We start from the raw sequence: 1,153,433 nt of genomic DNA on the forward strand, positions 1-1,153,433 counted from the left end.
CTGTCCAAGGCCAGAGTAATTTGCAAAATTAAAAAAAAAAACCCTGAAAGCAAGTTAACTTCACAGAGACTTGGTAATTCGGCTGTAGTAAAGTCAGTAGCACTCTGCAAAGGCTATTACCTCAGTCAGGGTGTGTCTAGACTACAGGGTTTTGTCAACAAAAGTGGATGTTTGTCGACAAAACTATACCTGCATCTACACTGCCGCTGAGTTCTGTCGACATTATGTCGACAGAACTCAGCAGTTTTGTCGACGGCTGTAAACCTCATTCTACAAGGAATAACGCCTTTTGTCGACAGAGTTCTGTCGATAGAAGGCACTATTGCATCTACACTGTTCTTTGCGTCTACACTGTCAAGTCGACAAAGAGGCTTGCTTTGTCGACAGAACTGGCTGTAGTCTAGATGCTCTTTGTCAACAGAAGCTTTGTCGACAGTATCTGTCAACAAAGCTTCTGTCGACAAAAGCCTGTAGTCTAGACGAACACTCAGAGCTATGCTGTCTGTAGAACGCACCAGGGCAACTGCCCTGGGCCCTGCATTTTGTGAGCTCTGTGCAGGGGTCCAGGTACCCTGGAGGTTAACAAGGGGCCTAGTGCCTGTGTCAACAAGCAACCTGGCCTCAGCCTGCTCCACTTCACCAGCTCCTGGCATTACTCGTAGGAGGGAGTTGAAGCCAGAATGAGATAGGGGAGAGGCTTGGTGAAAAGAGTGGAATGGGACCAAAAGAAAGAAAAGGCAGGGCAAGGCAGGGCCAGGAGTGGCAGGAGAGGGGAGGGAGAGAGGTCCCACAACCCCAAGGGATGGCCCTGATTGCAATTGTTCTTTTCTCTCAGGTGAAACCAATTAGGTGTAAAATGCTTCTACCTTTACTCCTCACTCCACTTCTGCTGTAAACATCTCTGGTAAGATGATAATTTTTTCCTGTTCAGGCTGTATCTGTGATGGATTGGAGCAAATTGAAATAAAGCTATATACCACCAAAAGTGTGATGACTGGTCACTGACTAAATTTAGGAATTCTGCTGAATATCCATATTAGAGAGAGCAAGATTTCACCTACCCAAACATTGATCAGGAGCACGATGACCTACTTTCTCTTGTTTGTCATGAACCAGCCATCTGAACATATGGCCAGCTAGGTAGGTTCATCCTGTGTGCCATGCTGAGAAATTAAATTATCAACAAGAACATATAAGAATTAAAACACACTGGTGCCTCAATCAGTAAGGCAATCTGATCTGCCTATCATAGAACACTAAGGGGACGTCTACACAGCAGTGCTAAAGTCGAATTAAGCGACGCAACTTCTGCTACGCCAATTGCATAGCTGAAGTTGAAATAGCTTAATTTGGCTTTTGGTGCAGTCTACATAGCAGGAAGTTGAAGGAAAACACTCTTCCTTTGACTTCCCTTGCTCCTCGTGAAATGAGAGTTACTATGAGTCAGAGTAAGATGTCCTTCAGCTCGATATTATTTCAAAATAAAGGCTTTTAGTATAGACATGCACTATGTTATTTTGGAATAACATCCGTTATTCCGGAATAATGCTTCTATGTAAACATACCCTAAAGCATAGTAAATACCCACTGAAAATACATTATTGCAAAGCATAGCCAAAACACTACAATGCAAGTCATTAAAGCACAAAGGAAGAACACAACCTTTAGCGAACCACAAGATTGTTTTCCACAAGGTACTGAGTCCATGCCACATGGAAGTACTTGACTGAATAACAAGTAAAAATTAGAACTCGGACATTTACTCAACAGACAGTCCTGCTGTGGGAGATAACTGGCAGGGTTATTAACATCCCAGACATGATTTCTTATTAAATAGCCTCATCACTTGGAAAGACAACATAAGGGCTGCATCTAGACTTTTCCGTTAAAAGCAGTTTTTCCATTAAAAGCATTTGTGGAAAAGAGAGTCTAGATTGGCACGGACGCTTTTGCGCAAAAGCACTTTTTGCGGAAAAGCATCCGTGCCAATCTAGATGCGGTTTTGCGCAAGAAAGCCCCGATCGCCATTTTCATCATTGGGGCTTTTTTGCGCAAAACGGTTCTCAGTTGTCTACACTGGCCCTCTTGCACAAAAGCATTTGCACAAGAGGGCTTTTTCCCCGAACGGGAGAGTCATTGTATTTGCAGAAGAACACTGTCAATCTTACATTAGATCATCAGTGTTCTTGCGCAAATTCAAAGCGGCCAGTGTAGACAGCTGGCAAGTTTTTTTGCGGAAAAACTTGCCAGTCTATACGCAGCCAAGCAGTAATATTCAGAAGGTCTAAAAATTGTTAACTATTCAGAATGTATGCAGTTTTACCTTAAACCGGCAGTTTCATTTGGAAAAAACACCAGCCGTCAATGGTAGATTATAAATAGGGTGGGATGATAGGTTAAAAAAAACAGACATTTTAGTATTCAGTATTCATATTTGTCTAAAATGTATTGGAGCAAAACAATTTTTGTGTCACCATGGTTATCCTTTCATGTTCCTGTGTTCATTTCTCTCTCAGGGCCACTATTGTTTTATGCTTGGTGTTTTATTCTGAAGAGGTTTCAGTATGCAACTGGGAATAAGCAATAATTTCCTTATGTAATATTCAACAGGCACCTCTAGTTTGTGTCACCTGATTGTTTTGGCTTTAGACTAATTTCAGTCTAGTGAATATTGCTTTCTTTACGTTCTTAAAATTATCCAATCTAATAGCTGTATGAAAAATTTATATACGGCCTAGTTGTCACTCAGAGTGAAATTACAAGCTGTTTATAACAAATCTGTACCATACATAACTAGGTAGTTCAAAGGCAATCATCTTCCACAGCTTACTCTTGAAATGCTCTGTAGGAGGCTGGGAAGTGAAGCAATCAAATTGCAGTTAGCACATAAATCTGTTTTTTGTTCTTGAAAGGCATATGAAAAAATTCAGAAACAAATTAATATGACAAATTAGGACTTATAACGTGCTCTTAGGTATACACGCTGGCCATTGAGCTAGGTAGTCCAAGGTAATTTTTAGGAAATTTACAAATACACTTTCCAGGGAGTAAAAGAAATCAAACTCTTATTGAGCTGCCCGAGATAAGTGGTAGCAATGTAACATGCCACAATCTGCAGTGGCTCCTCCCTCCCTGCCCCCGAATGACTAGCATTCTTCTGAACTATTGCAGGAACTCTAAAAATATTGTTAATGCTCTGAACATAAAAAAACCTCTAGGATACTGAATAGCTACATCAGTCCAATATGGAATTCCAGTTGAAATGTAAACTGTAAAAGCTTTAGAAAAAGAAATCTTTGAAATGCAATGATTAACTGAACAAACATTTGAAACCAAAGGGCTTGATGTGTATTATGCTAATGTAGCTATACTGATGCAGGTCCATTGGCTTCAAAGGAGTTATTCCTGATTTGTCCTGGGGCAGACTAAGAGCTGATATATTTCCTCTTCATTTAACTTCTAAGTCCTGAGTTCAGTTTTCTCTTTTCCTTGACGTGATTCACAGATTGAAAAACCAGGAGGGGCCATAGCCATCATGGTTTTCTGTATGACATAAGCTATAGGACTTCCCTGAATTAATTCCTGTGCTACTGATGGCACGAGTTTTATGTGTCAAGTGACTTCTTAACACTTTTTTAGGAAGGTAGCACATGGATTGATAAATTATTAATTTTAAGAAGGTAATATGTAAATAAAGTTCAGGAGCATGTATTTTAGAAAAATGTGATGATGTCACAAGCATCTAAAAAACTGCATGGAAGTTTTTTGTAGGTAGGTATGTCTTAATCTGTGGATGGTCAGGTAACAGCAATTAGATACGTGGAAAAGTATATAATTTTTAATTATTTTCTTCAATGTACATTTTTATAAATTCCTTTGGGGTGAAATTCATGCTTATGCTACCCAAGGTCTAGCATGTTGAACATGCTCTTTAAATTCTCAAAATAGGAGTTGAGTGACACTTACATGGTGCACAGGCTTTTTGTTAATTCCTTGAAAAAGCAGTGAATTTTACCCTCACTGACCTGTGATCTTTAACAGTTTTGCAGCCAAGCCTCACTAACCTTTATTTTATGAAATGTCACCTTTCATAGTCAACACCCAAACCTCTCGAAAAAGATGTGTAAGGAACGCTCAAATTGCTATCATTATACAAGTTGTATCTCCGAAAACCAACACTCTCTGGTGCGGCAGCATGCGAGGTCCTGCATGGATGCTTCTGGACCAGAGAGCCTAAAGGCAGGAGGGCCAGCTGGGCCTAGGAAACAGGGTTGGCAGCCTGGCTAGGGAGAGAGTAGGACTACGGCTAGAGCCCTGTGGCTGCCTCCAGCAACCCATGGTAACACAGGGCCGGAGTCCCCTGGCAACTCCCAGGAATGGGACTCCGGGGCACTGGAGTCCCCTCGCAGTCCCTTGGAGCCTGGGGCTGCAGCCACACAGCAGGAGCCAGAGTCTGTGCTGCCCAGGGAGCTGGCAGCAGCTGGGGAGTAATTTGGGGAGGAGGGCGAGGCAGGGTGTCTGCTGGAGCTGTCTGCCAGCAGCTGCTACTGGGCCTCAAGCCTGGAGACCTCCCCTGGACCAGCAAATTTTCTCCTTCGGGACCAGTCCAAACTGTATTATTTATGTGACTTATATCATAGAATATTCACTATTATGTAACAAAGTAGTATTCTAAAAGATGAAACCTAAATGTCAGTTGACAAAATACTATATGCCAGGATTGGTAATTTAATAATAAATAATGTCTTAGGAGACAAAGGAAATAGTCTAGAGCACAGCAGCTGGTTTTGAATCTATTGTACATACTGAATCTTCATACTGTAATTACGTAAGTTTCCATGCAGAGCATCCTACAGTAAATCTTTAAAATGCAGAAGCTATTTCAAGTTTAGTGTTGAAAGAAGGTGAACACATGAACAGATATGACTGATTTTCTTTTCCAACTATGTTCATATTTGGATTTCCAAAATAAAATATAGAAGTACATTCACAAATAAGGAGAATATATGGGTACTCATCATAAGCATCCAGTAGCCTAGGCAGGGGAGGCTTTGCCTTCCCAAATTGCCAGGCACATCCATGCCCACACTCCATCTCCAGAACATCTGCTGTAGGCATTCTGGGGCAGAGCATTGCTGCCCCTGGTGTCCCCCCCCCCTCATGCTCTTGGCTGGGGAGGCTGGAATCATGCAGCCTCCTCCCTATCCTGGTGCTCTGGGAGCTGCTCTCTGTTGCCTCCCCAGTGCTCCAAGGAGGCGGGGAGCTACACGGCATGCATGCACCCCCTCAATTCTTTTCTCCTCCCTGTCCTCTGGGGAGGGGAGGGCATGCTTGATACACTGCCCTACCTCTCTTCCCCTCCCCAGTGCAGATTAGGAAAATAACTTAGTGACCAAATATAAACGAGGAGCTTTGGTTTCCATGCAGGACTTACTTACACTTCAATTCAATTGTTTTTCAGAACCTCCTCTCTCCACCCCCCAAAAAAATTGTTCCAGCACCCTTGCCTGAAACATGTAAAGAAACATTTCCTTAGGTGGATACAAAACCCTTTATACAAACCAGTTTTGGATTAGCTTGTTGAACCATTCACCTGCACCCAATTGAAAGCCATTACACACACTATCAGCAGATACTATACTCAGATGATGAGCCTTTGATTTTCAGGTTCCTAAATATTCTTTGCTAAAGCCTTTAAGCTTTCATTCCTAATGAACTCTACTGAAGATCTGTTTTAGAGAGAGCTTTAAAGGCTTTCCAGAAGAAAACTACCCCAGTGGAAATTAACTATATATGTACAAATACAAGCAGATTGGTAAACATGACCTGCAAGGAATGCTGTCTTGGAGAATTCTTAATGACAGATGTGAAAGTCTGAGCTCATTTTTTATTTATTAAGTTATGTGTATGTGTAATAGTTCCATAGTTAGGGTTCCAGAACTGTTTCCAAATGTGTCCCTATTGTATTTATATTCCATTCTTACAATCTGATTCTATTGTCAGATTTGTCACTTGACTTCTTCAGTGGGGCTTTGTATGGCCAATGGTCTGTTTTCCAAGAGCGGATTGCAAGATTGAGATCACAGACTGGCCTGAGTTTTGGAAAGATGCATGGTTTTTGTGGGATTTTGTTTGTTTGTTTTGGTATTGTGTGGGTTTTGGGGTTTTTTTTGTTTTGTTTTTTTGCACAAAGTGAATACAAAAACAAATACTTTTCTCACTTAAAAAAAAGCCTTGTGTGTTTTTATCAGCTCTCTAGCCACAACATTTAAGGATTCGAAAAGCTAAAATTTGGCATGGAAATAGCCCTCATTGATTTGATTTGTCTGTTTATGAGCCTTGGGCTCATGCAAAGTAGGGCTGTGAAAGATTAACGGGCATTCCTATCTAAGCACAAAAGAATTTTGTTTATCAGTTGTGGAACATCAAAATCATGGGATGCTACTGATGCTGCAGAAATTAGAACAAATGAGTTGCATTATAGCTGCAGGTGCTAAGCATATGTGAAAAATCACATTACTGTTATTTAAGTGCCTGTCAGGCACCGAGTGACAAGGCAAATTTGCCCTGCCCTGGACAGGAAGGAGTAAATTCTACATTGTGGCCTGAGGAAATTACACCTCTGCTGGGCAAGCTCCAAGTAAACCAGTATAAAAGAGCAGCTTGGCTAGTTGGGGCTGGTTGCTGTGGAGGAAGGCCATATGCCAACTGACTCAATTAAGAGTCAGCAGAAGCTCAGGATCATAGAAGCCAGAGATGCTTTGGGCACATGCCAAGGTAAACCCAGAGGCCTTGCAGGTGCTGGAAGAAGAGCAGACCAGAGAACCTGGAGGTAAGTGGAATACCCAGATGACAGCAGCAGGAAGCAGACCAGGAGAATCATGGCAGACCAAAAGTGAATGAAACCTTCAGTCAGTGTGTTTCATTCAGAGCCTTTCCCCACTCAACCACCTGCAGGTACTTAACCACCTGCATTCTGCTACAAAGACCTTTTACATCTGCACTTGAAAGGGAATCCTCTGAACTGTCATTCATGTTAAAATTCGACACTTTCCAAAAGGACTCAACAAACATTTGAACTATCTCACCCATTACCAAGATAGTTTCCCCAATTATCACCTCTAATACCATTAACTCACAAACATCCCACTCTCCCTACCTCTAATATCATCAATTCACAGACACTTACCTTCCTTCCTCCCCCCCCCCCCCCCCCCGCATCCCCCTCCTGTTCTGCAATGTGATTTGTCCTTTTCATATTTGTTCATTTTTTTTAATTGTATCCTTTGGTATATATGGTTGTGACTATTTTCTTCCACTATTTGATCTGAGGAAGTGGGTCTGGCCTACGAAAGCTCATCATCTAATAAACCATCTTGTTAGTCTTTAAAGTGCTACATTGTCCTGCATTTTGCTTCAGCTACCCCAGACTAACACGGCTACATTTCTATCACTTTCCCCACTCACTGAGTGGCCAGTGCTGCATCCATTAGCAGGGTCCTGGGCTGGGATACCTGTTCGGGGTGCTACCCTATGCCTGGTACTGGCTGCTAGACCCTAATGCCCTGCTGATAAGGGTGATTTTATTGACTCTGGCCATTGGGCCTTACTTCCCTGGGAAAAAGAGATGAAGTTATTGATTTGGGCCACTAGGCCTTACTGCCCTGCAAAAAAGGGACATATTTCCTGAGTTTGGCTATTGGGTGTTGTTTCCCTGAAAGGAGGAGCAGATTGACTGATACTTGCCCAGTTCACAAGGGCAAATTTATAACCCTGCTGAGACAAGTGTATGGGCTCACCCTGGGGGAAGACAGGCATGAGATATTTATGCCCCACCTCTAATCCCTAAAGAGATGGGTGCATTTTCCCCAATGCCACCACACACCTGCATTTGACAAATTTGGCTAAAGAAGCTAGAAAAATATTGCTAAATATGCAAGATTGTTGTGCCTTAGAGCTTTGCTTATGCTATTTTTTAGAACTGTTTACTCTTCTATCAGTGTGTGATGTGTTCTGTGTTAAATTTTCTTTGCCCACCTCTAAGGCTATGTCTACACTTGCGGTTGCTTGTGCAAGAAATATGCAAATGAAGCTAAGCGTGAACTCTTGCTGAGCCTCATTTGCATACCTACTAAGCTGCCATTTTTTAAGAAGAGGCTCTTGCACTAGAAAAAGCGTCTACACTGCCCCTTCTTGTGCAAGAAAAACCCTCTTGCGCAATGCTGCTAAGCTGATTATTTTCAGGAATAAGGGCATTGCGCAAGAGGGCTTTTCTTGTGCAAGAAGGGGCAGTGTAGACAGTAGAGCTTCTTCTGCAGAAATGGTGGTTCATTCGGTATGCAAATGAGGCTTGGTGATATTCCACGCTTAGCCTCATTTGCATATTTCTCGCATAAGAAGCCGCGAGTGTAGACATAGCCTAGTAGACTATATATCTTAAATGCCAACTGTGAATTAAATATTTCTCAAATTGGCCATGCTACTCCACATTCCTACTGAGGAATTCAGATAGGTGAGCTAGCCTTTGTTGCATACCGAGTATTATGAGGACATAAACATACCTGTGTTTTGTGCCAAGTGTGAACATAATGAATATGGATGTTTGTTTCCATTCAACTTCTGTAGCATAAACCCAGCTTACAGGATGGTCTAGACGGTACCTGGTCCTGCTATGAGGGCAGAGGACTAGACTTGAGGTTCCTTCCAGTTCTAGTATTTTATGATTCTACACTGCATCAATTTGTAGCCTGAAATCCTGAGAGCAATCACTTTAAGTCACATAAAGATTGCAGCAGGATTGGGCTCCTGCTCTCCAGTGGTTGCAGTGAGTTGTGTGATAAAGAAGTGCTGTGCATTGTGGAAAGGAGCTAACACTCAGAAGCTTAAATAAACCCCAACAAATCCCATACACCCTCATACTGTAACGGTTTTTGTTTAGTCTTGCAAAATAGGTGTCTCTTCTGTAGGCATCTTTCAATGCCATTACCAATCGAGCATTCATGGAAGATATAGAAAATGAGAATTGCAATTCCAAAAATGGTTTTTTGGGGGGCGGGGGGAGGCAGGAAAACCATCTTAGAAGAACTGGGGTTCCAATTGTATCTGATCTGATTATAAAAAAATTAACTAGCTCAGGCTAACTTGATTCAAACAGGCGCTTAAACTGGTTCAGGAAGCAGGATATGCTCAGAACCAGGATATTCCACCATTTTGCATCAAGGCCTAGAAAAATCTATCTTTTGGAAATGACAGAATAAATGAGGTGCCAAGTTTTCTAAGCATGGATTCCAGTGTAACATTGTCACTTATAAATGTGGTGAATTGAATGTATTACAGGACTTGAAATAAGCAAAAAAAGGCAATTCAAAATAAACAAAGACCTGTGTGGAAAGACTGAGGCACAACTATCCTTAAAGCAGCCTTTTATAATGATCATAACAAGGGCCACACTGTTGACTAGGAATTAATTATATCTGTCCCTCCAGCTCTGTTTCCTTGGGAGAACACAGATATTAACTACTATACTATTGTGCATATGTGAAGGGCACTTGTTTCACACTTGCAGACAATATTAGACATGTCACTGCTTAGTGAAGAGGGGAGACTAAGAGAACTGTTGCCATCATCCTTAAAATGCTGCATGCAGGATAAGAGTCTATTCAACAATTCCACAGGAGTCAAGGCACAGTAGGATTTCATAATTACACAGATTAACTGTTCCTGTATATTACAAAAGACTACCCCTGCCATTTGACTCACCCACACTCTCTGTTGTTGTGCCAGTTGCCTTACCCCCTCATAATCATCCCCAGTCCTATTTCACATTCCAGTCTACTTAGCTCAGGTTTCAGTTTTTAATTCACCCATACTTCTACTAGTCAATCTTTTTGTCTCTAATTTTCACCTGGATGCTGTGTTCCCCAGGGCCTTCCTTAGGATTTAAGGGGCCCTACACAGTACTATTAAACAGGTGCACTTATGCCTGATGGTAGCTGGGGGGGGGGGGTATGAATTTTTTTTAGTGATGATTTTTAGTCTTCAGCAACACTAATGAAATACTTGAAAGCAATTTTAACTATGGTCCTGTGCACTAATCAGTGTGGAGTAGAGCAAGAGAATTACTTCCACGCTACTCCAGTTATGTGATTGGGAACAAATTCAGTGGGAATTTAACTCCAAGGTCCAGTGGGTGTGTGTATAAAAAAAAAAAAAAGAGCAAAGAGGTGGAGGGAGAATCTAGATGCCACCAGTGAAGAACCTTTGCTGTTCTACTAACCCCACAATGGGTGGACTTTGTTTTGTGTGCTATTCTCACTGGGCCAGCAGAAGCAGCCTGTGAAATAGATGCACAAGGATATGTTTTGTGAACTCTGATAAGCAAAAGATGATCTATGCTAGTGGCCTGTGGGTGGACAACTTGTGCAGAACACTGATTCTGAAAGAGGTCAGCATTATTGCCACAGTTGAGATAAACGGAAGCAGCTTCTGTAGATTGAAGCTCAATAAGAAGTGTATCAAAAGTGCTGTTAGGTCTCCATGTTTTAGCACCTACTATGTTTTTTGATGAGGCGTCCCTCCTTTGGATATTTGCTCTTAATGGAATATGAGGAATTAAAGGGCTTCACAAATCATTCTTTAATCTGATGAAGTAAGCAGGTAATGAAAAACATCCTGCTGTCATCTTTGAGTATTTCAGGAAAACTGCAAATAGAGGAGACAAATCAGTGACTGGTTCACACTTCATCAACTGCCTAACAACCTGTAACCAGTTAATTACACACTTTTAAAATGCCCATACAAGAGAAATGAGTCGTAATTAAGTTTCTGTAATGAGGGAGGGGAGACAGTGACTACTGATCATCAGGTGAGATTTAACTCCTTAGTAATGCACTAATAGAATAGTAGTACTGTATTTTTATAGCAAATTAATGTTGACTGTCTCGGATAGGGTATAGTACAGGGACCACTGGTATTCTAATCTTAGTTCTGACAATGTCTCCTCCCCCATTTGCCCTTTGCTTTTAGTGATGTGACAATCTTTGTGCCTCTGTCCTCCACTGTAAAATGTGGATGATAATGTTTACCCAGCTGAAGTGGATGTTCAAGATTAGTGAATTAATGTTGGTAAGATAAGCAGACATGTCAAGTGCAGTGTTCCCTGTAAGGCTTACGTTTGTGTGACGACTCAGGAGAGATTCAAATACTGCCCAGCTGGTAAGCAAAGCACCCATTGCTAGGTTTTTTCTTATTGGTGGTACACATGCCTCAATGCACAGAAAATTTATTCTGCACATGGATGGAGAAGATTAGAGGGAACATTGGCCAAGAGTCAAGGCTAGGTTCCTATTCTGGAATATTTAGGATCTTACCACCCATTGCAGAAGTTCTACACACAACTACTACTTACTGACCCATGCTCCTGTCATTTGCATCTTCTCTAATTCCTTCAATAAAGAGTCTTATTCTTAATACCACATCAGTAAAGGTGATAGCCAGAGTTGTTGACTCGAGTCCCACAACTTGAACTAGAGTCCAACTTAAGCCGCCTAGGTTACTCAACTCAGGTTCATTGTTTGTGACACGAGACTTGCTAATTTTGTTAAATCGACTTTGGAAAAATTGTCCAAAAATGCCGATATTGATGGCTTGTACACAAGTGACTTGTCCCAAGTCTTAATTTAAAAAATGTCTTGACTCAAAGTGACTTTCGGGACTTGAGACTCGACTTGGACTTGACAATGATGACTTGAAGACAACACTGGTGATAGCCAATAGCTTAGAACTGAGGAATACAGTTGTACTAAGGTTCTCCTAATTGTCTGTTCAATACTTCCACAGAGAATTTGTAGGCTATGCCAAATGCGTGGATCTGCGTCAATACTAGAGAATTGAACTATAGTAATTGCGCTGGTATAAATACCTGAACTGTATCCACCCTGGTGCTTGCTAACAGCCCTGGCTGTCCTTCACTTGCATCCCAGAAAGCCCTGCAGGGGCAAATGGCAAGGAAGGACACGGTGAGCATCAGCCACATGACCACTGCCCTCCTCGCATGTGATTCCTTCCTATCACACCCCTAGCCTGGGGGAGGGCCCCTAGCCTGGGGGAGGGCCAGGACATCCTCCCTGCTCTGCCTTCTCCTTGCCTTTTCCTCACCCTTACTTTGCCCCCAACTCATCTCCCTCCCCCCCCACCCGGGTGCCCACCCAGTGGTGCTGCTCAGGGAACTTACAGGGGCCTGGGGCCAGCAATGTAGAAAAAAGTGGCCACAGCTTGCTCTGCTTCCCCCTCTGGCTAATGACTGCAGGAGCTGCTCTAAGTGTCAGCCCCATCCCACCGCTAGTACCCCGAGCTGCCCAAAGGCTCTAGCCTCTTGCATCTCCCACCCACAGTGTTTGGGGGGAGGTATCTGCTCCCTTCTCCCCTCCCCCCTCTGGCTCCCATGCCTCACCTGTAAAGCCCTGCAAATACAATTTTCCCTGCAGACAGGCAGCATGACTACTAGTGACCCACCACAAAAGAATACAGGGCTGCATCTAGATTGGCATGATTTTCCAGAAATGCTTTTAATGGAAAAGCTTTTTGCGGAAAAGCATCCATGCCAATCTAGACATGCTCTTCTACAAAAAAGCCCCGATCGCCACTTTCGCGATCGAGGCTTTTTTGTGGAAAACAAATCTGAGCTGTCTACACTGGCTCTTTTGCGCAAAAGGGACTCTTGCCTGAACGGGAGCAGAATAGTATTTCCACAAGAAGCACTGATTTCTTACAGTAGGAAGTCAGTGCTTTTGCGGAAATTCAAGCAGCCAGTGTAGACAGCTGGCAAGTTTTTCTGGAAAAGTGGCTGATTTTTTTTTTCCAGAAAAATTGGCCAGTCTAGACACAGCCCTTGTGTATAAAATTAGCCAGCAAGAAACTGGGAACCTAGGTCTAGCTCTCTTGCATAATGAATATGGTGTTTCTCACAGGTTTTAATGACACTAGAAACCTGCTTCTCATTTACACTAAGCGTATATTAATATTCCAGTTGCTGGCCTAAATAGGGTTGACGCAGGTTCACTGGACTCTGACTACAGAGCAGGTTAGATAGACATCTCTCAGGGATGCTCTAGATGGTGCTTGGTCCTGCCGGGAGGTCCCTTCCAGTGCTAGTAATCTACAAGATGTATAAATTGCAGTGCACATATCAAGTTCATGCTGGAGTCCACGCATCTGGGACTCCATGTGGGGGAGGTATATTTTGGCTCTTGCTGAGTATGAGGATTTAGATACACAGCTGCATGCAGGGAGAATCGTACGCTGGCCACTGAGTGGTTTATGAAAAGAAATAACTTGCTTTTGGGTTGTCAATGGCGTATGAATATTTCTTTCTTTCCTAAAAAGTAGGTAACTTTTTTCTCTGTAGTATCTGTATTACACTTTACAGTGATTTTTAGTTGCGTTAGAGGATTAAAACAAGATTAGCAGCTGTTGAAACTTTGAGGGATAAGGGAAAAACTTAGTGGAAATGAAGAGGGCTGGGTGGTGGTGGTGGGGAGTGGGGGAGGGGGAAATAATGGTCCACACTAGTGCTAAAAATCTATTAGAAACAAATGTGTTCTTTGTCTACCCTAAAACTTATTATCCTGTCAGCATGTACTAGACCAGTGATCTCCAACCTTTTTACACACAAGATGGCTACGTCTACACTGGCCCCTTTTCCGGAAGGGGCATGTAAATTTCACTAGTCGTCGTAGGGAAATCCGCGGGGGATTTAAATATCCCCCGCGGCATTTAAATAAAAATGTCCGCCGCTTTTTTCCGGCTTTTAAAAAAGCCGGAAAAGAGCGTCTAGACTGGCCCCGATCCTCCGGAAAAAGTGCCCTTTTCCGGAGGCTCTTATTCTTACTTTGAATAAGATTCAAAGAAAATGTTCTCTAGAATAGAGATACCCAAAGAAATTCGAACAGATCAGAGGACACCCTTTGTGTCCAAGTTAATGAGGGACTTATGTACAATGCTCCACATATGAGCCCTGAGGATCTATCATCCACAAACTGACAGCCTTGTGGAACAGTTTAACAGGACTCTGAAACGCATGATAAAGGTGGTAAGCTGGGATGGGAAAGCTGAAACACCCTGCTGCTATATCTCATGTTTGCCATAAGGGAAGTCCCTCAGGCTTCACCTGGGTTTCTCCCTGTTGGAATTGTTCTATGGCCAGAACCCCCTGGTATACTGGACATCGCCAAAGAAGCCTGAGAGGAGCAGCCAAATCAAGGGAGGAATATTATTGATCATGTACTCCAGATGAGAAACAGGATTGCCAGAGTCACACCCATAGTGTGGGAGTATTTAGAGAAGGCACAGGAGGCCCAACAAACCTATTACAACCACCAAGCAACAACCAAAAAGTTGCAAGTGGGAGAACAGGTAATGGTGTTGGTGCCAACGGCAGAGAGTAAGCTCCTGGCCAGGTGGCAGGGGACATATGAGGTGACAGAAGCTATTGGAGAGGTAGACTATAAGGGTCACCATCCTCACCGCTGGCAGCTGGAGCAAATGTATAATTTCAACCTGTTGAAATCCTGGCAAGACAGACAAGTACTAAAAGACAAGATGGGCAAGTGTATTTGGCTAGAATGTCTATTACTGTTAAGATGTACTTGAAACGGCTGTTGTGTTTGGAGAACCAGCCCTGGTTTGGCTGTGCCAGTTTGGGGAACTGGCCCTGTTCAAGACCTCTCATCCATTGTCTGAGTGGGGGAGGATTTGGGCAGGCGTCTCCCACTCCTTACGTGCTCTAACCACTGAGTTATAAACTATTCTGATGTAGAGCTCCCTCCGTCTCTCCTATTGAAACTATTCCACTTGTATAACTAACTAGAATATTTATGCAGCACTACTCAGGTCCTTAACTCAATGTTTGTTTTATACTCTCAAATATATAGTAGATATGTTGCAAGCTTTTGCTAGCAGATGGCATCTTCACAGGAAGCCTAGCTATTTCAAGATACTCCAGTATCCTGCTACAGTAGGGAATGGGGGGGGGGGGGAAGAGGGGCTACTGTCCCCCTAGCCCACCCCAAATGGCATCCATGGTAGGGAGGAGGCTCTGGGTAGTGTAAGGGACGAATGAAACACCAGATAGCAGCTTTGGGGAGGAAAGCAGGATATGGTATAAGTGGGGAAGTACAGCCGCTCCCCGAGTTACAACCACCTCCACTTATGACCGTCTGCACTTACAACCAGAGCGGTCATAAATGCGGATCCGAGTTATGAACGGCAATAGGTGCTTACGAACAGCGCGGTTGCCATGTAACTTTATGGGGTCCGAGTTATGAACACTTTGAGTTATGGACCAAGTGTTGGTCTGTAACTTGTTCGTAACTCGGGGAGTGGCTGTAGAGGAAGATTGGATAGGAAAAGAGGTTGGGGCGGAGGGGCTAGAGAAGATTCTGGGAAGTGGCCCCCAAAAGATGGGGGGGGGGGGACTAGAAAGACATGAGCCTGGGGGGGGAATTCTGGGGTCTACTTGGGGACTAGGGCAATGAGGCTGGGGTGGGGGCATACCCACCCCAGCACAACATAAGTGGATGCTGTTTGGACACTTACTAGCCAGGTTGCCTGGAAGAGCTCTGATTTCAAATTCTTTCCTGTTGGCCCTAGAAATAGTAGAGCCATCTGGGCCATGGACTTGAATACGAGCCACTACAGCTGCTGCCCTCTAAATAGGCTGTACTGCGAGCACATGACACAACATCACTCCATGACTGGATGGGCAGGGAGTAGTGGAAACATATTAGGCTCTGCACAGGGAGCACATGTGTGGAGACGTCCCCTCCTCCAATGCTAATGTACTCTTCTGCCTCTCCCTCTGTCCCTGTGCTGCTGCCAGTGGGAATGTCACTGCACAAGTTGCATATGAAACCGATACATAGTCAATATGTATAATAATAACTTCAAATACAAAAACAATACATGCATAAAAATAGCATAATCACATTCAGCAAACCATCACCTTTCCAATGATATCTCATGACTTATCTTGAGTTACATAGATCATAACTATGTTCTAATCATATCATAATATAACTGTGAAGAATATGGGATGCAGTGTCACAACTCTCATCCCAGACTTGTTCCCTCAACCCCAAGTGGTGTCCACAGTTCCAGTCCCAGCTCATCTTTGGTCCACTGGAAAGCATCTGGTGGTCTGGATTTGACCTACAATCTGCCTATTAATCTTGCTTCCCAAAATAATTACTAGTCAAATTTTATGGCCTGTTAAATACTGGTCAGACTAAATTATCACATAAGGGCATTAGAATCCCACCAAATTAATTTTGGCTACAGCTAGCTAGGAACAAGAACAACAATAAAACTATTTTTAACTAACTTTTCTCCTCTTACCATATTAGCTTCCTTTCTCTCTGGTCACTCACTAAATTCTATCCACTAAAAACTTTCCCTGTGCTTTCTTTTTTCTCCCATATAATGCATTATGAATCTTAATTACTATAATCATAACCCACTTCCAGAACATGGTCTTATTTTTTTGAGGAAGAACAGCTCTTGTGCTAGAGGGGGTTTTTGCGCAAAAGGAGCCATCTACACTGTTGATTTTTGTGCAAAAGCCTCTTCCATAAAAACGGCTGCTCATTACTTATGCAAATGAAGTGAGGCAATACTCCATGCTGCACCTCATTTGCATATGTTTCCACAAGAAGGCTACAGTATAGACGTAGCCTTGCCTTTTTGCACAATAGCTGTAGCGCAAAAGGGAGTTATGCCTCGTAGAAGGAGGTTTACCTACACCAGCAGAAGCCCTCTGTTCTGCCGTTTTACTATTGATATACTTGCATAAAAGCACATTTGAGATAAGGATGCTCCACAGATTTTTGCAGTGTCACATCTCTCATCCCAGTCTTGTTCCCTCAACCCCAAGTGATGTCACATTTGTGCAAAAACCTTACACTGTAGACATAGCCTAAATGTATGAACAAACCAATTTGAATTTAAACCAAGGATTAACGAAAAAAATCAGATTTTCACAAATTTAACTAAAAGATGTTTTAAAGCCTGCTTATGCACATATTTATTTAGAACTACAATAAAGTGCATACAAAAATGATCATTTCCCATAGAATTGAGCATTTGTATAATTCTTAAGAGGTCACTCATGTCAGTACCAGAACATTAGAAGGCATAGGATCACTTTAACCTTTCCCTAAGATTACCAAAGGCAAATATGCTTAGATACTATATTTGTCAAAAGACCTGACTCTAGTGAAGTGGCGTTAACAGATATTCTTTATACTCAGCTCACTTTACTGAAGAATGTTCAGCTGCTTCTGACATTTATCAAAAGTAAATCAATTTTGTAACCAGAAGGATGTCAAATAATGGCACATTACTAACACTTGCTGTCAACAGAAAAAGGCTGTACAACTAGTGAATGATAATCAAAATATGAGGGAATTCCTTTTCTCTCAGTGGTGTATTAAGGACTTAGCCATTCAGGAGAGGGTGAGTCGGGCCTCTTAACGTCCAAGATTAATAATAAAATAAAAATACTTGTCTGTCAAAAAAAAGAATTGGCCATTTAAACACACTGACCCTCATTTAGGGTATGTCTACACTACAAAGTTAGTTCGAACTAACGGACGTTAGTTCGAACTAACATTGATAGGCGCTACACTAGCGCTCCGTTAGTTCGAACTTAATTCGAACTAACGGAGCGCTTAGTTCGAACTCGGTAAACCTCATTTTACGAGGATTAAGCCTAGTTCGAACTAGCTAGTTCGAATTAAGGGCTGTGTAGACCCTTAATTCAAACTAGTGGGAGGCTAAGGCTTCCCAGGTTTCCCTGGTGGCCACTCTGGCCAACACCAGGGAAACTCTATTGCCCCCCTCCCGGCCCCGGAGCCCTTAAAGGGCCATGGGCTGGCTACACAGTTCGTGCCAGTTGCAAGGCTGCCAGCACCCGTGCCAGCAGACCCTGCACCTGCCACACTGAGCCAGCCACCCGATGACACCCAGCCCTCCACTGCTCCCCAGGACCAGCCTGGCGGCTCCCAGGAGCCTGCCCGGGGGCGCATAAGGCACCCGCTTGGTCAAGTGCGGAGATCGTGGACCTCATCGAGGTTTGGGGAGAAGCCTCCAATGTCCACGATCTCCGCACTAGCCACAGGAACGCGGCCGTCTACGGCTGCATGGCTGCCAGCCTGGGGCCACCAGCGCAGCTGGGAGCAGGTGCGCTGCAAGATTAAAGATCTGCGGCAGTCCTACTCCCGGGCTTGCCAGCCAGGGGCTGACCCGGAGGCCTGCCCCCACTTCCATGCCCTGGACTGCCTCCTGGGGGCTCACGCCGTCCCTGCCCCCCGGGACGTGATAGACCCCGGGGCAGAGGGCCCGCTCCAGGAGATGGAGGAGGAGGGCTCTGAGAGCCAGGAGCCTGCTGCCAGCCTGCCCAGGACCCGGGACCCCTAAGGCACCCCACAGAGCCGCTCGCCTCTGTCGTCCGAGGCCGGGGAGGCGTCCACATGTGAGTACCATCGTGTTCCTCTTATGTGTACGGGGGGCTGGGGCGAGAGGGAGCCCCGGGACCGTGCGCCTGGGCCTTGCCCACCAAGGAGCAGCAGCTGGGGATCCTGCAGGGGCCCTAGCCTTGCAGAGGGGAGCTGGGTTTCACACACCTGGGCCCCTGGGGTAATTGACCGCTGGTCTTGTTGCACCACAGCTGCAGCACCTGGGCCTGCAGGGCACACCACACCGCCGGCAGCAGCTGCCCGTGCCCGGGCAAGCAGGAGAGCCAGGAACGAGGAGGAGTACCAAAGGCGGCACCTCCGGTTCATGGACCACCAGCTCCGCACCCAGGACCACTGGGTCCAGGAGGACCTGAGGCTGCGCCGGAGGAGTCTGGAGGAGCAGGGCCGTGCCCCGCGAGGCCACCTCCAGAGCCTGCTCAACCGCTTCCCATTTCCTGCTCCTCCCACTCCTGCTCCCGCTTCCTCCACACCCCCTGTCCCTCCTGCCCCCCCCCCCCCCCAACCATTTCCCACTGATGCGCCCGGATCCGCAGTGTGGCGAGACGGGAGAGGCAGCCGAACTCCCACCACTGAGCTTTCCTTTCCCTTCCTCCCTTCCCTCCCCTTCCAGCTCCCTCGTCCCAGGTTTCCCCCTCCCCTCTCTCTCCCCCACCCCACTTACGTGAAATAAACATACGGTTTTGTTTGAAAAACAGGTGTCTTTATTTTACAGTAGGTAGGGAGGGGAAAGGGGAAGGGGGGTAGGGTGGAAGAAGGCCCTAGTGGGGCATGCAGGGAGAGGTCAGTCCTCCTCCTCCTCCTCCACCAGGAAGCTCTCCCGCAGGGCTTCCTGGATCCGGACGGCCCCCCGCTGGGCTTCCCGGATGGCGGCAGTGCGGGGCTGACCGTAGTGTCTAGCCATGCAGTCAGCCTCAGCCATCCACGCTGGCAGGAAAGCCTCCCCTGTTCGCTCACACAAATTGTGGAGCACACAACATGCTGCCACCACGGGAGGGATGTTGTGCTCGGCCAGGTCCAGACGGGTGAGGAGGCATCGAAAGCGGGCTTTCAGTCGCCCGAAGGCCCCCTCCACCACAATGCGGGCCCTGGTCAGCCTGGCATTGAAGGCCTGGCGGGAGGGATTGAGGTGCCCCGTGTAGGGCTTCATCAGCCACGGCTGCAGTGGGTAGGCGGCATCCCCCACCAGGCACACGGGCATGTCCACATCCCCGACCCTGATGTGGCGGTCGGGGAAGAAGGTCCCGGCCTGCAGCCGCTGGCACACGGAGGAGTTGCGGTACACCCGGGCGTCATGCTTTGCCGGACCAGCCCACATTAATGTCCGTGAACTGGCCCCGGTGGTCACACACGGCCTGCAGGATCACGGAGAAGTACCCCTTGCGGTTGATGTACCGGGACGCCTGGTGTTCCGGGGCATGGATGGGGATATGCGTCCTGTCGATGGGCCCCCCCCTCCGTAGTTGGGGAAGCCGAGGGTGCCGAAGCCCCGGATGACGGCGTCCGGGTCGGCGAGGCAGACCACCCTGTGGAGCAGCACCTGGTTGATGGCCTTGACCACCTGCAGAGAGAGACACAACAAAGCGCCAATCAGTGGGGCGCCCGGGTGACTGGGAGCGTTCGTGCCCTGGCAGTGCCCCATGCCCCACTCCCGGTAGCAACCCCCCTGGCGGCGTGTAGTACGGCCAGGACAGACCGACCCCTCCGGTGCGGGGCGCTTTAGCCTCCTCCCACCCCCCCTTTGTCCCTGGGACGGCCCATCCCCTCCTCGCAGCCCCCCTCCCCCCCGGCTCGGTGGCCGACGAGTGCCGTACCTGCATGAGTACGGCTCCGACGGTGGATCTCCCCACGCCGAACTGGTTCCTGACAGATCGGTAGCTGTCCGGTGTGGAGAGCTTCCAGAGGGCGATGGCCACCCGCTTCTGGAGGGGGATGGCGGGCCTCATGTGAGTGTCCCTTCTGCGAGCGGCTCGCCCCTGCCCTGCGCAGAGCTCCAGGAAGGTGTCCCTCCTCATCCTGAAGTTCTGGGTCCAGTGTCGGTCCTCCCAGCGCTCCAGGACGATGCGGTCCCACCAGTCGGTGCTGGTGTCCAGACGCGGCGGGGTATGCCGGTGCCGGGGCGCCGCCGCGGCTCCTGCACGGCCCCCAGGGTGGCCAGGTGGAGAGGCAGGGGGCTGACGTGCACCAGGTGGTGCCAGGCAGCCTCGAGCCATTGGTGGCAGGCTTGCAGCAGCAAGTCCAGAAAGTGCACCAGAAGGTGCAGGGCGAGCTGTGGCTTCATGTTGCCACCTGCGGCGGCCCCCCCGAAGGGAAGCACCGACACAGACGGGCACAGAGACCAACACTTTGCTGTCCCTCGGCGAGGTTGGCAAGAAAGCAGGAAAAGCTGAGAACCGGCTGTCTGGGAGGGTCCCTTTAAGCTCGAGCCTCAGATAGCAGCCACACAAAGCAACTACTGACCTGATGCCCTGCCAGAACCGGTTTCAGCTGCCCTTAAATGCCCCCCTGCGTCCAATCAGTATGGACGCGCTAGTTCGAATTAGCAAAACGCTAATTCGAACTAGTTTTTAGTTCTAGATGCGCTAGTTCGAATTAGTTTAGTTCGAATTAACTAATTCAAACTAAGTTAGTTCGAATTAGCGCTGTAGTGTAGACATACCCTCAGATATTAACAAAATAGTTACCTACCTATACATGTGGGCTACATCTATATCGGCAAGATTTTGTGCAAATACTCTTTAACGCAAGAGTTTTTGCGTTAAGAGTATTTGCGCAAGAGAGCATCTACACTGGCACGTGCTTTTGTGCAAGAGATGTGCTTTTGTGCAAAAGCATCCATGCCAGTGTAGAAGCTCTGTAGAAACCATTTCATATTTAGCTAGAAGTCATCTTGTATATCAGAAACCATTTCAGCTTTTCTCTCAAGTACATAGACCAGAGTGAACTTCCTGTCACCCCATGAGAAGAGGCCTACAAGATGGGCTATTGGTATGTGTTAATTGGGCTGGTTGGGACAGGAGATGTACTCCCTCGTACCTGTCTGCCATCTTGTTGATAAGGCTTTGTTTTTCCAAGTTTAATTGAGGATTTCTGTAATTGGATGCCCTGAGGTCAGACTGTTTGGCTAAGAATATAAAGCTACTAGGATTGATTGTATTAACCAGCCTTACTGGGCCCCGCTCTGCTGGGATCATGTTTGGCTCATGCTGTGCTTTATTTATTAATAAAGCTGTTTGATAGCTGCCTAAACAGAGAGGAGCATTTTTGCTTCGACAGCTCTCTTGCACAAGAAAGCGCCGATGGCCATTTTACTGCAGGTAAAAGGACATTTTACTGCAAAACTTATTCACTAAGGTTAGACACCTTCAGGGTTAGGCAGCAGCTCAGAAGAGGGCTCTTTGGATACAGAGGGCTAAACTCACCTAAGATTTTGAAAGAGCAACAGCAGACCTCAACGTCTTTGTTGATTAAGCCAACTTGCTACTTGCAACCAAGATAGCACAACTTTGTGTTTTCATGGGGCGGGGGGGGGGGGGGGATCTAAAGTATGCCTATATAGCCCAAGGTCCAGGGTGCTTCAGTAGCAGCTCTGGCAACTACAAGTCATGGACTACAAATCATGGCATGTTGGGAGAACTTCCTGCCAGGATGTAACCTCTGGCCCCCAGCAGGGTCTGAACAGGGACTGAGCTGGAAGCTCATAGATTGCATGCAGAGGACGGATTGATGAACTGTGATCCTGTTCTGGGTTCTTTACAGAATAAAGCCTGTTCCCGGTGGTTGGTCTGAGTGAGTCAGGTTAGGATTATGTGCACACACACTGACACAATGCAGAGCACGCAAAGAAGCCTCAGGCCTAGACTCCCAAAGTTGGGTAAAAAGTCACATGGCTTCCCCTATGTTGAATAACCTCATACTGGGCTAGTGAGCAGGAGGGCCTACACATACTAAGGAAGTTAAATTACAAAATATACAAATCCTCATAATTTGAAAATGAGGGGAAGGTTGTTCTGGTAGCTTCTAAAAATACCCATACTCAGTACACATCTAAATGAAATGCACAGGATCTTGTGTATGCATATGTATTACACATTGGCCCTAATTCTGTGTTCCTTGTGAATCCAAGGACAATACTGGATCGGGGCCTTCACACAAGTATCGTGTAATGTGTGTACAGCACTTAGGAGTCACTATTCCAAGTGCAATCAAATATGCATTAATGAATTAAACTTGTTAAATGCTGAAGAAAAATGATTTCCATTTTTCCAGATGCCATTCTATTTATATAATTTAAATGGTTTGAACTGAAAAATTGAAAGTTGAAACTTTCAGTAATTAGATTTATTAAATCAGACTTGCCATGGTAACTGCATTTGTGAAAAACATTTGTAGGCACAGTCACCACATATTTGATTCTTTCTTAATCAGTGATAGATCCAGGGGGCACAATCAGAATTTTCATGGGGAAGGGCAGGACTCTTTCTCTCCCGCTGGGCTGCAACCAGCTCTTTTCCTTCTGTCACTTGTCCCATACCCAGTCCTGAGCACTCCCCTAGGGTACATCTACACAGCAGAGCTAAAAGTTTAATTAAACTACACAACTTCACCTACGTCAATTGAGTATCTTAAGTCAAAATAGCTTAATTTGGCTTTTGACACTGTCTACACACAGGCATTCAAAGGCAGAACACTCTTCCTTCACCTTCCCTTACTCCTCATAAAATGAGGGTTATCATGAGTCTGCATAAGAAGTCCTCCAGCTCAACATTATTTTGAAATCAAGGCTTGTAGTGCAGATGTGTATTACCCACCATCTCTCCCTGAACTAAGTATGTTAAATATTGAGTACTTGAATAGTCGATGTATGTTGTATCAACTATTTGATTAGTCGATAGGGAGCCTCCACCTTAGGGCTGTTGCTTCACTTCAAAGGCAAAGTGCCACAGGGAGCACGGTCAGCTGGGGATTCCTCCACTGACTCCGGGCTCCATGCAGCACTGCTGCTTTGAAACGCCATGGGGCGCTCTGTTTATCACAAACACGTGCAGCATTTGCTTATCAGATACTCGACTAGTCGTTCACATCCTACCCTGAACCCTATTTCTCTCTCACTCCCTATTTGCTGCTCCATGCTTCCCCCCCTGCTCCATTCACTCACCTTGCCTGTTGCTCCATAACAAACTCTTTGTTGTTCTACCTGCATCCTTCTGTGTTCCTAAGAACTGACAAAAGCCTGCTTCCCATCTTTCCACCCTCCTGGAGATTATGGTTCCAGTCCACTCCTGTCTGCTCCACTTCACCCTGAGAAACTGGGGTTCCTCATATTCATGGGTGCCAGGACTGAAAATCTAGGGGCCAGTGAAATGCATGGGTCACAGCACCACTCAAATTTGGTCTGGCTGCCCCTACATCCTGACAGAGGTAAAGCCAAATGTGACATTCTCCTGATGCAATGTGAATTGCTGTTTCCCCTTAGCTCTTTAACTTTGCCTTTTAGACTGCTTTACTAGAGAACAGCAAACCCTGCCAGGCTCTGCTCATTCACAGCTGCCAGCAGGCAAAGTCACTCTCATCTGAGTACATGAATGATGTGCCCAGAAACCTATGTATCACATATAGGACAGCATCCACATATATTTTAGTTTTATCCTCACCCCCAAGAAATGTGCATCTTATACCATTCAGTAGCTCACTGGAGCAAACAAGCACATAAATAGGAAATATTTCTTCATACAGCACATAGTGAACCTGTGTGTCTCCTTGTGAGAGGATGTTGGGAAGACCTGGACTTTAACAGGGTTTAAAAAAAAGTTGGATAAATTCATGGAAGATAAAGTCTTGGCTATTTTCCAAGATGTGTAGGAAGGGGGTCCCTAGCCTCTCTGTCAGAAGCTGGGAATGGGTGACGGGTGGGATCACTTGATGAGTACCTGTTCTGTTCATTCCCTCTGGGGCACCTGCCATTGGCCACTGTCAGCAGACAGGATACTGGGCTAGAGGGACCTTTGGTCTGGCCCAATATGGCTGCTGTTCTTATGCTCTTATATCATAAAAAATAGGTAATAAACAAGGCTGGTGTGTATTCATCTCAAGTAGAGGACACCCAAACATTTCGATGAATCATACTGGTTTAAACAAACTAACAAAATAAGTTTATTAACTAGAGGAAGACAGATTTTAAGTGACCGTAAATGGTAAGGCATATATGTCAGGACTGGTTAAAAAAAGAATAAAAAAATAAACACACAAACTAATTCTTAAATTTTTCTGAGATAAGTGATCTTGAAAACAAACAAAAGGTTTATTTTCCCACCCAAAAGCATGCAGCAGTTCATGCTAGCTGGAAAGTCTTCCAGTTAGGACCACTCTCTCTGGTTCCAAAAACTTCCTTTGTTCTTTCAAGTTTGCAGTTGCTGGAAGAAGTGATGGAGGAGGATGTGATTTGTGTGTTGTGAGTTCTCTGTTCATATATCTTTTCCTACTCTTTAAGGACTACCAGCAGGTGGGGTCTATACAATACAATCTTGTGTAGGTGAAATGCAAAATGTCTTCTAGGTGAATTGCAAATTTCTTGTTTACATCTGTGTACGTGAAGTTTGAGCATACTCAGAGATGACTAAGGAGATGAATGTTTAACCGGTCGGACACATCATGAACAGGGGCTGCTCCGGCCGGGCTGGAGCAGTCACTGCCTGTGGCATAGGGGGAAGCCTCCAGCCAGGCTGGAGCAACCCTACCCCTATCTGCCCTCCTTTTTAATCAGTTAGCTCGTTAAACAACATGGCTATGTCTAGACTGGCAAGTTTTTCCGCAAAAACTTGCCAGCTGTCTACACTGGCCGCTTGAATTTCCGCAAGAACACTGACTTCCTACTGTCTGAAATCAGTGCTTCTTGCGGAAATACTATGCTGCTCCCGTTCGGGCAAAAGTCCTTTTGCGCAAAGCTTTGCGCAAAAGGGCCAGTTTAGACAGCTCAGATTTGTTTTGCGCAAAAAAGCCCTGATCGCGAAAATGGCGATCGGGGCTTTTTTGCGGAAAAGCGCGTCTAGATTGGCACGGACGCTTTTCTGCAAAAAGTGCTTTTGCGGAAAAGCATCCGTGCCAATCTAGATGCTTTTTCCGCAAATGCTTTTAACGGAAAACTTTTCCGTTAAAAGCATTTGCGGAAAATCATGCCAGTCTAGACGTAGCCCATGTTTAACGGGTGAACCAATTAAATGGGATTTTACATTCCTAGAGATGACATGTACATTTTTTGTTTACAGTGAGTGGTGAATGGTTGTTTCAGTAGCTAATAGATTTCTAACACCTATGCTTAGTTGTCTGTTGTTTCTGGAGAGCTAGCCTATGGGCATTCCCCAGAACTGCAACATGTTTCAGTAACAAACATATAGTAAAATCTCAGACTTGAACAGAGTGTAACAGGACAATGATGCTCACTAGCTTATGAGTTTTCAAATGATACTTCACAATGCATACTTTGTATAAATAAATAAAATCATAGCCATATAAAAGTTGTGAACATGGCATACTGGGTGTCATACTGATTGAAACATACAGTTCCAGTCCGGGGGTGGGGGAGGGGAAGGAGGAGGGACTGAGTCCCCTAGTCTTCCCTCCCTGCCACTGCAACTCTAGGTAGAGCTATGATTTTGGATGTTACACAAGAATTTGTCCAAGCTGTCATGGATTTTTTGAATTAATATCAAATGTCTTCAAAAAATATAAAGAGAGAATATGTTGTACGTGATGCTAGTCCTAATAATGGATGAATACAATGTGCTGCTCTTTGAGACCAGAACATTTTGTTTTGTTCTGAGTTCAGTTCTGAAGCAGGAGTATGTAGGTCTGATGCCTGCCCGTAGGCAAGATTTATATCTCCACACATTTTGCAATTTTGCATAGCAATGCAGGATGTCTTTCATTATATTTGGACATATATTTTATATGTACATTCTTCTAACGCTCAACTTGTAATACACACAAGGGGAACACCAACTTCAATTTTAAAAAGAGAGAACTGCTACACCCCTAATAAGTTTTATCCTTGATGTTTTAGACAGATTTGTCTACTAATGAACAAGGAAATGTCAAGGGCTTTTACAGTTCCTTGCATTCTGTCACAGTGAAGTGAAAAAGCTAAAATAATTCTCTGATTTATGGTGTGATCCACATCAATAGATCTAAGTGACAGTCTAGTTACCACTACAGAGAAAACACACAATGTACAGTATATTGGCTCCTGTTGAGTCCTTAAACTCATTTTCCTTTCAAAAGCAAAATTACCCCACAGGCCTCAGCAACAATTTCAAATATCATTGACTTCTCATCATGCCACTTCTATAGAAGATTCTAGGTTTTGGAGTGAGTGCGTTTATGATTTTACTAAGTTTTACATTTATATGAGGTCTCAAGATGACAGAAAACTGGAAAGACAAACTGTCAGAACTAGATTTTACTTCTCTAGAAAGCAAGTTTGACACTGGATTATAATGTCATCAGAAGTGTTGCTAATAACTACTTGATATTTCCATGTTAGATCCTGGGGCTTTATTATCCTGGCAGTTATATAGGCACCACTCCCTTTAAACCTTAAATGAGAGTTGTATGTGTACAACTGATGAGATAATGTGGTTCCTAAGCTTTGGAACATAATAGATGGGCTATTTTAAACTGCATTAGCTTGAAACTTCTAAAACACCCAGTAAACGTAGCGAGGCTGCTTAATTTGGTCACAGAACCAGTGAATGTCATCCCACCTTACGATTTAGGCTCAAATTTTCAAATGTGGCTAGTAATTTGGGATATGCCATCAAGGGGGCTGATTTTTTTTTTCAGTCAACATTTTAGGGTTTGTAGCCAATGATTTTTGCTTATTTGTTTATTGTATTATGTTATGATTATTCAACCTATTATATCATATATTCATTGTATGTTAGAATTAACTTCTATGATTATAGACGTATAAGACTAATCAATATTTAGACATAAATAAGACAAGCTGATAGCTGAGTTGTGCAAGATTTTAGCTTAGCCATTTTAGGACTTGCAGACAAGAAACAGTGACATAAATCAATAATTCAGAAATAATTTGATGTTCTAAGATTATGAGAAGAGTGGCAGCTATTGGTAATTGTGAAAGTCTAGCCAGAAAAGAAATTCTAAATTAAAAAATACTGTAACAGCAAATATTATCTCCAGGATAATGATGGTACATCAGTGTTAAGAATATACATAGACGATAAAATTGGGGTCCCTTATGTTTCTAGGGGACACAGACTACAAGAAAGAGGGAGCTGATGAATTCATGTACATGTGCAGAATGTAGATGGAGAGAATCACAGTATTTAAAAAAAAAAATTTAGCTTACTTTGGAAAACTCCAGCAGGAACCACTCCCGTACTGATCAAGCCATTGGAAGGCCAACAGACTCTAACACCACATAAGAGAGAGATGGAGAGCCTATAGCGTGTGGGCCAAATTTAGCCCATAGCTTGCTTTAATATGGCCCATGAGGCTCAGGGCTCCCCCTTCTCACAGTGGGGCAAGCCCCATGTGGAGAGTCTCCAAATCTGGCAGGAAGAGGAAGCAGCTTGTCATGCAGCACAGGGAAGTTCTGTCCCTGTGCTTGTTTGTAGGCTCCTCCCCTGTTGCTCCCATTGACCAAGAATCATATCCAATGGGGGTGGCAGTGGTGGGGTAGTACCTACAAATGTAGGGCAGCACCCAGCCACCTGTGCACCCCTCCCTCCCCCGGGAGTTGTGCCAGGTAGACACTATAATCCCCTGCAGCCGCCTGCCCGCCCAGAACGACTATCTCCACCCTACTCCCATCCAGACTCTTCCCTGCCAGTCCATTCCTGCATATCCTCTCAATAGTTTTAGTGACCCAAATTCTTAGACCAAGACTCCTTCCTCTGTTTATAGGATGCTTCATTTGTCCCTTTTTGTGCACTGAATCAATGGACATAGTAAGAAATAAAGGGATGTCTTGGGGTGTCTCTCTCTTGTTTGTATAGTGCTCTGAGAAGCATTTCCAGCTGCGTGTAAAGTTTATAGGCAGTCTATGTGGAAGGGAACTCCATGTTACTTCTAAGGTTGCCAGATGGCTTAACCAAAAATACCAAACCCTTCCCCCACTCCCCCCCCCCCAAAAAAAAAACAGCAGGAGAAAAAAATCTGTTTGGGGGGGGAAGAGAGGGGAGGGAAAACCAAAGTTGTTGAGTGCAAAAAAAAAAAAGGGGGGGGGGCATGAGTTAAGCCAAAAAAAAAAAATTAAAAAATACCCCAGCATTAAAACAGCAAGCCCCTTTAAGTGCATGCAGAGTCAGAATAGGGATAGGAATTGGGGAAGAGCTGAGCACTAAAACCCAGGGAAGGCATTGCTTCCCCTTGCCTCAGGTTTTTAGGCTTTTTGCTGGCAGCCATCTTTTTTTCTTGATCGAGCTAGAAGGTAGCTTCCCTGTGGAACCAGGTAAGCAAGGTGTCCGGAGGCAGGGGTCTGGGGGGGGGCGAGGGAGGGGTCCAGGGGCTGAGCCTGGTTGATGAGTATGTGGAGGGTTGCCAGGTGTACGGTATTTCCACCTCCTGGCAGGGGGAAAAAAATCCAGAAAATACCAGACATTTTAGGTGTCCAGTATTTTCTGATTTTTTTTTTTTTTACCGGACAGGAGGTGAAAATACCAAACTGTCCGGGTCAATACCGGATACCTGGCAACCCTAGTTCCTTCTTTGCTAAGATGCAGATTTTTCATTCTTGCCCTTTTTTCCTGCCAAAAAATGGCCACTTAGCAGGTAATGGCCCTTTGGCCTTGTTTACACCTGGCGGTGGTGTCAGCTTGCTTCTTGTCTGTGAGGAACTGCCTTCCTCAGTCTCTTGCCTGTCTTTACTGCTAGCTCTGCCTTCTCATTGCTTTGTGGGTACTTACGGGAAGATAGCTTGTGTTCAAATTTCCATTTAGCACTGAATCATTTTAATTCTGCTGGGATGTACTGTGGCCTATTGTCTGCGCATAGCATGTCATTTATGGCATATCTTGCAAAATGTGCCTGTAGTTTCCAGATCATTGTTTTTGCCTGAGTGTCTGCTGGATAGATTACTCCAGTCTCTGGGATCTCCTAGTGTACTTGATGGTAGCAGTGTGTATATCCATGGAAGAGATGCCACTGGTTTTTTTTCAACACATTTTCACTGAGAGAGTATTTCAGGGAACTATCAAGCAGCATTCGGCCCAAGCTGCTGAAGTAGTCACCGTAATCTATGCCCTGAAAAATGCTGAACCATCTGTCAACATAACAATGACTCTGACTGGGTAGTTCATGCATTGTGGAAAGGAAGACTGATGAGAACGTCTGACAATCAACCAGTAGCCGTACCCTGTCTACATCTAATATACCGAGCAGCTGGCAGAAAACAGAATGGGAGACACCTATTTATTTAAGTTCCATGGAACCTTGCAGAAATATCTATTTTAAATAATCAAGTCAATAAATTAGCAAAACAAGTTGTAGATCCAGGCCCAGAATTGTTATCGGACAAAATTAGAACAATTAGATGTTAATCCCTCTATCCCTCTGTTAATGTTGGCCCCTTTATAGTTAATGTTCCTTTTGTAAACAGTAAGTCAGTTGGGATATTTAAACTGTTTGTTTGGGTATGGGTTTGCCATCTTGTTTGTGTTAAAACAAGTGAACCTCTATTTTGGACAGACTTCTTCCTTGCCCAGGGAAAAGGCAAGAAGACAGGGGAAAGAGTGGGAAGATGTTGCTAGGCAACGATAGTCCATAAGTAGGGGGTGCTCAGGGTGCTCTTAGCACTCTTTCTTTTTCTTCTCCCTGTGACTTGAGAGGGTCTGGTGAGTGTTGCTCCCTGAGTCAGAGGTCTCACAGGGATTTAGTTACTGGCTTGGAGTGACAACTTGCTAGCCTAGTTGGGTAACATCTGAGTGTGTATCTATTCATTGGGAAACAGACCTGCAGTCATGGATCTCTTTGGTTAGACAGGACTGATTCACGCGCATGACAGTGCAAAGGGAGTTGGGGTGGGAACCTACTTAGGATCTCGGCTGAGTTTCTGTTGCTGTTTGATTATCCTTGATCCTCATTATCTGGACAGGAGTCCTGAAGCTGGCCTTCCCTACAGCGAGATAAGGTAGAAGACCAACATCTGCTGCTCCTTCCCTGTTTGTGTATGTTTGGCTGTTTGAGTGAGTTCATCAGATTCCAGATCTAGTTATTCCATCTTTCCCTAGCCCTTTCTCCCTTTCTTACCCTATATTGAATAAAGTATAGTTTTGTTACAGCCTTGTGTGTGGACTCATTTGAAAAGCTGAGAGACGGGTAAAAGGGGGAACCTAATAGGAGATCAGGTAGATTGCCTTGGAATCTTCATTTACACTTCCAGATATAGTCATGCTGCAAAAGAAAGATCCTGAAGTACAACAATTCTTAAAGGATGGCAAACTCAAGCTATTGATGGTAAAGCAACATAAACTGGGACTGATAATGTCAGAGAAAAACAACGAGGAGGACGTTCAAGCATCTCTTCTAGTCAGACCTGCCATCACTCAAAAAAGCTTGCAGAGACTCACAACAATAGATTGGTGGCCTAACATGCTGTGAGACATGGAACATCACATAAAATATGTGGAGAACAACCTGGATTCAAGAGTGAGAAAAGGACCCTTACTCAACCAAATACCAAAGGACTATATAGGACCCCTTCCACAGTCCAAGAACTGGAATCTTTACTGCATAGCAGTGGGTCTATTCTTTCAGTAAATGGATAGAGACATACCCTATTCAGAGATACCCCACAGCCAATTCGGTTAAGCTACTACTAGAACACATAGTTAGCATTCCTAAAGTTATTGATATGTACCAGGTGAGTTACTTCACAGGGGAGCTTACAAGATAAATGTGACCCTCTGTGTAAAGCAAAAATTCCACATAGCAGGCCATCCCAGACCCCAGGATTAGTGGAATGCTCAAATCAGACTTTGAAGATAGGGGTCAGAAAGGTTGAGTCATCTGGCTGAGATTTGGAAAGCCATCTCCCAAAGATTCTTAAGGCAAGAAGGTCCACTGTGGGAACTTCTGGGTTTACACCCCATGGGGTGCTTTCTGAGAGGCCCATGATGACCTCTGAAGCTTGGTGGTTACCAGAATTCCCCCTGAGGAATATAAACCACAAACGGTAAATGATGAATACATCACAAGCATTCTTAAAACCATCACAGAGACCCAAAAGGCTGCAGCTGCATGGATGAAAAGCAACATCAAAACTTGGGACAGCAGACTCAACAACACCACCACCAGAATGGAATGTTGGAGACCAAGTGTTTATAAATCATACTTGGAGAAAGGTCACATTCTGAGTCCCACAACTATTATGCAAAAGGCTGGACCAATTGTATATCAAGTTGAGATAGTAAATAGGAAAAAGGAGTCAAATGGCTTTATAGTTCACAACTGAAGCCGTGGAAAGAACTAAAGCTGATCTGGTTGTACTTAGTCACAAGATGAGTATCTACTATTACCTCCCAGGAAGATTTCATTTCCACAATTAAGGAAAATAAATACTGCCAGTTCAAAATCAACCGAAGAGTATTCTATGATTGGGGATTGCTGAAATTTAGTTATGAGATTCTGATTACCTTGAAAATTATCTACGAGAGTTTCAGAGATTAGCAAAACAGGAAGAATTTCTGAATGAGAACTACATAGATGAAGTAGAGAATAGCTCTCACCTAAAATTGGAGGTATGTATGCACACCTAAATTGTATGGTACTCACCCTACTAAGCTCTTCCCAGAGGAAGTGAGAGAAGCTTCCATCCTAAAAGCATCCTAAAATATTTAGAGCAGCAGCTTGTAGCTTAAGAGGGAAAAATTAAGTTAGTAACCTGAAGCATTAGGAAAAGCTACTGTATTTACTTCTCAGTTAGTGGGATACTGCTACTTGGTAATAAAATAATATAAACAAAACTAGTCTGTGGTGTCATTCAGTGTGCATAACAGTCAAGAGCATGTACCAGCTCAATGCCCTTCAAGAACGCTAACTAAAGGTTGTGAGTGGCACGTGAAAGGCCTGAACCTTTCTCTGAGTGTAAGAAGGATCTTTTCAACTGGAATTGATCAACATGTGTCACTCTAAAAATCTCAGCTTTGCTATGGTGGTCCCAGGCAAGATAAACCTCCCAATCAATTTAAGTATCAGCTGACAGGAGGTGAAAATACCAAACTGGGCTAGGAGAACTTAGAAAAAGTCTCAGCCAGAATTTTGTCTGATGATGAAAAGTGAGGTGGAAAAAAAAAGTTTCATGAGCAACATAAAAAACCAACAGGATGCAATCCAACAGCTTGAAGACTGGTGGAAGCAAATTAGCCATAACAAAAAAAGGAAGTAATAGAGTGCTTTGAAGAACAGCATATTTGAAAGACTATGAGAACTAGCAAACAAGTGGCTGGCATTAGTCATGTCTTTACAGTGGGCATGTCACCACACGTGAGCATAAAAAACACAGTAATTATTTAAAAGAAAGAAGCAGCAGGAGGGAATAGCTTGAAGGATGCACCAGAGAGATTGTCTGTGTGCATCTGGCTAAAATGCAGCTGTAGTATCTCTATAACTAGTTCTCTTAATAAAGAACCAGTTTAGTTTTAGGAACATGGACCCCGCTTAAGTTGCTATTCACCAGGTGGTAAACAACACAAAAGCGATCACTTTTTAAGAACGTAATACTTGTTTCCCAGAGAATCTTGCATTTTGTTTAAAAGCTTCCACCAGTTCTTTAATGGACCACTCATCTGCTGCAGAAGTGTGCTTTTGCACAAAAGCATCCATGCCAGTGTAGATGCTCTCTTGTGTAAGAAAGCTCCGATGGCCATTTTAGCCATCAGGCTTTCTTGTGCAATAATTTAACGTTGCCTATGTTCCCCCTGCCTCTTGCGCAAGACTACTGTGCAAGAGGGCTTATCCCTGAGCAGGAGCGTCAGAGTATTTGTGCAAGAAGCACTGATTTTATACATTACAACCTCAGTGTTCTTGTGCAAATACTCATGGCCAGTGTAGACAGGTGGCAAGATTTTGCACAAAATCTACTGCTTTTGTGCGAAATCTTGCCAATGTAGAACCAGCCTAGGAAGGCCAAAACGTACAGCTTGGTCTAAACCACTTCCAAACGTGGAAAGGTGCCAGTGTTGACACTCCACCAATAGCTCACCAACAGGCAGACAGAAAGCTGTGGCTGTGCATGCTGGGTCCCTTGACCCACCCCAAATTATGCTTGAGCAAACCTGGCGAGCTGGCCACACTTGGGCGCTCTCAAGTGTGGGGCCAAGCACACGTGGCCAGCGTTCTATTTGGACACTCTTAGGGCAGCTGCATGACAAGGTCAGGCAAAGCCCCCTTAGCCAAATATTTTCCATAGGCGCACGTGGCTGTGTCAGCGCGCGCTCTGTTTCCTGCGCCATGAGCCAAGGCGCGGGGCAGGATACACACGCCTCTGCTCATGCTGCCACGCGTTTGCCGGGCGGCAGCAGAGGTCCGGCCGAGGGGAGCGTGGCGGCAGCCCCGCCCTGCACGGAACACTGCTGCCTGGCTTCTCCCCCGCTCCCGCGCAGCGCTAGCACCTGCACCGCCTCGAGGCAATGAGCCCCCGCCGCGGGGCGGGTCACGTGAGCCTAGGCTAATCGGTTCACCAGCCTCGTGGCCCTGCACACGTAGTGGGCGCTCCCCGACGGCTCGTGCGTCAGTGGCTCGTTCAAACTGGGAGCGCTGAAAAGTTGCGGTAAGCGGCGCCACGCGGCGGACGAGAAGCAAGTGCTGGCGGCCAGAGGGGATCAGAAAACGGCGGGGCTGCGGGCGGTGCGCGTGGGGGAGGGGACCAGAGCCGGCCGAGCGGAGCGAGCCCCCTGGGCTGCTGAGGGGAGAGAGCGGAGTTCCTGTATGGAGACAGCTCTGTGGGGGCGGGGCCCCAGCAGGAGGAAGACGGGGGGCGGGAGCAAAGCCTCGCAGTAACGCCAGCGAGAGCGGGGGTAGGTGGTGAACGGGGGGGGGGGGGGAAGCCGCCTAGAAGGTGACCTGAAAATCAAGAGTCTGGACTCGCCATTTGATGATGTGTTTTCCCTCAGACGTGCCGCTGCGGGGCTCCTGTAGCTAAAGGACGGAGCCCAGCCAATGCCGAGCGCCTCCAAAGGGCGCACCAGCGCGCTGACCCCTTCAGGTTGCAGGGGGTGAGACTTGGGCTCAACCTAATCCCTGGCGCAACCGCCGTTTGGTGCTCCCCTGGATCAAACAGTCGGGGTCAGCTCGGCACATATGGGGTGCGGCCTGTGATCCTAGCGCTACGCTGCTCTGGTTTGAGAGGTGGCCTCTGTTTCTGTGCTGCCTGCTCCTGTTTAGTTGCCGGTGTATAGGCAAAAAGTGAAACCGCTCCGTTTTTGTGACGGTCACAGTTTCTGTCAAACAAACATGACATTCGGTATAACTGCTCAGGAATTGCTACCTTTGCTGGCTGGTTGCAAATTCAGAGGGACTGTGTTTTTTGGTAGAAAAATCTCTCAATTTGCTACCTCCTTGCTAACGGACTCAGGGGATGCTGGTGTTTTGCCTTGGGCGGGGGCCTTTTGCTCCTGGTCCATGGGTCACAAATTCAGAGGAACTGTGTTTTTTGGCAGAAAAATCTCTCAATTTGCTACCTCCTGTCTAACGGACTCAGGGGTCACAAATTCAGAGGGACTGTGTTTTTTGGTAGAAAAATCTCTCAATTTGCTACCTCCTGTCTAACGGACTCAGGGGTCACAAATTCAGAGGAACTGTGTTTTTTGGCAGAAAAATCTCTCAATTTGCTACCTCCTGTCTAACGGACTCAGGGGTCACAAATTCAGAGGGACTGTGTTTTTTGGTAGAAAAATCTCTCAATTTGCTACCTCCTGTCTAATGGACTCAGGGGTCACAAATTCAGAGGAACTGTGTTTTTTGGCAGAAAAATCTCTCAATTTGCTACCTCCTGTCTAACGGACTCAGGGGTCACAAATTCAGAGGGACTGTGTTTTTTGGCAGAAAAATCTCTCAATTTGCTACCTCCTGTCTAACGGACTCAGGGGTCACAAATTCAGAGGAACTGTGTTTTTTGGCAGAAAAATCTCTCAATTTGCTACCTCCTGTCTAACGGACTCAGGGGTCACAAATTCAGAGGGACTGTGTTTTTTGGTAGAAAAATCTCTCAATTTGCTACCTCCTGTCTAATGGACTCAGGGGTCACAAATTCAGAGGAACTGTGTTTTTTGGCAGAAAAATCTCTCAATTTGCTACCTCCTTGCTAACGGACTCAGGGGATGCTGGTGTTTTGCCTTGGGCGGGGGCCTTTTGCTCCTGGTCCATGGGTCACAAATTCAGAGGAACTGGGGTTTTTGGTCCTCAAAACATTTCCCTCAAAACATTTCCCTGAGAATTGTTCAAAACAGGAAATAGTTAGTGAATTTGAAAATAGGAAAATCAATCCATATAACAGTCAGTTCAATTAGAAAATATGAGATGAATATTGCATACGTTTAAGCAAGGTCAAACAATATTAACATGGCCTGATTGTCAAGCCACTGACAATACAGACATACATTAAGTTAAGGACCATGCACAATTCTCCAGAATTGATGTGTGACCAAAAAAGGATGTATCCCATCAATGATGATCTAATGTTTTTTGAGAGTGCTATTACCTAGAACCTTGGTTATAGTCATTGCTTGACAAATAAGAGAAAACATGACTTGACAGACAGAAAAGGGACTGGCCACCACAAGAAAAAAATGTACTTAAAGCTAATAAATTCCGAGTAATAATAAGAACAGTATTTGCAAATACATTAGTAATAAAATATGCTCCCTGTTATCAATGCATGCATTATAATCTTCAACTTTCTGCCCTATTTTTCCATGTCTCCTCCCATTTGCTCCAGAAGCTACCCTATAAAATGCTGCCTCCTAACCCCTAAAACTCATAGTTCATAAAGCAGATGAATGAACAATAAAACAGTTCTGTATGAATATTGGACAAGTAAACGTACCTTCCATAATGATGTGTGTAGTACAGGAAAGTTTTTGCGTGTTGAAAATATATGTGGAACAGATACTGTAGAAAAAGTATTATGGATGTGAATTAAAAGAAATAAGTAGAACACTTGGGGTGTGTCTAGACTACAGGGTTTTGTCAACAAAAGTGGACTTTTGTCAACAAAACTATACCTGCGTCCACACTGCCTTTGAGTTATGTCAACATATGTAAACACCATTCTATGAGGAATAATGTCTTTTATCGACAGAGTTCTGTCGACAGAAGGCATTATTACATCTACACTGTCCTTTGCGTCCACACTGTTATGTCGACAAAGCGTCTTGCTTTGTTGACAGAACTGGATGTAGTCTAGACGCTCTTTGTCGACAGAAGCTTTGTCGACAGTATCTGTCGACAAAAATTCTGTTGACAAAACCCTGTAGTCTAGTCATACCCATACATATGACTATGACTTGATACTCAATACTGCATTTAAAGAATCAGTTAACAAAAATGTTAATTGTCAAAAATAATATATTGTAACTAGATTATAGAGAAAATTGTATATCACTGTAATGGATGTGAGGTTCTGCACAAAATTGGTCCCTGTTACAGATATAGTACTGGGGTGAGCTTAGCAATTCTATCAATTCTACACAGCCATTAATTCGAACTAATTAATTCGAACTAGGCGTTAGTCCTTGTAGAATGAGGTTTATCTAGTTCGAATAAACGCTCCGCTAGTTCTAATTAAGTTCGACCTAGCGGATCGCGTGTGTAGCGCCTCTCTGAGTTAATTCGAATTAACGTCTCTTAGTTAGGGTACGTCTACACTACAAAGTTATTTCTAAGTCCTTCTTCACACTTAATTTTCCCAGAGAGAAGGTCAGTGTTCTTGTGCAAATACTCAAGGCCGGATAAGAAAAGGGGCAAGATTTTCTGAAAGGGGGGATGATTTGGAGCAAAATATTGCCAATCTAGACACTGCTACATTTTTTTATATTTTTATTAGAACCGTGAAAAGCTCAAAGGAAAATAAAAATGCACTAGAAGGCACACGGTGGGATATCACAGTGTATGAGGAATGCAAGGGAAGTTATTTCTGTTCATCACAAGTCACAGGCCCCATCTCAGGACCTGGCTGTAGTGCGGACATGATGTGGCTCAGACACGTGCTCTGTCGCTGGAAAAATCCTCTCATGTTGCAGCTGTACTCTTGACTGGGGGAATCTCAATACACTAGGACTACTGCCCAGTGTCCCCCTGAATGAAACTGGCTCCAGATGGTTCCAGCTCCACCCCATGACTCATCTCCAGTTTCACTGTTCCTTACAAATGATTCTAATCTGCGTCTAGTTCACATGGATGATTGTCTGGCCACCCTGGCTCTGGTTGTTGCAGCTTTGAATACAGCACAAGTCTGCTCTGTGGCCTGCTTCTGTGACTCTGCTACGACATGCTTCCTGTGCTGATTTTGTGGCACCTGTGTCTCTGGCCCTGCTCAGATCCACAGCTCAGCTCTGAGAAATGCTCTATGTAGGGTTCCCAGGTGTACAGTTTTGAACACACAGGCAGTCAGTCCATTATTTTAACTTTCTATTTTCGAAAAAAATTTATAAAGTATTATTGATTCAATAGCACTGTCTTCAGCATGTGATCAGGACGATGGAATGTCCATTGTGACATAATGGGAAGTGTGCACAGTATTGGTGAAAACATCTGGCAAGACTAGCTCTATGCTAAACTGGGGCCAAATGTGTCTGAACAAGGGTAATTAAGCACACACAGAGCACAGGAAACTAAGAGCATCCTTGCTCCCTGATTAGCCTGACCACCCTGTTAATGTGGATAGCCTAGACGATTGGACTCTAACCGTTTTTCAAGGGGACTGTCAGTATCAAGGCAATGATTTCAGATTCAACCCTCTACTTTCTGTTGGTGTTGTGAAATAGCCAAGCCAAACACCACAACGGAGTTTTATTAAGGGAAATACAATGGCACTGTGGCAGCAGGCACAGTAACACAGATGGGTCTGGACCCTCGCCTGTTATCAAGGCTTGGTATTGTGGACAGTGGACTGGTGAGGTGGTGGGAAGTGAAGGGGGGATGTGCAGTGGGGGAGTTAGATCTATGGGTGTCAGTGCACTGTGAAGCGTGTGGGGTCTGAGGAGCACTGCAGTTGTGCTGGTGGGAATATGGGGGGAACGGAACAGTTAATGAATATGGGCGGGGGATTATGGGGGGGCACAGGGCATAGCGGTCTGTGGGAGGGCAATAGGCATAGTAATTTGTGGGGGTCTCTGGGTGCTGTGGCATTGGGTCTAGGGGGTTAGAGGGGTGCTAGGCAGGGTAGTACAGTGCGGCATGGGCCTGCCCACAATAAGAAGAAGCATGATGGCATCAGCTCAGTGCCAGGAGGGCTACTGTATGTCAGTTTGTAAGCAGTGCCCTTGTACGAGGCTGGGTGGAGCAGGCCTGGACCTGCGGTGATATAATAATAAGAAATTAGCAGTAGGGGTATATTACCGACCACCTGACCAGGACAGCGATACTGACATAGAAATGCTGAGGGAGATTAGAAATGCTACCAAAATAAAGAACTCTATAATAATGGGTGATTCTAATTACCCCTATATTGACTGGATACATGTCACCTCAGGAAGAGAAGTGGAGATCAAATTTCTCAATGGCATGAATGACTGCTTCTTGGAGCAGCTGGTGCAGGAACCCACAAGGGGAGAGGCAATTCTCGATTTAGTCCTGAGTGGAGTGCAGGATCAGGTCCAGGATATAACCGTTACAGGACCGCTTGGGAATAGTGACCATAATATAATAACATTCAACATTCCTGTGGTGGGAAGAACACCTCAGCAGTCCAGCACCCTGGCATTTAATTTCAAAAAGGGGAATTATGCAAAAATGAGGAGGTTAGTTAAACAGAAATTAAAAGGCACAGTGACTAGAGCCAAATCCCTGAAAGCTGCATGGAAACTTTTTAAAGACACCATAATAGAGGCTCAACTTAAATGTCTACCCCAAATTAAAAAACATAGTAAGAGACCTAAAAAAGAGTCACCGTGGCTTAACCACCATGTAAAAGAAGCAGTGAGGGACAAAAAGGTATCATTTAAAAAGTGGCAGTCCAATCCCAGTGAGGTAAATAGAAAGGAACAGAAACACTGTCAAATCAAGTGTAAACATGTAATAAGAAAAGCAAAAAAAGATTTTGAGGAACAGCTAGCCAAAAACTCAAAAAGAAATAACAAAATGTTTTTTAAGTACATTAGAAGCAGGAAGCCTGCTAAAAAGCCTGTGGGTCCCCTAGATGATCAAGCTATAAAAGGAGCAATCAAGGATGATAAAGCCATTGCGGAGAAACTAAATGATTTCTTTGCTTCAGTCTTCACGGCTGAGGACATTGGGGAGATTCCTGAATCTGCACCGTCCTTTGTGGGTGATGAATCTAAGGAACTGTCCCGGATTGAAGTGTTATTAGAGGAGGTTTTGGAACAAATAGAAAAACTTAATGTTAACAAATCTCCGGGACTGGATGGCATTCATCCAAGGGTTCTAAAAGAACTTAAATGGGAAATTGCTGAGCTATGATCTGTGGTTTGTAACCTATCCTTTAAATCGGCTTCCGTACCTAATGACTGGAAGGTAGCCAACGTGACACCAATATTTAAAAAGGGCTCTAGAGGCAATCCTGGCAATTACAGACCGGTAAGTCTAACTTCAGTACCAGGCAAACTAGTCGAAACAATAGTAAAGAATAAAATTGTGAAGCATGTAGAAGAACATAATTTGTTGGACAAAAGTCAACATGGTTTCTGTAAAGGGAAATCCTGTCTTACTAATCTATCAGAGTTCTTTGAAGGGGTTAACAAACATGCGGACAAGGGGATCCAGTAGATATAGTATACTTGGATTATAGTATACTTGGGTAAATTACATGGCCATGGGATAAGAGGGAAGGTCCTTTCTTGGATTGAGAACTGGTTAAAAGACAGGAAACAAAGACAGGTAGGAATAAATGGTAAATTTTCAGATTGGAGAGGGGTAACTAGTGGTGTATCCCAAGGGTCAGTCCTGGGACCAGTCCTTTTCAATTTATTCATAAATGATCTGGAGAAAGGGGTAAGCAGTGAGGTAGTAAAGTTTGCAGATGATACCAAACTGTTTAGGATAGTCAAGTCAGAAGCAGACTGTGAGGGACTCCAAGAAGATCTCACCAAACTGAGTGACTGGGCAACAAAATGGCAAATGAAATTTAATGTGGATAAGTGTAAAGTAATGCACATCGGGAAAAATAACCCCAACTATACGTACAGTATGACGGGGGCTAATTTGGCTACGACAAATCAGGAAAGAGATCTTGGAGTTATCGTGGACAGTTCTCTGACAACTTCCACAGATAGTGCAGCGGCGGTCAAAAAGGCAAATAGGATGCTAGAAATTATTAGGAAAGGGATAGAAAATAAGACCCAGAATATCTTACTGCCCCTGTATAAAACTATGGTACGCCCACATCTTGAATACTGTGTACAGATGTGGTCTCCTCACCTAAAAAAAGATATTTTCGCCTTGGAAAGGGTTCAGAAAAGGGCAACTAAAATGATTAGGGGTTTGGAACGAGTCCCATATGAGGGGAGGCTAAAGAGACTGGGACTTTTCAGTGTAGAAAAAGAGGAGACTGAGGGGGATATGATAGAGGTCTATAAAATCATGAGTGGTGTGGAGAGGGCTGATAAAGAAAAGTTATTTATTAGTTCCCATAATAGAACAGCTAGAGGACACCAAATGGAATTAATGGGTAGCAGGTTTAAAACTAATAAAAGGAAGTTCTTCTTCACACAGCGTGTTGTCAACCTGTGGAACTCCTTGCCAGAGGAGGCTGTGAAGACTAGGACTATAACAGAGTTTAAAGAGAAGCTGGATAAATTCATGGAGGTTAGGTCCATAAAAGGCTATTAGCCAGGGGATAAAATGGTGTCCTTGGCCTCTGTTTGTCAGAGGCTGGAGAAGGATGGCAGGAGACAAATCGCTTGATCATTGTCTTCGGTCACCCTCTCTGTGGCACCTGGTGCTGGCCAGTCGGTAGACAGGATACTGGGCTAGATGGACCTTTGGTCTGACCCAGTACGGCTGTTCTTATGTTCTTATGATATGACACATTGACCCTGGACAGACAGTCGCTATGAGGCAGTGGTCAACAACCAGTAGATAGGGATATACTGGTAGATCTTGTATCCTCTGTCAGGTGATCCTGACTGGTGTGGGCAAGAGGATATCAAGTGCCAGCACTTAAATGCCCCTCCCTCCACTGCTGTGGATGTCCTGCACTTTGCCTTGCAGCTGATACCACGCCTGGGAGTCTGCTGCTTTGTGTGCACGGCAGGGGAGGAAAAAGAGGGGTGCTGATGTCAGGGTTCAACATATACCATTCTGTATCCTTTCAACACAGGACCAGGGATGGAGTTTTCTTGCAGCTTTAGGTAGTGTTACAGGGCAAGGCCATGGGTGAGCCTGCCTTAGGCACACTCCACCACCATCTAGGAGTCACCAGCAGTGACAAAATGGAGCATACATCACTAACTCCTACCCCTGGCATGAACCCAGTCCTGTATCCAAGCCCTTATCATTGCTCTGAGCACCCATGCATCCAAATACCCTGCCAAAGCCTGCACCTAGAACACCACAGTAAATGCATGCTCCAAGAGCTGATCAGAGCCCTTCTCACACTCCAGATTCCTTAAGCAAAGACCAGAGCATGCACACCCAACCGTCTGTCCCAGGCTGATGAAAAAGACTGAGGATGGGTAAGAGAGGGAGGATAGAGGGTGCAGGATCTGGGACTTCGAGAAGGGGTAAGAAGGAAGCAGGAAAAGGGTATTTATATATAAGGTACATATTGGATTGCACTTTCAAAACGTTGGAGCCCCCTGCTCTGAGTTCTCTGACCCATGTCCCCATTGACTACGGGAGGAATCACTAAAATTTCACTTGGCCATGTTGGCGAGGAGTCCTGTGGCACCTTATAGATGAACTGAAGATAGTGCCACAGGACTCCTCAACGATTCTTCATATTCAGACTAACACGGCTACCCCTCCGATACTTGCCCATGTTTGGTGATGAGGATCTGGGACGGAGTTTGGGTGCATGACGGGTGCTTGCTAGGGAGAGTTTGGGGGACAGGTGCGGGATCTGCCATGGGTCAGGGGATTGCAGTACAGGAGAGGGTGTGGATGGGAGGGACTTTAGCATATCAGCATAGTACACAAGAGAAAGGAGATGCAGTGACTTCTGATAGAGAAACAAAGAGAAAACTATTAAATACTAAAAAAGTGAGAGGCAGAGTTTGAGACAGGAACTGTCTGTAGAATATTTCACACTTGTACACGTACAGAGGAACGGTGGTGTCTAAGCATTGACCGTCTAGGAATTGGGAGGCCTGTGCCTTTAAGAACTCAAGCCCAGGAGCCCGCCCCCTGCTCGGGGGCTGACAGGCAGCGTCCAGGGAAAATAAAGAAAAAAAAGATTTTGCCCCTGGAAAACTGATATTTTCAAGGACATCAGGTGGCTTGTCCTGCTGGGTGACTGTTCCCACCTCTCCCCCTCCCTAAACGGGGGTTTTCTCCGTGCACAGGGTCTGGCAGTGTCCCCCAGCCCGGGGTTAACCAAGGCTACCACCCCCCACCCCCCTGATTATTCAAATTTCGCCCCTCTTCTGCAGCTAAAAAAAGAAGATTGATGCCTCCAGCCGGTAAATTTCTGCCCCATGCTCAGAACCAGACACTACCCCCCCTGCAATTTGCCCCCCTTCATCATTTTAAACACCTCCGAAGAGGAGGAAGCAAATCTGAGGAGGCAGTGAGGGCAGAGAGAGGGCAGCGGCTACAGCGAGGGACACTGAGTTTGCTCAGTTCGGGTGCGCATGCTCAGTGCACCCAAAGTAGCAAATTCTGAGAAGTTAGTGTTTTGCTCGCTACACCGGCATGTGGTGGTGTTGCTGGAGCCTAATGCATCATACATACAGCCCAATCATAGGAAGTGATGTAAGTGCCAGCCTCTCCCCTCATTTCCCTGCATCCCTTGTCCTTGTGTCTGTAGCCCCAAATCAGCCATCCCCCTTCCCTATGTAGCTCTGCACACCTGCCTCTCTGCTCGTATGGCCTTGCAATTCCATTCCCATTCATTCCTTGCCCCTTTTCCAGTCTGGCTCTTGTACATTTCAGAGGCAGAATGCCACACTAGTCCTTATTGACTAATCGAATAGTTGATGGAAATCTCATTGACTATTCAATTAATTAATCGACATTTAACGTCCCAGGTCTAACGTCCCAGGTCTAACGTCCACCTCTCCTGGTGCCCCACAGTTTGTCTTGCTATAGCCCCAGTTTTCTGACAGCCTCACAGGACCTGTGAAGTAGGTTCATTTTTTTTTCCTCTGTAGTAGCTGGAGCTGGCCGGGATCTAGTGCACAGTCCCCTCGAGTGGACATAAAGCAAAATTGCAGTAATTTTTCAGCAGAAACTATTTTCGGGGGGGAGGAGAGGAGGAAGCATGTGGCACATGAAATGTGTGTGCACAATGGTGCGGGATTCCCACAGGAGTAACAAGGCAGGATTACATTTGTCACTGTGGGATTGATAATCTGAAAGTGTAGTCTTTAGTGCTTGCTGTTTGATTACTTGTAAGGGTCTTGCCCTTCTTTAGTCTGTTCTTTGATTTCTCCTTCTCCATGCCAGAATCCATATTAGAGTTGGCTAGTTTGAAAAGGTTTCTAAAAAAATTCCTCTTGGCTATTCTTTCCTTTTAGGGGTAAAAATATAATTTTAGGAGAAATGTAATTTTGTTTGTATTCTGTGGGTCTTAGTTTTTATATTCATGTTTTACATTCTCTAAGTTATAATTCTCTAAGTTATTAATTTAAAAAATATTTTATAGGGGGTTTTTAATTTATTTCTATAGATTTTTTTTTCTGATCTTTCCAATCTTTAAAGGGTACTGATGTTACTAACTCAGTACATCAGGACTTTGGACTGAGCTTGGTGAATAGGGAAAGCTGCTTCATAGTTCTTTAATTAGTGGAAGAAATAGTAAATTAAAATACCTCCCCTCACCATGAGTTTGTGAGTATTGGAGTTCAAAACATACTACAAACTATTGTCCCTTTTAATCTTTAAGGAAATGTAGCTGTTAGCTCATGAAAGAGGATTTTTATTATATAATCGTAATCTAGTGCCTTGATTATGGCTATAGTCATCTCTCCGGCCTTGACAAATGCAATTTTGTTCTCATTTATGCAGAACGTTGTTGTAAAGATGATTTTTCTATATCTCATTTGCTTTGGTCATTTTACCATCTTTGAATCATTTTGCTTCCTCTTTTTTTTTCTCATCAAACTAGGAATTTTAAATATCAGTTAATTGAATAGTTGATTAACCTCATGAATTCTTATTGGTTACTTGACTATTCTATAGTTCCCCGGGGGTGTGGTCAGCAGCCAGTGTGCTCTGGCCCCACCCCCGAGGAGCTCCCTGCCATTCTGTGCTGCTTCCTCTGTATCAGAGGCAGCAATATGGGGTGTCAGGTGTGAGCTGGTCCATGATGGGAGCCAATTTGAAAACCAGATCCCCTCATTGACCAGTTGCCTGTTGCTCTGTGCTGCTTCCTCTAATATAGAGGCAGCAGTGCAGGGTAGCAGCAGCCCCTGTCCGGGGGGGTCTGAGCTCCAGAACCAAGTGCGAGCTGGAACTGAGCTGAGATGTCTGCCTGTCCATCTCCTAATACACTTTAAATGCAGAGCCACAGCAGGGGTAGGTCTCAGACCTGGCACAAGCTGGGACTAAGCCAGCCTGCTGGCCAGCCTGCTAAAAATTTACTGGCAGGGGTGGGAGGAATGCATGTAGTCTATAGCATTAACCAATAAGCTTTTGCCTATCAGTTAATTGGTTGATTGTATTTGATGTAGGGATGTAATATTATAGACAATCTGCTTGTTATTACTTTCAGGGCTCTTACCTGTCAGTCTCCATGCTACTTGTCATCTCATGTTAGCTATTGAGCTGTCATTGTGCTCTGATTCTCTACCCAGTGGCATACATTTTCAAACAGCACTTTTGTGCTTTCTCCCATACTGTTTCTGTTCCCTATAAGCTGCATGACTCTGCAGCTGTTTTCTGAGATGTGCTCAGACGTTCAATGCTCCCAGGAAAGCAGAGAGCTCAGCTGACTGGCAAGGGGAAGGATGTTGTCTCTCTAAGGAAGCAGCTAAATGGAGCTACTGCATATTTGAAATTGAGCAGCTCTCAGAGCAGCTAAAGGGAGATAAGGAGAGAATAAGTGGCTGGGTGAGGGGGAGGAGTACAAGGAAGGAGGGAGGATGTAATTGGCTGAGGGGGAATCAGAAGGGAGGAGACTTTGGAGTGTCCCATTTGAGGGAGATGAGGCAGAAATTCAGTACTCTCCTCAAGCTTCCTGGAAAAGGGGAGATAAGGGACTGATTGCATGGGGTAGGTAGGTGCTGGCATTGGGGTGATATGGAGGCAGGGGAAGTTTGTGCTGTGTCCAGGGGTGAGGTGGGGGAGGGGTGGATAATTTGTTTGTGCTGTGGTCCAGTCCTGTGCCTGCTAGTTTGAGAAGCAGGATTTTATCCCAGCACCCACCTGGGCTGGGGGGAGCAGATTGCACAGGGGTAGGTGGGTGGGGGGGAAAGGAGTGGGTGGGGGGAAAAAAGGAGTGGCATCTGTGCCGTGAGGTAGAGGCAGGGGACAGGTTTTTTTGGGTGTCCTGACTCACTTGCTGCAGTCCTCTGTCTGGATTGGAGGGGGAAGTGGAGAGAAAAGCAGATTGTGTGTGTGTGTGTGTGTGTGAGAGAGAGAGGGGGAGGAGGACATTTGCATGATTACATTTCAAACAAAGATAATATAGGTGTTAATCACTTAAGGTAAGAAAAGAAAATATTCTTTTAACAGAGTGTTGCAGATATCGAAAACTCTGATCTTAATGATTTTTTAAAATCCTGTGTCACTAATTTATACATGGCATATTGTACTGCATGAGGGCCAGATCTTTGCTATGTGGTAGAATACTGGCTTTGAGTCAAAAGTCACACTTAGTACTTGCTACATTAGTTTTGTAGTAGGATGAAATCTTATTTGCAACCTCTTTGAAACATGCATTTGTCTACAAACCCTGATGCCATGTGTTAATTTGTTCTGAGGCTTCTACTCTTTGAGTTTGTTAGGCTATGTCTAGACTGCAAGCCTCTTTCGAAAGAGAGCGTCTAGACTGCACGCGGAATTTCGAAAAAGCAAGCCGCTTTTTCGAAAGAAAGCACCCAGTGAGTCTGGATGCTCTCTTTCTAAAAAGCCTGTTTGCTTTCAAGAATGCCTTCTTTCGAAAGAGCACTTTCGAAAGAAGGCGTTCTTCCTCGTGGAATTAGGTTTACCACCGTCGAAAGAAAAGCCGCATTCTTTCTATTTAATTTCGAAAGAACGTGGCTGCAGTCTAGACGCAGGTGAAGTTTTTTCGAAAAAAGACTACTTTTTTCGAAAAAAAACCCTGAGTCTGGACACAGCCTTAGTCTCTAAGGTGCTGCAGGACCATTTGTTTAAGTTTTTTTTCAGTCACGGGCTAACATGGCTACCTCTCTGGTCTTTGAGTTGGTGACACACACAAGGTGAAAGTTTCAAACCAAGAGAACTTCTATCTGTTCTTAGAATACCGATCCTAAACATTCTCCAGATAAACTGAATAAGCCCTAGTGAATGCCTTTTACTCTCCTTTTCAGTGTAAGTAAATATTATATTAGTCATGCTCTCCTTGCAGATACGATTCCTATTTGACTCCTTTGTTTAGCACTGTAAAGCTGAGGTATGTGTGGATACTATGCATTTTGGTGTGTTTACTAGCCTGAGTTGTTAGAAAGGATGATGATGATACATGCACTCCAAGAGTAGTAGTGTTAATTTTCTTTTTATTTGATATCCTATTAAATATTGTAAGCATTATTTCTTGTTAACTATCCCTTGTTTTAATATATTTTCTTCCACACACATGGTCTGCTTAAAATACACACAAACACACTAAGGGGCTGCTCCCTCTATTTGCTTTGCTCACCAACCCCCTTCTGTCTGCCACAGCCAGATCCTGGCCTCCTCTCTTACCTGTGCAGCAGCAATCGGGGGGTCACCACCAGTCCTTCCTGTAGCCAGATGGGGGCTGGACTGAGGGGTCTACCCCAGGATCGGGGCCGGGAACAGGACATTGCGGCCAGGTGGAGGCTGGGCCCTGATGGGGGCCTTCTTGACCAGGCTTCATTTTAAATAAAGTAAAATATTATATTGAACAAAAAATGGCTTCATTTTCTTATGGCAGGGGTGGGAAACCTTTTCTGGGTTGGTGCGTGCTGACCTACAGAAAAATCAGTCGGGGACCACACAAGTGAGATGGGGGGAGGGGCAGAGGGAATCCCTCCTAAACCCCAACCCTCACTGATGTGGCCCCTCAACTGAAACACCTTGCTCCTCTGCTGCTCCAGCCCTAGGGGTGGGGAGGACAGGCAAGACTGAGGTTCAGGGTGTCACGTTATTGGATTTTAAGGGAGCAGCCAGATCACTGCTGCACCCATGGGGGGTGTTTGCCACAACATCTATACAAAGGGGGCCATGTGAGGTGTCAAATGAAAGCTTATGTTCTACTGATTCTATATATGCTACTCATTTACTTGTATGATGTCTGTATGTGGAGTTATGAATATGGACTGCGCTGGTATTGTGAATGTTCTCTGCCTGAGAGAGCGCAATGGGCCTGGACTGCCTGTTGTAAAGAAGGAATATCCAATGAATGACTATGCTAATTAGCACAACCAAAAGGACAGTGGCTCTCAAGGTGGCCAATACATACCTGAGGAATGCGTTTGGAAACCTGCAAACGAGTCAGTATCTCATGGCTGCTGGCATGTAAATCATGCCATAATGTGACCAGCTCCAGTTTGGGAGACACCAGAGATATATAAGTGCCATGAGGCGGACTCCATCTCGTCTTTAATATTGGTGAAGCGGGTGTCTGAGTGGGCTTGGGGTGTGAGGTCTCAGCAGGGGGATGAGTGAGGGGGCTGGAGGTGCAGGGTCTTGGTGGAGTGTGTGTGTGTGTGTGTGAGCAGGCTGGGGGTATGGAGCCACATCGGGGTGGTGAGTGAGGGGATTAGAGGTGTGGGGTATTGGTATGGTGGTTAGTGAGGGGTTGGGGGTGTGCAGTTTTGGCTTCGGCTGGCCGGCAGCGATGGAAGCATGGCCCAAGGAGGGGCTGCAGCCAGTAAGGCTGTGGGGGAAGAGGTTGGTCAGTATGGAAGGTGACCAGGGCCAAAGGTTGGGAGCTGGTGGTGCCCTAAGATGGTTCCCTCCCTCCTGTGAGGGAGTGATGTAAGGGCCAGCGGAGGGGGGATGGGGCAGGGAGGTGGGGTGAGGGGGGGGGTGATGTTGATCACGTGATGACATCACACTGTCCTGCAGGAAAATGTGTATATATGTGTGTGGTGTTTGTATTGGCAGTGCACATCCACACACTACCTCAGTATAGGTGTTGCACATAAGAAATTTCAACCCATCCAAAAGAAAATTCAACTCACTCAAGGATAGAAAGTGTTAGAATGATTATAACAATTCCTGTGTACCAGGAATGATAACAATTAAATAAACTGAAAACTAAAAATATGGTTTTATTGATCAAACAACTTCATTTCAGTCATTGCACAGTAAATATTCTTGGATGTGCAGTCGTGTATTTCTTTTTTACAATTGGTTTATTTTTAAAAGAGTCTGTGCCATCAGTTGAGAAAAATACATTCAATTTGAATGGATGGAAAATCACTTTGGAGAATCTAAAATATTTGGCAAATTGTGTGGTTTTAGCAGTGATATTTTCCAACAACAACAAAAAAGCACTATATTCTGCCACCTGCACATTTTGCATTGAGTGAAGCTGGATAATGTATATTCTGTATTGTGAAAGTAGAGCTTGCAATCCATCTAACATATATACAATTTACAAGTGAATAAATTTACAAGTGAAAAATAATAGTGGCTCTTTGCTATTGCCTTCCTTCTAATGTCAGGGAAATGACTTCTGGACTTTTAGATTCTCTTTTCCTTTCTTCAAAGTTAATATCGTACACCTTCCAAAGAATATTTATTACCAATTATTAGATAATTGAGCACGGTACATTTATCCTTCTGTGTTAAAAGGTGGATATGGCAACTGGCAAAGTATGCTTCTTGCCATGAATGTCAATATGGCAGCATATACTGATATGCATAAGGCACGTGATTGCTGTTGCAGTCCCACAGTGCCCTCTAATGTTAAATGATAACATTTAATGAGTCACAGTAAAGGAAATCTTTTTTTTAAAAAAATCAAAATTTGATACAATTTTATGACTTAAATTGATCTGCATATACACTTAGTTCCATTGTATGACAGGGAATTTGGCATGATTAGTAAATAATGTATAGTAGTAATTTGTACCTTGATCTCTTGTGAGGTGCATGAAAAATGTGTTAGTGACTTTATTCTGATTTTTGTCTTTGGGTTTGGACAAATATTTCTCAAGCTTATTCCATTGTAAAAGTTGATAAAAATTACTTAAACCCAAATTCCTTCATTACAAGAGGTTCTAGGAGGGCTAGTTAATTTTTGTAAACTATTCTGAAAATGTAAAGTGCCAACTTTTACTAAATTATTAAATTATCATAAATATTGATCCCTGTAGGCCACTTGCACAGGAGAAGCTTGCTTTAATATGCTCAAATATTAATAGCGTAGAAACCTGAGAGAATTCAGACCTTTTTATTTCTTGTCATGTAACACTAAGACTTGTTCGTTGCTGGAAAAGTCTGATTTGGACATTTGCATGTTTTGAGATGGCAGTCTTTCATTTTCTCTAACAATGATTACTCTTCATAAATATTTACTTGTTTTTATTTAAACAATAGTAAACGGTAAAGTCATTATTTGGATTTTGGTTTTTTTTGTTTTTGTTTTGCATTTGCCTAAGTTAGAGTAATGGCAAGTGATGTGCCTCTCCTGTTGTTACCCCAGAGTCTCAGTAACAAGCATAATCTTTTGAATTAATTTAGAATTTAGGATAAGGGATCTGATTGATGTTAAATGCTCTGGTAACCAGAAGGGAGGCCCTTGACACCGTATCTGCTCACGGGTGATTTCTCCCCCCCAACAAAACGCTTGGAGTCCAGATTGGAGTTCACTAGTATATTGTAGAATTTAATTTGACAAGTGCATGAACAAGAACAAAAAAAAACAACCAACAAATCCAACCCCCCAAAACAGAAGAGAAGGAAGACAAAGACCCCAATACAGGTAAGGTATTTGTATGTTACAACAGTCTCCGTGTTGCTAATGGTGGTACTTGCTGCTTGTGACCTTCTACCTTTGGGCTCAGGTTAGCCCTTAGGGAGGAACAGCAAGTGATCCCTCGCAGTTCTGGGATGATTCTCGTTGGGCCTTCACCACAACGGGGTGTTTCAGGGATGGTGACGATGTGATGGTCCGAGGCAGGTAGAGATCAAACACCTCTGCTTGGTGTATCCCAGATCACCAGTGCGGAGCCTTCACCACAGCATGGTGTGGGAACCCACCGCAGCTGTGACTGATCCCTCTGCCTCTTCCCTCTGTGGTGCTGTGCTGCCTTCACAGACACAGACCGGAACACTGACCACGCACACCTGGGGGCAGGGCTATTTTTCCATTTAGAACCTTTGGCAGGTAAACTGTAAACTTGTGTAGGGCGATGTGCACAATTCTGGGCTGGGTGCAAAGGATCTTCTGTGCCTAGTGCAATTTTGGTACTGAGTGCAGGCACTCAAGGTGGGAAAAGTTTAACTGACTTTCCAGAAACTCCATTTTGTTTTCCAAAACTCCATTTTGTTTTTACTTACTGATGGCATCAACCGCTCCTTTTAGTGTGCACGTTACCTACATCCTATTTACAACAATTACGTTACATTATAAACAAATCAACATTATAACACCACTCGAGTACTGAATTTTTTGGAGTCTGCTTAGAGGTGAGGGCAAGAGAAGTAGATTCATGTAAAGAGTGGGTAAAAATCAAAGGTTTATTACACATTATATTAATGTAAATATATTTTAAAAGATAATGCATTGAGATGTAACATTTCACAAGGTCTACCTGAGGGGAAAAAACATAGCAGCCACTGGTATTTACAGTAGGCACTCGACATTTATTTACCCAATGGCTACTATTTTGTATGTGTTGAATCAACTTGAAGGATGACATGGAAAGAATCAAATCAAATGCAATAGGATTTACCCTGCTTTTCATCTAAATCTATTCTAAAACTTAAGTAACTTAGTGGTGTATATGAATGCATTTGTTAATGTATACAGAGCTGTATTTTACACTGTCTTTAAAATTATGCTTTTTTCTATAGTTTGATAATAGAGATCTCAGCTTAGCCCAAAATATTCTAACCTGGAGCTTACAAAAGCTAAATTTTGCTAGACCAGTAGGTGGAGGACTTCAATTTTCTGGAAAAACTTAAACAACAAATAGTCCTTAAGGTGGTACTAGACTAACAAAATATGTAGATCAGGGCTACTCAACATGTGGCCCATGAGCCGCATGAGGCCCTTGGCCTGTTTGCAGCCCACTGTGCAATTTGCGTTTACGCGGGGCTCAACACATGGTCCGCAGGTGGCATCCTTTGAACATGGCCTCCACTGGGAACACATTCCACAACGGCGAATCAATATAATGGTCTTCTGTTGATATGTGTTTTAGCAGTTAAATTCCTGGACTGTCATTGCTCATTAAAAGTGCTGTCATATGGGTGGAAATACGGTAAATACTGTATTTTATTAATATCAGCAGAACTGACTTGAATGGGGCCTGTATATTGTATTGTGGAGTCTTGCCTTAATCTTTGTATTCATGCCTGTCAGTGTGAAAGATGCTATTTGCATATACAGTATATATGCATGTACATGCAACCACCCTTAAGTTGTGTCCCTTGGCATGTGCTGTGAGTCTCATTGTGGCCCCCAGGGCTTCCAAAATTGAGTAGCCCTGATGTAGATGGTATCATGAGCTTTCGTGGGCACAACCCACTTCTTCAGATGACAGGAGTATTAGAAGTCCAGGTCCAAAAATAAATGAGGGAAATGGGGGAGGGAAGGGAGAAAAAGGAGGGGAAGAAGAAAGAGTCAGTGAGTAGATGGTTCAGATAGTTAATAGAGGCTGATAAAAACAATTAGCATCTCCATTGGTTGGTTACGTCATTAAGATGTGAAAGGTAGTGTGCAAGCCAGGTGATGTCCCTGTTCATACAATTCGAATAAGAATTAAACTTGTGTATTAAGTTAAGTTTCAACCTTTCTCTATGTATTTGGCTTGTGGAATTGGCCTGAAACAAAATGGTGACATGGAGATCCATTAACGAATGTCCAGGCAGATTAAAGTGTTCTCCAACAGGTTTTTGTATACTGCCTTTTTGGATATCTGATTTGTGTCCATTAATTCTTTCCTGTAGAGAAAGTCCAGTTTGGCCAATATACATGGCAGTGGGGCATTGTTGGCATAGATCACGTTAATGGATGTGCACGTTAATGGATGTGCAGATTTTAACACTGAGAGGGAGGAAAACGAAGTAAGAAAGGATATAGCTGGGGGTAGGAGAATGAACATGAGGAAGGGTGGGGTGGATACTAGTCTAATAGGTCATATTGGAGGTATAATGTTCGTGCCAAATTGGGTAAAGAATGTGAATGAGGCCAAACAGCAAAAATTAAGATGTTTGTACACCAATGCGAGGAGCCTAGATAACAAAAAGGAGGAACTAGAGCTATTGGTCCAGGAAGTGAAACCAGATATTATAGGAATAACAAACATGGTGGAATACTAGGCATGACTGGAGTACAGGTATTGAAGGGTATGTGCTGTTTAGGAAAGACAGAAATAAGGGTAAAGGTGGTGGAGTCGCATTGTATATCAAAGATGAGGTAGATTATAAAGAAATAAAAAGTGATAGAATGGAGAAGACAGAGTCTGTTTGGGCAAAAATCACATTGGGGAAGAAAACTATCAGATCCTCCCCTGGGATATGTAGACACTCTTCTCAAACCCTTCGTAACCAATACCCCCAGCTATCTCCGAGACACTACTGACTTCCTAAGGAAACTACAAAACATCGATAACCTCCCCAATAATACCATCCTTGCCACCATGGATGTAGAAGCTCTATATACCAACATCCCACATGAAGACAGATTACAAGCAATTAGAAACACTATCCCAGAGGACACTACTGCCAACCTGATAGCAGACCTATGTAACTTTGTTCTCACCCACAATTATTTCCAGTTTGAGAACAACTTATACCTTCAGATCAGCGGCACAGCCATGGGTACACGCATGGCCCCACAGTATGCTAACATCTTTATGGCTGACCTAGAACAATGTTTCCTCAACTCCCGTCCCCTTTCACCCCTCCTCTACCTACGGTACATCGATGACATCTTTATGATCTGGACACATGGCCAAGAAACACTGGAGATATTCCACAGAGATTTCAACAACCTACACCCCACCATCAACCTCAGCCTGGACCATTCTACACGAGAGATCCACTTCCTGGACACCACCGTACAAATCAACAATGGAAAATTAGACACCACTCTCTACAGAAAACCCACCGACTCATACAGTTACCTACATGCATCCAGCTCCCATCCAGAACACACCACACGATCCATCGTCTATAGCCAAGCCCTTTGATACAACCGCATCTGCTCTAACCCCACTGACAGATACCAGAAGCTTCAGGATCTCTACCAAGCATTTATAAATCTCAACTACCCACCCAGAGAAATAAAAAAGCAAATTGAAAGAGCCAGACGAATACCTAGAAACCATCTACTTCAAGACAGACCCAAGAAAACCAACAATAGAACACCACTTGTCATCACCTACAACCCCCAACTTAAACCTGTCCAACACATTATCAATAAACTACAGCCTATATTGGAACAGGATACCATACTCAAAGAGGCTCTGGGAGACAGACCCATCATCTCCTATAGACAACCACCTAACCTCAAGATGATTCTTACCAACCACCATAGGACATACCACACTAATACCAACCCTGGTACCTTCCCTTGCAACAAACCCCGTTGCCAGCTTTGTCCACCTATTCATTCTGCTGATACCATTATTGGACCTAACCAAGTGAGTTATAAGATCAAGAACACATATTCCTGCGCATCCAGAAATATAATCTATGCTATCATGTGCCGAAAGTGTCCGTCTGCTATGTACATTGGACAAACATCTCAGACATTTCGCCAAAGGATTAATGCCCACAAAACAGATATCAGACAAGATCACAAAGAGAAAACAGTTTCTTGCCACTTTAACCAGAAAGGACACTCTCTAAATGACTTAGCCACCTGCATTCTGCTACAAAGACCTTTTACATCTGCACTTGAAAGGGAATCCTCTGAACTGTCATTCATGTTAAAATTCGACACTTGCCAACAAGGACTTAACAAGTCTTTGAACTTTCTCACCCATTACCAAGACAGTTTCCCCAATTATCACCTGTAATACCATTAACTCACAAACATCCCACTCTCCCTACCTTTAATATCAGCAATTCACAGACACTTACCTTCCTTCCTCCCCCTTCCCACCCCCCCGCATCCCCCTTCTGTTCTGCAATGTGATTTGTCCTTTTCATATTTGTTCTTTTTTTTTTTAATTGTATCCTTTGGTATATATGGTTGTGACTACTTTCTTCCACTATTTGATCTGAGGAAGTGGGTCTGGCCCACGAAAGCTCATCATCTAATAAACCATCTTGTTAGTCTTTAAAGTGCTACATTGTCCTGCATTTTGCTTCCCCTGGGATAGTGCTTGGGGTGTGTTACAGACCACCAGGATCCAATTTGGATATGGATAGAGACCTCTTTAATGTTTTTAATGAAGTAAATACTCATGGCAACTGCATAATCATGGGAGATTTCAACTTTCCAGATATAGACTGGAGAACAAGTGCTAGTAATAATAATAGGGCTCAGATTTTCCTAGATGTGATAGCTGATGAATTCCTTCATCAAGTAGTTGCTGAACCAACAAGGGGGGATGCTATTTTAGATTTGGTTTTGGTGAGTAGCGAGGACCTAATAGAAGAAATGGTTGTAGGGGGCAACCTTGGCTCGAGCAATCCTGAGATAATTCAGTTCAAACTAAATGGAAGGATAAACAAAAATAAATCTGAGACTAGGGTTTTTGATTTCAAAAGGGCTAACTTTAATAAATTAAGGAAATTAGGTAGGGAAGTTGATTGGACTAAAGAAATTATGGACCTTAAAGTGGAGGAGGCCTGGAATTATTTTAAGTTAAAGTTGCAGAAGCTGTCAGAAGCCTGTGTCCCTAGAAAAAGGAAAAAAAATTATAGGCAGGTGTGTTAGACCAAGCTGGATGAGCAAGCATCTCAGAGAGGTGATCAAGAAAAAGCAGAAAGCATACAAGGAGTGGAAAATGGGAGGGATCAGTAAAGAAAGCTACCTTATTGAGGTTAGAGCATGTAGGGACAAAGTGAGAGAGGCTAAAAGTCAGGTAGAGTTGGATCTTGCAAATGGAATTAAAACCAATGGTAAAAGGTTTTATAGCCATATAAATAGGGAAAAAAACAAAAAAAGCAGTAGGACTGCTGATTACTAAGGATGGAGTGGAGGTTAAGGATAATCTAGGAATGGCCCAATATTTGAACAAATACTTTGCTTCAGTCTTTAATGAGGCTAATGAAGAGCTTAGGGATAATGGTAACTTAACAAATGGGACTAAGGATATGGAGGTAGATATTACCATATCCAAGGTAAAAGTCAAACTTGAACAGCTTAATGGGAGTAAATCGGGGGGCCCAGATAATCTTCATCCAAGAATATTAAAGGAACTGGCACATGAACTTGCAAGTCCATTAGAAAATATTTTTAATAAATCTCTAAACTCGGGGGTTGTACCATTTGACTGGAGAATTGCTACTATAGTTCTGATTTTTAAGAAAGGGGGGTGAAAAAAAGCGACCTGGGTAACTATAGGTTTGCTAGTTTGACATCTGTAGTATGTAAGATCCTGGAAAAAATTTTGAAGGAGAAAGTAGTTAGAGACATTGAGGCTAATGGCAATTGGGACAAATTACAACATGGTTTTACAAAAGGTAGATCGTGCCAAACCAACCTGATCTCCTTTTTTGAGAAAGTAACAGATTTTTTAGATAAAGGAAATGCAGTGGATCTAATCTACCTCGACTTTAGTAAGGCATTTGATACAGTACCACATGGGGAATTATTGGTTAAATTGGAAATGATAGGGATTAATATGAAAGTTGAGAGGTGGATAAGCAACTGGTTAAAGGGGAGACTACAGCGGGTCATATTGAAAGGTGAACTGTCAGGTTGGAGGAAGGTTACTAGCGGAGTTCCTCAGGGATCAGTTTTGGGGCCAATTTTATTAATCTTCTTATTGCTGATCTTGGCACCAAAAGTGGAAGTGTTCTAATAAAATTTGCGGATGACACAAAGTTGGGAGGTATTGCCAATTCAGAAAAGAGTCGGGATATCATACAGGAAGATCTGGATGATCTTGTAAATTGGAGTGATAGCAATAGGATGAAATTTAATAGTGAGAAGTGTAAGGTTATGCATTTAGGAATTAACAAGAATTTTAGTTATAAGCTGGGGACATATCAGTTGGAAGTAACAGAGGAGGAGAAGGACCTCGGAGTCCTGGTTGATTATAGAGTGACTATGAGCCGCCATTGTGATATGGCCGTGAAAAAGGCTAATACGATCTTGGGATGTATTGGGCGAGGTATTTCCAGTAGGGATAAGGAGGTGTTAGTGCCATTATACAAGGCATTGGTGAGACTCCATTTGGAATACTGTGTGCAGTTCTGGTCTCCCATGTTTAAGAAGGATGAAATCAAACTGGAACAGGTACAAAGAAGGGCCACTAGGATGATCCGAGGAATGGAAAACCTGTCTTATGAAAGGAGACTCAAGGAGCTTGGCTTGTTTACTTTAACCAAAAGAAGGCTGAGGGGGGACATGATTGCACTTTTTAAATATATTAGAGGGATAAATACCAGGGAGGGAGAGGAATTATTTAAGTTTAATACCAATGTGGACACAAGAACAAATGGATATAAGCTGGCTAGTAGGAAGTTTAGACTTGAGATTAGACGAAGGTTTCTAACCATTAGAGCAGTGAGGTTCTGGAACAGCCTTCCAAGGGAAGTAGTGGGGGCAAAAGATCTATCTGGCTTCAAGATTAAGCTAAATGGGTTTATGAAGGGGATGGTTTGATGAGATAACATGATCTTGGTAACTAATTGACCATTCATTATCAGTGGGAAATAGGTCAATGGAGGGATGATAGGAATTACTAGAGAACTTTCTGGGTGTCTGGCTGGTGAGTCTTGCCCACATGCTCAGGGTTTAGCTGATCACCATATTTGGGGTCGGGAAGGAATTTTCCTCCAGGGTAGATTGGCAGAGGCCCTGGAGGTTTTTCGCCTCCCTCTGTAGCATGGGGTACAGATCACAGCTAGAGGATTCTCTGCATCTTGGGGCCTTCAAAGTATTTGAAGGCTTCAATATCTGAGATATAGGTGAGAGGATTATTCTAGGAGGGGTGGGTGAGATTTTGTGGCCTGCACTGTGCAGGGGGTCAGACTAGATGATCATAATGGTCCCTTCTGACCTTAAAGACTGAGTCTGAGTTAAATGAGCCTCTAATTTGGTGGCTGATGTGGTTGGGTCCAGTGATGAAATCGCTAGTGTAGATGTGTGGGCAAAGTTGGCCCCGAGGCTCATTGAAGGGGTGGGTTCCTGGATGATTTCGAGGGAGATGTGTTGTGTGCTTACTGGAAAGAATTTGTTTGACGTTAGGTTTGGTTGTCTGTAGGCAAGAATGGCCTTTTCCCCAAGGCCTGTGAGAGTGAGGGGTCATTTTCCAGGATAGGTTGTAGATTGTTGATAATGCATTGGAGGAGTTTAAGTTGTGGACTGTAAGTGATGACAACTGGAATTCTGTTTTTCTCTTCTGGGCCTGTCTTTAAGTACAATCAGCCCTAGTGCCAACTCTGGAGGTGGTACATCTAGGGTTAAGATGGACATATAATTGGAAGTAAAGGGTGTTGTGTGACCCCTCCAAGAACTCCTCCCACTGTCCTCTGCCAATAGAGATGGGTTTGGCCCCCAAAGGACCCTCCCATGCAACTATACTACATGGATTAATATGCATTAATCTAACTTGCATTGCATTAAATCAGGGGGAAAGGCTGGGGGTGCCTCTATTTCAGTGGTTCTCAAATTTTTTGGCCTGTGAACCACCTAGCTCAATGTAAACCTTTCCGTGGACCACCAGTTGCTAATGAAAACTCACTGTTAATTACAGAATTATGCTTGAGCCATTTTGCTAGTGCTGAAGCTAAGGATAATGGTTTATTTTAAATGATTAAACAGATTGTTAACTTTCTTGTGTTAGTTTATCAAACTTCATTTTAAATAAAGTAAAATATTTATTCATGACCGACACAAAAGGTTTTATTGGTTTCTTTACTCATGGCAGGGGTGGGCCACTTCCCCCTCAGAAAAACATAAGCTGGGGACCACACAAGTGAGAAGCAAAAAAACTTTCAACCCTCCCGCCTCCCCCAACCCTTTCTGACATGAGGCTTCCCCCCCCCACAACTGAAATACATCACTCCTCTGGCATCCCAGCTCCACAGGGGGAGGGGATGGTACAGAGGAGAATGAGGTTCAAGGTAAGGATGTTAAATTGCGGTTATCAGGCTAATTGTGTAGTTACAATTTGTATCAACTACATGATTAGTCAATAAGTGCTGCTTTGCAGAGCCATAGTAGGGTAGGTTCAGGAGCCGGCTCTAGCTCTGACTCAGCAGTCCTGGCTCGTGCAGGCTCTGGGAGTCACCTGTGCTATGGCTCTGCATTTTTAAATGTAGTAAGAGTCGCAAGACAGCCCAGGCCACCATGAACAGGGGCTGCTGCCTAAGCAGCCTCTGGTCACGGTGAGCCTTGGCCTGCCACGAATAGCATTCCCTCTCTCCCTCCGCGCCCCTCCCCCCCCCCCACTGCTTCTGATAGAGGCAACGGGAGCAGGGGCAGGCAGTACTGTGGAGACAGCACTGGGGAACCTGCTTTTAAGTTGGCTCACTCCTCCCCTCCCCCGTCGTCAGCTGTTTTCCCCTTGCTTGCTACCTCTCATAGAGGCTTACCTGGCTAGGCACTCTATTGCAGCAGGGAAAGCCTCCAGGTAGCACTTTGTTGTTCCCGCAGCAGGGGGGAAGGGAGAGGGTGCTCAATCCCCTCCCCATGCAGTGCGGATCCCAGTTCAGCTATGGGGCTGCAGCCTCAGGTCAGGCTTCCCGTTTGTGTGTGAAACCCCCCTGATCGTGCTGCTGGGTTGGGGAGGACACAGGAGAGAGAGCGAGCAGCAGCGTGCAGGTGGCAGCGCCGCAGCCAAGTCCTGTGCGGCCTCAGGCGGGGCACAGGCGGCAATTAAAAAAACTCTGAGGTCTGGGTACTGAGGTACTTGGTGCCTCGGACCTAGCCACCCCTCGGCCTCCTGGCAACAGCAGCCGCTCTAACAAGCTGCTGCCTGCACATGTGGAGGAGGAGAAGGCTGCATGGCCAGACTGGATCCTGAGCAACAGAGGCAGTCCCAGTGGGTAAGGAGGGGTCCTTGCGGTGCACAGTGGTGAGGCAGTGGATGGTGGAGCGGCCAGAGCTGCGTGCCACCAGAAGTCCGCCCCAGCCAGCAAAGCTCAATGGAAGCTGCCTACATGCTCTGCAGGGGGGGAGGGAGAACCTGCTGCTGCTGCACTGGGAGCAATGGACTCAGTTTCTTCCAAGTCCCCATCAATAGTGAAATGTCTAGCTGAGATTTTCAAGACATTTCACTACTTGATGGGTCACTGGCTCACTGGGACAGAGTCCTTGAAATCAGGACAGTCCCAGAAAAATCACCATGTAGAGTCAGCATAAATGTTGTAGAGAGGGATCCTGGGGGGGTCTCAGATTTTGCGCTAAATGAATTAGATGACTAATGTAACGTCAGTGTATTCGTGCTACACTCTGTTTTGTACATAGCCTTCAACTATAAACTCCCATTTGCATGGCTCAGAATGCCAGCACTACAGGCTTAGAAAACTAGGGAAACCGGCACACGTGCTGAGCCTCAGCCAATCCGTGCTCAGGCTTTGTGATTGGCTGAGCTGGGAGCCAGTCAAAAACAAGGGTTAACTCCACCCAGCCATAAGGTGCCCGCTGCCCCTGAGCCGCATGGGGGCGAAGTGAGTAGGCAGTTGCAAAGCAGTGTAAGTGGTGTCCCAGGTAAGTCTCGCGCTGTGAGGCTGAGGATTCCATGCACTTCGATCTATACTACGAGTAGGCATTACCCAGTCACCGCTGCGCACTGAGGAGGGAGGGAGGAAAAGGAGGACGCGCGCATGCGTCACTTGGGTTCCGTTACCGCCCTCGTGCCGGGGGGGGGGGGGGGGTGAGGACAGGTGTGGTTGGCGTTTGATCGCAGTGCGCGTGGCCGCCGTGAGTGGTTGAGTTAATTTTTACAGGAAACGGGGGGAGGCGCGCGTCGAGGGGGGAATGGGGCGGCGGCCGCTCGGTCCGGACCTCAGCGCCGTCCTCCCCTCCCCGGCGTGAGCCCCGCGGCCGCCAGCGAGCGAGTGAGATCGCGCCCCTGGCCGGCCCCTTCCCCCGCAGGCGCCAGCGGTCGGGCGAGCGAGCGAGGTGGTGCCTCTCACCGGCCCCTTCCCCAGCCGGTGGGCGGGCGAGGTGGCCGTGCAGGGACTCTGGCTAAACAGGCGCGGATCCCGGGGCTCGATCCGCCCACCGAGCTCAACTTCAAAGGTCCCTTCGCAGACGTTGTCCCTACAAATCATAAAATTCCTTTGAAAATACAGTAATAGCTCTCACTAAACACAAGCATCTCCACCACGTATTTAACACGACTGCCCTATTGTGTCCCCTGAGTTTTTTAAAATTAAACTGACCTGAGAAGTAAATTAGCACAATTTGAAGGGCCTGTTTCACTCCAGCTTGTTGATCTCTGGTATGGTTTCCTTTTTTTTTTTTTTTAATTTATGCAGATTATGGCTTTTTATAGTTCTAAAAATCAGGTCTGTCCCAGGCTGCAAATAATGTTTTTGAACCTGTCATAAGGGAGTGACTCATATCTCAGAATAATTGCTTTAGCCTGGCAAACAATAGCCTTTGAATTTTCTTTAAAGAAACCTAGTGTAAACCAGGTACACGCTGATTCTTTTTTTGTCTGGAAAGTTAAATATGACATCTGTGTTCGGCTGCCTTATTCTGCATCCATGAAGACTTTGAGTTTAAGGTGCTTCAGTTCCCCCCCCCCCCCTTCCACCACTCCTAACCCAATGCACCCACCCCTCCCCCAGAGCTAGGCACCTCCAGCCTCCCAGCTCTAATCCAGTCCTCCTCCCCCCAGAGCCAGGAACTCCCTGCTCTAATCCAAAACTCCTCCCCCAGAGACAGCCCCCCCCCCACCTACTCTCCCCCAGAGCCAGGCACCCCCAGCACACCTCTCTTATCCAATCCCCCTCTCTTCCCCCAGAGCCAGGTATACCAGTCCCCTGCTCTAATCTAATGCATCCACCTCTCCCCCAGAGCCAGGCACTCTCAACCCCCCTGCTCTAACCCAGTGCCCTCCTCCCCACCCAGACCCAGGCACCCCCAGCCTCCCTGCTCCAACTCAATGCACCCACCCCTCTCCCAGAGCCAGCCCCCCCAGCACCATTCTGTAATCCAATCCGCTTTCTCTCCCCCAGAACCAGGCACCCAGCCCCCTGCTCTCAACCAATGCGCCCACTTCTCCGCCAAAGCCAGGCACTCCAGTCCCTCGCTCTTACCCGCTGCTGCAGCCATGCACTTTTACCTCCAGGTGCTGGGGTCTTTGTGCAGAGTAGTCATGAGCAGTCCGGGCACATGGCTCAGAACTAGCAAGAGCCGCATTTCTTTGATCAAAGAGCTGCATGCGGCTTAAGAGCTGCGGGTTGGCCACCCCTATTACAGATAATCTTTGCACCACCAAACACTTCAGACATGGAGGCAGTGTGGAAAGAGGCAAAACCAACTGAACTAATGGATTATAAACTGAGATGTGTGTTTTGAAATGCCCAATGAAAATGATAAACCGAAGACTTGCAATCAAATAAATCTTTCCCAGTCCTGAATACATCTAAACAGGGTAGACTGTTGCCAAAACCACATAGGGTGTCTCTCTTAATGATACTGAAACAAGGAAACTAATGGAAGAGTGCAAAAGACTTCAGGCTGATAGCATGAAACTATCAGATGAAAATCAGCACCTGATAAAGGAAAACTTGAGGTTCAGAAAGGTAGCACACTCCGATTAATCTAGATCACCCACATTCTTGACCCTCAGAGAGAATGGCTGCAATCCTCTTCCTTCACTGACCTTTTTATCCTTCCTTTGGAGCATGAGGAGAGTCATGGTGCATATGTGGAGCAATAACTGTGGCTTGCAAGAAAATTTGAGGTTTCAGGGCATAGTGCTCCTGCATGGAATAAAGTTACCAAGCATATTGAAAAATCTAGTTACAGCTAAATAACCTCCATATAAATATAAAGCAAAATCACAGTGTGTTGTTTAGAGACTAAACTTGACTAACAGGTTTACCTCCTGTCAAAGGAGTTTCTCACCAAAAGTCTCTCGATCATTATTCCTGGGAGAATTCTGAGCTACTGTGCAATGCAGAATTTGTACAGAATTAATGTTTTACATAAAATTCTATCCCCCCCCCCCCACCCCCGAATAGGTGCTGCACACAAATACAGGACACTGTCAAAGGGTTGTGGGAGGATGAGCTGGAGCAGGGCTATTCAACTTTGGAAGTCCAGGGGGTCACAGTGATGCTCACAGCACATGCCGAGGGCCGCGACTTAAGTGTGGTTCCATATATATGCAAATAGCTTTTCACACTGACAGGCATGAATGCAAAGTTTAAGGCAAGAGTACACAACACACAGTCTGTTCTGCTGATATTAATAAAATGCAATATTTACCCTCTTTTCCACCCATATGACAGCACTTTTAATGAGCAATTACAGTCCAGGAATTTAACTACTAAAACGCATATCAACAGAAGACCATTATATTGACTACTTCTTTGTTTTGGCTCCCACCCGCAGGCCACGTGTTGAGTAGCCCTGAGTTAGAGGGTTCTGGGCAGTTGTGGTTTCCAGTACATCCTGAAGGAAGACAGAAGCATGCATCAAACTCCATGCACGACCAGGACCCAGTGTTAGGCTTTTTCTCTCTATGGGTCCATGAGCTCTGAGGGTTGGGGGTGCAGGTACTTGGGCTGGGTTGTGAGACACCCAGCTGCTGGGCTCTGATGCATAGGAATTCTGAGCTGTGGGGGTTGATTCTGAGAGGTGAGTGTGTGTGAGAGAGAGATAATCTGAGCTGTTGTGGTGCGTGGTTGCTGGGAGTCTAGCCCTGTAGTTGTGCTCTGGGGGGTGAGGGTATGGGTATTTGAAACTGGAGGGGCACAGTTTTCCTTCAAGATGTGCCTAGCTGCCATATATAACACACAGATTGAGGTGCTGTACAAAAGTATTGCAGAGAACCAGGAAGTGGGTTGTTGGAGGATTTTCTTTAATTCTCTGCTGATAGGGGAGTCTTTTTTGTTATCTGTATTGTTATTGAAATACTTACTCTTAGTTGTTTTGAAATAAATTGCCAAAATAATTGAAACTGATGTAATTCTATTGTGTTATTGAGCAATAAAACATGCAGAATTTCAAAATATGGTGTGCAGAACTTTTAATTTTTTGGTGCAGAATTCTCCTAGGAGTATTCCAGTTACATCTGGTTGTAAAGCTGCTTTCATGAAGTAAATTGGCTGTCCATCTACTTCCGAGGTGAGGGATACTACTATGTCATCTTTGTCTTCCAAATATAGAAGAACGAACCTTTGCCACACACCTCAATATAAGGTTCTCTTTTCCTGTTAGTTTCTTTCTGACATTCTTAGAGTCCTTTTGTCTGTGTTCAATTCAGATAAATCGTAGGAGATTAATTTTGAACAAGATGACTTAAGGTACACAACCAGATACATAGATAAATATCTCATGACTGACAGAAAATCTGTTTTTCACCTTTATTGGTGATCAATCGCTCAGACACAGACTTTAAGAACATATATTCGGTGTAAATGGATAACTCCTCATGCGACATCCGTACATGTGTTTCTCAGTGATATTGATGACCAGTGTGTCATCAACTTTCATTTGAGAGCTCACGTGACATTCTTTTTGTGATCTAGAATATAGGTACCAGACTCAGGAAATTCATGTAATCTTTTTGCACTCTCTTGCCAAGTAGCATTAAGGTTGTTTGGTCACAGGGTGTTTAGCACATTTTAGGAGGACGTGAACAGAGTGACCGGCAGGACTTCTAGGCTTGTAGGGCAAAGTGAGGTGGGGAAATGTTGCTTTATGATGGAGAGCAAGGAACTCTGTTGAGTTAAGAGATAATGGGCTTTTCTAAATTGGGATGAAATTGTATCCCGTTTTAAACCCTCGTGGATAAACTGTATTTTTGACGTGTTACTTGGACAAGGTAAATGCTAGGTATAGTGTAGTCTTCAGCTCAACCAATTTACGGTGTGTTAAAGTCTGCACTACCTTATCCGCATTAGTTTTAAAATGTGATAATGTGTTAGTAACAAACTTCCAACAGCACATCTTTACATTCAAGACTAGGAACTTGTCTTGACTATCTCTGTTTTTTTAGGTTCCTTTGCCGCCTTAGTTTGATAATCCAATTTCCTAGTCTCACTCTACTCCCTGCATTCTGTATTTTGACTCCTGTTCCCTTTGCCAGCTTTGCCTCCTTGCAAAATGTCTAAATGCCAATGGATCTACAGTGAGCCTTAGTAGGTCAACAGGAATAATAGATCTGACATATACTCTGCTGGAAGATTTGCACAGAGTCAAGGTGGGGGCTTGTTAGGGGCTCAGCACAGGAGACTGAAGATGTGGAGTGAGTGCAGTAGTCAGGGTTGAGGGGTGTTTGTAAGGAGGATCTCAGGATAGTGGATTGGGAGAAAGGGGAGCTCAGGGAGTGGGTGGGGAGGTAGGAGTGTCAGCTGTCTTCTCCCTGTCCCTCACTCCTGCACTTCCTCCCACACCCAGTCTCCTACACACCACCCCCCACATTAGCAATGCCCTGCCCTGTGTCCTGCACACACACATACACCACCCCCACCATCAGCCCTCTGCCATGAAGGGCCCTGTACTAATGGTTCTTTACAGCCACTTGTAACTACAGGCAGTCTCCGAGTTACGCGGATCCGACATATGTCGGATCCGCAGTTACGAACGGGGCTTTTCTCGCCCCGGAGGACGGGAGCGGCAGGACGCCCAGATGCGCCGTGGTCCGCCGACCCCGTCCTCCGGGGCAAGAAAAGCTGCTCCTCGTCTCCCTGGTCCGCAGGGAGATGGGGAGCAAAGCTTTGGAGCACGCCCGCAGCGGGACAGCCGGGCGTGCTTGGGCTGTCCCGCTGCGGGCGTGCTCCAAAGCTTTGCTCCCCGTCTCCCTGGTCTGCACTGGCACTGCAAACAAAATATACTCATGGAGGAATTATACCATGGGCTAGAACTTAGTTAAAAAGAAAAGCCAAACATCTCTTAAGCAGTGCCAGATATCAGATCCCATACCCAACCCTTAAAACAATAAAGCCTAACAAAACTACCTAAACTTTACCTACTTACAGAAAATGAAGAATGGTGTCTTGGAGAGAGAGAGAGAGACATGCTTGTCCCTCTCTGTAGCTGCAGAGGACTCCCTCAGAGAGACAAAAGGAGAAAAAGAAAAAACCCCAATTCCTTTGTCGCAGTTTGAAAGTCCCACCTACATTCCTACTGGTCACTCCACCTGGCTAGGTGTAATTAACCCCTTAATCCCCAGGCTGCTGGCCAACCCTTATAATCATGACACTCTCTTCTTGATTTTTTTTGAGAGAACCTCATGTCCCCCCACCCCCAGCAAAACTTGTTGAGCAAAGGGGGGGGGGGGGAAGGAACTGACTGGGTCCAAAAAACAAAAATAGCAGCAAAACTTGAAGGGGGGGAGGTTGACCAGGGGCTGGGTCGCCTCATGCCCCCCCTGGAATTTCTGCACGCCCCCCAGTTTGGGAACCCCGGGCGTAAAGGGACAAGCAGTGATGCTATGCTCCGGATGGTGGGTCTGGGCTGCCAGTCCCGGCTTGCACAAGGGAGGGAGGCTCAGGTCAGCACCACTGGGTGTCCTATTTCCCTTTGAGAAATATTGCCATCCTAATAATGGTAGATGTGGCTTTCAAAGACTCTGCGAGTGGAGAAAGCTGTAGTTTTTTAGATCAGTTCCAGGAAAGCATGAAAAGTGGGATAGAACCAGGTATGGAGATGTTTGTGGAAGTAGTAGACAAACAGTGACAGTATAATGGAAGGTGGATTCAGGGAGGACATCAAAAGAATAGGGGATAAGTAGGGAGAGGGAGGGTTGTGAAATGCGTTGAAAGTTTAAGACAGGAAGCCTTAATTTAATATGGTGGAAAAGTGTATTTATTGTATGGATTGAAAGGCTGAGGTGATTTGGTTACGCTGCCAGACAAGGAAGATGCACTGACCAATCTGTGTTGTGTGGAATGGTGGATTATAGAATTATGAGGATGAGAGAGACTGGTGGATTATAGAATTATGAGGATGAGAGAGATTATAGAATTATGAGGATGACTTGGATATGAAGTGGTGAGTTGAAACAGTCTATATGTCAACACTTGCTGCATTGGGACTGATGTCTGAAACAATTGCAATGGTGTTTGCTTCACAGTCTTGTGTGCATGTGTTACTGTGTGAAAGTGGAAGAGTGATAGACGAACTTTTTATATGTCTTGTGTCACAAAATGAATGACATCTTTCATATGGATAAAGTGTTTCTCTTCTTAGCCATAGATTTCATAATGTCAGGGAAAATAATTTGGGAATACTCACATTGTGCTCTGATTCATTATGTTCCAGTGTATTGTTTCCTTATAGTTGATCAGCTTTTTGCTACAGGTATATATAGCCGGGTTTTATCTAGCTATGTCATTGTTAAAGTTCCATTAAACAAATGGCTTAACTATTACTCATTATATCAAACTTGCTTCTAATAGTAAAGGCCACATAAAATAGTTAAGTTAGATAAAAGGTAAATGCGAAAATGCCGAAGATCAAACTTCGTTTGTCTATACCAGCAAATATATAACGTCTGTTATAATCATTACAGGTTTCTAACTTTTCTTTCTGTTATATGCATTCGTCTTTTCATAGCAGATGCTGATGAGCATTGACAGGTTGTCGTTAATTTATTAGTGAGTGTTCATTGCTTGATTATAAAGACCAACTTTGCTATTGTTTAAGACTTGTTTTTACAGTGTTTCTATTTTCTTTCTTCATCATTTCAGATTATGGCACAGGCTCAAGGCTTGGGGAAGAGATATCTTAAAGCCTTTTTTAAAGGCTTCTTTGTTGCTGTTCCCGTGACAGTGACTTTTCTAGACAGAGTGGCCTGTGTAGCAAGAGTGGAAGGAGCATCAATGCAGGTAACAAAACTTTTATTTACTGTTTAATTAAATCTGTGTGATTAGCAAGGCTTGTGTCTCCATTTTAAATAACTGATAAGCCAGTTTTAAAGGGAGGATTTTTCTTTTACCCCTTGAAATTGTGTAATAAAATTAAATATATGGCCAGGGCCTTATTTTGTGGAGTTGTCTGCTTTCTGATATGTTACGTGAATATTCTGTAGCATGGCAAGCAAAGGCTCTTCGGAGTAAAACTTCTCAAAATATTATAATGCCAAGGAACACAAAAAGGTATTCTTTCAACAATAGACCTTGTTCAATTTTTGACAAATTCAGACATGGTCATGTTGTTATAGTAAAAATTTCGGTGTGGAATATGCGGTCTGTGGAGAAGGGTGAGTTTATTTTTGTAATATTCTATTTAAAACATTGAACACTTGAATTTGAAGAGTTAGTACTATTATCAAACAAGTATTACTCGTCACTCATGAACAGGTAACATCACAATAAAGAAACTATGGAACTCATTGCCAGCAGATCAGGCCAAAATTATAAATGGGATTTAAAAAAGAGAATTAGATAAATTCATGGAGAATAGGCCTATCACTGGTCAGCATTGCCAGCATAGTCAGCAATGCAACACTATGCCCTGGGTGTCCCTAGCCTCTAAACACCAGAAGCTGGGAATGGACAACAAGCGATGGGTGATGATTGGCTGTTTTGTTCACTCTCTCTAAAACACCTGACATTAGCTGTTGCACTTCCTCAGATCTGCTGAGGAACAAACAAAGGTGGGCTGGAGCAGTACTGCTTTTGGGATTGTTTATTAGTACGGATTCTTAAGAGTAAGGTGTTACCAGATTTGTCCAGTACTCTGGGGTATGCTCATTTATCAGGGTTACTTTTATGGCACTGGGGAAAGGTTAACCATTCTATCGGTGTGCTGCTTGTGCTTACTTGTGCTCTCATTTGGAGCTGAATTCTTCCTGCTGCCAATTTCCCCCTCCCACTGGAGCTCTTCTGCAGGAACTAGGTTCCTCAGGATGGGATTCTTCCCACCTTAGTAACACACACAGACACTCACACCCACTACCAGAGCACGTCTGAGAGGACTGGGTAATCAGCACTCACAAGCTGACCCCCTCATATGTCCCTGGACTCAGCTGGCTGGGTTTCACAGCAATGCCACACTGCACCCTCATGTGCCTTTGGACTCCGTGGGCTGGATTAAACAGCACTTTAAGCTGCCATCCTCATAAGCCCCCAGGTTCAGCAACCCCCACTTTCACACCACAGTCATTCACTGGTAAACCACACAATGAGCAAACCCCACGGGATTTTGGGCACTACAGGGATCTTTAGCTTGGGTACAAGAAACGTGGTTGCAGAGCGAATGGGGAAGCCAAAACAACACCCCTTAAAGAAGAGTGAGCAAAAGAGGAAGAGAGAGAGAGAAGCAACCAGCTTAACAATGAAAGATATTTATTTCTGAGTAGTGAATAGATATCAAAAAGTTACAATATTAAATCTAAATTGAAAGTGATTACAAATGTTAGGTAACAATATAACAGTTTACATAGGGCGGGGCCAGGAGGCTTTGCTTAGAGAGATAGTGGATGGGGGGGCGGGGAGAGAGAGAGAGAGACCGAGACAGACCTCACCACTCCATGGATCTGGCACTGATCGGGGTTCCCAGGTGGTGATGGTAGGTGGGGGTCCAGAGGGCAGGAGACAAGCAGAACAGAGCCCCCAGCACGATCAGACAGGAGATGAAAAAGTCTCAATGGAACTGATGCAGTTTAAATCCAGGTATCAGAACAGTTTTTCTTGGGGCAATGATAGGTGTTTTTATAGGGATGGATAGTTCAAAGAGAAGAGACAATAGAGACTGATCACCCCTGGTTATGGGTGATGTTCCTTGAACGAGCTCACAATGCAACTAGGCAATTTCAGTATTTTGCATGTCATAGGATCGTTACTAGAATTGGTCTGATAACGACTAATTTGGGTGTGAACAGGCCTGGGTTCATTAGCATCTGGAGCAGGGATTTCCCATCAGGCAGTGCTTCTCTGCTTTCGGTGTCCCATAGTGCACTGCGGTTCCTGCCTTGGAAGAGCTGCTCTCCATTCTGTATGCTAATGAGATGTCCCTCTGATCCATCTTTAATGCAAATGAGGCTGGAGTGTTTCCTTAATTGTATCACCCTTGTCTGAAGCAGTTTAGGTATGTTTTCTCCCGTTTTTTCATTGCCTTGTCTTTTTGATTCTAGCAGAGGCCTGAGGGAGGGGGATGGTTTTCCATGAATGTCACTCCCTGGCTCCCAAAAGCACAGGGCTGGTAGAAAACAAAGGTCACACAGACACCCCTGTCCACCTCCCCCCCTTTCATGCTGGCAGTTTGGAGGCAAGCTTCAAGTGTGTTGTAGATTACTTTCTATTTCGCTGGTGTCTGGAGTGCTGGCCAGGTTTCAGCTTCCTGGACACTTGGTCATGAGTTTCCTTGGGAGAACCCTTCAGATCTGCAGGAGACTTTACTTTCTCTGGCCCAGTCCCAGGTTTCTGTTGTGCTGTTACACCTTGTCCAAGGGTGGATGGGGGGGAGCTTTTCCTGGCCGCTCATCAGTTGATTTATACACTTTACAGGATCTTTGTTTGCCTTGAAAGGTTACAGATCCTAAACTGCCTTTGATTGGGTATTCCTCCTTCACACTCATTCCATAGACTACATGTATATTCATAAGCATACATTAAGCATGATTATAGTTTGTAGCCAAAGTTCGACTCATGGCCTTGAGTAACAAGAATCCATAGTAAAAAACCTAACATAAATTGTTTTGCTTGACACCTAACAAACTGTAGCTAACAGGTCCAGGGTCAAGGAAAAGGGGAAAACCGAGGGGTATGGTCAGCTAGCTAGCAGTGGGGAAAAAGGGAGATGGGTCATATCCAACTGGTTACATTGGCCACTGTTGGACTACAGAATACTGGGCTAGATGGACCCATTGGCTTGACACTCTGTTTGTTTGTTCTTATCTTCATAAGCTAGAAACCAGATGGCATGAAATCATGCTAATACTTTATTTATTGGGTAAGTGATATTATAATTGGGGTTTTAGTGTATGGTTGTGTCTGTGACTCTGTCTGTTGCTTCATTGCATTCTGATAACCGTATTCCAAATGTGTGTAGTTATAGTATTTATCTTGCTCTGATTGTGTAATCCCCCAGTCCAGTGAAAGTTACGTTAGTCTAGCAAGGGGACTGTCTTCTCTGCCTACTTCAAGGTAATAGGCTCTAGACATTAACCAACTCTTGATTTCATGGTGTGGCTCTTTAAAGATCCTGGACTTCTGGAATGTATGAAGATCCTGGGATGAGCAGAGGCAGATGCTAAGAGAGCGAGAGAGGAAGTAATTTTGGAGAAAACCCAAGCTGCTGTTTCTTTAAGGGCCCAGAACCTGGAGCCTTTTGGTATAGTGTGGGGCTCGGCCTTCCTTCTCTTCCAGCCAACAGGATAAGTTCTAGGAAAGAGCAGTATATGTCTGTGTTACATAAAATGATTAAATTAGATACAAGTTGTATGAGAAAATGTGATAAATACTAGCAGTGGACAGCCTCCTGACTTGTGCCAGCCTAGAAGGAAAATGATGGAATTACAAATGGACCAGTGAGGGGATCCTGGTTAAGGCTGCATGGAGCTTGAAATTAGCACATAGGTCCTATGGAGGAATGTGGGGCTCCTGAATGAGGAAGAAATGTTCTTGAACTAGCTGAAGAAACAAGACTATGAAACTTTGGAACGAGAGTGAAGAAATGTGCTTTAACTCACAAACATACCCCTGAAGGAGGATCATGAGACTTCTGAATTAGGGATAAGTTTGCTTGAACTAGCATACAGAGTCCAGAAGTAGAATTTAAGAGAAGAGGGGCTAGACATGAGGAGCTAAAAGTATGTGCATTTGGGAAAAGACTAAATAAGACCAGGATCCTGTTTTATGTATGCAAGCTTAAATATAAATTATTGTAAAGGATGACGCACAATAAGGTAGACCAGCTTTGCGTCGGTGCAGCTGCATAGCTGTAGCGTGTCTCATGAAGACTCACTCTGCTGATGGAAGAGTACTCCTTTCTTGCCATAATTACTCCACATCAATGAATGGTAGAATCTATGTTGGTTGAAGAGTGTTTCCCACCAGCATAGTGAGTGTAGACACCACTTAAAGTTAATGTAACTTATATTGCTCAGGCGTTGACTTTTTCATACCCTTAAGCAACGTAACTTCCCTCAACTTAAACAAAGGAAAAGATGGGATAAGAAACTTACCATCTCCTATCCCCTTCCCTAGCAGCTAAGAAAGTGGGAAGAGAAAGAAGACCGTTTCTCCCACCTTCAGATGCTTCAGGAAAGGAGAAATGTCATATATATCACACAGCATCTAGCCATATATAACATGAACAGTGAGTCCAAGAATAACCCTTGTGAAGGAATCCCAGGATCAGTCTGTCTTTTAGCCAGCTAGGGTTGGGAAAGCAGGCTTGCATGTCACCGTTTTTTTTTCCCCTCTCTCTCTCCAGCATGCTGTGTCTCCTAGACTTTCTTTTTAATTCTTTGTTGACTGTTGGAAAATGCTGGTTCATAGTACTTGAAATGTTTTGGGCTCAACAAGACTTTCAACAAATCACGTTTCCCCTGGAAATCTGGCAGGTTTCTTATCTCACCTAGTGGGCTACTAAGGAGCCTGAACAGTTCATGGCTTTGGGCTTCCCACCATGCTGACTGGCACTGGGCTGGGCCTGACAGACCAGGATTCCAGATTCTCATAACATCGTAGGGCTGCCCTGAAGGCATAGATTTCAGAAACTCTGGCACCTGGTGATTCTTGTCAATTTTACTGAGGCCCATTATTGTCAATTTCAATTACCAGATGCCAGAGTCTTGGGGAGCAGATTTCACTTTTAAAGTGTCAGTGTTTCTGAAACACAAATTTCATGTAACTTCCATTTCATAGGAATCTTCAAAAATACTTGGTTTACCAATTTTCAAAATGTTGACATTTCCCACTAACCAACTTCAAGTTTTGGCTTGGTCTGCTTTTGTCCAGTAGCTGAAAAACTTATGATAATGTTTGTAAGCCATTGATTCAAGACTTCAGATTTACATCTTCTGAAAGGCAGCATCACCAAAAATACCATACATTCTAGTGTTGTGCTGGAATGTTGGTTTAGTGTTGATTTGAAGGGATGAGCCCAGTGGAACAGTGTAACCTAAGGCAGAAGAAAGGCTCAAGGTTACACCAGAGACCAGTTTGGCACCAGATGGACAAAAAATAGACAACCGGAGAGATGGTGTAAGAGCCACCTTTTTGTATAACTAGATGTTCTACTCATTATCTTTTTGTATAAGCTAAGTTTGAATACGCAAAGCGCATAATTCTATGCTGTATAAATATCTCTCACTCTTGCATCATGTCATTTTTTCAGAACACTGCAAACCTTAGCTAATTTTAAACATTTATAATTAAATACTCATTTCTGTTTTTGTGAAGATTCATTAAATCCAAATTAGACCACTGTTTAGCAGATACATTATTTAAAAAAATACCTCTTTCACTGCAGAGCTTAAGGCAGGTAAAGTATAAGTCACTGGTTTAGAATACCATTTCTTTATCTTGCACTCCAGAAAATGATTTATGATGAATGCATTTGAAAGCTATAGGATAGGAGGAAAAGTGAAGTTCAGTCAGCATGTAACCTTATTCATGAATAGTATGCTTCTGTTTGGTGTATGATTGTGTTGACTTTAAGCTCTGAGTGTCTGATCTCCAAGATTTGATTTATACTAGACTGCTTAGACTCTTAGCTGGCTTTTTGCACTCATTATTCTGGCTCCTGCTGAGTTTGAAATTAAAAGTTCTGACAAGAAGCAAGGAATAGGGCTTTTTTTCTTTTCAGATTTCCTGCTTTTTGTTTTTGTTTTGAACCCAGAATGTGTAATATTGCTCCATAATCACTAAAGGTTGTAACTTTTTTGATACTCTGACAAATATACTACAAGGACATCCTCAAGATAACCAGTACTTTGTGATTTTTTTTTCTAGGGCTATCAACCAATTAAAAGAATTAATTGAGATTAGTTGCACGATTAAAAAATGTAATCGAGATTAATCGTGTGCACTGCCCCTTTGAAATGCAGTGGTGGCATTTCCAAGTGGCAGCACTGCAGGAGCCCGGGGTCAGCTAGAGTCCCCAGCTGACCCCGGGCTCCATGCAGCGCTGCCCTTTGGAAGTGCTCCTCTGGCACCTCTAAGGGGCAGCACATTAGGAGCTGGGGATCAACTGGGGACTCCAGCTGATCCCCGTTTCCTAGTGCGCTGTCCGCTTCAAAGGGACAGCACAGCATTAATGCCTGAGATTAATATGTTCAAAAAATTAACGCTGTAATCCTTCCCTGCATTAATCACAGCCGTTAGTGCACATCAGTTGACATCCCTAATTTATTCTCAATAATTATAGCAAACTTCACACACACACAATTGTTTCTTGGTGATTTTGCATTTTCACATTGTTGAGAACCACTTGGCTCAAACCTTTCTTCTGCTTAGTCTCCTCTTTATGAGTATTTACCACTAAACTATAAACTAATGTACCATTTAAATTTATCACACTTTATTGCTTCATTACTTGTCTTTTTTTTCTTTTAATTTCCTATATGTGACCTTTGTTTCTTAGACCATCAGAGTTTTATGTGCTCATCTAACATAGCGCTATTAATAAAGGACTTCAAATGGATTAGTGTTGATTTATAGCATTGAATATATGTGACAAAACAGCTGGGATGCCAATTTAGTGCTTTGGATCTTGGAATTTTTCTTGTAATGTTGATTATATGCTTATAGTATTACTGTCGTAATAAATGCACTTTCATTTTCAGTCTTTATATCTGTTCATGGCTTCTCTTGTTGACTTACAATGCTTTCTGTCTCACACATTAAAGTTTGCTTATACTTCAGTGGATTCATCATGTTTTTTCCAAATGATGAGGAAAAAGGAACCCCTGATGGTTAATGAATGTAAGGATTCATATATCCAAATTAGTTGCTTTGAAATGTGGGATTACAAAATGAGCTTGCAATTTTATCTGCTATTTCAGCAACAAACAATTGAATGTACTATACCAGGAATTTAGTTTGATGATGAATAACCTCTGACAGAATGCACCTTCCACTGTAAACACTTCAGTAGCAAATATTTTTGAATATTATAATCCATTAAGCAATGTACCTTTAGTAACTACTTATTCTATGGCAATTTTCCCCTTACATTATTATGTAATATTATGATTCCCATGACTACATTCCTGTGCCTGCATCCTTTTTTCAGACTATAAGCAAATAAGCCTAGACTTTTAGATGTCCATTAGCAGCATAACAAGTATCAAGTTAATCATTATTTATCATTAATGGATGTATTGTTTTCCTCTTACTTATGGAACATTGTGTCCAGTGAGGCTCCCATTATATGACTGGGACCTCAATTTACAAGCTTTTAGCATTAGAAAGTTAGTAATTGGAGAATCAAAGTGCTGCGTGACTTCTGCACTCTTGTTCTAAATTAAGATTTATGTGTCCCGTTTGCACTGAGCTATGAAGCCAGGAGCTTGAAGAAACTAGAGCACATTCTATAGACTAGATATATGAACAACATTCTTGGATTTCCCCCCTAAAAATAACAGCATTTATAGGCCCATTTGTTAACCCTCTTTCAGAAGTAGCAGGAGGTATATTTGTGATGTAATTTTTTAAAACTTGGGGTTTTCCTGCTAATAAAAAAGCATGATGTGTAAGTTATAAACACACTTTTCTACATGGTGTCAGTGTTTGGGAAAGACAGCATAGTTTATACTTTCTTCCAGAAGATGTAGGAGACAGTAATTGGTAACATAAAATGAAAGTCTTCTCCTTCATGTTTTCCTCCCTTCTTTTGTAAGACTTTATCTTTACTCCCCAGAAGATCGATGCTGATGCGATCAATCTTTCAGAGTTTGATTTAGCGACTCTATTTAAGATTTATTAAATTGAACTCAGAGGGCACCCCTGCTGGTGGCTGGTACTGCTGTTCTTGCAAGGAGTAAGGGAAGCTGATGGGAGTGTTTGTTTGCTCCTGTTGGCCTCCCGCTGAAGGGACAGCACCAAGCTCGGTTTAAGGTAATCCAACTCTATGTATTCTGTGTAGCTGGAGTTGCACCTTTAAACTGAGCTTCTGAGTCTAGTGTAGACCTGGCCCTGGAAAATTGTTTCTCTGTGTCTCAGTAAGGTGTCACTTAATTATTTCAAGATGCTGTTGTACAAAAGAAGAAAAGGAAGTTATCCTAAATTTGAGCCTATCCCTTGGATGTAAATATTAAAACATCTAATAACGAATTGGGCACCAAGTCTTTGCATCTAAACCAGTGGTCCCCAACCTTTTGGGGCTGCTGGGTGCCCGGGGGCGGGGCTGCTCATGCGCTGGGCACCCGGGGCAGGGCCACACATGCACTAGGGGCGGGGCTGCACATGCGCCCGGGGGCGGGGCCACCCATACGCTGTGCGCCCGGTGCCGGCACCACCCATGTGCCACGCTCCCGGGGCCACAACTGCTCCTGTGCCACAAGCCTATGGTGGGGCTGCCCATACGCCACCCGCCTGGGGCTGGCGCCACTCATACGCTGCGTGCCCGGGGCCGGAACAGCCCATGTGCCTTGCACCCGAGGGCGGGGCTACCACTGCCCATGCACTGCGTGTCTGGGGCCGGCGCCGCTCCTGAGCCATGCGCCCTGGAACCGCCAGTGCCCATGCGCTGCGTGCCCGGGGCCGGCGCTGCTCCTGAGCCACGTGCCTGGGGCCGGCACAGCTCGTGCACATGGGGATGGGGCTGCCCACGTGCTGTGCGCCCGGGGCCGGTGCTGCCCATACGTCACATGCCCAGGGGACAGCACAACCCTTGCACCGCGCGCCCAGAGGCGGGGCCAGCCCCGATCACTTGGTGGGTGCACAGAAATGGCCTGGTGGGCGCCATGGCAGGGACCACTGATCTAAACAAACCATGTCAGTAGTACATTTTTAAAACAGTATCCTTTTTAGACTCTGCATAAAGTTTACAATGCTGTGGAATATAATGATTTTAATATATCTGCACGTATTTAAATATGTGTATATTGTCACTAATCTTCAGAACAGAAAACAGGGCTGCAACTGGTAGGCTGCAACTATGTTACTAACTTGCTATTTGTCCTTGGGTGGATCAGTTTACGTTTCCATGCATTAGAATTGCCATCTGTAAAATGAAGATAATGCTTACTTAGCTCACAGAAACAAGGTTTTGTGATTTCTGATGAATGCTGACAGTCTTTTGAAAGCTGTCTCAGCATAAGGTGTGAAATGTATCTACTTTTGGAGCCAAGGTTTCAAATTCCAGCTGCACTGAATCCATCCTCCAGCCCTTTTGTGTTTCTCCACATGAAGACTTGTCTTAGGCTATATTACATAAGGCTATGTTACATGCCAACCATTTATATCAGCAAAACTTCTGTCACTCAGCAGGGTGGAAAAACATCCTCTGAAGGCATCTCTACTACACAACTCCCCATATTTTGAAATAATAAGGTGAGCATCCACACTACCAAGCCTGTTATTTTGAAATAATGGGCTTATTTTGAAATAACTCCTGCTTGTGAAGAGGAATAACTGGACTGGGCTCAGCTGTGCAGGGCTGCCCCTTTGAAATGCAGAAGCAGAATTTAAAGAACAGTGCCACACAGCTGATCTCCGGCTCAGCCTTGTGGTGCAGCTCCTTTGAAATGCCGAGGCAGTGTTTCAGAGAGGTACTGTGAAGCCTGGGCTGACCTGGGGACTCTCCAGCTGACCTCGGATTCTGGGGAAATGTGCAGCATTTCAAAGCCGCAGCGCAGCATGGAGCCCGGGGTCAGTGGGGGACTCTTGAGTCCTCTGCTACCCCTCGGTTCCATGCATGTGCTGCCACTTTGAAATGCACAAGAGCCCCCACTGGGGCTCGTACATTTCAAAGGAGGAATATGGAATTGCCTATTGAATAATCTACTGGTAAATTAATCGATAGTTAACATCCTTAGCCTTAATCAGTCACTCAGCATCACAATCAGACTTTCTGCAACATATGTTTATCTGGAAGTTGTTGTTACAGTCATCTGATATCCGTATATTCCTGAATGTTGTTTTCTGGCGAAACGTGTTATCCGTTTCCTACTAAGGGGTGCTTGCCACTAACTTCAGGGTTCATCAGTCTACCCCGCTCCAGTCTGCATCTTCAGTGTGCTTTAGTCAATAATTATTTGGTGCCTCAGAGTCTCCGGTCACTCCTCTGACTATCTGGGCATGCAGTGGCCTTCACACTTATCTCTCCTAAAACATTCTCTGTCTTATTCACCCAAACAATACATTTACATAATTGTAGCATCGAGCAAAAGGTACTTCACTTTAACAGAGTTACAGAATCTTTCACCATTAAACTTCTTTCTGTCTTTTACAAGGCTTTACATAATACCGACATCACTATGCATTACAATATTCCATTGTTTCACATTAACATCAGAATGTGCTAACATCAAACAGAACTGGACGTAAGTTAACAAACTGCTTTATGCCTATGTGAGGCCTACATCTTGGCTGCGTCTAGACTGGCAAGTTTTTCTGCAAAAGCAACTGATTTTGTAGAAAAACTTGCCAGGTGTCTACACTGGCTGCTTGAATATCCACAAGAACACTGACAATCTCATGTAAGATTGTCAGTGTTCTTGCGGAAATACTATGCTGCTCCCGTTTGGGCAAAAGCTCTCTTGCGCAAATGCTTTTGAGCAAGAGGGCCAGTGTAGACAACGCGGTATTGTTTTGCGCAAAAAAGCCCTGATAGCGAAAATGGCGATCAGGGCTTTCTTGCGCAAAACCGCGTCTAGATTGGCACAGACGCTTTTCCGCAAAAAGCACTTTTGCGGAGAAGCGTCCGTGCCAATCTAGACGCTCTTTTCCGCAAATGCTTTTAACGGAAAAGTTTTTCCGTTAAAAGCATTTGCGGAAAATCATGCCAGTTTAGACGTAGCCCTTGTGTTTAAGTCTCTTAAAAGATAATCAAAACTGTAGTATAACATACATTCATTATAACTAACTAACTTATTACCTACAAGGCTACATTTATGCAAGAGATCTTACTGTGATGTAGCTTCATTGGTACAGCTATAGTTTAGACAAAGTGTTAGTGTGTGGCAAACTAGGGTGTAAATGTTTCAAACATAGTATGTCAAAGGGCACTTTGAACTTTTAATGCATGGCAGCAGGATCCACATGGTGACTTAGTGCACATTAGGCCAGTGTGCTGCAGATTTAGACTTTTTTTTTTCTGTGCACTAAGTCTCCATATAGACTAACCCTTAGGTAGATGAGTACCTGGCAGTGCATTGTGGGAATCTTTCCCTCTGATGCACTCGCTTTAAGGAATTTGAAACTGTTCGAGCTTCCATCTGGCTGACTTCTGTATGCATTCAATGGCATGCCTTGGGAACCTCAAGCAAAAAACTTATTAATTCTTAAGAATACTAGAATAAGTGGCATAGATCTAACTCAAAAATACAATTATAAATAATAAACATCCAATATACTTTGATAGTGTTAACACACCTTTACTAAACGTCTTAAAGAAACAGTATAACTGACTGAGATTACATGTCACTACTAATTTAAATCCACCAGGCAGTTGAATAAAATCAATTAACAAATATAGTATACAGTAATACATTAAATATATCTAACTGGCATTTACATTGCCCCCATTTACTCCACCCACCTCCAGATTTCAGAGTCTTAGGTGCTTGCATGGCAGTGATTGAAAATTTGAAGATGGAGAAACACTGTGTTGGTTTTGTACATCAGACCAGCAACCCAGCCAAGGTAACATGCTGCACAGTCTCTGAAGACTGCAGTTGGCTTCACCAAATGTCAGCACCTCTGGCTCCTGGTTCGACGGGAAGATCACTTAGCTTCTCTTCAGACAATTTCTCTGCTATGCTCCTTCCCTTGCAGGTACTTTCCTAAACAAGAGTGCGGGTTACTCAGTTCCTACACTGAAGACCCACCTCAGTCAGCTCTAGAGTATAGGCACCGCAGTAGTCTCTCCCTTGGCTCCAGTGAAGCTGTCAACCACTTTTGAAGCTTCCCGCTCTATCCGAACTACAGCATCTTTTGGTTTCCTAGCAGCAGCTCATGGTATGGATGGAGCGCCACATGAGCAACCTGAATCCTCTTGCCTCTCACTCCAAATGGAGCCTGCTCTCTTTGCACTCACTCTTTCCACAAGGCATCATGAGAGTTGTAGTCTCTGAGGCTAGACTGCAGCACACAGGATCTTGCCAACTGGAACATTCCCAATAAAGTTCAGAGGCCCCTCTTGTAAAAGGACATTTTAAAAAAGACTGTCCATTCTACACAAGACATCAGAAATTCTATGGCACTTTAATTTGATTAGGGGTTTGTGTTTTTGTCATTGCTTCAGTGTCTTTTCTCTTCACCATCATGCAGGATGTTACGAATTCATTGGTTGCTACCCCCCTGTCCAGAGATGCTTGAATTTCAGTGGCATCAATCTAATTTGTTAATCATTTGCAAAGAAAAAGCTATGTAAATATATCAATTCTTTGATGAAAGACACTGTATAAATTGAATGTATTATTATTATTTATTTATTATTATTTTATTTTATTATAAGTGGGAAATAACATTTTAAAAAATTGGTTGTCCACTGAAATATAGTTGTAATAAACTGATTTTCCTTAACTGGTGATTACTGAACATACAGTTTGCTAAATAGCTATGTTTATACTTGGCATTTCTAAACGTTATGGCCAAGTTAATTGACTTACATTGGAGTTGTGCCGATATGCACCAGTGAAAATTTGGTCCTGGGAGTTTAAACTTGCAATTAAAAATGAAATCATCTTTAGTAGTAGCTGACGTATCTTAAATGACTGTTTTATGGCCCGTTCTTATACTGCTCTCTGTGTTGTCTGTGCATGATCTTCATTCTTGTTGATGTGACTTATACTTACCTAAATCCATTTTTGTCTTGTGTCCATAAGCTACATTCTTGATTTCTGTTGTATGCTAATAGTAGTATGGAGAATTTCAGTTGAATAACAATGTTCATGTTGTATATTGTACTTTTACTATAAATGTATGTTGTTTAACTAGATCAGCACCTAATATAAGTAGGCTCCATTGAACATACTTTTCTCAGTGGTGGTTTAGATTATGGTTCCATAAAGCCAATGGCCAAAAAATTTCATTCATTTGAGTAGGATTAGGATTTGGTGCACAGATGAAATGGGAAAGGATCAGGATCTGAGGAGACTTAGGTGGAATGTTGAGTTTCTTACTTTTAACATAAAACTGTTTTCCTCTTTCCTTAGCCTTCCTTGAATCCAGGGGGAAGACAAGTATCTGATGTAGTGCTCTTAAACCATTGGAGTATTAGGAACTATGAAGTGCAACGTGGAGACATTGTGTCATTAGTGTAAGTAATTTCAAATACATTTCTTTACATATTTATGTCCATCTTGAACCATTTGCATTGTAATAGATTTTATGTATAATGCCATGATATATTTATGTATGTTGGTAGTGAAACTATACAGAAAATAGATAGTATGAACAACAAATGCATTATTATTGTAAATTTTCAACATTTAAGAGCTCTTCAAAGGGTTCATTATCATTTGCTTCAAAGGAGAAAAATGTCAAGAACTGTGTTATATAGATTTTTACAAGAATGGGCAAGGAAAAAAATATAACACAGTAAGGTATTTGAGATTTCTAATCAAGTACAGTGATCAGTTGAATGATAATTATGGATTTGAATAGAGTAGATAAAAATACATGGATTAATGGGGCGTGTGAAGACAGCATATCTTTGAATTTATGTTGCTTTATGAGTATATTTAATTCAAGAGAAGCCTCTCCTCCCCCCCCCCCTTTTTTAACTGTTTAACATATAGTAATATTTTTGCTGGAAAAATCAGACTCCCACATTTAAATTTAAGTAAGATCACAAAAATTAGACTTCTTTTTAAAGGACAACTTTATTAAAAAAAACAAGTTATGAATTAGAACATGGAGGCCTATCTATCAAGCCAAAGGGTGGCACTGTTTCTCTGTTAAAAATCTTCAAGACCATTAAAGGACAAAAACTCCATTTCAGTTTTAATGTAATGGAATGTCAAAGTGTGCATAACTGACACAATGATATAATACATTCTCATAGTATATGCTTGGATGGTTTAAGCTTAAGGTTTTTAGTTTTATAAGTAAAATGCACAGAATATAGACTGCAACTGAACTTGACTTTAAAACTAATTTCCCTATGTTCCCTATGTATTATACAACTGTTTTAATAGACCATGTTGTTATGGCTACCTGTCTACTGAAGTAGAAATTAATATATACATTTTACTATGAATGGTTACAGTAAATATATAAAAAAATCTGTTCTAAAGCACATTGTTCTTTTGTAAGATTATTTCTGATTTATTTTTCTGCTTCTCATATGGGTTTTTCTGGCAGATTTTTCTAAATGCTTTGAATAAATGGTATATTATTCATATTTGAGACACCTTACACTTAATGGAGGGCCTCCAAATTCAGGCCAGTTTATTGACTGACTGCATAGAATTAGTTTCTGCGTGTGTGTACATACTTGTGCCCCAGTCAATCCTAGAGATTACGTTAAATACATTAGTAAATCTGGTTAGTAATTACTGGACTGAACAAGAAGGTCAGTGAGTGTAACCAGGCACAAAGTGGAATAACATGGTTGCATCGTCATTTATGTTTTCAAAGATTCCTTGTTATCATCTGATCCATCCACATGGATTACTTTCACTTTGTCACCCAGATGCCCTGTTTTTGAAACCTTCTTGTTACCAGCCTTTTACATGCTGGGTTATACATTTATGTCCTCATTACTCTTTTGTCTTCTGTTTGACAGGGTTGTTTCCTCTTAGCTGGTGATGGAAAGAATATCCACCCATGTGGAAGAGGTCACATAATAGCCATGCAGCTGTACTGAGTTTTTTCCTTTTCTCTTGGGAAGTGTACAAAAAGCAAAGAATAGTATGTTAAAAGGCCACTATGAGCACAAAGGGAAAAAAAGAGATGAAATTTAAGAAGATTCAGTATAGTTTTCTTATGTAGAGATATTAAAGGATACTTTGTATGTCATTCCTTAATTTAGAGAATCTTATTATATGGGTTCATTAGAAATTGAATTAAAGTAAGTACACTGGCTTTCCCTACTTCCTTCAAACTTTGGAGAAGTTTGGATCCAAATTTTGTGACTTGGGCCAATATATCATACGTTTTAAAGTCTGAATATAGCAATATGATGTGGTGAGCATTGTATGCTGTAGTACCCCAGTGGAGAGATTATGCAGGCACGTGTTTATTCATTCAAGAAACTTAACTTCTGGTACATGAGTCTTTTATTGAGTAACTGGGTTAATTTCTTTATCTTATTCATCTTGATTCCCTGTCTATGGTTATTTGATTCATTGGTCAAAACATGTGCAGTCTGAGTAATTTTACTAGTTTATTCTTGCATCAAGTGTTTGATATGGGCATCATTATTCTGCTCATTAGGGGACTCAGTTGGACTCTGAGATTACGAGTATGCTTCACTACACATCTTAAAAAATCAGCAAATGCATGTACACTGGCGTGATACATAATTGCTGGTTGTAGATGAGATGCAATTATACTGACTGTGGCATTAATCCTTAAGTATAAAGTGACATATAGGGCTAGATTCTGTTTCTGGCTGTTGCTCTCCTGGCTATAATGTGAATGAGTTATGATGAAAAAATTTGGTTGTTGAGGTGAAGCCTGTGTAGGTTTGAAGATTTATATAATCTAGTGTGATTTCATTGTTGCCTTTTTTTAGTTTTAACCCATGCTTATAGATGGAATCCTGTGTTTGAGATCCATAAACACTGAAGCTTTGTTAACAAAAGTGGGTGCCCTGTGTCTCCTGTGGGTGTGCATATGTTAAAACATTAAAAAGTCTTCCCCCCCTCAGTTTATCTAAGCAAAGGATAAATCCTATAGAAGTTGAGCTAAATTTTCCAAACCACAATGGTTCAAATTGAGGAAAAATGAATTACTACTAGGCAGCAATTTAAAATGAAACGTCTAATGACCGTTCCCCCCCCCCCCCAGTAATTTAAATTAATTTGAAGTACAGTATGAATATGAAGTAAGCCCATTGTATGTGTCTCATACGCGTGCCATTGGATCTGCAATTATTTCCTTGTATCTTTGTGTAGGGTAACCTGTATCTGAAAATGTAAAGCTTTTTTTTTTTTTTTTTTTTTTTTTAAATGCATGTAATTTATCTTCAGTGATTAGAATCTGAGAACATAAATGATGCGCACACAATTAAAAAAAGAAGTTGTATTAATGCAAAAATAGTCCGTACTCCTGTGGGTCTCATGGTAAAAAAAGTTTAGATCTTATAGTGACTTCTGTGCAGATAGAACTCTGAATCTTTGTGGAGCACCACTAAAATGAATAGGCTTCACCCACAGAATTGGATTACAGAAGTGGAGCATATTTTGTCATGTTGCCTATTGCTGGTATGGGGATATCTTGTGTAATCTTTATTTAGAGAGACATTGCCAGGGAATGATTTATGACTCTTAACATTTACTTTACACGTGTTTATTGAAGATCTCTGGGATCTGGCAATAAAACTTCCCCTCCTCATTTCTGTTACTACAGGTTACACTTCTGAAATCTGGCATTCTCTGGTCCAGCAACATTCGTGGTCCAGTAGGATCATGGATGCTTCTGGACCAGAGAGTCTGGGCGCCTAATGGCAGAAAGACCAGCAACCTGGCCAGGGTGGGGCATAGCAGGGCTGGGGGAGCCACGCAGAAGTGCTGGGTCAGGGTCATAAAATTTGGCAGAGCTGAGGAACCTTGGCTGCCTGCAGCAGCACTGAGCTGGAGAACTCCGTCCGCAGGTGGCAGCATGGGGTTGGGAACCAGAGAAGCCCAGCAGCACACAGCAGTGTATGCCCAGAGAACCTTAGCTGCCCGCGCAGTGCGGTGCCAAAGAAGCCTAGCCACCCACTGCAGTGTGGAGCTGGGGGCTGTAGAGTTTAGCTGCCTACAGCAGTGCAAAGCCAGGGAAATCTGGTCATCTGCGATGGTGTGAGGCCAGTGCCAGGGCCAGAGAACCCCAGCTGCACATGGCAGCCTGGGGCTGGGAGGCAGTGACAGTATGACAGACAGCCTGGCTGGGGAGGGAGTAGAGGGACTGAGAGGCAGAAGGCCAGCTGGCTCTGGGTAGGTGGCAGGGGACACCTTCCCTGGTTTGGCAAATTCTCTCATTCGGGACCGGTCAGGTCCTGAACGGTGCCTGGCCAGGGAGGTCCAACTTGTAATTATTGGTACTTTTAAAGAAAAGGGTTGGTCAGTTTGTTTACATGAGTAATCCTGACAGTACATTTTTAATTCAGACTTTTAAAATAGCAGGCATATAACATATTTTAATATAGCTCTGTCACAGCTTCTTGTACTGCTTCATTCAATTTACTTATGGCTGATCAAGGTACAGTTTGACGTAGAGGTATAGTGGAAATAAGATCGCTCTGATTCTAAATCCTGATAGTAGAAGCAAATTGTAAACATAGGCATGCAAATGAAATTTTAAATAAAGTGGGCACACTTGGATTCCATTTGAGAAACTTTTACATAGATGATATCTAATGTGAAAAATGAAGCTTCTATAATTACAGCATATAGTTTTCCACATTCACTGCTAAAGTTGATCTTAAGGTTTTGAAATTACACCTTTAAAGGACTGATATTAAAGTTGACAAAGCACTAAAATACATACATTGTAAGGGAGAATCTTAATGAAAATATGTATAACACACCTTTTATCTGGAAACCTTCCCCAACAGTCAACCTTCTGTACTTCATGTCCTGACGTACTGTGACATATTGCTGTGGCTGTGTGCTATTCCATAGATTGCGTTTCCCATCATATTGCTGAGAGCTGCATTTCAATACTTGATGAAGTATTAAAACAAACGATAACAATACCTAACTCTTACATTGAACTTGTTGTTTGTAGCTCTTGAAATGCTTTTCAAAGCAGGTAGTACCATTATTTCTGCTTTACAGATGGAGAAACTGTTCTTGGCAACTTTTTCAGTGTCACTCAGCAGGCCACTGGCTGAGCTTGAAATTGAAACTAGATCTCCTAAGTACCAGTTTGCTGCACTGGTCCACAGTGTCTCTGGCTGTAGTCAAAGCAGTTTGCAGGAATTTCCTGATGAATTCTAACAAAACCTCCAGGAGAAAAGTGTAATGCCCTGTATTTCAAATATACTATTACAGGCAATCCTTGAGTTACGCCCCCCCCTGCATTTACGACCGCTCTGCTCCGGCCCAGTATGGCCTTTTGCCTGGCACAGCCCTCGGCTGGTTCTGGGCGCAGTTCGCACAGTGCCACTGGATCTGGGAGATGCGGAACTGCCTACTGCCTGGCACAGCCTCCAGCTGGTTCTGGGCGCAGCTGGCTCCAGGAGCTGTGGAGCTGCCTACCTCCCGGCCTAGCCCCTGGCCAGCCCTGGGCACAGTTTGTGCTGCTGGCTGTGGGAGACTACAAACTCCCAGTTTCATGCTTAATCCACTAAATACCACTTTACTGCCTGTGATTTTATTTTGTATTTTAGCTTATCAAGAACTTTGGGCTCCAGTACAAATTATACACTTTTAATTTCTTTTTAAAGAATACCGTAGTCACTATTTAAATACAACCATTTCAGTATTGACAACACTAAATATTCAGGCCCCCAAAATAATAATTAAAAATGAATTTGAGGTGCTTCTTCCTTCTAGTTTTTGAGCCTTTAGGGCTTACTTGGGTCACATTTTCAAATATGTCTCTGAAGCGAGGAGGTCTAGAAACTTACTCAGATATTTGTTTCCAGAAATGGAAGCATTAAGTAAGATAGCAGATTTCAAGACTTGTCATAAAATAGTGAGAATTGGCGATACTGAGATTTGTTACAGTCAAATGCAACAACTATTTAAAAGTGTCTGTCAAACCTGCATGACTGATTAGGTTAGGAAATGAAGATTGTTGTAGAAATCAAGCTATAGATGGAATTTTCGGTATGCAGAAATCAAATGAGGGGCTTGTGGCTAGTTTAGCTTAACTTCTTACGTGGGAACAAATTCATAAATAAGTAATAGCTACATCTTGTTTGGACTTGTTGAGAAAAAAGATAAAATATGAAAAACAAATCATTTTTAATAAAAGGAAAATGTTTTCCTAATCAAACACACACGAGCTGTACTGCCTGTAATGTAAAAATCTCATCATTTATGACGTTCTGAGTCACAGGTTCACTGAACACAGTATCAATTCACATATAACTAAACCTGTGAGAATTAGTCTGTGTTTATTTTTCTTTTTGAGCTATGGCTGATATTATACAACATGATTAAATTCTGTCATAGCTAGGAGCATTATACAATAAATTCAGATAAAAAATTGCCTTAGCGTTACCTAGTTTAAAATTTAATTGTGACTTCCATTAGGGATGTAAGAGTGTAAACGACTAACTGTTTAACTGATAAGCGGATGTTTGTTAGTTACATTCAGCCTCCCAGGGAGGCAGCTTTGCTGTGGCAGGGAAGGGAAGTCTCCTTTCCCCAGAGCATGGCTGGCAGGGGCTGGTGCCCGGCTCCTGGGGAAACTTTGTTGAGGGTCCTGCAGTATAAAGCTAAGCTTTATACAGCAGGGCCCACAATCCGGGTAACTGTGTAACTGCTAAGGTTTTAAAAGTTCACTTAAAATGAGTGCATGGGAATAAACCTTCATTTACCACCAGTGACAGCAAAAGCCTTTTCATCACCTGCCTCAACTGACCGCAGTTTGGCTGGCTAGAAAAGTGGGTATTTCTTCAACTGGCATTTTTCACTATTCAGTAAAGACTCACATGCTACTTCTGGAGATGGAGTCAGAGTGCATGGAACCTTGACCCTCTGTCCCTGCTTGATCTGATACGTCTCTATGGGCATGTCTATACTGCATCTGGGAGTGAGCCCTCCCAGTTCAATCCCACAGAGTTGTGGTGACGGCACTGTAACTCAGACTCTAAATCTTGAAGGGTGGGAGTGGAGTGGGCTTGAAAGTTCAAGCTCCAGCCCAAGCTGCAAACACTGCTGCATGTAGTGCACTAAGGAGAACTATGCTAATACTAGCCTGTGGACCTGAGCTGGTAAGTGCACTGTTGGAAGTAGTTAGAACAAGGGTGGGGAACCTTTTTTGGGTCAGGGGCTGCTGACCCCCAGAAAAATCAGTCAGGAGCCGCACACAAGTGAGAAGCAAAAAAGAAAAAACAAACCCTAACTGATGTAGCTCCCAATTGAGAATCAGAAAGACACTCTCCACATTCCCTTCCTTCACCAAAGCCTAAGGGAGCCCAGGCCAATAGGTTTAGTGTGCTTTAGCCCCATGGCAGGATGGTGGGAGAGCTGGAGCGCCAGCACAGGCTTCCCAATGCAGGGAAGAAGCCCCGAGCCTGGGGGGGCTGCATCTCTCCCTCACCCCTGACTTAGAGACATACCTGAGATACTATGTATATCTGTTATGGATGTGTGCAACTGTCTCTGTTGTTCTGTCACTCTGATTTCTTTCTGCAGCTTATATAATAAAAATGGTTGCTGTGGTCAGAAAAATGGTCAATTATTTATCACAAAATTTTAAATTAAAATTTGAAATTCATAATTCAGGCTGCAAATTTGATAGAAACCAATATTTAGAATGTTCAAATAGTAGACTGAATTAACCAGCGTTTCCTTCCTTGTAATAATTTTCAATCAGCTCTCCATAATGCTCATAAGAGGTTATGTATTTTGTATTAATTTCATTAATTGGTCTGTGCCAAAAGTTAAAAAAGATGATCTGTACAAATGTATTTATTGAAAGAGTGAAACTGAATTTTTATCAATCATTGCTATGCTGAACAGTCATTCTGAAAGATTCACAACTACTAAAAGAAATAAATGTAAACTTAGCATTTAGAATGCAGTGTGATGATCATAGTTTGCTTCATTTTTTTTAAATTTCAGAAACTTTTCTTTCCTGTCTCTCGTACTGAACTAGCTATTGAGAGTACCTCTGCTTGATCTTCTTGACCCTTCCGGGTTCTGTTCTGTTCTGTTCATCTTTAGGGCCCAAAACATAGTCATCTGTCTGCTGAAATGCAGAACACTGCATGAAGAGGTTGTGCTGACAAAGAAGTTAAATGATCACTTTTGGTGCCTTTGTGTTCTCAAAAGATCCTCCTCCTTTTGTGTCTTTGGCTGGAGACAGAATTTTCATTATGTCTTTTCCTGATTAAAAAAGCATGTGTTTAATTCTACTTTTATTTTCTTATTTACTTTATGATCTTTTCTTAGCTTAGATATTGTTGTATATTGCAGGTTTTATAGAGTTGGGGAAAGATAAACCTATTGTACATTGTTTTTGTAAAGTGGGTATATTTTGTTTCCCAAAGAATGTTTTTAGTTACTGTGCACAATCCTGTATTTCATTAAAAAATTTAAAAGTGTTTAAAAATGTTAAAAGTGGGCAGGAGTATTCTAAAAGGGCAATTTTTGTTGTGATGTGGAAATTGAAAAGTTAGAGGAGAAAGTTGCTCCAGTTAGTCCTCCGCTCAACTTTCACTTTCCCTAAAGTGATCTGGCTTAACCAGTTTGACTTGATTGCAGGAATCTTTCCTTTTGATTGGTAGGCTGGCTTCCTTGAGCCAAAAAGTGCCACTTGTATGAACATTTTAAAAGTTCACAATTAATCTTTAGAATTGGAAAAAGAAGTGGTCTGTTTCCTGTTAGGTTAATGGTGTGGAAATCAATTATAGGTCTAGCAAACCTCATGAAAGGAATGATTCTAATAGAATAATTGTGCAAAGAAACACTTTTCATAACATGATAAATGTTTTCTTCCACTCTTTGATCTGAGGAAGTGGGTCTGGCCCACGAAAGCTCATCATCTAATAAACCATCTTGTTAGTCTTTAAAGTGCTACATTGTCCTGCATTTTGCTGATGATAAATGGAGTGTATGCCAGCCAGTGACACCACCATATTGTATTCTGTTTTATTGCCGTTCTTGTACCTGATTGGTCATCCAGGTATCTGCTTGCCATTTAGGGTGAAAAAGATAAAGAGTACATAAGAATGGCCATTCTAGGCTAGACAGACTCTTGGTCTGACCCAGTATCTTGTCTTCCATCCGTGGCCAGTGACAGATACCCCAGTGAGAATGAACAGAACAGGTAATCGTCAAGTGATCCAAATAATCACTAGTTGCAATTTGTATTGTCTTTTTTGTTAGCACACATGACAGGTTGATAAACAGTTTTTACACTCGTGGATAAGCTGATCTGATTCTGACTGAAGCAAGAACATATCAATCAATATTGATAAAAGAAACAACTTTTGCTGTACTGCAGCAACTTTCATTAGAGAAAATGATTACATCGGTCATTTGATAAAATAGATACAATATAACTGAACAGAAATTTGTAAAAGGATCAATCTCCTCTGCTTCAAAAATAAATGTTGAGACACTGTACAACAAGAGATGATTACCTTCATTAGCCTTATTCCAATGGACCTGAGTTTGATAGCCAAAAATTACTATTAAAATACAGGCAGTCCCCGAGTTACGCGGATCCGACTTATGTCGGATCCGCAGTTACGAATGGGGTTTGCTCTGTGTCTCCCTGGTCTGCTGGAGACCAGCAGACCAGGGAGACGGGGAGCAAAGCCTCTGAGGACGCCGGCAGCGGGACAGCCGCGGCGCGTCTGGGCTGCCCGCGTGCTCCGCAAAGCCGCGGAGGACCCAGGCGGCGGGACCGGGTGTGTCTCGGTCCGTCGCTCGCGTCTCCCTGGTCTGTTGGGGGGGGGGGGTGCAGCTAGTACGCCCCCCCCCAGCAGACCAGGCTTTTCTCCGGACGCCTGTGGTAGAGCAGCTGGGGCGCTGCCGGTTGGTCCCGCAGCGCTGCTCTGGGCGCTACTGGACCAACCCGGCAGCACCCCAGCTGCTCTGCCCCAGGCGTCCTGATTCAGCCGCTGCTGGTTAGTTTCAGCAGCGGCTGAATCAGGATGCCTGGGGCAGAGCAGCTGGGGTGCTGCTGGGTTGGTCCAGTAGCGCTGAGGAGCGGTGCTACTGGAGCAGCCCAGCAGCACCCCAGCTGCTCTGCCCCAGGCGTTCCCAAGTCAGCCGCTGCTGAAACTGACCAGCGCTGACTACAGGAAGCCCGAGGCAGAGTTGCTCTGCCCCGGGCTTCCTAAAATCAGCCGCTGATCAGTTTCAGTAGCAGCTGACTTGGGGACGCCTGGGGTTCTTAAGTTGAATCTATGTAAGTCGGAACTGGCATCCAGATTCAGCCTGTTGAAACTGATCAGAGGCTGATTCCAGGAAGCCCAGGGCAGAGCAACTCTGCCTCCGGCTTCCTGTAGTCAGCCGCTGGTCAGTTTCAGCAGTGGCTGAATCTGGATGCCAGTTCCGACTTACATACAGATTCAACTTAAGAACAAACCTACAGTCCCTATCTTGTACATAACCCGGGGTCTGCCTGTATATGAATAATTACCAATATTTGCATATTGTTATTTTACTATTTAACTGGGAAATGGCAGGCTGCAATCCTCATTCAACTAAAGTGGGATTGCTAGTGTGTGTGTGTGTGTGTGTGTGTGTGTGTGTGTGTGTGTGTGTGTGCGCGCGCGCGCCTGCGTGCAATTTTTTTCTCCCCTTAAAAGGCTGCAATGGTGATCTAGTAAAAAAAATCAAGTTAAGGACAATTGTACTGGATATAGTACAGTCATTTCACTTGGTATTTCTACATAGTCTGACATGTGTAGACTGATTCAATCAGAAAACTGGGAAAACTCCCATTGACGAACATGGTCAGGATTTCACATGAGGTTTTTAAACCTCACATGTGCAAATGCACATTTACCATTATAAAAATTTTGCTTTTGCCTGACTCTGCTCCCACTGAAATAAATTGGAGGTATTCTGCTGTCTTCCATAGCAGTTTTAAGTAGTGATTGAAAAATAAAAGGATATGAGTTATATTAAGTTTCCACCAGAAATGTAATTGATTCTAGAATGTGAGATAGAGGAGAAAAAAAAATAGGATTGTATGTGATCATGTATGACTTGAATTAAATATTAGAAGTTGATCATGTACTATGGTGGTGGGAACAATGTAAATACATAGGAAAGTGTATGTGTGTGTGTGTGTGTGTGTGGAGGGTAGAAGGGTCCCAAAGAAATCTACAAATGAAGTAACTTTTACTATTCTTTTTGCTATTCAGTGGAATAGTAAGCAGTATAGGATGGAGTTTTCTCTGTTGTTCCTGATGACTAGCAATCATAGTATTTTGAAGACTGGGGTCTAAATGGGCAGCCAGCTGTTTGAAATATTGTAGAAATTACACCTATGATTTGATTGGCTGGAAAGCCATCTGTGATCCTGTTACCGTGGCTAATTTACAGCATGATGGTTGACTACTTTGTGAAGGTCATGTTGTGCAAAGGAAGCTTAAAAGCTGTCCTGGCTTAGAAAGATGTAATTTTTACTTTTTGAAATATTTATAATTTAGATCCTAGGAACTTGCTTTGATTTCAGAGGAGCCTAATGATATATAAATGCCTGCTGTGATGTATGTACACTACTGTAAGATAACAGAGTACGTCTTAGACATTTTTTTTATCCATATGAAGAATGTGGGTAATTTGGTAGCAGAGCTTTTAAAAGTAGATAACTGAAAATTTTTTAATAGGGTGCCTGCAAACTAGTGCCCCTATGTAAATAATCAATACACAGTTGCCTGCAGCAAAGCATTTTATTGGCCACAATTTAAAGAAGTATGAAGTTAAGAATAATGGATATAGCACAATGTTAGGCAGTTTGGAGTTGCTCAAGAATAGGAGTGGGCAAGATATGGCCCGTGGGCTGGATCTGATCCACCAGGCTTCTGATTTCACTCTTGGCCCATTCTGCCAGGACCCTAAATCAGGCTCTCTGCCTGCTGCAGTCCCTGGCTGCTCAAAATGGCTGGCTGCTCCCTCCCATGCATTTCAGCTGGAGTTATTGTATTTTATATATTCCTTTTATCTTGTTACAGACAGAACATGGGCCAAGATCATCTCCTTCTTCATTGCATCCATGAGAGGAAACAAACAAATTTTCGGTGGGAGCGTGGGAAGCCTACCTACTCTGGAGTTCCTAAGCCTTGCAGAGCCCCTCAGCTACCTGAATAGCAATCTCTGTATGCCAGTGTGGTTCCTTCAGAACAGGGTTACTGGGATCAAGCCTAGCTTTAGTTGCTCTCTGCAGAAAAGATTATACAACTTTCAGTGGCATAGCACCCTTTTCACATGGAGAGGAAGAGAGAGATGTGGTTGGAGGATCTTCTTTGTGCAGACATTTAGAGGTCAGGAGCTGGGCTTTGTCCTGTGCTGCACTGATTTATTCCAGGTTTTAATACCAGTATATATGTGAGCTACCATGTTATTTCTGGGCAGGGTAATTGTAGCTGTAACGGTCCCATGACATTAAGAGATATGAGTGAGCAACTGGGGATGGATCACTTGATGATTAACATGGGTGGCATGTATCCTAGTTTGAGGGAGGCTATGCCTACTCAGTTTTGTGTGACCCCACCCATGCTCTGCCCTGAGGCCCCCTTCTTGCCACTTCCAGGAAGCATGCTGGAGCTAGGGCTGGGTTGTCCAGCCTATGGCTGGGGCTTCTATGAGCTAGGACTGTTTGCCTTGTGCTCAGGCACACAGAGGGGCACTGCAGCCTCCAGCTCAGTGCTTGGGCAGCCTAGGAGTTGGACAACAGCGCTCGGGAGTGAAAGTGCTTAGGGAGCAGGAAAACTGTCAGCCATGGAAGGAGCTGGGGACCTCTTGCCGGTGAAGAAAGTAATTCAAGGCGGCAGGCACATAGCATTAGGGGTAGGTAGCACTCAGCTGCCTATCTTTAGGCCCTGGATTGGAATCCCCCTACTCACATTCTGATGGGACTGTAGGCAAAAAGCCTATCCCTCATACTAGATAGAAGCTCAGGAATAGGAAGACCCCATATCCAAGAGAGTCATGACTAGGGTTGCCAACTTCTTAATTGCACAAAATCAAACACCTTGCCCCTTCTCCAAGGCCCTGCCCATGCTCCCAATCTTCTCTGGGGCTCCACCTCCCCAATCACGCCATCACCCCTCCCTCTGTCAGTCTTAGCCATCCTCACTTTCATCAGGTTGGATCAGGGGATTGGAATGTGAGAGGCATGAGATCTCTGGGGGGAGGGGTGTGTGTGTCAGGAGAAAGGAGTTCAGGGAGTGGGAAAGGGCTTGAGACTGGGGTAGGGGCCGGTATATGTGTGGGAGGGTGAGGGCTCTGGCTTGAGGTCATGGCTCTGGGGTGGTGTCAGGAATGAAAGGTATTGGCACCACATTGTCAGAAATGAAGGGTTCAGTGTGCACGAGGGACTCGGTATGGCTAAGAGGTTCAGAGTGTGTGTGTGTATATGGGGTGCAGGCTCTGGGAGTGTGGTGGTCTCTGGGGTGGGGCCACAGATAAGGGATTTGAGGTGCAGGTGGGGACTCTAGGTTGAGGCAGGGGATTGCGGTGCAGGAAAGAGTTCAGGCTGTGGGGTCCTGGCAGCACTTTACCCTAGCTCCCCAGAAGCAGCTACCAGGTCCCTGCAGTCTCTAGATGCATGGGCAGCCAGGGAGGCTCTGTACACTGCCCTTGCTTCAACAGGCGCTACCCCCCTTCAACAGTTCCCACTGGAAGCTCTAGAATTGGCACTCAGGACAGGACCAGTGCAAGGAGCTCCCAGTCTCTGGTTGTCCTGGCACCAAAGGGCTGCAGGCACCTGACACCTACTTCTAAGAGCAGTGCAAAGCCAGGGCAAGTAGGCGAATCTACCTTATTTCCAGGCCTCCCTGCACTGCTGACTGGACTTTTAATGGTCCAGTTGGCGGTTCCAACCAGAGCTGTCAGGATCCCTTTTTACTTGAGTGTTCTGGTTGAAAACTGGACATGAGGCAACTCTAGCTACAACACTGGGACTTTGGCTTGCTGAAGTCGGAAGCTCCTTGCTGAGCAGTGGAAATAGATTTTGTTAAACTCTTTATATACCCAGAATAGGGTGGGAAGCAACTTGTGGGCCAGGCAGAGGGCTGAGTTGTAGAAAGGGACAGATCATTGCAGGATTGTAGCAAAGCCAGAAGAACACATCATATGTCCTTGCCCAACCAATAGTGGCACCTGTGGGAAACAGATCTCTTTAGAGGTGTGTATATATAGAAATTACAGAACGTGGTATCTAAAATTAAATTCTCAGGTTCTCAACTTCTGTCTTACCATACAATTTCATCACTGAAAAATTCAGAATTGTGTATCATAAGTTCTGTATCCTGTGCTTTCGATCTTAATGTTCCTCTTAAGCATAATCTGAGACACTGCCTCATCAAAGCATTTAAATCTCAGTGACCCAATGAATCTCTAGGTAAAGAGGTTTGCTCACAAAGCAGCTTTCTGGATAGTGGTTAAGTTGTTCCTCCTTTTCATTTATTTTAAATGATTTAAGAATGTAATTTATAACACAAAAGCATGTCTAAATGTTAAGTATTACTACACTGATCCATTCTGAAGATTTGCCCCCGAAAAGGACTGAATAAAAAGAAACATCTTTTCCCAGTCATGATAATCCTTTTGAGATCACCCCAGTCTTCCTCATTTCTGTGAATTTACTCTATTCTGAATCATTTCAGTCCCTTGATATCAGGGTTTGCATTTTCTTTGCTAAATTGCTATACAAATGTATTAAAATACTCTGGGAAGGATGGCACCAAAGGGTTAATGAAGAAATGCATGTAGAGGGATAATAATTTGGTTCACTACACTTGGAAGCTAACATGGGGTAATTTCACTTAAGCAATGAAGCATGAACTTCTTTTTAACAAAATACTCAGGTGACTTCAACAGGAAAACAATAGTTCCCTTGAGGTTATAAGAATGGAATTGCTTCTATAGTTTGTAGGTTAAAAAATATGGATCTTAATAACATATTGGCTATGTTTATTCTAGTAGATTGGTTTTCTTTCCATACAATCATAGAAATACAATCTGATGTATTGCTATAGATGAGATTTCGTCACACAACACATTATTCCAGAAATGACTTAGTAGTTTAAATCCATGCATAGTTTGTTGCAACTGACTTCATATCTTTTAGCTGAGGAACAATCTTCCCTTAGGCCAGCTTAGTCAGTGATATGACCTACCATAAATATTAATTTCAGGATGTTATTTCTAGGAACTATTCAACAACTGGTGTATATATGCTGGGAAAGTGAATTCTGCTTACACATGAGAAGCATTTATTTAAAATTAACTGAACATGAAAGAAAACCCTGAGCTAGGAAGAGTGTTGAATAAGCTTGCTGGCCCACTCTTGCTGGCCACTTTTGCTGCCAGAGAGCCTGTTAATATTGCACTGAGCCCAGCTGTGCTCTTCATGGTCCCAAGTCATTTGCACACTTGTCTGCTCCTGCCCCACCACAGCCCTGGGTGGGCCCCTCTATCTGAACACTCTCAGCCTATCCCACCTGCTCGCACCCTTCGATTGCCAGCCATTCCCACATTCCTGTTCCTGCTCCTCCTGTCAATGAAATCATTCATGTGCAGAGTTTGGAGCCTCTCCTGACAGCTAGCATAGGTCTATGGCGAAGTGACCTGTCAGGAGAGTTATGCTTTGTGGGCTTGTGGGCCTCATGTGTAAACAAAGCCAAACACAATCATTAAACTGGGGTCCAGCTCCAACTGGATCCCCTTCATTCCGGCTGCTCCCGGGCACCTGGCTCACTAGCAAGGGGAAGGGTCTGGGTTACATGTGAGCAGCCTAGTAGGCAGAAAATTCCCTGCTCTCTGTGCCCGGATACTGGCCATCTTTGCAGGGCAGTAGTGCTCCAGATGTGCCCTTCCAGATGGCAAGTGAGCGCCACCCACGGGGCTGGGATGTGCTCCATGCGGACAGGGCACAATGGAGAGACAAGGAACTGCAGGAGAGCCCCCAGCTTTATACACTCATGCCCTACTGTGAACCAGATTTGGGTTACGTGGGAAGAGAGCTGGTGTGGTAATCTGGACCACTTGTCCTTATCCTGGAGCTCCATGGCTGACTCCTTCCATTCCTATTTCCTCCTCCATCCACCCACCCTTCCTTACCCCCTCTCCACCTTACAGTGCTATCCCTACCCCTCCACTTCCTCCATTCCTACAGTCCGATCCTTTCCTAACTTCTCCCCTTTCGCACTCCCCCACTGCCTATCCTCCTGCCTCCAGTCCTATATTGCCATCACCCTCACCATCCCCCCTTACTGCCCCATTCATCCCCACATACATGCTATTCCCCTTCCTCCCAGCACACACCTTGATCCCTCCAAAGAATTCATTGAGCTAAGCATCTCTCCTCCTCAAGAGCACCAGTGGGGAGCACAGTAGGAGCCACAGCCTGCCCCCAGACTACCCTTTCCGAACAGGCCTGTTGGGGCAGCTGTGCTCTGTGGCGAGTTCAGGGAGCCTGGAACACACAGCGGCCATTCTGGAGAACTGGGGAAGCGGCTGGGGTGCAGCGTAACCACATTGTCCCCAAAGGGCCTGGTGTGTGGTGTGGCCAAGACCTGCACAGCTCCCGGCAGGCCTGGGAGAGCATGCCTGAGCCAGGGGCCTGGCCCTGGGTCACCGGCACACACCGGAGCTGCTTGCTCAATGGAAGATCTGCAGCGTGGCCCCCAAGTTCTGTGGCTGGGCCCAAGCCACGCAGAGCAAACCCATGCAGCAGGCGAGTGGGTCAGGCAGGCTGGGGGCAGGGGGCACATGGGAATGGAGCTGCTGCCCCCCGTTTCACGAAGCAGTCACATGGTCAAGGCTCCTGAGGCGGGGCCACTGCGGAGAGGGGAGGCTGAAGGCGGAGGCAGCAGGTGGGATGTGTAGTGACATGATGAAGTCACTGTGTCGTCCCGTAGGAAAATTGTGTGTGTGTGTGTGTGTATGTATCTATATCTATATCTACACAGAGAGAGAAAGAGATAAGTGAGCCTTTATTTTGTTTTATGCTGATCCCAGCTGGAATTGCCAGCTTCCACCCAGTGATCCCCACTTGCTTTTCCACAGTGATGGTGGGTAATGCTGTGGTGACCGCTGTACGAAGTTCCATAAAGATGGATTTGTGCATCTGAAGGTTCTGTAACGCTTGTCATCCCATATATGCATCACAATGGCATCCCCTCCCACAGTGCTTGTTTCCCTAGCCCAGTAGCAATAGCCCACCATGGCAAGCTACTTTGTAGTGGTGGCAGCTGAATTATCTGTTTCCATGGAAGTCAGCAGGACAGGTGTTTCTTATTTACATTAAATACTGCAGGATTAGTCACATTGTGTTTAAAATGCTCATCATTGCAGCTCAGGATCTATGCTGTCAGGCAGAGGTGATGAGCACACCATTTACAAGAGCAGTTACAAATGGCACAGAATGAAATAGGAAGCTCTTGGAATGATGAGATGGAAAGAACTGCATTTGAGGATGGCAAGCATATCTCTATGACACATGCCAATCCATTCCCAGACTCCCAGGAGCAGAGGATAACAGAGTTGCACAGTGCGATGTGATGAGTTGCACAATGGGCTAGCTATCCGCAGTACAATGCTCTCTGTTGAAGAAGAGCAATGACTGGATGTGCTCTGCTGACACAGAATTGTGTAAACATGTACCACTAATGCTATTACACTTATGATCATTGACATAACTGAAGTCGACTTAATTCTGTAGTGCAGACATGGCCTTAGTATTAATTTATATTTCAATGCCATCCAAAGGCCACAGCAATTTTTGCCTTACTCCCAGTATTGTTCTTACTGCTTTGGAGCATAAGACTCTGGATTTGAATTTTGGTTATTAGTTTCAACTATAACAGTTGTGAGGCCTCTCTTTGTCCAGTTTTTTAGGGGGTTGGATAGAAGAAAGGACTTATGTGTATATATTTCACAGAATGCATGATCTATGTTCTGGAGTTAGTAGGCTGGGAATGCTGCACTTCACTGACTACATTAAACCATAATGTTTCTGTTGAATTTCATAGGAGAATACAGGCAGTCCCCGACTTACGCGGATCCGACTTATGTCGGATCCGCACTTACGAACGGGGCTTTTCTCGCCCCGGAGCTCACGGGCGGTGGGTTGCCACCCGTGTCCTCCAGGGCAAGAAAAACTTCTCCCGGTCTCCCTGGTCTGCTGGGGGGGTCCAGCAAAGCCGCTGGACCCCCCCAGCAGACCAGGGACACCCGAGCAAAGCCGCTGCCGTGTCCCTGGTCTGCTGGGGGGGGGGGTCCAGCGGCTTTGCTGGACCCCCCCCAGCAGACCAGGGGGACAGGAGCAAAGCCTTGGAGCAAGCCCGCAGGGGGACAGCTCAAGCGCGCCCGGGCTGTCCCCCTGCGGGCGTGCTCCGCGGCTTTGCTCCCCGTCTCCCTGGTCTGCAGGGAGACGGGGAGCAAAGCCTTGGAGCACGCCCGCAGGGGGACAGCCCAGGCGCGTTTGAGCTGTCCCCCTGCGGGCGTGCTCCAAGGCTTTGCTCCCCGTTTCTCTGGTCTGCAGGGAGACGGGGAGCAAAGCCTTGGAGCACGCCCCCGCAGCGGGACAGCCCAAGCGCGCTCGGGCTGTCCCGCTGCAGGCGTGCTCCAAGGCTTTGCTCCCTGTCTCCCTGGTCTGCTGGGGGTGGGGGGGATGCAGTTAGTGCCCCCCCCCCCGCAGCAGACCAGGCTTTTCTTGCCTACCCCTGGAGTAGAGCAGCTGGGGGCTGCCGGGTTGGTCCCGCAGCGCCGCTCCGGACCAACCGGGCAGCACCCCAGCTGCTCTGCCCCAGGTGTCCTGATTCAGCCGCTGCTGGTCAGTTTCAGCAGCGGCTGAATCAGGACGCCTGGGGCAAAGCAGCTGGGGTGCTGCTGGGTTACTCCAGTAGCGCGGAGGAGCCGCGCTACTGGAGCAATCCAGCAGCACCCCAGCTGCTCTGCCCCAGGCGTCCCCAAGTCAGCCGCTGCTGAAACTGACCAGCGGCTGACTACAGGAAGCCCGAGGCAGAGTTGCTCTGCCCCAGGCTTCCTGGAATCAGCTGCTGATCAGTTTCAGCAGCAGCTGACTTGGGGACGCCTGGGTTTCTTAAGTTGAATCTGTATGTAAGTCAGAACTGGCGTCCAGATTCAGCCGCGGTTGAATCTGATCAGTTTCAGCAGCGGCTGATGCCAGTTCCGACTTACATACAGATTCAACTTAAAGAACAAACCTACAGTCCCTATCTTGTACGTAACCCGGGGACTGCCTGTACCTTGTTTAGTTAATGCTGTACTCCTTGTATCTTTATTTTAAATATTCAATTTAAGTAATTTCATACCGCCTCTAAATTTTTAAAGTGCTGCAGAATTTTATATTGGAAGGACATAACTACGTTGTAGGAACAGTTTTGGGAAATGAGACATTCTGACACCTGGGGAGGAACAGAAGGCTGCTTGGGATTGTTAAATAAGATTATCTGGATATTTTTGAAATGGTCATCAGTAAATTAATGTAAGAACATTGATAATTTGCATCATTATCACTAAGCTTCAAAATATTGTACTGTATACGGCAATTAAGACATAATGTAAGCCCCTACGGGATAATAGGGCTGTAAGGAATTGCTAGCACGGATTTGTCAAGAACAAATCATGCCACACCAACCTAAGTTGCTTCTTTGACAGGAAAAGTGGCTTAGTGAATAAAGGGGAATCTGTAGATGTTATTTATCTTGATTGTTAAGGCTTTTGATACAGTTCCACATGACGTTCTTTTAAGTAAACTAGGGAAATATGTATGACATTATTTATAAGGTGGGTGTATAACTGGTTGAAAAACCATACTCAAAGTAATTTTCAGTGGTTCACGCTCAGACTAGGAGGGAGTTACTTGGATAGTAGAGTGGAGAAAATGCTTATAAAATTTGATGGCATTAAGTTGGGAAGGGTTAAATGTACTTTGGAGGACAGAATTAAAATTCAAAATGTGAACAAATTGAGTAACTGGTGTGAAATCAACAAGGTGGGACAAGAAGTAATTGGCTTAATCTTCAGCATGAGATATTTAGGTTACATATTAGGAAAAAACTTTCTATATATAAGGATGCTCTGGAATAGGCTTCTAAGGGAGATTATGGAATCTCAGTCATAGGTTTTTTGATATATACCTATTAGGGATAGTTTAGAGTTACTTGGTTCAGGTGCTGGACTAGATGATTTTTTGAGGTCCTTTACAGCTGTACATTTCTTATGATTCTATAATTGTGGTTTCTAGAGACAGCATTAAGAGAATGGTCTGGTTACAGGTTGGCTTTATGTGAATAATAGGTGGAGATCTAAGATTAGTTGTTTTATAGTGAAAAATTCAACATAGAATCATAGAACCATAGAGCTGGAAGAGACCGCAGAAGGTCATCATGTCCAGCCCCCTGCTCTAGGCAGGACCAATCCCAACTAAATCAATCCGGCCAGGGCTTTGTCAAGCCGAGACTTAAACACCTCTAGGGATGGAGACTCCACTACTTCCCTAGGTAACCCATTCCAGTGCTTCACTACCCTCCTAGTAAAATAGTTTTTGCTAATATCCAACCTGGACCTCTCCCACCACAACTTGAGAATAACATGAATTTATACTTTAATTTATTTTAGTCATCTGACAATGTGTTGTTTTTAGAAATATGTATTGTATTGCTGAATTATGGAATAATACAGACTCAGATTTATCATAAAATGTAATGCTTAATATTGTTGCATTTTTATGGTACATATTCATGGAGATGGAAACTTGTTTTTTAGAGACTGGCAGCAATTATGATACTTAAAACATCTCTATTATCCAGATAAACTTGACAATGCTCCTAGTAATTTGCATTTTATTTCAGATAATTTCTAAAATTATAACACACAATTCATGCTAGTACTTCTGTGCATATTTTCCTGACCTAAAGATGTAAAAAATAAGACTTAGACCAATATGAGACCTGTTTTTCTTGCCAATTTTTTTCTCCACATGTATACTTTCATACTTAAATACTTATTCTAACTTACATAATTACAAAAAGGTTTTCATCAGAAGTTTTAGACCCAAAGAAGTTTTGTGGTTGCCTTCATGAGAGCTGGGTACCGTGCATACTCCACTCATAGTAAATATAGTAAATATACATTTTGTGAATCTGTGAGGTTGGACCAAATCCTGCATTTTGCTAAGCATCTATGCAACATTGCTAAATGCTCTCTACTTCTGATCACTAGAGAGTTTACACCCGAGGGAATTCTTTGTCACTGTGTGTGTGCAGTATTGGTATCCCTTGAAGATTTCTTTGTTTCCCTTCAGAAAATGAATTCTAATGGAGAAGCAAAGGAAGCTACAAGAGTGGTCATGTGCCCCTCTCCAGCAGGGCAGGCAGATTGATTTGTGCTCCTGGAGTAGCTATAGAGACATAAATCACTGCTGGTGGATAGAGGGACTTGACAGTCATGCATATGAGAGAAAGAGAGGAATTTTTGGAATGAAAATATTTCCTGTCAGAATGTGCTGCTTGAACTGTCTGCTAGTGACCTGGCTGGAGATCATTAGTAGCCAATAAAAATTGAGAGTTTGGTTCCCCAGCCCTCACTTGCTATTCAGTTGTCTATGATGTAACATTGGACATATGGCAGCATATATTTGTTGTTTAATAACTTGACATAAAGGGTCACACCTGGCTATGTTACTATTAGGCGAAGAGTTTTGAGATTTTTCTCCAGGGCATCCCACTCCCATTCTCCATCAGTTGTATTGTAGTTTAAATTACTAAAATAATCAAAACCAGAATAATGATATACTGTATTATTTTGACAAAATATACCAAATTTTAATAAACTGTGGACAGTATTTTTAATTTTTTTTTTGGTGCAGAATGCCCCCAGGAGTGAGAAATGGAGATTCCTTACGTCTTTTTCAGATTTTGATGTCCGTCAGAAGGGACTGTTCTGCTCATCAAGTCTGCTGTCCTGTAGGGACAAATAATGAAATTTCAACAAGTGATTCTGGCATCAAGCCCATAATTTTTCATTGTTAGAATATATCTTTCAGAAAACTATCCAATCTTGAGTAAAGACTTCTAGTAACAAAGAATCCAGACTCCACCTTTTGTAAAAGGGCTCCTTCCTGTGCAGTTAATATTAATATGAGTTTTGTATTAGATTTGTTTCACATGCAACTAAAAAGTTGACCTTGTAGTTCTTGCATGCCTTCGTTTTTCTGTATATCACTTTTCATTATTTCATGATAACATTGGTTGTATAAATCTGACATTTGTTGAATGGCTGGGGAATTACTGTGAAAAAGAATCTAGATCTCAATATGGTAGAAAATAAATACTTCTATGGTACCTCGGTAACAGCAGAGATATGTAGCTTAGTGTCCTTTGGTGCTTCAGTGGTTAACATTACACATCTTAAAACAAATAAAATAGACAACTAGTGAGCATTCTTCTTGTGTCACATAATATTTTTTATGTTTTACTTTAAGGAACAAATTATTGGCATTTTAAGACAGAACAATAATTTTGATGTTGCAAAAACTAGGACAGCTATAATGAGAGAAGTGTGGTAGTGCCATGCAAACAGAAAGTATATTGCCAGCAAGCAAAAGGTAATAGCATCCTGTATGCCCAGAAGGCCTTCTGTGATATTTGTGTCTGCTTATGATCCACTTTACCCTCAGAACAGTCTATTTTTAAATTGGTGCTGGGTCTGACTTTATTAAAGAAATGTTGTTGAAACATATTTAAATGTATGATTGTGTATGCTGTAGTCTTCGGTGCTTTAGGACACTGGCACCTAATTTTTTTTCCCAACTGCAGATTTGTGTTAGTTTGCAGTTTTCCTGAATTCAAAGACTTATCTGATTAATATTAAAATTAGGGTTACCATATTTGAATTTTCAAAAAAGAGGACACCCTTGAGAGGGAGTGTATATGTATCAGTGTCTACCAGTTCATGTTCAAATCATAGTTTCATCATTTTAACTGTTCAGTGGTCAGATAATCCCAGAATTTCTGAATAAAAATAGGAAGAGCTACATATAACCAGAAAATCAAATAGTTTAATTTGTTGAAACTATATTTTTGTGTTCACCCTTACTAGCAATATGATTTTTATAATATTTAGTAAATGTAGATTACATGTAGAAAACTATCACCTCACAGGCATAATATGCAGACACTTGAGAAAGAAAGAGCTTAAGAATTGTTGGTCACAGTATATGTGTATTTATTGTAACAAGTAAAAGTAAACGTTCTATAAATCTAGAAAGTTATAAGCATAATAATTTTTATAGTCCTCTTATGGCTTTCAAGCTCTGTATTATTGCATGATTTTTTATTGTTGTATTGATTAACTGTATGCCAGAATTTTTAATAAATAGACATTACCACCTTAAATCTCATTCTTTGGACAAGGAGGTGATACAGAAAATTCAAAATTTGAGGACACTGCCAGGAGAAAAGGACAAGATTGCCAGAAGAGCAGGGTGATCCATGGATGAACGTGGCCATGAGAACAAGGCAGAAGAAGAAATTAGCTAGTGCTAATTGAGGTCATGAAATTGAGTTCAGTAACATATTTGCTACACTGGGAAATGTGAAGGCGATACTGGCAGAAGATGGAGTGATGAGAGAGAAAAATAGGCACACTAGTCCTTGCAGAAGAGAAGATGAGTTGATGGAGGTAGCTGGAAACCAGAGGCTACAGAAAAATGAGAGACTGAACAGGGCACTGTGAGAGAGAACATAACACAGATTCATTCTACATCAAGAAGAAACATATCTATGTGTCTTGAGTCTCTGTGCTCAGAAGAATAGACAGGACTGTCACCAGATCCAGAGAAGAAAAGTGTGTGCTGTTTTCTAGGAGCAGAGATGAACCAACATGTGTTGAAGTCAGATATGGTAATGATGTGTATTAAGGGTCTCATAGAAGAATTGGTTTTAGGAGGCAAATTTGGTTCAAGTAATCATGATCTAATTCCATTCAAACTAAATTGAAGAATAAAAAAAAAATCTGCAACTTGAGTAACTGATTTTAGAAGGATAAACTTAAAAACATTAAGGGAATTAATTAAGTGGACTGGAATGAAGAAACTCAAGATCTGAATGTGGAGGAGGCCTGGAATGACTTTGTCAAAGTTGCAAAACTCTCTGAAGCCTGCATCCCAAGCAAGGGGCAAAAATTCATAGGGAAGGGTTGCAGACCAAGCTGGATGAGCAAGTGCAGGGCATCCCTGATATACGTCCAAGATACATTCAAACAACATGGATGTATAGCATAAGGATGTAAAGTGGGGGATTTTTTCCAGTGGGTAACTTCCTCTTGTGTGAATTGGTCTTTTATTAATTTTTCTTGTTGTTTTTGTTTTTGCCTGACAGAACAGCGGGGAAGGGGAGGACTTAGAACAGTTCCCACAACTGTCAACGATGCTAGTGTGGAATCATTGTATACTGGGGCAAATTATAGTAAGGACGCCCTGTATCTCAAATAGATAACTAATAGAAAGCAGAAAGCCTAAAAGGAATGGATGATGGGATGGATCAGCCAGGAAAGTTATCTCTTAGAGGTCAAAAAAGAAAACAAGCAAAGAGGAAATGGGACCATTAAGCACTGAGGATGAGATGGAGATTAAAGATAATCTAGGCATGGCCTAACAGCTAAACAAATACTTGGCTTCTGTTTTAATAAGGGTAATGATAAGTTTAGGAGTAATAGTTGGATAGTTAATGGTAATGAGGAATTGAAAGTAGAAATTACCACATCCATGTGGAAGTCAAACTCATACATCTTAATGGTATTAAAATCAGTGGGGCCAGGTAGTCTCTATCCAGCAATATTAAAGGAACTGGCATATGAAATTGCAAGTCCAATAACAGTGATTTTTAATGAATCTGTAAAATCAGCTGGCACACACTGAGTGGAGAATTGCTAATATAGTACCTATTTTTAAGAAAGGTAAAAAAAAAATGTAATCTAGAAAACTACAGGCCTGCTAATTTTACCTCAATTATATGCAATGCCTTGGAACAAATTTTGAAAGAGAAAGTAATTAAGGACATAGAGGTAAATGGTAGTAGGGATAAAATACAGTATGGTTTTACAAAAGGTAGATTGTGCTAAAAACCCTAATCTCTGTCTTTGAGAAGATCACTGATTGTTTAGACAAAGGAAATGCAGTAGATCTAATCTAACTGGATATTAGTAAAGCATTTGTTACAGTTCATTAGTTAACTTAGAGAAGATGGGAATTGACAGGAGAATTGAAAGGTGTGCAGGGAACAGGTTAAAAAGAAATGTTGTACTGAAAGATAAACTGTCAGGCTGGAGTGAGATTACTGATAGTCCTCAGAGTTTGGTCTTGAGGACAATTTTATTTAACATTTTTATTAATGACCTTCCCACAAAATGTGTGTGCTAATAAAATTTGCCAATGACGCAAAGTGGAGAGATATTGCCACAATAAAGGATGACTAGAATATTATACACAAAGATATGAATAACCTTGAAAACTGGAGTAATAGAAGTTGGATGAAATTTAATAGTGCAGAGTGCAAAGTTATGTAGTTGGGAACTGACAATAAGAATTTTGCTATAAACTAGGTACTTATCAGTTGAAAGCAACAGAGGAGGAGAAAGACTTGAGTATTTTTGTTGATCAGAGGATGGTTTAGTTGCCAGTGTGATATGGCCATGAGAAAGGCTAATGCATTCCTACATAGCATCAGACAACATATTTCTAGTCTAGAAAGGGAAGTATTAGTATCATTATATAAAGTGTGATCTCATCTGGAATACTGTGTGTGGTTCTAGTCTCCCATGTTTAAGATAGATTAATTCAGACTAGAACAGGAGTAGAGAGGTCATTACAGAAGTGGGTGAGTGAGGGCCTCTATCTTACAGTGTGCAAAAGGTCAGACTAGAGAATCACAAATGGTCTCTTCTTACCTTCAAGTCTGAGGTGGGAAATAACTACTGCTGAAAAGGAACAACTAATTGTGCTGCATATTGAGATGAATGACACTGCTACATTGCCACGGGAATGGATCAAAGATGACTGCACTTTCCTTGGTAAGATGCTTAAAGAAGTGAATATTTCTAATCACTGGAGAAGAAGGGTGAAGATTTAAAAAAAACCAAAACACCCAGGTACCTCAATAATTGGTGCTATAGGGCAGGTTTTAGAATGACTGACCAATGGGATTCATTGGCTGGAAGAAGACTCTTCTTGACTGGTGGACTCCATGCGAGCACTAGGGTATTAACCCTCTGAGATCTGAGGCTGGAATAATTGGTAAGTGCTTTAAACTAAGAGTTAAGGGAGAAGGTTGGATGACACTTATGAAATCTCCATGCCTGGTTTCAATACACGGAAGGGGGAAAATCAGCAAAAATAAGGATACTAAGTTTTATAATGGACTGACACAAAATAAGGGAATCGACAGTAAGGAGGAAAAAATAGACATTGATTGGAGTGGGTAGGTGCTACAGGAAAGGAAAGGGCTATATTTAATCAAGTTAGAAAACTGGGTGAGGTCCGAGGAAAACAACTGAAATGTTTGTACATGAATGCAAGAAATCTGGTCAGTAAAATGGAGGAACTAAAATTATTGGTGTAGGAAATTATATGTATTATATAAACACGACAGAATAACACTTATGACTGCGATACAGATAATGAAGGGTACATGCTTACGAGAGGTAGGAATGAAGGTAAAAGTGGTGGGATACTGCTATATATCAATGAAGTAATAACTTATAAAGAAATAAGAAGTAATAGAATGGACAAAATAGAATCTATTTGGGTCAAAATTACTTTTGGACACAGACTATAAAAGAAACTTTATTAGAAATTTGATACAGACTGTCAACATTTGAAATACTTTTCTCTCTAATAATATTAAAAGATATTATTAGGACTTGTGTCATAATGCGATATTTTCCCAGATAAGAGAGGAAAATATATGCTACTAATACTTGTAGAGCACCATTATTTCTGGGTATGATAGAAGACATTTTTCTTCACATTGCATTAGACCAAAAAAGGGGTGATGCAATTTTAGAATTGCATTTTGGTAAGTAGTGAGAAACATTATATATAAACTGGAATTAGGAAATAGCCATAGATTGAGTGATCGTAAATGGATTTTTTAAATGAATTGGAAGGTAATCAAAATCAGGTTATCAACTGTGGTTTTTATTTCAAAATGGCAGTCTTGGGGAAGTTAAGGGAATTAGTTAAAAAAATCATCTGGTCTGAAGACCTTACGGACTTTGATTGGCATTTCTTCAAATCCACTATATAAATACCACTGAAGTTTGCAGCCCAAATAGAGGGAAAAACATACAGGGAAAGTTTCCAGATCCAGTTAAATGAATAACCATCTCAAAAAGTTTATTTGGAGTAAATAGAGAGTCTATGGGGAATGGAAAAAAGAACTGGTCAGCAAAGAAGGCTACATCATGGAGGTTAGAACATGTAATAGTAAAGTGATAATTATAAAAGTTACGCTGAATTAGCTCTTTCCAAGCAAATGAAAACACATTATAAAAAGGTTTTTTAGTTATATAAATAAAAAGAGAATAGAGAGTGATGAATTTGGATCCCATGTAGATGGGAAAGAGAGTAGAGATAATCTAGATATGACCTAAAACCTACATGAATAATTTGCCATGGTTTGCAATAAGAATATGGAATGTGCACACGAAGGTAATAGAGCTGATGGAAATAAATAAGTGGAAATTACCACACTGAGGTGAAAAATCTTAGAGATTACTGTGCTCAAATCAGGAGACCAGATAATTTCCATGCCAGAATACTGACTGGTAAAATAGCTAGACTGGTGGTACATTTTTTTTAATAAATCTGTTTATTTTGTGGTAATACCCTGTGTGTGGAGAATAGCTAATACTGTACCTTGATTTAACAAATGCAGGGAAGGAGGGACTGGTCTGGGCAATTATATACCTATTTGTGTGACTTTAGCAGCATGGAAAGCTTTAGAATAAATTGTGAATGATATGTGTGGTAAAGGAATGTAATACTATATGGCAATGTTTCTCAGAATGGTCTGCGAAACCACTTTGAGAAACCTGGTAACTGGCCATTCTGGTGTGTTTATTTACTGGCTCTGCAGCCACAGAGTCTCGCAGCTCCCCTTGGCTTCAGTTTGCCATTTGCAGCCAATGGAATCCATGGAAGCAGCAGCCCACCCACACTGCTTCCTGTGACTCCTCTTGGCTGCAAACAGTGAACCAGAGCCAATGGGAGTTGCGAGGCTCCATGGCTGCGGAGCCGGTAAATAAATACACTGGAGCTGCCAGTTAGTAGGTTTCTTAGAGTGGTCGTGCAGACCATTTTGAGAAACACTGCTATGTGGGTTTGCCAGACTAATCTGACTTCCTTCTTTGAGAAAATAACAGATTTTTTTAGCTAGAGAAATGCAGTATATCTAATGTATTTGGAGTTCAGTAAAATACCCTCTAAAGCATGTAGGGGTGGGTCACTTGCCAGGATTATCTGGGTATATCTCACTTAATCGTTGCCCTGCCATTACACAGGTCTTGGGCATTGGCATGCCTTGTTCTTGCCTGTTGACTCATTATAACAGTGTAAAACTTAAAAAAAACAACAGATAGTCTAGTAGCACCTTAAAGACTAACAAAACATGTAGATGGTATCATGAGCTTTTGTGGGCAAAACTCATTTCAGATGACCGGAGTATAATAAGTCCAGATCCAAGAATAAATAAGGGATGGAAGGGGGAGGGGAGGAAGAAAAAGAGAGACAATGAATAGATAGTGCAATAGTTACAAGAATCTGCTAAGAACCATTAGCACCTCCTTTTAATGACAGTTGTTTAAGTCATTAAAAGGTGGAAGATATCCCTGGTGCAGACCAATAGCATAAGAATTAGTCTCATTTGAGCTTTTATACTTCTTCTAATTTTGGTTCTGGGTTTGGTATTGCAAGTGTTGGTGGCCTGTGATAGATGGTAGGTCAGGGTATATGATCTAGTGGTCACCTTTTCTAATTGGCTTCTACATACAGTAACAGTTAAATGACAAGGGAAATTTAAAATTGAAGGGACTCTTCATCTCATGATTTGTAAAAGCTCTCTTTTGGTATTGTTCTAGAAATTTCTGCCAGTAACCACATTTAGTCGTAATGCATTGCTTCAGTGTATTCAGCTATATACTGTTCTCTAGAGTCCTTGTAGTATGTCACAGCAACAAATATATTCTCTAGGTACTTGTGCCAACGTTAGCAATCATATGAGACAGCCATTGGTATTCATATAACATATAGTGAACATTTAGTACAAAGTGTACTTCAGGCTAGAACATGCCATCTGGGTATCCTTAATTACTAGTTTTAGTTCTGCTTTGTGTGATATTGTGGTGGCTCAGTTTGGTTGGGAGACCCTACTCGTAAGTTCGGGCAGTGTGCCATGTGACCGACTGCCTTAAAGGCACCCCAAACTCCTGTGAGTTCGCTGTTCCCCTTAGGGTGAAAGTTCAATAGTTGGCTATTGTAGGTTGGTTGTTGCCCGACTGTGTAGGAATTTATAGCAGCACACATGGATACCATTGCAACCAAAGCGACTCTGCCCATGCACAGATTCAGCACCCTAGGCTACTTCATAGCGGTAGCACGAGCGACCCCTACCACGACGGTTCACAAATGCTTAAAGATTTTGGGCCACATGGCTGCCACAACGTACGTTGTCAGGCTGGCGAGGCTCCACGTGAGATTCCTTCAGTCTTGGCTCGCCATACTTTACACCCCGTCCAGAGACCTGCTTTCCAAGTCATAGAATCATAGAGCTGGAAGAGATCTCAGGAGGTCATCAAGTCCAGCCCCCTGCCCACGGCAGGACCAACCCCAACTAAACCAACCCAGTCAAGGCTTTGTGAAGACGAGACTTAAAAACATCTAGGGATGGAGATTCCTTTACCTCCCTAGGTAACCCCATTCCAGTGCTTCACCACCCTCCTAGTGAAATAGTTTTTCCTAATATCCAACCTGGACCTCTCCCACCACAACTTGAGACCATTGCTCCTTGTTCTGCCATCCGTCACTACCGTGAACAGCCTTTCTCCATCCCCTTTGGAACCTCCCTTCAGGAAGTTGAAGGCTGTTATCAAATTCCGCCTCACTCTTCTCTTTTGCAGACAAAACAAACCCACATCCCTCAGTCTCTCCTCATAGGTCATGTGCTCCAGCCCCCTAATCATTTTGTTCGCCCTCCGCTGGACCCTCTCCAATGCGTCAACATCCTTTCTATGGGGGGGGGGGGGCTAGAACTGGACACAATACTCCAGATATGGCCTCACCAGAGCCGAATAAAGGGGAATAATCACTTTTCTGGATCTGCTGGAAATGCTCCTCCTAATGCACCCTAATATGCCATTAGCCTTCTTGGCTACAAGGGCACACTGTTGACTCATATCCAGCTTCTCATCCACTGTAACCCCCAAGTCCTTTTCTGCAGAACTGCTACTTAGCTATTCATTCCCCAGACTGTAACAATTCTTGGGATTGTTCCATCCCAAGTGCAGGACTCTACGCCCTCAGTACCCTTGGATGCATTAAATCTGGGCCCATTGTTGCTAGGAAGAGTCAGTCTCAGGTCCGACACTGGTTTCTCAAAATACGAAGACATGATACACAGGTAGCTGTCAACCATAAGCTGTTTATTTTCTGACAGCTATCAGCTGTGCCCCTTAACTAAAAGAACAACATGATAGGAAAAGCGGCATTCTTACGTCACTTCTGCTAGCCGGGGAACCCCATTTAGGCTGTGAATGAAGTAGGAGACTATCTCCGCTTCCGAGGTGCAGGTACTCAAAGCCCATCAGTGAGGTCCAGATTGCTGTGCTCTGGTGCAGCTTTAAATACTGTGTCTCTACCTTGTTTGTGGCAGTTTGGAAATTTCTGGGGGTTACTCATTGCTTGTTACAGCATGTCTCAACCGTACTGCTTGTCCTTTGACTTTGTTTACATGATCAGTACAGTTAGGTAAACAAGATTATGTTCCTGCCCTTATCTACAATTAGTTCTTGCTACAATGGTGTATGTTCCTAGAGGCTTGCTTCTGGTTCATCAGTAGTAGGAAAGGGCAGGTTGGGATGGGAAAGGGAGGGAATACGGGCCTCACCACCGCTATGCTTCACATGTACAGAGTTCTTCCGCAATTGACCCCTACACCCATGGATTTGTGTATGTTTAGCTTTTCTAAATAGTTCCTAACTTGTTCTTTCCCCACCAAGGGCTGTCCACCTCCTTCCCATACTGCGTTGCCTAGTGCATTTGTCTGGGAGCTGACTTTGTCCGTAAAGACAGAGTCAAAGAAAGCATTGAGTACTTCAGCTTTTCCCACATCTTCTGTTACTAAGTTACCTCCCTCATCCAGTAAGGGTCCTACACCCTCTCTGATCACCCTCTTACTGCTAACGTGCCCGTAGAAACCTTTCTAGTTACCCTTCACATCTCTTGCTAGCTGCAATTCCAATTGTGCTTTCGCCTTCCTGATAACTCCCCTGCATTCTCGAGCAATATATTTATACTCCTCCCTGGTCAGCTGTCCAAGTTTCCACTTGTAAGCTTCCTTTTTGTGTTTAAGCTCGCCAAGAATGTCTCCGGTAAGCCAATCTGGTCACCTACCATATTTGCGTTTCTTGCTGCATATTGGATGGTTTCTTTCTGTGCCTTTAATAAGGCTTCTTTAAAATACTGCCAGCTTTCCTGGACTCCCTTCCCCTTTATGTAAGCATCCCAGAGAATCCTGCCCATCAATCCTCTGAGGGAGTCAGTCTGCTTTTCTGAAGTCCAGGATGTGTATTTTGCTACTCTCCTTTCTTCCTTTGGTAAAGATCCTGAAATCTACCATCTCATGATCACTGCTTCCCAGGTTGTCACCAACCTCTACTTCCCCTACTAGTTCCTCCCTGTTTGTGAGCAGCAGGTTAAACTGCGCATGGCCCCTGTTTAGTTCCTTCAGCACTTGTACCAAGAAGTTATCCCCAACATTCTCCAAAAACTTCCTGGATTTTCTGTGTATTGCTGTATTGGTCTCCCAACAGATATCAGGGTAATTAAAGTCCCCCATGCGAACCAGGGCCTGCAATCTGGAAGCTTCTCTCATTCCCATTCTGCCATGGGTTCTCAACTCCTTGAACTGGTGAACGAATCCACACAATGTTCTAACAGGCATTCCATTCCATCAACCAACCCCTACACTTACCATTATGACTGATTAATCACTTAAAGGATGGGGTGCTCACGAAGGACCTCATGGCCCAGGGCAAGTGGTCCTTCATGGAGCAAACCCTCCATATCAACTTTTTGGAACTGAGAGCAGTGTGATATGCATGCCAACATTTCCTACACTCTGTAGCTTACAAAACTGTCAGCATCATGATGGACAATCCCACTTGCATGTATTACATCAATCGACAAGTTGGTGTACAATCCTCTATGTACAGAGGCTCTCAGCTATGGAATTGGTGCCTGGTGCTCCATATTACCCCATTGCCACGTACTTCCCAGGGGTGTTAAATATGACCTCAGATGCCCTCAGTCTCAAATTTTATGACCACCACAAGTGGGAGATAGACATGCAAGCCCTCGGTTATGTGTTTTACCGATGGAGTCAACCAGACGTATACCTTTTCACGACCAGGAACAACCACAAATGCCACCTTTACTGTTCCAGGAAAGCACTCCCTGATGGATGCTTTCGCCATCAAATGGGACGCACCACTACTCTATGCATTCCCACGTCTTCCCATTTTCCACAAGGTCAGCATCAAAATCAGAACAGATTGAACTTTCATGATTCACATCACAACAGTGTGGTTAAGGCAAACATGGTATCCCTACCGCCTCAGAGTGTCAGTCACAGATCCATATGCTTTTCCAACACAATGCAGTCTTCTATCCCAGAGTCACAGCACGATTCTTCACCACAAACTCCACCTCTACGCTTGGCTCCTTCATGGCTCCATTATGCTGAGAGCACTTCTCTGAAAGAGTAAAAGAAATACTAATCAACAGTAGAAGAGAGTCCCCCAGGAAAACTTATCTCTACAAATGGAACAGGTTCTCCGAGTGGCTTAAACATATGCATACCATACTCCCTGAGACTGCCCCTCTATCCCTCCTGCTGGACTACGTCTTGCACCTTAGGGAGTCAGGCCTGGCTATCAAGGATTATGTGGCTGCTGTAGAGGCCTTCTATTGCACTACTGAGGATGATTGTTTCCTTTCAAACCCAATCACCAAAAGATTCCTCACTGGTCTACAAAACACTTTTTCATCCTTTCACCCACCAGTTCCTATGTGGGACCTAAACCACGTACTCAAGAGCCTGACAAAGCCACCTTTCGAGCCCTTGGCAACCTGCCCTTGGTCATACCTGTCTATGAAGGTCTCCTTCCTAGTTGCAATAACCTCCTGTAGGAGAGTAGGGAACTTGCTGCCCTAATGGAGGACCCCTCTTCCCCGTACAATTTTTACCAAGGACAGGGTGACACTTCAATCTCACCCCAAATTTCTCCCGAAAGTTCCCTCTCCCTTCCACATCAACGAACTGATACACTTACCTGTGTTTCTCCCCAAGCTGCACATGGATCCATCACACACAGCATGGCACACCCTCGATGTCTGCAGAGTACTCTCATTCTACATTGATTGTACGAGAAACTGCCGAATATCTCCTAGCCTCTTCCTATCCTTTGCGGAATGATCCAAAGGACAGGCTGCCTCTTCTCAAAGGATTTCCAAGTGAATATTTTCATGCATCCACACGTGCTACACCATCCACAACAAAGACCCACCGGGCACCATCACTGCCCATTCCACTAGAGCCGTGTCCTCTACAACTGCTTTCCTCAAGAATGTACCTCGACAGGAATTTGCAGTGCAGCCACTTGGTCGTCAGACCACACATTTGCACAACACTATGCTCTTGCATCCTCCATAGCGTCATCCCTGGCTGTTGGGCATACAGTACTATTCTCCGTGACAACAACAGGGCTCCAAACCTGCCTCCATGAGATGACTACTGCTTTATAGTCACCCAGATTGGAGCACCCACGGGGACACTAGTCGAAGAAAAAGAAAGAGTTACTCACCTTATGTAGTAACGGTGGTTATTCGAGATGTGTCCCCCTGTGGGTGCTCCGCTACCCTCTCTCCCCTGCTTTGAAACCCCATGCTCTACTAGTATGGGTAGAGAAGAAACAAAGGGAGCTGTGTTGCGCGTGTGCCTAACAGACACCAACAGCACGAGGGGGCACCACGGTGTGTGCGTGGTGTGGCAGACACTTTTAGAAAAATCTCTGGTCACCGGTGCAAGGATGCACCAGCACTCAGAGTGGAGCACCTACAGGGACACACATCTTGAAGAACCAGCTTTACTGCACAAAGTGAGTAATTCTTTCTTACTCAGATATCAGAATAGTGAGCCCATTATATTTCAAAATAATGGCTTGTTCAAAAGACGTGGAATAGCTATTTTGGGATACTGGAAATATCCCAAAATAGCTCCACAGTGTAGACGTACCCCAAATACAAACTAGAATCTTTCTTCTTGGCAGCCAGGGGAGCAAGTAAGCCCCCAATTCCATTCCTCTGGGAAAAAGAGGGAACCTACTAAGAAGCACCAACTGAAGGACTTGACTAGGGAGTGGTTTGGAGTGCCCCCCTTTCCCACTTGCTTACTCTTCGACCTGCCACTAGGCTGCACAACCGCCAGGGACCTGGCAAAAATCCCATTTTCAAAAGTGACAAAGGTACATAAGAATTTGTTTAATTGAAACGCAACAAACTTAGGCTTTTAATTATGTATATCCTTTGAAAATGTAAATTAGGTTTTTAAGACACATAGACACTTTAGAAAATCTTATTCTTCCTTGAATTTATTTTAACATGATCATTTCCTACGTAAGACCGAAGTATTACTTTGACAGATACGGCAATTTCCTCCAATATCTTTGGGAGGTCTTTCTGTACTAAGTTCATGTATCATTGTGGTCCAGGATTTTCTGAAACCTCTTAGCATGGGAGATGTGACAGATTGGAGATCTGGGGTTCAAAGGACTATACTGAATAGTGTGCCAGACAAAAAGTGTTTAGTGGTTTTCCTGATAAATTCCTAATGGGAGATGAAAGCAAATTTCCCACCTCAGGTAATGCATGAAAACTGCCTTTTGAAGCTACAATATTAGGAGTGAGCCATTGTATGCTGATCTCCTGTTACATACAGCCAAGATCAAAGGTCTGCACTGTATAAAGGAAAGATGGAACTATTCATGGTTGGTTCTGAATACAAGATTTTTATGAACTTGTAGCTGTGGGGAAAATCCAGTTGAGTTTTGAAGGAGTGGCACTCACCAGAGGCTGCGATGAGTTGGGTTAATCTCTGGTAATTTTTTAAGCATGTGTGTAGATGCTTTATTATTTTAATAGGTTTTCTCTGTAGTGCTTTTATTTTAAGAATAAAGGTGCTTGCTTATAAAGAGCTTTGTGGTAACTTGTAGCTGCTAACAGTTTCACAGTTCATAGCCTCTGGAGAGAAATCAAAACATAGACACTTGCTTGTTTAGGCAGTCTGACTTGCTAGAAATATTAAAGTGTGGTCTGTGAACCATGAAGTCTCAAAACATCCAGCCAAAAAGAAGTGACTGCTATGGAGCCAAAGGCCTAATGTGTATGTTCTTGAGGAGGAATAATGGTGCAGATGCTCCTGAGACAGTTACTACTGAAGTTGGCCAACGCAAGCAATTCCCATCTGGTGAAAAAATTTCAAGTTTTCAATATTTTTCAGAAGTCAACATTTTTTTATGGAACTGAACATTGAGAAATTTTAAAAACTCCAAAACTTTCTTATTTTGATGTTTTCGAAATGAAATATGAACCGTACAATTCCAAACTGCCTGGGCTTGTCTACCTGCCATGCTTCTGGAGCTATTTGGCTCCCAAGGGAGATAGGTGGATTGTAAAGCTATCAGAATTGACACATTCTCCCTAAATCTTTTGAGACCACTGAGCAGTATTTTCTGATGGAAAACTGTTATAAAAATTTTCACCAGTTGTAATTACTATGACTGCTGTAGTTATCATACCTACTTGTTAATTACTTTCTGTGATACACCCTTGTCTTCTACCTTTTCACTGATCTACATCATCCCCTCTGCTTTCAGACTTGTAAAGTAAAGTGCAGGTGTGTATGGATTACATACTTCAAACTGGGTGTTAGTTCAAGATAGGGATGTTAAATAGCGACTATTTGATTAGTCAATAGGGCAATAGGGCTAATCCCCCCCTATGACTGTTGCTCCACTTCAAAGGCAAAAGTGCTGCATGGAGCCCGGGTCAACTGGGGACTTCTCCACTGACAGCGGGCTCCGTGCAGCGCTGCTGCTTTGAAACTCTGTGAGGAGCCTGACTCTAGGCTCCCCGTGGCATTTCAAAGTGGCAGTGCCGCACAGAGCCTGGGGTGTGCCAGGGAGTCCTCAGCTGATCCTAGGCTCCACGCTGCACTGCCGCTTAGAAATGCTGCAAGGAGCCAGACGCTGGGCTCCTTGTGCTGTTTCAAAGTGGCAACGCCGCATGGAGCCTGGGATGTGCAGGGGAGTTCCCAGCTGATCCCGGGCTCCATGTGGCACTTCTGCTTTGAAACGTGTGCAGCCCAGGACCAGCTGGGGTGACCTCAGGCTGCACATATTATTTCAAAGTGGCAGCACCATATGGAGCCTGGAGTCTGGCCCCAGGCTCTAATCAGCACTGCCACTTTGAAGTACCCCATCCCTTGCTGCCTCTTTCTGATAGAGACAGCAAGGTGGAAGGGAAGTGACTAGTCAACTACCCTGTCGACTATCATAGTCAACTAGTCCTTCACATCTCTAGTTCAAGAGTTTTTCTTAGTGTTTTTCTTAGTGTATCCTATACTCTAAAGGTTTGCCTATACCATAGTTTAAAAAAATCTGTGCCAGCTGACTGAAGCTAAGAGGCTGTTTAAGTGTAGTGTAGATACTTTGGCTTGAGCTGCAGAGTGAGCTCTGGGACCCTGCCACCTGCAACCTAAGCCCAAAAATTTACACCACAGCCCCTTAGTCTTGGCCCTGTGAGCCAATGTCATGTGGCACAGGCTAGCTGCATTTTTTTTTTTTAATCTCAGTGTACCAAAGTCATTTAGATTTATCTCTGAATATGTCTCTGGAAATAAGATGTTCTAGGAGTATTATATTTGGGAATGCCATAAGAGAGCTTTTTAATGTTGAAATTTAAACATGAATTAGTGGGGAAAAAGTTCAAATAAGTATTCTTGGGAGAATAATTTATCCACTTTTATTAATACATTTTACATTTTATATGTAATGTCCCTCTTTCCTACGGTATGTGAAATATCTCTTTCTTTCCTCTCCGTACACAATTCTGGGCTCTGTTCTTGTGATAGCCAGAAGATTTTTTCCTTAAAAGTGACAATCATTCTGTTGTCTGTTTCAAAAAAGTAATATACAAATAAAATGAAAGAGAGTATACCAGCAGGAGTCTTAACAGTACCATATGTTTTTCTTCCTGCCATGATAAATCATCTGTTTAATTAGTTCTAGTAGTACACTAAATGGGTAATGTTGGCTGTCTTTCATACTGTTTCCATGCTCAGATTTAAGTGGGTTGTCTTGTTTATATTTTTGAGTTTTTAAGTTGTTAAGTTGATAAACCACATGGGGAGAAAAGGGCATAACTTCATGAATGATCCCTTGATCACGGATGCTGACAAAATGACGCATGAACATTTTAAATTGGTAGGCTGCTGTTATCATGCTAACCGAGCCCATTAAAGTCACACAAGAGAGCATAGCTTATTATGTTGCTAAGCTGTGACTTTTTCATGGTTTCATTGTAAACATGACAATTTATGGTTGGCATTAATGGTATTAAGTTGACAGAATTAAAGCCACTGTTTATTGATACAGTTCAGTAACTTGATTTAATTGGTTTCTCACTAAACTGATCTAACAAGAATTTGAAGCAGTATTTTGTATAGCATTGTAAAGGAAAGCTCCAGAATTTTTGTATCCAGATGAAAACAGAGAAAATTTCATTTAAAATGTATGTGCTATATGGCTTGCTATTAAATATGAAAGCAGTGTATAGGTTAATCAAACTTACATTGGGGACACAGCGGCTCTTGTCATAGGCGTGGTGGCCAGATGCATTAGAGCCAGAGACCATGGTAGAAGATAGGAATCAGTCTGGGTCAGGATACCAGGAGGACAGGCAGGAGACAAACCGTAAGGCAGAACCACAAATCAGATGCCAGGAGTCACACTGGATCAGGTTAATAGGAAACCGAACCAGGGCATGGGAGAGAGAGCAGGTAGCACAAGACATAAGTCCAGAACAGGATGGAGCACAGTTGTTCAGACAGCTTCTTCTTTCTGCTGCTGGCTTAAGTAGGGCCAGCAGGACAGTAAGATGCTAGTGGACTCTAGGAATACGTATGAGGGGTCCACAAGGCTGCCTTCATGGGTGCCAGGTAAGCAATTCTGCATGAAGCCAGATGGAGGGTTGGAGTGTGGCTGCTCCTATAAATACTACAGACCCAGCTTCAAAACCTGTGTGTCATGAAATGTGATCTCCTGCTAGGTGTCATACAGTCTTCAATTGAAAATGTCCAACTTGTTAGATAGAATTCCAGTGACAGAGGTGTTTTGATGGTAAGTTCCATTAAGAAATGTATGTGTTTTGAGAACGTGGTCTGGTTCCCAGACTGGTGTCTTGTGGGTCAGAGCCATATATTTGGAACATGACATTTGCTTTGCTATTCCTTGTTCCAGAGTGTGTAAATAGTTTAAAGTTGAACCAGAAGAAGAATAGAGGCCAGCAGGGCTGTTGGTCCAGGGCCTTTCCTCTATGCAGTTACTTCAGGTTCTTATGGTCCTTAAATATGTGACAGGCCTTTTATAGTGTTGCAACTCTTCAAAGGCAATTTTAGTTGTCAGGAACTCCTTGTTTAGGATGTCTTAGTTTCACTCAGCTGATCTGAGCTTCCTGGAGTAGTAGGCGATGGTATGCAGTACTTGATTGCCTCTGTGAGTGTGGAGAGAACTGCCCTGATCACTGCACTAGGGTTGTTGGCTTCCACTGTGAAAACTTGTGCCATGTCAGGGTGGGCCAGCATTGGAGTGGCAAAGGCAAGCTTCAATTGATGATATGCATGCTGGGCCCGAAAATTATTATTAATTTCTGAGTAGTGCAGTGTGGGGCTTGGTTTGTTTGAAAATATTTTAACTGAACTTCCAGTAGAAGTTTGTGAATCCTAACAAATGTAGGTCACACAGGGGTGCTGATAGACAGTTCACCTCCCCGCTCTCCCACAATTGTGGCGACTATAGCCAGCACTGTTGTTCTTCTTAGAACATCTCTTTTTCGCTCACACCATTGTCTCCAGGCACTGGACCTGACACTGGTCATGGGAGCAGGTTCTCCTCCCAACACTCATCACCAACCGGTTCAGTGGCATCGTGGTATTATACTAGGCACTGGCTATCATATCATCGTCCACAGTACACCTGTTTTAGCCATCTGTGGCCTTATCCACCGCAGCAACACCAACCCTAATGGCTACCTTGGGAACCATGGAACAAATACCATATTCATTCCTCCCACCGAATCTGATCATGTGAGTCGTCAACAGCGACCCCAGCATGCACAACAACGCAGTCTCCTCCTACTACCACACAATCATCGTTGGCACACCCTCCATGCTCACCCTTGGTGACTACCCAACTAGATCCCACAGAGGCAGACAACAACTTATCCCCAATCAGATTCTGACAGCCACTGTGCAGTATCTCAGTTTTCTTTGTCTCCAGATGAGGCCGTTTTCCCTTCTTCCTCTCCCCTGTAGATGACCTGAAACAATTTCAGGATCTATTCAAAAGGGAAGCATAATCCCAAGATGTCGCGTTGGAAGAAGTACAAGAGAAGCAGCATAAATTGCTTAAAATTTTACAGCCCACCACCTCTTCCAAAATAGCCCTACCAATTGACAAAGCCATTATGGAGCCATCTGAAGCCATGTGGCAGACATCAGCCTCTATTCCCTCCTCCCCCAACTAATCACAGAGCGGATAGAAAATATTTTGTCCTGGCCAAGGGGATTGATTTTCTTTTCTCCCACCCCTAGCCGAATTCGTTGGTGGTTGATGCTGTCCACCACTGTTCCAGACAGCCACAGTTCAAATCTACAGCCCAAGACAAAGAACATAAGCGACTCTACATTTTTGGGAGGAAAGTGTACTCCTCTGCCACTTTCTGCAATTCTGCATTTCCAATTACTGCTCTTCTTGCTAATTAGGATCATGCAAACTATACCAGGCTGCAGGAGGTCTTAAACGATCTTCCTGAACAAAAGAGGTTTCAGCTCCAGTCCATTATGAAGGAGGCTTGATCAATTGCTTGAACCGCTTCATAAGCATCAATGGGCGTAGCAGACACGGCAGCCAGGGTGACAGCGACAGCAATTGTTATGCATTGCACTTCATGGCTATAATCATCTGGCATCCTACGTGAGTTGCAGACAAAGGTAGAGGTCCTTCTTTTTGACAGAAATCAACTCTTTGCTGCAAAAACGGACAAGGTCCTTCAGTCAGTGAAGGACTCTGACACAACTCTCCGGACATTAGGATGTACACACTACCTAATCAGAGGTCCAAACAATGACCTAATAGGCGAAGGGCTCAGCACACTGAATCATTTGCAGGTGGCAGAAAAAGATCAATTTTGAAGATGTGGTCAAGAGTCTGAGTGACCTTCCCAGGGGACCAATATACACTTCATACCTATTGTACCATTGTCTGAGGCCCTTTTACCATTAGTGGGTTCTTATTACTATGGACCAGCGGGTCCTCAAGATCATCAAAATGGGCTACGCAGTCCTTTTTACTTCCATGCCCCTGCTCCAATCCCCTCCTTCTCCCTCTTCAGGGACCCCTCTCACAAGTCCACGCTACAAGCAAAGGTAGAAAAACTACTCAGCTCAGGAGCCACAGAGCAGGTCCCCCCCAAATTCCATGGGAGAGGCTTTTATTCAAACTGTTTCCTTACTTCCAAAAAGACAGGAGGTTTGGAGGCTCATTTGAGATCTCAGGAAATTCAGCAAGTTCATCTGCAACTACAAATTCAGAATGTTGATCTTAGGATTCATCATATCTGCTCTGGACGAGGGGGACTGATTCTCAGCCCTTGATGTTCAAGATGGATATTTCCACACAACCATTCAGCCTTCTCAGAGGAGGTATCTCACAGTAGGCAGCAACCACTATCAGTCCTTCCCTTTGGACTGTCCACAGCACCACGTGTATTTTCCAAGACTCTGGCCATGGTGACAGTGTTTCTCAGAAGGTAGGGTGTGATCATATTCTCCTACCTAGACAATTGTCTAATCAAAGATACTTTATAAAAAACTCTAATAATGACAAACACTATAAGGGATGATTATTCCTGACCAGGTCTGTTCATAAACATAGAAAAATCCACCCTGGAACTTACCCAGAAAATAGAATTTATCTGACCATTGCTAGAAGCAGTAGCAGCCAGGGCCTCTCTTTGCGATACACAATATCATAGACGCTATACTTCATGCTCCCTTTACAACTGTTCGCATATGCCTTCAGATTTTAGGCCACATGGCAGCTACCACTTTTGTGGTACGCCTTGAGAGACTCCACATATGCTGTTTGCAGTCATGGTTGGCATCAGTTTACATCCCCAACTGATGCAGTCTCGCCAAATGAGTCACATTTCTGCCACTATTGCTGACCTTACTGTGATGGTGGACCTGTCCACACAACCTCCTCACCAGAGTGCCCTTTCACCATCCAGATCCTTCACAGGTATAACCAGAAATGCATCCCTCATAAGGTGGGACACCTACTATGGACATCAGACATTCGAGGGCAAATGCTTGCATCGAGAAATGAGAATTCATATCAATTTACTGAAGTTCAGAAAACCTGAGTGGGCATTTTTCCAAGCAGCACAAGTGGGAGCTCAACCCCAAGAGCATCCTACGCATATTCCAACAGTGTGGATTCTCAGTGATAGGTATTTTTGCAACAATAACCAATTACAAATGCCACCGCTTCTGTTCCAGAGCAGGTCAGGGCCTGCACTCCATGGGAGATGCCTTTACCGTGGACAGCTCCACTCCTTTACACATTCCCACCAATTCCCCTGGTCCCCAGCATGATCCACATGTTTTGTGTGAACCATGCAACAGTCATTCTGATCGCTCCTTATTGGCCTAGACAACCATAGTTTCCATACCTTTATCACGTCTCAGTTGCCAACCCTATCCCCCATCGCCATAGCTCCCCATTTTCTAACCCAACATCATGGGCAAACTTGTTATGCGAACCCTCGAGCACTCAAGCTTGTTGCTTGGCGTCTCCATGGTTCTAGAATGAAGACCTTAACTGTTCTGAGATAGTAAAGCAGGTCCTCCTCAACAGCCACCGTCCTTCTATGAGGAATACCTACCAAAGTAAATGGTTACAATTTCAGGAATGGTGCAGTCAACGTTGCCGACAACCCAGTGCTACCCCAATAACTACCTTGTTAGAATACCTCATGGACCTTATTGACAAAGGGATCTCCATCAGCTCCATAAGAGTCCATCTCTTGGCCATCACTATTTTCCATGAACTGGTGAATGACATCTTTGTGTTCACCCACCTGACTACCAAGCGATTCCTGGCAGGCTTATGTAAAAGAAATCCGCACATACATACATCTGTATCATCTTGGAATCTGAATCTTGTATTAGGCACACTAACAAAATCTCCCTTCAAACCATTGGTGACCTCATCATTACAAAACTTGGCCATCAAAGTGTCTTTTCTTGTTGTGATCACATCCACCAGGCAGGTAGGAGAGAAAACAGCCCTTATGGTGGACCTGCCCTATACTATCTTCTCCAAAGAAAAAATAATGCTCAGGTCCCAACCAAAGTTTCTGCCAAAAGTTATTTCTGCTTTCCACATTAATGAACCCATTTACTTACCCACCTACTATCCTTAACTACACAATTTCCCCAGAGAGGTGATATTACGTATCTTGAATGCAAGACCTGTAGTGGTATTCTACACAGGCAGGACTAAACAATTCAGAAGGCCAAACAGACTTTTCATTTCCATGTCTGGTCCCCACAAGGGAACAGCCATCTCCGCACAACATATTTTGAAGTGGGTATAGAACTGTATAAATACCTTTATAGACTTCAAAATAAGTGTCCACCTCAGATAGTCACTATGTATTCTACGCAAGTGCATAATGTGCCACATCTGCAGAATGGCCTCATGGTCCTCACATCATACCTTTGCACAACATTATGCATAGCAGCAAGGACCAATACTTACCTCTGTGGGTGACCCCGCCCTTAGCTCCTCTCATATATGACTCCAAAGCCCACCTCTGCACGCAGTGGGTACTACTGTTAGCCACCTGAGTGGAGCACCCACAGGGATACCACTTGAAGGAGAAGAGGATGTTACTCCCTGCACGTGGGCAATGTGGGAAAGCACTGTTAGGCTAAAAATCTCCAATTACTGGCACAAGGATACACCGACACCTGAGTGGAGCATCCGCAGGGACACACATCTCAAAGAACCATTGTTACTGCACAGGGTAACTGCCTATACTTGTGGAAAACAATGAACATGAAAACGACTGTGCTGAATCAGACCAAGGTCCATCTAGCTCAATATCATGTCTTCTGACTGTGGCCAGTGCTAGGTGCCCCCAGAGGGAATGAACAAAACATGTAATCATCAAGTGATCCCAACTCTATTGCCCATTCCCAGCCTCTGATATAGAGCCTAGGGACATTATTCCTACCCATCCCAGTTAAATCATTGATGGACCCATCCTCCATGAATTTATCTAATTCCTTTGTGAACTCTGTTAAATTCCTAGCCTTCACAAAATCCTCTGGTAAAGAGTTCCACAGGTTGACTGTGCCTTGCATGAAGGATTGCTTCCTTTTGTTTCTTTTAAACATACTGGCTACATCTACACTGGCCCCTTTTACGAAAAGGGCATGCTAATTTTAAACTTCGTAATAGGGAAATCCGTGGGGGATTTAAATATCCCCCGCGGGATTTAAATAAAGATGTCCGCCGCTTTTTTCCGGCTTGGGGAAAAGCCGGAAAAAACGTCTAGACTGGCCCGATCCTCCGGAATAAAGCCCTTTTCCGGAGGATCTCTTATTCCTACTCTGATGGATCTAGCTTCTAGGATTACCAAGGGGTTTGGCATTCAGCGGCAGCAGTGGCTAGGACCCACACAGTCCCCATGGCAGTGGGAGCTGAAGGAAAGTGGAATGCACTCTTTGGGTGCACTTGCTCTGAGGTTGGGTCCCTCTGGGGATGGAGTGGCATGAGATGGAAAGGGCAGGGTTTTGGGGGAGAAGTGCCCTGCAGGGCTGCTGGGTCTCCCGAGCTAGATTGTGAATATGTTGTGGCCCATATATGGTCCACAGGTTGTGAGTTGGAAATCCCTTATCAGAAGTAACCTCACTGAAAACAATATAATTGCTTTAGATTTACATTAGTGGGGGTGGAATCAGAACCTGGGCCAAGAGGTATGACATTAATAATAAAAAAATTGTTCAGAATATTTTGAGTGTTTTTTTTAATAAAGTAAACTACTTTGAAAAATATTGTTGGAGCTCAGGAAGGTATGAAAGTGATGATAATACATGTCAACCAGTGAAAAAAATTAGTGTCTCGTAAAGGGACTGGTCACCAATAGCTCCTATGGATCTTAATTAGAATAATTTCCCTTATGGGTGATTGTATAATATTCTGTCATCTCAGCCACAGATTGTTAGAGCCCTGCAAATCTGCAGCTACCCACAAACCACATCTTCAGATCATGGATGGATGTGGACCCAAATTTTATATTTAGGATCCTAGAAATCTGTGGATATCCATGGACCATGTTTGTGGATTAGATGCAGATATAAATATAAATTTTGTAGCCACACAGGGCTCTACAGATTGAAATGTATCATAACTGCACCTAAAACGGTACTGTTGTTTGACATCTTTGACATGGAGCTATCAGTCAGGAGGTAAGATATAAGGACTATCAAGGTGATAGTCTGATTATCTGAGATGTAACCAATAACCTCCACACAGGGAGTGGACCCTGGACACTGTTAAGTCTCAACATTCCTCATGAGTGCAAAAAGATGAGATTTGGATAGGACTAGAACTGTTTTAAGAAGGTGATGAGCTCACTAGAATGATCTTTGAATCTTGTCAATGGATCAGGATATTTGTATTTCACTTATACTTACTGTGCCCCAGGCCATCTGTGGTCAGTATTAGCCTGGTTTGCTGCTGGTTTACACATATAGGGTGACTGAGCAGCTTCTTATTGTGTAAACTAGAACAAGGATTTAGTGCTAACCTTCCTATATAAAGTATGTATGACCTGGAGAAGCCTGGCAAAAAAGTAATAATCAACTACAGATTTACAGAGCTAAAGCTTTAGAACATTTAAATGAGGAATGTTATTGGAAAATGAAATATGGTCCTGGAAAGTAAGCATAAGAATTGATAAATTGAAAAGCAGAGGACAACTGATGAAGGAAAGTTAAAAAGACCTCATGGAATGACTAATGGAATAAATTTAGAAGGATGCCGGAGTTGCACAAGGCTAGTGTACCATTAAGTCTGGAAATTGCTTTTAATGGCATTGCATTATATGGAAGTTAAAATGGCTTGACAGAGATTTTGCTTGGTATAACAGTATTGTCAGTAAAACATCCCGATCATTCTGTATAGAAAAGCCATGTTTTATCTTATTCTGCTTGCAGTGAGACTACAGAATGAAAATCAAAATATGTAACACCTTTAAACATAAGAATTTGATACTTGTAAATGTGGAAGTTTTAAACTGAATAGTCATCAAACATGGTGGAAGGAATGAAGAAAGATTAGAGCTGGAAATTGATTTTGTGTTATGCTTGCTTTCTAGATAGGACTGTAAACTATTTAAAGTATAAAGTAGTCTGTTAGAAATAAATGTTTTGGATCCTGTCAAATCTAATGTAGTTTACATAGATAAAATTTACTGAAATGATAATCAGAGTTTTTCCTTTTCCCTATTCCCTGAAAAATAACCTTAGACCTTTTAGGGTGAAGCTTGACTTCAGTTAAGTCAGTGGGAAGTTTCTGTTAACTTGAATAGGGGATGGATTCCACCCTTCATGTTTATTAAACCAAAATATGGTTATTTGCTGAATCAACAAAGAGGCTTGTAAATTTTTTATATCTGAATGTGATTCTTGTTCTTTCTCCCTCCAACTTTTCTTCTTTTTTGCCTCCTCACACTCACAATAATTAGCTTGGTGCCTCATATACCCAGGTTGAACAGAAGACTTGGACTCTCATCCTCACATTTCTCTTCACCTTTCCCAAGTCAGGTGGGATAGAGCCACCCATGTATTAAATTGAAGCAGTCTCTACCAAGGAGGTCTCTTTCCCAACAACACACAGAATCCTATATATTCCTTACATATCCATCTCTGCCCAAACAAAATAATAAATTAACTGCAAAGACTGTCTAGTCCCCAAAGATGATAAAAAAAAAAGAATGGCTAGGAAACCTAGTATACATTTGTAAGTGAAATGTACATAAAATATCTTAGGGAGATGGGCCAAAAGCTTGCCCAGAGCCTGGTACTGAATACGTGGTGGGTAGGAATGAGAACCTTGCTGCAAGCAGGAGAACTTGAATGGTTCTTTGCCGCTTATCAAGCAAAATGTAAAGGAGAATGCAGTTTCCTCCCTACCTTTCAGCCAATTAGAGGGTTCATTAAAACCTAAGGAATGACTTATGATAAGGCCTGATACAAAGCTGTGTTGTGACTGGTTGGAGGGGTGAAGAAGCTAGCCCAACTGTCCTAAACTGTGAGTTTATGTGAAAGGTTATGGGAGAGGCGAACTGAATTCTACTGTTGCTTATTTCATAGAACAAGGGTTGTTCATTAGCAAAATGTTTCCACTTCAGTGTTTAGAAACAATACTTTTTCTTGTTTGCCCAAAGAAATACCAGTTTCTTCCTAGTTAATAGAAGTATTGCAGAAGGATATGCAAAAATTGAATGCTAGAATTATATGCTTGAAATTTGATGAGTCCTTAATGCGTATCTTTTTCTGATTTACCAGTGCAGTCTAGACATAGCCTTTGACATTGGTTTCTGACAGACACCTATGCACCCAAACATTTAATTCACAAAACAAAGAACACATGGACTCCATCTAGCATAGTCTGTTTATGAACTGCTACCATGGCTATTGGTTTTTATCTTTTTCTTTCCACAAAATTTCACAAATTTCCTTCATTGTATGCCCAAATAAGGTTTCAATATGTTTTGTAGTAGGATAGTTTTAATTATTCTGTTAGGATGACCAGAGTCCAGGCATCCCAAGAGGAGAATGGGGGTTTGAGTCCCAAAGAAGAAGCAGGTCAATCAATTGACTATAGACAATTTTATTGTGTTATAAAAATGTATTGAGTGAGTATTTTTGAAAGCCTATAATGTGCTGAATTTTATAAACATTAGAATATAGGTAAACTGGCTAAGATTATGAATTTATGTATAGGTGTATATATAGAAAACTGAGGCTATAACCTTCAGCTCCTACTCAAAGCAAGATAGTGAGGGATCATCAGACAGGGAGAACAAGGATGGATCATCAAAGTTAATGGAAAGACATTGCTAGAACTGGGGATTTCCCCAATTAGTCCATCTATAGTGACCAAAACCCAACATAAACATCCACAACTATTTTAAACAGAAGAGATTTGAAATGAAAAGCATCTAGAAACTGAGACACAGCCAATGATAGGAAGCTATGTATGAACCATGGAATCCCTCCTCTAGATAAGGGAATACTGGGAACCTGTTTAACAACAGGTAGCTTTCATTAGAAAAGGGATTGTATCTAATATTGAAATATTATCTGGCTAACCTTGTGAGGAGGGCTTTAAACTAGGTTGGACGGGGACAGGTGAGCAAAGCCCACAGGTAAGTGCTGAATGTGCGGGACTGGGAGATGGGTTGGAAATGGGGGGGGGGGGCACGGCCTATAATGGCAAGGAGAAAGGAGGGACAGGGCACAACAGGGAGGCAAGATCAAATCAGTATCTTAGATGCCTATATACAAATGCAAGAAGTATGGGTAATAAGCAGGAAGAACTGGAATTGCTAACCAATAAATACAACTATGATATCATTGGTATTACAGAAACCTGGTGGGATGGGACGCGCGATTGGAATGTTGGTATGGAAGGGTACGGCTTGCTCAGGAATGACAGACAGGGAAAAAAGGGAGGAGGGGTTGCCTTGTATATTAAAAATGTACACGCTTGGACTGAAGTGGAGATGAACGTAGGAGATAGCTGTGTAGAGAGTCTCTGGGTTAAGCTAAAAGGGGTAAAAAATGAGGGTGATGTCATGCTAGGAGTCTACTTCAGGCCACCTAGCCAGGTGGAAGAGGTGGATGAGGCCTTTTTTAAACAATTAATAAAACTATCCAAAGCCCAAGATTTGGTGGTGATGGGGGACTTCAACTATCCAGACATATGTTGGGAAGCTAACACAGCGGGGCACAGGCTATCCAATAAGTTTCTGGACTGCATTGGAGACAACTTTTCTGTTTCAGAAGGTTGAAAAAGCTACCAGAGGAGAAGCTGTTCTGGATTTGATTTTAACAAATAGGGAGGAACTAGTTGAGAACTTGAAAGTGGAAGACAGTATAGGGGACAGTGATCATGAAATAATAGAGTTCATGATCTTAAGGAAAGGTAGAAGGGAGACCAGCACAATTGAGGTAATGGATTTCAGGAAGGCAGATTTTGATAAGCTCAGAGAACTTGTAGGTAAGGTCCCATGGGAAGCAAGACTGAAGGGAAAAACAACTGAGGAGAGTTGGAAGTATTTCAAGGGGACGTTGTTAAGGGCCCAAAAGCAAACAATTCCGCTGTGTAGGAAAGATAGAAAATATGGCAAAAGACCAGCTTGGCTTATCAAGGAGATCTTGCATGATCTGAAAATAAAAAAGGAGTCCTATAAAAAATGGAAACTAGGACAAATAACAAAGGATGAATATAGGCAAGCAACACGGGAATGCAGGGGCAAGATTAGAAAGGCAAAGGCACAAAATGAGATCAAACTAGCTACAGGCATAAAGGGAAACGAAGACCTTTTATAAATACATTAGAAGCAAGAGGAAGATCAAGGACAGGGTAGGCCCACTGCTCAGTGAGGAGGGAGAAGCAGTAACAGGAAACTTGGAAATGGCGGAGATGCTCAATGACTTCTTTGTTTCGGTCTTCACCGAGAAGTCTGGAGGTGTGCCTAACGTAGTGAATACAAGCAGACAGAGGGTAAGTTTAGAAGATACACAAAGAACAAGTTACAAATCACTTAGGAAAGTTAGATGTCAGCAAGTCACTAGGTCCTGATGAAATGCATCCCAGGATACTCAAGGAGCTGATAGAGGAGGTATCTGAGCCTTTAGCTATGATCTTTGAAAAATCATGGAAGACGGGAGATTCCAGAAGACTGGAAAAGGGCAAATATTGTGCCCATCTATAAAAAAGGGAATAAGAACAACCCAGGAAACTACAGACCGGTCAGTTTAACGTCTGTCCCAGGGAAGATAATGGAGCAGGTAATTAAGGAAATCATATGCAAACACTTGGAAGGTAATAAAGTGATAGGGAATAGGCCAGCCTGGGTTTGTGAAGTCATGTCAAACTAATCTGATAGCTTTCTTTGATAGGATAACGAGCCTTGTGGATAAGGGAGATGCGGTGGATGTCATATACCTAGACTTTAGTAAGGCATTTGATACGGTCTCGCATGATATTCTTATTGATAAACTAGGCAAATATAACTTAGATAGGGCCACGATAAGGTGGGTGCATAATTGGCTGGATAACCGTAGTCAGAGAGTTGTTGTTAACGGTGCTGAATCCTGCTGGAAAGGGATAACAAGTGGAGTTCCACAAGGGTCTGTTTTGGGACCCGTACTGTTCAATATCTTCATCAATGACGTAGATATTGGGATAGAGTACACGCTTATTAAGTTTGCAGATGATACCAAACTGGGTGGGGTTGCGACTTCTTTGGAGGATAGGGACATAATTCAAAATGACCTTAGCAAGTTAGAGAAATGGTCAGAGGTAAACGGGATGAAGTTTAATAAAGAGAAATGCAAAGTGCTCCACTTAGGAAGGAACAATCAGTTCCATACATACAAGATGGGAAGCGACTGTCTAGGAAGGAGCATGGCGGAAAGGGATCTAGGGGTCATAGTGGACCACAAGTTGAATATGAGTCAACAGTGTGATGCTGTTGCAAATAAAGCACATATGATTCTAGGTTGTATCAACAGTTGTGTTGTAAGCAAAACTCGTGAAGTCATTCTGCCGCTCTGCTCTGCACTAGTTAGGCCTCAGTTGGAGTCCAGTTCTGGGCGCCACATTTCAAGAAAGCTGTGGAGAAATTGGAAAGGGTACAGAGAAGAGCGACAAGAATGATTAAAGGTCTAGAGAACATGACCTATGAAGCCAGGCTTCATGAACTGGGCTTGTTTAGTTTGGAAAAGAGAAGATTAAGGGGGGACATGATAGCGGTTTTCAAATATCTAAAAGGGTGTCACAAGGAGGAAGGAGAAAATTTGTTCCTCTTGGTTTCTGAGGACAGGACAAGGAGTAATGGGCTTAAAGTGCAGCAGGGGAGGTTTAGATTGGACATTAGGAAAAAATTCCTAACTTTCAGGGTGGTCAAATATTGGAATAAATTGCCAAGGGAGGTGGTGGAATCTCCCTCTCTGGAGATATTTAAGAACAGGTTAGTTAGACATCTGTCAGGGATGGTATAGACGGAGCTTGGTCCTGCCTTGAGGGCAGGGGGCTGGACTCGATGACCTCTCGAGGTCCCTTCCAGTCCTGTGATTCTATGAAATGTAAAGCCTGATGATGTGTCTTTATATTTATTTGCTGTGTAATTTGTGCTTGTTTACTCTTCCTTACTATTTTATCTTTTAATCTGTGGTTTTCTATTCAATAAACCCTTTTTTATTTTTACCCCAAGCAAGCCTCTGTTGTGCAAAATGTGTGGAGTGCGGGGGCTAATGTAAGATAGTTCTGGGTGGTGGGTTTCACACCTTTTGGTGTGGTGAACCAGTGGTGAAAAGTCCAAATGTGTGGTAGTTGACAACTTGGGAAGGGCAGATTTGAGGAGACTCTGGATTGGAAGGACTGTTGATGTCACCCTACAAAGAATAACTAGGCTGATGGAAGGCAGGAATAGGATCTTGTGCTTGAGAGGCAGGCTACTGGAGGAGAGCTCTGAGCCATAGAAACACACAACATTAAGGCTTCTGTCAAGGGGTACGCCCCCGTCCAGGGTCTCGGCCTCCTCCGACCGGGCCTATACAGTACTCCAGAGTCCCTAGGCCAAGGTCCCAGCCCTTCTATTAGGGTATATACGGTAGCAAAAAGTCTCAACACAAAAGTCCCGTCCCTTCTATCAGGGCAAATACGGTAGCAAAGTCTCAACACGAAAGTCCCGGCCCTTCTATCAGGGCATATACGGTAGCAAAGGCCTAGTTGCTGTGAGAAGCCTCCCTTGGCCCGGGGTTTGTTTGTCCAGGGAAGGGGAAAATGGGTGGTAGGGGGACCCAGGCCCTCCCTCTCCACCGGGTTCCAGCCCAGGGCCCTTTAGGCAGGGTCTATGGCTCTGGCCGGCCTGGCGGGGGATCCGGCCGATACACGCCGAGCCAAACTTTGTATCCCTTGCCCTGGGCTGCTTCCTACCGCGCCCTGGTTCCCCCCGGGCCCCTTCAACTCTCAGGCAGTACCTGTTGGGGTTGAGGGCACGCTCCTGCCACTCTGGGCCGGCGGTTGCTTTCTCCGTGTCCCGGTTTTGCGCGTGCGACGACTCTGGACCCAGCGACTGCAAGAGGTCCGGCCTGGTCTCCTCCTTCTCCCTGGGGCCTCTCTGCCTGCTGGGCTCCTCCTGCCTTTATACCCGGCCGCTGTTGGGAGCATGCCCAGCAGGGTCGGAGGGGCAGGGCCTTCTCTGCCAGCTGGGCCTGGGCTATCTCCTGCTCGTTAGTGCGGGGCCTGTCCGCCCCGTCACAGCTTCCCAAATGTATAGGGCAGACCATGACAAAAACCCATTCTGGTCTGCGTGATCCACAAAACATAACACAAATTATTTCTTAATGGTCCATTAGTGTATCTGTTCTTCTATAACTAAGAAAATCACTCGAACAACTTTCTTGGTATTGATAAACCTAGAAAAACGTATTATGGCTAATCAAGTGGCAAATATAGTCTCTAAGGCTATGTCTAGACTATAAGCCTCTTTCAAAAGAGACTTTTTTTAAAGACTCGAAGAAGCCTCTTTCGAAAGAGTGCATCTAGACTACAAGCAGATTTTATGAAAAAGCGAGCCGCTTTTTTGAAAGAATCTAGATGCTCTCTTCAAAAAAGCCCTGTTTGCATTCAAGAACACCTTTTTTCGAAAGAGCACTTTCGAAAAAAGGCGTTTTTCCTCGTAAAATGAGGTTTACCATGATCAAAAAAACTGCCGCGTTCTTTCGATTTATTTTTGAAAGAACACGGCTTCAGTGTAGATGCAGGGTAAGGTGTGTGTTTTTTGGTGTTTTTGAAAAAAGGCTACTTTTTAAAAAAAAAACCCTGTAGTTGAGACACACCTTACGATAGATAAAAGCTGATATGTACTTTTATAGGTACAATATTCCCTGTAATTATCCACAAATCATGTACAGTACAATGTATGCTTGATGGCCTCTATGATTCTGTAGCATTAAAACATTCTTTTGCTTCTCCCTGCCCCCTATTTACCTGCAAGAGAATGGCCTCAATGTCTTTTCTGTCTTTGGCCACTCTTACTATTTTTTCAGTCACTTGGACAGTTGCTGGAAATTATATTGAGAAATCATCTTTTTTTCTTGTAGAACCTGGCTGTACTGTGGTGTATCTATGCTGCTGCAAATAGTCAGTAGGCAGTGTAGATAAATTTATCATGGTAAGTGCAAATACTGTTTGCAGAGGTGTATCAGTGTAATAATAACAGTGCAAATTTCCATAGTCGTTATAAGTCTGTAGTCTACTCAGATATGCAGGTTAAAAACTTTGTCACTCTTGATTTTGATTGATGATCTTAGAGGAAAGTGTTCTGATGCTCCAGGACCTCATGGTGCTCCAGTGTCCCCACCACTCACATTAGAATTACCTTAGAATCATTACATATTTTTTGTAGAAAATATATAGTAAAATGAATCTAGTTAAGTTATGAAAACAAAGCTGTAATATTTCAATATTATATTCTGTTCCAGGTATTTTACAGAACGCTGATGTAGTCCATAAAAGGGCAGTTTCGTCAAAGTGAATCATTTTAAATTAAAAAAAAACCCACTTCAGTTTAAGCGTACAGTACTCAGTTTTTTTACATGAAAGTAAGGAAATGCATTAAGTCATTTAAAATTTATGAGGAGACTTGTTATTTCATTCATTATGTTGACAATATGCACAACTTCCTTTGAAAATGGATTGGACCAAAAAAAGGTGAACAGACGCTGTTTTAATGGTTCTATCCATCGTGTGTACTGACTTATGAGAGTTACTTTTGGTTATATTTTACCCAAGAGGACTGTTTAACATGCTTGGTTATATAGATCTGCAAATTTTTAGCTGTGGCTGATATCCATATTGAGCCATAAATTTACTGTTGATATATTGCTTTCTAGGCAGACTACTCTCATTTTGATAGAAATGGGAGAAGAAATTGATTTCCTGTTTTAGCATAAGACTCATTTTAGTTTAAAATATAGTAAATGGCTACTAGATACCGTATATGCAAGAAGACATGTTGTAATATGCAAAAAGAAAAGGCTTTTTCATCATGAGTTTTCTATCTGCTTGATTACAACCTTATACATTGAAACACTGAAAAATGCTTTCTGAATGAAAATAAAATTTATCATCTGATACATTCAAATAAGAGAAAGTTGTCAGCATTTATTAACATTTCTGCTCAGTAATGAATGACATATTTCAATACAGCAGCTATTTTAGTATTGTGTCAATATTTCATATGGCAGAATGTGCTGAGGCTGGTATTTTAGCTTGTCTCTAGCCAAAGTACCGAAGATGAATATTGCTGTAGTCTTTTGTACAACCTGGCTACAAAGGAAAAAGGTGAAAAAAGGAAGTATTAAAAAGACCAAGGCTTGAAAATTTATCATACACATCCAGTCAAAAGCATGTATGAAAGGGCATCGAAAGAGGAAGCACCATCTGTGAGATTGAGGCCTCAAAGTCTTAGCAGTTGTTGTTTCTTGGCAGTTGTTGGTAAGGCTCTAATCAGCAGCAGAGGAACTGTAGTTGTCATTCTGCCGATTCAGGAAGACTTCAGCATACAATTTAAATTCAGTTTGTATCTGTAATGATATTGAATCAACATGATGGCTGGGCATTTGCTTTTTATAATGAACGTTAAAGTGTGGAAAATTTCATGAACTTCAGACCTCTTCTTTTTCTAGGGAAAGGTTCCTTCTTAACTGGGTCAGGTGAATTTTTTCCCCAAACCTTGTAAATTATTGTCATATGATTAGGTAGATGTTCAATGAATCTCTTAATAAATATTTGCCTTTCCTGAGTATCATTTTAAAATATTCATCATCAGCATTTTTCTATCATTACTCTTGGTTTAGATTTGTTCTATTGTATGTTGATTCTCTTTAAACAAAGAGGAAAAACATAATAGATGTTTTACAATTTTATTGGTTCAATACCATTTGAATTTTGTAATTGAAATTCCATACTATCTGTGAAGGAAAGGAAGCGTATTGTCTTGTGACATTATACTTCTTGGCTAGAGAAACAGTTGTGATGATAGTTCATGTAATGGAACATGTCAGCAATGTTTCTTTGACTTAGTCTAATTCTATTTTAAAAAATCATTTCTCTTCATGACACCTTTGAAATTATTAAAACTGTCAGTGACTTCAGATTTTTCATAAACATAATAATAATTGTATAGGCTTGTCTTCGGACAGTGAGTGAGTTTGCATATTAACGTGTAAATATGTTGCACATAAGCTTGCTGAACCCTAACTGTGAATTCTGTTACTGCACGCTACAAGTTCTGTAGTGTACTTCGATCTATTCCTATTTGAAAGAGTAAATTAAAATATGCTGTGCATATTCTTGTGAGCAGTAACAGGGCCAACATGGCAGCTCTTAAGAAGAGCATCCACATTATAAAACAGAGTGTTTTTTAGTTACATCTGAAAATCAAGGTTGGAAATGAGGAAAAGGTTTGTACAATCAGCAATCTATGCTTGGAAAAAGCAACAATGTATGTCATAGTCTGATGAGAGAGGCAGATATGCAAGCTCTTCAGAGCTTGAGATGACAAGGCTATGTGTGGACGTTCCGGAACAATTTTTCTAGTGGGTATGCTGAGGGCCATTGAACTAACCCTGTTTATGAAGAAAACCACTTCAAGCGAGGGGATGCAGTGGCATCTCCAGCACTACAAGATCCAGCACCTAAGGATGTATGCTGGCAGTGGATAGAAGCATAGGTGCTGAGTCTGTGGTGACTCCGGGGCTGGAGCTACCACAGGGTTAGAGAGGCTGAGCACTCACTGGCATCAAGTTTCCCCCCTCTACCTCCCTTCATCCTATACCTCTTGCCCATTGGTGGCTCAGCTAACAAACTCTTCCCCCCCACCCCTGTCCCAGCACTTCTGGAAGGTGTATACTTAGGGTGGGGGTTTGGGAGAAGGGATGGAATGGAGGTGAGGCATGGACAGAGTGGGCACAGGAGTTTGGGGGAAAGGATGGAATGGAGGCAGGGTCTGAGGGTGGAGATAGGGGAGCACGTTGAGCATTCCTGGCTAGCAGGGAAGTCAGCACCTATGGAATATATACCTTACTCATAAAGAATGTGAAAACTCAATAATAAATCCCGAATGTAATTTTTAATAAGGATTTGTGGAACCCAGGAAATAGAACTCCAGAATAATGGGTTAGCAGAAGTTCTGTACTTTCAGATAAGGTAGCTGTACTCATCTAGTCGGATCAGTAGATTTTGATATCTAAACACAGTCCTTGAAGCTAACTATATAAGAGGTTTGGTTTTCAAAAGGGAAGGCAGTAAGTGCAGAAAAACCATCTTTGAGAATTGCATAAAAGGGTATCTCTTTGTGGAGGAAACTTCAGAAATCAATTAGTTCGTTTATGTTCAAGCTATTTTTCATTAAGATATTTTAATTGTTTGATATCTCTATAAAGTAGAATATGGGTTAGTAACTCCAGACAGGATATAAATTTTATTTTTATTCACTAGAAAGAGAAATCCTGGGGGAGACTTTTTTCCCCCAAGCCCAAACCCTATTCTCTGTCCGGTCAACATTGTTTCCCACAAGCCTTTCATTCACTTCTGAAGGAAAAGGAGAGAAAAAAATTGTGGAATATAATGTTGAGTACAAGAAAAAATATGAAGATCGAGATTCATGCCGAATATATTGTGCACCCAAAAGTAAAGTCTGTATTATGTAGATGTAGAGAGATGAACTGGAATTTAGGAAGACAGACTGGATGATGAATAGGTCTTTTCTTTCTCTTACTTGTAGTATTCTGATTTATTTCACCTTTGACTTCAAGTCCAGAAAAGAAAATTGTAAGCTTCTGGACTACTTTTCAAAGCATTTGGAGAGTATCACTTATAATCTGTTGTCAAAAACAGTATTTCAAGCCTCAACCATTTAAAGTTCATGACTCATATCAAATTATGAGATTGGCTGAAAGTTCATGGTACTTAAAAATAATAAGTGGTACTGGAAGGCTATGTTTTGTTGCCTTTTGGTATTGGAAAATTTAGGGTACATGTTTTCAAGCTTTTCTGTTGCCATAAGAGCTAAAAACATTTCTCTAAAATGAAAATTTCTCTAAAATTTCTTAACTAATAATCTGATGCCAGCAGGTAAAATAGATGCTAACAAAAGCATTTTATATTCCGAGACTCATGAAAAAATTGCAAAAGTTGGTAGTAGTTTTTACAAAAATAGTCAAATTTTCAGCAAAATCTTGAACAATTTCTATAACGAATGCTGGGTCTCTGGTGTAATCTAATGTTGTGTTGACCGATTTTCATTGTGCTTCAGCATCAAAGGTACTCAATAAAAATGACAATCAATATTTAAGTTGTAACCGAAGGTTGAATTATGAAGTTATACTTAATGATCCTAAATTGCTTGAGGAAATTAAACGTGCAAATGGCACGTTTTTACTACTCGCATTCGCATATCTAGCTATTTATACCTGTAATATTTTGTTATAGAGTTCTTGATATTGTCCTCAGGTTCCTTCTAAGAGTAAACAATGGTAGCATGATATGTTATGATATAGTGTAGGGATGGGCAAAATCAGGCCAGGGGAACAGATTTGACCTGTCAAACATTTCTCTCTGGCCCACCCAGCTGGTTAGCACGCTGTGCATACTTACAGCTGGCCACGTGTGTTCAGCTGCCCTCTACGCCACCTTGCTCCATCCTGCAGCCAAGCTACTCCCAGGATTCTCCTGCTAGCTGTGCAGAGACAAAGGAATAGGGAGTGCTGAAGTCAGGGTGTCCCCCTGCAGGTGTCAGGGGAGAGACACAACAAAGCTCCTTCAAGCTGAAGCATGAATGGTAAGTGACCTGAATGCCCGGTTTCTAAGATTTCAGTGCTCATGCTGTCTCTCTCTGATACATTCCATCCCCTCACCTTCTCCCCACCCTCCCCCTGCTCTCTTTCTGCAGAATGGGAGAGGGGACGACAAAAGAGAAGTACAGCTTTCCCTGCCTTAAAGAGACAAAGTGTGGCTTCTCTCAGAAATTTACCCAGCAACAGCCAATATACATGCTCTGTGTCACTGTCACACACATCCAGTCTGTGCCATACACACAGTCGCAGTCATACACACTCACCATCACTCAGGCACTGCCACATACATACTATATCTGTGTCACAAAGTCTGTCTCTCACACACAGTGGCTACATCTAGACTGCATCCTTCTGTCAACAGAGGGATGCAAATCAGGCACATCGAAATTGTTAATGAAGCTGGGATTTAAATATCATAAACATAGCCGTCACTTTTTTTCGAAACAGAGTTTTTTCAAAAAAAAAAAAAAATGAAACGGCAATCTAGATGCGGATCTGTTGGAAAATAAAGCCTTTTCTAACTGATTCTGTTAACCTCATTTTTTGAGGAATAGAGGATCTGTCAAAAAAGGCTTTATTTTCGATGGATCTGCGTCTAGACTGCCGTTTTTTAAAAAAAACTCCATTTCAAAAAAAGTGGCGGTCATGTTTATGCTAATGAGGCACTTGATATTTAAATCCCGGCTTTATTAGCAATTTCAACGTGCCTAATCTACATCTCTCTGTCAACAGAGAGGTGTAGTCTATACACACCCAGTGTGTCTTTCACACTCAAATACACTCTCTCTGCCTCCTCTCCCCCCTTCCCCTCCAGTCATCCCTTCTGCTCGTGGGTCCTGAAGCTGGCCTGTGAACACATACCAAAATTTATGAATTGGCCCCCCTGCGAAAATTATTGCCCATCCCTGGTATAGTGTATAGTATATTATAGCATATGGTTAGATTTACGACCCTAAAACTTTAAAATCCTGATTCATGAAGTATAACAGCTGTAATCTTACAAAAACAATACTTTTTTAATATATTAATTTTAAAATATTTAATATCTTTCTGAAATATTCAGGTTTGTCTATAAGTTCAAAAAGCATCTTGCATGCAGCACTGGTGTTGCCCTGGTCCTTCAATGCAGATCTTTGGGGATGGGGCAGCAGGTATAGGAGGCTGAGGGCTATGGCCCAGTTCACTTCCCCCTCCCCAAGACACCTCCCCCCAGCCTGGCCAGGGCCTGTTCTCTGCGCCCCCCTCCCCAGGGCACCCCCAATTTGGGGAAAAAGGTTACTTGCTGGTGTGCTGACAGGCAAGATGTTGGAGCCCCAGCCCAGCTGCCACCATTGGACACTAGGGATGCTAAAAGTCAGTTAAATTGGTAACCATGTAAATGCTGAACATCTCAGCGGTTACATGATTACCCATGCTGTGGGCTCTACAGTATAAAGATTAAACAAGCTTTATACTGCAGAGTCTGTAGCAAAACCTTCCCAGGAGCAGAGCCACCAGCCCCTGCTGGCCCGGCTCTTGAGGAGAAGGTTTCCGTGCTGCAGAGAAGCCAGCTCCTGCCAGCACTGCTCCTGGGGAGGCGGCTCCTTGACGCAGGGAAGCCTCCTCTCCAAGAGATGTGCCAGCAGGGGCTGCTGACTCCACTCCTGGCTTTGCTGTGGCAGCGAAGCCTTCTGCTTAGGAACGGAGTCAGCAGCCAACTTTAATAATGAATATTAATGTTTTAGGGTGAGATTTTTAAAAGCATTTAGCTTTGTTACAACTGTGCTCCAAGTGAAGGATATTGTAAAACTCACTTTAACTTAAATAGGATCATTTAGGCCAATGCTGATGAATGCTTAAAAATTCCACCTTTCACAATGAAAACCTGCACTCTTGGCATGATCATATGTGAATATATTGAGTATTCCAAAGCTTTGTCCAAACATAACACAGTTAATGACATTTAATCCTGACATTAATAATTACAATACCTCTGTTATTTCAGTTTTGGGGAGTTTCATACTGTTTTGCTAGTGTACCTAAATCCTTATTTGGAGCAGTTGTCTGGGCCTGGCAATCTGGCCAAACTTTGGCTATATCAATACACAAAATTTATGCACTATAATAATGTACTTCATGAAATAGTAAGAATTCTTTTTAGTAGGAGTCTAAAGGGGTCATGCAGAGTGTTAACAGTGATATAGTGCTCTGAAAGCCTGTGTGCTTTTTGTAACAGCACAACCTGGAAATTGTAGTTTTTTTCTTTGTTTGGACATAGTGCCTGTACCCTTTTCACAGTCTGTTCCACTAAGTGCTATATTTGACATTTCAAGGAGTAGAGTTATACTCGGTGGAATATATGTCCATAGGGAGGGAACAGTGGGATAACTGAATGTTAAGCCCTTTCAAGATGGGCATTATTATCCCTGAAGGCCTACTTAATGTGAATAAAAAATACTTTTAGCTGCAAATTTTCTAGTTAGTGACTGAAAATAATTTGTGCAAGCACGTATGAAATTCACTAGGCCTCCCCGCAGTAAGGTGGTGGGGCAGGTTCCCACCTGGCCTAGGTGATAGGGTGAGCTCCTTGGGAGGACAGGGTCATGGGTTCAAGTCCCACCTCCCCAGAGTCCCACCTCCCCAGGGGACAGAATGGGACTGGTCCAAGGAACAGCTGGGCAGCCATGGGGCAGGCAGGATAAAGGGCCTCCAGGTAGCAAGGTGGTGGGGCAGGTTCCCGCATGCCCTAGGGGTTAGGGCAGGTTCCCATATGCCCTAGGGGTTAGGGCACTGGCCTAGATTACAGTTACCAAAAAGTTGTGAAATTTCCACAAGCTCTAAATGTGTGAGCAGGTCAGTAAGGCTGCTGATTGGTCATATATTATCTGGCAGGTTATTTTCCCCTCTTCTTGAATTTTAACTGTGCTAAGTGCAGCTTCATTTCCTGTTATCAGTTTGTCATCATTCTTATATTTCAGGCAGCCATTCAGTGTAAGATACTTATCAAGTTAGAGGAAGTGGTTTAAGTATTCTTTTGTTTGGTTTTATAAAGCATTGGCTTTCAAAATAAATTCTGAACTTCCTGTATTACCTACTGACAAATACTGTGCATAAGAAACTCATATTATTGTAGGTCACTGAATTCATTTTTTAAATGCCAATTGACATAATTCCTTTAGGGAATTGTAAGTTGCAGTTCATATTATGGTCTAGTAGAAAAGTGGAAATTGATTGTTTTAGAAGGGATCTCATTTGTACTACAGAAGTAGCTTAACATGAATCAGGTGATGACTTTTCAGCTTTTAAATCCTACTAAATGGAAATAGCAGATTTACTGGAGTTTTCCAATGCCAGTGCCTATCTAGCATTAGAAATTTGGGATCATTTTCCTTACCTCTGGCACAGAACTGTACTACTATGTTTGATCCTTTGTATTTTGCATAAACAAAAATGGAAGCTGAAGTACCCATAATGGCCACAGCTGCTTAGTTCAAAATGAAAATTGGGGAACTAAATGCATGAAGAGAAATAGCAAAAGACAAGCTATCCAGACCTATTTGTGTAAAAGAGTGGCTTTTGATTGGAAAAAGCTCTGGATACCATTGGTATTCATTATATCCTGCTGTCATCTTGCATGCATTTAGTTTCTGTCAGAGAGTCAAATATAGCACATGCTAGATGAGAGATGATCATTTAGTAATAAAATTTTCTTTTCGCTATGTTAGTGGTGCTCAGTAACACTGTTAAAGGGCTGTCAGTGATTCCATTATAAACCTGCATTTTCTGAAGCTTAAAAATGGTTCTTTTTAATTGTAGAATTTTGAGGATTGATGTTTAGCTTGCCAGCCTAAATGCACTTTCCCTTCTTGTCTGTACTCACCAGCTTCACCCTATCAGCTCCCCATAAAAAAAGAAAAACCCTGAGCCCATTAGTATATGTTGTGCTTTTAAATTCAAAGCCATGGGCATGATTCACCATGCTGTTAATTGTTGGTGTAATGTTAGTTGTGCGCGGGTATGTATGCATGGGCAAGGGTGAGGGGAATATGGCAGCTGTTCAACATGGCGCAGCAATTTGGAACAGAAAAAGGATAAAGCAAACTATCCAGCTGAAATATAGAACTTGGCTAGGATTCCAGGGTTAACATACCTCATCTTGTGAAAAATGTTATGGGATTTTTAATAAACAAATTATCTGGCTTTAAATTGTATGTCTTATCCTAGTGGTCGCCAGAATTTTCCATACCAGGATTTCTTTTTATTACCAGGTACCCATGCGAATCCTCTCTTCTCTAGCTATGTTACGACTCCCATTTAGCAAAAAAAGGAAGGTTCGGGTGGTCACAAGCCCCTGCTACCTGTTTAAGCTCCTGCCTTATCCAAAAGAAATACTATAAGAAAATAATTTCTTCACTTATTTAAAACTGGCCAGGCAAAAACTTTAAATAATGGATGACAGAGAACAGATCTGCAGTGCAAGGGAGAAGAACTGGATGACATAGCAGGCCTTCTCATATTCCAGTTTCCATCTCTAATTTGTATGATTGTGTCCTTGCATAGTTAACTTTCTTGTGGGAATATTCAGCAAAAAAAGAAGGGTGATATTAATAATGGGCATTGCATTTTCATTTTATAGTCTGCTTTTTAACTGAAATTACTCAATTTAAAAAGTTTTATTTTAGGTTTTGATTGCAGCACATTTAATAGCTACTGCTACTTAAACTTTTATAGCATCTCTGCATGCCAAGGCATTTCAGACCACTTTTATGTTAGTACTTAACAGGTGTTTCATTCAACATAATTAATAATTATTTAAAATTGGCTTAAAGTAAGTGAAGGAAATATTCACTCTCTTTGTGCTGATCAGGTACTGGAATGGAGATGGAAACCTCCTCTAATCATTTCTTGTCAAGGATCGCCAGCATGGAGGAGCCCCAACATACACAAATTTGGAGTTAGAACTTAACTCCTTTGTTGACTCTCTTTTCCTTTCTGGCCCTCACGCAGGAGGTGGGAAGGGATAAACTTAAATAGGGCAGAGGAGAGGCCACTATATGATGCAGACCAGCAGCTACACTAGGGAACCATACTTAGCTGGAGAAAGTTAAAAGCAAACCCACCTCTCTTCTCCATAAAGCTGATGTAACTTGTGTGGAAGAAAATCATGTAGAGAATAATAAACTCTCTGACCGTTTTCTTCCCTTGGCTATGGAGGTCAGTAAGAAATAGAAGTCTTCATGGCCAACATACAAGAAATTAAAAATGATTCATTTTTGTGAATGGTGATACAAAAAGACATTAATAACCTGACTTTAGCTGATGCCCAGTAAAGAAAAATGTGCCTTAACTCAGAGGCCATTAGAGCTTGTTTATGTAAAAGGTTTGTAAATAATCATATACTTATTACTAATACAAAACGTGACCATACTACTGGATCAAGAAAGGGGATTACATGATTAAACCTTGTAACTGCAGTCAGAATTCTAGCTGCTATGTGTAGTACCTGTTTCCAACCAAGCAAATTAGTTTGATTGCCAAGACAGAAAGAATGACAATAATCTGTTAAGGACACTATAAAGGCGTGATCGAGAATCTCTTCATCATAAAAAAAGAAAAGACTGATGAATAGTTCAACATGAATAACATTTAATATAAAACTAAATTCATAGACCTATCTGCTTCTTTGTCTTCCAAGAAGCTGGTAGAGTACCAGAAGCTGATGATCTTCAAAAGCTGATCTTATGTTCTGCAAGCAGCTAGATTCCTACAACTAGTTTCTAAATTGTAGCTGCTTGAAAATGTTAAAGCAGTAGGCTGATCATTACAGTCTCCAATGCATTCATATATTCTACAAAAAAAAAAAATTCCACTGAAGATTGCAGATGAATTACTATTTAGGAGAATTGACTACATTTAGCTGTAAAATAAAGAAATATTACTGTTTACGAGAACTCTATCAAACTGGACATCATTGGGTTGCATGATCTTTGCTTAGAACGATTTGTTGCTATTTCAGATAGAATTGTAATGTAAATGCTTAATATTATAGTGCAGTAATTGAAAATATTTTGAGGTCGTAACATTGTGGTAGTTAAAACAGTTTTGCTGAGTAGTGTGGCATTAATTTAAATTCAATAAGAACTGATAGTGAATAATTACATTGTTTTCTCTTGAGACTATTTTGTAACATTTTAGTTGTAATATTTGCAACATAATTCTTCTCCTGTTGCCTTGGGATATTTCTAAATAGAAAACATTTAAAAGCAAAATTGAAAGACTTATACAAGTGCAGATAAATTAGAAAAAATTGAGCTGTGTCTTTTGCAAAAATTGAAGATTTTCTTATTTAGAAAGAAATTGCCATTTATTAGAGACATTTTGAAAGACTGCTAACCATTGTTTAGTATGATAGTCTGGTTTGGAATAGTTTGATTAGTTACTGTAATTTGTAGGCAGAAGCATTGTCTAATACTTAACAGCAAAGCTCTGTAAGCTAGGAAGATCCTGGCTGGTTTTAATATGTGTGGAACACTTGAATTCCTATGCAACCTTGAGCAAGTTTATTAAACTCTTTTTGTCGGTCACATGAAAAACTCCCTTTAGAAAGAATATTTGGGGCAGTGACTTAGAATGGAATTACCATAGAAAGTTGCATACTCTTAATTATTATTTTTGTTTTTTCTGTTTCTTGACGCCTTTATGAAGGAAATCCTGAACATTATACTAAGAAAAAAGGTGTAAAACATAACACATTGCAAAATCATAGTGTACACAGGGAAAAATGAAGTGTAATCTCCATTTAGTTTATTGAGATGAACCCTAAACTCCCACCTAGGGTTGAACAGCTAAATTAAGATAAAACTACAATTTATCCTGTTTACACTAGGATTTTAAATGTTTATATCACATTGTAAAAATTTACCTTTTCCAAGTATGGGCATATCTAAAAAGAAAAGAGTATTAAGACTTAAATACTACAAGTATGGCAAAATCCCAAGGCCTCAGAATGAAACCATATTATATAAAAATCTTTTGCCCGTTGTGTAAAAGGTTTATTAAATATGCAAGTTCACAATTTTCTGTTGTGATAGTATAATGTACATACAGTAGTTATACATCTTGGAATCTTAAATGCCTTTATTACATATATCCATGAGAAATAGTTCTGTAGAGTAGTTAATCTGGTAGACTGTAATCAGCTCTTCTGTCTTTAAAAATCTATTATAATTTTGAGGAACCTCAAATTTATTCAGTTTTAGCATTAGCTTTTTCACACCCACATACAAAAATAAAGTTGTCTGCTTTTTATATCTGAACTGAAAAGTAATTTCCAGAGGAAACTAATCATTGTTAAAACACATTTGATAATTTATATTTTGATAAAAATCTGACTAACCAAACAAAACAGACTTGTTATGTGAAAGCAGCTTTTTAAAGAGGCATATTTATAAGCATGTAACAATGCAGTAAATCTGACACAAAATGTTGTTTTATTGTGAAGAAACAAATTGCACCTATTTTGAAGATGACTGGAAGTGTGAAACATTTGGCCCCTTGTTAGATTGTAATTTAAGGCATAAGTATATATGGTCAAAAGAACTAAGCCAATATTAAAAGCCTTTTCTGAGTTATTGCCATCTGTGCTTATGGCACCTGGGGATCCCTCCGTGTTGATAGGTACTATTGCTCTTTGCTATGCCCTAGCATCATCTGTACTAATGATTAATATTAATAGCAACAGTCTGGCCTCATCAGCATTGGTACACATGCCTCCTGGATATGTCAGTGGAAGCACAATCAAACTTCCTCTTTACCCAGACCTTCTCACACACAGGGCAGCTTGTCTTCAGTTTTTGAACCTCAACTCCTTACATCTCAGAGCCTGGAAGATGACTACCAAGTAACTTCTCTGCTCAGACCAGGTTCATGGGCAGTAGGAAACCCTCCACAAGAGCCTCTTACCTAGCAAACTGGAAAAGTTTATCTTAGCTCTGATCTCACTTAATTACCTCTATTACCTCCTTTATCTCAAGCAGGAAGGTCATTCAGTTTCATACATAAGGGTCAACCTGACCACCATATTGGCATTTCACTGTGGGGTTCAAGGCCACGTGGTATTCTCTGACTCCAAGGTTATCCATTTCCTAAAAGGTCTAGACAGGCTGTATCCACAGGTACATCAATCTGTCCCTCCTTGGGACCTCAGCTTAGTCTTGTCAAGGCTGACAGGTCCTCCATTTGAACCTCTAGTCACATGTACCTTACTTTACCTCTCCTATAAGGTTGCCTTCTTGATGGCTATAGGCTTGGCCTAGAGTGTGTCAGAACTCAGGCCCCTAACCTGAGAGAGTTCAGTTAAGGACTAGGTACAGCTAAGACCTCACCCTGCATTCCTCCCTAAAGTGGTCTCTCAGTTCCATATCAATCAAGACCTATTTCTCCCAGTGTTTTATCCCTAAGCCACACTCTAGGATGCAGAACAGATACTCCACAACCTGAATTTATGCATGGTTTTGGCTTTTTACATTGAAAGGTCTATATAGTTTAGGACAATGTCCCAGTTATTTGTAGCTATAGTGCAGGGGTGGGGACCCACAGGCCCAGAGGCCAGATGCAGCCCCTGGCTTGCCTGGATCCGGCCCCTGAGGTTCAGGGCTCTGCCCCAGCATTGAGGAAGCCCACTGCCCCAACATGGGACAGGAGCACACAAAATATACTAGTCTGGTTCTCTTCTCCCCCCCCCCCCCAGGCTCTTTGTGCGAGGGAAATATGGGGGAGTGTCTTTCTCCTTCTTAGTGAGGGGGGTTGGATTTTTTTTTTTTTGCTTCTCAATTGTGTGTCCCCCCTAACTGATTTTCCTGTCAGTCAGCAGCCCCCGACCCAAGAAAGGTTCCCTGCTGTAGCAGATAGGATGAAAGGCCACCCTGTGTCATTGCAGCAGATTTCCTCCTAGATTATTTCATGTATCTGCAAATCTTACAAGTTTATACAGGTTCCTGATTCTGTCAATTAAGTCACATTCTACTAAGGGGCAGGTCTCATCCACAGCAGTTCTTGCTCATGTATCAACTCAAGATATATGTAGGGCAGCATCCATCCACAGGTTCTCCACAAATTATGCAGTCACCCAGCAGGCCTGAGACAATGCCATCTTTAGCATGGTAGTCCTCCAGTCAGCTTAGGGCTCTGATCCCACCTCCTAAAGCTTAGGTTTGTGAATCATGTGATTTGGAATGCATATGAACAAGCACTCAAAAAAGAAAAAAAACCAGTTACCTTTCATTGGGGAGTTAGCGCGTCAGTAAGGTTATATATCAAGCACCATATCACTGCCACTCCAGGGGGCATTTAAGTTGACCCAGTGGTTTCTACTAGGGAAAAGTCTTCTGGCTTCCATGCATGTGTTCTAACAGTCCTTATTATACATACCTTTGTTTCAATACAACATACATCCTGAGGGATTCAAGATGAACTAATATCTCACAGTGAATAATTTATTTGACAAATTGAGTCTCTTTCTGTTTGCGCAACATTTGCAAACATATAGTGACTTACATACATTTAATCATTGTTGAAATTTGATGTCTTTTGAATTTTATACCATTGGGATTACACATAAAAAATATTCAAAATTGTTTTACTGAATTGTGATCTGCTAATTACATAATATGCTACCATTTCCTTTTTTTTGATTGGATGTGCACATTCACTAAATACTAGCACATTAGATTGTAGAGTTTGTTTTTTCTGGATAGTTGCTTTTGTGTCTTTGGTTTAAGTCAGTTCAATCAGTATTTATGAAAAATAAACATGAGATATTCATTTGACCAAAATTCTTTAATATACAATTAGTATTTGTTAACATGTCTTGTGTTTAACTCAGTTTGTTTGAAAATTAAGAACTCTGGATGTTAAGGTGGGACAGACAAGGCATTAATGAAATACTTTTCAACAACTCTTTCCAGGCCCCAGGTAAATCTGCCTAGCATTTCACCCTCTACCAGCCCACACACTTCCACTGCCAAAATCTTATACAAGACGTATGTACATGTGTTTTTTTTATTCCATCCCTGACATAATCGCATGTGAAAAGACATTTTTATATGCTCTTAGGCCCAGAATCCCATATATCGGACCAGATCCTGATTATTTTTTGCCTCACTGAGGTCTCCAGAAGAATCCCAGGTTGAGTAAAATCTGCACCATTTAAAGGGCCATAGGAGTTTGAGATGTTCAGTTTTTAGGTTATCTCTGATTTAAAATATCCCCTCTGTGAAATAAGCCAGAGTACTAGAAAGTCTTGAGTATCAAGAGTGAGAGAACCCAACATTTTAAACCACTTTAGCTATGACTAAGTCTAAAATTATATATCCATTTTCCAGTTGCTAGAAATTCAACATTTGTGAGTGCTTTACAGAAAATAATGAATTGTCACAACACCATTGTGAATACCACTGTACAGAAGGGAAAATGAAAATGTCGAATTGTTAAGTAGCTTGATCATGATCACACTTGGAAGTCTGTGGCAGAGGTTAGAATACATGGGTGTTTTTCAACAATACTGAGTACCTGTATGTTCCATATTTCAATAGAAACTACATGTTATCAGATGTCAGAAATTAAAATATGTCCATCGCTGAGCTAATGGACCCATGCCTTAGCCACAGGACCAGCTTTCCTCACCTTGTCTTTGATTCAGACATTTGAGGTGTCCTGAATTCTACAAAAATGATCAGTTTACTAAAGCACACCGCAGCCATAACAGTGTTCGTAACCACTCTGCATGTAACCTGCTCTAGTAAAGAAAATTAACAATTTCAACAACAGTGAGTTTTCTTTAATTTGACTTGTTTGTTGGATCTCATTCAAATATGCAAAGCATTGGCAGATGGACAAACTTTGATCAGCTGTTCAATTAAGTATTTATTTTTTTGTTTTCTCTCTCTCCCCATCCAACAATGCAATAAAAAATGGCAAATCTGATTCTGTTGATCGATTAAAAACATACGCTTGTCTCAAAGCAGAGACCAAATATCAAGGCTGTTCCCCACTCTGGCAATTCAAGTGCAGAAGATGGGGACCCGCAAGTGACTTTAAAATACTTTGCCACTAAAACTCCTCAAGCTTATAGATTCCCTAGCTTTGGATAGGTATCACTTCCACCACCCAAATGCAAAAGCCCTTTTGAAGACCCAGGAAGGCGCACTTAGGAGTTCCTTTCTTTGAGGTACCCTCAAGCTCTTTTAATTGTTCCCTCTGAAGAGAGCTTGAAACAGCTGCTGTAATCAGCTGAAAAGGAAACTTGTATTTCTCTTAGTAGTGTTAGGCATTTGCACACAGAACCTCTGCCTTCTAGGATGCAGGAGTCAGATCATGATTATATATAACAAAAAATAAATAAAATGCATTTGGTGACATACAGCTTGGATTCTAGGTAGGAAAGGAAGGAAGAAAGGATTGAAAGCACAGACAATTGCTTCCCTGGGATTCAGCTTGGAAAGATATAGTGTAAGAGGATATAGTGTACATCTGCTCAGCACAGACAAGTCCAAGAAACCCCAAAAGAAAGAAAATAAGTTGATCACGTCTGACTAAATATTCCCGAAGTAGGTTAAGGACTTACACACCAGTTACACAAAAGAGTTTGTACATCCTCATTCAAACTGAAATATTTGTGCCGTACTTGCTTTTTCTTTTGCAAATCTTTTAATTTAGTAGGGTGTTATGAACTGATAAAAACTGATTTTATGAAATTGAGTGGCTTTATATTTAAGAACATAAGAACGGCCGTACTGGGTCAGACCAAAGGTCCATCTAGCCCAGTATCCTGTCAACCGACAGTGGCCAGCACCAGGTGCCCCAGAGAGGGTGGACCGAAGACAATGATCAAGCGATTTGTCTCCTGCCATCCCTCTCCAGCCCCTGACAGACAGAGGCCAAGGACACCATTTTATCCCCTGGCTAATAGCCTTTTATGGACCTAACCACCATGAAATTATCTAGCTTCTCTTTAAACTCTATTATAGTCCTAGCCTTCACAGCCTCCTCTGGCAAGGAGTTCCACAGGTTGACTACACGCTGTGTGAAGAAGAACTTTCTTTTATTAGTTTTAAACCTGCTCCTCATTAATTACATTTGGTGTCCTCTATTTCTTCTATTTAGGGAACTAATAAATAACTTTTCTTTATCGGTCCTCTCCACACCACTCATGATTTTATATACCTCTGTCATATCCCCCCTCAGTCTCCTCTTTTCTAAACTGAAAAGTCCCAGTCGCTTTAACCTCTCCTTATATGGGACCCGTTCCAAACCCCTAATCATTTTAGTTGCCCTTTTCTGAACCCTTTCCAAGGCCAAAATATCTTTTTTGAGGTGAGGAGACCACATCTGTACACAGTATTCAAGATGTGGGCGTACCATAGTTTTATACAGGGGCAGTAAGATATTCTGTGTCTTATTTTCTATCCCTTTCCTAATAATTCCTAGCATCCTATTTGCCTTTTTGACCGCCGCTGCACACTGTGTGGAAGTTTTCAGAGAACTGTCCACGATAACTCCAAGATCTCTTTCCTGATTTGTCGTAGCCAAATTAGCCCCCATCATACTGTATGTATAGTTGGGGTTATTTTTCCCGATGTGCATTACTTTACACTTATCCACATTAAATTTCATTTGCCATTTTGTTGCCCAGTCACTCAGTTTGGTGAGATCTTTTTGGAGTCCCTCACAGTCTGCTTCTGTCTTGACTATCCTAAACAGTTTTGTATCATCTGCAAACTTTACTACCTCACTGCTTACCCCTTTCTCCAGATCATTTATGAATAAGTTTAAAAGGATTGGTGCCAGGACTGACCCTTGGGGTACACCACTAGTTACCCCTCTCCACTCTGAAAATTTACCATTTATTCCTACCCTTTGTTTCCTGTCTTTTAACCAGTTCTCAATCCAAGAAAGGATCTTCCCTCTTATCCTATGGCCATGTAATTTACACAAGGGCCTTTGGTGAGGGACCTTGTCAAAGGCTTTCTGAAAATCTAAGTATACTATATCTACTGGATTCCCCTTGTCCGCATGTTTGTTAGCCCCTTCAAAGAACTCTAACAGATTAATAAGACAAGATTTCCCTTTACAGAAACCATGTTGACTTTTGTCCAACAAATTCTGTTCTTCTACATGCTTCACAATTTTATTCTTTACTATTGTTTCGACTAATTTGCCCGGTACTGAAGTTAGACTTACCGGTCTGTAATTGCCAGGATCGCCTCTAGAGCCCTTTTTAAATATTGGTGTCACGTTGGCTACCTTCCAGTCATTAGGTACGGAAGCCCATTTAAAGGATAGGTTACAAACCACAGATAATAGCTCAGCAATTTCCCATTTTAGTTCTTTTAGAAACCTTGGATGAATGCCATCCGGTCCTGGAGATTTGTTAACATTAAGTTTTTCTATTTGTTCCAAAACCTCCTCTAATGACACTTCAATCCGGGATAGTTCCTCAGATTCATCACCCACAAAGGATGGTGCAGATTCAGGAATCTTCCCAATGTCCTCAGCTGTGAAGACTGAAGCAAAGAAATCATTTAGTTTCTCCGCAATGGTTTTATCGTCCTTGATTGCTCCTTTTATAGCTCGATCATCTAGGGGACCCACAGGTTTTTTAGCAGGCTTCCTTTTTCTAATGTACTTAAAAAACATTTTATTTCTTTTTGGGTTTTTTGGCTAGCTGTTCCTCAATCTTTTTTTGCTTTTCTTATTACATTTTTACACTTGATTTGACAGTGTTTATGTTCTTTTCTATTTATCTCAATAGGATTGGACTTCCACTTCTTAAAAGATACCTTTTTGTCCCTCACTGCTTCTTTTACATGGTGGTTAAGCCACGCTGACTCTTTTTTTAGGTCTCTTGCTATGCTTTTTAATTTGGGGTATACATTCAAGTTGGGCCTCTATTATGGTGTCTTTAAAAAGGTTCCATGCAGCTTTCAGGGATTTGGCTCTAGTCACTGTGCCTTTTAATTTCTGTTTAACAAACCTCCTCATTTTTGTGTAATTCCCATTTTTGAAATTAAATGCCAGGGTGCTAGACTGCTCAGGTGTTCTTCCCATCACAGGAATGTTGAATGTTATTATATTATGGTCACTATTCCCAAGCGGTCCTGTAACGGTTATATCCTGGACCTGATCCTGCACTCCACTCAGGACTAAATCAAGAATTTGTTGGTGGAAGAGTAATAAAGTGTGGGACAAGGTAACCATTACAATTTGTAGGAGCAAATAAAGATACTGTCAGTTTTATAATAAAGGCTACAAGCAGTAAAGATGACTTACACAGAAGATTCTTGCTGTTGTCAAGTGTTGTTTTTTCCAGGAGGCAAAGACATTAACAGTACAAATACTGATGAGATCACTTTTAGATGTTAATTGGCTACCATTGTGACTGGGTTCAAATGAAATGTTAGAATTTTATTTGTGTTTAATAGGTAATATATTATACAATATTATTTCACTCACATTTCAACCTTGTACAGTTGACTAATCTTTAAAAGCTCTTGCCGTCACTAAATACTTTACTCCTTTCTGTAGAGATGATAAATCACTGGTGTGTGTGCGCCAACACAGATATCCAAGTAGAGGAGGGAATATCTGTACAGTCCCTTTTGAATTGTTTCATTAGAGTATAGCCTTCAGATCTTTGGCTCTTTTGAGCTCTTCCTGAGGCACAGAGATATACCTGATGATTCTGAGCCCTCCTGACCTCTGCACCAATTTGACAGGCATTATTGCATACCTGTGAGCAGAAGGGTTTCTGCATCCTGGCTCTGTTAAATGTAAGCATTTTTGCGGGGTGTCAGGGAATCCATGGCTACGTCTACACTGGCCCCTTTTCCGGAAGGGGCATGTAAATTTCACCAGTCGTCGAAGGGAAATCCGCGGGGGATTTAAATATCCCCCGCGGCATTTAAATAAAAACGTCCGCCGCTTTTTTCCGGCTTTTAAAAAAGCCGGAAAAGAGCGTCTACACTGGCCCCGATCCTCCGGAAAAAGTGCCCTTTTCCGAAGGGTCTTATTCCTACTTCGAAGGGCACTTTTTCCGGAGGATCGGGGCCAGTGTAGACGCTCTTTTCCGGCTTTTGTAAAAGCCGGAAAAAAGCGGCGGACGTTTTTATTTAAATGCCGCGGGGGATATTTAAATCCCCCGCGGATTTCCCTACGATGACTGGTGAAATTTACATGCCCCTTCCGGAAAAGGGGCCAGTGTAGACGAGCCCAATGTGTGCTTGGCCTCCTTGGGCCTGGGTATCCAGGCACATACAGCCCTTTATGTTATTCCAGAGACCTGGGGTCAGTGATTTGGAGCTAGTTCTGCATGAGGGAAGAGGGGAACTTCTAAGTGTGGATCTGAAGGGCATGGTCTGAGCCCATGTTAGCACAATTTTTATTTACAAATACAATAATTGTTTGCTTGACGGGTGCTAACTTGACAGTAGTCCTAGAACTTGGGATGGTTGGGGTGTTGCTGCATTACTGGCTTGAAGTAAAAATAAGAAATATCAAATAAATGGTTTGCGTTAGAAGCGCTGCCACTATAAAAATTGTTCACATACTCCTGTAACATGGTTTAATTAGCCATCATAGATCTATAGTCCGTATTAACCTGAAAAATTGTATTTAAATATGCTTCTGTAGAACATTGTGAGTAACCTTAATAAACAAGACCTATTGCAAGATTTCAGGAATCTGCTTTATTTTTTCAGTGGTCATTTCCTGTTCATTATCAATAATGTATGTTATATGCTTTTAGATTTTTAAAATAGGTTCCCACTTTGCAAAGTAGTTTGTTATCCCTGGAACTGTAATATAGAGTACTCTTGCACTAATGTAACCTGTGTTATTTTTTACAATGCTGCAGGATGCATGAGGCTGTTTCTCAGATTGCGTAACTATGTTATTGGACATCTACTCCATTATGCTGTTGTATTTTCAAAGATCACAAGTCCATCATTGGGTAGTCTGAATATATTTGAATTCACCTTTGCCGTAGTACTAAATAAATCAAAACTGCAGTCTCACATAAAACAAGTTGTGTAGAAATCAAATTCTAGAACTTATTGTACTGATTCAACAAGAATCAGTTGTGTTGTGTATAGGGAAGGTGTTTTAAAATAGGGAGGGTGTTTTAAAATATATATAGATGTTGAAAGTTAATAGAAATAGTGATAATAGTTAAAAACTGTGTATCTACAGTATACATTTGCCTATCAGATGCAATCAGTGGTCTATATTTCTTATGCATTTCTTTATTTTAAATGAATACTTGATTCTCTCCTATGATAAAGCTTTTAAAATATGTAGTTGCCCGGGTTTCTCTTCAGATCGTATAACCCTTTCACCTTCTACCATTTTGTCTATCAATGATAGGATAAATTTGAAACTTTTCACATAAGGGGGTGGGAGGAGAAGAGAAACCTCTTCTCACTTTGAGTTATGGATTTTAGGCTTGGTTTAGCTGATGATCAGAGACTTTCGCCCCTTCTTCTTTGGCTAGCCAGTTCATGAAGGAGTCTAGGGTACAACTTTTTGTCTTTTGCTTTACCCTTTCGTCCCTGTGGTTAGGGTCTTTTGTGGGGAACAGAGTCCCTTTACTCTGTTCCAGAGAACACCCTAATATCTTCAAAAGCTTCAATCTGAAGTCACGCAGTAGCCTTACATCTTGACTTCAGAATGACTTTAAAGATTCTAGCTCAGAGTGTATGTGTCTTGCAATAGTTAGTTGTTAAATTCAAACAGATCTCTCTTAAAAGCAGGATGCAAAAGGTTGCTATGTCTCTCTAATTAATTGACAATTTTCAGAATTTGAAAATCCACTCCTTTCCAAAGTAAATCTAAAAAGAATTTACCCTGATAACCTTTTGCTTACAAGCCAAAAAGCTGTTTCAGCCTCTCCCAATAATGCTAACTTTCATTAAGCATATAGCCAACTAAAGATATTCAATCTTAAATCTAAATATGGCCTATATTCCCACATTTGACAGAACAGGAGACTGTGACGGTGAGGAGATTTGAGAGTATGTCTGTGCTAGAGAAAAAAGGAATCAACTCTGAGCATGGAGCAACTGATTCTGACCTGCAAGTCTCATACTATGGGATAAAAACAGCAACACGTGTTCCTGCTTAGGATGGAGACTGGCATCTGAGACCCTCCCCCCACTGCCAGGTTTTAGAGCCCAGACTCGAACTGGAGTGGGAATGTCTACACTGCTATTTATAGTCTCGCAGCTTGAGTCCCATGGTCATGAGTCAATTGACTTGGCCTCTGAGACTCAATGCGGAGGGTTTTTCTTTTCAGTTTATACATATCCTGTGAGTGAAATACAAGAAGCAAATGATTATTAAACTTATGTAGGAGACAAGAGAATGTGGGCAGGCATGGAAGAAAAATATAAGTGGTCTGTTTAGCTAGATCATTAGGGTGCTAGAAAGGCAGTTCTCCAATCAGTAGGGATAAGAGAGGGGGGGAGAGAGAGAGAGAGACTAGCAAACTTCTAGGCTTGCATTTTTGTTTATGTATTTAAGATGGAATATGGAACCATGCAAACTGGTGATGGTGAGCTTCCCCTAAATTTGAAAAAGAATTAGATGACAGGTAGAAGGCATGAATTATTATTCTTTTACTATCGTGATTTTTAATTCCATCTCGTGATTTTGTCAGTTTGAGTTACAATGTTTGAATCTAATACCTTGATCATTTGCTATGTTGAAAAGAGGTATGTCAGGTAGAAGCTGCATATAGAGCCTGTGTTTGGTATGTAAAACTCAGGATAGTCATGGGACTATTGGAATTGTTGACATGTATTGGTCCCTACCATGAGAATTAAAAGTAGATAAGAAGAAAGAGGATGAGTAAGAACTCAGCATGCTTACAGTTGACATGCCACAACTAAAAGCCTTAAAAGGCGATTTACATGTTTGGTAAAAGACTAAACACAAAATGGTCATTCCTTCAGCAAAGACACTCTATGCTGTTCCATTATCCTTAAATACTTAATATTAGAAGATTTACCTGGTATTGCTTGGGTCCTAAATTCAATTAGTTTTGGGGGGGCTTTTAGAAAAATAAAATGAAAATGTACATTCTTCATTTGAATCATTGAATGGGGCAGGGCAGAGGATTACGGGTTCAGTATACAGGTTGCTGGGGAGAGGGGTATCCTAGCCCTCTCAGTGCCGAAGCTTGGGGCTAAGTGAGAAGCGCCTCTCCATGGCTGCTGCAGCTCCAGAGGGCACAGCAAGGGGATGGGTGCATGTTCCACAGCTGGTGTAGGTTCTGTCCCATGCGCTCCCCAGCCAGAGTGAGGAATGCAGCAAATTGTGCACTTCCCCTTTCCTTCTGATAAAGAGGAACGGCCAGCAATATTCCTGCATGAATCGGGGGCTGAGGCATGTATTTTCTTTCAGTGCTTGATGCTTATACAGGCCTATTTGCCTGAAGCAATGACAGAAAATGACAAATTGATAGTTTAGGAATATGTGTGTCAACTAAGTGGAAGAGGTGGATGAGGCTTTTTTTTTTTAAATAATAAAATCATACAAATCATAGGAGTTGGTGTCAATGGGGGGATTCAAGTATCTAGACATCTATTGGGAAAGTAGCACAGCAGGACATAGAATATTCAACAAGTTCTTGGACTGTATTAGAGATAATTTTTATTGCAGAAGATGGAGAAAGGTACTAGGGGGAAGGCTGTTGTAGATTTGATTTTAATAAATATGGAGGAACTGGTGAAAATTTGACACCCAAAGACAGCTTGGGTGAAAGTGATCATTAAATAATAGAGTTTATTGTTCTAAGGAATGGTAGGAGAAACAAGAGCACAAAAAGACAATGAATTTCAAGAAGGCAGACTTTAGCAAACTCAGGGAGTTGGGTAAGGTTCCAGGAAGTTGGTAGGGAAGGTTCCAAGACTAAAAGGAAAAACAATAGAAAACATTTGGCAGTTTTTCAAAGAGACATTATTAAAGGCGCAAGAGCAAACTATTCCACTGCATAAAAAAGAATAGGAAGTAATGCAAGAGACCACACAGACTTAACCAGGAGATCTTTAATGACCTAAAAGCAAAAAAGGAGTCCTACCAAAAAGTGGAAAGTTAGGTCAAATCACAAAGGATGAATATAAACAAGTAACACAAGTATGTGGGGTAGAATTAGAAAGGCAAAGGTACAAAATGAGCAAAAAATATCTAGAGACATAAAGGGTAACAAAGAAAACATTCTACAACTGTATTAGAAAGAAGAGGAAGACCAAGGACAGATTAGACCCATTACTCAATGAAAAGGGGAAAACAATAACAGAATATGTGGAAATAGCAGAGGTGCTTAATGACTTCTTTGTTTTTGTTTTCACCAAGAAGGTTGGTGGTGACTGGAAATAAATGCTGGGGAAAATGAAGTAGGTTCAGAGTTAAAGAGGAGAAGAACAAGTTAAAAATTTCTTAGAAAAGTTAGATGTCTTCACGTCACCAGGGCCAACTCAGATGCATCCTGGAATAATCAAGGAGCTGATCGAGGAGATACGTGAGCCATCATCTATCATCTTTGAAAAATCATGGAAGATGGGAGTGATTTCAGAAGATCTCCTCCATGGCCTGCTAGGGGCAGAGGTTGCTTCACAGCAGCCTCTGATAGAGGTTTCAGTACGGGGGAGGGGAAGAAGGGAGGTAGCATTAGGCACCGTGGAGCCAGTGCTGTGGGTAACCGGCTTTTAAGCCAGGTCCCCTAGCACCGGCCTCCCGATACAGAGGCAGCAAGGGGGAAGGAAATGTGAGTAGTCAACTAAATTGACCCATAATCCTAGGCTTATTGGTTAATCTTCTAATTGATTACTTGTTTACATCTCCAAGGATCAGTTTTGGGACCGATTTTGTTCAGTATCTTTGTCAATGATTTAGATAATGGCACAGAAAGTACACTTATAAAGTTTGCAGATGATTTGAAGCTGGGAAGGGTTACAAGTGCTTTGGAAAATAGGAATAAAATTCAAAATTATCCTGACAAATTGAAGAAATTGTCTGAGGTAAATAGGATGAAATTCAATAAAGAGAAATGCAAAGAACTCCACTTAGGAAGGAATAATCAGTTTCAAATGGGAAAGTGCTATCTAGACAGGAGTACTGCAGAAAGGGATCTAGGGGTCATAGTGGACCACAATCTAAGTATGAGTCAACATGTGTGACACAGTTGCAAAAAAAGCAGGAGTATTGTAAGGAAGACGCGAGAAGTAATTCTTCCACTCTCAGTTGATCAGGCCTCAACTGGATTACTGTGTCCAGTTCTGGATGCCACATTTCAGGAAAGATGTGGATAAATTGGAGGTCCAGAGAAGAGCAACAAACATGATTAGAAGTCTAGAAAACATGGGTTGTAGGGGCAGATTGAAAGAATTGTTTGTTTAGTCTAGAAAAAAGATGGCTGAGAAAGGACGTGCTAACAACTTTCAAGCACCTAAAAGTTTTTTTTCAAGGAGGAGGGCTATACATTATTTTCTTTAACCTCTGTTGATAGGACAAGAAGCAAAAAACTTAAATTGCAGCAAGGGAGGTTTAGGTTGGATATTAGGAAAAATGTCCTAACTGCCAGGGTTAGCATTGGAATAAATAGCCTAGGGAGGTTGTGGAATCTTCATATCTTAACACATCCCACTAGAAAATCACTTATTTTGAGATAAATACTTTGTCAATTCACTGGTCCAAAATTATTTGTAAATCTAGTGTTCATTATAGAGTTTGGTAAACAGGATCTAAGGGTTTATTCTCCTGTTACTGTGTGGGGCATGTATGTTCAGAACTCCCATTAGTAGCAATAGAAGTTACTATAGCTGCTTAATCCTGCATATACTGAAAGTATTGATCTCTAAATCTTCATTTCCACTTAGAAAAATTGAAGTTCTCAATATAACATTTTAAATAGGTAACTGTTTAGTATTGGAATTCTTAGCTGTAAAGGATTTGCCCTTCAGGCTTGGCTTTAAAAATCTAGATGGGTTTTAATTCATTCTAAAGATATTTTCCTTCATATTTTAAATACATGCATAATTTACATGTTGTAGTGTGCAAAACAGTTCTGACATACAATTAACAAAACACCTCTATGTTTGTATTGCCATTTTGGAAATGACAGGCTTATTGGAGAACTTTGGAGTTATTCAGAAAGATTGCTCATTGTATGGAGGGCAGAGGGATTTGCTTAAAAGTTGGCGAATTAGCCCAGCAAAGCAACTTAAACTTGCACTTTTTCTAGTAAAAGAACAACTATCTTCTGACATTACAAATTATAGCTGATGTCTTGAATTTTATAGGAGTTAACACTGTCAACTGTGGCAAAGGAAAGAAAAAAAAGGTGAGGAGGACACACTGAAGTTTCCGAATACCTCTTTGAATATATAATGTGGTTACTGGTAATCTCTTCCAAATCATGTCCTATTTTCAGCTGCTTAAAAAATATTTACACAAGAAAATTGCATTGTATTACAATGTAACCCGGAGGAATTGTAGCAACTAACATGGTGTGAAACACTTAGCAGTGCAGAGAGGGACTGGAGTGTTTTTATATGGTGTCAACCTTAAGGACAACATAACACTAAAATAAAAATGTGATCTTTAACACTGGTTATACAATACTATTTTAGCATATAAATTCTAACCAGTGTAATTTAGTTTGTAGCTACCTTTAAATAGTACTGAGTGTTTTTTTTAATTGAGAACTTATACTGGTATTGCATATATATTTTAATTTGTTCCTTACTTTTTAAATTCCTTTTGCCAATTTTGAAGCCAACTTTTTCTCTTTTTCTTTCTTTCTCTTTTTTGCTATTAGCTGTAATCTGAACTATGGAACAGGTAATGCTACTCTGCCATACTAGTTTGCATTTGTCTTAACAGAATTATCAAGGGACTTCCCTAGTCATAGTAGCTATGAGATGACGACAAAAGTAAAGCAATTAAGTGATGCACAACAGGGCTTCCTTTCACTGCTCTTTTTGTTCACTGTGTTTTAGCTGGAAGAATTTTTAACTGTAAATTTTCCTACTTTTGCTTTTTAATATTTTCTGTTGCAACCATAAACAAAACAAAAATAGCAGATACACAGAACAAGAAGCAATAATCAGTGTTTGTGCATTACACTGCTTTAATCATACTCAATTGTAAGTGTAAAGTATTGGAGTTAATGTGTGTCACCTAGTCATTCTGCCGTTTTGTCCAAGCCTGAGAGGTCCCCAGAGTGAACCAACTAATCTTTTATCCAATTATTTATCCCTGTTTATATGAGTGACAAAATGAATTGGATGAATGTGGTTGTAATGGGTAAGTTTTTATATAAAATATTTAATTAACCATTTGGAAAAAAGGAGTCACCTATAGTGAGGTAGCAAAATTTTCACATGACACAAAATCGTTTAGGTTATTGAAGCTTCAAGATGTCTGTGAGAAAGTTAAGAAGAATTTAAAGTTAACGGTTGATAAATACAAAATAATGCACATTAGAGGGGGAAATGAGATACTCTTGGTCTCTTAGGGCTATAAATTAAACTGTTTTGAAACAAGAAAAGGAACTGTCAAGGTATCATCTCATATGTTAAGCTATGGCCAAATGACGTTATACTGCATAAAAAATGGAATGTTACCAGAGTTGCCCATTACTGTGGGGTACACTCATTTATTGGGATTACTCTTCTGTTGGTAGGAATGGGGATGGTGGTAATGCTATCAGTGTGCTGCTTGTGTCCCTTGTATTTTCATATGGAGCTCTGCTTCTCCTTGTTCCCTCCCAGTGGAGCTAGCCAGCAAGACCTGGGTTCCCAGGTCTGGATTCTTCCAGCCCTAGAATCAGATTAACTTGCATACACACAGGAGCTGCCTGAGAGGACCAGGTTAATCAGCACTCCCAAGTTGACCCCCTTATATGTCTCTGGATTTAGTAAACTGGATCAAACAGCACTTACCAGTTGCCACTCTCATGTGCCATGGACACCGCACCAGAATAGAGTATGCCGAAACAGACTGGGTTGAGCAACACTTTCAAGCTGCCACCATTATATGTCCCTGTACTCAGAAGGCTGGGTGAAACAGCACTTCCAAGCTGCCACTCACAGATGCCCCAGGTTCAGCACATTCCTATCCCTACTTTCACATTACAGTTGTTCTGGGACTAACCAACTTGATGCGCAAATCTCACAGGATTTTTGGTGCTGCAGGCATCTTTAGCTTTGATACAAGGATCATAGTTGCAGAGTGAACAGGGAAGCCAAGAACGTTTGACGAGGGAGATGATATAGATATGGATATATATAGAGAGAAACAAACAACCAGCTTAACTATTAAAGTTATTTATTGCCAGGTAATAGCCAAACAAAACAGTTATAATATTAAATCAAACAAATTTGATTACATGAGTCAGGTTTAAAAAACTATAACTGATTACCTAAGTCTGAGTCAGAAGGCTATACCTAGAGAAGAGGGTGCGGTGGGAGGGGGGGAGAGAGATCTCAGTACTTTGTGAAACTTGAATTGTTGGGGTTCCCAGCTGGTGGTGCTAGCTGAGTGTCCGGAATGCTGGACACAAGTAGAGCTCCCAACACAATCAGGACAAGTCCCAATGGAACTGATACAGATTTTTGATCCAGGCATCTGAGAACTTACTTGAGCATGGGTAGGGATTTTTGTAGGGAATAAACAATGGGTCAAGAAGGAGCATTAGATTTGTTTATGGATACATGAATGGTTCAAGGGAGCATACCAAACTTGTTTTGTTCAGGCTAGACAATACGAAAATTGATCAATCCTGGCTTTTAATTTTTTAGAATAACAAATGTACTAATATGAAAAAATGTATCTGTACACCAACATTGGGTGTACAGTATTAAACAGTGATAGCCTTAGAACTCTAACCCTAGTCCTTTAGCGCAAAAGGTTGCTTTTTTTGCTTTTGCTCTCACAAAATGAAGCACAGCATCAGAGAGATCCAAAGATGTGCCAAAGATATTTTGAAGTGATAGGTAGCAAGCAATGTCAATTTCTCATTGGCGATTGTCAATCAAAGATATGTTTTAATGGACCTCCGCTTAGAAAAGCTGCACTCACTGCACATGACTGTCTGGCAGCATAAGCAGGGTTCTCAAAGCTATCCACACATTAGGAAAAGTGTCCTTCAGTTCTGCATCATGAATGAATTGGACAACTTGGAGTGAAAAGTGCTCCCTGTGTCCAATTTTACATAGAAAATGTTATCATCAATGTCCAAACATTTCCCGTGCACCCACTCAAGTGCCATGCAATTATTGAAGATGGGTTTCCTGGCAACCAGCAGTTTACTAAGGTCACACAGACAACCCCAGGTCTGTTCATGGTGCTTAATTTGTCCAATCCTTTTTTCAGTGGACATGCAAACAATGTCAAGGACTGAGAAAAAAAATCCCTCAAGTTTTTCTTATGAGCTTCCCATTACCTCATGTCTGCCTCCCTAAACTGTCACTTCTTCTTTTTTTGGGGGGGAGGGGGCATAATGGCATCTTCAATTCCGTTGTCTTTGTAGGTCACAATGAAATGTCAGCTTCTCATCCATTAAGTAGTGACTGCAGTATCTATCAACTGAGTTTATAAGGTGTTCCTTTCAAAGTTGGAACTGGAAATTGAGTCATACCACAACTGAGATTAGGCTTTGTGCCTTGTTTTGGATTCCATCCTAAACTTTACTCGACTGTGCCAGTTCCATAAGGGCACTGAGAGCGTCAATCACTTGGTACCTCACTTCCCTTATGCTGTCAATGTGGCTCTTCTAGTGTGTGTTTCTTAGCAGCTTTATGGTCAGATTTGTAACATTGTCAGGGTCTTCTACCTAATAGTTGATGCTGAAAACCAGATGTATATCCTGTACAGTATTCCGAAGAGTGATACTGAATCTAAAGAAGATGACACTCCATCTGATAAAACCAGGTTGAGTGAATGGCAACAACAGCCCATGAAGGAAGCTCGTGGATTCAGCACAAGGATCCTGGCCTGGACACCATTGTTCTTTCCCTTGATGTTTGCACCTTTGTTGTCGCTTTCTCAGTAGCAGTACTGTAGCTTTATTTTATTCTCATTCAAAATATTTGTAAATAGTTCTGTTATTAAGCCTTTCCAGTGGAGACATGCACCAAACCAGAAACAGATACCTGGAAATAGCCGTCCTTTGTGTCAACAAATCTTACAGTAAATGGAAACTTTTCACTGTGACTAATGTCGGGAGTGCAGTCCATTATTACAGCATGGTACTTTGCTTTACTGAACCACATCAATGCCATCAAGCACCTTTCTTTCCATGAGGTTGATCAATTCGTTTTAAATTGTTTTGCTCCAGTAATTGTCCATAGCTTCTTTAGAAACTACTTGATGTGGGAGCTTATGCATGACACTGTAGTATTTCCCAAAGAGCTCTACCAAACCGAGGAAATTGATGTTATGTTCATGAACAACTTATCTAACAAGTACTGGAAAGACAAATTATTTGCAAGGAAGAGAGTAATTGAGATCAGATGGCTTTCTGCATTAGTAATGTGCTGGTTTTCTGCATCTATGGGTTTATTCAGCTTGAGCCTGGATTCAATCGTCATCTATTTGAAGTGGAAAAACAGTTTTAGGGAGAACAAAAGTCTGTGTTCCTCAGTCTTAGAAAGTCTTTAACATTACTCATAAAGCATGGCAAAAGAAGTATCAGTATTTCTTTTACACTGTTGCATAGATAGAGGTTTGATAGGTATCTCTAACATCATATTAATTGCTACTTACACTCGTCACGTTTTAAAACACAAGTACACTTTCACAATTACTCAGTAAAAGAAGTTTCACAATATTGCTGCTGGGGTTTCATTTCACTTCATTCACTGACTGGCTAAGCCCCCCACCTTCTGACAACAGAAGTTCAAGGAAAATTTATTTCTCAGAAACAAACACGTGGAAGTTTTCATGAGATGCTACAAAGGTCCTAGAATATTCTAGGAGGTTAGTGAAAACATAAATTCGCACACAGACTACCAAAGATTTTATTTAAATCATTCTACTTTTATTTAAATCATCATGCTAGCAACAAAGAGCACCTGAAACCCAGTGATGTTCAAACCCAGCATGCCCCACCCTAGCACCTCAGGTGGTCACTTAGGGTCAACCGACTAATTTCCAGCCTTGGGAGTATGTAGTAAGGGACTACGCCTTGAACCAAATCTAGTTAAGTTTTAATACTACAAAGCATTTAATCTTTATTTCTTCCCATTGGAAGTTAGGTACAAGTAAATAAAGTACCGATGGACTGTAATGCTGGTGAGCCATGTCTGGCTTATTGCCCCACCTCCCATCCAGTGGCTCAGTTTATTGTATGGCATGCTTCATGCTTCTGATATACTTTTTAAAAATTGCTGGTTTTGTGTCATTTGCTAGTTCTTTAAATTCTATTTTGAGCATCCTGGTTATACTTTTACCCTTGCCAGAGTTGATGTTCCTTTCCTCAGTAGAATTTGACTTCCAGTATTTAAAGGGTGCCTTTTTGCCTCTAACAGCCACTTTTACTCTGCTCCTTAGTTATGGTACTTTTTTATTGGTCCACTTGTTTTTTAGTTGTGCAGAGAATTATGCTAATGTATCAGAAAGGAGATACACCTTAGATAAAAAATCTCAGTGAATATATTATATCTTAGTAGAATTGTGTAAGTCGGCCTTCTATGATAAAGTCTACTGGGTCAATAATTGTTTCTATTACTAATGAGACTGGAATAGAATCCATATTAAGGACATCCTCTCCATATTAGAATCCAATTTTTAAAAAAGGCTCATTTTTTCCCTTTCACTTGAATGGAACAAATGATCATCTGTAGCTGTCTTTCAGGAAGGAAAGAAAAATAAAGACAAGAAAAAAATGGTGAAAATCCTTCCAGTGCCTTCCACATTTCAGCATAATAAGCCTTTCCCTCTGAAACATGTTTTGCCTTTTGTGAATAAGAAATTTTCAAAGTAGTGGTTCATAATGGAAATATTGGCACATTTACAAGTACTTATTGCCATAAATATGAAGCAGCTTTGCTTGTTTTTTTTAAGGAGAGAATACATTGAGGTTACTCATTTTCATCTGTTTCCCATACCTTCTGGAATATATGCCTCCCCTTTGAATGACAGCCAAGCTCTGAGGCTTTTTATTTAGTAGTTTATTTTTAGATTTTTAAAGTGTTTCCATCATATCAATGAGTTAGTTAAAAGACAAAATACAGTTTTCTTCCACTCGACATGTCAGATACATACCAGCCACCAAAAGCACTAATATTTAGTAGAAAAATCTGAGATATGATAAATGAGAGAACAGAAGGGACTTCGGTGTATTATTGTTCATAAATTGATTTCAGATTGTTGATGCTTTATCATCTCTTTGCTCACTTATTTGTATACAGAGTTTACGGGGATTATCCAAGAGATTGAGATATGGACATCAAATAGTTTAATTTTGTATGTGATATGCTAATCCAATGCTGTTTGAATTTCTCATCTATTATATTCTTCTCTTAGTATTTCTTGTTTGAGTAGTAGGATTGTCTGTTAAGTGGCAGGAAATGCCACAGCAGCTTTAGTGTGTTGTGAAATGAGCAGTTTTATGGAGAAAAGTAATGCTATATTTCACAAATAGGTGAAATAAAACAATATGATGCAGGATTGCTGAAAGTAAAAAGCATAAATAAAAATATTTTCAGTACATACAATATTCATTATATTCATGATAGTACACTGTGCTTAAAAACTAAACAGTTTCTAGCCAACTGCCTGTTTTCCCTACACTGTTCAAATAGAGCAACCTAGAGAAGTTCAGAATTATTCAAAGATTATTTCATTCTATTAGTTCCATGCTGAATTTAATTTTAAAAGATTAGCTGCAGCAAAGTGAATACATTTTATTAGTTAAGGGATTTTATATAATTTCAAAACAAATTAAATGTGCATTGTTTCCTCAAACTATGGAGAACTGTCTGTTCAAGGATATGAAAGAGACAGTATGGGTGAAGTAATCTATTCTATGGGATCAACTTCTGTTAGTTAGAGATACAAGCTATTGAGCACACATCTCTTTTCAGGTGGGGGAAATTACTCAGAATGTCACAGCTAAATACAAAGTTTAGCATAAGTAATTAAGACACATTTCAAGGTGATACGGCCCAATTAGAGAGAGCAGTTAGGTTACAGACTATTGTAATAAGCTATAAATCCAGTCTCTCCTATTTAGTCCATGATTTTTAGTGTCTAACACAGTTAAGAGCCAGTGGTTCTCCAAGTGTGGTCTGTGGACAGCTGTCTTGCAGGTAGGCCACAGGCTTGGGATTTTTAGTGTCTAACAAAGTTAAGAATTTAAGCTCTCGTGCTTGTCTTTTGAAATGATGGGCAGATTCCTTTTAAGGATGAAGACTGCTAGATATAGAGTGATAGCTTGGTGAAACCTTTTAGACCCCTGGGTTGGGGATCTGTAGGGTTCCCAGATGGTTTAATAAAAAATACCGAACACCGTGCCCCCCTCCCCAACACACAAAAAGAGGGGAAAAATTTTGTTGAAAAAAAAGGGGGAGGACCAAAGTTGTGGAGGAAAAAAAAAGGGGGGGGGGGGGACGATGACCCAGAGAGCTATTAAGCCAAAAAAAAAAATAAAAAACCAGCATGGCCTTTTTAAGAACTGGAGGGGTTGGGCTCTGCCTCTCCTAACAGGCTGCCAGTGGCCATCTTTTCTCCTTCCCTGTTCTGGGCCAGACAGCTCCCCTGCAGACCCAGGCGGGGAAGCTGGGCCTGATTGCTGACTGTGTGTAGGGTTGCCAGGTATCTGGTATTGACCCGGACAGTCTGGTATTTTTGCCCCCTGGCTGGAAAAAAATCAGAAAACTGCAGACGTTTTAAATGTCCGGTATTTTCTGAATTTTTTTTACTGGACTGAAGCTGAAAATACTGGACTGTCAGGTCAATACCAGACACCTGGCAACCGTAGTCTGGGAATGAGGTAAAATGCAAGAGTGGAGTGAGGGTGGGAGGTCTAGGGGAGGTTGGGTGCAGGAGCGGGTTGGAGTACCAGTGCCAGTGTTCTGCTTTGGGAGGCTGGGAGCCTTGCAGACCAGATCTGGCTTTCAGGGGAGGGAAGCTCTACATGCTGCCGCTCCCCCTCCCCCAGGCTGAAGGAATGGCAGTGCAGGAAACCCCTCTTCAGGAGATACCCTTCCAAAATAATGGCCAATGGGAGCAGCAGAGGGCAGTGTCTGGGAGCAGTGGGAGACACAGAGCCAAGTAGGTGCCCCCCCATCTCCTTCATGCCCAGACCCCACATCCCTCTTCTCCTCATACACTCCCATCCCATCAAGACTCGGCACTTCCACCCCACTTCTCACCCCGCCACCCAAACCCCTCCTCCTTCATCCCACTCCTGCACCCAACCTCCCTCCCCCACCCCCACTGTGCGCCTTACCTCCTTCCTAGACCCCCAACTCCCACCACTCTCCTGCACCTCCCTTCTTCCCAGACCCCCTCCCTACCTTCAGCCTATTCCTGCATCCTACCTCCTGGCCAGACCCTGCACCTTCCATGCCCTCCTGCACCCATTTTGTCATCATGGCTGGTTGGTGGTCTGCAGAAAAGTCTCTGTTGGGTGGGGTGGGCTGCAGTCCAAAAAATTGGAGAACCACTAGTCTACACTGTGTTGATAGATGCTGCAGTCACTGTGTGATTCCTCTGCTCTTTTTCATTAAGCTAGCAAAATATATAGCAGTGTAGCGACAGAAGCATGGATATAGCAGCAGCAGAGACACAGGTGAGCAATGACAAGTACACATCCACAGGTTTCAGGTGGCTGAACTGCTATTTATACTCCCACTAGCTTCATGAGTATATAACAACCTAACCTCTCCAAGTTTATCATGAGAAGCAAGCCAGGATACACCAGAAGCCAGGATACACCAATTCAAAAATGGCACGAAATACTGCCAGAACAAGACATGCAAAACCTGCAAAAATATCTCTTCCCTCTTACTATGATCAACACTCCAGCAATACATCTTTTAAGATCTATGGATCTTACGTATGCCTATTGCAACTTATATATCTCAGCCAATGCACTAGTGGTCCCAACAACAATTATGTGGGTAAAACCAGGCAATCCCTATACTTTCAAATGAACTCACACAAGAAAACGATAAAAGACAAAATACCCTGTCACCTGTGTGTGAACAAACAGGTTTCACAAAGCTATCGCTCTGTATCTGATCTATCAATCTTCATCCTCAAAAGAAACCTACCCATCACTTTCAAAAGTGATACAAGCACAAGAGCTTAAATTCTTAACTTTGTTACACACTAAAAATCCCAAGCCTGCGGCCTGCCTGCAAGACAGCTGTCCACAGACCACACTTTGAGAACCACTGGGATAAACAAGTGTTAAATCTGGCTATTACTACAAGTTGTTCTGTAACAGCTTTGATTATTATGGGGTCTTTACTATTATGTGATTCCTACTCCCACCTTGTTTTAGACTGAGCATGTCCAGCTGACCTCTCCCTGCAGTGTTGGAGTGACCGTCACCTGGCCTATGTCCATATCTGCCTACCAATACACTAACCATAGGCCAAATTGCTTGAAATGGCCAATTCACAGTCCTTAGCTGTGTGCCAATATTGTACACACACTTAAATTACTACACTTTTAGACTATAACTCACCACCTTGCATCGTGAGGATATGCTTAATTGTTAATGTATGCATCTTTGTGTTATGGTCTACTGCAGCCACTCCATTTCTTATTTAATTCATTTTATTTCGATTTTTCTGCTATTTTCAATTAATGGTGGCAATGTTTTCAATTCTGTGCTTAAGAAATAAAATAAAGCAGCTCAAATTAACTTTTGTATCAAACTAGGATTAATTTATTATTTTGACAAATGTAGAAATGAACCTTCTGTATTAAGAGCAATACACTAGAAATCTCTACGTCTGTGGGCATTTGAAGAATTTACCAGGTGTTTCTTTTGTCAATAGAAATGTTTTTCTCAGTAGTCAAATGACAAAGACATTTTTAAACAGTTCACATATCATTATCTTCTATTTCAAATACCGTACTTAACCTTATCACAGACTATTTGTGCATGCATCAGTTCCTATTCAAAAACTGTAGTACATACTAGCAAGTGATCCAGCTATAACAAACACGCTGAGAGAGGCATACCATACTCATCATGCCTCTTTTAAGGGTTGCAGATGCAATAATTTGGAGAGAATTATTCTAAATTGTTATAGCCCATGTTCTGTTAAAAAATCAGTCTTTTCTTGGTCTCTGAGATCTTCTTCAACCTGCACAAAACATCTTTAAGATCTACTGTGAAAAAATTGTTTCAAGCTCCACTATCAAATAGTCATTTTAAGCTGAGACAAAGGATAGGAATCCTTTTAAAGTAACTTGCTTTCATTTTATATAATATTATGCTCACAAAATCTGACACTGCTTTTTGCATAAACGAAACTATAGAAGAAATTATTCATACTTCAGTAGAACTTTTTTCCCCAAATATTTATTCTTCTTATTTCAATATAAGCACTACATAAATCCAATATAATCTCTGGGAGCAAGACTTAACCCCCCTTCTCTCCTAAAGATGTAATTTGTGTCAGAATGTAAACACTGTAGTTCACAGTTTCCCATAGTTCTGTGGTCATACCTTTCTTCAAAATCTGTTCTCTGTCAGAAACCTTTAACAACATATTTTCAGCTCTTGCTTGTTTTACATCTAATCTGATTACAATAGCTAAAATACTGTGAATAATTTTGCAAAACAGATCTGTACCAGCCTTCATCTTTCCTTTGCTGAAAAATTACTTGGATATATTGATTAAATGTATTGTTTTAGTTTGGGAATAGAACTACTCACTCTTTGCAGATCCGTCACTTACAAACATTTCTACCACCTGCCTTATTTGAAGGGAAATTCTTTGGATTGAATTTGCAGTATTGCTTCTCTTGTACAGTTATAGTCCATAATAGATTCCTATCAGGGTGAAAGGGCAAAATCTGTTATCACTTAACCCCACAATTTTAATTTAAATCTGTGGAGTTAAATGACAATGAATTTGGTTTTCAAACATGAACTGTGCAGGGAGACTGTTTCAAGGATAACAACTATGAAACTGGACCTGCTAAAATGCTGGGCAACAGAGGTGCCAAAATTTAGCAGCCTGGTTGAATTTCAATGGAAATTGACTGAGAACTGTTGCCAAAATGGGAAATAGGTTTAAAAATTGGATTGCAGGGATCTGAAGTATATCTACGCTACAGGAAAGGTTTTTGATTGTAGGATGTATTGTGTACTGCCATGGCTTCACAGCTATTGGTAAATAAACTTGTTAAAGTTAGCTTTCATTTGTCTTTATGTGCTGCAGTCACACCATCAGTTGTGGTGTAGACATACAGTGAGCGTGAAACATGGAAAGCTAACAAAGGTTTTCTTTTTTCATTATGAAAAAAGTATGATTTTAGCATAAGTTTGTTATCTTGAAATAAAATTCAAGGGAAGACATGTCAACTTGTACTTTTCATATGAGTTAGCAAATCAAGTTCATAGCTTTCCATAAATTCCAAGGCCATTGTGATCACCTAGTCCAGTAGTTTTCAACATTTGGTCTGTGAAATCCACAGACTACTTGGCGAAAGGTAGTCATTACCAAAAAACAGTGGCTTTCAAAATGTGGTTCACAGAGCCATGGGAGTCTGCAGGATATGTCTATGATTTCCAAAAGCGTCCACACCTCTATTCAAATTTAAGGGTCTATAAATGACAAAAATGTGAAAACAAGTGGTCTATTCTGAGGTTCTGTATAACTCAGGTCATATAATTTTTCCCAAAATAATTGCTAGAGCATGTAGTGTAGAAAAGAATCCAGTTTGGATTTTAAAATTGTCAACGATGGAGACTCCACCACAACCCTAGATACATTTTTCCAATAATTACCCTCACTGTCCAAATTTTATGCCTTCTTTCCACTCTGAACATGGTTAGCTTCAACCCTCTTGGCCATTAGACTGTGTTATAGCATTCTATGCTAGATTGAAAAGTCCATTATTAAATATTTATTTTCCCCTTGTAGATGTTTTATACATTGTGATCTTTTCTTTGTTAAGCTGAATAGATTGAGCTCCATGAATTTATTCTCATGGCTCTTTTCTGACTCCTTTTCCAATTTAGCCATCAGTTTGCTGTATGTTGAGCTACTCTCACCATTGGCCAGCATGGGGAAAAAAGAGGGGAAACCAAACTTCATAGTCTCTGTGGCCTTTCCAACTGATACACACAGGACAAACCCCTGTACTAGACCAGTCTCTTTCAAGTACTGGAGTGGGAAATTGGTTGGTTGGGGGAACCTGGGCCTGCCTTGTACTCTGTGTTTTAGCCCAGGGACCCTATGATAGCAGCTGTCTGTCATGTCTCTGGTAACAGATATGTGATAATTCCAAATCCCTGGTAAGGATATTAATTTAGATTAATCAACTAATCAAATAGTTGATTTGTATTTGTAATTTGTATAGACTATTCGATTAGTTGATAAGCCTTGCCAGCTCTTGCTACTTTTCAAATGCGGAAGCACCACGGGGAGCATGACCAGTGGCAAACTTAAGCAGTCCCCCGCTCGCCCTGCGCTCCCTGGTTTTGAAATGTACAAGAGCTCTTGTACATTATATAAAAAAAAAAAAGCAAAGGCCAGGAAGACAGGGCCAACGGGGGGCTCGAGAATCCCCCTCTTATACATTTCAAAAGCAAGGAGCACGGAGCCAGCCTTTTTCTTGCTACATTTCAAAGGTGGAAGCGCTGCCAGTTCCCAACTGCACTCCTGCCCCTTCTCCCCATGGAGACAGTGCTGGGGGGAACCGACTTTTAAGCCAGTTCCCCCCAGCACTGGATCCTGCTGGATCCTGCTCTCCCCTCCCCTTGCTACTTCTCTCTGATAGAGGCAGCAAGGGGGGTGGGAAAAGTAACTAGTTGAGTCACTAGTTAACTATCCAATAAGCATTTGCTTATTGGGTAGTCCACTAGTCATCTAGTCCTCTTACATCCTTAATCCCCGGGTGGCTTCCCCGTAGCCTTCCCTGGCATCTTCCTTATCACAGGTTCTTCCTCCTCCTACCTGCTTTCACTTTCTCCTCTCAGACTCTCTACAGTGCCTTCTCTCCTTAAACTCTTCACATGCTTTGAGCTACCAGAAAGGGAACTCTTTTTAAACCAATTGTATCTGGTTCTTCATTGGCCCCAGGCATTCTGAATAATTTAACTCACTTGTCTCTGGAAACCTCCTAATTGGCTCTAGGTGACTTAATTGCTCTGATTGGTTCTGGCAAGTTCCGGCTGGTTCTCGATTACTCTGGGAACAGTGACTTATTCAAGCTAATATACTTCCCTTCTACCACTCTCCTGTACCACTCCTGCACCCAACCTTCCCTGCTGTAGGCCCTGCCCCTGCCTTGGGCCCCACTGGGGTTCGTAGCTCCCCTGACAGCAGAGCTGGGCCCCACTCTGGCCTTTCTGCCACCTCTGTAACCACTCAGCCCAGCTTAGCTAGGCTGTGTGCCGGCCTTCCCAGCTAACCCTAACACTCCCCTCCCCTCCCCCTCAGCTGCCCAGCTGAGCTGCACGCTAGGCTCCCCGGCTTCCTGGGCAGCTGAGCTGGGTTGCATGCCATGCTTCCTGCCACTCCTTTAATCACCCCAGCCCAGCAGGATAACACACTGGCTTTCCTGGTTCCCCTTTCCCCCAGGAAGCCCAGCTGGGTTGCACACACTGGGCACCCACCAACCTTCTGCAGCCCCACTCACTGGCCTCCAGCTCCCTCCCTTGCATTGCACTGGGTCCTTCCCCTTCCTCCCCCCATCGCACACTGGGATTCTCTGATCCTAGAACATCTGTGGTCCTGCCAGAGCATGGATGTTGGCAGACCAGAGAATTCCAGTCTGTAAAGGTGCAACCTGTCCTTGAAAACCCCAGGAAACAAAAGGTTTCACCAAGGGGGAGAACTGTTGGATCAAGTTTAGAAAGACACCTCTGGATTGTGAATGACTCTGTCTAAAACAATATCTAGGGTAAGGAATTATTATTTGTAATCAATTTCTTTAGTGATGTGATGGGGTGAGCCTGTCCCAACCCCAAGGCAAAGGGGTTTCCGCTGTCTGGAGTGAGCCACTGAGCATCCCTAGGCACTGCTGTGCATGGTCCGGCATTGGCGCGGCAACCTTAGCACAGCTGGCAGAGGAGGAGGAGCACGTTGGTGCCGCAGCCACAGCGGGGAGGTGGTCCAGCGTGGCAGCAGTGGAGGGCTGGGGAGAGCGCAGAGCGGTGCGGAAAATAGGTTTGGGAAACCCTGAACAGGAGCAACCCGAGCCAGTAGGGGCTCCGAGCAAGTGGAAGGGAGGCTGTCAGAGGCTGTCAGAGGTCGGACGCAGAGGCCAGATGGTCCCGGTCCGGACCCTTGGCCAGGGCAACCTGACTGCGGGGCTGGAGCACTCCGGCAGAAAGTGGCCGCTGTGGGTGGCGCTGGTGCTGGCCCATTCCCATCTGGATTGGAGTGAGTTAAGCCCGCTGGTCAGCCCAGGAAATTCCCCTCCCACACTCCCCCCCGCTCCCAGCGAGCAATCAAGCCGACGAGGCCTGGATGTCGGGAGCTACCCTGGACACCGAGGTGCCCACATGTGGCAAACCTCTGCCTCAGCGTAGACGACGTCACCTCTGGTGGGTAAGACCCATGGTAGGCTGCAGAAGTATTTAGGACAGGTAGGAAGAGACCGAGGAAGGGGAGTACATACCCCTTAAGGATTGGTGAGTTGCGTTTTTTTCCCCAGCACCCGAGTAATGGGAGGAGCCACTATCCTTTGAGTTCTGGTCTGGGACCCGGTGAAGAGGGAGGGCCCGGGTCCCCCTACCCTAACCTACGATTGAAGACAGGACCATAATACTTTCGTGGGAATGCAGCCGAGGATGGACTAGCTTGGCCACAGCCCCAGGACTCAGAAATTGTTTAGGACAGACTTTGACACTGCTTATCAGAGAAGCCAGTGGCCGGACACCTAAAGTGCCTCACGGGCGATGACACGTGGATATTGACCTGGGTGGGAACGAGCTGCCGTGCCGAGGGCCCTGACCCGAATGCGAGTGTAGACTCCCACCCATAGGTAAGCGGGGGTAGAGTAAGCTCGGGGTGGGGTACTCCTGTTACTCACAAGGAGATTACGCCACCCCACAAGCCCCTACGTTCTATCGCAAGCTTAGTTCAGGGGTTCCCAAACTTTTTGACACTGGGACCAGTAAATCCATTCACGAACTTTTGTAGGACTGGTAACAGTCATTTGCATATTTGCATATTCATTAATCAAATGATGAATATTCAAATAAGTTGTTTCTGGTCCTCCTGAAACCCCCAGTACCAGCTTTAGCAAAGCTTGATATGGTTCCCCACAAAATTCTTGCCAGCAAATGAAAAAAGCTGGTTATACCAGGGTTTCCCAAACTTTTTACCTTAGTTGGAACCCTTTTTTTTTTCAGTAGTGTTTTTTGCATCTCAAAAATATAAACACGTAGAAAACAAACTGAGAAAATACCAGACATATAATATGTCTGGTATTTTCTCATTAGGTAAGTTGTATTATTACTAGATGTATCAGTTTGTAGTTTCAAACTGCCTGGCTGGTAAATGTCCTCAGGCTACATGAGTGTGTCTACCAGCCAGACAGTTTGCAACTACTCGAGTGAGTGTGTGTGTGTGTGTGTGTGTGTGTGTGTGTGTGTGTGGCAGGGGGACAATAGAATCCCCGGGTCAGACTAACTCGTGCTTTGTGTTTTGTGGGAGGAGGGCAGCGCCCCGAGATCTGCATATGGCTGGGTCAGTCCCACTCCCTGGTACCAGGCCGCCGCCCATAGTTTGGGAAACGCTGGCCTAGTGAGATTGCGGAGTCTCCATCACTGGAGATATTTAAGACCTGGTTAGATAGACACCTGTCAGGGATGAGCTAGGGCAACTCAACTTTGGAAGCCCCAGGGGCCACACTGATGCTGAGGGCCTCAACTTAAGTGTGGTTGCATATGCAAGCAAATATATACAGATGGCTTCTCTCACACTGACAGGCATGAATACAAAGATTAAGGCAAGACTGCACAACACATAGGCCCCATTTAAGTCAGTTCTGCTGATATTAATAAAATTCAATATTTACCCGATTCCTACCCATGTGACAGCACTTTTCATGAGCAATGACAGTCCAAGAATTTAACTACTGAAACACATATCAACAGAAGATCATTACACTGACTACTTTTTTGTTTCGGTTCCCACTTGCCGACCACGTGTTGATCCCCACATAAACCCAAACTGCTCTGCGGGGCACAAACAAACTGGCCGTGGGCAGCATACCAAGTTATTAATAAATATTTTATAAATCTTTATCTTTTCTCTCTGCTGCCATGTCTCCTCTCCTTGCTCCATCATCTTCCCCTGGTGCCAGCTGCCCCCCAACTCCTCACCCTCCTCTGCTGTCCTGACTCCTGCCCTTCTCACTGCCCTCAGCCCTCCTGCAACCTGCCCTCCTCCACCAGCCCTTCTCTCCCCCCCATACCCACTCCTCCAGTAGCCCCACTCTGATCAGGTGAGCTACCTGTCAGCCGACGGTCAGGGCAGTGAGTGGTATGTGTACTATACACCCAAGACTTTAACTGCTGAGACCGGGGTCCCTTGCAGTGGGCAACCTGGAAGAGGTTGAAAGGCGCCCCAATAAGTGTAGAGAGAGAGAGCTTATTACGCTTCAGATTTCAGCTGCTAGAATTCATAATTCCTTCGCAGCGGGCTGCCTCAGGGAGGCTGAGAAGCGCCCCAACGGAATTTGCCACCTGGGTGTGACACAAATCCAAACGCCCAAGCTCTCCCTATATCTGTCCCTTTATGACCGGCAGGAGCTGATAGAGGAGGTATCTGAGCCTTTAGCTATGATCTTTGAAAAATCATGGCAGACAGGGGAGATTCCAGAAGACTGGAAAAGGGCAAATATTGTGCCCATCTATAAAAAGGGGAATAAGAACAACCCAGGAAACTACAGACCGGTCAGTTTAACGTCTGTCCCAGGGAAGATAATGGAGCAGGTAATTAAGGAAATCATATGCAAACACTTGGAAGGTAATAAAGTGATAGGGAATAGCCAGCATGGGTTTATGAAGAACAAGTCATGCCAAACTAATCTGATAGCTTTCTTTGATAAGATAACGAGCCTTGTGGATAAGGGAGAAGCGGTGGATGTCATATACCTAGACTTTAGTAAGGCATTTGATACGGTCTCGCATGAGATTCTTATTGATAAACTAGGCAAATATAACTTTAGATAGGGCCACGATAAGGTGGGTGCATAATTGGCTGGATAACCGTAGTCCGAGAGTTGTTGTTAACGGTGCTAAATCCTGCTGGAAAGGGATAACAAGTGGAGTTCCTCAAGGGTCTGTTTTGGGACCCGTACTGTTCAATATCTTCATCAATGATGTAGATATTTGGATAGAGAGTACGCTTATTAAGTTTGCAGATGATACCAAACTGGGTGGGGTTGCGACTTCTTTGGAGGATAGGGACATAATTCAAAATGACCGTAGCAAGTTAGAGAAATGGTCAGAGGTAAACAGGATGAGGTTTAATAAAGAGAAATGCAAAGTGCTCCACTTAGGAAGGAACAATCAGTTCCATACATACAAGATGGGAAGCGACTGTCCAGGAAGGAGCATGGCGGAAAGGGATCTAGGGGTCATAGTGGACCACAAGTTGAATATGAGCCAACAGTGTGATGCTGTTGCAAAAAAAGCAAATATGATTCTAGGTTGTATCAACAGGTGTGTTGTAAGCAAAACTCGTGAAGTCATTCTGCCGCTCTACTCTGCGCTAGTTAGGCCTCAGCTGGAGTACTGTGTCCAGGTCTGGGCGCCACATTTCAAGAAAGATGTGGAGAAATTGGAAAGGGTACAGAGAAGAGCGACAAGAATGATTAAAGGTTTAGAGAACATGACCTATGAAGCCAGGCTTCATGAACTGGGCTTGTTTAGTTTGGAAAAAAGAAGATTAAGGGGGGACATGATAGCGGTTTTCAAATATCTAAAAGGGTGTCACAAGGAGGAAGGAGAAAATTTGTTCCTCTTGGTTTCTGAGGACAGGACAAGGAGTAATGGGCTTAAAGTGCAGCAGGGGAGGTTTAGATTGGACATTAGGAAAAAATTCCTAACTGTCAGTGTGGTCAAATATTGGAATAAATTGCCAAGGGAGGTGGTGGAATCTCCCTCTCTGGAGATATTTAAGAACAGGTTAGATAGACATCTGTCAGGGATGGTGTAGACGGAGCTTGATCCTGCCTTGAGGGCGGGGGGCTGGACTCGATGACCTCTCGAGGTCCCTTCCAGTCCTATTATTCTATGATTCTATGAAATTGTGCTTGGTTCTATGACAGCAACTGAAGGAGTCAGGTTAAAGCTTAAACAGTTACAGGTTTATTTGAGGAAGCTTATAAATCATGTGGTTGCAATGGCTATTGCTCTATTTCTTAACTGCTGGCAAATATATATATAGATAGATAGATCTTAAAAAAAATGGTTACAAGGAAAATAAAGATAGGAAATAGAAGATAATGTTACCAAATGACAGCTTAATCTTTAAAGAGCTCTATTCTATGCATGCACTAAAACAAAAGGACACATACAGGTACAATTTTTACCCCTTTCTGCGTCACTCGGTCCCAGCGTGTCAGGCCAGGATCGGTCCCTCAATTCCTCGGAAAGACGAAAATACGAGGTGGGCATCCCCGTGGACCTCGGGAGGTCAAACACCTAACCCGACCAGCAGGTAAATGGTAGATTGACACTCAAAGTGAGTGTATGCTGGGCCCATCTTATATACCCATTGGGTCACGTATTTTCTCTTTCTTATCTGTAATGCCAATTGATGCTAGTCTGTCTGCTGTGAGACCAGTTCTTACAAGGGAGTTGTGAACTTAATTTACACTTGTAAGAGAGAATTGAGATGATTAAATTGGAAGTACGGGACATTGTTTTCTCAGTGGGAAATTCCTCTCCCAGGGACTGTGTGTGTTCGAATCAACATGGGTGCCAGCCTGACACTTCTTGCAGCCTCGAGCTTAGCTTATTTCCTTAATCATTACTCAGAGTCAGAAACTTGCATATCCTGGTCAAAGCAGATCAAAGCTTAATGGCTATGCTGATCTTCTCATTGTTCCTTCTCTGCTCTGTATACAGACATCTCAGAGGGCAAGCAAGATTGTTTGAGATGGGGGGCTGCCTGGCTACACTACCCCTCTACTAACACCTCCCTCTAAACACCTGTCCTGCCTCTCTCCTCTGGTGCTGGTCCCTCCCCTGCAGGTGTCTGCCCTTCTGCTTCACCCCAGAATCCCCTGGCACCTGCACATTCCCTTAGCCCTGCACCCTCCTGGTGCCTCCCCCTTCCCTTACTGCCCCTGCCCCTTTTTTTCCCCCTGATACCCACCCCCTCACCACTCTCTGCCCCATTCCCCTCCTGCCCCTCTGTGCCCTCACACATGCCTTGCTCCATCCCCTTCTTTCAAGCCTTCTCCCAGCACCTCCCTCTCCAGCCCCTAATGCCCTTCCCCTCTCCTCTCCCAGCATCATCCTGTCCCCTCTACCACTGACACTTCCCCTCCTGCCCTTTCCCTCATTGTCTGCACTTGGCCCCCTGGCATTTGTCTCTCCTGTACCCTGTCCCTTGGTGTCTTCCCCTCCCAAAGCCCCTTCTCCTTCCACTCCTGCTCCTCCGTCCAAGCCCCTCCCGCCCAAGCCCAACCCCATTCCCTTCCCCGCTGCCTCCTCTTCCCCTCCCCCGCCACCGCCGCACAAGCCCGTTCCCTGCCTTCCACGTTGCGGGGCCGGAGGCCACGCTCAGGCCTTGGAAGCCGAACCCGGAGGCAGCCCTGCAATGTTCCTCCAAAGAGTTTTAAAATCCCGGGCCGTGACGTGATGTCACGTCACGCCTGGGCGTCCTCCCCGCCCACGTGTAACGCCGCACATGGGCAGCAGCAGCTGGGAAACGCTGGCTTAATTAGTGTGTTTTATATTATTTTCTTAGTAATCTGCTTTGTTTTGTTTGCTACCTCTTTTAACCCGTTTAACTTATATTTACTACAAAATGTGTATTTTATCACTTATAAACCAGTTTATGTAATTTTTAACTTTGGGGGCAGGAAGTCGTGTATACCTTCCTCCACACTGAGAGGGAAGGCAATTTTTTATAGTGTTGGGTTTGTACTCCAAGGGATCTGAATACCTGAGGCTGTGGTAAGTCCATTAAACTGAGTTTTTTTAGAAATGATCTTGGCTTATGTATCATTCTGCAGCTGGGTATGGCCTTGCCTGTGTTCTTGTCTAAAAGCGGCTTGGGAACTTGGCCCAGTAAGACCAGGTATAGGGGACCCAGACAGGCAGAAGAGACTGACTCAGTAGTATCTCAGTTCATCAGGTGACATCCTGACCACAGTTGGAACTATATGTTCAGTTGATTATACAGCATGACTCCAAATCATTTTTAGAGTAATTGTTTCTCAAGATAGAGTCCCAGTTTTATTTCTAAGATGTATACATTTAACAAATTCAAAAAACATATTGTGTGCTTGCTCTCAGTTTACCAAGATATCTAGGTTGTTCTGGTGGATTCTTTGTAACTTGGAAACTTTTAATTATGATTTGAGAACTTTAGTAACTCAGCCAGAAATCAAGAGTCCAATACAAGAGTATGTGGGTGAGCTTCTGTGCCCTGCAGTGTGCAGAAGGCGGTCAGACTAGATGATCATGATACTCTGAATATCAGTGAACAGTCCTCTTCATTAAGTACCACTTCCCTCCAATTTTTGTGTCACCTGCAAATATCAGTGATTATTTTGTTTTTCCCCCTAAGATATTGATAAAAATGTTAAATAGGGTAAGGCCAAGGACTGATCGCTACGGGCCCCACTGAAAACACACTTCCTAGATGATGATTCCCTGTTTACAAGTACATTTTGAGCTAATTTTTTAATCCACTTAATGCGTGCTATGTTAATTTTATATCATAATTTTTAATCAAAATGTCATTAAAACTGCAACTACCGAGCTCCTTTTTTCACTAGGATTTTACATTGTTGCCTTCATCAAGTACTAAAGACAAGTCTAGAATGCAAACACTTTTATCTTTCCGTACTTGAACTGGATTGGACAATGTAAGTGTTTTTGTAAACAAGCAATTTTTTACAATATCACTGGAGCCAATTTCCTTATTTGCATTATTTTAATCGTTACCATAACTCTCTTAAACATTTCTAATCTCTCACATATTATTCATCCAATTAAAATCCCTTTTCAATAATAGTAGTTACACATATATTTATACTTAACAATGCCTTTCAGGGGGCATTGTTTATATTTTGTCCAGAAGTAGTTTTTTGCCTCCTTGTTATATTGAAATGATTTTAGTTTTTAGTAAATTCAGCAATCCAGTCAAGTATTCTTAACTTCCTTTCATAGCTTTGGTTTTCAAGACTGAGTCCAGTTGGGCAGAATATCTTGGGCATTTCTACTAGTATTTGGTGACAGCAGATACATCAGATTTGTCAGATCCTCTGCTTGTATAGCTGGTGTCACTTTATTTTTTCTTCATTTGAAGAACTTGCATTGAAACTGAGAACTTCATATTTCAGTTTGTATTCTAAGAAACTCTGCTGCACTATTTAGAAACAGTCCATAGAAGTCAGCTGCTGAAACTCTCCATCGTGGTTCATATTTCCAATCGTTGATTTGAAGCGTGGTGTTAAACTTGAACAAATTGTTCTGATATTTTGGGGACCCTCCCACTACAGTAATGCAATCATTCACCTCCTATACATTAATCTTTGGGTCCTTTGTTGTGTATTTTATTGTTTTTATTAGCTTTCAAGAAGTGTCCTACAAAGCCCGTACTGACTGCTATAATCTACAGTTTGATTTCCAGGCCCTGAAACCAGGTAAACACCCCTACCCCCATTGCAAGTCCAGGGAATTTTATCTAGTTGCTGACTCAGCATGGAGAGCTCTCATCATGTCTTGCCAGGTGACCATGCTGGCTATTGCACCAAATGCTCTCCCACTTGGACCACTGCAGAACTGTTAGACTTGAGGGCTATGTCTATACTGCAGGCTTTTTGTGCAAGAATGGCCGTGTCTACACGGCACATGCGTTCCTGCACAAGTTAATTGACAGTAAAGCATCGGAAAAGAGGGCTTCTTGTGCAAGAGTAATTCCTCTCCCCACAAGGAATAAGAGCTCTTGCCCAAGAAGACAGTATGGACGGGCAACAGGGGTTTCTTGTGCAAGAAACCCCTATGGCTAAAATGGCTATCAGAGCTTTCTTGCACAAGTGAGTGTCCACACTGCCATGTATGCTCTTGCGCAAAGCACATGGCACTGTGGACACACTCTTGTGCAAGACCTGTGCAAAACAGATCTTGCGCAAGAAGCCTGCAGTGTAGACGTAGCCGAGCAGTGTATGGGGACAGGAGTTTGCACAATTCCAGCAATTGGAATACCTCTTTGCCACCCACAAAAACAAAAGGTGCCTTCAGAGAGGGCATGGGTCCCTGATCCTTGGGGAAGCATAAAATGGGAAGCACCTTTCCTATGTGCATTCCGACAGTTTCCATTGATCTAATGCACTGTCCTGAAAATCAAGCAGGACAGAGCTATACTCATAGCACCAAGTTGGGCCAGACAAACCTGGTATCCTTACCTGTCCACCACACTGCCTCCCTCCAGTCTGATCTCTACTCATGCAACAGAATGGGCAGATGTATCAGGCAGCGTCCACACACTCCATCTTCATGCATGGATGGTAATTGGTTGATGCCTGCAGAAGAAGAATACCTTGAGGAAGGGCAGCAAATCCTCATGAACTGTCGCAGGCCTGGCAGGGAGAAGGAAACTTCATTCGCTTGCCTGCAGACCCTAATTGGCCTGGGGGCAGGAGACCGGCAGGGCCTTTGTGGGCTGGATCAACTTGCTTGGCGGGGTGTATCCAGCCTGTGGAGGCCTTTTTGCTCATGCGTGCCTTAGAGGTCTGCCTGAGTTGAGTTCCAGCAAGGAACTTCCAGGCTCTGTCTTAGCAGCTTCTTTTGTATCTGCTTGCTAGGCTGTTTTACTTCAGAGGCTGGGCCAGCCAGACTCTGCTCTCAGGTTCGGTGGCCAAAGCCCTTTTTCTAGTTTGCAGACATGAGAACTGGGAAGATTCACGAACTCCTTGAAATACAATGGTTTTCCAGTTTTCCAACCACAACATGGGCCCTGATTGGCTGCTAAAGAAGCAGCCACTGTAGGATACTCGGAGTACCTCTTTTCTGCCCTTCTCACTGGGATGGAGTGTGGCAAGCCCTCCAGCCTCAGCAGGGTGTCAGATCTAGTCCACTCCATCACACTCACCCACAACAACTTCACATTTAACAATAAACACTTTGTTGTAATCATATCTGGGTACTGGGATGGATCCCCAATATGTCACCCCAAGGAAGAATTTCTGGAAAAATGCACTATGAAACTAATAATGTATACTTGAGATACATCACTAATATTTCTATTCTTTGAACAGATGACCTAAACACCGTCATAGATTTCTACCGCAACTTCAGCAACCACTGCCCAACAATCATATTTTCTCTAAAATGCTTCTCCCCATCATTATCCTTTTCCTGAAAGCCATGATCAACTTCAGCAATGAAACCCTACAAACAACAATATACAAGATAACCTTGGGCCACCACACCTATTATCACAGATCAAGTAACCACCACAGACACAGCTAGGAATTGGTTACGTAAAGCGAGGCATTCATATTGCACAGAATTTCCAAGAAAAAAGTTTGGGATATTCACATTAACTTACTTAAAACCATCACACCAAAAGAGGACACATCTTCAGGTAAATTTATTGTATCATGGAATGGGCCACCAAAATAACTGAAGAGAACCTGCTTTAACACAGAAACCAAAAACACTGATTGCACATCCCTACTTGTCACCAGTCACCCCACACATTTTGTGATGATATAAGACAATCACAACCCCTTCTTGATGAGAACCCCATCCTGAAAAAAAGTTTTCTGAATGTTTTTTTCTGATTTTCAAATAACTTTCCCTTCCACCACATTAAAGTCATTACCAGAATCAAATTCCTCACAGATTAGCATGCACAATTCAAAGCAGCACCCTTCCAGAACAACAGATACAAAATCTGCAGACATATTTCCCTTGCTATAGTGATCAACACTCTCAGCAACACACCTTTCAAGATCCATGTGTCCAACATGTGTCTATTACAGTATGTATGGTGTACATCTTCCAGTGCATCAAGTGCTCCACAACAACTATGCAGATGAAAACAAACAACTCTGCTCTTGAATGAACTCACTCAAAAAAGACAAAAATATCCTATAACTTGAGGGTAAATACTTTTTTAAAAAGAGATCACTCTATATTCCTCTCAGTCCTCATCCTCAAAGGAATCCAGCACAATACCTTCAAAAGATGAGCCTAAGGAACTTATAGTCATATCTCTACTAGACACTAAACATCATGGTCGCAACAGAGGCACTGGTTTTATGGCTCATTGTAACAATTTGTAACTTACTAGCCCTTCTTTGTCCTATAACTGCAGAGGTGTTAATTGCCCACTTAATTTTATTCCAACAAGTGTTAAAACTTTATGATTAGCAGTCTGTCCTACCTGGTATTTAGCTGTGGCACTCAGGTATCTTTCCCAGACCTAAAGAAATGTCTGTGAAGAGCGAAAGCTTGTCTCTACTGCCAACAGTAGTTGTTCTGTCATTTAGAGGGAATTAGACATGATTCAGAGGCACTCTAGGAAGTCCTGCCACTTGAAAACTAATTAAGGGAGGCTGGTTTTATTTAAAATGTAAAAGGAAGTATTTTTCTCTGAGGGGAGAGAAACCAAGGAGTTGTGCTGAACAACAGTAGAGAGAGCTCTGGGGAAACATAAAAGATACTTTGTATAGCTTTGACTTTTTGTACTTTTGAGTTTACTGCTTGCAAAATTTTGCAGAAACAGTGCAGCTAGAAACCTTTGTCAAACTTGTGTCAGCTGAGAAAACAAAGAGTAAAATACTACCACAGGAGAATGATTTTGTATTTAGACCTGAGTTTCTGGTGTACTTTTTTCTTATGTTCTGCTCTGGCTGTGTGGCAGATTGGTAGCTTATCAATCCAGAAGGAGCTATTGTGATTATCTAGTCTATGGCCTCAGTTATGCAGGACAGGAGACATGTATTGGGTTCTTGATCTGAATAAACTGCCATCAGGGGAACTAATTCCTAGTCACTAAGATCATGGGAGAAAAAAAGCCAGTTGCAGGGCAGAGAGGCTTAGGGTTAGTGACTCATGATTCCAGACATGTTGGGAGTTAGGACAGGGATAAGAAGTCACCCACTAGAAAGGATGTAAGGGTTTTTTATACTCTACACAAAAGTTAAATTGGCATTGTATTTGAAAGATGTTGGGCAGTATATTTGCCCCCCAGAAAAATGAGAAACTGTTGAAAGTCTAAGAGCTCGCAATCTATAGTTGTAGGTTACCCTAAAGGAAAAAGAAGGGCAGGTTGAATACAAAGTAAAATATTTTCTGTTTAAATAAATTGTTCTCTTCTGCCGATCCAAACCTGATACACACCAGTATAAAAACTGGTAATATACTTCTTTCTTGATTGAGTCTCTCTTTTCCATGATGGAATGACTTTTTTCCTAAGCTAAATGAAACTAAACCAGCCCCTGAAGCTTGAAGCTCACCTCAGCTTTGGGGAGTCTGCACTGGTGCTCCAGCCCCCGGCCGACCCTCCCTGTGGGGCTGGAGCACACAAAATCTATTAGCCCTCTCCCCAGACTCTGGTGTGCAAGTGGAATGTTGAAAATGTCTTTCTCTTTCTCAGTTGGGGGCTGCTTCAGTGAAGGTTGATTTTTTTTTCTTTTCACTTGTGTGTAACCCCCGACAGATTTTTCTTTACGTCAGCAGCCCCCGGCCCAAAAATGATTCTCCTACCCTTATCTTACGGAGTTACCTGCAGTTTCTCACTGGTTTTAGTTGTAGAATAATCTAACTGTATGGTGGCTAAAGCATAGATATTTGTGGAAAGATAGAAATCCGGCATAAAAGGTGTAAACCTTCTTGTCAAATGAAAATTATAAAAGCACTATTGGTCATTCTTGCTGTCTTCACATCAAGGAGCAGCTGGAAATCCAGCATGACCTATTGATTGTAATCTTGAATAACAAGTGGCAAGCATGCCATCTCACTGCTCTACTTTCTATCATTTCGTCCATTTGCTTACCTCAATGTATGCACGTTTCTTCAAACTTATTTGGACTGAGTTTCAGCCAGTGATCTGTCATCCAAGCCCCAAACACTCTTCAGCTTATCTAACCAAATCAGGAGAGAGATGAGATCTAGTGTTTATGATGAAAATGCCAAAAGAAGCAAATTTTTAAAAAATGATTATTTTATTCTATTGTATAGTAAGTCTTTTTTCCTGTTCATTGTAGAATTGGAATAAAATAGACTTGAATCTTTCTAATATACAGTAGACTTTCGATAATCTGGACCTTTGGGATCTAGGTGGTGCTGGATTATTGGATATGCCGGAATATCAGGAGGTACTGCATACTCCCAACCCAATCCCTCTCTTCCCCCCCAACCTTATGCTTGGGTCCCAGTCACTTGTACAGCCGCGCATCTCCCTCCAGGCACTGGGGCATGTGCGCTGAGCAGCCAGCTTTTCAATGAGCTGGCCGGGACACCGTGTATAACCCAATCCTCTTCCCTTCCCCTTCCCTCTGCTTCCCCAGAGCCAAACACCTCCCCTCCCTACTGTAACCCACGTGAAAACGGCTGACCTAAGTGGATCCGGTTCTGTCGCAGTTCTGTCAGGAGCGCTTTCCATTTTGATGCCGGACTATCGGGAGTGCTGGATAATTGGGTACCAGACTATTGGAGTTTTACTGTATTTGCTATAGTATCTCAAATCTGTCTTAAAATGAGTTTTCCAGTTGAATTAATTCTGTCAAGTGACTAGCCCATATAGTTCAGTATTCATCAAGGCTTTGAACATTCTCCTTGCTCTAATCCAGTGGTGGGGAACTTTTTTGGGGTCAGGGGCTGCTGATCCACAGAAAAATCATTTGGGGCCGCACACAAGTGAGAAGAAAAAAAAACCCCAAACAAAAAACGTGGGCCCTGACTGTGAAGGAGAGAGATTCCCCACATTGTCCTCACCAGAGCGTAGGGGGACCTAGGCTAGTAGATTTTGAGTGCTCCAGCCCTATGGTGGGACAGCAGAGGAGGTGGAGTGCCAGCATGGGCTCCCCGAAGCTGGGGGGAGGGCTAGATCCAGGCAAGACAGGGGCGGCGTCTGGCCCCTGGGTCTGAGATTCCAAACTCCTGCTTTAATCATTGCATCACGCATCTATAAACCTTTTTGTTTTCTGTTTTGGACAGTAAGAACTGAATTCAGATGACAGTATTCACTTGGCTCTATGCTAGGAGTAATGCATAATGAAATAGACTAGAGATAAACCCAACTGGAAGCAAAACTGGTAGACTGTGCTCTGATTATAAAATTTAAATGAGCCCTGCTTACTGTTTTGTTTCCCACTCAAGAAGTAATGAACACTGAATTAACTCCTACTCAGAACAAGATTGGCTAATTAGACTTGTCTGAATAAGTTAAAAAAAATAAGTATGGCAGCATAACTTGATCCCAGATATTCAAACTTGTGTGAAACAGAGGCAAATAAATAAGAGAGCTGATTTTCAGGGATTCTGGCCAACCATAGCTGCTATTGAAGTGCACATGCATTGTATACCGTCCCTTTAAAGAAACATGCTCAGGATGTAGGATATTATTGTACAGAAGTGGTAGATTTCTCATGGTGCTCATGAAGTGTCCAGGTGTTACCTGAGTTGAATTCTAATCACAAAATTTGGTGAACCTGCACTTGATACTTGGAATCCTGAAAGACACTCTGAGATGCATCACAACATATTGGTGCAATGCAGTCATTATGACATAATGTTACAACTTAATCAAAGTACCTAACTGTTGTAAAGAATGTTTCATCAGTCAATATTAAAACATTGTACAAAGAAAATTGGTATCATTTTCCCCATTTCACAGATGCCATCACTTTTGCAGATGTGATACATCAAATAAGTCATACTTGTAATGATTTGAACTCTGTTTAAGGTAGAATAATTAGTGTGTAGATGTAGTAGATTGGAGAATAAGACAGCAATATGCTCTGACATAAAATACTTTTTAGGGGGTATTAGTAGAGCTGTCATGTCAGGTGTCATTCTTTTGAAAGAAAACTGATGTTAAACTTGCTGAACATCATTTCACTGAGATGTGGCAGCCTAATCATATTCTGTTTTATATTAATAAATCAAATGGGATATACTGAGGGGCAGGGCAATGTAATAGCTGCCTTGCAATGCATGGGCCTCGGAAGTGGGAAGTGATGTGTAATGGATGTGTGATATGACACTGATAAAACTGAGATGGACTTGTCACTCTTCATTCTCTTAAAATATGTAGCTTAACACAACACTGAAGGTCTTACAGAACGATACCACATTGTTGATGCACCTATTCAATAGACTTTATTGTACTCATCTGTCGTAGATGACTAGCAATCATTCACCTTACAATGTAGAGTTGAAGAACTGAGGATTTATAAGTGTCATGAAGGCACAAGTTTTATCTGGAACCATGATAGAAGTGGGGAACGTTATCTCAAATAATGAGGATGGGGTGTGTGTGTGTGTGTGTGTGTGTGTGTGTGTGTGTGTGTGTGAATAGACTGCAGCACATTGAAAAGGAGGGGAGAACCTACATTTCCCTCATTTACATTTACTTGATGGTCTACAGTCTAAAACAGCAATGAGCAAACTAGGTTAGAGAATGGCCCACACGTGGACCACAGGAATTTCGTAACCATGACAGTCTGCCGAGATAGGGTAGTTTTGCTAATGGCGCTTGCATATGTGAAAGTTGCGGAGTGTGCTGATTGCACTGTAGCAGCATTTTGATTGGATGCAAAGGAGAGCACAAGGCTCTCACAGTCAATGTTGTGTGAAGTCAGCACACACCTCACTTTATGTGCCCTTGCTTTATGTGCATTTCACTTTAGTAATATCTGTAGGAAAAAATACCATGCAGATGGAAACAAGTGGAATCTGGCAATCCTGCATGGGGCAATGATAAACAAAATATCTTGTGGACCCCAATAGAATCCCAATGGGCTGCAAATGTCCCATGGAACATAGGTTGCCCACCAATGGTCTAAAATAGTATCAACCATTTTCTTAAGCTGTATATTTTAGTTACTTTTGTTTAAAAAAATATTTTTGAAAGCTTAATTCAGGGGTAGGGAACCTCAGGCCCTGGGGGCTGGATGCAGCTCTCAGCTTGCCTGGATCCAGCCCCCGAGGTTCTGGGGCCTCCCCCCCAGAATTAGGGAGCCCAGTCTGGTGCTCCAGCCCCCCTACTGGGCCCCTGGGGGCTGGAGCACATAAAATCTACTAAGATGAGCCGCTCTTCCCCTGGCTCTGGTGTGCGAGGGGAATGTGAGGAGTTCATTTTTCCTTTTCAGTCGGAGGCCACAGTGAGGGTTTTTTTTCCTGCTTCTCACTTGTGTGCAGCCCCTGACTGATTTTTTTTTGTGGATCAGTGGCCCCCAATCCAAAAAAGGTTCCCCACCTTTGACTTAATTAATTAACTTAAATTACTTAATTCCTTTTTTAATTTTAGTTTATATCAACAGAAAGGTAGTTTAAAGCTGAAATTCACTCTGGTATGGATGTGCCCCACAAGACTCTTGATACCTCTTGAGTGCATAGGGCAAGAGGTAAACCATCATGGTACGTGGCATAGGTGGGGCACAATGCAAAAAGAAAAGGGAAGTGGACTGCTGAGTACTTCATAGGTTGTTGATGAGGTGGGCCGGGTAATCTGTCTTATGCAGACCCAGTAGCCCTACAGTCCCATGTAAGTGATGCAGATGGGATGTGAATACTGTTGCAGCCTATAGACTACAGTATTTCATCAGGATGTTTAGTGTTTAAGCTTTACATTCTTATCTCACTTTTGAGGCCTAGCTTTCACTTCCAAATCACCTTTTCTGCACTTAATTTCACCTAGGATGAATAACTCAAAATAATTATTTTAGTAGAGAATCTTATTTTATTTTTGTTTTCATGTATGATTCACACTTAATCATTTTTTCTTTATATGTTGATTATCATTAAATATCAAAATCTAATATTGAAAAATAATGCATCTTAAAAGTCCAGAATTCATGAAACTAAGAATTGAGGCTGACTCCTGGTCAGTTTTGGGGAACTGGATGGCTCAAGAGATTTCTGATTAGATGTACGGAACCATTAGCTCTGCTTCAAATCCAACCTCAGTTAGTAGCATTAGGAACTTATCTGTGTAAAATGACTTGCTCTCAACTCTCACTTGAATGGACATGGAAAATGCACTAATTTTTGAACCTTGGAGTGAATTCCTTTAGGTTAGTGTTAAAGCACATTTCTGAGGTAGCATAAGTAAGCTTTGTCTGTCCTGTGTTGTTTTGGTTAAAAGGAGACTTTTGGGCCTGATCTTTATTTACACCAAAATGTCTCAAAGAAAGTGTGAATTTAATTTAAGCCCATTTTGAGTCCCCTTGCACTTTTGGGCCTGATCTTTATTTACACCAAAATGTCTCAAAGAAAGTGTGAATTTAATTTAAGCCCATTTTGAGTCCCAAAGCTGGGTTTTCAGCATTCTTGGTAAACTAATAAAAGATTAATATTTGAAACAACAAAGTAGCCCTCATAAATAAATCTTCTTAAAATGTTTTGTGACATTTCAGAAACATTAAATGAAGTTGAATCTTTACAAAGTCCCACATACTATTTTATTTAAATCTATCTATATAGTCATCTTTGTGTATACCATATTTTGCCAAAGTCTTAAATTTGGTCATTAGGAACTAATGTCCTGTAAATCCCAGAAGGCAGTTCTAATGTTATCTGTAACAGAGTGTATATTATAACAGCTGTTCATTGCAGAGCAGTGGACCACAGAATATGCCTCTGGTGTCCAGATACAAAACTACTGTGTACAAGTTGAAAATACACGTCAGTCTATGCTTGATTCTAAATGAAGCACAACCAAAACATTTTGCTGTAATAGTTGGGCTCATCAGTACATTTTTATATGCCTGAAATTAATTATTTTATGGGTGTGATAGTGTCACCCATGGAAAGGAAATAATTAAATCCCAGTTTGATCTTTAATTCACATTCTTATTGTGATCATCTACTAAAAATGTAATTGTCTCATTTCTGCACTTTTAGTTGGTAATTGTTAATTTTCAAACAAACTAATGTTGAGGAACAAACATGATACTAGTAAATGAAAAGCTTCTTGCATTATGCAAGAATTGCAGCACAGAAGACAAAAACAGTCTGAGAAGTGAACAACCAACTGCTATGAAAATATTCAATAAATATCTCGTCTGCTATTGTAAGGATTTTCTGCTTGGTTGATTTTAACCAATGATAATACTCCAATTTCTGGAAGCAAGGATAAACTGCAGTGTGATGAGGCTTTAGGATGCTGAAATATTAAATTATATTGTCTTATTGCTTTTAATACATGTTGTATGGAGTTTTAGGGGAAAATTATACAACTGATGTCTAAAAATCCAGATTTTTTTTCTTTCTGTGTTTTATATATTTGAAAACAGTCTAAGGCTTTAATGCAGTTCAGTGACACCATTAAAGTAAGGTTTTATTCTGACTCCACTGTAAATTAAGAGAATTTTAACCATGTTCAGGGACTAACATGATTTACTAGAGTCATGGATGATTTAAAAGTGTTGATTGGACATAGTGGTATTGCATTTCTAACTGGATCTTGTTGCATTTATTCCTTTATAAAACAATTCTTTTGAACTTGGAATCAGGAGATCTAAGTTCTGCTTTCAGGTCTTCCACTCAAGTTCTGGGTGATCTTTATCAACTTACTTCACTTTTTTGTTCCCTGGGTCTTTATCTCGTATATGGTGATAATAATAGTTAGAAGATTTGTGGGGGAAACCAGCATTTCTCATCATATAATGTGTGATCCTAGTTGATGAAGATTTTGGGGGAAGGAGGAGATGGGAGGTGTTTCTGAATGGGAAAGAAAAGCTGGGAATGCAAAATTTTGTGTGAAATGGAAATTGTAGAAAAACTTCCACTTCGGGAGAACAGAAACACAGTTTTGAGAGGGCATCCAGGCTGGCTAGGGAGCTGAGTAACTCAGAAAACTAGGTAGTCCCAGCCCTTGCTAGCTAGGTGGGTGGCTTGAGAGTTGGTGCTGTCAGGTAGCTTGGGACTGGATGGCGGGCAAACTAGCAGAAAACCGAAGAAGTAAGCAAACAGGCTGGCTAGTTGGCTTTTCTGATTTCCATCAAATCAGGGTTTTCTGATGGGAAATTGTTCCACTGGAAAATATTTGACCAACTCAAATATCTTTCTTTGTAAAGGGCTGTGTGATCGATCTATATAAGAATGTGATACATGCCTGAATACTCATTCTTTTATTAACTTTTTTGAACATTAAATCTACTTTGCTTAGCTTAAAAGCTGCACTGCAAAGAAGATCTAAAAATGCACTGTAAAGAAAGATTTTGCACAGGTAGACAACAGAATAGGGGGGCAGTTAAGTCTCTTCCTTCGATAACCTCTGTCTGATTCTATGAATAAACTCAATGGTTAAAATGTATTTGCCTGTATTATTCTATGAAAAACAAGAAACATAATTAAGATCAAGCAACCTCAGAATTTAAACAGCCAATATTCCAACCCAAATTCTGTGACCTTCTCCCAACTGCACAAACTAATTAGTAAAGGAAAAATGTAACTTTCATAAACGAAATTAGCCACCAAATTGAGATGGCACAATCCTGTGCTATAATTAAATTAAGAACAAAGCTAAACATAGACACTTCTCTTGCTCGAGAAAACCAAACATTGTATAGGATTTACTTATCAGTAGCCTGTTGATCACTGTAGGGAAGCAAGAATTGTATTCTGTTTGCTCTGTATAGAATTAGATTTCTGAAAACAGAAATCACTATTAACATTTTCAGCTATTGTTCATGTTTTAAGAAGTGACCCAGTAAAATGTAATGGTAGCTAGCTCTATTTATATTCCTAGCATCTTTTAATGTGTGATCCTAGTTGTGAAGATTTTTTTATTGATGTACAACTCCAGCATAATTTTTTGTTCAGTAACCAAGACTACAAGTCAAACTGTATTATATATTCTTCTGCTGAATATTTTAAGGGGGCAAGAGGAGCAGAAGTATTTCTTTTTTGTTTTTCTTAAAAGAACATAAACATGTACATTTCCTCCCTATAATTGACCTTCCCGTGAGCAACTCTTGTCCTTTTATATTAAAGTAAATTGGCAAACATTTGTAAACTATAGAGAAAATTATTATAGTTATTGAAAACTTTAAATAATTCACCTTCAAAATAACAAAGAAAAATATATATGTTAAGCTAAAGTAAGCCAAAACTATAACCTCCATTCTTGAAACTGAAAATAGTTCAAATGTAGGTGTGGTAGTGGTATGGAAGAATAGTTCAGCTTTGACTCTGAACCTGTCCTTAATTAGGGATGTTAACTGGTTAATCAGAAAGCATACTGGTATGTATGAGGCTTACCTGTATGTTAACCAATTAATCTACCTTTGATGATGAACTCTGGGCAACAACCACCTGAACTGGGCCAAAGCAGTCCCAGTCACAGAGGGTCGAGTAGTGGGACCCCAAGTCTACAGTGGGGCTATCAGCAGGCTCTCATGGACATAGCAGGACCTAGAGCTGCGGCTGGGTCTTGCAGTGGGCCGGGCTGGGGGGTGGGTGACAAGACCTAAATTAAAACTATTAACTGGTTAAGCAATAATTTTTGATGAGGGGCCACTTCAAGTGTTTTGTAAGTGGTAAAGGGTTACACTTTTCTATGGAGAAAGTGCAGATGGGGTCTGGGATGGATGTTGGGTGCAGAAGGGAGCTTACGGTTGATGAACCAGAGGTTCGAGGATTGTCTAGGGGTGGTTTTTTGTGGCAAGGAACTGTGGCTGCAAAGGAGGAAAAGCCCGGAACTTAAATGCACGTAACCAATTACAAACTTTATTAAATACAATTTGATTATATTAAATCACTGTCTCTGATTCGTCTTAGACAGCGCAGCATGCAAAAAAGAATATAACAAATAAAACTAATACAGCAATAATAAAAACTCCTCCTGTAGCTAATCCTTCTATGATTATCTTTGAACAGCTGATGGAGTTAGTCATTAATCTACATATACTTAACAACCTCTAAATATGAAATGGTTAATACAATATAGTAAGCAATACTCACAAGCCCAGAAACAATTACGATGCACAGACACAAAACAACGTGTAGCATACTCCGGATTCGTACACCCTTTCGTGATTCAGTGGGTGGGAGGTGGCCTTAGGTGATCAACCCCTTAGCGAGGCTGGATGATACGTGCCTTCTATTTTTTGATACGGAACCTCCCCGAGCTTAGGGCGCAGGTTGCTTTATACTATATTTTTTCACATCCGGTGCCATATTAGTGTTATTTGAACTGAGGCTCAGAGCTTCCCATAGGCCATATTTACTATTCTGGGATTCCAGGGTTAGTGGATTTTGGGGACCCCCCTAGGGTCTCAGGTTGGGAAAAATGCGGGGTTCAGTGTGTGGGACACAGCTGCAAGCAAGAGGAATGGGAGTTCAGGATCTGCGTGGGTGGTGGGGGGCAGGAGGGGGTGAGGTTGCGAGGTCTAGATGGAAGGTTGGGTGCAGGAGCAGGCTGGGAGTAGGTTGTCTGGCCAGTGGGAGAGGGCAAGAGAAAGGGAAGGTGAAGTGTGTGGCCAGGAGGGAGATGCAGGAACAAGGGAGGATGGAGGAGCAGGCTGGGGGTAGGTGTCTGGCCAAGGGGGAGGATGCAGGAGAGGATTTGGGGTAGGCTGTCTGGCCATGGGGAAGGTCTAGAAGCAGGATGGGGATAGGGTGTGTGGCTTGGGGGAGATGCAAGAGCAGGCTGGAGGTGTGGGGTCTCAGCAGGACAGTGAGACAGGGGACTGGGGCATGAGAGTCTGGGCCCAGGGGGAGACTTACCTGCCTTCGGGCCCAGCGCCGCTCCTAGGCACCACCTCCTGCTTACCCCCATTGGCTGGATTCTGGCTTCCAGCCAATGGGAGCAGTGAGGAAAGCCTCCAGGCAGCACTCCTGCATGGTGCTGTTCTCCCAGCTCGGGGAGGGAAGAGGGAGAGCTTCTTCCCCGTGAGCCGGACCATGCAGCGAAACTCCGGGCTTTCTCTTCCCCTCCCCAGCGGGAAGCCAGTACTGGTGTTCCAACCTCATGGAGGGGGAAAGGGAGAGCGAGGCTAGAGCGCCTGCATGGGCTCCTTGCTGTTAGGGAAGTGGGTCCCCTGCTTCTCCCAACAGAGCCTCTGCACAAATCATAGAATCCTAGGGCTGGTCATTGAGAACCTTAGGAGGTCATTGAGTCCAGCTCCCTTCCCAAAGCACGACCAATCCCAACTAAATCATCTCAGCCGGGGCTTTGTCAAGCCGAGACTTAAAAACCTCTAGGGATGGAGATTCCACCACCTCCCTAGGTAGCCCATTCCAGTGCTTCACCACCCTCCTAGTGAAATAGTTTTTCCTAATATCCAACCTAGACCTCCCCCACTGTAACTTGAGACCATTGCTCCTTGTTCTGCCATCTGTCACTACTGTGAACAGCCTCTCTCCATCCTCTCTGGAACCTCCCTTCAGGAAGTTGAAAGCTGCTATCAAATCCTCCCTCACTCTCTTCTCTTCTGCAGACTAAATCATCCCAACTCCCTCAGCCTCTCCTCATAGGTCATGTGCTCCAGCCTCCTAATCATTTTGGTTGCCCGCCGCTGGACCTTCTCTAATGCATCTACATCCTTACTGTAAAGGGGGCTTCAGAATTAGACACAATACTCCAGGGCTGTGTCTATATTGTCACCCTTTTCCAGAAAAGGGATGCTAATGAGACCAGTCGGAATTGCAAATGCCGCGGGGGATTTAAATATCCTCCACGGCATTTGCATGAACATGGCTGCCGCTTTTTTCCGGCTCGGGGTTTTGCCGGAGAAAAGCGCCAGTCTAGACGGGATCTTGCGGAAAATAAACTTTCAAGTAGGAATAAGAGATCTTCCAGAAAAGGGTTTATTTTCCACAAGATCCTGTCTAGACTGGCGCTTTTCTCCGGCAAAACCCCGAGCCAGAAAAAAGCAGCAGCCATGTTCATGCAAATGCCGTGGAGGATATTTAAATCCCCCGCGGCATTTGCAATTCCGACTGGTCTCATTAGCATCCCTTTTCCGGAAAAGGGTGCCAATGTAGATACAGCCCAGATGTGGCTTTACCAGTGCAGAATAAAGGGGAATAATCACTTCTCTAGATCTCCATGCTTACTTGGGAGAGCATGGTGTGTGTGTGTGCATTTGCACCCTTTGCAAGCCCCTGCATATGGCCAGAAAGAGGCTTTCTGCACTATCCCTGCCCCCAGCAAAATCTCTTAATTACCAGTGGCCATTTGCTTGTCAAGAAGAGTTGAGAGATTTTTGCTGGGAGTGGGTTGTGTGCTCTGAATCCTCTCCCTCCCTCCCTTCACTGCAGGGAGCCACAGGAAGCAGCTAGCCACTTTGAGCAGCCCTGCTCTCTGCTATAGGGGCAGGCATAGGTTGGATGAAAAGGCTTGGCGGGCTGAATGTGGCCCACAGGACGTATCTTGCCTGCTCCTTAAGCACTGTCATTTAACCAATTAACCATTTTAAAATCCTTTATAATTTTGGTTCAAGTGTAGAATCATTACTAAAGAACTTACTTTCGGGTTTGAATGCAGATGAAACCCAGCAAATAAATCTTCTGAGACTTCTACCATTCTGGACTAAAATTAATTAAAATGATTTGTAAGATTTGGATGACTCTGTGTAACAAGGAAGAGCTCCTTGCATTATTTTTATGAGTGTTGTGTGCATCTGTATTTATCTGAGTAGTGTATGAAACATTGTTCTGGGGAGTTCTCCACATACACTTAGGACTAATTTAACTGTCAGAACTCAAATTGACAATATAGAAAAATGACTGCTGAAAGTCTACCTCTGATTATAAATGCTGACTCTATGGGTGCTTCTGGGAGTGAAAGGAAGGAGGAAGGGCAGAGCATGACCGGGGAGAGAAAAGAACAGGATGAGAAGAGGAGGGGTGGAGCAGGATAGGAAGAGGCAGGGTGGGGTGGAGCTATCCTCAGACGGGCACACCGCGTGTTTAAAGTGCTTAGGTGAAGGCAATGTGGCACAGAAGTGCCTGCATTGGCAAAGTATGACTGTCAGAGCAAAGAAGGACTGGGAGATGAGGCTTAAAAACTTGCTCTGGCAGAAATCTCTTCAGCCACGAGAAGGCAAGGCAATGGACCCCTTGGAATATGTAACAAACGCATAGCCCATAAGGGATTCCTGTAAGCCACAGGCCTCTCTGACACACTCCTTGATGGTTGTGCCCTCCGCTTCGCATGCCGCACGCTTGCCGGTGCTGTCAACATCAAACATTGCGCATAAATGAATGATGGCATTGACGAGAGGTTCAAAGCTGGAACAAAGAAGAAAGAGCACCACTCCAGCATTGATAACCCTGGCTCCCACAAATATGCCACCTCCGCTGATGCCAAAGGATACCATGGCACCTCAACCACCAAAGTCTCGACACCCAGCAACACCCAATCATTCCTCTGCACCACAGCGCACTGAAGCCTAAACCGAGTGAACCAGAGCCCCAGCGCTAAGCTCTCGGTAGGCATGTAAAATCCTAGTTAATGTTAGCCAGTTAAACCTTCAGTTCAATTGGTTTACTGATTAAGTGGGATCCCGCTCCTGCCTATCGGGCTTCCAGCTGCTGCTGCCGCTAGCCTCCCTGTGCAGGAGAGCCAGCAGGAGCCAGCAGCCTAGGGCATGAGGGGCTTCTGCTCCAAGACCTCCATGTATGGGGCTGCCTCTCCTAAACTCCTTGCCTGCAGTATGGCCAGCTCCTGTGCCTGTCCCCCCACATGCATAGGGATGTAAGCGACAAGTTGACTAACCAATAAGCAGGAGCTTATCGGTTAGCACTGTTGACTAGTTGCATCCCCACTTCCTCCATAGCTGCCACTCTGCATTATAAGGGACAGGGGAGCTGGCGTGTGAAGGGACTGGCTCAGTCCCTGGTCCCATGGGTCTCTCATCAGTCAGAATAACCTCGCCCCGCTGCCACTCTGCATCGTAAGTGACAAGGGAACCGAAGTGCGAAAATTCACGTGCTGGCTTCCATGTCACTTGCAATGCAGAGGGGCAGTGGGGGAGGTTATTCTGTTGAGAGACTGCAGGACCAGGGATTGAGCCAGCGCCTTCACGCACTGGCTCCCCTGTCCCTTACAATGCAGAGTGGAAGCAGGGGAGGTTATGCTGGAATCTAGCACGAGCCAGACTGAGTGCTGTAACTGCCTACCGTTATTGAGTAGTCGATAAAAAAAAATCTATTGACTACTTGATTAGGAAAGTAATTGCATTTTAACATAATTACACATGCGAGGAGGCTGTCTTCTGTTCCCCCAGTCTGGTGGGGCTTTGGCTTTGGACTCCTCACAAATAAAGAAGACAGTGCAGCCATGAAACTGGGAAAGGCAGTGGAAGAAGATATCTATTCCACATTCCTATAGAACCTGGGTCTACTAGCATGTAAATGGATAGCACAGGTTTCACCAACATCTTGGAAACCATTCAAATGTTCTACATGTGGGAAGAGATCAAGGTCATTGTACTTTTAAAGTATAGAGAGCATGCAAATCACTCTTCTGGTTATAGGCAAGTCTCTCTTTTGAGAACCACTTACAAGGTGATGACCGTATGATTCTGAACCAGATTTGGCCGACTGTGGATGCCAGTCTACCATGTAGCAGGCTGGTATTCAAGTGCACAGAAATTGTGTGATTGGGACTTGGCCCTTACGACAAACATTGAGACTAGATTGTTAAGCAATTTCTGGATTGGTATTGTTTTGCTTGATTTGTTATTGTAACATGCCAGAGTTTGGAAGGATGATCTGCTGTTGAAACTAGCCAAAGTAGTCCTCTGCATGTGGCTTCTAATGCTGTTAAAATACCTTGCATAATAGCTAAGGATGCACATATATCTTGGAAATAAATCCAGTAAACTCCACACTTCGAATAATGTGTACTTGCTCCTTCTCCTCAATATATATACATAAGCAATCTTTCTGAAGCAGTAGTGCTGATAATTTCACAATCATAATCCAGGCTTGTAGTTTACAGAACTTGATGTGATCTTTACCTCTAACTTTAAGATCATGGTAGAGTACTTCAAAAAGTGGCAGCTGATACCAAATTGAGGCAAATCAGTATTACTTTTCATCATACAATAGAATCACAAAAAATGCTCTGAGTTTTGTGGTGGAGCTGTGCATTATGATCCAACCAAACTCAGCAGGGCTTTAACAAGGTGTCAGCCGACGGTCAGGGCAGTGTGTGTGTGTATGTTTCCGAGAAAAGGTTTAACGTCCGTGCCTTTACTGCTAGGACCGGGGTCCCATCGCAGAGGGTGGCCAGCAGGCCAACAGACGCCCCGTTATATAGGAAGAGCTTATTACATCTTAGATTTCAGCTGCTAGAATTTCATAATTCCTTCGCAGCGGGCAGCCTTGAGGAAAGACTGAAAGATGCCCCAGTGGGTCCTGTCACCTGGGAGTGACACAGATCCAAACGCCCAAGCTCTTCCTATAACTGTCCCTTTAGACCGGCTGAAGTTCTTTTAAATTGTGCTTGGTTCTATTACAGCAACTGAAGGAGTCAGGTTAAAGCTTAAACAGTTACAGGTTTATTGAGGAAGCTTATAAATCATATGGTTGCAATGGCTATTATTCTATTTCTTAACTATTAGCAAAATATAGGTCTTAAAAATGGTTACAAAGAAGATAAAGATAGAAAAATAGAAATAATGGTACCAAGTAACAGCTTACTCTTTCTATGTGTACACTTAAGACAGAGGACCACATCCAGGTACCATTTTTACCCCCTTCTGTGCCTCTCGACTCCAGCATGTCAGGCCAGGGCCGGTCCCTCAATTCCTAGGAAAGACGAAAATACGAGGTGGGCGTCCCCATAGAACCTCGGGAGGTCAAACACCTAACCCGACCAGCAGGTAGAGGGTAGAATGACACTCAAAGTGAGTGTGTGCTGGGCCCATCTTTTATAATCATGGGGTCACGTATTTCTCTTTCTTATCTGTCATGCCAATTGATGCTGGTCTGTCTGCTGTGAGACCAGTTCTTACAAGGGAGTTGTGAACTTAATTTACACTTGTAAGAGAGATTTGAGATGATTAAATTTTGAAGTACTGGACATTGTTTTCTCAGTGGGAAATTCCTCTTCCTGGGACTGTGTGTGTTCGAATCAACATAGGTGCCAGCTGCAGCCTCGAGGCCAGCTTATTGACTTAGCTGCTCTCTATCCACATATCTGTGTTTCAGCTTCTCAGGATCAGATGAGCCAGCATAGACTATGCTGATATTATTGCTCCTTCTCTGCCCTGTGCTTCAGAGAGGCAAATAAGATGGATGATATGGGGTTATAGTCTGTCTGGCCACACAAGGGCAGGGCAGAAGCCCGGGTACATCATAATCAGGGGTGCAAAGACACAATAAATAAAAATAACAAGTTGCCAAAGAAAAGAGCGACACATGCTAATCTAAGGAGAGGGAGAACAGAATTAATATTTTGCCCCAGGTGCAAAATACCTAGTTGCAGTGTTTCAACTCTGTTGTCATTGACTGAATACTGACCTTTCATGACCACCTCAGGAATGTAGTAGCCTCTAAAGCAAAGACTTTTGTGTCAACATCATTCAGAAGTTAGTGGGAACAAGATGGGGTCAATTGCCTCAGTGCTATGAACATCAGCTTTGGTCCCCATGTACTCATTTGCAGTGTCCTGTGCACCATTGTGGACAAGGAGCAGCTGTACCCTGCAAGAAATAACTGGTTTAGTTTGTAGCAAGGCAAATTTGTTAGATTTTGGAAAAAACTTTCTAACTGTAAAGACTGCTAAGCACTAGAACATGTTACTTAAGGAGGTTGTGGAATTCCCATTATTGGAGGTTTTTAAAAGTTGGTTAGGGAAGAATGTGTCAGGGATGGTTTAGTTATAATTGGTCCTACTTCAGCAGAGGAGAAATGGACTAGATGACCTCTTGAGGTCTCTTCCAATCTTATTTTTCTGTGCTTCACGAACTCAGAAGCTACATTGTATCCTATATCAGTGAATACGGGCAATGTCTACTACCAAGTTTTTTTTAATGGCCATTTTTCTGAAAAAACTTCACTTACGTTCACACTTCAATTGCGTTCTTTTGAAAAAAAATTGAAAGAACAGATGGGTTTTTCCAACATTGTTAAATCTCTTTCTACAAGGAAGAAGCCTTTTTCTGAAAGAAGTCTTTCGGAAAAAGCCGTGTGCGGACAGGGAAGAGGGAGTTCTTTCGAAAGAAGAGGAAAAAGCACAGGTGCCCTGGTGTCCACTCCATCCATAGCAATCACAGCTTAAATGTGAGATGGCGTCCACACTGAATGGACACTGTCTTTCGAAAAAACAGATCATTTTTTCTATGTGCTTTGGCAGTGTGGACGCTCTCTTTCGAAAGAAGTTATTTTGGAAGATCTCTTCTAGAAAAGCTTCTTCCAAAAGGAGCCTGCAGTCTAGACATAGCCCCAGACGTGTTCCATGCTACAAGTGAACCAGGGCCAGGTTTTGGGCCATAAACTTTCAGTAGTGAGCTTTCTTAACCTTTTCAGAGGCATCTAGATTGTGATATTGGAATTATCTGTTCAAGTAAGGTCAAAGGGAAAGATATGCCATGTAAGTGGAAGGAAGAAGTGGACAGACTGAGGCCAGAGGCCGAGCTCTGTACTAATGGAGCTACCTTAAATGTTGAGTTCATGCATTGTGATTGGACTGCATGGATTGATGTTGAATCACAGCTGTTTGTGGAGTGCACTGGCATTCTTGGAGTCAGAATTTTTAATGAATCAAGCTTTACAAATCTCTTATCAATGGACATAGAGTTGATTTCTTTTGATCCCTTAAACTAATGTGTCTGTTACTTAATTAAATATTGTTTTGTTTTCTGAAACTAATTAAATTATCTTCTATCGAGGTGAGTAATGATTTTGTTAATAGTTCCTCTGTGGTAAGTATTGTTTAAATAATAAAAATTTAGTTTGAATAATGGACTCCATGTGCAAGATAAGGTACCAATTTATGTAGTAGTGATCTTAGATTAGCATTAAAGTCTTCTTTTAGAATAATATTTTGTAAGCATTTACTACCTATGGAATTGATTAATGGATTATTATTTTACATTTTATTTCCAATTCAATTTTACATAAGATAAAGTACATTAAATAAAGTGGAAATGAACAGAAACCAATCATAATATTTTCAATACATTATAATAATAAATAGATTTTTAAAAAATTGAACCTTGAGTGTAAATTTTCTGGTTTTTATTATGGGTGAGTTGGAGATAATTGCCATGTCCCTATAATGTATTACACCCTAACTTATTCATTCTCAAGCTGAAGGTAGCTTTTGTCTGGAAATTTCTTAGACTTTTATTTAATAACATCATGAATAATAAACAGAAAAATCCAAAGAGATTGTTACCCTGTGATATCTTTAATTATGTGAATATAGAGCATTGATCTTACATTTTAAAATTTCTGGTTTTATTCATTGGTATGGTCAGGATACTGCATGACACTCTGGAGCAGCAAGAGCATACTGCCTGGCCATCAAACTCGATTTACAGGCTGATTTTTTCATTATTAGTGCTGCCCAAATCAGCTGTAATGCATTCCCTATTATCGTCCAGTGTCCTGCCCTGCACATTCTCCTCTGCACACAGTTGTTTCCTCCTCTGTCTTGCCTCATGCCTGCTTCCCCATTCTCTATGCCATACACTATCTAGGTTCTCCATCTGCTTTTTACCACACAATCTCTTACACATATATCAGTATTCTCCCTCAATTATGCCTCCTTTGTTGAATAGATCTGGTAAAACAGGTAGCTTCATAAATGCAATATTTGGTATCAATGATATTTATAGTTTTTCATAACTGAAAAGGTTATGTCAATAGTTTGGTGCATAGAATTGCTCCTTCAGAGAAACTCACAAAGAATTGCCCTCTTTCAAGATGGCTGCCATCTCTAATTGTTTTCAATGAAATAAAGATGACAGCTGCCCTGATGCAAGGTGCCCTTATTAAAAAAAGGCCACTGTCTTCCATTATTTCCAGCAAGAACGAAATCAGCCATTATCTCTACTAAAAGCAAGTATGACCTTCATCCCATTGAGAACAACAGGCAATTTTGGCCACTTGGAAAGAGGGAAGATCTATGTGGAACTCTATGTAGTGAAACACACATCAGCTACTACTAAAGGAGAAACTTTCACTTATGAATGCCAAAAAAATAATGAAAAAATGATAGTTTAAAAGGCTATAATGCCAGAATTTTGGATTGGGATTATTTTCTATACACAGCAAACTGGCTGGATCCCTGTGTTAATTGCAAAACTCAGTTTATCCTTAACTGTAGAACAGCAGCTTCAGAGGGCAGCCAAGTTAGTCTGTACATGATAAACTTAAAAAATAACAAATGGTCTGGTAGCACTTTATAGACTAGCAAAACATGTAGATGGTATCATGAGCTTCCGTGGGCACAGCCCACTTCTTCAGAAAGCGCTTTCCTAATACTTAGATACATTTGGATGCCTTAGTATACTTGATGGACAGTGAATCCTATGTACTGCCCTTGTAGAATGGTGGGTTGGGCAAGACTGAATCCTGGATGAGTGACACGTTCTGTGCATCAGTGTCAGAGTTTAAAAGTGCATTATGTTATAGTCCCACAGGTTTAAAAATAAGAGCTTTCTGCCAGTGTGAAAGGAAGAGACTGCACATCCCAACCTAATTGGAGGCAGCAGTTGCACTTAAAGAAAATTCTTGAAATGTAGGACTTAAAAATCAAAACATGATGAAAATTTATTTTAGTACATTTGTAGAGGATGTCATGGCTGAACTAATAGTACTTAATACACCTGTTGGCTGTGTATCATTGATTTTGTTTCTATTATTTTTTAAATATGAAGAAAGTATTTCAAAAGGAATAGTCTCAGTGTATATTGAGTAATTTCAGAGCAATATACATTTCCTACTAGTTTGACTAGGCTAATGTTTTTTAAAAAATAATATTGGAATGATCCATTTATTGATAACTATAGAAAATAAGTCCTGTATGATGTTACAGACTTCTTACATTTGTATTTTTCAATTACTAATTATATTGTTTAGCAACCAATTATGCTATGTATTAATCCTAAAATACATTGGAAATGGATTCCTTGAATGGGAAATGTAATTTTACAATCTTGTAGCTTATTTTGGTAGTTTCATATATTGTTTTCAAATATTAAGGAACAAAATTCAAGTTCGTAATGGTGGGAAACTGTCAGCATCTCAGGCAGCTCATTTTCACATTTAATTTTAAAATGTGAAATATTTGTAAGTATAATTTTTGTAGCTCTTTTGAAACATACTTTTGATATAACATTTTAACTACCTCTTTATGGAGTTCCCAGTTTATGAATAAGTAATCAAAGTTTTAATTAGATTACACTGCACAGAGAAGAGGAACCCTTCCCTGACAGATCTGTTGGGATTAATCTCCTATAAGCTTCAGTAAATTGGTGGTAGGTGGGATGGTGTGTTAAGGAAAGGGGTTAAGCCAAACAGGCAGGTAATTTGCTTTAGAAGAGATTAAACTATTTTAAAAATATCTCTAATGAAAAATGCGTAGGCCTGTCTTACATTACTAAATGTATGTAATCACGAGCTGAAGCTGCAACTTAAGTAGTACATAATATCAAAAGCACATATTATAAAGATAAGCAACGTTTAGCTATTCATTTAACCATAGAATCCTAGGGTTGGAAGAGACCTCAGGAGTTCATTGAATCCAGCCCCCTGCCCAAAGCAGGACCAGTCCCAACTAAATCAACCCAGCTAGGGCTTTATCAAGATGAGACCTCCAGGGATGGAGATTCTACTACCTCCCTCGGTAACCAATCCAGTGCTTCACCACCCTCTTAGTGAAAAAGCTTTTCCTAATATCCAACCTAGACCTCCCCCACTGTAACTTGAGACCATTGCTCCTTCTTCTGCTATCCGTCACTACTGAGAGCAGCCTCTCTCCATCCTCTTTGGAACCTCCCTTCAGGAAGTTGAAAGCTGCTATGAAATCCCTTCTCACTCTTCCCTTCTAAAGACTAAATAAACCCAAATCCCTCAGCCTCTCCTCGTAGGTCATGTGCTCCAGCCCCCCCCCCCCAATCATTTTGGTTGACCTCAGCTGGACCCTCTCCAATGCATCCACATTCTTTCTATAGTGGGGGGCCCAGAACTGGACACAATACTCCAGATGTGGCCTCACCAATGCGGAATAAAGGGGAATAATCACTTCTCTAGATCTGATGCTAATGCTCCTCCTAATGCACCCCAATATGCTGTTTGCCTTCTTGGCTACAAGGGCACACTGTTGACTCATCCAGCTTCTCATCCACTGTAATCCCCAGGTCCTTTTCTGCCAAACTGTTACTTAGCCAGTCAGTCCTCAGCCTGTAACAATGCTTGGGATTCTTCTGTCCCAAGTACAGGACTCTGCACTTGTCCTTGTTGAACCTCATCATATTTCTTTTGGCCAAATCCTCCAATTTGCCTAGATCACTCTGGATCCTATCCCTGCTGTCCAAAGAATCTACTTCTCCCCCTAGCTTAGTGTCATCCCAAACTTGCTGAGGGTGCAATCCATCCCCTCATCCAGGTCATTAATAAAGATGTTAAACAAAACTGGCCCTAGAACTGATTTTTAGGACACTCCACTTGAAACTGGCTGCCAATCAGATGTTGAGCCGTTGATCACGACTCGTTTGGCCCAACAATCTAGCCAGCTTTCTATCCACTTTACAGTCCATTTATCCAATCCATACTTCCTTAACTTGCTGGCAAGAATATTGTGGGAGACTGTATCAAAAGCTTTGCCAAAATCAAGGTATATCACATTCATAGACTCATAGACTTTAAGGTCAGAAGGGACCATTATGATCATCTAGTCTGACCCCCTGCACAGTGCAGGCCACAAAATCTCACCCACCCCTCCTAGAATAATCCTCTCACCTATATCTCAGCTATTGAAGCCTTCAAATACTTTGAAGACCCCAAGATGCAGAGAATCCTCCAGCTGTGATGATCTGTACCCCATGCTACAGAGGAAGGCGAAAAGCCTCCAGGGCCTCTGCCAATCTACCCTGGAGGAAAATTCCTTCCCTGACCCCAAATATGGCAATCAGCTAAACCCTGAGCATGTGGGCACGACTCATCAGCCAGACACCCAGAAAGTTCTCTATAGTAACTCCTATCATCCCTCCATTGACCTATTTCCCACTGATAATGAATGGTCAATTAGTTACCAAGATCATGTTATCTCATCAAACCATCCCCTTCATAAACCCATCTAGTTTAGTCTTGAAACCAGATAGATCTTTTGCCCCCACTACTTCCCTTGGAAGGCCGTTCCAGAACCTCACTCCTCTAATGGTTAGAAACCTTCATCTAATCTCAAGTCTAAACTTCCTACTAGCCAGCTTATATCCATTTGTTTTTGTGTCCACATTGGTATTAAACTTAAATAATTCCCTGGTATTTATCCCTCTAATATATTTAAAAAGTGCAATCATGTCCCCCCTCAGCCTTCTTCTGACTTCCCCATGTCAACAGAGCCAGTTTCCTCATCGTAGAATCTGATCGGATTGGTCAGATGTGACTTTCCTTTGGTGAATCCATGTTGACTATTCCTGATAACTTTCCCCTCTTCCAAGTGCTTCAAAATGGATTCCTTGAGGAGCCCCTCCATGATTTTTCTGGGGACTGAGGTAAGGCTGACTGGTCTATAGTACTGTGGATTGTCCTTCTTCCATTTTTAAAAGATGGGTACTACATTTGCCTTTTCCCAATCATCCGGGACCTTTCCCAATCCCCACGAATTTTCAAAGATAATGGGCAAAGACTCTGAAATGACATGTGCCTCAGTATGTACTGTTTTAAAATTATGCCAAAGACCTTGTAACTTTTTCTTTTTAGAAAGTTTATTTGTAATAGCTTTGTAAGAAAAACTCAGTGAGCTATAAATACTTTGCTACTATGTGGCAAACAGCTGCCTCTCATTAGGAACATGGCATGGGTCATCAGTCCTTTTTTTTCCTAAAAGGATTTTATTCAGGTTGTAGATGTATTTCTTGTAATAAATAGAACATTTTAACACACTTGAGTAATATTTTTATTATTAACTTCAAAACATGCAATAACAATTTTATCATATTTATAATGGAATAAATAAAGGATTTTTCCAAATAAGCATACTCAATATAAACTATTAAAATTATTACATAGATTTTTTTTCTACCTAAACTGGAAATTTGCTTCCAAGGTATGAGTGTGTTCACTGATGAGGACATGCATCAGTGAGGACAAGTTATGAGTTAAAGAATGACTAACTAAAAAGGCTTCCAACTGTTAATATGAAAATAATTAAATTAATTTGAAATGCAAGGAGCCCTGACAGTGACTGAAAAGTCTGGAAGCCTAAACAGATTTTCCTAATCCAAAGGCATAAAGAGGCATCCAATCTTGTTTGAGTAACTGCACTGCTCTGAAGTATGCCAGATGCTGTATAGAAAGACTGGGTACATACTTCTCTACGGCTAGGTCTAGACTGCAGTGTTCTTGTGGAAAAAGCTATGCAAAATGTACACATTTTGCGTAGCTTTTTTCAGTTTTTTTTCCAGAAGAGGCTTTTCTCCCTCTAGATAGGTTGCCAAATGGTGGGAAAGCCTCATCTTTTGGTGGAGCCTTTATGCCTTGTTTGCTCTTCCGCAAAAAAAAAAAAAAAAAAGCAGAAGAGCAAATGCATTCTTTGGACGTGGCAGGGGTTTTGCGGGATACCTCTGGTATCCTGCAAAAATCCTGTAGTCTAAATGTAGCCTATCTCCAGCTGCAGATTTTGAATTGCTAACACTAATATTGGGAAATTCACTGCACTGGTTTAGGCATGCTTTTTCAATGCCACCTAAATATTTCTTAAGGAAAGTCTTTTGTGCTTAAGCATGTTCCATGAAGATTTCATATAAGCTTTGTAAAAGATAGCCTCAATGTGGCTCAAACTTACTCATTCCTAATAGGTTCTCAAACAGTGTGCAGAAAGAAGAAATAGGAGACCCAGTCTGAAAACCTGAGTGAAAAAACATAGTATAGTATTACTCTTGGCAACAGTGTATATACACTGGTATATACAGGCAGTCCCCAGGTTACATACAAGATAGGGACTGTAGGTTTGTTCTTAAGTTGAATTTGTATGTAAGTCGGAACTGGTACATATTGTAGGGGGAACTCTAGCCAAACATTTCTCCAGAGCTCGGTTTTATTCTCCCACACCTCACTTCCCTCAGTCCTTTATTCTCAAGCTGAGGTGTCTGCTGAGAAAAGCCGCTCCGCGTCTCCCTGGTCTGCTGGGGGGGGGGGGTCTCTAGCTTCGCGTCTCCCTGGTCTGCTGGGGGGAAGCAGCTAGTGCGGGGTTGCCTCACCCCATTTGTAAGTAGGGATCCGATGTAAGTCGGATCCATGTAACCCGGGGACTGCCTGTAGTCCAGTTTCAGCAAGAACAAGAGAGTCTGATAGCACCTTAAAAACTAACACATTTATTAGGGCATAAGCTTTTGTGAGAAACCACTCATTTCCTCAGATTCTTGATGTGAAAGTACTTTCTGTGAGTTGTGACTCACAAAAGTATATATCCTAATAAATTTGTTAGTCTTCAAAGTTCCACCGGCTCCTTGATGTTTTTACAGTATACAGTAGATTCACAGGGGAGATTTAGGCAACTCTTTGCCCCTTTAGGTACCAGTCCCAAAACCATTGCTCAGCTGCCACCTCAGTCTGTAGGAGTCTAAAGTTCTTAGGTGCTAGAGTTTAAACTAGTAAAGAACACATGGTGCATACATTTCAGCTGGTGGGCATGCATACAGTCACTCAATTCTTGACACTGTCAACCAACCTGTGGTCTATATCACACCTATCCCCATTGGGATTCACAACTGAGGCATTCCCCTTGTTTCCAAAATGAGATCCAGTCTAGTAGGCATTCTTAGAGCCTTCCTTGCCTTCACAAAAGATGGAGGAAGTGGTTCTCCCTATTCCGTTACAACCCATAAGCCAGTGGTTAGAACACTAATCCCCAACACAGGAAACTGAGGTTCAAATCCCCATTCTGGCTGATTCAGAGTTGGGACTTGAATATAGTTTTCCCACCTCCCAGGTAAGTGTCTCACGGACTAATTTAGTCGCTATTCTGGAATGAGTCTAAGTATCTCCTGTTGAAGCTCTTTCATATTTTTATGTAATCCTGTGATGGGTTGGACTTACTAGAGGACCTGTGTTTCTGCTGCACCCCACGCAGAGAACTCACAGAGAAATCCTCTAAGGAGGCTAGAATAGCTTCAGGAGGAACCAATCAATCAGGGGCCAGGAAGGCCTATTAAAAGAGCTGACTACCAGAATAGCAGTCAGTGCAATTGGAAATCTCACAGAGTACAGATCAAGAGACTGGCTGGCTGAGAGGGCAGCAGCACCATGGACAGGTCTGTGTGGAGAGCTAGTTTGGACTGTGTTGAGACACTGAGATGAAGTCCTAAGGCAACATGTGGTCCATGGGCCACATGCGGCCCACAGTGCAGTTGGGTATACGCAGGGCTCTCGCAGGTTGGAGCCAAAACAAAAAAGTTGTCAAGGTAATGATCTTCTGTTGATACACGTTTTATTAGTTAAATTCCTGGACTGTCATTGCTCATTAAAAGTGCTGAATATGGGAGGAAATCGGGTAAATGTTGCATTTTATTAATATCAGCAGAACTGACTTAAATGGGGCCTGTGTGTTGTGTAGTCTTGCCTTAATCTTTGTATTCATGCCTGTCAGTGTAAAAGCAAGTATTTGCATATACTTGCATATATATTTGCTTGTATATGCAACCACACTTAAGTTGGGGCTCTTGTCATGTGCTGTGAGTATCATTGTGGCCCACGGGGATTGAAAGTTGAATAGCTGTGTCCTAAGGTAAGGACAAGGGAACTGTCTTCAGAAGAGGAAGCCTGGAGGCACCACTTTTGATCGGAGTGGGGAATGGACAGAGGGAACTAATTGAGGGACACTAGCAGAGGGCTTCGAGATGGGCCCCTGTTTAAATGTGTACCCTGGAACACATTTGTGATGTTGGTGATACACACAGGATGTGACTTGGCTGGAGGGTTGAGTTGCCAAAAAGGCTTTCGGCTGATGGACAGAGTGTGCAGGCACTTGGTTATAGGGAACATGCTCATGCGAGGTCAGTGCCACTCTGTTACAAATACTTAATCATTGAGCCAGAAAAATTATCCACTGATAGTATCAGGTTGCTGGTATGAACTACTAGATCTCTCTACAGCATTAATAAGATTTTAGGATAGGCTTCCAGGACGCAGGAATCAAGTCATCACCCTAGAAAGTGGTGATTTTATTAACAAAATGAAAAGATATAATTGTTAAAGCATACTTGGTTGCTACATATTACAGAGCAACTGACTAAAACAAAAACACAGAGGACATCTCTGGATACGCTCTTGGATAGTGAATGGTGGAGGGAAGGCATAGATTCACACACAGAAGGTTGACCAAACAACAAAAACAAAAGAAAAAGGCCCTGATCACAACTAAATATACGCTTTCCCTCTATTTACTCATGAACCCTTCTTGGTTCTGTCTACTTCCATTACCAATATTTCTTATAATCATGGTAATTCTGATTACTGCATGTTGCTCCCTTCAGCCCTTAACTTAGAAGTCCCACAAAGGAAGAGCAGACCAGGCATCTATATACAATTCAAATTTCAGCACTGTATCCCATTGGTTCTTCTGACCCCCTGCCAATACCCTTGCAAGCTGCCCGTGTTTAACCCTTCAGTTACTGGGTAATGGCCAGCACTCCTTCTATTAATCACAGACCCTCTCTAGGAAGTGCCCACTAAGTCATCATTTTCCTTATTACTATCTCTTCAGTGGTGTTGGCTGCTATTTTTAAAAAGGCTGTCTCTCACCAGCTCTGTCCACAATGGATTATAAATTATTAGCATTGGATTCTTAGGGCATTAGAATTAATAGTGGAGAAGGTAAAAAGATGCTTATTCCTCTTCACTCAAGCCAGGGTCGGTTATGTACCCCTAACCATACCGTCTTGTCCCCTTTCCCTACAGCTGACCTTCATGTTACACACGGTTTTAGAGAGGTAAGACACCCATAGAAAGAATACTGGATCCCCTGGGCATATGCCTGCTGGGAAATCTGGTCCTACTTAAGACACTTGGTACAGTCTTAAGTGGTTGCAAAAAATATAGATAATTCATACTTGCATTCTCTCTCTGGCTTGCTCTTATGAAGACAGAATCAGGAAAGAGGTGTAACACGTTAATTACAATAGTATTGGTTGCAAATAGGACTGAACCAAAACCTTGACTTTTGGGTAAATTTGATTCTGAGTCTTTGCTGCTGCCTATCTCTGCTATAAATATGAGGCTTTTGACAAGTGAATATAATATTGAGGAATGTTGAGGAAATAGTTGATGATTTAGTAATTCTATATTTGCAGTTGTAAAAGTGTGACAGCAAATGACAATAGAAAGAATATATTATTTAATGGCTAAATGTTCAGAAGATATTTCAATGTAGTTAATATGCATGAAGGAAAAGGTTGAGAGGTGAGAAATACAGGTAATATGTATCTCTTGGGCATAGATTAATATTTGAAAACCTCTGTCTTCAAGTCAGTTTGAATATTCTCAAAATGATGGAGGAGATACCTTATAGAATGATAAATATAGCCATGTTTATACTATTGCCGGTAGAAAAACACTGCCATTTACAACAGTTGTGTTGAAATATTTGTATTTACAGGAAAGAGATCTCTGTTTAATGATTGATATAGACTTTGGGAGGCATAATAACTGATAGATGACAAATAATGGGAGGCATAATGACTGATAGATGCATTTTTTTAAATTTATAGACCCCATAAAAAGAGCATTAGATTGTACACTCTCTGGTCAGATTATTTATTTATCATCATTTTTTAAATAAAATGTACATAGTGAGGATCAAAGTAGTCTACGTGAGGTTAAATAGTCTTCAGTCAGTAATATATAAAAGAGAAAACTATACAGAAACTCTTTGGGAAAAAATTCTCTTTTTCACTCTTAGGATGTTAGTACATAACGTTTGTTGCTGTTGGTTAGTGTAATATAACTATCATCAAACTACTGCTGAGTTTGAATATTAAGAATGCCTCTGAGATGGAATTTCATATTGTAGATGTATATCTATATGTTGTGTGGACTTGCATTATCAGTTGGAATCCTAGGATCTGTGTCATTATGAACCTTGTGAAGTCCTTGAAATAGGGTTTCCATATGCAAAGTGCCTTCAATATTAGTTATAGGCTCAATACATAAAGAGCCCAAAAAGCTGATGGTGCTGGCTAGATAGAAAATGTGACCAGAAGGTGAGAGATTGTAGATTCAGTGGAGAATCCTGCTAGTGGTACTCCTGGTGGGGTTAAAGTTGTCTTTTTTTCACCAGAGTAGATAACCCATGGAGGAGAGTGATAGACCTCGACCTTCACTTTGCAGGCATGACTTTCTTCTGCAGTACAAGGAGCTTTGTACCTGCCTGCCCCATCTTTTTTGAATTTGTATCCCTATCTTTATCAATATTGATTAGAAATCATTTACAGGAAAAAGTACACTTTTAAATCTATCTATTTTAGAAATCTCTGATTGTGAGTCTGTTTGTTCAAGAACTCATCCTGGATGGTAAGAGTTAGGACCACCAAATTTGGCATGCAGATTCCTCTCATCCTAACTTAGTCAAGGTCAGGATTTGGTTGTGCCAAGAAAATGGGAAGTGCTGGGAATGTTACTGATTTCAACAACATGGAAAGGGAGAGGGCAAAGAGAGGAGGGAAACAGAAGGGAATGACACTGATAGGAGGGACATGATACTGGGAGTGGCTACTGGGGGACAGCGAGTCTGCAGGGGAGAGCTATATGCAGAGTGACCACGGGGGGCCGCTGCACCACCAATAGAGTGGCCAGCAGGGCTGGGACTCCAGCATCTTCCTGCCACCAGATCAGGTATGTAGCTACTGTATCCCAAACCCTTTTCCCTCCCCCCAGCCTTCCACAGCAGTGCCGGAGGTGAAGTGAAGGCCCCGGAAGGGGGAGGTGGTGGAGGCAGAAAACCCTGGCAGCCAGGGATCTGGGGGGAGGGGACAGAAGGCCCTTGTGGCTAGGAGGGGAGAGAGAGCCCTATTAAATGGGACTCCCCACTCTGAGCTCCTCCTTCCCCTCACTCTTGCATTCCCCCACACATCCACAACCTAATGCCCTGCCTTCCCCATTTGCCCTGACTCCTGCATTCCCCACACCATCCCCCACCCTGAAAGACTCAGGAAACGTGTGCAGATGTAGTTGTGATTATTTTAAAAAATATCTTTGCATTGGAAAAAGTTCAGTAAAGAGCAACAATAATGATTACAGGTTTGGAATGGTTGCCATATGAGGAGAGATTAAAAAGAGTGGAACTCTTAGAAAAGAGTAGACTGAGGAGAAGGGATATAATAGAGGTCATGATTGGGGTGGAGAATGTGAATAAGGAAAAGTTGTTTACTTGTTCCCATATCACAAAGACTAGGGGTCACCAAATGAAATTAATAGGTAGCAGGTTTAAAACAAACAAAAGAAGTACTTCTTCATGCAAGGCACAGTCAACTTGTGGAATTACTTGTCACAGGATGTTGAGAAGACTAGGATATTAACAGGGTTCAAAAAAGAACTAGATGCATTCACAGAGGCTAGGCCCATCAGTGGCTATTAACTAGGACGGGTAGGAATGGTATCCCTTGCCTGTTTGTCAGAAGCAAGGAACGGGTGACGGGATCACTTGATTACCCATTCTGTTCATTCCCTCTGGGGCACCAGGGATTGGCCACTGTTGAAGGACAGGATACTGAGCTGGATGCATCTTTCATGTGACCTGTTATGGCCGTTCTTACGTTCTAGCAGTAGAAAAAGAGGGACAGATTCTCATTCTTTTTTATTTTCTACTTGAAAATGGCTGCATGGGGAGAGCCTTGGGTTTATCAAAAACAATAAGATACAATAATAAATTGATAAGCGTAATTCCTTTTTCTAATTTTAAATAACATCAGATTGTAATATTGATTGACTGTGTCTCTTGAATAAGCATTCACAATGCTTAGGTTTCTGTAAATAAATATTTAGGGGAATCTGAAGTTCTCTGACTCTGAAGTGTTCTGTTTTGATTGGCATTCTGAACTTGCATAATATACTTTTCAAGATTGGGGCCAAAATTTGTATATAAGTATTATCTAGGTTTCTAAATTTGTATGAAAAAACAGACAAAGATTTTTAAGCATTTTAATGAAATTGTTAAATCAGAACTAATCTACTAAACAAAATGTATCAGGTAAATGTATTTTAGTACCTTTGCTTTAAAAAGATACATATTGTCATTGTCTGTGTGTGTGCGCGCGCATGTGTGTTTGTTCTCCAGTTTAACAGCTTGCATGTTTATAATTTATTGGATCATTCTGTTTTTGCTCATGGAGCATTATTAAAGCTGTTAGGTTATCAAATTAATCTGGCTCCCGCACAAATATTAAATCCAATACCTAAAATCCTTATGAAAATGTCATTACACAAAATTAATATGAGTTCCACACTTTTAAACAAAATAGTAGGTTTGATTTTAATACACACAAGCAGTAATCCACATTATGGACTAATGGGCTGTGAAAACTTAAGAGGCATAACAAAGTCTGTGAAACTAGTAATGTCCGTAGTGCTGATATTTAAGTTTAATGTGTGGGGGGGGATTTTTTTTTTGGGCTATATTTCTTCAGGATTAAGGCCTGGTCTACACTACAAGTTTAGGTTGAACTTAGCCACCTTAGGTTGATTTTTCTAAACAATGAATCGATGCCACCAACCCCGTTCCACCAACTTTAAGGACTGTTAAAGTTAATTTCTGTACTTCTCCTGAGCAAGAGGAGTAAAGCTCAATTTTACCTTGTGTGGTTGACTTTGGGGTAGTCCAGATGCAGTGTTATGAAAGTTGACATTCTTGGCCTCTGGAAGATGTCCCACAGTGACAACTCTAGCCAGCACTTTCAACTCTTTTGCTTTCCCAGATGCACATGTAATGCTCTGGGAAAATTTGAATGTAATTTCCTGTTTAGCCAGCATGGGAAGTACAGCAGTACACTTGACCATAAATGCGCAGGGTTGCAAATGAGCTCCAGTATGGAACTTGCAGGAGATCCTTGATCTGATTGCTGTGTGAGGAGAGGAATCTGAGCAAGCAAATGACAAAGCAGCAGAAGAAATGCTGATATCTATGCCAAAATTGCACAGGGTTTGGTTGGGAAAAAGATACACCATGAAAGTAAAGGAGATCAGGCAGGTGTACCAGAAGACATAGGAGGCAAACAAACATTCTGGGTCAGAGCTGCACATATGCTGTTTCTGTGAGCAGTTGTATGGTATTCTAGGGGGGGTCCCAACCAGTGTCCTAAAACTGTCTATGGGTATCTCCCAAGCGATTCTTCAGGCAGCCTCAGGCTATAATGAGTACACTTTGGACGAGGAGAATGCTCAGTATGCAAGCAGAACATCCAATCTCCCTGACAGCCAGGACATTTTTTTTTACTTTGAAGCCAATCCCCTCATCCCAGGATGTATTGCTTCTGGTCCCTGATGGCAGGGAGGGCACCTCAGTGAGTTCATACTTTTAATCATGCTACACGTGGGTTGAGGTAATTGTGGTTTGATCTGTGGCAGCCAATCTGCCTTCACAGCAGGTGCTCCCTAGAACAGTTTAACATGTCAGGAGATGCAGGAATTCTCCCTTCACATTTTCGCAAAGGTCTCTTTCAGGTTCTCTTTCACCCTTCTCACAAGGTTTCTGGGGAGGCCAGCCTTATTCTGTCCTTCATGGAAGGACACATTTTCACGCCAAGCCAGCAGTAAGTGATTGACATAATTGCAGCACAAAGCATTGCAGCATAAGGTCCAAGTTTCTGGCCTCATTCAGTCAGCATCTGCTCCCTTTCACTCTGTGATTTGAAGAAGACTGATCATGCATGGCAACCTGGATGAAGGAATGGAAGCTATGTAATATTGCTGAGGCAGTACATCTCCATTTATCCATCCCCCCCCAAAAAAAGCAAAGTTTGCTGACTGCATGAGCCCCTGCCGTTACACCAGGCCCCCCTCCTGTAGCAGGGCCCTGTGGGAAGGGTATTTTGCACTTGCCCAGCAAACGGGGAGTGGTGAACACACAGTAACTGTGCTGTCACATGCACCACCTCCCACCCCTTCTGTGTAGCCCTTTGTGGCCATGGCCACCTTTGGCAAACGCAGACACAGACCTAGCTATGAGAGCTGCAGTTTTCAGCTACTTTCAAAGCAGAAGCAAAAAGCAAGAGCGCCAACCTTTTGCTTGCCATGCCTGTCACCAGAGTGAAGCTGCTCCTTTCAGATCTGTGTGCTACTCCTTTCAGATGTGTGTAGATTGTACCAGGTCTTTTAAAATAATCAGGTCTTCCTCTTTGAGACATACAATTTACTCCTTTCAATCATAAACTGTGAATGAATCATTGTTTCTATAAACAACGAGAAGTCCTGTGGCACCTATAAGTTTCTATAAGTACTATAAGTACTATGTCAGTTTTTTTACCCTCCATGTCACTTGATATCTCTTTCCCATTAATTTGTTGCTGGCTGTTCTCTTTCTGCAAACAACATTTTTTTCCCTCTTTCTAGGTGGCTCCTAGAAGCTTCTGCTTTTTAGTCATTTGGGGCTTTTTAAAAAATGTCTCTAGCTTGCTTTGCCTACGTACATCCATTTGTTGAATACTCTTACACTGTCCCTTCCTCACCATTGTCCTATGAATGTCCAACTCTGCACTTACTACATCACATTTTCCCTTTGCAATTATATTATATTGCAAATCGTTGACACGTAGCATCTCACTGAAGAATAAAGGACTTAGCTTAGAATATTTCTTACTCTGGGAAGATGCAACTAGCAACAGGCTGTGCTGGGGCACATCTACACTACGAGATCAGATTGAATCTAAAATGGTCAATTTCTTACCACATAATTTTGCAAAGTTGAAGGTCTGCGTCCTCACCGTGGGGACGAACTGACTGTAGTCCAAAGTAGCGTGTCCCCATTAGGGAGCCTACCATTGACTCAGAGAGCAAGGCACCATGGGCAGCTTTGCATTTTGGGCTATGCTCACAGTGTCTGCTCTGTCCAAAACTCTGCCATAGCAGTGTGAGCATGGAGCCTAGTTTGCAGGAAGGCACTGTCATGCTCACGTGTGTCATGGTACACCTAATGGTACTGTACTTCGTAAGCTTATGCATGTTGATCCACCGGGAAGAGGATGAGGACAAAACTTGACATCCAGTCAATGCTCTGGACACAATGCAATATGAGTTCTGGTGCTGTGAGACAAGCTCAGATTGGTGGGACCACATTGCGGTGCACACATGGGAAAATCAGCATTGTTTGCAGAACTTCTGCATGTGCAAAGCCGCATTATTGGAACTGTGTGAATAGCTTTCCTTGCCCCAAGGTGCCAGGACACCTGAATGAGACCTGCTCTGACCACCAAGAAGCATGTAACAATAGCCCTATGGAAGCTTGCCATACAAGTAAGTTGGGAATCAGTTGGGAGTGGAGAAATCTACAGTCAGGACTATTGTCATAAGAAGCCAAGGCCATCAATAACATTCTGCTATGGAGGACTATGGCTCTGGGAAATGTGGATACCATAGTGGATGGTTTTGCTGCGATGGGCTTCCCTAAGTGCAGTAGCTTTCTAGACGGCATACACCCCCCATTTTGGCTGCTGAACACCTTGCCTCTGAGTTCATCAACCGTAAGGGTGTCGAAGGGAAAGACTTCTATGTGTTTAGGCGGCTAACAAACAGCTTTATTGATCAATAAGGCACAAAGTGATCCAAACGTGACCCCGGCAGAACCGGGCCCAGTCAGGCTGTTCAACACAATCAATCCTAGTATTTTATACCCTTAACCAAACAAGTCTGACGTCAGGGCAAGAAATCAAAGCGAACTTCAAAGAAAACTACTATCAGCAAAGAAAGAAACAGGTATTAGGGAGTAGGAGCTTCAGCTCAAAATAGTTCATTAACACATTCCAATAGCTCATCCTCCTGGCTTTTCTCACATCGGTGAAGGTCAGTTCATTTTCTAGCGTACGTGCAGAAGCAGGCAACTTATGTGATACAACTGGCTTCTAGCTAAATATGAAATGGTTTTCACAAGGGGTACTTCTTCATGGTGCTGCAGGCGCTCATGGATCACAAGAGGATACTTCACCGACTTCAATGTGGTATGATCAGGAAAGCTGCATGAGGCTTGCATCTTTCAGAACTCCTGCCTCTTCCGAAAGATGCATGCTGGAACTTTTTTCCCAGATCAGACAATCACAGTTGGAGAGATGGAAATACCAATAATGATCCTTGGTGACCGAGCCTATCCCTTGCTCCTGTGGCTCATTAAGCCCTACACTGCCAGCCTAGACCCCAGCAAAGAGGAGTTCAACAACTGGCTGAGCAGGTGAAGAATTGTGGTTTATTGTGCCTTTTGATGTTTAAAGGGGAGTTTCAAAGTCTTCTGACTTGCCTGGACCTCAGTAAATGTAACATTCCCTTTGTGGTGGCAGTGTGTGTGACAGCAAGGGGGAAATGTATTTGGCAGGGTGGCATGGCTGAGGCAGAGCGCCTAGCCAGAGTTTGAGCAGCTGAACACCAGCATGATCAGGAGACCACAGCAAGGGGCAGTGAGAATCAGAGGCCTTGAAAGATAGTTTTATTCAAGGCTTCTTTTGAGACTGTGGCACGTGGCTCTCCACAAGTTGCCTCTGCTTTCCCTGTGTTCCTTTTTAATATTCCACCTCACCATTGCAGTTCAAGCAATAAAGAGACTGTTGTTCATGAGTTTTTATTAGGGGAAAAAACAACAGGGGAGTGGAAGAACTGGGACACACTCAGTCCAGAGGCAGGCAGGCATGGTAATGGTTGAGCTAGGGCAGGAGTGTGGAGAAGGGGGTAGGTCGACTTGCTGCTGTATCCAGCATATGCCCAATCCATCACACGCGACCTCCCGGGGATACTGATTATTTTCCTGCCTGTAAAGGGGGGAGGGAATGGGATTTGTGTGTCTGGCACACATGGCCTTCCAGGGAGATTGCAAATAGGTTCCCCATCTCCTTCATGCAGGTTGCCATGTGATATTCAGCTTCTCCACATCACATTGAATGATCAGGAGCATATGATGACTGATTGTGGCCATAAACCTGGGCCTTATGCTGCACTGCTTTATGGTTCAATGATGCCAGACCACTTACTGGTGGCTTGGCGTGGAAAGGTGTCCTGCTACAGAGGCCTCCCCAAAAATCTCATGAGAAGGATTAAAGAAATCCTATGTTAGAGCATCATGGAGCTGTGCAGACAAGACTCCCACTCCATCTGCAGATACATAAACAAGCTGTTTTGGGCCCTCTGCACTGTGTAAGCACAGAGCATGCTGCACCTCACATGCATAGACAAAGTCTGAACTGAGCAGAAGTGCCCTCCCTGGAGTCAGTGCTGGACTGGGAGGCATCCTGGGAGGAGGGGACTGGCTCCATCATCAAGAACAGGTCCTGGCTTTCATCTGTCTCCAGCTGGCTAGTCTCTTCTTCCTCCTCCTCTTCCTCCTGCCTTTCATGGGCGACTTCAACTTTCCAGATATATAGACTGGAGAACAAATACTGGTAATAATAATAGGGCTCAAATTTTCCTAGATGTGATAGCTGATGAATTCCTTCATCAAGTAGTTGTTGAACCAACAAGGGGGGAAGCCATTTTAGATTTGGTTTTGGTGAGTAGCGAGGACCTCATAGAAGAAATGGTTGTAGGGGGCAACCTTGGCTCGAGCAATCATGAGATAATTCAGTTCAAACTAAATGGAAGGATAAACAAAAATAAATCTGAGACTATGGTTTTTTATTTCAAAACGGCTAATTTTAATAAATTAAGGAAATTAGTTAGGGAAGTGGATTGGACTAAAGAATGTATGGATCTAAAAGTGGAGGAGGCCTGGGATTATTTAAGTTAAAGTTGCAGAAGCTATCAGAAGCCTGTATCCCAAGAAAGAGGAAAAAATGTATAGGTAGGTGTTTTAGACCCAGTTGGATGAGCAAGAATCTCAGGGAGGTGATTAAGAAAAAGCAGAAAGCATATAAGGAGTGGAAGATGGGAGGGATCAGCAAAGAAAGCTACCTTATTGAGGTTCAAGCATGTAGGGACAAAGTGAGAGAGGCTAAAAGTCATGATGAGTTGGACCTTGCAAAGGGAATTAAAACCAATAGTAAAAGGTTTTATAGCCATATAAATAGGAAGAAAACAAAAAAGAGGAAGTTGGACAGCTAATCACTGAGGATGGAGTGGAGGTTAAAGATAATCTAGTCACGGCCCAATATCTAAACAAATACTTCGTTAGCCTCATTAAATACTGAAGCAAAGAGCTTAGGGATAATGGCAACATAACAAATGGGAAGAAGGATATGGAGGTAAATATTACCATATCCGAGGTAGAAGCCAAACTCAAACATTTTAATGGGAGTAAATCAGGGGGCCCAGATAATCTTCATCCAAGAATAGTAAAGGAACTGGCACATGAAATTGCAAGTCCATTAGCAAAATTTTTTAATGAATCTCTAAACTCAGGGATTGTACGATTTGATAGGAGAATTGCTAATATAGTCCCTATTTTTAAGAAAGAGAAAAAAAAGTGACCCGGGTAACTACAGGCCTGTTAGTTTGACATATGTAGTATGCAAGGACTTAGAAAAAATTTTGAAGGAGAAAGTAGTTAGAGACATTGAGGTTAATGGCAATTGGGACAAATTACAACATGGTTTTACAGAAGGTAGATCGTGCCACACCAACCTGATCTCTTTTTTGAGAAAGTAACAGATTTTTGAGATAAAGGAAATGCAGTGGATCTAATCTACCTCGATTTCAGTAAGGCATTTGATATAGTACCACATGGGGAATTATTGGTTATATTGGAAAAGATGGGGATCAATATGAAAATTGAAAGGTGGATAAGGAACTGGTTAAAGGGGAGACTACAGTGAGTCATACTAAAAGGTGAACTGTCAGGTTGGTGAGAGGTTACTAGCGGAGTTCCTCAGGGATCAGTTCTGGGACCATTATTATTGAATCTTTTTATTACTGACTTTGGCACTAAAAGTGGGAGTGTGCTAATAAATTTTGCGGATGACACAAAGTTGGGAGGTATTGCCAATTCAGAAAAAGATCAGGATATCATACAGGAAGATCTGGATGATCTTGTAAATTGGAGTAATAGTAATAGGATGAAATTTAATAGAAGTTATGCATTTAGGGATTAATAACAAGAATTTTAGTTATAAGCTGGGGACACATCAGTTGGAAGTAACGGAAGAGGAGAAGTACCTGGCTGATCACAGGATGACTATGAGCCGCCATTGTGACATGGCTGTGAAAAAGGCTAATACGGTCTTGGGATGCATTAGGCGAGGTATTTCCAGTAGGGATAAGGAGGTGTTAGTGCTGTTATACAAGTCATTGGTGAGACCTCATTTGGAATACTGGTCTCCCATGTTTAAGAAGGATGAATTCAAACTGGTACAAAGAAGGGGCACTAGGATGATTCGAGGAATGGAAAACCTGTCTTATGAAAGGAGACACAAGGAACTTGGCTTGTTTACCTTAACCAAAAGAAGGCTGAGGGGAGATATGATTGCTCTTTTTAAATATATTAGAGGGATAAAAGTCAAGGAGGGAGAGGAATTATTTAAGCTCAATACCAGTGTGGACACAATAACAAATGGATATAAGCTGGCTATTAGGAAGTTTAGACTTGAAATTAGACGAAGGTTTCTAACCATCAGAGGAGTGAAGTTCTGGAACAGCCTTCCAAGGGAAGTAGTGGGGGCAAACGACCTATCTGGCTTCACGATAAAGCTAGATGGGTTTATGAAGGGGATGGTTTTGATGAGGTAACATGATCTTGGCAGCTAATAGACCATTCACTATCAGTGGTAAATAGGCCAATGGTGGGAAGATAGGAGTTGCTATAGAGAACTTTTTTCTGGGTGTCTGGCTCGTGAGTCTTGTCCACATGCTCAGGATTCAGCTGATTGCCATATTTGGGGTTGGCAAGGAATTTTTCTCCAGGGTAGATTGGCAGAGGCCCTGGAGGATTTTCGTAGCATGGAGCACGGGTCACTAGCAGGAGGATTCTTTGCATCTTGGTGTCTTTGAACCATCGTTTCAAGGACTTCAATATCTGAGATAGAGGAGAGAGGATTATTCTAGCAGTGGGTGGATGAGATTCTGTGGCCTGCATTGTGCAGGGGGTCAGACTAGATGATCAAAATGGTCCCTTCTGACCTTAAAGTCTATGAGTCTATAATACCTGCACTATTTGTGACAAGACCTGTGACTTGGGAATTGGGCTTTCCAGCCATTTGAAAGCTGCAGCATATTAAGTGAACTGCTTTGGCACTTGCCCCATCACTTTTCCAGATGGACAGTTGTGTAGCCATAGAAATTTTGCAATGCATTTCAGCAATTGAATAATGAACAGTATTTAGTTAACTGAGAAGTAGAATAACTGATTTTGTTTTCTAATTTGCTTTCCATTTGTGTTTAAATTTAATTGAAATAACTACAGGACATCTAGAATATTTTAGGGTATATGCATGTACTCAGAAACAAAATACTTTATCATATGGATTATATCCAAAACCATTAATGTACAATATTGCTGTGCCACAATTATTTGATGCAAATAATGCTTCTAAAGCAAAATTCAATAAATGGTGTAATCTCCCTGGAATGGCATCTGAAAACCTCATAAATTTAGAGTGCACAGTTATGTCAGTGAATACAAATTAATGAAATGGTTTCCCACACAAGAATCATAGTAATTTACATATTAATTTCCGCTAATGTTTTTTAGGGATGTAACAGTCTTGTAGTAGTCATATTCAATAAAATACAACAGATTGTAAAACAACAAACATTGAGCAGTTGGATATGATTTATTTTCTTTTCCATCAGATCCTTATTTTTCCCTGCAAATGCTTTGCCTACATTATTAATGTCTGACAATTGTCTTGTATTTTATGCCCTGAAGCAGAACATGTCTGTTAATTTTGCATATTGGCTGCTTTTGTAACAAATAGCATTTATTTTTCATATTATGACAAGCCTAATAAAATAAAGCAAGACATGCAGAGATGGACACAAATGGTGAGCAGTTACGTTAGTGGGCAAAAAATGTTCTTATTTTAGGATGCAGAGTGAAAATGTACTTTATTTTAGGACGCAGAGTGGAAATTTACTTCCATTTACACTGTGCTTGTTTTACCTCTGACCTTGACAGTTGTTGGCCTCTACAAATGTGGGCAAAGAATGATGTGGTGCCATACTTGAATGTGCTAGCAAGGTATTTTCTTCATAAGATAGCTTACTTCAGCTCATTTCTAGTAACCTCCTACAGAATTTAGGTCTCTTGTCAAATGAATTTCTTGTACTACTTGTTTTCTAGGCATTTCTCCAACTGAGTGGCAGTATAGTATAGGGTAACTTCTATGGAAAAATGCTTGTTATCAAAAAAATAAGTTGGACTGCATACAAAATCTCTAGATAATCTGAAATTTCTAAAGATTTAAAAATTAAAGCAAATGCTGTGATCTTAAATGACAGCTAAATGTCAAGTAAGATAAAGTTTAGTGTTTTGTTTTCTAAATGAAAGTCTCAGCATTACATGAACATTCAAGCACTTACTGATCTATTATAGCCATCCTTTAGATGTGCAGCACTATGTTGAACTTATTTTGAACACACTTTGGGGGTGGCAAAATGACAATGGGAATGTAACAGACCCCAGTAGTGAAATGTGTTCATCTGCTAATGTGAATCTGTTAGGAGAAGGACATTTCATAAAATGCCTCTGACTGAAAAGAGCAAGTAGGGATGGTGAAAACACATTTGGCATTTGTTCATATGACACTTGGGCTGTGTCTACGTTGGCCCCTATTCCGTAATAGGGATGGAGCACTAATGTAGCACTTTGGAATAGGCAAATCCGCGGGGGATTTAAATATCCCCCGCGGCATTTGCATTAACATGGCTGCCGCTTTTTTCCGGCTTGTAGATAAGCCGGAGAAAAGCGCCAATCTTATGCGATCCTCCGGAAAATAAGCTCTTTTCCGGAGGATCTCTTATTCCTACTTTCAAGTAGGAAGTACTTTCAAGTAGGAATAAGAGATCCTCCGGAAAAGAGCTTATTTTCCGGAGGATCGCGTCCAGACCGGCGCTTTTCTCCGGCTTATCTCCGAGCCGGAAAAAAGCGGCAGCCATCTTAACGCAAATGTCGCAGGGGATATTTAAATCCCCCGCGGATTTGCCTATTACAAAGTGCTACATTAGCATCCCTATTACGGAATAGGAGCCAATGTAGACACAGCCTTGGTGAAAGATATTTTGAGAGAGTAGGAAGAGGATGCAGCATGGGTCTGTAAACCCATTTTGCCCATGAAATGTTCCATTGGCTTTTGTTTTTCTGGTATTGAATCATTAGTAGATTTTATTCTTTTAGCTCAAAAAACCTGATATTTCATCTCTTTTTACTATTTGCCATTTTATAACAGTTTTTTATGATGAACCTGTAACTTTAGAATTTCTAACAGAAAATACTGAATATTTCTTTCTATATTGGGCTGATGTAAAAAAAGGAAAAGAAAAGCTTAATTGCATATGAAATACATATTAGGTAAAGCATGGAACTAAGAAAGCTTCTGGCTGCACAATTTTATAATTCCACAGTATAGAGACTGACAACCATATTTTACTGAGCTATTAGGCTCAGTGCAGATGGCTTCCTACTTCATAAAATAAGAGCCTCATTGCTTGAGTCTCTAACTCAATTTTTTCACCATTTAAATAATTGCTTTGAGGATGAGGAGTTCAGTATGCAGCCTGCCCTGGGGAGAGAAGACTACCGTAGCCTTCTCTCACTGCAGCAGATTGTGGCCAGGTAAGAAGCACCTCTCCATGACTGCTGCTACAGGGAAGACTGATGTAGGTCTGGGTTTTTCTACCCCCACACTCTCCAGCCAGATTAAGGGATGCAGCAAACTGTGAACTTTCACCTCACTCCCTGACAAAGAGGAGCAGTCAGCTGTATTCCTGTACAGTTCTGAACAGGGAAGGAGCGTACCCCCGCTAACACCTTTCATCTGCCTGATGATTCTTTTCTATATGGTTTTATAAGAAGCAGTCCCATTCCTGGAACATCCAGTTTTCCGGGCACAACCAAACCTTTACATTCCTTCCAATTTTGATAAGAGGAAGCTGCATGCTAAATGTGGTCCTAGTTATTACTGTGAGGGGCAGATTGGGTAATTTTTTCAGTAGGTAGTTACAGATAAGGCGAATTTTGTTTCATCATGTCCAGTTGAACTCATAGTCAGTTACCTTTGCAGCTTCCACTAATTAATTATAATTGCCTATCCTTTTAATGTTTGTGTGCTCAGTAAGTTAACAGTGTCTCTATTGGATACCAGTTGGAGTCTTTATTTCTTTGTAGGGCTTTATCAGCATAATTTGCATATTAATTTATGTATTTTTCTTTTGTTATTTATTCCATAGTGCATGGCTTCTTGCACTAACCATTTTCTAACCAAAGGTGGGCTTTATTGGACGCATCCTGTAAAAGAGCCAGATGTCTGAGAATGTTAAATATCCAGGTTTTTAAAACAGCTTTTATGTGCCTATAAAACATCATCACTGATAGTTCATTTGGAAGTAAGCTTTCAAATGCCATTAGGCTGAGCAGATGGATATCAGGTCCAGTCTTTGTAGGGATAATGGATACAATTGCAGAAGCTAAAAAATGCTTCTTCTATTAATACAAGATAGAGCTCAGGAAAGGAGTAAGCCAAGCCATTACCAATTACGATGATTTTGTTGATGGCTATGAGGACACTGTAATTTTCTGAAGATTTCTAATTTGTTGGAGAAAATGGTATATGTACTTGTACTTGTGAATATAATGATGGGACATATCTATAGATAGACTTCATATTGTGCTTTCTATATAGTACAACACACAATCATAACAGTCAGATTGCTATGTTTCCATTATGGTCACCTTACATTTTGGGGATGAGGGTGTAGGTTGGACATAGTCTTAACGACCTTACTTCATGCATCTTACTTCAAAGAAACTTTAACACCAGATTACAGAGGGAAACTTCAGAACTTTCTTTTGTGCTTAAATTTGACACTTTGCAAATGGGCCTTAACAAAGATGCTAATTACCTTAACCATTACAAAGATAGCTTCCCCACTTATCACCCCTGATTAGCCATTCATTGACTCATAAATAGCTATTCCCTTCCTCCCTCTCCCTCACCCCACTTTCTGTGCTAAATCTGATTTGTCAGTTTAATAATGTCTTCACTTTTTTATTGTATTCCTTTGGTATATATGGTCATGCCGATTCTCTTCCAGAATATGATCTGAGGAAGTGGGTCTGGCCCATGAAAGCTCATCACCTATTAAACCATCTTGTTAGTCTTTAAAGTGCTACATAGTTTTTCCTTTTGTTTTAGGAAGATCAGACTAACAGGGCTACCTCTCTGTTATTGTTCTATGAAACTTACAACAAATGTTTTTCCATGAAGTTGATCTTTTTCAGTATTAGTTGGATTTATAATATTGTGAGGGTCCTGATGCTCTTATTGTAAATTGTAAATAATGTAAATTATTTTAAAAGATTGGAATAATTATAGGCCTTCCCTACCTTGAATTGTTTTGTACATTCTCTAGGAAATCAACCGCATCGAATCAACACGTTGAAAATTAACTTGGAAATGGTGACATTAATAAGACTATAAGACTTTTCTGAAATTAATTACTAAATATCTTTAAAATGTAGTGATATTTATTATAACCAAATGTTATATTTGAGCAAGTTAAAATGTGAATTATGAAGTCATTATAACTTTTATTCATTCTTTCATGCCAAGACTCTACCTTGCCCTACCCACTTGTTTAGCCTGAAGGGAATACTGAGTGCATAGGCGTCATTCTGTCCTTCTCACCCCTCATGCTTGAGGTGAAATATGGGCAACTCCATGGCATAGAGTACTTACACTTCCTTATGAAGTCTAGTTAATACTAATTTTTACTTTAGTAGCATATGCACTCTAGCAAGCACTTAGAAATATTTCTTCACCGGCAGTTGTTATTTATGTAATTATCTTAACTTCCATAAACTAAAGGAGTGACTGACTTTCCAAACTGCTTAATTTTCACAGGATAGCACTGTGCACTGTCACTAAAGTCATTGGATTGTTATCAATCAAGGAATCTTTTTTATTTTTATATGAAAATTGTATTGTACATGCCAGTAAGGGGAAACAAACTTCACCAAAATTGTATTTTCATTTATGGAGGGTAGATTGAACTGTACAAATAGATCCTGAAACATGCTTCTAGGGCTGTGATTTTTTTTTTTTTTTTGCATTTATAGCTTAAATGACATTTATGTACAAAATAGTGTGCAAATAAATTTATCAATAAAAGAAGTGAGACAGTTTCTTTGTCCACAAAAAGTTGTTTGAAGTTGCACATACATAAAAAAGTCATTTATGTGTCAAGTGGTTTTGAGGAGTGTTTATGAGATGATGACATCAACAAAAAGAAATAATAAGTGGAAGATTGATATATACATTAAGGATGTTAGATGTGTAATTTAATAATTGTGTAACCATACCAAATTGTATTGGTTACATGGATATTTGGTGATCCCCAGGGGTAGGCTGGCAGCCAGCGAGCTCCCATCCTCACTCCTGGGAAACCCCCTGCCACTCCACACTGCTGCCTCCATATTAGAGGCAACAGCACAGGGTGGCACCCAGGAGCCAAAATAAAATTATTAATATTATTATTTTGGCCTATGGAAGATGTTTAAGGTGAGTAGCATTTTATAGTTTAGTAATAAAATTAATAGTAAATTCATATTAAATAATAAAGTCTACATAGAAGCATACATTCCAAAGAGAGAGAACATCTTTAGATGATTTGTAATTTTTGTTTCTGAGAAACCACTCCTTAGAATATCTTCTGAATTACTATGTAAGTGTACATATTTCCTGTACCCATAACTGGATGGAATAACAAATGTTTAGCTTTACAGGCCTATAATTAGAGTTCACCTTAGGTCTCCTTTGTTTTCTGGTATCACAAATGTATAGACTAAGTTGCTAGAAATTTCAAGAAGCAAGCAAGCAAGCATACTTATTTCTCCAACAGCTTGCCTATAAACAGCCCATTTTTTGGCCAGGTGACAAAACCGTGAGTTTTAGGACTAACAGATTGGAGATAGGGTTTTTGTTGTTGTTTTTGGTTGTGGTGATGATCTTTATTTGTGAAGCCATTTTGAGGGCTAGGAAACACTCACCAGTTAAATGTATAACTTTGGTAGACTTATGGGGGAAACTTGAAAAGTTAAGATTATTATTTTCACCTATATGGTCATTAGTCTCCACTTACAATTTTTAGAAGTAGATTTTCCTTATATTTTAAAAAGCAGCTCTTCAGAAATGAGCAAATAAATAAGAACAAACAAAAGCCATATTGTAACTGTGCTTTGAGATGTACTGATGGATTCCATAAAGGTGTTCATATGCCCAGTATGTGGAGCCAGAGAGTTTTCTGTTTTAGTGTTCATTGGGATGGTAAATGCGCCTCTTTGTGGCCCCTCCCATGGTTGTCCAAGGGCAGCACTATCTTAACCTTTCCTCTCTCCTGTGTTATATTGGAACATGTGCAGGCAACTTTCATGCTGAAGGGACAAGTTGTGTAATACAAATTTGCACCCACATTTCTAAAAACACCAATTTTAAGAAAGGTAAGAAACCATATTTTCTTCAGTTGGTTGCAGATTTGTATTCCATTCAGGTGTTTCACAGGCAGTAGCTTCAAGTGGTAGACTCCAAATTCTATTCAAATACAACTAAAGAACTTTCTCCCCAAGGTTTGCTACAGATGTTAAAGCAGTTGTGCTGGGTGAAGGTAGTGTAACCTTAGGTAGACTAGACTTTACTTCATTGCTCTTCTCCAGTGCCTTAAGAAAACCAATAGGAAAGTAACAGGAAACCAAGAGTTCAGCAAGGACTGCACAGGGAATAATGAAATAGAAATGACACTTTCTCCAGTCTACATTTAAAGAAAAGTTAATGAATCACACTAGGGGCATATCTAGACTACGGTCAAAAGAGGCTATGTAAATTCTGCGGGAATTTGCATATCTTCTTCTGATTGTACTTTCAAAAAAGGAGGTTTACGCAGCTTTTCGACAAGAAGGAGGGTTTGCTGAAAACAAGCCGTGTCTTAATTACTTTCACTTTACACCTGGTGAGTGAATACCACAAGACTTCACATGAAAGTAACTAAAACTAACTACTGGGTATTAACTACTATTTATAAGGACAACAAGGAGAACTTTGCTGATGTAGTAACTGTGAATAAATCTCCCAGAGAGCTCCAACTCAGGCCATGGGCTGTAAAAGGGAACTGAGGGAAGTCAGGATGATGCAGCTCTTATATAGCATCAGGAGGAGCAACAAAGAAGTGGAGAGCATGCCTCCCAGCTGCAGTATGCTGGGTATGTGCACACCTGAGTGCAATATTCAGCTGCAACCACTCCAAGAAGAACCTACTTTTTAACAATTACAGATGGCAATGCAATTTGGCAGACAATTCACAATGAATAATTTATTCTGTGAATTTACCTCCTCCTGTTCATGAATTATCCATGAATAGGTAATTAATTTTTACACATTTGTTTACTATTCATAAATGTTTAACAAGTCTTCTATGTGAATAATTTTTTGACTGGAGACTGACTGCTAACACTTATGATGCAAGCATTTGTTATTTGCAATTTTCTATTTTTACTTGGTGACTGAACTAAGTCACAAGCAATTGATGCTGTTTGCATTTTGAAGGATCTAACCTTTTCAAAGTGGAGGAATACCTGAAGAAAATGAATAGTACTTCCATTCTTTCCATGGCCTGGAAAGCATTTTTGGAAGAGATACACTAAAAATTAAGCTGCTTTAAAAGGTTTTCAAATTTTAAAATTTTCTCCACTCTTCAGTATGAGAGAGAACACATTCATTATATACAGCTATGTAGTCCATGTGGCATTCAAGTTTATTCAGTCCACATGTGCATTATTTTCCCTGTGCATTTTTGTATAGCAATGCACACATCTACATTACAATTCTCTTTTATTAGTGTGTTGGAATTCATTTTTTTTCAAAAGCCAATAAGATTCTTTGGCCAGTGTTTTGCTAGTGCATCTTATTTCACTTTATTCTTGCACATCTTTTAGAGACAATGATAGTTTGCCCCCTCCCCTTTTTTTAAAGACTAGTAGAACAGATGTCATATCTTCCTTTATTCTTTAAATTCAGCTCAGACTATTGCAAGTATTCCAAGTAATTTAGATTTCCTGGTTGACTAGAGGTGTTAGCATTGATATACTTGCAAGATGGTTTTGGTATATTATACTGTCAACTATCTGCTTCCTATAAATGCATTTGTTGTGTTGCAGTTAATAAAATCTTCCGTTCCGTTCTTGAGTAGGTAAGAAGCTGCTAGGACCATCCTTACAAATTGTCGTGCCCTACACAATCCGAGCACCTACATCTTCACCACAGGGGTGGGATGCAGGAGGCAGGGCAATGTGGGTGGGAGCAGCTCCCACAGCCAGCCCTTCAACACTCAGCCCACATCACCTAGTGCTGTGGCAGCAATTTAAAGGTACCAGGGCTTCAGCCACTGCTGCAATAGCAGCAGTAATGGCCAGGTACCCTGGGCCATTTTGAATTGCTGGGTCCTGGGCAGCAGCCCCTTTTGTCTCCCCTGTCAGTGGTGCTGGCAGGGGACTAGGCAGGAAGCACGGGCACCAGGCAGTGAGCAGTGCAAGCTGCTAATGCGAGGTGGAGCAGCGGGTGGCCACACAGCCAACTGGAACCAAGCATCAGTTTCCCCTTCTGCTGGTAGGGGAAACAGCTGGTGAATGGCTGTTGGTTGCAGCTCTTGCAGAGGTGGTCGGGGGAGGGAGTTGGAGGAGGGAGCTGGCGCTGCTGTGTATACAGCACACAGCTGTGTAGGATGAAATTTGGGACAATGGATAGTACCTCAGATTCTGTGGTGCCCTATGCAGCATGTAGACCTGGGGACAGCTCTGGAAGCTGCAGTGATACACCACTCTTGACCCTCATGTAGAAGCTGGGGGTATGCAACTGCATGAGCCTGTAGAATTGTTTTTGTTTTAAATCCATATTTGCTTTGCAATTAGTTTTTTGTGGCCTAAAGAATGTACTTGACAGCAATATTTTTGGTGAAGAACAGAACCAGGCATGAGTACAATTACACATTTTAAACTTATAGACAGTCATATAATGCAGGGTTAACTCTGACCCAAGAGCTCAAAAATTAGCTTGTCTGAAGCTTCCTTATTCAGTTGGGCAAATTAAATTTACCTTTTCAATCCAATTTTTGCTACTTTGCTTTCTTTAGTTGATGTTCTTCCTGCTTTGGTTCTTTATATTTTGAGGGCTTTAAACCAGACAGTTCAAATTTTCCAGAAGTGATGATCATGTCTAAGTGTGCAACCATCCCTCTACAAAATGAGAGACTGTCCTGTTGAATTTTGAAAAATTGTGCTTGAATTTAAAATGGGTCAAAGTCACCTTCAGTGTTGGGGTGTTTTTTTTTTCTTTTTTATATCAGTTGTACCATTTGGGGCACATCTCTATAATATTTACCTTTATTCTCTGTAGCACTGGTCCCCAATGCGGTGCCTGTGGATGCCATGGCGCCCGCATTTATGTGCGCCTGCCTAGTGACCAGGGCTGGCCTGAGCCATTCTTGCGCCCCGGGTGCCTGGCACATGTGCGGCTCCTGCCCCGGGTGCACGGTGCATGCGTGGCCCCTGCCCTGGGTGCCCGGCAGCTCTAAAAGATTGGGGACCACTGCTCTGTAGAATTTAGTATTCATCTGTGTCTTTTAGTTCACCACACATTATCATTATTTACAGTTTGATTTTTCATGACTGTTTCACTTGACTTCCTGGCTTATTCTATGGAAATTCAGCAATTTCCAATCCAGTAAAAATTAAGGTCAGGTTAAAACTCTCTAAACCAAGACTCTTTCTGGTCTAGTAATATCTGTGGTCCTGGTGGAGGGCCAGTAGCAGGGAGTCCTGTGAAGATGGCAAGGTAGTGGGCTGTCTGTAGTGAGCTGCCAGCAAGGCTGCCCAGTGCACAGCAGTGAGGCTTCCCAGCAGGGCTGGGAGACCCAGTGCATAACTACCTGGCAGGACTGTGAGCCGCAGGAGTGGTGGCTTGGCAGGGCCCGGAACCACAGTACGTGGCTGCCCTGTGGGGCCAGAAGACCCAGAATGTGGCTGAGTGCCTGGAGCTGTGGGAGCACAACTGCTCAGCGGGAGGCCAGGTCTGGGGGAGGGCCATGGCAGGAAGGCCAGAAATTACTTCTCCGAGTCCTGAAAATACCTCATTTGGGACTGGTCAGGTCCCAAGGGTGTTGGACCAGGGAGTCAAACCTGTACTGGACAAGACTGTTCTCTTAGGGTATGTCTACACTACAGCGCTAATTCGAACTAACTTAGTTAATTCGAACTAAGCTAATTCTAACTAACGCATCCAGACTAAAAAACTAGTTCGAATTAGCGTTTTGCTAATTCGAACTAGCATGTCCACATTAAGTGGACCCTGAACAGGGCTTAAGGATGGCCGGAAGCAGTGCCGGCAGGGCATCAGAGGAGGACTTAGAGCGTGGAGATGCTGTCTCAGGCTAGCCGAGGGCTGCGCTTAAAGGGTCCCGACCCCCACCCCGGACAGACAGTTCTCAGGGGTGCCCCGCTTGAAAACCAGTCCTGGCTTGGAGTGCTCGGAGTGCCCACACTGGGCACATCACAGCACTCAGCCATCAGCCGGCTGCACTTGCCGCAGGCTGCCATCTGGGAAGAGGGGGCAATTGGGGGGCTGCAGGAGAGCTTCCACCCCCAGAAGCCCACAGAGCCAGCCCAGTCCTCCCCATCGGGGGTTCGTGCCCCATTCCTCCCTCACCTCCTTCCACTTACCCTTCCCTAGCCCCTTTTCTTGATGTACAAAATAAAGGACAATTGTGTTCAAAAATGGAATCTGTCTTTATTGAACAAAACTGGGGGAGACTGGGAAAAGGAGGTGGGAGAGGGGAAGAGAGAGGCTGGGAGAGGAGAGGGCAACTAAAATGATCAGGGGTGGGAACAGGTCCCATATGAAGAGAGGCTAAAGAGACTGGGACTTCTCAGCTTAGACAAGAGGAGACGGAGGGGGGACAGGATAGAGGTCTCTAAAAGCAGGAGCTGGATGGAGAGGGTGCATACAGAAAAGTTCTTCATTAGTTCCCATAAAGAAGGACTAGAGGACACCAAAGGAAAGGAATGGGTAGCAGGCTTCAAACTAGTAACAGAAAGTTGTTCTTCACAAAGCAAAGAGTCAGCCTGTGGAACTCCTTGCTGCAGGAGACTGTGAAGGCTAGAACTAGAACAGAGTTTAAAGGGAAGTGAGATCAAGTGATGGAGGTTGGGTCCATGGAGTGATATTAGCCAGGGGTGTAGGAGTGGTGTCCCTGCCCAAAGTTTGTGGAAGGCTGGAGAGGGATGGCACGACACAAATGGGTTGGCCGCTGTCGGCAGACAGGCTACTGGGCTAGATGGACCTTTGGTCTGACCCAGGACGGCCATTGTAAGCTCAGGGCTCAGGGTCGGGGGTCTCAGTGGACCACCTTGATTTTCATGCACACCTGCTCCTGGGTGGCCAGGCTGGCAGCTCTCCTGCCCTAGACGGCCACCTTCCTGTGCCTAGTGCAGAGATCATGGACGAGGTCCACGATGTCCTCACTAGCCCAGGCTGGTGCCCGCCTCTTGCGGTCCTGGGCAAGCTCCCGGGAGCCGCCAGCCTGGTCCTGGGAAGAGGGGGAGGGCTGGGGGGCATCGGGTGGGTGGCTCGATCCGTGCCAGGTGCAGGGTCTGCTGGCCGGGTGCTGGCAGGCTTGCACCTGGCACGGGCACCGTAGCCAGCCCGTGCCCCTTTAAGGGGTCCGGGGCTGGGAGGGGGGCAGACGAGTTTCCCTGGTGTTGGCCAGAGTGGCCACCAGGGAAACCTGGGAAGCCTTAGCCTCCCACTAGTTCGAATTAAGGGTCTACACAGCCCTTAATTCTAACTAGCTAGTTCGAACTAGGCTTAATCCTCGTAAAATGAGGTTTACCTAGTTCGAACTAAGCGCTCTGCTAGTTCGAATTAAATTTGAACTAGCGGAGCGCTAGTGTAGCGCCTATTAAAGTTAGTTCGAACTAGCGGATGTTAGTTCGAACTAACTCTGTAGTGTAGACATACCCTTAGTTTGTCTAATTTTGCTTTGACTGGTACAAATTTAGTCAGTCTGAACCAAATCAGTATCTAGTTTACAAACTGCGTCTTCTGATGTTCATCCCATTTAAACCTGAATTTGTCTAATTAGGTACAAGTAGTGTCATGCACTGAAAACAGCAGAAGGAAAAATAAAATGTAGAAGTAAAATCGTGCAGACTTCGAATTAATAAAGCTGAAATGGTCATTCATCTGCCACTAAAGTAAACTTAGTGATCGAGAATAAAGTGGGAGGAGAGTGCCAATATCTTACTACTGCTTTATCTGGTGTCCTAGACTACCAGGTCATCCTCCTCTGAAGATATGATTCTCCCGTGGGAACATGAACTAAAGATTCTTATTGCATGAGTCTGAATATGTATGGGTACTGCAGGTTCCCTAGATCCCAATTCCTCCAATGAACTTGGGCAGCACATGTCAGAATTTGAACTTTAACATATAAGCATTGTTCTGTTTTCACTAATGAATAAACTTTTTTACTATTGGTATTTCAGAATGGCATAAAAAACACTTGTAAGGGCTTGCACACATCTACAAATTATAGAACTATAACTATACCAGTAAAGTGAAAATGGTACAAACCCATTATGTGTTTGTGGTTCTGTTATGCTTAATACTGATGCATTTATTCATATGCAGCAGGGGTGGGGAACTTCAGGCTTTCCCGAATCTGGCCTCCGGGGTTCAAGGTTCTCTCCCCAGCATTGGGGAGCCTGTGCCTACTGCGGGACTAGAGCACACAAAATCTAGTAGCCTGGGCTGCTCTAGGCTCTGGTGTGCAAGGGGAATATGGAGAATATCGTTTTCCTCAGTCGGGGTCACGTCAGTGAGGTGGTTGGTTGTTTTTTTTTTTGTGGCTTCTCACTTGTGTGCGGCCCCCAACTGATTTTTCTGTGGGTCACCAGCTCCAACTCAAAAAAGGTTCCCTAACCCTTGTATACAGAAAGGGAAATAATACAATTTTGAAGCATTAGCTATAACAAAACAATTTAAGAACCTTTATTTAATTAAAAATATCCACCTCAACAGTGTGTGGAGTAGGCCTAAGTCTGTGTTTTATTGATATCATTTGATGAAGTTAATACATTTGGATTAAATACAAGACATCCTATTGTACTGGGATTTCATTTGAAGTGTTTTTATTTTATTCACAACTGTTGTTCCGTGTAAAAAAAACCCAAAACAAACCCTGACTTATTTTGCAAAAGGTTAAGGAAGGATGATAAATTGACTTGCACTTTACTTTGTCACTTGGCATTTTTAATTAAAGAACATATGGGCAGTTACAAGAACTGATGGAAATCTGAGGGTTGCGGCAATAATTAGTGCTTCAATAAATGCTGTCCAACTAAATCCAACCAGAAGGGTCATCCATCAAAAAAGTATTTGTGGCTTTTAAAGCTTATTTAAAAGCTCATGGGACAGGTTTCAAACTTTCTAAGCTTTAAGTCATTTAAATGTATTATTGTCCCCTTGGCTAGAACTGTTGGACAGTATTTGGGATTTTACCAGGTTATTTCCTTTATGGATAATAGAGCCTGTTATCTGTTTGGTAAAGTCCCGTTTTCTTGAACACAGTAGGAACAAAATACACTAGTCTGTTAAGTTGTTCAGAAACCAAGGACTGCTTTGTAGCCAATAGTGTGCCCCAAAGAGCTCTGGTTCTACTCTTGGGATCAAAGTTATGTCTGTTTCTCTGTTATTGGGTTGTTGGGGGGAGGATTCTCTTTTCCTGGCCTTATGGTTACCCTTTTGCCAGATACACAAACACAGATGCCACAGTTCATTTCCTGAGCCCCTGCTTGTCTTTTACTTCTTGATTAGGCTTTCACATGCAGCCAAGAGCCTTGGGTGGTGATTTCTGTTGTTTCAGGAATTGTACTCCATAAAAGAGTTTAATTGCTTCTACTGTTTATACTGAAGGAAGGGTAGCTAAAAGGCTTACCAGCTTTAATGTGGCCCATGATTGACTATAGATTGAAGACGTGCTTGCTCGCACTCATTAATATCTTCCAGCATTTAGCTCGCTTATTGTCTCCATGGAGTTTAAAATGGCAATACCCTTAATGACATATTCCAGACAGAAAGAAAATAAATAATTTAACGAATTAAAAGTTTGGATTAGTGATGTGATAACATCCTGAAAACAAAAAAACCCCCACCCTACTAGATAAATGTATAAATAACTACTAATCATTTATCAAAATAAAACTTATGATTGGTCACTATTTATATACTAGTCAATTAGCCTGTCATAAGACGGGATTTTCAGGTCTCTCCTCCACGTCGGTCTTCTCTCCTGAGCCTCCAGTCTCTCGCGCCATCTCTCTCTCTCTCTTCCCCCCCTCCCCTCCTCGTACTGTCTCCTCTCCCCCCCCTCAGCTCTCCTCTGCCTCCTGCCTCTCTCTCTGTCTCTCTCTTTCTCTTCTCCTCTCCCTCCTGCCTCTCACTCAGGGGACCGCGGAGCCCAAACTGTTGTTTGGGCTCCGTGCTCCCCGTGCTGCATGGGGAGTGCAGAGCCCAAACAGTCGCTTGCGCCACTTGCCCCACGCGGCGGCCTGGCTGATCAGCGCAGAAGTCAGCCGAAAGCCATGGCAGGAGGCGAAAAGGGGCGGGGCGCTGACGTTCACGGCCGGGGGTGAGGCCTGGAGCTGTTGTCACACCGCACGTCACCGCCCTGCCCCCCTTCATGCCTCCCTTCGCCTCCCACTGTGGCGCTCATTGATGCATGGGGACCGTGGTGCCCAAACGGGCGCTTGCGCGGTTTGATCTCTTGCGGCAGCCCAGCTGAGTGGCACAGAAGTCAGCCGAGATCCTTCGCCTCCCGCTGTGGTGATGACTCAGGCAACAGCGCCGCCCAGAGGGAACAGCCAGGGAGGCAACAGCGCCGCCGAGAGGGAACAGCCAGCATTTCAGCGTTACAGAGTCTCAGACATTGGGCTACTGTATATATGATTTACCTGGAGTTGTTCTGTCAGGATGTTTTCACAGCACTAGCCCATATAAATTTTACTCCTATCCAACTCTCCTTGGAGTTTTTCTGTCACTGCCAGATTTCCTTTCAGATGTCTCTTGCAGCGGGCCCTGATCAGCATTTGTTTCTGTTGAATCTTCTAGCTGAAATAACTGTTGTCCTTTTTTTTTTCCTAATCTCTGTCACAAATTTTCCATCCTCAGCTATATTCTCACTGTCAGGGAGCAGCCAAGTAGAAATCCTGTCCTGATATCTTTTCTGATAATTATTGTGACTCAACAATATTCTGTACGCCACTTCATTTATTCATGTCTGTGCAGTATCTGGTACCTCCAGACATTTATCCAGTTTAGTGTTCTGAACTTTTTTCCTTGGACTAATACCCTTTTTTAGAAATTTCCTGATATGGCCTTATATCTTAATCTTCTCTTTTTATCAGAAGATAGCCTCAATTTTTTCTCTAAAAGGTGTGAAGTTTTTTCAGTTTTGGATTGTTAGGCTTCTATCAAGTCCAAATTCCTTTTTTCCTCTTCAGGGATTCCATAGCAAAGGGTTTCTGGAGTCTTTGGCTCATGCACAAACATGAGAAGTGTTGGGTTACACTTTGTAGTCTCATTGACTTTTGTTCTGTAAGCCATCAAAAGGATTTGAATAAGCTGGTTCCAGTCCCCTTGAAGTTGCCAGCTGAACCTCTCAGAGTTTGATCAAATCTTTTCACAATCTCATCAAATTGTGGGTGGGTTGGGCTGTTGAGAGTTGTATGGGTCCTTAGAATCTGTCACATTAGATTCAAAATTTCTCTCTTGATTTGTATGACTCACTCAGAACCTCAGATCTGCTGAAAAATTCATTCAGTATTACCTTCACCACTGTCACAGACTCTTGGTTTCTTATTGAGTAAATTTCAGGCTCTCAGCGCTACTGGACCAACCCGGCAGCACCCCAGCTGCTCTGCCCCAGGCGTTCTGATTCAGCCGCTGCTGGTCAGTTTCAGCAGCGGCTAAATCAGGACACCTGGGGCAGAGCAGCTTGGGTGCTGCCGGGTTGGTCCAGTAGCGCCAAGGAGCGGCGCTACTGGAGCAACCCAGCAGCACCCGAGCTGCTCTGCCCCAGGCATCCCCAAGTCAGCCGCTGCTTAAACTGACCAGCGGCTGACTACAGGAAGCCCGAGGCAGAGTTGCTCTGCCCTGGGCTTCCTGGAATCAGCCGCTGATCAGTTTCAGCAGCAGCTGACTTAGGGACGCCTGGGGTTCTTAAGTTGAATCTGTATGTAAGTCGGAACTGGCGTCCAGATTCAGCTGCTGTTGAAACTGATCAGTGGCAGATTCCAGGAAGCCCGGGGCAGAGCAACTCTGCCTCGGGCTTCCTGTAGTCAGCCGCTGATCAGTTACAGTAGTGGCTGAATCTGGACGCCAGTTCCGACTTACATACAGATTCAACTTAAGAACAAACCTACAGTCCCTATCTTGTACGTAACCCGGGGACTGCCTGTACACATTTGGGCTGTGATGTTGATCTCAGGTATATATGCCTCCTAGGGAGCTCTCCCCTGAAACATATTTATATTACCTGGGAGAGGACAATTTCACTGTTCCCCTTTAGGTCTCTGTGGGTTACAAAGGCAATAGAAGCACTGTAAATGTGTCTTGCCAAGTTCTTTGGCCAGCCCTTCCACATCAGGGCTACCCACAGGGGAAACTACCCTGGGCCCCAGTGATTTAAAAGGGCCCAGAGCTCCTGATTACCACTGCTGCTACCTTGGTGGCAGCAGCAGTGGCCAGAGCCCTGGAACCATTTTAAGTTTCTGCCAAAGCCTCTGGGAGTGTGTGCTTTGCAGCCTCAGCAGTACTGAAGGGCTGGCAGGGGGAAGTTTGCTCCCAGCTCTCCTCCTTCCATTGAAGACCATGCCCCTTCCCACGGATCCAGAGCTGGCTTTCCCCAGAGCCCGATGTAGTCTGTCAGTTCTGTTTCAATACAGGTAGTAGACTTCCACTGCAGTCTGTGATCCTTTGATTTCCTTCTCAGTATTTTTTAAGCCCTTTATGTTTTTTGTGCCGCTCATGTCTGTTAAAAGTCCCAAGTTGGTGAATGCTTTTCTGGTTTCCCTTTTTCCTGGAGATCCATGATGAATGGTGCACATTCTGTACTTTTCGTAAAGTGGAGCAAAGGCTTTTAGTAAACATGATCTCACCAGAATGTCTGGAGGGATTTTGAGCCTGATCCTGTGCCCCACTGAAGCCCATGGAATTGTTTGCTTTAATTGGTACTGGATCTGATGATTTATTAGACATACAGGCACAATCTTTTCAGGAAGTGTGTATAAGGAACCATTTCCTCTGTCCCCAGCATTAGTCCATCTGTAGATTTCTTTTATGAATGCCTTTGCTTTAAAATATTATGGGTCTGTTTTTTTCTTTTAATTTCTAGTTTTACATTTTAATTTTTAATTATGCTTTTACATTAAAATGCTAATAGTTGTAAATTATATATCAAGTCCTTAATGTCTGTATACATAATGGATGGTTAAAAGTGATCATAATATACCCAATAACTAGAAAATTATTAATATATTTTCTATTTAATATTTCACCATTAAATTGATGACAGTCTTTCAAGTATGTGACAAAATTATCTTTATTGGATTATTTGCAGGTGGGATTCGGTGCTTTATTTGACTAATCATATTTAAATTAATTATGCACCAGTTTATAGTCAGCAAAATTAAGCATAACGACTCCAGATGTGGAATGTTGCCTTAGTTCTCAAATGGTAGTTTCACCTAGATATAACTATATAAGTATGGTACTTCTTTAGCATTCTTCTTTATTCATCTGAGTTTGTGCAGTCCTCAAACAATCTGTTTGCTTTATCAGAGCACTACACAAATGGTGCGTTGGATGTATGCGTTGCAGTATTTGGGATGCAATTTATAGAAATGAAATCTATTTTTAAGATTTTAGACTAACATAAATGATTATTGGAGAATCTATTTTGGATCCATAAAGTTCCCCTCTGAGGATTTCCTTATGATATAATGCCTCAAAGTTTATGACAGATGTACTTTTTCCCATGAGTTCTAAGTAATTTTCTGTCTTTTGTATGATGATATTATTATAGTAAGATTGGCTGGAAGAAATCAGGTGTATTAAAATCATAGCATTTCATTCTCTATATCATTAATTTTGTGATATCTTTTTCTGTCCAGTCAATTTTTTTCTCACCCAATCTTTGTCTCCACTTATAAAGATTGAGAGACAGAGAAAATTGTAGAGAAAGTGATATCTTAATTTCTTTCACAAATCCTTTACAGTAGTTTTTGAAGTTTGACATTAGTTTGCAGATTTCATGCTTCTGAGATTTAATAGATTTTATATTATACATGTTAAATTTCCCTGCTGTTAGGATGGGAAGATTATTTCTAAAGCTGTAAAAGGTGTAATTACTTCATGTTTTATTTCCCAAACATTTAGTATTTTATAACACAAACTATCACCAACTAACCAATTTATTTTATTGTGGCTCTTTTTTTAAAGACAGAAGCCTCTTTCTTTGGTGAAGAAAAATGTTAGGAATAATTTTAAAAAATAGCTGCAGACATGTAAAAAATTTTTTTTCTAAAAAGTGTGGTTGTATTAAATTAGACTTTTGGTTATGTTGCATTTGAGTTAATATGGACTTTCACTTTGTACATCCTTAATAAGAAAATAGAATATTGACTGAGAAAGAAGAACAGAGAGAGCTGTTTTGGCCTCCTTTCTTGTGTTTTCCACCTAATCTATGGATACCTCTCCACTGCAACACTATTTCGAAATAACTAGCGCTATTCTGAAATAACTTAGTCCACGTCTACACAACAGGCAGTTATTTCAAAATAGTGTCAAAATATTGTCAAGCTGTAGGGCTTCTTACTCTGACTCCTGTAACTCTCATTGTACGAGGAGTAACGGAAGTCAGAGGAAAAGTGCTCTGTTTCAAAATAAGTGCCGTGTAGACGCTCCCTATTTCAAAATAATCTATTTCGAAGTAAGCTACGCAATGTGTAGCTTATTTCGAATTAAGTTCTGCAGTGTAGACCCACCTTAAGTCTTGCATCTCCTTTGTAGCAGCTTTGCCAGCACTTTTGATGTCAGAATCTCAGTGCTTTATGTAAACCCCCATAGATGTTGAAACTGGAGGTGATGGGGGTGCTGCAGCACCTCTGACTTGATGTGATTTCCATTATATATAGGATTTACCATTTGGTTCAATGGCTTACAGCATCTCCACTATAACTATTGTTCCAACACCCCTGTAAACCTCGGTGGGAGGAGGGGAGGAATGTTTTTACCAAAGATTTCAGAAGATTCCAGAAAACTGCCTTTTACAACAGGAAATCAAATTGAAAGTACAAAATTGCTGGTAAATTGCATAACAGTGAGACAGAGGCTCACTATGGATTTCAGGGAATTTTGGCATGTTTAGTATTTGCATATCTTATTGGCCAAAATCAGACAGATGTAAAGATTATAAAGTCAACAAGCAGTGTAGGGTCCAAATGGTAAATTCTAATCTGACTCCTAAAAAGCCTACAGTGCCGCAGTTTCAGAGAATGTGGTTTACATGGGTCCTGGTGATGGTGATGTGGTTTGTACACTACATATTCTGGAACTAGCTTGGTAGTTGCATCACATTGTACACAGATTGTTCATGTGATGGGCAGCTATGGGCTCATAATGACCTTGATTTTGTAATATGACTTGTACTCCTGCTTTCAGGAAAATTTGTGCAAAGTGTAACTTTGACCTTATGACAACTTTAAGATTTAGAGAATTTCATATATTAATAATTTATTTCACAGGCATGTGGTAGTGGGCATAGCACTGGGCAGTCCTTTTTTGAAGAATATCGTGTCTCATGATTTCCTAGGCTGCAGTAATCTTCTCCATAATGGAGTTACATTTTCAAAATTAATTGGTTTTGCCAATGTAATGGAATGCTACATTTATTAGATTGTTTAGCCAATAGGTGGAACTGTGTATAAAATACCTTATGTAAATGAACCTCAGCCTTTCCTAACCAGGCCCACCAAAGGGGGCAACTGCCCTGGGACCCAGTGATTCAAAAGAGTCCGGAGTAGGGATGTACTAGTAGAGTTGATTAACCAATAAGCAATAGCTTATGGGTTAATGCTATAGATTGCATGCATTTCTCCCTCTCTCCCCTTGCCAGTAAATTTTTTAGCAGGCTGGCCAGCAGCCTTGCTCAGTCCCAGCTTGTGTAAGGTCTAGGACCTATCCCCACTATTGCTTTGCATTTAAAGTTTATTAGGATCCAGGCAGGCAGGCAGCCCTGTTCAGTTCTGGCTCATGCTGTGTCTGGGAGCTCGGACACCCTCCTCTCCCCCCCGGACAGGGGCTGCTGCCACCTGATGCTGCTGCCTCTATCAGACGCAGCAGCATGGGGGTGCCAGGCAGCCGGTCTGCAAAAGGAGATGGTTTTTAAATTGGCTCCCTTTGTGGACCAGCTCCTGCCTGACACCCGGTGCTGCTGCCTCTGATACAGAGGCAGCAGAATGGAGTGGTAGGGGGCTCCTTGGGAGTGGCACTGCAGTGCACTGGCTACTGGCCCCACCCCTAGGGGCTATAAAATAGTTGAGTAACCATAAGAATTCATGAGGTTAATTGACTATTCAATTAACTGATATTTAACATCCCTAGTCCAGGACTCTAAGCACTGTGTGGGTGAGGGGTGGCCTGGCACACTAGGTGTTACTGAGGACTGGCTTCCCCTGCCCCTTGCACCCAGGGCTCTGCACCTTCTGGGAGCACAGAGCTGTCCTCTCCGCCCAGTGTTGCCCAGGGGCCCTTGGAGGCTGTCCGCTCCCCCCGTACAGAGCGTCGAAGGATCTAATGAGAGACATCTCCTTTTGTATGTAAGCAGGTGCTGTGACCAGTCCATATCTGATACAGAAGAACATGATTGCCAGTATGACTTTCTTGGCCTGGATCTTTTTGGTTTGTAAATGCAAAAGAATGATAGGCCTCTAGTGGCTATTTTGCTTCTCTTTCAGATAAAAATATCTCTTATGCTTTCCTCTTCTTATTGCTAAAGAGATGGTATATTTTCATAGGGTGAAAAATAAAAATAAAAAAAATAAATGTATTACAGCCAAATGTTTGCTGTATGGCACAAATTGCTTTAATATTGATAGAGAAATAAGGGAGGATTTCACAGAATAATAATGTTTAGTGTTAGATTTACCATTAAAGGATAAAACACTTAAGTTTCCGCTTTGTGAATTAGAAACAGGAATTAAGCCAAGGCACCAACTAAGCAAAGTAAGCAATGGCTCACAAGATGAAGCACAAAATCAGTTGTATGTGTGAGGACAGCAATCAGTGCTTATCACTGCATGCTACTAGAGGTATTTGCCATCTCAGTGTTAACGAGGCACAAAGAAACTGCACGTTTTATGTCTTGTTTTGATCCTATTAAACCTAGGACAAATCTCATTCTTCGTCTGGAAAAATGATATAGAGTATAAGGCACGATGAAAATATAAGTTCTAAAATGAAGCAAGGAAATGGAAAAAATTGTTATATAATGGCCCATTGAGACTTTTTTCAGTGTATGGATTAATGATATATGTAATATGTAGCTGAGGAAAAAAGAGAAATATAAATGAGATTTTTGTTAGTTTCTTTTACTTTTCACTTGACACATATCCATGAATAAAAAGAGAGGAAACTCTAATGTCCCATCAAACCATCCATAATTTAACCACCCTTCAGTCAGTATTTGCAACATTTTTCACTCTATTTGGAAATAGTGGACTTGGACTTTCAAAAAGTCTTTCACAAGGTCCCAAACCAAAGTTTCTTAAGTAAAACAAATAATCGTAGGATAACAGGGAAGATCTTCTCTTGAATTAGAAATTGGCTCTTTTCCGGGACTGGTCAGGTCCTGAGGGTGCTGGACAAGGAAGGTCCAACCTGTAGGCAACTGAAAGTGGAAAAAATGCACGTCTTTCAGCACCACATCCTAAGTCTATTCTTTTATATTTTTGTGGAAGTATCCTGCCTTTTAAGTTTTTCATATATTTTTTTGTTTGCCAACTGTTTTAAGATTTTGCCTTTTCTCTCATTGTGTTCCTCTCTTTAAGCATTGTGGACTCGCTCACCTATTTATCTCTTCCATCTACACCTCAACAGTCTATCTTTGACCAATCTAATCCGTAATGCACATGTAACAGCCAGAGAAACAAATCATCACAAGAGTGTCTCACAGTCTAGGTCCCTTCCCACTGTCACTCAAGTAAAAGGAAGGTTCTGCAGTTCTTACTGAGTCATTCATTAGCATTTCTCAGTTTCATCTTTCCTAACAGCCTCCAGCTAGTGAGGTTTCATATTTAACAGAAACCCTTCCTCCACAATCCTGTCTGGCTGCAGGAAAGGAGGAGCAACTTTCTTTCCTCCCTGCATACTTCCCACCTCAGAGCCCACCTGACTGCTGCAAGATGAGGGTGAGAGAGTGCCTGATGATCCAGCTTCATCTTAACCTCCCTATTTGACTCTTCTTCCCTAGTGAATAGCTCCTGTGTCTACCACTGCTGTTCTCATAGCTTCTCAAACTGCAGTCTAGTGACTTTGATCTCAATCTTATCTAGTTTCACTGATACCCACAGAGTTCTGCAGAGGCTGCTGCTGTTGCTGCTGCTGCTTTGCTTTACATGTAGAAAGTTTTCTTTGTGCAAAGCTTATTTATTTTAAATACAATCTTAAACTCTAAACTTGATGGCAGTTCCCCAGGAAAGATCCCTGGTCACCAAGGAGTGGGCACATTGATTTTTCAAGTCCTGATTACAGATAAAGCAACCTGGTTATATCACTATGTATCTGCTATATTATGTAATTATTCATGATGTTATTTGCTGAAAAAAACGGGGTCTTTCAGATCCAATTCCATTATCATAATTAACTCCCCCCAGAAATGGTCAGATCAAAGAAGCAGTTTTGGAAATCCCACAGACTACCTCTGAAAATGTTACAATGCTCTATTCTCACTTCATCTTCATAAGTGAGAAAAATGGAGTCACGATACTAACACAGCATTTATCTTTTCATGATATAGAATGTATAAATACATTAGTAATGAACACAACAGTTTTTGTGAATCAGGCCTTAAATAAATAAATATGAACACAAAATGCAAAATGTGTCATGAGTGTCAAAGTACCACTATTACTTGGTTTGAAATATCAAAACGGTAGCGAAAATAATACACAAATAGTTGTTCCATTGTATCCTTATTTTCAGTTACCTGAAAATACTGAGCTAACAGAATGGGATGAAGCTAGACTGGCTTTTTTGCCTGTTTCAGTCACTATAATTTTTAAGCTTATTTTGTAAAGCAGATGATGTTTTAGAAACAGGCAGTGGAATCAAAGAGTCTTGTTATCTAAGTACATGGGGATTAATAAGGTAAACACATGGGAAGAGATAGTTCAGCCTATTCAGTTTTGCTGCTCATTATAGTACCTGAAATAATTGTCACACTCTGCATACAGTGGGAATGCATATAACAGTTCACCAGACAGAGAAGAACAAAGTCTGCCCATCACCCTGAGGCATTATCATACCTGCATTGCTCTGTTCTGCTTTGCTAGCTTCAATGAATTTAGGCAGCAGTTGCTGTATGCCACACACTTCTATATCCCTCTTATCCAAACCTCTACAAAGAAACATGAGAAATGAGGGCTTTGACTGCTTAAGGTGGTTTCCTTTACAGGGTATCTCTCACTTTGATATTTATGTGATTAGGGCAATCATTTCTGTGCCTCACTATCTCGGTGAAACACATTGCTGCATACAAAAAAAGAAACATTTTAAAATATTTGAGGGTAATAATATCTCATACTTTAGCAGCCTGAATTTCTTCTGATGAATATTTTCTAAGTCATGAACATTACCTTTTTCCGACACAATATTCATATAGATTTAGAAATACACACAAAGTGAATACATGTTTTCAGAGCAGCTAAATTACATCTTCATCTTACATAACTCATAGAATAGATTAGTACTGCCTGTCTTATAGGCCACCTTACCTTCTACAGTCCCACAAAATAACTATACTCCCTCAGAACACAGCTGGAAAAATCCAGAATCAGCTCTGACAAAGGCCCTGGATGAGAAACTTTTTGCAAGTGGAAATCAGTTCAAGGCGTAGGTCACAAATGTTCAATAAAAAGTGTTCCAGAATAAATAAATTCTATAAACTCTGTTCACTTCTAGCTGCTATACAAGATATGGTTCAAGGACTAAATCACTTGACTTTGGTGAGGTGATTACTAGTATATTCCTACGGCTATATTCTTATTATTCAAACATGAAATTTCTATCCATAGAGGTGCTATGGTATAGTTTGTACTTTCATGATACATTAAAGCTAGATTACAGTACAAAAATAGGGAAAGAAAATAGGGAAAAAATGAATGAAGACAGGAAGGAAACAAATATATAACAAAAGGAAGAGACATAATTTCTTAAAAACTGCTAAATGGGAAACTAATTGATGGTATGTTGCAACTAAGTATGGTATATACCGGACATTTCGTGTTTTTATTTAAATAAGATACAGTGGCCATGTCTTGGGCAGCTGATAGGTTAGGATTGCTACACAGGTGTTTCATCCAAGTTTGCAGATTTAATCCTCAAGCTAGTATGTGTTGGGTATTTTTCAAATGATGGTGCCAATCTATTTCTTATTGAACATAATGTATTCTATACAATTGATGTTAATATTCAATGATGATATAAAATAATATTTGTAGCTAAAATTGTATATATCAAACAATACATATATTAGCTTTTGAAGACCTGAAGAATGTGACTCTAATAAAAGATCCATGGTGGTCGGATGCTGGATACATTTCTTGTAAAAATAGCCACTGTACTTGAGCTTGCCGAGGTGGTGGCTGAATTATAAGCCACACAGAATTGTTTGCTTTAATATAAGACAGCAAGACTACAACCAAAGAATTTATTTTCCTTTTTTAATCTTATAACCTGTCTGTAAACATTGATCGTTCTAAGTGCATTGTAGTCTACCGCTTTAATTTAATTAAAATTTGCATTTCTATAGTGCCCTTTAATATTAAAGGATCTCAGAACACTTTATAAATCTAGATGACTGTATTATACATTATGATGGGATTACACCACTCTTATCAAAATAAGAATGTGTGTCTGTGTTTTTGTATGTCTTCAGAATCCATTCTTACTGTGCATATTGTAAAGGGTCATGACCACTTATAATTTTGTTATTTATGTAGTACTGTAACATAACTGCTAAACTTTACTCATTCACTTTCTGACAAAGTGAAAAAAATAGCATTGAATTTTTTTCATTATCATTGTCTTTTTTGTAAGGATGGCGAAATAGAAGTTGTGCCGTGACTGGTAAATTTCCAGATAATTTTATAAGGTTGACATGAAATAAATAATTTTTACATCCTTTCTCCCCTTTACACTGAAATGTAAATGTAATCAATTATAGATTTGAAAACAATAGTTCTTTGATTGCTCACTTCAACATTTCACAACAGTTTAGGCCAAAGAAGTCCCATTTTCTGTTATTGTTTCCCCCTGTTAATATAGTAATGGCCCTACCCTGTTCTGGGTCTTCCTCTTGCTTCTAACGTATTTCCAGAATGTTTTCTTATTACTCTTTATGTCTCATAATTAATTTGACCCCACTTTTGCCTTGGCCTTTTTAATTTTGTCCCTTCACACTTTTGTTAATTGTTGATTTATAATTTGTAGGCCTCTCTTTTTTTTTTTTTAAGATTGATACTACCCCGGTTTACCCAGGAAATTATCTGGCTATACTTCCTATCTTTCCTAAACAATGAATTAGTTTGTTCTTCTACCTGTAAAAATGTGTCTTTGAAAAACTGCCAACTCTCTTGAACTTTTCCTCCTTTTAGATTTGCCTGCTGTAGGATTTTACCAACCAACTCCCTGAGTTTGCTAGAGTCTTCCTTCCTGAAATCGATTGTCTTTCTGGGTTGTTGTGCCTTCTACCATTCCTTAGAAAAGAGGTTGGTAACCTATGGCACACGTGCCATCAATGCAATGGCACGTGAGATGATTTTCATTGGCACACATCAGTCTCACCCTTTGTCCCTGCACCGCACACAGCAGGCAGGGAGTTCAGCTGATTGGTGGGGGATGCGGCATTGTCAAGCAGCTGGTAAATGGAGCTGCTCCATGCTTGAGACAGAGCAGCAAGATAAGGAGGTATTAATAGCTTAGATTTACAAATACCTAGAGAGACAGATAAGTGCCTAATAGGAATTGCACTTATTTTCATTTGACTTTTAATGGGACTTAGACATCTGAGGTTTTTTGGAGTGCAAAGCAGGTTAGGCATGTATCTGCCTTTTCGGGCACCCAAATACTTCTGTACATCTGACTCTAGATCTAAACAAACAAAGCTGAAGGCTCTGATGAGAAATGTCAACAAAAAACATAACTCATGATTTTTCCCTGTGTTACCAGAACTGGCTGAAATATGATGACCTATTTTCACTTAGGGGAAAAAATAAAGTATTAACTTATGAATTCATTTTCATTTCAAAGTATGCCAAATGGACACTCTAAAAAAAATCCTCTTTTTCAAAATGTTCTATGCTTTTTCTATTTCTCCCCACCTCCAAAAGAAGTTAGTGAAATTTTTCCTTTACAAAAAGCCCTTCCAAAAACTGGCATTAATTAGTTATACAAGATTTGAAGTTTGAGTTAGTGAAAAGACATAACATTTTTTGCACAAGAGGAACCATTCTGACAATGTTCACAGTTTGGGATGAGACAGTTTTGTTTTCAAAAAGAGTCCTTTCCTGCTTCCTAAAAGAAAAAGAAAAAAGCTTTAAAAAGTTCAGCCGGCTCAGGCTGTATCTAGACTGCAGGCTTTTTTCGGAAGAACCTTTTTTCAGAAGAGCTCTTCTGAAAAAACTTCTTCCGAAAGAACGTACACACACACAGGCGCATCGAAAAAGCAATGTGCTTTTTTGAAAGAGAAGGTCCAGATTGACTGGACGCTTTCTTGCATAAAAGGCCTCTCAGAACTAGCACAGGCAGGGCTTTAGGTCACCACTTGCTTCCGAATGCTGGTGCTGGAGCATTGCAGACACACATGCTTAAAGGGACCCCCCTGGACAGCCGTTTCTCTGCTTCTGCTGCGTGCTTGCTACCTCTTTGAGGGACAGCAAAGCTCTCACAGTGCCTGCTGTGGTTGCCCTGCCTTTTTGGACGCCTCAGCTTTTGTCTTTATGCCATGCAACCGGAGCTGCCCCTGGGCGTGCAATGGCCCCACACAGCCATGCTGCAGTTTTTGCAGCACTTTGTGCCAGCTGCCTTCCTACTCCTGACTGAGCTCGACTCCGGGTTCATTCTGGGGTCCGTCTTCCTGGGTGCAAGAGCTACACTTTGGCAACTGCAACCCACTGTGCATTTCTGGTGGCTCGACACCAGTTCTGACTGGTGGGACTGGCTGGTCATGGAGCGGTGGGGTGACCAGTATTGGCTCCAAAATTTCCGCATGAAGAAGGCCATCTTTTTGGAGCTATGTGCCTGACTCGCCCCCGCCCTCTGGAGATGCAACACCCACCTGCAGCCCGCCACCCCCCTGGAGAAGTGGGTTGCAATCACCCTCTGGAAGCTTGCTACCCCTGACAGCTGTCAGTCGGTGGGCAGCCAGTTTGGCGTGGGGAAGTCCATCGTCGGGGCCTTCCTCATGAAGGTAAGGCACTCTGGGGCTGCAGTCCCTGCTGAGGAGGAGGGGGAGTCCTGGAAAAGGAGGACCCTCAGCAAAGGGAGATTGGGAGGTGTAGGGGGTGGAATGGGGGTGAGGGAAGCCCCGTCCCTGGACGGTTGTGCCTTCCCACCCTCACACAGCCCTGCTGCTGAGGGGGTAGCCTCATAGGGAATAGCTTCTGGGATGTTTGAGGAGGAAGGGGAGGAGAGGGGGACAGGCACTTCCTAAGGGCTCAGGCACTCCCTCTCTCATTCTCTGTTTCTTGTGTTTGTCTGTCTCCTTCTGCAGGTGGCAAGGGCCATTAACTCGATCCTGCTGCAGAGGGTCATCTGCCTGGGAGACTGGGACCCAATCGTGGCTGGATTTGCCGCCCTGGGGTTCCCGAACTGCGCTGGAGCCATAGATGGGAACCCACATCCTGATCCCATCACCAGATCATCGAATGGCCCAATATATTAATTGGAAGAGCTACTTCTCGATAGTGCTGCAGGCCCTGGTTGACTACCGTGGACACGTCAGACATTTTTGTCAGGTAGTCAGGCAGGGCACACGATGCCCACCTCTTTAGAACTCGAGCCTCTATGGCAAGCTGGAGACGGGCACATTCTTCCTCCACCTTCAACTTGCCATTGGGGTTGTGCAGATGCCATTGTGCATTGTGGGCAACATGGCTTACCCCCTCAAGCTGTGGTTTATGAAACTCTATACCGGCCACCTGAACCCCAGCAGGGACCAATTTAATGCCCGCCTGAACCGGGCCCGGATCCAGGTGGAGTGCGCTTTCGGCCACCTCAAGGCATAGTTCAGGTGCCTGCTGACCCACCTCAACATGGGGGAGCAAAACATCCCTGAGATGGTCGCAGCACGTTGTGTCCTTTGCAACATTGTGGAGAGGAAGTGGGAGGTCTTCCTCCTGGGGTAGGAGGCAGATGCCTTCGAGCAGCTTGAGGACAGCTGCTGTCCGACAGGCCCATCAGGCCACAGTGCGCATCTGGGAGGTCCTGAGAGAGTTTTTCACAAGCACCCCAGTAACTCCTCCCAAGGCCTCCCCAACATGGGCCTCTGGCTTGCTGTCCTATCCCTTCCCAACCACAGTCCCTCTCTTCGCCCCGTCCCTGACCTCTCAATAAACACACCTATTTGGTTTCCAACAAAATGAAGGCTGTATTTATCTGACATTAAGAAAAGGTGGGCAGCGTGAGGGAAGCTCATAACCTGCAGGAGAAGAGGGGCAGCTAGGTGTGCCACCTCAGGTGTGGGGACCTCATTGGAGTGGGGGTTGGGTGGGTCAGGGGACCACAAGAGCGGGGCTGGAGCGGGATCAGGAATGGCAAGGGAGGGGGGAGCAAAGGGAAGGAGCATGGGCATCACCTGAGGAGGGCAGGCAGAGGGGGAATGGGCGTAGCAGGGGGGGCAGCAGGATAGAAGCCAGGAGCAGTGACAGCAGGTGGGTGTGCAATATGATGGCGCACATGCTTTCACTCCACTGCATGAGCTGGTCCCATGCACGGTTCCGCCACTCAGTATCCTCACATATCTTCTGCGCCAGGTTCTGCTACATGTTGTTCAGGATGCTGGCACACGATGTCTTCTTGGACCCTGACACACCTTCTGGTTCCCCCGGGCTCTGGCGGCTGGCACTGGTGGTGTGGCTTGCACCTCAGTCCAAGCAGGCCTGGCTGTGGAGAACTCAAAGAGGGAGAGGCGGTCAGTCATCCATGCATACACTGTCCCTGAGGCTGTGCCCTCCTCTGTGAGCAGTGACCAACAGTCCTTGGGGCAGAGGAGGGGGATGTCCCAGGAGCAAGGCCATGTCTCACAGGGGTGCTCAGGAGACGATGCTGCTCGATTTCGAACACCCTCCCCCCCCCTCGGCCTACAGACAAGCAGGCAAGGGAAGTGTCCAGCTACAGTGGGATCCCCTCACGGGCAGCAGAGGAGCTGGGAGCAGCCTGGCCCTCCCTGATGACTGCACATGTACCTGTGGCTTGCAGTGCTGCCCACGGGAGTGGGTGGTGCCTTGCACGTGCAGGCATGCCCGTGTGCTGTGTGCAGCATTCCTTGGTGTGTCTGGGGTCATGCCTGCGCCCTTGTGGCTAGCCTGCTTCTAACCATGGCAGGTGCCCTCCCTCCCCCCCCCCCCCCCCCAAGTGGCAGGACATGGGTGGCCTCCCCTGAGCCAGGGAGCAAGATCCCACCCGTGCTCAGGGGCTGCCTGTTGTGTGTCCACATAGAACCATAGAGCTGGAAGAGACCTCAGAAAGTCATCAAGTCCATCCCGCTGCTCTAGGCAGGACCAATCCCAGCTAAATCAACCCAGCCAAGGTTCTCTCAAGCCGAGACTTAAACACCGCTAGGGATGGAAACTCCACTACTTCCCTAGGTAACCCATTCCAGTGCTTCACCACCCTCCTAATGAAATAGTTTTTCCTAATATCCAACCTGGACCTCTCCCACTGTAACTTGAGACCATTGCTCCTTTTTCTGTCATCCGTCATTACTGAGAACAGCCTCTCTCCATCCTCTTGGGAACTTCCCTTCAGGAAGTTGAAGGCTGCTATCAAATCCCCCCTCACTCTTCGCTTCTGCAGACTAAACAGACCCAACTCCCTCAGCCTCTCCTCATAGGTCATGTGCTCCAGCCCCCTAATCATTTTGGTTGCCCTCCATTGGACCCTCTCCAATGCATCCACATCCTTTTTGTAGTGGGAGGCCCAGAACTGGACATAATACTCCAGGTGTGGCCTCATCAGAGCCGAATAAAGGGGAATAATGACATCTCTGGATCTGCTGGCAATGCTCCTCTTAATGCATCCTAATATGCTATTAGTCTTCTTGGCATGCCACATACTAACGCTGCTCATGGTTCTGTATGCACGGACCACAGCACAATGTCCAGTCCGAGTAGCCCAAGTGACACTTGCACTCCACCCCCAGTGTGCCAGCCTCCCCACCCAGTGTGTGTGACAAACTAAGACCACTCACCTGAAGATCCCTCCCCGGTGTCTGACGAGGCCTGGGAGATGTTCTGGCTCACAGGCACAGGCTCCAGGGACAGGATCACGATCTCCATCTCCTCCTCCTCCTCTGGCTGACCCTGGTCCTCCTCCTCCTCCTTCGCCATGACCTCCTGCTGTTGGCGACCACGGGGGTCTGGAAGCCAGAGTCCACCATGATGGGTGGGGAAGACATTTTCCCACCTCCCAGAATCTGGTGCAGCTCGTCGAAGTAAGGCAGGTGTGGGGTCCTGCGTTCTCTGGCCCGGACATATCTCTGGCGGAGCTCTTTCACCTTACTTCGGACCTGTTCCAAGGTCCAGAGTAGGTGTCCGTGCTCTGCCAGGGACTCAGCCATGCTCTCAAATATCTTGGCGTTGTGGCGCTTGGAGTGGAGATCGTTCAATGCCTCCTCTTCACCTCAGAGCTCGAGGAGGGGAGGATCTCCGTTCTGGATCAACTCTTGTCCCCCAGGGTGGGTCCTGGGAACCCTGGGGCTGCTACCTGCAAGGGCTGGGGGGAGGGGAGGTCGCAGGGGACTTGAGGCTGGGCCATGAGTGGCAAGGCCAGTGGCAGGGAGAGCCGTATGATGAGGAGTTGCTCTCAGGCCTGCTTCCTTGCCACAAGGCTTGTCTGGGGTGCCTGCAGCTTTAAGAGGGGCCAGGAGACAAGAGCTATAGTCTCCTGATTAATTTGGATGGAGTGTCCACAAGGGCACCTGTGTTATTTCCTGGAGGCCTCTTGTTTAAAAAAAAAAAAACAACCCCTCCTCCCTATCCACATACGCCTTTTTCCAAAAGAGCGCTTTTGGAAAAGGCCTTCTTCCTCATAAAAAGAGGATTACCACTGTTGGAGAAACCCTTCCGTTCTTTCGATTTTCTTTTGGAAGAATGCAATTGCAGTGTTGACGTAATGCGGGTTTTGTCGGGAAAACAGCCATTTTTTCCACAAAACTCTGTAGTATAGATATACCCTCAGTGTTGCACTCAGACACTCAGGTGCATCTTTAGCATTCCTTATTGTTACCAAGAGGTATGTGTGCTCCACACCTCACAGCAACGAGTTTTTAGCGGCAGTGCAGTGTACTAGCTCAGCTAAAAGTAGTGTATGTCTCCTTGAGCTGTAAGTTACACCTGCAGTTGTAGTGTAGATGTACCCTTGGAGGCTTATCTGAGTAAACTCAAGAAGTCTGTGACGGAGCCTGTGTATCACAAAGAAAGAAAGAAAAAGATTTTTTTTACAGAATTTTTTTGGAGTGTTGCAAATATCTAAAACTCTGAATTTTTTAAAAATCCTGTGTTACAAAAGTGGTAAGGTCTGCCTCTTAATTTATTTATTAATGAAGATGCTGAAAGTAGGACTATTATTGATTTTAAAAAGTATTGAAAGCACGCAGATCCGTAAATAGAGGTGAATAAGTTAAATTTCAGCATGCCACTTCTGAAAGGTTGCTGACCCCTACCTTAGAATCATGAACTCTCTCATTTTATGATCACTGTCACCCAGCTGCCTTCCACTTTCAAATTCTTGATCAGTTCCTCCCTATTTGTCAAAATCAAATCTAGAGCAGCCTCTCCCCTCTTAGTTTTTTTTCACCTCTGAAATAAAAAAAAAAGGTTTCCTGGACATTCTAAGAACTTGTTGGATTAACTGTGCCCTGATGTGTTATTTTCCCATTAGTTGTCTGGGTAGTTGAAGTCCCTATAATATATGAAGATATACCATCTCATAGAGCTGGAAGGGACATTGAGTCCAGTCCCCTGCCCTCATAGCAGGACCAAGTACCTCCCTGAGGGTATGTCTACACTAGCTCTGTAGTTCAAGCTAAGTAGGCAAATGAGGGCAACCGGAGTTGCAAATGAAGCCCAGGATTTAAATATCCTGGGCTTCACTTGCATCTTCCCGGGCGCTGCCATTTTTAAATCCCCCTTCGTCCGATCTCTGTGCCCGCGGCTACACGCGGCACGGAGTAGGTAGTTTGAATTAGGATCTCTAATTCGAACTACCGTTACACTTCGTTCCTAATTCGAACTACCTACTCCGTGCTGCGTGTAGATGCGGGCACGGAGATCGGACTAAGGAGGATTTAAAAATGGCGGGGGAAGATGCAAATGGCGCCCGGGAAATTTAAATCCCAGGCTTCATTTGCAACTCCGGATACCCTCATTTGCCTACCTAGCTCAAACTACCGAGCTAGTGTAGACATACCCTGAAAAATTTGCCCCAGATCCCTAAATGGGCCCCTCAAGAATTGAGCTCATAACCCTGGGTTTAGCAGGCCAAGGCTCAAACCCCTGAGCTATCCCTCCCCACCTCATCACCACCAATTCTTATACTTTGTAAGATTTTGTCAGTTATTTAAAAAGCCTCATTCACCTCTTCCCCTTCACCCTTGGTTTTTATCCTTTGTACCCTAGCCCAGAGATTTTCAACAGGACTGTCTTCTCTTTCCATCTCAACCTCAGTCCAAATGTTTACATTTTTATTATATAAAGACATCATCTTTTCCTTTTTTCCCAAGACACTCATATCTTTCTATAACAATATTCCAGGTATGCATATTATCTCATCAAGTGTCTGTGATGCCATCTATGTCACAGTTGTTGTTTACTAGCATTTGAGTTCTTCCTGCTTATTCCCATACTTCTCATATTAGAATACAGACATCTGATAGTTCTGTCTTGCCTTTACTTTATCCCTACTATAACAACCAGTGCTCACCCCCCCCCAATTCTGAACTTTCTGCCAAGTCTCCGTGTTTTTGACTTACGTGTGGGCTTTGGTCACCTGCCCCCTTGTTTAAAAACCTCAAAAGATTAGCCAATCTGTATCTGTGACAACACAGTCGGGGTTCACCTGATCCTGCACCTCCTTTGCAGCAAGAACAGATTCTGCCAGCAGTAGAATAGAGGATACAGCTTCTCCAGGATACAGCACAGCACAGCACAGACGTGGTGTGATTACAGGATTCGGGGCCAGGATGTTTCAGACCCCTTGGGTTAGGGGTCTATCACCCCTAGCCCTCAGCCCCAGCAACCTTAGTCTCTCTCCCTCATGGTTCCAGCCCAAACTGACCCTTCCTCCCCTCCCTCCCCCCCCCCCCCCCAACACTCACTTCCCTCGTTCCCTCCTGCCCCAACTTGTCTGACCGGTTGGGTCTTTGTCTACACGACTTAGGCAGCCCACCTGCTGGGCAGTGCTCACAGGCAGAGGCCAGTAGGGGTCATTCACAGCCCACAACCAAGCACAGCAACCAGCAAGGTACTGACACTACATCACAACATGTGGGTGAGTCAGTGGGAATCACACATCACCAAGCAGTGGGATCCCGGGATACAGAGCAGACAGCACCCCCACTATGCCACAGTATCCAAATATGCTTTTCTCTTTCTTTGACTTGTGGACCCCATCTCTGTTCTTCTTTTGGGAACAGTAACCCATGGTCAAGGAAGCCAAAGCCCTCCTGGCAACATCATCTTTTGCAGCCAAGCATCTTTTGCACCCAGAGACATCAATCTCTACCTGGATCCCTACCCTTGACCGGAAAGATTGAAGAGAACACCACTTGCACTTCAAACTACTTCACCATTTTCCCCAGAGCCCTGAAGTCACTTTTGGTCTGCTAAAGGTAATTAGTGCCTATGTGGAGGATTAGCATAGGGGAGTAGTCAGTAGTGGTTGTAGGAAGAATTGTACATACTAAAGCAGTTTCCAGTTGCAGTAAAACCTGGAGATTTCAGGTAGCCTACCTTTGATATTTGAAAAGCTAAGATCACAGACTGACATTGGAATAAGCTACTCAAAATTGACCTTAAAGATTATGTTTTTAGCTTGGAATTTAGCTGCTTAGCTTATTGTACCTACAAATGAGATTGAGGTAAGAATTACTGATTAAAGCTCATTGATTTTCTCTTTTAGTAATTGTGATTAAATTATTTGAGCACAAATACCTACTAATAATACAGTGCATTTATACATTTTTAAACTTCTTATAGTAATGAAAAAGCACAAACGCTCATATGTTTAATTACAAACTAATTACACAGAGATTGTTGAGAATGACTGGTGCCTATGGCAGAACTTCAAAGATTCAATATACAGAAATATAAATTATATACTTAAACACATTTTTTGTAAAGCAGTCAGATGGGATTTAGTAGTTTTCAGCTCTTTTATTATCCTGCTTGTACCCTAAAGAATATAATTCAGAGTAGTATTTTATCTCATTTTTATCATTGGCATCTTTGTTTTCTTTATTTATCCTTTGCCACATTAACAAGGCAGGAGGCATCACTATTACTTTTCCAGAGTTCCATTCAATGCTATGTCATAATTTATTTATCTTATTTGTCTGTGTCTTTTTCCAGAGGGAATCTAGTTAACTTAAAAGTGAAAATGCCTTCCCACCCTGCCAGACCTATTAACACAACATTGAAACTGTTAATGAGCCATTAAAGTGCTAATGAAGCCATTTAACAGGCATTTACCAACCCCCAGTATGCTAGACCCCTACCCTCTTCACATTCAAATCCCTCTCATCTGTCCTCTGATGCCTGAAAGAAACTTGCTAAATTATCACTCCTGAGCAAGACTGTCCTTGGGATTTATGGGGCCCTATGCAATACTATTTATGGTGCCTCTATGCCTTACAGTAGTCCAGGAAGAGGGAAACAGGAAGATTTTTTTTAAAGATATGATATTATAATCTCAGCAACACACTAATAAAATAATTTAAAAAATTAAACTAGGGTCCTGTGGACTAAGGTACCACAAGACTATTTGTTATTTTCTAAGTAAAAGGTGAAAGATCTATATGATAGAGAAACCAGAGTATATGCACAACTGTTTCTGTAAATAAATTCAGAAACTGAGGACAAGTCTACACTGTCAAGTTACTGTGCAGGAAGTTAGCCCCCAGTGCTGTACTTTTGCAGTGTCCAAACTGACAAGGCACTTAGTGTGTACTAGCTCTGCAATTAGTGCATTCTAAGTAACCTTCTTGCAGGAGGAATAATGGTAGTTCGAATTAGGAGCTTTAGTTTGAACTAGGGTGGCAGTGTAGACATACCCTAAGGTGCTACAAGACCATTGTTGTTCTTTAAACGTTTTTTGTTTTTTGTTTTTGTTTTAAGTTACAGACTAAAATGGCTACCCCTCTGAGACTTAAAGGCTGTGTCTACACTGGGCCACTTAGTCCGGAAAATCAGCCGCTTTTCCGGAATAAGCTGAGAGCTGTCTACACTGGCCCTTGAATTTCCGGAAAAGCAACGACGTTCTACTGTACAAAATCAGCTGCTATTCCGGAAAAGCTACGCTGCTCCCGCTCGGGCATAAGTCCTTATTCCGGAACACTGTTCTGGAAAAGGGCCAGTGTAGACAGCCCAGTAGTCTTTTCCGGAAAAAAGCACCGATCGCAAAAATGACGATCGGGACTCTTTTCCGGAAAAGCGCATCTACATTTGCCACAGATGCTTTTCCAGAAAAAGGGCTTTTCCGGAAAAGCAGCCTGCCAATGTAGACGCTCTTTTTCCGGAAATACTTATAATGAAAACTATTCTGTTTTAAGCAGTTCCGGAAATTCATGCCAGTGTAGACACAGCCAAACAGTACAGTGTGAAGATAGCCTGTGGAAATGAGTTGCCATTACTAAAATGTTTACTCCCCTCCACAGTGCTCCCCCCAGTTCACTCCTACCCAGAACAAAGTACAGCCATGCACAAATGATAACCCCTATTCCCATACCCTTACAGCTGCAGCAAGGGCCTCCCCCTCTCCCGTTGCCCTTTCCCCTGACCAGCTGAATGAAGAGATTCCCCTGCCCATGCTGCCACAGCAAGGATTTTCCCAGACCTTTCCCTTGTCTATCTGCACCTTCAGTTTCTCTTTGATGGACTTAATGATGATTTCCTATTTTGGGGTTCCTGTATCTTATATACATTCACTCCAGGGCAGGTAGTGCTAGGTATGTGGACAGTGCAGTTGTTTCAAAGGGGTTGGGGCAGTGCTGTGTCTAGCATCAACAATGGGCCTTCTGTGATATGTTGCAATTTTGTCCTTGATCAAACTGGAATTGGAATGCTAGTCTCATGAAGTTCTAACTCTTGGGCTACGTCTACACTGGCCCCTTTTTCGGAAGGGGAATGCTAATTTTGAAAGTGGGAATAGGGAAATCCGCGGGGGATTTAAATATTCCCCGCGGATTTAAATAAACATGTCCGCCACTTTTTTTCCGGCTTGGGGAAAAGCCGGAAAAAAAGCGTCTAGACTGGCCCGATCCTCCGGAATAAAGCCCTATTCCGGAGGATCTCTTATTCCTACTTCAAAGGATCGGGCCAGTCTAGACGCTTTTTTTCTGGCTTTTTCCCAAGCCGGAAAAAAAGCGGCGGACATGTTTATTTAAATCCGCGGGGGATATTTAAATCCCCCGCGGATTTCCCTATTCCCACTTTCAAAATTAGCATGCCCCTTCCGAAAAAGGGGCCAGTGTAGACGTAGCCCTGCAGAACATCTAAGACAGATACAGAAATGCTCAGCCTGTTGTTGAATTGCTCCTTGCTGCTGTCAAGGCTCTCCATGATGGTTTCATGAGCCATTGCAGTAAGGGGTAGGCAGAGTCTCCAAGGATCACAGTTGGCATTTCCATTTCCCCCACAGTGATGTTCTGGTCTGGGAAGAAAAGTCCCCACTTTCAGCTTCTGAACACATGAGTGTTCCAAATGATGTTTGAGTAATGAACTTTTTCAGATCATCCAGCGTTAATGTTCATGAAATGCCCACGATGATCCACAAGGGTATATCTACACTAGCCCCCTAGTTCGAACTACACTATTTAAATCCCCCGTGACATTTGCAATTCCGACTTGTCTAAGTAGCATCCCTTTTACGGAAAAGGGTGCCAATGTAGACACAGCCTAGGGGTATGTCTACACTAGCTCCTTAGTTCAAACTAGGGAGGCTAATGTAGGCATTCAAACTTGCAAATGAAGCCTGGGATTTAAATATCCCGGGCTTTATTTGCATGTTCACATCCGGTCGCAATTTTTAAATTCCACTAGTCTGAACTAACTGACCGCGGCTACACGCGGCAGTCAAACGTTAATTCGAACTAAGTCCTTAGTTCGAATTAACTGTTACTCCTCGTGGAATGAGGTGTAACAGTTAATTCAAACTAAGGACTTGGTTCAAATTAACATTTGACTGCCGCGTGTAGCCACGGGCAGTTAGTACGGACTAGTGGGATTTAAAAATAGTGACCGGATGGGAACATGCAAATAAAGCCTGGGATATTTAAATCCCGGGCTTCAGTTGCAAGTTCGAATGCCAACATTAGCCTCCCTAGTTTGAACTAGGGGGCTAGTGTAGACATACCCCTAGGCTGTGTCTACATTGGCACTCTTTTCCGTAAAAGGGATGCTAATGAGACAAATCGGAATTGCAAATGCCGCGGGGGATTTAAATATCCCCCGTGTCATTTGCATGAACATGGCTGACGCTTTTTTCCAGCTCGGGGCTTTGACGGAGAAAAGCGCCAGTCTAGACGGGATCTTTCGGAAAATAAAGCCTTTTCCGGAAGATCCCGTATTCCTGATTTTAAGAGGAATAAGGGATCTTCCGGAAAAGGCTTTATTTTCCGAAAGATCCCGTCTAGACTGGCACTTTTTTGTCCGGCAAAGCCCCGAGCCGGAAAAAAGCGGCAGCCATGTTCATGCAAATGACGCGGGGATATTTAAATCCCCCGCGGCAATTGCAATTCCGACTTGTCTCATTAGCATCCCTTTTCCGGAAGCCCTAGTGTTTGCAGAAACATTGAGAAATACCCCTTGCAGTTAATGTACTGGGAGGCTAGGTGATCTGCTGCCAGAATTGGAATAGGTGCGTCATCTATCACCCTTCTGCAGTTTGGGAAGTCCATCCATGCAAAGCCATCCACAATTTTATGCACATTGCTCAGAGTCAGGTAAAGGGGTATATTTCTAAGTAAAACATTTAGGGTGATTGTCAAACTGTGTTCAGATTTGGGAGAAATGTCTGAAGATTAACGATGCAGAAGCAGTTTTCATGTGAACCTTTCAGAGCAGGATGCATTTGATGGTTCTGCATACTTCCACCATCATGAGTTCAATGGTCGACTTTCCCACTCTGAAATGATTGGTGACAGAGTGAATGCTGTGTGGAGTAGTCAGCTTCCACAGGGTGATCTCCATGAGTTTCTCCACCAGCAGGGCAGCTCTCATTCGTGTGTTCTTGTGCTTCAGGGTGGTTGTGAGCTCAGCATACAGTCCCTTGAAAGTGGTCTTCTAAGAGTCCAATAAGCAGTGGAAGTGTTGGTAATGCTGTTAGACAATATTGATCTCCCGTGGTTCAGCAAATGTTCTGGTTTGCTCACCAGGGTGCTGGAGTAGCCATGTTCAACCTGTCCTATACTGCATCAATTTGATCTTAATGCTTTATGATACTATCTTTGGGTGATTCAAGGAACCCAGACCAAATACACCTGTCTGTAATTTCCCTAAAATTATTTCCTCCTTTTCCAACAGTTATTTCATTAGGAAAAGAAAAAAATAATAATAAAGGACTCAATAGTATTTATCATTGTAAACCCTCTGAGCAAGTGTTTTCATTATATGTGTGTACAATGCCTAGCACAATGTCTCTGGAGATAGCTATTATTAATTATAATTAATTATCCTTTTCCTGTTAATTCAATCTGATATGAGAAATCCCATTACAAATAAATCAGGTCTGGTTTAGATCCTTTTATCGAATGATACTTTTTCTAATTGGATGTAACAGTGATTAGCGTTTGCCATTTATTTTAATAATGTTACATTCTCAAATTTTGTGAAAGGGGTATATTTCTAAGTAAAACATTTAATATCATTGTCAAATTTTATTCAGATTTTGGAAGAAATGGCTGAAGATTAACAATGCAGACGCAGATTTCGTGTAAGCCTGTTTTCTGGCTTATTTGAGGTCCCACAAATTGGTGCTTGTTTAGAAAGGTCGTATGGAACCTTTCACCTTTGAAACGAAGATTAGGGCTCTCTCCAAAATATGATTGTCTGGCTCCAAACATTGTAGCATAATTCTTCCTCATTTTGATTTTGCTGTTTAATGTGCTGTGAAATCTAAGCTTTAATTTATATTTTAAAAATAAAATCTCTAGCCCTGATGATTATCCATATATTCCCCTAATGTCTTTGGGGCTTAGTGTTGAAGGAGAAGTAAAAAAAAATAGACAAAAAAGTAACTCATGGTTCTAGACCTGCCATTTTCTGGCCCTAAGGCAGATTGAACCATGCCAGCTGGTAATAGTCCTTTAAGAGAACACAGTACAGGTTGAAACTTTCTTAATCAGGATTCTCTGATTCGACAACATCAATGGTCCAGCAAGGATGTTGCAAGACCAGAGAGTCCCGGTGGAAGACCAGTGGCATGGATCCCTGTGGGGCTGGCAAGGCAGTGATCTGCTCTCAGCAAGCTGATGGCAGAGCCATCCAACGTGTGGTAGCAGGTCTGCCCAGTTGGGTTGGGAGATGTGTGGCTCCCTGGCAGGTCCCAGAGCCCCAGCACAGTGCATGCAGCTGCCTTGCAGATTCCGGATCCCCAGTGCAGCACTTGCAACTGCCTGGCGGGTCCCAGATCTCTAAGGGTATGTCTACATTGCATTCCTCTCTCTCTCTCTCTCTCTCTCGAGGAATGCAAGTGCAATTGAGTGAAATTGCAAATGAAGCGTGGATTTGAATTTCCTGTGCTTCATTTGCATAATAGCAGCTGGGCGCTATTTTGAAATACCCTATTTCGAAAGAAAAAATGTAGTTTTAAAAAAACTCCTTATTAAGGAGTAAGGGATATTTCGAAAGAAGTTTTTTTTTTTAAATAACCCTGTCTATACTGCGTTTTTTCTTTTGAAATAGGGTATTTCGAAAAAGTGCCAACGCGCCATTATGCAAGTGAAGCATGGCAAATTCAAAGCTGCACTTCATTTGCAATTTTGCTTGGCTCCATTTGCATTCCTCTCTCGAAAGAGGAATGCAGTGTAGTCAGACCTTAAGACAGTGTACGCAGCTGCCTGTGGGTCCTGTGTCCCCAGTGAGTGAACGTGGCTGACCTATGTGTACCAGAGCCAGGGTACCGATGGATGTTCAGCGGGGTCAGCAGGGCCAGCAGGAGGTGTGGAGCCAGCCATGAGGCCAATGAGCTGAGCGGGGGGGCCAGCAGCAGGGAGTCCAGAAATGACTTCCCCTGTACCGGCAAAATCCCTCATCCAGGACCTGTCAGGACTGGAAGGTGCTGGACCAGGGAAGTCCAACCTTTAGTGCTCCTGCCATGTACCTCTCCTGGTGTGTTCCCTATACAGAGTGAGGACTTTTCCTATGGTCATATGAAGGATCCTGCGGGGGGGGGGGGGGCAGTTGAGGTCACTCAATTAGTGTGTATTGCAAGGAATGGGATGCCCAATTTCCAAAACTGGTGGTTATTTTAATATTTATATTTAGCAAACCAGCAGAAAACAGCTTCTGTATTACTTTACTGGTCAATCAGAAGGCCAAACACTGGAGTTACTTTCAAGTACCCAACCTGAAGCTTCCACCCAGACCAATCTAGTTCTACCAGTCCCAAAGGACTGGACACTTTACCTTTCAGATCAATACATATTTCAGGCCTTATCCCAAAAACACACTTACAGCCAATTCTTATTGACTAGACTAAAATTTTAAATGAGAGAGAATATTAGGTAAAAGTCTATATACATACAGGCAGTCCCCGACTTACGCGGATCCTACTTATGAACGGGGCTTTTCTCGCCCCGGAGCTCACGGGCGGCCGGTCGCCACCCGTGTCCTCCGGGGCAAAGCCGCTGGACCTCCCCAGCAGACCAGGGACACCCGAGCAAAGCCGCCCAGGCGGCGGGAGTCCCGCTGCCTGGGCGGCTTTGCTCGTTTGCCCCGGAGCAAAGCTGCACAGGCAGCGGGACTCCCGCTGCCTGGGCGGCTTTGCTCCTGTCCCCCTGGTCTGCTGGGGGGGGGTCCAGCAAAGCCGCTGGACCCCCCCCCCCCCAGCAGACCAGGGACACCCGAGCAAAGCCGCCGCCTGGGCGGCTTTGCTCCCAGGCAAACGAGCAAAGCCGCCCAGGCGGCGGCTTTGCTCGGGTGTCCCTGGTCTGCTGGGGGGGTCCAGCGGCTTTGCTGGACCCCCCCAGCAGACCAGGGGGACAGGAGCAAAGCCGCGGAGCACGCCCACAGCGGGACAGCCCAAGCGCGCCCGGGCTGCCCCGATGCGGGCGTGCTCAGAGGCTTTGCTCCCCGTCTCCCTGGTCTGCAGTGAGACGGGGAGCAAAGCCTTGGAGCACGCCCACAGCGGGACAGCCCGGGCGCGCTTGGGCTGTCCCGCTGCGGGCGTGCTCTACGGCTTTGCTCTCTGTCTCCCTGGTCTGCTGGGGGGGGGGGGGCACTAGCTGCAACCCCCCCCCCCCCCCAGCAGACCAGGCTTTTCTTGCCTATCCCTGGGGTAGAGCAGCTGGGGGCTGCCGGGTTGGTCCCACAGCGCCACTCCGGACCAACCTGGCAGCACCCCAGCTGCTCTGCCCCAGGCGTCCTTATTCAGCCGCTGCTGGTCAGTTTCAGCAGCGGCTGAATCAGGACGCCTGGAGCAGAGCAGCTGGAGTGCTGCTGGGTTGCTCCAGTAGTGCCGAGGAGCCGTGCTACTGGAGCAACCCAGCAGCACCCCAGCTGCTCTGCCCCAGGAGTCCCCAAGTCAGCCGCTGCTGAAACTGACAGAGTTGCTCTTCCCCAGGCTTCCTGGAATCAGCCGCTGATCAGTTTCAGCAGCAGCTGACTTGGGGACGCCTGTGTTTCTTAAGTTGAATCTGTATGTAAGTCAGAACTGGCATCCAGATTCAGCCGCAGTTGAAACAGATCAGTTTCAGCAGCGGCTGACGCCAGTTCCGACTTACATACAGATTCAACTTAAGAACAAACCTACAATCCCTATCTTGTACGTAACCCGGGGACTGCCTGTATAGATATGAGTTTAATTCTTGAGATTCAGTTACATAATAGAGAAGGTGATATTGTAGTTGCAAAAAGTTCTTTTAGAATTTAGTCCATGGTTATACAGGTTGAACCTCTGAGAAATGAGCTCTCTCTGGTCCAGCAACATCCATGTGTCACGTTACTGGATCTTGAGGGGAGCAGCCAGATCATTGATGCACCCATAGGTGGGGGTGTTGGCTCCAAGAATGGTATAGAAGGGGCCATGTGAGGTATTGAATAGAAGCTTACTGTCTACTGATCCTGTGTACGCTATTTATGTGAGTGTATAATGTCTGTGTGTGTAGGTAGGAATCTGTAATCTGTGTGGAAACGGAATATTTCTCTGAATGTGGTTGAGCATTGGGCGGAGCCTGGCCTAAGGACATGCTAATTAGTGAGGCCCTGTGGGACAATGGCACTTGATGGGTCAAGGACACACCTAAAGCATGAGGGCGGAGGCCTAAGAGCTGCAGCAGAGAGAGGCTGACGGCCAGGTGACCGGCTGCAGCGAAGGAGAGGCCAGCAAGGAGGTATAAAGAGGCCATGTGGGGGACTCCATTTTGTTCTCAGCTCAGCACTTCATCCCAGAGGCAGCATTGCAGGGATCGAAGAGCCCAGAAGACCTGTGAACCCATCCTGATGCTAGGATGTGCAACAAGAACTTTTAAACCAGCAGCTGTAACATCTCTGCTAGAGCCTGCATCGAGGACTGGGAGAATCGGCGCATGTAATGTACTATTCTTTAACAACCTTACTCTCATGCTTTTCTTTCTTGTGATAATAAACCTTTAGATATAGATTCTAAAGGATTGGCCCAGCGTGATTTGTGGGTAAGATCCAGAGGGTAAATTGACCAGGGATCTGTGGCTGGTTTCTTGGAACCGGACAGAACTTGTTTGGGGTAGGTGGGATTGGATGCTAGGACCCCCCCACCCGTGTATAGGCCCGGGGCCATCTGGGGCACAGATATTGCTGGGGTGTTGGAGGGGTTTTGCTCATGAGGCTTCAGGCAGGCTGCTGAAGCGCTCTGTGGGACTGGTTTGTGGCCTGTTTGGAGAGGTCACCAGTCTGGGGGCTGTAAGGAGCCCTGGATTTGAGCAATTCGCCCTGAGCGGACGCCCTCAGCTGTGCCCAGACATGGCCCGGTCCGTCACACCGTGGTCCTGCAGGACCATGGATTCTCCTGGACTAGAGAGCCCAGGAGCCTAATGGTAGGAGGGCCAGCAGCTCAGCAGAGCCAGAGCTCCAAAAAAGTACTGGGGCCGGGCCAGAGAACCTTGGCAGCCCACAGTTTAGGTTGGAGAACCTTGGCTACCTGCAGCAATATGGAGTCAGGGACTAAAGAATCCCGGCTGTCTGCAGCAATGTGGAGCTGAGCAATCCCAGCCACCCGTGGCAGCAGAGTCAGGAGCTAGAGAATCCTGGACGCCGTTGGTAGCCGTAGCCCGAGGCCGGTGGCAGCAGGGCGGACAGCCTGGCATGGAAGGGATAGAGGGACTGGAGATAGGGGGCCGGCTGACACAGCCTGGTGACAAGGAACACTTCCACTAGTCTGGAAGATTCTCTCATTCGGGATCAGCCAGACCCGTATGATGCTGGAACAGGGGATCCCAACCTATAGTTCAAAATATATCCCCGGTGATTCCAGCTAATGACTGGGACCTCAATCTTTGTGGCTTAGGTTTCGTTCCCTCATATGAAACCTCAAGCAGATCTGAGACCCTAAGTCAATATTCATTAAAGGGGCACCAAGTTATTCTGGGATCTTATTTTTATATGGCTTGCAGCTTTCCCAATGAGCACCCACGCAGATCTGAGACCAAAATGATTCTGTCAATAAGGATGTAGGCTGCGGGGGCTGCTCCACCGTGGCTGGGATCACCACGCCATTGATGGGGGTTCTCCATCCCCAGCCAGGCTGGAGTGGCCCTCCTGTCCACAGGATCTTGGTTAAGCAGTTAACTAGTTAAATATAACGTTTACCCAGTGAACTGATTAAATGGGATTTTATATCCCTAATGTTAACCTTACCTTTGTCCCTTCCCAAGAATGGGAAGTCACTGATCTGTGTAGCTCTCTGCCACAGTACATCAGAATAAACTTTGATTTGCAAACTCAGAGCACTATGCAAGACTTCTGCATATACATACTCTGTAAAGAGGATTAGTGACATATAGCCTGTTTTTACTGTAAATGATTTGTTTGGTTCACCATTGCTTCATCATCCTCTATGAATGTGTCCCGGTCACATACTATATCTTTTCATATCCTAAACTGTGAGCAATATGAATCATGGTCTGTTGTTTTACTGAATTTCTTGATTCATTCCCTTAGACTACTGGAGTATATAATTATCATCCCTTCACCATTAACAAAAATTTTAGTGTCCTTCTGATTGTGAAAAAAATCAAGAACCATGTTGGGTACAAATAATCTTAACTGTCCCTTACCCAGTATCTATAACCTCCAGTTTTCCTGGTCATGTCTCTGGGTTGCATTGTCAACAGAGAAATCTGCTGCACCTCAAGAATTTGGAGGACCATAAAAGAAACTAAATTTAAACTCAAAATAAATAGAAGAACTGCATTATATTTTGGGTGAAAAGTGATAGGGAGAGGGCAGTGCTCAACAACTGCACTAGAGTTCATGCCAGATAACTCTCAGTCCCTGCTGTACAATGTGCATCTAATGACCTGCATAGTACATGGGTCTTCAACTGGGGTTCAACATTGAATAGCTCAGTTGTGTCTGTGAGATGAATTGGTGGTCTGAGTTCAGCTCCTAGGAAACAAATGTTGAAGTCACAAAAAGAAGCAATACAAGTGTCATTTAACACACAACCTTGTGAGGAGATCAGCAGAGAAGCCAATGTTAAATGGAGCGTGGAATGAGAACTACCTTCTTGCACCTGGCTGTGGCCCTTCCAGACAGGGTTGAAGCATAGCAGCGTGACAGGGTGGGAGTAGGAACCTTCATTTCTACTGCCAATCCTATGCTTGTTTTGCAGATAAGCAGTTTTCATTTTCATTGCTGCCAATCTGTGACTTTACATAAGCAATAAAATCCAATTTTAAAAGATCATATGGAAATTTACTTGCATTACGTATAAAACCAAACATGGTGATATCGTATCAGCAATGGAATTTCAAAAACTAATACTGAAGATAAGCAATCATAATAGAGAATTTTAATATTGGATTAAAAAAACAGTACAATATAAATGAGATTTGCCATTTTTAAAAGTTGTATCTGCTCTTTTTAGCTCAGTTGGTTATTTAAACATTGATAATTGATTTCTTACCCATGACAAATATTTACATTTAAAGAAAGCTTCTAATTCTGTTTTTAAAAAGCTGCATCATTTTATTACTTTAATTCAGTAGGCCCCAACGCGGTGCCTGTGGGCACTATGGTGCATAGGCGGTGCCGGCCCCGGGCGCGCGGCTCATGGGCAGCCCTGCCCCCAGGCACGCAGCGTATGCGCAGCCCCATCCCTGGCCACACGGCGCATGAGCGGCCCTGGGTGCCCGCCAGCCCCAAAAGGTTGAGGACCGCTGTTTAATTCATTATAATAATCCAGATGGACTCTATTAAATCAGTTTTAGCAGCAGTGTTTCCCACAGGCCATTCTTAAATTTTGAGTAATTCCTTAAAGTACATGAATTTTACAGTATACTAGAATCTTTAGTCTTTGTTGTACTATGATTTTCCTGCACTATACAAGTTTAAATTAGCTTTTTCAGGTTTTTTTTATTCAGAACCAACAATAAGACTCAGGAGAACCCATTTATGTATATTGTTCTTTATAAGATTTATGGTTTTCTTTCAGGATATGCAATTTCAGAAGCTAGTTGTAGAGTTTATTTTCCCTGATGGCTTCCCAGAAATGTGGTCTCTGCAGAAAGCTTTTGTGGAATCCCTCATTTACAGGTGAAGATGCTGACTTACTCTTTTTAGAAAAATGTACTGCATTTGTAGAGAACAGTGAAGGTCTAAGTTCTGGAACAGCTGTATTTGACTACTATTACAAATTTTAAACTATTATTTTCACTCAAGGCTGGATCAAATCTAGTTCTGAGGCATATATGAAATAATTAAGTACTACTTCCAATATTGTTTATGTACACATAAATATATAATGTAAAAAATACATCAACTCCCTTTTAGATGTAATTTATAGTTTTGAATTAGGCACATTTAAGGTAATCATCTTCATTTATTGCCAGAAATTAGATGTTGGAAAACTTTGAGAAACTATTTGCAATAGGATAGACTATCGTTGATGCTTAGATTCGAAGACCACAAGGGACCATTGTGTACATCTAATCTGACCTCCTGCATAATACAGATCATAGAATTGCCCCAAAATATTTCCTAGACTTAAAGCATATCTTTTAGAATAATATCCAATCTAGATTTAAAAATTATCAGTGATGGAAAATCTATTATGACACATTTTCAGCTGCTCCAATGGCTAATTACTCTCTCTCTCTCTCTTAAAAAAGTACACTTTACTTCCAGTCTGACTTTTGTCTAGCTTCAATTTCCAGCCATTGGTTCATGTTACACCTCTGCTAGACTGAAAATCTCATAATTAAATCTGTGTTCAGCATATAAGTACTTACAGACTGTAATCAAGCCATCTATTAGTCTTCTCTTTGCTAAGCAAAATAGTTTGAACTTCTTGAGTCTATAAGACATATTTTCTAATAATTTATTTATTCTTCTGGCTCTTCTCTGAACCTTTTGCAATATACTGACATCATTTGCAGTACTAGAACTAGACACAGTATTCCCGCACCAGTCGTGCAGTCTCAAATAGAGAGGTAAAATTGTCTGTCTTCTGCTATTCAAGATTCCCCTGTTTTGGCCACAACGTTAAACTGGAACGTTAAGCTCAGGTTTTAGCCACATGACACTTAAATCTTTTTTCAGTCTGTGCTTCCCCAGATTGAGTCCCACATCTTGTAAGTATAGCCTAAGTTCTTTGTTCCTAAATGTATACATTTACCTTTTGCCACATTAAAATGCATATTCTTTGAGCTCAGCTTACAGAACAATACAGAATGCTCTGTAAGACTACGTCTACACTGTAACGCTATTTCACGATACCGGAGTATCCCGAAATAGGTATCCCGTGTCTTCACAGCAAGCCCATTATTTTGGGCTCGCTATTCCAACGTCCCTGTAAACCTCATTCTATAAGGGGTAAGCAATGTTTCAGAATAGCGCTTTATTTCAAAATTTGGCACCGTGTAGATGATGAAATATGCTATTTCAAAGTAGCATTGAAATAAGATACGCAATTTGTACAGCTCAAATTGTGTATCTAATTTCGAGTTACAGTGCAGTGTAGAGGCACCCTAACAGTGACCTGTCTTCATTATTTACCACTCCCCCAATTTTTGATATCAGTGATTATATTCTATTTTCTTTTATGTCATTAACAAAAATGTCATGGAGTATAGGGCTGAGAAGTGATTGCTCCAGGAATCCATTAATAACACTGCCATTGGATGATGATTCCTTCTTTACAATTACATTTTGAAAGCTATCACTAAGCAACTTTTAATCCTTTTAATGTGTGCCCCATAGTTTTATATCATTCTTTTTATCTTAATCAAATGTTATAGGCTGCCAAGCCCAACATTTGCAGAAGTCTAACAATATTGCACCATCACTGTTGTTTTTATCAGCCAAGTTTGTAACAGCATACAAAAATATCAAATTAGTGTGACAGGATATATTTTTCATAAATCCATGTTGATTGGCATTAATTACATTACCCTTCTTTAATTCTTTATTATTAAATAAATTCTACTCACTATAGCAATGTGCTTTAAAAAACCACCATGTAATTGTAAAAAACAAACAAATGTATGTGATTTCAGCAGTCCTATAAGTGCATTTTAAAATACTAGATAGAGTTAAGTTTATACAAAGCTTTCTAAATATACTTTTTACTGAACATTTCTTTATTTAAAAATATCATACCTAAACTGTACTTTCCTCTTCCTTCTTAGTCACATGAGATATTAATTTTAGAAAGAGTTCTTGTAGAATTGAATGAAGAAAACACCTATTGCACTTTATACTCCTACATGGGCCAGCTAACCATTTACCATTTTATTACTTCTCTAGTCAATTCTTTCTCTCTGACCTTGATTTTAGTATCAAAAGAACAAAGGCTCCCTCCGTTTATGCTAATATGAGCTTAAAGTGACTGACTATAGATATCTACTTTTATGTATAGAACTCTGCCTCTCTTTTAATTATCAAATACTTGCTTCCATTCCTAATCATGAAGATTATTTTATTATAAAGCTGTCAAGGTACTACACAGCTTTTAGTGGATTTGTTCTTGAGATTTATGTGAACAGATGGTAAGGTGAACATCACAGCAGCACCTAAAATATGAACCATGGCGTGAAGGTCTTATTCAGGAAAAGGACAAAATTAGCGCTGTATAACTATGACAAAAAATGCAGTGGTATGCAGATTTTAGAACTTCATTAATAGAAGAAAAAAACTCCTGTTTTTAACAGCTGTTTGAAGTCAAATGACTGTAGTGGAAACTAACTTAATTTACATAATGATTTTATAGGCTAAATTATTAGCTATCATCTCATTGATTGAATTGTCTGTTCATTAATGCAAAACATTTATACAGATCTTACAAATGTCTGGCATAATCCTCGCACTGAAAGATAGACTGAGCAAATTGAGTGTGAAAGTAAAACATTTATATATGATATATCTATTGTATTGGATTTGTTGAATATCAATTTTGGAAGTATTCATATCTTTCTGATATTTAGAAGTGTGTTTGCTGTTTTAAGGAGAACACTAAGTAGTCTCCTTTGTAAATTGATAAATATAAAAAAAAGTAAACAAATAAAAATCCTGCCTGTAATTTTATGCTAATCCCATTTCCAAATTCATGCATTCTCTGTACTAGTCCTCTCTGTCATCTTGAATGGAGATTGTTTTGAAGAATGTATAGTGTAAAGTCTGGATCATGCATTGAGAATCATTAGTATGGATAGGGGTCTGCCAAAGTCATGGCTATGAAAATTGCAACATTAAATCTGGTCTTTCCTGTGAAATTTCGTATTTATGCCGTGATCAGCTCACAAAAAATGAGTGATTTAAGTAGACCCTTCATTACGGACCAGGGACCAGTGTTCCCTCTAATTTTTCTCACCTCTCAGCAGAATGGAGTTGTGTGTACTAAGGTGATGTGCAACTGGGTGATTTTCTCTCCTGCCCCACCAGCTCTGGCAAATGTAGGGCTTGGAGAGAGAGATGTCTCCTCACTGCAGCCCTAAGCCCCTCTGTGGGGCTTAATGGGAAGCTGTGTGGGCTTAATGGAAAGCTGTGCTGCTGCACAGTTTAGGGAATCTTAGGTAGGGTCCAATGTCTTCCTTGTGTGTCCCATTAAGTTCATTGGCATGGGAGTCCCATCAAAACCCCACTGGTACAGGAATCTAGTACATCATCAATATTTCAGTGTACAGGTTACACCTGCATGAACCGGAACTCTCTGATCTGGCAACATTTGTCATGCAGAAGGACCACAGATGTTTCAGGAGCAGAGAGCACTGATGTGCTGTGGCAGTAGGGTGGGAGTAGCTTGGCACTACATGGGAGGTGGGCTCAGGCAGTCTAACTGGGCTGAGGGGGGAGGCGGGGGACTGTTGCATGGCTCATTTAGGCTGTGGTGGAAGGGGAACTAGGAGATGGCACACGGCTCAGCTGGGCTGCAGTTGTGGGGGGGAAGGAGCTAGCATGTGGCTCAGCTGGGCTGTGGGGGGAGGGGAGTTGGCAGCTCAGCAGGGCTACGGGGGGAGCCAGGAAGCCCGGTGAGGGGGTGGTGCAGGCAGAGTAGGAGGGACTGGTAGCAGGGAGGCCAGAAATGACCTCCCCTGATCTGGAAAAATCCCTCATCCGGGACCTGTCAGGTCCAACCTGTATAATCAGGCTCTAAGTGATCTCAACTCTCATGAAGAGCCAAATTTCTCATTATATTTTAAAAATAATATGCTTACAAGAAATGAAGGAGATTGTTTATTTGATATTTCATTGAAAACTAGTTATCAGTTTTGCGTATAAGATTGGATTAATCCGGTAATACACCAAATAAAGCATCATTGGTATAAAACATTCAGGAAAGCCTGACAAAGCAAACATAATCTTTGTGGGTTCCCAACATTATTAAGATTTATTATTCCTGTGGACACTGTTTTCTTTTACTACTCAGTGTTCCTGAAAGTGGGCTGAGGGCCCACTTTGAGAAAGCTGCTAAGAGGACATTCCGGTTTGTTTACTTAATGGTTCCATAGCCACAGAGCATTGCAACATCCAATTGGCTGTGGTTTGCCATTTGCATCCAAAGGGGGCATGGGTAGAGAGCCATGGCCCACTTTGAGAAACACTGAATTAGAGCATTGAGGAAAATGCTATTAATTTGTTTTGAAGTGTTTTGAACTTCCAGAGAAATCAATGAAATTATTTTATGTTTAGAATCAAGCCAATTTCCCTAATAATTTTTTGATTGTTTTCTTTTTTTATGTATTCCAAGGTCAATTGAAAACAAGGCTATGTCTATACTGCGCCCGTTTTACGCAAGAAATGTACAAATGAGGCTAAGTGTGGAATATCACTAAGCCTTATTTGCATAATTAATGAGTGCCCTCTTTTTGCGCAAGAGGCTTTTACACAAAAAGGAGCCACCTACACAGTTCCTTTTTTTGCAAAACCCCCTCTTGCGCAAGAGCCATTCTTCTGGAAAAATTACGGAAGAACAGCTCTTGTTCAAGATGGGGGTTTTGCACAAAAAGGAGCCGTGTAGACAGCTCCTTTTTGCGCAAAAGCCTCTTGTGCAAAAATCGGGTGCTCATTAATTATGCAAATGAGGCCCCGATATTCCATGCTTAACCTCATTTGCATATGTCTTGTGCAAAACGGGGCAGTATAGACATAGCCCAAGGGTTTTCATCCCCAAAATATGTAGTTTAATTTAAGAAAGGTTTGATGAAGGCAGAATGCAGCACTGTGTATTTCATGTTTATTTGCTAATGGCAAAATACACCCAGTGTCATCTAAATTTGACTCATAAGGAACTTTGTGCAGGGATTTTGTTTCCATATTTGTCTGTAAAGCACCTAGCATACTTGATTCCTAATCTTGCTACTTATTCGGTGCTAGTGAAGGGGTTCAGCTACACAGAGCAACTTGAAGAATTGATGTTTTAGAGCTCAATTATATAACTAATAATCGTAAGTGCGTTTCATTGTAAATATTGCATTAAACATTATACAGCTTGGAGAGCAAAATGAATATTTTAAAATAATTACATTAATTTACTATTTCTGCATGACTGTCTTCCAGTAAAATCTATGCAACAATATTTAATTTGTTAAACATCACATTTGTTTTGGAAAACAAATAACATCTTACATGTACTTTGTTATTTTGATCATATTGTAAATGCATGAGCTTCAGAACAAATATTTAAGAATATGACTGAGCAGAAAAAGAATTGTTTGCGAATAAATTTATTTCTAGGATAGGTCAATTTGAAATAATGCTCTCACATAATAGTTTTTGGTGTCTGTTTTGAAAATTACACTTCTGAAAATTATGTAACTAGTAATAGCATTTAGATATCATAGTGATAGGCACTTCAGAAGTAACTAAGGTGTGAACAATTTCACATCCTATGTGTCACAGTTGGCTTGACCTAATCCCACTATAGAAAGAATTCTTTCCCTGCCTCTAGGAAAGGTGGATTTACTACAGTGATAGATAAACTCCTTTGATCACCACAGTAAGTGTCTATGGGTATGTCTACACTTGCACCCTCTTTTGATAGAGGGATGCAAATGAAGACATTCGAAATTGCAAATGAAGTCAGATTTAAATATCCCACACTTCATTTTCATGTTCACGTTATAGCGCTATTTCGAAATAACAGACACCGTTAAGACACGGTTATTTCGAGAGAAAACCTTTCTCTCAAAATAACTCTTATTCCTCATACAATGAGGTTTACCAGTTATTTTGAGAGAAGGGCTTTCTCTCGAAATAACCGCGTCTTAACAGTGCCTGTTATTTCAAAATAGCGCTATTTTGAAATAGCGCCATAACATAGACATACCCTATGTTAAAATGCTACAGTGGCATGGATGCTGCTGTGCTGCAGTAGCTTATGTAGTGTTGGCATACCCTAAGGAAGTAAACCATTGCACATCCCTGGAAACAGGATAAGTATTTCTTTCCTGAACATCAGTTAAATAGTTTCTGAAGTAATAATTACATTTGCACTTGTTGGATAATTATAGAGGGTTCGCTAAAAGGCAACCATACTGATACCTGACTAAGTGAAGTATTACAGAAGTTTATATGTGATATAGGTCAAGAATACAATACAATAATGTAATTTGGTTTGCTACATTTGGTAAGTAGTTCAGATGTGAGTTTAAATGTCTGATTCACAGAGAATTAAGTGAGTAAAATAACAATTTCATGGGAGATAAAAAACTCAGAAAAAGCAAGAAACCTACATGACAAAGTACAAAATCCTAAAGGCACTAAAAATAATCCACTGATAAAACTACAGGGTCCTTACCTTTTTTAGTATTGCCATGTAATTAATTTTTGCAGATGGAATGTATGTGATCCAACTGCATCTCAAGGGAATCTTGTTTTTTTTTGGCACGAATGAAGTTCTACATGGGCATGTTTACAGATTCAATCAGTATTATTTGTGGTTGCAAAACATAATATATATTTTTGGACCAAAAATGTGTTTGAAAATGGTTGCAAGCAGTTCAAATGCTAGCGGAAATAGAGTCTTTGTAATATATTATGATAGGAAAAAGTGTTTGGGGACAGATTCTCACCCCTGCTTTGCTCCTTTTCTGCCACTCAGGCATTGTAAAGGAAATAGCGACACCATAGCTATCTTGCCACTTCCTACAACAACCTTCCTTCAGTCCTTGGCACAAGGATGTACATGATGAAGAGTAAAGAGGGAATGTTGGAGACTCCAACTGTCACTGGCTTGCAAATGGCCTCTTGGGTACCACCACCAACTAGTGAAAATCACTTGTTCCAATCATTTTCATTGCCTATTATAGACTTAGTAAGGTGGGTAGTATGGTTCTTCTTAGCATAGTTCTGTTAAACAATCAATAGGCATACTGAACACCCAAACTTGATTAGCTACAGCCTCTTTGGAAAACATGTGTTGTTTAAGTGACATGATTTATGACCCAAGGTAAGGAATTTGCAACATCTCAGTGGCGATCTAACATATCATATCATAAAGTAACACTGGTCACTTTGTTTGGTATTTTGGCTGTTAAGAGCTTCACAGTGACTAAATTTACATCATCCTTCTCTAAACAAAGGGCACTGCTTATAACACTTGAACTAGAGGAAAAACTTTCTTAGCTGTAATTGTCTTAGGATACTTAAGTAGTTTTGATTCCATAGTAAAAGATAGAGGTAACAGTACATGCTAGTCACTTTATTAATCTCTTTAGCTATTCATTAGCTGAAAAAAGCAAGTAATATGCAAGAATTAGACTGTGATTAGACTGAAACTGACACTTGCTGAAGATTGTCATTTATTAGTCTCAGAGAAAAAAATTCTGTGGAATTTTCAGTGTGACAAATAATAGATATTTAGCAATAGAAACCTGGTAGCATATTTTGCTTTGTTATATTTGATTTTGTTGACAGGGAATGCATTCTGACAACATAACTAATCACTCGGATTAGGCAAACCTATGTTGTAGCAGAGCATACATATAATTATACATTTGCATGATCTTTCTATTAGTAAATACAGTAGTTTTTGGGAAACAGAAATTTTATCATCATACAGGATGAAATAAAATATAGCCCTGAAGTTGTACGTCACATTTTTCCAGCTTGTTGAATTTTCCACAGTATGTCTCTTGATAATTTTGTCACTCGATATGAAGAAACTCAGCTGGAGAATGGCAATACACATGTGAGGGATGACTTATGTCCTCAAAGAAACAAATAAAGGAGCCATGCCAGAAATGCACATCTTATGCATGATCACTAGTCTAAATAATAGATTATCAGTTATTGTTAAGGTTGATAGTTCCTATGTTAATATAACTTTAAAAACTTTTCTTTTTTTATGGTTGAGTTTCATGCCACAAAAAAGAAAAGAAGACATATTATTGAGCAGCCAAAACATAACAGCTCACATATATATTTTTCTTTCCGAATAGCTGTTTCGACATGTAAATATGAGATAACGTTTGTAGTTATCCCAAATATTTTCATTCTTTTAGTATCAAAGGAGATGGTTGGGTCATCTTCTGAAGATACTGTATTTAGTAGCTCTGTACAGTTAGATACCTACCAGTGGTTTTGGAGGCACAAGTAGCTCTGAGGGAACAAGTGATCCATCAACAAGCTCCTCAAAAACTTTAGTTGGGCAGCAAATGCTGGTGACTATCTTGAAGGTCTCCAGGAATTTGACAAGTGGGACGCTAGGATTTCACTGGTCCTCATGAAGTCTCAGTCAGTTCTGAAGAGGGAATGAGGTCCCCGAGAAGTGCAGTTGTTAGTAAGTGGGATGGCCAGACATGCCTCCTCCCTCCCCCCATCTGCCCTTTTAGCTGCAGCTTGAATAGTTCCTGTTATGCTAAACAAATGTGGTTTAAACAGTTCCTGTTAAGAAGCAGAAAATCACCATAATTTTAGATGCTTGCTTAAAAGTCCTATTGCTTTAATAGAATCAATTGTATTCATGCTTATGAATATGTAACCTCTCAGTATATGGAGTCCATGAGGCAGTATGAGTGTGAAACTGCCAATCATAAAGCAGTAAAATGTTACATTTTATGGTTGCGAGGAAGGATCCTGCAAAGAGCATAAATTAATGTGATGGATGACCTGATGGGGGTCTTTGCCTCAGAAGGGATGTAACAGCACACCAGACTCGGGATCAGACCGGAAGCTATAAAGCTCTCCGACAGATCTGAAGGGACTCTGGGGACTCTCGTCACCTCGCGGCAGATCTCCAGGGAGCTATCACCTGGCTAGCCTCAGCCTCCTGTAAAACTGAAACCGACTCTCACCGCACTTGCAGCCTGCCTCCAAACTGCCAGCATGAATGTGATGTGTGTGTGAGTTTTGCCATACCATTAAGAATCTGTACTAATAAACAAACCTCAGTGCTGCTCCAGTTCACCCTTTATCTGGACTTATTCCTTGTCTGGTCCAAAGGGCAGGCAACAAGTGACGATGATGCAACTAGGGGAAATGCTAGGTATATGGTTTTGGTTCAGGACTTTGCCAAGGATAAGTGGGGAGCTTTAGCTTCAGAGGACAGTGATACTGATGGGGTAATATTGGTGTGTTTTCTGTTCGCAGTTTTAATACTTTAAATCATTACAGTTTTGTGCTTTCTGTGAGGAATCAGGCAAGAAAGGCTTTTCTATCTTTGTTTCTTTCTTAGGAGAGAAATTAATTTGCTTAAAAACTATTTTTTTAATTCACCGTCACAAAAAACAAGTGCAGCAGTACACTCAAACATCCTCTTCTGTGGTTTTTGGGATTTAAATATATTGGTGATTTATTTCTGTTTGTTAATTAGATTATAACATCTATTTTAATTTGGAATGCTTGTTAGTAAAAGCCCAGCATCCCTCTGAGCGACAGTAGATAACCTTCTCTGTCCTGCTTAGGGATTAGTGAATGCTACATTGGGAGCTTGATTATTATTTTAATGTAAATGAGTCTAACAACAACAACTTGTCCAAAAACAAAAGAAGGATGGAGATTTGGGAAAGAAGCAGGGAGATTCTGCTTTTAATTATTAAGTATACCCATCAACCCAAATAGCTGTAATAAAACCTTTTACAGTTCATGAAGTAAATTGACAATAATTTAAAGCACCTTTCAACACATAGTTTTTCATAGTCTCTGGATTGGTTATATTTTACTTACCATGTGGCAGTTCCTTACTGTTGAGTTGAGGTAGAACTTATTTAGTAGATGTATTCCAAACCTCTGTTTCCTTCTGTCCAAAATCTTAGCCTGTATCTCTAATATCTCTTCAAGGATGTCTAGCCATAGATTCAAGTTCAATATGACTAAAACAAAGCTTTTAATCTTCCCCCTCAAGTCCTTCCTGTTATCTCCTTGCTTGGTCACACTGGACTATTCTGCCACCATTCTGTCTGTCACTGTGGCCCATGATTTGGTCCTGATCTTTGACTGTATAACATCTCCAGGATGACCTTTCTATCCATCCATACATTAAAACTCTCATCCAAGCTATCATTATCTTGCTTCCCAGTTACTATAACATCCTTTTCTCTGTCGTTGACAAATGCCATCTTGTCTCATTCATTTCCATTCAGAATGCTGCTGCAAATATCATTTTCCTAGCCATCATATTGACCACATTAGCCTTCTCTTTCAATCACTTTTGGAATTTATTGTTGTCTCAATTAACAAAAGATCGACCGACTGAAGCATTGCTACATGAATTCTACTAAGGCTTTCAGGGACAACATACATTCGGTCCTGAATGATTATCATTCTTGCTATGTGCTGTATAATTTGTTCGATTATATTGCACTGCAAAACTTGGGTCATGTCTACATTACAGATAAGATCAAAGCAGCTGCAGTCGATCTTCCGGGGTTTGAATTAGCAGGTCTAGTGAAGACACTCTAATTCACACTGAAAGGGTGCTCCTGTCGATATCGGTAGTTCTGTTTCCATGAAGATTAAGGGAAATCGAAGGGAGAGTGTACTCCCTTTGAATTCCTGCAGTGTGGACGACCGCAAAATTTGAATTAAGATATTTCAATTTAAGCTACACGATTAACGTAGCTGAAGTTGTGTATCTTAATTCAAACTTATCCCTAGTATAAACCAGGGAAATAGACTTTAAGGCCAGAAGGGACTATCATGATGATTTAGTCTGATCACCTGCATTCTGAAGAACAGAATCCTTCCTCTGACTTCCCCTTCTTTACTATTTCAAACATAAGCTATTTGTCTTTACTTTCAAAGCCCTCCATGACCTGGCTCCACCCTACTGTCGAAGTGTTGACTTCCATTTCTGATTGACCTGTGACACCATCACCCATTTATTAAATTTTCATGCTTTCTCTACTACTGCCCCTCGTGCTCGGGTGGATGTAAACATCTTCAATGCTACTTGCCCATTTGTATCTGTCTGCTATCTTATACTTAAATTGTAGTCTGTTTGTGGCAGGGATTGTCAAAAGGCAGTTCTGGTCCATGACTGGGTCCTATGTAATATGATAATACAAGTGATGATGATAATAATAAAATCTGACATAAATGGGCTCACCTATACATTTGCATTAATGTTTGATCTATAATTTTGGACTATTTTTTGAAAATTTTAACAAGATTACACACTAACTTTACAAGAATGTTTCAGAACTAAAGGAAAGACACCACATCTGAAAAATAAGTTGAAGATACTGTTAATGCATACTGGAAAATACCCAGCAAATTAAATGTATTTTTCAATTTAATCTATTCATCTGTCATACCCTTATGTAAAATTTAAATGCCATATACACAATTAAGAGAAGCAAAATTTCATCCAAACCCCTGATCTCTTCATCCCCCCATTTTCAATATTTTAAGGTGACTGTTCTCAATAATTTGTCTCCAGAAGGTAAGTATTGCCAGCATTCTGTAGTGGCTTGTGGCAGGAAGGTTTGTGACAAAGAATGGTCTGGCATTAGATCGCAAAGGTTGAAAGAATAGTGGTCATCCTGTGTAGCCAGACAGACCCCCCCCCCCATCACATCCATCTTATTTGCCTCTCTGAGGTCCATGAAGCATACGGGGCAGAGAAGGAGCAATAAAATCAGCATAGTCTATGCTGGCTCATCTGATCTTGAGAAGCTGAAAACATAGAGATGAGAAAAGAGCGATTAAGGCAATAAGCTGACCTTGAGGCTGTGAGAACTGCCCTGGCTGGCACCCATGTTGATACAATCACACACAGTCATCCCTCGGAGAGGAATCTCCCACTGAGAAAAGAATGCCCAGTACTTCCAATTTAGTTATCTCTCTTACAAGTGTAAATTAAGTTCACAACTCCCTTGTAAGAACTGGTGTCGCAAAAGACAGACCAGCACAATTTGGCATCTTAGATAAGAAAGAGGATACGGGCCCCTATGGGTATAAAGATGGGTCCAGCAGCACGCTCACTTTGGGTACGTCTACACTACAGCGCTAATTCGAACTAACTTAGTTCGAATTAGTTAATTCAAACTAAGCTAATTCGAACTAACGCGTCTAGAACTAAAAACTAGTTCGAATTAGCGTTTTGCTAATTCGAACTAGCAAGTCCACATTGAGTGGACCCTGAACAGGGCTTAAGGATGGCCGGAAGCAGTGCTGGCAGGGCATCAGAGGAGGACTTAGAGCGTGGAGATGCTGTCTCAGGCTAGCCGAGGGCTGCGCTTAAAGGGTCCCGACCCCCACCCCGGACAGACAGTTCTCAGGGGTGCCCCGCTTGAAAACCTGGCTTGGATTGCCCGGAGTGCCCACACTGGGCACATCACACCACTCGGCCATCAGCCCGGCTGCACTTGCCGCAGGCTGCCATCTGGGGAGAGGGGACAATCGGGGGGCTGCAGGAGAGCTTCCACCCCCAGAAGCCCGCAGAGCCAGCCCAGTCCTGCCCATCGGGGGCTTGTACCCCATTCCTCCCTCACCTCCTTCCACTTACCCTTCCCTAGCCCCCTTCTTATTGATGTACAAAATAAAGATAACGTTTCTTCCAACATTGACTCTGTCTTTATTGAACAAAACTGGGGGAGACTGGGAAAAGGAGGTGGGAGGGGGAAGAGAAAGGCTGGGAGAGGGGAGGGCAACTAACATGATCAGGGGTTGGGAACAGGTCCCATATGAAGAGAGGCTACAGAGACTGGGACTGTTCAGCTTAGAAAGGAGGAGACTGAGCGGGGATAGGATAGAGGTCTCTAAAAGCATGAGTGGTGTGTAGAGGGTGCATAAAGAAAAGTTCTTCATGAGTTCCCATAAAGAAGGACTAGAGGACACCAAAGGAAAGGAATGGGTAGCAGGCTTCAAACTAGTAAGAGAAAGTTGTTCTTCTTCACAAAGCAAAGAGTTAACCTGCGGAATTCCTTGCTGCAGGAGGCTGTGAAGGCTACAACTAGAACAGAGTTGAAAGGGAAGTGAGATCAAGTCATGGAGGTTGGGTCCATGGAGTAGTCTTAGCCAGGGGGTAGGAGTGGTGTCCCTGCCCAAAGTTTGTGGAAGGCTGGAGAGGGATGGCACGAGACAAATGGCTTGGTCACTGTTTTCGGTCCATCCCCTCCAGGGTCCCTAGGGTTGGCCGCTGTCAACAGACAGGCAACTGGGCTAGATGGACCTTTGGTCTGACCCAGGACGGCCATTGTAAGCTCAGGGCTCAGGGTCGGGGGTCTCAGTGGACCCCCTTGATTTTCATGCCAACCTGCTCCTGGGTGGCCAGGCTGGCAGCTCTCCTGCCCTAGACGGCCACTTTCCTGTGCCTAGTGCGGAGATTGTGGACGAGGTCCACGATGTCCGCACTAACCCAGGAAGGTGCCCGCCTCTTGCGGTCCCGGGCAAGCTCCCGGGAGCCGCCAGCCTGGTCCCGGAAAGAGGGGGTGGGCTGGGGGGCATCGGGTGGGTGGCTCTGTGCCGTGCCAGGTGCAGGGTCTGCTGGCTGGGTGCTGGCAGGCTTGCAGCTGGCACGGGCACCGTAGCCAACCCGTGCCCCTTTAAGGGGTCCGGGGCCGGGAGGGGGGCATAGAGTTTCCCTGGTGTTGGCCAGAGTGGCCACCAGGGAAACCTGGGGAGGGCTAGCCTCCCACTAGTTCGAATTAAGGGGCTACACACCCCTTAATTTGAACTAGTAAGTTCGAACTAGGCTTAATCCTTGTAAAATGAGGTTTTCCTAGTTCGAACTAAGCGCTCCACTAGTTTGATTCAAATTCGAACTAGCGGAGCGCTAGTGTAGCGGCTATGAATGTTAGTTCGAACTAACATCCGTTAGTTCGAACTAACATTGTAGTGTAGACATACCCCTAGAGTGTCAATCTACCATCTACCTGCTGGTCGGGTTAGGTGTTTGACCTTCCGAGGTTCCACGGAGATGCCCACCTCAATTCTTTCCTAGGAATTGAGAGACCGGCCCGGGCTTGACCCTCTGGAGTCGAGAGGTACAGAAGGGGGTAAAAATTGTACCTGGATGTGGTCCTTTGTCTTAAGTGTACACATAGACTTAGAGCTCTTTAAAGATTAAGCTGTTAGTTGGTACCATTATTTCTATTTTCTATCTTTATTTTCTTTGTAACCATTTTTTAAGATCTATATTTGCTAGCAGTTAAGAAATAGAGCATTAGCCATTCTAACCATATGATTTATAAGCTTCTTTAATAAACCTATAACTGTTTAAGCTTTAATCTGACTCCTTCAGTTACTGTAACAGAACCAAGCACAATTTAAAAGAACTTCAGCCGGTCATAAGGGACAGGTATAGGAAGAGCTTGGGCATTTTGGATCATGTCACTTCCAGGTGACAGATCCGTTGGGGCATGTCTGTCTTCCCTAGACTGCCCGCTGCGAAGGGATCCTGTATCCTAGCAGCTGAAATCTGAGATGTAATAAGCTCTTCCTATAAACTCTGGGGCATCTGTCAGCCTGTTGGCTGCCCTCCACGACGGCACCCCGGTCCTAGCGGTAAAGTCACGGACGTTAAACCTTTTCTCAGTAACACACACACACACTGCCCTGACCGTCGGCTGGCATCTTGACCTCCAGGTGTAATGAATTCTGCTATTGGGGGCCTGCTACCAACGTGGTTAGTACCTTTAACAAGATCTGCAATTGAAAAGGGAGCCAATGTACAGCAAAGGACACTGTTATGGGTGTGTGTGTGTGTGTGTGTGTGTGTGTGTGTGTGTGTTACGTGGTAGGTAAGCACAGTTCAGTGGGAGGCAGTTGTTAAGATATTAGTACAAGTCTGAGTGGTTCCGTTAGGAAGCGGGAAGAGAAACCTGCACATGATAAAGAAAGACAGGAAAGTAATGGAAGAACAAGCACCTGAAGAACAAGGATCCTGTCTTAATCCATCTCATGTGACAAATTACAAGTTTTTTTGTGCCCATAACTTTTCTTAGTTAAATGCAAAAAAATTAACTACTATATCTTAACCTTGCAAAACTAGAAATTGGGAGACTGTTTTGAATTAATTTAGATCTGGCTAGGGAAACCATTTCAGAGACCTATTTGATTTTCAGATGAAACATAATATTTGCTGTTTCGTTTAGCAAATAAACCTTCTCACTTCTGGTTTCTCAAGTTCAATTTGTAACTGAAAAAATACATAACAGTGAATTTGTAGATTTTTCTGTTCTACTTTTATTAGTGAGGTCACTATGCAAGTACACAAAAATGAAAACGTAAAGTAGGCAAATGTGACCTCATGAAGTGAGATCCCCAGGGTTCTGTGGTTAAAAGGGAAGACAGTGAGCTAGGAGTAGAGTAGCACATTGTAGTACAGTGCATCTCTGATTACAGACGGTTTAGATGGAGTGGGTTTTGACACTGATAAGGCTCTGCTGGGAATACAGGGTATGAAATGTGGAGGTTTTAGCAATGAGTAAGATAGATTAAAGCATCCCTAGAGCTGGGTCTCATATTTTGGTGGATCAAAGCAGCATATAGGCTAAATCCAGTATGGTATAATCCCTAGAGACCTTCAAATCAAATTGTTGGCTGAAAAAAGAAATAACAGTACCTATGAAAATTCATTGGAAATATTAATTGGATTTCTCTTTTAGCTGTTTTCAATCTTGTAAACAGTTTTTCATGTACAACCTCAAAATTTGGTGAATCTGAAGTCAAGTATAGTACTCCTTTATTTTGTTATTTGTGTTATTTTGTTGTTAAAAGCAATAGTATCTTGACTACAAAGTGATGAGAAGAACAGTTAAGTAGCTGCTGTTGTTCAGAGGGTTTACTTGATGCAAAAGGCACAGTTAAACAGAAGTTTGGATTTGAGGTCGTTTGCATTTCAAGCAAGCCATTAAGTGGGACATTGCATTAAAAGTCTGATGTGTCATTTTCATAGTTTATGACAAGAATTATTAGAAGAGCTGAGTGTGCACCTGCTGAAACAGTGCAGGCTAATCCCAAATGTATAGGGATTTGAAAAATATTACTTCCTGTGATATTAATAATATTCTATAAACTATGCGTGATAACAGCTACAAAACTGAAACTGTACATTGTGGGTCAAAGGCCTAAGTAAAATGATTTAGTGTGCTCTGAAAATGTTGATAGAAGCAAACAGTCCCTTATAGTAATTGAAGCATCATACAGGTTATTTTTTTTATTTATTTTTTATTTTTTAGTTCGTAAAGGGGGAAATAAGAATGAAGATAATCTTTTTTTTAAAATGATAAGATGCATTTTGTACTCACCACTGTAATCATTCAGCGTATTGTGTAAGTAAATAAGATGGTATAAATTAACACATAATCAGTTTTTAATTTAGAAAGAAGCGAATCAGTGGGGCAAAGAGAAGATGCAAAACTTAGAAGAACTTGCCATGTGGAATAACTTAAGAATCACTTGAGTATAAATCCAGCGGAAACAGCTTTTGTTGGACAAAAGAATGCAAATATATTAAAAATTAATACTTCAGTGTAATTTGAAACCAATGGTGCCTGAATTATGATGTTCCAAATTAGGTTGCTGCAAACAATAACAAAATGGGTGAGTGTCCAAATGAATGCATGGAGTTATTTAAACCTGCATTAGGATGTTTAATGACAGTGGGAAATGTGTAATTTTGTGAAGGGTGACCTAAATCAATCTTTCCTGTAGGATAAAATGCTTTTCTATTAATTTGCTCTTTAAAAATAACTTAATAGCTACTACTATAAGGAAGCAATAGGATTACTTTATTGTGTTCATTGTAATGAAATAATGGAACATCTCAAAGAGTTTTTGTATGATCCCAGTAAGATGTACTGCTATCAGGAACAAATTTTTTAAAATCTTTGTATAAACAGAAATTTCACTGCATGTTAGGAGTGATAAGGGATAGGTCCTGTGTTATTTAATGTCTCCATTAATTATCTGGTAGGAGAGTAAACAGCTAGTAAATTAAATTTGCAGCTGATGCTAAAGTGAGACAACTTGCAAATACTAGGAAGGGCCTGACAAATTATGTAATGTAACCTACAAAAGACTAGAAATATACTGAAAAAAATGAGTTTCATCTTTTTGGATAGTACTTATTAATAACTATAATAACGTCTCTTTTCAAACTGATAAGGAATGCTGACATCTATAACTATAAATTTGTCAACTTTAAGGTACATATATTCATTTAGAATTGGAAACAGTAATAATTTAACCTATCTAATTGTTTAGATCACCCCATATCTGGCTCCTACCACTTTCATAAAAGAGAAACTCCCTTTCTTTAGCCTATTGTCTGGCCTTTTCTCCTTCAGACTTATAAACACAGTGGCTGTGTCTACACTGGCCCCTATTCCGTAATAGGGATGCAAATGTAGCACTTGGGAATAGGCAAATCTACGGGGGATTTAAATATCCCCCGTGGCATTTGCATTTTCATGGCTGCCGCTTTTTTCCGGCTTGTAGATAAGCCGGAGAAAAGCGCCAGTCTGGACGCGATCCTCCGGAAAATAAGTTCTTTTCCGGAGGATCTCTTGAAAGTAGGAATAAGAGATCCTCCGAAAAAGAGCTTATTTTCCGGAGGATCACGTCCAGACTGGCGCTTTTCTCTGGCTTATCTACAAGCCGGAAAAAAGCGGCAGCCATGAAAATGCAAATGCTGTGGGGGATATTTAAATCACCCGCGGATTTGCCTATTCCCAAGTGCTACATTTGCATCCCTATTACGGAATAGGGGCCAATGTAGACGTAGCCAGTAAGTACTACATCTGACACTAGTCTCAGTCATGGCATTCTTCTTGATTCATGACACAATTTTCTGATAGCTCAGTCACCTTGTTCGTCTTCTTTCACTCTTACTTTGTCAAACACTTACTTTTTGTAACCTGAGCTTGACACTGTGCTAGGCCTTTCTGAGAACAGATCTCTGTACTAGGAAATCTCTCAAATTTCAGTGTTACATAGCTTCCCTTTTTTCTTTCTCAACTTTGATACCTTTCAGTGAGCTCTATATATCCCTTCCTGGTTTTGATCCTTTATTATTTGGATATGTTGCTGAGAAAACAATCTTTGAAGTCAAAGCACTTCTCCTGAGTCTTGTCCTCAGAATGCTGGAATTCCCATGTCAGAAGGATTATGGTGAAAGCTCCTTAAGAAGAATATCTTACACATATATGCCACTTTATCTGTGACTAGAACAAATACACTGCATTCAAGATTGAAGCAGGATACTATGGGGAAGAGGTTTATTGGATGTTAATAATGCCTGTGTCCAAAGTGCATGTTTTATGGTTTGGAAGTTTTTCTTTCTTTCTGGTTGAGGATTTGAACTTTGAAGTTTCTAAAGGATCTTTCTTGTTCTCTTGAACTTGGCAAAGTATTAACGAGTTTTTAGTTTAAAAATGTGTAGAGTCTTTGTTTTGTATTTTCATGAATGCTTAATTTGTAAACATATATCTGTGTATGCTTACTTGAAAAAGTATGCTGGATACTCCATGTTACATTAACTTTTCTATTATGTAGGTTTTAAAATCAACATGAAATTTTTGTTATCTAGAGTCCAATAAATGTTTTTGATTTATTTAGGGATTTGTACGTTTGCTCATCAACTTGATATCTGAGTACTTTTTACAAGAAAACTCAGGAATAGCTTTCTACCACCCTTGTTGGCAGGATCAAGCTTAAAGCCATGTAGTAGTCAGAAGTCACTGTGTGGTGTCCTGACAGGTCTCCTGCTGCATCAGTGATGATGACCATTTGGCTGTGCATGTGTGTGCTCCTCCTGTGTGTTGTGTTGATTTTGTGCAAATAGACTCTGAAAGAGCCCCCCAAGTTCACCACATCATATAAGGAGTGAAGGTGCTTTGCCAGGTTTATTGCTAAACAAAGTTCAGGTGGGATGTGTAAGAGTTAAATAAGGGTCAGGTTAATCACTAGCATGATGATGGGGGCACAGCATGGGCAGGCACTGTCCCTGTTGTTTTATAGATATGTTTTAATGCCCCCTTTTCCTCCTTTTCTGCTTGTTCAGGATAGATAAGCATGCATCTGTACCAAGGATGTAGCTTTTAATTAATGTTCTGTGTGTTAACAATGCTATCTTCCTACCTGCCTTATCTGTTTCTATTCACGCTAAAGTAGTCATTCAGGGTCACATCTCCTTTCCCTCTTGTAAGTTGCTGCTATAAGGAGTTTTGTGATGTGAAAACTGCCTACATCAACCAAAAAGCTGTAAACTATGAACAGGGTGTATTATGATTATGCATGAGATGGATGTTCACATTACTAAATTAGGGCTTAAAGGGTGATGTAATTGAAAAGTATATTTGCATACTAACTAAGATATAAAGGTGGACCTGTGGTTAATTTGTTGTTCACTCGGATCCCAGGGTTTGGGGGAGTCTGAGTCAGAACAAGTATCTGCAATAAAGGAGCCCTTCTACTCATCCGCCTCTGGGTCACCTATTCTTTTATAACAGTTGTCAGTAGACCCTGTTGAACCACTATACATATGTACCCCCTGACAATGGCTCAGCTCAGTCAGAGGGAGGTTCTGTTGCCTGCTCAGCTGGACAAAGACAGCCTTCCAAGACACAACTTCATATACAGGTACAAGCAAGTTACACATCACTCTTGACATATCAGGTTGCCACCTTTGACCTTACCGTTATACCACGCATCGCCTGTACCTGGTGATGTGATCTAAAAGTCTCTATTTACCATGCTGTCATTTTAGACCCTTTCCTGAACATGGATCAGTATGTCCCTGTTCTCTTTGGGGGATGTGTGGGTTCCAAGGTCCTTTTTAACAAGGCATTGTTACCATCCATCTGGAATGTGCTTTCAACTCATGCCCAGTACCAATTACTGTTTTACAGGTAGTATCTAGTACCAATTACTGTTTTACATCTGTGCCTGTTATTTATTAGAGTTTTACATGATCAACCCTGTTTGTGCCAAGTTCCATGAGTGGGAGCCTGCCTCTTGCTCACAGCTTAGCTTTGCTTTTTGTTAGCAAAGACTTGACCATTGTTACATAGGCCTCATGCCACATACCAGTCCCTGAAACATGGGCTTATATTTCATGCCCTCATTTTACTACAAGCTATTTTGGATTTTATTTAATTTTGTTCTATAACTGCTTAAGGTAAGAGGTTGCAGATGTGTTGATATAATGGGTGAAAGATAAATTGAAGAGATGGGATTTGCATTGTGTTCTGACAGTGACGATGGTAATGGTGATTCTTATTTTACTCTTTATTGTTTATTCAGATATATTCAATTCCTTTCAACAAATGGCTGATCCTGAATATTTTTTTTATCAGCCAGCTTTATGTTCTCATTGGTTTTCATGTGCCAAGTTATTAACATTTTGATAGTTTTAAAAATGTGAAGGTTATGGCTTTAATAGTTATCAGGACGGGCATTTACTGTAGGTGTGTGAGACCATCTTTTATTGTAATTGAAGCTCATATGGAGGGGTGAACCACTTTGGGACAAATTTTCCTCTTTACTGCAAAGGAAGCATATGAGGTTAGGTATGAGAATACAGAGTGCATCTGAGCACTAATAAGGGGAGTAGGATGCCTATGTGAAGGCATAACGTCTTCTAGATGTCTATTGGGAATACATTGGCTAGTGACACTTCTTAGGGTTGTATAGCATTAGTGCAAATCAGCCAGCAGCTAATAGATTTGGGGCCATCTGTACTTCCTCATGGATAAGAACCTGCTACCCTCCAGGGTATGGTACAGTAGTTAATTGTATGCTGTCCCTGGAGCATTAGCAATACCTGGTAATGATTCTTAAATTTTGGCTCTTGACCCCAAAGTGCATTGCAACTCCATTTTGATGGAGTTGTCAGGACTCAAAGCTGCAGACAGGAGCACTGCAGGGGTCTGTAGCTGTAGCCAGGAGCTCTGTGGTTGGCAGGGGGCTGAAGCCCCACCCTGGATCTCTGTGACCAGGCTAAAGCTCAGATCCCCAATTTCTGTGCCTAGTTGGGCTGAAGCCGCAGCTCTGAGCAGCGCTGAAGTTCCAATCACTGCAGGACTAAAGATAGGGGGTCACAGTTTTTTCTAGTGGGGAAGGCAAAATGGGATCACCAGCAGAAAAGGTTTGAAAAACATTGGGAAACAGCATTATACTGTCTCCTGTTCCAGGAGTGTGGAAAAAGGAGACTGAATATATAGTTACGAGAGCTGATATAAAACAATATTTGTTGTTTTTGTCAGACTTTTTATGCAATATGAATTGTGTGTCAAAGGGTAGGAGTAGTCTTTTCAAAATATATGTCTGAGTGGAAGGCAGACAGACTGACAAGTTTTGTCATGAAAACTTGTCTCTATATATGTGGCTATGTGGGAGCTTATTTCTGTTCTAAAAATTTGTATTGAAAAGATGTCACTTAGATTATTTTTACCTCTGCATTTGATGTATTTTCCTGTTTGAAGAATCCATATAAAATTTTAGGAGACACAAGAAGAGATGGAAACTTTTCAGTTTCTATATGAGTACTAGTAACCAATTTGAATTGCTGCTACAGAATTCCAATATACTAGACACATCAATTATCTAATCAGTAAGAAACTGTTGATTCTGACAATCCACTTGGAGACAGATTTATTTTACCTTGAGTACAAACCATTGTTTCTGTAACTGTTGCCTCAAAGGATTTTGTCATCTGTGAAATAGCTTTTTCATGGTTTTTGTGTAACCTTTTCCCCTAAACGTCACAGATCAGACAAACAATGAGATTAGATAAATGTTACTCTGCATTAAGAAGAAAATAAATGATTCTAGCTGTGTTTTAATTTGTGGCCTCTCTAACAGAATAAACTTTATAGCACATAGTTAAATGTCATAACTAATGTAACTTTCAAAGACATTAAAAACAGCTTATCTAGAGCCTGTACAGATACAAAATTGCTATCTGCATCCTTATCTGCATCCGCAAAAATGATCAGTGGATAGCCCCATTCACATCTCCAGATATCCACAAATTTGTAGGGTTCTAGATACAAAATTTGCATTTGTATCTGCATCTGCATCTACATATGCAAAAATAAGCTACATCCATATCCACAGATTTTCAGGGCTCTATTTATCTCAAAGGCCTAGTGACAAACTTAGTCAACAGCATTCTGTCTAATATTTACCTGCAATACATTTCATTTGTGCAGGCACTTGTATCTCAGGATGATGGACATGGTGTAAGAAACTGAAGAGAACATAATAAAGATCAACATAATAAAGATAATCCATCATATAGTTTGAAATGCCAAGACAAAAAACTTTGTTAAACTGCATTTAACTGTTCACCTTCTGCATTTAAGGTTGAGAATACCTGTCATTTACTTGAGCGTTACCAACTGCACAATGAGGTTTGTTCTTTTGTTTAAAAAAAATTAGAGACAAGTGATTATAATTTAAACTTAACCTTCAAAAGTAAGAATTCAAAAGCAATAATATTCACAGTAACAGCCATGCAAATTACTTTAAATCATCTCTATTGTGACTGCTGTGAACAGCTGACACTCTGAGACAAATGCTGCTGCACTTTTTTTTGTTTAACAAAACTCTACATTATTGTAAAGCTTTCATGCTGGTATTTGTGATGGATGCTTTCAACACTAATTGTCACTTAATGTTTGTGTGGGAATTTCTTTTAGACTTTGTAACAGGTTGTGCTTGCACTTTTAGTGGGGAATCCCCGTTTATTCAAGAACTAACAGAATTCTGAGACCTGCAATCTGGGGCCTGTAGGCGTGACCATTGGAGCCAAAGGGATTTTTGCCATTGATTAAAACTGGAGCAGGCACAGGCCCTGTGTGACAACAGGCTGGAAATGAAGCCTGCTGGAATGTGGGATAACATTTTATAAGGAAAGCTCTTTGCCCTGTCATGGGAATTCAAAGAAAAGATAAAATTTGGAATGACTGTCCTTTTGAATAGTGATAGAAATGTAGCTGTGTTAGTCTGGTGTAGTTGAAACAAAAAACAGGACCATGTAGCACTTTAAAGACTAACAAGATGGTTTAATAGGTGATGAGCTTTCGTGGGCCAGACCCACTTCCACTATTTGATCTGAGGAAGTGGGTCTGGCCCACGAAAGCTCATCACCTATTAAACCATCTTGTTAGTCTTTAAAGTGCTACATAGTCCTGTTTTTTGTCCTTTTGAAAAAGGCTTAAGAGGATCTCTGATGGAATAGGAAAAGAAGGAACCCTGGTGAGAAGTAAATCATTCAGGCTATGCCTAGATTGCAGGCTTCTTTCGGAAGAACCTTTTTTCGGAAGAGATCTTCGAAAAAAACTTCTTCTGAAAGAGAGCGTCCACACACAAAAGCAGATTGCTTTTTCAAAAGATAGTGTCCACACTGAATAGACGCTATTTCACATTTAAGCTGTGATTACTATGGACGTAGTGGCATCTCTTCTTTTTCCTCTTTCCTCTTCTTTCACAAGAACTTCCTCTTACCCGTCCACACATACCTTTTTCTGAAAGAGCTCTTTTAGAAAAAGGCTTCTTCCTTGTAGAAACCCTCTGTTCTTTCGATTTACTTTTGGAGAATGCAATTGCAGTGTGGAAGTAACTCAAGTTTTTCTGACAAAAGTCTGTAATGTAGACATAGACTCAGTGGAGAGAAAACTGCTTGTGAGCACTACACCGAAGGATAATTTGTGATTTAGGGATATGGTGAAAGCAGGAGAAGAAAATGGATTGGAATAAGCTAGTGTGCAATTTCTCTTATTTAGGAGTGCAAGTCCAAGGGTTCAAGAAAGGATGGTAGGAATCCCCTTCGCTCCCCTGTGGAAGGGAGAACTCTTAAGGCACATTTTGGGCTATTTAGATTGGGGAATATCAAAAGAATTTTTTTTCTTATTTGGGATTTTCATTTCCTCAGATTGCAGGGTGAACTTTATGGTTGAGAGGGCTGAACAACATTAACTACCCAACCAGTGAAGGAGAAACTGAGACACATGCACACTTGATGCTAGACCAGGTGAGCAACTGTGTTTCAGGCTTGACAGGGTCACAGGAGGGGGAGCTTGGATAGTGTACCCTTCGAAAGAAATCCGTGTGTGTGTGTGTGTGTGTGTGTGTGTGTGTGTGTGTGTGTGTGTGTGTGTGTGTGTGTGTGTGTGTGTGTGTGTGTGTGAAAGAGAGAGAAATCCCATTCAATTAGTTAACCGATTAAATATTAAGCTTAACTGGTTAACTGATTGAATGGGGGCTGTTGCAGCCCATTGAGCTGGAACAGCCAACCCAGGTTGCCACAGTCAGGCTGGAGTGGCCCCTGTGCCAGAGGCAAGGGCTGCTCCAGCCCTGCCAGGATATGGGCTCCCAGCTTGCATGGGCTGAGAGCCAGCACGCTTGTGCTAGGCAGAAGGTGCAGCAGGGTGGGAGAGGGCTGTCAGCTCCCAGCTGGTATGAACCTATCAACTACCAGCCTGCAAGCCTGAGCGCCAGCTCGGGCTGGGAGCTGGCAGCCCTGCTCTCCCCTGCAGTGCCGCTTCCGCCCAGCAGCCCCAAGGACATGGAGGAGCTCTCTGCAAGCGAGGGGCTGCTCCTGGATCACGGTTAACTGTTGCCCACTAAGCATTACCCTTTACGGGTGATGCTAACCAAGTAACAGGTTAACCGGTTGCCCATTCAAATCCCCAGTTGATGGCCCTTAATATTACTCTATAACCAAGCTAATATTTAACTCACAGTAGCAAGTTGCAAAACAATGTTAAGAACCTTCTGTGTTACAAAAGAGAATTGTTTTGTACCCTGATCTTCTGTCTTCTGACATGGTCAAATCTGCTGTGTAAACTGGGCAAAACAGTTTTCCTCTTTGGTATTGTTGGTAACAAATTTATTCTTTTTTTTTCCTTGATAGTTTTCAGACTTGTACTGAAATTGTTTTTCCAAAGTAATCTCATACTGAACTGTAAAGGCATCCCCGTTATGGGGACAGCCCTAGTTTGTAGAGAAATAATTTTTTTCCAGAGTAATTCAGCATTGCAATGGTATAATCATAATGGAATCTATATGGACCTGAACTGAAATTGCTTTAATATTGTAATCTCAGATTATAACTGTATTTTAAACTGGGTTTAGGTGAGCAGGAATTGGAATTATTTGCTATGGCAGTGAAAATGTAATAGGCTCTTCAGAGTTACTGTATTTTGAAGTTATTTTCCTATAGCAATCTTACATTATAATGGCATTGTAATTTAATGATGATGTTGTCAATAGCATTGTGATATCCCCCTCCCCAAATATGAAACAGTGCTACATATGCTCACTGGCTGTTTGTCAAACTGAATTGCCTTAGAGTTTTATATTTTCCAAATTGCCAAATAGAACTAGCTCAGTATTATGTAAGCGGGGGAATGATCCCGCTATTGTGGGGAACTTTCCTGGCTTCTATACCATCCCGGTGAAATGAACCAGCGAAAGGATCTGAGTCCCCGCTCCCACTTCCTCTACCCCACGGCTCCCTGATCCTGAGGGCTCCGCCTCTACTCTCCTGAGTAGCAGAGCCCTTGAAACCCCAACAAGGCTGGGCCCAGGTTTCCTGGGGCTTAATCCCTGACCTTGTAGTCACTAGGGGCAGGAGTTAGGGTGTCCCCACTCCGAGGTGCTCTCTTTACACTGCAGGCCTTCTTGGCCCAGAGATCACTTCATAAGGTTCAAAGCAAATACAATTTATTAAACAACAACTGATTAAAGAGAAAAGAATAAGACAAAACGAGAATGGTTAAATGAGAACACACAGCCCTGCTCTGTAGCACAGGGACATCAAAACAGCAGCCTGCAGAGTGTAAGGACAGTCCACAGTCTCTTCCTTAGAGGCCCCTTAGAGGCCTTGGATGTGCTGCAGGGGGCTGCAGGCTGGACACGCTTGCTCTGGCAGTGACCACACAGCCTCAAGCTCTAAGTGGCCAGACCCCTCTCCCAGTCCAGAGCCTCTCCCCACACTTTGCAGTTCCCAGCTGCTCACCACATCCAGCTGCAGGCTGTGCTGTGTGGCCAGTCTCTAGCTTCTTGCGTTGCTTCTCTGTTCCTTTTGGCTTTCTGAGCACTGCCAGTCTGCTGCTCAACACAGGGTCTGCGCTCTTGAGCTGTGTGTGTCAGGCTCAGCTGCTGCAAAAACTGCCCCTCAGCACACAGTTTGCTTTGCTAGTCTCTCAGCTCCCTGTTTTTGCAGGACTTCTTCACACAGCTTGTCCTCCTATTTCAGCTCTCTGTCTTTGCAGGACCTCTTCTGCACACAGCTTGTTTGTTCAGAGAGAGAGCCAGAACAATCCCAGCTCACAGGGAGGATGGGGCCTGGCCTCTCCCCTTCCTCACTGGCCTGTCCAACCTGTCAATCAGGCTGAGCTGGAGTGTTGACTGCTTTCCATTGTCTCTGGGGTCAGTCAGTCTCATGAACTCTTCCCCTTCAGATACTGCGAGCTGGCAAACCAAAAACTCCCACAGAGTTTTAGTAAGGGGTAACAGTCCCCTTACATTAAGTCCATGTTGCCCGCAGAATTTTATTTTTAAATATCCATCGTGTTTTGATCTAGAATTGGCAAAAAGATTCCAAACGGTGTCCAAGTTTGTTCCCACTCTGAAATTCAAAAACGAGATGACAAATTTTAAGCTTTAATAAAAAATTGCCATATCTTAATCAATTAAATGAGTGTTCAGTTAATTCTGATTCAGTTTACTAGACAAAGTTGCGGAAACAGAATAAATTTGTTCTCCCACTACTGCTCTCTTTTGTCTACCCCCAAATGGCTTGTCCGTGTTAAGAATAAAATCTCTAGGGGTTTGTCTACACTTCCACCCTAGTTTGAACTAGGGTGGCTAATCTAGGCATTCGAACTTGCAAATGAAGCCTGGGATTTAAATATCCCGGGCTTCATTTGCATGTTTCTGGGCGGGCGCCATTTTAAAATGCCTGTAGTTTGAACTGCCTGCCCGCAGCTACATGTGGCACGGACTAGGTCATTCGAATTAAAGCACCTAATTCGATCTACCGTTAAACCTCCTTGCAGGAGGAATAACGGTAGTTCGAATTAGGAGCTTTAATTCAAACTACCTAGTCAATGCTGTGTGCAGCCGTGGGCAGGTAGTTCGAACTATGGGTATTTAAAAATGGCGCCCGCCTGGGAACATTCAAATGAAGCCCGGGATATTTAAATCCCGGGCTTCATTTGCAAGTTTGAATGCCTACATTAGCCACCCTAGTTCAAACTAGGGTGGCAGTGTAGACATACCCTAGGAGTGTTCCTTTCTCCCAACTGACAATAATTAAAGGGCAACATTCATTGGTCTCATGCTTTCAAAAGTGGTTATGGAGGTTCTACTGGGTATCACTTCTACCCATTGTCAGTAGGAACAGTTATGGTTAGCTTCACATTCCTCTCTCTCTCCTCCCAGCCCATCTGAGGCTGGACCAGAGCTGTTGGGAGGCATCATTTACTTAATAAGATCTCTAAAGCCTAAAAAGGGGATTAAAAAGGGATTTCTTTTTATTGACTTAAGTGTGCTAGTCAAAACACTGGTTCTTGGACAGTTATATGGGTATTGTCTTGCAAAATGTCTGGTTCTTGCCAGTATCCAAGACAGCCTTTCAGACTGGATTGTGCTCTAGTCTGAGCTAATAAAATGGATGGGTTTGGGTTTTTTTTTTAAATGATGACATAAACCAATAAAATGCCTTACTATGTTTGAAAAATAAAAATGCAGTTAAGATAAAGAAAGCTTGATGACAGATTAGTTAATTAGATGAATGTACATAAGCAGAGTATTTATGGGAAAAACAGATAGCTGTAGTAAGTAAAAGATTTTAACCTGGATCTAATAATGACTTTTGTCTTAACTTAATGCACTCAAGTAGCAGGACTATTCACAAGCATAAATCTATGCAGGCTAGGGTTGCCAGGTGTCTGGTTTTGAACTGGACAGTTTTGAGCTTTCTGTTCAGGAAACAAATTGAGAAAATAGAAATGTCTGGTATTTTCTAAATGAGATGTAATGTAGATGGTGATGTAATGTCATGTGTGTTCTGTATTTTTGTTGAAACCATCTGGCAACCCTCTGCAGGCTTGGAGTTTAAAAACACAGTTTTAATGTTGAAAATATAATTCTCCATCTTCATAGAAAACAGGAAAGTCTTCTTTTCTTCTTTTAATTGAACCAAGGTATGTTTCTCTTATAATTGATATCAATTATATATGGATTAATTTTGGTAGTCTGATTAAACTAGAAAACTCTGTATTGTAGAGTCAATATAAAATTGACTGCTATAATATAGTGAAATTAAATTAGGGCTTAATGAGAACAAGGGATATTTTGTAATATGAAATGCCCAGTAAATGAATAATGCCTAATATGAAGGGAATATGGTAGATGTGGTCTAAAGAATATCTGTTCCTGATACATCAGATATTTCTGTACTTCCAAAGGTCCGCTTTATCCAATCATTCGTCTAAGTGAGCCTCTAGACAGTGTATAAATGTAACATTGTATCTGTTCTCTCCCTCTTATTTTCTTTTATATCCTGAACTGGTCCAATGAGAGGGAGATTTAGTTATTGTTTAGTTGAAATGGAATGGCTGCAATTCCACAAACAAATTGGACCTCAGTTAGATGCATTTTGTGATAAATAATCTTGGAGGAGATTGGATTTCTCTCCTTGCTGATGTACTTCAGCTGTAGATTAAACTCACAGCATCTAAAAGGGACTGAGTTATTGCTCAATTGAATGATCACTGAGTAACATACACCTGTCCTTGTTCTGCCATGTTGTTGTCATCTCTATTTCCCAAAAGCATGTTCAGCAAAATTTTATGGTAAAAGAAACAACTATGCTGTTTTCTAGCATTTTTTTTATTGTTTAATCCCACTTTTTTTTTTATTCAGCTCCACGGTGCACAGACTCTTCAGAGCATAATTCTTCATTATCTGGAAAGAAAAGCCATTTCATAGATTGGTTAAGGGCATTTAACGTGGTCAGGTTAGCTGGAAACCATATTTTACTTTGAGCATTAGGCCACTTTGAGATTTTTACAGCATGTCCTTACTAGCTGCTGGAAATCCTGCTTTCACATTTTCTATTTCTAATGTTTGCACTTGTTTTTTTCAGGGCATGTCTACACAGCAGAGCCTCAGAAGCGCGGGAACCCGCCCGGTGCCCCTGGTCTGCTGGAGATGGTCTCCAGCAGAGCAGGGGCACCGGAGCAGCTTACGAACGGGGCTTTCTCGCCCCGGAGCTTGCAGGTAGCAATCCGCCACCTCGACCTCCGGGGCGAGAAAGCCCCGTTCGTAAGTGCGGATCCGACATAAGTCGGATCCGCGTAAGTCGGGGACTGCCTGTACTTTGGAACAACAAACATATACATTTAACACATCTCAAATTGGCTACTCATATATACAAAGTATAAACTTGTTTTTAGAAGGAATTATTATCTAAATGATTACAGGTGTATTCTTTTACCTCATGACACTATTTTAGGTTCAACTAAATTAAATGTGCACTTTCCCTTACAAGAAGTTATTATCGGAAAAACTTAAAATATAATTTAATATTAAATAGAATGATTACCTCTTCGCAAAAATATCTCAGATTAGAAATACTGTATTTTGGAAGGTAATTTGCCTAACCAACACAATATTCAAAGCAGCTAGCATAAAAGTCACTATCACACAAGCGTATGATGAAAATAAAATATAATTTAGGAATCCTAAAGATATCTGTGGTCTGGAGAGTCTGTTTTTTTAGCAAACATTCTGTACACACTCAGGCTATGTCTACACAACAGCATTATTTTGGAATAACTGATGTTATTCTGAAATAACATAGTGTGTTGTAGCCAGACACGAACCCCATCTTGTCCCCCCCCCCCCCCCGAGAGCAAGAGAAAGGCAGTCAGCCTTTGATGCATACAGAGGCAATAAGATATTCTCTGTCCCTTTTTAAATGATTCCTAGCATTCTGTTGCTTTTTTGACTGCTGCTACACATTGAGTGGATGTTTTCAGAGAACTATCCACAATGACTCCAAGATCTCTCTTGTGAGTAGTTATAGCTAAATTAGTCCCCATCATTTTGTATGTATTGTTGGGATCAGTGTTCTCTGTAAGCTGCAGGACAGCAGAACTTCACAAGTGATTAAGGGAACCCTGAGCCTCTGACTGGGCGGGCCTGATTAATCACCTGTCAAGCTGTGCTACCCCCACAACTTACTTTACTTAAGACCCCTTCATGAGTGACCTTGTCAAAGGCTTTCTGTAAATCTAAGTACACTATATACAGGCAGTCCCCGACTTACGCGGATCCGACTTACGTCGGATCCGCACTTACGAACGGGGCTTTCTCACCCCGGAGGTTGAGGTGGCGGATTGCTACCTGCGAGCTCCGGGGCGAGAAAGCCCCGTTCGTAAGCTGCTCCGTTGCCCCTGGTCTGCTGGAGACCGTCTCCAGCAGACCAGGGGCACTGGGCGGGTTCCTGCGCTTCTGAGGCTTTGCCAGAGCAAAGCCTCAGAAGCGCGGGAACCCGCCACGGCTGCCGCTTCAGTCCCGGTGCCTGTGGTCTGCTGGGGACCGTCCCCAGCAGACCACAGGCACCGGGACTGAAGCGGCAGCAGCGGCGGGTCCCGCGCCTCTGAGACTTTGCCAGAGCAAAGCCTCAGAGGCGCGGCACCGCGCTGCCGCTGCAGCTCTGCTCCCCGTGTCCCTGGTCTGCTGGGGGGGGGGGGGGGCGCAGCTAGTGTGCCCCCCCCCCCCAGCAGACCAGGCTCTTGTTTTGGACCCTGGGGCAGAGCAGCTGTGGTGCTGCCGATTGGTCCTGCAGCGCCACTCTGGGCACTACTGGACCAACCCGGCAGCACCCCAGCTGCTCTGCCCCAGGTCCTGATTCAGCCGCTGCTGGTCAGTTTCAGCAGCGGCTGAATCAGGATGTCTGGGAATCAGGGAGAGGGAAGGGATTATGGGCTGACCTTTCCACACTCACCAATAGCAGCAGGGCAAAAGGAGGAATATGGCCCCAGCTTCCTCTGCTCTCTCAGGGTATGTCTACACTACAAAGTTAATTCGAACTAACAGACGTTAATTCGAATTAACTTTGATAGGCGCTACACATGCAAACCGCTAGTCCGAACTTAATTCGAACTAGCGGAGCGCTTAATTCAAACTAGGTAAACCTCATTCTACGAGGACTAACGCCTAGTTCGAATTAAGGGCTGTGTAGCCACTTAATTCGAACTAGTGGGAGGCCACTCTGGGCACCACCAGGGAAACTCATCTGCCTCCCTCCCGGCCCCGGAGCCCTTAAAGGGGCACAGGCTGGCTACAGTGCCCGTGCCAGGTGCAAGCCTGCCAGCAGACCCTGCACCTGGCACGGGATGAGCCAGCCACCCGCTGCCACCCAGCCCTCCGCCTCTTCCCAGGACCAGGCTGGCGGCTCGCGGGAGCCTGCCCAGGTCCGCAAGAGGCGGGCGCCTGCCTGGTCTAGTGCAGACATCGTGGACCTCATCCACGACCTCTGCACTAGGCACAGGAAAGTGGCCGTCTAGGGCAGGATAGCTGCCAACCTGGTCACCCAGGAGCAGGTTTGCATGAAAATCAAGGGGGTCCACTGATACCCCCGACCCTGAGCCCTGAGCTTACAATGGCCGTCCTGGGTCAGACCAAAGGTCCATCTAGCCCAGTAGCCTGTCTGTCAACAGCGGCCAACCCTAGGGACCCTGGAGGGGATGGACCGAAGACAATGACCAAGCCATTTCTCTCGTGCCACCCATCTCCAGCCTTCCACAAACAGAGGCCAGGGACACCATTTCTACCCCCTGGCTAATAGCACTCCATGGACCCAACTTCCATGACTTTATCTCACTTCTCTTTCAACTCTGTTCTAGTTGTAGCCTTCACAGCCTCCTGCAGCAAGGAGTTCCACAGGTTGACTGTTTGCTTTGTGAAGAACTTTCTGTTGTTAGTTTGAAGCCTGCTACCCATTCATTTCATTTGGTGTCCTTTAGTCCTTATATTATGGGAACTAATGAAGAACTTTTCTTTATGCACCCTTTCCACACCACTCATGCTTTTATAGACCTCTATCATATCCCCCCTCAGTCTCCTCTTTTTTAAGCTGAAAAGTCCCAGTCTCTTTAGCCTCTCTTCATATGGGACCTGTTCCAAACCCCTGATCATTTTAGTTGCCCTCCCTTCTCCCACCCTCTCTCTTCCCCTCTCCCACCTCCTTTTCCCAGTCTCCCCGAGTTTTGTTCAATAAAGAGAGTTTCTATTTTTGAACACACGTGTCCTTTATTTTGTACATCAGGAAGGGGGGCTAGGGAAGGGTAAGTGGAAGGAGGTGAGGGAGGAATGGGGTACGAGCCCCCGATGAGGAAGACTGGGCTGGCTCTGCGGGCTCCTCCGGGTGGAAGCTCTCCTGAAGCCCCTTGATTGACCCCCCCCTCCGGATGGCAGCCTGCGGCAAGTGTAGCCGGGCTGATGGCCGAGTGCTGTGATGTGCCCAGTGTGGGTACTCCGGGCACTCCAAGCCAGGACTGCTTTGCAAGCGGGACACCCCTGAGAACTGTCTGTCCGGGATGGGGGTGGGGTCCCTTTAAACACAGCCCTTGGCTAGCCTGAGACAGCATCTCCACGCTCTAAGTCCTCCTCTGATGCCCTGCCGGCACTGCTTCCGGCCATCCTTAAGCCCTGTTCAGGGTCCACTCAGTGTGGACATGCTAGTTTGAATTAGTAAAACGCTAATTCGAACTACTTTTTAAGTCTAGATGCGCTAATTCGAATTAGCTTAGTTCGAATTAACTAATTTGAACTAAGTTAGTTTGAATTAGTGCTGTAGTGTAGACATACCTTCAGTGTGGCCTTCTGGAAGAGGGGGTGGGACTGCTTTCGCACTCATTGGTAAGAAGTGGATCAATGCAGCCAAGGGAACAGACTGACCTGGAGCCACTTTGCTCCACTTCCCCCCCCCCCCCCCCCCCCACTGCTGGTGAGTGGGGCGGGGGGCAGTGGACCTCTGCTACCAGCACCAGATCCTCATTCCTGCTAGACTTCTGGGATGCCTCGACTGGGGGAAAAGGTGTGGGGGCAGAGCAAGGACAGGAAGGAGGAGGGAAGAATGTGGAACAAGGGCAGGAAGGGGTGTGGGCTAGGGTAGTGATGGCCTAGGGGGCCCCTTGGTCCTTCCTCTCCATTTACCTCTGATGTGGTGAAGGAGGAGAAAAATTCAACAGCAGCATGTGGAGTTCTGATGGGGAGGATGCTAGTGTTTATAGTAACAGAGAAACTGGGAAGCAGAGAGCGTTTGGAAGGTTAAGTATAGTAAATTCATTTTGGGGCATTCAGTTTAAGCTGACAATGAGACATGCAAGAAGAGGTGTTAGAGGCATAAGCTGTTATGTGGAATGGAACAGTAGATAGGTCGCAGGGGAGGATGTGGGGCAGACAGATAGATATGTGAGTCATCAGAAAAGAGAGGTGGTAGTTGACACTATCTGATGGAGTAGATTGTTCAGAAGTTAAAAGAGCAGGGATACAGGGACCAGGCCTGACTTTGTAATTATCATGTCAGAACAAAATCATTTTTTCACTCCTTTTTCTTTGACTAAAGTTCATGCTTAGGAGTTTGAAGCATGACAGGAAACAGGTGTGAATTTGTTTCTTATCTCACTGCAATTTCTACATTTCAGTTTCTTCAGTGGTCATGTCAAAAACAACTAACTTTAATAAAACAGCCTTTTTCCTATTAGAAGACAGATTCCTTTTAAAACATTTTTGATTACATGTCTGCCTCGAACTGCAAACCGACATAAAATGTTAAATTATTGAATTACCCTTCCAAGACGAATAGACTAAAAGTAATGGTGGGTTCCAGTCAGGGTGCTTAAGTAGAACTAACAAATAGCCTTTCATTCAGCATAGTCTGACATTGTATTTGTATGGAAAACACAGCAACCAAAATGCAGTTTTAAGGAGAGCTTTTGTAATGCATTATCTAGTGTGTAAGCCTACACAAATACTTTGCTGGATACTAACAAGTACTGTAGAAAGATATATTACATTACATTGAAAACATTTCGTTATATGAAAAGTCTAAACAAAAGCTCTTAAAACAACACTGTTTTACCTCTGCCATTCCTTAGAAATGATAAATGTCTTACTCATCTGATACACAGGTGAGATTTTTTTCCACAGTCAGAATTACAAATAACAGATATTACTTCAGCTTAAATATTATTGCTGTCTTGTAAAATTATGAATTAGTCATTGTCTGTATTAAAAAGAAACTGAGAAGAAACATTTAATTTGCATTTTCTCCACGGTGCTTACAGCTCTCATTTGTAACCCTTCTGCTGGGTAGACCTGGCAGTAACCTGGGCTGGGTTCAATATCTTGGGGTCCATCTCACACAGAACCGGCTCGAGCCTCCACCCAGTAATCTGGGAAATTCACATACCCCTGAGTGCCTCTGAGAGGCAATGCTTCCCCACTCGCAAGCACCGAGTCTGAGTTTAGGAAAGAAACATTTAATGAAATAGAGAGAGAAGTCATACAGCATTAACGTGGGGAAAACACCATAGAGTTCATAACCCAAACATGAGCTAAGCCCCACCCCCTGCAGCCAAGAATCAGCTAAAGTCCAAAGAGTTTGATACCCTGTCACGGAGTGCCTGGTCCGTGCGCCCTGCTTTCGCAGGCCCCTCTGGGCGATGCAGGATACCACTCGATTCTGGGCCTCCTGGGCGGAGTGGGGGGTCCGGGACCACCCTCTCTCCGAACTCCAACCCAGGGCCCTAACACCAAGAGTGTGACTCTCAGTGGTAGCAGGGGGGTGTAGACCCCAAACACGCCTGCTCTCGGGGTTCACGGCCCGCCCTGGGTCTGGTCCACTCTGCCGCCGGCTACCGCCCGGCGTAGTTACCCTCCGCTCCCGCTGTCCCTTCGCCTTCTGTGCTCCCCCTCCACTCGCTTTCCTCGCGGCTCCCTCCGGGTTCGCGCCGCCTTCCCTCCTCCATGTTCCACACTCCTTCCCTTGGTGCCCCAGTGCCCTTTATACCGTCTCCGCCGCGGTGGTTCTCCTCACTCCCACACTTCCGGGTTCCTGCCCCGACACCTAGCGTTGCGCCCGTGACATCATCAGCGCGCCCAGGCTCAGCTCGCTCAACCCTTCCCCCCAGCTCAGCTCGCTCAACTCCGGAAGGGGGGAGGCTTGTTCCTCCGAGACCTCTCACCATGATGGTGGTATCTCTCCTGCAAGCATGGGTGGCATGTTTTACAGTTCCCACATTTAGGGGTAGCATGCTTAGTGACCCCCACAACAGTCCCAAATTACGTACAATTCTCCACATTCCTTTCCAACACTAACCCTCCATCAGCCCTAGCTGAATGGGATTTACATAGCCACACCTCGTATTCTCTCCTGAGCTGTATTTACATATCAACTGTTAACAGTTAATTACCTTGCAGAGCTAAACAATTGTAGTGTGCACACCCACCCCTCCTTTTAGCTGGCTGATAGCAAGCAGCAGTTCAGCCCCTGCTTACACATTAATGGTGATACTCTGCAGTCCAGTCCTAGAGATGTGGGCAGCAAGCATCAAACCAAGGTAGACGGGCGTTGGATTTTGTTAGGTGCATGTGTCATGAATGTGTACCGAATGGGAGGGGTTGGGTCAAACTTCTTGATGTGTTGATATAATAGAATGATGTGGGGGGATTAGCACAGATCTCAATGTTAAGGAGTCCTGAATTCTAATCCTACTTGTGCCACAAACTATGAGGTTAAGCTGGTCAAAACTGTCTTTGAAAATAAACTCTTGTTTACAGTGCAGTTTTGTTCAGTGTGAAACTATGCAGTATGTGCTATAGAAAAGTATTCTATCACTATGCAGTATGTACTAATTCATGTCTAGTTCACCAAATAGTTTTGACCAAACTGAAAAATTGTAATGTTGCAATAGTATTGAAATGAAAAAAAGAGCTAGATAAATTCATAGAGGATAGGTCCAGCAAAGGCTATTAGCCAGGATGGGTAGGAATGGTGTCCCTAGCCTCTGTTTGTCAGAAGCTGGGAAGAGCAATGGGATGGATCACTTGACAATTACCTGTTCTGTTCATTCTCTCTTGGCCACTGTCAGAAAACAGGATCCTGGACTAAATGGACCTCTGGTCTGACCTAGTATGGCCATTATGTTCTCATGTTATGCTCTGATTTTTTTTTTTTTAAATACATTGTCTCCTCTCTTTCCTTGATGTTCTTTCTTCTTTTATAAACTCTTAACAGATCAGGTGTTGATATGATGATAAACTTAATGGGTGTTATTTTTTCAGTATGCAGTTTTCTTCAGTGTATGCAAGGATGTAATTATGAAAATTCAATAGGATTCTAAGATTTTTTTTAAATTGGAGAGAAGTTCTGTGACTTTATAACAGCATAATGTTAACAGGATTTACAACTTTATTTAGTGCTGTAAAATCATTCTTGTTCTCTGAAAGTAATGCTGAACCGTACTGGCATTTTTAACTTGTGTAGATAATTTTCTTACATACAGTGATCCTGTGTTCAATAATACAGTATGAATTTGGGCTCCGATTTTTAAAATTGCTCTGTACCCATATTTGGGGCCAGATTTGCAAAATTGCTCTGCTCCTATTTAACCACTTAAATGTACTGACTAAACTTTCAAAAGCACTTAGGACCCAGCCATATCCTTTGAGAAGCTGTAATTTTTATGTTTGTGCAGTACTCTGGTACACTGAACCTGAAAGGCACTCATAGCCTGTCAGTTGTGCCATGATTTGGAGGTAAGTACTCAAGGCAATTAATCTGCTAAGCCTTATAGCTACTAGCTCTGGTGAGTTCTAATAATCACTCAGACACATGTCTAAAGTGAAAGTATATTTTTCTAGGAGTGCCAACTAAGACAGAGATTGTAAATACCATCATGATTCATAGCTTGGTACCTGGAATAGTCCTGTAGAGGGTTATGGCTTCAAAGGAGTTGTTCCAGGGGTGCCATTTCCAGTATGTTCCTTTATTAGAGGCAATTAAGTATCTGTGAGTTTTGAAATGAAGATCAGTCCATGATCTGTGTGATATTGTCAAAGACTCTTGTCTCTCTACTGTTGTGGCAGTCCTTTCTGTACAACTCCTGCTAGCAGTGTGCTAGCAACTTTGGGGGCACGTTGGTTAAAAGGCCTCTCTGCAGCTCTTGATTGAATATAATTCCATTTGTTAGGCAGTGACCTCCCCCTCCCTTGCATCACTCAGAACAGACCAACTAACTCTCCAGTCCAGCTAATTCCCAGTGTCTAGGCATTTGGCTGCAATGGTTTTCCTCAGACTCCCATCCCTTTAAGAATCTGGGTTGGTTACTGGCATTGTGTCATGAGAGTTCCCTGCCGTACTCTCTGGACTCAATCCTCTGGATGCAAGACTTCTGAATTTGGCTTAATTTGGGCATCTAGAGCAGTTATCACTGGTGTATGAAGTGCTAATTCCAGTCTAAGGAAGGTAGATTATGCCATGTTAATATGTCATGTGTTGCACAATTATTTAAATGTATTTTTTCAATGTTATTAGCTACAAAACAGTCATTTAGAAAGGGATGAAAGGCCATATCTTAATCTACTGGACTATTTTTCTACATTATTTTTATGCCTGTGTCAGTGATACTGAATTGTATTAATTTTCTTTTTATTGAACTTCATGGTTTTCAGCTGACATGAGGGCCAGGTGGCTTCAAAAAAAATACTGGACACACTTGATCTCAGATTGGGAGGGGGGAACACCAACCGAAAGGGGAGCTGGGTTGGATGTGAGGATGTGTGTGTGGGGGGGGGGAGTAGGGGGGGAACCGGTTGGCAGGAAACAGGGCTGGCAGGGAGGGAGTTGGGGGGGCCGGAGCTGACTGGGGGAGATGGGGAGGAGAACGCAGGGAGAATCGGCCGGCAGGGAGCAGGGCTGGTCAGGGGGAGCGGGTCTGAAGTCCGACACTGGGTTCTCAAAGTACAAAGACATCCTACACAGGTATCTGTCAAACACAAGCAGTTTATTTCCTGACAGCTATTAGCTGTGCCCCTTAACTAAAAGAAGAACATGAAACGAAAAGCGGCATTTGTTACATCCCTTCTACTGGCCGCGGAACTCGTTTCGGCTGCGGATGAAGTGGGAGACTGTCTCAGCTTCTGAGGTGCAGGTACCCAACGCCCATCGGTGAGATCCAAATTGCTGTGCTCTGGTGCAGCTTTAAATGTGTCTCTACCTTGTTTGTGGCAGTTTGGAAATATCCAGGGGTTACTCATTGCTTGTTACAGTATGGCTCAGCTGTCCTTTGACTTTGTTTACATGATCAGTACATTTAGGTAAACAAGATTGTTATGTTCCCGCACTTATCTACTATTTGTTCTTCCTACAATGGAGTATGTTCCTAGAGGCTTGCTTCTGGCTCATCGTTAGTGGGGATGGGAAAGGGAGGGAATGCAGGCCTCACCACCCCTATACTTCACACGTACCGAGTTCTTCCGCAATTGTTCCCTACAGGTCCTAAGAATGAGACACAGAAAAGTTTGGTGAGTGACTTATTTGGGGTCATTCAGCAAGTCAGTGGTAGAGGCGGAACCAAAGAATTCTGAATTGACCTTTTGCTCTATCCCATGGACCAGAAACTCTCTTAGAATAGACAATTTGCATAGTAGCTATTATTCATAGTTGAAATTGAGTAAAATATCACCAATAACCAGGGCTCGACAATTAGGGCAATCTACTCACCCATGGCGAGTAGATTTTAGCCTGGCACTGCGCCGCAGCGCAATCAGCGCATGTGCAGCGTGCCAAATCGCGTGGCAGGCGAGCAGGGCTCACCGCCGCTTGTCAAGCCCTCCCAATAACATTCCAAATTATTTTAAAAGTAGCTCTGCTAGGTAATTGAACATAGATGGCTGATAAAATGTACTGTTAATAAATCTAAAAGAATAAAGTTGTTTGAATGGGGCCATGTCTATGTTAGACCTGGGAACTTGGCGTAAGGCATGCAACTCCAGCTATGAAGAATATGTAGCTGGAGTTGGCTTACATTCAGCCGAGCTTGGTGGAGTCCCCATAGCGGGACGCTCCCGTCAGCTTCCCGTACTCCTTGCAAAAGGAGAAGTATGGGACACTGGCAGGGGTCCCTCTAAATTTGATTTAGAGAATCTTAAGTAGACCAGCTAAATTGAACTCCAGAAGACCAATTGCAGCAGCAGGAATCTTTGTTTTTAGTGTAGACAAGGGGAGTACAAAGCTTTTGTATATGAACATCTTATGGTGTGTCAGTTTCTAGCCAGAGTCTAATCTTTTGAATATGTAAGCATTTGTTTCTCCTCTTCAATACATTTATTTGTTTCCTTTTTGCACATTGCATGCCATGAAATTACAACATGCATGTCGAAACAGAAAAAGAAGAGAGCAGTTTCTCAACTGCATTATTATGCCTTTTAGCTCTTTTACTTTTTTTACTTTGAACTACTGGAGCTGACTCGCTTTCTTTTTTATTCTTGCATTTCATCCACAGGAAAGGTAGGTTTTCTCCAACAGGTCAATGACACTTTTATTTCAGCAACCTGGTCAGTTGTTATGGCAGTTATTTTGATGCCAGAAAAATATTGATTGTGTTAAATGTCTACAGTAGGTTACTGTAGTTAAGGTGGAAAAGGCCTGATATTAATGAATTATATAAGTCAAAATTGTTCCATTTAAGCAAAGTTCCAAAATGGGCACTGGCAACATCAGGAGGTATTCCTTCTCAAAGATATGCATTGTCTACCATTGCATCCCTTTATATTATGCAGCTAGCATGCTGCTTATGCTTCTGGTCTGTCTTTGGGGAGATATGAACCACAGTTATAGCTTATCCTGTTCCTGTAAGGCACTGGAATGATAGATGTGTAACAGTTCCTATGTATAGGGGAGCGCACCTCAACTTGGCCCTTATGTGGTTTTTTGTGCTTCTCAGTCCCTTGTGTACACCCATGTAAAGGCCAAAGAGAGTCTGTCTTTTAGTGAACACAGTGGCCTGATAAGAAGCATGATTGTCTTGCTTATCTAAGATCAAGTGTCTTACTTTTTCATCTTCATATTTCCAACTTCCTAGGTTCAATTGAGAGGCCACTTTCAGAGAGCAGTTACCGTAATTCTGGGGTATATATTTCTGGCTTGAAAACAGCTTGACAACAATGACTATTATCATTTTCAAAGATACAAATGAAGCAGTTTTATAGTACTTTAAAAAATGACTCCACCAGTCCTTCATGGGTATTTTCTGTTGCATTACACTTCAGAAGCGAAAGTGTGATTTCTATATGTGAAAAGACAAGTGAGATGTATGTCTCTATTTTCTAACATTTCTGCTGGGAATCAATTGTTGCTGGTTTTTATCTGCCAACTTGCCCTTGGCCTCTCAAGGAAGCCCAAATGTTAGTACAGTCCATCAGGAAAGCATTAATGATGGTTGTCATTATTAACCTGTCATGTGTTGATGACACAAATAGCCACATCATACAGGTAGTTTTGAGATTGGTGGAGACATCTACCATTTAATATAGAAGAGGAGTTTTTAGAAGTTTTTGCAGTTTGGAGAAGAAAGCTATTAAGAAGCCGCTTTGGCATAATAATAGTGATTTGAATAACTAAATAACTCATATTGGTTTAATAAAAATATAACATCAGTGAAGAACAAAGGAAAAGCACCTTAGTGTGTATAAAAATTAGAAGGAGAAAACTGATATAATACAAATAGCAAAAGAAATCTTTCCTACTGGTATGCAGTGGCAACTTAGCTGGTAAATTATTTCTTGGGAGTTCTGGCAGTCCAACGTTTAATATCGAAACTACTATTTACATCTGTCTTACTCTTGTGCTACATCCAACATTGCCCAAAACCAATTAAGGCTCTAATCCAGAATAATATTTAAACAACATGAGTATATTTAAACACATCAGGAATCACACGGCATCAATGCATATGCTAAGTCAGGGGTGGACAATAAAAAAAAAGTCAGCCATAGGCTGCCACCTTTATATTTACCTGTGCCTCCACAGGTATTGGAGGATCTCAGCTCTGGGTGGCCAAAAATGGCTGTTCATGACCAACGTGAGCAGAGGGAAGCATCGCGGACTGGGATGCCACTTCCGCCACTCACACAGGCTGCAAACGGTGATTTGGGCCAGCTAGAGTTGTGTTTCTCCAATACCTGCGGAGGTTCAGGTGGAGGTAGCAGCTCGGCTGGGTCTAACCCTGTGGACCAGATCCAGCTGGGGGCTGGAATTTGCTCACCCGTGCACTAAGTGCAAGTGTTTAAAGTGATCTGAAAAAAGGTAGGAGAAATTAAAATACTACACCTGCCTGTCCCCCATCTGCTCTGCCTCCCAGCTCCACATCTGTCCTGCCTGTGTCCTCCATTTGCCACATAACCGTTTGCTCATCCCCAGGTTTTTTCGAATCCTATAGTATTTTGCGCCATGCCGGAGGGGCTGCAACAAGATCTGCTTTCCAGGGTAGGTTCTACATAGAGGAGAAGGAGGAAATAAGAAGGGAGGAGCAGAGAAGCTGCCTATGTTGTTCAGAAGAGGAGAGGAAGAAGAGGGAGTGTCGGGGGGCTCCCCCCTGACTTGGGGTTGCCACCCCCATCCGGGGCCTAGTTCGGCCCGCCTGGGCCTAGCCCTCAAAGTACAATGCCCCTCTCTCAGAGGAAAAACGGCCCACTGGCCTAGTTCCAAAGTACAATGCCCCTCTCTTAGGGGAAATACGGCCCACTGGCCTAGTTCAAAAGTACAATGCCCCTCTCTTAGGGGAAATACGGCCCACTGGCCTAGTTCAAAAGTACAATGCCCCTCTCTTAGGGGACATACGGCCTCCTGGCCTAGTCCTCCGGATGCCGGCTCTGCAGCCTAGTCCTCTGGCTGAGCGTCCCACTCGCCGGGGTTCTGGGCAGCAGGGGTAGGGGGGCCCGGGCCATCCCTCTCCACCGGGCCCCGACCCAGGGCCCTGTCAGTGGCGGGTGGCTCCCACCACTGGCTCGGCGGGGGCTCCTCCCCACAACGCGCCCTCAGGGGCTTTTCCAGCTCCCTGCCCTGGGTCGCTTCCTGCCCCCTGCCCCCGGCCGGCAGCGGTCCCACCTGTTGGCGTTGGCCGGGTGGCTGTAGCGGCACTTCCCCCGTCAGCGTCGGGGTCGGCAGTGTCCGGCTCGGTGCCTGGGTCCCGGGGTGTCGGCCGGCGGCTCCTTCCTTGGGGTCGGGCCCGGCTTGGGCCTGGCAGCGGCGCGTTCAGCCGTCCCGTCAACTCCCTCCTCGGCAGTCAGGTGCTCTCTCCGCCTCTGGCCGCAGCCTGCCCCTTCTGAGCAGGCCAGCAGCCTTTTATACCTATGCTCCCCTTGGAGCATGCCCAGTAGGAGGGCTGTGTGGGTGGGGCCCTCTCCGCCCCCGGCACCAGGTGGTTTCCCTGGGCTTGAGTGCGGGGCGGGGCTGCCCCGTCACAGGGAGCCAGAGCTGGCCTTACCTGATCCCACATTCTTCTTATGGAATGCTGGATGTGGGCAAGTGGGGAAAGCATCCAATCAAAAGGGAAGCGTTCTCCAGGCAGGGTTGTGAAGTGGCAAAATTCCCATTGATTTTAATGGGGCCAGGATTTTGCCCGTGAGGCCTAGGGTCCAAGTGACCTCCACCTCTACTGTATAAGGATTCAGATCCTCATCACAGCACCTAAATTGAATGATACATAAACACTTTGAGCTCTCACTTACTGTTACTCAAGTACCTGTAACTGATTTTCACCAAACGAGAGAAGCTAGTATCTTACCAGTGACTTCATTCAAAATAGTGATAGAGATGTAGCCGTGTTATTCATGCTTAAATTTGACACTTTACGTATGGATCTTAACAAAGATGCTAATTATCTCACCCATTACAAAAATAGCTTCCCCAATTATCACCCCTAATGTCATTACCTCACAGACACTAACCTTCCCGCGTCACCCTTGCTTTGTTCTTAAATCTGATTAGTCAATTTTATACGTGTTCACTTTTTTTGATTGTATCACTTTGGTATATATGGTTGTGCCAATTTTCTTCCACATATTGATCTGAGGAAGTGGGTTTGGCCCACGAAAGCTCATCACCTAATAAACCATCTTGTTAGTCTTTAAAGTCCTGCATAGTCCCGTCTTTTGTTTCATTCAAAATATTCTCTCTCCCAGAAATTCTTCCTTTTATAATCTATATTCAGTTACTTTTAAACATACAGGAACTTTTTAAATATTCATCATATCTCTGTATGCTTTCTGGTTCTGAATAAAAATGCAAGTTTCAGGACACAAAAATAAGATGTCTGATACCTGCCTGAATCCCCACAAATTTTAGTGAAAATATCTCCCAAATATTTTTTAACTTTTATTAATTATATAATAATGAGTACATAAAGCCTACAGATACCTCTTCCATAGCTTTGCAGTTCTCTGGTGACTATGATATTTATTTTCATAGGGGATTGTGATACCGATATGGATTGTGAGGTTAAAACAGGTATGGTTGTACAGCTGGTATTCTCTGTTACTTATTAAATACAGAAGTAAAAGAGAACAAAGAAAATATTGTTGCCTTTGGATAGTATTTTTCATCAGAAGAGAAAAAATTAACAGTACAAAGCCATTATTAAAGACACATTACTCTTACATAACTGAAATAGATACATATGAAAAAATTAAAGGTAATTTATATACCCCAAAATAATGAGCTCTGTAAAATAGTTCAGGCTTGTAGTTATTTACATTTGTAAAAATTTGTCTTGTTTATATTATAGGAATTACTTTGCTAGAAGTATTTCTTTTCTTTTTTCTAGCAACATGTCTTGTTTATATTATAGGAATTACTTTGCTAGAAGTATTTCTTTTCTTTTTTCTCGCAACACTGTTCTGAAATTGGTAATTTGCTGCCAAAGATGACTAGTACATATATTCCTTCACAAGAAAGGATTAGTCATATATAATAATCAAAGATACAAATCTATGAATACAAAGTAGTTGATTATTGATTTCGTAATCATCTTTTGTGGGAAATAGACTAACTGAGAGTATCAGCATCGTTTTACCATTGTATTCATGTTGCTAATTATTTACTGAATTACAGTCAAGGGAATACTTGCATATTCTCAGGATAGGTGCAGATTAATTTATCTAGGTATTATACGGTAGATTTATGGGAAAAGCTCTGTCTCTGATCTAGTATTCTGAAAATGGTGAACACCTCTGTTCTATTTTCTTCTTCTAAATTAACTTGGAAACTACATAATTATCTCACATGCAACAAGTTTCTCTAAGAATTAGCAATTGGTTTAATTTCTTGGAGGCTATTAGTGCTCACCTGTATACAGATACTAGCAACTCTTGATATAAACGATAGTACAAAGCATCATACTACATTACATTAAATATTATGTTCTTTACAAAAAGTCCCTGATTATTTGATCATAAGAATCATTTTCAAAATGCTTATTTGATTGACAGGATATCGGCTAGTAAAACTATGCATTTTGAAGTTGAAGGGCCTCTTTTCTGAATGATTTTCTACTGATGATATAATTACTGCTGAGATTCGAACTGTTCTTTGAATAAAATAGCTAAACCATTCACCTTCTTTCATGTTGAAAATGTATTGAAATTGGAAATCACTAAGCAGCACAGATAGTTGCAGTGAACAGATACATTTTAATGCATTTTCTTTTCAGCTGTATTATGAGTTTTGGTTCCCAAATAATGACTCTTTCTAATCAGTAGAGTGATTTTGTAGTATCAGTTATGCTAGGATTATCTTTCTGTCTCCAGAGTAAAACAAGAGGAGAATTGGCAGCAGAAATAGGGCACCATTTCTAAAATTCATTCCTACTTGTGTTCTGCCAAACTGGAGAATGGGAATACTTTAACATGTTTTTCATAACGTATCTACTTATCCAGACATTTTTGTTCAGCAAGGTATTAAATATGGTGAATTGGGAGTAAGGATTTGAGCTGTCACACTTTCATTCCCATTGGCCATTTTGTAACTGTACAATACAGTAGCACTGTCATTCACAAAGGCTATGTCTAGACTACATCCCTCTTTCACCTACATCCCACGAAAAATAAGGTTTACAGGATCTTTAGAAAGGGTTTGTTTTTTTCCCAAAATAACCGCATCTAGATGGCAATTTCACTTTCGAAGTACCTGTTTTTGAAAGAACACGCGGCCGCCATTATGCAAATGAAGCACGGGAAAGTCAAATCCTGGCTTCATTTGCAATTTCGATATGTCTAATTTACATCCCTCTTTCGAAAGAGGGATGTAGTTTAGGCATGCCCAACTTTACAATAAAAGTTAGAGACTTAATAGAGAGATATTCCTAAACTTATACATTACAGTTTTAAGGCAAGATTTCTAAATAACTGTAATTCTCCCTCTTGAGAGGAGAGGAATTGCAAGTGAAAGAACAGTCCCATCCTTTGAAAATGATAGGGATGGAACAGGAAGGAGAGATGATATGAGCTTGGATGGAGAGGAGAGCAGGGGAGGAAAGAAAAGGAGTAGGAAATACATTGTCAGATTGGTAGGGTGAGTTTAGAAAACCAGGAAGGCATTTTTGATGCAGCTTCCATAATAGGGTGCATCTACACAGCAGCTCTTAACTTGAAATAAGTTGCACAAATTGAGTTACATCAATTGCGTAACTTATTTTGAAATTGGGAGGGTCTACACAGCACTTATTTTGAAATAGAGCACTCTTCCTCCAACTTCCCTTTCTCCTCGTACAATGAGGGTTACAGAAGTTGAAGTAAGAAATCTTCTAGCTTGAAAGTATTTTGACATTATTTTGAAATAACTGCCTGCTGTGTAGACGCAGACTAAGTTATTTTGAAATAACACTAGTTATTTTGAAATAATGTTGCTGTATAGACATACCTAATGTCTACATTGGCCGCGGGTATTTGCGCAAGAACACTGATGTTCTACTGTATGAAATCAGTACTTCTTGCGCAAATACGCTGACGCTCTCGCTCAGGGATAAGTCCTCTTGCACAAGTGTTCTTGCGCAAGAGGCCAGTGTAGACAGGTAACATCAATTTCTTGCCCAAGAAAGCCCGATGGCTAAAATGGCCATCGGAGCTTTCTTGCGCAAGAGAGCGTCTATACTGGTATGGATGCTTTTGCACAAAAGCAAATCTTTGTGCAAAGGCACATGCCAACATAGATGCTCTTTTGCGCAAACACTTTTAACGGAAAAACTTTTCCGTTAAAAGTATTTGCGCAAAATCATGCCAGTGTAGATGCAGCCATAGTGTCCTAAATAGACTTTGCTCATATTAGTATTCAGTACTGGGAAGTTATGTTACAGACAATGGCTACTCAACTTTGGAAGCCCTAGGAGCTAACAATGATGCTCACAGCTCATGTCGAGGGCCTCAATTTAAGTGTGGGTGCATATATATATGCAAATATATGGAAATAGCTTCTTTCACACTGATGGGCATGAATACAAAGCACTTCCCACAATGCCCAGGTATTCCCCGCACCTCCTCCCTGAGCGCTAGAGATGCTGACACTCTATACCCGTCTGTTCCAGCCAGTCCGTCCGCTTGCATCTTTCAGTGCTCAACCCTGCCTGGGAGACACTTTGCCATTGTGGAATGTGTTCCCAATGGAGGCCAGGTTCAAAGGGTCCCACCCGCGAGCTGCTTGTTGAGCCCTGTGTAAACCCACACCGCACTGCGGGCCACAAATAAATGGGCTATGGGCTGCATGTTGAGTAGCTCTGTTGTAGACCATACTTAAAATCTTTAATTTAGATCAAATATGTTATGGAAAAAGGTGATAATGGATTTAAATTATTAATATTAAAAATTAAGAACTTGCTGTTTAAAAATATCTATTTAAGCTTAGATTCCACAGTGATGTGTGTCTTTATAATGCTTAGAGAAGCAAGCAAGAAAAAGTAACAGGATTGCAAATTTATTGCTATCAATTACAAATTTCAAATTATTAAACCTAATTAATTATTTGATGTTTAACATACTAAAGTTATTTTAAAAATTAAACTCTATAGATTTCATTAGATATTCCCATATATGTACATTAAATATATACAATAATATTTAATCAGACTTAAGGATTTTGAAATAAATAGGTGCCTATTAAATACTCTCAGGCAAAAATCTTGTCTCTTTGTACCAGGGAAAAACTCTTTTTAGTTTTTAAATATTGCTATATACAATACATTGTATAAACATTGCTAGGAAACAGCCACAGTATTTAACATTTCAATAATAGGTATGTATGTGTCGAAGCAAAAACACGCTCCTCTGTGTTTAGGCAGCTAACAAGCAGCTTTATTAATTAATAAAGCACAGCATGAGCCAAACGTGGTCACAGCAGAGCCAGACCCAGTAAAGCTGCTAATACAATCAATCCTAGTAGCTTTATACCTTTAACCAAACAGTCTGACGTCAGGGCACCCAATTACAGAAATCCTCAATTAAATTTGGAAAAACAAAGCCTTATCAACAAGATGGCGGACAGGTGCGAGGGAGTACATCTCCTGTCCCAACCAGCCCAATTAACACATACCAATAGCCCATCCTGTAGGCCTCTTCTCACGGGGTGACAGAAAGTTCACTCTGGTCTACGTGCTTGAGAGAAAAGCTGAAATGGTTTCTGATATACAAGATGGCTTCTAGCTAAATATGAAAATGGTTTCTACAGCTTCTACATATGGAAACTAAAACTTACTTATTTAAAGTTACTTATTATTTCATTAGTACTGTATAATCATTTGATTGGTGGCATTGCCCCAGCTTTACAAGAGGGGAAACTGAGGTACAGAGACTATAAATGACAGCAATCCCTTGTTTGACATACTTCATTTTTAGTGTACATAGTGGTTTAGCGGTTATCTAAAAATAATTCTATATGGTCACTTTTTGAATGTTTGAGAGTTTTAAAATCATTCTTTCAGTTAACAAATATGTGACAATGCATTAACAACAGCTTTGTTTTTGTTTTAAACTATGTACACTGAGGTTGGGGCCCAGCATTAAGGGAAGAAATGTTTAAAGCATTTATGCATAAAGCTGCCTCAAAGGATAATTAGATTATTATAATAGTACTTGCTTTGAGATAGCTAATTTTAAAAAAATGCTATTGCTCCCAAGCCTAATTATTTGAGTAATGAGAACATATTAACAACTGTGAAACTTCAGTTACTGCCAATCATAGTTTAACAAAATATTAAAATAAAATAAGCCAAGTTGGTAATCAGGATTTCCCTATAAGGTCCTCCTAAGAGTGGTGGCTTTACTACACTTTCATTTAATACTCCTCCATACTTCTTCTTCTAAAGTACTTCTGTTCCCTATAATCCTGTATATGCATCTGGTAGGCTCATGTATCTGTATGGTCATATCTTCTAATGTGGTATGCCAGCACCAGAGGATTTTGGTTCTAAGGCCAGTATTTCCAGTCTGAGTGGATGATTCCATGGCAGCACATTATACTGCATTGGTTTTTAGTGACCAAGAATTAGCATAGAGAATCTTATGCCACCCCTCTCTGCTATTGATATAGGTGGTGAGGACTAGAGGCACCAGCACTAAATTCATGGCTGCCATTTTGACCATTAACAGCTTGTGTGCCTATGAAGGTTGCTGTAATTTATACTTGTGGATTAACCAGTACATAACTAGCCCAGGACTGTGGGAGTACAATGGCGAGATGTATGGTACCTCTGAAAATTAGCTTCCACCCTATGCTTCCTCCATTGTCTGTAGCATATAAATACAAATAAACTGTTCATGGCTTTTGTTTTTATAATATTGCTAATTTTTTCAAATGCTTAATTTGAGACCATGAAAATATTTCTCCACCCTTTCGTGATCTCTTCAGTGTGAACATTTATATCGGAGAAGGCAAGAAAAGGAAAAGGCAAGAAAACTCAGGTTTTGTGTAATTATAAGGCTGTTTCACATCTATGACTAGGGGCGGATATAGGGCAGGGCGAACGGGGCGGCCGCCCTGGGCCCCGCACTTAAAAAAGCCCTGCGCATGCTCCGTGGTGCCACCGCGCATGCACATGGCGTCACGGCGCATGTGCCGTGGCAAAGGGGGGGGCCCCGCAGAGTTACGCTGCCCGGGGCCCCACAAAACAGTCATCTGCCTCTGTCTATGACTTCTTAGTTATGTGTAAATTAATCTGTAGAACAACAGTATGACATGCAGTTAATGACATGTAGTCAGCTTTTTGTTTAACAGTCATCTGTGATGTCCAATCACTAAGAAATTGTAACCATCTTGAAATCAGACTCTACAAATATAAAATCAGATGGAAAGTTAATCTCCTGAAAATATAAATATAAATGGGAAAGGGCCAAGTAAACACTTTTTAAGAGTAACATTTTAAAATTAAGTCTTCTGATATGAAGGACACTGGGGAAGAGAAAAGAACTCCTCAAGAGCAACCATTAGAAATTTGTGATGTGTGGGTATTTAGCATACTTTTTAAATCTTCTTGAAAAAGAAACACTTGCTAACAAAGTCCTAATGCACAGTATAGAAGCTCAGGGTTGTTTTTTTTCCTTGTTGCCACTCTCAGCCTGATGATTGGCTAAGTTTAAATGTACACTTATGAGCAATGATGGGTGAAGTTCTGGCCCCATTGAAGTCAATGGAAAAGCACCCATTAACTTCAATAGAAGCCAGGATTTCACCTTATATTTCTGTATTTGCATCTATCTACAATAAATATGTTGGAATTTGTAGGGAGCATGAGGAGAACGATCAATATATACCACTCACTTTACACTCTATCTACTGAGAGGCACTAAATGTTTTTAAAAATTGAAGAAGGTTTCAAAAGCATTTGACAGATTGCAGGCTGATGACATTAGTGTTGCAGTTTCAGTGGAAATATGGCTTGAAGTAATTAAAAGAAAAACCCTGGAAAAATACAGACAAAATTGAAAAATGATTTAGAGAAGCTATCACATTATTCTATTATTTGGCAAACATGACTGATATCAACTGCAAGAGCTGTAGACTAAGCCAGGAACAGCCTGAAGTGTGGGCAGTGGGACATGATCCTGAGTTGTTCTTTCCTTCCTTTTCTGGCATGTAAAATTAAAGATCCAAGTTTCTTTTTCAGACCTACCATTGTTACTACTCTGTAGCATTATAATGGTGGGAAATGGTGGAAGCAAATTAGCCAAAGATGGCACAATTGATTTCCAGAGTTTGTCCAACCTTCTCATCAATCAAGCTGATTACCTTAGGTGAAATTTTGTAATAGTCTTTATGGTGAAAATCAAATCATTTGGTGAGAGTGTGTCTAAAGACAGACACAAAATTTTGCAAGCTTAATTTAGTAGACTGGGGAAATGATTATTTGTATTCTTGTGTTATGCTCACAGAATTTCAAGTTTTTCGTTGGTATAAATAGTTGTATGAAATTAATTATGTTGGATATGTTTTTGTGTCTCCTTTCAGAATATTTTTGTGGCATATTTTCAAGTCTTAAACTGATTTTTTTTCTGTGTTTTTTGTTCAGCAAGAATTTTTTAAAATCTGGTTGGAGAAAATATCAGAGGAACCCTGATTATCACTTACGTCTGTCTTTTGGCTATGACTGAAAGTTTTCATTGCCAGAGTGTTAAGTTTCAGCATCAACCTTCTGGATAGGAACATACTCAGCATCAGCAATGTCACATTTAAAATTTGATGTTCTGGTAGAAGAAATTTCTTCTAACATGCAGAGGAAGCATCCAAGTTTTAACTTTGGTGTGTAAAACTTTTCCTGCCACTTTTCTCCTAGTCACTATACTCCCCTTGTTCCATGCTGCCTCTGCTTTCCTCATGTGAAACTACATTGTGGTTTCTTGCCCACATTCATGGGTGGGGAGTGAAGGTCTAGCTGGGGAAGCCTCACTCCTTGAACAGCAGCCCGACCCCAGCCAGGTCCCATCCAGTCCCAAGCCTCAAGCCTGATCCTGGCCACCCAGAGGGACGAGGTTCCTGTGCTGTGGCTCCCACCCTCTCAGGCATCTGGGTAGTGTAGGCAGTTTTGGGAAGGCAATGCCTTCCCCTGGCTACATTACCCACTGCCCATGCCAGCATTCCATCCTAGGTAACTTACTCCAAAAGATGTTTATCAAATCCTCAAAGAAAGTTATTGTATTTCAGAGTAAGCCATCCATATTAGTACCTTTAGAAGGCTTCCAGGCTCGTTCTTTCCTCTTCAGTATATGCTTGTCTGCCTCATCTAGCATTGCTACTCTTTAATTAGGATTGGGGCCAGTTTTCCATATTTTAGAATGTGCTTTATATCAGTTGTGCTTTTACCTCAATTGCTAGAAAGAACAGAAATTTTCCATTGATTCTAATTATTCTGTATTCTTAATGCATTATGTATGTTCCACCTATATGTCTGTGAACATAAGAACTTTAAACAAATTTACTGGCGAGATTATGCAAGCCCAAGAAGCAATGGCCTTAAATTGCAGTAAGGGGGTGTAATGGACAGGAGGAGCACTGGCATTTGGTGATAAAAGGGTTAAACTCAGGGGCTACGTCTACACTAGCAGCTTCTTGCGCAAGAACTGTTTTGCGGAAGAGTTCTTGCGCCATAAGTCTTCCACAAGAACGTGTCTGCACTGGCATGTGCTTTTGTGCAAGAGATGTGCTTTTGTGCAAGAGCATCTATGGCAGTGTGGATGCTCTCTTGCTCAAGAAAGCTTTGATGGCCAATTTAGCCATAGGGGTTTCTTGCGCAAGAAATTCATGTTGCCTGTGTACACTGCCCTCTTGCGCAAGAGGGATTATTCCTCGTGGGAGAATCCCTGTTTTCCGACGCTGTACTGTAAATTTACCTGCACAAGAATGCATGTGCAGTGTAGATACCCAGCAAGTTCTCGCGCAAGAAGCCGCCAGTGTAGACATAGCCAGGTAGCTCGGGGTTAGCCAGGAGTGCCAATGGAAAAGGCTGTTGAGATTTGAATTGGAAAATATACCTGCTTGATGTTTTTCTTTGTGAGTTTTAAGCTAGGAGTTAGGGCAACAAGATGAATTAAACCAGGCAGAACTACCATGTCTACAAAGAATTACTGCGCATGGAAATTGACTGGACTTTGAAGCACGGATCATAGGTTATTTTCTTGGTTTTGTTGTTTTGTTAAGTTTCTCTGTGCTAAGTCGTCGTCCCCCCCCTCCCCCCCCCCCCGCCATACACTGTATTTTAAGCTGTATCCCAGAGGGCATGTCTATACAGCAGGGCTAAAGCCAAAATAAGCTACTCAACTTGCGCAACATCAATTGCGTAGCTTAAGTTGAAATAGCTTATTTTGGCTTTTGGCGCTGCCTACGCAGCAGCAAGTCTGAGAAAGAGGAAGAGTGCTCTGACTTCCTTTACTCCTTGTAAAATGAGGGTTACAGGAGTTGGAATAAGAAGTCTTCCAGCTTGACATTATTTTGACATCATGTCAAAATAATGGCTTGCTGTGTAGACATGGGCTATGTTATTTTGGAATAACATTAGTTATTCCGAAATAACAGTGCTGTGTAGATGTACCCTGAGATGCAATTTTTCTGTGTTTTAATTGTTTTTTTCTCAGTTGCTCTGTAATACCTAGCAACCAAGTATGCTTATCAAGTATATCTTCTTGTTTTATTAATAAAATTACCTTTTTTAAGGCAATGATTCAATTCTTGTGTCCTGTAAGGAAAAAGGAAGTCAGTGTATGCATGTCTAAAAGTGAGAGGTCAGCTACCAGAGATTGTAATTTGAATTCTCTTTTTTTTTTTTTATCTTCCCCTCTGGCAGAAGTCCACGTGCTTTCTTCCTGGTTCAAGAAAAAAGGTTTCCACTGTAAAGTAAATCAAAAACCCCTATTTCCCAAGGCCAGGGAATCTGTAATCTTGGGGAGCTATTAAGCAGAAGCCTATAAATAGGGTTCCCAGGTATCCGGTTTTCTCCCGGATAGTCCGTTTTTTCTAGCCCCTGTCCAGTAAAAAAAAACCCAGAGAATACCGGATATGTAAAATGTCCAGTATTTCCTTTTTCTGTTGGATGGAAGGCATGGGCGGGGGGAAGTGAGGAGTGCCGGGATTCTTAAAGGCGCAGCGCTTTTTTTTGTGTGTGTCTTTTTGTGTGTGGCCATGTTCGGGATTTTTGGTGAAAGAATCTGGCAAGCCTACTTATAAAGGCACGGTATTTTTAAGGTCTCTTGCAGGCCCCCACCTTCTGCACTCTGAGTGCCAGAGTGGGGAACAGACCTGAATGGGGAGGGGGTAGGCTGGACATTAGGAAAAACGTTCTAACTGTCCGGATGGTTAAACACTGGAATAAATTGCCTAGGGAGGTTATTGTATCTCTATCATTGGAGATATTTAAGAACAGGTTAGACAAACATCTGTCAGAGATGATCAGAATGGTGCTTGATCCTGCTGTAAATGCAGGGGACTGGATTTGATGATCTCTCAAGGGCCTTTTCCGTTCTAGTATTCTGTTATTTTATGCAAGGACATAATTTAAAGATAGCAAATAGTGGGGTATAAAGTAGGTAAATACAACATACGTTTTCCCTTCTGTTGTTGGTTTTTTGTTTGTTTTGGGGTTTTTTTGCAGATGAGGGAATAACTATTTAAGACTGCTTTATACAGTTGCTGTTCAGGTAAAAGGATTTAGAGGTCTAATAGAGAAAAATCTGTGTATCTGGCAAAAAAGAAATTGTACAAAATATGTTTTAATAGAAGTAAAACCTGCCATAAAGGTTTAGTAATAGATGTGTGTGTAAATACAGATTGGTAAATACTAATATGGGTATTGTCTTTGGGTCTGCTCTCTTGGGCCTTCTTGCACAGGGTCATGATTCAACTGATAATTCAATCCAAATAAAACTGAGTTGGTTGAACATTTTATAAGGTTGGCCCAAGTAGATTAAACAAACCAAGAAAAGGTTCACATGCTTATATAAAAGGATCTTTTATTCCAAGGTATTACTAAGGAATTTGAAGGATATTGTTGTGCTTTCTACTGTGAAAATTGAACAGCATGAATTCAGGTTTATTAATAGCTAAATGTATTACATAACTTGATATGACTGTAGATAACCATTTTGAGAATATGAGCTCTGCAAAAATGATCTTGAATGAATCAGAGTAGAGAAGAGATTGTAATCTTCTGTTCCTTTTCCTGTAATATTCTAAACTCTCATACTGTATATATCACTGAAAAGAATGTTATTCCTTTATTAAAATCTCAATATCTGCATTTATATATGTATGTTAGAAACATAAAACTGAAGCCTACAAGTTGTGAAGGATATCTTTTAATAGAGAAGTGCTCCTTCTCCAAGAGCCAATAAAACTGAAAACCATTCATTATGAATGTAATAAAAAATTACGTATCCCATTTTATTAAAACTACTACCCAGTTTCCTGATGGACTTAAATTACTTAGGGAACAAATCAGTGACATCTTATGTCTAGTAATGTACTTTATGTCTAAGATGATGACCAGTAATATGAGATTGGTGGCTTTAACATGATCTCCTAATGGACAGCTCTTTACATCATAAGATTACAATTCCCAAAGTAGAATATCCAGTGTCTGATTACAACAGGTTCCTTACTGAGACGCTGAATTACTTTTCATTTCTTGATTGATGACAGGGAAAGTGTATGCTTTCCATAACGGTGTGTTAGCAATATTGTTTGCTAGATTACTAGAATTTATGGTAGGTCATATATATACTGTAATCCATACTAGGTTGCAGTATTGCTTGACTCTCTACGATAATACCACTTTCAACTGATTTGTGGGCTATGTGATGTTTATAGCATATTGATCCCTTGATAATTAATATGGCATGGACTAACTCATGCTGGAGGGGCTTTTTTAATTTCCTTTCTGAAGTGTCTATTTCCATAGATTTTAATTATCAGGCATTTTAAATGTGACTGCTTGTCCAAATTTCTTTTTATTGGTACCATTTTTATAGTCGTGTAACTGAAACATGTCAAGTCAAATCAATTCTGGCATCAAATCAAAGCATGTGAAATATCGTGTCAAATCAAATCACATCTGGCATCAGTCAAATCTGCTCAGATATTAGCATGCCTAAGTTCAACAAAGGGTGAGAGAAGTGGTAGTGATGCCATCCCCATGACTGAGAGGTAGTGCTCTTCAACAGGAACATCCCTGATCATCAGGCTGGCCACCTGGTCCAGCCTATAAGGGAGCTCTAATTTTCTGGCTGTTCAATTACCTTGGTGATGAGGAATGAACAAAAGAGGAGAAGAGTGAGATTGGGGGTGGGGGAGAGGAGAGTGACCTTTTTTTTATAGGAGAGGTGAGAAAGGAAGGAAGATCCAGCCCAACGGCACTGCACTATACTAGTGGGAAGGAGAGAAGAATGAAAAAGAAACAGAAGACCTACACATAAATTCAGAATAGAAATACCTATGAGGGGGTGGAAAAAGGAGGACCTGGCCTCCCAGGAGTTAAAGAAAGCCTCTGGGCCCAGCTAACCCTGCCACACTTTACCAGCAACCAATGCCAGGCCTGGAGGGAGGAGAAAAGGAAGGAGTTTGACTCAGTTTGGGTCTGACTAGCAAGGAGGCAGGACCCTGGTTCAGCTGTCTAAGGACATGAACCCAAGTCTGTCTGCTGAGCAGCCACATGAGCGAGTAAGCCCCCACCTTATTCCTCTGGGAAAAGGGCGGAAACCTACTGAGAAGTCCCAGTTAAGGGGAATCTGGACTCTTGGGGTCTACAGTCCCAAACTGAAGAACTGTAGAAAATCAGTAGAGACGAATAGGAAGAGCTTTAGAGTTCCTGGGCCTGGAGCACCCGGGGCAGGGGGCCAGCGCCCCCTCCTTCTCCTTTTGTTTACTCAGCAACCTAGCCACTAGGGTACCCAGCCAGCAGGGACCTGTCCATCATACTATTGTGGCAGGAAGCCAAGTATAGAGGCATGAGGAATAAGGTAGGACCATGAACAGAGATAAACACAGAAATGGAATGGGTATTATGTGGTATAGGATACAAATACAATGATGAAACCTGGAACAGGGAAAATCTTGTAAAAAGGGAACAAACTCAGACATGGGAATAGTTTTCTTTACCGTACCTTATATACTGTAATTTACTCCTTTTTTTTCCTTCTCCCTTTGTGTAGAGTGGAGGATGCCTACTTACCCTCCATTGTGACAGATGATTGGTTTTACTGTTCCTTCTGGTTCCAGATATTTGTACTATGTGCTCCTTACTATTTATATGTGGTCATATTACCAGAAGATTTGATCCCAATTGCCTTTTTAATTGAAAACATTTTATTAATAATTTTTCCTAGTCTATATTAATGGTTGTGGCTCACAATGTGGATTTTCCAGGAAAAAACTGCTAACTTAAGGCTGACTAGCCTTCTACTTCGAAGACACAGATACAGTCCTCCAGTCAAGAATAGGCAGCAACCAGTAAGCCCTTTGAAAACAAAATATTTATTTAGAAGTGAGATGACAACAAAAGAGAAGAGATATATAAAAAACTGTAAATAGTACAATTATATCTTAAAGGAGAGTGTTGCAGCAAATAAAGACTCAACACTGCATAGACGCATAGAATATTAGAACTAGAAAGTACCTTGAGAGGGCATCAAGTCCAGTTTCTCACCCTCTTGACAGGACCAAGCACCATCTAGATAATCCCTGAGAGATGTCTATCTAACTTGCTCTTAAATATCTCCAGTGATTTCCCTTATTTATTCTTGGATCTGGACTTTTAATACTCCAGTCATCTGAAGAAGTGGATTGTGCCCACGAAAGCTCATGATACCAGCTACACGTTTTGTTAGTCTTTAAGGTGCTGCTAGACTTTTCATTGTTTAAGTTTTTCTAATTACAGACTAACTTGGCTACCTTCTGAAGCTTTTAGATTTGACTGTTAGCACAACAAAGAACCTTTAGGATCTTATCCAACGTTGCTTATGTACTTTTAATTTTAATCCTTCCTTTACTCTAACTTTCTTATTAATTCTGTGTGAGAGATGGGACTAAAATGCATGCTCTTCATTAAATATATCTTCATTGAAATATCATAGTGTGACCTTTGAGTTTATCTGATTTGAAAAGATAATTGCTTTTAGATGCTTAAGTCTGACACTGTTAGGATCTAATTTTGAAAGTTGGTAGGGATGTTGAAGGGCTTATATTTTACTTAATCTAATCTTTTCTGATTAAACTAATTAAAAAAAACTCAGTGTGATGTAAAAGTCAAGCAAACAAAAAAATAGAATTGTTCAGAATGGTAACCTATTAAATAATGTAAAAATTGGGGCACAAGATAAAAATTTATCCTTGCGCAGCAGTTGGCAAAAAAGAGTTTGATTGAAAATCTGCAGTAAAATTTGTTGAACCTTTTTATAATCAATGACCATATTGCCTATGTTCCATGAATAGTAACTTTTGAAAACTGTTCCAGTATGTCTTTGTGCATTCAGTGGAACTTGATATTGTTATGAAATCAGTATTTATAGTAAACCACACAGTTTATGAAACTACGGACTTGGGGAAAGATTCTCAAAGAGACTACAATTTAAACCTCTCTAGTCCAGCACTTTCTGATCTGGCAACATCCAGGCTAGCATGATTTTAGTTAGCTGGATGGCCACTTATCATAGGTACGGCCAAGTTTCCCATAGTCACATAAAGTTTGTTTACAGCCACGAGTCCTGGTTCTCAGTGTTCTGTGCTGTTATTTTGCTCTAATTTATCCTATGTGTCTTTTAAGAGCCCAGTAATGCTCTTGGGACTGAAGCACAGAACAACCAGGGAAATATAAAGACTCATAAGCCATTTATAAAAGTCTTTAAACTGATATCACTACATGAAAATATTATCCTTCTCTTTCTCTTCCGTTTTGTTTTCCCTATGATAATTGTAAGTATGATAAAGTATATACTCATGTAACATGCATGATAATTATTATTATTGTTGCTATTATTTTTGTTTTTAATATTTAATTGTTTCTTGAAAATATAGTGCCAGGCCATAGCATCATATTCCATCTAATTTGTCAAATTTGCTAAGGAAATAGAAGAAAAAATGACAAAGCAATGTAATCCAGAAAGAGAAGAATCTGGGTGAGCATCTTTTTTAAACTTAGGATGTGTCTTGATAGCACCCTTCAGTCGGAATAAGCTATGCAATTTGCACTACACAATTGCATAGCTTATTCTGAATCTAGATCAAAAGATCTTATTTTGAAATTTGGTGGTATGTAGACAGTGCCAAAATTAAAAATAAGGCACTATTCTGACAAATCACTTAACCCTCGTAGAAATGTCATGTGGTTCTTAGAGGGACATTAAACTGGGCCACTCTATGAATTAATTTGTACTTTATTGTGGAAGAACTTGTCTGTCCTCCCTTGGCTTTTATGTGGAAGTGTTTTTATAGGTTTTACAGATTTCATACCAAAAGCTTTATCAGAAGGTTAATGTATGTAACCTTCTGGCCAACTGGCAGCATGGGTGCAGGATTTCTTGAGTATCATTTCCATTCAAATGTTGTGGAACTGCAGCAGAAATGGAACAGGCAAATGTGGAGTTAAAATATATTTCAGAAGAAGGGAGGAGTTTGACAAGAAAATACAACCCAGGTGGAGTTGTGGGATAGGATAGGAGGACTAACAGTACCCAGGCTAAATCAGCCTACATTCTTGTGGTGTGCCAGTTCAGACTGAAATAAAATCTGAGATTAAGCCTATACCCTTAGCTGTGCCAGTTTATTTGGGCTTAAACCACCCTTAAGCCTGCATTAGATATTTTTCTGTGTGAATGGAAGGGAGTTAGGGTAGCCTGGCCTAGCTCTTCAGTAAAGACATACCCTCTGAGGGAGGCAGGGCACAGTGGTAAGCTAGGCAGAAGGAAGGTTTCTATCAGCAGTGTAGTCGGAGGGACCAGTTAAGTATCAATGTTACATCATCTTTTAGCATCCCAAAGCACTCCCTCTCCGCTCAAGCACAGTACTAGTGGCAAGTCCAGCCAAGACTAGCATATCTGCAGCCATCCTTAAAGCAGAATAGGTTTTCATGATATATTTGGAAAAAAGTGTATATGTTAAATAACATTACTTGTACCAGGCCGGGGGGGGGGGGGGGGGGGGGGGGGGGAGAAGAGACTCTAAAACTAGTTTCCCTGATAAGCCTAGAACTGCATCACTCTCCCAGTCTGTTGCTTCTGTGCCATAGCAAGCAGCTCTAATCACAGACCTTTGTGTATTGGTCACAGACATCCTCTCCTCTGCTCTCCTTCTCTTCTCCCATTCATAATAATAGTCTGGCCTCCAATTTGACTTCAGAGTTAATGGTGTGATAATACTTGTGCCCAATGGACAAGGGTTGAATCCTGTCAGGCTTGACCCACTCCTCCATGGCTCTCTTAGATCAGAGAGGGCCCTCGTTCTTCAGCAGATAGACTGAAGCTGGTTCGTCACTCGGTTTACAGGAGAGAGTAGAGCGCTGCCCATCATTCCCCATGTCTGGAGATCTGGATACAATTAGGGCCTGTGTAACATACAAACAATTTTAGCCAATAGGCTTCTGCTCCACACCTGAGAGATGGTGTGATGAATGGGAGGGTAACAACCTTTTCTGACATTCCAGCCATTCAGTTAACTAAAGTCTTTTCACAGTGGTTAACTCTTGAAACCTAACCCTAATGATCTTGCATGTAAGGCTTAATACCATAGACAGTGCATCCTAGAGAGTTCTTAGGAATGTTAAGAAAAAGGAAGTGAGTTGGCAGGAGGCCAGGAGAGGGAATGGTAACAAAGTGTGGGCTTTTGAATTGGAAGCAGTAACCGTCTTATTCCAGTATGACCAGGGCAGAGCGGCTAGCAATGATTAAGCCAGAAAGCAAGAAATGGAGTATCCAGTGACATCCACGCCCAGGGAAGGACTAAATCTGGAAAGGAAAAGGGGAAAGGAAAAGGGAAGCTCACTCTTAGGTTAGGGAATTTCACTTACTTTATTTTTCTGTTTTAAATGTGGTTCCCTGACAGACACCATCTGTCTACAAGTGTGAGGAGGAAGTAAATCATGGCCATTCTCTGCATTGTACTAATACTTCCAGCTACTCTGGATTCTGTAGTTAATTTGAGAGGAGGCTGCTAGTATCTTGAAAATTCCCTTTTTCTTATTTATCAGAGTCATTTAAGTGAGGAGTGTCCTCTCAAGTGTGTGTGGGAGACCTTAGACCTCCCAAAAGCTCTAGGGTCAGCTTTGCATACAAGAGTCTGTACTGCCTTAAGAGACCCTTTATTATTATTTGCACTGCTTCTAACATTGCTTCAGATCTTTCTTTTCCCATTTGTCAACTTCATCCCTAATGCTAGAAGGCATGGAGTATAAGTATTTTATTGGCTCAAGCATGTCTATCACTACCGTTGTAAGAATGACTTTCCAGTTATCTACATTACATTCTTGTAGTAGATTTTCTACCATCTAGTTGTTGAAATAAGAATTAAAGAATGATACTGAAGTTCCTGCTAGAGTATGCCACTGATTATTTTCTCTGCAAATTGTTCCAGGTTCTCTGCAAATAGAAATCTCTGAATTCCTTATTCTTAACAGATTCCTGACTGGAACACTGAAATAATTCAGTGGACTGGGGAAGTAGCCCTCTGGTCAGAACGAAGCAGCAAACATGCTGCAGCTGCTGGATGGGCAAGATAAGCAAACAATCAGTATACAGGCCTAACCTCTCTTTGGGTAGAGGCGTAGTTCAGGCACCTCTCTCAGCTCGTGACAACTTCGTTTTTCAGTCTCCGTTGCCATCCAACATTCAGGCGGATAGTCTGGGTCTCTGGGCTTTGCCACTAGAGGTGCTACAGGGACCTCTGCAGGAGTCAGCGGTTTACTTCCTTCCACTGATGTCTCTCCCCTGGACTGGTCTGGATTGCTTCCCTTGATCTGTATATATGTATATCCACAGGTATACACATCAGCTTATTTTACAGATATGGATGTAGGGAATAATTCTGGACACTCTGGCTGCAGGTGAAAACAAGCTGAGGATTTATTGTACACCAGTGCTAGTGAAGTACTACCCAGGGGTTAACCTGGAGAGCACTAGTTATTCAAAACATTACATTACATTATATAGGCAGCAGGAGGACGGAGGGAAAATAATTTGATAGGTTTAGCAGCAAAAACATAATGAGCACATAAGCCAATAAACTACGAAGGTTACGGAGTATCTCCGCCCATTGCCAATTAAACATCTTATCAATAATACAGGTATCATTCCTAACCAACTAAATAAGCCAACATAAACAAAGACATGTTGATGGCAACTTTGTCTGCCGGAAATATAATACGTCTACTGAGGGGGTGATATTGCCTTGGGATGGCACGGTCCTTGGGAATCCAGACTTTCTAGGAATAAAGCAGACAGTAAAAACAATTCCCATTGGTTTGTTGTGAGACCAGCCAGGGCCTTATCAGAGTGAGGCCCTCTTGGAATGTAGTTGCCAGGGCGACCAGGGTCATGGTAGCTACTTGTCTGTGTGTTTCCCAGGTCTCAAATTTAGGATTTGAGTTCTTAGTTCTCAGCAAGATACCATGGACTGCCTCAGTTTACCCCTACAATGGATATGAATAGAGATACAAATTTTGTATCTAGAACCCTGTTGATTTGCAGATATCCATTTTATATTGGTGGGTATCCACATCTGTAGATGTCAGTGTGGATATTCGTGGCTCATTTTTGCAACTACAGATGCGGATACAAATTTTGTATCTACACAGGTGTGTCTTTATCTGAGTTCTCCAATCAGAGCATGTGCAGCAGGGAACAGGGGGTGTGGTAAGCTAGGCTCACTATAATTTTTGATGGGGCCAGTCCACGATTTTGGTAAGTGGTCAGGGGCTACACTTTTCTATGGAGGAGGTGCTGGAGGTAGGATGGACATTGGCTGCAGAAGGAAGCCTGGGTAGGGGGCTGGGGTGCAGGAGAGGAGGTGGGGGATCTGAGAGAGTGTTTGGGTAAAGGAGGGGGTTGTGATTCAGGCAGGGTCCAGAAGTGGGTATGGGTACAGGAGAGAATGTTGGTCTGGGGGCGATGTAGGAGGAGATGCAGGGTGTGGGAGGGAGTGTGATGTAGATGGAGAGGAGGAGGGGTACAGAGAGTTTGGATTGTGACCTAAGGCAGGGAGTAGGGGGGGAGAGACAAGGTGGGGTGCCAGAGGCAGGCTCTGTCCAGGAGGTGATTACCTAGATAGCTCCCAGCCAGCAGCTTTGCAGCACTCTGAGGCAGGTTGTCTGCATGCTGCAGCCCCAAACTGCTCAAAATGGCTGGTTGCTTCCTCCCTATGCCTATCTGTTCCGGGTGGTGGGGAAAACTTTGCATGCTGCCTCCATCCCCCAACAAAGTTTTTCAGCTCCTATTGGCTAGAAACCAGCCAATGGGAGCTGACAGATTTTGCTATAGGATGGGGACAGCATGCAAAACCTCCCCCACATGGAGGGGAGAGGCACATGGAGCAGCCAGCTCCTTAAAATGGAGTGAACGGCTTTGTGTCAGAGGGTCCCAGCAGAATGCCCCTAGTCCAGATTCAGTGACTTGGCAGGCCAGATGCATCCCACAGTCAGTATCTTGCCTGCCCTGGGTTAGCTCAATGTAGCTATATCTCTCAGCAGGGTGAATTTTTCACACCCGTGAAAGATGTAGCTATCTTGATATAAGTCTTCAGTGTACACCAGCCTTCAGGTTTAATACAACCATAACAGACAACTTTCTTTAAAAAGAGAAAAGAAGTGAAATTCTAGAGAACAAGAGGGCAGCTTCAGACAGGTGCTAGTTTGCCATTGTGCTGCCAATCAAGCTGTGTCCTGATTGTGTACACAGAGTAAACTGGAGGAAATGTGACTGTTCTGGTCTTATCCTGTTCTGAGGCAAATATAGCATGTTTCTAAAAATGGACTCAAAGCAGTATTTACATGTCAGTTTTGTTTTTATCCACTGCCAATCACAGGATATTAGAGAAACAAGATGGGTGAGATAATATCTTTTATTGAACCAACTTCTGTTGGTGAGAGAGACAAGCTTTCAAACCACATAGTGCTCTTCTTCATATCTGGGAAAGGTACTCTTAGTTTCACAGCAGAATGCAAGGAAACCCAATCAACCCTTTCAAAAGACAATCCTGGAAGCTTAAATGGATTACTCTGCTAGACACTTACCTAGACACTGCACTTACAACAATCTAATCCACTAACCCACTCTTTTGTGCCCCATCAGTATCAAGGTGTTATCTGGCCATTCTACTATGTCACGTGGCTCAGTCCTAGGCCCCAGTCTTGTGTTCATGCTTGTAAACCAACGCCTGGTGGTCGTCTTTAAGCCCAGGCCCTGAGCTCAGGGTGAGGCAGGCACACAAACACAATGTTAGTCTTTAGGTGAGCCCAGGCTCTGGTGCAGGGCAGGGCAGACAAACACAGTTCACAGTTTAAGCGAGCCAGGCCCTTGTGCAGTTTGGGGCAGGCAAACAAGCAGTAGCTCACTGGCAGGAGATGGGAGAGACTGACATGCAGTGTGTGGGATAGCAGGGGGGACATGGACTCTCTCTACTGAGGTCAGCGGGGTTCTGGCCCACAACACATTGACACACTACAGTACCAAAGAGGTATCGGCTTCCCTTGGGCCACTTCCAAACTCCCCCCCGGAGTATACCTGGCTCCACGGTCCCAGCAGGTTGTTGGGGTCTGAACCCTCAGGCAGGGTTAGAAACATTACATAGTAGGTGTGGGGGTCCCAGCAGTTCAGGCCAGTCCTCAGCTTCAGCAGGGTCTTCGCTCGGGAGCTTGGGGCAGGCCTCTGCTTCCTCCAGCAGCTGGTGTCCTGCTAAACTCCTGGTCTGGATTTTTATACTACTTGTCCCACCCCTCGGCTCCAATGGAGTTAAAGGAGCAGGACCAGGCATGGCCCACCCAGGCTCAGAGAGGGGTTCCCCCCCCCCGGGTCAGTGAGAAATCACCCTGCTCATTTACATCTACCTTGAATGGTCTCTTATTACTGTGCAAATTACTTATGCCAGGGGTTCTCAAACTTTGTGACACTGTGACCCCCTAAAATGCTAAATGAATTTATGTGACACAAAGTTAAGCAAAAAAAAAAAAAAAAAAAAGCACGTGCTCCAGAGCCCCCCTAGCGTGGCGCGTGGCAACTGCCTCCTCCTGCCCCCCCCCTTCACTAGACTCTGTGGCGCTCCTCACTCCCCCGCCTCTGCCAGACACGGCAGGGGAAAATTGTCTCCGCCGGGCTTCTGTCCGGTATTTCATGTTTTTTTTTAAACCGGACGGAGCCTGCGGGGAGAGACAAATTTTTTCAAGAATAAAACTGGATTCAGATGCTCCGCCCTCCCCCCGCAACATAATCTCACTTACAATTATGTACCATAACTGGTACACATTTTCTTGGGGAGTTAAAGTACCAAAAGCAAAAATATTACAGCAGAGAAAAGGTAAAGAGATGAAAAAATACAGGAGCACAAAGATTAGTTAGGATAGATAGTAAATAAACTGATTGTACAGAATCTTGTATGTAAACTCATAATAGGACTGTCCTGTGAAATTGGGCTGTCTAGAGCCTTTTGCTTTTTCAAACAATTATATTTTATTAATAATTTTATTAGTATGTATGTAGTAGTTTTCATCTTCAAAGCACTTTGTGAGCATTGTTAACAGATTCCACTGCAGAAGATAAATACTACTTCCCCATTAAAGTAATTTACAGCTTAGATTTAGAGAAATTATAGATGGAAAAGACCTATTAGATTATCTTGTGTATCTTACTGGAAGTGCAAAATTATTTTTTGCTGGAGTTTATTTTTAGTGCTTTTTCCAGTGTTGGTTTCAGAGAAGTATCAATTATCAGTCATTCTAGTTGTATTTTATTCACTTTTTAAAGTCTAATGTTTTTCTTAGACATGAATTTGAGTCTGGAATTTACACACATATTTTCTTCAAAGGTTTCCTTGGTGCCCTTAAATACATAACACTACCTACTTAACCCATTTTCCAAAGTGCTGCTCTCATAGGTTTGTACTCACTTTGAAGATATCTTGCATGTCCAAATTATTTCTTGGGAGCTGGAAAATTGATTTGCACACCTAAATTTGTTTTTAGTCATCCAGTGGACACCAGTTTTGAATACAGGCAGTCCCCGGGTTACGTACAAGATAGGGACTATAGGTTTGTTCTTAAGTTGAATTTGTATGTAAGTCGGAACTGGCACCAGATTCAGCCGCTGCTGCTGAAACTGACCAGGGGCTGACTACAGGAAGCTGGAGGCAGAATTGCTCTGCCCCCAGCTTCCTGGAATCAGCCACTGATCAGTTTCAACAGCGGCTGAATCTCGAGCCTGGGACAGAACAGCTGGGCTGCCAGGTAGGTCCCTGCAGGACCTACCCGGCAGCACCCCAGCTGCTCTACCCCAGGGTCCACTACAAAAGCCTGGTCTGCTGGGGGGGGGGAGGGGCGCACTAGTTGTGCGCCCCCCCCTCCCCCCGAAGCAGACCAGGGACACGGGGAGCAAAGCTGCAGCGGCGGCGGGGTGCCGCGCCTCTGAGGCTTTGCTCTGGCAAAGCCTCAGAGGTGCGGGACCCCGCCGCCGCTGTGGCTTTGCTCCGGGTGTCCCTGGTCTGCTGGAGACGGTCCCCAGCAGACCAGGGGCACCCGGAGCAGCTTTTCTTGCCCCGGAGGTCGAGGTGGCGGGACTACTGCGCTCTGGGCGGTTCCGCTGCCTGTGAGCTCCGGGGCGAGAGAGCCCCGTTCGTAAGTGCGGATCCAACATAAGTCGGATCCACGTAACTCGGGGACTGCCTGTATCTAGCTCATTCTGCCTAGTATATGCAGTTTATCTCTTTTGATGCATGTATGTCTACTACACATTTTCTAGATAGAGTATACAGAATAGTATGTAGTTTGATCCTAGCTTTTAGGCACAACACAGTTGGTCTTACTTTCTATGATAATGCTCTTTTTAAGCCATTTATTTTGATGGTTTACATAAACCCTCGTTTGAGTAGGATAAAATTTTGGCTCTGTATACATTTGTTACTTTTTTATTGATATTAGTGAGATTTCTCCATGCAGAGACATTTTATTGCAGAATCTTTTTTGGCAGGTACAGCTGAGGAAAAGTCAAATGTCCTGTAAGTAAGCCCTCCCCCCCCCCCCCCCATAGGAGACTAATCTTTCTAAATGTAACAAATAATATTGGAAGTTACAATGAAAAAAGACATAACACAGGAAGCTTTGGAAGCCATAATTAAATGATAAAAGAATTTTGATTGAAGCTTTAAATATATATGTTACATGTATGGAGGCAGAGAAAAAGTATTTTGTTTTCATCTTCCTAGAACCTGAAAAATAGATCACATTCTTGGAAAACTCACTGAAAACAAAATCTCAGCAAACTACCTGTCATGTATGCTTAGCAGCTCTTTAAAATTAATTATATAGCAAAAGCAGAGACAGCTATGTTTAAGAGGAAGTAGCCTAAGCACAGACTACATGAATTGTCTTTTTGCAGTTAAGAAGGAGTGTATTAGGAAATGTGTTAGGAAACATGATAAGTTAGGATAAGCAGTAAAATTTGTAAGAGTAAAAATCCTCACCTGAGTCTCTAGCTCTTGAGTAACACACCAAATTTGGTGCAAGTAGAAAAAATCCCTTGCATCTTAATTACAAGAGCTTCATTTCATTCGCTAGCTATTGAGTAACACACCAAATCTGGTGCAAGTAGGAAAAAATTCCTTGCATCTTAATTACAAGATCCTCAGCTAATTTGCTAGCCTTTAAGAGAAAAAAATTATTTGCATCTCAAATTAACCACAGAACTGAATAGACAATGAGAGATCAGGCCATAAATACCCTGCAGTAACGACTGCAGGTACCTCATCATCTACAACTCATTCTGGAAACTGAACTCACGTGCTGCTCTCTGACGACAAGAGGCAGGAGGTCCATACCGAGGCAGGCATCGTAACAGCATTCGTCATCCTCTACCTGGCCAGTAGAGAGATGCTGCTACACCTGATCGGATGAGTGAAAAAACTTAACAAAAGACTCTGAAAAATCTAACAAAAAGACTCAAAAAATCTGACAAAGAGTGTCAAAAAATCAAATCAAGAAAAACAAAATAATCTTGATAAGCTATAAGATCGGGGATCCTCATAGTTGCAGTTCTTTTAAAAAAATTAATCTAGACGAGATTATAAAACTAGATAACGAGTTAGCTGACATCACTAAGTATCCTTGTAATCACACTAGCAGAAACAATGTGCTTTTTGTATTTTTCTTTTTTTATTCATTTTCTTTTAATTCTTAGCTGTTATCTTTTAACTTTGTTATTCATTAAGTGTCAACATCAATAAAGTTATGCTCATTAGTTAAAACACAAATTGGTACTTGGTCTAAATTTATTGACAACTTCCCAGGTAAGCAAGACCAGAGTTCTGCACAGTCCTAGCGAACCCAAAGGAAGGGGGTGGTTTGCTTAATCACGACCACTCACCGCACTACCCTGAGAAGTAAGGAAATGGTATAGTTAACACCAAGAAGCTCAGTCATGAGTGTTCTTAGCTGCTGGCCAGGCATTTAATTTAGCGTAAAATATGGTGTGAAACTGTGCTTTAGAAAATAAATCCAGTATCATTGTTTTGACACACTGACAACCAACCACTTTATGTAATTTCAAGTGGTAATAATAGAAAAAAATCTCATCAGTATACACACCACAAAAAACTGACATTTAGGAATGGCCTGTAAATAAAACCTAATGATACATGTATAGAGCTTGACATATTGAGGCTAGTCCATGATAGCAATTTATGTGTGCTTAAGTATTTGGATAGGGGAAGACAACCTTTAATTTCAGAGGATAAGTCTTTATAACAAGTATATTTTAGCACAGTTCACGAACATCAGCATCTTAGGTGTAACAATATCTGTGGCATTAGTATACTGCAACTGTTCTAGATAAAAGATAAGCATAAACATACAATCTCCAACCTATTTGAAACAATAGTATGTCAGTGCACTCTTAGAAACAAAGGGAGGTTAATGAGCTTTCATTGAAATTGGTTACATTTATTTAAATAAAGAAAAAAAGTAAGCCAGGAGTTAAACACACTTTGGAGAGAAACTGAATTCACCTTGTGATCTTCCTTTTGCTGATCTCTATTGTCAGAATCTTGTGCCTTGCTGAGTATCATACAATCCAAAGTAATATGATAGCTGGGATTCAAGCAGATTTATACCATTTTATTTAACCAGTTATTTCAATGAAATCGTCTATATGGGGAATTAGAGCACAACAGACTTGTGTGTACTCCAGGATCATGCAGATAAGTTTAAAGATTCATGGGAAGTGGATAAAATGCTGTACAGGCAGTCCCCGGGTTACGTACAAGATAGGGACTGTAGGTTTGTTCTTAAGTTGAATTTGTATGTAAGTCGGAACTGGTACATATTGTAGGGGAAACTCTAGCCAAACATTTTTTTTAGTTTTGGATAGCATAGGGAAAGGTTAACTCCCCTCTAATGTTTGTTTTACTGTCTGTTCCCCTGTTCAGAAGATTTCACATCTATTTTTGTCCCTGTGACAAACTCAGGACTAAAGGAGTAACTCATCAAATACCAAACAGCTCTGCACCATGCTTTGAGCTAATAGCTTTATTTCCACACACCACCCAGGGTTCTAGGAGGAGGGTCCTTTTTTTGCTAACACAATGAGGCCAGCACTTTGTTTGTTTTGGTGGAGTCTTTGTTTGCCCAGGGAGCCCAGCATGTATAAGGGGAGGAGGGGCGGAGAGGCTGCTTTTGTCTGCTGTTCGGCAGCCTGTTGCTCAGGGGAGGGGGCAGCCTGTTTCTGGCAGGGGGGAGGCGTGCAGGATGCGAGGGGCGTGGGGCGGCACTTTTCCTCTGCCTGGCAGCTCTGCAGGATCCCTGTCCCTGTGGCCAGCTGCTGCAGGCAGAGGCCAGTTGGAGCCGGCCGAAGAGGAGGAGGAGGTGGATTCTAGGACCCAGGTGAGCGAGCCCCGGGGACGCTGCTGCGCTCCCGGAGCCCGGGAGCCCGGCATATATAGGGGGAGGAGGGGCAGAGAGGCTGCTTTTGTCTGCTGTTCGGCAGCCTGTTGCTCAGGGGAGGGGGCAGCCTGTTGCTGGCAGGGGGGTGGGAGGGGGGGGGCAGTGGGCGTGGGGAGGCACTTTTCCTCTGCCCGGCAGCTCTGCAGGACCCCAGTCGGAGCCAGCCGGAGGAGGAGGAGGATCCTAGGACCCAGGTGAGCGAGCCCCGGGAATGCTGCTGCGCATGTGCGGGAGTTGCCTCACCCCGTTCGTATCTAGGGATCCGACGTAAGTCGGATCCACGTAAGTCGGGGACTGCCTGTATATTTGACAACCTTGACTAATCTGAATCAAGTCATGAAAAATCATCTGGAGAAGCAAGCATCATTAACAGCAAAGTCATTTTGATTTGGGTTACATATTTGCTTGTATGTAAACCTAAATTTTCTGGGAGATTTCCCAGTGACTTCAGTGGACTATGGATGAGGCCAATTTGACACAGCTTGTATTGAATTATCTATGCAGTAGAATTGCTTGCTTTATTAAGTGATAGTGCACTTTTACATATTAACATAGGGCACTTTTCTGTCTGGCTAATTTGAGAAGCATTTCACTTTTTGATTAAAAAAGAAGGAGCTTATTTGTAAGAGACTATGTCGTCCTTTTATAGAAGTAAATGATGTAGTGGTTTAGTACAACACAGGATAGTATATAAAGCCTTCTGCCTTTATGACCTGTAATTCAGTGACTGGTATATGGAAACCAGGAAAGTAGTGAAATCTATTTTGTGTAATTGTTTGGTTGAAAACCAAGGAAATGGAAGAGCAAAGTATACTGTTGATCGTGCCAAGTTTTAGCGTGTTACTCGATCTTTTTCTCTAAAATTAGAAAAATGGAAGGTTGCTGGGCTTTCAGTGAAATTGGCTACATTTTTTTAAATAAAGAAAAAAAATATGCCAGAAGGTAAACACACTTTGGAGAGAAATTGAATTCACCTTTATGCTGATCTCCACTGCCAGAATTTTGTGCCTTGCCACATATTCAGATAATCCAAAGTAATAAGAGAGCTGGAATCCAAGCAAACATAAACATTTTATTTAAAAAGTAATTTCAATAAAAGGAATTTACTGAATCAGGGAAAAATAACCCTTAGGAGTCTTAATTGCCTGTTTCCCAAATCCTCTTAGACTTTATTGCTTATGTTATTGGAATGCATGTGTATTAAAAGCATAGAACTTTCCCTTTTTTATCTCTTGTCTATGACTTCAATGGAGATGCATCAGAGTAAATGAAAGTGGCATTTAGTCCCTTCTCTTTATTATGTTTTTTGTTACTAAATACATGGACAGATTTAGAAACATGACTTCTGTGAGTGATTACTTTTATATAATATTAGTGGCTGGGAAAGGTTTCATGAACACTCACAGCAACTATCCAGCAGAGCTCTGGAAAACATGAATTCTAAGCAGATTTTATATTTTATGATTCTGTGTTTTATATTACTGACATCTAGGGATGCCATATGGAAAAGAAATTAAACATAGGCTGCAAATATGTTAATTGATCTATTGTAGTTTTATCTTGTGAGGAGGGTTAAACACTTTGGTTCCATTATTTTAAATATATCTCTTCTGGGTTGGTATTTGACATGTCAGATGATCTAAGAACAATGATAAACTAGCTCTTTTGTAGTATTTACACTCCAGACTATAACTTTTGGAAGTAACAGCATGACCTCATCAAGGGGCAGTGCAGTTTTACTGATTAATGCTGGGCAAATTTCTGTGTGGCCAGTCACTAACAAAAATAAGATAAAATATTGCAAAATAACATGAGTGTAATTTTCATGGGCCATGAAGTAAATTTATTTTTAACAAGGAAATCCTTTTGCAACAATGAGGTCCATACTCCTCACACTAACAATTAGCTCTTTCTTTGTCTCCAATATGAAATTGCCTCTTTTACTAATGTGATTGAACAGTATGCATTGAGAAGAAGGCATAGTAGCACACAACAATAAAATGTAGATAACGTAGGTCCTTTTAGTTGAAGCTTTACATTGTCAGCAGTGCAGTATAGTTTCTAGACCTTTCCATATTGCTAAAGTGCTTACTCTTTAGCTGCAAGTGCAAAGGAGTGGCTTGCTGTAGAACAGGTCATTTTGTCACCCTGTAAAAGAGTCAACACTGGAACTGCAGTACTTATAGACACCTATTATCCTGACAGCCTCAGACTATTTTGGTCTACATCCAACAATTTCCAAATCTCTTTATAAATTAATAACTCCCAGTTGGCAACTGAGCATGTGGCTGTCATGTCAGTAAACCAGCCAAATCTTTTTGTGTGGGCTTAAGAAAATATTGTACAGCATGACACAGGAAATGTCACTATTGTTTGATTTCATCATCAACATCAATGGTAGCTGCTGCAGGTAAGGAATATCTTTTATTTCACCTCACTGTGGGAAACTACCTACCGTATGGGAGCACTGCTTTAGTAGTTTGAGACAAATGGCTATTTAGGGGAAATAAAATCAATTTATAAATGTAGGATCATTTAGATTTTATGCTCTTAAAATATTGTGTGTGCAGATCTGGACCCAGTGTCTAAACTACACCTTTGAATTTATTATTACAAATTATAATTATTTTCTCATAGATTGCAAATGTTTTTTAGGATATACAGTGAAAACTTTGTTACCCAGCACTCTAATGGAAAATTTTGTTAACTGCCAGTCGTCAGGTGTACGAACCTAACTCCTGCCTGTCCAGCTGGATGTTCTGGGGCTTCTGACAGTCGGCACTGCCGGTTCATGTCATCAGCTAACACCTTCTTCCCCCTCAGCCTTCCTCAAGCTGCCAGGAATCGAATATGCCAAAAGGGGCGCAGGTAGAGGAATAAGCTATATTATTCAGCACATTCAAGTAACCGGCAACCCCACATTCCAAATGAGTACTAGATAAAAAAGCTTTCACTGTATTAAGAAAATGCAAAGTATTCAAACAGTCACTCTGAAATAAAAGGCTAAGATATTTATTGTTTATTTTCAAATAATAAGTCTCGCTCTGAGGCCAAATCCTTTAGAACTATGGTCTGACACTAACTTCCTTTCCCCAGAGTTAGTGAAATAAACCACTAAGTAGTATACAGATGCTTTAAGGGAGTTTGCTTTTCAGAGGTTGGGTGCTTAGCACTTTCTGAAAGTCAGGCCATTTAAAGTTTCTCAGTTGGGCACCTAAAATAGCTATCTACTTTTGAAAATCTGGGCAAAAAGTGCTTAACTGCATACCTTTGAAGTGTTTCAGTATATAGAACCTCAGAGATAATTAAAAGAATATATTTTTTTAATCTGAAGCTGTCTTTCACTCTGTTATTTCTAATTATTGCTGATTGAATAATTTAAAATAAATAATTTATCTGGAAAATGTCTCTTCTTTTTCTTCTTGTGGTTTATCTACAAATAGATTGTTAGCTTTTGTTAATCCATATGCCAGAGCATAATCAATAAAATAAACAGGAAAGCATACTCTGCGCTGTTTGTGAATATTTTGTTGTACATATCATTTGACAGTTTTTTGGTTAAAGCATGATTAACCAAATTATTCTTTCTATATGAATAATTGCCTTGTTGAACTTAAAATTATCTTATACACTTGTTATCTTTGTCCAGTTCTGTTCAAAAGCAGTTTTAGATGGACAAGCAAGAAGAATGAAAAAATTAAAGACTGAACTCTTTTATATGGTGTTGGTGTGCATATAAGGAGGCATTTAATCTCTGCAGTAGTTTTCAAAGGCATTCTGGTTGATTCATCGTGAGTGTTTCAGGAAATAAGGGAAAAGGGGGACACGTGCACCAGAGTGAGGATGTGTGGGGAAAATCCAATAACTCCAATTGTGTCTAAAGGGGGGACTGTGCAGGAAATCAAAACTCTCTAAAAGAAAACTGCTGTAAGGGTTAAAAAGTTTTCCAGGCCTCTCTCCCTGTAACAGAGAGAAATCAAATTAACTCTAATCAAGACCCTTACAATGCCTCCTATCTCAAGTTCATGGATACTCCTAGTCTGTCACAATTTGTCATGTAAACCCTTATCTTTGTCACAGTTTGCCTTGTAGACTCCTCCACTCAAGTTCTCATGTGGCTTTGTGTACTGTAAAAACTTACTTCTAGCACTCCTGGGGTGAACAGAAGTCTCAGAGTACTTCTGCTGAGACTTTGATATGTTTAAGAAGAACAATCAACAACTGAACTGTCTAAGCATTCTGTATATAGGATACCTGAATCTGTCTCTCATGGCTGCTGCTTTCACTCTTGGAAGTGACAGCCTGCATGCATGCATCATAAAGTTTTCCCTTCTAGGTTTCTCTCCTGCCTCACTGATTTGACCTCCGGCCTCGGACCCTTCTGGGGGCTCTGTACCCCAGGGGAGCGAGATTTCCCCCTCAGATGGCAATGCTTTTTCAAAGGTTGCACAGTTTTCCTTGCCATATGTCAGTCCTACTCTGAAAACTAGTACAAAAGTGAAGGTAGGGATGGGTCTTTGGCCTTGTCACATTTGGGATGTAGGGTTGCCAGGTGTCCGGTATTCACCCAGACAGTCCAGTATTTTTGCCTCCTATGCAGTAAAAAAAATTCAGAAAATACCAGACACCTAAAATGTCTGGTATTTTCTGATTTTTTTTTCCTGGCCAGGAGGCAAAAATACTGGGTGCTTACCTGGTTCCGCAGGAAGACAAGATGGTGGATGGTTGCCAGCAGCCTGTTGGAGCCAAAAAACCTCAAAGGCATTTCTTTAAGGGGCCATGCTCTCTTTCTTTTTTGTTTTTCTTAATAACTCTTGGGGTCCTTTTTTTGCTCAACAACTTTGGTCTCCCCCTTTTTTTTCCTCAACAGAATTTTTTCCCTGGCGGTTTTTTTTTGGGGGGGTGGTGTTCGGTATTTTTGATTAAACCATCTGGCAACCCTACTGAGATGACTAATCCAGCTGTCAGAATTTAACCTCTTAGTCCATGTGAACGAGAACACAAAGACCAAAATCATGGCTACCTTTTGTCATACTCTTATGCCCTTGGAATGACTCCCAGAACTTTCCCTACTCTTATGTTTACTGATGAATGGCTAGCAATAATGTTGGCCAGTGTAATGTGTTGCCATACAAATGTTAAAAAATTGGGTTCCAAGACCCTAGAAAAAGGAGGGATTCTGAGAGGAATGTGATCTCTTTCCCCTTTTGGGATTTTTACCTGTGTCAAATGCTCAGAGTAGCATCAAAAGCAACAAGGAGTCCGGTGGCACTTTAAAGACTTAACACATTTATTAGGGCATTAGGGCATAAGTGAGATACAATACACTTCCTCAGATGCTGAAGAGAAAAGAAGTAATACGAAGATGGGAGTGTAATATCAGTGCTAATTATATCAGAGTAGATGTGGTTCATCTCCAACAGTGATGAGGAAGAGAGAATTACCCGAAGAGGAGATTATCTATTATAATGTGAGAACTACTTCATGTTTCTGTTGAAACTTTTTTCAGGGTATAAAATTTGAAGAGGAATTCTAGCTCAGTAATTTCTCATTGCAGTCTGTTTTCGAAGGTTTTTTGCCTGAGAATGGCAACTTGCAAGTCAGAAACTGTGTGTCCAGGGAGGTTAAAATGCTTCCCCACTGGTTTTTGTATGTTGCAATTCTTAATGTCTGATAGGTGTCCATTTGTTCTTTTGCACAGAGACAATCCAGTTTGTCCCATGAACATGGCAGAGGGGCATTGTTGGCACATTACGGCATATATTGCATTAATAGATGTACAGATGAAAGAGCTTTTGATGGTATAAGTGATGTGGTTAGGTGCTGTGATGGTGTCACTGGGGTAGATGTGAGGATAGAGTTGGCAATGGGGTTGGTTGCAGGGATAGGTTCCTCAATTAGTGTTTCTGCTGTGGGGTGTGAAGTTGGTGGTATTTGTCTCAAGTGCTGTCTGCAAGTGAGGAATGGCCTGCCTCCCAAGGTCTGTGAGAGCAAGGGGTCATCATTTATGATAGCTTATAGATCTTTGATGATGTGTAGAGATTTTAGCTGGAGGCTGTAGATAATGGATAGTGGCATTTTGTTGCTTTCTTTCTTTGGTCTGTCCTGTAATAGGTGACTTCTGAGTATCTGCCTGGCTTCGTCAATCTGTTTTTTCATTTCTCCAGGTGGATATTGTAGATGTAAGAAGGCTTGATAGAGATGCTGTAGGTGTTTGTCTATCTGAGGGCTTAGGGCAAATGCTGTTGTATCTTAGGGCTTGGCTGTAGACAATGGATCATGTAATGTATTCTGGATGCAAGCTGGGGGCAGGTAAGTAAGTATAGTGGTTGGTAGGTTTCCAGTATGGAGTGGAATTTATGTGACCATCACTTATTTGCACTGCAGTGTCCAGGAAATGGATCTCTTGTATGGACTGGTCCAGGCTGAGATTGTTGGTGTGGTGAAAATTATAGAAATCCCAGTGGAATTCTTCAAGGGCCTCCTTCCTATGGGTCCAGACGATGAAGATGTCAACAGTAGAGCCCAAGTAGAGGAGGGTCACTTGGGGATAAGAGGTGAAGAAGCATTATTCTAAGTCAGCCATAAAAATGTTGGTGTACTCTGTGGCCAACAGGGTACCCATAGCAATGCCAGTGACTTGAAGGTGTAAATCATCCCCAAATCTGAAATGGTTGTAGATGAGCACAGTGTTACAAAGCTCAGAAATCTGCTGTGCCGTGGCATCGTTGTGGATACTGTTCCTGACAGCTTATAGTCCATCTGTGTGTGGAATGTTGATGTAGAGAGCTTCTACAGCCATAGTGGTTAGGATATTTTTTTCTGGAAGATCACCAATGGATTGTAGTTTCCTCAGGAAGTCGATGGTGTCTCAAAGATAACTGGGAGTCTCAAAGATAACTGCATAGGGCCTGAAGAGGGAATCAGTATAGCCAGACAGTCCTATTGTGAGAGTACCAATGCCTGAGATGATAGGCTGTTCAGGGTATCCAGATTTATGGATTTTGGGTAGCTTATACATTACCCCTGGTCTTCACTCTAGGGTGTGTCTGTGAGAATTTGTTCCTGTGCTTCTTCAGGGAGTTTTTTGAGTAGATTGTGTAGTTTCTTTTCGTACTCTTCAGTAGGATCAGAGGATAGTGGCTTGTTCAATGTGGTATTGGAGACTTAGGTCTCAAGAGAGACACCTCTTGTGCTTTCAAATGGAAATGATCCAGGGGAATTTCTTCATTCCCTCCAGAAATATATGACATATTCTTACATCGCAGTGACTAGTACTGCTGTCCAGTTTACCTAGAAGTGCATATAGCAATGACTGCAGTTTACATCCCTGTAGAACTTTTCCTGTAATATCAAATGTAAAATTAGGAAGTTCATAAAGCACAGAGACACCTTTAGGTAAAATGAAGAGTAGGAAGCCGTGTCCTAAAACGTAAATTCGTATGTGTAATACATTTACTGAATCTGCCAATTATTATAATTAGTTTAAGGCAATTAACCACATAAATTAGTTTGATATTTATGAAATTATGTATTAGTTTTCTAGTCAGAGCTAAGATTGAACATATGACTAATATCCATAGTAAAAACTGATAGAAATGCACATCAAAATGGTTCATTTCATTAACTGCACAGAGATGCTTTATTAGTGCAATTATGATATAGATTTTATAGATTTGCAATATTATGTGTTGTTTACTTTTTTTTTTGGCCAAGGACTATCATGTTATCCATATGTAGATGTTATAGGGAATGTAACGACTTTCCTGCCATTTATGGATTTAGATGCATACGTAAATCCAATATTTTAGTCAGCCATCTAATCTATTAATTATAAATATATATTTACATAAAATTTAGAGAGTATATTGTTAGATTGTAGGTGAGAAGATGTATGTTTTATGTGTGTATATATAGGGATGTAAGCGACTATTTGACTATCTGAGAAGCATAAGCTGCTGGAGCAGCCCCTGTTCATTATCACCCCTGGCCATGAACAGAGGCTGCTCTGGCATCAGCCCCTGTTTGCAGTGGACAGGGCTGTTTGCCACAAACAGGGGCTGCTTGACTCAGTACAAGCTGGGACCCAATAGTCCCGACTCATGCTGATTGCTGTGCCTCTGCATTTTAAATATAGTAAGAGACCAGAAGCTCTTACTACATTTAAATTACAGAGCTGCAATGTGGGTGGCTCCCAGAGCCGGCATGAGCCGGGATTTATCAGGCCAGGCTCAAGCCAGCTCAAGGATTTAGCCACCTTGTGGCTCTGCAGAGTGGTCCTATCGACTAATCGTATAGTCAGTACAAATTGTATCAACTATGTGATTAGCCTGATAACCTCATTTTAACATCCTTAGTATATACAAGACAATTCAATATTGTCTCAATAGTAAACCTATAATTTTGTACTAGTGAGATATGTATAGTAAATTTTCATGTTCAGCAAATTTTTACTTTTGTTTACAGTAACTTTCTACTTTATAGTACTTTGTCACATGCAGTGGCATGTGTGAAAATGTGGGAATTCTTTGTAATATTTTAATGAATATTATTTGTGGCTAAGTTTCCCCCAATATTTTGTATTGCTACCCAGTAGGGGAGTAAAGGATTGTTTGCTCCCATTGCAGGCTAAGCATCATAGGTATGTAGGTGTCATCTGACTGTCCAATTGGACTGAATGGTTCATTAAAGATGGCTGGTTAGTAGAAAAATCTGTGAGAAGATAGTGCAAAGACAAGTTAACAGGATATTGATATCTAATAGCCAGTAACCCCGATAAAGAGCAAAGGCCAGAGCCTGAAATCTAAGGAGAGCAAGGTATGAGTATAAGAGATGGCTTATGGAAGACACTAGGGCTCTCTGACCTGGAAACTGACCAAGAAATTAAGTCAGTGAGAAAGACTGACAGCCTGAAAATGGAGGTCTCTGCAGTTTGGGTGGTGGGTAGGGTTGCCAGGTGTCCGGTTTTGGACCGGACAGTCCAGTATTTGAGCTTTCTGTTTGGAAATAAATTGAGAAAATATAAATGAGAAAATAAAAATGTCTGGTATTTTATAATTAAGATGTAATGTAGATTGTGATGTAATATCAAGTGAGTCCAGTATTTTTGTTGAAACCATCTGGCAACCCTAGTGGTGGACTGCTCTGGAATGACCAGAATGGTATATATTTTAACCTAATCTAAGGACTTCTTATGTTGTGTTCCAGGTGACTAGTAAACCCTGCTATTTTGAAAATGCTGCTTGTTTCACTGTAAATACTTGGTGGATTACATTAAACCCTGAAGAGTGTACAAATAGACTCTACCAGGAATCTGTCTCAGTTGGGCTCTCTGAGCAGAGATCATGATGTGAAGCAAGAGTGGTGAAGTCCCAGAGGTTCAGTGTCAAGGGATAATGAGGCTGTGTGGAAGAGTGAGATCCCATGGGGGTCAGATCAAAAGGAGATTCTCTAACAGTCTGTTCCATGTTGGGATTCTATTCAGTATTTACTATGTTTGAATAGACAGACATTAAGATTAGCCATAAAACTGATTAGTATATTTGTTAAGAATATCACTTTGTGATCAAATCACCTCTTAATGGTCTCTTTGCTAAGCTAAATAGATTGAGCTCCTTGAGTCTATCACTAAAGGCATGCTTTCAAATACTTTAATCTTTCCTGCGTCTCTTTTCTGAACCCTAGTTTATCAATATTGTTTGATGGTTCCCCAAGTACAGTTTTTAATCAGTTTAATGTGTCCTCTGTTTTTTTTTCTATCATTCTAGTTCTTAATCAAAAAGTTGTACTTTACCAACACTAATGCCTTGCAGAAATCTAAGTATATTGCATTAACTTGATCAACCAAATTTGTAATCTTATTAAAACAATATATCTGTTTTCCATAAACCCGTGTTGATTGGCATTAATTCTATTACCCTCCTTAAGTTCTTTATTAATCAAAGCCATAGCTACTGGCTACAGCTAAACAACCTGGAAATGTTTTTTTCTCCTATTCATCTATCTCATCCTAGGATCAATACGACTCTAAACCTCTTTATAAAAATATATGCTAGCTACCTATGTAGTATAAAAGTACTATTATATATAAGTAATCATATTTCTGAACTGAGATATGTTTAAGTTCGCACCTTATTAACTGGATGTTACTTTTGTTCTCACACCTCTTGCTGTCACACTGCAATGGCTCCTTTTGAAAATAACAAAAAAACCACAGGTGTGCAAAGAAAAACAATATGGCATCTTATCAGATCACGTGTGACTCCTTTTTAGTGTACTTCTATATAGTAATTTTTGTTAGGAATAGAACCTTCTGAAGAGAGAGCTTGAAATCACACAATTATTTTTCCATTCCACAGCTTGGATTTTTACCTGCAGGCTGCTTACTCATGTGGAAGCAAGCACATTTTACATTTAAAAGCACTTTGACTTTTGCTTGGATAAAGTTTCTCTTGGAACTGGCAAAGTCAGACCAACCCCAAAGCTTTGCAAATAAATGTACATTTGCTCTGTTTTGGATAGACAGAATATATAATTTGTAAGTAAAAAGCATTTTTTCTAAATTTCCACAAATTAAAAATAATTTCACTTAAATCATCACTTTGGGTAGTGTTGAAAGTCTTTTTAAAATCACATTTCTAATAAAGACTTGAATTACCAAATTTTGTTGCTGACTTGGGTTTTAAACCCTTCCAAATTTTGGCAGTTTTCAGAGCTGGAGAGCTGTTGGCCCAAAAACTTGGAAATATCCAAGCACATGCATAATGTTAACCATATTAGTACTCACTTCAGTTAGATTACTCACATTCCGTACAGTAATGCACCTCTAAGCATTTGGCAAATAAGTGGTTTTATATTTCCCTGTGAAAGTGACCATCCCTAGTAGTGCTGTCTCGTGGTCAAGCGGTGGTGTGGCTGGTGGTCCCCCTATCTTCTATACCCTCATATTGTGGCTTCAGTACCTGCTTTTGCAGCTCAGCCCTCTAGCCAAGTCACACATTCTAGTCCATTTTTTTTTATGGTGTACACAGACAAAATCCAATAACACAGAAGCGACGAGGAGTCCTGTGGCACCTTATAGACTAATTAAAGTGTAGGAGCATAAGCTTTCGTGGGCAAAGACCCACTTCGTCAGATGGTCTTTGCCCACGAAAGCTTATGCTCCTACACTTTAGTTAGTCTACAAGGTGCCACAGGACTCCTCGTCGCTTTTGCAGATTCAGACTAACACGGCTAACCCTCTGATAAATAACACAGAAGTCTCTTAGAACCAGCCTCTTTGTTACTTTCTCCTGAACTCTGGGTCCAGAGGTCTGGATGTGGTGTAGTCAGGGTCTTCTTCAGCTAGATTCCCCACCCGTAGGTAGACTCCTATTGTTATCTCACCTTCAGAGGTTAGTAAGGAGTCTGGGCCCAGTCTCCCCAATGGGTTCTAATTCAGAACCAATGGTGGGCATCTAAATTCTGTATGTTGGAATCAGGAGGACCAACAGAAGTGCTGGGCCCCTGGGCAATGCCAGATGGAGGGTCTCTATTTTGCCAGAAAGGGGCAGAACCTCAGCCAGAAGGAGCCATCTGGAGTATGCAGCGTGAAGTTCTGGAGCATGCTGCATAGTGCTCCCATGATGATTTAAAGGGCCTGGAACTCTGACTGCTGCTGCAGTAGTGGTGGCAGTCCCTGGGAGCCCTGGGTCCTTTAGAATTGCTGGGTCCTGGGGCAATGATCTTCTTTGCACACCTCCTCATCCCCGCCCTGTCAGCAGACTTGGTTAGAATTCTAAGTGAATGTTTCTCTGGATCACTTACCTGAATTTCCCCATCCCCATTTCTTCTATACGTTAAATTCAAGAAAATAACATTTCTGACCTCCCCAAACAGCCACCAATCACTTTTGCAGGTGTTCTCATATGTGTGTGGTCAGGTCTCAGTCAAGAAGATATCCTGGACTGTTATTTTCCCAAAGCTCAGAGCAGAGGTCTGTTCCCTTCCACAGGTCTGTTCCCTTCCACAGCTTGCCTTCTCCTGAGCTGCTCTGCTTCCCTTTTAAAGTCCATCTCCAGCTTTTGCAGCCATGACGATGCAGGGCCAACCTGACCAAAAGCTGCTTCTGATCCTTGTTCTCCAGTGTGGAATTTACTGACCGTATCACATCCCCAGTCAAATCCTAAGATTTCAGATGAAAAAATATTGCATTCTGAGACCCTACCTCTCTTCTTCAAACCAGATTTCTCTCCATCTGCTACATATTTCTAGAAGTTTTATTTGATCCTCTTGAGGTTCAAACATGCCCTCTAGAATGCATCAGCAATTTCGTGTGTTTGATAAAATCAGAGATCGTGCATATGTGCCAATATGTTCTATTGCATAGCTGATTTCTCAGTCAACAGTATATAGCAATATGCACTTTCTTTTGGCAAGCAGGAGTAGTAGTCAAATAGGTCTTTAATCTTGTTGTTTTTATGTAAATTCATTATTTAATTAATGATGTTATAGGCTGCAGAAAATCTTTAGATTTTAGCACTCAAAAGATGCAATGCACTTTACAAACAGAGCCTCTCTTATTCTTTGGAATATGGAGGGAAACACGAATATACATATTAATATTCAATACAAACCATCTCTCCTTTAGCTCAGTTTCTTTACAATCCCAAATATTATGTAGGAGCTTCACGAGGTACAATCTTTTTAAGACCAGGGTTGTTTAAATTATTGTATAGTATTGAACTGATTTGCTATGTGACCAGACGTTACTTGAATGAATTATAGTTATGTTGTGTTTTTAGTGCATCTTACATCTTTCTGCTTATTAAAACTAAAATAAATCAAGAATACTGGACTGTCATTTAAAGTTGTAATGATTGTAAATAACTACAAAGTCCCCTTTAACATGAACCTTGTATTTCTAAGGAAGGTCATTACTCAAGTTATTGATTAGGAGAGTGTTTTTAACTATTTGCTATTAGGAAGCCCCAGTGTCACTTAAATTCTGTCAAGTCAAGTGACATGAACAAGATAGTGGCAATGAATCTTACTGACTGTTGTGCAATTCAGAGGCTACCTGCAAATCATCTGTTGTGCTGTCTGAAGAAAGGTTTTACTTCTCACTGGGCTTATCATTCATCCAGAGAACAAATGATTGTTTTAGCTTGGTCAATACAGCATAATTTCCAGTGGGCCTTTGCTCTGTAACCCTTCTTCCAGGACAAGTTAATTACAGCAAGGGCCGGGTTCCATATCTAGGGGTCTCCTCCCGACAACATAATACAACGCTGGCTCGAGCCCCCACCCAGTGACCTGGGAAATCTTACACACACCACTGGGTGCCTCAAGGAGGCAATTCTTCCCCCCTCACAAGCACAGAGCCTTGGTATAGCAGCAAATCTTTAATAACTGACATCAGCATTGAAGTGGGAAAACACCACAACTCAGATTCATACACCAGTCCAGTCTGAGCAAAGCCTCAGAGGCGCGGGACTCCCCCGCGGCTGCGGCTTCAGTCCGGGAGCCTGTGGTCTGCTCTGGCAAAGCCTCAGAAGCGCGGGAACCCGCCCGGTGCCCCTGGTCTGCTGGAAACGGTCTCCAGCAGACCGGGGCACCGGAGCAGCTTACGAACGGGGCTTTCTCGCCCCGACCTCCGGGGCGAGAAAGCCCCGTTCGTAAGTGCGGATCCGACATAAGTCGGATCCGCGTAAGTCGGGGACTGCCTGTATTTGGAACGTTTTTAAAGAAGTGGTAGTTTTCCTTTACTGCCTGCTCTGGTAATTACGATCAAGCTCACCACCATGCACACATTCAAACCAAAAATGAGTTGTAGGTTGAACCTCCCAAATTCAGGATTCTCTGGTGTTGAGATGTTGTTGGACTGAGGTGGGAGCAGGAGCCAGCTGAGAGAATGCTGGGCTGGAGAGACCTGGATGGGCCAGCAGTGGCTGGACCAGGTGGCGGCCAGGAGAGCTTCCACCCTGGCCAAGGAATCCCTGGCATCAGCTGGGCCAGGCGGCCAGGGAATCTTGGCCCTAGCTGGGGAACCCCAGCTCCAGTAGAGGTTTTATTGGCAGGTGGCCAGGCCAGTGCCAGTGGCAGCTGAGCGGTGGCTGGGTGCCTGGGAACCCCAGGATACCCTTGATGAGAGCGGGGCTGGATTGGGCAGCCTCAGCCTCACCCCTGAAGTGAGATTGGCAGGGGCGATGACCCTAGCTGGGGAACTCCAGTGAGTTCTTAGCAGCAGTAGGGCCCTCTGTAGCAGCGGCACAGTGTGGCCTGGTGATCTTGTCTGTAGAATCCTCAGTGGCAGTGGGGCTGGTGGCAGCTAGGTGGCCCCAGCCCATGAACCCTGGGGAACACCGTGTGGCAGCAAGGCTGGCAATGGCCAGGCTGTCCTGTCTGCAAACTCCAGGAGACCTTGGAACAGTGAGGAGGCAGCAGGATGTGGAGCCCAGGCCAGGCCAGCATTGGTGGGGCCAACGGCAGGGCAGGGAGTTCAAGGGAGAGGAACCTGGGAGCAGAGCCACCAACATGGGAGCACTGACCTCCCCATATCTGACAAATTCCCTGGATCAGGACAGCTTAGGTCCTGAGGGTGCCGGACCAGAGAGGTCCAACCTATGCTACAGAAGTCTGGTACAAAACCAACTGGAAGCAAAGTTAGTTATCTGAGCGCCCATTTTCAGCATTACATAATTTTGCCTTTGGATGAGCTGCTCGATTTTTGTTTATATTGCCTACCATTTCAATACCATACTATAATGGGTCTTTTTTATTAACCTTTAGATTTTTTTTTAAATGTAATTGCAATTGACATGGACTGCTCTATTTGAATACTGCTATGGAAAATTATTTCAGAACCAGTTCATTTCTTTTGATAATTTTCTTTGAGTCAGTGTTTCGTTAAAGATGAAAATAGATGATACATTTTTAATATATACACTTGCTGTCTGGAACCTAGTAAAAATAATGTCATTAGAGAGTACAATTTTAATTAGAAGTTTAATTTTGTAAATAAATTTGTTATTAAAAATCTAAGCACTTGGATAAACAAAGTGCTGAGAGAGAGACTGTACTTGAAAATATCTAGAGACTTTTTATTATCTAACTGTTGTTCCTCAGCGGAGTACAGTGATATAATTATTGATTCTTTGTATACTTCATTTGTGTATGGAATGTGGTGTAATACAATGACTTGGCAGGTTACATTTTCCTTTCTGCCACAACAGCAGCTGTACTTACTCTTACACAAACACAAGTGAAACTCAAGTTCTTTAGATGTTTCACTTCATATTCGTGTCCCCCTCATACAAATAGACTTTAATTATTCTGCACTGCGCTATACACATTAAAATACATAGCATTACTCTTACTGACCTGAGTAGTTAGTCAGTATTCAGGGTCTTGTAGAGTATTTGTGTGAGAGAAAAATTGATGATAGAGGATGGTATTTTTTTGGTGCAATCTTTGTTTCGTTACAAAGAATGAATACAAAAGTAGCAAAAAAAAGTAGGTCATTTCTTTGCTCACATCTCCAAGCTTCTTTTAGCCACTGAAAACATTATACATTATACATTTTAATTTAAAATGTTCCCTCTCTTCATTTTCCTTGAGTCCCACATTTCTAGTTCTTCTCTAGCTATCTTCTCTCTGACTGCTTCTTGGTGCCTCTCCACACCAACACATAGGGATCCATCAAAGAATATCCAGTGAATTGCTCTATCCGGATAGGTCAGTAGCTAACCACCCTTGCATGCAACTTGGGTTTTTAGGGTGGTGACTCCTATTGCTTCAACTGTCTTACTGCAGAAAGGAGCTATACTGCTTCTAATATTTATCCAGAACAAGGGCAGCTATCACACCCACCAGCTTTAATGATGTTGAACGCTTCCTTATTTACCTTCCAGTCTGGTGGGCTCAGGAGGCCAGTCTTTTGCTAACAGTATCTGCTGTGAGGGAGGAGGTAACCTTTATGCTTCTCCTCTTCCAAAATGGCTGGGTGGGAGATCTGTTTCCTGCCTTCTGTGCAAGGTTTTGGACCCTAAGAGGTACAGTTTCCTCATTCTTCCACTGATCATCCATCATTCTCGGGACTCTTAGGTCTCTTCATGTATGGTTCGGACTCTGCTGAACCCTGTAACGGCCAAACAAGACGGCAGGGTGGGTGAGCACTAGATGCTTTTGCCCTCTATGGACTTTTCCGTTTCTGGGTCTTTCTCACAGGAACAGTAGAGGAATAATAAAACAACAACAACAACAAAGCAGGATTACTTGCTGAAGGACTCAAGCAAATGTACTACATGAAACTACTTCTAACTCATATTTTAAAATTGGCTAGAGTACAAATTAAAGATAGTTAAGATTTACAATGCTACCTACGTGTCTAAAGATACAGATAGAGACCTATTAGAATTTATGGAAATGCTTAATCTATTGTGGCATTTACCTCCCAACTCACTGAAGTCAGTGGAAATTAGACATTGAACTTGCTTAAATACTTTTATAAATCTCAGTTGGTCTTTATCTGCCTAAATACTTTTCTAAATCTGGCTTCTGGACCAGAGTTCGTATTTATGAATGTTGCCTCCATGTCACTGAAATCAACAAGCTCAGTGCAGTGCTGCTCATCTTGTTGTTGCATATCCAGGATTGGCCAAAGACATTTCTCATAGAAGTGTTCTGACACATTGAGATTCAATTAGTGGTAAGTCTTTGGGATATACAATATAGTACGAAAAAAACCAGCTATTGTGATTAGAATGTTACTGTGTGTATATGTGCAAGGATAAAAGCCATGTTGCTTCCACCCATGAATGTACAACTCAGCAAATACAGAGCAACTTTTTGCATACAGCTATCATAATTATGACAAATGCAAGATAAGTAAGCTTTGTCAATTTGTTTAATACTGCACTAATAATGCTGAGGTTTATTTCAACACACCATATGTTTTTGTTTGGTACTGGTTGGTATATAACCTCAATCTATGAAATGCAAATTTTAATGCCAAAGTTTACAAGAGCAGCTGCAAAACAGGATGTTATTATCAGCAGGTCTTTGAGCACACTGACATTCACAAAGGGCTTTTTCTTTAATAGGCGCTCTGACATCCCTGTTGATGCACTTAAATAAGAGGGATTAAAGAATATGCCTGAGTGGATTCTAAACTTCAGTTTCAGTGATAGGTCATGAGTTGCTTCATCTCCCCTTACTTCAGAGAAAAGTCCAAATAATTTATAATACTAGAAGAATCCCATGCTTTCCCTGTACATTTACCAGAGTTGTTTGATAATGTATATAATTTTATCTGAGACTATAATTTTTGCACGAGCCTCTAGGAAAAGCTAACAGTTTCAAAATCTTCTGTCAAATCAATTTTGATTGTGTCTGTATTTTGTTCACTGGATTCTTCCTGCAGATATGAAGAAATAAAGATCATATCAGCAGTGCTGAATTTTGATAGAAAATCACACTGTGACTGAGAGGATATGATACCATAGAACTGGCCATCAGTTGGATGGGCAAATCACTTGGCATAAATTTTCTTCCACTTGACAGTAAAGACAAACCTCTAATATTATCATCAACACTTGAACTCCCTCTTCCTTTTTTATGGTAATGATCTCCTGATTATTGTAGGTATACTTCCTGTTTCCAAGATCCTTTTTCTTATATGTAAGTGTAAAGGCTGCAGAATGTTGGTGCACTGTATTCCTGTGAAAAGTTAGAATGTTTATTGCGATGAGCAAACAAACTAGATGACTTACCCATTACAAAGATAGCTTCCCCAATTATCACCTCTAATATCATTAGCTCACAGACATTTACCTCCCCCCATCACCCCCCTTCTGTTCTGAAATTTGATTTGTCCTTTCCATATGTGTTCATTTTTTTTATTGTATCCTTTGGTATATATGATCATGACAATTTTCTTCCACAATTTGATCTGAGGAAGTGGGTCTGGCCCACGAAAGGTCATCACCTAATAAACCATCTTGTTAGTCTTTACAGTGCTGCATAGTCCTGGTTTTTGTGTCAGCTAGACCAGACTAACACGGCTACATTTCTATTACTATTCTAGATGACTTAAAGTAGCTGGCATGTACCGTGTTTTGTTTCCTATAACAAACTTGGTAGTTGCCACATTTCCAGGAAGAAGTATCCCTTGATGCTGAATTTTTCCTCTGAAGTTATAAACTTCTCAGAGGACCTAATTTTTTATTTGCTGCCGTTGGCATTGTTTCTTCTGGTAGTAACAGATATACACATCGAAGCAGCAGACCTAAGATTTTCTTGTCTGATAGCACTCTGCTCCCTCATACCTACTCTGGTTCTTCTACTTACCAAGCCATTAGTGTTCAACCCTGCTTTTCCCAGGGAATAGAACAGATTATAAACTCTTCATGTGATCAGTGTGAAACCATGGCTAATAAAGATTAGGAGAATATTAAGGTCCTTTTTTCTTTGTATTCCAGACATTTGAGGAGGGTGGGTGTTTCATCTACGTGATAATGCAGCATGCTGAGATAGCTACATCATGATGGTTCTACCATGTAGTTCATGTAATCGGTAAGGTAGTTTACTGTGCTCAGGTACACATTGTTCTGGGTTTGAATAAATATTAGGATCAGGCTGCAATGTCTTTCAGCATACTGTCAACAGAATCTTCAGGGGGTAGTCGAGTTAGTCTGTACAGGATAAACTTAAAAAACAACAAATGGTCTGGTAGCACTTTATAGACTAACAAAACATGTAGATGGTATCATGAGCTTTCGTGGGCACAGCTCACTTCTTCAAATGACCAGAGTTATGAGTTTAGGATGTGCAGACCCAAAATAAATAGGGGAGGGACTCATGAAAGCTCATGATACCATCTACATGTTTTGTTAGTCTATAAAGTGCTACCAGACCATTTGTTGTTTTTTAAGTTTGTCAATAGAATGAAAGGGAGGTATCAAAAACACAAATAAAGTTAATAAAACTATTCCTGGAATAAAGTTCAATTTTAGGGCACTAATGGATTTACTGGCTATTTTTCAAGAATTTGATTAGATTTACAAATCTGATTAGATCTAATGATTAAAAAACTTTTAAAAACATGGAATACATAAAAGTAATTTGTTTGTGTTTAAATCTTCTTGTGTGTTCCACATCCTTTTCAAGGTACTCAGAAACCAAAGTAATAATTAAAAAAATATAAAGTAAATTTTGTGAATGCATTTCCAAATTTGTGTGGCTCGTTTTGTATTATTCTTTTTCTGCAAATAATACTAAACATTTTGGTAAGTGGGAAGAGAAGGAATGATCAAATATGGAGAAAATGTTGTGCTGATTCTGTTAATATAGAAATATTAGTAATAGAAATTTAGTGGAAATCAATAACTCTCTTTGCAGAAAAGATGAAAGAAAACCAAGCTGGCTTTGCTGCAGTTGGCAAGGCTACTTTCTTTTCTAATGATGTGAAGGTTTAAAATGTACTGACCTACTGTCTGCCTACCAAACTGGCTCCCATCCAAGCATACTGTTTATAGTTGCTGCTGGACTATTTACTTAGCAACATACATAATGGGTTGACTGGGAATTTGGACTTCTGGTTAAATGAGTTTGGAAAGCTTAAGGGGTGGAGTTAAGGACTCAGGAGCAAAAGACAGAGAGAAAGAGAGACCCTAAATATAGGTTAGTCGTGAATATCAAAATAATTTTCTGATGATTTTATTACCTTGGAAGTGTAAATGTTTTTTCCAACTGTTACCTTTCTTTTAACAAAGTTGTCTTGGATAAAAACAGCGTGTGAAAGTAAAATAATGTGTTGCTTCTGCAGTGTCAGTGGTAGAACTAAACAAGAGAGTCTTTCCTGATAATGAAAGTCCTTGACTCTGTTACCCAGTTTTTCAAGTAAACTTCTATTTAATAATGGTAGGCTATGAGCTGGTCCACTTGGCTGCAGTATCCCCAATTCAAACTCTGGGTGAGCAGTATGGCCAAGTGCTGGGTGGGCAGTGTAGCTATAGCGTCCCTAGCCTGGCCCCAGAGAGCTAGGCAGAAGGCATGCTCCCCCAATCCCAGCCTTGGTGCATCAGGTGGGTGGCACGTGATGCCCACTGCTCATGACTGGATTTCTATTTAAAAGATATGTTCTTTTAAGTTGGGTTCAATGGGTTAAGTAGTGTGGTCTGAGATACACAGGAGGTTAGACTAATTGTAACAGCCCATTGTGACTCTGATTTTTGATGCAAACTAGCAATTCTGTGGTAGCATGAAAATAATTACAATACAAATAGACGTCTCATTGGACAAACATCTCAGACACTTCGGCAAAGGATCAATGCCCACAAAACAGATATTAGACAGGAACACAAAGAAAAAAGTTTTTTGCCATTTCAACCAGAAAGGACACTGTCTCAACGACTTAGTTACCTGCATCCTGCTTCAGAAGCCTTTTAAATCTGCACTTGAAAGGGAATCCTCTGAACTGTCATTCATGCTAAAATTCGACACTCTATGCATGGCTCTCAACAAAGACTCTGGCTATCTTACCCATTACAAAGATAGCCTCCCCAATTATCACCTCTAATACCATTAGCTCACAGACATTTACCTCCCCCCCCCCGCATCACCCTTCCGTTCTGAAATTTGATTTGTCCTTTTCATATGTGTTCATTTTTTTTAAATTGTATCCTTTGGTATATATGGTTGTGACTATTTTCTTCCACTATTTGATCTGAGGAAGTGGGTCTGGTCCACGAAAGCTCATCATCTAATAAACCATCTTGTTAGTTTTTAAAGTGCTGCATAGTCCTGTATTTTGTTTCAATTACAATACAATGCATTCTATTTATTTAAATATGAATATAAATAACAACCAATGCTGCTGGCAGTCCTTGCCTACATGTAGTGTTGTGTTCAGTTCAGTAACAATTACTGTATTTTAATGCTTCTCCTACCATTTCTTGCTATCCTAGAATTTCCAGTTGATTGCACAATAAATTGTCAGTGTGAAACAGAAATCAAGACATCTTGTTATAGAAATTCAGTCTAGTACCCTTTTTACCCTTTCTCATCTTCTGTTTAGGAGCTAAGAGTGCACTCAGAGAGGAAGTAGGAAATGTGATCAGTTCCATTCTTTGCTTCCAATTTCAAGTCCCAGGTCCATGGTGATATCCTCTGGGATATCATGATCCTCCTTTTCCATCTGCATTACCTGACAGTATCTACTGGTGGTTTGTAGGAGCTACATGGCTCTTTCCTGGGTGGATAAAAAATGATGATTTTTTTAAAAAGTAAAATTATATTTAAATTGGGAGTTTAAAATTTAAACTGAATATATAAATTTAAACTAAATGAATGTTTAATATTTCAATTTTAAATTTTAAAAATTGTGATCTTGCCATCTACGCTAAATACTTAACTTACTAAATATTTAAAAAAATTAAATGAAATGAAACCCAAATACTATCTGTTTGCTGCTAAAGTTTTAAAGAAAGTCAGACCATTCAACTGGTGGAAGTTGCTTACTGTGCACTTGAAAAGAGAGTTTGTTGAAGTGCTAGTCCAATTTGCAATAGTAGTGGTCTCTTGGGTAGGTACAGAAAGAATATTTTTCCCATTTCAGTTGATTCAACTAGTTTTGTTCAATAACTAGTTCATTCTGTGTTGAGAAATTAATTAGCAGCTGAAAAAACAGGAAAGCTTGTTTTCTTCTTCTTTGAATAAAAATGAGAAGATGAAATCTATTAACTCTAGTATCTTGAAGGATATGTTGACCGGTCATGTTGCTAATTACAGATAATACTACTTTTATTTAATAAATCAGCTTTAAATGCAAAACTTGTTTTGATAAACTTCTTTTCTTTTCTTTGGAATTCACAATATTGAATTCAGTCTTATTTGACTAATAATAAAATTTTAAAATGTCATCTTATGTATTTTTAATTGAACTCCAATTTTCATCCAAATACATCTTGATACAAATCACAAGTAATACATTAATTATCTAGTAAATAAGAAATATTTCATTCACTGATTTCACAAATGTAAATATTAAAGAATTTGAATAAATGTATGTTAAGATTAAGTGTGTATAGATATAGTGCATTTCCCTAGGTACATCTACAGCAGCATTATTTCAGATGTTATTCTAAAATAACTGATGTTATTCTAAAATAACAGAGTGCATGTCTATACTACAAGTCTTTATTTCTTAATAATGCTGAGCTAGAGGACATCTTACTTCAACTCATGGTAACCCTCATTTCAAAAGGAGTAAGGGAAGTCAAAGGAAGAACACAGTTTTAGCACCCAAAAGCTGAATAAGGCTATTTTGACTTAAGCTGTGCAATTGACAGAGCTGAAATTGCATAGCTTAATTTGGCTCTAGCCCTGTGTAGACATACCCTTAGTTAACAGGAGAAAAATCTCAAATTATACAGTGATAAGCAGCCTTTTATTTAGGAAAATAACTAAAAAGTACAAATGCAAAACAAAATAATGTTCAGTGTTTTAAAGCAGGTTTCCTGCTTGTCAGTTTAAATCACTTTGTTGATCTACCTTGGCTCCTTCCTTCTTAAGTCATTAGGCTGCTGCTGCCTCAGTACAATCCCAAATGTTTTTGCTTGATCAAAGATAACACGGGATCTGCTGATAGTGCTTAAGCAGAACTCAGGTTCTGGAATACATTCATGTTCCAGCTGGCCTTGAATGGGGGAGAGGAAGGAATCCTTTGAAATGTGATCTAACTGATCCTCAGCAACATGAATGTGGGTGCAGTGCAGTATTATTAGTTCCTTAACATTTCCCATCATTGCTACTATTGGTTTGATTTCACTTATGATAGTAAAAGTTGGAGCACAGACAATACTGGCAGGTACTAGTGTTTTTGCTGCTATTTCACTATAGAACAGTGTTTCCCAACCCTGGGATTCCGCGGACCATCATCAGGGGTTCCACGAGAAATCGTATATAAATAACGCTGGTTGGGGCCTGGAGCATCTGTCATGCCCTTCGCCTCCTGCCCTGGCTCTCGGCTGACTTCTGCGCCGCTCAGCTGGGGAGGCTTGGAGCCTCTGTCATGGCTTTCGCCTCCCGCCCTAGCACTCAGTTGACTTCTGCGCAGCTCAGCCAGGCTGCCGCATGGGAGCAAGCAGCCATTTGGGCTCCGCGAGTGAGAGGCAGGAGGGGGAGGAGAAGAGAAAGAGAGAGTGAGGCAGGAGGGGGAGGATATTTGATATTTTAAAAAAAGATTAGATAAGACAAAAAAAGACAGGAAAAATACTATTTTTTTTCTTACAATGTAAACTCTCTCTCTCTCACACACACACACACACACACACACACACACACACACACACACACACACACACACACACAAAACAGCTCTTTACAAATAAATTTTCTTGAAAAAATTTAGGAGTAATTGAATTGCGCTCCCCGCTGTCAAATTTTGTGGCCAAGCAAACAGTTTCATAGGTTCCTTGGGAAACGTTCCTCGGGATATGAAAAATTATTTTAGGGTTTCCTCCATGGGAAAAAGGTTGGAAATCACTGCTATAGAAAAACTCAGAGGGGTAGCCATATTAGTCTGTAACTTTATAAACAGCAAACAGTTCTGTGGCATCTTAGAGACTAACAAATGTATTAGGTCATGGGTTGTGTGGGTAAGACCCACTTCATCAGATGAGGTGGAGTGAAAATTACAGAATCCAGGGTACATATAATAGCAAAAGCAGTTATCTATCAATCCTAGGACCAGTGTTAATGAATTAAGTCAGGTTGCATGTGTCAGGTTGAAGTTGTCTTTGTAGTGCATTAACAAGTTAAGATCTTTATTCAAGGCTAAGTTGATAGTGTTGAAATTGTATATGAATTCCAGTACTGCTGTCTACCTCTGTAATTGGATTATACAATTATTTTGTAGAAGGATGGCTGGAATGAATTTGAAGTTCAGCATGCTATGATTGAGACACGTGCAGCCTGACTTAATTAGCTTCATTAACACTGGTCCTACAATTGACAGGAACTTCTTTTACTGTTATATGTACTCTGGATTCTGTAATTTCCACTCCAATTTATCTGATGAAGTGGATTTTACTCTCGAAAGCTCATGACCTAATAAATTTATTAGTCTCTAAAGTGCCACAGGGCTACTCATTGTTACTATAGGATGGGTTAGAATACATAGTAATACAAAATCTGCTACCTTCTGGAGCTGCACTTAGAATAGCAAATATCAGAGATATTTAGAGGGATTGCTGAGGGATGTAACTGCTGTTAAACCGGTGGTGTTTGCCTGTTAGTTTTTGATAATCAAATTAAAATATGCAGTTGTAATTTGAGAGATTAAACTGGGTTCTGGGGTGTTCTTATTGCCTCTGCATGAGGAATATATCCTTTAGTAGTAGTATTTCTATCTTTAAATTACCCATAAATATTGCTTTTTAAAAATATCTGAACTTTGTTGTGAATATTAGTGCCTGGCACTTTCAAAGGAAACAAAATTCTCTGTCCTGTGTAGGGAGACAGAAATACATTAAGGGTCAAGAGCATGGTGGCAGTCTTTCTACAGAGCAGTGCTACAGATGGGCACATGGGTGGGAGAGGCGGATTAAGATTTTGTGGGGTCCTGGGCCAAAGCAAGTGGGGGTCCCTTCTATTCTCTCTGCTTCCAGTGCCCCCGCCTCCTCCTACATTCCTGCTGGGGAATTGTTCCACCCCAGCTGCCACGTGCTCCTGCCAAGGATGAGGGTGTACATTTTTTCAGCCTCTTCCTCTCAATTGGCTGGGGCCTCTGTACATAGGCGCCATTGGCTCAGTGGGTAATTTGCCACTGATGGGTGCTAGATTGATGCAGGAGAATCATAATCTGATGGTACAAGACACTGTTCCACTAGGACTTTTAAAGGAAGGAATGAGGAATGCTGAAGAGGAGAATTTTGCATATAGGAAATACTGATCCATCACATCTTGATAAAAGGGTAAAATTCATACCAGGTGTAACTCTGTAGAAATCACGTCCATTTGAGCTGTAGTATTAAAAGCAAAAGAGCAAAGACCAGGCCAAATTCATTAAACCAGGGATGAATTTGGCCATTTTAAAAGCCTATACAAAAGTGGCTGTTTCTAAAAGAGCTTTCAAAAGGAACAAACATTCAAGTAGATGATTTAGATTTTAATACACTTAAGTATACATTTAGTACACTTAGAAATGAAAATGTGTATTCCTATTTTGGTAAATCAAAATATGACAGCTGCAAACTGCGGTCATCATTTATTCTTCTAATTGGTGAGGCTGCTCGGTAATAAGCACATAATGGAAGAAAGTCGATTGTTTTCTCATTAGAATTTCCCATAATTTATTTCCTTAGATGCTATTTTTCACATGTGTGTTTCATGTAATTAAGGATGTGTGTTGTCCTTTACATTTCTGAAGTGTATCACTCCAGGTATGATACTGATACTTGACACAACTGCATCTTACTTTGGGCTGAAAATCGCTATGCACAAAGAACAGAAGATGAGGCAGGTTTTTATTTTTTTGTTTCTATTTATTTATTTTAAATCCAGAGTGCTGCTTGCAGGGCACTTATGACTGCAGAACATTTTCCATTATAATTTTTTTCTTAATTAACATTCTTATCTTCACCTGTTAGATTTCAATTTCCCTATGATTTGACAATGAATTTATTAGGAAAGTTTGAGAAGAAATTGCTGAGCCATTTTTGAGAAAAAGGAGAGTACTATGAAATAGATTTTCCCCTTTATTTTTTTTTTAAATTCCCAACAACAAAACCAAAATTCTTTTTAACATCACTCTAGTGGTGAAACAGCTGGGATTAGATAAATGCAATTTGGCATATTAATATGTGCTGTTAATGGATCAAGCTCCAATTACATCAGACTAAATTTCCACCTATGAACCAAAGTGATAACTGAGCTCCTCTGGGACATTGCAGATTACAAAGCCTAGCATGAGAGTTGTGGACAAAACACTCTGAGGGGATCCAGCAGTGGAACTGTTTTTCAGAGAGATGAAATAAATCCAGAGTCTGACTGTATTTGGGAATTATATAGAAAATACTTCCTCTTTATGCAAGTCTTTTACCGTAAGTAATACTCACAGTTTAAACACTGTGGAGGAAGGAAAAAGGGAATAAGGGAATTTGTGTGCAGCCATCTTAGTCTTGTTAGCAGCAGAGCAAGAGTCAGGCTTAGTTTGTGGCCTGACAATCCTGACAATGCGAGAACTGTAATAAGACGCTGCCGTCACCTCTCGCCTCCATACGGAGATAAGGATAGAATGCTGACTCTGGCAGGGACCTTGAGATAAGGAGCATCTGGGTGGAACTAAAATAACTGTTAGCCATTGGTGTTTGTAATGGGAAGGAGACTAATTGTTATTGTTATTATATTTAATTCCTATATCCTTCTTAGGCTATGTCTACAGAACGGGGTTTTTCCAGGATACCTCCAGTATTCCAGAAAAACTCTGAAGCGTCCAGGGAACTCATCTGCTCTTCTGCATTTTTTTGTGGAAGAGTAGACACGCTCTTTCAGAAGCTCTGTCTTCCTCCTCTCATGAGGAAGGGCTCATCCGAAAGAGGAGGCTTTTCCAAAATTTGGCCCAGTGTAAACGGGCCAACATTTAGAAAAGCTTCTTCTGAAAAAATTCGTGGAAAAAGGTACACAAATTGCGGAGTGCAATTTGTGTACCTTTTTCTGATCATTGTAGTGCGGACATAGCCTTAACCTCCAAACAACCCCCCTCGCCACCAAACAACCTGTCCTAAGCAAAGTTCTGACCACATAAAGGGAGAAGTGCCAGAGAATCCCTGAAATCTACTAGGGATTTGCTATTGATTTTACATGATTGGCACTCAGATACAATAGTGGTGTGAGGTTGTATAAAACAGAAGAAAGAAAGAAAGAAAGAAAGAAAGAAAGAAAGAAAGAAAGAAAGAAAGAAAGAAAGAAAGAAAGAAAGAAAGAATTGAAAAGTAATAGAGAGATCAATTATTCCTAAAACAAAAAAAAGCAGTCCTGTAGCACTTTAAAAACTAAGAAGATGGTTTATTAGGAGATGAGCTTTCGTGGGGCAGACCCACTTCTTCAGATCATATTCTGAAAGTGAATTGGCATGACCATTATATAACAGAGGGATACAATGAAGAGGTAAACAAATTCCCATACCAATTCAGAATATGATCTGAAGAAGTGGGTCTGCCCCACGAAAGCTCATCTCCTAATAAACCATCTTGTTAGTCTTTAAAGTGCTACAGGACTGCTTTTTTTGTTTTAGGAATAATTGATCAGTTTTCAACATAGCAAAATGTTAACAATGAAATGATGACCCAATTTACCCACTAAGACTTCTATTGTTTGGGAAGGATGTGTCAGATGAATTTCAGTGTTTACTGAACAGTGCCCAATTAAATGCACTGTAACGACTTAGTCCGGAGAAGAGCAATGAAAATAATTAGAGGTATGGAAAGAGTTCTGTATGAAGAGAGATCAGAAACATTGGAACTGTTTCATTTGGAGAATGGATGAATAAGACAAATCATAAAAGAGGTATGCAAAGTAATGAACAGGACAGTAAATGGAGCATTCCTGATTACCTTTCACCAAGAATAAAAAAGGTACAGCCAATAAAACTGAAAAGCAAGAAATTTAAAACGTATTGAATTTTTTTTACATGAAGCATAATTAACATGTGGAATTCATTGCCATAAAGACAAGAAAAATTGCTGAATTCAAAGAAGCATTAGGTATTTTTATGGATAATGAGGACGTCCTTTTAAAGTAGTTGAGATGCAAAAAAATATATAGGTCATAAGCCAAACACTAATTGGCAGGGTGTAAGAAGAAATATTATTCCCCTGGGCAGATCATTTCTGAATTGTCCACTACAGGGTTTTTTGCTCCTTCCTCTAAAACATCTGGTACTGGCCACTGTCAGAAAAGAAACTGGGTTAGAAAGATGATTTATCTGATCTAGTATGAATAAAGTGTTGTTTAAAAAAAACCAAAAGTACTGTAGCACTGCTTGCAAAATTATATTTGTACATTTCTCAAAGAAAAGGTTTTGTTGTTTAAGTAAGAGTATATTTGTTTCATGATTAGTATCAGGCATCAAGATAAAGGGTAGGAGAGTAGAATTTACGCTGGCTGTTAAATTTTTGGGACAGTATTTTTTAAATGCTGTAGCATAGCAGTATACAATATTTATATATAACCCTATACATTTCTTTTGTATATTTTCTTTTACAGTGTGATTCAATGTATACATAATGTAAATTATATACAAGACAATAATGATTTGACCAGCTAGAAATAATCACATTATTTGTTTTTGTCGTATAAAAAAGTAGTGATCTTATTTCATACTTTTCTGATTCTACACTGCAACGCTTTCTTAGTCTGAATAGCAAAGCTGCAATAAAATATTCACTTTCTAAACAGAGAATTATGAACAGAAATCATAAGAAATCCTGAATGCTATATGGATTCTAACAAATAGTGGTGATAGTTATGTCTTCCATAGGTACTCACTCACAAATATCCTGGTCTTGGGCTTATATTGGTAGCAGGATTGGTTTCAAATATTTATAACCATAAGATTTACACAGCATGGTTTGGAGATGGTCCAGGGTGGCAGGACAGGGAGGACATGTCTGTCTTCCAGCTTCTTTCCAGGGATTTTGGGAGAACACTGCCCAATTGGTGACTATGCACCAGGGAGACATAGGGAGCTACAGGACAGCTGCTCCCCAAAGGTAGAGTGGTCTGGCAGGGCCGTGCTGTTGACCAGCAGTTGTTCCCCAGGGCTGGGGCTCTTGCTGCCCCCTGTGCTTATTCATGAGTATAACTGTCCCTGCTATCACACCCTTCCCTTTTCATTTGATGCGAAACAATCACAATCAGGCACATCCCATTGTCCTGGCATAACCACAACTTGACCATGCTTTAAGTTATGATAAGTGGAAGCTGAATACCAAATTTGGTGGTCCTAGCTCTTACCATTAGGAGGAATTCTTGAACAACGAAAGTCACAGATGGACACACATACAGACTGACACATATCTATATTTTTATAGTCTATATAGTATACTATAAAAATTAAAATTTAATTTAAGCATGACTTTATTTTTTTGCCTAATATAATCCCTTTTCGTGTTAGTATTCAGTGATTGGCAGATACTGTACATTCATGCTAATGTATACTGTGGATATCTGTTCCTCTGTGAACAGATTCTCATGTCATGAAGACAGTGTTTGGTATTAAGAGGTAACCAACTCACTCATAATTGAAACCAGCCAGTGTATTTGGGTTAATCTTAAAAGCATCTTGGTGTAGAAAATTCCAAGCAAAGGTAAAATCACTTTAATAACTTTTGATGTTTACTTAATATTAGGAAAACCCACTTTTATCCTTAGCTATTGTATATCCACACATTATTTAAAAAAAATGTAAATGAACAATACCATTAGGCAATAGACACTTACTGAAATTGGAGTTCACAAAAATTACTGGCTCACAAAGGATTTTTTCAATTGACATTTAAGCAGTTGTTCAAGAAAACCAAACCAAGAAAACCAGAAAACCTGCTGTCCTTTGGTTATCATTTTAGGGGAATTTTTAAAGCAACAATTGGTGTGTGAACTATGGCCACCAAAGCGGGTTCTACCCATGAAAGCTCATTATGTTATATATTTTTGTTAGTTTCTAAGGCTAGGTCTACACTACCAGGTTATTTTGAAATAACAACTCCCAAAATAACTATTTCAAAATAAGCTTATTCCTCTTCACAAGCAGGAGTTGTTATTTCAAAATAACAAACCCATTATTTTGAAATAACAGGCATGGTAGTGTGAACACTCGCCTCGTTATTTCGAAATAAGGAAATTTATTTTGAAATAACTCCCCAGTATAGCCATGCCCCAAGTTACCACAGGGTATACTCACTGATCTTAAAGTTATAGACCAACACAGCTACCCCTCTGAGGCTTTTCATTTGCTGGAGACAGTCAAAGGGGATGAACATTGTGAAAGTTGTTTTCTACAGTTGTACCTTTACAGTGACTTACCAAAGCATGGGTTTTGAGACTCTTTTCAAAAGAGAGTATCAAACCAAATGGTTTTGTGTGCCTGGGCATTATTTTGATTTTTTGGGTTTTGTTTGTCTTCTTATGGCAGTATTAGTAATTAGAATGAACAAAATTAGAGTCATGCTCACCTTTTGTTACATCTTCTTGTCGCCACCTGTGCTGGGGGTAGACTAGATCCAAAGATCCCCTATTGGAGGCTTTAGGTTTCTGCCACATCTATCCTAGGAAAGGGAGGAGCAGGGCAGAGGTTGAGAGGTCCTCCAAGCAACCTAGAGTGGTTGTGAGGAAGCAACTAATGAGAGGCGCCGCTGAAATGCCTATTTCATATTGGCTTATTTTAAGTGGAATTGGCTTATACTTTCTGTAGGTTGCTTGTTGGCTTGTTTTGGGCTTGTCAGCTTTGTCTCAGTTCAAAACCACCATGAGTCTGTGACTGCAGCAGCTCGTCTGTTGCTACTTTTGGGGGTTTTTTAGTTTCCCACCAGAGAGCGTGATTGGTTCCTCAGCCCCAATCCTGGCCAATCAGTTAAAAAAAAATCTTTGACTGTGATTGGCACCCATCCTGGTGGCAAAGTCAGTTAAAAATGTTTATAAGCTATTGCACAATGTAGTTGTTTGTTTTTTTGGTTTGGGTTGGCTTTTGGTGTTTTTGAGCTGGAGAAGAAAGGACTGCATGCCTGGCTGGAAGAGGGCAAGACTAAAGGCAGTCTTATGGAAGTGACAGGAGGAGTGAGAGGCTCCTGGCTGGCTGCTAGGACTGAGAGAGAGTCTGCTAGCAGGACTGGGGAAGCAATGAAGGATCATCTGAATGGTTGTGAAAACTGAGTGGGGACTGTGACCAGGGAAGACTGCAGAAAGTGTTTCCTGGGAGGAAGCCTTATACCAGGGCTAGGACTACTTAAAGACTGAGCCCAGGTAGAGTTAGAAAGATACAACCAGAGGGGAGCCCAGTGGTCTCCATATCTGCATCTTCCTCCCCCCCCCCCCAAAAAAGGGATCTGTTTCAGTTTATATGCAGACAGTGTGTGGGAGACTCAGCTGGAGGGATGAGTTACTTTAAAAAAACCCTGAGAATCACCAAATGGGTCACCAGATCTGGAAAAAAACACATATACGCAGCCAGAAGAGGTGCTTGCAAGAGGTCAGTGCTGACCCCTTTACACCATCAAAATAAAAGACATTTTGAAGAGTTACACTTTGTACATTTAATGAGTTATTAGCATAGGATCTATTTGGTAACCTTTTCAAATTGTTTGATCTAGAAATTGCATTTTTGGTTGTGTAGAAACTTCACTGCATGATACGTGAGTCAAATTTTAATAAGTTTTTACATCAAGATTTTTTCCCTTTCTACTTTGTGTCCTTTACTTGTACTTACATTAGTTGCTTTGCTATGTATCATTCTGTTTCTAGTGCTACCATTTTAAGAAATAATAGCTTGTTTAATGGGTGTCAGCTCAGTAACCATGGAACACTTTTCTACCTATTAGAAGTCAAAAGAAATGTGTTCCATGGCTGCTGAGTTCATTCCTATTAAAATAGCCATTATTTCTTTAAATGGTAATGATGAAAGCAATCTTACACATTTAGGATGAATATTTGCATATGAATACCCAGAATGCTTTTCCAATTCACATCTAGTTCATGAGTGTATAGTAACTTGAGAGAGCCAGAGCATATCCTTGATAAATGTTTGTTCATATATTTGTCTTTGTATGATTTTCAGGCGAGAGAAAGATATACGGCATAGCTTTCTCCCAACATTAGATTCCATGTCTTACTGGGCTATCTGTTTTGGTTTTATTTAAAATAATCTATGTATTTTAATTTCATGGTACAGTACTTTGCCACTGTTCTTTTTTCCAAGTTCTTTATTAAAGCTATGGATATTTGTGATGTTCAGAGGTCACCAACACATAACAGTGTGTCACAGTTTATTGATTTAATCAAAAATCTAAAATACAAGAACATTTTAAATACTAATAAGGATTAGGGTTGCCAGATGGTTTAACCAAAAATACCCAACTCCTCCCCTCCCCCCCCAAAAAAACGGGGGACCCTGAGAGTTGTTAAGCTTAAAAAAACAACAGTGTGGCCCCTTTAAGAAACGCTTTTGAGGCTTTTTGGCCCTAACAGGCTGCCGGTGGCCACCCACCATCTTGCCTCCCTGCGCAGGCTGGAAAGCTCCCCTGTGGAACCTGATAAGCACCTGGGATTTTCGCCTCCTGGCTGGGAAAAAATCAGAAAATATTGGACATTTTAGGTGTCCGGAATTTTATGAATTTTTTTTACCAGACAGGAGGTGAAAATACCAGTTCAATACAGGACACCTGGCAACCCTAATATGGTTCAGTTAAAGGAAGCCAAAACCCCTATTGGCTGCAATCTGACCAAGATTTCACCTCATGTTAAAATTGGCACACTGTTTTTGTCTTTGTCTTGGTATTGCAGCATATGTTGTGTGTGAGGATCATGGGCCTTGATCCTATAAATCACTTCAGAGATGAACTGATTATAATGTGTAAATCTTAACTCTGAATACTTTTGTTGATTTAAGATAGAATATTAACATTATTTTGAGGTTGTTTTTGTTTTTTACTTTAGCAGTTGCTGTTTATTTATTACAAATAAAAGGTTGAAAACGGTGAGGTATTTCTACAAGGCATATGCTTTTGTAATTTTTGTTATGAAATATGGAGAAGAGACCAAGATTAAGTAATAAATATTTCAGTGTACTGTGAAATAACTGGGGGTCCTTTTTGACAGTAAAAAGAAAAAAAAAAAGAATAGTACAGGAGAGACTTGTTAATAAGATTTTGACTGAGAAAATTACCCAATGGAATGTCTCAAGACTATCAGAAAATGTGATTTCTAGTCATAAGAATTTGAATAAGCATTCGGAAATGTGACTTTGTTTCTGCTTCATCTAACCAGATTCTTTATAATGTGGTGTGCATTTAGGAAGAAAATTCTTGGCACTTAATAAGGCAGTAATTCATGCTGAGAGTAAAAGAGCAGTCATTCAGGGAACAATTGATTTAACAGTATCTTAGACTTAGTAAATTGTTGGAAATTTGTGCATTTATTATACTGTGTAGAGCAAAGAAAATATGAAGTTCAGATTGCAATCTCTATTTTCTTAGGTGAGAATTTAAATGTGAAATTTGATCCTCTTTTAACCATAGAAACACTTTTTGTTTACCAACAGCTGGAAGTTAAATGAGATAAAAAATAATCTATAGAGATTAGATAAATAAAGAATATGGAGCTAAGTATGGATTTAACTCTTCAAGACTCCATAAAAGAGAATATCAATAATAAAGAAATGTTCAATGACTGTCTTAAAAAGGTGTGGTTGACTTTGGGATGAGGAGAACTAAATTCCTAAAGATTCCAAATATGCCATGTGACCAAGAAATAATGTCAAGATCAGTGGCAAACTGAGGCAGGAAGACAGCCAAGAAAAGGTTGTGTCTGTTTTGTTGGTGAGCACTAGGTAGCAAACTCTTAATTAGTATAGTTTACTATGTGATTAAGAGGATTAATTATAATGATGTTAGAAGATAAAATGAAGTGAACTCTGCTTACATTTTGTTGGATGTGTTTTTAAATTTTGCAAAAGGTGATAGGGTGGAAAGCCAATTAAAACATTGTTCCATCAACCATGCTCCTCAGACACAATTGGTGTTTTGGCCCATTTTTGGGCTTTCAACTTGAGTGATTAGTTACAAGATCCCAAAGGTAATAGCACAAGTGGCACGAAGTTCATTTATGTATGGAGAAAAGAAAAATTATTTGAGCTGCATTCTGTTTTTTAACTCTTAAAGGAAAATAGGGAAAATTACTTGTCAAAAGTTATAGGTGATGTGTAGGGGTGCATGAGGACTCGTGTGCGACTGTGAAACCATGAAGGGGGAAGAGAGGCAAATGGTTACATCACATCACTCTCTCAAGCAGTCTCTGATTGTGCTACCTGAAAAAGAGAGAGGAGACACAGCACCACTTGAGGCAGAGCTCCTAAGCGCATCATTTGGAGGGAGCAGGAAATAAAGGGGTCTGTATCCTCTCCCAAAGTTTGAACCCCTGTATTTCACACTTCAAATCTACTTAAAGCACATGCCCTAGCTCCAGAGGCAGCTTTTGCCTACAGAATTTGCCTTCCCAGCAGAAAATATTACATTGCTGCTATATAAAATCATGGTTTGCCCACATCTTGAATACTACATGCAGATCTGATTGCCTCTTCTAAAAAAGATATATTGGATTTGGAAAAGGTATAGAAAGGGCAACAGAAACGGCTTCCCTGTGAGAAGAGATTAAAAAGCCTGGGAAATTTCGGCTTGGAAAAGAAATGACAAAGAGTAGGAGATATGTTCGAGATCTATAAAATCATGAATGGTGTGGAAAAATAGAATAAGGAATTGTTATTTATTCCTTCACTAACACAACACAAGAAGCTCACCCAATGAAATTTATAGGGAACAGATTTAAAACCAACAAAATAAATTATTTCTTCATGGTCCACCTGTGGAACTCTGCCAGGGGATGATGGAAAGGACCAAACTATAACAGGATTAGGGTGCGGGAAGGGGGACTTCTGCTGCTGACACTAGCCTTTAGGTTCTGCTTCCCCAATTATTACCTCTAATATCATTAACTCACAGACATTTACCTCCCCCCCCTCATCTCCCTTCTGTTCTGAAATTTGATTTGTCCTTTTAATGTGTGTTCATTTTTTTGATTGTATCCTTTGATAAATATGGTCATGCCAATTTTCTTCCACTATTTGATCTGAGGAAGTGGGTCTGGCCCACGAAAGCTCATCACCTAATAAACCATCTTGTTAGTCTTTAAAGTGCTACATAGTCCTGTTTTTTGTTTCGGCTAGAGCAGACTAACACGGCTACATTTCTATCACTAGAAGATCCCTTGGAGTGCCTCTCGGAGTGCTGGCAAAGCCACTGACACTCGTTTCCTTGCTTTCTTGAGCTACTCACTACCTGGTCCTGCTGGGCCAGCTCATCTGATCTCTCCCATCCATGGCCCCAAGCTGAGATCAATCCCTCTCCTCCACCCTGAGAAGCAGTACAGACACTGAATCTCTTCAGGTTCACAGAAAGTGCAGTTTAGGGCCCAGCTTTCTGGGTTACCACTTGCCAAATGGGATCAGAACTCCAAAAGAATTATTTAGGTAAGCCCCTTTAGCAATGAAGGGGGAATGTGCACACTGATTGCTCCCCAAGTAATAATTATTTACACTGGGCTAGACAGAAAATAAAAGTGATTTTATTAAGTACAAGCCGTAGGATTTAAGTGGTTTTAAGTGACAGGCAGAGTAAAGTAGATTATAAATCAAAAGAAACAGAAAATGCTAAGCTAACTCTTATCAGTAAATCCTCAGTACAAACTTATTTCAGACTCACCCTAAAACTTCTTTTTCTAGCTAAGCCTTCCAAACAGAGAAATCTCCTCTTCCTTTGGGGTCTCCCGTTCACTCCCTTAGTGTGCCTGCCAGAAACTCAGCCTGCTAGTTTCCTATTGTTTTTAAAGATTCCCTCTCCCAGTTGGGGTGGGAATGTGACTTCCTCAGCCCAAGGTACTGTTAAGACTTAAGAACAAAGGAGATTTTTTACAGTTGGCCATCTAGACATTGAGGGTAACACCCTTGATGGCTTTCTATTTACACATTTACATGTGAGAATGATACATTCTTATCTAGCTCCTCTACCTATTTCTTCTTTCCAGGAGCTGGTCTTGGCCATTTGTTCTCCAATTCCCAGTTCATAAATACTCATAGACTTACAGGCCAGAAAGGACCATTATGATCTGTTTAGTCAGACCTCTTGCATATTTCAGGCCACATAATCTCACCCACACACTCCGGTAATAGACCAATAACATCTGGCTGAATTACTGAAGTCTTCAGAACATAATACGAAGACTTCAAATTAGAGAGAATTGATATAAATTAATTTAAACCTGCAAGTGCCTTTGTCTCATACAGAAGAAGGTGAAAAATCTACAGGGTTTCTACCTTCACAGCACAGGGGAATATTCCTCCCTGACCCTTAATATGGCAGTCAGAGTTTGAGCATGTAGGCAAGACCCACCAACCAGACATCTGGGAAAGAATTCTCGGTGGTTATTCAGAGCCCTTCACATCTAGTGTACCATCATGGTTGTTGGAAATATTTACTACTAGCAGTTGCAGATTGGCTACATTGTACTGTTCTCTCCATAAATGTTTCAAGCTCAGTGTTGAAGCCAGTTAGATGTTTTGCTCCCATGCACTCCTTGGAAGACTTCCAGAACTTCACTCTTCTGATGGTTAGAAAATGTTGTCTAATTTCAAGCCTGAAATTTTTGGTGGCCAGTGTGAATCCATTTGTTCCTGTGCCAACATTGGCACTTAAGTAGCTCCTTTCCGCCAGTGCTTATCCCTCTTCTGTATTTACAGAAAGCAGTCATGTCTCCCTGCAGCCTTCTTTTGCTCAGGCTACACAAGCCAAACTTCTTTGACTCTCCTCTCATAAGGTAGGTTCTTCTTCGAGTGCTTGCTCATGTCCATTCTGATTAGGTGTGCACAAGCCACGTGCACGGATTCCGGAGCTTTCTTCCCTTAGCAGTATCCGGAGGGCCAAGCAGGGAGCCCCCTGGAGTGGCACCCATATACCGGTGCATATATACCCCTGCTTGCCCCTCCACCCCTCAGTTCCTTCTTACTGCCCGTGACGGTAGCTGGAGCGTGTGTTAAGGCTGTCAGCCTGTCCCATAGCAGTTTGTATTCTCATCTGTTCCTGTATTATAGTTAGAATCAGTAGTTAAATACCTGTTAAGTAGTGTAATTAGTTGACAAAAAGAGCTCAGCGGGACTTTCCGGGTCAGGGGAGGGGATGCCAGGGCCCCAAGGCTTTAAGCCCTGTGGTTCGTGCTCAAAGTCTATGCCCCGTGGTGACCCACACTCTTCATGTTTAAAGTGCCTCAGAGAGGCCCATCGAACGGAGAGCTACTCTATCTGTAGAGGATTTAAGCCCGTGACCAAGAGAGAAAGAGACTCTAGGCTAAAGCTCCTGTTGATGGAGTCAGCGTGGCAGCCTCAGAGTGAGGAATGTCTCCACTCTGTCCACAGTGCATCGTTCGCTTCAGTCTCCAAATATCAAGCGGCCATCTCGAAGGCGCCCAGACACAGGTCACAATTGCTGGCACCAAGGTGCTCTAAAGGCTCGAGGGTCCAGTCAATGGAGAGATGTGGTCACAAAGTGTGCCCTAAAGAGGGGTACTTGACTGCCAAGGCGCCTAGGAGAAGGTGCAGCCCAGACAAGGCTTGGAGGCTGGGTCAGGCTACAGGGATGGGGGATATTCAGCGCCCCTCTACCCCAGCGATGTTCGATACTGCAAGAGAGCTCATCGAACTGCCTGCAACTGAGGGGGAAGGCCCAGTGCCGAAGCTGTGGGCTGCACCTTCCCACAGCATGAGCATCCTCCCACCGGCACTGATATCGGGGTCATGGGACTCGCAGAGCATGTGCAGGCCCCAGCACAGCAGTTGTTCCAAGCACCGGCACCGGCCCAGGTACCAGCCCAGGTATTGGCACCAGCTCCCAGCCTCTTGCCATCTGTGGCACCAGTGCCGAGTACCTTTATGGCAATGGATCAGTCGGTGCCAGGACAGATGGGGCATCCTCAGCCAACTTTGGCGGCACCGGGGTATATAGTGCCCCACTATGCGGCGCAGGAGGTGGTACCACTGATAAGACCCTTGACAGTGCAGGCCCCTGTACCGAGCACTGTTTGGATGTCAGGAGGGCATTGGCGTTTTACATAGATAGTAGACGGGAATTCTGTAAGTCACCACAGTTGTTTATTTCAGTAGCAGAAAGAATGAAGGGATTGCCAGTCTCCGCGCAGTGCATCTCCTCATGGATTACATCTTGTATTCAGGGGTGCTATGAGGGTGCAGGCAAACCAGCACCACTGTTAACTGCTCATTCCATGAGAGCACAGGCAGCCTCGGTGGCATTTCTGGCGCATGTGCCGATTTTGGAAATCTGTAGGGCAGCCACGTGGTCATCGGTGACACATTCGCAGAGCACTACACGATCACGCAGCTGGCTAGGGAGGATGCCGCAGTCAGGGCAGCAGTTCTAAGGTCTGCAGTAGTATAGTCAGGAGTCACCTTCTGACTCCGCCTCCAGGGCAACGGCTAGGGATTCACCTAATCAGAATGGACATGAGCAAGTACTCGAAGAAGAAGAGGTTACTTACCTCGTAACTGTTTTTCTTCGAGATGTGTTGCTCGTGTCCATTCCCACCCGCCTCCCCTTCTTCGGAGTATTCTGGTAAGAAGAAACTGAGAGGGCAGGCAGGGGCCAACAAGGGTATATATCAGCCGATATACCGGCGCCACTCCAGGGGGGGGTCCCTGCCTGGCCTTATGGATACTGCTAAGAGAAAAAAGCTCCCGAATCCGTGCACCCGGCACGCGCATATCTAATCAAAATGGACATGAGCAGCACATCTTGATGAGCATCAGTTACGAGGTAAGTAACCTCTTCTTTTCCAGTCCTCAGATCATCCTAGTAGCCCTTCTCTGCACCTGTTCCAGTTTGAATTAATCTTTTTTAACATAGGAGATCAGAATTGCACAAAATGTTGCAGATGTGGTCTAACCAGTGCCTTTTATAATGTTGCTAACATTTTCCTGTTTATACTGGAAATACCTTCCCTAATGCGCACCCTATGGTTGCATTTGTCTTTTTCATTGCTGCATCGCATTGGTGACTTTTAGTCATCCAGTGATCATCACACTCACTCAGGTCTTTCTCTTCCTGTGTCTCTCTCAACTGATACCTCCTCTGTCAGCTGTTGTCATGATTACATACATTGCCTATAAGCTGCCTGACGTGAAAAGTGGATTCTCTTTCTAGTGCCCTTCCTTCTCCATCTACTGCTTCTAACTCTTTCTATCTGGGATATTTTAACTATTTGGTGAAAATTCCTTTGCCAGTGTGCCAGCCCAAAGCTCTAGACTTTGTGGTAGGTGTAGATATCCTCTAGATCATTTTCAAAACATTTTCATTTTACACAATATTCCTGTGCTTTTCCCAGTTCTGAAATGTTAGTGTTTCTGTTGTTCTACTAGACAAGTAGCAGATTTATTGTTTCTTATGTAGTTGATAGTGCAAGTGCAAAGCTGAAAGAAAAGGAAAATATTTAGCATATTATGGTTGTAATCTTTAGATATAAAACAAACAAAAAATAAACTCCACAAGGAGTTATGTATGGCTGTGTGATAAGCATTTTTGGAAGACAACTGCAGATTTTGATGGCTTTGCTAGAAGACAGCTATGATTTTTGTCTCCTTGGAAAGAGTGGCTGTCAGTTATGTTTTATTAGCGTAAGGCATCAGTGGAAGCTATTGAAACTGAAGAGAGAGAATGTATTTACTTTTTCTTCACCCTTCTTTGGTTGGTACAAGTTTCTTGTTTTCTCAGTAATAATGACAATTTGGGACAGATTCAACTAAAAAAGTCCAATTTTCTCATATAAGATCCTGATCACTACTGAGGGAGATTGTCCAAGCCTTATTCTAGATTACTTAAAGTATCTTGGTAGAAAAAAATTATTCATATCTTTATCTACTTGCAAGTCTTTCACTAATGCCTCCCTAAGAGAGTAGTGATTTTATGCACTTCCAGACCTTTAATGTCCCTAGGGTTGGCAATTTCGGTAATTCACTCAGATAACAAAACATAAACTTTGTGTTAAATTTTCTTCTTAACCCTTGGCTGTTCCTAGGCCTTCCCTGAAAAACATCTGTTGTTTCAGAAACACACTTCATCCTATCTTCTACTATTTAATAGGAACTAATTGGCTCCTCTTGATCTAAATTTGTGTTAGCTAACCAAAAATATGTCTGTAGCTCAATAGAGGTTTCTAACAGCTCAACAGACCACGTCTGTTTTCATAGAAATTGTTCTGCTCCTAGAAACTGTTACTCTAGCACAGTCTGCCTGGCTTTCTGGTTTTCAGGGGATCCACAATATGTTTACCCAATAGCCTTTTATTTTTACAAATAATTTTTTTTCATCCCTAAGTTTTCAGATTCTGTGCTTTCTCCTTGTAATTTTACTTCAGTAATTACTGCCCTATATGTTTAAATAATCATTCAGTGGAGTCTTCACTTATCCCTTCTCTTGTTCTTTATTTTTTACATAGGTTTATTCTTTCTGGTTTACATGTTTTTAATCTCTCTGGTAAAGCAGGTGCTTTTTTTGCCCTTCTGCTTATTTCCTTGAAAAGGAAAATAAATGTGCTCTGAGCGCTAAGTAGAACTCACTTGAATGTGTTACAGCAAGCTTCTATTTTGTTGCCTTTAAATGTTTCCCCTCCCTCCACCCAATTTATCCTTGTGAATAAACAATTTTAAAATAAGTCTTAAAGTTCTAAATATTTTTTCTTGCCTTTTCTGGTGAGCACTCAGAAAATTACATAACCATATTGCTTTTTGCTTCAGAGGGGTAGCCGAAATAGTCCGTAACAAGAAAAACTTAAAAAACAACAAATAGATTGGTAGCTCCTTAAAGACTAACAAAACATGTAGATGGTATCATGAGCTTTCGTGGGCACAGCCCACTTCTTCAAATGACAGGAGTGTTAGAAGTCTAGTTTAAAGAATAAATAAGGGAAGGGGGAGGAGATGAAGGGAAAAAAAGAGAAAGAAAAGGAGAAAAAAAGGAGTGGAGAAAGAAAAAGAGATAGTGCGTAGATGATTGCTTTTGTTATGCAGGCCCCCAACTTCAAAAACCATCTCTAAGTAGCTCCTCAAATCTGTGAGAATGAGATTCAGTAGTGCCTCCTTTCTGTGGTGGTAATAGGCATATGTGCAGGAATTAGGAGTTTGGAAAAAGGGAAATGTTCCGTTTTACATTGTCCATATATTGTTGGTGTGTTTGAATTTGTGTCCTTGTATGTGTGCAAATCCATTGCATATGCACAAATTTTATTAATGCTAATGGCTGCATCTAGACTGGCAAGTTTTTCTGCAAAAACAATTGCTTTTGCAGAAAAACTTGCCAGCTGTCTACACTGGCCGCTTGAATTTGCACAAGAACACTGACGATCTAATGTACATTTGCGCAAGAGGGCTTTTTCCCAAACGGGAGCAGCATAGTATTTGCGGAAGAACACTGACAATCTTACATTAGATCGTCAGTGTTCTTGTGCAAATTCATTTGCGCAAGAAGGCCAGTGTAGACAGCTAAAAACTGTTTTGCGCAAAAAAGCCCTTATGGTGAAAATGGTGATCAGGGCTTTCTTATGCAAAACCTCGTCTAGATTGGTACGGACGCTTTTCCGCAAAAAGTGCTTTTGCGCAAAAGCGTCCGTGCCAATCTAGTCGCTCTTTTCCGCAAATGCTTTTAACGGAAAAGCTTTTCCGTTAAAAGCATTTGTGGAAAATCATGCCAGTCTAGACGTAGCCAATGTGTATTGGTCTAAAAAGTTCACAACATTGTGGAATTAAATGTGTGGTATCTTTCATTTTAAGGTTGATAAACTCTGATTTTTAAACTACACAAAATAATATAAACTGATGCATCTGATAGAGCTATTTTTTGTCTGATGAAGGAAAGATTAATATTAATAATCGATTTATCTAATTTTATTTTGGCACCAACTGCTGCAGTTTTTTCATTGATTAATAATGTATGTAGACAAGAAGGTAAATAGTCACCTAACTAACGTATTTATCTATTCTTTTTAAAGGAAGTATTATGGCAGAATTAAATTAACAAAACAGACTGCTGCTGTGAATCATCTAATTTCACTTAATCCTTGTATTACCTCATAAACTAGATGAGAGCATAATGTCTCCCTAACAGTAGTTTAATCAGGATGCATGCTCTCCTTATTTTACAGAAAGTGACTTCTGAACGGCTATTTTTATTTTGAAAATGTATTGAAGATTTTGCATATAATTTAAAAATAGTTTAGCCAACTCTGTTTTATTGTCATTTGCATAAGTATTATATTTAACTGTTGTGTATGCTAGCACTAAGTGATTTTCTCTAGTGGTTCTGTATAAATACGAAGTTATTCTGTTATTAGCATGGCTTCAGCAAACCATTTTCTTTCCTGCTGTCTCAGGAGAGCTCCAGAGCTCAGTTTCCTTGCTGATATTACATATATAATATAAATGTATTTAAGTTTGCTAAACTTCAAGCTAGGGTCAGAGAGAAAACTGCAAGGCCAGGTTTAATTTTCTTGAACACCACCCTTCATATTTAATGTAGGAAATAAGAATATGGGGCAAAATTCTGCTTTTAAATATATAAGCACAAAACCTATTGAAAAGTGCATGCACTGAAAATGACATTGAACCTTTGATTTACAAAATCAAATAATCATATGCTCTAATGCTTACTATAGGGAATATACAGTACAGGTATGAACCTCTTTGGTCTGGCAACATCTGTAGTTTGGCATGATTTTAGTTAGCCAGATGTCCACTTAATATGGGTGTAGCCAAGTTTCCTGTGGTCCCATAAAAAATTGTTTACTGCCACCAGTTCTGGCTCTCGGCATTCTGCGCTGTTATTCAGCTCTAATTTACCACTAAGGCTACATCTACACTACATGGTTTTTTCACAAAAATCTGCAGAGCATCCAAGCCTTAAGCATTATTGCGCAAGTAAATTTACAGTAAATCGAAAGAACAGAGAGGTTTTTGCGGTGTAGGTATTCCTCTTTCTATGAGGAATAACTCCTTTTTACACAAGAGTTCTTGCACAAAAAGGTGTGTGTGGACTGGCAGCAGGGGGATTTTGTGCAAAAAGAACTAATTGAAAAAAGCACAGGTGCTCAGGTGGCTATTCTGTGAATAGCAATCAGAACTTTCTTTTGAGAGAGCGTTCATGCAGTCTAGACGCTCTGTTGCACAAAAGCGCATGGCTTTTTTGATGCGCTTTTGCAGTGTGGAGGCGCTTTTGCGCAAGAAATTTTTGTGGAAGATCTCTTCTGCAAAAAGCTTATTGAGAAAGAAGCCTGTAGTGTAAACATAGCTTAAGTAAGCACTGGAAGTGTTGAAAATGCTGCTAAACAATACTGACCTTCCATGGTTTAGCAAATTCTGTGGTTTGGCACCCAGTCCCGAGAGTGCTGGATTAGAGAGGTTCAACCTGCAGGAGGCAGATGAATATAGACACAAAATGGTTCTTTGTTGCTGCTGTTTCAAAAATTGCCCTTTCATACTGAATAGTTTCCTTTAGGTTTACCCATATGCATCCTACATTCCTAATGTGCAAACTCAGACATTCATAGATGAATATTATTTTAGGGTCATATGCATACCCATTAGAGCGGGTCCGAAAATTTCTGATAATTTTATTGAGAGAAAAAAAATTGTGGGTAAGTATTGAATTTTTTTTTCCTTTTGGAGGAAGAAAGAAAAAACATGGTCATGAATCTTTTTGATGTTGAATCATTCAATTTTGATATTTTCCTAACAGAATATTGTAATTTTTGTTTCAAACTACTTTTTGTTTTGAATTGTTTTTGTATTCTAAACATTAAAGATGTTGAAAATAATGCCATCTTTTTCAGCTGAATTGGAACTTTTTCAAAAATTTAATTTCACAGGGAATTTAGAATTTTTTAAATTTTAATTCCATTTTGGATTTAAAAATAGAAAATACTTTCAAAGTACTGGATTTTCCATAGTTGTATGGGCTGATAGAAAGAACTAGTACTATATGCCTTGCATACAAGCTGAAAACAATTATGAGGCATATCAGCTGGGAAGTAGCATTTAATGAGAAAAATGTAAATGAAAATTGAGACGTCTTTAAGAACGTTTTACTAGATTCCACAACAGCCACACCCCCTAATCAAGTAATAAAGCACATATTGGTTAAAAAATGACTTGGTTTAGAGGGAAAATGAAGATAGCAATAAAAAAGAAAAAAGTACGAGACAACAAATTGAAGAAAAGGGACTTTGATAGAAAGTAATATAAATTAGAATCTGTTCTGTATTTGGGAGAAAAACAAACTATGTAGTCATATCATGTGATAGCACTGTTTCCATACCATTAGTATCACAGAAGGATGTTACCAGTGACTACTAAAGTAAGACTTTTTTAAATGAGCAGGTCACTATAACTTGCATTCAAGAGTTTTAAAAAGTGGAGGAGGTTGCTGGTCCATTAATGTTGATTTTTCAATATGTCTTGGAACACTGGAAAAGTTCCAGAAGGCTAATAGAAAGCTAATGTTATGCCAGTATGTAAAAAGGGTAAATGGCATGAATTGGATCATTATAGAACTGACAGTCTGAAATCAAATTCCGTATTGGGATAGAATTACATGTAACTACATTGCAAGGCCCCAAAAGCAAATCACCTAATAATTTGTAACTGGAAGGAAAAAATAGACAAGATTTGGTCATTTACAAAGTCAAGTTTTTGGATTTTATTAAAATAAATTCCATGACAAATCTTGGGCTTTCTCAGGGTGCTATCAGTAGGGTACAAAAGAGCTAAGCCTTGCATGTGGTAAAGGCTAGGACTGGCACAGGGAAGTCTCCCTGTCTCTCAGATGAGCTCTAGAGTTGGAAAGGGAAAGCGATTTTCAGCCTGTTCACACCTTGACCCTGGCAGATCCACAGCAGTCCTCCAGGCAGAGGCTTAGCACTCTCTTCATCTTCCTCCCCTGCCTTGGGGCCTGACCCCAGGGAACATGGGGCTGCTCTGTCCCCTAAGCACCCTCACCTGCTGATTCACATTTCTGGCCAGGTTCACTGAAAAGCCTGCATTCAGCCACTGGGCTCTGATGCACAATGCATCCTTAGAGCTTACCCCCTTCGTAGGGCTGGGAAAAGTAATGTTGTAGTGTCTGACTTCTTTTTTGAATAGGTAGGCACATGATGTTCTTCTGTTTCAAGCTCTGTGCAGCAACTCAGTAGTCCAGCTCACAATTGCTTTGGCCTTTTAGCACCAAGGCACATTGACTTCCATTTGGAAAGAGAAGAGGAGGCGCAGTGCCAACAAATTCCTCTATTCCCTCTCTGTGCCAAGGAAGACAAGAGCTTTTTTACTCTTACATTTTATTCAGCCCTAATCTTCCTATAACACTTCTTCAGTTTTCATGGAGATTGGTACACATGATGCCTTGGCAGTGGCTCCTTTGCTTTTGTCCCCCAAACTGTGAAGACCCCTAGAAACATTTTCTATATGCAAGAGGAACTTGTTCAGTTTTAGCGGCGAGGAGTTCTGTGGCACCTTGTAGACTAACTGAAGTGTTGGAGCATATGCTTTCGTGGGCAAAGACCCACTTCGTCAGATGACATGCATCTGACGAAGTAGGTCTTTGCCCATGAAAGCTTATGCTCCAACACTTCAGTTAGTCTACAAGGTGCCACAGGAGTCCTCGCTGCTTTTGCAGATTCAGACTAACACGGCTACCCCTCTGATACTTGTTCAGTTTTGTCTCCATTGATTCTTTCCAGTTTGGTCAATCCCAGCAAGGATCCTTCCCCTTCTGGCAACTCTTTAAATGTTATTACTACTAGTGCCATTCTTTGCAGCGACTAGGACTCTGTACTTGGGAACCCTGTTTATTTTATAAGAACAACGAGAAGTCCTGTGGCACCTTATGGACTAACAGATTTATTGGAGAATAAGTTTTCGTGGGCAAAGACCCACTTCGTCAGAAGCATGTATTGGAAATTCCAGAGGCAGGTATAAATATACTGGCATAAGAAAAGAGTACCAATCAAGAGTAAGGCTGGAGATAACGAGGTCAATTCAGTCAGGGAGGATGAGGCCTAGAAGTGGGCTTCATCCTCCCTGAGTGAATTGACCTTGTTATCTCTAACCTTACTCTTGATTGGAACTCTTTTCTTATGCCACTATATTTATACCTGCCTCTGGAATTTCCACTAGATGCATCTGACGAAGTGAGTCTTTGCCCACGAAAACTTATGCTCCAATAAATCTGTTAGTCTATAAGGTGCCACAGGTCTTCTCATTGTTCTTGCAGATTCAGACGGCTACCCCTCTGATGTTTATTTATGTAATTTTGGCTCTAGGAGTCTCCTTGGAAAGACCTCTTGAACTCAGCTTGTTTCTTCTCAGCTAGTTGAAGAGTTCTGGCAATGATTTTATGGTGAACGATTCACTCATGAGAACCTCAGCTCATAATAGAGACTGCTTTGCTGGGCAAAAGAGTACATGCTTACCCTGTAGCATGCTTCTCATCTCCATCTGCAGTAATTTGTCTAGGCTAGAATACCTATAATGAATATAACTTGATATGGATTTGACTCAATGTGAAGCTGAGAGCTAGTTAGCTATCTGGAACTTGCAACACTTTTTTTCTTATAAAATCAAAACTGTCCGACCCATCAGTGATGTATTACATCAGATTCCAAGAAAGGGCCAACTTCTGCTTGCTATTTGTAAGGGGACTGTTACCCCTTACTAAAACTCTGTGGGAGTTTTTTGGTTTACCAGCTCCCACTTTCAGAGGGGGAAGGGTTCAGGAGGCTGACAGACCCCAGAGACAATGGAAAGCAGCCAACACTGCAGCTCAGCCTGATTGACAGGTTGGATAGGCCAGTGAGGAAGGGGAGAGGCCAGGCCCCGTCCTCCCCGTGAGCTGGGATTGTTCTGGCTCTCTCTCTGAACAAACAAGCTGTGTGCAGAAGAGGTCCTGCAAAGACAGAGAGCTGAAAGAGGAGTACAAGCTGTGTAAAGAAGTTCTGCAGCGACAGAACCAGACATAGACAGGCCAAGCAGTGCAAGCTGTGTGGAGAGACAGTCTTGCAACAGCAGAGCCAGGCATATACAGCTCAAGGAGTGCAGACCCTGTGTTGAACAGCAGACTGGCAGTGCTCAGAGAGCCAAAAGGAACAGAGAAGCAACACAAGGAGCTGGAACTGGCCAAGCAGCACAGCCTGCAGCTGGATGTGGTGAGCAGCTGGGAACTGCAAAGTGTGGGGAGAGGCTCTGGACTGGGAGAGGGGTCTGGCCACTTAGAGCTTGAGGCTGTGTAGTCACTGCCAGAGCAAGCGAGTCCAGCCTGCAGCACCCCCCCCCCCCTGCAGCACATCCAAGACCTCTAAGGAGCCTCTAAGGAAGAGACTGTGGACTGTCCTTACACTCTGCAGGCTGCTGTTTTGATGTCCCTGTGCTACAGAGCAGGGCTGTGTGTTCTCATTTAACCATTCTCATTGTTTCTTATTCTATTCTCTTTAATCAGTTGTTGTTTAATAAATTGTATTTGCTTTGAACCTTATGAAGTGATCACTGGGCCAAGAAGGCCTGCAGTGTAAAGAGAGCACCTCGGAGTGGGGACACCCTAACTCCTGCCCCTAGTGACTACAAGGTCGGGGATTAAGCCCCAGGAAACCTGGGCCCAGCCTTGTTGGGGTTTCGAGGGCTCTGCTACTCAGAAGAGTGGAGGGGGAGCCCTCAGGATCAGGGAGGCCATGGGGTAAAGGAAGTGGAAGCGGGGACTCAGATCCTTTCGCTGGTCCATTTCACCGGGGTGGTATAGAAGCCAGGAAAGTTCCCCACAATAGCGGGATCATTCCCCCACTTACATATTCTTTGAATTGCAGTGGGTGCCTTTTGTGGCATATGGAGATAAGTACTAGGGGTCAATCAGGTTAAGCTCCGAAACTGTGCAGAAGGATTTTATTTTAAATTTAACAGCAATTGCTTAACAGGAGTTAGATCACCCATTAATATTAGGGAACATTCAGCCAAATCTAAGGCAGCCATCACAGCTTGTTTTAGCAATGACTTCATAAATGAAATATACAAAATGGCTTCAGAGTTGAAAGTACAGTTCCCCATCACATTATTCTCTTGATTCAGATTCCAGATCTATTGCATAGTTCAAGAGAAAAGTCCTCCAACCATTTTAAAAAAATACTCACTCACATCTTATGGTGTTAGAGAGGACGACCTTGTCTTGTCAGTCTTACAGTTGAGTAATTCTTGAAGAGGACAAGGCAACTATTTACCACAGTAACCGTGGTTCTTCAAAATAATTGTCTTTATGGATCCATGTTCTCTGTCAGCATAATCCTCACATTTTATGTCTTCTTTGAGGGATTCCTGAATTAATGAAAGTTTGTAAATGGTAGTTAGGGTAATGTTCCATCTATACACTCAACATGAGGGGAAGAGAGTGTGTGGACACCACTTGCTAAGAGTTTCTGAATTCACATGCAAAAGAGGCACACTTCTTGATAGTGTCAATCTTTGTGGACAACCATCTCAAAGAGCTACAGTTGTTATGTCAAATAGTGTCTCTCTTTTGGACATCAATGCAAAACTTCCCTTCATAGCTGAAGTAGTCTATGGTTTTCTTATTCCCAGAAGCATAATGGCCGTTTGGAGCACAGCATGAAATTATTAACATGAATAAGGAACAATAGCGACTTTAGGGTAAGGCAGATGGGGTAGTTTCCACTCTCATAAACTGTAATATTAGAGAGAACGTTGGATATTTTAAGGTCTGAAAATGCCCATCTGGACCACGCTGCCTGCCCTTTTCAGCTTTACCTTACTCCCACATTACTGTTACTATTTTTGTCTAAATTTTATTAAATACTAGCAGAAATACCCGGCATTGCCTGGGGCAAATATAGTAAAAGGTGTGATGAATGAACATAGATGACATTAATATAGCATATTTTATTAGAAATACTTTTCTCTTATATATTAGTTTAAGAAATTAACGTAGCTAGTACTTTTTCTGTTATCATAGGGAAAGGATCTTGTAGTTGCAGTTTATGTGACACGCTTAACAGAAGAGTCCAGCAAATGCCTATGACAGGCACTACCAAAAGCTAATTAGTGGCCCAATTGAGGCTCTGGGGGAACGGATTTTGAGATATAACCAATCCAGATGATTTAAGTTAGGAAATCAGGAGTATCCGTGCAAAATGTTGTGTTTCTATGATCAGGCGCTACTAAAAGCTAATTATCAGTGGACCCAATTGGGGCTCTGGTGGTACCGGGGGAACTGATTTTGAGATATAACCTATGCAGTTATTGAAGTTAGGAAATCAGTAGTATCCGTTCAAAATTTGGTGTTTCTAGCTCTTACCGTTTTGGAGAACTTTTGGGACAAACAAACAAACATTTGGAAATATTTATAAGAAGATTATGGCTGTGTCTAGAATGGCCAGTATTTCCGGAAAATCAGCCGCTCTTCCTGAAAATCTTGCCAGCTGTCTACACTGGCCACTTGAATTTCTGCAAAAGCACTGACTTCCTACTGTAAGAAATCAGTGCTTCTTGCAGAAATACTATTCTGCTCCCGTTCAGGCAATACTCCCTTTTGTGCAGAGCTTTTGCACAAAAGGGCCAATGTAGACAGCTCAGATTTGTTTTCCGCAAAAAAGCCCCGATAGCGAAAATGGCTATCAGGGCTTTTTTGCGGAAAAGCACATCTAGATTGGCACAGATACTTTTCCGCAAAAAGTGCTTTTGCGGAAAAGCGTCCGTGCCAATCTAGACACTCTGTTCCGAAAATGCTTTAAACGGAAAACTTTTCCGTTAAAAGCATTTCCGGAAAATCATGCCAATCTAGACGCAGCCTATATGTTTTCACTTTGCTCTCTTATATGGTGCTTTTTCTCATTAGCTGATTTTAACATTTCAACCATTTCACCTTTCTTTTAAGGATCACAGAACTTATTAAGAGGTTTATACTTTTGCTACTCAAATAAAACTTGTTTAGGTTTTTTCGGGGTGGGGGAATAGAGCGGAAGGGAAATATGGAATTTGAGTGATAATTTATTTACTGAGTGAGACTAGCATCTGTCCTGACTGGCAGTATGGGGATGATTTGACAGTGCTGGCACCAATGCTACTGGGAGATTAGCTTGGGAGCAGAAGCGATGTTGGAAGGTAGAGCAATTGAGCAGCTGCATCAAGGCAATTCTTACAGCAAGTAGAGTATTGTGAAATAATAATAGCTGGGTAGAGAATTCCTGGACAAGTGAAAATAAGAGATTTGCTAAAATGCTCATTAGAAAGGCAAAAGAACACTTCTGTTTCAAGTCAAGATCCAAGAGGATCTTGAAGGGATCCACAACTAATCCAGCAAATGTGAGAAGTTTCAGTTTTTATTTGTCATATTAAGGTTTTGTTTTAAGAAAGTGTAATATATTCTCTGATGTTGTGAAGACTAGGACTTTAACAGGGTTCAAAAAAGAGCTAGATAGATTCATGGAGGTTAGGTCCATCAATGGCTATTAGCCAGGATGGGTAGGAATGGTGTCCCTAGCCTCTGTTTCTCTGGAGGTGGGTGACAGAGGAGGGATCACGTGAGGATTACCTGTTGTGTTCCCTCTCTCTGGGGCATCTGGTATTGGCCACTGTTGGCAGACAGGATACTGGGCCAGATGGACCTTTGGTTTGAACAAGTATGGCAGTTCTTATGCTCTTATGTTCTCTCAAAGTATGTTTTTAAAAATATGGTATTAAATTGCAAAATGCTTAGCTGGAATTCATGAACAGCTAAGACAGAGTCATCCCTGATGCAAGCATGTACAATTCTCCATGCAGTTCAGCAGAATCGCACCTGTTTATGTCTACCTTCTTTGTCTAATTCTATAGTCAAAAGACTGTCCTTTCTCATTTTCTCTATTGCCGAAGTTTTTCATCCTCATTCTACAGAATAATATCATTTTTCCTTTTTTGTCTGCAAATATGTTATTGATTAGTAGGGCCATTATTGTAAGTCTCTGTAGAATCGCACTTCAAATTCTTTGTCATTTTTTTAAAGAAAAATTTAATATAACGTGTTTTTTAAAATAAATCTAATGATATGTCTAAAGTAGGAATGTACAATCCCATTTAAAAGTTAATTTGCTAAACATTAAATTTAACCAGTTAGCCAGAATCTTGTGGGTAGGTAGCCACTCTTGCCTGGCTGGGCCCACTGCCCTACAGGCTCATTTGACCAGTCTGGGCCAAGCCTGCTGCGCTGAGGATGGGAGCTACTTAGGCTGGGTCCACTGTATTGTGCCATGGGCTGGGGGCTGTTCAGGCTGGGCCCACTGGGAGCTCTTCCAGCCTGGCTGGGCCACTGGTTAACCCCTTACCCAGTAAGCATCACCTGGTAACCAGTTAACCCCTTAAATCCCTAGTCCAAAGATCAGTTGTCTTGGGAGTAGATATAGGATTTTGTATTTGACTAAACATATTGTAAAACAGTTAACACAGACATTTGAGAGACAGCCGCTACATACATAAGAACATATGGAGTTAGACAAATGGTCCATCTACCCTCGTCTCATGTCTTCCAAAAAATGGCCAATGCCAGATGCTTCAAAAAGAATAAATAGAACAGGGAAATTACTGAGTAATCCATTCCCTGTCATCCAGTCCCAGCATCTGGCAGTCAGCCACTTAAGGACACCCAAAGCATGGTGCTGCACCCTTGACCATCTTGGATATTAGCTATTAATAAATTTACCCTCCATTAATGTATCCTTTTTTAATTTTTTGCCTTCATAGCCTCTCCTGCAATAAGTTCCATAGGTTGGCCTTTTGTTTGTTTTAAGCTTGCTGCCTATTAATTTCAGCAGGTGACAGCTGATTCTCTTGTTTTGTGAAAGCGTAAATAAGACTTCTGCATTCACTTTCTTCACATCATTCATGATTTTATCGACTTCTATCATATCCCTTCTTAGTTGTATTTTTTTCCAAACTGAACTGACCCAGTCTCATCATTTGTGTTGTCCACATGTTTATTTGCCCCCTCAAAGAATTCAGATAGTTAAGTACAAACGTAAGGATTTGCAGGATCAGATCTTACAAAATATATTATTAAAAATGTGCAGCTGTTAAACAACCTATTTTGAAAGGAAGGAGGCGGACAGGTAGCATCATAGATCCTGCATGCACACTGCATAGGGGACTTGTGGTCAGCAGGGTTTATTCATGGATCCTCAGGCTCAATGTAATTAGGAGGCTATCTTGCTTACATTCTTTATGGGGCCTCATACACCTTCCCTGCTGAGAGGAGAATTGAAATCCATTTAAACTCTTGATATTTTTTTTAGAATATTCCCGTCCAGGGATTTCTCTGCAAAAGGGGTGAATATAGTCTTAAGTAATATTCTTGATTCTAAATCAGATCTTTAACGTTAGTTTAAGCTTCTGGTAGAGTAAGTGTATTATTTGTTTATTATGATACATTAAATAATATCTTCAGGGTTAAATTAGCTTTTTCTTATTTTTCTTACAGAGAGAGTCACAAAATCAGAAGCATTTTATGAATCATGAGAGCACACTTTATTTCTAAATATTGAAAGAATTAATGGTGGAGCAGTTCCTTCATGTAATAAAGGCTGGCTGCCTATTTTCTGAATCTTCATGAATTACAGCAGATAGAGGCAGGATCTGTACTAAACAGAAGTCAATATGTTGAAAGAAGTTCAGAGGGTTCTGTTTTTCATTTGGTCTTTAAACCAACATTCTCTTATGCTTGTGCACAATAGATTAAAAGGGAAAAACATTCGATGAAAATAACCTGTTCCTTCAGGAAGAATTAACTGTATTATAATATGTGTTTATGGTATGACCCACATGTAAACAAACACACAACAAATATCTATCACCAAAATGCTTTAAAAAAATCTTGAAGGTGTGACAATTCAAAGTAAATTTTGCTGATTTTCAGTATTATTTGAAGCAGCTCAAATTGTTTGGCTTTGTATTCGCTCATTTATCTACATTATTGCAACTCTCAAAATAATCTACACCCGTTTCTGATCAACTCAAGCTACATTTAGAGATGTTGATAAGTTAGTGAGGGTCAAGGAAAATGGAAATAAAACTGCTTTTGACACTGCACCTTCATTGCTCAGAAAAAAAGGGATTGAAACTTAATCTCTCTTTAATACTAGATTCCAGGATATTTTCATGTTATTTTTTGTTTCATGGCTCTATCAGGCATGATTGAATGTTCATTATCTGCGATTGGGAAGAAATACATAATAAAAATACAGTTTGGCAGAAAATAAATCTGTTTTTTTTTGTAAATGTAAGGGTACAGCTATACTGCAGCGCTATTTCAGGATACCAGAAGTATCCCAAAATAGCTATTCTGTGTCTTGAGCACTCTTGTTGTTTTGAAATATAATGGGCTTGCTATTCCAGTGTCCATGTAAACCTCGTTCCAGCAGGGATAAGGGACGTTTTGGAATAGTGCTCTAACTACACAGCACAAAAATTTTGAAATAAGCTATTTCAAAATTACCTTGAAATAAACTATGCAGTTGGCCTAGTGCAAATTGTGTAGCTTATTTCGAGCTAAGGGTGCAATGTAGACACACCCTAAATGTCCATAAAGTATTTTTTCCATTGGCCATGGAAAATAGTAGTGATAGTAGCTTATTATGAACAATTTTTTTTTCCTGTGGTACGATCAAGGGCAAACTATATGACAGACAGTTTGAAAAGATTGTCAGAACAGGGTGTGTTTTAGCTCTACCCTAATAAATATAGTATTTTGACAATGTTATTACTGCAGATTAAACACACAGTTGTGACTGCTTAAAAACTACTGATGATTGATTTAAAGGTTTACTGAGAAAATTATTGTCTTATATTACCAATTCCTCTACTCCTCCTCCCCCGAATATATGATGTGGAATAAGGTCATGGGTAGCTTCATACATACACCTATAATAATAGGCCTGTAGTCTATAGTAGAACTCCCATTGTTGTCAACAGCTAGTAGTATATAGATTCCTGTTCAACAAAGTACTTAAGCGTGTATGCAGCATGAGTACTCAGACAGATGTGAGTGGGAGTATCCATAGCATTTTGACCACATGTAAGTGCGTTGCTCTTTTTTCTTCAGTGAAACATGTTTTTTTCATTTTATATATTCCATGGAAGCAAGACTCTGAGCTTGTTAAATATATTTTTGTGTAATTAGGAGTAAAAAATTTCATTTTCACAATTTTTTGGTTTTGCTCAAGTTCTGATTGCTCTAACAAATGCCCATAATAATTACATGGGAGGCACTGGGCAAAAGCTGTACCACTGCAGGCTTTTTCATAGCAAAAGTTTGCCAATGCTGTCCATTATTCTTAAATCATAGTCAAGATTCGTGGTCATTTGTGCTATTTCTAGACTACAAGTCTCTTTCGAAAAAAAGTACAACCAGTACTTTTGAAAAATCAAGCTGCTTTTTCAAAAGAGAGCACCCAGGCAGTCTGGATGCTCTCTTTTGACAAAGCACAGTTTTCATTACATAGCGCATTTTTTCGAAAGAGCACTTTCAAAAAAAGGTGTTCTTCCTCGTAAAATGATGTTTTCTGTGGTTGAAAAAACTGCTGTGTTCTTTCGATTTTCTTTTGAAAGAATGCAGCAGCAGTCTAGACGCAGGTAAAGATTTTTTGAAAAAAGTCCACTTTTTTTGGAAAAATCTCTGTAGTCTTGACTTGGGAACCATCGCTGTAGTTTTTCTTTCTGCAGATCAGTCCTTTTCTTTCTATTAGAGTTGGTATGCTTTTTGCTGTAACAATTGCAGTTTTGTATCCCTCTGTGATAGTATTGCAATCAGCTAGATGGAATTGCATTACTTTTGTTTGCAGTTTTTCTTTTCATTTGTCAAAAGTGATGTGGCTTTTGAAAGACATTGCCTTAACCAGGTAGAAGTCCATTTTAGTTTTCAGAAAATGTCATGGTTACAGCAATGAAATATAGTTTTATTGAAATGAGGTTTCTTGTTCTCTTTGTGTTCTACCATAGTGTCAATCACACATTGTAAGGTCAGCTTCCTTTAATCACTGTCAAGTCCCACTATTACTTTTTGCAATATCGATAGGCATAATTATTTGCGTTGTCTTTGTTATAATTATATTTTACATTATGAATGTATTGCTGATAGTTTCACAAATCTCGCAGACTTTTACCGATGAATAGACTTTAATCATATGCATTTCATTTATGCTTTTCATACTGTTCTATAGAGTTAAAGAATGAGAAGTCACCCAGTGAAATTAATGCCAAAAAATTGTCAACAAATAGAAACACATTTTCACACAGCATTTCGTCTGTCTGTGGAATATGTAGAAGGTTTTAGTGTCAGATGCTGCAACTGCATAATTTTAAAACAAAAATAATTTTTTAGACATGCAAGCTAAGATAGGATTAATCAAATGTATCATTTCAGGGTACCCTGAGGTCGCAGGAATCAGTTTGTCAGGTACATTGTGGGATTTTCTGCCTCTGAGGCATTGGACCAATGCCAGAGGATTGCCACTGGACTCCATTTCCTATATATACTTTTGCAGAAAGCATAAGAGCAATGGAAATATTGATCATTCAAACTAGATTAATTAGACTTGAAGTTCCTCAGTACAGGTATTTTGTTTGTAAATTGCCATGAACACCTATAGCACCATAATAATTATGAATGACAGTGTCAAACAATGTATTTGGACTTATCCTTAGTAAATAGAAGTGACTATATTTTAGAGAGACTTGTTTGTATCATTTCCAGAAATTTACTGGAATCTTTAGCTGTTGTTAAACTTTTTTTACTGAGTGCCCCACAAATATTAATAGACTTAGGCTCACAACCTTCCTGAGAAGTAGGAAAAAATAACTCTTAGAATAATGCCCCATTTTACTGATAATAGGTTTCCCTACTGTCAATCCTATGTCTTACCCCAATTTCATCCACTGTTACATGCAGGCTGGTTGTCAAAGATGCTCTCTTTATAGCAGTCAAAGCAGAGCAATATGTGTTGCATACTAGAGGAGATAATGAAATATTCCATTGAGGATTCTAATAATATTAGCACATGGTTAGCAAAGGGTAAGTTTCCAGAGAGGAACTAAGGCTTTGAAACTGGGCTTATATTCATATATACTGTATTCTTTGATAAAGGAATTCTCTTTTAATTAGAAGTTTCAGTCATGCTGTAAGAGTGCATTGAACGATATTAAAATATATTACAAATGATTAACATGATTAAAAACTATATTAAAAAGTCAAACTTTTGAAGCCCTTTGTTGCAGGGAAAGCAGGCTCTGCAGTGTAGGGGAAATGGAGGAAAACAATTGGAAAGAAGGAACAAGGAATATTGTTTGTTTATTTATTTATTTGTATTACCATAATGCCTAGGTCAGGAGCTCGTTGTGCTAGGTGCTGTAAAATGAAGAAAATGACAGCTCTTGTCCCGGAAAGTTTATAATCTAAGTATAAGATAAGAGACAGTGGATAAGGGAGTTACAAGTCAGCAATGAGGCAATATTGGTCAATATAATGATAGGATGTACATCTTTGTAGCCTAGCCATTGTCAAGTTTTAAAGGAGGATAATCCATTAGTTTTGCTGGTGTTTATAGGGAAAGCCTCCCATGAGTCAGCATCAGAGGCTGGCATCAGTGGGAGTCAACCTTTCAATACTGAATGAGAGATGATAGGCAGGGTGAGACATTGTTAGTAAAGAAAAGAAGCTTAGATGTGCTGGAGAAGAGAGAGATAGTGGAGGGATGTTCCCACTTCCATCCCATTCCTCCTCCCAAAACACCATCCTATGAATATCCCTGGAACAGCAAGGAAACTGGGAGGGAGATTGTGACTCTCAGTTGTGCTCCCAGGTTGCTCTGTGGGCAAGTGGAACATAACAGGTCACATTGTCACACTCTAGCCTTGAACTATGTGTTGGCCTATTCTGGCTTATCAAATTATAGTTATCTACTTTTTTAAAATATAAAAATCTTAAAAACCATCTTCTTAGTTGTAGTCATCTGAAAGGCCAGAAAATTATGTCTTAGGAAACTAAAGTGTGTTTTCCCATTGACTGACTCATTCTTTTATTGATAAAGATCATATACAGTTTGTGAATAATGGAAAAATATGTTATTAGGAGTGATTTAGACTTTTATTTAGGTGCCATTTTCTTCACTCTGTCAGGTGCATTTTAATCTAATCCACAGTTTTTGTATAATAACTGAAGTTATATTTTGGCTGAATGTGACTGTTATCTTGAAAAAGAACTAAAATGTATGTAAGATATTTAAAAGCATTCAAGCAGTGTTTGCCCAAATGTATGTCAGAGTTCTTACATAAAATGCAGCTACCAGGAAGCAGAGTTATAACCCTGTGTCAACAGAACACAGGATTCATCAACATAGCAATATCTGCCCACTGAATGAACTTGGATATTATAGGAGTTGCACTGAAAAACTACATCAACAAGACAGTCTTATATATCTTGGATAATGCCATTTCCGATATCCTAAAACCAGCTGCTGACTTACCATCTTCTGTAGTTGGTACCATATTCCAGCATGAGATTTACTCTATTAGCAATGCAGATATTGAAAAACGAAGATAAGAAAAATAAATTTCAAATTCTACTCTGCTTCGTTTTTAAAAAAAGTTATATTTCAGGAATCCAATGAATCTATAAATACAGATGCTAAGTTGTGTAGCACAAACCCATTTTCCATCCTTGAAAAAATGAAATATAACTATGTAGTGGATTGTGTTTACATTGTACAGAATAAATATTCTAGTTAGAGCAAAGTTAGAAGGAAAATAAGACAAGCAAACTTTGAAATGATGAAGCCATACTGTTGTATTAAAATCTAAATCTAAACTATTATAAAAAGGACAAGTGTCCATTACGCCGTCTGTCACAGAGAAGATTTGAGAAGACTTATGACGTTTCTAGAAAATGCCAGGATGGGTGAGAAGTGATGAGTGCAGCCGGGGTCCCTTCCTTTCTGCTGCCTTCGGCAGGGGCTTGGAGTGAGTGTTAAGCGGGGCTCAATGCCTCCCCAGAAAGTGGCTGGCAGGTGCAGCAGGGAGTTGGTGGCCACAATGGTACCATGCAGATCTGTGCCTGCTGGGGTAGGTGGCTCGCAGGCCGGGGCCCCATGCTGCTCCTGCGCCCCAGGGATGGCATGTCCGGCAGTGGGGCCATAGAGCGTAGCAAGGGACAGTGCCTTGCCGTCCATCAAGCAGCTGCTGCCATAGCATGATGACTTCTCTGAACAACATGTCAGGCCAGGGGACAAAGAGAAGTGGGAGATGCTGTGAGCCGTGGGGCTGCTGGTGAGTCCCTGCCCACCATGTTCCACCCTCTCATGGTCCCCCGAGCAGGTGCCCCCCAGGTCTTCCTGTGCAAAGACCCTCCCCCTTACCTGCCCCTAGGCTGCCTGTTCACCTACCCTACCCTCCTGTCCCTGCTGCCCCTCAGCCTGCTGCACCGCAGCCATGAGGCAGGACTCAGCCAGTGTAGATCATTCTTGGGAAAATACTGAATTTGTGCAATCAACTGTTCAGTTTCTGGTCACATAAAGTATCCTAACTCATATACAACATCAGAAAAAATGATGTTGACAATGGATGCTGGTCTATGGCATTTATTCTGTTTTTTCTTTTACTGTGGCAATTTGGATGTTGGTCATTCTATGTACTGAATGAGTGATTTACTTGTGCATTGAGGAACTCAGGAATATAATCTCATGAAACTCAGAAAAGTAATGAACTGGAATAATTTAGAGCATATTACACAAAATCCTTGGGTGAATGAGAAGTAAGGCATTCATTATATCATGATGTTAGAACAACTATTGTATATTTACGATTGCCATTGAAATTTGACAATAAAACTGATTGAGCTTCTCCATCCTCTAAAATCCACAAACAAAAAATTAGCCTGAAAATTGGTCGTTTATATCTGAAGCAAAATGGCGCTCCCAACCTGTATACCAGAGTCCACAATGTTCTCAAACGTTATTTGCCACCTTGCAGAAGAAGGTGAGAGGAAGTGGGAAGAGATAGACAAAAAGGTAGGTAGATGGAAGTCGATAAATCTAGTTCACTGGATTAATTTAATTAGGATATAATAGATATGACCAAAATTAGAACTGAGTAAACCGTAAGAGCTACAAAATACAGATAAGGATCTATTAGTAAGATTTTAAATAGCAACATCAGACTAGACTATAGTTTCTGATGTGTTTAAAATAGGGCACAAATTAGCACTGAACAGCTAAGTTTTAATTTAATAAAAATTGGGGGAGGGGACTGTAGCCCTTTGCCAGATAACAAAAATCCTTAAAATATAAACTGAAGTTAATCAGTTAATCTCTCCAAAAGACCTTCAAAAATTTAACAAAGTTTTTCCAATACTTTTTTTTTGACAAATTTTGCTTTGAGAACAGAAAGTAGAAGATATTTAAAATTAACGTATTGGACATTGGTGCGGATATGTCTAGGTGTTTCTAGTTGGGTGGAGAAAGTGGTGGAGGAGCATGTGTAGACACTGGGGCTTTGTCTATACTCCTGGAGAAAGATAAGGATCTTGTGCAAAAAGGGGTTTTTACGCAAAAAGGAAACGTCCACGCTGCTTGTTTTTACGCAAAAACCCCTTGAGCAAAAATGGCTCAAATAGATTATGCAAATGAAGCATGACAAAATGCTAATCAGTGCTTCATTTGCATACTCTGCCGGCAAAGGCAGCAGTGTAGACGAAGCCTGGAAAAGAGAAGCATAGGGTGGTAGTAGCATTAGATAAGGCTCATCTTTTGCAGGTCTGTTGGTGAATGCCTATAATCTGGGAAAGTTCTGCAGCAACCCACTACCCTGCTGCGAACCTCAGTGTGGTTATTATGAGCCATGACTTATTAGGCATAGCAATAACAACCACCCTTATTGATTCAGACTTAAATAGCGTTGTCAGACCCCTGACAAGCCTAAACAGAATCACTGGGAGTATGCCTATTGCACATGTTTGTTAGGTGGCAAGTGATGTCATTTTATTTTGGTAAAACAAGAAAAGCAGTCATGTAGCAATTTAAAGACTAACAAGATGGTTTATTAGGTGATGAGCTTTTGTGGGGCAGATCTACTTCTTCAGATCTTCTTCTTTATTTTGGGAGGTTAAAAGCTGTCAGAGCCTTTCAAGGAGATAGGAGGATTTGGTTGAGCACTGGAAAGCCTAGCCATGTGGGTCTGGAAAGAGACATCCATAAATTTCTGTGCAGGGCAGCCCAAGACTTCCACCACCTACAGCAGTTTGTTGAAGGACTGATAATGGGGTCACAATGAGGCCTTTCAGGGTATCCTGTGGCTGCCACACTTACTCATGCAGAACTCCATGTGGAGAAAGGTAAGTCACAGAATGGGCATGAGGAACACCTCTGATTGGCTGTTCCCCATAGTCTTCTTGCACACTCTCCTTTCTGTAAGAATCCTAAGGCTGCTATAAATTGTGCACCATTTAAAATCTGCAGGAGAGAGGCGTCACTCCTGTTTGTCATACAAGAATAGATTGTTCTGCCTGCAGATTTTATGAAAGAGGCATTCATTAAATAACCCGCTCCCACCTCTAAATAATGTTTCCTATTCCTCTCATCCCTATATTAGAAATATTTTTGAAAATTTAGAGAACATCTAGCCAAAACTTTTGCTTTTTAGTTGGTTTCAGGTGATTCTAAGAATATACCATTTCAGGAGCATTTGTTGTGCATTTGTACAGCTCCTAGCACAATGTAGTCCTAGTCCATGACTGTGGTTTCTAGGCACTATAATAATGCAAATAATTAATGATTCATCATCATACTGATAGAAACTAGGAATTTAAAAATATTGCTTTCACTATTTAAACAAGTTGACTCTTATTTAACCAGCCATAACTCTAACTGCACCAGTGAGGTTAGAGCAATATCGTAGTAGCCTAAAGAGGAAAATGTTTATTTGACTTTTTAAAGTTAATCTTATAAAAATATGCCAAATGCAGCCATATTAAGTGAGAGTTTGAGAAGATAAGGCAATGAATGGAGGCCATTGTCTATATGATTTATAATAGCACCATATAAATCTCCTTAACGCCTTTTCAATATTTTTTGTTAATATAGTTCTTAAAGGCATTAACTGCAAGTGTGTTGTAAAAAAGTGAATACCATCATTTCTTGGCTAATTTATAATTGGATGTTATATGTGGGCATGTAGGCACACACTCATTGTGGTTTGAAAAATTGATGGAACAATGAATGTGACCTCCAAATATTATGTCTTTTTGGTTTAGCGGTATTAACTTGTGCATGTATATGGTGTAACATTTTGCAGCTCAGTTCACGTGTTGTATCTTCTGCAATAGAGTGAAGTTGTGGTCACTATTTGGGTGAGAGTCCATACCTTGTTTGAGAAGTGTAAACTTAAATATTAATTTCCTTGCTTTCTCATTTTTCTCTTTAAAAACAGCTAATCATGAAAGTTAATGAATGTACACTTAAATTATATATATATATATATCCTCTTTACACCATTATTTCAAACTTGTTAGTGGTGAATATATTATTGTTTATCAAGTGCTTTCCAGCTCACTGGGCATCTTCTTTGTACTACACATGTATGCACTACTGGTATCTTTGTGAAGTATGGGGAGTGCATTGGCTGGAGTGAAATCCTGATCTATTGAAGTTAATACAGTTTGGCTGCTGACTTAAATGGGACCAGGTTTTCCTCTTTGGATCTTAATCCATCACATTGTTGTGCAGTTGGTGGACAGAAGGAAGGGTAAGGTTTGTTCTGTTACAAGCATGAATGGAAACTACTTGTAGTCAGATTCTTGTTTAAAATCTGTAATAAGCTGAGATAAATCTTAAAAGCTTTGCATGGCCTTTCCTTTACACTCAAGAGTTTTGGTTGAAAGTGGGATGAGAATGGGTGCATCTGAGGAGATATGGATTTAAGTGCAATACTTTATATCAAAATGAGGCAACTATCTTCATGCCCCACCAGTTTCGTCTTTCCCTTGTTTCTGAGCAGAACTAACTTGTTGACTGTGCAGCAGCTCTCTCTTCAATGCACCTATGAATTTCCTGTTCTGCTTATGCTTTATCTTGTGCTTTTATTCACAACCATGTACTTACACTCAGTGGAATCTTGACTTGATAGGTGTGGAGCCTAATTTATGGCAATGTTTGAATTCATTCTTTAATTGTTTAAACAAAATAACAATGCAGGTTTTACACATACTTTGTTATGGGGTTGTAACATTCTCATTCTGAGACCAGCCTCTGTTCATTTCATTGCTGATGAGTAGTTCATACATGTTGAACGTCTCTAGTACAGAACTCTCTGGTCCAGAAACATCCATCATCCAGAATGATTTCAGTTAGCTGGATATACACTTTTAATGGCTGTGGCCAGGTTCCCACAGTCCCATAAAGTTTGTTTGCAGCCACCAGCCCTAGCTCTCAGTATTCTGTGCTATGCTTTAACTCTAATTTACCCCTAAATGTCCTTTAATAGCCCAGTAAGCAGTGTAAGTGTTGCTAATGCTGCTAGATAAGGTTGACCTCCCGTGGTGTGGAAAATTCTCTGGTTTGGAACCGATCTGGTCCCAAGGATGCCGGACTAAAGGGTTTCAACCTGTACATATCTCTCAGCCACCATGGAACTAATCAAAGAAAAATAATCTGAGAAAAGTGTAGTTTAGGTAATAAACCCCCCAAACCAACTTCTAGTGACTAAATATAAACATTAAGATCTGATAAAAGTTTAAATGATCCCATCTCCAAAAGATTTTTCCATTTAATGTTTATGATAAATAGAATTTTATCAAAGAAAATGTGACTAATTGCTCACTTTCGTGTCTGTTCCGGGAAAATCTCAGACTAAAACAAATTTGCACTCCAGTGGAATCCTACAAAACTGTAATGATATTGAAATTTTTCATACCCGCTGAAAGGGATATAGTTATTATCCTTACTCTTTATGTCAGTTTATTTCCTTCTAGGAAACCCTAAAATCTACAATCAAAATCAGGAGTTCTTTAAACTTTTCCTTCTACAAATCAAAACACAAGAGAGATGCCTTTCATGGGATATCCCTGCTCCCATTCTCCTCCTAGTATTGGTTGGTTTTCAAGTCATTTAATTCTACCGATCACTATGAAGAATTCCACAGGTCTCTTGTGGTCCATAGACTCTATGCAGGTACTTCTCCCATTGAAGTGAATGGATATATGCTCATTTAAGGATAAGAACGCCTTGTTCAAGTTAAAAATAACACTTCACTATTATATAACATTTTTTGTTGATAGACATCAAGGTGCTTTTCAGTGGAAACTAAAGTTCATTAAAGTTGGGGAAAATGAGTGGGGAAGTGACTGGCTCAGGATCATATGGGAGGTCACTGGCAGAGCCACTTGTAATGAATTTCTCCTCACAAGAGATTGGAATCTTTTCCCTCTTAGCAGGTAGCAACAGAGTAATCAATCTCTAATTTCAACGTTTAAGTTTATTTTTATATAAATGATTGGTGTGCTTTTGACCAACATTTAGGCATTTTTATGTGTCAGGTATCAGGACTAGAGAAGAGAATGAATGCCCTCTAAGGTACATCTACACTGCACAATTATTTCAGAATAAGCTTTTCCAGAATAGTTTTTCCAAAATAGCTTATTTCAGAATGGCACGTCTACACTGCAGGAAAGCCACAACATTAATCCGAGGCAGGCTTCCCTAATGTAGGCATGCTATCTCGATTTAGAGCCCCAGGAGGAATAACTTAGAATGGCCCTGGTGGGGGGTTATTCCGAAATAGCAGCAGTGGAGCATCTACTTACACCTTATTTCAAAATAGCTATTTTGGAATTGGCATTATTCTTTGTAGAATGAGGTTTATAGAAGTCAGAATAAGCCATCTGTTATTTCAAAATAATTTGCTGTGTAGAAAATTGCTGTGTAGAGGCTCGCATAGTTATTTTGAAATAATGGCCATTATTCCAAAATAACTTTGTTATGTAGACGCACCCTGAGAGAGCCAAACAAACACATTTTCTTCACTAATAGTAAGTCAAGACTAGTTTTATTTAAATAAATAGTATGATTTGGTATGAAGAGCTGTATTTATTAAGCTGAAACTTTTTTTTTCTTTTTGGTTCTTACCATTAGGTGTTCGTTTAGAGTGCTGTTTCATTCTGTTGGGCTGACCTATTGTTGCTTGAAACAAATGAGATTCTCACCTTTGAACTACATCAGGAACAGGTTCTAAATGTAGCTAGATTCCAAAGATTAACATACAAGATACATGAGCAAGTTCTTGCTGACCTATACAGTACTTGCATTGTAATAGGTCATATTTCAGCTCCTATGTTTTTGATAAATAGCTTGGTGCTTAAAGCTCTGTCCAAGGTTCTGAAATCTCTTATGATGTATGAGCATGTCTAGCTGATAAATCCTGATGCCAGCCTGTGTGTGATAGTGATTCATCAGGTTTGCAAAATTTGTGTTTGGAGAAATATATTGAATTTATAAGGATCCAAATTTGGGATATTTTAAAATTAGTACTGACATGTTCTCATTTCTAGTTTTAAACATTTTTTCTGAAAATAACTTTTACATTGTCAGAAACAATTAGGATTTAATCAGAAAGTGTCAACTTTAACTTGAAAGCAAGTTATTCATTAGTAATAAAATGAGATGATTTTCCATATTAGAAATGCTTACAGGCCATCAACATTATGCAGCACACCAGGAATAAATAGAAATGTTAAATGTCTGTTTGCTAGTGAACACACACAAGAACATGAAAGCACTGGAGAATTTCAAAGATAGGGTTCTTACCTCAAAAATGCTATCAAATAATTCTAGAGAACTATTTATTTCAAGCGAGTTCAGAAAGATAAAATCTTTTATGTTACAATACTTTGAAAAATATTAATGCATAGTAAAAACGAAGATGCTTTTTCTCCTATTTTTTTTCATATGCAAGATACTTTAACATTATTTTAATCATTTTCATTTCCCTAAATGTACTCTTTCCATACCCTCCAAGGGAAACTCCATTTTTTCCTTCTAATTTAATTCTCTGTATTTGTATACACAACCACTAACCTAGATTAAGATAGAAATTTTGCTGAGAGCGTCTACATTTGTCCTCTACTAACTGCAGGTCAACACTACTTTAGCATGTCATACCTCTGTTTTGTACTACTTTTTTCCACTGAATCCAGGAATAGTCAGATTTACTCCATCCATATAAAAAATTAGAGTTTAAATTTAGAACCAGCAACATTGTCCATTTGCTATTTCAAGGCCCAGCCTTACTCCTAGTGAATTCAAGGAGAATTTTGCTATGAAGGTCAGTGTGAGTGGGATCAAACATTTTATTTTCAGTCTGTTATTTAAGTGTACATCATTCAGTTATTTGCATGTCACATCTTCAAAGCTGGAGAGATTAATGAAAGCCTTTATTGGTGGTGGTACCTGTTGTATCAGAAAATAATTGTGCAGACCCACAGACAGATCCTAAATGTCATCAAGATTGCTACATTCTCTTAAAATTGTGTGTTTTATGTGTACCAAGGAACATAACTTTTAGACAACATTAATCATTACATTGGCCTTTTTATTGCAGCCAAAGTATTGGATTTACATTATTTGAGTCTAATAATTAAATCCAATTCTCAGGCACCAAGCAAAAAAAAAAAATCTAATTAGCTGACAGCAGTCACTCCCTATATGTTTGCTTCTCTTTGAGGCTGAAGAGTATGTATGTTGTTGTTTATTGCAGTTATACAGCCTAAGAAAACCCAGCAAAAATCCATGTGTAGTCAAACCTATATTTCAACTGGAAAATATATTAAAAGATTTATATAGAGAGAGGTTTTATCAGACATTAAAATGAATTTGTTTATTGTCAGAGACGAGTCCCAAGATTCTCTTTTTTAGAAACAAACAAGCCAAAGCTATTTTGATTTTAATCAAAAATGTATTTTTCCTCATAAAAAAAGTTTCACATACTCACTGTGTCTACTCTACAGAATTTGTCCATTTCATTACACCACGTGTCGATTCTAGCTTATCTGGTCACTGCAAAAACACGCTGCTAGTGTGTGTAATACAGCACAGGAGGAGGTATTGCTCAGTTCTACTACTCTTACTTAATTAAAAAAAATACAGAAAATGTTCTTGGCTACTTGCACTCTTTTCCAGACTGAAAAGTCACTTTAAAGTTCTAAAAAATGGAATAATTGTATTTGGTTGGCACAATACCCTTTGAAGTCAGTTAGTTAAAAATCTTTTTTATGCTGAGTCAGTACATATTCCCATTTCTCAACACCAGCAGCAACATCCAGACTTCTTATTTCTAAGAGTAATTTTTTTGCCTTTTTAGTTAGCACAATTGCAGTCTTGTGCATTTCCTGTCAGAAACTGTTTTATAATGTTGGTGTTTACGTTGTTGTTTCATGACATATTTGTCGGTACTCCTATCACAGTTGCTTTTACGTCCAGGGCTGTACTTTTCTCTTTGCCCGTGTCCCAGAGACTGATTAGAGGAGGATAAAGGTCATTGAGTGAAAAGGATTGTTTCTTCAAGTAATTCCTTAAATAGCTGTGTCCTGCATCACAGTTAATTTCTTGTGAGATGCAACTGTAGAGATATACCACACAGATAACTCCAAAGAGAACTCCAAGGCAAGCAAGGAATCCTATTATGTTGATCTTTTCATAATCTTTCACTGCAAGATCCAATCCTTTTGTGGTAACGTTGACACATTGCTTTTTATTGTGCTGGTAGATGGTGGGGACGTCTATACAAATTTTATATTCAGTTGATGGTTTTAGATGAGTAAGATTATAGACCTTTATATCAGATGGAATTCGTACACTCCAAGCAGCCTGAGAGTTTTCAGTCTTCTGAAAGGCAGTCCATCTAATGCTGGATTTCAGAATTTTAGAACTTGATTTCCAAGACACCAGAATAGAATTAGATTGCACCTCTTTTATTTTAATATTCAAAGATACATGGCTTTCTTGAGGGAAAGAACCATCCACTTTAATCATAACTGATTTTAAATCCGCTCCAACCAGGTTAGTTGCTATACATGTATATAGTCCGCTTTCTTTTTGTGTAACATCACTTATATCTAATGTTCCTTCAGAATGGACATAGTATTTATCAGTAAGCATACTAGGCAAAAGTTTGTGACCTGATGGTGTTATCCAATATATTTCAGGTTCTGGTTCTGCTGTTGCTCTGCAATGTAAAGAAACATAGCTGCCAGTTTCTAAATCCAGATTTGAGGGGAAACTGTCAGGTGCTATCAGTGGGAGGCAGATTTCCATCATTTCCCTAAAATGGACCTGCCTCACATTCTGGCCTTGAAATTCTGGAGGATCCACACAAAATAATGAATCTGGTTCCATAAATCTAATGTTGGTTTTATTCATGTTAATCCAGCGGATGACGCAATCACATCTGATTGGATTGCTGTGTATACTGATTTCCTTGAGGTTAGGCAAAGAGTCTATCGTATTACGGTACAGGGCACTAAGTGCATTACTATTGAGCATGAGTGATTCTAGCTTGGGAAGTTTATAGAAAGCATTTGGATGTATGTATGATAACCTGGGGTTATTAGTAGCTTCTATTTTTCTCAAATCTGGTAAATTGTCAACAGCAAGACTATCTATAGAAATTAGTTCAGGCATGTTGTTAATTCCCAATTCTTTTAGGTGCTGCATATTGCTAAAATCTCCTCTTCGTATTCTGTTAATGGGATTCTTATTTAGATCCAGAAATTTAAGATTTGTAACCTTTTGAAGAGCAACATGGGGAACTCTAACAAATCTATTGTCATAAAATGAGATACTTTCTAAATTGTCAAGGCCAACCAAAGCATTATCAGCTATTTCAGTGAGATTTATGCCTGCTAAAACCAGGCTGCGCAAATTGATAAGAGGCTTAAAGTTCATTTCTTCGATTCTGATGATCGGATTTTCTCCAATCATGAGAATCTCAAGGTTAGGAATAGCTTCAAACCACTTACTGTTAATCATCTGTAGGCTGTTTGAATTGAGATGAAGTCTGAGAAGATTATCAAGGCCTATAAAAGCTCCTGGTGCAATTGTGGAAAGCAAGTTGTGATTAATGTACAGTTCTTGTAAATTGTTCAGTCCAGACAGACATTCTTCAGGCAGCTCAGTAAGTTTGTTTTCCTCAAGGTACACCGAAAGAAGCTGTGGCATCTTTCTAAGATTAATATTGATCACTGAGGATAAATTGTTTTGAGATAAATCAAGACCAGTAAGGTTCACTGGGAAGTCTACTGAGTATTCAATTTTTGCAATGTTGTTAGTCTGTAGAAGTAGAACCTGTGTGTCAGCAGGCAATCTCATTGGGAAATTTACAAGACCTAAATCATTACAGTCAACTGTTGGAGCTTCCATGTATATGGATCTTGGGGTAAACCAAGGTCTGACCTCACATACACATGATTGAGGGCAGTCTACCTTTTTATTTACAGCTTGTACTAATGCAGTGATAGTTAGGCCAAGCAGAAAATGAATTTTGAGTGGCATGTCCTTCATCTTAGCTCAAGTCTTCAGAAAAGTAATGGTCCCTTAAGGATACCACAGTTGCTGTTTTTAACTTCAGTAAGAGGTGGTCATTTGATAAAACATATACTTGCATTTGTCAAATGATGAATGACAAAGAAGCACAAAGACTCTCTTCCTGAAAATAAGTGGTAACCTCGTAACCACCTTGTCCAATGATAACAGGCATGTTTTGGAAATGAAGATCACTGTCTCCTTGATGGCATAAAACTGGTAAGATTTGTGAAGATGAAGCATGTATAGATGGTCATAGAAGATAAAGTAATTCATTTATTTAGTAGTATTAACTTCAGATCCCATGATTGATTAGTGTTTGCGGGAATGACAGCATGACCTAAAATATAAGAAGAGAAAATAATTAGTATAAAAACCCCGATAAGGCTATAAAATAACTCAGTCATCTCTCTCTAATATTAGTTATTGCACATAAGAAAAAAATGACTGTGGTTTCTAGAATATTGCAGTGGCATCTATGCAGCATAAATAAAGTTAATATAGTAATATGTCTTGTAGCGTGTCATCCATCCACTAGGGTACTTAGATCTCCAGCAAACTGAAAATCCAAGAAATAAAAAACAAAATATATCACTGAGATTTTTCTACATATTTCAGGCTACTTTAGAATATTTTTTCTTTCCTACTGTTATCACTAAAAGCAGACTCTGCTATACTGGCTTTGAAAACTTAACCACTAACATAAATCTTGCAGAGTATGAATTTTTAGCCTCTGAATGCAGAGTTTATAAATATAAAGAACATAATTTATTTGTAATCAAAGAAAAAAGGAAGACTTGAATTAATACACACATAAAATGAGTGCACCCTGAAATATGCCTGTGAGATACTTGTACGCTAACATACAAAATTGATAAACCTTGTGTTTTATCTTTTCCTAATTCTTTTTAGAGCTGCTATTCAGGGAGCAAGCTTGAATTTTTAAAGATATCATTGGAGGGCAAAGTGCACCTTGTAATAAATTATTTGTCATATTGGAAATTCAGTCTAAATGCTGCCTGTCCTATTTTTACTTGAAAAATGTTACATTGCATTAGAATAACAAAGGATAAGTGCCTTTATTGTAGTTAGGATAAAGAAGCACACTTAGCTGATGATGCTTTTGACACAGAATCTGAGCTCCATTGTCTTCAGTGGGTATTGAGGGTTCTCACCACTTCTGAGAGGTGCTTAATATCTTGTATCATATTTTCAAAAAATACCCTGTTTTGCAGATTTATGCTAACTCTTTCCCTCTTAAAGAAACTGCTTTGAGCAAATTCAAAACTAAATTCTGAGAAAGTTTTGATGTCTTCCTGCATAAAATGGGACACACACTCCCACATTTATTTTAAAATAGCAGTCAGTGTCTGTCCCTGTAATCAACAATACTTTATTTTTCCCTTTGTCTTTTACTTCTAGTATTAAAATTCACAGTGCCATAGTTTACAAACACCAAGATAAGGTCAATGTTTCACTGATATTGATAAATGCATTTTGAAATGTCACTGGTATGGACGGACAGAAACAGAACACACTTGGCAAAAGGTTCCTGCCTTCTGAGATGTAAAACATACAAAGTCAGAACTAGCATCTGATTTGGCTCTTTTCCCTGCATTTGTTGGCACCACGTTCTTATCTATAAAAATGGGCTTACGTGTTACAGATAGCTTTTATCACTGCCGAACATATAGTAGTTATCTCAAATTAAAATTGCTGAAGTAAGCAAAAGAGGCATATTGGTGGGTTTTTATTCTTTCCTTTTCCTGCTTTAAAAGGAAAGCCTATTAGCTTGTGTCCAGTCCACGTATTTAAGATCTAAGTTTCTGCCTTTATTCTCCTTTTTTTAAATTATTTGTTTTCTGTTTCTTATATGAATTTTACATCTTATCCATTCTGTATTGTATATAATTTTAGTTGCTTGCATTAACAATATAGGTTGCTTGATTTTTTTTGTGTGGTTCAGTTGTGGCCCTTGTAAAATTGTCAGTTTTATTTAGATAAATCTGAAAAGATTACTTTAGTATCTTCAGCATTCTCTTCAACTTCCTCATGCTTACTCCAGCATAAGGGATCTCCTTGGTCCTACATTCTTGGTACCTAACTGAGCCGAGATAAGATGTTTTGCTGGACCAGAGAAGGACCTCCTCAGCCAAGGCCTGGCTCCCAGTCTCCCCTGCTTGCTCCCTCCCTGCTGCCAGCCCCTCTGTTCACAGGTCTTCTTGCTTCACTGTGCAGCCCAGCTGCCAGACAGCCCTACTCCCGGACTCCCGGCCTTTGGGACAGCCCCGCTGGGCAGCTCCGCTGGATGGCAGCAGGGTTGCCGAGCTCTTTGCTGTGCCACTGCCTCCCAGTCTCCTAGATAACTTTGCCACTGGGCAGCAGCCCTGTTGTCAGCCTCCCAGTTTCACCACCACAGGGCAGGGCTACAGCCCTGAAGCAGGGCTCCCAGCCTCCAGTCTTCCACTGGGACACTCTGGTCCTGGAACATCCAGACCAGAGTGTCCAGGTTGAGAGAGGGTCAACCTGTACCTTTATTATTGTAAATACCAAAGTTAAATAACTGCAATTAATCATCAATTATCTAAGATATTTGACAAGTTTTTGTGATTTACTCTTTGTATACATGTAAAGCTTTTTTAGCACTTATCTTTATAAGAATTATATCAATGAAATTAACAGAAAATGTGTGAGCTAAACCTACAGAAAACAATACAGAAAACAAGCTAAGTACAGGATGCTTGCAGTCACTCAGCTTCATTAGCACTGGCACTACAATTGACAGGCACATTTTTTTCTCCCTTCTTTTTCTTTTATAAATTCTGAGAGTCCCCCTTTTTTCTCCATTCAAGTTTTGCCCACAAAAACTCATGATACTATACATATTTTGTTAGTCTCTAAGGTGCAAGAGGACTACTTGTTTCTACCGAAAACAGTCTGCTGCTTTGGAGTTTTAGCATACATTTTTATGGCAATGATCCAGTTCATCGTGAAATTGAAATAAGCACAGGCATAAAATAAGATAATAAAACCAGAATCTGTTCCTTCGTTTCTTGAAATGAGACAAACTTTATATTTATAAAGAAATAAATGTATGTCAGTTCATTCTTGTAACTATGGGTTTATATAATAGAAGTTAACATGTAAAATGCTGGGAAGTTAAATATACAGTACAATGGTATGCTACACATTAAGTCTCCATTTGGACCCTGCTGTGGCACACTAACTGCTTAGGCAAATCATCACCATAATAATTCATAGTTTGGTAGCATAAAATAATAAAATCTCATTCTGTGGGCAAGTTAGTGACAGAAAGATGTAAGTGAGATACCATTTCATTCACAACAATCTACCAAATCATAATTTCAAAGGTGTCACTCGTTGTGGCACAGCAGGGAGTGTTGCTATCCTCTGTGTCCAGGTCTTCCGGCTCATAGAAATTTTCATCTTACAGTGTCAGAAATGTGCTAAATCGGGTGTTATTAGAAGTCATTTTTTTTCTACAAGCACTATGCTATCCAATGTGATAAACCTAGAACAAGTATGTAGATGTATATTGGAGAAAATGTTTAAAAGTGAATGCTTTTAATTATATTCTAACATAGGGCTGCATTGCCTACATTAAAAAATGACACCGATCTTTGGGAATCTTCAGGAAGTTAGCCTTGTAGGACTAAAAACATTTATTCATCAAATCATCATCAGTGTCATTTCTGTAGACATGTTGTCATACTGATCCTCGTTCATGCCACACTTGCACATCTTCTTACAAGCCCCCCCCCCCCCCCCCGCTTTTTATAAATGGAAAGAGTTCTTTAAGTTGTTTTGCCACCACAAGCAAAAAAAAAAAATGCAGTTAAATTTGGGGTTGTCAGGAAAAATCAGAAAGGAGCAATTGGATGCTCTTTCAATCTTCCCTACCCCCGGTGACTTTCATTGCCCTTTTCTCATATTCTAGGGGTTAGTATGAATGAAGAGCACAGAGTGGCACTGGCAGCCTTTTAACAAACCATTGTCCCTTTCAAAAGGAAAGAGTCAGACTTTTATTTCGAAGTTTTACCAGATAATTATCTCAGAAGAGTTGGTTAAATCTAAACATTATTTTTGAAGCCAAAGAAGTCTTCCAGCTGGCATGTGTCCTGGCATTTTGAACTTTTTCCTAATGCTTGATGTAATTCCTCTCCAACCTTGCCAAATTCATTTTATGAGTGCACATCTTATAGTGTGTAGCCATTATGTTGCTTGCTAAATTACCATTGGTAAATGCACCACTTGACAATGGCAGTTTTTCTCTGTTTATGTGCTTCTTGGAAAATATCTGCCCGCATATGATAAGGTATCACTAAGCATTGTGTTTTACAAGGTCCTTTGCTGTGGTATACTCCAAAGATCTAACTATCACTACTCTTGGTTTTCTCATTGATGCATAAAAATGACCCAGACCAAAGTAAAAATAAAAAATTTGTAATTAATAACTTTGGGATCATACTTCATTATATTATGTAATGTAACTCTGTGCATACTGTTTGCAGATGGATTCCAAGTACTCTTCACAGATGCTGACATCTTAACCAGTGGCTCATTATAAGTCTTTTGTCCTAATAAACAAAGCTGATAATCAGTACCACTGAACTGCTTTTAACTGCTTTTTTTTTTTTTGCCTGTGGTGGCAAAACAACTTGAAGCACTTTTTCCATTTATAATAATCTTTAACTTTAAAAAAGTACCATATTATAAGCAGTAGTTGATAATACAGTACTGAGAGTTGAGGACCACAAATTAATTTTGTGGGCTGCATGTTTGACATACTTTTGTTAAAATTGACTTTTACAAACTGTACCTTGAAATATTTTCTCAAAGATGTATTTACATACTTGTTCTAGGTTGCCATATTTAGCACTATTGTGTTTGTGGAAGGAAAGAGCTTTAGAATGAAACCCATCTGGCTTCATTTCCATTGACATATCAGCATTTCTATCAACCAGATGTGTTTCAGCATTTGTTTCTTTGTTCTACATGTAGTAACAAACAGCTATATCACTTGTATACTAATTGCAGGGAATCTAATTGACATTGCTCCACCAGAGTTTGACACAAATGGATTGATTTCTAAAAACTTGTGTGGGGGATGACCCAAGGACTAGTTTCTTTGTTGTGAATCAGTGAAGAGTATAAATTCAGGTACCACTTCCCCTTGGTCTGTCTAAGAAAGTTTTAAACATGTTTGATTCATTTAGTAACAATTTACAGTTGCTTTTAAAAATATGCACTCATCCTAGTACTCAGGCCAAGCAAGCATCCAGTAAAATAATCTTTTTCCTAATAGCTTATTTGAACTTTTTGCATTAGATAGTTAATTGCTCTTTACTGGGGTTAAAAAGGCAAAGGAGAACCAGCTGCTTTATTTAGGAATATCATGGCTGCAGATGTCGAAGGAGCCTAAGTGAGCATGGCACCCAGCTTTCATGGAGATTTAATGAGTTGGACAAACTACTCAGTCTCCTTTGAAACTCTCAGCCAAAATGAGTTAGATGCCCAACTCTCATTGGAATTCAGTCGGTGTTGTGGATAACTCACTTAGTCCTATTCTAAACTAGGATCTTATTCCAAAATAACCTCCCCATTTGAATATATAACCTGGGCATCCACACTACCAAGCCCATTATTTCTAAATAAGGGGCTGTGGAATTTGAACTCTGTACTCCTGCTTTTCATGACGAGTAACGCTAATTCTAAAATAGTAATTTTGAAACAACAGTAGTGTGGATGCTCCAGTGCAGCTAATTCAAATTTATTGACCATCAGGAGGCCTCCTGCAGCTTCCCAGAATGTTTCCTGGGGCTCTAAGTCTGCAATAGCATGTTTACATTAACGGAGCTTGCCTTGGACTAATTTCGATGCTTTCCCGTAGTGAGGACACACCAGTTCAAATTTGTTAAATCGGGGGTTTTTAAGCCAAAGTTAGTAATTTCGAAATAGTTTCCTAGTGTGGACATGGCCTTAGACTTTTAGAAAAAACTCAACCCCTATTCAAATGGGAAAACAAAAACCTCTTTTTTATTATTATAAATGTGAATACTTTTCATTTGGCATAGGTAAAATCTTTACCTGAGGATCCTTATACTTTTTGCAGACATCAGTTCAGACTTCCAAAATTTTAGGATAAATTTTGTTATTCTTATTGTACAGTAGAGGACATTGAAACCAAAGTCCATTGGGACACCTGTCGCAGAGTAAAATACTTAAAACACCTTACTCTTAGCCCTGAGCCTTAACCACAAAACTCAGCCTTAGCAGATTCAGGGTTCATTTAAAAAGCATGTGGCAGTGGGTTTTTTGTTTGTTTCTTTGTTTGTTTTTTAAATAATGTTACACTTTAGACAGCTTTGAAAATATCCCTGGCAATTTCTCCAATGGTCAGTTAAAGGGCCCAGGGTTCCAGCTACTGCAGTGGCAGTAGCAGCTGCCAGCAGCCCCAGGCCCTTTTGAAATACTGGGCCTTGGGGCAGTTGCCTACTTTGCCCTCCACCCCTCTCTGTCCCCCCCCCCCCCCACACACACACACATCAGCAAGCCTGTGCACATAAGCAGCCCTGTTAACTTAAGGGTTTGCACAATCAGGATCATAATGTATAAGGACATGGTCAATACTCCAAAGAGGTTTCTGATGGACATCTAGCTCCTGCAAAGACTTAGATTCATACTTTGCTTTGAATACATGAGTAGTCAGCTTGATTTTGGATGGGTTATTTGTATGCATCAAGCTAAGACTATGTATATACTTTTGCAGGATTGAACCTTGATTAAGCTTGTGAAGAGAAGATGTTCAGTTGATGGGAGGAGGAAGGGAGGAGAAAGGAAATAGACAATATACATAATAAGGCTAGAGGGGTGTTTGGGTTGTAAGCTGTATGTCAGGTTAGTGGGGTTTCTTTAATGTAATTACATTTTTATGTATGACTTCACAGTAGCGTAGTGAATGGGAGAGCAAGAAATTTCTGGATTCCCAGTAATGGGTCATGGAATGTCAGGCACTGGGTCTTGTTACTGCAAGGGGATCAGGTGACCAGTAGGGGTTCTACCTGCTTATCCTAGCACCACAGACTGTGATTTGCCCTAGAAATGCCCTAGAACACCTGGTTCTTAGGTTGGGAGAGGGGAGCACACAGGGCTCCACACTCTGCCCTTTCCCTGAGCACTCACTCCGCACTCCCATTGGCTGGGAACCTGCTGCTGGCTGCTTCTGGGGAGTAGCATGGTCTGTGGTGCCAGAAGAGGCAAGAAAAGCCTACCTTAGCACCCCCACTTAACTGCTCTCTGGGAACCTTTTGAGGTAAGCCCCGTCTACCCTAGGCCTGAGCCTCCAAAAGCCGGAGCCCCCTCCTATACCCGAAAGCTCTCATCCTCAAGTGCACCCCAGAGCCTACAACTAGTCAACTTATGTTGGGTCATGGCAATTTTCTTCAACTCGGTCATGAGAAAAAAAGTTTTAAAACTATCGAACTAGTTGTATTTATTTGAGGGGGGGAGGAGATGGGGGCTGAGTGTGATTATTTTCTAACCATTAATTTCATTTTCCTTTATAAATGAAGCCTTGTTGAATTAAATGTGTATATTGAAAAGTAAACTCTTAATTCTGTAAGGCTTCATTTTTAATGATAAAATAAGTGCAACCTCTTTAATATTATATGCAAAACATCATTGTGTGTTTGTATGCATGTATGTGTATGAGTGAGAAAGTAATTATTTATGCTTCACGTACCTACTCAACATTTCTACTGCATATGCAGTATTGGATGAACTATGAAAATAGATACCCAGGTATATGGGAGATTTCTTGTGAAAACTAATATGCCTCTGGCAAAGAGATAATCTAGCACTACTGCCTGTCAGCTGGGGAATTATCAGGCTTGTCATTTTCTTGCTGTAGCAGAACTAGGCACTTCCTGCTTAATACAGATTTAGCTATGCAGATGATTTTATTCTAAGGTAAAATCTTTTTGTAAGGTCAAAGTCTCTTGGACACCTTGAACTTCATGTCTCCATTAAACATTACCAATAATAGAATTTCTTTTTTAAATAAAGATTCCACTCCCAAATTTTCCTACTTAAAATTACCATATTTATATAAATTATTTCTAATTTTTTGAAGCTGAAAGATTTGATAATTCAGTTCTTTGCGTGACCCAGTCTGGAATGTTAGAGAGAATTCTCCACAAGGCATTGCTTAGTTTTATTCAGTGGTATTCACACAAGTCCTATTTCAAGGAGTTTTTCCTGAATAAGTACTGAATAAAAACTGTGAAAACTTTTGGATTTGGCCCTAATACAAATGGATACAATTTAAATTTATAATTTTAAAAGTAGAAATAAGAAATACAAAGGGAAACAGAATGGGAAAGGGAACTTATCCTATTCCCTTGAGAAATGTGTATGACATTTGCTACGTTTCTTTAAAAATGCTCTTATTTAAGTAGTACTCTTTCATCAGCATTTCATGTAAATGATAAATTACACACGTCTATTAAGTAGGAATTTGGTAGCTTTTTTTGAGCTAGTGAAGATCTCTCATGTCTTTCGTTACAAAGATTGCTCAAAACAAGTGAATGGAGCAATCAGTTACTATTCCCATGGCTATAAGAATGCACGCTTATTTTGAAATAATGCATGTTATTTCGAAATAACAGAGTGTCTGTCTACACAGCAAGCCCAAATAACAGGCTTCTTACCCTGACTCCTGTAATCGTCTTTTCTCAAGGTGTTAGGGAAGTTGAAGAAAGAGTGTTTTTCCTTCGACTTCCTGCTATGTAGACAGTGCCAAAAGCCGAGTTAAGGTGCTTCAGCTACACAATTAATTAATTAGTTGAAGTTACATATCTTAACTCAACTTTAGCCCACAGTGTAGGTGTACCCTTAGTGTGTACACAACATTTCATTCAATAGGCATAATAGAATCCAACACAATGGCTCTGAGTGTGCTGCTAATTGCTTAAACCTCTAAGTATTGTTATAATTTTAATACTGTCTTTATTTACTTAGGATTCTAACTTGAACCTGTTCCAAATCTTTATGGGCAGGTTTCTTACACTTTTTGGAAGTCCTTTAGCACTGAATTTTTCTGGCTGAAAGCCACCTAGACTCATTAGATATTATAGTGATATTGGTTGCTTTTGAAAGAAATACGTTCTGTATTCTTTCAAAGCGTGTGATCCTTTTCCAACTAATGATCTGTCCTGTGGGCAGTGATTGGTAAGCCTTAATTAGGTTTGTTTCACTTTCTGTCATTGATTCACAAGGGGACATTACCATTATTTGAGCTGGGAGACATTAAGAGTCTGGATCAACTGAGAATCATTTTTTTGTCACTGAAGCACAAGACAGCTAAGAACCAAGTCAGGATGGGGAAGAAGCACGTCAGGCTTTGGCAATCTTTCTTTTCCACTTCAACACATAGAGAGACAGTGATAAAAAGTAAAACACATTGGTTACACTGTAATATGCCCTCTTGGCAATAAGGCAAACATTTCATTTCACAGGGACAAATGTTGAGGTGGCAAGCATTTTCAAAACATAGCTGTTCATACAAAGCTACTTTTCAGATATGTCCATTGAAAAGAAGCATTTCTCAATTCCTGCCATTGCAACCATTTTCAGCGGTTTCACCAGACAATAATTCTGAATATGTCACTAAACCAGAAACAAGGGAAGGAAAGATTGTATATCCCTCTTTATTATAATTACAGCACTAAGCAAAATGTTATTTTTCTAATAAGTTGAAAAGTTGCACATATCTATAATAGATGGAATTTGGCACATATCCAATTGCTGAGAGTATGTGCCTCTTCCATATTTTTCTTTTCAACACAGAGCATACACTTTCTTTGGATCTATTTCTTGTTATTAATATTATAAGAAACATTCAGACAAGAGAGCTAATAAGAAGCAAAGCTCTAATTTACAATTAAAATTCCTATTTATTTGACACATTTGAAGAATTCTATGTGGTGCAAGAATGTGATGTGAACATACAGAATGGAACAGGGATTTTTGCCATGAGTTGTGAGCAAGTGATGCAGTTTCAGGGTAAACCAGCAAAAGATGTTTTATTCCAACATATATTTTATAATAGACCTGGGATAGGGAATGGATTTCACCTGTTTAGTCCTTGTGCTTCAGCTACTTAAAGTTCAGTTCACTTAGCTTTGTGAAGAAGGTAAAATGGATTTTAACCTAAATTCATTGTCTTGCTTTCTTTCCTTCTCCTGGGTGGGACCTTAGATAGTTTATGTAGAAGCCTGCTTCTTTTCCCTAATAGTTGAGGAGAAAGAGACTATTACATGTTCTCACTTGGAAAATCTGGGTCAGGATTTTCAAAAGTGGCCATTAATTCTGAGTACTGAATCTCAATTTTGAGATGTCCAATTTGACATTTCTTAGAAGGGCCTGCTTTTCAGACACTGGGTTCTCAACATCTTCTGAAAATCAGGCTTCATTCAGGTGTCGTTAGTGAGACATCCCAATACTGGGATACCCCAAATCATTAGTCATATCTGACAGTTTTAGCTGTGGTTATTCTTTTTTGTTTGTTTTTTGTTAAAAGCTGGTAAATTCCACATCCTATCTTCAAATGGTTCATCTGTGAAACTAGAGTTTCCAGTGTTCAGCAACTACTTAAATTGTGAGGTGCAAAGAAGACAGGAAAACCCTTTGGATTTAGCAGATTGATATACACTGCAAGTGATATACACTGGGAGAATAGTTACGTCAGCATATATGTTTATTCTTACTTTTTGACCCTCTTACTTAAACTTCTTTCTTTATCATTCCTTTCCTGGCCTAGATTTTGCCTGAGGGAAAGCCAAAGGCTTAAAATGTTTTATATGTGACTCAAACAGGATAAACTCTCTCATTTTAAAACAATCAGAGGAATTCTTGCATCAGAAAAAAATATGTTATACCTGTGGACAGCTCATGCAATTTAGATTTTGTTTTATCTAAAAATAAAGATGGTGCCTGGAAAATACATATGTTGGAATTTGCTGTTGATGCCTACAGTTTCTTTTCTGTTGGATCTGAATCATGAGTGTGTTTACCATTACTGTATGCTGGAGTAGATCAACTGGCATACAACTAGAACAAGGAAGTGGTATATCAGGACCCTAGATCAGAAATGATCTCCATTCACTTCTTGTAGTGTCCTGAAAAGGATTATAGTAAATAAAATGTATAGCAGTAGAAAATAAAGTAATTCAAGTAGTAGGAATAGCATGATATTAGCATCCTTTATTAGAAATACAGCAGACAGGCATACAGTGTGTCTGAATGTTGACATATCTCAGAGACTGTGACTATATGTGTTGTGTTGGAAGAACATTCCAAATGACTTGAATAAACAGTTAATAAAAGACCTCTCTGAAAGACCTGAGGAGCTTTAATATGGCACATCCTCTACTTCACTTATTTTCAAGTAGGTTGCTAATGGCTGGTAAAGCTGGACAAGGTAAGTTGTAATTAGTTATGTGGACATTTGCCTACATTCTTCCAGCCACAGTATTTGATTTTTACTATAACAGTGGTTCTCAAGCCATGGGTCGGGACCTGAAAGTGGGTTGCAACTCCATTTTAATGGGGTCACCAGGGTTGGTATTGGACTTTCTGGAGCTCGAGGCCAAAGCTAAAGCCTGAGGGAAAGCCAAAGGCTTAAAATGTTTTATATGTTTGTCCACCTCCCAGGACAAAAGCTTTAGTCCTTGGGGGCATGGCTCAGTGATACAATCCTTTGGCTGAAACTTGAGGGCTTTGGCCCTGGCCCCCCAACCAGAGGCAGTGGGTTTCAGGGTTTGGCTTTTACCCCTGGTATGGCTGGGCTTAGGTGAGCTCAGGCTTCAGTCCCCTCTTCTGGGGTCATGTAGGAACTTTTTTTGAGGTCACGCTGCAATAAAGTTCAGAACCTCTGTACTTAGCAAACTACTACAATAGTAAGCTACTATGTGAGTTCATTGCCAGGAAGATCTTGGATTGGTTTTTCCATCATTGCAGATTTCTTCTATGTAGAGGTCTATTTTTTATACTTTTCAGAATTAATTGCATACTTTCTATCTGGTGGGCAGTTGTCTGAGTGGTTAGCAAAATGGGGAGGGAGAAGAGGAGAGTTCCTCAAAGGATATTTCCAAGGGAAATCTTTATTTCAGGATTACAAAACCATCTCTTTTACTGGATTTTGGTCACATGCATTTCTTTAATGACCCCAGCGTAAAGTGTACAAAACAATTTGGCAGATGAGGTATTTAAATGGAGATGAAATGTAAAATGATAGGAACATGTCAAAAAGCATAGTCTTTAATTAAAGTAGAAATAAATTGTGGACAAGATATGCAATTTAGTCATTTATGCTCATTCTGTACTCTGCAGCTCAGTTGCAATGTTTTAATTCTGTGTAGTGATTAGACTCTGTTTAATGAATTGCATCTATTTGGACTAATTATAAAGGAAACTTTAAAATGAATTTGAAATGTGACTAGCTTATGTGACTCCGGCTTTAAATATCATGTGTCAAATGCATGATACTGAAATTTTTTGTCAGTAATACATTACCTTTATTGATTCCTAAAGGATTTTAGTTTTTCTTATAAAACTTGTAATATTTATGCATACATATGTTTATCTAAGCATGAAAGTCAGGCATGAACAGTGTTATACAAAACTATTTTCTCAGAAGTTCAAAGAAAAATAGTCAGAATATTCAAGAAATATTTTGAAGAGAGATTTTTTCCAGATATTTGTAACTCTGGTTTTCTTCTCTAAGCCTGTGGTATTATATTAGTGTTGCTGTGCTGTATGAATGTTTCACCATTTAACTGACTTCTCTGTTGTTGTCAGTAAAGGGTACACAACAATTATGCCAGAGACAGTGCCACTGTGGATTGTGTGGATTTGTAACTGAACCAATTTCTGATAGTGAAAAAGAATTTTTTGAGCTTACACAGAGCTCATCTTCAGGTCTGGGACCAACATGCCCAGAACTACACAGCAAACAACTTGAGAAAGTTATAATTTATTTTAATTTAAACACATCTATATAGGTTCAACGTTTGTTTGACAATCATTCTGTCAGTATTTGGAAAGCATTTCTTGTCAGTTACCAAGGCAAATAATCAGCAGGGAAACAGTGAAGTTTTGGGTGTGGGACCCAGTTACCAGATGCTTCAAGCAGATGGCCAGCTGTAAAGATAAGAGAGCCACTTTGGACATGATTATACTAAAGCATCAAATACATACAGGGGAAATGAAGTGCTTCTGGCAGTTAAAATAGTCTAGTCAGTTTCAAACAGTGGCTGACAAAAAGCATTTTTGATATTTTCCTCTTTATAGCACCTAAAATATGAGTGATAACCATGTACCTAACATCTAGAGTTGGATGCTCCCAGGCTTGTGCTTTATAGAAGGAGAAGGAGAAAAAGAGTGATTCTATTTGGTTATGATAATGGTTATTACATCATATTTACTCCTAACTATATTCACTTCAGAATGTTGATTTATCACTCAGCCACACACAGATCCTTAGACCCAATAAGGGTATGTCTACACTACCCTCCTATTTCGAAATAGGAGGGTAATGTAGGCATACCGCAATTGCAAATGAAGCCCGGGATTTGAATTTCCCAGGCTTCATTTGCATAAGCGGAGCGCCGCCATTTTTAAATCCCCGCTCGTTCGAACCCCGTGCCGCGCGGCTACACGCGGCTACTCGTGGAATGAGGAGTAACGGTAGTTCGAACTAGGAAGCCTAGTTCGAACTACCTAGTTCGTGCCGCGTGTAGCCGCGCGGCACGGGGTTCGAACGAGCGGGGATTTAAAAATGGCGGCGCCCCGCTTATGCAAATGAAGCCCGGGAAATTCAAATCCCGGGCTTCATTTGCAATTGCGGTATGCCTACATTACCCCGCTAGTTCAAACTAGCGGGGTAGTGTAGACGTACCCTAATATACTAGCCCTCATAGCAAAGTTAGACTTTACTTTGTGCGTCACTTGTATATTTTTTTCAAAGACTAGGGTTTAGGTTTAAAAGATGACTAAAGATGTATTTATTATTTGACTGTTTCATATTCATTTGATTTATATTGTCAATGTTTTTAATGTCTGAAATAGCTTTCAGGCCCTTGATATTTAGTTATTTTCCCTTTTAATAGTGAATGCACTGTCTGTTTGATTCAGTTTTGGAGAGAGGCTTGTGAGTGTTAAATATCCTTTCTCCTAAAAATAGAAATCATCTCCAGGGTGTACTTTATTACTTTAAATTGGAAAACCCTTAAAGACCTAAAAAGGCATTGTGACTATAATTTGTATCAACAGAATCAATATCCCTTAATGTGTTGTCTTGATGTACTACACAATGTAAGCAGTGTAAACTGAAGAATTTATATCTTTTGGCCTAATGATAAGTGAAAATGTCCACCAACATTACATTCATTTTGATGTGTTAAAATAATGGATGAAAGATAATGTTTTAAATTAAATGTATTTTTCCCCTGTAATTTAGGTCCAGTTTTTTTTCACTTTATAATTTGGAGTGATTAAGTTTATCCTGAGCTATATGGAGAAACAAGTTTACAATGGACTGTTAAACATAAATAGGCATTTTTAGCTTCACTTCAGGCACTGTGAAGAAGTGGATGAAAAGACAGTTATGGGATGCTAAAACTGACAAGTGATCATTTGCAAAGCAGAAATTACTCATTAGAATATTCTTTGTGAAGAATGGGAAATGTAAGTTCTGGTCTCTGCAGTGTTTTATGTTAGTTGGAGTGATTTATGCATGCTCATAAATTACCAGCTGGTAGAGATACTGTCATTTCTAATTCTAGAAAGAATTTTTTGATTTGTATTTATTTTTAATTATAGTTTATGCTCAGCTGAGCACTTCATTAATGATATTATATGTTAACTTGATTTTTTGTACATGATTAGCAAAACAAATGATGTTTCCAAATCTGAAGTTATTGTCATTTCATGCCTATATGAATATTCAAACTCTTCATCAGCTCTGATCCACACTGTAGGGTTATTATGGTTCCTTTCATCATGTCCCGGGGCAGATTCATTAGAATACAAATATTTTTAAGAGCAAAAAGGGAAGGATAAATGCAATATATCACACACATAATCTACACCTAATACTGTATCACTTTTTTTAGATTTGGTATTGAAAGTGAATTAGTCATATACTTCTAGAAAAGTTGACTACACTTCCTTAATGAGTTCTTGCTTTCCTTTTACATTGCAGGTAATTTGAGTCCAAGTTTGCTTATTCATTTAACCCACTGTACCTCTCTGTGATGTTCAGACTTACAGCCAATTTCCTTTTTTCCCCCTTCAGTATAATCCTTTTAGTACTTGCTCATAAAGTGATTCTTGCCCTCCCCCGATGCTTTGTTTAAATTGATAAGATCACTCAAATCCCTTAATATTAGATATTTGGCTCACTAGCAATGTCACAAGCTAGGATCATTTTAATTTAATTTGTCCCCTGAAAGTCTGAGGACATAGCCATATCATAAATTTGTATTAGACTCTCAGCTGTTCCAACATTTATCATTTTTACTCCATTTTTTGCATTCTGGATACAAGGTCTGAGCTTGATCTGCAGTATAAATTATAACAATGGGTTTAATATACATGTTCTTACATGATTTTATGGTTGTTTACTGTTACCATTGGCCAACGTGTCATCAGTTAGTTTGTTCAAGTTTTAGGGCTAGATTCTCCAAATTTGTATACTTAAGTGCCCTTTCACGTTCATGTCATCTTAACTTATGAAGCAAATACTTATTCACACAAATAAACTTTTTCTACATGAGCAGAGCCAGCTTTGTATTTCATGTCCATGCATATATATCAGACATGTACAAATGTATGCGTATGGTTGCATATGCTTAACTTTGAAAATATAGCCTTTCCTTGTAATCAATAGTAAGGATACAAAAGATGATGAGTCTGGTGTTACATGAAATAGTGAACCATGGGGATGTAAAAGTAAATAACTTTGTTCATTGTGGAGGAAGTAAGAGAGATGATTCATTTCAAATTATTCTTTCTGTTTGTGTTTGTAATGGCAAAGCCAGGCAGTGGATCTAGATAGACTATTGGGACACCAGTAATGACACCTTTATTTGGGTATGTCTACACTGCAGTTTTTCTGTTTCCACATAATTGGTCAAATTCTCCTGCCCATCCATGAAAAAGCTTGTCTGAGTAATCTGAGCTAGGTTTGACATTAGGTCCAAGTGATCCTGTTGAGCTATTTTTGATTGATCTCATTCAGCTACTTTTCTTTGGCCTTCCTCTTGTTTCAGGTTACTGTGTCTTTCATAGCTTGAGCTACTCTAACTTCACTGCAAAGAAATTATCCAGCAAAATCAGATTGTTTATGTACACATACCTCAGCTAGTATGTTGCTCACAAGCTGTTTGCTTCAACTCTGTGATTGATTTATTTACAAATCATTTTCACTATTGATTGGACTGCATATTTGTCTCAGAATTTTTTATCTAAGTAACACAGACAAGTCATGGTAAATTTAGTAATCATGAAATTTAGGGCAGAAATGGTATATAAAGTCTCAGGGTGCCATTTAAAGTAAGGTCCAGTCTATTGGGGGGAGGAGGGTATCAGAGGCCCTGAAGGACTGGGATTTGCGGAGTAGAGCCTGCCCCACGCTCACTTTGCAGCAGCAGCTCCTGTCCCACAGGATTGGTCAGGTTCCGCACAGCAATCATTCTTCCTGCCTCAGTGTGCAGTATGCAATGCCTGGTCGTGCCCCCTCATCTTCCTGGTCTGACACTGTTTGTCTGCCCTAATCTGGGCTGTGGTAGCAATGGTATTTGGGCTGTTCAGGCTATGACATCCTAAACATGAAGAAAAATCTCTCACAAACATTTTTAGTAACATGACGACACTGCAGCCCTAACTTTGGTCCTCAAAATTATGTCTCGCTTACCTAAGTGATTGACTAAAACTTCATTAACAAGAGGAGAACGAATAGGGAATATAGATAGCATTGCCAACTCTCCAGTACTGGCCTGGTGACTAATGAAAGCAATCCAGGAGATTTTAATAGTGTATTTCATGAAAATGATCTGATGTTATGCTAGAAAAATAATCCCCTCAAATAGCTTCAGTCAGAGTTGGCAACCCTAAAAGCAGATGTTTCACATGTTGACTAACTGAATATGGGTAATTTTAAGAACAATCATTCCACAACTATTCTTGAGAATAAAAATCATTAATATTTGTGAAAAGTGAAAAAAAGGTCACGGATGATATGGAACTCAGCAAATATTTGAAATGTCCATTCTTCCCTCCCCTGGACTTACAGAGAATGGTAATGTGTTCTTTTGTAAGCTGCTTTAGAATCTGTGGGTGAAAAGTGAAATATGAGAACTAGATTTTATTATTGTTGGTACAAAATACAATGTGCCCTAATATACAGCTTGTAAAGGCAGATGATGAGTTGGCACATCTTTTGAAAAAGTCAAGAACTGTTCCTCTGTGTGTTCAAATGTAATACTATGAAAATATCTACACTAAAAAAGGGCTCATAATTCATTACAGAAATGCTATTCTAGTTCTCCCTTAAAATATCTATATTTAATAGATCTTGGCATGTTGTTCTTGCTTTCCTTTGAATTCACAAGCAATATTCTCCAGAATGTATAAGGTTGTTGTAAGGAAGAACTTGACTGGCAAATATAGTAAAAAATATTATAGGTCTTTTATTAGGTGCCCCAAGAAGATGCTGTACCATCCTCAGATATCAGAGGGGTAGCCGTGTTAGTCTGAATCTGCAGAAGCGATGAGGAGTCCTGTGGCACCTTATAGACTAACTGAAGTGTAGGAGCATAAGCTTTCGTGGGCAAAGACCCACTTCGTCAGATGCATGCATCTGACGAAGTGGGTCTTTGCCCACGAAAGCTTATGCTCCTACACTTCAGTTAGTCTATAAGGTGCCACAGGACTCCTCATCGCTTCTACCATCCTCAGAGAATATCACAGAGGAAGGATATATTACATTGAAGGTGGCAGTAAAGGGATTATCTTCAAATTTATATTGCTGATTAAATTGCTCAGTTTTGCAGAATAAAAAAAAATCATTGCTGCTTTGGAGGCCATTAAAGAAGCTTCTGTACTGGTGTTTGGACAGAGATGTAATAACTATCCAAAATGGAAGAAACATTTTAGTTACATATAACAGACTGAATGAAGGTGTCTTTTGGGGTGGGGAGTCCTGGGAAGCAGGAAATTTCCTTCACAGAGATGTTCCCTAATTTTCTTTAGGTTTTGGAGTTTGTCTGTTATTGTCTGTGGAACAAGCAGCAGTTTGGATCCCCAATCCCACATATTCCCATGATCTTTTAAAGGTATAAGGCTCTCCACATATAGATTCTTTGTCTTAAAATCATGGAATCATGGGGTTGGAAGAGACCTCAGGAGGTCATTGAGTCCAACCCCCTGCTAAAAGCCTCGTGCAAAGTCTTGTGGAACATCTTCTGCTCTCTTGCAACATCGTTCCAATGAGCAATATTCCCATGGACTTTCTACTCTTTCCGTAAGTGAATTAAGTGTAGACCACAGCAAGGATCCAAGCTAATGAAGTACCTTGACTTTCTAGTGCATTACATGAGAAATTTGGGGAGTGACTGTGCTTCACTCTCTTTCCCAGTCTCGTGGATTAGGAAAACCGTGTATTACAGGTGCCCGATCCTTCACCTCCTTCTCACCTTTTCATCCAGTAAGGGGAGATCTGTTTGGAGAGCTGATTCCTTTGCACCAGGAACCTCAATGGATTTAGTCCGCTCCAATAATGGGGAATTGCATCTAACATAATAGGACTATGTGAATTATGAATGTTTGAAAAAATAGCATTACATAATGGAATGTGAGGTATTAAATACAGTAGTTAGCCAAACAATGTCAGCAGACATACAGTAATTCTCAAAGCTTAATGTGGTTAATTACAGTAGAATCAAGTAAACTGGCACATTTAGCTTCTCTGTATGATCTTCCAACCAGAGTTTACAGGTGATGAAATGTGCAGCCTAAGTTCTCTTGCAATATAGTTATCCCTGCCTCAGGCAACAACCCTTGTCAGATAGTTCAATAGCATTGTAACAGTTGTGGAAGACACAAGCTGTCTGTGTTTTTCCCTGCAAATGACTCTCAATATCCTCCATTTAGAGAGGAAAATGTCTCTTAAAACGGATTGATGTTTTTAAGATAGAGTGAAAAAGATGGAGGATGGAAATCCTCTTGCATTAAATGACCACCAGCAGTTGCTGCAGCTACATTAAGCATGTCTCTTGCTAATCTCTTAGCATTATATTTCATACTTTCCCTATTTTGGAATACTACATCTGCTAGAAATAGTCAAGTTTTAAAAGTGTGCCCATATTTGGCATTGATAACGAGGAAAGTAACTTTATGTGCAAAAACTGCTTACTTTGTCTAGTGTATGTATTTGTGCTGTGACCGATCAGATGAAAGCTTCCCTCTGTCAGTGACAATTAATTAACCCTTTTGATACCCCTTCACTGACCCTTCTGCATTGGCCTTGCTCATCAATGCTCCATTGCAATCAGTGAAATAGCAGAATGTTGTTGATTCAGAAGCACAGCCAGGGGATTTGACATGGCATTCTTGGACCATTCAGCGCATGTCAATTGGGTGAAATTCTACAGCTGAATGACTGGGAACATGGAAAGTCAGTTAACTCATTTCTTGCAAGTGATAGGAGTTTTTCAAACTCCCATCCTTCATGAGCGACAACATCAGATAGAGAAAAAGTAAAAGAACAATAAAGTAGAGCTTTAAAGTTATTTCAGCTGTCAATAGAACCAGAAATGATCTGCTTACCCATTTCGCACATTATAAATCTGATAATAGCGATCAAGGATGAAAAGCCATGTAAATAAGGCCTTTAACAATCCAGTCTTCAGCATTCCAGGATACAGCTTTGCAGGATTATTGACTTGATCAATTAAATTACTGTTAATAAATATTATGTCAACAATATGAAAAATACTCTGCTTATTATTGATTAAGTTTAACTTAGAATTGAATGTGAGCAAAGAGACACCCCAATTGTTAAGCAATTGTAGTTAAGGATTATGAACTAGGTACATCTGTAGTGTGAACTGCTCTCCCAATAGGTAGAGACCTGGAAATCCACGATATCCACTTTATATCCACAGGTATCATCTGTGGCTCATTTTTGCGGATACAGGTACTCATGCCAAATTTATATCTATAACCCTGCAAATTTGCTGATGTTTGCATTATATCCACAGGTATCAACATCTGCAGATATCCGTGAATCATTTTTGCAGATACAGATATACATTTTCTGTCTGCACAGGGCTCTCCCAATAGGGCGTTCAGACTATTAACTGTGCTTCTGTCTGGGCAGAGTGGTGGAGGCCCCTTCTTCTCTCTTCCCTTTTCCCCATCTCCCTGAAGTGTGATAGCTGACCAGCATCAGCTCTTTCTCACCCTTGTATTGAATTACAGACGGCCGCTTGGAAATTGTCTGATGATGGAAGGGAATCTGTAGTCACTCAGCATGTGAATGATTGTGCAGCTGATATAAACTTGTCAGGATGGTAGAAATATTTGGGAACTTTCCAGTCTCACCTACGTACCCTTGAACTGAAATTAGTCTGCTCACTGTGCTGCTTCTCTTTATCCTCTCCATGACCCAATCTACTATGGGGAGAGCAAGATGTTTTTGAGGGCAGAAGGATTTTTCTGATCACTCAGAACTATTTTTTTCATATTAGTGAGCAGCAGACTTGGGAAAGTTAGTTACTGCTGATGGGGGCGGCGGGAGGAAAGCCCAAAGATTATCTGTGGTGTCATAGGGGCAAGGCAGGGCTTCACTTGGTTCATAGGAACATAGGGGAGAAATGAGTAAGCATAAAGATATGGGGTAAAAAAAACAGTTTTAAAGATCAAGGTCAGACTTATCTTAGAATGGATCTTTAAAATTAATTAGTTTACCATTTTGGTCCATTTATACTTAAATTTTCAAACTCCCACTAAAGTCTGTATTTCATCCCCTAAAGTCTTAGAAGATTCTCTACATAGTCCATTAAGTACATTGGATCAAAGTGGCAGACTTCTTTGTGTCTATGATTGCCAATCCTACAAGATTGGGCTAGAGTTTCCAGGAATTAAAGATTAATCACATAATGAAATCTTCAGGAATACATCCAACCAAAATTGGCAAACCTATTTGTGGCCTTAATTATACAAATATCTTGCCATATGCAGCATCAGAATTCATCTATTTTATTAATATTTTTCTTCCACATTTGCTACTGTCTAGCATGTGCAAAACAAATTAAAAATGTCTTATCCTTTCTGTGAATTTTTCTGCTGCATTCCATTTGTGTTATAGACATTTTGTGAAAAATAAGATAAATGTCTTTGTGGCCTGTTCAGACTGCTAGCTTCATAGTAAAAAAGGGTTTCAGCAGAGAATGAGCTGATAGAATGTGGTGATAGAATGCATCCATTCTGTAGTGTAAAGATTCTAGTTGCTCATCTCAGGATGAATCCTTGCTTGCTAGTTCTGTTACTTTTTATAAAGGTCAGTTTTTAAAACAAATCATTTTAAAGCTATGCCTTAGTTAAGTGTACCCTGCCACATCACAAAAGAGGTCATTGCTAATTGTTTTAGCCAAGATTTCAAAATACATTACTGAAGAGAGTGTAAATTTTTCAGTTACATAAATCCCGTGCTCACATGTGAGAAATCAAAACAGAAGATTATTTCTACATATTGAAACAGGTGCAGTAAGGCTGGATCTCCAGCTGAAAATATTAAAAGGAGTCCCTGTTCTTTGTAACAACATCTTCTGAAGTGGAGTAGCAGAGCTTGTGAAAGGTGTCTCCAGCACTTGAGTGCTAGAAGCGCCCAGCTCCTGCAACACTGTCATTCCTGGTGACATTACCTGATTAGATAACACACTGTCAGGACCTAAGAACTCTTGATACTGTTTGTCATTTCCCTTCATGGGCACTGTTAAAGGGATAAATAGTTTCTAGTTTGGCCTTGCTCAGTGAAAAGAGCCCAAATTAGCTTGTTATTGAGAGGGAGGACCTCTTTGCCCTCTGTCCCCGCCTAAGTATAGTGAGCAGGTCTCCCTCACTTTGGGAAAATTAAAGCTCCATCCACACTCAGAGCTAGGGGAGTGACTGCTTTCCATGTATACTTATACTTATACTATCTTTCATGGAGCTAGCACAAGTATAAATAGCAGTACAGCCACAGGAGGACTAGCAGAGCACCACTTTGGCTACATTGCTAGTCATACTGCTGCTAGCTCAATGAGAGCTAAAATGAGTATAAATACATGAGCAGGAGAATCATACTCCTAGATTGTAGTGTGGGTATAGCTTTGTATGATGGGCAGTGGATTTGCTTTCCCTATATTTCTTTTCTTAACCTTCCTGGATGTCCTTTTGAAAAAGAACCCTTAGACACAGAGAAATTAATTTATTTGGGAACAGCTTGAAGCCTTTCCCTTGGTTGTCAGCCAGTCAGGAAAGATATTGATCCTGTGTTAAAGCAGCAAGCCTGGCTGTGAGGATACTCATTGGCATCTCCCAGTGCTGGCCTCAGGAAGCTGAGTACCAAAACTCTGGAATTGTGAAAGGGAGGTGTGGCATTCAGGTGTGAAGAGCAGGGATGTTTTTCCTCGCTGAATGCAGATATGGAACACAAAAAGCCCCAGATCATCACTGGCCTGTCAGTCTTGCAGTTGTTTTTTGTCTAGATAAATCCAACAGTAGATGATGTATAAACATAATCCTTACAATCCAATTAAAGTAGGAAAGTGTGCACATTCTAATGAAAAATCCCTCTCTCTAACACAGCTTAATCTACAAAATAGCTGCTTTTTTCAGCGTTATTAAAGTTTGACATTGCTAACATTAATTAATTTGGCAATTAGTTTAGGCACATAGTTTTGCAATAGCTCCATTGCTAACTTACTGCTATTGCACCAGTCATACTTTAAGTAGAAAATTCACTGTCAAGGTATTTTTCATAATTACCTTTAATTGCATTATCTCTCTTTTTAATAATAATGGAGCATGAAAATGTGGAAGCATGAAACTGAAAATGGTTTCATTAAAATAATCCTTTTGCTCCACTGGCACCCCATATTGGTTTGTTTTTGCAAGGTTGCTCATAAGTGCTCACTTTCTGGCCTCTTTTGTCATAGAAAGAGTATTGCAGGATTAGGTGGATTTCGCAAATAGCTATATTAAAAAAAGAGTAGATAATTATTTGGCTCTATCAACCTTGAGAACATCCTTTCACAATAATAATTATTATAATAAGTCTTTATTAACTATGGGTTGTTGTGCACAAAATCACTACCTTTAGATTTCAGTGACTTCTGTCTGCTGTGATAGAGCTAATAGGGACACTGACTCCTACAGTAATATCACAGCTGTCTCTTAAAATAAACTTTGTCAGCAGGATTAAAAATAAAATTTGAGGAGAGTGGATGGCTCAGGCAATAGGTAAAGTGGATTCAGATGGAATCCTTTAGGGCACTTGAATTCAGACAAGGTTGAGAGTGACCTGATTTCGTTCCAGCTTTGAAAATGTTACAGAACAATCTATTAGCCTGAAGTCAAGACAGAATATCTGTCCTACCCACCCCATGCACCACTTCATGTTCCTGGGTGGAGTGTCCATCCTCTTTGTCCATTGACAGCTGCAGGGTTAAGAAGAGTTTGTCACTCTTCTCTCCAACCCAACTCTTGTGGAGGTTTTGTTTGTTTTCACATTTGGTCTGTTCTGACCATGGATGATGTCTGTATCTCCGCTGCTGTGTTGGCTTTCTAGAAGAGCAGCACTGTTGTAAGGGATCAGTGTGAGTGCATGCCATTATTACTGACTACAAAATTGTGCATACTGCAGCATAAAAATGACAAAATATTGGTAAATTAAATATTGTTGTTCCAGAACACTATAGGCAATAACCACTATAAGCAGGAACTCATTTCTTACTGGATTATGGATTATGTGAGCTATTCATAGCAATTATTCATTTGATTGTATTATGTTTCTTATTATACTATGTAAGCTGTGTAACAATAATTTCCAGTTATTATCTAAACAAAGGACCCATGCTTTATAAGCTACCTCCCAATCAAAATGCATTTTGTTAAGTGGAAAAGCTAATTTTCTTTTTTGATGTAACAATTTCAGCTATAGCCCCACAATTCATTTTATTTAGCCATTTGTATGAACAAAACTTTGATAATTGTGAAAGGTAAATAAGACGATGACAAGTGCTGAATTTCACTATGATTCAGGAGGCTCTGATCTCTTGTTCTACCAAGGTATATAGAAACGTTTGGGAATTATTCCTAGAATTTCATTATGAAATAAATCATTACAGAATGGATAATTGCACAGTGCTTCTTCTGGCTTGAGAGACGTTCTTCACATAGCCCTAATAGCACTCTGAGTTCTGAGGGCTTGATTGTGTCTGAGCATCTTTAACGCACTGTGTGGGGTTGTACAGAGCAGGGATGTAAACTCCTGGCTAAGCAGTTAACTGGTTAAACATTATGATTAACAGGTTAATCGATAACATGCTGGTGGGTGAGAGGTTGTGGTGGTGCTGCAGCCTTTCTCAACCGGGCTTCAGTGATCCCCCATGATGGGAGTGGGGGCTGCTCCAGCTAGGCCAGGCCCACCATGAGCAGGGGCTACTCTGCCCACAGTGGCCCTGCAGAGCTGGAGTGTAGCCTCCAAAGCATGGCTAACATGGACATGTAGTTAGCTGGTTAACAATTCACGTACCTAGTGCAGAGCCACACGACTCCAGGTTAAGGATGCAAATGTAGAATGCTCTCTGGAGCCCCCATGTCCACAGAAGCCACAACTACTATTGTTAAATACTTTATGTGCAGAAACATAAGGACTAGGTGCTATCTGTCCTTAAATCATTATAAACTTGTTCTTGCTTGCTACCATTGTGAACTAAACTCCAATCACACCAAGCACAAACATAGTTGGCTCTGTGATATGGATAGATAGTATTCCAGAGATAAATCTTTTTGAGGCTTCATTACACCTCCCGAAGTCTTGCTCACTAGCTTTGAAATAACACGTCTATGGCCTAGACATTTAATGAGAAAAAGAATGGGATTTAGTGAATCTCATATTTAGGATTATTATTTCAGTAGCTTCCTAATTAATGAAAAAAACAACAAGGAGTTTGTGGCACCTTAAAGACTAACAGATTTATTTGAGCATAAGTTTTTTTGGGTAAAATCCACTTTATCAGATGCACTGGAGATATTATAAGTTTTTTTTTTCTTGTAAGCCAATAAAATGCAAAATGTTTTCATAGAATTCCCACTTATCACCTCATATGCTAGTGTTTTCTCTTGAATATGTTTATTGTGGTCTCTTTAATTGTAAAATGCAATATAAAATATTTTATCATAAGTACAAAGTATTTTTCAGAATTTTGTATGGGTAATTAAGAAAATGCACAAAACGGGACATTTATAGCAATACACAATTTCAAAATAAAATAAGATAAGCTTTCTACTGAAACATAAAGGAGTGCAGTCGTATGAAGTGGTATTGTATAAGGACTAGAAGAAGGGCTGCTGCTGATCTAGCACTGGTAATGTATATGGTTACATGAATGATTACATATAGGGTATGTCTAGACTACATGGCTCCATCGATGGAGCCATGTAAACTAGTTTACCCAGCATAGGGAAAGAAGCAGGAATTTAAATAATCCCTGCTTCATTAAAATAAACATGGCCGCCGTGCTGTGCCGATGATCACCTGATCTGGCACAGAGTGGTAGTCTAGACATGGATCAGTCAGCTGGGGAAGCCTTTGCCAACCAATCCCTTATACCTTGTGAAATTTTGAATTAGGCCTTAAAAATTAATTTAACTGATGAGAGAGATGTTTTGCTCAAACATGTACTGTATGTGCTGTTTGATAGAAATTGAAAATGATATAGTAGTTTGACTTTGGTTTCACTCTTTTCAATAGAAACTTTGATTATATTTTATTAGGACTTGTAACTGCTTTGCATCTTAATATATAAGGAAGTAGGTTGAATAAATGCATAGCGTATTAGAAATGCCATTAAGCAAATGATTCTACATGGAATTGCTGAATGAATGAATGCTTTGCCTCTTTTCTGAAGAAAACACAATTTTTCCCCAATTATTTTACAATTGATTGCTCTATATTGTGTCCCAAGGGAACGCGAAAAAGTCCATTTGTATGTATTCTACTGTTCTATTTCTTTAGTTTGATTAAATTAAACATCATACGAATTTAATATCATTATACACTTCTGAAGGTGAATTAGTATGTTTTTCAAGAGTCTAATGGCTTTTTATAGTTCTCTGTTTTCTAGACAGGCATATTCTACATTTCTTAATTATGTTTATGTGAAGCATAAACTCCAACATTTTGTTTGTGTGGAAATAAATGCATGTGCCTTTTACTTTTAGACCACGAATTTGAATCCAGCTAAGTGTGGTTGCCACTGCATACTGCCATCATCAGATGGCTGTTTGTGGTCCTTATGAAATGAGCCTGGTCTTAGTCCAGTTTCTGGACAGATATCCACATTCAATAAACTATCACTATAGCTTTGTGCTAATTGGCAAATTGCTTGGAGTCCAGTGAGAGACCAAGTGCAAAACAGGCATGGAGGAGACTGTTTGCTCACCCTGACAGTGGTTGTGGCACTCTGGCAGAGCAGCATAGAGAAGTATGTTTGCACTGTTGCCAGGGTTGCTATATGTGTTGTGGCTTTTTAAAAAATTCAGTCTTGAGTGTTCGTGTTTTATGCAAATGCCTAGTAGTTTGGCTAAGTTTTTTTTTTTTTTTAAAGTCCTCACTCCCCTGTGGGTTGCTATGGATAGAAGCTGAAGGCCTGTGTCTAGACTTTGCTTCCCCAACTCCATGACTTAGCCACTGAACTCATTCCTAAAGATAGCAGAAATCAGCAGAAGCAAGGAAAGTAGCTCAAACAGTCATATTTACTCATCTGCTTGCCCATCAATGCTGCAGAAAATGGAACAAAGATGAAAGCAAAGGAATTATGGAGAGATAGGCAATAAACATATATGGGAGATGGGGGAACAAGATGGGTATAAAAAAAGAATTGAGATATAGTGAGGGGGGCTAATTTAGACTACAGAGACCAAAGAAGTTTGAGACTACTTCCTTCTCTATGGGGACGCTGAGAGGGGAAGCAAAGTTCCTCTCTTTTTAAACAGGAGAGTATACCTGAGACTTCCAATGCTGAAAGAGAGAGGGAGTGTGTGTGAGAGTCACATGCCTCCCCCGCCTCCAAAAAAAGAGAAGGGAGGGATTAATTCCTGAAGATGCTAGAGGAGAGAACATGATGTGTCTCCTGTCCTCCTTTTAAAGATGCTGATGTCAGTGTACATAAATAGGGAAAGAATGAGCATACTGCATTCTCCCCCAGCAAGCACATGTCCCTTCCCAGTCTGAGGTGGCCTTGAGAAGACACATCTTGCGAGAAATTTCAAAGGTTCAGTTAAACATCCATTATTTCTAGATTTATCTAAACCAACCTACATGTTGGTCATAAACGTTTAAAGTATTTATTTAACATATAATATACACATGTGTTTAAAATATCATCTAAAAATCACCAGGTTATTTAGAGAATGATAGGAAAATGTGTACATGTTGTGGTATCTCTTCTCTGGCTAAAAAGACTTCCCTCTCAAATAACTAACAATCTGGCACCTTGCATAAGTCTGAAATTCACAAAACCACAGTATGTCTTCCACAGTATGGTGCAGAGCAAGGCCAAACAAAATATGTTTATGCAAGGTCTTTGCCTAAAGACTGTGAGAACGTAATAAAAACATTGCCTTTCAGTAATTAGTCATAGTGAGACAAATTTTCAAAAGCACTCTGGTCTCATTTTCAACAGTAATATAATCTCTTAGGTGCCTGAGTCTCATTTCAAATCAGTGGAGTATAACTGCCTAAGTCGTCTTGAAAATGAGGTGTGGGGGGTAAATTTTCAAAGGCCTAAATAGCGATTTGGCATTTAATTCCTGTGAAGTCAATGCAGTTGGGCACCCAGCTGCAGTTTGGGCCTTTGAGAACCTAATCCTTAAGCTTGTAAATCATGATTTTAGCCAACATGACCATTTTTGGTAAATATCCCCTTTATTTGCAGGGAGGTTTGAATATATAGGGAAAGCTTTCAAAAGCTCTAAAGTCACTTAATTGTTTTTGGAAAATTTTACTTTATCAATGTCTGGCACTGAAATAATATAATAGACCAGTTACATAAAAGGGAATGCAGAAAGCAACTGTGAGTTTGGACAAATACCCTATTCCTCCCCTTTCAGCATTGGATCTTTTCTTATTTTCTCTGAGTGTCATATACATTATTACACATCATAAAATTGTGAAATGTTTTGAAAGACAAAACAGTGATAAAAATAGCCTTTCTTGGACATCCTTATCATTAAAACAATATGTGTACATGTGTCGCTAAATCCCCATATCTTTGCAGCATAGAGAGATTCTGATAAAAGTACATGGCAATATTTTTCTTTCAGACACTGCTCTGTATCTCATAGACAAGCTGAGTAACTTGTGGCAGTTGCTAGGGTAACCAATTTTTTTTGATTCACAGAGTAAGTACAAGAGTAAAACACATGTAAATTGACAAAGAGCTACTTCTGTTCTGGAAAACAGTAACATATGTTCTCTTGTTTTGTCAGTTTGTTTTCCATTAATATACCTATATAGTATATACATTTCAATATGTAAATGGTTGCTCTTCCATGTATTCTGCACCTTTTTACACTGCCAATTTCTGTGTTCCATAACTGGGAAGATCTTTTTATGCTCAGTGGATAAAATGTTTAAATTATTTTATCTTTAGAGATTTCTATGCCCTCTCTCACCCTGTAAAAATTAGTGTTGAATAAGAGAATATTTTGCTTTTGATTAAGCCCCAAAACATTAAGGGTTAGTCTGTGCTCTTTTCCTTGTCAGCAAGGGGAAATAAAAGTCCCTGTGCAGCTGTAACCCACACACCGCCTGGGTGTGATTCATTGTCCTATCTAGTGGCACTTAGACCACTTACAGAAAGAAAGAATGATTTTCTCTACAGCCTTAGCTGAGAGACAACTAGTTTATAGCTGAAGTGGTAGAAGCTCATGACGCTCTAGAGGTCCCAGGTTTGGTTCTGCATGTTGATGCTACACAGGACCTACCCAGATCATAGGTTGCTGTGCAGAAATCAGATCAGGTGATTGTGTTCCTATTATCACCCTTATGAGGCTGCATCTAGACTGGCAAGATTTTGTGCAAATACTTTTAATGGAAAAGTTTTTCCGTTAAAAGTATTTGCACAAGAGAGTATCTACACTGGCACGGATGCTTTTGCGCAAAAGACATCTTTTGCGCAAAAGCATCCGTGCCAGTGTAGATGCTTTCTTGCGCAAGAAGTTAACTTGGCTGTCTACACTGGCCCTCTTGCGCAAGAATGCTTGCGCAAGAGGACTTATCCCTGAGTGGGAGCGTCGGAGTATTTGCTCAAGAACCACTGATTTTGTACAGTACAAAGTCAGTGTTCTTGAGCAAATACTCGCGGTCAGTGTAGATAGGCGGCAAGATTTTGCACAAAAGCAGTCACTTCTGCGCAAAATCTTGCCAGTCTAGATGCAGCCAGAGAGTAAAGCAGAGAAGTGCATGAAGTAGGGAGAGCCACGACTCCATGGAGTCTTGCACACTTGCTAGCACTAGCTAGATGTGAGGAAGGAAAGGTGCAGTATATTGTAAAAGTTAGATGCAAGACATTGCCTTTGCTCCCTCTTCCTGGTGTAGACACTGTCAGCTGTGCACCATCCCATACTTTGGTGCTGAGCATAATGGTTCTGTCTAGCACTAAATAAATCAGACTTCAGACACAAGAATTGCTGATGTGATTTACTTAGCCAAAAACATCAGCAATAAGTGATTTTAGTACTCTGGATATGATTGCTGGCAATATTAGCAATAATGAGTCCTGACCTTTTAAATACTTTAAAGGAAATAAATGGTTGCTTATAACTATTCAAATTTGATTAAGTATTTATAATATTCATATGATGCAAAGCAATGGTATTAGTAAATGAGAAGCCATGGACGTGCTTTTGAGAGAAAACAAAACAAACAAAAAAAACCATTCAGGAACATGTTTAAAGGCTGATTTATGGCTAAGCGGCATATTCTTACAGGACACAACTCTTGCTGATTATCTTGGAAGGTCTGTCTGAGTAAGAACTGATGGATCAGATTCTATAATAGGAACTCTTCACATGAGTTATAATTAACAGAGAACAATCAGTGTTTTTCACAAACCACATCTAAAATGCCTTTTCCTAGAGTGAATGGCAACCTAGCCAACTTTATTAGTACAAATGTGCTGGGTTAGGCTGAGAAATATGCTGCTGTTATTTATCAAGGTTTTTTTTTTTTTTAACAAAATTATTAATGCTTCTGAAACTTTTAGATGGCTTGTATTCACAACTCCCTCTTCTGGTGCACACAGTTAGTAATACTGACTAGAGGCTTGCTTAAGGATATAAACAATCAAACACAATTATTGAGGAAAAATTGACTTACTTAAAAATTTTAACCAAAAAAAAAAAAGCATGAAAAGCCCCCTCTCCATCTCCTGTCCTCAACATAATCACTAAGGGTATGTCTAGACTACATGCCTCTGCCGACAGAGGCATGTAAACTAGGCTACCCGACATAGTCAAAGAAGCCGGGATCTAAATATTCCCGACTTCATTAAAATAAACATGGCCGCCGCACTGTATCGGCTCAGTTAATCGTTGGCACAGAACGCAAGTCAAGATGCGGATCGGTCGACAGTGGAAGCCTCTGTCGACCGTTCCTTTAAACCTCATTTCGCGAGGCATAAGGGAGCAGTCGACAAAGGCTTCCACCTGCCGACCGATTCGCATCTTGACTCGCGTGCTGTGCCGATGATCAGCTAAGCCGGCACAGCGCGGTGGCCATGTTTATTTTAATGAAACCGGGGATATTAAATCCCGGCTTCTTTGACTATATGGGGTAGCCTAGTTTACATGCCTTTGTCGGCAGAGGCATGTAGTCTAGACATACCCTAAGGGTACATCTGACTGCCCACGGCTTTTGAAAGAAGATATGCAAATTTGTGCCAAATTTGCATATCTTCTGATTCCGTTTTTGGAAGTTTTTTTTAAAAAAAAAAAAAGCAGTCTAGACGCGGTTCTTTTTTTCAAAAGAACTCTGTACACCTCATTTTTTTAGGAAGAAGGGTTCTTTTGAAAAAGGGTTTTTTTTTTCTGAAATAACTGCGTCTTGACTGCTTTTTTTTTTAAAAAAAAACTCTTCCAAAAATGGGATTGGAAAAAAATATGCAAATTCATGCTTAATTTGCATATCTTCCTTTGAATGCCACGGGCAGTCTAGACATGCCCTAATAGAAGAATGCTTTAAGATTGTTCCCCTAAAAGCGTTAAATACAACTTATTTCAGTATTTTCAAATGTAAATGAAACTTGTCTTACAGTATGGATACTAGTATTGAGAATTCTGGAATTTAATGTTTGGGAGTAATTATTCCCCAGTCACTTCAGTGGGGTTAGAAGTACTATAATTCAGATCATAAATTCAGAATTTCAAAAATTTGAAATTCTTTGCATATGGTATAATCTTATCTTTTTTAGCATTGGGAATAAACTTCTCTAACATTGAGGCAAACTCTAATTGGTTTATTTATATCTTTTAAATAACCCTAGTAGAAGTATATAGTGTGCGAATCTCAATATTGGAGATGATTCCAATTGAGAAGCCCAGCTGGCACAAATAACAAGTCTACATTGGCAATTATTGTAGATGATATACCCATCAAACAGTTCATTGCAGCCTGGGGTCATGTAAAGGGCAAGCAGCTTCGATCTATTGATTGGGACCACTTAAAACATGAATGTAGGAACAGAAAAGTTCAGGCTGGCATGGAATTTATACCTTAATATGGATATCAGTCTAACAGTATGGAATGATACTTTTATGGTAATACCTCAATCTCAAGCCTTATGTGTAAAACAGAAGTTGACCCCGCCAAAAAATTATTGGAACACACTGAACAAGTAGTAGAATGTTGAAGATTGTTACTAAAGGCAATGTTACATTCTGTGACGTGGTTGGCCAGCCAGCAGTCACACTGCTTCCAAGATGGTTAGTGTCTGTTCTCTGAACAAAAACAGTGCATTAATGTCCAGAGTTTTAACAATGTCAGAGGAGAAAGGCATTTGAATTAGCTATTGTACAACATTGTGGGAGGTGGAAAGGAAGCTTACAGAGACAGGTTACCCTTTTTTGAAATGGGAAATACAAAAAATTCTCTTGTGACCAAACAGGTGTCAATTTATTTGAAAACGTGGTAGCAGATTCACAGGACTTCGGGGCCTAAGTCCCATTTGATGTGCCTGTGTTTAAAGTTTAGGCTATACTGAGATCCTCAATATTCCACATGGTTGCTGCCTAACTCTAGAGGTGGCTAAAATCTCTCGGCAACTAAAGTTCCATTGTTGAAGTTTCAGAGGCACCCAAGTTTCTGCATCTGGGCATGCATTTCAGTGACCACCCTGTGTTTCACACTTAAGCTGTAACAGGATCCTTTAACCAGATGTAACTATGTATATTCTATCTATGTATATGTATATGCATGTATGTGACTATGTATATGACTATCTTGCCTGAGAGGTCTGAGCCATTAGGTGTGCTCAAAGCTTGCATAGCTGCACACAAAATGGCTGATGGAGAGCAGGAGAGAAAGAGGCAAAGGTAAATTCCTAACATTTAGTCTTTTCACTAGTAGCTTCATCCAGGATGTGGGGGGCTCTAATTTAATTCCACCTGCTGCCAAATACGAAGGGATTAGAAGGCAAGTTTCTTTTCTCCCTGGTAAAAGCCCTTTGGAAATACGTAAGTAGTGCCTTTGTGGATTTGGGCTAAACTGTCTCTGTTTTTCAATTATTCAGCCTTCCCTCTTTGAATCTGATATCTGATGTACGTAGCAAGCCCACAGGAGAAGAATGAGAAACATAGCTTTCATCAGTTCCAATTATTTAATGGTTCCCATAGGATTCCTGCAATGCTGGAATACCCAGTCTCTGCTGCCTGACAGCTGAACCAGATTTTGGTGATGAAGCAAATGATCTTCAGTTATCCAATGGAATAAAAGGACTGTAGTTTTGGGCTTCTACTGTGTACCATCACTATGTGCATATTAGCACATACATTATAGAATTACTATAATCACAAGGCCTTTTTCTTGTGATATATTAAACTGACTTTAACTGATCCTTAATACTTATAGGCTGTGTCTACACTGCACCCCTTTTCTGGAGTCTTGACACAGCCAGAGAGAGCACTCTTTCTCTGACTTTCCTTACTCCTCATAAAATGAGGGTTACAGGAATCGGAGTAAAAAGTCCTCCAGCTTGTCATTATTTTGACATTATGTCGAAATAACTGCTTTTAGTATAGACTCAAACTATGTTATTTTGGAATAATATTGGGGTGAACTAATTATTTAATTGTATTGGAGGAACTAATACAATACAGATTGGACCTCTCTAATCTGGCACCATGGAGTTTGCTGGAGCAGGGGAGGTCAGTGCTTCTGCTGCGATCCTTGCTGCCCCCAGCCCTGCCAGGTCTGCACTTCCACCTGGGACGGGGACTACGATCTTCACCACCAGGAGTGCTAATCTGGGTCGCTTTCCTGGCTGCCAGCTCCGCTGCTTCTGGCCCAGGGAGGCTGCACTCCCAGGCACTGGTACCACTGCCTTTGACCCAGGTGGGGCTGCACTCCCCACTGTGTTCTCCCAGTTCCCATCAGCTGGTGCTGTGTTCCCAAGTGCTGGCCTGGCTGTCTTCGGCTCGTCCAGGGCTGTGCTCCCTGCTGCCAGCCCAGTCCCTGAACCTGGCCACCTGAGGCTCTCTGTACTAGCAATATCCGTGGTCCAGCAAGACCATAGATTTTTGCAGACCAGAGAGTCCCAGATTTTAGAGGTTTATTATGTACTAAGATTTTATTATTTGGAAAACCAATACAACTTAAGTTATACCCAAAATAAGATTTTTAGGGCTTGACCAAATTCCATATAAGTCAGTTTACAGATTCCCAAATGGATTGGGCCCAGCATCTCAGAGCAATGATACAAAGGAGCACTTAAAAACAAGGACTGGCATATAAAGACACCACTGCCCCACCAGAAACATTGTGATTTCTCCAGTCTATGCAGTAAAGGAAGATCTTTTATTTAGAAACAAAGGGCCAGCTCCTCGGTTAGTGGAAATTGGTGTTGCTTCAATGAACTCAGTGAAAGATGTGGGCCAGAGCCCTGAAAGCACTTCAAAGTTTGGAAATCTTATGGGCAATTTTATATTTTAACCAGTAATTTTTTTAAAAGTGCACCCTCATGTAATACCATGCTTTGTATATTATGACTTGCAATTGGATGTTACTCATTCAAAGTTTCATTGTAGGAATTATGCATAACTCTGCTTTCAGCATGCAGGGGAACCAAGTTTATAACTCTCCTGACTACAAATGAGAATGGGTAAATGTTTCATATATTTTCTATAACTACATTTCAGAATACTGCTAGAGCACAACACTTCATCTTTGTCTCATAGTAGGCAACTTGCCACACAAATGGGATGTAAAAGTTGTTTGTTTTATCAGGAATTATTGTAGTTTTTAAAAAACTGAAAAATCCATGAGTGCCTTTCTTCTCCTCACCCAGATATTATGTTGGCTGTGGAAATAATGAAGTGCTTCACTGAAATATGTTAAAATACACTGCAGTGAAATATGCACTATAAAATGAGAGAACAGTGCTTCTTTATTACAATGCTAGAGTGTGAAAGCTGTACTGATGGTGCTGTTACAGTACTGGACTCATATATGCTCATTTTTGAAATGTGTTTCATTCCTCATGAATTATTTTTCAAGACCAAAAACATATTAAATATTGAGCAGGTTTGGTCTTTCTCACTGTGAATGTAATACTTAGTAACAGTAGGATGGTCTATTGGCTGGTTTCCTGCACAACTGGTTCCCACACATATGTGAAGTAAAATGCACAACGGGCAACCCAAATTAATCAAACTCCAATTAACCAAAAACTGATTAACTGTAGGCTGGTTATGTTCCCAGGATCTCTCAGAGCACAGCTTCTAAAAAACCAGATGGTGAATTCTCCTCTGGATGCTGAGGGATGAAGATCCTAAGTTCAGGCCTTTTAAAGCTTCCTGGCTAAATTCCTTCATCTGAAATCCTGTTTATGTGAAGGTTTTGGGTGTCCTCTAGACATTCAGAAAAACAGAATTGCACTAAAATGTGTGAAATGAGTAGCATTTTTCCAAATAATGAAAAAAAAGAGATCCCTTTGAATTACTTCTGTATGTCTGCTACCTTGCTGTATGAGTTCAAATGAAGGAGCATGATGAGTTCTGCTTTCCTTGATGAAAAAATGATAAAAACACCAACAGGTGAAAAGACTCTAAATAACCCACATTTGTTTATGTTGACATCATTGGGCGTTTTGTCATTTATTACCATGGAGGTACAATTGGGCCAAATGGTAGCAATTCTTAGAACCATCTGTAGATTTTAAATTGCTCTGTCTGTTATAGACATTTTAATGCTAATAGTTTCATTTTGTTGGTTTTTAGCATAGCATTCTCTTATAATTAGCTTTACACAAAACTCAGTTAAAATGTTGCTAAGGGGAAACAGAAACCAACACAATTAGCGAAAAAACAAGTATGAATAAAAGAGAATTTCAGTTAAGGCTTCCCACAATATTTTTTTTTATCCAGCTCAGTTGTACTGGGATAGTTGAACATAAACAAAACACATCCGGAGTACTGAAATTGCCTACCGCAGAGACAACATGATAGAAGGCCGTTTGTGCTGTAGTGTCTGTAGCTAATGAGGAAGAATTACGAACTTCACAGTTGTTAAGCAGAATTTCCTTGGCTTATACCCTAGCACCACTGTTTTATTACTCCCTTTTACATTTCCTTCCATTTTGTTTGTTGTATTTAGTAACATAATGTAATTTGCATTGCTGAAAGAAGAATGTACATGCTACAGAATGTGATAATCATTAAGGGTATATTTCCAGTGCATGGAAATGCAACGTCATCATTGGTGGGGGCATGTTATGTCTGTATCTTAGTGCCTGTTACAAAGTGGGTACAAATGTGACTTATTTTCTCTTCTTCTTTCTGGATTTGAATTTACTATTGAATTGAAGAGCATGCTGAGGAGTGAAAAATGTTGGCCAACAGTGTGTCTGGAAAAGGCAGGAGACATTCTAAAAACGTAACTCTTAAGAATGAAGGGCATGGTAAGGTGTGAAGATTGATATTTTATAGGAAAGTTGAAGTGGGGTGCCTTAATTCCCTTATGCAGTTCGGATCGAATCTGGTGAATGCCCAATGTTACAATGTAGCTGCACAGAAGAGGATTGGCTTAGGGAGTTTCTTGGGGATCTCCATGTCCAAGCATTAAGGGCACATTTATACTTATGTGAAGATTGATACTCCAGATGTCCATCTTCTAGTGTTCAATTTAATGTGTTTAGTATGGACCCGCTAAATCAAACGCTGAGGACAGCGCCTACCAGCGTCTGCTATTCCTCCTTCTGCGAGGAGTAAGGGAAGCTGATGGGAGCATTTCCTTCCATCGGCCTCCTGCTGTGTGGATGCCACCATGGCTCAGCTTAAGGTAAACCAACTCCAGCTACGCGTTTTGCGTAGCTCGAGTTGCGTACCTTAATGTGACCCTTCTGGTCTAGTATAGACTAGGCCTGAGAGAATTGTTGGGTCTGTGGAGGGAAGGATGATCAATGGATCTGTAATTATACAGATCTGCTAGCTATTCTCTCTGCCTGCATGAGTGTGGGACACTGACTTTGCTGACACTCTGCAGGACAGGATCTCTTTTCCCATGAATATCAGCAGTGCACAGCCTGTATTGGGGTATATGGTAAGTGCAACATGTTGCTCTTATTGTATCGCATGTGACAAGCATCTGAAGTGTCATAAGGTGTGAGGGGTTTGTGTGTGTATACTTCTGACACCAGATATATATGATGTTGCATATTGTGTGTGTCTGTGCGTGCGTTCACGTGCACATATGATGCCTAAATAGGCTACGCCAAAGGAACAGTCAATGCATATTCTGAACAGTGTGTGCCAGGTGAATCTGCTCAGTCCTATATATACAGTGACATCATTTTTATCTTCTTAATATCTCAGCCTTGCTCCCACAAACTAGCATTACTGGCATTCGGCATTCTCAAGGCAGTGCATACTTTATCAAGTAATAACCATGCTAGCACATTCTATTAAAGGGAATTAGAGTAAATAAGGAAATCACCTTACTGTGGACGTGTCATAAAATTATCTATTGGACAAGTTCATCAGTTGTTTTTCAACTTAATACCTAATCATGTGGGAAAAATATATATAATGTGAAAAGTTTAGGCCAGTTAACTTTCAGCATCAGTCACAGAGGATTAGTTACATTGCTCCTATTTATTGTTAACTGGCATTAATGGGAATTATGCATCTAATCTGATTTCTGCAATGCTAGAAAATGAACTCTGCCTGTATACAGTATTTTATTTTCCATATTAAGTGCTATTTATTTAGAGCTTTGTAAGAAAAATAAATGAAAATTTGACCTATTTATTTGTTTCCTAAACTCTAAAATTGAGAGTGAGGAGAACAATTTTTAGGGGTCTGGCTATTTCCCATCACAAACACCTAGAAGACTGTCTTTTGTGACAGGCATAGGAGTGGCTAGAGTTTGCTGCATTGGGTAGAAGGAAGGATTCTAGAAGCCTGGGCCAAGTTGGGATTCTTGTCTAGAGCAGGTCCTGATTACTGGTTTCTCTTCCTTCCTGACATACTCCACTTCCCTTCATTGTCTGCTCCTCTCCACCAGGACAAAACCATCAAGGAGGAGAGAGTTTCCATTGGGCCATCAGACTAATAGGGAAGAACAGTTACCACACTGCTGGCAATGTGTGGGATTAGGACAGTGTCAGAAGAAGGGAGATTATCTAGCTAGCTAGCTAGCTATTACTGAGAAAACTTACCTTTTTTTTAAATTCTTACTCAAGTAACAAATTTCCCATTAAAATTTGAACAGTGCAAATTTACATGGCATATGAAGGAAAGAAAAACTCAGACCTAATGTACAATGCAGTATTCTGTGCTATTTACAGCAAAATTATCACACTGCTGTGTAACTGAACTATTGGTTTTGATTCAGGAAGGCACTTAAGCATATGCTTATGCTTAAGTCATCCTTACTCAAGAGCATGCTTGGGTGCTTTCCTGGCTTTTGTATATTATGGCCATAGTGATGAAGCTAACCAACCTTATTGTCATTTGCAATTTTCTCTAATCATACAAAATCATGCTAACAGCCCAGTAATTTGCTGAAGTTGGTGTTTATAGCACTACATTCCCTGCATGAGGAGTTTCCTGCAAGGAGGTACCTGTTTTCTTTAAAGTGATGCTGTCCATTCTGTTGTGGTTTTTAATCTTCTGGGGATCACTAAAGTAAGTCCCAGTAGATGATTTTGCAAGTGTTTGTGTATATCTGTTTCTCTATCTCTTTCTATATATCTTTTATGGTTCCTGTTGTTGTTAGTCTCAAATTTATTCAGCAGGCCTTTGCAGAAATTGGAAGTCCCACAGATAAGAGTATTGTATAAGCAGTCATTTTTTCTTAATACAAGTAGCTGGATGTCCAGGGAATTATTCATATAGTTAAACTTAAAACTGGGCATTTTAACCATGTCCTTGTAAGCTTTTTTTAGTGACTTTAATGTATTTCCCAGTAGAGTAGCTGTTATTCACATGAGAAAAAAGCCTCCAGTAAAAGACTCCTGGGATAATGATAATAAACAGTAGGCATTTTGAAAGGGGTTTTTTTTTTTTTTTGGTAAGATTTTCTATTCAAGATTTGCAGACTTTACCTCCAAAGACAGAAGCTCAAGCAGTAAGGGAGACTGTTAACTATTTATTTTGTACTAATCTTGTTGAAAGTTATTTATCAGTTTAAGTAGAAGAGGGTTGATTGTCTAATGGCATAACTTGGAAGCCATTGTACCACCAGAAAATTGGGCCCAGAGATTACATTTAATACTATAAATAGTGTTAACAAAAACTAATGTGAAGCACACAACACTTGTTTTGGTCCAGTTTTCATTAGATCATTTCATTAGCTGGCTTAATATTCCATTGCATAACAGCTACAAAAATGTGCTGTGTACATGAAAACAGGTTAATGGAGAAAAATATTGGGTTAAGAAGAAATGTCTCCATATTGTGTTGTGCCAAAGTTTAATAGTTTAATGATAAAAATGGATAATTTGAATGCCTACATAAGTGAGAGTTGCTTTCAAGGCAAACAGATAAGTAGAACTGGGGATAGGGAGAATATGAGGGATTCTAGAATAATCCTGCTTTCCAAATGTTTCACAGTTTAAGACTAAGCATATATTTGAAGGGAAAACAGCCTGATAAATGTAATCAGGTTTATTAAGTGATGCCTTTGAAAATGTCTTTGAAAAATGGAAAAGGGTGGCTCTTCAACAACCAATAACTGGAACTTATGTTTTTCTTTGTTGCTCACTTTATATTAGATTTTAGGTGGCTTACAATATAGTGCCACATTTCACGTGTAAACATTCTATGTGTATATGAATAAAATTGTATTTATTATTTTACTTCTTGAAAATTTCAGCATAACGCTCAAATAGTGAAAACTGGAGTCCTATCCAGAGAGGTTAAAGTTAAAAAGCCTTTTGAAAATAATGAAGTTTTAATTTATTTTGCTTTTACCACAGTGTTTTTCCTCCCCAGTTAGAACACACAACTTACTTTACCTAAAGCCTAAGGTGGAAATAAGCTTGTTGAGATTCAGACTGGAGGCTGAAGTGATGAAAATCAATGTTACTCCATTTGCTTTTCTGGATTTGTGCCAGTTTATCACACCAGAGGAAATGGACCTTTATTAGGGAGGTTGATATCAGTGATACTAAGTATGCCTATTACTTTCAAATTGTGTCTATGTAACCTTTGTTGGGGGAAAGTAAACATGGTTTCTGTAAAGGGAAATCATGCCTTACTAATCTACTAGAGTTCTTTGAGCAGGTCTACAAATGTGGACAAGGGGGATCCAGTAGATATAGTATACTTAGATTTCCAGAAAGCCTTTGATAAGGTCCCTCACCAAAGGCTCTTAAGTAAAATAAGTTGTCATGGGATAAGAGGGAAGGTCCTCTCGTGCATTGATAATTGGTTAAAAGACAGGAAATAAAGAGTAGGAATAAATGGTAAGTTTTCTGAGTGGAGAGGTAACTAGTGGGGTCTCCTGTCCTGGAACCCATCCTATTCAACTTATTTATAAATCATCTAGTGAAAGGGGTAAACAGTGAGGTGGCAAAATTTGCAGATGATATCAAACTGTGCAAGATAGTTAAGACCAAAGCAGACTGTGAAGAGCTTCAAAAATATCTCACTATATCAAGTGATTGGGCAACAAAATGGCAAATGAAATTTAATGTTGATAAATGTAAAGTAATGCACATTGGAAAAAATAATCCCAACTGTACATACAATATGATGGGGACTAATTTGGCTACAACTGTTCAAGAGAAAGATCTTGGAGTCACTGTGGATAGTTCTCTGAAAATATCCACTCAGTGTGCAGCAGCAGTCAAAAAAGCAAATATAATGTTAGGAGTCGTTTAAAAAGGGATAGAGAATAAGACAGAAAATATCTTATTGCCTCTATATAAAACCATGGTACACCCACATCTTGACTACTGCCTCATCTCAAAAAATATATATTGGCATTGGAAAAGGTCCAGAAAAGGGCAACAAAAATGAGTAGGGGTTTGGAACAGGTCCCACATGAAGAGAGATTAAAAAGACTTGGACTTTTCAGCTTAGAAAAGAGGAGACTATGGGGTGATATGATAGAGGACTACAAAATTATGACTGGTATGGAAAAAGTGAATAAGGAAAAGTTATTTACTTATTCCCACAATGTAAGAACTAGGGGTCACCAAATGAAATTAATAGGCAGCAGGTTTAAAACAAACAAAAGTCAGTTTTTCTTCACTCAGCGCACAGTCAACCCGTGGAACTCCTTGCCAGAAGATGTGGTGAAGGCAACAACTTTAATAGGGTTCAAAGAAGAGCTAGATAGAATCATGGAGGTTAGGTACATCAATGTCTATTAGCCAGGAAGGGTAGGAAGGGTGTCCCTAGCCTCTGTTTCTCTGGAGGTAGGTGACAGGGAGGGGATCATGTGAGGATTACCTGTTGTGATCCCTCCCCCTGGGGCATCTGGTATTGGCCACTGTCGGCAGACAGCATACTGGGCTAAATGGACCTTTGTCTACCCCAGAATGGCTATTATGTTATGTTTTTAGAGTTCACTGGGACCAGTGATTCTCAACCTATTTATCATTGTCGGCTACTATACATCCCACCATGTATTACATGGGCCACAGGATGACAAGCACAGTCAAGCTCCCCCCAAATCCCTATAGTTTCAGTGCCCATCGCATGCTGCCAGAGACCCCACCATGGAGTGAGGCCAGGAGCGGATCCCTGGGTGCAGGGCTGGGCAGCTAGGGCCTGACTCCCCACCAAATAGGGCCTGGAAGTCAGATGCAGAACCCCACCTAAAACCTAATGGTGATGCAGCAGCCCTCCAAAACCCTGGTCCCACCTTCAATCCCATCACTGCCTAGAGCGCCTCTCTTACAAACCTGCCCAGAATCTCACTCCCCTGCACCATGATTCCCTGCTGCACTCACCAGTCCCATGCTGGCAGGAGCACTCCAGCAGGCTGCCAGATGCTGTCTCCCCCTCAGCCAGCCTCACCCTCTTGGCAGACCAGAGCACAGATTTTGAAATTATTTTTTAGCACGCAGCTGAGTGCTAATTTGGCTGTATTTGGGTCATGGGTTGAGACTGTGGATGTCTAAAAAGAGGTTTTGGTATCAAAAACAGTAAGGAATATTCATCGTGACCTATAGATGACTTACGATAATCACGTTCAGCTGTTTACAAACAGCTCAGTTGAATAAATAAATGACACGTACTGCATTTTCCCACTTACAAAGACTTACAATGAACAATATTGATTTTTTACTAATACTCATGCACCTAATGACCTTTTAATGGCATCTGCTATGCTGTTTCTTTTTGTGTTCCAATGACATTTCCCCTCAGTAATGTAAAACATTTTAATTGCTTACTGAATTTTTTTCCAGATCTTTGTAGATAACCACAGCCTGCTGATTGAACAGAAATTTACAGTTTTTTTTTTTAATAACAGTCTATCATGAATGTATTTTACAGGAAGAACAGTATTGGTATATTTTAAAAGGTGTCTCTTTTATGATTTATGTCAAATCAATTTTCTATTGTCTTATTTTGTAGCTTGTCCTTACTTAGTATTTTCAGAGTATAAAATAAAAGATATCTCCGACAATAGTCTAGATATATTAACTATGTCTTCTGATTTTTATCAGGTTTTCTATGCCTTACTATGTCATTGGGTGGAAGAGGGCTATACGAGCTACTGGAGTCATTGAAATATATTTCTGATGCCCCGTAACCTGCTAAAAATGTCTTAATACAATGCAAAAAATCAAATTATGTTTAATTGTCTCTCTCTGGAGGCTTTCCTTGTTGAGACAAGATAGTGTTATCTTACACCAGGCTGTTTGTTTTTTACAGCTTATCTTATTCTACTAGGTTAGCTTCTACAAAAAAATTAGCTTTTGAATGAGCTCTTTAAGTACCAACTATTTAAAGTGATAGTAGTTCTTTTTGACCAATAAAACAGAATTATGTTTGTTCTTGGAATTTATATTAACATCATTAAGATTAAGCATCAAATTCAGAGAAAGCAGGTACTGATGTATTAATTTGAATTACTCTGACTTGCACAAGGTTTGAGTTTTGTCCTCCTGTGTCCCTTTTTAATACGAAGAGGTTGTAGTACATTAGTATTCTCATAAAGCTTCTTATGTTAAACCTATTAATAAGGATTATGCATGATATTTTATTATATGCATTGCAGGTGGCAGCGTGTTACAGATGGTCTGTTCTAATTTGATACAAAACAAAAAGATCCACGTGTTCCTGGGTACTCCAAACAGGAATTGTGATGTAATTCCCAAATCTCTAAAAGGGGGTACTTCGAGAGTTACCATAACAATATCAGCCAGTCATTGTCTCTGACACTAGGATATTATTCTAGGAGTTTTTAGGGAGTAATAACCAAAATATAGGATCACCATATCATTTAACTCGGTCAATGGGTAAGAATGTGTTAGCTGTTTACCAGGATATCTATGTTTCCTCTTCTCATAAGTGACTGGAATGAATGCATGTTCCAAACGTTGTTTGGCATGTATTTTTAATAGTGCAACACTCCGTGAAATAGGATATGTAGCAAAAAAACAAACAAACGAAAAAAGGATCTTAGGTTTAAAGTTCTGAGGGTTAACTTTTAATTGTATTGATTATATATAATATGAGGTGAAAGTAAAGATTCAGTACTCTAGATGTCACATACTGCAGGAAAAGTTTTCATGGAAGTACTGCTCTATATGTAACAAGAGGAAAGAATACGAGTTCTTTCCTCATTGCAGTGCCACATACTGTACCAGTATAAACCAGAGGGTTGCAGTTCTTTAAATAACTAAAACAAACATGCAGTGTAGATTTAAGTAATAAAAGGGGAAGTTATGTTTCACATGTATGATAAACCTATATGCTTTAAACAGACTTCCATTCATAGAACAAGCTTGCCAATAACAGGAGCTATGCTTCAGTACCTTTCATTTTGCACTTTGAAAAGAAACCTCTTATTAATCTCATTTATTTTCCAAAAGGGAAAGAAAATGCTATGGCATATTGTCAGAGCTGCTTTACTATCATCATTTTAAAAGGTCATCTGAATTAATTGACTTCTCCTGTACATAGTATTACACTACCCCTGATATATTTATGGGAAGGTGACAGGTATGCAGCAGTTCACTGTCTTTTCGTGTTTGTCTTCACTGTAATTTGAAAAAAAATAATTCTGAAGTTACAGTTATACAAGCAAATAATTACTTTGCCACAGAGTAACAGATTCATGTTGTTTTTGTAAGGTGAGCAGCAGGGGAAGAGAAAAGGACTCTTGGAGTCATGAAAACGTTCAGCAGCTTAAACAGAAAAGCTATGTAAAAGGCTTTGGAAGCACACATTAGACAGCTAATATCCCCTTTGCATGAAGAAAAAACTCTTAACCTAGCTTTTACTGCTGCATAAGTCACTGAATCATGTATGCTGATGGACTTTACTCACAATGTTTTCACCTTAAGAGATTTATACCAAAGCCTTTCCTTATATTGGGTGAAAGGGATGAAGCACACATACTAAGCCACACTTAATATAGCACGATATTTCATATTGATTATATGGAGAATTGTTATCGCTTATTCCCTACTCTTTTCCCTTTTCCCCTCTCCCCCAACATCATCTGTGAGAGGCTTTTCTTATTCTGAACAGCAATGTTGGGCAAAAACTAGACATCTGAAAACAAACATTTTTTGACATAAATTGAACAGTCTAACTGTAGCAAGCGAGGCAAGGGGAAATACAGCAATTGATTTAAACAAATAATCTTAAATAAAAAATGTTCTTTAGAGCCACCCTGCTGTGGTCTTGTTAATTACCGAGGAGATGAGAATTGTTTTGCTTAATGTTACCCTTTTTCCCTACCATATGTCAGTTCTAGCTACAGTAATATCTAGACCTTCACACTGTCCCTTCTGACTGGTAAGGGGATTTGTTTTAGGGGAAGTCATTTGCCACAATCCCTAAGATGTAGCCTGGCAGAAATTCAATAGCTGTTTGTGATATGCTCATTCAGCTTTGGTGCTCAGTGGCTTTAGGTCCTGACATACAATGGCATTTGCCTTAATCCTATTGAGGGTGGAGGGGGGAGAGAGAGAGAAATAGCTGTCCTGTGTCTTGTTTTATTGGTTTCAAAACACAGAGCAACTGTGTAATTTGATTTGCTTTGCAAAGACTGGGGAAAATGTTTTTAAATCCTTTGATGTTCTTTCAAGCTAGCAAATGCACACATCTAAGAGACCTGCAAACACATTTAGATTATCTCCGAGCCAAAAGGTGGCTGCATTTGTATTCTGAAGGTAAAGTAAAATTTAGAAGGAATCTAATAGAATAAGTTGAGGAAAATAAGAAAAGGTGGGATTGGGTAAATGAAAATATAAACAGTACAACACATTACACACACACATATATGTTATAAACAAACTTACCCTGCAAGAGTAGTTTCAAAGCTGGAGGACTTCTGCATCTGTATTTTTGGATTCCTTAGTTCAGGTAACCACATTCTTGTGTTAATGCCAGGGTATGAAGAGTTGCATGTGTATATATAGTATATGATACATTTATCTATAGATATCCTACAAAATGAGAGAATCTCTGTGCTGCCAGCTGAGATCCCTTATGTTTGCCAGAGCTCTGTGCTGCCTGGCTGTGGCTCACAATCCAGTGAAGAAAAAGATGCCTGCTAGCTCTTCGTATTTCTCCTTGTTTCCATGGTGGTTAGAGCTGCATCGTTCACCCGATCAGTTGTCACACTGACATGGTGCTGCCTGCTCAGCGGTCATTAATAACTGAACATCCTCCACTCCCCAGAGAGGAGCCAATAGCTTCAGAGTGCCAAGATGTAGCACTCGCAGCTGCTCCAGTCTGGTTGGCTGAAAAATCCTGTCTGTTATATGACATTGCTGCTTAGGGTATGAATAAAGGAAACAAGTCTTTATATGTTTCTGGGTATCTCCTGATTCGGGGAGTGTATGGACCAGTGCTTTCATATTTTTGTGGGACAATGTTAGATATTTAAATGAATCTTTAAGAGATTCAGGATGGGTATCTATGCTCAAAGCCATTGATCAGAGATAAGTAAACTTGTGGCTAGGTTGCTTTAGTTCAAAAGACACCACATACACACTGACATCTTTTTTTGTAAAGCATTTTATTTTACTGTCTTTTTGTTGTGTTCCTTAATTTTGGACAGCATTCCGATCTATTTCTTTCTCACTTTTTAAAAACAAAAATATTAAAGTTTTTGTGCATTGATTGGTTAAAATAATTTTTACAAATGTAAAATGTAGTATTAATAAAAGGAAGAAAAGATTGTTTTTTAATATTTGGTTATTTTTTCCTTGCCTGTCCACTTCACTGGTTATTGTATGGCCATTTAGCAAAAAGAAGCAACTGACTGTACAGAATTTTCTTTTCTTTTTCCTCCTCATATTTTCTTTAGTACTTTGGGGACCATTACAGTGGAAAAGACATTGTGTGTTTGCTCTTACCTTTACCTTTGTAAGCAAAAGGCAAGCAAACTACAGTATGTAGCTGGGCTGGCTTCTGAAGTTACAGAATATTTATTGAATATGTTTTCTAAAAATATAATACCTCTTTCCTTCCCAAACAACAAAACTAGGTGGATCTTGCTTAGAAAAAACTCCTCATTGCAAATACTGTATTGTGATTAAAAATTATTTTGTAATGAGGGACAAAGAGTAGTGAATATAAAGCCCAGTTTATCAACAGGTGAAAACTAGAAAGGATTTAGCTTCTTGCATAAATCTCCTACTATCACCCTGACTGAGACAGGCCACCCTCTAGTGGAATACAATGAAATGTGGCTTTCATTTCATTTTCTTCAGCTTTGTTTGAAGAAAGATTGACAAGTCATGTCTAATTGTGTGAGGGATCAATGTCTGTTTCCAAAATGAAGCAGCAACAAAATGCCGCAGTACTATTAAAATCATAGTTACTGTTTTGTGAGCACTAAATATCACACTGGATCTCAGATTATAGGTTTTATTCATTCCCTGAGGAGTTGGTTTTATGCTTTATAAAGTTGCTTATTTTATAACATGTGATTTAAAAACAGTACTAAATACTTGGAATAAAAGTCCCTTTGGAGTAACATGTTAACAGCAAATAGGTGCAAAACCTACACGTTATTTGCTTATGCTTTCATTAGCAGTGTGAAATTCATATCTTGATTTATCAAAAATATGTCAATACTAATGACGAGAACATCTTTTAAAAGCTGTTTAAAGGTACATGCAGGTCTCTTCTTATTTTTATATACATGCACATGCATGCACACACAATTTCAATGAATCATTCATGAGTACTTATAGCTGTATACTTCTGTTTTCTAAGTAACATAGTGTGTGAGATTCATGCAGAAATGGATGCAATGATCTGATATATGAAATTCATATTATATTTTTACTACAGAAGTGCTTAATTTTGGTTGATTGATATGGACTATATAATTGGAGGCTAAAGAATTAAATCAATTATGGTGCACTTGCATAAGGAAAGTGTTCGTCTGTATGTAATTAAAATACTTACTTGATTGACATATATAGGAAACTACAATTTATCTGATATTTAAATAAGAATCTATTTTAATGTTATTAAAGAAGAGAAATAATTTAATTTTCATTTCAGCTGATACCAAAGATTTTTTTAAATATGTTTTCAAAACACTTGCAACATAAAATACATTTTATAGCTGATACAATTATGATGATTAAAGTTCATTAGAAGCTCTTTTCATGCTGATTTCACCAACATGTTTGGTAGTTTTAAAATAGAAATGTTATTTATGTAATCACATTTATATATAGCTTATTAGATTTTTGTCTACAATTTTTTCCCCTCAGACTGTGAGGTGAGGGGCAGGGTGAGGGAGTAAATAAGATGTGCAAACATTAAAATTAAGTTTGTTTTCATTGGGTTTTACATGCTAGGGGAGTGAGACATCAGAACAAACCCAGTAATTATTGGTTGAAATGGAGAATTAGTGTTATCATCTGGGAGTGTGAACACTCTTCTCTATAAGGAGGGAGGGATGTTGCATTTTTTTCCTGTTATAACATATGGGCATAATGTAGAAAAGATGGAGAAGCACTTTACTAGATTATTAATGTGATGTGTGTTTATGGTTGTTAAGAGAGTTGATGGTGACAAGACTTTTATTACTAGCATTATTTGGAAATTAGCTCTCTAAATGCACACAGAACTGTGTTGAAGAGATAAGCAGAAGTATTTAGAAAGCTTAATGAAATTTACATTCTATAAGTATGTTAAAAGAATGTTTCTTAGGTTGCAAAGTCAAACACTTGAAAATTAGGAAATGTCAGATTTAAGGTTTCCATGAAATCTTCATTCTGCCTCTTTTTGCATCCAACTTGTGAATGAATGAGGCAGACACTCTGTGGAAAAACTAGTTTGTGAATGTGTAAATAATACAAATAATGCATACACACAAGAGGGCTGAACTGAGGCTGCCTGAGGAATTGTAAATCTGACATTTCCTAACTTTTGAGGGCTTTTTGCAATGTTAAAAACATTCTCTTAATGTAGGTTCTTAGGTATGTAATTTTCTAGGTGTTTAGTTGCTTAAAGGAAAAAAATAATTTCCATTTGTTACAACCAGGCACATCACCTGCAAGGTTTGAAACCTGAATCTTCAGTACAGCTTGATCTACTGAACTAACTGTAGCTGAGCACTGGTGAAGCCTATTATCTCTGGTAGGGAAATGGGCCACAGGGCCATGTGCTCGATCTGAGTGGAGGGAGCTCCCGTCAATGGGCACAAGTACTGTATTCAGGGAGGGTTGTGGTGAGGAATAATGGCAGCCTTGCTTAGCTTTCTCTTCAGCCTTTCTCTGTAGCAGATCTAGCAGCTCAAAGGAGGTTCCACTACTGCATGTGTGCCGCTCTTTGTGTGGTGACATGCAGAGCTGGTCTTAGGGGCGAGCGAGCCAGGCGGATGCCTGGCTGCCATTTTCAAGGGACTACTGACAGAGCCAGTCTTAGGGGCAGGCTGCGACTGCTTTTTGGCCCGACCTCCTGAATCCTTCTTCCAGGTTTCTCTGGTTACTCCCCAACCTCCCCCCCCCCCTTTTTTTTGCTTGACAAATTTTTGTCTGGTATTTTTTTAAAACCATCCGGCAACCCTATGGGTGAGCCGGGCAGTCGCCCAGGGCCATCAATTGGTTAGGACCGGCCCTGGTGACATGGGCCCACCCTTAGAATGTTAATGTTCACAAATTATTGCGGTACTTTGCCAGCATTGTCCTGAGGAAAATAAGTGAGGAAAGGGCTATTTATATTTCAGCCAAACATGAACAAATTTTAAAGTGACAAAAAGGGCATCATATTTCTAGACATACAGGGTTTTTTTTCTGAATTTCAAAGCATTGCTGGTATTAGAGCTTTTAAAAATGTTTCCAAGAATTAGTCCCCCTAGATATGGATGTTGCCACTAACTGCTCTGTTGGCAAGTACTGAGGAATATTGATACTAAAAGGGTTGTGATTAAGCAGAAGGACACAAGAAATTTAAACCACAGTCCTGTAAAAGGGATCCCTTTGTACTTACTCAGACATCATTGTAAAGACTCATTAAATTCCAGTGGGACTCTATACGGGCATAAAAGCTCAACCAAATATATGTCCTGGCAAGATGGGCCTTACTGACCAGCACAACAAGAATAAATTTCTTGTATGTTTAAATCTGAAGGGGACTTATGTGAGCTTGAATATGGCATTCATTAATGATCTGTTGCTTAAGAAGATAACTATGCATGCTTGTTTCCCGCTGTGCTCAAGTTCCTCATCAAATGGCAACTGTGCTTCAGATGTTGGAATTCAAAATAAAGACGTAGGGCAAACTCCTGGATTATGCCAGAACTGCATTGAACACAGCTCAGGGCCAGTTGTCTGCAATGTTGACTGTACTGGAATTGGCTTGGTGGCTGGGTGCAGCTTGGAAAAATGTCAGAACTATAGGTTGAACCTTTCTAGTTTGGCACCCTTGGGACCTGACCAGTGCCGAACCAGAGAATGTGCCAAACCACGGGAGGTCAATATTGTCTAGCCACATTATCAACACTTCCACTGCTTACTGAGCTCTTGGAAGACATTTAAGGGTAAATTAGAGCTAAATAACAGCACACAACACTGACAGCCAGGACTGGTGGGCATAAACAAATGTTATAGGATTGCAGGAAATTTAGCCACATGATAAGTGGACATCTGGACATCTAAAATCATGTTGGACAACAGATGTTGTCATACCACAGAATGTCAAACTAGAGAGAGAGAGCCTGTAGAATAATTTATGATCAAGTGCCCCTGACCCTAAGTATGGATTACAACAGCCAGGGATCTGTTCTTACTCCCTTTCTTTAAACCATGCCCCTTTGGAGGCTAAAAGGCAGTAGAATAGAAAAACAGCACTGCTTTCTGGATCACCTGGGAATTTCCCTTATTCAAGGGTAATCTGGAGGGAGCTACAGTGGTGCAAACCAGCCAGAATGTAGTGGAACTTAACAACTAGTGTTCAAGCACGATCCAAGAGTTGGATTCAAGCACAATCTGCTCCTTCCATGTTAAGATCATTTTTGCCCTCCTAGGTGTATTGTGCCTCTTTTGTGTTTGCTTTTCATTTTCTGACACTCAGGGTACATCTAGACTGCAAGCTTCTTTCGAAAGAAGCTTTTTCGAAAGAGAGCATCCTGACTGCATGGACGCTCTCTCAAAAGAAAGCCCTGATTGTTATTCACAGAATGGCCACCAGGGCATCTGTGCTTTTTTCGATTGGCTCTTCTTTTGAAAAATGTCCCTGTTCTGCGTCCACACACGCCTTTTTTTGAGAGAGCTCTTTTGAAAAAGGTGTTCTTCCTCATAATTTCAGGTTTACCAATGTCGGAAAAAACCCTGAATTCTTTCGATTTAATTTAAAAAAATGTGATTGCAGGGTGGACGCAGGTGAAGTTTTTCAAAAAAAAACCCAATGTAGTCTAGACATACCCTATGAATAGTTAGGTATCATTGACTTGAACCTCACAGATATTACATCTTTGAAGACAGAAAGGTCTCCTCATCCACTTCAGTGGTATCTGACTGAGAAGTCTGACTCATCATATATTAATAATATAGATGAATGTATAATTTATATACACTGGACACTGAAAGTTTTAGTTCTTTTGAGACAAAGACAGTTGTGCTGAAAATGAAACACAACAATGCTTTTTCCTCAGGCACGATTATTGTATTTGGAATGGAATCATCCACAATGGAAAGGTTCTCTAAAGTTTCCGTCAAAATGTATTGGGTCCAATAGAACCCGGCCAGCAAGTTCTCTTCCATCCCCAAAATTGACTCTTCTTTCGTCAGCCTCCCAGGACACATCTCCTCTGTTACTTACAGAAACACAGTTTTCATCTATTTGCCTGTATATAATAGTGATTAGAGATCTGAAATGTAGTAGACATAGAAACCATTCACAGGTTTCTCCTCTAGAGAAGGGCTTGTATTTCTACTCAAGATTCATAATGTCAGCTTGCTAGGTGGTGTAAATTGCCACATGCTCATATCAATTTGTGATTGTGCCATTTTGGCTATCATCTACATTCAAGGTATTCAGAAGTTACTGGTCAACCCTCCACTTTTGGTTTTGGTGCTCTCCTGACTGCAGTGCTGCATATCTTTCGTGTTCATGAGCTGTAGCGGATGAGCAAAAATGGAGGGAATGTCTGATCAAGGAAAAGAGAGAACCTCTGTCTTCTTGACCTTTTGGTACTTGTCCTATGAGCATGAGATTGAAATGTGTCTGTTGATCTAAAGCTACTTTGGAGAGAAACAATTATTCTCCTGTAAACAGCTTTCAGTGGCTGACCCAGTATGCCTGACAGTTCAACTACTCTTTAATGCATGAGGATGTGACGACAGGTTTAGCCGCCTTTAAAAGAGATGGGAAACCTAACTTCTTGGAGATTCAGCAGAAAACATCAAAAGGGTAAAACCTGCAGCAATCAGAAAATAAAGTGGATTCTAATTGTCAAGAATTTCTTGCAAAGTTATGTACTACCCCCATTGACATTTTGAGGTATGTGCTTCTGTCAGTGATGGCTTGAGGGAGGATTAGGAAGTTTTTCTTCAGGTTCATTATGAAACTGTGCTCTTAGAGGACTTGTGCCATTTGAGGTGGCTGCATTTATCAGAAGGTCATCTTATTAATTATTACTTATATGGTTTCTTCCCATTGCTTTTCCCACACTATAACTGAGGTGAATTAATTTGAGAATGTAAAGTTCTTTTAGTTGAATAACTTTTCTTTTCAGAAGTTAGGATGGGTCACCAGAAGAACCAACTCAATTCTATTTGCCAAAATGATGGTGTGGTTGAGGGGTCTAAATTATTTTCCAGACACCTTTCCTTCAACTTTTCTTTCTCCAGCATCCAATACTTACCTCTCCCTGTCCAACCCTTTCACCTCTTAGTTTTCTGCCCCTGTGTTAGTTTGCTGACCCATACAATTTCACTCCAAGAAAATGGTCAGCTGCCTTCTCCTGCAGGCCTAGAGAAGTCCTTTCTCTCATCCCCCTGAAGCCCACTTGTACATGACACAAACTTGAATGATACTCTTCTATGTCTTTTCTGAGTTTTAGAATCTACACATTCTGTTTTGATGTGATCTTGACTTCAGTATAAACCAGCTTTGAAGGAGGAGATTAATGGGAGCAGCAGACACCCATCAAGGGAAGTCTGCTACTGATCCTTCACTGATGTAGGAGGGAGGAGTGGGAATGTGCATCAAGTACTGGATGAAATAGGAGAAGATGATATTCTTAGCATAATTTTAAGAGTTCATATCTTTTCACGGATTTTATCAGTGTAGTTAAACTTCTGAATAGATCAGGAATGACATGGTAGGATATTCTTACCTCAGTTATAAACAAAATCTGGACACGTGTTTGTTTCTTTATTTTTGTTAAGTACTCCAGCAATGTTGATGTTTTTAAGCTGTGTCATCATCTTTTCATTGGAGTACTAATTGAGATTTTATGGTGCATTTTTCCCCTACAATCAAGCGTAGTTGTTACGTATACCTTTCTGTGTTGGTTGTCACTTCTAAGGTCACAATTTCAGATGTGATTTTCTAGTTTTGGGGGTAAAATCAGACTAATGCTATTTTATCATAGTATCTTGGTTGGAATGTTGTATAGGGATGGGACTGAGGACCAAAGTGATAATAGTGATTCTAGATTATTTACAATCTGCATTTGTCTTTATGGAAGCTATATTGCTACCTTGGAAACCTGTTTAAACAGAACCACATTCTATACTGTAGAGATGAAATCTTTTATAATTTTATTTACTTCTTATCTCAAAAACATAAAATAAAGATTTTTTTTATGAGTAGCATAAACTCAAGCTTACTTTATGGATAATTGTTATGAAATGAACTACGAAAAACAAAAAAAAACAGACAGGATGTGTGCAGCACATGTTGAGAATACCGTTAATTCCAAATACTATTTTAGATCAAGTACACATTTTATATATATATATATATATATATATATATATATATATATATATATATATATATAATGACTATTGAAATGAATTGATTAGTAATTATGATACATAGTTTTGGGTTTCTGTTCAAAGATCTAGAAAATCAATGCTTTAAAAAAAAACAAAACAAAACCACGAACGTATTACATGTGTATTCTGAAGAAGGAAATATATTTTATTAGAAATGCTCTAAATTCTCCCCCACCTTCTATAATTTTGCCATTGCTGACTTTAGGGATTCTCTCAAGCTGCCTGATGTTTTTTGTAAGCCTGTCTTTGCTCTAATAAACGGGGCGGGGGAGGGACTTTCTGGGAGAGGGCTGTTTCAAAGGCTTTCACATAGTTCCCATTACTAAGGAAACCACTTATTTTGTCGTGCTTTGAATAGATCTCTCATTTGAAGTCTGGTGCTCAGACTATGAGGATTGCATTATGGCAGTGAGAAAGAAATGGGGAAAACAAAAGAGGCTTAAAATACCACAACTTTAACAAATGCAATCTAACAATATTGTCCTAGAGGTTGTGTGTGTGTGTGTGTGTGTACACAATATTTCACAGATCATTTCAAATTCATAAGGCTTTGCCTGAGCATGTATTGATAAACAAAATGGGTAAGGAGATTTTCTGACCTATGCTTGTTTTCTCCCTGAATTTCTCTTACACTGTTGAGAAATTCAGCATGTACCTTTTGTAGCTCTAAACATGGACCATAATTTGGTGCATGACTGCACTCTTGCTGGTATCATGCCTTCCAACCCAAATGGACAGACACATGCTGTGAACTCCCGTGCTAAAAATAGCAGTGTGTATTGTTGTAACATAGGTGGCAATATGGACTAGCTAGCCAGGAACAAGCCTTTCTGACTCTCTGGACCTTAACTCAGGTAGTTAGCCATGCTGTTACCTGAGGTTTAAAGTCCATGCTACTGTGGTTAGCAGTCAAATTAGAGCAAAGGAATTGCGTGTCTGTCTAGCTGGGTTGGGAGGCAGGGTGCTGGCCAAAGTGGAGACGTACTTTTTCAGTCTCTGAAACAAAATGCAATACTAGTTTGAAATAAAAGAAGGTACTGTTGTAATAATATTTGAAAAATTGTGGCTATCATGCTGTCTGTATGTTTTTTTTCTTTTTTTTCTCAGTAACAGTGCCCAATCCATTGTTAAGAGGTTACTGCACATACATAAATAAATACATTTACATTTACTTCAAAGTAGGAATAAGAGATTCTCCGGAAAAGGGCTTTATTCCGGAGGATCGTGCCAGTCTAGACGCTTTTTTTCCAGCTTTTCCCCAAGCCGGGAAAAAAGCGGCGGACATGTTTATTTAAATCCGTGGAGGATATTTAAATTCCCCGCAGATTTCCCTATCCTGACTTACCTGATCTGCATGACTTTTCCGGAAATTGTGGCCAGTGTAGACGTAGCCTAAGTGTATATTTTGTTGTTCAGGTGACACTTTTGCTGACAATTGTTCAGAAGCTATTGTATACAGAGTAGCTGGCTTTCCCTTTCCCAATGAATAAAGAAATGGTCCCATATAGTTTTTCTTTTAACTCCCTGACTGGCGGGAGAGAGAAAGAATGGCAGCTATGGTAAAGATAAAATGTCCTTGGCCTGATTTAGTGTGAATACTTCTGGGTGATATAAAGTAGTTGACTGTAAATGACAGAATTGTCAAAGCTGACTTCAGTCAGCTAAAATATATCAGTTTTTAATATTCTAGAGCGTTTGTGTAGTTTTACTCTAACACTGTTTATATTTATTTTCTGTTTTCTTATTGCATGGATTCATAATACGTCTCATGAGACACTAACATCATGGACATTCATTATCATTATATTTCTGCTTGCATCAAGAAATAAGATCCTCAGACACCCATCTTCTATAGTGTAGCACAGCAATGGCCCTGCAGCTGCGCTGCTCTAGTGCTGTAGTGTGGACACATCTTAAATTGATGGAGGGGGTTTTCTATTGAAGGATGTAATCCGCCACTTTCTTTGAGAGGAGATAGCAAGGCTGATGGAAGCATGCTTCCATCAATATATGAGTGTCTGCACTAAGGGTAAAGGGTTACCTAACTACAGTGCTCAATTATTCACACCCATGAGTAACTTAACCAGATCAATCTACTTTTTAAGCGTAGACTAGGCCTGAGTGTATGTTAACATTTATAATTGCCATTACAAGCTAATACCCGCATTTCCAAGACAATGCATAGGGACTAGACTTCCATCAGAGCTGTGGCAAAGGAGGTGAAACTAATAACTTAAAATATTGGACATGGAAACTCTTAGAAAAGGCTAACAGCCACTTCAGATACAGCTAGCACAGTGTTATTTGGTGATAGGTGCTATTGAACTTGAGAGTCTGTTAACAGTCGATAGCTGAGTCCTTGATTTTTTTGGAGGGACATTTATTGGTAACTAAGAGACACAGTCTTTCTGGAGATCTAATAAACTTGGAATGAAGGATTTTTTTTTGAGGGGGGTGGGGTGCCAGCACAGGGCTAGGTCTCATTGGAAACAAAATGTTTTTAGAAATAGCAAAATAATGCTAGGGCCAATCCTGCTGCTCACACTATATTTTAGTGATGTACCAATTAACTGGTGGAGCAAATTATTATTTATCACCCTACCTGCCTGTTATTTTTATATATTTTTCTTCCCTGGTTTCAATGGGTCTCATGATTCTGAAGTATTGATGCCAACTGTCTAAATGAACTATATCTCTGTAAGATTTAACTGTTCAGTGCCTTGAATAAACTATGATGCTACAAAGTATTCAATAAGTACTCAAAAACACTGCCATAATTTCTTTTATATATTATACGGAGACCTTCAATATATTTGCTTACTTATTTCCATTCTTATTTTTGTGTTTTAACAATGTTCTTTAGAAGTTTTCTGTTAAACCTACTTGAAAATGTTATGATCTTGGCGAAGGCAAGGCACAAAGAGTTATCTGTTATTTTAAATAGTTTTTATGCTTTCCCAAGCCATCCTAAGTAACAGGTTTTTTTTCCAATTCTGAAAGTACTCAGATAACAAATGAAACATTTGTCCTCAAAATACAAATCACTAAAGAGCTAAGTGTAGTAATCCAACCTACCCCACCACAAAAAGACTGGATAAGGTCAAGGTATTATTAAATCAAGGTATTATTAAATCAAGCATGCAATTATTTACACCTATGTCTGTGAATTATTAACCCTTCTTGTGTTAGCTGTGTGTAAATGTGTCATGATTATTAAACAATGGGATTAATAAATCCATTGAAAAGAGATCTAAGGTAAGAGGCTTTATAATACTTAGCAAGGCCATATCTCTCTTATTTTAGCACCATCGGAATCCTGTCATCATAAGCTTTATCAAATTATAGTTTGTAATTGTATGAAGACACCCTCTATGATGGATATGCAGATGTCCTTGTTTTTGAATGCTGGAGTGCACAACATCTGTCTCAGATGTCTACATTGCAAAAATAATTTACGACCTAATTTACACCTTTGTCAGCACAGTAATCTCATCGTGTGTGTGTTGGGGAGGGAGTGTTCACACAGGTTTCTTCTTGTGTTGGCATGGCATGTTGTCACAAGGAGCACTTGTATCAATTGTACTATGTATTGGTCATTGCTGGATGGCTTCTAAAAGCCAGTCACAATGGATGTAAGCAACAAAGTGTCTACTTTTAGAAAAACAAAATGGGAATTTCAGCACTGAATTCGCATGGGCATTTCTCCCCTCTGAATACTTCAACCACAAACTGCTTAGTTTTCAAAATGGTGTATTCTTCTCACCCCCTGACACCTCTGTAGATCAAAAATTTAGAGGCATAGATCTCCCCAGGCCTCTGGAAGAGGCATAAGTAGTTGTGACAAGGAGTTTGCAGAGGATAAAGAAAGCATTATTTTTAATAACGTACAGTTAATTCTTCTTGAACTTTTGAACCATTTCACCATTGGATTAGAGGTTTAAGCCATCCTTGTTATTACTTATATTGTTAGCTAATAATAATAAATGCATTTTTATATTTGATTTTGGATTTTTTTTTAATCTCAATTCACCTTGTTTCCTTTACATTCAGTTAATTTAATCCTTCATGGTATTCTTAGTAGATCTCTTCAAGCAACTCTAGTTTTTTCCCTTGTATATATGGATTTTCTTTTTAAAATAAAAACAATTCTGTAGAAAGCCTTCCAAGTTGGTGGCCATATGTTCTAGCTGTCATTCCATTTCTAACTTTTCTCCCCTGTCAAAGTATGAAATACTGCAGTCAGTGTAGTGATGAGGCTGTTCTTCAAGATTGGAATGGTCTATTCAGGGAGAGTGATTTCTAGAAATACTCTTTGCCATGCCTGCAGTTAGATCTATCTGTTGGTTTTAGTATACTGAAATAATCTACCTTGACTAATGGAGATATTAATATTTTATATGGAGCTGTTCTATGTTTCTTCTAACAGTTCATCTTTCTAATCAAGTTAGATACTGAATTATCCTGAACCTATATCTTAGACTCTTTATTTCTGTGTACATTCTGCTTTCCGTGAGAATTTTTAACTTTATTTTCTAATCATTACAAAACATTGCACAGAAAATAAAATATTTTTTGCTAAACTTAATGTATGCATAATTATCTTCCAGTGATATTCTGATCGAACTTGTATAGTTCCTTCTCATAATGAATGGGTCCTATACACAATCCTAAGATTGATAAATAGATTATGTATGAGAGAGAAAGATTTTGTAATATTTTCTACAATACTGTAATTTTATATTAATTTGGACCACAGCTAGAGAATACTGTAGTACTGTATTTTTGTAATCTAGCTCAAATTCTTTGTCCACAGCCTGTGTTCTGCTATTTGTGGTGTAAGCAGGGTCTGAATCAATGCTTCCATTGCAGCCAGCTGGAATGGGAAAATAATCTTGGGTGTGGTTATGTTCACTCAGTTTGCTTAGCCCTGATAGTTATTCACCAGTTGCTATGTAAATACAGTTCATACTGGGTGTGTTTATGTAAATATACTTCACTGAGGTTGTTTAGTTCTGCTAGATATTCAATTGTTAGAATAGTGTTTTGCCCATTGTAAACAATTTGGCTACTGTGGGGTCACGCGCTGTGTTAACTGTAAATGCAAAAATGGTGAGATATGATCGCAATGCTTGCAGTTATTGAGAATACAGAAAAGTCACACTTTAACTGAATTTAAAGGAGAGAAACTGTCAGTGTAAAGAATCTCGAATGGACAAGGCTTCCTCAGCCAGACCCTGTGAAGTTAACTGAGGGGAAGGGCAGAGCTTTGAACCATCAGGCTACATGGCTGACTTTAACGAGTGCCCGGGGGACTGCGTGTGTGTCGCGCACCTGGGAGCAAGGCCCCCTTAGGCGCAGGGCATCAGCCGAATCTGCCTAAAGCCGGCCCTGTCAGGCTGCATACTCTCCATAAGGACTCTCTTTATTATTTGAAACTTTTATTCCAGTGGATGCTGGAATCTTTTGGCAGGACTATGCTATGGGCCAAAAGCTGAAATCATTCAGAAGCTGAAATCACAAAGAACTGAAATCGCTAGGTTAGGCCCAGAGCCAAATCCATCACAAGGCCAGCAGTTGGCAGAACGGCCTGTGGGAGCTACACATAGGTGGCATTACCACATGCTTATTGAGGGGAGATGTCATGATGATGTACCTATCAACTGTGAGTGGAGTGTTTGAAGTGAGGCGGAAACTACACTATATGAGTTGAGGGTTGGACTAAAGATCTTTAAGCCAAAGACTCTGCCTTGCGGACTCCGGGGATGGTACCTTGCTCATGGGTTTTCTTTGTTTGTGTCATGGGTTTTCTTTCTTTATGTGTGTTTTTGTAGGTAGATGCTAGATTACTGTTATTAAACAGACTGTTTCCATTTCCAACTCAGTGCTTGCCAGAGGGGAAGAATTGCCTCTAAAGGTGCCCAGTGGGGGCTCGAGCCAGTTTGGTTACATTGTTGAGAGAATCTCCTTAGATACTGAACCCAGCTCTTCTGGCTGCCAACTGCTACCAGCGAAGGGTTACACTGGTTTTGTCATTCGTATCACTTTATTTCATCTTCATACTTCTTTTTATGAATTTCACTGACTACTTGTTGAACATAACAGGTATTTAAATACTGAAATTCTTTTGGTTTCAATGATGGAAATATTAGTGAAATGTGAAGACATGGAAGATACAGTAGAGGACTGAAATGAGCTGACTTTGTCTGCTTCATGTCGCAAGGCTTTATTTTAAAAATGGCTTTTTTTAATGGTTAAACTTAAATGTAAATAATGGATGATGAAACGATCAAATGTGAATTGGATTATGAAACAGGTCCCTACTTATTTACAAAATTTCTTTTTACTGGATTATATATATAAGAACATAACTTTACAGTAGAACACATTCTTATGCTGATTTTCCTAGCAAGAGTAATTGACAAAAAACGGGAAGGACTTTTTTTTGAGAGCCTGACAATGGTTTGTAAAATGTAGACAGGTGATACTGCTGAGAATAAATAAGCCAGGTAGTAGGAAAAGGAAAGCCAAAGTTTTGAATGTGCCATTCAGTAGCATATAAAATACTATAAACTCAGAATATTAGGTTGTTTTGATGATGTGGGGTGTAATGAGTCATGGTTGACAACTAGGTTCAGGTAGCTGTTAATTTCTCTGTGTTTGATCTGAAACCTTGCTCTCCTCCCTAAATATGAATTTTCTTGTTTGTTTTTTTGTTGAAAGTTTGCACAAAACTGACTCCACTTTTTTTAAATTAGATGAGCATGTTCATCTTTGTAATGAAACTTCTATCTGAGTTGCAGTAACATTTATGTTGTAAATTCAAATTGACACAGTAGCAATTTTTTTTAATTGTTCAGGAAAAACACAACTTTCTTTACTGACTGAATTTACACAGCAAGACCAATGCATTCTAATGCATATTTCACAAATGGTGTTGTTAAATCTGCAAGAAAAATATTCTCACCTAAGGCCCTTAGATAAGAGGAATTTGGCGTGTGTCTGTTTAGGAATGCTCAGATCAGGATTGAGCCATGCTGACGCTGTATTTCTGTTCTATTTATTGTAAGTAAGTTATTATATGGCTCTCATTACCATGGTATCTGAGTGTCTTCCCATCAGCATTAAAATCTTGCACCCATGGTTTGTTTTTCTCTCATCTTTGCCTCGAAGAAAGTTGAGTTTCCTATATAGATGAGCTTTACTTGCATGGTGAAAAGTTACCTTATGCCCGTGGAGTGGATTGTCAACCACTTTCTCTTTGACACACGTGCAGTATGTGTGAAAAAGCTTTCCCAGCTCATACCCTATAGATAAACATAGGATGTAATTCTACAAGTTTATCATTCTGATGTTTTACCATTGCTAATGTTGGCCAAATTTTTAAGTTGAAGTTTGTCTCTACGAAAATATGTAAATTAGCTTATAAATAATTCGCATAAACTGTCCCACATACTGCTGCACAAAATTCTGCATTTATCTTAGCAGCACTATGTGCACTCTATGTTTTAACAGAGTGATTCTCAACAATTAACCCTATATTTCAACAGAAAAACATTCTAGATTTCTTCCCTGGTTCTGGAACCTACTTAACAGCTAGTCTTAAAGAAAGAGAGTGATGAAGACTCCTCATGACCTGTTTATAGCCTCTCTGGGCGGTTGTACCCCCATTATGGCATATGTTTAAGCTCTTTACTAATAATGCAAAATGCCACACTATACGCATCATGCAATGTGGGTGAAGTAAAGTTTTGAATTTCCTGAATGCTTAATTTGTGAATTTCCTACTTGGTAAACGCATTTCAAACACTGAAATTCTAAACCACAATATTGTATTTAATTCTGCCTAGTATTTTTTTTTATTTGTAGTCAGCAATTCAAATACAGTCACCAAAGTCTTTACTAATTCTTTTGTTATTACCAAGTGCTAAAACCTTTAATGATAAAATAGGAAGTGTGAAGGGAAAAGGAATACAAAATAAAGAGAACAGCCTTGCAGTGGAGTAAAAATATTCAATGTAAGTAGTTTCAGTATAATAGCAGATGAAATGAACACATTTTTATATACTATGCAACTTTAACTCAGTGTATAACTTACCATAACAATGAAGCTAAAATGGGGGGGAGGGAGGGGAAGAGGAAGAAATCATCCTTAAATTAGCAGTTTTCACTGTACAAATCTTACCATACGCTGTCTTTTAAAGGCAATGTCTAGACTGCCATTTTTTTCAGCAAATGGTACACAAATTACACTCCACAATTTGTGTACCTTTTTCCAGTAGTGTTTTTGGAAGAGGTTTTTCTGAAATTTTGCCCATCTACACCTCAGGTATCCTGGAAAAACTCCGTAGTCTAGACATAGCCAAATAGTGTAGGCTTAAACTACAGTATTTCTAAGGTGGTATTGATAAATCAGGAAAGAAATAATAGTATCATGTGAGAAAGTGGTGACTGCCAGTAAACATGTCTTCACTGTAGACCTCCATTTTCACCTTGCTGTAGCTGATGGGTATCGATCTATCACTCAGGCTAAACTAGAGCAATTTACAGCCCTTTTGCTTAGAGACAGCTGAAACCATAGAAGCCATTACCCAAGGCACTGGATCACGTGGTAAGCTGGGAGCAAGAACTAACTGAGAGAAACTGAGGCCAGATCTACATTACAGACCTGTATTGGTATATCTACATTACTCAGGAGTCTGAAAAAAATCCACATCCCTGAGCAATACAGTAACACTGAGATCAGGGAGGTGAATTAACTATGCCAGTGGGAGAAGCTCTTCTGTTGGCGTGGGAACATCTTGACTAAAACAGTATAGCTATGTGTGTCAGAATCAGACAGAACCGGAATCCAGAGAAACTGTGTGAGGGTGGCTCTGAGAGGAAACAGAGAGAAAGAGAACTCCTTGTGGGCAGAGTACTGACTCGAAATCAGGCTTGGATTTCTGAATAAGAAACGCTGCCTCCTATGGTCCTACTTTGTTTAAGGAAAGGAGATTTTGTGTACATTCTTTGAAATAAACAAGATTTCATTAAAGAAATACCCAGCAATCAGCAATTTCTCTTCCTAATAGAAACAACTCAGCAAGATCCTGAATATTGATGAACCACTCAGACTAAAGTGCAATAATATTAAAGATGACCTATAAAAGAAAACAAAAAGGAGTCCTGCCTTGATTCTTGCTTTTCTTTGTACAAATAGAAGGTCTGAACCGTTTCTGGGGGAAGACGTTTATTTTCTAATTTATGGTTTTACAGCTAATCAGGAATGTCAAGCCTGGTCTTTCCCAGTTTTGCTGGAAGATTAATTGGACGAGGAGAGTCATAGAAATATAGATTGATGCTTTAAGACTTCATTCTCTATAGCCCACACTTGATTGTATGGGACAACATGAAGAAATTAGGCTTTCATCTTACTTTTCTGCTGTGATGAGGATGGGCTGACCAGATGGTGGCACCAAACATGGGTAGAGAGGGTTGTTTTTTTCCTAACCAAGCTTGTTTTTATAATTAGAAATATAGGACTGATCTATTCTTTCTAGAGACAGCTACAGAACAAGAATATTTATGTCATCACAGGTATCATGAAATTGAGATGGGAATAGATGTTTATACATATTATACGTATCATATACAGACTACATATAGTCTTGGACTACGTCTAGATTGCATCGCTTTTTCGGAAAAGGGATGCAAATTAGACGTATCGCAATTGCTAATGAAGCGGGGATTTAAATCTCCCCTGCTTCATTAGCATAAAAATGGCTGCCGCTTTTTTCGGCACAGAGCTTTGCCGGAAAAAAGCACCAGTCTAGACGCTGATCTTTCGGAAAATAAAGCCTTTTCCGAAATATCCCTTATCCCTCTTAAAATAAGGGATCTTTCAGAAAAGGCTTTATTTTCCAAAAGATCCGCGACTAGACTGGAGCTTTTTTCCGGCAAAGCTCTGTGCCGAAAAAAGCGGCAGCCATTTTTATGCTAATGAAGCAGGGGAGATTTAAATCCCCGCTTCATTAGCAATTGCGATACGTCTAATTTGCATCCCTTTTCCGAAAAAGGGATGCAATCTAGATGTAGCCTTGTAGTCTGACATTTCTTGCTGCATAAAGTCATGTTAATCTCTCATGCGTATCTATCTCACTTATTTATAGGAAGTTAGTTTTCAAGTATATATACACTTACAGCTGTTTGCAAAGATCACATTTTATATAGTATACATACATAGGCTTGAAAATGTAGTGTGTTCTGTATCTTGCAGCATCTATATATACAAGACAGATAACCAAACAATTTGTTTAGTCTGTTTCAATTGTCAGTAATAGGTTTGGGCTGTATTCATCTTGGAAAAAAGTGCATATTTATCTTAAACAGCCTTTGATTTGTTGGCCTGGTTGAAGTTTATTACTCCCCTGTATACAAAAAATAAATCACCAAGTGTGGAATGTTATAGGCTTTGTTTTTTCATCGGTGAAAGAGATGTTGGCAACTTTTTCAATAGCTTAAATAATGAGGCAATCCTGGCCATTTGTACAGAACTTAGATTTTGGCAAGAATAATCTTTCACCACAATTATGTGTTTAGCCTGCATACAGGTGCCATAAGTTGCATATAGAAAAACTTTAGTGATATTGCGTGTACAGAAGTAAATGGTGTAGAGCTGGAATCTTAAATAAAATAAGGTACAGAAATAGGAAATAAAGTTTAAATTGGTAACTGTTGGTTTGGTCAGAGGAGAGATTAGTGTTCATGCTTCCCTTATAATACTTAATTTTCCATTGTTTATAACTTTCTGAAAATTCTCCTTTGTGATTAAATCGGTAAATGATTGGTCTCAGCCCAGAAGTATGTGCGTGGCTGCACTATTGTGACCATGGGAATCTTAGCTTTTCCATTCCTTGGCTTTGCTGCATTTAAATTTTTAAACTTAACATTGAATTAACACTGCCTTTTTGTATCTAATGTGTGCTTTTAGGCTATACGGGAAAGTTACTTAGCACTAGCTTATGATTAGTATTCCAGTCCTCTGAGGTGATTGTTTAATTAAACATCAAAGCCTGCCAATATTGTGTCTCTGGAGATTAGAGAGAGAGGTGGGGTGTGTTCTGAAAGAGAGGTCTAATTCACAATTCTGAAGTAAAACTGAGAGATAATGTTGAGTAGAATTTTTATGTACAGCATAATACCCTTGGGGTATGCATTTTGAAGGTTTGAAGTGCCGCCATGACTCTCTATGGACGGAGACTTAAGATCCAATCTTGCAAACATTTATTATGGGCTGAGTTCATATTGCATAGTACTTATGTAAATGCCATAGTAAGTGATTTCAGGATCTGGTCCTTCCATTATTGATTAAGTGTTTACATGACTGGATGAAAGGCAAGAAATGCATTTCACTAAAGAATTGCAAAGTAATTAGTATCTATTAGTTATAATTTGTTTTGTCTTGTGAATGTCCTGCTGTTTGCGCCTCAATTTTTTCTCCCTAGGCTGGGGAGTGAAGCAAGTGAGGTCTTCTAAGCCTGAAAAGCTCACCAAACTAGATGGCTTTGCTCCATAAATTCTCTAACTAGAATTTATGGACCAGTCTGTTGTCTCTGAGCTCTTCCTGTTTTTATATCTTAATTATCTTCTGTAGGAATTATGCACCAATGTGCATGCACAGAATTCGTGTACCTCACAGATTTCTTTGTTTCCGCTAAGAAAAATTACTTTTTACTGGGAAGCAAAGGGAAGCTGCAAGACTGGTCACAGATCCCTTCCAGTGGTGGGCACCCAGAGCAGCCAGTGGAGAGGTAAATCATCATAGGGCTGCGGCCAGTCCAGTTTGCAGCTCCTACCTTGAATTGAAATTGCCTGTTTGTGCTATTTAGGCTGGAGACAGGAGGAACCTCCCCCAGCTGCAAGTAGCTCAGCATTCTCAAATGCTTCCTTCCTCCATTGCTCCTCAGCCACTGGGGGAGGATTCTGGCCAATGGGAGCTACGAGGATTGTGCTGGGGTGTCAGCCGACGGTCAGGGCAGTGTGTGCGTGTGTTACACCCAAGTCTTCAACTGCTGAGACACAGAGTCTCGTTGCAGCGGGCAGCCTAGGAGGCTGGAGGGCACCCTGAAAAGTAGTTTAACGTCCGTGACTTTACTGCTAGGACCGAGGTCCCGTCGCAGAGGGTAGCCAAACAGGCTAACAGACGCCCCAGTGTGTACAGGAAGAGCTTATTACGCTTCAGATTTCAGCTGCTAGAATTTCATAATTCCTTCGCAGCGGGCAGCCTCGGGGAGACTGAGAAGCGCCCCAACTGAATTTTGCCACCTGGGTGTGACACAAATTCAAACGCCCAAGCTCTTCCTATACTATGTGTGTACTATACGCCTAAGACTTTAACTGCTGAGACCGGGGGTCCCTTGCAGTGGGCAACCTGGAAGAGGTTGAAAGGCGCCCCAATAAGTGTACAGGGAGAGCTTATTACGCTTCAGATTTCAGCTGCTAGAATTTCATAATTCCTTCGCAGCGGGCAGCCTCGGGGAGACTGAGAAGCGCCCCAACTGAATTTTGCCACCTGGGTGTGACACAAATCCAAACGCCCAAGCTCTCCCTATATCTGTCCCTTTATGACCGGCTGAAGTTCTTTTGTTTGTGTTCGGTTCGGGTACAGCAGCACGGGTTCAAGTCAGAAGCTTGACACGCACTGCCTTATTTATAGGAGAAAGAAAGAGAAAAGAAATAAAGAAACTTGGTTCAGTGTATATATAGATATATATATTTTATAAGTGAATGAGGGCACCCCACTTGTTCCCAAAGTTTATAGCAAAATCACCTTACCAAAGGTGATTTACAATAGAAATGAAGCAGTTTGACTTTAAGAAAACTATAATAAAGTAACTAACTTACAACAGAGAGACAATTAGAGTGTACACATAAAGAAAACACATTGCAGGTACAATTCTCACCCCTGCGTTCCAGACTTGGCGTGGCCAGCGTCTTTCTCTCAATCCCTCGGGAAGAAGTAGGGCGAGGTTGGGCGTCCCACGGACCTCGGGAGACAATCAATACCTGCCAGCAGGTGTAGGTGATTGGAGCTCAAATTGGGTGGGCAACTCAACCCTCTTTATACCCCTTGGGTCACATGGGCTTCTTCCTGGTCTCAAGTGGCCAATCAGGAAAAATGGCTTTGAATGCCAAGTTTCCCACGAAGGGTGCAAAGCATAATTCACACCTGGGAAGATGCAGACAATGGGCACCTCTGGTATGTGATGGGCGAAGATTCCTCTCCCGAGACAGTGCAGGCGTGTCAATTACTGATACTAGCCATCACGGCGACGGGAGGCCTCCCAGTCGTCAGCTAGCCCATTTACTGTCTGGTTTCTGTTTATGGTAGAATAAGGGACAGGCACCACACCTGCGTTCCCAGGGCATCAAAGGCTGACTGCCTTTCTCTTGCTCTCTGGGGGGGGGAAAAACAAGATGGGGCTCGTGGAAAAACAAGATGGGGTTTTGTGTCTGGCTACATGGGGGCAGCATGCAATGCCTGCCCACAAGGGGCATGCAGCACCTAGAGGCACATGGCCCCAGCAGCTAGCTGCTCTGAGTGGCCTAGGACTAAAGCAGACAGGGAGGCTGTCTTAAAGCATGGCCCCTTTAAGAAATGCCTTTGAGGCGTTTTGGCCCTAACAGGCTGCTGGCGGCCATCTGCCATCTTGTCGTCTTGCTCCGGGCCAGACAGTTCCCATGCAGAACCAGGTAAGCACTCAGTATTTTTGCCTCCTGGCTGGGAAAAAATCAGAAAATACCGGACATTTTAGGTGTCCAGTATTTTCTGAATTTTTTTACTGGACAGGAGGCAAAAATACCAGACTGTCTGGGTCAATACGAGACACCTGGCAACCCTAAATATGAATGTCCGGTATTTTCTAAATAAGATGTAACGTAGATTGTAATGTAATGTCAAGTGTGTCTGGTATTATTGTTGAAACCATCTGGCAACCCTACCTGCTGCTGGGCGCCAGCAGGTTGATTGCCCTTGTCCTACATGGGATTTCCCCCCTGATGAGCCCCATCTTCCTGCAGATGGACCACCCTCATTATTTCCCCCACACCTAGATCCACACCCATCTGACCCCCAACCTGGGTCCACACTGATCTGCCTGCACCCAGATTTTCCCAGAGAATTTTCATCCTGCACCGCATCCCCCTCACACTGAGCCCCTGCACACTTGGACCTTGCCTGATTGAGCCTGCCCACCCACAACTGGCACAGAGCCCTGGGGTGTTTCTGGGGCAAGTCCATCCCCACTGTGTCATGCCTCACAGCTGAGTCTATGTCCCAGGGATGGAGGCTAGAAGGTATCTCCCACCTCTATGGGAGTTCTCTGGGAAAATCTGAGTGCACCCCACTGCCAGTCTGGAGCTTCCACATTTATTTATTGATAAATAACAATATTGTGTACAGTCTTTGTATTTTTGGCACAGAATTCCCTCAGGAGTACATCATTCTTTCAGGAAGTTATGTGATCTCTATGATTAAATTGCATTAGGGAAGGGATAAATCACAGCAGAATAGGAAGGCACTTAACTAGGACTCAAGAGAGTTGGGTTCAGTTACTGTCTAATTCATAGGCATCCTGTTTGACCTTGGAAATGTTCCCGGCACCTCAGTTCACTATGTGTAAACTGGAGATAGTAAGCCCCTATTTCACGACCTTGTGTTAAGGACACATGCTTCAATGATTATGGGTGATCAGACATTATGCTGATGAGAGCCATATGAGAACTGAGTTAGACAGAAAGTCTGTGTATATCAAATACCCACAACCCAAGTCCTGAGTACAGGGGCAGATGACCGTTTTGCGGGGCCCAGGGCAGCATAATCTTGCGGGGCCCCCCTTTGCCACGGCGCATGCGCGGGGCTTTTTGAAGCGCAGGACCCGGGGCAGCCGCCCCGCTCGCCCTGCTGTATATCCGCCCCTGCCTGAGTAGGTAAGATGTCTGGCATCACACGTGCTTATCAGATATAGATGATTTAGATGAGCTAGGATTAGTCTGCTGCCCACTTGCTGTTGTACATCTCTCCTTTCTAGCACCCTTCTGTAAATCCTGTTCCCAGCTCCACAGAAGCAGCCCTCTCACTGCCCAGACTTTTTTTTCTCATTCCATTTCTTTAGGGAACACACCCCCTAATTAGAAATCTTGTGATCTTATTACTGTGCTCCTTGTCCCTCTTTATATCAGTTTCCTCTCTCCTGTTTGTCTCATTCGTGGTGGCAGGATCTAAAGGCATCATACAGACTCCTCAGGCCAAGGATCATTTCTCTGCCTTTGTTCTGTAAGGCAGCTAGCACACTTTTGAGTGTTTTGTAAAATCTGAATGTTGAGAATATGAAAACCAGTGATCCCCTTCTCCTCAGACCTGTTATTACTTGTTACCCCATCTCCTCCCATGATGAAGGTTTGTATTTATATGAACTGGTCATCCAGTATCAGTGATCATTATTTGGTATTCAGAAGAATGATCAAACCACACCTTTAAGTGGGGTTGGGGAATTTGTCTGCCTGGAAGGGTACAGCACTTCATGGTTGGGAAAGAGGGGAAGAGGAAAGGAAGGAGGAATCAGAGTGGTCACTGACTCTCCTGGGTATGAAGGGTTTAAAAGAGGCAGCTTTGTGCCTGAGGGAGGACCCACCCTGCTTCCCCTTGAGGTGGTAAATCATCAAGTTTAGTCAAGACCTTCTTTTAGCATTGCACTAACCCCTCTTTTTTATGGGGATTAGATTGACCTAGTGCAATTGATTTTTTTTTCTTTCCTTGCAGTAGGTTCAGGGAATGGTAGGCTATACGTCACAACTCTGTGAGTATGTGGCAGATGTCCAGTGCAGGTATTTCATAGGGAAGGTAGACAGTGCCCAGATAAATGGCTTAGAGATGGATTTAATAAGGAGGTGTTTATTAAAAGAATGGAGTGGGGGTTACAGCAGAGAACCAACCTACCTTTGTTGTAGCCCATCTTAATCATCCTGTGTGAGGGTGGATGGTAAAATCCCAGCAACTGAATGGCTGAGTTACCCGGATGGAAAAAAAAGGGGGTAGCTGAGAGAAGCCTCTGAATTAATTATGGAACAAACACGGGGTTACCTGCACTGTACGTTTTTATCTGCAGTTTAGTCTCAGACATCCAACAACAAAGTTGTGGCGAGATTAAGCCCATGTCAGATGTCTCCTGTCTTCCTTTTTGCTATAGCTGGACAGTAAAAAATAGTAGATTTTTCTCATCTTTAAATCATGTTCTTTGTCAAATAAGTTTACGTATCAAATTAATGTCCTAGTGGGAAAAAAAGTGGCCAAAGCATTTAGCTTTCTCTTTCATTCTAGCAGCCTGTTCTGTTACAACTGAAGTTTGAATTAGCTTCAGGCATGCTGGGCGATATATCTCTATACAGCATCAGAGAAAGAATTTTCAGATGGATATTAAGGTTTTTTGTAGAATGTCGGTGAAACTGCATGTGTAAAAGTTATAGTAATGTTTTCATTAGTTGTCTTTCTTTTGAAACCAAGAAGATTGGAAATTGCCTTTGACTGGGGTGACACTATGAATTAGAAAGGACATGACTTTAATTTCTCATTGAGACAGCAGTGTCTGTTGTTTTAATATGGCTTTGGAGAGAAACAAAGGAAGACTAATTAATGTGTTTATATAAATTCTACAGATGACAGTGTTAAGCGACAGTCAGTTCTGCTTTTCCAGGGAGAAAAATGATGGTAGTCTTGTTCATGCCTGTTGTAATAATTTGTGGCCTTCCAAAATAAACATTGTCAAGAAATATGACCCACTGGATCTTAGGGTACAGCTAGACTGTGAGGATCTATTGGAAAAAGATACGCAAAATGTGCTTCACGTTTTGCTTATTTTTTTCTGATACTTTTGTTGGAAGAGGCTTTTCCGAAATTTGACCCATCTAGACTGGGCCAAATTTCAGGAAAAAACCCTCTTTCTAAAGCCCCCTTCTTTCCTCGTGGAACAAGCAATTCAGGGGCTTCTGAAACAGCGCATTTGCTCTTCTGCAAAAAAAAAAAAAAAAAAAAAAGCGGAAGAGCAAACATGTTCCCTAGACTGTGGTATCCGCAAAAAAACCCGCAGTCTAGCCGTACCCTCTGAGAGAAAGCTATGGGTCAAAAGGCTAATGAGTAAAATCATCTCACAAACTGATTCACACTGACAGTGAAAGATATTACTTCGTATGCAGATGAGTAATCGAACACCAAAATACTATGCTGCATTATCATGACAATAAACCATGAAAGTCTTGTTTACACTCAGTTCCTTTTTGAATAATTTCTCATGACTGATAACACTGTCAAGTAGAGAAGAACTGATGAGAAGCACAGCTTCTTCTCCTTTCCTGGAACTAGAAGAAAAGCTCTATCTTCTCATTGCTCGTAGTTGCTAACAGAAAGAGAATCCCTCTCTCTCCCTGATTGGTGCAGTGAAAGTTCCTCCTATTTTTCCATTGGATAGACCTGCATCAGTTGTAGAATGCTGCTGGTGCTGTAGACAAGGAATGGATGGCAACTGACCTGTTTTGAGCAGATTTAATTGATCTTTTGCAAAAATACAATTGGTTACCTGCTTCCCCACCTGCACAGGCGCTCTTGTTATTTATTTCACTGAGGGAGCTGTTCGTGTGTCCGCAACAGTGGGAGGTTTTTCAGAGAAAGATGCTTGGAATAGGCACATTCTATGATGTATTTATTAGGTTAGAAATCCTCAGTTGTATCACCAAAGAGATTTAAATCTACACAGAATTCTGAATGGACAGGGACCGTTTGATCCGACACACCTGTCTTCAGTTCAATGAAATTGTGCCTGATTACACCAACGCTGAATTTCTAAGATGTTGCAATATGACAAATTATCCTTGTGTGCGTACGATACAATTCTTGTTCTAATGAAGGGTAGCTACTTAATTGTATCTTCCCTCACTAATTGTAGTGCAACAGGCCTGGACCTATTGGTCCGTGATGCTCCTTCCTTCCTTCTTGTATATTGGTGTAGATGTTTCATGTTTGTGGTACTGCAAGATATGCTTGTCTAAATACTCAGTTTTATAGCCTTTTTGCATCATTTGTCATCCACATATTCTCAAACATATACATTAGTTACAGTGCTTGGTGAAGGACCAGGCACATCAATTGGGGACAGGGAGGGAGGACAAAGGGGACAGTTGCCCTAGGTCCCAGCAATTCAGAAGGGCCCAGGGCTCCAGCTGCTGCCACAGTAGCGTTGGTAGAACCCCTCCCTCTTTGAATCACCACTGTAGCACTGCTCTGCATGGTTCTAAGGACTAGGGGGAGGAGACCAGCGCTGCGGTCCAGGTGGAGCCGAGGACTGGCTGTGCCCGAGTCCTGCCTCTTCTAGGGGTGGGAGCTGCCCCTCCCCCACATCTTGACCCGGGGCCTGCAGTGGCTGTTGGCCCCACTTTGCGGGACAGAAAGATGATGCAATTTACCTCTTATACCAGTATAAATTAGGATGCATTTTATTTCAATGAATAGTGTTTTAACAAAGTAAACCTGGTGTGAAATTATAATCACGCTCAGAAAGTGGAGAATTCCTCATTTAAATGTGCTTTCATGTAGACTAATTAAGCTACATTTTCTGTATTTTCTTAAAGCTGTGCATTCCTACTGACTGTATGTCTCTGATAACAAAATATTTCCCTGGGATTTTATATATGCCAATAACTTGACTCTTCCAATATGTTACCTTAACTCAGGGCTGTGCAAGATGCAGCCTGGGGGCCGGATTCATCCCTCCTAACACTTTGATTTGGCCCACAGACTGCACCTGGCTGCTTTCTCTTTATATGCTGCTGTCCGTGCCACCAAATTTCCAGGTGGTTTGGGCAGCAGGATCCTACTTCAGTGGCTCATGGCTCCTGGTCGCAGTGCTACCCCTTCAGGGGCTAGAGCCATGAGCCCTTTAAATAGCTGCAACCCCAGGTAGCTGCCAGGCAATACAAAAGCAGCAGGGCTGGGATCTGCAAGCCCTTTGCTGTGTTTTTAATTCAAAGCCTCTGGCTACAGAAAACTCTGGGGGGAAAGCTAGTCCCCAGCTTTGCCTCTTCCACTCCAGTCTCTTCCGGGGTAGAGCCCTTAACCACAAACCAAAATTCATTAAGTGCCCTCCGTATGAAAATTATTGCCCGTCACTGTTTTAACTGGACAGAGGGAGCTGTCATTCTGCCTGTGAAACTGGGAGACAGCATTTGGATTGGGGAACATTGGCTGCCAATTGAAGTGGGCTAAAAACAAGAAAATAAATAAAATAATAAAACATAATGAGAAGTCTCTCTCTTCCACAGAGTTTATGTTTTTATGAAGTGAAAAATCAATATGTAGAGGAACGTTAACTTTATTACATGTTGAAACATTAACAGAGAGAGAGCTTGGCTTAGTATGTGCTTGGCTGGAACAAAGATGGCTATGCTGAGCGTAAAGGACTTGAAACATTTTAGTCCACAGCGCTGCTTCTTTCCCAGGTGTGCCATTTTAACTTTTGCCTATTACTGCAAATTACCACTTCACTGATTGTTCCTGATGCTAAAGAGCCATATAAATCTAATTTCACTTTAAAAATTAGATGCCTTTTCTGGGTCACTTTACTTCAGAAGCTGTAAAGACCTTCGTTAATTTTTTTAAAAAGATGCTGAAAGTAAATATAGTTAATTTGTTTAACTTTTAAGGTTTCAAGACTCTATCCTTTTCTGTGATCGTTTTCTGTGTTTCCCCTTGTTTCCTTCTTGTGTAAAGTCTAGAAGTTTTTAAGGATTTTTTGGTGCTAGATTTCATGTCAATCACATGATAACTCTTAGAATCTCTCACAAGTTACTTGCCCTGCAGTTCTTTGTCTTTGAAAGGTAGTGCTATTGTTGCTATCTTCTTATATTTTTATTTGCATAAGTATCTGATGGAATACCACTTAGTCTGATTCTGCAAATAGCTGTTATTTCACATACTCTTACTCCTGGGTAGAATGACAAGTCATTAGAGGTATGTCTTGACTGCCAGTAGACTGATAATCATAAATCCACCAGGGGACAATTTAGTGAATCTAGTGGAGATCCTCTAAATTGACGGCCAAATGTGCTCCTCTTGACTCCAGTACCAGCCACACTCTGTGCGTCCAACAGTCTTAGTAACTACTGACAAGGTATTTGGTAACCCACTCCCAGTCCAGTTTTCTCCCCAAAATTGTCCAGGCAAATCCTGCCTCCAGAAAGGAGCCGTGAAGGTAGGTCATCCATGCTTGCCGTAGACAGGCTGCAGGAAAATAGCCAATCAGAATGCATCAATCTCAGTTAAAAGGTGCTATGAGGCCTAAAGGTCCATTTCTGACTGGGACCAAAAGGGGGAAGACAAAATGGATGACAGAGAAACTCTCCAGGCAAGGAGGCGTGGGAGACACCTTGCTCAAGCAGCAAACAGAGAACTCAAAAAGGTGATGGGACTAAGTGAGAAGCAGCCTGTGCAAAGTAGCAACAACTATTAAAGGGAAGCAGAAGTAGCTGCTGTTAATAGGATCCCTGGGCTGGGATCTGGAGGTAGTGAGCAGGATGGGCCGCCTCTCAATAGCCACTGGGGAAGTGGCCTGAGCCCTGAGGAGAGAATGAGTCTTGCTTAGAACCCCATGTGGAGGAGAGGACTTAAAGGGACTTAAGGGATATTCTTTGTGCTCAAAGAACTGCTGAGGACAAAGAGTCTCCCGGGACAAAGCTGTGGGGGGCAGTGGCCTATACCAGGGCAGTGGAAGACATAAAAGTAGGCCCAGAAAGGGCTGAGAACTGAGCCAGGACTGCAGATAAAAATAGCCTCTCTTGGACCTTTGCTACTCTGGAAGGGCTGAGCCAGTAAAGATCCACCTGATGCTAACAACAGGCACCAGAGGGCACCAGGAGCAGAGAAAGAAAAAAAAAACAGGATTTCACCTACCCAACAGAGTGTTTACGACAAGTTAGTGTAATGTGTCAATGATAAAGTCAAAAACAGTTAAAAGAGAAATAAAGGTAAAACACTTTCTAGTAATAAAACTTAATCAGCTATACTTGGTTCTAGTTGAAGTCCCTTCACACATGTTCCCAGTAACATTCTCAGACCAGGATCTAAGTCCTAAGCCAAAGGATGTTTCTTTTGTCTTTTTTTTTTTTTTTTTTTTTTTTGGATGAAAGAGAGAGAGAGATGGGTAAGTAGAATATCTTGGGTCTTTTTGCCTCCCCTCCCCCATTGTCATAGTTATGTTACCCTCAGGGGAATGCATTTCAAAGGGTTACTCCTAGATGAAGTTCCTTCCAGCTGTGAATTTGGAGACAAGAAGTCTAATAATAAAATAGGTTCAATGCTGTTGTTTGCTAAGTTACAAAAACTCTCTATTTTTTCAGATTATAAGGTGTGTTTTATACAAATATTACTACAATAGCCTGTAAGATATGAATATGGTGATGCAGTGTTTGAAAGCTGAGTGAAGAACAAAGGATTTGAACAGGGGTTTCCCACCTTTCAGAATGAGTGCCCCATCCACTGTAGCCCAATAAATATTTACTATTTATTGAAAGTAGAACAACTTCAACATGAGAGACTGAGAGACATCAGCAAAAGAATATTCCATCATCCATTGTCTAGGGCACTCACCTGAGAGGTGAGAAAATGCCCTGTTCAAATGGCTTCTCTTTATAGTGGGGAAGGAGGAATTGTACTAGTCTCCTGCCAGCACCACCTCAGCCATAAGACAGTTCAGGGTAATCACTCCAGGCCCCACACTTTGCAGGAGGGAAGGGGGGGCTCGTGTTTCAGGGGAATTTAGAAGAGTGGGACCAAGGGCAGCTTAAGGATTAGCAGGTTGCCTGGCACCAGCAGCAGGTGTTGGGTTTACCTCTGCACTCATTGGAAGCAGTTTGGAAGTGGAGTGACCTGGACCCAGCCCATTCTGCTCCACCAGCTCCCAATGTGACTTGTGGAAGGAAATTTGGGGGAGGAGGTGGAATGGGGACAGAGCAAGGATGGAAAGAGGCAGATGTTGTCTCAAGCCCCACACCTCCTATGGACAGCCCTGTCTCCTGCATCATAATTGGATGTCTGAAAGGGACACACCCTACTATTTTTTGTGGAATTAGGCAGTCTCTGAATATATCTACTAGACTTTAACCAACAGGCAAGATATGCTGGACAATACCTATCTCTGCCTGGTTTGAGGATCATGCGGTGGCCTATGTGGGAGTAAGGCATTCTGATGCTTGCTTGAGACATCAATGTATATGACCAGAGGCAGAAATTTAGATGCCGTAAGGACTTTACTCTAAAGTTTTGACATCTAATGAGTTTAGGCATCTCTTTGAGTCTCTTTCTAGAACTGGGCCAAAGCATCACTGTGAAATGACAACTTTTTGAGATTTAGACTAAAGTGGAGGATAGTAAACATAACAAATATTTCAATCCTGGTCAAACTGAGCAGGATATTAACCTTTTCTTAGGTGAGAAAAGATGTGTTTTAATTTTCTAAGGTTATTTATTTTGAATTTTTCAGCACTTTCAGATTTCAGTTGGGAATAGGAGTTACTAAGAAACCACACAGTAAAGACTGTTTTTATGATGTTTCCAAAACAAGTTTTACCATGAAATCATGTAAATCTCTCAAATATTTATTTTTGTGAAATGAACATTCTTGTTTTCATATAATTGGAGATCAGATACACTTTAGATAAAGATATGTAGTTTTTCAAATCTATCCGAACGGAATCATCAGCTCTTTCAAGGTTTCAGACAAATTGCTACAGTAGCAGTTGGCTAATCAAGTGTAAAGAAGTCATAACACTTTCCCGTATTGCGTTAGTATTTCACAGCAGGGATGCAACTTCCTCCATGAATGTAACAAAAGTTACCTCTGGTGGCAAAACATGGCAAACACTAATGAGTCCAAGGTTCTTGAAAGTGTACGTAGTACTGTTAAGAACCCTTTTTTATATATTCTGAAAGCCTGCTAAATTGTTTTTCTTTTCTTTTTAACTTACATTATTATGCAGACGTATTAGATGTAAGTTTGCAATGTTATATGGCTGCAAAATTAGCTAATGTAATTTTGGGCTATATGTGTAAAATATATTACATCATTCCTTTCTGCATCATGCTGTGGTTTTTGTTTTCAGGTCTGAACATCATATTCCTCAGAAGATATGTTTATAATTTGGCTAAAAGATTGCAAATGGAGTTGAGGACCAAGGAATATAAATGTAGAGAGTCAGTGAATATAAGTATCAAAGACTGTGAGGAATTTTTTATAATGTTAACAGGGCAGTAATTCAGTGTAATTCATAGGTACCAACTCTATGGGTGCTCCAGCCCTGGAGCACCCATGGAAAAATGTAGCAGATAATTAGCAGCCAAGTTCCTCCACTTGCCCCCCAAAAGCCTCCATCCACATGCAGCCCCAACACTTAATTCATTCCCCTCCCTCACAGTAGTTTCGTGGTGTATAGGAGGCACTGGGAAGAAGGAAGAAAGAGCAGGGATGGGGAGCCTTGGGGAAAGGAGTGGAACAAGGTGCAAAGAAGTAGAGAAGTCAGCATGTAGTCATGTACATGTTTAACTGATGAACCTGGGCTTATAGGTTAAACCTAACCCTTGCTAACTAGCATATGGGGGGAAGGTGAGAGAGGGTGGCCATGAAGGGCCGGCTTTGAAGCCAGCTCCCACGTGTGCCAGCTCCCGCAGAGCTACCTGTCCACTCCCCTGCTGCCTCCCCCAAACCATCTAGACTCCTGCCCTGAGTCCCTATTCACCCCAACCCTCTGCCCTGAGTCTCTCCTCACATCCCCAAGCCTGACTCCTACATACCCCAGACCCCAGCCTTCTGCCCTGAGCCCCTCCTTGCATACCTGAACCTTGACTCCTGTACCCACAAACACCCCATTCCACTGCACTGAGCCCCCAGATCCAAAGCTCCTGTACCCTTCCATATTCCCACCTCTGCTCTAAGCCCCCCACACTCAACCCCACACTTAAATTTTTTACAGTTACTATTGTATCACCCTCCCCATCTCCCTGACTTGAGCCTACCTGGGGGGGGGGGGTGCGATAAAATAGTACTTGTAAGAAACTTAAGTTACCTTCATCCCTGGCTTCAATAGACCTGCACATGTACTTGAAGTTAGGCATGCGCTAGAGAACCTTGTAAATTGTCCATAGCTAAGGTCACAGGAGAACTATAGTACATTTGTCCCAAAGTACAGAATATTTGCCTCTTGTGGAGAAGATGCAGAAATGTGTTTACGTGTTGCATCTATTTTTCTGTTTCAGAGGACCATATTCTTAATTATTCACAGCATTCTTAGTTGGCTGCTGTGATCTATTTGCCCAGATAAGTCAACTAAACTTTTGCTCTTATTTGTTTCTTTGGTAGATTCCCAAATTTGTTCTTATATTATGGATGTGAGAGGTCGGTAAGTTGGCTAAAGTTGGAGTGACAGCAGGGAAAACACAAGTACAGTACACTATATATCTAATTTGTTTGGTTTGGTCTTTTGCTTGCATATTACAGTGCATAGAGAAGGCTCTCACAAGGTAGTTTACAGAGTATTTTATAAACTTTCCTATAAAACCGAAGACAGAGAATTAGTTCTGCAAACTGGAAAAAAAAAGTTCTCCGATAAGCATGCAATATGAGGTAAAATCTTTAGTTCATCTTAATATATGGTGAAACTTCCTTTTCTCTATTTTTCTTTTTCATCCTTTTTTAATATATCCCAATCTCAGTCTTTTCCTTTCTTCTTCTTTTACTCTAACTTGAATTTCAGTTGATTCTAAATGAAACTGTATCTTTTTGGTTCACCATATTTAGCCCAACAAGTTCAAAGTTGGGTGCCTAAAGTTAGGTAATTAACGCCTCATTTTCAGAGATTTCAAGCTAGTTCACCTCCTGGTGATTTGGACCTCTGAACTATCAGAGCACTTTTATTCAGGAGCTTAAATATAATCAATCAGTCTTGAACTTTGTGGCCTTTGCCATTACCCACAGGCATCCATCTTTCTATGAGTTATGTCACTTGTATATCTAAATTTCCCTGCTGCAGGTATCTATTGTTATACCATTGTTTATTACCATAGCCTATAGCCATCAGCAACATTAAATCTTGAAACCGAAACTTTGGAAGCTTTGTATACTAGAAAAGTTCCCCTTATATTAATTCACTCTTAATACTGGTGTAGCTTTCTGTGTCCATGTGTTCTAGCCCTTAAAATTTCAGGGAAGACCACTTCTGAGCTGGGAACACTCTTCCCCAAACTAGTCCCCACAAAGGAATGTGTATCTACTGCAGATTTCATCTTGGAGTAGGAGATGTTAAACAACTGAGTTTGCAGGTGGTTCCAGTTAACAGTCAATTAACCTAGCAGGAAGAATAAAAAGTACTTCAGAAGGATCGGCTGAGTGAGCATAGAAAACCTACAAAACTCAAATGTCAGTGGTTTGGGTTTTTTGTTTCCTTTTTTTCCCTTACTAGAGTTTAATGATGAAAAAAGATGCACCTGACCTGGGACCTGAAGGGTAGTCATAGTGTCTCATCTTTTCTTCTGTTCTGTAACTAAAACAGCAGGGAAGACTCTGTCATTAAGGAGAGTGACAGAGACAAGATGGGACTTATTCATCTCCTGGGACTGACACAGCTACAACAACACTGCAAACTTTACAGAGAGTGTCAGATGTCTCTTACTAGACTCAACTACACATGCTCGTAAATCTCCCACAGACTGTGGGAGATTTGGGCCTTAAGACGTAGCAAATTGAGGATTATACCTATAACAATAGTTATTGTATTTTGTTATCTTCACTTACAATCCATGGTAGATAATGGCTCCTAGTCTGGAAAGAGCTTCGTATTTAATGTGGCTCACTACTCTTGCTGTTGTCACCATTGGGATTTTTGTTGCTATTATATTGGGCTCCACGAAAGATAGAAAAAGGCTTTGTCATGAGTCAAAACTTCTTCCTCTTTCTGTAATTGTAGTACAATTAAATTAATTTCAGCATTCCAGAAAATAAACCAGACCACATGATAATTTCCAAGTGTTAATTGGCAGTCCTTAAGGCAAAAATATCAAAGAGTAGAAAGAACTCAGTGATCTCTAAGAGCAAGATTTTTGAGATAATTGCTGAATTTTTACAGACAGATAACTGTTAATATTCGCTTTTATTTTAGTTCAGATACTAATGATTTGTGGATAAAACAATGAAACAAGGAAATTTACTTTTCTATTAGAAATGGACTAGAGGAAAGAAATCCATTTAAAATATCAAAACTTCAATCATCATAAAGATATTGTTAACCCACATGAGACAGTGAAATATCTGAGTATCAAATGGCAATGAGACCTGAGAATAAAGAAGATTGGACTGATTGGCTTTTAGGGTGGCTATTAGGCTGGCATTAAAATGTAAGTTATTTTGTTTTCAAATAAGAGTATGAGCATAGCTTCAGGTATATAAATAGAGGGGAAATTTTTGTCTTGTTCTTAGTATCAGGTACAAAAATTCAGGATTTGAAAGTTTGTCAATTGTTTATAAATATCTGAGGCTTGAGGGTCAGTTTACATTCATGGTGTGTTCTATAAATGGTAACAGTAAACAGAGGAGCTGACCCTGGAAGTGTTAATGATAACTAAAGTAACATGGAACTTCATCGGAGATGCTCAAAATATAGCTACCAGCTTTGCAAGAAAACTATTGTGTCACATAGTTCATAGCTCAAGGGAAAGAACATTGTTCCATCTTTACTGTTTAACCACTGAGAATGGTACAGTTACTATCTGATAACATTTAAAATGGAATTCCAAATAGCTGATTAATTCAATACGTTTGAATTGTTCTTTCATGTGAGTAGGAAAACATTTTTCCCAACTGACTGCTGTAGCCCATCAACTTACCTTTTTAAAAAGACGGTGACTTATTCTACCTTTTCAACTGAAAGTAACTGGTACAGGTTGTTCCTTTGGTATAGATATTCATGACTTTACATAAACTATCAAATATCATTTCCACAACATTCTCATCCTTAACTAGCCTAAATCTGTGTCTCATGTGGTGGTGGTTTGGCAGAGAGAATGAAGGTGTGAATGCATTTTTGTCAGATTTTAATCTCCACAACAGTCATCTTGTGCGACACACAGTTGCAATGGGTAGGTTTGAATTAACAGAGGCCAAATTTGCATTTCATTTAATGTTTAGGTATTTTTGGTAGCATGTAAATAAAACTTGCAATGTTTCTTGCTAAATGGATTCAGAACTGATGTTGAAGTGTGACACTCGGCAGAGCACATAAACTCTGACTCATCTGTAGGTTATATTCCACAACGCTGCCTACAAACAGTAGAATAAACACGTTTGAATATGTTTCATTCAGGGAGGCTTTAACAAGTCTCTTTAACAAAGAAATAAGATATACATAGTAAATATTTGGGCTTACTATCTTCCTGCCATATAGTAGCAAAATTATTCACAACCTATCCTGTCATCATCGCATCTTCCTTTCACATTAATTTTTGATTAGACAAACTTAGGAGTATTTCTTTACAAACAAATCTCTTTTGCTGTTCACAAATGACTGATATATTTACAGGCAAGAACTTATAAACCCCAGGATAACAATGATTCAATTTCCTTATCCTTGTGGGGTGTATAAATATCTGCCCTAGCTGCTAATAAATCCTTATACAGCCTCATATTTTGGAAGATTTCATACAAAGAGACAGGATGTGATACACAATTCAGCCAGAATGAGAGTATCATTAGCACAAACTTTAGGTTTTCATTTAATGAATATTGGTTTTGACTGGAACTGCATGATAATTTTAAGTTATAGCAATGTTGTTAGCTCTTTGTACAGATACAATTGTATTACAAATAGGGCAGATCTGCATAAGGTGTAAATCAGCATTGCTCCACCAATGGAACTCTATCAGTGGAGCAGCATCAGCCAAGGATTTTGCCTATTGTTTTGTAAAAGAATCACACATTTCTGACAAGGAGATATTTTTGAAATCTAGGCCTTAGTTCACTTAGTACCCATGCACTCAGTATTCCTCTCACTGAAGGCAGTGAGATTTTGCCATTGACTTCAGTTACTGCAAAAGCAGAAACGGCAGCTTTCCTTATCTTAGGGCATATGTATCCCTCTGCAGAGTGGCTGGGCAGCTATGGGGAGGCCTAGGATAGAGGATTCATTTCCCCCATGAGTTTACCGAGCACTTGGCATAACTACTTAGACAAGGTTCTGGGCTTTGGATTTGAGTGACACTAGTGCTATTTGGGAGAGAGCCATGAGTCCAAGTTGTTACCATCCGTTGTGTTTGTTTTTGTCACATTTGCCGTGTCCAAGTATACACTTTTCAGCTTTCTTCATTTTCTAGGACAGCAAATCTGATGACTTTTATGGGAAGGCTGCACCAGAAATGCTACAGTAGCGCAGCTGTAGCACTTCAGCTGTGCTGTTGTAGCACTCTAGTGTAGCACTCTAGTGCAGTGGCTGAAGGGGTTCTTCATTCCTATAGCACATCCACCTTGCCAACGGTTGACAGTTAAGGTAATAGAAAAATTCTTTCATTGACCTAGCAGTGTCTACATCAGGGTTAGATTGGTTTCATTACAGTACATTGCACAGGGTGTGACATTTTTCACAGTCCTGAGCAATGTAGTTAAGATGACCTAAATTTGTAGTGTGGATTAGCCCTACTGTCATGTGGTTGCTGGTCATCAACTCAAATCCCCTTTAGGGACAGAAAGTAATTAGGGAGTTTGCAGTGGTCAGATCTTTAAATTTTACTAGTCTGAAACATTTACATGAGAGACAATCTGCCAGATCTGTTGCCTCCTGGGTGTGATTTAATAATCATTAACAGAAATAGATCTGAAAATGCCTTGCTGAGTAAACCCAGAGATTTTGCTACTCTCTCTCCTGGAGATAAATCATTGTATTTGTGCAGCATAAAGATTAATAAGCTTCTGCAAGACTATATTAGGTAGGAGCAGCAGTGTGGGGGGATTTTTTTTATTTAAAGAAACATGCTACTGACAAATTGCATGGCAGCCCTTATTATAACTGCCAGCCTTACTGCTGGTCAAAATAATTGGTCATTGAGTCTCAGCAAATAATATATATCTATATATTGTAGAAACGTTTGTCCATTTCTGAGTCTGTTTGTTCAAGAAATGTTCCTAAATATTCAGAGTTAGGACCACTACATTTAATGCAGCTTCCTCTTATCCTAACAAAGCAAGGCTATGCTTTGGTTGTGCCAAGAAAATGGGAATTGCCAGGAATAGGACTGTTTTCCATAACATGGAAATAGAAGGGCAGAGACGCAATACTGAGAGTGGCCACTGGGGGGGCAGTGAGTGCAGGGGGGAGCTATACTGCTGAGAGACCACTGTAGGCAAGACCACCAAGCGAATGTCTAGCAGGGCTGGGGCTCCGCCATCTTGTCTGCTAGCAGACCAGGTAAGTAACCACACTGCCCCAAAGCCTTCCCCCCTGGCCCTTAGCTACAGCACCAGAGGTTGGGAGAGAAAAGGCCCATGGTGGCTGGGGAGGCTGGGAGGAGAAAGAAGGGGGAAACAGAAGGCTCCTGGCAGATGGATGGGCTGGAGAAAGACAGAATGCCCCTAGCAGCTGGGGTAGACAGAAAGACCCTTGTGACTGGGGAGGATGGAGGAGACAGAAGGCTGCTCGCTGCTGAGGGGAGACTGAAGGCCTCTGATGGCTGTGGGCGGATGGAGGGGGTTGAGAGGGGAGACTAAAGGTCCTGCTGTCCAGTGGGGGGAGAAAGCCGCACTGGATGGGACCCCCATGCCCTCAGCTCCTCCTCATTCCCCAGCCCTCACTCCATGTCCCCAGTTCCTGCTCTAGCCCCCCACATCCCCAAAGCCCTGCCCTGCCTCTGCACCCTCCCCCCCACTGCCAGCACCTTGCCCTGGAGGACCTGGGCAATGCCAGGTAAGGCTTCTAGTATTTAAATTATTAGTTAAGAAGGCTACAAACAGATATTGGGGAAAAACTAGGATTCATAGTTTCAAAGAAAAGACCTGCTGGCCTGCAGGAATGGTCAGAAATATCACAGGAAATAGCTGTGGCTCTGATTTAGATAGTTGGCGAATGTCTCAGTGATCACAAACTAAGTCTCACAGTTGGAAATTGTATCACTAATGTACCGTAGCAAATCTTATCCAATAAGTCACTGAATAGCTTAACTGGTAGCCTCTTTAGGTAAATGAGGAAGGTACAGGTATGCTAAAAGCAATATTCTTTCAGCATAAACTTTGGATTAACTGAGGGTACATCTACACTAGTCCCCTAGATTGATCTATGGAGGCTAATGAGGGCAACCAGAATTGAAAATCAAGCCCGGGATTTAAATATCCCTCGCTTGATTTGCATGTTCCCGGCCGGTCGTCATTTTAGAAATTGACTAGCCCGAAGTAACTGCCCGCGTCTACATGCGGCAGTGAAACGGGATTCCGATTTAAAGCCCCTAACTCGAATTAGCTGGTAAACCTCATTGCAGGAGGAATACCAGCTAATTCGAGTTAGGTCTTTAAATTGGAATCCTGTTTCACTGCTGCGTGTAGATGCGGGCAGTTACTTCGGGCTAGTCAATTTCTAAAATGGCGACCGGCCGGGAACATGCAAATCAAGCTTTTGATAGGGCTTGATTTGCAATTACAGTAGCCCTCATTATCCTCCCTAGATCGATCTAGGGGGCCAGTGTAGATGTACCCTGACTAACCAACATGTGGAAATACAAAAGGCCAAAGAATTGATAGCTGGTACGAATAGATGTATACTTCATAGCTTTCTTGGTTGTATTGCTTTCCCCCTATGCTCATCACTTTGAGTATCATATTTTTGGCCTAGCTTAATGCTGTCAGGAAGAGTGAAATATTTCATTCAAGTATAGCATCTTTTGCCATTGAAGGAATATGCCCTCAAAAAGTAAGATAACTCCATTATTTTGGAGTTCTTCTGGACTCCTCATTGTTTATAGGCATTATATAGCTATGGTTCCTTTATCTCTTAGTAGAAAGAAGGCTGTGCCCTTTGCCAATAATCTGCCTTTGACTTCACAAACTAGAAGGTTGCAGCACAAAGTACTTGGGAATAACTCTGATGACCTTTCAAAAAGCAACATATGGTCCGAAATACAGCAGCTCACCTGAACTGTGATGGCCTTTGAGAGCACAGTATTCTGGTGCTCCATTCACTATTTCATTCCTCATAGAATACAGGGTTAATAACAAGCTAACAGTCCGCCACTTTGAAGTCTTCTATGACATTGGACCAGGTGGCCTAAATGGATGCTTTTGCTAAGGGACCAACGCTTTCCTTGACAGTTGTGATCCCCAGGAACAACAACAACATCAAAGAGCAAATTTGTTAAAATGGAGAACAGAAGTTTCTAAGCAACTAGTCCAGGAGTATGGAGCGCACAATGCAGAACACAATGCAGAACCAGATCATTAGCTTAGCCTTCCAGTTACAACAGTAACATAAATTGAGAAAAAGAGGGCAGTAAAGAACTTCATACCTACATGTATAAACATGTATTTCCATTGGTTAGGCTTGTGCTACTGTTGCTGTTTCCTTCCTGTTGCACTAGTGATCCCCTATCAAAAGACCATGATTTTTCCCTGATAGGGTTCAAGTGGAAACATGCAAATCATGTTTGATTTTGAAGTTCCCTGCACTTTCTGTCACCTGTATGAACTTGCTCAAGGCCAGAAATTGTTGTGCTCTGTTGTGGTAAAACGAGACACAAAAGAGTATGTTTTATATGTTAAAACACAGCAGCTTTCATTCTAAATATTTGTGCTAAAATGTCCAAAAGTGAATTTTGTGGGCTCTTTGTATGCAGTCTGTGTTCCTAGACATCTGCCTTGAAACAAGTCTTTAGGAATTTTTGCTGTTATGAGAAGGATAGGATGTAGTTTTATTTTTGTTGTTCATGCTAGAGCAGGAGGTGTTTAGTAGAACAATTACATATCACCCAGGATTCAGGAAACAGAGCTGTTTGAGATGTATGTGGTATATAGAAAACCTGTCTCTGTTTTTTACTCGTATATAATTATCAGGCTGTCATTGTTAGTTGAAAATGGCACAGTATCCATAACGCAAATTAGTAATTCCAGCAGTCATTGCTATCCAGTATCTCTGGAACTTGCAGTTATTCTTTTGTTTCTCTAGAGGCCTTTCCCCTGTAAAGAGTGCCATTAAATGTGAAAAAATACCAGATACAAAAATAAGAATTTGTTCAAATAGTAAATGATATGTTTATTATAAATCTGCTTTATGTCATTTCCCAGAGACCATTAACTGTCAGCCCCAGGGCTGCTAATCTATTTTTCCAAGACCATAGCAAATTACTTCCAATTGGTTTACTGTTTCCAATATCTTTTTCCCTTATGAACAATATCTGAATTACTTGGTGTATAGTCTTCTCATATTTATTTGTGTTTTTATGTTCTCTGAACTTTTATGACTGTCTGGGAATCTGATCCTTTTGGTGTATTAGCTGTTTTCCAAGCCTCTTTTCTACTTGCATCACAGTTGTTTTCTTTCATATCTGCATGTGACCATTTACTTCACCTGCTTCACCTGTTGCTATCTCTAGCAGGATCCTACATTCTTTTGTTGCTGTGGATTTATATCACACTTTTGTGCCTAACCAGCAAGTGCTGGTACTGGCCAGGATTGTAATCTCTTTGTTGAAGCTTTTGCTTATGTCTTCTAAGAATATTTAAAGGAAACAGAGGTCCTAGTGATACTCAACTCCCTGCCCGATACATGTAAAGAAATATGTAAAGGTCTTCCTGGTGATGCCAGCAGGATGGGAGGGAGATGGGGATGATCCCCATGTCCATAGTCTTTAGCAAGCACTATCATAAATTTTTGGGAAGGGAACCAATCTGTGTCTATACTAGAAAATTAGATTGACCCATCTGCATCACTTTAGGGTTGTGGAAAATCAACAACTCAAAGGGACAAAATTAGGTCACATGCAGCCAGTATTAGGTCAATGGAAGAATTCAGAGAGGTGGATTTAATACAGTGACAAGAGAACTCCAGTCACAGTATCACTGTAACATTTTGAACATATGGGCATATAAGAGAAAGATGTACATAAATACTAAGTGATGGAAAAACATCAGTTGAATAAAATGAATGAAAAATAGAGGATAGATAGCGGGGACTTGAATTTATGCTTAATAAAGCATAGATTCGTAAAATAGCAAAGAATAATGTAAAGATTCAGAATTGCATTATGACTTATATCTGTGATTCTCTCCCTTGGTCACCTTATTATTATTATTATTATTATTAAATACAAGAAGTTGTATAGTTTCTTTATGATACTTCCTCAAGTTTTGTAAACAAAGTCTATCTGTGGACAGTAGATCTTCTGAAGTTTTAGAAATTATAGTTTTATATTTTGACCAATTTTACTTTGAGTCCTCTCTCTCATTTGCTATTTATTACTCTTATTCTTTTACAAAAATCAGCTGTACTAAGAAAGTATTTCCGAAGGGTAGGATATAGAATAGTGAGTTTGTAGCCGATAGCTTCATGCTTGTACAAAAGCTCCACAACAGCCAGTGAGGTCTTAATATTAAGCAGTCACCTCCCTTTTAATAATTGGATTGGTCAATTAGCGTGTGGTACTAAGCATTTAATAATGGTATATAATTAATAAACTCACGCTTTCAAATAAATATTTCATAGCCAACAATAACTGATGAATCATCATAATTCTTAAGTATCAGAAAAGAAAAATATTTGAACGGCTTCTGAATGCATTGAAGAGAGGACATCAGAGTTTATTTATTCTGTAAATGTTATTTCACAGTTCAATCAGTTACCTTACTGTGTAATAAAAGACCCTGAAATTAAAATGACCCTTCTTCATGAAATATAACTGTAGGATTCATTTGCTATGAAGTCGCCTTGATTTGATCTTACTTCTACTGAAACGGAAAATGATATCCAACTAATGCATCTGAAGTGGATTTTAAAACCATCCAAAGCACTCTCGTGAAATTAATGGCTTCTGCTTTTGGCCTCAATTACATCTCATAATTCCCCAATAGTAGACTTTCTGCCCCTTTTTCTTTCTCTTCAGATTTTATGTATCCTTTTGGTCTTGTTTTAAATCAGAAATACATAGAAATGACAGGTATTGTATATTTTCAAAACAAAGCACACCTACTCATATTTGTAATACAAGTCTCATAATTAATGCTCTTGCCATGTGTAAGTAGTTAAAGGACAGCTCAGCCTTTTAAATATTAAAGCAGCTAACAGCTTGATCAAGAACATCAGCTAAAAGCAGAGCTGCATAATGACTGCAAAATGTTAATTAAATTTTTCCTTGTTAAAAAATTTTCATTTTCAGTCTTACTGAGCCTAGACAACAGAGTGTTATTAGCTGTAAGCAAGATATCTGCTCATTATTGATCCTTGACATTTAGTTGACAAGAACATTTATTTTGTTGCAAAACACTGTATCACTTAAAGAATATTTAAAAATAAAAATGTTCCTTTTTAATTGCAATAACCACATGGTGTATATTGTTGTGGCATAATATAAGTAATCTACGTGACTAAGTGCTCATTTGGATTTATTCACATTCAAAATTAGTCATCAGTTTCTTCTTTGATCTTTATTGCCCAGCTTATCAAACTTGTGGAAAAGTGTGTGCTAAAAATGTTCCTTTTTAAAAAACGAGGCTGCCTTACAATATTAATAACATCATTCCATTAACCCACATCTAGATCATTTCCTAGCCAGAAAAAAAAAGAGTGTGTTTGTAAGGCACTGAGAAATCTGTCTTGATTCTGGAACAGATTGTGGTACAATTGTAGCTATGCTCTCTTTTGCAGTCAAATAGATTTACAAAGTACTTCTTGAGCAGGAGAAGCCTTTGAAGGCAATTAAAGTTCTAATAATCTCTTAAGCATCCCCTTTAAATTATGTAGGGTGTGCATTCCATTACAAATTATCCTCGGTGCTGGGATATAGACATGTTTCTGTTGTTCAGTGAGTGAACAGAGATGCCCTCTAATTGAGTACAGTGTGGGATGCTAAAGTTAATGAAAATGATGACTCTGTGTACTATGTATCTACTACCTCAAAACCGAATTCCTTTTAGAGAGTCGACCTAATGTGTTTGCCTGGATTTGGATTATAATGGAAAATCTGTTGTGCAGAGTGCTTTGTTGCAATTCATGGCTTCTGACTAACCTAACAGAGCTCTAGTTTACATGGGTTAGGGTTATCACATTTCATTGCCCTCTGTAATTTCAGCACTGGCATCAATCCAGTTGGTTATTGTCCCATGGGTTCACCTCTGCAATTTAGGTTTTCTCAAACTAGGGTCGCGGATCTGTTTTATTAGTCTGATCTTGGAGAATAACGGAACATTTCGGTTTCAGACCTCTGCTAAGAAATAGGGCCCAGCCAGTAGACCTCTTGATTTTCTGTTGTCCTTGTCTATATCAGTATGATGAAACATCCTTTCCCTTTGTGCCATCCCCACAGGGTACACTCCTGTAGTATACTGATGACCTGTAACAGAGGATTCAAGAAAGAAGACTAGAGAACTGAGGGTATGTCTACACTACCACCCTAGTTCGAACTAGGGTGGTTAATGTAGGCAACCGAAGTTGCAAATGAAGCCCAGGATTTGAATTTCCCGGGCTTCATTTGCATCTTGCCGGGCGCCGCCATTTTTAAATGTCCGCTAGTTCGGACTCCGTGCCCGCGGATACACGCGGCACGGACTAGGTAGTTTGGATTAGGCTTCCTATTCTGAACTACCGTTACTCCTCGTGGAACGTTAAATTTGTATTCTTTAGTTTGACAGTGAATGTAGCTTTTGAAAGAGTTTAGAATGACAGCCCTGAAGACTATGGGGCAGATCTTTAGCCGGAGTAAATTGTTGGAGCGCCATTGGCTTCCGTGGGACTGTGACAGTTTTTACCATCTGAGGATCTGCCCCAAATCCTCCATTTGTCTACTGAAGTACAGGCAGTCCCCGGGTTACGTACAAGATAGGGACTGTAGGTTTGTTCTTAAGTTGAATCTGTATGTAAGTCGGAACTGGCATCCAGATTCAACAGCGGCTGAATCTGGACACCAGTTCCGACTTACATACAGATTCAACTTAAGAACCACAGGCGTTCCCAAGTCAGCTGCTGCTGAAACTGATCAGCAGCTGATTCCAGGAAGCTCGGGGCAGAGTCAGCCGCTGCGGCTTTGCTCCCCGTGTCCCTGGTCTGCTGGGGGCGGGGAGGCGCAGCTAGTGTGCCCCCCCCCAGCAGACCAGGCTTTTGTTGTGGACCCTGGGGCAGAGCAGCTGGGGCGCTGCCGGTTGTGGACCCTGGGGCAGAGCAGCTGGGGCGCTGCACTACTGGACCAACCCGGCAGCACCCCAGCTGCTCTGCCCCAGGCGTCCCCAAGTCAGCCGCTGCTGAAACTGACCAGCGCTGACTACAGGAAGCCCGAGGCAGAGTTGCTCTGCCCCGGGCTTCCTGGAATCAGCCGCTGATCAGTTTCAGCAGCAGCTGACTTGGGGACGCTTGGGGTTCTTGAGTTGAATCTGTATGAAAGTCAGAACTGGCGGTCAGTTTCAGCAGCGGCTGAATCTGGACGCCAGTTCCGACTTACATACAGATTCAACTTAAGAACAAACCTACAGTCCCTATCTTGTAGGTAACCCGGGGACTGCCTGTACTGAACATCAGAGTAAAGAAACAGGAGACAGTTTTCTTTTTCACAGTGTCTGATCCAAAAGCCTTCTTTGAGATCCACAGGATCTGCTTGTTCAGGATGTGTCTGGTACTTGCTTCTGTTTCTTTGCTTTGAGAGGCTCTGGTATCCTGAAACTGACACAGCTGCACAGCTGAATAATAATTTGCTTAGTTTTCACTCTGTCTTCTATGCCTTCCCCCATATTCAAAAACCACATTGTGAAGTCATCCGCCTGCATAATTCGAATTCCTGGAGGCTATGCCCTTGTTTTGGAAGGATTTTAACTGTTCTTACTATCTTAAATGAAGAGTGGCTTTACATCCATCAGCTTCAATGAGGTTTAATATAGCTTATCTCAACAGGATAGTTCAGTGGCCACGCTCACTCAAGCCTTGTCTTCTCTGCTGAAACTGCCAACACACCTTTCCGTTTCCACAAGACTTTTTTACTTTTTGTGATGTGGGTAACTCTCCCCTGAGAACAACTTGAGACTAAGAGCATCAATGACCCACTTCACATAGGCCAATGAACATGTATCACTCTGGCTATGTCTACACTGTAGGTATTTGTCAGCAGAGAGTGTGCTAATGAAGTGCTCGTTAGCATTTGTCACGTTGTCATTTGCATATTCTCTGCAGATACTTTTTGCGCAAGAGGTTTCTGCGCAAAAACAAGCAGTATAGACTGGCCATTTTGCGCAAAAAAAACCTTTTTCGCAAGATCCCTTATGCCTCAAAAAAGGAGATATACAGGATCTTGCGAAAAGGATTTTTTGCGCAAAACAGTCCATCAAATGCTAATGAGCGCTTCATTAGCATACTCTCTACCGACAAATACCTGAAGAGTAGACATAGCCTCAGATGGTGTCCTGGGTGAATGTACATCACTGTTTCCCCCGGATAGAATTATACCTGCTCAAATGTTTATAATTTGTATGTGCCTCTTCCTGCTGTAATAGAGGCCATTTTGCTCATGCTAAGCACTGTCATCAGTTTTCCAAGAGAAGGATGCTGTGGATTCTATTTCCCATGGGCCATTTCTTCATAAAACCAGTGACTAGTGTGTGTCTATACATATTCAGCAGAGAATTGTTGCATACTTTACTAATGACCTGGGTTGGATTCCAAGCAGTGACTTAGAACTTAAAAGGCTCAGTGTCCCATTATCCATCTGCTAAGCTATACAAGCCAACTTAGTATTGCACTTTAAGACATTTGTCCTATCACTACAAAGTAAGGAATTTGCTATTTGCTGCAGTCTTCCATGAAAGAGACTAATGTTTTCCCCCTGGTGCTCTGTGTTTCCTCTTCCTCGTCTCATTCTTTCATGTTATCGACTATGATAATAATAATTAATAATATTTACAAAAAGCTTCCAAAACAAATGAAAAACAATCATAAAAATATTATAAAACAAGTTAAGATTTATTTAAAATTATAGGTAGAGTAGTTTTTACATAGAAGGATTGAATGGTTCTGGATTGCAAAGACTATGATCATTTTATTGCTCAGTTATTTCAGTGTAAGTCTAGTGCAGTAATACTCTGTTAAATTCTGTGGTATCAAAAGTCAGAGAAATGAGGCAAATATTAACAATATCACAAGCAACCAACCTCCCCCCCCCCAAAAAAAAACCCCCAAACAAATGTAGGGTATAAATAAAGATGATTTATTTGTCATTATTTTTATGCAGACTGATACTGCATATTTATGAAAATAGCATCAATTCAAACTAGACATATTACTTCTGAGTTTAAAGCTCAATTTGTGTCTCCTAAAAGCCTGAATACTTTTGGGTAAAGGGAAGTGCATTGCCTGAATGGAAGTGACTTGTGGAATTGTTTGATTATTGAAGTTTATTATTATGTGTAAAAATGTGTAAGCATTTGTTTATGGAATACACTTAATACTCATCAAACACAACTTATATGCATTTATTGAATGAAGAAATATTGGGCCATATTCTGCAGCTTTAACTTAGGACAAAAATGTACTGTGATCTTTGGAAGGCTATTTTTAAAGTGGATTCCCCATTCATGTCAATGATGAAAAAAATTGATGACACGGTAATGGCTCTCAGTCCATACTTAATCATTTCTTGATCTCTAGCTGGGTCCATAGAACAGATCATAATATATTTAGGAAATGGTGATACAAACCACAGAAAAATATGAGAATTGAAAACATTCTTCCCTTTCTAAGAAGGGAAGAAAAACAATAGTCACAGACCACATGAATTGGGTGAAGTGAGAGAGAACAAATTGCTGCTACAAGTTGGGCTTTTATAGGAATATTTCTTATATGCTATTGGCTTTACTAAGCCTATCTCAGTTGTTCATTTTCAGCTGAGGAGAAAAATACATGTAGAGTAATTGTTGTAAGAATAATATTTGTGGGATTTTTTGTTTTTATTTTTTTCTTTTAAACACAATTTTCACAGGGCTGTTGTCATAGTTTTCCTGTGTTAGTCCCTGCCTTGTTTTAGATTGCAGGCATATGTATTTTATTCATTTTTCAGTTTAGTCTTTTCCATGGCAACATACTGAGATATCAGGGGAGGAGGAAGGGAAAATTCAGAGGGTAAAAAAAGATATAAGTTTATTAGTGACATACAATATCTATACCTAGATAAAAATGGGGAGCATGGTCCCTCGAGATAATAAGAATAATGATGATAGAGGTTTTTTTAGGGAGGGGTTCGCCTAGTGGAACTTTTGTTCACTGGCGCAGTTATAAAAGGCTATGCAGAAAGGAGTACACATTGCACAGAAAAATGTATGATTAGCCATTGATGTTGGTTTCTGTGTTTATTTTGTTTTGTAAGAGGATGATTATTAAGCAGATTCAATGGTGATGGTAGCTCTAACTCCTCTATAGTGATTACAATATCAAATTTGTATAATTTGCAGACAAAGTAAGAAAAAATAATAATTTATTTGTAGTTATATAACTTACTGTCAATGCCTGGTGTATCAGAAACATTAGCAAAGCAGGGATTGATAAAAAAGCAACTATTGTAGTAGTAGAAATAGCAATTCATTACAGCTGGCGAAATATTTTAATGTTATACGTGCCACATTATGAAAGTCATTTTCAGTGATTTATTTGCAAACATTAATAAAGATTCATTCTTTTCCCTTCGGGTGTCCTTGTGCAGGAAAGAAGATTAGAGAAGATTGCACAGCTGTACAGAAGAATTTCTGCAAAATGCGACTTATCACACATTTTATTATATACAAATTTTGACCTATGATATTTAAATGAAGATTTTAAAAGTACTTTAGCTACTGAAACAGTAAATCCTTTCTTTTTTGACGGGGTGGACACTACCCATTGTATTATCTTCACAGGAAGACAGTATTAATTTTAACTTCCAAAGGATGCTATTTGTCATGGCTCCTTTATTTGGATGGTGGGTTTATCATTATTCTTAACCAAGAAGTGAGTGCTCAGCATTTCTAAAAAATCAAGCCAGCCACTTCAGTGTTTCTCAAGTTGTGCAGACAAAAAATGAGGCCATCTAAATCACTAGTCACTTTAGAAAATTCTAGCACTTAATTCTAGTCTCTGAAATCATGTTTTCATTATCTTGGGACATTGCCACTTAACTCTAACTATCTGTATTAGAAATATTTGGTTTGCTCCGTGTTTTTAAAAGTGAACATTCAATTTTTCACATGATTTCAAGTTTACTATAGAGAGGCACACCATCATTATTTTTCTTTAAATTTGGTTCTTGTCCTTGTTCCGTGGTCAGTTTCCCGTGCATGTTGTGACCACAGCCAAAACATTTATATGATGAGGGCTCCGTAGCCCTTTTTTTAAAATCTGGTTCGGGAGAGGGGAGGTCGATTTCAGATAGCCGTTCATTTATTACCTCCTCTTAGAGATTGAAGTTTTAATTTCCTTAGGATAGCGCATTAAATTTTTCATACCCAAATCTAAGACTAAAGTGGTCTAATTAAAATAAAAATGTATTAAGAATAGAGAAGTTGCTCAAGATTAGAAGAAAATAAATATTCTGCATGACCTACTGAGTCTGATACTTAGCAAAACTCATTTAGATAAGTCTCCCTTGGATTTAATTATAATGGCTAAACCTTTTAAATGTATAGAATGTCCTCTCTCCCTTCCAGTGTCTTGGCTAGGTAGCATCTCGGAGAGACAGTCTCTGGTTTCAGGAGTCATAAGTTTCCACCGAGCACTGCGCAGAGCGATCCAGATGGTTCTTAGGGCTGCCTGAGGAGCCAGGGGTGCCACGCCTTGCACCTTGGAGGGCTCGGGGCAGGGACGCACCTTGGTCCAGGCAACGCTGAGAGCTGGCTGCCCTAAGCTCCTCTCCTTCCATCCAAGGCCTTGCCCCTTCTGAGAGCGCAGAGCCAGTGCCCTCATATACCTTGCTCAGGGGCTAGAAGGCTATCGGATCTCCAGAGTGTACCTTGCATGGTGAGGGGGAAGCGGTGGGAAGCAGAGTGTGATACTTGTTTTACATAAAATGATTATCATTTTCTACACCATCTAACAACTCCTCTTTCTCCTGCATTTTAACAAGTCTTTCAAATAACAGTTTGGTCTGGCGTACAGTTTGGGCCCTTTCTACACTTAGTAAGAGTTTTCCAGCATAGCTATGTAATAAGTAACTCTTCCCTAGGAGGGAGACATTTTGCCTATATGCCTTATATTGAACAAAATAAGCTATATTAGCAAAAGGACTCTTTTGCAGATATAACTATAGCTGCAGTAGAGTTTTTGCTGGCATTGCCTGTTGGTGAGAGGTATGGCTTTTTTTCTCTTCACACTCCTAATCAACATAGCTTGGCCAGTGAAACTTTTAAGTGGTGAACAGACTTAAATTACTCCAAAGGAATCAGGCTGACTGAGTTGTGGTTTGCAGGTGAGTTTATTTGTTGTTGGAGGTATTCAAATGCCGTTTTTAAAGAATCAGTATTTCTATTTTTAGTTGTGTCCCTCTGTCAAGAATGAGTTATTACACTGCAAGTGTAGCCGGGTTGGTCCCAAGAAGAAGCGTTCTGTGTAGCTCGAAAGCTTATCTCTCTCATCATCAGAAGTTGGTCTAATTAAAGATATTGCCTCACCTACTTTACTCTCTCTAAGTATGAGTTGTTGAGAGATTAAAGCCAAGTCTACTCCAAAATGATTGAATTATGTTTTAACTTTAAATAAATGTAAGGGGGAAATGGAAACTGGCACTGTTAAGTTTTATGGTGGTTTAGAAGTCTATTTAACGAAAATTGGTTATCTTATTTCTTGTAATAGTTTATAATGATTCTTTTTCTTTCTGTTGTTTGTTAGATGCATGATTGTTGTAATCAGCTTCAAATTGAACTGTACCTAATTTGTGTTTTACTAAACCACTGATTCAGTGTTTCCAGGTTCATACAGAGCTGGAATTTCCTAGCTATTTATATGTAAATGGACAAGTATTCTGTAATTGATACTAGAATAGCCTGCTAGCAGCCCAGTAATCTAATCTAAGTTGCACATTTTTTCTTCGTTATCCATTCATAATAGCATTTGAGGGCAAACAGTTTGATCCTTCTATCAACATTACTTTTCCATGCAATAGAAAAAGGGAAACTTTGTTTGAAAGATTAAATGTAGCTATTTTCAGTACCATACAATGTTGGACATGACACAATGACTGAATAGGGAGCAAAAGGTACTATTAGCTTCTCAATGCTTACAAAAAGGCTCTCCAGTCCCCTCCCATCCTTGGCAGGTGGAGGATGGAGGGTCCCATTCTTACCCAGGCTGGGCTTCAGCTTCTGGTTTGGCCAGAGGGACAGGCTTGCAGGGGAGAGGAAGGGCAGAGGGCTGGAGGCCCATGGTGAAACATGGGTGAGTCTGGCCTGTCCGCTTTCAAAAGTAGGAGGGCCATGGTCCCTTCACTGCCCAACGCCCAGCCCGGTTCTGGCACCCCTTGGCCTCATTAGCTTAGAACTCTGTCAGCACAAAGGAGCAAAAGTGTCTGTCCTAACCCTGGAAATAGATGTCTGATATTCATATGTATTCTGCCTGAACGTGAGTCTCAGCAAACCTTTTGCAGATATTAACCTATGTAAGCATGAAAAGGGGCCTCCTCAGCTGCTGCAAAGACCTGTATTCATTAGTTTTGAATGGGCCTCTTACCGCAGGTGTGAAAGGTGAATATTTACATTTTCAGGCATATTACATATGTAAATCATGCATGGACTTCAAGCATTACTACTAGCATTATGCACATACTCATTAGTATTGCAGTTCCAATCTGGACTGTAACAAATGTTGAATTGGCATGGAGATTTTTATAAATAAAGTGCACAATCAGTAGCTCTTCCCAATGAAATTCACTATCACAAATATCTATTATATATTTTGAAGAGTTTGTGGATTTGTTCATGCAAAATAAAGTCATACTTCTTGGGTTAGCTATAGATACCAAATTTTGCATAAACAATCCTCCCACTTCAATTAGCTGAATGCACTATTTTTTACACCAGAGTATGCTGAGTGAAAGGTTTAAATAATTGTTTTTTGTTTTCATCAGAAAAAAGTCATGACTGTTATTATTAGAGTTCCTAAAAATTAAAATTGAATCGCCTATTCAAATGTCATTTTAGTGCACTGAAAATTTTTGCTGTTATAAATTACAAAATAATTCAAATTAGTTACAGAAACAGTAATGGAAGCTTTACACGTTTCTGATTCAAATTTACTATGTGTGGTAATAATTAAATAAAATGAATAACATTTGAAGTTGAAATCCTACACATTTTAAGCTGTTATTTTACTTCCCTTTTGTAAGAACATTAATAAATAATTCTATTACATATATTTAATTTCTTGAACTTCCCTATAAGTGCTTCCTATGCTAAATGACTTTGCCCAATCAACAACGGGCCTTACCTTCAAGTTACATATATTTTATTATTTACATTAACTAGATAATATTTAGAAAATCAAAGTAAGAGAATGTTTTATTTATCAAGACAGCCTAATTTCAATAACTATTTTCAGTGTATAGGTTCTCTGAATTAAGTACTGAACAAGAATCAATTCAACTTCTTGTTTTACCACAGATTAGATCTTCCTTGTTCAGCACCCTTGCAGGACCATGGGAGGTTCCTCCCAACATGGCCCATGTTGAACTCCTGCCCCCTGTTAGGGCTCCAGCCCTGCTCTGCTGCTGCCTGTCTGGCCGTGGCTCCCCAGGCTGGAGCTCCCTAACTACTGCTGCCAGACCCCGAGCTCCAGTTAGAGCTTCGCAGCCGGACCCCAAGCTCTGTGGCAGGGGCTGAAGCTCCGCAGCCTCTGCTGGACCTGAGCTCCATGACTGGAACTCTGCGAGTACAAGGGGCAGAACTCTCTGCTATGCCACCTGTCTCTCTGGGTCCCCCCGCCCCCCCACAGGGCTCCCAGTTGAGTTGTCAACACACACCCCCGCCACACTCCTGCCCCACGGCCCCAACCAACATATACCTGGACTCTGTAGGCCAGGAACATCCCTGGTCCTGCCGGACCACAGATGTTGTTAGACCAGAGTCCCGGTTAAGGGAGGTACAACCTGTACCACTGAAACTTAAGAAAATAGACACTGTAGGTAAAGTTATGTATTGTTCCTGGCACTTATGAAGCAATTTTCATCCATAGGTCTTCAAGTGCTTTTCAAAGATGCATTTTTATTATTCTTGCCATTTTACTGAGGTAGAGATGACTTGCCCTAATTTAAGAGAGGAAAAAGCCCTCTTTCAAAGACACAGAAGACCTACTTGTGAAACCTCAGTTTTATCACCTCAGGAAAGTATATTTAATCTATTAGGGCAAGAGGTGACTCATGATGTAGTAAAGGTTCAGTTCTGCAATTTTAAACTAAATTAGGTGTTATCTTGCACCAGATGCCAAGGAAACAGAATTTGCTTTGGGGTCAAAATTAAAAGCAAATGAAATCTTGTCTAGAGACACTTAGCTTACCATTTTCTCATGACCTTAGTAACAATTTTTAAATAATGTTGTGCGAACAATATGTGTACTGTTACTTATGTATGATTGGTGAGTGCTCATACTATGGAGAACCTGCCTTTGTCACAGTGGTGTAAGGTGTTTTATGAGACATTTTAAGAGGCTCGAATGAGCCTAAGTCTGTGAAAAGCAGTTTAGGGTTGCTTTATTTTTAGTCATTTTGCCTCCCCCCATCTCTCTCTGTAGTAGGTCAGAATGGCTGACATTACAAAGTAATACAAAATGTCTTATCTGATGTTCATTGTCCTTTTGGCAGTTGTCATGGACTCTTAAAATATTAGGGAATATAGGCACTTTTCAATTCATATGCATATACAATTAATAACTACTCTCTCTGGGAATCTCCACATTTGAATGACTGTGCTCTCTTCAACTCCTTGATTTTATAAGCAAATGGCATCATGTCAGAGTTTTGCAGTCTGAGAGACTGCACAAAAATTGTTTTGGAGGCTTGGCAGATGCTCAGTGACTCAAATCCACATGGATGCAAGAGAGTTTTTTCTGTGTTCCTGTTTCTTGGTGGTACACGAGAAGTGAAAATTTCAGCCTCTGTCTTCCTCAGGTGGCCATGGTAGCTCAGTATGCGGTCTAAGGTCACACCTGATAGACCTGTTGTAATTCATGCTTCTAGTTCAGATCTTAAGCTACACAAGCATGATGAAGATGGAAAAACTGGAGAGTGTTTTTATTATGCTTGGCTACAGGTGCCAAGTCCTATAGTAGTCAGCTAACTTCACCATGTCCTGGTTTAAGGTGGCATGAAGCTCATGAAACAACTGGGCCTGGATACCACAACTTTAATCTTCTAAAACTGCTGAAAAATAGGGACTAGGAAACAATGTGAAAAAAGTTATTGGTCATACTGATTATTTGATCTGAGGAAGTGGATCTGGCCCACGAAAGCTCATCATCTAATAAACCATCTTGTTAGTCTTTAAAGTGCTACATTGTCCTGCATTTTGCTTCAGCTACCCCAGACTAACACGGCTACATTTCTATCACTGGTCATATTGTAGATGCTTGGGAAAGCAGAGTCTGAAATCCACATGAGAATTCTTATGTGATTTTTATCAAACATTGATTTAAAATGCAGGATTCCTTTTTAAATCACTTGCTGATTTTTAATTTCCATGACAATTATTTAAATGAAGCAGTACTTTTCTGAATGCTGTCAGCATGCATTGGATAAATCCTTTCCTTCCTCCACAAGCACATGAGGCACAAGGAAGCAAAACAAATCTGGTTCCATGTTGCAGGACATAAAAAGATGTGGAAAGTTTATGTTGTGCAGTCAGTAATGGTTCGACAACTTCTTTCATCATGGGCATGCTTCCTAGGGCTCCATGTGCTGCACTGTGCAAGAGTGTTGTGGGAGACGTAGAGGCATTATCAGCAGATCTATGATTATGCTGACCAAGAGCCACGCCTGCCACAACCACCACAGAGACTCTCTCTCTTGTTGGGCAACAGACAAGCATGTGCAAACTAACATGCATGCAATGATTCCTCATGACACCTTTGCTGAAGCTATTTCTTTCTGCACAATGCAAGGAAGAGGGCTTGGTTCATTAAATAATTGACTTTGTTTGTAAACTTAACTATAGCTGAAGATTTATTTCCCCCAAAAACTGTTTTTTTCCCCACAGAGAGAATAGTCATTCTTGGACTGAGGCCATGTGTCTTTCTGAAGTGTATTTTATAATTGAGTTTTGAATCCCTGATAGTGCAGAATTCTAACAGAAATCTGGAACAGTACCTAAAGTTTAGTGACACCAGTGACTATGATAAAACCTTATCAGAACTGAATGATATATAACTGTTTATATAGTTCACTATTTTCAGATTCACTGCCAGCTAAATGGGAAGGAACGATCTACTATTTATTTGACAAAGCTTGTGCATCCTGCTTATCTGTGTGTCCGTCCGTCTGTGATTATGTTTGTTCAAGAACTCATCCCAACTGGTAAGAGCTAGGACCACCCAATGCAGCTTCCTCTTATCATAACTTAAAGGAAGGCCAGGGTTTGGTTTTCCAGGACAATGGGATGTGTGTGGAATGCAATTTTTTCTCATTTAATGGAAAAAGCGGTGTGATATAGCAAAGACAGTTATACTCATGGATGACCACAGGGAGGCAAGCACAGGGGACAGTTATACACCAGAATGACCACAGGGGGCAGCAAGCACCCCAGTCTCTGGCGATCAGCATGACCCCCCCAACTCCTTCCTGCCTCGGGAAGCAGCTGCCAGCCAGCCAGTATGGCCCCCACCATCCTGACCATCTACCACTGGCTAGGCTGCACAGTTCCTGCAGCTCCAGCCAGTTCAGGGAACAGCCACTGCTGCTCTGGGCTAGCTTCAGTGAGCAGTCGGAGGGCAGGTTAGCAGTGCAGCCTCTACCGTCCCGACCCCACCCTAGGAAGCAGCTGATGGATAGGGTTACAGGGCCCCCACTGGTCTGGGCTGGCCCTGGGGAGCAGCTTCTGGCTGTCCTCACTCCCTGTCCTGAGCTCTCCCATTCCTCCCAACCTGCCCTCACTCCTGCATTCCCACCCTCTCCCGGAGCCCCACGCTACCAACTCTGACTCCTGTACCCCTATGCCTCTGGCCTCCTGCCCAGAAGTCAAGCCCCTGCCATTACTCCTGCACCTCCCCACACCTTCAGCCCCATGCCCTGAACGACCCAAGCAATGCCAGGTAAGTCTTCTAGTATTTCATATTTTCATCATTGTACTTCTCTGGTGTTAAGCCAATGTACTTAGCATTTTAGTATCATTGTTGCATTTGTGGTATAGAGCCACAGGATTCCTGGGGCATCGAGTACGAAAGCTAATGTTTAAAAAAATGTAGCTATGATGATTTGAGAACCTATACAACATGAGAATTCTGGTTGATGTTACAATCCTTTCATGAGCCATTACTATCAGACACTGCTGTATTTTGAGTGCCTCTCTGTTTGTGTATCTGCCATCGCTTACCAGCCTGAAAATCAGACTGAGGACAATAGGAAGGCACTCGAAATTGCATGATGATACTTCGGTCACAATAGTTTGCTAAATTGTTGCTGCATCCAGGGAAAAACAATTTTTAGCTTACCCCTCTGAGGAGAGAAGAGCAGAGGAGAGCAGAAGAAAGAAAGTACCCAAAAGATAGAAAAAAGGAAGCCAGGCATTGGAAATGGGATTTAAAAAATAGGAAACCTCAGAGGAGCAAGCAGAGAGGAAGAGTGGTCCAGTGCAAAAGAAGCAAACTGACTCAGGTATGGTCTTCACTAGGAAATTCCATGGGTGTAACTGCTTTGTTCAGGGGTGTGAAAAAGCCACACCTCTGAACAACACAGGTATACCAATTTAACCCTCAGAGTAGACAGTGCCAGGTTGATGGAAGGAAGTGAATTACCATGGAGGTGGATTACCTATGCTGATGAGAGAGGCCCTCCTATTGGTATAGGTATGGTCTTTACTGAAGTGCTATGGCTGTGCCATGGCAGCATTTTAAATGTGAGAGAGCCTTTAGAGCAAGACAGTGCCATGTTCCAGCCCACAAGCCATGTACCGAAGCAGGAGGATTCTGGACAACCCAGGGGACTCTGACTTTTACATAAAGAATGCCCTAGTGTGGTGAGGAAACTGAGGCAGGGAAATACAGATAGAGTGTATTGGTTTTTGTGATTGTACTGTCACACTTTGGGTAAGACAGACAGCGGGTATGTGAAAGTAGTGCAAAGTGTTACATGCTTTAAAATTACTTCATTGCCCCAAGAGAGTTAAAACAATAAAGCAGAAGGATCACATCTTGTGAAGGGATTCTGGAAGAGAGTGTGTACAACTGCAGAGGAGTCTAAAGGGGCAGCATAGTACCTAAAAGGGTGAGGCAGCTGGAAAACTGCAAGTTCCAGTGTCTTAAGTGTGCAAAAGGGCCCCAAGGCTTAGAGTATCTGGAGACTTAAACTACCCAGTGATCCAGGGAGCCAGTGGCTTGGATTTGTATCACAGCAGTCCAGCAGATGGCTGAAAGGAGGTGTCTTGCTAGTAGTATCTGAAATAATTACTAGTAGTATCTGAAATAACTTCAATTCACTATTCATAATTGGTTCTGTGTTCCAGGGCCTTTTGAGGTGCTTTCACTGGAATTTGAAGCATAGTGTTGATGATTAAGCGTCTAATTAGTCATACAGGGAGAACGAGGTTTATATATGTTTGTTGAAAGTGCATCCTGCTTTTCCTTTAATTTTATTTTATTTTTATGACACATGTACCCCTTGCAACACTTGAGCTCTTTCTGTAATTGCCAGGGAGAGGAGCTTCTAATAGTATAGCAGAAGGAATGCATTCATATTTATATGTAAACAGACTATGGAACAGACATATGTTTTATTTTGATTAGCTGCCTCATTTCTGTTTTCCATGCTTTGAGAACAGACTTCTATATATTATCAGAAATGCTACAAAAAGAGGAGGATATGCATTTAACTTTAGTACAATACAATAATAAGAATAGGAAATTGCTCTTTTATTGTACAGAAATAAATGTATTCAATGACTTTGAAGATTACATTGCAATTATAAACACAGAAGCAGCTTTAGTGACTTTATTGTACTTGTACATTCCTTTTCCCTGCTTCATAATGAAATATTGATATCTCCTTCACCTGTCAACATTTCTATCTTACGTCAGATTGCAGACTTTAGGCTATTAAGCATTGCCCAAATCAAGAACCATATCATCTATGGAACCGATCTATAGGAGGCTCTTCAGCTATGTAATCCCAGCTTTTCAAGGGGTTGGTGGGTATCCTTTCTGATGTGCTGTCTAGCCTCCTCTTATTCCCAGAAGTAGAGTCACAAAATCTATCCAACCTGTTTCATGGCAATCTGGGAGTATATGGAGAATGTCAAACACCTTAAAGGGAGCAAGTGCCTGTCTGCCCACCAATCAACCAGGATCAAACTGCCAACATGTCAAGAAAGAGAAAAAGGTTTTATCCTGCACAAAGATCCCTTCAAACTGTCCCCCACTAATTGAAGAAAAAAGGAACCAACATTTTAGACACAACTTTACACGCAGTAATTCAGAATCAGTCTGTATCTTTCCTGTTGGGAGTGTGCCATTCAAGGTTGATATGTGGTGGATATGTGGCCTTCGTTCAGAGTGCCCACAAAAAGTATGTGTTGGGAAAAGCCTCAACATTAAATCTTTCTTTCTATACTGGTGGTGATGCATAGTGCATGTGTAGCTAAGAGCTACAGTGAAAAGCAGTCTGTGTCCATGCTTACAGAGGTGTGCATCAACTGGTGGGGGTGAAAGGCAGCAGAGAAAGACTCTGGCAGCAGGACACTACACTGTAGATAGGGGAGGTATTGCTTGGGCATGCAGAGAACCGTATAGACTAGAGTATGTACCCTATGGTACATGCTCTATATGTGCCATATATATATATATGTATATGCTGAAGCAGTACCTCACCACTTCTAGTCCTATTTATACCTATGTGAGGTGGTCACGTAGTATATATGCACTACATGCCGCCAAAGCCCACATTTTGTGTCTTCTATGGTGCCAAACACATTGTCAATAGTCAGCAAATGTATAACTTGAATTCTTTGAGGCCTGATGTGAACCTTGGCTAATTAACAGGGTTATTTCAGCTTTAGGATCGATGGCACTGTAATGATGCCTGGGAATCATGACTTTCAGAAAATAGAGATTTGGAAACAGCCATTTGCCTTTTATTTTATTTTGTTTTGGTCTCGTGCAGTGGAAAAGTATTTTCTTTGTATAAGGCAGTGTGCTGCACAGCCAGCATATGTGGCCAACAAGGCTTTCACACCCCACCAGCAAAGTTTCTGAAGATTCACTAGATCAAATGACCTTCTTCAAATGTCTTTTTAGACTGAATGATGGTGAAGTTTACCAAACTGAATGATGCTGCCATTTACCAAACCAACATTAACAGATATAAAAATGCATGTGAATCAGGTTTGGAAGCATTCAACTGGATTTTAAGTCAGAGACCAGGGTTTTAATAAAAGTGTTATTTCAGCTATTGGGTTCAATTCTTCTCTAGTCATACAGCTGCACCGATTTTTTTACTTTATATTGAATTTTGTCATGCAGTTAAAATCCAGGACTTGCTAACATAACACTCCATTACACAGGCTATTCGGCTTTGGTGAAATTGTCTAGATTTACTTGGAAGGTATTTATCTATAAAAGGAAAAAGAGCATATACTATATTCATACAAAAATAGCAGGGGTTATTTGTGAACCTTTAATAATGATACACCATGTATGGGTGTGACCTAAGGACCTCTTAATGCCAACGGCCAGAAGGAACACGGGCACACAGGATAAAAGGTCCTCTGAATTCACCTGTAGAATGTCATGAAAGGCCTCTAATGAAAACCTGCATCACACTGGTCAATATAATCATTGTAAGATATATGTATAGAAAATACATGAAGAGTTATGTATATATACCCAACAAAAATGTTTCTCTAGGTCTGTGAGTTAAGTGGTCACCAAAAAGTAATCCACATACTCCTGGAAGGCAGGGGGAAGAGACACTTCTCTCTTGGGCTGGTCTTATGTAAATTGAGTATTGTATTAGTCACAATGAATGGTCATTTAAAGTCTGAGCAAAATGCTGATCTATGAAGCAAGCATTTAAGCACAACTTTACACTCTTAGGGATTGGTGGATAGAACAGAACAGCAGGAGTTATCCTGGGTAGAAAATGCGGGGAAGCTTTGTGAGTTATCTTGAATCTCTAGAAAGTGTGTTATGAATTTTTTTTAAATGTAACCATGTGTTTCCAGTATTCTTACTATCATTTGAAGCTCTGTTTCTTGATAAAAAGCTAATTTCTGTTTTTCACTCTCTTTATATATGAGCTGTGTGTTAAGCAAAGTGGGGGATACAGTGTTTAATTTTATAAATAGCTGTGTACTATTCCTTTGGGAACAGCGGATGTATGCCTTCTGTGGGAATTCAGTGGAACAGAACCCGAGTACTCCTGAGGGACACTCCATGTGCTTATAGCTAACTGGTACAGAGAGAACAAAGTCTGCAGAAGCCTGGAAGTTAGTGCTTGTGTTGACAGAGGCAATTTTTTTCAGGGAGCTGATCCACAACAGGCACAGACAAGATTCTCTCACAGTATGAGTGGACAGCAGTGAGGTGCTTCCAGGCCAAGGTATCCTGGGAAGTATCACAATGGGATATGTAGCAGTTCCATGGCTTCACTTTTCTTTGCTCTGTCTTGCAAAAATCTGAAAAGTAGTCACTTCTGGAGTGTAACGTTAATTAATTTAAAGTGTTACAGGTCTTTAAAAATGCTTTATTAATGCTATCACAATGCTGCAGCAGAATGAGCAAGTTTTATCACTGTCTTCTGGTTATAAATGTGTGCATGCGTCACGTTTCCAATTAATTCTGTTGTCTTTTCTTGATCACTTTGGAAAATATGTTTAAGTGGCTTTGAGGCGATGCAGTTAATCTTGCTGAGTTGCACACTTATACAGAATATGTCAAGAATTACTCAAAGAGAAAAGCTCTGTGTTCACCATTACTTTATTGTGACTATGATTTGTGTGCCAAACAACTGAAATAGGTTGACATTTCAATAACAGTTCAATGGACCAGAGATTTACTGGTCTGTTTTCAGCATAGTTTGATCAAACATAGATGTGACAAGCATAAAAGCAAATTAAATCCTTCACTGGAAACAGTTGTCCATTAATTCATACTCCTGATGAAAACTGGTTTTGTAATAATTGTCACTGAGATTACCTTATCCTTTCAATGTGTTTTAGAATTACTTCCACTGAATGGGTAACGTCAAAGAGTGCCTATCTTAGACATCAATACGTAATTTTCTTTTAAATTTTTTTGTGAGAGAATTTAGTATTTGTGAAAGTTACAAGATCGACAGCTCTGGACACTGAAGGTCCTCTATTCACAGAACAGTTATTGCACAGGCAATACCAATGTTATTGCGTAGGCAATTGCACATGCTGCCTTACCACTGTGCCCCAACCTAGACCTGGAGGTTCACCTTTCAGTACAGGGAATAATTCAGTTTCCATGAGCATTGAGCTGCCACCCTCTCAATAACATATCCCATACTCCCAGGCAGAGGCCTCACCCCTCTCCCGCGCCTCAACCCCAAACCCCACCCTGGTGAAAGTGAGAGTGGAGGAGAGGAAATGACACAGGGAGGGGCGATGGAGCAAGTAGGGGGCATGGCCTGGGAGAAGGGGTAAGGGACAGGGCCTCAGTGAAGGGAGAGGGAGGGGATGGGTTCCCCAAAAAATTTAAATCACAATAGGGAGTCCTTGAGTTTCTAAAGTTTGAGAACCACTAGTCTATCGTATTCATCTTACTTTTCTGTTGCTTTTTGTGGTTTCTCCATGAAGGTGAATACTCATCTAATCACTCCGAATGTTTTGGTGAGAACTCACTCCTTGCTGTATAATAGGTTATTGTTGCACATAAACCATACTTCCTTCTCAGCCATAAAAGAGTCCACAAAATAATGACAGAATTTTGGGTAATACTAGATACAGCCTGCCTGGCAAGGAGTTAATTATACATTCTGGCTACGTCTACACTGGCCCCTTTTTCGGAAGGGGAATGCTAATTTTGAAAGTGGGAATAGGGAAATCCGCGGGGGATTTAAATATCCCCCGTGGATTTAAATAAACATATCCGCCGCTTTTTTTCCGGCTTGGGGAAAAGCCGGAAAAAAAGCGTCTAGACTGGCCCGATCCTCCGGAATAAAGCCCTGTTCCGGAGGATCTCTTATTCCTACTTCAAAGTAGGAATAAGAGATCCTCCGGAATAGGGCTTTATTCCGGAGGATCGGGCCAGTCTAGATGCTTTTTTCCCGGCTTTTCTTGATCACTTCAAAGTAGGAATAAGAGATCCTCCAGAATAGGGCTTTATTCCGGAGGATCGGGCCAGTCTAGACGCTTTTTTTCCGGCTTTTCCCCAAGCCGGAAAAAAAGCGGCGGACATGTTTATTTAAATCTGCGGGGGATATTTAAATCCCCCGCGGATTTCCCTATTCCCACTTTCAAAATTAGCATGCCCCTTCCGAAAAAGGGGCCAGTGTAGACGTAGCCTCTTAGTACGCTTGGGTCTTTGGCTTAATGCTGAGCAACCGAGGCACCCCTACATCAGATGGCATCAGGGAAAAATCAGTTGCCTGACTAGCCAGATTGATTTCCCTGAGTACCACTGACTGGAGACAAGCCTCTTTCATCCAGCTATATTTCCATTTATAATGAAACCATGGCAAGGCGATCAAATGTTTAACTCAAAACAAAACACTTCAAAAACTAACCAGCAATTTAGCACTCATATATGTTATTCTTATAACCATAGCAGTGAGAAAGGACAGCTAACACTATGGCCATTTTGGGCATCTATAAATTGATATTTCTGGTGATTTTGGTGGTGAGAGTTCAATACAGTTACAGATAATTTCTCAAATATTTACTCACCAAGAGGCAGATTGGGAAACCTTTATTCTTGTTGGTGACAAGTTACTTACACTAGTACTCCCATTGACTTCAGAGTTGTCACTGCAGTGGCCCAGCAAGGGTACCCAGTCTGAGGTTTCCATCTCCATAGCTGTTGCTTTTCTGGGTAGGGACACATGTCTCCCTCCCTTCTTAATGTGGTATTTCCATGTTGTTTTCCTTTTCCCTTACACTGTTTTATCTCAAGCATGACAGGTTTCCCAAGGATGCCTGCTTACTTTTTCTTCAAAAACTATTAACAAGTTTAATTGTTACAGTTATGATACCACACAGCACTTCTTATGCAAGCCTACTTTATTGCTAAGGTTAAAAAAAACATTGCAGAGAGAACATATAAAAAACTCTAATAAGCTTATGAAAGGTGCATTAACCCTAACAGGGATCCTAGTAGGATAAGTCCTTCATTCCCTCCTCCAAGGAGATTTCTTGTTACAATTGACACAGCTACAGTTCAGAGCAAGCATCTAGTCTTATGGGACCTCAGCAGGTCCAATCTGTTCAACAATACTACAGGGTTTAGGGATCGCCATGGCTGTGGGGCCGTGTCCATTTCTGGATCAGGAAGAAAGCCCTGAGCCAGTTTAAAACCAGGTTATTTATTAAAAATCAAAAACAACACAAAAACCCCTCTTTTTCCATTGGTCCCTGGAGAATGCACTTTGAATTAGTTTATTTGTTGAACCTCTCCAAAGGAGTGGCTTCAAATGACTGATAGCAGAGGAAGTACATTATTCTCCCCACTCTCTACCAGAGAAGGTCCATACAATGCCTCATTGACAGTTACACAAATGCATTTTGAATACAATGGACTCTAAATTTATTAGCCCCAATTTAATAAACTTTATCTTAATTTCATAAGCTTTGTTCAGGATATTATAGCATATTGGCAGTATGTCACTGGGCAGCTGTGGAAATAAGGGGCTGACAATCTAGTCCCAAGTTATTTGGTTTTAGCTATTATTTTTATCAAGTAAAGTTCAAAATCGAGCCCAGGAGATCATGGCTACTCTCAGTTTTTCATATTTATTAATTCCGTGTTAATGAAAAAAAGTCAAGGGAAACGTAACATGAATAGCTCAAGAAAAATGGCTACTGGGTGACAAATTACTGTTTCTTCCACAAACAACTTATAATGAGTAATGAAGTGGCTGATTGTGCAATGCTTACCATGTTAGGTAAATGTTTAATCTCATGAATAGTCTCATGGATTTTACTGGTTGACTTGAATCAGAAGGGTAGCCATATTAGTCTGCATTTTCAAAAGCAGTGAGGAGTCCTGTGGCACCTTAAAGTCTAACAGGTTTATTTGAGTATTAGCTTTCCTGAGCAAAAACCCACTTTGTCAGATACATGGAGTGGAAATTACAGAGGCCAGCATAAATATACTAGCACATGGAAAGAAAGGAGATACTTTATGAAGTGGAGGACCAGTGATAACTAGGCTAATTCAGTCAGGGTGATCTCGAGCAAGTAGGTGCTCACCAGCATTAGTAAGTGCCACATACTAATAGATTATTGTAAACTCCTGCAGCTCCTTCTGGCATCTAGAATATTATTAGATTGTGAAATAGCTTAATCAATTAATTCTAAGGGTCTTCTGTTATAGTGCTATCCCAGAGGGTAACTTATAAGAAACTGTCACTTCTTGATCATGCATTTATTTTGTGCTAGATGGTGATGCCAGCAGTATATTTCCAAGTCTTAGCAGTGGGTCATAGCATCACATTTTAACCTACTGGTATGAGACTTCTATGTGATGAGACATTGTTGTGACGGGGGAATAATCCGAAGTCTTTCTTTCCAGTCTTGCATCTAAATGTTTCTGTGTACCTAGGGTGTGTCTAAACTACACCCCTCTGCCAACAGAGGGATGTAGATTAGGCACATCACTATTGCAAATGAAGCAGGGATTTAAATATCCCGCGCTTCATTTGAATAGAAATGGCTGCCGCTTTTTGCCAACGTGGCTCTTTGCTGACAAAAAGCGGCAGTCTAGATGGTGATCAGTCGACAAGGAAAGCCTTTTCTGACCGATCCTGTAAACCTCATTGCACGAGGCATAAGGGATCGGTCGGAAAAGGCTTTCCTTGTTGACTGATCCCTGTCTAGACTGTCGCTTTTTGCCAGCAAAGTGCCATGTTGGCAAAAAGCAGTGGCCAGTTAAATCCCCGCTTCATTTGCAATAGCAATGTGCCTAATCTACATCCCTCCGTCGGCAGAGGGGTGTAGTTTAGACACCCCCTTAGACATTTATATTGTAGCTATCAGCATGGTATCTGAGCATCAAAAGCAGTTATGAGAATTTGTGTATCCTGGCATTACCAAAAAAGCATGCTAATCAGTAGTATTATAGACTCTCTAGGACAGCTGTATGACATTATCTCTCCATGAATATATATCCCGTATAGTTTTGGAGATTTGATCTTTGTACTACTCTAATGATTCTGGGGAAAGACAGTGAAAATGTGTACTTCACAGATATTCCTTAAAATGATTATATGTGATTTTTAAAAAGTGCAATTGAATTGATGATTATAGCTTATATTTCAAAACAAGTAATGTTTATAATCTGCATACTATTCCTGGGAACATTTTCACTATCATTATAATTTTTCTAAGAAAATGTCTTTGTGTTAAAGAACAGACCTACTGCATTTTGCTCTTTGTTTCTAGACTGTTAAAATAAGTGACAAACTAGAAATAAAAAAAAAGACGGAAGCTAAAATAAAAAGACCATCTATAATGAGATATTTGTGCAATAGCGAATCCAGCCTTCCTTAAATATATCTTTACTCTTTCTTTTGCCACTGACATACAGTATATGGGAAATGTTCTGAATATTTGTATGAAGAAACTGAAAACATGCTTATATAGTTAAAACCATAACTGTTCAATTAGAGCCCAATTTCAAATCACCCAGTGGCTAAATGGAATATACTGACACAGAGATTTCACTTCTTAATTTCCTATGCAAATGAGGAAATATATTTAAAAATAAAAATATTGCCCTTAAGTACAAACAAGGTTCAGAGATTCTATTCAGTGCCAGTTGTCATATAGGATTTTTAATTTGCACTCAAAACATATTTTCTGTTGTAGATTTTTTTATAGAAATGTGTTTTTTTCTTGATGTACTGTTTATAATGTTATCTTTCATTTAGTAATTATAGATTTTTGTTTTTTTATACTTTCCATACTTGTTTGGTACATCTATTTCAGGCTCCTAAAAAATGGAGGCTAGGGCCTTTAAAGCTGACTGGTACAGGAGGGTATAATTTACATCCTCCTACAACAGCATGTTTATGAAATTATGTTTTAATTCACTGGACTTTGGACAGGCCTGGCCCTAGGACAAGGTGAACAAGGCAAATGGCTTGGGCCCCGTGCTTTCAAGGCCCCGTGCTGCTGAGTATTCATCATCCACCGGCTGGGACCGGGCCCCGCTCCCAGCCTCCTCCCTTGGGCCCCGCAAAGCCTTTGGCTGGGCGTGGCTTTCGAGCAGGTACCTTGTCAGGGCTGGATAGAGGGCTTTTCAATGCAGTTGCACTGTACAATAGGCAGGATTGTGTAAAAAAATAGAGCCAGCTGGTGATCTCTCTGGACCTATCACTTTATGATTGCCCAACGAGGATGGTCACATTCTGTAATTCTGCTCCTCATAAAGGAGTACTCAGATACTGTATTGAAGGTAGTAAAACAGCTGTATAGACAGTAAATCAGAGAGCTTTGGACAATGTGGGAAGGGGAACAAGGTACAGCTCATAGCCTCTTGAATTCAGTACTTCTCAGCTTGTAATTAATTAATAATTAATTATTAAGGCAACATTTCTATTTGAATTCGACATCCAGTAATTCCTGTGATCAATGCATATTTATTTTACTTTATGAATACAGACAAGTAAATGATCAAAGCATCATCTTATTTTACCAAACTTGACAAGTTTGGTAAAATAAGATGATGCTTTGATCATTAGTTACACAAGACTATTCCTAATTATAGTTTACATAGTCTTATAGATGTAAAGCATATAAGAAGGAATAGCCTGGAATGCATTTTGAATGTATGGAGATATACTTTGAGTTTGTGGTGTTCTTTTGGTTACCTGACTTTCTAGCCCTGTTAAGCCATTGGCTACTTTTTATTATTGATTTGCATTATCGTAGTGAAAAGGGTAGTCTATGCATGCAGCAGAGTATCATGGCCAGAACAATGCCCTGTTCAAACACAATTCAAAAAGGTGGTTCCTGTCCCCAAAAATCTTGCATCTAAGTATAAGGCAAGAAACAGAAGATGGAGATGGACAGACAGATAGGAGAGTGACAAAGAAAAAATGAGATACTATTGACGAGCCAGATTGGCAGTGATCTCAGCATGCCAGCAGGTTAACAATTGTCAAGTGTTTTGGGGGCATCTCAGCAAAAAAGGAATTTGAAGGAAGACTGTTTCTGGATGTTTGTGGGAAATTTTCTTTCATGTCTGAGACATAATCTGGGAAAAACATGACAGCGCTTCTTAGAAAATTTAACAATTGGTCATGAATTGGTCAGAAACAGGAATCAACATCTTCATGGTGAGCAAGCAATGATGGATAGAATGGGATTGGCTGTGAAGGGTCCTGAAGGTGAAGACATGTGGATTATGTGTGAGGAAAAAGAGAAGAGGGAGCCAGTGGACAAGGAAAGAGAGCGAGGACATGATAAAAGTGATGCATTAGGAAAATAGCTTTAGCATTCTGAATGAATATCAGAGGGGCAAGATTGTATTTGCATTTGTCAGGGTTAGTGAAAAGGATTTTGCTGTAACTAAGATGTGAGGTGCTGAGAGGCTGTAGGAGATTTTTAGCTGTGTGAAAGGATAGGAAAGTCTGTATCTTAGAAATGAAGAAAAAATCTGCAAGATTTAGATGTGAGAACCTAGAGAGTGGTTCAAGTTGAAGATGACATCCAGTTTATATGATGTTGTACATAGTTATCAAGAAGAGATGGGGGAAGAGCATGGAAGGAAAGACAGAGTTCATATTTTCCATGTTAAGCTTGAGTTGATGGCCAAACATCTAAAGAGATATTCAGAAAGTCAGACTGAGACATTTCATTTTTCTACATAGAGATGATAGTTTAATTTGTATTTTCTGATGAGATTATGTGTGGAGGGAGAAGAGAGGAAAGTAGAATTGAATAAAGACAGCATGGATTTGTAATGCAAGAAGTTAGCCTGATCATTGGACTTCCTGCAAAGATGCTCCACAGCATGACAGCAGGAGTGCAGAAAGCAGATGGGGAGGGTGAGTAAGGGATATGACTTGGCAGGATGGACTGACTTGGTGATGGACAGAGGGAGCAAAAGAGTTAAAGTAGAAGAAAATCAACAACCAGAGATCAGGAATGAAAGTGCTTATGGCATGGAAGGCCAAGTGACAGGGCCTGAGAGAGGGGATTGATGGGCACTGCTGCAGGAGACCGTGTGATCAACAGTCAAAGAGCAGGAAACGAACCACAGGGAAACTAAAGAGAGCAGTGCTTGTGAAGGCCAAGTCAAGTGTATAGGGTTGCAAAACCGGACAGTCCGGTATTTGAGCTTTCTGTTCAGGAAACAAATTGTGAAAATAGAAATGAGAAAATAGAAATGTCCAGTATTTTCAAAAATTGTGATGTAATGTCAAGTGTGTCCGGTATTTTTGTTGAAACCATCTGGTAACCCTACAAGTGCATGGACATTGAATGGGAGAGTTTAACTACTGCAGCAGGTGGAATGAGGAGATGAAGGGATTTATGGCTAACAGACTGGATGTTGAACATGGAAGTTGAAGTCACTGAAAATGAGTGAGACAGATTTTGAAAAGAGAGGGAACCAGGCACCAAAATTAGAAAGGATGGCTGGTGTGAAGGAATTGGTGGAATGTGGATGGCAGTAACATGGAGTGGGAGAGGGGAAAGGGGGAGGAAGGGGAAGAGAAGATTTGAAAGTAGCTAGAGTGTGAGAGCAGAAGCCCAACACCCCCCACACTCTCAACATGCTCTTAGTGTGAGAGAAGAGGCTTGCATAAGAGGCAACTGTAAAGGCAGTATCAGATGAGGAAATCAACTCTCTGTAAGAGCCAGTAGGTGCAGAGGGTTAGGGATGAAGAGGTTGAAGGTGGCTGTAGTCTTTTTAGAGGTGGAGTGGGAGTCCCAGAGGCAGCAAGAAATAGAGAGGATGGAAGCAGAAAGGAGGGAGATGTAATGAAATTAGGAATGGTGGCTTTGGGGGCAGAGTCATAGCAGGAACAGGTGTTGGAGTAGAGAGGGCTAGGGCTTGGGCAGCTGTCACCAGAGATAAAGAGGAGGAAATGGCTAGGGCACCCTAATTTGTGTTGGTGTAGAAAAGGTGGAATAGGAGTATGCAGTGATGTTGGAGACTTAGAGAGCTGAGTAACTGGTTAGGGAAGATAGAGACATTGGGGAAAAGAAGGGGGAGGGATGGATGCTATGATGCAGAAGAGGGATATGGTGAGAGCCGTATGTGACTGAGTGTGTTGTCTGTTATTTACCAAGAAAGCTATAGATATTTAGTTAGTTTCTAGGGAGCAGTGATATTTCAACATATTGCCATACATGGTTGAACATAATAACACGAGGTATGAAAAACATGTAAGTTGAGAGTTATGCATTGATAAGTTTTAATTATATCGAGCCTTTCCACTGCTTCACAAAGACTCTGGAAATGCATTTAAGCATTTGCTTTATTGTGAGCCATGGATATAAGGTGGTGTTGCTAAAGATTACATGCAAATGCTTACTACATCTGGGCACATTCATTTTACAGTTGAATCCTTTTTGGTGTTCCGTTCTGCGTTTAAATTTGTGGACAATGGTTACTTAATCTAAGGGCTGGTCTACACTGAAAACATTGACATAACTATAGCTCTCGGGCATCTCAAAATCCACACCCAAGAATAAGAATTCTTCAGTCTGCCTAGCTACCGCATTTCAAGGAGGTGAATTAGCCTACCAACAGGACAGACCCGTCCTCTGCTATAGTGTCTATACCACGATGTGATAATAGCACAGTTGCAGCACTGCAGCTGTGCCACAGTAACATTTTACATGTAGACATAACCTAAGGCAAGTCTAATAATTATTTTTTCTGGCTGGATGCTTTCAAATACAATTAGTCAGTTTTATTTCTTCTTTTTTATATACTCTTTAATAATACGTTTGTAAGGGCCTGGTCCAAAGCCCGTTGCAATCCATGGCAGTATTTTTATTGATTTCAGTGGGTTTTGGATCAGGCCCTAAATATAGAACACTAACAAAGTTCTGTGTCAAAATATTTGAGAACGATGCCATATTCTCAAGTTGCTATAAGCGGCCCATCCATCTGTTTTTAGTGTACATTATGGAAAATATGTTGTAAACAATGTATGGTAGGGAAGATATCTCCTCCTCCATAATCTTAGTTGCAAATATAAGCAGAACAGTTTAACTCAGTGTAAATCATCAGGAATTCTGCCATAGATATCAAATTATACCACTACCATTGAATAATATAAAATAATTTAAGTTCTTATAATATAAATTCTAAGATAATATTGAGTTTTGGGAGTTGTAACATTCTAAAACTTCTCTATATCAATGGCCCTATGAGTAAGACTAAACAATAATTTTTAAAAGGGTCTGATTTGTCTTGTATTTTACCTATGTGGAGAGCTGGAAATGGCTGTGAATTTTGACTCAGGGATTCCATCTGATTGTTCCTTCTGGGAGGAGGGAGAGCCCAGTTGTGGACTATTAATAGGATTCAGTCACCAGATCTCCTGAGATCTCTTGAAAGACCTAGGGTTGCCAGATACTTTCACAAAAAATCACGAACATGGCGGAGAAAAAAATTGAACAAAAAAAAAGGTCACTGCACCTTTAAATCCAAACGCGGCAGGGGAAGAATGTCCCAATTGGCCTTCTGTCTGAGAAAATACATGTCGGGTATTTTCTGTTTGTTTGTTTTTTACCTGAGAGGGTCCATAAATACCGGACTCTCCAGGCTAAAACTGGACACCCTAGAAAGACCATACCCTGTGCTTTTTCCACTGCTTTCATCCTCTTCCTGTTGAACCTCCAAAATGGAATGGCTTTGGCAGATGATTGACTGATCATCTGCTCTGAAAGCCTGAAAAGAAATCTCAGATTCCCAAAGAGGACAGCTTTCAATGGGACAGCTCCTTTTAAAAATGTGATAATTACAGTTTAGTAAAAATTACTTGACTGTGGCATTGACAGCATTCATGGATGCAGAGATGCCAACTCTCATATTTTCTCTAATCATCCCAATTGTTACATGTCATCACCACAACTTGCGTCCACTGAACTAAGAGCACACCTATGGCAGGGGTGTTCTTGTGCTCCACCTTTGTGGTAGGTGTGCAGACATGTGGCGTGGCTTTTCCTCCCCTTCCTCAGTGAAGGTCTGATAAGAAGCAAGTTGCAGCAATTTTGAGTAAGTCTGGGCTACTGGATTTCTCGCCCAAGCCACAGACTGTGTATTGTGCCCTACTTCTCTGTGTGGCCCTTCCTAGGGTACATTAATAGTGTCCCCCAGCAGAGACCACACTGGGTAACTAGAGCACAACACACAGCCTATGGCTCAGGTGGTGAATCCAGGGATGCCCCAAAGCCTCACGCATAATTGCTGCAGGTTCTCCTGTCAGAATCTCACTGTACAGTGTGTGTGGGAGGAGAAGCTGGAGGAGCAGTTGGAGGCATCAGAGGAGGACTGAGGGAATATGGCAGAAGAAGAGGAGGATCATCCTGCCCAAGTCCTCTTGGTAATAAACAAGAGAGGAAAAGGGGGGGGGGGGGAAGCCTCTGTGTTTTCAAGGGAAGAGAGGTCCAAGCAACCCTCTCTATTTTTTGTTTAAAACACCCCTAATATCTCAGAGCAAGGTTTCCATATCTGTGAATGTGAAATAATGTGGAACCCTGTATTTCCAGTGATGCATATTGTTGTGTATTGGGTTTCAGATACAGACCTTGTTGTTATAGTAACTAAGGGTACGTCTAGACTACAGGCTTTTGTCGACAGAAGTTTTGTCGACAAAGAGTGTCTAGACTACATTCAGTTCTGTCGACAAAGCAAACTGCGTTATGCCTCGTAAAATGAGGTTTACCAGCGTCGACAAAACTGCTGAGTTCTGTCCACGTTATGTCGACAGAACTCAGCGGTAGTGTAGACGCAGGTATAGTTTTGTTGACAAAACTCTGTAGTCTAGACACACCCTAAGTTAGGTCACTAGGGGTCAGCCCAGCAGGTTTGGGCTGCTTCCAGTTAGTTCTGTGTTATGCAATAAAATGGACACTGGCAACTACTCAAGCTCTCTGTGTTTCCACTGATTTCTTCAACTGTGGAACTCCACATGATATAACAAGTGGCAACGAGGACGGGATGCCTGTACTGCCTCCAGCAACAGAAGTAGAAGTCAATGTAAGAAAACAAACCTTTTTGCTGTTCTGGAAGGTGGGGGTAAGAACTGATTGCTATACTGACAGTGCAAACTGAAACTAAGATCAGTGGACCCCAGAAGCTGGGCTTGGGGTTGGGTGGGGAGAAAAGAAAAGAAGGGAGTTGCAGCAGCATGGATACACTTACAAGGCCACTGAGACCTTTTGAGGAGACTACAGAGCCATGCAGATATATACTGAGCATTTTGAACTTTTTGTTATTGCAAATAACATTAAGGAAGAGAAGAAGGTGCCAATATTTTTAAGTGTTGTAGGGGCTAAGACCTACTCTCTGCTATGCAGTTTGCTGCTCCCTGTTAAGCCAGAGACTAAATCTTACAGTGACATTGTGGAAATCCTGGGGTCACATTATGCTCCAAAACTACTCGTAATTGCAGAAAGATATAGGTTCTATAACAGAGACCAAAAAGAAAGTGAAACAATTGTACAATTCGTAGCAAATTTGAAAAAGCTTGCTGAACACTGTGAATTTAAGATGTTAAATGACGTCATACGTGACAGGTTAGCGTGTGGCCTGCACAGTGAAGCTATACGGAGACGTCTGTTAACAGAAACTCAGCTCAGGCTACAGAAGGCCACTGATATTGCAGTTTCCATGGAACTGGCCACACAGGAGGCGCAATACCTCAGTGCACCCCCTAGGGTTCATAAAGTGTCCCAAGAACCTACCCACCAAACAGTGGGGAGCCAGGAATGTTACCGCTGTGGTAAGCCAGGTCAACATTCATCAGAATGCTGATGTAAGGATCTAGCGTGTCGACAGTGTGGGAAAAAAGGACATGTTGAGTATGCCTGCAAACAAAAGAAGAAAAGGCTTGTGCTTTTGCGGAACGAAAAGGAAAATCTGCATACCATCGAGCAGACGCCTGATGATCAAGGTGACACCCTGTCTGAAGAAGTGTTTGCTATGTTTTGTTTTTGAAAGGGGGGCTCCCATGAATACTGGGTAACCCCACTGTTGAATGGCAAACCTGTACACATGGAAGTGGACACCAGTGCAGTAGTTTCACTGGTCTCAGACACAGTGTATAAGGAAAAACTAAAGCATCTTCCGCTTAAGGCAACAAAGATCATTCTGAAGACATATGGGAGAAGCAGTACCCCTATTAGGCACTACTGATGTTAATGTAAGCGGGGGAATGGTCCCGCTATTGTGGGGATCTTTCCTGGCTTCTATACACCCCGGTGAAATGGACCAGCGAAAGGATCTGAGTCCCCGCTCCCACTTCCTCTACCCCACGGCTCCCTGATCCTGAGGGCTCCCCCTCCACTCTCCTGAGTAGCAGAGCCCTCGAAACCCCAACAAGGCTGGGCCCAGGTTTCCTGGGGCTTAATCCCTGACCTTGTAGTCACTAGGGGCAGGAGTTAGGGTGTCCCCACTCCGAGGTGCTCTCTTTACACTGCAGGCCTTCTTGGCCCAGTGATCACTTCATAAGGTTCAAAGCAAATACAATTTATTAAACAACTGATTAAAGAGAAAAGAATAAGACAAAATGAGAATGGTTAAATGAGAACACACAGCCCTGCTCTGTAGCACAGGGACATCAAAACAGCAGCCTGCAGAGTGTAAGGACAGTCCACAGTCTCTTCCTTAGAGGCCCCTTAGAGGCCTTGGATGTGCTGCGGGGGGGGGGGGGGGGGGGGGCGGGGCGGCTGCAGGCTGGACACGCTTGCTCTGGCAGTGACCACACATCCTCAAGCTCTAAGTGGCCAGACCCCTCTCCCAGTCCAGAACCTCTCCCCACACTTTGCAGTTCCCAGCTGCTCACCACATCCAGCTGCAGAGTGCTGCTTGGCCAGTCTCTAGCTTCTTGCATTGCTTCTCTGTTCCTTTTGGCTCTCTGAGCACTGCCAGTCTGCTGCTCAACACAGGGTCTGCGCTCCTTGAGCTGTGTGTCTGGCTCAGCTGCTGCAAAAACTGCCCCTCAGCACACAGCTTGCTTTGCTTGGGCTGTCTCTCAGCTCCCTGTTTTTGCAGGACTTCTTCTGCACACTGCTTGCCCCCCCTTGGGCAGTCTCTCAGCTCTCTGTTTGCTCAGAGAGAGCCAGAACAATCCCAGCTCACAGGGAGGACAGGTCCTGGCCTCTTGCTTTTCTCACTGGCCTGTCCAACTTGTCAATCAGGCTAAGCTGCAGTGTTGGCTGCTATCCATTGTCTCTGGGGTCTGTCAGTCTCATGGACCCTTCCCCTGTTGACACTGGGAGCTGGCAAGCCAAAAAACTCCCACAGAGTTTAAGTAAGGGGCTAACAGTCCCCTTACATTAAGGTGGAGCTCAATGGACAGACAGCTGAATTGTCACTGTTTGTGTTGAAAGGCCATTACCTTTAATGGGTAGATCATGGCTTAGGAAGATCCCACTGAACTGGGCAGAAGTGCTCCAGATGAGTAAAGAAAAAACAGGTCTGACCGATATATTTAAGAAACATGCTGCTGTTTTTGGAGAGGATCTAGGAAGTATGAGGGGAATCACCATGAAACTGAACATTAAACCTGGCATCCAGCCAAAATATCCAAAGGCCAGAACTGTGCCATATGCTATCAGGCCAAAAGTTAAAGTGGACCTGTAGTGCCTAGTCAAAAAAGGAGTCCATGGGCAACTCCAATAATTCCAATATTGAAGAAAGATAGTTCTATTCGGATTTGTGGGGATTTTAAGGTCACTATTAACCCAGTGTTGTGTGCAGAGCAATACCCCCTTCCTCACATCCATGTCTTCTTTGCGGGCTTGGCTGGGGGACAAAAGTTCAGCAAGATTAATCTGAATCAAGCATATTTACAGATGCATTTATGAGAAATCCCAAGAGCTGTTGACTATTGTGACGCATAAATGGCTTTATCGTTACTGTTGCTTACCCTTCAGAATAACTTCTGCCCCAGCTTTGTTCCAGAGGTCTATGGACCAGATCTTGTGTGGCTTGCCAGGAGTCTAGTGCTATCTTGATGACATCCTGGTCATGGGCAGGAATGAGGAGGATCACCTTAGAAACATAGAGGCTACCCTACAAAGACAAGAAGAGTATGGCCTATGAGTCCACAACGACAAGTATGAATTCTTTCAGCCCTCTGTTGAATATTTGGGATACGAAGGCCGGTAGCATCAATGATGTAAGTCCCCTTCAAAAGTTAAGGCTATTGTGGAAGCTCCATCCTCTCAAAATATTAGTCAAGTTCTCTTGTTTCTAGGATTGTTGAACTATTATATAAAGTTAATTTCACAATTAGCCACACTGTTAAAACCATGTCATGAGCTCCTTGGTCAGAATAAGGTCTGGAAGTGGACTGAAGCCTATGATGTTGCATTTAACAATGCTAAATGTGCATTGCTAAACTCGGAGGTCTTGACACATTTTGATCCATCCTTACCCTTACAGTTGGCCTGTGATGCCTCCCCATATGGAGTGGGAGCGGTCTTGTCACACATTATGCCTTCGGGAGAAGAGAAACCAATTGCTTTTGCTTCATGCACCTTAAGCAAGGCTGAGACTAACTATGCACAAATCGAGTATGAAGCATTGGGAATTGTTTTTGGGCTTCGGAAATTTCACCAGTACCTGTTTGGATGGAAGTTTACACTTCTCACTGACCATTGACCTCTGATGGCAATTTTTGGTCCACACATAGGTATTCCACCATTGGCTGCTAGTTGTATGCAACAATGGGCATTGTGGCTTTTGGGGGACACATATGAGATCAGATATCAGAAATCCACTCTGCATGGCAATGCAGATGGTTTCTCTAGGTTGCCTTTGTCAGTCAAACATCAGGATAGTGGCCAGAAGGAAATCGTCTACTTTGAACAGGTAGAGAGCATGCCCATCACTGCTGCGCAAGTTAAGAGAGTGACTTGTATTGACCCAGTACTGTCCCAAGTTATGTATCTCGTGATGCATGGAACATTTCTACGGAACTCTCAGGTCTCACCCAAACTTGTCCCCTATATGTCCAGGAGGATGGAGTTATCAATCCATTCAGGGTCCTTGTTGTGGGGAATACGTTGATTTTGCTGGCCTATTTGAAGGTAACATGTTCTTGGTGGTGGTAGATGCTCATTCCAAATAGCCAGAAGCCTCTATAATGCCTTCCACTACTGCTGAGAGTACTATCCCAAAACTATGGGGAATCTTTTGTCATTTGGGTCTTCCAGAACAACTTGTGAGTGACAACGGTCCACAGTTTGTCTCTCAGGAGTTTGGAAATTTTATGAAAGCAAATGGGATTCATCACATCATTTCAGCACGTGAATGGATTGGCTGAAAGATTTGTGCAGACAGTGAAACAAGCTTTGAAATCGGCTAGAGAACATTCACTCATGCAAAAGCATCTTGACACCTTCTTACTATCCTACAGAAACACTCCTCATGCTACAAGCAAAATGTCCCCGGCTTTTCTAATGATGGGATGTCAGCTGCGCACTTGCTTTGATTTGCTGAAACCTGAACCACAGTGTCAACACAAGGTCAAGTCATCAGGTGTGCATCCAGGGCAAAAGACTGAACCTTTAATCCTGAAGAGCCGGTTTTAGCTCAGAACTATGCTCTTGGAGCTAACTGGGTCCCTGCCACTATTATTGCTCAAACGGGACCTGTTTCTTATACTGTCAGGACCGCAGAGGATCTCATCTGGTGGTGGCTTGTAACTCAGTTATTGCCAGGTTATGTCTGCCCCCAAGACACATCTCCAATTAAGTTGCCCGTCCTCCCCTCTGCTGGTGAGCTACTGCATCAAGAATCACCTGCTCCTGACTCTCCTCCTCCGTCACCGCCTGCAGCAAACATGAACCCTCTCCCTGAGCAGGCTGATCCGACAGCCTCACCTGTTTGCACTTCAAGTTCCCAGCCCTTTGTCAGGCCCGCACCCATAACACCTTCGGGTGCAAGAACTCCAGAAGTCCACCGTAATCCACCTAGAGAAAGGAGGCCTCCTCAACAGCTGGACCTTTAGTTGAGGTTAACTCACAGATGGGCAAAATAATCCCCGGGGTTAGCTGGGAACAGTCTACCTTCATTCCATAGTTAGTTTTTGTTTTATTAAAGGGACGTTTTTATTAAGGGGGGGGGAATATGTTGTTTATTGGGTTGTAGATATAGAACTTGTTATAGTAACTGAGGGTATGTCTAGATTGCACCCCTCTGCCGGCAGAGGGATGCAGATTAGGCAGGTTGAAATTGCTAATGAAGCAGGGATTTAAATATCCCTCGCTTCATTAGCATAAAAATGGCCTCCACTTTTTTTCTGCACAGAGCTTTGTCGGAGAAAACCTGCAGTCTAGACGCTGATCTTTCGCAAAAGATCAGCTTCTAGACTGCCGCTTTTGTCCGACAAATCTCCATGCCGAAAAAAAGTGGCGGACATTTTTATGCTAATGAAGCATGGGATATTTAAATCCCTGCTTCATTAGCAATTTCAACCTTCCTAATCTGCATCCCTCTTCCGGCAGAGGGGTGCAGTCTAGACATACCCTGAGTTAGGTTACTAGAGGTCAGCCCAGCCAGTTTGGGCTGCTTCCAGTTAGTTCTGTGTTATGCAATAAAATGGACACTTGCAACTACACAAGCTCTCTGTGTTTCCACTGATTTTTTTCTGCAACTGTGGAACTCCACACGATATAACACAAGTAACATTCAAATTGTCATGCTTTGAAATGCAGTCCTTTATATTCAGTTGATAAAGAGGAACTAAATGGAGTGGACAAAAAAGGCAGGAAAAACATTACCTGGCCCTGCTTACACTTCCGTAGATCTGACATATCTGAATCGCCTGCTCTTGCTGTAGTGGTGCAGATGAACTGGTCTACCCAATTTACATAGGGTCAGTTTGGACAGAGGGATTAAAAATAATTAAAATGAACTGTTGGACTGAAGATATGGTAATGGAAAGACATGAAAGCAAAATGCCAAGGAGCCATTGTAGACAGTCACGAAATCTACTTATTGAATCAATAAGCAAATGAATTAACAGAAAACTATTTAATCGTGCAGTCTGCTCCAGGGGGCAGTCAAAATGTTATTCAATAAAGTGTAGAAATGAAAAGCCATTATAAATAATTATAGTTTACATGCTTAAACTGTCCTTCATAAAGGAATGGTTCTAAACTGTGCTATGACTGCGGCAACAAGATCTTTAATTTGTGACCTGTCTGGCTTTCAAGTACTGGGTACCCAGTGGGTCCATCATTCTATCATTAAATCTCCAATCCCTGATCAGAATCAAAATAGGTAAATAAAGCATTACTAAAATCATGTGATTTTGTGCTTAAAATAATGACTAGTACACACAACACACAACCATATCTAATATTTAAGAGATGTATAAACTATGAAAATAGTTTACCAAGTAAGCATGACTGAAAGAAATTAATGGCAATAATAATAATAAAAAAGAGCATAGTGACCCTTCCATCACAATAAAACTTAGGTCTCTTGTTTCCACTGGTTCTGTTGTTAAATATTCCTTTCAAAGCACATGTTGTTATATTAAACAAAATGTCCTTTGTTACTTAGAACAGTTCAATGTTACAGGGATGAATTATCTGATTTTCTGCTTTATAGTTTTGCGTTTTTTGAAATGACAAATGCTAATGTTTTGTAGAAGCTTTTCAGTATATATAAAGCCTCCACTTACAAAGATTTATTGATTGCTCACTAAATGATGTGCCTTCCGCAATATCTGTGTCCAATAATGACTCACAACAAGGCCAGGAGAGTTCAAAACCTTGAGATTTAATCTATGTACTAACCAGATACTGCAAGGGCCAGAAAATTCCATCTTCTGTAAATATAAACTTCCTGTTTATCCTTAGTCAGCCTGCATCTCATAGAGCATCTGCTGTGGCTAAGGATCTGCCTTCATTGTCACACTAAATGTTTTGTCCCATTTTATAGTAACCTCTTTCACTTGCTGACAACATTTGTCAGGGTTGGAATTTTATAGCATATTGGGGTGGGGTTGTGGTTTCTTGTATGTAACTGACTCATTGACAGTCATCAGCAGTGCAAAATAAATTCAGGAAAATATATGAAGCTAAAAGTTGAGAATGTTTCTTTTTTCTCGTCTCCAGTCTTGCACTCATGCTATCCAAGCTTATGCAATTTTTCTCACTTCTTTTTTTGACTAATGGACGATTCTCCGGTTTTATTATTCTCTCTCCTTTTCCTTGGTTGTCTTACTTTGATAAATGCTGTTTCATTTAATGTCATTCTTTATCTCTTTTGTATTTGCCTGCTTTCTCTGTTGTTTGCCCTGTGTTCTGTTCTGCATTACATCGTCTCTTCTTCCTTCCTCCCTGTCTATCATGGAATTTATATGGTTCCTGTCTATATCAAATTCCCTAACGGGTTTAATGCCCACATCAGACTCCTTCTTTTCCCCTGAATTGTCTCTTAAGAAGCATCCCACCTACATCTTTTTGTGTGTCTCCTATTTATCACAGTCCCCATTAAAGTCCTGTTGAACATCCATTGTTTGTCTTCTCCCTCTGCCCCTTTGAAGTCAACCTCCTCTCCTTTCCCCCACTATTTGGGTTCATTCTTCAGCTTTATCTTCATGGCTAAAAGGGTGTTTTTTTAGCAAGAAAGTAATTACCCAGGAATTATCTCTCTGCAAAATCCTTTAACAAGTATCTTGATGTTTGTTGTGTTTATGAGAGGGAGCTAGGTGTGGGAGCAGCAGCAACTGGAGCCCCAGACCCTTTCAGTTGTGCCCACAGCCCTGCATGTCATGGTCCAGGCTGCACTAAAGGCTGTCTGGGGAGAAGAGTCACCATCCAGGGAGCACTGATGGCTGCCTGCCTTTAGCGCTGCCCCTTCTGCCTGAAGCCCTGCCCCTTCCAGAGGGTTTGGAGTTAAGCCCCCCCACACATTGTCCATGGCCCAGCAAAATCTGTTGCCAGCCCTGAGGCTCGCCGACATGCAGTGGCGTAGCGAGGGGGGAAGAGGAAGGCAGTTGCCCCCAGGCACCACGCTAGGGTGAGCGCAGGGAGAATGGCGCGGGTCTGACGTGGCAGTGCCTGCTGCGGCAGGGCTGGGTGATCCCAGGCCCTGGCTTTCCATTATCCCTGCGCTCGCACTAGTGTGGTGCCCGGAAGCGACTGCTCTCCCCGCCCCTCCTCACTACGCCACTGCCTATATGGGGAGAAACAAAGAGGCAAATTGATCAAGGGCCTGCGTAATTTAAAAGGGTCTAGGGGCTCTGGCCACTGCCTCAGTAGCAGCAGCCAAGAACCCTGCTAGGCCCTTTTAAATCACCTGGGCAGGCCATAGGCATGGGCATGTTGGCAGTGGGTGGCTCCATTCCTTCGACCCAACCACTCCACCGTGGCTAGAGCCGTGACACTCCCATATCTCCCTCTGTCCCTCAGCCAGAGCCCCAAGCCCTCTTCCCCCATGCCCGGAGAAATCCAGAGTGTCCCACAACCAGAGGAGTCCAGAGCCAGTTTCACGCCCCCCTGCTTAGAGAAGCCCCAAATCACCACCCCTGCCTGAAGAAGCCCTGAATGCTGCCCCTCCCACCAAAAGAGCCCCGCCAGCCACAGACAGAGCCACACCTTCGCACCTTCCCCAGACCCAACTCCTTCTGGGGAAAAGCCTCTCTTCAAAGATACTTTTGATGTGCCCTGTCCAGGTTTCAGGGCAGCTCAGTAACAAACACCAATGGATTGAGGCTGAGGAAGGCGGAGGAAGCAAAGCTGCAGCTGTCCTGAGACTCCTCTGGGCAGCTACGACTGAATAGGAGAGTCCTCTCATTGAGAGGAGGGGGGCTCTCGGTATTTCTCTGGGTCAATTGGCTTGTGGTGCCAGCTAAAGTAGGAGGCAGATAGCCCACTGATTGTTCTGTCCTGGGGGTTGGAATTGCTTTCTGCAGTTTGTCCCTCTGCCTGTAGTTAATCTTGCTTAGCTTAGCTTATATGAAAACTACGGTGCCTCACATCTGTTAGGATTTTATAGCACGAGAGCACACTTTAGTTATTCCATAGTAGAACACACCTCCGCTTTGTGTGTGTTTGTGTCATTGAAGACAAGCTCTTACTCTTTCTCCATCTTTCCCAGTTGGGGCTGCTGTTAAAGAGATAACCTGGTCCCGTCTTCCTATGTCCCCTTATGTACTGGTAGCCTATTGCTAAATGATTCATTCAATCATTTCCTGAAGCCAGCTCTTATGATTAGAGACTCCATGGGCAAACTAAGGGGGAATCATGTTCAACTGCATATAGGCCTTTGATAGATGAGAGGAATCATGGCGAGGCCCTAGTTTCATTGGGAATAGATCGAGTTATAAATCCTCTAAAAAAGAGAAAAAAACTGGGCCTCTTGGGGTCTGAAGACACACACACAAACTCTTTCAAATACATAGTAGATAGCTGTCCCTTTCTCCACTCCTGCACCCTGGGATTATAGTTGCCCCTGTTTTCATATCTGGCCCTTTGCTGTCCCCTGTTGTCATTATCTTCTTACTATATATTTTAAAAATGTGTGTCTGTCTGTCTGTCCAGCTGTCTGTGAATCCGTTTGTGCAAGAACTCTCCTAAATGGTAAGAGTTAGAACCACCAGCTTTAGTATGCTGCTTTCTCTCCTCATATATTAAAGCAAGGTCAGGATTTGGCTGTGCCAGGACAATGGGACATGCCTGGAATTAGATTGAGTCTCATAAAATGGAAGGAGAGGGATCTGCTAGGAGGGATAGTTATACTTTAGAATGACCATGGGAACTGGGGGCAGCAAAGGGCCAGAGATGGGACTGGGACAGCTATAACCCCTTTGAGCCAGAAGTGGAGAAAAGGACCTCTATGCATTATATATCTCAGGGTATGTCTACACTACAGCACTAATTCGAACTAACTTAATTCGAATTAGTTAATTCGAACTAAGCTAATTCGAACTAGTGCATCTAGACCTAAAAACTAGTTCGAATTAGTGTTTTGCTAATCTGAACTAGCATGTCCACATTGAGTGGACCCTGCACCGAGGTTAAGGATGGCCGGAAGCAGTGCCGGCAGGGCATCAGATTAGGACTTAGAGCATGGAGCTGCTGTCTCAGGCTAGCTGAGGGCTGTGCTTAAAGGGTCCCGACCTCCACCCCGGACAGACAGTTCTCAGGGGTTCCCCGCTCGCTTGTATAACTCAATGAGGGACAGCAAAGCAGTCCTGTCTTGGAGTGTCCTGAATGCCCACACTCGGCACATCACAGCACTCGGCCATCAGCCCGGCTGCACTTGCCGCAGGCTGCCATCTGGGGGGGTGTCAATCGGGGGGCTGCAGGAGAGCTTCCACCCCGAGGAGCCCGCAGAGCCACCCAAGTCCTCCCCATTGGGGGCTCGTACCCAATTCCTCCCTCATCTCCTTCCACTTACCCCTCCCTAGCCCCCTTTCCTGATGTACAAAATAAAGGACATGTGTGTTCAAAAATAGAAACTCTCTTCATTGAACAAAACTCAGGGAGACTGGGAAAAGGAGGTGGGAGAGGGGAAGAGAGAGGGTGGGAGAGGGGAGGGCAACTAAAATGATCAGAGGTTTGGAACATGTCCCATATGAAGAGAGGCTAAAGAGACTGGGACTTTTCAGCTTAGAAAAGAGGAGACTGAGGGGGTATATGATAGAGGTCTATAAAAACAAAAGTGGGGTGGAGAGGGTGCATAAAGAAAAGTTCTTCATTAGTTCCCATAATATAAGGACTAGAGGACACCAAATGAAATGAATGGGTAGCAGGCTTCAAACTAATAAGAGAAAGTTCTTCTTCACAAAGCAGATAGTCAACCTGTGGAACTCCTTCCTGCAGGAGGCTGTGAAGGCTAGAACTATAACAGAGTTTAAAGAGAAGTTAGATAAATTCATGGAGGCTGGGTCCATGGAGTGCTATTAGCGAGGGGATAGATATGGTGTCCCTGGCCTCTGTTTTGGAAGCCTGGAGATGGATGGCATGAGACAAATGGCTTGGTCATTGTCTTCAGTCCATCCACTCCGGGGTACCTAGTGTTGGCCGCTGTCGGCAGACAGGCTACTGGGCTAGATGGACCTTTGGTCTGACCCAGTACGGCCATTCTTATGTTCTAAGCTCAGGGTCGGGGGTCTCACTGGACCACCTTGATTTTCATGCACACCTGCTCCTGGGTGGCCAGACTGGCAGCTATCCTGTCCTAGATGGCCACTTTCCTGTGCCTAGTGCGGAGGTCGTGGATGAGGTCCACGATGTCCGCACTAGACCAGGCGGGCGCCTGCCTCTTGCGGCCCGGGCAGGCTCCTGGGAGCCGCCAGCCTGGTCCCGGGAAGAGGCGGAGGGCTGGGTGGCAGTGGGTGGCTGGGTGCTGGCAGGCTTGCACCTGGCAAAGGCACTGTAGCCAGCCCGTGCCCCTTTAAGGGCTCCGGGGCCGGGAGGGGAGCAGAAGAGTTTCCCTGGTGGTGCCCAGAGTGGCCACCAGGGAAAGCTGGGGAGGGCTAGTCTCCCACTAGTTCAAATTAAGTGGCTACACAGCCCTTAATTTGAACTACTTAATTCGAACTAGGCGTTAGTCCTCGTAGAATGAGGTTTACCTAGTTCGAATTAAGCGTCCGCTAGTTCGAATTAAGTTCAAACTAGCGGTTTGCCTGTGTAGCGCCTATCAAAGTTAATTCAAACTAATGTGTGTTAGTTCGAATTAACTTTGTAGTGTAGACATACCCTCAGAGAGTTTGTCTGTATGTGTGTCTGTGTGTCAGCTAGGGATATAAATCCCGTTTAATTGGTTAATATTTAAACATGAAATTCAACTGGAGAACCAATGGTGTGTGGGGATGGGGGGCTCACCAGCCAGGCGTGAGAGGCATGCATGGAATGCTAGTACTTTCCCCTAATAGAGTCATAGAATCCTAGGGCTGGAAGAGACCTCATGAGGTCATCAAGTCCAGCCCTCTGCCCAAAGCAGGACCAATCCCAACTAAATCAACGGAGCAAGGGCTTTGTCAAGATGAGACTTAAAAACCTCTAGGGATGAAGATTCCACCACCTTCCTAGGTAACCCATTCCAGTGCTTCACCACCCTCCTAGGCTGTGTCCAGACTCAGGGGTTTTTTCGGGAAAAGTAGCCTTTTTCCGAAAAAACTTCCCCTGCGTCCAGACTCAAGCCGCGTTCTTTCAAAATTAAATCGAAAGAACGCGGCTTTTCTTTCGATGGCGGTAAACCTCATTTCACGAGGAAGAACGCCTTCTTTTGAAAGTTCCTCTTTCGAAAGAAGGCGTTCTTCAATGTAAATAGGGCTTCTTCAAAAGAGAGCATCCAGACTCACTGGATGCTTTCTTTCGAAAAAGCAAGCCGCTTTTTCGAAAGTTCAACGTGCAGTCTAGATGCTCTCTTTCGAAAGTATCTTTCGAAAGAGCCTCTTTCGAAAGAGGCTTGCAGTCTAGACATAGCCCAAGTGAAATAATTTTTCCTAATATCCAACCTAAACATCCCCCACTGTAACTTGAGACCACTGCTCCTTGTTCTGCCATCTGTCACTACTGAGAACAGCCTCTCTCCATCTTCATTGGAACCTCCTTTCGGAAGTTGAAGGCTGCTATCAAATCCCCCTCACTACTCTGCATACTAAATAAGTCCAAATCCTTCAGCCTCTCCTCATAGGTCATGTGCTCCAGCCCCCTAATCAGTTTGGTTGCCCTCCGTTGGACCCTCTCCAATGCATCCACATCCATTCTGTAATGGGGGTCCAGAACTGGACGCAATACTCCAGATGTGGCCTCATCAGAGACGAATAAAGGGGCATAATCAGTTCTCCAGATCTGCTGGCAATGCTCCTTCTAATGCACCCTAATATGCCATTAGCCTTCTTGGCTACAAGGGCACACTTTGACTCATCCAGCTTCTTATCCACTGTAATCTCCAGGTCCTTTTCTGCTACTTAGCCAGTTGGTACCCAGCATGTAACAATGTTTGGGATTCTTCCATCCCAAGTGCAGGACTCCACTTCCTTGTTGAACCTCATAAGATTTCTTTTGGCCTAATCCTCCAATTTGTCTAAGTCACTCTGGACCCTATTCCCTGCCTTCCAGTGTATTTATCTCTCCTCCTAGCTTAGTGTCATTTGCAAACTTGCTGAGGGTGCAATCCATCCCCTCATCCAGGTCATTAATGAAGCTGTTGAATGAAATCGGCCCTAGAACTGATCCTTGGGGCCTCCACTTTAAACTGACTGCCAACCAGACATTGAACCGTTCACATTAAGCCCCTCACTCCCTGATAGTCCAGGGAACAGGATGAAAAGTAAGCTGCGTCTTGAAGCGCATGGATGCTTCACCTTCCCTCCCCATGCTCCTGAAACTCTTCCCTTGCCTGTCTGTGTTGAGCCCCACAGGGCTGGAGCAGGCCCTGCCCATGGTGAGTGGGGAGCTGCTCAGCCCCCACCAGTTAACCAGAACTGGTAAGCATCACCTAACCTTTCACATTCCTAATGTCAATCTATCTCCCAACTGAGGCAGATGCGCCCCTTCCCCAGGCATGCGCACTACAGATGCAACAGCCTGTACTTCTCTCTTTACTATGCTGTTTCTATCCAATAGGTTCATTTATTTTTTGTTTACTTGTTTTGAAAATTCACTGTACACAAACTGTCTATTAAGGGGTGGGGCTTGTTAAGTATATTATAGTTAGGTTTGATGCAGTGGATTTTATCTATTAATTAATTATAGTACCCAGAGTCCTTTATGTGAATGCAATGTAAACATCCATTTGAGGATAACAACAAGGTTAGGTTAAAGCTCAAGTTTGCTACAAGTTGCTTCTAATCATCTTTCAGACTATATTTCCTTTGTGATGCAAGCAGTATTCACCAAGGGAATGATAATTTTAACGCAGTGATTTTTATGTGGATGTTAGCCAAATTTTATTTTGACTCCAGGGACTGAATACAAGTGACATACAAGGACAACACTAATACCTTCACTGTGAAGTTGGCTATATGAATAAATATTAAAAGGTGTATTATGCCTGAATGTATCCTTAATCATAACTGTCTTGATATTGCTGGAGAATTTGGTTACGTTTGAGTGAACTATTCATACTTGCCAAGATACTTTGGAATGCAATTATCAAAAATAAAGATGTACAGTGGAAGTTACTTTCACAAAAGAACAATATTTGTGTTATTTAGATTACTTTTTTAAGGCATTGCTGTTTCTATGTGGCATTTTGTTGGTAAAAATTAAATATCGAATCTTTGGGATTTTTAAAAGTGATATTGAATGAATAATAATTCTAATGCATATTACTAATGTGAGTTCTGTGGTGTAGAATGTTAAAACCAGGTATTCCAGAGCATATAGGCATATTCTCATTTTCTCACCTTGGAATCTATAGTCACTGTGGATTGTTAAAAAGATCCCTGAGGGTTCAAAAATCTTTCCTATTTATTGAAAAGGCAGTAGCTTCCACATAGGTAAGGTTGTCTTTATTTTTTAAAAAAGATCTCTATTTTAGCACTCTTATACCTTTTGTTTTATACTAGAGTTGTCTTGAAAATTGCTTTAAAATCTCTGAAGACAAAGGTGAATGTTCTAACATAAAAAATATCTTGTAACTTCCAACATACCAGATGGTTAAATCTCCACAAAAACTCACTCACTAGCTACATTTAAGAAAATGGGTTATAGTTCAGTGAAGCTGTTCACAATTTTGTATTGTAGATAGTTTGAGACCAATCATAGCCCCAGGTATCTCAAGTGGTAATTATAGGAGTTGTAGTACTTTGTGTCAGTGGAAATTTTCCTACCATTTATTTCAAGGTGTGTGTGTGTGTGTGTGTGTGTGTGTGTGTGTGGTTTTCTATAAAATAACTATGACCAAAGAGCTTTGGTTTTGGTTCAGCTTGTAGAAGGCTATTTGTTTTGGTGCCATAGAGCCTAACTTCTGTAACTGCATTGATTAGAGAGGTGATGGTTAAGGTAGCCACTACAGTGTCACCTATAAAGCTTATTTTAATCCCCTTATAATAAAAACACTTGATTCATATTTGTATGTGTGTGTCATTGACAATTACAACATTTTCTGAAGATTTAAAATACATTGTATTGTCTATCTAATAAAGGTATTTAAAATGGATCCATTTGAACATTTCGACGGGTGTCCCGTGGCTCTGTATGATCCTTTACCTGCCCTATCAAATCATATTATACTTCAGCATTGGAAACAGATTGCCTTTTTTACATCAGTGCATGTAAAAGGCATTTTCGAGCGAGAGGAATGTTCAAATGACAATCACCATATTTGAAAGCTAGAAATTCTCTGTTAATGAACAAGATCATTCTGCAATGTAGCTGATGGAGAAAAAACAAGCATAGCTACAGAGATTCAGTGTTATCCTCTTAATGGATTGGTGATAGTTTTCAAAAGTGAAAGGATAGTTTTAAATTATTCAAACAACATGGGTTGCATCATTTTCCTTTAGAGAACATTCCACTTCCTATTTCCTGGAGGCTACCTCAGTCAGACTGGAGATTTAGTCTCAGAGGGGGAGCTATGTTAGTCTGTAACTTAAAACAACCAAATAAACAACCAACCAAACAAACTCTGCACTAGTTAGGCCTCAGCTGGAGTCCTGTGTCCAGTTCTGGGCGCCACATTTCAAGAAAGATGTGGAGAAATTGGAAAGGGTACAGAGAAGAGCGACAAGAATGATTAAAGGTCTAGAGAACATGACCTATGAAGCCAGGCTTCATGAATTGGGCTTGTTTAGTTTGGAAAAAAGAAGATTAAGGGGGCACATGATAGCGGTTTTCAAATATCTAAAAGGGTGTCACAAAGAGGAAGGAGAAAATTTGTTCCTCTTGGTTTCTGAGGACAGGACAAGGAGTAATGGGCTTAAAGTGCAGCAAGGGAGGTTTAGATTGGACATTAGGAAAAAATTCCTAACTGTCAGGGTGGTCAAATATTGGTATAAATTGCCAAGGGAGGTGGTGGAATCTCCCTCTCTGGAGATATTTAAGAACAGGTTAGATAGACATCTGTCAGGGATGGTGTAGACGGAGCTTGGTCCTGCCTTGAGGGCGGGGGGCTGGACTCGATGACCTCTCGAGGTCCCTTCCAGTCCTATGATTCTATGATTCTATGAAACCTCATAATATGAGCATTATAGGGTATGTCTACACTACAAAGTTAACTTTGATAGGCGCTACGCAGGCAAACCACTAGTTCGAACTTAATTCGAATTAGCGGAGCGCTTAATTCGAACTAGGTAAACCTCATTCTATGAGGACTAACGCCTAGTTGGAATTAAGTACAGGCAGTCCCCGGGTTACGTACAAGATAGGGACTGTAGTTTTGTTCTTAAGTTGAATCTGTATGTAAGTCGGAACTGGCAACCAGATTCAACCTCTGCTGAAACTGACCAGCGGCTGACTACAGGAAGCCCGAGGCAGAGTTGCTCTGCCCCGGGCTTCCTGGAATCAGCCGCTGATCAGTTTCAACAGGCTGAATCTGGATGCCAGTTCTTACATACAGATTCAACGTAAGAACCCCAGGCGTCCCCAAGTCAGCTGCTGCTGAAACTGAGCAACTCTGCCTCGGGCTTCCTGTAGTCAGCGCTGGTCAGTTTCAGCAGCGGCTGACTTGGGGACGCCTGGGGCAGAGCAGCTGGGGTGCTGCTGGGTTGCTCCAGTAGTGCCCAGAGCGGCGCTATGGGACCAACCAGCAGCTCCCCAGGTGCTGTACCACAGGGGTCCGGAGCAAAGCCACGGAGCACGGGGGCAGCGGGACAGCCCAGACACACCGCAGCTGTCCTGCTGCCCGCGTGCTCCGCGGCTTTGCTCCCAGTCTCCCTGGAGACCAGCAGACAAGGGAGATGGGGAACAAAGCCGCGGAACACGCCAGCAGCGGGACAGCCGCGGCGCGTCTGGGCCGTCCATTGCCCGCGTGCTCCGCGGCTTTGCTCCCTGTCTCTCTGGTCTGCTGGAGACCAGCAGACCAGAGAGACGGGGAGCAAAGCGTCTGAGGATGCCGGCTGCGGGACAGCTGCGGCGCATCTGGGCTGTCCGCTGCCCGCCTGCTCCCCGGCTTTGCTTCCCGTCTCCGTGGTCTGCTGGTCTCCAGCAGACCAGGGAGACGGGCGGCATCCCGTTCGTAACTGCGGATCCGACATAAGTCGGATCCGCGTAACTCGGGGACTGCCTGTAGTTCGAATTAAGGGCTGTGTAGCCACTTAATTTGAACTAGTGGGAGGCTAGCCCTCCCCAGCTTTCCCTGGTGGCCACTCTGGGCACCACCAGGGAAACTCTTCTGCCCCCTTCCCGGCCCTAGAGCCCTTAAAGGGGCACGGTCTGGCTACGGTGCCCATGCCAGGTGCAAGCCTGCCAGCACCCAGCCAGCAGACCCTGCATCTGGCACGGCACGAGACAGCCACCCGCTGCCACCCAGCCCTCCGCCTCTTCCCGGGACCAGGCTGGTGGCTCACAGGAGCCTGCCCAGGTCCGCAAGAGGCAGGCGCCCGCCTGGTCTAGTGCGAACATTGTGGACCTCATCCATGACTTCCGCACTAGGCATAGGAAAGTGGCCGTCTAGGGCAGGATAGCTGCCAGCCTGGCCACCCAGGCACAGGTTTGCATGAAAATCAGCATGAAAATCCACTGAGACCCCCGACCCTGAGCCCTGAGCTTAGAACATAAGAATGGCCGTACTGGGTCAGACCAAAGGTCGATCTAGCCCAGTAGCCTGTCTGCTGACAGTGGCCAACACTAGGTACCCTGGAGGGGATGGACCGACGACAATGACCAAGCCATTTGTCTCGTGCCATCCATCTCCAGCCTTCCACAAACAGAGGCCAGGAACATCATTTCTACCCCCTGGCTAATACCACTCCATGGACCCAACCTCCATGACTTTATCTCACTTCTCTTTAAACTCTGTTGTAGTTCTAGCCTTCACAGACTCCTGCAGCAAGGAGTTCCACAGATTGACTATTTGCTTTGTGAAGAAGAACTTTCTCTGATTAGTTTGAAGCCTGCTACCCATTAATTTCATTTGGTGTCCTCTAGTCCTTCTATTATGGGAACTAATGAAGAACTTTTCTTTATGCACCCTCTCCACCCCACTTTTGTTTTTATAGACCTCTATCATATCCCCCCTCAGTCTCCTCTTTTCTAAGCTGAAAAGTCCAAGTCTCGTTAGCCTCTCTTCATATGGGACCTGTTCCAAACCCCAAATCATTTTAGTTGCCCTCCCTTCTTCCACCCTTTCTCTTCCCCTCTCCCAGCTCCTTTTCCCAGTCTCCCCGAGTTTTGTTCAATAAAGAGAGTTTCTATTTTTGAACACACGTTCTCTTTATTTTGTACATCAGGAAGGGGGGCTAGGGAGGGGTAAATGGAAGGAGGTGAGGGAGGAATGGGGTACGAGCCCCTGATGGAGAGGAGTGGGGTGGCTCAGTGGGCTCCTCGGGGTGGAAGCTCTCCTGCAGCCCTCCGATTGCCCCCTCCCGGATGGCAGCCTGCGGCTAGTGCTGCTGGGCTGATGGCCGAGTGCTGTGATGTGCCAAGTGTAGGCATTCAGGGCACTCCAAGCCAGGACTGCTATGCATGCAGGGAACCCCTGAGAACTGTCTGTCCGGGGTGGGGGTCGGGTCCCTTTAAGCACAGCCCTCGGCTAGCCTGAGACAGCAGCTCCATGCTCTAAGTCCTAATTCCTGGCCAGTGGGAGCTGTGAGGGTGGTTTCTGTGGGCAGCAGTACACGGATACCCCCTAATCTTCCTGCATAGGAGAAGAAGCTGCTAGAGGTATGTGCCTTTGTGAGCCATATTGCCTGTGGTAAGTGCCAACCAACTGCCCCCTCCTGCACTCCAATCTCCTGCCTCTGCTTAGATCCTGCATCCAAACTCCCTCCCAGAACCTGACCTTCCCTCCTGTACCCAAATCCATCCCAGACCACAGCCCCTCCCCCTTCCCACACCCAAACTTCCTCCTAGAGCCTGTATCCTGTGCCCCTCCCACACCCAGAGTCTGCACCCCACTCCCAAACTCTCTCCTAAAGCATAAACTCCATTCTACACCGCAACTCGCTGCCCCAGACTGGTTAAAGTGAGTTAGGGTGGGGGTTAGTGAGTGACGGAGGCAGGGAGTGGAGTGAGCATAGAGGTACCCGATAAGGGGATGGGACAGGAGCATGGTCTTGAGGAAGGGGTGGGAAGGAGCTGGGCAAGAGTCTTTGTGTTTGCACTGTTTGACAATTGGCAAAGAGAATAGTTATAGAGTTTAATATTTTTATAATATGAATGCTTTTGTAATGTAACCTAGTTATATTTAAATAAGAAATGTTTTCTTATGTCCAATTCCAGTTACAATTAATTTTGGGTAGCTCTTGTATGGGAAGATGATACCTTTTCTTAGCCAAGGAGTTAATCACGCTATAGCTTGGAATCTCAAAAGAAATGGTGCAAGAGATAATAGAATCAAGTGGCATCTGGGGAAAATCATGATGGGGTGACATGGTTGAAAGGAAATATTATTTACCAGTTCTAGTTGCATTGACAAAGAGGGAGGCACAACGATAGAGGGGCCTAGGATAACATTTTCTGTCAGAAGTTAATGAAAGTAGAGAGAAACTTTTCCCTTGCTTTGCGTGTATTTGTTTCAGGAAGAATGTTGATTAGAAATTACAGGCCAGATTCCCTCAGTGCATCAGAGAGAGGCCAGTAGAGGAGCTGCTTTGGGCTCCTTGATTTTCTGCCCAGTTCCACCCTCAAGGTTGTTCTGACTTGCTCTATCTGACAACAGCGCCAAGAGAAAGTCTGTCAGTTGAGCATACTTGGGCCCATTTTGCTCTCCCTCCCCCACATTGGTTGACATGCTTCCTGTACTGCGATTGTGAGCATATGGCATAGGAGGTCTGGCTAATCTCTAGCTTTTTGTCTGTTGGGGACTAATACAAGGGAGATTCTTTGCATAGCATAGTCCCCTCTATGCTGCCAAATCTGTGCAACGGGGACAGAGCAGGGCTGAGAATGAGGCCGGCGTGTTTATATATACATATAGAGAGAGAGAGAGAGAGAGATATCTTCTCAATCCTGCAGGTGTATGATCCTACTCATACGTATAAAGTCAAGTTATTATTCCTCTGTATATGCTTTGCTGGATCAGAGCTGGTGCTCACAGCACCTTGCAGGTTGGAGCACAAAATATGAAATACGTTTGCATAGTACACAAGTAATCATTGTGACAGGTAAATAATATAATATACAAATAATGGGGAATTGAAGAGGTCTCAGTAATTTCTCATCTGGATGAAACCTTCTATCTTAATTATTTGTATTTTTGCATTGTAAAATATAGTTTCACTCTTTCTGTTTCATGGATCTTTTTGGCTCTTCAAGGATTCTATTATAAATGCTTTATTTTATAGAAATATGCTTTATTTTATAGAAACGCAAGAGCAGTATGGTCTTTCAGCTGCTTGTTGTAAAATGCAGAATGGATTTATACATTCAAAAATCAGTTTGTACAGCAGAATATTGTACATTATGAATAAATGTCAAATCTGTTTATCTTTTTCTTCTACAAGAATGGACTAAGAGCAAGTAAAATTTGACTTGTGAAAATCTACTTAGGGCTGGCTCAGTGTCAATTGTAGACAGTATCCTGTAGATTATTTAAATCCTGTAAAGTTGCCACAATGGCAATTTGTACTCACTTTGTCTCTCTTTGAGATGTTTAATCATTTTACTGTCCCACAAGACCAAAAAAGCATAGAAACATTAAAGAGAAACAGTGCCAGTGCCTTAAGTCTTCATCGGCTTGACCTACATTTGATGTCTATTGTTTTCCCATTTTGTGTTGTCATTGGGCTTGAAAATCCTTTGTCAGTTCATTTTTACTGGCAAGTTGACCTCTCTTCCTTTCTTACTTGGGAGAAAACTATTTATATTCAAGTAGAAATTAAAAACATATGTAGTTCTTCCTTTATGTCCTCAAAACAAACATATTGTGCTTAACATATTTAATGATTTAATATTATGCATGTTCATTCTTACTGGTCAAGATAAGAAGTATTACTTCAAAGTTCATGAAAAAAGGGCTCCCTGGCATTTTGTAGTCATGTGAGGGGAATCTCCATTTGTACAAGAACTATACACTTTTGAGATATAAATATCTTTAGGAACAGTAGTGAGATATGCAGACTTTATGCTGTTGGACAAGTGGATGGTGATGTAACTAAGATGGCTGAGCTTGAGAGGGGTGAAAAAAAAATATGAGAGAGAGTCTACTGTCCTTGGTACAGCATTCAATTATTCTTATGGTGAATCTTCACCACTAAGGTGAAGCTTCCTGCTGTCCCCCCAGTAGACAGGATGGAATTCAAATAAACCCAACCCTCCATACTGACTTAATACTCTCATTTATTTGTTTGTTTGTGTTTGTTTGTTTAGAACATTGTAACTCATATGGTACAATAAACAGCATGAATTCTGAGGTTTTTGATTAAAAATGACATACTTCTGCAATTAAGGGAAGAAAAAGCCCTGTGTATCAACATCTCTATCTAAAGAAAACACGATTTGATATCCCTGATATATCTAGTAAAAGGCAAGCAGAAATAAACTCTTACTGTGAAAAAGTAAGACTCTCTAACATCTTCTTAATATGTATTATAAAGAAGAAATCTGGAAAGAGGGTTTTTTTTTGGGCTGGGCTGCAAGCTAAAAAGAATACTTTTGATGTTGTGAGCCAAAAGAAGCTATGTCCTGTTGTTTGATTCCTTTTGCATTCCAAGACCCAGGACATTGTACATTCTTTACAAATAAACAAACAAACAAACTGTATCAAGAAAACACCTGATTATCTCCAATTTTTACTCCTAACATGCACAGGGCCCCACATTTACATTTTCCTCTTATGCCAAAAAGGTGTGGATAAGTGGAATTTCATTTAGTTCTTGGACTCTCTTCTAAAACATTTGATATGAGTGCTAAATACTGTTACGATCGTCTTTATTTTTATAATGTGGATACCTATACACTAAGAACTAGGCTAAAGCCATGTACTCATTTTACTGAACCATACAATAGCCGTAGGATGGCACCAGCTCTTAGTTACTCCATCTTGTGTAACCTGAACAGCAAACTCTGATTACAGTGGTCCTATCTAGTGCTGGCTGCTGTTAGAAAAAAAAAAAAAAAAAAAGGAAAAAAAAGGCGAGCTTGATTCTATTTTGCCTCCTTGCCTTCAGCTTGAGATTCAGACAGATCGGGAGGCCCATTATTTTATGGTAGCAACCACATTGAAGAAGACTTTTCCTGAAATGAGCTAGTGAAGCCCTGTAAAACATAGGAACTGCATACAGCACAAAAGAGTCAGGGGTTTGAAAGAGAAACTTAAATGAGTTGCAGGTGTTCCAATGCTTGCACAGTTCAGGTGTAAATGAATCCTCACTCGAGTTTGAAAGAATCTTTGAAAAATATCTTGTATTTTTTACCTTAATTGGAGACAATGTAAAATGTACTATAATGAGATCTTTTAACTGTTCCCTTTACGTGCAACTTCCTACTTATTCCAAGAAAGACAAGTATAAAAGTTAAAAGAAAGCATTTTATTACACGAGATAGTAAATTTATTTTTCTCAACTAACCACGGTATGGAGTAGCAGATGTTGTCTTTCTGTAGTGCTTATTTCCAAGGGATGGAGAGAAAAGTAGAGAGAGCGGTGTGACATTGCCAGTTGTGTACAAAAAGCCCTCACACCTGTTAGGAGTGAGTTGGAACATTTTTTGTGTAAACTTAAAAAAACAACAAATGGTTTGGTAGCACTTTATATAGACTAACAAAACATGTATATGGTATCATGAGCTTTCATGGGCACAGCCCACTTCAGATGACCAGAGTTTTGAGTTTAGGATGTGCAGACCCAAAATAAATAGGGGAGAAGAGATGGGGGGGGGGGGGGAGACAAGAAGCAGAGGTAATGAAAATATCAAAGGGAAAAACAAGTGACTCTTTTGTGCTGTATGCAGTTCCTATGTTTTACAGAGCTTCACTACCTCATTTCAGGAAGAGTCTTCTTCAGTGTGGTTGCTACCATAAACTGGTAACCTATAAGCACCTAAAGATTGGATCGTTAAAAAGAAGCAAATAAGGATAAAAGGATAGTAATTAGATAGGAAGGGTACTAACGCAAGAATTTACAAAGACAAAGCTATTGACACCTTCATTTTTGCGTGATAGCCATGGCATTAGCTGCTTTCTGGAATGTAGAGAGTTAACTAGTTTCTCTCAACAGTGATGCTATCAAGGAGTTTTGGAGTTCAGGCTGGGCTTTTGAAGAGAATGAGGAGAATACTTGGCAGCAGTTGGTTTTCTCATATCAGGATGTCCAAAACAGAAGGGTTACTCCTGCTGAGTGCATGGCACCTACCTGCTCTTTGGGGGGAAATTAAATAACTTTATTTTTAAAAGTTTCTTTGGTTTAGGGTAGCGGTTCTCAAACTTTTGGGGCTCCAGAGTCCTTTACATGCATAAAAATTTATGTAGTGCCCCAGCGGTCCACTGATTGTATGTATTGTACCTATTGATGTTTCCAGTTTGTCAACCTCACGGAGTCTCTGGAGATGTCTCGCAGAGCCCTGGGGCTCCACGGAGCACAGTTTGAGAAACATTGGTTTAGGGTATCACAAGACTCCCCTAGTAACGGAGGTGCTAAAAGCATTACATTGGGTTATTGTTTCATCTGAATTCATCTCCATGTGGGTGTAGGCTTTCACTTGAGAATACCAGGTTGAAATGAATGGGTTGCTTAAAACCTCACTGGGCCTGCAACTTTGTGGTCTGAAACCAACCCTAAACCAAAATCTGAAAATGAACTGTCAACATTTAGGGAAAATCTGCCACTTTCAGGGTGGAAGTTGGAGAAATATAATTTGCATTCATTGTGATATTCAGAAAACTCAGATATTTTTTTTTTTTTTAAATTACACATGCAAATGTTCACGAGGAGGAGAGAGGTGGTTGGGTTTCTCATGGCTCCTTCTCCACTCTGGCACAATGAATGCAGAAGTGGGGGCCCTCAAAAGTACCCCAAAACTTTATCTTTCCAGGCTTTGGTAAAAAACTTCCCTCCAAAATCTTAACAACCTAGATTTTGAGGATAAAAACTCCACTGCCACCATCCCGTAAGTAATGTTAAGAAAATCAGGGGAGGGATCACTTGAAAAATCTCACCCCTAAAGTACAAACCAGGACACAAAAGAAAAGAGAACTTTTATTATAATCACAATATTCTTGTTGCAAGCATAATGACTAGATGGTAAAGTTACAAAGTAATATACTCATGGGAAATTCCACGATGGGTCCAAACTTAGTTGTAAAAGAGAGAAAAACCCATTTTAAATGCACAGACATCAGATCCCATTTCCCAAACCATAAAACAAAACGGATTTATCTAAATTTGACCCCACTTACAGAAGAGTGAAGAGTCTTTTCTTGGAGGGAGACATTCTGTCTGTCTCCCTCAGTAGCTGGAGAGAAAACTGCCCCGAGACAAAGGAGGGAAACCCCAAAATTTCTTTGTCCTAGTTTGAAATTCCTACCTACATTCCTATTGGCCAACTCTACCTGGGTTAGGTATAGTTAACCCCTTAGTCCCTAGGCTGCTGGCTAACCCTCATGATTATGATAGGGTTGAAGAGTAAGAAACAATGGCAGAGGGGTTTGGGCGTGCAGTAAGGGACGGCGGTATTATGGGGATATAAATGAGGATGGGTGCTAGGGGAAAGAAGAAGGATTGGGAGCTGAAGTAAGATGTTTGTGTGAGGGAGGAGCAGACTAGTTTGGAAGTGGGGTGAACTGTATGGTCCTGAATCATGGTTGGGGAAGCCTGGTTGCCCCTGTGTTACATATATAAAATAAATCGGCCGCTGTGTTCCATGTATAAAATATATAAAATAAATAAGTGAGATAATTCTTAGCTAGTGTTCTCCATATGGAAATAAAAAATGGTGGATACATACAAATCCCATACAGTTGATTTCTTGGAGTTTCTAGTGGGTGATAAATGTGCACAGAATTTTAAAAAAGATAGCTGGAGACATTTTGGGTACACTCTTTTATGGAATCCTTTTCAGTCAAACAATCAGTTCAACTAAATCTATGAAATTTGTATTATTTTGTTCACACAGAAAACTGTGCACCTAAAAGGTGCATGCACACGGTTCTCTGAAAAATGGTAATTATTATCTTAGGGTATGTCTAGACTACAGGCTTTTGTCGACAGAGGCTTTGTTGTCGACAAAGAGCATCTAGACTACAGCCAGTTCTGTTGACAAAGCAAACCGCTTTTTCAACAGAGTGTCTAGATGCTCTCTTGAAAAAGCACAGTATGGATGCAATAGCTTTTGTAGAATGAGGTTTACTGCCGTCGACTTGTAGAATGAGGTTTATCACCGTCGACAAAACTGCTGCGTTCTGTCAACTTACTGTTGACAGAACTCGGCAGTAGTGTAGACGCAGGTATAGTTTTGTCGACAAAAGTCCACCTTTGTCGACAAAACCTTGTAGTCTAGACACACCCGTAAATGTTTATTATACAGCTTCTCCCAGATGATCCCAAAATGCATTACAAACTACAGGAATCCCATCACCACTTGAGCTACCTTGGCAACAGAAGGTGCTGCAAGGCAGACTGCAATATCTACTCACAAATATTTATAGTTAATGAAACCAAGAAATATATCTGTAATTTTATCCATTTTTATTGACCATTAACTACTGAGTTTCTGTTTCCTTGAGCTTCCTTTCTCTTTGTTTTTTTGTAGGGAAAAATAATTTATCTACCTAGATGTAAGAGGGTACAATATTTTCTGGTTATCTATGATTACTATAAGCCTTCTAAAGAGCACAGCACACGATACCCTGATATTTCTGTATAATCTTCAAAGGTCTGTTTGGATCTGCACAAATGACCAAGGTCTTTTAGGGCAGTTTTTGTGCAGAGCTCCCACTGATGTCAGAGTTCTGCTCACAAAACAAGGGAAGAATATTGCAATTAGTATCAAATGGAGCCAAAGGCTGCATGACCTTCTGACACAGAAGGTCAGTTTCTAGTTAAAAATACCATATCAAAAAGTACTTCTTACTGTATTTCTCATTGGTGTTCTTTGTTGGGCATTCATATGCAGGTCATAGTCCATATTCCACTTTGCTCATGATACCATCTACATGTTTTTTTTTGTCTTTTAGGTGCTTCTAGACTGTTTGTTGTTTTTTAAGTTTTTCCTGTTACAGACTAACTCGGCTACCCCTCTGAAGCGCATAGTCCATATTGTAAGTCTTGTTGTTCATAATAGCCGATCTGTGGTTAGTTCAGACTCTCTTGATCTGCAGACAGCCAAAACTCATTTAACATTTTTTTTACCCAATGCTGCTAGACTAAAACGGTTACTTACAGAAAAAAATAGAAACTGCTTTTAGACGATGTGCTTTCATGTTCAAATACCCAAATATCTCCACCCCCTATTGCTTACTAGAATATTTCAGAGCCTTTGCACATAATGTTTTATAATTTACTGCTCATTGATATAAATGCATAGTAACTTTCACAATTACTGTTTGAAAAATGTTGGCCTATTTTGTGGGAATTTACATATTCCATTTTATTATTACAATATCATGTTGTTTAAACTATAAATATGATATCATTATCTCCAGCTCCTTTTAGAACTGTAATAACTCCTTAACACTGTGCACAAGGTTTAAGGGCTTGTCTACACTGTGGAGAAGATTGACCCTCCAGAGGTCAATCTTCTAGCGTTCGATTTAGTGGGCCTAATGTAGACCTCCAAAGCGAACTCTGAGGACAGCCCCCACCGTCGTCCCGAACTCCTCATTCTGCGAGGAGTAAGGAGAGATGCTGCAGTGGCTCAGCTTAAGTTAGCTGAATGCAGCTACATGTTTTGCATAGCTGGCTGGCGTACCTTAAGTCAATCTTTCTGGTCTAGTTTAGACCAGGCCTAAGTGAATAGATAGGGTGAACAGATATCTGTTTTTTAAATGGACAGTCCTGTATTTAAGTCCTCCTACAGTGTCCTGACTTTTTCTTAAAAATGGACAATTATCCCATATTTTTGTCCCTTCCACATTAATACTGGTGAATCCTAATTGCCTACTGCTCTCTCAGTAGCAGTGAGGGGGGCTGTCCACTGGCTGATGATGGGGTGGGTGTGCCAAGTTGGTGATAGGATGAAGATGCAGAGCTTGTCCACTGGTCCATCAGCACAGCCCTTGCTGAGTGCCAGATCTCAGGCTGCAGGGCCCTGCCCCTCATCCTGTTTCGAACTGTGCATGATGAGCTGTGGTGGCTGTCATATGAACTCCTCACTCTCTATCCTCTCCCTACTCTGCTCTTTTGTCCCCCTCAACTCCAGTATTCCCCCATTGTCTCTGGCTGGACTGGCACCCTGGAAAACCAAAACTTTAGATCCTGGGGCACTGGCTAGGAGGAGCCAAGCCCTGCATGTGCCAAAGCCCCACACAGCGTTGACACAAGGAATTCTCTCTGCCTCTGCTAAGCTTTGGAGTGGTACAGGAGGGGGAGGGAGTGGAACGAGCCATTTCTAGCTTGTTCACAACCTGAACCTGCAAGTTCCACAGCATCTCCCATTCCCAGGTCTTGCCCACAGAGAGCTAAGGGCTTCTCCCCATGGCACACTCCCTGCTGAGCCATCTCTCTGGCCAGGTTTGCTGAAATACCTGCAGTCATGTTCTCTGGGTTCTGGTGACAATGCATTTTTAGGGCTTAACCCCTTCCTGTCCACATTATAGCTGGGGGGACAGAAGACAACTGAGTTTTGTTGGTGGCCAGTAGAAGCTTGGAGGTATTAGCTGGCTTTCAATGCTCTGCGGGCAGAAAGGGACAAATTGCTTCCAGATACAGGTATGGGGGGGAGGGGGGGGGAGGGGAGGGAAGAGGAGGGGGAGGAATAGAGGAGAAGAAATTAGAACTTCAGAGACATGGACCAGGTCTTCCCTCTCCTTCTCCTCTCATGAGGCTGAAAGCAGCTCTTCCCTCTAAGACTGAGAAAAGGCTGCTGTTGGCCACATTATAGTGTGAACTCTGACAGAAATCTGCGGAAGGTGGGCATGTGACCCAACATGCCCCTCAAGTTTGCCACAGGCAGTCATGGCATCAGGTGATGGGAGTAGTAGGGCCCATGCTGGGGTCCCTGAAAGGCATAAAGGTAGGAACGCTGGGCAGGGAGGGTTGGGTCGGTCAATCACCCAGCCTCTGAGAGAAAGGTGTCCAGAATGTGTATGACTCCCCTCCCTATGTGAATCATAAAGCCTTAAAGATAAAAAGGTAAATAAAAAGACTGCAATGATGCAGTATTTCTTTTAAATGGAGGCTCAGTCAGTTTGATCTTCATTTGAACATTTTTATTGTATAGTTCTGATGGATTGCTGTTGAACTCACTTGAATATGAGTAATTTTACCAGATGTCTCGTATTCAGGATAGGGAAATATGGGCACCCTATGAATAGAACATTATGCAACTTAGAAAATACCAGGTTTGGGGGTTTGTTTTTTGTGTATTGCAAATAAACCAAATATATAGCTCTTTATGATGGATTCATACATGATTGTTCTTCTATAGCAATAAAAAAGCTGACTTTAAGAAATACAATTTGCCATTACTTTTGTCTTTACCTTTTGATAGCTGGAAAATAATTGAGTTTTGTTTTCCTAAGACATAAACACTGAAAAAGCATCTATTGTGTACACCAAACTATTTTTATAATAATCATCGTAACAAGAGCAAAGCTCCTTTTGACCTTGAAAGAGCTGTTCTTAATGAGTTTTTCAATGGATTTACATTGACATAATGCCACTACTTCTAAACAATTTATTTTTTTAGCAGTCTGAGCATCTTGTTTTGTGAAACATCCTGGAATTCTAGTAATGAGAGCCTGAAAGGAGCAGCTGGTTATCTTTTCTGTCTCCCGGCCAATGTAATAGTTTTCACTACAGTATGCTTTCAAGCTAAAATCTTAACCCTATGGAAGTCAATAGGGGTTTTGAAATTGACTTCAATGAGATCAGAATTTTACCCTTTTGTATTTTGTCCAGTTCAGTTTTAAATGTCTTAGCAATGAGATTCCTACTTTCATGGGAGACTACTGCTTGAGCTAATTGACTTTGCAGTTACAAAACTGTACTTGTGTAATTGGGTATCTTGATCCTTGGTGTATATATGTTTCAAAATGCTTAAAAAGGGGTCTGATCCTGAATTCTGCTCAATGCAGTCTTTAAGAGGTGCAAGACCACTGGCTCCTGAGGAATTCAGGGTGCGTCTAGATAGCACTCTAAACTCAAAATAAGATACACAATTGGTGTTGCACAAATTGCATACTTCATCTTGAATCTATTTCAAAATAGCTTATTTTGAAATTTGGCATGTCTACAAAGCACCAGATTTCGATATAAAGTGCTACTTTGAGCCATCCCATATCCCTTGTGCAATGATGTTTACCGGGATGGTGAAATAGCATGCCCGTTATTTTGAAATATATTTTGAAATAACAGGTGACTTGTGTGTATGCAGGGTAACTATATTGGGATACCAGAGGTATCCTAAAAGAGCTGTGCAGAGTAGACATACCCTAAGATAAGAATGCTGAACAACTCAGAAGATCTGGCATTTTGCCAAGTGGAACATGTTTATGTTAGTCTTTCTTTACTTAACCATTACAACTTTTTTTTTCTTATTCTAGTCATTCTTGGATTCTCTCTTGCAGGGATAGTTACCATTGGAGTAAGTTATCTCTTTGGAATCTGCAGGCAAATTAAAAGTTTTCCTTAATGCAGTCCTCTTTAAAAGGGCTAACTTAATATGAACTACACAAGGAAGTTATAGTGCAACATATTCATGCACACTGCAGTTCACAGCCCCATAGTTCAGATTATGTTCAGGCTATGTAAACACATTGGTGCCCAAGTCCCTTTTGAAAATGTGTCTTTAGCTCCTAAATCACATAGGCATTTGCACTTCTGAAAAAGTATGCCACACACATTTGCTACCAATTCTTCGTTCATTAATTTGAGTATGTGTGTGGGGGGGAATAGTTGGACTTAGAACCTTCTTGAAATCTTGTCCAAAAAATTGATGTTTGGAAAATATTCAGAGTGGTTGTACTGAACCACTGTGGATGATTTAGGATAACATTTCTCCATAGGAAACTGAACACTTTGAATCCTTACTAAACTTATGTCCCTGCTCTGAAAGCATGAAAACAGGAGTGTACATTTTCAGTGTATAAAATATTTTATAAAATAAATACAGCTAGCTTACAGTTACTGCATATAAAACTCATATTACAACTTAGAAATGTTCCATGTGTATTTTATTTTTGCTGCTTTCCAGACACTTTGATTTTGTATTCTGCAACCTTTTGTAACAGAACTACATCATTGTGTTTGTTATAGCATAAAGTGTTTTGGGAGCTATATTAAAAATAGTTTAGTTCACACATAAAAGCCTAAGCAGCAGGATAATGTGACAGTCAGTCAATAGTTCACTTTAACATAGCAACCATAAGAAATCCAGATGCCCTGTTCCCCAAATTAGCTTGCCTAATATTACTGTAGTTTGGCTTAGAATTAAGCCAACTAAGTAAGTAATTCTAAATGCACTTTCTAAAGCAAAGGTTGAGGTGATGAAAATTTTCAACCCTTTAGGAAAAGGTGGAGGTGAAGTGAAATGGCAAGGGTAAAACAGCAAATAATTAATTGAATCTTTTTATTAGCAGGGAGGAGGTCAAGTATACATAACCATAACGGTTATATTGTTTGCATTCTAAACAACTGAGTCATTTAATTTCAGAGTGATTAGACTGGAGGGCTGGGAACTAATTAAAATGAGATTTTAATTCAGAAGAGTAGTTATATTTGCAAGTTACTGTAGTACTTGCAGGTTTTCAGATTGACTAGTCACATTGTTTTGTAGTCTACCCATTAGTTTTATTGCACAGAAGCATTTTAATTAGAGCCTTCAATTTTCCTTTTTGTTTCTCTAGCTTCGGCAATTGAGCCAGTTGGCTGAAATCTGGAAATGAGAGCTCCAACTTCAACTGAGTCTGTATTTGATTTTTGCCTTTTAGATTTTCAGAACTATATATGGAATACACAAAATTGGTTGCAAGAGTCAATTTTTTTAAAGGGGCAAAAAACAAGATGGCTTTGCTTGATTCTGCCATGATAGGATATGTCCATTAAGGATAGTTGCCACAGTCCTTTTCAGGAGTTTGCTGCTGGTTGAGATCCACATAATCTGGCAAGATCTTCCACCGCTATTTTGAGGTGATAAAAGTCTTCCATCTCTGCTACCTCAGCTGCTAATGAGACTGCATCTATGTAACATGTCAAGGATATATTTGAAATACCCAAATCAGTCAAAGTACCCCCGCATTCTTTCTCTCTAACATTCTTTGGGACCATTTGTCCCAAATTTGTTAAAACATAGCAAACCATTCCCTCAGAGTGCTTTGACTTAGAAATCCTCATATTGAGGAACTCTGTCCAGTTTTTTATATCCCTCTAGAATGAAATTGCTGTATTTATCTGTCTAAGGGTATCTTTAGACTACAGGGTTTTGTTGACAAAAGTGGACTTTTGTTGACAGAATTATACCTGCATCTACACTGCCACTGAGTTCTGTCAACATAATGTCGACAGAACTCAGTAGTTTTGTCGACGACTGTAAACCTCATTCTATGAGGAATAACGCCTTTTGTCGACAGAGTTCTGTTGACAGAAGGCGTTATTGCATCTACACTGTCCTTTGCGTCTACACTGTCATGTCGACAAAGTGGTTTGCTTTGTCGACAGAACTGGATGTGGTCTAGACACTCTCTGTCGACTGAAGCCTATAGTCTAGATGTACCGTAAGGTACTTACATGCCTCAGCATTGCAGTATTTGAGCTCTGCACAATCTTTAGTATATTTATTCTTCCAACTGCTCATTTTACAGATGGGAAGCTGAGGCACAGAGATTTGTGACTTGCCCAAAGTCATGGAGTCAGTGTGTAAGGAGCTCCGAATTGCAGAAGAACTATTGGGCCAACTTTTGTCTCTGCAAGAAAAGGTCTTGAATGTGTTGAAAATAAGAGTCATACTGGCAGTATTGGAGTTCACCTCCAGAAAAGTCTTTTATACCCAAATACGTAGTTACTTATTCTGGACCTCCACTAATTGAACAAATGCTGAAGGAAAATTAAATTTCACAGGGTTTTTCCTGTGGAGCTTAATGTGCATTCTTATCTGTCAGGACTGGTTTTGAGCCTTCCTCTTCTGAAAGCTTATTTTCAACTGTCATTAAAGAAAGAACACAGAAAATACTTCAGGTTCATTATAGGCAGTGCAAGACAGTATCCTGCCAGCCTTCTGGGTATTAACCAAGTGGTTGGCAGTTGCCACTCATCTGTAAAAATCAAGATCCATAATCTATAGCTGGATAACTGGTTCAAAAGAATTAATTCTCAAGATGGAGTACTTTATCTGCAGGAGGCATCCTAAATTAAAGAAGAGCCCTAGTTTGTCAACCTCAGATTAGGTACTGAGGTCTCATCCAGTAACTGGACCTAAAAAGTTAAGACTAGAAGTTCCAATGAGGTTTAATTTGCAGATATTAGGCCTAGTGTTGGCCAGCACTTCTGTTGCCTCTTTCTTAAGACTATAGACCAACCTTTTCTACTGTGAGTGAATTTGTATACAGATTGTCCATTCTTGTATTCTCCACAGCAGGACAAAGACTCTTTATGATGCTGGACACTACGGGTATGTCTAGACTGCACCCCTCTGCCGCCACAGGGATGCAGATTAGGCTGGGCGAAATTGCTAATGAAGCAGGGATTTAAATATCACACGCTTCATTCACATAAAAATGGCCGCCGCTTTTTTCAGCATGGAGCTTTGTCGGAGAAAAGCTGCAGTCTAGACGCTGATCTATCACTAAAGAAAGCCTTTTCCAATAGATCCTGTATACCTCATTTATGAAGCATGAGAGATCTATCGGAAAAGGCTTTCTTTAGCGATAGATCAGCATCTAGACTACCGCTTCTCTCCAACAAAGCTCCGTGCCGAAAAAAAGCGGTGGCCATTTTTATGCTAATGAAGCGTGGGATATTTAAATCCCCGCTTCATTAGCAATTTCACCCAGCCTAATTGGCATCCCTCTTCCGGCAGAGGGGTACAGAGACATACCCTACCAGAAAATGTCCTGAAGGGGATGCCTATTTCTGACTTAACCTGCTCTCTTAAAATCATAGAACCATAGAATTATAGGGTTGGAAGAGATCTTGGGAGGTCAAGACCAACCCCCCCTACTAAAGTCATGATCAATCTCAACTAAATCATTCCAGCCAGGACTTTGTCAAGCTGGGACTTAAAACCTGCTAGGGATGGAGATTCCACCACCTGCCTAAGTAACCCATTCCAGTGCTTCACCACCCTCCTAGTGAAATAGTTTTTCCTAATATCCAACCTAGACCTCTCCCACTGTAACTTGAGACCATTGCTCCTCATTCTGCCATCTGTCACTATTGTGACAGCCTTTCTCCATCCTCTTTGGAACCTCCCTTCAGGTAGCTGAAGGCTGCTATCAGATCTCCCCTAACTCTTTTCTGTAGACTAAATAAGCCCAAATCCCTCAGCCTCTCCTCATAAGCCATGTGCTCCAATCCCCTAATCATTTTTGTTGCCCTCTGCTGGACTCTCTCCAATGCATCTGCATAATTTCTGTAATGGGGAGCCCAGAATTGGACACAGTACTCCAGATGTGGTCTCACCAGTGACCTCATACTTTCATAAGCACGACATATATATACAAATTTTTCAAATAAAGCTTCTACAGTCTAGGTTAGGGAACATATTTAGGATCTTTACTGGTTCATGTTCATTGGAAGCTTTAGGAGTTAACTCTCCACAGTATTTGCAGCAGCATCTTTCTGCATTGCAGTTGGAAGATATTAAAAACATACCAAGTCTGACTTCTCATCCAATTTCACCCAGGCAGGGGGACTGCCAGAATTACTAGGCCCTTGTGCAAGGTGTGTGGGGATGGCTCCATGCTCCCAGAGCTACCTGGTGGGTGCTGTGTGACAGTCTGACAGTAATTAAAGGGCCCAAGTCTTTGGCCACCTCTGTTCTTGTGGTATCGGCAGTGGAAGCTGGGAACCCCAGACCCTTTTGAATTGTTGAGCACCAGGAAAAAGTGACCCTTTTGCTCCCTCCTCCCCGTCACAGCCCGTCACCAAGGAAATCACTTGTTGCTTGTATCCTATAGAGGGGCGTTATTTGTCACAAAGGAGAAAAGGGGATTGTTTATCAATAGCAACACTTGTTTTCAGAATGAATTATGTCCAGACACTGAACTCCTCCCTCCTACTCGGTTTTACTGTCCAAGTCTAAACAGGACTTGTGGAAGTAGAAGGGAAACTGAGGCTACGTTTACACTGCAGGCTTCTTGTGCGAGAAGCTTTTTGTGGAAGAGATCTTCTGCAAAAACTGCTTGCACAAGAACACGTCCACACAGCAAAAGCGCATAAAAAAACTGATGCTCTTTTGCGAAAGAGAGCATCCAGACTGCATGGACGCTCTCTCGAAAGAAAGCACTGATTGGTATATACAGAATGGCCACCAGGGCACCTGTGCTTTTTCCTCTTTTTGTGCAAAAATCCCTCTTCTCCATCCACACAGACCTTTTTGCGCAAGAACCCTTTCGCAAAAAGGTTTCTTCCTTGAAGGAGGAAGACTAATTGTGCAAAAACTCCTCTGTTCTTTCGATTTACTGTCAATTTACTGTCGAAAGAACGAGCTTGCAGTGTGGACGCTCCACAAGTTTTTGCGGAAGTTTTTCCACAAAATCTCTGTAGTGTAGACACAGTATAAAGACTGTTAGGGAATCAAGAGCATGTACATCATAGTTCTGTGGAACATAAGGAATTATATGTGTCTGTTAACTGCCAATTGCGGCATAAAAAAGATTTCATGGCTATTTTGCTAGGCACAAAACTCCTACAGTAGAATTTTGTACAGGCAGTTAATTTGGTTGGTTATTGTTTTTTTTTTTTTAAATGTTTTGTAGTACAGTAGCACTTAGAATCTCCAGGCATGGGGATCCATTGTTTTAGTTGTTATACAAATGTAAACAAACAAAATCAGCACCCATCCCAGAGGGCTAGATTGCAATCTAGGATTATTGAAAGATTTTGCTTTTTCAAGAGGGAGGTTTGCATATGCAATGCTAACATAGTTCAGAACATCAAGTCATGGAATTAAAATCAAGAACTACTGTATGTCATTACAAATATAGTTTCCCTAGCATTAATTATATTACTGTAAATATAATTTCTACCGGAGATATAGCAATAATCAAGCATTGCTGAAGCTTACACTCAACCAACTGGCACAATTCCAACCCTAAAGTGTAATGAAACCAAGTTTCCAAGAAGGATGAAAAATAGTAGATATTCAGCATACAGTTCATTTAATTAGCTTTCATTACTACTGAAGTCTGCTTCTTCAGAGTTAGCCTACCAGAAATCCAAGACCAATTGAAGGTTTTGAGTTTCTCTTACTTTCTCTTCATAATGTCATTGGTTCCTTGACAGACTTTTTATTAGGAACATTTGCATATATGCCACACTTATGAAAGGATGAGAGACAAGATGCACTAGTTAAGCTAGAAATGGAGCCAATGCTCTCATCCCCTTTTCTCCTGCTGTATAGGCAAGAATGGCATAAAACACAGCAAAGTTGTCACAGTTCAGGGCATCAAGGTGCACACTGCTTGTGTGCCTCTTTCCCTGAGAACAGGAAAGAGAAAAAGGTAGGGAGGGTAATCAGTGGATCAGTCATATCCATAGCGGTGAAACCCTTGCTAGGGAATGTGAAAGTAATCTGCCTGCAATTTCAGGCTGTAATGTCAGTGGAACCATGCTGCTCTGTACCAGGTGGATTTTTCCCTCCACCCCACCATCAGTTTCTCTGCAATCTTTGTGTTGTCTTTAGAAGGACCCCTTGTTCCCTGGAATGCCATCAAGGTGCTATTAAGCCTTTCCTATATAAGTTTGTCAATGTCCTTCATTTCTGACTTGCAATCCCCCTGCTGTTGGCTGGTATAACTGTAGTGCTTCTCCTGAGCAAAATTTGTCAGTCATAGCAAGAAGTATGATGCATTTCAGCTAGAAGAATTACTTCTAAGGGCATGAAATCAGAGTATTTTGCATGACCTTTCAATTGTGAACCCTCTGCAGAAGGTGCCAACAAGGATGGGAACTAGTGATGGCTTTGTGATGTGGTAATACAGTTCCTATGAGCAGATCTGGAGTTTACTGTTTCTATGTCTTCACAAATGAAGACATTAGGATTTGAACTAGGTCCTCTTGGTACTTCCTATTTCACAGGGATGTAGTGCGAATAAAAGCATGAAGCTCTGAGTTGCTCAAAATGCTATGGTAATAGATACGTGATAAAATTTGTTGCATTAATCATTGTTTCTTCTAGCTCCCCTTCTTTTTAAAATCTGTGCAATGTTATATGTCTGTTCCTTTCACAGCCAAGCTTTCACCAGGATACAAGTTACATTTTCTTCCAAAAATAGATGTTTTTCCTATAATGATGGTCAGAAAAGAGGACAAAACAGAGACTATGTCTAGACTGCATTCTATTTTCAAAAGAGGATATGGAGTAGTCTGGACGTGGTTTTTTTTTTTTTAAAACAAACCCAACCTTTTTCCAAAAAAAAAGCTCTTCCTTAAAAGATGAGGTTTACTGTTTTTTTCCCGAAAAAAACGCATCCAGACTACTCTCACTTTCGAAAGATCCTCTTTCGAAAGTGAGATTGGGAGAAGATAAGCTATGCAAATTCCAGCTGAATTTGCATATCCTCTTTCGAAAAAAAAAGTTTATACGTGCCATAAATGGGATATTTCTCAAAAGAACAAATTAGAAAATACATTGTAAAGCATGTGGCCCAATTCCATAGCAGTTCTCTGAGCTTGTAAATAGGTGTACCCTGCACCACATGGCTCATAGCAAATATCGTAACAGATTTATTATCAAGTAGATGAAAGGCAATAAATGTACAATAGTACTCTTAGAATGGCCACTCTCCTATGGCATCATCTCTAGAATTTAAAGATGTGGTGGAAAATTCTTGGGAGCGGGATAAATGAGCTCAAGGTATTCTTAAAAGCATAGTGTCTTCTAATGAAAGATGGTTTTACTGTAAGTGTTCTGTTCGTTTTGATTTCTTTGCGTATATAATAGTCAGTTAAGTCACTGATTGTATAAAATCCATCTGGTGCCATCTGAAAATAAACTGTGCTGTTTAAAGATTCTCAAAGAATACAGGAGTTAAGTCATGTATAGACACATAGAATCTGTAATCTTCAGGCACCTCGTGACATGAAGCTTAAATATCTCTTACAGGCCCTATTCTATACATGATCAGTTGGTACCACCAATCAAGAGAGTGCACAAGCCCCACAAATAATTGTTTTCCAGGATAACATAACATATTAAACAACTTCAGATTGGCACAGTATCTAATGCAGACTGGTTCTATTTAAATTGCATCACAAGATTCTTGATAGTGGGTTAACAGTGTAAAACCATACGTGCACCTGCCTGTAAACCTAGGGTGATCTTTGAAGTAGAACTTTATTTTATGATGCAGCAGTAAATTAGATGAGCTCTGATTGCATTCAACTCTAATTTCTTTATTCTTTTAATAGTAGATACAGTCTTTGAAAAATATAATTGCTTTTGGCTTGTCTGCTACCTCTGAGCATCAAATATTATATATCACTGATATGGCTCATCAGCCCCAATTCTGACCTGATCCTACCATGAGACACTGGTGTTGCTTCTAGCTATAATGTTCTAGAGTGAACTTGAACCATGTTCTTGAGTCCCCTCAAACACAGTCACTGGGCTTGACCTGTATGCCCCTGAAACTGGGGGTCCTGACAGAGTACCTCATTTAAGAAGAATTGGTTAGCAGCAAATTATTCTCAGATTTGGTGTCTTTTGGGGCCTTCTGTACAGCTCAACTTTTCTCCTACAGTTTTCGTTGGGAGAAGAATTGGAGATAGAATGGAATTGCATCAAGATTACAATGGTTTTCAGGAGGTTTGTTTTTCTAATGGGTCATTCATATGCTTCTTACAATTACCTCTACTTAAAAAGTTTTTCTAATATCCCTGGATGGTTTATACGCACTCAGCTGCATAACAAGATGGAAATATGTGTGCATGTGTGTTCCTGAATAAGTAGGTGGGATTTTTGAGGAAAATGTCAGTTTGTCTTTTTGAAAGGACTCTATTGAATCTGGCTGGAGCAGAGATATACAAACTATTCTGTGAAATGGAATCTCTGATTATTAAGACTTTTGAGAGGCAGCTACTAGTCCTTCTAATATCTTCAGTGGATCATTTACAGAAGAAAACAATATGCACACAATTGTGTTTGGATAGAGATAACTGGAGAAAACTGGTTTGGAGAGTGGAGGTTGTGTCCTTGAATCAGGGAGCTTGAGAATTCAGTTGACTGAGTGAGGAACTTGTTCCTCACTCTCTGAACACAATATCAGGGCCTGACTCTCACAAGGATATCAGAGCAGGGACTTTAGAGCTTTCCCTTTTCACTGTGATTAAGTTGAAAAGAGTTTGCATAGTGTAACGTGGGAAACGTGCAAATCTAGCTACGTTATGCAAACAGTTTCTTTTGTTGTTAATCCATTTTTATGTTTTTAAATAAATCCTATTTTAAGATTACCGTCATATGGACTATTTCACGCAGTTGTTCATCAAGGGAAGAAAACTCTGTAGCTTGTAAGGAGAAGTGCCAAAGAGTAATAAGTTTTTGGAATCAGTTCCCCTGGGTCAGTCTCTGTACAGGATTTGTACAAAGATGTCTCTGGTATTGCCATTAAGGTGTTGTGGGTGAACACAGAGGAGAGACTGAATGACCAAGTAGGAGATGGTACTGGTGGGAGATGGTGGTCACCAGCAGACTGGACAAAATAAATCTGTGGAGGAGTTGCCTCTCTCACATCTTGAGTGAGAAGACTGAATAATAATTTTGCCAACATTCCCACTAAATAATTATTTGTAAACCATGTTTTTTTTCACTTTTTGAGCAGCTCTGCAGCCAGAGTATGGCTGGTAAATCGAATGACATTCAGTAAAAAAGATTCTGAAGCCAGAAATTGCTTACAATCCTCTTTATGTGTCTTCCATAGTCAATTAAACTTCCTACCCTTCTATGAGCAACTTTCAGGTGAACGCTTATGTGCTAAAATGTGACCTTAGAAAATTCTCTCTCATCTACGGTCTATTATTTGTGGATGCTGAACAAAATGCCCCATCTATAGCCAATTGAAAATTCCTTGTTTAATGGTATCCATTTTTTTGGTATCCTGTTAAAGTCAAGTTCTTATTTTTCTTACATTTTTCTCATTTAAATGAATTCTAATATTTCCTTTAGAATACTTTATCATTTTCTGGCTTCAGATGTTAAAAAAAATCATGATTTATAATAATGACGTATAAGGGTTTCTTGAAAGACTCTTTGATAAATCAGCCTTTTAATGTGTCCTTACTGGCAGAAAAGTGACCACTTTAAGAATGAATGTTCTTACCTCTGATTTGGAATGATGTTTATTCAAGGTCATTACAATTATTGCTGAGTGTGTGCAAATTAACACAGAGGTCAGTAATTACATTACAAAGTGTACATGCTAATCAAATGGAAATGCTTATAAGGGGAATTCAAAAGAACCTTTAAAGTAATATGTGAGAGAGAATTTTAAAAGGACAGACTTAAAATTTGATGTCTGTTTTTATTCATTCTTTAGCAAACACACACTTTAGGACATACATTATGTATTTCTATTTCCCATTGATTAAACTACATTTTTACAGGAGTACAAGTTCATACTTAGCCTAAATGAATAAGAAATGGAATAAATTACTGATGATATTTTACTGAAATGGTTTAATTTACTGTAACTCTAATGGGTAAAGCGTAATAGCTCTTCTCTTAGGCTTGATCCCAAGTGAGCAGTGGCACATATGCTAGTGATGGCAGCAGTGACAAGTGCTGTTGGTGCTCCATCTACTAGAACTACATGGACATCTAAAGATTGGTAGGTAGCTCCCACATGCAAAGAGATCATAAAATCATCTCTGTTCTCAGACTGGTAGAGATAAATTGAAACAATGAGTTAGCTTGAAGGCTACTTCAAAGAAGAGTCATGTTCAATGACTTCAAGCTGTAAAATGGCATCGGGACATAATTCTAAAAATGACTAAATTATCACATTTGAAATTATGCCCTAATCAGGTTCGAACTGCCATGGCCACATACTGCTTTGGAGGAAACATCCTTTGATCATAGGAATCTTTCCCATACAGGGATTATAAATTCTTTATCTGTGCTGGCGGAGGTCTTTCTATTTTGATCCCCTTCTTTCTGATTCTCTGAACTGGACCTTCCAGCGATTTGATTTCTCTTATGCAGACTGGAACTGTGGACTTGAATCTGAATCAAGCATTCATTTCCTTGCTTGGGCTTGACTTCACATGAATAGAAAGTATAGTATTATTGTTACTGTTAACTTGATCTCTGCCTTCAAACATAATTCCATTGTGTGTGGAGTGGTAGTAACATGAATTGGCATCACTGGGGATTTAGGGCAGACCTCAAATGAGTTTCTATTGATAGCTGTGAATTTGATTTGTTGGGGTTTGTAGTGTTGCAGAGAAGTACTATGACCAGAATTTTGGGGTACCATTTGCCAACTCCCATAAACATCCATTACTTTTGTGGCCCTTTCTTACCTATTCCTGGTTTCCTAACCATAAGTCATCTACCACTACAAATAAGCCTGCTTGGCATTTTGTCCCCCAAGTTTCATGTGGCATCCAGTATAAGTGACTCAGCTCATCTCTGTTGAGTTTCCCCTCCCAAGCCATCTTAGCTTTATCTTCAAAGAATGTGTCTGAAGAAGAAGACATTATTGAAGCATGCTGCCAGATGGCCAGCGGCTGACACCAAGACACTGGTGGATTTCTGGAGTAAGACCCAATGGAAAACTCAGAGTATGTCTACACTACACGGTATTTTTTTTCAGAAAAACAGGAGGGGGTTCCAAAAAAAATCACTTACGTCTACACTGCAATCACATTCTGTAAAAAAAAATGTGAAAGAACTGAGGGTTTTTTCCGACATAGGCTTCTTCCTCGTAGAATGAGGTTTACCATTTTCTGAGAGAGCTCTTTCAGAAAAAGTTGTATGTGGACTAGGAAGAGGAAAGGGAGAAAAGCAATTATATACTTTAATTTTAAATTAAAACTTGATATTAGAAGACTTTATACAATGTGGAAACTTTTAGAAAATTCTGCCTGTTTTTCTAAACTCCTTCTTTGCTTACCTATGCGAGATTTGCCTCAATTAGCATGATAAATATTAATTTCACTTTGAATTTTTTCAAAGTGAATGAATGACATGAATATTTAAATACACTATAATATTAAAGCTTGATGGAAAATTCAGACTAATATGTGTGAATTTATTTGCAAAAGTCCCCACATCATCAGTAATGTGACATTCTAATTTAGTCAGTGTCAAGTGTCTTCCTAATTTCTACTACAATAAAGAGTTTTGATTATATTAGTTTTTATATTCAGCTGATATTTCAGCCACTGATTTTTCATGATGGGGTTGAAACAAGAGTGCTAGCACTGGCTTCATTTTAGCTGGAGCATCATGATTGATGCCCTATAATGGAGAACATGGAATCTCATAATAACTTTATTAGTGCCTATTTCTTTCTTGAATTTCTTTTCATTTTCTTAAAACAAGTATAATTCTGATTGTGTAACCTTATCCCTTTTCCAGGTCTCCTAGAAACCCTGAACAGAAGATCATTAAACGAGTGATTGCTCTTGAAGGAGACATTATCAAGTAAGTATTTTGAGCCTTAATCTCTCGTGGCACGTCTACACAGCAGGGCTAAAGTTGAATTAAGCTACACAACTTCAGCTACGTCAATTGCGTAGCTGAAGCCAAAATAGCTTAATTTGGCTTTTGGCACTGTCTATACAGCAGGGAGTCAAAGGAAGAACACTCCCTTACTTCTCATGAAATGAGGGTTACAATGAGTCGGAGGACCAACTCCTCCCGCTAGTCATTATTTCAAAATAAAGGCTTGTGGTCTATACGTGCACTATGTTATTTCAGAATAACATCGGTTATTCCAAAATCATGCTGCTATGTAGAGTTTTTGTAGGAAAACTGGCTTTTCAGTAACTTTGAATGAGTATCCTAGATTACAACTTTCTAGTATTTTCTTGCTATACATTCTTAACAGGGATGTCACTGTTGTACATGTCAACCTTTTTTTTTAATAAGAAATGTTTCACAAAGGTAACCTTATGAAGATTATGCAGGTGCAAATCCTGCTTATCATTTACAGTATCTGATTTCCCTATTGTAAATTTTCAAATTAAAGTGTATACATGAGCACACAGCTTTGGTCTTTCTGATAAGTCTGATAGTTTTTATACAATAGTTTGCAGGTATGAAATTCATTCACTAAGTATAATCACAGTTATCTATCCTCATTGCAAGGATTTTTGGGGAAACCAGACTTGTTGGGAATATTCAGCATGCTTATAGCTAAATACTATATGAGGAGGTTTATGGAAAAATTAAGGTCTGACAAGTCAGCTTCTAAGTTTTGGGCTGTCCTGGAAAGTTGACTTTGCTAGGATTCAGCGAATTTAAGGATCAAACTTATGAGATGATGCCTAAATGTATGCGCATTTGACACATTTGTAATGCCTCAATAATGATATAATGCTCTATGCTTCTGTATCACTTTGCATCAGTACTTCTTGAAGTGTATTGCAAAAAAAGTCAGTATCATTCCTGTTTTGCTTGGAGCTCCAAAGCTGAAGTATTCCTAGCCTGTTACAACCATTTATTTTGCAAAAAGTTGGCTGGCTGAAGGGCTTCTCCCTCCATTCTGGTTTGTGTGCCTTGCCCCATCCAAGATGTCACTCTTCTACTGTATGCTGCAGTTTGATACTTGCAATCCTACCTCTATAGTGGCCAGTGCAGCTGAAATTACCAACTGCATGCTGGCTAAACAGCTGTTCTTCATTTTCTTCTGCACCTGTGCCTCTTACTGCTCTTGTTGCCCATTCAACACACCCACTTCACTTTAAAACAAAACAAACCACCACCAACAGAAACAAAACAAACAAAAATCGAAGGGAAAAACCCATACAACAAGAAAGGCACTCATGAAATCCTGTTGCTTCTTGTTAAATCTGGTGTGCTTGTTTTTTAATAAGGCTCTGGGGGAGACTGGCTGTGAACAGATTTGTCTTCATTTAAATCTATAAAATCGTGACTGGTGTGGAAAAAGTAAATAAGAAAGTGTTGTTTACTCTTCATACCAAAAGAACTCGGAGTCACCCAATGAAATTAATTGGCATCAGGTTTAAAACAAACAGAAGTCTATCTAGATTTCTCCTCCAGTGAGAAGTCAATGACAGGTCCTAGGGAACAACTCTGCTTCAAGAATTGATTCTCTTCCAAGATTAAAGTGGATTGCTAACCCTTCTGCTGCTCACACAACTCCCTCTTCTATATTCATACCTCGTATAATAATAAGTAACAAAAATTAACCACAACATAATATGTCTACCCAAGTCTGAACGTTTGCTTATGTGCCAAAACCCCATAATGCTTGGAAGGCTAAGTGAAACAGCCCCACTGAGGGATGCCTGCTATAGCAATCTGTCTTCACACAATGGCTTCTTTCAGTGCCATGCTGGCAATATATTTAATGTTTGTGTTTTGTAGTTAAAAAGGGCAAGATTAACAGTTCCAATTTAGTGTTCCTCCTTCATTTCATAGGAATGTTGTTGAAAATGGGATAGCAAAGTAAATCAATTCCAAATTATTCTACTTTTTATTTTATAATATTAATATTTTACAGTGGTGTTCTTGAGAACATGTTGGGTGGGATTTTCAAAAACACTCAAGGAAATTAGTTATCCAGTTCCCAGAGATACTTCTGAAAAATTCCACCCATGATCATAAATATACATGAACTTCAAGTGCTTCCAATATCGATTTATTTGAACTATTATGGTTAGTAGATTCATCCTCTGTTTGGTTCATTGAATAATTGTAATGAAAAGGTTTGGAAGTCTCAAGTGCTTCAGGTAGCAGAAAAATTACCTCTAGTATACCGAGGAAGCATCTTGCTTAGAACCATTCTCAGAAAAATACATACATTTCATAAGTTATCCATATACATTTTGTACCATTGGAACAATTCTTTGAAAAAATTATAATATGTAGCCTTTAAGTGTTGAGACTAATTTAGGAGCTAGAAATACATACGGAATATAAATACACATTTATGTGTGTGACTTTTTTGCTCTGCAATTTGCATTATTATTGATTATTTTCTGCTATGGTATTAAAAGGCGATATGTGACTGAAACATGTAAACCAACCTCAATTCACAACAAACTGGGTGAGCTAAGATATGTGACAAAAACAGTCAGGCATTTTCCTTTCCAGTTGATTAATTCGAAAACAAATATTTTTCAGAAGCAAAATGAAATTAATATTGAATCAATCCAATACATTATGTTTATGTATTCATTAATATGTTTTAGCAAATTATCTGGCCAGAATTATGAGTTAAACTAAGAATAAATTGGAGTATTTGTACAAACCATATTTATGAGAACTAAATTCATCATATGCTTGATTCATTGAATAATTTAAATGAAAATGTTTGGCATTCTCAAGCACTTCAGGTAACAGAAAAATTAACTCTACTAAACCTAGGAAGCATCTTGCTGCTCCTCAGTTTGACTTGTACATTGATCCATCTTTAAAAATTAGTTAATGGGAGATACAGTGGAGGTGCTGTCCACAGTTGTTCAGAAAACTTGCTTTTGGAAATTGGTCACATACTCTTTTATATAACTTGTTATTATCCTAGATGTTTAGTGTGTAAGCTGCTCTCCTCCAAATTCTAGGGCTTGGCAACAGATGGTTTGCACGCCAGATGCCATACTGGCACTTCTTTGAGTCATCACCATTTCCCCCCCACTCCTGTCATTTCACTAATTAATCAGAGCTGCTCCATGTGCTGAAGGACAGCTGGTCCCTCAACGCATGGAACAACCCAGTGCTTCCTCTCCTTTTCTTCTCGTAAGTACAGGACTGGAGAGGTGCCAGCAAAGAGTAAGCTGCAGAATAGCTGCTCCTGCCTTTTCCACTCACCGTCCAGACTGACGGTGGAAATTCCTCAGTCCATAAAGTGCATGCACATATCAGGTGTGAAGAGACTCATGTGTGTGTGTTGTATCAATTATTGAGGGGGTCTTAGGTCAGTAAGTCAATTGTGGGATGTGGGGGAGTGGGCTGTTTGTATTGATTGTGCATGGTGGGGTAACGTCAGCTGAGGAGGCATATATGAGTGTGTTCATTGATTGTGGTTGGGAGCCTGTGTGAGGATGGGTGCAGATTTATGTGGGGCTTTGGGTATTTGGAGGGCCAGTTGTGTGTGTGCAGTCTATAAACCCATGAGCAGTGTTATAACAAGTGTATATGAATGTGTGTGTTTGGCTCTGCATTGGATGGCCAGTGTCAGTTGTATTGAGGATCTGCATAGTGTGAGGATTCTGTCTGTATCAATTGCTTATTGGTGAAGGCAGAAATAATGTTGGGAGACAGAATTAAATGGTTTGTATAGTAGAGAGTGCCAGAAAAAAATGGTGTTGGGTGGCTGAATCAATTGGTTTGTTTTTTTCAGTTGTGGCAGTGATGACAGGGGCTTTTCTAGGGAGTGGAACTACTGGGAGATTAGTAAAGAGTGCTTCACTGTGGGGATGAAGAGCAAGGCGTTTTTAGTGAAAAATAGACTGTAACACTGTTCTCCCGAACTGAGCATCAAAGCATGATGCTAAACTGAAAAAGTACTGCCTGGTGAAAGCATGCACAAGTTCCACACTGCTATGTTGGACACTTCCACCAAGGGAACAGGAGTAAGGCAGGCTACTGATGTTTCAGTGGCTCTTGTGGAGTGGACATTAAAGAAGGAGGTATTGGTTTCCTAGCTAAGGTGTAACAATACTCTATACATCTCATGATCCAATATGAAAGTCTGTTTGGAAATGGGCTCTCTCGGGAATCTATCCTCATATATTCTGAATAACCTGTTAGGTTTTCGAAAGGGAGTTCTGGTGATATGCTTCCTTGGGTGAAAATGAGCACTCTGCACTGAGATAGGAGGAAATCTAAGACTACAACCACAGTAGACATGAAGCTGAGATGGAGCCTCATAGGGTATGTCTACACTACAAAGTTAATTCGAACTAACTTAGTTCGAATTAGTTAATTCAAACTAAGCTAATTCGAACTAACGGATCCAGACTAAAAAACTAGTTCGAATTAGCGTTTTGCTAATTCGAACTAGCATGTCCACATTAAGTGGACCCTGAACCAGGCTTAAGGATGGCCAGAAGCAGTGCCGGCAGGGCATCAGTTGAGGACTTAGAGCGTGGAGCTACTGTCTCAGGCTAGCCGAGGGCTGTGCTTAAATGGTCCCAACCCCCACCCCGGACAGACAGTTTTCAGGGGTGCCCTGCTTGCAAAGCAGTCCTGGCTTGGATTGCCCGGAGTACCCACACTGGGCACATCACAGCACTCGGCCATCAGACTGGCTGCACTTGCCGCAGGCTGCCATCTGGGGAGAGGGGCAATTGGGGGCTGCAGGAGAGCTTCCACCCCAAAAGCCTGCAGAGCCAGCCCAGTCCTCCCCATCGGGGGCTCGTACCATCCCTCACCTCCTTCCACTTACCCTTCCCTAGCCCCTCTTCTTGATGTACAAAATAAAGGACAATTGTGTTCAAAAATGGAATCTGTCTTTATTGAACAAAACTGGGGGAGACTGGGAAAAGGAGGTGGGAGAGGGGAAGAGAGAGGCTGGGAGAGGGGAGGGCAACTAAAAGGGTCAGGGGTTGGGAACAGGTCCCATATGAAGAGAGGCTAAAGAGACTAGGACTTTTCAGCTTAGAAAAGAGGAGACGGAGGGGGGACAGGATAGAGGTCTCTAAAAGCAGGAGTGGGGTGGAGAGGGTGCATCAAGAAAAGTTCTTCATTAGTTCCCATAATAGAAGGACTAGAGGACACCAAAGGAAAGGAATGGGTAGCAGGCTTCAAACCAGTAACAGAAAGTTGTTCTTCACAAAGCAAAGAGTCAACCTGTGGAACTCCTTGCTGCAGGAGGCTGTGAAGGCTAGAACTAGAACAGAGTTTAAAGGGAAGTGAGATCAAGTCATGGAGGTTGGGTCCATGGAGTGGTATTAGCCAGGGGGTAGGAGTGGTGTCCCTGCCCAAGGTTTGTGGAAGGCTTGAGAGGGATGGCAGGAGACAAATGGCTTGGTCACTGTCTTCGGTCCATCCCCTCCAGGGTCCCTAGGGTTGGCCGCTGTCGGCAGACAGGCTACTGGGGTAGATGGACCTTTGGTCTGACCCAGTACAGCCATTGTAAGCTCAGGGTCAGGGGTCTCAGTGGACCACCTTGATTTTCATGCACACCTGCTCCTGGGTGGCCAGGCTGGCAGCTCTCCTGCCCTAGACGGCCACTTTCCTGTGCCTAGTGCGGAGGTCGTGGATGAGGTCCACGATGTCCGCAGTAGCCCAGGCGGATGCCTGCCTCTTACGGTCCCGGGCAGGCTCCCGGGAGCCGCCAGCCTGGTCCCGGGAAGAGGGGGAGGGCTGGGGGGCATCGGGTGGGTTGCTCGATCCATGCCAGGTGCAGGGTCTGCTGGCTGGGTGCTGGCAGGCTTGCACCTGGCATGGGCACCGTAGCCAGCCCGTGCCCCTTTAAGGGATCCGGGGCTGGGAGGGGGGCAGACGAGTTTCCCTGGTGTTGGCCAGAGTGGCCACCAGGGAAAGCTGGGGAGGGCTAGCCTCCCACTAGTTCAAATTAAGGGGCTACACACCCCTTTAATTCGAACTAGCTAGTTCGAACTAGGCTTAATCCTCGTGGAATGAGGTTTTCCTAGTTCGAACTAAGCGCTCCGCTAGTTCGAATTAAGTTCAAACTAGCGGAGCGCTTGTGTAGCGCCTATCAAAGTTAGTTTGAACTAACGTCCGTTAGTTCGAACTAACTTTGTAGTGTAGACATACCCATAGTGACTTGTTCTTGTGGACCACAGATAAAGTAGAATTATCTTGAAGTACTAAGCTTACACATTCTCTATATTACCCAGGAACTCAATAACAACAATGAAATTAATGAAATTTGGACTAGGATATGATCTTGGTTTTGATTTTGTTCCTGACACCAGAAGTACAGGTCCCCCAACACTGTATCTATCACCAGTGGAATCTTATGGCCCCAGTAAAAATGCAACTGAGATACAGTATACATTTAACCAATCTATTAAAGAATTTGAACAGTACACAGCATGTGACAACACAGAACAAATTAACCCCAGTACAACCAGTAAACCAACCCCATACCCTCGAACTAGAAGAGAGAAGAAGATAGTAAAGAATTCCCCAATACAACAAGGTAAGTATTCAAGTACTTTACAGGTGTCTAGCTTAGATGGAAGATGACACTTATGGATGGATGGAGGGAAGAGGGAAGCCTAGGACCTTCTACCGTTCAGCAGGGGATCTGCTGTCTGGGAGGAACACTAGGTGATCCCACGGAGATGTTGTTCTGGTTTGGATTAATCACAGATTCCTTAGCTTTCAGAGAACTTTCACCACAAGGACCACGATTCCAGAATGAGGCAAAGGAACCTAAGAACTCTGCTGGATGTCCCCTAGACACAAATCTCCACATCCTTTGGTGAAGGCTGTGAAGGGAGGCACCCACAGCAGCTCAGAGATTCCAATCCTCAGGCAGCTTCTATCCTGTTGCCGGTTGGTAGGTCTCACCTGAGCCTTCGCCACAGAGTGACAGCAAGATGACCAGAAGCAGCAACAAGCCAAGAATCGGAAGACTGAAGGACCAAGCAGCAAGGTGTTCAGGAGGAAGAGCAAGAGTCCCTTAGGTGACAGTTCTTTTAAAGTTCCTTAAGCAGAAGAGCAGTAAGGGTGCAGGATGCACTGTTTTTCTGCCATGTGCCTAATGTCCCATGCCATGTGCAGCATAGTCCACCCCTGAGGTGATTTCAGCTTTGGCGGGAAAAACCGGATGGCGCTGGTTTTTCAGTGCAGGGCACAATCCAAGATGGAGCTTGTTGAAACAAAATGGAGTCCATACTAAAAAAGAGTCTTTAATCCTTACACCTATCAGACATAATCATGATAGGAAGTTCACTTTGATCCATTCCTCCACAAGGAGGAATGCCCAGAGGTCCTGTAAGAAGAAAGACATTATTTACCAGTTATTGCTATTCTTTCAGAGTTCTCTCTGTATAGTCCCGCTACTCACTCACCTGCCCCTCTCCGCTGGTGTTCTATAGAACTTCAGGACCCAGTGATTTTGGAGAAGGTGGTTGGGATGTGCACTTGCTTATAGAGAGCAGGGTAATGATTACACCCTTGTGCACTCTTCAAAGGACACAGCTTTTCAAAGCCGTTCTGCAGTGTGACAACAGAAGTGCCATATTCCATAAATGTAAAGGCACAGTGTGATTTTTAAGGGACAACAGCTAACTATTAAGTCCCTTTGTCTTTTTTCCTCTCTTTATAAGTTTTACACCCTTGCTTATATTTTTTCATTGTGTAATAATCTGTGGAATTGAACAAATAGAGATGAGCAAAATCTTTCTAACAGGACTTTTTTTTTTTAGATAAATGTAGATTTGGGTCAACCAAAACATTTTGTGAATTCATATAAAATTCATCAATTGTGTATTGAAAACTACCCTTTCAAATACCCATTTAAACAAATCTAAACACTTTTTTTACACTTTTTAAAAACAAAAAGTTTGAAGATTTTGATTGAAAATGACTTTGTGTTAGTTTTCTTCTATTTGACTTTAAAATTTCTGTAAATGATTTCAAAGCTCAGAATTTAAATAAAACATTGAGTTTTGGGAAAATGAAACATTATGTGTAATCCAAAGTGGTTTTATTTAAAATTCATTAAACATTTCAAAAAATGTGAATAAATTTTTTTCCTGATTGCCTGCAAATTGGAAAAAAATATTATATGCACAGCTCGAATCCCAAATCAGGAATGTTGGATCAGTTTATTTAGTGGGGCTGTTCAGAGCTATTGCACCAAACTGTAAACCCTGTATATGATAGAAACCACTTCCAGGCAAGGGGTGCGACAGCATCCCCAGTCCCTCTAGTTCCAATGCCTATGTCCCAAACTGCATTCATTGGAAGGTCATTACTGCTCCATATTGCAATGATGAGGAGTGGAATAATTAATGGTTTGTTAGCATGGAAAAGGGAAATAGCAAAATCAGAATAATGCTCTGAGAAATGCTACACGCATAAATAGACGTGAAGAAAAATGCTTATCTGAGGTCTTTAATCACAGTGTTATCAGATACAACAAACACAACATAATACAAATTGACATAAATACTGGATTATGTTACCAGTGTAAAGAAATATAGTGACTTGCTTCTTTAAATTTGATATTATCTAAAAAGGCATCTTCTCTTAAAATAACTGTCATGGAACAGCAACATATCTTTATCTACCTTGTTCTGAATAGATTATACAAAAATATGTTGACCTGTCTTTCAGAATAACTTGTCATAAAATGCTATTATTTCATGCCATTATCCAAAACAAGTGTAGCTAGCTTTTTATTATGTCTTGAGTACTGCAGATTATGAAAGTAAGAAATGGAAAAAGCCATTAATTCCATGGAAAAGTATATGTCCAGTTGTTTGTTGTACATTAATTACCCCTGCTTCATAAAAAGGCTAGTTTTTCATTCTTGATATTTAAAAGCACAGAGAGTATATAAAATAATACATTAATACACTTTAAAATATACAGGCTTCAGTTACAATTTTGACAAACAACAACAGATGTAAGACTGGAAGCTGGGACCATCGTGGCTTTGTTTTATAGATTATCCATATAGTCAAAACTGGTATATTACATGTTTTTTCATTCTTTAAAACCTACTGTTAGGGACTGAAACTCACTGTGAACTCACTGAATAAAAAATCCTAAAATTCCACTCATGAGACCTTGGTTCCAGTCTAGCTGGCAGTCCCAATGAAGTGATTTAGGTGATGTCTATTACATTCCCAGCATAGTCCACATCACTAGCCATCACAGATAATTTGACTTTCTGCAGTTAGGAGCAATTCTTCATGGGGAGATTTCAAAGAACTGACAGAAAATCACCATTCAGCTCTAGAGAGATGTTATAGGTCAATACTAATAGCATTTGTGGACAGTGTGCAAATCTTACATAGTACATGAACCATAGACAAGACTTTGTCTTCCATGAATTCACAGCAGAATTCACTCTGTCGGAAGGAAAACATATACAAATTATACCACTGTAGACTATTTAAATGATAATTCTTCCAAGAGAGGAGCTATGTTAAAAAGTCAATACCATCTAATTTATTAAAAATAAGTACTAGTATTAGAAAGCATGCTGATTTGGTAGAAATTAAACATTTTAAAGCCAACTGATTGTAAATGTCCTATTGAAGATACAAAAAATCTATAGTAATCTATCAAAGATGGTTGAGTCATACCATGTACATTCCCATAGTTTAATGAGACGAAAAACTGTACAAAATTGGGTTTTCACTAGTAAAACTTAAAATGATAGCGAGTTTATAACCTACTAAACTTTTTTATGGTCATTCTATAGTTGTGGCGAGGAGTCCTGTGGCACCTTATAGACTAACTGCAGTGTAGGAGCATAAGCTTTCGTGGGCAAAGACCCATTTCGTCAGATGCATGTAGTAGAAATTTCTAGAGGCAGGAATAAATATGCAGGCCAGAATCAGGCTGGAGATGACGAGGTGGATCCAATCAAGGAGGATGAGGCCCACTTCTAGTAGCTGATCTGGAGGTGTGAATTCCAAGAGAGCAGAAGCTGCTTTTGTAGTTAGCAAACCATTCACAGTGTTTAATCCAGAGTTGATTGTGTCAAACTTGAACATGAACTGTAGGGGTATGTCTACACTACAAAGTTAATTCGAACTAACGGACGTTAGTTCGAATTAACTTTGATAGGAGCTACACTAGCGCTCCGCTAGTTCGAACTTAATTCGAACTAGTGGAGCACTTAGTTCGAACTAGGTAAACCTCATTGTACGAGGACTAAGCCTAGTTAGAACTTACTAGTTCAAATTAAGGGGTGTGTAGCCCCTTAATTCGAACTAGTGGGAGGCTAGCCCTCCCCAGGTTTCCCTGGTGGCCACTCTGGCCAACACCAGGGAAACTTGTCTGCCCCCCTCCCGGCCCCAGAGCCCTTAAAGGGGCACGGGCTGGCTACGGTGCCCGTGCCAGGTGCAAGCCTCCCAGCACCCAGCCAGTAGACCCTGCACCTAGCACGGCTCGAGCCAGCCACCCGATGCCCCCCAGCCCTCCCCCTCTTCCCGGGACCAGGCTGGCGGATCCCGGGAGCTTGCCCGGGACCGCAAAAGGCGGGCACCCGCCTGGTCCAGTGCGGACATCGTGGACCTTGTCCACGACCTCCGCACTAGGCACAGGAAAGTGGCCGTCTAGGGCAGGAGAGCTGCCAGCCTGGCCACCCAGGAACAGGTGTGCATGAAAATCAAGGTGGTCCACTGAGACCCCCGACCCTGAGCCCTGAGCTTACAATGGCCATACTGGGTCAGACCAAAGGTCCATCTAGCCCAGTAGCCTGTCTGCTGACAGCGGCCAGCCCTAAGGACCCTGGAGAGGATGGACCCAACCTCCATGACTTGATCTCACGTCCCTTTAAACTCTGCTCTAGTTCTAGCCTTCACAGCCTCCTGCAGCAAGGAGTTCCACAGGTTGACTCTGCTTTGTGAAGAACAACTTTCTGTTACTAGTTTGAAGCCTGCTACCCATTCCTTTCCTTTGGTGTCCTCTAGTCCTTCTATCATGGGAACTAATGAAGAACTTTTCTTGATGCACCCTCTCCACCCCACTCATGCTTTTATAGACCTCTATCCTATCCCCCCTCAGTCTCCTCTTTTCTAAACTGAAAAGTCCCAGTCTCTTTAGCCTCTCTTCATATGGGACCTGTTCCAAACCTCTGATCATTTTAGTTGCCCTCCCAACTCCTACCCTCTCTCTTCCCCTCTCCCACCTCCTTTTCCCAGTCTCCCCCAGTTTTGTTCAATAAAGACAGATTCCATTTTGGAAGACACGTTATCTTTATTTTGTACATCAAGAAGAGGGGCTAGGGAAGGGTAAGTAGAAGGAGGTGAGGGAGAAATGGGGTACGAGCCCCTGATGGGGAGGACTGGGCTGGCTCTGCGGGCTTCTGGTGGTGGAAACTCTCCTGCAGCCCCCAGTTGCCCCCTCTCCCCAGATGGCAGCCTGCGGCAAGTGCAGCCGCTCTGATGGCCGAGTGCTGTGATGTGCCCAGTGTGGGTAGTCCGGGCAATCCAAGCCAGGACTGCTTTGCAAGCGGGGCACCCCTGAGAACTGTCTGTCCGGGGTGGGGGTCGGGACCCTTTAAGCACAGCCCTCGGCTAGCCTAAGTCCTCATCTGATGCCCTGCTGGCACTGCTTCCGGCCATCCTTAAACCCAGCCATCCTTAACCCATCCGTAACCCCGGTTTAGGGTCCACTTAATGTGGACATGCTAGTTCGAATTAGCAAAACGCTAATTCGAACTAGTTTTTTAGTCTGGATCCATTAGTTCGAATTAGCGCTGTAGTGTAGACATACCCTAGCTCAGCAGTTTCTCTTTGAAGTCTGGTCCTGAAGTTTTTTTGCTGCAGGATGGCTACTTTTAGATCTGCAATTGTGTGTCCAGGAAGATTGAAGTGTTCCCCTACAGGTTTTTGTATGTTGCCATTCCTAATATCAGATTTGTGTCCCTTGATTCTTTTATGTAGGGACTGTCCAGTTTGGCCGATGTATATAGTAGTGGGGCATTGTTGGCACATGATGGCATATATTACGTTGGTAGATGTGCAGGAGAATGTACCAGTGACAGTATGGCTGATCTGGTTAGATCCTGTGATGGTGTTGCTGGTGTATATATGTGGGCAGAGTTGGCACCGAGGTGTGTTGCAGGGATTGGTTCCCGAATTCGAGTTATTATGATGCGGTGTGTAGTTGCTGGTGAGAATATGTTTCAGGTTGGCGGGTTGTCTGTGGGCAAGGACCGGCCTACCTCCCAAGGCCTGTGAAAGCGAGGGATCATTGTCCAGGATGGGTTGTAGATCACTAATGATGCGTTGGAGAGGTTTTAGCTGGGGACTGTAAGTGATGGCCAGTGGTGTTCTGTTGGTTTCTTTCTTGGGCTTGTCCTGCAGCAGGAGGCTTCTGGGTACACGTCTGGCTCTGTTAATCTGTCTCCTCACTTCCTCGTGTGGGTATTGCAGTTTACAGAATGCTTGTTGAAGATCTTGTAGGTGTAGGTCTCTGTCTGAGAGTTTGGAGCATATGCGGTTGTACCTCAGTGCTTGACTGTAAACAATGGATCGTGTGGTGTGTCCGGGATGGAAGCTGGAGGCATGCAGGTAAGTATAGCGGTCGGTAGGTTTTTGGTATAGGGTGGTATTGATGTGACCGTCACTTATTTGTACCGTGGTGTCCAGGAAATGGACCTCCCGTGTAGATTGGTCCATGCTGAGGTTGATGGTGGGGTGGAAGCTGTTGAAATCATGGTGAAATTCTTCCAGAGTCTCTTTCCCATGGGTCCAGATGATGAAGATGTCATCGATGTAGCGTAGGTAGAGAAGGGGTGTAAGTGGACGAGAGCTGAGGAAGCGTTGTTCCAGGTCAGCCATAAAAATGTTGGCATATTGTGGGGCCATGCGGGTGCCCATAGCAGTGCCACTGGTCTGGAGATATATGTTGTCACCAAATCTGAAATAGTTGTGTGTGAGGATAAATTCACAGAGTTCAGCCACCAGTTGTGCTGTGGCATCATCAGGGATACTGTTCCTGACAGCTTGTACTCCATCTGCATGTGGGATGTTTGTGTAGAGAGCCTCTACATCCATGGTGGCTAGGATGGTGTTTTCTGGAAGATCACCTATGAATTGTAGTTTTCTCAGGAAATCAGTAGTGTCACGGAGGTAACTGGGAGTGCTGGTGGCGTCGGGTCTGAGCAGAGAGTCCACATAGCCAGACAGTCCTTCAGTGAGAGTGCCAATGCCCGAGATCATGGGGCGTCCGGGATTTCCAGGTTTGTGGATCTTGGGTAATAGATAGAACAACCCTGGTCGAGGCTCTAAGGGTGTGTCGATTTGTTCCTGTGCTTGTGTGGAGAGTGTCCTGAGCAGATGGTGCTGTTTCTTAGTGTATTCCTTAGTGGGATCTGAGGAAAGAGGCCTGTAGAATTTGGTATTGGAGAGTTGTGTTCTGCACGACTGAGGTTACCAGGCAAGCAATGCTGTTTTTCCACAATTTCTGTCTGTGCACGTCGGCGGAAGCATTCTATGTAGAGGTCCAGACTGCCATTTCAGCTCTCAGGAGGAGTCCATGTGGAGTTCTTCTTGTGCTGTTGGTGAGAAGGTATCTGTGTGTCAGTGCACTGTTCAGTGTTGTGTAGGAAGTATTCCTTGAGACGGAGACGGCGAAAGAAGGCTTCCAGATCAATGCAGAACTGTATCATGTTAGTGGGGGTGGCGGGGCAAAAAGAGAGTCCCCGAGATAGAACAGATTCTTCTGCTGTGCTGAGTGTGTAGTTGGAGAGATTGACGATATTGCTGGGTGAGTTAGGGGTACCACTGTTGTGGCCCCATGTGGTAGGTAGGATTTTAGACAGCTTACAGTCCTTTTTCCTCTGTAGAGAAGTGAAGTGTGTAATGTAGATCTCCTGTCTTATTTATAGTTATTCTATAGTTGTGTTAGGCCATAGTGTGATATTTAGGTCGAGTGCTAGACTGGAAATGGACCCTCTTCCCACACCCTGTAATCTGTATTAAAAACTAACAAACTTGTGTCGAGGGATATTGCTAGATTATTAGATTATGTTGAGAATCCTGAATAGTTCAACGTGAGATCAATGGTGTTTTCCAGTGTTTCTTCTGTTTATCTATCTATCTATCTATCTATCTATCTATCTATCTATCTATCTATCTATCTATCTATCTATCTATCTATCTATCTATCTATCTATCTATCTATCTATCTATCTTCAAGGAGAGACACTTTTACATTTAAAGAAACAGTTCACTGAACTCAGTGAAAGCATCTTTTTTGACATTAGTATTATCTTTGTAGATCAGTTTAGAATTTTGTGACCTACTATTGTCATTAATGATGATGTGGAAAAAAAACTTAAAAAGTTATGTAGACTTTTAGGCATAGCATTCCTGCTGATTTTATATGGAAGCCATATGGGTAAAGCAATGCACTATTCTTTGCATAGTATACACAGTACTTAGGAACATAAGATCAGCCATAGATCCAAAGATCCAAAGATCCATCTAGCCCAGTACTCTGTCTGCCGACAGTGGCCAGTGCCAGGGGCCCCAGAGGGAGTGGACCGAAGACAATGATCAAGCAATTTGTCTCCTGCCATTCATCTCCAGCCTTTAACAAACAGAGGCCAGGGACACCATTCCTTACCCCCTGGCTAGTAGCCTTTTATGGAACTAATCTCCATGAATTTATCTAGCTCTTTTTTAAACTCTTTTATAGTCCTAGCTTTCACAGCCTCCTCTGGCAAGGAGTTCTACAGGTTGACTGCACTGTGTGAAGAAGAACTTTCTTTTATTAGTTTTAAACCTGCTACCCATTAATTTCATTTGGTGTCCTCAAGTTCTTATATTATGGGAACAAGTAAATAACTTTTCTTTATTCACCCTCTCCACACCACTCATGATTTTATATACTTCTATCATATCCCCTCACAGTCTCCTCTTTTCTAAACTGAAAAGTCCCTGACTCTTTAGCCTCTCCTCATATGGGACCTGTTCCAAACCCCTAATCGTTTTAGTTGCCCTTCTCTGAAACTTTTCTAATGCCAAAATATCTTTTTTGAGGTGTGGAGACCACATCTGTACACAGTATTCAAGATGTGGGCGTACCATAGTTTTATACAAGGGCAGTAAGATATTCTTCGTCTGATTTTCTATCCCTTTTTTAATAATTCCTAACATCCTATTTACTTTTTTGACTGCCACTACACACTGTGTGGATATTTTCAGAAAACGATAACTATCCACGATAACTCCAAGATCTCTTTCCTGATTAGTTGTAGCTAAATTAGCCCCTATCATATTGTATGTATAGTTGGGGTTATTTTTTCCAATGTGCATTACTTTACACTTATCCACATTACATTTCATTTGCCATTTTGTTACCCAATCACCCAGTTTGATGAGATCTTTTTGAAGTTCTTCACAGTCTTCTTTCGTCTTGACAATCTTGAACAGTATTAGTATTGTCAGTAAACTTTGCCACCTTACTACTTACCCCTTTCTCTAGATCATTTATGAATAAGTTGAATAGGATTAGTCCTAGGACTGACCCTTGGGGAACACCACTAGTTACCCCTCTCCATTCTGAAAATTTTCCATTCATTCCTACTCTTTGTTTCCTGTCTTTTAACCAGTTCTCGGTCCATGAAAGGATCTTCCCTCTTATCCCATGACAACCTAATTTACACAAGAGCCTTTGGTGAGGGACCTTGTCAAAGGCTTTCTGGAAATCTAAATATACTTTATTTACTGGATCCCCTTGTCCTCATGTTTGTTAACCCCTTCAAAGAACTCTAATAGATTTACCTTTACAGAAACTATGTTGACTTTTGCCCAACAAATTATGTTCTTTTACGCAGAGGCAGCTTTTGGTTTTTTTGCCGCCCCAAGCAAACCATTTTTTGGCCACCTCCCCCTTTTTTTGTTATCTTTTACACATTTTTGCACTTCGCAATATGTTTTTGTTTTGTTTTGTTTTTTTTTACTGTTTAAAATTTTAAAAAATGAAAACAGAAAACTTGTAGTTAGTGAAATAAAACAATTTCCTATTAGTGTACTCATTTAATTTTAACAAAATCACAATTACAAACAATTTGAGTTCAACTATACACTGTAATGAAAAACTGTAGTGTCTACCGGTGCACCCTATTTCTCATAAATTAAAAGAATTTATATGAACCGACTTTTTCTGGGTTTTATACTTGCGTATCCTTTTAATAATTCAATAAAATCTAAATTTTCTGCAATCGTACTTTCAATTGAAATTAATGTGAGTCCTGACAAACGATTTTGAGGCATGGTAGACCTCAAATAATTTTTTAGTAATTTCAGTTTTGAGAAACTGTGCTCACTAGAAGCCACTGATACTGGTAATGTTAAAAGAATGCGTAATGCTATAGCAGCCGCCATGGCCCTGGCCGGAGGGGAGACTGTGCTTCCTGCACTGGGGCCATCCCCCTGCGAACCCGCCCTGGCCCCCCGTGGGCAGGGCTGACCTGAAGTAGGTGGTGGAGCCAGGCAGCAGCAGGAGGCAGATGGTGGCCAGCAGGCTCCGGGCATGCATGGTGCCAGCACTGCGCAGCAGGTAGTGACATCTCCCGTGGCCCTTTAAAATTGGCGGGGTGGGGTGGGGCCAGGCATTGCCGGGGGCGGCTTCTTGTTTGGAAATGCCATCCTTGGAAATGTGCCGCCCCAAACATCTGCTTGATTTGCTGGTGTCTAGAGCCGGCCCTGCTTCTACGTGTCTGACAATTTTATTCTTTACTATTGTTTCAACTAATTTGCGTAGTACTGACATTAGACTTACCGGTCTGTAATTGCCAGGGTCGCCTCTAGAGCTGATTTAAAGGCTAGATTACAAACCACAGTTAATAGTTCCGCAATTTCACATTTGAGTTCTTTCAAAACCCTTGGGTGAATGCCATCTGGTCCTGGTGCTTTGTTACTATTAAGTTTTTCTATTTGTTCCAAAACCTCCTCTAATGACACTTCAATCCAGGACAGTTCCTCAGATTCATCACCCACAAAGGATGGTGCAGGTTTGGGAATCTCCCTAGCATCTTCAGCCACGAAGACTGAAGCAAAGAAATCATTTCGTCTCTCCGCAATGGTTTTATTGTCCTTGATTGCTCCTTTTGTATCTCTATCGTCCGGGGGCCCCACTGGATTTTTATCAGGCTTCCTTCTTCTAATGTACTTAAAAAACATTTTGCTATTACTTTTTGAGTTTTTGGCTAGCTGTTCCTAAAACTATTTTTTGGTTTTTCTTATTACATTTTTACACTTAATTTGGTAGTGTTTATGTTCCTTTCTATTTACCTCACTAGGATTGGACTTCCACTTTTTAAAAGATGCCTTTTCATCTCTCACTGCTTCTTTTACATGGTTGTTAAGCCATGGTGGCTCTTCATTAGCTCTCTTCATATGTTTTTTTAATTTGGGGTATACATTTAAGTTGGGCCTATTTTGGTGTCATGACAATGCAGTCATGACAATTTTTTCCCTTCAAACATTTTTCTCAAATATTCAATAAAATATTGTTAGCAATAATGGTGAACAATACCATACTGCCAGTGTTTTAGTAAACATTGCATGGAATCTGGAGAAATATATTGCAGTTAATTTAAAAAAATCCATATTTCCTTGTCAGAAACTGCTAAAGGACAAAGAGCAGGACAAAGTGTGGTTCAGAAGTAGAGGGTTTTGGCCACTCAGACTCTGATTGTACTTGGGACTAATCATCATCATCATCTCAATGAGTGTTTAAAAAGATTATGAAGTCTTTCTAGTCATTTTCATTTCACAACTTACATTATTTTATTTTTCACAACTTACATTATTTTATTTATCATCACTACAACAGACAAAAATTTCAAGCCTAAGTGCTGAAATCTAGACTTCTATGGATTCATTAAGGCACCTAAAAAAAAGAAGATGGCTTGATTTTTCAGAAGTTTTGGGTTTCTTCAGTTTTGTTTATTTAAGAATTGCCAATTGAAATGGGGTGAAGGAGAGATTATAACAAATATTGCAATGACTGTTTAAATGATCAAAGTTGTCATCATTTATTGTTATTACAGTAGTACTTAGATCTCCTGCTGCCCCAGCCAAGATTAGGGACCCATTGTGCTGTGCACTGTACAGATACAGAGTAAGAAGCAGACCCTGCCCTGAAAAGTTTAGTCTTGTGTCTATAGATTCAAGCCCATGAACACTCAGAAGTATGCTTAACTTTAAGCACATCAACAGGCCCATTGAAATCAACAAGGAACCACTGCCAATGGGAGCTGCATGGGCAATGCCTGTCGATATGGGTGGCACAAACCAAATAGAGTCACTTGGCCCTTCCACCTAGAGGCTGGACATGGTGGCCACTTCTGGGAGCAATGTGGAGCCAGACCAGGCAGGGAGTTTGCCTTATCTCCACGGCACCACTGACTAGGAGCTGCCTCAGGAAAGGACCGCCTGGCTGGAGCCTGCATTCCAAACTCACTGCTCCAGGTCAGAATCCTCTCTTCCATCGGCAAAGGGAAATGAAGCTGCAATTTAAATAATCGCGGCTTCATTTAAATTTAAATGGCTGCCGTGCTGAGCCGACAAACAGCCAATCAGCTGTTTGTCGGCTCAGCGCGCTAGTCTGGACGCTCCCACGCCGACATGAAAGCCCTTTATCGACCTCCCCAGTAAACCCCATCCTACGAGGCATAACGGGGAGGTCAATAAAGAGCTTTCAGGTTGGCGCGGGAGTGTCTAGACTAGCACGCTGATCCGACAAACAGCTGATCAGCTGTTTGTCGGCTCAGCGTGGCAGCCATTTAAATTTAAATGAAGCCGCGATTATTTAAATTGCAGCTTCATTTCCCTTTGCCTATCAGCCTAATCTACATGGCTCCATCGATGGAGCCATGTAGTTTAGACAAACCCCTCTAGACTGCTGCTTTTTGCTGACAAAGTGCTGAGTCGACAAAACGCGGTGGTCATTTTTATGCAAATTAGGCGCAGGTTATTTAACTCCCTGCCTCATTTGCTATGTCGACCTGCCTAATCTGCATCCCTCTGCCAACAGAGGGATGCAGTCTAGACATGCTGTTCGTCCATCGAGGTCGATGATGACCACCCAGTTTCATCAGTTTAGTTGGGGGTGGGTTCGGAGATGGCTGATTAGTCCAATCCGAGCCCGAAATTGACGGTTACAGTGGGGACATGAAAGATCGGACTGCCGACTGGAGGAAGAGAAGATACCAGCCCTGGACTTGCGAAGAAGACGTTTCTCTGCAGCATAACACAGTCTCTTTTCTTCGTGGGCTATTGCACCATCATGTATTCGTCTGCGCCAGGCGGAACGATCATCCCAATTTCCAGGATCTATGTTAGAGTGAAGGACCCACGGGGATTATCATCTTCCAAAACTTTAGTTACTGCACAGGGTGAGTAACCTCATTGATCTCTGCTTTGGATTTGCAGCCTGCAAGCACGTCCTCTTTTGCTCTCTGAGTCCTTGGCTGTGTCTACACTGGCATGAATTTCCGGAAATGCTTAAAACGGAATTCTATTCCGTTTTCAGTTTTTCCGGAAAAGGATTGTCTACATTGGCAGACTGCTTTTCCGGAAAAGCCATTTTTCCGGAAAAGCGTCTGTGGCCAATGTAGACGCGCTTTTCCGGAACAGTGTCCCGGAATAAGGACTTATGCCCAAGCGGGAGCAGAATAGTTTTTCCGGAATAGCGGCTGATTTTGTACAATAGAGCATCGTTGCTTTTCCGGAAATTCAAGGGCCAGTGTAGACAGCTCGCAGCTTATTCCGGAAAAGCAGCTGATTTTCCGGAATAAGTGGCCCAGTGTAGACACAGCCCTTCTGATTTGTATGATGAGAAAATTAAGCTAAAATGTCACAATTTCAAATTCAAAGGGTCATATGCTCAGCTGGTGTAAATCAACATAGTTCTGATGTCAACAGAGCTAAGCCAACTTTTTCCAGCTGCACAACTGACCAAAGTACTATTATGCTGAGATTTTTTCCCTCTTACAAGATTTTTTTTGAAAAAGTAGGATTTGGCCTATGTATGGCACAAAAAAGTCAAGTGTTTTAAAGATTTTATTCCATTATCTTTTTATATTTTCTCCATTAAATACTTGAAAACGGAGAATATAGAATTATACGTGCACTGGGTTTGCTATACTTTGTTTTGAAATGCAGTAGAAAGGTATTGAAATTCCTTGTTTGTTATTGTTTTTTGCCTCATTAAAATTACACTTTGTCAAGCCTATTTCATACAGACGCATACATTACCACATTGTTTGTCAGATGTAAACAATAATTACCCATGTTTTAATTTTTAAACTTTGAAGTGATTGTGTTTGCTGTTATGTAAAACTGGCAAATATGTGTTTGGAGAAATATTAATTGTAAATTTGTTCATTACAAAGACTGCCTCTGTAGTTTTGCACTGCAAAGTGATATTGAAATGAGGGTCTGAATGGTCCACACTAACAGAACTAATTAGGTTTTGAAATTGATCACCATACTAGTTATAAGATTCAAATGAGAATAGGAGTGAAAATGGCTATTATCTTTTTCATTATTATGCAACTGACTATTGTTGACAATTTCAGTGACATAATTTGTGTGATGAAACTGCAGTAAATTTTCTGGGTAGCAAGTCATGAAGTTGGGGTTTAGCACCTGTACATGGAGGAGCCAAAAATATTTTCTACTTTGGTATGCTCAGTTGGTACTGATTGCGCAAATAATATGTGATCTCTGACCACTATGTTACAAGCTTTTAAATATATAACCTGAAATGTATGATGACAAATTTTATGTCCAATATTTCTAGAACTTTAGGTATCACCAAGTTTCTATGGAGCGGGTTTTAATTTTACATAAAGCACGTGTGTAGGTGTGTACACGCTCACACACAGCCACCTATTCAATCCTATATCATGAAGAAAAGCAAGTGATATATTCTGTAATAGATTTTAATAGAATTTACTGTAATTGAAAACCAAAGCTTAGTGACCTACTTTTAGAGATAGAAGTCTAACAAATGATAGGTCAAGAGAGGGAATGGAATATAATAATGGATGAGGAAATCAATGAGCAATTTAGAAACAGGTATATACTCAAAAGAAAGGTGACCTTGAATGGACTTTACAGGATAGCTTTGGGGACTGAACAAATTAATTGGAGCTCCATGGCCAGTGCAACTTTCGGTGCACATAAAAATAAAACTGCCTACATAGAACATGATGGAGATGGAATGGAACTCATAATTAGAAATAGCAATGCTGGGTGCAATCTATGGTATTACAAACCATTTCTTTTCATGTTTCCGATATAATATACAAAGGAGATGATCATGTTTAAAAGGAGGATTTAAAGTTTCTAGCAATAAAAATCATTCCACTGTTTCTAAAGCTTATGTAGTTAAAAGTTTAATTAAACAGGTTTGCAAGAAAGGGGAATAGAGACTAAGTTCATAAACCAGACTGATATGCTTTGTAAATGAAGGAGAAAGCTAATTAAGCCAAGCATAGCAGCACAATATTAATTTTTAAAAGCACTTCTAGCATATTTGTAGTAAATCTTGCTGCAGCTGCTGCATGTTTCCTAAGATGTTATCCTACAGTTTATGTTTAACATCTTTGCTGCCAAGGTTTCTTAGCCAGGTAAGAATTATATTTGTAGGTGCTATGCTAATATTTATTTCAGTACAGCTAACTCTGAGCCACATTGATTAAAAGAAAATTGAGATGGAAATGCATCTTAAGTGCCAGAATATTTTTTTTCATGTCAATAAATTGGATTCAGCTAAAACTAATTGTTTTCTTTTTGAAAGGAGCCAGAGGTTAGTATGGTGCATTTTTACTCATCTATCCTGAGAGCTGTGTCATGTGGGGTGGCAACATTTATGTAAGATAGTTAAGGGAATTAGTGAAGTGTTGCCAGGTGTAATGGCATTTTCTTCTATATGGCCATTACAGCTGGCAACACATCTCTGTTTTAACAGACTTGGATGGTGAAACTGATAGGACTTTCTGGTGTTTGGCTGAAGTTGTAGCTTGTTTGAAACCTGCTTGATTAAAGTACATAGTTAAGACAGGGCTACTGTTTGTAACCTGTGGAAAACCACTGGGAAAACCTGCTTTTTTGATATAGAAAGTTTGCCCACATTTGGTTCTGAGGTTCAGAGTTTAGGGGTTTAACTGGGTCTTCAACTACTCAAATAGTTCAAACACAGTGTTAGCTATTGCCAGGGTGTGTACTTCATCATTGCATGGCCAGGAATTTGCAACGTTTTCTGACTGATGTGGCCTTGCCCTGACTCTTATGTTTACCACTTCCATCTTACTGTGATGTGTTCTGTCTGAGGCAACATGTGAAGCCCATTAATATGCATTAGCAGGTGCAGAATTCAGTGGATCGTTAAACAGCAGGGCTTTTCACAAGACTCCATTAGGTTTCATTTTACTTATAGGGGTAATTAAAGATATGTTTAAAATGACAAAGACCTTTAAAGTTGGGAACCTCTATATCTTAGACCAGGTCTACACTAGGGGACAATATCACACTAAGGTACACAACTCCAGCTACTGAACAGTGTAGCTGGAGTTGATGTACTTTAGATCTAATTACTGTGGTATTTCCACTGAAGGAGTTGATGGGAGAAACTCTCCCATTGATTACCTTTATTCTTCTTGGAGTTGCAGTATCTATGAGAGTGCAATCAGCAGTCAGTTTATCAGGTCTTTGACTACTGGGAGCTTGATCCCCCAGCACTGATCCCCAGGTAAGTGTACATAAGGCCTAAATTACCAATTGTTTCATGTTATATTCCTGTGTATGAGATCAGCTTACGTTTAAAGTCCCTTATGTGGCAGAATGGTGCATTGTCAAAGTTGGCATTTAGTTTGCTTCCTTGTTGCTATGGAAGCTGGGTGTGTTGAAATTCAGAACACGTTGCAAGGCCTATCTATTTTACTGTTTTTTCCCCTGAAAAAGGGATATTGAGGGAGATAAGAGCTGTGTTTTTGTTTTCCTGAATAGAGGGGGAAACTGTGTTCAAGACTGTAAAAAATGACTGGAGATTTTGAGTGCCCATATTGTGAGACCCTTTTATAGAGGCTAATTGATGGTGTGGCACACAACTTTCTGAAAACTTGAAAATATTGCAATTTAGAACATCAGAATGGCCATACTGGGTCAGATCAAAAGTCACCTAGCTCAGTATCCTGTCCTCTGACAGCGGCCAATGCCAGGTGCTCCAGATAGAATCAACAGAACAGGTAATCATCTAGTGGTCCATTCCCTGCTGCCTATTCCCAGCTTCTGACAGAGGGTAGGGACACAATTCCTGCCCATCCTTGCTAATAGCCATTGATGGACCTATGCTCCATGAAGTAATATAGTTCTTTTTTAAACCCTGTTATAATCTTGGATTTTGCAACATCCTCTGGCAAGGTGTTCCATAGGGTATTGTGTGAAGAAGTATTCCTTTTTATTACTTTTTATTAGTGAGGCCCTCCTGTGAAGCCTTAACAGGGAACTTGGAAATGGCGGAGATGCTCAATGACTTCTTTGTTTCGGTCTTCACCGAGAAGTCTGGAGGTGTGCCTAACGTAGTGAATACAAGCAGAGAGAGGGTAAGTTTAGAAGATAGGATACACAAAGAACAAGTTAAAAATCACTTAGGAAAGTTAGATGTCAGCAAATCACCAGGTCCTGATGAAATGCATCCCAGGATACTCAAGGAGCTGATAGAGGAGGTATCTGAGCCTTTAGCTATGATTTTTGAAAAATCATGGCAGACAGGGGAGATTCCAGAAGACTGGAAAAGGGCAAATATTGTGCCCATCTATAAAAAGGGGAATAAGAACAACCCAGGAAACTACAGACCGGTCAGTTTAACGTCTGTCCCAGGGAAGATAATGGAGCAGGTAATTAAGGAAATCATATGCAAACACTTGGAAGGTAATAAAGTGATAGGGAATAGCCAGCATGGGTTTGTGAAGAACAAGTCATGCCAAACTAATCTGATAGCTTTCTTTGATAAGATAACGAGCCTTGTGGATAAGGGAGAAGCGATGGATGTCATATACCTAGACTTTAGTAAGGCATTTGATACGGTCTCGCATGATATTCTTATTGATAAACTAGGCAAATATAACTTAGATAGGGCCACGATAAGGTGGGTGCATAATTGGCTGGATAACCGTAGTCAGAGAGTTGTTGTTAATGGTTCTAAATCCTGCTGGAAAGGGATAACAAGTGGAGTTCCTCAAGGGTCTGTTTTGGGACCCGTACTGTTCAATATCTTCATCAATGATGTAGATATTGGGATAGAGAGTACGCTTATTAAGTTTGCAGATGATACCAAACTGGGTGGGGTTGCAACTTCTTTGGAGGATAGGGACATAATTCAAAATGACCTTAGCAAGTTAGAGAAATGGTCAGAGGTAAACAGGATGAGGTTTAATAAAGAGAAATGCAAAGTGCTCCACTTAGGAAGGAACAATCAGTTCCATACATACAAGATGGGAAGCGACTGTCTAGGAAGGAGCATGGCGGAAAGGGATCTAGGGGTCATAGTGGACCACAAGTTGAATATGTGTCAACAGTGTGATGCTGTTGCAAAAAAAGCAAATATGATTCTAGGTTGTATCAACAGGTGTGTTGTAAGCAAAACTCGTGAAGTCATTCTGCCGCTCTACTCTGCGCTAGTTAGGCCTCAGCTGGAGTACTGTGTCCAGTTCTGGGCACCACATTTCAAGAAAGATATGGAGAAATTGGAAAGGATACAGAGAAGAGCGACAAGAATGATTAAAGGTTTAGAGAACATGACCTATGAAGCCAGGCTTCATGAACTGGGCTTGTTTAGTTTGGAAAAAAGAAGATTAAGGGGGGACATGATAGCGGTTTTCAAATATCTAAAAGGGTGTCACAAGGAGGAAGGCGAAAATTTGTTCCTCTTGGTTTCTGAGGACAGGACAAGGAGTAATGGGCTTAAAGTGCAGCAAGGGAGGTTTAGATTGGACATTAGGAAAAAATTCCTAACTGTCAGGGTGGTCAAATATTGGAATAAATTGCCAAGGGAGGTGGTGGAATCTTCCTCTCTGGAGATATTTAAGAACAGGTTGGATAGACATCTGTCAGGGATGGTGTAGACGGAGCTTGGTCCTGCCTTGAGGGTGGGGCGCTGGACTCGATGACCTCTTGAGGTCCCTTCCAGTCCTATGATTCTATGATTCTATGATTTGTTTTAACCTGCTACATATTAACATCATTTGGTGACCATAATTTTGTATTATGAGAAGGAATAAATACCTTTTCTTTATTCACTTTTTCCCAACCAGTCATGATTTCGTAGACTTATATTCCCCCATTGGTCATTTCTTTTTCTAAGTTGAAAAGTCCCTGTTTTATTAATCTCTTCTCATATGGCAGCCATACAATGCTCCTAATAATTTTTGTTGCCCTTTTTCTGAACATTTTCTAATGCCAAAATATCTTTTTGAGGAGAGGTGACCACGTCTGCATGCTGTATCCAAGATGTGGCTATATCATGGTCTCTGTCTTATTTTCTATTCCTTTCTTAATGATTCCTAACATTTTGTTTGCTTTTCTGACTGCTGCTGCACATTGAGTGCATGTTTTCAGAGAACTATCCACGTGACTCCAAGATCTCTAGCTTGAGTGATAACAGCTAATTTATCCCAATAATTTTATATGAATAGTTGGGATTATGTTTTCCAATATGCATTACTTTGCATTTCATAGAATCATAGAATATTAGGACTGGAAGGGACCTCGAGAAGTCATCGAGTCCAGTCCCCGAATTTTATCAAGATTAAAATTAATCTGCCATTTTGTTACCCTGTCATCCAGGGTATGTCTATACTGCATTCCTCTTTTGAGAGAGGAATGCAAATGCAGCCGAGCGAAATTTGCAAATGAAGCACAGATTTGAATTTCCTATGCTTCATTCGCATAATGGCATTCAGGCACTTTTTCAAAATACTCTTATTTAAAAAAAAACCCCACAGACTAGATGGGGTCATTTAAAAAAAAAACCCTTCTTTCAAAATAACCCTTACTCCTTAAAAAATGAGGTTTAAGGGTTATTTAGAAAGAAGGGTTTTTTTTCCAAAATAACCCCGTGTGGACTGCTTTTTTATCAAAATAGGGTATTTCGAAAAAGTGCCCGGATGCCATTATGCAAATCAAGCAAGGGAAATTCAAATTTGCGCTTCATTTGCAATTTCACTCAGCTACATTTGCATTCCTTTCTTGAAAGAGTAATGCAGTGTAGACATACCCCCACTGTTGTGAGATTCTTTTGAAGCTCTTCACAGTTTGCTTTGAACTTAACTATTTTGAACAGTTTTGTATCATCTGCAGATTTTGCTGCCTCACTGTTTACTCCAGTCTAAGAACTCACCATTTATTCCTATCCTTTGTTTACTAGCTTTGAACTAGTTATCAATCCATGGGAGGATTGTCCCTCTTATCCCATGACAACTTACTTTGCTTAAGAGCATTTGGTGAGGGCTCTTGTCAAAGGCTTTCTGGACATCTAAGTCCACTGGATCCCCCTTGTGCACATGCTTATTGACCCCTTCAGAGATTTCCAGTAGATTGGTGAAGCATAATTTCCCTTTACAGAAACCATGTCAACTTCTCCCAAACAAATTATTTTAATCTATGTGTCTAACAATTTTTTTCTTTTGACAGTGTGTTTCTGAATGAAATAATTGAATTATGTGTGCAACTAGAGCTCAGGATAGGTAGATCTACATTTATCAACATATGTAAATAACCATAGAAAATCTGTGGCAACTGTGTTTTAAAAGTCCAGAATAAACCACAAAACATAACCTCCATCCCTAACTTGTTTATATACAGCTGGCCTGAAAAAGGCCTTCAAATAGAAGTAACTAGCCTTTGGAAGTGGGTTGACGAAGTGGAAGGTCCTTGCTTTTTATACATTTTCATAGTAATATTCGTATGACTGCATTGAATTTTGTAGTCTTGGGTTGTAACTCTTTGATGGAGAATGGAAGAGTTTGTGTTGCAATGAGCATTTTTTTGCTTTGTTTTTGATTTATCCTTAAAATACTGGAAGAGGAAAAAGAAAAAAAAACCATCAAAGAACTTCATAAGCCTCATTTTTGAATGAGTGACACTTTAAAAATGTTCCTTGGTGTTCTGACATCTCAATTTACGGCATCAACGTAAAGATCATACATATAGCTAATATGTTTGCTTTTACTGCTTCTGGAGTTCTAATGTTACATTTAAAAGTGACTTGTCAATGGCTTAAAGCTAAAGGTAGAAATTATTTGGTATCTGATCAAAGCCCACCATACTTACCCTGAGAATCCTCCATGGCTTGGGCATCAAGAATGGTAATAATGGGGAAAAAGACTTATGAGCTATTCTCCAGCACTTCATCCCTGTTGTTAATACTAAACTATGTGTTGAGGTAGGGCTGAATAAGCACAGGCAGAGGCAAGTCATGGGGACACATGACTTCCATGCTTTCCCCCAGTTTTCTGCCTGGCTTCCACTAGGCATGCACACATGGACTAAACATGTTCAGTCTGCTGAAGCTGCTGCCCTCACTATGCACCCACACTATTGGCAGGCATAATTTCACCTTTGAAGACAGTTACTGGCTGTGTCTAGACTGCATCCCTTTTTCGTAAAAGGGATGCAAATTAGACATATCGCCTTCAAATGAGGGATAAGGGATCTTTCGGAAAAGGCTTTATTTTCCAAAAGATCCGCGTCTAGACTGGCGCTTTTTTCCGGCAAAGCTCCGAGCCGGAAAAAAGCAGCATCCATTTTTATGCTAATGAAGCGGGGGAGATTTAAATCCCAGCTTCATTTGCAATTGCGATATGTCTAATTTGCATCCCTTTTATGAAAAAAGGATGCAGTCTAGACACAGCCACTATGTTTTGGAGATGAGAAAGGATAGAATTACTTATGTGGTAATTTATAACTTTCTACAGTGGGAGAAAAACCTCACATTTCTGATCATTTATTTAATTTATTTATTTGTATAAATTGTCCCTTGTGCATTAGTTACTGAGCGTATGTCTACATTACAGATGTTTTTTTGGAAAAATGTCTGTTTTTCTGAAAAAACTTCAATCATGTCCACACTGCAATAGCATTCTTCTGAAAGAATAGAAGGATTTTTCCGACATTGTTAATCCTCATTCTGTGAGGAAGAAGCCTTTTTCCAAAAGAGCTCTTTTGGAAAAAGGCGTGTGTGGACAGGGAAGAAGGAGTTCTTTTGAAGGAAGAGGAAAGAGGAAAAAGCACAAGTGCCCAGGTGGCCACTCCGTCCATAGTAATCACGGCTGAAATGCAAGATAGCATCCATTCAGTAGATCACTTTTTCGATGTGGTTTTGCAGTGTGGATACTCTCTTTCGGAAGAAGTTTTTCTGGAATATCTCTTCTGGGAAAGCTTCTTCCGAAAGAAGCCTGAAATCTAGACATAGCTTAAGTCATGCTTTTAGTTTTCCTATACATTTACTTCCCTTTGCACCATGTAGAGATACTGTAGTTAGTCCTAAGAAATGAGGAACAATGAAAATTGAGGGAATAATACAAACACTATCAAAATTTATATATGGAAGAAAACTTGCAAAAGATTTAAAGAGTGAAAGTGTAGGTTAGGCCTGCTGGCAACAAAAGAGATATGAGGAAAGAATCATGAGTCATTTAAGTTATTTACCATTTCAAATCTACCTTGTTTCTCACTTTACAGTGCATGGAAGCTTTCACACTGATTTATAGAGCATAAATTAAGCATATAATATATGCTTAAACACATTGCCTCTAATTACAAGGACTTCAGAACACCCATTGCTCATTGAAGACAAATTCTGCTTAGATTAAACAAAACAAATTGGAGTAATAGACTTCATGTCTTTCAAAACAACCAAAAATTGCTCAGAAGATGATCTGGAGTACCAGTTGTTCTCTATGTGACAGTCACAGTGGCTGACAATAAATGCAAATTTGAAAACAAATTGTGTTGAACAACTTACATTGTTTTGTGTTTAGTCTTGTTCTTGAATTGTTCTATTATGTTACTGTGATACTATCATCAATGATGTTGCTGAAAATGGAATTTGGGTCCCAGTAGATACCTAGCAAAAACAAAATGTTTCACTGATACTGAAGATAAGACTTCTCCATCAATTGTCCTGAAATTCAGATAAATTTAATATAGTTACTCAATTTTTGGTTCTGACTTCAATTTAAAGTATTATCACTATGGTTGTTGTTTCTTCTGCCATACTGAATAAGTCTTGACAATAGTGTAGTTTTTGCTTCATTATGGTAAACATTTTGACTGTATCTTTGAGATTGTCTTTGTCATTTTTTATCATATTTATATCACTATTAATATAAAGAGCCATGTCTTCTTCTTCGGGTAGTGTCCCAATGGGTGCTCCACTCCAGGTGTCGGGCTCATCCTGGTGCCACAGGTCGGAGACTCGTCAGCCATGGTTCAGCTGGACTGTGCACGTGTGGCGGTGTCACGTGCCCTTTGAGCCGTTTCTAAATCTACGTGTGATCCGGCTCCCGCCAGTCCCTCCTAATTGTTCACAGTCGCAGGCAGAGCAAACTCCTTCTCCTCAGTCTGACTAGAAATATCTTTAAATCTGCAAATAATTAGTTCAAAGTTAGTCTTTAGTCATATTTTAGTTGTTGCCTTACTCTTATAGTTGGTTAAAAAAAAATTCTCGTTGTTTCTTCCAATTAGCTAATATATAGTTACATATAGCGTTAGATTCAAGTTTCAGTTTTTAGTTAAGTTAGTCAAAATGCCAGGATCTCCCGATTTCAAAAAATGTGCCACATGCCGCAACGCAGTGCTGGCATCGGATGGACATGCAAGCTGTATTAAGTGCCTGGGCTAGGGTCATATCCCTCAGAAATGCTTGCACTTTTCAAAACGGATGGCGCGTGAGAGATGCGACTGCAAAATGCACTTAAAAATGCTCCTAGTCAGTAAGGAACTACCACCCACTGAAAGCGAGCCCTCCAGACTTCTGGCGCCCCCAGGAAGGACATCGACAAGTGATAAGTCACTCCGCTGACACTCATCCTCTGCTCGGATAAGTGCAAGTGGTAATCCGGGGTCATCTGTATCGGCCGTCAGCCACCCCGCTCGTAAGCATAAGACGAGCTGTAGCATCTCAGAGCCGAGTCAAACCCTTATAGGAAATCGGCACCGGCACCGGCATCGGCGGCAGTCCAAAAAGTCAACTCGGCACCTGTGCCAAGAAAGCAAAGCTCAATGGCACCGGCCAGGTCGGCACTGATGGCACACCAGGCACCGGTACCAGTTACTGTACTGACACCAACACCGGCAATAAGACCAACACTGAGTCCGTTGGCACTGAGCACTCAAGCACCGTCCACGGCACCACCTATGAGCCCTTCAGACACCTCGAGCTTAGCACAGAGTCCGTTGGCACCAAGCCGAATGGCACCAAGCTCCGACTCAGGTGGCATCGGGTTCACGCAATGCATTAGCACCACAGACACCAGTATCCCCTACACATACAGTTCCTTCATCGGGGCAAGACGTATCTCATATGCGTAGACGATCCTCTCCAGTATCATGGAAAGCTATGCATATGTCACGAAGGATAATAATGCCTTCTCCTAGCCCGGAATCAGCTGTCTTCTCACTTTAGCCTTCATCCCCAGCTTCGGTACCGTCACAACATGACAATCGCGCCAGCTGCTACCACAGGTGCTCAACATAATACTCTCCCTCGCCACAGCGCCACCACAGATGTTCACACTCTCCATCATATTCCAGAGGAAGATCTCCTTCACCTAGATCACCTATGTGATCCTCTTGCTCTAAATATCACCATGTAACTAAGAGAAGGTACTTTCCTGAGTACTCTCCAACTCAGCCCTACTACGATTGATATCATTGTTACCGTGACTATCACCGACACTGTCACTTCTATGATTACTCTCATTCCACATATCTGCAATACCATCGACGACGTTCACATAGCAGTGTCAGATCACCAACACCGCCTCAACCATCCACAAGACCACCAACTCCCTCAGGAGATGCACCTGCTCCACTATGCCAACCAGAGGCGCAACAGACATCTACTTCACAACACACCCAATTTCAAGCGGAGTCTCTGACTGACCAGTCTTCCTCCTCCCCAGACAATGCAGTCTTTCCTGGGGATTCTTCTCAGATAGATGATATTAGGCAATTTCTCAACCTCTAGAAAAGTGTAGCGGAGTCACAAGAGGTACAACTGGGCGAAGTACAACAGAAGCAACACCGGCTACTGAAGAATCTTCAACTGTCACAGAAGAATAGAATGGCATTGCCGTTAGATGATGCAATTCTGGAAATTGCAAATGACATTTCGCAGACACCAGCTTCCTCCCAAGCAACACAAGACGGCGGACAAGAAGTATTTTGTTCCTTCTAAAGGGATGAAATTTTTATTCACACATCTGCAACCGAACTCATTCGTTGTCGATGTTGCCCAACAGAGAGCTAAAACTCCACAGTACAAAAATGCTTCCTCTGATAAAGACATGAAACTTTTAGACCTCTTCGGAAGGAAGGTTTACTCGTCCACCTCGCTAACTTTGCAGATGGCGAATTATGCTGCCCTCCTCTCCAATCACAACTTTGAATAACACAAAGTTGGTGACGCTTCTAGAACACCTGTATGAGGACAAATGTCAGATATTAAAATCAGTTGTTCAGGAGGGCTATACTGCCTCAAGGGCAGCTTTACAAATTTCCTTAGACATTGTTGACACAGTGACTCGCACCACAACAACATCAGTGGTAATGCGAAGATCCTCCTGGCTTCTGATGGTGTTGGTGCCTAAAAAACTAGTAGAAGACTTGCCTTTTGACAGACAGTCTGTTTGCTGAAAATACTGACCACTCAGTCCAACACTCAGGCAAGGACTCGAGGACGACTCTGAGGACTCTTGGTTTGTACACACCACTGTACCACTGTAAATGCTATATGACCTATAACAGGCAACAACCGTTTTCATATGCCACTGCTAGATACAGGTAATATGAACACCAACAATGGGGGAAACCTCGCCAGCAGAAATGACATCCGCAGATGAGTAGAGCTCCTAATCCTCACAACAACAGGCAGCCAGTTTGACGGTCTGGTCAAGGGACTTCAGGCCATTCCCCTAAAATCTCAACCAGAATTGCAAAAGCTTTTTCGCCATCATTTATGACTGTTTCAACAAAGGTGGTTCGCCATCACCACCGATCATTGCGTCCGAGAGCTAATAACATCAGGCTAGTCTATACCACTTCTTTCTCTTCTCCTTACCTCTCATCCACTCCCATCCCTCGTCAGGGACCCATCTCATGAGGCTCTCCTAATGCAGGAGGCTCTGTGTCTCATAAACATAGGGGCAGTGGAGAGAGTGCCCGAACAATTTCAGGGGAAAGGTTTTTATTCTCGCTACTTTCTCACTGAGAAAAAATCAGGGAGAACAACTTTTTATTTCAGAAGGTTGAAAAAGCTACCGGGGGGAAGCTGTTCTAGATTTGATCCTTACAAATAGGGAGGAACTGGTTGAGAATTTGAAAGTGGAAGGCAGCTTGGGTGAAAGTGATCATGAAATCAGTAGGTACAAATTGACATATTTCTATCTATCTATCTATCTATCTATCTATCTATCTATCTATCTATCTATCTATCAGTTTATATTTATATATATCAGTTTATATTTATATCTATCAGTTTATGCTGTGCCCCCAAGAACTGACAAGACTGAACACATTTTCTAGCCCAGTGGTGCTGTCCTAGGGGGTGGGGGTCGCAGCGCTTTGATCCAGGCCGGTCAGTATTTTCTTTTCCCAGCTCGGCACCTGTACATGCGGCAGGGGTGGAGAGAGTGGCTGGAGTGAAATGACAGTTAAAGGGGCCACTTTTTTTTTGTCAACAAAATTTTTTCTGAACCCCTTTTATTGGGTCCAGGGGTCATGAATGCAAAAAGGTTGTGCACCCCTGTTCTACCCAATAAGATTTCATCAGAATTAATATACTAATTAGCAGACAATAATAAACAGCTTAGTACAGGTTGTACCTCATTCATCCAGAACCCTTGGGACCTGAGTGGTTCTAACTACAGGTCAAGGCTCCCTTCCCAGCTATCAGCCCCTTCTCCTGGGGAGGTCAAGGCTCCCTTCCCAGCATCAGCTCTGGCCTCTATGCTCTTCTCCAGCACTGTCTGGGGCTGTGTTTCATGCTGCCAGCCATGCCGCCTCCAGCCCCAGCCTGGGCTGCACTCCTAACTATGCTGGCCCTGCTGCTGCCAATCTCAGCCAGGGCCAGCCTGGGCTGTGGTCCCTGTTTCAGGCTCCTCTGTCATTGGCTGGGGCTGTGCTTCTGACCCTGGCCACCCCCTATCCCAGCTGTCTAGTCCAGCAATACTTATGGCCCTGCCAGACCAAAGAGTACCAGATATTAGAGTTTCAACCTGTAGACAGTTGCATATTATAATATACTTGGAAAAGAGAATATTTACATAGCTCCAGTACATAACAGGTCACAGACGTAATGTGACGATTCTGCCCTTCTCCTCAGGGAGAACAAAGCAGTCATTTCTCTAACTTCCCAGTCATACTTTGAACTATGGTGCATCTAGTTTACAGGATGACAACTTCATATTACCAACCGTCAATCTCTACACTACATACAGACTTCAAAATTGGCTGTATTTAGACACCTCATTAATAACTCAACCACATGGGCTATCTCTTCAGTAGCCAGACTGACTGTTCACTGCCATATGTTACTACCTGGTCCAGTCTTACATTCTGAATAGACCCCAGTTTGTTGCGAGTGTACCAAAGCATTGGATCCCATTTTTTCTCAGTTTGCCGGGGCTGGTCAGTGACTAGAGCCGAGTGAATATATTGCAAGTTTGGATTTTTTGGTTTAATGATATTTTATTTTGAAGTTTTCTATAATTTTATTTGATTAAAAAAGTTAAGTACTCAAAATGTAAGCAAAATCTTAATTTTTTTGCCTAAAATGATTTCAGAATTGCCAGAGGATCACCTCCCACTCCAAAAAATTCATAGCCTATACAGCTCTAGAAGTGACAGATCACAGTTGCCGTCTCTATCTGACTGGTGCAGATCATCTGTATGTCTGGCTTCTTGGACAGTGGGACCCTGCAGACCAGCCACCTACTCCCTCTGCACCAGTCCCCATCCCTCCAGAGCTCCAAATTAATTTGACAGGTTCTCTCAGAGCTCCACCTGTGGTGCTCTTAGCTTTTCTGTTAATTCTTTTAGGGATTATATAACAGACGAGCAAGGAAGACCAGTTTTAGCAACGGGCTTTTGTTACTCTTAAACAGCACTAGAGAGCTATAGACCTTTGAAAAATAAGTGTCCTGAACACTCTTCCCATAGTCTGATCTCACCTCTCCTGAGTTTGGTTACTCTCAATAGACTAGGCAGATCTTCTTACCTTCTCTCCTCTGGGCCAGATTTCCTTATATGGCAGGTGATAGTGTCCCTTTACCAAGAATACCCTTCCTTTAAATAATGTCCCTGAATTCTTTCATGTGCCAGGGTGAGAAACCCCTCCCCTTTTTCCAGGCAGGCATCTGTGTGTAGAGAGTTAATTGTTCTTCTGGGTGAGTTAGTAGTAGAATTGACAGAAGATCTCTCTGTCAGATTCTCAGACAACTCTCTCTCTCTGTCTCTCTGCCTGCCTTCCTATCTATCTAGCTAGCTAGCTATCTAGCTATCATTTTATGATAGTGTTTAAGGACCAGTCAAAAGTGTGCTGGGCATTTTACAAACACAAAGTAGCAGATGAACCCTAACTTGAAGAATTTGCAGTCTGCATAGTTATGCAACTACATGTTGCCTCTACTATGAAGTGGATGCATTTATGGAGGCTGCATATACCAGTAGTTCTCAGCCAGGGGTAAATGTACCCCTGTGAGTACTCAGAGGTCTTCTAGAGGGTACATCAACTCATCTAGATTTTTGCCTAATTTTACAACAGTCTACATAAAAAGCACTAGCAACATCAGTCCAAACTAAAATTTCATAGAATTTTTTTTTACTACTCTGTATATTATACACTGAAATATAAGCACAATATTTATATTTCAATTGATTCATTTTATAGTTGCATGGTAAAAATGAGAAAATAAGCACTTTTTTGTAATAGTGTGGCGTGATATTTTTGTCTGTTTTTCTAAGTTTTTAAGTGAAGTGAAAACTTGTGGGTACACAAGACAAATCAGACTCTTGAAAGGAGTACAGTAACCTGAAAAGGTTGAGAGCCACTAGCATGCACTATGAAAGTCAAACTATAAAATGAAGGTTACAACACACAGTGGAGCATCTGAAAAGAAATGTCATTCATAAAGGCAGATGGAGTTCACAGTCTGATACAGGCATATCTCCAATCCGTTACAGACACAACCTGTTGACATACCAAAGATAGCCTAATGTCTAAAGTAAAAATGCCAACCGCAGTTTCTGACAAGACCACTATTGGAGAGAGATTTTTTTTAATGTGACAATGTTTCCTTTTTATTTATAAAATTAAGTCGACTTTGGGTGAGTTGCCAGTTCATGCTCTCCAACATGTAATATCAAAATGTGTTGTACTTTGTGATTTGTCACAGCAAATTGAATGTCAGTTCAGGTTAATTCCAACACATCCCAGGCACACTAACATTTTGTCAGTGGTCAGCTCTGAACCAAGCCTACAACCACGAGCCATCAGTGTACCCAGAAGACCAGACTGAACTAAATATTCAGGATTTTAAGGGCAAGAAGGGGACTGCACATCTAAAAATGAAACAAGCACAAATAAGTACATAACTACTGTAAATTACAGCTATGTTGCACCATATAATCTACCATAAAGTTCATGAGAGAGCCTCATAAAAGACCAAATAGCCTATAGCAACCAATAAGACTTAACAGTCTAAGAGATCTCTTTTGTGAGACTACCCCAGCCTCAGTTTTAGATACAGCCACAATTATTTTTTCATATTAGTTTTTTAATTTAATATCATAAATGATATCTAACAAAGTCTATCCACTCTGCTAAAGTAATAAGTACTTTAAACTGTAAGGGGTTTATAAAAAAAAAATAAGCTGCCTAGTTTGGTGCAGGATAGTTTCTCTATTCACTTCAGCAGAGAAATAACTGAACCTGTACCATTTTGGTCAGTTTTTGAAAACTGAATACTTAGCTAATGTTTAACTTCTGACTACCTAAATTCTGTGCCATAATAGTGTGAAGGAAAATATTCCCAACAGAAGCAGAAATCAATTTGCTGACTCTCAGGACACCAAAGACAATCAGTTAGAAGACATCTCTTAAAAAAACTCAAACACATTAATGCAAATGGGATCTTCCAAACGAATGAAATCAATGGGAATGTTCCTATTGACTTCAGTAAGCTATGGATCAGGTCCTTACACAACAGAAAGCTCAAGAGGTTCTAAGTAGTGGGTTTCAGCAGAAAAGGACCTGGGGATTTCAGTGGATGAGAAGCTGGATACGAGTCAAAAGTGTGCCCTTGTAGCCAAGAAGGCTAATGGAATATTAGGGTGCATTCGTAGGAGAATTGCCAGCAGAGAAGTTATTATTCCTCTGTATTCGTCTCTGGTGAGGCCACATCTGGAGTATTGTGTCCAATTCTGGGGCCTTAACTCAGAAATGATGTGAACGCATTGGAGAGGGTCCAGAGGAGGGCAACCAAAATGATTAGGGGGCTGGAGCACATGACCTACGAGGAGATGCTGAGAGATTTGGGCTTATTTAGTCTGCAGAAGAAAAGAGTGAGGGGAGGATTTGATAGCAGCCTTCAACTTCCTGAAGAGAGGTTCCAAAGAGGATGGAGAGAAGCTGTTCTCAGTAATGATGGATGGCAGAACAAGGAGCGATGGTCTTAAGTTACGGTGGGGGAGGTCTAGGTTGGATATTAGGAAGAACTATTTCAGTAGAAGTGTGGTGAAGCACTAGAATGGGTTACCTAAGGTGGTGGTGGAATCTCCATCCCTAAAGGTTTTTAAGTCTCAGCTTGACAAAACCCTGGCTAGGATGATTTAGTTGGGATTGGTCTTGCTTTGGACGCGATGACCTCCTGAGGTCTCTTCCAACCCTAGGATTCTGTGGTTCTAATGTGTATCATTGTGGATCACCATAGTCCTGGCCTTTCTTGTGGCATCAAGCCAACATACTCAACATAACATTGGAAATCTGACATTCCTGCACCAAAATTATAACCCAGATAAATTGAGGTGGGCATTAAAATAAAATTGTGTGGCACAGATTACACCAAATGCAGACCCTGATGTTAAGACTCACTAAATCAAATTGGGTTCCCCCATCAATGTCTGGTATTCCTGTTCTTGCTAGGAGTAAGGGAAGCTGATAGGAGCATTTATTCCCATCGGCTTCCCACTGTGGGGATGCTGCCAAGCTTGGATTAAGTTAAACAGACTCCAGCTATGTATTCTCCGTAGATGGAGTTGCATACCTTAAGCCGAGCTGCTGGGTCTATTGTAGGCCTGGCTTAAGGCAGAAGAGCTGTCAGAGGCATAGCTCCCATCCTAGGGTACGCCTACACAACAGGCTTTTGTTGACAGAGACTGTCAACCGTCAACAAAGCTTTTTGATACTGTCGACAAAGCTTCTGTCGACAAAGAGCGTCTAGACTACATCCAGCTCTGTCGACAAAGCAAGCTTCTTTGTCGACATGAGAGTGTAGACGCAAAGGACAGTGTAGACACAATAACGCCTTCTGTCAACAGAACTCTGTCGACAAAAGGCGTTATTCCTCGTAGAATGAGGTTTACCGCCGATGACAAAAGTGCTGAGTTCTGTCGACAGTATGTCAACAGAACTCGGCAGTAGTGTAGACGCAGGTATAACTTTGTTGACAAAAATACACTTTTGTTGACAAAACCCTGTAGTCTAGACTCTGAGCTGGAACCCAAAGCTGGAACACAAGAGGGTCTCTGAGCTGGAACCCGAAGCTGGAACACAAAAGAACCTGAGTTCCCCTATAACCACCTTGGACCAAGGCTACGTCTATACTGCTTCCTTCTTGTGCAAAAGCCTATGCAAAGGAAAGCACGGATTAGCATATTGCCACACTTCATTTGTATAATCAATTAGAGGCCGTTTTTGTGCAAGAGGCTTTAGCACAAAAAGGAGCGGTGCAAAAAACCCCTAAAGTGCAAGACCTGTTCTTCCTGAAAGAATGAGGAAGAACAGCTCTTGTGCAAGTGGAATTTTTGCACAAAAAGTAGCCATTTACACAGCTCCTTTTTATGCAAAAGCCTCTTGCCCCAAAACGGCCCCATATTAATTATGCAAATGAAGTGTGGCAATATACTAATCTGTGCTTCATTTGCATAGGCTTTTGCGCAAGAAGGAAGCAGTATAGACATAGCCTAAGGGGGAGACATGAGGTCTAGAATAAAGGAGAGACTGGGAGATGGTTTTGAAGGCTATTAGATTTTGACTTTCCTATTTTCAGGACTTTTTTGTTCCCTCCTTGAAGGGGAATGAACTGAACAGTGACTGACCAGACTATGCATAACAACAGAGTATTGTGGCAGCAGCACATGTAAAAAAAAGGTACTCAACTGAGAGAAGCTCTGTAACACTATACCTAAATTCTAGCTGGGACTCTGGAGTGAAAGATAAGATTGCACACCCTATTACAGAAGAAATATGAATGCTCCTTTGAACCAAAAATGCAAGTATCTCCACCTTCCAGCCAGTTTCTTCTCAATAGTGATAATTGTGCTCTCAAATAGGGAATATAATTCTGGAATATGCTTCTTTAAAAAGAACTTCTGAATTCATATCCCTTATTGTGCAACACTTTTAAAATTCTATCTCAGGGCTGTTACATTTTTACATTCTTCTTTTAAAACACTTAACAAAATCAAGATTACTTTCATATGGGGAAAATATACTTTATTTAGATCAGCGTTTCCCAAACTATGGGCCGTAGCACGATACTGGGCCGCGGGAAAAAAATACTGGGCCTCAGCGTGGCTGCTGGGAGGGGAGCAGAGCAGGGTGGACTGGGAGGAGGTGTGTGTATGGGGTGGGGGGGGGGGAGAACCAGCCACTGAGAAGCAGGGTTGAAGGCAGCAAGGCTGTCCCGTAGAGATGGGGGGAGGTGGCTGGCTGGCGGAAGCAGGGTTGGGGGCAGTGGGGCTGTCCCGTGAAGATCAGGGCTGCCGGCTGGCGGAAGCAGAGTTGGGGGTAGCGGGGCTGTCCCGCGGAGATCTGGGCGGGTGGGCAGGCAGGCAGCGAAAGTAGGGTTGGAGGCGGCGGAAATTAGGGTGGGCAGGCAGCGGAACCAGGGCTGGCTGGGGGACAGGAGGGCTGGCGGGGGGAGATCAGGAGGAGGAGAATGGGAGAACCAGCTGCTGCAAGCAGGGCTGGGCGGGGGCAGCGGGGCTGGGTGGGGGGGTTGTCAGGGGAGCGGGGCTGCCCAAGGGAGATTGGTGGGGGGTGGGGAGAACCAGCCGCCAGAAGCAGGGCTGGACGGGGGCAGCAGGGCTGGACTGGAGAGATCAGGAGGAAAAGGGGGGGGGGGAAGCCAGGCACATGCAGACCCTGGCAGACGAGTGAGTCCAGCTGGGGATTCCATTTTGCCCCCCCCCCCCACACACACATACCCTCCCTTGAGTAGTTGCAAACTGCCTGGCAGGTAGACACACTCAGGCAGTGTGAGCACATCTACCAGCCAGGCAGTTCACAGCTAAGGACTGATATACCTAATTACAATAAAACTTACCTAATTAGAAAATACCAGACATTTTCTATGTCTGGTAATTTCTCACTTTGTTTCCCGGACAAAACCCTGAAATACTGGACTGTCGGGTACAAAACTGGATACCCGGCAACCCTACCCTTCCTTGCACCCTCCCTCCTAGCCAGATACCCTATCCCCAATCTGCTTCTGCTCCCGCCTCCTGGAGTACCTATGTGGTGCGGGGACCCCCAAGCCCTGGCCCAGGCTGGGTGGAGGATGCAGCCGAGTGAAACACTGAAAATGTATTCATTTTTCATTCTTTTTTTATATGCATTTTTATTTTTGGGGTGCAAAGAACAGTACTGAAAAAAAATGGGTTCCAACTAAAGTAAAAAGTATGGGAAACCCTGATCTAGCCAGCTTTCTATCCATCCATTTATCCAATTCATATTCCCTTAACTTGCTGGCAAGTGGGTGACTGTATCAAAAGCTTTGCTAACGCTGGCACTGGGGGCTTTGGGAGGACCAGAAACAACTTATTTGAATATTCATCATTTGCTTAATGAATATGCAAATGAATGTTAGTGGTCCTCCAAAAGCTCGGGAATGGATTTACTGGTCCCCATGTCAAAAAGTTTGGGAATCCCTGATTTAAATTATGTTAAAATATTTTGAGAGCAGTCATTTGATTCTAATGAGCAGAAAACCATGTTCATTTCAGTTTAGTTGCATTGAAACTGAGGCAATGTGAGCTGTCGTTCTTCAATGCTGTTTCCCTAACTTAGCTTCATTTCAATCCCTTTTAAAAAAGAGAATAAAAGATATTGATTTAGATCCTCTGCTGTTGTACATTGTCATCGTTTCATTGAAGCCTGCTGAATGATACTTCTAAATAAATTATAGGTTTGAGGGGGGTTTTTCCTTCTCATTTTAGTGACAGGGATAGCAGGTAAAGGGAAGATAAAGATCTTCATTTTAAAAATGTGCTTGTTCCTGGTGCTTGTTCCTCACTGCGACTTGTAATTGGAACCTTCTTATATCCAATCCCTAGCAACATGTAAAATTCCTACTCACTTTAGAGAGTGATCTGAGGGTACATCTAGACTACAGGCTTTTGTTGACAGAGGATTTGTTGACAGATACTGTTGACAAAGCTTCTGTCGACAAAGAGCATCTAGACTACATCCAGATCTGTCGACAAAGCAATCCACTTTGTCTACATGAGAGTGTAAATACAAAGGACAGTGTAGATGCAATAATGCCTTCTGTCAACAGAACTCTGTCGATAAAAGGCGTTATTCCTCGTAGAATGAGGTTTACCACTGTCAACAAAACTGCGGAGTTCTGTCGACGTTATGTTGACAGAACTCGGCGGTAGTGTAGACGCAGGTATAGTTTTGTTGACAAAAGTCCACTTTTGTCGACAAAAACTTGTAGTCTAGATACACCCCAAGATCTCTCAGATATGGTATGGTTTTTTATCACCATTTTTTCACACCACTAGTCTCTTAGGGCAATTGGCTGGTTTTCTTCCACATTTTATTCTGACTGGCCACTCCCCTACAGAGATCATCTCTGAAAACACAAGGTGAAATCCTGACCTTATTGATGTCTATGGCAGTTTTGCTGTGGACTTCAAAGGAGTCGGGATTTTACCTTTTGTGTTTTGGGGCTTGACCCACTGAAAATATTATATAAATCAACAAAATACATTATTTCATATCTGTAGAACTAAATCTGCTGTGTTTATTCTTTCTGTACGTATGATTTGGAAACCTGACATACATTTTTACATCCTACTCAAGTAAAGGATGCAGATGTCATTTCTGAGCTCTGTTTTGGAAGGGCGTCTGGAGATTTGTCAGATTTGTCTCCAAAGCCACCGCATTACATCTGATGGGTAATATGTCAGTAGGAGACGTAATAACAAATATATTTTTCTCTTGAGTCCACAGCATACTTTGATTTATATAGATATTCTAACACAGTATTTTCAAGATTTTGATCTATATGCTGAATGCATGACTGTACAAGATATAGGTAATGTAGCCGTAAATAATCCTTAGCTAGTTTTCACTCCTTCTCTTTGCTGTGGCCACTTGCTTCAAGAAAGTGCAAGGCAGTAATTTTGAAAACCCTGTAGCAAATCAGTGACTTCGTTAGCTGCTCATCAGTGGTGTAATATGCAAGTACAGTAGGTTGTACGTTTTTCCTTATTTTATTGCTACAGAATTGCACGATAATAAATTACACTGCAGGGCTTTAGAGGTTTTAGCCTGGAGGGACTTTATATTGAGTAAGTTAATTTATGTTTAATCCTCCCCACTTAGTGCTTTATTCTGTGCTGTGATACACATTATGTTGCTATGAAAGATGAAATACTCTCTTTGGTGGGGAGGGGAACTGACATTGGCAATTGCTAAAAAATGCCGTGCCATCAGGGTACTATAGATTTCCTGAAAATGTTAGGTCAGATATGAATGTTGAAGGTGCCTTACTCTGTGGTAGTGACATTGGGGCAATATTTGACCTAAAAGATTTTAGTCCCACGCATCTATTATCCATCCGTCTTTTCCACAGCTAGTTTATCAAGATTTCACTAGATGAGTGCAGTATGTTGCATACATTTGTCAGAATAATCAATATAAATGAGCTTCCTCAGATGTGTGGTCAATAGGGAGCTGCCTGCCTGCCTGTTGTTCTACATATTGTTTAACTAAATGAAGGTCAGAATAGAAAATCATGCACTCAGTAAAATAAAATGGATTTGACACATATGCTGTCAGAATTTTTGTCAATAAACTGATGAATGGATTATATTGACATCCATTTTCCCTTTCTATGGCATTTAAATAAAAATGGAGGCCCTTTGATGTAATATGTAAGCTGAGCACAGCATAACCCAAATGAGTTAATACAGGTTTTAAAATAATGTATTTAAAAAACTAGGTATGAGTGAATACAGTGCAAAGTAATCCTTTTTTTTTAAAAAAAGCAAGAGCTTATTATGGCATGTAGCAAGTATTTCCCTTTAAAACAAAATGAAACAAAAAGTCATGTCTTTCACTGTATTGATGTATTGTTGCAGTTCAGGAGAAATATCATAGCAGTAAACCAGTTTGTGATGTGCTGCTTATTTAATTGAGAAACAGAGCATATGCCAAGCCTGGGCAAAATCCGGTCCATGGACTGGATCTGGCCCTCCAAGCCACTGGATCTGGCCTGCAGACGCTCAGGGGGAGGGCCCAAGGCAGATTCCTTGTTTGCCTCCCTGCCCCCGGACACCGCTCAAAAAAATAGCTGCCAGACAGTTTCTCTTTAAAAATTTGTGACCTCAGAGGGGAGGGGGAAGGCTTCAGGTGCTGCCCCACCTCTAGTACAATCCCATTGGTTGATTTCTGTCCAGAAACTGGCCAATGGGAGCTGCCTGTTTGAATAACAGGCGGCCATGAAGCACTATGCTCCTTCTCTTCCGGGGCTTATAGTTACTCACACACGCACATGGCCCTGCAGCCTGTGTGAGGGTGGGGCATGCTCCCTGCCTGCCTGAGCAAGGTGTTTGGATGCTGGCTGGGAGTCAATCAGGTAAGTCTCCTGGCCAGAGCCTGCCTCTGCCGCCCCAAATCCTCCCTTCCCCAACCCTCTGCCCTCCTACTCCACATGCACAAACCCTCTACCCCCTTCCTACATCCATAAATGCAAGAGTTCTCAATGGTCAGAAACCCACAGCCACTTCTCTGAATTAAAGTTATTTTAAATCATCTCATGAGTAGTTGGCCACTCCAGTATCCGAAGTCATAACTGCCTCCTTCACCCAAACTCCATCCCGGATCCCACTCTCCCTTACCCCAAGCTCTCTTCTGCACCCAACCTCCAACCCAGACCCCACACTTCCTCCATTAATACCATGGAAGAGTGTGGCCCTTTACCACTTAACAATATCTTGGAGTTTCCCCCCATCAAAAATTATTGCCCACATATGCCCGCATATGCCATAAAATGTTGTAAACTGAAGTGCAAAATATTATAATGTACTGTGCACTAGTCTGATGCTATATATGGTTTGTTGGGCTAAACATGTTATTACAACAAATAAGACATGGAAAACAAGGACATGCGCATGTTGGGATACTGTTTTCAAATAAAGGTGAAAGTAGCTACTTACTAATATTGTCTGATACATCCTGTGTCCTGAAAAGAGTTGGGAGTCTGTGTGTTGGCATGCACAGTACATGCCACAATATTTATTTCTAATTCTAGTGGAGACAAGCTGCTGGTTAGTGAGTTCTCTAATCTCTTACTTGGTGATAACCTTTCCAACGAATGTCCAGGCACTTACTACTAAAGGCATCTAGTGATGTATCTAACATTTTAATAAATCTTCAGCTATATTTAAGCACTCAAAATACATTTCACTTGAAAATTCTGTTTTACTGTTGTGCTGTATATCTTTGATTCCCATACATCATTGAGTGCTCTGGATGTTAGACATCAAGGAGTGGTGTTTGCCTATCCCTTCCCCTAGCTCTCTCCTCCTCTACTACAGCTCTCAGGGTCTTGCCATACCCATCCCAGAGAAGGAGCAGTGTAGCCAGGTCTCCAAGTGGCCTAAAGAGAGTGTGCAGAACAGCAGCCAATAAAGGAGAGGCTGAAAAGTCTAGTCAATCAGAGGGTTATAGTCAAGTAAAAAAGCAGCTTCAGTGTAGCCCTGAGTCAGTTTCTTAGTGGAACTAGTGGAGAGCAGATGGTGTTCGTGGCTAGCAGCTCAGTGCTGGCAGTGTCTGGGGGAGCAAGGAAGAACTCCTGGCTGACTGCTGGGCCTGAACTTAGAAGAACCCTGTTGAGAGTGAGACTTATTTTGAGCAGAATTAGGCATTTGTAGACTGATAATTGACAAATATTTCATTTTAACGTTTTTGCTTGGTATATTGTCAACTGGGACAGAAATCAAACTAAAGTATGTAGCGTTAGAAGGATTGAATCCCTAACTTCTCTGTGCAATACTTATGTGCAGTACTCATTGTCATGAGACATGGAAAGGCCCTGTAAGGTATTATTTTCCCCAAAAGTGCCTAAGTGACTTAGGTGCACCAAGGTTTCTAATATACATCTACACAACTGTAAAATGGAGTGAACAAGGACAATATGCTTTAGTCCCAGGAAAAAAATTGCTTTTCCTATATGATGACCAATTCCTCCTGAGCAGCCTCTGGTAAAATGTGTAATAAGTTGTCTATGTTGTCTGTAACAGTGAATAAGCACTTAAGTGCATGCTGGTTGGTGACAGGACAGAGAACTTTAATTACGTGCTTGAGTGTTCAGCTCAGTCAGAGTTTTCTCTGTGTCCTAGAAACTTCTACTTCATACTGGGCATGCTCAATGCTGAACACATTCATAGAGGGCTTAATATTTGAAGATACAGGCAGTCCCCGAGTTACGCGGATCCGACTTATGTCGGATCCGCACTTACGAACGGGGCTTTCTCTCCCCGGAGCTCGCAGGCAGCGGGACCGCCCAGAGCGCAACGGTCCCGCCACCTCAACCTCTGGGGCGAAAAAAGCTGCTCCGGGTGCCCCTGGTCTGCTGGGGACCATCTCCAGCAGACCAGGGACACCCGGAGCAAAGCGGGGGAGGCGGAGGGGTCCTGCGCCTCTGAGGCTTTGCTCTGGCAAAGCCTCAGAGGCGCAGGACTCCGTCGCTGCTGCGGCTTTGCTCCCGGTGTCCCTGGTCTGCTGGAGATGGTCCCCAGCAGACCAGAGGCACCGGGAGCAAAGCCGCAGCGGTGGTGGGGTCCCGCGCCTCCCCGGCTTTGCCACAGCAAAGCCTCAGAGGCGCGGGACCCCTCCGCCTCCCCGGCTTTGCTCCCCGTGTCCCTAGTCTGCTGGGGACCGTCTCCAGCAGACCAGGGACACTGGGAGCAAAGCCGCAGCGGCGGCGAGGTCCCGCGCCTCTGAGGCTTTGCCAGAGCAAAGCCTCAGAGGCGCGGGACCCCGCTGCCGCTTTGCTCCCAGTGCCTCTGGTCTGCTGGGGACCGTCTCCAGCAGACCAGGGACACCCAGAGCAAAGCTGCAGCGGCGGTGGGGTCCCACGCCTCTGAGGCTTTGCCACAGCAAAGCCTTACAGGCGCGGCACCCCGCCGCCGCTGCGGCTTTGCTCCCCGTGTCCCTGGTCTGCTGGGGGGGGGGGGGCGCAGCTAGTGCGCCCCCCCCCAGCAGACCAGGCTTTTGTTGTGGACCCTGGGGTAGAGCAGCTGGGGTGCTGCCAGGTTGGTCCTGCAGGGACCTACCTGGCAGCCCAGCTGTTCTGTCCTAGGCTCGAGATTCAACCGCTGTTGAAACTGATCAGTGGCTGATTCCAGGAAGCTGGGGGCAGAGCAATTCTGCCTCCAGCTTCCTGTAGTCAGCCCCTGGCAGCATCTGACTGCTGTTGGAGGCTCGGGCATCTGTACACAGTAGCATCATGATTCAGTCCAACCTTGATCTCCCTTTTTGTGATTGTTCTCATGAACGTTTGGGGCAGAACTTTATGGATTAAATAATTCACGCATAGATTATCATGTTCGTGATTTGGTAGCAAACAGTTGTGTGTTCACTGAAAGGTCTTTCTTATCCAGTCTTTACATATTGGCCTCATTTTAGTGCAGGATAGTGTGTCAGTGATGTTCGAACAATCTTATGATTGGTCACTCCTTCAGATGAGCAAGGGGGAGAAAATAGGGCAGCAATGTCTGTAGTATGGCTGTACCTTTAGAAGTGGGTCAGAATAGAAATCAGTGCCTGAGAACAACCACAAACTTCTTTACAGTACAAGGTTACATAAACAATCCAGGGGTCACCTGATCACCCACTGGCACTAAGTCTGAGATTGTTGAGAGGGAAAAGATGCATCTGCTCTGTCACTGGGGAAAATGGTGGGAAGAGCCATTTCTAGTCAAAGAGACAGGCTGCTCAGGAAAATCCCATCCATAGCAGTAAATGCAGTCAATATGACAGATTTTATATTCAATTCTCTTTTATCACATAATCAATACATCTAAACTCTCTTTCTTCAGGAGGATGCATCCCAGCTGTTGTGAAATCTTTCGTTCATGCACATAAGCAAATATAATGTTCTTCTTTGGGCATGAGTGAAAAAAGACAAAATGTAAAGTTTTTGAATATTTCCTAATCCTGCTTAGCTCTTGCTCTGACAGTCTCTTAGAGATGCAATAAACTAGTTATTTTGTGAGGCCCCATTCCTGTTTCATAAAGATGATGTCATCCAATCAGGGAGCAGAACATAAGAACTGCCGTACTGGCTCAGACCCATGGTCCATCTCACCCAATCTCCGGTGATGACCTATACCAGAGCTTCATAGGGAAGTATGCAAAAGAGGGCAATTTGGAGAGATTCCCTTCCCTTTCTGGCAATCAGGTTTAGGGTTTCCCGGAGCATGGGGTTACATTTCTGACCATCTTGGCTAATAGCCATTGATGGACCTATCACTGTGAAATTACCGACATATTTTTTGAGCTCAGTTACATTTTTGGCCTTCAAAAATATCCCATGGGAATGAATTTTGGTTAATTCATGGTTAATTGTGGAAACCAAGCCATGTGATTTAGAAGACCAGTCACACAGTTAAAATAAGTATTAGAGGGGTAGCCATGTTAGTCTGAATCTGCAAAAACAACAACAAATCCTATGGCACCTTATAGACTAACAGATTTATTGGAGCATAAGAAGCTTTCTTTGGTCTTTCCCACAAAAGCTTCTTATGCTCCAATAAATCTGTTAGTCTATAAGGTGACAGTTGAAATAGTAAATTCCAAATGCTGACTGCTCAGAGATGATCCCTCACCCCACAGAGGACCAGTTACAAGGCCTATCCATGTATATGTTATTACTAATAGTAGTTACCTGTGAAACAGTGAGTTGCAGAAGGAAGAAGGCAGAATTCCTGGGAACAGGCTGAAGGGAGCTGCCTGCTCAGGCCATGGCACTGGGCCTCATTTAGATGGAGTCACAAGAAACTATTCTTTTAAATCTACAGGCAGTCCCCGGGTTACGTACAAGATAGTGACTGCAGGTTTGTTCTTAAGTTGAATCTGTATGTAAGTCGGAACTGGCGTCCAGATTCAGCCGCTGCTGAAACTGACCAGCGGCTAACTACAGGAAGCCCGAGGCAGAGTTGCTCTGCCCCGGGCTTCCTGGAATCAGCTGCTGATCAGTTTCAACAGCAGCTGAATCTGGACTCCTGGGACAGAGCAGCTGGGGCGCTTCCGGGTAGGTCCCCGCAGCGCCGCACCTCGGCGCTGCGGGGACCAACCCGACAGCACCCCAGCTGCTCTACCCCAGGCGTCCCCAAGTCAGCTGCTGCTGAAACTGATCAGCAGCTGATTCCAGGAAGCCCGGGGCAGAGCAACTCTGCCTCAGGCTTCCTGTAGTCAGCCACTGGTCAGTTTCAGCAGCAGCTGACTTGGGGACACCTCGGGCAGAGCAGCTGGAGTGCTTCTGGGTTGCTCCAGTAGCGCCGCTCCTCAGCACTACTGGATCAACCCAGCAGCACCCAAGCTGCTCTGCCCCAGGCATCCTGATTCAGCCGCTGCTGAAACTGACCAGCAGCGACTGAATCAGGACGCCTGGGGCAGAACAGCTGGGGTGCTGCCAGGTTGGTCCAGTAGTGCTGAGAGCGGCGCTGCGGGACCAACCGGCAGCACCCCAGCTGCTCTACCACAGGCGTCCCGAGAAAAGCTTGGTCTGCTGGGGAGGGGGCACACTAGCAGACCGGGGAGACGCGGAGCAGCTTTTCTTGCTCCGGAGGACGCAGGCAGTGGGACCGCGGCGCGTCTGGGTGGTCCCACCGCCCGCGTCCTGCGGGGCGATAAAAGCCCCGTTCGTAAGTACGGATCCGACGTAAGTTGGATCCGCGTAACCCGGGGACTGCCTGTATTCATATTGCCCTGGGTTCTGTTCAAGAGGAGAGGAGGGAAAGCCCTGCTAGTTAATAATCACAATAATACATAGTGTGCATGGGGAAAAATACACTTTGCACATTGAACTGAATGCCTACCTGAACATGCACTTCTATCCTGTTCTTTTGTTCAGGAACATCCCTATTTTGTGCTATTCTAATGGCTTCTGGTAGTTCAGTGGTTCTCACAAATCTCACCCCTTCTTTCAAATAAACGATAACCTCTAAAACAAAAAGACAAGTAGCAGGGAAAGTACCTATGTTTTTTAAAAATAATTAATACTGGACAAAATAATTAATTAATTAATTACAATTCATTAAAATACAATATTAACTTTTCCTTTAGTGGCAATAATTTTGCAATGCTAGCCTCTAAGGCATATGAAGGGGAAAATAACATGTTGTATGAATTCTCCATTTAATTTTTATCCCATCTGGCTTACTAAGCTTTCATTCGATGATTATCACCATAGTAGAGTATCATTATTAAGATGACACTTTACCCTGCAGTAACTTTTTTATTTGATGTTTCGTTTTGTTATTTTTTGTATTTGTTTCTGATTTTTGAAAATCTAATCTATCTTTTGGTAATGTGATTTGTAGGAAATTGAGAACAAAGCACTATAAACAGAATGCTTTAAAATAAATTGTAATTAATTACATGTGCAAATGCATTGACTAAGTTTGGGTTTGCAATTAGATAACTAATTATGTTTAAAATGGCATTGCATGCTTAAATAAATGCCTGTGCCTCTGGCCAATCCAGTTCTTTCTAGTTTGTTAAGTATGCAATCATTTCTTTGCTATTAGGTACCACCTGTTCAGGCTGCTCATCAAAAGCTACATAGAAATGGGAATGAATGTATTATAGCACTCACACCTCTCCACATTCTAAACTATAGACTCTCAACCCTATCTCCTGTTTTAACATCCAAAAAATATCATTTTACAATACAAGGGGATCTGTTCCTACCCATCCTTACATTCTACAAATCCCATTCCTTCCCTCCCCGCCCCATTTTGAACTATTTTTTATAAATGTTTCAATTAAAATCTATTTTCTACTTTTCTTCTCTAGTGAAGACCTATCTTTCCATTAATATCTTATCTGTCATCACCGCTGCATAATATAATCAGCTACTAATTTGCTGATTATCCCCCTTTGGAGGACTGACCTAGTAGTGGTAGGGTGTGTCTAAACTACATGACGGAGCCATGTAGATGAAGCTGATTGGCAGAGGGAAATGAAGCCGCGATTTAAATAATCACACCTTCATTTAAATTTAAATGGCTGCTGCGCTATGCCGACCAGCTGATGATCAGCTGTTTGTCGGCAGATCAGGTCAGTCTGGACGCTCCCCCGCTGACATGAAAGCCCTTTGTTGACTTCCCCCTTATGCCTCGTGGGATGAGGTTTACCAGGGAGGTCGACAAAGGGCTTTCATGTCAATGGAGGAGCGTCCAGACTTCCCGAATCTGCCGACAAACAGCTGATCATCAGCTGGTCAGCAGAGCACGGCAGCCATTTAAATTTAAATTTAAATGTAAATGAAGCTGCGATTATTTAAATCATGGCTTCATTTCCCTCTGCCCATCAGCCTCATCTACGTGGCTCTGTCGACGGAGCCTTGTAGTTTAGACACACCCAAGAGCTTTGTAGCTTGCTGTCATTGCAACAGCTGAAACCTGTGCTAGATTGAAGAACTTATTAAAGCAAATTGTGATGTAAAATGCTTGTTTACAATAGGCCTGGTAAATTTGATTCAAAATGACAAGTACTAATCCTTTGATCAGCTTCCAAGCAGATTAATATCACCAAGGGTGCATCTACACAGCATCCTAAACTTGAATAAGATATGCAATTTGCGCTACACAAATTGCGTATCTTATTTTTATTTTATTTTGAAATTTTGAAATTTGGTGCATCTATACAGAGCCAAATTTCAAAATATTGCACTATTTCAAGACATCACTTAACAAGGGATGCCAAAATAGTGCACCCGTTATTTCAGGATGCTGAAATAGCCATGCAGTGTACCCCTAGTTTTCTTCCATGTAAAAGGGTGCTGCTTGCAGTCAACCAGTTACTTGCAATTTTAGTGGATATTTTTAGAAGTGATTCATATTAAAATGCCTAAATACATACCTAAAATTATTTTCCAGGGGTTAAAAAAAAACTTTGCTTACTTTAAAAAGTAGAGAGATTTCATTGAGCATTTTGGATTTTCTATAAACTCCCCTGTGAACCTCATTGGCCTGATCAGGATTGATGTAAATAAATCAGAGGGCAGTATTTTCACTATAAATGTGAAGAGTTATTCATCATGATGCATTAACATCTTCTATATAAGAAATCACATGGATATTTTTATTCTGCTTAAAAACTTCACAGGTCACAGCGTCCTGACCTTGGATGATATACTACCACCATGCAAGTGCAAAAACCCCTTTGAGAATCCAGAAAGATGTATTTGAGAATTTCTTCCCATCAGATGGAATAGGTAGACACAAATTTGCAAAGAACAGGGCTTGCTATCCTCCACTGGTTCTATGGTCCCGTATGCCATGGAATCTCGAGTTTTGTGGTGTAGACCATTAGCCTTTCTGTGCATTTCCTGTGGGTTCTTCTCTCACTAACAACACTATTCTAGGAATTTTATAAAGTTTAGAGGTAGCTAGGTGTCTTGGAACAGTAACATCAAGTCTTGATCGAATACTGCACCTGTTCAAATATTTGCGGATTACCCAAAGAAATTACTGTAGAGATCACTGGTCCCAATCTCCATCTTCTTCCAGCTCCTAAAATAGAGATAGATAACATTAGTCAGCTAATCTATTTCCATAAACAATGCAGGACTGTTATGCTATTTTTTCATATAGCTATTTCATACCTATAGTCCATAAAATAAACATGTGAATTCCATCAAATAAAGAAAACTATATTAAAATAACTTTACTAGGTTTAAAACTTAGCTTATTAAGGAATATGTGATTGTCTACTCTACACAATGACAATCAGCCTGAAAACTGTGTTAAGAAAATACAGTATATTAGCATTCCTAAATAAAATTGCATCTATAGAGGTTAAAGAGAAGTAGAGACTCTGCATGACCCTTTCTTGTTTTAGCACTTCATTGTCATCTTTCAACAGATTGTCTCTCTTGCGCTAGAGTGATTTCTTCCTTCAATTTTGAGATGTGTCAAAATAATGTTTTTCTTTGTGGCCTGTTCTAGGTTGTCAAAGCCTGTTTGTTATTTCAAGATGTAAGAGTCACGTTACTAAATGGATGTAAATATGTGGTAAAAGCTGCAGACATAGCCAGCCTGAAAAAATGATAGGTGAGAAGGAAGAACAACCAAAGACATAACTGAAATAATTCCTTTTCCTCTTTAAGGGTAGGTCTACACTAGAGCCATTTCTCTGGACACGGCTTTTTCCAATTGCTTTTCTGGAAGAGGCTTTTCTGCCATTTGGCCCTGTCTAGAATGAGATATATAGGGCTCCCCAAAAGATCGCGTTTGCTCTTCCGCAAAAAAAAAAGCGGAAGAGCAAATGTGTTCTTTGGACGCGGTGGAGTTTTTCCAGGGTATCTTTGGTATCCCGGAAAACTCCACAGTCTAGATGTACCCTAAGACTACATCTACACTGCAGGCTTCTTGTGCAAAAAAGCCTGCAGTATAGACGTAGCCTAAGCATATGGGGGAGCAGGGAGGAGGGCACACTTGTACCAATATATTTTTCTCTTAAAACAAAATATTGTTGATATGAGTTTGCAACATGCATTGAATCCATAGAGTTTATTTCAGGAATGGTGCCAAAGGTTATACAATAAAAGGAATTCTCTGTTTTATAGAACTATATTTAGCTAAGTATTGCAATGTTTTAGTTCTTCATTGGCTGTATATTGTGAAACTTTAGAAACCCCATAAAGCTGCCTTGTATGGAAAATGCAATTAAATCCAGTTCCTTACATTCACTGCGATTTGCACCTCTGGAACATGGCATACCACAATATCTTTATATTAGGCACTGAAAACCATGTTGCATTACTCAAGGAGATGTTCAAGAGCAGTTTGGATGCTAGGAGATTGAAATCAGTTGTAAAATAAAGAACAATTTTGTTCACTTATAAATTATATACAAATATGTTAGTTCTACACTACAAAATACTGCTGTTCTTTACTTTGTACAGGGTACTGCAATGCAGAAAACACATTCAAACTCCTTTTCGCTGCACACACTAAACTGTTTAAATGAAGACTATAATGTATTTTTTAAAGATTTGTGGTGGTTTATTTTGGGAAAAGTGATCCAGTAGTACTATTATTTATTAATTTCCTCTTGCTCCCAAATTAAGTCTTCATCCAATTACATTTTAGGTCTTTGTGGGGTTTTACACTCTGCAAACATTTTCTGTATTCCTTTCCCTTCACTTACTTGTATGAGATAAAATCCTTAAAGTTGGCCCTGTTGATAGGAGATTTTTAGTATTTTCATTCATAAAATGTTCTGCTTGAGACCCCCTCTTTCAATTATCCATTTCAAACGTTGCTAGAAAAGGTAAATTCATTTTGTGAAGGAAAAGTCATATAAAATCATTATACTGTAAAGCAGGGCTACTCAACAATTGGTCCATGGGCTGCATGCAGTCCATAGCCCGTTTGTTTGTGGCCTGTGGTGCACTTTGGGTTTATGCAGGGCTCCCCACACAGCCCGTGAGCAGAAGTCAAAACAAAAAAGTTGTCAGAATAATAGTCTTCTGTTGATATGCATTTTAGTAGTTAAATTGCAGGACTGTCATTGCTCATTTAAAGTGCTGTTATATGGGTGGAAATTGGATAACTATTGCATTTTATTAATATCAGCAGAACTGTCTTAAATGGGGCCTATGTGTTGTATAGTCTTGCCTTAAACTTTGTATTCATGCCTGTTAGTGTGAAAGAAGTATTTGCACATATTTGCATGTATATGCAACCATACTTAAGTTGCGGCCCTCGGCATGAGTATCATTGTGGCTCCTGGGGCTTCCATAGTTGAATAGCCCTGCTATAAAGGGTTATTCTCTGAAGCACCCTCATTTGTTTTGGCTTCATCAGTGCATCTATTGTAGTAGATCAGTTTATTATTCATTACATCAACTACTGTTTGAAGGTTATTAAACTTGTCCTAGATTTTTCTAGTGTACAAGTTAATCTGCTCAATTATATTTGTGTATGTGTTTTTGACTATCCCTGATTTCTGCTTCTAAGTTACTGATTTGGAAGCTTTGAAAATGATCCATTGATGGTAAGGAGCTCAATTAATGTTTGTAAAATTAAATTATATAATTTTTTTCCCTGATATTATTTGAGAAAATCTCCCGGTTTAACGTTGGAGAATAGTGTAGTGACTTAAGTCCTGGTATCATATCACTGTTCTATGCTACAGTACAGATCTTCAGTGAAAGCCACCAGTCTGTTCTCCCATCCCATTGCTTCTAGAGATGGCAAGATAGAATGAGACACAATTAATGAATCACTCTTCTAAACTCTCTGGTAACAATAGGAGGGAGTTGTTGTAAGTCATTCCTTTCCGCTCAGAAAAGGGAAGGATCTCTCTGCCTGGCTACCCTTATGTTCCCTCTTGTCTCACTTCTGCATATTTTTTAACACTAAGCATCTTGTTGAACTAAAGTGAATTAAAATGGAAACGCATTTTGTTTGGTTTTCTCATTAAATGTGCAGGTGTGATTAATGACTAAAAATACTGCTGCATTTCACTGTTTCATATTATCTGGAGTTACTGATTACTGCAAGGTGCTGTCATAGCAGCCTTGAAGAATAAAGTTGTACTAAAGTTGCCCATAGAACAGATGTTATACAGGTAGCACAGGCTCACTATCTCTTAAGCTCCACCGAACATGACAGATTTTGCTTTGAAGGCTTGCTGCAATCAATAGCCCCCACCAACTCTGTCCCCTGCTCTTTTCCTTTCTCTCACAAGTGATGTTGATGTATGTTCACTGAGGCTTAGTTAGATGCCCATATTAAATTCTCATACATCACTTAGTCTCTTGCTCCCTAAAAGTTTTCAGCAAGAAAAAGTGTCAAAATATTTATCTGTATGAACTTCAGTTCTCTCCAGCATTTATCCTTGTCTTTTTATAAGGTTAGGAAACAGTTTAAGTAACATCTGTGTCTTCAGACCTTTGCGTAGTTTGGTAGATCCTACAGTTTATTAATTTAAATTGAATTAAACTGCTTATTTTGAGACACTTATTTTGTCTTATAATGGTGCCCCAGTCCCATCCATGGTAATGGCAGTTTTGTGGCATCATAGCAGTGAGTCCTGGGGAATGGATTACCATTGGATTAGGAGTCAGAATTTTGTGTGTGGCTTTGCCACTGATTTCCTATGTGATAGTGAGCAAGGTACTTCACTTCTTTGTACCTCTGTTTTCCCCCTTATGCCCTTTGTCTCTCTTCTTTATGGATTACAAGCTCTTTGAGATCGGAATGATCTCCTAGTATAAAAAGGTTAAAGTAAACATAATGAGCCTAAACAGGCTGAGATTGATGTTGCTTGAAGTAATATGTTATTACTAGGAAAATGAAAGACGTTTTATATGGTATTTTGGGGCAATTGTTTCATGAAGCTTTAGGGAGATTACAACGTGAGTTAGATAACTATGGTTTGAAACAATTGGGCAGCAACAGGAAAAGATTCAGTCAGGATCAGTCTTCCTGGTCATTAACTGGTGCTATGAGGCATACTAACAAGGTAAAGAAGGAAATGAATTTCAGCAAATACTGACCTAATCCCCCCTAACAATTCTAATTTCAAATTGTGATTAAATAATCCAAGATCACAGTGTAATAAAATGTGAATATTCCAACATATATTTCAGACCTCTCAAACATATATTAACCTCTCAGTCAAATGAAACGAAACCTGCTGGCAGATCAAGTGTGATAATGTCTGAAAGCTAAACATGTACTGTACAAACTAGGGATGTTTGTGCTGTGTGACAAGATGAAGTGGGTTGAAATGTTATAAATTGCATGAGAAGAAAGATTCATTTGCTGCTGAGCAGCACTAGTTATCTCCCAACTTTCTGAGACAAAATACAAATTTAGAATAGGTCATTAATTTGATAAACCTTGAACAGAGACAGATGTTTTCAGTATTACAACAACCTTTAGTGATGGGCAGTAGGCATCAGTTTAAAGTAGATGCAGTGTTTCTTTTAGCTGGGTATGTAAAAGACCAGGGGCAGATGAGTGATGTGGGGCCCCGGGCAGCACAATTTTGCAGCCCCCCCCTTTGACACGGTGAATGCGCCATGGCGTCACGGTGCATGCACGGGGCTTCTGCAAGCGCGAGGCCCAGGGCAGCCGCCCTGTTCACCCTGCCCCAAATCCACCGCTGTAAAAGACAATTTCACGTGTTGCCACTGTTAGGAAATAGGACCGTTTAATCTGTGCATATCATCTGTTTGTTTGAAATGAATGGAAAATATAACATGACAAATGTATATATGCTTATGAGATACTTTGTTTTAAATTCTAGACAATACCATACATGGCCATATATCTATGGACATGGTTTTGGTACCTGCTTTTGAAATACTGTACTTTTCAATGTACCATTTTTTTTACAAGAGTAAAAAGACAAATCACATGGCTATTGCTTGCTTCCGTATCTGTAAGTGCAATACAGAATCTGGTCCAAGAGGGAAAACAGCTGAGTGACTTGAAAATAGTGACCATAATATAATTAATTTAACATCCCTGTGGTGGGGAAAATATAATAGCTGCCTAACACTGTGGCATTTACTTTCAGAAAGGAGACTACACAAAAATGAGGAGGTTAGCCAAACAAAAATTAAAAGGTACAGTGCCAAAAGTAAAACCTCTGCAGGCTGTGTAGAAACTTTTCAAAGACATCGTAATAGAAGCTCAACTTAAATGTATGCCCCAAATTAAAAAGCACAGAAAGATAACCCAAAAAGTGCCACCATGGCTTAACAACCAAGTAAAAAAAGCAGAGAGAGATAAAAAACTATCGTTTAAAAAGTGGAAGTTAAATCCTAGTGAGGAAAATAGAAAAGAGTACAGACTCACTCAAAGTGTAAAAATATAAGTAGAAAGGACAAAAAGGAATTCGAAGAATAGCTAGTCAAAAACTAAAAAGTAATAACAAAGAAATGTTTAAGTACATCAGAAGCAGGAAGGCTTCTTGAGCAAAAACCCTGCAGTGTAGACAAAGCCATATAGTTTGCCTTGCCAATGGAAGCCCCATCATGAAGCTTTTGCTAAGGAAAATGTCAACATTTCAAATGAGGGTGAATTTTCAGAAGCTCAACAGCTACCATGATTTTGTTTGGTTTGGTTTTATTAAAGGATTACAGATTGGTAAACTGAGTGAATGGGAAGTGACCAAAGATTGGTGATTTAGTCTATTTTGTTGCCTCAGAACACGTTTCTCGATAAATCTGAAATTCCACAGGTTTTCTTTTCTTTTTGTTACTCTGTGTAAAATGTGTGTGAGATCATACTCAGATAGTGGTTGGATTTATCTAAGTAACTGCACTTGGCACAGAAACACGGGATGAAACCCTGGCCTCACTGTAGTAAGTGGCAAAACTCCCATTAAATTCAAGCAGTCTGGGATTTCACCCATGGAGAATAATCTAACCCCTGCATAGACATGATCCATGAGAGAGTGGAGTTTGAGAAAAATAGTTTGGAGGCAAAAATCTTAATGAAACCTATCTGAGAATTTTATGCACACAAATCAGAGGATTTAATGTTATAGTTCCCATAGCAACCATAACTGTTTCACATTCCGTATTTCCATTAGGGCATCAGTATTTTACCAGCCTGTAGCATAATGTGCAACGGAAGGAGCTGTAGTTCCTAAAGAATCTATAACTTTGAATTTCTTGATATCCCTACTTCTAAATTCTTAACTTTAATGGTTTGTTAACCTTTTTAGATAGTTTATTTTCACTTTTATCCATGTCTGAAAGACCATCTAGTGTTTAAGAAATACCCTGTTTACTTCAGTTTTCCTCTCTTTCACTTATTATGGTAATTCTTGAGAGGTAGGCAAACTACCAATTAGCAACTAGATGTAGACTACAAACTATTATTAGTGAACTGTGGTCAAATGGTAACAAATTTCAGTCACCATTGAATTGGAGTGGATCTAAAACAGAGATTTAGCGGTGAATGCATTAATCTATCCTTAGCTATCCTCTGATCCACCCAGCCTTAAAAAAGGTATTTTACTGTTTCCAGATTTAAGTTCTTTGGGTCATAGACATTGTCTTCATTTTATGTTGCTAGAGTAGATAACACACTTTGGGCACTACTGGAAATAAGCAATAATAATGATATCCATTGGAACATGTGTCTAGGGTAGGCACCATAATTCTGTGCAACGGACAATTGACAAAATTACTGGACTTAGTGACGGACCTTAGCAGTGGATTATGTGATTCAGTCATTCAGCCCATAATATAGTGCACAATTTTTCACGCTGAAAAAAACAGTAACCTAGGTAGCTAGGCAATAATAATAACAATAATAAATTCAACTGATGTTAATGTTTTTGAATGAACCTTGCCATCACAGTCAATATTTTTGTGGGGTGGGGCACTGAAATAAATATTTATTGTAAAAATATGCATCCATCTATCTGGTTCATTGTTGTCTGTTCTTGTTTAAATAATATGTCTAATTGTGATTTTTTTCTTTGGTTAAGAAACCCATTGGACACAAATTTTCATGTTCATTTCAAGTGTTATTTTTAAGTTATACTTGAAAAAAATCACACAAACTCAGTTCAGATACGTTGAGTGAAAATCTTGATCCTTTTAAGGGTAAAACAAACCGAATTCAATGGCTGTAGGATGAGGCAGAAAGTCCAGCGGTATTGTGTCAGCTCAAACATTGTTACATCTGTACTTTTCATCAAGTGACTGTTGAGCTTAGAGGGGAAAAATAAATGCTTAAATAACTTTGATTCCATAGATAGTTAACATTTTATTTTTGGAGACATGTACAGACTATTCTAGTGCAATCCTATTGTATTATACTAAACTGTATGCAATGCATTACTATTGTAGTATAACTTATTTTATTTGCCTCATCTGTAATTCAGTCTGTTTTAAAGAAGGTGAAGTTTTAGATTAGTTTTCAGGCAGAAAAAACGGCAATAAAAGTACTTCAACTGTTTCCCAGTGATTAATAGCAAGACTTGCTTGGAACTTCGTCTTTGATTTCTTCTATTTAATAGTAGCCTTAAGTGAAATAGGGTTTTGATTTACAAAAAATTGTAGAATTGGTTACATAAAGTTTTAACAATAAAATTTCCCACAATAATTATTTCAATTCCGAAGAGCTAAGTGTTCACGTTTACAAATGGCAGCTAAGGTTCACATTTACAAATGGAGAAAAAATATCTAATACATTTCCTTCTTTTGATGAATATAAAAAGTTGATTTGTTTCTTATACATAAACATAACAAATACACGTACACAAAAATATACACCATCTACCTTAAATTTTGGAATAATATTTTTTTCTCTGACCTCATGATCTTGATGGTATCTCCATTTTTACCTCTTTTCATAATTTTTCTACTAAAATTCTGTAAGAATTGAGTTTATCATAGAGGTGCCCAACATTAGGTAGGTAGTTTGAAAATTTGTCCTATTTTCAGATTTCTAAATGTTGTTCTAAATGTTAATAATATGCTATCCAAATATTTGCTGCTAGTTACTTTGAGCTGCTGTTGACATACAGGATATGAAGGGCTAATCAAAAATAAATGCTTGTCTAGCTCTGTCCCTCTGGTATGAGCCAAGAGGAAAGCTGCTGTTGGCTAAGTACTCCCCCCACTACTAGCATGAAACTCTGGATAACTGGAGGTATGTCTACAGAGCAGGGCTAAAGTTGAATTAAGCTACGCAACTTCAGCTACATCAATTGCATAGCTTATGTCGAAATAACTTAAGACGAAAGTCAAAGGAAGAACACTCTTCCTTTCGAAGGAAAAACTCTCTTCTTTTGACTTCCTTTACTCATAAAATGAGGGTTACCATGAGTCGGAGTTAGAAGTCCTCCAGCTTAACATTATTTTGAAATAAAGGCTTGTAGTATAGATGCGCACTATGTCATTTCAGGATAATGTCAGTTACTCTGAAATAACACTGTTGTGTAGATGTACCCTGGGAATGCTTTATCTATCCCATGAGGGCAGGGCTAGACTAAGGGGTGGGCGAGCTGGGCAGCTGCCCGGGGCACCAACCGATCGGGGGGGGGCTCCTGATGGCAGCTCTAAGGGGCACGCGGCGTCACTTGTAGCTGCCATCAGGCACCGCGTGCCCGGCTCCGACAGCGCTGGGCCCCCACCATCCCTGCAGCACTGGCCAGCAGTGCCCTTCCCCCCACGGCTGCATGAGTCGTGCACCCCGGGGGCGGGCCCCAGGCTGCGTGCCAGTGGCCGGGCTGGGCAGCGCATCCGCCGTGTGCCCTGGGGGTGGTTCCTGGGCTGCGCGCCAGTGGCCGGGCTGGGCAGCGCATGTGCTGTGCGCCCGGGCCCAGGACGCCAAAATGGCTCGGGCCGGCCCAGCAAGGGGGGAATGCCAAAAAAAACTCTCCTCTGCCATACATTTGGGATGAGAGGAGGAATTTCCAATGACTTCTACTTGGCTTCCTGAATCCAAAAGGTGTCGATATATGAAGTAGCTGTGAAAACAAAGTGGTCTATATAATGGCTTCCCTTCCCACAGAATCTCTCCCCTCTAAACTTCTGCCTGGAGTGTGACATGAGAACTTGCCTTCATTTTTGGTCATGATGAAATACTAGCTGTCTCTGTCTCCTTTGCTTGCTATACTGAGGATAGCTGGAGGCCCTGTTGTTTTAGCTGTCTCTTTGGGAGATAGCTAGGGAAATCAACCCCCCTAATCCATCTGATCTGTTTCTTAAGAGGTATGGGTGATTTTTATGTACATGTTCCTCCTTCCCCTCCACACACACTTTCTACTACTGCAGCCATCAGACTCTCAAGCTGCCTCTTGGGTCCATTACTGAAACTAAATCTTTGTTCTCTTAGCCTGACATGCTTCAGGATATTTGGAAACACATAAGAAAATTAAAGATAGGTAGGATATCTGATTATATTTGTTTTCAGGTTTTCTGGATATTATCTATATCTGGATGTAGTGGCGCTTTTCCATTCTTATTGATGCTCCAACTACACAGTGTCAGTCACTTACTAATAAAAGGTGTTGGTCAGGAATGATAGCTAATCTAAAGCTAGAATGTCCACATTGCAGTATTTTTCCCCTTGCTGTTCTCCTTTTATCCGTCTTTCTGATGTTTCTGTGCTTTCTCTTTTGTGTTATAGTACTGTTGCTGAATGTTAATGATCAAAATCATGGTTGTAGTCCCAGAAAGTTTTCCTGTAGGAATAGAATCTGGTCTGAGAAATCCAGTTGAAACTGTTTTGGGTATCATCATTAGATGCATTGTTTAGCATGCATGTGTGGGAGAATATTTGGGCCTCAGCAGGTCATTCATTGGAATAAATCAACATGTCTGCCCCACATCTGTGGTTTTTCTAATAGGTTTGCAATTTTGAATAGGCAAGCAGGAGACTAACAGGCACAACAGAGTGCCATGTGAGTTTTAGGAGCTGCTGAATGATGAATATGCATTTTAAAAAGTGCCTCTGTGCTGGTGAGTATATTGCAGTAGCCGTGAAGACTGGGAGAGTCCTTTTTTTTTTCTTTTTACTGCCTGTTTAAAGGTGAATAATACATAAACCTGTGAAGGCAAATAGTTTATTTATTGACCTTGTTGAGAAATTCTTTCAACAAGGGGTTGAAGATGTTCCTAATATATGACTACAATGGTATTGTAAACTAAATGGAAGAGGCTATGGGGTGGATACATCAATGCCAAAAATGATTTCTGTTGGGTTCCAGAAAGTCTCTTTTAAGGTGCTGCTGTGGAACACAAAGCCTAGGATGGAGCCAATAGACAATGAGTTGGTAGAGAAGGAAGACTAAAGGGAAGGAGGTAACATGATAAGGTGTGTGAAGAGTAACAAGCAGGAAACAGTAAAACTCTGGTCATCTGAAGAAGTGGGCTGTTCCCATGAAAGATTGTGATACCATCTACATGTTTTGTTAGTCTATAAAAGGCTACCAGACCATTTGTTGGTTTTTCCTGTACAGACTAACTTGGCTACCCCCTGAAGCAGGAAACAGAAGGTACCAGGAGAAAAATGATCCATATCATTTCACAAATGCCTCACAGAGAAATAGGGTTGCCAGATGGTTTAACCAAAAATACCAAACATTCTCCCCCCCCTCAAAAAAAACCTGGGAAAAAAATTCTGTTGAGAAAAAAAAGGGGGAGACCAAAGTCGTTGAGCAAAAAAAGATCCTGACAGCAGTTATTAAGCAAAAGAAAAACATAAAAATAAAAAATCTGCATGGCCCCTTTAAGAAGAGGTTTTTTTTTTTTTTTTGCTGGTGGCTATTTTGTTTTTCTTTCCAGCCACAAGACAAGGCCCTTGTGGAACCAAGTAAGTGGGAGGGGCCTGGCAGGAGGGTCGAGGCGGAGCTGGGGACTGAGGTCAGTGGCTGAGTGTGTTGTAGGGTTGCCAGGTGTCTGGTATTTTCACCTCCTGTTAGGGAAAAAACTCAGAAAATATCAGACACTTTAGGTGTCCGGTATTTTCTGAATTTTTTACTGAACAGGAGGCAAAAATACCAGACTGTCTGGGTCAATACCGGACACCTGGCAACCCTACAGAGAAATGGCAACCCTACGGAGAAAGTTTCGCTCTCTTCACCAGTGGCACATCATTGCTGTTATTGATTTAACTTGAAAGCTACTGTGAGCTGGCAGTGCAACTGGCATAGGCAGTATCATGATTGCCTTCCTCTTCCTCTGTAAGCTACTCTCATTGGTACTTGTGACTTGTTTTGTCAGTCACAACCACAGCATTACTCTTCAGCTAATTTGTCTTCAGTGGTGACATTACATTCACTTCAAGTGACTGCTATTGCCTTTCGTTGCCTTTCTTTAATGCAGTAGTTCCTGCTGACTCATCAACCTAGAGGCCCTAGAAGAAGCACAGTAAAGTGAAATGGATGTGTACTGTGGAGATCATATACTGCTGCTACCAGATCTTAATTTCTGCTGTCAAGATGATAGTGTGAGCATCTCTCTCCCCAAAAGCACTGCAACTGATTGATCAAATGTGGGATGGGGAGGGTTGATATTTTCTTTCTTTTCTGCTATCTAGCTTCATTTCCCATTCCAGTTTTCCACCTGCTTTCTCCCATAAGATGACAGACTGGCTTTTACAGCTAATTTGTTGTACGCAGGGATACAGCATCAAAGAGTTTTAGGAAATGCTCATGTGCAGTTTTCTTGAGCAAACTTTCTTTAGTGATTTATTGAGAAAGTTCTGACTTCTAAAAATTCTCCATTAAGACAGACTCATGATTGATTCCCTTTCTAAAGAAGCTCAGCAACAGGGCAGGATTGCAGTCCAGTGACTCTGGGGAGTGCAATAACTAAGAATATATAACATAAGAAGTCATCCCCTGTCACCCATTCCCAGCTTTTGACAGAGGCTAGGGACACCATTCCTGCACATCCTGGCTAATAGCCATTGATGGACCTATCCTGCATGAATTTATCTTAGCTCTTTTTTGAACCCTGTTAAAGTCCTGGTCTTCACAACATCCTCTGGCAAGGAATTCCACAGGTCGTGCGTTGTGTGAAGAAGTACTTCCTTTTGTTTGTTTTAAACTTGCTATGTATTAATTTCATTCGTGACCCCTAGTTCTCATGTTACAGGAACAATTAAATAACTTTTCTTTATTCCCTGTTTCTACACCAGTTATGATTTTATAGACCTCTATTGTATTCCAGCCCCCCCCCCCCCCAGTCTTAATATGTGGCAGAGTGTTTGTATGACAGTAAGTGTATATGGGGCACAGAGATAATGTGGCAGTTACACAGATAGTGTGTGTTCTGGCTTTGTTTCTGAGAGAAGCCACACTCTCTCTTTTTAAGGGAAATCTGTCTGCTCTGTTGTGTTGTATTTCCCTCATCCCCCCACCAACCCTTGCTCTGCACAGCTAGTGGGAGAATCCTGGAAGCAGCTCAGCTGCAGGACAAAGTGTGGGGAGGGGCAGCTATAAGTATGCAGGCTCTTCTAATCAGCTGTGCGGGCCGGACAGAAATGGTTGGCAGGCTGGATCCGGCCCCTGGGCTTTTGGCACAGCTGGACTCTTCCTCTGAACCTCAAGGGACTAATATAGCCACTCTATTACAAGTGAGATAACTGATCCCTAATTTTACTCTCTTCTGTCTGGCTGTGTAATTTTAAATGTGCTGTTGTCATGAAAGGTCCGGGCTTGTGTGTCAGTGATTATGCTGCAGTGCCTTTCTTTTTCTCTGCACATGCTCCCCAGCCTTAGGTTTACATGAGAGACTTTCACCCTGCACTGCACTAAAAAGGAGAGAGGAAGGAATTGGATAAAGATGATCGTTTTCAATAAACTCAGGATCATAACCACTTTATGAGGGTTTTCTCCTTAAATTATATTTTTTAATCTCCCGATAGACTTCAACTTTGGCTGATATAATAGATACTTTGTTTTCTGTGACTGATAAACAAACATAGAATCATAGAACCATAGAGCTGGAAGAGACCTCAGAAGGTCATCAAGTCCAGCCCCCTGTTCTAGGCAGGACCAATCCCAACTAAAACAAGAAGCATGTCTGTTTCTGTATGGAGAATTAAGCTGTTATTTAGCTTGCCTGTCATGGTATCTTGTCATATTGCTTCTTTAGGATCATTTGATCATGCTAATCCTATTATAGCCACTTCATTACAGAAAGCCAGTATGCTGGGGGTACCTCAGGTCATAATAAAAGTTTCTCAAATTACTTTTCTACTTTAATATAACTAGAACAGTTCCAACTATGTCTTTGTGAAAACAATACAAAATTCATTTTCCTATTACTGTGATTTCATACTGGGCAGAGGAATTCAATATGAAACTATTTTAAGCTGATTTTTATCATTTTTGTGATATATTTCTCTGTTGTTTCTTGATTCTTTTCTGCTTTTGTTGATTATAGCAAGAGTTCAGGATCAATGTACAAGACTCTAGGCAAGATTTCACCATGCCAAATCAGAAATACATCAATTGAAACACTAGTTCCAAAAGAGGAAATGTAAGAATTCTTCCATTCCCTTTGTTCTGTAGAATTTTCACAGTAGAATAAACACAAAAATTAAAAATTGAGTATGTACGTGGTTCTGTGCCCATTGAAGTCAATGGGAGCTGCACCATTAATCTCAATAGATACAGGGTGACTATTCTGTTGGTATAAAGGTAAAGATGTTCAAAGTAGTCTGAAAATTCTGTATTGAATGAATACTTGTTTAGTAACATTAAACCAGAAAAACCATGCTGAGAGAGCCTAGCATAATGAGAGATCAGCTCACTCAATACTGTGAAATCACTGGATGCAGGCCTTAGGGAAAATGTTGAGGTAATATTTTGAGGATAATGCCTTTTCCTTTTACAGTTGATTTAAATGATTTCTTTGAGGAACCCCAGTTTGAAGTTTTTACTGCTTTTCAGGGTTTTCCAGTTACCAGAGCAATATGGAATTCCAGTACTGTGCTATGATAAAAAGGAAATGTCCATTAATGCCTAACTCTGGGAACACAAGTCTGCTTTTTAAAGGCTTTTTAAAGCTCAATGAAACACTCTTCATTAATGTCCAACACTGGATTGCCTGTAGGTGAACTCATTCAGAAAAATGTTTAAAGATGGAATCAAGCAACATTCAGTATTCTATTCTGCAAAGTGTCAGAATAGCCCAAGTGAAATTTTCCCCCCTCATGAAGTGCCCCATATTGCTTTAGGATGTAAGGTCAAAACTGTACAACTGTAACAAATTTTGGCAAATATAGACAGAAAGGAGGGTGAAGTAACATCTTTTATTGGGCCTACTACTATTGGTGAGAGAGACAAGCTTTCAAGCTACGCAGTTTTCTTCTTTGGGTCTGATGTACCTCTGTGTAGCTTGAAAGCTTGTCTCTTTCACCAACAGCAGTTGGTCTGATAAAAGGTATTACACTACCCTTCTTTTCTTGAAAATCCTACGACCAACATCGCTGCTACAACATTCAAATAATAAAGATTGGTCTGTTTTGACACGATAAGTTTCCAACAAAATACTCGTGAATACCTGCAGTTCTTGCTGCCTATAGGCACAGGCCTTAGGGAAAATGTTGCCCTGGGTGAACTTATCTTTTTTGTGACCCTGATCCCCATGGGCATGGAAACCCCCATTTCCCCTGACACTCTTTGGCTCTCCAACTTCTGCACCCCCATCCTGTGTCCCCGTTGCCCCTACCCTCTGCATTGTGACCCTTTTGCCCCATCTTCTACACAGTGCCACCTTCATCCCTAATCCTTCCATTTCCCTCCCATCTGCATGCCCAACACCAGCCATGCACTGTCAATGCACACGGCCCTCTAAGTGAAATGAACTAAGCCACTCATTTTTATTTATGGAACTTTGAAATATATAAGCAGAGAGAGGCTTTCTTTCTCTTCATTTCAGTCTGAATTATAGAATGCCTGGGTGGGGAGTGGAGTAGAGGGAAGGAGTGAGAGAAGAACCTGAAAATGTTGCTCCAAATGTTTAGACAGTTGGCTGGAAATTAAAACCAGCTGTTGTGTACTATGTTCTTTCTGTTATTTGCTTGCACTGATTGTCAGGCATGAAGATACCAACATCATTTAATTAATGAGTTTAATTAGAATCGTAAAGAAATCATAGAATTAAACACCTGTGACTTTAGTTGTCCAAAAATGTTTAGACACCTCTTCCTAAAATGTAAAAATAGCTTTATTGGGATTTTTTAGTCTTTCCATTCAGTAATTTGTGCCATCTATTAGAAATCGTTACCAAGGTCTCTGACAAAACTTTGTCTATTAGACTTTTATTATGGTGGCAGAGCAGTGGTGCTGGAACTAAGGGTGCTAGGGTGCTTCTTCACCCATGGCATGAAATAGTAATAATACATAGTTTCCATCAGTAGCACCCCATTATAAATATTGTTCCAGTAGCCTGTGGCAGACAAAATTGCTAAGACTATACAGGCAGTCCCCGGGTTACGTACAAGATAGGGACTGTAGGTTTGTTCTTAAGTTGAATCTGTATGTAAGTCGGAACTGGCGTCCAGATTCAGCCGGTGCTGAAACTGACCGCCAGTTCTGACTTACATACAGATTCAACTTAAGAACCCCAAGCGTCCCCAAGTCAGCTGCTGCTGAAACTGATCAGAGGCTGATTCCAGGAAGCCCGGGGCAGAGCAACTCTGCCTCGGGCTTCCTGTAGTCACCGCTGGTCAGTTTCAGCAGCGGCTGACTTGGGGACGCCTGGGGCAGAGCAGCTGGGGTGTTGCCGGGTTGGTCCAGTAGTGCCCAGAGCGGCGCTGCGGGACCAACCGGCAGCGCCCCAGCTGCTCTGTCCCAGGGTCCGCAACAAAAGCCTGGTCTGCTGGGGTGGGGGCACAGTAGCTGTGCCCCCCCCCAACAGACCAGGGACACGGGGAGCAAAGCCGCAGCGGCAGCGGGGTGCCGTGCCTCTGAGGCTTTGCTCTAGCAAAGCCTCAGAGGCGCGGGACCCAGCCGGGGCTGCGGCTTTGCTCCCGGTGTCCCTGGTCTGCTGGGGACCGTCTCCAGCAGACCAGGGACACCAGGAGCAAAGCCGCAGCTGCAGCGGGTTCCCGCGCTTCTGAGGATTTGCTCTGGCAAAGCCTCAGAGGCGCGGGACCCAGCTGGGGCTGCGGCTTTGCTCCCGGTGTCCCTGGTCTGCTGGGGACCGTCTCCAGCAGACCAGGGACACCGGGAGCAAAGCCGCAGCTGCAGCGGGTTCCCGCGCTTCTGAGGATTTGCTCTGGCAAAGCCTCAGAGGCGCGGGACCCCGCCGCGGCTGCGGCTTTGCTCCTGGTGTCCCTGGTCCGGGTGTCCACTCTGTAGGAAAGATAGAAAATATGGCAAAAGACCAGCTTGGCTTAACAAGGAGATCTTGCACGATCTCAAAATAAAAAAGGAGTCATATAAAAAATGGAAACTAGGACAACTAACAAAGGATGAATATAGGCCAGCAACACGGGAATGCAGGGGCAAGATTAGAAAGGCAAAGGCACAAAATGAGATCAGACTAGCTACAGGCATAAAGGGAAACAAGAAGACCTTTTATAAATACATTAAAAGCAAGAGGAAGACCAAGGACAGGGTAGGCCCTCTGGTTAGTGAGGAGGGAGAAGCAGTAACAGGAAACTTGGAAATGGCGGAGATGCTCAATGACTTCTTTGTTTCGGTCTTCACCGAGAAGTCTGGAAGTGTGCCTAACGTAGTGAATACAAGCAGAGAGAGGGTAAGTTTAGAAGATAGGATACACAAAGAACAAGTTAAAAATCACTTAGGAAAGTTAGATGTCAGCAAGTCACCAGGTCCTGATGAAATGCATCCCAGGATACTCAAGGAGCTGATAGAGGAGGTATCTGAGCCTTTAGCTATGATCTTTGAAAAATCATGGCAGACAGTGGAGATTCCAGAAGACTGGAAAAGGGCAAATATTGTGCCCATCTATAAAAAGGGGAATAAGAACAACCCAGGAAACTACAGACCGGTCAGTTTAACGTCTGTCCCAGGGAAGATAATGGAGCAGGTAATTAAGGAAATCATATGCAAACACTTGGAAGGTAATAAAGTGATAGGGAATAGCCAGCATGGGTTTGTGAAGAACAAGTCATGCCAAACTAATCTGATAGCTTTCTTTGATAAGATAACGAGCCTTGTGGATAAGGGAGAAGCGGTGGATGTCATATACCTAGACTTTAGTAAGGCATTTGATACGGTCTCGCATGATATTCTTATTGATAAACTAGGCAAATATAACTTAGATAGGGTCACGATAAGGTGGGTGCATAATTGGCTGGATAACCGTAGTCAGAGAGTTGTTGTTAACGGTTCTAAATCCTGCTGGAAAGGGATAACAAGTGGAGTTCCTCAAGGGTCTGTTTTGGGACCCGTACTGTTCAATATCTTCATCAATGATGTAGATATTGGGATAGAGAGTACGCTTATTAAGTTTGCAGATGATACAAAACTGGGTGGGGTTGCGACTTCTTTGGAGGATAGGGACATAATTCAAAATGACCTTAGCAAGTTAGAGAAATGGTCAGAGGTAAACAGGATGAGGTTTAATAAAGAGAAATGCAAAGTGCTCCACTTAGGAAGGAACAATCAGTTCCATACATACAAGATGGGAAGCGACTGTCTAGGAAGGAGCATGGCGGAAAGGGATCTAGGGGTCATAGTGGACCACAAGTTGAATATGAGTCAACAGAGTGATGCTGTTGCAAAAAAAGCAAATATGATTCTAGGTTGTATCAACAGGTGTGTTGTAAGCAAAACTCGTGAAGTCATTCTGCCGCTCTACTCTGCGCTAGTTAGGCCTCAGCTGGAGTACTGAGTCCAGTTCTGGGCACCACATTTCAAGAAAGATGTGGAGAAATTGGAAAGGGTACAGAGAAGAGCGACAAGAATGATTAAAGGTTTAGAGAACATGACCTATGAAGCCAGGCTTCATGAACTGGGCTTGTTTAGTTTGGAAAAAAGAAGATTAAGGGGGGACATGATAGCGGTTTTCAAATATCTAAAAGGGTGTCACAAGGAGGAAGGAGAAAATTTGTTCCTCTTGGTTTCTGAGGACAGGACAAGGAGTAATGGGCTTAAAGTGCAGCAGGGGAGGTTTAGATTGGACATTAGGAAAAAATTCCTAACTGTCAGGGTGGTCAAATATTGGAATAAATTGCCAAGGGAGGTGGTGGAATCTCCCTCTCTGGAGATATTTAAGAACAGGTTAGATAGACATCTGTCAGGGATGGTGTAGACGGAGCTTGGTCCTGCCTTGAGGGCGGGGGGCTGGACTCGATGACCTCTTGAGGTCCCTTCCAGTCCTATTATTCTATGATTCTATGATTCCAGCAGACCAGAGACACCGGGAGCAAAGCCGCAGCCGCGCGTGGTCCCGCGCCTCTGAGGCTTTGCCAGAGCAAAGCCTCAGAAGCGCGGGAACCCACCGCAGCTGCGGCTTTGCTCCCGGTGCCCCTGGTCTGCTGGAGACGGTCCCCAGCAGACCAGGGGCACCGGGAGCAGCTTTTCTCGCCCCAGAGGTCGAGGTGGCGGGACTGCCTGTATCTACACTACAATCTTAAGTGGAAAGTTAGGTTGACTTACAGCCACTGCATTATTTACTGAAGTGGCTGATTTCCATATCGCTTTACTTCTGTTGGTGATATGTGTCCTCACCAGGATGCACTCACTGAAGCTGGGCAGTGCCAAAGTGTGAGAGCCAGGGTGATTAGCTCCCCACCAGGATCCCAGCCGCCTGCCCCCTCCCTTTCTTGCCTTGAGTAGGGAGATCCACAGCTGGAGTCCCTTTTGTCTGCTGTGTTTCCATTAGGGAGTGAGAAGCCAGGACCTGGAGGAGCAGGTCTCCCAGCAGCGACTCTGGTGTCCGTTCAAGCCAGCAGCCTGGATTCAGTCCAGCTTGGAGCAGAGACTTGGAGCTTTCTTGTCAGTTTTACAGCTCCATTGGCCAGCAGGCATTGTAAGTAAATCAGTGTCTACACAGACACTATGCCATCCTAAGTACACTGTAGATAAGTCTACGCTGGGACTTTACTGTGCTGTCACTTTCTGGCTTAAGATGTGAAAAATCACTCCCGAGCACAGCAAGTTACAGCACCGTAAAGCACCATTGCAGACTTAAGTATAAAACACTTCTTCATGAGGTGGAATGCTTTACACTTCAAGTGTAGTCAAAGCCTGACATTACCCCATGCCTCTCATCAAGGCAGGAATTACAAGAGGAATTACTTTAGTGGGAGAAGTGTTTCAGGTTGTACACCTCCTCAGTTTTGACAGTGAAACCTGACTTTTGTTGACTCAACTGTGTAGTGTATCCCAAATATGTAGTTTCATGTCTTTTTCTCTTGTCCTGATTTGGCTTGCTCTATCTTCAGGAATATCCATGTTTCAGATAGAGCTCAATATTTTTCAGTAGAGCCATTAATACACACTGTACAACTAGACTGAATAATGTCAGTATCAGAATTAGCCAAATTTCATCCATAATTATTATGTGAAGTTTAGCTCAGCTTTTCAATATGATCCAACACACCTTCAATGGCCATGATTGAAGTTCCCTATATTTCTGGCAAACAGGAGAACTCCTTTTGCTGTTTCAGATGTTCTTTGTTATACTTTTTCTTAAGAATTGCTTTCTTAACAATGCAAAGTCCAATTTCTTCAAATTGTAGTCAGATAAGGTGTTCCCTTTAAAAAAAAAAAGTTATTTTCCAAACTTCCACACTATGGGATGATATTTGAAGCTAGTGACAGTCAATGAACAATGACAATCAAGGAACATCTCATCTCCTTTAGACTAGAGACTCAACACTGAAATACTAGACAACTCTGTTTTGCTTAATAGTAACAGCCATTTACAGTTCTTTTAGGACTGCTTTCTTTTGCCATATTCTAAATATTCTGTCTGAATAGATCATGCTCATTTTTGTTTCTCCAGATCAAAATATTTTATTTTCAAGCTGTCATGAGGTAAATTTTTAAATCACTGTGCCTTGTGCTTTCTTATGATCTTCTTTTCCATTCACAATCACTATTTATCATTGCTCCCACATTTTCTCTGTTCATATGAACAGTACCTTCTTCACAGGGTTTTATGGGGCCCAATTCCTTAAAGTTTTCAAACTGCATTCTGTAGCTAGCATGTATTAGATCTGTCTCAGATTGCTCTTAACTACTTCAGAAGCGTGGATACTTTGGCCTACATTCTGTTTAAATTGTAATTATCTTCCCGGTCATCCTCTTTTCAGAGTTTGCCTGTATGGTCCTGTGGTGACAAAGGTCGAGTCTCTGTGATTGCTTTACAATTCCAGTTAAACTGGCAATGAATTGAGGTTGATTTAATTTAATACATTACACATTGTACAAGTCCGTAATACACAATACTTATAAAATATCACTGCATTTTTATCTTGTATCTAAAGCTACAAAATTTTGAAGGCAAAACTGTACATGAACATAACAATTAACCTTTTATTTTCTGAATGCTACTAGAATCTTTTTATTGAGGCTAAGTCTACACTGTAACACTATTTCGGGATACCGGAGTATCCCAAAATAGCTATCCTGCATCTTCACAGCAATCCCGTTATTCCAACTTCCCTGTAAACTTCACTCTATGATGAGTAAGCGACATTTTGGAATAGCACTTTATTTAGAAATTTGGCACTGTGTAGACGGTGCCAAATGACAAAATAAGCTATTTTGAAATAGCATCGAAATAAGATATGCAATTTGTGTAGGTCAGTTTGGGTATTTTATTTCAAGTTATGGTGCAGTGTAGATATACCCCCTAATGTCCTCCTTCTGTCCCAATATAATAATATATCCTTCTTTTGAAACTAGACTATGACCTCTTGTACCAGAATGTAACTGTATAGAGTGATTGATTATTCATTACTAATGGCTGATTTGTGATCTGTAGGTGCTACCCTTCATTGGAAAGGGAGATTATTTGAGGAATAAATGAGAATTTGACACCTAATGCTCTCTCAAAATCTCCACTGCATGGGAGCAGTAAGGGAGTACATCTGCTGCTATGCAGAATCCTCTCTTTCTAGCCAACAAGCTCCATTGACTTAAGTGAAGTTTAACACCTTTTTACTTCAGCAAAAATGTTGGTCAAGTGTATGCTAATGTGAACATGTTGTATGAGTAATTTCCAAATTCCTTTTGTAAATATGGTTTATTATGTAGCTGTAGGTATGGGACTTAGCAATTATGGGGAAGATCTTTAAAAGCACCAATAAGAAATTAGGAGCACAAGTCTCATTGACCCATAATGTGATTTGTACTCAGAAGTCCTTTAGCCACTCTTCAAAACTTCACTGATACTTTCACTTTACTGTCAAAAAGCCTTAAGCGCCAGCAAAGAATCAGTCTTTAATTCATTGATATGAAGGTGTTCACCTTAACTTTTCTTTTGAAAGAATGATGCCATGCAAAACTGATATAGAGTTAAATTTAATCTGTACTGGGGATAATCAGACCTCAGAGTATTCACAGGTTTGCATGGGATAAGCACTTGATAGTTTGAATGGTTATTTGAAACACTGCCTGCCTCAGAAATGTTTTACCCTATACTAGTTTGAATCTGTATAGCTAAGCCTATTCTGCAATGTGATCTGTGCACATGGACTTTATGTGTTTGGACAAATAATTTATGAACACAAGGTTTTCTCTGAGATTCCTAGCATTTCCTTTAAGGTCAGAAATACCACATGAACTGTCCTATGACACTTCCATTTTTGGTCCCAGGCCCAAGTAACTCTAGGCTGCTCAAAGGCATGTGAAAACAAACAAACAAAAAAGTGTTAATAAGTTCAGTAAACATGTCAGGAAAGTTTAGTGCAGAGTTGCATAGTGGTCCTCATTTTGTTCACATTTGCTAGACTTTTATCAGTTTCATTCTCATACCAAATCCTGAAATGCTCCCTTATTATTTTTACTTTACCCCAATTATTGAAAACATACTTTCTCAATTGAAAGTGTTAATTGACCAGTTTCATCATTGTTATAGCTCTCACGTTATTTGAAGTAATAAGACGTCTTTTGTCCTTTTGTTTCTACAAGTCAATTTAAGAGAGAGACAGAAGAATGTAAAATATGATAGAGTTGTTAATGTAGGAAGATACCCAATTTCTCCTTTCCATAAATAAAAGTGCTCTTGCAAGTAATTTTTATATTTCTTGATGTTCTACATGTTTCTGTACATTGTTTAAAGTACACTAAAAGTTTGATATTTTAAAAATTAATGTTAAATTTTCCATGTCAGGAGTAGTATCAAATAGTTGTGTATGTAAAGAATTATATCTTGCATTTGGAACTAGGTATAAATACTTTCAATTGCTTACTTTTAATAGACACCTGATGCATTGGAATCTGATCGTAAGTGGAACAGCTATTCACCATTTTGAACTCTGACAAGTTTTTTTTTAGAGAGACATGTGTTATTGCTATAATAAGAATTCTTGTTAGCAGTTGTAAAATGCCACAATAAATTCTGCAAATATTCTTTAATATTTGGTGAATCAATAGGTATGTTCAGCTTTGTGTGTGTGGGGGGGGGGGAGAAGTTTAGCATGAAATTTTTTATACTTATAGAAGTGGCAAAGAGTTTCTATCCAAGCATCCTGGTGTGAAGAGGGTTATATGGCTTCTATAGCATTTGCCCCTCTTCTCACTTGCTATGCCAAAATCCTTCTAAGTGGATTCAAGCTCTACAAAATAGGAAAGACATTGTAGATCTGCCCATCAGTGGTGCAGAATCCATCCAGAAGCATGAGAGCACACTGTTCATTGCATCCCATGCATTTGATTCCTGCACACCTCGTCTACGTCTAGACTACATCCCTTTTTCATAAAAGGGATGTAAATTAGACGTATCGCAATTGCTAATGAAGCGGGGTTTTAAATCTCCCCCGCTTCATTAGCATAAAAATGGCTGCCGCTTTTTTTCTGCACGGAGCTTTGTTGGAAAAAAGCGCCACTCTAGACGCTGATCTTGCGGAAAATAAAGCCTTTTCCGAAAGAACCCTTATCCCTCTATGAAATAAGGGATAAGGGATCTTTCAGGAAAGGCTTTATTTTCCGCAAGATCAGCGTCTAGACTGGCGCTTTTTTCCGACAAAGCTCAATGTGGGAAAAAAAGCGGCAGCCATTTTTATGCTAATGAAGCGGGGGAGATTTAAATCCCCGCTTCATTAGCAATTGCGATACGTCTAATTTACATCCCTTTTACGAAAAAGGGATGTAGTCTAGACGTATCTCTCATGTGTAAAGAGCTGGATTGAGGATTTGGAGGGTGGGTTAGTGAGCTGATGTGTTAACATATGACCCAGACTAAATTTTCCCGTGGTGGTGGTTTTATTTTGTTTTTCCATAGCACTTAACAGCCTCAGTCATAGACTAGGACCGCACTGTAGAAACTTAGAATGAAAAGATGTTCCCTGTTCCAAGGGGCTTACTGTCTAAGAATAAAAGAAGAGATAGCAGAGGGGAAATCTTTAATATAAAAATACCTAAGTGGTCTATCTACTCCAATCTTCTAACAGTGCCCAAAGCCAGCGACCGTAGAAGGAATTTACATAAATCAGCAATTTTCAACTGATCAGTCCCTTGTTGTCTACTTTAAGCTTCTGTTGAAGTTAGAGTCTTAGTACACCCAGAGCATGGGGTTACATCCATGATCATGTTAGCTGATAGCCACTGATGGAGCTAACCTCCAGGAACTTAGCTAATTCTTTTTTGAACCAGTTACAGTTTGGGGCTTCACAACATCCCCTGGTAATGAATTCCATAGGTTGATTATGTGTTGTGTGAAGAAGTACTTCCTTTTGTTTGTTTTTTAAATAGTCTGCCTATTAATTCCATTGGGTGACATCTTGTTCTTTCTCTATACTATTCATGATTATGATTTTTGTAAACATCTAGGCTATGTCTACACTGGCCCCTTTTCCGAAAGGGGCATGCTAATTTCACAGGTCGTAATAGGGAAATCCGCGGGGGATTTAAATATCCCCCGCGGCATTTAAATAAAAATGTCCGCCGCTTTTTTCCGGCTTTTAGAAAAGCCAGAAAAGAGCATCTACACTGGCCCCGATCCTCCGGAAAAAAGCCCTTTTCCGGAGGATCTCTTATTTCTACTTTGAAGTCCTTTGAAGTAGGAATAAGAGATCCTCCGGAAAAGGGCTTTTTTCCGGAGGATCAGGGCCAGTGAAGACGCTCTTTTCTGGCTTTTCTAAAAGCCGGAAAAAAGCGGCGGACATTTTTATGTAAATGCAGCGGGGGATATTTAAATCCCCCGCGGATTTCCCTATTACGACCTGTGAAATTAGCATGCCCCTTTCGGAAAAGGGGCCAGTGTAGACAAGCCCCTACAGTATTTCCCCCCTTAGTCATCGGTTTTCCAAAGCTGAAAAGCCCCAGTCTTTCTAATCCCTCTTGATATTAAAGCTGATCCAGACCCCTAATCCAGACCTCACAATATCCAAGTTGTGGGTGTACCATGGATTTAGAGGCATTATGATATTTTCTGTCTTATTTGTCCCTTTCGTCATGGTTCCTAACATTCTGTTTGCATTTTTTACTGGTGTTGCACATTGAACAGATGTTTTCAGAGAACTATCCACAGTGACTCCAAGATCTTTATTGTGTGGTAACAGCTAACTTAGACCCATCATTTTGTACATATAGTTGGGGTTGTGTTTTCTAATATGTTTTGCCATGTTTCTCCCCCTTTTTCCCACTCAGTTTAATGAGTTCCCTTTATAACTCTCCACAAGACATGATACCATCAACATGTTTTGTTAGTCTTTAAGGAACAGCAAGACCTACTCATGTTTTTAAGTTTTTCTAGTTACAGACTAACTCGGCTCTGAAGCTTTTTAACTCTTCACAGTTTGCTTTGGATTTAACTAACTTAAATCATTTGCCTGACAAACTTCACCACTTCCCTAGTTACCCCTTTTTCCATATAATTTAAGACTATATTGAAGAGAATTGGTCTTAGTGCAGACCCTGCTATTTACCTCTCTCTCCACTGTGAAAATTGACCATTGATTCCTAACTTTTGTTTCTGTCTTTTAACCAGTTACTGATCCATAAAAGGATCTTCCCTCTTATCCCGTAATTGTTTGTATTTGGTGAGGGACCTTGTAAAAAATGTCCTGAAAGTCCAGGTATATTGTATCACTGGATCCTCCTTGTCCACATATTTGCTGATCCCTCAAAAAATTCTAATAGATTGCTGCATGATTTCCATTTACAAAAGCCATGTGAACTTTTAATCAACATATCACATTCATCTGTATATCTAATAGTTCTCTTTTTTACTATAGTTTCAACAATTTGTTTGGTACTGAAGTTAAGATTATTGGTTTATAATTGCCAGGATTGCCCCTGGAGCCTTTTCAAATAATTGGTTAACATTAACTGTCTTCCAGACTTCTGGTACAGAAGCTGATTTGATACTAGCTTACGTATCACTGTTAGTTCTGCAATTTCGTATTTGTGTTCCTTCTGATCCCTTGGGCTAATACCATCTGGTCTTCAGGAATTAGTACTGTTAAATGTTATTAATTTTGTTCCAAATCTTCCTCTAGTGATACCTCTGTCTGGGGAAAAAAGTCACTAAATTTGTCATAAAAAAAAGAATAATTCAGTTGTAGTGGTCTTCCCATTATTCTTGTGGCAGAAGTATAGCAGAGCTGTTTGTTCTGGGGTCTGTGCATAGTGGTCAGCATTTTAAAACTAATTTTGTAAGAGTCATTCATCCAAATAAATGGAGGGTCCATGTACTGCTATTATCTCAACTATTGTAAGGTTCAGTATGCATGTTGGTGAATCTTTGGTGGTGAACTTCAACTAAGTAGTTGGTGGTTCACTTCAACTCACTCATCTCTTGAGGTAGGTTAGTACCAGTATCTTGATTACAGACATGGGGAAATGAAGTCCAACAGACATAACTGGACCACAGAGAATGTTAGTGTCAGAGTTAAATTAGTATGCCCAAGTCTCACATTTTTCAGCTATTTGTTTAGGTAACTTGACCACAGTGCTTTCCTGATATTGAGCTGTCGTCTTCTCATAATGTTCAACAAGAAGTCACATTAGCTGCTGAGCAGTGGAACCATCTCCATTTCTGGTTCCAATCTATGCGGTGTATAATGATGGCCCAAGTACCATCAAGAAGAAGCCAAGTAGAGATGGATAGTTCACCTAGCTGTGAATTGACTTGGTTCCTTCTGAAAAATGAAGATCCGTGGCCATCTTAATCACAGATTCCAAACACTGATGCTTAGTATTGTAACTATGATGATCAATATGTGATCTTTATTAAAAAATCCTAATTTTGAACTCCAAGTCTCTGTTTAAAATGTTACATTGAAGACTCTTTTCACAAAGAAAAGTGCTAGACACTCCTTTTTCCAATCCTGTCCTCCATTTTTTTCCCCGTTCTTAGGTAATCAGTTTACCTAAGTGTATGTAACAGAACATCCGAACCATTACTATGTAAAGAGGGATAGGAGGATTCTGTAATCGAGTATTGGAAACTGCAGTATGTCATTGGGTCAAAGACTGCTTTCGCTTATTTTGCTGTATATCTGGGCTATTAACTTCAGACTTTATACCAGTGTAGGTGAGTAGAATTGTGTCCAGTGTATTTTGCTTTTAAAAGTAGGTCAAATGTAAAAAACTGTGTATGGCTATTTAAACTCGTGCCTAATGGAGTTGGCAGTAGTATTGGATTTTGTTTTTATTTTTTGGTCTTATTTATCTTTTTGATGTACACTTGCAAAATCTCCAACTGAGTAACACCGTTAGGATTTACTATTTTTATTTAGTTACCCCTGGAGATCTAGTAAATATTTTTATTCTGATAAAATTATACAGATAGTGATAATGAAGTCACCCCATGGCAACTGTGGTGGCTAACCACTCACATTTTTTTCTCTAGTACTAAACTGAAAATAATAAATCTAGCATGTTGATTCCTAATTTGAGTAGGTAATGAACTGGTATGATCAGCGGTACTTTCTACTAATAAATATCAAGCAAAATGATTTTTATAATCATAACGGGAAAGATGGGTATAGCCTCAGTGAAGTAATAAAGATTTGTCAGTGAAAAAATAAGCATAGTAGAGAGAGATGACTTTTATTATGTTTTCTTTTTCTTTTTCTGGATATGCTTGCACATTAGTCATTTAAATTAGCTGATTTTTAAAGGTGAATTGCTGCTATTTTTCTACAGAAAATTACTGTTTTTACAAATGATTTTTTAAACTAAACAGAATTCTAGTTCCATTGAATGGAGAAATGTGCACATCAGTAGTATAAGATAATGTTTTAAATGTTCAATGTTTTAAATATCAATGATAGATTCGTGTATAAATATGCATGTAAAGACATATATTCATGTACTCCAATCACATCTTTAGATTTCATAATCTTGTTCAATACTAACTTTGCATATTATATATAAATAGTAACTGTAATATGTTCCTATACCCATTTTAAATGGAAGCATGCAGTAGTGTTAGATTCACGTATATCTCCAATTATTGTGCATGGAAAGGAATATGAACCTGGCTTAAGCTTTCCATAAACCCCATTAGTATTGATTGCATAGCAGCAATCTAATGAACCTGTAAATACAGGGCTAAATTCTTCCTTCAGCTGTGCCACTGTAAATCTAAATCAGCAGAAATACTCTTGTACCATTGCATGTAGTGACAATCCCACTTTACTCTGTTAAATAGGTTCAGGGAATATTGGAGTGGAGGAGTCTCATACATTGAGAAGGATATCTCTGTTGAGAGGGATAGAAAGACATATAGTGAGAAGCAGGTAGTTCTAAGAAGAGAAGAAAGAGTGAACAAGGGATTTTGTAGGAGAGGAAAGAATAACAGTGTGGAAAAGTGGTGGCATTGGACGGGGCAGGATAGTTCCAGGAGCTTCAGCAATGACCAGATTTCTGATCTTGGGTCAAATCTTGGGCCAACAGAGCAGAAGAATTTCTACTTCCTGGAAAAAGAGAGTATCGGCTTCCTACCACTCTGCCTCCTCCACCACATTCATATAAGCAGAGCTGTGAGGAAAAGTGAGATTCCCTGTGCATTGAGTGTGTTTTTTTGACAGACCAACTGACTTGAAAGTGGTTTCAACTGGAACACAATGGACTGAGTCAGAAAGAAATGTTGTAAAGCACTGTGAGAAGGGAGGAAGATGTCATGGGAAGTATCTGAAAGATGAATAAAAATGATCTGACCAGGAAAGAGGTCAGTTCTTTAAAATACAGCTCCCCTTGACTCTGTTGGTAGGTGCCTGATACTGTTATTCATCCAATTCCAGTAATCATAAAATAACTTGTAGTGGCTTTAGCTTCAGTAGTCTTCTCTTTAAATTGTGGAGTGCGTGGCTGAGAAATAGGGGACCCAGTTTACAATTCCAAAACCAATTAGAGAAATGTGTGATGGTTTCTTGCATTGTATAGAAGAAAAGGATTTCAAGGAATGTGCAAAATCTTTGCCCTGGTAGTACATTGCATCATTAAAACTTGTAGCAGAATGATGAAAAACTAAGCAAAAAGTTATCTACAAAAGGTATCTCCTCATAGAAGATCAAATGAATCTCAGGTTGTAGCACGATGTGGAGAGGACAATGAGAAATGACACCAGAAAATAAAATAGCAGCTCTACAAAAGACGACTACCATGGGATATAAGATCTGTGATAAAAGGTCACATACTGTTACACATACTGGGCACAGAGTGTACAGCAGTTTGAGAAAATTAAACCTATGAGCTATAAATTAGAGGAAAAGGGGGTTCTGTAAAAGATACAGTGCATGCTTGCCAGCTAGGAGAACTTGACCAGGAAATAAATTCTCAGGATATGACTGTACATTAAATATTATAATAAGCGTATGCATAATGTGCTGTAATCTAGGAAATAAAGAAATAGGATATTTTATTTTATTAGTAGTAATATTATTGTAGCACCTAGAAACCCCAGACATGGATTTAGACCCTGTTGTGCTAGATGCTGTACAAAACACAGAACAAAAAGTTGGCTTACATTTGCCAAAGTGCTTTACCATCTGTTCTCTATTGTCTTACACTTATATGAAAACCAACTGTGTGTGTGGGGCCGGGGGGGCGGGGGAGAGAGGGAGAACAAGGAAATAGTGAGACAGCATTTTAACGATGGTTAATTACTTTCTCCATTTAAAAATATGTGCCTTATTTTCGGTCTGATTTTTTTCTAGCTTCAATTTCCAGCCATTGGATCATTCCATAAATTTGTTTGCTAGACTGAAGAACCCATTATTAAGTATTTATATGGGGAACAAGTATTCATGGTAATCAAGTCAATCGTTATTTTCTTTGTTAGACACATGGAGCTCAATCTATTTAGCTTATCGCTATAAGGCATGTTTTCTAATCTTTTCAGTCAATCTCATGCTCTTCTCTAAACCCTCTCCAATTTATCAACATCCTTTTTGAATTGCAGATACTAGAAACAGGCTCCAGAAGTAGTCTGAGTATTGTAAAATAATCTTTTTATTCTACCTAATGTTCATGTATCGCATTAGCCCTTTTGACCACACAACATCACACTGCAACCTCATATTCAGCTGGTTATCCACCACAACCCTCAGAACTTTCTTTTAGTCACTGCTTCCCAGGATAAAGTCCCTCATCATCAAATATTCTTTTTTCTAGAAATATACATTTATACATATTAATATGTGTATTGTTTGTTTAAACGCAGGTTACTAAATGATCCAGATCTATTATATTTCCTAGGCTAATTCTTTATTAGGGGAGTTCTGTATCAGTCACTTTACTATCTTTCTTGGGATCAGGGTCAGACTGACAGGACTATTACATAAGTCATCATTTTTTAAATATTGTCACATTGGCTTTCTTCATATTTTCTGAAACCTCCTCAATATTTCCAGACTTATTGAAAGCCAACATTAAGGCTCCACTGAGCTACTCAGCCAGCGCTTTTACACTTTTAGGCTACGTCTAGACTGCAAGCCTCTTTTGAAAGAGGCTTTTTCGAAAAAGAGCATCTAGACTACAACCAGTACTTTCGAAAAAGCAAGCCGCTTTTTCAAAAGAGAGCACGCAGGCAGTCTGGATGCTCTTTTTCGAAAAAGCACAGTTTGCATTATATAGTGCCTTTTTTTGAAAGAGCACTTTCGAAAAAAGGCGTTCTTCCTCGTAAAACGAGGCTTTCTGCGGTCAAAAAAAACCTGCCATGTTCTTTCAATTTACTTTTTAAAGTACATGGCAGCAGTCTAGATGCAGGGAAGTTTTTTTTTTTTGAAAAAAAGCCACTTTTTTCTAAAAAAAAAAAAAAAAACCTGTAGTCTAGACATATCCTTAGATGCAAGTTATCCAGATCTATTGATTCTAAAAATGTTTAACTTTAATGCTTTTGTTTAACATCTTCCTGAGTTACTAGTGGAATAGTAAGAGTTATCATATGACTTATAATCACTTCCCTCTCCCTAATACAAAGCAGAAATATTTATTAAACATTTCTGGGTTTTTTTGCATTGTTACTGGAAATTCTACCGTTTCCATGTAATAATAGACTAATACCATTGTTAGGATTCTTTTCATTCTTAATATACCTCAGAAACTCCTTATTGTCTAGTGGCCATAAATATCTCTTTGTGTCCCTGTGCTTTTCTTATCAATCTTCTCTAATTCCACGTTTCTGATTACAGGCAGTCCCCGGGTTACGTACAAGATAGGGACTGTAGTTTTGTTCTTAAGTTGAATCTGTATGTAAGTCGGAACTGGTACATATTGTAGGGAAAACTCCAGCCAAACATTTCTCCAGAGCTCAGTTTTATTCTCCCACACCTCACTTCCCTCAGTCCTTTATTCTCAAGCTGAGGTATCTGCTGAGAAAAGCCGCTCCGCGTCTCCCTGGTCTGCTGGGGGGGAGGCGCTAGTTTCGTCTCCTTGGTCTGCTGGGGGGAAGCAGCTAGTACGGGGTTGCCTCACCCCGTTTGTAAGTAGGGATCCGATGTAAGTCGGATCCTTGTAACCCGGGGACTGCTTGTATTCATGTTTATTACTATCAACTTCACAGTGCGAAACAATGATGTTCTAATATTGGAATGTCTAATTTTACAACCAAAATTGAAGCTTTTTATTCAGGAAAGGTGGTATGTGCATGTGGGACATGCCCAGGATGTGGGAGACCCATATTCTCTTCTTTGCTTTGCCTGATTTACAGCAGTGTTTCATCTTAGTCATGAGGAGCATGTGTATATGAACATGGGCTTCCTACATCCCAGAGCAGTGCAATAATCATCAGGCTATAGAGCATGAGAGATTTAACAAAACACTTGGCTTCATCAATGTTTCATGTGAATTAATTTTTCTTGTTTTATTTCATGGATGGTGACTAAAATCTGAATGGGTTTGCAGAAATTTCATAGAGCTCTGTTATGGAAGCTTAGAGGAGGGAATTTTGCAGGCTTGGGTATTGAAATCCCAAAGTCTCGGGTGCATTCCGTCAGTGGTATATGTGTATTCCATTGGCTGAAGAATAGTTTGTTATACTGTGAGGGCACTGGCAACAACACTCTGTAGCCCAGTGCCAGATGTCTGGTGTTTCAAGCCCGCATCATCCTTAGAGATTGCGTGTTTTCTCTTGTGCTTAATTCTCAAACGCTTAATTCAGTTAGCATAAATGAGAAGTTACCAATATGTTAAATTTCTCTTTATTATCCAACTTTATTCCCAGTGGAATGTACTAGAATAATAAAAGCATCCAGAGAGCCCCACATGATCTTTAAACATCTCACTCCCTCTTTTTTTTTTCTTAACTTCCACATCCAGCTGCACCAAAAACCACTATCTAGAGACTTGGAAATATCTATACTATTGTATAGAATTCTTAGCAAGGGTGGATTAGGGGTTTGTGGGGTCCCTGGGCCAAAGGGAGTGGAGGCTTCTCTCTGCCTCTTCTGCCTGCAGTTCTTCTGCCTCTCCCTGGGTGCTTCTGCCCAGGAAATAGGTTCAGGGCATAGGGACTTGCCCTTCTCTGCCTGCTTGGGAGCTGGGTCAGGGCACAGGGGCTTGCTGTGCTCTGCCAGACTGCCTGGAGCTCCAGCCAGCAAAACTGCGCAACCTGAACCATTCTGTGTTCAGCGCAAGGGGGCACCCATTTCTCCAGGGTTCCCCAATTGGCCAGGGTCTTTGGGCCAGTCCCCACTGGCCCAGTGAGTAATCCACTACTGATTATTAAGTGCACTTAAGTTTAGGTAAACTGTGGCTACACAGAATTAAATCAAAGGAGGCTAAGAAAAAGGGACCATCAAGAGATTATCAAGGGGCCATGGGGAAACAATGAGGGAAGATATTGATAGATCAGTATTGAGAAGGCTGGTTTAATTTGTACGCGCAGTCTGTCACCCAATAAGCTATTACAATAATCGGGACACACTTTAGGCATCCTTGTTTTGCTGTAGCTGCGCTCTGCTTCAACTCTGCACCACCTACGTAGTTTCCTTCCCTGAGCACAGGAAGATTCTCTGCCCTCCTCTTGCCTTTGATCATAAAAGATATAGGCACAGTAGGAAGAGTTTTACAGGTTACTGTTCAACCTCTATGGCCCCGAGAGGATGTTAGAGGTGACCAGTTATCTGTGAAGAAGATTCCTGGGATGTGAGGGCTAGGGTTTGGCTGATGGTAGGATTGTGAACTGCCTAATCACAAAAATTCAAATACTCCACACCTACCATAACCCTTTTTCGAGGCTCTGCCCCATTCACTGCATCTTCCCTTCCTTTGTTGCTCACTCATTATATTGCACTTTATAGTCCATTCATCCAAGCACGCATAGCAGGACCACTTATCATCAAGGTCATCCGTGACAGGAGTTTGTCTAACTTGTTCTTAAAATTCTCTAGTGATGAAGATTCCACAGCCTCCCTAGGCAATTTATTCCAGTACTTTATCAACCCACAGAAAGTATTTCCTAATGTCCAATATAAACCTCCTTTGATGCAATGTAAGCCCATTGCTTCCTGTCCTATCATCAGAGGTTAAGAAGATGAATGTTTCTCTCTCCAGCTTGCAACAACTTGTTAGTTATTGTGTATCTTCTCAATCTTCTCATTTGAAGGCTAAACAATCTAAATTCTCTCAATCTACCTTCATAGGTCATGTTTTCTAGACCTTTCAGCATTTTTGTTGCTCTTCTTTGGACCTTCTCTAATTTCTCCACATCTTTTCTTAAATGTGGTGGCTAGAACTGGACACAGTATTCCAGTTGAGGCTTAATCAGTGCAGAGTAGAGTGGAAAAGTTCCAGTTAGATCCTCAAACCTGAAAATGAGTATTACACTGTTTGCGTATTTTTACACTTTTGTCTGTAGCAACAGATGCACGTGCTAAACCTGCATGGTACAGTAAAATTTCAGAGATGCTGTTTGGAAAAAAAATTGACTTAGAATTACATTATAGATTACATTTGTTACAGAGGGATTTGCATTTGTTTATTATCTGTTGCAGGGCTCTCAACATTTCCAGACTTCTGTATCTCTTTCAAGAGTCTGATTTGTCTTGTACAGCCTGATGTTTTACCTCGCTTAAAACTACTTTCAAAATCAGACATAAAAATACAAAAGTGCACTATTACTGAAAAATTTCTTACTTTTCATTTTACCATATAGTTATACACTAAATCAGGGCTTTTCAAATTTGGGTCATGAGCCCGCCCTGGTAAGCCATTGGTGGGCCTTGAACTATTTTGTTTATCTATGCTTCCATAGGCACAGGGCCTCACACATCCCATTGCTTGCAGTTTGCCTTTTCCAGCCAAAGGGAGCTGCGAGAAGTGGCATGGGCTGCGCCACTGCTTCCCACAGGTCACCCTGGCCAATGGGTGCTGCAAGACTCCCTGCCTGTGGATGCTCAGATAAACCAAGCATCTTGTGCCCACCAGCAGGTTATCCAGGTGGGCCCGCCACCCAAAATCCTTGCATTCAATTAATTGGAATATAAATATATATATTTTTACTTACATTTAAGTGTATTGTATATAGAGACATATAAAGACAAGTCATTATGTGTATAAAGTTTTAGTTTGTACTGGCTTTACTTGTGCTTTTGATGTAGCCTGTTGTAAAATTAGGCAAATATCTTGGAAAATCTCTAGGAGTATGCATACTCCTGGGTGAGAACCACTTATCTACTGTGTATACAGAGGGACTTATTTGAGCAAGTGTCTGTCCTCACATGACACCCTAAAGTACAAAGACTTCTAATACTTTCTGATTTCTCAAGGTCAAATGAAGCTGAAGATTTTTCATTTAATTTCTCAGCCAAGTCACTCTCTTTGGCACTCACAACGAGCCCTAAAAAAGCAGATTCCTCTTATTCAGTGGGCAGGTGGCTAGAATACCATACAGAGCTCATTTTTTGACTGTCAAGATTGAAATTACTTCTTAGCCAACAGATAGGTATAAGAGCATCTGTTAACTAGTAAATCATCTGAGAGAGGGGGAAAAAACCTCATTTTGCTGGATTAGAAATATATCCTTGATATGCAGTGATTCCATAACAGTTTCATAAATTAGTTATAAAAAATTCTGTGATGCTAAAAATTATCAAGACTTCTGTGAATTCACTAATCCTAAATAGGATTAGTTTCCTCAATAAGTTACACTATTTTTTGTAGGATTGACATGTATTAGAAAAGAAGAGGTTAAATTCTCAAACTGTAGATAAGGAGAAGTTTGAATATGTCAGCAGCAGTAGCATATGTTTCTGCTATAGACTGTCACAGATCTGAATATCTCCCTTACCACATCTATTCCTGCACTAAAAACTTATATTGGCATACCTATGTTTCTAGGAGGTGTGAAAAATCCATACCCTTGAGATATTGCTATACTAATAGAACTACCGGTGTAGACAGCTCTAAGTCAGTGGAAGAGATTCTTTCATTGACTTAGCTATCATGTCTCAAGGAGGTGTAATAACTACAGTAATGGAAAGACCCCTCTTGTTGTTATAGTGTCAATGTTGAAGCATTACAGCAGTGATTCTCAAGCTGCAGAACACTTGCAGCCCAATCAGCACACTGCTATGGCCCATGTGACATCCTCAAGCTGTACAGGTACTTACAGATTATGTGGATGCAGCCCAAATAATATATTGAGAGTCACATATGCAGTCCACAATGATAAATCTGTTGAGAACCACTGCACTGTGGCGATGCAACTGCAGCCCTCCTGCTAGAGCATTTGAAGTATAGACATAGCTTTGTATGTGTCCCATCATACCTCTAAGCACTTGCTTCTTAGCATCTGAGCACAATAGTATTTGCATTCTATGCAGCTCTGCATATTAGTATCTGCATTGTTTGTAAAAAGTGGAGATCTTCCATCTAAAATGATCAGTCTAATCATAATCCCATGGATGAGTTGATTACTAAGGGCTTGTCTCCACTTACCGGGAGATTGAGGCTGCAGAGATCGATCTCCCAGGGTCCGATTTAGCGGGTCTAGTAATGACCCACTAATCGACCACTAATGGTGCTGCCATCAATGCCGGTACTCCCCCAGGTCATAAAGAATCAAGGAAGTTGACAGGAGAGTTTCTCCTGTTAACCTTCTGCAAAGGAGACACCACAGAAACTCAGTCTCAGATACATCGACTCCAGCTACACTACTCACTTAGCCGGAGTTGCGTAGCTTAGGTCAATTTTCTCCCTTAGTGTAGACCTGGCTTAAGTTAAAATACTCAACTAGTAATTATTTAAGCTGGTTGTATTCTTAAGAAGTGCTGAAGATTTCAGAGAAACATGGATTATTATAGTAACAGTCATTCTTAATTAAGGAAGATGACTGGCCACATGCATAATTTTCAGAATTCAGAATGAAAGCTCATTCAACAAACTTTTTATAATGTAAGTCAAGGACAATGACAGGGCAAAAAGAAAATTATCACTAAATATAATAGTACCCCAAGTGCTTTATATCTTAATGACTTGAGATTTTTACTTCTTTTCTTAAAGAGACACAGAGCTATTGCTGTACAGTCTTCTTTTTTTAGTGTCAGTTCCTAGAATAATTATCCACCTTTTATTTGTAAGGTTTTGAATTTAGAAACTGCATTGTGCTTTCCTGCAGAAGTTTGCTGGAAAAAAAGCACTTGGAGAGAGAGCTTCATCAACAATCTAAGACACGTGGTCTCCTCACTGTTACTTAATACCAAAGGGGTATTTAATTTCCATGAAGTTCATGTGAAAACAGCAGCAGAATCAACAATAAATTGACTAATTTTAATTGTGGAAAACGTACTACGCTTCAAGAGATGATGGTAGTGGTGTTGTGGGCATGGGAGGGGAAAAGATGCCTACAATTCATTTTTGCTCTGCTTAGGAAAACCGAAATCCTTCTTCACAAAAGTAATTAAACACTAACTGCAATAATTAATTAATGTGGGATTCTGAACTTTGTAGTCCAACTTGCCTGCAGGAATTATTTGATTTGTTGCAAACAATTCAACAATGAAATTATCTTGAAAATTAAAAACAACGTTAAGTAATGGATGATCCAGTTTACACTATTATTAGTTTTCAGTTATAACTTGCTATTAATCCAAATAATGAAAGGTACAAATAAAACCTTTTTTATTTTGGTTAGGGGATTAAAAAAAGAATGTTAGATTAAGAGAGAGGTTTGCCCTACCTCTGTCTTTAAATAGAAACAAAGGGCTGTTTCAGTATAACACAGTGGAGGGAGATGTATTTGAATCATTTTACTGAGGCAGAATCTTCAAAAGCAAAGTGATGCATGAACAATTGAATCCTGGTTCTGTGAAATTTGGTAGATTGGAAGTAGAAACTTTGGTGGTGGGGTCGAGGGCAACCTACCTTATTAAATAGGAAAGTAACTGAAGTGTAGACTCAGGTTCTCATTTTATTAATTTATTTGGTATTGCAAACATTTGCTTCCACCAAACTTGTGTGCAGGCATAATCCAGAGTAGAGTGCTTGAGTGTTTAATAATTTGTGCTGGTATCTTTCCACTTGTTGAAGTTAGGCTGACTAGAATATAAGTCCTTGGATTCGTTTTGTTCCTCTTTTTAAAGATTGCCCTTCTGTGGTCCTCTGGGGCCTCACCTGTCCTCCATTAGTTCTTGAAGATAATTGCTAACAGTGTAGAGATACTTCAACTAGTTTCTAAAATACTGTAGGGTGAACTTCATCAGGTGCTTCCAACTTGAATATATTTAGCGTATCTAACTATTCTTTAATATTCTTTTTCTGTTTTGGCTTTTGTCCCTTCCTCATTGTTGTTAATGTTAATAGTGTTTAGTGTACAGTCACAATTTCACTTTTTTCATGAAGATTGAGACAAAATTGGTATTAGACAGCTCAGCCTTTTTTATGTCATCTGCTATTAGTTCTCCTGCTAAGTAGATACTACATGTATCACCTTCCGCAGCATTTGGACTTCCCCTAAAGGATTGCCCAAATCAACCCTGCTTAGCTCATGAATCTGAGGAACTCATAACCCAACGTCATATGACTACGTGAGTCTAAACTTTAAATCTGTAGCCAGTGCAGAGCTGTCTGGTTATTTTTACTTTCCTTTGTCCTTCTCTTACTCCTAATGTTGCTTTTGTTATCCCTTTTTATGTTGCTTGCTAAACATAACTCATTTTGAACCTTTGTGATTTTTCTCCCTACATGCTTCTGCTATGCTTCTTATCAATGTGTCCATGTTTCTATTTTATGTAGAATTCCTTTTTGGTTTTCAGGTTATTAAAGAGCACATGATGCAACCATATTGGCCTCTTATTATTCTTGAATCTTTCATTTGCATCAGGATAGATTTCATGTACCTTTACATACATTTTGTGCACACTTATATTATGTAATGCATTTAGAATAAATGAAACATTTTGATAAATGTAATGTATAATTATTAGTTGAAAAGTTACACCTCTTTTCTTGCCTTTTCCCACCTTCCATTTCTACAGTTCCTTTTCTTTCCTTCCATATATCATTTTATCTTGTCTCCTTTTTTCTCTTCATTCAAGACACCCATTTCTGTGGAATTCAGGAGCCAAATGGAAAATTTAGAGTTTCACTCTATAGGGCCCTTCCCTATAAACATATAATATGGAAGAAAGTTAACACACCCGTGTAAAGTTATTTCTCAGTGTGGGTATTTACAGAATAATACAAAACCTCATGTTTAATTTGCAAATAAAGTGAAAGTGTTTGTTACTAGGCATGTTGGAATTGTGAAAGATATTGAAAATTATTAATGTCCATGAGTGAAATGTGTTTGTTTTTGTACTCAGGATCTTGGGTTTATATTCTCTTCCAAAATTGAAACACCTAAAACACACAGTGCCTCCGAAGTCTCATTCTTTGGCAATGGTTCAGTACTGACTTGCAGCAAAGAGTCACACCTTTTGAACTACATGTATCACCTCCCGCAGCATTTGGACTTCCCCTAAAGGACTGCCCAAATCGAACCTGCTTAGCTTATGAATCTGAGGAACTCATAATCCAACGTCATATGACTACAGGAGTCTAAACTTTAAATCTGCAGCCAGTGCAGAGCTATCTGGTTATTTTTACTAAATGACATGGCAAACATAAAATACCATCATATTAAAGTACAACATATGATCCGTGAATTTACTGGTGTGAATATATGATGCTTCAAAGATATCATAGTAATGATTATGGGAAAGAGTCCATTACATGCTTGCTCATACATTACTGAATATGTCTTTTGTTCCTTGCGCTATTAAGAGTATTTGTAAACAGAAAACATGTTTAATAAAGAAGGACCTGGTACTGGAAACACTAGCACATGTGTTTAATTCTTCTCATATAGTTGCCATACTGTAGTCAATGGTATTACTCACAAGAGGTAAAATTCTCCCTCCTTTTAACTGTTTGCAGGATTAGGTCCCAAAATAATAAATAAGAGGACTTTCTTAACAAAAAATGCTTTGTATTAATTTGAATTTTTGACATGTTTTTACACTGGTAATTTTTGTTGCATTTGTCTTTTAGAACCATAGGATACAAAAACAAGTATGTGAGAGTTCCACATGGCCATATATGGGTGGAAGGTGATCACCATGGACACAGCTTGGATAGTAATGTTTTTGGCCCAGTAAGTCGCTTTCACTATATATATTTTTATGTTTGCAGTTGAAAAGCAAATCTTATCTAATAGGTTACTCTCATAATACAGCAATTATTCATTTGCTGTATTAGCAGAGTCAGGGTTTTAGAGATAATCCGTGCACCTTGAAATGTTTCTTCTAATCAAGATGGAGGGAAAGGCCTTGCTCCATTTTCTTTGCACTAATAACAGAGATTGTCTTTAACTCTCATGCAAGGAGCAGAGGGAAGTGGAGGGGATTTTTTTGTTTGTTTTTTGGTGGAAGGGGCAGTTTGGCAGATGGGGGCAGCTGACAGATGGTCCTTTTGGGATCTGTTGCCAGCTAATGCCACTTAGAGTGCCTCTTTCCCAGCAGTCCTCTCCTACTTTAGAGCAATTACTCCAACAGAAAGTCAGTGGGCTGTAATGATACAGCAAATGTTACTTGGTAAATGAACAAGTTGAAGAAAGCATGAAGTAATGGACACTTTGTCTGATCAGTTCTCTGTGTAAATGGAAAAAAAGAAACTCGCCCTAAAATACGAGTGTCTTCATTTGCATACACATATTTAAAAAGCAAAAGGTAAAATCTCTGCTTTAGACTGGTAAAAGCATACACCTGGTCTCTGGGAAAATGGGATATTCTGTTCAGGTTTTCAGTTTTGGGGCTTTTTTTTTAATTTGCTCACTTTGTCTGACATATAGAAATTTAGTCTCATAGTTTTTGCATTCTGCCCTGGAGTTATTAATATTTTTCTCATGTTATAAATGCAGTTTTGTTTACCTATTTACGTAGAGGTGATGCTATTCTAAAATAATAAAAATGACTGGTTATCATGGAAAATTCATGCCAGATTCTTCTATACTTACTCAAGTTCTATTAGCACATTAGTTTGGAAGTAGGGCTGGATTTAATTAGACTAATCATGGAATAGATACTGCTCAATTTAAATGAAGGTGGCAGATAATCTACTTCCAATAACATGATGTGAAGAGGCAAAAATAAAAATATCTGAGATTCAAAGATCCCCTACTGGCTGTACCAGTGTGATGCCCTAATCTCTTTCACCTTTCCTTGTACTCTTGTATCACTGCTTGCTTAAAGGACCACATCACTTATGATTTTTTTTATTCTCCCTTTCTACTCTGTCAGTTTTTTGACAGCTAATTTTAGAGTTTCTCTTTTTTTTTCTCTGTGCCACTAGATTTTTCTTCATTTGACCCCATGAATGTTTGTCTCTCTCTCTCTGTATTGTTACCCGGTGTCTTTTATCCATCATCTCTCTGTGTGTATCCAGGACACCCACAATCACACACATTGTCCTCTTACTTCTGATATTTGGTCATGATAGCGTCACAAGTTTTAAAAAACCTTTTAGGGCTTTTGCTCGCTAGAAAAAAGGTTGTTCTTAACTCTTATTAACACATGTTAATTAATGTGATGTAAAATCTTAGTGAAGACAAGGTAGTTAATAGTTTTCACATGAGTAATAGGTCAAGGTACATCCCAGGTATATTTAAATATACCTGCTAATGCCTGTGAAAATTACATCCCGCCTTTTCTTTGGGATTTTACTTCATGTTTGTTAGCACGTGTTAAGTTCCCATCTCTTTTCTGAATGAAGAAGCATTCTTAGAGAACTTCTTTGACTACCTTTGACAATGCAAGCTCTCTAGCATTCCACACGCATGACCTTAGACTGTAGAACTATTTAAAAGATTTGTATTGATTGAGTAAATTTGAGAAAGTCTCAAACGTGAATGGATATTTTTCTTCAGATTCAAATTATAATAGTAGTTGAAAATATAAAGGAAAAGTTGACAAGTATGCTCTCATGGGTGGAAATTAGCTATAAGGGATGATTAAAATAATAAATATATACATCTGCAGAAAAAGAAGAAAAGCTGGCTTAGAGATACATTAGCTCCTAATGACTAATATTCTGTGTTTTGGTTTGTGGAGGCAGACTTTCATATGTTATGAACAGATTGGCATATCACAGTGTCCATTCCTTTGCCTGACCAATTCTTATGAGCACGTACTGAATGTATTAGATACTGAATGTATTAGAATTGTACTCTAAAGACATTCAGAAGAATATTTCATTTTAATATCTTTTCTCTCATAAGAATAGAATAGTCAGTCAGAATGAAAAGACAGCACAATGGTAAGAAAGGAACCCAGTGTCCTGGTTTTGTTGTAATAGAAGTCACTCTAGAGAGTAGTTTGAATGTTATCTATGTCACAACTGTAATTTGGAGGGACAAAGGTATTTTCCTAGGTCAAAAGGTCCCAGTACCAAAAATCATCTTTAAGGTAGATTACATTTTAGGCCTATTAACTTTGATGCTATTCCTTTAATTGCCATTTTAAAAAGTCTCCTATACTATAGATAAAGTCAGACATAGTTATGTTTTGTGGATGAGCATAATGAGTGACATGGGGCATATATGGAGATTATGGAATAACAGAGGATAACGTGTAATGGCCAATAAACCAGATTTATAGGGCAGAAATACTGGGATCATTCAAGATCTAATTGATAGGCCAGCTTTGGGGATTATGAATCCTAAAATGTGAAAGACCCTTTGCCAGATGATGATAATCTTTACATAGTCCCTAAAACATTTTATCGATTATGTCCTTTAATATTTTTATCTATATTGTTTTAGTAAAAAGAAAATCTGAACCTCAAGCCAAATATAGAGGATTCCCTCAAATTTTTACATTAAAATATTTTTTGAACAATAGTAAAATATATATTTCAGAAAAAGTCAAGGGACCTTCAAAATGACTTTATAGTTCCTTTCTGTCTAGCAGATTCTTTTTCTTAACTTAAATTAAAGCAATAATTTAATTGTAATACAGGCAGTCCCCGGGTTACGTACAAGATAGGGACTGTAGGTTTGTTCTTAAGTTGAATCTGTATGTAAGTCGGAACTGATGAAACTGACCAGCAGCGGCTGAATCAGGACGCCTGGGGCAGAGCAGCTGGGGTGCTGCCGGGTTGGTCCAGTAGCGCCGAGGAGCGGCGCTGTGGGACCAACCCAGCAGCGCCCCAGCTGCTCTACTGCAGGCGTCGTGGGCAGAAAAGCCTGGTCTGCTGGGGTGAGGGGCACTAGCTGTGCCCCACCCCCCAGTAGACCAGGGAGATGTGGAGCAAAGCCGCGGAGGACACCCGCAGCGGGACAGCCCAGACGCACCGTGGCTGTCCCGCTGCGGGCGTCCTCCGAGACTTTGCTCCCCGTCTCCCTGGTCTGACCAGCAGACCAGGGGAGCAGCTTTTCTTGCCCCGGAGAACGTGGGTGTCCCGCCGCTCCTGTCCTCCGGGGCGAGAAAAGCCCCGTTTGTAACTGCGGATCTGACATAAGTCAGATCCGCGTAACTTGGGGACTGCCTGTACTATCACATCTATGAACTATGCTGAATTAATAATTTTAGTAATGGAGATTGCCTATCTCCTAGAACTGGAAGGGACCAAAGGTTATCAAGTCCACAAGTGCCTTCACAGCAGGACCAAGTACCATCCCTGATTTTTGCCCCAAATCCCCTCCGCAAGGATTGAACTCATAACTCTGGGTTTAGCAGGCCAATGCTCAAGCCACTGAGCTATCCCTTCCCCACTAATATAGTTGATAACTGTATAGTATAGCTGGCCAAATACAGATTTAAATGTAAATTTATTAAAGAATGCAGGGAAGTTATTTAAGAAATGCAGTTACTGAATTTTGTCATTTAAATAACTGCTTTGTGCAACACAGACAAATGTACTATAATGTTGTTAGTTTGATATTGCCTGGTTCAATCTGCAAGCTTATCCCCATTGCCCCATAGTTTGAACTACAGGAGTGTGAATAGTAGTGTGCGCCAGAGCTGTGCTGTGCCTACTCCACATAGACTCTGAAGTAAAGAGGGGGGTAACTGGTTAACCTCCGGCTGCAGCAGTGGCTGCTCTGGTCCCAGCCCTATCATAGCCGCATGTGGCAGGGGCTGCTCCTGCCCCACTACCAGCCCCAGGCTGTGGTCAGGGTCTTGCCAGCTGGATCTCTGTGAGGGACGGAGCTGCTCCCGCCGGCTAGGCCCTCCAGTTAACCTGTTTACCCAGTAAGCATGCCAGTAAGGCTAAATGCTTACCAAGCATTAACTGTTTCACCTTTTACATCCCTACTCTGAAGGTATGAACTAAAAGATTCCTAGTTCCTGTCTGTTGAGGATTATATTAACGTGAACTAGAAACCTTTTAGTTTGTGCCTGCAGTCCACTCAGGGGAATTACAGGACAGCATTTTGGTATGCACTGCTGTTCACAACTTCACACTCTGAACTGTGGGGCACTATAGACATAGCCTTAGTTTGAAAGTCATGTCTGCCATTTATAATGGCTGAAAAGAGTTATTTTAAATGTCAGGATTACTGAAAAGAACCCAGTGATCCTTGCTTGCTTTGTGGGTTTTTTTATTTATGGAAAGAAAAAAATTACATATACAATTATTTTAGGTCAGTTAGCTAGAGTTGGTTATTTCAGTGAAGCTGGGTTAAGCCAATTCTGTTTTCAGTCTTTTATGGTGGTAAAGCCTAACATTTACTACCGTGTTTTAGCACATATAACCCGTAATTTATACGTTTTACAAACCTCGCAATCCCCCCATGGGGTATACATGTCTGCGGGATATACAAGTTTATTTTTACTTGCCTGGGCGCGAGTGCAGCTCCCCTCCCGCAGACCAGCCAGCTCGCCTGAGCTCTCTGTTCCCCCCTCCCGGAGGAGGGTGGGTTGCAGCTGGCTGCAGCTGCGCGGAGCCTGGACACGAGTGCGGCTCCCCTCCTGCAGGCCGGCCAGCTATTACCAGGTACCTTAAAGTAGTGTATATAACCCGCAGGCTATACATGTGTGCGGGTTATCTTAGATTTTTTTTACACATTTAGGAAAAACCATGGGTTATGCATGGGTGCGGGTTATATATGCTAATTTACGGTATATCACCTTATTCTGGTTTATTTGGAAAATTACAGTGATGTTATACTGCACAGTGTTGGATGATACGTGGTTTTGCTTTTACAAAAGACTGCTTTATCGTTTTTAATTCCAGTAATGCTCCTAGTTAGCTGTGAGTTCATCTAAGAAATGTTTCTGGAGAAAGAACTGTGGCAGTAATACACGTGTAATAATAATTTCCATCAAATTAAATAAAAAAAGACCTGGAGGATACTAGAATTAATTTTGTAAATGTACCACTTCTATAGCTACTACTTTAGTTTTCAAAGTGTTTCCCAGCTTAGTTAATGCCTGATAAAATGCCTAATGAAGTCAGTGGTACTTTTCAACTGACTATCATAATGAGCCTATACAAAAGCCCACTGAGAGACTTTCAATTCACTTTATTGGCCCCTTTATGAATCAAGCTCCATAACCTAATGTAAGATAGGGAAACATCATTATCGTCATTATGTTGATGGGAAAACTGAGGCACGGAGTGGTTTACTATCTTGTCCCAGGTCACAGAACAAGAACAGTTCCTGGACTTCTGACACCAAGGGTATATATTAATTACAGAGATTGTGTAGGTTATCAGGACCCAGATCTGTGCACCCAAGATAGCCTAGCTTAGATGTAAGCATCACCTGCTTTATTGTCTTCTGTGTTTCTCTACATGGCTATGTTTGTTTCTGAGGGCATATCCCATGGTACTTTCTGTTGTAATGCTCTGTGGTTAATTTCCCACTCACTTGTGGGAGAACTTGTCTGTTCATTTGAGGAGAATTGGGTGAAAGAATCAGAGGACTATGAACACTTGAATGAATTAGCCAGAATCCTCACTGTAAATTCCAAACTGCATCAAACAGGAATCCAGGTTCTAACCCACATCCTAGCTGAGTAAGCAAACTCAGCCTTAAAACACCATCAAATCTAGATTTAAAAACCTTTTGTTTTGGACAGTGGGGGTGGTTTAAGAGTTGAGCTAAACCCCAGGTAAGAAGCTGGGTTATCTGCTGATAAAACATGACCGAAAATATTTCAACATTATACTACTGTTCCTCTAATGGGCCTGCTTTCTAAAGCCTAATCCGGTCAGACTGGGATCTGACCTCAGTACATTTTTATGTACCATAGATTTTTAATTTGTAAACTGCAAATAAGTAGATTAGGACAATTGTAAAGACCAACATCTCACACGTGATTGTCCAAGTAAACAATGCTGCAATGCAAGTTCATATGGAAACCTGTCTGAAATGCACTTTCTTGTCCTACTTCCTGTTCCTTCTTTCAGCTGCATCTGTCTATGGATTATAAAGCACAATAAAGATGTTTTTTTTAGAAAGATATTATTCAAAATGTTTAAATATGCTAAATTTCATAATTTGGATTCTCATTGCAAAAGGAAAGTCATCAACTTTTTGGACCATATGATGGAGAGAAGAATTAACTATTAGCCCCCTCTGGTCAGATTGATGTTGTTTTAGTACCTTACTCACCAAGGGTGTGTCTTCACTGCACCTGGAGCTCAAAACAAGCTACGCAATTTGAGCTATACAAATTGCATAGCTTATTTCAAGTTAATTTTGAAATAGAATGCTATTTTGAAATGCCCCTTACTCCTTGTAGAGCGAGGTTTACAAGGATGTTGGAATAGGGAGCCCTTTATATTTTGAAATACGAGGCTTGCTCAAAAGACTCGGAATAGATATTTTGGAATACTTTCGGTATTCCAAAATAGCGCGGCAGTGTAGATATAGCCCAAGTGATGAGCTATGCAGCATAGATGAAGGTGAATCTGTCTGGTCATAATTAATTTATAAAATGACTCAAAATATTTACTCCTGTAAATAATGGGAGTGAATCACCCATACAGACTAACCAGAGGAAGAGAGGAAATGACACCATGATAATATGTGAATGATAATATGTGAATCTAGACAGGAAAAGTGGAGGATTCCTGTTCTTAGTAATGGAACTAATCTAGCCCAGCAGTTTTCAGACTGAGAATAACCTTCTGAGGGATGCTCTGACCTCTTCTATGAAGGTTCAAGCAACCCCAAGGAAAACTGAGGGAAAGTACCACTGTTGTGCTTTTGCCATGAGTAGTAGCAACAACACCCAGTTTGCTTAGACAAAAGTGTAAATGATCTTGGTTGTGGTATTTCCACATATATCATCTTTAATTAGAAGATCTGCAGAGCAATTTAGAAGCTATATACTGGTGTAAAGATCACTTCATCTGCCCTAAAATACTGCTGTTGGTAGGGTAAAGATTGCAATTGTTTCAGAGCATGCAGCAACACTTTACAATAGTGAAGTGCACTGACTTCAGATGGAATTGTGAAGGGAATGTATACAGGCAGAATATAATTTCTCCAAGTGGACTTTTGAAGTGAATGGCACCCCGAAGTGGATGAGGAGGGATTTGGGTCATCTGCTCTCTGAACATAATGTATAGAGAGGAATAATACTTGTACTACAAAAGGATATAGCAGATGTGCTCCTGATGCTTGTTCTGGATTTGTGATTATCCGTGACTACTCCCAATTTAGGACATGCATACAGAGCATAATTGATCCACTAGGGAGACATGTGTCTCCTGCAAAGTCTCCAGCACCTCTTTCTGCAGTTCCAAGAATTGAAGTAAGAAGGTTGTTCTAGAAATTAATTCACTGTAACATCAGGCACTATCTCTGAGATATGATATATAGGCAGTCCCCGGGTTACGTACAAGATAGGGACTGTAGGTTTGTTCTTAAGGTGAATTTGTTTGTAAGTAGGAACTGGCGTCCAGATTCAGCCACTGTTGAAACTGACCAGCAGCGGCTGACTACAGGAAGCCTAAGGCAGAGCTGCTCTGCCCCGGGCTTCCTGGAATCAGCTGCTGATCAGTTTCAACAGCAGCTGAATCTGGACGCCTGGGACAGAGCAGCTGGGGCGCTGCCAGGTAGGTCCAGTAGCACTGAGGAGCGGCGCTGCGGGACCAACCCAGCAGCACCCCAGCTGCTCTACCCCAGGTGTCCCCAAGTCAGCCGCTGCTGAAACTGATCAGTGACTGATTTCAGGAAGCCTGGGGCTGAGCAGTTCTGCCTCGGGCTTCCTGTAGTCAGCCGCTGGTCAGTTTCAGCAGCGGCTGACTTGGGGATGCGTGGGGCAGAGCAGCTGGGGTGCTGCTGGGTTGGTCCAGTAGTGCCGCACCTCGGCGCTGTGGGACCAACCCGGCAGCACCCCAGCTGCTCTACCCCAGGCGTTGGCGAGAAAAGCCTGGTCTCCTGGGGGGGGGGGGCATTAGCTGCGCTCCCCCCCTCCCCCCCAGCAGACCAGGGAGAGGCGGAGCGGCTTTTCTCGCTGCGGAGGACGCGGGCGGTGGGACCGCAGGGCGTCTTGGTGGTCCCGCCACCGCGTTCTCCGCGGCGAGAAAAGCCGCTCCGCGTCTCCCTGGTCTACTGGGGGGGAGCGCCCCCCGTGCCACCGGAGGCGGCGACAGTGGGGGAGGCACCCCGCACTAGCGGGATCTCCTCTCCCCCAGTCTGTAACTAGGGGTCCGACTAAGTCGGACTGACGTAACCCGGGGACTGCCTGTATATGTAAAATAAATATGGAGCCAGTAGTTTTCCATTATGTTTATGTTGGCCTTGGATGAAGATGCAGAAGCAAAATTGATTGTTAAAGTATTTTGTGTATGGAACATGAGGTGACAGTAGCTATTGTGGCATGAATGCACAGCTTGAAATTTTTGTAAATGTCTATGACGGATAAAGCATACAGTACGTTATTATGACTGAAGCTAAATATGCTTGGAAGAATAAATATGCTTGTCTCAATTTAGAAAATATTATATGACAGATTTAAATTGGGATTGAGGGTTGTCGATTAAGAATGGCAATAATTGCAGGAACTGCTGGAGGGGCTCTGTAGATCATAAGGTTGTGTGGCTTCACTGTCCATTAAAATTATCATGGCTAACTATATTTTCATAACAGAGAATAGCGCAGAGATTTTCAAGTTAAGTCCAAAGCTGACTGAGATTACAAAGGGCTCTCACAAACTGAGTGACTAGGCAACAAAATAGCAGATGACATTAGGGTTGATAAATTCAAAGTAATGCACACTGGAAAACATAATCCCAACTATATATACAGATGATTGAATCTAAATTTGCTGTTAGCACTCAGGAATGAGATCTTGGAGTTATTGTATATAGTTTTATAAAAACATCCACTCAATGTGCAGTAGCAGTCAGAATGTGCAGATGGCAAGCTTCTACATGGAGTGAAGATTGTCTATAGAACAAATGGGAAGCTTTTCAATCTCAGGAGACTAAAGGCCAAAAGCAAGACTTCCATGACTTCGATCATGGAGCGCCATTATGCAGATGACAATATGGTCGCTGCTCTTTTCCCGGTACCTTTTCAGACCATCTTAAATGCCTTTCGCTGAAGCATATGAGAATCTCGGCCTCACACTGCACATCAAAAAGACCAAGGTGCTCCATCAGTCCTCACCAATGGGATAATCTCATGTATCATCTATTAAAGTCAACAGAGAACTGCTGGAAAATGTGAAGCATTTCCTGTACCTTGGAAGTCATCTCTCAGCCAAAGTCAACATTGACGTGAAAATCCAGCATCGCTTGAGCTGCGCAAGCTCTGCTTTTGCCCACTTGAGATGAAGGATCTTTGAGAACTGGGACATCAGTGCCAAGACAAAGCCTCTTGTATACCCTGCAGTGGTTGTTCTAACACTGCTGTATGCATGTGCAACCTGGACAACATGTAAGCATTACTTGAAGGCACTTGAACAATATCATCAACGCTGCCTCAGGAGAATTCTAAATATCCTTTGGGAGAACAGGTGTGCGAACACTAGCGTTCTGTAAGAGTCAAACATGACCATCATTGAAGCTATCATCAATTATCAACAACTTCACTGTACTGATCATGTGGTCCAGATGCCTGATCAGTGCCTCCCAAAATAGATTCTGTTTTCTGAGGTGAGGGAAAGATGGAGGAGTGTTGGGGGACAGAGGAAGCAATATAAGGATATGTTGAAGGCAGACATGAAAATGTGTGATTTTGGTGTCAACACGTGGGCGAACCTTGCCAGGGACTATCGCCAGTGGACAGCAGTAATCCATGAGGGGGTGATGCAATTTGAGAGGCCTCGCTACAGTACAGATGAGGAGAGGCAGAGAAGGAAAAAAGAGCAGCAAAACCTGCCCCACATTCCTCCAATAGCCATCAGCACCTGCCCTTCTGCGATAAGACCTGCAGCTCCAGAATCAGGCTGGTCTATCAACAGATCTATAAATAGGAGGGTGACAGGAAGGCATCCTACTCATTATCAAGCGACAGTCGAGAAAGATAGAGAAATCAAAAAAGCTAATTGAATGTTCGGAAAGAAAGAGATAAATAGATGAATAAATATGAAGAAAGAGATAAATAGTAAAATAAAATTATCATTGTGCCATATATAAATCTATGGTATGGCTAAACCTTGAATATTCATGTAGTTTTGCTCACCCCATCTCAAAAATTATGTATAAGAATTGGAAAAAATATGGAAAAGGGCAACAAAAATTATTAAACTTATGGAACAGCTTCAATATGAAGAGTTATTAGAACAGCAGTGGGCAACCACAAATTGTGAGTGGGCGATATGAGTGACCTTCCTTCACGTCAGTGGGCACAACAGCCTGTGACCTACTGGGGTTCCACCTGCAACCTATGCACCTCCTGTCTGCTTCCCCCCTCTGTGTGCTTCTCACACACTGGAGCAAGGGAGCCCCACACTTACCTGCGCCTCCCCCACTCTCTCAGCATTTTCAGAGCACACAAATGACTTGATTTGTGCTCCATCTACGCTCCTCCTCCTTTGTCCCAAAGCTGGAGTGCTCCAAATCAGTTGTTTATGGCTGTTCAAACTCTGGGAGGGTGAAGAAGAGGGGACGGAGCACGAATCAGGTGATTCATGCACTGTGAAAATGCTGGGAGTATGGGGGAAGAGCAGGTAAGTGTGGGGCTCTGTTCTCCAATGTGTGAGAGGCTCATGGGGGAGGAGGGCAGATGGGGGCCATAGGTGGAACCACAGTGGACCATAGGTTGCTGAGGTCTACTGAGGTGAAGGAGGACCATTCATGTGGCCCACTCACGACTCGTGGTTGCCCATAGCTGACCTATGTTGATGTTTAAAGCAAACTATAGTCCATCATTGAATTTAAATTTGCGGGATTATTTTTCTTTTCTGGGCATGGAGAGTATCTAAAGCTCCATCACTACTAACTGAAATGCAGTTATCGGTTTTAGTGATTTGCAGTACTATAAAGAATTATTTTTAACCAAGATTTCATTTTCAGATAGGAGAAATGTTACCATGTTATCAATACAAATGTTGTGAATTTCTCAATCTTAAGGTACATATGAGGCCATCTAATCTCAATGCCTTGTGCAAATCTCTAGTTGTCATGTGTGCTTTCTTTTTTAGATAGAAATAAGGAAAAACATGGAAAAATAAGGGATGACACTTTATTTTAAAGGACATTTTAAGGAAACACAATTTCCCATAGCATATCATGTGTTTTCTTCTTGCATGTACTTTTCTACTGCCCTCAAGTATAAAAATCCTATTATCATAAGCTTCATTTTAATGTTTAAAATAGTACTTATACTTAAATGTGTGTAAACTCATAATATCTTTGATTTTTTAAAATGATTTCATGAAACTCCTTACATGCACAATTTGAAATTGACTTTAAATTCAAGTTCAGCCTGAAGAGAATCAGTAGTTAGCAGGTTACTACAATTTGTTCATGTTTGTTTACACAGATAAATATTCTTTCCTCTACTGCGTTTGAGGTAAGAATGGACATAATAAACCCCTCAAGTTTTAAGAAATTAGGAGGAGAGACTGGCTACCATGTTTCTAAGTCTACTACTTCTCTTGCAGAGTATTAACTGAACCTTCTTTGCAATAAAATAAACTAGTTCCCATACGTGGCAAGCATGTGCTGTTTATTTAGCCACTAAAGAACCTTTCCCGAAGTTTTCTTAATTCTTCTTAGCATTTCCGTATCTATGTTACAAGTAAAAAAAGAGAAAACTGGAGGAGAGAAAATTTTGAATACGTCATATCATGTTTTAAAAGTCAAAGTGTAAAACAAGAAGCCACATTCATGAATTTTCATTTTAGGTGCGTAAGTCAATGCAGACTTAGGACAAGGCAAAAGGAAAATCATTTTCTAAAGATTAATAGTTTTTTGTTAAAAGATTGGTTTCTTCAGTCTGAATTCTGCACTGAAAACATTAATTAGTGTTGCTCTGCAAAGATTTGATTCAGCCTTCACTTACTTAAGTGACAAATCAATGAAATAGAAAATCTAGAGATATCCTTTAAAATAAGAGACATGCTTACTTTAAGGAACAAAGCAGTAAAATAAAGGATGGTTCCCTTGAAATAAGTGATGGGTGGTCACACCATATCTTATCAGAAATTTATATTTAATAGCAATGTTTTAAATGCAAAACATTAGTGAAATATGTGGTCAACTGTTAATATAGAACTAGCATTGTTAATAGTTATAATAATTGTGTCTTCTTTTAAAGCCTGAGAAAAAAATCTCCACAGATATAAACAAATTAGTTGGATGTTGAGAGAGTTTTAGTAACAATACAATATTTTCATTGATTTAAAATGGTCATGTAAGTTCAGATATTTCAACTTTTTTTTCGGAGAGGAAAAATATTGATGCAAACAGTCTTGCAAAGTTCTTTCTGTAATAGGCTGTGTGATTTAAAATTATGATACATAGTGTTTGCCCTCAATGTTTCTTCCATTTTGAAAGGCTTTGGTGGGAGAAAATTGCTGGAACCTTTTCTCCACGTTACAGGGATGTTGTAAGGATAAATTCATTAATCTTTGTTGGGAGGCATTCTCACACTATGATTGTAGGAGCCATATAAGATAGAGCTGGTAACGTTCCTGAAAATGGACAGAAGAAACCTTATATGTTTGACTGCTGTACTTGATGATAAAAAATTGCTATTAAGCACGAGCAAGTTTGGAAGAAAAGAGGGAAGGATGAATTTGACTGATCCTTCATGCTTGCTGACAGCATTTCCAGTTTGAGGAACCATGACCAAACCATTTGGAAAGCTGCAGAAAACCACAATATTTCAGACACAAATTCTTTAACTCCTGATAAAAGGTTTAAGGTTTTACATGTATAGTATTTTCTAGGAAACAGCAGGAGGAAGTTTAAGTTTGAAAAATTGAAAGAATTTATAAACAGTATTGCTTCTTGTAAATCTTCTATCTGAAGTGCCGTTGATGTTTCTGTGTTCATGTATATCCAATCATACCAGATGGTTTATATTCAGTACCTAGATGTTTTATACTCAGATTACTTAGTCCTGAGGTTTTGCTGTCCTGTGTTTACTTTTTTAATTAATTTGTAAGATCTTTGAAAGAGGTACCTGATGTTCTTTCTTGTTTATAAATTATCACATGCAACTATATTGTGGTACAGATAAGTATCATTAAATAATAAACATTCCGCTGACACACACACATACTTTCTTTGTGTTGTGAAAAAGCATCTTTTGTGTTGGAAAAAGTTATTACACTGGTTGTACTGATTTACTGATTGTAAATTGTTGAATTAATTAATTGCCGAGGGGACTTCAAGGAAAAACTTTCAGAGACAGTGCTTAATTTGTAATGAAAGAAGTGACATGGCTCAAAAAATTATTTGATTTAAAAATTTGAAACTTGTTATGACTTTGAATATATGGCATCTGTTGCCATTGCCAGTATATTCAGTCATAACCTACTCTATGTACTAGCGGTTAGATATTTACAACCATGTATTTTACCAGGGATACAACCAAGGTGGGACGAGAGGGACAACTGCCCAGGGAGGACATGAAGTAAACCAGGGTAGAGAGGAAAAAAACAGAATGGAGAGGGGGAAAAAATGGTAGCGGATAAAACCCTGCAGTGGGACAGGATCCTACGAATCCCATTACCATGTCATGCCACTCTTCTGTGCTGCTGCTGGCAGAAGTGTGGCCTTTCAGTGCTTGACTTCTGGCCAGAGGCTACCACTCTTTGGCCACACATCTCTAACCAAATCACTATGCTCTGGTATTAATTTGCACAGGAAAATGAAAAAGACAGAAGCTCCCTATCTCTTATGGATGAACAGCTTTCACAAGGAGATCCCTCCATATTTGGACCTCTTAATCCTCATCCTCAAAGGAAAGCAGCATAATACCTTCAAAAGATGAGCCAGAGAATTAAAGTCTTAATTTTGCTAGATACTAAACATCATGGAACTAATAATGATCTTGATTTTATGGCTCATCACAACATCAGTGATCTGTTCACCCTCCTTTGTTTACAACTGCAGAGGTGCTAGCTTGTCTACTTCTCCTTTAATGGTCTCTTGCAACATGTGTTTACGCCTTCTTAACTCCTCATGCTAAACAATCTGTTCCACTTTTTATTTAGCTGTGACACTCTGCATATGTTTCTCAGGCCCAAGAAGATCTCTGTGTATTTTTGAAAGTACATTTCTTTCATCAACTTTGGTCCAATCAAAGACATTACCTCCCGCACCTTGAGTCACTGACATTGTTCATAGTTACTTTTGTTCATTTGGTCTCAGGACTTACCATGTTGAAAACAACCTTTGTCAGAGATTGAAAATTACATTTGTCTGAAATGAGGGAATCATCTCATTCAGTCAAGGTCCAGTACCAGAAATTCCCACTGTCAGATCAGGGGAACAGCAAGAGGTTTTAAACTTCTGACATATTGTGAACTTTGAAGACTATCAATGAGTGCTGCATTTAATCATGAAACTGGGAATCTTATTTTATCAAGGTTCTTGTGGGATTTAACTTGTTGATATTGTGGATATCTTAGAAGTGTACTCCTCACCTCCATACCACTCTGACAAGAGCACTTTCTTACATGGAAGTATTTAATGTATGTTTAGCATTAACCCTTTTAATGCCATTTAGAATTTAGACTCATAGAACAGAACCCTCAACACTCTAAAGACTACTAGCATATACTCTCTACAACTGTTTGATACTCACACATGTATAGCATTTATTTCTGAGCTTGGCACATTGCAGGATTTTGAAATATAAAATTACATTGTTTAAATTACCAGTTTTCTTTCTTCCTTCAGCACTTCAGTTCCAATGTGATTTTAGTGGGCACTGTCTTGATTACCGCTAACAGTGGAACTGCTTCCCCTTGTTGTAGCTTCCTCTGGAAGCAGGAAATCCACAGTACATGTGGTATGAAACAGCAGCTGGTTGTCTTTGTGGGTTTGTGAGATATCAGTTGCTGAATTCCCATCAGATCGAAATGTGAGAAGGAGAACCCAAGATTATATAAATATTGTGTGATTAGAAAGTTTAATATTTCTCAACCTGCTGGGCTAGAATCTCTGGGAAGGCTATTCCAAATAGGGCCAGTATTTATGCTGGACTAGTAACTGGACAGGGGGGAAAAAGACACTTTGCTATCACCTGTCATGGCAGATAAGTCAGTTATATTAATAATGAAAAGCTCTTTGTTCATTACAATCAAACAAGAAAGGTGATTCTTAGAGTTCATATAATGGTAAAGGTGATTTTTCTAATATTTTTTTAAGGATCCATAGCATGTATTTCTTAACAGTAGAGTACATGATTCCTATAATTTTGCTTTCTACCCTTTGGAGTAGAGTATGCCAAATGGTGCTTCTGCAGTGTTGCATCTAATTGGAATTTATTAACACTTTAGTGCAGTGATTCCCAACCTTTTGGCAAACTCATTCACAAACTTTTGGCGGACCGGTAACATTTTATTTGCATATTTGCAAATAAAATGTTACTGGTCCACCTATCCCCAACCCAGACCCTTGCTCCCCAATGCCTAACACCCTTTGACTCCCACCCCTATGCCCTTTGACCCTTTAACCTCTAACTCCTATAGCCCATGCCAACACCCTCTTGCCCCATGACCCCACCACACCCTCACCCAACACGCCTTTGCCCCACTCCAGTCCCCAGAATGAGGCTGCCCACCCACATGGGCAGGGAAGAGATTGTTGACAGCACATGCACTCCCTCCTCCCTTTGCCTGCTCCCTCCATAAGCAGGTCTTGCCCCCCAATGGGTGGTGGAAGGAGCACACAGTCCTGGCTGAGCTGCCATTACCAAGTGGGGAGGGGGCAATTTAGAGCTTTCAGTTTTGTGCAGTGCCAGCACAGATTGATATATTTTGTTGTGATATCAAGGGTTAGTTGTACAGCTTCAAATATCAGATAACAGTACTTTTCTGAAGCTGAGATTTGTATAATTTAAGTGCCAAAGTGACAGAGTGCTGGTCTGCTCTATAGCAGATTTGAAACTAGTATCTAACATTGATTTTTGGCCATGTACATGCTATATCTAATATAAGGCAGAGGAAGCGTAAGATCAAAAGAAGGTATTGTACACTGAAAGAAGAGTGGAATCTGAAAAATAATAGCCTACAAAATTCCGTGAGACCGTTGCTTGGAAAATTTGACCACTACAGCTTGCCTTTCGGTGATAGCTAACTTCAGGCCTCACTGTGACACATCCAGCCCACTTAACTAGCCTTATTAACATGGTTCCTATAACTGACAGGTATTTCTTCTGCTATTAAATATATATAATCTTATTTTCTATTATTTCCAACTCTCTCTCTCTCTCTCTCTCTCTCTCTCTCTCATTTTCTATTATTTCCATTCCAGTTCATCTAATAAAGTGGGTTTTACCCCAGAAAGCTCATGATTCTATATATTTTTGTTAGTCTTTAAGGTGCCACAAGACTACTTGTTTTTAAAGTTACAGACTAACATGACTACTCCTCTGAGATTTCAGATCTCACTGACTTGATTGTCTTTGTGGAACAATTTTTACGTGAGAAAGAACTGTTTTTCACAATTCACTAGGCTGATGTAGTTCAGAATCTTGTTACAAACTCTCACATTGATTTCTACCTGCCTTTTGGATTTTAATTGACAAAAAGTAGTGTTTAGTATAGTCTATTTGGCCAACAAAATAGACTTTTCATGGCATGTGAAATTGTAGAACATGCCTCTTGCTTTCATCAAAGAGATGATAGCTGCAGTGACTATGGATTCAGCAGGATTTAGATCTTTCGGAATTCAGTATGAGGAGCATCAGTATGAGCAAGATGGATTTAGGCAGGTATACTAAGAAATCTACCTGATTCCAAGCACTTCATTCCAGTAGTACAGGTATATTGATTTTTGCTCTCAATTCACCCACTGAAATGAAAAAATTAAAACTAATTCTTGGGTGGAGCAAATTGTAGGCTGTGTGGATCTGTGTGGTCCATAAATCCCTCACAACATCTCTGGTAAGTCATTGGACACAGTAGTTAATAATGAATGAAAAAAAAGAGAGGTGGAGGAAAAGAGATGACAAGATAAGTGGATATATTACTGGAGGTTTTGAACTCCAAACTACAACTCTTAGTCCCTGGTTGGGTGTCATCTGGATCATTTCAAATCTGCTGGGTGGTGACTTGCATGCATTATGGGGGGAAAGTCTGGACCTGTGTAATTATTACTTTTAAAGCATATACTATAAAGCCACTGGAGGAGTGGGTGAAGTGTTCTGATACTTGACTGATGGAACTGGGGTAGCAGGGAAATGGGAGATGGGAAAGTCTGTTGGAAAGAGAAAGGAAGGAGTAACAGCTGACTGCAAGCCAGGTTTCCTACATGGTGGGGACTGGAAGGAAGTGAGAAGAGTACTCAAACTGAAGGAGAGTGTGTTTTAGTACTTTAATTATGATAATTTACTGGAAGTTTTGAATTCTAGTTCTGAATACAACCCTTCAAAAATGAGGTTGGGTATCAAATGGATGATTTCATCTCTGCTGGGTGGTTATTATTATTATATTTTAAATTATATATTTTTTTACTGGAAGTGACTGCGAACTGGTCTCACAAGTAACCAGGAAAGAGTAGGTAGTTATATAGGGTGTGTGTGTGTGTGTTAGAACTCCATACTCTAAACATTTGTAACATTGATTTAATGTATACATATTTTTAGTGCCAGAGAATAAAACATTCCCTGCTTTTTTCCCTGTATCTTTCAATTTCACATTCTTTTTTTAGTCTTCCTATAGTGTATTAAGAACTTTGTTGCTTACGTTTTGATCAGTTAAAAGTGTCTTTCAAAGGGGCTTTGCTCTTTACATCTAAGTAATGTGAAACCAGGTCTTCTAGTTCTATTATACTCCAAAGTGTTTTGTTATGGTTAATACAGGGCAACCTGGTAACTTGTCCAAAGTATTGTAGGACCTGAAGTTAAAAGGACACTTACAGCTGACCTGAAAACTATACAACCTCTGTGTTGAAGGAAATAATGGAGAGAGAAGAAATCAGGGCACTGTTCCTTTAAAAAAATAAATGTAGCTGAGCTATGTTTCTATCACTGCCACTAACTCAACTTTCTATCCACTAATGATCTTTCATTGCTGGCATGCTCCTGACCCTATACCTCCTTTAATTCATCTAGATTTCCAACTGTATTTCTGTCCTTCTCACAGCATTGCGCTCATTCCTTTCACACTTACCCACATGCTAACTCTGATACAGTCTTGTTCCCCAATATTCATTCAACTCCAAACCTAAGTCTCCATATACAGCTTAAGGCCAATATGTGTACCCCTTCACAGGTGCCACTTTCAGACTGAAATGTGCCAGTATGGCCCTACACATTTGGAATATAGGCACAAATGTCAACTTCAGCTTCTAATTTACATTGTGAAACTCACTGTGAGTTCATATTGCACAATGATGGATAAAAGGTCCCTTTGCTAAATACATTGTACTGTTTTTAATCAGCTGTACTTTGCCATACTCTAAGTCTGTTTCCAAATATACGTGTGACCTAACAATATATAGGTAGAGACCTGCGCAGAGACAAAACTTGTATCTGCATCTGATCTGCAAAGTTAGTCTGTTAATATTAATGGATATAAAGTGGATATCCATGGATTTGCAGCACTCTATGTATTAGGCAGTAGGAAACTGTTATAGTTTTCCTGTTCTGTCCATTTTACTTGTATTACTGCAAGAGATCCATGAAAGTTACTTCATCAAACAAGAATAAAATAATGTAATTCTACTTCATTGGTGAGGTAGTTGTATATTTTCCCTAAATTCATTTATTGCTAGTGAGATGATTTTTTTTGCAAAGGCATGCATGTTCTGTGTTTTCCATGTTTCAGTGTTACATTGAAAACATCTATTGTATTTAGAGATTGAGGCCAAAAACTTAATAGGATTAAAAAACAAAGCAGATATTTTATGTGGACAACAGGACCATTCATTATTACATGTAGAAAAGATTAAAACAATTTTTTTGGAGGAATAAAATTATCATGATTCACGGTAAAAGCAAATCACTGACTTACATAGGTTAGGAAGAAATTTTCCTTATTGGCAGGGTATTGAAGAATGGTCCATTATGGGTTTCTTGCAACTTCTGTTTAGACCACTGTTGAGACAATACTTGTAAGATGTAGAACTATCTGTTATAATACTAAGGTACATTAGCAGGAGGTACAATTAATAAAATAACTCTTTCAGTTAAAGATGTGTTAAACCACTATATTAAATAACTGAGGCAACCATTCTGCTGCAGTAATTTATTGCATTTGCTTTAGTGAACTAGATGAAATTCTTATTTCTTAAGTGATAGAGAAATGCAGAATAGATTGTGGGAAATAGTTTTCTATTGTTAGAGGATGGCTAGGGGATCTACTAGGTTTTTCCATCTCTAATTTCTGGGAAACATGGGCAGCAGCATTGACGGCTTTGCCACCATGCTTCCCAAACTGTGGTGAGGCCATAGATGGCACGCATATCCCCATCCTGACCTATCACCACCAGGCCTTAGAGTTCAAAAGTAGGAAGGAGTATTTCTCCATGGTGCATCAGGTGCCTGTGGATCACAAGGGATACTTCACAACATCGTTGGATGGTCAGGAAAGGCGCACAACACCGACGTCCTTTTGGTATTCCTGCCTCTTCCTAAAGACGCATACCCGCACTTTTTTCCCAGACCACATCATCTGAGTTGGGGAGGTGGACATGCCCATTGTGATCCTGGGTGAGGCAGCCTATCCCATGCTCCCCTGCCTCATGAAGCCCTACACAGGCAGCCTGGACCCCAGCAAGGAACAGTTCAACACGAGTCTGAGCAGGTGCTGCATGGTGATGGTATGCGCATTCAGTCATTTAAAAGGGAGTTTTAGGAGTCTCCTCACCCATCTGGACCTCTGCAAGTGCAACATCCCCTTCATGGTGCCATGTGTGGCACATTTGTGTGGTTCCATGACCCTAGACTCCTTAATAGCTTGCTGTAGGAAAGTGACCTACCATGGAGGCTGGAATAAGGCAGGCCTCTCCAGGAATCTTGTGAGAAGAATCAAAGGGTTTCTGTGTGAGAGCGTCATTGAGCTGAGTGCTCTGGACTGGTGCACCATGTGCACATATGTTAACAAGCTGTTGTGTGACTCCCAGGCCAAGCAGGCTGAGAGAGGAGTGTGCAGCCACTTATAGCCCATCGCCTGACCCCATTTGTAAATAGGGAAAGGTAGAGAACTCACTTGAAGTGCCCTCCCTGAGTTCCTCAAAAGCCTTGGAAACATCCTGGGAGGAGGGGACTGGCTGTAAGGTAAGGAGTAGCTCCTGGCTGGTGGGCATGGTTGCCTGGCTGGCCTCCTCATCATCCTCCTCAGCCAACCCACCCTTCTGCAGGCTGACGTTGGGTGTGTTCCGGCCTGACTCAATGATGGCAGGGGAGGTGACCCTGAATCTTCATTTCCATTAAGTCTTTTGATATTAAATATGGACCAGAAGAGAGTAAATTTGTATTTTTACGAGCAATCATATGCTCATCATTTTGAAATTTCAGAAATTGCTAATTGGAGTACCATCAGCTTTGCTATTTAATGGGAGTTATAAATAAGGACTGTGATGACATTGGACAAACTCTTTGGGAACTCCCATTCTCCATAAAGGATATATAAGAGGAATATATTTGCTATAAATGTTCATTTATGTAGCTCTAGAAACCTTTTGAAAAAAGTCAAATATTAACATTTGAAATAACTGAAATATTAAAAGTATAAACAAAGTTCAAAATTAACTTTTTCAAGGAAGTGTGGAATCACAATGTCACACAGATATAGTGTGGAGGGTAGAGAGATTTTTTTCCCCTATATATATCAGCTAGTAGACTAGACCTTTGATTTATAATTTATGAGGAAGGAATTCCAACTTCTACTTATCTGAGGTTTTTTAAGTAGTTTCATTAGTTGTCCCTATTGTATCCAATAGGAGCTTTACCAGCAACTTCAGGGAGACCAGGGTTCACCCTAATCTTTCCTCAGAAACTTGGTTGAGACTCCAGGAAATACAACAGAGAAGTTGGAGGTCATGGGGAGAACAGACCTGACACCTTTGGGCCTCTGCAATTTGTGGCTGCTATGGCAATTAAAAAGGCCCTTGTGAAATGTAGGCAGTCTTGAGGAGTCTGTCTGTTACAGCACTCTCCCAACGCTTCCTCTTCTGATGTAGTGCTACTCAGAATTTCCTCCATGCTATATGCTGTGTTTCTTTCCCTGATTCCTCCCATACTTAGCACTGTCCCTTGCCTGCTCCCTTTTACTGTCCTTGCAGGGAAAGCATTCAGAAGACAGACTTATGGCTCTCTTCCATAATGCCTGTGCCAAGATTATAATACTGTGTATAATACTATCAGACAGTCTTTCAGGGTTCTGAGGTTTTGTCAGTTCAAAAATATAAATTAGCTGCTACTTGGTACTGAATTTTTATCTGAATTTTTAAACCCAAAGCTTATTTTACCTGGTTATTTTTCATACAAATGAGTAGTTTCACAGATTGATTGAAACATTATGGTAAAGTCTGGTATAAAATACAAATTTATCCTTCCTGCAATTTAGTCTTATTTGAAGTTTGATTTAACCCAAATCTCCTGCATTAAAGTTAACTGTGGATATTCATGGTTCCTTTTCTTTCAGCATCTGAGAGCCTAGATGAATCTGAAAGGGCTGTCTCACGTGATAAGCCTTTGGAAAAAGCATTTCATCTCTCAGACACAGCATCCATTGTTAGTTCGCAGGAAAAGGGACTATAGATTTCTGTTTATATAGATGAAACAGACAATAATTTGCTTTTATATGGTGTCTTCTATACTTCAAGGTATTTAAAATGCTTTTAAAATTCCCAGTTGAGTTCAATTGTATTTGTAGTGTGTATGAGTAGGCAGTTGCATCTGCCATGAGATAGTGTGATCAGTAATAGCACATAACCAGACTAGACTTGTAAACTAGAAAGAGTTTAATTGAGAGAAAGCATATTGAAAAGGACTAGGGCTAAGAGAATAAGAACATCAGGGAAAGTGCACCCTTTGGAAAAAAAGACATTAATATTTGAGTGGGATGGCATATTTTTCAGTGCTTTTCCTACGTATAAAACACAGTCTTTCACAAGCAAAAAACACCAGCGGCCAAAGACAGTTTAAAACTCATATATTTCATGCCAGAGATATTTTCTTCTATAAAAGATCTCTCTTCTCTTCGTCTGGTTTTAGAGTACATGCCAAAATCGAAAAACCTACTACAGGCAGTCCCCGAGTTACGCGGATCCAACTTATGTCGGATCCGCAGTTACGAACGGGGATTTTCTCGCCCCGGAGTACTGGAGCGGTGGGACGCCTGGTCCCGCCGCCCGCCTCCTCCGGGGTGAGAAAAGCTGCTTCCCGTCTCCCTGGTCTGCTGGGGGAGCCAGCAGACCAGGGAGACGCTGAGCAAAGTGGTGGAGGACCCGGGCCGGACCCGCGGCGCTAACAGCTGATCTGGAAGCGCCGCGGTCCGGCCCGGGTCCTCCGCCGCTTTGCTCCGTGTCTCCCTGGTCTGCTGGGGGGGGGGGGGGGACGGAAGACGCAGCTAGTGCCCCCCCCCAGCAGACCAGGGAGACGTGGAGCAAAGCCTGGGGCCTGTGGTAGAGGAGGTGGGGCGCTGCCGGTTGGTCCAGCAGCACCGCTCCTTGGCACTACTGGACCAACCCGGCAGCACCCCAGCTGCTCTGCCCCAGGAGTCCTGATTCAGCTGCTACTGATCAGTTTCAGCAGCGGCTGAATCAGGACGCCTGTGGCAGAGCAGCTGGGGTGCTGCTGGGTTGCTCCAGTAGCGCCGAGGAGCGGCCGCGCTACTGGACCAACCCAGCAGCACCCGAGCTGCTCTGCCCCAGGCGTCCCTAAGTCAGCCGCTGGTGAAACTGACCAGCGGCTGACTACAGGAAGCCCGAGGCAGAGTTGCTCTGCCCCGGGCTTCCTGGAATCAGCTGCTGATCAGTTTCAGCAGCAGCTGACTTGGGGACGCCTGGGGTTCTTAAGTTGAATCTGTATGTAAGTCGGAACTGGCATCCAGATTCAGCCGCTGTTGAAACTGATCAGTTTCAGCAGCGGCTGAATCTGGATGCCAGTTCCGACTTACATACAGATTCAACTTAAGAACAAACCTACAGTCCCTATCTTGTACGTAACCTGGCACTAATTGGCATTCTTAGCTTCCCTATGGAGACTGCCAAGAACTGGATGAATATGGAGACTGAACTTGGGTGTGGTGATCGCTCTAATCTTGTTTGAAGTGTGCTAGAGGATTGGCATCTGGAAATGTGCATTATTCATGCCTGTAGAGTATCTATCTATTCTATAGAGTAAGCTCTCAAAGGCTGCCTCCTTTCCTGAGCGCTAAAGTCATATTGAGTAAGTTTGAAAAACAAATTAACCCCTCAACTTTCTTTAGTTAGCAAGTTGTTTGTTTACTTAGGGTCCTTATTATTCGAGTAAAAGTCCCTGGAGGCCTATGACAAAGTCCCAGCCACTGGTTCAGCTGAAATGGATTTGTACTATTTTTTGGAGGGGAGATGGATAGAGCAGTTTGATAAGATCAGGAATGTTTAAGTTGATGTTCCAGTGAAGCTAAACTTGAATTTTCAAAGAAAATGTATAGACCAGGATTTTCACAATCCAGGTGGTCTAAACTTAAACTCTTAAATCTGTAATTAGGGACTTAAGAAGTGGCCTAATTTTTAAAACTGCTGAGTAACTAGCTCTTTTCATTGACTTCAGTAAGAGATGCAGCATGGTCAGCACTCTAAGAAAATCAGGCAACTTTATAAAATACCTAATTATGAACTTCAGTCAAACTTTAGGCCCCCATTTATGAAATTCCTGGCTTTAACTTTTTTATTTGTAAATTATCTGAATACCAGGCTTTTTTCCCCACAGGAAACTGAAGTAGATACATATTTTAATGTATTTTCTCACATTTCTTCTAGGCTAATTAAAATTAGGAAGGTCTGCTATCTGAGAACTTATAAAGATTTCCTCCTGACCTGGATCAGAATAGTTTGGATAAGATTTCACGCATTCAAATACTTATCTCAAGGAAACTGAACATCTACCCTCTTGAAATTTACTCATTGCTAATTTTGTAGGTGCATTACCCTACGCTACCATTAATTGCTTCATGTAGATATTAACTGTGTTTAAAATAGGATTTTGAAGGCTATTTTATGATACACATTACAAGTAACAAATCTGAAAGTGACTTTTGTTCTTTTTTTCAAGGAATATAATTGATCGATTATTTTGAATGATGGTGAGTTCAAGATGTGAGTATAATGGTCAGAAATTCCATGAGTAAACTACTAATTAACTAATTGAATAGTCGATGGGATTTCCATCAACTATTCAATTAATCTATAAGGGCGCCTCTGCCTTTGAACTGTAGCAAGAGCCCTGCTGAGCTCTCTGTGTCACTTGAGCCTTTGAAATATACAAAAACCCAATTGGAACTATTGTATATTTCAAAAGGAAGTCCTACAGGGAGTGAAGGGCCAGCAGGGAAGTCTATAAGGGTGCCTCTTATAGCTCTTGCTACAGTTCAAACGCAGAAGCCCCGCAGGGAGTGCAAGGCAAGTGGGGGACTGGTCCTGCGCTCCCTGCGATGCCTCAGCCTTTGAAATGTATAAAACCCCCAGTGGGGTTCTTGTACATTTCAAAAGCAAAATCGCAGCAGAAGCAGCGCAAGAGGAGACTGCTTCAGTCCCCGCTCGCACCATTTCCCACTGTGCCTCTACTTCCCCTGCTCCCTGTAGAGACAGTGCTGGGGGAACCCGCTTTTAAGCCAGCTCCCCCCAACAACCAGCTCCTGATCCCCCTTCTTACTGTCTCTCATAAAGGCAGCAAAGGGGGGGAAGCGACTAGTTTAATCACTAGTTGACTATCCAATAAGCTTATGCTCAACTAGTCAACTAGTTGCTTAAATCCCTACATCAAACCTTAATATTTTTGGATATCATCTTACTGCCTTCTCCCTACTGTAAGGAATAACAAAATCCAGAAAGACTTTATTTTCCCAGGTCTCCTTTACCAAATTTATTAGTATAATCCCTTTAATCTTATTTTGGCAGGAAAAGTATTTTTTAAAATGTTGCTGAGATGGACATCAGATATTGTTTGTAATTGTTCCCTGAATAACCTTCCTTTCTTCCACCCAATACCGCCTGAAAATTCACTACTTTCGGTTTGCCTTCCAACGCTGCTCTGTGCACCAGTGATTTTCTTTTGCCAACTGCTATCTGAATTGCCTTCCCAAGGACTGTATTTTCCTGTCAGAATAAAGCTGTAATCCTCAGGACAGGGACTATGTGTTTCATATGTCTGCTAAAAGCTATATATCCCATTTGTAGTCCATGAATATTTTAAAAAAATCAAAATTATTGTGCTATTAATATATAAAACCTCTATTATGTCTGTTACTTTTTGTCTGATAAATGTTATTTGTCATGCCAGATCTCAGTAATATTTTCTCCTCAGTAATGTTTAAAGTGTGTGTGATTCATGTTAAAGCTTTATCTTGGCTGAGAGTGAAAAGTGTACACTTAGCATTTTGACAAATTTGAATCTTAATGCAGAAATTTAATACTCTTCACTGTTTTACAGTAGGGAAGATCACACAGACCTTCTCTATGGGTTTCTTTGTTAGCATTGTTGTATAAAAATGTTTATGTTGCCGCTGCTGTGGTTTCCATACAGTCTAGTATAGTGGAATTTAGCAAAGCAAAAGGAGATAGTCTTATTTGCATTCACACAAAATTATTTCCAATTGACAGTCAGCATATTGCTCAATATAGAAAGCAAAGTTTTTTAGCAGAATCAAAATGTAACTTGCTAGAACTATTAGGGGCTCTACAAAGGTTTTATCATCTTGTGAAATGTAGGAGTAAGATTCTAGTAAAATGCTGAATAATATTGCAGTAGAGTCTGGACTTTCTAGTCATTTTTGCTTTTGTTTTCTTTTGAAAAGGTAGAAAGAAATATGCCTTAGTAACAAGAAATAACATAAGTAAATTGTTTTATGAGACAACTCAATCCAGAATAGGCAATAAACTAACTGCTCATGGTGCACTCACCTTGGAAGTGAGAGACTGAGGTTCAACTCAGGTCTGTATCAGGCACTGCAGAGTCTTCAGCCTGGGTCTCCCACATTTCCACTGTGTATTCCTAATCACCGTCAAAATTTTGAAAATAATAGTTTCAAGTTTGCATATACAGCCAAATCAAGGCAAATTTCAATTCATTTTGTTTCTGAATGAAATAGTCATGGGATAAGAAGGAAGATCCTGTCATGGATTGATAACTGGTTAAACTATAGGAAACAAAGGGTAGGAATATATTGTCAGTTCTCAAAATGGAGAGCGATAACTAGCGGTGTTCCCAAAGGGTCCGTACTGGCACCAATCCTATTCAACATATTCATAAAAGATCTGGAGAAAGGGGTAAAAAGGAGGCGAAGGCAAAATGTGCAGATAATGCAAAACTGCTGAAGATAGTTAAATCTGAAGCAGATTGTGAAGAGCTTCAAAAGGATCTCACAAAACTATATGATTGGGCAACAAAATGGCAAATGAATTTGAATGTTGATAAAGGCAAAGTAATGCATATTGGGAAATATAATCCTAACTATATGTATAAAATGCTGGGGACTAAATTGGCTGTTACCACTCAAGAGAGAGATCTTGTAGTCATTGTGGATAATTCTCTGAAAACATCCACTAAGTGTGCAGTGGCAGTCAAAAAAGCAAACAAAACGTTAGGAATCATTAAGAAAGGGATAGAGAATAAGACAGAGAATATTTTATTGACTTTATATAAATCCATGGTATGCCCATATCTTGCACACTTCATGCAGATGTGGTTGCCTCATCGCAGAAAAGATACTTTGTCATTGGGAAAGGTTCAGAAAAGGATAACAAAAATTATTAGGATATGGAATGGCTGCCATATAAGGAGAGATTAATAAGACTGGGACTCTTCAGTTGGAAAAGAGATTACTAAGGAGGAAGAGAGAGCGAGGTCTATAAAATCATGACTGTTGAGGAAAAAGTGAATAAAGATGAGTTATTTACTCCTTCCCCCATAACACAAGAACTAGAGGTCACCAGATGAAAGTAATATGCACCACGTTTAAAACAAACAAAAGGAAGTATTTTTTCACATGCACAGTCAACCTAAGTAACTCTTTGTCAGCGGATGTTGTGAAGCCCAAGGCTGTAACAGGGTTCAAAAAAGGGCCAGATGAGTTCATGGAGTATAGGTCCATCAATTGGTATTAGCCAGGGTAGGCAGGAATGGTGTCCCTCACCTCTGTTTGTCAGAAGTTGGAAATGGGCAACAGGGAATGGATCACTTCTTCTTTTCATTACCTCTGGGACCCATTGGCATTGACCACTATCAGAAGACATAGCATTGGGTTAAATGGACATTTGGCTATTCTTGTGTTCTTATTGGACACAACTCTACTATTAGATCCTGTAATCTACCACCCACCACTGCAGGATTTTTCCTTTGGCTATGTCTAGACTGCAAGCCTCTTTCGAAAGAGAGCGTCTAGAGCAAGCCGCTTTTTCGAAAGAAAGCACCCAGTGAGTCTGGATGCTCTCTTTCGAAGAAGCCCTATTTACATTCAAGAACGCCTTCTTTCGAAAGAAGCACTTTCGAAAGAAGGCGTTCTTCCTCGTGAAATGAGGTTTACCGCCGTCGAAAGAAAAGCCGCGTTCTTTCGATTTAATTTCGAAAGAACGTGGCTGCAGTCTAGACGCAGGTGAAGTTTTTTCGGAAAAAGGCTACTTTTCCCGAAAAAACCCCTGAGTCTGGACACAGCCTTTAAGTGTATTTCCATTTTGCCCACTCTAATTTTAAATATCTCAAGCAATGGGTCTTCTGCTTTGCTGAGTCTGTTGCATTACCTAAAGGATCTCACTGACAGGAAGCTCATTTTGCTATTAAACCTGATTTTCTCCTTTAATTTTATCTCATATTTGACACCATATAAGCGCCTCTCCAACCTTGGGATTTGTATCCTTCAAATATTGATAGATAACTATGAAGTTCCCTCTTAATAGTTACTTGATTAACATATACATATTCTGTTTTTTCATCTTTCTGCATAAGGATTATGATTAAATTCATTACACTGTAAACACTTCAAAATGGCAGCATGTCTTATTTTACGAGCTGAATTGTTGTTGGGAATAGTTACAGCGGTATTTGGATATTTAATAAGAAGTCAAATCCTCTATTTATCTACTCATAGTTGTGACACTCTGTATACTCTCTCAATGTCTTTTTTACTAAAGAGGTACCCTCCGCCGAATGCAGTTTTCTAGCCTTCACACTAAAGCCTTATGGCTATGGCTGTTCCTGCCTGTGGTTGCATAGGGTCTGCATATACAGTTCAAAATTGCACAGGCATAGTTTGCTGCTATATCACACTGAAAATTCTAGTCCAATTTGTTATCAGCTGTCACTTCCAGATCTTTTTGAACACTATACTTTCCTGAGTTCTCCTTCCCCTTAAAACACATGTTCATAAAATGTTCCTCACATGTAGTATGTTATATGTTATATTATAACTGGAATCACAATTTTGTTTGAATATTCTGCCCACATTCCTAGCTCATCAGTGTCCTTTTGTACTATCCATTTGTGCATGCTGTTGTTCGCAACATATTTCAGCTAACACAATAGCAAATTAATGTCTGCTTACTCTCTTTGAGATCATTAACAGCCTGTTTAGATTGCAAGCTTTACTAGGCAGGAACAATATCTTCTCTTGTGTCTGTTACCAAGCAGAACACACTGTTGATGCTTGACAAATACTGGAAAATAATAAAGTTGTGATGGAAGAAAGAGGCTCATACAGGAGCATATTCCTCTCCTGTTTGTCCAGAGACCAAATTCCTTATCTTCCTCTTCAAGGCTCCACACTCAACTCCTTACCTCTCTCTGCTTTTATTTCCTACTGTTTCCCTGCAGTTGCCTACACTCATTCAAAACCTGCCTGGCTGTCCAGTTTCTTCTGTTCTCTCACTTCTTTGTTATGCTCTATTCCCTGCTTTAGAACTCCTTTCCAATCATTATTTATCAAACATTTTCCCTCTGCTCATTCAAATCCCTGCTGAAAGAACATTTCTTCTGCTTGGCTTTTCAATATAAATCCTCCAGGCTTATGATGAAAAAACAAACAAAAAGAAAAAAATACAAGATGGATGAAGATTTCATCTTCTACAGGACCTATTTATTCCATATACTGTATGGATGTGATGATGTATGTTCAATATTATGTTTGAGCAGCATAACTGATGTATAATTTTGATTATATGTCCTTGGGGCAGGGACTGTGTAATCTTCCATCTTCTGTAAGCAGTGAACACACTTTTGGGATCTTTAAAATGAATAAAAATCACTGTGCCAGCTCTCAGTTGATTTAAATCAGCATAGCTCTGTTGAAGCCAATGGATTCCCCACTTGGCTTACTAGTTTTTCACTACCCGGATAGCCACATTCACCTTTGTTTAGAATTCTTCAGACAGTTTTCAATCATTATGAGAGTTTTTTAAGTTTTTTATGAAATAGTATACTAAATGCTTTACTAAACTCCTTCGTATATCACAGGGTTTTCAAAGTTGGGTCATGGGTCTGCCCAGATGAACTGCTGGCGGGCCATAATATGCTTTGTTCATCTAAGCATCCATAGGCATGGAGCCTCACAGCTCCCATTGGCTGTGGTTTGCTGTTTCCACTCTATGCATGTATACACAAATTCATATACCTTCTGGCTGTGTCCATATTGGCCCCTATTCCGTAATAGGGATGCAAATGTAGCACTTTGGAATAGGCAAATCCGCGGGGGATTTAAATATCCCCCGCGGCATTTGCATTAACATGGCTGCCGCTTTTTTCTGGCTTGTAGATAAGGAATAAGAGATCCTCCAGAAAAGAGCTTATTTTCCGGAGGATCGCGTCCAGACTGGCGCTTTTCTCCAGCTTATCTACAAGCCGGAAAAAAGCGGCAGCCATGTTAATGCAAATGCCGCGGGGGATATTTAAATCCCCGCGGATTTGCCTATTCCAAAGTGCTACATTTGCATCCCTATTACGGAATAGGGGCCAATATGGACACAGCCTCTCTGTATACTTATCTCATCATAACCATTGAGTTCAGATGCTACAAGCTTACTTTATGTTTATTATCGTAACATTGTACGTAGTCAGATCATTCGACTGCTTATTCCTTTTGGTTTCCACCCTCAAGGTGTCCATAAATGCCCCAGACACAGCTCCCTCTCCCACAGAACTATTACAGTGTGCTTTCATGTTGCCAATACAAAAATCCACAGCATGCTAGAAACAAACTGGAGGAGAAGAGTCGAATGAATTTGCCATCAGATTGAGTAATACTAAGGTACTAAAACTTTCTATATATGAATCTGTTGCTGTGACAGAATTTCCAGCCATTGGTGCAGCGAAGCCTGCTACAGGTAGGCCATGTTACCATGGCATGCACAGGTCCTTGATTATATAAAGCAAAACGCTGCAAATAGATAGAAGGATAGAACATAATAGGAGACTAATTATAAAGCTGATATTTTTAAATAGAAGAAATTCTATGTTTTACTGACAAAATGCCTAGCACTTTAACGAATTTGGGGGTTTTATGGCAGAGTAGAGTCAGGCTAGCAGTGTGCTGAATATTTATTATTACTTATTATTTTTATCATACCCAGGAGAGTGCTAGGCATTTCACAGATGGCACAGGACTCCCTGCCTAAATGACTTTTCAAGCTATGGCCCCATCCTGCAAGAAGTTTCATGTGAACCCTTACTGAAATCAGTGGGCCTATGGGCTGAGGGAGTGGTCTCCTTATATGGTGCACGTGGTAGGTTCAGGTCCTAACTACTCTAAAGTTAGCCTAGAGCCAGGGCCAAGTTTCCTTTTTATTTGAGTAGATTTGGCTGCTGATTGCATTGTGTGCCTGGCTTTACTGTTAAGAAAATATTGGAAAAAAGAATCTTTTCCGAGAGCACTTTCTGGGGATGCCATAAGGAGCTCTCAAAGTCTGTGATCAAGCTATTTCCTGTTCCATTTGACATAAAAATAAGGTGTAAATGACACAATATATATCAGTGGTGCACAATCTGCTGCTGATCCGAGGAATCTGGTTGCAGGTGTGAGATTTTTTGCTACGCTGAACATCAGCAGGCACTGCCCCCTCAGCTCCCATTGGGCATGATTCACAGCCAATGGTAGAAGTGAGATGTGGCAGCCAGCTACCCACTGTAGCCATTTGCCTGCAGGTGCCACCTCCACAGCTACCATTGGCCAGGAACTGGAGCTGTGCAGGGCAGTGCCTGTGGATGATCAAAATATCTTGTGTCTACCAAGCCAAATACCCTGATATATATGGTTCTTATGTCTGCTTTTTATGGTTCTTGGTTTTGTTACCTTTATTAAAGATAGTTTTATCCAGCTGTCTTTGAAATAATGAGCTACTTAAGAAAAAAACTGATAATATTGTTGTATTTTTTTTCTCCAGGGAACATTTTCGATCTGACCCAGTTCAGCTAATTTAGTTATTCTAATCTCTGGTTTCTGAATCTAATTAAGGCATCTTCAGCTATGCTATTTTGAGCTCAGTGTCCCGCTTTGCCCATAAGTTTTTGCATTCAAGACAAATCTAATGATTTTCAGCCCAAGCTTTCTTGCAGTTAAAGTGGTTTTCCATTAAGCACTGTCAGGCTCAGGCATGAGGCTGCATGGTTACCAACCAATCTCATTAGGAGGCAAACCAAAAAATGTTTAAATCCCTCTACCCACAAGAGTCATGTGTGATTTGGGAGGAGGGGGAACAACAGTTGTGGAATAAGTTTTGGGACATCTATGAAGATGTGCCAGGGGATCTAGCAGGGAATTTTGGCCCTGTAGGTGTTTTCTTAATTTTAAATGCACAGTTTCTGCATGTGGTGTTTTTAATTTATCCATTTGTGCCTTCCCTTTTTACTTCCTGCTTTCACATCCGTTCCCTCAGCAGTGTGCCGTGTGTTATCACAATCATTATTGTGTGAGAGAACAGCACTTTGTATCTTGTCTGGCAAAGCCATATAGCTGGCAGACATCTCTTCCTGCCCCTATGGGTTTTGTATGTCACCTCCATCACACATACAGCCTGTCCTATGGCTTGTGAACTTGAACTCATATTTGAATTTCCCAGTTGGTGAGACATCATGCTGCTGCTCACCATCTGGCCAGCCAGTGTCTGCATCCAAAGAGGTTTGAATTAGGAGTGTGAAGGAGCTAATTACGTTCAGTGAGTATTTCATGACATGCTATAATAGCCAAACAAACAAGAAATTAATTTTGGAAATGTTTTCTCCAGAAGTCCCTATTCAACTGATTCAGATATGTAGAATGAAGCAGATAATACACATAAAGAGCTGTTTGAAAAATACTGGAAAGTCTAGTTATCACATGTAGCATAACTGATTCCTCCATATGTTCTGTATTACAGTCATTTTGGAGTTGTAGACTGACAAGTGCACATAATATCTTATGTATGCTTCATTTGTAGAGGACAGTTGCTTTCACACTAAGTGCTTTAATGCAGGTTGTACAATGATAACATTTCACTCTTGGCTGTGAATTTCAGTGCTCCCAGGCAACATTATGTGCTTGTTATTTTTGCAAAGAATGCTCATTTGTTCTGTAAATGTTCACTTTGCTTCCTTCCCAAACTAAACTGCAGCAAGAAGATATGATCTGTTAGGAAATACATTTGAAGAATGTTCTGTTCCAGTTATCAAAATTTAGGTTTGTGGTAATGTTTTAATTTTACATTTAAACTTCCTTGATGTTGATAATATAGGGTATGTCTACACTAGCTCGTTAGTTGGAGCTAGGTAGGCAAATGAGGGCAACCAGAGTTGCAAATGAAGCCTGGGATTTAAATATCCCGGGCTTCATTTGCATGTTCCCGGGAGCTGCCATTTTTAAATCCCCCTTAGTCCGAGGAGTAAGGTACTACCATGAGGAGTAATGGTAGTTCGAATTAGGATTTCTAATTCAAACTACCTCCTCCATGCCGCGTATAGCCGCGGGCACGGAGTTCGGACTAAGGGGGATTTAAAAATGGCGGCGCCCGGGAACATGCAAATGAAGCCCAGGATATTTAAATCCCGGGCTTCATTTGCAACTCCGGTTGCCCTCATTTGCCTACCTAGCTCGAACTAACGAGCTAGTGTAGACATACCCACACATATTAAAAGCTAAATGTTCATTTTCACTCTGGGGCAGTTTTCTGCTTTCAAATTCGTGATTTGGTTCTCTCTTGATAGTCTACACTCAGCTTTCATGCAAAGATCCCACAAGATCAATAGAAGACTTATTTGTTATTAGAATGCAGCATGTGCATAAGAGATCTCTCATAAATGTGGATACAAGATATAGTACCCACATTTACTGGACGATTTACCCTGAATTGTGTGGGCCCATAATTCCTTTTTGTTTTTCTTCATTTAAATTATTGCTCTAGGGTGAGGCTGGGGATGAGAGATTCAGTATTCAGGCTGCCCTAGGGAGACAGGACTACTCTAGCCCTCTCTCACCGTAGCAGCTTGGGGCCAGGTGAGAAATTCCTTTCCATGGCTGATGCAGCAGGCAGAGCTGGGGGATGGATGCATGTCCCTTAGCTGGGACAGGCCCAGGTTCGTCTTCCCCCTTCTCTCCCCAGCCAGAGTGAGGAATGCAGCAAACTGTGCACTTTCTCCTCACTCCCTGATGGGAATGAAGGGTAACAGCCACCAATATTCCTGTATGAATTGGGGGAGGAGGTAGGCAAATTCATCCCCACTATCACTCTCCCTAAAGTGCATGTGGCTAGTGGAAGGCTTGGGGCTGGAGCAGTACTGGGGGGAAGGGTGCTGCACCCAGTCAGCTCCTTTCACCTGCCTGGTGATTCTGTCTCTTTTCTGTATAATATTATCAGAAGCAATCCCATTCCAGGCACATCCTATTTTTCTGGAACAACCAAATCTATATCTTGCTTTAAGTTATGATAAAAGGAAGCTATATACTGAATTTGGTGGTCCTAGCTCTTACCATTTAGGAGTTCTTGAACAGACAGACCAACAGACCCACAGGCAGACAAACTCTCTTAAATGGAGTTTGGGCCACTGTGAAGGATTTGGCCCTTTATATTCTTGTGAACTGTGAGTGAAATGTAACTGTGAATGTTAGAGCTGCATGTCAGATATGTTGTTAGTCATTTATTGTTATTTATTTTGATTTACAAACATGCCAAAAAGGGTAGCCTATCCTATTTGTAAGTCCTGGCTTGACAAAGCCCTGGCTGGGATGATTTAGTTGGGATTGGTCCTGCTTTGGGGAGAGCAGGGGGAAGGTTGGACTCAGTGACCTCCTGAGGTCTCTTCCAACCCTATAATTCTATGATCCATGTGCTCTAGGGGCCCACAAAGTAATTTAAAACATATTCTAAATATAGCAATTTAATATAACCCACTTTAAATCCCCTTCCTCCTCACAATTCTCCACCCAAATGAATCCCCCCCCACACACACACACACACATTTGCTTGCCTCGGGGGGAAAAGAAGTACATGGCCACTATAGGTTGTATTTATATTTTAAATATGTCAGAAACTTTTGGAGATGAGCAACAAAACAACAAAGATTAAAAACCACTGGTCTGAATGATGCACATTACAATGACCTAAGTGCTGTCCACACTGGCAATATGTCTCCCACCAGTATAGCTTTCGCCTTTTCACAGAGCTGGAGTAATTAAGCTGTTGAGAAACACGTGGCAATGGTTCAGCTGCATCAGACTTCTATAAGGTGCCTGACACTCATATACCAAATATAGGACAATGTGGCACTTTAAAGACTAACAAGATGGTTTATTAGATGATGAGCTTTCGTGGGCCAGACCCACTTCCTCAGATCAAATAATGGAAGAAAACAGTCACAACCATATATACCAAAGGATACAATTTAAAAAAATGAACACACATGAAAAGGACAAATCACATTACAGAACAGAAGGGGGATGCCGGGGGGGGGGGGGGGGGGGAGAAGGAAGGTGAATGCCAGTGAGTTAATGATATTAGAGGTGGGGAAGGGGAAATGTCTGTGAGTTAATAGTATTAGAGGTGATAATTGGGGAAGCTATCTTTGTAATGTGTAAGATAGTTGGGGTCTTTGTTAAGTCCGGTGCGGAGGGTGTCGAATTTTAGCATGAATGCCAGTTCAGAGGATTCCCTTTGAAGTGCAGATTTGAATGTCTTCTGAAGTAGGATGCAGGTTAGCAGGTCATTGAGACTGTGTCCTTTCTGGTTGAAATGACAAGAAACTGTTTTCTCTTTGTGATCTTGTCTGATATCTGTTTTGTGGGCATTAATCCTTTGGCGAAGTGTCTGAGATGTTTGTCCAATGTACATAGCAGACGGACACTTTCGGCACATGATAGCATAGATTATATTTCTGGATGCGCAGGAATATGTGTTCTTGATCTTATAACTCACTTGGTTAGGTCCAATAATGGTATCAGCAGAATGAATATGTGGACAAAGCTGGCAACGGGGTTTGTTGCAAGGGAACAACATACCACAGGACATACCACACTAATACCAACCCTGGTACCTTCCCTGCTTGATCCTGAACTGCCCAGCTTTGGCATAAGTTAGAGCAGCTGAAGATCTGCTGTAATTTAAGGCACTGATATAAAATCTGAAAGAGCATGTCTGCAGTGGGGAGTTATTTCAAAATAACTCCCCTTATTTCGAAATAACAAGCGTCCATGCTACCAAGCCCACTATTTTGAAATGATGTGCTTGTTATTTTGAAATAATAACTCCTGCTTGTGAAGAGGAATAAGCTTATTTCTAAATAGTTATTTCGGGAGGTATTATTTTGAAATAACCTGGTAGTATAGATATAGCCTAAATGACCTTGCAGAGTAAGCAAAGCAAAATGCTCAGAGGTACTAAACAGACAAAGCAGATTAAAGAATCCAGCACTGAAAATGAAGTCATTCCTGTGGTCTGACCACAAAACAGTAGGACCAAGAACAAACAGAATAGCCATTAAAATCTCTGTCAGAGGACGTAACCATTATTAAATCCACCTTGGGCATAATCCAGTCAATGCAGCAGGGTCTTACTGTTCCAATAGCAGAAGTTGAAGATCAGATTTCAGCTTTGCCCTGAACTGCTGTGGAAATGGGGACAAAGCAAGTTAGCCAGAAAAATAAAACACAGCAGGAGAAAGTTCTGGCTCTAGATGGAAAATCGTAGGTTGCATATCAGGAGACCAAACAGGCATCCAGACAATTGTAACTTAAGAGAATGGAGCTTTATCCCACCTACCTTTGTAGCTCCTATCATTTATGACATATCTCTGGAGTAACATTTGAAAGCATGGGTGAATAAAAAAAAGTGTAATAGTCTGAAACCAAACTGGCTCTCACTTACCCTCCGGCACATGTTTTCTCAGATTCCAACATTTCACTTTCTCAGACTGTCAAACTTAAGGGGTTTTGTTAAAGCAGTATTTGAACATTATACAGCAAAAGGACCTCAGCAAAACAACTCAGAATTTTTGTGCTTTCTTTAAGGTTTTTCTCTTTGCCTTACCATTTCCAAATGGTTTCTGGACCATCCTATTCTTGCTATGTTAAGATAAACTAGAAACTTTGGGAACATAAAGGAGCTTTAGTTACATCTACTAACTATTAGATAAAATTTGAAGAGAATTCTTTACCAGGGATCTTTTTAGTTTTATTTCCAAGATCAATTCAAGATGCTTCTACATGCAATAATTTGGAATATATATTATAATCAAACAGAAATTAATATAGCACAGAATCCACAAAATAAAACAGTGGATGATGAAAGCAGATTTGGCTACCTTCATTATCTAGTGATAGTGTGAGCATAGTTATCCAAGTTCAGTCACAAATCTCTGTGCTGGTAAATCTACAATGTAGACACTGTAGTCTCAGCATGAGAAGGGATTGCTTTAATTTTTTTAGTAATCCCCTCTAGTTGTTGAAAGAATCAGTGTTCAGTGTCTTCAGTGAACAATAGCCAGATCTTCTGCAGCCTCTCAACACAGGGAAATGTGGAAGTTGCAACTTAAAAGAAGAAGACATAGGGATGTCAGGAGGATTCCTGGGACTCCTCCTGGGGTGAAAAAATCAGTGATCTTCAGTGAAAATCCCATCCAGTCCTGGCCTTGGCACCTGCTGGAAGAATAGTTGGAAATTTGGTTTAAACTTTATTTTACGAGAACCAGTTCTCCCAACCTTACTTAAAATGTCTTTTAACACTGAATCTCAATTTGAAAAATAGTCTTTTAAAAGACTTAAGGGCATTCATAACCCAAGCTTGCATCTTCTCTCATGGAAATGGATTTTACATCATAAATATAATGAAATCTCCAAATGAAATTAAACAAGTCCACTTGACCTCTGGATTGCTTTTGTCTCAGCAAAATCTGAACACTTCCTGGTTCTGAACTCTACAACCAAGCAGTATTTGAATTACAGTACAGGAAACCCCCGACTTATGCCCCCCCACACTTACAACCATTTTTGTAAATGTGGTAGGGGCCGAAAACCCCCAACTTACATCCTCGGCCTGCATTTACGATGGCGCCTATTGTAAATGAGGGATCGAGTTCCGACACCTCTGACTTGTGACGCTTCCCCGGGAACTAATCACGTCACAAGTTGGAGGCCTCCTGTAGTGGCCACAATGTGTTCTGTGTTGCCCATAGCTCACAACGGGTATGTCTAGACTACATGGCTCCACCGACGGAGCCATGTAAACTAGTTTACCCAACATAGTCAATGAAGTGGGGATTTAAATAATCCCTGCTTCATTAAAATAATAATGGCCGCTGCACTGTGCCGACAATCAGATGATCCGGCACAGCGCAGCAGTCTAGATGCGGCGCGGTCGACAAGGAAGCCTTTGTCAACTGCTCCCTTATGCCTCGTGAAATGAGGTTTACAGGAGCTGTCGACAAAGGCTTCCTTTGTCGACCGATCCATGTCTAGACTGCCGCACTGTGCTGGATCAGCTGATTGTTGACACAGCGCAGCGGCCATTTTTATTTTAATGAAGCAGGGATTATTTAAATCCCTGCTTCATTGACTATGTCGAGTAAACTAGTTTACATGGCTCCATCGACAGCCAATGTGAGAAGACAAGTGAGAAAGGTTGATGACAGGGATGAGAAATATAATGTTTTATTACAAAATAAATGTTGGCCCTGAACCTAGTTCTTCTGTTGGCTGCTTCTTTCTTTTAGCCCCGGTAAGCCTGTAGAAGTGGGTATTAAGAAGTAATTTAAAAAAGGAGATTGCGATGGCTAATGGGACTGGTAGAGGGAGAACATTTGAGATGTATAAAGCAGATGGGAGCGAGCCCTAAGATGATTGTGGGAGATGAGGGCAAATAAAGAATGAGAATGGCATATTAGTGAAAGGAAGAGGCAGGATCAGCACTATAAGAGATGACTGGCTAAGTAAGGAGGGGAAGTGTGAAGGACTATGAAGGTAAATATAAGAAGCTTGACCTAGATGTAATTAAAATGTGAAGCTAATAAGGAATTCACAGTTGTGGGTGACATGGTCAGAGCAATGTGCAATGGAAGATAATTTGTGCAGCTAGTAATGTATGAATTATAGATGATTGATGTGTATAATAGGAGGATCAATAAAGACAAGATTTTGTTAAGCAAGACAAGTGATGCTGAGGACCTAGATGAGAATTTTGGCTACATGACAGAAAGGAAAGTCATATTTTATAACTATTATGGAGAAAGAAGAAGCATGTCTGATGTGTGGGGTGAAGAAGAGGGATTGCCAAAGATGATCTGTAAGTTACATACTTGAGTTACAGGAAGGATGATGGGGTTGTCAACAGCAACAAAGAATGGCCAGATCCTCATTACACTATGGTCCCTTTGTGCCAGTCTGATAGCACAAGAAACCTTACATGTTATTTATATCCATTTTAGACCCTATTTTACTACCGGTGTGGGATAAAGAGCGTCTATGTAAATAAGAATCAGACTCAGACAGCTCATTGTGTCAGTGTTAAGTTTGTTCGAGATTCTAGTTGTGTGTCCAAACTGATTCAAAGCACAGTATTTAGACTGGCCAGTAGCATTTTCAATTTCTGTATTTACACTATACGATACAAGAATAGCTCTGCTTTATTATCAATGAAGTCCCAAAAATAAATTTAATTGTGTCACAGAAGCAAGTGAGTGAGTCACTCCATCCTGCCCAAGTCTAGCCTCTTGAACATTCCCAGCAGCTTTCCACTGGCTGGCTTGCAATGTTCCGGTTACCTGCAGCCCAGCCTCAGAAACCATTTCTTCACATTTGTTTCTGCTAAGTACTGTAGAGTGTTCTTTTTATGGATCTATTAATAGAATGATAGAAAGTTGTGGCTCAAATGTTTATAAGAAGGTAACAGAAAGCAGATACTTTTGTTTCAGACTGAGAGCAGAAAATGCAGGTACAGGTTCAGTCTCTCTCTCTCTCTGCATTTTGTCATGCAAAGGACATATGATCATAAATATTCCAGTCTTTAAAAAGAGGGGTTAAAATAAAAAGTTAAATAGGGATGCAAAATATAGGATGTGGAAATCTTTTGTACATTAAACAGAATTTATTATGTTCCCAGTTGCATCTTGTTAAAAGGCAAACATATCATACATTAAAATATTAATTCATCCATGCCATTTAGTACTTTGAATTATTCATAGTTTGTTTTTTGTTGGTTTATGTGCATAGAATTTTTTTAGATGAATAGCTCTTTTATCCAGACCAAGGCCAATCAAACTTTATAAGAGCAGGAATCTAGCCCAGTGGGCAGTTGTTAATGTGGAAAAACTCCTTTAAACTTTAAAAGTCCTTTTCATAAATACTGCTTTCCCATTGCGTTCCACCGCAGAGCACCAAATCTGTGCTAACTATTCACCCTTTCAGTCTGTTTCAAAATACCATCATTTATAATCTTCCTTTGCAAAATAATATAACTTGTAATATCCTTTTATTCAAACCTCATTCCTCCTATAACTTAACCTTCATTTTATCTTCATTTTCTGTTTTCCTCTGATTTAGACTGTAAGCTCATCAAGGCCGGGACCATGTATTTTCCGTCTTTGTAAACTGACGCTCAAAAAGTATCATTATTTAGATAGCACCTAATGTGCATGGTAGGGACTTTACACACACACAAAGACAGTCATAGATAACAGCATTAGTAAGTGAAACAAACTATGAGGGACTAAGAGGATAATTGTTATAATAAATAAATTATCTGCAAAAAGGTGGAACAGCCAGTTCTTTGCATCAGTACCTAAGATAGTTAACTTTAGTGCTAACTGTGAAAAGTTACAGAGCGATCTCATTAAACTGGATGACTAGATGATCAAATGACAGGTGAAAATCAGTGTTAATAAATGCAAAATAAGGCACATTGGAAAAAATAATCCCAACTCTATGTACAGAATGATCAGGTCTAAATTAGCTGTTACCAAGGAACCATTAAGAAAGAGAGACAATACATCAGAAAATTTTATCATGCCCTTATATAAATCCATGGTATGCCCACACTTTGAACACTGCATGCAGTTCTAGTTGCCTCATCTTGAGAAAGATATATTAGAGTTGGAAAATGTATGGAGAAGGGCAATAAGTATAATTAGGCATATGAAATAACTTTCATATGAGCAGAGATTAAAAGGACTGAGAATTGTCAGTTTCGAAAAGAGACAACTAACAGGAGATATGATAGAGGTCTATAAAATCATGAATGGTTTTGAGAGATTGAATAATAAAGTATTCACTATAATACAACAGCTAGGGGGTCATTTGATGAAATGAATAGGCATCCGGTTTAAAGCAAACTTAAATAAGTTCTTTACACAATTCAGTGGAACTTGTTGCCATGGGGCGTTATGAAGGCCAAAAGAAAAACTGGGTTCAAACAGAATTAGATAAGTTCCTGTGGATAGGTCTATAAATAGCTGTTAGCCAAGGTGGACAGGGATGCAATTCCATTCTCCTAAACTGCCAGAAACAGTCCGTTCTTATGTGCTTAATGAGAGGTTGGCAAAGTGCACATTTTGATGGTTCCATTATAGATATGCCGCATTTAAAATATACCTTTCATTCTGTTTTAAAATGCATTGCTTGTTTATAAATGATCATGGCCAATACAGAGACGAGCTGAGCGTGTATCATGGTCAATATAGAGACAAGCTAAGGTTTGTGAAAAAGAGGAGAAATGGGAGATGTTAGAAGAGAAAACAGAGATGGAAAGAACTTGAAGAGAAAAGACTGGCATAAGGAAAAGAGGGGAGAACAGGAATAGTCAAGGAGCAAAAGAATGAAAGGATGAAGAGACAGGATGGGCAAGTATAATTAATTGATGGCATTAAGACAAGTGGCAACACAGACAGTTGTTGGAAAGAAATGGACTCCTGGACTGTGGTGGTAGTAGTAGACTGACACTGACGCAGGTTTGTTCTTGTTTGTTTTTTTGTAGCCCAGCCAATAGCACACATGGTGTGTTTCTGTTCCTCTCTGCACATCTCTTTACACAGTAAGCTAACCCATGCGTACTCATGTACATTTATGGATAATCTTCTCCTACATCAGTAAAGGATGTGCAGGAGGGAAAGAGAAGGGCTGTGAACTAGGTTAGAACAAGTTCATGTATATTTTAAAAATGAGATTTGGGATTGTTTGAATCAGTGTGCGCTAGTTTATTTACAAACACTTGTATGAAATACAAGTACAACTAGCATACTGATCATTTGTCACTAAAATCTAAAAGGAACAAAAAAACCCCATTTTTAGTTTTTTACTTTTTATCAAAATATTATGTCCTAGGCAAAACATAGTAGTTCTCTTTTCTGTTCATTCTAAGGAAAAATATGTGAGAAACTGTTATTTTTTTGAAAAGGTGTCATAACATAAATAATGTTAGGTTAATGTTCCTGTAAATGTTTACAAAAATTTTTAAATATGTCTAAAATTAGTCCAAGGTGACAGGATTATCAGGGTTGTTTTTTCCCTGTTGTCATTAGATCAGTTCTTTGTGTGTGAAAATAAATTTCTTAGCTTACTTCCACGAGCTTGCCTTTTTCAACTACAAATGTCAGATTTTAGAAAGATCATAGAAGAGTTAGAGAAGGCAGCCATTTTCAAGACATTTTCAAGTGGATATCTCTTAACATGCTGTTTATTACAAAGTATAATACAAACATTCAGCATACTAGAATCATAGTAGTCTTGTCACATGTCGAGGAACACACTTATTAGTTCTATTCTTTTTTCTAAGCAACAATCAGTGAAAAGTAATTTGGTATCACGATATTTTATTCATTATTAAGATAGCACCTTCATTCCAAAAACTTCAATTGACTTTCCAAACATTAATTTAGCCTCACAATCTTTTTTAAAGTAGGCAATCCTCATTTTACAGATTGCCACATTGTGGTTCAGAGGCATTTTACCTTGTCTCTGGTAATACTGGAAGTCTTTGACAAAGTCAGGGATAGAACCAGTGCTATGATGTCTACTTCTGTTCTTTACTCGGACCTTTCATTGTTCCTTAGAATTCCCCAACAAAGAACTTTTTTTTCTGAATTTTAATCTGTTATTGATGTAGATGTAAATTGAAAGTGAATGGTAATTATCAAGGGCTCAAGTTTATATAAGCTGGCTAGCCTTCTTCATGCAACTGTCTCAGTCCAAATAGTCTTTGATTTTATGACAGTTTTCTTGCAGTGTAGTTGTCTCTGAAGACACAAGAGATAGTCTGAAATATTGGAAGAAACTGAAATAATTAATTTCTCAAAATCTTCAACAAAGTTTCCTTTCTCTGCCTAAGGCTGGCAAGGGATGTATTAAGCTAATTAGATAGAGAAAAATTCAATAGTAGTTTGAAGCGACATTTGTGTGTTTGTACTTGGAAAAACTCAGATACTTACAGTATAATAAGTTGAATTTGCTTGTCATTTGAGGCACAGAAAGGAAGAAAATAATAATACTGGTTAACAGATATTCAACTCTAGTTTGTTTTTATTATAGATCGTATGCTGAATATCTTATGCAATAATGCAGCCCTTAATATATAGAAAGGATACAACAATACTGACTTATCTTTTGGGTTCCTTTGAAGATTTATAATTAATTTATTTTAAAGCTTTTGCAGGAGGCCCTACAGCATCCTATAAAATTGTAGCCCCAAAATCAAACTTCTGTAGGTAAAGTTTTTCTACTTGTATTGAAACACTTGACTATTTATTAAATATTAAGATACAATACTAGTTATTTTTCATCTTGTTCATATCCTTAAATAGCATATCCTTAAATTTCTATGAGAAATTTAAATATGCACAACTGCAGTGAGCAATCTTAAATATTCAACACTGGCCAATAGATATTGCACGTTCGGCAGAGTTACTTCCTGTCCTACCTATGTGTAAAAACAAACATCAGCAATGACAATAACTAAGTAGTAGCATATAGCTGCAGCAATTTTCATTTAAAACCTTTATCCCTTGCCTGGGCTGTGATGAAAAATTACAATAACTGTATATAATACATTGTTACCTCTTAGTTTAGTATATGAATGTATTACCCTTTATCACATGTCTCGCAAGAATAATTCTTTGCATAAATGGTGAGTAAATTGAATTTCCAGACTTTTCTGTGACACCTTCTTTGGTAGTCATTAAAACCATGCCAATATTGACAAAACAACAGTTGGTGTTTATGAAACCTTCCTGTACTCATTAAATTCTGTAAAGAACATTTTGTTATTCTTCTGTATCTTTTAGACTCTGTAAATTATATTTCTACTCTGACTGTTTTTTGTTATCTAATGAGAAGAAGTGTATTTTTCTTGGTTGCAACTTGTAGATATGTAAGTATGGTCTATATTCATGAGACGAAAAGTAGTTTCTGAATGTTACTGTATAGCAGGAACATATAGAATGACTGTTAATAAAAAGCAGTGAAAAGATCTTGATTACAGGTCAGAATATTAATAGAGATGTAGCCATGTTAGTCTGAGAAAAGACACATGAGAGTACAGTAAACTTCCGATAATCCGGCACCTTTAGGACCCAGCGGGTGCTGGATTATCAAATATGCTGGACTATCGGAAGGGGGGGCTATGAGGGGTCTGGGGTGGGGTGGGGGGGATGCCACCCCAGATCCCTCATAGCCCCCCCCTTCCGATAGTCCTGGCTCTGCCCCAGGCATCCCTGATTCAGCTGCTGCTGGTCAGTTTCAGCAGAGCAGCTGGAGTGCTGCCTGGTTGGTCCAGTAGCGCCGACCCTTGGCACGGGGAGACCAACCCGGCAGCACCCCACCTGCTCTTCAGGACGCCTGGGGCAGAGCAGCTGGGGTGCTGCCGGGTTGGTCCTGCAGCGCCGTTCCTCGGCGCTACTGGACCAACCCGCCAGCATCCCAGCTTCTCTGCCCCAGGTGTCCCCAAGTCAGCCGCTGCTGATACTGATCAGCAGCTGACTCCAGGAAGCCCGAGGCAGAGCTGCTCTGCCCCGGACTTCCTGGAGTCAGCCTCTGGTCAGTTTCAGCAGTGGCTGAATCAGGACGCCTGGGGCAGAGCAGGTGGGGGGCTGCCGGGTTGGTCCCGCAGCGTTGAGGAGCGGCGCTACTGGACCAACCCGGCAGCACCCGAGCTGCTCTGTCCCAGGTGTACCCAAGTCAGCTGCTGCTGAAACTGATCAGGGGCTGATTCCAGGAAGCTGGGGCAGAGCAGCTCTGCCTCGGGCTTCCTGGAGTCAGCCGCTGGTCAGTTTCAGTGGCGGCTGAATCGGGAACAGCTGGGGTGCTCCCGGGTTGGTCCCGCAGCCCTGAGGGGCAGCACTACGGGACCTACCTGGCAGCACTCAAGCTGCTCTGCCCCCGGCTTCCACGATTTAGCCACTGGTCAGTTTTAGCAGCGGCTGAATCGTGGAAGCTGGGGGCAGAACAGCTCCAATGGTCTGGCTGCCCAGAGCACTTCCGGGTTCCTGATGGTGCCTGACCATCAGATGCCTGACCATTAGAGTTTTACTGTATCTAGTTCCATTCCAATAAAGGATTGTTCTGTGCAATGTATTTCCTTGGATCATGTCCAGTCTAACTGAAAATAATATGAAATATGAAAATAGTAGTCTCTTTCTAGTAGTCTACACTAGAAAACTATTTTGAATTTGTTAAATGTGACTTAAGAACTCCCAAATTAACAAATTTGAGCTAGCATGTCCTCACTACAGGGAAGCCTCAAAATTAGTCCAAAATAGTGCATCCACATTTAACAGAGCTTGCCTCAGACTTAGAGCCCTCAGAAGCACTCTGGAGAGGGCTCCAGGACAATGGATAGATACTTCCTGTGACGGCTTGGTTCAGCAAACTGCGACACGTACTTACACGGGCTCCTCTCCACACCTGCATCTCATAAGCCACTCCTCCACTGCCTCCCCCATTGAAGGACAGAAAAAGGACACAGTGGGCAAGCGCCTTCTTGTGCTCTGGTTGCTGGTGTGGATGCAACAGCACTGCCACCATGGAGCCTGAGCTGCTGCAAAGCAGTGACATGCTCGTGGCCCTCATGGTTCAGTACTTCCATACTGCCTGCATGTTGCTCCAGCAGGATCAGGACAAGGGTGAGAAGCCACAGGCCCTACTCAGCCAAGTCCTTGCACTGCTGCTATGGTACCACACTGTCAATCCCCAGTTGAATGCCACATCTGACAGAGAGAGAGGAGCTCAGATTGGTGGGACCACATTATACAGGGATGGGATGATCAGCAGTGGCTGCTGAACTTCAGCATGCGGAAGGCCACCTTCCTGGATCTCTGCGAGTGGCTTGCCTCTGTCCTCAGGCAACAGGACGCCCGCATGAGACACGCCATCCCTGTGCAGAAATTCATGGCTATTGCCCTGTGGAAGCTTGCCACGCTGACCAGCTACTGCTCTGTCAGGAACCAGTTCAGGGTGGGGAAATCCACAGTCAGGGCTGTGCTCATGCAAGTAGCCAAGATCTTCAACCACGTCCTGGTATGGAGTGTTGTCACTCTGGCAACGTGGAAAACATCATTGATGGCTTTACCACCATGGGATTCCCCAACTGCAGCAGGCAGGGGCATTGACAGCACACACATACCCATCCTGGCCCGCAACCACTGTACTACGAAGTTCATCAGCTGTAAGGGGTGCTTCTCCATGGTGCTGCAGCCACTCATGGATCACAAGGGATGCTTCATCAACATCAGTGTCAGATGGTTTGGAACTCCCACTTGTTCCGAAAGATGCACACCTGCACTTTTTTCCCAGACCACACCATCAGGGTCGGAGAGGTGGACTGGCTCCAAGTTCAGGAGCAGCTCCTGGCTCTCGGACATGATCACCTGGTTGGACTCCTCCTCCACATCATTGTCATCCTCCTCCACCACCCTAACCTCCTGCAGACTGACAACAGGTGAGTCTGGTTGGACTCGAAAATCACAGTGGAGGAGGTGACTGGTCTCCCTCCCAGTATGGCAGCTAGCTGTTTGAAGTAGTGGCAGGTGTGCAGTGATGCCCCAGAGCTTCCGCTATGCTCCCTGGCATTGTTGTAGGCCTGGCACGGCTCTTTTATTTTGAGCCTGTGCTTCTCCAGGCTCCTGCTGTGCCCTTTTTCAGCCAGGCTGTTGGCAATCCTGCCATATATGTCCGTGTTGCACTTCTTGGTTCAGAGTTCCTGGAGGTCGGACTCCTCCCACACACTTTGAGGGGATCCAGGATCTCCTCACCAGGTCCTATGGGACTTAGGGGGTGCTCATTCCCCTCTGTGTCCTGGTCCCTCTCACAGGGCTCAAGAAGCTGGCCATGTGGGACAGGTACTTCTGTTCCCAGGACTTTTTGTCCAGTGGGTAATTTCTAAATGTTGACTACTTATAGAAATTTCCTGGCCCAAGTATATGGACTCCTTATGATTTACCTCCTCCTCACCCTAAGCAAGTGTTGAACGCAAAGCTAGAGTGCAGGAAATTGGGTTTTCGTTATGCTAAGGACTGAAATGTGGGTTGGTAACTGGTATTCTAAGAAGGTGCACCTCAAAGCAAGCTCCTGCCACCTCATATACAAAGGGAGTCATAAAAATGAGGTGATACAATTGAGTGTGCAGATCTTAAAATGATCCTTCTTTTCTTCCTTTCTTTCTCAAATGTAATCTTATTGTTTCCTATCATAATCACCAATTACTTTTACCATGCCCAGAGTACCAGAATCCTTACACCTGGGAGGTAGATGATTTATTTAACTGGTCTGTTCTCTAGATGTTTACCTTCCTTCTTCTTCCACTGTTTCTGAAGGGATCTAAAAATGATACAGTGGGATCAAATTCAAGTCACAATTGGCCCTGAAACTATGATTCTCTAGCTACCTCCAAATATGCAAAGTAGCATAAAAGCTGGATTTGATAATGAGAGGAGCTGAATAAGGAAGTTTACATGAAGTCCAGTGGGAGTGGCAAGCACTCGTATTTATTCAGTTAGCTAAAAAGGGATGGTAATTCTGCTTTTCTATTAGGCTACGTCTACACTGGCCCCTTTTTCGAAAGGGGCATGCTAATTTTAAACTTCGGAATAGGGAAATCCGCGGGGGATTTAAATATCCCCCACGGGATTTAAATAAAGATGTCCGCCGCTTTTTTCCGGCTTGGGGAAAAGCCGGAAAAAAGCGTCTAGACTGGCCCGATCCTCCGGAATAAAGCCCTATTCCGGAGGATCTCTTATTCCTACTTCAAAGTAATAGGGCTTTATTCCGGAGGATCGGGCCAGTCTAGACGCTTTTTTCCGGCTTTTCCCCAAGCCAGAAAAAAGCAGCGGACATCTTTATTTAAATCCCGTGGGGGATATTTAAATCCCCCGCGGATTTCCCTATTCCGAAGTTTAAAATTAGCATGCCCCTTTCGAAAAAGGGGCCAGTGTAGATGTAGCCTTAGGGTACAGCTCGACTGCTCCGCATTTAATATATCTTTTTCCGATACTTTTGTCGGAAGAGGCTTTTCCAAAATTTGGCGATTCTAGACTGGGCCAAATTTCAGAAAAAAACCCTCTTTCCAAAGCCCCCCTCTTCTACAGGGGCTTCTGAAAGAGCACATTTGCTCTTCTGCAAAAAAAAAAAAAAAAAAAAAGAGGAGAAACTGTGTTCTCTGGACACTGTGGCAGTTTTTTGGAGTATTTTTGGGTCTAGCCATACCCTTAGAGAACTGCAATTACACCTTGAAAGTACTATGGGGGCTGAGCTCTCATTGCATAATCTACTATGTCATTTTTTTCTTCTGTAGCTTTTTATGGTGGTCAGTAATGTTTCAACCTTGAGTTTATTCTTCTAATACATATAGCAAAATTAGTAGGAGCACAAGGATCTCCATGCAACCCTGCCACTGTATATGTAGCAATGTGAGGTTAGTTTAGTCTTTAATCCCATTCGGGCCTTCTTCTTCTTGCCAAATCCCGGTAATGTTTGTGATATAAATGCATGTGTGGAGGTATGAAATTGAGACTGCATCACATTATATGAACCTCCGAAAAGCCATCAGATGATGACTTTTCATTACTTCCACCTTTACTAATTCAAATCCACATGCTATAGGTGAATAACCCATGATTTAGTAATCACATTTTCATCTGCACACTTAGGGCCCTATCCAAAGCCTATTGTGTGAATTAAACAACCCCACTGAGTTCAATGAGTCTTGATTCAGGTTTTGTGTAGACATGAGCCTTGATGGCAATGTACTCAAAGACTTTGAAAGTACCTGAGTGGTCAAATGGGTGTGCAATGAAATATCAAGGTAATCAATATGCATATTAAATAGAGTTGAATAGCAATTTGCCCTACTGTTCTCTGGGTGATAAATCAGTTAAGTTACCAAATTACCTACAATTTTGTCAGTATCACAGTCACTTAATGAGTCAGATATTTCAGTTCTGACTCATCTTTAGTATTCACATATTCACAGATGTTAAATCTGTTCATTCCAGTGTGAGCTTTTTCAATTTGATGTACTTAATAAATAAAATGTGTTTGCACATTTTTTATAATAAACGATCTTTTTTTTTTTGCTCAGCATTATTATCTAAGCCATCCATTTTTGCTGGTGTTGAGACCTATATGTGACACCAATAGCCAACGCCCCTGAATTCTTCAATATTAATCTTTTTATTTAAAAAGCTAGAGAAGAAAGTACGTATGTAATTGTGTATCATTTCAAACTTACTGTTTTCAATGGTTTCCTGAAATAGTTGTCCCTTTTAACTGTCTGGTAAGCATTCAGAGATTCTGAATTCATCTATTTAATGAATTCAAAGAGCTATTAAACTCATGGTCAGCTGTTTCTATATTATATTTTCAAACTTTTCCAATTTCTGTTTAATATTCAGTGAAATGGTGTAAAGAAAATTATCTATACTGCAGCTATAGGGGGATTACCTTCACTTTTGCATTCTACTAGGAGATCAACAGTAACCTGGATATATCTCTAGCCACTTGCTCTGTTTTTCTTCATAGATATATATGATAAACGTAAGGGCGCTGCTGTGTAGACATAGCCTCCCATATCAGAATTCTGCTTGTTAGTCCAAGATAGTTATGATTGCACCTGGATAACTCACTATTGCAATGCCATGTTCTTAGAAAATTATAGGTAAGATGTAGCAGATAGGCTTGAGATCTCTGAATTAGGAACAAATCTTCTAAAGCTTTCACAAAAGTAGATCCATTAACTTCAGTGGCATTACTTGTGTGAGGAAAAGAGTTCAGGAATGGGCTGTTCATTAAGATTTTTCAGTTGAAAGAGGCACATTGAGGGAAGAAGTGTGCTGTATCTAATTTATTTAACAGAAAACTGCAATTAACAGAAACTATGGAGATCTTTTCTTACAAGGATTGAACCTCTATTTAGTGTTCAGAGTAGATGTGAAAACATGGTAGTTTTGTGTCAAAATGTGTTGTAATTGGTTAAACAAAGCTACTTAGGTCAAATTTCTCCCTACTGTATGTCCAGTGATATCCTCTTGATTTGAGTGATGACAGTGAATTTCCGCATAATATTTCAGAAGAAAATGAAATAGTTGTTTTAAAGGAGATATAAAAGAACATTAAGCCACTGTGATAGCTGGCATTCCTGTGTGTAGAATTTGAAGTTTGCAGGCTTTTTTGCTGAATCAGATGGTGTATAGCCTTCCTTGTCTCATTACCATTTCTTTAAAAAAACAATTGGAGACATGCAGTGAAATATAATTATTAAAGGAAAAGTCCATTGTTTACAAATCTCAGGGTATGTCTACACTACAGCGTTATTTTGAAATATCTTATTTCAAAATAAGATATTTCGAAATAACACGTCTGCACACAAAATGCATTTCAAAATAGCATTTTGCTATTTCAAAATAGCGCGTCCATACTGAGTAGACTCTGAATCGCAGTTCCGGCAGGGCACCAGGTCAGGACTCACTGTGTGGGGCTGCTGCCTGAGGTTAACTGAGGTCTGTGCTCAAAGGTCACCTCCCCCTCTGTCCCCAGACAGCCGGTTCTCAGGTTTCCCTGCTTGCTTGTCTACCTTGATGAGGGACAGCAAAGAATTTTTGTCTTGGCGTGCTCTGGTTGTCCTCACTCGGGACATCACAGCACTCTGCAACATAGAGCCAGAGCTGTCCCTGGGTGTTCTGGTGCTTCTCTTGGACACATTGCTGTGAGCCTGGCTGCACTTGCTGCAGGCTGCCATCTGGGAGGTCCCTTGGGGGGGTGTCAGGATCCAAGAGGCCCTGCGGGTGAGCTTCCACTCTGAGGAGCAGTAACAGTCTCCCTGGTGTGCCCCACTGGGGGCTTCTGCCTCATTCCTCCCTCACGTCCTTCCACTTAGCCTCCCTAACCCCCTTAGTGCTGTAAAATAAAATACATGTATTTTCATAAATACAAACTCTCTTTATTTAACATAAAGGGGAGGGGGGAATGAAACTGGTGAGACTAGGGAAAGGAGGTGGGAGAAGGAAGAGAGAGGTTGGGAGAGGGGAGAGAGAAACCTGGGAGGAGGGAGCTGGAAGTGGGAAGCAAGGGGAAGAAGGGGGAGGGGAAGCTCAGGGCTCATGGTTGGGGGTCTCACTGGACCAACTGTCTCCCAGCACTGCGGGTGCAGGAGTCTCGGGGGATGGGATGGAGGGTATGGAGGAGGTGGAGGTGGAAGCGGGAGGAGGAAAAGTAGTGGGAGGAGGAGCTGTAGCTGGGGAAGCAGCAGGCGCTGGAGAGGCGCTGGAGCGGCAGGAGGCAGCACGCTCTGCACCCGGATCTGCAGGTTCTGGCAAATGGCACAGCCCTAGACAAGCTGCTCCCACCGGAGCTGCAGGTCTTTTCCACCCAGTGCTGGAGGGTGTCGTGCAGGGCTCACAGTGCCCCCAGGTACTGCTGTTGGTGGTACTCCACTGCACGGGTGGGCCTGCGGAGCCCTCGGGTGTGGGAGCATGTCCCGGGTGGGGTGGTTCCCCCTGCACGCGCAGCTGGTGCAGCTGTGAAGAAACAAGAGAAGTGGTCAGTTATCCCTGGGGACACAGTGGGTGAAGCCCAGCCCCCCTCTGTAAGGTGAGGATGACCATTCCCTGCACCATCAGAGCCGATGTGCTTGCACTCAGGCCATGTTCGGAATGTCCTGCTATCCCCAGGAGTGGGAACTGACTCAAGACCACACCCATGCCCCTGTGGTGTATATAGTGCTAGTAGGGAGGCGGGAGATGTCCCCTGCCTCTGTGTAGAGTGGACTTGTGAAGGGAGGGCATACTGCTGTGTCCCACCCCGGAGTCAGGAGAATGTCATGCCTTCTCACACACGCTTGTGGCTAACCGGGTAAGGCCTCTGTGTGGCAGCCAGCTGAGGCCACATGCCCAGGGTTGGCATGGCAAATGGTCGCACATGCACAGGTTGCTGTGTGATCCATGGACAGTAAGGCCCACACACGCAGTCCTTGGTTTCCATCCCACTCCCCTCTCTCTTTCCCGCATAAGGGGACAGTGATGGCACTCACCTGTTGTTGCCTCCCTGGCCCGAGATGACACCGGCAACAGGTCCGCTGGGGCAGCTCGGGGGTCCTGGCTCATCGGGGAGGTGATGATGGCTCTCCTCCTCCTCCTCGATGCCTTGGTCAGGCCCTCTGCCCCAGGGTTGACAACCACCTGGGGGGCACGGACCATCCTGCCACCCAGGATGTGGTCCAGGGCGTCAAGATAGGGGCAGGAGTGTGGGTCTGCCCCTGGTTGGGAGCTGCCCCGTGTGGCTCTGGCATAGGCCTGCTTCAGCTCTTTGATTTTCATGCGCACCTGTTCCTGGGTGTGCATGTGGCCTTTGGTTGCCAGGCTGTCAGCCATCCTCCTGTAGATGGCCGTGTTCCTGCATCTACTGTGGAGATCGTGGACGTTGGAGGCTTCCCCCCAAACCTCAATCAGGTCCATGATCTGCGCACTGAACCAGGAAGGTGCCCGCCTTTTGCGGTCCCTGGCAGGCTCCTGGGAGCTGGGGGACTGGTCCTGGGGAGTGGTGGAGGGCTGGCTTCCAGTGGCTTGCTGGCTCATGTTGTGGGGCCACTGGGTCGGGGCAGTGACTGCTGGCTCTGGGCTGGCAGGCCTGGAGCTGGCACAGGCACTGTGGCCTGACTCTACCCCTTTAAGGACTCCGAAGGGCAGGGGGAGGAGAGGAGTTTTCCCGGTTGTGCCCAGAGTGGCCACCAGGGCACCCTGGGAAGGGCTGGAGGCCCTCTATTTCAAAATAAGCATCTACACAACGCTTATTTCAATTTAGTTGTTTCGAATTTGGCGTTATTCCTCATGAAATGAGGTTTACCAAATTCAAAATAAACACTCCGCTATTTCAAATTAATTTTGAAATAGCAGTTTGGCTGCGTAGATACTAGTAAAGTTATTTCGAAATAACTTCACTGTGTAGATATACTCTCAGTCCTTATCATGAAGTGTGTCTCTTTGTGGAGTTAAAGCTTAGGAACATAATCCAAATGTTAATTCTTCCATGCATAAATTCTTATTAATACAGAACCCACCACAATGGATTGCAGAAGTGGTAGCTGCTGGATTTGGCATGTCCTACATCAGGCTGAGAGAGTATCCTGGGACTCCTCATTAGGAATTCTGGAATAAAAAATTAGAACAACAGGACTTAAAAGGGGAGGAGTGGAGAGTGGAATAAGAAGATGAAGTCACATTAATATATTTTTACAAATATGTGAAAACTTAAACTATTTTCTTCCCAAATACTCTAAATTTTACTGAGGTGTGTGGGCACATATGCACAGCAAACTGTAGGAAAGCAACTATGGCCAATAATAGAAGCACTAATGTATTCTGAGAGTCCCACTGAAATTTACAGGAATGAAAGATTGATTTTGATGGGAATATTAAAGATACTTTAATGGATTCCTTCTATTCACTTTAGATTTTTGTCCCTCTCCATACATTTGGACTAGACAGTAAACAAGATCATGCTGCTGTACAGTGAATGGGGATTGGTGTAACCTGATTTGTTTTTGTGCAAGGGAGCAAAACAAAGGGAGTCAGTCATTCTCCCATAGGAAGAAATAAACCAAGCCAAAGGATTTATGTAGTCTTGCTCTACCTCTTCAGCCAGGATAGGTTAAGGATGCTGAATCTGATGATGCATATGTGTTATAAACTTACACTGGAAACCTAGTTGTATCTGTTACATTTTGTGTTTTGTTGCTGTTTTTCAACTTTTATTTCCCTCATATCAGTATTTCCTATTTACAATCCTCAGTGTGTCTCACTGAGTACACCGTAAATAATATTTAATAAGGCACTTTTGCACCATTTTCTGTTCTTGGGATTGTTTTGAACTAAGTGATATGAATACCTGAGCTGTGTATATATGAGAGTGCTCAAATTTCCCTTTGGGGGTAGAACACAGGTGCCTATTTGATAGTTTATTGAATACTTGATATGATTTGCCTCCTGCTTAAGGGGCACAAAAGGTCAATTCCCATTGATTGAATTTCAACATTACATGAATGGCTGTTTTGGAAGTATCCGTGACCTTTAAAGTAAATAGCAATTTACTTTTGGAGTAAGCAGACTTAACTCCTGTGGCTCAGTTTGTCCCAACATCTACATTTATTTCTCTTTATAATTATTAAGGTGGCCTTGAAAGAGGTCATTATCAGACTATAAGTCTTTTTCTAATGCATGTGTTTATTTCTCAAGGAAGTGAGAAACTATAGTTAGGATAGATAGAATGGCATAACTATTGAAGTGGTCCTTAAGCCTCTGAGCATAAGCAATGTGAGCTAGGCTTTTCCAGAAGCCTGAGCAGGGTCAGTGTAATTTGCATACTCATTAAGTTAATAAAAGTTCTCTGCCTTCTCTCCTGAGAACCCTGACTCCTGAATGTGTAGTAAACATTGCAACAAATTAATTCTTTTGAGACAAGTTCATTCAGTAATACAGCGCAAGATTCCTCCATACTCAGGACCCTGTATATACTCTTTTCTTGGGTTTATCAGTTAACCCCGTTGACTAGACACACTCTCCTCCTTCCCCTCCTTGCTGCTTCTACATCAGAGACAGCAAGTGAGGGGAACCAGGAGCTAGTGCCCGTGAGAAGCTAGCTTTTAAGCCAGCTCCCCACTAGCACTGGATCCCATGGATCAACCTGTCCCCCCACACTCCTGTGCTGCTGCCTCCAATGGAGAGGCAGCAACATGGTGGGTGAGGGTGGCAGGAGGAGCTGTGGAGCTGCTTTCTCCCCCCTTTGCTGCCTCCCACAGAAGCGAGGGGGGGCAAGGCAGGAACCAGTGCTTGGGGGAACAGGCTTAAATGCTCTGCCTGCCCCCCCATGCTGCCCCTCCCTTCCTGCCTCCCAAAGAGACAGCGGGGGGAGAGCAGTCAGGGGCACCGGATGCTATGGAGCTGCCTATCCCACCTTCATCTCCACACTGCTGCTTCTATCCAAGGCAGCAACCTAGGATGGGGGTGGGGCTGGGAGAAGGGGAGGCTGACATTGAGCAGCCTTTGTCCGTGGCAGACCCAAGCTCATCACAGACAGAGGCTGCTCCGCAGATGCTGGTCCAGCCTCTGTCCATGGGGAGCTGAAGCCCCCAGACTCACCATAGACAGAGGCTGCTCTGTGGGATGCCAGTGCATCTTGTGTCCATGGGGAATTTGGTCCCCCTCGGACAGGGACTGCTGCCTCCCTGCGCTGCTGCCTCTGTATCAGAGGCAGCCACACAGGGCAGCTGGCGGGAGCTGGTCTGCACGGGGAGCTGGTTTTTAGCTGATACAGAAGCAGCAGTGTGGAGGTGGGGGGCTCCTTGGGAGGGAGGCTGAAGTGCATTGACCGCTGGCCCACCCTCGAGGACTATCAAATAGTTGTGTAACCACTAAAATTTTATGTGGTTGCATGATTATTCATTTACACAATATCTAACATCCCTAATAGGAAGCTCTGCTCCAGGCTTTGGTAAGTGTAGTGAAATGAGAGGAAGTTTAGGATTGTGAGATAAGCACAGCAGGTGCATATGCCTATTAAAAGGATCAACTGTGAAATAATGTTTCGTTTCTGTGGTTTTTGTTCTCAAATCTTTTGATCTACAATGTCTGTTTTCCAAGGTTTACTGTATTAATTACTGTAGCCCAATTTTGCCACCCATACACTTGTTGAGTAGCACTTTACCCCCCCAAGCAGTTCTATTGAAGTCATGAATACTGTAGCAAACGTGTCAGAGTATGGCCTACATAACTTGGTCCCTGTGTCACCGAAATAAAAGAAATCTTACTACAACTTTGAGGATATGTCAGTGTGGATCCCACATACATCAGCATGCACTTCACACCTGAGAAAGGAATTTTATAATAGCAATATCCATCGGGATCACCGGTGTGGCTTGCGCCCCCTTGTGTTCCTGTACAAGAACATAAAGGGAAGGGCAACCCTCCCTCAATTACCTCATATCACCTGTGGTGGCAAGATTGAACATGGCAAGCATTTAACTTGCTAGTTCTTAGCTCACGCTAAACTTTTACAGATCATTGCATCTTTCTGAGCTCAATTGGTTTGTGCCTCTCAACTTGCAGAGTGCATATTTTATAGAGCTATACTTCCAGATTGCAGGAAGTAGCTAAGACTGAGTGGAGACCCAGATACTGAAAGTCCCTGATTAAGTGCTGCTTGTGAAGGGAAATGGGACTAGAATTAATTTATTTCAATTCTTCTGACAGCAAAATGGGTGTCTTGCATGCCGGTATAGTTGTATTTGATCTTCTCACATCAGCAATATTCAAAATTAAAATAAATCCTTTTACCCTCAGATTAGAAACCTGACTCTCGCATTAGGATCTCAATGTTATCCTTCTAAATCTCATGCAGCCTCCTTTTGAACTGTCAGAGTACTCAGTACACCACCTTATTGCTAAGACCTTACATTCATCTCTAAGGTGAATTCCACCTGAACCAATCAGTTACCTTACATCTTCCTGAAGCTGCATTTGATGAAGGGTGAAATAAATTATATACTTTGGACATGTTTAGAGCTTTAATCTATTATTTGAGAGAACCAAACCTTTCAAGCTGTCTCCTTTCCTGTTCGTTTTTATAGTTGTCCCTCAAAAGGCCAAACCATTTCATCACACGTCATCTAAGTGGATAATTCACTGCATTTCTACCTGCTTTCAGATGACTGTCGAACTTCTCCCTTTGAACATAAAAGTGCATTCCACCAGGGCACAGGCAGCATCTTTGGCCTCCTTTATGAGTGTGATAGTTTTCAGTATCTGCAATATGGAACAACTGACTGAATTGTATTCAGCATTATGCTCATTGAGGAGAATAGTACCACAATCACTGTTCAACTGGTACAGATGAATCTCCTGAAACACCATTCAGGGATGATGCAGTTTTCTACCCACCTAAAGTGGGATTCACACTGACAAATTCTCAAAGAAGAAAGAATGATTAGTTACTCTTCAGAAACTGTTGTTCTTTCAGATGCTATACTGTGCATACTGCAAACTACTCTTAATCCCAGTTTTTCAAAGTCCTCAGCATCATGGGCTTTGAACAGTGTGTGGCAAGCCTGTTGCAACTCAACAGTCAACCTCCACCACAGTCCAGGAGTCCATTTCTTTCCAACAACTGTTTGTGTTGCCATTACTTAATACATCTGATGTGATGCAGTCTTCATGTCATTTTGTGCTGCAGCATCTGTTGTCGTTTTGTCTGTAAAATTCCCTACCTCCGTTATTGGCCACTTTGTTCTTTATGGCATATTCCTCCAGGAGTCTGTGTCTGTGTTCAAGTTCTTGTTTGATTTAATTTCAATTTAATTCTTCTATTTCTACCATGTATCCTCAGATAACCACTTATTGTGATGATTATTTTTGAATCACAGCACTTCTTCAGAAGCTTTAGTAAAAGTTTTCTTGACCTGTTTCCATATCTTGGCAACATTGTAAATATAACAGGTGGGAAAAACCAGATTAGCAAAAGTCAAACTGGAGAAATGGAAATCTGCCCTTCACACTAAACTTTGTATATTTAACACCATTGTAAAACCAGTCTCATTTTATAGTGCTGAAACTTAGAGACTTAAGACCTTACTATCTAAACTGCAAGTTCTTATAATCAGCTGCCTTAGACAGATCCTCAATATCAGATGGCCAGAAAAGGTCAAAAGAAAGAAATCTGGGGCAGGACAAAACAGAAACTGATAGGACTGGAATTACAAAACAAAAAGAGAGGGCTAGGACATGCAGAGAGGAAAGACCCAAATATCATAACAAGCTAGACATTGGAATAGAACTTCCAAGACAAAAGACAAAATATAATATATTATGTAAGGTTGAATGAGCTCTCCCCTGACATCTAGAGATGAGCTGGAGGTAGGCTTGGGGAAGACTTCAGAGCTGGACTGTATTTACTTAGACATACCTACTATGCCAGTAGACAGAACTGTGTTACCAAAGTAATCCATTTCTACTGGTGCTGGGTTACAAATTGCTTTAGTATTGAATGCACAGGTAATGAAATGTTTTTATCTTTATTATGTGAGTAAAGGGCAGCAGGACTGTATGTAGCCTGTTCTGATTCAGGGGTTACCCTCAATTAAACTGAATTTGTTAAGCAGTGGATCTGGGTGCTGGACTTTAGTGGAAAGGAAACAGATTGGGGACAGGCTGTGTAGCCTCTGTCTAAGAATTATAAGCATCATATGACCAGTCCCTCTCTACTATTTAAAGACAGAGTTAATTGGGCTTCACTTGGAGACTTTTGTTTTGTTAAGTGATTACTAAAGCCTAATACCTGCTATGGGACAGAGTTTCTGCAGAAGACCTGCACTAGCTGCTGAAATCACTCAGAGCTGGGTGGAACCTCAAGAGATGTGATCTTTCCAAGTCAAGCAGAGGGGCACGTGGCAGCAAGAAGTGACAGCATGGGGCCATTGGCTGAAGAGCAGACATTGGTGTGGTGGTGTGAAAGGTGGCACAATTAACATTGAAATGCACAATAAAAGCAGAATTGAAAACTAAGACTGCAGCAGGAGACCAGCAAATATGGAAACCCATGGTGGAGACCCTGTGTCCTACATGGAATAGAGAGGCATGAGGAGAGAAAGAAGGAAAGATCAACATAAAGTTTTAATGAAACAATGTTCGCATTTAAGAGCTGTCAAAAAGAATGTATAAACTAAGTACTGGGTTTAACAGCAAGCTCACACCCCATTAATTAATTAAACATTTTGTTAAGCTTGTTTCCACAGCCGTGAGGGGTTGACCTTTGAAATGGTCCCTGATGATATTATATTTGGATATAATAATAGCTACATCCTGAGAAACTGTTGCACTTTCAAACTGAAAATAGCTCATAGTTATACGATATATAAAAGGGACTCATCAAATGCTGCTTATTAGGAGGCCAGCATACTGTGCGTAGCCCACATAGAAACACTTAGTGGAACTTGAAGAATGACTTGGATAATAATAAGTTGAAAGGAAGTTTTGTGAAAGTTCTTTAGAATTTACATTACTTGCACATAATATAGAACATACTGGTATGTAGATATAGATATGGAGGGGTCTAATTTCACTGCTGTGCAACTTCAGTTTGTGCCAGTGTATGTAACTCTGTTGATTTTCACTATGGAGAAAGACATCTATGGACTTGACTATGGAAAAATAAGTCAATACATGAAGAGAATGATTAAAAGTGGCTGAGATACTGAACTTTTTTGAAAACTCTAACCAAATATGAAACCCTTGATCAGAAAATAACGGAAATCTTATAAAGTAACAAAGAAAGGAAAATATGATTATATACAAAGCAGCCATTCAGAATAGCCACGTATCAAACCTACCAAACCACCAAAAGTTATTTATGAAAAATCATGGACTAAAAGTTATGTTGTTAAATGAAATCAAGCAATTACAGAGGTTATTTTCAGATAAAGAAATATTAGTGATCCTTGCAATTACTGCTACATATACCCATTTTCTCATCTAAACAAAATAATGGAATAGTTATTTAGAAAAAATCATTGAACATCTAGGGTTTGATCTTGTTCTAACTAGCAAAAGTGGTCAAATTCTCAGTGATTTATATGGGAACAGGAACAGACTCCTAAATGATAAAAGAAATCTGAGCAAATAGGCAGAATGGGGATATGAAAAATAATTATAAGACAAACTTCACTGCTTTTTGATACAATTGCAAAATTAGTAAACAAAGGGAGTGTACTAGACGTAATACTTTTTACTTTTTGTAAAGCATTTGAAATAGTTTCCCATTAAATAACAATTGAAAAATTAATTCTCATTGATAGGAGTATCTTCATGTGGCCTATTTATCATTATTTAGACAATTTTCCAAGATGAGTGCTGAACCGTAATATATTAGTTTGTGTTAGTTGATAGTGGATTACCACATTGATTGATTTTAACACTAGGCTTATCTTCATCTTCATTAATGAAAGAGGAAGCAGAGAACACACCAGTTGTTACCCTCAAAAGAGAATGCAAATATAGGTTGAACTTCTTGAGTCTGGCACTCTTGGGATCTGATCAGTGCCGAACCACAGAATTTGTCAAACCATGGGAGGTCAATATTGTCTAGCAGCATTACCAACACTTACACTGCTTACTAGGCTCTTAGAAGAGAATTACGGGTAAATGAGAGCTAAATAAAAGCACAGAGTACTGAGAGCTATGACTGGTGGCTGTAAACAAACTTTATGGGGCAATGGGAAGCTTGGTCACACACATGCTAAGTAGACATCTGAATCATGCTGGACAACGAATGTTGCCGGAACAGAGGGTACCGGACTAGAGAGGTTCAACCCGTAGTATATATCAGTGGTGCAGTTCCAAATCAGGGAGACTTAATGTAAACAAAGTGCCATTTCTAGGTCATCGAATTGTGCTAAAATCTAATCTCAGCGTACATCTAGACTACTTTTTTTTTCAAAAGGGGATATGCAGATTCGGCACTAATTTGCATATCTTCTTCTGATTGCTTTTTTGAAAGCAGGTTTTTTGAAAGTGAAAGTGGTCTGGACATGGTTTTTCAGAAAAAAACCCGTTTTTTAAAAAAAACGCTCTTCCTAAAAAAAGGAGGTTTACGCGGTTTTTCAAAAAAGGGTATTTTTTTTCTGAAAAAACTGCATCCAGACTGCTTTTACTTTAGAAAAACCCACTGGACCCTATCCCTGCACTCCAGCGTATCTACCTCTCCCCCTAGCTTAGTGTCATCTGCGAACTTGCTGAGGGTGCAATCCGTCTCCTCATCCAGGTCATTAATAAAGATTTTAAACAAAACCGTTCCAAGAACAGATCCTTGGGGAACTCCGCTAGAAACCGACCGCCAACCTGACATCGAGGCGTTAATCACTAGATCAGTTGAATTGTCTCCTAAATTTCTCTCCCACTGGGGGCACCAAGGAGCATGCCCGCAGCAAAAGAGAGAGAGACTTTCTGTCTTGGTGGTTCTAAACTTGCATTTAATGCAAAAAACAATTTGTATGAGATTTTGAAAACCATGTGTGAAAGTGGAAAAGAGCATGAAGCACAATAAGGAATATGACAGTAATTGTAAGTACTAAATGTTCAAAAATCATGAGTGAGAACTTACAAAATACTGTAATGGAGTTAGCTATGATATTTCAATAAATAAACAGGGTATTTACCATCTATTTTTAAACCTTTAGCATATTTTTAAACCAATCCTATTAAGCTGAAATCATCACTTGTCATACTGCACCAGATGCTGTTTAAATTCAGTGTGGATCTCAATATGTAGATGATTTGAATATTAGGTCATATATAGTGGATTAGTTTTTCCTGAGACACAAATAAAGAGTGTTTCAGTATGATGATGTAAGCTATTCCAAGGAAATAATGCTCTTTAGAGGCAATTCTTGCATGAACTCTCGATGGTAAATATCTGATAAAAATTATTCAAAAGCCATAAAATACATATTCACCATACCTGTCATACAATTAGTAATTTGTTTAGTGTATACAATGCTTCAAAATAAGAACAGCATTGTAGGAAGGCATATGAGAAGAAAGAACGAATAAAAGTTTTTGAAGGCAGTAGGAAGGTGACTCATTGCTGTTTTACTGAAAATTTTTCTGACAAACCCCATTTCACGCCACTGGCTTGTGGTTTTACTAATGCTATAAGCGATTTTTCATCCTTTCAAGCTTTGACATTCTAAATATGGAAGGTTTACCACTGAATGATATTCTTTAGTTTAACTTGCACTGCAAAATGAACCTGCGGGCCTAGGAAGCATTTTAGGGGGTATAATTCTTGGCTATAACCGACTACTTTCTGGAAGCCAGCAGAACTTTCTACATCTTTCAAGATGCAATATCCTCTGTAGTTTTAATCACTGAAAATGGTGGCTACTCAGACCTGCAGTATTGTTTCTATTCCAAGCAAAGCATCAGGCAGAAGGAGTCTGTGCCACAGGCCAGCTGCCAAGAGGGAATATGAAAACCTCTGCCACAAGGTAGGAATGAACCATTAATAGCACAGTATTTTCACCCCTCTTTGTGTTTTTAGAATGGAGACTAGCAAGGGCCAATGCCTGGATATTGAACAGCTCATAACAGAATGGGGAAAAAACCCAGTTTTTATTGTGGGGAAAAGTAGATTTGGCTTAAAAGTGAAGGTCTACTTTGAAATGTGGTTCTGAATAAATAGAATTGTGTGGGTCCATATATATTGCTTGTAAATGATTTCCAGATTGAATTTGTTCAGTTTACAGTACATTTCTAGCTAACAGCCCTGCAAAAACTCATCCTTGCCTCAGATGGTATGTCAACAGAGCAGCTGGGAATTAGTCTTCAGGGGTGGGTAGATAGATTTGCAATAGTGGGGCTTGACTAGTACACTAAAAACAGCAATGGGGATGTTCCAGCTTAGGCAGAAGCATGGACTGTGGCCTCGCTCCCCCCCCTCCCCACACACACTTGAATTCAGTGCATCCTCTGGAGATATAGGCACTAACTGTAGTGGTGGGGACCATTCAAGTACTTAGACTGTAATTCTGTATGTACGTTTCCAGAAAAGAAGGGAGTTTATTGTTTGAAACTGCTCATTTTATTAAAAAAAATGTAAGCAGGAACAGAATAAACCCTCTTCAGGTGCTGTAATGGACCTGGTTTACATCTGTTTTATGCTTCTTACTTGCACATTAAGCATAACCATCAATTTCAGGTACACTTGTAACCCCCAGTGCAGAAAGCACTTTTTTGATGAAAGGACTTCTCCTGTCAACATAGCTACCACTTCTTGGGGAAGCGAAGCACCTGCAGTGATGGTAAAAGCTTTCCCGTCAGCATAGATAATGTCTTCACCGGGGGTGTGTCTAGACTGCATCCCTCTTTCATCAGAGGGATGTAAATTAGACACTTCGATATTGCAGATGAAGCCGGGATTTAGATATCCTGCATTTGCATAATCTTGTAATGGCGCTCAAAAAATTAGGTTTACAGGATCTTTCAAAAAAAAGTTCCATTTTTGAAAGAACCACGTCTAGACTGCGGTTTCAATGTTGAAAGAGCGCCATTACGAGATTATGCAAATGAAGTGCAGGATATTTAAGTCCTGGCTTCATTTACAATTTCAAATTATCTAATTTACATTCCTCTGCCGACAGAGGAATGTAGTCTAGACGTAGCTTAAGTGCAACAGTAGTGTAGCTGCTCTGGTACAGTTTTGCAGGGCTATTACATGTAGACAAGGTGTTAATCATTTTGAATTTCTAGACCTCATTCAGCATAAAGACAAATTAAAGCACCAGCATCGGTGCACTGACTACAGACACCTGCAAGTGTCTTCTGTGTATGCTCTTCAAAATTTTGACAACATACCAGAGGTTGAAACCGAAGAAAACTTATAGAAATTATCCTCAGTTTTTCTTATTATTATCTGAAATATAATACCTCAAATGGAAACTGAAGAATCAAAATACAGTTCAGCTTAATGCAGACAGCCATATAGCATCTCAATGTCCTTCCCTGAAGTGTAAAATTTAGACTGTGCTGTGGCTTCAGTGTGGCTGATAAAATTGTATATGACAGCTACTACAGAACATTTAATAGAAGGGATGATTAATTGCCCTTCTGTTAACATCAACATGAAATTCTTTGCAAGATCTGTTTTACACAAAGCACACCATATGAGGTTTATGAAGATTCATATTAAGTGCTACACTGCAGTTGGAATGGTTTTGGCCATACATAAAGTAGTTTGGGGTTGTTTTTTTAAACAGTTTTTAATATTGCAAGCACCAAATTGCTATGTGGAATGTAAGGCCATTGAAAGAATGATTTCTTTGTTTACGTTAGTAAAGTTGTTGAGTTGGCTGTGAACATTTAGCAAAATTGCTTCTTTTAAAAATTGCTTTAAGAAAAAGGTAAATTGCACGTATAAAATATTTCATGATAAAAAGTAAGTAAAATAGAAAGTGAGAGAGACATAGAAGGAAAAGAAAGAAATAGAAATTGGAAAAATATTGTTAAAAAGTGATGAACCAAAAAAGTAGAACACAGTTTGCTGTTACAGAATAACCATGTATTTTATGAATTATTATCACTTAGCCTCTGGGTGACATGTGTCATGTTTTCCTTTGAAGTACTACTAAATTGCTGCAAGGCAATAATTCCAGAGCGGTAGGTAATATATATGTGCTGTACGAGTATTAAACGGTGGCAAAATGTTGAAAACAGTAAACATTTTTAGGTATCCATTGAGGAGACAATGCATCTTTTGCCTCACATAATGTAGAATCTCAGATCTTGGGTTAAAATCAGAAGTGTCTGTCCCTGAGTTGTGGTTATCAGTGACAACTCTTCTACCTCTACAGACTTAGTGCTGTTATTCCCTTCTTTCAGAAACTAACCTGTCTGCTTTTGTTTATGGGTATTGCTACAGCAGTCAATCTATGAGGGCTTATCTAGACTATGCTAAAGTGTCGAAAGAGGATATGCAAATTCTGTGGGAATTTGCATATGTTCTTCCAATTTCACTTTCAAAAGTGGAGCATTCGAAAGTGAAAGTAGGTTAGATGTGGCTTTTTCGGCGAACCCTCCCCCCTCCTTTGTCGAAAAGCTGCTCTTCCTCAAAAAAATGAGATTTACACAGCTTTTCGACAAAAGGGGGGGGTTCGCCAAAAAAGCCTTCTCTAAACTACTTTCATTTTTGAAAGTGAGATCGGAAAAACATATGCAAATTCCACAGGAATTTGAATATCCTCTTTCGACACTTTAGCATAGTCTAGGTAAGCCCTGAGTGATATGCTGATGCTTGAGCTTATTGTCAGTGGTTAAGTGAAAAATGCAGCCACATAACTTATTCCTTCAAGACAACATATAATCCCAATATAATTATATTAGTTTTTATTGCTAAAAATCCTTGATTTGCTCCTGACCCAAATAATAGAATTATAGAACTGGAAGAGACCTAAAGAGGTCATTGATTGAGTACCCTGCCCTCACAGCAGGACCATGCACTGTCTAGATCATCCCTGATAGATGTCTGTCTAACCTGCTTTTAAATATCGCCAGTGATGGCGATTCCACAACCCCTGTAGGCAATTTATTCCAGTGTTTAACCACCCTGACAGTTAGGAAGTTTTTCCTAATGTCAAACCTAAACCTCCCTTGCTGCAATTTAAGGCCATTGCTTTTCGTTCTATCCTCAGAGACCAAAGAGAACATTTTTTGTCTCTCTTCCTTCTAACACCCTTTTAAGTACTTGGAAACTGCTATCAGTCTTCTCTTTTCTAAACTAAACAAGCCTAATTCTTTCAGTCTTCCCCCACAGGTCATGTTTTCTAGACCTTTAATCATTTGTTATGCTCTTCTCTGGACCTTCTCCAATTTATCCTCATCTTTCTTGAAATGTGGTACCCAGAACTGGACACAATACTCCAACTGATACCTCTGTCCATTCAGTTAGTGTTTGAACATTTCAGTGCTTATGTAAAACTCCAAGTCAAATAAGTCAGTTGTATATGGCAGCATTTGCAGTTCTAGATCCTCTTGACAGTCTGAATAGTACAGTAGTTTGCCTTTCATATAGATACTTGCAACTTATAGCATGATGATATGTACAAAATCTTCCCTGAAGTTATTTTCTAATTATACGTGTTAATAAAAATTTATAATTTTTATAGTTACTGTTTTGGACTATTTCCTGTCATATGATCTAGCATAATCTTGAATGGATAAAGTGCTGAGACTTGGGGAGATTGGGACTTTGTTCCTGGTTCTGTTGCAAACTTTTTATGTGACTTTGGGCAAGTCACTTAAGGTATCTCTATACTGAAATTGGACACCTGCAGCTGGCCCATGACAAATAACTTGGGTTCGTAGTGCTTAGGCTACTGGACTGTTTAACTGTAGTGTAACTGTTTAGACTTGTGCTGCAACCCAAGCTCTGGGAACCTTTCACCTCGCAGGTTGGATGTCTACATCTCAAACAGCCCCTTAATCTGGGCCCTGCAATCCTGAGTCAGCTAGCACAGACCAGTTGTGAGGTTTTCAATTGTAATGTAGATGTAAACTGTGCCTCACTTCCCTATCTATTACATGGGCATAGTAATCCTTTTCCAGCTGACTGGGATATTGCAAAGAGAAATCCACTATTGATTATAAAATGTAGATAGGAAAACGAGGAGCACTATAAAAATGAATTAACTACATTACAAATTTAGTTTTGGTTCACTGTTACTTTTTAGTCACCAGTCTGATATACACACACACTTTCTCCCTTTACCTGTCAGATTTATTCTTTTTGATCCTTTTACCAGCTTTTCCCATTTGTGGTAGCTCTCTGTAGTTGGGCCATCCTGCCTTGAGCAACTCACTCATTTTTTAACCCCCAAGCTGCAACTCAAAGTGATCCTGCAGAAAGAAGTATAATATTACTCCATGAGTTTTTATTGGTAAAATTAGAAAGCACAATACTGCCTCTTTGCATTTTGATATATAGAGATACATTACCTTATTTTCCTCAAGATTGTCTAATCTAAGGCTGAGTCTAGACTGGCAAGTTTTTCTGCAAAAACTTGCCAGCTGTCTACACTGGTCACTTGATTTTGCGCAAAAGCACTGATGTTCTACTGTCCGAAATCAGTGCTTCTTGTGCAAATGCTTTGACATTCACGTTTGGGCAAAAGCCTTTTTCTGGAAATGTTTTTGCTCAAGAGGGTCAGTGTAGACAGCTAAAAACTGTTTTGCGCAAAAAAGCCCCGATGGCGAAAATGGCGATCGGGGCTTTCTTGAGCAAAACCGTGTCTAGATTGGCATGAACGCTTTTCCACAAAAAGTGCTTTTGCGGAAAAGCCTCCGTGCCAATCTAGATGCTCTTTTCCGCAAATGCTTTTAACAGAAAAACTTTTCTGTTAAAAGCATTTGCGGAAAATCATGCCAGTCTAGACATAGCCTAACTGTAAAGACATGAACAGACTAGTACTGAGTAAAGGTGGGGGAAAATGTGTGAACAAGTTTCACAATTTGTTCCCACACCTCTTGATAGAAATTTTCAAAATGTGAAATATTTCAGTCATTTGTAGTCCTGAAACTTATGACTAAGGCTATAGTATTTTGATAAGTTTAGATTTTATAGAAACCATGAAATTATGCAATGGCTGGGAAAATCTTTTCAAACTTTTCACCTTTTTAATTTTTAAAAAAACTATACATGACCAAAGGAAATCTTCAGCACTGTTAAAATGACTGGTGAGTGTCTCTCAACATAGTGGGGTTGTATATGAGTCCAGAGGCAAGTGAGGGTGAGCTGGCTTTGATGAGGGCAGGGGACTGGACTCGATGACCTCTCAAAGTCCCTTCCAGTTCTAGTGTTCTATGATTCTAGCTGACTAGATCTTAGGCCCTGTGAAAGAGCCCAATCCTAATGCTCATTTGAAATCAGTAGTAAGACTCCCATTGACTTTGATGGGCTTTGGGTTGGCTCCAGACTGAGCTTTCAGACTATACCTCTGAAAGCAGGAAAAAGAGAAAGGAAAAGATCTGGAGAGAGGATCCCACTCTCTCCAAGGACACTGCTATATTTCACTCTTCTAAATTCTGGTGTTCTGCTTCTCCTGCACTTTTTGCTGATGGTGTAGAAAAGTGTAATGTCTCTACATGAGGGTGTGTGAGTTTATAAAATAACCAAACGAAAAATGTGCTGCCAGCTTGAGCAAATATGAGAAAAAAGCCTGAAATGTGTGCAGCTTAAATGGAGTCCATTTAACATGTGAAGCACACCAGCCATTAGGGAGTGATTTGGATGAAATGATCTTGTTGTAGCTAGTGAATATGAAAATATTTGCATCTACTTCTACAAGGTCAACCAAATACTGTTTTTGAAGACTCATGGCAAAACCTTAGCATTGCTTGCCTTTCCAGTAGTTACAAGAGAGGTTGTTTCCTTGCATTTTTCTACCATACAAAATACTCAGGTGATTATTTTCAGAGTAACCCAGGCATCTAATAGGTGAGAGTTCATCTTATGTTTTTACAAGATACCTCTTTATTAAAAGTCTTGGAGGATGGGAGAACATCTAAGCACAAAGTTACCAATTTCTCTCCATATCCTTATTAGGTTGTACTCAGAAGCTGCATGACTATATGGAAGACAATGGTCATTTGTATTTGCACGCTCTTTCAAACTATGTGATTTTTTTTTTAATTTATCAAGGCTCTTCTCTTTCCCTTCCCCAGAGGACATTGACATCTCAGTTTGATGCTTCAGAAAGAGAAAGTCTAAGCACCTATATGCAAATTAAAAGTCTGTGCAGCTGATAAAAAAGATATATCTCTTTTAATTGTTTTTAAATACAATTCTGTACAAGTCAGACAGTAGCTTTACATTTATTTCGTGATTTGGCTACAAGTAGCTGATGACCGACATCATCTGGCAAGAAAAAAATGCATTAGACTTCAGTTAGCCATTACAATTAGAGCTCTAAACTGAACTGCAGATGTACACAACAATTGTATTTTCTCCTCAGTAATAGTGCTGGCATTCAGCATCATGGAGGAATGCTTGATTAAAAGAAAGCCTGCAAGTTAATTCCCAACATGCCCCTTGGCAGCTTTTTCATTTCACTTAGAGGTGGGAGCAGGTGGTGTCATTTAGAATTAACTACATCATATCAATGTTGGCAGGAAAACAGCGTTCAGTGATGAAATGTCTCAGCAATGACTCTCATTAATTGTTCACCAATTTGTGATAATTTTATTTATATTTGCATGCTGTAATGCAAGTACAATGAGGTATCATGGATTTGAATAGTACTTATTGTTGGGTTTAGCTAAAAGCAATCAAAGTGTGGAGCCACAGAAGAAAAACAAGTTATTTAGTAGTGCTTTGAGTGTTAATCTATTTCCTGCATCTATTTACTAAAATAAGGAAATAATATATTGAATTTCTTAAACTTGCCACTCAAAGGAGACAGATTCAGATGGCTGATGCTTGATATTTCAGAATAACCCATCCTAAGCATTCTATATTAGCATTTGTGCTACTTAAAGATGTACCTTCCCATTCCTATACTAATTAGCTGTTTTCCATAATATTGCATTATTACAAATTGTTATATTTGCATGCAAAACTCTCCCTGACTTTAGTGAGAGCTATGCATATTTAAGTTCTGTAAGACTGGGTCAGTTCTGTTGTGTTGTGGAAAATCAACAACAGAATATAAAAATGGTCATACTGTGTCAGATCAACGGTCCATCTAGCCTAGTATTCTGTCTTCTGAGAATGGCCAATGCTAGGTGCTCCAGAGGGAATGAACAGAACAGGTGGATCAAGTGATTCATAGCCTGTTACCCATTTCTGGCTTCTGACAGAGGGTAGGAACACTATCCTACCCATTGTGGCTAATAGCCATTAATGAGTCTATTCCCCATTAATTTATCTAGCTATTATTTTAACCTTGTTACAGTCTTGGCCTTCACAACATCTTCTGGCAAGGAGTTCCACAGATTAACCATGCATTGTGTGAAGAAAATATGTAGTTATTTTTTTCTCTCCTCCAGTGTGATTTTTTTTACAGACAAATTACAATTGGATTAACCTAAATATACCTAGAATGGGCTCAGATATGCCTTATCACTGTATGCCTTATCATTGAGATTTTGCCTGAAGGTCTCTCATAGGTTCGTGCCCACCTCAACACTGTCTCCATCAACTGGGAAGAAAGGACCAGGCACTGCTGTTTCCCAGTCCTCCTTGAGCATTAGGGGAAGTAGGAGGGGAAAGCTGACATAACTTGGGGAAAACATGACCTACTATTGTGCCTGTCTACTCCACAAATGGCCCAAGATGGGGGAGGTTTCTAGCACCATCTACGCTTGCCCTATGTTTAATGATTAAAGCAGTTACGGTACTCCGTTTTAAAAACAAATCGAGCCAAAAACTGAACCCTGACATTCTAACCCCTTTCTTTTCTGGAGGGGAGAGAACTTATATTCTTGAATCCATATCTGCACCTATTATGCGATTCCAGGTTGCTCTGTTGTCAGTCATTGGTTTTAGTAAAAGAGGTAAGTCCGTAGGACTTAGGACTCATTTAAAACAACCAAGAACTGCACAGGAGTAGTACAAGCTCCACCAAAATAATCCTTCTATCATCTTTATTTGTCCCTGAGATCACACACTTTCCCCATAGCACAGAAACATCCAGTAGCTAAAGAGACACCTTCAAGTAATCATTATTACATCCCCATGACAGGAGAAGATAGATCATAAAAGAAGACAGTGAAGTGAGCATCACTAATAATAATTCCAATTATACCATATATATTGTATTAGCGACAGCAAATAAAAGTGAGACTACCACCCAGCGAGTCCTAGCTAGAGCTGTCCAATTCCCCTTTATGAAGCCTCACTTTCTGATTTAGTAAATCTCTTACTAACTTAATGAGCCTTTTCTGTTACCCTGGTGTTAGTCTAACAAATGCCTTACTAACCACGTGCACCTTTAGGCTCTACCATGATTTTAATACAATTTCTACTCCATTTTATCCAGTTGAGTTCCTCTTTGCAACTCAGACCCAGTTCTTTTCCACCTCTGCCCTACGCATCTCATTTAGCTAGACTCTTCCTTGCTCATTTGCTGCCTCAGTCTGATGACCCTTTAAGCCTAACAACATATTCAGAGCAACTTTCTGTGTTTTACTGACACAATTCTTTTAAAGAGCACCCTAATACTCATTTTTCCCCAAATACATTGTACAGTAAACTTACAATTGATCTGAGATGTTCAGACCTTGGATAGAGCAATGATAGATTTTAAACAATGTCTCTTTTACATTTTCTTCTGGGGAATAATTAAGTAAACATCAAAATGCACAGGAAATATTTGTCACTTTTTCTGGCAACAGATATGCGGAGATGAATATCATCTGTTGTGCTTGAATTCTGCTCTTTTACTAGAATCTTGTTTCCACCTGTCTAAATTTCACATTAAAAAGATTCAATACCAGAAGAAATAGCTGACCTTTTAAAAGTGGCACTTTAATATGTTGGCATGATTTTAATGCTGATATGCAGAGTGATTGTAATAATTAATGTTATCGTAATGACTTTGCTGTTATTATGATGATACACTTTTTCTATTATCATCCACTGTCAGGATCTAATTTAACTTACAAGTTATATACTAAACAATTAATGCTGGTCTCTCAAAACAGCCTACTTGCATCTATATAACACACTGTGTTTTAGAGTTAAGCACAATAAAGAACCTAACAAAGTTTTAAAAGATTTTATGACAAATGTGCTTTATTTTTATGTCTCACTTAGAATTGTTACATTAACATATGCAACTAACAATGCAAAACATTTCACCGAGAAAAAGTCCATGCATGAAATGTAAGGCAACTTTAAACTCTCAGTTTGGGTATGTCTACACTACAGCGTTATTTTGAAATATCTTATTTCAAAATAGCTTATTCGTAATAACACATCTAGACTCAAAATGCATTTCAAAATAGTGTTTTGCTATTTCGAAATAGCGTGTCCACACTGATAGGATGCTGAATCACATTTAAGGCTGTCCGGAACTGGTTCTGGCAGGGCATCAGGTCAGGAGTTACCATGTGTGGCTGCTGCCTGAGGGTATCTGAGACCTGTGCTTAAAGGGCCCCCCCCCCCCGCTCCCGGACAGCCGGTTCTAAGGTTTGCCTGCCTGCTTGCTTGCCTATCTCGCTGAAGGATAGCAAAGCATTTTTTTCTCTGCGTGCTCTGGTTGCCCTTACTCAGGACACCACAGCACTCTGCAGCATGGAGCTGGAGCCACCCCATGGCACACTGGTGCTTCTCCTGGATGTGTTGCTGCAAGCCTGGCAACACATTCTGCAAGCAGTACCAGTCGCCCTGGTGTGCCCCACTGGGGGCTTGTGCCTCATTCCTCCCTCACGTGCTTCCACTTATCCCTCCCTAACCCCCCTCCCTGCTGTACAATAAAAGACATGTGTGTTCATTACAACAAAGCCTCTTTATGAACAAAACTGGGGTGGGGAGAGAATGAAACTGTGGTGAAACTGCGGAAAGAAGGTGGGAGAGAGGAGAGAGAGTGGGATAGGGAAGGGGGAAACCTTGGAGGAAGGAGCTGGCAGGGGGAGGCAAGGGGAGGAAGGGGGAGGAGACACTCAGAGCTCAAGGTTGGGGGTCTTGCCAGCCCAAGTTTCTCCCAGCACCCTGGGTGCAGGGGCCTCGGCATCCCTGGGGTGTGGGGAGGGTGAGGAGGAAGCAGCAGGAGGGGGAGAAGGAGTGGAAGGAGAAGCGGTATCTGGGGAGGCAGCAGAGGCTGGAGCAGCAGGAGGCAACAAGATCTGCCCCAGGATCAATGACCACCTAAGGGGCACGGACTATCCTGCCCCCCAGGATGTGGTCCATGGAATCAAAATAGGTACAGGGGTCTGGGTCTGCCCCTGGTTTGGATCTGCCCCCTGTGTCGCTGGCGTATGCCTGCCGCAGCTCTTTTATTTTCATGCGAACCTGTTCCTAGAAGCTGGCAGACTAGTCCTGGAGAGTGGTGGAGGGCTGGCTGGCACTGGCTGCCTGGCTCATGATGGGGCCACTGGGTCAGGTGCAGTGACTGCTGGCTCTGGGCTGGCAGGCTTGGAGCTGGCACAGGCATTGTGGCCAAAGTCTACCCCTTTAAGGGCTTCATGGAGGCCCCTATTTCGAAATAAGCATCTACACAGCATTTATTTTGAAATAGAAATTTCGAAATTGGCGCTATTCCTTCTGGAATGAGGTTTACCAATTTTGAAATAAGCCCTCTGCTATTTCTATTTAACTTCAAAATAGTGGTTTGGCTGTGTAGATGCTGGTAAAGTTATTTCGAAATAACAACTGTTATTTCGAAATAACTTTACTGTGTAGACATACCCTTTTCTAGGTTGCACAGATATTAGTCACCTTAAACCTACATTTTCAGAAATAACTAGGAATTTTGGGTGCTTCAGTTTTTGTACATCCAATATGATATACCTTTTTCAGAGTTTGAATGCACAGCACTTGTTTAGATTCAGCTCCTATAAGGTGTCTCAAATTGGGCACCAGCATGGAGTCACCTAAAATCACAAGTCACATGTGAAAATGGAGGACACAACTTCCTGCTGACTTTGAGATGTGTGAGGCTAAATCCTTTAAATAGAGATTGACTAATTTCTTTGTCAACAGAGAACAGATGAAATGTGTCGGTTTCAAAATCAACCATGATAAGAGCATAACAAGGGAGTTTCTGTGTCATGGCGTAGTTTCCTGCTATTGCAGGCAATCCAGCTGTATAATTCCATTAATAAATTTATCAATCTGCATCATAGAAGTAATCAGGTTTCCTTGCTCCCAGTACTCCTATTGGGGAGCTATTCTAGAACATCACACCTCTGGTGGTTAGAAACCTTAAGAACATGAGAACATAAGAACACAGGAACGACCATTCTGGGTCAGACCAAAGGTTAATCTAGTCCAGTATCCTATCTGCTGACAGTGGCTACTGCCAGATACCCCAGAGGGAGCAAACAGAACAGATAATTATCAAGTGATCCCTCTCTTGTCATCTATTTCCAGCCTGTGATAAACAGGCTAGGGCAGGGGTAGGTAAATTCCAGTCCAGATCTCGCCCACAGGGTTAATCTCTGGCAGGCCCCCACCGCAATGTTTACCTGTCCGTCCATAGGTATTTGATGATTGCAGCTCTCGTTGGCTGCAGATTGCTGTTCACAGCCAATGCGAGTGGCAGGAAGCAGCATCCTGGTGCACACTGCTTCCCGCTGCTTACATTGGCCAAGAATGGTGATTTGTGGCCAGCGAGAGCTGCAATCGTCCGATGCCTGTGGAGGCGCAGGTAAACATAGTGGCAGCGGCTCACGAAGGACTAATCCTGGTGAAGCACCGCCATTTTATTGCCCACCCCTGGACCTAACCTCCATGAATTTATCTAGTTCTTTTTTTGAACCCTGTTAAAATCCTGGTCTTCACAACATCCTCTGTCAAGAAGTTTCTAGGTTGACTACTCTGTGTGAAGAAAAACTTCCTTTTGTTTGTTTTAAAACTTCCTTTTGTTTGTTTGTGATAAACCTAATAATTTCATTTGGTGACCTCTAGTTCTTATGTTATGGGAACAAGTATATAATTTTTCCTTATTTACTTTCTCCATAGCTATCATGATTTTATGGACCTCTATCATATCCTCTCCTTAGTCTCCTCTTGTCTAAACTGAAAAGTCTTATTTTTTAAATCTTGCTTCATATGGCACCTGTTCCAAACCCCTAAACCTTTTTGTTGCCCTTTTTGAACCTTTTCCAATGCCAATATATCTTTTTTGAGACCACATCTGCATGCTGATGGATTCTGATTTCCAGCCCAAATTTACTCGTGGTCATTTTAAACCTATTTGTTCTTATGCCAACATTATTCTTTGGTTGATGACGGGTGTTTTCCACCCAGAGTCCACAACAAGGAGGGTGAAGGGACTGACCCACCTCGCAGGATGTGTTGGAGCTGGTTGAAATACTGACAGGAGTGAGGTGCTGACCTTGAGTGTCAGCTGCACTCCCTGGCCTTGATGTAGGCCTGCCTCAGCTCTTTCACCTTCATCCACACCTGCTCCTGGGTGCCACTGTATCCCTTCTGGTGCTGGCTGTCTGCCATCCAGCCGCATATGTCTGCATTCCTATGCCTGGTGAGGAAATCCTGGAAGTTTTCTGCCTCTCCCCAGATCTCAGTGAGATTCAGGATCTCTGCACCAGGCCAGGATGGTGCCCGACTCTTTCGCCCCAGGGCAGAGGCTCCAGAGCTGGCTGCGGGGAAGGCAGTGAAGGCTGCAGGTGTGTGTCAAAGGGCTAGCAGGGCTTTCCTTGTGCCACAAGCCCTTCCTCCTGAGGCTGAAACTTTAAAGGGTGCAGGTGAAGGGGAACTATAAAGTTCTGATGAGTAAGGACAGAGTGACCAGCAGGGCACCTGTGAAAATCCTTGGAGGCCACTTATTCCAAAATAGCCACAGCTGCACTGTCTGCACACACCCTATTTTGAAATACGTTTTTATAAATAGGCATTAGTGCTCATGAAATGAGAGTTATTGAATTCGTGATAAGAAGCCCGCTATTTTGAAATTATTTTGAAATAACGAGTTTGCTGTGTAGACATGCCCTGAGATGGCTAAGCTGAATTACTCCTCTCATCCTTCTTTCCAGCCAGCTCAGCTCTTCTTAGCTGAGTCTGGACTAGGCCTCTCCTCTTCTCTTCTCAGCTGGCTTATTCAGTCTTTTAGCTGCTCCCAAAGGCCAACTCTCACTTTTCCCCTATGTCCTCAGTCTGCTTCCCAATTTGGAGAGAAAGGAGGAGAGAATCAGGCTCCTCTTTTTCTTTGAAGTGGGGAGGTGGCAGGATATTGGCACTGCAGTATTAAGATGGTGGTGGAGCAAGATTTAATTACTCTCTTCTTTTACGTTTGAAAGGCTGGTGAAAATTCAGCCTTTTGGCTGAACAGTAAATGCCCCCACTTCCCTATGGAAGATAAATGATATTTTGGCCCTCATGCTGTGGTGAGCTGCATACACATGCTCAGTTTCTCTCCACAACTCCATTTTTTTTCATCTTTCCTGAAGACCAGGCCACCTTTCCAGTCTTTGATCTTGTTCATGATTTCCAGTTCCTTATTGCTCTACCCTCCAACAAAGACAATTTTCCTGAGCTTTATATTAGTCCTAGTCATGGTAGGAACATCCAGTTAATTTGCTTGTATTGTCCTACATTTTAATTCCAGCCCTGCTCAAATATTCATAAACTGATAACACCTACTCGCTGATTTGGGATGATCTCTATATGTGTGTTGGACAGGGACTTATCTCTCTCTTCCACACACCACATAGGATCCCATCAATTGTTATCTGCTGAAGCCATCCACCATGTCTCCTGAAGGAATTTTGGGTTGCAGTTGATTAAGCTTCATAGTAGTGTGTAATATTCCAGGCTAGTCCGGGCACCACTGAGAGGGTTAAATCAGGGCAAATTGCTCAAACCTAGGGCCAACACTGGGATCCTTCTCTCTAGGGCACCAAACCAGTCACACAGAGCACTTCAGCTGCCACTCTAGCCAGCAAGAAGTCTCACAAGCAAAACCCCGTAGGCACCCCAGCATTCCCTGTGCCAAAACCAGGCCTACACCTTATATAGATGAAGAGTTATAAAACCTAATCTCACCAAATCTGAACAGGTTCTTTTGGTCCCAAAGGACCAGCCACAATCCCTACTCAATATGTACCTCAGATCTTACCCAAAAGAGTATGCTGTGCCAAAAGAGTATCCTTTAGAATCTAAAATCTAAAGGTTTCTTCATAAAAAAAGGAAGAAAAGGTTGAGAGTGAGATTGTTAAAGAGAATACATTACGTACATCAATCACCAAGTTCTTGATGCAGGCTCTTAGCAGAGATGTAACAAACTGCCAACTTAAAAGTCTCTCGTGTACATCCTATGACAGGATGGGTCAGCAAATCCTTCTGGGCCCTCTGGCTATGGGCTGATCACATGACCCACAAACCAGTTTCTTTCCTTTTTAGGCAAGGAGCCATCTAGTCCCCAGGTTTGTCCTTCTCAGGCAAGGGTCTCCTCATGTGTCTATTGGCAACACTTAAGAGTCTTTGTCCATGCAGCATTGAACAACTATCTCTCCTAGCAGAAAACATTTAAAATATAAATGCAAATTCCATATTCATAATTTTGCACACACAGATTGTACAAGTACATGAGTAGCATTCATAGAATCAGCATAGAATAAGCTTTCATTTGACACCTCACATGGCTCACTTTGCACTGAATTTGGGACAAATACACACTAGTGACAAAATAATGTGACATACTGTCAACCCCCAAATTAAAAAAAAAGAGTCAGACTCCCAAAATCATGAGTTTTAAAAAAAAACATTACTTTGTCTTTGAGATTATTAAACTCCCCCTGGCTCTGCCCTCCATGTGCGTGGTAATTATTGATGCAAAGAGGGAGGGGATTTTGGCTCCTACTGCAGGCTACCTACATTGCCCCATCCCTTTAACCCATATATTAATCCATTTTCCCCCAGCCGCCACATCCGTTCCCCCTCAGACTGACCTCTATTGCTCCTGCAGCTTCTGAGGCACTTCATTCCTCTTTCTTAGCTCTGGAGGGACCCACTTTACTTCCCTGTAGGCTGGGAGGGTTAACTCCAAGGACTGTTCATCCCACCTCCTACCACTTGCATGGCTGCGTGTTGCAGGGGGACGGTGAGAAGCAGCAGAGAACAACTGCCCAGTTGCTCATGGGAGGGGAATGGGGAAGAAGGAGAGGGCAGTACTGAGCTGCTGATCTGTTTCCCCTCGCTGTTGCCCTCCTGGAAGGATAGAGTTGACTCTCGAGGTAAAGGAGAAGAGAACATTGTCTCTGGTGCAGTAACCCTGATTGGCTACTCTTTTCCAGACTGCAGGAAATTGGGGAAGCCAGTCAGTTAGAGGTCTGTTTCCCCCAGGCAGAGCTGAAATCTATACAAAGTCATTGTGGCCAGAGACTCCCAACCCAAAATCCTATGACTTGTGAAAAAGCATTCGGACTTCATTGTATTTTCTGAAGCAAACTTCTGCTGTGACATAATGCAGAAAGATTACACTGATAGTTTCCACTATCTAGGAATACTAATATGTTGTAATTAATGCTCCCACTTTGCAGTTCATTGCTAATTTAGGTTTAAGAGTTTAATTTCTGCTTCCCTATTTGTAAGCACCTGCCTGGGTTTTTTTGTTTTTTGTTTTCTAGTTGGAGAATACTAATTCTCTTCTAGTAAATTTCTTGTTCAAAGTGATTATGGAAAATCAGGATAGAGCAGTCATTGGTGCAAATTTCACTCCTTATCGATTCATTTCATTACCACAGTGCAATTCATTTGATAACGGAACGAAGGTTTAATTTGACACTTCTCATAAACAGGAGTGGTTATAGGAGTCTGATCCAAAGCTCAGTGAAATCTATGAAAGATTTCCACTGACTTCAATGAACTCTGGAGTAGACCTCCACATCTCATTACATGGTCATTCATTTTTAAACCCAAATTTACCTTTATCTCAACACAAACCTGCTATTACTGATTTATTTGGTAAATTAAATACCAAATCTTGAAAAAGAGATTCATACCTAAACTTACGAATAAATCCAAAAGCTTCCCCTTCCATTGTTTAGTATTTTGTCTCTTATTTAAGCCTTCATTACACATCTTCAGTCTAAGTGCCACACAATGGCTACGTCTACACTGCCGACTTCTTGCGCAAGAAGCCTTTTCCTCAAGTTTTTGCGCAAAAGCGTCTTGCGCAAGAGAGCATCCACACTGCATGGATGCTCTGTCACATGAAAGCTCTGGCCATTCACAGAATGGCCATCAGAGCACCTATGCTTTTTCCCATAGGGGTTTCTTGAGCAAGAAACTTCTCTGGAGCATCCACACTTGCCTTTTTGCAAAATAGCTGTAGAACAAATGGGAGTTATGCGTCATAGAAGGAGGTTTACCTACACCGGCAAAAGCCCTCTGTTCTGCCGTTTTACTGCTGATTTACTTGTGCAAAAGTGCATTTGAGGTGTGGACACTCCACAGATTTTTGCCAAAAACGGCCATTTTTGTGCAAAAACCTTCCAGTGTAGACATAGTCAATGAGTTCTCAGCAAGTTGAGAGCTATTGCTGACTATTTATTCCCCTTTAGGCTGGGAGGGATAACTCCAAGGACTGACTTCATTGTGTTTTATGCAGCAAACTTCTGCTGTTACATAATGCAGGATGATTACACTGATAGTTTCCACTATCTGGGAATATTAATTATTTGCTAATTTAGGTTTTAGAGTTTAATTTCTACTTCCATATATGTACAGTAATCACCTGCCCATTTTTTGTAGTTGGAGAATAGGCATTTTTAGGGCTCCATCGGCTGTTACTGACCCTTTTGCTAGTGATGGTGGCAATGATTAATGTCTGATCCTTGCTAGCAATTTTTTCTGTCGTTTTTGTCTGAAACTTAAATAACTCTGACTTCAGCCCCTTCAACCAGTAACCTGGGAATCTACCTATCACACTGGGAACAGTTGACAGTGGGTCTTAAACAGAAAAAAAAACACCTTTATTTGAAAGAGGAAAGGGAAATGACTATATAAACAATACAATGTAACCATTGCTACCACTATGAATGTAAGTACGTGAATCAACATATGTACATTCTTAAAATGAGCCATGAGCGAATGATGCAGTATTGTCACCTCCCCACATCTCCACTCACATAAGTTGGTCAGGACAAATCTGGGTCTCTACTGCCGAGGTAGCTCTGGACTCTACTCCTTAACCTGTAATGGTGACATACAGCTGTGATGCTGGGTCAGGGAGACGTTGCTATAGCTCTTAGGCAGAGGGAAACTGTGGCTCACAATCCCTCACATCTGCCCCCTTCCTTGCCAAGCAGCTGCACTCTGTATATTCAGCCCTCAGTAACACTGCTCCACGCTCAGCATTGTCAGTGGTTTGCATTGCTACATCACTCCATCCATGGGCTGTGATTGGTATCTCTCACCTAGGTGCTGCTGGTGCCCTTCAACTGCTGCTCCACTCTGTCTGAACAATATAGTTCTCAGCTGGGGATCAGCTCTGCTGCTTTGCTCCATCCAGTCAAGGAAAGGCAGTTTTAGGGTTCCACAGGAGGCTTACTGGCAAAGCTTCCATGTTATAAACTCTCACTGGTCTTCTATTTTGGGGAGGAACCACTATCTGGCTCCAGGCCCTCCAACATAGAGGTGGTGGCAGATGCTGTGATCTGTTTCAGTGGTCCCCTAGCTATGTCCAGTAGTGGAAGGAAGGATATCTGTCACAACCAGCTTTTGATTATGTCCACTGCATAGCAGTGGCATTGTTGGACTGATGCATTCTCACTGTTGTATCTTACCCTATACCCAACTTCAGCTTCCATCCTTACACGCCTATCTTGCAGATTCTACCTGCAGAAACGGAAGAGTGAATTAAGCCCTGTATGTGGAGAAATCACTCACTCGCTCACCTAAAAATGTACCTATCTCTGGGGTAGGATGTAGCCATTCTATATCATCTGCATCATCAAATCATTTCTTTTTTTTTCTTTTAAGGAGAGGAATTTTTCCAACTGAAACTATCAACTGTCTTATTTATTATGCTGTAGTTAAAAAAGCTGTCTCTTACTCTATCCAAGATCAGGCCGCAATGACTGCAAAGGATAATTAAACCTTTTAAAAGGAGAGAATAAGTCTTGAGAATATATGAAACTGCAGTACTTTACATCTGCCATTGTGACATTATTCTAAATTATTTCTCACCCAGTGATTATGCTGGAAAACATTTCGTATTACAGACAGAACAAATTTCCTGGAACTTAAAATGTAATGAATAATTCTTTTCGGTTGAGACTGATTTTGCAGACTTGATATGAACAATTTTGATTATAGTTTAATGTTGGAGATGTCAGTGTAAGCAGAATTCCCACTTTCTTGATGGAAACCAAATAAATGTATGCACTTGGTTGTTTATTACACAGTTAGTGAGATTGCTGTCAGCTTTAACAGAGCATTGTGAGAGACCAGAGAGTAAACTTTTAGAGCATACATTTTTAGATTGTGCCTTTATGAACTTCCTGGATGAAGGCTATGTCTAGACTACAATGATCTTTCAGAAAAAGGTACGCAAATGGTGCTTCGCAATTTTTTCGAAATAGGCTTTTCTGAAATTTGGCCCGTCTACACTGGGCCAAATTTCAGAAAATTCTCCTCTTTTAGAAGAGCCCATCTTCCGAAAGAGCACATCTGCTCTTCTGCAAAAAAAAGTGGAAGAGCAGACGTGTTCCCTGGAAAACCCCCGGAGTGTAGAAATAGCCCATGTAAGCTGTACTACCATAGTTTTACTTCAGAAAGTATTTTGAGTAGGGCACCCCTCTGAAGCACAGTTCCCCTTCCTTTTTCCCTCTTGGATGGAATACTATTTTGCCTTTATGCCTGCACTGGCCAGCATTTGAAGAGGAGAAGTTACTCAGCTGGAGCTGTAATGGTGGTTCTTCGAGATGCATATCCCTATGGATGCTCCTCAACTACCTTCCTTCCCTCCACTTAAGAGGAGCTGAGGGGGTCTAGCCAATTCACACTAGCTGGCTTCAGCATAGAGACACAATGCATGTGTGGGCCTAACAAACACTACTACCAAAGTTCTCCAGTCATCAGTGCTGTGTGTGCGTGTGTGTGTGTGGGGGGGGGTATGTGTGGGTATGTGTATGTAATTGAGTCTTTATCTCTTGAAATCTGGATTCAAAATATATATATATATATACATAAATCTACTCTGACAGTGGTATTTTTCAAAGGCAAAATATTTCACCATAGAAATATAATTTTATAAGAAGTTGTCTTCAGAACTATCACATTACTGACGACTACCCCCAAACACTAGTAGCAGTTACATTTATTTTGCTTTTCATGTCACTATGGAAAAGGATATTTAGAATTCTGCAGTGAAACTAGGCAAAGACTTAATAAGCTTTTATATTATTTGAAAAACCTAATAATGTACATATTTTACATTTACAACTTAATAATATTTAAACATGGAAGGAATATATATCAATTGATATGTGCTGAGAATTTTTACCCACAGTAATACTCCACATGAATGTAGATGCTGTTTAAAAAAAAGGGATATGCTGTTTTTTCTTCATTTGTCAAGTTAATAAATTTATTCCTTGGGTGCCTTAGGAATATAATGTGGAATCAATTTCTCTTGAAAAAATCACAGCCTTTTCAGGTGGCTTCTTATTAATGTCACACACTCCGTATTTGTAAGTAAAAATGGTTTTAGTGGACCATAAGGGATAGTGTAAAGCAGAGAACACTAGAGAACTGCTTTCAGATGTGAACGGCATTATTGGCACAGATGGCATTATATGTCATATCGTGCCTATCCTTGTATCATCATAATACCTAAATACTGTAGATTGACTATCATGCTTGACTCTGAATTTCCTCCTATTTTTCCCTATGAATGGGCAATTATAAACAGGAGTGCCTATACAAGTATGGTGAAAATAAAAGTTGGCTCAGTCCTCTGTGTAACTCTCTTACATCCAAATCAGAGTTTTACATTGGGTTCAGTAAATTTCACAGGTTAGATATTGGAGTGTTTCCAAATTCACGACTGTTATTTCACAGCATTTTACACACAAAGTGTGTGATTTTGTTTCATATGCTTGTCCACCCTCTGGATTTTACTATATCTGCTTTTTTCATTGAGATGATTATTTTCACATCACATACTTCTTTTACATTCTGTGGAAAATAGACTTGGTTTAGCTCAAGATAGTAATATATCAGGAATAATAGACCTGTTGGTCTGACTTTGGTCTTAGGAAAAATAATAGAATGACTGATGGAGACTTAATTAAAGCATTTAAATTGGATAAAACAATTAATGCCAATTAATATGGAATTTTGGAGAATAGATCTTGTCAAATCAATTTTATTTTGTTTTTATAGTTTACAAGTATGGTTGATAAATATAATAGTATTGATGTAATATATTTAGACTTCAGTAGAGCATTTGACTTGGTAACATGGAACATTTTGACCATGTTAAATTGATTTAAAACTGGTTAACTGATCTCAAAATGTCATTGTAAATGGGAAATTGGCATTGTGAAGGAGTGCATCTGGTGGGGTTTCCCAGGATTTTATTCTTGGCACTATGCCACTTAATATTTTTATCAATGGCCTGGAAGAAAACATCTGATAGTTTGCAGATAATATAAAGACTGGTGGAGAGGAAACTCATGAAGTGGACTGGTTACATATAAAGAGCCATCTGCATCACTTGTTAAGATGGGTGCAATGAAACAATATATATTTAATTATGGTCAAAGTTAACATTCTCTATCTAGGAACAAAAGGATAGGTTGTACCAACAGGATGGGGGATGTTTATTTTGGGAACCACTGGGTCTTAAAAAGATTTAGCATCAACTTACAGAATGATGTTGTGGCTAAAAGAGATATTGCAATCCTTGAATATGTAAACGGGACTCTCATATAAGAGAAGGGAGATTATATTTGGCACTGATGTAGCTGCTATTGGACTACTATGTCCAGTTCTCCAGGCCAAACATCAAGATAAACATTGAAAAATTGGAAAGGATTCATAGAAGAGCACAAGAATGGTTAAAGAATTGCAAAAATTGCCTTATAGCAAAAGAATTAAGGAGCTCAATCTGTTTAATTTATCAAAGAGAAGGTTTGATTCAACACTCTGGTCGCTGTCAATCCAATTAGTTTCCCCGGAGAAAGGCCTGATTGAGGAAAGCTGGGGCTAATTACTAGATCAGTCTGAGCTGGAAGAGCTAATGAGCTAGTTAACCTATTAACTGAAATGGTAGAAGGATGCGCAAAAGGGGTTATCAGAGAAAGAAAGAGGGAGAGGATAGCAGGCCTAACAGAGGAAGATCTCTGTGTGGAGAGAGCTCTTCTCTCTGGGAATAAAAGATGATGTTTGTGTGCCACTGTAAAGGGAATTGCTGCATGAGATTGTAAAGGAGGGCAGTGGTTGAGACAACACAAACAATAGGTTGATGTTTACAAACCAGAGATGCTAAAGCCATTTGTGTAAGGAAACAGGATTGAAGGGCCTTGTTTGAAATCTTGCCTTTATCCATGCTGATGGAGAACCTGATAGGGGAGTTGGAGCAAAGGTTTACCAGGCCAGACAATTGAGGAGACTTTGCAATGGCTTGAAGAAAAGCAGAAGAGAAATACAGAAGACCCCGCAGGCCATCCAGCAGACCCACTTGCTTGCCTTGGAGGCTGAGCAACAGAAAATCCTATAAGGCTGTATTTGAGAGCAAGCTCATGTGCAGTATTGGCTAATCCAAGATATGGTGAGTCCTGTAGAGATTAATGATGCTGAGGTCTTTGTAAGATGGGCTCTGTGGTCACTTTTGAAAGAATAGCTATGGGTGCATGTTGGGATATCAGTTCTTGAGCCCTATGGCTAACATCCTGTTTGGCTGGGAAAATTCAGGGGCTACGTCTAGATTGCATCCCTTTTTTGTAAAAGGGATGCAAATTAGACGTATCGCAATTGCTAATGAAGTGGGGATTTAAATCTCCCCCGCTTCATTAGCATAAAAATGGCTGCCGCTTTTTTTCGGCACGGAGTTTTGACGGAAAAAAGCGCCAGTCTAGACACGGATCTTTTGGAAAATAAAGCCTTTTCCGAAAGATCCCTTATCCCTTATTTTAAGAGGGATAAGGGATCTTTCGGAAAAGGCTTTATTTTAAGAGGGATAAGGGATCTTTCAGAAAAGGCTTTATTTTCCGAATGATCCGCGTCTAGACTGGCGCTTTTTTCCGTCAAAACTCCGTGCCGAAAAAAAGTGGCAGCCATTTTTATGCTAATGAAGTGGGGGAGATTTAAATCCCCACTTCATTAGCAATTGCGATACGTCTAATTTGCATCCCTTTTTTACGAAAAAGAGATGCAATCTAGACGTAACCAGGCAGATGCAGGACTATGATAGAGTGTGTGCCTGGGATGTAAATGGCCGGTGGCTGAGATGCAACAAATAAACTGCATGTTGGTATTTACAAATTGTTTCTGTGAGAAGAGGGGATCAAAGGGCTACACCCTATCACAATTCTACAAATATGTACATAGGAAAAACAGATTTCATAACAGAGAGTTCTTCAGTCTAGCAGACAAAGGCATAACAAGATTCAATCACTGTACACGGTAGTTAGACAAATACAGACCAGAAATAAGGCACAATTTTTACGGTGTGGATAATTAACCACTGGAACAGTTTACTCGGGATTATGGTGGAATATCACAAAAAAAAATTCAGTCAAGATTGGCTATGCTATATTTCAACATAGTTATTGGCATTGAAGAAGAAATTAATTCAGAGAAGTCCTATGGCATGCGTTATACGGGTCAGAAAAAATCATAGGTTCTGGTCCATAAAATGGAATATTTTGCTTTTATCATTGTCTCCAAATGTTGTTACTCCAAATGTTTCAAATGGGGAAAACTGAAGTGCATAGAGGTAAAGCAAACTCATGTAACAGGTCAGAAAGAGAGTTGGGACTGGAACCCAGATCTCCTAAAGCTAGTCCAGTATCCTCTTCCCTGAATCATGCTGCATGAGCAAAATATTCTGAGACTGTCACATTGGGAGGGTCCAAAAGAGTATAAATAATAAAAAGCCTTAAATAGTGAACAGTTTTGCATTTTATTAATATTTCACATGCTTCTTGGGAGTACCCTCTACCTAACTCAGATCTCTGTAGGCCTGGTTCTTTGATGCTCAGTGTAATGCTTTATATTTCTTATAGCTATCAAAAGGGATAATAAAACAAATAGGCTGTGTCTACACTGGCATGAATTTCCGGAAATGCTTAAAACGGAATACCATTCCGTTTTCAGTTTTTCCGGAAAAGGAGCGTCTACATTGGCAGGCTGCTTTTCCGGAAAAGCATCTGTGGTCAATGTAGACGCGCTTTTCCGGAAAAGAGCCCCGATCGTCATTTTCACGATCGGGGCTTTTTTCCAGAAAAGACTACTGGGCTGTCTACACTGGCCCTTTTCCGGAACAGTGTTCCGGATAAGGACTTATGCCCGAGCGGGAGCAGAATAGTTTTTCCGGAATAGCGGCTGATTTTGTACGGTAGAGCATCATTGCTTTTTCGGAAATTCAAGGGCCAGTGTAGACAGCTTGCAGCTTATTCCGGAAAAGCGGCTGATTTTCTGGAATAAGTGGCCCAGTGTAGACACAGCCATACTGATTATTCAAGTAAAAATAATTCAAAAGTCATCTGAGAAGCACATCTTATTTCCCAATCTCCAAACAATGATAAATCGGTTTAAATAGTAGAATATCATATATAATCTCATTTTTGACATACATTAGTGAAAGGAGAGTGCACAATAGCATTCTGATGTAAATGTCAGTATAGATTTTTAATTGTCCGGGTTTCCACTAGAATATATAGTTCTAATAAAACCTAGAAAAAATGTATAGTTACAGCATTGTCAAAACACTTCTAAGGATATAGCTAATATCATGTAAGATGTGCCAGTTCAGCAGGAATATTATCATGCTCTGAAGTATTGTATCTCTCTAAGCCAGTGGTTTTCATTTTTTTTTCATTTGAGGTCTCTTCAGGCAATCACAAATAACAAAGAATAACTGAATTCTATGTAAATTGCCAATGTAAACATCAAAGAAAAAGTTTATGTATCCATTCTGATTAAAAAACATTGACCAAGTTCAATAACTTAATTATATAAGAGCATCCTATTGAATTAATTCTAATACCAAGAGCAGGGTAAGTATCTGTATGAATCCTAATTTCTCTAGAAACGTTTGGTGGCATAAAAGGCAGATGGAAGAGTGGTGAACTTAAGTCAAAAAGAGCAGGTGTACAGTAAGGGAGAAGATATTTTGGAATAGTTCTAGATAACAGTTCAGTGGTACCTCATCTGGTCCTCATTGTCCTGGAACTTCCTGCCTGCCTAAATGGGGCCTCTATTTTAGATACTGGGGTTTGAGAAAGTAATTCCTAAATACTAGCGAATGTGCAAGGATGGCCAGCAAAGTTAATGAGAAGCTTAGTGAGAGCAGAACAGAACAGAAGGTTGCAGTAGGGACCTGTATATGCTGAAGACACTGTACCCTTATAGGCTTCAGCGTGTAAAATTTTGTCTAATGAATGTCGGGCAGAAAAGGGGCCAAAAGGCTTCAACTGGCTGATATCTCCATGTTCCTTCTCCCTTCCCTCTAGATGCCAAGCTTTTTCCTTTCTTCATTGACTAGTCCATCTCCCCAGATGATCACAAATGTATTATCTCCTGGAGACCTTGAAGTCTATAAATCTGTAATTCCCAGTTCTGCAAAGTGTTAATTAGCTAAACAATGGAGATGTCCTTTGAGACATTGTGATAAAAAGATCCACTATAAGAATACCCAATAGTTCTGGCAATCCAGAAAGATCCCAGTTTTGATTTATCAAGATGTTAATCTCTTAATAATTACTCATTCCTTGCTTTGGGCATCTTTTAAATCATTACAATTTTTGGTCCTTTATTAATATAAAAACTGATAAACAATTTGTTAATTACATCATACATTTGAAACCTACAACAACTCACATGATAACTTCTCACCCTTTCAGTCAACCTGACACTCCAATGGCTCCTAGAAAACATGGCTGAAGGAGCCTAGTAAAGGCTTGTAAATCTGAATTATAGCGAACAAAGCTGGGGAAACAGATTGCATAGTTAAAGGACTTTCATGAAGAGCAAACTGTCAGGAGCTCCCCCCTCTCTCTTTATGTATTATAGCAAGAAAATTCCAGCCTAAATGTCACTGTTGATTTCAAATAGGTTGACTGAATTTCTTCTACCATTGTACACCAGCATCATGGGAAAATTTGTTTGAGAAGATGCAGAGAATAATTTTCCATCCGAAACTACAAGTGGAAACTAGAAATTAACTACAGATGATTACCTCAAGTTACACTCTGCTTAGGACAGTAAAGTTAATCAAGCCTTGCAAAAAATCAGTGGGATTTTTAGTCAGGACTTGGGCTTTACAGTTTAGCCCAAACAAGTAATTCCTCCTATGGAATGTATCCTAATATTGTTATGTGGTTTTATTCTAGATTACCACTTCCTGAATCCTCCTTACCATGTCTTTCTGCAATTTAGTTTCATTGTGGATCTCCATTAGTATAGTTGCCAGATCAAATTTCTTTAGCTAATGATGGAATTACAGCCCTAGGTGGCTGAACTGTGGTCTAGAACAAAAGACTACCGAGCCATTGTAACCATACAAGGACACCCGGAGCTAAATACATTCTGAACTAATGCTCACACATAAAGTTAGCAAGTTTCACAACTGTTTTTTGTAAGACATTGATTGCTAGACAGTAAAATGTCTTACTCAAAAATGAATTATTGTAATGTCCTCTTAATTCAACATTTATGAAAATAAGGGCACCTTTTATATGTCTAACTAAATATGGAATTGGATGCCTTGATTTATGTACCAAAGTTAGAACATTTGGGCCTTTTGATTTTATGAACTAACAATAATAATTTGTAACTCAGTGTTACAAATTTAGGAGGCTCAGGTAGTTTGGGTAAAAACTGGAATTCCTAGATTATCTAAAATCAAGTGGCAAATTATTGGTGATTTACCTTTGTTAATTCTATGATGAACTAATGCTATCATATATATTACAAAATAAAACTTTAGAAGGATCTGGATATTGAAAAGTATTTTGTTTCACATGTTATTTTTGCATATAAAAGTTGTAATACAAAATGCAAAGCAGCAGTGTAACATATTAATAAATAGTTATTTAAAAATTACCATAACTCATCAGTGCAAGTGATTGAACAGAAATAGTTCACCACTAGTGCCCTTAAATTACAAAGCCCAATTATCCTTAACCACATTAACATATATATATATATATATATATATATATATATATATATATATATATATATATATATTGAAGGGCATAATGGATATGAAGAAATGTCTGTGCATAAGATAAATGGAGCTTCAGATAGTGGGTAGAATTTCCAGAAGTGCCCAAATGACTTAGGAACACAACTCTGACTAAAAGTCAAGCTTTAGTCTGTATGTGTATGTTTTATACAAAGATATTTGAATTGTTGGCAGTAAGCAAAAGAATTCTTTAAGGAAATGTGCAGCATGTCCTGATTTCTCATCTAGGGCATGACTGCCAAGCTGTTTGTCCTATGTTTCTGCTTGGTAATGAGCATGTGTAACAAAGAGTAATGAATAAAAGTGTTAGGTACTGATTTTTATTCTTCCACAGCACTACTCAATTGCTGGTTCTGCCCCATGCCCAGCCCCCACTCTACCTTTTCCCCAAAGGTCCTCATGCCCTTACTCCTCCCATCTGCCCCCAGAGCCTCCTGCACAGTTCAAAACAGCTGATCACGGTGGGCAGGAGGTATGGGGACAAAGGGAGAGGTGTCGATCAGTAGGGCTGTTAATGTATAACTGTGGCTCTTTGGCAAGGTACATTCAAAATTTGTGGGTCCTTCTCAGGCGCAGGTTGGCCACCCCTGTGTCAGACAGTTTGGGCGCATCTACACTGCACTCTTAGCTCGAAATAAGATTTGCTATGCAAATTGCGTATCTTATTTTGATTCTATTTCAAAAGAGGCTATTGCGAAATGTGGCGCATCTACACAGTGCCAAATTTTGAAATAACACACTTTCCCTTATCCCTCGTGGAATGAGGTTTACGGGGATGCCAAAATAGTGGGTCTGCTATATTTTGCAATAGCAGATGCATTCAAAAGTTGTGGGATAGCTATTTTGGGATACTTAGCCTTGCAGTGTAGACGTAGCCTGTTAGTGTAACTTTGGAAAGGATTGTGTAGCTCACTGGCCTGGAAGCATTAAACTATGCAAAATGGAATTACTAAGACTTTGTTTAACCTATGCCAATGCATTCTGTCCAAATAAATAGTCTTATTAAACCCACATGGTCTTTGAAAATATATTATGTGCAGTACTAATGGGGATAATATAGTAAGTTCAAAATAAGACTTCTCATGACCTCTCAGATATCTCCATATATTTCTTTCCATCCCATTCCTCTTTTTTGTTTCAGATTCCTAGTCCTATCCCATCCTTGTCCAGAGCTCAATGTTACAGAATATTTCAGATTTAAACTTTCCCAGTGCTTCTTTCAAATTTTCTATTGTTTGTTTATACTGTTCAGAGTCATCACCAATCCAGATGAAAGGAACAATTATGAACATTGAATCTGAAGGAACTATTAGTGAACAGAATGGCAAAACTCTAATTCTAACAAATCAACCTTGGGTTCTTTATCAAATAAAAGGGCCTTTGTGCTAGAATTCAAAACCTCTCAGAACAGAACAAGAAAACTAAACTGATTCCAGGTGTGAGTCATAAGCAAAATTTAACCAGATTTGACCGTCTCTATTTATGAAACCTTCAAAGGGGTAGCCGAGTTAGTCTGTAACAGGAAAAACTTTAAAAAAACAACAAATAGACTTAGTAGCACCGTAAAGACTAACAAAACATGTAGATGGTATCATGAACTTTTGTGGGCATAGCCCACTTCAGATGACAGCTGTTTATGAAGATTGGAGATAATATTGGAAATTCTCACTGAGTTGTCTAGAGGGATCCTGAGGGGAAAGAAATTATATATGCTTCTGAACATAAAAGGATAGTAATTACTCAAATTCAAAACTAGCAGCCCTTATGTACTCCTCCCCCCGCCCCCGTGTTATAAAGATGTGTAGTATAACATTGACCAGAAGTGGCATGCATAGGATAAGACAGCACAATAGGATGAAAGGACATGAGGACACGAGACTCTTTGCCCTTATCTACGGATGTGCAGGTAAACAATTGCAGCACCTGTTGGCCCTGAATCACCGTTCCTGGACAATGGAGGTTGCAGGAAGCAGTCCAGACTGAAACACCACTTTCTGCAACTCCCTTTGGCCAGGAACAGTGATCTGTGGCCAACAGGAGCTGTGATTGGCTGTACCTCAAGAGGCACAGGTAAACAAAGTGTCTAACGGCTAGCTGATGGCTTGCCTTATAAGCTGTGACCCAGAGTTTGGAATCCCCTGTTTTAATACAGCTAAAATGTAAGGTCATACATCTAAGAACAAAGAATGTATGTTATATTTAAAAAGATGAGAAATTATGTCTTGAAAAGTAATGACTCTGAAAGGAGCTTAGGCATCATAGTGGAGAACCAACTAAACTGAGCTTGTGAGAGTGATAGAGTGGCTAAGAGAACAAATATGAACTTTAGATGTGTAAATAGGGGAAATTTGAGTAGAAATAGGGTCTTGATATAATTGCTATATGTTACACTGACATTGGTGAGACCATTATTGGAATACTGTGTCTGATTTTGGTGACCACAGTAAAAAAATAATGTTGATAAATTGGAATTGGTTTAGAAATAGCTGCAAGAATGTTTTGAGGTCTGGAAAACCTGCCTAACAATAAGATATGAAAGAAGCTCAATATAGAAAGTTAAGAGATGGTTTGATCATATTCTATAAGGGTATGTCTACACTACAGCGTTAATTTGAGTTAACTTAATTTTAAATAATGCATCTACACACAAAATGCATTTTGAAATAGCATTTTGCTATTTCGAAATAGCGCATCCACATTGAGTGGACTCAGAGTTAAGGCTGGCCAGAACCAGTGCCGGCAGGGCACCAAGTCAGGACTTAATGTGTAGGGCTGCTGCCTGAGGCTATCTGAGGTCCGTACTTAAAGGGACTCTACCCTCACCCCAGACAGACAGTTCTCAGGTTTCCCTGCTTGCTTGTCTACCTCGATGAGGGACAGCAAAGTATTTGTGTCTCGGAGTGCTCTAGTTGCCCTCACTCAGGACACCCTACCACTCTGTAACATGGAGACAGAGCTGCCCCTGGGCACTCTGGTGCATTTTGTGGATGTGTTGCCATCAGCCTGGCTGCACTTTCTGCAGGCTGCCATCCGGGAGGTCCATTGGGGGGCTGTCAGTATCCAGGAGGTGCTGCGGGAAAGCATCCGCCCTAAGGAGCACTAACAGTCTCCATGGTCTGCCCCGCTGGGGGCTTGTGCCTCATTCCTCCCTCATATCCTTCCACTTACCCCTCTCTAGCCCCCCTTCCTGATGTCAAATAAAATACACGTATTTTCAAAAATAAAAACTCTATTTAACACAACGGGGGCGGGAATAGATGAACCTCTGGGGAGACTGGGGAAAGGAGGTGGGAGAGGGCAGGAGAGAGTGTGGGAGAGGGGAGGGGGAAAACTGGGAGGAGAGAGCTGGAAGGGGGAAGCAAAGGAGAGAAGGGGGAGGAGAAGCTCAGAGCTCAGGGTTGGGGGTCTTGCTGGGCCACATGTCTCCCAGCACGGCAGGTGCGGGGGCCTCGGCGTCCCTGGGGGTATGGGGAAGAGGGTATGGAGGTTGAGGCGGGGGGTGTGGAGGTTGAGGAGGGAGAGACGGGAGAAGGAGCGGGAGCTGGGGAGGCAGCAGGCGCGGGAGCGGCATGAGGCAGCACGCTCTGCACCAGGGTCTGCAGATGGGCACAGATGGCATGGCCCTGGGCATGCAGCTCCCACCGGAACTCCTGTTCTCCCTTTGCCTGCTGCTCCATGATGCGGGTCTGGGCTCTCAGGACCACCAGGTGCTGCTCGTGGTACCCCTGCAGTGTTGCGGTCATCCTATGGAGCCCTCAGGTGCGGGCACATGTCCCAGGCGGAGTGGTGCGCCCTGCATGTACAGCTGGTGCGACTGTGGAGAAAGAAGAGAAATAGCGGTTTGCATGTATAGATTCTATTGAAGTTGAAATAACAGCTGTTATTTCGAATTAACTTTGCTGTGTAGACATGCCCTTAGTGATTACACTGGAAGAAAATTTTTGATAGTGACAAATTATTTTCTGTAAGGGAATGTCTACACTTGCCCCCGGTTCGAACTAGAGAGGCAAATGAAGGTGACCAAAGTTGCTAATGAAGCACAGGATTTAAATATCTCACTCTTGATTAGCATAGTTGTAGCTGGTCGCCATTTTGGAAATTGACTAGCCCGATTTAATTTGTGGCATATAGACGTGGTACTCTGTACAATGAGGAATACCAGCTAATTTGAGTTAAGGGGTATCTCTATGCGGCAAGTTAAATCGGGTTAGTCAATTTCCAAAATGGCTACCAGCTGCGACTATGCTAATCAAGTGCAGGATATTTAAATCCCGCACTTCATTAGCAACTTCAGTCGCCTTCATTTGCCTCCCTAGTTCGAACTAGGGGACAAGTGTAGACGTACCCTAACAGACTGACAACATCCAATGGTAGGAAAATGAAACTGGAAAAATTCAGGCTAAAAGTGCAATTTAAAAAAAAGTAGTTAATTTCAGGAACAATTTATCTAGGACTTCGGTGAATTTCCTATCACTCGAAGTCTTTAAATCAAGATATTTCTAAAAGGTATGCTGTTGCTCAATTTATAGCTTTATGAAGAAATCACATGGTGAAAATCTATGGCCTGTTATGGAGGCCAGACAATTTGATCATTTGGGTCCCTTCTGGCTTTAGAAATCTATGAAAAACACTATATTACACTGATGTCACCACATGGCCAAAGCATTTCTTTATAGATTTTTAAGGCCAAGAAGGAACCTTTAGATCTTCTTGGCCTCCTGTATAATACATGCCACAGATTTTTCACCCGCTAGCTGTTGCATTGAGCATTCTCCGTGAAATCCATAACTAATCATCTCAAAAATCACAACTGTCGGGATAGAAAAAGGAGAGTTTAAGTGTGTGAATGATGACTGTACACAGTAGGTTATGTGACAGCTGCCAGATCAATCTTCTATGACAAAGCGTCTCCTGGAAGAGTGTTTGCTGCATATATGACAACATGCACATATTCTTGGTGTAGCAGGGTGGTCACCTCGCTCCAAGTGAGATAAAGGTGAAACCCAGCCCTGGGAGATGGCTAGGACTGTGGCACAAGCAACTGAGGCAGGTAACACCCAATTAGGGCTCAGCTGGGGAAGAATAAATATGGTCCACTAAGCTCAGGTATACAGTCTTGCTCCAGCTGTGGTGAAGGAGGGATTATTCTGCTTGGAGAGACTGTGCTGCCTGAGACACAGCAGTGCTGGGAAAAGGCAGGAAGGCAGACCTGGGGAGCTGGGCCTCATCCAACTCCCAGGCTGCAGGTCTGATACAGGGGTACTAGGCCTGCCAGGAGGCAAGAGAAGTCAAGTATGCACCCCCTTGCAAATGATGAGAGGCCATTTCAGACTGCAGTTTGCCCCTGGGGCAAAGGGCTAGATGACGACTAGTAGTGAGTCATTGAGGAATGGTGGGTATAGGAGTTTGGGGTTCTCTGGGAGGTGAGGACCCCAGAGTGTGGGACCCTGCTGTGGAGCAGTACCACAAGAAAAGGTGTGCCATGGACAGGGAGGGACACGGAGCCTGAAGCAGCACAGAAGAAGACAGGTAACTAATGGTGAAACATTAGCCAACAGGGCTGGAAGAACTAATTCCTGTACAGACCAGGAGGAGGTGCTGCACTGGTGAGTGCACAAACTGTTACATCTGGGCACAAACATTCATTATGCAAGGACTATAAGTTAGAAATCCATGTATTACTTAAAAAATCTTTTTGAAGACTATTATATTTTTAAACTAAACATTTGAAAGGCAGTGAAAAAGTGCCACTTTACTGTGTGAAACATGGTAGTAGCAAGCTTAATACTTTCTGATACTCCCAAGGAACCAATAGTGCAAGAGCACAGAAATTAAGATGAGGGTCTGGTCATATCAAGAAAAGGAAACTCTTGCTGTACCACTGTAACTATTCATCACACTGAAGTTAAGCACCTGTGTGCATTTTCAGCTCACTAAGAAGAAATGTAGTTAGAGCATTTCCATGAGTATTGCAAGTAAACTATCACATGAATTTGGACAACTTTCATTCTGTTCATAGATCATGCATACTCGTGGAAGAAAAATGTAATGTTGATGAGGCTGAAAAAGACACAACCCTCATTTTGTCCATGCATTGCCAAAACAGGTTTGTCCCCCAGGGCAGGCTTTTCAGATTTGTCTGATCTCCTTTCAAGTAGCTCAAACAATTGGGGTGCCACATAGTGTTATTTTCCAGATAAGATAGATTCCTCATACAAACAAATCTCAGGTTTAACTTCTGGGTATGTCTGAACAATTCCACTCCCTTTTTGCTGTGTTCCTCACCTTATCGATTGAAGTGGAGTAGGCAAAGCTGATCCAACACATGAAGGTTCCTCCAGATCCAGAGTTTGCTGTGAAGCTGGTAGCTTCTTCCCCTGTAGGAAATAAGTGGAAATGTTTCCCATGCATTTTAGAAAAAAGGAAAAAAATTGATGTCTCCCCCAGTACCCTGTGCATCCAAGCAGCCCAGTGGGATAGTGATGAGAGATGTTTGGCTTCTGTGTGTGTGTGTGTGGTCAAATTGAAAACTCAGTAAGCGATGCTCCCAATCCAGCAAAAACATATGTATCTGCTTAGCTTTGAGTGCATCAGTCTCATGTGTCAGTTGACTTCAAAGACAATATTTAAATGCTTAAAGCTAAATGCATGAATGAATTTCTGCAGAACTGAGGCTGCGATGAAATGAGAGGGAGGATAGTCTTACCTCTAAAATCAGAGCACAGAGCACATAATATCAGGACATCTGTTTGCTTTCTATTATATGGTTGGCTGTTTATGTCTTTTATTTATATTTTTGGGATTGGCAATTCATGTGATATTTCTTTGCTGATATCCCAAGAAAATGAAAGGCATCAAATCTGCAACTTCCTTCACTTTCAATCCTCCTCCTTTCTAAACAGGGATTGAAATTACATCCCCGTACTTATGTTTTATAATCTGTTACCATGGAGATATTACCATACACACAGGGTGGTACTTTCATTGCATATAATCAAACAGGATAAGAATGTTGATTAAAATGGGCGCAAAAATCTCATTATAAGCCAAAATAAATGATGGAAGAAAATTAGGTCAGTTTGGTTTAAATTTTTAGAGATTACCTTGATCACATAATAGTTTATTTTCTGCTCTAGAATTCCTGATGTTTTCATGAAGTATATTTGTGGCATTTCTTTTTTTAAATAAAAATTCTTAATTTAGGTGGCTAACTAACCAATGCAAGGGCATGGAATGGCAGCCTGACAGGTATGGTATAATTAAGTTGTGTTAGTGTTTCCATTCTAGAGCTCTATGATAAATATTCGCTGTTGCCTTAAATTGAACCTGAAAAGTGCCAGCCTGAAAGAGATTTTTCCTCCCACTAAATCTGAGAGAGAACACTCCCCACTTCAGCTTTGTTTTATTATAAACATGGAAAACAAATATATTTGGACACTTTTACATTTTTGATTAAAGGCGTCAAAATGTAACATTGGCAACTCAAAAGTAGTTTGGTTTTATAATGTGTCAGTTTATCTTTATGATGATTGTCCTGGACTGATTTCTTTGCTGCTACATTAACTCATTTTCTAAAATCTATATTTCTCCTGTAATATACTCCTGTTTCCAATATGATATATTATGAGATGCTTCCCTGGTATATGCGGCATTGTGAGGCACCTTCCCACATTCTGCACTTAGCATGAAGAAGTTTTGTCTGTGTCTACTGTGGGCCACCTTCCTGAAACCAGCAACGTGTTGCCATACAAGGACTTCCTTCCAAGTTCCTTACAGGTCTTGCTCTCCTTTCTATATGGTAGTAGCAGGCACACATTACCGTCCACCAAGTTATCTGAGCGTCCACATGGAATGCTCAATCCATGGTTCACTAATAAATTTTTATATGTACATACCTAAAATCTCACTATAGTGCTGTTTTCTTTGACAACCCGTATATTTTCCTTGGCAACAGCACTGAAAAAGCACACCAAATATTTTTGTGGGTATCCTCTTGTTATATGGCACCTGTTTCTCAAATATTTATAAATGACAGCCTATCTGGATTATGAATTGGCGCAAATGATATAAATCAAAATTTTATTTCCTTATTCAAATGCAGAGTTTGTTTTGAATTATGTGCATTGCTGTTGGCACTTTAGGGCTTATTCCCAGAGTAAAATACATTTTTAGTTTGCAGTCTGACAATCAAGGCATCCTACTCATCAAAGTCACTCTCGTCAAACACATCATCGTGGATGACAGAATCAGCAGCTTTTTGACAATGTTCTCACACTTCTGACACTTACACAAGTCTGTGCAGGAAAGCCTAGCAGCAAGACAGGAACACCTCCCTGTTTGACATTTCACATGTTAGCATGCACAATGGCTTGCCTGCAACAGACTAGCTGGTGTTCGACTTCTTGTCATCCCAGTGATGGCATTTAGAAAACAAAGAGCTTGCCATTCATGGCCAACTCAGGGACGAACATTCATCCTGTTAACAAGAGATGTCCTCATTAGAGCAGCCTGGTAATTTGCCTTCATACTATATTGATGTGGAGCATTACATGAGGGTGGCATGCTCTGTGCAGGCAGTGAAGATGATGCTACAAAGAACTACTTGTGTCTGGTGTCATTGAAACCAGTGGTAAAGTTTGGCCATACAACTGACACACAAATGTCTCAAGCACAAGGAATGTTGTGCCTTGAATTGTGAAGTTTTCCCCAAGGTCTTTGAAATCATCAGGGAATTCTTTGAGATCACTGCAAATGCCATCCTCTTTCCTTTCCCATAAAGGGCACTTGTGAATGTGTGGAGTCCAATAAGAGAGGTACAAACCTTAATGCATGGAGCTGAGGGGACTTTGTCCAGATCACTAATGTGGCTTTGATTGCCAACACCATGAAAGAAATGCAAATTGACTGGCAGTTGTGACTTATGACTGATGCATCTTGGCTCCAATTTTTCATGTTCTGAGAGCCCTTGACAGTATATTTCAAATGAAGAAATATATTTGTCACATTCTTCATGGTCCCAACTTAATTCATCAACAGCTTTGGCTGTCTCTGAACCCTGAACAAGGCAATGACAGCTCTCTCTGTGTAGAGAGTCCTTGCTTAAAGCTTGCAAATCTGCATCCCTCCTCATACAGTATAAGAATTTCTGAGGTGCTCCCTCATTGTTGCCAGCAGGAAGACACTTCTTCCACTGACTGGGGGTTTTCTGATCCCTTCTTTAGATTAGTAGGGTTTAGTTTCCAGTTTTGATGCTCACATCAGGATACTGATCTGTCAGAGAGTGCAAATGAATACACTGTACTTTCTTGAAGGTTAATCAAGTACGTTAAAATTGTATCTACAAGCTCCCCAAAACTTCAAGGAACATCCCATAGAGCTTAGATGACATCCATTCCATGAAAACTCATTTCATTATTCTCTGAAACATGGTCAATAAAAGAGCCTCCACCTTTGGAAGGAAGAAGATTGAGCAGAGCTGATTGGCTGGGTTTTTCCAGAGTGCCACTGGCTCTAGCAAGAGGATAGGAAGTAGGACAAGATTTCCCAGAGATCAGTTTTCCTACGTTGGACTAATTCAAGGAGTCTTACAGAGTTTCTTTTTATTCTTAAGCCTCATATCTTTGTCAGTGTTTGTTTGTTTGTTTGACTTGATTACTGAAATGTTTTCAGTTTCTGGCTTTTTATGGGAGACAAAAAGCTCTGAGAAGCAGAAAGCAATTGCTGATTCAAGAAGTCCATCAGGGAAATTTCACCTTTCTCTTGAGAGCAAACAAATCACTTGTAATCTCACTGGTGACAACAACACATGAACTTAAACGCATTAGTGCATCTTGTGCCCCATTAAATGAATGATTATGCATTCAGAAGTACGCCAAATGCTCATTATGGCTGTTCTATCACTCTGAATTCCTGTGCTGTCAGGATCTGTCCATTAGCAAACCTTGGGAATAGTGTGAACCATCACTACACTGTCTCATTATAGCATCTCTCTCATGCCAAGCATCCTCCTACTCCTGGTATGATGGATGGACATCTTGCCCAGTGACAGGAGGAGGTTTCAAGACTTTGTGGAGCTATGAAAAGGGTATTTGCAAAATCCGCTCATACCGCAAAATGTACAAGTGTCAGGGAGGTGGGAGAACCGTTCCAAGTACAGGCCCATCCTGATAGCCCTGTAAAAGAGTTCCCAACTGACATTCCTGGCAGACTATGGGAGCAGGGTGGACAGGCTGGCCTACCAGAGTTTCTCACCCTCCCCAGATGATAGGAGGTCCCACCACTTGGTATCAGACAGTATACAATGATGAGGAAATGAAAGGTGCAGAGCGTGAGAATGTACAACTATTTCCTAGGCACAATTTGGAGAAGGACCAACTGCAGGTCATGCAGTCAACTTAGATCATACGGGGAGAGGCTGGGGGGACACTCAAGAGGAAGGGGCCCAATAACAAGGGCCAGAGGTGAGCAAGGCTTGTGTCGTGGATAATTACTGTATTCCAAGCAGCAGAATGTTTCAGATTACTTAACATGGAAACCACTTGAGATATCAAATGTCTAATTAGCAATACAGTGCAGAGCAATTTAGGTGTCTCTTGCTGATTATTAGACTAGGGAATAAACAATATCTTGGTAAAGTGCTAAGAGTTTGAGGTCCACATCAACTGAAAGATCATCATAACCAGCCAGTGTTGGTGTCTCTGCTGTTCCAATAATCCTAGCCATCAAACTGTAAAATTCAACTGGCATGACAGACTTTGCAGCAGTATCAGTGAAATCAATGGATGTTAGTGACTGGGGACAGCTCATTCCAGAACTGTCATCCAATGTGCTTTTTATGATCAGTACAGCTTTGTACAGAGTTGACTTCATATCACTTACGGTTGATCTATTGGATGGTAACTCAGCTTGTAACTGAGAATGAACACGCCCCTTTTCACTTAGAATTGTCTTTGTATCTTCTCCTGCCTCTGATGGATAAGGAAAACTATTGGTTGGCATGGTTATTGCTGGTATGTCAATGAACGCCATCTCACTCGCATTCTTGTGGTGTGGATAATCATAGAATCATACAAAAGCGACGAGGAGTCCTGTGGCACCTTATAGACTAACTGAAGTGTAGGAGCATAAGCTTTCGTGGGCAAAGACCCACTTCATCAGATGCACGTCACGGCTATCCCTCTGATACATAGAATCATAGAATACTAGGACTGGAAGGGACCTAGAGAAGTCATCGAGTCCAGTCCCCTGCCCTCATGGCAGGACCAAATACTGTCTAGACCATCCCTGATAGACATTTATCTAACCTACTCTTAAATATCTCCAGAGATGGGGATTCCACAACCTCCCTTGACAACTTATTCCAGTGATTTGACTACCCTGACAGTTAGGAACTTTTTCCTAATGTCCAACCTAAACTTCCCTTGCTGCAGTTTAAGCCCATTGCTTCTTGTTCTATCCTCAGAGGCCAAGATGAACAAGTTTTCTCCCTCCTCCTTATGACACCCTTTTAGATACCTGAAAACTGTTATCATGTCCCCTCTCAATCTTCTCCTTTCTAAATTAAACAAACCCAATTATTTCCGCCTTCCTTCATAGGTCATGTTCTCTAGACCTTTAATCATTCTTGTTGCTCTTCTCTGGACCCTCTCCAATTTCTCCATATTTTTCTTGCAATGCGGTGCCCAGAACTGGACACAGTACTCCAACTGAGGCCTAACCAGCGCAGAGTAGAGCGAAAGAACGACTTCTCGTGTCTTGCTCACAACACACCTGTTAATGCATCCCAGAATCATGTTTGCTTTTTTTGCAACAGCATCACACTGCTGACTCATATTCAGCTTGTGGTCCACTATAACCCCTTGATCCCTTTCTGCCGTACTCCTTCCTAGACAGTTGTTTCCCATTCTGTATGTGTGAAACTGATTGTTCCTTCCTAAGTGGAGCACTTTGCATTTGTCTTTATTAAACTTCATCCTGTTTACCTCTGACCATTTCTCCAATTTGTCCAGATCATTTTGAATTATGACCCTATCCTCCAGTGCAGTCGCAACCCCTCCTAGCTTGGTATCATCTGCAAAGTTAATAAGCGTACTTTCTATGCCAATATCTAAATCGTTGATAAAGATATTGAACAGAGCCAGTCCCAAAACAGACCCCTGCAGAACCCCACTTGTTATACCTTTCCAGCAGGATTGTGAACCATTAATAACTACTCTCTGAGAACGGTTATCCAGGCAGTTATGCACTCACCTTATAGTAGCCCCATCTAAGTTCTATTTGCCTAGTTTATTGATAAGAATATCATGTGAAACCGTATCAAATGCCTTACTAAAGTCAAGGTATACCACATCCACCGCTTCTCCCTTATCCACAAGACTCATTATCCTATCAAAGAAAGTTATCAGATTGGTTTGACATGATTTGTTCTTTACAAATCCATGCTGGCTGTTCCCTATCACCCTGCCTCCTTCGAAGTGTTTACAGACGATTTCCTTAATTACTTGCTCCATTATCTTCCCTGGCACAGAAGTTAAACTAACTCATCTGTAGTTTCCTGGGTTGTTCTTATTTCCCTTTTTATAAATGGGCACTATATTTGCCCTTTTCCAGTCTTCTGGAATCTTTTCTGTCTCCCATGATTTTCCGAAGATGATAGTTAGAGGCTCAGATACATCCCCTGTCAGCTCCTTGAGTATTCTAGGATGCATTTCATCAGGCCCTGGTGACTTGAAGGCATCTAACTTTTCTAGGTGATTTTTAACTTGTTCTTTTTTCATTTTATCTTCTAAACCTAACCCCTTCCCTCTAGCATTCACTATGTTAGACATTCCTTCAGACTTCTCGGTGAAGACTGAAACAAAGAAGTCATTAAGCATCTCTGCCATTTCCAAGTTTCCTGTTATTGTTTCGCCCTCCTCACTGACCAGTGGGCCTACCCTGTCCTTGGTCTTCCTCTTGCTTCTAATGTATTTATAAAAAGTCTTCTTGTTTTCCTTTCTTCCCATAGCTAGTTTCCCTTTATTCCCATAGCTAGTTTGAGCTCATTTTGTGCGTTTGCATTTCTAATCTTGCCCCTGCATTCCTGTGTTGTTTGCCTATATTCATCCTTTGTAATTTATCCTACTTTCCATTTTTTATATGACTCCCTTTTTGTTTTTAGATCATGGTTAAGTCAAGGCGGTCTTTTGCCATGTTTTCTATCTTTCCAACACAGCAGAGTAGCTTGCTTTTGGGCCCTTAATAATGTCCCTTTGAAAAACTGCCAACTCTCCTCAGTTGTTTTTCCCCTCAGTCTTGATTCCCATGGGAACTTACCCATCAGCTCTCTGAGCTTACCAAAATCCACCTTCCTGAAATCCATTGTCTCTATTTTGCTGTTCTCCCTTCTACCCTTCCTTAGAATGTGAGGAGAGGGAAGTCATGTTTTAGACAATATATCTGTCTAACAGCTCTATAATGCAAAAATATGCATGGATTATAAAAGTAGGGTTCTCCTCAAGGACAATGATTGTAATTGTGAGGCTTGAGTCTTGCTATCATGTTTTAAATTTATATTTTACTATTAAAATTTATTACCACATTAAAGGTTAGAAAAAATACTGAGATGTTTAAGTTTTCAATTCTCCATCGTTTTGCCTAAATTATTATGAAAAGGTCTTCCTATAAAATGACTTACCTGTAATCAAGACCTTCATGCTATACTAAAATGAAAATGTGAGTAAGTCTTATCCCCTAACACCTCCTGGTCTACATTTGCCTGTGGTGGATGATAGTAGCACAGGAAATCTTATAGGCTTTGCTGTACATGTGCTCACCACAAGTAGGCTGCTGATCCTTATCTACTTCTTTGTCAAAAATCTTGGATGGTCTCTGTCATTTATTTTATGGCACCAAACTTCCACTGCCACAAGATCTTTCAACTCTGCAGCTCTTTTTAACTTCCATGAATTTATGGTACCTGCTTAGACTGGTTGAGCCTCCCTGTGTTTGTGAGTCACAGTGGTTTATCACCCCCTTTTTTTAAAGTGTGAAACTGGTGATGGGGGAAGAGGTAAACTGTCCATCAATATTATTTCCCTGTAATATTGACAGCCAAGCACAGCATTTGCTTGCACTCTCTGTGAGCTTTTTGCTTACAGAATTGCTACAGCAGATGGGATAGAGCCCTACATCACTGATGATTATCAAATTCTTTTCACAGGTGTTGTTCACATGGTTCAGCAATGTATTGATTATCCCCAGGCAGTTTCAACCAATGCTTGAGAGCATTCATGGTATTTATCCCACCTGACATGAAAATAGTTACAGTGGACTCCTTCTTGATTGAGGCTGGATGCATATAACAATGCAAACAAGTTATAGAACGGGATTTCCTGTGAATCTTAGATGATTGAGAAGGAATTTCCTAGTCTTTGTCACTTTGTCCTTGAGTGTAATCCAACATGTACCCCATTTTAACAAAAGAAATATATTATTTTACCCCCCTCCCCCACACACACACTCGGATGCGTTATTTCCCAAACCCTGCCCATCTGAGAATTCCTGGATTGCAGCTCCCTTGTTATTGTAAAGTAAAAAAGGCAAACAAACAACCAAAATCTAGGAGACAATAGTGAAGTCAGTTCCTGAAAATATACCTGGTTGACAACGTACATTGTTGTGCTTGCAATATTCCATAAATATTAATTGTTGTTAGGAAAATATGGTGATGCAAGCACCTTTTACTATTTGTTTGAAATTAAATTTATCATCATTTGAGACATCAAAACCTCCCTGTAAGTTGTAAAGACCTTGTGTGCTAGTTTTCTACAATGCTGACACTAAGGAAACATATGGGCTACGTCTACACTGGCCCCTTTTCCGGAAGGGGCATGTAAATTTCACGAGTCGTCGTAGGGAAATCCACGGGGGATTTAAATATCCCCCGCGGCATTTAAATAAAAATGTCCGCCGCTTTTTTCCGGCTTTTAAAAAAGCCGGAAAAGAGCGTCTAGACTGGCCCCAATCCTCCGGAAAAAGTGCCCTTTTCCGGAGGCTCTTATTCCTACTTTGAAGTAAGAATAAGAGCCTCCAGAAAAGGGTACTTTTTCCGGAGGATCGGGGCCAGTCTAGACGCTCTTTTCCGACTTTTCTAAAAGCCGGAAAAAAGCGGCGGACATTTTTATTTAAATGCCGCGGGGGATATTTAAATCCCCCGCGGATTTCCCTACGACGACTAGTGAAATTTACATGCCCCTTCCGGAAGAGGGGCCAGTGTAGACGTAGCCATGTTGTTTAATGAAAAGAAAAACAACTAATAATATTTAGGGAGAAATTAATGTAAAGTGTCATGCATTCATCATCTAACTACTTTTCCTGGAGTTAAAATGGAACACATTAATATCTATACAGAACCATGAATATTACTGATGATAGAGAAGTTGGGGTAGGGTTAATGTTTTGCCCCAGCAGTTGTACCAAAATAGAGGTACAGCTAGTTATTGCACTTTTTCTGTTTTGCATGATCAATGAGAGAAATTTCAATGTTGAATATGAGCTAGATGGAACAGATTTCTGGGCTTTATAAACAATTTCATATGTAATTTAAAGATAACATAAAAGGGCTTTTTGAGCATTATAAACATGCTTTTACCTATGTATCATGTATTAGATCTTAGGATGCTTTCACTAATAATTTTGATACTTTTTTTAATGTATTTCAATCATTCTGAACCATCTTGACTTAGATTAAGAAGATATTTTGAGAATAATAGCCAAATATTCTTTAATCAGTATAGTATCAACATTGGTTGACAGCCCAATAATTCTGGATGTGCTGTGACAAAAAACTGTAGGGTTTCTTGCAGCAAAATCTGAACTTGAGATCTTTCAGGTTATTGTCTGATAGAGTTGTGGTCCTCTCTTGCTGGAATGGAATGACACACTAGTGGACCGCACCATATGGTCTAATGGATGCATATTTTAATTTTGATTCATTTTCTAGTGTGATGACAAAACCAAAATTAAATACAATAGATCTACAATAGGACAAAATTAAATACAATAGATCTACTTTAAAAAGTGAATCTTTAATAGAATATTGAACTTTAAAGCAAATGTTGTGTTACTTGGATCTTTTATTTGTGCAACAGAAATATTGTACTGTATTATTGTATTTCATTTTCTCAGACCTTCAACTTTTTGTTTAATTGTGATGAATATTGGGATTTTGGGGGCTCTCATGAGATTGGATACTCTCATGAAGAGTATACAAATGATGGCAATAAATACACTGAATAGCGTTTACTTATTCCTCAGAGTCTGTGATGGCATATATTCTGCAAAATGGATTCAAAACCATTATGAGCAGTACAGAGAATCCAAATCTGCCAGTGTATCTGATCAATACTCTCTGTGTTTGCATGGGTATGCATGTGCAAGCATGTATGAATGTAAAAACTAATATGCTGGTAAGGATACCAGTAAGTACAAAAGGGAGCCCAGAATTTTCATGCTTCTCGAATTCTGACTCTTGAGGTTCATTATGATGATACAGAAGGTTCTTCAGGCTTTAGTTCTAGATAAAGCCAACACTAGTAAAACAATGTGATAGGTGGTGGTATATCTTTAAAATACAATTAACATCTATTGCTTTTTGACAGTATCTTGTTTCATTGAAAAGGCAGCATTGAAAATACCATTTTATTCCTGCAACTATTTCTATAAGCTGAAAATTTTGTTACTGACATGTAGGTAGTTTCAACAGAATTATTCCTTATAAACATTTGCTTAGTTAAAATTTTATGTTTCATTTTTCCACTTATTACTGTACCACTGTAGTGTACTACTTGTATCACTAGTTATGGTAATTGTAACTGTACCACTTTTTATTACTGTACCACTATAGTTTCATAACAAGAAACATTAGATGACTTATCTTATAGATCCTTCAAAGAACATATTTGAAGTTTGTACATCTTGTGCAAGAAATTTGCTTCTGGCAGTTACTGATGGTAGCTCCCTGGAAGTTAATATTGCAACAACATTTTCAGAAAGCCATGATAATTTTGGTGTGTGGGCCAACACTGACTCTCTCAATGATATAAAATCCTGGCTGGCAGGATTGTGAAGAGGGTGATGTAGTGGCAGTCTCTGCATGATTCACTTGTTAGCTTGCAAATGTACTTACATTTCAATGCTAGAAATAGAAATTTGTGTACAAGGAGATAGACCCTAGTGGGCAGGAGAGCAGATGAGTTTCCTGAATGTTCGAGGAGAATGTATTGTTTTAAGTGCTGCCCCTTTGTTACAAACAAGAGGAAATCTCCAGAATGTCTCAACATTGAGCATTTTGTTACCAAGTTTGGCTGAATTGGAGGTATCTAAGGTAACAGAGAAGTGTAAACACTATATAGAAGGACAAGCCTTTTGCCAAAAGCCATGCTGGTCTCTTTGGGCTTAGAGGAGCCAGAAATTTCCTATGGTTGGAACCTTTGGCTTGGTTTGTGAGCAAGTCATTGTTTGATTTGCTGATGGTTGGTGAGGTGAAGGAATATGGCTGTGATTGGCTGAAATTCTCCACTTAGCCATATTGCAATTGCTATACTCAGGGGTATCTGCACAGTACATATCCTTAAAACTGTAGAGCACATGTTTTTCCACCCTACATCAGGCAATTATTTCATGATTTTTGTGAAATATTTTAAGCTTTACAATTACTTCTTCTTAAGTTTACACTGCACACACTGCTTCTACACAGAGACCACAGAGAAAGGGCATTGGAGTGTATGGGATAAGGGAATCAGTTTATAATTGCATTGTTAATAAATGTTTTTGTTTTGGAATTAAGGCTAAAATATGCTATATAAAAAATATCTGTTTTGCAATCCTTTCTGTAATATTGTTGGAAATCATTTCCACACCATGGGGCCCTCTTCCGGGAGAAACATGATGCAGCAACGACAGAGGCATCCCACAGCTGCTCAGTCACTGGGAGTTTTGTACTTCTAGGGAATGTGTAATTCCTAATTACGAGGGCCGCCTTCGCTTGGCACAGAACTCACAGACTCATCTGTTGCTAGCAGACTTTTGCTGTCAGTGTTGCATTATAAGATCCATAGGACAAAAACTGCATTAAATCACTATAGAAAAGCAGTGTCAATTGGGAAAGGATAAAGTCAATGTGAAAATCACTTCTGTCTGAAAGTGCTATTGTCATTCTAGTTATAAATAAGACATAAGATTACTAGGACTGAGGGGAGCTGACAGATTTTCTCCATTTTTAAAATGTGTTTACTTTGTGTTTCTTGGCACTTTGTATATAGTCAGGAAAGCCATATATTTAGGCCCTGATCCTGCAGTATGTTGCATACATGTGAACTACTGTGCCCACATAGCATTCCAAAGATGTTAATGAGAATCTGTGCAGATGTAACTGTTCAACTCCTTACAATGAATTTCAGTATTAAGACTATTGTGCACTTCACCTCTGTTGTAAAGACTCCTTATTGCGCCTGAGTATGAGATCAGAAAACATTTTTGTGTTGTTCTTTTTTAAAGGAACAAAGGAAATCCCATACATGCTATTTAAAGGTTTATGCGAAACTTGATTTTAAAAAAATTAATACATTTTATAATATTCAAGTTGACAGTTCCCTTCACAGGAAACCTTCATAGCTTTAAAATAAAAATGCTAAGGTAGCTTTTTCCAGGCAAAGAGTGCAAGAAAATTAGATGATACACTAAACAAGTGCTATTCAAAATGTGTTGCTGAATCTTTGAAAAATCACACGGTTGTCTTTTAGACTTAGTAAAAATTGATACATTATTCATTAGTTTGGATTGTCAAGCTGAAAACTGAATAAATGAAATTGAATAGTACACCATATAAGTGTAGTAAATATACAGAAAAATATTATATTTACTACAAAATTTTCATTGCTGTGTTCTCTTAGTACAAAGGCATAACTTCCTATTGATGTTACTGGAAGTTATGCATACATATTGTAGGATAAAGACAAATACCAGATGGACTGATTCTGTATTCCTTGTATCCAAAACTTGCACTGACTTTTCTACTGTTCAGCAGGGCTACGTCTACACTGGCATGATTTTGCACAAATACTTTTAACGCAAGAGTTTTTGCGTTAAAGCATTTGCACAAGAGAGTGTCTACATTGGCATGTGCTTTTGCGCAAGAGATGTGCTTTTGCGCAAAAGCATCCATGCCAGTGTAGATGCTCTCTTGCGCAAGAAAGCTCCGATGGCCATTTTAGCCATCGGGCTTTCTTGTGCAAGAAATTAACATTGCCTGTCTATGTTGGCCTCTTGCGCAAGAACAGTTGCGCAAGAGGGCTTATCCCTGAACAGGAGCATCAGAGTATTTGTGTAAGAAGCACTAATTTTATACATTAGAACGTCAGAGTTCTTGCGCATATACTCGCGGCCAGTGTGGACAGGTGGCAAGATTTTGCACAAAAGCAGCCGCTTTTGCGCAAAATCTTGTCAATGTAGACACAGCCCAGGAGTTTAGAATATGCAAGGATTGTTAACAAAGCATCTAATGATTGCTTGTTATTCTACCTCAGATCTCTCCCTTTCCTATTGAAGGGCAAGATTTTGGACAGCCCCTTCATGGCCAAGCTATGGTAGGTGGAATAAGGAACCTTTCCTTGCAGCCCATTACATAGCTTAGATAAAAACCCACTAAACTGCAGACCATCTTCTCAGTGGAGTATTGAGCTGCTTTTACTGAGATGCTTCTCCACAAGGAGCAATTAGTTTGATGGGGGATAAGATTACCAGATAGTAGATATTTGACTGATGAGGCAGGTTTTTTTAATGGATTTGCCAGTTGTCAGAAAAAAAAGTGCCAGTATTTTTTACATGAGTCTAAAGATTTGCATTATCAGCAAAATATGCTCAGATATCTAATGTTTTAAAGCTTCAGGGGGTAGCCAAGTTAGTTTGTAACAGGAAGAACTTAAAAAACGACAAATAGTTTAGTAGCACCGTAAAGACTAACAAAACATGTGGATGGTATCATGAGCTTTTGTGGGCACAACCCACTTCTTCAGATCACAGGAGTCCAGCTAAAGATGTTGCAGTGTTCTCATTTCCACAGATTAAATATCAGCTCAAAACTATTGAAAATATAGCTGCTGTCTGTGCACCGACATGCATGTGTGTGAGAGTGAGAGTCACAGGAGAGTGAAGAGATGTGTGACGTTATCAATCTTATCTATTGGTGTTATCTCTCTAGAGACTATAAGTGCCTCTTGAAGGTCTGGGGCTACAGAGTTGCCTTGAACTAGAGATTGGATTGCAATAGCCTTGCCATGTGTAAGGGTACGTCTAAACTACATGGCTCCGTCGACGGAGCCATGTAGATTTGTTGTTTTGGCAAAGGCAAATGAAGCTGCGATTTAAATGATCGCGGCTTCATTTAAATTTACATGGCTGCCGCGCTGAGCCGACAAACAGCTGATCAGCTGTTTGTCCGCTCAGCGTGCTAGTCTGGACGCTCCCCTGCCGACATCAAAGCCCTTTGTCGGCAGCCCCGGTAAACCTCATCCCACGAGGAATAACGGGGCTGCCGACAAAGGGCTTTGATGTCGGCAGGGGAGCGTCTAGACTAGCGCGCTGAGCGGACAAACAGCCGATGAGCTGTTTGTTGGCTCAGCGCGGCAGCCATGTAAATTTAAATGAAGCCGCGATCATTTAAATCGCGGCTTCATTTGACTTTGCCTATGTGTCTAATCTACATGCCTCTGCCGACAGAGGCATGTAGTCTAGACACAGCCTAAGAGTGCCAGTTTTGTTACATTTGAAAGGTGGTAACCCTAACTGGGGGGAAAGGCCCAAGTATGTGGCACCATAATCCCTCCCCCCCAACACACACACAGTGGCTACAGTGTAGACAGATCCGTTTTGTGCAAAAACTCCCTTTTGTGCAAGATCTGTATACCTCCTTTTTTGAGGCATTAGGATCTTGCGCAAAAGGGAGTTTTTGCACAAAATGGATCTGTCTACACGGCTTGTTTTTGTGCAAAAACCTCTTGCGCAAAAAGTCTCGGGCAGAGAACATACTAATGACAGCGCGACGAATGCTAATGAGTGCTTCCTTAGCATACTCTCTTTTGCCAGCAGTGTAGATGTAGCTATACACACTTTCATTAGCACAGAGTGAAGATGAATGCAGGTTAAGTGGAACTTCAGTAATTCCTATGCACTGCTCTGTTCTTGTGGATGCATTGCATCCTCTCCACTTCTTCATATTTCCTGTTTTCCTGGTGTCTTCTCTGTAATGTCCCCACTGGAAACATGGGCCTTCTGACTGCAGTTTCACTGATCATGATGATGCAATGAGGATATTGCCTTACTAAGAGTAAGGATATTGTCTGTAATTATTTTAGCAGTCCTACTAGTTCTTAGGTGAGTCTTCTTTGGAATAACTCTTGAGCTGATCTTATGCCTACTGGCATGCCTTGATGTCTGCAGTGACCAAATAGTGTCACAAAGTTTGTCAGTATTCTGGACTCTTTATACAGGGATATGTTGCAAAACCCATCCTTAAATCACAGACTATAAAGATTCTGACTTTCGAGATTTCTGGCAAGTTGTCATCCATTGTGAGTAGCGAATAGTGGCTATAATTTGCATGATTTGCTATCATGCTGTTTACTCAGCATATACTGATTCCCGTGGATGCTATTGTAATCCTTTGAGGTGCCTGTCACCTATTAAGAACATTCCTATATTCTTTTGAAGTTGTTTCTATTGTCTGTGGGACTCCTTTTTGACTTTTGCATTACAGGATCAGTCGGAAAAGGCTTCCCCAGCTGACAAATCTGCGTCTAGACTGCCGCATTGTGTCGGATCAGCTGATCATCGGCACACCACGGCGGCCATATTTATTTTAATGAAGCAGGGATTATTTAAATCCCCACTTCGTTGACTATGCCGAATAAACTAATTTACATGGCTCCGTCGACAGAGCCATGTAGTCTAGACATACCCTAAGAGAGTAAAAAAGGGATCTATACCCATCTACGTTAGTAGTCTCCTCTCTCCCTACCAGGAGTGCATGGCACTTCTAAGTGAAGTCTCCTCCCACCCTAGAGGCATGGGCGCCCAATCATGGTCTGTGGGTGGGGAAGTATCCTCGCCCTGACCTTCCACTTGAGGCCCTGCCCCTTCCAGTGCAGCCTGAGGCCACTTCAAAAATTTCTGAAGTGGCCCCCGGCAAAAAATTATTGCCCACCCCTGTTATAGCCCAACTCCTCACATTCCCCATTTTCACGGTGTCCACTCCTGAACAATCCCTACAGGGAACATGAGCCTTCTGACTCCAGTTCCTCTGATCATGATATGCTGCATCATTTAAAAGAATGTTATGGATTCCTTTACACCCCATGCAGCTGACTCTCTAAAGTGTGCTTTTGATATCTATGGTGTGCTGTTGCTCTCCATACTAGCTCTAAATGATGAGCATTCCCTTGAATGATCTAGTCGTCATTCTTGCCTTATAGAAACTAATGAGATTTCTGCCATTGATGTTAGCAGAATTAGAATTCAGTCCTTATCTCACATCAGAAGCTTTCTGTCATTAACTCGCTTTCGGTGCCAATCTGTATCTATTTGTTAACCTGTTGTAATATATTATGTGTATTCTCTCAGTGTACAAAAAGGAATTTCTCTGAACGTTGAGCAATGAATAATATTGGTGTTATCCTAGTTTCTCTTTTCTTCAGTACTCCTATTTTTGTTTCTTCTGGATGTTTCATCTGATTTCCTTGAAGCTTCTTAACCTTATGTTTAGAATTTCTTTAAAATTTGTCTGTAAAAGGCTTGAGGAAAGGAGTTGGAATGTCTAGACTAAAGAAAAACAAAACAGAGTTAACAGAAGGTTGGAAATATGTTTTTGAAAGAGCATGTAAGGTAAATCATCTTTCCCCTATATCGTTGTTACTCTCCTAATATAGGCTCCAGATATGAAGTACATTATGTTAACATTGCATACTAAAACTATTGGTTAATTGATTTGCCTGTGTTCATGTGCAAACTGTGACATTTTCAAATTAATTGGTGAAAAATTGTCTTTCCTTCTGGCAAGCACAATGTTTCCCCCCAATTTTTGTTCAGGCATGAAAACTTCATAATTTCCACAAAAGGGGCACGTTGTTAGCCTGAGCCTGTTTCTGGCTGCTCTTATTTCTGTGGAAGTCCTGTTGCTGAAAGTCATTAGCTAAAGTGAAGTTTTGTGTGGGTCTAAATTGGGGTGAAAGATGAGTGGACTCGGATGCCTAAATGAGAAGCAGTGTTATCATTTGCTTGTAGTTTCAGAGATAGAAGCCCTGTAGTATGGAGGTAAGCCAGTATCTCAGCATATAATTTTTGCCCCGCTGTCACTTTACAGAATATACCTTGCTTTCATTTGCATATGTGCTATTCCAGCCAAAATTTTGCTCCCAAAGTTTTCAGGCTTGTTGTTTCACTGACTGTGATAATTTTTGTTTGCACAGTCGTGCTTAAAATAAGCCTCCTATGCTATTGCAGACATGTGAGTGAACTAAACCGACTAGCAAGTCAATCCTCTAATGCTGTGAAATAGCTTTGCATTGACAAATATGCTCTTGCAACTGGTTCCAATATGCTGAATGTGTTGATGTGCTGCTCAGGCACATCAGCAGACAGGAGCTGTAACTGTGCTTTCATTTTTTAGAAAGTGTGAAAAGTATATACTAAAGAAGGAAATATGCCAAAAGAAATCATCACTGTCACTTCAGTTTTGGCCTCACCCTCAGAATCCTAAATAAAGCAATCTCTGCAACATTTGAATACTGGAAACTTTCAGTAGCATATTTCTGCCACTTCAATTAAAAGCCAGACAAACTTACTCAGAACTCTTTATTTGTGAAGCTTTGCAACTTATACATAGATCTGAGCTGAAAAAGTGGCAGATAATGCTATCTTGTCAATGATTTATTTTATCACAAAAATTTAATATTTTAGCCAGGCTTTGGATATAGCCGTTGGTGCCTTTAGATTGCTTTCTCTGGTCCTACACCAGGAGAACTCAAAAAGACCTGTGGATTTGTCATATAGGGTGTGTCTAGACTACATACCTCCTTCGACGGAGGCATGTAGATTAGCCAGATCGGAAGAGGGAAATGAAGCCGCGATTAAAATAATCGCGGCTTCATTTAAATTTAAATGGCTGCCCCGATCTGCCGATCAGCTGTTTGTCGGCAGATCGGGGCAGTCTGGACGCGATGCGCCGACAAAGAAGCCTTTCTTCATCGGCACAGGTAAGCCTGGTTTCACGAGGCTTACCTGTGCCGATGAAGAAAGGCTTCTTTGTCGGCGCGTCACGTCCAGACTGCCCCGATCTGCCGACAAACAGCTGATCGGCAGATCGGGGCAGTCATTTAAATTTAAATGAAGCCGCGATTATTTTAATCGCGGCTTCATTTCCCTCTTCCGATCTGGCTAATCTACATGCCTCCGTCGAAGGAGGCATGTAGTCTAGACACACCCATAGAGTTTTATCCATTCAGTTTTCGAGTGTACCATATCACAGTTGCAAGATATATGTTCTGTGATTGCTGTGACGTGATATGTAGGAGGTACATGTGCTATAGGGTAGACTGACAACCATTATAAAATAATTATTACAATAAATGTTCTAGAGTAGCGGCGAGGAGTCCTGTGGCACCTTATAGACTAACTGAAGTAGTTCTAGAGTAGTTTTACAGACTTTTGTGCTGAATCTAATACATTTCTTGGGGGGGGAGGGGGTTCTCTCTACATTTAACAAAGGCAGTCATGTTTTAGTTTTTATGATATTATATAAAAAGAAAAAATACATACAATAGGAGCTAGATAATCCAATAATGGAATACCCAGTGAAGTACAAGAAGCCAGTTCAGGAAAGGCACAACCAAAGGCAATCCATTTCCAATCAGCCAAGATTTGGTGTTAAGATGGCATTCAGCTTTTGACCTGTCCACTTCAGCCTACAACACTCTTTATTTGGGGAAGGGAGAGAGGATAATTGGGATTAAGGTTTTTTTCAGTCCTCCTTAGGTCTGTCAGAAGGAATAACCCTATTGGAATTTCAGAAAGGAGTTTGCACAAAAATAAAAGTCTCTCCTGTTCTCATTCTCTGAAGCCTATTTGTCATGTAGGCAATGGGAGGTAGAGTCATTGACTGTATCCCTAGAACTATGTCTAGACTGCAGGCTTCTTTTGGAAGAAGCTTTGTCAGAAGAGATCTTCTGAAAAAACTTCTTCCGAAAGAGAGCGTCCACACTGCAAAAGCGCATCAAAAAAGCGATCTGCTTTTTCGAAAGATAGCATCCACACTGAATGGATGCTATCTCACATGTAAGCTGTGATTACTATGGACAGAGTGGCCACCAGGGCACCTGTGCTTTTTCCTCTTTCCTCTTCTTTTGAAAGAACTCCCTCTTCTCTGTCTTCCTTGTAGAATGAGGATTACCAATGTCAGAAAACCCCTTCGGTTCTTTCGATTTTCTTTCAGAAGTATACAATTGCGATGTGGACATAATTGAAGTTTTTTTTTTAAACAGCCATTTTTATGAAAAAACTCTGTAGTATAGACATACCCTAGGAGGGCAGAAGAACTGGTGGTTGTGAATGCCGCTGTCATACACTTTGTCTTTGCTGAACTTTTACTTTAAAATTTGCCAGGAATATATATATCATTGATGCAGTTCCACTGCAAGGAGACTTAATATAGATAAGGTGCTGTTTGTAAGTCATGAAGGCCTACTAAGATCAAGTCTAGCTGATAAGGTCATAAAAACTCTGCAGGTACTTTACTATAGTAGAACCCTCTACTGTTGCAACCACTGGTAGAGCATCACTGGTGGTGGGAATTAAGGAAGCCCATATTTATAAGACAATAGATGTGCATTTGTGGTATGAGGTAGCCTTTGTGGATGCTGAATGCAGTGTAAAGAAACTATTTCAAGCTTGGCAACAGATGGTAAAAGCATCAATGAATTGCAACAGTTGTTCAGGAGTGTGAGGAGAGGGGGTTGCTAAAATTGCTGTGTTCCAAACCCATTTTTGGCTGAATAAATGGTAACTCACATGGTGAATTGCACTTAGAAGCCAAACAGGAACCAAAGCAGAGCATGAAGTGTAAGTGGTAAATACTCATATTCTATTAACCTGTTTATAACACAGAACTATATATTCTGCAAAATCTGTAGCTTCTGAGCAGCTTTAAGGGTGAACATATGCAGAGTATATCACCGTAGTGCAGACAGAAGAGCCAGAGGCATAGATAACTATGGAATGGTCTACTTCAGGAAAAGTTGCATGTGACTCCATGAGCCATACTGGATCAAAAAGGATGCAAGTGTAGGTGGTTTGGGGGAGGGGTATTTTCCAGGGAGTTCACGTGGGAGTAAACAGCGACCAATAGTCATTTTCCATATATCAAAGAACAATAAGACTGTAATGTCTTTTATTCAGTTCTGACTCAGCAAGTGAGAGGTGAAATGCTCCATTCAATTCTTTTTGTCACAGCTAGCCAACTAAAAGTAATGCTTTTAGTTATATTTTTGTTAAGCACTCAAATGACTTCTGGTTTGAATGTCATATGAATAATTGGTTATGATTATTACATTATCTGTTAAGAATAAAACCCAGTTTAACATGAAATTCTCTCCCAAATGTGTTTTTCCTGGAAGCTAAATCTTGCTTTTGAATGCTTTACTGAGGATTATGAGAAATACGCCAGTTAACATTACTAAATCTTCATATTAGGCATCCAAACTACAGGACAAGATATTCAATTTTATTTAAAAAAAAATATATCTGGGCACTGTAAAAGCTCTGAATTTGGGTTCTGTTGATTGCCCCAATGTGGCCTGCGTGGTATGATCTGTTGAGCACCACCTGATACATGTTTTAAAAGTTGTGTAAATATGGATTGTCTTAACCAACTATGGCCAAACAAATATAGTATAGCAAATAAATACAAAACTATATATTTACAAAGTACCAAAATACACAAAAGAGTATAACATGTGTGGGCAATAATGTTTAATAGGAGCCACTCCAAGATTTTGATAAATGGTCCAGGGCTGGAGGTTGGTGAAGAAGGAAGCTTAGGATAGAGGACTGAGGTGCAGGAGAGAGTGTGGGATCTGAGAGGGAGTTTGGGTGAAAGATGGGGTTTGCAGCATGCATAGCTTCTCCCTCTCCTCTTGGCACAAGGTATGTCTATACTGCAGAGCTTTTCTGGAAAAATGGCCTTTTTTCCAGAAAAACTACATTTACGTCCACACTGCAGTTGTGTTGTTTCAACAGAAAGTTGAAAGAATTCAGAGGGTTTTCTGACAGCGGTAAACCTTTTACTACGAGGAAGAAGGCTTTTTTTCCAAAAGAGCTCTTTCGGAAAAAGACGTGTCTGGACACGGAGGAGGGTTTTTTTCCTAAAGAAAAGGAAAGAGGAAAAAGCACAGGTGCCCAGGTGGCCACTCTGTCCATAGTAATCACAGCTTACATGTGAGATAGCATCCATTCAGTGTGAATGCTCTATTTCAGAAGTTTTTTTCTTAAGATCTCTTCTGGGAAAGCTTCTTCCAAAAGAAGCCTGCAGTCTAAACAGCCACAGAGAGGCAGATAGAGCAGCCAGCCTCTCTGAGCCCTGGAGCTGCATCCTGCTTGTGTATCCAGTGGGGTGTGTCACAGGCCGGATTGAAAGGCTTGGTGAGTTGGATCTGGACCCTGGGCTGTATCTTGCTGACCATTGTCATAACAGCTGGGGGGCTCTTGTTTTCTTCTGTATAGTATATACAGCTGTGATAAAGAAGGAGAGTTGACCATCAGGACTTCAATACTGAATTTGTTCCTATACTAATTATGTAATTAACTCTGGGTAATGAATACTTCATATAGATCCATTGTCTGTATTTCATTTAAAATGCTAATGTGATCACTTTTTACATTTACATAGTTTCAATTCATTATTCCTGTATAAGCAATTTATAGGTATTTATATACTCATTACAGAAATAAGTTGTTAGTACTATTGATAATTGTGAGCAATCTGTTGATTTGTTGGACTTTATAACAATCTGTAATAATGGATTATCTATCTGTTAACCCTTTATAAACTGTTTGTCAGTGGAACCTTACCATGATGAGTGACTGTTAATTTGATTAAAAGGGGGTTACTTTTCACCATCCAGCATTGTGTGTTGGATTTTGCGGGTTACCTGGTTTAGGAGGATAAGATTACTAAGATGGACATGACTTGGCTACCCTTGTAGGTCTGGATTCATGACTGGATCCTTTTGCGCAAATAAGAGGAAAGGCCAAAATGGCTTGCTGAGGAGTTAGATAGAGTTTTACTTCCGTGTTCTAAAAATGTCTGATCCAGTAGAATGTTACACCTGGAAACATGGGAGGTAACTTTCAGGTGGTAGTTTGCATGTGTGTGCAATGCTCAGGTTACACTACTTGGTGTTTGTGGTTTGATTTGTGACTAGCCTGAAGGAAGCCTTTGCTTATTATCATTGCTACTGCTGAGTTATAGATCAAGATGTAAGTCTTGGACAAGGAGAGTTAACCTTTACAGGAATGGGAATATTAACACCACAAAATGGAACTGGTTGCTTCTGAAATTGCTTATGTAGATGGGGGGAGTCACAGCAAAAGTAACCAGGGTAAGGCAAAGCAGCCCACAGTCCAGCTGTTGTACTTGCTTGTCTACCAGATTTGGAACCTCAGCTTGAATGGCATGGTGCTACTGTCACAGGACACAACATTTCTGTGCCTAGACTTGCGACACAAAATTAGATGGTTTATGATCAAGAACCCAATGACAAAAATCAAATAATGACTACTATTCTTCCTGACATGCAAATTGCAAATTTGGTCCATTTTTGGAGCACATTATTGGCATGCTTTCCATTATTGTTTTCCATTCCCTTTTTTATAATCAGAAACCCACTGAACCTTTTTTACTGGAAAGGGTCTGTTTTGATAATTTTCTCAAATTGAAAAATGTTGAAAAAGTTTTTCAACTTTTTTTTATTTTTTCAAATTGAAAAATTCCAGTTTTCATGAAATGATTTTTTTTGTTTTGAAATATAAGCTAATTATATTAAATGGTCAAAATTCAAATGAAGTATTTTAGTGAAATGAAATCTACTTTTTCAGATTTTCAATTCATAAATATTTTTGTGATATACATTTTGTCCCAGTTTGGAATGGATTTTTTTTAATTCAGATTTTCACAGAACGGAAAAAATTGTTTTCACCCAGGTTTGGTAAGGACAATATATTTTCCTTCATTCTAAACATCATAAAATATATGGAATTAAGTATAGTCATTAAAATGGATGATGTATCATAGCAAATTGTTTTTAAACAATTCAGAATTTATGTATAAATCATGTGTTCTAATTTTTCATTCCTGATATGTATTTGGTAATTTTCCTCATCAGTCATAAAATTTGCCTATCACAGTTATTTCCACAATAATGAATTAACGATGAAGAATGAGGAAAGAATGGAAGAATATAGGTCATGTAAGTATGATTTTTTTCTAAGTAGAAGGATTTTAAGATTTTGTCAAGGAGTGTTAGCTAAAACAGTATTATCTGGAACATGCCTTTTTGTAGGTAATTTTATTTTCTACATCCTATAAGAGATTAAGCAATTGAATGAAGAAAGAAATTTGTCATTGCAAGACCATAAATTATATACTGCTAAAATGATTTGGAGATGTCAAGGGCAAGAGCTTTTTGTATTTTACTTGAGGCGTAATTAATTACATTTAGTACATTGCTGTATTCTCTGTACATTATTCTCCTTGTTTGCATCTGTGCTTTGCTGCTTCCAGTGTTCTAGTAGCACAAGCGGTCATTGTATAGAGACCTCTGGGAGTTACCGATGTGGGGAACATGTCCTCTGCTGGTGTAAACTGGCACAGTCCCACTGGTATTGATTAAGCTATGCTGATTTATACCAGCTGAGACTCAGCCTTGAATATCTAATAAGGGCCTAATCTTGCTATCCTTATGCACACCGAGAAGCATTTTATTATTTGAGCAAACCAGTGTGTTTCAATGGGATTTTTCATATAGTAATGTACTGCCTAATGAGAATAAGGACCAGAGACCCTTTCCTAAAATGTGGAATAATCTCTCTTGGATAGATCACGCCCTCCTATGATAAACACCAGAGAACTCAATCACTCTCCTTCTTCCTCTGGCCATGCTGTCATTGTTTCCCCTGGCTCCTGCTGGCCTGGGACTGTACTCCAGAAGATTTCCCTAGTGTGTACAGGAGTGTCTTCTTCTGCTATCTTTCAGTTCGAGGATGAAGTCTGCCATGGGAGTTTATTGATGAGTTTTTAGGTGGCTGAGGAGCCCAATTCCTGCCTTCCAGATTTTTCCACAGAAGTGATAGGTGTGATCTTGAAGGAGATATATTTGCTGGCAGGACTATTGTGTCCTTTCTTTCCTCCTTTGACACTTCTCTGTCTCATGACCACATCTGTTCTTCTTAAAGAGAGCTGTGGCTTGGTGTATGGTGTGGTGCCAAGTCTACCCATGTCTACCCAGTTTGTTGGGTTGATGCCTCCCTTTATAAGGTGTGCTTTCAGTATGTCTTTGATGCACTTCTGCTGCCCTCCATGAGCCTTTCTTCTCTGACTTGAGAGAGAGAAGACTACTTGCTTCAGGAGATGAGTCGGCCATATTTACATAGTGAGCAGCCCAGCGGAGTTGGAGTATTATGACCTATGCTTCTATTGATTTTGGCTACAGAGAGAATGCTGATGTTAGTGCATTGGTCTTTGCAGCTGATCCTGAGAATCCTCCGGATGCAGCCTTGCTGAAACCACTTCAGCTGCTTGAGATATAATCTGTAGGTTAGCCAGGTCTCACACCCACATATTAGGATGGGAATGACAACGGTCTTCTAAAACAAGATCTTGCCACCTGTTTGTAAATTTATATCACTGAAGATGCATTAGAGCAGTCTTCCAAAGGATGTGATGGCTGTTGGGAAGAGGTGGCTGCCAAGATATGGAAAATGGTCCACATTTTCCAGAGGTTCTCCACTCAGTGATATGTGGAGTACAAGAAGTAATTTGTATGGATAATGGCTAATGGAGCATCTTGGCTTTCCTAATGTTGAGGTTGCGATCTAGGCTGTAATAAGCATTTGAGAGAAAGATTTTGGGTACTTTCCAGATCAGCCTCTGTGCATGCAAGGATGATATATACTGAAGGTCAGTGATGTCAGTTCTCATGACCTTAGATTTTTTTAGAGGCCATACGGTAATCTAGATTCCATCAGGAAGACAGTCACAGATGAGAATCAGGGTCAAGGCAATGGCAAATGGAAAAAGAGTGTGGGAATGATGACACAGCTTTGCTTGTCATCAGTGCGAATGAGCTGGTTTAGTATCTGAGGCTGTTGTACAAAATGGTGGTAGTCACTCCATCGCTGAGTAGTCTGCAGAAGGAAACGAATTTCTGTGGACATTCAAACCCATATAGCACCTTCAATAGGATATCACACTTGATAGAGCCAAAGGCCTTGGTTAGATTGATGAATGTCATGAACAGTTCCTGGTGTAGCTTTCTGCACTTCTCCTCAATTTGTTGTGCCATGTCAGCTGTGCCCTGGAATGACTTGAAGCCATATTGTGATTTGGGGAGGAGTTCCTTGGCAAAGGGGAGAAGACAGTTTAGAAGATGCAGTGAAGAGAAGGGCAATACTTCTGTAGTTCCCACACAAAGATTCATTCCTTGAATATTATAGCAGTGTTGACATTTTTGAAGTCAGATGGAATTTCTTTGCAAGTCCAGATTTTGTTCGGGCGCTGGCACATTTTGTGCGAGAGCATTGTTCCAATGGCTTTCAAAACCTCAACTGCACTGCTATCTGGGCCTGGTGCCTTGTGATAAGAACATCAGAACACAAGAATGGCTGTACTGGGTCAGACCAAAGGTCCATCTAGCCCAGTATCCTGTCTACCGACAGTGGCCAGCACCAGGTGCCCCAGAGAGGGTGGACTGAAGACAATGATCAAGCGATTTGTCTCCTGCCATCCCTCTCCCGCCTCAGACAGACAGAGGCCAAGGACACCATTTTATCCCCTGGCTAATAGCCTTTTATGGACCTAACCTCCATGAAATTATTTAGCTTGTCTTTAAACTCTATTATAGTCCTAGCCTTCACAGCCTCCTCTGGCAAGGAGTTCCACAGGTTGACTACATGCTGTGTGAAGAAGAACTTTCTTTTATTAGTTTTAAACCTTCTCCCCATTAATTTCATTTGGTGTCCTCTAGTTCTTCTATTTAGGGAACTAATAAATAACTTTTCTTTATCAGCCCTCTCCACACCACTCATGATTTTATAGACCTCTATCATATCCCCCCCTCAGTCTCCTCTTTTCTAAACTGAAAAGTCCCAGTCTCTTTAACCTCTCCTCATATGGGACCCGTTCCAAACCCCTAATCATTTTAGTTGCCCTTTTCTGAACCCTTTCCAAGGCCAAAATATCTTTTTTGAGCTGAGGAGCCCACATCTGTACACAGTATTCAAGATGTGGGCGTACCATAGTTTTATACAAGGGCAGTAAGATATTCTGGGTCCTATTTTCTATCCCTTTCCTAATAATCCCTAGCATCCTATTTGCCTTTTTGACCGCCGCTGCACACTGCATGGAAGTTTTCAGAGAACTGTCCACGATAACTCCAAGATCTCTTTCCTGATTTGTCATAGCCAAATTAGCCCCCATCATACTGTACGTATAGTTGGGGTTATTTCTCCTGATGTGCATTACTTTACACTTATCCACATTAAATTTCATTTGCCATTTTGTTGCCCAATCACTCAGTTTGGTGAGATCTTCTTGGAGTCCCTCACAGTCTGCTTCTGTCTTGACTATCCTAAACAGTTTTGTATCATCTGCAAACTTTACTACCTCACTGCTTACCCCTTTCTCCAGATCATTTATGAATAAGTTGAAAAGGATTGGTCCCAGGACTGACCCTTGGGGTACACCACTAGTTACCCCTCTCCACTCTGAAAATTTACCATTTATTCCTACCCTTTGTTTCCTGTCTTTTTGTCTGGGTGATGGCAAACAAGACCTCCATAAAAGATGGGGGTTCAGCAAAGTATTCCATTGCTGACTATTGTGGAATAGACTCAACGGTGTCTTCAGAGACCGTGGATTTGCAGTTGATTGGCTCCTTCAGCACTGGTCAGTGGCCACATTAGCTTAAGGATGGTGAAGCTATCCTGAGAACATAAGGGGATTTGGCCTTTAAAGGTTGGCCTATATATAGCTTGTGATGCTTGAAAGAAGCTTCTCATGTTGTCCTGGTCTACAAAAGCAGAGGAATACAGAGAAGTCTCATTACTATACCTTAATGTTTCACCAGATTCCATATGGTATCCTGGAGGCGGGGGGTGGAGGAAAATGCACATACTCTTGACCCTCAATTTGTGCTATCCTTGATGAAGGCATTCTGTGCCTAAGGAGGGCCCTGAAGAATCCAATGCAGGGGGAGAGACTGCAGTAATTGTGTATTAAAGCCATTTTATTCAGTATGGGAGGAATATGTGTGGGGATTTCCCTGCCAGTTACCCATCAGTGTCTCCTAGGTTTGCAAATTTATATCATCTCTTCTCACTGAGTAAATCTGAAGCACATCATGCCATTGCTAGATAATTTGCTTTGACTTCTTGCTGATTTCCAAATAGAGTTTAAGATGTTAGCATAGACCTGTGAAGCCTTACTGGAGAGACTGCCTCTTTCCCTGTGTCTCTGAAGCTGAAATTGTTACTGGCAGAAAAATGCACTGGCACTGGTATTTACTGGTAGCATGTCACTTGCTATCAGAGGAACTTGAAGTTCTTGATGTTGGATTTTACTTTCCACCTTTGTTTGAAACAGCATGAATGTGCTGTACTTCAGGACATACAGCTAAGCTCAGCTATTTTCTCAGGTTTGGAGGGTCAGAAAGATGACTTGATTGAGCTTGGCTGTACATTTGATTTAAAATTATCAGAATTTTGGGGTAGGTGCTTTTAAATTGGTTTATAAATAAAATAATGTTATTTTAAAGCACTGGTTTTAGCATGGTCTATCCTAGTTAGGTGCCATGTGAATACCTGTCATAGCCTAATTTCTCCATACAGCAATTGTGTCGATGTATTGTCTGAATTAGGTTTTCAATATTACATTGCACATGAGATACCTTTTCTTTGATAAGGGAAATATTTTTGACTTTCAGTTGGGGGAGGGAGGAACCATTCTGCATAACAATTTAAAATTAAAAATAAAGTATACACGCCTGCTGGAGTAAATAATAAAAAGCATATTGCACTAGTTTATCAGTTATCCAGTTTGATTCCTACTGTTTCTTTCTCCTAGGTAAATTCATGTAATGCACCATTCTAAATGTTTGTTTCTAGTGGAGTTTATTGTAAGAAAAAATAATGCTCATCTATCCTACTCTTGAATAAGTATTGCGTCTGGACTTAGCAAATCTACCTCAATAATACTTCATTTCAAAATGTATTCATAAACTCTGAAATTAATTGAAAAGGATGCACAGTTAAATGACTCAAGAAAAACATAAAAATAAAACTTCAATTTGTATTTCTCCTTGATTTAGTTTCTTTCTGGAAATGTAGTTACTCTCTTTGAATAAAAGTTATATACATAAAGAATGGCACGCTAGAACCTTGAACTTTAATACTATAAAGTTATTATTTTATGAAGCTTTGCAGGAACACAGTTTGTAAAAATCAAGGGTTCCATTAAATAATTAGTTAATTAAAAACCTCCAGAGTCAGCACAGAGGTCTGCAGGAGGGTGCCTTCCAATACCCTTCATACCCTCCCTCATGACAGTAAAAGGGCCCAACTCCTTTCTGTTACTGGCCAGAAGACTGCACCCTCGTTTATTGGACAGAGGCCTTGATATGTTGGTCAATGTATTTGTGCTTTCCCAGTTGGATTATTGCATCCCCTAGGAATGAAAACAGCAAAAGGCTCCAATTGATACAAAACGTGAGTGGGTACCTGATATTTGGCTATACTAATGTGATGTGGGGAGTGTAAGTACTAAGAGAGAAAAGAGATTAGAAGCACTACTGCATTGGACTTTTAGACTGGTACAATGTCATAGACTTAGCACTGAGCAACATTTTTGGATTTCAGGACTAAAGCCTGGATCTTCACTCTTGTGGCATATCATGGAGTGTAACTGTGAGAGACATAATACCACTATTTGCTTAATTAGACTTCAGAAATCTAGTGTTTCAGTGTAATTGCAGAATGATTGAAAGTAAAAAGGAAAACAGTGAAAGTTACAAAGTTGCAAATCAGAAAAATGTAGGTCATGAAAACTTTTGTATAAAGATCATAAATCTTCCCGGTTGACAAGTTAAAATTTCCAGCAATTCTGTTCTTTGGGCCAAGTTCAAACATGTTTTTGCAATGAAAACTCTTAGACGTGATTCACTCGTAAAAGGACAAGTGAAAATGACTTTAATCTAGACCTCAAAACTTGTGGCATGGGAGGGGAAGCTTTAATTTGCCAATCTAGTGGAAACATAGAACTAGTATATCCCCATTGCCCTAAACTTTGTTCTTCCCCTGAACAGTGTTGCCTTCTTTTGAACCGTGTTTGCTGACTGAAAACCTCTTGCTGTAGGAGCCATTGTATATGCATTTCCTCAACCTCTATCCACAAAGTGGATGTTTTCATAGCTGGAGGCCCTCTACTAGGGACTGTAGTGGTTCTCTATATAATATTGGTGTTTATAGAATCTTGAATTTTTGGCATGTGTTGCTCCAGTAGTATCACACATAGCTGTAATTTTTTATCCTTGAAATGCAAATACCAATGCACATAGGGTACGTCCACACAGAAACATTATTTCAAAATGACTAGAGTTATTTCGAAATAACTTAGTCCGTGTCTACACAGCAGGCAGTTATTTCTAAATTATGTTGAAATACTGTCAAGTTGGAGGACTTCTTACTCCAAGTCCTGTAACCCTCATTGTACAAGGAGTAACATCACACATAGCTGTAATTTTATATCCTTGAAATGCAAATACCAATGCACATAGGGTACGTCCACACAGAAACATTATTTCAAAATGACTAGAGTTATTTCGAAATAACTTAGTCCGTGTCTACACAGCAGGCAGTTATTTCTAAATTATGTTGAAATACTGTCAAGTTGGAGGACTTCTTACTCCAAGTCCTGTAACCCTCATTGTACAAGGAGTAACGGAAGTCAGAGGAAGAGTGCTCTATTTTGAAATCGATGGAGCCATCTAGATTTGTTGTTTTGGCAAAGGTAAATGAAGCCGCGATTTAAATGATCGTGGCTTCATTTACATTTACATGGCTGCCACGCTGAGCCGACAAACAGCTAATCAGCTGTTTGTCCGCTCAGCGCGCTAGTCTGGACACTCCCCTGCCGACATCAAAGCCCTTTGTCGGCAGCCCCGATAAACCTCATCCCACGAGGAATAACGGGGCTGCCGACAAAGGGCTTTGATGTCAGCAGGGGAGCGTCCAGACTAGCGCGCTGAGCAGACAAACAGCTGATCAGCTGTTTGTCAGCTCAGCGCGGCAGCCATGTAAATGTAAATGAAGCCGCGATCATTTAAATCGCTGCTTCATTTACCTTTGCCTATGTGTCTAATCTACATGCCTCTGACAACAGAGGCATGTAGTCTAGACACAGCCTTAGAGAATACCACATATCAGAAGAATCTTCTATTTTTTTATTTAGTGACTGGGTATGGTGCCCCCTGCTCGCTATGCTCACCAAGCCCCTGTCTATGGAGGTAGGCTGGCCCAGCTCTCCCCTGGTTTCCAGGGAGGGCTGGGGCTAGGCCAGCTCTGGCTTCTCCCACCACCCCGAGCTGCCAAGAATGGGAATGCTGGTGCCAGCCCCGGTTTCTCAGCCCTCCACACCGGCCTCTGCCCTCCCCCCTCTCTCCCCACCGCAGCCAGTTCTGGCCTCTTGACTCCCCTCCTCCCCCACCCCAGCCACCACCAGCCCCAGCCTTTTGCCCCCCTCCCGGCTACCAGGCTGGAGCAGCCCCATCTCTCTCCCCTCCAGTTGCTGGCGGGTGCGAAGGAGGCAACTCTGAGGCCTCACCAGGTCCTGCGCTTTTCCCCCAGCCACTGAGGAAGGGGGAGGAAGGATGCTGCAGTGCAGCAGCTGAGTATTATGGAAAGGGGAGAGGGTGAGAGGGTGAAAGGGAGGAGCCATGCGGGACACAGAATGATGTGATAATGTCACTCTGTCATCCCACAGGAACAGGGTTTTTTTATATATATATATATAGAGAGAGAGAAATATGTCTGTGCGTACTTGCCCAGTGCCCCAATTCTCACCTCTAAACTCAATCGTAATGTTGAAATGGAGGCATTTATTTCTTTTGTGGGATGTCCAACAATGATTAACTCCAGCTTAAGGCACTAGCATCCAAATTCAGTAAGTATCAATTAAAGACCTATTTATCTGAGAGAGAATGAGGACACAATAACAAAATGTAAGGCAGGTGACCACACCTTGAATTTTCCGTTATGGAATAATACTTAGAGCGGGGACTGCAAAAGATGATCTTTAACTTTCAGATTTGTTTCTTGTTCCAGTTAGGTGAAAAGGAGATTCCTTTATTAGTCTAGCTCATCTTTCTTTCTAGCAAAGTCATTCTATCCTTTGTATAACTTAGGCTCATGGGACTTTCTGATTGTCTAATCTTTCAAAGTCAGTCAGGCTTTGAGCTTTTCATCAAACCACGAGGTGGTAGGACGAGGCTAAATCCTGGCTGAATGGTTCACCTTCCTTTTTTTCTCCCTGCAATATATTTCTGAGGAATGTAGTATATCTTCCAGACTAACATAAACATTGATGTGGATTCTTATAGACCTGTATATATTACATAAAGATTACAGTGGGGACCTACTGGGTCAGAATAAAATATTCATACACTAACAATAAGTCAGAGTTGCAACATGAAATTTTAGCTATAGTGACCTCTTCAACCTTTTCTCAGCATGTCATGGTTTCCTTTCAGTTTCTAACTGTACAGAAATTGCTCTCTAGTTAAATTATACAAATAGGGTGAGAGAGAACTAAAATTCAAACCATATACGGGTTGACATAAGTATATAAAATGTTATAAAATTATTACCACAAACCATTACAAAAGGTTACATTTTCATTAACCAAAAGCCAGACTGTTCCACAGAGCAATGTTGTGATGGAGAGATACTCACATTGAAATCAGGCCTGCAGACCTTTGGCTGTAACTCTGTCAAGTATCTAATAATGAAACTGAAAACTATTTATGTTAACCATTTTATGCTCATTCTACGTCAATCATTTCTTACCTAGGAGCAGTTCTTGATGGAATTTTATGTTTGCTATTTTAATGCCATTTATCTGGACTTTTCATGTGGAACTAACATGGAAGCTAGATGGACAGTATCCTTCCCTATCCCTAAGTCTGGGCACCTGTACTCTCGTTGAGTTGGCACATCCTGGTCACACCAATCTGTAGTATTCCCCTGCAGTTGCCTCTCTATCTCCCAGCTCCAGCAATTCATCTGGGGTTCCCATGTTTTCGCCTGCTAGTGGCTGTGGACTGTCTGGTGTCATGTTTAGGCCCTAGTCTTGAAGTACTTAGGTAAAACTTGATCAACTGGCATTTTTGAGTTACATTAATAATTGACTAGGAGTTCAAGATTTGGCCCATGGACAAAAAATGGATTGTCTATTATACAGGCAATGAAATGTAAAAAAAATAAACACTTGACATTAATATTAAACTAACAATTTTAAAAGAGATATTTTAGGATTAAATTATGGGCAGTAATTCCTTTGTTCTTAAATGGAGTTGTCTGTAAACAAGTAAAACTGATTCTTTGATTTAAACCTATGCCAGCCGATTCTTTTCAGTGATGGTATGTTTCAGTGATGGCACAGAACATAGACAGACAATTCTGATCAGCATAAGGCAATGCTTTTGTGATGGCTGTGATGAGAGTAGCTGTGTTTTTTCCTGAGCAAAGATTTTAAAACCACACAACTAGATATAGCAAATGTATTATTTAGACAGGTTCTGAGTCATTTTATGTGAATACCCCAGGGACTTTGGCTTTACTATTCTCATACTTCCTCACTCCCAGAACTGTCATCTGGTATAATGGTATTTAATGAATTATATTTGGCAACCTTTTTTAGTCTTGCAAAGTCACTCATATTTTTAAACCCTCCAACCTAGCCTTGAAAAACCATCCACAGGTGTTATTCTCTTCTGACTTTGCTCTATAAAAAAGATCTTTTATACTTTTCTGAGAAAAAACAAATTAGTACTTCGACTGAGAAATGTAGTATTAGCATATGTGTATTCTGCAAAGAAAATCCTCCAGCACTCTCAGGGTATGTCTACACTACCCCCCTAGTTCGAACTAGGTGGGGTAACGTAGTCATACGGAGTTGCAAATGAAGCCCGGGATTTGAATTTCCCGGGCTTCATTTGCATAAAGCCGGCCGGCGCCATTTTTAAATGCCGGCTAGGTTGGACCCCATGCCGCGGGGCTACACGCGGCACGGACTAGCTAGTTCGGATTAGGCTTCTTATCCGAACTAGCTGTACGCCTCGTGGAACGTAGAGTTGGTACGTAGAGATGGTACAGTTGTCTGCACCATCAGAGCCCATGTTCTTGCCCAGAGGCCATGTTCGGGATGCCCTGCTATCCCCGGGAGTGGGAGCGCTGCCCCAAGGCTGCACCAATGCCCCTGTGTTGTATATCAGTGGGGGGGGGGGGGAAGAGGGGGAGATGTCCCCTGCCTCTGTGTAGAAGGGGCTTGTGGAGGAACGGCATCCTGCTGTGTCCCACCCCGGGGTCAGGAACATGTCATGTCTCTCCACACATGCTTGTGGTCAGCAGGCCAAGGCCCCTGTGTGGCAGCCATCTGGGGCCATGTGCCCAGGGGTGGCACAGCACATGCTTGAATGTGCACAGGTTGCTGCATGATCCATGGCCAGCAAGGCCAACACACGCAGTCTCTGGTCCCCCCTTCTCCCCCGCATAAGGGGACAGTGATGGCACTCACATATTGTTGCTTCTCCGGCTGCGGACGACATCTGGGACAGGTCTGCCGGGATGGCTCGGGGTCCTCGCTGAGCGGCATGGTGACGCTAGCCTCCTCTGGCTCCTGGCCCCCCTCCTCCTTGTCTGTGCCATCATCAGGGCCCCCTGCCCCACAGTCGATGACTACCTGGGGGGAACAGACTGTCCCATCTCCCAGGATGCGGTCCAGGGCATCAAAGTAGGGCCAGCTGTCTGTGTGTGTCCCTGGTTGGGAGCTGCCTCCTGTGGCCCTGCATAGGCCTGCCGCAGCTCTTTTATCTTCATCCGCACCTGTTCCTGGGTGCAGATGTGTCCTCTGTCGGCCATGCTGGCAGCCATCCGGCCATAGACGGCCACGTTCCTGCATCTAGGGTGGAGATCATGGAGGTTGGTGGCATCCCCCCAAACCTCAATAAGATCCGCACTAGACCAGGAAGGTGCCCATCTCTTCCGGCCCATGGCAGGTTCTTGGGAGCTGGAGGACTGCTCCTGGGGACCGCTGGAGGGTTGGCTGAAACTGGCTGGCTGCCTCATTTTGTGCCACTGAGCAAGGGGCAGCAGCAGAGTGGCTCAGGACTGGCAGGGCTGGTGCTAGCTACAATGTCTCTGGGCAGACTCTGGACCTGTAAGAGCTCCGGAGGGGAGGAGGGAGGAGAAGAGTTTTCCTGGTGTGTGCCAGAGTGGCCAGCAGGGCACCCTAGGAAGGGCTGGAGGTCCCCTATTTCTAAATAGCCCCTATTCCCTGTCTACACAGAGCCTATTCCTCGTAGAATGAGGTTTACATATTTAGAAATATGTCCTGCGCTATTTCAAAATAATTTCGAAGTAGCAGTTTGGCTGTGTAGACACCAGTAAAGTTATTTCGGCATAATGCCTGTTATTTCGAAATAACTTTGCAGTGTAGACATACCCTTAGAGACTGTTCAGTGATCCTGCAGCAGTGAAGTCCAATGGAGCTTTGCTATTGACTACAATCATTCGGGATCAAGGAAGCCAATTATTGTCCATTTTTTATGCTTCCTGATTTCTTTTTTTTCCTATTTCATGTCTTCTGTCCAAACAGTTTTTTACTTTTGGGGAAAATTAAATTTCTGTCAAATTAGGATTAAGTTCTGAACTTGGTAGAAATCTCATTAGTAGAGCAGAACTCACAGGATTTTTATCTCTCAGGAATGATGCTATATCAGAACTCAAATACTAGCCTTCATTTGGCCTCAAATCTGAAGCCTGAGCTCTAATCCAGAGCCAAGTATTCTGGTTTTATCCAGATTATCATAATCTTTACCCAAAGATTGCTGCACTTCCCTGTTTATATATTAGGGATCAAAAACATTAAGCAAAAAGTATTTAATTGCCAGGCCAAAGTTTTCATTTTTTCCACCTAGTGACTCTGCTTTTTCCTTCACTAACTTTGATAGCTGGAATTACACTACCTTTGGACAATCAGGAATCTTACTATACATATTTTTTTTAGCTTTTGAAAAGGTCACTTACACTCAGATGTTAGTGTGAGAGAGAGTAACTAGTTTATTTAGTCAGCTGCTCTAAAGGGAGCATTCATGATGGCAGCAACCTTAACTCCATCTTAACAAAACAGTTTGTGTGAGTAAGAAATACAAGACATTTTTGGTTGTTAACTGGGGCAACATATCAAATATAAAATAATGTGACATATTGTTGTCTGAAAACTATTTCTGACATGGCTTTAGGATCCAGTCATACATTATTTATAAGATATCATTTTAGATTATTTACAAAAAGTTCTGAGTGTGTCATCTTATTTAAATATTTTTAAGCCTCCTAAAGAGCTGCTGCTAAATATGGGAGTTAATTTTGTCTTGACTCTAAGTAACAAATCTAAAATCATTTGAATAAACTTTTGTGGTGAGACAGCCATTCAGTAGAACTAAGGCAAGGCTTGATGTACCGGAGATGTCAGATACAGGGTTTGATTCTCTACTGCGCTGTACCTTTCATAGATCCTTACACCAAATCAGAATGGTCGCATTTTACCCATATTTTGCAGTAATATAAAAGACTACGTGAGATATAAAGTCCTAGAACCAGTGCGTTTGGTTTGTTTGTTTTTTACCTTTGTCATAGCTTTGAGGAAGACCTTGACTTTTTTAGAGAAGGACTATGCTTATGTCTAGTAGGTTCCTGTGTTTCAGCAAGTTACTTTAGCCTTTTCAATAATATGTAGTTTCTGATGGAGGAAGTGTTAGTTGTAATTCCATAGTGTAGGCTGCATGGAGCTTCCCGCTTATACGTATTTTATTATCACAAAGAGCTAATTAGGTTGAATTGATTTAACAGAAATTGAATGTTTTATGTCAGCTTTTTAAAAAAGTTTTTTTTTTGTGAGAATGCTCGACATATGTTAACTACATTCTTTGTGCTTAAAATGTATATTTTTTTGTTTTGGATACTTGTTGCAATAATAAGGCCCTAGTAGTCCCTGATTCTGAGGCTGCAAAATTCATCCCTTGCCACCAGCTTGTGCTCCTGAATCTCAATTTGGAAAAAAAGTATCCTTTACAGCAGAGACAGGGACCTTGAAAATGTGACTTGAGGATAAATAGATCAGTGAGGTAAGTACCTGGGTGTACAGACAGTTTGAAACAGTAACTTTGAATATATGCCCTATCCCATGAATCTCAGTCAAGGCCCTTTGTATGCTAATTCTATGGCCATAGAATTTACTATTTTTCCAGGATGGCACTAAATCACTATTTGGCTGCAACCAGATACTGGACATTTTGTTTTCTGACTCAGTTCTCTGCTTGGACCCACCTGAAGTGGCATCTTTTTCTCCAGCTTTCTGCACAAAGGGGAGTTAATTGGGTTTACAGTGGATGTTTCTTGCACTGTTCCATGTAGCCAACCAGCAAAGGATCGGGGAACCAGACTGGAGTTGAGCTTTACCAGGGAGTGGTGAATGTTAGAAATGTAGGCTGTTGAGCTGGGCTGCTCAAGGAGCAATATAGCAGCTAAGGCCCAAGTAGCATTTAACAGAGTAAGACTTGGACAGCAGGGAACAAGAAAAATCCCAAATGCATGTTGTGACAGTGAGTTGGGGTTTCCCAGACTCCTGCACCCCCGTAGCAGCCAGAACAGACTCCACCAGCCAGCAGAATAGAGGGAGTTCATTGCTTCTCTGGGGTACAGCACAGCATAGATGTAATCGGGTTACAGGAATTAGGGCCAGGATGCCTCAGGCCCCCTGGAGATGCGGGTGACTGGGCCCTTACAACCCCAGCACCCTCCTGAGTCTCTCTCTTTCATGGCTTCCTGAAAAAAACCCTTCCCCCAGAGCTCCTGTTTGTCTCCGCCTCTCTCCTATTGTCCCCTTCCCTGCCTTCAACCGGTTGGTCAGGTTCTGGTCCTCTTCCTACCTGACTCAGCCAGCTGTCCTGCTGGGCAATGCTACAGATACCAGATAGCAGGGGTCACCTCCAGCCCAAACACAGCCACCAGTGGATAATCACAATGTATGATTTGTATACTATGGTCACTCATGTGTAACAGGAAGGGGGGGGGCTGCCCATCCCTATTCCCTTCCTTCAGTTTTCCATTTAGTCACTAGGGGTACATCTAGACTACAAGCCTCTTTCGAAAGAGAGCGTCTAGACTACAACCTCTTCTTTCGAAAAAGTGAGCCGCTTTTTCGAAAGAGAGCACCCAGGCCGTCTGGATGCTCTGTTTCAAAAAAGCCCTATTTGCATTCAAGAACGCCTTTTTTCGAAAGAACACTTTCGAAAAATGGCGTTATTCCTCATGAAATGAGGATTACCAACATTGAAAGAAAACCGTGTTCTTTCGATTTAATTTAGAAAGAATGCGGCTGTAGTCTAGACGCAGGTGAAGTTTTTTCTAAAAAAGGCTACTTTTTTCAAAAAAAACCCTGCAGTCTAGACACAGCCTAGCTAAGCAAAGGGAGTGAAGTCAGCTGATTGGCTGCTGGGTGTTTTCTTGCCTATTTAACCTGGCCATGGCTTTTCAAAATGCCTTTTTTTTCCTCTTCTTAGCTGTCCTGCCTTCCCTCCTCTTAGAAGTAGATTAGGAACTATACTGCTTGTGATGCTATGGGTCTAAACAATCTCCTGATTTTTAGGAAAGAGAAGAAATGTTTCCTTTGGGGCCAAATTGGTATGTGGTCTGGTGGAGATTTTTTTTAACCTTCCTTGCAACCTCTCGGAGGCACAGTTTGGTAGAAATGATAGGATTCAAGATTCATACAGTGCTATTAAAACTACTGACTTGTTGCAACTTGGGGGCCATGTGCAGTATAGGCAAGTGCTAAAAGGGACAGCTTCCAAAGTAAGAGAGATTTGAGAGAGAACAGTTAGAGCTTGTGTAACCACACACCTCCTGGCTGTGGTGTTCTGTCCCATCTATGGGCACCAAGACCACCTAGACAGAGACTGAGTCTTCTTCACAACCTTAGTTAAGTGGCATGTGGCTTTTAGCTCATGTGGTAGAGGCTCAGAGGTCCCAGGTTTTATCCCACCTGGTAACAACAGGAGTATGTTGATGTCCGCCTGCACTCACAGAAGAGTAGCCTGACATCTGTGCAGACTGAGATTTCCCTATCACTCTACCTCCCTTATTTGATGGCCACAAAGGGAAAAATTTACACAATAGAGCTAAGTTTGTAAGGTAAAGCCAAGGAGGATCTACCCTGAGTTACTGGAAGAAATTCATATCTGGATACTAATAGAGAGGTAGCCTTGTTAGTCTGATCTTGCTAAAACAAAAGGAAAAACTATGTATCACTTTAAAGACTAACAAGATGGTTTAATAGGTGATGATCTTTCGTGGGTCAGACCCACTTCCTCAGATCATATTCTGGAAGAGAATTGGCATGACTGTATATACCAAAGGATACAATGAAAAAAGTGAACACATTATTAAAGTGACAAATCAGATTTAGTACAGAAGTTGGGGTGAGGGGGAAGGGAAAGAGGGAATAGCTATTTGAGTCAATGAATGGCTTATCAGGGGTGATAAGTGGGAAGCTATCTTTGTAATGGTTAAGGTAATTAGCATCTTTGTTAAGGCCCATTCCTAAAGTGTCAAATTTAAGCATGAAAGAAAGTTCTAAAGTTTCCCTCTGTAATTTGGTGTTAAAGTCTCTTTGAAGTAAGATGCATGTAGTAAGGTCGTTAAGACTTGGATATGTGAGAGCAGGCTGCGGACAGTGTAATGCTCATCCCAAAAGCATAATAAATAAAATTGCTGGAGGCCGTTTAAACCAATCCCATGCATCTTATTCATTTGCCTGTTTATCCTGGTCAACAGCTAGCTGTTGCCTTCTTTTCTGGCACACTGTGGGAAGGCAGTTCTAAACAGGATTAGGGATTCTGGGAATGGAGCCACAGTATGTGGGGAGCATAGTGAGAAAAAATGCTCAAAAATAATCACTGTAAAAAATAATCCTTGACAAACTATACATCATTGAGTAGTAGTTGAGTGGGGATGGGACTGAAACTATCTGATATTGGTAGAATAAGTTAATGTTGATGCAGTATTTGACAGTTGTCACAGTGGACCTTTAAGGGCCGTAATTGCAGAATTTAGAAGTGGCTATTGCTCAGTTTGATCCAATTGTGCTCTGCTATCCTCTCTGTGGCTCGATCCCCCTATTTGAAATCCTGGGACTAGTCAGACGTGTGTCCAAATGCAGTTGGCACCTTCCAAATTTCAATTCTGTATTGGGAGCTAAAACCGGGACAGTAAGTTTTCTTCATCTCCAAAAAGTTATCAAAGTTCAAATCTAATAAAAGGTCAAGCCACTCTGAAATAGCATCCACAAATTTTGATTCTATCTACTTCTTACTTAATTCCACCTGCCCTCAGATTCTTGCTCTTGGCCTGGTTTTCCTTCAGTTCTTGTAAGAAACACATTTTCTTCTATCAAAAAATACAAGCTTAACCTTTTCAGATTCTTTATTTAAAGTGGCATGATTTTGACTCACAGTATGTAGTTCCTCCTCAAAGGTTAAAACTATATCCTCAAGTCTGGAAACACAGGGTGCATATGCCTCCAGTTCTTTCTTCAAGTGAGTTAATGATGTATAACATCGTCTAGTGGGAGACTTCTGAAGAGCTGGCTACTTCTCATTCATCTCTGGCTGACTGTGAGTCCTTAAACTGGAGACTGAACATACAGTAGAAGAATGCTGTTCTATTGAAACACAGAGCACTTCTGTTTGCTATACAGAAGCTTTAGTGGCTAATGTGCCTTTTCAGGGATCTTCCTAAAATAACCCAACAGAAACAGAAAAAGCACAAAACACCAATGTGAAAAGAAGACTGTACAGTTTTTACCAAGGACTAAATGTTGTGAAGGAGTTCACCCACTTATAAGCTCCCCTTTGTGACTGAGGGCGACTGCAATTCCTCTGGCTAGCTGGTCTCTGGGGTGGAGGTGACCCTGAAGGCTACCTGGTCAGTAGCCTGGGACCAGGCTTCTTCTTACCCCATGTTGTGGCTCCTTGGGGTTGGCAGGGACTCAGAGACACCGATTTCTCTGGGTCCCAGCCCAGGGACCCTATAAGTAGCAATTGCCTGCTGCTTATTAATAGAGTCTGCTGCTGTTCAGTTACCTGGGTCACTTCCCTGGGAAGCTGCTCTGTCCAGTCCTTTCTCTTGGGTTTTGCAGTCAAGTCCTCCCTAGACCCTGTCCAGGGTACTGCAAAGTGTTGCTGTCTGTTAATGGCTAGTCTTCAGATGCTGGCAGGGCCAGATTAAGGGGGGGGGGCTAACCGGGCAGCTGCCTGGGGCACCAACCTATGGGGGGTGCCTGATGGCAGTTGTAAGGGGTGCAGCATGCCGGGGGGCCGGGCTGCGCATGCACCATGCGCCTAGGGCAGAGCCACATATGCGTCGCGCGCCCGCTGCCCGGGGCACAGGAATGACTTGAGCTGGCCTTGGTCTGAAGTCCGGCTCCCACTAGAGGTGTTTGAAGTGCTGTTGTCCTTTCAGTCAACCCTTAGCTCTGCCTGGGTTGAGCTTCAGCAAGAAACTGCTAGATCCTGGCCCAGCAGCTTGTTTTATATCAATTTTCTGGGCCCTGACTGGTTGCCAGAGAAGCAGCTGCTCTAGTCTACTTGGAGGACCTCTTTTCTGCTCTTCTCCCTGGAGCAGGGTGCAGCAAGGCCTCCAGCCTCCAGGAGAGGCGTTGGGCATAGGCCACCCTGTCACAATGTCCTAAACAAATACATAGTAGCTGAGAAACAGCAGACCCCCTATAAATAGTGCAACACACCTCTATTAGGAGAGTAGCAGTTTTAGCTGCTCTCTATTCCCCCTTTCTTAGAGTCTTTACCCACAAAACTTGCACACAAATAAATCTGGTAGGCTGCGTCTAGACTGGCATGATTTTGCGGAAATACTTTTAACGGAAAAATGTTTCCATTAAAAGTATTTCCGCAAAAGAGCGTCTAGATTGGCAAGGACGCTTTTGTGCAAAAAGTGCTTTTGTGCAAAAGCATCCGTGCCAATCTAGACGTGCTTTTGCACAAGAAAGCTCCGATGGCCATTTTAGCCATTGGGCTTTCTTGCGCAAAAAATTAAGGTGCCTGTCTACACTGGCCCTCTTGCACAAGTATTCTTGCTCAAGAGGGCTTATCCCTGAGCGAGAGCATCAAAGTATTTACGCAAGAAGCACTGATTTTGTACATTACAAAGTCAGTGCTCTTGCGCAAATTCAAGCGGCCAGTGTACACAGCTGGCAAGTTTTTCGGCAAAATCTTGCCAGTCTAGACGCACCCATAGTCTTTAAGATGCCACAGGACTCCTTGTTGTTTTTGCAGATATAGACTAACATGACTACCCCTCTGAGAATAATGAAAATTCATCTGATCATGTGGATTATTACTGCTGTCTCAACTAATTTTTCAGATGCTCATAGATCTCAAGGCAAAATAGAAATTGATAAGCAGTCTGTTATTGATCTGAAATGTGATTTCAAGCCCCAAAATATTAAGATACAAAATAACTCCTGAGTTTTACAGCTGCTAGAGGCAAGTACATATTGAATAGGTTTGTGTCGGTAAGTCAAACATTTAAAATTAATTTTGATTTATTTGCTATTTTGTCAAGAATTGGAAGAGCTCATTGAGATAATTTGCAGCATAACTGTATCAGGGCATACTGATATTTGGGTCTTTTAACTTTTATATATGCTAATCCTTTCCCCATAGAAACAACTTGAGAGCACAATTTCTTCTAATATATGTAAATACTGAGCAATATAGAGATTGAAGATGTTAAAAATGATAGTCCATTTAGCTCAGATGTAAAATTTATTTTTTTTATATTGCTTAACTCTGAGAATATGCTTAAGTGCTTTGATGAATAGGGATGAGATTATTCATGTGCATCTAGCTAAGCACATGCTTCAGGCTTTGCTAAACGGTGGCTTACCTGCACAACTGCAATTACAATAGATAGGGACAGCCCACAACATTTTGGCACCTGAGGCGGGGAGCTCAAATGACGTCCCCATGCCTCCTCGCTTGGGCCAAAACTTTGAAAGGTCTCAATTCTGCCTTCTGCCTGTTCTACTCCTCTCATGGTACTGCTCTGCTACCTACCCCAATAAAACTAAACGTAAAATGCCTTGTTCAAAAATTTTAAGTAACACTTAACTTTCAAACGCCTGAACAGCAAATGTAACTTTTCTTTTCTGCATAGTAAACATTGACATTTTTATCTGTTTGAATTGAATTTTTCCAGTCCTTTGTTCCTGTAGAACCCAATGTGGCTGGAACATTAGACTGGAAGAGTTTGCAACAAAAACAGTATGCAGCATTCTGGTGTTTTAAGTACATAAGCCATGGCCTCTCAACTTTGTCACCATTGGCGATTTCATGCCAGTAATGTGTTGGATGGAACTTCTATTTTCATTGTCTTTGGGGAACATGAAGTTTTTCACTTGCTGTGGCCCATGCAGTACAAGGAAGTCCCTCAGGCTATTGCTCAAGTGAGTCCACAGTCCTGGATTATCTGGACTTAAGGAACTAAACTCAGCAGCAGCTGTTTCTTGCGCTTCCACCACACTCTTCTCAAATCTACACTTTTCTGTGCATCTAGAGCAGAGAGGATACATATGCACCAGCAGCAGACACAATTTTCTACACTCTGGGTCCTAGTGGTGCCCCCTCTCCCCGCCCCAGTCTGGCACCTGAGGTAGCTGCCTCAGTTCGCCTCATGCCAGCCCTGAAAATAGAATATATATTAATTATGCCAATAGTTGAGTTCATTAGTCTTCCATTTTGAAAAGGTATACCCATTCCTCTGTGTGAATCAATAAAACAACCTAGCATCTCAGTAAGAATAACATAGCTTTCTAGATTAAAAACAATTACAATGTATAGAGATAGTCATATTATTTTTATAATAGTATATCCCTGGGTTTATCTGTCTGACTCCATAGAGTTAAAATGAAGAACGTAGCTAGGGAGAAGAAGCAGCTACCGAAAGAAGCTACCTCCAGAATGAATATCAAGTGTCTTTATTGAACAGTGGAGTGGGGGAGATTATTAATCAGGAAATGCCTTCCTATCTGGCACTAGCCAAATTAACATATATATTTTCCTAATATCAAAGGTTAGGATCATAGGGACACTAGATCATTAAATCTTGTTACCTAGTTCAGAAGTGGGGGAATCGCCAGCATCTTCTAGAGGTGAGATTCACATGCAAAGGGTAAGGTATAGGTAAGAAACAGGCATGTCAGCCTTTGTGTTATCCATCTTCAGTGTCTATTATTTACCTTTGGGTGAATAAACAAGGCATTTATTTTGATTAAACTGTTTTGAGGCACGTTAATGAAGTGACCACACAGAAATTTCCAGGCAGCTTCCAAACACAGTTGGATCTTTAATGGTTATATGGTTTGGAAACAGTCTGTAACCAAATGATCCAGTCCAAGAGTGGCTCGTCCATCCTGTCCCATGAGAAGTGAAGGTAGGTGAGCATGTCAGCTAAGGGGAGCACTCAAGAGGGTCTACAACTCACTCCTTAACCCTGCCATTTCTCATTTTTATAGGTCATTTTGTTACTGTCCCAAGTCATGAAATAGAAAGGATAGTTTATATAAAGTTTAAGTTGTTAGATGGGCATGAAATGAATAAATATGGTAGCCTCTACCTTTAAACACTATACAGCAAAATACAGGGGAGTGCACTATGCTCCCTTCTCAGCCTTCACTGATGGAACAGGAGGGTATGTAAAAGTTAGGTTACCATCAGGTGATACTGGTTCTCCAGATAATAGAGCCAGTGTTTAGAGCTGAGACAGGGTTGAATTTGGCTCCCTGTTTTTGAACTGTTGATATGCCAAATATGACTCCCTTGCTCAACAAGCCTAGGAAGCTGCCTTAGCACTTCTACGCTCAGACTGTGGGGATCAAATCATGAGAGAGGAGATTTCCTTTTCACCAGCCCCTTTGCTACCTCCCACTAGGTCCCTGAGAGAGAGAAGGCTCTTTCTTGATGAATGACAGCTGGAAAGGGCAATTAATTTCTTCTGTGCCCTTCCCTGCACCTAATCATCCTTCAAGCTATTTAAACACTCTTTTGAGCTGACTATTTTAGCTCTAAGAAGGGGAAGGAGGGAATCAAATATCCATTAAACATATTTATATGTTTCTCCCTGTACATCTTTCAACTCAGTCAGAATAGATATAGATTGCAAATGGTTTCGATAGAATTTACTATTTTCGATGAGCTGTGGGCATCATCACACAGAGACCTATGTGAGAAAGTCTTTTACAATTTTAATAACGTATCACGCAACTATCTAATGACACTTTGATATCCTAGCTACCATTGAATATCTGCTCCCTATTGCTTTTCAACAGCATGTTTTCTGTAAGCCAGGCTGCTTTTGTATGTCATTACATAAGAAAATGTAAACAAGCCTCACAGTTGGGCTTTTTGAAAAGATTTAATTAAGTGGAATGGTCTACTGAGTGTTTCTTTTTCTTTCTCTTACTGAAAAAGAGAAAATCAAAATGATTCTGATAACAATATCCAGAGAACATGATTCATGTCAATCTAAAAACATGAGCTTACATGGTACAAAAGAACGGAAAACTGAGGGTGATTAGAGATCTGTTTGCTACAAATGCGGTCTTTTAACACATTTCAAACAATTCACCTACCACTTAAAAGAGCTCCAGCCTTACCAAGCAAAAGTTGTAGGATCATAAATATGCTTTTCCCAACTTGTGCTAACTAACAAATATAAGATGTCTATTATCATACCCATTTTTTATTAACCCATCTTCTGGCAGCAGTTTCTCTAGCTACTGCTAAGCTCTCTCATATCAGGGGAAACAAATGATGGTGTCTTTGGTCATGATTCACAGGTATAGTTAGTAATGCTATTACATTGCACTAGAAACCTCAGTCAGGATCAGAGGGTCTGATTGGGGAACAATAATGCTCAGAACAGATTTTTTCCTTTTATATCTATCTAGGAGGTTGTAACAGTTTCTTCAGTTGTGAACCCAGCTAGCATCATCTGTGTCTGTCCCCTCATGGTTAGATTGCTGAACGGTATGATGTACCGTGGTTGTCAGTTACCTTCCAGGCATCATGTAAGGTTATGAAACAAGGTAAATGGCTTTGGACCAATCTACATAGACAGTCTCCCCTCTCTCCCTCCCCCACCCCCCAATGGCCATAGCACCACAGTGGGAGTATTCAAGTTGGAGACCTGAAGTATAAAACCGAGGAAGTTACATGTTAGAGTCACTAAGGGTCCCTCAACACTGAAATTTACTCCTCTCCTTCATCCTAAATAGTCCTAATTTGTTGTAAGGATCATCTACTTTCCTGGGCTTTGGGCAGATAGCAGGAATGGGCTGCTCATTTATTTGATTATGGGTGAAGATTAAGGGAAGGTGTTTACTGAGATGCTCATTTTATTGTTTAATTCTGCATGTGGTTTTTAAATGGATCAGTTTAAATAGAGCTTTGGATATGTTCCACCTAAAAATAAATAAAAGCACCCTCTATGTGGGCTAGATTTTGAATTCATCCAGCACTCAAACCTTGAATCTTGGTGAAAATATTTTAACAGGGGTTCTCTATGCACTGTCTGCCAGTTGGTTTTGGATGGAGTGAATTTTGCCCAGTAAAGCCGTAAGTGGCTTGAGACCTGTCTAACTAAGGGAATGTCTACACTACAGAGTTAATTTGAAATAACAACAGTTATTTCAAATTAACTTTAATAGCTGTCTACATATAGAAACCACTATTTCAAAATAAATTCAAAATAGTGGAGCCCTTATTTCGAATTAGGTAAACCTCATTCTACAAGGAATAACACCTAATTCGAAATAGCTAATTCGAAATAAGTGCTGTGTAGACACTTATTTCGAATTAGGGGGCCTCCAGCTCTTCCCAGGGAGCCCTGGTGACCACTCTGGGAACAACCAGGAAAACTCGTCTGCTCCCTCCCCAGCCCTGGAGCCCTTAAAGGGGCAGATTCTGGCCAGAGTGCCTGTGCCAGGGTTTCCAGCCTGCCAGCACACAGCCAGCAGACTGCACCTGGCACACCATAAGCCAGCCACCTGCTGCCACTCAGCCCTCCACTGCTCCCCAGGACCAGGCTGGCAGCTCTCAGGAGCCTGCCACGGGCCGCAAAAGGCGAGCGCCTTCCTGGTCAAGTGCGGAGATTGTGGGCCTCATTGAGATTTGGGGGGAGGCCTCCAATGCCCACGATCTCCACACTAGATGCAGGAATGCGGCCGTCTACAGCCGCATGGCTGCCAGCCTGGCCACCAGAGGCCACACGCATAGCCAAGAGCAGGTGTGGAGCAAGATCAAGGAGCTGAAGCAGGCCTATGGCAGGGCATCCCAACCAGGAGCTGTCCAAGAAGCCTGCCCCTACTATGAGGCCCTGGACCACATCCTGGGGGGTCTGACGGTCCGTGCCCCCCTGGTCATCATTGACCCTGGGGCAGAGGGCCCTGCCCCTGTCACAGGGAAACAGGAGGAGGAGGATGAGAGCAGCCAGGAGCCTGCAGGGAGCCTGCCCTGCACCCAGGAACCCTGAGCCGAACCAGAGAGCCCGTCAGCAGCCTCATCCGAGGCTGGGGAGGCCTCCACATGTGAGTGACATCACTGTTTCCTTATGCAGGGGGAGGGGGAAGGGGAAGCCCAGGGACCTTACCCTGGGGAGAGACACTGCACACTGCCCTCCCTCCGGACGCCCCCTCTATACATAGGCAGGGCACATCTTGCCTCCCCTCATCACCACACTGTAGGCAGCAAAGTGACTGGGGTGCAGTCCTGGGCCAGCTCACAGTCCCGGGGATAGCAGGATGTGATGGTGCGGACACCTGCCATCCTCGCCTTGCAGAGGGGGGCTGGGTTTCACCCACTGTGTCCCCAAAGAGAACTGACCACTTCTCTTGTTTCACCACAGCCACACCACCTGCGAGTTCAGGACACACCACCCCGCCTGGACCCTCCACCCGAACCCGGGCCAGCAGGTGTACCCACAACCAGGAGGAGCTCCAGAGGCAGCAGCTGCAGTTACAGGGACGGCAGGTCCACAGCCAGGAGCAGTGGGTGCAAGAGGACCTGCAGCTGTGGCGGGAGAGCTTGAGGGAGCTCCGGGAGCAGGGCCGTGCCCTCCACAAGCACCTGCAGGCCCTGGCGGACCAATTGCTGCCTCCTGCTGCTCCAGCCTCTGTGGCCACCCCACCTATTGCTCCTCCTCCCACTCCTGCTCCCCCTCCCGCTTCTTCCGCACCCCCCCATCCCTCCTGCCCCACCCTCCACACCCACTCCCCCCTGACGCCTCCGCACCCGCAGTGCTGCGAGATGGGAGAGCCAGCAAGACCCCCAACCCTAAGCTTCCCCTACCCCTTCCTCCCTTTGTCTCCCCCTTCCAGCTCTCTCCTCCCAGGTTTTCTCCCTCCCCTCTCCCGCCCTCAGTCCCCCCCTCCTCCCACCCCAGTTATGTGAAATAAAGACATTTTTTGTGGCCACACAGGTATTTTTATTGTAGATCAGGAAAGGGGGTTAGGGAGAGGAAAGGGGAAGGAGGTGGGGGAGGAATGTAAGGCCCCAGGAATGTAAGACCCCCCAGTCCCCACGCCAGGGGGACTTCAGTCTTCGTCCACCTGGAAGCTCTCCCACAGAGTTTCCCAGATGCGGACAGCCCCCCAAAGGGCCTCCCGGCTGGCAGCCATGCAGGACTGTGCGTACTGGCCAGCCATGCGGTCAGTCTCTGCCATCCAGGCTGGCAGGAAAGCCTCCTCCTTCTTCTCGCACAAATTGTAGAGCACACAGCATGCTGCCACCACATGCGGAATATTGTGCGGGGAGAGGTCGAGGCAGGTGAGGAGGCACCTAAACTGTATTTTCAGTCGGCCAAAGGCCCCCTCAACCACGATGCGGGCCCTGCTGAGCCCTGCCAGGAGAGTCTGAGGTGTCCTAAGTAGGGCTTTATGAGCCAGGGCTGTAGGGGGTAGGCCACATCCCCCACCAGGCAAACTGGCATGTCCATGTCCCTGACCCTGATGTGGTGGTCGGGGAAGAAAGTCACGGCGTGCAGCCTCTGGCACACGGAGGAGTTGCGGTACACCCGTGCGTCATGTGCCTTGCCGGACCAGCCCACACTGAGGTCCGTGAACTGGCCCCGGTGGTCAGACACGGCCTGCAGGATCACAGAGAAGTACCCCTTGCGGTTAATGTAGAGGGAGGCCTGGTGGTCCGGGGCATGGATGGGGATGTGCATCCCGTTGATTGCCCCCCCTGCAGTTGGGGAAGCCCAGGGCACCGAACCCCTAGATGACTGCGTCCAGGTCGGTAAGGTGGATGACTCTGTGGAGCAGCACCCTGTTGATGGCCTTGACTACCTGCAGAGAGACACATAAAACCGAGGGTCACTGGGGTGCCTGGGTGGCTGGGAGTGTTCTTTCCCCGCCACTTCCCCCTGCCCCACTCCCAGGAGCAACCTCTACTGCAATCCTGGCCACCATGGGCGGTCTGTAGCATGGCCGGGACAGACCGACCCCTCCCGGGGAGGGCACTTACACCACCTTCCCCCCGTTTTTCCTGGGGCAGCCCACGTCCTCCTTGCAGCCCCCCATCCTGGCCCAGTGGCCGTTGAGTGCCGTACCTGCATGAGCTCCACTCCGACGGTGGATCTCCCCATGCCGAACTGGTTCCCCACAGATCGGTAGCTATCCGGTGTGGAGAGCTTCCAGAGGGCGATGGCCACCTGCTTGTGGAGAGGAATGGTGGGTCTCATGCGTGTGTCCCATCGCCGCAGAGCAGGGGCGAGCCACTCACAGAGCTCCAGGAAGGTGTCATAGACTCATAGACTTCAAGGTCAGAAGGGACCATTTTGATCATCTAGTCTGACCCCCTGCACAGTGCAGGCCACAGAATCTCACCCACCCCCTCCTAGAATAATCCTCTCACCTATATCTCAGATATTGAAGTCCTTAAAATGATGGTTCAAAGACCGCAAGATGCAGAGAATTCTCCCGCTAGTGACCTGTACTCCATGCTACAAAGGAGGGCGAAAAGCCTCCAGGGCCTCTGCCAATCTCCCCTGGAGGAAAATTCCTTCCTGACCACAAATATGGCGATCTGTTGGTCTCCCCAGTGCTCCAGGATGATGTGATCCCACAAGTCGCTGCTGGTGTCCAGACGCCAGATGCAGTGGAACATGCTGGCATCTGGGCACCGCTCCTCCAGGGCTCCCAGGGGAGCAGGGGGAGGACCAGGGGGATGGCCTGCAGCAGAAGGTGCCAGGCAGCCTCCAGCAATTGCTGCCAGGCTTGCAGCAAGACGTTCAGCATGAGCACCAGAGTGCCCAGGGGCAGCTCTGGTTCCATGGTGCCAAGTGCTGCGGTGTCCCAAACGAGAGCGACCGAAGCAGGCAGAGAGGAAAACGCTTTGCTGTCCCTCGGCGAGGTAGGCAAGCAAGCGGGAAAGCTGAGAACTGGCTGTCCAGAGGGGTCCCTTTAAGCACGAGCCTCAGATATCCTCAGACAGCAGCCACACAAAGCAACTACTGACCTGATGCCCTGCTGGAGCCGGTTTCAGCTGCCCTTAAATGCGATCCAATGTCCAATCAGTGTGGACGCACTATTTCAAAATAGCAAAACGCTATTTTGAATTAGTTTTTGGGTCTAGATGTGTTATTTCAAATTAACTAATTTGAAATAAGTTAATTCGAAGTAGTGCTGTAGTGTAGACCTACCCTAAGAAACTATCTTCTCGTGCTAGGGAGGTTGATCATCAAAGGCACTTGAGCAATATTGCCCTCAGTTAAAAAAATAAGAGGGGCGTTCTCTGTGAGAATCTGTTTTCTTTGGAGCTTCTCCTCTTTGGTATGAAATAGCCAGTTCCTTTTCACTGTTAGGAAATATAGCAAAGCCTGTTTGTTCTCCTAAACTTTTGAGCAAGTTAGGAATTATGAATGTGATGAGTCATGGATAGATTGTTTCTTTTGCCTGGTCACTGTTGGGTAAGGGTGAAGGTGTTGGATTTGGGAAGTATAAGACTAGTGTGTTTAAATATTACCTAGAGACTAGCATGGGCGCTCTTTAATCTTTTTCTCTGCATGTAAATAAGAATAAAGGCATCAATATTAAAGAATAATTTCCTGAAATGGTCAGACTACCCTGCTTCCTGAAATGTGGGATTCCTTTTCTAGCCTGCAGGAACTGGAAAATATTCAGTCACTAATGTAAAACATAGTGGCTATGTCTACACTGGCCCCTTTTCCGGAAGGGGCACGTAAATTTCACTAGTCGTCGTAGGGAAATCCGCGGGGGATTTAAATATCCCCCGCGGCATTTAAATAAAAATGTCCGCCGCTTTTTTCCGGCTTTTAAAAAAGCCGGAAAAGAGCGTCTAGACTGGCCCCGATCCTCCGGAAAAAGTGCCCTTTTCCGGAGGGTCTTATTCCTACTTTGAAGTAAGAATAAGAGCCTCCGGAAAAGGGCACTTTTTCCGGAGGATCGGGGCCAGTGTAGACGCTCTTTTCCGGCTTTTTTAAAAGCCGGAAAAGCGGCGGACATTTTTATTTAAATGCCGCGGGGGATATTTAAATCCCCCGCGGATTTCCCTACGACGACTAGTGAAATTTAAATGCCCCTTCCGGAAAAGGGGCCAGTGTAGACGTAGCCAGTGTGTGGAGAGGATGGGGCAGAATATTATTGATAGAGCTTAATGTCTTAGCCTGGAAATATTAGGTCCAGACCTCAGTTTTCTGTCAGAGGATTCAAGGACAGAAAAGGAACTCTTTTCTCATTAGTGAAACTTGACCCTGAAATGTAACTCCCTCCCTCCGTGCTTTTCAAAAACTCAATGAAAATCTGATTTGTATTTTAACCAATTTATTCAGCTCAGCAGTGCTAGCAACACTCACACTGAAGACTGGTTTTATAAGAGCCAAAATAGCGTGTGTACGGAGTCTTTCCCAAATTGGCACATATGCAGAGGATACAGATAGAATGACAGTCTATGGACTCTAAAGAGAAAGGAAACAGCTTTATCTATATTCCTGTATCACAAATGGAAGTGAAGCCATGATCATATAACCTGCCTGCCTCCTGTTAAAAGCACTTGCAAGCTTTGGGGGTAGGGTGTAGGCCCTTCCTATAAAGGAGTGATGCAACAGGTACCCAGGATCTCCAAAAGCTGTTTTCCCAGAGCTTTCTGAGGACAGCAGGATTCCACACTGACCCTTACTATGTCATGCCTAAATGGCACAATTAAGCCTTAAATTAGTGACATTCAGCAGAACAAATATGTTAATCAACTTCATGTGTAACGTACAGCTTTTCTAAATGGGTGCTCATTCAAGGAAGAGAGCATTAAACAATCAGTAGCAGCATCAGCACCAGTAAGGTGAAAAATGTCACTAATACTAACACTCTCAGAAGGTACTGGTGCAAAGTACACTTGACTGGAATTCACACAGAAGTTTAACAATTTGTATGCATTTCTGAATAATTAATAGAGACTTGGGATATATCTGCTACATTTCATTTGAAGACAATAAAAGTGTTGTAATGACAGTTTCCTGCTACTTAAATTACTAAATCTTTACATTATTGAAATGCAAATATACTAATGCTTTTATTCTGGGGCCGTTTATGAAGACTAATAAGTGCAGTTCTTCTCTTGAGTAACATGACATAATGACAGCCCTATTTAGGCTTAGAGTTCTGATGCATCAATAAGTGAAATATTAAACGGGTCTAAACTATTAAATAATATACTTTTTGATCTATGCAGCAAGCAAGCATATCATAACATGCAGTAATGTCTTAATTTTTGCAACTCTTTGGGCTATTTTTTTTTAAAATATACAGTACACTGGTTCATAAATCTTTCTCTAGGCCTATCAAGAATAATGGTTTTATTAATCATAAGCAAGGAAGGATAACTCAAATAAGTTTTCATAAAGTTATACTCACTAGAGATTAGGCTAATACTTAAATGCAATATATTACCCTCAATTTAATTTTTTTTGACAAGACACAAAAAGAAGTTGAAAAAGAACATCACTAATTATTATTCTCCTCTCAATAACACATCCTTGACAGTTTCAAGAATTAAGTCAAAGGGTATGTGCCAGCCATTTTGATTGTTAGTCTAAAGCAGTTACTGGGATTTGTAGCTGCTTTTTTTATGAAAGTGAGAAAAAAATCCTGCATATTCCTTAATTTCCTTATATCCACAGTATTTTGATACTGTTATAAATATAAGTGATTATAGAAGGTTAATTAAACTCTCTCTTTCTCCTGTGTAACATCTTAATCCAGTGGTTCCCAACCTTTTCGAGCGTACAGATCCCTTTTCAATCTATTACAATTTCACGGACTCCCACTGTGGGGGAGAAAATTAAAATAAAAGAAAAAGAAAAGTAGGCCTGATTCTTACTTTTAAACTTTCTGCAGACCCCCTCCAGAACCATTGCGGACCAACAGGGGTCTGTGGACCACTGGTTGGGAACCACTGTTTTACTCAATTTATGAAATTTATAACAATATGATAAATTTTAAATCTTTGTTTTACCCCTTTTTTAACTTAAATCTAATCTAGCCACTCAAAATCAGATTGACTAAGAAGAGAATACAGCTCACTGATTTTGTTACTTAATTGACTACCCTATTTTGACTGTCAAGCATATGAACTTTATTAAGAATTCAGAGAGTGTCCACCTATTCCCATATGAACATCTTAATTTACAAAGACACACTGGGAGGGGATAAGTACAATTGTTTCTAAAGTTTCACATAGCGATTCTGTGCCACACTGTGAAATTTATTCATTCTGAGAATTGGTCTTAGTATTATGAATAAATGTTAAGCTATTTTATATAGCTATAGATGCATGAATGTACACACATACATTCATACAGTACAGATACAGCATTTGTGTGTATCCATCCATCTCTACGCATATTCAGAACGTTAAAGTGGTACTCAGAATGAGTACTCTATATTGTGTTACAGAATCCCTGTTTGATATGCATATAATTATTACAACTACTCCATTGTTGTGTGTTTTGTTTGTTTGAACTAAAAATGATTCCATCAGAATATTGGGAACTCCAGATGAATCCTTGTTTGAGTTTACAATGTGGTTTTTGAATGAAAACCATTATGCTTTCTCTGTGTTGGAGCTACTGCTCAAGCTATAATACTGACAAATCACTTAGTAACAACATTAGTGTCCCGCATGCTTTTCTTTATCAGTTGATGGCTCCATTAGGTTTGACTTGTAGGAGAGGTATAAGGGTGGGGAGAATGAGTGAAGTTGTCAGTATGTTGCCTTTCTTTATTATAGTTGAAACAAGCTTATTGCATTTTTTATTTTGATAAACAAGGTAGCATCTTGCAGCAGTAACAGCCAGCAGGATAATTTAAAATGAGCAGCCCGAGGTGCTGTATGCTTTTTAAATAAAATAATTCCTTAGTTCTCACTTTGGTGTGTTTCTTACATGCATGAAAGAAGATCAACAATTGTGTCTTCTGTTGTTCATTACCACAGGTACTTCAACTGCAGGAAGTAGTTTCTCTGGGATACTACTTTAATCCACAGGATTTTATTCATATTGAGCCTTTCTCCTTGCTGCTATACTTGGGAGAGGTTGATTCAAAGTTCAACAATGTACAAAATATGAAATGTAATGGTTTACTTTCTATTAAACTATAGATTTTTTTTGAAGAGGTTAATTTACCGAGAAAATACGCTGAGACAGTTTTACACCTGCAATCTAATATCAAAGCGTAGCATAATAGCCTTTTTTAATGACAAACAATTTAATTTTTCACCCAGGTATCCTACACAATATATTTTGGTGAATATGATACCTGGAATACTAGCTACTTGATAATGTGTTTTCATTCTAAAATTCTGTTTTCAGTTGCTCCAGATGTTTCTGAAGCATTCAACTTTTGGGGCTGAAAAATTTCCAGTGTTTTTGTCCATTTGCATTCCAGTTTCAGCTTCATGTGGCATACATAAAAGGGTTGTAGTTTGGTGATATCCCATATGTGGAAAGGTAAGTGATAGTAAGGAGTATTCAGTTAGAGGGGATTTTATTTCTGTATTGAGTCAGATTCTCTTAGGGTATTTTGGTGAAGATGGATATGAGTGCATCAGGGTCCAGGAAAAGATCTGACCTCACCCATTTTGTCTCCTTAATGAGACCAACACAGTTACAACACCGGATACAATTAATTTATAATGGCTAGAATAGTTTCTTATGGGCCTTCCTGCTGGGTGGAAGTCACGGAAATGCATGACAACACTCTAGCCTCCTGCTGGCACACTCCCTCCATGACCCAAGTAGCTCCAAGATCCCATTGGAGGAAGGGGATCAGATATGCCAACTTTATACCGGCCCAAGATGTCTCCATATTCAGGGATTTTTTTCATTGCTCTTTTAGGACTGCTTTAAGGCCATTTGTGTAGTGACATTTGTAGGGTCCAGATTTTGGCCAACAATGTTTACCCTGAATAGGACCTCCAATAGTTAAATCTAAAAGAACAAAAAGGATCCCAAATTGTTCACTGCCTGTCACAAGGCACCAAACCATGAGCAGAAAACCTAAAATGTAGCAAGAATTACAAAGAGTTGGACCTGCAAATTGCTCCTTTATTAAACTTATTTGCAGAAAAAGTATTTCCTCTGAAGTAGTATATTCTCAGTAAAGAATCCCTAATTAGAAACGACAACTTTGATCTTATTGTTTTATTTGTTCCAAGCTTGGGTGAATTTTACTCCATGAGCTTTTTTTATCATTGTTCTGAAACACTTGGAATGCCCATGACACATAAATAGAATATAACTCAAATTGAGGAGTTAAAGCAAGACAGACTTGTCAGAGTTGTAAGTTGGCATATGCTTTTTACAATGTTGTTTTCCAAGTGTTGATGTAATTTCTTATATAACATATAACCTGTTGTAATTTTAATTTGATTTTTTTTCTTTCTGGGCATGTATGTAAAGAGTGTAGAGTTTTTCTCTGCCAATGGCATTCTACAGGCTTCACACAGTTTAAAAGTATGCAGTTAAATATGTATAGTTAAATGCACATTAACAAGACTAAAAGACAAAATGCAAATTAAAAAGGCTAACATTCTTATGGGCTTAAGAGTGATAAAACAAGATCAGTTAGAGTTAATGTTTTTAATGAGTGTTTCTCATGAAGTGCAGTCTCATTAGACTTTTATTCTTCAAGTACGGCTTAATAAGGGGAAAATGTTCAAGACTAATACTGAAGAGTTCTTGTTATGCTTTTGATTTCGTGCTTGTGGTTTTCTACCATGTGACAGAAAGTGGACAAGCAAATATTTCTGTATATTACATTTAAAATATAAGACCTTAGGACATGACTACTTGTGTATGCTATAGAGATATATGGCTACTTCTGCCCTTTCTTCTGAGTGTGTGTGTGTCTCTATTTCTATATTTATATTGCTCCATGGGAGCAAGTCAGCTGCCCATATGTATTAGTAATAAAGAAGTTGTTGTGAGGGCCATGCTCTTGATTCCTCACTGGAGTGTCTCAGTTAAGCTGTGTTCCCTGTGCTAATCTTTCTCACTTCATATTTTGATACAGAAACCAGGATCTCAATCTAGTCTCTTTTGTTAAAAACCCAGTGACAGCTTCCAATTACTGAGGGAGTAAAATAGCAGACAGGAAGTCACGGGGGAGCATGCACAGTAGAAATGAATGGAGGCATGAAATACAGAGTGAGGGTGGAAGCAGGAACAGCAAAATGGGGAGCAGAAGTTGAATTTAGTCCTCCAATCCAGCACTTTTTTCAAGAAATACTATTCTACACAGGATACTACTAGTCCTGGTCTGTAAATCAGCTTTGTTAGGAAGAGGTTGTGTTTAAGGAGAGTCTGGATCTGTGTTATCCATGGTGGCCTTCTAAAACCTGTCAGGGAATAATCAGTTGCCCTAATTGGCTGTTTAATGTTCAATGCACAGAAGAATATTTGCACCCTAGAAAACAGACTGCTTCGTCAGGGAGTGTTCTCAGGAGGAAGATGCTCCCAAGAGAAAAGCTTATAAGGGGAATGTAACAGGACTCAGTTAAAGGGAAGAAATGGGAAGGATCCAGAGAGAGAGCACATGAGAGATACTGTTCCCCATGTGAAGGAAGTGCGACTATCCTGAAAGAAGGAGCTAGAGACTTTCCAGGGGAAGAGAAGAGAGTTTCTGAAGGAAGGGCATAGCAGTTGCTCTCCAAGGAGAATTGTACTGATTCTGGGATGGTGAATGCCATGGGGAGTACCCAAGTAAGGTCTTGTTCATGTTCCTTTGAACAGTGTGCCCTTTAGTGCACGGAAAGTCTGTTTGGACTTGTCTATAATTGGATGAGGAGAAAATAAGGCCTGGGTGCCTTGCCTGAGCTCTAGGAGAGACACAGTCAGGAGCAGAGCATTCACAGTCAGTCTCAAACATGTTTTGTCTCCAATATTTATGTTCTCATTATATATGCAGAATTCCCATGGAAATCAACAGGTGATTCATGCCCTGAGAAAATACAGAATAGATGTGAGAGGAGAGCTTAGTCCTTCACGTCAGTATTGGGTCCTTGCTTTTATATGCTGCACTGGTGATTGTATCCATTTCATTATTTGTAGCCAATGTTGGAATAGATATAATGTGAATTACTAAGAGGACAAATCCTTTGGAGAGTATGCTGTCATGTCATCTGAACTCCAGGTAGTTGGATAATTAAAATAGAAAATATTCTGTATGCCCAACCAGCTATTCAGAACAACAGCATTACTGAAATAAAAATGTAGCAAGTCTATCGAAGAAGCTTGTAAACAGTGATCACTCAGAAGCTTGGACTTAGTTGTTCTTCCCCTTCACATGAAAGGAGCACTGCAGTGGTCCAAGGCAATCAGCAAGTGAAATCAGATATCACACCATAATTTCAGTGATCTGGTTTTGATTCTGTTAGCTACTGTGGATTGTTAGCTAACAAAATTATATTCAAGTAAGTCAGCACCTGCTTAATCAAGCTACAAAATATGGAATTAGATATAGGCCACTTCAACTTCAGTGATTTGATTATGTGGAAGAGAAAGATTGGTGCATATATATTATTCCTATGAAATTAAATCAGGGAAATTAGCTGAAGATATTCGTAGGGGTCTGTTTGGTATTAGCATAAAATTTTGAACTTCCTATATATTCAGAGAATTCTTTTTGTGGTGAGAAGTGAACATAGAATTGTATATATGTGTCTGTAGTTATACTGGGTTAATACTAAAGAGCCTAGGAAGCATCCAAAGTGTATTCTGATTAAATATAATCATTGTGTGGGAAAACTGCTTCTGCATTATAAGAAAACTGAAATTTGTAAGGCTATGTCTAGACTGCAGGCTTCTTTCGAAAGAGGCTCTTTCGAAAGTATCTTTCGAAAGAGCCTCTTTCGAAAGAGAGCGTCTAGACTACACGTGGAACTTTCGAAAAAGCGGCTTGCTTTTTCGAAAGAAAGCACCCAGTGAGTCTGGATGCTCTCTTTTGAAGAAGCCCTATTTACATTCAAGAACGCCTTCTTTTGAAAGAGGAACTTTCGAAAGAAGGCGTTCTTCCTCGTGCAATGAGGTTTACCGCCGTCGAAAGAAAAGCCCCGTTCTTTCAATTTAATTTCGAAAGAACGCGGCTGTAGTCTAGACGCAGGTGAAGTTTTTTCGAAAAAAGGCTACTTTTTAAAAAAAAAAACCTGAGTCTGGACACAGCCTAATTGTCAAGTCTCAGAGCTTAAAGGATATAGACCATGTCCAAGGATCAAACATGGGTTAAGTTAGGTGCCTAAATTTTTGCATTTTAGTCCATAAATCAGCACATAGTCAATCAAAATTCCCATATTTGGTATCTTTTGATTTACAGACACAAAATAAAAATGACTGAACGAATGACTGTTAAACATAATGTGGAAGACCTCTGTGATGCTTCAGGGTCTGCAAAATCATTAGAACTTAGAATGAGTCCTTTAAAATATTTTGCAAACAGCATTAACTTTTCTCTTCCATTATGTCTGTAGCACAAATCATTAATGTTGTAAAGTCTTTGCTTTGTTTTCCCTTATTTCTCTTATAAAATCATTCACTGCATATAGTTTTAAAAAATCCGGTTACATTTTATTAAAGACTGTTGTTTCTATTGTTGGCGCAGGTCTCTCTTGGACTTTTACATGCTCGTGCTACCCATATCCTGTGGCCTCCAGAGCGCTGGCAGAAGTTACAACCTATGCTGCCTCCAGAACGAACACCACTTCACACTAATGAAGATTGACCTACATGTTCATGATGGAGAAATGAAATAGTGATACTAGGATAAACCATTGAGAGGGACTAATGATGAAATACCACAGATAAGAATTCCAAATATACAAGAAGAGAAACTTCCACTGCAGAAATTCCCTCATGTTAAGATATTACTTCAAAGCTAAACTTTTCCATAATCTTTCATATTGTATGGTACATTATTTTGGTTTGGAGTCACTATTCTCTGATGGAGTATTCCAATCTTCAGTTTTCCAGAAACAGTAAAATGTATGTACCATTGTCTGTTCGCATGCTCCTGTTGATAAGAAGTTATTATAATAGTCTATAAAAGACTTTAATCTTTTGCTTTTGATTTGTTTCTTTAACAGCTTGATAGATCTCTGAAAATTAATATTTTGTTGAAAATGTGAAGTCAATACAGTACTTCATCATTTCATTTAGGTCTGAATATGAAGAAGCATTTACTCATAATATAACATTTTGGATTGCACTATAATTATTAATATAAAAATATTAGCATTTCTGTAGATGAAAAGCTAATTGTACAATATGCCAAAAAAGAACAAATGTGTCTTTAATCCAGTAATTTTATTTTTCATTTAAAGCAGCTTGTTGTTTTTATTAAATTGAATATGTTCTTTTAAATTAATCTTCACTATAAATATTCTTTTTTTATCAATTTGTTGAGACACAGGTCTGAGAAAAATATAATACATATTATACCACAGCATCTACACAAAGTACACTCCATTTATTTCCTAACTACAGTCACTCAGTGTTAATATTGATTGTCACATTTATTTGGAAATAGTAAAAAGCTTCTTTAATATTATAAAAACATTCCTCAAGTAAAGTACAAGAAGGTTTCCATAGACTACATTACAGTGAAAGGGTCTTGATTGATTCCCATTGAAGAGTGATGCAGTCTTCAGTCATAGACAGGTATGAGCCCAGTTCATTTCATATATATTGAATGTTACTTCAGAAGAGACAGTATTCAGAAGGATTTGACATCTGACACATCTGTGCTATGGTTATGCAATCTTTCTTATCAGACTCCAAAACAAGATGAGACTAGGATTGGTGTTGGGTTTCAGTGCTAAGCTGAACTTCTGAGAAGACTGAAGCTAGCTAGTCTGTTCTGAATAGGTTGCTCGTAGCTTCGGCCACTGCTAAACTACTTATCTAAATCGAACCCATCTACTTACTATGGCTCCCAGCACTTTGGGAACTTTGAGCACTATAAACCTGACCTTGATTTCACTTCCTTCTGCCAAAACCTCTTCACAATGTGTCTCCTCCCTCTCCCCCCACCTCCCCACCCCCACCATTAAACCAATGTGGTATGCTTGGTTGTTTAATCATCAGTTATGTGGATTTATTTAGAGAGACTGAAAACATTGATTTGTAATTCTTTCACAAATTAATCAAGAAAATTAGAATGGAGTCAAATAATTTTTCACAGCTATAATTAATTTGGGGGCATACAAATATACATTGAAAAAGCTGGGGGCGCTATAAAATTAGAACCTGTGAACTCCATTTTTTATCTCAGACAGGTAGTCGTGTTAGTTTGTATCTTTAAAAACTACTTTTAAAAATGAGTAGTCCTGCCCTTTCCTCTAGTTAAGTCCCTCCATCCTTAGCATATGTACCAGCTGGAGAGCAGCTCTTACATATGTTGACAGGCTGGCAGAGTCCTGTTTGCCCTTTTGGTTCACTGACATCCAGTCTTCAGCAATGCCAGGCTGTTGTCAATGTAGTAAAGTCCTTTTAATTCATTAAAAGCTCCATGTTTATTTATCTTAATTATAATATTTCAATTCAATTTAAATATTTCTTGTACAACAGCCAGAAAATGTGGTAAGATTGCCAGCCTATTCTTCCAATGGAAAGAGTAGGAAAGTGTGACAGATGGACAAAGCATGGAGATGGGACAAATTTAGGAGCTATAAGCAAACTGAGCAAAGGGTAAATTCTGTCCCATAGATTCAGATGTGATATGCTTCAAAATCTCCTACTAGTCTGTAAACGTAAGCCCCAGTTATACAGCTGAGTTTGTGCAGGCAGCTAAGTGTGCTTATAAATGGTTCCAGTCGCTTCAGTAGGATTTGTCACAGCTATAAGACTCAGCATGTACAGACCCAACAGTGGGCTTGGGCCTCATATACCATCTTGGACCAACATGAGAAATATTCACATTTAACCTAAAGAGCTGAAAATATTTGGCCTTCCATATATCAACCTTGTTAGGTCTGCAAAACTAGGTCTTATAAGAGACATATGCTTTGCTATGTCTTGGCACCAGACACATTTGGGTGACCTCTGTTTCCTATGCTGTACCTCCAAGTGATGACACAAGAGATTATTCACAGCATGACACAAAACTGCAACTAAAGCCACTTAAAATCACTAAATTCATATCACTGAACGTGAAGGTTCCACAAAGTCACACAGAGCAGCACCCACCAGTGGATCAGGGACACAGCATGTTAAGTGCTGAACAAATGGAACAAAAAACTGTCACTGCTCTCTTAGGGTATGTCTACACTACAAAATTAGTTCGAACTAACGGATGTTAGTTCGAACTAATTTTCATAGGCGCTACACTAGCGCTCCGTTAGTTCGAACTTAATTCGAACTAACGGAGCGCTTAGTTCGAACTAGGTAATCCTCATTCCACGAGGATTAAGCCTAGTTCGAACTTACTAGTTCGAATTAAGGGCTGTGTAGACCCTTAATTCGAACTAGTGGGAGGCTAGCCCTCCCCAGCTTTCCCTGGTGGCCACTCTGGCCAATACCAGGGAAACTCGTCTGCCCCCCTCCCGGCCCCGGACCCCTTAAAGGGGCACGGGCTGGCTACGGTGCCCGTGCCAGGTGCAAGCCTGCCAGCACCCAGCCAGCAGACCCTGCACCTGGCACGGATCGAGCCAGCCACCCGATGCCCCCCAGCCCTCCCCCTGTTCCCGAGACCAGGCTGGCGGCTCCCGGGAGCTTGCCCGGGACCGCAAGAGGCGGGCACCCGCCTGGGCTAGTGCGGACATTGTGGACCTCGTCCACGATCTCCGCACTAGGCACAGGAAAGTGGCCAGCTAGGGCAGGATAGCTGCCAGCCTGGCCACCCAGGAGCAGGTGTGCATGAAAATCAAGGGGGTCCACTGAGACCCCCGACCCTGAGCCCTGAGCTTACAATGGCCGTCCTGGGTCAGACCAAAGGTCCATCTAGCCCAGTAGCCTGTCTGCCGACAGCGGCCAACCCTAGGGATCCTGGAGGGGATGGACCGAAGACAGTGACCAAGCCATTTGTCTCGTGCCATCCCTCTCCAGCCTTCCACAAACCGTGGGCAGGGACACCACTCCTATCCCCTGGCTAATAGCACTCCATGGACCCAACCTCCATGACTTGATCTCACGTCCCTTTAAACTCTGTTCTAGTTGTAGCCTTCACAGCCTCCTGCAGCAAGGAGTTCCACAGGTTGACTCTTTGCTTTGTGAAGAACAACTTTCTGTTACTAGTTTGAAGCCTCCTACCCATTCCTTTTCTTTGGTGTCCTCTAGTCCTTCTTTATGGGAACTAATAAAGAACTTTTCTGTATGCACCTTCTGCACCCAACTCCTGCTTTTAGCGACCTCTATCCTGTCCCCACTCCGTCTCCTCTTTTCTAAGCTGAAAAGTCCCAGTCTCTTTAGCCTCTCTTCATATGGGACCTGTTCCCAACCCCTGATCATTGTAGTTGCCCTCCCCTCTCCCACCCTCTCTCTTCCCCTCTCCCACCTCCTTTTCCCAGTCTCCCCCAGTTTTGTTCAATAAAGACAGATTCCATTTTTGAACACAATTGTCCTTTATTTTGTACATCAAGAAAAGGGGCTAGGGAAGGGTAAGTGGAAGGAGGTGAGGGAGGAATGGGGTACGAGCCCCCAATGGGGAGTACTGGGCTGGCTCTGCGGGCTTCTGGGTGTGGAAGCTCTCCTGCAACCCTCCAATTGCCCCCTCTCCCCAGATGGCAGCCTGCAGCAAGTGCAGCTGGGCTGATGGCCGAGTGGTGTGATGTGCCCAGTGTGGGTACTCAGGGCACTCCAAGCCAGGACTGCTTTGCAAGCGGGGCACCCCTGAGAACTGTCTGTCCGGGGTGGGGGTCGGGACCCTTTAAGCGCAGCCCTCGGCTAGCCCGAGACAGCATCTCCACGCTCTAAGTCCTCCTCTGATGCCCTGCCGGCACTGCTTCCGGCCATCCTTAACCTCGGTTCAGGGTCCACTTAATGTGGACATGCTAGTTCGAATTAGCAAAACGCTAATTCGAACTAGTTTTTAGTTCTAGACGTGTTAGTTCGAATTAGCTTAGTTCGAATTAACTAATTCGAACTAAGTTAGTTCAAATTAGCGCTGTAGTGTAGACGTACCCTTAAAGAGTGTACAAAGTTTAGTGGAAGGGCTCCATGATGTTTCTAGGAACGCTTTCCAAGTACTTGCCTAAGTCAGCTTGAGAGCTGATCTTCAGGACATGAGAGGCGGAAAGGATCATGGAACCCTTCTCTTTCCATGATCCTTACTTATTGTCCCTTTAATCTTAATCTTTGATAATAAAACTCATGATTTTTTTCCACTATCAACCTAACTCAGTGCTGTGATGCTTTCTGGGAGCTTATCCTGAGATCAATCAGACAAGCAGAGGTATGCTGTTCCTTTGGGGATCACAGGCTGGTATTGCTGTAAGGGTGTGTCTAGACTACATGCCTCCTTCGACGGAGGCATGTAGATTAGCCAGATCGGAAGAGGGAAATGAAGCCGCGATTAAAATAATCGCGGCTTCATTTAAATTTAAATGGCTGCCCCGATCTGCCGATCAGCTGTTTGTCGGCAGATCGGGGGAGTCTGGATGCGATGCCCCGACAAAGAAGCCTTTCTTCATCGACACAGGTAAACCTGGTTTCACGAGGCTTACCTGTGTCGATGAAGAAAGGCTTCTTTGTCGGGGCATCGCGTCCAGACTCTCCCGATCTGCCGACAAACAGCTGATCGGCAGATCGGGGCAGCCATTTAAATTTAAATGAAGCCGCGATTATTTTAATCGCGGCTTCATTTCCCTCTTCCGATCTGGCTAATCTACATGCCTCCGTCGAAGGAGGCATGTAGTCTAGACACACCCTAAGTGTTCAGTGGAGAAGGAACTGGATGCGACAAGGGAATGCCTAAAAAGGGCTCAGGAACTGGTGTGCTCTTGTTTTTACCCTGCCTCAACAAAGGAAGGAATTCATCCTTCAAACCCAAGATCTGGCCTCAAGCTCCTGCTCTGTCAAACTCCCTGCATGACCTAAACCCACCGCTTCCATATGTGTGCAGTGAGGATGAAACAGCTCCGTCCCCTGGGTGATTTCAGGTGGATCATTTAGTATTCTAAAGGAGGGAGAGGAGTTCATCCACACAGCCTTCGGAGGATGGAGTAGCAGAGGACTGGTCTCATCCCCACCTTCTGACCATTCTCGACATTCATTCTTTGCCCCATGCAAGTATTTGAGAACCTCAATAGCCATCTGTGGAAATTGAAATATTTCCACTCCCTGTGGTTCCCCCATAGCAAGAACGTCTGTGTCATCTATCAGGATCATACAGCTCATCCTGCTGCAGCCCTGATCCTCCTTCCACCCTGCCCCGGAACCAGGAAGCACACGTGCACTGGTAGCAAAGGGAAACCAGATATGGCACCAGTTGAGATACAGCATCAGACCCCAATGTTGAGGAAACCACATGCCACAGGGGATAGGAGGGATCAGACTCAGGGTGTTCTGCTAGTCTCCTCTCCCATGGCTGGGATCACCTCTCTTTTGGCAGACTAAAGAGGGCCCTGCCTGGCCACAGCTTGGTTTGGATTCTCCTAGCACACTCAGAACAATGCTGATGATGAGTTGGTGGCATTTCAAGTTGCTCCCGTAGGGGGCACTGTGCTGCCCGGTGGAGGAAGGGGGTCTCCTATGAATGGAAGGAGTGACTAGATGGTCCATTTTTAAAGGGGCAGGCCTGTATTTCCGCGGGTCTGCCAGTGTCCCCACTTTTTTTTTAAAAAATGGCAAATTAGGCTGGATTTTCTGTCTCTTCCCTTCTATCTCTACTGGTGGGTCCTACTGCTGGCTTGATCCTTGATCTCCAGCTGCCTACCCACCAGTGGTGAATGTAGGGGGGAGTCCAGTGGCTGATAATGGGAGGGAGTGTGCAAGTCTGGTGATCAGGAAAAATTGCAGTGTGTAGGGCCAATTGGTCTCCCTGCTGCTCCATCGGAACAATCCCTGCTGCATGCCCACTCTTGGCTAACAGGCTGCCTCCTCCCGCTCCCCCACCATGTTTCTAGCCAGCACTTGCGGGTGGCTGTGATGGCTGGTGAATGCAGGCAGGTGGTGGCTGATTACATGTCATCTCTGCTGCCCACCCATCAACTCTTTACATGGGTCCCCTCTCATTGACCTCTCCCTGCTGTGCCCATACACACACACACACACACACACACACACCAGCTCGACTGCTCCTCCATATCCCTCGCTAGTGGGGTGTGTCTCGCTCCCAGCACTATGTGGAGAACTAGCTACTGGTCAGATCATTCAGCTCACCAACATCCTGGCTGGCAGATTCCTTCCTCCTCCCACTGCTTCTGGCTGGGCTGGCAAGAACAGCTCAAGATCCTATGGCCGGGGGTGCTGGATGTGCAAAAGCCCCACACAGCGCTAGCATGGGGCAGCATCTCTGCCCTTCAGCTAAGCTCTTGGAGTGGTGGGAAAGAAGCTTTTGGCCATTATATTTGATCGTGGAGATCGGGAGAGATCCTAGATGATCTGACAAAGGCAAATATAGTGCCAATCTTTAAAAAAGTGAAGAAGCATAATCCAGGGAACTACAGACTAGTCAGCCTTACCTCAGTCCCTGGAAAAATCATGGAGGGGCTCCTCAAGGAATCCATTTTGAAGCACTTGGAAGAAAGGAAAGTGATCAGGAAGTCAATATGGATTCACCAAGGGCAAGTCAATACTGACCAATCTGATTATCTTCTGTGATGATGTAACTGGCTCTGTGGATATGGAAAACTCAGTGGATATGATATACCTTGACTTTAGCACAGCTTTGGGTATGGTCTCCCACAATATTCATGCCAGCAAGTTACCGGAGTATGGATTGGATAAATGGACTCTAAGACGGATAGTAACAGGCTTTACTGTTGGGCCCAATGGATAGTGATCAACGGCTCGATGTCATGTTGGCGGTCGGTTTCTAGCAGAGTGCCCCAAGGATCTGTTCTAGGACTGGTTTTGTTCAACATCTTTATTAATGACCTGGATGAGGGGATGGATTGCACCCTCAGCAAGTTTGCAGGTGATACTAAGCTAGGGAGAGCGGTAGATACGCTGGAGGTCAGGGATAGGGTTCAGAGTGACCTAGACAGATTAGAGGATTGGGCCAAAAGAAATCTGATGAGGTTCAACAAGGACAAGTGCAGAGTCCTGTACTTGGGACAGAAGAATCCCAAGCATTGTTACAGGCTGGGGACCAACTGGCTTAGTAGCAGTTCGGCAGAAAAGGACTGGGGATTACCGCGGATGAGAAGCTGGATATGAGTCAACAGTGTGCCCTTGTAGCCAAGAAGGCTAATGGCATATTAGGTTGCATTAGGAGAAGCATTGCCAGCAGATCTAGAGAAGTGATTATTCCCTTTTATTCGGCTCTGGTGAGGCCACACCTGCAGTTCTGGGCCCCCCACTATAGAAAGGATGTGGATATATTGGAGAGGGTCCAGCGGAGGGTGACCAAAATGAGTAGGGGGCTGGAGCACATGACCTATGAGGAGAGACTGAGGGATTTGGGTTTGTTTAGTCTGCAGAAGAGAAGAGTGAGGGGGGATTTGATAGCAGCCTTCAACTTCCTGAAAGGAGTTCCAAAGAGGATTGAGAAAGGCTGTTCACAATTGTGATGAATGGCAGAACAAGGAGCAATGGACTCATGTTACAGTGGGGGAAGTCTAGGTTGGAGATTAGGAAAACTATTTCATTAGGAGGGTAGTGAAGCACTGGAATGGGTTACCTAGGGAGGTGGTGGAATCTCCATCCCTAGAGGTTTTTAAGTGTCAGCTTGACAAAGCCCTGGCTGGATTGATTTATTGGGATTGGTCCTGCCTTGGGCAGAGGGCTGGACTTGATGACCTCCTGAGGTCTCTTCCAGCTCTATGATTCTATGATTCTAACAAAACTCAAATTAAGCTACCCAAGTTCAGCAATGTCAAGTGCATAGCTGAAGTAGAAATAGCTTAACTTGGCTTTAGGCGCTATCTACAGAGCAGGAAGTCGAAGGAAGAACAGTTTTTCTTCAACTTCCATTATTCCTCGTAAGATGAGGGTTACAGGAGTCTAAGTAAAAAGTCCTCCAGCTTGACATTATTTCAAAATAACAGCTTGCAGTGTAGACGTGCTCTTTGTTATTTCAGAATAACATCCGTTATTTTCAAAATAACATTGTGTAGACATACCCTTAAGTGACTATCTTTGAGAAGAGAGGACAGGTAGGGTACCATAAAACAGGAGAGGGATAAAACTATTACCTATATTTTAAAAGGGGAATAAAGAGGACTCAAGGATTATAAAGCTGTCAACCTAATTTCAACATGATACTGTGACAAATTATTTTAAAATAATGTTGTAAGTATCTAGAGGATAATTGTGCTATAAGGAATAACCAGCACAGATTTCTGAAGAAGAAATCGTGTCAGAGCCACCTAATTTCCTTCTTTGGTAGGATGCGTAGTCTAATGGGTAGACAAAAAGAGTAGACAAGATTTATCTTCATTTTAGTAAAACTTTTGACTCTGTCCTACATGACATTGTCATGTGCACAGTAGGGACATGTGATCTAAATGAAATGATCATGAAGTGGGTACAAAACTGGAAGACCATACTCAAAGAGTTGTTATCAATGGTTCAGTGTCATCTGGAAACATGTGCCTAATAGACTAACAGGGTAGTCTGACCTGAGTCAGGTACTATTCAATATTTTCATGAATTATTTAGATAATGGAGTAGAGAATTTGTTCCAGAAATGAATAAAAGCAACATGCTTCTCAATAAGCCCAGATGCCACTGAATTGCATTTTTGTCTCATGAGTTCAAGTCATAGCCATTCAAAATGCAATTCTTATTTTTTTCACTCTTGTCTTCAGTCAAGTGGGCTTCCAAAGGAGGTCCTTTGACAACTATAAGTTGTTCAGTAATGAGACAGATTAATCCTTCCACTCATTCAAAGACTCCCATGCCACATTCCAGCTGCTGGGCATCTACATCCCAGCTCCTACCCTCAGGCAACAATGGTCCCCATGATGCCTACCAGACCTATCCTCAACAGCTGTCGGAATCATTCCACTACCATCAATGCTCTCAGATCCCCTATTAATCCTCAACTGCTACTTTCCCTCCTCTCACTGCACAATGTCCATCTACACAGTCCTTTTGAATCTTTCATCCAGACACTTGAACTCTCTTCCATCTCTCCAGTCACAGGTCAACTTGAGGAGTCACTTCCCTTCTTTTCTTACCACAGGGGTCAGATCATCAGTTTGCGGGTGTTTGACATTGTCCACCAGAGACACCTCATTGAATTCTTCTCCTCCCACTTGGTGCCCTCTAGATCCTTCCCAATGCCACCTGCTCTGGGAATAAGCAATTGCAATTGCCCTGCTCCGATTGCCATGGTCTCTGATGTTACTGTGTCATAGTTTGAACTCACCTTAATTCCTCGTACCAAAATAACCTCTTCTTCCAAATATCAGTTCCAGAAACCTGAGGGTGGAGAAACTGAAACTGCACATTATGCAGTCTCATCTTTAACCCAGTTACAAATGGCTCAGCATTTTATTTAACATCTTCCTCCATATTTTTTCTAATTGACTTTAAAATTGAATTGTATATCCTTTGGGGGCTGCTATATATCACCTGCAGGATCGTTCTTAAATATACTTCAATTAATAAATGAACCAATTGACAGAAATTTGTTTTTAACATTCCCCATAGCCTGAAACAGCAGATTATTACAGATGCTCATCATATGAAATATTACCAAATCATTCTGGAGTGCTTTGATGCCTAAAGATCTAAGAGCTGCATATACTACTTCAACCTGTTTTTCACACAACTACAGTATAATTAAAGAAATGTCTTTCCTTTTTTCTCTGATTCAGCTCTTCATTGTGAATGTAGCTCATGGAAGGGACATAGGACTGAATCAGCTCAGCAGTTCAGATGGTGGTCAGTACCTGATGTTCCCTATCATGATCAATTATGGAATAACTTGCCCGAAGGGGAAGTTTTTTCCAAGCCCTGGTAATGCGAGTCATATGCCTTGAGGCATGAACATTTAACTCCCTTATTTTCATTCTTTCTAATGTAAATTTAGGTGTTCTCACTAACTAAATATGTGTTTAATTCTTACTTTCAATTGGAAAAGTCAGCAGATGTGTTTCAAGTGGCAAACAGCTCCCTAGAGTTTAGAAATTTTAGTCCCAACCACTCAATGGCTCAGTTAACCTCATTTGTAAAATAGAGCTAGAAAGATGTATCTGGCCCTCATAACCATACTATCTGTACACCTTACAATCGTGAATAGCTTTTAATCTCAACCAATGGTAGGAAAATGTGGTAAAGTGCTTTGAAATATGTAGATGAAAAATGATAAATAAATGCAAACTATCAATGCAAACTATCAATATAACTATATTGGCTTATACCATAAGAATACAGTTGATAGAGAGCAAAGAGACTGAGGCAGAATTTGGTCACATGTAAGATTCCTAATATTTTGTTATGCCAGTGTCTAAGGCTTTGGCAGTCATTTGTAGAAAATCTGGGAACTGCTATCTATAGTATCTTTCATGACAAAATTATTACCTAGTGAAAGGATTCTTTGGAAAAGAAAGGTTTGAGACAAAATTTGTTTCCCAGGTGAGCAGAACTAAGTAATGCTTAGAAAAGTTGCTTCTGCAAAGGTGGAAATTGCAAGCTGGAGTGTTGAGGCACTGAGGTGCAGCATGCATAGCACAGATAATCCAGCAAAGAAGTACCCTGCACCCATTTCAGAGTGTCCTATTTTGTGCAAAATTCACAAGATGTCACCAGCTGGACACAACCTGCCCCTATTGGCTTTCCCCCATTCCCTTGACCCTGGCTCTCTTAGCTACAATTTATGTTAAGTGTCAAGCAATATGATTTATGTTAGCTTTTTGCTCTGTCTTCTTTTTATGTTAACCCATAACATTTATATTAGGTTTTTTTTGTTGTTATGTGAAGGCCATAAGACCAGACTTTGCTTAGAAACCATACTGCTTAATGTATGCTTATGAATATGCACGTAGTCTATTGAGTGAGTGTGAACTGTGAATGAGGCAATCAAAGGCCGTTTAGGATCTGTAATCTTTTAAGGCAAAGAAGGATCCTGCAAAGTGTATAAATCAACTAACGAGTGGCCAGGAAAATCTCTCTCTCTCAGACAAGATGTAAGAGCACAGCAGAGAAACCAGCCCAGAGGGTGTAAAGGCTTCCACAGATCTGAAGGGATCTCCCAGGGAACCTCATGGCTGAGTCTCTGGGAAGCTGATACCTGGTCAGTTTGGGGTATATACAAATTAATAGGTCTGAAATTGCTCTACATTTCTGATTCAAGGGTCTAGCCAGCATAGGCATTGCCATTGCCCTTTAAACATGTTTTTCCCCTTTGTCCAGCATTGGAAAATAGATAAGCAGGCAGCTTTATTTTGTTATATCTCTTGCTTATCCTCATTGGCTCTGCATAATATCTTCAGGGTCAAATTCCTTGTAATCTCTGTAACCTATGAGTTTGTAGTATAGGAAACTGTTAATTCAATTAGAAATTATATAAATAGTAATTAGGGATGGATATAATTGTATTCATTATTTGCTTATTAATATTCATTTTATGGGAGTTAACATTACTAAATAAGGTTTTAGGGAAAGTAGTGATAGACGGGGAATCAACATACTAAAATAGATAAAAGCATCTCACTAATGCCAATTTGTTGCCACTCGGACATTGTGTTGAATATCTGAGGTAAATGTGTGTGGGCAATAAAGCAATTCCTTTTATCCCATCCACTCCTGAGTCCCTGTTTCTTCTCTAACAGTCAGCACTCCAACCACCTGCAAAATCAAAAGTAATCTACACAGCACTTTCAGTCTGCCTCCAAACTGCCAGCATGAATGATATGTGTGAGTATCACTTTACTCTTAAGAATCTCTACCAATAAACAACCCCAAAAGCTTCATCCCACCCTTTGTCCGGATTTGTTCCTCAGCAAGTCAGAGGAAGTGCAACACAAGACATTATTTTAATGTGTGACCATGGTACTATTGATAGGACTAAGCAGTATTTTACAATAACAATTTTTTCCCTGGTCATGTCCAGCACGGTCCATGTTAAAATCATATATGCTGAGGCCCAGGTGTTAGGATGGCTGTTGCTAGGATTTCATTCTCAGTGCAAAAAAAGGTTGTTGAGTCACCAAACGTAAAGAACCATCAAACCTAAGAGAGAAAAAGTCAAAATTTAAAATGAAGCTCACAAAAACTGACAGTATTATGACTATAATAGAAAGCTATGTTTTTAAACCTTTAGCCATTCCTTCAAATTTATTTCAACAATTATGAAGATTTCCTCCTCCTGCCAGAATTCCACTGGGTTCATTAAAGACCATGCAGTCATCTTCTGAAAAGCATGTAAACCTTGGCCAGCAGTCAGCAACTAAAGGGTTAAACTCAAGTAGCTAAGGGTGTTGGCAGGGATCCTGAAGAACCAATGGCGTTCAGTGCTGAAATTTGAATTGTAAAGTTTACCTGCTTGCTGCTTCTCTTTGTGTGAGTTCTAAGTTAGGAGCTGGAGGAAGTAAGATGAAGTAATCAGACAGACTTACTATGCCTATAAGGAATATTGGCCATGGAAATGGACTGGGCCTTGAAATACCTATCAGTACAGGTCATGAGTAGATAGAGAAATGTATGTTTAGTCACGATCAGGTTGTTTTTCTTTGTTTTGTTGTTTTGTTAAATTTCTCTGTATAAAATCCCTGAGTCTCCCTCCCCCCATTCACTATACCTAAGCTGTGCCAGAGATACCTTCTAGGGCACAAAAATCAAATCATTACTTTCAAAAAAGGTGATTTTAATAACAAAACAAAAAGATATTCTTGATAAAGCATACTTAGTTGCTAGGTGTTACGGACCAACTGAGAAAAGAACAGATTAAAACACAGAAAAAAATGGTAACAGGAGCCTGTGTGTGTGCTTACCTAAGACTGCTCATGATACTATCTACATTTTGTTAGTCTTTAAGGTGCTGCTAGACTATTTGTTGTTTTTTAAAACTAAGAGGTTAGCTATTAGAGATTTGCAGTTTGTTTTCTGGTTTTTTTTTTTCTTTTATCAAGCTCTTTTGTGGTAAAAGAGCTTGGGGTACCTCTTGAGAGGAAGTTCAAGTGTTTCTTCCTGGTTTTCCTGATTTTCAGGGTTTGAATTCACTTGATGGTGGCAGCCTATCTCCCAGAGTCAATGAATCTGTGACTCTGGGGAGCTTTTTGTAAGCAGAGCCTATAAAGGCAAGGTGGTTAGTTAGGGTTGGTCCTGCTTTGGGCAGGGAGCCAGACTCAATAACCTCCTGAAGTCTCTTCCAGCCCTAGGATTCTATGATGCTATGATTTTTAAGGTCTCTTGTGGGCCCCCACCTTCTGCATTCAGAGTGCCAGAGTGGGGAACAATCCTGACACCTGGTCACTGCATTCCCATTCTGTTATAACTATTACAATCCACCCCACACCTGATGTTTTGAAGGACTAGTTGGGCTAACCTTCACAGCTCATATTTTGTAAATCAACCTTACTGGATGTGAACTGACTCACAAGGGAAAAGTGGACATTTGATTGGTACTCCTTGAATGTTTATAGCGATAAAGAAAACTAACAATATCTGGTCCTTTAAATAGTAGTCATTTACATTGCTTCTGACTTGTAAGACAAAGGAAACTTAAAAACCTATTATAGAAACTCACTTTGTAATTAGAAATGTCAGATTGTTCTCATTAAGATATGCAGAACCCACCACAGCATACTTGGAGACCTTACTAGCTTTTCATATGGAATTTTACAAGGCAAGTTACCACAAAGTAATTCAGAGAGCTGTCAAAGCAATTTAAAACGTAAGCCTCCCCCCACCATCTGTCTTCTCATTCTTGGGACCTTTTCATATTACTCAGAGGAATCATTGAGCTTCCATTTGAACCCATCAGAGCAGGCAAATTAAGGTGTCTGTCTTGAAAACTAGATTTTGCTCTCATGTTTTTTTTTTCCAGCAAGAAATTAATTACATGCTTAAGTGACAGGTTTTTTTCTCTTCCTGAGAGTATCCAAGGAGACACTGATTTTAAGATCAGGTTTTTCTTTTCTCCCCAAACTAATTTCTATTTTTCACATAAATGTTTGAATTAAGCCAGAGACATTCTGCCCTCGGCCATATATGTTCATTGCACAGCTTTCATCACATAGCAGAGATGAGAACGGTGTCTTAGGAACATGCTATATAGGAAAGAGCAAGAGTTCAAAGAGACAATAAAACCATGTTGAGCCATGTCAGCAGTCTATCTTAAGTGGCCAGATTCATAAAATGATGCAGATGCCTAAGTGCCACTTTAAGCACCTAAATCCTACACTTTGGCTCTCACTGGGATTTATAAGCCCCCCCACTCATCTGCAGCTTAAGTCTATAGCGGTCTACATTTTTGCAGTAAAGGTACCCTAGGTGCCTATTTTTCCACCTGTGTGTAGGCAGACTGCTGCCTTCATCTAGGCATCCATGCAAACCCCAGACTCATGCATGATGCAGGGAAAGAGAGCTGTTCTCCTGCCTATCTCCTGTAGGACCTGATCCACTAGGCAATCTCAGAGGTCACCAAATGGATCTGGCCTCCAAAGGCAATCCCAAACAAAACAGCTAGTCTCCTCCTTGTAACGTTAAGATCAGTGTTTACGGCATTCACCTAGTTCAAGCCCCTGCCTCTCCATGCCAGAAAGGAAGAAGGGATTTGCAAATGGATCTGCCACCTCTCAGATGAATGTTCTAGCCCCTAGACTCAAGGGCACTTACCTGAGAGGTGGCAGATCCCAGTTTAAATCTGTTCCCCTCCCTCAGGAAGATGGGGACCTGAACTGTTTCCCCCCTCCCCACATTCCAGGGTATTATCCTAATCTCTAGCCTGAACTTATGAGGGAGCTTGTTGTCCTCACAATAGGTGCCTATTTCCTACTCAGAAATTGATTTGGGACATTATTTTTAATTCTAAGTTTAAGCCACAAAATAGTTTCAATCAATGTTCTATACAAGTTTAGTAGTACCAGAGAATGCTTTGTTCTGTTCTGCCTTAATAGACCTGTTCGTTTCTGTTAGAAGATTTCTGGTGGGGATTTTTAAATTATTTACTTACATTTTACACATACTTATTCACCCAGGCTATGTTTACACTACACAGTTATTTTGGAATAAGCTATTCCGGAATAGTTGTTCTGAAATAGCTTATTTCGAAATAGCACGTCTACACTGCAGGAAAGCCTCAAAATTAGTCTGAAGCAGGCTTTCCTAATGTAGATGTGCTGTCTCAATTTAGACGCCCAGGAGGAATAATTTAGAATGGCCTTGGTAAGGGGCTATTTTGAAATAGCAGGACTGGAGCATCTACAGATTCCTTGCTTGGAAATTGCTATTTTGGAATAGGCATTAGTCTTCATAGAATTAGGTTTACAGACGTCGGAATAAGCTGTCTGTTATTTTGAAATAACGGAATGGCTGTGTAGATGCTTGCATAGCTTTTTGGAATAACAGCCGTTATTCCAAAATAACTTTGCTGGATAGACACACCGACACAGACCAGTACAATGATTTTGAAAAGCAAAGTGCTAAAAAGAAATAAAAGAACCAGTTGCCCGCCTTATCATCCCAAAACCCCAATGGTGAGACAAAAGTGCAAATTAACAGCCCTAATGCACAAAAGGCATCTGCCCTACATCAAAGACAAACTACAATTTTTTTAAAACCCCGGTAAAAATAACTAGTTTATAAATAACAATCCAAGCATGACACAGCAAAGGACAAAGGCTTGCATGAGTATTTGTTGCTAGAAATGAGGGGTAGAGCTGAGGGGCTCTGTGTTGTTCTGCAACAACAACAAAGCGTCAGGTGCCTCTGGCTAAGGCCTAGCTCCCTTCTCATGCTCCATTTAGCTGGCCACTAGACTGACTCAAGGAGCAATACAAACTGGCAACTCTAAACACTGGCTGCAGAAACTTTGGAATACAGGCAGTCCCCGACTTACGTGGATCCGACTTACGTCGGATCCCTAGATACGAACGGGGTGAGGCAACTCCCGCACATGCGCAGCAGCATTCCCGGGGCTCGCTCACCTGGGTCCTAGGATCCTCCTCCTCCTCGGGCCGGCTCCGACTGGGGTCCCGCAGAGCTGCCGGGCAGAGGAAAAGTGCCTCCCCACGCCCGCTGCCCCCCCTGCCAGCAACAGGCTGCCCCCTCCCCTGAGCAACAGGCTGCCGAACAGCAGACAAAAGCAGCCTCTCTGCCCCTCCTCCCCTCTATACATGCCAGGCTCCCGGAGCGCAGCAGCGTCCCTGGGGCTCGCTCACCTGGGTCCTAGAATCCACCTCCTCCTCCTCTTCGGCCGGCTCCAACTGGCCTCTGCCTGCAGCAGCTGGCCACAGGGACAGGGATCCCACAGAGCTGCCGGGCAGAGGAAAAGTGCCTCCCCACGCCCGCTGCCCCCCCCCCCCCCCGCCTCGCATCCTGCACACCTCCCCCCTCCCCCCCTGCCAGCAACAGGCTGCCCCCTCCCCTGAGCAACAGGCTGCCGAACAGCAGACAAAAGCAGCCTCTCCGCCCCTCCTCCCCCTATACATGCTGGGCTCCCTGGGCAAACAAAGACTCCACCAAAACAAACAAAGTGCTGGCCTCATTGTGTTAGCAAAAAAAGGACCCTCCTCCTAGAACCCTGGGTGGTGTGTGGAAATAAAGCTATTATTTCAAAGCATGGTGCAGAGCTGTTTGGTATTTGATGAGTTACTCCTTTAGTCCTGAGTTTGTCACAGGGACAGAAATAGATGTTAAATCTTCTGAACAGGGGAACAGACAGCAAAACAAACATTAGAGGGGAGTTAACCTTTCCCTATGCTATCTAAAACTAAAAAAAATGTTTGGCTAGAGTTTCCCCTATGTACCAGTTCCGACTTACATACAAATTCAACTTAAGAACAAACTACAGTCCCTATCTTGTACGTAACCCGGGGACTGCCTGTATGTGTGTGCCTTGTCCCCTAAAAAAATCTGGTATGTTTTCACATGCACAACACCTCCCTGCAGCCCTGGCTTAGCTGCTAACCTTCCATTGGCTAACTTCGGTGGGAAGCTGCCTAGCAGTCTGGATTTTGTGAATTCCATTGTCAGGTGCCTGTGTCTCCCCATTCACTGCATCTAGAGCCTCTGTATTGAGCAAGGGCTCTTGCTTATTCTTCATTCTGTGTTTATCTGTTTTGCTTGAGCTATCAGAGCAGAAGTTAATGTTTCTCAATTTGCTTTATGCACAAGGACAGAGGTGTCTTGGTCGGAGGGGCAGCAAGCAAGCTATTAAAAACCTCTGAAATCACAAGAACTTGCCTGCTAGTGCTGAGTTGGCTTAAGGGAACAGAGGCTCTCTTTTACAACAAATAAACTCACATCTTGGATGAGATACTGCACCAAATAGAGATGTGATCTGCAACTATGGTATTTCTGGACTTGTCACTCTCAAACATGCACCTTAAAAATCCTAAACTTATTATTCTGATCACAGCTAATCCATCACCATGGGTATGCATGGAACAGGGTCAATATATCTTGTTTAGAGGGCCTTGTGTTTGGAGGCTACAATAAGCTGTATTAGATTCGGCTGAGCTGTGAATGGTTTCTCTGTGAATGTTTCTCTTTTGATATCCATACGTTTATTTGTCTGCAATTTCTATGCACAACATTACAAGCAGTGCCCAAGTACTGTTCTTTTCTAACAGTTCTAACAGTTGCCGGTGAATGTGGATTGGGGGTGTTGTGCTCATTTTTCATTTTGATCTGTTTAATTTGAGCATTTCTTACACAGCAATTCACAAAGCCAAACTATGCCTAGCAAATGATGCTTATCTGGTGCATAGATAAAGCCAATGTATGGCCTGATTCAAGAATGGTACTTAGTCAGATGGCCAAACTTAAGCACATGAATAGTTTCACTGAATCAATGGGGCTATTGATGTTCCTGAGGTTAGACATAAGTTTAAGCACCTGCCTGAATTAAGGCCCTTGAAAAGATAGAGATAGAGATTGTGCTACCTGTGTTCCTGATGGTGCGTCAGTTTGATATAGGTAGCCCCCTGTTCTTCGGCAAAACCCTGCTGAAATCCAGTAGGAGTGCACAGGGGCTGCCTCAGATTTCTGCCTGGAGCTGCTTGCAGGATCAGGATCTATAATTTGAATGCTTCACCTGACACTCAAAATGTATGCCTGCAGCTCTAGAGGCTGGGATGAATTTGAGTGAAGCAATAGCACTTTAAAGGAAAGTGTACTCTAGTCAAAATGACACCACAGTCAACTCCCATGAATGACACAGGCAAAAAAATTGCACTATTTTGCTACCATCCGATGCTTATTAATAATCTCTGAAAATGTCCACAAAATATAGTATTCCTGACAAATTGTTACCATATAGAGTAAGTTCCCATTAATTTCACAGGAAAAGCCATGGATCAACTTCTAGGATAACTGAGTTCCTCTGGCTGTTCTGAAGTTGACCCTGCATTCACATACAGATAGAATGAAATAAACACCTTTGACTTCTTGCATTTTAATAGGCATGCAGTAAATAGCTGCTCTTGGCTTTCAGCCCTAGCAGTCCCTGCTTTTTTAGTCCTTGTAAAGCCTTTTGGTTTTCTGGTCTTAGTCACATATTTTTTATCCCAGGACATCTCTGGTCCTGTGTTGTGTCCTTCAGTTAAAATCTCTCTTTGCAGAGAATTTTCTTAATCTCTATACTTTTAAAATGGATCCTCAAAATCTTCCCCTCTGTCTTTCCCCACAATTTCAAATGTGTCATCCTCTCATTTTTTGTTCCCAATTTCCTTTTAAAAAGCCTTTTATGGGTACATCTACACAGCAATGTTATTTTGGAATAACGTCAATGAGCATGTACACTAGTGCATGTCTACACTACAAGCCTTTATTTCAAAAATATGTTGAGATGGAGGACTACTTACTCCAACTCACAATAACCCTCATTTCATGATAAGTAAAGGAAGTTGAAGGAAGAGTGTTCTTCCTTCGACTGCCTACTGTGTAGACAGCGCCAAAAGCCTAATTAAGCTATTTTGACTTAAGATACACAATTGATGTAGCTGAAGTTGCTTAGCTTATTCTGACTTTAGCTCTGCTGTGTAGATGTACTTTATCAGGCCAGGTCTGATTCTTTCTTATTTCTAGGTTTTTCTAACATGCTGTGCTACTCTGTCCTTCTCTCCTCTTGGGCTGTTTTTCTTTCTTATCAGCCTTGAAAAAATCAACTCTGCTTTGGCCTTGTCTGCAGTTCTGTGCTCTTTCTAAGGGCAGCAACAATGTGCGCTGGTTATTATTAGCTCAGACCCTCTGGCACCTAGGCACGGTCACCATCTGCCAAAATTGCACAAACATGGGTTTGCTACCCCTCCCTCAGATCAGCAAAGCAACAACAACTGTAAAGGAATTGCTCTAATGGTAATGTATTCTTTGCAGTATCACTGTAAATATCAATATATGAACTAAAACAGGATACACTCTATATTGAACCATATGCTCTCAGAGATAGAAAAGACCCTTCACTGAGGACTCAGTCCTGTGTAGTCCTGAGCACTCTTGGGTGAAATATACACCCGTGCAGAGCAGCAACCAATGTCTCAATGAAGCTTTTAAGAGAGGCTATCGGTTGGTCATGGACCTCATTGCTGGCCCTGGCCACATAGGTGTCTTCCTTTACAGGAACTGAGCAAGACTTCACTGGGCATAGTCACTTTGAATGTGTTCTCAGCATCATGCAAGAGTGAAAATACTAAGCCTGGAGTTTTCTGTTACATTATTAGTTTTCTTTTGTTCAGTTGCTACAATGGTTTATTCAGATGACAAGTGAAATGCAACCAGATTCTATCTGGGTGGAAATGTTAAGCTATATATTGCAAATTAGCATATAGATGCAAACTCTTTAATTATGGACTGAAAGGTTTAAAATTACAGACAATTAATTAAAAAACCCACACATTCAGCACTGATGCTACTCCAGCTCTTTAAACAGCAGCCCATTAAGTAAATTGGAGATATTGAACTGATGAGCAGTGTTTATTTCCAGTAATCTGCCCTTCAGCCTTCGAATAGGTTCAAATATATGTTTTACTCATTCCTAGCTGCATGAATGAAAGGTGACTATGCGAATAAAACTAATTTGCTACCAGGGGAAAAACTACACTGTTACACAGCAATCAAAGTTGATGGGCCTCATCGAAGGCTTAGCATATTACAAGACTTGCCAATGCTTGAACAGGAATTGTATAATTCCCTTAATTAATGTAGATAGTTAGTATTCTGTTGAGACAGGAAAAGGCTACAATGGAAAAAGAGAGAGAGGTTTTCTTTTTTGGAGAAAATACAGACTTTTATATTATCCAAGCAGAAATGTCTTTTTATCTTGGTACAATTTTGAGTTACAGAAAAAGATTCTGAATAAATATCATAAAAAAGAAAATCATTCTATTATACATGCTTAAGGAGTCAATTTTCCACTCTCCCAGCATATAAAATAAATAACACGTCTTTGATGTTCAAATACTTATTTTTCTTCTGAGTTTTCCTTAGAAGATCCTCTGTCCTCTCAGGAGTTTTATAATGATAGAATTTCCTTGGCTTTGGCTACGGTTTGCCACCATTAAATAGTAATAGGTGCTACAAATACTCAACTGTCCCTTGATAGTTAATTAAAATAAATAATCCAAGCACTTGCTATTTATTTATGAAATAAGATGCCGCATGTACCCCCAGTGATAATGTGTTCAAAAGAAGAATAATTAAAAGTATGCTGTGAATAATATAACGTATCAGGTCTGATGTAAATCTTCTTTGTAATCTGTTGCTCGGTGTATCTTGTTAACTAAAAGTACATCTATGGCTCTATATTCAGTAGGTGAAATTCACACCACTCCTGCATGCAGGATGAATATTTGAAGTTTATGCCAGGAGCGAAATACTGGCTGGTAGAGATGGACTTCACACGCTTAGGTCAGCAAGTGCAGCCATTTTCTAGCATTTTGTGATTTGCCTTTGGTTTAGAATAGCAGCCCTTACTTCTCTGCATGGGGGTGTTCTACGTTACAGGATCTGCACAAGGTGTCTCCCACCATGCTGGCAGATCACCCACTTCCTTAATGTGCACAAATCATCCCTGACTGACCTATATGTGCCCCTGCAGTGGGGATCTCTAATGCCCTTGTCTAATGAGTGCATTTCACCCTCAGTGTGAGGACTTAGGCTCTGATCCAAAGCTCACTGAAATCAATGGAGAGATGCCCAATGGCTTTATTGGGGTTTGGAAAAAGAGATCATAACACCACTATATTACTCTTCTTTGCTTTTCCCTTTTGAATAAATAAATGGGTTAGTGTATTCAAATAATTATAGATGTTCAAAATTACACATTCTAAAAGACAAGAAGTAGACACTGCAGAAATATAAGACCGCAGGACTGTGATTTAACTATGCCTCAGCTGTACTAAGTAACACATTTGGGAGCTATCTGGTAATAACTCTTAGTGCAGGACACTTTTCCTTTGTGATTTGTTCTCTCTGGCAGTGGGGCCTCCATCAGCAGCCCATTCTTTTACCTAGTCCCTGCTAACTGAGACTCCACAGCCCTCCCCTCATAAGACATTTTTCCTCCTCAGTATACCAGTCAGTAGGAGCCCCAGTCCTATTCCTTGCCTCTTTTAGGAGTTGCAGTCTCCTAATCTGGTTCCAAGTCCAGGTGATCAGGGAGCTGGATTTCTTATGGAAGAAATACCTGCACTGCACACCTGCCAAGTTGGGACAAAATGAATTTTACAATGCAACCTTCTCCCCAGTGCCTGGGTTGCTGAGAAGACGATGAAAAACTCGCTACCCAGTGAGGGAAAAATGTTTCCCACCCCAAAAAGGGAACAGGCATGATGCCCAATGGCAGCCCCCCAAATGAAATCCTACTCTGATCCCAAAGGGGAAATGGGGAAACTTTTCTTTCCAATAGAGACTGGAGGCCCTCTACCAAGTTAAGGGGTTGGGCTTATATAAGCCCTTCCTTTGGATTCTTGGAAGCCAATAGACTTATGCTGCACTCGTACGCCCAACCAATCAGCCACAGAGACCTCTCTCCTCAAGCTTGTGAAGAGACTGAGTATCCATGGGGAGAGTGTGTTGCCGGCAAGAGTAAGTCTCAGGTCTGACACTGGGTTCTCTAAGTACAAAGCACGCTGCACAAGTATCAGTCAAACACAAGCAGTTTATTTCCTGACAGATTTCAACTCTACCCCATAACTAAAAGAACAACACAATAGAAAAAAGTGGCTGCTTATGTCTCTTCTGCAAGCTGGGGACTCCGTTTCAGCAGCAGATGAGCAGCAGGTCATCTAGGCTTTCAAGGCACTGGTACCAGAGTCCATTGGTGAAGTCCAAATTGCTATACTATGGTGCAGCTTTAAATACACCGTCTCTACCTTGTTTTGCAGTTTGGAAATTTCTGGGGTTACGTATTATTTGCTAATATATGGTTCAGCTATTACTATCAATCTGGTACTTCTTGTCCTTTGACCTTGTTTACATGATCAGTACATCTGGGTAAACAAGATTGTTATATGTTCTTGTTCTTTCTCCTACTCTTCTCTTATAACTTGTTTTCATTACAATGGCACCACCGCTTAACTTAAATGGCGTGTGTTCCTGGAGGCCTGCTTCTGGTTCATCAGATGTAGGAGGAGGGGGGAATGTGTGCCTCACTACCCCTATGCTTTTACACCTACAAAGTTCTTCTGCAATTAACCCCTACAGAGTGTGTATAGACAACCTGCGTAGTAGCCAAGGTTTGCTTTCATTTACTGGCCCAGCAAACTCCTCTACCTCTGAGACTATGAAGGGGGAAACATTTCATAGTTAAATCCATTGGTGAGAAAACAGCAGCTTTTAGATTAACGTAAGGGGGAAGCATAGCTACATACATTTTCAACCATGAAATCAAAGTTAGGTCACTAAAATCAAGGGTTAAACACACAAGTAAAAGCAGCTGGATTTGCCTCGTTGTCAAATAGGGACAAATATCAAAAGTTTTCTGTCCCCCAATAAGATTTGTTTTCCCTGCAAAAAATTAGAAAAGGATTTTGGGCATTATGCCCTAACTGAAGAAGTAGAAAAGTGATGACCTGCAATAATCTACACAAAATTAGGAAAACAAAATAAGCTTGCATTATCTACTTTAAGGAGTAGTCACTACTAGTAGTTAGCAAATGAAAGTTCTTCTAGGCACAGGCCAGTTCTGTAGGTATCAAATGGTTGATTTAGAAGCCTATCTTTATGCCTCCAATTTTGGCATATACCTTTAAGTATATTATTTTTTTCATAACTTAGAATGTTGTTGCTGCTACCATGACTACCTCTGCTTATTAATATCAGAGGTATTAGTCTGTATGAGCAAAAAACAATGAGGAGTCCTGTGTCACCTTAAAAAAAAGCAGATTTATTTGGGCATAAGCTTTCATGGGCAAAAACCCACTTACTTGCAAGTGACAAAGTTAGTTTTTGCTCACAAAAGCTTTATGCCCAAATAAATCTGTTCATTTTTAAGGTGCCACAGGACTCCTTGTTGTTTCTGCTTATTAGAACAGCACAGCACATTATACACTTGAAATGATGACAAGAATTGAACATTTCTTTCATTTATTATAAAGCAATAATTAAACAGAAAATTGAGCAAAATGGCCATTAATAGCAATGAAACATTTGCCAATATAAAGAATGCAGGTTTCAAATGTCTTTTCTTTTGTTTATTTCCATATATTGCTTTTCATTTATTAGCTCCCCCATTTACAGTACCTTTCTATAGCTGTGCTCAAGCATACCCTTTAGCAATAATTAACTATACCACTGCTTGTAAACTAGATATGAAGTGCTAATATTTCATGCTTTATGCATGCACTCGCTCCAACTTTTCCTTTTTGCATTAAACAGCTATCTTGAAAACTTAAGCTTTTGCTAATACCCTCTGCTCCCAAAACTGGGTACCTGCTGATTTCCACTGAGCAAGGAGAGCCGGCAGTCAATGATAAATTTTGATTTAAACTTTAATGTGGCATTCTGTGGATGAAGAGGATAAGTCACATAGTCATCCCAGTCACGTGCAACATGGCTGAATTATGGTTTACATATGCATATACAAAGTTGCTGCCATCTGCAATAAATATGAGTTTAAATCCAAATATGACACTCCCTAGGTGAGTAGTATGTTATCCTTGTGGTAAAAATAAACAGAGATGTGAGATCAGAATGATGATAATATTTTCCACAGCCCAGCTCCCCTTTTTCCATACATGAAATGATGCAAGAGAAACCAGCAGAAGAAAATAATTAAATGGGTTATGTTAATGCCCCCTGTTAATTTGAAGTGAACAGGAGAACCATTTTTGTTTGCTAATTTTGCCATTAAGAAAAAAATCTTTGCAAGCTTTTCATGAAAATACCTGCCCATTTCCAAAGGCTAAATGAACATTTCTAACTGCAGCAGATTGTTTCAGCTAAGAGGAGACTTCTTTATAGGCTATCAGTGCTGAGAGAGCTAAATATTATATTGCTAATGTAAAAAGAGATTTACATCTGTAGCTTCTACTTTGGCTTCCAGAAGGATTTCTTATGCTTTTCAAATCCTTTCACCCTAAAGCTGCAATGTCATCTGTCTTTCCTTGTAGCTATCTACATGCTGTAGCAGTCAGAAAAAAACCCATAATTGACAGTCACTGGAATCCCAAGGGCAGCTCCCATGATCAATTATGTAAACAGCCTAGCAGTAACCAAAGTGAATAGAGTCCATGAATTTACCCTAAGAAGATTTGTATATAAAAAGACATTTGCTCTGGATCCATAGGGTCAACATTTTTTGACCCAGAACTCACCCATACTACCTCAAATATGCATTTAATTAAAACTGAATGCAGTTGTCACAGTGTGAAAAGCTTTTAGCTGCAATTTAATTTGGCCCAGATTTTGACACCCCTTACTTACAGTGCTCAACCTTACTCCTCAATACTCAAAGGTGAATACTGAAGAGTAGCATTTTCCAGGAGGATTTGCAGTAAGGAAATGGAACTATTTGTGTGGCACTGAACTGAACAAAAGCATGAAAATCTACCCCTTGACATTTTATTGTAAAAAATCAGCTTTATGTGTATTGTGCAACTGGTAACTTGCTTCTGATCATTGGCTAAATGTTGTTTGTTTTGATACACCAAACCTTTTTAATTGTACAATAAGAATTCTAGTCTCATAACCCTAATATTAGGGTCTAATGCTTCTAAATTTAACTGCTGGAGTGGATTGTGATGTTTTATGTGAGTTAGAAACCCAGAGAAAAAATGCTGTCTTCATGGAGCCTACTGGGAAAGAAAAACTCAAAATCCATTAACCATATATGTCTATGTCTATAGCATTTGGTCAACATTTGATAGTTGTTGTTTCCCACTTCTGAGGGACAATTTCTCAACTCAGTTGTTTCTTATGCTTTCAGATTGAATATCAGCTGGCAGTTTTCATAATACAGGCAGTCCCCGGGTTACATGGATCCGACTTACATCGGATCCCTACTTACAAACGGGGTGAGGCAACCCCGCACTAGCTACTTCCCCGCAGCAGACCAGGGAGACGCGAAGCTAGCGCCCCCCACCCCCCCCCCAGCAGACCAGGGAGACGCAGAGCGGCTTTTCTCAGCAGACACCTCAGCTTGAGAATAAAGGACTGAGGGTATGTCTACACTACCCCACTAGTTCGAACTAGCGGGGTAATGTAGGCATACCGCACTTGCAAATGAAGCCCGGGATTTGAATTTCCCGGGCTTCATTTGCATAAGCGGGGAGCCGCCATTTTTAAAACCCCGCTGGTTCGAACCCCGTGCAGCATGGCTACACGGGGCATGAACTAGGTAGTTCGAACTAGGTTTCCTAGTTCGAGCTACCGTTACTCCTCATTTCACGAGGAGTAACGGTAGTTCGAACTAGGAAGCCTAGTTCGAACTACCTAGTTCGTGCCCCGTGTAGCCGCGCTGCACGGGGTTCGAACCAGCGGGGTTTTAAAAATGGCGGCTCCCCGCTTATGCAAATGAAGCCCGGGAAATTCAAATCCCGGGCTTCATTTGCAAGTGCGGTATGCCTACATTACCCTCCTAGTTTGAACTAGGAGGGTAGTGTAGACATACCCTGAGGGAAGTGAGGTGTGGGAGAATAAAACTGAGCTCTGGAGAAATGTTTGGCTAGAGTTTCCCCTACAATATGTACCAGTTCCGACTTACATACAAATTCAACTTAAGAACAAACCTACAGTCCCTATCTTGTACGTAACCCGGGGACTGCCTGTAGGTATCAACTATCAACTTTCATTACAGATGTGCACGTTGTCTAAAACCAGCACCATCAGCAGGTTTTGAAGAGCAAATTAGTGCCTATCTGAACAGTGTACACATGCCTTATATCTCACTCATCACCAAAGTGTTGAAGAAACTTAAAGAAAAAATGATGCAAATGTTAGTTTTAGTGTTGTTTTAAAACATTTTTTAAACAACATGTGGTGTCACATTATTGGAAAAACTAGCCACATGCTAACCTTTTCTTAAGCTTGATGGAAAAGATTTTTATACTAGAAAAATGAGTTATTGCATTTAAATTACATTTAAATATATATTGAATTGAAAGTGAAAAACTGGGAAAAAACTTGAATGACAGCTAATCTTGCTGCTCAGGTCCTCAGTACACAATGTACTCATTATCATTTATTGTTCATCTGTATGGTATCTGATGATGGCCCATAAAAGATTTATATTAATTGATAGACAAAATATACCAGCAATGCGTCCTTTTCTTTAATTTCATGTTAAGTGAATAAAGTGAGTCACTTTAGTGATGTTTCATTAAGTTGTCATTTCCATGTTCTTACTCTGGATTTCACTTTTCAAGATACAGACATATCTTCTGCCTAAAAGGACTTTGAAATCCCCTTATTGTGAAGTTTACAGGGAGACATGCCAAACTTCAGCAAGGGAAATCAAAGAGTTAGAGGCACGTTATCCAGGTGCTGTATCTCATTTTCATTTGGCTATATTGTGCAACATCTCCAGAATGAGTGCACTGAGTGTTCCAAAGGGGCTGAGAAAGCTCTGTAATCATGACAAAGGTGAGTACTTTGGCAGATAAGCTCAAAGGAGACAAAGTGTTCTTTTTATATGAATAGCTGTTTGCAGAAAAAGGATGATCCATGAGACTATATCAGGGTGAACTTGGAGATGAAATTTTGTCTTAGACGCAAAAAGGGAATCTTGCATCAGTAGTGAGTAAAAAGGAGTAACAGTGGACATAGCAATTTATAATGGTAAATAACGTAGCCCTTTTTAAGTATATAAAGGACTAAAATGAATATATCACTCAAATATAGGTGAGCTATGAGGGGAAGTAAGGTGACATGAGACATCTGATACCAGAGAATGAGTCTCTGATATGTAGTCCTGCCAATGGGAAAAATAGAAGAAGAAGAGAGAATGTCTTGAAGAAATACAAGGTATTATTTATTGACTGGACTGATGGCTGTCTGGATTAGCCGTGTTATGTTATGCCTTTATTTTGTTTTAGTTTTATTTTTTCTATATTCTTATATGAATCTTGTTTTACTCTAACCCATGTGGTTCTAAGAGACTTTACACTGTGATTTGTGAAATATCAGGTGCTTTGACCTGGGGAAATTAAGCTTCTAAAGAAATAATGAATGATAGGTGTCTGTGTGCTACTCCCACCTTGGAGTCTTAGCCTAGATCTCAGGGAAAAGAGTATGACTTGCAAGGCTGCATCCTAATGCAGCACAGGAAATGCTTGCTAACAACAGAGAAGAGTCACTTGACACTTTAAAGGCTATGTCTAGACTGAAGAGCTTTTTGGGGGGGTACCCCGGAAAAGCTCTGCCGCATCCAAGGAACGCGTCTGCTTTTTTAGAACAGTTTCTGAAAAAGCGACATGTTCTTTCAGCATCCCTGTATTCTTCTCGGTGAGAGGAATAAGGGATATTCTGAAAGAGGAGATTTTTCCAAAATTTGGCCCCAGGTTGATGGACCAAATTTTGGAAAAGCCTCTTTTGGAAAAAAAGCGGAAAAAGATACTCAAATTGCAGTTCACAATTTGTGTATCCTTTTCTGACTTTTCCCGGCAATGTAGACATAGCCTTTGGTGCAAAGTGACCCTATGAGATTTTCAAGACCCAGAGACTTTTTGATCTGAGGGAGAACCTCATTGCTAAAATTAACATACAACTTTCATATGAGACAAATTATAATAGTGAGACAGTTTCCATTAGCCAGGAGTTCACAATGTGAACATATTCAAGTCCATTGCCTGCCAGAGTCAAAGGAATTCAAGATCTCAGAAGACAGCTGGATGGAAAATATTGGGGTGTTTTCATAGAAAACTAAGATAACAATGAATAACAATTATTTTGTCAAAATTTTAGTGAAAAATAGGACTTTTAAGTTTTTGGGGGTTCTTGTTTTTCTGTCAAAAGACTGAATGCTTTTAAGGAAAGAAAATCTCCATGCAATTTTTTTTTCATTTAGTGGGAAAACCTAATATTCCACTGAAAAAGTGTTTTGAGGGAAAAATTTCAACCAGCACTAAGCTACGGGAAACTGTTTTCTCCCTGGTCATTCCTTGTGGATCAGAGGACTCAACTAAAATACCAGCTCTCTGTTAGAAACCAAATGAAAATAACTTTTTAAAACTGGGCTAACAGCACTGATCACAAAGATTATACTCAGAGTCATGTGACTCTGGCTACCTCACCTATCTCATTTAGCCAGGCTTAGGGTTAAACCAGCCTGATAAAAAAGCCCAACCCAGCGCCAAAAGAAATCAATAAAAGAGCCAACATTGTCTTCTCTAGACATTAGACCATGCCCAAAGGTTTAAAGCTGGATTTCTGTTCATTGTTAGTACTGTGGTAGCCCCAGTCAAGATCAAGGCCTATTCTTCTAGGAGTTGTCAATAGAATGAGCTGCTCTGACTTGCCCCCCAAAATTATACGCAGCTTTGGGACGGGAGAAAATTTTGTGTACCAAAGTTTAAAGCAAAGCTTAATTTGGGGTATTTTAATGGTTTAAATCAAAGAGTTCACACAACTCTAATGGAGATGTAACATCATCAATCTAGCACAGTGCCTTTATATTTCATAAGCCACACTCCTGTCTTGACATGTTTTCTTGCATATGATACAGCACTCTCAGTAGGTGCGGTGTTATCCCTTTGCCTTCTCACTTCATACCACATAACATTGCTCAGCTCTGAGTGTTTGAAATTTTTATGAAGCATTCAATCAGTACACTGGAAAAAACCACAAACAAACAAACAACCCCCAACTCAGATAGTTCATTCTACAAATGTTGTTTCAATGGCTTCTTGTTTTGTGCTCAGTTCACTTCTTCTCAGACTGCTCTGATGTTTTACTTAAGACTTCTGTGTCTCTGACAATAGCCTTTGTGCATTAGTAGCTGTCCATAATTCCACTTTATTTTTGCCCTGCTGGTCAGGTTGATTATCATCACCTTTTTTCCTGAGCAGGGCTGATGAAAATACTTTGACTCTTTGTTGTTCCTGCCATTCTCAATTTTCAGTCTGTTACTTAATTCCAGGCCTATCCTGTTTCTTGTTTCCTAGACTTTTTATTACCTTAGCTGTTGTGTTTTTTCTTTTTAGGTTTACAAGAGATTTTTATGTTGCTCCATTTTTTTTCAGAAATAAAGAAAAAATATAAAAGCTAAACAAATAAGATAACTTTTTTCCTGATGGCATTTGTTCGTTTGGAATGTCAGTATATTCATATATTTAATGTCGGATAGCTTCCTGGAAGTAAATGTAATCACTTGGATACCTAACAGATCTAGGCTGATGCCTCATATGTGACTACTAATGAATCAGCCAGTCAAATGCTGGAAAATTATAGGTAATGTGGCTAGGGAGCAAAATAAGCAGAGGGCTTAAAGTGTAATTGGAACACAATATAGATAGCAGACCAAAAGAAAGACCAGAGGCTTATTATGGATAATACATTAAATCCATCAATGATATCAGCTTAATTAAGAAAGAAAAACTAAGTCTTAAGGCACATCTGCTGTTTCTGCTTCAGAATTTTTGTCTTTAAATAATTATTTAGATTTGGTCCTCGTCTTAGAGAAAAAATGTTAGATATTGAAAAAGCACAGAACAAGGTTTCCAAACTGAAACAGAGTTTAGTCTGGTTTAAGGCATTGTACAAGATTTGCCAGATTTTGCCTTTAGTAATTAGAATTAAACAGTGCCTGGAGTGTAGTATAAATTCTAAAAGTTAAAAAAAAATGGACTGGTGGCTGAGCAGTGTTTCAGACAGTCACTAAGTCAAAACCAAAAGGTCATAGATTGAAGTTAAATAGGATGCTGACCTATAAGTAAGTCTATAAACATGATGCTGAAATATGGAACATGTCAAGGACTTAACTCTAACAAGAATTTGAATTAGCTAAAGAAGGAGATGGTTAAATTGTTAGAGAATAAGGTAATTGGCGTTTCAGAGGTTATATATAGATTGGTTTGATTTTGTTCTTGATGAAAACAAATTAAATAAAATAGTCTCGAGGGGATTAGGGTTGAGACTTTATACTCTATATGGTCTCATGTCTTAAACATTCCTACTCTGTGGTTCTAATCAATCTCAGTTCTACTGAGTGAGCTGTGACTGCCTGTAAAGTAACTATAGATACTGTAGGTAGAATTGGGATAATTAAGCATGTCTGGAATGGTTTTTTTCACACTCATAACTAATGAGTTTTACAACATGTTGGGGCAGTGTCACTGTATACGCCAAAAAATAAAGTGAAATTATTTATCAGTAAATTGTTTAGAATTTCCATCATGAGTAAATATGAACTTTTATATACACAATTTAATACATGAGGAATTGAGAGATTACATCTGCTAAGCACAACAATGCCATACTCATTTCTGCTGTATTCATGCACCTATGGAAATCAGCATTAAAGGCTCAGAGATCAATTGTTTAATAATAATAATTCATAATACATAATTATATACTTAATAAATAAGCAAATCAAACTGCCTTGCCAAAACAGGTATCCAAACATAAAACAAACTGATGGATGCTCAGTCCTAATACAGATAATCCATCCACGTGCATGAATAGACCACTGATAAAAAGGCCAATGTATCAACTTCTTACAATACAATTCGAGAAATGATTTCTATATAAAGTCATGCGGGCTAAATTTTAAACAAATGAAGCCAGACAGTCATGCAAAGTTAATGGTATATGCAAACAGATGTGTCACCTGGGTGACTGCATGTAGCAATATAGGTGCACAATTGAATGTGTATTTTCCCCGTGCAAATGGAGCTCTTTTAAATGAATATTTTGCCTGAGATGTCTATGTTATTAGTGTGAATAAAGGGAGTTCGCATATCTAGGAGTGCAGTTCATAAATCAATGCTGGCTTCGTCTTGTACATCTGGATAATGCTTTTGACAGTGCTTCAGGATCTCCCTATTTACCCTTTCAAATTAAATGAAATTGAATGGTGTATATACAGAGCAGCTAAGCAAAATAAGCTTTCTGCTGCTTTCAACGCATCCCTTTATGCGGATCATTCATCCGATGGTTAATAGCCAAATAAATGTACAGATCCCCAGGATTTGATCAGTGAGCGTTCTGACGGTATGTCCAGACTAGTGATAGTGCACATGTCCATTCACTGTGCCCGTGCATCCTTTGGAAAGTTGATTCCCTGTGTTTTTATTGTCAGAGATCTGTGGATGGAAAGTTCCTGGTCAACAATGCAGTAGTTATCTCTACTCTTCTTTATGAGTGAGAGACATGGGCCACATTCTGAAGCCATCTGAAGTGTCTGGAGTGGGACCAACACCTTGGTCCCCTTAAGTGCAGCCTAGGGAGATTCTCTGTATCAGGTGGGAAGATCATCACACCAATACAAGAGTTCTCTCTGCAGCTAGCACCGCCAAGATTGAATAAAAGATTAGGAAATATCAACTTTGTTGGGATACGTCTAGACTGCACGCCTTTTTCGACAGAGGCTTTGTGGACAGTATCTGTCGACAAAGCCTCTGTCGAAAAAGAGTGTCTAGATTACATTATGTGGATCAAAAAATCGATCCGCTTTTTTGAAAAAGAGCGTCCAGACTGCCAGATGTTCTGTCGACAAAAGAAGGCACCCGGAAGTGCTTCTGGCAGGGCATGGGGCAGCTTTTATTTCCAGGTTCTGCTGCCTGCCCTTTGCAGAGACGCATGCTTAAAGGGATCTCCCTGGATAACCATTGCTCTGCTCATGGTTCTGGCTTGCCTATCTCCTAGAGGGAAAGCAACGCTGCTGCTAGTGCTTCCTTTGGTTGCTCTGCTTCCTCAGATACCCCAGCAGTTTATTTGCAGGGTTTTTTTTCTGCTTTCCACCTTTTATTAGGCCATGGAGCCTGAGCTTCCCCTGGGCAGGCGATGGTCCCACGCTGCCCTACTGCAGCTTCTGCTGCAACTGCATGACTCTGTCATGAATCTCCTGCCCCATATGGACCCGGACTGCACCGAGGAGACCCTCCTCTGGGATGCAGGATCTCTGACCTTGCCCCCAAACTTTTTTGGGGACAGGCAGATTTGGAGGCACGAGACGAGGTCGGACTGGTGGGACCAGCTTGTCATGCAGCTCTGGGATAATGACCACTAGCTCTGCAACTTCCAGATACAGAAGGCCACATTCCTGGAGCTGTGTGCCTGGCTCACCCCTGCTCTGAAACACCAGGACACCCACCTGCAGCCCGCCATCCCCCTGCCGAAGCGGGTCGCAATCACTCTGTGGGAGCTGGCCATCCTCGACAGCTACCATTCTGTGGGACACCAATTTGGCATGGGGAGTTCTACTGTCGGGGCCGTCTTGATGGAGGTAAGTCACTGTCAGGGGATAGGCCCTGCTGAGTGGTGGAGGGGAGTTGAGAAAGGCTGACTGCCAGGCAAGGGCAAGAGGGAGTGGGAGATGGAATGGCTCGCAGAGGCTGCTCCTTGGCCACCCCTGCACTGATGCGGAGAAGGAGGGGGGGGGTATCCTGACAAGGAGAAGGTGGGTTGGGAGGGGGAGGGTTCTCCTCCCAAGCGCTTAGGTAACCTGTCTAACTCCCTGGTTTCTGTCTGTCTAATTTGTCTCATGCTGCAGGTGGTGAGGGCCATCAATGTGGAGCTGCTGAAGAGGCTCATCTGTCTCGGGGACCTGGACAACATCATTGCTGGGTTTGCTACCCCTGGCTTCCCAAATTGCAAAGGAGCCCTTGATGGGACACACATCACAATCCGTGCACCGCCCCATCGAGCAGCCCAGTTTATAAACAGGAAGGACTACTATTCCATGGTGCTGCAGGTCCTCGTTGACCATCGGAGACACTTTATGGACATTTGTGTCAGGTGGGTGGGGCGGGCACATGATGCCCGCATATTCAGAAACTCCTACATGTACCACAAGTTGCAGGCAGGAACATTTTTCCCCCAGTGGCACCTCGCGCTTGGGGACGTGCAGATGCCGGTGTGCATAGTGGCCAACACAGCCTACACCTTGCTCACATCCAGATGGCTCATGAAGCCCTACACCGGCCACCTGGAGGTGAGCAAGGAGCTTTTCAACACGCATCTTAGGGTACGTCTACACTGGCCCCCTAGATCGATCTAGGGCAACCATAATTGCAAATCAAGCCTGGGATCTAAATATCCCGCACTTGATTTGCATGTTCCCAGCTGGTCGCCTTTTTAGAAATTGACTAGCCCGAAGTAACTGCCCGCGTCTACATGCGGCAGTGAAACGGGATTTCGATTTAAAGCCCCTAAATCAAATTAGCTGGCAAACCTCATTGCAGGAGGAATACCAGCTAATTCAAGTTAGGGCTTTAAATCGGAATCCCATTTCACTGCCGCTTGTAGACGACCGGCCAGTAACATGCAAATCAAGCACAGGATATTTAAATCCTGGGCTTGATTTGCAATTCTGGTCCCCTCATTAGCCTCCCTAGATCGATCTAGGGGGCTAGTGTAGACGTACCCTTAGCCAGGCTCACATCCAGGTGGAATGTGCCTTTGGACAGCTGAAAGGGAGGTTCCGTTGCCTCCTCACATGCCTGGAGATGAACGAACGCAACATCCTGGAGGTGATAGCCGCATATTGCACCCACCATAACCTGGTGGAGAAGAAAGGGGATGCCTCCCTGCTGGGGTCGGGGACAGGTGCTGTTGGTGAGGAGAGGCCATTTCAGCAGCCCCGGACAGCTGCCATCCACCAGGTTCACCAGACTGGTGTCCAAATCCGAGAGGCCCCAAGGGAGAGAGTCTCAGAAGGAGCCCACCAACTCTCCCCAGGGCCTCCCCCATGGGAGGTTTGGCCTGGCCCACTCCTACCTGTCCCTCTACTACCCCTACCCTATTCCCATGAAGAATACACACACACCTGGTTTTCTTTGAACACAGACATTAGTTTTTTTATTAGAAACACTATCAGTAAAGAAAATGTGCTAACTGTTAAAAAAAAATTCTCTGTGTACTGTTCAGATGTTTATAGACAAGGTAAATCTTTCACTCAAAAATAAAGATTTTGTTATATAACTTAAATGACCTTTAACTGGATTGGTAGGGGACTGAAAACCTGGCGGTGGGAGGGGGCTCAAGTAGGCTATTGCTTCCCTGATTGCAGGGTCCTGCCTCCTTCCTGTGTCCTGGCATTGCCACGGCCTTGGGATCGGGTGGAGTGGGGCCTAGTCCTGGCCTGGGCAGGAGGGTGGGGGGTCAGCTGTTGGGCCTGTGAAAGATCGGGAGCAGGAGGGGCCGGGGGGGAAAAAGGGGGACTGGAGGGGCTGGGGGAGCTGAAGGAGCAGGGGCCTGGCATGCAGGAGGAGCGGTGCCAGTGGTGGGGCAGGCAAGCCGAGGACCTCGCTCATTGTTGCACAGATCTCCATGAGCTACTGGACCACCTCATCCAGCAGCCTGGTGCGCCACTCAGCCTCTGTCTCCATCCTCTGCTGGAGGGTCCTGTTCAGGTCCTGCAGGGCCACTAGGTGCTCCCTCAGCAAGTCCGTGTAGACCCACCAGTGCTTGCAGATGCACGGATCCAGGATGGTGGTGGGGCAGGTGTGATGCTCCCCTCTTGGGTAGAGGGTCCAGCTGTGGAAGAAAAGAGGAGGAGAAAATGAATGTCTGTGTGCACCCCTGCTGTCCCCGAGGGCATGCCATGGCTGTCAGGGGCTCTCCTTTGGACCGGAGACTTAGGGGTGTTACACATGATGCCGCATGTGAGTTGGGCAGCAGCCTAAAAGCATCACAGGGGCCCCACAGTGGCAATGGGACTAGCTGGCTCCTCTCACTGCCAACCCGCCTGTGTGTGGTGACCCTTCAAAGCACTCATCTGATGTTCCTTCCCTGAAGTCCATGGATGCCTGGGAGGCCTCCAGGGTCTGGGTCCCTGCTGCCTCCTCTTCCTCCTCCTCTTCCTCCGGGTCAGCTCTCCTGCCTCTCCTGCCTGGTCTTCCTCCCTCAGGAGGGATTGGTCCATGATGTGGACATGCAGCGGAGTCTGGGCTTCCCCAACGCCCAGAATCTACTCCAACTCTTGGTAGTAATGGTAGGTCTCGGGGGCTGCTCTGGAGCAGGAGCTCTGGTCCTGGGCCTTGGCATATCCCTGCCACAGCTCCTTTATCTTGGCCCTGACTTGTGCCATGGTGTAGGGGTGATGGCCTTTGGTGGCCAGTCCCTGGGCCAGGCACTCGTAGATGTCTGCATTCCTGCGGCGTGTCTGCAGGGTCTGCAGGGCTTCTTCCTGGGACCAGCGCTCCAGGAGATTTTGGATTTCTGGCCCTGACCAGGCTGGTGCCCGCCTTTTGGTACCCCTGGGTAGGTCCTCGTCTCTGTCCCGAAAAGGGCCAGGGGGGCCTTGAGGCTGGTACATGGCTGTCACGGGTGCTCTGGCTAGCTGCCGGACAGCAAGGCCTGTCTGGGTGCCTGTGCCTTTAAGAGGCTGTGGCCAGGAACCACAGAGGACATGTACATTGAAAGGCTAGACTGTCCACCAGGGCTTCTTCCTGGAGGCCTTTTTTGTTGACAGAACTGGCTCCCTGCCTCCATACACACCTTTTTTCGACAGATCTCTGTTGACAAAGGCATTCTTCCTCGTAAAATGAGGTTTACTGCTGTCAACAAAACTACACGGTAGTGTAGACGCAGGTATAGTTTTGCTGACAAAATGCCACTTTTGTTGACAAAACCCTGTAGTCTAGACACTTAGACACACCCTTGGACTGGCCATTGTGTGTGAGTGGATCAGGCTTGTCTTCCAAAGGAAGTCCTTTTTTTCTCACCCAAGCCATGGTAAGAGAACTCATGGGGGACAAAGGAAACACTACAAGATACCCTGAAAGTATATCTTAAGGAAGGAGGCATTTACCCATGAACTGTAGAGAGCTGCATGGCAATAGATGGCAGTGGTGTTGCATCATACCTCAAACCGTAGAGATCGCTTTGCTCAAAAGGCTGCAAAACAACAGAGAAAGGAAAGTGTACAGCAGTTGTGCTTTCTCCAAGCGAACATCTGTCACATATATGGAAAAACCTATGAAGCACGGACTGGATATCTCAGCCATCTAAATTCTCATCTGGGACTTTTCCCTCTTGGCAAGGATAGTTGAGGAGTAGTGTTATGACAGATGTCACCAGGTGGTACTGTTACACATGGGCTTCCCAACTGTTCTTCTCTTGCATGCAACCAAATTTTGACAGCTGATCTACACTACCGCCTAAGTCCTGGGCATGAAACGCACCCTCCTCTCTTTCCCCTGTTCCCCTGCTGAGCAATAGAAATTTTACGGTATCCATACATGGAGCTATGTCAGCGAGAGATGGTGTCCTGCAAACATTGCTTCTCCTTCTTGACAAGGTGGAGCAATTATGCTGATGGGAAAGGGTTCTACCATAGGCGTAGTGTGTCTTCACCAGATGTGCTACAGCAGTGCAGCTGAATTGATACACATATGTTGATGTAGCACTGTAGTGTAGACTTGCCCTTAATCTTGGGAAGTAAGGCTGTGTTGTTGTGATTAGTCTTGCTATGCCAGGCTCTTGGTAGAGGGAGCTGTTTGAACAGCAGAAGAGTTTGCCCTCTGCCTTGGTCTCTGACTGGAGTCAATTCTCGAAGCAGAGTTGCTCTCTGGGAATGAGACATAGTGTTGGATTGAGGTTTGCGAAAGGAGGGGACTGTCCTGAGTGCTTTTTCTGATCACCCCGTCCCAGGATTGCCATATTTGTGAAAATAAAACAAGCCATGCTCAGTCTATACTCAGTCTCTGCATCACTGATTACTTCTCCACTGAGAGGCTCACTTGCAAGACCTTAGACATCTGCTGCTGCTCCGCACAGGGACAACATTTGTATATAGACTTAAAAAAATTCATATGAGACTCAGTCAAGTGTAACTAAAGTTAAACAAAGATGTCTTTAAAAAAATAAAATTAAACACTTAAGCTGTTGTTTTTAGCTTACTAGATTTCTTTCTTTTTCCCTCTAGCTTTTTCTTGATCACTGGTCAGATAAAACTAAAATGATAAATATGTATATATTTTACTTGCCAAGTAAATGTGCTGTGGCTTCATTTTTCTTCCACAAAAATATCTCTACATCTGTTCCCTGCAATTTGAAGTAGTCACTACCCTGTAGCACTGCCTCTGGAGGCAGAATTCTGGTCCTCCAACTTTCCATGTTTATGCACTAATTATGTTAATATTTTTCCTTCCAGTAAAACCAAGAAGACAAGAGATGGCTTCTATTAACATATCTTCTCTGAAGTGAAATTTCTAAGCTTTTTTTTTTAAAGCTTTGGTAATAGAAAATCCTTTATAAAATCCTTTTCATATTCTAGAGAGCTATGTAATCTAGTTTCACTCTGGGTGCCATAGTCTCTGAGGCCAGTGCTCCCTCTGACATTCATGCACAGCCTGAAAATCACATTTAGAATGAGATTAAGACACAATGTTCTCAGACTGAATTTTATTTTATCTTATTTCAGTAGTACGGGCAATTGTTCTGTTAGTTCTAGTGCTTGAATTCTATAGGATAAAGTTGAATTGCAGGACTCTTTGCAGCACTCCAGCTTAGTTGTCATACTGAGCCTAGTCCACAAATGTCATTTAGTTGACAAGTTTTTTTCAAATGAGGCCATCGGAGTCATCTTAGCTCTTGGTTTTCTGGTGATCAGGTTCATCACACATTAAAACGTCTACACTTCAATGCAAATTCAGTAAGAGTGATGATCTCAATTAGTTGAAGATGCTTACCAAAATAACCTATACATACAGTAATAAGAATTCAAGTGAGTCATAAACCTGAATGACCTAGTTTGTAACCTGATTGAGAGAGGCAAGGATAGCAGGTGTATCACATGATCATTTCTTAGGCACTAACTGGATTTCTGCATGTTTTGTGAGAGCAGATTTCCTTCATCAATACCAAAGGGAGCATTGACAGTCTCCATTGGCAGGAGGTCCCAGATGCTCTGGATTTACTAGCAAAGTATAACATGGATCACACCATGGAAGGTGGTAGTTCATTCACCTTGCTATGCAAAGTCCACATCTTGTTTGCAGGACACATCACAAAAGTTTACCACAGCTGTAAACAAAGATCAGGACTTCAAGCTCCTGCATAGCATGAGGTCAAGGAGTCATGTATCATCTAAAACATCAGTTATAACTTCCCATCTGACTATGAAAAAAATTGTTAATCTACTTTCTGCCTCAATATCCCATCTGTTAAATAGGCAGACAGTACATCTCTATGTCACGGGGGTATTGCAAATTAAAGTCTATTAATAACTTTGAGGTGCTTAGATATTGTGCTGAGGAATTTGAGAGATGTGGACTACTTCACACTTGATCAGATGATACTGTAGGCTTAGTGCTTAGCTCACTGTGTCACCTCAAAGCTACTGTGTACACCCAAGACCTGCATGCAGTTTTTGCAAATGGTCCCCTTCTTTGTAGTGCTTCGGAACCTCTTGATCTTAGAGTTCTTTGGACTCTATATCTGGATCCACATATTGTACCATGTGAAAGTACCATGGATTGATGGCATCACCCCTTTAAGAAGATGGCACAACATATAAGGTCAATACCATTCTGAATGAAGGATACAGCTACTGCATATATATTGACAAGAGCTACCTCTTGGACTAAGGGTAGTGATATTGTGTTTAAAGTCTGCACTGGTCTTGATTGGGAGGAATGCAGAGATTCCCTAACCTTGATTATTTAACTGTTTCCCCATGATAGATGCTGTCAACCTGATTGGCTGAGTCCTGGCACAGATTATGGATCTCAGAATGACAATATCCCTGAATCAGTTGTTTTTGCCTATACTGAGGAAGTACATAGCATTGTGAAAATCACTGCAAGGTAAATGAACACAAAAGTTCTACAGCTCTGCTCTGAACCAGAAAAGGTGCGGTGAGTCCCTTCAGAAAATGTATCTGAAACTGAGCAAGAAAACTGGGTGAATATTATGCAAAGCATTTGCTTATTTCTAACTAGAACATTGCTTTGACTATAATTGCCTTTTTTCTATATTCTCTTTTGCAAAAATGGATGTGAGCAAAATTGTGTGTGTACAAACATTCAGGTTATGGAAAATTGGGCACAAATTCATTTAATCCAAAAACTGAAATTAAAAGCCGAACATTTGGGGAACAGAGATGCTCCACAATGTGTCATGTGTTGCAAGATATCCACTAGCCAGCACAGGGTTACTTATAGTGGGCTTGATATAGTATATTCTTAAATAGATTTTGCTGCTCCTTTAAACACTCAGGGCATCATGCTTCTGCTATTGCTTGATGATAAGTACTTTCTAGACTCTAGTTTGCAAATGGGGCTAAACATAACTCTTGACTCCAGACCATATTCCTTTGGGTGTGCAGTGGCTGGTGCATAGGCAGGAGGTGTTTCCTGGTTTGCCCTTAAATGCTCTAGAGTGTTTGTCTGTTGCTTATGCTAAAGTTATATAATTATCTGTGCTTTTTCCTTGCCTTGAGTACCAATACACCAGAGAACAAGATTTGGCCCTAAAGTAGCATTTATACAAGTGATCCTTAAATAGTGGGTGCTAATATCTAAACAGAATTCACTGGAGTATTATATTAGTAAGGGGCTCTTAATGTTTGGATTCAGAACTAAAACTGGGAATTGAATCTCAATGAACCACAATAGGGCTAATTATAAAATGCATAACTACAGCAGGCTTTAATTAATGCAAACTGCAGCATTGCTTTAACTAGCCAAGAGAGATGAGATGCTGCAATACAGTCTTTCAAGCACTAGAAATGTTCAAGTGCCCTACAAAATAATTGCACTCTGAAGTGTTCCCTGAGGCATGGGAACAAAAAACAAAACAAAACAAAAATGAAAAGAAGAAGAAAGCAGAAGGAAGGAAGAGGAAAAAAAGAAGAAATTCAAAAGAGAAAGATTCCACCTTTCTTTTTAATTTTTCCCTCAATGTATATTAAAGAAATTATAATTGTGGTTTAGATCAGGGTTTTTCAACCTTTTTTTTTTTTTTTTTTTTTTTTTATAAAGTATCCCTTTAAAAAACATTATAAGTACCCCCAGTACCTACAGTTTTCAGACACACAATTTTTTTTTCTACCATTGCAACACATTTGTTTAAACAACTTAATTGTAGCTGGGCGGGCAATGAAAATTTTGGGTGTAAAAAGTACAAAAATAATAAAACGCTGTAAAACTTAAAACAAAAATTCAGTTTTCTCCAAATTTCAATTGTGTTGACGTACCCCCCAGGCTTCTCTCAAGTACCCCTAAGGGTACTTGTACCACTGGTTGAGAAACACTGGTTTAGATTATAAAAGAAGCACTTTATAATTTCAGTGGAAGACCACTGAAATTATCAGATTTATTCATGTTAAAACTGAGAATAATTTGTTCAACATATCCTGGTGTGAAGCAAATTTTCTTATGACTTGAAGGGGTCATAACAGTTTCCCCAGTGTCTACAAGAAACCTATTGCAGGACACAAGAGATAATTGAAACAGTTGCATATATTATGTCTACTCACATGAAGGTTAAAGTAGTAGAATAAAACATGTTCTGGTTAAGTGATGCCATTAATGCAATGACTTCCCATATAATATTTCTAACTCATTAACATTTAATGCTGTAGAAACTTTTTCTTGCATATTATATGAAATAGTCTTTCTCTTATACTAAGAAGGGTTTGCAGAAAATGGGACATTTATTTTTATAATAAATCATTATTTCTCTTTTCCACTGACCTTTTCTCACCCCTCAGTTTATGCATACTGTATACTGGACCTAGGAAGTAGGACTGAATCTGAGTTGAGTCTTGATCTGAACCTTCCCCAAATCTAGTCAATATTTAGATTCAGGGTACTGGTTCTGGATGCTTATCAAGAAAGTTTGTGAGAGTGTTTAGGGGAGGAAGGATGGTTTAATGGACAAGCCTCTGTCCTGGGACTCAGGAAATTTGCATTCTTTCCTAGCTCAGTGACAGACCTCCTGTGCCTAATTTACCCTGTGCTTCAATACCCTGTCTATTAAATAGGCAGATGATACATGCCTACATCACAGGGAAGTTGCAAAGCTAAACTCTGCTAATAACTGTGAGATGCTTAGATATTATGCTGAGTAATTAGATAGAAATAAGATGTTAGTTTGGTCACGGAAAAAACACAATAATTCCTTAATTTGGGTTAGTGTTTTTATATTTTTATTTCCAAAAAAAAGTTTGCAGAGTTAAAAAAATGGCTGACTTTTCTGTCACACAAAATTATAAATGATCTGGGCAAAAGGAGTCAGCAAAGAAAGCCAAGGCCAAGAGTGAAAAGAGTTGCTGGTATATTACCTTATGGGTTGGAAAGACCTGCTAGGTAACGAGCAGTCTGCATGATGGGCCTGATGCAAAACACATCAAACTTTCCACTGGTTTTTAATTCAGTCTTCTAAGCCCAGCAAATCAATCAGCCTGTCTAAATGCTACATTTCGAGCATTAGCTTTCTTTTTTTGTGCCTGTAGCTTTGCTGCTGCAAATCAGGCTGCGTCTAGACTGCAGGCTTTTTGTGCAAGAAACTTTTGTCAGAAGAGATCTTCCGCAAAAACTTATTGCGCAAGAACACGTCCACACTGCAAAAGTGCATCGAAAAAGTGATGCGCTTTTGCGAAAGACAGCATCAGACTGCATGGACACTCTCTTGAAAGTAAGCACTGTGCTTTTTCCTCTTTCCTATTTTTGCTTGAGAGATCATCAAGTCCAATCCCCTGCATTCATGGCAGGAGCAAGCACTAATCCCTCCCTGCTCTTAATAATCTCTAGGGATGGAGATTCTACAACTTCTTGAGGCAATTTATTCCGGTGATTAACCAATCTGTCATTTAGGAAGTTTTTCCTGGTATCTAACCTAAACTGTCCTTGCTGCAATGTAAACCCATTGCTTCTTGTCCTATCATCAGAGGTTAAGGAGAATAATTTTTCTCCCTCCTTGTAACAACTTTTTTGTACTTAGAAGCTGTTATCATGCCAGTGTTCCCTCTAAACTGTGTGCTTGGTTAGCCACCCAGGAGAGATTCAGATGCCATACAGCTGATTAATAGAACACCCACATTGGGCAGCAGCCAAGAGCATATGTTTTTATTGCCTCTGTGCACATAACAAAATGTATTCTTCACCCAGATTGAAAAACATAGAGGGAGAATCGATCATGTCCTCTCTTGGTCTTCTCTTTTGAAAACAAACAAACCCAATTCTTTCAATCTTCCCTCCTAGGTCATGGTTTTTAGACCTATGATCATTTTAGTTGCTCTTCTCTAGACTTTTTCCCATTTGTCTACGTCTTTCCTGATACTAGTATTCTCATTTTCTGCCCTTTCTTTCCCTTTTGATGTACCCTTTTGAGATACTCTTCTGTCACTGCTTTCTCTTTTTTCCCCTATGTCTTAAGTCTCAGGGAAAACAACAGCTATATTCTACTCTCAGTTACACAGGTTTCAGTTCAGAACAACTCCACTCCCATCAGTCAAATTGCTTTGAATTTACCCTGGGTATGTGATTGCAGAATTTGACTTACCAAATGTGTTGGTTATCACAAACAGATGTTGTGGTTATCTGAAAACCCTATTAATCTTCATGGAATTTTTCATCTCAGACCAAAAAAGGGTGAAGAACTGGTAGAAAAAAGCTTCCCCTTTGTGATATAAGCTAAATCCACTAGCCCACAAAGGTAAAATGTAAATAACTTTCTGACCCTTGTGAACAAAAGCAGACTTTAAGCATCAGCAATTGGCATTCACGTACAAAGAAGCATGTATTACTGCCTTTTCTCTTATTTCTGAAAACAGACTTTCCTAAACCCATCAGCACACTAATCTTTTTTTGGCATCAAACTGTTTAATCATTGGCAGAGTAACAGTCAGAAGATGGATTAGAGGTCTTATCTTGCTAAGACCAGCAACATCAGTAATCAATACATGAATGATTTCCTCAACTAATACCTAAAAATGAGAAAACATTTTTCATAACTTTACTGTGATGATCCTAACTCTGCCGATGTAGCTGCGAAGATGGAGGCATCTGATTACGTGAATACCATTCAAGCTCATGTCAGGTTCAAGAGATGAACATTTCAGCCTAGAAACATTGGTAAAAAAAATCCTTTGCTACCCTTTTCAAGCAGACCAACCAGTGCAGTATACAAGCTTTGACAGACAGACCCACATTTCACTTTAGTCAACTGGCTATAGAACTTAGTCTGATTTTTGGTGTTGATGTTCCTGTCTATTGATGTGAATCACACAGACAGAAAGGGTACATTTACATATTTAAGGAGAATAAACCTTTGCCCTCTTAGTGAAGGCTCCTCCCTTTATATAATTGGGTCTGAACTTTTCCTCTTGTAAATCAGTATAGTTGACTCAAGACAAGGTCATGGACCATTTTATTTTTTGAGCATTTTGATTATTGTAAAATCAGACAAATAGCTAGCTGGTGCAAATCCATGTAGCTCCATTAAAGTCAATAGAACCATGTTCATACCACCAGAGGACTTGGGCCATAAAACTGTCATGGGGAAATGCACCTTTCTTAGTCATATTTTCTTCCTTTCCTTCCAATTTCCTCACCTTGAAACCTGGCCCACCAGGGAGAGGGGACACAAAGGGGACAATTGCCTCTGAGACTCGTGATTCAAAGGGGCCCTGATCTCCCAGCCACTGCTTAGTGCCACACAGCATGTTCCGAGTGGCTCTAAGGGCTGGGGGGGTGAGGCTGGTGTGGTGCACTCTGGGTGGTGAAGAGGACTGGCTGCCACTGGCTCCGCCCCTTCTGCCTGAGGCACCACCCCTTTCAGGAGCATGGATCTGGGCCCCCCTCACCTTGCTCAGGAGCCCACAGAGGCTGTTGGCGTCCCAGCTTGCAACTCCATTTTCTCTTTACTCTGGGTTATCCTTCATTAAAATCCCAATCCAGTCATCTAAATCATGCTGAAACTCTATTGAGGCCACAGACCTCATTCAGGTTCCTCTACAGAAATCCTGCTTAACTGCACATGCTTTCAGCCATTAATACACGTCCTGAGTAGAGTATTGCATAGCCCCTCAAAACCAGTGCCTGCTGAACCTCTGTCTTGCAGGCTCAACTCAAGCTTGGAGTAATAGTGCTCCCAAAACTCTGCGTGTGTGATTCTTTGCTGTACCTCTTGGAACTGCAGCCAAGAAGACTCAGCTGAGAGAAAATGGGAGAAAAATGCCTTCATACCATCTTTGCACCATGAGGAATCTGAATTCCTTTGGGATCAAAACAACCCCTAGCATTAGGGAACCTAGGAGTGATTTAATTCCTGCAGTCTGCTAAGGGCAGTATATACAGGTGCATACTATGGAAACTGCCCCCAGCCCCACTCCTGGCATACTCCATGTGCTGGGATTTTGGGAGGAGGGTGGTGCAGGGCCTCTTACACTGACCCATACTCAGTGCCAGTGTCAGAAGAAATCTCTTTGAAACACAGTTCCAGCCTCTTTATGCTGCCAGCCTCTGTCAGTGAATCAGTCCCTTTGAAGCTAAAATTGTCCTGCATCTCAACTTTGAAACACTGAAATAAACTAATGATTCTCATTCCTGCTGGTTCCAAAGGAATTAAATTGAAAGCTTGAGTGCAGTGAAATTGTACACTACTTCCTTCCCGTACTCAGCAACTTCAGCAGTAACAGCCAACATTTTTTTCTTTCTCATCTGTTGGTTGTTAATTTGCCTTCGTGTGGAAGTGAACAAGTTCTAAGGTGGATAGATTGAAAGTGTGCAAAAATAACACATAAAAATATAGTTCAATAACAACAGCAACACTCTATTTGTGAACAGCAAGCGAAAAACATGTCTTTGCCCTAACAAACATCCTTAACTTGCAACAGCATGTAACCCGAGGTTTTACTGACCTTGGTAGCCTTATACGCTTTTGGGGACTGAGTTGATTTTCCTCATCTTGGCATGTGAGCCTTGGGCTCCATCTTCTAAGAGTGCTTGTGTCATGAACAGGATGTGGAAGCAGCCACTTATTATGTCACAGATATAGGAAAAGCAGGGGTGTTAGCATGGACAGACTGTATGGGAACAACATTACCAACCAGCGGCTGAGTGCATCACAAAGATCGGTGCAGGCTCTATTTTGCTAAGTACTAGTATAATGTTCAATGACTATTTGAGGTATGTTACTCCCTGTGAGAATGAAAACTGGGGAAATCCCAGAAGTCCTGGGGTGGTGCAAGAGAATTTATAAGAAAATTTTCATGCACTTAACCAGGGTATGTGGAAATATCTTCCTTAGGTACTTTATGTCTTGTATTTCATGTGTTGGAATGCCTCACAATCTGTAGTGGGTTTATCATCACGATTCCACTGTGAAGTAGGGAGCTACAGGTTGGAACCAATCCCGGAGCATCTATGGAGTCCCCAACAATGCCAGACCATGGATATTACTGGATCAGAGAAGTTCAAACTGTGTTATTTCCAATTTACAAATGGAGAAACTTGATTTCAATAGGGATAAAGCTCTAAATAACACCGAGGATCTGGGCCTAAATAACCTGCCTTAATATGAGTTATTGGTACCAGCAGGTAGTAAAAATTTGCATTCCGGTCCATTGATAGTACAGAGAGATGCAGTGAGTTACTTGGGCATTCAGCAGTGTTGTGCTATGCAGAGAGTACTGTATGGACTCAGAGCAAATATAGGGTAAAAGGAATTGCCAGACTGCTTCTGAACGAAGGGCCATGTAGTCCAGCATCCTGACTCCAACAATAGCCAGCAGCAAATGCTTCGGAGGAAAAGGTAAGAAAACTATTAAACTATTAAAATTGGATGTACATTAAAATTACTTCAAAGGGATAGCTGAGTTAGTCTGTAACTGGAAAAACTTAAAAAACAACGAATGGCCTAGTAGCACCTTGAAGACTAACAAAACATGTAGATGATATCATGAGCTTTTGTGGGGACAACTCGCTTCTTCAGATGAATGGAGTGTTGGAAGTCCAGATCCAAGAATAAATAAGGGAAGAAGGGTTGGGGGGGGGAGAGGTGGGAATAGAAGAGGGGAAAAGAAAAAATGAGAAAAAGTGGTGAATTGGATTGTTCAAGTTACAAGAAGCTGATAAGAACAATTTGCACCTCTATAAGTATCCATTGGTTGGTTGGTTAAGTCATTAGGATGTGGAAGGTAGTGTGTGAGCCAGCCAATATCTTTATTCCTTCCTACCTGATAGGAATAAAACTTGTACATGAAGTTAAGTTCCAACCCTTCCCTGTATATTTGGTTTGTGGAGTTGGCCTGAAACAATACAGTGACTTTGAGATCTACTAATGAGTGCCCAGGCAGATTAAAGTGTTCTCCAACAGGTTTCTGTGTGTTGCCTTTTTGGATATCTGATTTGTGTCCATTAACTCTTTCCCATAGAGACTGTCCAGTTTGGTCAATATCCATGGCAGTGTGGCATTGTTAGCACTTGATGACATAGATCACATTAGTGGATGTGCAGTTAAATGAGCCCCTGATGTACAATGGGTACTTAAAGAGGTGCAAATTGTTCTTATCAGCCTCTTGTAACTTGAACAATCAAATTCATTATTTTTTTCTCTTTTCCCCCCCCCTTTTCCTGCCTCTTCCCTCCTCTCCTCTCTACCTTCCCTTATTTATTCTTGGAGCTGGACTTGTAATATTCCATTCATCTGAAGAAGTGTGTTGTACCCACGAAAGCTCATGATACCATCCACATGTTTTGTTAGTCTTTAAGGTGCTGCTAGACTATTCATTAAAATTACTGATTGTGAGGATTCTAGTCAGTTAAAAATGTCAATATCCTTTTAAATTATAACTAGATAATTTTTCCCATCTAACTCGCCAACAAGAAATCTCAGTTTAGGACATTGTCAAAGATTTTTTTGAAAGTCAAAATCAAATTGTCAACCAGTTCTCTTTTGCTGATCCTTTTGAAAAATTCAAATAGATCAATGAGGCACAGTTTTCCTTTGCAGAATCCAGGCAATGATTCATAGCATGACCTTCCTTGTGTTTTATTATTCTACTTTTAATTATTGTTGCAACCAATTTACCAGGTACAAACATCCACCAACTGACATTGTTATTGCTACAGTGTGTTCCTGAGATGAACCACTTTCCATTGCACATTTTAAAAAAAAGGCAATGTCTAGTTGGTTCAGAGGCTCAGTGACTACTATGGTACTGAAAATGCCTAAATGGAATGATTTGTTGTAGGTATTGCATTTTTCTGAAGTTGCACAGTCCCCTATGATTGATTAAGCAGAATCTGACCCCTACTAAGGGTGCTCTGTATTGTGTCAGAGGCACCAATAGCCTAACAATGGACTAACTGGGGATTCCCCGGACAGCATAAAGTTACTATACAACCTTGTTTGCGGCTCCCAGCACAGGAGCATGAGCATGAGGAAGAGGGAATGTTTGGGGTATTTCCATGCTCTGCTGATCCTTGGTTGTTGGACTGGCCCCTGGAGGGCAGTTGCAGCTCTCAGAATTTGCAGCGAGGTGCTTTGTGGCACAAGGTCAGGGAGCTGCAAAGGCAGCTGTGAATGTAGAGGAACTGATCCTGAGGATTTGGCTCAAAATGTTTTCCTGTTTATTATGAACCTTTGCTGCAGGGATAATTTCTACACATGTCAAATGTTATCCATTTGCATTTGTTTTAAGAATGATTGCTCAGCAGCCTTACTGAAGAAATATTTTCCATTGAAATGAGTAGCACATTTGCTGCCAATTTTTTCCTTCCGATTATGTACGTTAAGGACGTTTTTCTATTAGCAATAAATAGCTTCAGGTGAATACAGTAATCTCTTCGTTCCCACTGAGTGTTGTTTTCACTCCACTGGTCTTTTTTGGAATACTAATTCAGCACCTCACAGCATCATGCTAATTAATCTCTGAAACATTCAGATACATTCACACATTTACAAGGCAGTTTATCTTTGTGTTTTGGTGTCCTACATCTTGCTAAAATATATAGTATTCTGATGTGTGTATGCATGCATGTGTGAAGCTGCACAGACACACACACACACACACACACACACACACTACAGTATAGGTTGTCAGTCCATAGACATATTAGAATTACAATTAAGAACAGTTGGACTCTTATACACTTTAAAGTACAGCATGAGTTTTCCAGTCCCTTTTTGATAACTGCAGCTATAATATAATACAGTGGCAGAAAAGTAAATTACACACCAAAAAATCCATTTCCATGCTAATGGAATGTGCTGTATGAGACTGTTAGCATGCTTTCAGAGAGCAAATAGATGTTATTTAAGAAACTCACTGCTAGAATAAAGGTGTGCATTAAAATTACTGACTGTACAGATTCTAGTCAGCTAAAAATCTATTTCCTTTCTAATAAAATTGTTTGTTTATTAAAAGAAAACACAGGATGAAATCAATGACAAATCAAAGAGCAGAGACATTCTACCCTGGGCTGGGATCTTTCATTTCAAAGCCCTATAACTATTCCTACAATAATACCTTAAGCATGGATCAAATAAGATCTTGAAATTCTGTGTATGTCAACTAAGAGTATTTCCTTTCAGTTTTCATACTGCAAGAATCAAATTCCCCTTTAAATGCCCTTAGCTGGAGAAAACACTGTGGTAAATTTCAGATGAAAGCTGTGTTAATCATAGTTACACAAAATAAACAAAAAGTAAGTGTGTGTGTGTGTGTGTGTGTGTGTGTGAGAGAGAGAGAGAGAGAGAGAGAGAGAGAGAGAGAAAGAGAGAGAGAGAGAACCCCCATACTAAATCTGTGATTTCTATGTTTCTCTCATATGAAAAGATTTACAGACCTCAAAAGCAGACAGGTAAATGGCACACTCCCAGAGACTGCCTCTTTGATCTCCAACAATTTTGCTTGGTCACTCCTTCCTGGCACTATGGTATAGAGCCTATAAGAATTTCTTATTGCTGGGAGAGTGAGATGTGGCAGTGAATTTTGAGGTGGAAATGGAGTAGGTCTGGTCAAGTACAGCAGGCGACAGATCATAATTATTCTTGTCAATACAAGTTGTTGATTTGCTTTGCTGGTGTTCACCTTCACTTTTATTTGGAGTCATTCAAGTGAGTGAGTGTGTGGGCTCACGTATGATCTCAGAGAGGAAAAGCACTGTGGAAACGAGAATATTTACACTGCAAGTGCTCTGACAGCCATGTTTAAAAGCTATTTGTTATCATTTGCATACACTTACTGGTGAATTTTACATGTTTGAAAACAGTTCGCAAAAGAGAAAAAATAGCACTCATAGTGTATAGAAATCATGAGTTTAAAAAAATTTTGGCTTTAAACATGATCCCTGCAATCACATACTGGGGAAGAACAAGCAGCACCATCTATAATCCTATAAAGAGGGAGATAAGGGAAACTGAGTCTGTTATTTTGCATGAGAGGGACTGTGACAGGCAGCAATGACAGAAAGTCAAGAAAGGACATGGAAAAGACAGATCATATGATTTTGCCACCTTCTGACAATAGTAGGTGCTGATATTCCAGGAGAGTCCCAGATCCAAGCAGCAGTACCTATCAGACTTTTTGACTAATTAGTTTAGTCAGTAATTTGGGTATATGGTTTTGAAATTCCATATTGTATTAATGTTGATTGTTAGTTGGCGTTATTGTTATATTTCTCTAGGGATGGAAGATTGGAAGGACTGTACCTTCAAGAGTCTCTGGAGAGCCCCCTGTGGTAGTTATGTTATGCAGAGGCTAATGTTATCCAATACTGACCAGTTAGAACTCAGACACTGATGAAAGCAGTCATCTGTCAGACTCCTTGGCTTGGAGACTAGAGTAATTACTGAACACCACAGTAGCCCTGGGCAGGAGATGGCCTATAGGATCTCTGCTATGGAGCTAGGATGATTGACACCACTTATCTCTACAAAACTAGACCCACTAGACAGGGCTTAACGTTCATTTTCTTGTCACTCATCCACTGGAAATGTATCTTACATTCAAATTTGGCTAATGTGGCCAAATCCAAGCTTAAAACTAACGGTTCTATTTTTTTTTCCCATCCAAATCTTCTGTAATATAAAGAGGCTGAAAATCCAGGAGCAGAAATACATTACAAATAGCCTTGGCAGAATTTATTTTTGTTTGTAATTGCAGTGGATAATATCAGTATTTACTTTTAAATGTTTTTAGATATTTTATTGATTCAAATTTTCACAAGTGTGGGAAACTATGGGGCTTTTACAGAATAATTATGTAATGGCAGTAGGCTATGTCTACACTCGCGGCTTCTTGCGCAAGTACGGCCGTTCTTGCGCAAGAATCTGCAGAGTGTCCACACTGCCCGCCTGCTCTTGTGCAAGCAAATTTACAGTATGGTGTGGTAAGAGGGGGATCCTTGCACAAGAGCTACGCTCTTTTTCGACAGGTGTAAGCCCTCTTGCGCAGGAGCTCTTGCGCAAGAGGGCAGTATGGACGCTCAGCAGGGATTTCTTGCGCAAGAAAGCCCTATGGCTGAAATGGCACAGCTCGCACATGGCAGTGTGGACGTTTTCTTGAGCAAGAGTTCTTGCACAAGAACACTTGCGCAAAATGATCTTGAGCAAGAAGCCGTGAGTGTAGATATAGCCCCGATGTTTAACTTTTCTGTAAAAGTTAAAGCTTTATTACTGGTAAAACACAAACTCTCAAAATTGTATTAGCATATACTAAGTAAATATTTTGAAGATGTTCTGAAGCAACATTTGCCTATCTGTACATTTCAATTAGTGTCAATGGAAGTCTGATTTTTGAAAAGTTTCTGTTTGGCAAAATTGGTGTTTATTGATTTTATCAACAATAATCTAATCTTTCTGAGCCTGAATACAGATAACATGAGTTCTTCCACCCTGATGTTATTTGTGTCATGGTTCTGTTGAAAGTCAAGGTGACATAAGCCTTTTAGAATTAACATGTGTATGATTCATGCTGATTTCTTTCAGCTTTCACTGAGGTATTTCCACTCAAGCTAGATTTCATTCTCTGCCAGCTCTTTGCTTAGGTTAGTTTGGGGATTTTCATGCAGCTTCTAGTGGAAATATAAGCTTTCGAAAGATTTCTTAATAACTTTCATATTACTGAATGATGCTGTCAATTGCAATGTTAATATCTTCAGAAAGTTCTTTTATTCCCTCCCAAAGGCAATAACTCCTGAAGTTCTTGTCAAAATGTCCTCTGTACTACATTTCTCCCTATGGCTTAAGAGCAATTTTTCCCCCTAAATTATATATGAACTCCATCAACTGTAGGGTGTCACAAAATCCATTGAAATAACTCATCAAAATAATAACAATTACAATTTAAATTGCAGTCAGAAGCTTATAAGGTACTTTTGCAGCTGGTGCACAATTTTTGGAGAAACATACACTGCCCTTCTTTACGCCTGTTTATCTATAATCCTTTTGATTGGTGCACCTATTTTGAGTTGTCTGGTTTCTTTAATGTCACCTGCATGGAGTAGGGATGCTTATATCTGTATAATACAGACATTTATAGTAATTGACTGACTGGCAAAATGAATTTCCTTGTTCTTGTTGAATTTGTTTCGCTTTCAATTCTATATACTCGTTCATTAGCATACCTACTGATTAGAAATCATAAATACTATTTTTAAAATTTAATGTTTCCTACAGCAATATTTGTTCAGCTAGCCACTGTTCAAATGTTGTCACATGAACCATATAGGTAACACTTTACAGAAATTATATTCAGTTTTTCCACAAGCCGCTAGTAGTGGAGATGAGGCCTCTAGTTTGGAGAAAAGAAGGTAATCCAAGGTTAATAATATTTCCATTTTAGCAAGAACATTATTATACATATGTTTAAAGATGTACAATTAAAACAATTACATTCATAGTATTAGCTTAGGATGTGGTGTAAGATGGGAGAAATTCTGGTCTTATGGACTTCAGAGGCAAAATTACCATTGACTTCAGCATGTCCAAGACTTCACTCGGTGATGCATTTTCTTAGTTACATGTTGCACAATACCATGTGTGATCACAGGTTGTTATTACAATATTAATAGCAAAATGCTGGTGGAATTAAAATGATCCTTTCTAACATGACTAATATGGTACTCACTCAACACTTAAGAAGCATGGCAATGATATTTGCTGGGATATTAATATAATTTGCCTATCAGTTCTAAAGTTTGAAAATGTTTCATTCCATGTTAACATTTAAAAATCACCTGTGTTAGCTGGAAACCAAAAAAAAGCTATGTATTTATGAACAATGGTAGAACGGTAAAATGAAAAATGTAAGTAAAAGCATCACCTTACTGGCAGAATCATTCTCTTTATGAGGCAAAGATGTGCAGATCTATAGATAGTCTGTGAATCAAAGGTCACTGTTACTGAGGTAGAACTTCATGTGAGTCTGTGTATGTGTTTGATATGGTAATATGTATGTGCTCTACAGAGCAAATGTCTAGTATTGTCCCCTCCCTGCTAAAATTTAACTCTGTACTGTACAAAATATGTTAGAGCCAGTTAGGAAATGTTATCTGTGGGGTTTCTCAGGAATTCTTTTTCCTGACTTTCATTGAGGATCTGTTTTGGTAGAAATTTTCTGTATAGCTTCAAAAGATATTCTGAAACATGAATAAGTATAGCTTTCTTTAAAGATTATTATGAATATTACAACATTTGAGGCTAATTTCCCCCAATACCAATATTTTTCTTCCACTCTCACAGTAAATAATGTCCTCCAAGTTTGCTGCCAGCACTTTCTTTCTTTCTTTCTTTCTTTCTTTCTTTCTTTCTTTCTTTCTTTCTTTCTTTCTTTCTTTCTTTCTTTCTTTCTTTCTTTCTTTCTTTCTTTCTTTCTTTCTTTCTTTCTTTCTTTCTTCAACACATCTAGGCTATGTCTAGACTGCAAGCTTCTTTTGAAAGAAGCTTTTCTGGAAGAGATCTTCTGAAAAAACTTCTTTCAAAAGAGCACATCTACACAGCAAAAGCGCATCAAAAGAGTGATCTGCTTTTTCAAAACATAGTGTCCACACTCATTGGACGCTATCTCACAAATAAGGCCACCCGGAACCACTTCAGGCAGAACAGTAGGTCAGCAGTTGCTTCCGGGTGCTGTTGCCCAAGGCTATCTGAGACATGTATTTAAAGGGACCCCCCTGGACAGCCATTTCTCTGCTTCTGCTTCATGCTTCCCTACCTCTCCAAGGCTATGTCTAGACTGCAAGCCTCTTTCGAAGGAGGCTCTTTCGAAAGAGAGCGTCTAGACTGCACGTTGAGCTTTCTAAAAAGCAGCTTGCTTTTTCGAAAGAAAGCATCCAGTGAGTCTGGATGCTCTCTTTCGAAGAAGCCCTATTTACATTGAAGAACGCCTTCTTTCGAAAGAGGAACTTTCGAAAGAAGGCGTTCTTCCTCGTGAAATGAAGTTTACCGCCATCGAAAGAAAAGCCGCGTTCTTTCGATTTAATTTCGAAAGAACGCGGCTTGAGTCTGGACGCAGGTGAGGTTTTTTCGAAAAAAGGCTACTTTTTTCGAAAAAACCCCTGAGTCTGGACACAGCCCAAGAGACAACAAAGCTTTAGCAGTGCATGCTCTAGTTGCCTATTTTTTGGACACCACAGTATACTCCTAGCGATGGAGCCAGAGCTGCCTCTGGGCATGCAATGGCCCCACACGGTTATGCTACAGATTCTGCAGCAGTTTCAGCAGACCGTCTTGACAGTCCTGCCCCAGCTCAACTCCAAGCTCATCAGTGAATCCCTCTGCCTGGATGTAGAAGCAATGCCCTTGCAACCACCCCCCATGGTGGAGAGACGATTCTGGAGGCAGGACACCAGTTCCGACTGGTGGGACCGACTGGTCATGGAGCACTGGGAGGACCAGCAGTGGCCCAACAACTTCTGCATGCAGAAGGCCATCTTCATGGAGCTGTGTGCCTGGCTCGCCCCTGCCCTCTGATGATAGGACACCCACCTACGGCCCGCCATCCCCCTGGAGAAAAGGGTTGCCATTGCTGTATGGAAGCTGTCCACCCCAGACAGCTACCTGTCTGTGGGAAACCAGTTTAGCATGGGAAAGTCTACTGTTGGGGCCCTCCTCATGGAGGTAAGGCACTCTCAGGCTGCAGTCCTTGCCTACAGAGGGGGGCGAGGGGGAGAATCGTGGAAAGGGGGACCCTAGGGAAAGGAGGGGTGGTGGGCTGTGGGGGGGGAGGCGGGAGCGCTCTTTCGGAAAAAGGGTTCTTTCTCGTAGAAAGAGGGTTACCGCTGTTGGAAAAACCCCTCCGTTCTTTTACTTTTTGTCAAAAGAACACAAAGAAGTGTGGACGTAAGTGTATTTTTTTTTGGAAAAATGGCCATTTTTCTGAAAAAAACCTCTGCAGTGTAGGCATGCCCCATGTATAATCTTTCTAATAACTTATTGCCTTTTAGTATAGATGAATTTTATCTTAAGTTATAGTCTCAGGCCATACCTCATACTGATTGTGTTTAGCCAAATTGGAAACAAGCTTTCTGAAATTTGCATAAGTGATGCTATTTCTAAAAGAATAAAATGAATCTGGGCTGATTTAAATTTGACCAAATGTAATATGGTAACCTCAACATTTTCAAAGGAGTTGTTCAGCCTGGTTAAACACCACAGCTGTGAGAAAGTCAACAGTTCTGCCTCAGGGGGATTTGTTTACATTTTCTTCTGTTGAAGTCTGCATGGGTTCATATCCTCTGAATGTTTTTATTTAAATGGAAGCAAACATTCAAGCTCAATTCTGACCAAGCTCAAATCTGAGCATATACTATGTTGAACTAAACATTTCATGGGGTTCTGATTCAAAATCATATACCAGAAGTTGCCAATTATTTTTTGTTAAGGTCCACATATCATGGTCAAGTTACAGTCCATGTCCAGACCATACAGTAAATAATAAAAATAACAATAACAAGAATAATGACATAAAAAGATTATGGGATCTGCTCAAAAGCAACTGATGGTCTGGATTTGGCCTGATCTCTGCCTATTGACAATACTTGCCATAAGCTGTCCTGTGTTCATCTGCCCAAATTTTTGAACCTTAACTAACCTTCTCTCACACTTGACCCTTTGTAACACAACCCTAAAAGGCAAGGCTCGAGAGGCTTCAGTTTATTTTGCAAGTACTTTGCACTGTGGTAGCAGGCAGCCAAAGGCCGACATGGTTCCTTTACATGTATTTAGTTGGGACCCCATTCCATGCTTGCTTATTGTAGCTGAGGATATAAGGCAACTATTGTGTAGCGCGGGCTGTGTTCCTCACAAGGCAAGAAGAGGCACAATGTTTGCATATCTTGCATCCTAAGTGCGGAAACTCTTTTGTGTTTATTTCACCTGAATTCCACATGTCATCTATCACAGGTCATGGCAACCTGAATGACATGGCACTATAAAACTGCGGTGGAAAACACTCTGAGATAGGCTTTCATTTTATTTTGTCAGATTTCTCCTATATCTTTCCCCTGGTGAGATTAGAAATACACAGTGTGCACTATACCTTTCTCCTGGTGCTCTGCCACTCCAGTTTCCAGTCCTAGCAGATGTATGAAAATAAAATATAATGGGGGTGGGGAGTTTGAAATAAAAGTTTTTCAAACCTTGAAATGGGGCAGTCTGGCTTCAGTTCAAAGCACTGGTAAAGGTTTGTGTCAGTTTTGCACAAACTGGCTCACCTGTTTGTAGTTAATAAAATCCAAATTGAAATCTTCCCTAGAGAAAACCAGGAGCTGTCTTCTAATTCTTCCCTCAGGGAAGCAGAAGGGGGAGCACATGGTGAAGTCTTTCCACTGTATATAAGTCCAGCTTGTATTGGGAAAGAAACAGCCCCATGGAAAGTCATACACTCTGCTTTTCCTGCCTCCAGGACTGCTTGTTATTCCAGTGCAAAGTAACCTCCTCAGGAGGTGCAGAACCAGTGCTAGTGGTATTTCAGATGGCTTTAATTTAAGCATCAGTTTAGTTGCCACATTCATTCTATAGATAGGGGAGAAAGCCATGCAAAGCAGTTTACCTGCCCTCAACTTACCCTCCAAGTCTCACGGAGCTCCTACATCCCATTGTTCCCATGGTGAAGACTCTTGAAGATCTGGAAAGGGTAGAGTAGGTGGAACGCTTGTTTGCTCTGACAGTTTGTCTAGCAGTGGCCAATACGAAATACTTCTGAAGGAAGAGGGCAATTATGGAACCAGAAAGCAAGTATCTTTCTAACCTGTATAGGACTACAACCAAAGGTAATATTAATCTTTCCACTGACTTGTATGCAATAGCAATTATCCCCTTAGTATTTTCACTTGTGCCCCAAAGTATAGCTATTTAAAATTATATCTGCACTTGCAGATAGGCCTGGCCTACCATAAGTAATTAATACCATGGGGAGAGGCCTCATTTTCTGGAAGATAAGGTTAGGGATGTACACAGATCATTACCGAAAATAGGATGGACATTTGTGCTAAGTAAGTTAAATAAATAGGTCAGTAGACTAAAAAAGACAGAATGTCTGAGATAGCTAAGATAAGAGGGAGAACACCCAGGGAACCATTTAGTTAAAACAAGATAAGTTAAGAAGGTAGAGATGAGATAAAGAATATGTTGCGTATGTAGAATGAGTATACTTCATAGCGACTGATTCCTGGAATGTAACTAAGCTAAGCAAAAATGTGCGATGCCATGTATATTAAATGCAATTAGATGTGTCATGTTGAAAAAAATGTTTGCTCCTACCTCTTGCAATTGCCCCACATGGTCAATGGTTTCTTTGGTGGGTTTTCAGTGACTCAGCCCTTCATCCAAGTTACGCAGGCTGTCTGTAGGTAAAACAGAACAAGCAAACTGCTTCCAGGGTATACAGTCTTCATTTTCCACTAAGGCTTTCTCCCTGGAGCCACCACCCTTTAAAACAGTCCAAAAAGGATCATCCATTGCTGGTGCCTTTTTTTGGTAGCCCCATCCCTCCCAAGACTCCTTCTTTAGTCAGACCAATACCCATCATGGTACGCTCACTTGGTCTGGCTATGTTCTGGACTCAGTCCTTACTCTGTCCCTGCCTTGAAGCTAGACAGGAACTCCTTCTTAGCTCCCCCCAGATCTTCAGCAGCTCTCCCTGGGCTTAGCCCTGCCCACATTAAGTTGTCCATGATCTTGCTGCTCTTCCAGACTGCCAGGGACCTGGTCCTCTCTCTTCCAGCTCTGCTGCTTCCTTTATATGAGCATCCTGGCCTTCTGATCGGCTCTTTGCCTTGAAGCCAATTTAGGTGCCTGGAGGACTTCTCTTCTGCTCTCTTTTGGGGTGGTTGAGGCAAGGTGTTGAGGTCTCCAGCAGGAGGCCTCCAGACCTATTCCAAATGTCACACATGTTTATAAGCAGAGAGGATTTCTTTGTTACCTTGGAGCTGTGATATACTCTGCATCTACCCCTCCATAGCTGAGTGTGTGAATAGCTCAGTGTAGCATTGCTATATTCCAAATAAAGAGACTTGAGTGATGGAGTCTAAAGTCAAATTGAGTTCTTGGGAAGCTGAATAGAAAGAGGTCTCAGAGGTAATCCCAACAGTGCTGTCATCTTCTTCACTTCTATGTTCCTTCGTACCTGTATACCAGATTTGTGTGTTCTCCATCCACAGAAGCAAATGGCTTTATAGCACTTTTTTAGCTATTGTACAGAAAGAGAGTAGTGAATGTTTGAACTTCCATCTGGAGAAACTGAAATCTGGGAACCAGCTGAATATATGAAAGCTTTATTTTTTGGTCATTTCTCCTGTTTAATTGACCAAATCTATCTGGAGGGAGTACATTAAGAGCTACAGTACATTTGTTTAGTGTTGGACAGAATTGTACCCTTTCATGTCTATAGCTTGAGGTTTAGCCGAAAGATTTAATTTTTCCCAGCTTCAAAATTTCTCATTAATTTGCGTTCAAGGCAAGATGTTTTGTGACTGGTAAATTATTTGACATGACACACTACTGCAGGAATTGTTTCTTCCAAGCAACAAGATGGTAAATTATTTTTATTTTTTATTTTTTTGCTGTTTCCACCCAGTCAGAATGACTCCCAGTGAACATTGCTTAAAAGAGAAATGCTAAAAATAACTATGAGCTTATTGTAATTTTATACTAATTTCCTTATGTATATGGAAGTGCCTTGAGATGTTATCATCCTGGGTTCTGTGAGATCCCAGAAACACTCAGTAATCTCTCTATTAGACTTGCTCCTGAGGGAGGTTATTTTCCCCCCAAGATTCTTCCTAATGTTTTGAAACACTACGTTGTTTTGTGAAGTATAGCTGGAGTGCCCTTTAGTGAACTAGGATTCTGCTTCCCATGAGGGCTATAGTTCTGCAGCCTCATAGAGGAACAAAGGATGAGACATAGAAACAGGAGCCAGAAGCCAAGCCAGAAAGGCAGGCTGCTACAATAGTGAATGGAGTCAAAGACCTGAGGCAGTCATACCAGGCATTATGAACAATATATACAAAAATGTATCAGTATTTGAATATGGGCTTCTCCCTCACTTGTATCAAGGCTGTAGACAGCAGGCGTCACGTCATACCAAAGTTGAGCAACTGAAGCCCAGGCTGATGTGCATGGCCAGCCTGGAATTCAATGCTCTGCTCTACTACAAGCCCATCTGCTTCCCTTTCTTCCACATGCTGAGCGGCTTGTACCAAGAGAACTCTGCTCGCTGCATCAAATGTAGTCGGCAAGAGTAAGTCTCAGGTCCGACACTGGGTTCTCAAAGTACAAAGGACGCTACACAGGTATCTGTCAAACACAAGTAGTTTATTTCCTGACAGCTAACAGCTGTGCCCCATAAATGGAAGAACAATATAACAAAGAAGCGGCATATCTTACGTCCCTTCCTGAAAGCCTGGGACCCCGGGTAGACTGCGGACGAAGCAGGAGGTTGTTTCAGCTTCTGAGGCGCCGGTACCCAAAGCCCATCGGTGAGGTCCAATTTGCTAGGCTCTGAGGCAGCCTTAAATACAGTTTTCCTGCCTTGTTTGGCAGTTTGGAAATTTCCAGAGCTTACTCATTAGTGCTGACATAGAGCTTAGCTGTTAGTTATTGATCTGGTTCTGATCTGGATCTTCTTGTCCTTTGGCCCTGTTTACATGATCAGTACATTAGGGTAAACAGAATTGTTTATGCGTTCTTGCCCTTTACCCTTATCTCATACTTGTTCTTGCTATGCTGGCAACAATGCTTATCTTAAGTGGCGTTTGTTCCCAAAGACTTGCTTCTGGCTCATTAGATATAGGGGAAAGGGAAAGGGGGAGAAAGAATGAAGGCCTAACCACCCCTAAACTATCACGTACAAAGTTCTTCCGCAATTGACCACTACAAGAAAAAGACTGTTTCTATGTGTTTGTCTAGCACCTAGCACAATGCAGCCTGATCCTAACTGGGGCTATCAGGAATCTTTGTGATCTAAATAATCATTATCATGATGCAGTGTGAGTTTAACCATAGCTAAGAATGCATTTAGGTTCTGTTTGACTTCATATCGCCTACAATGCTTCTTCCCCACTGCTCCTCCCTCCCCCAGATTGTTACATCTTTCATTTAAACATTTTTTCTTTGTTTTTGTGCCAGCTGATGCTGAGTTCATCTTACTGGTACTTAGCTCTCCAAAGAGATCATTCTGCCAGGGTTCATAGCAGAGTTGTTGACTCGAGTCCCACGACTTGAACTCAAGTCCGACTTAAGTTGCCTAGGTGACTTGAGACTCGGCTCGGGTTCATTGTTTGTGACTTGAGACTCGACTTGAGACTTGCTAATTTTGTTAAATCGACTTGGTGAAAAAATTGTACGAAAATGCCGATATTGATGGCTTGTACAAAAGTGACTTGACATTTTTTAAATTAAGACTTGAGACTCGACTTGGGACTTGACTCGAAAGTGACTTTAGGAACTTGAGACTCAGCTTGAGACTTGAACTGTAGTGACTTGAGACTCGACTTGAACTTGACAATGACGACTTGAAGACAACACTGGTTCATAATCCTTCAAGTATGCTGATCTTTGAACCAGGTTCCCACTTGAGTTTGTGTTATTTTTGTTGGAGGGGACTTGCGTTCACCCTGTTGCTGTCTTCATTTTCTTGTGTAGGGTTTGCTGGGCCTCTGTGTGACTCATTAACCTTGTTTCTTCTTTTTCTCCTACATTAGGGAGCAGATGATTGAGGCTTTTTCTCAAACTCCTGGCCTGTGAGCCATCTACAGACTGGAGCATATTTGCAATCCAACCCAGTAGACTCAGTGGCGGGTGTATGTGTGTGTCTTAACCTATGCCCCACTCTCTTCCTCCATGGCACTCCATCCCCTGAGGAACCCAGCCTTGGATATTACCAGAGGGGCCCGGTGAGAGGTGGCAGCAGTGGTCGGGGGTTCCACACACTTCCCATGGAGGCAGGAGTCATGGGGAAGCAGAGCGAGTGTGTCCACTAAGTGCAGTTGTTTTCACTTTCATTTCCACTGTCCTGTGACTGTAGCTACCTCATATGACTCGTGTCCCATGACAGCTTGGACTGTTGTTTTTTGCTATTGCTTTGTGTGGTTAGTTCCAGACAAGATCACCTGTGTGTAACTGTCTCTAGACCCTGGCTTTGTTTTGTTATAGCAGGCTACCTGCTTAGTTGGTTACCCAGGACAATTTGACCCAGGAAACTGAAAAATCAGCAAGAAAAATGCAGAACATGGATACCTCAAGGTTGCACATGCATAATGTATGGGTTACCTAAATCCCCAAAGGTTGATGTGTTAAAGATTGTATAATCTGCAGTGTAGAAATGTATAAAAGATCTAAGGGAACATGAACACAAACTGGAAAAATCAATGGGTGAGATACTGAAGGGTGGGACTGAAGGATTAGGAAGACAATGACTATCATGAAAGGTGAAAAGGCTTCCTGGGAGCCTGCAAGATAGAAACTTGGGCCCATTTATCAATTCTGTCTTTTTTTGCAGATAATATGTCCAGACACTGTACATGACAATAATTCTGTCCGAAATTGTATAACTAAAGGTAAAGATGATTAAGACTAAATTGGGTGAACTTGTGACTCATTTCCCCAACTTTTACCCACAACAGTTTTGTTTCTTTTCTTAGGCAGTTCAGCTGTTCTTGCTGTGTGGAGGCATTTCTCTTGAGTTATATTTAAATTCTCTCTCTCTCTCTTTCTCTCTCTCACTCTCTGTCTTTTCTGTTTCTTGATTTTGGGTAAAATGTGCATCTCTCCATTCTCATTCTCTCTGGAATCACATGATATATCTAATCCTTTATCAGCTGATCCAGTGTTTTGGGCAATATCCCTGGAAACAGTTTACTACTCACTTCTCATTCTTTATTTCCAGTGGCTTGGTGGCTTTTTCTCATCTTTATTCCTGCCCCGCCCCTGGTCAGTTGTGTACAGATTCTATCATTGCTTCCACTGCTTCCGTGCTTGTCTGGAAATCAAGTTCTTCCAGGGGCCTGAACTAGTTGAAGCTGCCTTTTTGCTCTTAATTATGCTCTGTTCTTTTCTGTGGGTTTTACTAGATTGACTGCTGCCACCATTGTTCTTGTATCACATAATGAATAATAACATGAGAGGACTCCATGTTTCTAAAACTAAACTGACCCTTTATTATAAGTACACTGCCAAGGATTCTGCATATGTACCTTGCATTATAGCCATATTCACCCAGGCTGACTTCCTGGTGTTTCCTCCAAAGAATTCTTACTAATGCTTCTGCCTTCATGTTCCCTGCAGAGTGCTAGAGACTCCAACATCATCAGACTTTGAAACTAATATAAAAACTTAATAATAACCTCCACAACATTATGGCAGAATAACTGTCACTGTTAAGTAGATCTGGGCATTTTTGGGTCATTTTGTTTGACCCAAATTAATATTTTTTCAGTGAGGGAAAAAAAAGCAACAAAAAGAGTCAGTGTTGGTTTAAAATTAATCAGTTATTTTATTATTTTTCAGTTCTGACATGCAACCAAAAAAACCTAATCGATTAGTTTTTGCTCTGTAGTTATGGTATTGTGTTACAGTTTAAGTTTTTGCCCACCTCTAGAAATGAGTTGATGGTGGATATTATGTGTAATGGAAAAGTACATAACAAATGAAACAGGGAAAAGAAAGAGCAGATATTTGAAAGACATAGTCTTATGAATATGCCTCAGAATAAGATTACTGTATTTATTATTATTAATATTAGTATTATAATTATTGATAATAATTGATTGCTTTTTATGCATGGGAGGAAAGCATTACAGTCTTGTTTTCTTATTTTTCTCTTCTGTTCTTTTGAAGATTAATTTTTGTTTAATGATTTTGAATTCAGTTGATGGGCCCACATAGGTATGGGATTGATTAGAAGGTGATGGAAAACTGCAGACACAGAAAGACAGCTATATACTGTATATTCCATATACTGTACTTTCAAAGTTTCAGTCCTTTTCTCAGCAAAAGATTACTTGAATAGCTGGTCTATATTCTTGTTCCAGAAAGAGTCTGTTTTTTAATGACTTGATACTTAACTCAAAATAATTTTGTATTTAATAATGTTTTATTTATACAAACTATCTAATACTATAAACATACAACAGAGATGCTTGATGCCTTTCAAGGTAATATGATTCCTTATAAAAAAAAGTTTACCTCTAAAGACGAAAGCACTGACTCTAATACATTCTAACACTATTTGAAACCAAAAAAGAAAAAAAAAAACTATTCTCAACATTACAAGGGAACATCATTTTTCAGAAGACATCAGGAGGTATCCCATGACACTAGTTATCAGTTCACATATTTGAGAGAGGCAGATTTTTTGAGTTGCTTGCAAATAGAACATACTGTGATATCTCTTTTAAAATTTCTGTTAATAACTCCCTGAACTGTCATTGGTATTTACTTCAGAAATCTATAAAGGCTATTGCTATACTGTTAAGTCTTCAATATCATATGAAAGTAATGATGAAGGTCTGACTTATAACTGGAAGGAAATGAAGAATGTAATGTTAAGTATTTAAGCAGATTCTTAATCTTTAAGCACTGTTGGTCCCCCTCCCCCCCAAAATAAGAACTTTGACACAGTGGACAATGTGTTTGGGAAGGATGGTTAGGTTCTTGAGCGGAAGGATGGCCTTGTGGCTAACGGTCTGGCTGGTGACTCTGCAGCTATTCATTCTGTTTTTGGCTCTAGATTTTCACATGACCTTGAGCATATCACTTTCTGCATTTGTGCCCATGTGGGTTGGAATGATAACAGCATGGGTTTTTTTTTCTCGCTGTTCACTCAGTTCAGCACTGCCAGCATTTACTGTGCCCCAGCACCCCATCTGAGCCCTACAACATTACAGTTAGCACTGGCCAGCCTTCCCTCTACTGCTACTATAGCCATAGCAATGCATATCTCTTGGTCTGTTGGGGGAACGGGACTCTCTGTTCCTCTACAGTTTAGTCCACCTGTGCAGGACTGACATCATTTAATGCACTATACTATTGCCTTTCATTTGGTCTATTTTCTCATGTTCCTTTAAAATGAAAAAAAAATATGATGATGACGATGATGTAATTCATCAATATTTATATTGTTTTATTGGTGGCTTTGTAAGAGCAGGACATGCAATGTATTCTACTATTTTGCTCTTCATATCTACATATAGGAGCTCCACACCACCTGTTTTTACCCTGGCATGATTGAGGTATGTGTGGAAGAGGTCCCAGAGCAGCTCAGCAGCAGCTTTGTGACCAGAACTCATAGAACTGCAGAGGTGAGTTAGTGTTTTCCCTCTCAGCTGGAACAATTTATTTGTAAATATTGCCCCCTCTCTTCCTTGTGGTTCATAGATTATAAACCCACAAGGCACCACAGTGATCATCTAGTCTGACCTCTACCATCTGCAGGTGCTGCAATGTCACTTCCCTACACATGGGGGCCACATCTACACTGCAAGCTTCTTGCACAAGAACGGCCTTTCTTGCGCAAAAATTTGCTCAGGGTCTATACTGCACGCACATTCTTGCACAAGTAAATTGACAGTAAAGCGTTGGAACAGAGGGCTTCTTGCACAAGAGTTATTCCTCTCCCCATGAGGAATAAGCCCTCTTGCAAAAGAGCTCTTGTGCAAGAAGGCAGTGTGGACAGGCAACAGGGGTTTCTTGCGCAAGAGAGCATCCACACTGCCTTGGACGCTCTTGTGCAAAACACATGGCAGTGTGGACGTGCTCTTGCACAAGAAGCCTGCAATGTAGACGTAGCCATGGAGTTACCATACAGCAGAGAGAAGGGAGCGGGGGAAGAATTGTTCCTTTGCCAGAATGGTTCTTAGAGAGGGCTGGGTGTGCTGATTGCCCAAAGCTGGGAGGAAATCTTTAGCACTGATGGCCATTCAAACTAACTGAGCACTCTGTTTCTCAGCTTTCATGCAATAGGACTGTTAAGGCCTTTTTTTCAATACTCCACCCTACACCTCTATGTAGGCTGATCTGCATCTGAACAGGGCTTCCCATTGTAATCCTTGGACTCCCAGGCATGGACCTCCCTTCTGAATATGGCTCTGTGCTACAATGCAACATAGCCATGATTTTACCCAGAGCCTCTGGATGCTTGTATTTTTCAGTGATAACATGGGGATAATGCTTATCTCACAGGGTGGTGGTGAGACTTAATTCATTAATGTTTATTGGCACTTTGGAATCCTCAGATAGAAGGTTCTGTCCAAATGGAAAGTTTTTATTCAAGATTGTTTTTCTTTTCTTTTTGGTGTTTTATGCAAATAGGCCCATACTTCGGGTGTGGGTGGTTTGGAAATAGCACCTCTAGTAGATGTTCTTCAGTTAATTAATAAAGACACCCAGTGTGGTGTTAAATTATTCATCTCACTTTTAGCATTTTAAAAGTCATTCCAGCTGGGATAATACTAGGAAATATGCTTAACACTAAGTTTGGCATTGCCGTTAAAACTCACTGTATAATACATATCTTCTAACTAGTAGTATTTATGGCCCACTTTATAACTTGGCATTTTGCCACTGTGTTATTGGAGCCTACAAAAAAGAAGAGAGGAAAAAAGGGAGAGAATAAACAAAATCAAAAGGAAATAAAAGAAAAAGAAAACAACCCACATAGACCACACCAGCCTGCTTCCCTGAAATCAAGGAAAAACAATCAGTTTTCAACTCTGTATCACAGTTGTAATTTTCCATTATGGTCTTTGAAGATTCAAAATACTTCATGCTGAGCAAAATTATTGTAGTGTCAGTCTTCCAGTCATAAAATATTCTGTATTCTAATTTATATTGCTTCTGCTATGCTATATAATGCCTTATATGGATTAAGCTCCCAACAAGTAATTTATTGAGGATGGGACACTGAATATTGCATCTGTGCTCCTGACAACACAGTCGGTTATCTGTAGCTTTGGTAACTTCAGCTGTTATTTTTATTTGGACAAGGCTGTCTAGAGCATCTTTGGCTTTTTGATATATGTGTATGTGCATGTACATATACATGTAACCCTTCTGTCAGGAGCAGCCAGCACCAGGTTCAAGATTTAAGGGTTTCTCTCCATCCATCCAAAACAAAACTGGCTCAGTCTCCCACCCAGTAACCTGGGAAATTCACACACCACCCCTGCCTGTCTCTGAGATGCAATGGTCCCCTACTTGCAAGCAAAAAGTCTGAATGCAGAAAAGAAACTTTTAATAAAAGGGAGGGAAGTATCATGGCATTAATTTGTGAAAAAACCCCGGAGTTCATAACCAAAGCCACGAGTAAAAATTACACCCCAAATAGGTTGGGCAGTGTCCTTTTCTCTAAGGTTTTTAAGTCCAGCTATGTAAATGTCATTCTCATTCCCATCCATTCTCTGCACCACACATCCTGAGTGTGGGGATACAAAGAGGCATCTTACTCACTCTGCTGGTCATTTGCCATCCACCTGCTCATTGTTCTCTGCCACCACCCTGTTGTCCATTCGTCTCACATCTCCACCGCTGCTCTGCTGGCCGCTCATTGCACTTCTCCGTCGCTGCCCTACTTGCTGCTCATCATGCTGCTGCCACTTGCCGCTAGACATGCCACCCCTCTGCTGACCACTTGTTGCCTCTCTCCGCCACCAGCCTGTTGGCTCTCAGTCACCATCCACATGCTGCTTCTGCCAGCTTGTGGTGGATTTAAAATTTCAGCTCAAAGCACAATCCAGCCACAAGAAATTCTAGCATCCACTGGAGTAAATTTAAAATAATAAAAGAGATTCCTCATGGAGGCTATTTCAGCTCTATCATTAAAACTGTGAGAAGAAACAGGTTGAACCAGTCTTACAGCTCACACCTGGCAAGCATGTTGCATATTGATACAGAGTCCTACGCTCTCCCTTTAGCCCAGTTCAAAAGGAGAGAGACACTGTCTGTGTAAAGAACTTTGGATGGACAAGAGCTCCACTGCTGAGCTCTGTGAGGTTAAACAAAGTCTGACTTTTCTGCATTCTCATAATATCTGCAAACATTGCTGATCATATTTCACAATCCCTGCATTTAGTGTTAATACAATTTGTGATCCCACAACAGCCAAATTGATTACAATGGTCAAATCACCACTGCATCAGTTGAATGTCTAGCAGATCTCAGCAAACAGAAGTCAGCTATATTTACATGCATACCCCCAGAATCTCATTCTTTATACTTAGAATTTGTGACAAGTTAAGCACAGACTTTTTTCTTTTGTATTCCCATAACTGCAGACATTGCAAATTGGTATTAACATAATTTGTGACCCAACACCAGCCAAGCTGGTTACAATGAGCGAAACACTATTCCAGCAGCTGAATATCTAACTCATCTAAGGGTATGTCTACACTTGCAGACTAATTCGAAATAGGGATGCAAATGTAGGCATTCCAAATTGAAAATCAAGCCCGGGATTTAAATATCCCGTGCTTGATTTGCATCTTTCCGGCCAGGTGCCATTTTTGAAATTGACAAGCCCGGAATAACTGCCCCCGTCTACACGTGGCAATGAAACGGGCATTTGAAATAAAGCCCTATTTTGAACTACCTGTTATTCCTCCTTCAATGAAGTTTAACAGGTATTTTGAAATAGGGCTTTATTACGAACGCCCGTTTCACTGCCGCGTGTAGACGTGGGCAGTTATTCCGGGCTTGTCAATTTCAAAAATGGCGCCTGGCCAGGAAGATGCAAATCAAGCGTAGGATATTTAAATCCCGGGCTTGATTTGCAATTTTGAATGCCTACATTTGTAGCCCTATTTCGAATTAAGCTGCAAGTGTAGACATATCCTCAGTGAAGCAGGGGCAAACTGTATTTACATAAACATACCTAATGTTTCTCTTTCATTCCAATTGGCTGTAATGGAAGCATTCATTCAGACTCTGCTTACATCCACTTCCAACTCTGCTTACACATATCCACTTCCAACATTTACATGTATCTAAAAATACCCAGAGATACTATGTTTTGTGCTAGTTAAGACTTGGACTACAGAAAAGATATCCTTATACAAATCTGAAAAAACAAGAAATGAGAAGTTGAAGGCTATGTATTATTGCATCTGCCTAAGTCATCCACCTCCCCACTAATCTACCCACACCACAATAGAAATTCACCATGCGCATAACCATATACGCTGAGCCAGTAGAGAGGGCTTCTTTTCCAGCACCCTTTTCCCCGAACTCTCCTCCTTCCTTATTACCACAAGCAGACCAGCCTTTCCTGCCTTTTGTCACTAATGCACACTCCTGCAAATTCAAGTGGAGAAAAGGGCACTCGCATACGCTTATATGTGTGTATGGAATGAACCATACTTGAATAACAATTTTATCAGGTTGAGTTTGTGAGGGCTGCACTAATCACTATTGCTGAAGTCATTAGATGGGTTACTAAATCCATCCTAAAGAAGAGCTGGTAAAATCTTTATACCATGCCATCCTTATCATTCTGTATACAGTGCAAATGACACAGAAAAATATTGAGGAATGTTTTAGAAAAAAGCATTGGACTGTTTTTTGTACCCTTGTGTGTAAAATCAGGTGTCCTAGTTACTAACAGATGAACTGTACAACATTCAGAGATAGCATAATAAAAGTGCTAAAATTATCTTAAATGACTTGCCTATAATGCCTCTAATTTAATGTCCATCATCTTAGCCCCAGAGAGCTGGAAACAGGAGCCTGAGTGTCACGTTGCTGAATTGGAGGGAAGCAGCCAGATCGCTGCTGCACCCCTAGGTGGGGGTGTTGGCCCCAGAAATTGGTGTGGGGGGAGCCATGTGGGGTACTGAATGGGAGATTATTGTTTGTTGATCTTATGTACGCTATTTATGTGAGTGTATAATGTCTATGTGTGTAGGTAGGAATCTGTAATCTGTGTGGAAGCTGAATATTTCTGTGAATGTGGTTAAGCATGGCTATGGACAGGCTGAGTAGCAAAGCCCTGTGGAACAATGACTCTCAATAGGCTATGGACACACCCAAAGAATGGGATTTGTCACCTGAGGGCAGCCAGCAGGGAACATAGAGATTGGCCTCTGACCAGGTGACTTGCTGAATACAAGAAGGGGCCAGGAAGGGGATAAAAGAGGCCATGTGGTCGATGCCATTTTGTTCTCAGCTCAGCACTTCATCCCAGAGGCAGCACTGCAGGGATTGAAGAGCCCGGAAGACCTGTGAACCCATCCTGATCGTAGGATGTGCAATAAGGACTTTTAACCAGCAGCTGCAACATCTCTGCTAGAGCCTGCATCGAGAACTGGGAGATTCGGTGCATGTAACGTACTGTACTTTAATAACCTTACTCTCAGGCTTTTCTTTCTTGTAATAATAAACCTTTAGATATAGATTCTAAAGGATTGGCCCAGCGTGATTTGTGGGTAAGATCCAGAGGGTAAATTGACCAGGGATCTGTGGCTGGTTTCTTGGAACCGGACAGAACTTGTTCGGGGTAGGTGGGATTGGGTGCTAGGACCCCCCACCCGTGTATAGGCCCGGGGCCATCTGGGGCACAGATATTGCTGGGGTGTCGGAGGGGTTTTGCTCGGGAGGCTTCAGGCAGGCAGCTGAAGCGCTCTGTGGGACTGGTTTGTGGCCTGTTTGGAGAGGTCACCAGTCAAGGGGGCTGTAAGAAGCCCCGGATTTGAGCAATTCGCCCTGAGCGGACGCACTCAGCTGTGCCCAGACACGGCCCGGTCCGTCACACTGAGACCACTGAAAAGATTTGAAGTTTCCTTTTTAGTCATATAAAATCTCTATTCCCAAGCCCACCAAAGCTTCTAAAGTAGGACTTTTAAAGCCATAACAACTTTATGTCTAAAAGCTGTTATAAGGCACAAGGCTGAACTCTACCTGCCTGGGCCTGAGCCAGGGCCAATGCAATTATAGAGACTGCTTTACAATTAGTAGGGAAAAAGAGGAAAATATCTACGAGAGGCGGATTTTTCAAAATAGTCTGACATATGTGCTTAACCCTGTACATCTGCCAGAAATCAGATTTGCAGAGACAGGGACTATTGGACTGTGTGAACTTAAGCAGGTGTCTGTCTTTACAGAATTGGACCCTCATGATGGTATGTATCATGATGCTGTGTCCCTGTTAGGAGTCTGGTTTGTCCTGCTCACCCCAAGTTTCACCTCACTTAAAAACTGCTTGCTTACAAAATCAGGCATGAAAATACAGCAGTGCCACAGCACATTATTATGGAAAAATTGCCTATTTTTTCATTTTTATCATTTAATTATAAAACTAAGTAATTTGGAATATAAATATGGTACTTACATGTCCGTGGGTAGCATATAAAGCAGCATAAACTTTAGTTTGATTCTTCTTCACTTGTTTTTTTATGTAGCTTGTTGTAAGACGAGGCAGAAATCCAGATATGTTGATGTCCCTCTTGGAAGACTTTTGCATAACCCAGGGGCACACACACACCTGCTTAAGAACCACTGCCACAAGGGTCTGTTTAACCCTAACCTTTCCCTAATGGGGCAGAAACCTTAAATTTTAGCTACAATTTTGCAAAGGTGAAACAACATTTTTGTACTTAAATTATTAGTTCTACAACAAAAAATTGATAGCACAATATGAAATAAGGAATACTATAAACTATGTTATCTTATCTATAGCTATTATAAAAGAGGAGGAGGAGCTGAAGTCTGCCACATTCTTTTGTCACTTACACTCAGGAGAGCCGACAGGATTGTCAGGCCCCTGGGCAAAGGAGGTGTGTGTGTGTGTGTGTGTTTGGGGAGGGTGGCTCTGCACTTCTGGAAGGGGTGGGGCCTTGAGCAGAAGGGCAGGACTGTGGTCATCCAGTCCTCAGTGTCACCCAGCGCATGCTGCTCTGAACCCCCTCCTCTCAGGCAGACCTCAGAACTGCTCAGAGGCTGCCGCCTGGCACTCAGACAATGATTTAAAGGGCCTGGATCTCCAGCCACTGCTGTGGCAGGAAGCCCTGGGGCCTTTCGAATCTCTAAGCCTGGGTAACTAAGCCCCTCCTCCTGCCCCCATTGGCAGCCTTGTTTACACTGGCGTGAATCTAAATTTAAGTGGACTGAACATGAATGAACACTGGGTACAGATTAACATTAAAACTGCAGAATAATTAGAATACTGAAGAACTTTAAAATATAGAAAGCATTCATGAGAAAATGTTGCATATTTTGAGACTTTTGTTTTCTGTCTAAGAGTGCTGTAGATAATCTGTAAATGTGCTTTGCATGCCCAATTCAGAGTTGTGCACACACACTGATAGTTATCTTAAAAACATGTCAGCATATAATCCCCATTAGGATGATAGCATCTATTCAGTATCTTTGTGCAGCCTTCAAAATTATAAGGAAATTTGACAAGATATGACCTTTATATAAAATCTGCTTTAGCTGGGGTTTTTTTATTACTGCAGAGAAGAAATGTTAGTTGTTCGGGACTTGCAATTTCAGTCCAGCGATTTAAGAAAAATCAAAATACTAAAGCGATTTGGCAATGCCATGCCACAATCATTGCATATATTTTATTCAGTAGTATGCAGAAGAATTTAGCTATATGATGTCCCACAAATATAAATGAAAGTCACACAGCTAAATCACTGAGACTTCACAGCTGAATCTTTACACCTTTATGCTCTGCTTTTCACTTGGTTCCTGATAATGCAATACTTTTCAGAATTCAGAAATTTGACTATCAAAGGAAACTATCTTCCATTCAGAAGTAATTAAGGTTACACCAGAAAAATAAAACATTGGTACTATATGGATATTGGTTTATAGGTGATCTGCTTTTCCTGTTCCTATATGCAAGTAACCCCAAAATGGCATTAAACCATGTTACCGTAGTGGATAAGAAAGAGTTGGTAAAATGTCCCCCTTTGGAAAGGACAGGCCTAAAATGAAATATTCTTTGGTAAAAGGAATCAAATAAGAATACATTTCCCAGCAAAGACTCCTGGATCCAGGCTTTCATTCCTTTTGGTTATGTCTAGCAGAAGGTGGCTTGACATAACCAAAAGGGATTTAGGTTTGTACAGCTATTGCCTAATTTTCTGGGCTCTCAATTCTTTGGTGTGTAGTTATAAAATGAGAAAATCTCTTCCATCTTTAAAAACATATCAGCCTGATTTCGATAGGTGAGGTGTTAGCACATCTGAAAATAATTTTTTGTATGTTTTTACAACCTCCTTAATTCCACTGTCCCAAATAGGTGTGGTGACAGGCTTGCCAGGTCCCTGGGCAAGGTGAGGATGACTCCATGCTCTAAGAAGGGCTTAGGGCTCTGGCCACCGCTGCTGCTGCAGTGACACACACTGAGGAGGAGGAGCTGAAGTCTCAAACCCTTTTGAATTGCCAGCCTCAGGGACAGTTGCCCCCTTACCCCGCCCCCCAGATCACTTGGCCTGGTCTCAACACAACCAGCTATATTGTTAAATCTTGAGGGAAGAAACTCCAGACTCTTTTTTTGAACGTTTTTTTGTTAACCTTAAAGCAATGTTTCTCAAAATGGTCCATGGATCCACTCTGAGAAAGCTGCTAACTGGCCGTTCCAGTATGTTTATTTACCAGCTCTGTGGCCACAGAGCCTCGTGGCTCCCATTGGCTCTGGTTCACCATTTGCAGCCACGGGGAGCAGCAGGAAACAACATCCCGGGTCATGCTGCTTCCCGCAGGTCTCCTTGGCTGCAAACAGTGAACTGGAGCCAATGGGAGCCGTGAAGCTCCATGGCTGTGGAGCTGGTAACTAAACTCACTGGAGTGGCCAGTTAGCAGCTTTCTCAGAGTGCACCCACGGACCACTTTAAGAAACACTGCCATAGGGTGAACCACGAGTATGAGAGATCCAGGTTTATAAGATGCAACTGCAGACCTAGTCCCTGATACAGAAGAGTACCTATACATAGGTATAATGGAACACATGAGTAGTTGTCTTGCCATCAGTGGGAATTTTCATAGGCTCAGAGTTACATCTATGTGGAGGTGTCTTACTGGATCAGGGTCCTATACCATAGTTCTAACACCATATAACTACTGGCAAATGACCTTAGCATATGCATTTTTAATCGTGTACAGAGTAAGAGAAGGGGCTTTGGGAAGGGGTTTGGTAAAAGTACCTTTATAGAATTTGGCTACATGTAGACTGGCATGATTTTGCGGAAATACTTTTAACGGAAAAGTTTTTCCGTTAAAAGTATTTCCACAAAAGAGCGTCTAGATTGGCAAGGATGTTTTTGTGCAAAAAGTGCTTTTGCACAAAAGCATCTGTGGCCAGTCTAGACGCGATTTTGCGCAAGAAAGCCCGATCGCCATTTTAGCCATCGGGACTTTTTTGCGCAAAACAATTCTTCCCTGTGTACGCTGGCCCTCTTGCACAAGTATTCCTGCGCAAGAGGGCTTTTTCCCGAGCGGGAGCGTGAAAGTATTTGCGCAAGAAGCACTGATTTTGTACATTACAAAGTCAGTGCTCTTGCGCAAATTCAAGCGGCCAGTATAGACAGCTGGCAAGTTTTTGTGCAAATCTTGCCAGTCTAGACGCACCCTTTTAGTCTAGATTTAAAGAGTAGGCAAAAATGCAGTCATACCCCTTAGTTGTAATGGAAAATCAGAGCAAAGGAGAAAGGAAGTATGTAATGGATGTTGGGGGAGTGGCGGGATGGGGGGTGGGAGGGAGGACAGCAGAATACAGTTCTGAAGTTAAATCTAGAAAAGTTCTCAAAATAATAAATCAAACTAAAAGTGCAATAATTACAATTTTAATATCCTCTCACACAAAGGGGAAGTTTTGTATGCTAAAGTATTAAAAGCATTATATTATATTAATGAGCATTTCATGTGCCATCAACCTTTAAGTTCATATTCGTCTTGTCCTATATTTCTCTGTAGGTGTTAATTTGCTTTTTGGCAGTTGGCCTTCAATAATAAGTTCAGTGTTCTTCCTTTAGATATGACTTTGACATTTATCCTTGGCAAGGTAAATAGTGTTCTAATGTCTTTCATTTTTTACAATATTCAGTTAAAAAAAGGAAAAAGCAGACACAGATATGACCTGACCTTTCTATAAAATATTTCGAGTACCTTGTGCTCTCTTAAACCGGCCTTCAAGTTTCAAAACATGAAGTCCAGGAGCTAATTACGAACTCCAGCTTTCTAGCAGAACTGATAGAAAACTTTGGAAAGCTTTTGATACACATTTTTGAGTAAGGTTCAAGAATGATAAGAAGTGTGTCTCATATGCAGTGTCAACTTCCACTAAGTCCAAAGTTACATTAGTCACTCCTGAGACACTTTATTTCCTGTTGGGTCAGAGAATTGTGAGGTTAAGCAATTATTTTATAAATGAAATAATAAACACATCTACTACTATGCCATAAAATCATAGACAATTTTAAATTATTTGTACCAAAAAGGAGAATGAGATTTTTATTCAAATTCGTGACGATGTTCAAAAAAGAAAGGTGATACTTATTGTTTTGGTTTCAGATTGAAGAGGAAAAGTTAACTGGGAAATTATCGCCTTTTTGAAAAAAAATAAGAATTACATTTTGAATGGATGTGACTTGAACTCATGAGACAAAAATGCAATTCAGTGGCTTCTGCGTTTATTGAGAAGCATTTTGCTTTTATTCGTTCTGGAACAAATTCTCTACCCCATTATACAAATAATGAACATATTGAATAGTACATGACTCAGGTCAGACTACCCTGTTAGTCTACTAGACACATTTTTCCAGATGGCACTTAACCATTGACAACAACTCTTTGTCTACGTCTAGACTGCATGCCTTTTTTGACAGAGGATTTGTCGACAGATACTGTCGACAAAGTCTCTGTCGAAAAAGAGCATCTAGATTACATTATGCGGATCAAAAAATCAATCCGCTTTTTTGAAAAAGAGCATCCAAACTGCTGGACACTCTGTCAAAAAAAGAAGGTACCTGGAACCGCTTCTGGCAGGGCATGGGGGCAGCATTTACTTCCTGGTGCTGCTGCCTGCCTTTTGCAGAGACGCGTGCTTAAAGGGACCCCCCTGAACAGCTGTTGCTCTGCTCCTGCAGCTGCCTTGCTTACCTCCTAGAGGGACAGCAAAGGTTTTGCAGTGCTTGCTGTGAGTGCCCTGCTTCCTGGGACACCACAGCAGTTTGGGTTTTTTTGGAGGCTTTTCTGATTTGGATCCCTTTTTTTACCATGGAGCCAGAGCTGCCCCTGGGTAGGCAATGGCCCCACATTGTATAAGCAATGGCCCTCTGTATAAGCACCCCAGTGCCTGCGGCTACTGTGTCCCCGAGAGGGAGGTGGGGTTGGGGTGCTGCAGCCCTCTTGCACAGGTGGTCTGGCTGTGGAGGAAAAGAGGAAGAGACAATCAGTCATGCATGCAACAGCTATCCCCGAGGGCATGCCCTACTGTAAGGGGCTCTCTTTCAGACAGGGGACTCAGAGGTACTTAAAGTAACACCATGTGTGAGCTGGACATCAGCCTGAGCATCACAGGGACCCCAAGTGCCAATGGGACCATATGCCCCCTCACACTGCCAACCTGCCCGTGTGTGTTGTGGAAATGGCTCCTGGCACTACATGGCACACACCCATGTGTCACACTCTACCACGGCATATGTTTGCACATGCACAGCCAACTGCATGATGTCCAGGATGAACATGACACGTTTCCCTTGTGCATCACCCACTGTGCACCTACCTCTCCCACCCTGTGTGTGGCACAACCTTACAGCACTCACCTGCTGGTTCTTTCCTGGTGTCTGAAGACACCTGGGAGGCCTCTGGGGTCTGGGTGACCGGCTCCAGGGTGAGGGTTATGGTGTTGTCATCATCCTCTTCCTCCAGCAACAGGTCTCGCTCTCCAGATTCCCTGGACTGTTCATGCTCCTGCTCTGGTTCATCCAATAACCCAGACTTCATGAGACACAGTGGAGTCCAGGCTTCCCCACCACCGAGAATGTGTGCCAGCTCTACGTAGTACGGGCAATAGGGTGAGGCTGCCTCAGAGTGGGAGCTCTCATCTTGGACCTTCACATACTGCTGGTGCAACTCTTTAACTTTGGCCCAAACTTGCTCCAGAGTGCGGGGGTGGTGCCCTCTCCTGGCCAGTCCCTGGCCATGCGACTATCAATTTCTGCATTCCTGCGGCATGTGTCGAGAGCTTGTAAGGATTCCTCCTCAGACCACAGCTCGAGGAGACTCTTTATTTCTGGCCCAGACCATGCCAGTGCCTGGCATTTGGAGCCCCTGGGTGGGTCCTCAGGATGGTCTTGGGGCTGGAACATGCCTGGGATCCTGTGGGACAGGAATAGCCGTATGCTGTGGCTGTTTTCCTGCCACTAATGGCTGCCAGGGTTCCTATCCCTTTAAAAGATGGCTGCAGACAGGAACAATAGAGGTGCCTGGCATGCAGATGGACTGTCCACCAGGGCTTCTTCCTGGAGGCCTTTTTTTTTTTTTTACAGAACTGGTTCCCTGAGTCCACACACACCCTTTTGTCGACAGATGTCCGTTGACAAAGGCATTCTTCCTCTTAAAACCAGGTTTACTGCTGTCGACAAAACTGCCACAGTCTGTCGACAGAACGCGGCAGTAGTGTAGACGCAGGTATAGTTTTGTCGACAAAAGGCCACTTTTGTTGACAAAACCCTGTAGTCTAGACACACCCTAAGAGTATGGGCTTTCACTTTTGTACCCACTTCATGGTCATTTTATCTAGATCACATGTCCCTAGTGTGCACATGACAATGTCATGTAGGACAGAGTCAAAAGCTTTACTAAAATGAAGATAAATCATGTCTACTCTTCTTGTCTACCCATTAGACTAGGCATCCTACCAAAGAAGGAAATTAGGTGGGTCTGGCATGAGTTGTTCTTCAGAAATCTGTGCTGGCTATTCCTTATAGCACAATTATCCTCTAGATACTTACAAAATTATTTTAAAATAATTTGTCACAGTATCATGTTGAAATTAGGTTGACAGCTTTATAATCCTTGAGTCCTCTTTATTCCCCTTTTAAAAGATAGGTAATATGTTTACCCTTCTCCTGTCGTATGATACCCCCACTAGTCCTCTGTTCTCAAAGGGTATGTCTACACTTGCCCCCTAGTTCGAACTAGGGAGGCAAATGAAGCATACCGAAGTTGCTAATGGAGCGTGCGATTTAAATATCCCACGCTTGATTAGCATATTTGTGGCCGGTAGCCATTTTAAAAAGCCGGTAGCCCGAATGAACTCGCTGAGTGTAGACGTGGCCATGCCTTTGTGCCTGGTGGGGGATGCGGCCTATCCCCTACAACCCTGGCTCATGAAGCCCTACACAGGACACCTCAACCCCCTCCTGACAGGTATTTAATGTCAGGCTCAGCAGGGCCCGCATTGTGGTCGGGGGTGCCTTCAGCTGGCTGAAAGCCCATTTTAGATGCCTCCTTACCCTCCTGGACCTCGCCAAGTGGAATATTCTAGACGTGGTGGCAGCGTGCTGCACAATTTGTGTGAGCGGAAGGGGAAGGCTTTCCTGCCATCTTGGCTGGCCTGTACACTCAGCCCCACATGGCTGCGAGCAGGGAGGCTTATCGGGGGGCTATCCGTATCCAGAGGCCCAGCGGGAGAGCTTCCACCTGGAGGAGGACTAACAGTCTGCCTGGTGTGCCCCACTGGGGGCTTTTGCCTCATTCCACTCTCATGTCCTACCACTTACCCCACCCTAACCCTCCTTCCTGATGTACAATAAAGGCACACATGTTCAAGAAAACAAACTCTTTATTGAACAAAACTGGGGTGGTGGGGTAAATGAAACTCAGGTGAGACTGGGGAAAGAAGGCGGGAGAGGGGAGGCGAGAGGGTGGGAGAGGGAAGGAGGAGTAAACCTGGGAGGAGGGAGCTGGAAGGAGGGAGTTGCAAGGGGAGGAGAAGCTCAGGGCTTAGGGTCTTGCTGGCCCACCTGTCTCCCAGCATTGTGGGGGCCTTGGCATCCCCAGGGGGTGAGGGACTATGGAGGATGGCAAGGAAGAATCAAGAGGGGGAGCAGGAGTGGGAGGAGGAGCAGTAGCTAGGGAGGCAGCAGGGGCTGGAGCGGCAGGAGACAACAATCACTGCACAGGGTCTGCAGGTGGTCACAGATGGCACGGCCCTGGGCAAGCAGCTCCCGCCAGCTCTCTCGCTGGAGCTGTAGGTCTTCATGCACCCAGCGGTCGAGGGTGTGGTGCAGGCCTCGCAGTATCCCCAGGTAGTTCTCTTGTGCACGGGTCATCCTGCAGAGTGCACGGGTGTGGGAGGATGTCCCAGGTGGGGTGGTGCACCCTGCACTCGCAGCTGGTGCGGCTGTGGGCAAACAAGAGAGGTGGTCAGTTAAACCTGGGAACACAGTGGGTGAAGTCCAGCCCCCCTCTGCAAGGCGAGGACGACAGGTCTCCACACCATTAGAGCTGATGTGTTAGCACAGAGGCCATGTTCTGGATGTCCTGCTATCCCCGGGAGTGGGAGCTGGCCCGGGAGTGTCACTGTACTGTATGTGGTGTGGGTCTGTCTGTGTGTCAGGGGGAGATGTCCCCTGCCTCTGTGTAGAGGGGGCTTGTGGAGGGAGGGCATCCTGCTGTGTCCCTCTACAGGGTCAGGAGCACATCATGTGCCTTCATACATACACAGGTTGTTGCATGATCCGTGGTCAGCAAGGCCCACACACGCTCTTCCTTGTCTCCCTCCCCTCCTGCCCCTGCATAAGGGGACAGTGATGGCACGCACATGTTGTTGCCTCCCCCGCCTTGGACGATACTGGTGACAGGCTCGCTGGGACGGCTAGGGGGTCCTGGCTGCGCAGCATGCTCCCTCTGGGCTCCTGCGGCTCCTGGCCCTTCTCCTCCTCCTCTCTGCCCTGCTTAGGGCCCTCTGCCGCAGGGTTGATGACCACCTGTGGGGCACAGACCGTTCTGCTGCCCCCCCCCCCCCCCAGGATGTGATCCAGGGCATCAAAATGGGGCAGGTATCTTGGTCTGCCCCTTTTTGGGAGCTGCCCCCTGTGGCCCTGGCATATGCCTGCTGCAGCTCCTTAATTTTCATCTTAATCTGCTCCTGGGTTCAGATGTGGCCTTTGGTGGCCAGGCTGGCAGCTATCCAGCTGTAGATGGCTGCGTTCCTCCATCTCATGTGGAGATCATGGACTTTGGAGGCATCCCCCCAAATCCTGATCTCTGCACTGGACTAGGAAGATGCCTGTCTTTTCTGCCCCCCTGGCAGGCTCCTGGGAGCTGGCAGACTGGTCCTGGGGAGCAGTGGAGGGCTGGCTGGCAGTGGCTTGCTGGCTAATGTTGGGACCACTGGGACAGGGGCAGCGAGTACTGGCTCTGGGCTGGCAGGCCTGGAGCTGGCACAGGCACTGTGGCCAGAGTCAACCCCTTTAAGGACTCTGGGAAGGGAGGGAGGAGAGGAGTTTTCCTGGTTGGGGCCAGAGTGGCCACCAGGGCACTCTGAGAAGGGCTGGAGGCCCCCCTATTTCAAAATAGCCCCTATTCTGCATCTACACAGCACTTATTTCAAAATAGCAATTTCGAAATAGGCGCTATTCCTCGTGGAATGACGTTTACCAAATACTAAATATGCCCTCCGCTATTTTGATTTAATTTGGAAATAGTGGTTGGCTTGTGTAGATGCTAGTAAAGTTATTTCAAAATAACTTTGCTGTGTAGACGTACCCTTAGAGAAGACTGAAACAAAAAAAGGCATTAAACCTATCAGCCTTCTTGATACTGTTCATTATTAGCTCTCCTTCTCTATTAAGTAGTGGACCTATACTTTGCTTCAACTTGTGCCTAATGTATTTATGGAATGTATTCCTATTGCCTTTTATGTCTCTTGCTTGGTGTAACTCATTTTGTGTCTTAGTTTTTCAGCTTTTGCAGTAATATAAGTGTGTTATTCTTTCATATTCATGCTTAGCCATTTATTCATGTTTCCATTTTTGTAGAATTCCTTTTTGTTGGCCTATCTTTGAAGAACTCCTGATGAAGCCATATTGACTTCTTACTATTCTTCCCAGCTTTCCTTTCTCATTGTTAAAACACGTAGGGCAACTGATTCACAGAGGTGATGTTTTCATTTCTGTGGATAAGGGCTTCCTGTTGTGCTATTTCAGGAATGTTTTTGTGTGTGTGTGTGTACACATGTGCGCACACGTGCGTGCATGCACAAAGTTCAGAGGAGCCTTGTTGTTAGATTACTCTCATAGAAGGTTCATCTTTATTTCTGGGATGGTTGTTCACTTAATCTTCACCTTATTATTTGGAAATATTTATGAGACATGCTTTAGTGAAAATTAAAAGCTTTGAAACAAAGCTTATTTTTCTTTAAAAAAAGCATATTGACATTACAGATAATGTGCTTCAAACAATTTTGAATGTTCAGATCAGTTCACTTAGATTTTCTTTGAGAATAAAACATATACTGCAGAACATCTGTTCAGTCCTTATCCTTTGATATTGGTAATAGCTTGCCTTCTCCGGGTCAGACATACTCATAGTAAAGACCATGACATTAGTCAGGATTTGATGGGTTGAGCCCCAAATCTGGAATAATCACTAATTAAAGGAAGCATAAGAGATGATCCCTTTCTGATGTCAGACTTTCCAGTCAAAAGGGTAGTTAGTTAGGAGAAAATAAAAACACAACCAGAACCGGACTTGGTGATTAGTTTGGAAAAGTGTGATATGGTGTTGGCTGAAAGGGTCAAATTCTCTGCAGGGCTGGGTTTCAGCTCAGTCAAGTTTCTGTAGGACTGACAGACCCCTGATTCACCTCCATGCTCTGGCCCTGTTTAAAAAAGCCACGGAATTTTGCTAACTCGCACCAACTGGCAGAAGTCCTTCATGATATGTAAAACATCTGAATCAACCATTTGAAGATTTGGACTTCTAAAAAAATATAATTAACATGCTTAAAACTGAAAAAATAGGACAGTTGCTCTAGGGCAAATTTTCAGTAGGTGAATGGTCTAGGATCAAAGAGCCCTTAAAGCACAGCATCAGATGAATATAGCTCAGATGAAATCAGCTATGTAATAGCTGATGCAGTGCTTAAAGTGATATTTTCATTTGCAAAGCTCAGAATATACATTTCCAGGATGAATTTCCTATTTTAGATGCAGGGAAAATAAGAGAAGGAAAAGTTAGGTTGAAGGTATGTTTCAACAGAGGTCACACACTCCAAACCAAAAGCTCATTTTCCTTACAAAAGTCCACCCCCTTTTAAAGAGCCCAAATATTACAAAGTCTGGAAAGGAATCATAGACTCATAAGGCTGGAAGAGACCTCTGGAGGTCATTAAGTCCAGACCCCTGCCCAAGGCAGGCCCAATCCCAACTAAATCATCCCGGCCAGGGTTTTGTCAAGCCGAGATTTAAAAACCTGTAGGGATGGAGATTCCACAACCTCCCTCAGTTACCCATTCCAGTGCTTCATCACCCTCCTAGTGAAATAGTTTTTCCTAATATCCAACCTAGACCTTCCCCACTGTAACTTGAGACCACTGCTCCTTGTTCTGCCATCCGTCACTACTGAGAACAGCCTTTCTCCATCCTCTTTGGAATCTCCCTTCAGGAAGCTGAAGGCTGCTATCAAATCCCCCCTCACTCTTCTCTTCTGCAGACTAAATAAGCCCAAATCCCTCAGCCTCTCCTCATAGGTCATGTGCTCCAGCCCCTTAATCATTTTGTTTGCCCTCCGCTTGACCCCCTTCAATGCATGCACATCCTTTCTGTAGTGGGGGACCCAGAACTGGATGAAATACTCCAGATGTGGCCTCCCCAGCGCTGAATAAAGGGGAATAATCACTTCTCTAGATCTGCTGGAACAGTTCAGGCAGCTTTCGGCACCCCCTTACAGTAGGAGTGGGAAAAGGGGCACACACACAGATTTCTCAGTTGAATGATTGATGATAACCCGGGGTTGGGCTGGGGAATACTGAGCTCTGTGCCTAATACACACTAGCTGGGTTACGTAATAACAAGTTGTGTGAGAGGAAATGGGGAAGTGTCATCTATTCAAATGTAAATATGGTTTTGCCTGGTGCTCAGTGGTGGCTGCATCCCATCCCTCTCGTATTGTATTTTTTTATTAGTAGATCTCCAAGAACTTCTTAAAGGATGCCAGTATGAGCAGTCTCTTTTTACATAAATTATCCTGTGTATCCCCATAACAGAGTTCAGTGGTGGCTTTTCTGGGCTGCTTTTCCCCTGGCCAACTCATTCCTCAACCCAGCCTCTGTCCCAGCAGGGGATTCCAAATAAAGTATTATTGCACACCTTGTATTGGTCATTCACACTCTAGGGGTGTGTCTAGACTACAGGGTTTTGTCAACAAAAGTGGACTTTTGTCGACAAAACTATACCTGCATCTACACTGCCGCTGAGTTCTGTCAACATAACGTCGACAGAACTCAGCAGTTTTGTCAAAGGTTGTAAACCTCATTCTATGAGGAATAATGCCTTTTGTCAACAGAGGTCTGTCAACAGAAGGCACTATTGCATCTACACTGTCCTTTGCGTCTACGCTGTCATGCTTTGTCAACAGAACTGGATGTAGTGTAGACACTCTTTATCGACAGAAGCTTTGTCGACAGTAACTGTCAACAAAACTTCTGTCGACAAAAGCCTGTAGTTTAGACGTACCCTAGGAGGCTTCTGGCAATTCAGCCTCCATCCCGACTTGTGCCATAGAATCATCCTGGTTTCATTGGCCAAAGGTTTCTGCCGCCTTCCTGATAAACATAGTGATACAAAGTTGTGGCTACATTCTGATTCTGGTGTTTTCAATGGCTAGTCCAAGTAAATTTGAACCAGTCCTAAACTGTCTATACAGCTCTGTGGAGAGTGCTCTTTTACTCTTTTCCTTGCTGATGCTGACTGAAATGCAAATTATTTATGGTGAAATTTTGAGAGGTTCTGAGCACCTGCAACTCTCAAATACAGAGCAGATTCAGGGATCAGGATCTTTGGGGTTCCTCTCCCACTCACATACAGGGCGTTTAGTCAGGGAATTTTCCTCTTCCCTTCCTCCCTTTAGGACGGAGAGCGCTTTCTCTCTCTTCTGCTCATGCATAGCTTAGAAATAGTATGTAAAATGAAATAGATCTCCATCTTTAACCTGAAAAGGTCAGATGAATGTGGAAAAATCAATCTCTGTACTCCTTTACTAACCCTACTCATTAGCCTCTTTCATAGTAGTTATAAGTACCGAAGGGAACAACACCATATCATGCACTTTATATAACTAACAGATTTAAGAATAATCCTTTTAAAAGATGTAGTTGATGCATAAAGCATTCTGCACTTTGTGGGTGTTATTGAGAAACACAAAAGGTGTTATTCATAATGCCTCTTTTTCTGAAAAATGCATGCTCACTATCTTTTGCTTCAGCTGTTGTTAAAAGAAAAGCTGCAGATAGAGGAAAAGGGCAAAAGGGTGACATCTGGCATAACAGACTTTCTAAGACGATTTTTGGCACAAAGCCTGCATTAAACAGCAGAAGCAAGGGGACGAAATGTATTGAAATGAAAAGAAAAGGGTGGATAATGCAAAATTGATTTCTAATCTTTAGCTATTGCGGATCTGTCAAAACTAGTCAAATTTTATGTTTTATTTTTTTGGTGGTGTTAGTGGACTGTCACCAGGGCTCTCAAAGACCCAGAAAGCATTTTGATGTGTGATATTTTCTCAGCTTGACTACATCTTCACATCGCAGTATGCCCTAACTAAGCTACACTTGATTTCACCTTTTCTATTTTCACCGGAATAAGTGATATACAGAAGCTTCCTCATCATTTCTAGATCTCACACACTTCATTTGTTTGAATGGTTGCAAAATGAAATGCATGAAATGCTGCTTGAAGTGGTGCCAAATTCATTTGAACAAACAGTGCCATGGAAACTATGATATGGACGTCCTTGGAGAAAACAGCATGTACATTTCCTAGAAACAGGGAAAGAAAGGAGATTGAAAGAGGTAAATATTAGGATTAATAAAACTACTTAGAGGCAAGACCAATTTGACAACTAATTTTTGGCTGAGCCAAGTCCAGTGTTAGAAATGTTTCAAGCTCTTTTTTTTTACTCTGTTACAGCATTCTTTCAGCTCACCAGTGAGTAGTTGTGTGAAGAGGAGCAGGTATTAATTCCAAATGATTGATAATTCATTGCTTGATAGTTACTGTAAGCTGATTCTGCCAAATACTGAGTGACTGATTCTTTTTGTGCTTGTCAGTGCATAGACACAGACTGCCTTTGTCTGTTGCCTTTGAACACACACGGTTGTGAGGGCTTGCATATGATTGCTACTTTTCCGTTGAGAAATTACTCCTGGTGTCTGGCCTTGGACACCATTCAGCTGGTATGTAATTTGAACTGCCACTGTCTAAAGAGACCATTTCTCCTCTACACCTTCTTGTGTGCAGTTAAGGGCAATTGTAGTAACCATATTTCATCTTTGATGCATGCAGGAAAGTTTCATTTTTATCAATGGAACTTCTTTGAGCTGATTTAGAGCAGGCAGTGGCTTTATCAGTCACACCCCGTAGAAAAAAAATCTGTGTTTCTTTGCATAATTTAAGAATCTCTTGTGTCCTGCCCTGCCATGAAACCCATTTCAAAGCAGCCAGACAGAAGGGGATTGCATGCATGCAATCTAGAACCAAGAGTGATTGCTAACTGACTTTTGGTCCTCTTCCAGCCAGCCTATATTTGTCCCTGATAGTTTATTGCTTTAGTTCAAGTATCTGGTGTTGTCCTTCATTGTTGCAGTCAATGAAAGCATTGCTATTGACTCCAGTGGATGCAAGATCAGACAATTTGGGAATACTAAGTTTGTAGTTAATTTTCTTCCCTTGATTTCTGTATTTAGAGTTTGTCTGACCAATATATTCCCCTCACTTTAGTAGGTGAGGAAAGAGATCAAGGTTCATGACTTCTACCCTAGACTAAATATCCCTCTGAAATCAGCTTCCTGAAGGAAGCCTTTGGGATTTGAGAGCCTTCAAAAAACTTTGTTACAAAGCGCCAAACAGCTCTGCAGGTCTGTAGGAGTTAAAGCAACATTAAGTATTAGTTGGAGAACTGGGCCTCTCCAAATCTTGCTTTTAGAATATTGGAACAGAAGGGCATATACCAAGCCCAACTAGAGCTTTGAAATGGGTTCATTGCTGCTCTGCAGGACACATGATGTCAAGTCATAGATCTGTGAAAGCTGTACATTGAGAGACCAGTTGTAACTCTGGTAAGTTGTCTCTATGTAGCATGCCTGAAGGAAAATCAGAAGAGCAAAGCTTACTTTTACAACGCTGCGATACATGGCCCTGTCACATTAACACATGCTTGATGTGTATCATAGACCAAATTCTTTCTATTAATTCTTGGATGCTGTATTTTACATTTTTCTATATAAACAGCACAAACCAGACCTATATTTTATAAAACAGTAAAGGAACGTTAGAAACTGGACTGTTTCTGTGACACATCGTAGTGTACTATTCATTTCAGGAAACAATGAAAATGAAATTTTTCCTCTGTGGATATGAAATTGGAAGCCTCGTCTTAGTTTCTTGTGGACATCAGCCCACCATCCAACATCAACATAACATCTGGCATCTTTTAGTGGGTTTTATTCATCACTGCTCAAAGAAACTAAGTACTGGAGTAAAAAGGTTATTGCAGATCATTGTTGGATGCTATTGATAGAGATTTGTAGACAAACTTGTACAGTGACCCTAGGAGGTTTTAGATCAGATCAACAGAATTACTTGTTTTATGAAAAAACAAAATGAAAATGTGATATGAGTATCTGAAAATGTAAGCCATTGTAGGAATTCAGCACTATAAATCATAGAAGGTAGAGAAGGCTTTTACTTCCATCCTCTTCGCTAATCTCTACGGGTATGTCTACACTACAAAGTTAATTCGAACTAACAGCCGTTAGTTCGAATTAACTTTGATAGGTGCTACACTAGCGATCCGCTAGTTCGAACTTAATTCGAACTAGCGGAGCGCTTAATTCGAACTAGGGAAACCTCATTCCACGAGGATTAAGCCTAGTTCGAATTAAGTAGTTCGAATAAAGGGCTGTGTAGCAGCTTAATTCAAACTAGTGGGAGGCTAGCCCTCCCCAGCTTGCCCTGGTGGCCACTCTGGCCAACACCAGGGAAACTCGTATGTCCCCCTCCCGGCCCTGGAGCCCTTAAAGGGGCACGGGCTGGCTACGGTGCCCGTGCCAGGTGCAAGCCTGCCAGCACCCAGCCAGCAGACCCTGCACCTGGCACGGCTCGAGCCACCCAGCCCTCCTCCTCTTCCCGGGACCAGGCTGGTGGCTCCCGAGAGCCTGCCCAGGTCCGCAAGAGGTGGGCGCCCGCCTGGTCTAGTGCAGACATCGTGGACCTCATCCACGACCTCCACACTAGGCACAGGAAAGTGACCATCTAGGGCAGGATCGCTGCCAGCCTGGCCACCCAGGAGCAGGTGTGCATGAAAATCAGGGTGGTCCAGTGAAACCCCCGACCCTGAGCCCTGAGCTTAGAATGGCCGTCCTGGGTCAGACCAAAGGTCCATCTAGCCCAGTATCCTGTCTGCCGACAGAGGCCAGCACTAGGTACCCTGGAGGGGATGGACCAAAGACAATGACCAAGCCATTTGTCTCGTGCCATCCATCTCTAGCCTTCCACAAAGTTAGGGCAGGAACTCCTACCCCCTGGCTAATAGCACTCCATGGACCCAACCTCCATGACTTTATCTCACTTCTCTTTAAACTCTGTTCTAGTTCTAGCCTTCACAGCCTCCTGCAGCAAGGAGTTCCACAGGTTGACTATTTGCTTTGTGAAGAAGAACTTTCTCTTATTAGTCTGAAGCCTGCTACCCATTCCTTTTCTTTGGTGTCCTCTAGTCCATCTATTCTGGGAACTAATGAAGAACTTTTCTTTATGCACCCTCTCCACCCACTCATGCTTTTATAGACCTCTATCATATCCCCCCTCAGTCTCCTCTTTTCTAAGCTGAAAAGTTCCAGTCTCGTTAGCCTCTCTTCATATGAGACCTGTTCCAAACCCCTGATCATTTTTGTTGCCCTCCCCCCTCCCACCCTCTGTCTTCCCCTCTCCCACCTCCTTTTCCCAGTCTCCCCGAGTTTTGTTCAATAAAGAGAGTTTCTATTTTTGAACACGTGTCCTTTATTTTGTACATCAGGAAGGGGGGCTAGGGAGGGGTAAGTGGAAGGATGTGAGGGAGGAATGGGGTACGCGCCCCCGATGGGGAGGACTGGGGTGGCTCTGCGGGCTCCTCGGGTGGAAGCTCTCCTGCAGGCCCCCGATTGTCCCCCCCCCAGATGGCAGCCTGAGGCAAGTGCAGCTGGTCTGATGGCCGAGTGCTGTGATGTGCCGAGTGTGGGCACTCAGGGTACTCCAAGCCAGGACTGCTTTGCAAGTGGGGCACCCCTGAGAACTGTCTGTCCGGGGTGGGGGTCAGGTCCCTTTAAGCACAGCCCTCGGCTAGCCTGAGACAGCAGCTCCACGCTCTAGTCCTCATCTGATGCCCTGCCGGCACTGCTTCCGGCCATCCTTAACCTCTGTTCAGGGTCCACTCAGTGTGGACATGCTAGTTCGAATTAGCAAAATGCTAATTCGAATTAGTTTTTAAGTCTGGATGTGCTGATTCGAATTAGCTTAGTTCAAATTAACTAATTCGAACTAAGTTCGAATTAGCGCTGTAGTGTAGACATACCCTTCTACTCTATACTACTAACATCCTAAAGGTTTTCATATCTGTTTTTTTTACATGAAGTTACATCTGCTCTGTCAGGCTATGTCTACACTGCAGTTATTTCAGAATAATCTATTCCAAAATAGTGATTCGGAAATTGCTTATTCTGGAATAATATATCTACATTGCAGGGAAGCCTCAAAATTAGTCCAAGGCAGGCTCCCCTAATGTAGATGTGCTATCTCAATTTAGACACCCAGGAGGAATAACTCAATTTAGATGCCCAGAAGGCAATTTAGAATGGCCCTGGTGAGGAGCTATTTCAAAATAGCAGAAGTGGAGCAGCTACACATGCCTTATTTAGAAATAGCTATTTTAGAACAGGCAGTCAGAATAAGCCGTCTGTTATTTCGAAATTATTTTGAAATAATGGAAATGCTGTGTAGACACTCTCATAGTTATTTCAGAATAACAGCCATTATACTGAAATAACTTTCCTGTGTAGACACACCTCAGAGTCCTGACTGAAACTGCTGTATCAGTCACTAGCCATGCTTGCAAAAGTCCTTGTAACACAGAAAAGTAATATCGGCAGAAACTTTAGTCAGTTTCTTTCCCCCCTGGATTGTGGAGAATAATTCTAATTAGCCAGACCAAAGAAAGCTGGGGAAAACAGTCTGCTTGAAAACAAGTCTCAAATTATCTTTTAATTTTCTCTATGCCACTCTAAATGAAATGTCTTCAATGAAAGTCAGGCAAGAAAATACTATGAGCAGTATCTAGGAAAGCCTGCATATAACTATGTAATTGAGGTTGTTAAACAATAGAAACCTACTGGGTGCTCTAAACTTTTATAAATTGATAAAGTTTAAGGAAGGCAAAACGCTTCTGTGAACAGCTAATAACTCTGAATGTGACAATTATTCTAAGAATGTTGGAAACATTTGTTTTCAAGTACTGTCTCCAGTTATAAATATTCAAAATGCAAGCAACTCTAACTTTCCAAATACTGACATTTTTGTCAAAGGGGGCATTTTTACAGCTTTGGGGCCAGATCATCCAACCCCATAGCACAGAATTAACAAAGGTGGGAGAGGGATGCATAAGCTATTTTCGCCCAAATATAGAGCTAGTCATGTGGGAAATCAGCCCTGAGAACAATGTTATGCACTCAGCCTCATATTGCTGCTTCTCTTAAAGGACTCGATCATGCACCGAGAACCACGTAGGCAATGTGTGTTTGTCTAGCACATTAGTGCTGTCCTGTCTAAGCAGAAATGCCACCTTTTAATTCTCTTGGTGTGCATCTACATTGTACCATAAGTCTAAATAAAATATGCAATTTGAGCTACGCAAATTGAGTATCTTATTTCAATGTTACTTCAAAATAGCTTATTTTAAAATTTGGCATTGTCTACACAGTACTTACTTTGAAATAAATCGCTATTCCAAAATGTCCCATACTCCTCATGGAATGAAGTTTACAGGGACGTCCGAATAGTGAGCCTATTGTATTTCAAAATAATGGGCACACTTAAAAGATGCGGAATAGCTATTTCGGGATATCTCCGGTATCCCAAAATAGCGCTGTAGTGTAGACATAGCCTTGTTGTCCCTTCCCTTCCCTACCATAGAGCCTGAACAAAACTGTTCATAGAATCATAGAATCATAGGGTTGGAAGACACCTCAGGAGGTCATCAAGTCCAGCACCCTACCCAAAGCAGGACCAACCCTAATAAAATCATCCCAGCCAGGGCTTTGTCAAGCTGGGACTTAAAAAACTCTAGGGATGGAGATTCCACAAACCCTGCTCCCTACACCAACCCCTAATCTGAATACTCCTGGGCTTCTGATAATCTCTTTTGAAATTAAAAGTGCACAACAACAAAAATAAGTTTCCATAATTATTCAGCAGAAGAAAGTATCATCTACATATTCTTTTCCCAGCAAACCTATGCAAACATGTGAGCAGCAGGAAATTATACAAGTTATTCTGCAAAATGTATGCAAAGACTGTTTGGAACTTAATATGGGCTAAAATATGTTTTACAGCTCCATGGAGATCCCAAGAATTCCAGTGTCCATTGCTCTGACATAGCCTAGCCACGTTTACTGGGTTTCCCTCTGTGGCACGACTGAGAATGAGTGGCTCTAGTCGGGATTCAGCTTATAGCTCTGATGAAGGATGCTTGGAATCCTGATAACCTGGAGCTCTGAGGGCTTCCACTGAGCTAGGGGGCAGGAGGTTCCGGGATTGGCTTTAAATGTTTGTGGCTCCGGAGTAACATCTTAATTCAGACTACCCTTGAATATGGGATTGCAGGGCTTCCAGACTCCAGGCCAGCCAGCTTCCTGAGGTGTCTAATTACTGCAAATTGGTAAGCCAGCAGTCCCGTAAATTGGGCAGCTCTGGTACTCAGCTAGACTGTGAGCCTGGAAACCCTGGTGTCTCAAGACCTGGAGCAGACTGCATGGTGAAGCTGCCTCAGAACCACACATTTTGGGATCCTCAGTTTCAACTCTGCATTAGCATTAGGTGCAGTGAATGTCAGTTTCAGTTAACAGCTGTTAGTCTTGGGGAGTATGTTTCATTTCAGAACATGTGTCCAATTAATTTTTGGAAGGGATTCCCAGCGCTAGAGAAAACTCCCGACTTTTTTAACTTGATTTGAATTAAAACAAATTTCAAAATCTCAAAATTTTTTGCAAACCAAAAACCAAGAATTTTTGCAGGCTGTAAACCAGACATTCTATTAGAACAATTTTTTAACAAAGCCATCACTTCATGTTTTGTTAGCGAATCTTATTCTTTCCAGCCTATGGGCACAGTGACAGAGACATTTGACTTGTTCTGAGAAACAAGTTTTCTGCACTTAAAAATCACTACCTGTCTTTTAAAGGTGAACATTTTCCTTTTATTAATTCCACTCTGATGTCTCTGGTATCATTCCTCTCTCTGAATCATTTTAATCAGTATCAGAGAACTTTTCAATTTTCATATTGATTTACATCCCTCTGACTGCCATCTCAAACAGCAGAGATATGTTTCTCAATAGTAAAAGTTCACATTCAGAAAAAAATCCCAATGTCTGAAAGTTTTGAGAGAGATCTACTAAGAAAAGGGGCAGGAAAAAGGTGAGTTCAATTTAATTCTAACATATTGGTCTACTACGTAGAGTGATTCTGCCATTATGCACAGGTTGAAATTGTAGACAAGCAGTATCACTTGCTCCATAACCTCGAAGTGCAGATTGCAGTGTCATCCACAGCCTCAGAGACCATTCTGACATTATAATCAAAGAAGCTGACAAAGGAAGTGCTGGAGTCATCATGAATAGGTCAGATTACAAATGGGAGGCTGCTAGGCAGCTTTACATCGCCATATTCTATAGCGTAGTGTCCTCTGATCCCACTTTCCCTATTCAAGAAAGACCCTGAAGAATCACAGGAACACATTGACACATACACATGCTTTGAACCCTGATGAGGGGTATTCTATCTGCTGCTAAAAATACATAAATGCCCCATCATCTCAGGGACTGTCACTCTCACTGCAGGATTGTCTGGCTATATAGACTCTCCTTGGGACCCTATGTTATCTCTGAAACACCATGTACTTCCTCAAGAAACTACAATCCATTGGTGATCTTCCAGAAAACAACATCCTGGCCACTATGGATGTAGAAGCTCTTTACACTGACATTCTGCACACACAGATGGATTACAAGCTGTAAGGAACTGTATCCCTGATGATGTCATGGCACAGCTTTGTGGCTTTGTTGTCACCCACAATCATTTCATATTTGGGGACAATTTACACCTTCAAGTCAGCAGCACTGTTATGGGTATACTTTTGTCCCCCATAGTACACCAACATTTTTATGTGTGACTTGAAACAACTTTTTCCTCAGCTCTTACCCCCAAGTATCCTCTTCTACTTGCACTACACTGATACATCTTCATCATCTGGACCCATAGGAAGGAGGCCTTTGAAGAATTCCACTGGGATTTCAATAATTTTAACCACACTAACAATCTCAGCCAGGACCAGTCCAGACAAGTGATCCATTTCCTGAACACTACAGTGCAAATAAGTGATGTCACATACCAGAAACCAACTGACCCCTATATACTTACCTATATGCCTCCAGCTTTCATCCAAAATACACAATACAATCAATTGTCCATAGTCAAGTCCTAAGATACAACTACATCCCTCAGAAAAGACAAACGCCTGCAGGATCTCTACCAAGCACTTTAAAAACTCTAATACCCACCTAAAAAGTGAAGAAACAGATTGACAGAACCAGCTGGGTACCCAGAAGTCACTTACTACAGAACAGACCCAACAAAGAAAGCAACAGAATACCACTAGCCCCCAGATAAAACCTTTTCAGCTCATCATCAAGGATCTACAACCTACCCTAAATGGTGATACCTCACTCTCACAGACCTTGGAAGGCAGGCCAATCCATGCTTACAGACAGCCTCCCAGCCTGAAAGAAATACTGCCAACTACATTCTGCGCAACAGAAATGCTACCTATCCCAGTAACCAATCCCTGTAATAAACCCTGTTGCCACCTCTGTCCATATAGCTACCCTAGTGACACCATCATAGGACCTAACTGCATCAGCCATATCATCAAAGGTTTGTTCACCTGCACATCTGCTAATGTGATATATGCCATCATGTACCAGCAATACCCCTCTGCCACGTGAACTGACCAGACTGGACTGTACATACTCAAAGAATAAATGAACACAAATCAGACATCAATAATGGTAATAATCAAAAACCAGAAGGAGAGCACTTCAGCTTCTCTGGATACCCAGTAACAGATTTTTAAGTTGCCATACTTGAGCAAACAAACCCTTCAAAAACAGAATATAGCATGAAACTGCAGAGTTGGAATTCATATGCAAACTTGACAGTGTTAAACTGGATCTAATGGCTAGTTCACTAGAAAAACTTATAAAACAACAAATAGACTGGTAGCACTTTAAAAACTAACAAAATTTGTAGGTGGTATCATGAGCTTTCGTGGGCACAGTCCACTTCTTCAGATGACCAGAGTGTTGGATGTCCAGAACTAAAATAAAGAGGGGAGAAATGAGGTGGGTGGAGGAGAGGGGAAGGAAAAAATGTGAGGGGGAGAAACAAGAGGAGGCAGTGGGTATAAAAATATCAAAGGGAAAGCTGAGCTGGAATGGAACAGGAAAAACAAATACAGTAAACTTCCGATAATCCGGCACCTTTAGGACCCAGGGGGTGCCAGATTATCAGATCTGACGGACTATCAGATGGGGGCTATGAGGGGTCTGGGGTGGAGTGGAGGGGATGCGCCCCTCGGCGCTGTGGGACCAACCCGGCAGCACCCCAGCTGCTCTGCCCCAGGCGTCCCCAAGTCAGCCGCTGCTGAAACTGACCAGTGGCTGACTCGGGAAAGCTGGGGGAAGAGCTGCTCTGCCCCCGGCTTCCTGGCTGCTCTGCCCCTGGCTTCCTGGAGTCAGCCGCTGGTCAGTTTCAGCAGCGGCTGAATCGGGGAAGTCGGGGGCAGAGCAGCTCCAATTGTCTGGCTGCCCGGAGCACTTCCGGGTTCCAGATGGTGTCGGACCATCAGGAGTGCCGCACCATTGGATGCTGGACCAGTGGAGTTTTACTGTAGTCTGTAAGCACCTAAAGACTGAATAGTCAAAAGAGGCAGATAAGAACCATTAGTAGGCAATTAGAGAGGAAGAGTACTAATACCAGATACTATACAGACAAAGAACCATGGTCACCTTCATTGTTTGGTAGGTTGATAATGTAAAAGTAATTTTGGCCCTTTTGGTGTTCACACCTTCTTATCAGTTGTTGGGGATGGGCCATATCCACCCTGACTGAGTTGGCCTCATTAACACTGGTCTTCCACACAGTAATATAATACTCCCATCTTTGTATGTATGTATATATCTCTGTCAAACTGAAGTTCCCACCTCATGCATCTAACAAAGTAAAAATCTATGAAAGATTATGCCCCCCAAAAATGGTTACTTTTCAAGGTGACACAGGAATCCTCATTGTTTTTGCTGAAACAAACACAGTTACCCCTCTGAATTTTATTTATATTGCTTTTATCACCATAGTATTGGAGTAGTTTCTAGTTTCTATTTTAAGCAACCTATAACAAAGAGCCAGCCTAGATTAAGGTCAGTTCAGCTAGGCCTTTTTTTTCCTTAGGAAGCAGCCTGTTTTCTTTCTCTTGTTCTGGTATTTGTGTGTTATGTTTCTAGATTCTAAGAAACAGTGTTACATTGCAACCTGACAGAAAAAGGTATTCCCTTCTTATATCTAACTCCGCTGTGTGCATGCCATGTATATAACAATTATGAGCTCAGTTTGAACCACATTGTATTTAACATTACAGTTAAGACACTGCAGAGTAGTGCCTGAGAAAAACAGTGGCAGCTAATGGGTCTCAGCTGCTAGGGTCATGTGATGTGGTCAGAATGTCAAGCCATAAGTTCAATGTAGAGATGCATGTATGGGAATCAGAAGTGCAGAAAGGATTGTTAAACTTCATATAAGTAGATGAAGGATACCCACAGAGAGGCTATAGAGGGAACTGTGAAGAGGAACACAAAAGTGATGCAATAGAGACATGTAGAGGATGAACTCTCAATTATAATATAATGCTTTTGATCTTTGTCAGGGTATGTCCACATTGTGATAAAAACCCTCTGCACATAGGATCAGTGCTTATATCAGCTGATTTGGGCTCGTGTGCTTGGCCTACGGGGCTAAAAATTGCAGTGCATATGTTCAGGCTAGGTTAGAGTCTGGCCTCTAAGACCCTTCCCCCATCATAGAGTCTCAGAATCTGGACTCTAGCCTGAGTCTGAGGTCTACACTGCAATTTTATAGCCCCACCGGCCACACCCCAGGGGCTTTAGTCAGCTGACCTGGCCCAGCTGCAGCCATGCCACACGTCTTTTGTCAGAATGTAGCTATGCTCACAGTGACCTTTATAAATCTACAGCTTCAATGAGAGTTGCACAGCACTAGATTGATTTGAGTAATTTTGAATTGTTTTGTCTATTCTTGTTGTTAATTGTTTCTCCATGTTATTGTTGGAAGTGAAAGTAATTGTTGTTCATTAAAAAGGCATGATTAACTTAATTGCATTTGAAGACATAACAAGAAAATCACTAGTGATGAAGATGGAATTGTTTTCATGGAAACCTTTAGAAACAAAGGGGGCAGGCACCATGTCAGAGATCGCTAAACAGGAATTAATTCAAGAAATTAATTAAGTTCTGACAACACTCAACAGTCTGTTACAGAAAATAAATAGAAAACATGTCAATAAAATTAATTGATAGTGGCCTGCAATATAGGATTATGGCCTTTCCTTTTCCCTATGGCTGGGTGACAGGTGGCTTGAGAAAAAGTGTGGGGGAATGGAAGATGTAACAAAGTGTCTGTTTGGAGATGAGGTTGTGTGTCTCCAACACCAAAGGAGAGGCAGATTTTGCTATAAGAGAGTTCTTGCCAAATCACAGTTTGTTGCATTTTTAGACAATGTAGTTTTGCATCTTTCCTTCAAATGCCCATGATGCTACAATATATAATTTCTGAAGAAATATTCAGAAAATTCCAGTATGAACTCTCTGCTGGTGATGAAAGTGTGCCAGAGACTGCACCACCCATTTCATGGAATTGTGTAGGCATTTTATAGGCATTACAGGCAGTCCCCGAGTTACTCGGATCCGACTTAAGTCAGATCTGCAGTTACGAACGGGGATTTTCTCGCCCCGGACGACGGGAGCGGCAGGACACCCGGTCCCATCGCCCGCGTCCTCCGGGGCGAGAAAAGCTGTTCTGGAAGCGCTGCGATCCCGCCTGGGTCCTCCTCCGCTTTGCTCAGCATCTCCCTGGTCTGCTGGGGAGGGACGCAGCTAGTGCGCCCCCCCCCCCACAGCAGACCAGGGAGACGTGGAGCAAAGCCCCATGCCTGTGGTAGAGCAGGTGGGGCGCTGCCGGTTGGTCCCGCAGCACCGCTCCTTGGCGCTACTGGACCAACCCGGCAGCACCCCAGCTGCTCAGCCCCAGGAGTCCTGATTCAGCCGCTGCTGATCAGTTTCAGCAGCGGCTGAATCAGGACACCTGGGGCAGAGCAGCTGGGGTGCTGCTGGGTTGGTCCAGTAGCGCTGAGGAGCGGCGGCACTACTGGACCAACCCAGCAGCACCCGAGGTGCTCTGCCCCAGGCGTCCCTAAGTCAGCTGCTGCTGAAACTGACCAGCGGCTGACTACAGGAAGCCCCTGCCCCGGGCTTCCTGGAATCAGCTGCTGATCAGTTTCAGCAGCAGCTGACTTGGGGACGCCTGGGGTTCTTAAGTTGAATCTGTATGTAAGTCGGAACTGGCGTCCAGATTCAGCCGCTGTTGAAACTGATCAGTTTCAGCAGCAGCTGAATCTGGACGCCAGTTCCGACTTACATACAGATTCAACTTAAGGACAAACCTACAGTCCCTATCTTGTACGTAACCCAGGGACTGCCTGTATTGAAAATCCCATTGTAAATCTGTGCTCTAGAATAGAACAAGCTTTGTGCAGAGGGAAGAGCCAGTGTACTCACTGGTGGTTACTGCTCAGAGTACATGGCTAGGAATACTATTGCATGAGGAATATTTTTCCTGCTCAATTTATGGAACTTCATTTGTTTGAAGAGTTTGTTTTATAGATAATGGTTCACAGTTTGTTTCTAAGGAATTTTCAGATTTTCCTTAAAAAAAAAATCTGTAAAATGCACTGGGTGAGGTATTACCCAGTTTCAAATGGGCTTGCAAACATTTTGTGCAGACACATGTACGGATGTTACACAGAAAAAAAATAGGCTAGACCCTGCAACATTGTATTGTACATATTCTTTTATTAGGTAGGGCAACACCACAGACCCCTTCACACCAAATTTTAGCAAAGATACTTCTTAAAACTCAGTTAAGAATTATATTTGGCCTGCTTAGATCCTATTTAAACAAAAAACTAAATGAAAATATCACAATGTGAAACATTAGCTATTTAAACCTCCAATATGTTTTAAGCACCCCAAAGCAAAATGTAACAATTTTAGAAACAGACTCATTTTGATATTGTACAGAAGAAATTTGACTGCTGTACCAACTGTGCTTCCTTTGCTAGGTCCATTTCCTCACACTGACCCATTCTATGAAGACAATGCTATCACATGGCAGGATATCAGAAGGAAAGTCAAGGGGCTGTATAAAGCCTCTGTTTAATGCTGTTTTTCCATAGTTGCAGAGTGCTAATGATATAGCTGTTATGCATTCTGGAAGATGTGCTTAAGGAAATGGATTTAACCATGCTCCTTTCCCTACAAATAATATCCTTAGTTACACTATTGCAACCCCTTTAACACCAATGTAATTTCATTAGTACAGCTAATGGTAGAAATTGCTGCATTTCTGCACAAGAACTAGATGCATGATCTGCATTATCCTCTCAAATATCCAACACCAGCTACTCTTGGAATCGATACCCAACAAGATGCATGATTTACATAAATATTTATAGGAGAACATATTTCCATTTTATACAAACAAGTATTTTCACCTATTTACACTATCACTAACAACTTCCCAAAAGGAAAGAATGAGGCAATGCACGAACAGAATGAAGATTTTTTAAATATAAAAATTCTGCATAAATCAATTTTACATTAAAGTTCATGCTTTGGGGGAAAGAAATTGGGAGGGTACAATTGGCAAAGTTCTTCTCTTGGCTACATTGGCTTAAATCTTGAGTAAAACTTGCTGAATTTACTTTAATATGTGTACAGAATTGAGGAGCAAATTCTGGAGAAAGGAAGAAAATGAGAAGTGTCTTGGAGGAAAGAGAGTCAAGAAATCATACAGATTTCACCTGCATTAGAGCCACTCAAGACAACAAAAGCATTTCTGATGCTAAAAGAGAGTATAGGCATTATTGAAGATCCCATTGTAAATCTGTGCTCTATAATAAAACCAGGTATTTTAACATGAAACCCCTCTATAAATACACTCTTCATCATATAATAGGAATTTCAATGAAACACTCTATTATACCCAGGATGGATGAATTTTGAATGAAAGCATAAGTGAGGGAAGGGAATAATACATTCCTTTGTGTTTTTCACTATGACAAGCTTATTGTTGGTGTTCAACAAATGAATAATTAATAATAAAAAGTGTACTATTGAACAGATCTTAGTAATTATTGACTATCTGTAACCAAATTCCATCAGATACCACATATCCCCAAAACAATCTTTTGCTTACCTAGGAGGTTGAGCATCCCTTTTAATGGGAATTCTATGGGAAGGGGATAAGAAGCTGGGAATGTTAGCAAAGCTTTCCTCATATATAAAACAAGTGAGACTCATAAACATCCAAAAAGTAGATGAGAAGAGACAGGGACAAGAAATTCAGTTCAGTGAGGCACGTACTCATCTTGACAGTCATGTTTATATATTGTTATAGTCTCACCTCTCAGTTCTCAGATGGCAGAAGTGATTCTTCAGAAAAGTTCTGAATGAGGCAAATGAAGTGACTTGCTAACCAGAGTATTGAGGGCTTTCCAATTGCAAATCGTAACCATGGAGAAGTCACAAAGATGCTTATAAGAAAAAAAAGACAAATAGGTGTGTTTGTAAACACTTTAAATATGGGTCACATTTTAAATAATATTTTTGTGCTGTATTTTTTAACCCCTAACTATTTATTGAGACATATTTGTGCATGGAGACATATTATAATATTTAAAGTGCACATGCCAATATTGTACTTACAGACTTGGATGCACATATATTTATTCCTGCAAAATGGGGCACTTTCATAGTGTAAAAATATAAGCCAATAGAATAATACAACTCAGAGTTACTGTTATGGGTCCTGTGATAGATCGGGCGGGCCCCAGAGTCACTCCTCAAAACTAGGGCTCACTCAGGCAAGTCCCCACACTAGGACTGAGCGAGCCGTATTTGTATAGAACTTCTGATTTGGACCTGGGGCCATGGAGTTCATACTGCTCATAATCGAGGACTCTTATGTGTGGACTTGGCCGAGTGAGATGTAGTTCCATTGTTGTATAGAACTTCTGATTGTAGACCTAAGCCGTGAAGGCCATATTTCTGTTAATTTGCTCAGTCCACAGATAAGAGTCCTCTATCAAGAGTAGTCTGGGCTTCAGGGCCTTGTGTCCTCACAGATCTCCTCCAGTGAAGGTGGGAGGAAGGGTAGGGGCACAAATAGGAGTAGGGGGACCCGGGCCAACCCAGGGCCCTCAGGGAAGGAAAATGGTCCACTGCCTGGGTTGATGGGGCTGACTTCTGAAACTCACCAACCCCATGGATCCAGGGTCACTTCCTACGGTCACTCGGCTGCCTACCCTTTGCCATCTTCTGTCGTTGGGGACGGAGTCTTGAGGGGTCCCGAAACATCCCCAGTGTCCATGGAGCCCCAGTTTGGGAGGAAGATGTGGCATTGACAAGTCAGGTGGTGACCTGGGTGTCCCCTAGGCACTAAGGGGAAGGAGTCAGGAGCAGTAACCCACTCCTCTGAAAGGCTGACTGCCCCTGGACCCGCAGAGCTTACCCCTGGTGCCGGTTCACGGGAGCCTGATTCCGCTCCGGTGGTGACAGCAGAGCCCCCGGCACACCCAGTGGCTCCAGGTGTGCTGGTCCACCCAATGTAGCAGCCCCTGCACCCCTAAAGCCGGAGGGGCCAATTCCCCCACCGGCACGCCGGCCACTCTCCCGCCGGACACTGCCCCCTACCTTTCCGGCTTGGAGCCTCTTATGGCCCCAGACAGTTGGGTGCATGAGTGGCTGAGTGGCCACGGCAGAGCCCTCTTGCCCCTGACCGTGGCGTTCCCCCCAGTCTTAGTGCGGGGCGGGTTCACCCTGGCTGCCTGGGAGCATGTGTGGCAGGGCTGCTGTGGTACTCCCCCTAGCCACAGTGCTGACCAGAGTTACCAACTGACCAGTTAAAGCACATATCTCATTTGATCCTGGAAGTACACATTCAGCAGCAGCAGAAATAAAAATACAGCAAATGCAGTACAATATTGTGTTAAATGTAAACTATTTAAAACAAAAAATAAAAGGAAAGTAGCATTTTTTTATTTGCACAGTAAAGTTTCAAAGCTATGTTAAGTCACTGTTCTGTTGTCCACTTTTGAATGAACCATAACATTTTGGTCATGATTATGAACATATCAGCTTTACGAACAACCCTTCCCTTCCAACGTCCCTTCCCCCGCAGCGTTTTAAGCTAGAACTGATCAAACTCAATTTAGAATCCATGCTTGTGCTCAGCGATCACTAGGGCTGAAGTTAGTGAAGATTAGGTCTTAAGTACCTTAGACCTGATGTGGGGTATGTGGTGTAATGAAAGACATCACAGAAGATGTGGTAGTAGTAACGTTCTACTTTAGTTGACTGGGGGACCTGGATAGGATTCAAGAGGGGGCTGGTGGAGCCAGAGGTAGTGATTTAAAGTAACATGAATCGACTTGCGCTCTACGGGCATGTCTAAACTACATCCCTCTTTCGAAATAGGGATGTAAATTAGGCAGAAAGAAAGTGCAAATGAAGCAGGGATTTAAATATCCCATGCTTCATTTGCATAATCACACTATAGTGTTCTTTCGAAAAAAGGTATTTCGAAAGTGAAACCGCCATCTATTTTGAAAAAAACCCCACCCTTATTCAAAACATCCTGTACGCTTCAAAAAATGAGTGCAAGGTCTAAAATGTACAAGCTCTGGGTAAGGGAACCCTCTTTGTAACACTCAGTAAGCAAAACCAGCACCCACTCTTCCTCCTGTTGTGGAGGCGAACATCACGTTGGATTAGGACCTGCTGTGGGCATCATGATAGTCACTCCTTTTTAAGCGGGACTAGGAAGGAATTTTTCCTGAACTCAACAGACTGGCCTCAATGGAGTGATTTTTTTTTTCTTTCCCCACAGTGAGGTTCAGGGAGAACCTTTTCAGAGAAGAAGAAAAGGTGTTAGTCCATATGTCACAATTTATTTCATAAGGTCTGGAAAAAAACTTAAAAGGAGGTACTTGATAAAGGAACAGACTAGTGGAGGAGGCTTAAGGACTCCTTTGATTGGTATGGAAAGGATCCAAACCCCTCCCTCATGTTCTCTTAAACCACCTTAGCCCTCCTACAAATGTGGTCCAAGCCATGGATGGGTTGGCTGGGGGACCTTGGTGAGAATCAAGGGGGAGCTAGTAGAGCCCTAGGTAATGATTTAAAGTAACATGGATTGACCTGCACTGTACATGTTATCTGCTGGGTAGTCCCAAATATCTGTATAATAAAATTTCAGCCTGATTAAAACTCATATCAAATGTCTCCTGTCCTTTTTGGTACACACAGACAATGCCTATCTACACTTTCAGGTGACATTGTTAGCTAGAAGCAGGCAGCATTATGTCCTGCAAGTGTAAACAAACTTGTTTGAGCTATTGGCTAAGCAAGAAAAAAGACTGAGTTGACTTGTAGGCTCTAAAGTTTTACATTGTTTTATTTCTGAATGTAGTTTTTTGTACATAATTCTACATTTGTAACTTCAGCTTTCATGATAAAGAGATTGCACTACACTGCTTGAAAAGTTGAATTGAAAAATGCAGTTTTGTAATAAAAATAAATATCATGAGGCACTGCACATTTTGTATTTTGTGTTGAAATTGTAGAAAACAAAAAATATGTAAATAAATGTTATTCTATTATAGTTTAACTGTGTGATTAACCATGTGATTAATCACAATTAATTTTTAAATTTCTTGAGAGCCCTAATAGACTTTGTTATTCATAACTTCAGTTTTAATTGGTATGTTTGAATCTCATAGTCCCTATGTATACAAATAAAAACATTTTTTGTCAAGGTTATTATTTGTTTTAACCATTTCTGGGTGGAACGGAAAATATTTGTGTAGTAGTTTAATGAAAATAACTGTTGTGACACAATATTTATAGTCCCACTAGATCTCTATTCATTTTAACTATGTTAGACATGAGTGTGCATACTTGTATTCATTCAGAAAATGTTGCAGGTATCATATTACAGTACATACATGATAGTCTGTGCATGCATTTGCATGCAAAGAACACAGGCATACATACATTGGTTTCAGTAGGGTTTGTAGGTACAAGCAATGTAGCTTTGGAATGAAGGTTTTACATTTACCATATTGAAACTCTTACAAGAAATTGACAATTGCATATAATTTTGTCCATCATGACTACATTAAAAGAGCAAAAAGAAAGCCAATGTTGCTAGATTAGTGAGTTGCCATTATCTTTTAAAGATGTGAAACAAATTATGTGAAAAGCACTGTTGTATACTAACTGAAAAAAAATCATACTAGGAAAAAAGTTAAAAATAACTAGCATTTAACTGAAAAATGATAAGTGAAAGGCAAACAGAGCAAAACAGCATGTTCCAGTCCTAATGGAAAATATTTTTGTTTGTTTCAGATTTAGCTACCCTAGATAAAATATGACTGCACATTTTAAGTGTCCTTTCTTATCTAAGTAAGAAAGACACTTTTGTTTCCCAAATCCTAAGTATAATAAATTATAACTGTACATCATTCTTAGAAAATATAATTACTTTTTTATTATGATTTTATAGTACCTTGCCAGACTGTGGAATTCATAGAGTGTGCCTTCATTCTTGAGTTACAAAGAGGTATTGATGTTAGTTTATTCTAATACAAATCTACTTGATGTGTCTTCTCTAGATCAGTATATCTCCAAAGATACATAGGTGAAACCCATTGACTTGTTGTCAAACAATGCATTACCAATTCTAAACACTACCAATTCTAAACACGGGGGCTCGTCTACATTGGCCCCTTTTCCGAAAGGGGCATGTTAATTTCAGAGATCGTAATAGGGAAATCCGCGGGGGATTTAAATATCCCCCGCGGCATTTAAATAAAAATGTCTGCCGCTTTTTGTAGTAGGAATAAGATCCTCCGGAAAAGGGCGCTTTTTCCGGAGGATCGGGGCCAGTGTAGACGCTCTTTTCCGGCTTTTCTAAAAGCCGGAAAAAAGCGGCGGACATTTTTATTTAAATGCCGCGGGGGATATTTAAATCCCCCGCGGATTTCCCTATTACGATCTCTGAAATTAACATGCCCCTTTCGGAAAAGGGGCCAATGTAGACGTAGCCAAGGAATAAAAAGCCACCACTGAAAGGTATTCACAAGCCTCCTTCTCCAGTTTGAATAGAATAATAAGCAGTGTATTTTACTTTTAGAAGGAAAGGCAAATATAATTCCCCACTTTTTCATATAAGCCAAATTACTTTTCAACTATGGCGCTGGTTAGCCCCATAAGCATACGTGAGAGGTCACACTACTGCCTATCATATTTTATTGCCTTGAAAAAATGTAATCAGTTATCATGTAGCAAAAGCAATATTAGTAATATCACACTTCTTGTCTGTCCCTGAGTTGCATATATATACCACATGTTCTGGAATTGTGGGACTATATGCCTATATATACACAGAGAAAATCCAAGATGAGGTACAAAGATTTTATGTGCTTCATTTGTGATGGCCACATTACTCACAAGTGGTATAGCAGAGGCATTATTCTCAGCCTTCAGTAGAACACAAGAATTCTCTGAAGGCCCCAGACAAAAAATAATTTCATTCACACAGAAATTTATGGATAAAGAAGGTAAGAAAATCACAGCTTGAGTACTTATTAGAGTTTGAGTTAAGGATATTTACTCTGCACATTTTGTGATGTTGCCAATTTGTGGTTTTGTGGTTATAAAGCTTTAGCCTTTTGAATTTCAGCATCTACTCTCTTTAAATAATTATTGTCTGATCCCCCATAATTTTCTGCAACCGTGCAAATTTAAATAGAAAAATAAAATCTAAAAAGAATTTAAAAATAAATTTAAATATTATCCATCAAAATTAGGAAAAAATAAAATTCTTACGAGCCGACTTATAAGACACTTCATAACCCAATCCATCAACCTACTCTGACTCTAAAGGCCCAAGCACAACATGGGTTTGCTTGAGTCCTGTCCTGGAAGTTAAAAAAACGAAGCACTCTTGGATCAAGGAATCAAGCAAGTTGCAGTGTGGATAGTCTCAGCGATAACACATTCTCTGTATCTCCCTGTCTTCTATATCAAATGTGCTCTAGGTTAAAAGATTTTAATGTCCTGAGCTGTGGCAGTACAACACGAGAAGAGAGGTGTGAAATGAGAACATACACTGAATATCTCATAGAAATAATATTTCATAAACTTTCATCTGATTTTCTTTTTTTAATATAGGATTATTTTTGGTATCACTTTCATTGTAAAGCCAGGCTCCTCTTATTTAGCATAGTCCAGCTGTATGGGTATCAAAGAGGCTAGAAGATCTATCTATCTAATCTTTTGATGGCTCAACGTAAGCTATGGATATATAAAAGGGCAGAATTTGACCACTAAATGTAGTAGTTATGAACAAATTGTAATAGAAACCAGTGACTATAATATACTTACCTATGTCCACCTACTACAGTTTGAGCTCTTTCAACGAATTGACCAATAAAACTTTAGTATTTCTTGCAGGATTAGGTGCTTCTGCTTTTAACTCTGCCTGAAACCAAAAAGTAAAGAGGAAAATGTTTAACTGACACTTTAGAAACCTCAAAGTGGCAAATTCAGTTTTAACTGTAGGCAAAGGTTTGAGAGAGTTCTTACATAATTCAAACTGGCTTATACACGGATTTGTGATTATGGCACTAGACTGAAACTCAAGAAACTCCATTGACCTTGGGCAGCTCATACTCTCTGTATGTCTCAATATCTATATAATGGGGGGAAATATATCCCCACTTGACAAGGATTTTATTAGGATAACATAATATTATAGTAACATACATGATTAATGGTTGTGTGGGCTCAGATACTCCAGAGTTGGGGCCATATAAATACACAGAAGTAATTTACAGAATTCAGTTTGGAAGGGCTATATTAACTCCTGCATCAGGACACAAGACAACTTTGAATTCATGGGTCTCAAACTCATGGCTCGCAGTCCATCAATAGCCAGATCATTTTCGCAATCCCGCTCAGGATGTGTGTGTATGTCTACCTATCCCTCCACAATGCACACTGTTTCCCCAAGGGGGACAGCTTCAGGGATTATGGGGAGGACTGATGTGGGGCAGCAGCAGGGGTTGGGCCATGGGGAAGCAAGGTGAATATGCTTACTGATGCTGCATCCCTCAGGAGACAGAGTGCAATGGGGAAGGAGGAGAGAGATGAGCAGTGGCAGGAAGGGGCAGCATTTGGGGGGGGGGCGTATGGAGTAGACACCCCCACCATGGACTGTTGATTTTCTCTGAAGCATCTGGTACTGAGCACTATCAGCGACACGATACCAGACTGGACCATTGACTTAGACCGCCAATATTTGATGTACAGGCTACTACAGTTTCAGTTTTTCTTTCCATGTGAAGGAGACCCGATCTATCTCTGCCCTAGAACTCTCTCCCTCTGTCCAATGTTACATCTTCAACTGTGCTCTCACATAACCCTTCATTGATGTCACGTTGCACTTGAGACGCAAGCTTTCCAAAACAGAATTTACCATTTTCCTCTTAATCCTTATTCATTTTGTCCTCTCTGTATCACAGTTGCTTTATTATCAGCCTGGTTTGTCATGGAGGACTTTGAACACTCCTTTTTTTTCCACATCCAAATTCTCATTGTTTTGTCCTGCTTATGCTAATTAAAATCTGGCTTAACTCCTCCATCTCCAGTGCAAAAGTCCATGGCTATCTCTTGATCATTTTCTCAGCTTAATTACAGGAACTCTTGAGTTACTTAGCTTCTCCGCATCTTCCATAGTTAAAATAAAATCATTTTCCTGTACTATGATTCAGACCATGCCATCCAACTCCAATAACCCATTAACAGTTTAGTATTTACAGGAATCCCTCAGATTCAAGCTACTTGTATTTATCTTCAAGCCATGTCCATACTCTTTTTGTCTTCTATTACCCCTCTATCTTTTGTTCTTTACTCTTCATCTCCTTTCACTTTAGTATATCACCATTCAGCTCTATAGGAATGGACTAAACATTATATATCCATTCCTGCAAAGCCTTTCTCAGAACTCAGGAATTCTCAGCAGTCCTTCCACCTTTTTCTTGCTACCCACTATTCTACCCATGTTTTTTCAGTGTGTCCCTTTCCTTGTATTTGTTTCTCTTGTTTTTTCTTGAAGCTCTTCAGCACAAGAATGTGTTTTGGTACAATGTCACTTACAGTTCTGCTGCTATATAAATGAATAATAATAATTAATACCATTTGGATTATGAAGAAGTAACAATTGTATAAGCATTAGCCTTTTAATTTGTGGATAATTATTTCATAGACTGCAATATTTAAAATATAATTAAATTGTATAATTTCAAAAAAGAAAATGTTTTCAGTTATTAAAATTATATTGAATATAATAGTTTGTCTCAGATGGGGATTTTTAGTAACATTTTGAATTCAGATAATATCTGAAATGGAATATTAATAAAAGGATACTTTAGTAAAAAGCAATTATAATATGTTTGGTCCTACATAACTTTGACATTGGAAAAGGATGATGATGACTGATGAATTAAAATTATCATGTGTTATAATACATGAAAATACATTTTCTTAATCTGTATTTACCAAGAAAAAAAATATCAGTAGAATTACTGTATGAAAATTAACTGTAAAAAAAGTGGACGAGTTACCTCTGATGTCACAATGGCCTCATTTAAGAGCTATCAGAGCTGTCGACCTAATCCTGCCTATATCCCATATAATCATAACGAGCATGTACAAATTTAATTATAAATCAATTTCTTCAAATGTAACCTAAGCATAAGATGTCAATGAATTTTAAGCAATTTTAATTAACTTTAACTCATAAATTAATAATTTGTAAAGTCATAGAAAATTGATTTTGTGCTCAAAGAATAAGTGCTATAAGTTTGGGGAAAATCTACTTTATTTTACATGCCTAAAAAAAGACTTGCATTCCAGCTTTGAACAGAAAAAGGGAACTTAGCTTTAACTCTTAAATCACAGAATGAGCTTCCATAATATAAGCATTAGTGTAAAATGTAATATAATGGGCTGCACACAGGCATTACCTCAGATTTACTTTGGGCATAGCCCACTATCAGTACAATGTATTATCTCTCAACGGCATCACAGGTTTTTTTTACCAAGATCCTTTCTGTGATAATGGCACACCTGAGAAAATCACTGTATGATTTTGTGCACGTACAAAGACTTATGTGTGCACTAACACCCATGTGCGGAGTTATTGCATTTATCACACACAACCAACTGTGTGTGCAAGTTTTAGAACCTCCCAGCCTCATGATCAGATGTTAGTCACTGAGGCCTGGTCTACACTAAAGGGGCAAGTTGACTTCAGATGTGCAACTCCAGCTTCATTAATTATGTAGCTGGAATCGAAGTATCTTAAATCGTGTTTTGGCACTGTCCACACAGCAGGAGGTTGATGGGAGCATATGCTCCCATCGATTTCCCTTACTCCACATGAGGAGCAGTACTACCAGGACCGACATGAGCACCCTCTCAGTTCAAATTAGTGGGGTTTCACTAGACCCGCTAATTCAAACCCTTAGAAGATCGCCCGCAGCAGCGTCGAACTTCTCAGTAGTGTGGACAAAACCTGAAAAGAGTAAGTATTTTCCCGTACAAAAAGACGCTTACACTCTTGCTCGTGTTGAGCAACAATTTAAAGTCTAAGTTGTCCCATTAGAAGTCTATGGGGCTATTTGTGGAATATGGTGCTATTCAAAGTGAGAAAGAATATCAGAATCAGGATCAAAATGAAGCTAAAACTAAGTACCTTTGAAAATTTAGTTATGGCTATTCTTTATAATGTGTTTGAACAACATCACTGAGCAAGTATTTCTAGCTCATTCATTTCTAAAGCACATTATAATACAGATAATTTATTCCAAGACTGTCTGTAAATCATTATTGTTTCAATACTTATAAATCTTACTGTAAAGAGCCACTGTGAAGAAAACAGAATTTCATAAGCAACCAAACTACCCTTGCCATTAATTTATTAATGAACAACTACTGATACATAGAGGAACTTTTATTAAATGTTAGATATCATCCTATTAAAGACATCAAGATAAGGAGAATCAATGTGCATTATTATTTTGACAGGGCATATTGTCTCATTATTTAATTTACACATCTTCTGAAAGAACAGAAAATTATCAAATTCTTATGGTGATAGTGGGGATACAAGGTGAAAAGCCTTGTACTGGCCTCAGATGAAAAGATGACATTTCTTTACAATTTACTAAAAATTTCTTATTTAAACCAGAGTGTTTGGTGAAATTCAAGTTGTATTATTTTTGACAATTACCATAAGCTTAGATTTGCCCTTGTTTTGTATTAACTGTTCACCAACTTTTGTTCCTTGACAACCCCTAGATTTGGTGGCATGGCTTAAATGTAGGGCTAGATTTATCAGTATTTTCTAGCAGTGCAAAACAGCTGCAAACCACCCAGAACTGGGTGGTTAAATGAGATTTATAGCTGCTTTGCCATCTCAGCTGGTTTTTATAGCTACTTGATGTTGCCAGTGTTGCATGAAGTAGCCAGAAAATGTCAGTGAAGCTAATTTACAATATGAGTTATAGTTACAAGTGGGCATATGGAATAGAGAGAGCTGATCTGCAATCCTTGCTAATATAGGACCCGATCCAAAGCCAAGTCTTTCCATTGCTTTTAAAGTGTTTTGGATTAAGACCATGAGCAATGCTTACTCATGTGTATTCTCTTTTGGGAACTAATGACTATTTGCCTGATAAAGATGACATACATGAGCCAGCAGAGCAGTATCAGGACCAAAATTTGCTGAAATAACCCTTAATAACTAGATGAACTGTATTTTATTCAGTTCAGTGTCAGAATCCAACATAATGGTAGTGTGCTAAAAGTGACTTTTTCTGGTCAAACCACTAAGGAACTCCTATGTCTGGTGAAGTAGTGCTTTGCACTTCTACAAGATCTCTAGTCTGGTGCAAGTATTCAAAAGGACTAGTTGATCTAAAGATATTTAAATCACTTCCAAAGAAGAGTTGGCAGGTCCAAAGTCAATATGGGGAAGTGGGGTATTCCAGTCACCTAAACATATATATGACTGTGGTGAAACACAAACCATGGAACATCTAGGGTGCGTCACACAGAAGTGATATTTTGGCCATTATTCTGAAATAAGAATGTGAGAGTCCACACAGCAATTCCATTAATTTGAATTAAATTCAAAATAACGGATGTCTTATTCTGACTTCTGTAACCCTCATTCCATGAGGAATAACACCTATTCTGAAATAGCTATTTCAGAATAGCAGTAGTGTAGATGCTGCTATTTTGAAATAGCTCCTCCCTAGGGCCATTCAAAGTAATTACTACTCAGTGCCTCTTGGGGAGCTAAATTGAGATTAGTGTATCCACATTAGGAAAGCCTGAATCGGACTAATTTTGAGGCTTCCCTGTAGTGTAGACATGCTAGTTCAAAATAAACTATTTTGGAATATTTCTTCCATAATAGCTTATTTAGAAACAAGCTTGCAGTGTAGATGTACCTATTGGTCTGCCAGCTCCTGGAGAAACTGCACTATGGAGGCTCTCACATGGCTACAGATTGGGCCATATCATGTGCCCAGAACTAGAAAAACCTGTGATTGTGGAACAACACAAAGAGGAAGAAGTTTTAATCACCCGACAGTTCAATGTTAATGGCATATGATAGATATGAATATCATAGCTTCTTGAATCCATGGATGTTTGCTCCTCAGATCAAAAAACTATGAAATATTTACATATGTAAATATGTTTGTTTAATTTTGCAATATATATTCCCTTTGGCTCTTATCCTGCAGACATTTGGTATGTGGAATAGGAATTCAAATTAGTTGTGGGAGAAACTGCATTCAACTATGCTCTTTGCTATATTTAAACACTTACAATGGCAACTGTTCTCTGGGTTTTCATATGACTTTTTGGTATACTAGCTGTGCTTTCCTTAAAAATCTACCCACATTTTTATATTTATCCAGGCTTACCCCTTCTTGTCATCTCTCTTTTGACTTTTACATAATCACATTTATTTCCATGGTCTTTTCTGACACTTAGATTTTATGGGTATTAATATAGATTTTACTTATTCTATCTTTTCCTATAATGTCTCCTGATTTTTTCATTACACCTGTTCTGCACAATAGTTGACAGCAATCATCTTTCTTGAACTCATTACGAATTCTCTGAAAATGTGCCTTTTAAAATTTAATATCTTTTAGCTCCTGCCTTTCCCAGACAAAATCTGATGGTGGACTCTCTAAGTATATGAATTCTGAATAAGGTCATTCAGAATAAATTTTCAGGATAGTTCCCTAGCAGCAGTCCATGCAGCATGCTAGTGTCATTAAAATGTTAATATGTTTGTCCACACTGAATTTTATTGCTAGGTGCCACAAAAAATAGCTTATTCCTGAATTTAGCAAAATACTCACCAGCACAAAGTAAACCAAATCTCAAAGTCTAGGACCTGCAAAACATTCATCTTTCTTTTCAAACATTAAAGAGTTATTGGGAACAAAATAGTATAATACAGATGGGCACAGTACTAATGATACTGCAGAGTGCAACATGTAGCATTTTTATGGAGCACATATTACAAGGACACAAGAGCAAACAATTTATCTTTAAGCTTCAAATCTCCTGAGAATAACATTCTAAATGAAGAAACACAATTATTTCCCTGTTTTCTGCCACAACTTTAAATAGAAAATAAGTGTTTCTACAATAGCCAGAGGTCTGTGCTCAAAGAAGTCTTTTTAAACTGTGAATGTCTCAACACTTACTTTGAATTACCTTGGCTAGATGTTAAATTATGTAATATATTTTTTTCTGTGTACTTACTGCATTATTGAGACTTTTTTCTTCTGTCTCTCAGTAACTTTTCAAATGTGATGTTATTGTGACTGCTAATTCCTACCTAGCTGTTCATCTGATTCTATTCATTTAAAATTTACCTGATTCCTTTCCTTTTGTCCACAAAGTCCTTACTTAACTCTTTCAATTATTGCATTCGACATGACTCACAATCTTGTTAGATGCTCAATCAGCTGGGAAGAGAGAAGACTATTAGTACTTCTAGGAACAAACCTTCCCACTTACTGAATCCACAATTAATGTTCCAGTCAATCTCATGCATAATAACTGAAATCCTCCATGATCAGTGTTTTAGCAGTTCTCTAGACCTCTTACAATAGCTTTAGCTTTACTTCATATGTTTAGCAATCTTTCTAAAGCACATTAAAAGAATGTAAACCAGGCAGAAGAGGAGACAAATCAAGAAATATTTACTAATTTAAATAAAAAAATATTTTATGATAATTAATTTTTCTAAATATTTATAATTTTATCTTAGATCAGTTCTATATTTGTATTATTAGCCGAGTTAAATCCCATTATCCCTATTGCCACTTTTCTAACACCGCAATGACATCTTTCATGTACCGTCATGCTGTGTGGAATATATTTCTCAGCCTTATAGAATTTATTCTTTCAATATATTATTTATTTTGCCCACTGGATTTTCTAAACTTGCCAAATTCTCAGTTCTCTTTTTGCATCATATTAATATGAAAATGTATATGTTTGTGAGCTTTGCCTTTTTACACTTAATAATCTTTGTATTGATCATTGTGGTATGCAGTAACAAGCCAGTAGTGAACTTATTAAATGCATCATGTAGATTAAAAGATGAAAATGTACAAGGAAAAAAAGGAAAATAAAAATTCTAAAAAATAAACAACAATTTTAATTGTTGCTGATTTATGTCTATTGATGAGTACACAACTCTGGACAACTGCTGAAGAATGGGGTGACTGGAACAGTGCATTGGGGACTGAGCATGAAACGTATAGTGGAACAGATATTGGGTAGTTTGAGTAGCGCTAAAGACATTTCATTGCTGGGATGGGAGATTTATAGTAGGTAAAAGTAGCTTTAACTTACCTTTGTACCTTTCCCTACCCCCATCTTTGGACAGACCAGTGATGTGTCCTCAAGGTTTCTCCACTTTAAATCTCTCTCTTTAAATCTTTCCATACTTCAAATCTCTCTTCACATAGCTCCCAACAAGCTATTGTGCCAGCTGAGGATCAGCCTGATATAGCAGTTACCTGGGCATATACTTTTCATCAGAAACCAGGAGGCAATAGTGATACACGGCTCTTGGTGGAATCGTCTCCCACACAAGAGACTTCATCTCTTGCCAGGGAGGATAACTGTAGGGTTGCTTAGTGTTGAGGGACCAGTGTAACAGAGCCTGAGTGTATATAGCAATCTGACTCCAAATACGTATTTTACATATTCTGTATCTCAGTGTGCGTTATGTGAATTGGGCACATCTTCACTAGACAGGGGGAATGTAGAAAATGTGTTATATTAGGGAATAAGCTGTGGCAATATGTATAGCAGAGGAAAGGACAGGGGAAAGAAGGGAAGCAGCGCCCTCCTGACTTTTGCTGAAGATTCTTTTTCCTGGTAGCAGTAAGTGGGCCCTTCTGTTAGCTCATCCCCAGAAGATGTTAAGATGGGATGGGGAAACTGAACACACACTGTCCACATCTTCCATATCGTGAAGGTAAATAAGGGATAGAGCTGATGTCTGGGGAGTCCTGTAGAGTAGTTGGGGAAGTGAAGTAGCGGGGGAATCCTTTTGTGAAAAGAGAACCAAGGCATAGCAGAGCTTATTGGAAGAAAGTTGAAATATATGAGGGGGGGGGCAGCCCTTGTTAGGAATCTTTTTTTCCCTTGCCTGAGTGGTGTTTTAGGAAAATGGGCCCATGCTAGGCCTTCGTGAAGTATATTTCACAACTGAGTTTGGATATTAGCATGAGTAATAGGCATGTGACCAAAAGGAATGAACTAATGAGAAAGAAAGAGTGTTTGTGTTATAATGCTGGTATTTTCACAAGGTCACTAAAAATTTCTTATTTAAGGTTTGGGAGATAAATAAAACAACAAATTAATTGGGCACCCTCTGCAGTACATAATTTGTTAAAAATGATGAATCCACTAGTTGGGAAAAATGATGGCAAAAAGGGATACAGGGAAAAAAAACCTGAGAGCAGAATGCAACCCCAAACTGTTTCATTTGACTTTAGCTAAGATCCAATAACCATTAATGCTATCACTTGTTTGTTATAGTGTATAAAAAAGAAACAGTTTGTAGTGTTTTTTGCCAGAGCTTTTCCTTACCCTTTCGGAGCTGAGCCGCAATAGGAAGGTATCTCTTGGGCATGAACTTATTGTGAATACTCAGACAAAGCTTATAATAGTGTTATTGCTAGGGTTTAGAATATAAAGGTGTTTATATTTATATGAGTAGTTTGTAACAACTCCAAGTGATCCGTGGATTAACAAAGGAAAGCTTGTGTTATTTTCAGTAGTGTTTTATCTCTAGCTCTTTTCTCAGCATGATGTTGGACTGACAAACAGGATTCTTTCATGCTTTCCTGCCAACCAAAGGTGCATCTACTGCCATTGTGAATTGATATCCTGGCTGGGAATCATCATGTCCTTTTTCTCTCACTCAGTCCCTGAAAGGTCACCCAGTTGTAAGAAGGATGGAAGAAGCTGGAGTAATGTATTTCCTCCCATCCCTGAACTCTTATCCAAATAGGCTTAGCAGAGAGCCACAACCCTGATGTCAGTAGATCTGGAAGAGAGTTAAAAATGAGAGAAGGCAGACAAAGGAATGACTGCAGGTACTTCACATATAAGGGCATCGCATACTTGGCTAAGCTGTCCAACATCGGTTTCAATGTATTCAGTGTTAAGCTGCAATATTCATTAATATCTGAGGTTCAAATAGCTAGTTTATGGTTTCCTGTAGTGGATACTTCTTGCCATCTAGAGAGTGGGGTGGAAGATTATACATAGAAGTTGGAGATTTTCATCTACAAATTCCCACCTTCAAAATCTACACACGCAATTGTAAGACTAAAAGAACAAAAGCTTGTGGTATTTCTGAGTGTGTTATAAGAATCCGTTATAATGGCCTCCTACTAATGTGGTGGCTCATTTCTCATAAAATATGAGGATGCTTCAAAGCATCCTTTGTGCTTCAAAGTGTGGAGATGCTAGAATAGTTTTTGTAAGTCTCAACATTTTTTATGATAGGCAAAACAGTATTTTCTTCTAGCCTCATTCTAAGAAATACCTAAACCATTTTGGAAAATAAAATAAAATAAATCACCCTGAGACAGACACACAGCACAAACTTTTAACTAAAAGGTTAAAATCTGGCAAAGTGAAAATCAACTGAAAACAAAGTCTTATCTGGGGAAGTGAAAAGAACCTTAATACCTGCCTCTAATTTCAGTGTAGCTATTTATTACTTGACATTTCTTGAAGTCTTATGTAGCGCATGTTCTCAATACATCAATCATTCAAGATGTGTGAGGCAACAGCATTTCAAGAACTTTTTCTTTGTGATGAGGAAATGTTTCAGTCTGATAGGCTTCCACTACCTATCTTGTTAGTAGTGTAAACAGTTACTCTGTGTAGTTCTCCTACAACTCCTGAAATCAATAGCTGAGAACGAAAAATTACTCTGTTTATAGGCTTCCCCTTCTTAGCTGTGCACCTCAAATCTCTGGTGTACACTGAATGATTACCACTGAAGAGTTACAAGGGAACTTTTTTTATATTACTCAGAGACTTGAAGGTTCAATTCCTTTAGGAAATTTCCAACTCATAAAGTTCAAGTGTGCTCAGAATTTCTCAAAAAAGTAGTCCCAGCATTACTTTATACAAGGTTTACAACCACAGCTGGCTTCACATAATGTACTTGCTTAGCCTCTTCAACCTTACTCCAGCAAACAAACGATTGCTTTGTGCCTTCTCTTCCCAGGCAAGTTAAGCGTATAAATAATGTGCTATGTGAGTAAATAGTCTATCTCTTATAAACAGATCGCTGCCTGAGTGAAAATGGGATTCACTTGAAAATGCATAGCATGGGAGTTCTAGGAAACCATTTTTAAAACCAAGCTACAGAGTATATTTAAATAAATGACAAGAAGTGTGGTATAAAAGTTCCAATTTTGAAAGTAAAATTAAGAAATGCTGTTAACAATGAGAAGCAATTAGGGACATGGAATTCTATATGGTTGCAGACACAATACTTGTCGGGGAGGGGGGTAAGATTAATAATTACTCAACCTATTGAGAGAAAAAAAACTATAGAACTTTGACATATCCTTTAAACTTATTCAGCATTTGGGGGTCGCTGTGAAGTGTCACCAAAAGCAATGGTTCAGAGAAGCAAAGCAGAAGCAAAACATAAATATTATTCTGTTAAGAGACTTAAGCCATGGGAAACATAGGCCATGTTTGGATTTAGGCAAACTTTGACTAAATGTTAATGACAGTAAATATTACTAAGAGGATCAAAGCAGCTTTTTGCTCTGTAGACAGAAGGTAATCCATTTGCCCTAGGCTCTGCCTTTTCTCTTCTGCTACATCTACATTACAGACTAGGGTGCTATCCCTCTGCTTACCTATATGTACTCATGTTAGCTCTCACTGAGCTGGCATGAGTCTAAATACACCAGAGCAGCAACAGAGGCATGTCTGTGCTGGATTGAATACATACCCCTTGGTTTCAGGAAGGTTTGTAGACGAAAAGGCTCTGTTGCCATATCTACACTGCTATTGATACTTCTGTTAGCCTGATGAGAGGAAGCCCGAGTATGTACACACAAGCTGGAGAATCACCTTTAACTTCATCCCATCATCCATAGACATATCAGTAAATATTAACTTAGTTTCTAAGATCAATCACATGAGCTAGAGAAGATTTTGAAGTATCCTCAAAAGATTTCCCGCCTTCCTCCCAATCATTCAAATGTCTGCTTGTTTGTATGTGTGCATGTTACTAACTGCTCCCCAAAATAGAAACTACACTTCTAACTCTTATCTAAATGAAAGAGATCTTTGGGTTAAAGCTGCTATAAGTATGGGAGTTTGGAAATTATTTTGTATCTGCACAAGGCTTTCACAAAGGTTCAGGCTTTGTGTTAAAGAGGATAGGGAAATAGACTAGATAAACAAAACCTTGATTTGATTTATGTGAAACAGTGAACCTTAAGAGAAGAGATCTGCCAAAAGATGATGATACTGGCATTCCTTTTCAGAGGTTTATTTCCTTAAAGACAAGATAAGCATTAGCCTCTGCCTTGACCAAAAATATAGCTAAATAGTTTAAAGAGAAGAGCTTCTCCCTTTAACATTCCTGTAAGAGCCTACAATAATTGTTTTCCTTAAACAAAATACAGGACTATGTAGCACTTTAAAGACTAACAAGATGGTTAAACCATCTGGTTAGTCTTTAAAGTGCTACATAGTCCTGTATTTTGTTTCAGCTACACCAGACTAACACGGCTACATTTCTATCACTGTTTTCCTTAACTTATTCCTTATATAATTTGATTTAATTACTTTCTGTAGTAATCAGATAAATTAAAACATTCACTTATTGATTATTTTTCAGTTAAAAGCTTGATATAACTATTGCATTATATTATTGTAAATAAGCTGGGAAAACTATAAGTTAAATTAGCTAGTGACGTATTTTGCTTAAACTCATATTTGTTTTCTCCTTGTTTAAGCTTTTAATCAATTTATAAAAGATATACTGAACTCATTTTCCTTATAGGAATTACTTTTGTGTTGAGTTCCAAGAGAGAAATATAAGATTATTAAAAATCATTCTTGAGCCAATCCTACATTTTAATTACTGAAAATAAAATAGAGCAAATAGATGTTTTGAATTATGGCAGTAATCATTGAATTAGGATATCTGGATACATTTTCCCACTAAGCCAGTTAATTACATGGGAAATAAATACAATGTAATCGTGATTATCTAAATGTAGAAGGAAGTGACCCTATTTTGCATACATCTCTGGAGTTACAGATAATTGAGACAGAGATACCAGAGGCTTTACTAGATAGAATGCATGAAAAGAATTTTGATTCTGTAACATTGCTGGAAGTAATCAGATAGAGCTATTATGGATTGTCTAATAAGGTCTGTGTAATTGACTCAGTAAGCACTTACGGTATGTCTACAATGCATAGAATAACCTGCCACAGGCAGTCTCAGAGCATGTGTTAACTGACTCAAGCTCATGGGGCTTGGACTGCATTTCTAAAAATACCAGCATATCAGTTTGGGCTCTAGCTGGAGCCTGACATCTGGACTGAGAACAATTGTATTAATTTCTATTTTTAGCAATGCAGCTCAAACCATGAGCTTGAGTCAACTGAACCTGTCCCTGAGACTCACTGCCATGACTGTTTCTTTGTTGTAAGGACATACCTTTGAAGCTGGAGAAAAGTTATAGGTTTGTTTTAGTACAAATAGTTTTAGAAACTTTTTGTACACCAGAAAAGTAGCTAATTGCCTTATTCTTTTTTATAGTGATATTTTCTTTGTTGCAGCTTCTGTTGCAACACTGATTATACACCTGCAAAGCAAACAAAAGCAACGCCTGTTATTAAAATGCAGCTGCCATTGAAAGTTTAGCATTTATTGCTCCATTACAGTAACTGAAAGACTTGAGATTATCCACTGATTGTAAAATAAATTTGGTATACAAATGTTGATTGAATGGGCCAGATTCTCATAGGGTATGTCTACACTACCCTCCTAGTTCGAACTAGGAGGGTAATGTAGGCATACCGCACTTGCAAATGAAGCCCGGGAAATTCAAATCCCGGGCTTCATTTGCAAGTGCGGTATGCCTACATTACCCTCCTAGTTCGAACTAGCAGGGTAGTGTAGACATACCCATATAGTGTACGTCAGTGTTGTTCCCTTGAAGAAGACTTTCGTCTTTTGCATCCTCCTTAGTCTCATGGCTTTTCCCCATCTTCTACTTCCACATCCTTGTAGCTAGTGCTGATTACAAACTTTTGCCAAAAAATTTCAACAAAAAGTGGGGATTTCTGTCCAAATTTGACAAATTTCAGAAAGTGTTAATTTCTGAAAAAAATTCAATTCCAGAAATTCTGACATTTTGCTTTAAATATTATTTTCATTTTGTTAAAGATTACATGATTTATTTTACATTAATTCCTAATATAGCAGTAGTAGTGTATAACATTTAATGTCGTATTATGGTATATTCTGTTATGTTATATTATTCTTAAAATGATTAATAGCAGACTCTACTGAATATTGCTTGAAATATTTTATCTTTGTTTTCAGATGAAAGTGTCTCTTGTTTGTGCAATAATGAAACTGCTTGACATGAAAAATAAAATATTTCATATTGTGAATTACTATTATTTGCAGGATTTACAATCATGTTAAGATTAATAAAATAAAATAGCTTCCAAAACATAAATGTGTAACAAAAGTACATTTTTGGAAATTCCAATTCATGCGAAATTTTAAAAATGTTTGTATTCTTTTTCATTCCAACTGAAAACAAATGTCAAAATATTCAGATTCCCAGCACACTAGAAATTCCACGTATTGACCATCTACGATTACAGCTGCACAATTCACAACAAATAGACCCCTCTGTTCTAATCCAAATTAATTATCTTTGGTTACCTACATACTGAGTGGGGGTTGTTAATTTTCTCTATGAGATGGGACTTTTGATGTTACAAAGATCCTCTAATAATGATCGGTAGCCATTTTTCAAAGACTGACCCACCTAATATCCTGCCTTTCACAGACTATATTGGCTAGTTGTATCTAGGATCAGTTAAGTATCTTGTTAAAACTTCCTAAGCAATATTTTGTTTTGCTAAGTGGCACGGGCTAGGTAGTTCGAACTAAAGCTCCTAATTCGAACTATCATTACTCCTCATTGCACCTCTTCTCCTTTATCCACAAGGCTTGATATCTTATCAAAGAAAGCTATCAGATTGGTTTGACATGATTTGTTCTTTTCATTGCAGGAGGAGTAATGGTAGTTCAAATTAGGAGCTTTAGTTTGAACTATCTAGCTCGTGCCGTCTGTAGCTGCGGGCAGGTAGTTCAAACTACGGGGCATTTAAAAATGGCGGCGCCTGGGAACATGCAAATGAAGCCCAGGATATTTAAATCCCGGGCTTCATTTGCAAATTTGAATGACTACATTAGCCACCCTAGTCCAAACTAGAGTGGCTGGTGTAGACATACTCTATGTGTGAAACTGATTGTTCCTTCCTAAGTGGAGTACTTCGCATTTGTCCTTATTATACTTCATCCTATTTACCTCATATCATTTCTCTAGTTTGTTCAGATCATTTTGAATTTTGACCCTATCCTCCAAAGCATTTGCAACCTCTCCCAGCTTGATATCATCTGCAAACGTAATAATTGTACTCTTTATACCGTCATCTAAATTTGTTGATGAAAATATTGAACAGAACCCATCCCAAAAAAGACCCCCATGGAACCCCACTTATTATGCCCTTTCAGCATGATACCATGGCCAGATCAAACTGCAATTCAAATTTGGGAAACATGTTCATAAATAATTCTCTCTCTGTTCTCCCAGCCCTAAAATTGAAAAGTGAGGAAGAATATGAGCCAGCACAGGTAATGCACTCCTTTTCCTAATCACAAACAGTGTTGATGAGCATTTGGAACAGGGGTGGGGAATAATTTTTAATGGGGGCCACTCCAAGATTTTGGTAAGTGGTCAAGGGCCACACTTCTGTGAAGGAGACTCAGGATCTGGGATGGTTAAAGGGAACTTGGGATTGAGGTACAGGAGGGAGTGTGGGGCCTGGGAGGTAGTTTGGGTGAAAGGAGGGGGTTATGATCTGGGGCAGAGGCTTGGGGTGAAGGGTCCAAGAGGAGTTATGGGTGCAGGAGAGGATTCTGGCCTGGAAGAGAGGTGTAAGAGGGGGTGAAGGATCTGGGAAGGAGTTGTGACCTGGAGGGGGTGGGGAGAGAGGATACAGAGGGTTTGGGTGATGGGCTGTGGCAGGTAGTTGGAGGGAAAGAAGGGGTGGGGTACCAGAGGCAGGTTCTGGAGGTGCTTACTTAGGTGGCTCCCAGCCAGCAGCTCTGTAGAAACTTGAGCCTGCCTGCTGGGCAGCTGCTCCATGTGGTTCTACTTCAGCATGGGGGGAGGGCGTGGCAGGGAGTGGTGAGGTAGTGAAGAGGCTTCATTCACTGTCACTACCTTCTCAGCTCCCTATTGGCCAGAAACTGGCCAATGGGAGCTGGGGGATTTTGCTAGGGGGCAGGAACAGCATGCAAAATTTTCTCCTCCCTGCCCAGACTTCATAGCAATTAGCAGTCTTCTGTTTAAAGTGGATGCAGTTGCTGTGTGTGGTAAGGGTGCTGGTGAGGCAGTCACAGACTGGAGCCGGTGGCTTGGTGGGCTGGATCTAGTCCATTAGCTACCTCTTGTCCACCCCTGATTTAGAAGGTATAACTGGAATAAAGATTCAAAATTGTTTCTCACTTTGCCCCTCTCCCTTTAGGTTATGAACTTATTCAAGTGAGCTTACTGGAGCTTAATTGTTTCCCAAAGTTTAGATTCCTGCTACACAGCTGACTGCAGTCTGAAGTTAAAAGCATTTTGTATGCTCCCTACAGAGATGTAAAACAGTACACTTTCCTCCTATTTGAACTGATTGAGATACTCTTTTAACACCTTTGTGTATGCTGCTGATCTAATTAATACGTTATGCCATGTCCCGAGTATGATCCAAACTTCATTTATTGTGTAAGGAGAAAAGAGGGAAAAAAAACCCAGCCCACAAAGAATTATGGTTAATTACTTGTTATCAGCTATACAGAACATAGTAGAAACAGTCTCTGCCACAAGAAGCTTACAATCCAATTGAAATGTTTTATGTAGGTATACATTTAAGTGCTTTTATATAGAGAGAATGACTTTGCATCTTTTATTTCCAAATTTAGTTCCAAAGCAGCCCAGTAGGTGGGAAAGCTATTAGAGCTTCAAGCCATCTGAGGCAGATCAGAAGAAAATTCAGTGTGAAGAAGGGATTGCTATGAAGGAAGCCAGCCAAAGTGATGCAAATGTGAAACCATGGGGATGACTTTACAATCTGCGGAAGAGCAAAATGAGGTCAATATAAGTGAAAAAAAAACCCATAATATGCTGTGTTTCTGCAGCCATGTTGGTCCCAGGATTTTAAGGGAGAAAAAGTGGGCAAGGTAACATTAGAGGGACAACGTGGGTGAAGAAATATCTTTTATTGGACCAACTTCTATTGGTTAAAGAGACCAGTTTTCAGACCTGAAGATGAGTTTTGTTTGGCTCAAAAGCTTGTCTTTCACCAAAAGAGGTTGGTCCGACAAAAGATATTTCCTCACCCACCTTGTATCTCTAATGTTGTAATTTGATAGCCTATAACACTGTAACAGAGAGTGTATTGAAATACCATTTTTATGAATAAGACACTTTAACATATATTAAAATATATTACTTTTATTAAAAATTACATTACAATAACGGTGTTTCAGTGGTGTAAATAAGCATGTGAGTTCTAATGTACCCAACAAACAAGTCTGAAATCCTGTAACTTATAGTTTGTCTTCATTTTTATTGTAGATGGTTCCACAACACAGAGAGGTACCATTGAGAAAATATTTTAGTTTCATGTTGATGGGATATGAATGGATGGGTGTTTTCTGCATAATTATCCTAACAATATTATTGCAACTTATTCAGAAAAGAAGGCATGATAATTCTGCGGTGAGGCATAATTCAGAGAACCAGGAAATCTGTTGTGAAATCCTGAACCCATTGAAATCAATGGGAAATTTTGCCATTGACAGCGTTGGGTAGGAACTCATTTCTGAGACCACTTCTTGGCCCTTCACAGACTGTATCTGTGACCTTGAATAAACCATTTAACCTCTCTGTGCCTCAGTTTCCATTTCTACACACTTGGACTGAAATGAAGCATAAGTCATTAAGGACTACACTCTGCAACACTTAGCACCTGATCCAAATCAGGCCTTTGGTCACCTTAGTTGGCAAGTAGTTAAACTGTACTCAGTGGGACTATGTGATGTATAAGGTTCTACTTAGCATGTGTAGGTATAATGGAACAGAAACTGGACAAAAGTATTATTACTTATGATAATACAAAACATTACTAAGGCACACTAAGTAGCATTAGCATCTGGAATGGGCTTCCATAAATATCTGTGTGGATGGATAGATTACTTTACTCTGTGGTGTTAATCTCTTCATTTAAAATTATTATTAAAAATAACTCTAGATCCCTGCTTGTTTCCTTTTATCTGCAAATTTCCATCTCATCCTGATACAATTCCCCACTTAACAATAAATTATCTAAGTCACCTTTTCATTCAGTTGTTGCTTTATTTCCTCCCTTTACCCATGTCCTCCCTGCTCTTGCATACCTATTCTCCTTGTTGCTACCCTCATTTCATTGAGATGGTAAAATGTCACTCGCTTCTCCACACCCTCCAACCTGTTTCATCTATCTTCTCCTACCAGTTGCAGGCTAAATCCTCATCTAAATATCATTTCTCCTGAGCATATAGTATAAATCTCATTTTCTCCCTTTCTTCTTGTTCCCTTTCCAGCAGTATTCTCCGTGTCAAAACACTTGGGATAGCAGGATGCTACAAAGAGAAAGAAACCTGGAAGGGCAGAGAGGGTCTGAATGTGAGTGACCCAACGACTGAGTCCTGGGACAAAACTGGAAGTTGGTGGGGGTAGGGGGGAGTGGAAGGCAGTGAACTGCGCAGAACCTGGATGAAATGAGTCTGATGTCAATTGCTAAGCCCATGGGTAGAAGTTTGTTTTATGTGCTGTTGATATAGTAGAGAGAAGATTGGAATATCTGTTGTTACATGAAGCTAGATTGGGAAGCAGTTTCATTACTTTGGGCTGCTCAGTACAGTTGTGTTCTACCCTTTACGGTGCAGGCCAAGAGCAGTTCAGGGAAGGAATTGCATCCTATGCAGATGCCATTCTTTTCATTCTCTCTTCCTTGAAATAGAGGCAAACCCACCAACAAGGGAGGGGGAAAGGGGAAGTTGTCCTGGGACCCCAATGATTGTTGGCCACTATTGCCCCAGGCTCTTTAAATTGCTGCTAGAGCACCATGTGTCATGCTGCAAAGCCCCCGGTGGTGCGCGCTGGACAGTCAGTGTTTGGGGAGGGCGCAGTCTGGGCAGTGCCGAGGGCTGGCTGCCCTAGCCCTGCCCTTTCTGCCCAAAGTGCCATCCCTTCTGGGAGCGCAAAGCCAGCCCCCTAACCTTGCCCAGGGGCCCAATGAGTCTGTTGGCTCACCTGACTAGAGGAGTAATACTTTGCTACTGGCTCATATCCATAATGTACTTCTATTCTCCCTTGCACCAGCTTAGCTGTGCTGGCTGGTTGGAAGAGTATGCAAGTAGAGCCAAGGTACTGCCACTCATTTTGTGGTGGGCATACAATAACAGTGTTGCAGCATCTACTCAGCCCTGTGCAACAGGACCCAGGTGTTGGGTAATCTGTATAGCATATGTGGGAGCTTCCATGCAAGACACAAGTATGCCTGGGCATTGTAATGTGGCCCTCTTCTTGCTCTTCTTGCCTCAGCCTGCTGCCCACCCCAACCTCCATTTGTCTGTCCATGTGCTGTGCTAGCCAGTGTTCTGTCTTGTTTTATAGACTGTAAACTCTCCACACAACCGTCATTGGAAATATCTTTCTACAGAACCTCACGCAAAGGAGCCCTGGGGTGGATGTGATATTTGCTCTATTTATAGTTGTTATTTTAAATAAATAATAATAATATGCTATGTATTTGCTAATTGTTAAAGTATGAAATATGAAATGGAAGCATGATCAGCCAATTAATTTTCAGAACTTTCATGTTTTCAAATGATTATTCCAGTGGATTTAGGTACAATTTGTTATCTTTCCCTTTAGAAATGAACTATACAGCAATCAGCTGCTTTTGGATGTGTAAAGTAGCAGGATATGAACATCCTCAAAACATCAGCTCCATTTTGAATGGTGGTATGTAGACTTTTTGTGTGATACATACATCAAGTTTTTTAAATTATTGTACATTTTTCTTAATAGTGGAAAATGCATGTCCACCCTTCAGGACATAAATAATTTCAATTGCATTTATTTTATATTTCTCTGTGTTGGTTGCTAAGATGTTTTTAACCTACAGGGTACTTTGCATGCTAATTCATAATATTCACATTTGTTCTGATGCTTAAATATTCATTATTTTTTCATTAAAAATAACTTCTCTTTTAAGGACTATTCTATAACCTTTTAAATTTCACAATGATATGGAAGTTTTTCTGCCAATTTGCCATGCCATTTTATCTGACTACATCTATCTAGCAAGATGTTAATATACAACTAATCCTTTATACTAATTCCAAAATCTCCTTCTTTTTATGCTACTATCCATGGATAATAATCAGTGGAAGGATTATTGTTTCAATTAATTCTATAAGAAATGCCATCAACATTTCATGAAAGATATTAAGCTTTCCCTTCTATCTGACACTGGGGAAAATGTGTATAATGCTTAGTTTAACTCAGCTGGGTGTTTTGGTCCCCAGCAGAGGACTCAAGACCACATAGGTTCATTCTAGAATAGCAATCTAGACAATATATATCTTAAAAAAGAAATTGGCTCATTTCAGCCATCATTACTCTATGAAACCAAGCACCTTTGGAAGCTATAAGAGATGTGCATCTGTGCAGGGCAGCAAGCCTTGTGGTTAAAAAGAACAGCCTCCCACATTCCTCCTGTAAATATAAATCATTGCAAAATAAAAACCTACACATTTAAAAAAGAATGATACTTTAATTTACAGCCCTGTTGCGGGGTGGTCCTTCCTTCTTCCTCCCCAGGGGATAGGGACCCATGTCCTGGGGCTATCAGTCTGCAGCCTGCCCCGCATGCCCGGTGAACGATCTGTAGCCTGCCCCCTCCCCTTGGGGCTGGATGGTTTGATTGCCAGAGGCAATAAAACAAAGTTGCTCACTGGCTCTTTAAAGCAGGGCTGGATGGCCCAATGTCCAGAGTCACTGTCCAAGTCAATCACTGGCCCTTTAAGGCAGGGCTGGGCGGCCCACTGAGCCAAGTCAAGAGGTGGGCTGCACCCCGGTAGGGGTACCCGAGCCCTCCCTACTCCACTGGGTCCCGGCCCAGGGCCTTGTAAATGGCAGAACAGTCCACCACTCCCTCAGCAGGGAATCCAACCGAAATACACCAAGGATCTCTGGTGAGGAGAGGCCACTCCTGCACCCTCCCCTAGCCACTTCCTACCTGGTCCGGTGGGCCATATTACCACGTGGTCGCAGGCTCCTCTGGCTCCTCGGGGGCTGCGTGTCCCTGGTTGTTTGCAGTGGTTGTGTCCCAAGCAGAGTTGGGGCCTCCGCTGCTCTCCCCTTGGACAGCTGGCTGCTGCTGATCAGGAGTTATAGCCTGAGGTCCTTCTCCTCTGGCAGCCAACCCAGACCGAGCCTCTCCCCAGGCTTCTATAGCTGGGTTACAGTCTGAGCATGCCTGGCAGGGCTGTGGCTGCAGGTCTCCTCCAGCCACGGTAGCCTGGCTAAACTCTGTTAGTTCAGTGCGGGGCTGGTACACCCGGTCACAAGCCTGTATTACATAGCTAACATGTCCTTATTTCCAATTAGAATGACTTTAGTGTAAATATTTAGTTCTGACTGGAACTTATGAAAGTCTTTCTTGCTTTTCAGATAAAAAGATTGAATGAGGATGACACACAATTTCTCAGAGTCCATGAATGATCCACATCCATAATGCAAGAACTATCCTTATCCTCTCCTCTCACCTCCCCTTCTCCCACCCACCCACATTTGCACATCGGCAACTCCCTGGTTTAGGTTGGTGTCGAAACGATCAGTAATGAAAGAGCTATGTCCCAAACCATGATGGGAGTACAGCACAGAATGACTAGCGGCTTGAGAGTCCCCGTAATTATTTAAACCGTGTTGAGCAGCAATAGCTTTTAAAATAAAACTACAGGCTTATGATAGCTAATGGGAATGTAAGCTCCTGATGTGCCTAGGTAAATAGCCTCCTCCCGGTGATACTTGGGAACATACGTTGAATTTGGCTCACTAAGGCTGTCCATCTAATTGACTTGTTCCACTGACTTCTACGGTCTCGGGTACCCATTTAAAGATAATTGAGAGGCATTTACTGAAAAATTCTACATGTTCTGCCCTCACTGGTCTGTAGGATCCTCCTGCCTTGCCAACACATTGATTTCCCAGTTAAAGGTTCCCTCTCCTCACAGTTGGTATGGCAATGGAATTCACCTGCCTTGGTAGAAGTTTAGTGTTTGGCTAGGTCCTCCAATACAGTGCAGCTGCTTATGGCACATAACTGGCCACAGAGCTGGCATGTCATCCAAAAGAACAGTGCTACATTACAAGTACCATGCACCCCTTACCTGCTACTGACAAAAGGCGTGTCCTTGTTTTGGCCCTTTGGAACTGTATGCAATTGCTGTATGTTAGAAAAGAGAAAAGGACATTTTAACTTGGTGCAGAGGGACTGATTCTGAAAACAATGGCCATGCACATATTGGCCACAGGCCCAGGGGAGCACGAAGATGAGATTTACACCACTTTAGCCTGTGCTATGTGCAGTTTGGTCCCTAGATCTGACCCTGGAATCTGTTCATCGACATGTTATACAAGATAGTAGTGAATGGTGTCAGAAAACAAATTCTCTTCCTGGGAAGTCTTGCCTTTTTCTGTAGACTTCATGTTTTTTCTCATGCAGGGGTATGTATCTCTGTGTGTTATTAGACATTGTTGCCCAGGGCCTGGAAAAAAGGTTAGGTTTGTTTTATTCATAACTGTAAATGAATGGGCCCATATTAGACATTTTCTACTTTACTGCTGGGCACAGACTTAGTACAATATACCAGTTGACGGATAGGTACTTTCCATAGATAATGGGCTTTCGAGCAAAAATGAGGTTGGGAATAATATGTGTCTGCATATATGGGATGCAGGCAGATCAAAGAGCTCAAATGGACTGCAGGGACCTAAGTCAATGTGTTAAAAGATTAATTCATTTGTAACTATTTGTGTGTTAGCCATTATAACATGCAAGGTCATCAAGGCCTTCCACAACCTGCATAAATACATGGGGATGAATGGTTTGTGTGAGAGCTGGGACATAGTGGCATACCATCATTCATATGTTACATATTTCCAAAGACAGCCTTGTGTTCTAGAGCTTCCATTTCAGAAAGCATAACACAGTGAAAATGCTAGAGATGGAGTACAGCAATTCAGATGACATGGACTGATTGGTTCTAGGCTACTGTAAGATAGCAGAAAATGTTTCAGCCAGCTCAGATTTTGTTATGCTAATATTGATTTAAATGCTGATCTGTACAATATTTATAATTTAGATATAAATTAAGTGCATAACCATAGCCAGAAACACATAAATGTGTTGCAGCAGTTGATTGATGTGATACACATTTCATTTAAATACATTTGTATGTGATCAGTCAACCAAGTATATCTATTACAGCACTTGCAATATGACAAAATCATCTTTCCTTAAAGTCTCTATCCCAAGACCATAAGTGGACTGTTAAACTTTGGCTCAAGGGCATAATAATCCTAAAATCAGCATAATTTAATCATCAAAATAAGCTAATAGAAAGTTAAATTTGATGTTTAAGACAGTGTAATTTTTTACTGTTTCATATAGTCCATGTCTATAGATTTTTCAAAATGGGTTAATTTTTTATATTGAAATATCATCCCAGACATAAACGCTTTTATGCATTTTTATAACCTTATTATTTTGTGGATCAGAAAATTGTCCTTTTTCTGCTTTGTAAATCATATTCTTGTAATGCTGCAAAATCATTTCTGAATTGTATCTTGCAGGAAAGGTAAGCATATTTATCTTTACTGGTGGCTTTGACAATATACTCCTTTACTTCACAAAAGTGTTCCATGTAATACTATTGGATGCAACAAAATATATACATTTTTCCCTATAGCACTTCGAGAGGATTTTCTTTTATAGGGGACAGGCCAAACAGAATTCAATACATACTTTTTCTTGGAGGCAACATCTACATTGCAGCCTTTTGTTGGCAGAGACAATGCAAAACAAGCAATGTAGACAAGCCATTTTGCACAAAAGATGCCTTTTGCGCAAGATCCCTTATGCCTCAAAAAAGGAGGTATATAGTATCTTGTGCAAAAGGGTTTTTTTCCGCAAAATGGCCCCGCTACACTGCTGCTTGTTTTTGCGCAAAAACTTCTTGCACAAAAAGCATCGGCAGAGAATATGCAAATGACAGTGCGACAAATGCTAATGAGCACTCCATTTGCATTGTCTCTGCCAACAATAGGCTGCAGTGTAGACATAGCCCCAAAGATTTCATCTGTCTCTTTAAAGCACTATAGAACCCATGGAGTCAATTCTCACCTGCAGCCAAGGAGCAGCTTATGAAACTCAAGAGGGAGCAGGGTGGAAACTTGGGTCAAACTGTGCAGCATGTCTGTCTAATGTTAGCTAAAGCAGATGTTGAACCTGTCTAAAATATGTTGATTGCTGGGTAACATTGAGACACTGGGAATTCCTAGCCATACTTTCTTTTTTCCAGCTATACCTTCTCAGCACCTGCCATGAGCTGGGGTGATGTAAGGAACATTAAACTGTGCTTATGTAATGTCAACAAATCCCAGTTATCAGCAGGTGGGATCAAGCCTCCAACCTCAGCATATGAGTCTCTACTGCATGAGCTAAAGGCCACATGGCTCTGATCTCAGGCAGCAGAAGACTCATTAATTTCTAGCTGGTCTAGGTGCTAGAAGAAGCAGGCAGAGAACTGCATCAATTAGGCATGGGTTACTCATGGACCCCTTCTGAATATCTCTGCAGTGGGGTGATCCTCTTGTAGTTGGTGACAGGGGCAGATGACCGTTTTGCGGGGCCCCGGGCAGCATAATTCCGCGGGGCCCCCCCTTTGCCACGGCGCATGCACAGTGACGCCATGCGCTTGCGCAGCGGCGCCACGGCGCATGCGCAGGGCTTACTTTAGCGTGGGGCCCGGGGCGGCTGCCCCGTTCGCCCTGCCCTATATCCGCCCCTGGTTGGCGAGGTCAACTTTGGACTGCTATACATTGGTGACATGGTGCAATATTTCTGAATAGCAATCTGCAAAACTTCAGTTGTTGATAGAGTTCATGGCTTCCTGTCTGGCTCCCATTTAGAGACTTTTTAAAGACAATTCTCAGCATAATTTAATTTGTCTGAATCTTAGTACCATGCAACTTCAGTATACTCCTGAAAAATTTACTTATTTACTTCTTTAATGACATCCATTATGGTCCTTATAATAAATGGAATCTCCACATTTTAATATATTAAATTAGTTTAAAAATAAACATAGATATTTATCTTTTCACTTTCTTGTATCCACCTGCTTATGCCTAGAAAAGATCTCTCTTCTTTGTGTTAATTAACTGTGCTATAGTTATTTAAATCCATCCTTAAAATCAGGCCTGGTCCTCTTGCACAGATGAGCCAGACTCATAGAGGCTGTGTCTAGACTGGCAAGTTTTTCCGCAAAATCATCTACTTTTGCGGAAAAACTTGCCAGCTGTCTACACTGGCCGCTTGAATTTTCGCAAAAGCACTGACGATCTCATGTAAGATTGTCAGTGCTTTTGCGGAAATACTATGCTGCTTTCATTCAGGCAAAAGTCTTTTTCTGAAAAACTTTTGTGCAAAAGGGCCAGTGTAGACATCAGAGATTTGTTTTCCACAGAAAAGCCCCGAATGCGAAAATGGCGATCGGAGCATTTTTGCGGAAAAGCGTGTCTAGATTGGCCATGGACGCTTTTCCGCAAAAAGTGCTTTTGCGGAAAAGCATCCTGCCAATCTAAACGCGCTTTTTCGAAAATGCTTTTAACGGAAAACTTTTCCGTTAAAAGCATTTCCGGAAAATCATGCCAGCGTAGACATATCCATAGAGAGGCCAGTGTGTATCTGATTCTGATTCCATGTAGACTTGTGTAAATGAAGTGTAACTGATGTGTAAATCAGAACTGAGTGAAGCTACCCTGATGGAAAGCTGGTTTTCAGTGAGCTCAGAATCAAGTCTTTTACATTTAGCATAATCATATTGTTTCCTCCTTGAAGAAAAAAGTCCTTCTATTTCTCAAACATGAAAGAGGCTACACCTGGCAAGCTGAGAGGCTCTCCTGGGATGGGCAAATTACGTCATGCAGGCCACATCTGATGCTCCAAGCCGCTGAATAAGGCACTAGTCCAGCAGGATCCTCGGGCAGATTGTGATCATCGAAGTGGCTGGCAGCAGGCCATGTGACTCTCTGGGTGCTGTGAGCTGGGAGAAGGGGAGAGGCTTCATTCACTGCTTCTGCTTCCAGCACAATGTTGCAGCTCTGCCCAATGGGAGTGGCCTGGGATGTGTTTGCAGTGCAGGCAGCATGCACAGCACCCCTGAACCCAGGGCTCTTGGTGCTCAGCGGACAAGTGGCTTTGAGTGGCCAAGTGCATGGAAGACAGGGACCTGATGGGCTGCTGACTGGGACATGCCTAGATAAGCACTTCCCAGACAGAGCCTGTACCAGGCAGCCCTCACTCTCCCTTCTCTCAAACTTCTGCCCCTCCTTTGTGTGTGTGGGGGAGGGAGGGTTACTAGCTGTGTGCTGAGCTTGTGTTTGTCTGTTTGGTTTGTTTGTTTGAAGGAGCATGTGCTATGGCCGGCAGCTGGAAGCTGTGAGCTTCTAAAGGTTTGAAATCTAGAAGCCTCTGTTAATTGTTTGAGCCTTAGTCAGGGGGCAGTACTATCAGGAAGGCCCGGGCTTTATAAAGCAGTGAGTAAGTGACTAGGGAGCTTTGAACAGGAGCAGCAAACAGGGAGTTTTGCGGGGGAGTTTGGAAGGGGAGTGGGAAGGAGCCAAGGTACTCTTGCCAGTCTTTATACTTTAGTTTTAAGGTTTTAATAAACTTCTTGATTTAACTAGAAACCTTATCAATCAAACTCCTGCACAGAAAAAAATGCAGACAGAAGCCGAGCATCAGACTGGGGGCTATCCTGTTTATTGCGTTGAGTTCAACATGTATGATTACCTGCCCTGTGGGCGGGTGGCGTATGTGTGCACCCGTTGCAAGGAACTTCTGACCCTCAGAGACCAAATTCGAGCTTTGAAGGCCAGGGTGGCTGAATTGGTGGAGCTAAGGGAGTCAGAGAGCTATGTTGATGAGACTTTCTGGTACGCTGTAGTACTGTCCCACCTCCAGTCTGAGAGCCCCAGTGCTCTTAAGGAGGATGAAAGTCTCAGGGGAACAGAGCATTCAAGGGAGCAGAGGGAAACCATCCCGTAGTTGGGACCCTCCTTCCAAAGGATGTTGCGGTATCCTCTCGCACTGAGGATACCTCTGAGGGGGACGGCTCGCCAGTTGTTAGGAAGAGGCAGGTGTTAGTAGTGGGTGATTCGATCATTAGAAACATAGATAGTTGGGTTTGTGATGACCAAGGAGAACAGTATGGTCACTTGCCTGTGTGGTGCAAAGGTTGTGGATCTCTCGAGGCATCTAGATAGACTTATGTGTAGTGCTGAGGAGGAACCTGTGGTCGTGGTACATGTAGGTACCAATGACATAGGGGAGGGTAGGAGAGATGTCCTGGAGGCCAAATTTAGGTTGCTAGGAGAGACTGAAATCCAGTACCTCCAAGGTGGCATTCTCGGAAATGCTTCCAGTTCCATGCACAGGGCCAGATAGTCAGGCAGAGCTTCAGAGTCTCAAAGCGTGGATGAGATGATAGTGTAGGGAGGAGGGGTTTAGATTTATTAGGAACTGGGGACACTTTTGGGAAAGGGGGAACCTATACAGGAAGGATGGGCTTCACCTAAACCAGGGTGGAACCAGACTGCACTAAACATTAAAAAGGCCGTAGAGCAGTTTTTAAACTAAGAGATGGGGGAAAGCCGATTGATGCGGAGAGGCACATAAATCGGATGGAAACCTCTCTTAGAGGAGAGTCCTAGAGATTCACTAGGCTGTAGTCAGAAAGAGAGGAGGGGAGAGGACAAACCATGGGCCAGACCAGACAAACAACTGCATATAAAGTTGGTCCTGCCTAGAGCAGGGGGCTGGATGTGATGACCTTCTGAGGTCTCTTCTAGTTCTATGGTGCTATGATTCTATGAATCCAATGCATCAGGGAAGGGCAGACAAATAAACAGTGGCAATTTTTCAAAGTGCTTCTACACAAATTAAAAAACATAGTAAGAGACCTAAAAAAGTCATTGTGGCTTAACCACCATGTAAAAGAAGCAGTGAGGGACAAAAAGGCATCTTTCAAGAAGTGGAAGTCCAATCCTAGTGAGATAAATAGAAAGGAACATAAACACTGTTAAATCAAGTATAAAAATGTAATAAGAAAAGTAAAAAAAGATTTTGAGGAACAGCTAGCCAAAAACTCAAAAAGCAATAGCAAAATGTTTTTTAAGAACATTAGAAGCAGGAAGCCTGCTAAAAAAGCAATGGGTCCCCTAGATGATTGAGATATAAAAGGAGCAATCAAGGACGATAAAGCCATTGTGGAGAAACTAAATGATTTCTTTGCTTCAGTCTTCATGGCTGAGGATGTTAGGGAGATTCCCAAATCTGCATCGTCCTTTGTGGGTGATGAATCTGAGGAGCTGTCCTGGATTGAAGTGTCATTAGAGGAGGTTTTGGAACAAGTAGAAAAACTTAACGTTAACAAATCACCGGGACCGCATGGCATTCATCCAAGGGTTCTACAAGAACTCAAATGGGAAATTGCTGAACTATTATCTGTGGTTTGTAACCTATCCTTTAAATCGGCTTCCGTACCTAATGACTGGAAGATAGCTAACGTGACACCAATATTTAAAAAGGGCTCTAGAGGCGATCCTGGCAGTTACAGACCGGGAAGTCTAACTTCAGTACCGGGCAAATTAGTTGAAACAATATTAAAGAATAAAATGTTCAGGCATGTAGAAGAACATAATTTGTTTGACAAAAGTCAACATGGTTTCTGTAAAGGGAAATCATGTCTTGCTAATCTATTAGGGTATGTCTACACTACCCTCCTAGTTCAAACTAGGAGGGTAATGTAGGCATACCGCACTTGCAAATGAAGCCCAGGATTTGAATTTCCCGGGCTTCATTTGCATAAGCGGGGAGCCGCCATTTTTAAAACCCCACTGGTTCGAACCCCGTGCAGCGCGGCTACACGGGGTTCGAACTAGGTAGTTCGGACTAGGCTTCCTAATCCGAACTACTGGTACACCTCGTTCCATGGGGAGTAACGGTAGTTCGAACTAGGAAGCCTAATTCGAACCGGTAGTTCGAACTAGGAAGCCTAGTTCGAACTACCTAGTTCGTGCTGCGTGTAGCCTCGCGGCACAGGGTTCGAACGAGCGGGGATTTAAAAATGGCGGCGCCCTGCTTATGCAAATGAAGCCCGGGAAATTCAAATCCCGGGCTTCATTTGCAATTGCGGTATGCCTACATTACCCCGCTAGTTCGAACTAGCGGGGTAGTGTAGACATACCCTGAGTGATTGGGCAACAAATAGGCAAATGAAATTTAATGTGGATAAGTGTAAAGTAATGCACATTGGAAAAAATAACCCCAACTATACATACAGTATGATGGGGGGCTAATTTGGCTACGACAAATCAGGAAAGAGATCTTGGAATTATCGTGGATAGTTCTCTGAAAACTTTCACACAGTGTGCAGCAGCAGTCAAAAAGGCAAATAGGATGTTAGGAATTATTAGTAAAGGGATAGAAAATAAGACAGAATATCTTACTGCCCTTATATAAAAGTATGGTACGCCCACATCTTGAACACTGTGTACAGATGTGGTCTCTTCACCTCAAAAAAAAATATTTTGGCCTTAGAAAGGGTTCAGAAAAGGGCAACTAAAATGATTAGGGGTTTGGAACGGGTCCCATATGAGGAGAGGCTAAAGCTACTGGGACTTTTCTGTTTAGAAAAGAGGGACTGAGGGGGGATATGATAGAGGTGTATAAAATCATGAGTGGTTTGGAGAGGGTAAATAAAGAAAAGTTATTTATTAGTTCCCATAAAAGGAAGAAGTAGAGGACACCAAATGAAATTAATGGATAGCAAGTTTAAAACTAATAAAAGACAGTTCTTCTTCACACAGCATGTAGTCAACCTGTGGAACTCCTTGCCAGAGGAGGCTGTGAAGGCTAGGACAATAACAGAGTTTAAAGAGAAGCTAGATAATTTCCTGGAGGTTAGGTCCATAAAAGGCTATTAGCCAGGGGATAGAAATGGTGTCCCTGGCCTCTGTTTGTCAGAGGCTGGAGAAGGATGGCAGGAGACAAATTGCTTGATCATTGTCTTTGGTCCACCCCTCTGGGGCACCTGGTGCTGGCCATTGTCAGCAAACAGGCTACTGGGCTAGATGGACCCTTGGTCTGACCTAGTACGGCCATTCTTATGTTCTTATGTTCCTCTTGCAGCCCTGCCCCAGGTAATATCCCAAGACCTTTGTACCCCTGCTTTTTTTCCCGGCCCCAATCACAACCCAAACCCATGCACCCCTGCCCAAGGTCACAATCCCCTCTCAGATCCTGCATCTCCTCCTGAACCTTCTTTCAGGTCAAAATCCTTTCCTGCACCTATATCCCCCTCCTAGATCCTGCACCCCAATCACCTGCCCTAGGTCACAACCCAAGCCCCTGAACTCCCTCCTGTACCCCAAACCCAGGTCACATCCCCTGCCTAGGCCTTGCACCCCCTCCTGCACCACGATCTCCTATCTCAGGTCACAACCACACCCTGTTCCTAACCTCAACCCTTATCCCAAGCTACCTTCTGCACCCAACCTCTATCCCAGACCGTGCAATTCCTCCATTAACATCCTGGAAGAGTCCAGCCCTTGACTGTTTACCAAATTCTTGGAGTGGCCGCTCCATCAAAAATTATTGCCCACTCCTGATCTTAAATCTTATGCCTAGTATTCTCTGAGTAAAGCTGAAAAGGATCTGTGTAGACAACAGCATTTTATAATGTTATATGTAATGTGCTTAATGGCTAGTATGAGAACAAATGTTAAACAACTATAACTCTGCTGGCTGCCCTTCTCCGGGAGGAATAGTCTTCTAGGCCCTTAATAAAGATGCATCAGGCAAACTGCATCTGTATCTGATGTCAATAGAGAAAGAGATCAGAAGGATCCTTGTGATTCATCATGATCACACTGTTACTCTTAGGAGTGGTTAGAATATAGATTGTGTTATAAAGAAATTATAATGAATGATTAAAAGTTTGTACTAACAGAAACTTTGTATTGGAAATAGACTGATACGTTTTGTATGGACAATTGTATCCCTTTTCCCATGTGTAAAATAATTGTGTAGTTCCTGGGGAGGGGGAGTCAATGAGTTTGGAATATGAGTGTTTGGACAGATAACTTGTGGCCTCAGCAGTTTCAGATTTCAGATGGTCAAGGAAGGTCCAGAGAAGAGGCCATAAAACTCAGGGGAGCCAAAGTACCATCAATTAGGCCCAATATAAGACAGATCATGCAGGACATATGGATAAACTTGGAGTTAAGAGCGACCATCCATTTTAGATAAACACTTGGAAGGAGGCACCAACATACTGATGTCAGATGACAAAGAAAAATGACTTCCGGATAAACAGATGTTAAAACAAAACTGATGGTGATTGATTAAGAGCTGCTAAAGCAAAATGTATAGACCTGAATTGGAAAAATGTCCCATAATTGATGGGTCGTCTTCAATGAATCTCTGGGTCTTGTCTTGTCAAGACGAAGTGTCAATTCGGACTGAGAGAAGCCCCCGCTTCCCCACCCATGCATTTAACTCCCCTGGTTATTGACTTAATATGAGCAACAGACTGGTAACTTTAAGCAACAACAAGACTATTTGTGTGTGGGGATGGGGCAGGAGGAGGGGGACTATGTATGAATATGCATATAAGAGGATATTACCTTGTCAATAAATGTGGCATTTTGCCTTATCTCTCTAAAAAGATCCTGTGAAATTCTTTCAAGTATAACATCTGTAGAGTTAAGTTGAGGCACAATGTAGTGTGATTAGCTGTATTTGTCTGTTCCTTTATGGTATTTTTTAACTGATGGATAGAATTCATTTAGAAGTGTCTCTTTCCACTCACATTTACTATTATCTGGCTTTCCTGTGGTCCAACTCTAATATAGATGACCTGCAAAGAAACAGCATATGGACTTTGCTCTTTTTTCTACGGCTTTTAAACTTTTTAGCTGAAGTAGATTGTATTTTTTTGGCTAGTTTTCATATTACAAATCTAAGTTTTCTGTACTTCATGAGACTTCAAATCCACTGGAGAACTAGCAAACTTGTGACATCAGAAGAGACCAGATTTCTGAGAAAGGAAAAGCTATTTAGTCAGGTGATCAAAATATTCTGGTTTTGATTAACATCGATTTAACTTCAGTGTCTAATACTCACTTAAGCTACGTCAAGACTGCAGACTTCTTTCGGAAGAAGCTTTTCTGGAAAGAGCTCTTCCGGAAAACTTCTTTCAAAAGAGAGCATCCACACAGCAAAAGCACATCGAAAAAGTGATCTGCTTTTTTGAAAGATAGTGTCCACATTGATTGGACGCTATCTCTCATTCAAGTTGTTATTGCTATGGATGGAATGGCCACCAGGGCACTTGTGCTTTTTCCTGGAGGCTTCTTGTTTAAAAAAATACCCTCTTCCCTGTCCACACATGCCTTTTTCTGAAGGAGCTCTTTGGAAAAACTCTGCAGTGTAGACATACCCTTAGTTGAACTGATGTCTTTGTTAAAGGTTTAGCAACACTGTATTTTAAGATAAGGCAGGAAGTCTCATAGTAAACATCAATGAGTCATTCCTGCAAAATTAGGGAAGACTTGACATTCCTGAAATCTCTAAGGTAAAAACAAACAAAAAAATGAAAATGTGAAAGGAAAAGCCATTTTGACTCTTTTATATATTATATATTAGATAAGATAATGAAAGGCATGGTGCAAGACCCTACATAGAAACAAATAAAGAAACAAAAAAGGAGTACCAACTATTAAAAACACGTAACGTTGGTCACTTTTTAAAAGGCAAGCTTATACAAACAGTGGCTCTATAAACATATTTTCATATATAAAACTGAATAGCTGTGTATATTTATTTTTATAGCAGTCTTTCTGATATTGCACTTATACAAAATTGCTTGTCTGCTGCTATTGGCATAAAACCGTAGGAAATAGTTTGCTGGAGGTAAGGAACTATTGACAAAATTGTTCAGTGACCTATTGTTCTTAATGGGAACTAATATTGGGTCACATCATTTAGGTGATTAGATGGAAACAGAAAGCTTTCCTAAAAATCTGGCTGCTATTGTGGGTGTAGGGCTTTTTTGAAAGTGTAGGAGAAATCTGTGTGTAGGAGAGCATGATTATAATTATCTGTGTTAGATATTTATGTCCTGGTGCCAATCTTGGTTTTAGAAGGCATGGTGCTATGTGTGTTTTGTGTTGCTGAACATTAATATATTGTGAACATATGTACAGAAAACTGAATTATTTTTAAACTGAAAAGATCAAATTATTTCCTTAGTGAAAATTGTTCATATAATCTTGTTGTTAAAGTCAAAAAATGACTCCTAATATTGGCATCTTTTGAGCATAAGCAAAATGTCATTCTTGAAGCAGCTTCCCTCAGGACAGACTGCTATTGCTCTTACTTTGACCAGAGCTTCAATGTGAGGTTAGTCCCTGTGAGGACTTCTGAAATAGAAAACAAGCTTAAAATTAGTCTTTAAGAAATTAATATATTGATGCTCTGGACTACAAAACACATTTAAATGCATTACTATGCACCAGAGAATTCAGAAGAACTAGTAAAATAAAAGCTCAGGCTATGAGATGATCGACCTAGATGATAGCATTCATTAAACCCATTAAACAAAGGATTGCAAAATTCACTGCCATGTTTACTGTCTCCTTCTGCTGAGAATTAATGGCAAAGATCTCTGCCCACTGACAATTCGTGGACCAAGATGGTTAAAGAAAATATATGGACATGCCAAATGATTCAGACGATCTGGAAAATTGCCTCCAGAAACCCTGATGTGTGAGTGTGAGAACTAACAATATGCATCCATGGAGACTCCCACCAAGTGCTTCAGCAAAGCCAGGCAAGACTTGAGTTCATATAGGTGATACTTCCAAGATATTAAGTCAAATAAAAATGTGGGTTTGTCTTTTAATTCAAGCCTTCTTTGTACATTCCATTGAAGCCAAAAGGGACACAAGATCAATTTCAAAAATATCTATTTGTAGGTCACTTTTCAGGGAGGCTCACTTGTTTCTTGGCATCCTTTCAATCTGCCGGTTTGGGGCCATGCTCTTAAATAAATGCTTTAGAAAATCACCTAATCGAACAATGTTTCCTTAGCGATTAATGAGGTTATGCCTTGGTTATTCAGTCTGGCATGCCATTAAACCAGAGTATCTCAAATGTAGCCATCAGAGGCTTTTCTTGTGGCCAGAGCCTCCTATACAGTGACTGGGTAGGGTGGTGCAAAGCAGCAGTCTCTGCTCTGGGCCTGCAAAGAGAGGTGAGGCCCTGCCTCATTCTGGAGCTACAAAATGATGGAGGTGCAAACAGCCAGTGGGAGTTCCCCACATTTCTGAGGGTGCTGGGCTCTGGCTTTGGGCTTCAGCCCTGTGGTGGAAGGAGCAGGCTCTGGACATGTAGTGGTGGTCTCTGACCATGGGCTTTGGCTGCACAGTGATGGGCTCCAGCCACTGACTTATCACACCCTTCATCGCCACTGGCCCCCGCTGCTGCTCCCTGCCTCTCACTCACCCACCTGATCACCCTTAGCCCTGGCTGCCTCTCTACTGACCTCTCCATCGGGGGAACAAATTGAGTCTTGGCTTGCCACGGCTGAGGAAGTCGGTCGTGAAAAGTGACATTTCTATGTTAATACCATTGTTTCACTGCCTGCCAGCAAGCCAGCAAGGCGGCTGTTGTGAAAAATGATAGTAACAAATATCACTGTTCGCAGAAGCAGGCTGACTGGCTAGCACGAAGATGGGCAAACTTTTTGTTCCGAGGGCTATAAATGATTATGAAATAGGGGACTGGGATGCAAGAGGTGGCGAGGATTTCATTTGAGAGTGAGGGCTCTGGGTTGGGACCAAGGGGCTTGGGGGGTGGGAGGTGGCTGTTGATTGGGGAAGTGGATTAGGATATGGGGGATGAAGGGTCCAGCAGGGGGTGAAGGCTCTGGAGTGGGGCTGTGGATGAAGAATTTGGAGCATAGGAAGGTATGCTGGGCTGGGATAGAAGGGTTCAGCAGGCAGGAGGGGGCTCTTGACAGGGTAGAGTATTGGGGTGCATTAGGTTGATGGCTCCAGCTAGGGACACAGTTTCCAGAGTTAGGCAAGGGATGAAGGATTTGAGGTGCAGGAGTGAGGTCTGGGCTGGGCTGGAAGGGTTTGAAAGAAGGAGATCAGAACTGGGGCAGGGAGATGGGACAGAGGAGCTCAGGAGTCCATGATCTGGCCAATGGAAGATGCAAAGCTGGTGCTTGGGGTAGGGGCAGCATGCAGAGGCTCCTGGCTGTTCCTTTTTCCAGGAGCTGCACAGAGATGCTGTACATGCAGAGTGGGGCAGGACAAGCCCCAGACCTCATTTCATGGTGGGAGCTCAAGGAGCAGATTAAAAGGCCCAATGGGCCAAATGTGGCCTGGGAGTCTTAATTTGCCCACCTCTTAGCTAGTAAGTCTCAAAAAATCATAACAATGAAAGTGAAACAATAAAATTAACAACAAAAGACAAGAACATGCAAAGCACCTTATTTGTGTTTCTATGCTGGTTAGGTCCAGTACAGAATAGAGACAGTGTATATTTTTACTATTGATTCTGCAAAAAAAAAAAAAAAAAATGATGAATTGGACATGCATATGTGCCTTTTATTTATTTGCTTTTCCCAAATGTAATTAATATTTTTGGAATAATTTTCATCGTGGCCATCAGCAGCATTCTGAGACCAGCAAAAAAAAAAAAAAATATTGAAGACCCCTGCACTATACATTGCTTTGTTGGAATCTGGTTATCCTATGGGGAATTAAAATCTTCAATACAAGTGCAATGACATGTCGCTTTTCTTAGGATTTTATGGTAGGAGAATAAAATGTGCAAATTTGCTCTAGTGGGGAATACCTAGCTAGGTTTTAATTTTCACTTCTGCTCAGACAATCACACATCCAGAGTCATTATCCCTTAGCTATTTCTAGAGGTCCAGTTTTGTACTTACCTCTTTCTGTCTCTTCTCTTATTTTATTTCTCTACCATGACCTAATATGTACATAATGTATAGAACAACATTTCCCCTAGTTCCTCTTGATTGACCCCATTTGTCATTTTGAAGAGGTCCCAGAGTGTACAATCATGCAATTGCTTTTCTGTTCGGTGGACTTCCTCAATTAATGTTCTTGTCCTTTCCCCCTGCTTTTCAACAAGATGATGGGACCTCTTGCACGGTTAGTGAAAAAGTGTGACTTGTGGTATCTTTACTATTCAGACCACATTCAGCTCAAGCTACATATGACTGAGGAGGCAACCTCACTTCCTCCATCCCGATGGAAGAAGTCCAGAAAACACAGACGGTATGTCTACACTACAAAGTTAATTTGAACTAACGGACGTTAGTTCGAATTAACTTTAATAGACGCTACACTAGCGCTCTGCTAGTTTGAATTTAAATTGAACTAGCGGAGTGCTTAGTTCGAACTAGGAAAACCTCATTTTACGAGGATTAAGCCTAGTTCGAACTAGCTAGTTCGAATTAAGGAGTGTGTAGCCCCTTAATTCGAACTAGTGGGAGGCTAGCCCTCCCCAGGTTTCCCTGGTGGCCACTCTGGCCAACACCAGGGAAACTCGTCTGCCCGCCTCCCGGCCCCGGACCCCTTAAAGGGGCACGGGCTGGCTACGGTGCCCGTGCCAGGTGCAAGCCTGCCAGCACCCATCCAGCAGACCCTGCACCTGGCATGGATCGAGCCACCCACCCGATGCCCCCCAGCCCTCCCCCTCTTCCCAGGACCAGTCTGGCGGCTCCCGGGAGCTTGCCCGGGACCGCAAGAGGCGGGCACCCGCCTGGGCTAGTGCAGACATCGTGAACCTCGTCCACGATCTCCGCACTAGGCACAGGAAAGTGGCCGTCTAGGGCAGGGGAGCTGCCAGGCTGGCCACCCAGGAGCAGGTGTGCAAGAGAATCAAGGGGGTCCACTGAGACCCCCGACCCTGAGCTTACAATGGCCGTCCTGGGTCAGACCAAAGGTCCATCTAGCCCAGTAGCCTGTCTGCCGACAGCGGCCAAACCTAGGGACCCTGGAGGGGATGGACCGAAGACAGTGACCAAGCCATTTGTCTCGTGCCATCCCTCTCCAGCCTTCCACAAACCTTGGGCAGGGACTCTTTGCTTTGTGAAGAACAACTTTCTGTTACTAGTTTGAAGCCTGCTACCCATTCCTTTCCTTTGGTGTCCTCTAGTCCTTCTTTATGGGAACTAATGAAGAACTTTTCTGTATGCACCCTCTCCACCCAACTCCTGCTTTTAGAGACCTCTATCCTGTCCCCCCTCCGTCTCCTCTTTTCTAAGCTGAAAAGTCCCAGTCTCTTTAGCCTCTCTTCATATGAGACCTGTTCCCAACGCCTCATCATTTTAGTTGCCCTCCCCTCTCCCAGCCTCTCTCTTCCCCTCTCCCACCTCCTTTTCCCAGTCTCCCCCAGTTTTGTTCAATAAAGACAGATTCCATTTTGGAAGACACGTTATCTTTATTTTGTACATCAGGAAGAGGGGCTAGGGAAGGGTAAGTGGAAGGAGGTGAGGGAGGAATGGGGGTACAAGCCCCCGATGGGGAGGACTGGGCTGGCTCTGTGGGCTTCTGGGTGTGGAAGCTCTCCTGCAGCCCCCCAATTGCCCCCTCTCCCCAGATGGTAGCCTGCGGCAAGTGCAGCCGGGCTGATGGCTGAGTGCTGTGATGTGCCCAGTGTGGGTACTCCGGGCACTCCAAGCCAGGACTGCTTTGCAAGTGGGGAACCCCTGAGAACTGTCTGTCCGGGGTGGGGGTTGGGACCCTTTAAGCACAGCCCTCGGCTAGCCGGAGACAGCATCTCCATGCTCTAAGTCCTCCTCTGATGCCCTGCCGGCACTGCTTCCGGCCATCCTTAAGCCCGGTTCAGGGTCCACTTAATGTGGACATGCTAGTTCGAATTAGCAAAACGCTAATTCGAACTAGTTTTTTAGTCTAGATCCATTAGTTCGAATTAGCTTATTTCGAATTAACTAATTCGAACTAAGTTAGTTCGAATTAACGTTGTAGTGTAGACATACCCTAAGATCCCATATAGTTTCCATGCTCCTGCTTTACGTAGGCTTGAGTAACCCACCCAGTGAATTGATCTGGCCTTATAACAGCAAGTCGAAAAGCATTAAAAGATATCTATACAAACAATATTCTTTATAGACCTCAATAAGCTTGCCTAAGATTAAGGTTTTAAGTAGAGAATATGAATGAGTCACCTTACTGTTCATAAGAATGCAAAAATAAATTAAAGGAGGCATAGGAGGGAAAGTGTGAGAATGGAAGAAGTTGCTGGGGGCAGATCCTGTGACATGATGTGTTTGCTTTGCACTGCCCTATTGATAAAATGGAGTTTTGGCTCTTAGAAGGTCATGCCTAGTAAAGGGGAACTTCAACTATTGCTCAGCAACTGGCAAGCTTTTTATACCATCCCCATTCTATTGCTGATGAAGGGGTACATGGAAAGGAAAGGAAGCAGGAATACTACCATACTCCTGGTTTTGAATCCTTGAGGCTTTTAGTAGCCTACATAAGTTGGCACAGCCTTCTGCTGCCTCAGAATGGAAGACGTGCAAAGGTAAGCATTTCATTAGCTTGCATTATGTTTATACATTGTCTGCCCTGAGAGCTTCTTAGCAGTACCCAAGGGTCTGGCCAGCTCTGTCTCTTGATTGTTGAGATATCAAAAAAATTGTTTCTAATGATCACTAGTTTATCCTTGCCATTTTCACTGAAGCAATTTCAGCTTTAAAAATTAATACATTCCTTCACACTTGACTTTACATTTATTTTCCAGTGTCTCAGTGGCATTTTTTGCCATCAGAAAAGCTGAAGTCGAAGGGCATTATGTAGGACAATATACTGTAAAGAATGTCTGTTCTGACAGGAAGGTGGACATAATATAATGTGACTATTTCTGCCAAAGTGTTTCCCAAATAATGTTATCTCTGAACAATCCTGAAAGGTACATTTATGATTAGATGGGCACATGACATTAATCCAACACTTTCAAACTGGCCCAGAAGTTTATATTATGTTAGTTTTAACTTGGCGACTCTTGCTATTTTTCAGTGGTAGTGTAGTCTTGAACTTGACCAGGATGTTTTAGAGCAGGCTAGCTCCAGGTCTCATTCTCTTTTAAATTGGTAAACATTAGGTTATGATACAGGATTGGTTTCTAGCAAGCTTTGGACTAAAAAATGGAAAAGAGTTTTGGATCAGCATTTACATCACACTTCTCATCATTACCCGGCCCAGGGAAGCTAATGTCCAATTTGCAGACCACATTTGGTGATTAATCCTGGTCACATGCCACTTGAGACACATTGTGCATATGCTAAGAAGAAGTAATAGTGGGACACCGATCATACAGTCAGTTTCTTTGAACCCCTCCAATTGTTAGATTTTTATTTCAATTTCCTCACTGTAAATAAAGAAGGAATTGGAGTATATTGCACAGGCAATCTAGAGAGCCATCTGGATTGAAGATCTCGTTAAAATCATGCTTTTAAAAAGGAGATATTTGCATGAAACATATACAATGAGTCTGAAATCTGTCTAAACTAGTTCAAACTTCTATTTTTAAACAACCTGTTCTTATCCTATGCTTGACAATCCCTGACAGACTGGAAAATAGTAACTTTTTCTCTTATTCCTTTATTCACAGACAAATATATCTGGGCTTCAAAATGAGTAAATGTAATGATACTGTGCGAAGTAGTGCTTCATTATAACACCTGTATATTTTTAAGTAACAATTCACAGATTTTAAATTACTTTAGAGTCATATGAAATAACATCCTCAGCACAGTAAAATAGTTGTTTCTGTTTGTTCCATGCAGTTTAATGATCAGCTGGTGTATCCTATTTATTTTTTGATCTGGTGTGTTCTATAATATAAATTTCTGTAGTTCGTCATCCACTGTTGCACAGGAGACTGTGTACAACGATATTACTGTAGAAAGAGCAAGGTGATTCATGGGATATTCTCTGAAAAATGTACATTCTTGTATTAGCTTCAGTGTGAAGGATAAAAAGTAAAATGACAAATGAGCATAAAGCTCGACTCTAGGATATAGATATTCAGGCCTGTCTGTAAAGGCCTATACTTTCAACTGTATTCTTACCATTTTGCTAATTAAAAACAAAGGGGTACTAAAACAAATAATCAAAATCACAGCTTATCTGTATGTGATAGCTTAAGAACAAAGCCTCAGACTAAGGCTTTTGGCTAAGCAGCAGGTGCATCCATATGCTGGGAAACAAGCAGTCACATCTTGACACATTCCAAACCAGTCACAGTGAAATAAGGCAATTCTGGGCTGTTAGAAAGGCGATCCAATCTATTGCCTCCAGATAAAGGGAAAAGCTTAGAAGATTTAAAGAGAACTTAAGTTGATAGCTTTCTGTCTGGCAAAGACCCACTTATCAATAGTAGCAGTTGTGAAATCTTTATTGTTTTGTTATTACGCGTCCTACCTCTCTATTGTTTGTCTGTATGGCCTGTGTCTGGCTCTTTGATTGTTTCTGTCTGCTGTATAATTAATTTTGCTGGGTGTATACCAGTTAAGGTGGTGGGATATAATTGGTTAGATAATCATGTTACAATATGTTAGGATTGGTTAGTTAAATTTCAGTAGAATGATTGGTTAAGGTATACCTGTAAATATTACTATGTACATTTGGGGCAAATAGGGGGAAAGAGGGAATGAATGGAAAAAAGGAAAGAAAACTGGGTTTATTCTTGCAGAAAGCTAACCCTAATAAACAAGGAATTGTCTGTGTCTCTGGACTTTGGGTATTGCTGTTCTCTGTTCATGTGAGAAGGATCAGGGAATAGGAAGGGTGAAGGGACAATCCTTCTAACACCTACATTTCCATAGGGACACTGGGCCAGAACCTTGGTTCTAGTGGAGGAGCATACATTGCAAACTGAGGACAGGGAAGTGTGCTTGAGTGGTATAAAGCTCATTTTTGCAGTCATTCAAATTTAAGAGTTCTTTGAGCTGTCTTAAGTAAATTAGAAAAGACATTGGGCCACTTTAGTTGATGACAATCCCTAAAGGAGCCAAGCAGCCAAAACCACAGCTGGGAATCACCACAGTGTGGCTATGTCTAGACTGCATCCCTTTTCCTCTTAAAATAAGGAATAAGGGATCTTTCGGAAAAGGCTTTATTTTCCGAAAGATCCGCGTCTAGACTGGCGCTTTTTTCCAGCAAAGCTCCGAGCCGGAAAAAAATGGCAGCCATTTTTATGCAAATGAAGCGGGGGGGATTTAAATCCCCGCTTCATTTGCAATTGCGATGAGTCTAATTTGCATCCCTTTTCCGTAAAAGGGATGCAGTCTAGACACAGCCTGTAAGTGCATCCTAGCCATCTGCCCTTTCTTCTAGCTCTGTGCTCACTGCTGTCAGAAAAGGTGAAAATTTAGGAGTTTCTATGCTGACTTTATGCCACCAGGTTATCCCCCTGGAGCTGGTGAGATGCTTCTGGGGCTGGATATACCAGAGTCTGCAAATGATTAAATTGCATAAAGGTCTGGCCCACTTTTTGTAACAAGTAAGGGAGGTAAATTAGTTTTAGAAGTAAAAGCAATAAAGGCCCGATCCAGCTCTCATTGAAGTCCATGATAACATTTCTACTGCTATTAATGAGAGCTGGATTAGGATTCAAAGGAAATTAAAACAGGAAACAATTGAAGGGATCAGCACCATTTTCGGGGGGAGTCTGTCTAATAACTGTCCTGGTGAAAACCAAGATTTTTTTTAGCAGAAATGTCTGGTTGTCTGTATTCAAGAAGGAGACATTTTTCTCTAGACAACCAATTAAGACCATTAGAATCAATGACTAAAAATCAGCTGCCTCTATATGTTGACCTAGAATTTGCCATTGTGGGAATGATAGGGATTAAACAAAGAACAGAGACATTAATTTCTGATGTGGAAGAAGAAAGTAAATTACAGTTTAATTTCTATCTGTGCTTTGAATAGCTTTGCCTGCAGAATTTTCAAGTTTAGGGTCAAACAATAATTCATTCTATCATCTTTTTTTTTTCTTTCTGAGTGGTAGCAATAGGATCTACTGAGATTGCTTCAGGGTGCCAAATAAAAAAATGTATTTGACAAAGACAAATCCACTGTATTGTGTAATAATCCTGGAAATAATTTGTTGTCTGGGAAAATAATACTTTAAGCATTCATGTGTAATTATGTAGGATGCAGATATCTCTAGTAGTGTAATTGTCAAATTAATATTTGGTATTATGAATTATTCTGGTTGTATACTGTGCAGTTTCATAAACTGATTATTTTTACTCTGACTATGATAGAATAGGATTTAAGAAAAACTGAGAAGTTGTCCTGAAAGATAAATTTGGTAATATGCATTCATTTTTTATGAAATGGTCAGAAATAATAACATAGACTAACGATTCAGCACTTAAATATACCTTGGCTTTGACAAAAAGAAGTAAAAATTGTCAAATGACTGACTAAAACAAGGAAGATGTATTTCTTAAATATAACGGTGAAGAAAATGTATTACAACAAGTTACCTGAAGAACGATAGATATAAGTACATAGTATTTGGTGTAAATGCTTCTTCCTTTCGGATGTGTAGACTATAGGGTTTTTTCAAAAAAAGTGACCTATTTTGAAAAAAAACTTCGCCTGTGTGTTATTTAGAAATTAAATTGAAAGAATGCAGCATTTTTTCCAACTATGGTAAACCTCATTTTACAAGGAAGAACGCCTTTTTTCGAAAGTACTCTTTCGAAAAAAGGCATCTTTGAATGCAAACAGGGCTTTTTCAAAAGAAAGCATCCAGACTTCCTGGGTGCTCTCTTTCAAAAAAGCAGCTCACTTTTTCGAAAGAAGTGGTTGCAGTCTAGACGCTCTCTTTCCTTTTCAAAGAGGATTGTTGTCTAGCCATAGCCTTTGTGTTGAAGGAAGCTAGGGAAAACATGACAATTATATTAAGCTTTTGGGAAACATGCATCTAAATGGGACTTTCACTGTTCCAGTACATAAAGGCGGCCAAAGGTCACAGCACATATGGGGGAGAGAAAATGCCACAAGCCTCAAAGAATTTGGCAATTGTTAGGACATACGGTTGGTTACATAACTAAAGATTCAAGTTCTCCTCCAGTGCCTGGTATGGGGCAGAGAGGAAAACAATGTAATCATGTAGACATAGAGGCTCGACAGCTACACAAAGGAGTCGTCTTCCCACCTTCTTCCTGGTCTTGCTCACAAATACCTGTACAGCAGGCATCAAGAGAGGCATATCGGGAGGGTGGTGAGCAAAGTCAGATTGTGAGCAAGAGGCAGGCCATGCTCACAGAACCTGGAATAAACAGCGGTGATTGATAAACACATGTCTAAGAAGTATAAGGCACAAGTCACATAAACACATTCCCAGGTAGCACTAAAACACCCTGATACCAATATGCTCTCTGTAGATAACATGAACATGCTGAGCCATGCCAGTGATAGCCAATAGACTTGACCCTGGACAATGTGAGAGGGCAGGCTCTGTACTCCTGAAAGGGGTGGGGCCATGGGAGGAAAGGGCAGGGCTGGGGGCAGCCAGCCCTCAGCACAGCCAAGCGTGCACCACACTATGCCACCTCTCCCTGCAGGTAGCCTGAGAGCCACCTAGAACATGCTGCACAGCTCTCCACAGAGCCGGCCCAAGCTACGGGCTGACTGGGCTACCGCCCGGGGCACCCCATTGTAGGAGGCACCGCACATGGCTGCTGGACCGGCGGGGGCGGGGGAGGGGCCGTGCATGTGCTGGTGCCCCGGTGGTGGGGCCGTGCATGTACCGGGCACCCAGGGCCTGGGGGCACCGCACGCCTGGGGACAGGGCCGCACACGTGCCACACTCCCGGAGGCGGCGATGCGCTCCTGGGGCCCGGGGTGCACGAATGGCTTGGGCTGGCCCTGGCTCTCCAGCAGTGATTTAAAGGGCCTGGAGCCCTGACTACTGCAGCTTTTGCAGTAGTGGTGTTGGTGGCTGGGAGCCCTGAGTCCTTTGGAATCTCTGAGCTCCGGGGTAATTGCCCCCCCCCCCCCCCCCCCCCGTGTCTCCTTCCCTGTCAGTGGGCCTGATCCATGCTAAGGATAGGGTCACACCGACAGCATGACGAATAAGTATGTTTTGATAAAACTCCACCAGTTAACCTTAACTGGTAAACCTCACCCGTTAAGATGTGAGGTTTACTGGTTAAACCATCATATCCCTACTTGTGGCCAAACAGTTATCAACATTCGACAGAGCAAGATATTTGTCAGGACACCACTTCGGTGAAATCTACTGCCTCTACTAGTGCCATCCCAACAGAGGACTCTGTTATAAGGACCATCACAGCTCCGTTGACACAGTGGCTGTAGGGGATGCAACGGACAGAGTCCTTTCCTTAGGCTTGTAGGATAGTGAGGATCTTGCCTTCTGTGTGTCACACTTATTACAGGATTTCATAGTCTTATTATTCTGCGAACAAAAATACATTTAATAAATGTGAAAAAACACCAAAAAGAAACTAAAGTAATGAAAAACCACAGTAAAAGATTCTTTCAACACCTAAGCATACTACAGGGCACAAGAAGTATTGTCTACCAAATGTTTTCATTATAAATTAATTCCCAACAGCTGAAAAAAATTGGATACAGAGCTGACAACAAATAGCATATACTACCCTATAAACCTCAAGGTTGTTATTTATTGAATGCTACAAAATTATAATCCAAGGGATAAATTTTCAGTGCAGTTATGGGAGTTGTGAAGATAAATCCCCTTCACACTGCTCTGGAAATTTATCCACAAGAGTTTAACCACATTTATAATAAAACTATAATTATTTTTTTCTCAATTCAACCTCCATGTAAGTTCTAGTGTTATTGTAGTGGTACCTTAAAACTGTTTTCAATGTATCATGGGCACTTATTAATAGGGAAATTGCAAGGACATTTTTGAGGCAGTATATGTTCATCTGCTTTATAAATTTCCTAACATCAGAGTATCTAATTTTCTTTGAAATAATGTAAGAAGTTATAGCTACTCTCTGTATCTAAAGCATTGTCTTCCCAGGAAAGTTTTACGAGTAATATCAATATAGTTTATAAGTATATTTCTACCAGTATAACTACCCATGTGGAAACTACTATTCCTTTATATCTATTAGAGCTGGTTGAAAACATTTAGATGCAATTGTTTTCATTGAAAAGTACAGTTTTATTGAAACTTTTATTTAATATTATACGTTAATTTTATTATGTAATATTGCTACGGTTTATATACAAGTGATATTTATACAGCAGACTGTGAAGAGCTTCAAAAAGATCTCACCAAACTAAGTGTGCATCTATACTGCACCATTATTTTGGAATAATTAGCTTTATTCTGAAATAACAATGTGAGTGTCTACACAACAATTCCGTTATTTCAAAATAATATTGAAATAACAGGCAACTTATTCCAACTTCTGTAAACCTTATTCCACGAGAAATAACTCCTCTTCTGAACTAGAATGCTGATGAGCTATTTCGAAATAGCAACAGTGGAGCATCCAAACTGCAGCTATTTTGAAATATCTAAGTAATTTCTCTCCAGTGCTTTCTGGGGCTCTAAACCAAGATAGCACATCCACATCAGGGGAACCTGCCTTGGATTAATTTTGAGGCTTCCCTGTAGTGTGGATGCTCTATTTTGAAATAAGCTATTTTGGAATATATCTTCCGGAATAACTTATTCCAAAATAAACATGCAGTGTAGAGGTACTCAAAGTGATTGAGCAACAAAATGGCAAATGACATTTAATGTTGATAAATGTAAAGTAATGCACATTGGAAAAAATAATCTCAATTATATATACAATATGATGGGGACTAATTTAGCTATAACCCCTCAAGAGAGATCTTTGATTCATTGTGGATAGTTCTCTGAAAACATCCACTCAATGTGCAGTGGCCGTCAAAATACCAAAGAGAATGTTAGGAATCATTAAAAAAAGGGATAGAGAATAAAACAGAATATCATATCGCCTCTCTATAAATCCATGGTATGCCCACATCTCGAATATTAGTACAGACATGGTTGCCTCACCTCAAAAAAGATATATTGGCATTGGGAAAAGTTCAGGAAAGGGCAATAAAAATGATCAGGGGTTTGGAACGGGTCCCATATTAAGAGATATTAAAAAGACTGGGACTTTTCAGATTAGAAAAGAGGAGACTATGGGGGAGGGTATGAAGGGGGCCATAGATATGGAAAAAGTGAATATGAAAAAATTATTTATTTGTTCCCATTATATAAGAACTAGGGATCACCAAATGAAATTAATAGGTAGCAGGTTTAAAACAAACAAAAGGAAGATTTTCTTCATGTAGCGCACGGTTGGGCTGTGGAACTCCTTGCCAGAGGATGTTGTGAAGATCAGGACTTTAATAGGGTTCAAAAAAGAACTAGATAAATTCATGGAGGTAAAGTCTAACAATGGCTTTTAATATGTAATATTGATATAGTTTATGTACAGATGATATTTATACAGCAGACTATTTATACAGGATGGGTAGAAAGGGTGTCCCTAGACTCTGTTTGTCAAAGGCTGGAAATGGATGATAGGAGAGAGATCACGCGATGATTACCTGTTCTGTCCACTCCTTCTGGGGCATCTGGCATTGGCCATTGTCAGAAGACAATATACTAGGCTAGATGGACCTTTGGTTGACCCAGTATGGTCGTTCTTATGTTCTTACTTTCTTATGTACTTTCTTATGTACTTTAATATGTATTCTATGTATATACTAGAAGACTTACCTGTTGTTGCCTGGGTCCTTCAGGGCTGGGGGCTGATGATGTGGGGGGTGCAGGAGTTAGGGTAGAGGCATAGGGATATGGGTACTCAGGGAAGGAGGCTCAGGTTGTGGAAGGTGCAGGAATCAAGGTTGTGGAGTGAGAGGGTCTCAGGGCAGGAGGTTGACAGGGCAGGAGTTAGAGTGAGGAGGTACAGGAGTTAGATCAGAGGTGACAGGGGCTGATGGCAGGGGTGCAGGAATCAGAGCAGTGTGTTGGGAGGAGGAGAGGCTCATTGGAATGGGAGGGGTTCAGGGTAGGAGACTCAGGGCAGAGGGTGGGGGTGGCCACTGGCTTCTCTCCAGGGTTGGGTCTATGGAGGGGGCTGTGCTCGCTGGCTGGTCTCTGGGGATTAGGAGGCTCCACAGGGCCAGCCCAGAATGGTGAGGACTGTGTGATGGCCAGCATCCGCTCCCTGAGGAAGGCTAGGGTGTTGGGGGCCATGCTGCAATCTAGCATGATTGCTGCCCCCTTGTGATCTTAAGAGAGTATAACTGTCCCTTTTATCACACCCCTCTCTTTCTGTTTGATATGAAAAAAATCATATTTCATTCACATCCCATTATCCTGGCACAATGAAACCCTGACTTTGCTTTAAATTTTGATCGGCGGAAGTTGCATACCAAATTTGATGGTCCTAGCTTTTATGAACTAATGGGTGGATGGACAGATAGACTGACAGACATACATTTGTAAAATATAGAGTAAGATAATCTTATAATGTTTTGACTTTATCAAAAACAAAATTATTTGACTTTATTGACCGAAAACATTTCAAGGTTTCAAATCAACATTTTCTGGAATTTGCATTTCGCAGAAATGTCAACATTTCATTTTTTTGTTCCAAATCAAAATGAAAACAAATTTCAAAATGTCAGAATTACCTGCAAAATGAAAATTCTCTGTTTCCAACTAGCCCTAGTAAATATATCTGTCTACTAAAAATTTGATTATGGCTAGCCAGCTGGTGTGCTGTGGCCACTGCTTTTTCTGTTGAACAGATTTGTCTCATTTTTACTAAATGGATCCCATTGTCAGTTGGATCCACTGTTTGTTTTTGTGTTATACTTAGATTATAGGTTCCTTGGCACATACTCCTTTTCTAAAGTAAGTGTACATGAGCTACCATAATAGGGCTCTGTTCTGTGATTGGAACTCCTAGGTGCTATCATGATCATCATCATTATTATAAATAACGTTGCCCCTTGTTCTGACATTAGTGTACCATGTTGACATCAATGTCATCCTTCTGACCAGTAGCAGCAGATGCCTGGGGCCTTGAAGGTTGTCTTCCCAATGAAGGAGAAATCAGTGATGGAGAATGTGGGTATACTTGAAGCATAATATGCTTTATTCATGTACACCACTCATGGGAGGGCAAGGCAATATTATCTTCCAGGAATGTCAGCCTATCACAGATCCCTGGTTCCTAGGAACCAATTCTGTCTCAAGACTAAAAATAACTATTAATAACTATCACATTAAAAATAACATCTTAGAAATTAAGCTCGTTTTCCCTCAGTGGTAGCTGAAATTCCTGTTACCATATGTTGTATTAAAAAAGTTATTTTAAATTATATCAGTAATGAACATTGACAGAGAATATATACTTGTAATCAGTTATCACTCAATGAACATTTAGAAAAATTCAATGGCTATAGGAAAAGGTAGCTGTTGAAAAATGCCACAACATTTATTTTTTAAGGTACGTTGTTGTCTCTCACATTTCTGGTTGATGTACTTACCACGCCATATAACTTCTGGAAGAATTGTCTTTTCCCACATTACAGTTACTACAACACTGCCATTGCATGGATATAACTGGGACAGTCACAATATATATAATTATATATCATTTTATTTGTTGGTAAGCACACAGTCCTAGCAGATTCCTTTATCCACATGTATGTGTGTGTTCAGTAGAGATATATTCATTGTTTTATTCTTGTAGGATAGCATAATGGACTGTGGTTCTATGAAACATTACATTCACAATAACAGTGGCTCTCTCAGAACATTATTTTACTTTATTGTCTCAAATGGGTGCAATTAACCCATTGAAACAATGATAACTGGACAAAATTAAAATTATGCCCTGTCTCACACTGATATTTTGGTTTATACAGCTCTTTCCAGATCTACAAGCACGTCTTTTTTTTCAACTGGTACAAAGGCCAATGTAGAGTTTTACTGGCAATGAAAAGTGTTATTATCTGGAATATAGTTTTGGATTTTTCTGTTGTCACTTGCCCTTATGCTAGAGGAGGTTGAGAGTATTATACCAGTATACTTTATCCTGTGCAGGCAGAGAACAACTAGTTCATGAGTGATGATGTTCAGTTTGGGTTCCAAAATCAGTACCATTTGTTATTCTCTTTGGCTGGAAGATCAATCTGTAATGAAGTGGCATAAAGTAGAAAATGGGGCATAACTGGTGAAAAGGACCTTACAGGGGTCTTCCTAAATTATCTACTTTATCTACAAACCCTTTCATGGTATCTGAACTCACTTTTTCAATATTATGTGCAGAAGTTCATTTCAGTGGATAATAATTTTCTTCCAGGTTCCGAGTTATGGCCGTGTCATCATCAACTGCTTCAGAATTTCACATACCTTAGACTATGTCTACACTTTGTTTTAATCCATTTCCTTGCAAAAACATGCAGTCTGGATGTTTCCGGAGAGGCATAAGGATCTTGCACAAAAAGGGATTTTTGTGCAAAACGGAAACGTCTACACTGCATGTTTTTGTGCAAAAGCCTCTTGCACAAAAACAGATCGGAAGAGACTATGCAAATGAAGCACGTAAAAATGCTAATCAGCTGTTCATTCGCATTGCCCTTCCGCAAAAAAAAAAAAAAAAAAAGACGTAGTGTAGATATATCCATAGATTTGACATGAAGAAAAGACGATTCATTGGAGATGTCTCTCTTTGGGATAGTGTGCAGTTTTCCTATGGACCCATTAGCAAGATGCCTATTTAAACTATGAAGGAGTGATGGTAGCGGTAACACGTACGTCTCTAAAATGAAAGTTTTTATATCATACTCTGGTCCATAATGAGAAAGCCAGTGCACATTTGGCCAAGACTCCAGGATATATTTTCTCAACATTCTGTCCTTTCTGTATTCTCAAGGCAACACAATGATACAACTGTATCACAAAAGGAATCATCATTTGATCATTCTTATTTGGACTTTATTATGGACTTTATATGGGTTATATTTCCTCAGTCCATTTTTCTCTTAACAAGGTCATCATTATGCAACGATAAACAATCTTACACTATCCAATAGTTAGTTGACAATCAGTCACTGAAAGATTTATAAATGATTCTTTAATATTATATCCGTACCAGATAGCTATTACTTTATGTCAATTAACAGTAAATGATTAAAGACATTTGCACAAGCAAGTACATTTCCAACCCTGTACTGCTTCTCTGTTCAGGCTCTACAAGCATGAGTACACATCATTGCCTTTTTCCACAGGCATTTGGCATACATCGTTTGGTATAATTGAAAAGGTTCAGATGAAGTTTGTTGTCTGTGTAAATTGCAGTAATAGCAATCCCAATATTGGTGAGATTTTTCTACTGACCAGCTGCAAGTCATTTTTTCAGCTGGCCGTGTTAAGTGCTTGGTGAAGCACAGCTGATCAGCTTTTCAGTTCCATCTGGGATTCTCTGTGACAGTGCTTCCCTTGCCACACTTAGAGGCTTTACATCGCAAAATTATAGGCTTCTCTGGATCAGAATGAACTTATAGTGTTTCAATAGCATTTCTCAATGTTTTGTTTGCTATTTTCCTCTCTCTTCACTCCAGAAACACATGCTATCCTTTCTGAAGAAACAGCTGTATCTGTGCCAGTAGAACAAATAGACTTGGAATGCTGTTGGGCAATAACCAATCATATCCAAACAATAATTGAATTTTGTTTGCTGTAGACATAGAAGTGGCTCACGCCATGTTACCTCTTCTGTGACAATAAGCTCCAGGTCACACTGTTCCTATCAGTGCTCGCTATCCATTTCACTCCACTTTATTTGAATCTTTAGTTTCAGTAAGCTTTAGAGGCCCCTTAACATTATACCCTAAAACCTTAATGCATATTTCTTCAGATTAGTGTGGGGATTTAACAACATGTATTATTCAATAGACCAGAATTTCAGCTGTTGGCAATGGTGCTAGTTAACACTAGTTGAAGTTTGGCCAAGTGTTTCTCCATTATTAACAATTTGATTGGCTTGGCAGGTGACATAGGAGAAACACAAGTGCATTTTTAAATATTGTTAAATATTTCCCTCCTTCCATTTTACATACTTATGCTTATTTTCTGTTTCATGTTGATATGTAAATATTTTTGCATCTTCACATCCATCACTGGGGTATACAGAAAGGTATAAGACACACAGTGGCACTTACCAAAGACAGAGCTACTTTTTCTAGATGGTCCTTGCCTTGAGAGATTTATGTTAGATGCTCACTTATGTAGCTCTGTATAGATAAAAAGTGCACAGAAGTAGTCTCTGGCAACAACTGATACAATTGCTTTCCCCACATGAGATTAAAGACCTGTTAGATCTCTGCATGGGTTCTACAAAAAGTTTTCAAAGGGCCTTTGTTTTCTTCGCATAACCAAGCGATCCCTACAGAGGCACTAATCTAAGTGGTGGTGTAGGCTGACATTGGTCCTGACTTCAGGGAGAATGCCTGGTTCCTATTTAGGGCAGATTTTGCCCTACAGTCTTGGTATGTTGTATTGGCATCTTAAGGAGAGCATTTGAAGACCTATTTCTAATTTTCTTGAATGGGTGAAGTTGTTACAACTTTAACAGTATATCTTAAAGTAGACTATTTGCATTTAAAATAGGGAAAATGGCTATTAGGTCTTTTTGTCTGATTCCTTAACTCTCCTGAACACATCATTGCTATGCTGCTTGGCCTTGTCCTACTAACTAACTATATACACTTCTTAGCCTCCAAGGTGTTTAAGGAAAAGGACACATACTAGTGAATAAAATTGTGGTCTTATGTTGGAAGGTATAGCATATCAATCTATCTTTCATTTGGAAGGAAATGGCCAAGTTATGTCTGAACGCAAGACTGTGATTTCTTTGCAATATGAGAAGATTAAAGAGTTCTATTTTTCATTTTTTGATTATCTTGAGCCTTCAGGGATTCTTAACTATGGATGAGAATAAGGTTGACCTGTAAGGCCTCTTGGAAACACATGAAAAATATTTATACACTTGATTCTCCAAGTCCCACACAAGAGGAAAATACTTCAAAACACAGAAAGGTCAATGTGTTTGATGTCAGTTATGTGGTAGATTTACACAAATAGCTGTAACATTTGGTGAAGAATAACACACAACCAAAAGGTGTACTATTAAGATATATAGTGATGAACTGTTGTAAGTTGATGAGCAGCAAGCACCACCTATATCGTCAACTGAATGTAATCTCTCTACACACATGTACATCATACATCTCTTGAAAGCTTATTATGTATACTTTAAGATGAGATACGATATGGATTTGTCAAGTAGTACCAACTTAACGAACCATCTCTTTACACTTATATCACACAAAATTTGAACCAATTCCGAAATAAACTCCTTAGTTCGAATTAACTGTTACTCCTTGTGGAATGAGGTTTAACAGTTAATTCGAATTAAGGGTTTTATCTCGGCATCCCGCTTCTCTGCCGCGTGTAGACGCGGACAGTTACTTCGGGTTAGTTAGTTTCCAAAATGGCGACCAGACGGGAATATGCTAATCAAGCATGGGATATTTAAATCCTGCACTTCATTAGCAATTTCGGTCACCCTCATTAGGGGGCTAGTGTAGACGTACCCATTGTTTTTTATTAAAATCACGGTGAGACATTAATAATATGCAGCATGAAAATATTTCATCCTATCATATCTCCATGTTAGTTTATCACCATTTTGCCACATGCTAAACAACTAAACCCTGAAAAAAGCTGCCCTATGCAAAACCAATATAAATCTTTTAAGACATTGTCTGTCGTTTGCTAGCTGGGACCAATAAACATCAAATTAAGCATGAAAATGAATGTAGACAATAAAACTGTGGTCATAGTCCTTCTGCAGTGGACCTGGAACTTTTAAAAATGCTACTTTTTCATTTTTGGGTATCATTGTTTCACCTTGCTTACCCTCACAACAGCATTTGCCACTCCACAGCATACCTCATGTAAATGTACATAAAATAAGCTTTCAAATCTTAGGTGATGTGGATGTCTATAGCATAGGTACACTGAACTGCAAAAATATGGCCCTTTTTGGAGAATAGTCATGTTATTTAAATAGCTGCTGAGATTTTGCGGGTGGAAAGGAGCCAGTGTTTAAGATTGGGTGTGCTATTTCTTTTTGTCTGGGAATTAGACTCCTATAGGTATGCAGGCCTTATCAACCCTTGTTCTCCTATCTGCCTGGGAGCTGACTTCCTTTGATTGGAGTCTCTTCCTGTTCCTACCCTTCTTTCTTTCCAAGCTTCTGGCCACTGACCTGAGCTCCAGTGATGATTTCTGTTCTCTCTGCCTTCGGGGTTGGGGGGGGGGGTAATGAGGAGGCAGGAAGAGAAAGGAATGCCAGAGTTGGGCTCTCTGGATGGAATTCTAGTCTCACTGTCCCCCCCTCCACACCCCGCCCCTCGTTTGCTTAGTGTGTAGGAAATCAAGAAAAATGAGTTCACGTAACTCTACTTAATGGCAAAATGTGAAGAGAATACAATCAATTTTGCCTATTTCAAGAAGCATAGCAGGTACCATCACTGAAAAGATCTGGTTCAGGGCTTCACAATTCATGAGGCAGAGTGGTCACTGCAACTTTGGGCAAGTCACCCAGGGTCAGGTTTTGAAAGGTGTTTAGATGTCTAGCTTCCATTGAAATCAATGGAAGATAGACACCTAATTATTTTTCAGATTCTGACCCTTAGGTTTTCTGCCTCTATTTTCCCATTTTAAAGGTGGGATTAATACCACTTCATTATCTGCTTCCCAGCAGTGTTGTGTGCATTAATTTAATTGATATTGGGAAGAACTTTGAAGATAAAGTAGGGAATATTCAGAATTGGTATAAATAAATGGTTTGTGTTGTTTAAATTCAGAGTTATTAGTTAATCTAGTCCTAAATGGAAGCAGGAACTCTAACAAAGACTGACACTTCTATTCGTTTTAAATTAAAAATGTGTCAGTTATACCAGTAATGTATTACCACATAACATTACTAGAAAATAACTGAGAGCTTTTAACAAGTTGAACTTTTAGGGAAAAAATACTGTGTTAAATGATCTACTTGTTCATAAAAGAGGGTCTTCCAGTTTATTTTCAGAAGCAGACATGCCAGCATATAGACTGATGCTACTTTCGTTCCATAATCAAACCTCTACCTTTGTGTGTCAAGTGCTTATATGGCCCTATATAAGCCATATTATGACATCTGAGCATCTCAGAATCTTTAATGCATTCATCCTCATAACACCCTCATGAACTTGGGCAGTGCTATTATCTCATCTCACAGATGGGGCCCAAAGGGCCAGATTTTTAAAGAGAATCATGCACCTAAACAGACAGGTGTCTAAGTCCACCATTGACCAGGTACCACTGACATTTTCAAAGCCAAATATCAGGTGCTGCATAACCCCCTCCCTCTGCCCATGGTCCTTAGGTGCATATATTTCCACTAGTTGTCTTGATAGAAGCCTCCAGCCAATAAGCTGTTCAGAGCCCTAGCTGAAGCCAAAGCCACAGAGGCTTCAAAGCAGAATTCTCAAATGAGGAGGGGGAATGCCTTTCTCACCAGCAGGGGCTTATCCTGTTGGTGTCCTCCAAGCATATCTGTCAGGCCTTAGAGGAAGGAGAAAGGGGTGAATGCAGGCCACTGCTAGGTTGGTGTGGGGGTAGCATTGTGCCCACACAAAAGATAGCTAGGGACACAGTTGTGGTGAGCGAGAGAGAGGTATTGAGTGTGAGCAGGAATCAGAGAGACAGAAACTGAGACAGTGTTACAGCTACATGGGTCACCTAAGCCAGACCAGCTACTTACATGACCAATTCCAGAAAAGCATCCTGAATGGAGAGAGCATCTATCTTTAACCTGTCAGCCTGGCACTTCAGGTCAGCCATTTAGGCCTCTCTTCTCCCATTGTTCTTCTTGGCATTTCACCCTGGCTAGCTTTGTTGGCTCTCCGTTCAGCTAACAAGTTTCTGAAAAGCCATTTCTTAAGTGATTAATTATCCTCAGGCACAGGGAATCCCTGTGGCACAGAGACAACTAACTCTGGATTGAAAAGTCCATAGGGTAAAAGACCACCTATGGGTTTTGCATGATCCACTGAGCAAAATCTGAAATGTTTAAAACATCTAGTGTAAAGTGGTATCCCCAGGTCACATGGTCTGTGGCAAAACAGGGAATTGAATTTAGATCTCTTGAGTCCTAAGCTGACACCCTAATCACCAGATCAGTCTCCTCTCTGGCCTCTATGCACAGGGGCAGCCACAATGCTCTGTGCACTAGCCCTGCCTCATGCACCACCAAAGGGTGCATCTATACTGCACTGTTATTTCGAGAAAACAATGTAAGTGTCTATACAGCTATTTCTTTATTTTGAAATAATTTCAAAATAATGGGCAGCTTATTCCAAAATTTGTAAACCTCATTCTATGAGGAATAATGCCTATTCTGAAAGAGCTATTTTGAAATAAGATGTGTGAACATGTTCCATTTCTGCTATTTTGAAATAGCCCCTCACCAGGGCCATTCTAAGTTATTCCTCCCCAGTGCTTCCTGGGGCTCTAAATTAAGATAGCACATCTACATTAGGGAAGCCTGCCTCAGACTAATTTTAAGGCTTCTCTTCAGTGTAGATGTGCTATTTAGAAATAAGCTATTTCAGAATAACTATTCAGAAATAGTTTATTTTGAATAGCCATGCAGTGTAGATGCACTTGGCTCTACCTCTGCCTAGGAGCTGGCTGGAATGGGGACATGCTGTTGCTTCCAGGAACTTCTTGAGGAGGTAAGCAAAGCCAGGAGCCTGAAACCCTAAGTCTAGCCCCCATGCTTCAACTCTGCCCCAGCCCAGAACACTCTCCTGCACCCCAAATCCCGCATCCCCTTTCCCACTCTAGAGCCAGCATCCCCAGACAGAGTTCCCTTCCACACTCAAACCCCAATTTCATGAGCATTCATGGCCTTCCAGACAATTTCCATATCTTGATGTAGCCCTCCGGTCAACACATTTGCCCACCTGCACTAATTCAGCTTATTTCGAAATAACGCGTCTAGACACAAAATGCATTTCAAAATAGCATTTTGCTATTTTGAAATAGCATGTCCACACTGATAGGATGCTGAATCACATTTAAGGTGGGCCAGAACCGGTTCTGGCAGGGCATCAGGTCAGGAGTTATCTTGTGTGGCTACTGCCTGAGGCTATATGAGACCTGTGCTTAAAAGGACCCCCTCCGGATAGCCGGTTCTAAGGTTTCCCTGCTTGCTTGCCTACCTTGCTGAGGGACAGCAAAGCAGTTTTGTCTCTGCGTGCTCTGGTTGCCTTCACTCAGGACACCACAGAACTCTGTAGCATGGAGCCGGAGCCACCCCTGGGCACACTGGTGCTTCTCCTGGACGTATTTCTGCGAGCCTGGCAGCACATTCTGCAGGCAGTAACAGTCTCCCTGGTGTGCCCCACTGGGGGCTTGTGCCTCATTCCTCCCTCACGTCCTTCCATTTGCCCTTCCCTAACCCCCCTTCCTGCTGTACAATAAAACACACCTGTGTTCATTACAACAAAGCCTCTTTATTGAACAAAACTGGGGGTGGGTGGGAGGGAATGAGACTGAGGTGAGACTGGGAAAAGAAGCTGGCAGAGGGAAGGAGGGGGAGTGGGAGAGGGGAGGATGAAACCTGGGAGGAGAGAGCTAGCAGGGGGAGGCAAGGGGAGGAAGGGGGAGGAGAAGCACAGGGCTCAGGATTGGGGGTCTCGCTGTAAACTGTCTCCCAGCACCGTGAGTGTGGGGGCCTCGGTGTCCCTGGGGATGTGGGGAGGTGTAGTCAGACACAAACCCCATCTTGTTTTTCCACAAACCCCATCTTGTTTCCCCCCCCCCCCCCAGAGAGCAAGAGAAAGGCAGTCAGCCTTTGATGCCCTGGGAACGCAGGTGTGGTGCCTGTCCCTGACTCTACCATAAACAGAAACCAGACAGTAAATGGGCTAGCTGACGATTGGGAGGCCTCCCGTCGCCGTGATGGCTAGCATCAGTAATTGACACGCCTGCACTGTCTCAGGAGAGGAATCTTCGCCCATCACATACCAGAGGTGCCCATTGTCTGCATCTTCTCAGGTGTGAATTATGCTTTGCACCCTTTGTGGGAAACTTGGCATTCAAAGCCATTTTTCCTAATTGGCCACTTGAGATCAGGAAGAAGCCCATGTGACCCAAGGGGTATAAAGAGGGTTGAGTTGCCCACCCAATTTGAGCTCCAATCACCTACACCTGCTGGCAGGTATTGATTGTCTCCTGAGGTCTGTGGGATGCCCAACCTCACCCTACTGCTTCCCAAGGGATTGAGAGAAAGACGCTGGCCACTCCAAGTCTGGAACACAGGGGTGAGAATTGTACCTGCAATGTGTTTTCTTTATATGTACACTCTAATTGTCTTTCTGTTATAAGTTTAGTTACTTTATTATAGTTTCTTAAGGCAAACTGCTTCATTTCTATTGTAAACTGCCTTTGGTAAGGTGATTTAGCTATAAACTTTGGGAATAAGTGGGATGCCCTCATTCACTTATAATATATATATATATTGAACCAAGTTTATTTTATTTCATTTTCTCTTTCTTTCTCCTATAATAAGCCAGTGCGTGTCAAGCTTCTGACTTGAACCCGTGCTGCTGTACCCGAACTGAACACAAACAAAAGAACTTCAGCCGGTCAAAAGGGACAGATATAGGAAGAGCTTGGGCATTTTGGATCGTGTCGCTTCCAGGGGACAGATCCATTGGGGCACCTCTCAGACTCCCCAGGCTGCCCGCTGCGAAGAGATTTCTGTATCCTAGCAGCTAAAATCTGAGGTGTTATAAGCTCTCCCTATAAACTCATTGGGGCACCCGTCAACCTCCTCCAGGTTGCCCGCTGCAAGGGACCCCGGTCTCAGCAGTTGAAGTCTCGGGTGTATAGCGCACACACACACCGGGGCGTCTGAGAGCCTGTTGGCTGCCCTCTGCTACAGGACCCCGGTCCTAGCAGTAAAGTCACAGACGTTAAACTATTTTCCGGGGCACCCTCCAGCCTCCTAGGCTGCCCATTGCAACGAGACTTTGCGTCTTAGCAGTTGAAGACTTGGGTGTAACACACATGCACACACTGCCCTGACCATTTCGGCTGACAGGAGGGTGGGGAGGAAGAAATGAGAGGGGAAGAAGGAGTGGAGTAGGAGCGGTAGCTGGGGAGGCAGCAGGGCTGGAGGAGCAGGAGGCAGCAAGCTCTGCAGTAGGGTCAATGACCTCCTGGGGTGCACGGACTGTTTTGCCCCCCAGGATGTGATCCATAGCATCAAAATAGGTACAGGGGTCTGGGTCTTCCCCTGGTTGGGAGCTGCCCCCTGTGTCCCTGGCATACGCCTGCCGCAGCTCCTTTATTTTCATGCTTCTGGGTTTGCATGTGGCCTTTGGTGGCCAGGGCTGGCAGCCATCTGGCTGTAGACAGTTGCATTCCTTCATTTAGTACGGAGATCATGCACTGGGTCAGGTGCAGCGACTGCTGGCTCTGGGCTGACAGGCTTGGAGTTGGCACAGGCACTGTGGCCAGAGTCTACTCCTTTAAGTGCTCCGGGGAGGGGAGGAGGGAAAGGAGTTTTCTTGGTTGTTCCCAGAGTGGCCACCAGGGCACCCTGGGAACAGATAGAGGCCTCCTATTTTGAAATAGGCATGTACACATGCTTATTTCGAAATAGCAGTCTACACAACGCTTATTTTGAAACAGCAATTTCAAAATTGGTGCTATTCCTCATGGAATGAGGTTACCAATTTTGAAATAAGCCCTCTGCTATTTCGATTTCATTTCAAAATAGCGGTTTGGCTGTGTAGATGCTGGTAAAATTATTTCAAAATAACGGTTGTGTAGACATACCTGCCTGGAATAGCTGATACGGCCTGGAATGCTATACTGGCAAGAAAATGGGTGGCAAGGTTCGGTATGTCATACATACAATGGGCCTGTGTGTAGGTAGAAAGCTGGGAGTACTACAGCAGTCAGGGAAGCTGACACTTATCTTATAGGGTTGCTTCCGTAGAGATGGAGCCAGAGGAGAGATAGTTCAATGGAGATCTGGAAGGAGTAGGTACGATGTCTTTGTGACATGCTGTAGCAGCTGTAAATATCAGCAGAATTGCCTGAAGCTCCTCTGGATGTTATGCTGCCCTTCTCCCATCCAGTAAAGTGGGATGGAGAGTGGAAGAGCATGGGGGCCCTGGGGTGGGAGTGGGACAAAGTCACTTGAGGAAGTCACATGGCTCCCCTTAGCTGGTGTTCTCCACCATATTAGGAAAAAATAATTTTACTTTCACGCTGCCCACATGCCACCTGCTTGTGACACCAAAAAAAGGCAGCATTCTTAGAAAATGTGATGGTCTTCTTGAATATTTTTCTAACCTGCTTTGATCACTCCCAAAATAGTTCTCCACGGTTCATTTAGTGGTTTGCTTGAATAAGGACTGCTGGTTTGAAAAATATTCCAGTTTGTAAATTAATCATTTCCTGAATTATTTACTGAACAATATTGCTTTAGTTATTCGATATTGGCAGGGGGCTATTGTTTGACTGGCCATATAGGTGATATGGTACTTTAATTAGATGACAGTTACTCTTCAATTTAGATTTCAACTGTGAATAATCACAAGTTTAAAATTCAGTGAGACCAGGTGGGAGAGATAATATCTTTTATTGGCCCAGTTTCTGTTGGTAAAACAGACAAGTTTTCAAGCTTACATAGTATCTTTTATTGGACCAACTTCTGCTGCTGAAAGAGGCAAACTCTCAAGCTTCTAAAAAGATCTCTACCTCATTCTCCTTGTCTTTTTTCTAATGTCCTGGGAGGGACCAGCGTGGCTACAACTACACTACAAACCTCAAAGTCACTTATTCAGTGAATAATCCTGTAGTCTATAGGTATAGCTATTTGCTAGGTAAATACAAGACAAGGGAGTAATACAATGAAATTGAATGAAAGGCCTGTAAAAAAATAGCGCGGCTAGGCATAAGGCCCCCAAAATCCCAGATCACCAGCAATGCCCCTAGATCAGGGGTGTCCAAACTTTTTTCAAAGAGGGCCAGATTTGATGAAGTGAACATGCGTGAGGGCCGACCATTTTGCCTGACATTCTTTGAACCATTAAAATTAAATGCAAATTAACTATTTTATGCAAAGTTTATTGCAAACGGCATACTTTTCATTTTGTCACATGGATGACAAATCTAAACAGGTGTTAAATCACTCTGCCTTTCATATCTGAAGGCCAGATGAAAAAAAATCCAGGAAGCTGAAATATTTCAGGAACTTGTAAAGTACATTACATATTATTGGTAATAAAGGTTGTCTGTCAACTTTTAAGTTAAAAAAATATGAACAGGAACATAACACCAAATATACATGTTGTGTCCAAATATATTTAACTGATTTAGACCAACTGACATTAACTGAGATTTTACAATGTATTCATCTCAATACATATGGATTCGTTGGGGGCCATAAAAGATAGATATTGCCAAATTACCTATGGGGCCGTATTAAACCGGAACACGGGCCGCAATTGGCCCACGGGCCGGACTTTGGACATGCCTGCCCTAGATCATAAGGATTCACAAAATAGAATGCAGTAATGACTTAACTGGTGACAGGTAAACACAAGATGCTAGTGCATAGAGTTTGGAATGTTTTAAGTTAGGAATATCAGCAGATGTCTGACCACAAGAGAGCCATGGTATGTAATTAATGTATTTGCTAATAAACTTGATGTAAATGGCTAGTAATCTATGAGAAAGGTTCCCCTCCATTAGTTTGGTAAGAAATTACAGCTAAAGAAGAAGAGGAAAAAGTCCTTTGGAATATGCATGAGGTACAAGCCCGCCAATGGGGAGGGGAGGCAAAGGGGGCAACTGCCTGAGGGCCCAGCAATTTAAAAGGCTCCCAGTCACTGAAGCTACTGATAGAGCAGAGAGCCCAGTGTCCATAAAGGCAGGGGGTGCAGTTCAGTGCCCAAAGGGAAGGAATGCCGCATGAGGGCAGTCAGGGAAGAGATCTGGGCCAGAGCTCACTGAAGCAGGGGAACAGTGCTATGAGGAGAGATGGGGAAAGTGTGAGGAAAGACAGATATAAAGAAAAGTAGGGAACGTTGCAGGTGGGAGATAAAAGCCAGGGTGAGACCTGGTCATCAGATCTGCCAGCTGATGAAAATCATGTTTCCATCACTGAGTTTTGGGGGGGAAAATAAATATGACTCTGGAACAGACTTTAGGGTATGTCTAGACTACATGCCTCTGTCGCCAGAGGCATGTAGATTAGGCTACCAGGCATAGGAAAATGAAGCGGCGATTTAAATAATCGCCGCTTCATTTAAATTTACATGGCTGCCGCGCTGAACTGACAAACAGCTGATTAGCTGTTTGTCGGCTCATCGCGATAGTCTGGACGCGCGGGTGTCGACATCAAAGGCATTTGTCGACCACCCACGTATGCCTCCTGGGATGAGGCATACCTGGGTGGTCGACAAATGCCTTTGATGTCGACACCCGCGCATCCAGACTACCGCGCTGAGCCGACAAACAGCTGATCAGCTGTTTGTCGGCTCAGCGCGGCAGCCATGTAAATTTAAATGAAGCGGCGATTATTTAAATCGCCGCTTCATTTTCCTATGCCTGGTAGCCTAATCTACATGCCTCTGGCGACAGAGGCCTGTAGTCTAGACGTACCCTTAGTGAGGGATTTTATACACATGAAAGCCCACAATGGCAAGGTCCCAAATTAAAGGCATCACAGAAAATTGTTATGTATGCAACTTATTTTAAATCTTTATAAATTAAAAAGTTCTGCCCGGGGAATATCGCCTGGTACCATCATGTTACAAATTAATGAAATACTGAGAGAAAGGGCTTTCTCATACTATTTCTATTGAAATATTTCAGCAAGTGGCAGATGGCAACACCCAATAGACTGCAATCCTGGAAGTCTTGAAGGACTTAATTATGGTGCCTTGTTAAAGAAATTGAAGCTTGAAAAAGGCTGTACATTTTGTTTTCATTGTAGTGTATGTCACGGCTTGCCCTTTAATTCCCTCTTCCCACTCTTATCCTAAGAAGTCTTCCATGCGATATTTAATGATTTAATATGCATTTTAAACTATTTTACTCATACCCATTCTGTTCAGAGATAAACATTCTCCAAGAACTTACTTTTAAAAATAAAAAAACTGCAAAGACATGTTTCAAAGTTTCAATAAATGCTTGTAAAGAGGTAAACAGCATTTGAAGGTTGAAGATTAATGGTATTTTGAGCCCACAGCCTTCTGATTCTCTGTTACATTCCGTAAATGCATTTCTCTCACAAGTGGCGGTAGAAACCATTTCCTTTAAGATGGGAATGGAAAGAAAGGATTGAATCCTAAAATTATGGAATACTAGAACTGAAAGGGACCTTGAGAGGTCATTGAGTCCAGTCCAATGCCAGCAGGACCACGCACCATCTAGATCAGTTGTCTCCAACCTTTTTAAGCATGAGATCACTTTTTGAATTTAAATGCAATCCAGGATCCACCTCAAACCCAAAGACCCTTGCCCCGCCTTCTTCTCGCTCCTTCTCCAAGGATTCCCCCCGCTCACGCCATCCTCCCCCCATCCTCACTCACTTTTATCAGGCTGTGGGGCAGAGAGCTGGGGTACAGGGGAGGGAGATGCAGACTCTGATCTTGGACTAAAGGATTTGGTGTGTGGGAGAGGTTCTGAGCTGAGCCTGGGACAGGCAGTTGAGGTGCAGGAGGGGGTTCAGGGTGCAAGCTCTGGGAGGGAGTTTGGGTACGGGGGACTCAGGGCTAGGGCAGTAGTCTGGGGGTGCAGGAAGGGTTCAGGATTGGGGTTGGGGTTTGGAATGCAGGCTCCAGCTGGGCACCGCTTACCAAAGGTGGCTTCTGTGTGGTGATGCAGCAGACTAAGGCAGACTCACTCCTGCTCTGGCCCTGCACCACTCCCCAAAAAAGCCAGCAAACTCTCTCCTTCACTGCTCCCCTCTGCTCTGTGGAGATGAGGTACAGGGTGAAGGAGGGGTACCCTGACATCAGATCCCCTTTCTCTTCTTCCTGTGCCATGCACAGCAATCAAGAGGCTCCTGGGGCTGAGGAGCATTTCCAAGGCAGAGGGCAGGAGCAACACAGCAGTGCTTAGAGGGGCAGATGAAGTGCTGGCACTTGACAGCCTACTGGCCAAACCTGTCAGGGTCACTTGTCAAGGTTCAAAGATCTACCAGTAGATCTAGCTACTGGTTGGTGACCACTGATCTAGATCATCCCTTGTTCTTAAAAATGTCCAATGCTGGCGGTTCCATAACCTCCACAGGCAATTTATTCCAGTTTTTAAAACACCCCAAAAATTATGAAGTTTTTCCTAACGGCCAACCTAAACCTCCCTTGCTGCAGTTTAAGTCCATTGCGTCTTGTTCTATCATCAGAGGTTAAGGAAAATAACTTTTCTCCTTCTTCCTTATAACAGCCTTTTAGGTACTTGAAAACTGTTATGTCCTCCCATACTCTTCTCTTTTCTAGACTAAACAAAAGCAGTCCTTTCAATATTCCCTCATAAGTCACGTTTTCTAGACCTGTACTCATTTTTGTTGCTTTTCTCTAGGTCTTTTCCAATTTATCCACATCTTTTCTGGAATGTGGTGCTCACAACTGGACACAATACTCCAGCTGAGGTCTAATCAGTGCAGAGTAGAGCAGAATTACTTCTCATGTCTTGCTTATAACACTTTTGTTAATGCATCCCCAAATTATGTTTGTTCATTTTTTCAACAGTTAACTCATATTTAACTTGTCGTCCACTATGATCCTATGCTGGGGCATCTGTTCCACACTGGCCCTTTAAAGGTAAAACCCAGTCCTAGGAAAAGGCTGAGAGCAAAGCCACACAGCTGAGGCAGGTAGTAGCCAATTAGTGCCCAGCTGAGTGGAGTATAAATAAAGAATGTGGGAGGGGAGGAGATACAAACTGACTCTCGCTCTGGTCCGCGAGCAGGAGGGACCTGACTGCCAGGGCAGCTGGAAGCTTCCTGATACAGTGTAGGGCTTTGAAGAGGCAGGCAGAGCTGGATAGCTCTGGCCTGACCTCATTCCCAGGATTCAGGGCCTGAGACAAGGTCTAAAAACACTACGGCAATGTCTACACTCACAGCTTCTTGCGTGAGAAATATGCAAATGAGGCTAAGCATGGAATATCACCGAGCCTCATTTGCATACCTAATGAGCCACCATTTTTGCAGAAGAGGCTCTTGCACCAGAAGGAGCTATCTACACTGCCCCTTCTTGTGCAAGAAAAATCTCTTGCGCAATGCCGCTACACTAATTATTTTCAGGAATAACGGCATTGTGCAAAAGGGTTTTTCTTGTGCAAGAAGGGGCACTGTAGACAGTTCCTTCTGGCTCAAGAACCTCTTCTGCAAAAATGGCAGCTCATTAGGTATACAAATGAGGTTCGGCGATATTCCACGCTTAGCCTCATTTGCATATTTCTCATGCAAGAAGCCATGAGTGTAGACATATCCTTGGGCTGAAGTTAGAGCAGGGCTGGGAAAAGAGAGTCAGAGCTGGGGAAGTTCTGGCCAGGCAAGCTCCCAGGCTACAAGACCTCAGGGTACAAAGGCTGAAGAGAGGCAACTAGAGTAGGCAAATGCAGCAGGTCCACACCCTCTTGCCAATGATGAGTGGCCAATTCAGACTGCAGTTTGCCCCTGAGATAAGGGGCTAGATGATAATTGGCAGTGGGTCACTGAGGCAAACTGGGCATGGGGAGAGGGGATTCCCAGAGGGGGAGGGCCCCAGAGTGTGGGGGCACTACTGTGATAGGATAGTACCCAGAGGTGGAGAAAATAGGTAACTGTGGGTGAGACACTGGCCAGAAGGGGGCGCTTCAGCATCAAAAAGCGAATTCACAGAGTGTCCAGCAGGAGGCACCTGTGAGGGTGAGTTACTCCTGGTTATCGACTCCTAGATCCCTTTCTGCAGGATTCCTTCCTAACAATTCACTTCCCTTTCTGTATGTGTGAAGCTGATTGTTCCTCTCTAAGGGGAGTACTTTGCATTTGTTCTTATTGAACTTCATTCTATTTACCTCAGTCCATTTTGAATTATATTCCTAACCTGGGATATGTCTACACTACAAAGTTAATTCGAACTAACAGACGTTAGTTCGAATTAACTTTGATAGGCGCTACACATACAAACCGCTAGTTCGAACTTAATTCGAACTAGCGGAGCGCTTAATTCGAACTAGGTAAACCTCATTCTATGAGGACTAACGCCTAGTTCGAATTAACTAGTTCGAATTAAGGGCTGTGTAGCCACTAAATTCGAACTAGTGGGAGGCTAGCCCTTCCCAGGTTTCCCTGGTGGCCACTCTGGCCAAACCAGGGAAACTCGTCTGCCCCCCTCCCGGCCCCGGAGCCCTTAAAGGGGCACGGGCTGGCTACGGTGCTCGTGCCAGGTGCAAGCCTGCCAGCACCCAGCCAGCAGACCCTGCACCTGGCACGGCTCGAGCCAGCCACCCGCTGCCACCCAGCCCTCCGCCTCTTCCCGGGACCAGGCTGGCGGCTCCCGGGAGCCTGCCCAGGTCCGCAAGAGGCGGGCGCCTGCCTGGTCTAGTGTGGACATTGTGGACCTCATCCACGACCTCCGCACTAGGCACAGGAAAGTGGCCATCTAGGGAAGGATAGCTGCCAGCCTGGCCACCCAGGAGCAGGTTTGCATGAAAATCAGGGTGGTCCAGTGAGACCCCCGACCCTGAGCCCTGAGCTTACAATGGCCGTACTGGGTCAGACCAAAGGTCCATCTAGCCCAGTAGCCTGTCTGCCGACAGCGGCCAACACTAGGGACCCTGGAGGGGATGGACCGAAACAATGACCAAGCCATCCATCTCGAGCCTTCCACAAACAGAGGCCACGGACACCATTTCTACCCCCTGGCTAATACCACTCCATGGACCCTGCCTCCATGAATGTATCTAAATTCTCTTTAAACTCTGTTCTAGTTCTAGCCTTCACAGCCTCCTGCAGCAAGGAGTTCCACAGGTTGACTATTTGCTTTGTGAAGAAGAACTTTCTTTTATTAGTTGAAGCCTGATACCCATTCATTTCATTTGGTGTCCTCTAGTCTTTCTTTATGGGAACTAATGAAGAACTTTTCTTTATGCACCCTCTCCACACCACTCATGCTTTTATAGACCTCTATCATATCCCCCCTCAGTCTCCTCTTTTCTAAGCTGAAAAGTCCCAGGGTATGTCTATACTACCCCGCTAGTTCGAACTAGCGGGGTAATGTAGGCATACCGCACTTGCAAACGAAACCCGGGATTTGAATTTCCCGGGCTTCATTTGCATAAGCGGGGCGCCGCCATTTTTAAAACCCCTCTGGTTCGAACCCCGTGCAGCGCGGCTACACGGGGCACGAACTAGGTAGTTCGAACTAGGCTTCCTAGTTCGAACTACCGTTACTCCTCGTGGAATGCCTAGTTCGAACTACCTAGTTCGTGCCCCGTGTAGCCGCGCTGCACGGGGTTCGAACCAGTGGAGCATGCAGCTCCCAGGAGTTAAAAGGTTACCACCACCTTCTTCCCTCCCCCGCTACAGGCTCTGCCTCCTGCTCTCCAAGGGGCACCAGGGCCCGGGCTAAGCCGTGGCTGCTCCCCACAGGTGGGGAGACCCTTCTCCTGTGCCTCACTATGCCTGACCAACAGCTGGAGACAGCCCTGGGGCAGACCTGGGCTCTGCCAGCTCCAGTCCTGGAGCCGCAGCCTGCAGGTGAGGGATGATCCCTGGGAAAAGTCCTGGGCCAGGCAGGGAAGTGACTCTGTCTCCTCCTGACTGCAGCGCTGTTCCCGGGGGGCTGTGAGTACCAGCGCTGCTGCCCTGTTGGTGTATGCACTGTGGGGCACAGGGATGTGGGGGTAGGAGAAAGAGGATGTGAGAGCAGGATGGGAGGGGGCTAGCCCTGAGGGAGATGGTAAAAATTAAATCTTGGCACACGATTTATGAAAGGTTGCCGACCCCTGGTCAGAGTTCCCTCTAAGCAGCACACAGCTTCACAGGTGATTAATCATCCCTACTTAGTCAAAGCCTCAGGGCTCCCTGCTTGGATCTGACTGACTGGGTGGGGCTGATTAATCACCTGTGAAGTTGTGCTGCCACTCAGCTTAGAGGGAACACTGCCCCTGGTCTAGGTATACCCCATCTAATGCATCCCCCTTATCCACAGGGATTGTTATCCTATCAAAGAAAGCTACCAGGTTAGTTTGATGACTTGTTCTTATCACCATAGTATCTTCCAGATGTTTGCAAATGGATTCCTTGATTATTAGCTCCATTATCTTTCCTGGCACAGAAGTTAAGCTGACTGGTCTGTAGTTTCCAGATTATTCTTATTTCCTTTTTTATACATAGGCATATATTTGCCCTTTTCCAGTTTTCTGGAATTTCTCCTGTCTCCCATGACTTTTCAAAGATGAGAGATAATTGCTCATATACCACCTCAATTAACTCCTTGAATATTCTAGGATGCATTCCATCAGGGCCTGGTGACTTGAAGACATCTAACTTTTCTAAGTAATTTTTAACTTGTTCTTTTCCTATTTTAACTTTTGAACTTACCTTTTCTTTACTATGCTAAGTCACTCAATCACCACCAACCTGCTTGGTGAAAACCGAAACAAATAAGTCATTAAGCATTTCTGTGACTTTTAAGTGACTTGGGGAGGCCTTTACCTTTTGACTTGCATATTATACCAATATCCATGTATACAAAATGAAATGAGAAAATCATCAGGTTTTGGCATAGGGCAATGGCTATAGCTGCAAACCTTGTTGGTAGCTGATTATTGTGTAGAACTACCCAGTCTAGGCCCCTGTTACCTTGCTGAGATCCACAAATACTAATAATTGTTTTAGTTCATGAGGGTCTGATGTCTCTGAGTTTGTTTGAATTTCAGATTTGAACACCATAGTGAGATCAGTTCTCTAGCACATATTGACATAGTACTTGTGGAAACTGTTGAGCCATATTGTACATGAGAATCACATCCAGTGATGTCCAGAAGGATGTGCGACAACACAGGATTTTCATTGCAAAATGGAAAACAGTAAGGGGCCTACAAAGAGACACAGAAGGAGACATATACACTGGCAATATGTTGGACTTAACAGATACTACTTTTGCCTATGCAAAACAAGCCTGGAAATCTATAAAAACATAGAAACTGGCAATATGTTGGACTTAACAGATACTACTTTTGCCTATGCAAAACAAGCCTGGAAATCTATAAAAACATAGAAACTAAGCCATAAAATCTATCCATAAAAACTAAGCCAAATATTTTTGAACATCCAGGAAATTTGGGAGCAAGCTGGTTCAGGATAGTATTTTTCAGTGGTTCAATTATCTCCAACAATTAATTTAAGAAAATTCAAGAACATTCATATGAGAGCAGTTTTTAGGGCTGTTGATCACTCAAGTATATTCATAAGCAGCTTACTGCAATAATTGGATAGATAAAGTTATAGATTCTGCTCTCAGTTAAAGAGAAGAGTCCACACAGGAGAATTGCATTGTACGTATAGTGTTTAATTAACGTGACTTAAACACTCAAGCCAACTCTTTCCCTGATGTTAATTGACATTTTACATGGAAATCTGTAGATATACACTCATTTAAAGATGAAAACCTGCAATACAGAGTATACAGTGACTATTGTTTTTAACATCATGTCAAAGATTGGATGGACCTTCACGTCAACTAGGACCAATTGACACAATGTTATATACAACCATGTCTATACTGGGAACTACCATGCTAATTACCATCTGTTCTGACATGATCTAAGTTTCCACCGTCGAAAAGTCAACACAAGTGTAATCCCTAAAGGATTGTCTGTTGAAGACAATGCAATTATTCCAAATTCAACACTGTGGAGCATAGTACAATCTGTCCCTTGTTGTTTTCACTCAGATCTTGCAGAAAATATGTGGGATTCTTTTGGTCACAATTCCCTGTAAATAGGAACCACGTGACTTCTTTTTAAGCAATTAGCATGGACCTATAAAGCCATAGTCTGGTCCTCTGTTACCCTGCTGACAGCACTATGCTTTATGACGTACTTCACCCTCCTTAGTTCTGAGTAAAATCTGGATCTCTCATCTATCTATTTATACAGTAAAAGCTAAAATTCTTCCTTGTTATCTGTTAGGAATATTTTAGTATCTAGTAAGTTTTAGAACTCAGTAAACTTTCTTGTTTGCACAGACTTCTACTTTGGAAGTATTGGTTGTTTGCTAGCAGAGCTCTATTTTTTCCTCATTTTATTTAAATAACATTAAATGCTTTCATAAAGGTCATTTTGGAAGTGTTCTTTGCTTTTACTTGCCTCTTGCAAAATGATTAGTCTACTGAGCTACTGCTGACTCTGGTAAGTATGACTATTGTTCATGTACTGACAACTTTGTGCTGCCAATATTTAACAAGAATATCCCTAAAAATGTTCTTCATTTGATGATCTATGTGATAGATAGCCAACATTAAATGTTCTTCTCCTTTCAAAAATTCCATCAGTTCCATACTCTGCCTCTTCTCCAACAATGCTTCTACCAGTAGCATTAAAACTTGGCCAGCATGACTTCTCCTTCACAACACAGCACAAAAACTCTTCCATGTGTCTTCCACTATTTAACTCCTGTTCCTCCCAGAAGCAGTGTTGGGCCAGATTGGTGTCCCGGAGAGACAGCAGGGTAATTTATCCTGTGGCCTCTGGGCATGTGATGGGTGGTTGGGTGAGGAACAGATCTTCTCTGGTGGTGGAACCCCTGCAATAGCAGATACATCTATACCATGGCAGCTTAAGTAACTAGGAGCTGGCTCAGTCCCATTCTCCTAGGCTGTGTCTACATTGGCATGATTTTGCGCAAAAGCGGCTGCTTTTGTGCAAAAACATGCTGCCAGTCTACACTGGCGGGGAGTTCTTGCACAAAAACACTGATGTTCTAATGTGTGAAATCAGTGCTTCTTGTGCAAGAACTATCATGCTCCCACTTAGGAATAAGCCCTCTTGTGCAACTGTTCTTGCGCAAGAGGCCAGTGTAGACAGGCAAGATCAATTTCTTGTGCAAGAAAGATCTGGTGACCTAAAGCCCTGTTTGAACTGATTCCAGATGGCCTGTTATGCAAGATACCACCCAATCAGTCTGTATGTTCTCTTTTGAAAAAGCGCATTGCTTTTTTGATGTACTTTAGCGTGTGGACGCTCTTTTTCAGAAGAATTTTTTTTGGAAGATCTCTTTTGAGGAAAGGTTCTTCCAAAAGAAGCCTGCAGTCTAGACATAGCCCTAAACAACTGACCTCTGTAATAAGACCCATGTATTTTTTCATTTTGAGCAGTCTGTGAGAAGCTGTTTTGTTGTCCACTGCGAGTCTCATAAGCATTATCAAATCTCACCTGTACAACTTTGGAAGGGTTAGCAACTTTGGGTTCCACTGCAAACTGGCTCATTTACCTCAGAAGTGTATGTTTGGGGACTTTTTAGTCATTCTCCTTATACTCCTGCTTCAGAAACAGAGCCTGCCTGCTTATTCCATTTAATCTTAGTGGATGGTTTTCATAAGTTTTAATTTCCAAAGCTATCTTCACAGACTTACTTTCTCTAAAAGAAAATGAAAAGGTTTGTTCATCACAGGATCCTGAATCTGGCTGTATTCACAAGGAGCTGACATGAGCCCCATATATTTCACCACTAGTGGCAGGTTCTTCCCTTTTTATATCCCAAATAGTGAAATAGATTCACTCTCTTATTTATACCTGGACAATATCTAAGGCTAAAGCTACCAGGTCACTGGAGGATACAGATTCCAATGTGATCAAGGAATTATTATAACAACGTTTCATGAGAACTGCTGGGAAGCTGCCAACATAAGTGCTGAAAGGTTCAAGTTTCCTTTTCATTAAAATTATTGCATTAATTCAGACATGCAAAAATACTTTGCAAAATGGAAAAGCTGCTTAGCAATTCTAAAGAAGTAACTATGTAATCTACTGTGTCTCTCAGTCGCTCTGCACAACTAGCCTACAAAGCCGTGTCACACTCTTCCCTTTTTTGACACTTTTTTCATTAACTTAATAGAAAAGAGGGCAGGTTTCTAGGGTGAAAAGAGGGCTGGGACCTTAAAGCTAAAACCATTAAAAGTTGGGGTTAAAGGCAAACAAGAAGCATTAGTTTGAATGTCTAGTGAACCACTAATGGCTTCACATAATCATTTTGTTCCACCTGTACTGTTTAATTACCAGCTTCTTATCAAAGAGTTGCTCAGACTGTACACCTCACTGCTTGTAAGCATTGTGCTTCTAATTTCTAAGTTCAGAAACGCTTTAAGGCTAGAATATTCAAAGGAGCCTTGGGGTATGTCTACACTAGCCCCCTAGTTTGAACTAGGGAGGCTAATGTAGGCATTTGAAGTTGCAAATGAAGCCCGGGATTTAAATATCCCAGGCGTTATTTGCATGTTCCCATCCGGTTGCCATTTTTAAATTCCACTAGTCCGAAGTAACTGCCTACGGCTACACGCGGCAGTGAAATGGTAATTCGAACTAAGTTCGTGGAATAAGTTGTAACAGTTAACTTAGTTCGGACTTAGTTCAAATTACCATTTCACTGCCGTGTGTAGCCACGGGCAGTTACTTTGGACTAGTGGAATTTCAAAATGGCAACCGGACGGGAACATGCAAATAAAGCCCAGGATATTTAAATCCCGGGCTTCATTTGCAACTTCGAATGCCTACATTAGCCTCCCTAGTTCGAATTAGGGGGCAAGTGTAGACATACCCTAAGGGAGTTGGACACCAACTCACACTGAAATCCAGACACAATTAACGAAGTGCAGTGTAGGAATGCAGAATAGAATTTAATATTTGTATTGTGGTAGAAGCCTCACCCTACCGAGCTAAAACAACAAGGAATTGTGTGGCATCTGTTAGTCTCCAAGGGTATGTCTACACTACAGCACTAATTCGAACTAACTTAATTCGAATTAGAAAATTCGAACTAAGCTAATTCGAACTAGTGCATCTAGACCTAAAAACTAGTTTGAACTAGCATTTTGCTAATTCGAACTAGCATGTCCACATTGAGTGGACCCTGAACCGAGGTTAAGGATGGCCGGAAGCAGTGCCGGCAGGGCATCAGATGAGGACTTAGAGCGTGGAGCTGCTGTCTCAGGCTAGCGGAGGGCTGTGCTTAAAGGGTCCGGCCCACCACCCCGGACAGACAGTTCTCAGGGGTTCCCCGCTTGCAAAGCAGTCCTGGCTTGGAGTGCCCAGAGTGCCCACACTCTGCACACCACAGCACTCGGCCATCAGCCCGGCTGCACTTGCCGCAGGCTGCCATCCGGGGGGGGGGGGGGTCAATCGGGGGACTGAAGGAGAGCTTCCACCCTGAGGAGCCCGCAGAGCCACCCCAGTCCTCCCCACTGGGGGCTCGTACCCCATTCCTCCCTCACCTCCTTCCACTTACCCCTCCCTAGCCCCCCTTCCTGATGTACAAAATAAAGGACACGTGTGTTCAAAAATAGAAACTCTCTTTATTGAACAAAACTCGGGGAGACTGGGAAAAGGAGGTGGGAGAGGGGAAGAGAGAGGGTGGGAGAGGAGAGGGCAACTAAAATGATCAGGGGTTTGGAACAGGTCCCATATGAAGAGAGGCTAAAGAGACTGGGACTTCTCAGCTTAGAAAAGAGGATACTGAGGGGGGATATGATAGAGGTCTATAAAAGCATGAGTGGCGTGGAGAGGGTGCATAAAGAAAAGTTCTTCATTAGTTCCCATAATAGAAGAACTAGAGGACACCAAATGAAATGACTGGGTAGCAGGCTTCAAACTAATAACAGAAAGTTCTTCTTCACAAAGCAAATAATCAACCTGTGGAACTCCTTGCTGCAGGAGGCTGTGAAGGCTAGAACTAGAACAGAGTTTAAAGAGAAGTTAGATAAAGTCATGGAGGTTGGGTCCATGGAGTGCTATTAGCTAGGGGGTAGAAATAGTGTCCCTGGCCTCTGTTTGTGGAAGGCTGGAGATGGATGGCACGAGACAAATGGCTTGGTCATTGTCTTTGGTCCATCCCCTCCAGGGTCCCTAGTGTTGGCCGCTGTCGGCAGACAGGCTACTGGGCTAGATAGACCTTTGGTCTGACCCAGTATGGCCATTCTAAGCTCAGCGCTCAGGGTCAGGGGTCTCACTGGACCACCCTGATTTTCATGCAAACCTGCTCCTGGGCGGCCAGGCTGGCAGCTATCCTGCCCTAGATAGCCACTTTCCTGTCCCTAGTGCGGACGTCGTGGATGAGGTCCACAATGTCTGCACTAGACCAGGCGGGTGCTCGCCTCTTGCGGACCTGGGCAGGCTCCCGGGAGCCGCCAGCCTGGTCCCGGGAAGTGGCGGAGGGCTGGGTGGCAGTGGGTGGCTGGTTCGTTCCGTGCCAGGTGCAGGGTCTGCTGGCTGGGTGCTGGCAGGCTTGCACCTGGCACGGGCACCGTAGCCAACCTATGCCCCTTTAAGGGCTCCTGGGCCGGGAGGGGGGCAGACGAGTTTCCCTGGTGGTGCCCATTGTGGCCACCAGGGCAAGCTGGGGAGGGCTAGCCTCCCACTGGTTCGAATTAAGTGGCCACACAGCCCTTAATTCGAACTGCTTAATTCGAACTAGGCGTTAGTCCTCGTAGAATGAGGTTTACCTAGTTTGAATTAAGCGCTCCGCTAGTTCGAATTAAGTTCGAACTAGCGGTTTGTATGTGTAGCGCCTATCAAAGTTAATTTGAACTAACGTCTGTTAGTTCGAATTAACTTTGTAGTGTAGACATACCCCAAGTTTCCACAGGACTCCTTATTGGTTTTGCAGATACAGACTAACACAGTTACCTGGTGGAGCCTGTTGAGCTAGGCATTGTGCACACACACGACAAAAAGACTGCTGTGTATCCCAAATGTACTTCTCTTCTAACTATCATGAAAGCCAATAAGTGGATATAGAAAAAGCCAGGAGAAGCATGACAAACACACTGTGACAGCACTTAGGAGTCTTTGGGCCTGTAACAGTCACCACCCCTAGGGACTACAATCTCCCTGGAAACAATTAGAACTCTGACTAATGCAGCAGACCCAGTGTGTCATGTTCAGTAATCACTGTAGGCCTAAAATGTTTGACAGAGATTGACTGATGTATTTCTCCAGCTGTTTCTATATATCAGCACATGGAATTCTGCACTGCCCTTCCCTGGACTTTCTGTGCGAGAAGCTAAACCAATTAAACATTTGGTTTCCAGTATTACACCCTCCTCTCCCTGCCAAAATTCAAGAACAGGCAATAAACATTTACATAACACACAATTGCAAGTGCCTGTAACCAGAGTACTCAATACACTTACTAACAACATTAATTATTCCTTGAGGTATCTTACACTGTTGCTTGGATTTGTGACTCTTCCTTGAAATATCAATATTACCATTGTCAACAGACAGCAAATCCATGTTTTCTGGCATTCTTATGTGTTGGGACAGAAGTGTGTACTGTGTTTCTAATGGCAAATGACACTGTGCAGGTGCATCCAACGTAGAAAAATGTTTGGCATCAGTCATCTTCATCAGGAGTCCATTTTTTCACATATTTTGGGGTGAGGTCTATAAAAAAGTGAAGGTCTCTATCATTTTTTTCTACAGTGACCAATAGGGTTCTGCAGAAACCCTACTCTGTTGGTTCTTTTACTCTTCTATTATTCCCAGAGCAATGAGCCAATCCAATTCTTCTTTAAGCTTTAGGACAAAGGGAACTTTTCTAGGAGTATGAATTGTGGGATGATTGAGCTCTGTCAACATTGTTCTGCACACTGTTGAGAGTTAACCTCTTCCTTAGAAGATGTTCTCAAACCTCTCCTCAATTGTTTTGGCCCCTTGCCCCTCGAATGAGTGCATCCTCTTCTGAAGACCAAGGACATGACTCACCTCTTTTCTCTGGTACAAATATAAAATTTGTTATTTACTCACACATTTAATTTGTTCCTCCTTTAATGGGGATAAACTCACCGCTGTAAGCCCTCGTTTTACCTGTTTACCTTTCACTGCTTTGGGGTTTTCTTTTTAGTGTTAACAACACTATTTCTGGTAAAAGTTTGGCTTGTGCCCCTATCCACAACTTAAAATTAATAAATGTCTCATTCGCTTTCACGTTGACAGTCCATTTATCTTCTGCTCCAGTGGTAACCATTGTTTCTATGAAGAATTCTTCTAAGTTATTGAACTGAACTGTCGGTTCAGTTATTGCTTTCTTTGACCATGCTGTGTATACTTCAGATGCCTGTAAACTCTTGCAAAAGGATGTCATCTATTCCATTTCTTGCCTTTTTCCCTTTTATGAATTTACCTGCCTTGTGTTGCACTTGTACAGCTTGATTCTGACTTTGCATTCTGTGTTACTTTCTGCCTTAGATTTCATTTCTTGTGGTATTACAGTTAGATTCTACAATTGTGCCTTCATAAGCTTCCTATAGGATGGCGTGACTTCTGTTGCTTGGCAAATTCTAATTGCTTTGTTAAGGATTAATTCTGGATCTTCCAGTAGTGTCTCTAATTTTTTTGTTCTATCCCCCAGTCACAAGCCAATCTTTTATCAGGGACCCTTATCCTCCCATAAGAGTAAAACTGTCTCTATGGCCTTAGATAAGTATACAGATTCTTCTACGGTTTCACTTTCTTTTTGGAGCCTCAGATTAAAATAATTTCTCTAAGATGTTTCAGTTTTACAAGGGATGCAAACTCAAATTTCTGCCACAGTTTCATAGTTATCTTCCTCTGCCAGAGTTAAGTGAAAGCTGTTAAACATGCCAAGTACCTCAAACCCTGCTACTATCAGAAATAAAGCTATCTTCCTTTTTCCTGGCACCCATTACTTGCAGAGAATGAAGTACTGTTTAAAACTCTTCCAGTTATTGTCCATATGTCTAGTGAGGTTGAGATCTCATGGAGCTTTTAAGCTACTCCAATCTTCCATTCAGGTTATTTTCTTTAAATGTCTATTTACTTCTGGTCCCTCGTGGTGTTCAACAACCACTCTAGTCAGAAGGTTCTTGAAAGTGATCATATTTAGTTGATGCAGCAGTTCTCACCTGCCTCTGCGACACTTCCCCTCCCCCCCAGACTTCCTGTCTGGGATACTAAACAACTTAAAGGTGCAATAATACCACATAGTGAACCATGGATAATGGTACAACTCATTTTTCCCCCTATACAGCAGGCGACTCAGGGTATGTTTACACTTAAATCCTCTCTCTCTCGAGAGAGAGGAATGCAAATGCAGATACCTGAAATTGCAAATTAAGAGGGGATTTAAATATCCTGTGTTTCATTTGCATAATTGTGTTATGGCACTATTTCGCAATAGTGCTATTTTGAGAGAGAAAACGGGGTTATTTCGAGATAAAACCCTTCCCTTGAAATAACCCTTACTCCTCAAGATGAGGTGTTGCAAACTAACCATCAGCAGAAAGAAAATAACATACAAAGTTCCAAATTCAAAAGCAAGTCTACTGCTTTCTCTTGACATCATGGAGCAGAGAAGCCTGTCTGGTCCTCTGTTTTTCATTTTATTGTTGCTAGTTACAGCTATTGTTGAACACTTCCTCCTGTTTCTTGGAACTGTGTCCACTCTATGATGCCCTGGAGTTTCTCCTGCCCCACATGGTTGATGAAAAGGGTTCTGAGGAGTTTGTATTTATTAGTATTTGAGTTTTTTAAACTAAATCTTGTTTTTCTATTGAGAGTTATTTTGCTGTAGAATGGATTTCTAAATTATGTAGGATACGATTTTGTAGTTTAATCTAGAAGTTAAGATAATAAAATAACAATGATTAAGTACAGTTATACATTTCTTGCCATTTAGAAGCTAGATATAAAAGAAGAAAACCTCACAGATTTCATGAAGTATTGCTATTTTCATGAAATATTGTTCTCTGAAAGTAAAGTCTTGTTTTTTCCACTAAAAATAATTAACTTGTGTTACTCTTTAATAGGAAAGGTGTTTATAGTCCTGAGTATATCGTGTACAATTAATTTTGTAATTGTTAAAAAAGCACCCAGGAAAAATTAGCATTTCCAAACCAACGTGGATAAAATTGTGTGATGTAGCAGCAATTTATACTCTTTAATGAGTACATTGTTCTGATGAAAGAGATTATTGTATTCACTGACAGCCAATTTTCTAGTGATGAATTGTCTAAAACCTTCTCTCTGATATTTTTAGTAAGCAGTTAAATAAGTGGTAAGCTAATTTATGTTTTCCTTTTCATATCAAAGCCCTATTTTAATTATGCTTCATACTAATTTTACTGATAAACAGCTGACTATAAGAAGCAGTAGTCTTGCTGTAGAGAAAAGCACAACTTTTTCCAGTTAACTAACCCATACATTGTGATAGAGACCTATTTCTCTTTAATCTTCCTTTTCTCTTTTGTGGAGCCTTATGCAAAGCTCAGTGAAGTCAATGGGAAGCTTTCTATTGATTCTTACAGACAAGTTCCTTCCTTCCTTCCTTCCTTCCTTCCTTCCTTCCTTCCTTCCTTCCTTCCTTCCTTCCAAAAGTACAGCAAGCATTTGACCATCATTGTTGTGTCATGGAACACAATGGGACTAATGATTTCTTCTAGAACAAATCTTGATTCTAATTTGTGCATTTGCCAGTGGAAAGCTGCCAGGCTTGGTTCCTATAAATGTTCCCTGAATACTACCACCTCCCACTCACAATTAATCCAAATTCTGCATGTAAAAGAACTGCAGCCTGTATGCAACTCTGCTTCTCACAGGCTTGCCCCGCTGATCTAGAGAAACTAGAAATATAAAGGCAACATTTCTTTCAATAGAAAAAAAAGTTTCTTTCAATAGAAAAATAACTTTTCTAGCCCCTTCCACAAAGAATAAGTGACTTCTTCACTTTTCCACTTCTATGCTCTTACTTTAATGTAAGGCTTGATCTACAAATATAAACTCTTGTCAGTATAACTATGTTGGCCAGGCATGTTCAAAATCTACACCTGCTGAGTGACCAATCAGTCATACCAACCTAACCTCCAATATAGAGAATGTTATGTTGGTGGGAAGGCTTCTCCCCATCACATAGCTTCCACCTCTCAGGTTGGTGGATTAACACAGACTCATTTGTGAATCTTCATTGCTGCAGTGTTGTAAGTGTAAACAAGCTTTAACATTAGTAAATTATGTGTCATCTTCATTCTAAAGAATCATCTCTCTCACTCCCTTCAAAATCTAGCCCTCTATCTATAGTGTAATTTTCATGGAAAAGAGGAGGCAAAATATTGAACAATGGTTTGTGGTCCTCTGAAAAATGCTACAACTGTCTTTGTGACAGACCAAAACTTTTCAAACAGAAAGTGATTGGACTCCATTAATCCAAGACAAGAATCCCATGGCATACTATTCCTGGCTAGAATATGGAAAATTCTGTTCAGATAGAAAAATGAATAATGGAACTTTGGATTCCTTTTGATTTTTCTATTTTAAGCAAAACAATAGATTAGTGAACAAAACCCACCAATATAGAAAAAGGATGCTACTGGGTATGTATAAGAATAAAGGCCAACACTTAGCATAATGATATGAAATTAGAACTCATAGGCCTGTGCATTATTAGTAGTATTATATAGTATATTAATAATAGACATTCTATGATAGTATTAACTACATTTGTAAAAAGTAACACACATAGTTTTATGCACAAAATGTGCATAAATTAATTTCAGAGGGGTAGCTGTGTTAGATTGTAATCGAAAAAAAATAAAAAATAATGAATAGTTTTGCAGCACCTTAGAGACTAACAAAAAATGTGGATGGTATTGTGAGCTTTCGTGGGCACAACCCACTTCTTCAGATGATACCTTACACATTTTTTGTTAGTCTCTAAGGGTACGTCTAAACTACATGGCTCCGTCGATGGAGCCATGTAGATTTGTTGTTTTGGCAAAGGCAAATGAAGCCGCGATTTAAATGATCGCGGCTTCATTTAAATTTACATGGCTGCCGCGCTGAGCCGACAAACAGCTGATCAGCTGTTTGTCCGCTCAGCGCGCTAGTCTGGATGCTCCCCTGCCGACATCAAAGCCCCCACCCCGCCTGGGACAGCCTCCCGCACCCAAGGGCTCTTCTGGGTCACCAGCACACAGCAGGTGTACTGGGACCAGCACCTGGGGGCCCTGCGAGCCCTGCACTGTTCTATCCACGGCTGGGTGCAGGAGGACCTGTAGCTCCTCCGGGAGCAGCTTACCCAGGACTGTGCCATGTGCTCACACCTGCAGGCCCTAGTGCAAAGCATGCTGTCCCATGCCACCCCAGTGCCTGCTGCCCCCCCAGCTACTGTTCCTCCTTCCACTCCTGCCCCCCCCACACTCCCTCCTCAATCTCCACACCCCCCACCTCAACCGCCACACCCTCCTCCCCATCTCCCCAGGGACGCGGTGTTGGGAGGTAGGTGGTCCGGTAAGACCCCCACCCCTGAGCGCTGAGCTTCCCCTCCCCCTTCTTCCCCTCACTCCCTCCTCCAAGTTTTCCCCTCCCCTCTCCCACCACCCTTCCCCAGTCTTCCCAGAGGTTCATCTCCACCCCCAGTTTTGTTCAATAAAGGGAGTTTGTGTTCATGAAAATATGTGTATTTTATTTGACATCAGGAAAGGGGGGGCTAAGGAGGAGTAAATGGGAGGATGAGAAGGAGGAACGGGGCACGAGCCCCTGGTGGGGAGGACCGGGGAGGCTTAGTGCTCCTCGGGGTGGACACTCTCCCACAGGGCCTCCTGGATCCTGATAGCTCCCGCTGGACCCCCCGGATGGCAGCCTGCAGTGAGTGCAGCCAGGCTGATGGCAACGACCCCACAAGATGCACCGGCGTGCCCAGGGACAGCTCTGACTCCATGTGCCTGAGTGCTTTACTGTCCCTCATCAAGGTAGACAAGGTAGCAGGGAACCCTGAGAACTGTCTGTCTGGGGTGGGGGTAAGGTTCCTTTAAGCAGGGAGCTCAGTTAGCCTCAGGCAGCAGCCCCACACACTAAGTCCTAACCTGATGCCCTGCCGGCACAGGTTCCAGCCAGCCTTAACTTCGGTTCAGGGTCCACTCAGTGTGGATGCGGTATTTCGAAATAGAAAAATGCTATTTCAAAATAGTTTTTGTGTATAGATGCGTTATTTCGAATTAGCTTATTTTTATTTAACTATTTCGAAATAAGATCATTTGAAATAGCGCTGTAGTATAGACATACCCTAAGGTGCTGCAAGACTATTAGTTATTTTTTATAATAATTTAGGTTATTTCACTGATTTATTTACATATTCCAGGCATACAAAGCACTATGATAACAAGATATAAAATGCAAGAAAGACAATATTCTCTGCTTTTGCCTTAAGTGTGCTGTATTTCTTTCTTAGCCCTTGAAAGGGATATTTATGAATTAAAAATCTCTGCCTCTGCCCACAAATGTATCTTGAAAAGGAGGCAAAACATGATTCTGCCTTAATCTTTCTGGATGAGAAGTTCCATAGCTCAGCACTCTCTCCAAGAACAATTGTCCTGTAGCTCCCATGACTTCTTTACTTTTGTTCTACTGGCTACATTATCCCTGACTATTGTAATATTCTTGCAGTAGTTCAGAGGGAGAGTTGTATTAATTTGGGTGGAATATATTGGCCAAAGTTGTTAACATAACTTGATCATTGTCCAATATTTCACAGCATGAAACAAGATTCAAGGTTGAGTACACAGAGGCTTTCTTAGTCCAATGGCAAACACACTTCTAAAAAGCCTTTTCACTTGTATTAAAGACACAGAAAAGGACAAACAGTGAAAGCATTTGAAATCTAAAGTATTACGTAAGGCTTTCAGTTTAACAACATCCTTGCTCCTAGTCCCTTTCCCTTTAGCTGGAGAGCATTTTTAGAAGGAAAAAAAAATCACCTGTTTCACAATCCCTTAGGTGGGGTCAACAGTCCTATTGGTGAAGGAGAAGGTAAAGACGAGTGGGAGCTGGCATTTGCTGTTATAGTTAAAGTCCAATTCCCTCTCTAAAACAAGCGTACACAAAGGAGAAGAGAAAAAACCTGTGAAGATAGAGAATACAACTTCTAGCTCTGGTATTGACTTTCCCTTGTCACTTCACTGCTAGGGAAACACAGCAAAGTTATTTCAAAATAACAGCCGTTATTTTGAAATAACTTTACCAGAGTCTACACAGCCAAACCACTATTTCGAAATTAAATTGAAATAGCGGAGGGCTTATTTTGAAATTGATTAACCTCATTCCAAAAGGAATAGCACCAATTTTGAAATTGCTATTTCAAAATAAGCGTTGTGTAGACGCTTATTTTGAAATAGGGGGCCTCTATTCCTTCCCAGGGTGCCTTGGTGGCCACTCTGGCCACAACCAAGAAAACGCCTCTCCCTCCCCTCTTTGCCAGAGCACTTAAAGGAGTAGACTCTGGCCACAGTACCTGTGCGAGCTCCAAGCCTGCCAGCCCAGAGCCAGCAGTCGCTGCACCTGACCCAGTGGCCCCAGCATGAGCCAGGCAGCCAGTGCCAGCCAGCCCTCCACCACTACCCAGGACCAGTCTGCGAACTTCCAGGAGCCTGCCAGGGGCCGGAAAAGGCGGGTGCCTTGCTGGTTCAGTGTGGAGATTGGGGACCTAATTCAGGTTTGGGGGGATGCCTCCAATGTCCATGATCTCTGCACTAAACGGAGGAACGCAAATGTCTGCAGGCGAATGGCTGCCAGCCTGGCCACCAAAGGCCACGTACAAACACGTAAGCAGGTTCGCATGAAAATAAAGGAGCTGCGGCAGGCGTCTGCCAGGGGCAGAAGGAGAGGGCCCCTTCCTGATCTGGTCCAGAGATCCTGGATTCTGAGGGTAGGGCTATGGCTGGATTTGTCTTCCTCCTCCACCTCCTCCTCCTTGTCCTCCTCGTCCATAGCCCTACCCTCAGAATCCACAGTGGGGCCAGACTCCATTATGGGGTGGGAGGAGGGACTGACCCCCCTCCCAGGATGTGGGGCAGCTGCTCAAAGTAGAAGCATGACTGAGGTGCCATCTCTGCATGGGAATTCCATTCCCTGACCTTTGCGTAGGCCCACCTGTGTTCTTTTATTTTAATGCACACCAATTCCTGGGTTTGCATGTGGCCCTTCTGGCCCAGGCTTATGGATGTTCGACTGTATATGCCCACATTCGTGCTCCTGGTGTGGAGATCCTGGAGGTTAGCCTCCTCTCCCAAGACCTCAATGAGATCCAGGGTCTCTGGACCAGATCAGGAAGGGGCCCTCTCCTTCTGCCCCAATTATCACAGCTGAGAAGTAGTCTTTCAGTCTTGCCTGCTCACTAGCAGCCCTGGTGGGCTCAGTGAGGGTATGTCTACACTACCCCGCTAGTTCGAACTAGCGGGGTAATGTATGCATACCGAACTTGCTAATGAAGCCCGGGATTTGAATTTCCCGGGCTTCATTAGCATAAAGCCGGCGCTGCCATTTTTAAAAGCCAGCTAGTGCGAACCCCGTGCCGCGCGGCTACACGCGGCACGGGCTAGATAGTTCGACGAGGAGTACAGATAGTTCGGAATGGCTACGTAGTTCGAACTATCTAGCCCGTGCCGCGTGTAGCCGCGCGGCACGGGGTTCGCACTAGCTGGCATTTAAAAATGGCGGCGCCGGCTTTATGCTAATGAAGCCCGGGAAATTCAAATCCCGGGCTTCATTAGCAAGTTCGGTATGCATACATTACCCCGCTAGTTCGAACTAGCGGGGTAGTGTAGACATACCCTGAGAGTGCTGCAGTCAGCCATTGCTGCAGAAATGGGTCCTGCACTGTGGCACAGGGCTGTCACGGTCTGAGTTGTGCTACAAGCAAGTTTCCCCTGTGGCTGCATTTTTAAAGCCTGCAGGGGAAGGGAAACTACAGTTTTGAGGGGTATGGACAGAGTGGCAACCAGGATAGCTGTGAGAAGCCCTGGAGGCCAATTATTTCAAAATAACCACTGTTGTGCTGTCCACACACACCATATTTTGAAATGGAAATTTCAAAATAGGTGTCATTCCTTGTGAAGTGGGGGTTTATTATTCAGGAATAAGAATCCTGCTATTTCGATATAATTTTGAAATAATGGGCTTGCTGTGTGGATGCTCACCTTGTTATTTTGAAATAATGTGAGTTATTTCAAAATAGCTCTGTAGTGTAGACATGCCCTCAGAGACCTGGCATACTTGTACCAGCCTTGGGCTGCTTAGGGCATAGCTATTACTTGCTTCTTCATGGTCACAGGCTTACCACAGTATTGCAAAATATATAGTCTCGGTTGGCTAAGCCCAATTCTTATTAGGCAGAAAGAAGAGTGGAGAGAAGTAGGAAAGAGAAGAAATAAGATGAGGAAGGAAGAGAACATGTGAGAGGGAAGAAAGAGACATTTCAGGTGGTGTCTGGGATTCAGCCAGAGCTGATGGAGAGAGTTATGCCATCCGAGTCCTGGTCTGGTCTGAAGATGGCTCAGGGTCATGATGACAAAGGCCAAGAATGCACAGGAGGTGGTGAAGGTAGCAGCCATGATGGAAAAGCTCATTCCAGTAGCCATTCCCCCCAACCGCACCCAAAGTCTCTTTCTTTAATGATCTCAAAAGGGAGAGACAAGTGGAATAGCCTATACTCTCATTATTTTGTCTGCCAGTTAGGCTGAATTTCCAACACCCCATTTGGATTAATTGATTTTTGGTCTCACACTGTTCTTGTTTACCAGGCTTGCTCTTAACATAGATCAGTAAGCAGGCTTTTCTGTTTTCACTAATTTGATCTTTGTAGCTATGTTTTTCTTTTACACCTTTTCCTATCAATGTTTGTTATAATAACTTATTGTGACCTTTTATAAACTTTCAATCATATTGTACAGTCGAGCTCACAATTAGTGTATATTTATAGACCCCAATTATCACAGCCGAGAAGTAGTCTTTCAGGTAATTGGAGTATATTCCACTGAGAGCTTTGAAGTAGGGACCAGGTCCTGGATTTGGATCTAGTGCTGAATGGGGAGTCATTAAGTGTGCTGAACACTACAGGCAGTCCCCGGGTTACATGGATCCGACTTACATCGGATCCCTACTTACAAACGGGGTGAGGCAACCCTGCACTAGCTGCTTCCCCCCAGCAGACCAGGGAGACGCGAAGCTAGCGCCCCCCCCTCCCCCCAGCAGACCAGGGAGATGCGGAGCGGCTTTTCTCAGCAGACACCTCAGCTTGAGAATAAAGGACTGAGGGAAGTGAGGTGTGGGAGAATAAAACTGAGCTCTGGAGAAATGTTTGGCTAGAGTTTCCCCTACAATATGTACCAGTTCCGACTTACATACAAATTCAACTTAAGAACAAACCTACAGTCCCTATCTTGTACGTAACCCAGGAACTGCCTGTACTGTGATGCATTCTCATCGGCTTGTTGGACCATAACTAGTTTTGGAATGTCCCAGACAGAGATTATTGCAGGAATCCTGCCTTCATCCAAACTTTATTCACATTATTTCATTAATACTCACAACACCGCAGAGAAAAAGATCTCATAGGAAGTCAGTAACAGGCCCAGGAATAGAAGTCAAGAAGCCAGATTTTCAGTCCCGCCTCACTAACTACTAAATAATAATAGCTATTAGTCACATTTTATCACAGCCCTGAAATAATTATTCACCTTCTCTAGAATAATTACTTTACAGTTTCTGACCTTAAAGTGATAGAAATAGAATCCCAACAAAGCACACACACAACTTTTAAACGCGTATGAGGCCATAAAAAGCATTTGTTTTGCATTTTTATGTTGCGGTTTTATTTTTTATATTGTAGTATAATAAAAAGGATTGATGTTTATAGGGCTAAATATATAAATAGCTTTTGCACTTATTAAATGTTTCAGCTTTATTTCAACTTTTAATCACCCACTAATGCTGGGCATGTTTCGGTCATGATTTTTATTCCTTAAATATATTCCCAATCTCAAGGCTCAGTTAATAACATTGGCTATCACTTGAGGATCAGACTAGTGATGTACTGAGATATGTCTACTTTTGAAGCACTAGAACAAGAATGGATGTTAGTCATCTCTGCCATATGGTTATTAAAGAAGATGAAATACTATAGTAGAATGGATATTCTGATTCAGGTATTGGGGGTAAGACCATTTCTCTTTTACAGTCTCCAAAACCATCCAAAAGCAAATAAAGGAAAATAAAACGTCCTCATTTCCCCTTATTACTGTACTTATAGATAAATAGATATGCCTTAAACATAGGTGCTGAATAACTAAATTTTTTCATGGCCCATCATTATGTGGACATCCATTTTTTCTTCAGTTTTATTTATTATGCACCAGAGCAAAATCCCATTGAAGTCAATAGGAGCCTTTCTTTTCACTTTAACAGTTTAATTCAAGTCAGACCTTAAATAACACACATTATAAACACCATTTATAGCGGGGTGGCCAACCAGTTAGACACGAAGAGCCAAAAGAGCTGTGGATAGTAGTGCAAAGAGCCACACATCCCTCCCCAAGAGCCAGGCACCCCTAGCCCCCCCAACCCAATGCCCTCCCCCTCCCCCAGCCCCAGCCCCAGCCCCAGCCCCCCCCAGCTCCCTTCCACTCTAACCCAATGCCCTTCCCCTCCCCCAGAGCCAGGTATCCCCAGGCCCTTCCCATTCTAACCCAATGCCTGGCTCTCACTGGAGCCGCCACCACCACAGCCACACACTTCTCCCTCCAGGAACTGGGGCGCATGCACAAAGCAGGCATGCGGCTCCGAACAAGCCATAACCCTGAGAGCCATATTTCTGTGAGCAAAGAGCCTCATGTGGCTCAAGAGCCACAGGTTGGTAAACCCTGATTTATAGATTAAAAATGAAATCTAAATCTTTGTTGTATCCTCTGAGATGTGCCCATGCTAAAGGTGAAAGGCAGAAGAAATTATAAGGGCATGTCTTCACTGCAGCCTAGGGCATAGTTCCCTTATTTGTGCCAACTCTGCTTCAGTCACCATGTTAAAAATAGCAGTTTAGTCAGGCATAGCATAGCTAGAGACTTCTGGTAGCGTCCAGACAATGCTCCCAGGGGCTAAGTCTAAATTGTCCCTGGCTACGCTGCTATTTTTAAGGCACTAGCTTGAATGGTATCTATTTTCTTAAGATGGAAAAGCGCTCTGCCAGTTACTGTGTAGACATGTCTCAGGGGAGACAGGTCACTCTTAAATACCTCAATATAGCATGCTGGTATCTGTCAACAAAAGGACTGTTATTTATTTATTTGTTTGGCAAGTTGGGGTGGCCATGTTTTAGGCTGTAATTTGTATTGTATAGGTCAGTGTATGGGCAGTCACTCAGTTCATATGTTGCATGCCTAGCGTGAGGCAATCATTGATTAAGCAATCAGCCAAAGAAGTTACTGATGTATCTCTACTTAGAGATGAGTCAAATAGGGCAGGAGGGAATAGCCAAATTAACATATCTTAGATTTGGGGGAGTGAGATAGGGAAAAGGTCACAGATTATCAGAGGGAAATTCAATTTTAAAATACACTTCTATAAAAAGAAAGGGTGGGGCAGAGAATGCTGTTTTGTAGTGTTACTTGAAAAAAAATAAACTGTAGTATTTGTTTACAAAAAACAATTCTATAAAGTGACAAATTAATAAATAGCACAGAGATATCATTGAATCTGGCTGCACTGTAGCACTCCCATTTTCAGCAGTGGGATTACGCAGGTCTGACACAAGGGCAAAAAAAGCGTTAGTCTTTTATCTTTGAGAGCTTTACAAATCTTAAGCACCTGGTTGTGTTACCCTCCCCTATGCTGCATAGCAGTTTATTCTGGGAGCAGAGCTGACCCATACAGGGCTTAACAAATTTAGACATGCATTCAGATGCTATCAGCATAATCTGACCCAAAGATGTTGACCTGAATTTTTAATTATTTTGTAATAATGTTAAACATAAAATCATAGATATGTGGGGCTAGGAAGGGAACAAGTATATGTAGATGTGGAAAATAGAGTATCCCTGACAGATGTTTGTCTAATCTGTTGGGGTATGTCTACACTACAATGTTAATTCAAACTAACAGCCATTAGTTCGAATTAACTTTGATAGGCGCTACACATACAAACCGCTAGTTCGAACTTAATTCGAACTAGCAGAGCGCTTAATTCGAACTAGGTAAACCTCATTCTACGAGGACTAACGCCTAGTTCAAATTAAGTAGTTCGAATTAAGGGCTATGTAGCTACTTAATTCGAACTAGTGGGAGGCTAGCCCTTCCCAGCTTTCCCTGGTCGCCTCTCTGGCCAAACCAGGGAAACTCGTCTGCCCCCCTCCCGGCCCCGGAGCCCTTAAAGGGGCATGGTCTGGCTACAGTGCCCATGCCAGGTGCAAGCCTGCCAGCACCCAGCCAGCATACCCTGCACCTGGCACTGCATGAGCCAGCCACCCACCCAGGAGCCTGCCCGGGGCCGCAAGAGGCAGGCGCCCGCCTGGTCTAGTGCGGACATCGTGGACCTCATCGAGGTTTGGGGGGAAGCCTCCAACGTCCACGACCTTCGCACTAAGCATAGGAAAGTGGCCGTCTAGGGCAGTATAGCTGCCAGCCTGGCCACCCAGGAGCAGGTTTGCATGAAAATCAAGGTGGTCGAGTGAGTCCCCGACCCTGAGCCCTGAACTTAGAACATAAAAACATAAGAATGGACGTACTGGGTCAGACCAAAGGTCCAACTAGCACAGTAGCCTGTCTGCCAACAGCGGCCAACGCTAGGTACCCTGGAGGGGATGGACCGAAGACAACGACCAAGCCATTTGTCTTGTGCCATCCATCTCCAGCTTTCCACAAACAGAGGCCAGGGACACCATTTCTACCCCCTGGCTAATAGCACTCCATGGACCCGACCTCCATGACTTTATCTAATGTCTTTTTAAACTCTGTTATAGTTCTAGCCTTCACAGTGTCCTGCGGCAAGGAGTTCCACAGGTTGACTATTTGCTTTGTGAAGAAGAACTTTCTGTTATTAGTTTGAAGCCTGCTACCCAGTCATTTCATTTGGTGTCCTCTAGTCCTTCTATTATGGGAACTAATGAAGAACTTTTCTTTATTCACCCTCTCCACACCACTCATGCTTTTATAGACCTCTATCATATTCCTCCTCAGTCTCCTCTTTTCTAAGCTGAAAAGTCCCAGTCTCTTTAGCCTCTCTTCATATGGGACCTGTTCCAAACCCCTCATCATTTTAGTTGCCCTCTCCTCTCTCACCCTCTCTCTTCCCCTCTCCCACCTCCTTTTCCCAGTCTCTCCTAGTTCGAACTAGGGTGGTAATGTAGGCAACCGGAGTTGCAAATGAAGACCGGGATTTGAATTTCCCAGGCTTCATTTGCATCTCGCCGGGTGCCGCCATTTTTAAATGGCCGCTAGTGCGGACTCCGTGCCGCGCGGCTACACGCGGCACGGACTAGGTAGTTCGGACTAGGCTTCCTATTCCAAACTACCATTACTCCTCGTTTCACTAGGAAGCCTGGTCCGAACTACCTGGTCCGTGCCGCGTGTAGCTGCGTGGCACGGAGTCCGCACTAGCGGACATTTAAAAATGGCAGCGCCTGGCGAGATGCAAAGGAAGCCCGGGAAATTCAAATCCCGGGCTTCATTTGCAACTCCGGTTGCCTACATTACCACCCTAGTTCGAACTCGGATGGTAGTGTAGACATACCCCCCCAGTTTTGTTAAATAATGAGAGGTTCTATTTTTGACCACATGTGTCCTTTATTTTGTATATCAGGAAGGGGGGCTAGGGATGGGTAAGTGGAAGGATGTGAGGGAGGAATGGGGTACGAGCCCCCGATGAGGAGGACTGGGGTGGCTCTGCGGGCTCCTCGGGGTGGAAACTCTCCTGCAGCCCCCTGATTGACTCCCCCAGATGGCAGCCTGTGGCAAGTGCAGCCGGGCTGATGGCCGAGTGCTGTGATGTGCCGAGTGTGGGCACTCAGGGCACTCCAGGCCAGGACTGCTTTGTAAGCGGGAAACCCCTGAGAACTGTCCGTCTGAGATGGGGGTCGGGTCCCTTTAAGCACAGCCCTTGGCTAGCCTGAGACAGCAGCTCCACGCTCTAAGTCCTAATCTGATGCCCTGCCAGCACTGCTTCCGGCCATCCTTAACCTCGGTTCAGGGTCCACTCAATGTGTACATGCTAGTTCGAATTAGCAAAATGCTAATTCAAACTAGTTTTTAGGTCTAGATGCACTAGTTCGAATTAGCTTAGTTCGAATTAACTAATTCGAATTATGTTAGTTCGAATTAGTGCTGTAGTGTAGACATACCCTTGTGTAAAATAGCCCGTGAAGAAGACTTCAAATTTCCTTGAGTAATTTATTCCCATACCTAACCATCTTAAGTAAGTACAGGACTATGTAGCACTTTAAAGACTAACAAGATGGTTTATTAGATGATGACCTTTCGTGGGCCAGACCCACTTCCTCAGATGAAATAGTGGAAGAAAATAGTCACAACCATATATACTAAAGGATATAATTAAAATTGTATCCTTTGGTGTATATGGTTGTGACTATTTTCTTCCACTACAGTATTTGATCTGAGGAAGTGGGTCTGGCCCACGAAAGCTCATCATCTAATAAACCATCTTGTTAGTCTTTAAAGTGCTACATAGTCCTGTATTTTGTTTCAGCTACACCAGACTAACACGGCTACATTTCTATCACTATCTTAAGTAAGGCACTACTTCTTGTCTGATCTTCAGTGGACATGGAGATCAGTTAATCACCATCTTTTATGACCTTTAAAATACTTGAAATCCATTATCAAGTCCCCACTGAATTGTATTTTCTCATGACTAAACATTTTTGTTTCTTTTCTCTGGATTCTCTCCCGTTTGTCCTCATATTTCTGCCTAAAACTGGACATTAATTCTGTTTGCCAGAAGCTAAGAATGGGCAACCGGGGTGGGATCAGTTGGTGATTATTTGTTCTGTACAACCTCTCTAGAACACCTGGCTTTGGCCACTCTTGGAAGACTGGGCTAGATGGACTATTGGTCTGATCCAATATGACCATTCTTATGCCCTTATGACACAATAATGCAGACGAGGCCTCACCAATGCAGAGTAGAGTGGAAAAATTTCCTCTCATGTTTTTCATATTACAGTCCTGTTAATACACCACAGAATATTTACTCATATTCAGTTTATGATCCTCTCTATTGCCCTGCTTCTTTTCAGCAGTGCTGCTGCCTAGCCAGTTATTCCTCATTTTGTATTTGTGCATTTGATTTTTCCTTTCAATATATAGTATTTTGTACTTGTCTAACTGAATTTCATCTTGCGGATTTCAGAAAAGTTGTGGTGAGAAAAGGAAGTATGGGTAAAAGAATGTGATGTTTCAGATTTTCCTGGATTGCAGATGTTGAAAATAGATTAGAGAAAGTAGGCATCATTCAAATAGTAGGAAGTGTTGTTTCTAATTAATTTAATACAAAATTTGAAAGGCATAGGTACAACTAGAATAGTGATTTGAATCCTCTGCAGCTTAGAACAATGTTTATAAAAACGCATTAAAATGTAAAAAAATCCAAACCCTCCTTTAATGTGCTTGGTTTTGATCATGACAGACAGCTGGATTTAAATTCCCATACTATTCTAAAAGCCCACTTGCAATGCTCAGAGTCAATGCAATTAACTATATTGTTCTCATCAGCTTATTCTCAAAGTTAGTGGTTTATATTGCTTTATAAAAGCTATGAGTTGCCTTTTTGAAGCGAAGTCTGCATTTACAAGGCTGGATTTACTGAAAAAAGCTGGAGTTTTAGAAGACAGTGAGATAACAGTGCTATCTTTCTGTGGCATACATTACCTTGTAATAACTTCAGCAACACATTTTTAGAGTTCAGCAAGCCTATTTCTTCACCTATTTGTTAAATAAAGCAATAATCCTTATAACAAACAGTTATGTAGCGCACTGCTGCTACAGTTAGGATAAAGTATGATTTCTTATCTATGATTGCCTTTTGCTATGCTGAGTTAGCAAGTACCCACCTTATCATTAATTTCATTATTTCATTGAAATCTAGGTCTTTATTGAGTTCCTTTGTTAAAAATTAGAGATGTGCATGTACTTAAATGCAAAGAAAAGGATTTAGCTGAAGAGAAATTATAGCTGAAAAATACTGACATCACGGTAGACAATTAATAGAATAATGTGATTCCACTATATTTGAATTTTAGAATGAGAAAAAAATAGCCAAGGAAAACAGTGTGTGTTTTTGCAGCCCGTTATTTTCTGTAGTTTTGGGGCCTTGGTTGAATGTACCAGAAACAAGGGAGATAAATATGTGACTGTACATAAGCTATCATGAAAACAACAATGGATACATCTGACAAAAAGGAAAGATAGAAACTATTTCAACAATTGAAGACACAGTAAAAGCAGAATCATTATCTTGGAACAAGGGATGCACCGAAGAGTTGTAATTTATTATTTTGTGAGATAGCTGGCACTATCGTTTTTATTCGCAGGTAATCAAAAGCTTATAAAAAACTAAGAGCATATCAGGTATTGTTATCTCAGCTTGCAATGGAGATTTATATTTAAGAGTCCTGAAGCTCTATTACTACCTTTACTAAAATACCAGCAGCATTATTACAGACACAGAGAGCCATAAACAGAAAGTGTGTCCAAGCAGTGTAAATGGGAGGACAACATTGCAAGGGAGAAATAAATGATTGGGTTTTTTGAGATCCATCTTTTCCTCCATAGCCCTTGGATTGACAGTGAGAAAATTCATATCTTATATCCATAAAATTTTGGATTTTGGGATTTCAGTTAAGAAAAAGGTTAGCGAACTGAAAGATTAGAAAATGTAGATGTCTTGTAAAATTGTGCTAATAGAGGCATCTCCATCAGAACGGGAATGTGAAAATCCAGGCAACCAAAATAAGACCATGTATTCAGGCAAGAGGAAAGACAGCCAGAGTTATTAGGTCAACTCTGTGTCCACCCCCCAGGCATTACATAGGTCAAATGTGCAACATCCACCATTTATGGCCCAACTTTCAGTGACATTAATTGGTAGCAAAAATTAGGATATTAGAAAAAATGCATTATGGAAATGCATAAGTAATTACATTAAAATGCCATTGTGTGACATGACCACAGTATGCTAGTTCTTTCATGATGCTAGCTGCTATTAAGCAAAGCCTGTCATTTTCATCACTATTAATGTGTACTAATCTTAGCTAAGAGTAGTTGTGGCCACATCCTCTGAGCCTGAAAGTATCTCAGGGTATGTCTACACTACCCTCCTAATTCGAAATAGGAGGGTAATGTAGGCATACCGCAATTGCAAATGAAGCCCGGGATTTGAATTTCCCGGGCTTCATTTGCATAAAGCCGGCCGGCGCCATTTTTAAATGCCGGCAGTTCGAACCCCGTGCCGCGCGGCTACACGCGGCACGGAGTAGCTAGTTCGGATTAGGCTTCCTAATCCGAACTAGCTGTACTCCTCATTCCACGAGTACAGCTAGTTCGGATTAGGAAACCTAATCCGAACTAGCTACTCCGTGCCGCGTGTAGCCGCGCGGCACGGGGTTCGAACTGCCGGCATTTAAAAATGGCGCCGGCCGGCTTTATGCAAATGAAGCCCGGGAAATTCAAATCCCGGGCTTCATTTGCAATTGCGGTATGCCTACATTACCCTCCTATTTCGAATTAGGAGGGTAGTGTAGACATACCCTCAGTGCACAACTGGAAGCTTACTCAAGAGCATTCTTGGGTAACTCCACAGTACATTTGGCTTGCCTTGCTGAGATTGCAGCTAGAGTGAGAGGAACCAAACATCTGCCTCTTAGCATCAACAATGATAATAGGGGCTTCATTTGCATATTGCCGGGCACCACCATTTTTAAATGTCCGCTAGTGCGGATTCTGTGCCCCGCGGCTACACGCAGCACGGACTAGGTAGTTCGGATTAGACTTCCTATTCCTATTCCTCGTGTAGCCGCAGGGCACAGAGTCCGCACTAGCGGACATTTAAAAATGGCGGCGCCCGGCAATATGCAAATGAAGCCCGGGAAATTCAAATCCCGGGCTTCATTTGCAACTCTGGTTGCCTACATTACCACCCTAGTTCGAACTAGGGTGGTAGTGTAGACATAGCCAGGATTAGTTCTGGAGTAGTAGATAAAATCCTTGCCCTGTCTTGGGCCCCATGGCGTTAGGCACTATACATAAACACATATACAAATGGTCATTGCCCCAAATAATTAATCCCAGAATTCCTTTTCTAAGCTGATATTTCCCAGTGCACCTCCCAAGGTTTCCAGATTCCACACATTTGCCCATATGCTCCACATTGTTTTTCAGTAAAGATGGGTTCAAGTTTTGCTCAATCACATTACCAGCACACTACTGATCATCTGAATGGGCACAAGATGTGCCAGCTCCCCCCACCTACTTCCTCTCTCCCGCATTAACTAATATTGTCCATGTAAATCTGTGAGCAAGCAGATGCTTCTCAAATAATTGTGAATTAGACATATTCTCTCTCTCTCTCTCTCTCTCTCTCTCTCACACACTCTCTCACACTCACACACACACACACACACACACACACACACACTGTAGCCAGACAGAAACCTCCCCTCCCCCTCCTCTCTCTGACATCCTTGGGAGAGATAATCCTTGAGAGTGAAACTGCCTTCAAAGGCTCCATGGCCTCCAGGGTTCTGGAATAACAATGGCCCTGGATGCTAGATAGGAACCAAATAACAGCGGCAATTGGGCCAGCAGGCGGTCGGGGGCCTTGGGCTACCTTTGGCTGGTACCAGTATTGATACGACTACACACACCGTCCCAGAAGAGGAATCTGCCGCCCCATCAGAAAAAGGATGTCTGGCCCTAATGATTTAGTTACCTCCACCTCACAGGTGCAAATTAAGCTTTGGACCTCCTGTAGGAATGGGTGTCACAAAGACATTCCAACTTAATTGGCATTTTAATGACAAGAGAAGCGTCTACGTGACCACAGGGGTATAAAGTAGGGCCCTGTGCTCCACTCTAATTGGAGATCCACCCATATACCTGCTGGTCAGGCAGTCTTGGACCTCCGAGACTTTAGGATGCCTTCATCTCATACCGACTGCTTCCCATTGGGATTGAGAGAAAGGCTGGCTTTGCTGGAGTAAAGATCGCAGGGGAAAGAATATACCAGCTAGGTGTCTGTTTTTGCACGCATTTAATAAGAGCTCAGAGAACCAAAAAGGTTTCATGGTACCTGTAAGTGACTTTTTATTGTAATTTCTGTCTTGTTCTTTTGTAGTGGCTGTGTTATCTATAACACAGCAGTAACATTTAACAGCTAAGCTTGCCTTGTAACAATAAAATACTAACTGTTTAAGCTTTCAACCTGACTCCTCCTGTTGCTATAACAGAACCAGACACAATTAAAAGAATCACAGCTGGTCAGGGGTAAACGCAGCTGAGCATTGGGTTGTGCCACCTTTCCAGTGCAAACTCTTGGGGTGCCTGTCAGCCTTCCAGGCTGCCCGCTGCAAAGGGACTTTTGTCCTAGCAGTCAAAGACTTGGGTGTAATAAGCTCTCTCTGCACCACCTTGGGGCACACGTCAGCCTTCCTGGCTGCCCGCTGTGAAGGGACTTTTGTCCTAGCAGTCAAAGACTCGGGTGTATCTTTGGGGCGCCTGTCAGCCTCCCCGGCTGCCTGATGCGAAGGGACTTTTGTCCTAGCAGTCAAAGACTCAGGTGTATCTTTGGGGCATCCGTCAGCCTCCCCGGCTGCCCACTGCGAAGGGACTCTGTCCTAGCAGTTGACTCGGGTGTGTGATAGGGCTCACAGACTACTCACTGCCCCGGCCAACCGCTAACACACAAATACACCATATTCCATTATGGGCAGGACCAGTACTGAACAAAAATAAGCATACATTTTATTATAGAAACCATTAGACAGAATCGGGTACAGACTAGATTGTAATATAGCCTGAGATATTTTTTTTTTTGGCTCAGTATAAGTCTGTGCCTCAGATACCTTGAATTTGATACATCAATATTTATGATGGAAAGTGAATCAGGTGGAATTGGAAAATTTCCTAGAATATTTGTATCATACACACAGATTGATCAAATTTACTGCATCATTTAGTTCAAAGCAGATACATTACCTGGACATATTAGCAGAAAATAGTGGGGATAAATTTGTAACTAGTGTATACTGAAAAAGGACAGACAGAAACAATCTTCTGCATGATGAAAGCTCTTCCACTCCAGTTAAAGAAGGACCATACTCCCATACATCCAGTTTATTAAAGCTACATAGAATCATAGCAACTGATAGGGAATGAGAGTATAAAATGAATGAAATAGGTTGGCAAGTGTATAATGAGAGGGAGAGATAAAGGGGAAATCATGGAAGCAAAGATTAAGGTAGTAGAGAAACCACATAAATCTCTATTAGAGAAACTCTTCTCTGTTTCCTGCTTATGCCACAAGCCTATAAAAAAGCATATGCTGAAAAGTGATTATATATTAGGGCCAGCATTTGAGAACACACAGCAAGATTTAAGTTTGTGAGTGTAACACATACCTGTACCAAAAACCTTATGCACTATGGCTTTTATCCATATTACTCTATGGTGTCACCATATGCCCCTTTGCAGTGGCTAGTACATTGGTTGGATGAGAGCTTTGTCGAATCCCCACATGGAGCTCAGAGTATATATTGAGATTCTGGGCCAATGTACTGTTGTAATGATTGGGCCGGCACATTTACCCATTTACCCTAATTGTAAGATCAGCTGTAGAATGGGTGTGAAAGTTCATAAAATGTCACCATAACGCATAACAAAGTACAGGTTGAACTTCTCCAAACTGGGAATCTCTAGTCCAGCAACATCTGTGGTCTGGCAAGGGAGGCTGCAGTTGATTGAGTCTACTCCCTGCACTGCCAGGTTCCTGAATTTCCCCCCCTCTCACAGCAAAAGAAATTTCCTACTCCCTTTGTACTCTAATTGCGTGATTTCTCTCAGGGAAGGTTCAGAGACATTCTCTAGATATGGCGAATTGGAGCAAGTGCTCTGGGCCCTGTGCTTTGGGGGAGTCCTAGGCTTCAGTGTGTATGTATCATATGGGAGGCACAATGCCATCCTGAGGGGATGGGTTAGGGTGCAGGGGGCTAAGCTGGCTGATGAGGTTAGCAGGGAGTCTGGCACCAGCAGGAGTGGGAGGACAGGGTCAGATCTGCACTAGTGGATCAAGCATGCATTGTATTTCTTGTTCTTGCTCAGCATCACAGGGCTTGGTCTCAGTCTCCAGGACAAGCAGAGGTGACCCCAGCCTGCTCCACTCCACCTTATCCCACTGACTTCTGGCATCACCTGCTGCTGCAGTGGCTGCCAGAACATGCCAATGCGAGGTTGACCCCTCCCTGTTCCAGGACCCTCCAGAACAGGAGTCCCCTCCTCTTCCAGAACTGGACCCTCACAGATATCACTGGTATAAAAATGTTAAAGGGAGGCCCATAGAGGTTGATTTGTTCTGGGCCCTGCATCCTCCCCCTCCAGGGATGGCTTTGGAGAGGTTCATTCTGTTATCAAGGTTGGCTTAGCAGCACCCTCTCCAGCTCATGCAGCCAGCCACACTGTCTCAGGAATGGTTTAACAATTGAGCAACATGCAAATTGCTGACTTCATAGTAGTTGGAAGCTGGTCCTCTGGGGAACTTCTAATTACACATGAGCTGTTGATGTGCTGTTAAATACAGAAAGCTGTTTGTTTTCTTTTGTACAGAATTCCGTGCCCTTGTATTAGCTATCTCCATTCCCGCTCTTGCTCCATTGATCATCTTGAATGGAATAAGTTATTCCCCTAAATTCATCTGTTTGGGCTTCACTTGAGTTCTGTCCCTTACCATGCATCTCTACAGGCAGGCACTAACTGATAGCAGCCCATCTTTTGGGTAGATAATCATAGAATCATAGACTCAGAAGGGACCTTGAAAAATCATCGAATCCAATCCCCTGCCTTCACGGCAGGACCAAGCACCATCTAGATCATTCTTGATATATATCTATCCAATCTGCTCTTAAATATCTCCAGAGATGGAGATTCCACAACCTCCCTATTCAATTTATTCCAGTGTTTAACCACCCTGACAGTTAGGAAGGTTTTTTTAATGCTAATAACATTCACCTCTGCAGTCTACTCACTTTTCTTTCAAGCTAAAATTTGATATATAGAAATGGTGACCTCCAATGACTTTCATTTCCCAAACTGGATGACTCATATGTCCTAAAAGAATATAAGGGCACTTGCATGGTGGAAAAAGCACTCAGACAGACAATGTCCTTTGAATTCAAGCTAAGTTTAGATGAAGTCAAAGACTGATATGAATACTTCTTACCTCACTGATTTGCATGCATATATATACACATTATTCCTTGCTCCTCCCTTTCCCCCCATGGTTTCCAACAAAAGAGGGTGGTGGTGAGGAAACAGCGACGACAGTCGTTCTCAAACTTTAGCAACACAAGAATTCTATTTTTTATTTAAAACTTTTCATGGCCCCCCTAACCCTCTACTCAGCCCTAGGCTCCACTCCCTCATCACCCTTACCCTCAGGGCTCCACCTCCTCCCCATTTCTTCCCACCTCTGCTCCACCCTCTGTCCCTGCTCTTTCCACTCCCTCCCCACAGTGTGTTCCATCCCTGTTTCTCCCCCCTTCCTCCCAGCACCTCCTGCAAGCCACTGAAGAGTTGTTTCTCCTGCATTCAGGAAACACTATGGGTATGTCTAGGCTACAGCCCTCTGTCGTCAGAGGGATGTAAATTAGACATACCAACATTGCAAATGAAGCGGGTATTTAAATGTCCTGCGCTTCATTTGAATAAAAATGTCCACCACGTTTTGCCGAGTCAGCAATTTGTCAGCAAAATGAGGCTGTCAAGATGGGGATTGGGGGACAAAGAAAGCCTTTGTCGCCTGATCCCTGTTTTGACAGCTGTTTTTTGTTGACAAACTGCTGACTTGGCAAAATGCGGCAGCCATTTTTATTCAAATGAGGCACAGGAAATTTAAATCCCCGCTTCATTTGCAATGTTGGTATGTCTAATTTACATCCCTCTGGCGACAAAGGGATGTAGTCTAGACATACCCTAGGAGCGAGAGGAAGGTGTTGAAGGTGGACTCCTTTGCAAACTCCATTTTGAGAAATGCTGAGCTCTAGCACAGATGGTAATCTCTGTGTACCTGACTGCATTGTTTTGTTGGGAAGGTTTCACCAACATGCAAGACACAAAATAGATGCACTTACACAATTTTCATGTGTTTCATGTAACTATGGAGTACAGATTTGTTTAAATCCCAAACATGATTTTCTTCCTGGTGAACAGAGAACCTCCTGAAGAAAATGTTGGTGAAAAATGTACTTGTCCTCAGCATGCAAAAGGTTCAAGCAGAAGAGCAAAGGAAGCCAAAGTGCTCATGTTACTTACTCACTGTATTCCAAGAACAAATTCCCAATATCAATCTGCTGTTTTCTTTTGCTTCACTATATAGGCTAGCAGAGTGTTCAAGCATTTTATTTCTACATCAGCCTCAAGAGACAGAATTTTCCTACACAGATTCTGCATAGCTCCTGTCTATTACCATACTAAGGAGAAAGAATGAAAACAATGCACCTATTGTATCTTAATGACTGCTCCTGCCCTCTGATATGCCTTCATAACTCATCTTTTATGCTTTTGGCAACATTATAGCCAAGTGAAAAACATTTCTGAATACACTAAACATTGGAAGTTGTTTGTACCATAAATGAATCTGAATAATTTTGGCTCCACATTAATGTAAATGTGAACACACTAGTGGTAACCATAGATAATAATGTTATACTACCTACTGTGCCAAAATAATTTAAATCACAAAGCTGAACTGTGGTGTTTGACTTAACAGAGTGATTACTTTGAAGTGGTGCTGCTTGGTGCACCAATGAGATGATTTTTTCTTAACCTTGTAAAAGTTATTCTTTGTAAACTAGTAGATTTCAATATATCCCCATCCCCTAATCACCGTAGACACAGAGATAGTCAAGTGCACATGGATACAGATAGACAGAAAGGAAGCTAAACAGACAACATTAAATAATAGTCAGAAATACACTGTGAATAAAGGAAGAATGATGAGTACATTATCTAATATTTCTTGGTTATAAACAATGACAGTCTAACAAAGGGTTTTAGTTATGTGAAAGAATATGCACCATTCTTAAATCTTGATGGAAGGGAAGCTTATCTGAACACATTTTAGCAATGTAGCCTATATATGGACCAAACTGAATTCTAAATACACTTCCGTTTAAAAAAAATCCCTTAATATTAGAAGTATGAGTAACCTGATGGACTGATGTTGTAAACTATTCCAATATTTTAAAAGTTTTAATGATCCTAAAGCTAAGTTCCCACATGGAAAAAAAAGTTTTTATAGAAAATTACTCAGCATGCAAATACATAAAAATACAACTCTAACTAGATTATTTAAAAGCATTTTATATTAAAACAATCAGGAAAATCCTCAAAGATCCATTAGGTAAATAATTTTAAAAACATGTCATTATATGCCTGAGCTACAAGTCTATAAAACTCAAGAGCATTTGCTTTTTGAGATTTGCTCTATCAGGAGAAATTATTATACTATAGGGAATTTGTATAAAATATTAATTCAATTAAGTATTCAGAACCATCTGAGCCATTTAACCATCCAGCCAAAATGGCAATATCCTGGAAGTAGACATATTGTTATGATAATATACACAAAACTGAATCCTTAAGCAAATTCATTTTTCTAACTAGGAGGTAGATCCGAGAACACCATGATAATAATGTATAGTTCTATTCTTAGAAACCCCAGAGAGTATTTCAATGGGTCTGCAGTATTGTAAGCACAAAAGGTAATATTTTGTTCTTTCGGCAGTTATTAATGCACTGTGGGACTAATATTCAGATCTGGGTTCCTAAAATGGGAGGCGGTCTTAAGCCTCCATTTAGCTGATTAAATTTGCAGCGAGATGTCTTAGCCTTCTACCCTGTCTCCAGGACCAATATGAACAAATATATTTAATTTTCCTGAAGGTTTTTGCCCCAAGCTAGCTAACATGGAAGATCTGTGTTTTGTTTTGTTTATTTATTTGTTTTTTTTTTTGTTTTGCTTTACTCAAATGAGAAGCTGCTTTGTACTGTGTATTTCACTTGACCCAGATTTTAAAAAATCTTATTAGGACACCATCATTGTCTGAAATATGATAAGTGCACGTTTGATTGACATGCTACGAGATCCCACTCTCTTTTTTACAGAGAATATTTACATTTTCAACAAAATATGACACATCATGGTCAAATAAGAAGACAGAGACCCTTATGCAAAAATACGTACCGCATTTTCTGTATTTAAAATATAATAGCAGAATGATACACCATGAACTCATAGCCATTCATATGCTAGGAAAGCACTGATGTGGTTGGTTGTGATCTATAAAGCTGTCTCCCTTCCCCACCACCAAGAACTACTTTCTAAAGAAAGCTTGAATTTTAAGATGCTCCAGGTTTTTCAGACCAGTTCCACCCTTAAACAAACCAATTAAGAGAAGGTTTTAATACTACTTAATATTCAAAAAAGTTTGTTTCAATGGGCTGAGTTTTAAAACACATATTCAGTCTTACTCAGACAAAACTCCCATTGACTTCAGAGTAATTTAGTTTTTCCTTAAGCAGGAATTTGCTGGACTAAAACTGTCAGGATTTTGTACAATATGTTTTAATTAGATATCATATTTCTTAAATAATTTCTCTTTTTTATAAACAGTCTAATTCTTATTATAACCTATTTCATTCACATTCTTATATAATGTTTATCAATTCTTATAACACTTTCTATTCTATTCTATTCTATTCTATTCTATTCTATTCTATTCTATTCTATTCTATTCTATTCTATTCTATTCTAACAAAATGAGAATGACCTGGGAAAAATCTAGAGACTTTAAAATAGAATAGTTTCTTTCAGCTTGGTCAGAGAATAACCCCCCAGTTTAAAGTTTGTCTATACAGGCAGTCCCCGGGTTACGTACAAGATAGGGACTGTAGGTTTGTTCTTAAGTTGAATCTGTATGTAAGTCGGAACTGGCATCCTGATTCAGCCACTGCTGAAACTGACCGCCAGTTCTGACTTACATACAGATTCAACTTAAGAACCCCAAGCTTCCCCAAGTCAGCTGCTGCTGAAACTGATCAGCAGCTGATTCCAGGAAGCCCGGGGCAGAGCAACTGTGCCTCGGGCTTCCTGTAGTCAGCGCTGGTCAGTTTCAGCAACGGCTGACTTGGGGACGTCTGGGGCAGAGCAGCTGGAGTGCTGCTGGGTTGCTCCAGTAGCACCGCTCCTCGGCGCTACTGGACCAACCCAGCAGCACCCCAGCTGCTCTGCCCCAGGCGTCCTGATTCAGCCACTGCTGAAACTGACCAGCAGCGGCTGAATCAGGACCTGGGGCAGAGCAGCTGGGGTGCTGCCGGGTTGGTCCAGTAGTGCCCAGAGCGGCGCTGCAGGACCAATCGGCAGCACCCCAGCTGCTCTGTCCCAGGGTCCAAAACAAAAGCCTGGTCTGTTGGGGGGGGGGGGGCACACTAGCTGCGCCCCCCCCCCCAGCAGACCAGGGACACGGGAGCAGAGCTGCAGCGGCAGCGGGGTGCCGCGCCTCTGAGGCTTTGCTCTGGCAAAGCCTCAGAAGCGCGGGGAACCGCCGCTACTGCGGCTTCAGTCCCGGTGCCTGTGGTCTGCTGGGGACCGTCTAGCAAAGCCTCAGAAGCGCGGGAACCTGCCCGGTGCCCCTGGTCTGCTGGAGACGGTCTCCAGCAGACCAGGGACACCAGAGCAGCTTACGAACGGGGCTTTCTCGCCCCGGAGCTCGCAGTTAGCAATCCGCCACCTCGACCTCCGGGGCGAGAAAGCCCTGTTCGTAAGTGCGGATCCAACATAAGTCGGATCCGCATAAGTCGGGGACTGCCTGTACAGTCAATTAGTGCATAGTAAACTAGGTGCAAATCCATAGGCCATCTGGATCCTGCTAAAAGCTTCATAGTGAACTTTGATCTACTCCTGGTTTCAGAGCACAAAACCTGTCTGAGAGGTGTCAAATTGGAGTAGATTAAGGCACACAATGGAACTGTTGGTGCAGAGTAGCAGAGCTCACAGTGCCCATTGGTGTGTGGGAGGCTTATGCACTGTAAATTTACATTCCATCTTGTTGCGTACCAACTGATTATGTAGACAAGCACTTAGTTATCCTGTTTAGTCATGTTCAGTGTTGATATTGAAAATACAGGTGATCTTTCTTACTTACTTTTGGCAAGAGTAGGATTTGAACATCCTTTAACAAATTCGTATCTTGTCAGACTGGTCAATTAACCATAGTTTCTGTAACAATTTTATAACACTTTATTTCAGTCTGTGTTTCTTTGTTTTTTTAAATAAAGTGTGAAAATATAAATTGAAGAAATCTTTGTTCACAGATGCCAAGAAGAGCACAAGTAGTGAACACTACTAGCCAGGCAAGCATTGTGCTGTGGTATCTATTATTTAACTGTTTCCTCGGGCTATTGAAATTGAGTCTGAAATCTGGTGGTGGATCATTCTGCCATCTCACCTCACTGTTATATGATTCTTTAGAATCCTTTATACTTAACTGATTTTTTTCTTAACTGATTGTTTAGCATACAATAGTGTTTTATTAGACATGCAAGTGAGGTCACACAAGCTATTCAGGTCACTCAAAGGCCTGACGCAGAAGACAAACTTCATGTTGTCATCTCAGAGGGGTAGGTGTGTTAGTTTGTAACTGAAAAAACTTAAAAAACAACAAATAGTTCTGCAGCACCTTAAAGACTAACAAAAAATGTAGATGGAATCACTTCAAAAGTGTTTTGTGCCCATGAAAGCTCATGATACCATCTACATTTTTTGTTAATCTCTGGGGGTATGTCTATACTACCCCGCTAGTTCGAACTAGCGGGGTAATGTATTCATACCGAACTTGCTAATGAAGCCCGGGATTTGAATTTCCCGGGCTTCATTAGCATAAAGCCGGCTCCGCCATTTTTTAAAAGTTCGAACTATCTAGCCCGTGCCACGTGTAGCTGCGCGACACAGGGTTCGCACTAGCCGGCTTTTAAAAATGGCGGAGCCGGCTTTATGCTAATGAAGCCCGGGAAATTCAAATCCCGGGCTTCATTAGCAAGTTCGGTATGCATACATTACCCCGCTAGTTCGAACTAGCGGGGTAGTGTAGACATACCCTAAGATGCTGCAGAACTATTCCTTATTTTTTAAAGTTTTTTTCTTGTTGTAGTGCAAATTGAACTCAGAATAAATCATGCTACGCCAATTAAATTCAACCAGGATAGTAGGCTTGTCTATCTGAATGTCCTGATCATCTGTCAGTAAAGTACTACAACATTTATGGATCTAAAATCTAGTATGCTTCCACCTCTACCAGTTTATTTTTGGATAGGTCATTTGCTCACTTTAGTACTTATACTGAATGTTAAAAACCTTAGAAAAATCATTACAATAAACCGAAGGTTTTTTTTAAGTAGCTGGAATCATATTCTGTACCTGTCTTTCACCAGTCAGAAAGCCATGGAATCAAAGACTAAAATAATACTGAAGAGACCAAGTGCAAATCTAGAATTTTAAAGGGCTTTTGAAATATTGACATACTGCTGTCAATCACTCCACAGTTCTGTGAAGAACCCCTGCATTGTGTCTACTAATGGACACTCTCTAGTGAAAGGAAATGTATCACATAACTGTGTTTTGAAAGTCCTTACATATTTTGACTATTCCTGCAATCTAAATCACAAATAGTAATGATTGATTGTGGCCATTTTGTTTTTCATTCACTGCATTTCATCTGCAGATAGCTGAATTGCCTTGTAAGAACACTTGTGCCTACACCCAGGCTGCTCAATGAAATTTGTTAGCTTACCTCATGTTCTAGATCTTGCTGAAGAATTATGAAGAAAACAATTATGAAGTTTGCAGATAACACTGATTTTGAAAAAATACCTCTACCCTGTAAAGTAAAAAGAAATCTGTTCTTATTAACTACATCTTTTCCTTCAAAATTCGTGCATGTATTGGAAATCAGTAGGAGAAAGTTTTGGTGAAATGATGCCTCTTTTGGAAAAGTTGTGATGGAGTGTAAATTGAGAGAATTTTAATGAGTTATGGAAAACAACCTAGGAAATTACTACTTCAGCTCTATAATTAATTTTTCAAAACAATTTTTAATATTATCTGTCATTGTTTTACTATCTTCAAAGCTATTGAATTAGAAAGCATCCTACAACTGTAATTACAAATTTTCTTTTAAGAACAGAATTTGCCACCTATTTGAAGTGCTTTATTTTTATTGTTTAAAATAAAAGGTCCATAAAAGACTTTCGAAAGCCTTCAGTTTCCCTGGCATGCAGAAGCCCTATCTTTCCTTTGCCTAACACCTACTTTGTATAATGTATATGAGTGCTTATTTTATGTTAATTTGTTCAAACTATAATTAAGAAATATAAAGGGTTTTAGTAAATTCTCCCTCTCTGTAGTGCTTATATACATTGGCTGGAAGAGACATCAAGATATTTTGATCAGCCATGCCAGCAGTTTTCTGATGGCAGAGATTCACATTGCCTTTTCACCAAATCCAGATATTACATCTTGGTTTTCCCCAGATTCTGGAAAAGATAAGGCACTAGGACATTGCTCTATAGGCATCTAGATAGTCAGACACAAACTGACTTACTGTGGATAAGTATTGTGATGTTGATAATAAGCATTGGAAAATATCTAGTGGACTGACTTAGGGTATAATTGTACTTTTCACTGAAGGGACTTCACACAGCTTATAGTCACACAGCATATTGGATCACTTACTATCCTTGAATCCTTAGGTTTCAGTGGTATTATGCAATGTATTTTTTACATTTGAGCATTTCAGGCCTTTCACATCTCAAAGCTAGGCTGTATAAAGGAGGACACCAAGAAGATAAACTCTAAAAGCAGCAGACGTCTTACACCTGTTGAAATTGTTGAAGTGCAAGAATTATATATGAATCTCTTCAAGACATAGTAAAAGAGATCCGGAGCTTCTGTTTTCATGTTACTTTTATTGTGTTATCATTCTGATAAGCCCAGCATTGCCCTTCTTGTAATGTTGTGTTAACATTTTGCATCCATCTATTTTGTGCTTTCTGGTATCTAGATTATGAACTCTCTGGGACGGAGGCTATCTTTTTGTTACAGTACCAAGCAATGTGCCTGATCCTTGATTGGCATTCTGATGTCCTAGAATAGTAAATACTAATGTGCGTGTTCAGATTTATGATTGACCTTGAACTCTTATTTTCAGTAAGAGCATTTAATGGGATATATTATGCAGTCCTTTTGTCTGCTTTGTAAAAAATATTGATGATCCCTATATATTTAGTTACTAAATGGGTTCCCAGATACTGGGCATCATATATAAAAAAATACATAAAATCACTATGTGACAGATTTGCCACAGAGATCTCCTTGTGGCTGTCATTTGATGTGCTGAAATATCGCTGAGCCAACTTTCCTGCCCTCATGAGTGCCCCTCAAACCTCTGATCTGTGGAATCAGGCCCTCTAGTCTTCTCCATCTCTGGCACTGATGTGGGATCACAACCCCATGCAGAGTAATACAAACACTGAGATCAGTTTAGCCCAAAGGAAATTGACACAGCACCCTAGTACACAGCTCCAATGGGACCAAAACCCTAGAGAAGTCCGTCTTACTCTGTATAAAGTTTTATACAGACAAGCTCATATTGTCCACCCTCGTTCTTATGTAAAGAGAGAGATGCACATCTGCTTGCCCGCCTAAAAATTATTTCCACTGGGCTTATTAATAAACAAAAGTGATTTAAGTAAGCATAAAAATAGGATTTAAGTGGTGGCAATAATGGCAAAGAGCAAAGTTAATAACTAAGCAAAATAAAACAAAACATTCCATCAAAACCTAATACACTAAGAAACTTGTTACATACAATATCTTACCTTAGCAGTAGCTCTAGTAATTTTTTTTCACAGGCAGGAAAGCCTCCTCACCTTGAATTGATCCTGATCCCTGCTTAGTTATAGATGTTTCCAGCAGCCATCTTTGTTGGTAAGCAGAGGTGTCCTGCCACCTGGCAATAGATCCTTTTGTTTGGTTTCCCACCATTAGGTAGATTTGGCCAAACACAGGAATCTTTTGTGTTCAGTTTACACTTCTTTGCACCTTCAATAGAAAAGCACAAGGACCAAGATGGGTCCCAGCCAGTGTTCCCCCTAAGCTGTGTCTCAGCACAGCTTCATAGGTGATTAATCAGTCCCACCAAGTCAGTCAGCTCTGACTAGATGGGACTGATTAATCACCTGTGAAGCTGTGCTGCCCCACAGCTTAGGAGGAACACTGGTCCAAGCATCAGATGACCTACATGCATGCCTTGCAGGGACTCACAGTCCCTTCTGCACATAGGTTCAGAGGAAAAAAGTCCATTTACAGACAATTATCCCTTATCCCTGAGCCATCAAGTTTCTGTAATATCCTTAATACCCGTCACTTAAAATATTAAATATACATCTGTTTTACTAATATAGACATACTAAGATTAAATACAGGAATGATACATGCACTCAAATGAGAAAATTATATTCAGTAGATTGTAAGTTTTCAAATGATATCTTACACACAATATTTTGCATAAAGCATTTTCCAGCTATGCATATTCATATTCATAAACATATTTCCATGTAGAAAATGGACAGCCCTGTGACACATTACATTTCAATTTTCTTTGAAGTGACAACAAATGAAAACTTTCTTGAAAGACAGCTTTCAAGTTAGTTACCTTAATGTGTTTTTGTCTAAAATATTTACATTACACTTTTACTGCAATTCAAAGTAGAAAAAAGTAGGAAGCATTTACTATTTTAATCCATACACACATATTTTAGGAAATGTTTTGACTATTGTCCCATGCATACAATCTTTTTAAGCCAAGAATACAATAGAAAATGTTCTCTTTCTCCATTTTTTTTGCCTCCACAATTGGGGAAACAAGGTAGAGTCTGAAATTGTAACATATCCAATGACTTCTGATAGGATAGTGTTACATTTCAAGTTAAACACATTCTAAAAACTTACATTTATATTAATCTTCATGTGGCGTGTTTTGAGAAAACAAAGAGACAGGCTTTCAGCTGTAGCTCCACTGAGTTTAATACAACTGTGCAGATTCACACTAGGTAAGGACATAGTCCAGTGTTGTGATTAGACAACCATCACCTGATTCAATAATAACTCCATGTTTTTTGTCATGAGTGCTGAATTAAGGATATGATTATGTATATCCTGTTTAGAAGAAAGAAATAAAAATAGTGAATAATGTAAGCTATGGAAAGGAAATATAAAAGTAATGGTAACAAATTCCACTGACTGCAGCTATATTAAGCCTGGAAGCCTGGGCAGGAATAGCAAGTAATACAGCTTGAATATTCAAAAGAAACTGTGGGGTTCAACTCCCCATTCAGATGACTAGCAGGTGTGTGAACACAGACTGCTTAGACCAGCACAAGAGAAAGGATTAACTTCATCAACATTTCAGGCATCAAGAGGAGCTTTCTGAAGTGCTAGAATGTTTTCTAAACATTTCTCAAAAGCTGAACAAATGCTGACAAATGCTGAGGGCGGAGGGAGTAAAGACAAGAGACATGCCATAGAAGCATCTGGCACTTAAAACATCGAATCGTATCATTAGCTCATGTAAACCATCGTATCTCCACTGGGTTCTAGTTTACACCAGCCATGTATCTGGCCCATTTTGTCACAAATGCAATGAAACTAAATGAAGCAGACAAAGGTATTCACTAACCTTTAAAGAGTAAATTTAGCAGAACCATTGGGCAACACAGTGTATTTTTCATTCTTCTCGTGTTTTTTTATTTTTTCCTATGGAGAACGCATTTTTCCGCCTTGCAATTTTGTTTTTCATTCCTGTTCTAAGAGGCTGCTATAAAGGAAACTTCTCTGTTTGATACTGCTAGCATGGTTTCAAAATAATGAGACCCCAGATTCACAGTGGCTACTTGACTTGCGATGTCTGACATTTTTGTTGCTGAAATGTTGCTTACAGTACCAAAAATTATTTGTCATGTTAAGAATGAGCAATTCTGAAAACACAAGAGACATTATTTCTTACAATTGGATACATTTTGCCTTTAAATTGATATCAGGTCAGAGACAGAGTGATGATCCCTTGCATTGAAGGCATGAATTTTCTCTGTATATATAATGGCTGTAATATCATATAATTTCTGATTTTGATTGAGGCACAAAAAACAGACACTCATTCACCTACAAAAACCCAAATTGAATATCCTACTTAGGGAAAGTGGCAATTAATCCTGAAAGAAAAATACATTGACGTATAAAAATTTACGTCTAAAAGTAAATTTACAGTCTTGAATTACTTAATTATTATTTCTAAATAATGCATTATCATGTTACTCATTTTTCTACAGTCTTATATACATGACTGCCATCTTCAAATATTATGGACTACTCTGTGCTACCAAACAGAATACAGGGAAGTCAGTTACATGAAAGGTACACACAGATAACCAGAGTTACACAACATATTGTATATTAAGTATACAAACATAGACTAAAACAGGTGTTTTAAAACTTTGGGTTGTGGCTTTTAAAGGCAAGTCTGGCTACAAGACACGTTTTTTATTAGAGCATCTCAGTTGCTGTGGTTCTCAATTCCTAACCAATGGTAGCTGCAGGAAGTGACTTAGCCTGCACCACTTCCCACAGTTTCCATTGGCCAGAAACAGTGTTCCATAGCCATTGGGAGCTGTGAGTGACCATGTCTGCGGGTGTTAAGTGTCTCATGGCCAACTAGTGGCTTACTCTTACAGGTAGCCCCAAAGTTTGAAAACCCCTGGAATAAAATATATGTGTCTCATAATTTACAGCTAAATAACATTTGTAGTTCCCTTATGTTGTGATCTGTACCGAAGGAATTCTGCACTGTGCATGTTTTGTGTAGAATATTAAACCTCACAACTAATTGCTTTTTCCTTGCATCTAAGAAAGGATGTTACCCATATGTGTGATTGCATGGCTCAGTCAAAATGTAACCTCTTCATCCTATACTTAAGGAAGGCTATTATTACCAATTGAAAAAAAATGCATAATACCTACATGCTTACAAAAAGTGTTAAATACATAATTTTGACAATGTGTGACAATATGTGAAAAGCAAGATAAAATACTGGATATTTATGACAATGAAAATAGTGTAAGCATATAACAATGAAAAACAGTACAAGATGCTGTAAGGATGTAGAGAAATAGTTGTAAAGAACATTATTTTAGAAACAATAAATGATCTTGTGGTTACAGACAGTACAATCTACAAGAGTCAAAAAGAGACAGTCAAAAAGAGTCACAAGCCCACTAAGTTGAGGTGTAATCAATTTTTCACCATTGTTTATAAAATTTCAGACAGAATTATTGTCACACTTTCTGAATACAGGCAGTCCCCGGGTTACGTACAAGATAGGGACTGTAGGTTTGTTCTTAAGTTGAATCTGTATGTAAGTCGGAACTGGCGTCCAGATTCAGCCGCGGCTGAAACTGACAGCCAGTTCTGACTTACATACAGAATCAACTTAAGAACCCCAGGCGTCCCCAAGTCAGCTGCTGCTGAAACTGATCAGCAGCTGATTCCAGGAAGCCCAGGGCAGAGCAACTCTGCCTCGGGCTTCCAGTAGTCAGCGCTGGTCAGTTTCAGCAACGGCTGACTTGGGGACGCCTGGGGCAGAGCAGATGAGGTGCTGCTGGGTTGCTCCAGTAGCGCCGCTCCTCGGCGCTACTGGACCAACCCAGCAGCACCCCATCTGCTCTGCCCCAGGCGTCCTGATTCAGCTGCTGCTGAAACTGACCAGCAGCGGCTGAATCAGAATGCCTGTGGCAGAGCAGCTGAGGTGCTGCCGGGTTGGTCCAGTAGCGCCCAGAGTGGCGCTGCGGAACCAACCGGCAGCGCCCCAGCTGCTCTGCCACAGGCGTCTGGAGAAAAGCCTAGTCTGCTGGGGGGGGGTGCATACTAGCTGCGCCCCCCCCCCACCCCAGCAGACCAGGAAGACACGGGTGGCGGACCGAGACGCACCGCGGTCCAGCCATCTGGGTCCTCCGCGGATTTGCTCCCAGTCTCCCTGGTCTGCCAGGGAGACGGGGAAGAAAGCCTCGGGGAAGCCGGCAGCGGAGCAGCCCAGGCGTGCCTGGGCTGCCTCGTTGCCCGAGCCCCCCCCGCGGCTTTGCTCTGCGTCTTCCTGGTCTGCAGACCAGGGAGACGCGGAGAAAGCCCTGGAGTACACGGGCGGCAGGACCGCGAGGTCCCGCAGTCTGTGTCCTCCGGGGGAGCCCCGTTCATAACTGCGGATCCGACATAAGTCAGATCCGCGTAATTCGGGGACTGCCTGTATATAAATATGTCAGACAATGGAACAGGTTGGGTCCTAAGTTACAGAATTCTAGGTTACTAAGAAGCTTTTCAGTCTTTGGCCTTGTTCCTTCTGTTTTTTGTCTTGTATTTTTCTGACTTGGCTCCCTTTATTCACTAGATATTATACCTTAGAGTATTGATTAGCTTACCTCCAGTCAATGTCATTCAAAATTATATGAACTCAGTTATCCATGTGTCGAAGCAAAAACACACTCCTCTGTGTTTAGGCAGCTAACAAGCAGCTTTATTAATTAATAAAGCACAGCATGAGCCAAACGTGGTCACAGCAGAGCCGGGCACAGTAAGGCTGCTAATACAATCAATCCTAGTATCTTTATACCCTTAGCCAAACAGTCTGACGTCAGGGCATCCAACTACAGAAATCCTTAATTAAATTTGGAAAAACAAAGCCTTATCAACAAGATGGCGGACAGGTACGAGGGAGTACATCTCCTGTCCCAACCAGCCCAATTAACACATACCAATAGCCCATCCTGTAGGCCTTTTCTCACGGGGTGACAGAAAGTTCACTCTGGTCTACGTGCTTGAGAGAAAAGCTGAAATGGTTTCTGATATACAAGATGGCTTCTAGCTAAATATGAAAATGGTTTCTACAGCTTCTACAATTGCACCAATATTTCATAATTTGAGAAACCATTAAAATGACATTAAACTAACATTGCCTTATTTTCTACCATTCATCAGTTTTCATAGCATTTTAATATTTGTTTATTCATGAATAGTCCTAAATTAATCCTTAAAATAACCTTTTGTAATGTTTTATATAAATTAAAAAGTTATGTCCATTTCCACCCACCTAATGTTTTTATTTTTTTCAAATGGGATTTCAAGGAATTTTTGCTCAGAGCTTAGCATTATGTTGTCAGCCTTATGGATCACTAATCAAAATAACTGTCAGTAATATTATTGTTGCATTTTGGTGCTCAATTATTAGGTCCTAAATAAGTGATTGTGCCTCAATAAATCCATACACAAAGGGAAAGAGCTAATGTTTTACATGTCATCTTCATTTTGCTCTTTCCAACCTTCTGTGCGCTTAACTGCTCCATATTAATGGTCTCTTACTCCATATTTTATTGGAATATTTATAGAAAGTGTATATCAGTATATATATAGGGGCTTTAAAAGATTTCTAAAAGATTCACTCACATACTAAATATTTATATACATAAAAAGAGCAGGGGACTGGACTTGATGTCCTTTCGAGGTCTCTTTCAGTCCTGGTATTCTATGAAAGCATCAAATATGCCATAACAGTTAAATATTTGTAAAGTAATGAGCGATAAGGGAATTAAAAAGTACATTTCAAAACTTTTTCTTCAGAGCTTATGTTGAAATATTCAAAAGTAATTAAAATCAGGGTTAAATTAATTTCTAGTTCTACAAATTGCTTGTGCCCATCTATGTAAGGGACATAATTTCCTTAGTGAGAAAAGAGGGAACTCAACACCAGTTAAATTGTTGTTAGGTTTTGTTGGTATTATTCAATTACTCCTGGTCTGCATTAGAGAGTTATTTCAGAATAGTGCCTCCCCCCCCACTTTAATTCGAAATAACAAGTAGAGTGTCCACATCCAGGTCTGGGGCAAAGACACCAACCTCCAGGATCTCTGCACTAGAAAGAGGAATGTCAACATGTACAGCTGGATGGCTTTCAGCCTGGCAGACAAAGACTACACCCAGACCCTTGACCAGGTCCGGATGAAAAGAAAAGAGCTCCAGCAGGCCTACAACAATGCCAAGGAGAAAAGCAGATGGTCTGGAGCAGCACCACACACCTGCTGCTATTATGAATAGCTTGTGCCACCCTGGGAGAGGATCGGTCACCTCCCCAGTCGTCAAGTCCATCCAGGACACGCCCAGTATAAACTTCCATGAGGGAAGGGTTGCAGATGATGAGGAGGAGGAGGCCAGCCAGGTGACCATGCCCACCAGCCAGGACCTGCTCCTCACCCTGGAGCCACTACTCCCCTCCCAGAATGTCTCCCAGGCTTTGGACAAACCTAGAAAAGGCACTTCAGGTGAACTCAAAAAAATTCTTGATACACACACGGGGCAGTTGTCAGGCTATAAGGGGTTGTATGCTCCTCACTTAGCCTACTCAGCTTGGGGGGAGTTGCACAACAGCCTGTGCATGTGGGTACACATGGAGTGCCAGTCTGGGGCTCTCAGCCCCCATGATGCTTTTGTAACTAGTCGGACATGACCCCTTCCTCCATCTTGTCCACTGGCGTCTAGCTGGCTGACCATCTCCCTCTGCTTTCCCCTTTTCCTTGACCCCAGTTCTCTTAGTCATGATTTATGTTAAGACCTTATCATGCCTTTGGTATGTTAAGCTATAGAATTTACATTAGGTCCTTTTAGTATGTCAATTCATGGTAGGTTTCTGATTACTTAAGGTCATAAAGCTGAATTTTACCCAGAAACCATGTTGTTCATGAATATGTATGTAACCTGTGGAATGTGTGTGAGGTGTTAAAGAGAAATACCCAACTAAAAAGGCAGTTTAGGACCTGTGACCTTTTAAGACAGACAAAGACCCTGAAAGTAGATAAATTAACTGACAAGCGGCCAGGAAGATAATCTCATTTTGGAAGGGATGTAACAGCATGTGAAACTTGGGACTGAATCAGAGGCAGTAGCCCTCTTGCAGATCTTAGCAACTCCAGGGATAGCTTTGAGTCTCATGGTTGGTCTCTGGGAAGCTGACGCCTGGCCAGTTCAAGCTACCTGTGAAATTGGAAGTTATCTACGCCACATCTGCAGCCTACCTGCAACTACCAGTATGAATGTGAGGTATGGTGTGTGTATCACCTTACCCTTAAGGATCTGTATCTTAAGCAACACTAATCTAGCTGTAGTGCTGCTTCAGCTCACCGTTTGTCTGGGTTATTTTCTTGGCTGGTCCAGGGACCGGCAACAGTTTTCACACAAGAACCTCTTGGTCCTTCTCACAAAGTTCCTGGAGAGGCCTGCCTTACTCTAGCCTCTGTGGTGGGACACCTTTCCTCAACAAGCCACCGCTAAGGAGGCTGGGGTCATAGAAACACACAGAAGTATTGCGCATGACATAGGGTCATGCCCGCACTTAGGCAGCAACCACTCCTGGTCAAGTGCAGCAATGCAGAGGAGACTGATCCTGTGCATGGGTACCTGCTGGGAGGAAGGAGAGGAGGGGACCCCCATAGCGCTGAGTTAGGCAAGTGGCCTCTGCAGCTCACACACACCTCCCCCAAGCAGGCAGGGAGTTTTCTCTCTGCAGGACACCACCGGTGCTGAACCCAACAAGTGCCGGACACAGAAGGAAGCCGAGCCATCTCATGCCACCCTCCCACCCACAGGCTCCTAGTCTGGATGGCACCTTCCCATGCCTGTTTGTCCCTAAGCTGTGGGTGTGGTGATGTTCCCATGGTATGTCTGTGCCCCTGCAGGAAAGTGCCCACTGTCAAGGCAACATATGGAATTACTCGAAGCACACAGCCATCATCTGAACCGCGGCCTTTGGTGTCAACTCAGAGATTAGGACTAGGCTTCATACACAATGTTTCCTGGGATGATGGCTCTTGTAACTTTTCTTCAAAGCTGGGCCAGCTGTGAGCATGGTGCATCCACCACCTCCTATGCCATCTTCCTGACTCTGCAGGACTCTCAGGAGGAAATGCACCCGGGAAGACCTAATGAGGGAGCACTTGGCCTGCCTCCAGTCCCTTGTCCAGGGGCTTGAAGAGGAGCACCGGAAGTGGGCTTCTGACCAGGAGGAGAACTCGGATGACTGGATGTAGAAGAAGACCACCTGGGATCAGCTGGCATGCTAGAATAAGGCCATGTGCTCCTCCCTCACTTCAGAGAGAATGCGGGGGCCCCTTGTGGAGAGGCACAGGGGAGAGTTTCACATCTGACCTTGGCTGAAACTCTCACTCAAGGCCTTTCTGATGAGCACAGCCCCTTGATGTGCTTGTTGAATGCTGCTCATATGCCCGGGCCAGTTGTTCAGCCTCTACTTACCACCCTGGCAGGAAAGTCTCCCCTTTGCTCTCACAGTTGTTGATGAGCACACTGGAAGCTGCCACTGTGAAGAGGATGTGCTCACTGAAGTCCAGGTGGGTGAGGAAATGCTGGAATCTTCCCTTCAATTGGCCAAATACACACTCCACCGCCATGTGGCACCTGCTCAACCTGCAGTTGAAGTGTTCCTTGGTGGGGTCTTGGTGGCTCAGGCAGGGCTTCATAAGCCATGGAAAAAAGAGGTAGACTGCATTGCCCAGGATCACAATGGGCATGTCTACCTCTCCAACACTGATGGTGTGGCCGGAGAAAAAAGTACTGGTATGTATCTTTCAGAACAGGCAGGAGTTCTGGAAGATGTGGGCATCATGTGCCTTTCCCGACCAGCCAACACTGATATCGGTGAAGCGTCCCTTATGGTTCATGAGGGTCTGCCGCACCATGGAGAAATACCTCTTCCTGTTGATGTAGTCCGAGGCACAGTGGTTGGGGGCCAGGAAGGGGATGTGAATGTTGTCTATGTCCTCTCCCCCACCCCCCGCCCCACAGTTGGGGAAGCCCAGGGTGGAAAAGCCATCCATGAGGCTGTTAGGTTTCCCAGAGTGATGAGCTTCCATAGCAGCACATGGTTTATGGCCTTGGCTACTTGCAGGAGCATGGTCACAACTGAAGATTTCCCCATGCAGAATTGATTCCCAACTGAGTAGTAGCTGTTGGTGTGGTGAGCTTCCACAGGACGATCACAATGCGCTTCTGTAAGGGGATGGCGGGTCACAGTTGGGTGTCCTATTATCTGAGGGCAGGGGTGAGCCACTTGCAGAGTTCCAGGAAGGTGGCCTTTCACATATGGAAGTTCCTGAGCCATGGCTGGCCATCCCATTGCTGCATGATGATGCAGTTCCACCAGTCGGAACTGGTCTCCCTCTGCCAGAAGTGGTGTTTGATGGTGTCCAGGGAATTAAGGGGCATTTACAGCAGAAGGAGTGCCAGGACCTGGGCAAGGAAGCCTGTGGTCTGCGTTGGCATGTGGGCAGTCTGGATAAATTGTGCCATGAGGCTCAACATGAGGCCTGTGAGCCTAGCACTGCTTTGCAGCAGCTCCAACTCTATGTTGTGAGTGCTGTGGTGTCCGCAAGAGCAACCAGAGCACACTGAGTCCATTTGGTGTCCTGTGAGGGGGAGGTAACGTAGGAGTGGGATGTGAGCAGGAATGGTCTGAGGCTGGCTGTGGCAGCTAGCACCCTAGGTAGAGGCGCTATCAGTGCCCCCGCCTGCACGGCCGTCAATGGCCATGCTGTCATCATCGGTCGCCCGGGCCAGCGGTGTCCTAAGCAACTGCCTAGTTTGCCTAGGCTCACGGGCATGAGACGCGGCCATAGAGAGGAACTCCTGAAAGCACTCATCGGAGCTTATCTGACCAAGCAGCCACAGAAAGTGTTCAGCCTCCATGAGTGCTTCCAGGGGCTCTAAGTCTGTGGCAGGGTCCAATCAGTGTGGACATTTTATTTCAAAATAATTGTGAGCAATTTCAGTGCTCCCCCATAGTAGGGACACGCTATTTCGGTTTTGTTAAATCAGGAGTTATTTCAATTTTACTTATTTCAAAATTATTTCCTAGTGTAGACATCCCTTTGCATGAGTATAGCACAACAGGTCCCTTATTACTGTGTGGGGTCTCTAGGTAATAATACAAAATGACATGCATCTGACGAAGTGAGTCTTTGTCCACGAAAGCTTATGCTCCAACACTTCGGTTAGTCTACAAGGTGCCACAGGACTCCTCGACGCTTTTGCAGATTCAGACTAACACGGCTACCCCTCTGATACTAGGTAATAATACAATACTAATGTTAAATAATGAATAATTTTGTTTCTAGTTGTCTAGAAAAAAGAAGAAAAGATGGTTGGGGAGGGTTAGGGATGCGGAACACAAAACTCTTCTGCCTGAGAACTCATGTCTAGAAATCTTTGAAACTTTTGTCTTATTTTTCATCTGAGTAACATATCAACCAGTGGGAGATTTCTCTGTAGGCAAGATTAATTCATAAAACAGTACATTAGACATGGATATGAACTATAATGAGTATTACTCATACTTGTAAATTCTTGCAGGAATATTAACATTTCATTATTTTCAAGTTTTAGCAAATGATGGAACAGTTGATTTAGGAAAATAAGATAAATATTTCATGTTGTGCTGCATAGACTTCTGCACATAAGGTGTAGGATGGATGTTGTGACAAAACTATTTTGTATAAACTCTATTCTATGTCATAAGCACAAAGGCAAAAATTACCATGGATCGCCAATAACTGGCAGGTGAGCTATGAGCTACACAGACCTGCTGAACAAGCAAGCAGGCTTTTTAAAAAGTCAGAAGTCTTAGCTATAAAATTGTCTTTTCTAACTTAGGATATGTAGTACTCCTGGAGGAATTCTGTGCCATTGCATATATGCAGAATTCATGTCCCCCAACAGATTTCTTTGTTTCCCAGCAGGAAAATGACTTCTGATAGGGAAGCCAAGGGAATCGGCAAGGGCATCCCACACCCTTCCTTGGCAGTGCAGGTGCATTATTTCACGTTCCTGCAGTAATTGTTAGAGAGGAAAACAATAGCAAGAAGTGGGGAGGATGCCCCACCTGGGGGCTCCAGCTGTGCACTGGGCTCTGTTGTTAGACCCAGCTGGGTGGAGGGTAGGAGAGGACTAGACTTCCTTTTGCCCTGCATGAAGTGGCTGGGGATGGAACACCCCCACTCCCAGGGACATTCCCCAGTTGTAGGAAGCTCAACACACACACACACACACTTCATGTCATCATCATTACTCAGCCATGGAGTGCCAACTCTTCCGGGAGCTACTCTGATATCTGCACAACCCTTGTGTATCTGGAACACCCATACGCAGACTGCCCCACCAAGCTTCATCCCCACCACACCAACAACCTACTTACCAAGTCCTCTGCACTCAAATCTCCACACCATTAATTCTCACCCACTGAATCCTGATTCCCCACAAGCCTCACCCCTGCATGCAAGTCTCCTGCTCGTGTAGCTGCAGGTATGAATGGAGTGGAATGAGGTATAATAGTGGAATGCGGTGTAACAGTTAACTCGAACTAAGGACTTAGTTCAAGTTAACATTTGACTGCCATGTGTAGCCGTGGGCAGTTAGTTTGGACTAGAGGGATTTAAAAATGGTGCCCGGATGGGAAGATGCAAATAAAGCCCGGGATATTTAAATCCTGGGCTTCATTTGCAACTTCGAATGCCTACATTAGCTTCCCTAGTTCGAACTAGGGGACTAGTGTAGACATAGCCTTATTTATTAACAAATGAAATATGCAGAATATGCAGTATTTCAAAGAATTATATACAGAATTTTGATTCTGTTGTGCAGATTTTTTCTTTTTTTGGAGCAGGATTTCCTTACAAGAGTATAACTTAGAATCATCCTTTTTTTCCTTACCAGAAAGCTGATGAAAGATTTGGACAGATGACAATACACCAGTGCCTTCAGATAGGAGATAATTTAAGCAAATTGTATTTAGCAGGGCAAAGAACCCGAGCAAGCCTGAAGGTGCCAAACTGCAGGTATTACATATGGTAGACCCATTAGCAATTTCTGAGCCACCAGCACAGCTGCCTGTGGAGCATGCCAACAGGCCAGATGTCCCTTTTTGGAAAGCTATATTCCACAGCTTGACATTTGAGTCATTTGATGGGAATCCATGTGAAGTGGGCTATATTCTCATCTCAGGGTATGTCTACACTACCCTCCTAATTCGAACTAGGAGGGTAATGTAGGCATACCGCACTTGCAAATGAAGCCTGGGATTTGAATTTCCCGGGCTTCATTTGCATGAAGCCGGCCGGCGCCATTTTTAAATGCCGGCAGTTCGAACCCCGTGCCGCGTGGCTACACGCGGCACGGAGTAGCTAGTTCGGATTAGGCTTCCTAATCCGAACTAGCTGTACTCCTCATTCCAGCCCTAAGATTCTATCCCTAGGTCTATTCCAGCCCTAGGATTCTATGATTCTGTGAAACAGTTGTATAAATTATGCAATGAATTATTAAAATACTAATCACAAAGTTTAACAGGAGTAATTCTTAGCACAGATTCTCCTAAGTCGGGGTGGGAACCTTTTTTGGGCCGAGGACCGCTGACCTACAGAAAAATTAGTTGCGGGTCACACACAAGTGAGAAGTGGAAAAAACAATCCTCACTGTGGCCCCCAGCTGAGAAGGAGAAAGACACTCCCCACATTCCCCTCATACACCAGAGCCTAGGGGGGTCCAGCTAGTAGATTTTGTGCTCTCTAGCCCTCAGGGGGATTTCAGGGGGCTGAAGCACTAGAACGGGGTCCCCAATGGTGGTGGGGGCCCTGAACCTTGGGGACTAGATCCAGGCAAGCTGAGGGCTGCATCCAACTCCCGGGCCTGAGGTTCCCCATCCCTGTCCTAAATAAATGAGTTTTCCTATAGTTAATATCTTTGCAAATACGTATGTGTTACTGAAAGACTAATGAACACGATGTACTTTGCCATGAAAAATTTTAAATATTTTTAAATAGTCTCTTCATTAGAAAATTATGTGGATGCAATATAAAGAACAGTTTAAAATTATAGGCTAATAAAAATTAAGAAAATAATATAGTGTAATTTCTATTAAGAAAATAGAAATAATATAGTGTAATCCCAGCCTGTTCTCCTCAGGGCGTCTCTCACACAGACTGGGTGAAAACAAATCATGGATATACTAGCAAGACTCTACAGACCAATGAGAAACAGTGTGAACTTCACTTTAGAGGACTAGCAAGGTCTGTAAAGGTTACTTGTTTATACAAAACCTAAATTTAATCTCTTAAAGAGAGTGCAAATTGTATTTATACAACCTGGCGGTTCAAGACATTTTATTTTGGGAATGTTCCTTCTCTTCTTCTTTTGTGTGGAAACTGGCTCACAATATAGTATTATCTATGAAATTAAAATACAGAAGTAATAATCTCTTCAAACAGTTACCTTTTGGGACCATTTTCTTTGGCTGCCATTGTTTTTGCCTGCAGAATTGTTATTGGGCTTGAAAGCTTAGCATTCCAATACCTTTGCTACAACCTAATAACTCTGATGAAGGATAAAAATTGGGAACTGATCCTGAGGTTCATTCCATGTATAACAACCAAAAAGAGGTCTGTGACTAGGAAGAACTCACAATTTCTAATATGACCAAATCTTCTGGGTGTGCCAAATGAGAACAATCACATCCATCCAGCACAGGCTGAAATTGAAAATATCATGGCAGATCTTTGTCTTAAAGGAAAACACGTAAAACGTTTATCTCCCTTAGACTTAGCTGAACACTGCTAATGCCATTTCCAGATCTGGATTATATTAATATATATCTAGGATAATAAATTAATCTCTGGGGCAAACTGCGGATAGGAGACAGAAGATGTTTTTTGCTTAAACTATTGCCTTTGCTCTAGAAGCAGAGGTAGTTTTAAAGAAACAGAAGATGAGTACAATTATTGTGTTTGATCAATAGATTGTTCAAAATCAATTCCTATCACAGACTATGGAAAAACAACAGGAAATGTGGTGGCACCTTAAAGACTAAAAATTTTAGCTCTCATTTTGTCACATGCATGAAGTGAAAGAAAAAGAAACAGATAATAGTAATACAGAAATGAGAATGATACATCAGAGCTAATTCAGTCAGCATTGATGTTGATAAGAAGGTGAGAAAACCTAGAGTGGAAAATTACTTATTTTAATGAGAGAGCCATTCTCAGTCCCTATTCACACCCCTTCTGATGGTGTCAAATTTGCATATGAATTCCAGCTCACCAGTTTTACAATACAGTCTAGTTTTGATTTTTTTTTGCTTGAAAATGGCAACTTTCAAGTCTGAAACTGCGAGGTCCAGGGTGGTTAATATGTTCTCTCACTGTTTTTTTTATAGTGATAGAAATGTAGCCGTGTTAGTCTGGGGTAGCTGGGTTAGGTCCAATAATGGTATCAGCAGAATGAATATGTGGATAAAGCTGGCAACGGGGTTTGTTGCAAGGGAAGGTACCAGAGTTGGTATTAGTGTGGTATGTCCTGTGGTTGTTGGTAAGAATCATCTTGAGGTTAGGTGGTTGTCTAGAGGAGACTATGGGTCTGTCTCCCAGAACCTCTTGGAGTATGGTATCCTGTTCCAGTATAGGCTGTAGTTTATTGATAATGTGTTGGACAGGTTTAAGTTGGGGGTTGTAGGTGATGACAGTGGTGTTCTATTGTTGGTTTTCTTGGGTCTGTCTTGAAGTAGATGGTTTCTAGGTATTCGTCTGGCTCTTTCAATTTGCTTTTTTATTTCTCCAGGTGGGTAGTTGAGGTTTATAAATGCTTGGTAGAGATCCTGAAGCTTCTGGTCTCTGTCAGTGGGATTAGAGCAGATGCGGTTGTATCGAAGGGCTTGGCTATAGACGATGGATCGTGTGGTGTGTTCTGGATGGGAGCTGGAAGCATGTAGGTAACTGTATGAGTCAGTGGGTTTTCTGTAGAGAGTGGTGTCTAATTTTCCATTGTTGATTTGTACTGTGGTGTCCAGGAAGTGGATCTCTCGTGTAGAATGGTCCAGGCTGAGGTTGATGGTGGGGTGTAGGTTGTTTCAACACACTAATACCACACTAATACCAACCCTGGTACCTTCCCTTGCAACAAACCCCGTTGCCAGCTTTGTCCACATATTCATTCTGCTGATACCATTATTGGACCTAACCAAGTGAGTTATAAGATCAAGAACACATATTCCTGCGCATCCAGAAATATAATCTATGCTATCATGTGCCAAAAGTGTCCGTCTGCTATGTACATTGGACAAACATCTCAGACACTTTGCCAAAGGATTAATGCCCACAAAACAGATATCAGACAAGATCACAAAGAAAAAACAGTTTCTTGCCATTTTAACCAGAAAGGACACTCTCTCAATGACTTAACCACCTGCATTCTGCTACAAAGACTTTTACATCTGCACTTGAAAGGGAATCCTCTGAACTGTCATTCATGTTAAAATTCGACACTCTCCAACAAGGAATGAACAAACACTCAAACTATCTTACCCATTACCAAGATAGCTTCCCCAATTATCACCTCTAATACCATTAACTCACAAACATCCCACTCTCCCCACCTCTAATATCATCAATTCACAGACACTTACCTTCCTTCCTTCCCCCCCCCTGCATCCCCCTTCTGTTCTGAAATGTGATTTGTCCTTTTCATATCTGTTCATTTTTTTACTTGTATCCTTTGGTATATATGGTTGTGACTATTTTCTTCCACTATTTGATCTGAGGAAGTGGGTCTGGCCCACGAAAGCTCATCATTTAATAAACCATCTTGTTAGTCTTTAAAGTGCTACATTGTCCTGCATTTTGTTTTTTTTATGTTACCATATTCAATGTCTGATTTGTGTCCATTTATTCTGTTGCATAGAGACAGTTCAGTTTATCCAATGTACATGGCAGAGGGGCCTTGCTGGCACATATCACATTGGTAAATATGCAGGTGAATGAGCCTTGATGGTATGGCTGATGTGATTAGGTCCTATGATGGTGCACTAGGACCATCTGATGCGTGGATAGAGTTGGCAATGGAGTTTGTTGCAGGGATTGATTCCTGGGTTAGTGTTTCTGTTGTGGGATGTGTGGTTGGTGGTATTTGTTTCAGGATGGAGGGCTGTCTGTAAGTGAGGACTGGCCTTCCTCCAAAAGTTTGTGAGAGCAAGGGATCATCATCATCTAGGATAGGTTGTAGATCCTTGATTATATGTTGGAGAGGTTTTAACTGGGGGCTTAGGTAATGGCTAGTGGCATTTTGTTGCTTTCTTTGTTGGGTCTGTCCTATAGTAGATGATTTCTGGGTACTGGCCTCACTCCACCAATCTGTTTCTTCACTTCCCCAGGTAAATATTGTAGTTTTAAGAATGCATGATAGAGCCCCTGTAGGTGTTTGTCTCTCTGAAGGATTGGAGACAATGTGGTTGTAACTGTAGATCATGGATCTTGTAATGTGTTCAGAATGAAAGCTGAAGGCATGTAGGTAAATATAGCAGTTAGTAGGTTTCCAGTATTGGGTCATATTTATGCTGTTAATTATGACTTATTTGCTCTGTTGTGTCCAGGAAGTGGATCTCTTGTGTGGACTGGTCTAGGCTGAGATTGATGGCATGGTGGAAATTGAGGGAATTCTTGAAGAGCCTCCTTCCAGTGGGTCCAGGTGGTGGTAAAAATGTTAACAGTGTAGCACAAATAGAGGAGGGACACTTTGAGATGAGAGCTATGCGAGTTGTTCTAAGCCGTAAAAATGTTGGTGTACTGTGGAGTCATAGGGGTACCCAAAGCAGTGCCACCGACTTGACGGTATAAGTTGTTCCCAGATCTGAAATGGTTGTGGGTGAGAACAAAGTCACAAAACTCAGCAACCAGCTGTGCCATGACATCATCAGGGAAACGGTTCCTGATAACTTGAAATCCATCTTTGTTTGGAATGTTGGTGTAGAGAGCTGTGTATGGTGTTTTCGGGAAGATCACCAAAAGATTGTAATTTCCCCAGGAAGCTGGTGGTGTCTCAAAAATATCTGGGAGCAGGAGCAGCTCGAGGTGAGCTGCCGGCAGCTGGCACCCTAGGCGGAATGTGCGATTGGCGCCCCCGCCTCCATAGCCCTCAAAGGCGGGACATCATCATTGGGCGCCCCTTTGAACACGGCACCCTAAGTGATTGTCGAGGTTGCCTGCATCCATGGACTGCCCCTGCCTGGGAGTGATGATAACATAGGGCCTAAAGAGATAATCTGTAGAGCCAGAGAATCCTGCTGTAAGGGTGCCAGTGCCTCAGATGATGGAACATCCAGGATTTCTAGGTTTATGGATCTTAGGAGCAGAATACCCTTGGTCTGGGCTCTGGGGGTGTGTCTGTGAATTTGTTTCTGTGCTTCCTCAAATTGTTTCTTGAGTAGATCTGTGGATAGTGGCCTGGGAAAGTGGTATTTGAGAATTGTCTAGTAGCCTCCAGTTTGTAATCTGACCTATTCATGATGACTATAGCAACTTCTTTATTAGTCTCTGACTAAAATGTCAGAGTTGTTTCTGAGAGTGTGGGTGGCATTGTATTCTGAACAGCTGAGGTTATGGGGCAAGTGACACTGCTTTTGCACAATTTCAGTCTGTGCATATTAGTGGAAGCACTCTGTGTAAATGTTCAGTCTGTTGTTTCAACCATCGGGTGGAGTCCATGCAGAATCCTTCTAATGGCATTGGTAGAATGGTTTCTGTGAGTCAGTGTAATGTTCAGTGACATGGTGGGAATATTCCCTGAGTCAGAGACAGCAAAAGTAGGCATCCAGGTTACCACATCACTCTAAAATGTGTATGGGGGATGAAGAGAGTCTCCTAGATAGAAAAGGCTCTTCTGCCAGGCTAAGTCTTTAGCTGGAGCTTGATAGATTAACAATATTGTTTGGAAGCTGCAGGGGGTAGCCAAGTTAGTTGGTACAGAATAAACTTAAAAAACAACAAATGGTCTGGTAGCGCTTTATAGACTAACAAAACATGTAGATGGTATCATGAGCTTTTTTGGGCATAGCCCACTTCTTCAGATGACCGTTGGTGAGTCAAGGGTACCACTAGTATGGGCCCTTATGGCATGTAGGAGTTTAGATAGTTTAGTGTCCTGTTTTTTGTTTTTTGTTTTAAATAGAAAAGCAAAGTGTGTGTTGTAAAAGGCTTGTCTCATTTTTGTAAAGTCCAGCCATCTGGGAGTTTGTGTGGAAGGTTGGTTTTGTGTGAGAGTCTCCAGTTTTGAGAGCTCATTCTTGATTTTCTCCTGTTTGCTGCATAGGCTGCTGATGAGATGATTTTGTATTTTTTTTGACAGTTTGTGGCACAATCTCTCACTGTAGTCTGTGTAGTATGTCAATTGTAATGGATTTTTCACCTTCCGTCCATTTGGTATCGTATCCATCTGAAAGGGAAGATGATGTCTGTCTGTAGCTGCACGATTTTTTCCATCAAAAGCTTATGGATTTCTACTTCATACTACTAAATGCAAGATGACAGGTTTCAGAGAGGTATCCATGTTAGTCTGTGTCATCAAAAACAAGGAGTTCAGTGGCACTTTAAAGACAGAAGATACGTCTACACTTGCCCCCTAGTTCGGACTAGGGAGGCAAATGAAGCATACCGAAGTTGCAAATGAAGCGCGGGATTTAAATATCCCGCGCTTGATTAGCATATTTGCGGCCGGTCGCCATTTTAAAATGCCAGTAGCCCGAATTAACTCACCGTGTGTAGACACGGTAGTCCGATCCAAAAACCTTCCCTCAAATTAACTGTTACTTGAGGATATTTAAATCCCGCGCTTCATTAGCAACTTCGGTATGCTTCATTTGCCTCCCTAGTCCGAACTAGGGGGCAAGTGTAGACATACCCGAACAGTGTAATTGAAATAGCTTTGATGTAACACTCCCATCTCTGTATCCTTACTATCTATTTCTTTTTCTTTCACTTCATGTAACCAATGAACTCACAAAAGCTTATACTATCATAAAATTGTTAGATTTCATGGTGATCCAGGCTACTTGTTTTCCTGAAACAAACTAACACAGCTACCTTCCTGGAATCATGGACTATGGAATTATTCCAGGGCTGCTTTTGGCCTCATCTCTATTGGCTACTTCTGGAAAAGTTACCTTTCAACATAAAGAGATAATGAAAACAGAGAAAGACAGGTGAGGATTCTGTCCTGACTGGAAGGGTATCACTTATCTTGTTAAATAATTAAGACTATATGGACTCACTGGGTGCCATTTTTCCAAATTGGAGAGATAAGCTGAAAGATACAAGTTTTTGCACTACTCAGAGCTCTCCTTCAGGTCTGCTGAGCCCTGTGTAGCTTGAAATCTTATCTCTTTCACCAACCCATCTTGTCTGGCGAATATTCTAGCACCAACACATCAATAACAACACTGCAAACATTTTCCAAATTCACGTGCCTGGACCATGCACCCTGACTGCCAGCTTGCCCCGGGGCAGGGGGCTGTGCGCCCCACCCTCTGGTTTCTTCTGGAGCCAACCATGGGTGAGGGAGGGGAGCACACCCTGCCCAACAGCTTGTCCCCAAGGCAGGGAGAGGGGTCTGCACACCTTGCCTGCTAGCATGTCCCTAGGGGTCCAGGCCAGGCTGGTAAGGCCTGGGACAGGGGCTGCAAGGCAGAGCACATAGGTCAGCCCTTCTAGTTCTCTCTGGGCTGGCCCTGAGGGAGGAGGAGGAACCACATAGGCTGGCCTGGAACTGGGTGCACTGGGTGGTCCAGCAGTACATGGAGGGGGGAGCTATGGCTCCTCTGGGGGGCCTCCCTCCTCTATCCAACAGGGGCCTTTTCTCCTCAACCCATCCACCTCCTGTCCCCGTCTGACAGGGCCACTCCTTTTGTCTAGTAGAGGCCTTTTCTGGCAGGGGGCTTTTCTCACTCCTCTCCCATCAGAGGCCTACTTCCCACCTCCAGTGCTGTGGCCAAGGGAAAGAAAGGAGAAGTGTTTGGGGAAGAAGGGACAACTTGTCCCATGCTTGGCAAGATGGTTAGCCCCAGCCCTGGCTCACCACTCATTTAGTGATGCAGCTGCCCCCAGTTGTCACTCTGCAGTATAGGATCCCTCCGAACAGCCCCTTTCCTTTCCATGTGGTGGAAAACAGTCCCGTTCCAGGCACTTCCCATTTTCTTGGCACAACCAAAACCTGACCTTGCTTTAAGTTAGGCAATGAGGAATCTACAAACCAAATGAGGTGGTCCTAGATTTTACTGTTTAGGAGGAGTTCTTGAACAAATGGATTCAAAGACGGATGGGCAGACAGACAAATTCACATTTCTAAAAATACTAATAGATTTTAGCTCCTTTTTTGGTATTTTAACTTTTTGTGCCATTTTAGAGATGACATCCAATTTCAGAATTTCATGCACAGTGGAAAGTAAGTTTTCCCAATGGCTGTAATTCTCAGCTATATTGTATATATCCAAATGTTTTGAATGTGGTCTTTTGCATGCATTTCTGTATAACTGCCATGTATTTGCTCACATCCCAGGAATAGTATAACATGGGAAGTGGCCAAGCGGAAGGTAAGGCTGGTGGGAGGGGGCCAAACCCCAATCCTGGCCCCCTGCTCTAGCCCTTCTGCCCAGGCCCTGCCCCCACCATCAAGGGTAGGTGTGTGGGGCACAGCCCAAGCCTCCCTGGCCCCAGATCACAGCTAGGGAGGAGAGCACACAGCCTCAGCCTCCCCACCCCCAGTAGGTGTTCTGGGGGTGAAGTGTGGGTGGGGTGAGGCTTGTGTTTTGGGAAGGCAATGCCTTCCCCTACCTAGCATACCCATTGCCCATTGAAGTGGCAGATTATGGAGTCACACAGGTCATGAATCCATGACTTTGCCATAACATTCAGTGAAAGAACAACCCTATTCATTTTCAACCCAAATTTAAAGTCTACAGATTAAAATCATGTTTGGCTTCAAATTTACTTCAATTTTATTTGAAAAATAAAAAAATCAAGGAAGATTTTTCCAGAGAAAATTTCCAATTTCTGTTGAAGAAATGGTTTATTGACCCAAAACAATGGTAGTTTGCCCCAAAAAATTTAAAATCACTTCAGATCAATCTAAAATTTTAAAACAGCCAGTGAACTAAAGAATCTGTTATTGTCAGAGCTCTACTCAGAACAATGGAATGGCCATATGGAATGAGATCAGTCTGTCATTTCTTCTGACCAAATAGTGGCTAGTAGCAGCTGCTTTTGTGGAAGAAATCCTGCAGTGGGCAACTATGTGCTAACCTGCCCCCAGTTATTGTTAAAATAATCACCACAGAGACTTTAAAAATACCATTCACAATTGAGGATCATAAAACTCAGATCCATTTCCTTTGGATGTCTGGAGAGATGAGACATTCCTAGGGCCCCTCTGGCAGTAAGGATGCATCTAGACAGGGGAGCTATTTTGTGATACTGGAAGTATCCCAAAATGGGTATTCTACGTTTTGCAATCAGCCCGTTATTTCAAAATATCTTTCAAAATAACAGGCATGCTACTCTGGTGTATCTGTAACCCTTGTCCCATGAGGGTTAAGAGACATTTTGGAATAGCACTTTATTTTGAAAGTTGGCTCTGTATATATGGTGCCAAATTTCAAATTAAACTATTTTGAAATTACCTTGAAAGAAGATAAGCAATTTGCATAGTGCAAATTGCATATCTTATTTCGAGGTAAGGGTGAAGTGCAGATGCACCCTAAGATACCTTTGCTCCTGTCCTCATCTCCAGAAGGGCAGAGCTGATCTGGTACCTATTAATTTCAGTGGGCAGTATTTCATTTTTATAAATCTAGAGCTTTGTTTTAGTGGGGGCTGTAGCAGTTCTTGCCCTTCTCCTAGCTCTGGAGCTGGAAGGCAGGAGGTCTTATGGCCTCAGCACAGATGCTTGTAGCTCATTTTTTAGGGTTTAATTATCAGCTACAATTATACCATCATGGGGCACGTTCAAAAACCTGCTGGAAGATGGATTGGCTAAAGATGCTGAAATTCTGAGAACCTGCTGAAAATAGCTAGAAATGCTACAAATCATTTCTTTTTCTTTTTCTTGTTTTCCCCAGTGACTGGTATTTATTCTACCCTTCTGACAGTCTTCTATTTAATAAGGTTGCAAGTCATTGATGGGAACCTGCCTATTACAGGCAACCATGTATGTTAAAAATGTATATTATAGTATAATAAATTGCTTAACGGAGTGACAACTTAATTACCTAGACTGAGCAATGGCCTGCATTCAAAATACCTGCTACTTGGGGATAATGATGCAGTTAACTTGATCAGCACATTATCTGAAAAACTGCAGGTGGAGTGTTTGGCACCCAAATTAATCACCTAAAAATAACTGCCTGAAATGCAAACAAATATTGCTGTGCCATTACAATTCAGCAACATCATCACAGAGAAGCACAGGCATGCAAGGAGAAGATACATTGTAAGAACAGGAATATGATAGATTTTCTGATATAGAATTTGTAGACTTCTCATTTTATCTAGGTTCTTAAACAGTGTTCACTAAAAGCATATTTGAGCCCCTTGGAAAAATCTTTCCCACACTGAATCATGAATCTGCTCACATAGAATGGATCAGCACAAAAGTGACATACCGCTGCATATGCTGTATCTAGCAGGCAATAATTTATGTCTACATCTGCAATATGACAATAGAAAGCTATTGTTGTAGGACAAAGAAAGGGACAAAGAGTAACCAGCTATTCTCACTATTAGTCATAGTTGAAACTCAAAGGGATCAGATGAGAATCCAAAAGTTCAAACAACTCTTCAGACTTCTTGAGGCTGCAAAACTGAGCTATCAATATCATAAGAACTTCCTCTGTCACTGTATTTTGATACTTTTGCTTCTGCTGCCAATCAGAACCAAGATGTGTAGTGATAGACAGGGCTGAAAAAAAGAAAGTTATCCATGCTTTGAGATCCCAGGTCCAAGGCTTGTGTTCAGATTTGGATTACAGCTTGATTTTATGTTGGTTGTTGGGAACCACTGATTTTACGGTATTGGGCAGTGTGGGTTCATCTACACTGCACCCATACGTCAAAATAAGATACACAATTTGAGCTATGCAAATTGTGTATCTTATTTCAATCTAATTTTAAAATAAAGCATTAGTCTGACAAGTGCCTTAACCATTGTGCAATGATGGTTACAGGGGCGCTGTGTTGCACACCCATTATTTTGGAATATATTTTGAAATAACATGCACATTTAAAGATGCGGAATAGGTAGTTCAGGATACTTCCAGTATCCCAAAATAGCACCGCTGTCTAGACGTCGCCTGTGTGTGTGTGTGTGTGTGTGTGTGTGTGTGTGTGTGTGTGTGTTTTACAGGTTCCTAGAGTGTGTTAAATAAAAAAAAAATGGACAGAGCTGTCAGCACAGGACTGTAATCAGTGATTCATTGATAATTTAAAATCCTTTCTTGCCCTTCTCAGCACTAACTCTTCCAGCTTTCCAGTAGCAGAATTTCTGGGAATTATGCCTAATGTGGTCAGATAATAGGTGCATCTGTGAGGATATGTCAGGATCAATACATAAAATATGGGCTCTCCACTTATTAAAGGAACTATGACCCTATGAAACTAATTAAAATACAAAAATTTGCCAGTCCTATAAGTAATCTACTATATATTTTAGAGAGTTTGTCTGTCTGTTTGATGAAGAACACCTTTGAAATGGTAACAGCTAGATGTGCAGCTTCCTCTTATCATAATTAAAAGCAAGCTAAGGGTTTGGTTGTGCCAGGAGAATGGGATGTGCCTACAATGGGATTGCTTGTCAAAAAACAAACAAAAATGAGAATCACCAATGCAAGTACAGTCCTCAGAATTGACATAACTAAGGGTATGTCTATATTTACTCCCTATCTTGAGATAGGGATACAAATGTAGTACAGGCAGTCCCCGGGTTACGTACAAGATAGGGACTGTAGGTTTGTTCTTAAGTTGAATTTGTATGTAAGTCGGAACTGGTACATATTGTAGGGGAAACTCTAGACAAACATTTCTCCAGAGCTCAGTTTTATTCTCCCACACCTCACTTCCCTCAGTCCTTTATTCTCAAGCTGAGGGGTCTGCTGAGAGAAGCCGCTCCACATCTCCCTGGTCTGCTCGGGCGGGGGGGGGGGGGCACTAGTTTCACGTCTCCTTGGTCTGCTGAGGGGAAACAGCTAGTGCGGGGTTGCCTCACCCCGTTTGTAAGTAGGGATCCGATGTAAGTCGGATCCATGTAACCCGGGGACTACTTGTATACCTAAATTGCTAATGAAGCATGGGATTTAAATATCCTGTGCTTAATTAGCATAATCCAGGTGCCATTTTGAAATTGCGTTATTGCAAAATAAAATGCCCCGTGTTATTGCGAAATAAAACCCTTCTCTTGATATAACTGGTAAACCTCATTTACCCTGAGGTTTACCAGTTATTTCGAGAGAAGGGGTTTCTCTTGAAATAATGCTGCTACACTGGGTGTTTTATTTCGCAATAATGTGATTTCAAAATGGCGCCCGGATGCGATTATGCTAATTAAATGTGGGATATTTAAACCTGTGCTTCATTAGCAATTTCAGTACACTACATTTGCATCCCTATCTTGAGATAGGGAGCAAGTGTAGACATACCCTAAGGGAATGTTGAAAGACTGAACCAAGATGAGTCTGAAAAATAGGATGAACCTGGAATAGGATTGATTCTCAATAAGCCTTACAAAAGAAGATATAAAACAGAAACATTTTGAGTAGTGCTCTGTTTTGGAACAGCTACATCATTGCTTATGGTTTGAAAACTAGAAGACAATATTATTGGAAAACAAATTGACTATAGCCCTTTTTTCATTAAAAGATAGCAAATGATAAGACTTTATAGGGATAAAGAAAAAATATGCACTTGATGGAATTCCCATTTTAAAAAAATCTAAAAAATTAAATGGAAAAATTTTAACAATCCTTTATTTAAAAAAATGAAATAAAAATTAACTTTGTAAAATAAAACTGTATTTTTGAAAAATACAATAATTTAAATAAAGCGTGTGTTAGAGAAGAAACAGGCAACCCAGGAGCGGATAGGGGAAACAGAACTGCTTTATTGCCCATGCACGTTAACCTCAGACCCCCAACACATTGTTCTGAGTGGCATCAATTTGGTATCAATTACACCTTTGTATCTATTTTAGTATGTTAATTCACATGTCTATCAGCACTTTCTCTAAAACCTTATTTAGGAATGTTAATTACTACACAATGAATATTAATAAGCAAGTGATTAATACAATTATATCTGCCTCTGTTTGTTGTTTACTGGTTTTTAGTTGAATCAGCATAACATATTGTCTTAATCAGAAGCTTATAGGGAGGGGGGAAAGTGCTTTGACCCTGAACATGTTTTTACAGAAAAGTGTGAAGACAAAACAAGACACTATTCAGTGCATCTTCCAAGGCTGCTGGGACAAAGGGAGAAAACATGTTTAAAGGGTAATGGTAATTTTGACTAAAGCTCTTAACCATTAATGTATAGCTATCTCAAATCCCTATTAATTTTTTCATATCCCAACAGCATGTACATTTTCCTTTTATTTTCCAAAACAAACAAACCCTTAACTGAGTTAAGGACCCAAGCAATGCCAGGTAAATCTGCTAGTTGAAAAATATTAAGAATACCGAGTCTAAGGTCATAAGGCACCAACAGATCATTTAGTCTAACCTCTTGTACATTACAGGCCACCAGCACCACCCAGAGCCTACCCACCTAATCCAGCAACTGAAATGAGACTAAAGTATTACAGTCCACAGAGGATTAGACTAATGTGTGCCATGGGCAGAGAATAAAAGGGACCAAGGTGCATCAGTGCCAGAGGTGAATGAAATGGCAAAGCAATGATTAAGAATATCCAAAAGCTTCAGAGGGGTAGTTGAATTAGTCTGTAACTGCAAAAACTTAAACAACAACGAATAGTCTAGCAGCACTTTAAAAACTAACAAAACATGTAGATGCTATCTACTTCCAATTAGGAAACAATTTGTATCTTCAAGTCAGCGGCACAGCCATACATACCTGTATGGCCCCACAATATGCCAACATCTTTATGGATGACCTTGAACAATGTTTCCTCAGCCCTCTCCCTCTGGCACCCTTACTCTACTTATGTTATATTGATGGCATCTTCATCATATGAACCCATGGGAAAGAGACCCTTTAAGAATTTCACAGGGATTTCAACAACTTCCATCCCACCATCAATCTCAGCCTGGATCAGTCCACTCGAGAGATCCACTTTCTTGATACTACAGTACAATTACATGACAGACAAATTTCCACTATCTTATACTGGAAACCTACCGACCACTACACTTACCTTCATGTTTCTAGCTTCCATCCAAGACACATTTCTCAATCTATTGTTTACAGCCAAGCCCTAAGATACAACCGAATTTGCTCCAGTCCCAGAGACAGAGACAAACTCATACAGGATCTATATAGAGCATTCTTAAAACTGAAATACCTACCCAGAGCAGTGAAAAGACAGATCGACAGAGCCAGAAGAGTACCTAGACATGAACTACTTCAAGACAGTCCAAGAAAAGAAAACAATAGAATTCCACTTGTCATCACCTACAGCCCACAACTTAAATCCCTCCAATGCATTATCAACAATTTACAACCTATCCTGGAAAATGACTCCTCACTCTCAGAAGACTTGGGGGAAAGGCCAATCCTCACCTACAGACAACCCCCTAACCTCAAAAAATTATTTCCAGTAACCATGCAGCACACCTCCATTATACTCATCCAGGAACCCACCCTTGCAATCAGCCTCAGGGCCAACTCTGTCCACACATCTACACAAGCAATTTTATCACCGGACCCAACCACATCAGCCACTCCATCAGGAGCTCATTTAACTGCATATCCACTCATCTGATCTACGCCATCAGATGCCAGCAATGCCTCTCTGCCATGTATATTGGCCACACTAGACAGTCTCTCTGGGAAAGAATTAATGGACACAAATCAGATATTCAAAAAGACAACACACGGAAACCTGTTGGAGAACACTTTAAACTTCCCAGGGACTCATTAATGGATCTCAAAGTCACCATATTGTTTCAGGGCAATTCCACAAGCCAAATACAAAAGGAAGAGTTGGAACTTAACTTCATTTACAAGTTTGGGACCCATCACAAAGGTATGAATAAAGACATAACCTGGCTAGTTCACTACTTCCCACATCCTAATGACTTAACCAACCAAACAATAGATACTTAAAAATAATTTGCACCTTCTCTATCAGCTTCATGTAACATGACCACTCTAATTCACTATTTTCCCCTCCCTTCTCCTCCCCCCCCATCTCCTATTTATTTTGGAACTGGACTTTTAATACTCCATTAATTTGAAGAAGTGGGTTGTACCCATGAAAGCTCATGATACCATCCACATATTTTGTTAGTCTTATTTTGTTAGACTATTCATTGTTTTTTAAAAGTATCCAGATAACCTTAGCAAGTGACATGCTGCAGAAGAATCCCAAAACATAAGACACAATCCTAGGCTATGTCTAGACTGCAGGCTTCTTTCGAAAGAGGCTCTTTCGAAAGCATCTTTCGAAAGAGCCTCTTTCAAAAGATCGCGTCTAGACTGCAGGCGGATCTTTCGAAAGAGAAATCCGCTTTTTCGAAAGAGAGCATCCAGCGAGTCTGGATGCTCTCTTTCGAAGACGGCCTCTTTACATTGAAGAATGCCTTCCTTCGAAAGAGGAACTTTCGAAGGAAGGCGTTCTTCCTCGTGAAATGAGGTTTACCGCCATCGAAAGAAAAGCTGCGTTCTTTCGAAATAATTTCGAAAGAACGCGGCTTGAGTCTGGACGCAGGGGAAGTTTTTTCGGGAAAAGGCTACTTTTCCCGAAAAAACCCCTGAGTCTGGACACGGCCCTACTGTCACTTACAATCTGACCTGGGAGAAAAATCCTTCCTGACCTCACATGTAGTGATCAGTTAAACCCTGAGCATAGAAACAAGAGCCAGAGTGAAAAGCACCTAACCAAAAATAAAGAAACAAACCTGCTTGGTGCTACCACAGAGCCCCAGTACTTCCTGCCCTATGTCCCATCTCCTGCCAAGGACATCTTTCACATTTCAGAGGAGGAAGACAAGACAAAAAATAAACTACACAAACCACTGACACAACCTGGAACAAGCAAACAAAACAGCCAATCACAGAATATATGGGGGGAAGAGGAGAAAGGCAGGGACAGGATGCGGGCATTACTCTTGCTGGTAGAAAGCAGAAGCATGTTCTTTAGCAACAGAATGTTATTAGAACAGAAGTAAACAAGCCCTATTTGAAACCTAGGTCATAATATACCTGTGTTAATGCTTGCATTATAATTAAGAGTTGATCTTTAACCTCCATTATATAACCTCCATAATATAAATAAAAAGAAAATAGTTTTTGCCTGTAAGGCCAGGTATACACAGTGGCTACGTCTACATTGGCATCCCTTTCCGGAAAAGGGATGCTAATGTGACGAGTTGGAATTGCAAATCCGTGGGGGATTTAAATATCCCCCACGGCATTTGCATTTACATGGCTGCCGCTCTTTTCCAGCTTGGGGATAAGCTGGAGAAAAGCGCCAGTCTAGACGCGATTCTCCGGAAAATAAGCCCTTGAAAGTAGGAATAAGAAATCCTCCGGAAAAGGGCTTATTTTCCGGAGAATCGCGTCTAGACTGGCGCTTTTCTCCGGCTTATCCAAGCCGGAAAAAAGCGGCAGCCATGTAAATGCAAATGCCGCGGGAGATATTTAAATCCCCCACGGATTTGCAATTCCGACTCGTCACATTAGCATCCCTTTTCCGGAAAGGGATGCCAATGTAGACACAGCCTAACAGAGAAAGATGACTTAAGACACACAACTCCAGCTACGAGAATAATATAGCTGGAGTTGATGTACCTTAAGTCAACTTTCTGTGGCATCCCCACTGCAGGAGGCCATCGACTTCCATTACTCCTTGTGACACCAGTGGCATCTTCAGTGATCAATTTTGCAAGTCCTTACTAGACCCGCTAAATCAAACCCCAGAAAATTGATCTCCAGAGCGTTAATCTCCTGCAGGCGTACTCCTGCCCTAAGTCTAATTAGAAGTATTTATTTTAATGTATTTCAGTGGACAGGGATATGGATTTCAAAAGATAACTATTTTTGGAGGCAAAAACTAATAGTAGATTTATTTAATAATCATTATTTAATTATTTTACCACAACTATTATGTAACAAAAAAAAGTCCAAATGGCTGATTCTGATTCTTGATAAAGAATAATTTACATTCGTGCTGCAGTTGAGAGAAGAGAACAGTAGTGTGTGTAAAGTAGTAGTCATAATTTATCTAAGCTAGGCACAGAACTGTATTGACCCTGCTTACTTCCCAAGCTATGACTGAATGACTTCTAACTGGCTCTGTCTTCAGGATATGTGCTCACCAGTGAATCATGTAACATGGGAGGAATAATAAAATGGAATAATATGACAGCAGGACTTTAAAGCTGAAGTACACAGCATGGCATCACACTAAGAAATTGCAAATTTCACAGGATTCTCAGCTAGAAATTGTGTGCTTTCTCGCTCTCCTCCAACTCCAAGAGAAGCCACTGACAGTTTCTTCCACTTAATTCATTTCAGAGAACAGCATGTCACAGCTATTCCAATTTTAAGGGAAATTTCAATTCTGTAGTGGTCAATAACACTAGAGTTGCTGCACCCAAAGTATTAAATAAGTGAGTAATTGCTCTCTCATACTCTCTTTGGTTAGTATGACTCACCTCTCTTTTGCTGATCTACACTGTCTGACAACATTGTTACCAGAAGTATTATTTCTAATAAGTCCCGAACTGACAACCAATGTAGTTAGGTCTCTTCCCCTGTGTGATGGCTGAGTTTGCTCCTTATATGCAAAATAAAAAAAAAATATTTTGGCATTAATTTGTATGGTTGTGAAATCCTCATGGGTTTCAGAAAAGCTTTGCAGCACTAACACAGGTCAAAGAAAGGCTGAGTTCCATCCTTTGCCCCTGCTCCCCTTTTTACCCTCCTCTATTATTATGATGACTAGAGGTAGCAGGAAAGCAAGAAAAGATGGATGCCTAGGTACTCTGCCTCCAACAGTACATCTAGACTACATGTTTGTCTGAAAAAGCTATGCAAAATGTGCTCCGCATTTTGGGTAGCTTTTTCCGATACTTTTGTTAAAAGAGGCTTTTCCAACATTTGGCCAATCTAGACTGGACCAAATGTCAGAAAAAAACCCCTATTTCAAAAGCCCCCTTCTTCCTCATAGCACAAGGAATATAGGGGATTCCAAAAGAGCGCGTTTGCTCTTCCACGAAAAAAAGTGGAAGAACAAATGCGTTCCCTGGACACGGTGGAGTTATTTTGGGATACCTTTGATATCCTGAACCCTCCCTTCCCTCTGCAGTCTAACTGTATCCCAAGTTCCCACAGCAGGATCTAACACTGACAGTATTGTAGCATCGATTCCTATTACAAATGTTTCATGACTATCACAAACATTGGCATTAGACAATGGCTGATGGAAAACATGTGGATAATAGAAAAAGGTTGTGCAGGACTCTGGAAACTAGGATAGTGATGCACCTTGAATAAACATTTTATAATGGTAAAAATACATAATGGCTGAACTGGAAACCAGGGGCATTTCACCATCATAAATGAAGTTGAGATTAATAGATTTGAAGGAGAAAAAAGACCAGCGTGATCATCTAATGATCAACCTTGTGCACAATTCAGGCCATAGAACTTCACCCACAAATTTCTACATCAAGCACACCACTTCTATTTGAGCTAGGACGTATCTTTCACAAATACGTTTAGTATCAGTTTAAAGACTAAAAGTGACAGAGATGCTCATGTCTGCAGGAGACTAAGAACTGTGCTATATTTATGCAAGTGGGAAGTCACTTATTTCACATTGGGAACCAGCAGTTATACTTTTACCCCTTTTTAGCCTTAGGATTAATTTGGTAGCATCATTATGAATGACAGCGAAACACTGATGAAACTATACATTAGACAGAGTGGAGCATGTAGGGTCAGCAATAAATGTCCTATGTAACACAAAGCATGTCTATACTTACAGCAATGTGGATAAAACAGACAGGTATGAATATCAGTATGGAACGTGAGACACATATTAGGTAATTAGAGCAGAGAACCATACATGCCTGAACACTACTAGAGCATATACGCTATATGTTTCTACACACCCGAGCAATGCCTACCATCCGGCTATTTTTAGCAGTATAGTGTCCCACTGCCTCCAAATTTGCCACAGATTTCCCTGCTACATCTTACCTCACCCCCCAAAACCTCTCTTCACTACCAGAATCTTTCACAGTTTTGTGTAGCTACACTTCAGTTGCAAGTGTGTATATGGCCTGCCTTTCACTGTGATATGTACTTACACACACTGTACATGCCACTATTACATGGACATGGCTACTGTGAACATCAATCCTGTTATTCCAGTACTTGTCTTGTCCTGAGAAGAGTCTACCAATTTCACTGGCTTTACTAAGCTATTTCAAGTGGACCAACATGTTCAGGACACAGTCTTATAAGAAGATAATGTGACATGATTATGAAGTCAGGTTTTCCCGTGTGAAGGGTAAAAGCATGAAATCAGGTGCTACCTAATATACATTATATTACTGGTACTAATCTAACTTAGTGAAATCTGTTTGCTGAAGGTACCAGTACATTTACATTTGAACTTCTACGTGATGCATAGGCAATTACATATGACTCAAGTATAAAGTATTTTCCAATCAACCCACTCAAAGACTTTCCTTGCATTTACAGATATTACTGCTATTGGGTATGCCTTTCCTCGGAATAGGTTGATTATGTTAAGAACTAACATATTATTGGTGCAGGACGAATCATTCTTAATTAATCCAATTTGACTGAGCTGGAAGAAGTTTGACATAATGTCAACACAGTTATAAAACTTTTGGGTGAGTACTTTATAATCCATATAGACTGGGAATACATGTTGACAATTTATATATAACTCCAGGCTTCTGCCAGGCTAGTAAATCATTGTGATGTACACTTACTAAGTTTACACTAACTTGCTAATAGCAAGCCATTACTCAGCACATCGATAGAAAACAGCTGGAACATCACACTGAGTAGGAGTTGGTGACAGGAGCAGGCCTAGATGTCATAAGACCCAAGAGGTAGTAAACTGAAAATTTCTTCATAAGGGCTCAATTATTCTCCTATTTTAATTAACTGATAGGTTCACCATTGTGTATCTGAGAGACGAACTGAATCTATAAAGTTTTGAATTTCCCTTTTAGCTTGATAATCAAAATATGTATCACAAATTGCTATAGTGGAAGGAATATGAAGGCCTACATCAAAGCTCTCATATGCATTGTTTCCTTTGGGATACTACACACTTACCACTGTTATGTCTAGAGCTGGACAATTTTCTATGAATCTTCCTCTTTTAGCCTGTTTCTCACCACCATTTGATCTAGCAAATGATCAATTTGGTCAGAATATTCACCAAACTGGCCAATTTAAGAGAATATTAATGGAAAATGCATATTCAATTCATAAATTCACACCATAAAATCTGACTCTGTTGACTCAAACAGGGAACAAAAGCATGCTATGTTTCCTGTGTGTCTAATCAAATCAGCTTTGGGCCAATTTTGCCCTCCTTGATATGAGTACAATTTTCATTGACTTGTAACAGATTACTCTCACCTGTATGAATAAAGACTGGTTTGGATGAGTTATTTAAATGTTGAATATCAAATTATTAATGCAATGGACTTCTTGTAAACAAGTAACTCCAATCATTATTTACAGAAACTATTCTGCAAATATTGAATATATTGGGAGAAAAGCAAAGTCTGTTGCAGACTAGAAGGCTACATCTACATTGGCCCCTTCTCCGGAAGAGGCATGTTAATTTCCAACTTCAGAATAGGGAAATCCGCGGGGGATTTAAATATCCCCCGCGGGATTTAAATAAACATGGCCGCCGCTTTTTTTCCGGCTTAGGGAAGTAGGAAGTAGGAATAAGAAGTAGGAATAAGAGATCCTCTGGAAAAGGGCTTTATTCCGGAGGATCGTGCCAGTCTAGATGCTTTTTTCCGGCTTTTCCCCAAGCCGGAAAAAAAGCTGCGGCCATGTTTATTTAAATCCCGCGGGGGATATTTAAATCCCCCGCGGATTTCCCTATTCTGAAGTTGGAAATTAACATGCCTCTTCCGGAGAAGGGGCCAATGTAGACGTAGCCGAATAGTGATGAAATAAACAATTTAAACAATTGGTTTTAGTTACATGAATATTTGTATATAATATATTTTTACATGTCTTTGTGTTTATCTGTTGATTTACCAATGACTAGAATACACATTTTACTATTTCTGCAGGTTTTCTACTTCCCAAAGTATCTTTTATGAGTGCATAACTTTTGTTTGTTTACAATGAGAACAATACAAATAAACGAACACTTGTTATATTATGTTTAACAAAAATGTTAATCACTTAACAAGGTCACCTTTTTTGAAAAAAAATGTGCAGTGATTACAGAATTAAAGAAAGGAAAAGAAGTGAACCATAGAATATGCAAATGAAATTTACATTAATTACATTTCTCTGCATGACAAGTACTAATGATCTTATTTGAAAATGAGAAGAGGTTCTCCTGAACTGGTGTTTCACTGCTGACTTTAATTGTCATGGTAATTTTATAATGAATCTTAATGATATTAGAGTCACAATGCCAGCTTGTATTTCAAGTCTGATTGCAAAAAATAATTTTGTTAGGTTCTGTGAAATTCAATACCTCATTTTTTATATATATCCCATCACAACATCAAACAAAATATCCCTTTTTTTCTTCCTCAGAAATGAGACCAGAAAGGTCTAGATTCACAAGGTGGACTTAGGACAATGGAACTCAAAACCTTGAGTAAGGCCCATAAGCTCCATCTACAATGCATGGGAGAGATAGGTGCTATAAAATGTTTTCACAGAAGCCAGCACACTAAGCTACCTAAGTTGGCCAATAGGAAATGTTAAGAAGAATATGGTCCAAGATTTGTCCTTCAAAAGGAGTGATGCTGAAATCATAGCTGTGAACTATCTCCTGGAGTTAGATGCCTAAGCCAGGTCACCCTTTTCTCAAGAAAAAAATAGAGAGCAGGAAGAAGAAGCGGTGAGGGTGAGCTTCCTCTCATTCCATCCTGCACTGATAACATTCTTCCACCAAATAAGGTAAAACAATGCATATAGAATTAAGATATTTCTTTTGTTTCAGGTAAAGACCTAATCACAATTTCAAAATATCCCCAACTACCTTAGACAAATAGATGAAGCACGATCTTAAAAATAATGAATCCAATCTCACATCCTTGCCCCACCCCCAATGGAAATAACCAATCAGAAAAAAATTAAGAATAAAATTGGAGCTCTCTTCTCAGCAATATTGTACCATTCTGCAGCAAACTCCTCTCCAAGGTGTGGGAAAATGTGGGCCTCCAGCTGGAAAGCCACCAGTAATTGCATGTGCAACAATATCAAAGGGGGAGCAAAGTGGTCTCTTAAATAATCAAAGGCTGGGCTATGTAAGGGTACGTCTACACTACAGCGCTAGTTCGAACTAACTTAGTTCGAATTAGTTAATTCGAACTAAGCTAGTTCGAACTAACGCATCTAGAACTAAAAACTAGTTCGAACTAGCGTTTTGCTAGTTCGAACTAGTAAGTCCACATTGAGTGGACTCTGAACAGGGCTTAATGATGGCCGGAAGCAGTGCCGGCAGGGCATAAAAGGAGGACTTAGAGCATGGAGATGCTGTCTCAGGCTAGCCGAGGGCTGCGCTTAAAGGGTCCCGACCCCCACCCCGGACACACAGTTCTAAGGGGTGCCCCGCTTGCAAAGAAGTTCTGGCTTGGAGTGCCCTGAGTGCCCACACTGGGCACATCACACCACTCGGCCATCAGCCCGGCTGCACTTGCCGCAGGCTGCCATTGGGGAGAGGGAGTAATTGGGGGGCTGCAGGAGAACTTCCACCCCCAGAAGCCCGCAGAGCCAGCCCAGTCCTCCCCATCGGGGGCTCGTACCCCATTCCTCCCTCACCTCCTTCCACTTGCCCTTCCCTAGCCCCCCTTCTTATTGATGTACAAAATAAAGATAACGTTTCTTCCAACATTGACTCTGTCTTTATTGAACAAAACTGGGGGAGACTGGGAAAAGGAGGTGGGAGAGGGGAAGAGAAAGGCTGGGAGAGGGGAGGCCAACTAACATGATCAGGGGTTGGGAACAGGTCCCAGATGAAGAGAGGCTACAGAGACTGGGACTGTTCAACTTAGAAAAGAGGAGACGGAGGGGGAACAGGATAGAGGTCTCTAAAAGCAGGGGTTGGGTGGAGAGGGTGCATTCAGAAAAGTTCTTCCTGAGTTCCCATAAAGAAGGACTAGAGGACACCAAAGGAAAGGAATGGGTAGCAGGCTTGAAACTAGTAAGAGAAAGTTGTTGTTCTTGACAAAGCAAATAGTTAACCTGTGGAACTCCTTGCTGCAGGAGGCTGTGAAGGCTACAACTAGAACAGAGTTGAAAGGGAAGTGAGATAAAGTGATGGAGGTTGGGTCCATGGAGTCCTATTAGCCAGAGGGTAGGAGTGGTATCCCTGCCCAAAGTTTGTGGAAGGCTGGAGAGGGATGGCACGAGACAAATGGCTTGGTCATTGTCTTCGGTCCATCCCCTCCAGGGTCCCTAGGGTTGGCCGCTGTTGGCAGACAGGCTACTGGGCTAGATGGACCTTTGGTCTGACCCAGGACGGCCATTGTAAGCTCAGGGCTCAGTGTCGGGGGCCTCAGTGGACCCCCTTGATTTTCATGCACACCTGGTCCTGGGTGGCCAGGCTGGCAGCTCTCCTGCCCTAGACGGCCACTTTCCTGTGCCTAGTGCGGAGATCGTGGACGAGGTCCACGATGTCCGCACTAGACCAGGCGGGTGCCCGCCTCTTGCGGTCCAGGGCAAGCTCCTGGGAGCCGCCAGCCTGGTCCCGGCAAGAGGGGGTGGGCTGGGGGGCATCGGGTGGGTGGCTCTGTGCCGTGCCAGGTGCAGGGTCTGCTAGCTGGGTGCTGGCAGGCTTGCACCTGGCACGGGCACCGTAGCCAGCCCGTGCCCCTTTAAGGGGTCCGGGGCCGGGAGGGGGGCATAGAGTTTCCCTGGTGTTGGCCAGAGTGGCCACCAGGGAAACCTGGGGAGGGCTAGCCTCCCACTAGTTCGAACTAAAGGGCTACACAGCCCTTAGTTCGAACTAGCTAGTTCGAACTAGGCGTTAGTCCTCGTAAAATGAGGTTTACCTAGTTCGAACTAAGCGCTCCGCTAGTTCGATTCAAATTCGAACTAGCGGAGCGCTAGTGTAGCGCATAGGAAAGTTAGTTCGAACTAACGTCCGTTAGTTCGAACTAACTTTCTAGTGTAGACATACCCTAAGATACCTTGCACTCCCTATTTGAGGGTCCAATAACAAATACAGATCCCAGAACCCTGGTGTAAGCTTCTCTTAGTGGCAAATTCTGATTAAATAAGTGAACTACCATCTTCTACACTAACTTTATTCTCAGTGGATCTTATTACACAGTATAATGCAGAGTTTAAAGAAGTCTGGATGACTGTTGCAAGATCTGCACTTGAGAACAGGGCTGGCCTTACCATGAGGTGAACTGAGGTGGCTGTCTCAGGTGCCAAACTGTGTGTGTGTGGGGGGGGAGAGCCACTAAGACCCAGACTGTAGAAAATTGTGTCTGCTGCTGGTGCATATATATTCTCTCTGCTCTAGATTCACAGAGATGGTGGAGTGCTGTGCTGGAGGAAGGAGGGCACAAGAGACTTAACAGGCAGACAGGAGAAAAGGTGTCATGGGGGCATCATTTGAGCTCCCCTCCTCCGGTATCAAAAAGTTGTGGGCCGGCCCTGCTTGATAAGAAACAGCCACAACCTCAGAGACAGCTGTATATGGAAAAAAATGTCACCCTGGCATTGATGCTAATTGAATGTGCAACAACCCCTTGGACCGTGAAAGGAGTCAGGCACACACCTATCATCGAAGGACACATCTACCAGTTCCTTCTCCCAAGCTACCAGCATCCTTTCTTAATGATCAAGATTAAGATTCAACTGACTAAACCTCAACCAGATTTCCAATTGAACTGGACTCTGGGTGAAATTTTCAGCTATGTCACATCAGACAGAAATAAGAGGGTTGGGGCATCATCATCATCATACTGAAGATAAAGCTTTTTTAAGAAGATGCATGGTGGTGTTTGAAATGTATATTACAACAAATAAATGGAATATATTTGGGACACTTACTATATGTTATATTAACTCCATAAATGGTAATAGCATAACAAAGGAGAGAGTGAAGATATACAGTATCTAAGGGCTGTGCTATATTACCACAAAACCAATAATCCTTTCCCATCTATTCACTCAAAACAATAAAATACCATTTTTTATTTTTGTCCCAAGGTGCAATAAAGTGTCTTACTTTACAAATGCCTGTACACAATACAATGTCTATAGTAATACATTAAGGTGGGATGAAAAAGGCAATCAGCATATATCTTTCCTTTCTCAGGATCATGGTTATAGACATGTTTATCAGCATCTGACTCTTACACTCAGTATGGATCATCTTAGTGTAGACTTTGAACTGATGAAAACAGTGTTAAATGCATCTCTTTCATGTACGTGGAAGATAAACAGTCTTTCACTGAGTCAGATTACACTGATTTAGATTTGTTAGTTAAATTGTGGGCATTTGCTAGCTTTTCTAATTAGGACTTCTAGTTGAATTTAGAGCACCTTATGAATTTACACTCTTATCCTTTGTACTATACCACTTTGTGCTATACAGGTTGAAACTCTCTAGCCCGGCACTTTCGGGACCTAACTGGTACCAAACCAGAGAAATTGCTGAACCATGGGAGGTCAGTATTGTCTAGCACAGGGGTGGGCAAAAAGTTTTTAAATGGCTCTGAGCTGCACCAGAATAGGTGGGGCCTAAAACAGAAGGGGCGGGGCCAGGATGCTTCTGGGATTCTACACCCACAGACCATGATTGAACTGCGGGTGGGAGAACCCCTTTGCTCCCCCTTCCCACTAAACACCCATGCCCCTGGTAGGGCAGGAAGAAGCTTTCCACTCTCCTCCAACCCCAAGCCAATTATGGCCTGCAGGCGGAGGAAGCTCACAAAGTTTCCTCCACCCTGCCAGGAACACATAGCACTTTGAAGTGCTGCGCGCTCCTCGCAGGGTGGGAGAAGACTTCATGCACTCCCTCGCTCCCAAAGACCTGTGTGGTCTAGGGGTGGGAGGTGTGCACAAAGTTTCCTTCACTCTACCCCCCACCCTGCAAGAAGCATGAGCCACTTTGGCGGGGAGCACGCGGCACCTAATTGGCCTGAGGGTGTTGAAGTGGCATGGCCTCCATGGCCTTTTTACCCACCCCAGGTCTAGCAGCATTTCCAACACTTCCACTGCTCTACTGGGCTCTTATTAAGCTCTAATTTTCCTCTAAAGGCACAGAACACTGTGAGCCAGGACTGGTGGCTGCAAAGAAACTTTACGGGATTGCGGGAAAATTGGCCACACCCATGATAAAGTGAACATCCAGCTAACTAAAATCATGCTGGACCATGGGTGTTGCCATACCAGAGAGTTCCAAACTAGAGAGGTTCAACCTGTAGTGAAATAATATACAGAGACTATGGATAATAATGAGCCCTCTAGCTGAACATACAAAGAAATAGGTAAGAGTTTTTCCAAAAATTTCCCTTGATTTTCTGATACAAAGAAGTATGAAATGAATTGCCACAATGATTCAAAATGAGTAGAAAAAATCCTTTTTATAAAATATATACTATGAATGAAAATTGGCTAGCTGAGGCGAGTGCCCCCTATATCATGATAATTGTTGTGTTGCTATAATTTTTTCCTTTTACAACATTTCATTCTGATTTCTGCAGAATATACTTGATTGACTGATGTGTTAAATGCTGTCAGAAAGATGGATTAGTGTTAAAGGCATCTACAGCATCCCAGTGATTTGATTAATATGGTGTTAAGAAATATTCTATCTGATGGCAGTGCCGAAAGAAGAAAACCTTATGTTACTAAAGTTTTATTAGAATATAGGTCTAGGAGTTTTTCCATATTTTTTGTCTGGGTTTAACATTTTTGCACTCTGTCTTCGTGTTCCACCTCTTTGATAGAATGGTCAAGTAATTCTATTCATTTTTCCCCCATGTATATGCCTTGAAGAAACTAGACTAAAACATACATTATTAAAAGAAATAGTAGCTCACCATTAGAGAGGGACACATATTGAAAGCCCTGGTCTGCCTGGCTGTCAGTGGCCCTTTAAGTATGTGAACTCTATATAGTACTTTGGATATCAGGGGACTATCATGTTTCATGTTTTTATGTTACTCTCAGAAATACCAGCTAAAGGAAGATCTTCTCTGACCCGGTACAATCCACTCTCTATTTACCATGAAAAATGCATGCTGAAGGAAAATTGTGTCTTTTCTACTTCAGAGCCAATTCCAGTGGAAAAAAGCAAGTGGCCTTCAGGGATGCCCCATAAAGCCATGTATTTTGGCTGCACAGCAGGCCAAATTTTTCCAGGGAAAACAGTGCCACATTTCCATATAATGATCTCCTCACACAGACAACTGAGCACTGTTACTCTTTATTTTGAGTCTTGCTCTCCCACCACTGTGCCAGACAGACCATAAAAGTTACAATGATAGACACACGCAGGAATTCCTGTGGGCAGAGGAGGAATGAATCCTAGCTACTTTTCTTTTAGGTAGAAAGATTTGCCTTTTAAAAGGGAGAGATCATTCCTTTAGCCAATTCCTAGTCCATCTATCTAGATCAGTCCCAGGGCAGCTAGCTTAAAGTGCAGATAACAAAACCATAACTCTCAATCTCAAAAAAGTCATTGCTTCTGTTACATTTATCACATCCATTGCAAAAGTGCAGTGCTATAAGCCGAGCCTGTTTGTTTTACATCCATTGTTTTCAGACTCAACTCCCACTGGCTTTAAAAAGAAGTCTGTCTGAGTAAGGAGTCCAAAATGGGCCTTTAATCATAGGATCCAACATGAAAATAAATAATAATAATGAGTCAGTTGTCCCATGTGATCATGTTTCCAGGTTGAGCCCTGTAAGGCTATTAATTGTTATTAAGATAATATTTGTATGACTTATTTAAATAAGTAAAGAAGGCTCCGATCTTCTCCAAGATCAAAAGGAAATTAAAATATAGCTTGAGTAAACACATCAAGCAGTTTTTTTTGCAAGTTAGCTATGTTTTTCCTAAATTTGGGACCACAACAGGCCAAACCTTTGATGATAAGAACAGATAGATATTATAGTTCCGCCCAGAAAGACTCTATTTTTCTTTCCTAATAGTAACTAGAATCAAAATACCTATTCATATGGTCACAGAATGGGTCCTCTGTTTTGGATCCAGACACTGGATCCCTCATGCTTCAAAGACCCCTGAGTTTGAATAATGTCTCTAGGACTGGCATTGTGGGGTGCAGACTCCTTGTCTGCTTTCCCCTCTCAGAAGAGTGATCCTGTAGTCCAGCTTTCCCAGGCCCCAAGTCTCCTGGGGCTTTAAGCACACCCTTTTTTGGAGTTCCATTCTTGTGAACACATCAGTTACCAGTTTAGCTGATTGGGCGCGTATGACAGTCATAGCAAAGGACTCAAGGCTCTGCAAAGTCACTTCTTAAACACACACATGCTTCCTTCCTTGAAAAATGCCTAGAAACGTACAGATCCAAGCAAAACCAACAAAACTTGCAAGAAAACTCTTCCCTCCTGTGTCCTCAGCATTCTGAGAGCCCTATGGGTTTCTGTCAGTCCTTTCAGGGTCCCAAAATCCTTCTGTCATATTGCTCAGCCTTCGGGTTCTCTCTCTCCACAACAATCTCTTGTTATATTGGTCAGGTCCAGCAGCCAATAGGCTCCTGATAGCTCAGAAAGCATGTGTCCCTTCAACAACATCTGGAATCCCTCTTTCTTTACTCTCCTTTTCTACTGGGGAATTTCCATTACTTCAACCCCACTCCCCGTAGACAACCTTGTGAAGAACTCAGTCTCCTTTAGGGCAGCCAATTTCTTTACCAACCTCATTGTTCTACCAGCATAAAATCATTCTACATTAACTACTTTTTCATTTGTCTAGGAGCTTGTTTCCAGAAAGAGTGTGTGATACATTATATGGTCTCTGTCATCAAATGACTGATTCAATACACACTGAAGGTTAGAGTTATACACAGAATTCATAAAATGAATCATAATTCAGAAGCTGTACATAGATTCCCTCAACCGTCACAATAACTCAACAACAAACTATAGCCAAAGAGTAAATATATAGAAGGTGGTACTTCTAGATCAGCTTCTCAAAAATTCAGACTTTATGTCAGCATACCTCTGTTTGTTAGTGGTGACTTCAGTAAATCCTTTTGCAGTGAATGGCTGTTGTTCCAATCCCTTTGGCCTTTTCCCTTCAGATTTTTTAACATACTTGAAAAGTAAACATTTGTAAATAGTCACATTAGTAAGGGCTGCATAAGACAATTCTGTATTTTGGGCCTGCTAACCTATATTTCAAACAAATGAACATCAGAATTTCTGTCTTCTACTTTATGTATCTAATTTATCTATCTTTACTTAAAAAGAAGGGTCATAAGCAGATTGGCTCCTTTAAGAGGGAGCAGAGCCAACACACCTGTCACTGGTCAGCTGATTCCTAATTAAGTTTATAAAAGGGCACCTGGGCCTACATGGGAGTGAGGCCCAATGAGTGTAAGCCAGGGAGCTGCAAAAAGCAGGAAGTAGTCCTCCCCTCCTTGTGACAGACTGCCATAGCTAGGATCCCTGCCAAAGCTGCCCCTTTGGGTAGGAGGCAGTGGGAACTGCTGGGGAAAAAGGGTCTCCAGGAAGAAGTTTCAAGTCTTGAATGGTATTTCTATTACAAGAGAAACTTAAAAAACAACAAATAGTCTAGCAGCATCGTAAAGACTAACAAAACATGCAGATGACATCATGAGCTTTCATGGGTAGGGTTACCAGGTAGTCATAAAAAAAATACTGGACACGCTTCATGGGAATGTGGGCGGGGGGGGGGGGGGACAGGCCGGGAGGGGAGCAGTACTGGCCGGGAGGCAGGGGGGGGGCAGGAAACAGAGCTAAGGGGGGGCATCAGGGCCAGCTGGGGGAGATGAGGGGGCCGACGGGAAGCAGGGCTGGTCGGTGGGGGGGGGGGTTGGGCAGAACGGAGCTGGCCATGGGATATCGGGGGGGGGGGGGGTGTCTGACAGGGGTGGAGCTGGCCGGGGAGCTCAGGAGGAGGAGGAGGGGAGAACTAGCCACCAGAAGCAGGGCTGGCAGGGGGGTGCAGCAGGGCTGGCCGGGACAGATCCGGAGCAGGAACTGGCCAGCAGGAGGCAGAGCTGGTGGTGGGTACAGGGGACTGGCCAGGGAAGACCACGAGGAGAAGTCAGGGAGAATCAACCAACTGGCTGGCTAGGAGGGAGCGAATCAGCTGGCGGGGAGCAGGACTGACCCAGGCTGTGCAGATCTCAGGGCGCTCCCATCCCGCACGAGTCAGTCTGGCTACGGCTCCACCACACGCTTGACCAGCGCGCAGGAGCATGGACCGGGCTGCCTCTCTTCCTTCTCACATGCAACCAGGGCTCCCAGTGCTAATCGCACCCCGCCTCCCAGTCACTCCCTCTACCCCCGCCAGGCTTCCATCCAGCACCCAGCCAGAAAACCAGGAAATACTGGACATTGCACATGTCCAGTATTTTCTGGATTTTTTAACAGGACAGAGGGCCCAAAAACCAGACTGAATACCGGACACCTGGAAACCCTATTCTTGGGCAAAACCCACTTCTTCAGACTGAAGGTTATAGAAAGGAGTGGAGTTATAAAAACCCGAGGAAACTGGTAAAAAATATACTAAAATAAAAAAAATTAAGAAATAAAAAAGGAAGCTAATTGCCATAATATAGTCACTGAAAACACACACAATCCTACAGATAAAAGGAGTCAGGAAATCAAGAAACATCAAGCATGTTAAATAGCAAATTTGAAGAGTTGTATTGGAAGCATTTGTAAGAAAATAAAAATCCAACCCAATGAAGACAATAAAAAGAAGCAGGTAAAATAACTGAGAACTGGGATGGTCAAGAAGAAATTCAGGACCTGAGCCAACTCCCACTCAGAATGCCACCTACTCACATTCCACATATGAACTGGACCATTGTTCTGATACCGCATAGCAATTTCTACATACACACAAACACAGCGAAATCCTCGTTCTCTTGAAGACAGTGGGAGTTTTGCCATCAATGAAGCTAGGATTTCACTGACTGTGTGTACATATTTCCCTTTCCAGACTTCCAAAGGGCGTTTATATTAATAACAGAATAGCTTTTCTTCTCTAGCCTTACTGGGTATAGATTTCATTTCAGTGTAATATCACAAGCACAAAAAGTATATATTTAGATCTAATACACACTTCTGGGTTTGCATATATTTTACTAAATCACAAGCTACAGAACGCATTTCTAAAACTAAGCTAATCCTACCTTTTTACTGTACCCTTTCAATTTTCTGCCTCTTTGAGTGTCTGCTTGAATGAATTCTAAAACTAACAAAATCTCACCTCCAGTTTTCAAAGCCATAGAATGCAATTTTACAATATCTCTAGTCTTTCAAAATTGTGAAATATAATGAAAAATAGTAAACGGTAAAATAAAGTTGGCCTTTCATTAGCCTCCATCCAACCTTTCTTTGTAGTCTTTACTGGTTTCTCTGGGTCATCAACCTATTCAGAGGTTGTCCATGCAAATACTTCATAATCTGTCCAGTCTCATTGGGGTACCATCTATCAAAGGAACTCATCCTGAAGAACAGCATAGTGACAGTGTTACCTATATACATGACTAAACCAGAGTGCAGAAGAAAACTGTTTTTTGCCTTAGGGAATACTACGCTTTCAATTTTGGCTCAGCAGAAACCTGCTGTTGTTTGGAACAATGTTTACAACACAACTTTATTTGGGGGGAAAACTTTGAAATTTCATTTAATCAATGAAAATGTCACAATATTCTGCACAAAAAGGTGTTTACACATTCAAGAGGACTATAAAGTGACCATATTTGTGTAGCACAAACTGTGCAAATGACTGCTCCTTATCTTTGGGCAGAGTGAATTGTCTGCCTGGCTAAATGAAAGGAACCAGACTTTATGGCTGGGGGAAGAGAAAAACTGGTGCAAAAGGGAAAGAGCAGTCAGTGTGGTCACGGACTCATCCCCTGGGTATGACAGGTTTAAAAGGGGCAGCCCTGTGGCTGAAGTCCCCTTTTACGCAGAGCAGGCTGAGGCAGCACCCGTTTTCCCTCTCCTTTGGGTGGTGAAATACTAGGTTTAGTCAGGACTTGCTGTTGGCATCGCACTAACCACCCTTTTTTTAGGGTGGCCTGCGAAGAATTTTTCCCTTACCACCATCTAGATCTAGGCACAGTTGGTTTTTGCCTGCCTGCCTCACAGCAGGTTCAGGGAGTTGCTCTGTTCATTCATGGCAGGAAGGGTGGTAGGCTCTGTGTCACAATTCTTTATGTAAAGGTACGTGTACACGGTGGCATTATTTCGGAATAACTGATGTTATTTCAAAAAAACATTGTGTGCGTCTACACAGCAAGCCATTATTTTGAAATAATGTCAAGATGGGGTACTTCTTACTCCAACTCCTGTAACCCTCTTTCATGAGGAGTAAGGGAAGTTGAAGGAAGAGTGTTCTTTCTTTGATTTCCTACTGTGTAGACAGCACCAAAAGCCAAATTAAGCTATTTTGACTTCAGCTCTGCAATTGACATAGCTGAAGTTGCATATCTGAATTTGACTTTTGCCCTGCTGTGTAGATGTACCCTAAATTTAGGGTGGATGTCCAGTGCAGGCATTCCATTGGGAAGGTATACAATGACAGGATAAATGGCTTAGAAAAGGACTTAAAAAGGAGATGTTCATTAAAGGAACAAACAAGGGGGACAGATTGTGAGACTCTTAAGATTGGTATGTCAGGAAGCCAGCCTGGTTCTTATATCCCACCCTAACCATCTTATTGTGAGGGGTGGATAGTGAGGTCCCAGTAAGGGAACTCAAAGTCATAGGATGCAAGAAAAGCACTGGGTAAAGGGCTGAATTGTGTTTTCATTTCCATTGGTGTACATTTGGAATAACTACAGTAATAGATGAGGGTATGTCTACACTACCCCGCTAGTTCGAACTAGCGGGGTAATGTAGGCATACCGCACTTGCAAATGAAGCCCAGGATTTGAATTTCCCGGGCTTCATTTGCATAAGCGGGGAGCCGCCATTTTTAAATCCCCGCTGCTTCGAACCCCGTGTAGCGCGGCTACACGGGGCTCGAACTTGGTAGTTCGGACTAGGTTCCTATTCCGAACTACCGGTACACCTTGCATCCTATGACTTTGAGTCCTCCTAGTTCCACGAGGTGTACCGGTAGTTCGGAATAGGAACCTAGTCCGAACTACCTAGTTCGAGCCCCGTGTAGCCGCGCTACACGGGGTTCGAAGCAGCAGGGATTTAAAAATGGCGGCTCCCCGCTTATGCAAATGAAGCCCGGGAAATTCAAATCCTGGGCTTCATTTGCAAGTGCGGTATGCCTACATTACCCCGCTAGTTCGAACTAGCGGGGTAGTGTAGACATACCCTCTGAGATTATAATGTCTTGAAGCATGTGAAGAAGCCTAAAGAGGAGAAAAAGGAAGTAATAGACCTTTAGTACATACTCCATCCAAAGAATGAAGAAATTTCAATATGAAATAGTTTCTGTAAATATCAGTCTTCCTAATCAGCTATTGCTATATTAGGCATAACATCAAAAAGTAAGTAATATGAAAATGGAAAAAATTTGGCACTATGAAATACTTCTTTGCCTATGCTCTCAGACACCGCCCCCTCTACTTCATAGCCTTTTAAAGTTTTGCAATAAAAATAAAAGAGCAAGGTAAAGCAGGTTAAGAGTTGTCATAGCAGATAGGAAAAATCAACAGTCAAAGCAGCAGGAGGTGGCATATAAATGAGCACCACCAGAGAGTGTAGTATTTTAGAGTTTCAGTTCTGCCCTTACCAATGCAAAGCAAGTAGCTTTAGTAGTGTCTCTGGAAAAGACAAGAGCAATCTGTATATTCAGAAAACATTACAAACATAACCACTCATGAGCGGTGCACAGGCATCTTCTGTATTGCTATTGAAAGAACTAAAAAAAAAAAGCCAATACTTTCAAATGTGATTTTGGGTGTCCAATTTGTCATGCATTAAAAGACCCTGATTTTCAGGGGGATGGGTCTTAGCATGTGCCAGAAATCAGGGCCCTTTAAAGTACTTTAGATTGGGCACCCAAATATGGAGTTATCTAAAATAAGTAGTCATGTTTGAAATCTTGACTTGAGATTCAGGGATACAGTGCAGATGATACCTTACAAACAAAACACTGATACCCTTTGGCTGTGTCTAGACTAGCATAATTTTGCGGAAATACTTTTAACAGAAAAGTTTTTCTGTTAAAAGTATTTCTGCAAAAGAGCGTCTAGATTGGCAAGGATGCTTTTGCGCAAAAAGTGTTTTTGCGCAAAAGCATCCGTGCCAATCTAGATGCGCTTTTGCGCAAGAGAGCTCCGATGGCCATTTTAGCCATCGGGCTTTCTTGTGCAAAAAATTAAGGTGCCTGTATACACTGGCCCTCTTGCGCAAGTATTCTTGTGCAAGTATTCTTGCACAAGAGGTCTTATCCCTGAGCGGAGCATGAAAGGATTTGCGCAAGAAGCACTGATTTTGTACATTACAAAGTCACTGCTCTTGCGCAAATTCAAGCGGCCAATGTAGACAGCTGGCAAGTTTTTGCGCAAAAACAGTTGCTTTTGCGCAAAATCTCACCAGTCTAGACGCACCCTTTATGTTAAGGGTGGCATTCTCAAAAGCTATTAAATGGCATAGAAGCATAAGTCTCAATGACTTTCAAAAGATTTGTCCTCCTAGTTACTTAAGCACTTTTGAAAAAAACACCCCCCAAATGTTCTGTGGAGTTTTGCATGCCTCAAACATCATTCAGAGGACCATACTCCAACTGGCAGGCAAACATTCTGTTTGCAACCACAGGTACCTGAGCAGATTGTGAGCATATATACCAAGCAGCTCTATATGCTACTAATATAGGAACTAAGCCCTTTGTTCTGTCTGAATAAAACTCCCACTGACATCATTCACTCATCACCACAAACAAAAAAATTGAAGTCAATGTGACTTCTAAGCAAGGACTGAACTGGTGCTGTATAAGTTACAAATGTACAAGTCAATAACATGATATTGTTCAAATATTTACTGCTAGAAAGTAAAAACAACTGTGCTTTATCATGTTTTGCCTTAAGACATTCTGATATGCTAAAAAGCAGGCATGGATTCTGTTTCTATTCAAACTTTCACACTCAGTGGGAGCAGACCAAGCCTTTGGATGGATTGTACTTTGTTATCGAGGCTTCCTAATATAGTTGGGATGCTGAACTTCATCGCTGATTTCTGGATCTTGGGCTCCTAAACAGGTACGGTATTTAAATTAAATTGAAGGTGGCATAATGAGCAGTGAAAATCATCAATAAATAGATACGGTAGACAGCACATGTAAGTAGGAGCCCATTTGAAAAAGAAATTGTATGAATGAAAATTTTTGTAGGGATGCTGTTATTTCTCACTGTTCATTGATATTCTTAACATTACTTATCATCCTTTCATTTATTTTTCCTTAAGAAAATTAGTTTACATAGTCTCGAGAAATTCTGCTTTTCTCATTTTGTGGAGAAGTGCTTTGGAATCTTTCAAGGAGTGAATCTGGCATATGGGTTAGCATCTGGTATCTGTTTAAACATTGTATTCCCCTATCTCTCATCCATAAATTCTTGAAGAATTTTTGGAACAAAATAATTGATCTTGTGAGCCAGGCATTTCCACCCTGGAGAGACAGGTTACTTATTCAATGCCAGAATGCATTGGCAAAGATTGGCATGGGTTTTATACAGCATACGTTTCTTATTTTATTAAAAATCCTCATTTTAATCACATCTGTGAACAGCACACATATCTCAAATGCATTCTGCAAAGGCCTTTAAATTATCCAGCTTGAATTCTTCAGAGAGTTAACCTTAGTTTTCTAATATATTGTTTCTGGATCAGCTGTTATATCTGCATCTGTGTCAATTTCTAGTCTGATTTGATAATTTTCTGGAATACAAGTAACCAAGCAGTCAATTTGTTCTGTAGTATAAAGGTACCTCCCTCCGGAGCAAATGTTCTCTTTGTGTGATAAAGTTTTTGGTAGCACAAGGTCTATTTCATTGGGGGGTGTGAGAAGGGAGAGAGGAAAGCTTAACAACTGAGCTCCTTAACTCTTAACTAACTTGCTGTAAGAGGAGAAAAAAGTACACATATTACCTATTTATGTATGTGCATGTACATATGTATACATTATCTATGAAATTTTGAGGTTATTATGTTTCATTTAGTGCTCTGTGTCATATACCTATCCCCCTTTTGTGGGGAATGTAGGATCGAGGCACTCTCAGTGACGGCTCGGAGGGCCCCGATCCCAAATTTATTCTAGTCCCGCCAGGCTCTAGGGAGCTGCTTACATGTACACCAAGGCCGTATTGCCTGCACAGTAACCTACTCCCCGGCCCCCCAAACCTGATTGTCCTGCAGGTGGGGGTGTGGCAGTGAAGACTGCAGGCTGGATCATGCAGCTTGGCCGGCTGGTTGCAGCCTGCTAACCATATCTTGCCCTCCCCTGATATAGTAGGAAAGTCCCAAATCATGGTAATATAGGTTAATGGCTGTAAACTTCAGAACTTTTATAACAAAAGTGAAATTATCAGTGGTTTCATTGGCCATGCTTGTATTTGCCCTCAGTCTAAAGAGCTACTTAGTTTCTAATACAAATTGCTCTTACACGTCCTGATATTATTGTGTCCTTGCAGGATTTTGGAGTATCTCTTATAAATAGCTCATGGTTTAGTAAAGGATAAACTGAGGGACAACATGAGACACAGGAGATATCATACTGTCTCATAATGGTGCGGCTATCACTTACAAAATGTGAAAAACTAAAACAAAAAATCAAATAGATGTGAGAAATATAGAAAATTTGGTTTAGTGTCAAACATTTACAGTCTATAACCTCTCTACTAGTAATATATGACATTTATAAAACTGGCAGAATAAACTCTGAGACTGTACCAAAAAATTGTCTTACTCAAAAAATTGTCTGTACTATATTGTAATTTGAAATGTAGCAATGGTTTGACATTGTATCTCCCGGAAGGCTGCAAAATACAAATACTTATTTCAAATAATTTATATTTACAAAACAAGTTTTATTCAAGGATCTCAGAGCACTCATCCTCAAAGCTTGTAGATTGTACTGGATAATATTTAACTTCTGGGTACAGTGCAAATGGATTTTTTTATAAAATCCTATATGGACACTAAGCTCTGTCAATCTTGTAGGTTGTTTACACAGAGTGGGAATGTGCACAATAGGGGTGTAATTGATAGGGCACAATGCTTTGGAATACGCTGCCCCATATAGATGCCAAAATTCGTGTGCTTCAAAAAGAACTTTAGGCCTGGTTTACACTATAACAGGTAGGTTGGATTAAGGTACACCATCCAGCTACGCAAAATGCATAGCTGGATTCAGTTGACCTTAAGCTGAGTCACAGTGGTGTCTACACAGAATGAGGAGTACACAACACTGACAGGGGCTGTCCTTAGCATTTGATTAGGGGGTCTACATTAGACCCACTATATCGAATGCTAAAGATTGACCTCCAGAGGGCCAGTTTTCTCTGTAGTGTAGATAAGCCCTTAGAGTACAATGCTATAACCCTGTTTCAAACAGTAGTAAGTCAACACACCTGAGGAACCTTCTAGTAAGTGTCAGCAAGGTCTACACAGAGCTCTTAGAATACAACATTCTGGCACCCTCTAGTTTGCACACCTCTGGTGCTCATTGCCACACCATGTAGACAAGCCCTTGTTCATACTGAGTAGAACCTTGCGGAGGGAACTGCAAGATGTTACTTTGTCTCTGTAGCAATGGCAAGTGTAGGTCTCAGACATTATAAAGATGGATTTTGAACTTTCACCAGTGCACCTCAAGAATAACTCCATTGAAATCAGTTGTAATAAACAATCATCAGAATCAGGAGTCATTTCTTCTTTCAGATGTAATGTGGCAACTGAGATCAGCTGAGGTGATTTAAATCAATAGTCCCTTTCTAGGTATATCTGTAGATCAGCCAATACGTGCTTAATGCAGGGCCCTCGTTCTTGGAATTTTCTTTGGCCTAAAGAAGCCTGAACTCATTTAGTTTCATGACATGTTGCATGTTTACACAGGAATTTTGTGAAGGATTGCTCTTAGGTGGTAGGATTTGAATGTTTTCTGTTGTAATAATGATCATAGTAATCCTTTTCATTATTTATCAGATGTCAGTGTGCCTATTCATATTGGCAGAGATTTTAAAGCAGTCGAATGAATTTGGCTGCCTAAATCCCCATTATTTTAATGGAAACTAGGCATCCAAATTTCTTAGGGAGCTTTGAAAATCACAGTTAATCTCTGTGATTCCTTTTATTTGCTTATATTCATTCATTTAGAAATGGATAGATGAATATCTATAGTCTGGAAAGCAATGGAAATTAAATACAATCGTCAACAATTTACTGACATTTTAGTGCCTAAATGTGTTTGTAATCACTTTCTTCTAAACATTGTCAATTCCTTTCATAAAAAAAATGTAATATTCTGCAGCAATTAGCTAAACTCCTACAGTGTTGCTACTGTGAGGTATAGTGTTTTGTATTATTCCTGCAGAATCCTATTTTTTATAAGGGATGTAAACAATATTATCAGAAATAGTGCCTGTGTTGTGAAAGGTAAATTAAAATAAAATGAGACGTTTCTCTCTACTTCTTAAATATTCTATCGGGGACATCTGGTAAAAATCATTAATTTCAGAGCAATGTTAAATCTGAGTTCATTATTGATGCTATATACATATTTTTCATTACTGCCATTTGAATACAGGGAAACAATGTTAGAGAAATAAGGAAAAGTTGCCGAAGTTGGAAAATGCCTTCAGGTAACTAAAATTCAAATGGGTCTCCAGGGAACCATAGAAGAGACAATAGAATCACTATATCCAAAGAGCTTTCTCCATTAAAATGACTTCTGTGTATGAAAAGACACTCTTTGTTGTTACCTTAGGTACCTCATTGCTAATGAGTTCCACAATGAGAAAGTTTCGAAAAACCTCTTTTCTTATAACTCCCCCCCCCATAAACATCTGAATTAAAAATGTGTGTGTATAAATTACATAAAATTATTAGGACATCAATCTAGTCCAGATCCAATAGAATAAGCACTTCTTAGGAGCCAGGAAGCGTTAAATATGTCCTAGGATACTGGACTATAAGGGCTTAAAGGCACCAATTCGATCCAGATTCCAGGGCATTAAGCCAAAAAATATGTCTTTGGACACCCATATGATCTAATGCTAGGTTATTTTATCTTAGAATTTAAAGGAAAGTAGTGCAAAGGCCCAAGGATACTTTAAAAGCAACCTAATAGGGCATACTATGTAATCTATTTTGCTCCTTTTCAGCTGTTTTTTGCTACTCCTTCGGTAGCTACAGCATGATTCATCCTATATACATGTTGAAGCATGTGGCTAGCTGCAATACAGACAGCATTAAAGCACCTGAGAGAAAACAATATTAAACCTTTTAAAATAATTACAACATACTTGTGTTTGTTGTCATTGAAGTTCATGGCATTTTTGCTATTGACTTCGATGGGTATCTTTCCATTGAGTTCAATGGGCTTTGGATCAGGCCTTATATGTTCAATGTCACCCGAACCCTGATTATTACCTGCATTTACAAGATACAGGTAAAGTTACTAGGAGTCCTGTGATACCTTATAGACTAAATCTGTAAGTCTATATAGTCTATAAGGTGCCACAAGACTTCTCGTCGCTTTTGCAGATTCAGACTAACACTGCTACCCTCTCTGATACTAGGTAAAGTTATTGGAGTTTAGTGCATTTGTAACATGGTGTCAACTTCCATGAAAATGGATGTGCCAGGAATAGGTTCGCTTCTCAGAAAAAAGATACAGAAAAGAGACAGAGTCACTAGGCATGTGAAAGGGGCTGGTTGGGGTACAACCTACCCTGCCCCCGTTCAGGACTGCCTCAGACCTGAGCCTCCTACCCCCAAGATGCCTCTTGACAGTGCAGGGGTGGGAGGAGCAGGAAAAGGCTGAAGGTCCCCCCACCTGCTTCTGGCTGTCAATGTTGCTGTCTGTTCTCCCTCATCAGGGAGTGAGGGGAAAGTTCGCAGTTTGCTACATTCCTCACTCTGGCTGGGGAGCTCAGGGGACAGATGAACTTTCACTTGCTCCAGCTGGGGAACATATACCCTTCTTCCAGCTGTACCTGGTGGAGCCTCAGTGGCCATGAAGAGGCGCTTCTCACTTGGCCCCAAGCTGATGCAGTGACAGAGAGCAATGGGGTAGACCTTTCTCCCAGGGGCAGCCTGTGTACTGAATCCCTCATCCCCAGCCACGAGGAGTAACAGTAGTTCGAACTAGGAAGCCTAGTTCGAACTACCTAGTTCGTGCCCCGTGTAGCCACGCTGCACGGGGTTCGAACCAGCGGGGTTTTAAAAATGGCGGCGCCCCGCTTATGCAAATGAAGTCCGGGAAATTCAAATCCCGGGCTTCATTTGCAAGTGCGGTATGCCTACATTATCCTCCTAGTTCGAACTAGGAGGGTAGTGTAGACATACCCAAAAGGATTTGTAAGGAGACAATCAAAAGTTGGCTTTCTGGGGCAGCCCTTTTATAAGGAACCACTCTGTAGAGCAAAGGGAATTGGGTCCTGATGAGGGAGGGTGCAGGACTGGTTCCCCTGGGCAGAGCAATGCTGGGCAGGTTCAGGGGAGCTAGAAAGGGAGTTTCTGTTCTGATTCCTTCCAGGTTTGGCCTTGATATATGGGCCAACAAGGTGCAAGGAGAGGTCATGGGGAAGTGGCCCAGAGAACTAGAGGCAGTAAAGAGGAATGAAGGATAGCTACCTCCAGAGGGTCCCTGGGCCAGTACCCAGACTCGTAGGCAAGCCTGCATCTTCCCCAACTCCCTTAGGGTATGTCTACACTAGCCCCCTAGTTCGAACTCGGGAGGCTAATGTAGGCATTTGAAGTTGCAAATGAAGCCTGGGATTTAAATATCCCGGGCTTCATTTGCATCTTCGTGGGTGCTGCCATTTTTAAATCCCCCTTAGTCTGAACTTCGTGCCTGTGGCTATACGCGGCACGGAGTAGGTCGTTTGAATTAGGATCTCTAATTTGAACTATTGGTACACCTCATTCCATGAGGAGTAACAGTAGTTCGAATTAGAGATCCTAATTCGAACTACCTACTCCATGCCACGTGTAGCCGCGGGCACGGAGTTCGGACTAAGGGGGATTTAAAAATGGTGGTGCCGGGAAGATGCAAATGAAGCCCGGGATATTTAAATCCCAGGCTTCATTTGCAACTTTGAATGCCTACATTAGCCTCCCTAGTTCGAACTAGGGGGCTAGTGTAGACATACCCTTACAGAAAGAGTGGCCTGTACATACTATGGCTTGCCGCTGAGGCAAAGGGACTATACTTTGGGGCTGCAGTTGACCATAGTGGCAGGTGAGACTGTGGATTGGGGGTGAGAAAATGAGCACTGGAAGGCAGTGTTCTGAAGAGGACACCATGGTCCTGAGAGCAATGTGGGTCCAAAGAGATGAACAGAGAGTAATGATGGGTGAGACACCAGCCAAAGATGGTGCCCTTCTGAGAGCTAGTTTTCATTGTGACCAACAGGGGGCACCATGGTGGTGAGTTCACCCTGCAAAAGTCAGATATTATCTGTCATCTGGTACAGTTTCCCTATATCCTTATTACAGAATACTTGGGATGAGTCGAGACAGGCCAGCAATGAAGAAATCTGATGAGATCATTTAAGAGTATTAGACCTTCAAAGGGAAGACAAGATTTTTCTCTGGATCTCCTTTTTGTTTATCCTTTTTGGCTCCGAAACAAACAAACAAGTTCTAGTGAATGCATGAGCAAAGCATTAGGGGGTTTTGTGACCAGCCTGAAAGAAAGGTCATTGGTGTAATTGATTTTCTTGTATGTTATAAAGCTCTTTTGTTTCTATGCATTAAAAAAACCCATAGAGATATTTAAAATCTGGCATTTTAATACATTGCGGTGGACAATCACTCCTCCTTGATCCCAGCTATCCCTGATTACTAAACCATCAGATTTGAATCTGGGTTTAGAATACCCCTACACTTGGGAGTGTTTACATTTAGGTTTTATTAGTTCCATTATAAATAGGCTTAACAGAATCTGATTTCCATTTTTATAATTTCCATGGGTGGTAGTTTGATATGCACTTGTTTTCAGTTTTTGAGCATTTAAATTTTCACACATGTAGGAAAGGGCGAGGGAGAAAATAGTGGTGGAAGCACACCAATAGTTATTTCATTACAATAGACATTCAGATTCAAAAATTAGTTTTACAACCATCAAAACAAACATTTTCACCACACCAAAGCAAAACACACAAATATCTTTCATAAAGCATTTTTCTCACTTTGGCTATCTTAAAACTTCAATTTTTGATGGAAATATTTTTATCAGCTTGCATGTGTACAGTGAATTTAATGTTCGCCACCATTTATCAATACAAATCTAATCTTTAAAAACATACTTATAAAGGGTTTGCCAATTTTGAATCTGGCTCTGAATTTGGATTTTTAAAGCTCCCCCTTTCATCTAAGTTTTGGTGGTATTCCTGTCCTAGGTTCATACTCATGCCTGCCTCTCATCAGACATAAGTTGGACGAGATTGAGTAGAAACCTACTATATCTCTCTCCCTAAAGCTGCTCCCCCAGTTTTTTTTGTATTTTACTTTGTTTCATTCAGAGGTATTTAGCTGCCATGGATGATAATCTGCACATCTAACCCTTTTTAGAGAGAAAATCATCAAGCTGATTAACAATATCCCAATGAGAGACACACTAAGTATAGGAACAATAGTCATGGTTTATTGCAGTGAACATTAGTGAGGACCAAGCTCTTTGGGTATGTCTACACTACCCCGCTAGTTCGAACTAGCGGGGTAATGTAGACATACCGCACTTGCAAATGAAGCCCGGGATTTGAATTTCCCGGGCTTCATTTGCATAAGCGGGGAGCCGCCATTTTTAAATCCCCGCTGCTTCGAACCCCGTACAGCGCGGCTACACGGGGCTCGAACTAGGTAGTTCGGACTAGGGTGCCTATTCCGAACTACCGGTACACCTCATTTCACGAGGAGTAACGGTAGTTCGGAATAGGAACCTAGTCCGAACTACCTAGTTCGAGCCCCGTGTAGCCGTGCTGCACGGGGTTCGAAGCAGCGGGGATTTAAAAATGGCGGCTCCCCGCTTATGCAAATGAAGCCCGGGAAATTCAAATCCCGGGCTTCATTTGCAAGTGCGGTATGCCTACATTACCCTCCTAGTTCGAACTAGGAGGGTAGTGTAGACATACCCCTTGTGTGGCCATTCCTTTATGGTAAGACCACTGCCCCTAGTGTTAGTGCTTACCTACTTGTGTCCTTCCACAATAATTGAATGTGCAGAAAAAAACATTTCACTCCAGAATGCATACCACATAAGACTCTGAAGAACAAAGACTTGATAAACTACAAAGCTTCTGCAATTTCAAAAGCAATTGCCTTCTCATGTATTTTGTATATGTAAAATTCATAGTCAGGACAGGGGGTAACTAGTGTATTCTGCATTTGGTGACATACCTGATGGATAAATGGATTCAACCTTATCTGTCCAGCCAAGCATTAATTCGTTTATCATAAAATGCTGGTTACAATTCTGACAGTGCCTGCTATGTCCAGGAGAGAAAGGCATGACAGCCTCTCAAAAGTGGTAACTGAGCAGTGGGCACAAACACGTGGTAGATTCAAATGAGCTTTAGGACATATTTTCAAATGAGCTGGCCGCAAACTGCTCTCATTGGTATTTTGCTTACTTCACTAACAACTAGCTCATTAGTTACAATTGTAGAGCAACTGGTCATAGCTGGCAGAAGTACCTCAGTGGAAACCCAACCCACATGTAGAGCAGCATGATCAAATTTAAAAAAATAAAGCAGTCCCCCTCCCACAAGTACAAAGCCCACTATCTGGATTTATATATTATGCAGTATAACCAAGCTGTCACCTCAACACTTCACTTATCCTTATTCTTTTGCGTGTCATGTCATTTGACCTGAATTAATTTTTACATGAATTTGTAATTACAGTAATTTCTCAAACTATGATTAGTTTTTTTATTGCCCTTTAGTGTCAAGTATATCTATTGGCTGATGCTGGCCTCTTTCAAAAATGATTTTGCTTTATTGGTCAATTAGCTTATGGTCTCTGATGATGAGTAGCTGAAGAAAAATGGTCTGCTAGGTTGGAAAATATGCTCCCCAGTTTTTGTTGTTTATCTTCTGAAAGTGAAGTCATGCTTTGTTTTTTTTCCTTATGTCTGTTTCCATTCCTCCCCCTGCTTTATGTATCACGTCTCAGTGTAAATAAATTGTACATTTGAATACTGACAGACACAGGGTTGTAAACAATGAGTCATCTGGCAAAGTTAACAATAGGCAGACATAAAAACAAAAACCCTAGAGAAAAGTTAATACAGCCTTCCTCTATTATCCTGTATGATGCAGGCAACATTGAAATAAGGGTCTACCTAAAAACAGTTTCTACCTCAGTCTGACTTGGGTTTGCATAACTAAAGAATAATAAATGCATATATTCCAAGGGCAGAGGGAATAATTGTGGTAATCTAGTTTGACTTCCTGTATAACACAGGCCACAGAATTCCCCCAAAATAATTCCTTTTAAATTAGAACATCACTTAAAAAATCCCATCTTGATTTAGCAATTATTAGTGTTGCCAAAGCTGCCAAAGCCACCAAACCCCTTGCTCAGTTGTTTCGGTGATTAATTACTCCCATTGTTAAAAATAAATGCCTTATTTCTAGTCTGAATTTGTTGAGCATCAACTTCCAGCCATTAAATAATGTTAGATATCTTCCTCTGCTAGTCTGAAGAACCCATCATCAGGAGTTGTTCCTTATGCAGATCCTTAAAGATTATGATCAAGTCCTTATCCTTCTCTTTGTTAAGCAAAAGAGATTGATCTTTGAATCACTCTTCTCTGAATCCTCTTACTCTATCAATGTCCTTCTTAAATTGCTGACATCAGGATGAGAGACAGAATTACAGTGCAGAATATGGAGGCAAAACCTGCCATCTACTCCTATGTGAGATTTCCTTGTTTATATTACCCCTTTTAGTCACAGATTCATGCTGTGAGCTCATGTTCAGCTGATTATCACTGCTTTGCAGAATAGGCCTCCATCTTTTAAGTATGGCCGCCATTCTTTGTTCCTAGGATACATATATTTAGTTTCATTAAAACATTGCTTGCTTGCTCCCATCTTAACAAATTATATGGTTTTCTCTGCATCAATGACCTGTCTTCTTCATTATCTATTATTTCCTCAATATATATGTCATCTTCAAACTTTATCAGTGATTTTATATTTTCTTTCAGGTTAAATATATCTATAGTTATTCAGTTTTTATCCATTTCATATAACCATATTAATTTTGTATAGTAGTTTTTTAATTAAAATGTCATGTGGTACCAAGTCAAATATCTTACAGAAGTCTAAATTATATTACATCAACACTATTACATTTATCAAACAACTTTATAATCTCACCAACAAAACCAGACTAGTTTGACAGGGTGTATTTTCCAAAAGTCCATGTTAACAAGTATCGGTTGCATTACTTCTTAATTCTTTATTAATCTATTCTTGTATCAGCTGCTCCTTTATGATATTCAGGACTGATGTCAGACTGGCAGATCAATAAATACTCTGGTTATCCCATTTAACATTTTAATGTAGTGGCACAATGTTAGATTTCTACCATTCTTCTGGAAGACACAATGGTCCAAAATTTTTTGGGAAAAAAAGAAAAAACCCAGCTCAATAGTTGTCCAATGATATCCTCTGCCAACTCTTTTAAAACTCTGGGACTCAAGTTACCCAGACTTGCTGATTTTAAAATATCTAACTTTAGGAGCTACTGTTTGATATCTGCCACTTTCCTATTGGAATGACAAAAGGATTGTCCTAATCAGATATGACTACATCTGTTTTTCCTTCAAATACAGAACTTCTGTTTTTCTTCTCATTATTAATGACAATTCTAACACCTTTATGTAATAAACCATCTCTGTATTCTTCACTTGCACACAATCACTCAAATTTCTACTTTTCTGTCTCCTAATATCCAACAATTATGAACTCTCCCACATCAAATCCATTAATCTTTCCCCTAGTAATATAGTTCTTAATTTACTATATGTCTCAGTGCTCAGTAATTCACTTTCTGTATGGCTCCATGCTCTGAAATCAGTTCATAACTCCAACAGTGATGTCAGCAACAGGCTTGGCCTATAGATTCTGGCTTTGGGATGGTTGATCAGCTAGATTGTGGATCACATTGACATTGGCTGGTCTGTATGATCAGATGGGAAATGGTTCCCCTTTGATTCTTTAGGGATTGTATCTCTTCCAAATGTTGGAGGTCTCCCGTAGTTGATAAAAGAGGGGTAGGAAGGCAGAAGGTAATAAGTCTTTGGCCACTGGGCTGAGCAAATAGGCACTGGCAGTAAGACAGGCAGGCAACAAGTCTTCACTTCAGTGCAGTACTAGTCTCACTGACGTCTTCTTCTTAGAGAGATATTCCTCTGGATGCTCCACTCCAGCCAATGGTTCACCCCTGAGCCTTCACTCAGAAAGTTTTGCAACAATGCCCTTCCAGGTCATGCACACACACTGCCTCACTCATGTGCTGTTGTCACATGAAGTATCACCTGTGTGACTCAGACCCCTCCAGTTCCTTTTTAACTGTCCCTGGTATAAGATATCCTGTGGTGCCTTATAGACTAACAGATTTATTAGCGCACAAGCTTTCATGGGCAAAGACCCACTTCATCAGATACATGCATGGGTCTTTGCCCACAAAAGCTTATGCTCCAATAAATCTGTTAGTCTATAAGGGTATGTCTACACTAGCCCTCTAGTTTGAACTAGGGTGGCTAATGTTGGCATTTGAACTTGCAAATGAAGCCCGGGATTTAAATATCTTGGGCTTCATTTGCATGTTCCTGGGCAGGCGCTATTTTAAAATCCCCTTAGTTCAAACTGACTGCCCGTGGCTACACGCGGCAGTTAGAAGTTAATCCGAACTAAGTCCTTAGTTCAGATCAACTGTTACACCTCATTGCAGGAGGAGTAATAGTTAATCCGAACTAAGGACTTAGTATGGATTAACTTCTGACTGCCGCATGTAGGCAGTCAGTTCGAACTAAGGGGATTTAAAAATAGCTCCCACCCAGGGACATGGAAATGAAGCCCGGGATATTTAAATCCTGGGCTTCATTTCCAAGTTTCAATGCCTACATTAGCCACCCTTGTTCAAACTAGGGCGCTAGTGTAGACATACCCTAAGGTGCCACGGGACTCCTTGTCGCTTTTGCAAATTCAGACTAACACGGCTACCCCTCTGATACCTGGTATGAGATGGAGCTCAGCAGTCCCTCTGAAAACTTTTACTTTTCTTCAGGTAAGTCTTAGATAAAGTTAGGGTACATCTACACTATCTCGTTAATTCGAGCTATGTAGGGTAATTAGGGTAAGCGGAGTTGCAAATGAAGCCCGGGATTTAAATATCCTGGGCTTCATTTGCATGTTCCCGGGTGCCGCTATTTTTAAATCCCCCTTAGTCCGAACTCCATGCCCACGATCGTGGAATGAGGAGTAATGGTAGTTCGAATTAGGATCTTTAATTCGAACTACCTACTCCATGCCGTGTGTAGCTGCGGGCACAGAGTTCGAACTAAGGGAGATTTAAAAATAGCAGCGCCCGGGAACATGCAAATGAAACCTGGGATATTTAAATCCCGGGCTTCATTTGCAACTCCGCTTGCCCTAATTACCCTACATAGCTCGAACTAACGAGCTAGTGTAGACGTACCCTTAGAGTTAAGTGATCTCAGGTAGGTTAGGCTTCTGTTCTTAGCTTCCATCAGTACTGCAGATGACTTTATTCATTTCCAGGACTTATTCAAAAGAGTGGCAGATGAAATCAAAATTGCCCTGGAAGAGGTGCCAGAATCTCAAGATGAGCTGACTGATATTTTGCAGATATCCTCTGCCTCAAAGACACACTGCCAAACAACAGGGCTATCCTGGAACCTGCAAGAATGGGTTGGTAAATTCCAGCTACAACACACCAACTTGCAAAAGAGCAGTGCAAAAAATATTATGTTTCCTCAAAAGGTTTAGAATTTCTATTTGCACAATCAGCACCCAACTCATAGGGATTAAGGCAGACAACTAAAGAGGTAAATAACAAGATTTCTGATCCACACTCTTTGATAAAGAGAAAAAAAGTTGGATGTCTTTGGATACAAAGTGTAGTCTTCACCCACACTCAGATTTGGAGTGTCTAATTATATGGCATTACTCATCGACTATGACCATAGATATTATGAAAAATATATGAATTTTATGAACAATACCCTGATGAAAAGAAAATTTGAATCTTTTATCGCCAAAGGACAGCCAATTACATGCACCGTGCTGCAGGCTTCCCTTGGTGCAGCTGAGACTACAGCCAGATCTACTGCTACAGCTATTGTCATGTAATGAGCCTAATGGTATAACTCCTCAACTTTTCCAAGGAAGATTCAAAATGCAGTTGAAAATCTCTTCTTCGATGGCAAAAAGTTATTTGTAGTCAAAACCAATGATGTGCTACATACTATAAAAAAATTGCGGGTCACGTTCCAATCACTTGGCATTCACCCACCTTCCATAAGAAGCCCTCTCATGAACACTTGTTATGCCAAGTCATGCCATCACCTCCAAGTGGGAGCAGTAGAATCTGTCTCTGTACAACACAGAGGGAAAAGTTTTTATTCCCAGTATCAACCATACCAGAGAAGCAGATAACCATGCATACTCACAACATCAGAGGACCTGCAAGCAACAAAGTCAGAGATAACCACCACAATGATGGTTATCAATGGTGCCTCAGCTACCTTCTTTCAACAAGCAAATTTGCACACTTGGTCGAGGGTCTAGAAGACCTATCCACTGCTCCAATACTTCCACCACACAGTTAGCTATTTACAGACCACCTATTTCCACTATACCGAGAATGGAGGACCATCACCATCAACAAATGAGCCAAAGAACATATCTGACAGGGTTATACCATACCTTTCCTGTCTATGTTCCCCACTCAACCCCTCTCCCCATCCCTTTTCAGGAAGCCCTCTCATGAACACTTGTTATGCCAAGTCATGCCATCACCTCCAAGTGGGAGCAGTAGAATCTGTCTCTGTACAACACAGAGGGAAAGGTTTTTATTCCGAGTATTTTCTATCACCAAAGAATGGAGGATGGCAACCTATCGTCGACCTCAGGAGACTAAAGTTCATAAAAATACAAGAATGTCACCTTAACAACAATACCACCAGTACTGGAGCAAGGAGTCTGGTTTTCAGACTGCGACCTGAAGGATGCCTATTTTCATGTGACAGTAATGCTGCACACAGGCATTTCCTCAGATTTACTTTGGGCATAGCCCACTATCAGTACAATGTATTATCTCTCAACAGCATCACAGTTTTTTTCCCAAGATCCTTGCTGTGATAATGGCACACCTGAGAAAACTGCGTATAATAATATTTCCTTACATGGACAATTGCCTCCTGAAGTCACACACCTGTCTAGATAGCATTGGCTCTACACAGAACACAATGGATTGTTTCCAGAGGATCAGTCTGCAATTAAACCAAGACATTGACTATACAACCAACCCAACAGATGGAATTTATAGGCTTTTACTTCAATTCCACTGCAATGAAGGCATCAATTCCAAGAGACAGATTTAACACCATAAACATATTTATATCTATGTTAAAGAACAGTCCTCCATCTCCATGAATGCCTAATGACTATTATTCCACATGGCAGTGTGCACATTTGTGGTCAAGACACACATTTAAACATGCACTGCCTGCAAGACTGTTTAGACAAACATAGATTAAACATACAATAGACATTGCCCTCCAAATTAAAGGACTCACTGAACTGGTGGACTCAACCACACAACCAGTGCTTTGGAATTCCATTCATACAAGATCTGCCATAGCTCATCATCAGAAGGAATGCCTCACTTACTGGCGAGGGAGCACACATGCAACATTACAGAGTTCATGATCCATAACTGAGACAAGACTACATATACATCTCCTGGAAATTCATGTGGTCTGCTATGCCCGAGTCCACTTCCTGCTGTTCAACATTCATTTGTTCTCATTTCTACATACAAGCTATACAGAATGTATGGTCTATATAAAAAAGCAAGGAGGAGCTCGTTCCTGCACCCTGTGTACTAGGGCCATCAGACTCTGGAACAGTGTGTTCAGTATAATAACCAAATTTCATCATCCTCCCTTCCTGGATGCCAGAACCTCACAGCAGATGAGCTTAACAGATGTTTTCTTCACAACCACAAATGGGAATTGAACAATTCTGTGCCCCAAAACATATTCAAAGTCAGGTCTGAAAATCTCCAGGGTGTGAAAACATACTGTCCATGTCCCCTTCCCTTCAGGAATGGTTGTACATGCCCTCTGTGCTGAGGCTATCATGGTCAGTGTGTTGAAATGTCTACTATTACCATGCCTGCCAGATGCTCCACATAAATCAGGGGAATTCCACAAGGGACCCATCTGACACAGATATCCGGGGGCATGGATGAACTGGACCCATATTATTACACTGAAAGCTGTCCAGGACTGAAAAATAGAATCCGTTAAAAACGGGACCTTAAACATCTCTTCCAGCTCATCAGTGCCCTAAGGAAAATCCAAACACTGCAATTCTGTTAGAAGCCTGGCTTTGATGAAACATTTATTAGTAAATAAACATGTTGTATTCATGAGGAGAAATCCTCTAGGCCACATTCACAGTTTGGGACTATTTCAGGATAACACTACATCTACTGCATTCCAAATGCAAATTTGTTTGGGTGTTAACTAAGACTAAAAGTAGGCTTAAAATTTAAATTGTACAGTATTAACACATCCTCTCTTCATACAAAGATATTCAAAGGGCAATATTCACTCCAGGTTACACCAATTTCCATTAAGGTAATGCAGGAACTCTGGCAATGTCAAGTTTACCTTGAAGTAGGTTGTGGGAGTGCAAGGTACCTGTAACACATTGGTCTTGTTACTTCTATTACAAATATTTGGATAATATGCTTCTATTAAATTGCTAAAATATGCTACAGCTATATCCAGAATATCCATTGAACACTGATTTTATACACACGCAAGGTAGTTTCTATACAACATGCATTCTTAAATGCAATATGGAAGAGTGATTTCATCCTACTGTAGGAACAGTTGCTTGTACTGACCATCTTCAGTTGATTGAATGTGCTGAAGTAATGGAAGAGTGTCTTGATCTTAAGTTCCAAGTCTAAATAAAACTGTTTTTCATCTCATGTTATATCAGGTAATCCTTCCAGTGAATGGACAAACATGGGTTAAGGAAGTAGCTTTGGGAGATTAATGCTTTTTAGACATGCTACATTATACTTTCGGATGAAAACTGTATAAAAGGGGAATTTAAGGGTGTGAGAGAGGAGACTGTAGGGCAATGTCTATACTGCACTGTTTTGCACAAGAAATATGCAAATGAGGCAAAGTATGGAATATCGTGGCACCTCATAATGAGTGGCCACTTTTTTCGCAAAAAAACCCTTTTGATCAAGTCATTCTTCCTGAAAAAAATGTGGAAGAATGGCTCTTGTGCAAGAGGGGGGTTTTGCACAAAAAGGAGCTGTGTAGATGGCTCCTTTTTGCGCAAAAGCCTCCTGTGCAAAGTGTCTACTCATTAATTATGCAAATGAGGCATGGCAATATTTCACGCTTCATCTCATTTGCATATTCCTTGTGCAAAACAGCACAGTATAGACATGGCCTAGGTGTGTAAATAGGTCACATCAGTAGTTGGAAAAGAATGTAAAGTTTCTTCTTTCAGTGAAAAATACGGTTAATGGTATAAGGATTGTTCTGTATACATCTGTATTTTATATTCAAAGGAATAACTCATGTACTTTTTTGAAAATCAGATGTTTTCTATGTTTACAATGTGGTACTTGAAAGAAAAGATAGTACAGTCATTTCCTGTTTTTTTAAAAATCATTACCAGACAGAATACAGAGTGCTTAAGGCATACACCAGCTTTGCAAACACTTCTATTGTAGAACTGAAAATTGTCAAAACAAACCCCATATTTTATCTTAATAATTCTATCTCCCTTTCCTTCCAAAAAATCTATTTTTCCTTTTTGCAGTAGATTACTCTGAATTTACAATGGGGGTATCTGATAACACAAGGTAAACATTGAAAATTAGAAGCTTCATAAGTACTTTGAATCAAGTTTAAAACTGAAACCAATAAAGGTATGTCTACTCTATGGGATACGGTTGAATTAAGATACGCAACTTCAGCTATGTTACTTGCATAAAAGTAGTTTAACTTGACTTTTGGCACTGTCCACACTGCAGGAAGTGTAGTGTGGACTTTCCTTTCAACTTCCCTTACTCTTCTTGGAAGCAGGATGACCAGCGTAGACCAGAGTGCCCCTATAAGTTCAAATTAGCTATCTTAACTAGAATGGCTAATTAAAACCCTGAAAGATCGACAGTGGCAGCTTCGATGTTCTCTGTAGTGTAGACATACCCTAAGAGAGATCACTCTACCATACGTCCCATTTTCATTGACTTAGCAGTCTAGCTAGTAAGAAAGCAATTGTAGAGCTGAGGTTATTTTGCTCCCAGTGTTAAAAATCTAATGAACATTGGAGCTGGCATTGCAGTGAGTGATATTTTAGGAGTATCTGAGCTCTATCACAAAGTCCATGCCTGACCTTAGGGCAAGGCGAGCAAGGCGATTGCCTTGGACCCCGCACCTTCAGAGCCCCATGCTGCCCAGTGCCCATCTGCCACCGCCCATCCGACTGCTCGCTCACTGCCCTGGCTGGGAGCCACCCAAGCACACAGTGCAGCCAACCACAACATGTCGCCTTGGGCCCTGCAAACTCCTTGGCCTGGCCCGACAAAGCCACACATTTTTCAGGTACTTTGATTAAGATAAACAAATGGGAACTTTTTTTTGGCTAATTTGTGGCATGAGGCCACAGCTATTAAGATGAATCAAATGAACATATGGCAAGTTTTAGGGGACAGGAAATAGCTGTAGTGAACCTCCCCCCAAAAAAAGGGATTTGGCTGATTTAGGTCATTATGTGTTATGATTTTGGCTCAGACACTCGCAAAATATGTTTCTCTCAGCACATAAATATCAAGTAGCTTGAACAAACAATAAAATCCTAGAACTGAAACTGAAATCAATTTTTTCTTAATTAAAAAAATTAAAAGCCATTCTGTCAAACCTTTGGCACAACTATTTTACATATGTCATTGTTGATCATTGAACTGAATGGTATGTTAGAAAGTAGCTTCCACTCACCAAAATAATAATAAAGAGCTGTCAGCTGCTAGTTAAAATACTTTTTTCATGATTTAAAAAAAGTTTTCGGAACATCCCAAATGAAATACAGAAAGCCCAGAAGCTCAGGGATTCATGTGTTCATTCAAGCACTTTTCTTCTCTTATACATTCTCATCAGCTATTGCCATTGTTACCTCACTTAATGCTTATAGGCTAAGAATCAAAGTTCCCTAGGCTACATCTAGACTGCAGGCTTCTTTTGGAAGAAGCTTTTCAGGAAGAGATCCTGGAATGAGGTTTAACTGGTAATTCGAAGTAAGGGGCTTATTTCGGAATCACCCTTCTCTGCCGTGTGTAGACGCGGGCAGTTCTTCCGGGATAGTAAATTTCCAAAATGGCGACCGGCTTGGAACGTGATAATGAAATGCGGGATGTGTAAATCCCGGGCTTCATTTGCAATTTCGGACGCCCTCCTTAGCCTCTCTAGTTTGAACTAGGGGGCTAGTGTAGACATACACAAAGAGAACATCCTCACTGCCAAAGCGCATCAAAAAAGCAATCTGCTTTTTCGAAAGAGAGTGTCCACACTGATTGGACACTATCTTGCATATTAGGCCACCAGGAACCAGTTCAGCCAGGGCTTTAGGTCACCAGTTGCTTCGAAGTGCACGCTGTCTATATTGGGGTTCAATATGTGTGATTTAGCCTGCATTAGTTAATAGTAGTAATGAAAATATTTGAAAAGTCTAATGTAGGCAAGGCATGTGGTCTGCAATACTGGTAGGATTGAAGCCTGGTGGGAGAGTCTAGGCTTTAATTAAACTAGGGTTTCATTGCCATTTGATTTGGAACTGTGTTTACCATAACTGTGATAAGGATTTTAATTCTTTAAAATCCCAGGTAGGTCAAAGCTGCAGTAAAGGTAACAAGGAGACAAGATCTCCCTGCTGTTAACACACAAATTATAAAGCCCTTGAAATGACCATGTAGCCAGAAGGTCCTGGAAAGACTAGGTGTCAAGGGACACTGATCACTGTTATACATTTGGTAAATTTACAAGAGGGACTGTGTACTCTGAGAAATGTAATTATGGGGCTGAAGTCCTAGCTCAGTGGTAATTGTACAAGGTTGTTTGGTCAGAAGCCTGAGGACTGTTAATGAGGATTATTGACACCTAGAGACAAAAAGAACTTTGATCCATAAACTCACACAAGCCAAAGGGGACATAATGAACTGGGAAAAAGGATGCTGTAACTGACTCAACCCTGCACACTGTTGGCAAAAGCATTGAAGACAAGTGTTGTGACCTTAGAACTTTAATTTTGCTTAAATCAATATTTTGTAACAATAAAATTCAGCCTGGCTGACTAGACTTTCCTTGGTCTTCAGATTACTCACCAGACATATGACAAACATTTTATTTTTATGTAAAATTTGAATACTTTTTTCTTTCCCCCAACCTACAATCACAAATAAATCTTATCTTATTTAAACTTGTTAGGTGTTTTACAGATATTTGGAACCTGTATTTTGAATAAGAAGGTGCTAAGCCCTTTATTGCTATTTTTGTCATGATCATAGTAAGCAGTGCTTGAGAATCCTTAACCGTTTATGTGGTTAAAATAATCAAAAGTGTCAAAATAAACCCTCCTGCACACTAAATGGCCCCTTCCATGGAATCCTCTTGCAGGGAGGGTAGAGAGAGGAAGGGGCACATCTTTCACTATGTGAAGGGGAAAAAAGTCCCACAGGAATGTGAAGGGATATGGATTCCATGAACAACAGCCATTTCTTAGAGAACCTTTATTCGCCCCTACTCTGCAGAACTTTAACTCTCTAGGTTCTCTTTGGGTGTGAGAAAGTGGATGTGTAGAGACTGAATTCTCCTACGATGCCAATGCTGTTATTAGTCTGTTAAATATTGTCATTTGCATTATGATTCTCTTTCTTGGTGACATGAAGTGTCAGACTCACATTGTACAAACTGGTCTAACTATTTTTATGCTATAAATTATTCCTATGGGATGTCTGGAGAACACGAATACTCTGTAGAAATTCTGTAACAACAAACTCAAAATTAAACCAGCATCTCTCTCAGCCAGATCATTTAATTTTGTATTTCTTATTCTTTTCTTTCTATCTTCCCTTACCAAACTTTGTACATGACCCCCATGCTGAGAGCTATTTGAGTAAGTAATCTGAAATTGTTCCTGAAATTAATTCTGTAATTCTAGGACTTTCATTTGTTAAGATTCTGACTACAGAATAGTAGATCTTGCATATTGCACAGAATATATGTATTTATCAGAATACACCAGTTGTGAATATATGTGGCCCTAGTTCATTTTTCATGAAGTCTGAGAACATTTATTCTTCTGATCTCTTTTTAAAAACTCTTTATGCTTTCATTACATTGAATATTTGTTTGTTTTGAAAAGCCTAAATTTTACATTTTTATGTGCATTCACAATTCACTTTTTGAACATTTGCCTGTGGATGAACAAAAAATTTCTCCTGAGGGCTCATTCCTTTTCAAATTCCACACAGAGGGTTCTCTTCTGCCATTGTACAATTCAAACAAAAGCACACAGTGTGAATGAACCATTTTTTAAATATTTCTGTGCTGTTAGCAGTTGCTTTTTGAAGCATTTTTCCTGCTTGAAAAATGTGACACTAATAAAACATTACACTAAATATGACTATAGTTTGAGCTATGATATCCACTGAAGCAAAGGGAGACAAGCCACAAGTCTACATTCAAAACAACCTTTAGGGTTGACAGGTTCTTTGTCCTAGGATCAGGCCCAGTATTCAATTATTCTATGGTTGGAAACCCTAATGTGGACTGTTGCAACACTCACACTGTAGAAACTCTTATATATTTACAAATAGGCTACATCTAGACTACATCCCTTTTTCGTAAAAGGGATGTAAATTAGACGTATCGCAATTGCTAATGAAGCGGGGATTTAAATCTCCCCCACTTCATTAGCATAAAAATGGCTGCTGCTTTTTTTCGGCACAGAGCTTTGCCAGAAAAAAGCGCCAGTCTAGACGCTGATCTTTTGGAAAATAAAGCCTTTCCGAAAGAACCCTTATCCCTCTATGAACAGTCAATGGCACAGAATTGAGGGTGGCTTCCAGGCAACTGATGCTGCAAATTGGCTGTGATGGCAGCAGCTGTGAGGGGGCAGACAGGGCAGTGGCGATAGCTTGAGCAAAGCCTCAAATAGAGCTGCCTGCCTAAGGGGCTCTGGTGTAGGACCCTTACGGAGTAATTAAAACTGCAATCTCTCTAGTTGGTCAAATGGTAGAGCCCCCAGTGCTGGCCAGGCAGCCTCCTTGGACTTCTCCCATTCAGGACAGCTAACTGTGAGCAGGGAGCTGAGGAAGAAGTGGCTGGGACACACCAGCCACTCACAAATACCTGAGATGCTGAGGGTGGGACCATGGTGAAGGCACCCCAGGGAGTGGAAAACTCTCCAGACAGAATTTGAGAACTAACTGCTCATTTTCCCAGATTCATTCTGTTGCTTCTCCTTCATCATAAAAAAGCTTTGTTTTAACCTAGAAAATTGTACCCTGCCCTTTTGCTGTCTTCAGACTTGGCAGAAGAGCTGTGTATATAATGTACCGTGTAAACAACTGTTCAGCCACCACGATTAAATGTGGTTTGATACAGGCTGTGGCTGAATTGGTTTCTAGAACAGCTTGAAAGGGTCAGTCCAGGACAATTTCCAGGTCTTTGCAAAATTGCATAACAGACAAGATTAATTAAGAGCAACAGCCAAATTCTCTTAGAAGTTAAAAGGGTTTTTATAATCCTAAATCCTGTCAAACTAGTGGGCAATTATTAATAAGGGAGAATTTGTTTCAAAAGTCCAAGTATTAATTAAGCCATTATAAATAAAGTTATGGGCTATATTATGATGCTGTTCTATCATTTTAACACTTTGTATCAGAATATTTACCCTTTTTTAATAGCAGAGGAGTTTGTATTATAAAAGACTAGGTTATCTAAGGCACCTCATTTTCAGAAAGGTTCAGACGGGCTATTAGAGGAAAATTCACTTGCTATGTTGCCAATAGACATAAAATAGGCAAGACATTCTCTCTTAATACCAAAACCTGCTCACATTATGTGTGCATGGTGCCATTGTCATTTATGGGAAAACTGTAACATTACAGCCTGAGGAATTTGATCTGTAGTCTGTACATGAACAAAGGAATAATTATATCAGACCCCCAAAAATAAGTGTCCAATAGCAGGGTCTTTCATATTTGCATATATGTTACATGGCTCAGTGTCAATGATGTAAGAGTACATAGTAGTTTGCTCAAGGTATCAGACACAATACTAGCGTTAAAATGAAAATGTGTAAAGCTCTTTAAAAGAATGTCTAAAACCAAACAGAGTTGGAAGAATGTTTTTATAAATAAGTGGCCTCCTCCAGGTGCCCCCTCATGGTCTCACGGCAATTCTGTAAATGGCCCCTCATTGCTGTTCCCTTTGCATCATCTGTAACTTAATGTATTCTGGTTCTCTGTTCCAACAGTTTAACAAAAACAAAACAAAACAAAACAAATAATCCCTAACAAAGTCACAAAACAGTTCATATCACCTCAGGGCAAGTAGTCCTTAATCATATGTTCTCTCGGGTCTTAACATATGATTCATATGGGTCATAACATATATCCCAGACTCCCTCAGTCATTCTCTGTCCTTCTGCCAGGACATCCATCTCAGCCCTTCCTTCTGGGGTGCAACCTTGCTCTCTCCAGTGGGAGCTCCCACAGCCTTTCTACTGGAAATATCTTCCTTTCACTGTCCTCTGGATCTAGTTCTCCAGCACGGAGTTGTCAGCAGTAACTTTGCTGCTGGGTAAGAGATATGTGCTTTGACTGATTAACAACAATTGCTTCCTTTTGAGCACTAGGAGAAAAAAACCTCTTCTATTTTTTTGTGTTGTCAAATATGGGGCCCACCTAGGAAGACAGTAAGAAAATGGTTCACATCACAGAAGACACTTTGTCCTAAGGACCCACATACCAGTCAAGTTCAGGTGTTTCTGTCCCCAAGAACAGAAATCAAAATGATCACCTAGGCAAGGCACTTTCATAGCCAAAATGAAATCCCCCCAAATCCAGTTAAAAATAAATCCTAGTTACCTATCAAGGGTCATAGTCTGTTTTCCTGGGCAAAATGACCCATTACACATTGAGTAGATGAAGACGTAGGCGGGGCACCTGCATATTCATGAAATAAGAAGTGTGACTAATATTGAAGGTTACTTTTGGTAATTGCCTGTTACCCTAAGAAATCCAAGGCATACCTTTTCATCCCAAAACATGGGCTATATATTAGTTTCCTTGTAAACCAAATATTTCACCTTGAATCAGAATATGCATATTTGTTTGCCTTCTGGGTCACATCTATATCCTTCTACTTATCTCTTGGAAGATGTTTATGTATAATCAAATAATGTATGGAGTATGACCTCCGAGCTTATAATTTAAGGAAGTTTTCCTTGTATACAATTGTTGTCCCCTAGAAATAACCGGAATTGTCTGGCATAAGAAAGAAGAAGTGTTAAGAGATATAAACCAGGATATAACTTTGAGATATTGAGAAACTGCTTGGAAGGAGGGATCTCAATCATTAGAGGAGACCAATAATGAAATACACTCCTTGAAACAAATTAAACTTAAAATACTCTGATAAGAAAAGGATTGAAAACCCTTTGTTTAATGCCAACATATTTGATGGTAAAGAAATGTGAGCTAAAACCTAAATACTTGGTCATCTATCCAATGGGAATAACAGTGACCATCTCCTGCAAGCCCTGAAACTAGAGTATATAAACTAAAGTCACCCACATGATCAAAAGTGTTCACTGAATGCAACAGAAAAAATGCAGAATCCTAATTGCCATCAATGCCCAAGCCAACCAGTTGCAAGAACTCTCCATTATCCTAGGATAAGAGAAGTAGTGAGATTTCAGTTCAGCAATAGTATTTCTCTTTCTATTCTTCAAAATAAATAAGTATATTTTATCTTGCTGACTCTACACTCTCTATATGGTACTCAAGTAACCATATTTTAAATTTTAAATCCTTTAGATGTCCAAACAAATTGGTCTCAGACTGAAAAGAATAACTTTAAGCAATTGCTTTTAATAATTCAAATTTGTCCCTTTCATACCAGTCCAAACTGTACAAACCACACATTTCAAAGCGATTTAAGGTAAATGCACTCATGGAAAAATATGATAAATACATTAGGCTCTAAAAAAAGGGTCACATGCAATAATAAAAAGCTTTGCATTTGCATTTGTTCTTTGGTATAAATTCACAACAAACTAGAGTTGAGGCTCCATAGAATTTCTTGCAAGGCTATTGTGTGCAAAGTATAGACCTAGAACTTTATTTTGTATCTGTATTTGAGAAGTGAAATACCGCTGATTGCATATTAATGGAGAATTAGTAAGTAGTTGATTGTCCTGTAACAAGATATTTTTAACCAAGGAATTTTATGTACACAATATCTGATCCACCCTCCTGCTACTTATATGTGAGAAACAGTTTTCAGACACAGCTGTTAGTATTCTCTCTCACCCTGTTCTCCACAGTGAACTATATACTCTAAAACCCCAGAGTTGCAATAATACAGTGAGTGGTGCACTTCTTTAGTATCTATTACCTTGCACTAAATAGGAATATTGATTTTAGAGGAAGCATTTATGCGCAATCAAAGCAATTGCTGAAGTGAAATTATTGTCTTCCTTCCAAAATGTCTAAGCTAGCACAATGCAAAGTTTAAATACTCAGTCCTTTTTATTATTAAATGTGTTCAATACTGCTGAGACTTTCTTTTGTTGGATCTGAATTTAATAATTCAAGATTGTCAAATAACAGGCTCAAATAGAATAATTAAATCAAAGATTAATATGACACAGATATTTTACCAATCTCTGTAGATGGTAAAGAGACAGTAGCTTAGTCCCAGTCTCTGTACCTGATGAAACACTGATAGTTTCATTACCACTCTTATGTCCCCGCCCTCTTTCTTTTTGTAGGGTGTGTAATGGACTGGAGGAGTGCTGATCAGCACCAGGTGACTAAGGGGTTACGTTCAGGTAGCTAGCAGAGGTGTTGGCTAGGGGACTTGGGAGAACCAATCGAGATAGAGGGTTGAATTGGATATAGGTTCCCTGCCAGATTTTTTTGTGTTGGAGAGATAAACCAGGAGTTGAGAGACACAAAATGATTTAAACCTAGGCAGGACTACTATATTTCCAAGGAATTCAGGGTATGGGAGTGGTACTGAACAAAGAGAAAATTGCAAGTAAGGAAAAGTGAATCCAGTCATGTTCAGGGTAATTTTTCTTTATTTTATGGTTTGGTTTGAACTGCCCTGTGTGATTCTATGCCTCCCCTTCTCTCCCCGTTTACTACCTTGCATTGTGTCCAGAGATTTTTCTTTGTGTTTTAATTTGTTTTCCTTAATTGCTCTGTACCAACTAGCAACCAAGTATGGTTTCTCAAGTTTATCTTTTGTTTTGTAATAAAAATCACATCTTTTAAGGTGATGATTTGATTCTTGTGTCCTGGAAGGTCTGTCTGTGTGCATCTGCCTCTGACTGAGGGGTCAGCTACCAGACTGTGTAGTTTGTTTTTCTCTTTTCTTTTTCAAGCTCTTTTTGGGCAAAAGAGCTTTGGGTACCCCTGGAGGTGATTTCAAATGTTCACCCCTGGTTTTTAGGGATCAAAAAGCACTTGATGGTGGCTGTGATTCCGCAAAATCTGTGTATTATGATTCTGGGGGGGGAGGGGTTGTAACCAGTGCCTATAGAGGCAAGGTTTTGAAGCTCTCTTGCGGGCCCTTACCTTCCGCACTCGGAGTGCCAGAGTGGGGAACAGCCCTGACAGAGTGCAAGACAAAGACATCTTTTTGGGAAGGAAAAGTGCTTTCTGAGGTTAAATTTTTATCATGTATTCTGTTTTTGTAATTACTGATGAATTTCTTTTACAGGCATGAGTTTACCAGATTGAATAAAAGGAATCTTTAACCCCATCATTCTTACTAACATCTGTGATGACTGACAGTTCTTAATGTGTTTAGAAATGTCTTTCAATGAATTATTATTTTTTTATTACAGAACCTATCTCTAATAACAATTATTTCTTATTGATCACCCAGTCCATAACACAAAACATCTGCCATAACAAGTATACCTTACCACTCACCCAGTTTTGTTTGTAACATACTTTTGTGGACACTTTTATTAGTTTGAGAAGTCTTTTCCCTGGACACATGTATTCCCTCAGAATTGGAGATGATAAGGATAATTAGATACAGCTCAACACTCAATCACATACAAAATTCCCAAGTACAAGTCACTCACAAGTTAAGAACCAACATCCTGGTCCTTAGAATGCACACTCAGGGTATGTCCACACTGCCACCCTAGTTCGAACGAGGGTGGCTAATGTAGGCATTCAAACTTGCAAATGAAGCCTGGGATTTAAATATCCCGGGCTTCATTTGCATGTTTCCAGGCGGGCGCCATTTTTAAATGCCCATAGTTTGAACTAATTCGAACTACCTAGTCCATGCCATGTGTAGCCGTGGGCAGGTAGTTCGAACTATGGGCATTTAAAAATGGCGTCCGCCTGGGAACATACAAATGAAGCCTGGGATATTTAAATCCCAGGCTTCATTTGCAAGTTCGAATGCCTACATTAGCCACCCTAGTTTGAACTAGGGTGGCAGTGTAGGCATACCCTCAGTTTGCTACTATCATTAAGATTCTGTGAGAATTATTAATATGCAAATTAATTTAATATACAAGAAGGAGAGGACTAAAAAGATTAATATTTACTAACACTTTTCATGTTTGATCTATAAACAAATGAATAGAAAATGAACTTTATAAATCACTGCTGACTGGTTTTAGAGAACCCTGCTGTTCTTTTTAACAGTATGCTAAATGAATATGGTTAACGATATAAAAGGAATTTGGTAATGAGGGGACATTATTGCTGTGAACTGTTTGCAACCTCAGTGGTTCTGTAGTAAATGGTAATGAAAATCCATTGCCTGCTTTGTCACACTGAAATCAGTATAATCAATTAAGCTGAACCCAGGGTACATTTATCTTATAGGTGTTTATTTGTTCTGTGAGCAATTCATTTTTGATGGCCTGTTAACTTAAGAGTAGCCAAAGACATTCATGTATCTTCCAGCAGGGGAGCCATATTTTATCTCTTTTGAGGATGACTGTTTCATTCCCTCATAAGGCATATGAAATCTGATCCAGGGTGGCTTGCCATTGATTTCAATTACAGCAAGTTCAGGTTTTAAAAGCCTGGGGAATACATTATCATCAGACCTATCAATGGATATTCAATCTATTTCTAAAGGACCATGAAGCACATATGAAGTATTTCCAAGCTAAAATCTTTGTTTGACAAGAAAAATTGTGAATTGCGGATAAAGTGTGTCTCCTCCCCAAGGGTCAGATGCCCTTTTGAGTCCCAATATTCGATACAGTGGGAGATTTACAGGAGTGAGGATTGTAAGATCATGTCTATAATTATTTCCATGCACTACTCCCAAGAGGCAGCTGCTCATATTTTCCTAGGCAGGGAGCTATTTCAGCACATCACATCTATCATAAGATCCATATCATATCATAAGATCCACTTATTTTCAAGACATTGCATATGGCAGTTTAGTTCTCACTCCCAGATTGTCCCGTCCGGAATGGCCTGGCTCAGCCATGAACCTGAACTCTCTTCCATTTATCCGCAAAGGAATTTGTCCCCTCAGTGACCTGTTACAGCTCTTCTGCTACTACCTAAATAACAGGAGTATGGGTATTCCACACTTCTAATCATCCAGATAATAGAACACTGCTCAGTCCAGTGCCTACAGTAGGTCATGAATTACTTTGAAAGGAAATGAGCAGTCCTGTGGCACCTGAGAGACTCATAAATGTATTAGGCCATGAGCTTTCGAGGGTAAAACCCACTTCATCAGACGAGTTGGAGTGGAAATGACAGAATCCAGGCTATATATTACAGCAAAAGCAGTTACATGTCAATTGTAGAACCAGTGTTAATTAAGCTAATTAAGTCAGTCTGGATGTGCCCCATTCATAGCATTTGATGTGAAAATGAGAATATCAAACATGGGCAAATTGCCTGGTAGTGTGTTAACCAGTTAATATCTTTATTCAAGCCCAAGCTGATAGCATTGAACTTGTAAATGAATTCCAGTTCAGCTGTCTCACTGTAATTGGGCAATAAAATTTCTTTGTAGAATTAGTAGATGGCTACTTTTAAATCCATTATTGAATGTCCAGGCAGGTTAAAATTTTCCCCTATAGATTGGGGAAAAATCAGACACAATTCGTGGAATGAGGTGTAACAGTTAACTTGAACTAAGGACTTAGTTTGAGTTAACGTTTGACTGCTGCGTGTAGCCGCGGGCAGTTAGTTCGGACTAAGGGGATTTAAAAATGGTGCCTGGGTGGGAAGAAGCAAATAAAGCCCAGGATATTTAAATCCCGGGCTTCATTTGCAACTTCAAATGCCTACATTAGCCTCCCTAGTTCGAACTAGGGAGCTATTGTAGACATACCCTTTGAGATTATAACAATACATCAAATCTCTACAGAAAGCTAATCTGTCAGATGTATTCCCATTGCTACAGTACTATCCACACTTGAGCGGATCATAAGATCTTCAGAGACCAGTGGAGACCCCAGCATGTGGACAAGTAGATGTTTGTAACTACGAGTCCCTCACTATGTATGAAGTACTCCTCAAGACTCAGTATTTTCCTTGGGCTTCTAAGAAATAACCCTGGTTCTTCATAGCTGCCTTCTTGTCAGACTCAGTGCCTTCAGACTATTAATTCATGATCAGTGTGATTGTGCCCTCTAAGGACTTTCTACAGTAAGGGGCTGCATGGAGATACATTGCAATATATGAAGCCTTGGGTACCATGCTAACTTCTGCTATGCTTTATGGAAATAGCTGACTATTTCCCCTGCATGGCCAGCCATACACATCTGAGAGAAAGGGATAATCCTCCTCAAAATATGCTATTATAAAGCAAAACTATATTAGTTGAGTTATTTGTGTGAACAACCTATTAATTCAATGGTATCTCATTCTGGGGGGTGCAATCCAAACCAGTGAGGGGTTGGGTCCCCACCTACCATACAGCCTTGGCTGCTTCACAATACTTTGTTGTATAGCTCTCAATCTGAGCCACGCACAAACAGCTAACAGCATGCAGTATGAGTGTTTGTGTGCAGCTGTTGTCCTGGTCCAGCAACTCTGACCATGGATAGACTGCCATAAACACTCCAGTCAACACCAGTCTTGGTTACTAGGTTACTTGCAGGGAGACCTTTATAAAACCACAGTCCTGAATTTTCCCCAGAACATGTATTCTGCACTGTTCAACCCTCTCACAGGCATTTCACATATTAGAGGGCCATTGTCTCAATTTGCTACTTTAAACTGGGTTACTAGGTTTACAGAATCTTTCAAAAAAGGTTTCTATTTTTGGCTATGTCTAGACTGCAGGCTTCTTTCGAAAGAGGCTCTTTCGAAAGCATCTTTCGAAAGAGCCTCTTTCGAAAGATCGCGTCTAGACTGCAGGCGGATCTTTCGAAAGAGCAATCCGCTTTTTCGAAAGAGAGCACCCAGCGAGTCTGGATGCTCTCTTTCGAGGAAGCCCTATTTACATTGAAGAACGCCTTCTTTCGAAAGAGGAACTTTCGAAAGAAGGCATTCTTCCTCGTGAAACGAGGTTTACCGCCATCGAAAGAAAAGCCGCGTTCTTTCGAAATTATTTCGAAAGAACGCGGCTTGAGTCTGGACGCAGGGGAAGTTTTTTCGGGAAAAGACTACTTTTCCCGAAAAAACCTCTGAGTGTGGACACAGCCTTTGAAAGAACCACGTCTAGACTGCAGTTTCACTTTCAAAATTGCAGTTTTTCGAAAGAGTGCCATGTTTCAATTATGTAAATGAAGCATGGGAAATTCAAATCCAGCTTCATTTGCAATTTTGAAGTGTCTAATTTATATCCCTCTGTTGAAAAAGGGATGTAGTCTAGACACACCCTAACACAAATACAAAATTGGTATAAACATCCTATCACATCAGAATATTCGTATTTTAAACCAACTTTTATTCAAACTTTTGAAAATTGTAAATGACTGTCTGGAGTACAAAGCAGTTTAGAAATGGACTTAGGTGTCATTTTGATTAATTTTTTTTTAATGTAAGGCTTCAAATCTAGGACTAGGACCAGTATTTTAATACATTCTAAAATAATTTTACTTCTCAAATCTTGACAAAGGACCCAATTCTCCATTATATTACACAATTTCAATTTCCATGGCTACCAGAAGAGTTGAACTCTGGTGTAAAATTGTTGAAATTAATTGGAGAACCAGGCCTCTATTTACATAGAGAAAAATCATAGCATCATTTTATAAAAAACACATCAGGATTTGGAAAAAATAATAGAAAGACAAAACTATGTAATTCATAGGTTTTTTTGTGTGTGATTGGCATTGATTTCTGTCAGTAAATCTATCACTTTCCTTCAGTCAGTCTAAACTGTTTTATAATGTCTTCTTTGTGGTTGATTCTTACAATACAAAGTTGACACTAGAATAATATTTGTTTTTACTTGAAGCCACACTGATGTTTTAAATCAGAAACATCATATATATTGTCTTTCTTGTCCCTGTAAAAAACGTGGACCCACATATGTGGCTGCTGCAGATCTGCAGGCTTCCAAAACTTGTAAATCATAGTTTCCTTTTTACGGATAAGAGAAAATAACTGCACAGGAAGTCAGGCATAAAAAATGGAATGGAAATCAGTTCCTTAATTCCTCCTTGCCAGCCTGCAAAAAAAGCATGTGGATATCAGATATAAATTCATGGCTTTTGCATATAAAATATATTGGGCTGTGTGAATTTTAAACAAAATACAGTAACTGACCTCACTTAAATTTTATTGAGCCATCAATTCTCATTTCATTAAGCTTGCAGGTCTGTGAGTAAATTAATCAAATAGAAAAATATTTTTATGAATAAAAGTTAAATTCATAAGGATTCATGGGTATTTGTTGCAATATTCATGAAAGTTTTATGGCTACATCAACGACACTTTGTACTAAATGTGTGTAATTCAACACAACGTGACTTCAGTGACTAACTACACAAAACAAATAATGAATAGCAATGGCAGAAGCAAGCAGTGAGAAAATAGTAAGATGAAATATCAGAATCTAAAGCATCCAGCAATGTTAGGAATTTGCAGTTGGGGCAGAAGGAATGTGGACAATTAGGATGTAAGCAAGTGGCATTATGCAAATGTGGATTATGCAAATCAGTTCCATCTTTTAGAAAACAGTGAAATGCACAATTTTAATGCTTTGCATAGGCAATAACTTTCTAGATGCTAGCTGTTTTACAAAGCAGCCCATTTATGTTAGTGTCTTAGGTTAACTCTGAATCAATAAACTTTAACACTAGTTCATTCAAATGGTCCTTAGTCAAGGTAATGGGTCAACAGGCTTTTAACTAAACAACAGTGATCCACAGTTGCAGTAATGGTATAGGTTATTACTCCCTTTCCTAGCCAGGATTTTCTCTGTTGCAGATTGTCAATAGATACCAGGTGTTTATCTTCAAGCATATACGGTAAATAGAGGCTAACTAATTGTTCAAGCTCACAAGAGTTGAACTGGCTGAAATACAGTTGGCACAGAAAGAAAACTGGAGCAATTTTTTTGCAAGCTTCAACTCTGTCATATTGCTGTATGAGTAAAGTTTCCACAAATGGAAAAAATAATGGGGTCTCATACAACCTGTCAACTTTCCAGAATGACAAGGAGGAAGAGGACTGTCCATCTATCTTAGGTTTTATATTGCACCCAGTGCTATAGTATCAGAGTGCCTGCCACATGAAAGGAATAGCAACAATGAAGTCCATACTGGATTTCATGGAGTTCCTTGCACTTTTTCCCTTTTGAGATAAAAAAATCTGCTTAGAGGATGGTTTTTTGCTTTAATGTTTTAGACATTACTATTTCTATTTTGGTGGGAAGAGGTTTAGTGTGTAGAAGGGGAGTCAGAGTGGTGAGCACCAGTCTTATCACAATTTTCTGAGGAATAGGATTTTGTAGTTTCCTTAAGATGGTCAGACTCCAGGTTTGCCTGGCTTTTCAGGAACTTTGTTCCACAGCTGAATCCAAAATCTGATTCCAAGACCTTAAAGCAGCATAAGAAGCTTGTGGAGGAACATGGGGCCAGGATTGATGTGTTCATGGTAGACTAAGGCATATAAAAGGTATGCGGTGGAATTCGGGAGCAGAACAAGCCAATGTATCATTTTTCACATTTAGCTTCAGATTCAGTGAACTACAGTAATCCAGCCTGGAGGTGACAAGTTCATGAATCACTTTGACTAGGCTCTTTTTTCGGAGAAAAGAACATAGTTTCCTTGCATGCTAGAACTGAAAGAAGGCATTTTCAGGTACCAGCGTTACAGGATCCTATGGCTTTTTCCCACTCTGACAAATGGGGCCGTATGTCTTCAGTGAAAGAAGGAGACAATTTTTCAGCTAGTTCTTCAAATGTTTCCCATCCCAACTGGTATCACTTCAGTTGTTCCTGGGTTCAGCTCTTCATCCAACAGCCAATTTCCTGTAGGCATTATTGCCTTTTGGCACTGCTGTGTCTGTATCAGTTAAGAATCGGATATATAGTTGGGTGTCACTGCCAAACTGCTTGCACCTGAGCCCATGTCATCTCACTCTCTCCCTGTGGTCTTGTGCAGACACTGAAGAAAAGCAAGGATAATATGGATCCTTGTTGGACACAACAGGTGAGGCCCTTCAGCGAGGAGGAACAATGATCATCATCACTCCGACTTGTGTCGGAGAGAAGCAACTGGAGCTACTATAATGCTGGGCCACCTGTTCTTGATATGTCATATAGGAGGGTTAACAGTACCTTGTGGTTGACTGTCAAAAGCTGCAAAGACGTCCAACTGTCCAGACTCCTCTTACTCCTCTGTCTCCTGCTCTCCTGTGTTTCCTAACCCTCAAACTCCTTGCTCCTTTCCCACAGCTTCAAATCCTCCCTCCCCTTTTGCTCCCTTGCTTCTGTCTTCTTTTAGCTGTTCACTTGTGGATATTGACTTGATCAGAGCATTAGGTAAAGCCACAGGAGATCAGATGGACTATGCATTCATTTCATGGACATGCCACATACATTTGTTTCAGAACACAAATGTTTTCCCTGGTTGTGGGTCACATGAACCTAGGGTGACTCATGACCTGGAACAAACATTTGTTTAGTGTCTAGATTAGTATCCAAATTGTGTTAATTAACTTGATTTAACCAATAAATCAGTTAACTCAAATTACAACAGGATCAAAGCTCTGGTACAGAAAGAGCCTTTGGATCTCTGTAAATCACATATGTTTTCTATACTGATGGCTGGCAGGCTCATGTTCTCCTATTCCCCTCAAGTCCCTGCCTGTAAATACACTGTAAATGAAGGAGACATTCAAATTGTCCTCCAGAGACAGCCCTCTTGGAGTGAACAACCTTGTGAGATATTATTAATTATTATTATTATTATTATTACTATTATTATTGTAGGTTCTGTCCCTGCAGCAGACACTGCTCAAGTTTGAACTCAGTTCAAGTTTGGGAAGTTTTCTTTCACAACCACAAAGGCTATAACATAGAGTTAAAATATATTTTCATACTATAGCTTAGAATGTGCAGATACTGGTGAACCACATGAGACAAGGTGAGCCGTCACCATCTCCACTGAAATCCACCACTGAAATTATGTAAACAATATTTATTATGTGAAACCATGAATGGCTCTCATGGTGTTAATACGGTTACTGTAAAATACTAGATGTATTTTAAAAGGGTAGCAAGAGACATTGCATTCCTTGCCTCTTCTGCCTATCAGCTGCAGAATTCCATCCCATTCCCTAAATAGTCAGATGATTGAAATGATGAACTTCATATTCTTCTATTTATTTGAGTGAACAAAATTTCTACCCATAGGCCTCAACCAAGGGACTGCAGAAGTGTGGGTCACCAATTGTAGAGGATGCTCCCCTTTCCCCTAAATCCTATGGAAGCCCATTCAGGTTTGAGATTTAGCAATAAGAAGGGGAGTAGAGTTGGGAAGATGGGGCTGGGAAGCTATAACTCACCTTGGCATGTTCCCTGATGTCATTTTTAAATGTATTCTTATATCGAATATAACTTGAAGCAGCACTATCACAGGGTCCTCTCCAACATTATTACTGCACATCCTTGTAAAGAGGCAGCCAACATCAGCCTACCTCTTCAGCAGACATCCTGGGAGGAAAGAAGGTAGGCAGGGCAGAGGGGAAGTGGCACAGGAAATCCAGGATTCCATAGGGCGGCAGACAGTGTCTTGTGGAGTCATTTAGGCTGTGTCTAGACTACATGCCTCTGTCGGCAGAGGCATGTAGATTAGACACATAGGCAAAGGCAAATGAAGCCGCAATTTAAATGATCGCGGCTTCATTTACATTTATATGGCTGCCGCGCTGAGCCAACAAAACAGCTGATCAGCTGTTTGTCGGCTCGCGCGCTAGTCTGGACGCTCCCCTGCCAACATCAAAGCACTTTGTCAGCAGCCCCGTTATTCCTCGTGGAATGAGGTTTACCGGGGCTGCCGACAAAGGGCTTTGATGTTGACAGGGGGAACGTCCAGTCTAGTGCACGAGTCGACAAACAGCTGATCAGCTGTTTGTTGGCTCAGCGTGGCAGCCATGTAAATGTAAATGAAGCTGCGATCATTTAAATCATGGCTTCATTTGCCTTTGCCAAAACAACAAATCTACATGGCTCTGTTGACCGAGCCATGTAGTCTAGACGTACCCTTACTGTAAGGACTATGTATTGTTGACTGGATGTTAAAAAACACCACGAGCCAAGGAAAAACAGCATCAATCGCTATTAGTAAAATAACCACCAAAAGAGTTTAGAAGAGTGTTGAAGATCACCATTCTCTCACTAAAAGCATAGTTTAAAAGTAGTTGTTTTTTCACATGAATGTGGCCAATGTAAAGCACCTACTTTGTAAGTACTGTTCTGTGCTTATTTAGGACATGAGTTTGGAGTATTATATGACATATAATGAAAAAGGCAGAAGGATTTAATTCACTTGAGTAATCCTATTTCTAAACATTCATTATCAGTAACTTCACAGCTGCTGTATGGCTTGCTTAGTAAACTAACAATTAAGAAGAGAAATCTACTGATGTCAGATTTATTCAGTATGAGGAGGCTCACCATCTGACATCTCTGGCTAACATGAAGGGGGAGGCTGGCTTCAACAGAAGTTTAGGGCTTGACCCTTATATAGGTTTTGTGGTATGTGATGCTGAATTATAGACGTTAGCTAATGAAAGGGGCTTTTCAGTAATTTTCAGAACTGTCAACAAGCTGGGATGTTTAAACAGTTTCTCCCCATTTATGTTTATTCTAGCTACTCTTTCTTTTTTTGTTCTCCCAGGGGTCCTAGTTGAACAGTTAATCTTTAACCAGAAGAGCTCTCAAGAGCATGCTTAAATACTTAGCAGATATGGGAATTTTGCTGCCATTGAGATACTGGTTTTGTCCATGTTCATTACTACCTTACCCTTCCTCTGAAGTTAAAAAAAAATAAAGGAAAGAATATCCCAAAGTAGCTATCTAGAGATCTCCCTGAAGCAGGAATGGAAAACAATCATGCTGGTTTGGGCAGTGGGGATCTGTAATTAACTTATATGACCTGCTCTCTGAGAGTGAAATGCTGAAGATCAAGGCTGTTTTAGGTTTACTAAACTTGTGCTCTTGGGACAGATCCTCTGGCCAAGATGCTTTTACACAGGAGTAGTACAATGGAGTTTTGCTGCATTTGTCACTTCCTGATCCTGAGGTTGGCCAGGAGTCAGCAGAGTTCCAAAGTGCAAACTAGATTCATACCCAACCACTACTTGCCCTGACAACCATTTTGGGAGCCTGCTATAACAAATGTGCATGCTCAGACCATACTCCCCATTTCCAACCACATTCACCCTGCTGATGACTAGGAGGGGGTGGTGTAGAACCACTGCGCCAGCCAGGGATTGCTGCACTACTAGAGATATGCTCAGGAAGTCAGTTATGTTTCTTTTATGATCCCTTTGCTCTAATGGAGCAGAATTACAATTGTCAAAGATAGACTGGCCCTGAAGGGGGATTTTTTTAGGCAAAAAGTGCACATGGGCAATTATTATTAGGAGGAGTGGTTACACCTCATCCCCCACTGTGCTCAGGTTGCAAACTGTGGATCTGTGGCTAAGACATGAATAGAGGGGCATTACTGGAAACTCAGAAGGCATTTTTTAGTGGTCAGGGAAGGGGGCCGTGGTCATGGAATATCCATTAATTTGACCAGTTCTTAAGTTGGCATGGCGAGGCTGCGAAAGGCCAAGAAGGGCAGTTGCTGAATCAATAGATGTCAGAGCACCAGAGCTCATAGTGTCCCTCCTGAAACTTCATCCACTCTGCGGTTGTAGGAAGGCTATTTAACCATGTGTCAGTCATATGCAGCTTCAGTACACAGAGACATGAGTCTGAAGAGAAGAGCCAGCATTCCCATCTTTGAATATTAGATCAGCACAAAGAAGGTGGAATGGGGAATGGGTCGTCATCTTCAATCACTAGGCAGGAACCAGGGTTGGATTTTTTTTATATACAGTCATCTCAATTAATGATATTCTGAGAAAATACAATCTGTTAGCAGTGAGACTCTCATCTCTGGTATTTGAGTGATTTGAGAATTGAATGATGATGTTGTAATGATTTCCTCCCTCTGGAATGTCAGATAGAACATTTGTCACAAGTAGAATTTTGAAAGATTAAAAACAAATCAAATATAAAAACAATCTCTTGTCTCTGAAAAAGAGGTGTTTTAAATAAAAAGAGAGAAGGCAAAAGTTACAGGAAGGAAGCCCTACAGTTGGAAAAGACTTTTAGTTTTCTGAGGAGAGACAATCCTGCACTGGCAGAGGAGATTGCATGAGCTACTAGATTGGGGTGGGCAATAAGTGGCCCATGGGCCGGACAGGGTTCACCAGCATTAGCCCCTGGAGGCTCACTGGCACTTCATTTATCTGTGCATCCACAGGTAGGATCATTTGCAGCTCCTGTTGGCTGCAGATTGCCATTCCTGGACTATGGACTGAGCTGTGGGAAGTGGTGTCGTAGTGACACGGTCCATTTCACTTCACATGTTTGTCTGGGAATGGCAATCCATTGCTAATGGGAGTTCATGCAACCACACCTGCAGACACATTCACCTGCAGGTAAATAAAGCACTGGCAGCCTGTAAGGGACTAACACTGGTGAACTGTATTAGCTCTTTGACAATGCATTGCATTGCATCCTTTTACAAACTGTTCTTTAGCACTGTCTTCAATGTAAGTGTGCCAATAAATTACTGTTCACTTCACTTGTGTGTGCATCTTGCTTTGTAGGGATAATCAACATGATGTTTTCCATGCATTAAGGATGGATCAGCAGAACTCACAGCACATGATCATGATTTTTGTAATATGTGGTGCCAAAGAAATTCAATGAATTCTCTCTCTCCCACACCCCTATATCTCTCCCTCTCTCTCACCCATGAATTTCCTAATGTTAAAAACAAAATTAAAAAACAGAGCTCTTTACAATAAACCAAGCCATGACATAATAGTGCAATCCAAAGCACCAGGCTAGAAAACAAGACAAACAAATGTAATATAGTTTTGGCTTTTTAATAAACTTGATTGTCAAAGCATGCAAAGATATCTGACACTACATTTATAACTCAACCTCCCCCACTCGCACCAAACAATCATCATTGGAAACTATGGGAGTACTCACACCAGGGAAATAATCATGCATTGGATCTAATAGGTGTATTAAGCAATGGTGCCGTTGTGTGGGAGAAACATGTGAATTCCCTCCCAAAACTTCACAGAATTTTTTCTAAAGTGTGCTACTGACGTACAAGTGCCCTCCAAATAGAGCAATTAACATATAATGAAAACTTTGCTCAACGGTGCCTTTAGCACGTGTTAAAACTCCTCATTAGAAAACCACAAATAAAGGTGGCAGCTCTGAATACCCTTCCTCAGTTGTTTGTTTTCAGCTTGTATATTAATGCCAGCTATCGGGGCTTGAAATCCACTTAGGTGTCTCCCAGAGAAGCATGTGTCAATGATCTTTTGACATTTTCCAGCAGCACAATAGCATCATAACAGTGTCTCTTGACAGAATTCCCATTCACTTTCTGGGTCCCTACTATTCAATGATGGACAAGTAAAAGGCATCATTAATTTCCCTAGACTACCATGAACTAGGAGTGCTGTGCACATGGGTGGAATATGGCTACCCAAATAGGCATTTACAAACATATGTATCTGGTGCCCACTCACTTTGCAAGTATTCCCTTTTAGCCTTGCATATGTGTGCACAGCACAACACAGCACACCACAATAATCCAAACCACACTGGGGGTACGTCTAAACTACATGCCTCCGTTGACGGAGGCATGTAGATTAGCCAGATCGGCAGAGGGAAATGAAGCCGTGATTAAAATAATCGCGGCTTCATTTAAATTTAAATGGCTGCACCGCTCTGCCAATCAGCTGTTTGTCGGCAGATCGGGGCAGTCTGGACGCGCCACGCCGACAAAGAAGCCTTTCTTGATCGGCACAGGTATGCCTCGTGAAACCAGGTTTACCTGTGCCGATCAAGAAAGGCTTCTTTGTCGGCGCGGCGCATCCAGACTGCCCCGATCTGCCGACAAACAGCTGATCAGCAGAGCGGGGCAGCCATTTAAATTTAAATGAAGCCGCGATTATTTTAATTGCGGCTTCATTTCCCTCTGCCGATCTGGCTAATCTACATGCCTCCGTTGACGGAGGCATGTAGTCTAGACACACCCTGGGTCACACTGTCATCTAGTCAAGTCTGGAAGTATCACCAATGGGCTTTCAAATGCCCAAAGGTTCATGCTACTATAATTCTGAAGCTATTCAGTCTATACACTTGAATTCCTTTTTCAGGGGGTTGGTGGAAAAGTTGGTGATATTGAGGGCTGGTTTCATGAGCCATGGCTTCAGCAGATGTGTGTGGACACTAATAAGAAATTTTGGCACAGAAACATCATGCATTACCACATCATTTCAGGGGAATAAAACCCTTTCTTTCCCCTAATCTTCTAAGCACCTTGGTGGCATAGATCTTTCACATGTGTCCAAGTCTAATTTCATGTTCATGGACTGACAGTTGTGGCCCAATAAGCTTTGGAGAGCCAGTAAATAGTAATCTTGTCAGTTCACGTATACACTTGCACCTTTTGGTGGGATTAAGATAAGGATATGTTCTTTGTTAGTGGCCCCCACTCAGCCTGGAAATCCCATCCTCTGAAAATTAACTTTAATTTCAGAGGCTTTGAGTAGATCAGTCTTGACAGCCTGATAAACCTGTGGAATCATTGCCCCCAACAGCTGACTTCCCAATTCCAAAATGGTTTGCAACTGACTGGTACCTGTCAAAAGTTACCAGTTTCCAAAGGGCAATAGCCACTTGCTTCTGTACAGGTATGGATTTCTGAAAGTGAGTGGTCTGACACTGGAGGGTTATCCTCCTTGAACAAGTCAGTGAAGGTCTGTTTCCTCAGTCAGAAGTTCTGCAGCCACTGGTTACCATCCAAGGTGTCCACCATATCATCCATCCCCATTTTTGCAATCATATTTGTTTCATGGAGTTCAGGTAGATTTGCATCGTCCCTCTGAGTAGGCCATCTTTTGCCATCATAAATCTCTCTGGACTGAGTCGATCCAGGATTCAGAACTATACCTCATGAACATTTGTTCAGTCAGCAGCAGAACCATATCTTCATGAACTTGTTTCGTATCATCAGCAGTTTGGCAGAAAGAAGAGATGAGCAGGTGATGTCATCATCAAGTGAATGAAAGCAGTGACTTGTACCAGCAACGCACAGCAAATTGTTCCCAGTGATACACAGAACCCTTGCATACTGCCCCTGCACTGGTAGTGTTAACTTTGAAAACCCAACATGGGTAATGTGAAGGCATATACCTGTGCATAATGTGTGTACTCATTCCCTGCTCAGCGAATGTGGATACTCAGCACAGATCTGGAGTATATATATATGCTTGCACAATACAGATAACTATCCAGGGAACCTTTGAAATGGATTTATATTCCTAATTGATTCATGAATATGGAGAGACTTGCCATTATACTGATAAAAACATCTTTTTGTAAAGCACATTATGCTGGTTTTTTCATTCTAACAATTTGAACAAGCATAAGTTCCATGCCTTTCTAAGTTTCAAGTATAATTTTGTATAATTTTCATTATTTCTCTCTCAGGCTAGGTCTAGACTACGCTCTTTTCTTGACTGCTTTTTTCAACTGCTTTTCCAGCAGAGGCTTTTCTGCCATTTGGCTCCGTCTAGATGCGGCCAAATGGTAGAAAAGCGTCCTCTTTCGGTGGAGCCCTTATTCCTCATAGAACGAGGTATACAAGGTTCCCTGAAAGAGCACTTTTGCTCTTCTGCAAAAAAAAGTGGAAGAGCAAACACATTCCCTGGACACGGCAGAGTTTTTCCGGATACCAGAGGTATCCCAGAAAAACCTGCCAGTCTACATGTACCCTCAGTTTTCTTCCCATGTTGACTTAGTTCATTTTATTTCCTGGAGCCCTGATTGTGTGTTAGCAAACTATTTACCTAGTGTTAGGATTGTCACAGAGGAGGTATCTACAGCACAGGACAACCAAAGTCTATAAACACAATTTTCGTGGTATAAAGAGTGTATTTGTAGGATGTAGGATTTTTTAAGGAAGGGAGGAATAGGGCTTGATGTATCTAGAAAGAGCAGAAAGAACACTAAATGTAAGATAGGGCATAAAGAGAGTTCTTGAGTAGAGTGTGCAAGAAACAAATGGAGCTGTCAAGATAATTTTGGCAGAGATGTAGGTGAGGCAATATAATCAGAGTTTGGAAAGCTCAGAATTTGAGGCTCTGGTTCAAGGCTGTGTCTAGACTGCAGAGCTTTGGTATCCCGGAAAAGCTCTGCCACGTCCATGGAACATGTCTGCTTTTTTGGAATAGTTTCCAAAAAAAGGACATATTTTTGGATAGTTTCCAAAATAACATCATTTCCGTTATTACATGGGGAATAATGAGGTTCCAAAAGAAGAGGTTTTTCTGAAATTTGGCCCTGTGTTGATGTGTCAAATTTCGGAAAAGCCTTTTCTAAGAAAAAGCGGAGAAAGATACACAAATTGTGGTTTGCAATTTGCATATCTTTTCCCGATGTAATTCTGCAGTCTAGACATAGCCCAAGAAAGTACATTTTAAGTCCATCCTTACTCAGGAAAGTAGATAAGCGCATGCATAAGTCCCTCTGCTGAATTGGGGTATGTTTGTTAATAGAGCCCTGAATTGTGAACACACTGATAATGTAAAATACACAAAATGTTATCCTTTTATTAGTGCCATAATGCAGGTGTGCTGTAGCTGTCTTAAATTTAGTGAAGTTATTTCAGATGTGTTCAGAGGGCAAATAGATCTGTATTCTGAGACAGACTTGCACCTTCCTAAAATGGACATGTTTAAATCTAGAATCTTCTAATGTAATAGTGATTGCATATTTAATTTGGAATGTTCCGTATTCAGGCTAGTAAATAGTAAATTATTGATGTATGTAAAATCTATATTGGCCTAGCCATCTGAAGTGAAACTATTGCAACATTTCCTATAACTAAGATTAAAAAGTTGAATTAAAATGGTTCACAAGGTTTATTATAGAAAATTATAGTTAAATATTCTTAATATTTTTCCAATTACCTAGTGGTCCTTATAGGTTTTTTAAATATTGACACAAGTACATGTTGCAACATAATAATTGCCATATTTGTTAACTTTTTAAATGTCTTTAATTCTAAAACCTGGAAGAAAATCAATGGAACTTTAATACAGAAAAGCATAATGGAATAATAATAATTTGATTGATTTTGAATGGATGATGTAGCTTTCCATTTTCTCTGCTTGCCTATTATGGTTTTGTTTGTTTATTGAAGAATTTAACAAAGCCCTCCTGGTAAAGGCTTTGTGTCACAGAAGACAATTTTAATAGCATTTCCTTAACCTCAGAAGGGCAGGGTGCAAAACTTGTCATACACTGTGCTTGTCCACACACAGTCCATTTTCAGTTAGTGCTCTGAGTTCCTTGTTCTAAGTAATACAGACTAATACAAGGCCAGACAGGCCCTTTGGATCCGCACAGAGATTCCTGTCTTAGGACAAATTTTCCTTTTCTTATGTAGGAAAGAGGAAGGATCAGATGTTTCCATAGTAGTTTCCTCTTGATACTACAACCTCGGAAGTGGACCTTTATAGGCAATGGATCTATATGGGTACGTCTACACTACAGCGCTAGTTCAAACTAACTTAGTTCGAATTAGTTAATTCGAACTAAGCTAATTCGAACTAACGCGTCTAGAACTAAAAACTAGTTCGAATTAGCGTTTTGCTAATTCGAACTAGCAAGTCCACATTGAGTGGACTCTGAACAGGGCTTAAGGATTGCCGGAAGCAGTGCCGGCAGGGCATAAGAGGAGGACTTAGAGCGTGGAGATGCTGTCTCAGGCTAGCCGAGGGCTGCGCTTAAAGGGTCCCGACCCCCACCCGGACACACAGTTCTAAGGTGTGCCCCGCTTGCAAAGAAGTTCTGGCTTGGAGTGTCCGGAGTACCCACACTGGGCACATCACACCACTCGGCCATCAGCCCGGCTGCACTTGTCGCAGGCTGCCACCTGGGGAGAGGGGGCAATCGGGGGGCTGCAGGAGAGCTTCCACCCCCAGAAGCCTGCAGAGCCAGCCCAGTCCTCCCCATTGGGGGCTTGTACCCCATTCCTCCCTCACCTCCTTCCACTTACCCTTCCCTAGCCCCCCTTCTTATTGATGTACAAAATAAAGATAACGTTTCTTCCAACATTGACTCTGTCTTTATTGAACAAAACTGGGGGAGACTGGGAAAAGGAGGTGAGAGAGGGGAAGAGAAAGGCTGGGAGAAGGGAGGGCAACTAACGTGATCAGGGGTTGGGAACAGGTCCCAGATGAAGAAAGGCTACAGAGACTGGGACTGTTCAGCTTAGAAAAGAGGAGACGGAGGGGGGACAGGGGTTGGGTGGAGAGGGTGCATTCAGAAAAGTTCTTCCTGAGTTCCCATAAAGAAGGACTAGAGGACACCAATGGAAAGGAATGGGTAGCAGGCTTCAAACTAGTAAGAGAAAGTTGTTCTTGACAAAGCAAATAGTTAGCCTGCGGAACTCCTTGCTGCAGGAGGCTGTGAAGGCTACAACTAGAACAGAGTTTAAAGGGAAGTGAGATCAAGTCATGGAGGTTGGGTCCATGGAGTGGTATTAGCCAGGGTGTAGGAGTGGTGTCCCTGCCCAAAGTTTGTGGAAGGCTGGAGAGGATGGCACGAGACAAATGGCTTGGTCACTGTCTTCGGTCCATCCCCTCCAGGGTCCCTAGGGTTGGCCGCTGTCAGCAGACAGGCTACTGGGCTAGATGGACCTTTGGTCTGACCCAGGACGGCCATTGTAAGCTCAGGGCTCAGGGTCGGGGGTCTCAGTGGAACCCCTTGATTTTCATGCACACTTGCTCCTGGGTGGCCAGGCTGGCAGCTCTCCTGCCCTAGCCGGCCACTTTCCTGTGCCTAGTGCGGAGATCGTGGACGAGGTCCACAATGTCCGCACTAGCCCAGGAGGTGCCCGCCTCTTGCGGTCCAGGGCAAGCTCCCGGGAGCCGCCAGCCTTGTCCCGGGAAGAGGGGGTGGGTTGGGGGGCATCGGGTGGGTGGCTCTGTGCCATGCCAGGTGCAGGGTCTGCTTGCTGGGTGCTGGCAGGCTTGCACCTGGCACGGGCACCGTAGCCAGCCCGTGCCCCCTTAAGGGGTCCGGGGCCGGGAGGGGGGCATAGAGTTTCCCTGGTGTTGGCCAGAGTGGCCACCAGGGAAACCTGGGGAGGGCTAGCCTCCCACTAGTTCGAATTAAGGGGCTACACACCCCTTAATTCGAACTAGCTAGTTCGAACTAGGCTTAATCCTCGTAAAATGAGGTTTACCTAGTTCGAACTAAGCGCTCCGCTAGTTCGATTCAAATTCGAACTAGCGGAGCGCTAGTGTAGCGCCTATGAAAGTTAGTTCGAACTAACGGCCGTTAGTTCGAACTAACTTTGTAGTGTAGACATACCCTCTGGCTAGGTCTACACTGGCCCCATTTCCGGAAGGGGCATGTAAATTTCACTAGTCGTCCTAGGGAAATCCGCGGGGGACCTAAATATCCCCCGCGGGATTTAAATAAAAATCTCCGCCGCTTTTTTCTGGCTTTTAAAAAAGCCAGAAAAGAGCATCTACACTGGCCCCGATCCTCCGCAAAAAGAGCCCTTTTCCGGAGGGTCTTATTCCTATGCCTGAGGACAAGTAGGTTCCCAAACTGTCTCATGGCCTTCCAGCAGCTAACCCTAACAGTGAATGGCCAGCATGCTGGAGGTTCTCTACCCTGACCTAGAGCTACAGAATGGTTAGGGAATGGCATGCATTCTGTCTGGCTTTCTCGCGCTCTGTCTCCACACATATGAAAACATAAAATATAGTAATTTTTGAGCTTTCACATGTGAGTTCTTTGACAAAGCAAAGCAAAAATTACTTTATTGGACTTGGATAGTACCATGTCCAATCTGCAAGTGAATTTACACTGGCAGAATATAATGATCCAAACTGGGACTCTTCCCTAGACACTACAATTTATGGAACCAATTTTCAAAAGTGGCTAATTGGCTTATGCTCCTAAATACTTTAGATACTTTACAGAATCTTAATCATCACTCCTACATATGTGAAAAGTTTGCTGTGATTCTGAAAATTTGCTGGGATTCTGTAACATCTTCATATGATCAGGCATTCTCCATTGCTTCCTAACTGAAAGATGACTCCTCCATCAACATGGTATTCCCATGCGGGAGCTATCTAAGGATATGTCTACACTACAAAGTTAGTTCGTATCCCTTTTAAAAGGGATAAGGAATCTTTCGGAAAAGGCTCTATTTTCTGAAAGATCTGTGTCTAGACTGGCACTTTTTTCCGGCAAAGCTCTGAGACGAAAAAAAGCGGCAGCCATTTTTATGCTAATGAAGTGGGGAAGATTTAAATCCCCGCTTCATTAGCAATTGCGATACGTCTAATTTGCATTCCTTTTACTAAAAAGGGATGCAATCTAGACGTAGCCTCTCTGTTTAACTTTCTCACTCTGTAACTTTAAAAACAACGCATAATCCTGTAGCACCTTAGGGTATGTCTACACTACAACGTTAATTCGAACTAAGCTAATTTGAACTAACGGATACAGACTAAAAAACGAGTTTGAATTAGCGTTTTGCTAATTCGAACTAGCATGTCCACATTAAGTGGACCCTGAACCGGGCTTAAGGATGGCTGGAAGCAGTGCCAGCAGGGCATCAGAGGAGGACTTAGAGCGTGGAGATGCTGTCTCAGGCTAGCCGAGGGCTGTGCTTAAAGGGTCCCGACCCCCACCCCGGACAGACAGTTCTCAGGGGTGCCCCGCTTGCAAAGCAGTCCTGGCTTGGATTGCCCGGACTACCCACACTGGGCACATCACACCACTCAGCCATCAGCCTGGCTGCACTTGCCGCAGGCTGCCATCTTGGGAGAGGGGGTAATTGGGGGGCTGCAGGAGAGCTTCCACCCCCAGAAGCCCGCAGAGCCAGCCCAGTCCTCCCCATCGGGGGGTCGTGCCCCATTCCTCCCTCACCTCCTTCCACTTACCCTTCCCTAGCCCCTCTTCTTGATGTACAAAATAAAAATAACGTGTCTTCCAAAATGGAATCTGTCTTTATTGAACAAAAGTGGGGGAGACTGGGAAAAGGAGGTGGGAGAGGGGAAGAGAGAGGCTGGGAGAGGGGAGGGCAACTACAATGATCAGGGGTTGGGAACAGGTCCCATATGAAGAGAGGCTAAAGAGACTGGGACTTTTCAGCTTAGAAAAGAGGATACGGACTAGTTCAAACTAGGCTTAATCCTCGTAAAATGAGGTTTTCCTAGTTCGAACTAAGTGCTCCGTTAGTTCGAATTAAATTCGAACTAACGGAGCGCTAGTGAAGCGCCTATGAAAGTTAGTGCGAACTAATGTCTGTTATTTCGAACTAACTTTGTAGTGTAGACATACCCTTAGAGACTACACACACATACATGATATACATAGTATCATGAGCTTTTGTGGGCAAAACCTACTTCCTCAGATGAGCAAAGTGGAGATGGGAACAAGGGCTGAGTGAACATCGATGTACATTCACATGTTGTCAAAACTGAAAGTAGTCATTTTTAAAGGTTTCTTTTTCCCCTTTAAAAATAAAACTGATGTAAATTTGAACTGAAAAGTCATACTGAACTGAAAAATAAAAAATCCCCTTTTGTTTCACATATGTCAAAACAAAATGTTTTGATTTTTTTTCCTAATCTTTCCCCCAGCACATATAATTTGGTAACACTAAAATAAATTTGCAAATTATTTTAGTGCTACTGAATCTGCATTTTAACTGAAAAGTTTGGTCCAAAAGCAATTCACCAAACACTAATCAAAATTCACCTCTGAAAAGATTGTCTTAATTCTTCTTTTCCTAAGAGCATGTTTTCCTTTCATGCAATTCCTATTTTCTTCTGTTTTTAATAGTTTTATTACAACTTGCCCCTATAGCTGCTTCTCTTCCAAGGAAAAGAAAACTGTAACAATGCTTGTGAATCTCTATGATGATTATAGTATGATTTGTAATCTGGCATGCTAAAATGGGAGAATTTTTAGTAGAGATTAAAATTAATTTATCTCAAGTCTTGTGGTTCTAATATATTGATATTTTATAAGCAACTCCATATTGTCTGTTTCTCAATTATTTTCAGAAAACAGAGGGTTAAAAAGTGTTGTCGCAAAAATGTCTGTGTCAGATCCTAAGTCCAAATCATACAGGCAAATAGAAGAAATACAGTGATGAGAATGATGTGCTGCAAAATTAAGGGTAAATATAAAGAGGATGATAATGGGACAGACCTCAATTCATGCCCATTATTAATGGCAAAGAGAATTAAGGGTAAATGAGGAATATTTCAAAAGGACATTTGCTTATCATTTATTTTACATTCCTGATAGAATAGGTATGTAGAATTGGCACTGATAAAAGTGAGCATGAAATAAAATATGCCCACAAAAATGGTTTTTAAAATGTGTAATATTCTTCTGAGTAAAAGCAAGAAGCACAGTCGGGAGTCACAGACTAAGTGTGAAAATTAAATCAGCAAAAAAATCCATTTACATGAGAGAGACCACATTTCTGCTATGAAATGGCTTGGTACCTTAAGATACCTCCCAGGTGTAATGTTCTGAGTAAGAAGAGTCAGAAGGGACAGGCGGCTCAGCTATACAGTATGTATAGTGTTTGATCATGTTATATTGACACAGGTTTCTTGCTGAAAGGCCTGGAGAAAATGATCAACAAAAATATCTATGATCAACTTTTGCTAAAATTGTTTCAAATTAATTATTATAATGCTTAATATTATATGGTAACTATTACGATATCAGTAATATTATACATGATCAACTTTTTACTTTTAATAACTACATGTTGTTAATTATGGTGTATTATCCAAATATTTATTTAGTGTTAAGGAGTGCCGCAGAGGAAGCCATTTGCAGTACATAACAACCATAGGCATTTGTTCTGCAAAACCCATGAATTTTGCTATGTGGCATATTTTCTATTAGCTATATACATATGTACAGACAGAGCACTTTTATAACATGTAAGGCCATGGCAAGTATGTAATATGTAGCAAGGAATGTCTTACAAGATACAGCAAAAACAACCCTCCCCCCATGCTTAGTAGTCTGCATGGAGTGATGCCATCAAATGGCTGACCCCTTGAAGAAAGCTGGGCTTACAATCTTTGAACATGTGACTTTTGTTTTCCTGCTCCACTCTGTTCATTCTGGTAGTCAGCCTTTTTGTCTGTTTTGCCCTTCTGTTGCAGCCTGTCTGTCCTGTACAACATGAGCTCTCTAGTGGAACAACTGTTCATGTCACATGTATATACAATATCCAGCACAATGGGGCCTTAATAAGGATTCTGGGAGCTACCATAATGCAAATACCAGCACTAATACTTTGCTGACCTTCTTCTGAAGGATGAAGTGAGTGTAGAGAAGCAGAGGGAGTTAGTTTATACTTCAGGGCTGTGTCTAGACTGCATCCCTTTTCCGTAAAAGGGATGCAAATTAGACACATCGCAATTGCAAATGAAGCGAGGATTTAAATCCCCCCGCTTCATTTGCATAAAAATGGCTGCTGCTTTTTTCCGGCTCGGAGCTTTGCCGGAAAAAAGCGCCAGTCTAGACGCGGATCTTTCGGAAAATAAAGCCTTTTCTGAAAGATCCCTTATTCCTTATTTTAAGAGGAATAAGGGATCTTTCAGAAAAGGCTTTATTTTCCGAAAGATCCACGTCTAGACTGGTGCTTTTTTCCGGCAAAGCTCCGAGCCGGAAAAAAAGTGGCAGCCATTTTTATGCAAATGAAGCGGGGGGAATTTAAATCCCTGCTTCATTTGCAATTGCGATGTGTCTAATTTGCATCCCTTTTACGGAAAAGGGATGCAGTCTAGACACAGCCCATGATTTCTGATGCCCGGACCCTCAAACAGTTACTCAGCTTATGTACCCCAGTAATCTGTAGGTTTCAATGTGTACATTTAAGGCTTTGTGTGCTTATTTGACATAGTGTTTCCTTAATTTATAAATTCAAGGTAAATCCTAGAGAAGGCATGCCAGTTATTTGTGAAAAGTCTCTCTAACTTGTGTGAGCCTTCTTTCACTGGAATTTGCCTCAAGTTAAAAGAAGAATATACCTTTTTTCTGCTCTACAGGTGAGGCTAAACTTCAGGAATTATGCCTACATTTCTGTTTGCACAGCACCTTGCTTAATGGGTCAATGACCCTGATGAGGTCTCTGAACATTACCATAATATAAATATTGAAAAATGTTAATACAGTTAGCTTTTATTTAATGTTGCTACTCAAGATACAAGCGCTGTCTAATGCTACAACAATTCAGCTGCAGCAGCACCTCTATAGCTCTTCAATGTAGACATCATAGCAACCATAGGGGCTCTCCAGTCACTGTAATTAATTCACTTTCTTGAGAGGCAGTAGCTAGCAAGAATTCTTCCACTGTCCACACTGGGCATTATATCAAATTGCATAGCTTATTTTGATTTTATTTTGAAATAGGCTATTTTGAAATTTGGCATGTCTACACGGTGCCAAATTTTGAAATAAAGCACTATTTCCAGACATCCCTTATCCCTCATGAAATGAGGTTTACAAGGATGCCAAAATAGCGCATCCGTTATTTTGAAAATTATTTTGAAACAGAGGACATGTTCCTTGGATGCTGGGTAGCTATTTTGGGATACCTCCGGTATCCCAAAATAGCCTTGCAGTTTAGACATACCCTTACTCTCTCAGGAGTGTAAAAATTGTGAGTGAGAAATGTTGTTATTCCAATGTAAGTTTTCAGTGTAGACCAGCTCTCAGCTTTGCAAACATCTGATTCAGAATCACAGCTTTTGCATATCTCTCATACTGAACTTTCTTTTGAATATTCTATGTAGAGCCGGTGGAGGATGGGCTAGACATTCATGAAAGAAGCAGAAGCTTTAAATATAGTAAACCTTTTCAGAACACTATAATGGTGACTAAATCCAGCCTTGACTTTACGTCCAAGGAATGTTTGATTAGGTTTGATCTCAAGGAAAGAATATGAATTAGATTTAGAGAGTTTAGAGTTAGATAATATTTATCAAAGACATGAGGTTATCCCTCTTCATTGTGTCTGAAAGAAAGCTCAGTACCTAATGAGACAAGATCTTCTCTCACCAGATAACCCTGAAATAGGTGGCAGGTTTTATTAGAGACCTAGGCCTGATTCTGCATTAGTGAAGCATTCATTGGAAGCTTTGGCCTGCAAATCAGTGCAGGATCACTCCTTCTAGTAATATTTGCTGCCCTGTTTTCTTTCCAGGTTCCCCCGTTCAAGCTCCATAGATGCACTTACAATGCCAATAATTCTTTGTTTCAAGGGCAGAAAGGAATATTTCTGGAACCAATACTTAAACAAAGGGGCAAATCCATCCATTATGCCCTATTCTCTTTGGGCATAATATTGCCTTTGGTAACCAGCTAAAAGAATTTGCTCTAATGATGCAATATCTGTATCTTGCATTTTGCTGCCAAGCTCAAATCAGAGTAGAATTTCTATGGATTCAGACACGAATGGAATAATCTCTCATTTCCTTCGTCATATATTTCTATTAGCACAAGATGAATTCATCTCTTGCTTTTAGCAAACTCATTTGCTTATTTTCCCTAATTGGTTTCAGAACCCTTTATCACTTGTTACTCCAAACAATAATATCAGCATCATGGCTAGCTTGGCGAAAAAATTCCTTCCTGATCTACTAGTTAATTGATTCCAAAATCATGTGGTGGGAGAGAAAGTTTGCTCACAGCAACCATAATTGCAACACTAGAGTGTTAAGAAACTGAAGATCCTATATCCTCATGATACAGGATTGCCATCAAGATCTAAGTAAGAATAGTTTTATATATGAAGGCAGAAAAAATCTAGTAATGCTGCCATTAACCATATAGGGTTAGATCATGACCCTTAATGTGTGATTGTACAGGGGTACAAAGAGCCACCTGCCCTATTCACTATCCATGTTGCAAGGCTTCTACTCCCCATGCAGTGCAGATGGGTGGATAATGGGCAGTCTTAGTTACTATCCACAACACGCATCCAATGCAGCTGAGTCGGGGTAGGAAGGAAAGTAAGCCATTACAGGAAAAATGTCTGAGTCACAAGTTTGTCCCAGTACTTCTTACAGGGCAGCACAAGTACATCGACAGCAAGTCTAAAGCCTAGCCCTTTTATGGAGAGTAGATCATATATAATGAGCTAAAGACAAAGCTGTATAATTTTTTGGAACAGATAAAAAGCTTCCTGAAGCTTGAAAGCCACAAGGAGAAGGAAAAGACTACATGGACATTTAGTTGTCTCTAGCTACATAAACAGTGTATTAAAAATTCTGCATTCAAATGCTGGAGCTATGTAACACTTCCACAGTTTAAAATGAAGTAAATTGTATTTAAAGTTTTTAAATTAATGAAAGATAATCAAGGATAAATCCCTGTAGAACAGAACACATTTCCATAGTGTGGCTAGTAAAATCCCTCATCCGTCATAGTAAGCAACCAATATTCTAAAATCTTAGAAGGGAGAAAGATGATCCCTATTTCTTTTCAGGTAATTGTAATTTCCTTAAACAAAGTCTGGGATTTCTGACTGCCCAAATAAAATCAACAAAGTCTTTATCCAGTTTTCTGGGGTCTTGCTAGGAATAATCAGACAGTATTTGCATAGGGGTGAGATCAATCAATTTAATTAGGTACAGTACAATATGCCCTCACTAAAGGAGAAAAGTGAAAAATCTTCCACTTAGAGAGATCAGGTTTAATGCTATTAATTAAAGGGGGAGGCAGTTAAAAAGGTCAGAAAATTCAAAGAACTTATTCAAATCTAAATATGACTATTTCTGGGCTAATTGGAAGGAAAGCCTGAAATCCCCTATTAGGTAATGTTATTAGGAAAAGAAGGAGCTTCAGAATTTCCATTTAGGCGGTTTTTAACATTTTCTGTATTTCTTAAAAATCAAAGTCTAATGGTCAAAGAGCAGGACTGGGGGGTCGGAGGGGTGTCAGATGAGCTCTAGTTTCAGCATTGCAAAGGTATGTCATGAGTACTAAGACAAATCTCACAACCTCTCTATGCATCACCTTTTCTAGCTGTAAAATAGACTGCTCACATAGGTGGTATAAGGGTAATGCATTAGCCTGTGACTCTTGGTACAGTAGTTCTAGCATAGCTACACCTGCCACTGCTGCCACCATGGAATTCAGGGAACACGCTCTGAGCTATTACTGCTGCTGTGGTGTTCTTATCCCCACACACATGAGATCGTGTGTGCTGCATCTTCCCTCAGTTTGGGGTTATCCCAAAACTACCTTTCCAGCCATAAAGGATGCATCATCTTATTCTCCTACACATATGGGGGAAATAATCACATGGGGTAGTCTGTTGCTAACTAACAACCCTTTATCCTTTACTCCATTCAGTTGTCAGTAGCTGATCAGTAATAGAGGAGGGCAAATACCCTTGCCTAGTAATTCCATTTCACTTGCAAATGTGCAATGGTTTTACTGATGGATGAGGATATTAGGTGTAGCAGGCTACTTGTTCACTGCCAGGGTACGTCTAAACTACATGCCTCCGTTGACGGAGGCATGTAGTCTAGACACACCCCTAGTGTGTGCCAGCAGACTGACCCAGCAGCTCTAAGGCTACTCTGCATGCTGCATCGGGTTGGTTACACCCCACATAACCCTTACTAAGAAGGCTCCGATCCTGCTTCAGGAACAACTAGTGCAAACCTATGCGAATCTGAATGAGGCTCACTAAAATCAATGGGATTCCAGGGTACAGAGATCTGGACAAGTGAATGCTAAGGCAACATCAAATTCCTAAGTGTTCTACCTTTACTTACTAATGCCTTTTTGCTATCAATATGTACTGTGCACAGAGCACATTAGAACATTGGGGCTAGTGAGAACTGTGTAGAAGTGGCCTCATGGCTGCTTGACTCAGCACTCGTGGTTCTCCTTTAGGTTAAGTAACTCTAGTTTTGTTCTAATAAAGCCTTACTTCTTAGAGGCCAGGCTGTTTTGCCTTCTTAAAAATTCATAAGACAACACATAGTACCAGAGTAAAACAGAAGAGAATAAAGAGAAAAGAGGAGAGTAATGAAGAAATAGAGGAGTCTCTGTGCAGTTGGAGCAAATAAAAGTCCCCCAAGAAACTGAATTACTCAGGTAATGCACCAGACTTCTGGAAGAATCAAAAGAGAGGATGGATGGATAGATAGATGGATGGATGCAAGCAACTGGCTTTGCTGAGACAAAAGCTCATCAGCAAATAATGATCTTTAACATTTCAGGACTGGAGGCTGCGGATGTCTTTAATAGCATGCAACTATATCCTGTAGTGAGAGCAAGTTATGATGCAATTTTGCAGAATGTATGTAAAAAAGGATGACACATTTCAAAGGTGTAAGCTTCACCGAAAAAGACAAAAAGAAGGAGAATCCTTGGAAGAATTCCTAACAGAGTTGAAATTAATAAGCCAAACTTGAACCTGTAGACAGTTAATAGATTCAGTTGCAAGGGATCAAGCTGGAATTGGAATCAGAGTCCAAAGCTGAAAAAAGACTAATGGAAGATATGGATCTCATGTTGGATAAAGCAGTAAGATTGGGTGAGGCAGCAGAAATCACTCAGACCAGAATACAAATAATGGAAGGAAAAACAGAATACTGGCACTCTGTATAAAGTAACATGAGAGAAAAAAACTGGCAAGCAGTAAGTCAGTACAGAACAAAACACGCACAGACAAGCTTGAAAAAACAATAAAGCACAAGAATTTTCAAGGTATAACTTCAAGTATTGCACAAGATGTGGACACAAATACAAACCTCAACAGTGGACTGTTTTTGGCGAGTACTGCAATATTTGTAAGAAATACAGTCACGTTGCCAATGTCCGTAACCAGGATCAACAACTGCAGACGAGGAAGCAAAGCAAGCATGCTGATGCAGAAATCCAGGAAAAGAGCACAGATAGCAATGCAGAATAAGAATTCTACCTAGGAGCTCTATCGGAACAGAAAGGAACAGAGAAATGGACCATTCCTTTAGGGACTAATGGGACTTTTATAACCTACAAATTGGACCCCAGGGCCCATGTAAATGTTGTTTCAGATGTTGGTGTTTAAAGGTTAAAGAAAATGTGCAAATTAGTTCAATTTAAAACATATAGGGTATGTCTATACTACATGACTCTGTCGATGGAGCCATGTAAACTAGTTTAACTGGCATAGGCCAAGAAGCAGGGATTTAAATAATCCCTGCTCCATTGAAATAAACATGGCTGCTGCGCTGTGCCGATGATTGGCTGATCCGGCACAGCGCGGTAGTTTAGATGCGGATCGGTCCGCTGGGGAAGCTTTTGCCGACTGATCCTGTAAACCTCGTTTCACGACCAAGCCGCGTCTAGACTACCGCGCTGTGCCGGATCAGCTGATCGTCGGCACAGCATGGCGGCCATGTTTATTTTAATGAAGCGAGGATTATTTAAATCCCCGCTTTTTTGCCTATGATGGATAAACTAGTTTACATGGCTCCATCGATGGAGCCATGTAGTCTAGACATACCCATAATGGGAAGTTCATTCCTAAGAGAGATACACTGTATCAGCAGTGAAGGTGAAAGATCAAATATAATTGATAAACTTTGTGTTAGTTAAAGGGAATTAAGCACCCATATTGCGTTTAAAAATATTCCAAGCCCTTGGGCTAATTCAGAAGGTGAACATAGTAAGAGGAGACAAGCGACACAGACACATAGTGGGGGGGTGATAAAATTCCTGCGCGTTGGCTGCACATGTACATCAGGGCAACCTCTGGCAGGTCTCCAGATAGTTTTGTTTACTTGAACATCCACAGGCACAGCCGCTTGCAGCCAGTTGATTGGACCACTGCTTCCCACTGCTCCAATTGTCTGGGAATGGTGAAACAGCCACTGGGAGCTACGAGTGACTGTGCCTGTGGATGCTCAGGTAAACACATTGTCTGGTGGCCCTCCAGCAGCTAACCCTGAGGAATTGCATGAGGCTGGTGTGCTGGAGCTTCCCCACCCCTGACATAGTGGAATAGCATCAGGAAATTGAGGTCATAGGGAAATTAGCAACTGAACAGAGCCATATTGTCTTATCCTATATGACCCTAGAAATACGCAGACAGCTAGGAGAAAAAAGGTCAAAGAATAACTGGATCATTTAGTAAGAAAAATTATAATTAGAAGATCCTATAGATTGGATGCACTCATTAATAATAGTAGAAAAAAAGAATGGAACACTAAGATTATGCCTACCTCTTGAAGTTCTTAACAAATATATCAAAAGGAAACATCTTCAGTTACCAATCAGGAAAGACATTTTTGGTGATAGTGCAACGTATTTTACTGCTTTAGCTGCAATGTCTGTATTCTGGCAGATTCCTGTAGATGAGACAAATTATGATTTTTTGTATCACACTATATTTGCTCTCAAAACCAACCCAGATTTTTTTTTTTTTTTTTTTTTTTTTTTGTGCAGCAAACCTTTGAGGGAACTGAAGGCACAAAATTCATATTTTGAAGGACATATTCATCTGGGGCAATGGAGGAATATAATGACAGGTTAAAGAGAGCACTAGAAAGACCTAGAGCAGTGGGAGTGAAGCTAAATATTCAGGCTTAGAGAAATTACCTATTGAGGAGAAAAGTCAACTGAACAATGGGTATATATTGGTCCTAGCACAATATAAGCAAAATATGGCATACTAAAAAATATGGAGGAAGTACAGAAGTTGATAAGAGTGGTTAAATTTGTTGGTAAATTTATGTGGATAAATCTCTGTAACATTTCCATATAACCATGTATCATTCTCATATAACTTTGTATTAAGAGAAACTTTAGAAGTCCTTTTAGATAGATAGATAGATAGATAGATAGATAGATAGATAGATAGATAGATAGATAGATAGATCTTGTCCTTTTATGTATATCTTTTTGCTAAGCCTTCTTATAGAATCCCTTGTATTAAGAGAAACCTTGTATCCAGTCTTTATGCATAGAAACTGTATTAAGCCCTTTATGTTATAGGCCTTAGGAATAGAAAAATATATTTTTCTAGGGGTAGAATAGATCTCTCACCTTTCCTTGATTGTTCTGTTGAAATGAAAGAGGTGTGAATGGAGAAGCCTTGAAAGGTGAGCACCTCCAGCAGCAGTTGCAAGGGTAGAGAGGGGCTAGGAACCAGATCCAAAGATAAGAAGACTTGTGAAGTGAGCTCATTGAAAAGATGATTGGACATATAGATTCCTTGGTCGTCAAGCAGCAAGTGCTGAAGGACCCTCTTTGAAGCAGCACTAAAAAAGGTGTCACAAGTATCTCACTACATATGTAAATAATGACTAACTGGCTGCATGAGAAGGATAAATATGAGGCATCTTGCAGGGGGACCCCAAGCTTTTCGTCTTGTCAACATTGGAGCATCGATCCGGATCGGTAGAAGACCGGCTCTACCCCTCCCCCGTCTAACTTAGCTGGCCAGAGTAGTTAGGGGGAGCAACTATTGGTAACAACAAGACAGAGTGTGCTTGTGTGTGTGTGTGTGTGTGTGTGTGTGTGTGTGTGTATGTGAGAGGGAGAGAGAGAGAGAGTGCATGAGTGTAATGTATCACATGCATATGATAAAGTATTGACTGATCTATGTATGCTCAATAAATGTGAAGTGTTGCCTTATCCCCCTGAAAAAGATCCCTTGTGCTTCTTTTAAGCCCATTTATGCCTCAGGGTATGTCTACACTACAGCGCTAATTCGAACTAACTTAGTTCGAATTAGTTAATTCAAACTAAGCTAATTCGAACTAACGCATCTAGAACTAAAAACTAGTTCGAATTAGCGTTTTGCTAATTCGAACTAGCGCGTCCACATTAAGTGGACCCTGAAGCGGGGTTAAGGATGGCCGGAAGCAGTGCCGGCAGGGCATCAGAGGAGGACTTAGAGCGTGGAGATGCTGACTCAGGCTAGCCGAGGGCTGTGCTTAAAGGGTCCCGACCCCCACCCCGGACAGACAGTTGTCAGGGGTGCCCCGCTTGCAAAGCAGTCCTGGCTTGGATTGCCCGGACTACCCACACTGGGCACATCACACCACTCAGCCATCAGCCCGGGTGCACTTGCCGCAGGCTGCCATCTGGGGAGAGGGGGTAATTGGGGGGCTGCAGGAGAGCTTCCACCCCCAGAAGCCCGTAGAGCCAGCCCAGTCCTCCCCATCGGGGGGTCGTGCCCCATTCCTCCCTCACCTCCTTCCACTTACCCTTCCCTAGCCCCTCTTCTTGATGTACAAAATAAAGATAACGTGTCTTCCAAAATGGAATCTGTCTTTATTGAACAAAAGTGGGGGAGACTGGGAAAAGGAGGTGGGAGAGGGGAAGAGAGAGGCTGGGAGAGGGGAGGGCAACTACAATGATCAGGGGTTGGGAACAGGTCCCATATGAAGAGAGGCTAAAGAGAGCTTAGAAAAGAGGAGACGGAAGGGGGACAGGATAGAGGACTATAAAAGCAGGAGTGGGGTGGAGAGGGTGCATACAGAAAAATTCTTCATTAGTTCCCATAAAGAAGGACTAGAGGACACCAAAGGAAAGGAATGGGTAGCAGGCTTCAAACTACTAACAGAAAGTTGTTCTTCACAAAGCAAAGAGTCAACCTGTGGAACTCCTTGCTGCAGGAGGCTGTGAAGGCTAGAACTGGAACAGAGTTTAAAGGGAAGTGAGATCAAGTCATGGAGGTTGGGTCCATGGAGTGCTATTAGCCAGGGGGTAGGAGTGGTGTCCCTGCCCAAGGTTTGTGGAAGACTGGAGAGGGATGGCACGAGACAAATGGCTTGGTCACTGTCTTCGGTCCATCCCCTCCTGGGTTCCTAGGGTTGGCCGCTGTCGGCAGACAGGCTACTGGGCTAGATGGACCTTTGGTCTGACCCAGGACGGCCATTGTAAGCTCAGGGCTCAGGGTCGGGGGTCTCAGTGGACCCCCTTGATTCTCTTGCACACCTGCTCCTGGGTGGCCAGGCTGGCAGCTCTCCTGCCCAAGCCGGCCACTTTCCTGTGCCTAGTGTGGAGATCATGGACGAGGTCCATGATGTCCGCACTAACCCAGGTGGGTGCCCGCCTCTTGAGGTCCCGGGCAAGCTCCCGGGAGCCGCCAGCCTGGTCCCGGGAAGAAGGGGAGGGCTGGGGGGCATCGGGTGGGTGACTCGATCCGTGCCAGGTGCAGGGTCTGCTGGCTGGGTGCTGGCAGGCTTGCACCTGGCACGGGCACCGTAGCTAGCCCGTGCCCCTTTAAGGGGTCTGGGGCCAGGAGGGGGGCAGTAGAGTTTCCCTGGTGTTGGCCACAGTGGCCACCAGGGAAACCTGCGGAGGGCTAGCCTCCCACTAGTTCGAATTAAGGGGCTACACAGCCCTTAATTCGAACTAGCTAGTTCGAACTAGGCTTAATCCTCGTGGAATGAGGATTACCTAGTTCGAACTAAGCGCTAGTGTAGCGCCTATGAAAGTTAGTTCGAACTAACATCCGTTAGTTCAAACTAACTTTGTAGTGTAGACATACCCTCATTTAGCAGCACAAACCAGTATCTTCTATGCATTCATGCCAAAGAATAGCCAATAGGCATTGGCACTGCATTACTACAAAAATGTGACCATCTTTGAAGACCAGCAGTGTATGCTTCCATGGCTCTTACAGAAACAGAATCCCTCTATGTCCAAATTGAAAAGGGAACTTTAGCCCAAGTGCATGGTGGGAAAAACAAATTCACATGTTCATTTATGGAAGACAAATTGTTTCAGAAACAGACCATAAGCCTCTGACACCATTTGCAAAGATGGCGGTGTCAGACACTCCCCAGAAGCTACCATGGCTGTTCCCTCAGCTCTAGTTGTATGATTTGTCAATAATATATAAGTCAGGGAAAGAGTTAGTGTTAGCTGACACATTGTTCAAAACATTTGACCAAACAGTAGAAGAAACAGAAGAGGATTCAGACATAGTGAATGTTAACCTGGTAGTGTCACACTGTCTGGAGTGTTTCACAACCATGAATGCCACCCTCGGGACAGATTGTCAAAAAATAAGGCGGGTACCCTAAACTTGTGGTACATTCTATAGTTACATTTCACCAGCCTAGTAATAAATGTGAACTCCTGGAGCACTATAACCAGAGCCCCACACCTCAGCTGTTCTGTTGATGGGACATTCCCCTGTATTGAAGTTAGTGCATGGGGCCCAGGGTGGTCTTGAAGGGCCCCTTGTGCTCCCTCCAGTGGTGAGAACTATGGGAAGCAGAGCGACTCAGCAACCAGTTCCATTCTGCAGCCTTTTCCCAGCTCTCTGCTGATGACTTGAAGGGGATCAGGGACAGGAAAAGGCAGGGCAGGGGTAGAGGCCAGGACAGAAGGGGATTGCCTCAGGCCCTATGCCTGGGGTACGAAGGGGGTAGCCCCAGGACCTACACCCAGCTAAGAAAAGCCCTGACTATAGCATACCATAGAGACACAAACAGTCCCTTTATTCTCTCCAACCCAGGCAAGCTGGTCTCAGTGATAAATGATCATTTACATTAATGATAACAAAATATTCGTGCTGTTCCCAGTCCCAAGGGACCAGTTATTTATGCAAGTACCTTAGATCTCACACAAAGCTTGTCGCCAATCCTATAGTAAAGTAACTAAAGATTTATTAACAAAGAATAAGAAATGAGTTATTTACAGATTAAAGCAGGGAACATATATAGAAGAATTATAGTGCGTTGTTCCAAATGGTGACAGAGTTGTAGTAATCTGTCAGTACTACATGTCTTTAAAGGCTAACTAATCTTGACCCTGGGGATCTCTGCTTTTCTTTCCTAGCTCCAGCTCTGTGAAATTCTAAACAACAAAGAGATACAGAATTTTCATGCCTGCTATCTTTATTTCCTTCCCTCAGAATTCTATCTGATGGGACGCGCTTCCTAGCACATATCTTTTGTGTGTGTAATGGGGCCATCAACCCAGTTTTTGCATCATGATGGTATATTATTGGGAGAGTGTGTTCTCAGATGGTCAAATTAAAGTTTCTAAAAAAGCTGATTAGTCTTGGGTTTTTTTCTTCTTTCTGTACACACTTGTATGCACACATACAAACCAATATTCAAAAGACAGCTAGATGCAAATTCAGGCATTTGAAACTCTTAGCCCCTGCAATGCTGCCCCACTTTCTGGCATTATTTTTCACTCTAGCCATTATTAGCAAACCAGGAATATTGGAGACACAGGTTGGACCTCCCTGGTCTGGCACCCTGAGGACCTGATCAGTCCCAGGTGAGGGTTTTTTCCAGACCAGGGGAGGGCATTTCCCTCCAGATCTGGCTTGGCTGCCAGTCAGAGCCTGCCCTCAGCCCCACTGCCCTGCTGGCCCCATTGGGCTGCCCAGTGAGTGAGCTGGGCTCCTGTGCCCTGCCCCTTGGGCAGCTGAGCTGCAGCGTGCCAGGCTCTGAGCCACTAGCACTCCGCCAGGACTCTCTGGTCCTAGAACATCCATGGTCTGGCCAGACCACGGGTCCCAGTTCAGAGAGGTTCAGCCCATAGTAGCTGTCCATCACAATGATATTTATAATCACCAATTCTACATTCTTAGGCAAATAAATTACTTCAAGTGACACATTATCCAACTGTCTTCGGTATTCAGATTCCAACAGTGCACCATTCACTATCAGTAATTTTTATGCATCTTTGTGTACATCCCTTCTTACTTTAAATGAACACATTAACCTTATATTAGTGGTCAGGAATGCATGAGGTTCATCAGAGTTAGCTGCTGGTGGATTACAAGATGATTTGTTTACGTAAGAATCCACAGGCGTGGCTGCTTGCAGTTCTCAGTGGCTGCGGTTCATTGTTCCTAGCCAATGGGAGTTGCAGGAAGTGGCATGGGCCAGGCTACCAATTCCCACAGCTCTCATTGGCCAGGAATGGCAAATCACACCTGGCAAGCACCTGTGCACATAGACACTCAGATAAACAAACTGTCTAGTGGCCTGCCCAGGAGTTACCCACAAGGACCATGTGTGGCTCGCAGGCCAGAGGTTCCCCACCCTTGCTTGAGTCTTTGCAACTTTGGGTCTTAACTCATATAACTTGTAGAGGAGGGTTCCAACCTTTCAATGCAAGCTGATAGCACTAACTAATGCCTGCACCATTTGGAGCCCTTTGAGTTAATTTATTTGTATTAAGGTAGTTCCTAAAAATGCCAGGCGGGATTAGGACACCATTGTTCTAGGTAATATAAAAACATAGTGGCTGTGTCTACACTGGGCCACTTATTCCGGAAAATCAGCCGCTTTTCTGGAATAAGCTGCGAGCTGTCTACACTGGTCCTTGAATTTCCGGAATAGCACCGATGCTCTACTGTACAAAATCAGCCGCTATTCCGGAAAGCTATTCTGCTCCCACTCGGGCATAAGTCCTTATTCCGGAACACTTTTCTGGAAAAGGGCCAGTGTAGATAGACCAGTAGTCTTTTCCGGAAAAAAGCCCGGTTCGCGAAAATGGGCTTTTCCGGAAAAGCAGCCTGCCAATGTAGACGCTCCTTTTCTGGAAAAACTGAAAACGGAATAGTATTCCGTCTTAAGCATTTCCGGAAATTCATGCCAGTGTAGACACAGCCAGTAAGTCTCTACATTTACAGCATAAAAAGGGTTTTGGAGATTTTTTTGCAGGACTTGGTGTAAATGGCATAGTGAAGTAATACATGATTTTGAAAATAATTTTTAATATTTTTGGCCCTTTATCTAATCATCACTAAGTAAAATGTCCTGACTCAGTTGCCTTTACTACTGCTATTTGTATTATGTCTCATTTTAAAACGTTGCCTATTAAATCTTTTTTGCTATTTAAAATTGAGCCCATTTTCTATTTGTTTATTAGAGTTGTGTGACTCTCTACGGTGCTTAATATTTATGAACTTACATCTTATTTTTATTCCTTTTCTTTTAGTTACCAATTCTTTAATTTTTCCTAATTTTCTTTTCTTTTTATCTTTTAGCTCTTGTCTATCTTTGGCACCCTGTCTAAGGGAAAAGTACCTGACTACATTGTTCACTTCCCTAGTAAAACCCAATAGGGTGTATGTGTGAGAGCATGTGTATGTGTGTGTAAGTGCGTGTGTGTGAGTTTGTGTACAGGTTGGACCTCCCTGGTTCTGCACCCTGGCATCTGACTGGTCCCAGATGAGGGATTTTGCCTGACCAGGGGAGGTCATATCTGGCACCCATGCTGCCAACCCCCACAGACCTGGACAGGCTGCAGGCCCCACTGCCCTGCTGGTCCTTGCCATCCCTTGCTTTCCACACCAGGCCATCCACCTCCCAGTGTGCCAGTCTCCTGCCCTGTAGGGCAGCCCCACTGTGGTGTGCTGTGCTCCTGTTCACCAGGCAGCCCAGATGGACTGTTCTGGGCAGACCTATTGAGCATCCCCACTGTGGAACACTGGGCTCCCAAACCCACTGAGCAGCCTTGCTGAGGCTCGCTAAGCTCCTGGCTCTGCCGGGCAGCGCTGCTGGGGCACACCCAGCAACCCAGCTGCAGGGAGATCTGGGCTCCTGGCCCCATTGGCAGCTCACTGCCAGCAGCCCACAGAGGTACCAGCCCTCCATTGGGACTCTCTGGTACTGGAACATCTGTGGTCCTGTCGGACCATGGATGTTACCAGACCAGAGAGTCCCAGTTTACAGAGAGGTTCAACCTGTACTAGTTAAACTTGATCAGGAAATGGGATTTTTGCCCCTAACTAATCATTGCACAAAATGCATAAATTATTATTCTTGTTCATAAATTATTATTGCAGAAGAATTCACTGAGAACCGAATAATGAAAATAAACAAACAACATAACAGGAAACAATTTTTGTCAGTCAAACATTATGAATTGAAAATGGTGACCCACTTTTGATGGCATTTCCTGTACATGGTTTTGTCACATGGATTTTTCTTTCCATAGAACAGACCCTGGATCTGCCTCTCTCTCTCTTCTCTTTTCCAAACTAAATAAACCCAGCCCTTTCATAGGTCATGTTTCCTAAACCTTAAATCATAAATTCAGCTGTCAGGAAGAGACCTGCACAGAGGGGAAAAATCTGGTCCATCCTTCCTTTTGTGTGATACCCAGTAGTGCACAAATACAGAAAGGGCGAAACATTCTCACTGAAGAAATGGCTCCAATAAGACTCCATGGCTGTGTCTACATTGGCACCCTTTTCCGTGAAAGGGATGCTAATGAGACACTTCGGAATTGCAAATGCCGTGGGAGATTTAAATATCCCGCGCGGCATTTGCATGAACATGGCTGCCGCTTATTTCCGGCTCGGGGTTTTGCCGGAGATAAGCGCCAGTCTAGACGGGATCTTGCAGAAAATAAAGCCTTTTCCGGAAGATCCCTTATTCCTACTTGAAAAGGGTTTATTTTCCGCAAGATCCCGTCTAGACTGGCGCTTTTCTCCGGCAAAACCCTGAGCCGGAAATAAGCGGCAGCCATGTTCATGCAAATGCCGCTCGGGATATTTAAATCCCCCGCGGCATTTGCAATTCTGAAGTGTCTCATTAGCATCCCTTTTACGGAAAAGGGATACCCTTTTCCTTTTAGTCCATATATCTTCATCATACTCCTAACATCATGTGAATAGTTAGTTATGATGGTGATTGATACAAAATCAATATGTAGATAGCCCAATGGGGATTCTATGAAATGCTGTAGTGAAACTATCCCTAAACATACAGAATGATCCTGTGAGAGTGGGTGTCACGATGCTGCAGTCCTTTGGAAACTGTGCCTTGGTGTAATAATGCAGATCTCTTTTTCACTCACATCTGTTCTCCTTCCTCATGAACAAATATAACTTTAACCTGGCAGAAAACCCACACTTAGCTGCCATGCCTCTTAATCATGCTTAATCCCCCGGAATTATTTTTATACTGCTCGGGAAAGACAGTTATTTCCTGGGCATCTCCTAGCTTTAGAAGCAGATCTGATTTGTCCCAAAATGAAGACTAGTACAAAAAAATTAGAAGGGTTTTCCAGGGTTGTGTATAAAGGTCTATTGTGTGCTTTGATGCTCCTTAGGATAAATTCCTTTATGCATTCTGAACATTTCTGAAAATAAGATTGTAGTAATTTCCTGTTACCTATTTTTCCCCTCTCATGATTTTTTTTTTAGTATATGAAAAAAATGACGAGAGAACTAAACTTGTTAGAAAAGTAGGCAAGATTAGAGCTCTTTAAAACATTCATAACAAAATCCTCTTAAGGGTTGCATTCAAAAGCCAAAGCTTGGCCCTTTCCACAAAGAGCTGCAGGGTGAAATCCTACCCCATACTGAAGCCAGCGGTGTTAGGATTTCACCCACAAATATTTTGACACACCCGTGACAAAATTTAAAACATGTCTAGAAGAAATCATTTCTGAATCAAACCTTAAATTCTGTGAAAATTGCAGTTTTCCCTTTGTTTCAACCTCAAAGCAGGCATGACTCAGCAGTCTTGGGTAAGTTTCACTCTGAATCGTTAGGTTCATGCTAGCCAGGCTTCTTACTGAAAATCTGGAGGTGCAAACAAAACTAAAGATTGAAAAATAATATATTTTTGCCTTGACAGTGTGCCTTTAAAATAAGTCTACTACTTTTGGCTTTATTTTCATGTGCTAAAGCTCTGCACTCCGGCTCTTATTTACACTGACAGCCTGATTATTGTTAAGACATTTAAATTGGTGCTCCAGCAGGCATTTTTGTCTTCAAACCTGTTCAGTGTTCGTATAAATGTTTTCTTGACTTTTTCCTGACCATGGCTATATGAGGATGAAGGGTATGACTAATATGGGAGGAGGGGGGAAAGAGGCTGCCAGTGAACACTAGCAGAATTGTATAGATATAAAGAATTGTTGTTTGTGAAAAGTGACATGAAAAATCTCAGTATGAAATGCTGTCATCTCTCATCATTTTTTCCACTCTACCTTGACTAACTTTGGGATTTTTTTGTCTTTCTAAATCTGAGGATTTGACAACTCAAATTAATACAATCCCTGGCCTGCTGTCATGGGCAGCACTAACACTCTATAATGCTAGGAATGTATATCCTTTCAGTGACATGAATCTTCTTTCACTTCAGCATGTGTCTTTTAGAAACTCATGCTGTTGAGCACGCACCAGGATATCTTTAATTGCAAAAACACTATTAGTGAAGAAAAGTAAACCTTCTGTAGCTTTTCATGCCAAAGGGCCTGAGAAAGCCACCTTCATATTGATGGAATGGTATTGGCAAGAAATCCTCAAACAGGATTTCTGGTGAAGCTAATTTATTCCTTTAGTGCTAAGGAATAACTTGCAACTAATCATATTAAAGGAATGTACTTACTGATTCTGCAAACCACTTTTCTGAGAATGAATTCTGTTAATTGCCTAAAGCTCTTCAAGTCAGGACTTTTCTACCTTGGTCTAATAGGAAACCATGGACTATACTGAAGGACTGGAAAGTATGAGCCACATTCTGATCTGATTTACATCCTCTTGTAGTCCCTCTGACATAAATGGGACTGCATAAATTTCAAGACAGTATGAATTTTGGTCTTATGTGTCCAATCTGTTAATCAGATACCTTTCAATATTTACATGGATATTAAAGGGAAGAAACAGTGAAAGTAGATTAATAAAAACCCTAAAATTGTCTGATACTGATAACAACTGGGTATATTGCAATAGTAATATAAATGATTCTCACTTAAAAATTAGCTTTCCACATGTGGAACTTATTTGAACTGAATATGTCATGCTAGAATTCTAATATTTATGAGAGTTATTGAAATGTATAATATCTCATAAAAGTATCTTTGGATTCAAAATGCTTTCTAATAAGAATCCTCTTTTCTTTTTCATAACTTGCATACATTTCCTCACATATTTTATTAATATCTACAGATATATTCTGAAGGAAAACAGAGAAGAGATTGCGCTTAAAGGAACACAGTCAACTTAAGGATCATACTTCTTTTTATCTCCTATGTCTACAAATAACATTTAATATTATTTTAACTGCAAGAGAGACAAAAAAGAAAATATTGCTCAGTAGTAGGGTGGTGGCTTCCAGAGCCAACCAATCAGGAAAGGGCTTACTGGGACAGCTAAAAGGGGCTGCTCAGCAGAGGTGAGGAACACAGTCTGTCTCTGAAGGGCAAGCTAGAATAGTCCGGCAAGCTAGAATAGTCCGGCCCTGTATTTATGGTTTGACCAGTTCTGTTGAAGACACTTGAATGTATACTTGGCTCCTGTTATCAGCACTTTAAATGATAATATATCATTTGTAATTATGCATGCTAAGATAGGCATAACAGATATCAGGTTTCAGTTCACTGGAGGAGTCAAGTAGGAATTTTATGCCTCACATACAGCATTGCACAGTTACATGAGTGCATTATAATTTATCTTCACCTTTCTCAGAAGCATTAACCTTTGCTAAAGGGAAGATACTTGAGTGATGGACTAATGGCTTGATTCACTGTGGTAAGTCCTGGTTTGAGCAGGGGCTTGGTCCTGCTTTAAGTATGGGGTTGGACTAGATGACCTCTTGAGGTCTTTTCCAACCCTATCCTTCTAAAAATCTATGTTCTTAATATAAACCCAGGGGAATCTTTTTGCTAAGATTAAATTAACAGGTGTTTCTCACATTTATGCACATGTGGAAAACAAACAAATAAAAAAGCAGAAATGTTTCCTTTTGCTTTTAATTGTAAAGTGTGTGTGTGTGAGAGAGAGAGAGAGAGAGAGAGAGAAAGAGAAATTGTTGTGAAATTAGAAAGAACAAACTTCTTATTTCATCTCCTACTGTAATGACTCTCAAGATCAAGGCACTGCAGAAAATATATATTAATATTTTTCCTATTTCCACAAAATGATTTTTGTAACTCACTGTGTTGGTGATAGCTGACACAGACTTAAACCTATTCTGCTTCTTTTGCTTCTCATTGACTTGTTGTCTGATAGTAAGAACCAACTCATTACTAACACTATCCAAACACTAACAAGAATAATCTTTATAGCCCCTGCCAATATGGCAAGACATGAGTGAGTTAGGGACTTTCTTTCCTTTTTAGACATAAACACCCTCAGATTATGAGGTTATGTCACTAACTTGGAGCTTTTTGGACTCTTCAGTGCTACTGGTTGCCCTAAAAGCTTTGTCAGCAAAACATACTTGTTTACAGCTGTGATTTACTACAGAATTATACTCATCCTATGGAGCTCAAATCTGGTCATAGTAACACAGAACTAAGAATGAGGTTACACACCTGGAAAAGAAAGTACAACTGGTACAAGATGCAGCAGCTTATTTCTCTTATCATCACCTTTTTGTCTTGGAGCTGTTTCCTCATTGACTACAGAGTTTGACTCAAGGTCTCTCTTGAATTTGTGTCTCAGGGTACGTCTAGACTACAGGGTTTTGTTGACAGAAATTTTGTCGACAGATACTGTCGACAAAACTTCTGTAGACATAGAGCGTCTAGACACATTCAGTTCTGTCAACAAAGCAACTTGCTTTGTCGACAAAACCCTGTAGTCTAGATGCAACCCTACAGGCAATAACACCTTCTGTCGACAGAACTCTGTCGACAGAAGGTGTTATGCCTCGTAAAATGAGGTTTACCAGTGTTGACAAAACTGCTGAGTTCTGTCGACGTTATGTCGACAGAACTCAGTGGTAGTGTAGACGCAGGTATAGTTTTGTCGACAAAAGTCCACTTTTGTCGACAAAACTCAATAGTCTAGACACACCCTCAGATTAGGTCAGCTGCCCATCTGTTCTAGTATCTTGGGGTATGTCTACACTACCACCCTAGTTCGAACTAGGGTGGTTAATGTAGGCAACTGGAGTTGCAAATGAAGCCCGGGATTTGAATTTCCCGGGCTTCATTTGCATATTGCCGGGCACCGCCATCTTTAAATGTCCGCTAGTTCGGATTCCATGCCCGCGGCTACATGCGGTACGAACTAGGTAGTTCAGACTAGGCTTCCTATTCTGAACTACCGGTACACCTCGTTCCACGAGGAGTAACGGTAGTTCGGAATAGGAAGCCTAGTCCGAACTACCTAGTTGATGCCGCGTGTAGCCGCGGGCACAGAGTCCGAACTAGCAGACATTTAAAAATGGTGGCGCCCGACAATATGCAAATGAATCCCGGGAAATTCAAATCGCAGGCTTCATTTGCAACTCCGGTTGCCTACATCAACCACCCTAGTTCGAACTAGGGTGGTAGTGTAGACATACCCTTGCTTCTGGCAATGGAAAACACCAGTCACTTAGGAGGTTGGTATAGAGACATTATAATAAAGAATGTACTAATCTGTCCATAAACAGATCTGTCAGTTAATGGGTCTGTATGCCCTGAAGCATACCATGTGAAAAAATGAGGGTTTATTGCTCATTTCTTATAAATCCTGTAACTATAGATGTTCATGGAACTGGTCAGAAAATGTTTTTTTCACAGTCAGAAAATTTAAATGAAAGCAACGACAAAATTGCTTTCAGTGAAATCTTCCTCCCAGATTTTAACTTTTCAATGAAAAAAGAATACCAAAAAATTTCATTTTGGAAATGCCACCATGGTGCTTCATGGGAATTGTAGTTTGGATGACTCATCTATGTCTTCTATGGTCCATGTTCCTAGTTGGACTACATTATTATATTGCTTCATGATCTCGGTGCATTATGGAAGTACCATGGCTGTGGTGCATCATGAGAGATGAAGTTTGCTTGATAGCATGGATCATAAAACAGGGATAGCTGGCAATTGAATTATAATTCCTATGAAACACCACTGTGACAAAAGTTATTTCTAAACATTTCAGTAACATATTTTGTTTTTCAGCTGAAATCCATTTAACATTTTAAATGAAAAAAATAAAATGTTCCATGAGAAGCAGACACCTTTCCTGAAAAAAAAAATTAAAGTCTATTTTAGAAGACATTTCTGACAAACATTTCTCCCAGCACTTCTTATTTTCCATAAAGATATATGACCTTTTCCCCAGTCTTGCTAAATTTTGACAGGAATAACATTATGTGGCCATTGGTTCCCCAGGTTGATCTTGCAATGCCTTTCAAGGAAAACAAATCTTGTTTAGAAGTTGTATTTAAAAAATCACCTTTAAGACTAATTCATTTTTCATTTGTAGTTTTCCATGCAGATCTTGCATATTTCCACATCTTTAAAATATCTTTGTTGAGAATAATATTCATAGTGGCTAATCAGTGTGCATTCATCTAAATTCCTAACAATATAAATTAATATGAGCTAATATTCTATATGAAAGAACAAATATTCCTCTACAACAATTCTGTTGTTATTTATTATTTCATATATAGCAAATGCAGCATTACCCTGAACTTACTGTCCTTAATTGAAGTGTTTGTAAATGTCACCATTTACTAAGGGCATGCCATGAGCTAAAGGTGAACCCATGATAGATGAGCTAATATAAAGGTATTTAATTCTCTGTCGAATTGTCTTGAAAAGTTCATGTAAGTCTTTTTCTGTCACTCACCACCACCTCTGAATGAGTGGTATTGGAGGTTTAAAGATCTATATCTCTATTCAGAAATGTAACTGCCCCTTAATCTTCTTCATTCCCTGTTCCCATCTAGCTGGTGCCAGGTTACCAGATCAATATTTTCCAGGCTTGCTGTTCCAATGATCAATCCGTATCCATTCCATCCCCTGCTACATAGTCTATCCACTCTTTTCTTGGCCATCCACATGTTCACCAATAGTAGTCCCGATGCTTCCTGAATTTCCTTCCTCCGTCCTTTATATGGATGACTATACTCTCTAAGCCTTCATAATGATGATGCAGACCTTGGTCTCACTCCAGATATTATTCCAGATGTGGTGCAGCAATGTCAGACCCTCACTTTCCTCAAACTTGTCATTTCATTGGCTTCAAGTCTTCTCATGTGCCTCTCTCTGCTTTCCCATCTCTCTGATATCTACTAAAAAGCTGATCTTAACATGGGTTTGAGTAGATGTCCCTTAAGTAGTCAAGACACCTCTTCTCATAAATCACTCCACTTATCTTGCAACAGACTTCCCCAAACTTAGCAGCATTCTTTGCATTTCTTCGCTGATTCCTCCATTTGATGCTAGCTAGTTCTCCAGGTACAGAATACAGAAGCCTGATTTAGGTGCTGCCTCTTGACATTGCCTTGCTATGGCTTAGGACAAGTGTGAGGATGAGGAATCAGTCCATATAAAATGGCCATATAAGATGGCCAATATAACACATAGCCTCTGACATCCAAATTCCTATCACTTACCTTCTCCTGGCAGATGAGCTCCAAACAAAAAATGGGAGTGGGAAAGGTGAGTATCTGGCACTTTAAAATAAGCGTGCTCAGGGCAGGAGGGGCTTTCTAGATTGCCCAAAATTTCAAGGTTGTTCACCTTCAACCTAGATTGGACCATGTTATCAAGGTATGACATGTGAGATGTCCTGATTTGCTGGGAAGATTTGCTAGGGTGCTGCCATGGAGTGGAGCAGGCTAGACTTATAATTTTAAATGTTAAAATAAACATGGCAGATAGCATATTCTCTCAGATCACCATATCACTAAGAGACACGGATGTCCCTGCTTTCTTAAGCCTTATCTGAAGGAAAGAGGAGGCCAAGTCTGCTATAGATTAAGAACACCCAAATGCTCAGAGGGAGCTTACCAAATAGCAATTACAACAATAGCCTGGCCTCCTGAACTGCAGTCCTGACTCTCATATTAGCCCATGCAAGTTGAGGAGTTAAGCTTTTCTCTTTTTATATTTTTACCTGTGGGAGTGCTCACTGTATTCTTGATTTTTCTCTAGCACTTTCCAAGGTATACATGAGAAAAAGAAACTGTGTGTGTGTGTATTTGCACTTACACATAGAAGTAGTGCATGGGTGTCTAATTTGTAAGCAATCCTATCTCAGAACACTTTGTGTCACCCTGGATTGTAAAAGTAAGGCCTTGTCTATACTTACACATAGATTGATGCTCCAGAGAACAATCTTCTGGGGTTCAATTTAGTGGGTCTAGTAGGGACTCTCTAAATCAAATACTGAGGATGACCCCAACAACCCCAGGACTCCACGGGGTCATGAGGAGTAAAGGAAGTTGGCAGGAGAGTTTCTCCTGTTGAACTCTCACACTTGGGCTGCCCCAGAATTATGGTTTAAGGTACATCAACTCCAGCTTTGTCATTCCCATAGTGGGAGTTGTGAATCTTAAATAGAAGTTCTCCCCCAAGGTAGACCTGGCCTAATTCATTTTTACCTCATGAGTTGCTAACCTCTCTAAAAAGTCTAAATCACAGTGGATAAAGTAGGAAGGAGATGATTCGGCCATAAAATTCATTTAGTGAACTGCAATTTTTAAGGTGTTTACATACTTCTTCAAAAAGCTAGAAGTAAACCTCCTTAAGTTTTGAAAGTTAGTATTTGAAAGAATCATGTGATGTGTTAATATTAGGCTTTGAATTTCAATGGCATTCATCTGCTGATCTCATCAATTGTTCATTCCATATGATTGCTAATTCAGTGATTCATTTACTCAATTCCAATTATAACTTTGATTTGATTACTGTTGTTCAATTCTTAATTAGGATAGTAACATTTATAGTAATTAGCCTGAGCTAGAAGTTTGATTTTAAATGTGTTTATTAACTTGCAATAGAATCCATACAAAGCAAACAGAGCTGATGTTTCTTTCAAGACTACAACAAAGGGTCATGAACATTCATGGAAATGTCTCATTAAATGAGATATTGGTGAGGTAGTAGGTTTTGCCCCAGCTAATGTCTATTACCCTCACAAATACATAGTGAGACAGTGTGCTCCAAAGAGCTTACAATCAAAGATACTATCAATGGAGTTCTGTGGAGGGTGCTTCAGCCTGCATAGACAAGAGCTAGGAGAAAGTAATTATTATTTCCTTTTCCTAGATAGAGAACTTACTTAGGTACAGAGAACTCAAACATCTTGCCAAAAGTCACTGGGAAGTTTGTTGCAAAGCCAGGAATTGATCCTACATCTTTAAATGTCCAGGGTAGTGCCATATTCACGATCCTTGCTCTTGTGTGGTTTATTGCAAGTGTTGGATAGCCTATGTTAGAGCAGTTTCAATTGAAGAAGAAGCTCATGTTGGGTATGTTTCCCTTTTTGATGAGATGAGCATACTTTGCACTTTGCAGTGTAAATATTTGCAAGCATCCTTTTGAAATTCATCTTCTGAGAGTTTTCTGCAGTTTCTACAGAAAATATTTGGTGTTAGCCAACATTCCCACTTGTACATCTAGTTGTTCAGTGAAGAGAACTAGTGTGAATACAGTTTAAGCAAATTCATTTAAAGTTTCAATATTCATGCAACTTTTGATTTTATGAGGTAATCCTTAATTAAATTAAGGTGAAAAAACCACCTGAAAATTTATTTAATTTCAGAACAGACCACATTGTTTGTGGCATGAAACCACATGTCAGATGTATACATGTACAAACATTGCACTAACTGTGACTGAACCAATCTCCCACCTTGACCCCCACAATATGGATAAGAATTTAAAAAATGGGGGCTCATTTCATCCTCAGATCATGTACACAAAAAAGTACTCAAGATTGCACAATTATAATAATGTGAGGAATTTGGGTGATGATATAAGCAGACTGCTAAGTTAGAAGTCTAACTAGCCTTTTGCTCATGCTTTACCTTATGTTTTGTATGCATGGATATTTCCTGATGGGAATGTGTGCAGGATCTCCTGGTTGTATGTATTAATGAGGGGTAAGCATAGCAAGTTTAATGTGTTTGGTTTGTAATATAGATTGCACCCAGTATCAATATGAAGCTCAAAGGAGGGTCAAGTCCCAGAGATAAAGTTAAGAAAGGGAGCTGGTGGACCTTGTTAGACTTTCAGAAGAAGGCAAGTCCTGTAGGCTTCACAGATCAGGAACCTTTCCTGTGTATCCTCAATCCCTTTGCAGGGGAGAAGTTGATAAGATTAACTGGTGAGCCAAATCTTAGAAGTTAGGTGCTAGAAACTTACCTTGAAAACTAATTATTTAGCATGAGGCCATTTAACACTGCACTGGACTCACAAGCAGAGTGTCCACTCTACCAAGCCCGTTATTTTGAAATAAGGGGCTGCTTATTTTGAAGTAATAAGACTTGCTTTCCATGAGGAATAATGCTTATTTTGAAATAGTGGTCATGCGGACGCTTGACTGCAGCTCTTTTGAAATAACTACTCCCTGGAGTCATTCCAAGCAATTACTCCCCATGCTCCTGGGGCTCTAAATCGAGGGCAGTGTGTCCACATTAAGGCTACATCTAGACTACATCCCTCTGTCGGCAGAGGGATATAAATGAAGCACTTCAACAGTGCAAATAAAGCCGGGATTTAAATATCCTGCGCTTCATTTGCATAATCACGTAATAGCACTCTTTCAAAAAAGCGCTATTTTGAAATTGAAACCGCAGTCTAGACGCAGTTCTTTCGAAAATGGGGCGTTTTTTGGAAAGATCCTGTAAATCTCATTTTTTAGCACCCCATTTTCGAAAGAACCATGTCTAGACTGCAGTTTCAATTTCGAAAGAGCGCTTTTTTGAAAGAGAGCCATTACGTGATTATGCAAATGAAGCGCAGGATATTTAAATATCAGCTTCATTTGCACTTTCAAAGTGCTTCATTTACATCCCTCTGTCAGAAGAGGGATGTAGTCTAGACACACTCTAAGGGTACATCTATACTGCAAGCTTCTTACCAAAGGAGCTTTTTCAAAAGCTTTTTCGAAGCTTCTTTCGAAAGATAGCATCCACACCTCAAAACTAGATTGAAAAGTGATCTGCTTTTTCAAAAGAGAGAGTTCAGACTGCATGGATGCTCTCTTGAAAGAAATCCCTGATTGCTATTCACAGAATGGCCACCAGGGCACCTGTGCTTTTTTTGATTGCCTCTTCTTTCAGAAAATGTCCCTGTTCTGCATCCACACACGCCTTTTTTTGAAAGAGCTCTTTTGAAAAAGGCTTTCTTCCTTGTAATTTGAGATTTACCTGTCAAAGAACTCCTGCGTTCTTTCGATTTAATTTTGAAAGAATGCGATTGCAGCGTGGATGTAGGGGAAGTTTTTTCAAACAAAGGGCAGTTTTTTTGAAAAAACAATGTTATCTAGACATACCCTAAGGGAACCTGCCTCAGATTAATTTTGAGGCTTCCCTGTAGTGGGGGACACACTATTTCAAAATAATTATTTCTGGAGTTATTTTAAAATAAGTTTATTTGACATGCCCTAAATGCCTAATGTTTTGAAGGTAGGGTTTAGCTTCCACCCTCATATTAAAACTGAGTTCATAAAATTATGGCTTTCTACCATATTTCCATCCCAGTGCCTGTGTCTCATTCATGATCTACTCCAATTTAAATTCTTTGCAGTTTGTACATTCATTACCTTAACATTGTATTCACAGAGGTTTTTCCATTTAATATGCTATGTACCTGCCATGTAGTTTAAGCAGTGTTCTCATTTAAATAGAATGATAAAAAGGGTAGTAATTTAGCCTACTATATTTCTACAGCTCTTCATAATAGATTAATAACAAATGTTGCTCAGGAGAACCTGTGTTAAAAGGTTTGCCAGAGGAGATGCTTTAATCTAAAATATGCAGGTGTTAGTTGACTCCTCTATCACAGAACACTCCAGAGCCTGATCACTGTTTGCCTTCATGCCTTATGATGGCTTCAGCAAGAGTTACTGTGTTACATGGGGAAAAATGTAATTGTTTTCTCTCATCATAGAAGTGCAGTCACTTCTAGGGTGAAATTCAGCAGCTGTCAGGAGTACACAAATACTTGCTAAATAACAATTGAGATTATGAGGTGAAACCTCCACCCCACACTGTACACAGTTGAAACTGTACGGGAAATGTTGGGAAGTACAAAGCTATCCAAATTTGAATTTGGTGAGTCACCAAGACCTTTGTGTAGATTTCGAAATAACAGAAACATTATTCCAGCATCCCCGTAACCCTCGCTCCACCAGGGTTAAGGGATGTTTCGGAATAGTGCTTTGTTTTGAAATTTCATACTGTGTAGTCAGAGCAAAATTTCGAAATAAACTATTTCTAAATTACCTCAAAATAAGCTATGCAATTTGCATAGTGCAAATTGTGTAGCTTATTTCAGGGCAAGGGTGCAGTGTAGACACAAAGCAATGGAACTGGTGGCATTAGCTATAGTTTGTAGTCAGATTCTTACTAAGCTTTTCTCTGTGAGAGGGCTCTGCTGAATGGGTTCGGGAATTTGGATCATCTCCTGAGGCGAATAGCGTTCCATCCCATCAACTTAACATTTCTGGTACTGATACAAATTTGTATTTAAAATCCAGTCATTTTGAATGCAAATATATTGCAGGATAGCTGGCCCCTTACTAGAAGATGGTCCTCAGTCTTGCCTGTGACAAAATCAACTCATCTCTCCTATGAAAAAAATGGAGAAGGTCATGTAACCTGTTACACTTGGAGTATATATAAAAAGAAGTAAGTGGAGAAAACCTTGGGTCTTTTCCAGCACAGGAAGGCCTGGGAGTTACCAGTAGGAGAACAGGAAGACACGTTCAAGGAAGACAGGCTATGTCCAAATGAACAGTGTACAAACTGTAAAAAGGAAGGCAACCTCTTAGAAAAGAGAGGTTGGTCCCATCATGGGACTGGAATGAAGATTCTGCTTTGTTTTGATTTTCATTTGTTTATTCCATCTTATTGGCAGGAGGTACCAAATTGTACTCCAGATGGGGAGTGTTTCAAGTACTATTGAAATGTGGTGCGTAGTATTTAAGGAAGTCCTGAAAATGGTAAACTGAAGCAGAGTTCTGAAGAACCAACCCTAGTCATAAGGGGGTGCATGCTACATGGTAATCCCATGTACAAATAAAACAAAAAATTCATTCACTTTCTTTAGCTACAGGGGTAAGTTAGACATACTGTTGTAATACTCAGAGAGAACAAAAAAGGGTGCACAAATTATGTAAAACAAGTTCCTTTTAAAATTCAAACAAGTATTTACAGAACAATTTTTGCAATATTTACCTAACTGTGGTTGCATATGCAATTTTAAGCATAGTGCAATTATTTGGTAGTGAATGAAAAATATACACACGGCAAAGCCCCTCAGGAGTTTCTTCACTTAAACTTCCATATTAATATACAATGTGAAAAATCAGTATTCAGATATAAACATATCTGTTGTGCATACAAATGAACTTTTAATTCAGTTATCCTGAAATACAGGAAAGTTAACAAAATTACATTGAGACTATTACTACTGATATGCAAGTGTGAAGTCTTTTCAAGTTGCTCTTTTACTGAGTATGACTAGCATTCAGATACTTTTGCAGATTAATTAATTTTGCAATAAGTACACTCAAAGTAATAAAAGAAACATCTAAAAAGTGCTCCTTCTAGGCACAGTCGCTCTGTGGTTTGCCTTAATAATCAACATTTTTATCATTAATCATATTTAACTGCTTTGGACATACAGGGAAGAATAGCCCCCATAGGCTATGTCTACACTGCACAGTTATTTTGGAATAAGTTATTCCGGAATAGTTATTCCAAAATATCTTAGTTTGAAATAATACATCTATACTGCAGGGAAGCTTCAAAATTAGTGCGAGGCAGGCTTCCTTAATGTAGATGTGCTATCTTGATTTAGAACCCCAGAGGAATAACTTAGAATGGCCCTGGTGAGGGGCTATTTTGAAATAGCAGAAGTGGAGCTTCTACACATGCCTTATTTCGAAATAGTTATTTCAGAATAGGCATTATTCTTCATAGAATGAGGTTTACAGAAGTCAGAATAAGCTGTCCGTTATTTCCAAATTATTTTGAAATAATGGAATTGCTGTGTAGACGCTCGCATAGTTATTTCTGAATAACAGCTGTTAATCTGAAATAACTTTGCTGTGTAGACACACCCACATGAACAGAGTACCAAAGTTAGTGAAAGATTATAACAATAGGCTCTTTTGTCTTCAAATGTTTTTCCCGCATGCCAATCAATAGGTAATTTGCTTATTCTTTATGCGCAAAGTCCAAGCTTGCATCATATGAAATATCTTGATTATTCATTGATTCAGTATTTCTCTCCCCATGCTAACAAAACCCTATTACTTTTGGTGGGCTTGCATACATTTATGGTCAGCATTATGCCAAGCATGCAGGATTTTAAATACCAAAGGATGACTGTTTTGGATCAAGATTTTAAAAATGGGTAGCTTAAGTAAGGCTCTGAGCTCTCTGCTCTGAATGCCCATAGCTCCCTATCAAATCAATGGGAGTTACTGGATACTCAACATGTTGGCAGAATCAGGCAAAATATGTAGATATTCACTTAAGGATTGAGGGTCTACTTTTATATATTGAGCCAAATTTGCCCTTAGTGGAAAATGAGGGGTTTTTTTATGTCCTCCAGCAGTGGGCTAGACAATACACTTCTTCCAATATCTCTGATTTGGACAAGATATCTATGTATTGTGGAACTGTGAAGCTAATTAAACTCCATTCATTGTTTTAATTTAAAACTGGACAGGACATACATAAGACTACCCAGGGTACTCTAATCAACCATCTTTCTCTGGCAGGGGTTCAGTTAAATAACCAAGCTATTTTTTCTTAACTTTCATTTCTGTTATTACCTCAACAATAATTTGCAATATTGTATGAAATGGATTTGTGTTTTAACACCTCTCACCAATGCTGAAATGAAATACAAATATCTGGAATTTCAATCTTACTCTAAGTATTACATTTGAGTTTCCAATATAGTTGTGACTGTCATTGTTAGTTTTATATTATAGCTGTCTTTGAAATTTTTAGGAGGTGTTAATCAACTGAAGAAAGCTAGGTTGGCAGACACTAGATGGTAAAAGGACAGGCTGATAACAGCCATTAGATTAAAACTAATAAAATCTGTTGTCTAATTTACCGATAACAGTTAAGGCTGACTGTAATTGGTCTGTCATTTTTTATCACTGCAAAATACACTCCGTTCTCATGACAAGACTTGTTATAAGTCAGTTCTGAGTTGCTTTACCTAGATTCATTACTCTGTTGAATTCTATTAAAACCATAATCTTCTTCTCCAGCAGAAACCTCCCTCCCCCATAATGGACCAAACATATACCTTATGTAACTCCTCAGAAGCCAACAGTTATACCATGGATAACATGGCCCAGGGTTTATTAATTACATAATACCTTTAGATGACACAGGTGTATGTATGCCATTCAAGACTAAGAATTCCATAGTTAAAGTTCAAATGCTAAAGTCACACACCCATGTTTTAAAATTAATTTTTGAGGAAAGTGGGAGGAGTAGATGGGGCTGAGATAAGAGAAATCTTTGAATACTTCTGTTTCAATTCTTTCCTTGTTAACAAATATTGCCACCAATTGTAACAGTTTCTCCATCTCAATTTTTTTCTCAAACCAGCCCGTGACTTTTTTTTAACTTGACTCTTGCTATGTTTCACTAACATGCCAGGCACAGAGCAGACAGCACAAGCTTACAGAAATACAGCGCAAAGGGATGGCAGCTGATGTGCCAGAGCAGAAAACACAGCATATTTCCATCCTGACAATCACCACCACACCTCTTCATTTTATCAAAAACAGCTTTCTTATGAGGCTGTATTCTGACTAAAGCTTTCTGGGTATGTCTACACTAGCCACCCTAGTTTGAACTAGGGTGGCTAATGTAATCATTGAAACTTGCAAATGAAGCCCGGGATTTAAATATCCCGGGCTTCATTTGAATGTTCCTGGGCGCCGCCATTTTTAAATGCCTGATAGTTCGAACTACCTGCCCGCGCTACATGCGGCATGGGCTAGGTAATTCGAATTAAAGCTCCTAATTCGAACTACCGTTACTCCTCATTGCAGGAGGAGTAACGGTAGTTTGAATTAGGAGCTTTAATTCGAACTATGTATCCCGTGCCACATGTAGCGCGGGCAGGTTGTTCGAACTACCAGGCATTTAAAAATGGCGGCGCCCGGGAACATGCAAATGAAGCCTGGGATATTTAAATCCCGGGCTTCATTTGCAAGTTTGAATGACTACATTAGCCACCCTAGTTCAAACTAGGGTGGCAGTGTAGACATACCATCTGAGAATAGCTCACATTATTGAGAGATATAGTACAAAATATTCACAGTGGTTCAGGCAATTAACAAACATATAATACTGGACAAAAAGAAAGGCAAGAAATGAGGGCAGCATAAGAATTAAAATAGGAATAAAGGGAGAAAAGCAGGTTTCCTGGGTAATTTTAATCTTCATGAAAACATTGCCACTAAGCCCTCATTTTTATGTTTATAAGATTCTGTTTGAGGTTAATAATGGCATATTACATTATTTATTGCCTGCCACTTTAAGTACTCATGTTTTTATTAAAGATGAATAGAATTGTTGATAGTTCAGATTATTCTTACATGAATATTAGAACACTGGATGACAAATAAAGGTAATGAAATACAGTAAAGTTGAAACAGCACAGGTGAGGATTTGAAATGTGCTGTAAAACTCACACTCTCTTTGTCTATAAACAGGGTCAACAAGTAGCTAGTAGCTGCATTGTTAATTCTGTTAATGTAAGAGCTTCTTGTAGCAATTGAACCAAAGCAACACAAGGCATATTTTGCATGACTTGTTACTTCTACAGTGTCACAGGAAATAATTGGATGCCATGAAAACTCAGCGAGCCTGAGACATGAGGCAATCATGGGATACAAAAATATTCAAGGCTTCACTGAATCCATTTACACTTTGAATTATATGGCTGTATCTATAAAATGCATTCTGATAGTGTGTGAAATACAGCTAGCAGAAGTATAGTGTTGGGCAAATTAATAATGAATAACACATCCAATAAACAGAGGTGTCCATGAACAGATTGTTTTATTGAATTTGTTTATTCCAACTTAGTCCCAGAATACTTTGAGAATAAATCTTGCTCTTCAGTTTGTATACAAGAAGTTCATTGAAAATATTCACTATTCAACAAGGTACTATTGAGCCAAGGCACATGAATCAGGTAATACATTTCTGTCCCTAGAATGGATGATGATCATTTTGAGAATCAGCTTTCCAGTGCAAATAGTTGAATTGAATACCAAATTAATCTTCTGATATTTCTGTGAAGAAAAAAACCCTTCCCTTTTTGCCTTAGTGTATTAGAAGCTCAATTATCAGTTGCTCTCAGCAGTTCAAAATGGTTGGAAAGGAGTGTAAAAGGGGAATCCTTGGGTGATGTAAATCTAAGGCAAGATGGTTTTCTGTCACAGATTGCTATCTCCCCATACGTCTGTATAGGAGTGTATTTAGCCAGTGCTACTCTAAGATATGCCATGGTTGATGTTGGACCTGGACCAATCCTGAGGGAGTGGAAAAATGACTTAGAGATATTTTTCTCCCTGCTCTCCTCAGCTGTTTAGCTGTAAGCCTTGGTAAGAGCTGGCCTGAGAAGTTTCTCTGGGTACAATAACCAGGTCTAAAAGAGCATTAATTCCACCTGTGAAATAAGAAAATTGTTTTTGTGCATAAACCCAAAAGTCAGATGTTTGTTAACAAGGTTATTGGGCCATTGGCATCGTCAACATAAACTTTACAGACAAAGATTGTAAACAAAAGAGACATATTTGCTGTTTTTTAACCTGGCACTGTCAGTGAAAACAAAAGCAATAGTATCAGTGTCATTTAAGTTTCAAGGACAGGTTACTGCCTATTTAATATTAAAACTTCAGCACAATGTAAATGAAAATGGAATGTCATGCACCAGTTGGTGAGTTACAGCTGAATTATTCAATATGAGTTTGATCTAAAAAAGGCGAGAAAAAGTTATGCACAAAATGGTTCAGGAAAAATCCTTAACATTTTGTTATCAAATTCAGTGGTTGCAAGCTGTAATAAAAGGGTCTCTTAA

General features: G+C 41.4%; 2 protein-coding genes and 2 long non-coding RNA genes across 10 annotated transcripts; 1 reads left to right on the top strand and 3 right to left on the bottom strand.

Annotated features, from left to right (window-relative positions):
- The first annotated feature begins 34,003 nt into the window (after nucleotides 1–34,003).
- IMMP2L (inner mitochondrial membrane peptidase subunit 2) lies at nucleotides 34,004–813,609 on the top strand. 7 transcript variants are annotated; one of them, XM_075929730.2, is made up of 7 exons: nucleotides 34,004–34,317; nucleotides 68,208–68,345; nucleotides 81,791–81,894; nucleotides 567,864–567,929; nucleotides 658,683–658,785; nucleotides 801,585–801,709; nucleotides 812,848–813,609. In XM_075929730.2, exons 2-7 carry the CDS (start codon nucleotides 68,211–68,213, stop codon nucleotides 812,996–812,998), a joined length of 684 nt encoding a protein of 227 aa, XP_075785845.2. In that variant the 5' UTR covers nucleotides 34,004–34,317; nucleotides 68,208–68,210; the 3' UTR covers nucleotides 812,999–813,609. The 7 variants fall into 7 exon arrangements, with proteins under 7 accessions (XP_075785845.2, XP_075785854.2, XP_075785848.2 ...); XM_075929739.2 differs by lacking the exon at nucleotides 34,004–34,317 and adding an exon at nucleotides 46,000–46,094; XM_075929733.2 differs by lacking the exon at nucleotides 34,004–34,317 and adding an exon at nucleotides 60,733–61,025.
- On the bottom strand, nucleotides 103,416–114,637 carry LOC142829571 (uncharacterized). Its single transcript, XR_016349902.1, has 2 exons — nucleotides 114,501–114,637; nucleotides 103,416–103,579 (listed from the first exon to the last, which is right to left on the bottom strand). It is a non-coding gene; the product is annotated as an uncharacterized LOC142829571 (long non-coding RNA).
- On the bottom strand, nucleotides 398,989–454,279 carry LRRN3 (leucine rich repeat neuronal 3). The gene is made up of 2 exons (XM_006122508.5): nucleotides 453,916–454,279; nucleotides 398,989–408,701 (listed from the first exon to the last, which is right to left on the bottom strand). Exon 2 carries the CDS (start codon nucleotides 408,338–408,340, stop codon nucleotides 406,214–406,216), a length of 2,127 nt encoding a protein of 708 aa, XP_006122570.1. The 5' UTR covers nucleotides 408,341–408,701; nucleotides 453,916–454,279; the 3' UTR covers nucleotides 398,989–406,213.
- A 34,335-nt stretch (nucleotides 813,610–847,944) lies between the features above and the next one.
- Nucleotides 847,945–866,702, bottom strand: LOC102461227 (uncharacterized). Its single transcript, XR_332040.5, has 3 exons — nucleotides 866,329–866,702; nucleotides 849,862–849,947; nucleotides 847,945–848,585 (listed from the first exon to the last, which is right to left on the bottom strand). It is a non-coding gene; the product is annotated as an uncharacterized LOC102461227 (long non-coding RNA).
- Between the last annotated feature and the right edge of the window lie 286,731 nt (nucleotides 866,703–1,153,433).

Source organism: Pelodiscus sinensis, chromosome 1, assembly GCF_052426305.1.
Source record: "Pelodiscus sinensis isolate ZL-2025 chromosome 1, ASM5242630v1, whole genome shotgun sequence".
Classification (NCBI taxonomy): Eukaryota; Metazoa; Chordata; order Testudines; family Trionychidae; genus Pelodiscus; species Pelodiscus sinensis.

What these genes read in the sequence shown, in the direction of transcription:
- IMMP2L (XM_075929730.2), top strand. Translation starts at nt 68,211, where the DNA reads ATGGCACAGGCTCAAGGCTTGGGGAAGAGATATCTTAAAGCCTTTTTT. An exon ending in TGGAAGGAGCATCAATGCAG is followed by an intron (nt 68,346 to 81,790) that starts GTAACAAAACTT and finishes CTCTTTCCTTAG; the next exon opens with CCTTCCTTGAATCCAGGGGG. An exon ending in ATAGTAATGTTTTTGGCCCA is followed by an intron (nt 658,786 to 801,584) that starts GTAAGTCGCTTT and finishes GTTTCACCACAG; the next exon opens with CCACACCACCTGCGAGTTCA.
- LRRN3 (XM_006122508.5), bottom strand. Translation starts at nt 408,340, where the DNA reads ATGAAGGACATGCCACTCAAAATTCATTTTCTGCTTGGCCTAACTATC.